Below are 1153433 nucleotides of genomic sequence, written 5' to 3'. Positions count from 1 at the left end.
CACAGCTACAGGGAGTGTGGATCATTACCACTCCGGGACACATGCCGCCCTAGCATCCCCAATGCAGGGAATGTTGATCATTACCACTCCAGGTCAGATGGCGCCCTAGTGTCCCCAATGCACCAGCAGCCTTAGCCACGGTGCCACAGCCAGTAAACACAGCTGCGGGGAGTGTGGATCATTACCACTCCAGCTCACATGCCGCCCTAGCATCCCCAATGCACCAGCAGCATCTGCCAAAGTGTCACGGCTGGTAAACACAGGTGCAGGGAGTGTGGATCATTACTACTCCAGGTCACATGGCACCAGCAGCCTCTGCCACAGTGCCGCAGCCAGTAAACACAGGTGCAGGGAGTGTGGATCATTACTACTTCGGGTCACATGGCACCAGCAGCCTCTGTCACTGTGCCGCAGCCAGTAAACACTGGTGCAGGGAGTGTGGATCATTACTACTCCGGGTCACATGGCGCCCTAGTGTCCCCAGTGCACCAGCAGCCTCTGCCACATTGCTGCAGCCTGTAAACACAGCTGCGGGGAGTGTGGAACATTACTACTCCAGGTCACACGCCGCCCTAGCGGCCCCAGTGCACCAGCAGCCTCTGCCACAGTGCTGCAGCCAGTAAACACAGCTGCGGGGAGTGTGGAACATTACCACTCCAGGTCACATGGCAGCAGCAGCCTCTGCCACAGTTCCACAGCTAGTAAACACAGAGGCAGGGACTGTGGAACATTACTACTCCAGGTCACATGCCGTCCTAGCGTCCCCAGTGCAACAGCAGCCTCTGCCACAGTGCTGCAGCCAGAAAACACAGCTGCAGGGAGTGTGAAACATTACCACTCCAGGTCACATGGCACCAGCAGCCTCTGCCACAGTGCTGCAGCCAGTAAACACAGCTGCAGGGAGTGTGGATCATTACCACTCCAGGTCACATGCACCCTAGCGTCCCCAGTGCACCAGCCGACTCTGTAAAAGTACCACGGCTAGTAAACACAGCTGCAGGGAATGTCCGGATGAGATGGCGCCCTATCGTCCCCAGTGCACCAGCAGCCTATGCCACAGTGCCGCAGCCAGTAAACACAGGTGCAGGGAGTGTGGATCATTACCACACTGGGACTCATATGGCTCCCTAGTGTCCCCAATGCACCAGTAGCCTTAGCCACAGTGCCACAGCCAGTAAACAAATCTGCGGTGAGTGTGGAACATTACCACTCCAGTCACATGGTGCCATAGCGTCCCCGATGCACCAGCAGCCTCTGCCAAAGTGCCACGGCCAGTAAACACAGCTGCAGGGACTGTGGATCAGTACCAATCCAGGTCACATGCCGCCCTAGCGTTCCCAGTGCACCAGCAGCCTCTGCCACAGTGCCGCAGCCAGTAAACACAGGTGCAGGGAGTGTTCAGGTGAGGTGGCGCCCTATCGCCCCCAGTGCACCAGCAGCCTCTGCCACAGTGCCGCGGCCAGTAAACACAGGTGCAGGGAGTGTGGATCATTACTACTCCGGGCCACATGGCACCAGCAGCCTCTGTCACAGTGCCACAGCTAGTAAACACAGATGCAGGGAGTGTCCAGGTGAGGTGGCGCCCTATCGTCCCCAGTGCACCAGCAGCCTCTGCCACAGTGCCGCAGCCAGAAAACACAGGTGCAGGGAGTGTGGATCATTGCCACTCCGGGTCACATGGAGCCCTAGTGTCCCTAATGCACCAGTAGCCTTAGCCACAGTGCCACAGCCAGTAAACACAGATGCAGGGACTGTGGAACATTACTACTCCAGGTCACATGCCGCCCTAGAGTCCCCAGTGCACCAGCAGCCTCTGCCACAGTGCCACAGCCAGTACACAGAGCTGCAGGGAGTGTGGGTCATTACCACTCCAGCTCACATGCCGCCCTAGCGTCCCCAATGCACCAGCAGCCTCTGCCACAGTGCCGCAGCCAGTAAACACAGGTGCAGGGAGTGTGGATCATTACTACTCCGGGTCACATGGCACCAGCAGCCTCTGCCACAGTGCCACAGCTAGTAAACACAGATGCAGGGACTATGGAACATTACTACTCCAGGTCACATGCCGCCCTAGCGTCCCCAGTGCACCAGCAGCCTCTGCCACAGTGCCACAGCCAGTACACAGAGCTGCAGGGAGTGTGGGTCATTACGACTCCAGCTCACATGCCGCCCTAGCATCCCCAATGCACCAGCAGCCTCTGCCACAGTGCCGTAGCCAGTAAACACAGGTGCAGGGAGTGTGGATCATTACTACTCTGGGTCACATGGCACCAGCAGCCTCTGCCACAATGCCAGAGCTAGTAAACACAGATGCAGGGACTGTGAAACATTACTACTCCAGGTCACATGCTCCCTAGCGTCCCCAGAGCACCAGCAGCCTCTGCCAAAGTGCCACGGCAAGTAAACACAGCTGCAGGGAGTGTTACACATTATCACTCCAGGTCACATGCCGCCCTAGCGTCCCCAATGCACCAGCGGCCTCTGTCACAGTGCCGCAGCCAGTAGACACAGCTGTGGGGAGTGTGGAACATTACTACTCCAGGTCACATGCTCCCTAGCGTCCCCAGGGCATCAGCAGCCTCTGCCAAAGTGCCATGGCCAGTAAACACAGCTGCAGGGACTGTGGATCATTACCAATCCAGGTCACATGGCGCCCTAGCGTACCCAGTGCACCAGCAGCCTCTGCCAAAGTGCCACGGCAAGTAAACACAGCTGCAGGGAGTGTTACACATTATCACTCCAGGTCACATGCCGCCCTAGCGTCCCCAATGCACCAGCGGCCTCTGTCACAGTGCCGCAGCCAGTAGACACAGCTGTGGGGAGTGTGGAACATTACTACTCCAGGTCACATGCTCCCTAGCGTCCCCAGGGCACCAGCAGCCTCTGCCAAAGTGCCACGGCCAGTAAACACAGCTGCAGGGATTGTGAATCATTACCAATCCAGGTCACATGGTGCCATAACGTCCCCAGTGCTCCAGCAGCCTCTGCCAAAGTGCCATGGCCAGTAAACACAGCTGCAGGGACTGTGGATCATTACCAATCCAGGTCACATGGCGCCCTAGCGTACCCAGTGCACCAGCAGCCTCTGCCACAGTGCCACAGCCAGTACACAGAGCTGCAGGGAGTGTGGATCATTACCACTCCAGCTCACATGCCGCCCTAGCGTCCTCAATGCACCAGCAGCCTCTGCCACAGTGCTGCAGCCAGTAAACACAGCTGCAGGGAGTGTGGATCATTACCACTCCAGGTCACATGCCGCCCTAGCATCCCCAATGCACCAGCAGCATCTGCCAAAGTGCCACGGCTAGTAAACACAGCTGCAGGGAGTGTTACACATTATCACTCCAGGTCACATGGCGCCCTAGGGTCCCCAATGCACCAGCAGCCTCTGCCACAGTGCTGCAGCCAGTAAACACAGCTGCAGGGAGTGAGGAACATTATAAATCCAGTCACATGCACCCTAGCGTCCCCAGTGCACCAGCAGCCTCTGCCACAGTGCTGCAGCCAGTAAACACAGCTGCAGGGAGTGTTACACATTATCACTCCAGGTCACATGGCGCTCTAGGGTCCCCAATGCACCAGCAGCCTCTGCCACAGTGCCGCAGCCAGTAAACACAGCTGCAGGGAGTGTGGATCATTACCACTTCAGGTCACATGCCGCCCTAGCGTCCCCAATGCACCAGTGTCATATAGCTACTGTTTATCTTTATAATGTGTTAAGTTAGCATAGGCTTATTAAATGTTTAAACGCCATTTTTCCTTTTGCTGCTTCTGCACACGATACTTAATTGTTGATTTAGCTTTCAACCTAGTAGCCCGTTGTGGTTTACATGAGAATAATATGTTATTGCTCTGATATCAGCTTTGCTTAATAAACTATGTCTGTACAGAGAGTGCTGAAGCTTCAGGAATAACACGATACAGAATTGTTATGAGGTCTGATCTCCGCACCTTCATAGACATAACATAAGTGCAGCTTCTGCCCACTTTAGGCGGGTTTTATATTGCTTTGCTTGGGGCACAGATACACACTTGATGCTGTTCGCATGCAGAGAGAGCTGGTGTATGCTGATGTGATCTCTTCATTCTAGGATCTTGAGGTATGGGCCCGCCCTGCTAAAACCCAAAGAGACCTTCTTAGCTATTAATATAATATGTGAGTTAGGGAGGGTGAGAAATAAGTGTTGTTAACCCTTATTCATTACAGCATGTTAACATGCTGTCACCGTTTGCTTTCTATGGACTAGTAACTATGCTGATACCTTTGCTTCTGATAATATGTTTCCTTGTATTATCTAAGATACTGCGTTTGAGAAAACGGCATTAGTAAATAAATATTTCAAATGTGCACGTGTCCTCATTTACTCCACGTTCTGGTTTGAAATGATTGTATAACGAAAGAGTGTTCATGTGTTCCACGTAACCTGAGGTATTGTAAGTTCATGTTCTGGTTTGTCTAAACATTGGGAGTTTGTTATGACCAATGAGACACTGTAGCTAGCCTGGTAAGGGGTTTTGGGTACTGAGGTGAGTTTTGGGTCACCCTAATTCACTGAGGTTCCAAATCTCTATGCACAGTTCTGTGGGAGAACAGAAACCCTGCTACATGGCGCCCATACGTTGGTGGTCTTATAACATGACACTCGAGTAGTATATCGTTCAAACCTTAACCCCTTCACTGTCGTTTCCGGAAAACGGTGGTGTCGGAAAAACCTACCTATTTTTGATATAGGTCTTTTCAAGCTTGAATCTATCTAAAACGGTTTCTTTGAATTACTACCCAGTTGTGTTACAAAGTTTCCTTTGTTTTTCAGTAGTTCCGGTGTAATCATGGCGCAGGCTGTGAACATCCCGCAGCATAGTCGCATTGCGGTGCGCAACCATTTACAGACTTTCCAGGTCCCAGTGGATGGCTTAGCTGTGATTTTAGTGGTGTGTGCAGATCCGGCGTACCCTTACGAACTGTTTTATTCGTGGGTAACGTTTCCGGCAGTGGATGCAAATTCTGGTGTGTTCCACACCTACACACCCTCACCTGTACCGGCTGAATATACGCCGTACAGGGCACTCTTTGTCCGCTGCGAGGTTGGGTCCTTTGTCCATTCCAGGCACAAATTGGCCTGCATTGGGTGGATTCACCCTGCACCCGAATCACGGCGCTTGTCCCCTAGCGGATATTCACAGACTACATGTTGTTTCGATTGCCGTGATTCGTGCATTAGTGCAATACATAGGTCGTCATCTCCCGGGTGGTCCCCGGGGGGGTCCGGCTGTTCAGACGGAACATGGCGGTTTAAAGCTCAATCCGGTTATGGTCAATTCGGTTTTTGGTAAGCGCCCCGATGATAAAGATGAGTTTCCTTTTTGGCTTGCCGAGAAATTTGACCAACTGGAGGCTGTGTTTCCGAATTCTACTCCTGCTGATAAACATAGAATGTTGACGATTACTTTGCCTAAGGATTTAACTCCTGAACTCGTTGACTGTGAAAGTTGGGGGAAAACTTTTGCGGCTGTTTATGCGAGCTGCTTCGGCACCCCATCTATGTCCGTACTGCCTACGATCGTTAAACGTGTTCAGGATGATCACGGACCGGAAGCAGCGGTTGAATTGGGTATGCGCCTGTGTGATTCTTTTGAGATTGTTAGCGATCTCATACTCTCCAATATAAAAGGAGATGCGGTGAACTTTCAGTTGTCGAATGCTTTGGCTGCTCTACCCGATGCCGAAAAACCCCGACAGTTGGCGAAGATAGTTGTGGCCGCATATAAAACTATAGGTCGCACAAGTAAAGGTCTGAAGTATTTTGCTATCAAGGAGAAAAAAATAACCACAAGGGCAGTCTGCTGAGGCAGATGTCCAGCCCAAGTCCAAAAAACAAAATGGGCCTAAAAAACAGAAACAGGGGAAGCAACAACAGCAGACTCAGGATTCTTATCCTGCGCCACATGTTTCTGCGCCGACAGAGAGAGTTTATGACTTGCGCGATCGCGCGATGATTAAATCACCTGATCGATTTCAGGTTTCTGATCAACGCTCTCCTCGTTCCTTTCAGGACTCATCGGCCCCGAAGACCGGTGGAGGAGGAGGCCGAAGGGGAAGTGGTGGCCAACAAGGACGTGGCCAGCCCGCCAGACAGACGGCGCAGGGAAGCAGGAGGATTCTACGCCAAAGAGACTGCAGTTTGCGAAAAAGAAAGTCGCAGCCTTAACAGCGCATCGATATGCCACAGATAGTGAGAACGCGGCTTCGGAATCTGACGTGGGCTCTGACCTTGCTGGACAGCGCGGCGGAGATTACCATAGTGAGAGAGGCGCTGCGTCCACTACTGAGGGTGACAGCGACTGATGTCTACGTTGTAATAGAAACAGCCGATACAAGACTTGCTCCCCCTGAAAGACTTTATGAAATTGTCCTGTTAATTGAAAGTGACATACAACGTACCATCAAAGGGGTATTTTGGGAAAATCTTTCGTCTACGTATGATATTTTGCTTTCGGAGGCTGACTGGCCCCCACCTTTTGTGCTCCCGGCGCTGCGAAGGGAGGAGGTGATCCTCCCCGTTTTCGCAAACACTGTCTCGAAAGAGCATGCGCAGCATTTTGCAGAAGAGTGGGCTCGGGCTCTGGCACCGGCTCTGTACCGTAACCAATGTGGTTGGGATAAATTATCCCCGTGCCACGAAATACCCTTGCGGTCTCAGCCGCAGCCTCAACCTCAATATCCCATTCGGCGTGAAGCCAAGGCTTCCATCGCGGAAATCCTTGAACAATTGGAATATCAGGGAGTTATTGAAACTTGTGTGTCACCGATGAATAATCCTCTTTTTACTGTGACCAAGCCTGACGGATCGTATCGTTTGGTATTGGATTACCGGCATTTGAACTCGCATTGCCGTAACTGTGCAGCACAGAATACTCACGGCTCTGCCCTGGTGGATAGTCTAGTGCGTAAGCGTTTTAAAACAACGCTTGACATATCCAACGGTTTCTATGCCCACAGATTGGATAGCTTTAGCTCCCAATGGACCAGTTTTACATGCGCTGGGGTCCAAAAACAATTCCGGCGTCTCCCAATGGGCTATAAGAATAGTCCTGGTATATTTACCGCCCGCATAGTCTCTCTTTTGGAGAGAATCGACCCAGATGCTTGCTCTTATGTGGATGACATATATCTCACGGACGCCGAAATTTGGGAGCATCTGTGTCGTGTAAATTTGATTATTTATACCTTTGCATACATGGGTTACAAATTTAACTTTGCAAAATCGCACATTGCTGAGTACACAGTGTTGTTCCTGGGCTATGAGCTCAACAATGAGGGTAGAGGTTTGGCTCCTCACTTCTTGGAGAAATGCGCACAGTTGCGCGCTCCTACAACACTGAAAAAATTACAGTCTTTACTGGGCTTTTTAAATTTCGGGAGAACTTACATTCCGGAATATGCCCAGCGTATCAAGCCTTTGTATGCTTTGATACAACCAACTTTTTCCAAATCATGCTGGCTGCCTGAGCACTCGGCCATCTTGCAATCCTTGCAGGCTGATCTGCTCGCTTCTAAATAGTTACTGACTCGTGATAACCACACCAACCTGGTGATAAGAATAATATCAGGAACAGTGGGTTTCACGTACCTCACTTTTAATGAAGGAGACACAGTACCTATTGCTTACAAGTCACACTTGTACACTTCGGCTGAAATGCGGTTTCCCACTGTGGAAAAGGTTTTAACAGCTGTGCAGATGGCTATTCTTAAGGAACGAGCTCTGTCACAGGGGAAACGCATGTTGGTTGTTACACCCTGTCCTCATTTGGAGGCAGTCACGAAAGCCAGTGTACCGAATTCTAAAGCTTTGCACCCTCGGTGGATTCAATGGGCTGCTTCCTTGACGTCCACGGATGTCACGTTTATTTTTGACGCCTCATTGCGGTCGCAAGAGTACCTGCAGTATGAATTTGTTCATCCTGCTCCTCTAGCTATGCGGCCTTTGGAGGACTTCCATTGCATCATTTACACTGATGGTTCGGCGCAGGTTGCGCATGGCTCTAAACACGCCTACGTTTCCGCATGCGCCATTGTGGTCGGTGCCATGGTGAACGATGAGTTCCAGTCCAAGGCAGTACACACGCAGCCTCTAGGGGACTGCACCGCACAATACGGCAGAGCTTCTTGCTCTCTTACTAGCGTTGGAATACGCCGATCCTAGTGTAACTACTCTTATTGTGAGTGATTCTTACTACTGTGTCCAGTCTTACAACGAAAACTTGTTCTTTTGGATTCAAAATGATTTTCGTGATTCCAAGGGTAGCACAATAAAACACAAGATGATCTGGGTTCGAGTGGCAGAGCTTAAGGGTACGTTGCCGCTCGTTTTTGTAATTCATACTCTCGGCCATCAGCGTGTTGGAGTCCACGCTGTCGGTAACTCGCTTGCTGATGAAGCAGCAAAATCAGCGGTGTCTAAATACTTAGTTGCAGCAGTTACTAGGTCCAAAAGTAAGATTGATAGTGACATCTTGGCGGCTGTTGCTGCCACTGAGAAGGAAGGTAAACATCCTACTGGGTTCCCTTCGAAGTACACATACCACTTAAGTCCCGAAAAGGTTCCTTTTGTGAAAATTCCTGATGTTGGAGAACGTTTGATTCCCAACTCGGATCGCAGGGCTGACTTGATTACAGCAGCACATGAAGGTGTGGCGTCTGCGCATGCGGGCGTCTCGGCCACTGTAACTCAATTACAACAACGTTTCTGGTGGCGGGGACTGTACAAACAGACGCGTGATTATGTCCTTCTATGTGACATTTGCCAGCAGATTAAACCTTCGACTGCTGCGCGTCGGCCACAGACACAGTTGTACATTTCTAATAAACCGCTAGGATGTGTTTATTTAGATCACTGCGGTCCTTTTTCTTCTGATACTGCGTATAAGTACATCTTAGTAGCAGTGGATTCATGCACACGCTTTGTATGGGTTTGGCCCCATCGCAGTGCTGATTCACGGACTATCATTAGAGATTTGCGTATCTTTGTAGGGATTTTTGCCCGTGGTACCTTCCATTCGGATCAGGGTCTGGTTTTCGCCTCTAAGGCGTATAAGGATGCCATGAATTCGATGGGGGTCCAAGTCAAGTTTTCGTCTCCCTACAGACCTGAGGGTGATAGTGTAGTGGAGCGAATGAACCGTGATTTAAAGCAATCTTTGACAGCTCGAGTTATAGGCACTGGCAGAAACTGGCTGGCCCACCTCAATGGCGTGCAGCGTGCTCTTAATAATCTCCCTAGAATGTCTCTGGGTGGGCGGACCCCATACGAAATGCTCTTTGGCATCAAGATGTACGTCCCTGACCTTGACGGTCTAGACTGCGTGGCTCGCGCCACAACCTTTGACGTAGATGAACATTGCACTGTTTTACAGGATCTACAAAAGACCAGAGACAGTCTTGCAAAGGAACATTTGCCCTCCACATCGGATGTTGCGTTGCAGATCCCGGTAGTCGGCTGGCTACCCCAAGTTGGAGAACTGGTTCATGAGAAGATCGATAACAAGAAAGAATTTGGTCCTTCATATCGAGCTGCGGTTCCAGTGCTTGGAGTGAAGGGCACAAGAACAGTCGTCTTACCACCACTTCCTGGTCGTAAGGAAAACAGGTTTATCTCAATTGACAATGTCAAGATACACAGAGTGGCCGATTCTTCTTAGCATGACACCGGCGGTTTCTTGTCCTTCCATTGTGAGAAATTCAGTTTTGCCAACTGCTTCTGATGAAGCAAAGCTTCGCATATTTGCGACCTTGCTGTATTCAAGAACCTCGTTTATGTGTAACAAGGTAATAAATGTACGTCTTACTAACATTTATATTAAGTTTGAGTAAAAGTTTATGAAGCTTGCTTATGTGTATTTCTAATGCATTTAATCCGTGTACTTAAAATATGGCCGCCGCTTGTAATTTAGTTACTGCGCATGCGTCAGCCACACTCACGTGTCCTGACGTGTCTGCAGAGTTGGAGGGAAAATTATGCGCATGCGTAATACATAGCTGTGCCCATCATGTGGTACTGCTCGTGCCACTGCTCTTGTGCCTGTTTCCATGTAGCTAACATTTAGACTGCATAAGTATATGTTATAATGATAAGTTGAAAATACAACCCTGTGAATGTGATTTCATAACGTTATTACTGTGTATTAATTTGTTCTCGCTTACTTTTCATGTACCGCGGGGAATGGGGGTCCAAACTGATTGGGAGCCATATTGACGGTCTCTTCTGCGCATGACCAGAGAATACTGAAAGGTGGCAACTTTGGACAGTGGAACTCAGCCAGCTGGCAGCCACAGTCAAGATGTGCCTGGGAAAGCCACCTCTGCGCTACGAGAACGGCGAATGTTGCTCCTCATGTGTTACAATGTTAATTGTCACTCGTATTTCTGCACAATTTCTCATGAGAACCCCAATCTCTCTAGGCGGTACCCAAGTATGCTAATATAGGCTCGAATTAGCGTGTTCTGATTGGTGTGTTACCCAAATCCTACTTTAGGACCAATCCAAATTGAGGGATTCTGACACTTTGCAACATTGGGGGGTGGTACACCGTCCCAAAAGAGTATATCTACCCTGGGTTTACCTAGGGAATTGTCCGACTTGTCTGGTTTAGCTGACCTGTCACTGACCCATCGTACTCAATAGGTGACTGAAGATACAGAGAGCTGCGGAGCACTCTGTCCGAAATTGACCATAGACTGAGGTTCTACTGAACCTTAAAGTGCTGGCGAAGCACTTTGCTGGGAGTTCGTTGACCCAATCGGGGTCTTGATCGATAGCTGCAGAGAGGGTGGAGCGCAGGCGTTGCTTCCAAACTGCGGGTGCGGTCCTGTCCTGAGCGGTCCTGTCCTGAGCGGTCCTGTCCTGAGGGTTTGCTGTCCTGTCCTGAGGGTCCTGTCCTGATTCCTAATCTGAGGGTATCCTGTCCTGTCCGGGGTGTCCATTCTGCACCTGCTGTCTTTTGAGGGGTATCCTTCCTTGAGGGTTTCCTGTCCTTAAACTGACCCGTGGCCAGGGTTTGGTTTCCACACCAGTCTAGGTAAATACTGCTCTAAGTTCTTTAAACTTGCACCTTTCTATATTTCTACCTTTTGCTAAAATAAAGTGACACCTTTGCATATGTTGATTTTCCATGCTTTTACCGCAAACTATTGAACGAAAGTCATCTGCATATTTTCATGATATGTTCCCATGTCTCTCAATCTTTTAGAGATTATATTTTGCATTGCTGTTTGTCATTTTCTTATATGGTCTAGAACCTCCTTACCTAGACTGTTTAAAGGTCCCTTTACTTTAAGTTTAGCGTGTTACTCTTTATAGGCCCTCCTATAGTAACCCATGCATAGTCTGTCCATGCTTAAACATTTCTGAGATTATATAGTATTTTCCCAATTGCATTTCATATTGCATTTGAATGGTTACCCTGTCGTTATTTCTCTATAGCTATATAATTTACATTATTTTGGTTATTGATTGCCTCATTCTAGTGTACCTCATGCTTGATGATAATGAACTTTAGATAAACATTTTAAAACTTCCAGTTGTCCGTGGTCATTTAAACAATATTGAATGTCATTTGAAATTGCATTTTGCTGCCTTTCCTTTTACAGCTAGGCCCCTGATTCATTGATGTCATAGGTACCCGTGTTGGTGGATGGTAAGTCGGGTACACTGAGTAATAACAGTAGGGAACACACACAATTGGTAGCAGCCCGTGAAGTCGCCTGGTCAATGAATAGTGTGAATTGAAAGTATATGGGCCCTGAAGCCGGAAACGGCGAAATCATTGGCTGGGTGACCTCGCGCGCTCTATCAGTTTTCTGGTAGATCAGAGGATGGTTAGGGACTAGCTAAAGGTTAGGCAGGATTAGTTAGACTAGTTGAGTCGGAAGCTGCTAGTACATTAATGCTGCTAAAAGAGCGGCTGTTCTAAGAGACCTGATCAATCTCTTGTGAATACGCACGAATAATATCTTGTAAAAACAATTCATGAATTGCTGTATTGTTATTATTCTTGTTCTTATATTGTTATATGTATTAATCCATGCGTTTGTCAACCGTTTAGTTTCTTGTTGTCCGAACTCCCCGGGGAATTGAAAGGGCAAGTGGTGAATAGAATCCATTGTCCTGAGGTCACAGGCTTAAAGGAAAGTTAGGTGCAGGTTAGGATAACCGGGAAGCACTAACTAGGGTTTTCTGAATACATGTGTGAATAAATGTCAGTAACGAGGTTGATTGGCAAAATTCCCATAGTGGCGTAACCTAGTAAGGGTCACATCGGGAAAGTAGCAGGTTCCTCGGAGCTTGGGTGAAAGCAAAGGGGTCCGCTGAGAAACCTTAGACTCGGAACATATCCCGGAAAGAAGTGGATGAGTTTAGGGGAATAACAGGTTCACCAATGCTAGAGTGAAGGGTAGGCGGAAGAGATCTACCCGCAGCGCGTGAAAAGTAAATGGAAATAGTTTACTTGCAGTAAATCAAAGCTATCCTGTCTAGACACTTGAGCACTGTGGCGAATGTGTATTTGTTGTAAATTAACCAAGCACTGAGCACTTTAGAAAGAAAGAAAGAAAGTTTCCGTTACCTTGTGAAGGGAGGGAGTCAGCCGCGAAGCGTCTCTGACGTCACTCCGAGCCGCGCTGGGATTGGTAGAAGCAGCGGGCGAGTAGCGGGGCTGGAATTGTAAAGGAGGGGTGAAGCGCCGAGGAGTGAGAATAGTCTCACGAAGGGGCCGCGCACCCATTGGCCGAAATTATTTGAACGCGCGCACCTCATTGGTCGCACGGAATTGCAAGACGCGTTCTGATTGGAGGTAACTTTGTAAACAAAGTTAAGCGTAGAAATCGTATGTGGCACTCGTATTGTCCAGAGACTAGACCCGATCCAAGGAACCAAGGGTTTGAGAGGGATCAGTGGAAAGCCAATAGATACGATATTATGTACGGAGGAAAGAGAAAGATGTCCCTTGTAAATAGGGTAAAGAATTATTTCAAAACGGACAAACCGATTAAATCTAGGGAAGGCGTTGTTGTCCCGCCACCGAATACTCCTGCCTCATTCATGATGTTTGACCGAGGGTACAACACCTGTGTGTGGTTGGAGAATTGGGTGAAGTACACAAAAGATGACGGAGTATTGGCTTTTCCGTTAGACGGTACTTTTAATGGTAGGATTTTATTCAATTTGAGAACCCGCATGAATGAATTGCATCCCAGACCGAGACTAACACAGTATGAGGCATTAGAGGAATGGGAGATTGAGGCTTTTGAAAGAGAGAAACCCCGAATGGACAAAGGTCTGACCAAATGGTACCCCAGACTAAAACAGGAGACCAGGGATAAAAGGATGAAGCAGTGGAGGCAGAGCATGATTGTTGAGGGTCTGTTTCCCATGATGCCGGCATGTCATAACCCTGCAGCGGGTGAGAAAAGTACCGAAAAGTGTAAGCATTGGGGGGCCCCGGGAGAGTCAGATGATGAATTGTTAGATGACATCTTTACGAGAAGTCCGCCCCCTTATAATGAGGGAGCCCGAACTTCCAGTACAGGAGAGAACCACCAGCGTCCATCTATTAAGGAGGAGGACAGATCCCTATGTAGGGGGGGAGGGGGCCAGGTATTGCCCTATTTTGAGAAACCCGAGCCCCCGGAGGTACGCAATATATATCCTAGAATGCCCGAGAGCTCAGAGGAAAAATATTCCCGTGAAAGAACATTTTACCCCAGACCTCTTTATGAGAACGAAGAAAAGCCAGTAGGTTCAGGGGTACCCTTTTTGCAGCCTCCATATGGGGAAGAGCGCAGGTCGTTGGGGACAGGAACTTTGTTCCCGAAACCAAATTATAGTGGGGGACCAAGTGAGACGCATCCTACTGCCCCGAGTTTTACGCCTCAACTGACCCCACAGATGATACCTGACCGAACATTAGGAAGAGTGTTAGATGAAAGGGAGCAAGAGGCCATAGCTAAACAGAGGTCAGAAATAATTCAGAAAATTTCCCAGTTAAATACCAGTCCTGAAGCTTTGACTATTCCGGTAACAATCGGACCAGTGGTTCCGTTGTACGGGAATAATCAAGGAGGTCTGAACCCTCCAGTTATGAACCCGATAATGGCCCCGCCGAGGCAAGAGCCCTTACTAATAGACGATCAGTCCAGTGAGTGTGGGTCTGATGTTGTGTTCTTGGATCTACCAAACAAACAGACCGGAAAGGGAGTGCAGAAGAGGCATAATCCTTTTGATACGAAAGAAATTAAATTAGAATCAGCAACAGGGACTAGGAGTGTCTCTTTGGTAACACCGGAAGAAATTGAAAATTGGAGTCGTGAATTAGAAAAACAGGCTCCGCAAACGAAGCCTTTAGACCTCTACAAACTGAGAGTAGAAATAGAGGAATTAATGGCAGGAAATGTGGGGTTAGACAGATTGAATACCTATTCTGAAGAAGAGTTGCTGTTTATGTGCAAAAGTCTTACCCGGAGTACTAGGGTGCTCCATGAAAAACTGACCGACACTGCAGCTAGTATGGGGATAGATATATCAAGATCGAAGCCCTAGCAGAAACCATACCGAGCTGAGTTTTCCGACAAAGATTTAGAAAGTCTGAATGTGTCAGGAAGAAAATTGCAGATTAAAGAATTGCTTGCAGTCCTGCAAAAATGGGGAGACGTGGAAAAATGGAAAACAAGGTGGGCACATAAGAAAGAGGAGGCCCGCTCCAGACAAGCTACCCCTGAGTTCCCTCTGAGAGAAGTAGACAAGCCCGAAACTTTATGCCCCATGCGCGAAGTACCCGGTGGGAGGTATGTGCACGTTCCGTGGTCCAGACAGGATATTGTGTCCTTTACTAACGATTTCCCAAAATTGCGGGAGAAGCCAGTTGAATGGTACCGGCAAGTGGAAAGGTTTGTAAAGGTACAGAAATGCCTGTGGAAAGACCTGGATGGGTTTTTCGACATTGTGGTCCCAGTCGATCTATGGACCGAGTGTAAAATAGCTATAGCCTGGCCTAGCGAGGAATACCCGAGAGATGAAAAAACTGGGGAACCATCGAAAGAAGTGATGAGAAAATATGAGCAGGTAATTCAGCATCTGAAATTAAAGGTCCCAGCAAAGGAAACTGATTGGACCAGGATAGATAGAACAACGCAGGAAAGAGAAGAGACAGTGCACTCCTATTATGAAAGGCTGTTACAGGTGTTCAAAACATACAGTGGTATAGATAACATCGAGATGAAGGACATGACGCACTTCATTTACAGGTTTGTAAATGGTTTAAGACCTGAGATTTGTCAGTGGATAAAAGATAACAAAATCTGTTGGCACTCCAAGAAGGTAGATGAGGTCCTGCGGTACGCCAAGTACTGCGAGGACGAGATGGCAGAAAAGAAAAAGGCTCTAAAGGAAAAAGTGATGTGGGCTCAGGTGAAGCTCGCAGAGCAGCAGGAAAAGCAGTTGAGTAACATGGTCAAAAATGCTAAGAATGAAGGCCCTGGAGGAGGGGGAGGAGGCAAGCCCCGGCCCAAAATGAGCAGGGAGGAGGCTATGAAGAAATTTCCCTGCCATCAGTGCGGCGAAATTGGACATTGGCGTAACGAGTGTCCTTACTTGCCCGAAGATAACTCCAAAACTCCTGATTTAACTCCACAGACGCAGAAAGAGAGACCGAGAAAGACTCAACCACAGGTAAAAACAGTTCAGGTGCCCCGAGCACCAAAGCAAGTATACAGGGGAAAACAGGCAGAGGGAGATGAGATAGAAGTCTGGGAAAGCAATGAGAACAGAAATGCAGCAACTTCGCAGTATCTTCTAAATGATACCTTCCTTTGTGATGACCAATACTGACGGGGCCTGAGAGGGGAGGACGAGGAGTGCGTACTTGGCGCCTCCTTGCCGGTAGACCAGTCCGGACCATACATTGAAGGAAAGGTTGACGGAAACGATGTCACCTTTCTGTTGGACACTGGCGCTACCCGTTCTACTGTGAGAACAGTGGACGTTCCAAACCTACCCCTCTCGGGAGAAGCCATCCAAGTAGTGGGTGTATCTAATCAATTGATTAGTACTCCTGTTACCAAGCCCATGGAGATCTCAATCGGAAACTTTAAGGAAATGCATAGATTTGTAGTTTGCGACACCAGTCCAGTAAACTTACTGGGACGTGATTTGCTGTGCAAAATGAACTGTACCATCTTTTGCACACCAAAGGGTGTTGAAATTCAGACCCCAGATGAAGACGGCATTTATAAATTAATGTTAGTCCGCCCTGACTCGGAAATTAAACGAATGACCATGCAGGATTTACCCAAAGAACTCCAGGAAGCAGTGAAGCCGGAGGTGTGGGACTTTACTGGGAAAGATGTAGGGTTGATGAAAAATGTGGACCCCATACAGATAGCAATAAAGGACAATGCGGTATACCCCAATACTAAACCCTACAGGATGAATGCAGAAGTGAAAGCTGGTGTTGCTGTGGAAATCAAGAAATTGTTAGAAGGAAACATCATACAGGAGGTGATGAGTAGCCCATGTAACTCTCCGATTATGGGCATTAAGAAACCTAGTGGCAAGTACAGAGTAGTGCAGGATTTGCGAAAAGTTAACAAAATAGTAGTTCCCTGTTGCCCTATTGTCCCGAACCCGGCAGTGATTCTGTATCAGATTCCCTGGGATGCAGAGTGGTTCACAGTGATAGACTTGTGTCATGCATTCTTTTCCATTCCTTTGCATCCAGATAGCAAATTTCTTTTCTCATTTGCCTTCGAAGGTCACGTGTATTGCTGGAACCGGGTCCCTCAAGGGTATACAGAGAGCCCCTCTATCTTTAATCAGATCTTGAAAAAATGTTTGGAAACTTTAGACCTACCTGGGAACTCTGTCTTAGTGCAATATATAGACGACCTCTTGGTGGCGTCTAAAAGTCATAAGGATTGTGTGATTGACACCATTGCCCTGCTGAATCACCTGTGTGAAAAGGGACATAAAGTGTCCCCTGACAAGTTACAGTTTTGTGCAAAATCGGTGAAATATCTGGGGCACCAGATAGAAAAAGGTGTCAGAAAAGTGACATCGGAAAGAGTGAGAATAATTCAAAAGATGCAGTTGCCCCGTACTCAGAAAGAAATTAGAATGTTCCTGGGTGTGATAGGATACTGCAGGCAGTGGATTCTGGGATTTGCAGTCCTAGCCAGGCCCTTGATAAAAATGGAACTTGAATCCTGTACATACCAAAAGTGACGCAATACGATACATGGGAGATTATTTCCTGACTATAGGTAACATTGACATAGCGGACGCACACAGAGATAACTTGACTTGTTCTTTGCATGAGCAGGAAAAGATGTTCCTAAACATGGCAGAGAAAAGGAGAATTAAAATACAAAAGAAGGCTAATGACGAAAGTCAGAAAAAGCCAAAGTGGGCAGAGAACATGGAAGGCACCTCAACTGGTGGGGCGGGTCCTGCTCTGTTGCTGGATTTTGAAAAGAAAGGCAAGCTATGTCTTCACCGCGAGAAGACTAGCTATTATAATAATGTTTTCATTGGTTCCAGTGAATGCGAACATAATTACAAGGTAATTGGAGGTTGGGGTTTCAAAAATGGGTCAGAGCCTGTGTTTCCTGGAATTTATTATATTTGTGGGGACAAGGCTTATTTCAAATTGCCGGATCACTGGTATGGAAGTTGCTATTTTGGCATTGTCTTCCCGAAAATATACCATGTGAATGGAGGCGCTGGAAGCAGTGAAAATACTAATGGCTTAGTGCGTAGTAAAAGAAAAAGCATAGGTGAAATAATGGGTAGTATTTTCAGTGCACTGATACCTGGAGTGGGAGTGGTTCTGAACACTCACAGAATTTGCAAATTGTCTACTATAGTGGATGTATTGTCTACTGAGACAGCTCATGGATTTCTGCTGGTCAATACCGAAATGGTTGCGATCAGATCAATGGTTTTGCAGAATCGACTTGCTCTTGACACCTTATTAGCAAAAGAGGGCGGAGTCTGCCGGATGTTGAAGGCGCAACATTGTTACACTTATATTCCGGATAAAAGTGTACAGATCAAAAGATATGTGAAAAATATTACTAATTTGGCAAAGGAACTCAGACCACTCGAGGTTGATAGTGCCTGGAAGGGACTGGTAGATGGTCTCTCAAATGTAGGTCATTGGTTCGCTAGTATAGGTAGAGGCTTATTGCTCAAAGTACTGATGCCAATTGGGATTATAGGTCTCATCCTATTTTTCATATTTGTTTGCTGCAAATGCCGTAAGCGCACCGGAAAGCATGAAGTGAATGCTAGAGGGGTGAAACGAAGTGTGGATGAGATTGAATTGGAAGAAGTGAATGATCAAATATACAAGAAGGTGAAGACTTCTCACCCTAACAAAACTGAAAGAGAGAAATTGGAACGATTGCTGGAAGAGATAGAATTGTATAAAGTGTGAAAGAAAGTTGGCATCTGGTTCCATTTATTTGTGATGATAGTAAATATCATCAAAGAGGGGATTGATGAAGCAAAGCTTCGCATATTTGCGACCTTGCTGTATTCAAGAACCTCGTTTATGTGTAACAAGGTAATAAATGTACGTCTTACTAACATTTATATTAAGTTTGAGTAAAAGTTTATGAAGCTTGCTTATGTGTATTTCTAATGCATTTAATCCGTGTACTTAAAATATGGCCGCCGCTTGTAATTTAGTTACTGCGCATGCGTCAGCCACACTCACGTGTCCTGACGTGTCTGCAGAGTTGGAGGGAAAATTATGCGCATGCGTAATACATAGCTGTGCCCATCATGTGGTACTGCTCGTGCCACTGCTCTTGTGCCTGTTTCCATGTAGCTAACATTTAGACTGCATAAGTATATGTTATAATGATAAGTTGAAAATACAACCCTGTGAATGTGATTTCATAACGTTATTACTGTGTATTAATTTGTTCTCGCTTACTTTTCATGTACCGCGGGGAATGGGGGTCCAAACTGATTGGGAGCCATATTGACGGTCTCTTCTGCGCATGACCAGAGAATACTGAAAGGTGGCAACTTTGGACAGTGGAACTCAGCCAGCTGGCAGCCACAGTCAAGATGTGCCTGGGAAAGCCACCTCTGCGCTACGAGAACGGCGAATGTTGCTCCTCATGTGTTACAATGTTAATTGTCACTCGTATTTCTGCACAATTTCTCATGAGAACCCCAATCTCTCTAGGCGGTACCCAAGTATGCTAATATAGGCTCGAATTAGCGTGTTCTGATTGGTGTGTTACCCAAATCCTACTTTAGGACCAATCCAAATTGAGGGATTCTGACACTTTGCAACATTGGGGGGTGGTACACCGTCCCAAAAGAGTATATCTACCCTGGGTTTACCTAGGGAATTGTCCGACTTGTCTGGTTTAGCTGACCTGTCACTGACCCATCGTACTCAATAGGTGACTGAAGATACAGAGAGCTGCGGAGCACTCTGTCCGAAATTGACCATAGACTGAGGTTCTACTGAACCTTAAAGTGCTGGCGAAGCACTTTGCTGGGAGTTCGTTGACCCAATCGGGGTCTTGATCGATAGCTGCAGAGAGGGTGGAGCGCAGGCGTTGCTTCCAAACTGCGGGTGCGGTCCTGTCCTGAGCGGTCCTGTCCTGAGCGGTCCTGTCCTGAGGGTTTGCTGTCCTGTCCTGAGGGTCCTGTCCTGATTCCTAATCTGAGGGTATCCTGTCCTGTCCGGGGTGTCCATTCTGCACCTGCTGTCTTTTGAGGGGTATCCTTCCTTGAGGGTTTCCTGTCCTTAAACTGACCCGTGGCCAGGGTTTGGTTTCCACACCAGTCTAGGTAAATACTGCTCTAAGTTCTTTAAACTTGCACCTTTCTATATTTCTACCTTTTGCTAAAATAAAGTGACACCTTTGCATATGTTGATTTTCCATGCTTTTACCGCAAACTATTGAACGAAAGTCATCTGCATATTTTCATGATATGTTCCCATGTCTCTCAATCTTTTAGAGATTATATTTTGCATTGCTGTTTGTCATTTTCTGATATGGTCTAGAACCTCCTTACCTAGACTGTTTAAAGGTCCCTTTACTTTAAGTTTAGCGTGTTACTCTTTATAGGCCCTCCTATAGTAACCCATGCATAGTCTGTCCATGCTTAAACATTTCTGAGATTATATAGTATTTTCCCAATTGCATTTCATATTGCATTTGAATGGTTACCCTGTCGTTATTTCTCTATAGCTATATAATTTACATTATTTTGGTTATTGATTGCCTCATTCTAGTGTACCTCATGCTTGATGATAACGAACTTTAGATAAACATTTTAAAACTTCCAGTTGTCCGTGGTCATTTAAACAATATTGAATGTCATTTGAAATTGCATTTTGCTGCCTTTCCTTTTACAGCTAGGCCCCTGATTCATTGATGTCATAGGTACCCGTGTTGGTGGATGGTAAGTCGGGTACACTGAGTAATAACAGTAGGGAACACACACAATTGGTAGCAGCCCGTGAAGTCGCCTGGTCAATGAATAGTGTGAATTGAAAGTATATGGGCCCTGAAGCCGGAAACGGCGAAATCATTGGCTGGGTGACCTCGCGCGCTCTATCACTTCTAATCATGAAACTGAAGTGGCCATCGAATTACCTGAAATTTCCAGTCCTTTATTAAGTCCTTTGCCCGGTACAGACCATGATGAAATAGACTATACTTACCCCACTGACTTGTCCATGCCTGACCTGCAAGCACGTTTGGCCACAGAATCCAGATTTTCTTTTGACACTGTTTCCAATGCTTCGAAAAGACCCTCACGTTTTGCAGTTTATGCCTCCTTATTTAAAAAACATTTTTTGATTCCTCCTTGGACATATATTTGGCTGGTGCTTTTTTCAATTTACCTTTTTATGTCAATTGGGTTTGTGTTTTATTTTTTCCGAATTATGAATGGACACTATGTCGAGGAAAGAACATGTATTCGACATCTAAATGGAACTTTGGCCCCCCTTTCGTCATCGCATTCTGGAAGTTCAAGTACTTTTTTTTAAAAGTATACTTATTTTACTGACTTCAATCAGTCTAATCCCGAGTCCTTTTATTTCAAAATGACACAGAAGCCTATGTCCAAGGTTAGACTTACCGATACCAAATTATTGTACTCGAAGTCCTTTCTTGATCAGCTAGCTGTTGGCGGCTATGAATTATGGAAGGAAACTATTGACTTAAAATCAGTTTGGGGTTCTAAAAGCTGGCAGGTACAAGGCACTGAGGCTTTGTACCGTGCTTGTCTCATCCCGAATCAAATGTTGTTTTTGAATTCTTCTATTTCACAGACAACATGCTTTGGATTGGCTACTTCTAAAAAATTGAATACTCCAACCATCCCTGAGTTAGAAGAATATTCTGGCTGGAGTAATTATACTCAGTTTTCGATTAGGGACTTGCAGACCCTATTGTTGAATTCATCCTTTAACGTGTCCAGTATGGATCCAAAGGGTTGGCTGATGTGGCACAGGAGTGCTGATTCATGCCAGCACCGTTTTCTGGGTTTGTCTGATGGCTTTACACAGGTCAGACCTGATCCACGTTTTGAAACTGAACATTCTGTCACAACTTACTCTGTAGGCAAATTATGTCAAAATTGGCTGAAACATTCTAAATTGTCTGCAGTTAAATTACATCTTGCAAAACTGAATGATGATGTAGATTTAAATGATTTCATAAAAGGCCCGGCTAGTGGTAGATCAAAAAGATGGATATATGCTGTTTACAATGAAATCTGGAAGACATCGCAGATTGAGGCAGCGACACGCCTTAGAGCTATAGATCAAGCCAATCTAAAAAAAGTGCTTGCTGTGGTAGATAATAGTATTAACATGCTTTCTTCCCGCATTTACACTTTAGACAATATTGTGTCTTCTGTAGTGGATATTGTGCATAATGAAGTGTCTGTGTTGTACCATGGTCAGAATCAATTATGTTCTATCATGCAATTTGCATGGACCCTTCAAACACTTAAATCTGGCAAGGTGCCATGGACCTACATGAATGTTTCTTCTCTCTTTGCCCCCTTTAATTTGACTGACAAGCAGCGCTTGCTTTCCATGCGAGATGCTTCATTTTCTATGTTACATATTGAGAGATTGGAGTCCTTGCCTTTTTCTGTGGCAGAGGCCAACGCTGCAACGTGGCTTATCCACGGTTTGATAACATTACCTTTTGCTTTGTATAAATTTACAAATTGTATGAGATATGTTGCCATAGGTAGCTATGAACCCTTAGATGGTGCGTTTCTCCATGAAGTCTGGTCCCTTCCTTTCACTTATAGATGTTTGAAAGATGGACAGGATGTTTATCTGAATGGGGAGGAGTGTACAGAAACACCAGATCACTCGCTAATGTGTAGGCACATACAATTGCACGGTTCTTGTAACCAGGACCGGCCAAACTTAGCCTGTGTTTTAAAAGGGACTCCAGTTCCTGCAATCACCCCGACTTTTACCTTGCTGGGAAACGGAAGTTATTTACTTATAAATAATGAAGATTGTTGCGGGTTAATTAGAGGTGTTGCTTATGTGGTAACCGTAACTGAGCGTGTAGTGTGCTGCAGAAATGTTCTGTACCCACCCACACATGAAAATAGGGATGTTTCCATCTGGTCACGCATCCCAACCTTGACAGCAGAGTTCAACGGCATGAGCAGAATAAGGGCTCTACTATCCCAGAAAGAAGTGGCCTTGAGTTCGGCTCGGGAAACTTTCGTGCTTCACATAGCTAATACCCGGACTGAGGTTCAGGCCCTTTTAAATACTGATTTACCGTTGCATTTCAGCGAGATGGTTCACTCTATCTTTAACATGTCCTCCACAACTGGGCTGGTGCATTTTTTTAAAACTGTTAGCAGTGGTCTTGTAACTTCATTTGAAAAAATATTTGGAGTCATCCCTGCTTTCTTCCACTCCATTTTTTCGAGTTTGTTTGGTGGATTCCCGGTTTTATTGGCACTAGCGGCAGGCGTTCTAGTGGTTGTTTGCTTCCTTAAATATGGATGCCCCACATGTGGAAGGAGCCGCCCAGCCCCTTCTGGCGCTGTTTCGCAACTGGATGCTTGAATATTATGGCAGGCTGCCGCTTGTGATTTTAAGCACGGCATATGGATTATCGTTTCGATTTTCCTACTTCACCTGTGTCCAGCCTGTGTTTCATTGGCTAAGCTGTGATTTTGACTGGGCCATTGATTTGTGTCTCTGCGGACCGGTTTCTCCTGACGTCGACTTTAATCAGCTGATGAGTCCCATCGTTACTCACGAGTTGGTTTGTACTGGCGAAAGGATTATGGCCTTAGCAGCGATGCATGGACTAATGGGTCCTTGGAACATTCTTACAGCAGCGCAAGATTTCTTGGCACTGAGCTTTCTTGAAAACCCACCGAGTTGTCCTCTGATGGTAATAGAGGCTCCGGTATTAGGAGAACACGTATGTTCTTTTCCTCTTTTGAATTGGAGACTGTTGCTGCATATTTTGCATATTCGGTCTTGCCTTGATAACCTTTATTGGTTTATGGTGATGCCATTTTTTTTTCTTTGCATTTTTTCACCTCCCAGTCCTATTGACTTGAGTGCTGTTGAAAACTGAAATTGACATTTTGAGTTTTGCTTTTTCCATCACTTATTATGATTGTAACGTTGTTCATAGTTCTTGAACTCTGCTCTCATGAAGTTGCCCTTATCTTATCTTATCTTATCCGTGCTCGGATCATGGGGGGGTGTCATATAGCTACTGTTTATCTTTATAATGTGTTAAGTTAGCATAGGCTTATTAAATGTTTAAACGCCATTTTTCCTTTTGCTGCTTCTGCACACGATACTTAATTGTTGATTTAGCTTTCAACCTAGTAGCCCGTTGTGGTTTACATGAGAATAATATGTTATTGCTCTGATATCAGCTTTGCTTAATAAACTATGTCTGTACAGAGAGTCCTGAAGCTTCAGGAATAACACGATACAGAATTGTTATGAGGTCCGATCTCCGCACCTTCATAGACATAACATAAGTGCAGCTTCTGCCTACTTTAGGCTTTAGGCGGGTTTTATATTGCTTTGCTTGGGGCACAGATACACACTTGATGCTGTTCGCATGCAGAGAGAGCTGGTGTATGCTGATGTGATCTCTTCATTCTAGGATCTTGAGGTATGGGCCCGCCCTGCTAAAACCCAAAGAGACCTTCTTAGCTATTAATATAATATGTGAGTTAGGGAGGGTGAGAAATAAGTGTTGTTAACCCTTATTCATTACAGCATGTTAACATGCTGTCACCGTTTGCTTTCTATGGACTAGTAACTATGCTGATAACTTTGCTTCTGATAATATGTTTCCTTGTATTATCTAAGATACTGCGTTTGAGAAAACGGCATTAGTAAATAAATATTTCAAATGTGCACGTGTCCTCATTTACTCCACGTTCTGGTTTGAAATGATTGTATAACGAAAGAGTGTTCATGTGTTCCACGTAACCTGAGGTATTGTAAGTTCATGTTCTGGTTTGTCTAAACATTGGGAGTTTGTTATGACCAATGAGACACTGTAGCTAGCCTGGTAAGGGGTTTTGGGTACTGAGGTGAGTTTTGGGTCACACGAATTCACTGAGGTTCCAAATCTCTATGCACAGTTCTGTGGGAGAACAGAAACCCTGCTACATGGCGCCCATACTTTGGTGGTCTTATAACATGACACTCGAGTAGTATATCGTTCAAACCTTAACCCCTTCACTGTCGTTTCCGGAAAACGGTGGTGTCAGAAAAACCTACCTATTTTTGATATAGGTCTTTTCAAGCTTGAATCTATCTAAAACGGTTTCTTTGAATTACTACCCAGTTGTGCTACAAAGTTTCCTTTGTTTTTCAGTAGTTCCGGTGTAATCATGGCGCAGGCTGTGAACATCCTGCAGCATAGTCGCATTGCGGTGCGCAACCATTTACAGACTTTCCAGGTCCCAGTGGATAGGTTAGCTGTGATTTTAGTGGTGTGTGCAGATCCGGCGTACCCTTACGAACTGTTTTATTCGTGGGTAACGTTTCCGGCAGTGGATGCAAATTCTGGTGTGTTCCACACCTACACACCCTCACCTGTACCGGCTGAATATACGCCGTACAGGGCACTGGAAATACCTATTGATCATTGGCAGCATCGCGTTTGGTTTGATGGCGCCCTACCCCACTCTTTGTCCGCTGCGAGGTTGGGTCCTTTGTCCATTCCAGGCACAAATTGGCCTGCATTGGGTGGATTCACCCTGCACCCGAATCACGGCGCTTGTCCCCTAGCGGATATTCGCAGACTACATGTTGTTGCGATTGCCGTGATTCGTGCATTAGTGCAATACATAGGTCGTCATCTCCCGGGTGGTCCCCCGGGGGGGTCCGGCTGTTCAGACGGAACATGGCGGTTTAAAGCTCAATCCGGTTATGGTCAATTCGGTTTTTGGTAAGCGCCCCGATGATAAAGATGAGTTTCCTTTTTGGCTTGCCGAGAAATTTGACCAACTGGAGGCTGTGTTTCCGAATTCTACTCCTGCTGATAAACATTGAATGTTGACGATTACTTTGCCTAAGGATTTAACTCCTGAACTCGTTGACTGTGAAAGTTGGGGGAAAACTTTTGCGGCTGTTTATGCGAGGTGTTTCGGCACCCCATCTATGTCCGTACTGCCTACGATCGTTAAACGTGTTCAGGATGATCACGGACCGGAAGCAGCGGTTGAATTGGGTATGCGCCTGTGTGATTCTTTTGAGATTGTTAGCGATCTCATACTCTCCAATATAAAAGGAGATGCGGTGAACTTTCAGGTGTCGAATGCTTTGGCTGCTCTACCCGATGCCGAAAAACCCCGACAGTTGGCGAAGATAGTTGTGGCCGCATATAAAACTATAGGTCGCACAAGTAAAGGTCTGAAGTATTTTGCTATCAAGGAGAAAAAAATAACCACAAGGGCAGTCTGCTGAGGTCTGATCTCCGCACCTTCATAGACATAACATAAGTGCAGCTTCTGCCAACTTTAGGCGGGTTTTATATTGCTTTGCTTGGGGCACAGATACACACTTGATGCTGTTCGCATGCAGAGAGAGCTGGTGTATGCTGATGTGATCTCTTCATTCTAGGATCTTGAGGTATGGGCCCGCCCTGTTAAAACCCAAAGAGACCTTCTTAGCTATTAATATAACATGTGAGTTAGGGAGGGTGAGAAATAAGTGTTGTTAATATTTGACAGTGTTGATAAAGTAGGACAATTGAATAGTCCTAAAGGAGTTTAGTTCAGTTAATCATATGTCTTCAATGAAAATTTAACTCATCATACATGCATACATAAAACATTTGCACCCTTTGGACGTTTCAGATTCCGAGCCAGATTGCGCGTGATATCAGATCGACTAAGACGATCCTCGTATTGCTTATAAACTCTATCTGTTTGCCGCATTTATTACTTCGAACCTTGGCAACAGAACACTTTGAGTCAAAACCTTCCGCTTCTCCAACCTCTCCTCAACCTGATGTTGTGAGGTTCTCTTGATATTCATACAAGATTTACTCTGGGATTCAATTGAGATTTTCCGCTGTTCCCTATCTGTTCCCTATCTGTGAATATCACTCTGTAGACTTGTTGACAAAGAATAGACCCGCGATAAAACAAAGGATGTGCTCAGAGCATAAGACTTCCATCGCTCTACATCAGTAGTGCCCCTCATAATTTATCCATCTCGCGGCTTAAATTTAACAAGGGTCTTACAAATATTATTTGATCAGTCCTGATGATGGTCTCAAGGATTTGCTCACAGGAGACCGAAACGTCGACCTCTACCCTTATCCTCTGGAAATTATTAACATTATACTTTGGATAGGTGTATACAGTCTTACAGAGAAGCTAACTGAAACTGATTGTACCCTTCCTGTATTTCTGTTTATATATTTGTATTTTAACCCCTGCTCACTTTTTTGATAAAATTCAATATTTTGCATATACACCTTTCTGTAGTCTTTTGTTGCTTGTTGTTAAATGTTTTATGTATGCATGTATGATGAGTTAAATCTTCATTGAAGACATATGATTAACTGAACTAAACTCCTTTAGGACTATTCAATTGTCCTACTTTATCAACACTGTCAAATATTAGAATTCTTTTTCGAATTAAACTCCCTTGGAGGCATTTTCTACCCATTTTATTGGAGTTACCCAGCGCTCCATTGAGGAACTCAAAAAACGCTAGTATGACCCGAGGAAGCGTGCAAAGGAGAGGCTGGCAGAGAGGAAGAAGCAAGCTAACCTTACAGGTGGAGGGAGGAACACAGCACCTGCACCAACTGCCCTGGATCTCCTGGTCGAGTCCACCCTCCAGCCGGAGAGTGTGAGTGGGATTGGGGATGCAGACAGCTCAGCCAGAGCCGCCAACAAACAAGGTAAGATGCATGCACTGCATGCTGTGCCCCCCACTCCCTAACCCCAATCCCCATTGAGGCATTGTGAATCCCACTCCAGTACATATTTTACTAAAAACCAGCAATGCATTATGGGAGATGTAGTCAGAAGTAACATATGTCAGAACAGTCAGTCCACTGAACCCAAAGGCATGTGACACACATCAGCAATTAGCAAGCAGAGGACAGTCAGTCTGATTGGCAGGCATGAAATGTATTATTATGCAAATGCTGCCAGATAAGTGAGGAAATGTACATTCTGTCTTCACAGGTGAGCCATCGCGCAGGGCTGAAGAGGGGAGCAAAGGAAAAACACCAAGGACAGAGAGGACACAAGAGGAGGAGGTCCTGTGGCCTGCATGGCACACCACCCCACCACCACCACCATCACCATCACCACCACCACCATCAACGCCACCAGCACCGAGAGCCAGGGAGCATGCAGTTGCCAGACTCCAGCAGATGGAGGTGTCCGAGGAGGACAACATAGGAGGACAACAGTCCACAGTGGCTGAGGATGCCAACGTTGCAGGCTCACAGTCCCCCACAGAGCGCGCCCACACACATGCCAGACGCCGCAGGGCAAGGGCAGCCAGACCAGCTTCACAGGGCAAGGATGATAGTTCTTGAGGGGAACATGCTTAAGGTGCAGCGCATGCAAGGCAAAGCCATAAGGTCAGTTCAGCGGCAGATGGTACAGATCAATGGGCACATGCTGTGAATTGAGAAGGGCATCTGTTACATGAACAATATTGTGGCTGAGGGCATGAGGGACATGTCCCAGGCAGTGAGGCTGCTGTGCAGCAAATTGGATGAGGACCGCTTGGCAAGGCACAGGGAGAAGCAAAAAATTGACAACTACACCAAGGCGGTGAACCCCCTCTCCACTGCCACCTCTCTTCTCTGCAGGCGCTTGGTGGCCATGCAGGAGGAGATGGCCCACTGCAGCCGTGATGTGGCAAGGGGGCTGGTCACAGTGACCAGTGCACTAGAAGTGCTACAGACCAAGCAGGTAGCCACTAAAGGTGATGGGGGAGATAGTGAAGAGGCTATTAGCTGCAGTAGCATCACGCTCCCTATCACAGAGTCCAGGAGGCGCAGCGAACGGCACAGTGCTGCCATAGGACAGACTGGCAGTGAGGACAGTGTGCCCAAGGAATGCAGCAGTGCAGCGCATGGGCGCAGGAAGTAATGCCAGTCTTCACATGGTTTACCGAAATGGGTGATGTAACCCGTTTTTGTTTTGGAAACTGCATTTAAATTAGGCCTGGCATGTGACACCTTTCATGTTGTAGTGGTGTGCTATGATAATTAAACACCATCACTCACTTACAGTAACTGGCTGTGTCTCCTTACTTACTCAGAAATAATTGCGTGTTATCTCAGCCCGTCTGTGTCTCCCATCTGGTGCTGCTGCCACACCTGCTGCGCTGTGCTCTGGCTGTGGACAGTCCTCACCCTCGTCCTCAGAGTCAGTTAGTTCCACTGCTGATCCTTTCTTTGTGGCAAGGTTATGCAGCATGGCACATGTTGCTATTATTTTGCAGCAGATGATGGGGTGGTACTGACGTGCAACTCCACTTTTGTGGAGACAACGGAACCTGCTTTTTAGAAGTCCAAATGTGCGTTCCACAACATTGCGCGTGCTTTTATGTGCCACATTGTATCTTCTCTCACTTGGGGTGGAAGGGTTGAGGTATGGAGTTAGGATAAATGCCCGCACGGCATATGCGCTGTCACCTAAATGGGAAAGGATGTGCCATTAATAAGAGTCACCAACACATTCATCCAAGCTATACATCAGGGTGTGTCACATTGATTTACCCAGCAGGTATCCTTCTCCAAATTCACCACCAGCCAGACGTGTGTACATTCCACTGTTCCTGAATATTTAGGAGTCATGGGTACTCCCTGGAAATTTGGCCACGGTGTCATTGATGATGTTGTTCGCATCGCATATCACCTGCACGTTGATGGAATGCGTAGATTTGTGGTTCCGGTATATGTATTCTGTAGCTGTAGGTGGGTAGATTGGTATGTGGGTCCCATCAATGCATCCTACTACATGTGGGAACTGTGCCTTTTGGTAGAAATCCAGCTTTGTCTTCTGCAGTTCCGCCTGTGTGCTGGGGAAGCGTATGTAGTGATGAATTCTCTGCATCATGGCATCCAAGAAGGAGTTGAAGAAACAGGACAGGTAACTCTGTGACACACCACCTGCCACAGCTATCACCCCCCTGGTGACTTCCTGATGCAAGTAGGTGCAGGCTACAGAGCACATGAACATGTGTTGGTATGGCGTGCGCCCTTGGTGTCTGATGCTCCAGGAGTGGGTGCAGGTCCCGTATCAGGTCTAGGATGGTTTGGGGGTGTAGCCTGTACCTCTCTTGTATTTCAACCTCAGTCATTTGGAACAGTGTAACACGCAGTCTGTACGCACGCTCCTCCCATCTCCAGATCCTCAGTCCTGCTGCTCGCAAATGTAGCCGCCTTGTTATTACGTAGAGGGCCACCATTGTGTTCACACTGTTGCATTTTGGGGCTGTTTATATGCAGTGCACCTGATTACCACCTGCTTTGAGCAGTGGTAATTAGCAACTCTTAAATACCGAAAATTCGGTATTACCGATTTTTGGTACATCGGATTTGCAATTATTTAAGGATTTCTTATTTACCGATTCGGTATTTAGGGGTTTCGGTGTCTGCTAATTGCTAAATAAGGAATCTGTAACTGGTTTCCCTTATTTTTACCGATTCCTTATTTGCGATGGCGTTCGGTATTCCCTACATCGCACATGGCTTACTACTGGTCGGTAACGCAGAAATTTAACGAATTTTGGCGTTACCGACCGGTATTTAGCCACCTACATCTAGCCCTTCATCTCTCCGACGGCCCCCAGCGCTTTGAAAACCTTAAGGGGTGATGTGTTTGCACTTTCCAAATAGGAATTTTTAATTCATATCTGCAGCTCTGGATCATTGCCTTGAGCTCATTCTTTTTAAAGGTCTCACTCACCGCCTACAAAATTCATTTATATAATTTAACACAAGGATTGGCAATGCCAGTGGGTCTGGCTTATAAATGAAAGTGCCTTGTGTGTCACTGATGGGTTAAAGCACTTAAAAGGTCATCAAACATGTACTCTGTTACTCATCTTTGCACTCATACATCTCATCATCCATCCACTGACTCATTCTTGCATTCACACTCTGACCCAATCGCAATAAAACATACACAATTTGAATGACATATGGAATAATATACCTTCCTCATGGCTGCCAACCTCCCATCTGTGCTGCTGCCAGAGAAAGACAAACGCCACATATTATCTGGTTATCTAAGACATGTTTGCAGCACTACAGTGTTCAAGCTCTGGCTCACAATAATTAAACAAACTGACCACAGCTGTGTGGCGGGCAAGCACTTTTTTGTGGAAACACACAACTTCTGCCCAATCAAAACATGTATTCCTGATTCCCAACATGTGGATGGAGTCAAAGTCCCTCTCTAGTGATGATCACATAGTTCTCTGGGGACAGCCGGGCTGTCAAGCCAGACTAAAAAATAGCAGACCTGCCTTGCTCATCGATGAGGAAGCAGCTAACACAGCCTTGCCATTAGGTAGCAATAAATACTGTATTTTCTCTTTCCGAGAGAACATTTTTTTTGTTTCTATTTTCAAGGTAAAAAGCCGAACAGGGCCCCACAAAACATTTTGGACCGAGGCACTATAAAGCTTCTGATAGTGCTGAGTGAATGAAAGTGCCGACTAACGAGTAAAGGGTGCGTGAGTGATACTGTTTGAATCAATTGCCTTGAAATGTGTAGAGTGCACAGTGAGTGCCAGTGACATCACATGTAAGTGGAAGAACACTGATGCCCGGGGACACAGGGAGTAACAACAGTATTCTCAAAAGAGATACTGCCCTGTAACCATGGACTGCCCAGGACCAGAGAAAAGACTTCGCACAGATCTGCAAGAAGCATTAAAAATATATATTTGGCCAGTTTTTAATATGTTTGCCAAGATGTGCATAAATATCTTAAGCATGGTAAAGGAATGGGGCTGTGTGACTGGGAAAACAACTGTACAGAACTTCACCAAGTTTGTCAAGATGCCGGATCTCATTCTTATCTGACTGTTTTTAAATGTTAAATTCTATACAGCTCTTTTCCAAAACATCCCTTTTTTTTCCAACATAGGGAAAAGAAAGTATTAGCTGACTGCAATAATAATTTTAACCTAGTGATGGCACTAATGGTCTTTAAAATAAAATAAAGGACAATCGTACCAAAAGGCTTTGGTCGTGCACATCGATTGACTGGAATACTGGAGGACAGAAAATAACATGACAGCACCCATTCCTGCTCAAGGACATCACAGACTATATACTGACATTCTGCAACCTTCACAATCCTTAGAGTAGTGGTCTTTAAACTTTTTAATGACTCTTCCCCCTGGCGTAAAAGAAATATAATTAGGTCCCCACAGAATGACAAACACGTGTTCAAAATAATTCTATAAACTTGACATTTCTAGATATATTTAACAACTCAAACATGGTAGTTATTGCTTTTAAACAAAATGCTATCAAATTGTAATTGTATGTATATAGCGCTTACTGCCCCATATGAGGTGTCAAATCGCTTTTCAGCAAGTAGCACACTAATCCAGAACCCAAAAGGATTAGTGGTGGATTAGTATAGGGAAATATGAGTATAGTATTAGTATGACTATAGGGAGGTACAAGCTAATTTGTGCGAAGGACATGGGAGTCTGTTAGTTGGATTGAATAGAGTAATGGAGGGTTAGAAGAGGGAAGAAAACCAGAAGTGTTATTTGGGTGGGAGATCATAGTAGTAAGGTGAGGTCTGGGATGAGTAATGGAGAGCTGTAGGAGGGAAGAGACTGTTCAAAGGGGTTAGGGAGAAAGAGACGCGTAGTAGAAAAATGAGGTTTGGGATGAGTCAAAGGCGAGATAACATGAGGGAGAATTTAGTAGGGTTGTTTGGGAGATCATAGTAGTAAGCTGATGTTTGGGGTGAGCTAGGAGGTGTAGAGAAGGGAGGAGTCTAGATAGGGTTATTTTGGAGATCATGGTAGTAGAAAGGGTTTGGGATAAGAGAGAGTGAAAATAGAGGAAAATTGATAGAGGTGTAGGGTGATGGTAGCACAGAGTAATGCTTTCGAGAGAGTAATTTATTTTTCTTTTATAATAGGACAAAAATAATAAATACATGGATACATACTTACATAGTAAGGGTATATATATATATGTAAGGAATATAATAATTTGCAATTTGTGTGTTTCGATTTTTTGGGGTAGTGAGAGGAGATATTGATGTAGTTGATTTCTGTGAAAGATTTGTATGTGCAGTTCTGCTGGTGAGTGGTATTTGAACAGTACAAGGGTGGTGGTGTGTTTTGGAGAAGAGTATGGTATGTGTAAGAGGGAAGGAACAAGAGTTATGAGTGTTTGTGTTAGATTTGATCACTGGAATAGGTAATGTGTGTGGTGGAGAGGCGTGTGCGACTTGTATGGTTGTGTGTAATTGGTAAAAAGAAGAGGCAGGTTTTGGTGGATGGTGTGATGGACGGCTGAGTGTAGGTTTTGCCATAGTAAAAAGGGATCTGTTATGAGCAAGTAGAGGATAGAGCTGGTGTTTTGTTTGAACAGGGAGTGTGTGTCTGGATGCATCAAAGTTATGTATAATGTGGCTTTGTATTGTGTTGGTGATGTGTGGGTGTGTTAGAGGTATAGGACAGAGTTGTGTTTTGTGCGAGAATGCAGGTGCCATAGTGTTGTAGTTGGGGTAGAACTGTGTGTAGGTGTGATTTGCTAGTGAAGTAGGATATATTATCGCTGCTGATCCCATTATGATACGTCTGAACTTCATAAAGCAGCTGTCCGTAATCATCAATATCCTCTCCATCCTGAAGCTGAAGAAGGAATGCATCAGGTTATATCTGCATCATTAGAGAACAGTATCCTTGCCTCCACCTCTAGCGCCTATAACACTGATATTTTACCTTTGATGAAGATGGTAAGGGGCACTTACTGCTTTGTGCAAGATCTAAGTCCTTTCAAATTGTGATGAGTTGCATAGAGTCCACTCTGTCCTGAATCCAGCAGTTATTTTTTCCCCGTATACTACCCACAGCTGCCTATTTCATTGTGGCTGTTCTGTGTTCTGCTTTGTTTTCAATCCCGGCAGCTAATTTGTGTTTGCTTTCACATTTGATCAGCGACAGTTAATCGATTAAAGCTTCCACTAGGGTTTGCAGACTCACTCCCCATTTTCTCCCAAAGTCCTCAAGACAAATCTTGATTCCCTCACCTGCACCGATGGTTCAGTAATCATTCAGAATGTGGTGACCTGATGGCTTTATCAAATTCTTTGGATCAAAGCGTATCAGATTTAATGTATTTACTTACTGAATTAACCAAGAAAGGGTACAGAGATTTAAAGGAGAACTCAGAGTTCTGCCTTTCCAAGTCTGGTGTTTGGTGAGGACATTTTAGCACGAGAAAAACACTTGTCCACCAATAACATTCAGGACATCCATAATGTACCACATTCCAATACTGTTTCCCACATGCGCCCCCTTTTAGTAACAGGTGTGTTTTTGTCACCAATGAATTTTAGGCTGTGCAGATATTTCTAAGGACCTTTTGGGCTTCGCAAAAGTGAAAATTCTGAGCCTTAACCACGGTACAGGAAAACAGATCATTCTTTTGTTTCTTTTAAAACTGCTCTGTCATCAGCTGCGGCTCTAGGTTTGTCCAATTGTTCCCAGATGAGTGTACTGTACTGTCACAGAAAAAAAGGCTTTTAACCTCAGGATATTATGATAGGAGCACAGTGACAAATGAAAGCCATTCCTGTTCACTTCTCTGCTTTGGCTCTTGCTGCTGTAGTACCACAAGGATAATGCATGCAGGTGGCTGTTGTCCACTTAGTTGAACTGGCCGAAAACAGTGTAATGGGTTCTTTGCTTACAGTTGCTGTTAGTGCCCTTCTGTTCACTATGAAAACACATCATTTGTAAAAATCATGAATTTAAGAGTATGAAATATGATTCTTGCCTGTTATCGTGCCCTCTGTTAAATCCTGCCTCCTAAGATAAACCCCATCCTTGTTAGTAAGCACTACCCATCTCCTCAAGACCTGGGTTATACCGATAATAACTTGTGATATTGTGTATTATGTCGCTGGGTCCTGCCTCAGACACAGTGGTGGAAACTTGGAAGCAGTTTATGCTATGTGCATTAGCTGAAATTGGAGTAGTGGAAAGTGGGTGTATTCTCCTTGTGTACTATTCCCAAGCGACTGAGTGTGTTGCCTTTAACAAAACTGGGATTCTAGCTGACAGCCAGTGTGTCTCTGTCTGTACTCAATCAAAGTGGTGTGATTTCCTTAAGCTCTGGTTACTAAGCTTTTTTTAATTAATACATTTGCATGGATACCACTTAAAATGGCACCTATGGAAAAATCTTGCTTGATGCATTCCAGTCCCCAAAAGAGGTAGCTGTAGTAGAATGTGCTGTCCTTCAATCACTGCACGACAAAATGTCCAATGGGAATGTTTTCACTAATTCAGCTGCAAAGAATGCAGCCTAGTTACCGGATTTCAGCATCACTCTACTTGTGTCTCTCATGCTCAAGCCTGCTTTACAAAAACTTGCTCTTTCAAAGAAGTAGGTATATGAGAATGAAAAATTGTTTTGAAGAAATAATTGGTGCATCAGCTAATAGAACATTCTATGAACTTCAAAAGTGGTGGCCCTAAAATGCTATTATTAGTTGTGCTTGTTCATATCACGATAATCCACATGTGATCAAAGATGGAATGATACTTGCTGCTAACACACACTAGTTTGCTCCTCCTTTTCTTCCATTGTTCAATAGTACAGTATTTGCAGGCATAAAATGTTGGTGAAGATGTCAACCACCTAGAACAGTTCCTCCAGACCATCTAGAACAGTTCCTCCAGACCAAAGGCGCCTCTTTGTACATATAGAGATAGTCTTCATTTAGATGCCTCCTTTTCGTGATTTTCAATATGTGTAGGTCATGGTTTGTTTGTTTTCTGGGGATTGAAGCTTTTCCTTGTGCAAAGTGGGCCCTGCAACTCTCGGACATTATCCCAAGGTTTGGATTGCCTCGCAAGATTGGAAATACAGGCAGCAACTTTCTGCCCTCCATAGTCCAAGAACTGTGTGAAGGACTCCTTATACATTTCCATTAATCCTCCAGTAAAGTTGAGCATTTTAATTGAAACTTGAAAAACAAAATATCGAAACTGTGCAGCGGAACATGGTTGAAATGGCTAGATACCTTAGTCTTGATCTCAATGAGTCATATCTCTAACCAAAGCACTAGGTTGAGTGCTAATGAAATACCAAAGATTATTCCTCCAACTACTCCAATATCTCGAGGTTTACTAAATATACACCTATCTGTTCATGTTATGCTAAACTATTGCAAGCAACTTACCCAATGTCTCAAATGCTTCCATTCTCAGGTTAAACTTGTTCGACCAAAGCTTGCCACGATGCCCTGCATAGAGTCTGGGCACTGCTTAAAATTCATCAGAGCTAGTCAATGCTGTGGTCAACATGGCGTAGCTATTGACACGTTTCCCATCGCTAACATCACTGTTACGAGGACTGCTTTTCGATCCATGCTTCACACTGAATAAGAATTGCTCATTATGAACAGGAGCATCCCACGGGGCAGGGATGTCTTATCCCAGCCACTGAATCACAATGAACCCAACATGCTGTGACCTCACCTCCTCCGATCCAGAATTACAACTGGTGACTTAGGTAGCAGGTGATGCCCTGTCTACGTCATACCTCAGTTTGCTTGAACAAATGTCTTCAGAACAAGCAAATTTGATTGGTTGCTTCATTGCATGGCTGCGTGCTGTAGAGATATTATGGGGTGGACTAGAAGACCGCAAAGAGATAGTACTTCCCATCATTCTCAGAGGTAGCTAATTTGTCTATCAACAATCCTACCCTCACAAACATCTTCAAGTCCCACATGGGGTTCACTAGTACTTCTGTCTTTCCAACCTGCACCCGTTTATCCACATGGGCACCTGCAGGTCACAAAAGAAACCTACCATATGTTGGGTCGTCCTGGATTTTATACGGTTTCCTGTGATTGTCAATCATGACATGGAGCCACTTGGTGCTCTAATGAAAGATAACAGCATCCAGATCCACCAATATGCAGATGACACACAACTCTATTTGAAACTCTCCTCTGCTTCAAGCATCCAGTGCCTCACACACTGCTTGCTCACCTCATCCAGTCCAGGATGTCCAGTGTCTATTGTAGCTCAACCCAACCCAAACAGACTGCCCATTATTTGTTAAGAGCAACAGATAAGACACAGTACAAACCTGGCTCAGTGAAGGCTTTGAACCCCAACTCTCACTGAATGGCAAATCACTTAGATTCACCCTGAATGCCAGCCTCTCCCTCAAGAAACACACTGCCAAAATAGAAAGACAGCATGGTACCAGCTCTCTCTTCTAAAGAAAGTCAAACCCTTTCTTCCAAAAAGCACATTCAGAATTGTTGTTCAAGCCCTTGTACTCTTGCATCATCTGAATGGTTGCACTGTCATACGCCATGGCCTCCAAGACTCCACACCGGCATCTCTTTGGCCCATCTTACATGCTGCAGCGAGTCTCATAGAAGGCATGAAGAAATAAAATCACAAACCCCCCTCCCTGATGGAACTCCATTGGCTCCCGTTTTAGCCGATACCATCTTCAAAAACAGCTGCACCATTTCAAAAGCCATCACAACCAGCACTCCTGCTTATCTTACTGATAAGCCCACTATCTCTGGTGGTTCTCTGCACACCTGCAGCTAGGACACCATCAAAATGCAATGAAAGTAAGAAAAATAGCACACAGCCTTTTCCATCTAAACGCCCAGAATCTATAACTAAATCGCCATTTTCATCAGGATCAAATTTAAGAAAGAGTTGAAGGCTGGCCTCTAAAAAGTACACTACATCACATGCATTAACCATCCACAACTCAGCTTCCTCTGTTATTACTCGCAAAATGTATGGTTGCCTCTAACCAAGTACAGTGCTCCACTGACTTTTGGCAAGGTTTGCGCTATAGAAATACCAAATACATACATGTTTTTGCAAGACCTTAACTCAGCCTGCTGGCTCTACTTTCATGTACCTCAAAGATTCAAAATGAGATGTGCCCACAATCTTAGTTCCATTTGAATGGGAAGAACAGTGCAATAATCTGCATTTGCCAGGACATTATATCACTGAATGTGAAAAAAACTTTTCCTAGTCCACATCAAGACACAAATCCTTGTCCTTTCCTGTTCTACCTCTAGCCCTCTAGCTCCTACTGCCAAAAGACTACTCTGTGAGAAAGGGAATGCCAGTTCTAAGGGGATTCCAGAAAACGTAATAGAACTGAGAACCAGATAAAGGGCCCAATCTCCTTCTTAATTTATTCACAGGTGAACTTTCCCAGGACTATCTTCCCTTCGGATGTCCCTTTACCATAAAGAAGCACAATTGCCAAAGTTGGATCTACTATATCTGCAGAAATAAAGCAACTATTTTGTTGCTTATGGGTGGGCTGGCTCCTGCTATCCTGGCTTTATAGTACCTGCCGTCAGGCACTATGTGTCTCCCCCCAAACTTTCAAAGGAAAAGCAAAAGAAAGATTTTAGAAACTGCTGGGTATTTACAATCCTGGTATCAAACTATGGGATTGGCCTCTCAATAAAGGAGATTAGAATGGGCAATAATATTTGAGGGGAGACAGCCAACATCACAAAGGCTGTTTCAGAAAGTATTAACATTGAACCAACTGCTCAGAGAACAGTCACCCGGCAGAATAACATGGTCTTGGACTTTGTACTTGCAGCTGAGGGAGTTGTTCTCATATTGGAACTGAATTCAGTTTGTATATCACTGATTATTCTGAAGCTGTTGAAAACATCTGTGGTTACGTTCAACAACATATTATTGAGTAAAGGAACGCATACTATTGATGACAAACCAGAATGGTGGGATCTGTGATCAGAGCTGATTAGCTTTTTGATAATTTGGGAACTGACATTATTGAAACTTGGTCTCATTCTTGCTGACCTCTTTTACCGTAATCTCTGTATTTGGGTTGAAAGGCCCGAAGGAATGTAGTACCAGTAAGAAAGTCTGTTCCTTCACTGCATTCTATCCGCTCTTCAGACAATAATGCCATGATTTACTTATCAAGCTCAATGAAAGTTTGCAAGGATACGGACAGGACATCATTGACTTAAAGCACATCAAAATAAACATATAAAAGTGTTCTAAATTTGGTGGAGCACTGACGGATGGGTTTGTAAATATGTTATGCTAAGATTTAACTATGTAAAATACGAAAGCCATCTTCTGAGGCTATCTTAATGTATTTATGTGAAGCTTCTATAAAACAGAAAGACAGGGTTTGGTATTCTTGGTGCCTGAAGTGTGTATTTTCAAAACATCCAGTGTATGTAGAAACAAAGTAGCACTAAGCTCGGTTTATCATTAAAGAACCCTTACTCTACTGGTTCTCATGATCCTCTTCCTGCACAGGCTGCTTAAAATATCTACGGTTTAACCAAATGACTCAATTCTGGAAGCTTCAGATAATGACTTTCAAAAGTATTTGCCGCCTGCCTCGGATAGCACCTATCCTAGACCACTACCCAATTTTGTGATCACAGCTGTAAGAAATGCATTTTGCAGACTTACTCCAGGTGCAGATACTGAGTTTTTCTTCGAAAAGGGAAAATAACAGGAATTATTCAGAACACCTCTTTATTAAGTCCAGCTGAATGTTTACTCTTTTACAAACTACCACATAAAACCTTTCCAAAACTTTATTCGACAGTTAAGTCATAAAAGCATTACAAAACATGCATTTTACACAATAAAAACCTTTTAAAATACATTTAAATAGATATTTAAAATAATTAAGAAGCAATGAAATTTCACAAAATTAATGTCGAATATTCAAAAAAAATAGGGGATAGGAAAGATATTTACTATAAACATTGGCATCATATTAATCACCTTGGCTCAGTTTATCATAACAGTAGCAGCCCCCTCATCATATGTTTTACATCAATCCATCAATTTACTTCCAGTCGAATTACCCATGCCCATTTAAAAAACTTTGCCATAGCAATAGCAATTGGGAGGCTGGGATCAGTACACATTATTCTCAGCGCCTCATCATGCTTTCGGGAGCCAATTAATCGGCATATTGGTTTCACCCATTTATCCCGTGGGGCTGTGTACAAAGGACAAAAAAACAGAAGATGACTTATGGATTCTTTTTTATCCCTACATTTAGGGCATTTGTCATCATTCGTCCCTGCCCACCTTGCGGTAAATGACCTTATAGGGAGGGTACCTACCCTGAATTGAAAATAAAGCTTGCGATCGAATGGTTTCTCAATAGCGTCCCAGTATAGTTCTAATGCTGGGTACGCCTTGAATTCTAAAAATCGCTCAGTCAGATGGGATGAGGAACTCATGGCACATTTCTCTGAAGTGACCATCTTCCAATATATCATCTTCATTTCTTTCTTAGATGGGAATATAGCATTAGTTGGGTCGTTCCATAGTTCAATCAAACCCATTCTCCCTAGCAAGGATCTAATTGCTTTCAGCCAGCCAATTTTATGAAAGCGATCCTTCTCTATTATTTCCGTTAGGCCCCGGGCATAATAATGCAATTCCTCGGTGGTCCATAATCTGCGCTAATATAATATTGGTCGCAGAACGGCCAGATCTTGCACTGCTCTTTTACCAAGATCCCAGAACAGAGGAATTAAGGGGGTACTTTGGGGGACACAGGTAACTTTTCTCAAAAATTCATTTTCTAATAATGTCAAATGCTTTAAATTTGCAAACCCCTATAGTTCGGCACCATAGAGGACAGAGCCTAAAACTTTCATCCCGTAGATCTCAAGTAAAGGTCTAATAGGCTTAGTATGGGAAGATTTAAATCTCTTTAAAAGAATGCCTGCTTGTTGCTTGTCCTTAGTATGGTCATATCTAGCTGCCTATTCCAGCACATATCACTCTGCAGGTTGACCCCTAGATAAGTAAGGGTGTCAACCTGTTCTAGCGAGCAGTTGTTCATATATATGTTTCTCTTAAACCGCTTAGTAGATTTAGGGCACTTAGGTTCAGTAAGGACCATAAATTTTGTTTTAGCGGTATTTATTTCGAGTCCGTGCAGCTGGCAAAAGTCTGTGAAGCGCTGAAGTGCCCGTTGGAGGCCACTTGGCGTCTTTGCCATTATCAGAGTATCGTCCGCGAACATAAGGATCGGGACGCACTCTCCAACCATCACGGGGGGCATCAGTAGGGACCAGGGCAAGGTAGTCTGCCGCCCCGTTTACGAAAAGTGAGAACAGGGTAGGTGCCATAACGCAACCCTGCCTCACTCCCTGCTCTACAGGGAAGGCTTCCGTAACCTCGCCCTGCTTACCCCATCTGACTCTAGTATAAGTGTCCTCGTGTAAGCGGACAACCAAGGTCAACAATTCCGAGGCCATTCCTAGATCCTTCAACACTTGCCAAAGTTTCCCTCGGGTACAAGATCAAACGCCGCCCTTAGGTTGACAAATACCGCGTATAATACCCCTTTTTCCAGGATAACTGTTCGCCAATATAGGATAATAAATCGAAAGACCTGATCTATCGTACTGGTCCTAGATCAGAAACCAGCTTGTAATGGGCTCAGGATGCCCCCCTCGTCCATCCAGTCCTGGATCTTTCCCAGTACCAGGTGACCCATTATTTTTTGTATGGAATCGATCAGGCTAATAGGCCTATAGTTGCCTGCTAGGGACTTATCCCCTTTTTTGTAGACAGGCACAATTTTGGCTCCCTTCCATGAATGGGGAACAGCCATCCCCTGAGCAATAGCATTGGATAGATGGGAGATATACAATCGCCACCTCTCCTTATCACTTAGAAATAGATCAGCGGGTGTGCAGTCCATCCCTGGGGCTCGCCCCTCCATTACTGACTTCAGGGCTCTATCCACATCCCCTAAACTAAAAATAATATCTCCATAAAATATAAAACCAAAAGCCGCCTCAGTTAGATTGCCTTCTATGTTAGCATACTGGGGCTTAAAATACTCAATCCAGGAATTTTGCGGGAAATTATTTTGCGGGCTATTCACACATCCTCCTCCTTCCCATTTATAGGTATCCCAAAATAGCTTCTGGTTTTTGGACCGACACGCTCCTTTGAGATCCTGCCACAGTTGATCTTCCCATTCTCTTTTTGCGCCACAAATCGTTTTTCTATAATTACATTGGGCCGCTTTTATTATCAAAGGATTCCTAGTTTTTAATGCTAGGCCCAGCTCGACCCTAGCTTCCCTACATAGTTTGTTGTACCACCTTTCCGGTTTTTTAATTACTTTTACCCTGACTGTACAAGGTTTACAGAAGTGGGATTTAAGTTTAGAAAACAGGTCAGCATGATCTTCTCCAAATGGGCTATACTTCGTCCCGTTAGCAATTAGCTCTATTTTATCAAGCACCTTATCTATGCTGTCTTTGATGGCGTGTAGTGTTTCCGGTTGACTAATCACTTTACACCACTTAAGGTGACGCTCATCATTCGCTAAAGTAGTCTCCGGGAGTAGTGATCTTCCGACATATCTACCATTCCCTCTTATCCTAGTCTAAATAGTGCTGTCAGGGGATTATGGTCACTCTCAACACGGGTCTTCACCTCCATATCCACAAGAAAGTGCCAAAGCTTCAGGGGGACAAGCAAATAGTCAATAATGCTTGACCTTATACCATTGTCATAGGTTTTTTCACCCTTCCTATCAGACAATGTCTGACTATTTGCGGCTCTTAGTTGATTACCTAAAGAAAACCAATTCAAATGCAATGCAGCCTCTGTCCACTTAGCTATTGGCCCAGCCTCAAGTTGGGGTACACCCCATCTAGAGTCTTCTTCTTCTGCCATATTTAAATCTTCCAGTCCCAGGGGTTCAAAGGTTGTATTAAAATCACCCGCAATTAGCGGCAATACCCCATCTGGCAAAGATTCAATCAATGTTTCTAGCACCGTTAGCACCTCGGACTTTTTTCCCAACGGGAACACCTATAGCATAGACATTAATAAAATCAATTTTTATGCTACCCTGGAGGCTAAGTCTCACTGCAATAATATCACAGTGCCTGGCTGGGAATAATTGGATACTACAGCTTAGATGTTGTTTAACCAAGATCACCATTCCTCCCATAGGCCATCCCTTTTGCCCTCTCACGGCAGGGACATAGAAATTCAAGTAACCTGGTCTAAATACTGGTTCAACAGACCAGGTCTCTTGAAAAAGACAAATATCAAATTTATCAATGAAACTTGTCCAGCATGGTGACACTAACTTGGGTCCCATGCCCGCCAAGTTCCATGATATTAGTGAAGTCAAGCCAACTTTGGATCGAGGCCCTCCAACTGTTTTATTCCTTACTACAGCGGGACTTAAGTGCGGCATCATACTAGAATTAATAGGAGGTAAAGGGCTTGTACTGTGCGTTCCGTATAGTAGCAACAATTCCATTGTTTGCCTTATGCCCCATCCCGCCTATCCCTGGGCTTATATTTGCATTCAATTGGCCTTTTCTCCCAGCTGCATATTCATTGGGCGATCTTATTTTGCTCATATTGTGACACCCTTCCTGTGTTTGATGTCAATCACAATCCTCTAGTCCGATAGGACTGAGAACCTGTTCTGTAGCCTTAAGCCCCGTACAACGGGATGCCTCATTCCACAGGGAGGCTCCTCTACATGGATCCTGTGCAGGTACGTAAAAATAAGTCAGTGGAAGTGTTTGAATCCGGGACCTAGGATCAGCTTGTGGCCAGTTACAAATATTTTCAACTCATCTCCTGTCCCTAAAATTAATAACTACACAGTCACCCCCAACTGTCTTTACACTTCTGCCCACCCAGTTAACCCTTCTAACAAGTAGGATCTCTGCACATATATGGGTTGGCAAAGGTCGATTGGCATTAAGCCAAAATATGCACTTGTTTTTTAATTCCATATGTGACTACCTTTTTCCCTGCTCTAGTGGTGGAACCCCTGCTAAAATTACCGCACAAGGGACAGACTGAGGGGGAAGTTCTACAGATAGCAAATTAGATACTGCATGATCTAGGGAGTTGCTGGGCAATGAACGTGGATACACGGCTGAATTACTAATCTCCACTTTTTTTTCCTATCTATCTGAACAGTTTGAGTAACCCCTTCAGTGTTAGAAAAAGGGATATTGACACTGGGGGCTTCAGGTATATTTACTGCGGGATTGATACTACATCTTGGCAAGACATTCGAAGCTCCACACACATCAGTTTGTACTGCCAAATTTCGCTGAGCCACTCCCCCGATTCCCCATCATCTTCTGGGCTGATGCCATCGAAAGTTCCAGGCATACCAGTCTAGACTCGATACAGTCCAGTCTTTCATGTATCGGGTGGATGTTTTTTTCCAGAATAGTTTCCAGCTTTTTCCAAAACAAGTCACCCGGCTCATCCGATAAATCACCCTCCGTATTTGACAATGGGTTTGCCTCTTTACTAGCTGGTCTCGGTGATTTAAGACAGTATGCAGTGCTAGGTGTGGCATTCTCATTGGTCACCCGATCATTTCCTTTTTTTCTCTTTTTTTCCAAAGCTTTTACTTGCACCCCTGCGCATTTACTTTTTGGTGCCATACTCTTTGGCTGCGGTACCGCGCACTTTTTTGCAGTACTTGCTGACCTGGTCTTGATACTAGGGGAGGTCGGCTTTTTCAGGGGGATCCTTTGGCTGGTCTTCACTAAAGAGACTATAGTCCTTTGTTCGGGGGATGCAATGTATCCATCTGGCTGAGAAGAGCCACTGACATCTTCCTCCAAGGAAGACAGCGTATCCTCAAGGTCAGTCCCAACGTGAACAGGAGACTTAACAGTAGCCAAAGTTCTCATTGATGACCGTTTATCAAAGAGAGGGTCTAATGATAATATCTTTTCAGTAAGTTCAATGTCCTCTGCCAATGCTGTTGAGACCCGTATAAGGAAATTGTCTAGGGTGCCCATTAATGACCCACCAACATTTTTCCTGCTAAGCTCTCCCGAAGTAAAAGTGGTAGCCATAATAGTTAAACAAATTTAACACTGCGCTGCTGTTTGTTTGGGTTAGTTTACGAGATCTGGCTTTTACTAGAAAGTCTATAATTAAGTGCGATGGCACTAACCTTATTCCTGATGTGGATGTTAGGGGAGTTGCCCGTCCCGTTCTTGATCGTACTTGAACGGGCTTAAATGGGCCCGCCCTTGGCCCGGCTTCGCCCGGCTCGTCCGGCGCGCGTCCCGCGTGGCGGGACTAGCAGACCAATTAAATACACCTGAGCAGGGTGTGGCGGGAGGGTGTCTCTCTGCCCCACTGGATTGTGGGTGGCATAGTCCTCCACCTGATCGTGGCCCCCACTGGTGCTGATGGCAATCTGCACTGCGAGCGTTTCACCGCGGAGCGGGAAACGCGAGAAGTAAATGTAAATGTCCAAGTCCAAGGAGCGTGATTCTCCTCGTTCGTAGCCCCCACTGCTGCTGCTAGACACCAGACCCGGTTGCAAAAAGCGTTACCAATGGTGCGAGGAACATGAGTGGTTTAAATCAATGCACCTGAGCAGGGCGTGGTGGGAGGGCGTCTCTCTGCCCCGCTGCATTGTGGGTGGCGTAGTCCTCCACCTGATCGTGGCCCCCACTGGTGCTGATGGCAATCTGCACTGCGAGGGTTTCCTGCAGAGCGGGAAACGCGAGAAGTAAATGCAAATGTCCAAGTCCAAGGAGCGTGATTCTCCTCGTTCGTAGCCCCCACTGCTGCTGCTGCAAGACACCAGACCCGGTTGCAAAAAGCGTTACAACATGAAACATAATTTAAAAAAATACTGTGCAGCTCATTCCAAGTGCAGAGATTTTCGCAGGTGTGCAAACCGTCGAGTAGAAAACCGTTCCTGCATGATTTCGGTCCTGCACCCCCATTTCAGGTTTTCAAGGTCAGAATGGGGAATACCATGCATTTTCATTATTACCAGTTGATATTAGAAGGCCGCGTTTTCTCCCGTTTCCGCCCTGTTTTCCCTACTGATTCCGCCAGCGAAGAATGTGAGAGATTTAAGTGAGAAAAAATACACGGTCAGTGAGTAATTTTCAAAAGTCAAAATAAAATATGCCACAACTTCCACAAGCCCTGCTTGCACCAAGCTTCAGATTTAGTACGAGACTGGGAATGAACCTATAATATGGGAAGCTTTGAGTTTGAGTGCCTATTTTCTCCAGATCCTATGTGTTCCAGGAGCAATCTAGTAGTTTTAAGGATGAGAGTACATAAGCTCTCTCCTCTCCAAACCTTAATTACGAGCAGGGGCGGCTCTAGGCTCATGGTGGCCCTGGGCAGGGAGCGTAGGTAGGGGGCCCGGAAGAGGGGGTCCGGGCGGGGCGGAGCGCGCAGGCCAGTAAAGAGGGCAGGGGGTCAGGGTGTTTAGAAGTGGAACAGAGCCGGAGGCCGCCAAATCCCTGCCAGGGGCCACCATGCAAATACGTATCCATCCTCAGAGGATTAATATATTAAGGATATATATTGGCGTGGTGGCCCCTGGGGTTTAGTGGCCCTGTGCAGGTGCACAGCTTGCACATGCCTAAAGCTGGCCCTGTTACGAGGCACTTCATCGGAGACCAAAAGCTTTGCAGTGCTAATTTGTAAAAAAAAAAAAAAGGAAGCTCTGGAGTGTAAAGTTTTTGTTATGCGCCTCGCCGCTGGTGCTGCCTCATGCTGAGATTACAGAACACATTTCTTGTGTCTTTCTCTCGCTAATGCAGGTTCTTTTTTATCCACACTTTCTACATTCAGCCCTGTTTTCCTAGCTTCCTTTTCCTCTGTCTTTCTCCCTTTTGAAGATGTCCCAACTCACACGGTGCCACAGTGTGTCACACGATATAGGCTCCTTTCACTTGGTCAACTGGTAAGGAGCTGAAAGATGAGCTGAAAAACATTGCAAAGAGTAGATTCCCAGATCGCCTTTCGAGGTTCTGATAAACTGATAACCATTAGGGGAGTGAAAATACCCCAGGACATCAGTACTAGCGTTTGCAAGCTTTTTTTTTCAACAGAGGTTTTGTTGGGGGGGCGATGCACATGTTACCCAGATACTTCTGGGTAAGAAACCCTGCCCCCTCCAAGGCCATGCTACCCCTTCACATGATGAGAATTGTTCAGATTGAAGCCTAACATACAGCACAGCTCTCAGGTTGCAAAGACATTGGGTACACGCTGAAAGATTACATTGGAATGCATTCCACCCATTGCTTACCACTGGCTTTGTATTTTGTAACTCACATTTGCTTGCTTTCAATTTGCAGGCTTTATTTGTTTTAGACTGTCCAGCATGTCTTTTCCCCTCCCGTGGATCACTGCCTGTTCACCACCTCTCTTGGCTCATTTTATTCTTCAACAAGTGCTCCCTATCTTTTCCTTTTCATGGGCACTCCACAAGAGGGTGTGTGTTTTCAGTTGTCTTCCTGTAAACATGTATTTTTTTTAAGTTTCCTGTCTCCTATCTTTTAGCTAGACTGATTCTCCTTATCTCTGCCCCCACAAGTTCATCAGTCTTGCATGCCTGTGAGGAACAATGTTCTGTCTACGAGCTTGTTTATTTTGGTCAGTGCTCTTTACTAATAGCATAATTTAAACAATCCTCTTCCTCAATATCATTCCCACACCATAGGTGCTGAAAGTAGGGGAGTCGGGGTGTGAAGCATCCCCAAAAACCCAATGCTGGAGTTCATAAGTGAATGAGCGATATACAGGACTTTAAATTTAGTTTCTATCTTGTTAAATTTGCTGTGCATTCAAAGTCAGAGGTTACATGTTAGGCTCTGTCTTCGAGTGACAGGATTTATCTGACAATCTTGCTAGGTACTGGGGATTGAAAGGAAAGGCTGTGGAATGTTTTTTTTTTCCAGCATACCAAATGCCAATGAATGAACTATAAAAAATATTTCAGAATATATCAGAATTAGGAAAGCACAAATGAAGCACATTTTGTTATGTAATTCTGATGTGTGGTGGAAAGAAATATTTTAATACAATCAAAACAAATCAATACACTAGGTGATGCCAATTTCCACACATTATTATTTGTGCACTGTATAGTTTTACATTTGTGCAAATGTAATGGTACTTTCAGTTGACAATGTGTAGCCTGTAATGGCAGTGCGCTATCACATCATGCATACTCGACTCTGTTACTCCAGTCTACTCCACTCTATGCCACTCCACTGTACTCCACTCTACTACAAACACTCTACTCCACTCTAAAACACTCTACTGCACTCAATCCCCAGCCACTGTACACCCCTCCATGCTATGGCACTCTATCAACACTATAAAAATCCACTCTACACTACTCTGCTCCACTCCATTCCAATCTACTCTGCTTCATTCCACTCTAGGCCACTCCCTTCCACTCTATGCAACTTCACTCTACATTACTGCACTCCACTCTACGCCACTCCACTCTGACACTCTATGCCACTTCACCACACACTATGACACTCTACTGAACAACACACTGAAACTTTACTCCACGCTTTGTCACTCCTCTCTGACATTTCAAACCACTTTATTCACTCTACACCATTCTACGTAACTCCAATATACCACAGAACTTCATTCCATGCCACTCCATGCTACAATACTTTACTCCCCTCTACCAAACACCACACATTTCAACTGAGTATTGGCGATTTGGCGTGGTGCATTGTGGACTCGAGCAGAGACCGTCCAGTCCGCTGAGGAGTCCAGACAGCGGTGGAGCCACGAGCCAGAGCCGCAAGTATTTCCAAACATGGCAGGAGCCGCGAGATCATTTTTGCGGCCGGAGCCGCAAAAGTTTTCCAAAAAGCAAACGCCGCAGGAGCAATAGCCGCGAGGGTGCTTTTGCAACGCGGCAGGAGCCGCGAACATTTCTAGACATGGCAGGAGCCGCTAGGGTGTTCTTGTAACGAGGCAGGAGCCATTTTCAAACGCGCCCTTGTTCTTGGCGGGTGCCTGCCTGCTGCCTGCTGCCCGGTGCGGCTGGACACAGAGAGAGCTCCCCAGAGCAGGAGTCTCCTGCGGACGGGGGGCCCAGCGGGAGGGCTTTTGCGGTCATCTGCTAACGGCGCAAGACTCCCCCCCGGGGCCGCACAGCGCCCCTTACTTCTAGAGCAGCAGGAGCTGGAGCCTTGTATTTGGTGTGCAAAAAAAAAAGCTGCAGATTTCTTTCTGAAGCAGCAGGAGCAGTAGGAACAGCGCAGGAGCAGTGTGGTGAAGCTGTAGTGCTAAGCAAACAAGAGCCAAGTGCCAAGTGAAGTCGTTCTCTGGTGAGTCTAATACAGCCACTCTCCAATTTAACCTCAAATCTATCTCAGTGTATTGCATCGGTGGGAAAGTGGAACCCTCCATAGCTTTTCAGGTGGAGCTGGGTCGAGTCGGGTCTGACTGGGCGAGTATTAGAACCAGGAACCGGGAACTGGGAGTCATCGCATGAACTAAAACACAAACACAAATACAAAAACAAACAAAAAAGGGGGTGCAAGCGAGCTGCAAGATCTATACGAAGTCAACTGCTAGTGAGTGCAAGTTTCAAATAACAAAACGATAAAACAATAACACGATAAAACGGCAAAATTCAAATAACACAGTTGCAGCACAGCATCGCACATTATGAGGTCAGGCCGTGTGCTTGGAGGAGTCACATCTACAAATAATTCCAGCAAGCGGAAAAGGAAGCTGAAAGCACCTGCTGGTACCATTGCAGTGGGAGAGCCACAGGCAAAAACCAGACCAGCTACACAAAAACCTGACGCCATATTTGAAATAACCCCGGATACCAAAAAGTTAAACAACACAAACAAGATAACTCCAGAGGAAAAATGTTTAAAGTATCATCTTTTTCAGCCCAAAATAGACACGAAATTCTGTTGTTTTTTTAAAATGCCGGCGATACTCTTCTTTCGGGCCCTACTACTACAATGGGCCTTTTGACTCCCTTACAGCCCCTTTACCAACTGGGAAGCAGAGAGGGTGAAGGAAATGTATATCAAAGCAGTGGGGCGGAAGCTACTGGTCAAACAGTCCACTCATCTTACCAACAAATCAATGAATAAACGAACTAACAATTTTGCAGGATCTAGCTAGCTCAGCCCCCAGGAGGTATGAGACCCAGGGAAATAAATGCAAGCAAAAAGCTACTGAACTAACAAGGGAGATGTACACAAAGATAAAGATTGGAGATGAATGGGAAGTGACTACTGAAAGAAAAGGGCTTCGGAACCTCGAAGAAAAAGTCACCTCAAATACTCCTTCTCCTAAGAGCAAATCACAACACAAGGTCGAAGGGGGTAATTGAGTTATAACAGAGGTTCTAAGTATTCATGAGCTAGACAGCTTTGAAGAAAACCAACATGCAATGAAAAGAAAACATACATCTGCCAAGGAAAAAGAAAATACAAAAAAGATAGCGGGTGCACCCGAAACCAAAATGAAAACCAGGGGCCATATGTATCAACATTCCATTGTGCGATTCCTAAATAGCGATTTTGAAGGAATCGCTATTTAGGAATCGCACAATGGAATGTATGTAGAAATCAGCTTCTTTTTAGCGATTTCTTAATATTCCTTAATTGCGATTAGCAAATTGCTAATCGCAATTAAGGAATAATTCCCCATTCATTTCTATGGGCCAGGAGGCCCATAGGAATGAAGGGGAAATGTGCGATTAGCAATTAGCTAATCGCAAATTGAGATTATTTTCAAGGGTGCAGGGGTGTCCAAAGGACACCCTGCTGCACCCCTGAAAATGACATGTGTGCGCATATGGCGCACATACATGCCCTAAGGGCATGTATGAGCGTCACATGGCACCTTTTGTTTTTGAATAAAATGCTTTTTAACAGGAATTCGCAATTTACCACCAACTTGAAGTTGGTGGTAATTTGCGATTCCTTAGGAACAAATAGCAATATTTTATTGCATCATACATTGCATTTAAGGAATCGCAATTTTTGCGATTCCTTAAATGCAATCGCAAAATAAGGAATAGCAAATTGTGCGATTCCTTATTTTGTACCACATTTGTTTAATACATACCATATAGAGAATTCGCATTCGCAAAGGCCGAAATTCTGCGAATTTCGGCCTTTGCGAATGCGAAAATGCTTGATACATATCGCCCTAGGGCTTTAAATACAAAAAACTGGATGCTACATCACTAACTCAACATAATCTTGCGACACTCCACCCCAGCGAACGGAGCAAACTGGACACGAGCGATAATCTGGATAAACTTTCAGACCTTGACAAGGAAGAATGGGAGGCACTTCTTGAAACCTACTCTCAGGACAACGGTAGGAACAACACCATAGCAGATACAAAGGTAGAGGAGCAAGTGGGGCACATGTTCCAGAATAGAGAAGAGGGTCTGCAAGCAAAAACAAACGTACCTGGATGTCTAAAGAGCGTGCCCGAGAATAAATCGGAAAACACGCAACAATCAGATAATGGGAATGCCTTGGCAAGTTTGCTAAAAACAGTGCAACTCCTGGTAGAGGCCCTGCAATATCAGTCCGACAAAATGGACACCCAACTAACTTTAATAAACACCTTGGCAGTGTTTGTGGTTGCAATTGACAGCAAGCTAGGCACACTGAACACCTCTCTGCAGAACATTCAGGACTATGCTTTAGCCAACAGTCAAAGCTGCGGATGCAGCCCGATTGTAGACAAACTAGCCACTCTCCCGATAATGTTGAATGATCTATGCGCACAAATAAAAAAATGTTCAAATAATAGCCGCTCTGATTCAATAGTGGAACAGCCCTTAATTAGAAACTATAAAGACATGACAACTCACCAACCTGCATCCATTAAGGGCAAGAATCAACCCACTATGACTAAACCAATACAAAACAATGGTAAAAATATGATCGTTCAAAAAACACAGACTGAAAAAAAAGGAGAGGAGAAATGGGAAAACAAATTGAATGCAAAACAAAGACGAGCACAAAAGCGAAAAGGTCGGAACCAAAAACAAATCTGTGACAAAAATGGATTTATGCGCCTCTTCGGGAAAACAACAACCGAGAGAGAGCTTGACCAGCAAAATCCATTGATACCGGAGACAACTAATACTAAAGGATTTAATATGAAGGCGGTATTAAGTCATAATTCTACATTCAGTACCACAGAAGCTAGAGCGATGGAGCAACTAGGAGAGGAGGTGGATACAGACTCTACACAGCCAACCTCGGAAAGGAACAGCGTCACAAAATGCTGCAAAAGCACTAAAATAGAAACTATGAGGAGAAATCAGTCGCAAGACTATAATCAGGCTGACATGCCATCTGGAATCTTGCAAAATCCAAACACTAATGGTCTTGTCTCTGAGGGAAGCAAAGCGAATTTTGGCAATCAAGATAATATATGTACGGAATTTAGAGATCACAAAGAGGGCCCATCACTTCAACCAGGTCATGGTCCACAGGGAAATGGAGAATACTAGCACTTGTCATCCTCGAAGTGAGGTCATGATAGACATGCTAACTTCTACCTCTACAAACACAGAGCACCGTCAGGGACAGCATCTTGTGGTACTCTCAGAGCCCAACCACATCAGTACGGAATTACATCAGAGAGAGCCAGCAAGTCGACTGACGGAAGCTGAAAAACAGGAACAATTGACAAGAACAGTCTGGATTTGGAGGAAAACAGGAGAATGTCAGAATAACGCTGCCGCACAAATGATTAAGCAAGAAACTGACCCAAATGGCATAAACTGGGAGGAAACAAGTGCCCTTTTGTTCCTACCAGAATACACCTCTAAGGGCAGGTATGACATCATGAACCGAGGCAACATACTTCGTCTACTATCCCACATTCCATCCTTGACTGAGATCAAGACAACTGTAATGACCTACTTCTCTGCATGTTTTGGTGCTACTGTCAGTCACCAGGCCATTACTTACCGCATCCTTTCTCAGGATCCAGAAAGACACCACATTTCACAATACTTACCCAAGAAAGGAATAAACACTGACAACATATAAGACCATTGCCGAGGAGCTCGCAAATAACAACAAGTCACAACACCTCCCCATCCGAGAGGGTACGCAGCAAATCACAACACCTCCCAATCTGAGAGGGTACACAGCACATGCTCCTCCTAGCAATGTATTAGATAGAATAATTAGAATTTAGACATCCCTGCTAGGAGCCAATTTCCCTTCTATATCAACAATTACCCATTAGAGGGGACTCGCTCATCCCTCTGTAAGTATTTGGTAAAAAAGGGGCCTGATCTTCCTTCACAATGAATAAAGACAACTTATATGCTTCATGGGTTCTTTATTACATGATAATAGGATGACAAAAGAAAGAAATAACTAAACATCACAGTAAACATTAGTAGCAATCATCAACACATACATATACATAGAGCCTGAAAATAAAATACATAGTTAGATACAATAAGAATACATGGAACACCTCACCATAATCTTGGGCATTTTGCCATCTGAAGAAGGGTCCGTCTCTGTTTTCCTCTTTGGTTGGGTCAGGACTCTCTGTTCCACAAACACGACTGCACGTCTGCACCGTGATGTATCATCAGACCGCCAAACCACCAGACCAGCATCTCACCCTCTCTCAGACAACCTTTCTCTAATATAGAATGCAGCTCTCCATCGAAGTTTCTAGCTAACTCCGCCTACAGTTCTCACTGGATTCCTGTACCACCTCGTACCAAGAGAGCACAACAAGCAGCTGAACAAGCGTTTTGCTATGACTCCGGCATCGAGAGAGCATTTTCTTCTGATAAGAACCGGTCCTCTCTGGATCACTACTGGTGTACAACACATGGAATCTAAAATATAACCTCTCACCTAAAGAGGCTCAGAAGATGGCTGCAGTTTAGAATATGGAGTTGCTCAAGCATAGGCCTCTACTACTTGGAAAACAGAATGATATTAGACCACGTCAAAGCCAATAGGCCAAAGTCATAATTCACCTAACTCAAATAATACTATGCACCTAATCCCTCAGTATCCACTATGGAGAACATGTGTGCACCATCACCAACAACACTGCACCTCGACATCCCATACCTTCTATTCTTTGGCAAGATTATTCTACTGAAAAACAGCAAGAGTATAGAACAGAAGAGAAATAGGCATATGCAAGACCATCCTACATTCAGGCTAAGGTAACATAGCATACTAAAGTCAGTACACAATGGTGGTGATCGAGGGTCATCACAGAGCATCAGACCACTCAAGTGGCTGATTCACTACAGACAACTGACCTAGACTCGATTGAATGTATGAAATGCAAGGACTCCATGGCAGGGGAAAAAACGCGAGCTACATGGAGTTCATCCACTATTGCACAAAGAATATATCAAGAAAGGGACACTTTCGAGAGTTGGGGGATAAATATTACTCCATACATTAAGCCAGGTTATGCCGACCTGTTGAGGCCAAAATACATAGTGGAAAACGTGGAATCCGCAAAAAGGTCCACCACATCGGTACTGAAAGGAGCCGTGGGGCAAAGCAAAATAAATGGAGAAGCCTTCTCGGCAGAATCTGAAAGCCATCAAGACTCCACTACAAAGCTGAAATGGGACTCTGATATAAGATGGATCTCAAGAACAATAAACAACATGAAAAAAGATTGACGATTTTCTGGAACAAAAAAAAAGGCCGGACTCCAAAGGATATCTACAGATATGCTCATGGAACGTGAACGGCCTGGCAAACAAACTATTGGATGTGGACTTCATCAACTATATCAGGGCTTTCGATATTGTGGCTCTACAAGAGACGTGGATGAGCAATTTCTGCGTTTCTACACAAGTGCACTAGCTGAGGCAAAATACGGTCACCTTCAGGGGGTCTAGTCATATATGTTGCATGCAAATCAATCTTACTGTCCGTGAACTAGGTCACCCTTCATCCGCAGCTCTTGCTGTAAACTTACTCTCTTTGGACTCAACACAAGTAACAGATCTCAACATAATAATAATCAACGTTTATATTCAACCAAAACGCAAAAGCAAATTAATAAAATAAATGTGCAACTTGTTGGAAACATATATTACAGAAGGACCAACAATAGATCTTATTGTTACGGGCGATCTAAACTTAAATTTAATGGGATCCTCCGTGGATGACAAAATGTCCATACAAAATACAATCTGGAATATCCCAATGCAAGGGAAGCCACTTTTAAGTAAGCAATCAAAGGTGGGACAGTCAACCCTGGAGGAATTGGAACACCTAAACTTAAGAGCACTAAACGGCAGATCAAGAGGAGATAATCCACCCGTTGCAACACACTGCTCATTCAGGACGAACACTATATTAGATTACACTTTTGTCTCCCTTGAGTTGTTCCACCAAATTACCCTATTTCATTTAGGTGACAAAGGAGACAGTGATTACCGGCCACAAGAAATCGAGCTCAGAACAACTGTTTATATGTTCGAGCAGTGCCGGACCCCTCATGAAGCAGACTATACTATCAACCTTAAGAGAATCAAATTTGGAACTGCCACACAGTGCAGAATGCTGGGAATTGCTAAAGAACACTTTGACTTGAGGGCAGGATTAGACGAGGTCAAGAAGTGGGAACGTTTTACGGATACCATAGCAGTTTATGCAACCAATATCAATCCCAAAACCCAACAGAGACTCGGCAGTGCGAAGTCTATATCGTGATCTGCTCTGAAAGAAATCAAGCATATCTATCGCTTATTGAGACAGTTACGGTGTAACCCTCAAGATACAATACAACTAAACTCACTGCGAAAGAAAAAGGCTCTGTTGAAAAAACAAAAAAGGGATGCTAATAGGGACATACAGGTAGATTCATGAAAGGAAAACCGGCTTGCAAAGGGCCAGATTCTGCGAATCTGGCCCTTTGCGAGCGCAATTTTTGCATTTGGGATTCATCATCCCAAATGCAAAAATCGCTAATTGCGAAATCGCATATTTGCGAGGAATTGCATTTAAGGAAACTCTATTTGAGATTCCTTAAATGCAATTCATTAACCATTATTTTTTGCGAATTCGCTATTCCTGGACGCTATTTACCACGAAGTCAGACTTCGTGGTAAATAGCGGAAACTCAGAAAAATGCACTTTAGTGCATTTTTCTGAGTGGTATGTTACACACACACATGTCCTTTGGACATTTGTGTGTGCAACATCTGGCTACATTTGCTTTTCAGGGGTGCTACAGGGTGTCCTTTGGACACCCCTGGCACCCTTGAAATCGCATCCTTAGGCCCATAGGAATGAATAGGGAGTTATTCCTTATTTGCGATTAGCTATTTGCTAATCGCAAATAAGGAAGATGTAGGAATCGCAATATTTTTTGCAATCCCTACATGAATCCCGTTTTGCAAGTCCTTAATAGCGATTCCTTATGAATCGCTATTACAGACTCGCAAAACAGGACTTTGATGAATCTAGCTGATAGAGAACGTTCGGTGGGCAAAACTACACGCTGAAATTAAACAAAACAACAGCGCACGTTTTTGGAGAACCATAAATCAATTTGTTCATCCTAACAATGATGGAATTACCTCAAATATTTCAGAGGTAGTCTGGACGAAATATCTTTGGTCTCATTTCCATGAAGACACAAGGTTTGGCACAAAGGGGGAAAACTTCTCGGGCGCATCTGACGGTCTTAACATCAGCATGGCGTATGCAAGAAGCAACCAGATCACACCACGCGAAGCTGAAGAAGACATCCTAATTAACGACTCGCCAACAAATCGAATCAAGATCATCAAAAGGCAAATAGGCAAGGGAAGGAGGGAAGGGGCACCCGGCCCAAACGGAATACCATCGGTGCTTTTCAAGCAAGAGTAAACGTTCTGGGCTGAAGCACTAGAACCACTGTTCAGGGAAATAAGAATTACAAACATCCTGCCAGAGTCCTGGAGGGGGTCTATCATTGCACCAATTTACAAGACATGGGATAGGTCAAAGCCACAGAACTATCAACTAGTGGCACTAATGGACAATGAGGCAACAATTTTCACTGGTATGCTACTGGAAGAGCTCCAGGCATGGGCAGAAGAAAAATCCCCCATCCCTATAAACCAGACCGGTTTTGCGAAAAATGTAGGTACAACCACAAATATAATAACGATGGCAATGCTCTTTGATAAGGCTGAAACGACAAGGAGCTCCCTGCATTTGTGCTTTATTGATTATAAAGCAGCCTTTGATCACGTAAACCAAAACAAACTGTGGTCCAAACTGCATAGCTAGGGCTCCCCTTCTAAACCTGCTGATAAACCTGCATACCAACACCTGGGTCCAGATTAAGCTGGGTGACGGAACACACCTGTCGATACGCATTCTAACAGTCAAAGGGCTTAAACAAGGCTGTGTTTTGGCACCTACACTTTTCAACCTGTTCATAGCTGATCTCGTACCGATATTAAACGCCTGTAACTCACATGCTTCAAAACTGGGAGACATCTTATTGCCATGTCTCCTATACGCGGACGATATAGTCCTGATTAGTCAAACGAGAGTAGGCCTTCAACACCTTATAAACGCTACACAGGACTATTCAAAAGTAAATGGTTTAACGATAAATCGTGACAAAACAAAAACCATTATGGTCAGTAAAAAAAGGGAAAACCTACAGCATGGTTCTGGGGTAACACTCGAATAGAGAGCATCATGGAATATAAATACCTGGGCGTAAAGATAGACAAAGGCGTTCAATTCTTTGCCCAGAGAAACAGCATCAGGCATAAAGGCATCGCCCTGGCAATCTCCCTAAAAACTCTAAATTCTAAACTAAACGGTCCGTCGATTCTGCCCATGGCGCAGGTGATCCGTGCAAAGTTACTGCCAACAATTACTTACGGAAGTGAAGCTCAGAAAGGAAGAGATGCCAAACTACTGGACTCCACAGTAACAACTACGTATAGGATTATATTTGGGCTGCTTTAAGGACACCACATTAGCGCGGATCACCTGCGCCATGGGCAGAATCGACGGACCGTTTAGTTTAGAATTTAGAGTTTTTAGGGAGATTGCCAGGGCGATGCCTTTATGCCTGATGCTGTTTCTCTGGGCAAAGAATTGAACGCCTTTGTCTATCTTTACGCCCAGGTATTTATATTCCATGATGCTCTCTATTCGAGTGTTACCCCAGAACCATGCTGTAGGTTTTCCCTTTTTTTACTGACCATAATGGTTTTTGTTTTGTCACGATTTATCGTTAAACCATTTACTTTTGAATAGTCCTGTGTAGCGTTTATAAGGTGTTGAAGGCCTACTCTCGTTTGACTAATCAGGACTATATCGTCCGCGTATAGGAGACATGGCAATAAGATGTCTCCCAGTTTTGAAGCATGTGAGTTACAGGCGTTTAATATCGGTACGAGATCAGCTATGAACAGGTTGAAAAGTGTAGGTGCCTAAACACAGCCTTGTTTAAGCCCTTTGACTGTTAGAATGCGTATCGACAGGTGTGTTCCGTCACCCAGCTTAATCTGGACCCAGGTGTTGGTATGCAGGTTTATCAGCAGGTTTAGAAAGGGAGCCCCAGCTATGCAGTTTGGACCACAGTTTGTTTCGGTTTACGTGATCAAAGGCTGCTTTATAATCAATAAAGCACAAATGCAGGGAGCTCCTTGTCGTTGTCCCCTTCGCAAATTAGGCTTGAATTCGGCATACAGAAGTAATCTATTGCGAGACATGGGGCCTACAATATAGTGTGGGACAAAATACGGAAAGCCGCTCCAGTGTCACTAAATGCACAGTTATGGAAAGAGATAAACCATTATACCACCTCACCCGCAGCGAGATATCTCGAACATGGATTACACTAATTGGGATTGAACCAGCTATGGGAAACACCCACTAGCTCCGGTGTGCTTAAGAAACTAGTCTGGAGAACAGTCAAACACCTTTCATGGCTGGAGGACAAAGCCTCACTCGAAGAAAGGTCTCAGGGATGGATGACTTTGAATACCTACTGTGAGCCAGCAGCTCAGAAGTACTTTAACTTGGGTTATGCCAAGTTTACAAAAATTTGTTTTATTAAGTTTAGACTTGGCTTGTTACCCTGGCTAAAGGAGGAGGTGGACCCTAGGTGCCGCTTATCCGGGTCAGTACCAGAAGACCTGCTTCACCTACTATGCTCCTGCAAACAACTCCTACAAGAACGGAAACAACAGATGAAATTTAAATTCAACCAGCGTGGAATTCGAACTAGGAGGCAGGCTGTCCTGGCTTGTTTCGCACCAAGTGATCCTCAACTAAACTGTGCCTTGGTAAACTTTTTGACGGCATGCAAATAGAAAATGCCGGAAACCAAATTATTGGCAGATAATTAACTCATTATACTCATTTTTGCATGTATAAACAATTAACATACTAAGGATCTACCATGGGCAAACAAATGAGACATGCACTGCTGGTCATAACGAGCCTAAAACTGGACTTGCAATATTTGAACAATTACAGTACAGTCTTTTAACAGAATTTTAACGCTTTTAGTACTATGGAGTTTTTATATGTAAAATTGTCTTGTACATGAAATATTTTTGTATTGCAATGGTTTTAACAAACTATGTGTAGGACTTGGCCCTTTCCCCAGAAGTTTTTCGCTTTTTACTTCCTTAGTTTAGGATGTCCCCCATTGTAACAAAATGGTATAGGCCTTGTGTAGTGAAGAAAGCCCTGTGTATTGTCAAACTAATGCTAAGGTACAGGTGCCCTCTTCCCCTAACATGGCTGCCACTGACCCCTGCTACTGCAGCGTGGTCTTTGTGGGCGCGTTCTAGTGGCCAGGAGCTGGCTGGAACCCTCCAAACAATGTATCAACACTAGCCTGCCAGCCTGCCCATAGCCAGCATGGTGGAACCTCCTAAAACCTCCTGGAACCTTCTGGAACAGGTGAGGTGGCACCAACTGCCACTGCCAACTGTCAACTGGCACTATATAAGGAAAGGGAGGGAAACTTTCCTGTCAGACTGAGGGAGCACAGACCTGGGGGAGAACCTACGCAGGAGTTTTAGGCAGTGGGGCCTAGACAGGGACCTATGACACTGGTAGTGACAGGGCCTAGGTGCTGCCTACCAAGTGTTGAAGGATCCTGAACTTGCCCCCTGACCTGGCCCGGCGGGAGGGGAACCCCGGGACCACTTGAAGGGAACTGGCGGAGGAGACTTGATATCATCCATCAACTCCAACATTCCCCCCCCTTCAAGGAACCCAGAGACTGCTATTTACAAGGGCGCAGAAATATAAAGCGCCAAGAAGAGACCAAACCACCACAGGACTTTTGAGAAATCAACCAGGTATTGGCGCTGTGTCGCTCCCTGCACTCCCTGACACTACCTGGGTCCCCTTTGTTGGTCTGCCACTGTTGTGTGGAGTGTCCTGTTCGAACTATGAACTGCCTTCACCTAAAATAAACTACTGGTGTAGCGCTATTAAAGAATCTGCCCAAACGCTGTATCGCCCTCGAGCGCTTATCTACTAAGCCCCTGTGAGAAGCACTGAGCCTGCTGGTGCTGCCAGAGTGCGCTGTGATCCTCGAGGCTACTGTACCCCCCTTGTGAAGCGCTGAGGCTCTGGAGACTTTGATAGCACTGTGCCTGAAACTGACCCAGCGCTGGAATTGCCGGGCGCTGCGCTAATGTGGTGTCCTTAAAGCGCCACGAAGCTCCTGGGCGCTGTTCCTGCCTAAAGCGCTGCAAAGGCTGAGCGCTGTGTGCATCTCTAAAGCGCTGCCCTGATTTGCGCTGACGAGCCCCACTCACCGTCGCAGCCCGGAGTCTCACTGGCGCTGTCTTGAGGCGCCAACATTTTCCAGCAATCCCCCTCGGCGGCCCCCGGTACCAGGAGAGGGCCGCCGGAATTCCTGTCAGGCCGCGCTAGGCCTGACAGGCCTTGAAGCCTTTACGTAGTCGCTAGTCGTAGCATGCCCCGTCCCGTAGCGGGCGGGAAGACCCCGATGATGAAGTATGACACCAAGGGACCTTTTGGTGTGTGAGGGGTATTTTAACAAAGAGGCAGGGGTTGGTATAGGTGGCTGTGGCAGGGGGTAGTTGGGTGACTGTAGAAACTTGGTAAGGGTGGGGCAGAAATGCCAGGACAGGGTAGGACTAGGAGGCAGCAGAGATCAGAGTAGGGCTAGATGGCTCTAGAGGTTGGGGTGGGGTGGGGCAGGACTGCGTGGCTGCAGATGCCAGGCCAAAGCTGGGTATGGCCTGAGCTTAGCTGTGTGGCTTGAAGGGTAGAACAGGGCACATTGACTATGGAGACCAGGGTAAGAGGGTCGGTGCAGACACTGGTGAAGGGGAAGCTGGGCTCAGGTCCACAGCTAGGACTATATATGTCTAAGGGGGCAGGGCACAGAGAAATAGCACATGAAAAGAATGGTCTTTATCTCACGCTTTAACTGGCTCTCCCTCCATCATTTTCCTCATGTATCTACCCAAATTCTCTATCTTTCCCACCAATGTTCTCCCCTTTTTTGGACTGTTTCCTCCCTTCTAGCCCAGACACACCATTTCCTTCTGACTCTACGTCCTAAAGTTCTCGCCCTGTGATCTCACTACTGGGTGAAATGAAACTGTTTAACTTAATGAATGAAACACAGTCCTACCACGTGCAATAAACACTGTATCTTCTTGCCCTTGTTTCATAGGGTGTAGTGCTAGGACGACTATGGCAGTGAACTCTCGCCTTCCCTGTATAATCTCCTGCTCTGCTGTGCCGCTTTACCTGTAGCTCAGTCATGCTGTTCAATGCGATCAGCCAGCTCGCATCACTTGAATGCTTTTCGTCACACTGTCATCGATCACCGTCCCTAAATCAGAGAGGTATTTAAGGTGCATTGAACGGGGAAGGTTATCATCTCTTTAAACCAGCAAGGATCTATCACAATTTATTAATGGGACTCAGAAAAACTAAACTATGTTTCCAAATGTGCTACAATACTCAAAAATGTAAAACTTCACTCTGCATTCTCATGCCTATATCTGACTCAAGGATATTAACAGAAGTTTGAATTAGAAAATCCAAAGAACTGGCGTTCTATACTTGAGCTTGGTCCATCGTATTCTGAGCATTGGAGGAGGCGCCTCAGTGACCTCCGACCTAGCTGCTGGTATTTTGCTCTAGGCTCAGAAAATTAGGATTGACTGCTGCCTATCACACCATATGCCACCAATTGTCTGGAAATATCAAATCGAGTCCACAAATTAAAACATGCTAAAACTAAGGCTGCCACTCCAAGTCAGCAAAAAAAAAAAAGAAATCCACATTTGAGTGTTCATTTCACAAAAGAAAAAAACATTATATCATTATAAAAATAATGCTGAAATCAGCACAGCTATACAGTATGCACGAAGGTCAGTCTGCTATAAAAAATATTTTGGTTTCTTGCATAGATTAAAAAATAAAATAGAGTTGCCCCGTATTCAAATTTGCATAGTCACACAGTATGGTACTATATATTTGTAATTTCAAGATATGCTCTTATAATCGTGTATAATCTCTTATCTAAAGACAGAGGGGTTCTTAGCAGCTTTGACAAAGAAGTCTACCAAAATGCAGGTTACGCCAGAAGTGCAACTGAAGTATCTCTATGGAGTGGTCATAATGTAATGTTTGTTTTATAGAATGTACCAACAGTGATATGTCCGCGTTGTAGATCTTCATCTGCATGATTCAAGGACAGAGGTGCTGGCACTTTTTTGGTGATACTTGACATACAGTCACAGAAGGCCTTCACTGCAGTCGATGAGTCAGAGTACATTACTCTAGATAGTCTGAAACTACAGTCCAGAGCGCGTAGTTGATGAGATCAAAATCATCTCACTTCTGCTGCTGTGGCCTACATTTAAAAAGAAAGCACGCACGTTAAAGTATTAACCACTGAAAATCCACAGATACCAAGAAAATAATTAATGTAAGGGACCTACAAACCGAAATGTACACGGGTGAGTATTACTTTCCAGGTTCTAGCAGTTCAGACTAATGTATCACGGGCTGCCAATGCAACAGTAACCAGAAAGCAGATCTGATGAAATTGGGGGAGATTTGCACTTCAAAAATATTTCTGCTTTGGTAGTGTGGCACATTATAAATAGGGCTCACAGTTTCATGGTATTTATTTTATGAATATTTTACTCTATATTTACACATATTTGTTTTTTTGGTCGTCTTATCAGTATTTTTCCAGAAATATTTTGTCTTCTGTGAATAAAGGAAGTTGTAAAATTGTATATTTCAACATTTAAATAACTAGTAAGCGTGCACTCATCCTTTGGCGCCTACCGTGTTTTAACAAAATAACAAGCCAAATATAACATACTAATACAACCACAGATAAGTATTAGCATTATACTAGTAATGGATGTTGACATACGTCATTATGTAAGGAAGTTCATCCTGATTTTTTTAAACTTCCCCTGCCATCTATTGGCTCAGTTGTTGGCCTAGAATTGATTAAAGACAGTATGAAAAGTCACTTAAAAGAAGCCCAATTATTTTATGTTAGCATTTAAAAAAATAAGTTTGACTGGAAAATCGTTGTTTCTTTCTGTATTCAGCTCTAAAAATCAGTAAGAGCTGAAAAATGCTAGACTTAATTATAAATGGGTAAATGCACTACTCAGCACATAAGAACATTGAAAGGGGTAACCCATACCTTGATCATTAGCATGTGTCAACCTGGGGTGTAGGTGAACGGCATTAAATGGAGAAAGGTGGCAAACTGCCTAATAAAACCATATCTGGCTAGCTGGGTGGTTGTTCATTTTTGCAAACTTAAGTGCTTTGAATCCAGTAGACTTCTCAGAAGGCAGGTATAAAGAGACCTTCAATGAATGATGACAAAGTCGATACCTGACCTGTAAGAGAAGAGGAAGACTGTTTAGGAGCCCATTGCTGTCTGCCCTTTCCTGTCAATAACAAAGTACACTGGAAATGAGCCTTTTTGGGGTAGATGGAGCATCGGAACAAAAATTACTAATGTTTTCAGCCTCAATACCTGACGGTGATATTGTCTCTGTTACACTTTCCACTGGCTCAGAATACAATGTGGATACTGGCACTGCTACTCCTTCTGAGTCAAGAATATGACATGGTTTTTTTTCTGAAACCAGTGTGTAAAATACACATCACAATCTTAGGCTGTAATTCAATATTCAATTTCATAACTGGTTCAGTGTCCTCGATGGTGAGTGGTGTCCGGTCAGTTAGGTGAAGGACATCACTTGTGGTGGTGGGTACTTGGTCAATGATGTCTTCTGGGTTGTGCTGGGGGTCGACGGTGCTGTAGATCTTTGCAATTTTGTTGTGGAAAAAGTTGAACAGGTTGCTTCAGAATTATTTCGGAGCTGTGATGGTGTTGGTTGTGGCTGTGGGGTGGATAATTCTTTGATAACAGTGAAAAGCTCTTTGCAGTTGTTGGAGCTGGTTTCTATCCTCAGTGCTACACATTTTTCCTGTTTCTCTGATTTGCTGGTGGTAGCATCTGAGCATGGCCTTGTATTTGTTTCTGGTGGTGGTGTCTCAGCTGGTTCACCATTTCCTCTCCAGTTGTTAACAGTAATATTTGGACTCTCTGAGGTTGTCAGTGTACCAGCTGGCTTGCTTGTTTGTTCTCCTCTGTTTGATGTGCTTGTGGGGTGCTAGGGCATCAGTGCAGCCTGATATCCATTAATTGAAAGTTGCTATGTCATTGTCTAGATCGTTGGTGGGGATAGGTTGGGTGGCCCAAAGGATGTTGGTTTAGTCTGTTTCGGGTATTTTATTTCAGCTTTGTCATGTTGTGCTGGGCATAGTTGGAATGGTGGCTGGTGGTGTGTTGATGAGGAAGTGAATGATGGACTGGTCTGTCCAGGTGAGTGGGGTGGTGCGTCTGAATTTGATTAATTTGCTGGAGGTGAATACGAGGTCCTGGGTGTGGACTGCGTTGTGCCCTGGACGAGCTGGGCGAGTCCTATGTTGTCACGGCTTTCAAACAGAGATGTGGAGTCGGGTCTGTGGAGTTGTAGCGGCGGAAGTTGAGGTCGCAGAGGAGGATTAAGTTGTTTGAGCTGATGGCAAGGAGAGCCACAAAGTCTGTGTTGAGGTTAAAGTAAGTGTTGCGGGCTCTATGGGATCACGGTGTATTCTTGTCTGTTGATGAGGTGCAGTGAATTGTGTGTTTGTGGATAATGACAAGGTCTCCTCCTGGCTTGTAGGGTCTGCCTTTGCGCGCTATCTTGTAGCCTGTCGGGATGCCTGTGGCGATGAAGGGTTACACCTTTGGGTACAGCCAGATTTCAGTGAGAGGTACGATCTAGGGCTTGTGGTCGATGAGTTCCTAGATCTTGGTGTTGTGTTAATCATGTGTTGTGTTGAGGAGTAAGGAAGCGAGGCAGGGAGCTAGTGGGGGAGTGGTGTGTGTTGAGATGTGTGTGGTGGTGATGTGTGAAGGAGTGTTATCAAAAGTGAAGTGACAGTGTGAGCAGGTGAAAGGTCCTACTGTTGTGTGGGGCATGGTATTGAAGCGGCATTAGTGTTAGCTAGGGTTGACCTCGCGGATATCGTTGGCAATGTATCTGTGGTGGTTGATCAGCATGTGGGAAGGGTATGCCTAGACGTGGGTCCCGTGCTCACTTTGCCACCGGAGTCAAGCTATCCTGGCTGAAGACGGTTGATAGCCAGAAACCGGTCCTAGGATGCCGGTCCAGGGAAGACAGTGCTTGGCAGTTTGGGCTGGACTGTTCCCATGAGGCACAGGGTCAAGACTGATTTGCACATGGCCATGTCTGAACTGGGGTGGCTTGGTGAGCAAAATAACGATGGATTAAACCCAGATCTGTGACTGGGTGTGAATGTTTTGCCATTGTGCAACATTCCGTCCAACATCGTGTGTGTTTTACAGTTCACCCTATGTGGGAAGGGTATGTCCAGACTTGGGACCCGTGCTCACTACGCCACTGGAGTCAAGCTATCCTGGCTGAAGACGGCTGATAGCCACAAACCGGTCCTAGGACGCTTGATTCCGGTCCAGGGAATACATGGCTTGGCAGTTCGGGCTGGACTGTTCCCATGAGGCACAGGGTCAAGACAGATTTGCACATGGCCATGTCTGAACTGGGGTGGCTTGGTAAGCAAAATAACGATGGATTAAACCCAGATCTGTGACTGGGGGTGAATGTTTTGTCATTGTGCAACATTCCGTCCATCATCTTGTGTGTTTTGCTGTTCACCCTATGTGGGAAGGGTATGCCCAGACGTGGGTCCCGTGCTCACTACACCACTGGAGTCAAGCTATCCTGGCTTAAGACGGCTGATAGCCAGAAACCGGTCCTAGGATGCTTGATTCCGGTCCAGGGAAGACATGGCTCGGCAGTTCGGGCTGGACTGTTCCCATGAGGCACAGGTTCAAGACTGATTTGCACATGCCCATGTCTGTACTGGGGTGGCTTGGTGAGCAAAATAACGATGGATTAAACCCCGATCTGTGACTGGGGGTGAATGTTTTGCCATTGTGCAACATTCCGTCCATCATCTTGTGTGTTTTGCTGTTCACCCTATGTGGTAAGGGTATTACCAGACGTGGGTCCCGTGCTCACTACGCCACTGGAGTCAAGCTATCCTGTCTGAAGACGGCTGATAGCCAGAAACTGGTCCTAGGACGCTTGATTCCGGTCCAGGGAATACATGGCTTGGCAGTTCGGGCTGGACTGTTCCCATGAGGCACAGGGTCAAGACAGATTTGCACATGGCCATGTCTGAACTGGGGTGGCTTGGTAAGCAAAATAACGATGGATTAAACCCAGATCTGTGACTGGGGGTGAATGTTTTGTCATTGTGCAACATTCCGTCCATCATCTTGTGTGTTTTGCTGTTCACCCTATGTGGGAAGGGTATGCCCAGACGTGGGTCCCGTGCTCACTACACCACTGGAGTCAAGCTATCCTGGCTTAAGACGGCTGATAGCCAGAAACCGGTCCTAGGATGCTTGATTCCGGTCCAGGGAAGACATGGCTCGGCAGTTCGGGCTGGACTGTTCCCATGAGGCACAGGTTCAAGACTGATTTGCACATGCCCATGTCTGTACTGGGGTGGCTTGGTGAGCAAAATAACGATGGATTGAACCCAGATCTGTGACTGGGGGTGAATGTTTTGCCATTGTGCAACATTCCATCCATCATCTTGTGTGTTTTGCTGTTCACCCTATGTGGGAAGGGTATGCCCAGACGTGGGTCCCGTGCTCACTACGCCACTGGAGTCATGCTATCATGGCTGAAGATGGCTGATAGCCAGAAACCGGTCCTAGGATGCTTGATTCCGGTCCAAGGACGACATGGCTTGACAGTTCGGGCTGGACTGTTCCCATGAGGCACAGGGTCAAGACTGATTTGCACATGGCCATGTCTGAACTGGGGTGGCTTGGTGAGCAAAATAACGATGGATTAAACCCAGATCTGTGACTGAGGGTGAATGTTTTGCCATTGTGCAAAATTCCGTCCATCATCTTGTGTGTTTCGCTGTTAACCTTATGTGGAAAGGGTATGCCCAGACGTGGGTCCCCTGCTCACTACACCACTGGAGTCAAGCTATCCTGGCTTAAGACGGCTGATAGCCAGAAACCGGTCCTAGGATGCTTGATTCCGGTCCAGGGAAGACATGGCTCGGCAGTTCGGGCTGGACTGTTCCCATGAGGCACAGGTTCAGGACTGATTTGCACATGCCCATGTCTGAACTGGGGTGGCTTGGTGAGCAAAATAACGATGGATTAAACCCCGATCTGTGACTGGGGGTGAATGTTTTGCCATTGTGCAACATTCCGTCCATCATCTTGTGTGTTTTGCTGTTCACCCTATGTGGTAAGGGTATGACCAGACGTGGGTCCCGTGCTCACTACGCCACTGGATTCAAGCTATCCTGGCTGAAGACGGCTAATAGCCGGAAACCGGTCCTAGGATGCTTGATTCCGGTCCAGGGAAAACATGGCTTGGCAGTTCGGGCTGGACTGTTCCCATGAGGCACAGGGTCAAGACTGGTTTGCACATGGCCATGTCTGAACTGGGGAGGCTTGGTGAGCAAAATAAGGATGGATTGAACCCAGATCTGTGACTGGGGGTGAATGTTTTGCCATTGTGCAACATTCCATCCATCATCTTGTGTGTTTTGCAGTTCACCCTATGTGGGACGGGTATGCCCAGACGTGGGTCCCGTGCTCACTACGCCACTGGAGTCATGCTATCATGGCTGAAGACGGCTGATAGCCAGAAACCGGTCCTAGGATGCTTGATTCCGGTCCAAGGAAGACATGGCTTGACAGTTCGGGCTGGACTGTTCCCATGAGGCACAGGGTCAAGACTGATTTGCACATGGTCATGTCTGAACTGGGGTGGCTTGGTGAGCAAAATAACGATGGATTAAACCCAGATCTGTGACTGGGGGTGAATGTTTTGCCATTGTGCAAAATTCCGTCCATCATCTTGTGTGTTTTGCTGTTCACCTTATGTGGAAAGGGTATGTCCAGACGTGGGTCCCCTGCTCACTACACCACTGGAGTCAAGCTATCCTGGCTTAAGACGGCTGATAGCCAGAAACCGGTCCTAGGATGCTTGATTATGGTCCCGGGAAGACATGGCTCGGCAGTTCGGGCTGGACTGTTCCCATGAGGCACAGGGTAAAGACTGATTTGCACATTGCCATGTCTGAACTGTGGTGGCTTGGTGAGCAAAATAACGATGGATTAAACCCAGCTCTGTGACTGGCGGTGAATGTTTTGTCATTGTGCAACATTCTGTCCATCATCTTGTGTGTTTTGCTGTTCACCCTATGTGGGAAGGGTATGCCCAGACGTGGGTCCCGTGCTCACTACGCCACTGGAGTCAGGCTATCCTGGCTGAAGACGGCTGATAGCCAGAAACCGGTCCTAGGATGCTTGATTCCAGTCCAGGGAAGACATGGCTTGGCAGTTCGGGCTGGACTGTTCCCATGAAGCGCCGGGTCAAGACTGATTTGCACATGGCCATGTCTGAACTGGGATGGCTTGGTGAGCAAAATAACAATGGATTAAGCCCAGATCTGTGACTTCGGTTGTATGTTTTGCCATTGTGCAACATTCCGTCCATCATCTTGTGTGTTTTGTGGTTGGTCAGACCAGGGTTTGTGGCACTGGGAGCGTCCAGTCACGTACGTGTGCAGATGGGTTTGCCTTTGATATACCAGCGGCATGGCCGCACAGTAGCTGCCATTAGGTAGGTCCTGAGGAGGAGTGCAGGGGGGCTTGGGCAGGGCTTGGGCAGGGCTATTGAAAGGCAGGAAGAAGGCACAGGAAGCAGCATACAATGCGGGAGGGCATGTAAGGAGCGGGGGAGGCAGGAAGGGAAAAATAGCAGGAGAAGGGAGGAAATAGCCTGGCAGGGAAGGAGGAAGAAGGAGAGAGACAAAAGAGGCAAAAAGAAGCAAAGTCAAGGAGAGAGTTCAAAGACGAAAGAAAGTGGCACAAAGAGTGTGAAATCAAGTGTGAGAGTGAAGTGTGCGAAAGAGCAAAAAGGAGAGAGTTCAAAGAACAGCACAAAAAAAGAGCACAAGTGAACACAGCAGAGCACAGACAGAGAAAAGGGAGTCACGAAGACTGAGAGCGTGAAAGGGAGGGCCGAGGTCCAGAGGGAAGGTCAGAGGACCAGCAGGAGCGAGGCGGGGCCTCGAGGCGCTAAGGCTGGGTTCGAAAGGTCCTAGACTGGTCGGAGAACTAGTCCCCGGAAAGTGAGGGGGAAGGGAGTTGGACTTAGGCACCAGCTTAATGGGGTCACGCAGCGGTCATCATTAGGTAGATCCTGAGGAGGGAGCAGCAGAGGGGAGAGGTGGTAGGGGCTAGGGAAGGGAAGGAAAAAGACGCGGAAAGCTGAAGATGATGCAGGTGAGCAGGTAGGGATCGGGCGGGGTGGGAGGTGGGAATAAGCACAGGACGGGGAGAAAAGGGCCTAGGGCCAAGGGGGAGAAGGATAGAGACACAAGAGGCAAATTGAGGCAAAAGGAAGTAAAGTAAAGGAGAGAGTTCATCAAGGAAAGTGACAAAAAGCATGTGAAGTCCAGAGCGAGTGACAATGTGTGCGAAACAGTGAAAAGGAGAGTCCAAAGAATAGCACGGAAAGAGCACCAAAAAAGCAGAGGGCACATAAAGAGCCTAAAAAGGACACAGAAAAAGCAAAGAGCCTGAAAGTAAGCCATATGGTACAGAGGACAAGAGAGTGCAGCGGAGCAGAGAGATAAAAGGGGAGTCAAGAAGACAGAGTGTGTCAATGGGAGCGCCGAGGGCCCTAGAGGTGAGGGTGCGGAGGGAAGGTGGGAGGAGCAGCAGGAACGAGGTGGGCCTCGAGGTGCTAAGGCCAGGTCTGAAAGGACGTAGACTGGTTGGAGGACCAATTCCAGGTAAGTGAGGGGGGAGGGCTGGGCCTGGGATGGATTTGGCACTACTTCACTGGAGGATAAGGAACTTGGAGGTGGCCCACAGGAAACCTTCAGGATCCCCCTGGAGAGAGAGGCAGCATAACAGAAGCAAGCCTCGCAATGGACTCCAGCAAAATTCTTGATGCACCAGTTAAACTTTCAACACTAGCCACAAACTGTCCCAAGCATCAGCAGGAGAGCTAACCATGAACTCTATGAACTTGATCCCGTTATGTATGCCACAGAGCCCAGACTCCTAAATTTCATTAGATTAAATTATAACCTTGAGCAACAGTGTTCTGTTGCAGCCAGAATTCTTTGTCCGGATCTCCACCACTGTCCTGATGATTGACTCTGGACATGTTATGGTGCAAATTCCTCCCAGAAAGCTTTCTCTTGCATCACCCAAACCTACCAGCATCACCGGTTTGGATGACCAGAAGCTGTCCGTTCTTCTACCCATGAGGGTCTACAGCTCTGCCAAGTACCACGTATCAGGCATTAGATTCGCGCATTTTAATGCAGGTGCTCGCATTGCCGCATTAAAATGCTTTAGTCACGCATTCATAGCTCTCTGACAGGCTCTGGGACTGATTCAGATGCTCTGTCCATCACCACCCCCTTTTGTACCGCTTTTGGCCACCATAAGTGTGGCAGGGTATGCTCAGATGTTAGTCCCTTGCTCACTTTGCCACTGGATTCAAGCAAGCCGGGCTGAAGACGGCTGGAATGCCAGAAACCGGTCCTCGGAAGCTTGTTGCCGGTCCAGGGAAGGCATGGCTTGGCAGTTCGAGCTGGACTGTTCCCATGAGGCACAGGGTCAGACTGATTTGCATATAGCCATGTCTGAACTGGGGTGGCAGAGTGGGCTAAAGAACTGTGATGGATTAAACCCAGATCTTTTGACTGAGTGTGAGTGTTTGATTGATTCAGATGCTCCGTCCATCACCACCCCCTTTTGTAAGGCTCTGAGACTCATGCAGCGCTCCAAAAAACAGCCTTGTAGGCAGCACTTAATGTCTGGACTGCCTCTCTGTCTGTGATGGAATTCATGCTGCCAGAGCCGGGCCTGGTGGACTCATTGTTAAGGTTACCTGGCAATGGGATACATTGTTTCTTTTCTGTGCCAAAAACACAGATTGTGCCCTCTGTCAGCCCCACCCGGCCTTCCTGAGACCCACCCACGTGTTGTTGTTCGATCTTCGGCTGGGATGGGGCTGCTAAATTAAGAGTCATTGACTGGAGCTGTGTATCCTCCGGTCTTAAGCTGGGGCAGATGGCCTCCAAGCGTAAAAAAGTAATGTGATGTGTGTTGTGCAGATAGAAAATATTCAAATATTTAACACCACTGCTGCCTGCCAAAGTAATACACTCTGGAGCATCAAGAAAAGAGCTGCCTCTCTGCCCACTCAAAAGAAGCTTGGAACTGCCACCTCTGCTGAAGCCAATGGCACCCCTGCCCAGCTTGCTCGAAGAACTTCCAAGACTTGTCGCAACTCAAGAGAAAGGAAGCAGGAGAAGCGCACGGAGCATGAGGATTAGGCATCATCACCCATCAGCCTGTGTCACTTCTCGTTGAGTCAGAGTGAAGTGCTCGGCTTATTCTTGCCTGTACCATTCGCCAGTGATGTGATTCTAAAATATACTGCTGACTGGCATTTATATATATTTACTGTAGGTGCACGGACCAGAGAACACTCTACTATCCACAACATCCGGAATACCGAAATTAGAAACCTAACCTTAGGAAGAACAGGGATGCCACTGAACATATGTGAAAAACCCTATTTCCAGAAAGAAAAAATATTTTCTAGAGTCCCCTCACCCACCAGGGTTACCCCTAGGTGGCATGCTTCATCATTGGGCTCCTCTCAATCCGCTGCGCATTGAGGTGTGCTGCAACTTGCGAACTTAGTAGGAACACGTTGTTTTAGGAAAATATGTGTGGTTCAGTGATGTGGAGTGGGAAAATAGGTTAGAAAATACCTAGCTAGTGAGCTAATATTTTATTACTGCTCCTAGTCGGTATGTTTTAAGATCAGGGGTTAATACTAGGGAAAGACCTAACTGTAATGAGCGTGGTGTTCCTAGTACTAGGTCGACATGCTTCGAGCTTTCCCCTAAAGCTCTTCTTCAGAACCACACAATGACCAGCCCCATGCGTACTACTCCTAAAGAATCCTGTGGATAGAAAACAATGGGGTGCACACCTAATGTGTGTTCACCTGATACTTAACTTGGAACAACAAGAGAGTAAGGGAAGAAAAGGAGACGCTCCTATTCCCCTGGGATAATCATACAAAAACAACAAAGGAGCGGCACAATTGTAGTGACTACAGGACAAAAAAGTTAGTTTGTCAGCAAGTGGACTGGTACACAGTCTATGGCAGTTACAAAATGAAACCTTATTAGGTTTTTATAAAAGGCCCTCACTCACCACCAGTTGGTGACATGCTTCATCATTGGGCCCCACCGGGAGTGGACGAATGCCACCTCAGTGTGCTACGACGCCAGAGTTACTGCGGAGCTGGTTCTTGTTCGTGAAAGTGAAGTGAAAGATTAAAATGTCACAATTAGGTCAAAAAATGTTTTATTAGTTTGCCAATTGGACAGAATAAAAACAGGGAAGGATAAATGACCAGGATTATAAGTCCAGGATTACCCTTAAGTGTGGTGATCAGGTCAACATGTTTCAGCCTATGTGATGTAATTAATCAGGCATTCGTCAGGACCAATGTGCAAGTGATTAGTGTTATGTAAGAACACTGGCGGTATGGGCGCACTAAGGCCCACCCTAACCTGGGGTTACTAGTGTGAAAAAATAAAAAGGTTTCTAAGATTCCAACGTATTGGAGTGGAACCGAGTTTATTCTGATACATAGACATAGACATAGACAAATGACAGACATGACATAAATAGAAAAAAGAAGAGAACATTATGGTTAAAAACAATGTCCGTTGTCGTCTATGAGTGCACACACTTGCTTAGGGTGTTACCATAGTGACATCATAGCCATATGTAGAGTACGAGTGAGGATACAGTGAACTCGTGCTCATAAGCGGTAACAGCAATCTTGTGGAGACACAAGGACAAATGTCCTTCATGTCTCATATCGTGGCTAGAGCAAAGCGGGGACGAAAAAGATAGTGAAATGCCCGTAAATGTAGATCTCACGAGTGGCATAAATCAAAATGCGTAGCTCTCAGTGCTTTTTTGGGCAACTAAAAATTGCTCAAACTACGTCTTGTCTAAGGCTTAAAACACTCAAAACACACTCTTACAGAGGGCGCTACAGTTCAAAGCGCCATGGGTCACGGGGGGGAGGGTGGATAGCAAAATGACACACCCTGTTGATTAAAAGAAAAGAAAAAGACGGGTCAAAGGGTAGTCCTAATATTCAGACGGTGTACTTATTTGTCTTCCATGTTACTCACGCCTCCTTGGCTAGGCACCCGTTATTTCACCTGCGTACCCCTGCGCCGGACCCCGAAGACTAAGGCGTCCCGTGGGCGGGGTATCGAAATAGTCGAAGGAAGGGAGTGAAAGCGCCGTTCGTATCGTCGGCCACTTCCTACTTCCTGTACTCCTGCACTCTGATTGGTTCCAGCGGGGATCACGTGGTTGCCATGGGACCAATACTCAGAGGCAGCAAGTAGTTAAAGGAAAGAGTAAAAATTGACGGTTGTGGTGAATCGTCATGGCAACCATTTCCAGGAGCTCGCGATAGACAGCGACCTCTTGTTGGCTATATGTAAACAAATAAAGTTATCCAAGTTAAAGGACAAAAAAGATGGGAGAGATAACAAAATGAAACCCAAGGCGCTGGTAATTTACTCCGTACGTCCCCTGGAGAAAGTGCACATTACACGGAGGTGATTGGCACATTAGTGTACCTGTTAGGTACCTGGAGGTTTTAACATTTTATAGTTGGGAAAAGACAGTAGTGATAAAAGGCAAGGAAATGACCTCTCATGGATATCGTGAAATTGGGAATGCTTGTTGGGCAGTCTATGTTGATGGCTAGATATCATGTACAAACTGTCAGTGAAGTTTCCCCTTTGGGTGAACTTTTAAATGAACCACAGTTTAACACCAAAAGATCATACACTACAAACGTACACATACACTAGGAGCAGGTAATGATTAACATGAAACAATCATACAAAAAATGTACATTTTATTTAAGAAAATTATTTTAAAAAACAGTAGTTAAAACCCCAACAATGTGGAATATCAAAATAACATATTACAAGACAAGGGACAGCACACTCGGAAAATGATTCCAATTAAAAGATGGGGAAGAAGTCACTAGAATGAATTAATTAATAATTCCTGTTCCAGATTATACATTCAATTTCTTAATTACAGGAGTGTCATTTTTCAGTGGCTTAGTGTTTCTTCACCCCAACAATTGCATCGACGCGTTTCGGTTAAGGCATATAAATGTTCAAAGCCAAAAACCTTCTTCAGGAAAAATAATAATGTCCCAATAATACACAAAATCTGAAAATAAAATAAAAATACAAAATATAAGATATACATTGCATAATTATTAAAAAACATTCATTTAACATGTTATACCAGCACTGCTCCTACAAACATACATTTACTACATGCATCTGTGGTTTTAGACACACTACAGAAAAAATACAGAAAAAATACAGTGCTATTGTATCTGAAAATAACAATAGCATATACAACATCTTATCCCCTGATAGTCCACCAAAACTAACTGGTACTGGGGAAAGATTGACGATTCATCCGATCCAAATATAGCCACCATATCCAGCACAGATCATTTCCAGTATCAACTAATGGCTAAGCAAACTAATCGCCCAGGCATATAGGTATACAGATAGTATTTACCTTATTGATCAGTGAATGGATGTTTTCAACGGTACTGCTAGAGTCAGCTACCTTCGAAAAATACCTACAATAATTGATTGGGAATTAGTGATTTATTACCAATAGATATTATGTCTATTGATATTTACAGTACACGAATAACCTAGATATACAAGTAATTATCTAGGGATGCGACAAAACAACTGATGTGTAAATAAAAACGTCACCCCTGTTAACTACATATCCTGAATATAAATCTTCATAACGAAAATTCTAGCATGCATATAAGATTCTATCCATAGAATGTTGGTACAAATCCGTAATCCAACAGGGATACATTTTACAGGAAGCAGCGTTCTATAAGTCTCATTCTTGCTGTTACAGAGTTTTTGATAAACAGTCAATGCGGTATAGTAAATGCGGTATAGCTAGTCACCCACCACAAATCTTGAGAACCAAGAGCAATTAAACAATCGGCCCCTCGTAGTGCATCAAAAGTGGTGTCTCCTAAGTCACATATTTTCTGACGTTATATTTAAGCCCCATTAGGTAATATAGGGATGAGGGTACCTTAAAAATACGTATCCAGTGTGCGTATAGAATTATACTGCACTACGTCATCAAAGACGGTATAGTCCCGTTCTTCGTAAAAGTGGACAGAAGAATCTTCTATTTCCACATGAGCCAGACCGCCCGCAGCCTAAAATGCATAAATAAAACCATGGGGTCAAAGTCTAGTCAGCTAGTGCCTAATTGCGCCCAGTCCCTTCTCCGATGCGCATACCTGCTCGTATCAGTTTCTTCACCGCAACTCAGGGTTCTGTATCCTGTTCACTCCGCTGTCATTGAGGCGCGTGAGGACCGCTGCTTTTTATTTGCAACTAGCGCGCGAAACGGGAGTACATGGTACATAGATCTACCCCGTCAGTTTCCGGGACAAATAATTGTTTCCGGGTCATCAAGAATAGTAAACAGACGTTACTAGATGACGGACTAACCACATATGACGATTCTCGAAGACGGACTTACTACGCCTAATCTTCTCTTTTTCAATCACAATACTACATAGCAATTCTCAAGAAGTAATTGCATATAAAGTAATTATACAAGTTGCATTTTTACATATGTTAAACTGTGTTTGATATTCACAATTTTCTGAAAAACCCACAACACAGGAATTGTTCGTGTGTAGGAGACAACGTGGGTAGAATATCCTATTCCAAGAAATTTGCATGAATACAGATAGGGTCGTTGTATGCTATTCTCTATCAGAAAAATATACTTTACTGCATTATGATTTTATTAAATAGAAATTATTATTATTATTATTATTATTTTATTTTTAGAGCGCGTAGTCACCCGGAGGTATCCCAGCGCTAGACAATCCTATCTCCTGAGTACAGTGGGACAAAGAAGGGAACAAGGGAAAAAGGACCAGGAGGGTGGAGCGCAGGAACAAGATAAGGGCCATGGGTGATTCACTGTGGGAAAAGGTGGGTTTTGAGCTGTTTCCTGAAGCGGAGATATTGCGGTTCGAGGCGGAGGATTCGGGGAAGTGTGTTCCACAGTCGTGCGGTCTGGACTGAGAAACGCCTTCCTCCGGACCGGGCTCTCTTGAATTTGGGGGCAACAATGAGATTTTCTGTGTCAGAACGAAGGGGTCTTGAAGATTTGTAAGGTGTAATAAACTTCCTGAGAACAGGGGGGCCTTGATTTCGTCGTAGCTTGTAGGCCAGACACAGGGCCTTGAATTTGACCCGCTCTCTTATGGGAAGCCAGTGGAGGAGTTTTAAGGCCGGTTTGGCCGATGCTCTGGCAGGGGTATTTGTGAGAATCCGGGCCGCGGTATTCTGGATTCTCTGAAGTTTGTTCAGAGTCGCCTCTGGGGCGCCCAGGTATATCGCGTTGCTATAATCGAGCCTCGAGATTATTAGGCCTTGAATAAGCAACTTTTGGGAGTTGGTGGGCAGGAGGGGCAGGACTTTCCTCAATGATTTCAGAAGTCCAAAGCAGGTCCCGGCCACTTTCTTTGCCTGCACAGTGAACGAGAGGTCGGTATCAAGCCACACTCCCAGACTCTTTACTTCCTCTCTGGGTTCGGGAAGAGGGCCCAGACAAGCTGGCCAGATGTTCGGGGACAATGTGAACCCTTGTGGGCCAAGGAGCAGAACCTCAGTTTTTGACCCATTTAGTTTTAGGGCAGAGGTGTTCATCCAGAGATGGACCTGCGCCAGGCAATTGAATAGGTCTGCTGGTTGTTGTTTGGGGTGGGATAATGACACCACCAATTGTGTGTCGTCAGCGTAACTGACGACACTCACTCCGAAAGGAATGATGACCTCCTCCAATGTGGACATATAGATATTAAATAATGTGGGGCTCAGGGAGGAGCCCTGAGGCACGCCACATTGGAGGGGAATTTCGGAGGAGCGGGCGTTGTTCTCCCAAATTTGGTAGGTCCGTTGAGCCAGGAAAGAAGTAAGCCAGGCTAATGCGGAGCCTTCTACACCGGCTCCCTTGAGTCTTTTAATAAGGAGTCGGTGGTCGACGGTATCGAAGGCTGCGCTTAGGTCGAGGAGGATCACTGCCACTGATCCTCCTCCGTCCAGTAGCGTTCTGGCCTCCTCAACCGCTGCTAGGAGGGCGGTGTCTGTGCCCTGCCCTGGGCGAAAGCCCGTCTGGGAGCTTTTTAGTATGTTATTAACTTCCAGGAACTGGGAGAGTTTTCTATTAACCAGTTTTTCAGCAATCTTGCTGATTCCTGGGAGTAGGGAGATGGGCCTATAGTTCGCCAGGTTTTCGGGATCGAGGGAAGGTTTTTTTAACAGAGCTTTCACGACCGCCGCCTTCCAGCTTAGGGGTACGACTCCCTGTTGGAGTGAGGTGTTAATCAGGTGGGTCACGGGAGGGATGATCGTAGGGGCAACCTTTTTAAGAATTCGGAGTGGGACGGGATCCTTGGGAGAGCCGCTTTTTATAGATGTTAACGTGTTTTCCACTTCTTCAGTCGTAACTTGGCCCCAAGAAGAAAGACGGCAGGGTGTTGAGGGTTGCAGAGGATCGTGTTCCTCGCACAGGGTCGCGGAGGGGATAGACTCGAGGATTTTTAGGATTTTCCCGTGAAAGAAATCCGCCAATTGTTGGCATTTGGTCTGGTCAGCTGTAGGGTCAATGAGATGTTTAGGTCCAGGCGCTGGGGTTTTCAGAAGGTCTTTTAGGATAGCATAGGATTCCTTACTGGAGGATACTGCTTTCTCTATTCTCTCCTGAAAGAACGCGGTTTTGGTTTTACGGATGGTGGTTTTGTAATTAAGGAGAGAAGCAGAATAAGTCTCTTTATTTGTTTCAGATTTGACTTTCCTCCAGGATCGTTCCGTCCTCTTGCACTCTTTGCGCAGGGCTTTGAGCTCTGGTGTGTACCATGGAGCCGAGGCTACTCTTTTGGGGTGTTTAAGGAAGGAGGTTTTAGGGATGAGTGCATCAAGAGAGGAGGTGATCCATTCATTGACCTGCTTATCAGCAATAGCAGGGTCACTGGAGAGCTCAGGAGTGGACTCTGCTAAAGCAGTGGCCCATTCCTCAGGTGCAAGTTTATGCCACCGTCTGTCAATGGTCTGGATTTTAGGGGTTTGACCGTTGGTGGGGGGTGTATCCCAAGAGATTGGCAGAAGAAAGTGGTCCGTCCAGGGGAGGATCAGGGGAGGCTTAGTGGTGATGGCTGTCGTGTTAGTGAGGACGGGATCCAATAGGTGTCCCTTCCCGTGGGTGGGTTCATTGTTTACCAGACGGATATTGAATGACAACAGGTCTTGGAGAAGGTCAGCGGCTATCCGATCTGTAGGGTCTTTCAAGTGTAGGTTTAGATCGCCTAAAATGAGAAAATTGCCGACAGAAGATGCTAGTTGTGCGACTGATTCAATGAGGGCGTCAAGGAATTTTCCCGGGGGGCCCGGAGGGCGGTAGATCAATAACCCTGACAGGGAGTGAGCTGGGGAGGATTGGATGGAGAATTGGCAGCTTTCGCTGTCCTTAATTTGAGCATCAGTGATTCTGCAAGTGAGATGCTCCTTAAAAATTATGGCTACCCCCCCTCCCCTCCCTTTAGGTCTGTGTAGGGCTTGACAGAGGTACCCAGAAGGCAAGGCCGTGACAATGTCCGAATCGGTGCTATCTGATAGCCATGTTTCGGTAAGAAAGAGCAAATCAAAGTCATGGTCTAGAATTAGCAAATTAGTTTCAGTTGCGTGTTTAGGGAGGGAGCGGCAGTTAAGAAGTCCAATCTTAATCCCGGGTTTTGTAGACGCAATAGAGGATGGAGCGCAACGCGTACAGTAGTAGAAAGGTTTACCTTCGGTATGCGTATGGTAACAGGCCAAGATTGTTCTTGGTTGAAGGGCGCGGAGCATGTCTCCAGTATACACCACGCGCTCACATGGGATTTCCGGCAGCATTTCTGGGCCTGGGTCCGTCTGGGCCCGGACGGGCCCAGACGGGCTTGCCTTTGGCGCGCCTTCGGCGCGCTGACGGCGCGCCCGCTGCGCCCGTCCGCTGCGCGTACGTGGGGCGCACATGTTTATGTAGGGCAAGTGGGCGTGGCCGCTAGCGAGTGGGCGTGGGCAAAGTTAAAAAACACATCAGCTACACAAAAACAAACACTCCCGGCTGTGCCTCAGGAGGAATAGCGTTAAATTTCAGCCCAGCATCCATTTATATTCAATACACAAATCCATAGATTTAACAATTGCTCAAATTGTGACTAAAAAATCATACTCATGAACTCATGATAGTGCAACTTATATACACTCATATATACTCATTTTTTGTACAGGTACATCATATATATCAGTGTTTTAATATCACGCATGTAGGAAAATTCTTCAATAACCTAAATTCTTCATAATGGACAAGGGTTGTCCAGAGATGTGATACGAATAAACAATATTAATAGAAATAGAAATAAAGTACCATATAGTTCTTGTTACATCTAGAGTACACTAAAACCAATATTGTTCAACACATGGATACACATCAAAAAATATAATCTTGTAGGTATATAATTAACAAGATTCAGCAGGGTCTGATAAGGCGCTCCCATTCTTCTTTGGAGTTCAAGCCCGTTCTAACAGTGTTTAAAAACGAGATGTACCATTGCTCACGCGCCTTGCGTTTAGATTGTATGTTTCCTCCTCTTTTACCAATGACAATTTTCTCGAGGATAAACCATGAGAAATCATTCTCACCATGGCCCACCTCGAGAAAATGTTCAACCAGGGGTGCAGTAATTTTTTTCGTTTTTATAGCTGACCTATGTTCCTGGAACCTGGCCCTGGCTTCTCTGCCAGTCTCTCCAACATAGCCTAATCCGCATGGGCATTGAAGTAAATAGACTATGTTTTTAGTTTTACAGTTCGTAAAGTTTTTTGATTTTAACACATGATTATTAAAATTAAGCTCCTTGGTTTGTATGCATTGTGGGCATATGTTGCATGTGCCACACTTATAATTTCCTAACACTACAGTGTTATCTAAGGTTCTTTGGCAAGGATATGATTCTTCTCTGTACGTATGTACTAAGAAGTCTCGTAAGTTTTTATTCTTCTTAAAGGCAAACAAGGGTCTCTCAAGCTTGTTAGATTCATCGTCATTGAGAATGTGCCAGTTCTTGTTCACTGCGTTTTTGATTTGGTTACTCAGATTGGAGAACTTACTCACAAAAACTACTTTTTTTGGGAGGCTCCTTCTTCTCTTTTTTGTTTTCCACAAGGGCCTCCCGGTCATAGAATCTTGCCCTTTTCATAGAGTGTGTAAGAAGCCTTCTAGGATAACCCCTATCACTAAATTTATTTTTCAGGACTTCAGAATGTTTATAAAAATCCTCTAAGTCAGAGCAGTTCCGTCTCAGTCTCAAGAACTGGCTGAAGGGAATACTTTCTCTTTGAGACTTGGGGTGAAAGCTCGAAAAGTGTAGGAGGGTGTTTTTCGCTGAGGGTTTTGTGTAAAGTTCAACCTCTAAAAAACCCCCTACATCTTTTATGGTGATATCCAAGAAGTCCACCCTAGATGTACTATACGATGATGTAAATCGTAAATTGGGATCACCTAAGTTCAGCCAGCCTAAAAAATCTTCAAGCAGATTAGTAGGGCCCTCCCATATAAAAAAGATATCATCAATGTAGCGGTACCAGCCCGCTACATTTTCAGAGAAGGGTGCTAACTCATTGTAGATGTGTTTCGCCTCGAATGCTCCTACATAAAGGCATGCCAGACTAAGGGCGCATGTGGCCCCCATGCTGGTACCCTTTAACTGTTTGAAAAGTTCATCCTTGAACAAAAAAATGTTGTTCATAAGGATTAATTCTATGCACCTGACAATAAAGTCCCTGTTGGCTCCACCCAAATCATGGGACTCCAATAACTCATCAATGACATTCACAGTGTCTCTTTGGGGAATATTCGTGTAAAGAGACTCAATGTCAAGCGTAACTAGACACTGAGTCTCCCCACAAAACTCCCTACCCTCAATCAGTGATATCATGTGAGCGGAATCTCTCACATAGGACTTTAGATCACACACCATGGGTCTTAAAAAATGATCGACATACTTGCTAATTGGTTCAAGGAGAGAATCGATACTACTCACTATCGGTCTCATTGGAGGATCAACCTGATCCTTGTGGACTTTGGGAAGACCATAGATTGCTGGGATCCTTGGTTCAGTATTGTTAAGGAACTTGAATTCTTCATCACAGATCCAGTTGTTATCCTTAGCTTCATTAAGAAGATCTATGCAGTCTTTAGATATTTTTAAGACACTGCTCCCATGTATACGGGTATAATGTTCATTAACCTCAAGGAGATTGTACATTCTTCTGTCATAGTCAGCAGTATTAAAAAGGACAATTCCTCCTCCCTTGTCTGCCGGTTTAAAGGTAAGGGATCTATCATCTCTAAGTAAGTTTAGGGCAGACCTCTCCTGTATGCTAATATTATGCATATTGGGTTTTTTGGCTTTACATACTATGTTGTGAATATCACTCTCTACGGCCTTCTCAAAGGCTTCTATATTTCTACTAACCATAGACAACGTCGGAGTGAACGATGATTTAGGTTTAAGGCCCGAAAAATTTGTACGTTCTCTTGGCGCTTTGTCTTCAAAAAATCTATTCAGCCTAATCTTCCGAAAAAATGAGTGCATATCCTTTTCTAATTGGAACTGATCTATATAAAGGGAACTTTTTTAGGATCCCGCCCGAAGAGAGGGCATCGTTACAATGGGAACTCAGGGAGGGGCCAGTACAACCGGGCCCCTCAACAACAACAAGAATATATGAGCACAAGGAGCAAACGCTATTGGAGACCGGCCGAATACCTATAATTAATTTATCTGAGAAAACACTCAGTGATATTGAAATGAGTGTTTTAAGTAGGGGTTTAAGTTTTGTTCCTTGTGCTAATATAGATCAGTTCCAATTAGAAAAGGATATGCGCTCATTTTTTCGGAAGATTAGGCTGAATAGATTTTTTGAAGACAAAGCGCCAAGAGAACGTACAAATTTTTCGGGCCTTAAACCTAAATCATCGTTCACTCCGACGTTGTCTATGGTTAGTAGAAATATAGAAGCCTTTGAGAAGGCCGTAGAGAGTGATATTCACAACATAGTATGTAAAGCCAAAAAACCCAATATGCATAATATTAGCATACAGGAGAGGTCTGCCCTAAACTTACTTAGAGATGATAGATCCCTTACCTTTAAACCGGCAGACAAGGGAGGAGGAATTGTCCTTTTTAATACTGCTGACTATGACAGAAGAATGTACAATCTCCTTGAGGTTAAAGAACATTATACCCGTATACATGGGAGCAGTGTCTTAAAAATATCTAAAGACTGCATAGATCTTCTTAATGAAGCTAAGGATAACAACTGGATCTGTGATGAAGAATTCAAGTTCCTTAACAATACTGAACCAAGGATCCCAGCAATCTATGGTCTTCCCAAAGTCCACAAGGATCAGGTTGATCCTCCAATGAGACCGATAGTGAGTAGTATCGATTCTCTCCTTGAACCAATCAGCAAGTATGTCGATCATTTTTTAAGACCCATGGTGTGTGATCTAAAGTCCTATGTGAGAGATTCCGCTCACATGATATCACTGATTGAGGGTAGGGAGTTTTGTGGGGAGACTCAGTGTCTAGTTACGCTTGAAATTGAGTCTCTTTACACGAATATTCCCCAAAGAGACACTGTGAATGTCATTGATGAGTTATTGGAGTCCCATGATTTGGGTGGAGCCAACAGGGACTTTATTGTCAGGTGCATAGAATTAATCCTTATGAACAACATTTTTTTGTTCAAGGATGAACTTTTCAAACAGTTAAAGGGTACCAGCATGGGGGCCACATGTGCCCCTAGTCTGGCATGCCTTTATGTAGGAGCATTCGAGGCGAAACACATCTACAATGAGTTAGCACCCTTCTCTGAAAATGTAGCGGGCTGGTACCGCTACATTGATGATATCTTTTTTATATGGGAGGGCCCTACTAATCTGCTTGAAGATTTTTTAGGCTGGCTGAACTTAGGTGATCCCAATTTACGATTTACATCATCGTATAGTACATCTAGGGTGGACTTCTTGGATATCACCATAAAAGATGTAGGGTTTTTTTTAGAGGTTGAACTTTACACCAAACCCTCAGCGAAAAACACCCTCTTACACTTTTCGAGCTTTCACCCCAAGTCTCAAAGAGAAAGTATTCCCTTCAGCCAGTTCTTGAGACTGAGACGGAACTGCTCTGACTTAGAGGATTTTTATAAACATTCTGAAGTCCTGAAAAATAAATTTAGTGATAGGGGTTATCCTAGAAGGCTTCTTACACACTCTATGAAAAGGGCAAGATTCTATGACCGGGAGGCCCTTGTGGAAAACAAAAAAGAGAAGAAGGAGCCTCCAAAAAAGTAGTTTTTGTGAGTAAGTTCTCCAATCTGAGTAACCAAATCAAAAACGCAGTGAACAAGAACTGGCACATTCTCAATCACGATGAATCTAACAAGCTTGAGAGACCCTTGTTTGCCTTTAAGAAGAATAAAAACTTACGAGACTTCTTAGTACATACGTACAGAGAAGAATCATATCCTTGCCAAAGAACCTTAGATAACACTGTAGTGTTAGGAAATTATAAGTGTGGCACATGCAACATATACCCACAATGCATACAAACCAAGGAGCTTAATTTTAATAATCATGTGTTAAAATCAAAAAACTTTACGAACTGTAAAACTAAAAACATAGTCTATTTACTTCAATGCCCATGCGGATTAGGCTATGTTGGAGAGACTGGCAGAGAAGCCAGGGCTAGGTTCCAGGAACATAGGTCAGCTATAAAAACGAAAAAAATTACTGCACCCCTGGTTGAACATTTTCTCGAGGTGGGCCATGGTGAGAATAATTTCTCATGGTTTATCCTCGAGAAAATTGTCATTGGTAAAAGAGGAGGAAACATACAATCTAAACGCAAGGCGCGTGAACAATGGTACATCTCGTTTTTAAACACTGTTAGAACGGGCTTGAACTCCAAAGAAGAATGGGAGCGCCTTATCAGACCCTGCTGAATCTTGTTAATTATATACCTACAAGATTATATTTTTTGATGTGTATCCATGTGTTGAACAATATTGGTTTTAGGGTACTCTAGATGTAACAAGAACTATATGGTACTTTATTTCTATTTCTATTAATATTGTTTATTCGTATCACATCTCTGGACAACCCTTGTCCATTATGAAGAATTTATGTTATTGAAGAATTTTCCTACAAGCGTGATATTAAAACACTGATATATATGATGTACCTGTACAAAAAATGAGTATATATGAGTGTATATAAGTTGCACTATCATGAGTTCATGAGTATGATTTATTAGTCACAATTTGAGCAATTGTTAAATCTATGGATTTGTGTATTGAATATAAATGGATGCTGGGCTGAAATTGTATTTCTATTTAATAAAATCATAATGCAGTAAAGTATATTTTTCTGATAGAGAATAGCATACAACGACCCTATCTGTATTCATGCAAATTTCTTGGAATAGGATATTCTACCCACGTTGTCTCCTACACACGAACAATTCCTGTGTTGTGGTTTTTTTTAGAAAATTGTGAATATCAAACACAGTTTAACATATGTAAAAATGCAACTTGTATAATTACTTTATATGCAATTACTTCTTGAGAATTGCTATGTAGTATTGTGATTGAAAAAGAGAAGGTTAGGCGTAGTAAGTCCGTCTTCGAGAATCATCATATGTGGTTAGTCCGTCATCTAGTAACGTCTGTTTACTATTCTTGATGACCCGGAAACAATTATTTGTCCCGGAAACTGACGGGGTAGATCTATGTACCATATACTCCCGTTTCGCGCGCTAGTTGCAAATAAAAAGCAGCGGTCCTCACTCGCCTCAATGACAGCGGAGTGAACAGGATACAGAACCCCACGTTGCGGTGAAGAAACTGATACGAGCAGGTATGCGCATCGGAGAAGGGACTGGGCGCAATTAAGCACTAGCTGACTAGACTTTGACCCCATGGTTTTATTTATGCATTTTAGGCTGCGGGCGGTCTGGCTCATGTGGAAATAGAAGATTCTTCTGTCCACTTTTACGAAGAACGGGACTATACCGCCTTTGGTGACGTAGTGCAGTATAATTCTATACGCACACTGGATACGTATTTTTAAGGTACCCTCATCCCTATATTACCTAATGGGGCTTAAATATAACGTCAGAAAATATGTGACTTAGGAGACACCACTTTTGATGCACTACGAGGGGCCGATTGTTTAATTGCTCTTGGTTCTCAAGATTTGTGGTGGGTGACTAGCTATACCGCATTTACTATACCGCATTGACTGTTTATCAAAAACTCTGTAACAGCAAGAATGAGACTTATAGAACGCTGCTTCCTGTAAAATTTATCCCTGTTGGATTACGGATTTGTACCAACATTCTATGGATAGAATCTTATATGCATGCTAGAATTTTCGTTATGAAGATTTATATTCAGGATATGTAGTTAACAGGGGTGACGTTTTTATTTACACATCAGTTGTTTTTTTCGCATCCCTAGATAATTACTTGTATATCTAGGTTATTCGTGTACTGTAAATATCAATAGACATAATATCTATTGGTAATAAATCACTAATTCCCAATCAATTATTGTAGGTATTTTTCGAAGGTAGCTGACTCTAGCAGTACCGTTGAAAACATCCATTCACTGATCAATAAGGTAAATACTATCTGTATACCTATATGCCTGGGCGGTTAGGCCCAGTTTTCAAGTGATCAGTTTGCTTAGCCATTAGTTGATACTGGATATGATCTGTGCTGGATATGGTGGCTATATTTGGATCGGATGAATCGTCAATCTTTCCCCAGTACCAGTTAGTTTTGGTGGACTATCAGGGGATAAGATGTTGTATATGCTATTGTTATTTTCAGATACAATAGCACTGTATTTTTTCTGTATTTTTTCTGTAGTGTGTCTAAAACCACAGATGCATGTAGTAAATGTATGTTTGTAGGAGCAGTGCTGGTATAACATGTTAAATGAATGTTTTTTAATAATTATGCAATGTATATCTTATATTTTGTATTTTTATTTTATTTTCAGATTTTGTGTATTATTGGGACATTATTATTTTTCCTGAAGAAGGTTTTTGGCTTTGAACATTTATATGCCTCAACCGAAACGCGTCGATGCAACTGTTGGGGTGAAGAAACACTAAGCCACTGAAAAATGATACTCCTGTAATTAAGAAATTGAATGTATAATCTGGAACAGGAATTATTAATTAATTCATTCTAGTGACTTCTTCCCCATCTTTTAATTGGAATCATTTTCCGAGTGTGTTGTCCCTTGTCTTGTAATATGTTATTTTGATATTCCACATTGTTGGGGTTTTAACTACTGTTTTTTAAAATAATTTTCTTAAATAAAATGTACATTTTTTGTATGATTGTTTCATGTTAATCATTACCTGCTCCTAGTGTATGTGTACGTTTGTAGTGTATGATCTTTTGGTGTTAAACTGTGGTTCATTTAAAAGTTCACCCAAAGGGGAAACTTCACTGACAGCTTGTCTTCTGGTACCCCACCCCCTTTGGGTTCATTCGGGTCCCTCTCTTTTGTTAGAGTAGATATCATGTACAGCCTTCTTGGGTGTTGATATATGTACTTATATACAGATGGGTAGTGGTCAAAAAGTTTCTGAAGAACAAATTAGCGACATGAACTATGGGTAATGGTCATCATTGTAAGAATATCCTCTGACAGGCATACTCCTTGATATCCTGATACTTAATACATACAATTGTGCACTTACACGCTGTATCTATAGGAAATAAAGCAAAAGGAGAATTTAAAAAGCCTGCCTACCAGCCAAGCTGGCAGGCCCTTTATATATGCGGCATGTATCTCAATGTGCTCCTCTATAGTGGGTGTACTTAGCAGCTATTTTGTGCGATCATCTGTGGTGGAAGAAATCAATCACACACGATGTCTCTGTGAAGAAAAGTGGTTATGTACAAATTGCAGTTTAAAAAAGCACTTGTGAAAAAGACACCACGTGCCATACAACATATAACAAAATAATAGTATTACATATGAAAGACACATACTTTTGTTTAGGCAGAAATATGCCTCATGATCTGCAAGGGTAGAGGGGCTTGTAGTGACACCCTAAAATGGTAATGGGGACATGGAGATAGTCATTAGAGTTTCCTAAAGGTAAATGAGATAGGAACCGGGGAGAGAATTCCCGGTGCCTTGGCTTATCCTGGAAGGAAAATAGAAACCTTATTATTGCCTTGGAAAAATGAGAAATAAGGTAAAAACGAGTCTGGCTGGACTTACTTCATCAAAGCACTCCTCTCGGAAACTGACCTGATGGCACCCCTGGAGACCGCATCTTACAGTGTCTGTCTCCCGGTGGCCATTAAATAGACCCGGATCAGCTTACTCATGCTTACTTTAAAAATCTAGCCTGTGTCGCTCATAAAATGGCTGCAGTAGCTGGCAATGGAGTGGGGCCATCTTGGGCGAATAAAGTAGACCTGGATCAGCCTAGTCATGCTTACTTCAAAAACTAGACTCAGTATCTCACAAAATGGCCGCTGTGACTGCCAATGGAGCGGGACCATCTTAGGCGAATGACCAAATTGTCGGGTATTGTGGACAAAAAGCTGAAAATAAAATAAAACTAACAAGGAGGATAAATTTACAAGGGGGATACATTTAGACACTCAAGTATGATATTGCGAGCGCAACAGTACATCTGATTGATGCGCAAGACCCTTAGACATAACAGCTTGACTGTGCTCTTTTCAAAATAGCTTGTATGTACATTATGATTTGGGTGGGTGACAGGTCCAACGCCAATGAGTTCATCGAGTGGCTGAACCAACAGGACCCTTTCCTAAAGTTCACACATACCATGAGTAGATTCCAACTGGTATTTCTGGACCTTAACATAAGGGCTACTTCTGTGGGTGGCACAATCAGTGCTGCAGGCCAACTAGTAGCATTTCATTTACAGGCCCTGTCACACTCAGTGCACTTTACTAGGAGCTTACCAGTAAATCAAATATGCCAATGGCAACACCAATACATAATAACAATTTACAACAGGAGCCCTTGCAATTCAACATTGAACAGCAGTGAGAAAGTGCGCAGAGAAACTAAACCAGCAAAAATAGAGTCAAAACAGGGAGGTCAGAAAGCAAAAAGAAAGGCGAAACACGTCAACAGATGCCAAGTCTAACAAGCGCAGAGAGGAGAAGTATACCAAATTTGGTTTCACCCGAGAAGCTATCATAGCAAAGGTCCGTTCAGTGAACAAGGTACACTGCCCCCTCCCACAGTGTTCAAAGCCACAATTAGCCTTGGCTCATTGTCACCCCCTCTCCCCCAATCATCAACCGAGAGTCAAGTGTTTTGTTACATTGAGCCCTAAGCGGCAAGTACAGGCCCCTTCCCTCTGTGCCACCTTAACACTAGGCTATTTTACCTTTAGCACCTTTCCAACTAGTAAGGATTGGCTTAAAACCTGTCCTTACACACCCTCACCCATGCTCTCAGTTACAGCCAATACGCCCTGCATTTCATATTTATTCACATTTCCCCTAGCACACATAGGGTTGGTTATTTTAGGAAAAAATGTGTTCATTGGATGGGGAAGGGGGTGTTTGGGATGGGAATAACCTGTGCTGTGTAGCAGAAATGTACAATTTGTTATGGCTGTAGAACAAACGGAACGGTTCTCTTCGTAGGTTGAAGTGGGCACACTGGGAACTTCATTAGGTATCGAAAAATAGACAGCAGTCTCTGCAGAGCTGCTGAGGATCACACATGGGCAGAGCGTCAAAATGATTCTATCTGCTCCACACATAGAATAAAAGTGGGGTAGTGCATCAATGCAAAAGGGTTGCCGAGGATCACACCTGCCTGAAGGCAGAAATCGTGTTACCTCAATTGGTTAATGCAATCACTGCTGAAATTGTGTGTGTAACCAGTGAAAAAAAGAATTGAGTAATTCTTCCAGCATTGGGAAATAGTGACTTCTATATTATAGTGCTACAAGGTCACGGCCTGTGACTAAAAACACTAAATATGCATACTGTTTTAAAATTGTTTTACACTCAACATAAGCTTGGCTGCCACAACCCGGGCATTCATTTAGTGTCCAATAAAAAGCTAGTATTACCTTTCCATTTCAGGGGTTTTGCAGCAGTTTGATGATAATTTTAGAACTTCTAATTGCTCAAAAGAGTGTCATTTCTGATATTTATGGCATTCAATGCACTTCATTGCCTGGCTTGACTGGAAAAAAGTGTCACGCATTTGGCAATTGAATGTCACACATAAGCAGTGCTTAATTTGTACCGGTGCTTTCCGGTGGTGAGCTGAGCACTGGCACTTCTTTCTCAGGGCTGGGTCTATTGAATTTTTCTCCCATGCACATAGTTGGTGCTCTGGCCCGCAGTGTACACTGGCCTGCACTGTGTACGGGCCATTAAAATGCCCCTTGGAGCGAGGCTTGTCCAGATGCATGTTCATATTTGGTGCATGCTAATGTGCTTGCTTTGGCGCGCGCTGATGCGTGGTCTTCAGGGCGGATGTGTTGTGTCATGCGCAGTTTAAACTGCACGTTCGATGAACCGGGAACTTAATTTATGTGGCGCCAGTCAGTTAGGTGAGTAGTGCGTGCGCCGTGCGGTATATAACACACAACTGTTATCCAATAGGCAATAGAGTGAAAACATTGTCTTTGGCTGTGGGACACAGTAGATACAGTCCAGCGTGGTGGCACCCGAAGGACACTGCCCAGTAACTTCATGCCTCAGAAGCCCAGGCAAGGCCTTGCAGAATAATTGGAAAATACGGCAAGCAGCTAAGGATGGTCCGAAACCGAAAGAGAAACAATGTCCTCCTGCTATTCAGCGTATTAGTACCTCGCTTATACCTGTCCCAGTACTCTCTTGTCTCTATTACATCCGTCCTCTCCTTTCCGTAATGGCCACCGTTGCAGCTACAAGCATCTTAAAGAACACCTCCCATCCCTGCCACTGTGACTGTGCCCCATCACATCCTCCGACAGTGCCCCTCTCTGCACAGGGAATTTTTCAGCTCCTTCGACCCGGAGGAAATACTGCATTAACTCAAAACGTGCTATCAGAGGGGCTCGGCTGTGCTGGGTGCTCTGTATCTCCCCTTACCCCTGCTAGCCTGCTGAGATATATGTCACACAACATATCTTCACCTCCAAAGACCCATGTCCTGTAAACCCCTGCTGCATACTTACAGCCTGTAGCATCTTGCTACAAGTAAATAAAGACACTTGTTGTATTTCAACTGGAGCTTTATTGTCTACATCCAGTGTCTTCCCCGTCCCTACTCTAACTGCTCTCATCCTGTCCCTACTCCGCCTCTTCCTGTCCCTGACCACCTAGCTCCTCCCACACAGCTACTAGACTGCTAACATACAACATCTCCCCCTTTCTTAACAAAACTGATAACATATTCAATCATATCTCTTCAATGAGTCTCTTTGGTCGCTGAGCATTGCGGCGCGGCCTTACGTTCATTTCGACAGTGTCCTCTTCAGTCTGGGGTATCTCCAATTTATTCAGAGCCTCTAGATCATATTGATCAGGGGTTCCAGGATCTGGTGACACAGTGGGGTCAAGCAATGATCCGGTCGAGTCCTGGGAGCACTTCTTAAAGTGAGACACGTTTCTCATAACTCGACGGTGGTCAGACTCCGCCGTCAGCATGGTGCCTTTCTGTCGAGTGACCAGTAGTGGTTCATTGCGAAAACGACAGTCTGTTTTCTTCTGTTGGTCTTGTTTCACTAGTACATAGTCTCCTTCGTGCACAGAAGGTGATCTTGCTCTTCGCTTTGCGTCGGCATACGACTTCATCTTGTCCTTATTTCTCTTGTCCATCTCTGCCATCTCTAGATGGTTGTGGGTGGGTGATATAGCTCGCAGTGCTCCATCCCAGGTTGGGATTCGGTTTCTCATGGGGCGACCTAACATCAGCGTGGCAGGACACTTGCCAGTAGTCGAGTGGGGAGTTGTCCTGTAGGCCCTGAGGACCTCGTTGAGAGCGATCTGCAGGTCCTTCTTTTCGGCACAGGCCTGTTGAAATGTTTTCTTGATTGTGGCCATGAAGCGTTCAACGGTGCCATTTGCTTGTGGCCAAAGGGGTGTGACTTTCCTATGACGGAAGTCCAAGTGTCGGGCATATGCTTCAAAGTCATGTCCATTGAAGGGAGGACCATTGTCTGTCTTCACCTCTCTAGGGACACCCCAGGTGGCAAATAATTCATCCAGCACCTTAAGAGTACTGGAGGCACCGGTGGAGGGTACGAACTGTGCGAATGGGAAGCGAGAGTATTCATCAACTATTACTATCACGTACTTGCCAGAAGACAATGGTCCGTAGAAGTCCACAGCAATTTCTTGCCATACTCCCGCCGGTAAGGGGGTCATTTGCAGTGGGGCCGGGGGATCACCTTTGCTTGTCAGTTGGCACGGGTGACAGTCTTTCAGGGTGGATTCCACCATTTGGTCTAGTAAAGGAAACCACACACGCTCCCTGAGCGCTCGCTTCGTGGATACAACTCCCCGGTGACCTTCATGAGCAAGATCAATGACACCTTGCTGTAGAGTTCTGGGGATCACGATTCGCTGTCCCCGCAGTATGATTCCGTCTGAGGTCACCGACAGTTCTTCATGGACATGCCGGAATGCTTGCAGCTCGTGTTTGGTGTCCAGCTCACTGTCTTCATCCTGAGGGTCATGCCTCCACTTGTTGGCTCGAATCTTGCTGAGAACCTTTTGCAGGATGGTGTCCTGCGCGGTGGCGTCTCGGATCACATCCATTGGAATGGCAGGAGGTAGCGCCTGGTCAGCTACGAAATGGATGTATTCCTCAGCAATCGAAGGGTGAGAGTTGGTTGACGCAGGCGGATGTCGAGACATGTAGTCTGCTGGGTTTTCAGACTTTCCCGGCTTGTGTACGATCGTGAAGGTATACTCCTGAAGCCTCAGGCCCCACCTCTCAATTCTGGGGGGCATTTTTGCACGGGGGTTGCCGTAGATGGTGACTAGCGCCTGGTGATCCGTGATCAGGGTAAAGTGCTTGCCGTATAGGAAGACATGAAAATGTTCACATGCCCAGACCACTGCAAGGCTCTCCTTCTCAGGCTGTGAGTACGCCTTCTCAGGGTCGGACAGGCAGGGGCTAGCATAAGCAACAATACGTCTCTGGTCAGAGTCATGGTCATATTGCGCTAAGATGGCCCCCAACCCTACGGGGCTGGCATCTACGGTGACTTCAGTCATGCGTCTGGGGTTGAAGTAGGAAAGGTTATCGGCCGACTCCACGGCCCTCTTGATCTCTGTGAATGCTTGCTCACACTGAGGAGTCCATTCAAAGGGTTGCCCTTGCTTGGTCAAGGTGCGGAGCGGGTGGCTGATGGTCGCGTAGTCCCGGATATACCGGGCGCAATAGCTAGCCATTCCCAGGAAGGATCTTAGATCACTGACGTCCTGAGGACACTTGGCGTTGTTCAAGGATGCCACTTTTTCTGGGTCAGGTTTCATTCCCGCTCCTGAGAAGATGTGACCGAAGAATTTTAGTGTAGATTGGTGAAATTCGCACTTGTCCTTGTACAGGGTTAAGTTCGCATCAAGCAGGGCATGACAGACGCGGTTGAGTGCAATGTCGTGTTCACGGGTGTCGGAGCCATAGACAAGGATGTCATCGCTGTAATTGAGCGTATTGGGGATGTTTTGGATGACCTGTCTGATAGCTTCTTGGAAAATTTCAGCAGCTGAAGACACACCAAAGCTTAGTCTCTTATATCGAAAGAGTCCCAGGTGTGTAGCAAAAGTTGTGATGGGGCGTGACTGGGCGTCCAGTTCCAGCTGGTGATAGCCCTTGTTTAGGTCCAATTTAGAGAATACCTTGGCGCCGTTCAATGCGAGATCATGTCACATAGAAGTGGCCCTGGATGGCGTTCACGTTCTATCGCAGTGTTGGGGATGCGCATGTCGACGCACAGTCTCACTTTGCTGGTGTTGCCCTTTTTTGGTACAATGACTACCGGCGAAACCCACGGGGTCGGACCGTCCGTGCGTTCAATGATGTCGGCAGACAGGAGGTCATTGATCTCTTCTTCAACAGCCTTTTGAAGGTGGAAAGGAACGCGCCGGGGGTGCTGAGCAACAGGCCTGATTTGCTTGTTGACATGTAGGTGTATCTGACGGTTCTTTAGCTCCCCTAGCCCAATGAAAAGGCGAGGAAAACGATTGATAATGTTCTGGTCATCACAGACTTTGAAGAGGATCTCCACGAGATGGAGACGCTCCGCAGTCGGCAGGCTGAGCAAACAGTCAGCCTCGGGTCCTTTGATGACATGGATGACTGCATCAATAGTGACGTTGTCATGTGCAAGTGAGGTCGGGAATTTGCCGAGACATTGCAGGGGTTTCTTTGACATCCAGGTGTAGACGCGTACAGGTGCATGAGCAAGCGACGGCTTGGGGCGCATCCTCTCGTACTCGGTGACAGGGATGTAGTTCAGCGAAGCTCCGCTGTCCATCACGAATTTGGTGTCGTGATTCCCCACTTTGATGTGCAACCGAGGGTACTTCTTCAATTGATCTGGGTCTGCGATCATGTTTGCATAGTGCTTCGTGTAGTCGGAGCCTCGAGATGAAGATCTGGAGCTCCGGGACGGGGATCTGCGGTCCCATCGTGATCTGTGCGACTCCCTGCTGGAATGAGGTGAGCTGGAGGACTCTGCGTCTGTGTCATTGACGGCTCTAACATGGTGCTTTCTGGTGTCCGATCGGGACGACCTCCCAGTTCCACTTCGCCTTTCTTTGTTGTATTCGCCACACATTGCTTCAAAATGGTTTGTACGACCACACTTTCTGCACCGCTGGCCCATGGCAGGGCAAACATCCACGTGAGGGTAGTCATATCCGCACCTGAAGCACCTCCTTGTCCTTTCAGGTTTCTTCTCTCTTCGGCCGGTTTCCCGCCTCCTGTGATCTGAGCGCCTCGAGCGAGACGACGGTCGCGATGTCCACTGACTGTCTCTCGAGCATCTTCGCCCGCCACCCCGGTCTTGAACTCGATGTGCCTGCTCATTGCTCACTTTGCGTCCCGATTCAATGGTGGCAGCATGCTCTTCAGCCTGATCGTAGGCGCGAGTCAGTTCCTCAATGTCGTCCAGTTCTTGCGGCTTTCTCAGTAGTCGTCTCCTGAGGGATTCTGAGTGGCACCCCTCTATGATCTGAGATTTGATGGCGGCGTCAGTTGAAAAATTGTCGAAGTCGCAGTGCCTCGATACTCGCCGCAGTCGAGTGATGAATGTGCTCATTGCCTCGTCTTTTCCTTGACGTGCCTGATGGAAGGCATGGCGCTCGTAGTCCACGTTCTTTTTATGGAGGAATCTTTTGTTTAGTGCGTCGTGCACTTTGTCATACGTTCCAGTGTCCGCGGCAGGGAGATCCTTGATCAGTTTACTGATTTCACGCCCAGCTAGATTCCGGAGAGCTATCAGCTTGTCCTTGTCAACAGTCACTTTGGATCCTTCGAGGTAGTCCTCGAAGTCCTCGAGCCATTCCTGCCACTTGGGGCCCATGCTTCCACCTGTTGTTATGGTGACTGGTTCTGGGGCCCTCAAATGTGATCCTCCTGCAAAGAGGGGCTTGACGTCATCTCGCCGCGGTGATAGCGACATTGTGGGACCACAAAAGGTAGTGTTGGAGACTTGTCAATGCTTGTTTGTACCTCTTCTCGCCAATGCTTGTTATTTGCTCTCGTCAATGCTTGTTTGTCTCTTATCGCCAATGCTTGTACATTTGTTTTGACAGTGCTTGTTTCTTTCTGGTTACCAATGCTTGTTTCCTTATGGTTACCAATACTTGTTTTATTATGTTCGCTAATGCTTGTTGCTGAACTTGGTTCGCCTGACCTTAAAATGGCCGCCTACGGTTTGCACAGGGAAGGTGTCCCAAAAGTTGCCTGACTCAAAGATGGCCGCCGTGGTTATCTGCAGGCACTACTTTCTCTCTCTTCATTCGACCCCTTGTCTTCACACAGGACTCACCGGCAGTCGTTTTCAGGAGCAGCACCCTCCAAATTTGGCTCCCTCTGGTCACTGCTACAGTCAGGTGAGGTTGGGGTGGACTCCCGCCTTACTTTGCAGGGTCCTTCGGCGGCGGCGTGCCAAACCTCACGCATCCGGCGTGAGGTTTTCCGACGTCGGAGCTCACTCGGGCTCCAATTTCACAGCGCTCAGCAGCGCTTGGCAACAGACCTTCGTGGGGCAGTCCACTTCAGGATTTACTCTTCTTCGGCCACAGCAGTCATCAGGTGAGGTTGGGGTAGGCTCCCAACTCACTTTCTAGGTTCCCGCTCTTCGGCGCCGATAGCGTGCCAAAGCTCACGTATCGGGCGGGACTCGCGCTTTCGGCGCGAAAGTCTTCTTCTTTTCGAGCGTTTCAGCGCTCGTGGTAGCGGCTCCCTCTGGGCTCCCACAATCACGGGAGGGGCAGGGTCACCTGCTGCTGATCTCCTCTTTCAGCTGGCAGCATCACACGGCAGCGGACTCTTCTTTTCGACGCTGCAGGGGACAGGGCGCTCTGATGGGGTTCTGTAGGCTTCAGTCATGCCTATCCCATCCTCGTCGCCAGTTGTAGCATCTTGCTACAAGTAAATACAGACACTTGTTGTATTTCAACTGGAGCTTTATTGTCTACATCCAGTGTCTTCCCTGTCCCTACTCTAACTGCTCTCATCCTGTCCCTACTCCGCCTCTTCCTGTCCCTGACCACCTAGCTCCTCCCACCCAGCTACTAGACTGCTAACATACAACACAGCCAGGATGTTTAGAGAGCTGCGCTACCTTTCACCTGATACACACCTGTGTTTTAGAACAGTGCATTCTGTTTTCATGTGCAGTATATGACTTCCTGCCTACCTGTTCAATGAGAGGTGCAGTGCATAAAAGTCAGCAGTAAGTGTCTTCTTGTGCGCAAGGTCAGTCTGGCCTATAGGGAAACTTCACAGTTGCCAGGAAAGCTGGTGTGATAGGTTAGGTTGTGGGGCAATTTTTGGCTATTTGTGGCCCTGTTTTATGGTGTGGTGGGCCAGTTTTCACAGTTAATTTCCCTGATATCACAACATATATTGACTGCAGCAAACACATGTGCATGCAGTACCCCAGGACCCATATACAGTGTCTATACAAGTTCAAAACAGCCCAACTTGTAAGTCTGAGCCACTTTTTAAACTATCCGATTGGTTGGTGGGATTCCTGGCCCCAATTTCTGTGTCCGACCGGCTCTTTTATTTTGGATATCACAGTGGACCCTCCTACCCCAATGGGGATTATCCCTGCTTCTAATCTTAGTTGAAGGAAGGGTGTGTGGATCCCAGTATGGCTGCCCCTGTGCAGAATTCATATTATTTACAACAAGGGGTGGTGATGGACAGAGTCTCTGAATTAAGCAGAGTACTCTCACCCAGTCAAGAGATCAGGGCTAGATCCAAAACCGTTTTTTAGCTCATTGCACCATCCCAGTTTCAGAACCTGGCTGTATGCAAATTAGTCTGTCCCTGGCCCAGTGCATCATGGGAACAGGGCAGACCAGACTACAAAAGCCAATTCTTACACTGGGAAGGAAACAAGCTTCCGGGGACCGGTTTCTGGCATTACAGCCGTCTTCGGCCCGGCTTGCTTGAATCCTGATGGTGCAATGAGCAAGGGACTCACATCTGAGTATACCCTTCCACGCTTAGGGTGGACAAAATTATTTACAACAAGGGGTGGTGATGGACAGAGTCTCTGAATTAAGCAGAGTACTCTCACCCAGTCAAGAGATCAGGGCTAGATCCAACACCGTTGTTTAGCTCATTGCACCATCCCAGTTTCAGAACCTGGCTGTATGCAAATTAGTCTGTCCCTGGCCCAGTGCATCATGGGAACAGGGCAGACCAGACTACAAAAGCCAATTCTTACACTGGGAAGGAAACAAGCTTCCGGGGACCGGTTTCTGGCATTACAGCCGTCTTCGGCCCGGCTTGCTTGAATCCTGATGGTGCAATGAGCAAGGGACTCACATCTGAGTATACCCTTCCACGCTTAGGGTGGACAAAATTATTTACAACAAGGGGTGGTGATGGACAGAGTCTCTGAATTAAGCAGAGTACTCTCACCCAGTCAAGAGATCAGGGCTAGATCCAACACCGTGTTTTAGCTCATTGCACCATCCCAGTTTCAGAACCTGGCTGTATGCAAATTAGTCTGTCCCTGGCCCAGTGCATCATGGGAACAGGGCAGACCAGACTACAAAAGCCAATTCTTACACTGGGAAGGAAACAAGCTTCCGGGGACCGGTTTCTGGCATTACAGCCGTCTTCGGCCCGGCTTGCTTGAATCCTGATGGTGCAATGAGCAAGGGACTCGCATCTGAGTATACCCTTCCACGCTTAGGGTGGACAAAATTATTTACAACAAGGGGTGGTGATGGACAGAGTCTCTGAATTAAGCAGAGTACTCTCACCCAGTCAAGAGATCAGGGCTAGATCCAACACCGTTTTTTAGCTCATTGCACCATCCCAGTTTCAGAACCTGGCTGTATGCAAATTAGTCTGTCCCTGGCCCAGTGCATCATGGGAACAGGGCAGACCAGACTACAAAAGCCAATTCTTACACTGGGAAGGAAACAAGCTTCCGGGGACCGGTTTCTGGCATTACAGCCGTCTTCGGCCCGGCTTGCTTGAATCCTGATGGTGCAATGAGCAAGGGACTCACATCTGAGTATACCCTTCCACGCTTAGGGTGGACAAAATTATTTACAACAAGGGGTGGTGATGGACAGAGTCTCTGAATTAAGCAGAGTACTCTCACCCAGTCAAGAGATCAGGGCTAGATCCAACACCGTTTTTTAGCTCATTCCACCATCCCAGTTTCAGAACCTGGCTGTATGCAAATTAGTCTGTCCCTGGCCCAGTGCATCATGGGAACAGGGCAGACCAGACTACAAAAGCCAATTCTTACACTGGGAAGGAAACAAGCTTCCGGGGACCAGTTTCTGGCATTACAGCCGTCTTCGGCCCGGCTTGCTTGAATCCTGATGGTGCAATGAGCAAGGGACTTACATCTGAGTATACCCTTCCACGCTTAGGGTGGACAAAATTATTTACTGTGCAGAATTCATCTGGGCTTCACTTCATCAGAGGGGATGATGCTAAAATGACTGTATATAAGAAAGCTCCAGGGGGCCCCCTCAGCAGCACGCAATCAAGCACTGCGCACTGCCCACAGGCGGAGGGCCTCTGGCCTGAGATCTCCTGACCGAGCCCAAGGGCAAAAGGGGCACCTCCATGTACTTTGCAGGGGGGCCCCTCAAGTTTCTATTTACACCACTGAGTGCTGTGCTTGCTCATGAGAAGGCAGGGGGACTAGGCTGGCAGGGTAGTCTAACGCTCTTCAGGTCTGCATTTTTTTTACATTTTTGTCTACCACAGACCCCATGTGCACCTGCCATGGTTATGTACTCAACTTGTTTGGAAACTCTGATGCACGAGTTTCATGTACATAAGTATTATCTTGTGCTTTGAAGCAGTTTTCAGTTATCAGCAGCAGTGTAAGAAAGTCAGACAATAAAAAGTTAATTCTTACATGATTCTGGCAATGTGCTTTTGGATTCTATAATTTGATCATGTTGTTTTAGGTGACCAGCAGCTGGATATCAGACAGGGCCAGCTTTTAGGGTGGTGAGCACCTGGCATTGGGTTGGGGGGACCTGAGTTGGGGCCAGGGGCACTGTGTTAGGAAATAACCTGGATTGAAAGCGCCTGCTACACAGTTCCCTGTGTGTGTTTCAGCAAGATTCAGGGTACAATAAATATTTGAAGATAATGCTGCACACTGGTGATTAAATGTTATCTCCCTGCTGGAGAGAGATCAGTGTTTTGTCTAGTAGTAGTTTTAACTGCAGCATAGGGAGTTAATGTGCCTTCTGCAAAGAACATGTACCATGCAGGTGATAGAACTGTATTTATGCAGATAGCTCAGAGGATTTCTGCTTTTTGCCATAGAGATCCTTTTGTACTTGGTCTTCATAAATTACAATCCTAATATAGCACAGATGGCAGACTCAGTTGAATTAGTTCAAAAGTTCTTGTGGAAGCCTTACTGAATGGAGTTGAATGTATGACTTCATTTGAAAATAGGCGGAAGTGGGATTTTGTGACTTGTAGCCTGATCATGCAATAGAACTATTTGTTTGGCGCATGAGAAACTGATTCTCCATCAAAGCCTAATCCCAATGATATAACTGACAACTTTATTATCTTTTATTAGGAATACTTATTGTGATGCCACAAAACATCTTTTGATGGCATAAAACCTTAACACAGTCAAAGAATCCCTATTCTGTGTCTTGGACAGCACAGCTATGCATTGGTGAGACAGGCCATAAATGATACGGCCCTGTCACCCATCAACTTTACATAATTAATAACTGTATATTTAATAAAGCAGAGGTGTACTCTTTTCTTGCTGTCCCTCAGTATTTGCTTTTCTTCCTCCCTTTCACTTCTCACTCCTTCCCTTCTCTCTATTCTTCTTTAACTTTCTGCCCTACATCCGCATTTCCTCTTAATCGCCGCCTCCCCTCATTAAATGCTCCCATTTTCACTTTTCACCATTCTAATCATGTTACACTCCAATCTTGCACTCTCAATCTCTGCTTGCCACTGGAGTAAGTGGGTGAAGCCGGGGAAGTGGGTGTGGCCTCTTAACAAAATGTGAGCATCTGCAGTTCATATTTTACAAATTAAACACTGCACATAAGCGCACTGTAAGCATGGAAATGTCACACATGAGCAATTTGGAAACTTAGCAGCTATGCTTCTTAAGAGTTTATCGTTGCTCAAATGGGTGTGTTTTCAGATATTTATACTTTTCCCTCGTCTTCACTGCTTCATTTTGTTCGAAAAAAAGAAAAGTGTCACTCATAGTCATTGAACGTCACATAATTACACTGAAATTATCAATCAATTTTATTATGATTTGGAGCTCCTAAAGGTTTCATATAAAAATATACAAATAAAAAGACTCTGATTTAACAAATCATCCAGCGCTATAACAGTAATAAAATAAAATCATATAAAACCATAAATGCATCAGTTTTGTTGAGCAACACGAGATACAAGCAACTTGCTACAACTAAATGTGCAAGTAGCAGATATTAGACCAATTTCACCATTGTAATGGAATACTAATAAGACATTAATCCATTGATCCTTTAGGGAGCTGTAATTTAGATTGTACCATTAGATTCTATGACATCATCAAATATATAATATGAGGACCCTGCAATTCTAATTATAATATGCAGTGAATATTGTCCACCAAGAACCCGCTTCAGCATACCACAGCCTACTTCTACACATCAGTTCTGATCGAAAATATATTTAAAAATTGTTTTACAATATATACATTTTAAAACACACTTGTTCAGAGGAGGGGCCAAAAAGAAATTTCGGTCCTTCTCGGCTGTGGCAATGTTAAATTTTAAATACAATGGCCTCAGTAAACGACGTTGTGATGGTTGTAATAGGGGACAGACAAATAAGACATGATTTAAATCCTGTACCCAGCTTCCACATAGATGACAAAATCTGTCCTGCCTGGCTCATCCCTCCCATGCCACTGTTAGAATTCGTGGGGGCAGCAGATTTATCCTTAACAACAGGATAGTTCTGCACACTCCATGAGGGAAATTCCATTCAACATATGATTGAGGTTGTTTATAAATACTACTGCCAGCTATTGTAACATTGCGGAATTACCTAAGCACAAGGCAGTATCTCTCTTATGACAGACTTCATAAATGGTCTTTTTAATGAGAATTTTCAACGTTTGTTTTGGTAAAGAGCCTACGCTACTAAGCCCAATGCTAAATAAAACCGCTGCCAACGCTTTTCCCCATCAGGCTTGCAAGTATTTCCTGCCTTAGCGCTGCCCGTAAAGGGTTTTCAGCGCTGTTCAGTAAAGCAAAATAAACCCATTGCTGTTCTTCCACTAGTTCACAAGCGTGTGTAAAGTGTCTTTGTCTGCAACATTTGTAAAATCTACCCAGTGTGCATGCCTGAGATATTGCCTTACTTCGGCATTGGTCAATATGATCAGTGCTAGAACATCTGCTTGAAAAATTCTTCCCAGGTATGGGTACAATTTCACTACTTCAATTTTGCCTTTCCCCAGGAGCCAGTGCATATTTTTCCTGACTCTACACACCCGATATCTCAAAATCATACTTTTTGCTATATTCATTAAAAATAATGTATCACCAGCATAGCGTGCCAACTCATTAAGGTGCCTTTGAAGTCCTATTAGGGTTAGATCCATCAGGCTGGCGTCATCCTCATAAAGCAGACAACTTAATTTCATTGTTCCTAATTTTGGGGGTCCCCTTTACACACACAGCCTCACCCTACTCAGCAAGTCATTAATATAAAGAGAGAAGAGGAGAGGGGCTAGCAGGCAGCCTTCAACCCATTATGAGTTTCTACTTTATTCGACAGGCCCTGATTACCCCCCATCAAAACCTGACTCTAAGTTGAGAAGTGCAATGCATTAATCAGTCTCAGCAAATGCATAGGGATCCCCATTGCATCCAATTTCTTCCACAGCATCCCCCGGTCTACCCGGTCGAAAGCCATGGAGAAATCTATAAAGGCAGTATACAGGGCCATTCCCTTACCCATTAGGTATTTTTCAGGGTTTGCAAGGCATTATTATTATCTGATGTGCCGCTATGCTTACGAAACCCTGCTTGCTCTGCTGGGACAAAATTATTTCCAAACGCCCAATCCTGAAGATGGAGAAGGATGCTTTTAGCAAACAATTTTCCGGTCACCTTTAACAGTGCGATTTGCCCAAAAGCTGGAAGAGGACATTCTGGGGTCCTTTTAGGGCTCGGCTATAATGCGCTGAAAGCGCGTTCTCGCCAGAGAACTATTGTCGGCGTCTCAGCAGTCTGAGACGTCAAAGGGAGACAAGACCTGGCCACGTGCAGCGTTTTTCCATAGGATAACGTTGTGCGCGCGGCCAGGTCTTGTCTCCACGGCATGCATGGCAGGCCGGATCGCGTCGCGGGCCTCTGTGGAATGCAGGGGGAGTCTGCAGAGAGGCGCGCGACTGATAATCAGCCATGCTTTTTTTTCCGTGCCGTCTAAGCAGCCCTACTGTACACCAGCCTTTTTCCTCGGCTTTATACATCTTTGCGTCCCCGTTGTGCACGTTCCTATCTATCAGTATTATATAGTGGCCATTCGGTTTTTCTCACCGGTTAAATCCCTTTATGCGGCAATCACAGTCTGTTTATCTATTCTTCAGCGTATTTTATACTCCTGTTTACTTTTTCAATTTTTCCGCTATTGATTTGCGGCCCGTTACATCATGGCGCCCATTTTCCAGACTCCTCGCAAGTTCGCTTTCTTGATTTACTACTGTGTGATGCGTTATAATACTGGCGCACTTTGTAAAACCTTACACTTCCTCGTTTCTACTTTCCAGTGTCATACCCAGACTATACAGGAGGGCAAGCGCTCTTGCGCTGCAGTGGACTATCGGTTCGAATTTACTATTTGGACACGGCTCAGTGTCTCACGCATTTTTCTCATTACAGACTTGAAACCCTGTTGGTATTTAGTCACCTGGTTGCCTGCATGGTCATCTCCAGGTAGGAATCACCTTCGAACCGCTTTGACTTGTTCAACCACGGCACACTCCAACCAGCACTTTGTTCACTATATTGTACCGTCCCTGCACTCTTTTCAATCACTGATTAATTGAGATAGACTTGCATTTTTTCTTGCCCACGTGTTTATTTTCGCTGCACGTACCACCACGTTGTTTACTTCAGACACGGTTGAATTAGCGGTTCACCGTGACAAAACTTGCAGTCTGCTTTGTACATTTATGCCGTATGGTGTCAACCACTTGTACATCACGCTTGTTGTAAAATCGTGTTTTGTATCTTTTTCACCCTATTCTTTTGTTCCGTTTTTTATATAAAATACCTCGCACATTTTACTGGTATGACGTACACCCACTTTCGACCTATTTTGCTTTCATTTCAATAACCACACAAGAGCTTGGTTCTTTGTTACCATGCATTTCTTCATTTCTACTTGTACACACCAGAAGGTCTTCCTTCTTGAGTTTTGATTCTGAATTATTTACTTACAGGATAAAAAGTCCCCTGATGAAGGGTCTTCGACAAGTAATGCATTGGGATGGCCTATAAAAAATTTCGCAACATTAAAAACACACAGAAATGATGTACTGTCATATATGAGAACTATTATTATGATGATCTCCAAATGATAATAAACAAGATACCTTCAGAATTGATATGCTATGATTCTACTTGTGAAACCATTATGGAGTGCAACTGAGGGACACTAAGTATTCAGAATTAGTGCTTTTTTTAGGTCTCGGCTATAACGCGCTGAAAAGCGCGTTCTCGCCAGAGAACTATTGTCGGCGTCTCAGCAGTGTGAGAACACCGAAGTGAGACAAGACCTGGCCGCGCGCAGCACACACTCCCATGCACTCCCATGCACACACGGACACCACCACTCCCATGCACACACGGACACCACCACTGCCATGCACACACGGACACCACCACTGCCATGCACACACAGACACCACCACTGCCATACACACACGGACACCACCACTGCCATGCATACACAGACACCACCACTCCCATGCCCACACGGACACCACCACTGCCATGCACACACGGACACCACCACTGCCATACACACACGGATACCACCACTGGCATACACACACGGATACCACCACTGCCATGCACACACAGACACCACCACTGCCGTACACACACGGACACCACCACTGCCGTGCACACACGCACACCACCACTGCCATGCACACACGGACACCACCACTGCCATGCACACACGGACACCACCACTGCCATACAAACACGGACACCACCACTGCCATGCACACACGGACACCACCACTCCCATGCACACACGGACACCACCACTCCCATGCACACACGGACACCACCACTGCCATGCAGACATGGACACCACCCGTGCTTAATTTGTAAAAAAAAAAGTGCCAGGGCTTTCATTTGTAAAAAATTAAGTGAAAGGGCACTCGTCAGGAGGCTACTGTAGTTTGCCATACACATTACGAGACTTTGAGCTATTGGCATTGTAAATGACAATGACTTTTATTTATGTTTTGGTTTTTAAAACATAAATAAAAGATCTTGTCATTTACAATGTCAAGACCTTAAACTCGCGTTCATTTACAATGCTAATAGCTCTAACTTTTGCAATGCCGAGACCGTTGCATTGTAAATGCTTGTTATATAATGGCACCACAATACTTCCTGTCCAAGAAGATGGAATGATCCCATGTGTATAGCAATGGGAGAATACCAGACAAAGGAATTGAGCCTATGCAGAGCTATCTTGTTTGATTACAGCTATTGAAATTAAATGAAATTAAATTAAATGAAACCAATATTTATAAAGCGCCTGGTTACCTGCGGGCATCCCAGTGCTGTGGGGAGAGTTGAATAAGGCTGAGGTAAGATTATTTGGGGAAAAGCCAAGTTTTAAGCATCTTACGGAAGGTCATATAGTTGGGTTCCTTTCATAGCAGCAGAGGGAGTGAATTCCACAGTTTACTGGCGTATAAGAAAAAAGGCAACTGCCGCTTCGAGCCCTCTTAATTCTGGGGATATAGGCCAGATGAAGATCATTTGAGCGAAGGGCCCTATTGGCTCGGTAGGGCTGGACCAAGGATGAGATGATAGCGGGTCCTTTCCCTCCTAATGCACGGGGCTTGAATTGGACTCTTTCCAGAACTGGGAGCCAGTGGAGAACCTTCAAAGCTGGCCTAGCTGTTTGGCGGCTATGAATTCCCATAAGAATCCTGCCGGTACAGTTCTGCACAGTTTGAAGTTTGGCCAGCACCGAGCTAGGGGCAACAAGGTACAAGGCATTTCCGTAGTCCAAGCGAGATAGAATAAGTGCTTAGACTACAAGCTTTCTAACCTGAGGGGGAAGCAGGGGAAGCACTTTGCGCAGTATTCTTAGAATGCCAAAGCAAGAGGCAACAACCTTTCTGGCTTCAATTTTAAAACCAAGCTCAGAATCAAGCCAGACACCAAGGCTCTTTATCTCTGATTTAGGGGCGGGCATAGGGCCCATACATGTAGGCCAGGTGGAGGCTATTTCAGAGAGAGAGAGATTACCCAGGAGCATGAGCTCTGTCTTGTCTCCATTTAGTTTGAGATGGGAATGTTTCATCCATCTCTCACTTCTTCGAGGCATGGGCCAAGGCAGGTAGATGCTTTATTGGTGTGGTTCAGCTCGCGGCGACCAGTTGGGTGTCATTGGCATAGGTGACAATTTGCACCCCAAATGGGAAAACAATGTTGGTAAGAGGCGCCTTGTAAACATTAAAAAGAGTGGGGCTCAAGGATGACCCCTGAGGAACCCCACAGTGAAGAGGTTGTGGAGTTGAGATGGCCTCACACTCGGCTACTTAGAAAGATCTGTCCTCCAGGAAGGATCAACGCCAATCAAGGGCAACTCCAGTAATACCCAAGTCCTGAAGATGTTGGACTAGGATACTGTGATTAACCGTATCAAAGGCCGCGCTAAGGTCTAAGAGTAGCACGACCAGGCAACCTCCTGCGCCAAGGATCCTTCTGGAATCCTCGACGACTGCGAGTAAGGCAGTTTCCGTCCCCTGTCAAGACGGAACTCAGTTTGGGACGCGTGGTCTCCCTTTCAAGGTATCTGGAGAGCACCAGAATGACATGCTTTTCTGTGATTTTACTCACCCCTGGGAGGAGCGAGATGGGACAATAGTTGCCGAGGCAGTCAGGTCTAAGTTGGATTTTTTCAGCAGGGCTTTTACCAGTGCTTTTTCCATAGGGGAGGAACCACTCCAGAGGAGAGTGAAGCATTGATCATTTCCATAATAACAGGGCCTACTGAAGCAACTACAGATTTTAGGATATTAAGGGGGGGGCGAGTCTCGAGGTGATCCACTCTTAACCAGAGCAAAAATGGTTTGGAAAGTTTCTGTGTCCAATGGTGTGAACACTTCAAGGGAATGTTCTATACTCCATACCTTGATTTCCTCGAAGAAAGGGATGGACAGGGTAGTTGGAGAACAGGCAACAAATGGTTAAAATTTTATTGTGAAAATAGTCCGCAAGTTCATTACATCGGTAGTCTGTGGCTTCATGGGAGTCCAAGGGAGTGGGTACATTCAGGAGTTTTTTTGAATACCCGCGAGAGTTTCAAGGGCAAAAGATTTAGTTGCTTTTCATTGATAGACCGATTCAACCACGTGGGGAGTTGATCTCTCCCCTGGAATGGCTGAGAAAGACACTCTATCGTTTACTGAAAGCCATATACAAAGCCTAATAGCTTCTTCCCCATTTGCTAATATAACATTAAGTACTTCTGCCCAACAACAAAACGAGTCGGATAAACTGGTCAGACTGAGTAAGAAGCATATCAGGACTGAGCTCCATGGCCACTTCCTCCTAAAACATCTGGTGGGAGGAACAATTCCGTGGGGGCTCCAGATTAAGAACACACCAGTTATATTCACAGAGGATGTTGAATATAGAAAGGGATTCAGTTGTATAAATACGAAGTGTAGCCGCGACCTGATGGTACACACAATAGAAACAGCCCAAAGACTCTGTGCTAAAGAACTCCAAGAGATTGAGGACCTTACTAAAGCTATTCAGAACAGTGAAGTTATCCCAGATGCCAAAGCTCTCTTAGAGAAAATTGAAAAGGAGATTCTTTCATTTAAAGACATCACTATTAACAACAAGACTGCACAATACGAAAGAGATTCTAAGTCATTCACTCTCGAAAAGGCATACCCCTTCCTAAAGGACGAATACTACACACAGCCAGACTCAAGAGGGGCCTTATCGAATTATCAGGGCAGATCCCGATACAGATTTAAAACTTTCTCAGAGACTTCCTCGTCCGATTCATCTGGATCAGAGACACGAGGCAATACAAGTAAAAAACAGGTCTCTTTTTTAGAGAAAGGTCCGCAACCAAAGGCGAGATTCAAGCCCCAATGGGAGATGCGAACCAGAAGGAATTATTACAAATCGTAGGGTGCCCTACCACGGTAGTAAACCTATCCCCGAAGATTCTGACAAAAGATGAGGAGTCTGTATTAAATCTCGGACTCAAATTTGTCCCAAGCCAATATACTGACTTCACAAAAACTAAACTTGAAATGATTGAGTTTTGCCGAAAGATTAGACTGAAGGTCTTTTTTTCTAATCAACCCTCCAGCCCAGACAACGAAACAACGGGTCTACGAAACAGATCCAGTTTTGTCCCTAGCCAGAACATTCCCAAACAGATTCACGCCTTCGAACAAACAATGTTGTCTTCAATAACCAAGTTGGAAAAGAGTAAAAGATATGTGCAACAAAACATTAGCAAGAATCAAAGAGTGGCATTGAAAAATCTCAAAGACGATTTGTCTATTGTGGTTAAGCAAGCCGATAAAGGCGGAGTGGTGGTGCTCTGGCCGAGGGACAAATATTTAGCTGAGGCATTATCACAAGTTTCAAATCAAGTGTGGTATAGGAAATTACAGGAGGATCCCGTGAAAGGAATCCAAGGGACAATAGCCGAAATCATCCGGCTAGGAAGAGAAGAAGGGTTTGTGGGCCCCATAGAAAGCGAGTTCTTGGTGAAGAAATTCCCAAGGACTCCCATTCTATACTTCCTCCCAAAAATTCATAAAAACCAGAGAGATCCCCCAGGACATCCAATCGTCTCTGGGTGCGACTCATGCTTGGAGCCCATTGCGAAGTATGTGGACTTCTTTCTAAAACCGTTTATCAGTACAGTAAAATCGTACTTAAGAGACACCACCGACTTTCTACTGAAGGTCGAGAAAACTGAGTTTGACCCTAAATTCGAACTTATGGTAACAATGGACGTAACGTCATTGTATACCCAGATACCCCAGGAGGAAGCACTGGAGGTAATGGAGCTCTATTTAGAAGCTAGAGAGAGACCACACAGGGTCCCAACTACATTCATTCTAAAACTGGCGGAAGTGGCACTAAAAAAGAACTACTTCAAGTTTAACGACCAGTTTTTTATGCAAATTAAGGGTACCGCGATGGGTTGCCCCTATGCCCCTGAGATGGCGGTCCTCTTTATGGCAGAATATGAAAAAAGGTTTGTGGATAACAATAACCCATATAAAGGACACATTAAACAGTGGTACCGCTACATCGACGACGTGTGGCTCTTGTGGCAGGGGAGCCACACCGAATTGATGGAGTTCCACACGTGGTTAAATGCGAAACATCAGGACATTAAATTCTCCATTGATTCGAGCAGTGCCAAAATGACATTTTTGGAGGTAGAGATCACATGCTCAGACGGGGTTCTAAAATCCTCTTTATTTAAGAAAACGACTGACCGCAATACAATTTTGCACCACCAGAGTGCGCACCCAAGAAATCTGAAGGCCAATTTGCCATATGGCCAATTGCTCCGAATAAGGAGAAATTGTACGGAAGTAACGGACTTTGACCAACATGCATATAAATTCTATGAAGAAATGAAGCACAGAGGATACCCAAAAAAACTGCTCAAGCACTCTTATAAGAGGGCACGATATATACCACGAGAGTGCCTATTAGAGAAAAAAGAGAAGGAGGGACTAGATAGGCTGGTCTGTGTAACCACGTTTGGTCCTGAGACTAATAAGCTGAGACAGATGGTACTAAGAAATTGTCACCTTTTGGAAAACCTAGAGTGCCCTTTCCCTCGTCCGCTTTTCGCGTATAAGAGAAACAGAAACATTGGCCAACAAGTGGTGCGAGCCGACATAGCCTTACCCAAAATGAAAAGTGACTTATTGTCACAATGGGGTATGAAACCCATCGAAGGCCATCACAAGTGCAAAAATTATGTGTCGTGTGCCAATACGATTGAGGGCAAAGAGTTCCAACACAAAAATGTGAAATGGAAACATGTTGGTTTCTCTAATTGTCGAACACGCCATGTCGTGTACAGTATCGTGTGCCCGTGTCCAAAATTGTACATAGGCAAAACCACCCAGCAAGTAAATGTGCGAATAACCCAGCACCGATCCCGAATCAAAAATAAAGTTGTATCTGCTCCGATGGTTGATCACTTTATTGATAAACAGCACGGAGAAAATTACTTTAGGTGGTCAGTATTGTTCATAACCGACCATCAGCAAAGAAGTGCTGATGTAGAAAGAATGTTGTTGAGGAAAGAAGCCACCTTAATTTTGAAATTCTATAGCGCCATGACTGGGCTAAACACCTTATCTGAAATATCGAGATTATAAGGATTAAATTGCCCTTTCGAATGAACAAGGCGAACTACACTCTAAGATGGCCGCCATTCTTTTCAATGAAGTAAATGAGTATAAAGACACACTAAAAGATGGCCGCCGCACTTAGCGACTGATTCAGTGGCATCCGGCGCACCGAACAAACAGGTAAGACGCATGAACCGAGCAGTATGTCTGAAAGAACTCCCTAGGAAGCAGACTGCTAGTTGTAACGAACACGGGCGAACTAAAACAAATACCCGTCTTTTTATATGCAGGAACGGCTAGAATGACGGCCCCGGATGACGCTAGCTATTAAGCCCGGCTCACGAGTTAGAGGTGAAGTACGGCGAGCTCGCCCCTTTGGATAAGAAGGTATGCCTTTCTGATTGAGAGTGCGTGCAGCATGAAAATAAGACAGGAAACTAAAAATGTTGCATTGTGGCTTGCAGGAATTAAAAACCGAACCAAATAACAACAACGGAGCAAGCACACAACAAGTACCAAAAAGTGTCCACATTAACTCGATGACACACTCAGGTACGTCTAAGATGAGCTAAAGCATTTTGATGACTGAGCTACTCGTTCCCACAACCAGTGTTGATTTTCACTACTTGTGTTGTAGGTAGCATGTAAGCTGAATGAATAGACATTAAGTGAGCCCTCGGACCGGTAAAGGCTGGATATCAGGTAAATTGTAGTACCAAGAAGCAAACAAGCAAATGGGGAACCTATTAGGACAGATAGAAAACTAAAATATAGCTATTCTCATATATTCCACAGACAATTATAAAGGACAAGGCCCTGATGAGAACCCGACAATTGAAGTGACAGGGTTCGAAACGCGTCGGCATTTGAAAAAGATGTAATTTGAATGTCCAGTAGACCAATGAATCCACTTGTGGTCTTCAAGAAAATTCTTTTTGTTTCTAAAAATGTATTCTTTGTTGCAATTAACTTTTGTTTTTGAAGTATATTAGTTCATAAGTAGTGGACTGTTCAGGTAAATGCTGTATGGTATTGTCACTAGTGTTATTAAATAACACCAATCATAATGGATGTCTGCTGAAGTAAAGTACATTCGAATTGCCTTTTTTGTATATAGATGTATTGTAAAATTGTATGTATATATGTTGAATTGTAATGTAATTGTTTGTTACAGTGTTTTTCTTAGATATTGATGAAAATGAAAATGATCTAAAAAATAATAAAATAAGAAGGTATAAATAAATGATACCTCACAAACTTAATTGAGATCAGTTTGTGTTGCTCAAATTTTGAGTTACAAAAGAGATGATACAGGGGGTAATTTTGTATTTCATAATATATAGACATTAGCCATTAATGTTCAAATTGAAGATTGCCTAGGAAAGATACTTTACAAACAACAATGGCATTGAGAACAGTATTAAAATCAATTAGAATCACTTAAAAATTCGAGCGTATTTTTAAGAAGAGCCCCCCTCGCGGTGCAGGTTCGTAACAACTAATGCCTATTGGAAGATCATCAGGGCCCATCGCGCCTGAATACCTTATCCTGTTAATGAAGCTCTCTATTTCTTTACAAGAAGTGAGGCCGTAGTCTATCCCCATGTGAAACTCCTTAAATAACTCTAACTTGTACCCGGTCGTTATATATTCGGATCATATAACTGTGAAATGTATTGGGTCCATTCTGCATCAGGTATTAAAATGGCCTTTGAAACAATGTGATAAATGTTGGCCTTAGGCACTCCTTTTACATCAATGTACACTTCCTAAAAAATTTTTAAAGAACAATATGTCTACTGTAGCGTGCTGTTCGATAACTGAGGGTTGCCTGTCCCTGAGATGATAAAAATTCTTTAGTGAATGGTTAGTGATAAAATATCACAACTGTGCCAAACGCACAGCTAAATTATAATTTTTTCCTCCTTTTCTGAGTATTAAAGATTTTTTTACATCAAACTGACACTGTGTTTTCACATGATTTTAACATTTATTTGAATGTGATTTTTATCCTTATTCAATTAATAAACAATTTCAAATCTGAACAAACATTATCATTATTTCTTTGCACGTAATACATTTTCTTTTACATTGCATTAGCTTTCATGCAAACATTATGAGTCAATCGACGATTGTTGAAATAGTTGGCCCGATAAATTTCGGGACCAGTGTCCCTTCTTCAGGGGCCTCTGTAAAAAAAAGTAAACAAAAGTATATTTTAACCATGCTTTGTATTCAAATTTATGTTATAGCCACTTCAAAGTTCTGAGTATACCACCATATTCATGTTGTGATTGAATTACCTCAGCTTGTTTTCAGTAAAATTTCAACATATTATAATAATATGCATATAAGATGTTATTAGACATAGAAATAGTTAAAAGGAAACAATATCTATGTAACCTTGTACAACTCTGGATTCTGATAGATTCTTAATCATGCCTCTATTTTCTGCCCAAACTCTACGATGTGTCCATACAGTCTATTGTATAATTGCTCAAGCAAGTGAGATTGTGGGGGTAAACACTCACATATTTATGTACTGTGAATTGTTTTAAGCGTAACATTTTAAGCACTAAAAGCCATATTAAACAAAATTATCAAGCATACACAATTATTAAAAGACACAGTAAAGCAAGCCTTACATTTATCGTACACAGAAAATCTTTGACGACAACATATGTAACACAGCACCAGATGCAGCTAACCTCTGCAAAAGGTTTCTAGACAAACGGACAGAAGAGTGATAAAACCCCCGCCCCCACTCCACTGCTAAAGAGAACACAACAAATTTTTACAATAGACCAAAAGGATCCTATAAAACTTGGGCTTATCTCGAGGAAGCGCATTCCTCAAAGGCTCTGTGAAAACTAGCTGAAATGCGAGAACAAGCCCCCAGTAACAACAGGATGTTTATGGGCTGTTACCAGAGCTATTATAAACATTAAACCAGGAAAAATTTGAAGTTGATCCCAAAGACTATTTAAACCTATGCAGAAAACAAAAAAAATATATAAAACACACACTGATTTGCAGCAAGCAAAATAACCTACAAAGTTACATGCAGATTTAATGGTTAAAAAGAAACAACGCGATTAAGATGGCACATCCTTTTTAGCCCCGGTCACAAAGTAATGTTGGAGAATAAAACGTGAACTAGGTGAAAGTTCCCCTTAGCAGCAGACAATCACAGCTACACGGGGAAATAGAGGATATATAAAATATGTGCATGGAGCGCACGTTCTACCTAGGTGCTCTAGGCACTTTAGTGCGTTGAGGAAAGATACAAGGTCCATAAAAAAAGCTACGAAGGTTCTGGTGTTATCGTAGGGTGGAGGAGAATTATACTTCCCTTACTGCAGCGGCTCTAGGGGCCTATGGAGAGTCTTAGTGGCACCAATAAAGTGTAGTGTACACGGGTCAGTCATTAAACCACAAAAAAGCAGAAACTGATCCCAAAGACTGTTCCAACCAGTGTGCTTTTACTGCGTTTAAAACAGGTAAGAGGTGTTGTAAGGGAAGCCCAGAAACGCTTGTGATACTGTAGGGTGGAGGAGCCCTATATGGGTGTAAGCAGTAGAGCAGCGTCTTGGGCCCCCTTGAAAACAAATAGTTCCAAATTACAGGAGGATAGCATAACCTCACAACAATTACACAGTGTGCCAATAGAAAGCCCGAGATTGAAATTCAACGTGGGGCAAACACGAAGGTTTTGAATGTCAAGGAAACAAAACAAGCTCTCAGCATTGCGTGGCGGAGGGGGCGAGAAGGGAGGGAGGAATGCCAACAAGAAGGGGGAGGGTGTCAAAGCAGCTGGAGTGTTGCTTGTAAACAACGAGCTCTGGCATTGCGCGGAGGGGGAGCGGGGGAGTGGATTTCTTTGAAGTGTTAAGCAGCACGGGTGCGGAGATGCATTGTGCACGTGCTCTCACATGCACTATAGGCAATCTGCCCTGAAAAGCCTTTGGGTACATTTCTGAAAGTCCCTTACATAAGTCTCGCAGACAACGCATGCGCGTTGTCTAAAACGAGACCTAAGAAATGCAATCCTCGCTTGTTCGACCTAATATAGTCAGGCAACATTGGCTCAGGAATGGTCCATACATCCACCAGCTCCTGGTTGCGGTAAACCAGGGAGGAACAGTTTGAGATTTTTGCATTAAAATCTCCCACCATCAATATCATTGTGCGTTCTTCTGAGATACTAATTTTATGGATAAAAGAGAAAATGGATTCAACCAGAGAATCAGACAACCTCCCAGGAGGAATATACACATTTACCAGTAAAAGGGACGGGTGCTGATCAAGCCTCCCATTACCCAGCTTACGTTTCATGGCCATGCAAAGATTAGACTGATGTGATAAAACCAGGGGGTTCCAATTTATCCTGCAACTAAGTAAAAAAAACAATACCACCGCTTGCATGACCTTTTACTTAGTGTTTTGCTGCACAGCAGAATACAAATTCTCAAAATTAAAATCTGTGCAGCACCATGTTTTCTGTAGGTAGATTATCATTGGATCATGCTGTATTAGGGTGTCCAGCTTGGAGCTGGGATTTCCTAATCCAGCCAAGTTCCAGGACAAGATTTTTTGGGGTTTTTGGAGGGCTACCACTGCAACACTTCTCTTCTTTGGAAGCATTCAACGAGCCAGCAACCCAACTCCACTGGTCCCCTTCCTCTATGGTCCGTGGTACTTTGAACCGCTGGTCCTAACATGTTAATCACCCTTTTCCCAGAGGTACTACCAAAAGAGATTTTAATATCTTTCAGATTTACGGCATCCTTAGTATTGGATAACGCTCCACCACTGTTGTGGTAATCCTTCCAATGGGACTGACATGGAACAGAAACTTGCTCCTTAAATGGAAAAACATCAATACCATTTTTTTCTAAAAAGATCTACATTAGCCAATACTAATATTATGATTATTCCACAGCTGAAAGTTACTCTGGAAAGTGGGAGTTCACTTCTTGGATCTAAAAATACCAGCTCAATATCTTTATTTGTTACCAATCTCAGACCTTCGATTTCATATAATAGCTGCAAGAGGAAACTTCTATTAAGAGGGCCTAGTACTCTATCAAATAATAACATAAAAACCAAGGTGGTCACTACTTGTCCTGGCCCTTGTACAATACGTACCCTATCACTCAGCCTTGACTCTGACACTGGCATTTGTTCTAGAGGGGAAGTAAAGGTAGGCCCTCCCTCATAAAACCACCCATGGTTGGAACCATACAGGGAGAGTATCCCTACCAGTAGGGTTTGAGGGAAAGCTATCCCCTACCTGCCCTACCTGTGACAGGGTATTGTTTGTTTTTACTACTTTATTCTCCGAGTCTGGGTTTATCTTTATTTTCTGAAGCTCAGAATCCTGATTTGTCATTATTTTATGATCCTCCCATTTAGAGCACAATCTCCCCCACCCCATTATGTCCCATTACCCCGAACGAACAAGTTACTTACCTTCGGTAATGCTTTTTCTGGTAGATACAGTATCTGCCTGTGGATTCCTCACCTTGTGAATATCCCCTGCGCAGCAGCCAATCGGAAACTTTTGGAGCTCTCCACGCCGGCGAGGTCATGGACGACGTCACAGAGGATACGACTCCGCTCGCGAACCCGCTGACGTCACTGGATCCATAATAGGGCCTCGTCGGCGTGATGACGTCAGTTCCCTTTTTTCATCCGCCGTCGGCGCCAACGGTTTCTTGGGACTCTCCGTAGTAACATTGTTATTATAGTTGTTCTTGTCTGTTTTTCTCGTTTCCTTTCGAAGATGTCTGGAAGAAAATCTGGTTTCAAGCCCTGCAGGAAGTACGGGAAGCAGATGTCCATCACTGATCCGCACGAGGACTGCGTTTGGTGCTTGTCTTCTGATCACGACGTCGATGATGTGCATGTTGCAGCAAGATGACCTCTAAGTCATTAAAGGAAAGGGAAGCAAAGTTATTTATTGCTAAAAAGACGGCTCTGATCTGTATGACGGAACATCTGCGTTCAGTGCTTGATTCCGGTCAGACTGCGGCACTGGTGTTACTTGACCTCAGTGCCGCGTTTGACACGGTTTCACACTCGACTTTGCTGCAACGTCTTGAGCGGGCTGGTATCTCTGGTGCTGCTCTAGACTGGTTCCGGTCATTTCTAGCTGATCGCTCATTTAGGGTAGCGATTCCGCCCTTTGAGTCTAAACCCTACGCTCTCGAACAAGGAGAGCCTCAGGGGTCGGCACTGAGTCCCACTCTGTTTAACCTGTATGTGCAACCACTGGCTGCGGTCGCCAAGCGTTGGGACATGAATATGATCTCCTACGCTGACGATACGCAGCTGGCGGTGACACTGAGTGGTAGAGCTGACCTCGAGGCCCCTAGGTTTTGGGCTGGACTCTTGGCAGTAGCGGGCTGGATGACAGACAACTGTCTTCAGCTTAATGCTAAGAAGACAGAGGTGCTGATCATGGGTAAACAGAGCAGCCTTTGGGGTGACGAATGGTGGCCCCCGGAGCTGGGGGTCACGCCAACCTTGGTATCGGAGGTAAAAAATCTGGGTGTCTGGTTGGACTCTGCTCTTAGCTTTGATAGTCACACAAAAAAAGTGGCAGCCACTTGTTTTGGAATCTTGCGAGGGCTCAGACCTATTCTGAAATTTTTTGACGCCCCTACCAGGCAGCTGATCCTGCAGGCCACTATCCTTTCACGGCTCGACTATGCCAGTTCGCTCCTGTTGGGGGCAAATCAGGCTGTAATCACAAGGCTGCAGCATGTTCAAAACGCTGCCGCTAGAGCCTTGGTGGGCTTACCGAGGTTTTGCTCCGTGAAGGAAACGATATGGTCACTTCACTGGTTGCCTATGGCACAACGGATCGATTTTAAAATCCTGTGCCTGTCATTCAAGATTCTTAAACTATCATCCACCCAGATATTGGAGAACCTGCTTACGCCCTATATACCATCGCGGTCACTTAGGTCTTTGGGCCAAAATTTGGCTCTGGTTCCGCGGTTTAAGCTCTGCCGTGCTGGGGGACGCTCCTTTCGAGTTCTAGCCGCTAAGTTATGGAATTCACTTCCATCTCAAATTCACGCACTGGACAATCTGCTGGAGTTCAGGAGAGCTATAAAAACCCATTTGTTCCCTTATGTCTCTTAGGTTTTCTGCCTCTGTCCCCCTTGTTTCTTTGATGTCTTGTTGTGTTATGTCTTTGCCTGTCCAAAGCGCCGGGACGCCCCTTTGCTAGGGCAGCTGTGCGCTATATAAATACGTATAACATAACATAACATAAAATGAAGAAGAGTAAGAAGGCGAGTAAAAGAAGATCAAGGTCGAGGTCTAGATCTCGTTCCGAATCCAGATCGGATTCGAAGTCGGCGTCGGGACATTCGAAGTCGAAGAGACATAAGAGAAAGAAGCACTATTCTAGGCGTCACTCTGATAAGGAACCGGCACCGAAGTCCTCTTCTCCTCGACGTCGCAGTAGTGAGGTCGATCCTTCTCATTCAAAACCGGTCTCGCCATAGAAGAAGTGTCTCCTGAAGTCGAAGTCTCTCGATCACCGACGCCGGCTCCATCGGATTCGGTCCATTCTTCGGATCCGGGTGATGCCGAGCCAGAGCAAGAAGATCAGGAGCAGCCTGAAGAGGTTCCTTTGTCGGCGCCGAAGGGACCGACTCCAGGTACACCGACTTCAGAGCCGGCGCCGGGAAATTATCCCCCTTTCCCGTCTCCAGGCCAAGACCCATCACACTATCTAAACGCTATGTATGGTGTCTTTGCAAGGGCTATGTACCCCTCTGTTGCGCCTGCGGGCCCCATGGGTCCTTTTGCCTTTAATTTGGGTGTCCCTCAGGCATATGCCCAGCCGTCTTTATTTAAGTCACCTATTGTATTGCGTTTTATAAAAGGTCTTACCAACAAAGTCCCTCCAACTCCATTTATTGTGCCTCAATGGGACTTGAATCTTGTATTAACCTACTTGATGGGTTCACCCTTTGAACCCTTACACAAGTGTCCCATGAGACTTCTGTCTTTTAAGACTGTTTTTCTTGTAGCAATTACCTCGGCAAGGAGGGTAAGTGAGCTTCAAGCTCTTAGTTCGAAACCCCCATTCCTGACCATTCATGCTGAGAGAATGGTACTTTCTGCCTAAGGTGGTAACTCCCTTCCATCTGGGGCAGTCCATTACCCTCCCTACCTTCTATCCTCCCCCTCACCCTTCCAAGGAGGAGGAGCGCTTCACCGTCTGGACCTTAAGAGGGTGGTGAGTTTCTACCTCGATAGGACTAAAGACTATCGTGTGGACGACCAGCTTTTTATTGGATTTGCTGGCTGTAAGAAAGGAAAAGCGGTGCACAAGCGCACGCTGTCGAGATGGATTATCCTGTGATAAAGATCTGCTACGCACTGGTTGTAAGGAACCTCCAGTGGGTATAGGGGCTCATTCTACTAGAGCAAAGTCTTCAACGTCTGCTTTGGCTAGAGGTGTGCCTGTAGAGGATATTTGTAGAGCCGCAACTTGGGCCTCTCTCCACACTTTTGCGAAGCATTACTGCTTGGATACCGAGGTGAGGAGGGACGGCCACTTTGTGTGCTCTGTCCTCCAGGATTTCTTGGTATACCAGAGTGGACACCCTCCTCCGGGAGTGGGGACTGCTGTGGGAATCTATTCACAAGGTGAGGAATCCACTGGCAGATGTATCTATCATAAGAACAAGTTACTTACCTTCGGTAACGCTTTTTCTGGTAGATACAGTATCTGCCTGTGGATTCCTCACTTTCCCACCCGCCTCCCCGTTGTCCACTCTTCTATACCTGCTAAGTGTATTTTAATGGATGTATTTATATGTTCATGCATGTTGCATTGATTTCACACTATGTGTGCTGTTTTGAATACTGTGTACTATGTATACTGTTACTGTTTATGTCGGTCCGTCCGTGTGCCTCGGGGGCACGGAAAAAAGGGCGGAACTGACGTCATCACGCCGACGAGGCCCTATTATGGATCTGTGATGTCGTCCATGACCTCGCCGGCGTGGAGAGCTACAAAAGTTTCCGATTGGCTGCTGCGCAGGGGATATTCACAAGGTGAGGAATCCACTGGCAGATGTATCTATCAGAAACCTTGTGCCCTTCTTCCAGTCCTAAACCCCTCCCTACAAGTTCTCTTTCATAATAATAGGTGGAGGGAGAGGATTTATCTCTGGGTCCCCAGGATTCTGACCAACCGGGAACCTGGCAGGAGTGGACTCACTACCTTTCTGGGGCAAGGGGGAATCAACAGGCTCCTCGAATAGCGTTGGAAACCGCAGTTTTTTTGGCTTATGTTTTATTATACGCTGGGTCCTCTTCTTCTTCTCCCTCCGTGTTTTTGGGACATTAGCTTCTGCCTGAGGGACACCCTCCCCGGGGGGAACAACCTCTTAACTAGGGAAGAGGAATTGGCCTAACGGCTACGGCGATCGACCTCGAATCTGGGGTACCGGGTTCGAGTCTCAGCAATGACGCTGAACATCCTGTGATTCTGTGCAAATCATGTAATCTCCCCATGCCTAACAAAAATGAATGCGTGTCCTCATGTAACGCAACTGGTGCTATGTAAAGCGCTCTGATACCCGACGCCGGGTCAAGTTCGCGCTACATAAAACTCTGTTAATTTTTTTTTTAAAATAACTCGACCATGGGTTGCTTAACAGCTGAAACATCAGTTTTTTTATAGCAATAAGCAATTGTCTTTCACCTGGAGGCCGGACCTCCAGAGTCATGTTCTCATAAGTTTTGAGGCAACGGACAACACACAGTTTAGGAGAATCTGGAACAGCTGGATAGGATACTGACCTGGTATTACACTTAGTTCTCCTGGAAACAGTAAAGGTAACCCCCTTAGGTGTAAAAACTCTGGCGGAGAGATCCAGAGCTCGAACATCGGAAGCTCTTTTACAAGATATGAGACAGAGGAGAATAGCTCATTTAGCCGATAGCTCCTTACGTGAAAGGTATTCATTATCCTGCCAGGATAGAAGGTGACGTAAAACCACATTAACATCCCAAAGTCCCGAATAACGGGGCTCCGGGGAACATGAGAGACGAATACCTTTAAGAAGCTTGCAAACCCAAGGATGTTCCCCAACCGGAGATCCATCCACCAGTGAATGACCAGCAGAAATTGCTGACCTGAAAGAATTGATGGTTCAGTGAGCTAGATTTTTGTGGAAAAGATCAGCAAGGAAGTTAACTACATCAGTGACAGGGGAGCCCACGGGATCCAGGTGTTTTGCCACACACCAACGAACCCATCTGTTCCAGGCTGTTCGGTATCGTTTGGTGGTACTAGGGGCCCAGGCTCGCTGAATGAGGAGTTCAGCCTCTCTCGAAAGTGTGTCGTTAGCCCAACGTCCCCTGAAATCCTCCAGGCCTCGCCACCAGTAATTCCGGGTGAGTCGTCCCCCCGGTAGGGTGCGCTTCTAAGCGTGCGCGCACTCTTATGGAATACCTCAGCAAGCCTGCTGAAGCCTTCCAGTTGCCCCGCGTCACGCTTCTTGGCCGTGCGTGGTGGCACGGAGTGAACACCACTAGGCCCCGCCCCGCTGTCTCCCAAAATACCAGAGCCAGTTTTATAAACATGGGCAGACAGCTTATTGACGCTGTCTTGCAGAGGTGCCAGGGCCTGGGCGATAGCCGATGAGAGGAGTCTGTCCACCTCTGCAGGAGGATGCAAAAGGGGAGGTTGCAATTGTTCAGTAGCATTAGCCACATAATCATGGTCCTGACGAGACTGCATTTCCGTAGAGGAATGGGCACCCATAAACATACACACCCCAAACTAAATAAAAGGGGGTTCCCCCAACACAGGTACCCAAAAGGCAACAGTAGAAAATACCAATATGCCAATAATGTGTGACAGAATGTAAAAATACACCTTGAGGAAAACAAAGTCTGTCATAACTAAAACATACCACTGAAAAGCAGTGTCAGTGAGGGGGAAAGAGGCACAATGAAATATAAAGAAGGGCAAAAGCCTCAGCGCGTGTTCTCCACCGACGCGCAAAGGGCGCTGTGGAGAAGCCGGCAAGCGTCTGAAGAGAACGACGCCACACACCGCGCACGTGCGCCACAAAGACGCTCGGGCTAAAAGCCTACCGCGTCACGGTACAAAAATAAACAGCCTGCGAAGTCAGTAAAATATCAATAAATGCCAAACCAAGCTGTCATACAATAAAACCAAACTGCCACGCCATAAGTTGAAGCGGAAAGAAAACGGGGACTTAACTTTGACGCGGCAGCAATGGAGAAAGAGGAAGGACTACGCCGTGGGATTCCTATATATTCTGTAAAGATTCGTCTATCAGTAAATACAGACACCTGGGTTAGGTGATATGCGCTTATTTATTTGGTAATTAGATGCTCACACAGAGCGCTGAGCGTGCTGTCTATGCGACACTCCGGCACCCGACTGGTCGCGCTGCCGGGCGCGCGACTACAAAATGGCCGCGTCTCACGCTACGTCGTCTCGTAGCGTGAGACGCTAGAGTGGCGACTCTACATATCTCCCCTTTTTAATCAAATAAAGTACCATAGTCTGTGGCGGCTTCAGCGTCCATCACTCATGTCATAGTCCCGAAACCTGGAGGGTCTCACCACCAAGCGCCCGCCTCTGGTGCACCTTACCGGAGTGGATGCGGCCTCCTTCACCTCCTTGGTCGGGGACTCCGCCTCCTCTCCTTTGCGATCATACACTCTCTCATTGTCCACAGGTTCACTCCCTTCTCGTCACGTCAAACCTGCGCCGGAGGTTTCTCCACCTTCTTGTTCCAACCCTGGTTCCATGCTTCCCAACTCTCCTTCATGATTGCTGGTTTCATTTTCTGATGTGCTCTGATCTGTTCCTTCATCCTCGCGCCCCTCCGGGGGCCATTGCACTATCTTGTTGCATCGAGCCATGCGATCCTGAGACCACACATTCCCGTCACTCAACCTTGCTGGTCTGCCAAATACCTCCTTGACTTGGAGCGGTCTGCTGTACTTACTGTCCCCCTTGCGTTGGAGAGTAGCCAGTTTGACTCTCACCCATTCTCCTTCCGCCAACTGCGTGTCTTTTACATTCTTCCTCTTGTTGTAGTGCTCTGAATATATTCTCTGGGCCTTTTCAAGATTGGCTTGCACCACAGCCGGAGACCACTTGCTGGTCACCGTCTTGTCCTTCCACGCCAAATTGTCCTTTGTAAAAGGGTCTCTACCTCTGAGGATTTGGAAAGGACTGTACCCTGTTCCTGTGGGGGTGATGCGATACGCCCATATCATATGTAACGTTTCCTTTTCCCAGTCCTTCCCCATCATGATGGCTACTTGGATGGAGCCCATTAGAACTCTGTTAAACCGTTCTACTTGTCCGTTTCCTGCAGGATGATATATGGAAGTGTGTTTGGAGCGGATTCCATTTCTTTCCATGTATTTTAGCCATTTATCTGAAGTGAATTGCGGGCCATTGTCACTTAACACACTCTTGGGGATGCCTTCTCGGAGGAAGATATTTGTGAGGAACTTCAGTATGGTGTCCGTGTCCATTTCTTCCTTGACATGTACCTCGGGCCACTTCGAATATTTGTCCACTAGGACACATATGTATTTCAGTGTCCCTTGATTGTCCAGGATGGCAAAGCGATGGAAAGCTCTTCCCATGGATTCCTCGGTGTGTCGAATTTCCCTATGGACGGCCTCAAAGGTGTCATGGTCTTATCGGCTTGTTGGCATTGGTTACATTCCCTTACATGTCTTTCGGTTTGTGTGTCCATGCCGGGCCACCAGTAACCTTGTTTGGCGCGCAATTTGGTCTTCCCAATTCCTAAGTGGCCTTCATGTAGTATGGCCAGTAGTCTGGGAACGAGTCCTTCAGGGGGTACCACCTTGTCCCCTCGGTATATAAATATTCCCTTGTCACCAAGTGAGAGCTCCTCTCTCACTTCAAAGTACTTCCTCATTTCTCCGTTGAGATGTCTCTTTTCTGGCCATCCACCTGTGATATATCCTTTGACCTCTTGGATGTTCTGGTCTTTTTGGTAAGCCTCCTTCCATTCATGGTTGCTTATTACTTTCTCCGGGTCCTCCATCAGTGCAACCATTTCGTTCCCTTCTTCCTTTTCTCCTTCCGCTGACTCCATAGCTGCAGCCCTACTCAAATAGTCAGCGACTTTGTTTCTATTGCCTGGGATGTACTCCACATCATAGCGATACTCCAGTAGTTTGAGCGTCATCTTCGCTATTCTCGGGGTGGTACTCGCATGCCCACTGGATGTGAGAACCCGCACCAATGGCTTGTGGTCTGTTCTCAGCTGGAACCTTGTGCCCCATAAGAACTGGCAAAATCTTCCAAAGACCCAAACCACAGCCAACATCTCTTTTTCAATTACACTGAACTTCTTTTCAGTGTGTCAGGGCCCTGGACGCAAAGCTGAGTGTCTCCATCACTCCTTCTCCTCTGTCTTGCATAAGGACCGCGCCAAGTCCCTTGTCGCTGGCGTCTGTTGTCACCACTGTCCTCCCCTGTGGATCGTACCCTCGGAGGGGTATAGCATGGGTCACGTCTTCCTTGATGCCTTCAAACTCCCTCTGGGTTTCTTCCGTCCATGCAAACGCCGTTTTTTCTCTCATCAGCATCCGCATGTGATGGGTTTTTGAAGCAAAATGCTGTATAAACATACTATAATACTCAGCCATGTCCAGGAAGGACCTGACCTCCTTCTTGCTGGCTGGCGGTGGGGCATCACAGATTGCTCTTACGTTCTCCTTCTTCGGTGTGATCCCTCGTTCCTCAATTTCGTGCCCTAGGTATGTGACTGATGCCATTCCTAGGTGGCATTTCTCCCATTCTGCGGTCAGTCCCTTGTCTTCCAATACTCTTAGCACCTCGGTCAACTTGGCGTCGTGGTCTCGTTGGTTGGCTCCCATGATCAGAATGTCATCTTGGAAGTATTGGACTCCTTCCAAATCCTTGAAGAGACGGTGCATCAGCTTTTGGAAGACCGCTGCTGCCGACGCTAGCCCAAAGGGCATCCTGCAGAATTGGTAACACCCGAACGGGGTGATGAACGACGTCAGCCTCCTGCTCTCTGGATGTAGTGCTATCTGGTGGTACGCCGACGTCAAGTCGATGGTGGAGTACCATTTCATTCCTTTGGTCCTTGCCAGCATTTCCTCTATGCGGGGTAGCGGGAGCTTTTCCACTACAATGTTTTTGTTAAGTTCGCGCAGGTCCACGCACAGCCGGACCTTGCCATTTGGTTTCATCACCACCACCAAGGGGGCCAGCCACTCCGCACATGTGATGGGTTCGATTATGCCATTTCTTTCCAAATGGTGCAGCTCTTGCTGTACCGCCTCCCTCACTGCTAAAGGTACATTCCTCACTTTATGTGACACTGGCTTGGCATCCATCTTGAGGATAATCTTATGCGAAAACTTCTCCAATTTCCCCACTCTTCCTCCGAACACCTTGGGGAAGTCTCTTTTCCACTTCTCCATGTCTGGCCATGTTTCAGGTTCCGTCAATAGTACCTGTACTGCACCGCCCGGATCCAGCTTGATGCCCAGGTCTCCTTGGTCCATCCAGCCCAATACCGATGGACCTTTCTCCGTCACGTAAAGTTTGCAATCCGCACTGCGTCCTCTGAATTCGAACGTTAGGGGTCGAAACCCAGCTATGGGGATGCGGTTACCCAGGTACGTGACTGGCCTGATGTCCGGTGGTTCCAGATGTGGGCCTAAGTGGGACAAGAATTTTTCCGTCCACACTGCTCTTTGTACTAATGTGTATGGTGATCCTGAGTCCGCCACGATGTTGATCATCACTCCACCTATCAACATGTCCGGTACGGGTTTGTTCGATCTCTTGGCACCTACGCTCAAAACTTGTTCTTCAATGCATAGTACTTCATCCTCTTCCTCTTGGTCTCTGCCTTCTCCTTCTTCCTGGTCCCCGTCGACGAATTTCACCGTGTTGTGGCCCATCTTCCTCCAGCAAACTTTCTCGTAGTGCCCCATAACTCCGCAGAACATGCACTTAGCTCGGAAGGCCGGGCACCTTTTATCATTCGCTTCTTGTGCCCATCTTCCGCACCGGTAACACGAGGATTTACCTCCTTTGGTCTGCTTTCCTGGTGGTCCTGGCTTTCCTTGCCATTTGTTGGGTCCTTTATAGGTTGAACCCGTGTTGCTGTTCCCGCCTTTTTGCTCTTCATCCTCTATTCTGTTGACCATAGGTTTTGCCGCCATTTCTTTTTTCGCTGCGTCTGTGCACCTCCGTGTTAATTTAGCCTTCTTTACCATCGCTATTGCCTCCTTCAACCTGATGTCCCCACAGGACCACAGCTTGTCCTGTACCGATTTCATTGTCGTATGCATCACTATTTGGTCCTTGATGAAGTCGTCGTGGAGTCCACCAAATTGACACGTGGACGCCAACTTTTTTAAGGCCGCTACATATTCATCGATCGATTCGCCCTGCCCTTGCTTCCGCTGTTGGAAATTGTATCGGTCTATCGATACGCAAACCGCTGGTCGGTAATGTTCATCGAGCTCTTCCAGGGCGTGCGCATATACATCGTCGTCACTGGATTGTCTCTGCTTGGGCACCAAGTTCTTGAACACCCTGATTCCCTCCGGGCCCAGATTGTGTAGCAAGATTCTTCTTTTCCTGACGCTTGTGAAGGATTCTTCGTTCTCATCCTCCAGGACTTCAATGTAGTTAGTGATGTATTCCTTCCAGTCCTCCCATTTCATTAGGGGCTCACCCGGCTTTGGCAGGAATGGGATTGGCGCCGTCGCCGAGGACGAATGGGCGCACATGGTTTCCCGCCTTTGCGGCGTGCCACTCTGGGACTTGGGGCTACCCGGCGCGCTGTTCTCCTCCCCTTCGTCTGGTTGGAGCTGGGTGTCTCCCTGTGCACCACTCTCCGTGTCCCCTGGCTCCGCCAGTGCTACTGTCCTGTCTGGTATCCCTACAGGACTGGTTTCCTGTGCCACCCTGCGGTCCTCCCAGCGCTGAGGTGGGTTAATTGGTGTACCTTGTGCCTTTTGCGCCTATCAATGCTTGTTGCCGCAGGTTGCAGCCGCTTCTGCCACGCTCTGTGTGCTTCTCTTGTCACCGGTGTGCTGTCCCACGGTTGGGTCTCTTTGTCCTCTGAAAATGGTGGGGGGTGGCAGCCAGGATTCTTGTCTCTTCTGTGCCTTCCACTGTCCTTCGTGGGTCCTCAGTCTCACACTCGTTTTTTTCGTTGTTCTCCTACTCCCTCGTCGCCATTGTAAAGATTCGTCTATCAGTAAATACAGACACCTGGGTTAGGTGATATGCGCTTATTTATTTCGTAATTAGATGCTCACACAGAGCGCCGAGCGTGCTGTCTATGCGACACTCCGGCACCCGACTGGTCGCGCTGCCGGGCGCGCGACTACAAAATGGCCGCGTCTCACGCTACGTCGTCACGTAGCGTGAGACGCTAGAGCGGCGACTCTACATATTTGGTTACCATGACTACCGCTAAACTGGGATTGGTAGTTCATGGCTGTATGTTTTTGCTTGTGCTTTTAACTTGCTGTCCAATAAAATGGAGAAAGGACTAGCATAATCCTCGCCTCTGCTTCCTGACATAGAATTAGTAAGTAATGCAAAGGTTGCATCCCAAAGACACTGTGTGTTTGGGGCGAAGGATAAAAACCTTGAAGGATATACTGGTGTATGGCTCGAAAGCACCTGATTTAGACACCGCCACTAAGTGCTTCAGGAGCACGAATTAATGTATCCGTCCTATATAATACGAGGACGACACATCGAAAACAGAAAACTCGCCATCACCCATTCTAGGCACTCAGTCAACTCTACAACGACCCTTCACTGTTGCCGCTGTTACTGCCTGTAACCGAGGTTTATTTTCCCCTCCTGACCCGTGGGTGGAGCAACAAGGCCTAACTTGATGAGGCTGAAACTTTGACCTATCGACTGTCACTGCCACGTCCATGACTGGCTCCTTGAATGGCAGTTGAATCTCCTCAGTGTTTCGAGTGAAAGCGTATGCTGTCATAGAGTGACAGTGTTTACACATCGTAAAGGCACGTGCGTGCCTGACAACCAATCAACACTTCAGACTTCTGTGCTGCGCTCTATGATTGGCTGGATGCCGACAATGCTCCAATCGTAGATCCTCGTACAAAGTAAGAGTCTCTCCCAGTGTCTAACAAATCCCGAATTATGTCCAGCCTAGGTATTGGCTACTAATCGACCCGGATGTACTGAAAATACACACAAAAGTCCTCCGTATATGGATAGGTGACAGGCGACGGATGTTGAATTGAATTGACTGTCAGCCGGAGTAAGTAGTGGTTAAATGGGGCTACCTTAATCCCTGGTGGACTCTGTCTTCCTCTTAGGTTTTAGCTGCTTTGGGATCTCGAGGATGGAACTGGTTATTGCTACATGAAGTTGTTTATGGTCTGTCTCATGTTGTCGCTGACCTCATAGTGTCTCTCTAGGAAGCAGGAGCACTAATTGTAGGGAGCAATAGCAGGTATTGCTCAAAGTGATAACTCTGCCCATACAGTCGCCTTTGTGACTTTAGATCTAGGTTATAAGAATGCTGAAAAAGATGGAGATGCCTTATGTTCGAAAAAAATGTACTCTTCCACGTTTTATAAAGCAAATAACTAGTAAACTACCATTTTTTTATAGTCTAGCCTTAATTCAAATAGGGTCAAGTTGGGCAAGTATTTCAGTGGCACAAGACCCTTTCAACAACGTTCACATGTAGCGAACTGTGGTATCGTCGATCATTTGCCCACTTAGAACCTGTGTATGTGTTTCCCATTTATCGTCAAAATAGCTAACACTTGTGTGGTTTGCAGCAACTCTAAACGCGTACTATACTAACATTTAGACGGGCTCTGCATCTGATTTAGACCAAAAAAATCCAATCGTTTTCAATAATTAACATTGTTTCCTTCTTTCCGATAGGCGTAGGGTATCTAGCATTGACAGTGGACCACACTAACAGCACTGCTGCCTTCCTGCCAGTCAACTTGGCTGAAGAGACAAGCGGCACAAAACGTCAGTAGCCTTGGCACTCCACGTTTCGTCGTACTGTCCAAACTATCCCAGCTGCAGCAGCAACTCCTTCCGGTAGGTACTGCATCAAAGGGCGCTGGTGGCACTGCATTTCTAGAGGGGATAGAGACAGCTTTGGGGAGCGTTTTCAGTTGCATTACACCCATGTTACTTTGTGTGCACTGTGCTTACTAAATAAGATTTTTAGGCCCTTCTTTGCTTGGGTAGGTCTGCCTACTCGCAGAAACTAATCCCGTTCTAGATTTCCTGGAAGGATTCCCTTTTGATATCAATCCACTTTTCCAAATTATATGGGGTCATCATCTTTATTATGGCAAATATTTGCACTTATACATTATTATTATTATTATTGACATTTGTTGAGCGCACGGCTACCCCCGACGGGGGTGTCCCGGCGCTGAGGATTGCGAATTGAGGGAAACATTTTAGCAGCCAGAAAATAAGAAGGTCTTTAATTTGCCCCTGAATTGAGATTCGATGTCAATGAGACGGAGGCTGATGGGGAGAGAGTTCCACAGTTTTGAAACAATCACAGCAAAAGCTCTACCACCTTTTCTCGCAAGTCGGAATCTGGGGGGGAGTAAAAGGCGAAGGTGGTTGGATCTAAGATTAAGAGAAGAATGGACTGGTTTTAGTCTGTGTCTAAGGTATTTAGGGCCTTTTACGTTCAGAGCCCTGAAAACTAGTACCAGGGCCTTGAATTTGACGCGGGCAGTGATCGGGAGCCAATGCAATTTCCTCAAGAAGGGTGAGATGGAATGTCGAAAGGGGACTTTACAGAACAGCCTGGCCGCGCATTCTGCACGATCTGCAGCCTATGAAGGAGGTAGGCAGGGAGTCCCACATATAGGCTGTTCGCATAGTCCAGGTGCGAGGTGATTAAGGCGTGTGTCACTGTCTTCAGTGATTCCGTGGGGAGAAAGGGGGCGATTTTTTTTTTTAACATGTGGAGTTTACCAAAACATGGCGAGGTGACTTTCTGGATCTGGGGTTTAAAAGATAGTTCGTTGTCGAACTGGACTCCGAGATTACGCGCCACCATAACCGGGGAAGGTGATGGGTTGAGTTCAGCTGGCCACCAGGTGGCGGGTGACATGGGACTCGTTTGATTAAAAAAAACAACACCTCTGTTTTGTCTGTATTAAGTTTGAACGTGTTAAGGGTCATCCAGGCTACAATATTAGAGAGGCAGGTTCTGAAATTTTTAAAACCTAGGGGCGAGTGATCTCTAAAAGAAAAAATAAGCTGAGTATCATCAGCATAAGAGATCACTCTCACCCCAGATGACTCAATCACCTTTGCAAGGGGTGCAACGTAAACGTTAAAAAAAAGAGGACTGAGGGCAGATCTTTGGGGCACCCCACAACCAAGCGGTTTCTTGTCTTTAGACCAGAATGGTCGACACCATAATTGTTGTGTACGGTCTGTTAAAAAGGAGGTGATCCAGGCTAAAGGAGTGTCACAGATCCCCAACTCTCGAAGTCTATTCAAGAGGATGGCGTGGGAGACCGTGTCGAAAGCCGCGGACAGGTCGAGGAGCACATGCATGGCTACCTCTCCCCTGTCCATCCAATCCATTGATTGAAAGCTTCAAAACAGTTACCACATTTAAGTCGTGTGTTAACAGGAGGAGGCGAGGTGGAGGAAGGAATAAAGACAGAGAGATCAGACAGAAAGCATTGCTAAAGAGGCATGCATGCTATTTTCGACCATCAAATAATTCAGTTGGGTGCACAAGTTTAATAGTCGCAGTATGTTATGAAAACAGCCAAAAGAAGATTGCAAGAAACTCCTCAGCTTGAAAGACCACAAGCAAAGACTTATTCAATCTCATGGTTTCCCTGCCATTCCCTATGCGGATGATACGCAGATATTCATATCCATTATATCTGATGCAAGTAATGTGGCCAGACAATTTAAGAACTGTTTGGCGCACATCACCAGCTCGATGCATGAGAACCATCTAAAGTTAAACACGGAGAAAACAGAGGTGATACTTTTTTGGGAAGAGTTGTCTTCTTCTGGAACGACTCCTAGTGGCCTGTTGATTCCGGGCCCAGTCTGTAAAGAAAAAAAATCTCGGTGTCATATTCGACAACCACCTTTGTTTCTCTGAACAGATCAACCATATTACATCTTTGTGCTTTTATCTTTTAAAGATACTAAAAAAGATATTTCCCTTTATTCCATTTGATATGCAAAAAACGGTAATAGTTTTTTTGATTCTGTCCAAGATAGAATATTGCAAAGCTGTCTATCGAGGACTAGACAAACAACTTCAATCAAAGCTTCAGTCTCTGCAGAACTCAGTAGTTTGGCTGCTATTAAAAATCCCCAAATTCGGCCCCATATCTAACCGCATCAAGGACCTTCATTGGTTGCCAGTTCAAGACGGTCAAATTCAAGGCATTGTGCACAAGGTCTTGCATGGACTCTGACCACAAGGTTTACAGAAATTCTTTGTCTGATATGTCCCTCGATGTGATCTAAGATCTTCCAATGCTCTGCTGGTGGTCATCCCTAGGGTGAAGAAGGCCAAGTGGGATGGTAGAAGCCTCTCCTACTTGGCGGGCAAACTATGGAATTCCTTGCCTTGCTCCCTTAGGTCTCAACCGAATAGGCTCTGTTTTAGAAAATCTCTCAAGACCTGGCTCTTTGCTCTCATGTCCAAGTAAGTCTCTTCTTTTCCTAGATCAGTGGCAGCATTGTTCCAGCACTAAGCACTAAGACGCCTCTGCATTTGTGCACTTTAGAAATACTTTACTTACTTACATATCCCATCACTACACATACCACATGCATACACACTGATGTGCGAGTGAAGAGCACTCCCTTGGAAGTCTGTGGTATTCTTGTAAATTGCAAGAGCACTTTTGGCAGTTTCAAACTCTGCACGGTCAGAGAAGTTTTCTGTGTTCATGCAAGCCATGTTCCATGCTTTATGCCAGAGCTGGACAGAGGCCTGTACAATCTGTAGGTTACACGTACAGCAATTATGTGTAACAAGAAAATACCAGTGCGTGATCCGAGATGCATATAGCTATTTCTGCAACTACTTTGTATACAAAATCACCTCCTAATATAATTGGCGTATGCAATAATGCAAACATGCGCTTCAAACACCTACCTTCTCTCTAGGAGGGGAAATATGTGCAGTAACAGTTCATTTCTATGTTATCTGTCAGAGTCTGGTCAGTAGCATAATGACTCGTGTGGCATTCATATTTGTAGGCAGGTAACCTAAAATAAAAATCAGAACAACTGCTGTGTCACTCTACCAACACCGCTGCACTGCCAACCCCATTCTGCCTGAGCCAGTGCAAGTTTGAATAATGATAATCAAAGACCCAGAGCTTGAAAGTCCATGCAAAGTGTTGGAAAATGATTTCCAGAAAGTATTTACCCAAAAGCAAGGGAGTTGCTTTGCAAAGCTTTACCAAAAAACCCTTCACGGATTCTGGTCCTGCACCAATACTTATTGTAATCGCATATTGCTTTATATTTTATCTTTTTTTTTTGTGATAAAGATTATGCAAAGTACTTTTCACTGAGCTGGGGCAGGATAGAGAGCATATCTGAACTGGCAGGAAGAAGACCGACTAACAGGTGAAACAGTACAGACTGACTATACATGATGAAGCAGACTTAATAAAGCGGTACAAATGCTAGCTGATATAAAAGTTGGGGCACAGTTATGAAGCAGGGGTCGACTGGTAAGAGGGCTGACACAGATAGGAGGAGGCCAGATTTACAGGAAGAAGAGGTAAGAGCTGACAAGACGAGTAGGTAGAATTACAATTGTGGAAATGAAAGACAGGAAGATGAGGAAGGCAGACTGCTGGATTGACGATGGAGCCTTTTTAAAGGCACAGTGTGAATCAAGGCTATCTCTAGGTGTGAAAGCTTGCTAATTTGGAAGCAGTTACGAAACCATAACAGTTTGCTAGAAGGGCATAATCTATTGCTTTTAGCGTTCTGTTAATTTGTTTGGCATTCGGAAACTTGTCAGGATTCTGTTTATTTATTTTTATTTAATTAATTTATTTATAAAGCGCACTGTCACCTTGCAGGCATCCTGGCGCTGACTGACTCACGGGCAAACAGGTATCAGACAGGGCAAGACCACACAATAGGTCACTTGGGAAACAACCAGGTTTTAATCTTTCTCCTAAATGGGAGAAGTTCCGTGGTTTGCCTTATCTCAAATGGGAGCAAATTCCATAATTTAGCAGCGACCACCTCGAAGGATCTGCCCCCTGCCCTGACCTTCTTAAATCTAGGTACTTTCACCAGCCTGGCCGCTGAAGACCGAAGTGGCCTGGCTGATGTGTACCAGGTAAATTTCGATTGCAGGGAGGCAGGACCAATTCCGTGAAGAGCCCTGAACACCAGACAAAGGGCTTTGAATTGTATCCTGTGTCACAAAGGTAACCAGTGCAGCTTCGCAAGGGCAGCCGGCCCATGTGCTCTTCTAGGAAGCCCCAGGGCCAGCCTAGCAGCCGCTGATTGCATCCTTTGAAGCCTATCCAACAGACTCTCAGGGGAGCCCAGTAAAAGGGCATTGCAATAGTCCAATCTACTGAGGATTGTACACCTTGCCACTTGAGCACGTGCCTGGAATGGTAAAAGTGGCAGAACTTTCCTCAGAGATCGAAGAATAGCAAAGCAGCAAGCGGTCGTTTTTTTTACATGAGTCTCCATACTGAGCTTTTGATCAAGCATGACCCCTAAATTACGGACTGAAACCACAGGCCGTACTTTAGTCACTGTTTCAGGAGGCCAAAGGTTTTCTGGAAACGGGCGGGAGATCTTATTCCCAGCGCTAAAAAGCACCTCCGTCTTACCAGCAATAAACCGAAGAGAGTTATCCTTTAACCACCGTGACGTATCCCGCAGACAGTTGCGAAAAACTTCCACCGATGTCGAGTCCTCTCTCTCAAAGGAGAGGTTCATCTGCGTATCGGCAGCATAGTTCACAGTCTTGATGTTATAGGTTTTAATAAGCGAGATCAAGGGTTTTAGATAGAGATTAAAACGTATGGGACTAATTGCTGAGCCCTGTGGGACCCCATGAGGCACCTGATTGAACACCGATTGAAAAGGGGGCAGAGACACCGCCTGCTGCCTATCCTGCAAAAAAGATCGAAACCACGCCAGGGCACTACCTCTCACCCCAGCCTCAAATAGACGGTTCAGCAAGATCTTATGGTTAACCGTATCAAAGGCGGCAGACATGTCTAACAGGATCAGAAACGCTGTCTGTCCCCTGTCTGCACGCCTCTGAAGCTCATCCACGGCGGTCACAAGAGCCGTTTAGGTCCCGTGAGCTGGCCGGAAACCAAATTGATCATTCTCTAGTAAATGATGCTGTTCCAAATGTTTAGAGAGGGTTGCACTGACCAGGCACTCGACCACCTTAGCTGGAAAAGGCAGCTGGGAAATGGGCCTGTAATTTTTGGAACAGTCCGTGTCTAAAGAGGGCTTTTTCAGCAAGGGGGATATCACCGCCTGTTTCCACTGAGCTGGGACAGTACCAGTAACAAGGGATTGGTTACAAATTAGGCGGAGTGTGGGAAATAATTCCTCCTCATACTCCTTCCAGGTTTTGCAGGGCACAGGGTCAAGAGGAGACCCGGAAAAGATCCCCCTAGCCAACCCCCGAAATACATCTTCCGTAAGGAGTGGGAACTCAAGTAATGGTTCCCCCAACGCCCAGGCTGATTCGTCATCCCTATCTACCGTTGCCCTAAATTCGATGTCATTAGGGTGACAGGTGTCAGGGGAAGACTCCAAATCCTCTATGATTTGCTCAATTTTTCTCTTTAAAGAATTTGGCCATGTTCTCACAGAGTTCTTGAGACTGGACAATGGCATTCTTGGAGCATTCAGGGTTGGTCAGACTATTTAATATGTTGAAGATGCTCCTGGAGCTATTAGCAGCCGTGCAAATCACGGAGGAGTAATAGTCCGCCTTGGATTTCTTAATCAAACTTTTATATTCCAAGACTTTGCTTTTCCATAGCATCCTTGATGCTTCCTCGTAATCCCGCCTCCATCTTCTTTCTGCCTGTTTGCAACCCTGCTTCAAATTTTTCAGCGTATCGTTAAACCATGGGGCAGAGACATTCCCCTTACAACTACGTGTTTTTAAGGGAGCATGAGCATCCAACACCGCCGTGATCCCCGAGCAGAGTGAGGTATAATTCTCCTCAACTTGCTTATCCAAGCCAAAGGACTTACTCACATTGAATACCCCGTCCGAGGATTTCAAACGAGCAAGCGCCTTCCAGTCTCTGCACTGAAATTCCTTAATGGCCAGTAGAGCCCTAGTGTAAGCACCCTTAATGATTACGAAACATTTGACGAGAAAATGGTCTGACCAGTCCATAGGCAAGATTTCCCCCATGGCCAGCAGATCAGGGGCCGCAAACACCAGATCTGAAAGGTTCCCCGCCTTGTGAGTGGCTCCAGTTACTTACTGAAAAAGGCCAAAGCTTTCGCAAGACTGAAGTAAGTTAAGAAGACCCAAATCAAGGGGGCCATTGCGCCAGAGATTAAAATCCCCCAGAATGACCAATTTATGGTGGGACGCTGCAATATTAGTCAGGGTGGCTAAAAGCGCTTGTTGTTGCAGAATGCTGAAAGCCCCTGGCGGTCTATAACATAACACACCAGTGCAGACCATCACAGAGCAAGTCCGGATAGATAAACCCAGCAGCTCAGTTTCAACAGAGATACAAGATTAGGTGTGGACGAGTCGGGATGGGGACTCTGTAGAACGAGGCTATGTAAACTAAAAGTACTCGGACACAGATTGCTGGCTTAATATTTACTTTTTGGCCAACTTTACTTCCTGGTCTTAAGTCTCTTTTGGGGAAGAAGGGATAAATGCTGACTCCAAATGACTAACCTCAAGTTGATCACATTAACCAATAGGGGAGGTAGAGGTAAAGATTAGTGTTTCACTTCACCTCCAACGTAAGTGTCAATAATAAAAATAAAAAAAAAGTGAAAATCGGATAAAAAAAATCAAAAGAACTTATATTGGTGCTGGAAAATTGTGTAGGACACGGTTGAAGACCCTCGTCCAAGTATTCAACCTCTGAAGTGGTATATTTATTCTTCGCTAGGGTGATTTCGTTGGTAGTATCCTCCTATTCCACCTGAGTATCCCATTGTCCTGGTGGATAGAACCTCTTCTTGCTAGGACAGAAGTGGTTTGTGGGTGAATTAAAATTATCTCCAGTCCCAAAAAGTGTATTTAATGAAGGTAAAAAGGGAACAGGGATAAGGTTAAAAAGAGGGCGATGTTGTTGGATGAGTTAGCAATTCTACACATCTAGTGCATTAGGTCAACATGTTTCAGCCATTATTAGCCCAGATGGGTCAGTGGCTTTTATCAGGAACAGGTGAAAAGCGGTTGCTTTTGGATTCTGAGCAGGTGCGGTAAGTAATTAACTTACATGTAACACAGAGGCCCAACCAGGTTTTTATGTTGAAGGCAAAACCTCACAAGATAGAGAGAACCGCCCGGTCCATGCACATTTATGTGCCGACAGGCAGGAGCATTTTTCTGTATCTCTCTTTTCCCCATGTGATTCTGATGAAAGCGGCTGACCCATCTGAGCTACTAACAGCTTAAACATGTTGACCTTATGCACTAGATGTGTAGGATTACTAGCTCCTATAACATCGCCCCGTTTTTTACCATATCAGCATCTCCGTTTTACCCTCATTAAATATCCTTTTTTGGGGAGTGAGATAATTTTAATTCACCCACAAACCACTTCTGTCCTAGCAAAGACGGTTTACCTCCAGGAAGGGGGAATTTCCACCTGGAGAACGGGACACTCAGGTGGAATAGGAACCTATGATGATGCTACGCCGTAAATCATCCTAGCAGAGAATAAATATACCACTTCTGAGGTTGACTACGTGGATGAGGGTCCACAATTGAGTCCTCCACAATTTTCCAGTACCTATATACATCCTTCTGATCTTTTTTTTTTATCTGAGCTTTACTTTCTTTGATTAGTCTAACCTGAAGGTGTATCGATAGTTGTTGTGGCCCTCGCTACTAGTTAGCACCTGTTCCTGCATCTCTTAGAGTTGTTGGTTTCCTCCTATTTCAGATCCTTGACTTCCATAGTCCACCGCCTTCCTCCTTTTGTGGTTGTGTAATGCTCTTGGTACCTTTTGGGTTGCTTGTCTTCAACTCCTTATTTTTCAATTTTGTCCAGTTACCCAGGAGAAACCGTTATGTCTGGCCCACATATTAAAAGTAACCAGCTAGAAGAGTCAAGCACTCCCACTTACACAAAGCAATTCCTGCCTGTCCAGTTGGCGACGCTAGGTTCAAACCTAACTTGTTAATTCTCAAGATGTGGAAGCCAAAAGTCAACGGACCAGCCACTGTGCTCACCATTTCCAGTTGCTGTATTTTTCAAACACTAACATTCTTTCACCAGCCATTGTGCTCTGGCATACCTACCATTCTACCTCAACATACAAGTGATGCTGCTAAATACATTCCTTTCTTTTAATTGAAGTAAAAAAAACTGAATGACACGAGGAATATAAGGCTATAGCAAGACTATAACTTCTCAACCCCCTTCAAATGTTCTGAATGTATATGTAATCATGTAATTTCGAAGGCAATTTCTTTCCATCCAATATGCTTATTTCTGGAATCTTTGGTCACAGCCACATGTTTGCTGGTGCCCTGACTGTCAACAGACTGATTGAAGTGAGATCCAGCCGCCTTCGGAGATCTGGCGAGGCAAGATGGCGGCCGCTTAGGACGGCTGGGCAGCAGTGAAACTGGAGAGATCCCGGCTTTAACAATGTGCGGTAATCAGGACTAAGAACCCACATCCTCGCATAACCCGTGAACTGTAACCAGAACACTGTAATCGCAGGAGGGGAAAAATTGCCATATGCTTCTCACCTGTCACCAGCCGCTCAGACGGCTTCTGCGGGAGCTAGCGCGGGCTGCAGGAAGGATTACGTCGGGAAGCGTGGCAGGGGCAGGCCTGCTTGCGGAGCTCACGGAGTTTGCCGAGTGGAGGCGGAGCTCGCGAGGCGGGCGGCGTTTGCTTCTCGGGAATCGGCAGAGGCAGAGACGTTTGAGATCCACGCAGACAAGCGCGCAGTTGCAATTGGAAAGTAGAAAATTACGGGGCACTCTGGAGGCAGCAATAAAAACTGAGGAAAGCGATTGGGACGACAAGGCATGTGGTAAGGAGCAGTTTGGGGACAAGGAGAGGAGGAAAGAGATCATGGCTCCGAAAATGAGTGCCAGTGCCAAAGCAGCTGCGAGAAGAAAAGCTGCTGCTGAACAGGCAGAGTCAGTGTCTGAAAGGGAGGCAGATGGAACTAAGAGGAATAATCTAACACCCCCCACTAAGAAAACAGTACAGCAACAAGGAGCAGCTAAGATTAATCATGGCACTACCCCAATTTCGAATATTTTCCAGAAAATAAGTAAAGAGAAAGAACCTTCTAACGAGTCTCTGGAGGTGGGGATATTGGAGGGTGGCAGCCCAAAAGGGAAAAAGATGGCTGCTGCTCAGATCATCGATACTGCAAAAGAAGAAGAGCGTATGAAGGAAAAAGCTGAGGTAGTGGAAGAGACCGAAATAACTATAAAAGCTATCTCGAACCCGGAATCTGATACTCCCCTCCTAGCGTTGGAAGAGATTCCTGAAGAAGAGCCTATTGAAAGTACAGAGGATAAGAAAGAAGTCCCCAGTGAGGCTTTCTATTCAGTCTCAGAAGGGGGGGAATGGTCAGACGAAGATGAGGGCAGCTTGGATCGAGAGGATAGCGGTTCAGCCACCGATAGCGAACCTGAGAAGGAAGAAGATATCCCTCCAACAACTGCTGTAAAATCGAATATAGGACCAAGAATCTATGGACAGAGACGAGATCAGTCGGTGACAAATTCCCTTTTGGAGAGCCCTGGAGGGGAGGCAGCGCAAATGTCTCTTCTGGAGGTGATACACCAGGAAATAATTGCGCATAGGGAGGAGGCTCGACAGGAAAGCCGCAAATCACAGGCTGCTGTCAGGAAAATACAAGGAGCGGTAAGAAAATTGACAAAAGTATATACGAATTTGGGAGAGCGTGTCACCAATCTAGAAGAAAGAGTGGTTTCGACAGAAGCAGAGACGGCAGCAGCTTCTAACAAAGTAGATCTACAAGGGGAACAGTTGACTGATGTACAGTGGAAACTTGAGGCGTTGGAGAATAGGTCACGGCAAAATAACCTTCGCATACTTGGGATACCGGAGGGTTCAGAAGATACGGACACGAGGGCCTTTGTAATAAAGCTGTTGCCTTCACTGAACTGAAGGGATGGGATTGGGTGAAGGAGATTCAGAGGGAGCATCGTTTCCCTTTTAAAGTTCATAAAAACGCTAAAGAAGGAGATAAGCCCAGAGCGATTTTAATATTTCTTGGAAATTATAACCTGAGACAGGCAATCTCTGAGAAGGCAAGGCCGGACTCAAAAAAGAATTTTGATGGCTTCTCCTTCTTTGTTCGGCCGGATTTTTGTCATGTCACGGTGGAGAGACGCTGGAGACTAAGACAGATGATTAAACTATTTCAGGACAAGGGTATGCAGGCATACCTTATCAATCCGGCACAGTTGAAAGTAATTAATGGGGGGAGAACCTTGTATTTCCCCTCTGAGATAAAAGCGAAGGAATATTTGGATACACAAGGTCCTTAGGCTATTCCACTGATATGAGCAGGAAATGTTATGGTAGAAGCACATATAAAGGCTGTAAAAGGGTAAACAGTAAGAACGGGTAGGGTGTGGAGTGGGATGGTGTGTAGGGTGGAGGGGACAATTGGAGTCACAGGAACTATGATGGTCTTAGTATAAATCTCTTCAGTTATCACTGCGAACCATCACATGCACAGACCGGCTGGTCTGAGCGCCTCTGAAAAGAGGTGGGTGGGGTGGAGAGGAGGGTGGGCGGGAGGGGCTGTAGGGGGGGAGGCCAGGGGAAGTGGGGAGGAGGGGGAGGTGTTGGGGGGGAGAGGGAGGGTGGTGGGGGTGGAGGAGGGGAGCAAAAACGGGAAAAAAATTGAGATGGAAAAGGGTCTGATGTCGGTATACAGTAAATTCATGGATATTAGTCGGGTTGGAAGTAAAAACTATATCATTAATGTCATGCATTAGGATATGCACTATCAACGTAGGGGGCCTAAATGACTATAAGAAACGACAGAGATTGAGCCACTTTGTTAAGTTTAATAATATTGACGTACTGTGTTTACAAGAAACCCATCTGCCTTGGGCTAAAAGGAAACTATTGAATATCCCTGGATACAGCCTGTTAGGCTCCTCGTCACAAACATCCACAATAAGAGGGGTGGCCATTATGGGGAGATGTAATCTGGGGGGGGTGAGACGAACTAAAACGGACGGGTCCGGCAGATGGGTTTTGGTTGAATTGGACCTAGGCATCACAGTGTGTGTGATTTATGGAGCAAACGAAGATGAACCAGCAGTATTTGATGAGCTTGAGGGTGAACTAGCTAATTGGGGTACCCCTTTGGTGTTGTGTGGAGATATGAATATCTCGGTTAATTGGAGCCAAGGAGGTAAATATATAGGACGCAAACAGAAGGTATATAGAGCACTAAGCTCACTTTTAAGGTCTCATGGTCTGTCAGATGTTTGGCCGGAAAAAATACCCGGGGTCCCGGGCCATACTTATTTCTCTTTTCCAGCTCAAAAATATTCTAAATTGGATTATTTCTTTATTTCAACGAGAGAATTATGTAAAGTCAGAATTGCTAAGCTTCCAAGATTAGTATCGGATCATAATCCCCTTATAATGACATATAAAGTAGATAATATACCCAGAAGAACAACTAAATGGACATTCGAAAGGAAACTTTTGAAAGATGATAGGTTTGTTAAACATATAAAGCAATGGGCGAAGGAGTTTTTCGATATAAATAGATATAGCTCATCCCGGAACGGGGTATGGGAAACTTTTAAGGCATCTTTAAGGGGGGAGACGATCAGTTGCTCCGCAAGACTAAGGAAGGAGGACAAAAGCAAGGTTGAAAAGCTCATGTCAGAGTTAGTAATATCAGAGAACCAACATACAGAGGAAATAGGATTAGGCAAGGATGGGAGTGAAACAGCTAAAACTATGGCGTTGATCAAGGGAGATATTTTAAAAGTAATCACGCAAAAGGAGACTAGGGAATACCAGACATCTCGAGCGAAACGTTATGAGACAGGTGAACAAGCCGGCAGAGCACTAGCGTTGCGCATAAGGCAAGATTCCAATAAAAACAATATCCAGAAGACCTCCGCAGGTCTGGACGGCGAGGCGCTGTACAGGGCGCCTGGAGGCCCGGCGGGCTCGGAGCTTAGACAGGCGCTGAGATCCGGTAAGAACCAGTTCCTTGTGCAGGGAGTGTGAGCGCTTCAGATGGGGAAGATTATTAGGGATGCCCCGGGCCTCGGTAATGGGATCCAGGCCGGGCCGAGGCATGCAGCAGGGCCAGGACCGGGTGGGACCAGGCCGGCTGCCGCGAGCCGGGGCTTCCCGGGGCTTCCCGGGGCCAGACCGTGGTACCTTCACATGAACAACACAAGGCACTTGTACACTGAACGTCCCGTAAACTGTCTCTAAATTTTTTATCTCCAATACAAAAACACATACACCGTCCACTTTTCCAGTTCCGCACTTAAAGCCACTTGGATTAAAAAAGCACTATGTAGGCGCTATAAAAAAGCTCTCCTGCAGCTTTTTTTTTGCTAAAACACTGCAACTAACAGACAAGTACATTACCGCCATTTCATCAGGCGTTTACAACCTTTCCACTGCTGTATTTACTTCTTATACAATTTTGTTTTTTGTTATGATTTACCATTTTTGTAAATTCCGACGCTATATAACCATTTTTGGTAATATTTGGTAATTTTGAACCCTCTGTAATAATCACGTAACAACATAGCTGTACTGTAAAGCGCTCTAGCACATAGGGTGATATTGGCGCTATATACAAGGCACCCATTTATCTCGCACAGAAATCTCTGGGGGTTCAAGGTCCTCTAGGGGTGCAGATAACCTTCTCCTGAAACCTCAAAGATTTAATAACAAAAAACAAATAAACGTTACTTCTCTGGGATGGCGCCTAGGATTTGGAATTCTCTTTCCCCTGAAACCAGACTGAACTCTTCTTTCGTATCTTTCAAAAAGTAAAAGCGATTCTCATGATAAAATTTACTTGACCACTCTCCCCGGCCCTAACACTTTTCTTCCGAGACTCTTTGTTTATGTTCCTGAACAACTATGATCCCATGCTTTTGTATTTTTACGACGCGTGTGTTTTATTTTATTTTATCCGATGCTTGTTTGCTATACTGTGCCTTACTATTCATTTTTTATTATCAACTTTGTTATTTGTAAAGCGCTCTGATATCCGCAAGGATCTTGTTCGCGCTCTATAAAACCTTCTAAATAAATAAATAAATAAAAATGCAAATGAAAATAGAACTTCTGAAGGTAAAAACAATGTCACTTGTAGTAGAGCTTCAAACACCATTCAGTGCTAGAGCAGTGTGCTGTTACTGGCACTCAATTTGTCATTCTGAAACCAAAAACGATCACACTGCTGTAGTTGAATTGTTGTGTTAGTTTTTCAGTGTGGCATCGGAAGGCATCATTCGAGGGTGTGAAAAGCAGCTATTTCTATAAAGGAGTTATTTGCAGTCTGTGTTCCGGTTTTTGTGCCTCTGTGCTCCCCTGTCTGTGTTCCGGTTTTTGTGCCTCTGTGTTCCGGTTTTTGTGCCTCTGTCGCCCCTGTCCGTGATCCCGTTTTTGTGTTGCTCTCCTGACCCTCCCCCCCCCGCCCCCCCCCCCCCACCGCCGCAACTGAGCCTGGATGCCAGCCCAACCCGCCTCAACAGCCCGGAGCCCTCACATGGAGCACAGCGGAGTCCCGGGGTTTAATTAAAAAAAAAAAAACGGGGGCCTCTAGCACACCACCACAAATGGGACCGGAGCCCCCACCAGCAAAAACCCTCACAGACCCACCCGAGCTCCACATGGAGCACAGGGGCGCCGGTGGGGCTTCAATTTTTTTTTTTCAAACCAGCGACGCTCGGGCTTTGTATTCCTTCTTTGTCCCCCCCCCCCACCCCCCCCCCCCCTGCCATGAAGATGTCCGCTATGGAGGCCCGGGACCCAGGGACCGAAGCCACTTCATCTTTCGCCATTATGGAATCTTTACCCGACTGGCCAGGCTCACCACATTTTGGCAGCAGCAGCTGTGTATGTTCTCCCATCATCCGTCTGCGGTCTCCCCGTCTTATGTCTATACCAGCAGCTCCAATTTGTGCGCCAATTCCCCTGTCCTCCCTCGCTTGCTGACAGGACTCTGAAGCACTACAAGGCTCAGTCACTGAATAAATAGTCGCTGACTGCAGTTGAGCTTGCTCTACGTTTTCCAGCCACCTTCATGCTTGTGGTTGTTCAGAGTTTGTGTTTGCAGTTCATACTTGATGTGGTTTCACCCCCTCACCGTTTTAACATTGCTCCAGCTGCAATAACCAGTAGCGGACTTTTTTTTTCTTTTGCCTTTCACGCGGACAGTTAAATTTTCACATGTGACTGCAATTATTTAATACACTGGTGCTTGTTACTTGCAGGGAGATAACTCTCGAGGGTGGGCAGGGATGAAAAGGATTTGTTTTGAAACGTTTAGCGTTCTGCCCCTGAGGAATCAGTGGGCGCATTGTTGTGTCTCTCTGTGTGTGTGGGGCTCTGTGTGTGTGGGTAGGGCTCTGTGTGTGTGTGGGTAGGGCTCTGTGTGTGTGTGTGGGTAGGGCTCTGTGTGTGTGTGTGGGTAGGGCTCTGTGTGTGTGTGGGTAGGGCTCTGTGTGTGTGTGGGTAGGGCTCTGTGTGTGTGTGGGTAGGGCTCTGTGTGTGTGTGGGTAGGGCTCTGTGTGTGTGTGGGTAGGGCTCTGTGTGTGTGTGGGTAGGGCTCTGTGTGTGTGGGTAGGGCTCTGTGTGTGTGTGGGTAGGGCTCTGTGTGTGTGTGGGTAGGGCTCTGTGTGTGTGGGTAGGGCTCTGTGTGTGTGTGGGTAGGGCTCTGTGTGTGTGTGGGTAGGGCTCTGTGTGTGTGGGTAGGGCTCTGTGTGTGTGGGTAGGGGGGGTGTTGTGTGTGTGTGTGTGTGTGTGTGCGCGAATAATCTCTACTACTCTCTAATGCTCAACTATTGCCATTGTAAATGACAATACCATTTATTTATGTTTATAAAAAAAAATGTCATGAGCAATGCCAATAGCAATCTGATTCGCTAATCTGTGTTTGGCTCTGTGTGTGTGGATAGCTTTTTTTGTAGGTGGCTCTGTCTGTGTGAGGGTGGCTCTGTGTGAATGACTGGGTGGCTCTGTGTGGGTGTAAATGCAATAGGTCATGCATTTGCGAGCGATTTAAGCTATTGGCATTGTAAATGACAAAGCCATTTATTTAACGATTAAGCTATTGGCATTGTAAATGACAATGCCATTTATTTATGATTTAAAAAAAAAAAAAAGGTTGAGCAATGCCAATAGCTCTACCTTTAATAATGCCGAGACCTTGCATTGTAAATGCTTGTTCTTGCTCCAACTTGATTGATCAGCACAAAAACTTTCTAGGAAGGAACTGAGATGGATTAATTTCTTTTCGTAAAGCTTTCTGCAGGTTTTTCAAATGGCGCCAAAACAAAAATCACTCTATGTATGAAAACTCTCATCTAACATAGAACTACACAGTGAAGGCTGTCAGTGGGTAATACATCTATACATAGAGAACTCATTAACATTCTAAATCCTCTCCAAAACAACAACGCTGCTACTTATTACTCACAGGAATTGTGTGATCATATGTCCAACTTTTTTCAGGCCTAGTTGCCTAATATCAGGGCACGTATAACAGACTGTTAAATGGATTCTTCCCCTTTCTCCCACCAACAGCCCAACCCTTCCCTCCATGCTCAACCTCGGAGTTATGTCAGCCTCCTTTTTGATTTCTTAACTTAATTTCATAACCTAATTTCATAACCTATTACTGAGAGTGGTGGGGGATACCTTAACTAAAATGAAGTCCTCTGTTGTGGTCTACAGACCAATACGTGTTTGGAGAATAGCCTCATTCCTGAAATATTTTTTTATAAACTATTCAGTCTTTATTAACATCTCTCTGCAAAATGGTCAGGTCCTTGCTTACGTAAAACATGCGGTCACCACACAGCACCTTGACACACCTCTCACCCCCAACTTCCCACCTCTGGAGTTGGGCTTCCAACCTCTCCTTTTGAATGTCATAGTCTCTGACTGGGAAAAATGGGGGCTACCTTAACTAAAATAAAGCCCTTTTATATGATCTGCTGCAAAATACCAGGTTGGGGCACCCCTGGCAGATGATTTCAGGAGATTGGGCCATTCCCCGAATCCCTCCGCTGGCTTGTTCTCGAAAAGGCTACCCTGGGCCCTATGGGTGGTGACATTGAACAAATAATGAACACCAGGGAGTCAAAATGGATGTCCCTTTTTGACTCGATAAAAAACGGGCTAAATGAAATGGACAGCAGCCATGCCCAACTGGCGACACTGTGCCTTTAGATTCACTATTTGCCAACACTACTGCATATCCCTCAATGAAATGGACAGCAGTCATGCCCAACTGGCGACACTGTGCCTTTAGATTCACTATTTGCCAACACTACTGCATATCCCTCATCTATGCCATTTCTGTACAACTAATCTAACACTCTACCCTTCTGGAATTTGTGGTATCCTGCTATGTTGGTACACACTTTACCTGAATGTGATTTATTCCTTAAACAGATGCCTTACCCTCCAGCGGTGAGAGGTACGTGCCTTCTATGTCTGCCCATGTGCCCCTTAGGTCTTCACCCTCCTAGGTGAGAGGTGCATTTATGGACATACGGGCTATTACATAACCTAGTAGCACTTAGTCACACAGTCGTGAGTTCCACTTTTCCATGTGTTATGCCAAAACAGGACTTTTTATATTTGTTCTGTAATTAGTTTAGCTAATTTGGCTCTGTTTCAAACTTCATGGAAGCACCAATCCGGCTATATGTCTGCTTTTAGTTGTCCACCTTCAACATTTTCTGGTGGCAAAACCGTACTTTGTTAATTTTCTCGACCATCATGGGGTTGCTTTTAAATTTTCCAATCCCTTGTGGATACTATCCCCATGGCAACGGCATCGACCCGATCATCATCGGGATCGACATGCAACCACTTCCTCCTGCCGCGAGTCCCGTTGCTTTCACCAGGGGCGGCTCTAGGCTCATGGTGGCCCTGGGCAGGGAGCGTGGGTAGGGGGCCCCGGAAGAGGGGGGGCACCGGGGTCAGGGTGTTTGGAAGTGGAACAGAGCTGGAGGCCACCAAACCCCTGCCACTGGGGCCGCCATGCAAATATGTATCCATCCTCAGAGGATTATTATATTAAGGATATATATTGGCGTCGTGGCCCCTGGGGTTTGGCGGCCCTGTGCAGGTGCACAGCTTGCACATGCCTAAGGCCGGCCCTGATTTCACGCATCCAGCGTGGTGTGTCTTGCACGAGCTGAGCCGTAATCGGCCGGCTTTATCCACATCCCTACCTGTCCGCGCTTCATTCTTTGTGGATTCCTGAACAGGTCATGATTTCAGGTGAGCTACCGATTTTAGGCACCCCATACACTACGCAGTGCAGTTTCACAACCGCGGGTAGTTTAATAAGTGTTGGTCCCTTTTCACATTTCAGACTCTGTGGTATGCTGACCGTAACCCGGCGGCGCCCCAATTTAATTCAAACAATAAGCGATTGCCTCTGAAGATCAGTGAGTATATACTAGTTTTCTTGTTGCCATTGACAAGGTCTTTGCGTGTAATTATTTCAATTATACCGAGATCTTGACTCCGGTTTCCCTTCTTTATTTAGAAGACTCGATTTGGCCGTTTCTTCTCACTTTTTTGGAGCACATGAGCCCACATACACCATGTAAAAATCTTCTGTGCAACTGAGAGTCACGGTAATTACTTTCAGCACATTTTTATCATTTATTGAGATCCGAGAAAGCTATTGCGACTATTGACTCTCTGTAATTTGTTCCCAGACTCCTGGCCCCTCCCACATCCCCCTTGTCCTGAAGAAGACCCCCTGCTAAGGTCATACTGTCACCTAGAACATATTTGGGGTCGAAACATCGACAACCACCCTACCTGCCAGCACCGACTTCAGTGCGAATATGTTCACAATGGTTGTTTTATGACGGCTTTGAAGAACCTGTATACACATTTAATGTTCAGTGTGGCTTTATGGTCAAGCAATGCATTTGTATATATTTCAAGAATCGAGTCGTTTTGACTGTCACTCTCCCTGAATTCCCCATTAACCCTTGCACTCACCTTTGCATTGACCCAACCTCCCCCTCCTCTCCCATCCTGGGGCACTTCTTTTTGTCGTTTATTGGAACAAGTAATTGATTTTCGAATGAATATGCCAAGATTCTTTGTTGTGATTCAATGTGATTAAATAACAGTGAATCCATGCACTTTGTTCTTTGTATCATCCTTGAATTTATTTTCTTTAATGATGTTCTTTCCGAAGGATTCTGTACTGGGACCCTTTCTATCTAAAATAAAGCCCTTTTATATGAAGTGCTGCAAAATACCAGGCTGGATACTACCCTTCAGAGATCTGTAAGTTCTAAGCAAAGAATTAGGGAAAAGTGATTACAAACACCTACACAACATTCCAATAGTTGTTAATGGCTTGCCCAAAACAATTGTGGTTTTGATCCACAGCATGGGGTGAAGAGTGCACTATTAGATAAAACTCTAATATCTACTGCTCAGTTGATTAATGCTGCTCAAAGGCCTGCATAGCAGGACAGCTTTTAACACAATTGGCCTTCTGCTGCTTTACAAAGGTTTGAAAAAGTGGTGAATGGGGCTCCTTGGTGTGGTTCCTCTCTGTTTTCATGGCTCAAACCTCCATCATTAAATTGGGAATGTATCAGTCCCTTTCCACCATGTTAACCAAACTCTCATCATATAATGTTTGTCTGTATTTGCCCTTAATTGCTCCTGATTCAACCACCAGGACCTGCATACAAGTTCTACACAGATGACACCCGTTTTGAGATCTCCTTAGCTGGAAGCGCTCGCCTGCTGGACACACAGATTGATGTTCTTAGATATGTAAATATCTTGATAAAAATTACTTGACTGTAGGTCAGCTAGGAAAAAATGGAGGCCACCTTTTTTTTTTTTTTTTTACAATTGCGTCACATAGTGTTTTTTTCTCTCTTGGATAATTGGGTAACACAAACACTACAGATAGGAGAACTTCAAAAGAAGGAGTCTCTTCGTAATGTTTTTGTCTTTGTAATTTGTATCATAATGCTGAAAGTGTGTGATGCAGGTGGAAGGTTTGTTTTGAGTGTTCGGCCACTGTCACTTAAGGCAAATTACAGTATGGACTGAGCTACTGTTGTCATTTCTGGTAGGGTGTGTCTTAGGGCTAGCCCTAGGTGTAACCTTGGATGTTATCTGTAACCTGGTGTGAGCAATTATAAATAAATTAACTCGTTGCACTACTACTACTGAGGGCATTGAGCAACTTAATAATTGTGCTACATAGAAACTCAGCAGAACGTCATCCTTTCTAATGTAAAACTACATGGCTTATTCGATGACATATATAAAATACAGCATAAACAGATCAGCTGATACAGCCAGTAAAGCTTAAACTGGCCACATATTGTGCTGTCTCTGCCCCCATCTCTCAGAGGTAATTAAATTCATATTTACAAATAAAATGTTCCACATGCGCACACACACATCCAGTGTCAATTCAGTACATAATGTGTACACTGCATTCTCAGTAATGATTTTGGAGATTCCAAATCTCTCTCCATACCTAGGCCATGCCACATATTTAGCAACAATTAGCTCAGAATCTCTTGATCTGCTGGGCAATAGGCATGCCCACTGACTAGGAGATATGTAAGTAATTTCTAAAGACCTCCAGCCACACCCTTTCAGCATCACCATTATACCCTACAACTTAATGAATAACCTTTGCCCTTATTGTGAGAGACAAACTAAAACACAATACTGGAAACCAATACAAGCTGACTCCATTCTAGCCTCCAGTAGAAACACGTGGACAGCTAACCTGGACTTCTGAAAGAGCTACAAGACCATATAAGGGCAATCTCTGCGCAATACCAATGCCAGTAACATAACGTTGTCTTTCTTTTCCCATGTCCTATCTAGAGCCTCTGGTGACAGAATGACACAATGGACGCTAGGGGTTATCCCTGTCTCCCAGATACTATTCTCTACCAGATCTTTCTAAACTTAGATCATGAAGATGTGTTGGCAGCAGGCTTGGTGTGCCAGCAGTGGTATGCTGTCTCAAGGGATGAGTTCTTGTGGAAAGAACACTTCTACCGATACTACCGGTTGGACCGAGATGTGCCACGACACCCAGGTTTGTTTTCTTATAGTTTTCTGTATTATCATATTTCTAGCTTGTGACACCTGGCTGTTCTATATGGGGTGGAAAAGACCTATTCGGGCTTTACATTTGAGGATTTTTAGAAGAGCAGTTAAATTATATAGTACAGTTATGGTGAGCACCATGGTGTAAAATCAGTATCTTAATGTACAAAGGAGCAGAAAAGAAGTGTACAGATTTGCATAGGGATGGTATTTATAGTAATACTAGCAGTTATGATCATGGAAAGAGCTTAGGTTTCAGATATTGCTTGTCTGGGTCTTGGAAAATTGATAGGTCGAAGTGGCATTGAAACAACAGACTCTTTAACTTTAAAAAAAACATGTTTTGTGAGATGATGTTGTACTGTTGAGGGATGTAATGAAGTTCAACTCCCTGGGTGCTCTTTCTGAGAAGGACTGATTGCCATTATACAGTGATATTTTCAAGAAAGGTGTCGGAACTCCAATGGGATTGGCAAACTGAGATTACTGTTTTCTGAGAAAGATATTTATGGGTCTCCGGAGTACAGGGACATATAAATTATACTTTCTTGATGATACTCTTTGCCTCTGGATAAAAAACAACTTCACCAAGCTCCGATCTGTCGAGTTGTAGTCAGATGTTTCGAGTTTGTAGTCCGCTCAGCAGCTGCATATTGATCTTATTGGAGAGGTGCACGATGCAGTTCTGCAATCCCTTTGATAAGGAATTTACCTTAAACCAACAATTGAACAAAGAGTTGAATTATTTATTTGATAACCAGATATAAGGTAAATGGTATCCTCTCTCAAGTGGGTTTGAGTTGAAATTGTGTCCATGGGGCCAGTGAGCAAATGTGGCCTTGTAGGTTAAGATTCTTGTCAAAAGTATTTAGTTTACTCCACAATGAAATAGCTGCAATTCAGCACTGCAAGTGTGATATGCAATGTTTGAAGATGGTGGTGCTTCAGCCATGCTTGAATATTATCAAGAACGCAAGCCAGGATTATTACACATTTTAGGGCAGACATCTTCCCATATATTAGAGTGCTGTCAGCATAAAATGATGCAAGATGTTATTATGGGTTATATTGGAAGCAAGAATTTTCACAGGTATGTTGGAGAGTAGGCGTGATAATCGAACCCGAGGAACCTTTTTTTCGGGGTTAGAGAGAGAGTTGTATATTTTTGGGTGATTTTTCAGGTATGACAAGCTTCAACTGAGAACTGAACTATTCAGGTAACCTTTCCCATTAAACATTTTCTGAAATTTGGAGTAATTCACAGTGTGGAGGGTTGCTGATAGGTCAAAGTGGATGAGTTGGAGTCAACATAGTTTAGAATGTGAAGTGTGTCAAAGTATTTTTTAAACTTGCAGTTTCTGTGCTGCATCCTGTTCAGAAACCTGGTTGGTTCCTTTTGAGGATGTTGTTTTCCTCGATCACTAGTTTGAGCTTCACACAGCTCTCTAAGGGCTTTGTTTTGTCTTCGGCAGTCGGCCACCGCCGCACTGGCAGTCCTACCGCCTCCTTCCGAGTTCGGTGGTCGGGACTCCATAGGACCGCTGCTACAGCCGAGGATCCATAATCCCATGGCAATGTTGCAGGAGTCAGGTACTGCAATATACTGGTGGTGCTGCTGCGGCACCGCCAAGCATATTACGAGTTTCCTCACTGCCCTCCTTTTCATGCCAGTGAGTCCGCCATGAAAAGGGTGGCGGTAAGGAAACTAAGGGGGGCCCTATACAGCCCTCCTGTTGCCTCTGGGCCTGGAGTTGCATGCAGGGGGCCACATATTGTGCCCCCCCCTGTATGTATGCACCTCCTGTTCCTCCACCGCATGGACTGCACAACATGGTACATTCCATGCCGTGCAGGAACGTGCTATGGCGTTCCCACGTCGATTCCTGTCTAATGCTCACATATGAGCCTTAGAAAGGCACCGCAATGGGATTGCCAAAGCACTGACCACCCGGGATTAACTCGTAAACTGGCAAGCGATCTGACTATGGGTTTGGCGGTTTTCCTGTGGGGAGCTTGTAGGCCCTAAGACTTTGACTAACAGAGGTGAATAAGAGACATGTCAGAAACTGTTCAGATCTTCTGCAGCTGCCCCAGGTTCCTTTGGTAATGGGGAGACCTGGCCATTGTAGGCAGTTTGGGACTGTTTCTTTGGACGAAGAGATGTTAATTATTTATATCCAGTAGTATGTAACAGCAGAGCCGTTCTCTTAGAAGCATAACAGGGATGGGTTTTGTGAAAGGGAACAGGGGAAGATTTGGCTGTGATGTTAGCAGTTTCAGAGGGGAGACCTCTTTTGAGAGAGGACCATACAATTTAGATTTCTGGATTGTGTTGCCACTGACCTATGTTTTCAGTTGGCATGTGAGGTAGTTTTTGCCTTTCTCAACAAAGAAGGTGAAAAAATCTTCTTTGGATACCTTGGTGATCCCCCACCCCTGTGTGTGGGAAGAATGGGTTTCAGAAATTTTGAATAGGTCATTTTGGGTATTCTTAGCATGTTCGATCTCCATTTTGTCATGAGTAGATGTAAAAATATATTTTGTTTGTATTTACTTTCATATTATAGATTTGTCACTTTATTAAGAGAGATTTTAATGCCTAAATTATGTGTTGCTGTGACTTTCTTTTCTTGATCAGTTCATTGTGACCTTCAGACCTTTTCACTAACCTTTATGTCCACGGTGCCTGGCACAGTGTCCGTGCTGTGAGTTCTGAGGCCACTGACATTCTGCTCTTGATTTTTACCAATGTGGTAGAATTTTCCTAGGAAAAAGACCACCCCTGGAGATTTATGCACTGGGAGTGGGACTGGAACCACTGATGAAGTGAAAATCCCTAACCAGCTCCCTCTAGAGAATATTGCTGTCAGATATTGGTAGTGCACACTGGCGTCTTCACTGATTTTATAGAAGGAGGCTTTATAAAATGGCACCAGAGGTGCCTTATGTTGGTAGAGCCATCTGCCACCCACCAACTTTGCACCCATTCCTTAGGTCTACCTTAAAGTATTAACTCTATTAGAAGCTAACCACCGGAAAAAGCGGGAACCATGGTTTTTAGGAGTGGAGTAGCTGTCTTCTTAGCCAACTATCGACCCATATCACTCCTCCCAGCCTTTTCAAAACTTCTGGAAAGGCATATTCACTCCGCTTTAACCCTCTTCACTGAAGAAAATTTCCTTCTTCATCCGTCACAGTCTGGTTTCAGGGCAGGTTTTTCCACCGAGACTGCTTTGCTTGGGGTAACCGAGAACATCCGGAAACTCCTAGATGAGGGTCAAACGGTCGCACTCATTCTTCTGGATTTGAGTGCGGCCTTTGACACCATCTCGCATGACAAGCTACTCTCAACGCTTAATACCAGTGGCATCTGTGGAACCGCACTTGATTGGATCAGGTCTTTTCTGTCAGATCGGACGTTTCAAATTATTCCCCCCTAGCTTGCTCCGAAACGTTCAGCGCCCCCTATGGAGTACCCCAGGGCTCCATTTTGAGCCCTCTACTTTTTAACCTTTATCTTCGTCCTTTGGCAGATGTAGAGGACAAATCAGGACTCACCCTCATGTCCTATGCCGATGATTCACAGATTATTTTTTCATTATCCAATTCCAACCTTTCTGCTCCCTCATCTCTTAAGCATGGTTTCCATAACATTTTCAGCTGGATGTCAAAAAACCAGCTGAAGTTAAATGGTGAAAAAACGGAGGTCCTCCTCCTGGGGAAGAACCAAGACCTATGGAACTCCACACATTGACCTTCCAGCTTGGGACAACTCCCGCAACCAGCTACCCAGGTACGCAACTTGGGGGTGCTTGTCGATAATGCTCTCTCCATGAAACAACAGGCCAACAAGGTTGCCGGTTTTTGTTTCACCATCATAAAGTGGCTAACAAAAATGTTGTGGATGTTGCCCTCTGCTACCCAAAAGACCGTAGTCAATGCCCTTATAACTTCTCGGCTTGACTACGGTAACATCTTGTACCTTGGTTCTAACCAGGCGGTAATCAGGCGACTGAAACTAGTACAAAACTCAGCCGCCAGAATACTATGCAACATCCCTAAAAACTCCAGTGTATCCAAACACCTGAGGGACCTGCATTGGCTCAGGGTTGAGAACAGGATTAGGTTCAAAGCCCTGAGCTATATGTTCAGGATTAAAGCCGGTACGGCGCCAAAATATCTTCGGGCATTGGCCCGTCCTTACTTTCCCAAACGTAATTTGCGTTCACAAACAGCAGCTACTTTCTGTGTGCCCAGATTTAAGCTAACAAGAATGGGTGGGAGATCCTTTTCTCATCTACGACCCACCCTCTGGAATGCACTTCCTCCCCACATCCGCAAGGAGGAAAACTACGCCATGTTCAGGAGAAACATTAAAACCTGGTTGTTCGAAAAATAAATCTTGCTTATCTCATTCATTACACCTATCCTGCTTTGTGTCCTTGGCGCCGGCAAACCCTTGTTGGGTAGCTGCGCGCCTTATAAATGTATAAAATAAAATAAATAAATAAATAGAAACATAGAAACATAGAATTTTGCCGTGGAGAGAAATTGAGACTCCTTTTCTGTTGCTACTGAAATGCGGTCAGATATGTGCTGGAAATTATGTATACTGTGTCAATAATAAATATGATTACTGCCTCCTCGAAGAGTAAGTATAATGCACGTAATGTGAAATTCCTGTTTTAAATAATATGTTTAGTGATGAGTGTGCTTATATATCACTGATCATGCGCTTGAGTTTGCAACTCCATTTTAAACTACTCCTGTTTAGAGCTGATCTTTATGGTTGAGTCCTACAAATGTCTTAAGAAACCTTCTATGGACAACTTTTTTATATGATTTTAGAACACTGTAAAGGAGTTGGAAATTGAATTAACGTAATTGTGCCAGTTGAGAGGCAACCAGTTCTTGACTCTGCCACACCCAGCTCTTCCTATAGTCTATACAGTGACTCCTGGAGGAGAGACTTACCTACACTCAGTGCTCAAAACTGAGTGCTGGGCGTGGCCGTGAGATTTTACATTCTCATCAAAGACTTGTGGTCCTAATTTTTTTCACATCGTCCCTTAGTTATTTCCAGAGTAATTTCACTACTTCATTAGCTTGTGCTTTGTAGTAGAATCACTCAACGTTGCTATAACGTGATTTGTGTAGTTTTGCATAGATGTATCACCTTACTCCTACTCACATTGTTGCACTTCATCCAGTGTTTATTTAGTAAAAGAATAAGTGGTGGGGCCCAAAACTTTGTTCAGAAGCCCATGTTGGTGCTATCAGAGGCCTTGATGACAACTACCATAGAGTCGCAATCTTGATTCCACCTCATGCCTCTTTATTCTACAAGCTGGGCCCGTCCTGATCCTTTATCTCACTCTTGCAGGATCTTTTCCTTCTCTGCTTTCTCCCTTTGGCACTGTTTTCGTGTCTTTCTCTTCTTCCCCCCTCCGCTTTATTCCTCGTATCATATTCATATTATTTCACTTAATCTTCCCAGCGCCACTACGCTCTTCATGTTTTGTAGAATGTCTTTAATTGCAGTTTAATAACATAGGTAAGCCTTTCTAAAAATCCACTGGTACTTTAATACCAAAAATATTTTCTGTTTCTACTGCCGTTTGGTCACTACTTGTACAGTTTTATTTCATCATGGTGTCATTGTGTCAGACATTGCTTAGTTGATGTATAACGAAAATCTACGTAAACATTGTTGTTCTGTCTTCTTACTAATGGAGGATAATGTTACAAAATGTGACAATTGATTACATCTATCAAAAGTAGTTGTATGACTGGTTAGTTACAGGTGACGACACAGCAAAATTCTTCACCACATTTTCATAGAAGAAAACAAAAGTGTACATCATGACCTATGCCATCTAAAAAAGCAACGCGAGGCGTGACTGTAATTCTTTTCATATCAATCAATACTGGTTGGGTTAAAACTCCTAACCTAGCAATTTTTGTTATTGTGGTCAGTTGTGCTGTTCATGTTTAATGATATTATTGCCCTTTTCTTATCAGACTGTTGCAAGGTATTTGAAGTTTTCTAGTATATTTTTATGTTTACATTTCTATTTACAAAAAAAAATTAATAATATGTGTTTCGTTATGCTCCATAAGTTGTATGCAGCAGGTCATTAGTTTAACAATTTACTACACCTTCTCTGGACTCGCTTGTTCTAGAAAGTGGACAATTGAGGTGTGGTGAAGGTGCACAGATTTTCTGTTTCTTGTCACATCCTATTTAGCTATTGACTAATATTGAACTATATTTTTAGTTTAAGATTTGGAAATAGACCACCTACGACAGTATCAATTTATTTATTGTAAAAGTACCCATGTTAGCTTTCAACTCGTCAAAGTTGAATCTTAGCTTGTTTGGCAAAATAAATACTAATTCATTCTACTTTTTCAATTGAAAACTGTTTAGGTGGACCAATATAGGATGCTATTATTTCTGTCTGAAATAAAAAAGACTGTACTATTTAAGTGAGGATTATTGAGAGGCATGTAGCGTGATAGTCCCTGGCTCATGTACTGGAATTAAACTACTGTTAAATATAGTGTCTGATACATCAAATTGAATACTGAAATACGGTCCTTTCACTGTTACATACCACTCCATTTGAAATGTGTGCAATGCCCTTTCCCTTTGATGTTTTAAGCGTGTTATGTCGTTGTTTTACTGTGTACACACTTCTTTCTCTTAGCTGCTGTGTCCTGGTACGAAGAGTTCCAACGGCTCTATGATACCATCCCGTGCGTTAAAATCCAGACTCTGACGGAACACAGCGACCAGGTGCTCCACCTCAGCTTCTCACACAATGGGCTGCTCTTTGCGTCCTGCTCAAAGGACTGCACTGTCAAGGTAAGGGAAGCCCTCTGAACCAACCATTGATTGGAGTAAAGTGAAAGAGGCCGTCCCATATCTGCAACAAATGTTACAGTTTCTCTTAAATGCATGTGAAACCTAAATGTTAACAGCGAGTAGAAGATAATTATTGTTCATTTTAACATACAGCAATCATGAAAAGGTGTAGAATACTTGAAAAGCACCTTCTTACAAGTAATGTTCAGCCAAGTATGGAGGAAGATACCTCTACCTTAGCTTACCCTTGAAATAATAAAAAACCTAACCTTGTTTTGAAGCAGTGATTACAAACTGGGAATTGCGAACAAAGTCTTCCCCTTTCTGTTCCCGCATTTTAAACCCCTTTTTTCAATGTCATTTCTTGAATGAGGCCTTGTCCAACATTTCTCCTTCATGTAACCTAGAAGGCTTTGGGCCAGATGTAGGTCGGCAATTACCGCGGCCATTACCGACCGGTAATTGCAAATGGAGATGTAGGGGCCTTAAAATTTACAGAATCGGTATATTTACCAAATCGGTAAAGTTACCGATTCGGTAAAATACAGATTCTGTATATTTACCGAATCGGTAAATCAATATGTAGGTGGCACTGAAAACAGTGCCACAGGCCCTTACCGATTCGTTATTTACCATGTAATACTATTGCATGGCAAATAACGAATACCTGTGTACATGCATGTACACCTGTGCCACGTGACACACACACATGCCCTAAGGGCATGTATGTGTGTCACATGGCACACAAGCCATAAACAGGGGTGCAACAGGGTGTCAAAGTGACACCCTGTCCCCAATGGCAATTCGGTAATTTTACCGATTCTGTAATTACCGAATCGGTATTTGCCATGGGCTTCAAGGCCCATAGGAATCAATGACAAATACCGAATCTGTAATTACAGAATCGGTAAATACCGAATCCTACCGAATCGGTATTTTTTACCGAACAATTACCTACATTAGATTTACCGATTCATGAATACCGAATCGGTAAAATTCGGTATTTATGAATCGGTAAATCTAATTTACCTACATCGGGCCCTTTTATCTGCAATTTCTTTGCAGTTTTAACATTGCAATCTCATTGCATCTGTTTTTTTATTCATAACTTGAAACCCAAGATGATAGGTGAATTCATAGAAAAGCGAAAACATAGAAACCACTTTGGAGGAAACCAAATGTTATAAACCAATTTTAAGGAACAGCAGTTTTAAGGAAATACAAACAAATCGAAAATTAATGGAAACATTTTGCATTTTAAAAGGAAGATCATTTTAAAGAAAATCCCAAATTACATTAAGCTTGGGAAGAATCTAGGACTACTGTGGGGTTTATGGGCTCCGGGTTGGATCGTACTTTGGGTGATGAGGGGGGTTCTTAAAGGTCAGGAATAACTGGTGTTAGGACATAGCATGGGGTTTTTAGGGTTCAGAGATGGGTGGAGTTCAGTGGTGGTGAGGGCTTTTTAGGGTCCACAGATGAGTGGTGTTTAGGTGTGTGAGGTGTTAGGTTTCAGGGATGGGTGGAGTGTATGGGTGTCGAGGTTTTGGGGATCATTGATGGGCGGGGTTTAGGGCTTGTGAGGATTTTTAAGGTTCAATTATGGGTAGTGACTGGGGTGGTAACGTTTTTAGGGTTCGGGATAGGGTGGAGTTTAGGGTGGTGAGGGGTTTTAAGGATTCAGGGATGGTTGGAGTTTAGATGTAGAAAGGGCTTTTTACGGTTCAGGGATGAGTAGTTTTGGGTGATGAGTTCTTATGGGTCATGGATGGCTGGTGTTTAAGGGCGGTGAGGGGTTTTTAGAATTAAGGAAGCATGGAGTTTGGGTGTACTGAGGTGTTTTAAGGAGTATGGGATGGGTGGGGTTTAGGACATTTTAAATGTAATCTTAGGACAAAGAGAAGGGTAAAGTGTGTGGCCCCACTAAGCCGCCGCATTTACATTTACAGACCTTATGTACAAGAGCAAGTTGACCCATCAGCTGTTTTTTTGGGCACTCGTTAATTAATTATCAGTGGGACTTTGTCTCGCAAGAAATGTAAATTGCCCATGCTGCACCAATTAAGATGATGTTGAATATTACCCAACAAACTGAAAAAAAAAATGATTAACTAGGCAGGGGATAGGAATGCCTGTTCGTGGTCATTGTGAGATGAACACTCATTTTACTAATGTCAAATTTAGAAGCAAAGAAAACATGGCTAGTGCAAGAGCTTTATCAATAGCCAGAGGACTTCCACTCAGTTGCCTGTTGTCCCTTAGTTCGTATGTGCCCAGGCTAACCGTCTTGTGCACTTGGGTAGTAATAACCATGGTTTGCCATCCATGGGACAGCGAGATAATGGCTACCTAAATCAATCACAAAGTAATGACTTTCTTTGCACTGAAATGGAAATCCTATTTCCCTTTCTGGCTTTAACTCCCTGGGTACTCTTTGAATTGTGTAAAGACTACTGCTGCAGAGGTTGGCATTTGGTGATACTGAATTAGTCTATTCTAGATGGGTAACATGGCACCAAAGAAAGAGGGCAGAAAAGTCCTATCCAGTACTCACATTGGTCCGATTTATGAATTAACAAGCATTTTAATGGGGTTTCTTATGCTTCTTTCTCTCAGATCTGGAACAATGACCGATCAATCTCTCTGCGACACAGCTCAAACATGAAGCCTTATAACTGGAGCTACACCCAGTTCTCTCAGTTTAACTTGGATGACTCACTCCTGCTTGTTTCGGGGGTCTTCATAGGGCCTCACAATTCCTCCTCCGGGGAGATTGCTGTCATTAGTTTAGGTAAGGTGTGTGTTTTTATTTTCCATTGCTGTTTGTTTTTGTCTTTATTTATGCAAAGCCTAACAAAGGGTTGAATAAAAGCATGCAAGTATATTTTTAGAAGACCAGTGGACAGTTCAGAGCAAATAACACAGAAACCTGAAGAACATTGGATAGTTGGACATAGTGGTCACGGAGAGTCTGAAGATTTGCCCACCACTAACGACTTCAAAGTGGACAGGAAGTGTGTAGGAGACTACATTCCAATTGTTCTCGGCACACCTGCACCCAGGACATAATCATACTAGAGATGAAGTCTAAAAAATGAAAAAGTAAAGCAAGATGCTTTGTCCATCTACTGACCCAGAACCTGGAATGACATCACTGTATCAATTAGAACTGCCCCAACACTGTCCCTCTTTAGGAAAGAGAAAGACACACTGATTTAAAAAACCTTACATCATGGTGCACTAACAGTCCACGTTCACTCTTAGAACCCAGCTAACCCTCCATTCACATTTTGACTGTGTCTTTGCCTTGCACCCTCTACAGCACTCTGATACCTAAGTTTTTGTATATAAATACCTTCAACGTAAATCTGCTTTCATATGTCCAGTTGAATTAGATGTGAGCTCGATATGAAAGCCTAAGCACCTTTGATATCTAATGGGTCATTAAGTACCCATCTCATGCATTCTCTTTGAGGGACCCATTTTCTGAGAAATGTTCCATTATGATTGGAAATGCAGACTTTTTCTTCACTTCTGATAGAAAAGGCTAAGCTTTATTCCACCAAAGTTTTACAGATCGTTTATTGGTGCATTTTCATGAATGGAAAATATATAGTTTCCTGCCACCAACTGGTTTGTTATCAGCATTACAATACTGTTTCTAAAGGAAAAATGTCATTGTAATCCACATTACCTAATAAACCTGTATGTCAAGCATGTGTGATGTGATTTGCTTCCAAAAGATTTGAATGAAGTAACATTTGCTCCACATATAGTACATTTTGCCTTTTTGGCCGTAGCCCCACCAGCATAGCTATGAACTCTATAGGAACATATGAAACTATTCAAGGATCTGATGCCACTGTGAGTGCACTTTGAAGGCCCTTTCTTTAGTTAGTATAACTCTTCAAGATGTAAGCACCCTGCACCAAATATTGGAACACAATGTTTCTCATACTTTAGATTATAAGTCATTTTTCCAAATAACTGCCTTATTTGAGCCGGACACATTTTCCAGATGTTTAAATAGGAACGTTATTAAGTATCCGATGAGTTTCTGCAGAGAATTTGTAATCCATGCACATTTTCAAAACTATATGTCTCAGAGATTCCCTAAATTCACACTACTTCGTTAAAATATCTTTAAATATTTTCGGAGTACAGTATAGTTGACTAAGCATTTTTTTTCTTCTGGAGTTTAATATAGTGCAAACTCGCGCAAAGGTATCAGAACGCTTTACATGAGCACCAGTTTTGTTACGGACAGACACATTCATTTTTGTTTGGCATGGGCAGTTTAGGTGATGTGCCCAGAATCACAGGATGTTTAGTGTCCCTGCCGAGACTCGAACCTGGCTCCCCAGCTTCAAGGTTGATGGCTCTAGCCGTTGCGTACCCGTACTAATTCTTTCATTGATCATGCCTCACTTTGACAACTGAAATAGCTTATATACCAGTCTCCCTCACTTATCTCTCTCAGAACTCTGGAGTTCAAAACCATGCAGCCCTCTGCATGGTTGACCAATGAATTACCTCACAAAGCCATTTGTTTGCTACCACCCATAAGCTTCGTGTCTTCCATAAGATGTAACCAGACTAACAATAAAAATAAGAGATTTTATGTTGGAAGTCTTTATGTTGATGTTCCTTCTTGTGGAATTTCATACAACTGCATCTGAGAGATGAGAATAAAGTTACCTAATTCAGAAATTCATTTAACTTGAGTATTGTCTGGCATTTTGGATACTGTAATCATGTTTCACCTCTTCAGTTGGTCCTTGTAGCACTAGCTGCTGAGTCCAAGACCAACATGCCTTTGTCACAGTGGCATCTACAATTCTTTTCTTTTACGACTTTCTTGGTGTGTTTTGTTGTTGTGGCCCCTGGCAACGTAGCCCTCTTCAAGAAGCTTGATATAAAGCTTATCCTAAGTGTGCACCTAGGTATCGCATTGAGGTAAAAGCTACAAAAGTATGCATGTTATGTTTTATTTGTTGAGTGCCAATCACCAAAGGTCTCTAGGCGCTTGCAGCGTGGACTAGGAGACAGGAAATCCCTTAATCCAGAGGATACTCAGCATACAGTAAGGTGGGTTTATCCAAATGCCTGAGTAAACAGGATGATTTTCAGTTTCCTCCTAAACGGAAGTAGAGTGGTTTCCCTGCGCATACTGTCGGGGAGCTTGTTCCAGATCTGGGGAATCACAACTGAGTAAGCCCGCCCCCCTTATGTAGCTCTGTTAATGCGCGGGCAGGCCAGCAAGCTAGCCTCAGATGACCGGAGATAATGTCCAGGCACTTAGGGCTTCAGGTGATCCTTGATGTATTTGGGCGCTTCTCCAAACTGTGCTTTATGTGCAATGCACAGACCATTGAACCTGGTTTGAATTGGAGAGGAGTTCGCCTAACGGCTAGGGCGCTCGACCTCTGACCTGGAGGAACTGGGTTCGAGTCTCGGTAACGACGCCAAAACCTCCTGTGATTCTGGGCAAATCACTTAATCTCCCCGTGTCTAAAATGAAAGTAACTGGAAAATGTAAAAATGTAACGTAACTGGAAAAATATGTGAAGGGCTCTGATACCTGATTCGGTTCGGGTCTAGTTCGCGCTATATAAAACTCTGCAAAAAAAAAAAAAAAAAAGAACCTGTCCCTCTGCTAGATAGGGGGCCAGTGTAATTGTTGTAGCCTTGCTGCATCATTTAAAACCACCTGAAGTTTCCTCAGGAGTTTGTCAGGAAGCCCTGTGTATACTGCGTTACCGTAATCCAGTAGGGCAGTCACAATGGTAAGCATGGTGGAAAATGACAGCAGGGTCCTGAGCTTCCAGAGTTGCCGAATCAGGGCTGTGCAGCTCCCCACTATAGCAGACACCTGTTTGTTTAAGGTTAGCTTGGTGCCCTGCTTGATACCCAGACTCTTCACTGCTGGCACTGGTGTCTGGGTGGTGCTAAGCTCTTGGGGCCAGAAGGGGCTGGACCAGTGTGAGGCCCCTGTAGTGAGAGCAAGCACCTCCCTTGTGTGAATTAGAGGTCATCCAGTTCATATTGAGCTGGACGATATTCTGGACATTGAGCTGTGCCTGGGAACAATTATCAACTCTTACAATTAACTGGGTGTCATCAGCGTAGTTGAACACCTGACAGTCTAATTTTTCCGGTGCTTCTACTAACGGCTGGAGGTGGATATTGAATAGCAGGGGGGACAATGCAGAGCCCTGTGGAACCCCCCAATGCAAAACACCCTGCCTGGAGGTACATTCTCCTAGTTGGACCTTTAGCGACCAATTCTCCATGAAAGAGGTAATCCATTAGAGGACCGTCCCGGTGACTCCCTGCCGTCGGACACGGGCCATCAGCTGCGCGTGGTTCACCGTGTCAAACGCTTCTGATAGATCTAATAAGATAAGTGCAGAGGGATTCTTCTTGTCAGCTGCTAGCCTCAATTCATCCAGCACCAAGAGCATCACCAACTCAGTGCTGTTATGGGCCCTGAATCCTGCTGCCCGTGTATGTAACAGCTGATGCTCTTCCAAGAAGGAAGAGAGAACTCTGAGCACACGTTGCCCGAGAACTTTGGTCAGGAAAGGAAGCCAGGAAATGGGTCGGAAGTTTTTCAAATTGTTGATGTCTGCCCCAACTTTTTCTGGCAGTGGGATCGCCATGGCTTCCTTAAATTTGTGAGGTACCTTCCCTGTAGCCAAGGAGAGATTTAATAGAGACAACACTTCTGGCTCTACCGCCGTAATGACCCTTTTAAACACCAAAGGGGGGCATGGATCTTCTGGTGACCCGGATTTTACGTTGGCCACAATATAGGCTAGACTATTTGAGTCAAGTGCGAGTCCACCAAAGGACAGGGGGTTATACGGGTATTGCCTATTTCAGTAATGATGTTTTTAAGCTTAGCTAGAAAGAAGTCCTGTACCTTTTCTCAGTCAGCCTGATGAGCGATCGTCCTTTGTTCTTTCATGCCACTCAACTCCTTGCGTATGTTAAAGGTCTCTCTCTGAATATCTTTAGCCTCCCTAATCCTCACTTCATAGTACATGGATTTGAATGTGATGATTGATTTTTTTTTATTTTTTATAGAGGGCTAGTTTTGCCTTGTACGTCTCCTGGGATTCTAGGTCGTATGATTTCTGCCAGTGCCTTTCGCATCTTAGTTCTTGCACGTATCAGGGGGCACCCTTCATACTGTTTGTTACCCTTTCCCTTTGCGCAGGAGCCACTAAATCGAAGGCTGTCCTTAACCCGGAAGTGAGTTTTTCGTACACCAGGTCCGGGTCCCCGGACTGTGATCCGGGGTGTACTGTCTCGTTTGGTGCTTCCCTCAGCTTGGCGTCCTCTATCTTGCGCCAATTCCGTACTGCCCTCCAAACTGGGGGTAGGTGTGTAGGGCAGCTACCCACAGGAAGTTCGAAGCTGATCAGATAGTGATCTGACCAGCTACATGGCTGCAATCTGTATGTAATTTTACTGTGGGGGACTTCACAATTTGCTGCATCCCCACAATTTGCTGCATCCCTAACATAGTCATAGCTTGTTAAAATCCCCTAAAACCAAAATCTGTTGGTATCTTGAACACAGATCGCTAACCACTTCATGGAGCTGATCATTAAATAGCAGGGTTGGCCGACGGGGGTGGCATACGACTACCACTATCAGACAGGATGATTTGAGCCAAATCTTAATCCCCAGCACCTCTGCCCCATCCTGCTCTCCTCAACTATTTTCTTGGTGGTAAGTGACCTGCGGCTAAATACTGCAACTCCGCCCCCTCTTTTGTTCCCCTGCCGATTATACGTTAAGACGTCATAGTCTGGGGGGAGGGAGGCCACTACATCGGGACCAGAGGTCTCCTTTTATGCGAGGAAGTCGAGCTCCTTCTCCTGGAGTAGCTTATGTTTTTGGAGGGACCGGGTGTTCCACAAAGCGGCGTTTAGGTCAAAGGGCACCACTAACCCAGTTTCTGATGCCCTTTCAACCAACACACCACTTCTCAGTGGGTCTCCGGTGTCCACTAGCAAGTTATTTGAGCGGAGACTTTCTACCAGAGAGTCAGAGAAGGCCAGCGTGTGTGGTGTACTTTTTAATTTCATGAGTTCTTCCAAGGATTAAACAAATTTTTGACCAGGGTTCCTGGCCCCTGGGCCCAATCGGGCGCAGACAGCCTTGCCTTAGGCGGGCCCACTGCGCGTCCATCACAGCATCGGTCTTATGACCGTGAGTAAGGTGGTAACTAGCGCGCTAATCCTGCCCAAATCGGAAGTGTAACCAAATGCCTCCTCCACACAAACAGCACACAGCTGCGATGGACTGTGAAGGTGGGCGTGAAACAGGGCTAAGCAAGGAGTCTGCACACTCTAATTAAAATGCAGGTAAAACTTCCACATCCAATCAAGTGTTCTGATGTGTGAGTATAAAAAACAAAAATAAACCATCAGTGTCGCAAATCAGTATGCAGTAATGGAATATCTGAAAAAAACAGAGGGTCTTATTTCATGACTGCTTGGAATTCTAAAAAGATGGTTCTGAAGTCCTAAAACTGTAGAAGTTTGTGGAAACGTGCTTCATGGTCTTCCAAACTGTGGGTGGGAATGTTTTAAATAGCAGATGAATCTCTTACCCTCTTTCTCTGCTCTCTTTGTTGCCCTCTCAGAGGGCAACTCTTCTCCTGTTCTCTAGTCTTTTTTTTTTTTTTTTTATCATCACTGTTGTGCTCATTCATGATGCCTGATGTCTTAGAGAGAGGGGCTGGGGGCAAGGCACAATCCAATATATTTGTAAATGCTTATTTTCTGTGAGACCATGAATTCCTCACAAATGTTACTCTGTGGAGATAGTATTTTATGGGTGGGGAATACTTGCCTAATGCTTGGGTGGCCCTCTCCTGCAGGGATGGAGAGGAGGGCTTCTCCACACCTTTCCGGTGTCTATTAGGGGCATCCCTGTATGGAGATTGCCCTCCTGCAGACCTAAACAGGCATCTAGTAGGAAGAGATACCACTAGAAAGGAGAGATTCTCTCCTTACTAGCAAAGTGTAGGAGGCTGGCTTAGTATATGGTGCTCACTTATGCAAGTGTAGCACCCTGCACTTATCCAGACAACCCTTATGGTGATTTTAGTGGTCTTAAACAACCTTAGAAAGCTCTCTAAGTGGTAGCTGTGGAGAGCAGCCTTCAGGCTTAGTCCAGAAGGAGTGTAAAGCAGCTTGTTTCACCAGTATTTAATTTTATGGTATGATTTAAGTGAAAAAGAACCACACATTGTAGTTATAAAAAAATAAGTATTTATTATTATCACTCACACATTGCAGTATCTCCTACCCGGAGATATAAACACAATACACACAATACTTTGTCAATAGAATACGTAAGCAGCACATATACACAGTGTTCTCCAGGGGGAGGCCAAACCATAAACTATAATAGTGGAATGCGAACCACGACTTATGTCAAGAATGGATCCAGAAGACATAGAAGAGTCGGGCCCCAAGGAACCACTCAAGGTGAGTATCTAGGAACCCCATGGAGGCCGTGGGCAGAGTGGGAATACGACAGCGGGCTCAATAGAAGTAAATGGGTACGTTGGGTTTGCAATTTTTAAAAAAGGACCCTTCCCAGAGGACCCTGAAGAAACCCTGTAGAAGATGGATGGATGGTTGGAGAATCACCCCACCCGTGGATACCCCAGGAACCAGGATACCTACACGATGGAAGCCTGGTGCATAGGTGCGAAGTGACGTCTGATTCCGCCGTAGACCACAATGGAGGACTTTAGAAAAGAAGCCGCTGGCGAAGAAGGTGAAATAGTCCGGTGGAATCCAAAGGTGGATTCAAGATGAGAGGTACCTGTAAGAAGAGGAGGCAGAGTCTAAGCCACTCAGGAGTGACCGGAGGGCACGGAAGTCGAATGCCCACCGATGAGAGGTGACGGTGCCCTTGAAGTTGCAGCTGTACAGACCAGGCAACGCAGAGGAAGACCAGGAACTGGGCGCAAGCTGTCCCACGTCGTATGTCGAGAGCCAAGAGGTCAGTGTCCGGCAGGGGCACCAATAAGCCTTGGCAGCGGCAAACCATGTAGTCGTCAAGAAAGGTGAAGTGTCGGGACCAGCAAGGTCCAAGTGAGTCATTACGAGCAGGTAAGTCAGAGCAGGCCCAAGCAAGCAGGGGAGCCCACTGGAGCCAAAGAAGTCCCACAAGAGGACCCACGGACAGAAGGCACAAGAGTCACATGAGGATCTCGAGCATCTCACCAAAGGATGCTGTGCAGGTGAAGATCTTGGCTGCAGGAGATGCTTGAGGCTGGAGCTTCTTGGAGCCCGAAGGTCTCTAGAGGAGAGAGTCAACAATCTTTGCAATGAGAAGTTGACACAGTGCACAGGGGTTCTGTTCTAGCGGTTCCGAACAAGGGATACTGGCATCAAACTTGGTGAGAAGACAGTGCAGGCCTCGAGGGAGTTGCAGAACAACCACCTGTGTTGCTGAGCCTTTCAAAGTCCATGCGAGCCCAGGATCAGCAGACCAGTCAGCTTCGTTTCAGTGCCTGCATATGCATGGGAGTGACTCCTTCACCCAAGGGAGATTCCTTTGGGTGTCTTGGATGTTCACAGGCCATGTGAAGAACCTCTGTAGAGCACAGGCACAGATGTTGCAGAAGACTTGCAGGATGACAAGACCAAGAGCAACAGGAGTCTTTCCGGTTGCAGTCTCGGTTCCCAAAGCGAAGTCCAGTGTGCCCAGACGGTTGAAGTAGAATCTAGTGACACACCCACAGGCAAGCCCTTAAGTACCCTAAGGAACGGGATGGGACGATTCAGGGGTCCCTCCCAGAGGAGGGGCTGAACAGTGGGGAGGATACTCTCATATCCTTTGTCCAGTTTCGCTCAGGAGCGGGAGCCAACGGCTCTCTGAACTGATTTCAACTGGAGTATGCAAGGTGGGCACCAAATGTGCCCTTCAAAGCATTCTAGTAGCGCTGGCAAGCGCCTCCCCTCTGTCCCAATACACTAAGTCCTGTCTGGGAGGTGGTCCTGTCTTCCCCTGCTCGAGCTTGGCCCAGCAACAGGATTGTGTCTCTGGTCGGCAGCAAGCCATAATTTGCTGTTCGGGTCTAGAAGACTGGTACCGAGAGCACTGATGGCCTCCTGGAGGAGCTTTACAGTGCATGGAATCATACCTCCCACACCGTTTACGGTGTGGGTATTATGATTCCAATATGTTTGATACCAAACACAACAGGTTAGTTTCAGCCAGTTTAAAGTTAGCCATCGGGTAATGCCACATGGCCACTCTATGTATCTTAATGGCTGATGCACTTACAACCCGGGAGAATGGACTCTGAAGGTTAAAGATGTGTCCTGCTCATAAAGGGGCACCCTCACACTTAGAACCGCGCACCCTGCCTTCTGGATTGAAAGGCCTGCCATAGGGGTGACTTACAGGTTTTAGGTGCAGGGACCTCCGATATAAGGAAACGTATATATGTTGTAAGCGGTGCTAGCACCAGCTTACACAGGCTGCAATGGCAGGCCTGTAGTCACAGTTTGTGTGGTCTCACATAATACATGCTTCAGCCAATTCGAGACCCCTGGTGTACCTATGCCCTTAGTACCATAGTACCATATACTATGTTACTTACAAGGGGACACCTGTAGCCAATCTGGAGTGTACCAAAGTACTCACCATGTCCAATTTAGGAAAGAAGCACAGAGACGGGGGTCCTGATTTAGCAGGATCCAAGTCAGAGTAGTCAGTAAAACATAATGACACCAGCAAAAAGTGGGAGTGACTGGGAAAGAAAATCCTACTTTCCTATACAATCCTTCTCCCATCAAAATCTGTGTTCAGGGGCTGAGATATTCCCCAAGCACCAATGGAAGTGTAAGTATTCAGCTTCTATCACTTGATGTCAGAGCACCACATGTGCTGATCATTAGCAAACACAAAACAATTAAAAATGTATATATCTTGGTCTGAAGGGGAATGCAAAATGTCCTAGCTACTGTAACCAAAGGTTTCAATTCTATTAAGGACATGGAGGCAGGGCTTATGCGCCTACTTTGTTCACTGTTATTACCCATCAGCCACAGAAAAACATCAAAACTCTTTGCCATGAGCACTTAGGAAGAGAAGCATGAGAACTCACACCCAATCACAGCAGGGAATGTCCTTTGTAGCCACTCATCTATTACCGTGCCTCCTGTTTCTTCTTCACGTACCGTGCGCCAGATTCTTGCTCTAGGTTACTTCTGTTTAGAAGATTTATTCCATTGCGAGAGAACCTCAATTAATAAATTGTTACTAGATTGAATCCAATTTAATTGCAAAAACAAAGTACACCAATCTGCAATAATTAGTAACTTTTACCACAGAATAACATTCCCACATGACCACAAGCTCCAGAAATCAATAACATACTGAAATATGGTTACCTACAAAGTATGCAATAAAAAAACGCATCGAATGGGGAGAAATGTGATCTGACCAAGAGTAATTTGGGTGGAGTAATACTCAACTCTGTGTCCTTTATAGAATTGAAAACAAAGTGGTGTCCCCACCTGACACTCTATATTATTACCAACTAGACACTCCCGTACTTGTACTTTTCCCTCACAGTCTCAAATAACTGAACCAATTTATATGCACAAATGTAACATTTTATTCTTATAGCAGTATTACAAATTTTAAAACAAATTATTTCTAAAATCACAATCAGGTACTTTGTCACAAAGATGATCACTTGATACATCCAGAAGAACCATTTCACATATATGTACATACAATAACAAACCCAGTGTTTCATCAATATCACAAAATAATCACAGATATCGCAAACCATATGAATATCCATATATACAGATAAAAATAGTGTAACTATAGGGTTGTCGACACAGCATTTCGGTGGATGCACTACAATAAGGACACCTTCTGCAGGACTTTATGTATAAGACCACAATGATCTGTTTACTTTACACAAACAAATTAATTGAGGGATTCCAGGTCACAAATTATATCTTAACTGAGTGACTGAGTCATCGCCCCACTTGAACTTCCAATGGTTACTACACCTTAAAATTCTGCTTCCGTGGTCTCATCTGATTAAACCAATTTGATTTGTGCTCTCCAACTATTTCCTTATTTTATGTAATGGGAGATCTTATTTAATGTTAATGCATTCACTTTGGGCTCTCTGCAATTATCCCTTTAAGGTCGGCATAGGTAAATTATTTTGCTCGATGCCTGATTCCATCTACACGATCGGGTGTCACTTTTTCATTTTGTGATTTTGTGAATTTAAATTTTCTGGTACGATAGCTAGAAAATGTTTCATTCTATTTCCAGACCAGAGACGAGGATTATGCTGGTTTGAAGCTTATTCTCCCTGAAAAGTAACCCCTTCTGGGGGTAAATACTCTACCTGTTACATCCAGTGCCTTGACATCCAAAATGTGCCTGCAGGAAACAAGACCTAACAGCATTACCAGCTTCTGCGACAAATAATTCCCAGATAGATACTCATTACTCTGCCATGAGAGAAGCCGATTCAGAACCCTGTTGACATCCCATAGGGAAGAATATCTCAGGTTCAAAGGGAGAGAAATATGAATACCTTGCAACTATTTCTTAAGCTGGTAATGCTCCCCTATAGGAAGGCCATCTACAGGAGAGTCTTCTGCCAAAATCGGTGAACAGAATGTGTTCACTGATCTGTATGCCTTGCCCGCCGAGGCCAAATGCGCCAGGAAATTTAAGACCCGGACAGTATCTGCCCCATCTATTTCAATCGAGCCGACCTGTAACGCTTGTTGGTCCTAACTTATGCAAAAGACCTAGGACATTCCAAATTTTCCTATAATCCACCAAGCCAAAAAATACTACACCCTTTTCAGATTTAGTCTGTGATGGTTCCCTGACGAATCGAGGAGGCTCAGAAACTCAAGGAGAAAGTTCCATCAGAACTGGATACCAAACTTGAGATTTCCATGCTGGAGTTGCCTCCATGAAGTGCGCCTGTGCCCACCTTACATGAGTGGAAAGCGATATTGTCATCGAGAATGGGGTAAATGCATACCCGGTCTCCTGGCTGCAACCCTGTAGGAAAGCATCTGTTTCCACTGCTTGCGTGTCAGGGTCTGTCTTTGGTCCAACATTGAACCGCAAATGATCCCTCAAGTAATTCCAGGCAATTGATTTGTAAGCTATGCTTATGACCGGACCATTATCCTCTTATGGACATCTCTTCAAATCTGGCTCCCCAGCAGCTTCTACTGGCATCTGATTATATGACCAGATCCAGTTGGGAGCTTAAAATCTTTCTCCCATTCCAGGGCTCCATGTAGGAAAGCCACCAGGTATCTCTTCTTTGACGTCCACCTGAGACCCTTGCAAAGATGGGAAATTTTAAGCTGTTGTAGGGCTCTGTAATGAAGCTGACCTGGTAAAATTGCCTCTGTGGACGATAACAGAAGCCCAACCAAGCATTGTAATTCAGAGACTTGTAGTTTTTGCAGTGTCTTGCATAATTCGATTTTGGTCATCTTCCGAGACAGGCAGTTCCGGATCACCTCGATGGAGTCTATTACAAAGCCCAAAAACGTGATTCTAGCAAAAGACCATGTTTCAACTGGTATATCAAGCAGGGGGGCTGTTCAAGGCGTGAATGAATCACAAAGCACAGGAAAAGGACACTGGAGACCAAGTAGGAGATGGAAGGTTGTTATTTGCATATAGGAGCACAAAATACAAGTAAGTTGCAGTAACCATAACAACCTGATGTGCACTGGGAGTGTTTCGTGGGGAATAAATGGCGCAGTGACACGTGATTATGAAAACGTCCGGACTAATTCTGACACCCTGGTCTACAACTGAGCTGACCACACGCATCTGCAGGATTAATTACTTCCCAGAGCGTTGCCCAGCCTTCTACATGCTCCTGGTTTCTTGACGTAGGACCTTCCTCCATTGACTGCCTCCCAGACACTGAACGCTGCCATAGTGACGCCTCACCGCTAATCCAGATGCTTAAGAATTACCCTCTGGACTCTCCTGTGCCTCTTCCCTCCTAGGGCCACCAGAGCACTCTTTGAATCGTGTAACCTTCGTACTTATGATGACCTCAAGTTGAAGACTTTGAAACGCCGTTGACTCTACAACGCCATTCGAAGCAACCAAAGGTTCCATCACAAATAATGAAATTAAGTTTGTGACTGTAAATATTTTTGTTTGACCCCCACTTATTAGCATTGTTTCTTCGCTGCCTCGTGTTGTTTTCATAATCACGTGTCACTGTGCCGTTTATTCACCACAAAACACTCCCAGTGCACATCTGGTTGTTCTGGTTACTGCAACTTAGTTGTATTTGGTGCTCCTATATGCAAATAACAACCTTTCAACTCCTACTTGGTCTCCCGTGTCCTTTTCCTGTGCTTTGTGATTGATGCACGCCTTGAATAGCTCCCCTGCTTGATATACCTGTTGAGACATTGTCTTTTGCTATAATACTTACCCGGTCTCTGCTGGGGTAACGGGTTTACTCCTGTTTTTGTTTACCTAAAACGTGATTCCCCGCATTGGGCACAGGACCAAATTTGGTTCATTTATCACAAACCCCCACACTTCCAGAAGATCCACAGTCATTTAAAGTTGTTCTGATAGTCTCCTCAAGCACTGATCCATGAGGATGATATTGTCTTAAATATACGATCAGGAGTATGCCCCGGGATTGGAGCTGGTCTATCATGAGCTTCAGGACCTAGGTGAAGCACCAAGGGGACGATGACTGACCGAAAGGGAGGGTTGTGAACTGGAAAGTCTGATGGCCCTATCGGAATCACAGGAATCTAAGGTGGGGTGAATATACCAGGATAGTCAAAATGAACTAGCCAGTCGTTGGGTCTCGCAAGATATTGCAAGAGATGGATGCCCTCCATCTTAAAATGTTAGAAAACCAGCCAACGTTGAACTCCCCGAGGTTTATGACTAGATGCTGCTTTTCTACTAGGAACACATTGCTTAGAAAACCCTTATGATGTGTTACTGTAGGAATGATTGCCCCTTTGTCAAAAACGTCTGTTATCTCCTTTTGTACCAGAGAGGTTTTTTGGTCTAACAATGTGATTGGGGGCAACGGGGTAGGTTGTACTGGGGAGCCATAGAACTCTGTGTGGAACCCCCTGAACTGTCAGACGCAGCCTGTAAAGTCCATTAGACCAGGCGTCTGAGATGATTGTGCCCACGTGGGCAGAAAGTCTGCCAACCTGTCTCTAACCTTAAGTGGGAAGAAAGGCTAACACTCACTGTTAATTGTTCCATGGTTCCTGACACTCATGAAAATGCCCTTGGATCACTGGTATCATTTGGTACCTCTGGAGGGGAAGAAGACCTTGAACCCGGGTTGGTCTTTTCAATGTCCACGCATTGATCTTTTACCCCAGGCAGGGGCTTGGTTTCCAAAACCACGTGTTGAGCACCCTCTACCTCGGCCAGCCTCCGAGAAATCATTTGAGGTGGATAGTACTAGTTTCATGGAAGCCTGTGCCATGTCTAACGAGAAGATCACCGCAAACTTGCCAAGATCTTTTATGAAGAACCCACGCCCCCGCCTTGAGCAATGGCACTGGCTTCAGAGCTGGCAAAATCACACAGTTTTGAATCGATCTTGATCAGAAGAGATCTGCTCCTACGTAGAGATTGCACAATTGGTGTTCCACAGAAAAATAACACCTTGTTGTGCCTAACCTGAAAGGATCTCTGGAGAAATCAAGGAGCCTGATTCCTTGACCTCCTCGCCCGTATCTAGGATTTTTGTTAGGGGGGCCAATTACATCTAGCAATTTGTATTGGCAGGAACACCAAGATCGATCAATCCCTTTCTTGGGTTCGCGCACATACTTAGTCAAGAATGATGCCATTCTGGTATCAGTTTCAGGTGTAAGGGCCACCTTAACGGACAGAGGCGGACAGGGACATTCGGTCCTGTGGTGGTCCTGATTCTCCTTGTCCAAAGGCTTCCTGATCCTTCCGGAGACCTAAATGGCTTTTTGGAAGGGCCCCACTCCGAGGAGCGAGGATGGAGAATATTCCTGGGATCCAGCCTATCGGGCAAGGCGGCAGTGGAACCTGCCTTCTGACGGTTCCGCAATGCCAGGGCGGGGGTATTAGAGGAGGGGCGCCAGGATCTCTCATGTCCCAAGTCACCATCCGAGTCCCCTTGTGAATCGTCCACGTTCACAAGATCCCCAATACGTGGATCAGGCACTTCCCTTTGAATCGAGGCATCCACAGTCTCTCCAAAATCATCATCCATAGGAGTGTAGGAAGAATACTACTTCTCCTCCTCCTCCTCCTCCTCCTCCGTATAGATGTCGACTGACCTATGCATTCTGCGCGGTGCAGACTTATATCTGACTGGGCAGGAGCCCTGAGGCATAGTTAATTAAGGGCTGAAGCCTAGAACACCACCCGCCCTATGTGGTTCTTGAAGTGCAGTGAGACACGCCTGGGCTGATGTCTGTATGTGTTGTGGGAGAAATCCTACCTTTCTCTTGATAATACCTACTTCCGCTGGAGCGTTCAGACTCTAGGTGGCAGGCCCGTTAATCGGCATCTCTCTAGGTAATAACCTCTGCTCTCTAGCTGCACTACGTGCAACCCGCAGGGATTCAAATTGAGAGGGCTAGTAAGATGCAGGCACACTCTAGCAGTCAGCCAGCCGGCCTGCGCTGCATGCGAAGCCATAGAATACTTACTCTGCATGCCACAATTTGAGGAGTATGATAAAAAGTTCATGCATTGCCTAAAAGCTAGGAAGTAAACATATTGGACAAAATAGCAAACCTAAATTACTTAAATAACCACCACTAACGAGAGAAGATCCTAATGAGCACTTATGTTGTCCTGCTGGAGTAGCAAAGAAAGATGAGGCACGAAAATAGATGAGGGACTATAAAAGACTTTCCGTATTGTGATTGGTTTTTAGTTTGCATGCTTTTATATAGACTGTTCATGGAGAAGAGAGTTTTTGATATTTGTCTGTGGCTGCTGCTTAATAAAAGTGAAGAGAGTAGAAGATAATCCTCTCCTACTGGCCTTACGTAAAATATCTTCCCCTTCAGTTCAATTTGTTTTTTTATAAAAAAGCAAATTCCTATGGTGCAAGCACCAAACGATTTTCCAATTCAGTGTCCAGCACGTCCTTATCACTCAAGGGGTTAAAGCATTTCCTTTGTTTTTGTGGACGTCAAGCTGTCCTGAGGAGCAGCATGTAATGGTCGGAAGTATGGTTAAAAAAAGAAGCCTTTTTTTCACCACTCTTCGTTTTTAATCCTAATATGAGGAGTCCCCTCTGTCTTAAAGCCTCCTTCTAGGTAATTTTAATTTCCTTCTAACTTTCCATTATACTTAAAACAATAGGATAAGCTTAGTTACAGTATCCTCAATTGTTCAAACCATCTGATAAAAAGCAGACCTTCACTTTGGAGGTTGAGCTCGCATGTCACTTTTAACGTGAGTGAGGAGCAGGTCCACCTTAGCGTGGGTGAAGGCACAGCGTCCGTAAAAGCATGCCACTACACTAGGGAATAGAGCTTTTTCCACCCACAAAGGTCTTTAGTTTGCATTAGTAAAAAACATGTTTCCTGTACTTTGGGCTAGATTGCCCTTTTTTTCTTCTGTTGCGATTAACGAGAATGTGAATGATTCTAATCCACTCCTCCACATTGCCATATAACCTCACTGTACATCTGTATATATTTTGCTCCATTCACTTCCTCAAAAAGTGAGTTCTTCCCAGCGATCAATTGTACATTTTAGATGGTCCCTTTTGTACTTACCATGGCGAGGCAGGATGAATGCAAAAACATTGACTGATGTTGATCTTCATCTCTCTCAAGCTCTATCTCTTTCTCTTGATTTGTCCTTCTTTCGGAAAATTTGTCACTCGTTCAGGAAATATTGCCCTTACCCTCTCTTACACTTTTTTAACCCATCTTTCTCTGCTATCTTGGATCTAGCACCGATCTCCGCCATTTCTTGCCCTCATCTCTACCCCTCATCTTTTGCTCTCATCTCTCCTCTGTCTCTATCGCATCTCTATTTTGTCAATTTTTTTTACTATCAGATTCACAGCTATAGATTAGATAGAGTGATCTCACTTATTTATTGTGCCTTTTGTATTTCAAACAGACTTCATTAGGTATTTCAAGTAAAAATGATAACTGACACTTAGGGGAAGAAAAAGTCCTTAACATTTGTCTACAGGAAAATTGGGTCTGAGTAAACTGTGTTTCTGCCCGTTTTTCAAATTCAGAGTAGTGTGCAATTTGTGCTTTCACCTAGTTTTATTTTTTTTAGGCAAATTCCAATAGAGTTTACCTGGCAGAATATATTTGGCCGAAACATTGGAATTTAAAATACCATGCAGTAATAGTAGCTGGTATGGCAATTTCCGCGTGTTATTCACCATTTCCCATTTGGAAATTCTGAATCTGGTGCAAATATCGCTACCATGTGGTTCTCCTAATTTCCTCTTTTTGTCTTTGATATTTCCTTTCAAGGCAGGAAGATCACCAAGTTTCGTCTGTCAAAGTATGATAAATGTTCAGATAACAAGAAGTGTAAATGAATCTCCTCTTTATAATCAGTATTGAAATTACACCATTTGTTCTCGTGCTCCCAATGGCAAGATGAAAGTGATGAATTATACCTTTAAAGTAAGCTTAGAGTTTGATAGCAGTTAGAATATACACATGGTCCCCACTTTCTCATTTGGCGAGGGTAAGGGAGACGACTTGTGGATTGTTTTTTATCCCTTGTTTAGAAAGAGACTTTAAATTTGATTGCACGCTCAAAGGGCAGCAGTAGGTTACAAATAGCAACTGTTTGAATGGGTCAGTAAGCAATATAGGTAGACTAAAGTCTGCAGTATAAAAAGAGCATATTTTGAAGATATGGGAGGCCTTCCTAGCCCCTTTTACCCTCCTTACGGCAGCATAAATGGATACACAGCTCTTGTTGGTAATTTGTGGCTCCCATCTTATGAAAAGTGACTTGCTTAAAATATTTACTATCTCTAATTCAGTCCATTGGTTGAGAACTCCCCAACTCTGTTAAGAGAAATAGGAAGGCTAGGGGGAAAAAAGAGGACCTCAAATATTCCAACATCAAAACTTGTTAATTTTGTGTATTCTCATGCCTCCTCTTCGGCTGTACAGTAGAAGCCCTTGCTACTGCTAGACCAAATAAGTGGCCCACAACCAAACAGTCCACCTATAGGAGAAAAATGCTCGATAGTGGTCAGTCTGTTCTTCCACCTCTTATCCAAAGAGTTCTTAGTAGCTTGAACCCGGGTAAAACAATGCACGAAGCGTGATGAGTTACTTTTAGCTTGGCAGGTTGCCACAAGGCAGCACCCATACATACACAGACTAATTGCTTTATTGATTATTTGCAACATCCGGTGCCTATTCTGTGTTGAATGGTTGTATCTCGGGAAAAATTAAAATGTGTCCCCCATGTCTGGCTGTTGTTTGATGATTGGCTGCCCCTTTCACACCCTGGCCAGTTCAACATGGACTGTTTCTATAGACGCCCTTATATATTGTTCCTCTGTTGGGAACCTATGTGCCTCCTATCCCTTACCTCTGGTGAAGTCATCAGCACGGAGGATCCCAGTGTTGAAAATCTTGTGTATGGAAGTGTCTAGGGACCCTTCTTCGTCTGTTGTTTCAGCACCCCACATGGTGAATTGTGGTTGCTCACAGCATAAAAACCTGTGCTTCCATATGGACCAGTTATGGTATAGTAACATTTTTAAAATACTGATGTGTTTTGTCTTCCTGTGTTTGTGCAGGTCGTGTTTTACTCTGATCATCCTAGGGATACATTTTGTGGGTTGTCTACATTGTGGCATCCAGGTATCAGCGAGGAGCTCATAGTTCTAAAGTTGAGGCTGTCGTTGGTACTCTTAGGCAGTACAACACCAAGTGTATGCCTGCAAGCTCCATGGACTTGTTATTCCATTCAAGTGGCCATGTAACAGCCCTTCAAAGGCCGCAAGTGATGTTTACAGAAAGGTTTGTGGAGACCCAGGACCACTGGAGGGCCCCTTCTTGTGTTATATGAGGTCCTAGTCATGCCTCCCCTTCACCAAGCATCACATCTATGACTGAGCTTGCAGTTGCCTCTGCCTGAAACCACTGCCATCTTGAAAACCCCTGGGCCCAGTTCTGAGTTAGGGGTTGCACTTCACACAATCTCAGCCATAAGTGGAATAAACAGCACTCATCCGCATCGAACAAACTGGTTCGCCTATGTGCCCTGCTCTCTAGGCTGTCTTACCATGCCTACGCACTGCACACTTGTTCTAAACTTACATCGCTGGCCCTCAAAATTCAAGCCTCACCATCGCTCTGAGACAACATGTCTGCTCTGGTGCCTGCCTGGCTAAGCCACCCTGGAATTGCAGATTAAATTCAGGTGTGCTGAAATTAGAGAGGTAAATTAGCAAACGTTTGTACTGGTACTCCTCTTGACATTCTAAAAAATAGTTTACACAATTAACCAACAGCTTAAAAATCAAACTGATCAAACTGTGAAAAACGTCATCAGAGTAAAGTGAATATCCTCCTTAATGTTATAGATGAGAGAAATTATATTTTGGATCATTTTAGCAAAGGGCACTAAAACCTGTTATGGAGTGAGATGAAAGTAACAGTCTGGGTAACACTTTAAATTCATAAAAAATTGATTCCCCAGATTCTTCAAGACATACAAACCTGCAGAGCTATCAGCACAGCGGTTTATGCCTTTTTACAAAGGGACTTGTGGAGATTGACACTAAGGGGTCTATTAGGATGGCGGGCGGACCTGCGTCCGTCCGCCACCCCCGAGGTGGAGGGAACGTCCGCAGGGGCTGCGCCGTTCCCTCCATGCAGATTAGGATGTGACCGCCACCCTGGCGGTCACATACCTTATGTTTAACATTGCGGCGGGTGCTGCTGCAAGCAGCGCCCGCCGCAAGGTTAAAAGTGCATGCTTTGCATATGCCTGCACAAAGCGGCAGGCACCGCGCGGTGCCTGCCGCTTTGTGCATGCATATGCAGGGGGGTACCATCGGTACCGCCCATGTGCACCCCCCAACACCCTGGGGGCTCGCAACGAGCCCCCAAAAACGAAAGACCACATGCTTTTCCACGGCGGAAAAGCCGCCGCGGAAAAGCATGTCTTCTGCCCCATCCTAATATGGCTGGCGGTGTCTGATAGACACCGCCACCATATCAGAGCTTTTCCGCCGCGGTCAGAATGCGACCCCGGTGGAAAAGCGGCGGACGGTCTTCCTGACCCACCAGCCATCCTAATCTGGCTGTGGGTCTTTGGAGCCTCCGCAGCGGTGAATCCGCATCCTCCGGGCCGGCGGTGGCTTCCGCCAGCTCGGAGGATGCGGATTCACTGCGATCCTAATCGGCCCCTAAGTTTTAATGTTTCAGAGAACTCTCCGCATAGCGTAACGCATTGTGTGTACACTCTGGGGTTCCTTGTTCTATAGGAACCTAAGCATTATGGTGCTCTCTTTAAGGGAGCAAGATAGTGGTGGCAGGTATCTAGGATCCTGTATTTGGCTATTACTTCCATTCCACGAGGTTACTCCTCCATTTCCTCCCACTACTTTTTGAGTTTTTAGAGTTAAGCTCAGTAAGGCAAGTGTTAAGGTTTGTCCCTTCAATAAATGGTTTATAGCAGGTATTATCTATTTTACTCTCCCGGTTAACAATTGCTCAGCAGTACCATTTCTCTTCACTATACAAAGTTTCTGTTTTATTTATTCAACCACGCATTCAACCAACAGTTGCTTGCACTGTGCAACTTTATGAAAATACAATCTACTTGTCCATGCAATTGAGACACTCTAGAAATCTAAGTGTTCTGTAAAAACATGTTTCCCATTCATTCTCATCCTCGTAAGTAACATATGAGGCAATGTTCTCCTAATAAAACACTCAGATTAGCCTTTGGTTTTTCTTATAGCTAGAATCTGATATTGCCTTGATTCTGATTGTGCTAGACACTAAGTGGGGAGGGGCTGCATTTTCTCTCCTCTCATCACAGGCTCGCCTTATGTATAGATGCTGCTTAATAGTGCTATCCATGCCAGCACTCCCTTTATGCATCAGTTCTAAATATTACATAATTCTGGATATTCCAGGGTCCTTACTATATCGTGGCTCTGTTTTATTAACCTTTGTTTCAGGGGAAGGGACTTGCGAATTTCTCTGGGAAAGGAATCTCATTTACTTAATGCATTTACTTTGTTTTACAAAATGTTACTGTAAATAAACCTAGAGTATACTTTCAATCAAGGAGATTGATCACCTTTTGTTCCACACAGATCGAATCATCAACTATTTTCTCAACAAAGACCACCATCAAGAGCATTTATGTACTTGTTGTTTTCAGTATTGCACTTTTTCACTCTAACTTCGTTCTTTTACTCACTTTTCCCTGTGAATTGCACTGTCTGCACTATATTTCAAATGTATATAGCGTATGTCAAATGAATGCATACGCTTAATGTCATTTGAAAGATTTGGTCATAGATTGAATGTTTATAATGCACTTACATCAGACCCTTAGCAGGGGGGTCCTTTGTTTAAACTTCAAGGATTGTAGGATGAGACCTAGGAAGCCATTGTCTCAAATATTGTATACACCCAGACTTCTAGATCGGTTTCTATGTTTGGCTCTGTATGTTTGTATTTCTTGTCTATCATCTGACATGAATCGGAGTATCCGGCGGTTGAGATTAAGAACCTGCCCTGCTGTAGCAAGATGGTAACCATTATAAATTTAACTAGGTGATAAGGATACATAAAAGTTTAGTAGAACCATGCATCCTTTAGAATTAAAACCTTCCTCCAGATATTCCTGTAGCCGGAGCAGAAGGGCCATTACAACAGCAGTGTCCTTATTTGTGTCCAGAAAACTACAGTAGAGTACCCCACTTGGTAAAGATGGACTGAAACACTGCCTGGGAGGATAACACTCATGGTCAGGGACACTGCACCACTGGGGGTCATCTACCCACTCTTTAGGCATGCCAGAATGTTGACAGACAAGTCCTCACAAATGCAGGCCCAGCATCACAACCTTCAGGCTTCCAGGCAAAGGGAACATGAATCCATATTAACCATGTGCTTTAGGGTAATCTCCTGAAATATCACGATCATGTATTGAAAGTACTGTGCCCTCCGCTTAGAATAACTGGTCCCAAGGGTGCTCCTTATCTCCATCACTATTCTTAGAAGACCTTGCATAAGCCAAAGGAGACATTATGGGTATATGTGGTAATGCCCATGGAGGAACAACAAATGTACTTGCCTAGTTGATGGACTGAGTTACATCTCACAACATTGTAGTCTTTCTACAGAGCTTGCAGAAGAAAATAAAAAAATAAAATGGATGCAACAAAATCTAATTCATAATGATGATAGGTAACATTTTATCTTGAAAATTTACATATCCGATATAAGCAAAGAAAACCCAAAGGCATGCAAGTAGGGACCTAAGTCACAAAGATTTTAATATGTTCCTCATTTGAGCTCCAGTGAGTAGAGAACACATAGTACACGTGCTGTTGTACTGGAGCCAGTAATAGGTGTGGCTGTGTCTGTCGATGGTAAGACTATGGCTAAGTTAGAGCTTCTCTGTCAAAAAAAGAATTCAAATAATCTTCTTTAACCAGAGATGCTAGTGACCGTTCCATATCAAACCTTATTCCAAAATGTGCATCTCTAACTGGTGGGGATAGTCATCCAGCTCATAACCAAAATAATGGACCACACCGGGTATTGTGGCTTCCGAAAACTGATCCCAACGGTGATCCAACTGTCTATTTCCACAACATGTTACTAGATTGTGATTCTGCCTAGAATGTTAGGAGGATTGAGGTACATCTGATTACATATGTGAATGGAAACCACGTCGATGGATGAATTAGGGAAGAGCCTTGACATAAACATTGTACAAGCTAGTGCCCATCGACACCCCAAGTTGCTGCTACAGGAAAGGTGTGGAGATTCTAAATAGAAGGTGATCAGCAGCACCTTGTTCTTTGAATTGTTGAGAAGAAAGCGGGCCAAGATCGCACAGTACCCACTACTATTATCTTGTTAATGTCAAAAAGAAAAGAAACAGGACCATACAGCACTCCCAAAGCCTATTGAGTTAGATCTATTAATATAGAATGTCCTGAACTGGTGTCGTGGATCTGTCAATCAAAGATCATGTATTCTGGATTAGTTCTCACTCATTAATATGTAATGTTCAATTTTTAGCAGCAGACTCCAAATTATGGATCCAGACCAAGTAGTAGACTTCCAATTCTTTATTTTCATAAAACTTTCCAGCTCACACCGCCGACACGTGTTTCGTCTCAAAGAGACTTTTTCAAGGCAAGAATAGTGACTGTGGAGACGATCGTCTAGGGACCTCCACTGCCGGTAGGGCTACCGGCAGTGGAGGTCCCTAGATGATCGGCGTACGAGGAGAGACTTTTCAGGGTCTTAAAATATCGTCGTAACACAGAAGAATAACTTCCACTCGGAAATAGTGTTTCACTTACAAAAACTGAGAATGTTTAACTCTTATATCCAATGTGAAGGTGATATTCAGTAGGTGACTTGTGGTAGCCGGAGTTGACTAAGTCATCTTCCTATAATTGTGGAAATCAACCTAGGTGGTTGATGTGACTAACAGAACCTATTTACCTTTCCTTGAGAGATACGGATCGTTTGACTAAGATACTCAATACCTCGTCTCCACAGTCACTATTCTTGCCTTGAAAAAGTCTCTTTGAGACGAAACACGTCGGCGGTGTGAGCTGGAAAGTTTTTTATGTCTATGAAAATAAAGAATTGGAAGTCTACTACTTGGTCTGGATCCATAATTTGGAGTCTGCTGCTAAAAATTGAACATTACATATTAATGAGTGAGAACTAATCCAGAATACATGATCTTTGATTGACAGATCCACAACACCAGTTCAGGACATTCTATATTAATAGATCTAACTCCATAGGCTTTGGGAGTGCTGTATGGTCCTGTTTCTTTTCTTTTTGACATTGGCACTTTGTGCTGTTTGACACCCCAGGTGGTGGGTGTACATCAGGCCATAATAGCACCTCTTTGGATTACATTGACTTAACTTTGTTCAAATATACTTCGCGTAGAACAACCTTGTTGAGATATGTATTAACATTATGTACGGACGTTTTCTCCTTTGATAGGGAAACACTACCACCAATCTTTTTTGCATTATCTTGTTAATTAATGATTTGATTGGTGTCAACGACTACCAAAAGCTCTAATATTATCAGTCGTGATATTCTCATCCCCTCGACTTCTCAAATCAGTGAGCACTGCAACCAGAATGTATACCATGCTGCGGGAGAACGAAAGCTGGCCTAAAAACCATGGAAATGGATGATGGACTCCAGTATTCCAAAATGAAGTTCCTCCTACATCCTTTGGCATTTTGGAGGCGGCTGGAATAACTGCTATGGGTTGCTTTGTGCCAGAAATTGAGAGTCTGATGGCTACTAGAAGATACCTAAAAGGATTGATTAAATGAATGGCTTAAGTTGCCTTTTTTTGTGTTTTGGTTTCATAAGGAAAGACAAATCTTATTTGGAGCAGTTGGCTAAGCAGCCTGCTGTGAGGTTTCTTATAGCATTGGAAGCACACCCATGCCCCATTTGTCTAAGCGAGTAGTTAGGCGATCCCATGGAGGGCTCATCCTCTAAACTGATACTTCTTTCTACAGAGAAGCCTATAATTTAGGGAAATCAGTAGCCACATCTGCCACCCAATTCCACCCTATTTCTGTGCACATATGTAAATGTATCCTTTAAGGGACAACTGCATGAGGAGTTTGACTGTGGACACTGAGAGTTGTGAAAGTAGGTCATCTCCTGCTCCGCAAAGGTTCCCTGGACATGCTTAGTATCATTAGAATGGAATACCTTGCGTTCAGTCCTACAAAATTCCATCTCATTGTCGCCTCTAAATGTATGTTCACTTCTATGCTTCTATTCCTTCATACTGGTCCCTGCTCATGCCACACATCCACTGTAGCTTCCACTCGCTATAGATGCACATAATACGCTCTCTATCAAGTGAGATATTCATGCTTTGTTCAAGATTTCTCCATCCACAAGCCTCCTCCTTTCCATCTTATTCTTGGTTTTCCTCTCTCTCCTGTTTCCTCTTTTCCATTTCTGCATTGTGCACAATTTTCATCAGAAGTTTATACATTTGGACAGTTGATAGATCTAAATCAAATATTGAGTTAACAGTGTGAGAGTAAAGGGTAGCATATCTTGAAGCTTGAACAGTTAGGTTAAAGACCTGTGTATACTCCATACATCTCTTTAAATAAAGTTATATATATATATATACCCCCACATGCCATCTATTTTGAAAATTGGTCCTGCTTTGTATTGTGTTTAGAGTAGTGATGGTTAAATGTATAAGTATTGCTCTCAAAAGTTGGCAGAGGTGTCAAATTTCACACTTAGCATAGTTTTTAAAGTGTGCCAACTTCCACCACCTCACTTATGTGAAAAGTTCCCTTGGGGAAAAGAAAGCAACGTTTAATAAATACATTCTTCAAAAAGAATTGTAGAGAGACTGCTCAATACTACAACCACAAATCCAAAAGCTCAATTCTCAAAGGCAGTTGCTTGTAGTAAAAAATGGTTCTCCTCATGGATACCTTCACTAGATTCTCATGCAACCTACCTTATATGTGGGAATTAAGTTCAGGTGGGGATGGGCTGGGGGTTGTATTGTGTTTGTCAGGACAGTTTAGGTTGTGGACCCATTGCAATGGGAGCATAAAATGATTACCACCTGTTTGGTTTTCTGAGAACCTCGATTGACACTCGGTGCAAAGTCACACAGGCATGTAGCCTGACAAAAAGAAACCATTTATGGAGAATCATTGCAACAAGTAGGACTCTGTATTACTTCTCCACTCCCTTGAAAAAGGGCTGTACCTTAAGTACTAGCACAATGTCAACTGTACATTCTGCTGATATATTGGGTCTTCAAGGGGATTGATTAATGTTTCAGCCATTTCACCAGTGATATTTTAAATATGTGACTGTTCAGGGTCTTTTTACGAACATGTCCTCTGAAAAGGGCCCTGACCATAATTCTTCTTGCAAGGACACCATATGCTGGGCACAAAGCCAGTATGTGGCTGTATTAAGTTACGATTCTCTATTCCTATGGCTAGCTGACAGACTGAGCTAGTTTCACCAGGAGAACATACTTTATTGAGCAGCTTCAGACACTTTTTCTTTTAAAATCATCCATATTCCTCCCCACGTGACCTCTTGGATGGACAGGAACCTATCCCTTGGCCATCACCAGCTCTAAAAGGTATTATGCTTGTTACTGTATAGTGCTAAAACAGATGCTTCATGGTAAGTCTCACAGAACAAACCGAAAAAAGGAAAGGCCTATGTATACAAAGTTTATTCATCAATTTTTGTGCTCATCCATACAATTTATTCATTAGCTACTTCAGTCCTGTGGGTGTCACCCAGTGTTTAGCCTTAATTTTCAAATTAGTAGCAATTCTCATATAAACCTTAACTATTTTGTTCTACACAGCATATCCATGGCCGTTGTATGCTATATGTTGGTTTTTGTAAAGGTACTCGGGGTTAGTGGTTTTCCCCAGAGGGACCAGAGAAAACTGCCACAAAATGGCAAAATTGGGTTCCACTTAGAATGATGAACTGAAGGTGCTGCCTCTGTACCAGTGAGACTGTTGATACTGACTGCTCAAAGTTAAGGTAGGGCATTTTACTCCTGGTGTCAGGCTGACAATAGAGTGCATATACATTATATGCTGACAAGATACCAAGTGGACAGCCAGTTTCTAATGCAAAGTGCAGATTTGATGTGCTGCATCATATGATTGAAGCTATTTGTCGATTTCTATCTATGTTCTTTATATAATCAGGTATACAACTAAGCTTATATCCTTCTGCCAGCTTTGACGGGAGAAGGGCTAGAGTTGTAGTAAGCACATGTACTGAACTTCCTGTCAGTTGTGAATTATCTCAAGTAGCTGTTCGTTGCAACACATTGCACTGCAATAACCTTTTATAGAGCTTTTCACTAACCAGCTCCTGTGGGAAATCTTAGAAGTAGATTTGAACTGTCCTGCACGCAACAGTGCAAATGTTGTACAGTTCGCTGAACAGTTACATTTCTGTATAAAAATTGTACACATGAAGGTTATAACCTTCAATAAATATCACTTCCTCACTAGAACATAGAATTAAGAGCTTTTAGGTTGACCATCACCATTCCTCATGCTACTGTCTAAAGAGTACAAGGAAATCACTTGTCTGCCGTACATTAAAGTGTCATTGCCTCATTCTGGAACCCATCTTCCAGTTTATACTTCCCTTAGTGTTACAAATGCATGCCTGGACTCCAGTGTGCCACTTCCTTCACACGACCTTATGTCTGTGATTTTATGTGTCTCTTTTGCCAGGGATGGGATGTGGGAATTGGGGGCGGTGGGAGAGGGGGTAATAACAGGACATGGTGCTTTGGGATGTTAAAAGGTTCCCCTTTATTCTATGTGCGTTGCTTTCTCATTGACCAGTCTGGTGCAGGTGATGGTATGTGTAGAGATGAAACAAATAAGAAGAGTTAAGCATGAAGTGAGCTTATAAAGGGAGTTTACTCCCGTTATTAAGTGGAATGGGATCTCACATAGACTTCTCACTAATTCTTTCTTTTAATTTCTTTTAATCGTAAATGTCATCAATTATCAATATGAACAGCAGGCATTTCAACAGATGATGCATGATTTGTCAACTACATACTCTAAACAGCACATCCTGAATACCCATATCAACATATAATTCATAATCAGTCAGACAACGATGGGAATAATAGCAGAAAATGTTTATTCATATTATTAGTATATAATTCACAATCAGCAGTGGAAATGAAAACCGTTTGTTCCAACATTCTCATTAGGACTAACCCCGACAATGGATTAAAATTCATGATCATAATGTCTCGAAGTTAAAATTGTGTTATTAAACCAGACCAGAAACAGTGTATAAATGTTCATAAAGTGCTAGATCATAACGGCACAGATGTCATTATGTAAAAGCAGCAATTTCACCACCCTTTTAGGTACCAACAAATCTTTAAAGTGCAAATGTATTCATGCTAAATATGTTTGATGATGCCAAAATAAAAAATCCCATATCTCCAGTGATTCTCAGGGAATGGACACACCAGCAGATGAAAACCTAGTACAGCTCAAAAGCCATCCGTTCCATTTCCTTGTTCGCTCCCGGCTCCCGCCTCCCCCCCCCCCCCCCCCTTTCACTGCTGCACTTCCATCCATTTAGTATCCGGGGCCCACATCCTGGATCCTTAACGCTGTTTTTATACTCTTTATATTTATACAGATGAATTTTCCTATGGTAGATTGCCAACTGCCTTGACCTCCACATTGAAAAAGTTGGGGGGGGGGGGGTCAGGGCTTAATTATTGTGACGCAATACATAGGCAGACAACTGCCATAGCCACAAATTATCCATCTCTTCCGGGCTTACTCAGCCAGCGCACATGAAAGGGCGCGGTCTAGCTTCTCTAGACGTGGTGACTATTTAATCACTTCCTGGCAGGCTCCAGACACTCCCACACTTCCATCGGAGCCACCAGGACGCCTGAATTACTCTTGCACAAATAGACTTACTAGACACACACTCGTGTCTTACTGGCCTTGATATCTACTGCCGCTTTTTAGGTCGAGCGTAGCGAACGGACCTCGTGTATACTTTAGTATACTTTTAGTATTTGTAAATGGGGGGGTGCACACGCTGGGACTGGGAGGTGCACGCGCTTTCCGTCTCGGATCTCGGATTTGACCTCGTGAGCGCGCATGTGTGCGAGCGCGACTCTGCCATGCGCTTAGGAAAACGAAACCTAAGAGCCGCGCGACGTGAGCTGTCTACGGTAGAAGCTCACGCGCGCGGCTCTTAGGTTTCGTTTTGACTTGTTTGTTTCGCACACTCCTCTCCCTTGCAGTCCCAAGTTCACCGGACGCAACCTCGAGGAGACCGTCTCTCTTCGCACTGGCTACGGCAGCCTCACCTCGGGCTGCCTGCTTCCCATCGGGTGCTGTGACGCTGCCCCGACCGATCGTGGCCTCTCTTCCTTCGCCCGTGGCTTCTCTCCACTCTGATCCAGGGTCTCTCTCGCCAGACCCATCCTGCCCCAGTGCCCCCTCCCCTTCTCTTCCCTGTGGTCCAGGCCTCTCCGCACCCTCTGGAACGGGTTAACACAGCTCGAAGTGCACTAGTCCATCACTTTCCCCCAGACCCGCAGCATCCAGTGAGAGCTGCGGCTCCAGCGGGCGAGGCCGGGTATCTGCCCCTCCCACCTCTTAAAGCCGGCCGCACTCTCGGAGAGCCCAAGTGTACCGGCCGGGACTTGTGAGGGTTGGAGCTGAGTGAGTGAGGCGCGCACGGGGGAAGGTCCTGGCACTGCAGGATACTGCGCCACACCCCTCGGGTACCTGGGCACGGGCTAGGGCCGCCCCTGGGCATCTCCAACTCTAGGACCCGCGGAGCCGAGACCGGGATGGCAAACTTCAGGCTGATGCTGGCTGGGTGAGTGAGTGTCCTCAGGCTTGAGCGCTAAAGCGGAAAAAGTGCAGATTGGGCATAAAGGCACCTTCTGTGCACCCTCCTGCAGGCTGGGCGGCCACGGCCCCGGAAGGTAGCTCAGTGGGTTCTGTAGAGCGGGTAGAGTTTGAAAGTTCTGTGCCAGGGTTGACACTTTCGGGGTTGGCAGTGTGCACAGTCCTGTACAGGGCGCCAGTGCAAATGCGCACGGCTGTGCAAGGCGGTGCTGCAAACTCACTGGCCAGGTGCACAGTGCAGCGAGGGAGGTGTCACTGCACACTGCTGCATCAGCGCTGAACGTGTGCAGTGCCGCGAGTGTGCACGGGTCTGTTCGGTGATAGTATGTGTACACTGTTGTTTCTAAGGTGACAGGGTGTCCGTGGCTGACATTGATTTATGGCGCTTGGTGGGGGGCGAGAGGGTGCGCTGTATGCCCGGTGGTGTGAAGGGTCTGATCGCGTGCACTTGTGTTGTGTGGGGACTTAAAGTGCACAGTGTCTCACTGTCGTGCGCGCAATGCTATTTCTGGATTGCTGGTTACAGTGGCATCAATGATAGGTGACTGAGGACGGTGCTATGAAAGGAGTGGTCGTCTTTTCTGCTTTAAAAGCCCCTACACCAGCGTTGTCAAACCTCCTGACGTGTGTAGGACAATGCACCAGCATGACCTGGGTTGAAAAATGACAAGGACAACACCAAATTCAGGGGCTCTCTGTCGTCGAGAATGTTTGATTTGTGGTATTTTTGTCCTCTCGCGGTTTGTAAATACAAAACATATTGCATTACAAATGCTATAGGTATCACATTTGCGAAAGTTATAACTATTGGCATTGTAAATGACAAAGCTATTAATTTAGCTATTTAAAAAAAAAACATAAATAAAAACTTTGCCATTTACAATACCAATAGCTCAAACTTTCCTAATGCGAGACCTATTGCATTGCAAATGCTTGTTACTTATTGGATTCGCACTCCTGATTGTAGTACTTTACTGGTGTGAATGCTGAGGGACCTCTACACCCAAGAGGTTCTCAGACTCTACATACACAGTGAGACCGAGCACAGTGGTGCCGCTTTGGAATTATCCCCGGCGTTACGATGACCTCATCCGATTTTTTCACCGGACAGTCCGTAGTACGGTTTTCAGTCTGTACCACCATCATTGATTTACAGCGTTGTGCGCACCCTACAGGTTTGGAATTTTCACTGGTTTAGTGACCAGCAGTAGCGTTGGTATAACCTTTCAGCCCTGAAGAGTCAGGAAACTACTAGTTTCCCTGACGAAACACGTGTCGGCTGGCTGCGCTGTTCAAACTGTTTAAAAGAACAAAAGACATCATTCAAGAATTCTGTGCTGTTTTGCTTTCACCAATACTCTTTGTCACAATACTTTATGAGACTATATGTGTGCACGGGCGACAGGCAAACAAATTATCCATCACACCTAAAATTATCAACACTGGGGTAATTCAAACCTGCCCACCAATAATTCGCCCTATAAACCTCCCAATCTCCTGCAGAAATGTATTTAGTTTGAATAATTTCAGCGCGCTCGAAATCACACATATTGCATTTGCCACCAAACATACCATCCCACTTTGCCTCCTTTGCTGGAGTGTGATATAAATTAAAAATCGTCTTATAATGCAGAAGTTTTATAAACTGCCCTTTTACAGCACTCTATTACCCAAGTCCAATGACTCCTGGATCTATAACCCCTCCACTCCCAGTCTAACCTCCGACTTCGAGTTTTAGAACTCTACATCATCTGGTAAACATTGTATCTAACTCCTAGATTGTGCCAATCCTGTCCTTTCACCTCATTGCTTCAACTACCGGTATCTTTGCCACAGCCTTTGCATACTTCATGTTTTAAAAAGAAGGTCTCAAAGCTGCAAAAATACAAATAAATATCTCCCCTAGCCAGTCCAAATGTCTCTTGCAGCTCAGCAAAGTTGTCCATCTGCGTACTGTAAGGCCCATCTGTGCCCATCTAGACATTGTTACATCCTGAAACACAGATGGAAGAATTGATGAGGCCATCATAGGTGTCTTTTGATTGATTGATCTTGGTGATACCCAGTTTTTGTTTAACTTGAGCCTAGACCTTACATGCTGCTTGTAAGATCTTAAACCTAGTTTTCCTATAATAACTAGGTTCCACATTTTTAACGAGGCAACCTTTAGCTTCACTCCCAAGACCACCTCATAGATTGTTGGAGTTTCTGCCAAGGAAACCCCTCCTGGGCTATCTGGACCTAAATACCCTTGTTTTGTAACCTACATGCTCAAAAGCAAAATGTAAAACTTGGAACCGACCAACCTCCACGCTGCCTGGCAGAGTCATACATTTGGCTGCCCTCCTTGGTCTCCGATAACCCCACAAAAATCTAAAACAAGCACTTTCCAAACAAGACAGCCAAAGTTTGTTAATTTCCAGCTGGACTATCCTAAACATATGTAGCACCTTTGGCAAGATGGTTATTTTCAACACATTGCCCCTTCCATAAAGTGACAAGGGCAGATAATCCATTCTTATCAAGATCTCACTTAATGTTACCTAGTATTCGTGCCAAATTCATTTCCACCAACTTATCTTGGGCTACTGTGAGTTTAACGCCAAGGTACACTGCCTCAGTTACTACTCGTGAATCCCTGAATCCTATTCTCTCAGTGTATAAAACATGAGTTTTGCTCTTGTTTAATTTATATCTGTGGCACACCCCAAAATGCTTAGCTAGCGCTTCGATTTCCTGAAGCATGGAAGATGGGTCGGTGGTTACCATTGCGATGTTGGATGCAAGGACCTTATATTCCACCTGATTAACAATAACAAGGTTTGATATGCGGACTCCTCTCTTATCCTCCTATAAAGGGATCAATATGTAAGATGAATAATAAAGGCGAGCATGGGCAGCCTTGCCTTCTGCCCCTAGAAATTCTTTTACTATCATATTCTTGCCCCATTTTTCGTACAGTAGCCCTCAGAGTCTTATATAGGGCATTAATAGCCCAAATAGAATTGTTTCCAAAGCCCTCCCACTCTAATACCGCCCACAGACACCCCCATGACACATGGGCAAAAGCTTTCCCAGCATCTAATAAGGCTAAGCCCAGGATGACCCTGAGGCTTTAGCCTTGCCAAATAGAGTGATGACCCTTTTAACGTGGTCAGCTGTGCTACGCCCAGGAAAGACAACATATTGCTCGAGTGAAACTAATGGTGCTGTGACTTTTACCAGTACTTTTGCATATAGTTCCCATTCAGTTTATTAAGGAGATCATCCAACACGACCCCAAAATCATAGCCGGGTTATCTTACTTTCTGTATACTAACGATATTGGTTGTCTCCCAAGATGGTGGAATTGCCCCTCTTGTGCTTGCCAAAAAGTCTGTAATATATCTTGTTGCAGCTCTTCAAAAAAGGATCTAAAAAACTCTATAGGGAGATTATTGGGACCGTCTTTCAAATTGCTAGAGACTGTATTGCCTCCTATATCTCATCGAAAGTTTTTGGGGCATCCAGAGTAACAAGTTCCTCCTTACTTAACCCCTTGTGTGCTCCTGTCGGCCAACTCCCTCCCCAGTGCTGCGAACGGCCAACGGCCGTCGCAGCCCCGCCCACTCACTAGAACGCCCGTACCGTGGCGGAATTGTCGCCGCGCTTAAGGCGTTAACTTGACCGTATCTAAGTCCATATAAAAATATTGACAACTTTCGGCCGGTTAAGCCTCTTCTGTATAAAGTGCATCATAAAACTGCCTAAAAATCCTCAGGATATCAGTCAGTGACTCAAATATCTGCCCTGGCTGATTTAATATAGCGTTCTCCCATTTTCTACCTCCTTCTGTCTAATCAGTGTGGCTTGAAGCCGCACTGTACTTTCTTCGAATTCGTAGCATTCAGACCTGTACTGATGTAATTTAGCAGCCACTTCAATACCAAAATTACGGTTAATCTTTGATTTGAGAATTTCTATCTCTTGTTGGATTCCTGAATATCTGACCCCATAAGTTTCCTCCGGGTAAGTTCTCCTTTGGCTAAGGACAGCTGTTCATATAAATTCTGAGTCTCACCTTGTCTCACCTTTTGTTGGTGCGAGCTAAAACTGAGGGTCTCCCACTTAAGCCGTGTCTTGAGAGCATCCCACACTATGCCTACCGAAGCCCATTCCCCTATTAGTTTTTAGAAACTGTTGAATCCATTTGCACCCCTGATCCCAATACATTATATCCAACAAGAGCTTCCTGTCAAAAATTAATGTCCTCCTATGTCTAGTGATACCCACACTGGAGTTCAAGAACCAAAGGGCCCTTGGAAAGATCTTTGTCCCAGCCTGTCCCGCCAAAGCAATAGATACAAAAAGTAGTCCAACCGAACTAATTTGTTATGCGGGGATGAATAAAATTTAAAACATGGATCTGGGGCTTTACACTGAGCCCATACTTCTACCAGGCCATGATGCTTCACCAAACACTGCAGAACCCTGTACACCCCAGGTTTCTTTCCAAAAAACAATTGATCCCCACTTAAATCCTCCCACACACCCAGAAGGATATTTAAGTGCCCACAAAGGATAAGAGGCAACAGCCATGAAGCCAGTTCGATATTTAAAAATCAAACACTCCTGGCTCATCAGTATTAGGGCCATATATTCAGTAGAACGTAAATTGACCATCGCCCACTCCGCACTCAGCAATGGCCCATTGACCTAACTTGTCCACCTCTACTAGATTACAGAAACAGACTGCTTTGTTTGCTAAAACTCCCAGCTCCATGGATGTTAACCCTTGCCATGTACTTGCCTAAAGTGGCAGACCTAAATCTTTCAACAACCCACTCTTATCCCATGGAATGTGGGTGTCCTGTATGCAGATCAGGTCTGACTTCATAACCCTCAAACCCAAGGAAACCCTGCTTCTCTTGACCCTGTCATTAAGGGCGCAAATATTAATAGTGCAAATACGTAATTTACAACTGGCTATTAGCCTCATACTGGTAGTTTGTTGCTCAGTGAAAGCCTTATCTTAGCCATTCCCAGGCACATCTTGCTTTTCATTTGATCTTGTCTGCTGTGATATTCTTCCACGACAGTCCTCTTTTTCTCTATGAACCACCAAGCCCCACCATCTCCCTCACCTCCGCCGTTGAGCTTCAGGCAGCTGTTGGTCATCCAGACTGCGACGTCTTGCATTCCATTCTGGAAGTTGAGTTTGGCAGTGGTGGGGTCTTTGGTGAGGGAGAGGATGAGCTGGGTGTCATTGGCATAGGATACGACGTTGAGGCTGTGTTGTCGGACTATGGCTGCGAGGGGGGGCCATGTAAATGTTGAAGATGGTGGGCCTCAGGGATGAACCCTGTGGGACTCCGCAGGCGATATTCGTGGGGTCGGAGAGGAAGGGTGGGAGTCTGATCCTTTGGATTCTTCCGGTGAGGAATGATTGGATTCAGTCCAGGGCTGTTTCTTGTATGCCTGTGTCATGTAGTCTGCTGACTAGTGTGCGGTGGGAGACGGTGTTTAAGGCCGCTGATAGGTCGAGTAGGATATGGGCTGTGGAGTGACCTTGGTCCAGGAGAGTGCGGATGTCATCTGTGGCGGCGAGTAGGGCGGTCTCTCTGCTGTGGTTGCTTCGGAATCCGGATTGGGACGGTTTGAGGACGGCGTTCTCTTCAATGAATCGTGTCAGTTTCCTGTCGACTGTTTACTCTGCAACTTTGGCTACAAAGGGGAGGAGCGAGATGGGCCGATAGTTCTTGAGATCGGTGGGGTCATCTGTGGGCTTCTGCGCGCTTCCAAGCGCTTCCAGTCATCTGAGAAGGTGCCTGTTTTGAAGGTAGTGTTGATGGTGCATTGTAGTTAGGGTGCGATGTCTGCAGTGGCTCTGTGGTAGATGTGAGGGGGGCAGGGGTTGGTGGGGCCCCCGAGTGAATGCTTTTCATGGTACAGGTGGTGTCTTCAGCCGTCATTGGTGTCCAGTTGGAGAAGGTGGTCTGGATGGTGTTTGTGGGGGGCGGGGGGCCATCTGTGGCGCTTGGTGGATGGTCGATGAAGTTGTTGTAGAGGTTTTTGATCTTGAGGTGGAAATAGATTCCAAGCTTGTCGCAGGTGTCTTGGGATGGGGGATGTCTGTGGCTTCGCTGCGTGGGTTAGGGCATTCTTGAATGACACTGAAAAGTTCCTTGGAGTTGGCCAGGATTTTGATGTGGATGAAGTTCCTCTTGGTGGCTCTGATCTGGTTGTTGTAATCCGTTATGGTGTCCTTGTAGGTGGTGTGGTTTTCGGTTGTCTTTGTGTTTCTCCAGTTCTTCTCCAGGCATCTGCAGGTGCATATTTCTTCTTGGTGGTGAACCAGGCGGCTTTCCTGGGGCGTTGTCTGTCGGGGTGGCGTAGTGGGGCAATCTCGTCTGCGCTGTCGGAGATCCAGGTGTGGAGTTCTCTGGCTGCATCGTTTGTGTCTGGTTCCCAGGTGTGGTTGTCTCAGATGAGGGTGGAGTAAAGTTGCTCGTTGGTAACCTTGCTCCAGTTCCTTCGTGGTGGGCGTGTGGCTGGTTTGGGTGCCTTGGGTTTGCTGATGGCGAAGTGTACGCAGTGGTGGTCGGTACATGGAAGCTGCGTTGTGTGGCTGAATTGGATACTGTTTCCTGCCGCGAAGATGGGACCGAGGGTGTGTCCTGCTCTGTGGGTCGATGTGTAGACGAGTTGTTTAAGTTCGAAGCTAGCGAGGTTGTCACGAAGGATAGTGGAGTTGGGGTCGCTGGGGTTGTCGAGGTGGAAGTTCAGGTCTCCAATGAGTATGTAGTTTGTTGAGGTGATGACGTGGGGTGCGATGAAGTCGGTGATGGCGAAGGGTGTTTGGGGGCCTGGGGGTCTGTGGACCTCGGAGTGTGGCTTAGTGGGTGGTCTGGATCTGGAAGTGCAGGTGTGGGAAGGTTTCGCTGGAGGTGGTGAGGCGTAGGGTGCTTTTGTTGGCGATGGCAAGGCCCCCTCCTGGTTCGGGCGGTTTTTCCTCTCGACCTTGTATCTGTCTGAGATGGCAGTGCTGATGTCGGGGGCGGAGAGTGCGTTGGTCCAGGCCTGTGAAGAAGGCGACGTCAGGCGAGAGAGAGTCGAGTAGGTTCCACATTTCCATGTCGTGTTTGGTTTGGCTTACATAAACCACTTCACCTTAATTTCAGACGTAAATAAATTAAATTTATCTTGCCAGACCACTTCAAGCTTAGCTGGATTCATTAGATAGGCCTGCCCTACCTTAGCTTGAAAAGGTTGTGTGAATTTAAGCAGACGCCACCGACGTTCCACAGCAAAATGACAAAAGTCCGGCCTAACAAAAAATGTAGATCCCTCTTCAGACCGATCTGGTTGTGCCAGGTCCAACACTGCCTGGTGTAGCAACAAATTGTCAAGATAAATCAATTTTGCTCTGAATAGTCTGGGCGCCCTGCCTGAAAGGGAACCTATGGGCCCGCTGTACCTCTTGGCCCCAATCCCAATTAGATAGTTCCAAGAAGGCACCCCTGAAGAGGACCTCCTCTCCCTCCAATTCTTCACGGAAGCGCCCAGAACTCTAAGATTATTTCGCCTTAGTCTGTTCCCACAGTCTTTCAATTTCCCCTGGGTATGGACCATTTGAGCTTCCAGGGTTTCAGTTGCTTTCTTGTGCATCAATGCCTCACTCTTCAGCATCACAATCCTGTTCAGTCATTCCCCCATTCTCTCAGAAAGTTCAGTACAGGTCTTGGCAACCCTTCGGATGTCACCTTGCAGCTTATGACAGGCAGACTGAGTTCTGCTTCTTTCTGTGCGCGTTGTGCCATCATGCTGGAATAGATTGACTCAAATGATATCGCTCAGAAGCTCCCTGTACGGAACTCCCCTCTCTTAGGCATCCCCCTCTAGGCAAGGCAGAATAGAACAGTCCTAAAGAAGTCCTTTTGCCAACGCTTTAGACCTCTCTATCTGCATTGCTTTTTTCTTCTTGACTGTGCCAGTACCATCAATACGTGCCTCAAGACCCAAACTTCTCATGTTGTTTAGCATGCTAAGGGTTCTGTGATGGGTTTTTAAGTGTACAGGAAGAATGGCGCTCGAGCTGGTAGCGGAAAGTAGGATCGGAAGCAAAAATAGTGCAGCGGTGCTACAAGGTCAGAGGAGACCCCAAAACCTCTGCTAGTAGTGGCAACGACCCTCTTAGTGGATATTATTCACAGTCCTGTGCACACGATATGGAAGGTACATATAAGTATCATCAATTGTGAAAAGAAATACGTATTTCAGAGAAACAAGCTATACACAAATAGATCGTTCTTTTCAAATTAAGTGTATTGAATCTTCCTTTCTGGAAGAATGACATCACTGTAATAGAGCACATGCTGCAGATTCAAAAGCGAAGTCGGCTCTTGATAGATGTGAAGGTGGGTGTTGCCAAAATTGTCAAAGAGCCGTAAGAAGGAAGGCTTGCATAATACACCTATGAGCAGCTAAAGGCCTCAAATGTTTTTAGGTCCGTATGTGAGGTGGGAGTCTACAAGTGTGCTCTGGACCGAGATGCCAGAGAGCCATCAAGCTCCCACAAAGCTTTTCTGCATGTAGTTTAGTTTACTGCACAAATTCCTCAAAGAACTTGTTATCCACAAAAAGGTAAATGCCAGAGGGCGTTTACAGTATTGACTTTACATCCATAACGTCCTGACAAAACAAGAATTATAGGAGGTTGTCGAGGGAGCTCCCTTGCAGTGCTGTGCGGGCAATTCTGTGGATTGTACTCCTTTAGACTGTGAATACTCTCCGCAGAATTCGAGAGAAAAGAAAAGAAAGCTGCAGTCAACACCAGCCAAACAAGAGCAGAAAAAGCATAAGGTCATGGCAAAAGCACCAAAACCAACAGGGAGGCACAGAGAAGCTTAAGAGAAGACAAGCGAAGATTCATCGAAGCTCTTGCCACGGAAAACCAGGAAGCAGCTAGCCATGGAAACTTGAAAGAACTTTGACATATCAAGAAACCTCTCTGGCAGATACAGCAGGCCTGAAAGACCTATTAACGACAGACAGAGCTAGGAAGACAAGCATGGGTAGCGAAGGCCAACAACGAAGATGGATGGAGCACTTTAAAGAACTGCTGAGCCACCCTGTGCCACAGTCTTCACCAGACATTCAGCCAGCTGACCAGGACTTTACAGTCAACTGCAGCAGACCAACCGAGGAAAAAATACGGCAAGCCATCAAACATCTGCAAAATGGGATGGCAACAAGACCTGAAAACATGTCTGCAGAGTCACTGAAGGCAAGCATTGGAACATCAGTAGACTTCCTCTTCACCATGTTTGGAAGGATCTGGGAAGAGGAAAAAGTGCCATCCGACTGGAAGTAGGGATAGCTCATCAAGATCCACAAAAAAGGTGACCTAGCAGCTGCGAAAACTACAGAGGGCTTGCTCTTCTATCCACCCCAGGCAAAGTGTTCAACAGAGCCAGATTGCAAAACTGCACATTATCATTGAGCAGTAAATGGAATGGAATTCCCCCCTCTATATCAACTACATCGACTATGAGAAGGCATTCAAGATCATGGATCGGCATTAAGGTGTGGCAGATAAACTTGTAAGCATCATCAGAAACTCTTACAAAGGAATGACTTGCAAGATAGTCCGTGGAGGGCAACTCACAGAAGCCTTCCAAGTGAGTACTGGAGTCCGCCAGGGTTGTTTGCTTTTGCCTTTTTTCTTCCTAACGGCCATAGAGTGGATCATTAAGACACCCACAGCAAGGAAAAGAAGTGGGATCCAGTAGGCACCTTGGATGCAGCTGGAAGATCTGGACCTCTCAGACTACCTGACCCTACTCTTCTATACCCATGTGCAGATGCAAGAGAAGACTCGCAATGTGGCAGCCGCATCAGCGCAACTTGGCCTCAGATTTAGGGGAAAAATCAGAATCCTGAAGTAGTAGGCATAAGTGAGTAAGACTGTGATTGTGAAGGTTCATCATGGTTGCAATGATGTGCTTCATGCCCATGCGAAATTCTAGGGAGTGTCCTTTGCTGTGCTCTGCTTGGCATCTCTATGAACTGTCTTGTGCTCCCACAGACCATGCTTGTGAATTGACACCATGGTTACCATGATGTGCTATATGGCCATGTTCTCCAGATTGACTTGAAGAGGAGTCCGACTCCTCATCGTATAAAATTTGGCCAATGGAAAATACACTTCTAGAATATGAACCATAACCCCCCTTACTCATATGCTGGCATAGTATTTGAACAAGCCAAAAACACTACTTCATTATTATACTTAAAACTGGGGCAACAGACAACCCATGAGAAGAGGTATCTTCTTTTACATAAACACTGGCTTCTGTATATTAGGTAGGGGTACTATTATCAATTTGAAAATAATGGTGAGCTGAAAGAATGAATGCACTGCACTGCAGGGGACTGTAAGATAAAAAGTGAGAACACAAAACTGCAAAAGCTACAAATAAAACTACAAAGTGTCTGGTAAAGCAAATAACATGAAAAAATTCAAAAGTTCACATGGAAGAATCACAGTAACATTCATCTGGAAACAACCTGTGTTATAAAAACATTATAAACAATACTCCTGTTAACAGCACAAAAGCACACAACAAAAAGGCAATAACAACTTTAACAAACAGGATTGTTTTCAGGCCCGCTGTGCATGCGAATAACCAAGAAAAACAGGAGTCGCACAGGCACTTTAAAGATAAATTATAGTATAGCAAATCAATTAGAAATGACTGACTGACCGTGTTAGAGCAAACATTTCTATTGATTCCACAGCAGTGTCACCCTTTCTGGGTATAACCAGCTTCAAATATCATTTGTGTGCATGAGATTGCAAGAAATTGAACACAGCTGCAAGCAGCTAGAGTGTCCCAGATGTAAGATGTATAATGTGACCTCTGCTCTGGATATTGGTTCCTGAGACCAATGAGCAACCTTTGAATAGCTACAAGATGAGTAGAAGTGGCGAGGTTGTGTGTGGGAATTCAGCAAAGCTCAGCCTGAAAAAGATTTGTAACCTCCTTATTTTTTGCTTGGCCTGGTTAATTTGTTTAGCTGTTCAATTCGTCTTTCTTTCTTCCAATTCCTCATCCAGAAAACTTTGAACTCCTGTCTCGTGTGAGAAACAAACCCTATGATGTTTTTGGTTGTTGGTTAAACGAAACCCTCCTAATCTCTGGGAACCTGCACCGAATTGGCCGCATCACCTCCTGCTCTGTGCTGTGGCTGAACAATGCATTTCAGGTAACGTGTGTGATAAGGTGCTCCAGTTCAATAATTTCACAAAAATATAGCAACCTTTCATCTTTTTCCATCATAAGGTGATAATTGTTTTCCAGGATTGATGCATTCAATATATTTATTCGTTAGATTGTGATTCTACTCTTTCATTGTGTACTGCATCTTGACACCTTGGCATCATATTGCTTTAAAAAAAATGAAAACCTCTTTAAAGAAACTAAGCAGAGGCTAAAAGTATTATCTTAATTGTGTCAAAATATTTATTCATACTCTAGAGGGATTTTAAATTACAGATCTCTTATCAATGCATGCAGTGTTCTTCCGCTTCAAGTTTCATGCAGCGAAATATCCTAATTGCTGATTCAGTCCCTAACTATGTGTATAAGACTGTTGTAGAAGAACACTCTCTTTTCTTTTTTTAAAGAAAGAGATATTCTAGTTTTACGTTCTGGGAGAAACTAGAGCATCGAAGTAGCACAAACTACTGCGTCAATCTCCACAAACCAAAGTGATAATTCCATCTAATGTGCATTTTTTATGTTTTGTTAATTGGTATATCACGTGCTGCCTTTGGGCTACTTGGGAAAATCTTTGGGACCACTTACAACCTGCTTGCTAAATGGCACTTAAATTTCACGAGCTGTTCAGACTCGAATTAAACTGTTTGCACCAAGGTTAAGCAGTAAGTTGTTCCAGATACATGCTTTACAATAAGCTAGGATTTTGACAGTTTACTTAACTTTCCCCTTTCCGCAGTCTCTGTATTGTAAGGTGCGCCTGTGAAAATACTTTATGTTAATGGTTAGGTAAGCAGCCTACAGTGGACATTATATTGTGTTGTAATGCATCTGTATAACCCTTACTACTTATAATAAGGCTTTGAATCCCATTACACCAGGAAGCTCGCTGCTCCGTAATCCAAGGTTAGTGGGTTACTAGTTGTTATCGTGAATAGTATTGTGCTCTCAAGAAAACCATTCCATGCATTTACTGCAGTTTCTTTGTGGTGGTTTAAATTAACAGGGGTTAGCTGTGGGGACCATTGGTGAGGGTAGAGTACGTGAGTTCAGGCAGATTTGTTGTTGAGATAGTGGAGATTTGGTATTGTTAGTTTGCTGTTGATGCTTTCAAAGGAGAGGTGATTTTTTTGTTGAATTTTGAAATGAAATGAGGGCATTTGACAGTAATACTATAATAAAGATTTAGTCAAATATGCATGTAACTTAAAGTAGTCTGTGCTGAGAAAGAGGAGACATGCAGAGGGTAGAAAGTGAGTAGAGGGTTACTTGAATTAAATGGGGAGAAGAGTTTTTCCTACTGGGTTACAGCAATATTGGTGAAACTGTCTGAGATAGCATGAGACCTGAAGATGCAAAACGTGTTTGTTAGTCCTGTAGTAGGTACTTTATAAGTCACTAGTACAGGTGAACAGCCCATATGCTGGTAGGCTCTCACTATGCCAGTGCTTCAGTAAAGACCGCTAATCAGCTCAGGAGTTTAAAGCGCAAGTTAATGGCGTGATGTGTGTATATATAGGAAATTAAAACTTTCCTAGTAGACATGAAGGAAAGGTTCAGTTCTATTACGGACATTGAGGCGAGGATTGTTGTCTACTTTCTTTATTTCCTATGGTGCACAGGAAAAGGTCAACAACAGTCAGCCAATCAACAGACAGCAGTCCTCCTCCTCTGCATCCAGGCCGTGGGATGGGGGTGCGGGGGGTTTAGGTTAGCCATGTCTGCTACATAGTCTAAGTGTATTGCCTGCATTCCTGTGGCTGGTAAGTGGAGATCTGACAGTGACATTTATTGAAGATTATGTTCGGAAGGGGTTGGTGATTAATCTTCCTGAAGCACTACCTTTTGGAATGGGTGAGGGGTGGAACTGCAGATTCTGTTGTGCAAAGTGAAGGGCAACCTTTAGGTGAACACACTTTAATTTCAGCTGATGACAGAAGGGCAGGAATCTCACACCCGTTTATACCTCTGTTGTGGATGCTACAGACCAGAGACTACACCGCTGTGAGGGGCATCATTACACAAAGGCTGATAAATGAACCAAGATCACTAAAATAAGCATACAGGTCTGAAAACTTAACTGCTCAGTAAAATAGAAAAGGGCAAATGGGGCTGCAACATAACTAAACGAGATACATGAAAAAGTGCCTTCCAAGGTCCGGGGGAGAGGGCAGAGGATCACTGTATGCATGAACACCTTCAACTCCGATGAGTTGCTGACTCCTGGAGGGTCTCCCTCACCTTTTTGGGTGCTGCCTGCTCCTTTGTGCGCTGGAAGTGTACCCTGAAACCCAGGGTTCCATCACAGCTGTACTATGGCAGCAAGGCCACCAGACTGTTCACATCGTATGGGTCTTCTGTTAGTTGCAGTAATCTGACCGTTTCAGTTCCGTCCTACATCTATCAGGCCTCTGAGGTCTTCTGCCTGAAAGAGATCCTGTGATCTGGAGAGTGTTTGTTGACTTTATTGGGTGGATCGCTGTAGTCACTAAAAGGTGGTGAATGTATTTTGCACCTCACACATCATGCGTACTTAGGAGTATGTCACATATGCAACATCACCTTGTCTTTTTTTTTTTTTTTTTTTTTTGGTGTTCAAACTGCTTTATTGCGTATTGTGTACAGTACACTGCTTCAATCGCCTACAACCCGGAGGCCGGCAGCATTAAATTTAAACCCATATAAAATTCCTCATTGATGTAACACAGCCTTTTACCCGGCATCCCGGAGGCCCGGTGGCGTTTGGTATTATGCTACTGTGGGGGCCTGGTAGCTAGTGCAAAGTAAAAGCAAATGAACAAGGATGCATTGCAGCAGAACAGTTTTTTTTTTTTTTAGTTTTCTTCCCTTCCCAGTTCCCAACGTTAAACAAATCAGAGAGGTATCATAGTCTCTTTTGTATAAGGAATTCTAAGTCAGTACCTTAGAGTACGGTTCATTGATCGTTCTTAGCCTTACAGTGAGTTGTCAGTAGTCGCGACGTTAAGTGTGCGTCTGAAGTGTAGAGGTCGCGCGCAGCGTCCCAAGAGGCCTCCCAGGGTAATAAGTGTGTATGGAATGAGCAGGGCAGCGAGTGTCATTTAGCGGGCGCGGGCTTCGTGGTGATATCAGTATATACAGTGCCGCATTAATAGCAGGCGGTGCACTGTTGTGTAAGGTGGTACCCTGTAGATGTGCGTGTGCTGCTTTGCAGCAAGGAAGGAGAAATGGATCTTATGCGAACCAGTGTGTAAATCTCCTAGCCCCAAGTGTCATTCTCTTTTCCTCATTCTGAAGCAGCATCATCATCTGCCTGGGCCAGCAAGTATCCAGTCAGCGGGCTCCAGATATCTTTAGGGCGGCTAGGGATCGGTAACAGTTCAGCGAATGTAACGTGTTGTTCCTGACAGTAAGTCATATCTGCCAGCCACTCCTTATATTTGGGTGCTCTGCCCCGACCCCAGCGACACGCTACTCGGCGCTTTGCCAAGAGCAGTGCGGTGTCAATAAATTTTCTACCGGTTTTCGGGATGTGTGGCGTGTGCCCCAGCAGCATGAGGAGCGGATCTTCCGGTATGGGCTCTTTAGTCATCGTTGCAAGGGCTTCAGTTACCTGTTGCCAGTATATACGAACAGGTGGGCATTCCCAGGCCAAATGTAAAAAACCTGCGCGCTCGGCCTTGCAGCGTTCGCATCTGTCAGTTTCTGCTAGGTGAAATCTTTGTTTTTTTACTGGTGTATAATATAACCTTTGCAAGAATTTGTAGTGTATAATTTTAAGTCTACTGCTGGCCGAGATCCGAGCTCTGAGGGCGCAACAGTAGTGCCATTGGTCCTCAGTGAGCGCGGTAGCTAGGTCAGTACTCCAGTGCGCCCGTGCTCCCGCCTCAGCCGGCATGGCCACCGATCGGAGTTGACGATACAAGCCGGAGACCAAGTGTGTCCCTTCCTGTGAGCACAGCAGGAACTCAAGTGGAAGAAGGATTTCGGGCTCATCGGGGAACTCAGGGAGAATGTCCTTCATCCCTTGTCGTAAGCGCAGGTAGTAAAATATGTCAAGCGGGGAGCGATCCTGGGAGGCAAAGAACTCGTCTGCAGTTTTAAATTTCCAGTTGGCGAAGAGATCGCCCCAGGAGGTGATCCGCAGTCGTTCGCAAAGCAAACCAAAGCCTCGCTCCTGCAATAGTGCAAGGGCAGGGTGGAATGTCAGTGGCAGTTTAGGAGAGTATGGGAAGCAGCAGGATAACCTCTTAGCTATACGGCGCCACGCATCTAGAGTGCAGGAAACAGAGGTATTGGGCGTTTGAATTAACGCTTCTGGGCAGTGGAGCAGGCCATTAGGCGGCATGGGGTGCACAATCCAGTCCTCCACCGCTAATTGTGGCATGAATGGTGTGGGGGTCAGCCAGTGATAGGCGTAATGCGCCTGCGCGCACAGGTAGTATGCCTCAAGGTCAGGCACATCAAAGCCACCAGAATCATAGGGCTGGGTCAATGTGGTCCATTTCAACCGTGGGCTCTTGCCTCCCCAGAATAGCCGACAGAGCTCCGATTTCAAGGTTTTGAAGAAGAAAGCACCCGGGTAGTATGGGATATTGAGAAAGGTAGAGAAATCTGGGCAGCACCACCATTTTAATGAGGGATGCTTGACCAGCCATGGAAAGCGGTAGGGTGATCCAACGATCCACTGCAGCTGTGAGTTTTGTGATTGCCACTCCGTAATTGGAGCGGATCGTCTGATATTTGTATGCCAAGGTATCGGAGCTCCGTCCGACACCACTCAAGTGGGTAGTCAAGGGGGAAATTCATGACCGCATCCATGGGAGGGAAAAACTGCGACTTGGACCAGTTTATGTGTATTCCCGACATTCCTCCAAAGCTCACGAATTCTCGCAATAGCGGGTTAAGGTGCACGTCAGGGTGTTTGACGTAGAGTGTAATATCATCCGCGTATAATGACACATCAATTTGCCTCTGGAGGCATTGTACAGCGCCCTCTCGATGCAGCTGGCGAAGCTTACAGGCTAGCGGTTCAACCGCTATCGCAAACAATAGAGAGGATAGGGGGCATCCTTGACGCGTTCCTCTGGTAATGGCAATGGAGTGCGATAAGCGCCCGTTGATGAGGACCGTCGCCATGGGTTGAGTGTAGAGGAGCTGAACCCAGGAGATGAAAAGTCTGGGGAATCCCATGCTTGACAAGACTGAAAACAGGTAGGGCCATTCTACCGAGTCGAATGCCTTAGTGGCATCTAGGAAAATGGCTGCTACTGGAAGACCAGGGTGAATGGTACGAAGCAGAGAGAACAGGGTGCGCAAGTTATGCGAGGTGGACCGACCGGGGACAAATCCAGATGGATCAGGCAGTACTATTCTAGGCATGAGTAGGGAAAGTCTGGTGGCCAGGACCTTCGCGAGGATTTTAATATCGCAGTTTAAAAGGGAGAGTGGGCGATATGAACTGCACGAACTAGGCGTCTTGCCCGGTTTTAAAAGCAAGTGTATGACCACCTCCCACATGGAGCTAGGGAGGATGCCGCCAGCGAGCGATTCGTCGTAGACCTCTCGGAGAACCGGGGCCATAATATCAACGTAGGTTTTATAAAATTCGGCGGGTATGCCATCTAAACCAGGCGCCTTGCCGTTCTTGAGTGACATAATGGCCTCACGGATTTCATCCAGCTCAAAGGGGACTGCTAGGAAGGCCCTATCCCCATCGCTGAGCCAGCAAAGTGCGACATCCCCCAGGAATGCTGCATAAGGTGTATCAGCTGGTGCAGTAGTGGTGTAAAGGGAGTGGTAGTGAGAGGTGAAGGCATCCAACAGCGCGTCTGAGTCTCTGATCGTGTGTCCTTGTTCATCGGTGATCTCCAGTATGGTGTTGTAGTCTCGCGGGGGGCGCGTTAGCACCGCCAGTGCTTTCCCCGGCCTATCTCCCTTGCAATATCTCCTGGCTTGCCAGTGTTTCCCCCTGAATTTAGCCTCCCTGTTAGCCTCCTCCTCATATTTTGATAACGTGTCCCGGAATTCTGCATGTATCTCAGGACTGTCATTCTCTACCATTCGAAGTTCCAGTGCCCTCAGATCCCTATGTAGTGTACGAATAGTGGTCTGTATGTCTCGCAGGACCCCAAAACTTTTAGATATGCAATAGCCTCTGATGGTGACTTTGAAGGCCTCCCAGATGTGTTCTATCGATTCTGCTGACCCCTTGTTCCTGGGAAAGAAGTCCGCTATTTCCTCACCTAGTTCGGCACGAAATAAGCTGTCCAATAGTGTCGCCGGTTGTAGCCTCCATCGGGGTCTAGGATTATCCCACCCAGGAATTCGTGTGTGCATTAGGACAGGGCTGTGATCCGAACAAGTCCTTGACCCCCAGAACCTCCGGAGTGATCTCTTTGTTGGCGAGGAAGTAGTCCAGCCGTGCCCATGTGCCCGTCTGTGATGTGAAGTGCGTACCCTCTCTCCTAGTTGGGTGCAGGTATCGCCACGTGTCTACCAGTGCACCCTCAACTATAATGTCTCCCAACGCCTCTCGTGCCCTGGGTTTGTAGTGAGTTGCCCTGTCAGCCCTATCCAGGTGAGGTATTGGTGCCAAGTTGAAGTCCCCTCCCCAAATAATATGTCGGGATCCCACATCTACTATTTTGCCCCAAAGTGTGGTGAAGAATGTGGGCATGTCTGTGTTAGATGCATAACAATTAACAAACGTGACTGTGTCGCGGCCCAGACGCCCCCACAGTAATGCGTAGCGGCCCTCGCTATCGGTCAGGTCTCCGCACTTCTGGAATGACACATTGCGTCTAAGAAGAATGGTAACCCCTCTTGCGTATGTGGAGTAAGAGGAGAATGTGCGGATTCCAGCCCATTTGCTGGCAAAGGTGGCTCGCCTCTGCGGTGACAAGTGAGTTTCCTGCAGCATGGCAATATGAACATTATGTCTGTCAAGATATGCTATCACATTATTTGGCATTGTTAAGTCCTCTAACATTCCATGACATGCAATTTAATTGAGCATCGGTTACTAAGATCGCCATAGATAATGGAGTTTTGTTGTATTCTCCCTAGGTGGTCGGAAAGCCGCACCGACCAACACAGCCAGACAAGTCAGTACAGTATAGCAATTCGTGTCACGATCAAACAATCTATGTGTGCCTCTCAACTCCCCCAAACAGTCCGCCCCCCCTCCCACTACAGCATCCCAAACATGCCAGCAGCCATCCGTACCCCCCACGCCCCCTTCCCTTCAACTTCAACAACGTAAAAGTATGTATGGGGAACACCCTATAGGGATACAGCATCAAGGTCGCACAGCCACTTCACCCGCCAATGGCCTCCGAAACTGAACCGCCCTTGGTGGAGGCCAGGGTCAGGAAAGTGGTCCTTGGAGTACATTACCACAGGAAAGATGAGCCAGCGTAGTTCCGTCGTGTGTGGTCGCCACTCCTCGTGCATTCGAAGCAAGGGCCAGAGAGTGATAGTGCAAAGGAATAAGAGATCCAGTAGATGCAAGTGTTCTGTGTGCCTCCGCCACCGAAGATGAGTCTTCGTCCTCTAGGTCCGCCTCAGCGTTGCGCTCTCCTCTTCGAGCCTTACGGATTGTTTTTAGGAAATCTTCCACTTTTTGAGGATTTGTAAAGAAGTGTTGTTTCCCCTGATGTGTGATCCACAGCTTCGCCGGGTAGAGCAAGGCATAGTCCAATTGAGCCTCCCGCAGCTTCTTTTTCACAGGGATGAACTTGCGCCTCTCTTCTTGCACCAGTGGGGTGAAGTCCGGATATATGGAGAATGTAATTCCATTGTATTGTAGGGATTGTTGAGACCGGGCCGCCCTCAGCGCGACGTCGCGATCACGATAGTTCAACAGCTTAGCAATGATTGGTCTAGGCGGTAATCTGGGCTTGGGAACAGGTGCTAATGATCGGTGCGCTCTCTCGATGATAAATTGAGGTGAGAATGCGGCCTCTCCAATCGAACCTTTGAGTAGCTTTTCAACATAGAGTTCCATTCTGCCCTTGTCTGTGGATTCCGGAATGCCCGTGACGCGTATGTTGTTGCGTCGGCTACGGGCTTCCAAGTCCTCATTCTTGGCCGCTATTGCCCTGAGCAGGTTGAAAATTCGGGCCAATTGCGTGGTGTGAGACGAGGTAATATCGTCATTATCAGAAATGCGCTGTTCCGTAGCCGTTAGTCGCTCCTCGTGACGATCAACTTTGTGAACCAGGGCATCAAGCCTAGAGGTCACGCCGTCAACCTTTTCCACCACAGTGGCAAATCCCTGCCTCATCTCTTGGAACAGGCTGTGTAAATCAAGGTCTTTAGCGGGAGCAACTTCAGCCCTCGAGTTAGTATCGCTCGGTCCAGGGTTAGCAGGCACCGATTTTGTGCCTTTTTTGACGCCATCGAAGCTCAGTTTCGCTTGACGATTCTCTGGGCGCACCATGCTGGCGGCTGGACTCGGCCTCTCCGCCACAACGTGCCCCACCGCCGAGGTACTGCCAAGTTTCTATCGAGGGGTAGTAGTATAGACTCCACAGTGGGCGCACCGGCACTCTGGTAAACCTCTGCGCGTATCCCCAGTGCCTGCCCAAGCCGAATGTAGCACCACCAGTGCCCGATAAGCGCTCTTCGGGGGGGCACAGGCCACCAGTCATTCCTCGCGTCACCAAGCCCTCAGCAGTAGATAGGCAATGGACGTCTCCAGCAGCAACAGTACATCTAGAGCCACGGTATTGGAAAGCAGCGTGAAGGCGAAGGCCCAGCGCTCAAGTCTGTGGTAAAGAGTCAGGGCAGTGTCCAGCTCTGTCTATGAAAGTGGCAAAAGACCAGTACAGCCCAGGCGTGGGTTAAGACCAGGTCCAGTAGGTCGCCGCCGTGGGTTAAATGCAGGCAGTGACGTCTCAGGGGCCAGGGCCGCTTCTTGTGCGTTGGGACAGAGAGTATGCAGGCCCAGTATCAGCAGGGGACCCACCCGCAGCCTGACGGTCGGGGAGAGCCGTTGACACTCGGTGCTCCACTGCCCGCAGTGACCGCAGGGGCGGTGTCCCACGCTAGAGTCGAGCGCCGCTCACCTTGTACTGCTTCGTGGTAGGAGCAGTTGATGTCCGGCACCTCACAGCTTCGTCAGGAGTCGCAATGGCATTCCGAGCACTCCCACGACGTCCGGTATTTCTCTCCGGTCAGGCAGGCTTGGGCCGATCTCACAGCCGGGGGTAAGTGGTATGCGATAGCGTTAGTACCGCGCTCCAGTTCCAGGATTCCGGGCGGGCGCCGCTTAAGTTCGGAGAGCTCCGACGCGATCCGGGCCCACCTCCTCGTGGTAAGCCCTGGACTCGCGTAGTCCGCCACAGCCGCCCTTCCCTGCTCGTGTGCTCCGTGTGTGCTGTCGGTCAAATTTCAATCGGCGCCGACGCCGGCTCCGGTGGCAACAGCAGCCCCAGCTTCAGGTCGATCGCAGAGGGCGACCAGCTGCAGCAAATGGTGGGTGAATTTGCCGTTTACTCGCCATGTGGCATAGGATAAATGTTGGATAACGGGCCAAAGAGCGGGAGCTGCTTAGTTAGGCAGCCATTCCGCTTGTGCGCCCTCTCAACATCACCTTGTCTTTGACTAGATGTTAACTATAACACGGTAGACTGCTACAAAGCAAGCTGTCAACCTGCAGCTTTGTTCCTCGGGTGTCTTTTTTTTTTTTTTTTTTTTTTTTGTCTAAACATCCTACATTTTACTTGCCAGACCTACTGACTAACTTATGACTCTGTGCTTAAATATGAGGTGTCACTGTGACTCTGTACTTAAATATGAGGTGTCACTGAATATTACTCGACCATTGCGGTCCTCCATATGATAAAACTCACTTTGGATTTCCATCTTTGATGGTGAGCATGCACCATGTAGGATGATGTTTATCCATGCTCTGGAGCGACCACGAGTATAGTGGAAAAGAGAGGCCCCATTAGTCTGGCCGTTTTCCAGGGTGATCCTGCCCTTTTGAATTATCCACACACCTGAGTGAAGGTTGCTTCCTTCCATTTTGTATTGTCGCCAGAAAATCATTGAACTTCTGGAAGTTAGTCACTGGGTGACATCCCCTCTCTTTTCTATCATGAGTTGAACGTTTTGCGAGGTGCAAAGACTGATCTACCATCCACACCTCTACATAACCCAGTAATTCACTGATCACACCTCTTTGATGGAAGAATTGATATTGACCAGTAGTAAGAAATGCTGGTAGGACCTTATTGTGTGTGGGTTGGATGGGAGATGGTGGGGTTGCCATGTCCATTCCTCTATTCTCTTATTTGTTGACAGACATGATTTAGGAATTGTATTACTTGCAATATATGTAGCACAAAAAAGACTACTTGATTGTAAAGATATTTTATTCTGCAAATTAACTATATCCCTAATCCCTCTAACACAAGGTTTGTTTTCCTTGTTTTAGGATGTAGAATCTGAGAATGTCAACGTGGTAAAAAGATTGTTTAAACTTCAGAATCTAAATGCCAGCACTATCAGAACTGTGATGGTAGCAGACTGTGCCCGTCATGATTCCCCTGACCTGCTCCTTGATTATAAGGAGCAACAGAATGAGGCAACTTCCACTGCCTGGCAGGTGGACATGGCGAACCAGAACAAGGAAGGGATGGAGATGCTAGAAGTGTTTCTGGATGAAGCAGAAGAGCAGGCAGACGTGGGTGCCAATGACCGATTGCAGCTTTTCTTGGGGGACCTAATGGAGGGACGCGTCAGGCCTGTTCCAACCGAGCAAGAACTAGAGGCAAAAGTTGCAGAACTATTTGCGTGTTACAGGACTAAGTTACCTGAAAGGAATCTTCTCTCATCAGATGGGGCCTACAAAAAGAAGTACTTGATCTTCACCACAGGATGCCTCACCTACTCTCCTCACCAGATAGGTACTTTATAACCAAATTGGTTTCTGTTATCTGTTAATATAGTAAGATGTGGTCTGTGTTGCTAAGTTATTGTACAATATTCACCTCTTGAGCACACTTGTTTTCTAATCTGGCTCCTATCTTATGTCCGGAATGAAGAAGTGGTCCGTGACCAATTATGTAGGAGAGTTGAGTTCGATTCTTTACACAGTCAGTATTATGTGAAGTACTACAATACTGATATTAAATATCTACATGAACTATACACTACTACTCAATTAACATTTAAGAGTACATGTATAAGAGAAATCACACAAGTAACAATAGAAGCGCCAAAACCCCAAATCATTCTAAACGCATTTATTAATTCTCTGGGTGAACCTTTTGCTCAAGCACAATAGGTTGCGCGCAGAGTGGGGAAAAAGAGGGGAGTGGTAGTGGTGGGTGATAGAAGTGCAAATCAAAGAAAATAGAAAAAATACACAGTACAATACTTTTGAATTACTGGTGGTCCAAACCAGTTATACAAGACCTGTTCGATATGCAACATTCATTTACAGGTAATCTGTAAATTTACAGTGAGCAACAAATGCAGCTTCAAGGGATATCGAGAGGGGAACAGATACAGGTCAATTAAGGTGGAAGGCGTCAATGTTTCGACTGGACTGATGCATGGAGGGTGATTGGAACCTCAGCTGCGAGTCTTCATCAGGACAAGGGGAAGGCAACCTACACCTGGTGCTAAGCCTGGCTACTCAGGTAAGAATTCCAGAAGTATAAGGTCGAAGGCCCAATTGTGCCTGAAGCACCGATGGAGATGATGTCTTGTCAATCAAACATCATGTTATGTGTCATCTGTAATTGATGATAGTGATGTGAATCACTGTCCTTAGTGGCAGCGGCCGTCTGGTGCAACAAGTTCTGCGGCTGGTCCACCTTAATTGACCTGTATCTGTTCCCCTCTCGATATCCCTTGAAGCTGCATTTGTTGCTCACAGTAAGTTTACAGATTACATGTAAATGAATGTTGCATATCGAACAGGTCTTGTATAACTGGTTTGGACCACCAGTAATTCAAAAGTATTGTACTGTGTATTTTTTCTATTTTCCTTGATTTGCACTTCTATCACCCACCACTACCACTCCTCTCTTTTTCCCCGCTCTGCGCGCAACCTATTGTGCTTGAACAAATGTTTTACCCAGAGAATTAATAAATGCGTTTAGAATGATTTTGGGTTTTGGCGCTTCTATTGTTACTTGTGTGGTTTCTCTTATACATGTACTCTTAAATGTTAATTGAGTAGTAGTGTATAGTTCATGTAGATATTTAATATCAGTATTGTAGTACCTCACATAATACTGACTGTGTAAAGAATTGAACTCAACTCTCCTACATAATTGGTCACGGACCACTTCTTCATTCCTGTCTTATACCCAGGTCCGCCTTGACTTATAGGGTTAACCCCATTATCTATAATCCTATCTTATGTCTACATAAGTTATGGATCATAATATAGTCCAGCCAAAAGGGGTAAACTGGTACTTTTTGTCAACTGACATGTTAAACTGGGTTGTTCAACATTTCTTTGTGAGGTATCCTGAACACCTGAATGACTGGCAGTCTAAGGGTGTATTAAAACCTGCCAATTAGCTGACCACACAGCATACATAGTTGGTCACCTGCAAAATCTAGGATGGGTGTGACCCATCTACGTTGGACACACGTATCTCGGACAACCCTAGTGAACAGTTAATTATTTGTTGTGAACCACACACCCGTCTATTCAAACATTTACCAAAACACAAAAATGTGAGTGTGACTTTGTTTAATAGTGTATGGTTTTACTTCATTAGCAAAATGTTCATTACAATAAGTGTGATGCTCTGGTCACTCTTTGAGGGCTGTATTAGTGACTTTGTGTTGCCAAATCACGGTTTAACATGATATGATCTTTTGAGCTAAGTATTCAGCACTACGTCTGTAAGGACAAGGGAAAAGGCAGCGTAATGGCTGTAGACTTTCAATTTAGTTCTGAAACTTATACTGCTCAAAAAAGCAAAAATAATGGTCAGATCAGTTTGGCACCATTGAGCATGAAAGGAAAATAAAGGCCTTGGATAACTTCCAGCCATCAAGTTAAAGTGAACTGTTTGATACCTCGTAACTGTCAGAGCTTTACCTAGGGAGAATGTCAAGCCCCAGAGAAATGAGGCTTTATTCACTGGCCAGACATTAAATCTGACTTTCCCAGAAAACTTCTCAATTGCATGCTGAACAGCTCACTGTATGACGCAGAGAGAATTCCAGGACACTTTGTTTGGGGTCAAGGGCAACAGGTTTTCAGGTGTAGTAGTGTATTTTGTCCTTGGGACAAGTAGGCCTACCGCCCTCCCCCGCAGTACAAACCCTTCGGCAGCCAGTTTGCAGTACCACATTATGGATCAGGGAATGGCACGGTCTGCAGTTAAGGTAATATTTATGTCCATATGTTAATGGTGTTTAAACTTGTATTTATGGTTCATTAATTGAAAGCCTTTATTGTTAGGGGAGTTCTCTAAGTAAATGTTGTAAGCTCTGACTGCACTACTGACAGTGGCTCCAGTATAGAAATGTGTACACATGTTTTCAAAGTTTAGCAAAATACGAGGCTATATATAATGCTCCCAGAATGCAGAATATTTGCAGAAGCTTGAAAGCAAGATTTTTTGCTTTCAAAATAAAATGTTCATAAAAAAATAATAGCAGGAAAAAAAACATTTAGCTAAACTACTGTAAAACTTCAGATACCATTTCTTTGCAGCATCGTTTAGTAACGTGTTTATGCATGCTAGTATTTCCCAAAAATACTCATAATGGAAAATCTGTGTAACCAGTTTCAATAAGATTATGGGAAACAAAAATAAACAAGCATTGACAAAGCCAGTAGGTCTGAAATTGGTGGTCAGCTTTTTAGTTTTATCAGTGTGACTTCTTTTGGCATGGGCTTTTGTAAAAACTTATTGGTGTGGGAGGTGCCGGTCCCTCACCATTATAAACAAAGTTGGCAAACACAAAAATGTTTTTGGTCTCAAAAGGCACACACTGACACAGCAGTTACTGGCACTGAACAAAACTACTCTGTGTGCCGATTACGCTCCTTGTGAAAGAGCAGAATGCTGCCACTGATAGTGAAGCCAGCCGATGCAGAGGGAGAGAGACAACATTTTAATAAACACGAAAGGTCACGGTCAACGCCAGACCAAATTAGGGGTCCAATTATTAAAGAAAGTCTCAAAAGTGCACCCATGGTAAATGTCTTTGCAATAAGTGCAGCTATATAGCTTTCGTGAATGCCCAAGAATTTACAGAAGTAGGACAAGAAAATAGTACTCCTAGAAAATATTTGTGAACTGCATTTTAGCAAGAGCAAATTTGCATGTGTAGATTTGCTCATGTGAAAATCCAAGTGGTTGCAAGTTCTCTTTCCCTCCAACCACTTTTTCCCCCAACTCTTGAAGAAGGTTTACGTCTGCTATTGTCAGGAGTAAATTTGCAACATTTCTCAGTATGGGAAAAGATTAGAGAAGAGTTGTTGAAAACCCTTAAAACATGCAAGTTAGTAGTAAGTACTCAAACACTACTATGGTATGAGCCCTGGCGTAATCAGAGAGGCTATATCAGAGCTCTTATATAATGAGATTGATGCCCTAATGTGTCGCCGCACTACATGGCACCAAAGGGACAAGTGGATTTTGTAACAGCACAAGTAGATTTATGAAGAACCTTGCCCCATGGACAAGTAGATATTTTATTAAATTCCACACCCTTGATGATAACCAAGAAAAGACCCTCTTGCATGTAAAAGCTAAAGAACACCTGGAATTAGATGAAGAATTAAAAAAAATACTTCTCAGTGGCATGTCGGACTCCACAACAATATTGATTGTCCATTTCGTAGCAATGAGCTAGACAGTAAGAGGCAAAAGACAACTGTAAAGGGCACAAGTTGAGAAAAAAATTGCCTGAAGTACTCCTTGATTTATACAAAGAGAGAGCCTGACCACAAAAGAGATAACACTTATTACAATAGTTGCGCACAATTATAGCACCGCTCTGTTAATTTACCAGACCATGCTGCAAATCTGTAAGGAGAAAAAACTGTTGTGCTGCTTCCCCTAGATTATGCGTCAGAGGAATTGTTAGTAGCTTCCGAATTTTGAAACTCTTCAAAAGGGTTGAAGCATGTCCTATTATTCGTGACGAGCACATTAGCAATATTGGTTGTCAATAGTCTTGCTATCTGTGTTAATCTGATGGATAACTGCAGTGGTTATAGTTTTATTTAGTTGTCGTTGGGTTCTTAGTTTTTTCCACGGTAACATTCTGCTTACTTTGTACTCCACACCCAATATAATTCTTAATTCTGTGCAACAAGACCATGTGATCCTTAGCTTTCCTTGTGTGTAACTCTGCTAGTTCCCGATTCAGAGCTGAATCAGCTTTTTGGTGTATTGACATCTGCAAACGTGCAGTACAAATTCTTGTGCAGGTAGTTCACTAAAAACTTTAACATCTAGTTTCTCACATATCAGAGATGCACCAGCTGCACTACTTGTGTAATGCTGCAGTAGTTATAGCAGGAACAAACATTTTAGTTGGTCTCCTCGACTACTAACAGTTCAATTGTGCAGATTCATTTAACTGCTCTTACTAACCAGACCCCTAGGTGTTTGTTAGCTCTTGATCTGTCCATGATTGGAAATGAGCTGATGTTATACAGTTTTGAGGGACTTCAACTTATTTTTGGGGCTTCCTTTTTAATTATTATCTCTATTTTGTCTGTTATCCGCTTCATGTCCCTCAAGCCAGGAGGCACGCACTGTATGTCACTGCCTGTGCATCTTTTGCCTTGGTTGCTTTTGCCATCATTAAAGTGTCACTTTATTTTGCAAATTTTAGGGTCGCCCTCTCCGCAGCTAGCTACAGAATCTGTTGATTTAACCTTTTCCTTTCAGAAGTACGAGGAATCATGTCAAAGGCCAGTACATAGCCATCAAAGTAAATGAGGTGATCAAATTTGCGATGCTAACTATAAAATATTAATGTGAATCTAAACGGAAAATATAGGACAATTATTGAAAAAGACAGACATACACAGCTCCTTGCGCTCTATCCTATTGGTACAAAGGTAGACGTCACGAAGCTTTATAGTATTGGCAACCAGTAGTTCAAAACTGAACTATTTTAAATGTTTCTTAAAAAGTATGAATGTGCCGTGGATGGGAGTGTCTGCACACACCTTTGAAACGGTTACAGGATAGCCACTGTCCAGTACCATACAGAAATAAACCAAAATCTCACATTTGCTAATTCGGCAATACCTTAGGATTCTGTTGGTGAGCTCATTGCCTCTTGATTATCTTGGAAAGCCTGACGAAAATGTTTTCTTCTTGTTTATATTGTGTATGGGATTGTGAAAATGCTGGCATTATGCTTCTTTTAGTTCTCTTTTGCAAAAATGTGATGGGGGCAATGTAGACATATATGTATATTGGTCGGACAATAGCAAGCTGTATGTCAGTGATCAGACCTATTGTCTGTTTACAGTGGGCATGGAGCCCAACCACTGCTTACCATTGATTGGCTTTGTTACCCTGAATAATTTGCTTTCTATTCATCAGACTCTATGTGCTTTACTTTCTCTTCTTGCGCTTGTTCTTCTAGAGCATGGACGCATTACTAGCACTACCTTTGTTTTTTGGTTAATCACTTCATTGTGCATGTGTTGTCCAGCTATTTCACTCATGTACTGTTCTTCCTCCCCCTTGTCTGCCGGCTCCATGTTCTTTCTTGCCTGTGCGCTTCTTCCCCACTCCCCTCTCTGTTCTGCTTGCTCTCATGTGCTTCTTCTAGTGATGCTTTATCATCTCTGTGCTCCACCGCCCCAGCAGCTCCATGTTCCGCTCTAGCTTGTATGCTTCTCCTCCCAACGCTCATTGTTCCTTTTTCACCCATGTTGCTTCCCTGGGCCCTCTATGTTGATTTGAATTTATCTACCTATCCAATTCTGATTGGTAATCCAAAAGGGAAAAACACCCATTTCATTTTGTAGGTGTGTGCACCTACAAAATGAGACTGATGGATCCGACATATCGTTTTTTTTATTTTGTGTTTGATTAGTCTTTAGCCTTGTTGTGCAGTATGGGGGACGCTGTACTGCATCGCTAAAACCCAATGGCAAAAAGGGAAGACCAATTGGCTTTGCTAGTGTTGTATACATGTATATCTTTAAAATACATTTAAAATTATTTGAACGGTTACTGTGCAGTCTTGAGTTAATCGATCCTACTGTGCAAACAAGTAATAAGTGACCATTACCTGCGGCCATCCCAGGTGTTCAGAACTCATCATGCAGTTTCACTTTGGGTTGTGCTTTTTTTTTATAAATTCGCAGGTCCGCCAAATCAAAATGGGACTGTTCATCTGTGGCTGCTAAGGTTTCATTTAGCTCTGTGACTGTCTAATATGTGAAGTTCATACATCCAGAATGATGGCTTTAGGGATTTGGGAAGCCTGTGTGGGGCTCGAAATCCTATGGCAAATATATATGCTTTTCTCGTTTTGTGGGGCATTATTTACCCCTTTGAGACCCCGGCCTTAGGATCAAAGAACAATCCACCTGCCCCTCCGCCCCCGCTTGGGGGCCCCCTTTTTATTTTATTTTGCTCACTGCGTCTACTAAAATGGTTAATGACTGCATATGTCTGCTTGAGATCTGTGAGTCCAGACCGGATTAGTGGCGTGCATGCTCACAAAATGCTGGATTCCCTAATCTGATAGTGTAGCTATGAAATGGGTGTATGTTTCCTTTTAGGAGGTTGTATCCCAAGTCCTTGTTGGTGTCAGGGGACTGATATTCTCAACTCTCCCACGTTTGTCCCTGAGACTCCATCATGAACAGTTTTGCATTGCATATCTATAGAGTGTGAGACAATCTCATATATATATATATATATATATATATATATATATATATATATATATATATATATATATATATATATATATATATATATATATATATATGTATGTATGTATGTATGTGTATATATGTATATTTCTGTTTCTCCAACGAAGTTGGATGGTCTGGAGCCCGCCGCGGATTCCGGGACGAAGTGTTGACAGTTGTAGGGGTATGTTAACTCACGCTGGGCAATGTGCACTGTCACTTTAGCCCCTGCCGCCATGATTCCTGGACTCTGGGGCTGGAGTGGTACAGGGGACTGGAGGAAGCGCTGTTGTTGTGGACTTCAAAGCTGGAACTTTACAGTTCGAGGCATATGGGCTGCAGATGGTACATTTATGAATAGATCGCCATCTGGTGTTGGGCTCGGATGATTGCACTTTGTTTTTCTCTTGGAGAAGTCTTTGTCGTCATAGATGACTCCTCCTCTTGGTGTTAGTGCTCATGGGCATCGGCTCCATCCTTAGATTGTTTTTTTCCGCCATCGGGTTCGGATGAGGATCGAAGCGCTCCGGACCGACTTCAACAAAGAAGGTTATAACCGGCGCCTACTCCTTTCCAAATCGACGGTATCGTTATCGAACGCGAATTTACTCCATACCGACGCGGTTCGAAGGACGACGACTACGAGAAACTCGACGTAGTCCAGCCCGGGGTCCATGGAAAGGACTCCATTCAAAAAATGTCCAACGTGTGGTGCTAAGTTCCCACACAAGGACCTACACGAGGTGTGCAACCTCTGCTTGTCCCCTGAACACGAATCCAGGGACTGTGAGGCCTGTGCAGCGTTCTCTTCAAAGTCGACGATTAGAAACCGTCGAGCCCGAAGACACGAGGTATCGAGAATGCAGTCACAAGCAATCCCGGAGCTGTTCGAGGACCAGCACCCAGAAGAGGAGGAAGAAGAGGCCGACGAGGCGGGGTCTGAAGCGGACGAGTCCGACGTCGAGGAAATCGACGTCCAACAAACCGTGAGTGACGACGTCCCTTTACCAAAGAACAGACCCCGCACGGTGTCGACCCCGCCCTCGAGCCCGGTCAGACAACCGAAAAAAGTTTCCAACGCCCCGCCTTCGAGCCCGGCAACGAAACAGAAACCGAAACACTCGGTCTCCCATCATAGTGGTTCCGGTTCCGATAAACGGACCACATCGACACCGAAGCACCAAGTCAAGGAAAGCTCGAAGTCGAAGCAGTCCATGTCGACACCGAAGCACGCTTCGGCGTCAAACACCCTCGACACCGGGGACATCTTCGATACCGAAGAAATCGGATCCGAACAAAATCTCGGCACCGAAAATACAAATGGACATTCAAAAGAAAAAACACCTTTCGGAACCGAAAACTGCGGTACCGACACAGGAACACGGGACGGATCCTAAACAAAAGACTTTGTTTATTGACCCAAAGACTGGCAAGGTAGTCACAGAACTACCTAAAAAGAGGAAGAATGAACATTCGGACGACAAGACTCATCCGAAGAAGAGAACAATGGGGACGAATACAACTCCTCCCTCTTCTCCCAAACCTCACACACCATCTTCTCCTCTTCCTCACAATAGGCCAAATATTCCTCCCACACGACCATCTACACCTACAACAGATGTAGAGAGTGACACAGGGGAGGGGGAACATCCTGGGGATGATGAGGACACAATCCCAGAGGAGGCAGACCCATGGGAAGAGTATATTGTAGGGTCAGATAATGATACCGACCCTGAATCGTATCCCTCAAAACCTTCACCTCCTGATGACAATACTGGGTTTGCACAACTCATTACTAGAGCAGCAACATATCATAAGGTAGACCTACATACAGAACCTCAAGTACAGGACTTCTTATTAGAAACACTACCTACTGCACAAAGAACATCAGGAACACTACCAATGCTTAAGGGCCTTCTCAGTCATACATCAGAGATATTCAAAGACCCAGTGAGGGCTAGGGTATTGAACCCAAGAATCGATAAAAAATATAGGGCAGCTCCAAAAGACCCAATATACATTAAAGGGAAATTCCTCTAGACTCACTAGTGGTCACAAACGCTCGCAAGAGAGCAAACTCTTTATCTACAGGAGAAGCTCCACCTCCTGACAAAGAGTCTAAACTAATAGATGCCTCTGGCAAGAGAGTAGCATCTCAAGCGGCAAACAGTTGGCGCATAGCTAATACGCAAGCACTACTTGCAAGGTATGACAGAGCGCATTATGATGAGTTAGAAAAACTCATCACACATCTCCCTAAAGAACATCAAAAGAGGGCAGATCAACTCATACAAGAAGGGAAGTTAATTACTAACACTTCAATAAAGTGCGCCCTAGACGCGGCACAAACTGCGGCAAGGTCTACAAACACAAGCATCATGTTAAGGAGACATGCATGGCTCAGAGTATCAGGGTTCAAACAAGAGGTACAAACATCGTTACTGAACCAACCTTTTGATGGGAAAACACTTTTCGGCACAGGGACAGATGAGGCCCTAGAAAAGATGAAGAAGGATACCGAAACGGCTAAATCAATGGGAGCATTGCAACAGCCGACACAAAGAGGTTCCTTTCGTAGATCCACCTATAGAGGAGGATCCAAAAATACAGGTACAAACCAACAGCAAACCTCTTTTACACCTACATCACCCAGAGGTAATTCTAGAGGTGGCTACAGGGGTAACAACAACAAGGGTAGAGGTCGCGGAAACAACAACAACCGCAACTCTCCAACCCCAAAACAGTGACTTCATAGAGCTTCCCCCAGACCATATAACACCGGTCGGGGGACGCCTATCACAGTTCCTACCTGTCTGGGAAAACATCACATCAGACAGGTGGGTAAGACAAATTATCCAACATGGTTATTGCCTAGAACTCACAGCTACCCCACCAAACATCCCCCCCAAACAGCGTCCAATGAAACAAGATCACCTGACACTGTTAAAACAAGAAGTACTATCACTGCTAGAAAAGCATGCCATAGAGAAGGTTCCACAGCACCAACAAGGAACAGGAGTATACTCCCTATACTTCCTAATTCCCAAAAAGGACGGGTCTCTAAGGCCAATACTGGACCTAAGACCTCTCAACGTATACATAAATTCGGAACATTTCCACATGGTCACGCTCCAACAAGTACTTCCTTTACTGAAGAAAGGGGACTTTCTTTCTACACTGGATCTAAAAGACGCTTACTTTCATATCCCTATTCACAAAGCCCACAGGAAATACCTCAGGTTTGTGGTAGAAGGACAACATTATCAGTTCAAGGTCCTTCCGTTTGGTGTCACAACGGCACCAAGGGTATTCACAAAATGCCTGGCAGTGGTAGCAGCTCACCTAAGAAGACAACAAATTCATGTCTTCCCATACTTGGACGACTGGCTAATAAAGGCCAGGTCACAAGAGGAATGTCTTCAAAACACACAAAAGACAATTCAGCTACTACACCAGCTAGGGTTCACGGTGAACTACACAAAGTCACACCTACAACCAAACAAGGTTCAACAATATCTGGGGGCTACTATAGACACAGAAAAAGCCAAAGTGTACCCCAACCCAGTCAGGATCCAAACAATGCTTACAATCATTCAAAGATTTCAGCCACAACACTCACTAACAGCAAGAGTGTTCATGCAGCTATTAGGCATGATGTCATCCTGCATACTGCTAATACCATATGCCAAACTACAAATGCGTCCGCCACAAGAATGCTTAGCGACACAGTGGAATCAGGCTCAAGGGCAGATTACAGATCTGGTGTTGGTAGACGACCGCACACACCCCTCTCTGAAGTGGTGGAACATAACAAACATTGCCAAGGGGCGGTCGTTCCTAGAGCCAATTCCACAGGTGACAATAACAGCAGACGCATCGCTCACCGGATGGGGAGCACATATGGACAAGTACACAGTACAAGGAAGGTGGAGTGTGCAGGAAAGAACACTGCACATCAACCATCTAGAACTACTAGCAGTGTTTCTAGCATTGAAAGCCTTCCAGATACATGTTACCAACAAAGCAGTCCTGATCAGAACAGACAACATGACAGCAATGTATTATATTCAAAAACAGGGGGGGACGCACTCTCTCCAACTATCCAGACTAGCACAGGAAATTTGGAGATGGGCCATTCCTCAAAACATCTATCTGTTAGCTGAACACCTACCAGGAGTCCAAAACCAGATAGCAGACATCTTAAGCAGACAGTCGGAACAAATACACGAATGGGAACTGCACCAACAAATACTGCAGCCATTCTTCCAAAGATGGGGACAACCAGAGATAGACCTCTTTGCCACTCATCAGAACGCAAAATGCCAAAGCTTCGCGTCCAGGTATCCACATCACCTGTCGCAGGGCAATGCGTTATGGATAAATTGGTCCAACAAATTTGCATACGCTTTTCCCCCTCTCCCACTAATTCCATTAGTGGTCAGGAAGCTGCAACAACATTCAATGACCATGATACTAGTGGCACCCACGTGGGCAAGACAGCCGTGGTACACCACGCTACTGCAACTCTCACAAGTGCCACACCAAAAATTACGAATTCTACCCATGCACCTTACACAGAACCATGGAGAAATAATGCACCCAGATCCAACTCAATTGAACTTAGCGATCTGGCTCCTGAAATCCTAGAATTTGGGTACTTAGATCTACCTCAAAATTGCATGGAGATAATTAAACAAGCGAGACGTCCAACCACCAGAGCATGTTATGCAGCTAAGTGGAAGAGGTTTGCTATACACTGTACTAATAACAATATCAACCCTCTGGACGTATCAACAAAGGAGATTATTTGCTACTTATTACACTTACAGCAATGTAATCTAGCGTACACATCTATCAGAGTACATCTAGCAGCTATAGCAGCGTACCTACAAAACAGGCAACACATATCACTGTTCAGAGTACCAGCTATAAAGGCATTCATGGAAGGCCTTAAAAGAGTCATTCCACCAAGATTACCACCTTCCCCAGTCTGGAACCTCAACGTAGTACTCACCAGACTAATGGGGCCACCCTTCGAACCTATGCATAGGTGCGAAATACAATTCCTTACATGGAAGGTGGCTTTCCTTATAGCCATTACCTCACTCAGGAGAGTAAGTGAATTACAGGCATTGACAATACAAGAACCATTCCTACAGTTACACCAGAATAAAGTGGTACTTAGAACAAACCCAAAGTTCTTGCCTAAGGTAATTTCAGCATTCCACATCAATCAGCCAGTGGAATTACCAGTCTTCTTTCCAAAGCCACAGACGGTGGCAGAAAGGGCTCTACATACACTAGATGTCAAAAGAGCCATTTTGTACTACATAGAAAGAACACAAAACTTCAGGAAAACTAAACAACTATTTGTAGCATTTTCCCCAACACATAAGGGCAATCCTATCTCTAAAGCAGGCATCGCTAGATGGATTGTAAGATGTATACAAATATGTTACATTAAAGCAAAGAGAACATTAACTGTTCCTCCTAGAGCTCATTCTACACGAAAACTAGGAGCATCTATGGCATTCTTAGGGAACATTCCCCTAGATGACATATGTAGAGCAGCAACTTGGTCTACACCACATACATTCACAAAACACTACTGTGTTGATGTACAGGCTGCACAACAAGCCAGAGTGGGCCAAGCTGTATTAAAGACTTTATTTCAAACAGTTGCGACAGACACTGGTGACCACCGCTAGGGAGGTAACTGCTTTACAATCTATTCATAAATGTACCATCTGCAGCCCATATGCCTCGAACGGAATATGCTACTTACCAGTATGCATCTGTTCTTGGCATAGAGGGCTGCAGAGTGGTACATGCCCTCCCAGCCTCCCCGGAAACCTGTGTCTGTCCCAACATTATCTTATTTAGATACACTTACATGGGCATATCTTTATGTACTATACTACACTACTCCATCTAACCCTACTATGGCAAAACAATCTAAGGATGGAGCCGATGCCCATGCACACTAACACCAAGAGGAGGAGTCATCTATGACGACAAAGACTTCTCCAAGAGAAAAACAAAGTGCAATCATCCGAGCCCAACACCAGATGGCGATCTATTCATAAATGTACCACTCTGCAGCCCTCTATGCCAAGAACAGATGCATACTGGTAAGTAGCATATTCCTTCTTTTTTTGGGCACATGCTGATTCCTGCACCCCCGCACTACCATTGGGTTTGACATTTCTTTTTTCCCCCTTGCACCACTGTCCAGAATCCATCAAGGAGGATTCTGGGACTTGTAGTTTTCCAGCATGTACGGGACTCTACACAGGTGTGCAATCAACCGGCAGGGGGTGGAGTGGGCTTGTATTAACAAGGTAAAAGGAGGCAGGACTTACTGTTAGCTTGTTCCCTCACTTCCTGGATGCTTTGGGCGCAGAAGAAGGCTACACGATGCCGAAATGCATTCGCCAATGCTACAACAATAAAGCTTCCAACTGTTTCCCCTTGGGTCTCTGCCTTCTTTCTTCGGGAGAAGTTTGTGTGCACAATTCGTCGCGTCAGCCAGAGACGCACTTACAGAGAACCCCTGCTTCGCTTTGGGCACAGACCTCACTGGTTCTGAACTGCTGCAGTTCTTTTCTGTTTCTCCAACGAAGTTGGATGGCCTGGAGCCCACCGCGGATTCCGGGACGAAGTGTTGGCAGTTGTAGGGGTATGTTACCTCACGCTGGGCAATGTGCACTGTCACTTTAGCCCCTGCCGCCATGATTCCTGGACTCTGGGGCTGGAGTGGTACAGGGGACTGGAGGAAGCGCTGTTGTTGTGGACTTCAAAGCTGGAACTTTACATTCTTTTTTTGGGCACATGCTGATTCCTGCACCCCCGCACTACCATTGGGTTTGACATTTCTTTTTCCCCCCTTGCACCACTGTCCAGAATCCATCAAGGAGGATTCTGGGACTTGTAGTTTTCCAGCATGTACGGGACTCTACACAGGTGTGCAATCAACCGGCAGGGGGTGGAGCGGGCTTGTATTAACAAGGTAAAAGGAGGCAGGACTTACTGTTAGCTTGTTCCCTCACTTCCTGGATGCTTTTCGGCGCTGAAAAAGGCTACACGATGCCGAAATGCATTCGCCAATGCTACAACAATAAAGCTTCCAACTGTTTCCCCTTGGGTCTCTGCCTTCTTTCTTCGGGAGAAGTTTGTGTGTATGTGTATATATATATATATATATATTCACTGAAAAAACCATAGGTTATAGACCATATATAGTTAGGAATTAGCATTTAAAAAACCTTATTTTACTCACACAAAACCATTGAAATTCCATATATAGTTAGTTGCACTAACTATATATCGCGCACCCGCAATCCACTGCTGATCATGTCACATATTACATCATTCATGACATGGTCAGTGACATCACTGATGACATCACTGATGACATCTCAAATGACATCACTGATGACATCATCTAGTGTCTGTGTGTTTTTGTAAAGTTTAAATATGTTTTACATATTGAAGAATGAGTGGATGTATAAGTGTCTGGATGAAGGATTTAGTAGGTGCGTGACTGACTGTATGAGTGAGTGATTAAATGTGTCTCACTGAATGCATGGGTTAGTGACTAAACTGTCTTAATTTGTGCATCATTATGTCTGTTGTTCTGTAAACTGCTGCATGTGTTGATCATTAGCTATACGAGAGGCTATATGTGTTATTAATTGGTTGCCCAAGTATTTCTATGGGAGATTGAGTTTGTGTAGGGGTGGCTGGAAGGTGTGGCTGGAAGGTGTGTGACTCTATGCATAGATGTGTGAGCAGTTTATTCACTAGGTGTATGAGTTCAAGAGTGCATGTGGAAACAGCTACATGGGCAGTTGACTGTGTGCATGAGTGTATTGATGAGTGAATGGATATCTCAATGCTACATGTCATAGTAAGTACATATGTAAAACACAGTACATGTGAGAGTTGGCATATATAAATAACTGTGCATGAGAGCCACTGAATGAGTGAGTAGTTGTATCGATCATTGTGAACTTGTATCAGGGATTGTATAAGAGAGTAAATATGTGTTAGTATATGTTTCAATAAGTAAGGTGTGTTTAACTGTATAGTTGAAGAAATGGAGGTGAGATTGTTTCTTTGCATGACTGACTGGGTGTGTGAGTAACTCCATGGATGAGTGGCAGTGTGTGAGTGTCTGTATACACTGAGTGTATCTAAGGTTATATTAGAGTCTGAAGAGGTTTATCGTATTAGCACAAGAATGATGTCAAATGAGATGTCATCAGTGATGTCATCAGTGATGTCATTTGAGATGCCATCAGTGATGTCATCAGTGATGTCACTGACCATGTCATGAATGATGTAATATGTGACATGATCAGCAGTGGATTGCGGGTGCGCGATATATAGTTAGTGCAACTAACTATATATGGAATTTCAATGGTTTTGTGTGAGTAAAATAAGGTTTTTTAAATGCTAATTCCTAACTATATATGGTCTATAACCTATGGTTTTTTCAGTGAATTTTCAAGGTTTTGTAAATGCTAATTCCTAACTATATATGGTCTATAACCTATGGTTTTTTCAGTGAATTTCAATGGTTTTTTAATAGCAAATATCATAAGCTGTCGAATGTCAAGTACGTGGTAAGTGAAAACATTTTCGTGTTTATGCACACTGATCTGCTTTGAATGGTGCCCCCCCCCCCTCATTTCTATTAGGAGTACTCTCTCTTTGCAGATAGTGAAAGGTAGTTAACGCAGGCCTTTGCCCCCATTGTAATCCGTCGTGCCTGCTTCTCTCTCCATTTGATTGATTGTTATCCAAGTATTTACTGTTTTAGAATTAGTTCTCTTTGGTTCATTCTCTATTTACAAACAAACACAGAGTCGCAATACTCTGTTTAGTCTTTGCAGATAACGAAAAATCGTGTAAAAAAAAGAAAAGGAATCGAGCAAAATCAGTAGGCCACTAATGGGATCTCTTTTTGACCTCGCTAAAATAGAAACATTAGGAACAACCCCTCATGACAAATACAAAACTAGTGAGATGAACTGAACTCCACACAATGATGGCTGCAAAACAGCTCGGCTCCGCCACCCACCCCGCCCAAAATAACGATAAAGAACGGCTGCCATGATTGGTTGCGGAATGACCACGACGGAGCTACGAAATGGTGCTGCTCTCATGCTAACCCCAGCTTCAGTCTGAAACATCCAGAAACACTGTAGACTACCAATTCGATCAGTTCCGGTAGCGCCCCAATGTAACCCGGTAGAGAAGAACTAGCCCTCCCCTCTTTGACTGATGGTTCTTGTTGCCTGTCCCTTCTGTTGTCATTTAACAGAACTATTTAGCCTGCTGAAAGGGGTTGTGTTCCGACCGCTGGTTGGTGGAGACATTTTGACTATATTCTGTACCTGCGTTGTCGCGTAATGCGTCATATGACGCGCCGCGTTAGCGCATCCGGAAGTCATCCGGGGCGCGCAGCGCGTAACGTAAGCATAACAAGTCATGTGACTTGTTAATAAAACTTTTCATTGGTTCATTTTACTTTTCTTATTGTAATGATGAAAGGCTTGGTCATATGACCTAAAAATTACGCTTTTCATTACTTCCGAACATTATTTTTTCTTAAATATATGTTATAATGTTCCAGGCTAATGTACTTTCCCGGAAATTTTACAACTGTCCTGCAAGTAAAATATATTCTTTTTTCGAGAAAAAGAGCGTTTCTTCGTCCCATGACGGAGCCGTTGAGCAAAAGAGGGTCGACCTGCTGTCTTAGTCGCCGATACGCCTGAATATGAGATTCTTATCGATCACTTTATGTTGCAGGAATAGAAAACACAACAGCCCTTGACCATTTGTCTTTACTGCGTTCCTTCGTATTATACCTTTTACCCTTCATGTAATTGGTCTGCTTTATTTCACTTGCCTTTTAATGATTCTAAAACAGTCACTATTATTAAAAACTTTACCAATGTATATACTACTACCATGTTTTCTTTTAAAAACCTTTATTGTGAAAATTTCATTATACAAATACGAGCCTATAACCACGTGGGCCTGCCACAGAGCAAACTGTAATCGTATATGATGAATAGACATTTACACTGTAGAGGAACGTAACGGGCGGGCCATTAGGTTGCAAGAACTAAGGTGTCTAACAGTTACGGAATCGGTGGACGTACATTTTATAATTAAAATACGACAGGGCCAGTTACAATAAAATTATCTAGATATACATTTGCGGGCAAGTACCATGGGTGACGTTAATTCGAACTTTCAACAGTACAGTAATCAATAACACATCAGAACTTAATATCAATAGGGATGTCGAAATATTCAATCAATTCTCGTCCCCGCCCGCCATGTGCTTCAAAACTGCATACGTATCTCGTGATTTCAAGGTTCTGCAACCAGTACACAACAAGGAGTTACGAGTCCCATTTATTCCGGCGCCATTTTGGGCGAGGACGGGCAGGTCCAGGATATAGTCAAAATGTCTCTACCAACCATCGACTATGATGATGTTCATATGCTGTATTTATTAGAGTAACACTCATCTGTCCACATGAAATTAATTTGCCACAATCTAAACATGTCATTTTAATCTTTCCAAAGTTCTTCTAAATATTTGGGACCGTTTCCCTTGCCTCTGAAGCTCTCAGTGCCACTTCTTTGATGAATGTACTAGCAGGTCAGGGGTTCTCCTCCAAATCTCTCTTTTATGCAGCACTATAATTAATTGGTGCCACCTCTCCATATGACGATGCATGGTATAGTTACCACAACTATATTTTTTTTCGGTTCCTCTGGAGAGTTCATCGTGGCAGATGAAGCGTGTAACGTACCGGGCATTTACCTTTTTTTGCATGTACAGGAAAGGAAAAAAAAATCGAGCGTCCGAGTTCTAAGGTGTCCCAGGGCCATTTTAGTGGACCAGGCCCAAATCCAAAGAACAGGCCGCCATTTTGAGAGTCCTCTTGCAGCCGCCTGTCGCTGTAGCATCAAGAGCAGCCGAAACTCAGCTGAATGGCAACTGAAACGGTAAAGGGGCGCCCCACTACAGCAGACGAGCCTCCACCTAGGAAGGCCCATTCACGCCGGCTCCCCCCCCCTTCGGGCACCCCACGCCGTTATTCGGAGCAGTATTGTAGGATGGCCACACCAGTGCGGCAACTTGCTAGACATCACCTCGGTGGTAACCGAATCTCAACGCCTTGTGGTGTCTCCTATTCAGAAAACATTGTTATGCTGCCTTCGACCTATTCGCCGCAAGTGCGCACACAACTCAACTGCATAGCTTGCTAGACACCACCTCGGTGCCATCCGGATCTTGGAATGTCAGCACCTTTTGGTGTCTTCTCTTCAGAAAATATTGTTGCGCTGCCTTTGGCCCCATTCGCACATCGGTCCGCTACTGACGCCATCTCACAGGCTAATGGGGTGCCCCACGCCGAGTTTCAGCATTGTAGAATAACCACACCAGTACAGCAACTTGCTAGACATCACCTCGGTGCCATCCGGATCTCGGCGCCCCACTGCAGATGAAGTGCCTCTCAACTATGAAACCACCACGGTGACATCCGGATCTTGGCACGTTGTGCTGCCTTCGGCCTATTCGCACATCGGTCCGCTACTGACGCCATCTCACAGGCTAATGGGGCGACCCACGCCGAGTTTCAGCATTGTAGGATGACCACACCAGTACAGCAACTTGCTAGACATCACCTCGGTGCCATCCGGATCTCGGCGCCCCACTGCAGATGAAGTGCCTCTCAACTATGAAACCACCACGGTGACATCCGGATCTTGGCGCGTTGTGCTGCCTTCGGCCTATTCGCACATCGGTCCGCTACTGACGCCATCTCACAGGCTAATGGGGCGACCCACGCCGAGTTTCAGCATTGTAGGATGACCACACCAACTTGCTAGACATCACCTCAGTGCCATCCGAATCTTGGCATCTCAACGCCTAGTGGTATCTTCCATACAAAAAATATTGTTACGCTGCCTTTGGCCCCATTCGCACATCAGTCCGCAACTTAGACATCACCTCGGTGCCATCCGGATCTTGGCATCTCAGCGCCTTGTGGTGTCAGTCAGAAAATATTGTTGCGCTGCCTTTGGCCCCATTCGCACATCGGTCCGCTACTGACGCCATCTCACAGGCCAACGGGGCGCCCCACGCCGACTTTCAACATTGTAGGATGGCCACAGAAGTGCGACAACTTACTAGACACCACCTCGGTGCCATCCGGATCTTGGCGCGTTGTGCTGCCTTCGGCCTATTCGCACATCGGTCCGCTACTGACGCAAACTCACAGGCCAACGGGGCGCCCCACGCCGACTTTCAGCATTGTAGGATGGCCACACCAGTGCTGCAACTTGCTGGACACCACCTCGGTGCCATCCGGATCTTGGCGCGTTGTATTGCCTTCGGCCTATTCGCACATCGGTCCGCTACTGACGCCGCCTCACATGCCAACGTATTTTCTCCGCATTTTATACCCTATGCCGCATAACAGGTCATGTGACTTGTTTATAAAACTTTTCATTGGTTCATTTTACTTTTGGTTTCCTAATGATGGAAGGCTTGATCATATGACCTAAAAACAACACTTTTCATTGGATGAAAACTTTTTTTTTCCCCCAAACGATGAAAGCCCCACCTTGTTTCTGGATGTTTCAGACTAAACTGGCGTCAGCATGAGAGCACCACCATCTCGTAGCTCCGTCGTGGTCATTCCGCGAGCAATCATGGCAGCCGCTCCCCACCAGAAGCCTGCAGGAGTCGGGGCCCCCAAAACTTTTGATGAATTCTCAAGGCGGAGGGGACGCTTTCGAGAATGGGGTCCAAGACCTAGCAGACAAGCGTCCGATTTCCAAGGTGTCCCAGGGCCATTTCAGTGGACCACGCCCAAAAAGGAAAGAGCCTGCCGCCATTTTGAGAGTCCTGTGGCAGCCGCCTATCGCTGCACCGCAAGAGTGGGCGCAACTCAGCTGAATGGCGGATTTTGACACAGTGGACCAAAAGCGGACGGAATGGCAACTGAAACGGTAAAGGGGCGCCCCACTAAAACAGATGAGACTCTACCTGGAGAGGCCCGTTCACGCCGCCTCCCCCGGGGCGCCCCACGCCGTTATTCGGAGCAGCATTGTAGGATACCAAAACCAGTGCGGCAACTTACTGGACATCACCTTGGTGCCATCGTTCTGCTGCCTTGGAACTATTCGCACAACAGTTTGCTACTGATGACCCACCCCCCGCGACGCCCCACGCCGTTATTTGCTGGGTGGCAACTTACTAGACATCACTTTCGTGTCATCTAGATTTCGGCGCGTTCTGCTGCCTTGGAACTATTCGCACAACAGTTTGCTACTGATGACCCACCCCCCGCGACGCCCCACGCCGGAAATCTGGACGTTGTGCTGCGTTGGGACTATTCGCACAGCCGACCGCTACTTCGTTGTTTTTCCCTAAAAATGTTTATATGTTATTACTATTTTTGTTTTCTTGTATATATTTATAAATTATTAAAGTTTTATAATCTTACTACTTTGTCAGAGTGCTATATATTTTTAATGTGACACATAATTGTAAAAACTTTGATGTACAAAGAGTCATCCCTGGAATCTTCCGCTTCACGCTGGGTCCCCTCCCCAATCACAATACAGGATGGTTTTCAGATAATAGCAACGCTTCTGCTGTGACGGATCTCATCGAGTGTGGGCCTTGATCTACTATAACTCCTTTGAAGAGGGGTGATTCTTTACAGCTGTGGCCATAAACTACATCTGCAGGGCTAGCTGATAGCCTAGGACCGGCCTGGACAATCGGACACAGAGGAAAAGGAGTGTCAGAGGGTGCGGTAGTGAATAGGGCGAAAGGGAGGTGTCGGGCGGGCACAGGGTGTGATTCTCAGGGAAGAGCAGCGCAGATGGGGGGAGGTTTATTACCCATGCATAAGACAGAGAGCGGGGGTGACCACTGCCTGGGTGAGATGCTTGCGAGGGTGGGGAGCCATGCTAAGGATCGACAGCGTGCACAGAGTGGGTCTGGTCAAGGCATCTAAAATGGCTGCCGTGCACGACAAAAGTGTGGCATTTGAAAAAAGACAAGATGGCGCACACAATGTTTTTCAACAATTCCTGATTTCCTTCGAATCGAACGTTAACAGACGTTGGGGCATATTACCAAAGTTAAGCGATATTTATCCCTAACGATGCATTGCAAAGATTTTTTTACCGTCAGAAATTATCGCAGATAAACCTTGCTATTATCAAGGTTTATCGCAAATACGATAAAAAACGACCGCAATGCATTAATATCGCTGAAAACTCAGCGATATTCATGCATTACCGAGCTAATGCTCTTAGCCATGTTATCCACCTCCCATTGGATAACATGGCTAAGAACTGCTCAGGGCAGCTGTTACTTTTTGGAGATATTCGCGCTTATCTCGAATATTTCCAAAAGTTGATAATAGGAGATAGCGATGTTAGCGACTGTTTCCAGTCGCTAACATCTTGGCATGCCCACTTTGCATGTCATTAGTGATAAATATCACTCACATGCAAAGTTGGACCCAAGATGGTCGCTATCTCCTACTAGCCGTCGCTAACTGGTGTTAGCAACAGCTAGGTAATACAGATATAATTTTATCTCCGCGAAGCGGAGCGCTGTTACAGATATATATCTTGTTTTTGAACGTTAATTTCTCAAAATGCACTGAAGCACATATATTGAGACATAGCAAAGGCACATCGGGCTACCAGTCCCTAGGAGATAGCGATGTTAGCGACTGTTTCCAGTCGCTAACATCTTGGCATGCCCACTTTGCATGTCATTAGTGATAAATATCACTCACATGCAAAGTGGGACCCAAGATGGTCGCTATCTCCTACTAGCCGTCGCTAACTGGTGTTAGCAACAGCTAGGTAATACAGATATAATTTTATCTCCGCGAAGCGGAGCGCTGTTACAGATATATATCTTGTTTTTGAACGTTAATTTCTCAAAATGCACTGAAGCACATATATTGAGACATAGCAAAGGCACATCGGGCTACCAGTCCCTAATATTTTACCAAGTTTCGTGCAAATCCATTCAGCCGTTTTATTATTATTTTTTTTTTTTTTGCCCCGCGGGGCCCTTTTAAAACCTCCACATCAAACCTAGGGGGTCAGCGAGGATCTACTATGCCCCCTTATGGTCATTTGCCCCTTCGCTTTGGCCTCCTCTTGTCTCTCGATCCTACCGAGAGACAAGATGGCGGCCGCTACGTACTGTTTGGAATGTTTACAGACACCGGAGAGCCAATCAGCTTCGCTTCGCAAAGCTCCGTAACGCGAAAAGTACGCGAAGCGGTGCGCTGTTACAGATATATATCTTTTTTTGAACGTTAATTTCTCAAAATCCACTGAAGCACATATATTGAGACCTAGCAAAGGCACATCGGGCTACCAGTCCCTACAATTTTGCCAAGTTTCGTGCAAATCCATTCAGCCGTTCGATTATTATTATTATTTTTTTTTTTTGCCCCGCGGGGCCCTTTTAAAACCTCCACATCAAACCTAGGGGGTCAGCGAGGATCTACTATTCCCCCTTATGGTCATTTGCCCCTTCGCTTTGGCCTCCTCTTGTCTCTCGATCCTACCGAGAGACAAGATGGCGGCCGCTACGGACTGTTTGGAATGTTGACAGACGCCAGAGAACCAATCAGCTTCGCTTCACAAAGCTCCGTTGCGCGAAAAGTACGCGTCCTGGGCCGCTGCCCGGTCCGCTGTTACAGATATATATCTTTTTTTAAACGTTAATTTCTCAAAATCCACTGGAGCACATATATTGAGACCTACAAAAGGCACATCGGGCTACCAGTCCCTACAATTTTGCCAAGTTTCGTGCAAATCCATTCAGCCGTTCGGGCTAAAAGTGAGGCCAACCGCCCTATGGAAAACTCAATGTTAAAAACACGTTTTGGGACCCCCCTTTTTTCTCGGCCCCCACTGGACGAACCCCCCCCAAATTTTTAAGGGCTGCTCAGAAACAAAATGTGCCATTTTCCTGAAAATTTCAGCCAATTCCGTCCACAAACGCCAAAGTTATTAGACATAGAATTTTCAAAAAACCCATAGAGAAAAAATCCTAACTATATATACCTACTGGCGACCGCCAGTAGGTAATATATATATATATATATATATATATATATATATATATATATATATATATATATATATATATACATATATATACATCAAAGACACGAGTCTGATTGCAAGGGGCCACTGTTAAAGTTATGATCTATAAACTTGCATAGGACGAAAGGAAGTGTTCTTTCGTCCACTTGTAGCATATTCACTGTAGATGCTTAGTTGAGTCTCTGGAGATGCCTGTTTAATACAACAGCCCACTGCACAGTTCTACCTGTAATTGTTTGGTGCTGTGAGTATATTTATACAGGGGGCACTAGGGAGCGAGGATCTCCTGCCCAGTTAATCTGAGTATACTTTGAACTGAGCACATTCCATGTAGCAAAACTATGAAGGCACTTTCTTTGCAGCGTGTGAGTGCGTGTAAAATTCTGCAATGAGATTTTTAGGTCGAGCATTCAAGACCTCTTGTATATACATTAGTATATACTCATTATTCTATACTTATATGTGTATGTACTTTGTGGGCTCTGGAGATCAGTCCTAGGACTTGCCTGCTTCTGCTTAGGGACTTTTCTTTCTGTTCAACCGCCTCTATTTACCTGTTTTGATAGAAAACGAGCAGCAGAGGTCATTAAAATACCAGAATTGCTTTCTGCTGAGGGACTTTATTTTTTAAAACATTTCTGGCAACTGCCTCTATTTAACTTTCTTGATAGAAAACTACCAGTAGAGGTCAGTAAAATACCAGAATCACTTTAGCATTCTCTAGATTCCTGTCCATAGAAATTGTCTTCCACGGGCACCCGTAGACAGCAATATTTCTTTCATATCTTGTATTTTCAGTGATATGACCACCGAAGGCTCTATATTAAAAATAGAGCTTTGGGCTATACCATTTCCTGCTGAAAGGCAATATTTTTCTCCATGTGTTCCCATACCTGGCGTGTCACGCAGTTTGGTGCTTACTTTCCCTCCATGTTAAAGAACAGTAGATGTTTCAGTATTCAGGCTAATGTGCTGCATAGCTAAATACATGTAAGGTCCCAAAGGCGAGACCGATATCTATTGCCTTCATCCACGCTGATTTAAGCTTAAGTAATACTTTGTGTTGTTACATTCGTATGCAGTAATTAGTAAATTTCTTAAACAATAATCTATGTAGATATGATACCAGAAATGAATGGTGCATGTGCAAAAAAGAAATTGTTTTGAAATTATTTATTAAACATATAAAATTCCAGATCATTAGCATTGCTAAATACATTTCTAGATCATTAGCATTGCTAAATAAATTTCTATACGGACTTAGTTGCGCACACTGTGCATCTTGAAATCTATTTTGCTTTATAAATAATTGATTAACTTCTAATTTGAAGGTGCAGTTAATTGGGTGTTGCACAATATAATTTGTTTACACTCAAACTCTGGTTTGATTGACAGAATTCATAAAATCAAAATTGCAACACCCACTCAAGGTATCTAAATTTGTGTTTTGCCCAAGTTCACCCAAATTGGATTTTGTCTTGAAGATGCTAAGAATTCAGGAGAAAACACTTGCTTAAAATACTCTGTGATCTGCTATAACTCTAAATGCTAATAAATAAACTGTTCAGTCAGTCTGAGCAATACTTCAAGTTCTTGTTCTTCTGTAAACTATAAAGTACAGTTGATGTTGCACAGTCGTAAAACTTTTTTTAATGTTTTCGTCCCTGGTTTGGACATTACATACTAACTTTCCTTGAAAACAAGCAGCCATATACACAAAGATTTCCGCACAGACTTTGTTATGGCACATATAAGATTAAGCTTCAATTTTAGATTTTTTTTCTTTATTGCAGTATACGCATGCAGACAAGTATCCAACCACATTCTCTTTTTCTCCATAAAATAGCTGATCATTGTCATAGTCTTAATTATTAAACCAAACGTGCATTGGTTAGAACAAATAAAACCGCTTTCAGGAACTGTTTAAGGAATCAGGTTGGTAATTTCCTGTTTTGTTGTTTTCTTGCTCAGTGTATTGATCACTAGGTCTCTATGTATTATCATGGTTTTTCTGATGTCGGTCCGCCATCATACGTATTTAAACCTGACCGTTCTCATGCTGTAAAATGGCTTCTCTTGCCATAACTCCTGTCCCAGAAACTCTGCTGGCAGCCTTTAAACTGAATTTCTTCGTGGGAAAACTCGTTCTTAGTAACTGAATGCATCTCCTTTGAAGGTAGGCGTCTGATCCACTGCACCTGCTGTTCCTGTGTTTTGTTTCCCTGGCAACCTGCTTTCATCATGTGAAATCCATGTTTTTCTAAAGGTGCAGTGAGGTTTAGTCATACTTATTGAATATTACACTACATTCTTTTCTACTGCTAACACAAAAATAGGTGATGTTTTTCAGACTTGAGAATGTCGCAGGGAAGAGTGAACTAATCATATCACCGATTCTTTTGCTCATCTAGACGAATCTCAGAATCTACATTGGAACATTCCTAAGATATTCTGTCTAAATCACATTTTTAAAACCTATAGAATTTCTATACGGACTTAGTTGCGCACACTGTGCATCCTGAAATCTAATTTGCTTTATAAATAATTGATTAACTCCTAATTTGAAGGTGCAGTTAATTGGGTGTTAAACAATATAATTTGTTTACACTCAAACTCAGATTTGATTGACAAAATTCATAAAATCAAATTTGCAACACCCACTCAAGGTATCTAAATTTGTGTTTTTCCCAAGTTCACCCAAATTGGATTTTGTCTTGAAGATGCTAAGAATTCAGGAGAAAACCCATTCTGGTTCCAAGTGGGTTTATAAAAATATCCCAGATTCTGTTTTTGGACAGGAGACCGATTATGCTTTCTTTGTTCATTTTATTTTGCTCACAAACCCATAGTAAGCTTAAACACTAGCCACAATCCGAAAGGACATCTTTTCTCACGAGACCTACATTAAAGATCAGTTTTTTAGAAATACAATTTCTGTAACTCCACATACAACAATTCACAAGGAAGAGCACTGTCTCCTCCTTGGCTGTTCAGCAGCCAGTTAAGTGCTTTTTCCCGTAAATTGCCTTGTTGGATGTTAATTGTTGATAATTTTTGTGCTAGTGACAGTTTAGCCTATGTGCTGCGTGATGGACATTTTGGCTAGGTTTGCACACATAGTACAATTTATCTGGTCTGTTTAGTCGACCATGCTCAACTGTAACCCAGTTTTTTCCTCAGGGTGTGGGTGGGGATGTCTGAGCGAGAGATCAGACCAAATATTGGATAGCTAGTATACTGCGCTGGCTCTGTTTCACAATTCTCAGGTAAAAAAAGATTCCATTTGCTAGCATAATACCATAGGATTTTCAGTCAGCGTTTTGGCACTTCGACTGAGGGCCTTGTTAGTGCGGATAGGCAGGTGCTATCAGTAAACATTTCTCCCGTTATATCCAAGGGTATGTGACTGTGATTGATCAGGACTTTTTAAGAGGTAGTCCTATAAATATCTGTGTAACACGATAATATGCTTACATAAAAGCCTTTCCGATTTTCATATTACTTACCTGGTCATAGCCAGTGGATGACTTTATCGTTATACATTTCTTGCTTGTATAAACACAGACTCTGCTCCTGATCGACATAGCAGGAGTTTGTGGGGAGTCTATCAGAGAAGATGTACAGGAGTGGCAGCTCTTGCTCCCTCTGGATGAGGAAATTGTAAATGTCATTTATGCATCATTGCACAGGGCAATATCTCATTACCTGGAGCTTAGGGGCAGGCACATATTAATACTGGCCACCTGTGTTTCAACTCCCCGATGGAGGAAGTTGCAAGACTGAGTAAACCTTCATAACTTCAGAATGGTGGCTGTAAGTCAAAGCCCAAGACATCCAAGTCTTCCTCTGGTCCCTCAGACACATTTGAGGCAGGTCTTTCTTAAAAGGCGGCCAACCGTGATGCATAGGACGATTGTTCTGGGTTTCCGCAGCAGGATAACTTCCACGAATGGGAAGAGTCAGGGGACCCTTACTAGGACAAGGACTCTGGAGAGGAGCCTGGTCCCAGCACGCCTTAGCGACCTGAAGAGGGTCCCAAATGTCTCGAAATAGAGGACACCCCTATTGGGACGCCACATCTGTCACCAATTCACATGACATGCTTGACCTGGAAAACATTTACCATCCAGAGTTGGCAGAATGTGCACCAGCAACAAAAGTAGCAGTGTACATGATCCGAAAACCTTAGATATGGAGTTCAGTGGCCAAAGGATATCTGGGCAAAGGCTTTTCAATCAATCAATCAATCATTTGTAAAGCACACTACATATCTGCGAGGGTCTCAAGGCGCTGGGGAGGGGGTAGGGCCGCTACTGATCGAACAGCCAGGTCTTGAGTATCCTCCTGAAGGTCAGCAGGTCTTGATCTGTCTTAGGCTCAATGGGAAGGTGTTCCATGTCTTGGCCGCGAGGTGGGAGAAGGATCTCCCGCCGGTGGTTGTTCTTCGGATGCGCGGGACGGTGGCGAGTGAGAGGTCGGCGGAGCGTAGCTTGTGGATGGGGATGTAGAAGGAGAGCCGTCTGTTGAGGTAGGCTGGCCGGTCTTGTGGTGTGTCTTGATGAGGATGGGAGGATGCAGGCTTTGCTCGAACAGCCAAACCCTTTCCCCCGGCTCAAAAAGAGACCAGGGTAGGAAGCCCTACTAATAAGAGGATCAGGAGAAGTTCAAACTATTATTCCCGCCAGAGGTACTGACAGAGAGTGTGACAGCAGAGAAGGCTTCAGGGGTGTGACAGACACTCCAGGAAAAACCTCAGGGAAGAAGTACTCATTCTTCTCAACCAAAAGTAGGTGGAAGGCTGGGAAAGTTTTACCCAAATGCAGGCAGGAAATAGGAGATCCTTGGGTGTTGCAAACCATTGAAGGTTTCACATATTGTTTTAGAAGACCCCACTCAAGAGAAGGAAACCCAATCCACTATACTTATCAGAGGAAGATGCAGTCCTTATAGATCGGGAGAGATACATTCAGATCTGGGAAAGGGTGAAGTGGTGCCAACCACCTTACACCCCAGGGGATTTCTCAGCAATATATTTTAGGTCAAAAAGAAGGTTCAAAGGTATCACACTGTAACAAATCTGAAAAACTCAAGTGGCTGGTTTATCACCACTACAGAACAGGAAGAATGCATTGCCTCAGAGATTTTTAACTACCTAATAACTGGATGGTGCGATTGGATCCCAGTATTTTCACCCTACCGGAGATTGCCCAGTTCAAATAGAGACAGATGGTGTACGAATTTGTGGCACTATCAAGCAGATTCTCCTCTTCTCCATAGTGCTTTACCAAGGTGATGAGACTGATCATGGAGCGTCTGGGCTCCAAATGGGCACGGTTAATTGTCTACCTGAACGGCATTCTAGTGATGGTTCAGGATGTGGTCCAGGTGCAGCTCTCTTCATGACAAGGTAATTCCTCCAGGATCTGGGGTTTATATTCAATGTACTGAAATCTGTGTTTCAATTTATGTAGTATATAGTATTCCTAGGATTCGTCCTTAAGTTGGTACAACAAACATTGAAAGTGCCACAAAAGAAAATGGCGCTCATCGGGAAGGAACTGACGAAGACATTCCTGGGGGAGTACACCTCCTTGAGGTACCTGGTCAGGGTAGTGGGCCTACAAACCTCAATCCTGACGATTTTCCAGGACCCCTTCACTAGCGAACACTTCAGAAGTTTGAAATCTGCTCACAGAAGGAAGGTCCTGACTAACCCGGCTGAGGTTAGCTGACTCAGGAAGCCAAAACGGCACTTCTGTGGTAGCTCATCATTTGGAGGCCTGGAATGGTAGAGCCAAATTTCAATCGGTACCAGACTAGTCCGCGCAAGCCAATCAGGTGGGATGCCCAATAAATACGGAGCAGTAACTACTGGTGACCAGTGGTCACAACACGAGAACTAATTACCCATCAATTGTCTGGAACAACTAGCCAGATTGTTTGCGTTAAGATGTCTTACAAGGGACAGGATCTTGTGTGCCATACTTCTGAAAACAGACAGCGTATTCTTGGTCTGATGTATGAATCGGCTGGAGGTACTTGGTCAGGAGAACTTGCGTAGCTGGCCAAGGAGATTTTATATGTCTGTCCAGGCAAGAAGATTTCACAGCAGAGTACATCCAGAGGAAAATGAATCTATAGCGGATTGGACCTCCAGGCACCTGAAAAATGTAATCTCTCGAAAAATGGATCAGAAGATGTTCCAGAACAGGCACAAACTGGGTGCGTGTCAGATCTGTTTGCATCATGTCACGACAGGCACCTCCCATGATTTATCAGTTAGAAGCTGAACTCACTACAGATGACTTTCTGCAGAAACTGAAGCCAGATTAACGTATGGATGTTTCCACCTTTCTCAATGGAAACCAGACTGACTGTACAGGTCAGGAGGCAGTCCGCAGCCGTGGTCCTTGTGGCACTGGTCTAGTTCTTCTGGAATTTTTCTCCTATTCTCCACGCCTATTTCCCCAGAGTTTATCTATTCTGAAAGATGTTCATGGCAGCTCACACCATTTGGTGCTGGAGGATTCTCTCTGACTAATGGTATGGAAGATTACAGGAGACATTAAGAGATCTCAGGCCTTTCGGTACAGGCTTCGCTTCAGAGTTTGTCAAGAAGGCTTGATTAGACTCTACAATCAGCAGTAAGGCTCACTTTGGCATTGATGGTCCTCTTGGTGTATGGGACAGAAGCTAGATCACTTTGGTGGGATGGGTGGGGCGTCATTAGTAGATTTTGGCCTGAATGTTCTATCAGAGCTGGTGGATAATGAACTAGCCTATCAAACTGTTATCACTTGTAGATTCACGATCTCAGTTGGTCATTTATGGTGTATTGGGGTCCCATTGGTGGAGCACCCTCTATGTAGGCTGCTTAGAGGAGTGAGAGTGTCGGTACTTCCAGAAACAAGGAGTTCACACTCTTGGGATTTGAATGTAGTTCTGATTTTTTTTTTATCTGACAATCAGTTCCTGTCTAGGAAATAGTTATTGGGTACGTTGGCTATGCTGCTATGCCTCCACTCCTGTAAAAGAGTGTTGAATGAGAGCACTGGTTGTGCCTCTCTGAATAGTTACCCCAGGGTGGGGGTCATGTTCACAGCGTCTAGAAATGCCAAATCTCTTACCAGGGTGGAAGAACTTACAAGGAAGAACTTGGTCTGCAGGCACAAAACAATTGTTGATCGCAATTTAAAAAAAACATACAAACCAGTTTTGTCTCCTACTTTTGCAAGATGGGTGCAATGGTTGAAGGGTGAAGAGTGTAGCAGATATAGATATATCATAGTTTTTTGCCCACTCTGTGAGAGGGGCCATGGCTTGCAAATCTTTTTCTTTGGGAAGCCATCTAGAAGATATCCTCAGTGTGACTGGTTGGCCATCTGGTTCAACTTTTGAAAAGTTTTACTTCAAACTAGTGATGGTGTTAGACTCATTGCTGTTTGGTACGCTTTAAACTTGCATAAGTGAAGCCTATGCTCCTGAAGTAAAAGGAAACATTTCTTTGCTGGCTTCAAGAAAGATTTCAATTCTATTACAGGCACGGAGGTCAGGATTAATCCTCCCTAGATGGTTAATAGTTCCATAACCCACCAGGGATTCTCTTGGACTCATTCATTGTAAAGCAGCAGAAGTGTCATGTAGCATAGTTTCTGCGAAGTTATCATTGGATCTGTTCTTGTTAATTGTTTTTGCATATCAAAAGTAAATATGCCTTCAAATGTTTTTATTTTTTATTTTAGAAATGGGAGAAAAGCATGAGTATTTTAGTAGATTGCAAAGGAACGGATTTTCTTGCGAAGAAATAGGCAACGCTATTCCCTGTGAATTGTATTTTGTGAAGTTACAGTAATATGATCGGACAATTGTTCTTTAACATAGCACTCATGGGAAATGCAGTCCTATTTATGTTTACTACCGTCTGCAGAGCAAAATAAAATGAAGAAAGGTAGCATAAACCTCACCACAGTGTCCTTAATAGAATTGAAAATGTTTGTGTACCATACATTTTCCTTCATGTCAGCTAAGAACTTTATCTTTCTCCTGCCATGAATGAGTGGTAGTATTCAGCACTTTTATTTTCCTGGAGGAGGCAGCATAGAATATTTCCATAGAATAATTCCACATAATAGTGTTGGTCAAAGGCTGTTCAGCAACAGGAAAAAGTCACACTCCTTTTAATTAATATCTTTAACACTCTCCTAGGGATTAAACAGATTCTGCCTCACCAGATGACAACAGTGGGGCCAGTACTTGGAGAGGAGAGACGGACGGATGAGTTCTTTGATTCTCTGGATCATGTGATAGATATCCACGGTCACATCATTGGGATGGGGTTATCACCTGACCACAGGTGAGTGCGTGGTATATTTAATTTTGTTTCATTGGGTTCCTCTTATGCATGCTGTGAACTTAATCATCTCATGGCTTGTTTCGTACTCCCACTTACCCTCAATTTTCAGTGATAACCTAGACTGGGAGGGGAGCTGTTCTTTCCAGGGCCCTGGGGACAGACATGAGATTTAAAAGTGGTCTGGGAGAACATATACTCTTCCACATTTGGGTGGACTACTGGTAAAGTGTCTGTCACACTCTAGTTGTTTTGATGAGACTGTGTTAGAGCAGATTTATACGGCAAGGTTGCACTGAGTCCTGAACACCAGCAGAAGCAGGCAGCGGGAAACACCCTGCTTCTTTGGTGTCCAGTGTGCGAATTAGCTGTCTGACTTCTCTAGCTCCAGCCTAAAAGGCTATTTAGATTTATTTTGTTAAAGCACCATGTCATTTTATGTTTTTATTTCTTAACAAGCTCCTCCAATGTTCCTGAAATTGCGTGTAACAATTCATCAGAGTAGATAGTTCGGTTAGGTCTCTTTTTCTGCTCATATTTGATACAATTAATACAACTCCTGACATGGTAATGACAGTGTCTACATAGGCTTGACTTTGGATCCATCTCTGATTTAATATTAATGAATGAAGTTAAAATTAATTTGTGTGCCTGCAGCTTGGTTCAAACAAGATTTGGCTTGTAGTCCATCCATTCTGCCTAAGCATCACTCGGACCTTTTGGCTTTGCCACTGTATAATTATGCTTGGTTTCTGTTGTTGCTTATCAAATGCCTTTCGTGGTATCAACTTCCTGAAGCTGTTTTACTAGTTTCATCAATGTAGCTGGCTGGGTGTAGGCTGAATTACAAGAGCATCTGGCTCTTAATATGCACACGAGGTGCAGGCTGGCAAGGAATTTCCCTAGCATTATCACCCCACTGCAGCTGCCATTACGCTTTTTTTCCTGATTGGGAATATCTTGTTGTGCTTCTTACGTTTGTCCACACCTTTCATGTACTGCTGTCTAGCTTCTGGCATTCTTTTACTGCCTAATAATCCCTATTTATTTCAATATTGGTCACTTCAGTTATTTAATACTAATGTTTTGTTTTTAAAAAGAATGATGTTCATGGATTAAACATTGACACTTTAAAACATTTTTGGGAAGGCAATGCAGTGTGGTCGGCAGAGAGTTCAAGAATTTAAGATTAGTTAAATGGGAAGTCTTGGATTTTTTTTTCTGAAGCTGACATATAATTACCATAACACAGAATAATAAGTAGAGCGAGTTTCAGACAGTTAGGGCATGCACGCCAGTCTCTGACCATACCTGTACTGAACTTGTTTATTTAATTGCTTAGTATGACTGGAAGAGAAGAGGCCATGAGATGAACAGCAGTCTCAGGAAAGCTGCATCTATTCCCCACAAATTAAAATTCATTTTTTTAGGCGAATTATTGTGTATGCTTCCGCTACACTTGTTTTCTCAGTATTTTCCATGCCTGTCCAGCCATCTTGATCATCATGTCACCCTTTTCTTTGTGAATATATTATGAAACTCCTAAGTGTGGGTTCATTTGAGAAATACAGGATGACATGGTGAACTCGAAGAGGGGATGAATTCAATCTTTCTTCAGCCTATTTTATGAGCAGTTTAAAGGCTAAGATAAGACTGCGGCTAAGTTATCTCTTCATTGTAACTCGTCAATGCCCATCTGACTACTTTTTCAAATAGTTCGATGTTAAAAATTACTGAACACAGTTGCACCAAACCACAAGAAAAGAACTCTTTCTGAGTGAAGTTCTTCTTTCATGTTAAGTTTATTGTAAATTGGTTCAGCATTTTTCACCATAGCAGATAGCAACATTTTCTAAGGGAGCTAAAATGAGAAATGCGGTTTTTTTGCCACTTTCCCCACCTTTTAAAATTTTTCACCCTGCACCAATCTGCACGAAACTCGACACGACCAAACTAGGGCAAGTTTAGTTACAGATGGCTGAACCATAACTAGTGTTGTTTTGCTGACTTTCTAATATGGGGGTCTCTATATACTCGTTGCATGTGTGCTTGTAAATTCACATGCTCTGCATACAACTGCCATCTAGAGTTGTGCCCATCTGTTTGCAACAGTTTTTTCTTCAAAACCCGAGTCACAACACCTGTTGTGACTCCACCCTTGATCCTCAATGTACCAGCGCACACTTCTGGATCCTACGTTTGGGACACATCAACACCTCATGGTCATGAGCTGACATTTTCAAGTCCCTGACAAGGCTCTTTCAAGAATGAACATAGGACAGCAACATGGAGCAAACACCCTTCCTCTAATGCTCTACGTGTATCACAAAGTGACCATTAATGCAGAAAAGCCACAACTTTAAACGCTTCAGAAAAGGGGGTGGTGATGAACAGAGTGTCTGAATTGAGCAGACCACTCTTACCCAGTCCAAAGATCAGGGCTTGATCCATCACCGTTATTTAGCTCACTGCCCCATCCCAGCTCAGAACCTGGCTATATGCAAATTAGTCTGTCCCTGGCCCAGTGCATCATGGGAACAGGGCAGACCAAACTACCAAGCCAATTCTTCACCAGAAAGGATACAAGCTACCGGGGACCGGTTTCTGGCATTTCAGCCTCGTCGGCCCGGCTTGCTTGAATCCTGATGGAGCAGTGAGCAAGGGACTCATGTCTGAGTATACCCTGCCACACCTATAGTGGCCAAAAACGATTCAGAAAAGGGGGTGGTGATGAACAGAGTGTCTGAATTAAGCAGACCACTCTTACCCAGTCCAAAGATCAGGGCTTGATCCATCACCGTTATTTAGCTCACTGCCCCATCCCAGCTCAGAACCTGGCTATATTCAAATTAGTCTGTCCCTGGCCCAGTGCATCATGGGAACAGGGCAGACCAAACTACCAAGCCAATTCTTCACCAGAAAGGATACAAGCTACCGGGGACCGGTTTCTGGCATTTCAGCCTCGTCGGCCCGGCTTGCTTGAATCCTGATGGAGCAGTGAGCAAGGGACTCATGTCTGAGTATACCCTGCCACACCTATAGTGGCCAAAAACGATTCAGAAAAGGGGGTGGTGATGAACAGAGTGTCTGAATTAAGCAGACCACTCTTACCCAGTCCAAAGATCAGGGCTTGATCCATCACCGTTATTTAGCTCACTGCCCCATCCCAGCTCAGAACCTGGCTATATGCAAATTAGTCTGTCCCTGGCCCAGTGCATCATGGGAACAGGGCAGACCAAACTACCAAGCCAATTCTTCACCAGAAAGGATACAAGCTACCGGGGACCGGTTTCTGGCATTTCAGCCTCGTCGGCCCGGCTTGCTTGAATCCTGATGGAGCAGTGAGCAAGGGACTCATGTCTGAGTATACCCTGCCACACCTATAGTGGCCAAAAACGATTCAGAAAAGGGGGTGGTGATGAACAGAGTGTCTGAATTAAGCAGACCACTCTTACCCAGTCCAAAGATCAGGGCTTGATCCATCACCGTTATTTAGCTCACTGCCCCATCCCAGCTCAGAACCTGGCTGTATGCAAATTAGTCTGTCCCTGGCCCAGTGCATCATGGGAACAGGGCAGACCAAACTACCAAGCCAATTCTTCACCAGAAAGGATACAAGCTACCGGGGACCGGTTTCTGGCATTTCAGCCTCGTCGGCCCGGCTTGCTTGAATCCTGATGGAGCAGTGAGCAAGGGACTCATGTCTGAGTATACCCTGCCACACCTATAGTGGCCAAAAACGATTCAGAAAAGGGGGTGGTGATGAACAGAGTGTCTGAATTAAGCAGACCACTCTTACCCAGTCCAAAGATCAGGGCTTGATCCATCACCGTTATTTAGCTCACTGCCCCATCCCAGCTCAGAACCTGGCTATATGCAAATTAGTCTGTCCCTGGCCCAGTGCATCATGGGAACAGGGCAGACCAAACTACCAAGCCAATTCTTCACCAGAAAGGATACAAGCTACCGGGGACCGGTTTCTGGCATTTCAGCCTCGTCGGCCCGGCTTGCTTGAATCCTGATGGAGCAGTGAGCAAGGGACTCATGTCTGAGTATACCCTGCCACACCTATAGTGGCCAAAAACGATTCAGAAAAGGGGGTGGTGATGAACAGAGTGTCTGAATTAAGCAGACCACTCTTACCCAGTCCAAAGATCAGGGCTTGATCCATCACCGTTATTTAGCTCACTGCCCCATCCCAGCTCAGAACCTGGCTATATGCAAATTAGTCTGTCCCTGGCCCAGTGCATCATGGGAACAGGGCAGACCAAACTACCAAGCCAATTCTTCACCAGAAAGGATACAAGCTACCGGGGACCGGTTTCTGGCATTTCAGCCTCGTCGGCCCGGCTTGCTTGAATCCTGATGGAGCAGTGAGCAAGGGACTCATGTCTGAGTATACCCTGCCACACCTATAGTGGCCAAAAACGATTCAGAAAAGGGGGTGGTGATGAACAGAGTGTCTGAATTAAGCAGACCACTCTTACCCAGTCCAAAGATCAGGGCTTGATCCATCACCGTTATTTAGCTCACTGCCCCATTCCAGCTCAGAACCTGGCTATCACCACCCCCTTTTTCTGGAACAACTTTAAACGCAGCAGATGTTTCCCCTGCTCTGCTCTTAATGGGTAATAGGCAAAGCGTACCCCAGCAAACCAAGTGGTGGCATTCCAACAGCTTCTGCCTCTTTTTCAGTTGTATCATTCAAACTGTAATGTTGGGACTGCTGACTTCATGCATAGCAATTGTACAACATACCAGATTACTCATGCACCCTTACATGAGTGCCTTTCACTGCAGTGTACATAAGCAGAAGAGTATTGGGGGGGGATCTAGTTAGGTGACCAGCCGGGCCCAGCATTCTCTGTTTGGTGGAACAGCAACAACCTGTTGCTTGGCAGGCAGTATCTAAATCCCCTTCAGCTGTTTTTCCTCACCACAGGTGTTTCTCTTGGGGTGGTGATCTCACCTCTGTGAAATGGCTGTCCAATGCGCCTAAGCTCCTCAGCACTAGGGTCACCACATAAACTACCTGGGGCTTCTAACCATCGGACTAGCTCTGAAGGCATTTTGGAAATTTATTCAAGAGAAAATTTACTAATAAAGAAAGACAACCTGCCAGTTATGTCTTATGTCCAGAAGCAGGGAAGCAACCAATCCCCCCCCGCCCCCCCCAACGTTCTGCATTAGCTCTGGAAAGTTGTCATTGGGCAACCAGCAACAACATCCACCTACTGGCAGAACATTTGCTGGGAGTGGGTTATGACTTCTGCAGACCTGCTCAGCAAGATTCATCAACACATCCACGTGTGGGAACTCCACCCACAAGTTTTTAAAGGTACTTTCAAAGGCGTGGGCCCCCCACAATAGACCTGTTTGCCACTTCCAAAAATCACAAAATACCAAAACTTCACTTGGAGGTATCTGCACTTCACAGTCCATGATTACTGCAGTATAAATGAATTGGTCAGGGATATTTGCCTACACTTTTCTGAATTCCCCCTTTCATTCTGTGTGATGATGATGAAAATAAGACAGGTACCCATTCCCCTCATTCTAGTGGCTCCAGGCTGGATTGGGCAAAACCGTTCTAATATTCCATGTTCCTGGTAATGTCAGTTATTTCCCATTAGAAGCTCCAATTGAGGCCAGACCTTCTCATTCAGCATCAAGGTCCACTTTAAACAACCATATCCCAAACAGCTGAACCTTGCAATCTGGCATCTCATTCCCCAGGGTTCAGCTACCTCAACCTTCTACAGGTATTCATGACTAACCTACAGGAAGCAGAAAGGCCCACTATGGTCTTGTTACACGGCTAAGTGGAAATGGTGCATGCATTACTGCATTTTAGGCCCATTCGCAGTTTCTGTGTGGGAGATTGTTTCTTACCTCCTTTACCTTTTATAAAGCAGGTTTTGCTTATACTTCCATACGCTTGCATTTCTCTGCAATTGCAGTAGACCTTCACAATAGACATTTATCCTTTTAAGGTCCCAGTAATTAAGCCTTCATGGCGGATCTAAAGACAGCATACCGCCAAAGACATCCTGCCTCTGCATGGAACCTCATTGTGGGTCTCTCACAACTTACGAGCACTCGCTGTGTGCCACTACACTCTTGCAGCCTACTGTTCTCGTCTTGGAAGTGCATTCCTAATTTCAGTCACTGGCCTCGGGTACATCAGCGAACTCCCAGTTCATACACTACAGGAACCATTTATCTAGGTTCACAAGGATAGGATATTTTTTCGTACCAATCCTAAATTACCTAAAATTGTCTTACCCATTTCACATTAAACAAACCATTGATCTCCGCGCCTTCTTCCCACAACCGGAATCCATAGCAGAAAGGGTCGTCCACAGTTTGGATGTTAAGAGGGCGCTAATGTATTAGATTAATAGAACAGGGGCGATTTAATTCTTGGTGTTAGTCAATCAATCAATTAATCAATCATAACACTTGTAAAGCGCACTAAACACCCGTGAGGGTCTCAAGGCGCTGGGTGTGTGGGGGGGTCCTGCTAGTCATCGAAGAGCCAGGTCTTGAGGAGTATCCTGAAGGCCAGTAGGCCCTGGGTCTGCCGTAGGTTGGGGGGAGGGTGTTCCAGGTCTTGGCGGCGAGGTGGGAGAAGGATCTGCCGCCGGTGGTCGCTCTTCGGATGCGGGGGACTGTGGCGAGGGCGATCCTGGCATAGCGGAGCTGGCAGGTGGGGATGTAGAAGTTGAGTCGAGAGTTGAGGTATGCTGGGCCGGTGGTAAGGATACTCCGTCACTATTGCTATGAATGCTTCCCGCCCACATTAAATGCGGGTGGACCTTAACCCCTTGGCTGCTGGGGTAATTCCCCCACGTTGCGGGGGGAGGGATGGGGGTCCGCGGCGCCGCTGTGCTCATGACTAGCTCAGCTCGTCATGACTCACAATGAAGCTGTGCTCATGACGAGCTGAGCTTGTCACAGACCCGCTCACTGATGAATTCTCCTGCACAGGCAGGGAATTAGGCGCACATGGGCAGGCCACGGCCGTTATGATGAGCTAATCATGAGCTCATCATGAGCTCATCATGAGCACAGCTCCACTTGACTCATGACAAGCTGAGCTCGTCATGAGCCTGGAAGGGCTTAATGTTAATCACGATGGAGACTAGTTTGTCTCCATCGTGATTAATCCCCTCTGACAGTCCTGCAGAGTAAGGGCTGTCGAAAGGCTGATCTGTCATTCTGCCCACTAAATTAAGATGGGCTGAATGAGTAGACACTTTTCACAGTTCATCACGGCCAAGAAAGTACTGGCAGCAAGGGGCAGTGAAAACTGCTAAATGTTCCCTTCGCCATGGGAGAGGACTCCCATGGCGAGGGTAGTACTGCATTTTTTATTTTCAAAAAGAAAATCCTGTTTGTGTATTTTCTCTTTAAAAACAAAAAAGGAACATATGTGGTACAGGGCTCTGTCCGGCTGATGGAGCCCTGTGCTAAACAGAACCATGCATTGAAAGGAACCGCCATAATGGCGGTTCCTGGCAGTGCTTTATAAATGACAGCCATCTTGAAAGTCATTAGTAAATGTGGCAGACTACTCCTCCAACAAGGTGATGGAGTAATTGACTCTGTAACCCTGGCAAAACAACGGGCCGTCTGCCAATGTATAAATGAGGCCCCAAGTCTCTTAAAAGTCCAATCAACTTTTTGTTTATCCTTAGCATGACCCTTGTGGGGTTTGGCAATCGCGAAAGCTCGCATTGCTAGGTGAATAGTTAAATGCTTTGAAACCTGTTCTGCTAAGGCTAAGCTTTCACTCCATTTGCCCCGTACAGCCCACTCTACACACAAAAAAGGGGCTACATTACCCTTTTGGGTAACATCTCTCTTTTGGATATCTGCAAGACTGCTACTTGGTCAATGCCATATACCTTCCCCAATTATATACAGCAAGTTGTGGGGTTGTGTACTTTAAGTAAACAATATTTAGACAAAACTCGCCTTGACTATTAAAGTGGTTTTGTGTATTTCTTACATTTTTGTAAGTTGATCAATTTTTGAACATGAACATTCAATATTTTGGATCAAAACCAAGAACAACAATTTAGAGCAATCCATATAACATGACTAACAAATGAAAAAACACAAAGTGTTACAAACTGAATACACAATATTACAAACAATTTGAGATAACCAGATTGTACAAGAAATGTGGCGGCACAAACAACTTTCAATTTCAAGGACTAAGGCTTGCCACAACAGCTAGGCATATAAGCTTATCGCAACAGGCAAATTGCCTTGTTTGCGTACTATATGATTGAATGACTGAGATGTAAAATTCTGACGTGCTGAAAAAGGGTCCACACGTTTCAGAACCCGGAATTTCTTTGGGGGTTCTTCCTCAGGACCGGGACTGGGTCAAACACTGTATAACACATAAGCAATTACAAAAAAGGTGATTAAATGGTGGCCCCTAGTTTTTTTTTTTAAAACTACTATTCGCTAAAAGTATTACAGGTCTCTCCTTACCCTTCAAAATATGGTTTAAGCACCACGTGGGAGTGGTTGTATCCTCCTCTTTTTAGGTGTTTCTGAAAGTAGTAGAGAGCAAAGTTAGCACTTCATAGCGTTGTGCAACAGACGACTATAAATGTTGGTAGACTCCATTGAGAATGCGCATTTCTTATGGAATACTGGTGCCTGCGCGCAAGTAAAAATGCCTTCTGAATGAATACTGACTGTTTTTGATATGCCCATGTGTAAATTATCACACAAAATACTTTGCCTGGGAACATTACGCAGAAAACAGCGCATAGTAGAATCATAAAATGCCGAGACTTGCCTCCAACTCTTGAGCTCACTGATTAAATACAGTTAATAGCGAGGAAAGTTGCAGGAGTATTTCACAATGTGATGACCCTATGTGAACAAAAATTCAGTATGCTAGTCACAGCGAGGAGCTGACAGGGTTAAACAATGTTACACAAGCCGGGGCTAGCAAAGTCAGCGGCAACAATGTTGCACTCACTTCGTGTTGGAAGGCTTCCCTGGGGAACACATAAAATACTAAATAATGATGTCTAGGGAAGGAGGCGCTAGGGGGCGCACAGCGGAATGGCTGGGTAGCTACACAGCTCCGCCAGGCGACTCGCGGACATGCAAGATAAGTGTCCGTGTTGGCCACCCCAACTGCTGGCTGACACAAAATCGGATTTATGAAGATCCCGGGCTCAGTATAACGCAAACGCCGACTGCGGAGCGGAGCTGAGTCGCTCATGCGACGGTGAAGAACGCGGCGGCTCTGGGCAGGATCTCGCAAGATGGCGGCGGGCGCCGAGTGCGCTGGGCGCTTCATGAACAATTAAGACCCCCCGCAGCCCTGGCGATTGCCTTTCCTATCCAGGCCAGGTGAGCGATTAACGGGGTGGTGCAGCCCAGATGAACTTTGGGGAAAACGGGAATAATAAACGCACTCCACTGGTGCGCATTTCGGCATGGCCCCTTTAATGACACAGGATCGGCCGAGCTCAAAATGGCGGCGCCCGTCTACCAGACGCGGTGCTAGGAAATGGACCGCGCCTGCTCTTGTCTGAGTCTGAGACGCCCTGCCGCGTATCCATACAAACGGCAAACGACTGTGGAATGAGGCGGGGGAGGAGCGTGTCGCAGCGGTCGGATTGAGACACGCACAGCAGACACTGGTGACTGACCTCGGCGGACCATCCTCCCTCCTTGCGGGTTACAGTGTCCTGTGATCCTGGGTTGGAGGTGCAGCGCATTCTCTACATGCTGGGGCCATAACTGGGGGAGAGGATTGGCGGGACAGTGCAAACGGTGAGACCAACGACCAACACCCGCAGCCCTTGGCAGATCTCAGAGGCGGATTAGCGGTACATCCCACAGAGGGATAGACAAGCGGATTTTGCCGGGCACATCACAGAGGGATTTCAGCGCGGTCCCGCCACAATCTCCCGTGGTGCGCCTGGTGGTCGTGTCCTGTGACGGCGTTACCAAAGGTGGCTCAAGATAGCTGACAGGTGGGGTGCTTGCTCACGGGTGGAATAATCACTTTCAGCACTGCAAAGAGAAGCGGTTTCCCCACGAATATTAGTACCCACAAGTGTTCCGTAGTCTTGCCGGGATACGCGATGAAGGTAATCGCAGTTGCCACACAGGTATAAGCAACGGCCCTCAAGAGGGAAGACGACAAACACGGTGTTGCGCATCTGGGATCGAGTGTGAGGGGTGCAGGGAAGCTGGAAGCCCGCGGACCCACGAGATCTTCCACAAGGATCACTGCAAGGAGTACTGCCGCAGCGGCGTTACTCAGACCTATAGAGCAAACGACGAAGCTGCAGAGTAAGCAACCCCAGGCAACACCGGTAATGGGGAAACCTGATAGACAACAGCCGAAAATCTCTTTTGAAAACAAGAAAACTTTGAAAGGCACAGACCAGGCGCCGGAAGGAGAGGGAGCAGTGATGGCGGACACTACCTCCACCATGGAAAAAATATTGTTGTCCATTCAAGCTAATGTGCAGGATATCAACGGTAAATTAGACAGTCTTACTTGTAGAATGGACGGGATGTCAAGCAAACTGGAAAAACATGATGAGAGACTGGATGAAGCCGAATCAAGAATATCAGCGGTGGAGGACGAATCGCACGCCACGACCAGCAAATGTAACGGTATGGAGCGTATTCTGGAGGTGATCAAGGCACGGGAGGAAGATTTGGAAGCCCGCTCCAGACGTAATAATATACGCATAGCTGGCCTGCCGGAGACGACCAACACGGGTAAAATGGAGACCTACATAGAGCAGCTATGCAGAGACATTTTCGGGGCTGATGCCCTGTCCCATATCTTCATAGTTGAAAGAGCACACAGATCGTTGGCACCCAAACCCAAAGTTGGAGCGACACCGAGACCAATTGTGGCGAGAATCCTCAACTACCGCGATAGGGACACCATACTACGTCTTGCGCGCGAGAAGGGCAAAATCACACACCAAGGAAACAATCTGGAGTTCTACCCAGACCACACCGTGGCGGTCCAACAGGCGAGGAAAGAATTTGCATCGGCAAAGGCTAAACTCAGGGAACTAAACGTGAAGTACTCCATGCTGTATCCAGCGAAACTCCGAGTGGCATGGAAGGAAAAGATAGTGATATTACAATCACCGAAAGCAGCGCAGGACTTCGTCAAAAAAATTGTCCAGCACAATAAACAACGAGTACGAGAGGAGCAACTTGAGGACTCGGATGTAGCGGAGTGACCCTGCACGAATACTGGCCCTGCTTTGTGGACGGGTATGCAGTTCCCTCTTCGTGCTCCGGAGGCTCCACCTACGACGCACATGCTAGTTGCAGCCTTATGATCTGATGGGGCGCGTATAGGTGCACTGGACAAGCTTTGAGAAGGGCGGGATAAACATTACATGCACCTAGATACCCTACTGCGTTCGGGCCCAGATTATGAGGTCTACGGATATGCGCATGCAAGACACCTGTGGACATTGGGTGTGAGACATTGAACCAGCGTGTGTTGAACCTGGATGTAGAGATACAAAGACTTCACAGGAGTGAGCTTGAAGGGGGTATGAACCAGAATTGTGGTAAGAATGTTCCTCTCTCTCTTTGGGTGGCGCTATGGGGCCTGCTGCATAGCAACTGCTGGACGCTGACTTCTGTATTTGCGTGTGCGGGTGAACCACTCGGACTATGGGAGCGACATGTAGGACATTGTCTACACGTGGGCATTCTAGCCTTCCAGGGCTCTGGTACTTTTAATTTACGGATGTATATGTGCGAACTACATGCAAAGACTGGCGAGGGTTACTGAAACTCCTTGTTAGATTCATCGCTGAAAAAATAGGGCTTGGATGTCGCACAAACACTCATTATGGTACCTAGCTGAGTGGAGTGTACGGGCTGGGCAGGTCACACGAGTACAGGCTACCTGGGAGGGTTATGAGAAGGTGGTCAACTGCTAACATGTCTAATGGGAAGTGGGCCGGGGGTTGGCGGGAGGGTGGCAATAGGACACAGATGACTTGCATGGAGATATAATGTCATTGTGAGTCGTCTGCACCCAGGCATGTGGGTGTAGAGTTGTGCCCCAGGCGGACCTCTAAAAGGGTAACACCCACCAAAGTTGTTCATTTAGAACGGTTAATTGTAGGAGTTAAATATGGGTCTATGGCTTCGGCAGAATTGGGTTGCTGGAGTGGGTGGGGGTGGTGGGCAGGGGGGGATTGTTCTTGTTTTGAGACTGACAATGATTATGCGAGTGCATTTCTGGAATGTTGATGGGGTGGAGAAGAGGGAGACTCCACAACTCTGCAAGTGGAAATCGAAGTATTGTGTTGTGACCGGTAGACTCCGGTTGGCAGGAAGGCAATTACGCTATGATATATGGCACTGGTAACGGGTCGCAATAGTAAAATGCATCTTAACCTCTTAACGTGGAATGTGAGGGGATTAACTCAACCCAAAAAGATCAGACAGGTATTCGCATATCTTAAGAGGTGGGAGGTGGATATAGCAGTGATTCAGGAAACACATATTGCACCACACACACGTACGCTACTTGGTGACAGATGGGCGGAATCCACGTACTTGGCTAACTACTCCTCGTACTCGAGGGGTGTGATCACACTGATACGGAAGGGGGTGAACTTTGAAATCAATAAGGTGATATGTGACTCGGGTGGCAGGTATGTTATTGTGTCAGGCATGTTACGAGGTCAGAAAATAACATTGCTTAATGTATATGGTCCCAACACGGATGCCCCTGACTTTTGCCAGGAATTGTGGACGCATCTTCAGACACTGACAACCACACACATCATCTGTGGGGGGGACTGGAATGTGACATTGTTGGACGGGGTTGACCGCTCCTCAAATTCACTGGAACCACACAAACAGGCCAGGATTAAACTATTGCACATGATTTCCGACCTTTCACTGACCGACATCTGGAGGCACAGGTTCCCAGAGGCTCCGGGAGCGACTCACATTTCCGCAGCTCATAACAGTTGGTCACGCTTGGACTACTGGCTGGGCTCGGATGCCATTGCACTGTGGACACAGGAAGTTAAGATCTTGCCACGAACGCTATCGGATCACAACCCGGTACGGTTAACACTGGTGATACCCAATTACACTACACCTCCCTTTCATTGGAGATTCAATTCCCGTGCACTCACGGACACGATCTATGCATCCACTATACACAAAGCGATCAAGGAATACTTCCTACTTAACGGACCTACTGTGGACGACCCGGGTCTTTTATGGGAAGCATTCAAGGCCACAATCCGGGGTATATGCATGAGCACTACGATAGGCATTTTAAAGGATATCAGACGGCAAATCACACGCTGTGAAACACGGATGAGGGAACTTGAGCAAGCTTATGACACCACATGCGACACAGCGCATCTAGGCGAGTTGCGGACTTTACACTCCGAACATCAGGCATTTGTGGAGGATGAGATCAAATATCTGGATAAAAAAATAACAGGCAGGTCGTTCGGGGAGGGTGGTAGGCCTGGCAGTAGATTGGCGGCTAAAATATGTGATGGCAAGGGACACAACCCGGTACTACGCATTAAGGCAAAGGATGGCACAATACACACACAAGCCGCGGACATCTTAGGCTGTTTTACTTCTGAATACGGGGAACTATATAAGTCGAGGCCGATAGCGTCGAGAGAGGATACATTCGCCTATCTAGAAAATGTGGCGATAGGATGGCTCTCAGATGGGCAGAGGGAAATGTTAGCTTCACCCATAACGGTTGAGGAAGTGACAGACATAATAAAATCCCTACCGAACGGGAAGGCGCCGGGCCCTGACGGGTTTACTAATGAATTCTACAAACAGTATGCTGACCTCCTTGCCCCACACATGGTGTGCATGTTTGGTGCAGCGTTCGAGAAATCAGAACTTCCACCAACATTGCGTGAGGCGGCTATCATAGCGCTCCTCAAACCTGGTAAGGACTCGGAGATTTGTGAGTCTTACAGGCCACTGTCCCTTATTAACACTGACTCAAAAATACTAGCGAAATTATTAGCGGTACGGCTGAAACCACTCATGACACGACTTGTATTGCCGGATCAATCTGGGTTCATCCCTACCCGCTCTACGGCCCACAACACTAGATCACTGTTTGCATTGTCCCACTATCTTACGCCGTCAACCAAGGCCGTGGCGGTCATGCTAGATGCCGCTAAGGCGTTTGACTCCATCGAACGGGACTATTTAATCACGGTGTTGCTCAGGATGGGATTTCCCAAGCGGTTCGTACAATGGGTTACACTCATTTACACTAATCCAAGTGCGAGGGTGCGAATTAACGGGTACATCTCGGAAGCATTTAGTATCAAGCGCGGCACTAGGCAGGGATGCCCACTCTCCCCATTGCTGTTTGCGCTGGCACTGGAACCCCTAGCTTGTGTAATACGACAGAATTACAAGGCCTCAGCCTTACAGTTCCCGTCCAGACCGTTGCATATATCACTCTATGCGGACGACATGCTTCTGTATATACGCGACCCTGACACTCATTTGAACCCAATAATGCGAGAGTATATAAAATTTGGAGGCCACTCGGGGTTGACTATAAATTGGTCCAAGTCCTCCATAATACCTTTAACGGAAACAACAACCTCGCAAGCAACAGACTACCCTTTGGAATGGCAGTCGGACCCGATACGGTATCTAGGGGTGTTATACCACAGAGATCCAGAGGTAGTGATTAGATCAAATTATGGTACGGTTATATCCAAGCTGGAAGATAAAGTGACCCGCTGGGTACAACTGCCTTTGTCATTAGCAGATAGAATAGCGATCGTTAAGATGAATATCCTGCCTAAACTACTGTACCTCTTCAATAATATCCCTATTGAACCACCAGCTGCAGTCTTCCGCAGCATTAAATCCCTGGTTTTGCGATTGATATGGGCGGGAAAACAAGCACGAGTACCTTTACAAACACTCACACTGCCATATCACAGAGGGGGCTTCGGGGTGCCGGACTTTCTGCTGTATTATCTATGCGCGCAGGCACAGTACGCAGCGTACTGGTTCCACGAAATACCATATTTAACGCACACAGCCATTGAGGAGGGAGATGCTGCACCCATACCACTAGCGTCAATGCTCTCACACACTCGCCAGCCTCTACATAATCAGGACATCAATACAATTGACACCACTGTTAAAGCTTGGAGGAAATTGGCCAGAGTAGCACACAAAGAGCCATTATATGCGCCAGCAATGCCTCTCCCGCACCACCAGGCGCTCTCCGTCACAGGGGAGAAAGTGGGGATGTCGCTACTGCAACAAGTAGGCATTGAAAAAATGGGGGACATGTTCCAGGAGGGCAAGTTTCTAACTGCAGCGGACTTGCAGTATATTAAAAAAAAAACTCCGCTGTTCCTATTTACCCACTACCGACTGCAACACGCTGTGCAGGCCTTTTACCCGACGTTTCCGTTGGAGCCGGAAAGCCTGCAATCACTACAAATGGTCATCACCTCGCCGGACACCTCACATCTGGTGTCTAGACTGTATGCGGCAGCACAGGCCGAGATACCAGTAGCTGGGACCAGGGCTAAGGAGAGATGGGATGAGGCGATGGAGACTTCGCTCACGGAAGAGGAGTGGCAACAAACATGTGCACTTACACAGATCCTCACACCTAACGGTAATTTACGTATTATCCACTACAAGTTTATACACCAAGCATACTACACACCGGAGCGTATGTATAAATTTGGACTGCAAGATAATGACAGGTGTAAGAGATGTAATGCGGGGGGAGCAGGGTTCATACATCTGGCCTGGTGCTGCACAGCTGTACAGTCTTACTGGCAGGAGATCACTACCGAACTATCTGCCATGTTGCAGGTTGAGATAGAATGTACACTTAAGGTTTGCTTATTGGGAGTGGTCCCACACCTTAGGGCTACAAAACGTAAATTTTGTGCGATAGCGCTGCTGCTGGCCAAGAGGCAGATTGCACAATGCTGGCACAGCAGGCAGACGCCCAAAACAAGTAGATGGCTCCTGGATATGTCAAGTTGCAGGGATACACTACACACCTACGAGGAGGAGTTGCCTGCCAGGGCTCGGCCCAAAGATTTCTGGTACTATCTCACAGACTATTTACTGTCACGGGACACAGGAGAAGAGGGATCGCCATGAGTTGGCATCAAGGGTAGACACTGGTATAGGAGTGGGTCCCGGGAAGTCCGACCCATCGACACCTAAATGCATACTTTTATTACATACGCAATACTGAAGAAGTCTCAATTTGGTTATGTTGTTACTGTGGTAAGTTTCTAGATCCACAACTGTCATGTTGCTGTTTTCTTTCGAAAATTTCAGACCTTAATAATGACGAAATTGTATAAATGTACGATATATACAAGAAGCAGGGAATGTATGTATGATACTTCAAATAACGTGATTATGATGATTTAGCAGCCGGCCTCAGGGTTGTAGGCACGTTGCTGTGTATAACTGACATCGTACAATAAAGGTCTTTGTAAAAAAAAAAAAAAAAAAAAATGATGTCTAGGGAAAAAATAATGAAAGCCTATAGGAGATAAAGATACAATTATCTCTATCTATTTGAATTTATTATCTTCTAGAACATATCTACATTTCTTTAAGTCTTCAAAAAATGGTGACCAAGGGAGAGGGTTGAGGTTTCTTTTATATTTATTACCCCCTCATTTTCTTTTTCAATATTGAAAGTACATAATTTTTTGCTGATTTGACACATGTATATATATACATATACATATATACACATAAATACAATAAATACACAAACAATATATCACAATACACATACAACAAATATATCCTTGAATTTTTAGAGTCCACGCCCTTATTATTTTAACTAAAGGATGCTTCTAAATCATGTAACCCAAAGACATTCCTTAAAAAAGGTCACGATAAGAAAAATGGGAGCATAGAAGGTACAATCATTAAGTTCTGATAGTCTTATGCTCTTCTTTTTTTTAAATAAATTCACTTATTCAAAATTTGACATGGTGCCTACCATGAAAGTGTTGACGCGTTTCAGCCTTACTAATTTCCAGGCATCATCAGGACTAGGGCAATCAAGGTTCCGCCATCTTCGTATAGAGTCCTACACCTCTTTCAACAATTCTTCCAGCTCGAAGTATCTATGTTGTTTTTCACGAGTCTTTTACCAATCGTGACTGCTAGCCTTTATATCATGGAGAAAACGTCTCTTTTGTAATAAATCCAAGGGACACTCGTAAATGCCTCAATTACGTTTTTCTCATATGCGCTCATTCACTCCGCATTTCGCCGGGTCGCCATTACGATCTCTAGTATAGCTCTGGGGAACACACATGGCGTTTCGAGGTAATCAATTTAGTTGCTTTAAATGAAATGAAACCACGTATAAGCATATATGGGTGTATTGAATGCACTCTCTCTAACGTAGACGGGCCGGCTCTCCTCACTTGCCTGAGTTTAGACACAAGGAAAGATGGGGAACCCAATAGACCCTTGTAGGTATGGGCAATGAACAATATCGTGTGAAGGAATCTACAAGGGATTTTATTTGTGATATGACTTAACTTTTTTTCAATTCAAATCAGTGAGTAAGTCATAAGATCAAACTCCAATGTGTCCACAGGACAACAACATCAAATGCAATAATCAGTAAAGAGCACACAGAAGATCCTAATTGTATTGAAAAAATATATATTTGTAAATTTCATATATTAAAACATGAATTCAAGGGGATACATGTACAGAAGATAAATCAATAGCAACAAGTCATGAACAGATGTCTAGATCAATTGAGCAAAGCAGTTCATAACATACATCAGCTCCTAGAATAGAAGAGAGCAACTGATAACAACAGTGAATAAACGTTACTCTTCAAGAAATCAATTTCTTTGGAGATGATGGGGAGGTCAAGGTTTTGGTCTTTGCAGCATTAGTCTATAAGACCATCATCAGGACATTTGATTTATGCAGGAAAAAGCCCCTTCTTGTTAAGTAGAGATTGGTGTCGAAGGACACAATGAATGTGACTTTAATAACAGGTCCGCAGAAATGTCATTAGAATTACTGTCGAACTGTTAGAACAAATGAATTGTTCTGAATAGAGAAGTCCAGTATCAATATTGGAATGCGTGGTTTTTCAAAATTATTTCACAGCATGAACTTGGCGAGATGCGGAATCCGGCGGGTTCTGGAACACGCATGAGTTTAGAAGCATCAGCTACTGCAAATTTTCTCCGGCCGGTCCGAGTCAGAAAGGCTTCTCAGGAAGTGGAACAAAGTTCACATGAGACCTAACGTGTAGATTCTTGTCACGTGGATGGCTCATTGCATGATGGTACTTGTAGTCTGGCGAGAGAGCTAATTGATTTAAGACTGTGTTGGAGCAATCTACTTCCTATTCATCTCGTACATTTCATTCAGGCCTGAAGAGGCAGAATTTAATTTCATAATTAAAAATACCTCTCTTTGGAGAATAGTTCTTTCAAGGTCGCCACACCAATGAGTGGGTTTAATGACACTTAGGACTGTCCAGCAAAAATCTTTTTCTGAGTGGCCCAAATTTTGAAAATGCGTGACAAGAGATGCATTGGGTTCTTTATTCTTGAGTCTGGATCGGTGTTGGGTTATGCGCTGTCTGATTTCTTGCATTGTTTACCAATATAATCCAGCTCGCGCGGGCAAATAATCGCGTAAATCACATTCTTAGTCTTGCAGTTGGAAAATTCAGAATGTTTCCATCTTTCGCTCCAGTTATTGAATTCGGACTCCTCTAATGTAGAGCTGCAAGACTGGCAGTTGCCACATTTACCTTCACCAAGCATTACTGTGTAGACTTTCTGCAACGTGAGCAGGCATTAATTGGCCAAGTTGTGTTAAGAATATGTTTTAAAACATCTGCATCATCTGCTCGATATCCACCGCTTTACAGAGAGAGAGTTTATAGCCTATGGCATGTAGTGCTGCAAATTCACATGACCGCCCTCCTTCCTGGAAACAATAGATGATCACGGATATTTCTGTGTCCTTATTTAATCACTTTATTATGCATAGTACACTCTGGGGCCTATTCATAAAAGTAAGCCTATGCATGTAGAACTCGCAGTGAATTTATTCTTAAACATTTGAGTCATTTTACTACTTTGGGCTATCAAAAAAATTGGAATTTAAAATTACTCAAAAGTGTAGACTTGCAAGTCTCCAACCTTAAAATGGTGAGTGAAGCCAAATTTGATTGTAAAGTTACCACTTCCAAAAGGGAACAGTAGTACGCTCAGCACCTCACATGGCCAATCACTAATGCTGCAACACACTCACTTAGAAAATAATGGAGGTGAGTACATAAACTAATACCCCATATGAGATCATATTAAATTAAATTAAATTATTTAAAATGTTAAAAATATAAACAAATTGAATGAAAAAACCTAGAAATAAAACATATATATTTTAAAACCATTTTTTAAATAAAAAAATTAGGGCAGCATACATTTTTATCGAAATATAATTAAGAGTAACATGATGATTCTTATGCAATTTCTCTAAGCAGCACTTTGAACTGGTGCTTGCCAGTTGAAAAAAGCAGCATGAGATTTATATATGGTATGGTGCCTCTCATTCAAACAATTTGATAGATGGATTATTGGGTGAATCAGGTCCTAATGATGGTCAAGTAAAACTAAAGGAGTGGGACCAGAACTTCAACCTTTTTGATCCGTGTAGGGCAATTACCATCATGACCACCCTTTTCTGTACACATTTTGTGTTGCATTCATGCTTCTTCCTCCTATTTTGTCTGAATAGCTTTGTTTTGTTCCTTAAAAATGTGTGACATTGTGATGTATCTATGTTTTTAAAGGGGAGGGTCTGGTGAGTTTTTTTCAGATTTAATTTGGGGGACAAATATAAGCATTTGTGTATTAAGAAAATGTATTAACTGTGAATATTATGTAATAAAAAGCTTTAGCGAATATATATATATATATATATATATATATATATATATATATATATATATATATATATAACTGAGTTAGGCCCCTCCCCCACACCCTCCGGCTCGGTTAAAAGCCTAGGGGTGGTCATTGACTGACTCCGATCTTTCCCTCAAAACTCATGTAGGGGCAGTGATCTCATCCAGCATGTTCCAGCTACGAAAAATCCGTAAGATCTCCCACCTGCTCTCGCATGCCGCATTGGTGCAAGTAGTGATCTCCCTGGTTCTATCCATGCTTGACTTCTCCAACGCCCTCTACCTAGGTCTACCTAAGTCACTGCTTAACCACCTTCAAATCGTACAAAATCAGGCAGCAAGATTAATCCATAAAACTCCGAAATGGCAATCGGCAAGGCCTTTGCTGCGTCAACTGCACTGGCTACCAATTGAACAAAGGGCTGCTTTTAAGACCGGCTGTCTGATATTCAAAGCTCTTCATTGCAATAGCCCGGATTTCCTAAAGACCCTTATCACTAAGCATCGCCCAGCTTGCAATTTCCGCTCGGCCTATCTACACTTACTGATCATTCCCACCATCAAACTCAAAAAGCTAGGAGGCCGCTGGTTTGGTCACTTGGCAGCAAAGCTGTGGAGTTCCCTCTCCCTGGCGATCAAGACCAGCAGCACTCTATTGAGTTTCAGAAAGACCTTAAAGACCTGGTTATTTTCTAAGTCCGGTTAGCCCGTCTCGCCGCTTCGACCTCTCACAATCTCAGCGCCAGGCAACTTATGGTGTCAGTGCGCTTTACAAATTCGGGTTAATTAATATATATATATATATATATATATATATATATATATATATATAATATTGCACTTCCCCATTGTTCCTACACCCTTTTTGATGAGATTATTCAACCGATTGAAAAATTATGTGATACCCAGGGTCATTTTTTAAAGTTCTGTTGTCAGAGGGGCTTCAACTTCCTTAGGCCATATTGCAGTAGGCTGACAGCTTTGCCATCGTTTGCAGGTCATAGTTTCAGCCTTTGCCTTTGCAGTATGAAGCTTAAGATGGTGATCACCTTCCATGTTTCAATGACATCGAGAGGCAGTCATCGAGTTTTGAATCTTAGAGGTCTTCAGAGCCATTCATTTTTAAAAAGATTTGAGTGTCATTTGCATATTGCCAATGGGTGAGTTTGTATGCTTTAATCAGATTGGTAAGTGGGTTAAGTAGATGTTTAATAATAGAGGGGCTATGATGGACCCATGAGGAAGGCCACGGAGTTGTGTGTGAGGAGGTAATGTGAAAAGGGTTAGGTAGGCTACACTTTCTCTGTCTGGGAGATAAGAAGCAATCCATTTTAAAGCATTTTTATGGATTCCGATATTGTGAAGTCTTTGCAGTAGTGTGTTGTGGTGGATAGTGTCAAATGCAGCTGATGAATCCAGAAGTAATAAAGCAGCTCTGTTTTTGTCACTTTGAATTTTAGATCATCCAAGATGAATGTAATGGCTGACTCTGTGCCTTTTCATGGTCTGAAACTGTTCATAAAATGTCGAAAGTCTGTTATGTGATACCAAAAGCTAGATGTGACCCTTTATTAGCCAACTTTAATTTGCAGGATGTTGACTTTATCTTTACAAAACATGAATTGGAAATGAAATGTGATGATTCCACTTTGGATAATGCCAGTGATGTTCTAGGGGATTCAGGTTTTACAGTAGATTTTGCACCATCTAGTGGTTTCAAACCCAAATCTACTATTTAATCTTAACGTGGCTCATCATACATTGAGGCATTCCACAGTGTTATGATTTAAGCATTTGGCAGGCTTCGGTATATTGATAACCCATCTAAATATAATACTCTGACTAAACAACAGAGAACTGCCATAGAGTTTGATGAAAGAGCCCACAATAGTGATCAAACCATCCGACAAGGAAGGCACTGTAGTAATGCTGAATATCTCTGAGTATAATGCTGAGGCAGAGAGACAACTTAGCCACCAAAAATGTTATGCTGGGCAACATACAAAAATTCAATCCATACATTTCACGATCTGTTGTGGGATTGGTACCCAGAAGGTTTGTTAGATATAGATGAACACAGGTTTTTGAAAATTGACAACCCTGCATTACCCTATCTATATTTACTTCCAAAGGTACATACAAAACCATCCTTTCATAAATCCTTTCTGTGGCTGGTGGGAGGAACAAGTGGGCTGGACAGATGCCAATGAGCAATGCACTAGACACATCCTTATTTGGATTAGGTACATTGAGCTATTTTTGATTTGGGATGGGGATTCAAAGCTTGCCTTTGAATTAATCAAATATCTTGGAGAGGAATGACTTAAATCTCAAATTTACAAAATGAGCACAGGTCATAGTAAATATCTAGACATAGCCATTCATGTAGATAAAAAACACCCTAAAGACTTCACTACAGAGAAAAGACAGAGCTGGCAACAGTGTGCTACATGCTGGCAGTCACAACCCTAATTCATTACAATAGAGCGTCCCATATGTGCAACTCCTAAGGGCAAGCCGCAATTGGAGCACAGATGATGCTTTAAAAAGGGAGCAACACAAAATGCTGCAGCGTTTCTCATAACAAGGCTATCCTCGTAACGTTTTTGCGTAAGCCAAACCTATAGTACAAAACAAGAAGATGTACTGCGTAAAGAAAATTCTATAGATTTGGAAACTAAGAATCAGGCAATATGATTCATCACTACCTATAACAAGAGATTGTATGAAATTAGATACATAATGAAGAAACACTGGGGCTTATTGACAGCTGACCCCGTTATAGGTAGTGCTATAGGGGCTCAGCCTTCCATTAACTATAAGAAACCGAGATCTATCCGGGACATGTTGGTACATTGTCACTTGAACTCCAACAGAACATCAATATGACTTAATGAACAAAAGGGTGTCCTCAAATGCGGCTTGTGCAAAGCATGGAAATGTAGCGCAAATCGCAACCAATAGACACTTTCCACTGGTAGGACCAGAACTATTTCCAAGCTTATCACATGCACAGCTGACTTTAGAGTCTTTGCCTTGGAATGCCTGTGCAGATTGACATATATTGGCAGCACAAAATTACCTCTAAAGAAGAGGATTTTGGAGCACTTGTGTGCTATCAAGAATGTTGATCAAACGTATTCCATTGCACAACATTTCGCTTAGATACACAAAAGTGATAAAGAACAGCTTATGTTCTTTGGCATAGAAAGGGTGATCAAACATGTAAGAGCAGGTAATAGGGAAAGACATTTGCGAGGTTTGGAATCTCTATACGTTATTGAGCTAAACCCAAAAAGCCCTAATGGTCTTAACAGTGATGAGGAGTTAGCGAGACATATTGGATATTATTATCTCTAAATTCTGCAGTAATGCTCTACTTGCTTTTTTTATTAAAGTAGTGAAATCAATGACGGCCTCATCATATTAAGTGTTTTTTGTACTCTTACTTACTGATCATAGAATTACGTCAGTTTTATAATTTTTTTTTCTTTTTTAGTTTGTCCTTGCTTTTGATACACTAATAGTGATCAAATCTTATCACCAATTTCAACAAATACTTTTTATTTGTTACTCCTTTCTCTTGTACTGGGCAATACATTACAGTGTACATTCAAAATGGAATCTTTGGGCACTTGCCCATGAATATTCCATTACACTTTATTTATGTATTTAGCAGAGCATTATGTTCCTGATTGCGGTTCACCCATGCGGAGATGGACATATGGATCAACTTATTTTCGCTTTTATTTTCATTATATTTGTTTTCACACTTTTGCACTTTATTAATACTAGTCGCATATGCATTTTTAGGTATCCAAATTTGAGTATGTGCACTATAGATTTCAAGTTTGCTTCCAATGCACATATTTGATTTATTTAAGTAATCGGTGTTATAACTAGTTAGATGATTATGCTGATACCTAGGTGTGCATGGTACAATGCATTTATAAATTCCATCCCGAATGTACTTTTTAAAATATTATTTTAAATATGTTTACAATAAATTTTAAAAATGCTTTTGTAGTGTTCAGAATTGCTTATGAATTATATTTGCCCACTAGTGCAATTATGAGCACATATGGAACTTTACAAAATTGATGAACAATCAGACTTTTAGAAGTAATTCTTTGCTACCTATCAACATTGGTGGTATATCAGTGGGAAGTCCAGCGCTTTTTCATTCAACTTGAGAAAGGCTTCTGTGAAGCCGAAACGTGTCATTCTGAGGACGAATAAATCGGTGGATTTAACTGGATTATCTCTTTCTGTTTTTTCCACGAAATAAATGCAACAGTGGGAACTGCATATGATAATTGACTGAGATCACGGACCATTGCAGAAACTCGATCGCAAGGCTGTATGACAGCGTAACTGTAGCCATCTTGAAGGAAAAGTGATGTTTTGATTAGCGTTCCTTATAACACCTTAATATGTATAAACCAAGACATTTTCAAATCATTAAAGAAACACAAAATTTGCAATATGGGTTCAAATTAAAACCCCAAAATGACCAAAATTCACTAGTTATGATTAGGAGTGCAATATGTAAAGCATAACTTAGATACTAAATGCAATGCGTATGATCTCCCCTCTCAATGAAACCGATGGCACTAATTCAAACTGACAACCTACAATGCATTATATCAATATGTAAGGGGAATAAGATCAAGAGTCCTGTCGAGGAACGAACAAGTGATCTGGCACTGGGCCCTGGCAAAGGACATTTCTGTAATGGCAATACACCTCTCAGGCTTGCAGCACGGACCGGCTTAGTGGCATCTTCTAGAACAGCACGAATGGGCACTAGATGACATCATACTTCAAAACATCTTTCACAGATGGTGGACACTTCAAATCAGTTTATTCGCTAGAGGGAAAAACTGAAAAGGCCACAACTGTATGTCTAGGTTTGCGGTGCTCTTTTGATAAACTTGTCATGGGTAATCCCCTACGCTTTTCCTCTGATTCCTGTAGAGCCCTAAGTCTAAAGATGGATTGCAAAATAAAGAGGATCCTTCTAACCTTAAACTGGCAGAGGTAGCTGAAGTACCCAGATCTACTTCACCTTAGCTTCAGCCTCACAAGAGTCTCCCACGCAGACCAGACTTGGTTTCCAGGATGTCAGACAGGTTTACCATCACTTCTCTGGATTAATTGAACTTGGTTGCCTAACTCCAGAGCACGTACAATATGGCAACTTGAATCTTCTAGATGACAGCTTGAAGCTATTGAAGAACGCAAAAGACCATCCATTTGCGACTACTGTTCCTTTCAGTAGAAAACCTTTTGCCCATTGTGCCTTGAAAAGCTTGTGGCGCCTAGAACTTCTCAGGAAGAGATGGCATTGTCTAATGTGAAAAAAGCTGGGCTTCTGTTCTCATTTATTAATGTGCATTTTGCTGCCAACACTGTTTATATGAAGAACCTAGCTCAGACCTCCCTTTTCATTATTCCAGTGATTAAGGATTTTTCTTGAGAGCTTGAGGAAAGTTTTCCTCCTTTCAGGAGGCTTTCTCCTACTTGGTAACTCAACATTGTCCTTTCCAAACTAGTGGTCTTGCTTTTGACCCTTTGCATAAGGCTGAGCTGCCTCGCATCTCCTGGAAAGTCGTTTGTAGCTGTAACTTCATTCACAAGGGTGAGTGAGCTTCAAGCTGTAAGTACAAAGAAATCATATCTTGTTTTCGACATAACTAAAGATTCTTTAAGGACTCGTCCTTCTTTTCTGTCCAAAATGATTTTGGATTTTCATATAAATCAGTTTCACTCGCAATATTCTTTCCAGATCATTCTTCTCTGTAGAAATAACACTTCATAGCCTAAACGTTAAAGGGGCTCTGACATATTCTTGAGTAAGACCAAGACCAAATCCATTAAATAGTCGAAACAGGTATTTGTAAATTATAAATGATTTTGCCAAGTGCCTGATTTCTTCACAAACAATTGTAGCGAGATGATTTCTTGAAAAATATCTTGCTATCAAAAGGCTAAGAAACCTCTTCCAAGTATAGTTAAGGCTCATTCTACATGTGACAAAGCAATGACTACTGCTGTGATGCAGAATGTAAATAGCTGGAATTTTGCTAAGCGGCAACCTGAAGATTGGTACATACGTTTGTCAAGCACTACTTCAAAGAGTCTGAACAGATACTCTGGTAGGTCAGTCCTCTTTGCACAGTTTGCCTGTAATACTAGTTCTCGGTTATGTGTATTCTCTCTGAATCCATAAATGACCGACCCATTTTCAAAGAGCATTTGGTGAAGTGGAGTTAAAGGCACAGATCCGTTCACTAAGTTTCCTTTACCACTGCCTCACTGAACCTACACTGTCTCATGGGGAGGCTAGCACCTGTTGAAGTTTCTTAAAGGTTAATGGTCTATTTAGCACAGTGTTGTGCTGCGCAGAGGAAGCTAGTTTTTCCGTTTATTTAAATTTATTTTGCAGTTTGGCTAAGTATATTTACTAAACAATGAATTGAATACATAGAAAATGCTCATTGTTGTTTTCTTGGTAAACCTATGTTTGTAACATGTTGCTGTAGATAAATGTGCTCTGCATACTCCTGCTATCTAGGGGTGGGCTAGGACATTTGAAACTTGTTTTTCTTCAAAGAATTGTCTTGAGCCTTGTCTGCATTGCGCATGGGCAGTGACCCCATTTTAGGTTGTTTTTTTCTGCCATCTGGTCCGTAGGCGACAATTGAAGTTTCACGATCAAAACGCCCTTCAACGCTTTCTTCCACAGTTCCAGGTCTTATTTCCACACTGATCAGAGCAGAAAACATACTACTGCTGCCTCACTACAGAGAACACTACAACACCAAGGATCAACAGACTTTCCACTGCTAGGCCACGGGCTTGGCTAGGGACCTTAGGCCCCAAAGCCTCTTTTGTAAGCTTTCGCCTTAGAAAAGTCACAGCTGGTGATGGAGTAGACCCAATTTCAACACTGCCCTGCTGTAACGCAAAATACATCTGGACTGAGCACCACCAAGTGTATTATTTTTGTTGGGCGCCTCAGCATGATGACACCAAGTATGAGGCGTGGCTAGCGTTTAGGTCCAAAAAGACCCTTTGTCACCAAAGGGAAAGGCGCTGGGCACATCATAAGATGTACAGACACTCAATGAAGGATACCCCAGCTATCTTTGGTGAAGAAACCCCTGGTGACGAGAACATCAAATAATCTGGGCCTTCAGACATTCCGGCCCATCAGCCATCTCCGGAGGTGGTGTTCTCCTTCAGTTTTAACAAAGCGCACAAACGATCACAGCAATCACACCATACACACGAACAATGCAGTGGGCCGTGAGTATCGCAGATCCCCATAAAATGCTCACCAAGTCCCTCAGAACCCATTGGGGGTGTAGGGCTATTGGGCCCTTAAAGGCCAGCCAGCCCTTCGGGCATTCTATGGCTCCAGCGCAGATTGACACCCCCCCCCTCCCTCCCATGAGAAGCCCATAGAGCTAGCACCCCCTGCATCCACAGGCTCTCAACATTTCCGACAAGCTGCCAAGACTAAGGTTTTAGCTTCCTCTGCGCCAAAGCCCATGTCAGCGTAGTGTCAAACGCCAACAGGGCTCAAGACGCTGCCGGCACCAAAAGTCCTCTAGGAGAAAACACCACCTTCAAAGTTGAAACAGCAGGAGCGAAGACCTACCTCGGCACCCAGACCCCTAACCCTATAGGTGATGCTTCCGAGGGCTAACCCTTCGAAGTTGGGGACCACCAGCTCCATCCAATCCTTGAGAGGCTTCAAGCAGAGCTCAATGCTAGGCAAAAGAGACTATACATCCATATTCAGTTGGGAAAGATTGCTAGTGAGTTACCACCCAAGGTAGTCGACGCTCTACCACCTAAGGTGAGCCGACCTTTGAGGAGGATTTAGCTTCTGTGCCAGAACTGGCTCCCATGAATAAAAAGAGGCACAAGGGCACCTGCCCCAACCACTTTGCCCCTTCCACTCCTCATTCACCTCCTCTGCCTCTTCTTCCTCCGCTCTCTCTCTCCTCTGCCACTTCCAGACACACTACCCAAGTATACACACCTTTGCGTTCACCACAGGACTTGGGTGGATCACATAGCTCCTACTAAGAGGATGCACCATATGACATAGCTGGTGAGCCAGGAGAGGGAGGAGACCCATGGGATGATTATTTTGTAGACCGTCCTGGATATCCTGACCCAGATCTGTTTCCTGCCAAACCTTTCACCTCCCAGTCGATACAACCTTATCCCACAAGGTAATATTATGAGTGGCCCAATGCCATAAAGTGAACCTATATGTAGTTCAGGAGAAGGGCTATTTCTTAGTCTAGACCCTTTCTAAGACAGAGCGCAATATCCAGTTTTTACCCATGTTAAAGGGCATACTAAAACCAGCTACTTACCCCTTTATGGACCCAGTCAAAGCCGGAGTAGTAACACCTAAGCTAGAAAGGAAGTACAAGGCTTCTCCTTCTGACCGACAATACATCAGGGGACATGTAGAGCCAGACTCCTTAGTTGTCACTTCTACATGTAAGCGTGGAAACTCTCAGGGAATGGGTGACGCCCTACCACTTGACAATATGAGTGAGAATCTGTACGCAGCAGACAAGAGGGTGGCCACGGAGAAAGCTAACCACTGGTACATTGCCAATTCTGTTGGTTAGTGAAGGGATTTATTTTGTTGAGTAATTTAAGGTTCAGGAATGCGCTCTTCTCTGAGTTCTTGATATATTTGACCATGTTTAGTTATGGGTCCAGAGTGATTTCCAGGGATTTTACAGAGTCTGCCATGGTAATATTACAATTAAGAGTGTCAATGGATCTTAGCCATTCTGTGATTAGGGGGCCTGCTCCTTGTTGGATATAAAAAGGATTTCCAGTTTTGTCTTGGTTGAGCTTTAGGTGGTTGTGGGATAGCCAGTGTTGGACTTCTCGCAGGGTGTTATTTAGTTTCTTTATGTCTACGATTGAGGATGTTTCTAGGTACATCTGGGTATCGTCTGCTTAGAGGTGGAAGAGGTTGTTGGCTTTTTTGAGTATGAAGGTGAGGGGTTCCGTGTAGATGTTGAACAGTTATGGGGAGAGAACTGATCCTTGTGGGACTCCCCTAGTTATGGAGAGGAGGTCGGACGTGAAGTTGTTAATTGTTATTCTTTGTGAACGGTTCTGAAGGAAGGAGGTATACCATTGTAAGACCACCTCATCTGCACCAATTCTCTCCTGGAGTGCATGTATGAGCAGATTGTGATCAACATATCAAAGGCTGCTGATAGGTCATGGAGTATATGTAGGCAGCCACGGTCAGCATCTAGGGAATTGTAGACATCTATGACATTCGGGATCGCTTTTTCTTGCTGCAGCCTTTTCTGAAGCCGGATTAGTGAGTATCTAGAAGGTTGCTGCTGTCAATGTGTTGGTTAAGTTGGAGGAGAACGCACCTTCTGTGGATGGAGTACAAGCCTTCCTACAAAAAGGGCCATCAAACCTGTCCCCACACAACATCAAGGAAAAGGAGTTTACTCCGTGTGCTTTCTATCCCCAAAACAGACTGGCCCCTCAGCCCGGTTTTTGATCTCACACCTCTCAACCAATACATAGTCTTAACACTTCCACATGGTAACCCTTAGTGCTTCCTACGTCTGCTTCAGCAAGAAGATTTCATTGCAGCATTGGACCTCAAGGATGTATATTTTCACATTCCCATCCACCAAGCCCACCAACGCTACCTGCGCTTCGTCGTAAGTGACCATCATTACCAGTTCAAGGTCTTCCCCAAAAAGGTCAGCCTATCTCAAATACAACAATTACTAGATGGTTAGACAGATGTATTAAAATCTGCCACCTTAAAGCCAAGAGAGTACTCACTGTAACCATCAGGGCGCACTCTACACGAAAAAAGGCAGATTCTATGAAACATCTCATTAGTTGATATTTGTGAAGCAGCTGCTTGGTCACCCCAACACATAATTACCAACCTCTGCTATTGTGGAGCTTATTAGGCTCCATTTTAGCTTTTCTTTTTAACTTAACATCTCTTTCTAAAGGTGATTTTCACATGTTTTCCTCAACATGAGAATGTGCCCTGCACTCATTTATTCTTGGTAGGCATTGATGCCCTATTTTCTGTACATTTATTTCCAAGGTCACACACATTAGAACAAGTTGTTTTATTTTCTGTGTTTGTAGGAGACGACTCTTCTGCTTCAGACTAACTAATGATATTGCTTGACACACTAGCATAATGTGATAAGGCCCGTATTTTATTATTTAAACAGCATTTATGCTGAAATCGGTGAGAGGTGCTTCAGTTAACGCCATAATGGAAGCTGCAGTGAACTGTGACTGAAATGCAGCTCTGCAGTCTCCAACCTCAGCCTGAAACAAAAGATAACCTGGACACTCGGACGGGATGCATTTGTGGATACACTAAGGGCCAGCTTCCTGACACACTGGTCAGATCATTCCAACTGGTCTTTTAGAAAGGTATCCCTAATATGCTCTCCTTAGCATAAATGTATTCGTGATAGATAGGAGTAACCTTAGTTATATGATCAACAATTAACATGTTGAATTGTTTGTATTTTTCACCATTCTGATCATGCTTATAACAGTGATGTGTCACATCTGTCTAATAATCGCAGCTCATGCATTATTTACAAGGATTAGAGCTTTTCAATAAATATTTGAAAATTCATTCTTGTATTATTTTTTACACCTTAGGCATGCAAAATAGGCAAGCAAAAGGGTTTGATCTCTTTCCACATTTCCTTGGGAATCCGAGGGATCATGTTCGAGGTTACACACAGCATCTATAACTCTGTTAGGTCAGGAGTTTAGAAGTGGTACTGTGAGCTAGCTTGACAAACCAACATTTACTGATTAAGTAAGAAGACTCAGTCTCTATGTGATGTTTTGTTGACCTAACATATAGTCCTACTAAATTTGGAGGAACCGTGTAACACTACTGTGTGGATGTTCTACCATACAGCAAGCGCTAGATGGCCAGCTTGTCTTAAGGACCCTATTTCAGACATTTGCTCCATCCACATGCTAGCCACCGCTTAAACTCGGGGACTGCAGCCCTGCCAAGTATCACGCATCAGGCGTGACGCTTTCGCATTTCAGTGCTGGTTTCCACATCACCGCACTAAATGCATTAGTCACGCATAATTGGGGACCCCCCCACTATCGGCCCTCAGGCATGCTGTTACAAGGAGCTGCAACAGCGAGCTTACTGTGATATGGAAAGCGTGCATGTGTCTGACAATGTCAGGAACTTATGGTCAGGGGCATAGGAGACACTAAAATTCTGGGGGGGACAGGGACAACCTTGTGGACTTCCAACGACCCTATATAAATCACAGCCCGTTAAACAAATACAATCGCATAATTTTTAAGTGAAATATTGAAACAAGCAGGCATGTAGTCACAGTTTGCAAGTATGCTTTATTGTTATTTATATTCACATAGTAATCAGACCAAATGTTAAGAAAGCATGTATATGAATTTTGCATCTTCATGCACCAAGCAAACAAAGGTCGCTGACTTCGGGTGAGGGTGTTATGTTTGCAAGTGCATTATGGTTTGAAAAGTACCTGCTGCTGCATTCCTGGTCACCAGCCATTTTCAGGCAACAATAAAAATGTGAAGAAAACTTCGGGGATTAATGTTCTGTATTGAGAGAGTTCAGATGTTTGACTAGTGGAAGTTTTGACTCATGGTAAGGTAGCCACAGTGTGTTAATACGCCTGCTGCAAAGAACGTGTACCACGCAGATCACAAAATGCATATTATGTAAATAGGTCAGTGAGTTACTGTTTTTTTCTGAGAGATTCTTTTGCTATTTGCAGTTTATAAGATAAAATCCTAACATTGAACAGTGAGCTATTAACCGTCATAAAAGAGCTGCATGAAAACTGCAAGGTATAGATTAGAACGTTATGATTCTTCCCCAGTTTTTCATTATCCTAATGTTGGAAAATGGGTTCATTAGGATGGAAATCAATTCTGATTGTTCAAGAGTACTCCCAACCATGGTGTAATGTTTTACATTCTGAGTTTGTGCTTCTCTAGTGTTGCAAAGCCATCCTGTGCCCTGGGCACTCCCCAACTTTGCTGACTGGTACTGGTGGTAACTGACTCTGGGCTCTGCCTAGCCAGGCCCAGGGCCAGTCCTATGCTGAAAGAGACACTTATAAATACAGTGAAAACACCTACATACACTGGTGTGCACTATGGGTTAGGGTACCGCTATGATTGGCATGACCCCTCCTATAAGGCCTAGTACATAATAGGGCATGGGGACTGAAACTACCTTTAAGTCCCTAGTTTATATTAGGGCATGGCATTTTAGAGGCCATCAGTCCTTCCTGCACTTGCATGTGTGCACTGCTGAAGCCTGTGGTCAGTTTAAAAGCAGGCCTGTGTTCCAGGACTGCTTTTAAAATGCAAATTGTGCGCACACTTGACTTTTGGGTTTGGGGCACTTACAAATTAATAAACTATAATGTTGGGGCATGTTAGATATCCCCAGGGATTCCCAGAGGTGTCCCAGGGGTGGGGGGTCAGGTATCTACAAGGAGGACCCTTATAAAATGAGTTTTATATGCCCTGGGTTTAGTGAAATTGCACGTTTCACTGACTATATTGTTGTAAAGTGCTTCCCAAAATCGACGTTTGTGCTAGGAGCACCGTGAAGTGAGGATCTGCAATATTTTGATATAATCAGAACCCCTAAAGTCTTTCCTATGTATTCCAGGGGTGGGGGGTCCTGTAAGTATAAGCAGGGTCCTTATATAGGCCCTGGTAATGAAGTAATTGGCCAGTTCATTTTTCCATTGCAGATCCCCAGCCCATAGGTGAATATTGCAAGAGGTTATTAATGAATAGCTGGAGAAAGGAAAGCCATAAAACTAGGATTAAAGGACTCAGAAGAATGTTAATGATAAATGCAACAATGTGACATTGTTGAATTTATTCTAAAATGTACAGACAAGAAGTTATAAGACTTTCTTGTCTGTAAGCCACAATGCAGCCCTCTAGTGCTCTGCCTTGATTGGTCAGAGGTAAGTGGATTAGCCTGGCTGTTTGATGAGGTGATAAATGACCCCAGAACTTAGGAAGCCTTTCCGGGAGGAGAGGTTGCTGGGCATGGGAATGCCAGAACCAGAGGAAGGGGTAATAAATAATGCTCTTCAATGGATGGAGGAGACAAGCTAGAGAAATCACTTTCATTTATACCTCTCTTCCCTGCCACACAGCCAGATTGGGTTTTTTAGGAGGAATTCCCAGACGTAAGGGGGTGGACCTAGGTAGATGAAGCTATCCTGTAGGCTGGTTTAGTTAGTTCTGCTCCCTCTGCTGGAAAATCAGCCATGATGACTTTTGGAGAAATTGTGCTCTCTGTGAGAAAGTAATGCCACACTTTAGAGGATGTGGTCATACCCTTGAGCATTGCACTGCACCTCATTGGACAGGAGTGACCACCTTCTGGACCCAGAGAACTTGGAATAAGTATCTGAGAGGGACAGAGCCTCTCAGATGATGCTGCTTCAAACTTGGGAGAAGAAGGGTCCCTGCTTAGGAGTTTGATCTGCACCAACCAGGCCCTGGACTCTGAAGATTGTGCTTGTTGCACAATCTGGAGTTACAGCCCTGTGGACTACCTTGCTTCAAAAGGTCTAAAGAGTGGACTCCCTGAAAGCTGAAGGTTAACAGAGCTCACCTGGTCCACCACCACCAAGAATTCCCAGCCTGAAGAACTACCAGTGAATTTGTAAGGGTTTTGTCCACGTGGATTGTGGGAACTTAAGTCCCTTTCAAGGACCATCTTGGAGATTCCAGAGCCTTGGAGTACGCTTTGGACACTTTGAGACCCTTTGGAAAACTTCAGAAGGAAGTTCCAGAGGTTGGGAGAAGTTTGGAGCACCTTTGGAAAAAGCTCCATAAATGAACCAACTCACACTGGCCAGCCAAGCTGGCAACCATCAACCATGAGTGGCCCTGCCGTCCAGGTTCCTCACGCTGGAAAGCTCCAGAGGTCTGACTTCCAGAGTTTGATCGGGCGTAGGCAGAAACCCAAGCTGGTGAATCCTCACCGAATCCGGCCTAGTGAAAAGCATTGAAGGACCCCGCAAGAAAAAGCTCTGTAAAGGTTTCTAATTCTGAATGCAGAAAAGGTGACCGGGACCAACCACGAGAGCCAAGCCACCCACCATCAACTGTGTGCCAACCTGGATCTCTGGCTCCTACCGCTGGAAAGCTCTGGAGGTTGGACTTCCATACGTTTGACCGGGAGCTTGTTGCAAGGCGAACCCTCACCGAATCAGGGCTGGCTGAGAGCTTCGAGGGTCCCCGGGAAGAAAAGGTCCAGAAAAGTTTCTAAGTCAGAAGGTAAAAACTTTGACAGAGACCTACTGCAAGGAGTAGCCCCGCAGGGCTTCATCACGGTCGGCCTGAAACTTTGACTTTGAGCAGGTCTAGCGTGACTAGATGTACCAAAAGGGGCTATACGTTTCTTTGTGCTATATAGTGCTAAATCTTTAAAAAGTCATATCCCCGGTTCCCTACAGTGGATTTTTTACATTTTAAAGAGAAAAATATTTCCTATTTTTATAAATTGGTGTTGGATTTTTATTGTGTGTTGTGTCTTAATTATTTACTGAATTGGTATTTTTAAATGCATTACATACCTGTCTTTGAAGTTAAGCCCGCCTACTCACAGCCAAGCTACCAAGGGTTGACCATGGGAATAATTTTCGAAGACCGGTACTGAGCCATATATTGAGGTAGAGGCCTTATTGCCGGGGACAGATATACATTTGCCCCTACTATTAACCCACTTTCCAACATCCAGACCAAGCACTCTCAAACAATACTGTCTACAAGTATGGATGACATGTGACTCCTACACCCTGAAGTTTAATTTATTCAACACTGTGACATAATTTTGGCCTCCATTGTTGCACAACACCAGTGGCCCGAAAGCAGGCTGCACATGTTAAAAGTGTTTGTTCACGAAGCAGAGACCATGATGTTTGTGAACTTAGGGCCTGATTACGATGGCAGGTGGACCTCAGTCTGTCAGCCATCGAATTGGGGAATGGGACCGCTCACCTACAAAGCGACGGCCCCACGATAGACATTACAATGTGACCGCCACTACGGCGTTTGCAAGGCCTATCTTTTACAATGCAGCAAGTGCTGCTGGCTGCATCACCCGCCGCAATATAAAAAAGGGACATGTTACATATATCACTGCACTATGTGGCAGTACCACATGGTGCAGTGATATGTAGGGGGGCACCATAGGTGCCCCCCAGGTCCCATGTCTGGGGGCTGGAGGTAAAGGGGCCTGCTACGGGCCCCCAATGTCCCTTTCTGGCAGCTTTTCTATGGTGAGTGAACCGCTATGGATAGGCTGGCGGGTAAGGGACATCTTAATCCCTACTGCGGTGCCTGGTAGGCACTACCAGCATTGTAGGAACTACGAGCCCCGCCGCCACACAGGGAGGCTCAAGGAGCCTGTCGGGTGCGTGGCAATCGGTTTTTCCGACTCCCAGGGAACCGCCCGCCATTGTAATATGGCGGGCATTGATGCAGTCACCGATGGCGGTGGGACCGTCACCGACGGGGTGATGTGGCGGTCCGACCGCCATTATAATAAGTTTGGTGTGCATGCAAATCCTACATTGCCAACCCCTGGTAAGTTGCACTACTAGTGCGGAAAAAGGCCAATGGAGATACCAATGGATGAGGTGGACTGGCCTCAAGGGTCTTAGGACCTCAGTGAGAGAGTCACTGTTGCTCTAGTGTGTGCTTCTTCGTATGCCTGCCCGCAAGACTGGAGGTGAACTGCATTGATTGTGGTGGACAGGCCTTCAAGGTTAACTCACACTTGCCACCGTTAGGGTCCACCTGCTGGTGCAAAGACACCAGGGGTTAAAAGACCTAGTGGGCCTTCTAAGGTGTAGCATCGGAATATGCTCTGGTGGACTGGTCATGAGGGATGAACATGGTTCTCCATTTCCAAATTTGGCAGCTCTGGCCAGAGTGCTGCATCCTCTCCCACACTGAACACCATACTGCCCCACTGGGAGAAACTCACACTGCCTTCAGCTACAACCCAATTGAGCTGCGACTCAATTCAAATTATGCATTAAAGAAGAGTAAAATGCTACCAAAAAAATGTAATAACACCCTGAAAAAAGCAAACACTCATGGGGAATGCAAGGATGAACAAAGCATGTGAAATGTAAGAAGGAACAATCTGGTTACCATAATAGTTTTAAACTCCTTATTCAGAAATCAGTAAGTGATTCTGCCTGAAAAGTTCAGGACATGACTACAGGACCAGGAAGGGACCCATTTCGATGTCCATTGCTTATATCCTTACAAAATGTAGGCAGTTTGGTTTAAAAAAGACCACATCCCTAAACACAGAGCTGCTTACACATTTTATAAGCTAAAATATTTAAAACTGTTAAAAACGATCATCTTAAACGGTTTGCACTCCACCCATCAACTTGCAGTCCCTTTAAACAGTGCACTTCCCCACCCAGGGAAAACAAAGCTGTTCAAAAAAAGAAGATAAAAAGAAAGTAGCTCTTCACTGGAAAACTCCGTGAAGCGGCGCTAAGGTGCATGGGCGTAAATAAAAACCTGCCCCGTCTGCTTATCACTCTATTGCTTTATTCGGTTATTTAATTATTTTTCATATTTTTTATACTTTTTTCTCTCCATCCCAAAGTTGTACTTTATTTATTTATTTATTTTGAAAGTTTTATATAGCGCGGACAAGATCTTTGCAGATATCAGAGCGCTTTACAAAGAAGGGTTAGATGAGGGAGCATAGTCAAACAGGTAAGACAGTAAATCTAGCAGTACAAATAGGTGGGGGCAAAGCCAATCATGTAGATCAATAATACAATTCATACAAATAAGCAAAGAGGTCGAACAAATAGTACAGATATTTAAAGAGTCCGAAATAATAGTTCAGGTGTATTTAGCCATGAGGATAGCTTTTACTTCTTTCTTAAAGAGTGTAGTGGAGGAGATGAGCCTGGTTTCGGAAGGGAGTGAGTTCCAGATCCTAGGTGCCATTCCTGAGAAGGAGCGTTTATAGGTTTTTTCCTTCCGGAATCTTCGAGGCTTCAGCAGAAGATTGTTTGTGCCTCTAGTAATTCTAGAGCCACCAGAGATTGTCAGCTTCTGAGTGAGGTAGCCGGGTGAGTTCAGGTGTACTGCCTTGTGTGTCAAGCAGGTGATTTTCAGATGTATTCTGGCTTCAAAAGGCAGCCTGTTCAGGGACTTCAAGTCAGGGGAGATATGAGAATGCTTTTTTGACCCAGTGATGAGTCTCGCTGCAGCGTTTAGAGAAGCTCTTAGGGGTGCGGTAGTAGTTAGGGGGAGTCCGCAGAGGGCGATGCTGCCATATTCTATTCGAGGGATGACTAGTGCTTGTACTGCGGTTTGGAAGTCTTTGGCTGGGAGGAAGGGTTTAAGTTTCCTCAGGGTATTTATTTGGAAGCTCGATCCCTTAGTTGCCTTGCTGATATGTTGCTGCATGTTGAGATTGGTGTCAAGTGTTATGCCTAAAGATTTTGCCGAGTCCACAATGGTGGGTTGGACATTGAGTGCGGTTAGGTGTTTAAGCCAAATTTGAGTGGTAGAGATCTTCGCTGGAGGTGAGATCAAAAGGAATTCTGTTTTCAGAGCATTGAGTTTGAGATGATTATCGGCAATCCAGGATTGGGTGCTTCTGATCGTTGAGTTTAGGAGCAAAATGTCTTTGGGGGATTGTAATTTGAGATAAAGTTGGGTGTCATTGGCGTACATGTGAAAGTGTACATTGGATGCTTGTAGCAAGGTGGTGAGAGGTTCCATAACTAGGTTGAACAGAGTCGGGGATAGGGAGGATCCTTGTGGGACGCCTAGCAATACAGGTATTGGCGAGGACATCAGGTTGTTGCTCTTGAATTTCTGCGACCTGTTGTGTAGAAAGGAAGTGAACTACTTGAGAACAGTTCCAGATATACCCATTCTTGTGTTTAGTAGTTCGAGTAAATTCTCATGTTTAACGGTGTCGAATGCTGAAGAGAGCTCCAGAAGGATGAGGAGGCAGGTGTCGTTTTGGTCTAGCATTTGAAGTGCGCCGTCAATTATGTGAGTCATAGCAGTTTCTGTACTGTGCCCTGCTCGGAAGCCTGATTGATGAGGGTTGAGGAGGTCAAACTGATCAATGTGTTTGGTCAATTGTAGTTGTGCGCATTTTTCCAGCAGTTTGGCGAGAGTGGGAATATTGGTAATGGGACGGTAGTTGTTCAGATCAGAGGGGTCGGCTGTAGGTTTCTTTAGTAAAGGTGTGACTTGTCCAACTTTGAGGGAGTCAGGTATGGTTCCTTGTTGCAGTGAGCTGTTGATAATTTTAGTCCAGAGTGGAAGAAGCAAAGGAATAAAGTCTTTAACAGCGTTAGCAGGAAGGGGGTCCGTGAGGTGATTGGATGGTTTCAAGGTGCTGAGCAGTTTGCCAATTTCTTCTTCAGAGTAAGTGCCAAAGGATGACCATGAAGCATTGTTTTTTGGTTCAGTGGGTGCAATGCAGTGGGGTTTGAAGTAGAGGCTTGGGTCAATGAGGAGATCGCTCTTTATGTTGTCAGTTTTTTGGATAAAGAAGGCAGAGAAGTCTTCACAGGAGGGTGCTTCGCGCACAGTGCTGAGTGGTTGGGGTTGTTCCTTGGATTGTGTTCTGATTATCTCAAACAGTTTTCTCGGACGGTTTTTTGCTTGGTCGAGCTGGAGGCTGAAGAAATCTGATTTTGAGCGTTTTATTTTCCTGAAATAGGCGTTTCTCTTTTTCTTCAGAGTTTTTAGGTTCAGTGCAGAGGGAGCTGATCTCCAGGTGCGCTCTGCCATTCGCATGTCTCGTCTATCATCATTGAGACTCCCATCGTACCATGGATTGGAGGTTTTAGTAGAGACTCTTTTTAGCTGCATAGGTGCAGCCTCGTTAATTATTGAGGTCATAGCGTTGAGATAGTGGTCAGTCAAGGATTGGACGTCCGTAGCGCCGGTAGGTGGAAGTAGGAGATTGCAGCTGTTAGGAGGCAGAGAGCTTGGGTCGAGTTTTTTTAGGTCTCTTTTCCAGACTTTGGGCTTGGAGGATTGAACCGGGTTAAATTTAACTTTTTCATTGATGAAGAATGTGACAATATGATGATCTGACCAGTCACAGGGTTGGATAGACTCAAGTTGGATAGAGTCTTCTTTGGAGATGATAAGGTCGAGGATAGAGCCTTTCTCGTGGGTCGGGCTGTTGCATATCTGGGTGAGGTCAAGGGCATCGAGGACATTTTTGAGACTATTTACCACCGCGTCATTGCGATCGTTCCAATGGAGGTTGAAGTCGCCCAGGTATATTTGGGTGAGCTGCCGTCCGGAATTGGTTGAGATCATATCCATGATTTGTTGGGAAAAGGTAAGGTTGTCCCTGGGTGGGTGGTAAATGCTGTGAAGAGAGCATATCGGTTTGCCCTCACTAATAATGTCGAGGCAGACGTATTCACAGGATGTTGGGGATGGTAGGGAGGTGGAGTTGACTTTCAGAACAGAGACGTTGTTCCTGTAGATGCATGCGATTCCGCCACCTATTTTGCCGGACCTGTCAAGTCTAATGATGTGGTAGTTGGGTGGAACCAGAATATCCATTATAGGTGACGACGATTCAGTAAGCCAGGTTTCAGTCAGAATGATTAGGTCAAGGTCCAGTGTTAAGAGGAGATCAGCGATGGCAGCGGAGTGTTTCGAGGCCGATCTGCAGTTGAGGAGAGCGCATTTGAGACAAGGTGTGTTGAGGGTGGTAGAGGGTTCTAGAGTGAGAGGGACTTTTCTAAGGTTATTAGGGATGGAGATTCTGCTGTTTAGTGTGGGGGGTCTAAGGGGATTTGAGTGTATCGTGGGAATGGTGAGGTGTGTGGTGGATGTGTGATTTTGGGGGGCTGGGTCGTAGGAGCGGAGGAGGGTGAGTGTGTCGAGGTCCGAAAGAGGGTTGCAGGGGCGACGAGGGCGTTTTTTGCGATTGCGAGCAGGGATTGAAGTCCAGGGTGGGGAGTGTTGAGTGAGAGAGTCAACCGGAAGGGTGGGGGACATGTTTGGAGGGGAGGTGGAGGTGTGTGAGGTGTTGCAGGGGCAACAAGGGTGGTTGTTGCGATTGCGAACAGGGATTGAAGTCCGGTGTAGGGAGTGTTGAGTGAGAGAGTCAACCGGGATGGTGAAGGACATGTTGGGAGGGGAGGTGGAGGTGGGTGAGGGGTGTATGGTGTGTGCGGAGAGTAATTCTTTGATGTTGTGTATGTCTTCTTTGATCTGGATGAATGAGGGTGGCCATAATCTTGTCAAGCGTGGGGTAAGTGTTGGAGGTAGGGGTGGAAATCAGAGGTGAATGACTGCCCAGGGAATTAGCGTGCATGTCAGGGAGTGGGCTGGTGTTCGCGCAGGGCTCCGTTGTGTCGGTGTACGGGATGGTGTTAGGGAGGGGAGAGGGTTTGGGCGGGAGGGGTGTGCATGAGGTGGGGAGGAGGTTGGTGGTATGAGTGAGGGCATTGGTGGTAGGCGGAGAGATCAAGGTGGGGGATGGGTGTATGTTAGCGGTGGTGGGGGAGCAGGAAGGGTAATGGGGGCTGAGAGTGGGAGGGGAAGTGGGATTGGTGATGGTCCTGTTGTGGGAAGGGGGAGTTAAATTAAGAGAGGAGGTGTGTTCTGCGTAGTTAGTTAGAGGGAAGTGGGGACTGAGAATGGGTGGGATTTGTCGTTGTGCGTATCGTTCTGGTGCTGAACTAGGTTAGATGTGTTGTGGGTGGGAGCTGCGATGACAGGGGAGAGAGGAGTGTTAATGGTGTGCGTGGATGTCCGAGGGTTGGTAGGGGGATGGGGGTGCGAATGGTGTAAGAGGGGGAGAGATCTGTGTCTGTGTTTGAGGCGTGTGTGGTAGCTACCTGGTGCTGAACTGGGAAAGAAGGGTTATGGGAGGGAGCTGAGAAGTCCGGGGTGGTAGGTGTGTCTCTGAATGAGGAGTGTGTGTTAGCTACCTGGTGCTGAAATAGGTTAGAGGTGTTATGGGTGGTGGGAGCTGTGAAGTCAGGGGTGGTAGGACTGGAGGTGATATGAGTGTAGGTCCGCGGATTGGAGAGGTGCTCTTTGAAAGTGGGGAACAGGTTATCTAATAGTTCCAGGTTCCTATCTGTGGATTGAAATAGGACAATCCCGTTATTGTAGATAGTAATGGTGGCTCTGCCTGGGAAGAGTTGGGAAGATGTGATGGAGAGAGTTAGGCCATGAGCTGATTTCCTGGTGGTGGAGACGGTGAGTAAGGTGAGAAACGCTTTTCTCCATTGAGCTCTACGTGTGGTGTGGAAGATGATATCGGTGTTCAGGGATCCATTGACCGGTGAGAAGTAGGTGTCGGCAAAGGGGGTTTCAGGGTGGGACCTCAGGAAGATGTGTTTAAAGCGTTTAGCGGCTTTTTTGGTGAGTGTGGATGGGTAGTTGATTTTATGTGTGTGCTTGCCGCTCGGATCCATGTTGGGATGGCTGTTTTAGGTGGGTATGGGAGGGTGAACGATACCATGGAACAAAAGTGACACTAGTGAGCAATCAAAATAACCAAAAATAGCAATAAGGTAGCAATTGGTGCAGTCCAGGAATAAAAAGTGAAATGTGTGCAGCTTTCCAGCTTTGGAATAGAAAACGGTCAGAAAATGAAGACATTTCCAGCCAAAGTGTTTAGATCCATTTCACAGGGGAGCAAATAAATTAAAGGAAAGGCAAGATAGAGTAGTAACAGCTGTCTCTTGAAATCAGCACTTCAGGAGAGCGAGACAGAAAGAGATGGAGGAATAAAGAGAGGGGGAGGGGAGGAGGGCAGCTGCCAGAGGCAGAGCAGGAGAAGCGGACTCTGTTCTTGCCTTCTCTGGGCAAGGAGGAAAAGAGACTAGAGTTTTTTTTTTCCTTCTCAGCCGGTCCCAGCCCAGCTAAGCCTTACTGCAGCATTACAAAGGAACAAGATGGCGGGTGGCCTCTTTGACTGCAGTCAGGTCACAGGTCAAGTGCAGGGCCATTAGGTAGCGCTTTCACGCGCTAATGGCTCTGTGAATAATAGAAGGGAGAGGGGAAATTCTTTTGTTCTCTCGTCTCCCCCACCTTTGTCCCTTGTGTCCCCCTCACTCCAAAATCTGGGGGGGACATATCCCCCGCGTCCCCCACACTTCCTATGCCCATGCTTATGGTGAACTGGCGCGCAGCACAGCCTGGTAAACAGTATTCAACAGCACACACAAGATGTCTTTTGCAGTGTCATTGTTTTTATCAAGGCGTGCATGCAGGATAATTGGCTTCCTTAGGCTGTAAGGCAGAGGCCTTTCAGAGGCCTTTCAAGAGGCGGGCGGCAGGTTAGATTTTCCTCCGACTGGCCCTTCTGCATGTCTCAGCAGCTGTAGTGAATATGACCCCCGGCCGCACCGATTCAATGGCCGAGGGAGGTAGCGAGTCGCGCTGCAACAGTTGAAGTTACTGTCAGTGGAGTGTAATATCTGACCTGATCACGTGACATCTTGGGGAAGGCTCCCAAACACTTCAGATCATTTGCGCCTGTAAAAGACCAGTAAAGAGTTGTGCCGTCACGAGACGGAGCCCGTCCTTCAAAGTGGCGCCATGAGGATTGTGCCGACCGTTGTGTAGTACGCCAGGCTCACAGGATGTATGATCCAAAGGAGGACATACTGCTGCGGAAGACGACACAGAATGGCACAAGAGAGAACCCTTTAACTTTGCGGCCTCTCCGTGCGTGCCCGAAGTAATTATTTAAATTTTACAGTAAGCTCTTTTATTCAGGGGAATCAGTACTGTGGAGGTCTCTCTGGCTGGCACAGATGGCAGCGGGGTGAACAGCACGCAAAAAAGAAGTGCCACTACCGGCCAGTCAGGTAGAATAAAACACTTCTAAGCGAAAACAGGTGCTGCTTTACAGGCTCCACCGACGTCTGTTCAGGCACACTCTTTAACTACCGCCAGGCCTGCTGTTGAAACTTGTGCCCCCTTCGCCCCCATGCCAGGCCAACTGAAGAGTTCAGGCTCAAGACGAAACCAAGCGGTGAAGCAGTTAGTGTGGAGCATACACACCCCAGCGCCTGTTTACCAGCAGCAGTTAGGTGAGTCCTTCATGCATTCTCGGTCTACAGACTCTGTACTGTCAAGTTGATCTCTGCAGCATTTGATTAATACTAGATCGCAATGCCAGTTAGTGCACACCATTCATTTCAGACTCAGCCTGGCAGTTTGTTTCTTCACACACAGAACGATTTGTGTTTGTGTTGTAACTGTGATAAATTGTCAGGCACTCTCCAGCGCAGAATAGCTGGAGCCAGAGAGGAACAGAAGTTTGCCCTTCTTTGCTCAGTGGTAGCTTGTTACTTCTATATTATAGTGCTACGAGGACCCGGCCTGCGACTGTAGGTCCATGAATTTTCACATTGTTTTAAAATTGTATTACACACAGTATAAGCTATCCTACCACAACAGTTGCAGACAATTGTAAACTTTCATTTCAGGGGTTTTGCTCCAGTTGCAAGATATTATTAGAACTTCTTGTGGATAAGTTCTGATATTTATCTCTTTCCATGCACCTCATTACATGGTTTTTACTCATCAGAAAGTGTCACTCTAAGTGTCACACAGTTAGCAGTTAAATGCCATTCACAAGTCCACTAATACCATGGACATGCCACACCTATGCAATCTGAAAACTTCGCAGCTATGATGCCTGTTCTGCACTCACACACTGAATCTGTCTCCGGTTCAGTACCTTCCATTTCTAGTGCTTCGCAGAAGTTTTAAAATCGTAGACTTTCTCGTTGCTCAAATGGATGTAATTTCTTACATATATATGTATGTATGTATGTATGTATGTATGTATGTATATATATATATATATATATATATATATGTTTCCCTCGTCTTCATTGCTTGATTTTGCAAGGAAAAAAGTGTTACAGTCGGTGAAATGTCACTCATAATTACACTAAAATTATGAAAATGTCACACATAGCAATCTGAAACCTTGGCAGCTCTGGGACGGCTTTACAATCTACGCATAGTAGGTGCATTTACAGAGACACATGCTACAAACAGAAAATGGTATGGACTGTGTAATCATCTGTTTGCACTATGTAGTGTTGTAGATTCACATGCTCCCACCTTCTTCCCAAATGTGTGTAGCTCTAGCTACAGATCTTTCTTTTTCGTCCATCAGCAATGCACATGTACACCACCTTTTTCTACCACGGTATGCCTCTCTCATCCGCTGGACTAAAAACAATCAAAAATGGAGTTAGTGCCCATGCGCAATGCAGACATAAGAAGTCACTGTGGGTCGAGAGAGAATTCTTCGAAGTAAAAAAAGGTTGCAAACATCCAAGCTTAAAACTTGAGGGCAGGAGTATGTAGGGCTTATGAATATATAGCACTACACACTACAAACAGAAGCTTACAGGGTAAGTAGCAGTTTCACTCTAAACAACTCGCGCAGAGATATTCTATAGTTTATGAATTCTGAGGCTATACCTGTGGCAGAAAATTATGATTACTGGTAAATAACATTTCCGTTTAATGTGTGTCCTCTTTTGTGCTATTTGCCGTTTTTAAGGATTCATGTTTTTTTCTTAACTGTATCTTTTGCATGAGCAATCTTTGTGCACCCCTCGTTTTCAAGTGTGCGTTACAAAGCAATCTGGATTTAAAAAACAACTTTGTTTCAAGACAAGTGTTTGACACTTTCAGACAGAAGGCTATTCTAATCTATTTTAAAACAGCCAACCCCATAAGTACAATTTCTTCATTTCAAAAAGTGTAGCACCCTTCCTTTTGCAAATATTATGTTTGAGGCATATAAGCTGCAGATTACACACTGTGCATAGATTGCCACCTAGTGTTGGGCCCGGATGTTTGCAGTTTATTTTGTCCTGAAAAGTTCTTTGGAAGTCCCAAGATAGGTGACTCCTCCTTTGGACCACATTGCGCATGGGCATCGGCTCCATCCTCAGAATGTTTTTTTCCGCCATCGGGCTCGGATGTGTTTCCAGCGCTCCAGTTTGGAACCGAATTTCCTTCGGCATGCAATCCTCACCCAGTTCGACGGTATTGTTTTGATCGCGCTCCACATCAATGCGATTCTTCACCACTTTGAAGTGTTCGATTCCGGTCGTCGACGAAGGCCTTCGGGCCTACCTGGGCCTTACTCTCTGGCTCATGCAAAGGACGCCGTTCAAGAAGTGTCCTCGATGTGGGTCGAAGTTTCTCCACACGGATCTACATGAGGTGTGCAACGTTTGCCTCTCACCGGAGCACGAGGCCAAAGACTGTTCTGCTTGTGCCTCTTTCCGCTCCAAAAAGACGATTCGGGACTGACGAGCTCGAAGAACTATGGCTCGCTCGTCCGCTTCGATCTCCGACAACATCTTCGAAGAGGGCGTCAATGTGCCAGAACACCAGCGGGCCGAAGAAAGCGCCAGCTCCGACGTCGAGGACATCACTCCAGCTCAACGGGTCGTAAGTAAGACCGTCGACCCCAACCCTTCCGCGACACCCTCAAAAAAGGCTTCGGTCACTCCCTCACCTTCGGGCCCGGGTGCACACTGAGAGACTGCTTCCCACGCCCCGCCTTCGGGCCCGGCAAAGAAGCCTACTAAGCCTTCTGGCGGTTCGGGCCCGAGGCAGCCTGCCCCCGGTGCCGGTCCCATACCGACACCAAAGAAAATCCATCTTCCTCAACCACGCCGACCGATGCTCCGACACCTAACACTCGGCGCTGAAGACTGGCACCGGCTCATCGATGCCAAAACCGCACTCTGAGCAGAGTAAAAAACGCCTAAAGGTCCCGACTCACACGCTTCGGAGCCAAAAAAACACCCGGAACTGAAAAAACAAGTTCCGGTAAAAGACATTTTGAAAGGTCATACTTCTAAGCCAAAAGGCCCTAGACCAGCTACCGAGTCGGTGGCGAAAAAACCTCCGGAACCGAAAACTTTGACGCCGAAGGATCTGCCCTACACAGAAGAACTTTTTACACCAGATCCTACTCAAAAGACTCTTGTAAAGGATCCTAAGACTGGCCAACTAGCTCTTAGCTCTGAGAAGAGACCACTAGAGGCGCCTGAACCTCCTCCTCCTCCAAAGAAGAGAGATATTGCAACCTCTCCAATAAGGGTCCCTTCTTCACCACCTCCCCACACTATTCCTCCTCCAACACCTCCTCCACCACATCATTCGCCTACACCAACCACTAATCCAGATGATGATGTAGATACAGACTCTGATGACACAGGTGTGGGTGCACATGACCCAGCAGGGACCAATAGCCCCCCTCAGTCACCTAATCCATGGGATGATTATAACACCTCTGATGTGCCTTACCTCCCACAAGACGATGTATATCCTTCCAGGCCTTCCCCACCAGAGGACCCTATAGGTTTTAACCTACTAGTCCAGAGAGCTGCCCAGTACCATGGGGTTGACTTGCACACCGATACTGTGGAGGAAGACTTCTTATTGGACACATTCGATAATACACAAAGGTCCACTGTGATTCTGCCAATGCTTAAGGGGGCCATTAAGCATGCAACAGAGGTCTTTAAAGATCCTGTCAGGGCTCGAGTCCTCAACCCCCGCATTGAGAAAAAGTACAAAGCTGCCCCTACTGATCCAGCTTACTTTAGAGGCCCAGCACCCCTAGATTCCTTGGTAGTTTCTAACGCACGTAAACGTGCCAATTCACAAACATCAGGTGAGGTCTCACCACCAGACAAGGAATCTAAGCTCCGTGACGCCTCCGGTAAACGAACAGTGTCACAGGCAGCTAACATTTGGCACATTGCCAATACCCAAGCGTTGTTGGCAAGATATGACAGGGCACATTATGATGAACTGGAATCCATAAAGCAGCATCTACCAGACAAGTATAAAAATAGGGCCAATGAACTCATACAAGAAGGTAAAAATATTACTAATACTTCCATTTGTTGTGCCCTAGATGCTGCAGATACTGCCACAAGGGCAATCAATACCAGTACCCTTTTGCGTAGACATGCCTGGCTACGTATTTCAGGTTTTAAACCTGAGGTACAAAATTCCATCCTTAATCAGCCATTTGATGAGACACATTTATTTGGCCCTAATGTCGATGTGTCTTTAGAGAAAATTAAAAAAGACACCTACACAGCAAAATCTATGGGAGCCTTGCAGCTGCAAGCTCCCAGACGTTCTTTTCGTGCTCATCATATAGAGGCAACACAAGAGGCTACTCCGAAAGCCCCTCCACTTCCTACAAGATCCCTAGCCAATCCACATACACTAAGGGCTACCAGAGAGGGGGTTACAGGGGTAACAACAACAAAGGCAGAGGCAAAAACTAACAACTCCCGCTCTGCCTCCACCCCTACCCAATGACTTTCCTCCCCTCCCCTCCCCCCCCCCCCCAACATTCCACTCCTGTGGGGGGGAAGACTGCAACAATTCCTTCCTGCCTGGACCAACATCACATCAGACAGGTGGGTGCGACAAATTATTCAGGTTACTGTCTATAACTAACATCTACCCTCCCCCAAACATACCACTAAAACAGCGTCCAATGTCACAAAACATCTATCACTGTTAAAGAAAGAAGTAATATCTCTGCTAGAAAAAAGTGCAATAGAACCAGTTTCTCTGCACCAACAAAACAAAGGGGTTTACTCCCTATATTTTCTTATCCCAAAGAAGGCTGGCTCTCTAAGGCCTGTTCTGGACCTCAGACCGCTAAACATATACATACAGTCAGACCATTTTCACATGGTCACACTCCAACAAGTCCTTCCTCTCCTGTTACAAAACGACTACCTTGCTACTCTAGATTTCAAGGACGCATACTTCCACATTCCCATTCACAAGGCTCACAGGAAGTATCTCAGATTTGTAATAGACAGGCTGCACTATCAATTTAAAGTACTCCCATTCGAAGTCACAACAGCACCAAGAGTATTCACCAAGTGCCTAGCATTAGTGGCAGCAGATTTCTGAAGACATCACATCTATGTCTTCCCGTACCTCGTCGACTGACTCATAAAAGCCAGCTCATACAACCAGTGTGTGGAACACCCTCATGCCACAATCCAACTGCTCCACAACTTGGGGTTCACAGTAAACCACACCAAGTCTCATCTGCAACCATCCAAAGTACAACAGTACCTCGGTGCCACAATAAACGCCTCAACAGCGCTAGTTTATTCCACTCCAGTAAGGATAGCCAGCATGCAAACTCTTCTCACAAAGTGTCAGCCACAACACTCCCTTCCAGCACGAGTGTTCATGCAGCTCATAGGGATGATGGCCTCTTGCATTTTCATAGTGCCCCATGTTAGACTTCAAATGCGTCCTCTACAAGAGTGCCCATCACGTCAATGGAACAAGGCTCAAGGTCAATTAACAGACCTAGTGTTGGTAGACGGTCTGACTCATTGCTCTCTGCGGTGGTGGAACACCAAAAACCTTTTCAAGGGACGACCGCTCCAAGAGCCAGTTCCTCCGATAATCTTGACAGCTGACGCATCGTTATCCGGCTGGGGGGCCCACCTACTGCAACACACCATGCAAGGCAGGTGGACACTGCAATAAAAGTTACTCCACATCAATCATCTGGAGTTACTAGCTATATTCCTAGCACTAAAAGCTTTCCAAAAGCAATTATCAAACAAAGCTGTGTTAGTCTGCATGGACAACATAACAGCCATGTATTACATACAGAAACAGGGTGGAACACACTCCCTGCAACTCTCTCAACTAGCACAGGACATATGGCGGTGGGCTATACCTCAAAACATATTCCTTCTAGCCCAGCATGTTCCAGGAGTACAAAATACCATAGCGGATCTGTTAAGTCGTCAGATACAACAGACCCACGAGTGGGAACTTCATATGCAAGTTCTTCAACCATTCTTTCAGATGTGGGGACAACCTCAGATAGACCTCTTTGCCACCCACGAAAACGCCAAATGCCCAAGCTTCGCAGCCAGATATCCACACCCACTGTCCAAAGGCAATGCGATATGGATGAACTGGTCAAACATATTTGCGTACGCTTTTCCACCTCTACTACTCATGCCACTAGTAGTACGCAAACTACAGCAGCATTCTCTGACCCTCATCCTAGTTGCTCCAACGTGGGCCAGACAGCCGTGGTACACCACACTGCTACAACTGTCTGTAGTGCCGCACCAAAAAATATGCCTGTCTCCACACCTTTTAACACATAACCGTGGAGAGATCAGGCACCTGGACCCATCTCCGCTCAACCTTGCGATCTGGCTCCTGAAATCCGAGAATTTGGATATCTTAACCTTCCTCCAGACTGCATGAATGTCATAAAAGAAGCTAGACGTCCAACCACTAGAGCATGTTATGCAGCTAAGTGGAAAAGCTTTGTAATATATTGTCACAACAACAATATTAATCCCCTAGATGTGTCTATTCAACACATCATAGGATACTTACTGCATCTCCAAAGATGTAACTTAGCCTACACGTCTATTAGACTGCATCTTGCTGCAATAAAGTCATTTCTATTTCTCAAGCACACATACCAGTCCACAGCGCTAGGACGCCTCAGGGTAGCTTTTGCGCTTTATAAAAACCGCTTCCATTCCATTCCATTCCATATCTGCAAAACAGACAGCATCTATCTCTGTTCAGAGTGCCTGCTATTAAAGCCTTTATAGAAGGCCTTAAAAGAATAATTCCTCCCAGAGTACCACCTTCACCTGTGTGGAATTTAAACATTGTTCTCACACGACTAATGGGACCTCCCTTCGAACCCTTACACAAATGTGAACTACAATTTTTAACATGGAAGGTTGCGTTCCTAGTAGCTATTACTTCTCTGTGGAGAGTTAGTGAACTACAAGCACTAACCATTCAAGAACCTTTCTTGCAAATGCATCATAATAAGGTTGTTCTCCGTACTAATCAGAAATTCCTACCCAAAGTCATTTCTCCCTTCCACCTCAATCAATCTGTGGAACTGCCCGTTTTCTTCTCGCAGCCACAGACAGTAGCAGAAAGAGCTCTTCATACTCTAGATGTCAAAAGAGCATTGCTATACTACATCGAGAGAACACAACCCTTTCATAAGACCAAACAACTTTTTGTGTCTTTCTCACCACCACATAAGGGTAATCCCATATCAAAATCTGCGAAAGCCAGATGGATTGTCAAATGCATACAAATTTGCTACCACAAAGCAAAACAAACGTTATCTGTTCCTCCTAAAGCCCACTCTACAAGAAAAATAGAGGCTTCAATGGCATTTTTAGGGAACATTCCCCTAGAAGACATCTGCAGAGCAGCTACATGGTCTACACCGCACACTATTGTGTAGATGTGCAAACCAAACAACAAGCTAATGTGGGCCAGGCTGTTCTCAAAACACTATTTCAAACTACTGCAACAGATAGGGGTGGTCGCCGCTAAGAGTGGGTACTGCTCTACAATCTATGCACAGTTTGTAATCTGCAGCTCATATGCCTCGAACGGAAAATGCTACTTACCAGTATGCATCTGTGCTAGGCATGTAGAGCTGCAGAGTTACACACGCCCACCCGCCTCCCCGGCTACCCTTGTCTGTTCCAGTATTATCATAATTAGATACAGCTTACATGGACATCCTTCCTTTTCTTGCAAAGCTCCATCATTTCCCTAATGGCGAAAAACAATCTGAGGATGGAGCCGATGCCCATGCACAATGTGGTCCAAAGGAGGAGTCACCTATCTCGTGACTTCCAAAGAACTTTTCAGGACAAAAACAAACAGCAAACATCCGGGCCCAACACTAGGTGGTGATCAATGCACAGTGTGTAACTCTGCAGCTCTACATGCCAAGAGCAGATGCATAGTGGTAAGTAGCATTTTCCTTTTTGTAATTTGATGTATCAAAGGAAACCTAGGTGTTGGGCAGTCATTCTTTAAGAACTTCTTCAGCTAATCATTTGACTCCACATAGTCTCTTCCTGTGTTTTGGGTACTGCTCAAAATTGAATCTAGAACCCATCCCAGCCTCGGAGAAGGAATGTTCCTTACATGTAGCATGATGTCTTGACCTGATTCATATTAGACCTACTAACCCTGCCTTTTTCTGAAGTTGTGGTCTTTTTTTATTTATACCTCCAACATGTATGGAAGTACTGCTGGTGAACATGCATCAGGAATCAGACCATCCACTCTAATAAATTAATTCTTCATGCTGAGGCCTTCCAGTGTAGTAACACAAAAGTTAAAAACTAAGATGATTGGAGCTTTAAAATAAAGGTTAATTTTTTCTCTCCTACAACAGGTACATTTGTCATTAGTCTAAATTTCTAATTATACTTTATTTGAGCTGATTTAGATGTTTTACAGTACAGATATACTAGCTTGCCATTATTACCTTGCACACACTATCAATGTCTGACGTAGCTGGCTGGGAGCATGGCGTTACATATTCTTTCCTTTTCAGGTATCTATATGTGAACAGCCGTGCCTGGCCAAGTGACTGTGTGATCTCTGACCCCATGCAACCACCCCCAATTGCTGAAGAGATCGACCTGCACGTCTATGACTTGAAGACCATGCAAGAAGTGAAGAGGACACTTCGTTCACACCGCGCGTTTACTCCAAATGATGAGTGCTTCTTCATCTTTTTGGATGTCAGCCGAGACTTTGTAGCAAGGTACTACACAAATATGGTTGATGCACAACTTACTGTGACCAAAGGTTCCTGAGGTTGTATCTCTCTGCTGTTCTATTTGTGTGATATTGGACACACCGTTTAAGTAATACGAACTATAGCCTTTAACCATCCTTTGACGGTGGATGTGCTGGTTTAAAATAGGGCATCTTTCAACAATGTTTTTGTTCTTTTTTTTTTCTGTAGACTTCATGTTTGTTTTTGCCAATAGTCTCTTTTTATAGGTCCCAGCCTGCGAAAGACTGCGCACATGTGCAGTCGAGCTGGCGAGACTTAATGACATAGAGGGATTTTCACTAGCGAGCTTAAGCCCCGCCCCTCTTTTCCATTGGTTGGCGTCACCGTTCATGCAAAACGGTGGCCAGCCGTTGGAGAAGAGCTCCTAGTGACGTTCTTCTTTCTCTATAAGCCCCGTCCTTTTCAGACTGGCTTACTTGACTTACTGCTGGCGTAAAAGCTTTCTTATCTTCATTATGGGGCCTTTTATGCCAGCAGGAAGTCGGGCGCTTGTTCCGGTAACTGGAAGTAAATTGTTATTTTCGGAACCCCTGTCCATTGTTCAAATACTACGGGAGTTGGACCGCTATTACTTTATTCCAAAAGTAAGTAGTACATATAGTGTTTGTATGTACAAATAGCTGCATAGGACAGAATCGTTCAGACTTTATTTTGAGGTTTAAAATAAGGAACAATTTTCCTTCTCATAGTTAATGATGATTTGCTCGAAGTAAATTACTATTTTTCTTGGGGCTAAGTTGTGCTATCTGAATCCGCATCAAGCAAGAAATCAATCAACCTTTTAAAAAGAAGCCTGCTTGATAGCTTTAGAAAACGAAAGTAAAAAGAGCGTATATTAGGACTTATGGATGTACGCATTCTGTACGAATTATTTATGCATAGTGACTAAGTTTCGAATTCCAGCTGCTGTAATATCGCCTTTGTGGGCATGTTACTCGTGATTAACCTCACGGCAGAGAAAGCCTTCCTAAGGTGGCTGCTAGGTTGCACTCTCCCTAACCGAGCCTGGCGTCGAGCCCAGTGACGGCGTCAGAAAGAGACTCTTTTGACTGGCTGTGAGTGTTTGATTGGTTCAGATGCTCCGTTCATCACCACCCCCTTTTGTACCGTAAGTGCAGTGATGGCAATCATTACCAGAGCACCGGCCCAACAATACCTCCTCCCCTGCAGCACCCCTTATCATAAGTGCACAATGGAGAACCTAATGAATCAGGTTAACATCACATCATCACTGCTGCCAGCATATCTGTCAATGTAAAATTACTGTGGGAGATGAAGGCAAGATAGTTTTCTGCTGCAGATGTCTCCCTCTGCAGGCCATGGTTTTTATTATGAAAAACACTGGGCGATTTAGAACTTATTCACAAATGTCCCCAAGTTTACTGCATTCCTCTCTTGGTTCTAGGTATTTTGAACTCTTGGTTCTAGGTATTTTTATAAATTTTAAATTATTGTATTTTTAGCTGTTTTATGATGGTATATGCAGTTTAAAGACCAAATGGTCATAATAAACGTATTTTTGATTGATTGATTGATACTGCAATCCTAAATTCTCAGTGTTGCAGAAAATCCACATGCATAGGTTTATATTTCAGATTATGCAGAAATATTTATTCTTCAAATGAACGCATGTTTTTTATGAAAAAATTGTGTTTCTTTCAAACACACTGGAGAATCTGAGTATTCTAAACTTACTCCTAAATGAAGCAGGCTTTAAGTGATACAGGAAGTGTGGGACTGTCAGAAAATACAGATATATGTGGTAAAGTCATTGAAAATATATATGACAAATCACAAAAAGTCAATGTGCGTTCCTCCTCATTTATGTTGCCCACATTCCTGATGATGGGCTTTGACAGCTAACGAATCCACTCCCTCTGTGTCAATAAAAAGTGGAAAATGTTCATTCTGTTAGTGGCAGAGCATCTGCATGCTACTTATGTTTCTGACTTATTCGTGGAAAATATAGTGAATTGAGGTTGTTATTTTAGCAGCATTTATATTGAGTGTTCTTATACTCTGCATGCCGAGGTCGATGTTTTCAAGGCACCGAGAATTTCCCCCTGTATAAGTTGTATATGCCTCATTCTTGACCGGTTAGCAATCCCAACGCCCTTTAGGATCAATCAAGTCCTGTCTTTCCCTCCTCCCCAGCAGCCTTTTCATATACCTTATGTCTACAGCTCTCTGTACTTCACCCCATTCCATCAGACTTTGGCCCATTTGCCAAGACATCCCTGAGCTTGATACATGACTTTCTCTGCTGCACAACACCAGTCCAGGTCTTGCGCCCAGTCCCTCACTATAGGTGGCTGTGCCCCCCCCACCCCATTCTGGCAATGTTCCTCTTGGCCACCATATCAGCTAGCATTAGTCACAATTCAATATACCTTGACCATTTCATGTCCCCGTTACATTTAACAGGTGCCATTTGCCTCCATCGCGACTCTCTGACCACTTTGGACATCACTTTTGTAATTGCCCTCCAGAATATCTGCGGCACAGGTCCACTCCATAGTGTGTCGAAAAAGGTACCCGCCTCCCCACGGCCTCTTGCACATGTATTGAGACGCATTTGCCCATTCTAAAAAGTATCAATCTGGTCGTGTATGATCTGTGTATTATTCTAATTTCTATCAACCTAAAGCGGGCCGTGATAGCTACTTCTGTTAGACTGTGTATGACTTCCAACCAGTCATCTTCCTCTCGGATCCCAACATCCCCCTCCCATTTGCCCCTCAGGGACACTAGTGGGTCTGAAGTATTAGTCATTATTTTTTTATTTATTAGGGAGGTTGCCTTTTCTGCTATTGGGTCTGCTAGGAGTCTGCCTTCCAGCGGTGTATGTTGATGTATGTGCTCTCCCAGTTTCAGTTGGATGTATCAGAATTTCGCGGTGTCTGACATTTGGTATTCTGCCTGCAGTCTCTGGAAATCTACCATTTCTTGACCCTTCCAAATTTCTCCAAGAGACTCAATGCCCAGGAATGCTCATGTGCGAAATCCTTTTAGCTCTCACACCTTCCTCAGAAGGTCACTGTCCCACAGGGGTGAAGCAAAGCTGTTTCTTCTCTGCAGTGGAACAGAGGGCCAGTCATGCATAAATTCATCAGGGGTTTGCTCGTCAGCTTGAACACCTAACCAGGGGACCCACTCCGGGTACACCCCTCCCACTCTCGTAGACCTGTAATCTGAAACCTAAATGGTGGACTTTGTTCACCACCATCTGCTTATTCTATATTTAATTGATATTGTTTGTGGTGAATTATAATGTAAAAAATATATATCCAAATAGAACAGGTACACTTTTGTGGAGCCCCTGGTCTTTATCAAGTGACCCTAATGTTTCTTACCTCTTATCTGTATAATTACTACAGTGGCGCTGAGGACCGTCATGGTTACATCTGGGACCGTCATTACAACATCTGCTTGGCAAAACTGCAGCATGAGGATGTGGTGAACTCTGTTGTCTTCAGCCCCACGGACCAGGAGCTGCTACTGACTGCAAGTGATGATGCCACCATCAAAGTATGGCGCTCCCCACGAATGAACCGGCTGTTGCAAGCCAAGAAACCCAAGCCGCGAAAGCTGTTGTTCTCGTGGCTTATGAATCCTAGAAGCTAAAGCCAGACAGCCTGTTGTGAACCTGGTTTTATTTTAAATGTTCTTATTGTATTTCTTTCCTATAAGCAGGAGGTTGATTGGTCAGAGCAGCTTAATTGCAAGCTCGGTTGTTAAAAGTATACATCTGTTAACTGTACATAGTAAATACTGCTACAACACTCACTTGATATAATTACATAATAGTTTTCAGTTTGCTGCTAATAGACTTGTCACATGCTTATATTTCACGGAGTCTGCCTTGCTGAGGAATATTAGCAAGTAAAGAAAGAGTGTCTCTTTTAGAAGGTCAGTTTTAAACCGGTCTTCAGGTAGGGCTCCTCCAGAAGTTCTAACGAAAGTTTAAATAAGAGGCACTTATGAAAATATTTTCTTTTTTAAGTTGTCATACGCTTTTTTGAAGCATGGTTCTGTTTCTTGAAGCTTTACATTTGGTTTGTTGCCTTGGTTGCATTCCAGTAAGAAACTTTGTTTACAGCATATATGTTTGAAGGAAACTTTGAAGAAGAGCGAGCCAGCAATGTTTGACGTACTGCATTAAGGATAAGGGTTACTGACAGGAATTGTCCCTAAAAAGGCCCATGCACTGTGGAATATATAAAATGGTACTTTATGATGAGCATTATGGGTCCTTTGGTGCGACATAAAGGTACTTCAATGAAGGATGGGTTACTGCAAATTAAATGTATAGCAGTAAAAACAACAGTAGAACCTAGGGCCTAATTATGACTATGGCATCGGACCGCCGTAGCCATGAGTGCGGTGCGGACACCGCCGCACTGGTGGGCCAACCACCTTATTACAATTTGGGTGGTCGGACTGCCATGGGATCGCTGCGGCGGTCTTGAGGCCACAGTGGTTATAAGCATATTACGAATTTCCTCTCCCCCACGGTTTTGATGGCAGTGAGACCACCATGAAAACTGTGGCACAGAGGAAGCAAAAGGGACCCTCAGGGCCATGGGGTGCACACAAGGGTGCATATGTTGTGCCCCCCTGTGTGCATGCACCACAGGTCCTGCATGGCATGGACTGCACCGGTCCATGCAATGCAGGACCTGGTTTGACGCTCCCATTGTGTTGTCTGTTTCATAGGTACCACCATGGGACTGCCAAAGATCTGTCCGCCAGAGACTAAAAAAGTTGTAATGTGACGGCAAGTGTCAGTACTGCTTTGGAGGTCTTGGAGCGGGGTGGCGGCTCTGCTCCAAGACCACCAAAGTTGTATTTAGCCACTAGTAGTTTGCTTTGGGGACTTCTCTATAGTGTACAGCCAATGTAGTTGTGGCCACTGAAATGTTTCTTTAGGAAAAGTGGCCTCCATTGCCACGGAACCTGCTTGCAGGAAAAAACCTGTACAGCCTCGCTCCTCATGAGTCTGCAGGTCCTGCACTGTCAGACACTTTTTTACAAGCCCTGCACCTCAGTAGCAGCAGCAGCAAGTCTTTACTTAGCTGCAGTCATTAGCCATAACATCAGGAGGGCGCATTCACAAACACTATACAGAATGTTAGAATTTAGATGGATAGATATTCCCAAAAGAATGATTCCCATGTCTGGCTTTCGATTGGCTTTCTGGCCATCTCAAGCAATGTTATGTTTATATACGATGCCACTTGGCATCTCTTACGCAACAAATACCCACTATTTTATGCAAATGGAAGTCTTTCACTATGGCAAACACAATAAATTCCTTCCTGATTTAAAAAAAAAAAACGAAATGGCAATAATTCAGTTATGGCAAAATATTCCCATCCATTGCCTTCCTTTTGTTATTTATTTTGGCCAAAGGCAGAGACTCATCCTGCTCCTGCTGTAATCCACATGTCCCCAGTATGTACATTCTGTGTAACTGTTCTGCCTGGGCAGACTCTGGCATTTGAATCTTCATTCATTGAAGCATTTGTGTTTTCGCCTGCAGGATCAGGATCGCTGCCTGTCGTCATCCACCATGTATGTGTCGGCAGCCCTGGAACTATTACTGGGTCCCTTATTGATACAGATTAAAAATCTTTTTAAAAGTTAGATACCCACATCTGAGTATTGGATGTGTAGTCTGTCATGCAACTTCTCAATAAAAATATTTATAAAAAAATAAAAAAAACTATTAAAAAAAAAAAGTTAGATACCCAGGAAACTGCTGATACCTACTTCTATACAAATCTCAATATTGTATTAATTTATATATAAATCTAGAAAAACCGGTCAGAACCAGACTATTTTAACTTAATTCAATTTAGTTACCCTCCATTTACATTATCTTTTCCACAGGTGTTCCACAGATCATAACACTGCATACTGCTGTGACACTGCTTTGTGTCAGGAACTTTTCTGGTTATTTATGATGGTTCTATATTCATTTGTATCACCCATCCCACCTTTGCTGGTACCTTGGAAATCAGCTGCTGACACTGTTGGAGACAGAAAGTGCCTCTTAGGTGTTGTACTACAAACAAAGCAACCCTGAAAGGATGTTTATTCAGACATATAACTTCAGTTGATCATTCAAGCTTGCAATGGGAAGATATATTTTATTCTGAGCAGGTCATACAACCAAAAGACAGTATGTCTCCGCAAAGCATACAGGTATATGCACCTCCCACTCGACCAATCACTAATTCACTTTTGCCACAGCTGGTTCTATTGGGCTATCCCTCAATTATGTAAGATGATAAAATTAGTCTTACATAAAGTGTATACTTTTCATTCCTCCATAGTAAAAATGTATTTTTTTGTTTCTTTTATCTCTTTGTTTCAATTATTTTTACAATAACATTTCATAAATGGTGAAACCATCATTTTTTTCTTTTTGTTATCTGTCTATAAAAAAATTCAAAGAGGCATTATGGTACCTCTATTCGGTTTACAGATCAATGATAATTAATACAATAAATATTTGCAAAACAACCAAGCAATTCAAAAATATCCCCATACCAAAATCACATTTGTACACACCTCACATACAGTCAAAACATACCAACCAAATTCATACACACATCACAATACATTCATCAGTTTCCAGCTACGAATTGGTTTGCGATTAGAAACACATGGTGAATAAATCTTCTTAAATGTCCGTGGTTGTACAGCCTGCTGGAAAAACCAGGCCTGGTTTGTAAATATTTATGGTATTAATTATCTATGATCTGTAGACCGAATAGAGGTACCATAATGCCTCTTTGAATTTTTGTATGTTATTGTAAAACAATTGAAAAAAAGAGATAAAAGAAACAAAATAATACATTTTTGCTATGAGGAATGAAAAGTATACACTTTTTGTAAGACTCATTTTTGCATCATGCATAATTGAGGGATAGCCCAATAGAGCCAGCTGTGGCCAAAGTGAATTAGTGATTGGTCGAGTGGGCGGTGCATATACCTGTAGACTTGTTTTCCCCTTTTCTCCCAGACCACTAAATTGAAACCAAGGGGTACCTTTGTTCTTGCATGTCCCAACAAAGCATGCCATTTAATAAATTAGAAAGCAAAAAGGTGAAACTCCACCTTTTTGCTTTCTAATTTATTAAATGGCATGCTTTGCGGAGACATACTGCCTTTTGTTAGTATGAAGTGCTCAGAATAAAATATATCTTCCCATTGCAAGCTTGAATGATCAACAGAAGTTACATGCCTGAATAAACATCCTTTCAGGGTTGCTTAGTAGTAGAACACCAACGAGGCACTTTCTGTCTACCACATTGTCAGCAGCTGATTTCCAAGGTACCAGCAAAGGTCCATTGGCTTATAAATGTGGAATGGGTGGTACAAATGAATATACAGCCATCATAAATAACCAGAAAAGTTCCTGACACAAAGCAAGTGTCACAGCAGTATGCAGTGTTATGAGCTCTGGAACACCCGTGGAATAGATAATGTAAATGGAGGGTAACTTAATTGAATTAGGTTAAAATATTCTGGTTATGGCTGAATTTATCCAAATACCTTACAACCTCTAAGATTACCGAAGCTCCACCCACATATCAGCAGTTTAACTGCTGGTATTGATCATCTCCCCTAGTACTTTAGTACATTGGGAGCACAGAATAAAAGTGTTAAAGGCTACTGTTTTTACTTCTCTGTGTTTAGTTCTTTACAAGCTTAATGTTGATCTGCTCACTTCCAGTTGCCTTATATTGCAGTATGTGTACTTGGGCAGTAATGGGTATCTTGTGTCAGAATGATGCCTCTTCACAATTTAGAGATTGACAGCACTAATGTACAAGTTGACCAAGGACACTGGAACTTTTCTGAGGAACCATTACATGAAACATAACTGCCTCTTATTCCTACTGTATATAGAAAAATTGCATGCTTATCCTTAAACATTTCTGCCTTGGATAATGTTGTCTTTTCATTTTTTTAAGGCTTAAATGTATTGAAACGTTATTGTACCGTTCTGAAATCTGAATGGCAAACCTGGCAGAATCACAACATTTCAATAATAAAAGACTAAATGGACCGTACATGGTGCATACTTAAATGCATCATATTTTTGCTCTTGTCTTCCTCTCTGCCCTGACCAGTTAAAAAAAAAAGAGTGATGTTGCAGGTCCTGTGAGGATCAGACTTATAAAAGGTAACATTTCCTAATTTCTGAAATTTCAATGTTCTGTTGGAAAAGAATCTTAGTGGATGAGCAGGTCTTCAACTCAGTCGATCCATATTTGGTCAAAACAGGCAGACATCAAACATACCTGAGCTATTACCCTCATTTGAAGTTTGTTCACTTGCCCAATTGATGTTTGACACCACTCCCCACCACAATGAATGCAAAACAGAACTTTACAAACCTACTTCATCAATAGGTTGTTGTACTCACTAAGGCTTTAGCTATGTCCATTCAGCCTTCAACATATCTGCCTTTGTCTGAATGTATTGTTGCAGGCTAAAGGCTTCACCTCTAAAAATATATAGCAGCCCCGATCTGAAAAACTACAAGCAGATTTATGTGGCATTGAAGTGTGTATATCACATGTCCAGTACCATTGTGTTTTACGTCTGTTTAGATACATTGAACTGTGTATGTTGCATGCTGGGTACTATAGTGTTTACATCTCTGTTTAGAATGCCATTTTCTTTATTTGTTTGTGGGTTTTAAACTTGTTGCTTTTTATTTTTTATCTTGTTTCGACTGAAAATGTGAGTACAATGAAGTCTACAAGATGGGGTTTTCATCATCATGTATTTAGACATACAGAAGGTTGCAGGGTAAAAAAAAAAAATATATATATATATATATATTTATTTAAGCAGCAAAAGTCTCCTTCAGGATCGCTGGGACCTGTGGAGAGTGGCGTGCACACCGGCGGAGTACCGGATCTGTGTGTGTATATATATCCCAGTGTCTTCAGGAGGTTTCCCATTTCATATTTGCATTGAAATGTGACACTACTACATAAACTGTAATTGCTGTGCTAAATTTGGTGTGTTACAAATGCTACTTGTTTTAATTTCTTCACGATTGATAGTTATTTATTGCTTTGAGATGCTGACCTTTTCTCTCACAGTCTGTAGAGCACCTAAACCCACCCAGGATGTAGTAGGGGAATGGATCAGGACTACAGAAATAAAAGTCTCTTTTAGACATAAATGCACTTCTAGATTACTCAACTTTTGCAAGCTGCCAACAGATGTACATTTTATTATTGGTAATAAGCCAAAGACATATCAATTCTTTTAAAGTGACCATTCGATTTGTTTCTTTTTCACAAACTGCTTCCTCCATTTGTAATGCTGCTACTAGGGTGTCCAATGTTTCTATGTGACCAAGGACCGATCTTTAAGTATTTATGTGTACATTGAAGAGAGCCACCACGACTGCAACTCCCAGGGTTCATAGATTTTCTAAATAAAAGGATCGAACTAACGATGGGATGTCCTCCTAGTGTGGCGTAGTCTGATCATAGTTGTTGACAGTGGATAAGAACAATTTCAGAACATAGGCAACACACTTCCTTCAAAGTAGTGGCCTGGGGTATATGGCTCAGTTTTTCTGAGTCCAGAGTTAGTTGATATTCCACCACTGTCATAGTTATACTTAGTTTAAATTCATTCATTCCCTTGAGACACAAGTTTACAGGGTAAGCAAGAGGACATGCTGTTTACCTTGTTTTCAGACTCTATCTCCTTCCAGACTGGGTAGGAATTGCGTGTGCCATGTCACAGGAACGGATATGGCTTCTCTAAAAGGAATGTTGCAACTTAAAAAGAGATGTTCTCCTTGTCCTTGCATATTGAGTTCAAACATTGAGTTGTTTGCTTTCAATTGAGTGAGTACCTTCCATAGTTTTTGGCTGTCCCCCCTGTCTAAGTAGGATATTACCCAAACCTTTTTATTTGTTGGTCCCTCCATCACGTTCCCCAAGACTGCATTGTCAAAACCTGGGAGAAATTTGAAAACGACTTCTAAGACCAATCCGGATAGATCCAGAGAAGACAGAGGGGTAGTCATTCTACTTGTGTGACTAAATACATTGATACTGGTGAAATCTTCCCTTATCAGCACAGTAGCTCAAAACCTAGAAACCGTGCAGACACGGTATGACATCTTTGTCGCCAGGATATGTATTTTCGTTGCACAGTCAAACGCAAGCAACCACAGTTCTTACATTTTGCCGCTGGAGAACATCACTGCTAGTACAAATGCATACCATTTGGTCTGAATTATGCTGGGTTTCGCTAAGAAAATTTCATGAGAGGTAGCCAATCTTAGTCCTTAAGGAGATCACTAGTCCCCTTATTTAGATGATTGCCTGGTTAAGGTCAGGTCTCCTGCTTCTTGCCTAGAAAACCTGCATGTAGTCTGTGTTGTGGAATTTTAGATCAAATGTCTCACGTGATTCTTTTGCAGTTTACAGGAACCATGATAATATTGCACATTTGCCTCGAGAATAAATATAATTGTGAAACAGGCAGTGAATAATCTGAAGCTTGAGAGTCTAAAGGACTTCTCTAGTCCCATGGAGTTCAACTGGCCTGGTTTCATATGCAAGTTCTGAAACACTGTTATAAAATAGAAAATCACAGCCAGGTCCCAGACTTACTTGTTTCATTTGTGGATTCTAGCACTGAGCCTTCAGTGTTCTGCAGCCACTGTTTACACTCCTCTCCATACATCATAGGACCTCACTATCGGGACCATCAGATACATGACCTCCAGGCGCTCCCAGTCAAAGCTACACATTAACCACCTGGAGCTAAACACCATTTCCTCTCCTCTTGGGGAAAACTAGCCAAGTCTGTATAGGTGACTGCCCCTGTAGAAACTTCGATCTTGGACTGGACTCTGACCAGAACAATTCTGATATGGACCCATCTTCGGAGCGAGACAAAAAACTATTGTATCTAAACAGACAGGGGGAACTTGATCTCCGCAATCTAGCAGTGCAGATTTTAACTGATCTCAGCATAATTTGTCTGGTAGTATCCCATCTTTGTGGGTAGAGAAATGTGGAAGCTAGCATCCTTAGCAGTCTACATCATGTGCCACATGAAGGGAGCACTTGGAAAAAATATTTTTGACAGTTTCCAAAGAAGAGATGTTTCCTCTACAGTGAACTATGTTCTTTCTGTGCCCTTCGATTTAATTATGTCTGGGTTTGGGGCGAAAATCCTCGAGTCCTGCATCTTCCTTGAAAATTCCTTTTTGTGCTCCCATTTTCTGAGTTTTTCAAACTCTTCAAAAGTGAATTGATCTTCCAATTCTGGTTTAATTTTAATAGCCTCCATTGTGGCATCACCATATGTGGATCACAAAACTTTTGCTGCTTCTGAAAAATAACTTTTTCACTACTTCAAGTTCCAGATGGGTTAGTCCAGCAGGGTCAGAGGGGCTGATTCCTCTCTTCTTCCTACTATTGTTGAACTAGAAGGCTTGTTTCCTTTGAAGTTAGTCAGCCATTCCAGCTTACTTAAATATACATTTAGAAAATTAGATAAATGGTCTTTTTTCCATCCATTGGATCCGGCAAAGCCTCATTGTGGGGTTGGCTTTGTCCATGTATAATCCATTTGTGCTTGTGACAAAGGTATATTTACTTGCCATTTGTGGTGGGGTACACCTCTGACCGAATGATTGGAGTGTTCAACCCTTTCACCTGAAGAACCTTACTTTTCCAAAAGGACAAGGTTGTCTCCAGATTGTCCCTTGCTTCATTCTAAAGGTATTTTTAGAATGTAATTTAAGTTTAGAGATTGTCTTTTTGATTTTTAGCCTAGAATCTATGCATCTTTGGCCGGCAATACCTTATACAATCGGGATGTCTTTAAAACATTGATCCTTTACCTGCCATGGATAAAATACTCCAAACATTGTCACATTTGGCACCAAGCAATAAGTTGTGCTAAAGTCACTTTTGTGCCCTGGACAGTTTCTTATATTTCCAAATTCTGCAACATTACAGTTCATGCTTCCCAAAGACTTTGTGCTCAATCCACAAGTGCAGAGGCAGCATTGGTAGCCTTGCTGAGGCATGTCCTAAAAGTAAATATTTGTAGGGCAGGAACACGGGTTATTCCAAACTATGTCTGAAGTATTGCACTGTGTGTGTAACTTACAGAAAAGGTATGTTTGACAATTTGGCACTGAGTATACTTTGGCATGGATTGTCTTCTTTCCTATCAGCATTTTTAAATTATCAAGTTAGATTGCACTCTCTTTGGGAAGGAGGGTGAACAGGACCACGTGGAAGGAACAGTAACCTTCATGCTCTCTTCTTGTAATCTCCTCCTTCACAACACTTTTTTTGCCATCCCTTCAGTTAGAATATGCTGTGCCAAAACTTTGCATGTGAGGGGGAAAGGAAGCAGGTGTGATGGCTGCTGTCAACATTCGGGGATGCAGTAAACTCGCCTGCATAGAATAACATTTGTGCTCATAAGACTCCTGGGGGCATATTAGCAAGAACCTCAGTAAAATTATCGCCTAAGGTTCTTGCTAATATGCCCCCAAATTCTTTTAAAGGATATCTTCCTTTTAATTTTTTTGATCTCATAAGAAGTATTGATCGATCCTCACTTCTGGTGGAGGCAATTCCTAACTAGTTGCAAATGTGGAAATGCAAAGCATAAGAGAGCTACAAACACTATGAAGATAATGTATTTTCCCATCACTCTGCAGCTGACCATTAATAATGCAGCTGCTCACATGGAGGGAACCATTTTAGGTTGTGGTAATATATTGGTTGTTTGCAATGCAGTGACACTGAATGGTTTCCTTCCGTGCAATATCTGCTCCAGAGCGCCTTTCTGTTATAGGGTAAGTTTACTTAGAAGAATCTATTCTTTGTCCTTGGATTCATTGTTGCTTGTATTATGCTAGGTTAGCACAGGCTGCCTCTTGTCATTTATTTGTAAGAAACCAAAGGTTGTTTCTCATTTTGCACCTCTTCTTTTGGTTCTGAATAAATGTTTTTGCTGAAGCGCACACATGATGTTTTGGGAGTCATTAAATAAAGAGAAAAGTTGAAAGAGTTGCTTTGCTACCTGTTAGGTTTCAATGTTTGAGCAATATGTTTTCTACCTTGACTAAGATGGCGGCTTTCAGTTTTTGTGATTAATGACTGAAAGGCATGTGTGTGTATTGGATCTAAATGTCACGATCAGGATTCAGAGCATCTCATTTAAACTCTGAGGTTTTTAGGTCTCGCACCTCGCGATGCAGCGTGAAGCGCTGTCGCCAGCGAGACCTATAGTCGTCGACTATGCTTTCAAGGGCTTGCAAGGGAGACAGGAGATGGGCACGCGCAGGCTGCAGGTCGGATCAGAGAACGCGCGCGTTCACCACGTACAGTTGCGCGCTGTGCCCATCTCCTGTCTCCCTTGCAAGCCTCCTGCAGTTACTTTCAATTTTCCTCCCCCCTCTGCCGTGAGCTCCACGGCCCGCCATTGCGCCTCAAAGTGCTCCTTTCCGCTATTGCATTTTCCTCGCGCCACTAAGACCGGCTCCCTGGCCTGACCAAGGCCTCCCCCTCCCGAGGAAACGTGCAAACTCACCCGGTGTCGCGGCTGGTTGCGGCGCGGTACTGGAGCACTCCAGCTCCTCCAAATTTTTGGCAGGCGATGCGGGGCTTCCTCATTAGGCATTTGAGCCCCGCACTGCTATCTGCTGCTCTCCCAGGACTTCAGCTCCCGCACTTCACTTCCTCTTTGGTGCCGTGGCTCCCTCTTCATCACGGGAGCCCCGGAAGGGGACAGGCGGTGCATACACCATTCACACGCGTGAGCCACAGGGAACGCGAAATGTAACATTTACCTCGCATGCGCGGCCAGCCCTCGCCCGTCTCCTCCCCACCCGGATGTGGAGCTGCGCCTGCTTTCAGTTTTGCCGTTCCCTTCATCCCGAGCCTGAGACGGGGCTGTGAGCTGCTTGTTTTTCCTCATGTAAGAGACACTTCTACTGCTCACTGTATCCGGCCTTAGGGCAATGAGGACAGTTTCTTAACATGCCACAAGGCGTACCTCCGTTCCCACCACCCCTATATCATGGGCTGCGGGGGGAGGGGGTTTTGGGTGCCTGCTGCCCGGTGTTCGTCCCCCCCTGTGCCCAGTACTGCCACTCATGCTTGTTGCCGTTGAGGTACACTGCCAAGGCCAGCGGAACGGCTGGGGGCAGCTAGGGGGCGAAGTCGCCAAAGCAGCTGGGCTTGCGACCAGAGTGCGGCCGGCATCGAGGGAAGGTTGGGGCATTCGTCCCGGAGAGGACACGGACCGGAAGCAACTCACTTGGGAAGCGAGGCAGAGGTGCACGGAACAGCAGGCAAGAGTCGGCAGTACATACAGTGATGCCACTGCCCAGTGGGACCTATCCGTTTGCTGCCCCCAACACACCGCCGTGGCCACGGGAGGCATGCAATCTCGGGAGGCGCCAGAGCCAGGTTGCAGAAAAGAAAAGGCTACATACAAGGTGTGTAAATATTATTGCTTAGAAAAGTGTAATTTTGTGGCATTTTGATGAAATGTCATAATGGTTAAAATAAAAATAAAAAGCAGTTTGCTCACCTGTGCTTTCTGTCTGCACAACCGGTGTTTTCAGTTGCCTTTCTCTCCTCCGAGAGGTGGAGCTTGCAGTAGTTTCTGGCTGAAGTGATTTAACCCAACAGTAACACCCATTATCGAAAAAGACCTGAGCCTGCAAATGATCGGTCACTTGTTTTGACGATCTGTGCCCCATACGATGGGCATGGGTGACGGTTTAACGCTCCCTCACCTTTCAGTTTGCACACAATCACGTTAAAGTGTTGCTAGTAGAAAGCGCTTCCCAAACCACTTTATAATCAGAGAAACATAATGGTGATAAGAAGTGGATTGTAAAACTTTAAATATAACCTTTTATGGTATGGGCAATTAGAGGAAAGCGTTCTCCCTACCCTGTGTTTCGCGTGGGGGTGCCTCGTTTTGTGTCTGCCTTCCCGTCTCTTCGTTTAAGATTGTGTTTAAGGCTCAGGGAGTAGATTAGCGCGTTGTAAATTTCCCCATCAGCCGCTGTATTTTCAGCCACAAGAATGAGTCCTTCATCCGGGTGCGTGCAAGAGATTAGAGGCACAGGACCACTAGCAAACAGGGGTCCCCCGCACCTCCACTACACCCAGCGTGGATCCCCGCGCACAGCAGTGTGTTGTGCTCCTGCTCGGGTCACGCGCTGTACCTACCAACACATCACACACCAACACTTCATACACCACACAACCCAGGCTTCTGGCCCTCTGGTGTCCTAACGCCTCACCCCTGCCCTCGTGAATCCCCACCCCGCCCCTTCATGGGGTATCTGCAGGTCTTGGCTACCACCAACTTAATGGAATGTAAGAAAAACTTGGCAAACTACAGAAATGTGTGGCAGAAAAATGCAGAAAACCTTTTTAAATGCACCTAGGAAATACCATGTATCCAGATAAACTTCACTCACCAACGCAAGTCTCCCGCGCTACACCGCCCTCGAGGTAATGACAGTCCTGGTAATGAGTGAAGTTCGGGGAGTGGGGTTCTGGTAATGAGTGAGGTTCGGGTGGGTGGGGATCTGGTAATGAGTGAGATTCGGGTGAGTTAGGGTCTGGTAATAATTTTAGGGTCTGGTAATAATTGAGGTTCGGCTGACTGAGATTCTGGTAATGAATGAGGTTCTGGTAATAAATGAGTTTCGGGTGACTGAGGTTCTGGTAATGAATGAGTTTCGGCTGACTGAGACTGGTAATGAATGAGGTTCTGGTAATGAATGAGTTTCGGGTGACTGAGGTTCTGGTAATGAGTGAGGTTCTGGTAATAAGTGAGGTTCTAGTAATGTACGAGATTTGGGTGAGGCTCTGGTAATGAGTGCAGTTCGGTTGAGTGATGCTCTGGCAATGAATGAGGTTCTAAATAAGAGGGAGGTTCTGGGAATGAATGAGGTTTGGGTGAGTGAGGTTCGGGTGGGTGAGGTTTGGGTGAGTTAAGTTCTAATAATGAGTGAGATTCAGGTGTCTGAGGTTCTGGTAATGTTTCGGGTATCAGATGAGTGATGTACTGATAATGAAAGAGTTTCAGGTGAGCAAGGTTCTGCTAATAAATGAGGTTCTGGTAATGAGTGAGGTCTGGTAATGAATGATGTTTGGGTGAGCGAGGTTTAGGTGGGTGAGGTTCAGATAATTAGTAGGGGTCGTGTGAGAGTGGTTCTGGCAATGAATTAGGTTCGGGTGACTGCGGTTCTGGTAATGAATGAAGTTCTGGTAATGAATGCGGTTCGGTTAGGTAGATGTCTGGTTGTCAGACGAGGAAACTCCCAGAATGCATCCCTTCATAGGTCACCATTGATGGCATTGCAATGAATGTTCTCCCAGCCTTGCACCACAGACGGGTGGTAAAGAGGCCAACAGACCACGAGTCCTCTACACGCCTCTCTGGTCACCCAGCCAATGCCACAGGGCATCATTTTTACAGCTTTTGTGACATGAAATAATCCAAATTGTCACATCTGTTGCAGTGTGATGGTTTGACGGTAACAGTGGTACAGGCACTTGGAAGAACTGCCTCTTGTTAAATACCCTGGTGCCTGCTAATTATGTTTTTGACGAATTAAGTGCTATGGGCAGGACTAGACTTGTGGAGGCTGAGAACATCTTTTAAATAAGGATTTGCAATGCAATAGGTCTCGCATTTAGGCGAGTTTGAGCTATTGACATTGTAAATAACAATGCCTTTTATATATGTTTTCGTTTTAAAAACATAAATAAAAGGCATTGTCATTTACAATGCCAATAGCTTTAACTCTTGTAACTGCGAGACCCATTGCATTGCAAATGCTTGTTATTTTATCTGATCATTGCTTATATTTTAGTTTAATTCAACATAAAACAAGTCCCAAAGAGCGTTTTGGGTTAGAGAAATGTAATTCTGACCGACAAATGATCAACAAAGGGCTAAACTGCAGGAATTGCAAGAGTCATTAATGTAGGGCACATGTAGTCTATAAATGGTATGTGGCAAATATACATTTGTACACATAAGGAGAGATGACAAAATTGTCAACAAGCAAGACTAAAGCTTCAGAATAGAGGGACTTTTAAATTGACGCTTCTCAAAATTAAAGAGTGACTTCAAAAAGTCCCCTTTGAAGATCGTGAATGTGGATTTTGGAGAAGGAATTTCGAGACCTTTTCCAAAACATCCAACAAAGGATTATAGCAGGGCTTGCTGCACTTAGAAAATTGATTATTTGAGTCTCCTGCCTTAATGCCTCATTCCTGCTCGGGGAATCTCGGACCCAGGTAGTGACGGCATTTTGAGTGCAAGACTATGAACCAGGCAGGCAGTTTTGAACATGCATCTGGTTTTAAGGGCAAACTATAGGGAAATGGAGTTTTCTTTGTGTTCTGGAGTTGTTTACAATAGTTTCAGTCCATCCAGGCTAGCTTTTCATATAGAATTCATACATATTCAAACGCTATTGTGTTCAGCTGTGTCCATCATCTGAATATTGCTGGTAAGATGTTGGAACTATGTAGTAATTCACTAAATGGTCCAACGTGAGCTTAAATAATGCAGGGGCAAAAATAAAGGCTTCAATCCCAAATGGCACAGGTGCAGGATGCGAGGGATTCTTCAAATCACACTGATAGTGGGGGCCAACTGGTACTCATTTTTTGGGGATCAGCAGTTATCTTTCCTCAACAGACCTTGCCCCAGTGCAAGAGAGAAAAACTGAAAAGGAGGACAAAGTGACAAAAGGACAAAGCAGGGATGAAAAATAACCTGCAAGAGTAAAATATTGAATGTCTGGTGGTGGATTAAAGAGGTGGGATAAGGGTGTGTGGCCAAGATGGCGGTTGAGTTTTAAGTAAGCTCCCACTGCACGGTCATATTCAAGTGCCATCCTACCTGACAATGCAGACTTGGTGGAGCAGCAGGGCATGGAGACACACTTGGTGGTGCCCAGTGGTGTGAAACGGGCTGGTTCTGACCCCGTGCGAGGCCTCCCAACTGCCCAGTGCTGTGGGGGTGGCTTATAGTGGCGAGCCTATGAACACATTTGGGCCACCCGCCCCAACATCTTGACGACTCGGGCGGTCCACGATCCAGTGCAGCAACATCGATCTGGAGGGAGGAGAACAGATCCGGGGATTAGACCCCCCCTTCCTTCAACCTTGTGGACACATTAGAGGCCAGGCAGATGGAGATGGGAGCTGGCCACCTACGAGTGGACTGACCTGGCCACTTGTGAGGAGTGGGCAGTAGCCGGGAAACTGAATTTGGACTATCAAGGGGCGGTCTGGTACCCTGGAGGGTGAGGGGTGGAGGCGGTGGTCCTCCTCTTTTTCTTGGCAGCTGTGTCTGCAGGGCACCTTTGGACACTGCTCTGCCTTCAATGCCTACTCGATAGTGGCCTGGGTGACCTGTGCTTTTCAAACCTTGGGCTGTCCTGGACCCTGACCTGAGGGTGTAACCGCCTTCCTCATATAACTGTTTACTGGCTGCCTGGCCCTGAAGGATGGGGCGGGGGGGGGGGGGGGGGGAGTTCTGCCGCAGCCCCCGGCCCAGACAAAACTGGATCAAAATATGGTCCCGCCGATGGACCCCTGTGGGCGAGAGAGGGCCTGTTGGATCCGGGGTCTGGGGGTGCAACAGGGAACTGTGGACTTAGATATGGTTCTCAAAGCCATACAGGAGTCCAGGGACGGACGCTCTAGAGTCCAAGGTGGATGGCCTTTGAGTGAATCTCTCCTTGCTGCGTCAGGACCTCCATAATGTGGGGGAGAGAACTACGGAGGTTGATACGCGTATCTCTACTGCTAAAGACGGCATAACGCTTAAGAGTCAGATGTCCAAACTATCCGCCTCGGTGTCCTAGATGACGGACAGAGTAGAGGACGCTGAAAACAGATCGCAGCGTAATAATCTTTAACTTGTTGGTCTGCCTGAGTCCCTGGAGCAGCAGTGCCTCACTAGGGTCCTGGACGACTAGTTCAAGACGTTGGTACCCGAAAATAAACTGTGCTTTCTTTGTCATTGAAAGGACACACTGCTCCTTGGTGCCGAGACTGCCCCCCGGGGCCTCCCCCATGGCCTATGATTCTGAGGCTGCTCAGTTTCAAGGATCAGGATGTGATTCTTCAGGAAGCCCACGCATGTTCCAATCTGCGATTTGATAAATTGAACGTTCTCCTGTTCCCAGATTATACGAAGGCAGTGCAAAAGTGGCGGCGCACCTTTGCCGAAGTGAAGCGAAGCTCTGTGCCCTCAACCTGCACTACATGCTTCTGTTTCCTGCCCGTCTCAAGGTCTTTTTCTGTTCCTGTGCTCTCCTCTTTGACACGCCAGACCAGGCCTGTGAGTGGGCAACTGAGGAGCGGTTGCTGCTGAACCCGCCCCTTGGGCTGTATTGCTCGGGGAATAGTGTGGAATACGCTGAATCGCTGCCCCACCGTAGGCGGAAGGGAGGTCGTTCTCACTCTCGAAAGCCCCAGTTTGAGCGTGGTGAGGACGAGGGGGGGCTCCAGATCAGCTCCAGACGGATCTGCTTCAAGCCCAGCATCACCGAAGGAGGCTGAGAACCTTTCGGATACCCCCGCGATCTTTCAGTCCGAGGGGGTAGACCTGGGTTCCTCCTCTCAGCTTTCCATGACTTCATGGCTTAACTGTTCACTCTTTATTCTTGTAGAGGACTTGGTGTGGGGGACTGGCCGGAAGGCCTGATACTGATAATTGTTTTCCGCACCCCTCTCAACGGGGGCTCTTGTGTGCGTGGCTCTCTCCCTGCTTGTGATGTTACTTCTGCTGGGTACCTAATTCCCTTGTAATGCAATCATGGTTGAACGAGTTATCAGGTGCTAGATCATGTTGCATGGTCGTCAACAGATTATTGGAGATTGGTACTTCCTGGGACGAAGTGTGGGGTGGGGGGTGTTGGGTTGTGGGTGTTACAATTGGGCCTCCGGAACCGGTTTGTTTCCTTTTTTGCTTTGTCTTAATATTGTTAGCTTGGCTACAGCAAGCACACATCACAAATGGCAATTGTGTATGGCATAGCACTGCGGGTCCACAGGTGAACGTGATTAGCCTACTATTAGGCAGCGACTACCTCCTACTCTCCCAACGTCGTCATGATCTCCCCCCTAAAATAACGGTGCTCTCCTGGAATGTGAATGGCCTGCTGGACCACATTAAATGCTCTGCAATGCTGTGGTACATCAAATGGCACAGACCAGCAGTCGTCTTTTTGCAGGAGACTCGCCTACTAGGTACAAAGTGGCCCTTTCTAGGCAACTTTGGTTATGTTGGGAATATCATTCCGGCTTCACACGTGGCTCTAGAGGAGTTGCCATAGTATTGCAAAGATTCTTTCCCCTTGCAGTCACTCCGCAGCACATGGACACCAGGGATGCTGTGTTGATATAGAGGGCAGTCTGGAGGCAAGACACTACATCTTTGTCTCCTGCTATGTTCCTCCTCCTCTGCTGCAGCCCTGTCTGCAAGCATTGCAAGCCTTTATCCTGACTCTTCCCCCAGGGGCTTACAATGCTGGAAGGGGACTTTAATGCATCACCCGACCCAGTTGTAGGTGAGTTTTCTGCCCCATACACTGCCAGACATGCTCAAGAGGTGTGTCTGTCTTCTTGCGCTTCTAGCACCCTGTCCAACGGACCTACACCCACCAGTCAGCAGCGCATGCCGTGCTGTGGATACCGGCAGCAGACCTTCTTTCGATTCAGTCCATGTGCATTCTCCCACGCTATCTCTGACCATGCTCCGCTTCTTCAGCCTGGAGGTTCAGCGCTTTGTACTTGCAAAGTTCTAAATGCGCTCCCTTTGTTGAGGAGGAACTACAACAGTCTTTCAGGCTTAACGCAGGTTTGGTTCCTTCGGTGGCGAAGCTCTGGGCAGCAAGTAAGCCTTTTGTCAGAGGTTGTCTTAAATGCTATGCCTATCCAATGGAGGTGCACTGCGTGGTGCAGCTCCATCATCGTAACACTGAACGCTCTTGCAGTCTCCTAGCTATAGCCCGAGCAGAACTGCAACCGGTTTCCTTGGAGGAAGCCAAACAATGTTGGATGGCCTCTACATAGAGGGTGTAGACGGCGGGCGATGAATTGGGCAAATTGTTGTACTGGCTGGCGACTCATGGTGGCTCCAACAGAGTGGTTCCAGTGGTTAGGAGCTCCTTTGGATGCCCCTGGAAAGATCTCCTTGGTATTGCTCAGACCATTGCTGATTTCTACCGGGGGTTATACTCTGTTCCCCACTGCTGGCTGTAGTCACCAACCCCCTCCTCTATACTATACCCTTGCAGTCTGTGCCTAGTGCCCTGGCTCGTGAGTTGGATCAAGCCCTTACGTTGGAGTAGATAAATTCTGCAGTGTCAGGATTGGAAGCCGGGAAGACAGCTGGCCTAGATGGGTATCCTATTCAGTATTACAAGCGCTTCCGCCATATCGTATGCCCACACCTTCTGAACTTTTATGTAGCTGCCCTGCAGCAGTAGTCCCTTCCACCTGAGCTCGACTGTGCCACATTCAGGGTCCTGCCTAAGGAGGGTCTTCCCAGAGACCAGTTCTCTCCTTATATCGCTGATTAACACTGACATTAGGATCTGTGCGAAAGTGCTGGTGACACGGCTAAGCCGGGCGCTACCGCATTTGATCCATTCGGATTAATGTGGATTTATGCCGGGCCACAGAATGCGCCATTTTATTAAAAGGGTTCACGCTGCACTTTCGCGGGTGCAAAACCTTAATGGTACCTGGCCCTCTTGCTCGTTGCTTTTACACAGTGTCTTGGGATTTTTGGGATAGAGTCCTCCAGCGGGCCAGATTGGGGGAGGGATTTCGTTGCACGATCAGTCTTTTCTATCATTCCCGACTGCCCAAGTCTGTGTAAATGGGGATCTGTCTCCTATTGAACGCAGTACACATCAGGGATTTCTGCTGTATCCCCTGTTATTTGCCTTGGTGATAGAACCCTTGGTGCGACTTATATGTTGTGACGTCCATGTTTGGGACTGGTGGTGGGGAAACGGATTCGAAGACCGCATAGCGTTTATACATGGACGACATTCTTTTGTTTTTTAAGGATCCCCAGAGCTGTGGCTCCTGAGCCTGACTCTTCTGCAGCTCTATGATGAAGCGTCCAGGTTAATGAAAACAGGTCCTGCCTAGTGGAGGTGAGGGTTGATGCTATGGGGCAGGTTTGGTGTCCCAACATTCACGTGTTCCTGCTCACGGATCTGGCTTAGGCCCTTAAGTTCCGGGAGCAAGACCTGTGGCTTAACCGCAACCTCTGCCGTTGGTCCAATTTGCCACCTAACCCCCATGGGTTGTACTGCCCTGTTTAAAATGGTATGTCAGCTGCGTTATTTGTATACACTGAGCAACTTTCCATATCCCATCCCTCGGAAGTGGTTTCACTCCTTGTCAGCTAAGATCTCCAACTTTGTCAACTGGGAGGCACAGGGTAGCCTTTCACTCCCTGCTGATCTCTAAATGAGGGGAGCCTGGGGTTGTTGGAAATCTATCTATACTACCTTGCAGATCCTGTGCCAGTTAATTTCTGGTTCACGGCGAGATGGGATGACCCGGTGAATCGGTTGGAAATTAATTCATTGGGTATAGATGGCCTGCTCGATCTTCTGTTGGTGTGCACGTCTGCCCGTCACAGTACCCTCTTGTACGCAGTAGTCTCTCACTTGTTGGAGGGCGGCTCATCAGCTCACTGGCTAGAATCGCTGCTTCACTGGGATTACTCCCTTATGGAGAGGAACGTGGCTTGGCCAACTTTTGACCCTGGATGGCTCTGTCCCCGGAGACCGCATAGGGATTTCCTACCTAGGAGATGTCTTCATGGGAGGTAGCATTGTGTCGTTTCAAGATCTGAAAGCGAGGTTTCTTTAGTTATCTCCAATTACGCCACGCCCTGCAGGCTTACAAACTCCCAACTGACTCACTGCCGAGTTCTGCTGAAGGCGAAGGTTTTCTCAGGGCGATTGGGTAGGGGTACGACCTCTGCGATCTAGCTATCTTTCGCTGGTCGTTCATGCCCCTGATGTCCTTGAAAAGACCAGGCAGAGTTCGGCTCCCTGGGTGGGAGCGCTGGACAACGAGGAGTGGAGGGAGGCATGCATGGCACCTCGAGAAGTGGCGATATCAATGTGGCTGCGTATGGTTCGATTTAATTACTTACATGTGAATTATCTCACCCCCTGGTGCTTACAACATGCGCTTCCTAACGCTCAGGGAGCATGGCGCATTGTGCACTTCGGTGGCAGACTTTTTCCATGTGGCTTGGGAATGTTCAGTGTTGAGGCCCTTCTGGGAGGAGGTGGGCCAAGAACTCTCATCTGTCCTGGGCTGCATCCTGGAGCTAACACCCCACATTTCGTTATTGGGGCTGATGGATGAGGTGGGTGGCTCTAGAGTGGAGCGTCTCTCTTTGGGGATGGCCTGTCTGGTTGCTAAATGGGTTGTGGCCAACTCGTGGAAGCAGCATAAACCACAATCTCTGAGTAGTTGGTGCAAAAGGATAGATTGATGCGCTCACCTGGAGAAAACCGTCTTTGAGGCACATGACTGCCCTCCAAAGCATGCACAAATATGGGGGAAGTGATATAGTTACTATGAAGTGTCGATCTGATCTTGTAACGCTTTACAGTACTGATGTTTGGACTCATTGTATTGCCTTGCCTCTGCAGCGATCATTATTGAACTGTGTTATGCTGTACTCTGCCAAAAAGTTTCCAATAAAGTTGGTTAGAAATACATTTAAAAAAAAGAGGTGGAATGAAAACATTTTCTAGCTATCATAAGGAAAGTTTAAATTCTATTAAGGATACGAATGCATGGTTTAGGCCGCTCTTTCTTCACATTATTGTAACCAGCTGCCAATAAACATTATTTATTTAAAGTGTATTTCTCATGAGACACAGGGAAAGAAGCCGAAAACAATCCACCCAATCTGAGGCAAGCATGTGTTTCAAGAACCTCCTGCAGACGCTCTATACTTTCTTCTTGTGAACACAGCCCATTAGTCTGGACTACAATTCAGTTTAGTGGAGCCTGTCCCTGGAAAGACAATTACACTTATAAAATAAATTGTTTCAGAGGAATCAGCATAAAATGCAGATTGACAGTAAAATAACAAAACAAATCCTTTGCAACAAATGTGGACAACTTTAGAATGATTCAGAATCAAACAAGTAACATTTCTTGTAAATGTATGGATTTGTTTGAATAAATCATCATTAAGTAACTCCTTCAAAGGGTGGGTGCAAAAGGCAAAAGACATCATTCTAAAAGGGGGGGCTAATCCTCGCTTCCATTGCCCTTAATAGAATTAAAACTTTCTGTTGCGATAGCTAGGAACATTTTCTTTCTATGTTAGAACCCAGAGGCGAGGATTAGGCTAGTTTAAAGCTTTTCCACCTCTAGAGATGCTAGGTTTGGGACTGGTTTAAAATAGGATCTCTCAAAAGTAGAATATAATGACCAGTCCACTACATTAAGGATATCTTCTAAACAAACTCCCAAAGAGAAGGCTTTGGAGGCCATGACCCCTCTGACCGAAAAATGAAAAGTCACTATCCAGAGTAAATACTCTACCTGCTATGTCCAGAGTTTGCAAGTCTGAGACTCGGCAACAGGACACCACACACAGGAAGGTAGCTAATTTTGCAAACATCTGCTTTCTTGACAAAGTATTTATTCGAAGGCCATCATTTAAATTCGCGTAAGACCTTATTAATATCACATAATGTAGAATAACTGGGTTCAGAAGTGAAGGTTAATCTAATGCACCTTATAAGTTTACAAACCACTGGATGTTCTCCTATAGGTGGTGAATGGCCTGCCGAAATAGCCGATTGAAAGGTATTAATAGACCTGTATGACATTAACCCAACCATTGAGACCAGGCCGAGCAGTATCTTTTATTCGTGCAGTCTGCCCAAGCCTTGGTGAGCAAGGAGACAGCCTTGTGTTAAATACCTAGGGTTTACCAACGCTCCCAGTAATCCTCCACACCATGAGACAAAGAGAATCCGCTACAGCCAGGTGACGAGGATTCCCTTGTGGATCTTGGAGGTGACCCGGATATAGTGGTTGAGGGATTGGAAAATCCCAAGAAAGTTCAATCCGAACTGGAAACCAAACTTGAGACCCCCAAATCGGGGTGATTACCACTTGATCCACCTGCTGTCTTCGAATTTGTGTAGACCCTCTCATGAACATGGAGAACGGTGGAAACACCTACCCTTTCTCCTTGCTCTAATCTTGGTGAAAAGCATCTGTCGCTACCACATTTAGATCTGGACATCAACTGCAGTATCTTTCCAACTGATAGTCCAACTGCGAGGCAAACAGATGCATTGCAAACCAACCCCAACTGGACTGGATTCCTTGAAGCACCTGTGGGTGTAGTTTCCATAGACTGGCAACCTGCCAGTGCCAGGAGTGCCAGTCTGCCACCTGGTTGGATTTCCCTGGACAATGCTCTGCCGAGACCGAGATCTGATTGGTTCGGCAGTAGGTCCAGAATGTTTGAGCCAAGTCTGAGAGAGTCCTTGATCTCGGTCCTCCTAAGTGGTTCATGTAGGGACCAGCTACTACATTGTCCATTTTGAGAAGGACACATTGGCCCTTGCCGTTGGTCCAGCACTTCACTGCAAGGGATCCTGCCATCAGTTCCAGACAGTTTATGTGAAGGGATCTCTGTGGAAGACCATTTATTTCCTGTGGCGAGTTCCCTGCAGCAAACTTCCCAACCCGAACCGCTGCCATCTATCATGAGATCGGGTTGGGAGCCGAAAATGGACCTGCCATTCCAGGCCTACAGGTGGGAGATACACCATTGCAATTCTTCTTTCGCCTCCCCGGAGAGAGGGACGGATTGTGAGTATGTGAGACCCCGTTGAAGGTGGAACATCTTGAGGTGTTGCAATGCCCGATAGTGGAGAGGGCCCTGGAAAATGGCCTGCATGGACAGGAGCCAGAGACCCACTATGCAAACAAATTAACGAAGGGAAGCCAATGGTTTGACCAGAGTTTTCTTAAGTTTGTACTTTATTTTGGTAAGATTCCGAGATGAAAGACTCAGGGTGGCTTTGACTGAATTCACCATGAACCTCAGAAATTGCAAGGATTGGGTAAGAGTCAAAGAAGACTTCTGTTCGTTGCTCACGAAACCGAAAGCTTCCAGGAGATTAATAGCCTTCTGTAGATGATTGGACATTGATCCATAATGAGGAGATTGTCCTAGTAGATGATTAGTCTGATTCCTCAGGACTTCAATTGTTCTACCACAGGCTTCAAAACCTGGGTGAAAACACCCTGGAGTGGAAGATAGACCAAAAGGAAGGGATGTGAATTCGAAAATGTGCGACCTCTATTGAAACTGCAGGAATCTCTTGTGAGTTGCAAATTTGGAAACCGTGAGATAGGCATCCTTCAAATCTAGATGCACCATCCAGTCGTTCGCCTTCAGGAAATCCCTGAGAATATGGATACCTTTCATCTTGAAGTGATAGTAAACCAGCCACTCAGTGAGTTCTCTCAGGTTGATGATGGGGCGTTGACCCCCCACCTCTCTTCTCCACTAGAAAAAGATTGCTGAGAAAATCATGAGGGTGTAAGAACGTCTGCACGATTGTGCCCTCTTTCAAGAGTTGACCAGTCTCCGAATCTACCAGGTCGGTTTGGCTGGGTGAAAAAGACAGGGGTTTTTGGTCTGTGTGGTTGGTATTGTGAGCTGTGGAATTCGATATGGAAACCCTTTATGGTCTGAAGAACCCAAACATCTGACGTAAGAGCCTCCCAGTTGTGAAAGAACTCTACCAATGTATCCCAAAGATGATCCCCCTCAGAAGATTGTACACTCACCTTGAGAATTTTTATAGGAGCCGTTGCCGGGGAAGCTCCTCTTGACCCTCATTGACGGGGGTAACTGTTAGTTTGGTAAATGTTGCAGGATAGTAAGTAAGTTTATTGCTTGATTAATTAAAATTTTAGCAGTACACACATCAGTATAAAATGTATAAAAGGATACATATATGTGACATCATTTCATATTGTCTTAAAAAACAACGTGATGATATGCATTAAAATCGACCAATTTTCTGGTTAAAATTACATACAGTTTGTTTGTGATGGAGGTATAAAATTTAAGGAAGACGCAAGGGTGAGTCCCCATCTGGAGGTGACGCCAGTGTCCGTAGTTCTAATAGTCTATTGTGTGGTCGTGGACGACTGCCTCAGGGTCGGAACGTAGTGGGAGTCAAAGAGAGTTGCCGGATAAAAGAGCTTGGGTGCACGCAACTGTGCTCAGGCTGCAGCGAGAAGCTTTATTTGGACAGTTTTCATGTAGCGGACGAAGCTGCAGGTTAGTTTAACGTTGGCCCCGCTGAAGCACGCCTTCACTGCCTGTCTGCACGTCCGGATATGCATTTCATTTATATGCGGTAAATGTTGCAGAACCGGCTGAAGTCCTGCCACTGTCCTCATCGACCATCAGCACCCCAACTAGAGGCTTAATGAAAGGAGCGGCCAGTCGAGCGCCCCCGCCCGGCGGTGGCAAAAATACGGGGGGGGTGTAACAATCCTTTTGATAAAAGGTTGAGCTTTGTTGAGGGAGTTAAATGTGTTGATGAACTTTCCCAGTTCTACCTCGCAGCCATAGTGTGGAACAACCTCCCCCCGCCACCAAGTGCCTACACTGCCCCAGTTCAGGAAGAACCTCAAGACCTGGCTCTTCCGATGCCCCAGAACTCAACGGAGCTGCCCCCCTCCCATCCCCAGCACCTTGAGACCCTCGCGGGTGAGTACCTGTGCTTCATAATTGCCTAATTGATTGATTGAGTCTCCAAAGAGACTTCTTTGCACTATGGGACCCGTGTCCGAAGTTGCCATCTCACCCAGTTTTGGGTCAATTTGAATGGAAAGTGATCTTCGCCACTCTGTAGAGATCACAAAGTTGGCATTCCCTAGGAGTATCACAGCTCTCTGCGCCCCAACTAGACAATGCCTCTGGGGAAATCAGGGTACTAGATGCTTTGGCGTCTTCAGCCATTTACAGGATCTTGGCTTATGGTCCTGCAACATCTAATAACTTATCCTGGCATGAGCACCAGGAATTGATTACCCCTTTCTTGGGATCCATCACAACTTTTGCTACAAAGGTAGGCTTCTTCGCATCAATTTCAGGTGTGGGGGTGACTTTGCCCCCAGGGAAGGTCAAGGACACTCCCCCCAAAGGCAGCTGTGTACCTCCTTATCAATCAGTTTCTGTAGTCTGGCCGCTACATTAGAAGCCACCTTTGGCACTGGTGACCATTCCGCAGAACGCAGGTGCAGCAGATTATCAGGGTTCAGCATATCTTAATCTGGAGAGGCATATCAGGTGTAGCATCACCCCCAGGATTGTCAGAAGGTAGCCAGGACCTGTTCCGTTCATCCTCCCCATCTGAGCCAATAAGAGAATCATCACCTCCCAAGGGCTCGGACAAGGGGGAGAAAAAGAGGAACCTCCAAAGGTGGGGCAGCGGGGGTTGGGATTCAATGAAGGCCTTCTTGAGGTGGGCAAAGGCATCGAATTTGACCCCCAGGGTCGTCGGCGTGTTTGCGCTTAGTGTCTGCCACTAGTGCCAAGGGTTGCCCTGGAGGTAAGGGGGCCTGGGGCCCCAATGAGTCTTCCCTTGATGCGAGGGGTTAATGGCACTAAGATTCCAAGAAATTTCTTCTCCAAGGGCGCCACAACCTGAGACACTGCTTTGAAGATGGATGCATCCATGATTTGACAAAAGTGATCATCTATCGCGAAGGTAGGTAATCTCCTCCATGTACTCCTCAGAGTTATACATGTTGTAAAAAGGATTATGAATAAATCCTTAAAATAGAGTGTGACATGATCTGTGCAAGCCCAGTAAATAATGAGAAATTCCTTGAAGGAAAGCTGTAAATTAGGCCCTGAAGAGGCCTTTAGGAAAAGACACTCTCTCCCTTAACAATATACTGTGAAATAATTAAATAATTGTGGCTGCGTGGGATGTGTCCCCAATAATCATATAAGCCTTTCCCACAAGAGTGTTCAGCTTCAGGCAGTGGCTCTGTAGATCAGATGACCTTTGTTAAACGTTTTCAGTGGATAGATCGCCTAGTGCGAAGATAAGAAAAAGGCTGGGCCGGCATCGGCCCCGCCGCAAGTATGGCGGGCGCACCGGCCCCCACCCGCTCTCTGTGGTGGGGTGCACCTCGTTGCGTCACCATGACGCGCCTCATCATTGATTTGACCCCGGTCTCCTGGTGACCCGGAAGTGATTTAATCACTTCCGGGTCACTGTGGAGCAAAGGGATGGGTGTAAAAGGCCGGCGAGCGCGGGAGTCTGCCTCTTTGACTCCGCGCTCCCCTCCAGCCTCTAGGAGGCAGTAATTCTTTTCTTTTTGTTTTTTCTCCTCTTACAGGTGCAGAGAGGAATCGACGTTTAGGGGCCAACGTGACAGGAGGAGCAGTCCGGAAAGGAGGGGTGCCGCCGAGAAATCCCTCTGGGAAAATCTCTGTTGTTTCTATTCTCTGCAGGGTATTCGCCATCGAGAGCCTTTAAGCGAGGAGGGGCGCCGCGAACTACAAGGACCGCTGACCAATTCGGAAGCTGGCAGCTGCGGGGTTGCTGAAGCGATCGGCGTGTGTTTCACGGAGTCCGTGGTGTGCAGAGTGAGCCAACGGACCGCATCACCAGGGGCACAGAGGAGTTGTGTAAATAGATAACCTCCTGCTCATCTTGCTTAACTTCTTCATGGTGCCAATTTGGTGTGCACTTGCAATGCTTTGTGTTTTAGCTTTGCGCTCTCAAAGTACCGCGCTGAAGCAGTGGCTCCTGTTTCAAGGGGTTTCCATAGTAACCTGTTCATTTATCACGAGACTCAGGTTAGCGTAGTAACGCCTGGTGCTTATATTCTCACCGAGGGCCACAGGTAAAAGAGCGTAGTTTTCTTTGCTAAGCAACAATCCCAGTATACGGCCCACAGCCGCTGTTTTCTGTTAAAGGTGCCCCCCTGCATGTGCTGTGTTGTGCGGGAGACTTGGAGCGAGCCTACTGCGCCATAGTTATGACTTTGCGCTGCCTAAATAGTTTCTGGCCATGCTTTATCATGTATCGGGCAAATGTTTGGGAAGCGCATAAGAACAGGTCTGCAGGTCCCCTGACCGAGGTAATCGCATAGCGGGTACGCCGCATGTGAGGCATCTGTAATTTACGTGAGCGCTTCTTCGGGGCCCAAGTACCCACATAGTAGGCACATGTTTATTTAAGGTCCTTAGAGCACATAGTGTCACAGGAGCATTTCGGGGGCTGCAATGTTAGTCACACGCTTACAAGCAGTCAAAGCAGGTCCCCTCACATCAAGTGCACCATGATCTCAGAAGCGGCTGTAGATTGCGTTGTGCTATTTTAAGAGTTTATGTATCCATGGGACAGCAAGCATCGCCAACCTAATTGTTTTGGAGTCACTCGCTTGAGTCATCCAGGTCAGCTTTCAGAGTAGTACTGCTGTGCGCCAGGGTGCCCCCATGTACTTGGTGTTGGTTCTGGCAGCATAAGCTCTGTCCCCTTATTAATATCGTCATTTGTGAGGTCTCTGCTGTGAGCCATTACTGATCAAGTGTGTGTTTCCACTGCGATAGCGTGAGCAACGCGCTCTGGAGGTCATGTTTTAAATCACTGAAGATCCCTGTAAAGTGTAGATGGGAAAACAGTTGAATAACACTGTGGGGTAGGAGTATTCCACATTGTTTAGAACCGCATTATCGATTCCACTGTTTTGGCTTGTCTTAAGCGCTGCGTGATGTGATCAAGTGTTTTGTTGCTATTGCGATAGGGCGAGCAGCGTGCTCTTGCCAGGTTTTTAAGCACTCAGGCTGTGACTGCAGAAACAGCATTGTGTCCAGACCATGCTGTGTCAACACACACACAATGATGAACATAGACCTTCCCCACATTCTTGTACGTCATCACTGGGACTCTGCTTCTATAGTTGTGGGTCGCTTATTTTGAAATAAGGTTTAATTTTTATTTTGTAGAAAGCCAACACGTTTAGAACTTGAACAAGATCTATGGTGGCTTTTAGTCACTCAGTTTAAGGACATTCTGGAGCTTCTGTGAGCAATGGGGACTGGTGTTGGGACATTCCAGGCTAGGTGAAAATCAACACAGTGTTACCTGACTGGATTGGAGATAACTAGCCTTCTACCTGTCAATAACATTGCTCATTTGCAGTCAGTTGTTGGTGACATTAGCATACCCTAAGCTGTTTTTGTGCTGGAATAACATATGTTGTTTTCCGGAAACACAATTATACACATTTTTATCGGCCTCAATAGGATGGGTCGCTAACTCAGTGCAGCCGAATAGGACCCTGGGACCTACTCCTTATGCACATTTTGTTAAGAGGCGTCAACTCACCAGCCATTCTTAGTGGCTGTGCAGGCGAATCTGGATTTACTTGTTTATTTAAAGAACTCTCACCCTTGTCCTAAGCATATCCTGGGAGAAGCTTCTGTGGCCTCCTGTGTGTGATCAAGCTGTTTCTTACAGTGAGACTCTGTACATTGAGATTGAGAAATTCTTACATCAGTTGTCGCTGCTGGCTGCTTCGTTGTGCAGATGAGGGGTGGGCAGGAGTAATTTGGCGCCACCTGCTATCAATAAGTTTGTCTAGTTATCGCATTTTAGTTGGGGGTAATGTCATTGTGCGCATTATAGCAAATATATAAAAACAGGCTGTTGGTTCACTTTTTATGTGCGATTAGGCATTTTAATAGCAGGACCCTTGCATTCTATTTGCATAGAAGCATGTCTGATCTCGATCCACGCGCAGTAGTACCATAGCAGGTGTCCGCACATGGGCTCACTATTACCTGGAGAGTAGCTGATATGTACAATGAAACAAGCCAGACGGAGGAGCAATACCAGTTGGGGGTTATCCAATGAGGCTCGCTGGCACATAAATATTATTCAGCCTTGTACCTACGCTGTACAACTGGTGTGCTGCTCTTATGGGGGGGTTTATGTTGAGGGTGTGTTCAGATTGTGACGTGCCAACATTTGAGAGGGGCTCTTGTTTAAAGTGATACTGATTAGCCAAAACAGAACCTGGGGGAGGGTATATTTGAAACGTTGCCTTTGACTCATAATTTGCTGATCTGGTTTCTGTGGGCTATAGGTTGTGGGCACTTTGCCGCTATTGATCAGTGCTAGTAATACATAGGCCCTCTGTGAATTTGTGACAGTGACTAAGTTTCCTAGGCTTGGCATATTTGATTTAATGGTGAATCTCTTGGAAATGTATAGGTGTGGCCATGGCCTGTAAGCCAAATGCTACTGGTGGCCAGCCCTGTGAAAGTTTGTCAGACGTATCACTGCAGGCCCTGCGCACGCAGTTGGTAAATTGCCACCTTCTTTTCTTTACATATAAGCTACCTCTGGTGTAGGCTCCAGGATTTCCACGTTTGGTGACATTACTTACTGAGGGATCTATGCTTAGCATGTCGCAGCAAGTTATTTAGATTATTTAGAGGTCAGGCCTATTTTGGCACTGGCCTCGGGGAGGGTCACTCAAGTACACTATCAACTCTCATGACATCAAATCAGTACATTCCGGGCCTTGTTGTCACACCTTCAAGGGTATCCCAGCGCGTGTGGGGGGGCGGTACATGGGAACTAGGGGTCTGTGAAAAAAAGCCCTAGGCACCCATTGCAGGTACAAGAAAGCTTTAGGAGTACGTTATGTCACTCGGTGCCTCCGCACCGGGCCGCTTATACACTTATGCATTGTATGCCGGTGTCTGCCACACAGTATCTATACACCCTTGTGCTCATACAGGTATGCACAATATGTATTGTATCACACACTACCTCTGCACAGGTCTGCTTACAGTAGGCATTATATGCCGGTGGTTGGTCACATGGTATCTATACATCCTCAGGCTAATACACGTATGCACAATAATGTATTGTCACATTGTACCTCTGCACCCATGTGCCCGTGCACTTGTGCATTGGTTGCCCTTGTGGGGTCACTCGGTACTGTAGCACCCTGTGCTTGTACAATGAAGCATTATATGCCTGTGGTCTGTCACATGGCCCTGGTGCCTGACACTTATGCAGGAGATGTATTGGGCCTCACTTTGTCAGACATCCGTGCTATCCCACACAGTACCTATGCATCTTGGGCTGGGGGTGTGGGTGACAGGGGGGATACAGTGTTATGAGGTAATTAATAGAACTGATATGTAGCTATCTTTTATCTGACAACACTAATCACCTGTGTCTGATTTTCATTTATGTATAGTAGGTTCCCCGACTGGGATACCTGGGAGGTGCTCCACATCACAAGGATGGCAAATTGTGGAAAGGCAACGGGACCGGAAGATCCGCAACGTGAGTGGCAGGATACAACATAAAGTGTGAGGGGCGATCAATGGACAGCCTTCAGTAGGTGTGGGCAGGCATGGGTGAAATGGTGCGGCCCATGCACAGTATTGGATGGAGTATAGGTATGCCTAAGATATGTTGTTGCCAGCCGGGCTATTTGAATGGTACATTGCTTTTCAGCACTATTTATTGGTTGTGTGTAGGTGTGTTGACCATTTGTTATGCGAGCCGTAGTAATTTAGCAGTACGCTGCTTCACAGGCATATGCCTTCCCAGCGTGAACAAACTCAGGGGTAACGGGCGAATGCAAAACTTAAACAAGGGCTCAAGAGGTGCCAGCACTGTATTGGTTGTTTATAGGTGTATTAACCATTGGTTGTGCCAGCTGCAGTAATGTAGCAGTACGCTGCTTCACAGGCATCTCAACACCCCTTGTCAGGAAACAGTATTCTGCCTTTACGGCACCTGTGCTCGCGGGTGCCATCATAGCGGACACTGCGTCGTTGGGATATTACGTAGTAGGGAGGTAGGCAAACGCGGAACATTTCCCAGAGCATAAAGGTCAGGTGTAGGTGGTTCACGGACTTCATGATATGCCTATGGGAGATCATGGGGCCTGTGGTTCCCTGGGTAGCCTTCTAATTACACCAACAATGAGTGTAAGTGTCTAGGGCGACGTGTCTTATCGGGCACAGCGTGATGCCACCAATTGAGCCCATTTAGTGGCCCATGGCGGTATGTCCACTTTCCCTGAGTCAGACAGTCCTAGCATCTCTATCCTGCACTTGGAGGGGGGTGGGGAATGACTGGGTACACCTGGGTAGAAGGGTGGGTCCGTGCACGGGGTACACCCTAGCGCAGAGACTCCAGAGATTCCAATTGGGGGAAGCGAGTCTGCGAGGGCATGGAGCCACTGGGACAACATAACCAGTAACAAACTGGTGGGGCTAGCTAGGGCTTGACACATACAGACTATAGCCCAGGGGGGCACCTGGGGAGAGTCGTGCTTCTTAAAAGACGTCATCCATTTGTATACATCAGCAGGGCATGTTCTTTCAGTGAGTTTTTTGGGGGGGCATGATAGTCGGACTATAAAATATAATGATTTGGCTAGTACATTTTTAAGGACAGGGCATGACCTTTCAGTGTAGGAGGCTAGGGGGGGCCAGATAGTCGGTCAACTATGCTGGCCTGTGGCGGTAAGGTCGTGATTGGTGAGCAGTAAATTTAAGGGGGCAGATTTATGAAGGCCTTGCGCCGCCAGTGCCTCATTTTTAACATGGGAAAAAGTGACGCACCGGCGGCGCAAGGCCTTCATAAATCTGCCCCAAGGTCCTTAGAGGGCGGCGTCATTCTTGAATGGGGTCGGCCAAGGGGAGGGACAAGTGGTCTCTCCTAGAACTCCAGGGGCAATTTCAGTCAGTTGGCTAGATGGGTGCAGGGGAGGGGGGAGTCACGCTTTCTCTAGGCTGGTTGGCCAACTCGCACGTGCTGTTGGCCAACTCGCACGTGCACAATGACGCCTAAAAACGGCGCAGAGATGCTAGGGCCCCCTTTAATGGAGTTAATAGAGCGTACGGGGGTAACCGGGGGGGGAATACCTTCACGGTAAACAGGCCCCCTGCGCATGTGCACTCAGATGGGATGCCGTGGTTAATAGAGCGTACGGGGGTACCGGGGGGGGGGGAGTACCCTCACGGTAAACGGGTCCTCTGCGCATGCGCACTCAGACGGGAGGGCGTGGTTAAGTGATAAGGATCTGACGCCAGTTAGTGACCTTGCCGTATACCCAAATAGGATACGCAGAAAAGTAATTTACTGTATGATTATGGTTGATACTTTAGTTTCGGATAGGAAATACCTTGTACTAGAATTATGTTAAGGTTAGCCATCTGATATCTGTATATATCAATTGTAATCAAATGTCATGGAAGGTTTTCTACGTAATTGTGTAAATATTGTTTATTTCAATTTTGATGTATTTTTATGTTTTAATAAATACGGCCGGGGTTGTACGACCCCCCCCACCTCCAAAGAAATCCCTCTCATTTCCTTGTAATAATGCTGTTAACGGAAGGGGGGTGGGGGGGTGTTATCCAGCAGTCCCTGACCATACTATGTGTGGGCCCTCTAGCGGGTGGCTGACCGCACCGCGCAACAGAGCCTGAGATGAAAGAAGCGGCCACGGTAGGAGCAAGAACATCCCTGTGGCTGCACTGTGAAAGGAAACTGCCAATTAAACACAGCACAATAAGCAGCACATTATTAGAGGTCTAGTAAACACATAATGTTGGCAAATGGCATACAAGCAACAATTGAAGGCACTTAACTGATGCTGCTGGAGCAGCGAAGAAAGCGGGGGATTAATAGTCTGCAGGAGGGTCTTGAGAGACGTGCTGGCCTCAGATTGGAATGACTGTTTCATTCCAATGTCTCATTGGAAATGAAGTTTATAGAGTTTAAGTAAATAATGTTTAGTGGCTGCTGAGTACAACAAAGTGAAGAAAGATCAGCCTAAGCCTTGACTCCAGTCCTCACAAAGAATGAACACTGCACAGCTTAGGTATTCTCCACACTGACATTCATTAGCGCTGGCTGCGGGCTTATGTGCCAAACATTGGGCCCCAGCACTTATTATTTTTACAAATTATGCACTGGGAACACCCATCATCATGGGTCCCAAACACTTTTTTACGATACAACGCTGAAACTGTTATAAGTGATCCTGCTGCTCTTTGGTAGCCATTTTCTCAGTGCTGTTCCTGAAGGCAGGGAGCGAGCATTAAACAACTTCTTAGCTAGAAAATTCAAATAATTTGTTTTTTTGTTTTTTAGGGACTAGGGTGCACGGACAGTGCACTTCCTGATCCCACCACTCCATTTTCCCTGCACCTGTAATAAAGCACGGGTTAAAGGGCAAAGGTGTTCCCTTAGTTGCTTGGTGTATCCAAAAAACAGAATGCCATGTATGGATCGCACATTTTAAATTAGCGAGAAGGAGTAGTTTCTGTCCTGTAACTCCAGTTCTGTAGTAGGGGTATCTCTGTTATAGTCATAATCTAGTGAATAGTCCCGCCCATGTGCGTGGACCCCAGAGCAATCAAAAATAATCTCTTATAGTGTCAAAAAATGCAGAAAAGCATAGACACTTAAGAGAGAATTTAAAGACAGATAATGCAGCCTAAAAAGGCTACACTGTCCAGTACTTCAACTAGAAATTCCACCATAAAATCCACAAAACAGCAAAAGCCTGTACAGATTTCCCTTGCTTTACCAGCAAAATCCCTCAGGAATGATAGAGAGAAGAACCTGGACAGACAAGCCCCATAGGCTGCCATTATGTGGCTCAAAACAGGATACTGTGCCTTTAAGAGAATCTTCCAGAACCTTCTCCCAGTATCCCAGAATGCATAGCAGGTCCAACTTAGTTTCAGTTCTTTTTGAAGGCGTAACACGCCAGACCTGTAGCATCCCATAAGGAATATGTCTCTCTCCACTGGGGAGGAGGGAGGGCGCTTATGACTATAACAGAGATACCCCTACTACAGAACTGGAGTTACAGGACAGAAACTACTCCTTCTGTAGTAGGGGATCTCTGTGTATAGTCATAATCTAGTGAATAGAATGGCAAGCCCATCCCCACACCAAAGCGGCGGTGGAGAAAAGAGAATTAACGCCACTACTGTGCGAACAGATTTCGCAGCGAAGCCTGCCCAACCTGAGCGTCTGCCCTGGCATCAGTGTCCAGGCAGTAATGCTGAGCAAAGGTATGAACCGACTTCCAAGTGGTCGCCTTGCAGATTTCTGCAATCGGAACATTACGGAGCAATGCTGTCGTGGCAGCCTTGCCCCTGGTGGAATGAGCCTTAGGCTTACCTCCTAAGGTCTTATTAGCTTTTTGGTAACACAGCTGTATGCAGGACACAATCCACCTAGAGATAGACTGCTTAGAGGTCGCAAGACCCGTCCTGACAGATCCATAATTGATGAAAAATTGGTCTGACCTACGAATATCCCTGGTTTTATCCAGATAAAATTTCAGCACCCTCCTAACATCCAGGGAATGCAAAGACCTTTCCGCTGGAGATGAAGGATTCTGAAAGAACGTAGATAAAGATATAGTCTGATTGATATGAAAATCAGAAACAACCTTGGGAAGAAACTTAGGGTGAGTACGCATAACAACCTTACCAGCATGAAATACAGTATAAGGTTCTTGGCAACACAACGCCTGAATTTCACTCACCCTGCGGGCCGATGTAATGGCCACAAGGTACGCCGCCTTCCAGGACAGGTGCTGCAACGAAGCCTTATGAATTGGTTCAAAAGGCTCCTTCATCAACCTGGACAGCACCACATTCAAGTCCCATGAAGGCGAAGGAAGCCTGACAGGAGGGAACACTTTCTTCAAGCCTTCTAGAAAATCCTTGATCACAGGGATCTGGAAGAAGGAAGTCTGTGAAGGGCATTTCCTGTAGGCAGTCAAAGCAGCCAGATGAACCTTAATGGAATGGACATTAAGGCCAGACTGCGCCAGATGTAGCAGATATGGAAGGATGACATCTTCCTTGCATGTCGTAGGGTCATAGTTCTTAGACTTGCACCAGATGCAAAACCTCTTCCACTTGTAAGCATAAGAAGTCCGAGTGGAAGGACGCTTAGCCTCCTTCAGTATGTCCATACAATCCTCTGGGAGATTCAAATGGCCATATTGCACTATTTCAGGAGCCATGCCGCCAAACTCAAAGACGAGAGGTTGGGGTGCACCATCCGCCCCCCGAACTTTGTGAGAAGGTCCGGCCTGCACGGCAGCTTCATGTGAGGAAGGAGAGACCGGTGAAGCAGGTCCGTGAACCACCACTGTCTGGGCCATTCCGGGGCAATCAGAATCATCTTCGCCCTGGATTGGGAGAGCTTGATGAGAACCGCTGGAATCAGGGGAATGGGAGGAAAAGCGTACAGAAAGCTGTTCGACCAGTTGATCCATAACGCGTTCCCCAGCGTCCCTGGCTGGTAGTACCTGGAGGCGAAGTCTCGGCATTTGCTGTTTTCGGCGGCGGCGAACAGATCTACGTCTGGAGTTCCCCACCTTGCGAAGACTTCTCCTAGTACTTCGTCGTTGATGACCCATTCGTGGTTTTCCTGAATCAGTCTGCTCAGCTCGTCTGCCTGAACATTCTGCACACCTGGCAGATGCGTGGCCGTTATCGAGAGTCCTCGAGCCAGAAGCCAATGCCAGATCGTCTGCGCCTCTTGAGACAGAGTGCGTGATCTCGAGCCCCCCTGCTTGTTGAGGTAATACATCGTGGTCGTATTGTCCGTCTGTACAAGCAGAGAGTTGGTCCGGAAGGACGGTTGAAAAGCCTTCAGCGCCAAGTGAACAGCCCTGAGTTCCAGGAAATTGATGTGGTACGTGGACTCCGACGGGGACCACGTCCCTTGAATCTGCAGATCTCCGGAGTGCGCTCCCCATCCCAGGAGAGAAGCATCCGTCACGATCGTCTGTGTGGGAATGTCCTTGTGGAAAGGAACCCCTCTGAGGAGATTCTCCGCCGAACACCACCACTTCAGAGACTGAAGAGCATGTAGAGACAGTCGTATCCTGTCGTCCCAAGATCCTCTCCTCTGGTCCCATTGATCTTCCAAGCACACCTGCAGCGGTCTCATGTGCAGCCGCGCATGTGGCGTCAGGAAGATGCAAGAGGCCATCGATCCCAGCAGAGAAGACACCGTCCTCACTGTCGTGGATGGAGTGGACAGGAGAGCCTGAGCCTTCCGAAGGAGTGATAAACGTCGCTCTTCCGAAGGAGACACATTTGCCGACAGCGTATTGATGGAGGCTCCCAAGTACTGTATGCACTGGACCGGAGTTGGAACAGACTTGGACATGTTGATGTGCAACCCCAGCTTGTTCAAGAGAACGCACGTCTTCTGGAAGTGTGCTTGAGCTTCCGAGAAGGAGGAGGCCTTGATCAACCAATCGTCCAGGTACGGGTAGACAAACACCTTGTTCTTCCTCAGGTGTGCCGCTACCACTGCCATGCACTTCGAGAATGTCCTGGGCGCAGACTTCAGCCCGAACGGAAGTACCGTGTACTGATAGTGATTGGTGCCGACTTGAAATCGCAGGAACTTCCTGTGCTTGTGTGCAATGGGCACATGGAAGTATGCATCCTGTAGGTCTATGGCACAAAGCCAGTCTCCCCGTTGCAGCTGAGGATAGATCTGATGCAACGACAGCATGCGAAACTTTTCTCTGCGAATCCATTTGTTTGCCTGTCGCAAGTCCAGAATGGGCCTGAACTCGTTCTTGTCCTTCTTGCGGACCAGAAAGAACCGAGAGTACAGACCTAGTCCTCTTTGAGACAGAGGTACATCCTCTATCGCCCTTTTCCTTAACAGGATGTCGGCCTCCGCCTGAAGCTCGCGCAGTTGATACTGCGAGCTGACCGGAGGAATCGATGGAGGAGGGCTGGTGAAACGAAGACTGTATCCATTGCAAACAATATTCAGCACCCACTTGTCCTGAGTAATTTTTCTCCCCTCTGCCAGGAAAAATTTAATGCTTCCCCCCACCGGAGCGGGTAATGGACGAAGGGGAAGTAACTGCTCAGGGTCGAGACCCAGCCGGGCCCTTGGTCGCGGTAGAGGACTGCTGTGCACCTCTACCCCTCTGACGTTTTTGGAAGGGTCTTCTGTACTGCTGCTGTTGTTGCTGCTGCTGATGTTGCCCAGAAGACTGTCCCCTTCCTCGACCCTGCGAACCAAAACGCCGTTGGAATTGGCGGAAGGGTTTCTTCTCTTTGGGCTTCTCCAAGCCCACCGCCGTCAGGGTTTCCGCCTCGGCCTTCATCCTGGCCATCTCGTCATCTGCGTGTTTCCCGAAAAGGGTATCCCCGGAAAACGGCAGATTTGCCACACGCTGTTGTTCCTCAGGTTTAAGCGACGTCAACCGAAGCCAAGCATGGCGCCTCTGATTGATACCGTGGCAGTATCCATGCGCGGCCAGCAGGGAGATATCCGCCGCGGCGCTAATGGCCTGGTTAGAAACCAGCATCCCTTCCTGGACGATCTCCATGAAATCCTCTCTCCGGTCGCGCGGAACGAGGTCCGCAAACCGTTCCATGGAGTCCCACAGTGCACGGTCGTACCGTCCCAACAACGCCGAGTCACTGGAGGCCTTCGTCGTTGTAGAGGACGTCCCACACGCTTTTCGTCCAGCAGAGTCAATCCAGCGGCTCTCCTTATCGGGAGGCACGGTGGAGGCAGGAGAGGTGGCATGGAGCTTCCGAGCCGCCGTCACAATCACCGAATCCGGTGTCGGGTCCTTCCGCAAGAAAGCCGGGTCCGACTCAGGAGCCCTGTATTTCTTCATGAGCCTCGAAGGCGCAGCTTTCACCACCGCCGGCATAAGGAAGAGTTGTTCCGCCGGCTCAAGTAGTCCTGGCACCAAAGGTAGCAGGGGGCGAGACAGGTGTTTCTTATGTAATGTATCAAAGATCACGGAAGTTGAGGGTGTAGGGGCCGTAACCTCGATCCCCAACTTCGCCGCCCCGCGCAGGAGAACCTCCTGGAACGTGCCAATATCATCAATCGGGGACACCCTCGTCTCCGGTGAATCTGACAACGTAGGTGAGTAGGAACGGGTCCCCGAGGCAGAACGAGACCTGGACCTATGCCTCCTATGTCGATGCCTGGATCTCGAGGAGGATCCGCGTCCGCTCCTCGACCTGTCCCGTCTACCTGAGCGTGACCTCGATCTCTTGGGTCTGGGACGCTCCGCCAGCCTCCCCGGGTCGGACGTCCTGGGTTTAGGAGGATCCTTCGACTTAGGAGTCTTCTTCGGAGGTGTCGGGAGTTGGGGCATCGACACCGATCTCGGTGGAACCGGGGGAGGAGGAACAGTTGGAACCGGGGCCTGAGGAGCCGGTAGAGGAGGCAACTGAGGAGGGGTCGAAACCCTCGGAGGTGGGCCCTTAGGCAAAGAAGGCGGTGCAGTAGGCTTCTTCGGGGTATACACCTCGGAATATGCCGTTCCCGGCGAGCCACCATCCTGTCCTGACTGTGGGGAGCCCCCCACAGTCCTGGGCCTGTCCTTACGACCTCCTGACGTCGACGATCGGTGCTCAGACGTCGATCGTGGGTCCCTTGAGGGCGAGTGGCCCTTCGGCGTCGACCGTTTCACACTCCTCGGCGTCGACCGGCTTCTCCGCCTCGACGTCGACCCCGACCAGATGGACGAACCTCTAAATCTCGACGACGGGCGATGACGCCTCGACCCTTTTCGAACGCCTCGACGTCGACCTCTTCGAACGTCTAGACGTCGACCTCTTCGATCGCCTCGACGTCGACCTATTCGACCGTCTCGATGTCGACTTCTTCGGCGCCGGAGACCTCCTCCGTCTCGACGGCGACCGTGACGACGAGGATCCCCTCGACGACGACGATGTCCTTGTCTTCGACGGCGAACGGCGGTGTCGCCTCGACGGCGAGCGCCGATGCCGGGCCCTCCGATGCCGTCCACTCGACGCCGACGACGAGGAGATCAACACCGGATTCGACGGCGGCCTGTAAACGTACGTCGACGGGCGACGTTTTCTCGACCCAGAGCCCTGGGGAGACCGGGAACTGGCCGTGGACCTTCCTCTCGACGTCGTGGTCATAGCAACTGAACCAGACGGAGACCTTGGATGTTTGCTGGACTTCCTGTCCCTCGGGAGCCCCCCAGAGGCCTCATCATGGGCAGCAGAAGCCCCTCCAGACCCACCTTGAGCCTTCAGTCTTCTTTCTTCAAGTCCCTGAAGTCTGATTTTTCTCCTGTCCTTCAGGGTCCTGCCAGAAAAGCCTCTACAGATCACACACTCCTCTGGGATGTGGGAAGAGGGAAGGCAGAGGATACACACCTCATGGGGGTCTGACTTGGCCTTCTTCCTGGAGCACTCTGGGCATTTATCAAATAATGCAGGCATTATGAACAGCCAAAGAGAGCAGAAATCCAAGAAGAAAGTCACCAAAGTACTTTAAAAGTACACAAAATCGAAATTAGTGAAAAACACCAACAAAAACCCTTGAAAAGGGAGAGCTCAATGCTCCAGGGTCCTGCTTGCAGGAGCCGGAAAAAAGAACTGAAACTAAGTTGGACCTGCTATGCATTCTGGGATACTGGGAGAAGGTTCTGGAAGATTCTCTTAAAGGCACAGTATCCTGTTTTGAGCCACATAATGGCAGCCTATGGGGCTTGTCTGTCCAGGTTCTTCTCTCTATCATTCCTGAGGGATTTTGCTGGTAAAGCAAGGGAAATCTGTACAGGCTTTTGCTGTTTTGTGGATTTTATGGTGGAATTTCTAGTTGAAGTACTGGACAGTGTAGCCTTTTTAGGCTGCATTATCTGTCTTTAAATTCTCTCTTAAGTGTCTATGCTTTTCTGCATTTTTTGACACTATAAGAAATTATTTTTGATTGCTCCGGGGTCCACGCACATGGGCGGGACTATTCACTAGATTATGACTATACACAGAGATCCCCTACTACAGAACTATAATACAAAAGTGGATGTGTAAGAGTCTGTGGCCCCTTCTGTGATACCAAAGTTCCTATGGAGTGCAAAAGGGGGTGTAAAACATCCACTGCACCATGGGACGCTTTGTGAAATACTGACTCACATGTAATCACTTAGAAATGCTAGACAAGACCTATACAAAATACGTTTTTATCCAGGCACCAAAGAACGCTGTACTTTACAGCCAGACTCTTGGATACTAAGCTGTCTGTTCTGAAATTTGTGTGAGGAACTCTGTCTTTCTTATGCAAAAAATTGTTTCAATCAAGCAACTCTACTATACAAACAGAAAAATAAACTGTGGCTCTTGACTTCCCAGAGAGGATTAATTTCAGTATAAGGAGGGCAAAAATGACCCTTCCCTTGTCATTGCAAGCGACACATCAGACCAACTAAACGTTCGCAACCACGACCAAAACTGAGGGAAAATACCTTCTACTCCCTACAAACCAACACCATAGTGATTCAACTGTACCTGTAAATTGTGAATGACTACCAGCCCTATTAAACACAAGAGGAAGAGACCTCCGACCCCCTCCATATTTTGTTAAGAAAGGCAGCACGGACAGACCTTGGTGGCTAACTGTCGATCACAGCACACACTGTCCATGGCAAAAGTCATTCACCTGCTAATTTAAAAATATGTTTTGCCTCATCTAGGCCAAGTAATTCATAGTGAGAAGTACATCAATAAGGCAAATCAAGCCCTGCAAACGAGAATGAGTCGCCACCGTTTCATGATTCTCCAGAGATGGCTCCTTTGGGAAACATTTCTTCCTTAGAGAATATAGTTTCATGGCAATTTTGAAAGCACAGAGAGCGTTTTCTTCTTCCTGAATTTAAACCTTAGGGTTGCACTCCAGGTAAATTGTGCCTGAAGCACCTTTACAGAATCAAGTTAGACACTTCCAGTCAGCTGTCGAAAGGCCACATTAAGAAGTGCAGGCCCCGATTCCAAGTTGGTCAGAGGAGTAGGTGCTGTTTATCACACCCGATAAAATCCGACTCCTGGGTTTCGGAATTTATTGGGTGCAATAAGTGGCACCTATTCTGAGCTTTTATGGAAGAACATGCAGATTTTGATGCTTCACCTAAATATGCTTGTCATAGTAAATACTGCATTATTCCTCCCACCTAAATTCTGGTAGGTTTGACATGCCAACATCTAACGAAGAGTGAGGTGTTTAATTCACATGGTAAATACCAGACAAAAATCATCCACTCTGATATACGACGTCTGCACAACAGAGCTTGTCCTGGGGTCAGGTAGATCTGACCAACTCAGAATCACGGCCTTTGAGTCACTAGCCCATCAAGGTTGTGCTGGTTTGACTAGTTCTTAGGGTAGTCTTGGTGTGGATTTTCATTTTCAGTTTGGGTACAGTGCAACATGCACTCTGCTTCCAGTATGCAGGTCAAAGCTGGAGTGCTACTGCAGAGCATAGAGGCTGATATTTATTTCTAAATAACCCTATTGCAAAAAAAAAAAGAATGTAGAAACAAATTTCTTTGCTGATTTCCCTCTTCTACCTCAGAAGAAACCCCCATGGCAGTGCTGACTCTATCCTCAGCACTGTCCACAGTTACCAGCATCGCAGCTTAGCAGTTGCCGATGACTTGCACCATAATATGGAAACCATCTATTTTACATTTTAGTTCCTTCATTGAGTAATTTAGCCGCAACTGGATTATGTTATTTCAGAAAAGAGAACTGACTTTGTTGGAAAACCATTGCAGCGGAAAGTCCTCTTACAAAAAATATTGTTTGCGTGGATGTAGATACACATGCTCTGCATATCTTGCCATCTAGTGTTGGGCTCATACGTCAACTTGTTTTTGTTTGAAGAAGTCTTTCAGGTCACGGTTCCATTATTAGATTTGTTTTTCTCTGCCATTAGGTTCAGACATGTTCTGACATAGCTCCTGCGCTCAATACATTTGCCAATCCTGGAGCCTGATCTCCTATTCTGTCCTCTAATAAAACCTGTGTTGGAGTTACTCCTTTTTTTTCCTTGATGCATGTTGGAGACCGTCCCATAGACTTGGGGCCCTCTCCATCGGGGCACACATGTCTCTCAGGACGCCTATTCTTCCTTAACAATGGCAGTGACGTAACGAAGCTGGAGTGGGCCCCCCTGCAAAACATATGGAGCCCCCACCCTACCCCAGCGGCCCGGCCCACAACATACCACTTTGCCCTACCGCCCAAAATTCTGGCATATTTTGATTTGAAGCCTCCAACATTTAAATGAAATGCCTCTATATTGTCTTTCTCAAAGTTCTAATGAGAAAGAGGGAAACCCTCTTAACACACAAGCTACGCCATTTGTAACAACAAAGTCAAAAGCAGATTATTTAACTGAGGCAGCGATCAGAACAATGCGAAGGAGTGATCCTATTGTCTCAGGAATTGCAGCAATAAGAACAATGCCAAGGAGCAATCCTATTGTCTTAGGAATGGCAGAAATCATAACAATGCCAAAGAGCGGTCCTATTGTCACAGGAACTGCCGATGGCTGAAGAATAACTATGAAGGGTCTGAATTAGAATTGACATTAATGGACAATAACATGAAATTTTTGAAAGACAAACCCAAACCTGCAATTCCATCAAAAATCGACTGACACTTAGTGGTGGGTGGTGACATTGGAAAGAGGTGTAGTGTAAACGTTCTGTGGGACAGCACCATGGCGAGCAAGCGCAGATCACGAGCCTGAAAAGTTAAAGGGGGATTCTCTCCCTGAGAAAATCTTGAAAAAAGAGCGTGTAAATGGTGCATTTACAAGCAAATGTGAGAAACAGAAGGTTAATAAAGCAATTGTGAAAGTGCAGTTATTACATTAATAAAGGGATGTCATATAACAACAACATGGTAGCTGCTTATTCAGTATAACCACAGAGCTTCATAACAGACTTCAAGATACAATGCTGAGAAGCTCACAGAGGGGCATATTATCAAGAAACAGCATTAACATTATCGCCGCTTTAGCAGTAGAAAACTGCCGCTAAAGCGGCGATAATGGGCTTGATAATACGCCCTTGTGAATTCCTATAGAAGGCTATGTTCTGGTGTGAACATGGGCTTCTATGGGAATTCTCTACGGCGTATTATCAAGCCCATTATTGCCGCTTTAGCAGCAGTTTTCTGCCGGTAAAGCGGCGATAATGTTAGCGCCGTGCTTCATAATATGCCCCAGAGTTCTTTATTTAATTTTCAAACAAGTAAACAAACAACTAAACAGATCACAAACTAGCAGCATTCAAGAATTTTTTTATGATTAACGTATTGTTCACTTTCTGTAGACAAAATCTAGAGAAGTAGTCACTCTGCATTTCAAAAAGTGTTAATGTTTATCTAGCAGGAACGCAATACGAAAGTATTCGCGGCTGGCTTTACATGAGCGAAATTCAGTGTGTGTCTATACAAATTTTACCCTGTCTGTATTCACAGCTCTTCTTCATTAAGAAGTCCACTGTGGGCTTTAGTCTGTAGCACGACTATGGTGTGGGAGACTGGCCGGAAGGTCTGAAACTGATAATTGTCTTTCTGCACCCCTCTCGACGGGGACTCTTGTGTGCGTGGCTCCCTCCCTGCTTGTGATGTTAATTCTGTTGGGTACCTAATTCCCTTGTAATGCAATCATGGTTGAACGAGTTGTCAGGTTCTAGATCATGTTGCATGGTCGTCAACAGATTATGGGAGATAGATACTTCCTGGGATGAAGTGTGGGGGGTGTTGGGTGGTGGGTGTTACAGTTGGGCCTCCAGGCCCGGTTTGTTTTCTTTTTTGCTTTGTCTTAACATTATTTTTTACCTTTAGGTTGGCTACAGCAAGCACATGTCACAAATGGTTATTGTGTATGGCATAGCACTGCTCTCCTGGAATGTGATTGGCTTGCTGGACCACATTAAACGCTCTGCAATGCTATGGTACATCAAACGGCACAGACCAGCTTTCGTCTTTTTGCGTAAACAGAATAGGTGTAGGTAACAACATGACATTGAATAGATGAAGGAGGGGGGGGGCGACTTTTCAGCGCTTTTTACATCCCATGGGATGTGTAGGATAGAAAAGAAGGGTTGGGGGTGTTTTTCTTAAGAACAATAAATACAATTTGTAATAATGACCTATCATTCTGTGTGGAGAATCATGTTCCTTATGCCCTACCTTTGAGCGGGGATGGGGTCCCCGGGGCAGATTATCACTTCAGGAGGGGGGCCATGCGGCCCCCTTCCCAATGTTTCAATTATAAAAATAATAATTGGGGGCAGGCCCTGGGGGATGGGGTCCCCAGGGCCAAAAAATTTGAAAAAGAAGGGGGACTACACAACCCCCCTTCTTAAAAAAATATTTTAAAAAACGGGAACGCGGTCGGAGGCCTCGCCCCCTTATTGCACCACTCTGCAAATGCGCCCCCTGGTGCGTATGCAGAGGGGGAACAAATTCCCCTTGAATACTGGGGGTCCCTGGGCCAACTAGCCCACCAGGTACCTCCAGTATGTGCCAGGGAGCTGCGTTGCAGAGAGGTGTTCTGAGGCCACGCCCTTTTTAACACCTCTCTGCAATGCAGCTCTGTGGTGCTTACTGGAGGTAGCTGGTGGGCTAGTTGCACCCCAGGGACCCTCAGTATTCAAGGGGAGTTAATCCCCAACTTAAAACGCACCACAGGGCGCATTTGCACAGTGGTGAAGGGAGGGGGCGGAGCCTGAGTTCATATGTGTGTAAACACGCCCTTTGGCACGGTTTAAGTTGGGGAATTAATTCCTTGTCATTACTGAGGGTCCCTGGGGGCCAACTAGCCCACCAGGTACCTACAGTAAGCGCCACGGAGCTGCGTTGCAGAGTGTTGTAAAAAGGGGCGTGGCCTCTGAACACCTCTCTGCAACACAGCCTCCTGGCGCATACTGGAGGTACCTGGTGGGCTAGTTGGCCCCCAGGGACCCACAGGATTGGGGAGGAAGTAATTCTCTAACTTAAAACACGGCACAGGGCGTGTTTGCAGACATATCACCTCAGGCCACACCCCCTTCCTTCACCACTATGCAAACGCACCTTGTGGCGCGTTTTAAGTTGGGGAATTAATTCTCTTTCAATACTGAGGGTCTTTGAGGGCTAAATAACCCAATAGGTATCTCCAGTATGCGCCAGGGAGCTGCGTTGCAGACAGGTGTTCAGAGGCCACGCCCCTTTATACACCCCTCTGCAACGCAGCTCTGTGATGGTTACTGGAGGTACCTAATGGGCTAGTTTGACCCTAGGGACCCTTAGGATTGAAGTTGACTTAATCTCTCAACTTAGAACGGTGACAGGGCGCGTTTACACAGTGGTGAAGGGAGGGGACGGGTCCTGGCGTGATGTGTGCAAACACTCCCTGTGGCGTGTTTTAAGTTGGGGAAAAACTTCCACTTCAAACCTGAGGGACCATGGGGGCCAAGTAGCCCACCAGGTGCTTCCAGGAAGCGCCACTGCGCTGCGTTGCAGAGAGGTGGTGCAGGCCGTGCCCCTTTTTACATCTCTCTGCTACGCAGCTCTGTGGCGCTTACTCGGTGTACTACGAATTCCGATTTACTTACCTGTTATCAGGAGAGACCTCGGTGCTGAATCTTTGAGCCAAGTACTGCTGCTGAAAAGTTATTCTAAGCATACTTACCAGTAACTTGAATTTCCTTCCATAGGCTAACATTGACTGGTTTCACTTGGAAATTGTTTTAAGTGTGGAGTTTTGGAACTTTATAATATTCACCTAAAATCATCCACACAACGAATTCCAATTTACTCAACTGTTATCAGGAGAGAACCCAGTGCTGCATCTTTTACCCCAGCACTGACCCTGAAAAGTAATTCTAACCATACTTACCAGCAACTTCTATTTCCTTCCATAGGAATCCATTGTCTGGTTTTCACCAGAAAAGTTTATACTAACAATTGATTATACAATTGATTATACTTACATTATACTTACATTTACTCAGCCACACACTTATACAAACACCACTTCATTTATTCATATACATAGTAACTCGTACTTAGTGTGTAATAAAATCACTATTACTAGTATACAGTTATCCATACAGTCACTCCTACAATAACTGTCACTCCTACAATAACCGAGCCTTATGTATACTTATTTATATACAACTGTCACATACACAGCCTTTTATATTTCTACTTTGTTGGACATGTGTCATTGAGAAATATATTTACTCGTCACTACACCCATAAAGACATTCACTCACCCAAACAACTGTTTCCACATGCAGTCAACCTCATATACCCACTAAATCATCTATTTACACATCTTTGGACAGTCACACACCTCCCACCCAACCACACACACATTTACTCTCCCCTACAAATACTCACTTAACTAATTAAAAACTAATATAGAGTTTCACATAGGTAGTAACCAACTTATGCAGTAGTTTACAGAACAAGAAACAAAGTTATACAGATATTCAGACAGTTTAATCACTATCTCATATGTTTAGTAACACAGTTGACATTAGGCACTTACACAATCAATCACAGTGCTACTAAATTCTCTATCTACACACTTATACATCCACTCAGTCTTCAAAACAGATTCCTATATATATATAATACATATTTAAATATCAAACCACATTCACTGGATGATGTCATCAGTGATGTCACTTACCATGTCATGAATGATGTAATACGTGGCAGCAGTGGATTGCGGGCACACGAGTTATAGTTAGTACAACTAACTATAACGGAGGAATTTCAATGGTTTTGTATGAGTGAAATGTCCAGCTAACTATAGCACCCCTAAAACCTATGTTTTTTTCAGTGAATTTCTAAGGTTTTCTAAATGCCAATTCCTAACTATAACATGTCTGAAAACAATGTTTTTTCCAGTGAATATATATATATATGTATATATATATGCATATGTGTATATGAATATGTATATGTGTATATGAGTATGTATACATGTATATGCGTAGGTATGTCCATATGTGAATATGTGTAAAGGCACAGTATCCTGTTTTGAGCCACATAATGGCAGCCTATGGGGCTTGTCTGTCCAGGTTCTTCTCTCTATCATTCCTGAGGGAGTTTTGCTATTAAAGCAATGGAAATCTGTACAGGCTTTTGCTGTTTTGTGGATTTTATGGTGGAATTTCTAGTTGAAGTACTGGACAGTGTAGCCTTTTTAGGCTGCATTATCTGTCTTTAAAATTTTCTCTTAAGTGTCTATGCATGTCTGCATTTTTTGACACTGTAAGAGATTATTTTTGATTGCTCCGGGGTCCACGCACATGGGCGGGACTATTCACTAGATTATGACTATAACAGAGATACCCCTACTACAGAACTGGAGTTACAGGACAGAAACTACTCCATACATATTCACACTATATAATCCCAAGGGGGAGACCGAGTTAGATACCAGAAGCTGCTGACGTTACATATAAATCTTTAGTCATCGCGCCAACGGGTCATGAACTCCTCTGAGATCACAAGGACTGTTAATACTATAATATACATATTATATATGATTCCAAGGGATAAACAGAGTAACAACCAGAAGCTGGTGACGTTACTTATAAATCTTTAGTCTTCGCGGCGTCGGGTCATCAACACCTCTGAGGTCAAGTACAGTGTCAATATTATATTATACAAAGTCATAGTATATGAGCTTACAGGAGCCAGAAAAGTAGCAATGTTTGCAGTATTCTGTCTGTTTCTGAAAACAAGCTGCTGATGTTTCAGAAAAAAGGCAAAAACAACCAATAAAACGTTTTTCTAAATACAAATGTTTAAATATTGACAATAGCTACATATTATAAATATCTACTAATCCATAATCACACAACGTACAACTTCCGAATATGTTTTGTTGCTGCAAAACAAGAATCTGACGCTAGAAAAGGGAACCTGCATCACAGAATGGACATGGGTAAATAACTCGCAAAAACAAAACTAATGGAACATCGGGTGTGGTTTAAATACTTTTTGGTTCAGAAAGTAGTCTTTGGGAGGAAGATGCGGCTCCGCCCATTTAGATGTCACGTTTTACAGTTCATACATGCTCACGTTTTAACTATTTAACGTTTTGGAAAAAGTTACAAAATGTGAAGCGGTAAAGGTTTCGATTTCGATCCTAACACGTATAAGGTCCTTAATATGTACATACATTGGAGAGCTTAAAACTGTTACCCAGCAAACCGTGTCATTTCCATTCTCATGACTAAAAACATCTATTAATTGCCGTAATTCTAAACAGAAGACATAAAAAAAATATCGTTCAGAATAGAAGAAAAAAAGATACGTGCTAATATTTCTCATCACTATGGTTTTAAATTTAAAAAATGCCAGCATTTGTAAAGCATACAGCTACCCCCGGAAATGTGCGCCGGCGCTCGGGGGCATCGGGAAGATTAAGCAAGGTGTTGCCCACAGTGACATAGTGGTTGGCTAACATGCCGCTGGAGCCGGGAATCGAACTGTGAACGCTGTTGTTCGAAGTCAGGTATAATAGCTGCTGCGTCACTTTTTCCACACTTGTATGTGAATTACTGCTAATTAAGTTTTAAACATTGTTAAATTATAACTTATAACACACTACTGTTACAGTTAGTTTTTCACTACAAAAAGTATGCATGTGTTTTTAAAATTTACTTAAAAACAATATAGGTTTCAGGGACATTGTAGTTAGAAATTAGCATTTATAAAACCTTTGAAATTCACAAAAAAAACATAGGTTTTACATAAGTTATAGTTAGAAATTAGCATTTAAAAAAACCTTTGAAATTCACTGAAAAAAACATAGGTTTCAGGGACGTTATAGTTAGCTGGACATTACAAAACCATAGAAATTCCACCATTATAATTAGTTCAGCTAACTATAACTCGCGCCCCCGCATTGCACTGCTCATGACATCACATATTACATCCTTCATAGCATGGTCAGTGACATCACTGATGACATCATCCACGTGAAAATCTGATGCACCTCCTCACAGTCTAACATAACCTTTGATAGTCCCACTGTAAAATACAGACTACCATTTACGAAACCATCAAGACACCATTACCAGCTACTACATATGCACTCACTGATTCCTAGGTCTACACACACTTCCACTCATTCACCCATACAATCACTTATACATGCCATCACTCATTAATACAACACTATTATATGCACTTATACACCTATCCAGACACTCACACACCGCCACTCATCCACAGAGTTACTCACACACCTAGTCAGTCATGGAAAGAATCAATCACACTCCCATTTACAAACCTCTGCAGTTATACACACACACGCCACCTTACTAATTCATACAGATAGTAATGCATACTTACTCTCTTATATAATCACTGATTCAAGTCCACACTCATCCATACAGCCACTCTCACAATCACTCACTCACACATAGTTATTTATATACACCATCACTCACATATAGTGCCTTTTACATATGTAGTTACTCACAAATGTACCACTGAGACATCCATTAACTCACCAACACACCCATACACACCCTCGCCCACCCATACAGCTGTTTCCACATGCACTCTTGAACCAATACACCCAGTGAATCAACCACTCAAACATCTATGCAGAGTCACACACCTCCAACCTACCACACACACTCAGGCACCCATACAAATACTCAGGCAAACAATCAATAACCCATATAGACACTCATGTAGCTACTGACCAACCCATGTGCCAGCTTGCACAACAACAGACAGACTGATACAGACATTCACACAGTTTAGTCACTAACCCATGCATTCAGTAAGACATGTTTAATCAGCCACTTATACAATCAGTCACACACCACCTAAATCCTCAATCCAGACACTTATACACACACTCATTCTTCAATACTTCTTGGCATATATATATAAAACATATTTAAACTTTACAGAAACACACAGTCACTGGATGATGTCATCAGTGATGTCACTGACCATGCCTTGAATGATGTAATATGTGATGTCATGAGCAGTGCATTGCCGGGGCGCGAGTTATAGTTAGCTGAATTAACTATAACGGTGGAATTTCTATGGTTTTGTATGAGTGAAATGTCCAGCTAACTATAACATCCCTGAAACCTATGGTTTTTTCAGTGAATTTCAAAGGTTTTTTAAATGCTTATTTCTAGCTATAGTGTCCTTAAAACCCATGTTTTTTTCAGTGAATATATATATATATATATATATATGTGTATTTTTGTCTCTTTGGTTGTCCTGTTTCAGCCTTATAATATATATATATATATATATATATATATATATTCACTGAAAAAACCATAGGTTTCACACCAGTTATAGTTAGCTGGAAATTTTACTGGCATAAAACCAATGAAATTCCCACGTTATAGTTAGTTGGACTCACTATAACTTGCGCGTGCAATGCACTGCTGATGACGTCACATATTACATCACTCATGACATGGTCAGTGACATCACTCATGACATCACTCATGACACCATCCAGTGAATGTGTGTCTTTCTGAAAAATAAATATTAGTGAGTAATGTTTAAATATTTTATATGTATTAGTGTTTCACTTTGTGTATAAGTGGCTGCATGGGTTGGTGAGTAGGTACATGTGTATGTATATAGGTTATTAGATGTTTTTCGTAGTATCAGTATGAGTGTTTGTATGGTTTGGTGGAGGTATTACTTAGCACATAGATGCATGAATGACTGACTCTCTCTTTGTCCACAACTGGATGAACGAATCATCATTGAAACTGAACGGGACTAAGACAGAGGTAATGTTACTCGGCAAACAATGGACAACCATCCCTCCCACGATATGGCCCGATGTATTCGGTGAAATCCCCCCCCCCAAATCGGAAATCAAGACACTCGGGGTATGGCTAGAGCCACAGCTTACAATGAAGACCCAGGCAACCAAAACTTCGGGCACATGCTTTGGGCTAATGCGTAAAACCCGTAAAATTCTGCCCTTACTCCCACCCATGTCCAGAAAGCTCCTCATCCAGGGCCTAGTGTTGTCCCGTCTGGACTACAGTAATCTGGTCTATTTGGGAGCCCCAGAGGCTACCTTCACGAAACTCCAGCGGACACAGAATGCGGCAGCACGCATGATTACCAACACCCCCTCCAGGTTATCCGCCAAGCCAGCCCTTAAAGCCCTGCATTGGCTGCCTGTGCGCCAAAGGGTGCACTTTAAAGCAATGTGTATCACACACAAGCTCTACAACGGATCTGGCCCTGCGATCCTTAGTGAAATGATCACTCCTTATACAGCAACCAGATCGCTACGATCTCAAAATGAGAATCTTGTCTGCATCCCCAGATTCAAAAAAGCCCGAACAGGAGGTCGTCAATTCTCAGTTCAGGCGGCCAAGGGCTGGAACGCACTCCCTCGCGCCCTCAGACTGGAATCCAACTTCCTTGCGTTCCGAAAAAAACTAAAGACCCATCTGTTCCCCAAATAATACCCCTCGGTTACCTACCCTCTCAATGGGATTCAAGTTACATAGCGCGGGGATGCCCTTGGGTCACCAGGCGCTTTAGAAATCGCTAAAATAAAAATAAATAAATAAATGTGTTTTGAAGACAGCATATGTGCAGGACTGTATGGGCGGATGACTGTGTATATGTGTGTGTTACTGAGTGAATGAGTGTCTCACTAGTTTCTTTATCAGTAACTACATATGTTTTAATCTAGTGTATGTGAATATTGATGTATATAAGTGAGTATATCTGAGAGTAAGAGATTGTAAGAGTTCCTATTTAAATTAGTATGTGTTTCTATAAGTGATTGTTTAAGAGAGTAAGTATGTGTAAGTTTCCTTAGAAGTAAAGTGGTAGTGTGTGTATAGCTGTATATGCAAATAAATGGATTTTCAATAGTTTTTTTGCATGTGTGAGTATGTGTGTGAGTAACTTGTATGACTGTCGGTGTGTAACAGGATGTATAAGGTGTATCACTACATATGATGAGTGAGTATATGTATGAGTGACTATATAGAACTGTTGATGAATGAGTGGATGTGTATATAGATGGTGGAATTATTGAATTGGTTGTTGTAACGGGTATGGGTATCTCCATTTTTTTGAAAATTTTAGTTTCTATTTTTGAATATGTGTTTCAAGGGTTACATTACAGTGAAAGGAGGTCTGTCACTCTGTCACAAGAATGGTGTCATCAGTGATGTCACTGACCATGTCATGAGTGATGTAATATGTGACGTCATCAGCAGTGCATTGCACGCGCAAGTTATAGTGAGTCCAACTAACTATAACGTGGGAATTTCATTGGTTTTATGCCAGTAAAATTTCCAACTAACTATAACTGGTATGAAACCTATGGTTTTTTCAGTGAATTTAATAGGTTTTTTAAATGCTAATTCCTAACTATAACTGGTGTGAAACCTATGGTTTTTTCAGTGAATTTCAATGATTTTTTAATAGCAAATCTCTATAGGTATGAAAAGTAATATTTTTTATAACGAATTTTATATTGTATAAATATGTAATTAAAAAAAATATATATATATTTTTTGCCTTGGGGCGCTCCCGGGGCGCGTACCGGTGAACGCATGGGTCAGCGCAATGTTACGGCGCGCCCCGGGGGCGCGTACCGGGGAGCGTCCCGTTAGCGCTATTCTCGCGAACGAAAACAACATCGTGACGTATTGCGTAGCCGCGTGATGCGTCATATGACGCACTGAGTAAGCGCACCCGGAAGCACGCGAGCGCATACGATCGCGCAACGTCCTGACGCGCTTACGCGACGCGCCCTCGGGCGCATAGCGTAAGCGCGTCGGGTCATGTGACCTCAAAATAACACTTTTGATTGGTTCACAAGAGTTTTGTTTTCCAAATGATGAAAGACCCCTCCTTTTTCCTTATTCTCACTTTGTTGTTTGAGTGAAGAAGACCTGCATTCATTCTGTGAGAAATGGCTTCACTAGTAGCAGCTGCAGGTGCATCTGCACCACCACCACCTCCACCACCACCACAAGGACCACCACAAGACTACATTGGTGGTCAAGAAGAAGGATGACGACGAAGAGGAGGAGGAGAGGCACTTTCTGCGTGAGGACAATCCCCCATACAGACCCAAGGAACATTTTATTTGGGAGTTTTACAAGATGCCAAGGGGTGCAAAAAAAGTGAATGCAGCTAAGGTGACTTGCCTCATCTGTGGCGCAGAACTGTCAAGAGGGAACCCAAAGAAGAAGTACTCTTTTGGGAACCACACTATGATCCGACATATGCAGAGGGAGCACCCGATCAATTATTCGGCAGCAGAGGTCAGGGAACTGACCAGGAACCCTCCCCATCCTTCTTCTTCAAGCGCCTCCAATCAACCCACTCCATCGAGTGAAGAGGCTAGGGAGATGGTCCCTAATGTATAAATCAAGTTTGCAAAATTTAAATTTGTTTGCATATATTGCAACAAAGCAATTTCATATGGTGAGCAAAGCATCACTTTACTCAATCGAGCTGCAGACAACCATCACTGCAGTAAGCAACTTTAATTTTTTTCTATTTTTTTTTTGCTCCAGTTGAGCTGTTTGCAATTCCCTGTGTTTTGTTTGACCCCAGAAAAAATACAAAAAAAATATAAAATTGTTCAGAAAAGCCAAAAAAATAAAAAATGTTCAAAAAAACAATAAAAAAAATATAAAACAACAAAAATAAAAAAAAACAGTTCTTTTTAGAACTACCTCTAATTTATAAAAAAAAATACTACATTTTTTAAAACCTCTGTCATTCTTTTTTCCCTATGGTACGCTCCACGGTACACTCCCCGGTGCGCGTACCGGGCGCTCCCCCCGCGATAACCGAAAAAAATTAAAACATTTTTTTTTACCCGAGGGACCCTTTTATGGCCCCCACATCAAACCTAGGGGGTCAGGGGGGTCTACCCTGCCCCCTTTTGGTTATTTCCCCCTTTGTTTTTACCACCTCTTGTGTCTCGATCCTACTGAGACACAAGATGGCGGCCACTCCGGACTGTTTCGAATGTTTACAGACACACGAGAGCCAATCAGCTTTCCGTGCGCAAGTCGCGTGGCGCACCCGGAGCACTCCCCGGTGCGCGTACCGGGGCGCGGCTATAGATATATAATTTTTTTTTAACCTAAATTACTCTAAATCCTCTGGAGCACATATCTTGAGACATAGCAAAGGCACATCGGGCTACCAGTCCCTATAATTTTGCCAAGTTTGGTGAAAATCCATTCAGCCGTTCGAGCTAAAAAGTGCGAACGACCGCCCTATGGAAATTAACATGGGGAAAACACGTTTTGGGACCCCCCTTTTATCTCGGCTCCCGCTTGACAAATCCCCCCCCAAACTTTCAGGGAAGGACCGGAGCGCCGCGAGGCAAAGTTGCTGAACAATTCAGGCAGATTCCTCAACCGGCGCCAAAGTTATTCCCAATAGAATGTTGCGATTTCCCTATGGAAATCAATCCTAACTATAACTACCTACTGGCGACCGCCAGTAGGTAATTAATATATATATATATATATATATATATATTGGGGCCAGATCTACACTTTCGCCAGATGTTTGGACAGTCTAAGGTACCAGAAATTATCTGACAGTGCCACACAAAGTGGTAAGGGCAGAGGGAGGTGATAGAGACTAGCTCGGAATGGAGCTCTGAGTTAGACACTGACCAGGAAGACGGATCAAGAGTACAGACAAAGACAAGACCTCTACAGTGGTGGAAGAAATGCGTTTTTAGGTATGGACAGGACCATCAATGCCAGACCGAGACCACAGCGAAGAGGAAGAGGCTTCAGAGGAAGCGCAAAACAAGGAGGATGCATAGAGCTCCAGTCTGCAATTGGCCACAACAGTCATAAACCTCTCTGATCTGGTGCTGTACAAAGTGGAATCTTAAATATTATCATTAGGACTGTCTTTTCGAGTAAGAACAAACTTTAACTATGGCCAAATAGGAATCGACGTTTACAAATTCATGAGAAAGCTAAAATTGAAAAAATACTTTGTTAATCAAACGAGCTCCAGGGAACTTCGAACATCCAGAATGGAGGCTTCCACTTACAACCTAGAAGGAGATTTAATTCTATTACAAGATTTTGAACAACTTGAAAGGGGAACATATGACAACGATGCTTCTGCAACCCTTAAGGAGACAGCAGACCTGCTTGGTATCGACATCTATGGGAGTGCTGGGACACATTTCAGAAGGAAACCCAACTTTGTCCCCAACCTTCGGATGGACTCTATTGATGTATTTGCAGATAGGGTAATAAAATATCTGAAATCAATTTTATTACTGTCTAGTGAGAAGTTTTGTAATGGTATGAAGCAGAGAGAGAAAGTATATTTGAAAGTAATGGAAAAGATATCAGCACGGAAGGATATTGTAGTCTGACAGTTGGACAAGGGTGTGAACATTATTCTATAATCTATCCAAAAATACAATGACAAAGTTAGAAGTTAATTGAAAGACAGCAAGTGTTATCAAAGAGTACCACGGAGTAATCTACTGGAAGTTAAAAACAAATATCAGAAAGAATTATCAAGGTGGAGGGGGATGGGCCTAATCAGTGAGGGATAGTATTGCTATTCGAAGGTTGATGATCCTGTAACGCCCATATTATACTTAATCCCTAAAATCCACATCTGCTTTTATATCGGCAATTGGGAGCCTGTTTGGGGCTACTTCCTGAAATATAGATTATTTCTTACAAGACATTTGTTTATAATGTGGAGATGCTCCCGGGAGATGGCTAATGTTTATATCTTTGCGCTAAATGAAAATTACCTGAATCTATGTATTACTAGTACAATTAGTGAGTCCTTGGTTTGTTTTATGGATCTGGAAGTATTTATAAAAACTAACAGATTACACACACGTACATACAGGAAGCCAACATCTGAGAATTCATTATTGCACTCAGACAGCTTCCACCCACCTAACCTTAAGTATACGTTAAACAGAGCACATGCGCATGAAAAGAAATTGCAGTGAATCATCTTCCCTTCGAGAAGCACAGGAGAATTTGTCACAGAGGTTTAGAGAGGTTTAGAGAGAAAGGCCACAGTCAACAGGTGCTGATTCAGGGCCTCGGCAAAGTAGATGGGATCACCAGGGAGTCACTTCTATTTCCAAAGGATGCAACCATGCAGGCTGCCAGAAAGAAAGATGCAATCAGAATGGTCACGGGTTATAATGCCTATCAGGACAAGGTGAGAGATTGCCTGAATAGGTATTGGCACCTAGTGAGGAATGATCCCGCGATAGGGGGCTCCGTCTCCCTTAGGCCGCTTCTAACGTTCCGAAAAGCCAAATCCATGAGGCAACAGTTGGTGGTCAACAGCCCTGAGGTGATGGAAACAGAAGGATGGCTTAAGGTGAGCCCAGGTTTAACAAATGCCTGAAATGCAAGACTTGTCAATATGAAAGAGATCACTTCGCCACTGTTGAACAAACCATGGAAAATACCTCCCTTTTTTAATTGCAAGAGTGACCATGTGGTTTATGTTCTTCAGTGTTCGTGCCCAAACTGTATGTGGGTAGCACAATCCACATGGTCCATGTCAGAATCCTTCAGCACCTCAGGGCGATAAAGAATGTAGTTACGCCCTAAATGGGCTTACAGCACCCTTCTAATTCTCAAAGGGTACATTACTACGAGGTCGCCTACAACAATAGCACATTCATCGACCTCTGCTATGCCACATGATATATACATATATATTATATAAATATTATTATATATTAGCTGAGCTAACTATAACGCACACCACCTGCAAGGCACTGCTTATGACCTCACATATTACAGCACTTATGACATGGTCAATGACATCATTGATGTCATCACTGGTGACATAATTCTCAGAATCTGACACACCCACTCACACCCCCATATAACCTTTCATACACGCACTCCAACTTCAACACTACTGTTCTCAAAACCATTGACACACCCATACCAGTACTTACACATCCCCTCACTGATTAATAGATCTACACACATTCACTCAGTCACCCATACAGCCACTCATACACCCACTCACTGACTAATACAGCCACTGATATATTGACTCATGCACTCATACAGTCACTCGCACAGTCAGTCACTCAGAGCTACTCATGCACCTACTAATTTACCTAGAGAGTCAATCAGACATCTATTTACTCACCTATACAGGTGTACGCACACCCATTTATTTATACAGATACCAACACATACTCACTCACCAATTCAGTCACTGACAGAAGTACACACTTACCCATACAGTTAATCTCACAATCCCTCATTCACACATACAGTCACTCATATACTCACCTATACTGCCTTTCACATATCCAGTTACTCACCCACACACCACTGACACATCCATTCACTCATTGACACAGCCATACACACACTCAGTCACCTACACAGTTCCTCACTTAAACACAAACTCATACAGCTACTGACTCATCCACCCACCCACTCACTCACTCATCCATGCAGGCAGCCACACACCTGCTCACCCAGCCACACAGGCACTCATACACCAATACAGGTACTCAGACAACCCATCAATCACCCATACAGCCACTCACATACCCACTCACCAACCCATACAGCCACTTAGACACCATCTAAAAGACCGATGCAGACATTCTCAAAACCCAGTCACTCACCCATACACTCACTGAGACACCTAATCACTCACTCATGCAGTAAGTCACGCACCCACTGAATCATCTATACAGGCACTCATACACCCACTGAATCATCAATACACCTTGGTATATATAATTAACACTCAAACATTTTTAAAACAATCACAGTTACTGGATGATGTCATTTGAGATGTCATCAGTGAGGTCACTGACCAGGTCATGAGTGATGTAAATATGCGAGGTCATAAGCAGTGCATTGCTGGGGCGCAAGTTATAGTTAGCTCAGCTAACTAGAACTGCTGAATTTCTCTGGTTCTGTACGAGTGAAACTTGAGCCTAACTGTAATGTCTCTGTAAACTTTGTTATTTTTCAGTGAAATTCGTAAGGCTTTTTTAATTCCATTTCCCAACTATAACGTCCCTGTAACCTTTTGTTTTTTCAGTGAAAAAGAAATAAATATATATATATATATATATATATATATATATATACACACACACACACACACAGGCACATATATATATATATATATATCCTCATCTGCAACTAGATAGTATATTTTTAACCTTGTTAAGTGAATATTGAAATGTTGGATATAGTGGCAGTACAGTGAATTAGTCGATATGTTGCAATATATGGCGAATGGTTTTTATGACATACATTAAATACATATGCTTGCACTCTTCTTCACAGGGAGACAACATGGATGGCGGTCGAGGAACTTACATCACTGTTACTAAACTATGATCACCCAAAGTGGAAGATCGACCACTGATACGGCACTCATTGATAGTTTAAATCTCAGCCAATCCATAGATCACCTACTATGCACTGATTAGGTACTATACCTATATAAAGCTGGGATAACAGAACCGACAACTAATATATGCAATGCACAACAAGCATGTACTTAGAAACTTTGCCACACTTATTTTCACTTATATCACAAATATACTCCAAGCGCTTCACACATGGGCACTAGACCGATAACTATAGCGCGAGTAACAAACATGAATAAAACAACTTAGAGCACGCAAAATTATTTAAATGCTTATACAATTTGAATTACATCTAGTTGCAACAATATTTTAAAAACATGTTATTAAAAAAAAAAACAAGAGTATTTTGTTTATGTTTATTAGGACTGTCACGTGTTATGTTTGACCACTCATGTTTCTTTAAAAGGGCTCTGACCAGCACAAGGGTCAGGTGACCAAGACCACGGACGTGGTTGAAACGCATTATTTTGTCAACTTAAAATAAAGGAAACTTTACTTACTTGTTGGAGTGGGCTCATGAATTTCCTATTCAGGCATCCAGTTTCGTGTGGAATATATATATATATACTCGATGCCCGAAACGCGTTGTGGAAACAAGGAACGAATAAAATAAAAATCTGCCATTAAAAAGGTCCCGGTGGTCCGTTTATCCTCAGTTCGCCGTTCGGGAGGTGCTGGAGGGTTTTTGCCGTTATATATGTGTCTCACCCTATGCCTGAAAGGGATTTTGTTTGATATATGTGTGTGTGAATATATATAATGGCGACTTGTGGGCTTTTATTTATGCACAAATAAACGCACTGAAAGATCGGCACGGAGTTGGTGGTTCCATTCTAATTTTCGTCTGTCTTTGGCTTGCCTGGGCTTTTCGGAACTTTTTGAAATATATATATATATATATATATATATATATATATATATATATGATCAAGGCAGGGATCTGCCGAAACGCGTCGTGACGATATGGCAAGCACAGAAATAAACTTTTAAAAAACTTGCACTAAATTTGGGTCTTCCTCGTCTTGTTGAAGGCGAGCCTTGCAGTATATATATATATATGTATATATATATATATATACACACACACACACACACACACATATCAAAACAAAACCCTTTCAGGCATAGGGTCACAAATACATTATGCAAAAAAAAAAACAAAAAAAAAAAGAATAGAACTCCGGGTAGTTCTCGAGTTTAGGTGGAAGGCAGCTCCTGTATAGAGCACCCTCACCATCAGCGACACTCTAAATTTACTCACATCAAATTTGTATGTATATATATATGCCGTGATCAAGTCGGTCTTGTTTGTTTTGCCAGAGTAACCGATGGAAATATAATGAAAAAATATAAATAAAAAGAAACTTGACGAAGCGACTCCTTTTGGCGTGTGCGACCCGTCTTTTCTGGACTTCCAGAAGTGTGTGTGTGTGTGTGTATATATATATATATATATATATATATATATATATATATACACATATACACACACCCACATACCACAAGTCAGGTGGACTGCTCAGAATCATAAACAGCAAAAACCTTGTCGATCCACAAGATTGAAGAGCCAGCACACAGCGTGTCAGTTTCAGAAAGGACTTAATGGCTACCCATTTCAACCCTTGTGTGTCTTTGTCACGGCCTTAGTTAGCTGAAGCAGACCCCAAGATGGCTGCCAACACTTTTTGGTTGAAGTGTTGGCTGCCAATCAGAGCCCTGAAGATCCCTGCATAAGCTTGTTGTTATTTGTGAATTAGCCCTGATCGCGATTTGAATTTCCTTAAGTTTCTCAACAACTACTGAATGGGTTTACACCAAATAACTGAAAGCATGATCTGCTAACCAAATCTACCTTTCTGCCAAATTTGGTGTAGTTCTGTCCAGCAGTTCGAGCTGTAGTTGTGTCTAAAGCTCCTATGGGAATTAACCTGGGAAACACACTTTTTTTGACCCCACCCTCCCTTTTCTTCGACCGCAGCTTGACGTTACACCCCAAAACTTGCCATGCGCAACAAGATTCACTGGGGCGCTTTCCGGGGAAATTTTGTGAAGATTTGTCTAACGGCGCCAACAATATAGGCAAGTCAAAGTCCTAACTATAACTACCTACCCGCAACCGCCAGTAGGTTATGTGTGTGTGTGTGTATATATATATATATATATATATATATATAAATATATATATATATATATATATTCACTGAAAAAACCATAGGTTGGTGAATAAGTGGATGTGTATGTTGATTTTGTAATTACTGAATAGGTTGTTGTAACTGGTATTGGTATCTCCATTGTTTTGAAAATTTGAGTTTCTATTTTTCAATGTGTTTATCAAAGGTTATATTACGGTGAGAGGAGGTCTGCCAATCTTTCACATGGATGATGTTACCAGTGATGTCATCAGTGATGTCATTTGAGATGTCATGAGTGATGTCACTGACCATGTCATGAGTGATGTAATATGTGACGTCAATAGCAGTGCATGTATATTTATATTCATATTCATTCATTTGTAGAGCGCATGGTTACACCAACATTGCGGGCGCACGAGTTATAGTTAGCTGAACTAACTATAACTGGGGAATTTCAATGGTTTTGTATGAGTGAAATGTCCAGCTAACTATAACATGTGTGAAACCTCTGTTTTTTTCAGTGAATTTCTAAGTTTTTTTAAATGCTAATTTCTAACTATAACATGTGTGAAACCTATATTTTTTTCAGTGGCGGTCCCCGGGGCTGCGGGGGGCCGTGAGCCCCCCCCGCATACTTAGTAAGAAAGCCCCGGGGGTGGCAGTCCCCGGGGCTCTGGGGGCCTTAGATGCCCCCCAACATTAATATCAAAGCCCCGGGGGGGGTGGCGGTCCCCCGGGCTGCGGGGGAGCATTGGGGCCCCCCCACACATTTTTCCATTATGCCCATTATAGCTTTGGGCCTTGCTGATCAGGCCTAGGGGGTCAGGGTGTTTCTACCCTGCCCCCTTTTTGCGTTCTGCATGTTTGTTTTTCTGCTTTCTTGTGCATCGGTTCTACCGAGGCACAAGATGGCTGCCAATACTTCCTGGTTTGGAGTGTTGACAGCCAATTAGCATTCAGCTCGTGAAGGTACGCATACTGTCATCTTACGGTAAGCTCCTCAAGATATATCTATGATTTTACTTTTGATTTTCTCAGGAACTACTGAACGGATTTACACCATTTAATAAAAAGTGATCTGTGAACCAAACTCTACCTTTTTGCCAAATTTGGTGTAATTCCGTTCAGCCATTCGGGCTGTAGCCCTGACTAAAGGTCCTATAGAAAATTGTCTGGGGAAAACACGTTTTGGGACCCTCCTTTTTTCTCGGCCCCCGCTTGACGGATCAACCCCAAACTTTCAGGGAAGTAGCGGAGTGGAGCAGGCCATCTTCTTGGAGAATGTTGCTGATTTCCTATGGAAACTAGGTCCTAACTATAACTACCTACTGGCGACTGCCAGTAGGATATATATATATATATATATATATATATATATTACCTACTGGCGGTCGCCAGTAGGTATATATAGTTAGGATTTTTTCTCTATGGGATTTTTGAAAATTCTATGTCTAATAACTTTGGCGTTTGTGGACGGAATTGGCTGAAATTTTCAGGAAAATGGAACATTTTGTTTCTGAGCAGCCCCTGAAAATGTGGGGGGTTTTCGTCAAGGGGGGCCGAGAAAAAAGGGGGGTCCCAAAACGTGTTTTTAACATTGAGTTTTCCATAGGGCGGTTGGCCTCACTTTTAGCCCGAACGGCTGAATGGATTTGCACGAAACTTGGCAAAATTGTAGGGACTGGTAGCCCGATGTGCCTTTTGTAGGTCTCAATATATGTGCTCCAGTGGATTTTGAGAAATTAACGTTCAAAAAAAGATATATATCTGTAACAGCGGACCGGGCAGCGCTCCGGTTCGCGGACTTTTCGCGTTACGGAGCTTTGTGAAGCGAAGCTGATTGGTTCTCCGGCGTCTGTAAACATTCCAAACAGTCCGTAGCGGCCGCCATCTTGTCTCTCGGTAGGATCGAGAGACAAGAGGCCAAAGCGAAGGGGCAAATGACCATAAGGGGGCATAGTAGATCCTCCCTGACCCCCTAGGTTTGATGTGGAGGCTTTAAAAGGGCCCCGCGGGGCAAAAAAAAATAAAAATAATAATAATCGAACGGCTGAATGGATTTGCACGAAACTTGGGGAAATTGTAGATACTGGTAGCCCGATGTGCCTTTGCTAGGTCTCAATATATGTGCTCCAGTGGATTTTGAGAAATTAACGTTCAAAAAAAGATATATATCTGTAACAGCGCTCCGGTTCGTGGACTTTTCGCGTTACGGAGCTTTGTGAAGCGAAGCTGATTGGTTCTCCGGCGTCTGTAAACATTCCAAACAGTCCGTAGCGGCCGCCATCTTGTCTCTCGGTAGGATCGAGAGACAAGAGGAGGCCAAAGCGAAGGGGCAAATGACCATAAGGGGGCATAGTAGATCCTCCCTGACCCCCTAGGTTTGATGTGGAGGCTTTAAAAGGGCCTCGCAGGGCAAAAAAAAATAAATCGTTTTTTTAGTTCTTTTGCGTGGGGAGCGCCCGGTTCGCGAACCGGGAAGCGTTCTGGGGAGCGTACTTTCTTGAAAATTAGTGAAAAAAGTTAGAGTAAAATAATAATTGTGAGTGATCAGATGTAGGGTAGCTCTGAGAAGAGCTTTTGGGTTTATGGTACATTTAGGTACTTATAAGTAGGTACCAATGCACAGTCTTAAATTCAGAATGAAAATTCTGTTGCCCTCATCTGAGAAGTGAACTCCATCTCCTCTGTAGATATCTTGCATGTAGTAACGCAAGTTATTGTTGTACAAGGAGCCCATTCCATGGTCTCTCATGTAAGCTGAAACAGATTTGTTTACATGCTTCCTCGACTTCTCAATTTGTGGACAAAATTGGTTCGACCACCTCCATTTCTGTCTTTCGCATATATTTGAATATACCAAGGCAGTCTGAGGAAAAAGTGCCATCAATTGCTCAAAGGTGTCCTTTAAAAGCATTTCCCGACCTACCCCAGTCAAAGTGCCCAAGTCATTACCTCCACAGTGCACAATTAACAGGTCAGGTTTTGGCAAATGCATAAAGGTTTTCACCAATGGTATCAAATGGTGACATTTTAATCCTCTGTGGCCAAACCACTTAATTTCCACATCTTGTAAATTGAGGTTAGGTAAATTCCTGTTTTCAGCGTACCTCTGAGCCCAATAGATGTAACTATGTCCAACAATCCAGACAGAAAACATGGCGAGAGAAGGTTCTGCTGCAGTCAGATGAAGTGTGGCAATGAAATGGCAGTTGAAAAAATAAGAGTTTAAAATGAAAAAAACTGTGGAGTTTCTGTGTTAATGAAGCAGTAACAGTGATTGGTGGATTTTGATTGCTGAAAACAGAAAGTTAGGAAGCATGGATGAGTTCGTTGAAAGATGTATTTTGAGTGGCGAAGAAAAAATCATTAAATGGAAGAATGCACTGGATATGCAGGTGCACTGAGAGTTCAGAGTTCAATTGCAACATTGTTGTGTGAACTTGCAAACACCAGAGGTCTTGCAAGAGGTGGTTGCTATGCAAAAAAGCAGAGAGGGCAGAGGGGGGAAGGGTTTTGATTTGAAAAAAAGTGAGGGAAGAGTTTTGATTGGGTGACATGAGAGATATGTGTGAAGAATTACAGCATTTCTGTGCTTTTGATAGCTGCAGACTCTGGAGTGCATACCTTTTGCTCTGCTGAAGACAAATTGGTGTGTTTCTGAGACTGTTTTGAAACTCAAAGTATTTGCTAAGGTGAGAAAAGATTTCTTTAATTTAGATAGAAAATAGTGTGCTTTAAGGAGAAAATTATGAAGAAAGTTGTGTTTTTCAAATGTTGCTTTGTCTCAAGTGTTTTACAAATAGATTTTGTTTCTTTGAGAAATTGTAATTGGAGAAAATGTGAAGTATTAGTACTGACAGGGTTTTTATGTGCATAGGAGCTGTGGAGTGTTTTCAAATTATGATTTGTAAATCGTTTTTGAGGAAAAGGAATGGTTTTAATACTTATGACAAGGACATAATGGTGTATGCTTCTTTATAAGGCAATTGAGTGTCTCTGATGTTATTTTTCCCATTTTAATGTAAGACGTTTCCCTGTGGAGCAAATTGCTTGTAAATATGCTCCCACCTGTGCATGGCAAATTTAGATTTTGAATGTTTGCGTTACATAGGCATGTTAAAGGTGACCGAAACATGCTGCAAAGGCAATCAAAAAACGCTTTCATGTGTCTTAAGGACATTTTAAGTCATTTCCCCATGTGGAGTGTTTTTAAATTATGACTTGAAAATCGTTTTTGGGGAAAATGAATGCTTTTAAAATGTATGACAAGGACATAATGGTGTATGCTTCTTTATAAGGCATTTCAGTGTCTCTGATGTTATTTTTGCAATATTAAATTAAAAGACCTTTCTCCGTGGAGCAAATTCCTTGTAAATATGCTCCCACCTGTGCATGGTAAATTTAGATTTTGACTGTTTGAGTTACTTAGCCATGTTAAAAGTGACCCAAAAAAGTTGCAAAGGCTTTAAAAAAAACATTTTCATGTGTCTTGAGGACATTTTAAGTCATTTCCCCGTGGGCAGTGTTTTCAAATTATGAGTTGAAAATCGTTTTTGAGGTAAAGGAATGTTTTCAAAATTTATGTGCGCCATATGCCCCCAAATTTCTTTTTCAGGGGTGCAGCAGGGTGTTCTTGAGACACCCCTGCACCCTCGAAAAAATTCGTAATTTGCGATGAGCTAATTGCTAATCGCAAATTGCACGTTCATTCCTATGGGCCTCCTGCTCCATGGAAATGAATGGGTAATTTGTAATTAGCAAATAGCTCATCGCAAACTAGGTATGGTAAAGAATCGCTATTTATTCCTTAAAGTTCGCTATTTAGGAAATGTAAAAAACTTTGATGATACATATGGCGGTTCATCTCTAACAAGATAAGAAGCTTAGGGATAGATTTATGATGACTGGCGTATCATCAGGGATGTGCCAGTCATCCAATCGCGGGCCGTGGAGGGAGTTACGGTGGGGCAGGGAGGCGGGGAGGGGGAGGGGCAGGGTGGAGGGACCTAAAAACTGGCATATGGATAATTGCAGGTAAGTACACAATTTAATTATTCAAACGAAATTCGTAGCGCGCACAGCATCCCATTTTGCGATGCAGTGCGCGCTACGAAATTCGTTTGAATAATTAAATTGTGTACTTACCTGCAATTATCCATATGCCAGTTTTTAGGTCCCTCCACCCTGCCCCTCCCCCTTCCCGCCTCCCTGCCCCACCGTAACTTCCTCCACGGCCCGCGGCTGCAGTCATCCTGTGCCGCTGTTCCGCCACCCTTGGTGTGCTGCATTTACAATGCGGCGCATCATGGGGTAAAAACAGCATAGATGCGTGACGCATCTGTGCCGTAAAGGTGGCGCATTGCTGGAGTTGTATCGCAAGTGTGATGAAGCTCCAGCAAGGCTCAGGGGTGCCCCTGTCGCAGGGTTTCTGTTCTCACACAGAACTGTGCACAGAGGATTGGAACCTCGGCGAATTAGGGTGCCCCAAAACTCACTTTAGTACCGAAAAACCCCTTAGCAAGCTAGCTACAGTGTCACATTGGATATAACAAACTCTCAATGTTTAGACAATCCAGAATATGAACTTACAGTACCTCAGGATACGTGGAACTCATGAACACTCGGTCGTTATATATTCATTACAAACCAGAACATGGAGTTAAGAAGAACACATGTGTATTTGAAATGTTTATTTACTAATGCCGTCTTCTCAGGCGTAGTATCTTAGATAATACAAGTACACATCTTCGTCGCCATTGTAATAATGTGAGAACGTACGTCTTTAAATGTTTTTTAGTTATCTTTATTCCGGAGCGCCGGGGCTAAGCTGTTGCTCAACGGTCGGCGCCAAGCAAACAATATGGCCGCCTTCCGCTTTCTGTTTCCCCAAATCCTGTTCCTGTGCAGGAACACTAGAACGCTACCACAATTATCAGTAGCAAAATTACCAGCATAGTTACTAGTACATAAAAAGCGAATGGTGACAGTATGTTAACATGCTGTAAATGAATAAGAGTTAGCAACACTTATATCTCACCCTGCCTAATACACATATTATATTATTTGCTAAGAAGGTCTCTTTGGGTTAGTTTAGGGCGTGCCTATACTTTAGTGTCCTAGATTTGAAGGAATCACATCAGCATACACCAGCTCTCTCTTCATGTGAACCGCATCAAGTGTTGTGTATGTGTGTGTTCGGTAGAGCAATATAAAACCCGCCTCATGCCCAGAATTGGCAGAAGCTGCACTTATGTTATGACTATGAAGTCGTGGAGATCAGACCTCATAACAATTCTGTATCGTGTTGTTCTTGAAACTTCAGCACTCGCTGTACAGATATAGTTTAAGAAGCAAAGCAGATAGTAGAGCAATAACATATTATTGTCATGTAAACTGTGGTAAATAAATAATTAATTACCGGTACTATTTTTCATATAATCAATAAAACAGGTAGCTCAATAAATAAGAGTCAGGATTCGAGGTATCTTGAGTCGACAGGCTTTAATCAGGCATAAGGACAGGAACAGGACAGCCTGCAATAGTACGGGATGGCAGCTGCCAGGGAAGGGACAAGGGAAACTGGGATTGGCATCGGCTATTGGCAACTTTCAGTAACAGTACACAGTATATATATTAAAACAATTTCATTACATTCAATACAGTAGGCGTAGCAGTAGGCGTTTCTTGTAGCAGTCGCGAAAGATAAGGGCAAAATGATGTAACAAGAAGGCGTGTACAGGGCGTGTACATAGACATGTGATGTAAACGTAACAGAAGTGTCATAAACGGGGCGGAAACATGGAGGGGGCTACCTGAGCAGCTGGGACCTTTAACCTAGTGGTGCGCGCAAACGGGCAATGACGTGTTACCAGGGAGAACTGGGGGCTATGGCTTCTGCGCTAGAAGAGGAGACTAAAGTCTGGAGTGTCAGAGCGACATGTACCCAAGGCATATCTGGTATCTGGTGTTTAGAGTACATGTTGATAGAATCCAAAAGTTATCAGGGCAAAGGCTACTAGACACTAAGACTGGTGCGTGCATACTTCTACATGTATTGCATGTACGAGGAATATTCTATGAATATTAATACAGTATTTCTTTTACATGGAGACAGTAAGGCTAGACCATGACGGAAACTATTGATGCGATTCAGTAGCTTAGGAATGCAGAGAAGGAGGGCCGGACTGATAACTAGAATCATAACATACTCTTGGCAGACTGGGAGGCAGAGCCAGGCCGGGCCGGGCACTGCGAGGCATGAAAGTAAGCTAGGGGTCAGGGATGCAGGTGGGGGCTGTATCGCTCCTCGGAGAGGGTTCAGGAGACAGGAGCTGAATCTGAGTCTGGGCCCTTTTGAGGCCTAGAAACGGGGACAATTCAATGAATTTAACGTGCACACTGTAAAATGTAGCAACGTAGGTTTACATAAGCCTAATATTCGTTGCTTTCACGAGAACTGGAAACTGGCATACTAGAGATGGACACAACTTGTAATTGCGTCTTTAATCGATCAGAGGGGAATACATGCATATCGATCATGCACATATAGCATAAGATGGGGAACACGTAGGCACATACAACATGGCAAAATTTACTTTTCCACATTCCCTCCTTGTGCCCTACGTTTCCATCAGGAAACATCAATATTCACGATACCATCTATCATTTCATATAGCATCATTTGCTCGTCTCGAATTGTCTTGGAACGTGACTTAGGACTAGGAATACAAGAGGTAGCGCACATGCCGCAAATCGCAGGGCCACATTGTATACAGAGGCAGCAACTGAATATGATCATTACTGCAATACCCAGGAATGACAGTACTTTCCATCCCCAGGCAGATACAATACTCCAGAGCCAACCGGACCATGTCCAGGTGCCTGGATTCTGGTGTAACTGATGGGCAATTTTATGAAGTCTGGTTATAGCTGAATAAACAGACGGCGCATTATTAGGAATGAAAATGCAGCAACTAGATCCGATGACTCTACATGCTCCTCCTCTATCGGCCAGTATGACGTCAAGAGCGAGACGATTTTGGAGCACGACAAAACGCATAGCAGATTGCTCTTCAGTTAAGTTACCTAGAGCAGAAGTAGTCTCATTCACTACTGCTTCTAGGGTTCTGGTTAACCTACGTATTAACTTACTATTCTGGATAGGTCCTATAAAAAAGAAGAAACCTTTATTGAAGTCTTGATACTGTTCTAGAGTAGTTTCAGTTTGATCAACAATCGGGGACTCAATCTCCCTTCTATGTCTGGTGTGCACTAGATGTGTGTTTCTGTGATAATCAGATGGGGCTAGAAAAACTGGTGGCAGTAGGAAGGCAATGTAACATGTTCCATCCCAATCGAGAGGCAGACGAACATATGCGGTCTGACCACAAACAAAATAAGAATGACGTGAGGCTTTGAAAATAGATTTCCCACTGTCACTATACTCGACAGTAGTAGTACAATCACTATGTCCTACATGTGCGGAACCATTCTTTCTGACACATAATTCTCCTTTGACTGGTAGTACTGAAATAGCAGGTAAATCTGGAGTAGTATCTGACTGAACATTCAGGACCATGAAATTCGAAGAATAATTACCTAAATCATATACTTCATTTTCTAGATCTAACCCTGTTCTATGGGAGAGACCTTGCTTGTCTGGAAAACATGTTCTATTCAGAAGGGACATATCATTGGAGGATGACGTTAACGTGGACCATGCTCCGCACGAACCATTATGTGAAAACGGATAGGGAAAGAGTGGCAGAACTCCCTTCGGTGTCTGGAAAGGGGGGAGTCGACCACATACCCAACAATTAGTGGCATTGCTGGTCTGGTGTGAATAGTGCAACATTCGGATGAATGTATTATTTCGCATAGCAAGACGATAGGATAACTCGTGAGGAGGCAGATCACTAAACGTGTGCTCTACTGTATCATTAGAAAACATATGTACATGTGAAACTGGAAAACATAAATGTAAAGCATAACTTGTGCAGGTAACCATAAGACTTAAAAATAATAGAAAACTTAGAACAATAATACATATTTTAGAGTTTTGACTAACTCTCTCACTGTGGGGGTCTATCTCATACATGTCAGGAACCTGTCTAACCGTTTCACCCGAGAGGGACTTAGACAATTAAACTGGCTGACTTATTTTACTAGACCGGAGCTTCTGTTTATACTCCTGTTGCGGAGTTTTCTCTAACAGGGGAACTTTGAGTTCAGAGTCAAGTTCAGAGTCTGTTTTTAGGCAGTCTTTCGGAATAAGGCAGTCCTTAGCAAAAGTCTGTTTACGTATTCCATGGAACTTCTTTATGTGGCTCAGGTGGACCCACCCCTTCCTGCCCTCGAGCTTTACGGCGGTCCTTGTTGTTAGTAAGATCATCCGAGGCTCCTTCCAGCGGGGCTTCACCGGGGACGACTTCATGCGGTTTCACCTCGGTGTTGTCTGGAAATGCGGCGGCAACCTGTGAACGACAAGAGTGTAGGGCAGACATCAAGGAAGCTAGTTAATCTGTCAGCACATTACTGGAAACATCTGTAATACTGCGGGGTCTAGGTGTACCCCACATGTTTGGAGGGCGGCCGAATACGACCTCATACGGGGACAGACCTGATCTGGAATGTGCAACCATCCTCATATAGAATAAAGCAACTGGCAGAGCTACTAGCCAGTCTACACCTTTCTCTTTACATACTTTTGCAATGCGTATTTTCAGAGTCTGATTATGTCTCTCTACGAGACCGGCTGCTTCAGGATGGCGTACACAATGGAACTTCCACTGGTACCCTAACAGAAGGGAAACATGTTTCATGAGCTCGGATGAGAATGGCTGGCCGTTATCTGAATACACGACCCTAGGGAGTCCATAGCGGGGAAAGAATTCACGAACCAACTGCCTGGCAGTGGTCGCGGCTGTGTAATCTGGAACTGGATATGCTTCTGTCCACCTGGACAAAGCACATACAACTACGAGGACATACTTGAAACCTCGACATCGCTCCATCTGAATATAATCCATCTGGAGGACTTCAAAAGGGTGGTCAGGAGGTTGGAATCCACCTTGTTCCACCGGGACACCTTTACCTGGATTGAACTGACAACATATCATACAGGTACGGACTTTCTGCTTGGCTGCAGCTCGTAAATGTTTGTTGAACCAAAGGTTCTGAATACTGTCTAACATAGCTTTTTCTCCTAGATGTGCTGGACTATGTGCGGTATTAATAATGACTTGAACCATAGAGTCGGGGAGAAACCATGTGGCCTTTCCCTTCGTCAACCATCCTTGATCTGTCTGGACCCCTCCTTGTTCGGACCATTTCTTGATTTCTTCGGGAGTAGCATGTAACTGTATGTCTATGACATCTTGTGTAGGGTCCTTAATTGTCATACAAGTAGTCTGATCTTGAGTGAGTGTCTGTGTCATGTTAACTGGAACGTCTGGAGTCTGAGCTGTAAGCTTGGCTGTTCGATCTGCTAGATCGTTACCTTGGGAAATGATGTCAGTAACTTTCGTATGTGCCTTGCACTTCATGATAGCGATAGCTGTCGGTAAATGTATTGCATCTAACAGAGCTTGAATGAGGAGACCATGCTGAATCTTGGTTCCATGAGAAGTCATGAAACCTCTCTCCTGCCAGAGCACTCCAAAGTCGTGTACGACTCCGAATGCGTAACGTGAATCTGTATATATGTTTACTTTCAGGTCCTTGGCACGTATGCAGGCTTGGGTCAGAGCTACTAGCTCTGCTGCTTGAGCAGACAAGGTGTCAATACGATGTGTTTCTATAACTTCGGTTTCAGTAGTCACTGCATACGCGGCTACTAGTTCTCCTGTACTTGTTCTCATACATGAACCATCCACATAAAGTGTCAGGTCAGGATTAGGTAATGCAATGTCTGTCAGGTCTTGTCTTGGTTTTGTCATAGTGTTAACAACTTCCACACAGTCATGTGTGGCAGGATTTGAAGTAACTGATGGTAACAGTGTAGCAGGATTTAGAATATTGCAGCGTCTGCTTACTATGTGTGGCTGGAACAGTGTCAGTTCATAACCTGTTAAACGTGCAATTGTCAAGTGCTGAGTCTGTGTTCGGTTTAAAAGAACTTCCACGGAGTGTGGAACTTGTACTGTCAGGGAGTGTCCTAACACTATGGAATCACTTTGTCTGATAGCTAGAGCTGTGGCTGCAACTGACTTGAGGCACGCAGGCAGAGCCTGGGCTACTGGATCTAATGTGCTCGAAAAATAAGCACAGGGCTTGTACTGTCCTGCTTGATCTTGTGTGAGAACAGACAATGCAGTACCATCACGTTCTGTGACAAAAAGTGTAAAAGGCTTACTGTAGTTCGGTGTCGCTAGAACAGGTGCTTGGCATAAGGCTTTCTTTAATTCATTGAATACAAGTGTATGTTCCTGGGTCCAAGGGAGGACAGTCGATACGGCTGCCTCCTGTGTCGTTAACTGTATCAGTGGCTTGGCTAGAAATGCATACTGTGGAATCCATTGTCTGCAGTAAGAAGTGAGGCCAATAAAAGCTCGTACCTCCTTCTGTGTCTTGGGCTGTGGAAGACTCGCTATTAACTGGATACGGTCTGGTGTCAACTGCCTACCCCACTTGGACAGTAAGTGCCCTAAGTATACCACTTGCTGGACACAGAATTGTAATTTGGAAGGGGACACCTTGTGCCCCTGCTCGGCCAGAAAATACAGAACTGTAAGTGACGCACGCTCGCAGTCACGTTCAGAACGGGCTGTGATCAGTAGATCATCGACATACTGGAGCAGGGCAGTGTCAGTTGGCATGTGAATATTGTCTAGTTGTCTCTTAAGTGCTTGACTGTAAATACTAGAACTTTCTGTGAAACCTTGGGGAGCTCGTGTGAATTTATAGCTCCTTCCATTTAAACAAAAACCGAAAAGGTACTGGCTGTCTGGATGAATGGGGACACTGAAAAATGCGTTCTTGAGATCAATAACTGTGAAAAATGTAGCTTCAGAATCAATGGCTGTCAATAGGGAAGAAATATCTGGGACTACTGGATACTGAGGAATGATACATTTATTAAGCTCTCGAAGGTCAATCACTAATCGATATACTGGGGGTGCATTTGGATCAGTACGTTTCAAGACTGGAATGATAGGAGAATTACATACATTGGAGTCAGTTTCTACAACCACTCCCTGAGCAATAAGCTCATCAATAATTTTGGATAAGGCTGCTACAGCCTCAGGTGGCAATCTGTACTGTCTGATTCGTGGCAAAACTACACCTTGTTTGAGAGTCACACGATGGGGTGTGATATTCATACAACCTACATCAGTTGGACCTTGCGCCCATAAATGCTGTGGTACATTCAATAATCTTGGATCAAAATCACGTAATACATAGTGACCTTTAAAGTCTCTCAGGAACAATCGGACCCCTTCTGGGGAGCAGCAAATTACCGCTCCTAATTCTTTTAGTGTCTTAGGGCTAGATGTAGGTAAATCTTATTTACCGATTCATAAATACCAAATTTTACCGAATCGGTATTTATGAATCGGTAAATAAGATGTAGGTAAATATTCGGTATTTACCGATTCGGTAAATACCGAATCGGTATTTGCTATTGAATCCTATGGGCCTTGAAGCCCATAGGATTCAATAGCAAATACCGATTCCGTATGTTTTTGAAGCCACTACATCTCCATAGCCCAATATCAGTCGGAAACGGCCGAAAATCGGTATTTTCGACCGTTTCCGACCGGTATTGGGCTACCTACATCTGGCCCCTAATGCCTAACAAATTTTCTGGACATGATTTCGTGAGTAACAAATCAGTAGTTCGGGACAATGGACCAACTTCTAGAGTAACTGGTTTCGAAATTTCATTAACAATCGGCTTTCCTGAAAATCCAAGGGAAACATTTTTAGAGCCTGAGAGCGGAGCCCCTGGAACCTCGTCATGACTGATAGTAGTCCTACTTGCCCCTGTATCAATCAAAAACTTTCTGTCTTTCCCTAATACTTGACTGTGTACATAGGGACCCTCTTGATCTACAGGTATCTCGATGAGAGGCAAGCCTACCTCCCTCTCTAGGCTGTTTCATGGATAAGGCTGATAATCTGGATACTCTGTCTGAGCATACTGGTACATTTGCTGTGTAACATGCTGTGTTGCAGCAATAGGCTGCGGTGCTGGAACTGTCTGTTGTGCATTCTGTGGTGGCTGAGAAGTCTGTGAAACTTGTTCATGTCTAGGCGGACGTGGTCTTTCTATAGTCTTACCAGTAGCTATGTTGTGTTTCAGAACTGCACACTCGTTTATAAAATGACCTGGCTGTTTACAATAATTGCATGTCCCTTTAACGGGAGCTGCAGGATGACTGGCTTGATTCGGACCCCTCTTCTGACTGTCTTGTGGAACAGATTGTGCAACTAATACTTTCATTTTTGTGTCTTTCATACATCTCCTTTCGTGTTCTTGCTCTTCCCTGATTCTATTCTGGTGATACTGGAGCATCTGTAACATTTGTGACGGAGTATTAGCTTGCCAACTACTTTCGACTTTCAATACTCGATTTTTAACTTGTGGACTTGAATTCTCGACTAGTTTGGTAACAAAAAGATGAGGGTACGATTCACTACTTGTTTTTAGACCACTGTTAATAATAAAACATTTTTCAAATCTAGAATAAAAATCACTAGTGTCTTCATCCTGTTTCTGTTTACAAGCTGAGATTGCATCCCAATCTTCCTTTTTCGTGGCTAGTAACCTTGGCAAAACCTGTATCAATAACTCGGGCAATTCTTTAACTTTACCCCCAAGACCGGTACCTGGTACTCGTGATTTATCTTCAGCTTCTAAAGCTGTCCAATCTATCTTTTTCTCTCCCACCTCCCATTCTTTTTCCTTGAGTTTCTCATATACCCCTGCGGGCAACAGGACCTTTAACATTTTAATGATATCAGGATAGGTGTATTCTCCCATACGGAGCATGTCTTTTAATTCTCGATGGAACCCTGCTGGATCTTTGTCGTGACAGGGAATTAACTTTTTCATCTCTAAGAGTTCCATCTTTGTGATAGGGGTGTAGACAAATACTCGTTCTAGTTCACCACCCGCTGTCCTAACTGGGTGTACTTCTCGTAACGGATGCTGTCTATCTATGTAAAATGATTTACTTTCTGGAGGTGAGACATGAACAGAATGCGGATTTAAAAACGTTCGATATTTGTGGCGCTGTTCTAGAATGATACTAATTAAATCGGTACCTAGACCCCTCCATCTATACTGGAGTAACTCGTTCAGAACATCATGTAACGGACCTGGATCAGAATGCTGTCCCTCATACAGTGTAATGAGGTGCTGGATCATATACATACCCACCAGTCGCTGCTCGGCTGGGGGCAGTTTCAGAAACATTTGTGCCACTATTTCGTCTGGAAAAGTGGTAGAATCAGTAGTCCATCGGACTGCTGATCGGGCTAGTTCTTGTTCATGCATGGTACTAGGTTCACTATAACCGATTCGCGATTTCAGAATATGATCGGTAGCTTGAAATACTTGTTCAAGAGAACCTTGTTCTGGTGCTGGAGGAGGGAAAACTTTCTTGTGATCTAGGCATGAATGTCGGTCGGGAAGTCTAGTTCTACCTACATACGCTATTCTGGAGGGATTCTCGTCGTCTACCTCTTCAGTAGAAGAGTTGTCTTCTTTCTCGGTTACTTGTGCTGCTTCTCGTTTCTCGTGTATCTTTATTATTTCCTTACGGATTTTCTTGTACATACTCTCTATACAGTTCTGTGTCTTGTGTCTACCCTCGGCTATATGGTCACTCCACCTGGTCAGGACTTTCATTTCTTCCGGATCTTTATCCGGATAATCTTGTTCCCTTATTAAACAATTAATTAGAAACTTTAAAAGCATGAGTTGAATCTCGACTTTCCTTTGAACCATGGCATCGCCAATACTTCCTGGATCTACTCCTGTACGGATGAAACAATATATTCTGTCTAGATAACCTTTCATATTCGGTAGGGTGTCCAAATATTCGGTCACCCGTCTTACACGTAATGAATACAGGACCATATCATCATCGCCTGGGACCGGATCATAACGGCATTCGGTAAGTGCTCGCTTGATATCTGCGACTGACTGAAGTTTGGGCGAACGCTGTAACGCTCTTGCATGTAGCTCGAGTAATGTTACACGTCTGTGTTGAGGCGGGGTTCCAGGAGGACTTCCCCCCTGGCCCCTAGACTAGAATCGTCAACGGGTATTGTACGTGCTGGGAGAGTGACTGATGTAGCGGGTACATGTACTGTAGGCTGGACCGGGGGTACCGTAACAGGTACTGTAACGGGTGCCCCGTTGGCTGGAGGAACAGGAATTACATTATTTACGGGAGCTGGCGGAACAGGATTCGCATATGCTGGGACTGTGTCGTCCAAATAGGACGAGAGAAAAATATCAGCTGCGGTCGGTTTGTGACGTAACTTAATCGGAACTAATGGCGGCGGAAAATTACATGGTGCTTCCGGGGTTGCTCTCGGCAAGCCCTCGGCCAGAAGAGGATACATACCCTTAATAAGGGCATTTCTCTGTCTGTCTGACTGTTCGGCTTTAACTCGTTCACCTACTTCGATTAATTCCCTTTCTTGGGCTCTTTCCGAGGATTCTCTACTTAATTCTGTTTTTCTGATTTCTTTTTCGGTTCTTCTATGAGATTCTTTGCGCCATAACTCGATGGCATCTTTCTGGGACTGTCTGGATTTCTTTTTCCATAATGCTTCTTCTATTCGCATGATGCACTCGGCATCCCATGTACCTGATACGGGCCATCTATATTTCTCTTCTAATTCCTTGGTATACTCCACCCATAAGTCTAGATATAATATGGCACTTAAGCCATGCTTATGATACATAAAATGACCTGGACTGTCCCTAGGCGGGACAGGAACTGCTTCCTCTAATAACCCTTTTCTGGTTTTTAACTGACGTAACTTCGAGAATAGAGGCATAGTTTAGGCTGGAGTCTGGACACAATACAATACACGATAAACACAATAATAACTGGGAAAACAAATCACTCATACCACGACATTGAAAACACATGGAATAACATTTAAAATAACAGTTCGGACAGAATATTACCTGATCTACTGAGAACAGAACACATGAATTTTTCGAGAACAGAACTTACTAGAATTACTAGATGCACTGCTAAAACAGCACGAAACTTACCGGTCCCATAAAGAGACACGTCAGGACCCGCGTCCACCTAGGTGAACACTTCGTGTTGGATCTGTGTACCCAAACCCACGGACCAGAGACAAATTAATTGACCCTGTCTAGATACTACCCCAGCAACGGTACTCACCGGGCAGAAAGAACGGAAGGCCTCGGACTGGACTGGACTGCTACGATGACGGACTACGAACTTCGGACTTCAGTTACAGGTGGGCCTCCGGATACCTCGGACCTTGGACTCTCGGCTTGGGCTCTGGTCGGGACTCGCCGCGTTCCTCACCGCCTCGTCTGGATGCTGGACCGCAACCTCCGTCTCCTCCGTGGGCCTGAGGGATACTTGAAGCAGAAATATCTGCACGTGCACGGTATGGTTCCGTCACGGCTGCAGAGGATCAGGGGGCCTGCGTGGCTTCGCCGGCGCGTGGGGAAAGGGCAAGTTCCTATTCGGGCGCCATTATGTGGTAAATAAATAATTAATTACCGGTACTATTTTTCATATAATCAATAAAACAGGTAGCTCAATAAATAAGAGTCAGGATTCGAGGTATCTTGAGTCGACAGGCTTTAATCAGGCATAAGGACAGGAACAGGACAGCCTGCAATAGTACGGGATGGCAGCTGCCAGGGAAGGGACAAGGGAAACTGGGATTGGCATCGGCTATTGGCAACTTTCAGTAACAGTACACAGTATATATATTAAAACAATTTTATTACATTCAATACAGTAGGCGTAGCAGTAGGCGTTTCTTGTAGCAGTCGCGAAAGATAAGGGCAAAATGATGTAACAAGAAGGCGTGTACAGGGCGTGTACATAGACATGTGATGTAAACGTAACAGAAGTGTCATAAACGGGGCGGAAACATGGAGGGGGCTACCTGAGCAGCTGGGACCTTTAACCTAGTGGTGCGCGCAAACGGGCAATGACGTGTTACCAGGGAGAACTGGGGGCTATGGCTTCTGCGCTAGAAGAGGAGACTAAAGTCTGGAGTGTCAAAGCGACATGTACCCAAGGCATATCTGGTATCTGGTGTTTAGAGTACATGTTGATAGAATCCAAAAGTTATCAGGGCAAAGGCTACTAGACACTAAGACTGGTGCGTGCATAATTCTACATGTATTGCATGTACGAGGAATATTCTATGAATATTAATACAGTATTTCTTTTACATGGAGACAGTAAGGCTAGACCATGACGGAAACTATTGATGCGATTCAGTAGCTTAGGAATGCAGAGAAGGAGGGCCGGACTGATAACTAGAATCATAACATACTCTTGGCAGACTGGGAGGCAGAGCCAGGCCGGGCCGGGCACTGCGAGGCATGAAAGTAAGCTAGGGGTCAGGGATGCAGGTGGGGGCTGTATCGCTCCTCGGAGAGGGTTCAGGAGACAGGAGCTGAATCTGAGTCTGGGCCCTTTTGAGGCCTAGAAACGGGGACAATTCAATGAATTTAACGTGCACACTGTAAAATGTAGCAACGTAGGTTTACATAAGCCTAATATTCGTTGCTTTCACGAGAACTGGAAACTGGCATACTAGAGATGGACACAACTTGTAATTGCGTCTTTAATCGATCAGAGGGGAATACATGCATATCGATCATGCACATATAGCATAAGATGGGGAACACGTAGGCACATACAACATGGCAAAATTTACTTTTCCACAAAACCATGATGAACTACTAGGTTGAAAGCTAAAGCAACAACTAAGTGTCGTGTGCAGAAGTTGCAAAAAAGGAAAAATGGCGTTTAAACCGGTAATGAGCCCATGTTAACTTAACACGGTGTAAAGATATCCAGGATCTACATGACACCCCTCCATGATCCGGAAACGAACAAAATAAGGTAATAGAAGTGCCATCTCATGAGAGCAGATTGCAACTTTATATGTGCACGGTCCGCAAGGTAAAACATTAAAAACTAGCAAAATTTAATGCTAAGAAAAAATAAAACAGTCAACTAGTTTATCGAGGCTTAAGCCAATAGGCAAGCTAAATAATAAAAACTTGACAAATAAGTCAATGAATTGTCAATGAAATGCTAGTACTCAGCATATCAAACATGAAAAAGGTCTATGACATAATTGTGTATGCAAAATAAGCTGCAACAGCCTCCAATAGGAAGTCACCGTCTTCATCCGAAAAGAGTTCAGCCATCCAATTTAAAAGCGGAAAAGAACATACGTGCTCTCCCAGCACCGGATCCTCTATCACCATCAGAGGACAGCTCGGTGGGTTTTCAAGAAAGCTCTGTTCCAAGAAAGACTGTGTTGCCGCCAGTAAATTCCAGGGACCAATTAGTCCATGCATCAATGCCACAGCCATAATCCTTTCGCCAGGACAAACCAACTCGTGAGCAATGATAGGACTCATCAGCTGATTAAAGTCGACGTCAGGAGAAACCGGTCCGCAGAGACACAAATTAATGGCCCAATCGAAATCACAGGTCAGGCAGTGAAATACAGGCTGGACACAGGTGAAGTAGGAGAATCGAAAAGATAATCCATATGCCGTGCTTAATATCGCCAACGGCATTGTGCCATAATATTCAAGCATGCGATTGCGGAACAGCGTTAGCGGCTGCAGGGCGGGACCTTGCACAGGAGGGACATCCATATTTAAAAATGTAAAAAAGCACAAGAGCGTCCGGTGCTAATGCAAGTAAAACTGGGAATCCACCAAACAAAGTGGAAAAAATAGAATGAAAGAAAGCAGGGATGACTCCAAAGATTTTCTCAAATGAAGTCACGAGACCACTGCTAACAACTTTAAAAAAATGCGCCAGGGCCTTTGTGGAGGACGCGTTAAAGATAGTCCGAACCATCTCGCTGAAATGCAAAGGCGAATCAGTATTTAAAAGGGCCTGCACCTCTGTACGGGTGTTCGCTATGTGAAGCACGAAAGTTTCACGGGCCGAACTCAAGGCCACCTCTCTCTGAGACAAAAGAGCCCTTATTCTTGCCATGCCGTTGAAATCTGCTCCCAAGGTTGGTATTTGTGGCCAGATTGAAAACTCCCTATGTTCATGTGTGGGAGGAAATAGAACATTTCTGCAGCAAATAACCCGTTCACTTACTGTTACGATAAAAGGAATACTTTTAATTAACCCAGAACAATCTTCATTATTGAGCATCAAATAACTACCATTTTCCAACAACTTGAACGTGGGGATGATAGCAGGAACTGGCGTGCCTTGCAACACGCAAGCCATATTTGGTCGGTCTTTGTTGCATGAACCGTGTAACTGTATGTGCGTACACATTAGTGAATGATCTGGCGTCTCAGTGCATTCCTCTCCATTCAGATAAACTTCTTGATCATCTTTGAAACATCTGTATGTGTATGGAAGCGACCAGATCTCATGAAGAAAACCACTACCTAAAGGTTCATAACGACCTATTGGTATATATTTCATACAATTTGAAAACTTATATAAAGCAAAAGGCAGCGTTATTAAACCGTGGATAAGGCACGTTGCCAAAGCAGCCAACCTTTTGGATTTATACTGGAAATGTTAAAGGAAGAATTACGGAGTAGGGCCTGTAAATCACTAATGGACAACCGAGTAAAATGACTCCAACCATCATATTCCTCTAACTCCGGGATAGTAGGGGTGTTTAATTTTTTAGAAGTAGCCAATCCAAAGCGTTTGGTCTGGGAAATTGTTTCATTCACAAACAACATATGATTTGGGATGAGACATGCACGGTGCGAAGCCTCAGTGCCTTGTACCTGCCAGGTTCGTGAACCCCAAACTGATGTAGATCCTGGATATCTTTACACTGTGTTAAGTTAGCATGGGCTCATTACCGGTTTAAACGCCATTTTTCCTTTTTTGCAACTTCTGCACACGACACTTAGTTGTTGCTTTAGCTTTCAGTCTACCTGCGTCAAGATCTATGCCTGCTTCAAGCAGGCGCAGGGTTTTGACGCAGCTTTGTCCTATCTGATTGTAAATGCGGCACACCATGGGTGGCAGAGCAGCGGTGCAGGTTAACTGGTGCATCCCTGGGGATGTGCTAGTTAACATAAATCTGCCCCTTTTATTATTAATTATGTGCTGGGGACACAGAGTCAGTGAGGTTTATCCAAGGTTAAGAAGAGATGAGTCCTGTTCACTGAAAAATTGGACATAGGCTTCACCTCCTCACAGCCGCGGGCCGTGGAGGGAGTTACGGTGGGGCAGGGAGGCGGGGAGGGGGAGGGGCAGGGTGGAGGGACCTAAAAACTGGCATATGGATAATTGCAGGTAAGTACACAATTTAATTATTCAAACGAAATTCGTAGCGCGCACAGCATCGCATTTTGCGATGCAGTGTGCGCTACGAAATTCGTTTGAATAATTAAATTGTGTACTTATCTGCAATTATCCATATGCCAGTTTTTAGGTCCCTCCACCCTGCCCCTCCCCCTTCCCGCCTCCCTGCCCCACCTTAACTTCCTCCACAGGCCGCGGCTGCCTCCTCAGCATCGCTGGACATGGTTAAATAATAGCTGCAAAATGTTACTCTTGTTAAACAATTTTACTATTATAATCTCTGAGATTTGTCTCTTACTCTGCAACATCTCATTGTTGTTATCTTTCTTTAAAGATAAAGACAACATCAACATGAGCGACAATCAGCAATTAATTGATTTCGACCTCATCATTGAACTCGTAATTGAAACATCAGTGGATGTTGATCCTTTGGATGATTTAAATCCTGAGGATGAAGAAGAACATGATGAGGATGCAGATTTGTCAGAATTGTATGACACAGGATGGGAAGCTGACGTGCTTGAGCCTATGGAACTATAAACATTTATTTTATAAATTTATAATAAATAAAAAGTAAAAATGTAAACCGTTTAATTTAAAAATAAAGACACCTTCAAAAACAGGTTATGTGTAGTGTCTTCAATAAAATATTAAAATATGCTCATAAAATTAGATCAGATTCACATATAAAACAGCACAGGTAAAATGAATATAAATTCCATTTCTTTTCTGCTATTTCTGTATTCTAAATTTGCCATGCACAAAAAAATCTTCTATGTAAAAATGTTAAGTAATGTGTTAAGTTTTTGATGACTGTTATTGATTTACTGTTGGGTAATAGTGGTTAATAACATTTTTTATTATATTTTACCACAGATTCAACTGCAGATCATTTCAAGATTTCAGCATGCCAACCAAAGAAAGAGTGAGAAAGGCTGCAAAACGTCAAAGACAGCAGCTGAATGAAAAAAAGCAGCAGTCCTCTAACAAAAAGATTTGTCAAGTCACCAAGAAAGCACCGGGTAAGAGTACAAAAACATTCATAAGAAATATCTGTGGTAAAAAAAATATTACTACAGAAAATGTTTCAGTCCAGAAAAGGAGAAGCAATTCAAACGGAAAGGAAAGGCCAATGAAAAATGTTACTGCTAGAGTAAGAGATAACTCTATGCATGAAAGTAGAAGGAAACAACAGTTTAGGGACATTCGTAAACGAATGTTCCGCAACAGGATAATTGGCAATTTGTTAAAAAATATTAAGAAAGGTCAACAGAAAGTGGTTTTTTATAAGAGAAAAAAAATAGTTGAGAAAGTTATTGATCAGGCATTTGAAATTAAACGTAAGTTATTTATTTTGACAATCAATAGAATTAGGAAGCTAAACAAGGCAATTTATGATTTCAAAAGAAATAGTAGATGGAAGAGAATAGTTAATCGTAGTAATTTTTGTGAAGTTTTTTCTGGAGAATGGATGCATAGTTCAAGCTCTGAGGCATTTTTTAATGAGGAGAGTTATTTCCAGGATAATGATTTGGTGCATGCAGTTGACACCAGTGGTCGAGCTTATGAAGTGAAAGATGGTTGTCCAGTTGAAAAAGAAAAACTTGTGACAACAGAGATAGAAGAGGTGTTAGGTAATGAGGTTTTAGGGAGACGTCCTAAGGGTCCTGTGTACACCTGGAAGTGTAGTAGTATTTGCAGTGTACGACAGGATTCCATCAATTTGCTTTGTGATTTTATACGGTCATTTAATAAGAAAAGTTTGAAGCAGAAAATGAAGTTGTTGCAAGAATTAGATCCTTGCAGAGTGAGAGAAGTGATAGGTTTGCATGGTCATTCACTGGCTTGTCTTTCCAGGAGAGTATGCCAGAGTGTTTTTCATCATTTCAGGATGCTAGCAGTGCATCATAATAAAGTGAGGAAATTAGTTAGAATGTTGTATTATGCTAAGAGTCCAGCAATTATGCTTAAACATTTATGCGCTGCTCTTTTGCATGGTTCTGAAATAGATGTGAAGAATATATGTGAAGAAATTGAGTTTTGTTACTTTGGAAGTAAAGAGGAGAATGTTGAAATTGACCAAGAAGAAGAGAGTAATGTGGAAGATAGTGTACAGGTTTCCAGTACAGATAATTTCCAGAGGGAAATTGCGACGTTTGAGGTGAAATCAAGTGAGAGGCCAAATTTCAGTTGTGTGTGTTGTCGACGCACTTATTATAAGAATCAGACTAAGTTAGTGGATTTATATGCAAAAAGTGAAAGGGAAAATAATAGTGAATGGAAGGATTTTACAACATACTTGATGGTAGAAAATTGTTTTGATTTGGGATTGGATCAACGTGTGTGTACTTATTGTTGTAACAAATTAAATCAAAACCAGATGCCTGCTAGAGCAGTTCATAATAATCTGGAATTGGTTGAGATTCCTTCTGAATTGAAGGATTTAAATACTTATGAATCTATTTTGATTCAAAGTATCCATCCCTTTCAGGCTATTGTAAGAATGGAGCCAAAGACAGGGAAATTGCCTCCATCAGATTTACAGAGAGGATTAAAGGGAAGAGTTGTTTATTTGCCTCTAGATTTCAAGAAAAACATTAACACAATTGGAGTAGAAAAAGTGGAAGAGGAACCTCTGGTTATCTTAGTTAATGGGGTTCCGACAAAGAATAAGAAAATATGGCAAGATTTAGTAGATGTTAGGAAAGTCAAAAGGGCAACATTGTATTTGAAAAAAAAAAAAATACTATAAAAATGTATATGTTGCAGAAGAGGAAGTAAGTGAGGAAGAGGATAGCGATTTGTGTGGTGGTCAAATTGAGAAAGTAGAACCCTGTACTAGTGAAGAAATATATGAACATTATAGTGTTCATCCTTTGCATTCCAAGGAAGTCATGGGGAATGCTATTGAGTTGTTTCAAATGAAACAAGCCAAAGGGAGTCCCATTAGTGTTTGGGAGGAAAGTTTGGAAGCTCGGTGTTTCCCACAGCTTTTTCCAACAGGTCAGGGAGGAAGATATGATGAGCGACCTCATCAAATTCCTGCTTCTGAATACCGGACTTTGCGATTGTATGCAGGAGATGCTAGGTTTCGACAATGCATTCCTTATTTGTTTCATCTCCTGTTTGAAAGCGATCTGTCTGGACTGTCATATGCAGTGAACCACATCTTGAAAAGTGGTATACACATGCAAAACATCTCGGCAAGTGACTTTATGGATAAAGTCAATGTCCAAGATAGTATTTTGGATTCTCACCTGATTAATCTCATGGCGTGTCAGCGTGGTACTAATGAGTACTGGTACCGTCGTCATGGTGATTTAAAATGTATGCTGAGGAACTTAGGAACTCCCACATGGTTCCTCACTCTGAGCTGTGCTGAGTATGGCTGGGAAGATTTACTTGAATTTCTACGAGAGGCAAATGCTAACGTAGAAAACATCGAATTCAAGACACCCGGAGAACTGTGCTCTTTGGATCCAGTCAATGTATGTAGGTACTTTAATCATAGATTTGAATGTATGATGTCTTTCATCATGAATAAGAAGAATCCACCTCTTGGAGAGGTGTTGGATTTCTTCTGGAGAAAGGAGTACCAAGCAAGAGGTGCTCCTCATATACATATGTTGCTGTGGATCAAAGATGCACCTAAATTTGGAACGGATCCAGAAGACTCAGTGATGAGTTTCATAGAACAGTATTCTACGTGTGCTGTTCCAAACGCAAAGGAGAAAAAAAGCCTAAGAGAAAAAGTTCTACGTTTCCAAAGCCATCGATGTGGAAAGTACTGTCGTCGTAAATTCCGAAACAAAGACAAGTTCTACACCAAATGTCGTTTCGGCTTTCCACGACCGGTGATTTCTAAAGGAAGAGTGAACAGTTTGATGTCTTCGCTGCGACATAATGTGATGAAGAAATCACCTAAAAACACATACAATTTGAAGAGGAACGAAGAGTCTAAGTACATCACGACTACAACCCGGTGATTTTGTCCATGTGGAATGCTAACATGGATATACAGTTTGTGGCTGATAACTGTATGGCTGTGGCTCGGTATGTGACATCTTACATCACCAAAAAAGAGAAGACAGAATTGAAGGATATGTGGGAGGACATTTCCCATGAAAAGAGCCTCAGCAAGAAGTTGTACAGTTTCAGTCTGAAGATGTTGTCGCATCGAGAAATCGGAGCTTACGAATGTTCTGACCGGTTGTCTTCAGCAAGTCTCTATGCCAAGTCCAGGAGTATCGTTTGGGCGAGTCTTGGTCTTGCTGCAACGCGTAATCGAGTTCTCAAACCTGTGCGGGAAATTGAGTATTTGGCGGAAAAGGAGCCAAACAGTACCGACATTTTGAAGAGCAACATGTTGGATACATATTATCCAAATCGAAGCAGTCACCTCGAGAATGTTTGTCTGTATGAGGTTCTGCAAAATTACATATTCAAGAGGAACATCAAAGAAGATACTGAAAAAGGAGTGTATGCTGTAATAGGAAGTGAGGGATGTCTGGTGAAGCAAAGAAAATGCCACTTGATAAACCATCGAAAATTGAGTGGCGAATCTCCTGGAAAAAAAGGAGTTTTTCTATTTAGCACTTTTGCAACTTTTTAAGCCTTGGCGTGCAGAAGAGGAACTGCTTGGAGATTTCCTCTGTTATGAAGACTCTTTCAATGCTGCCAAGGAGACCATAGAATGTCCTGCTTTTCCCAAATATGTAGAAATGTTGAATGTGGAAATTGAGCAGGAAGCAACGATTGCAGCGGAGATTGCCAGAGACAGTTCTCAGGACAGTCAGAGTTCTGCTTCATTGAGTCAGGATCCACTAGGAGGACCTGTTATCGAAAATGAAGCTGCCACTGCTATGAATGAAGTGGAAAGAGCAATGGCACATGCTCAGGAGGATGCGGTTAACTTAGAAGAGTTGGAAAGACAACTCAACGTTGAGCAGAGGAAAATATATGACGAAGTTACCATGCAAATTGATCATGGATTAAGTCATGACAAGAAAGAGTGCTCATGTACGTCGTTGAAGCCTGTTCGACTGTACGTGAGTGGAGAAGCGGGAACTGGAAAAAGTTTCCTTATTAAAGCAATTTCATGTTATTTGCAGGAAAGGACAGAGTCATCGATGTCTTGTGTTGTCACCGCTCCAACTGGACTGGCAGCACATAACATTAAAGGGATTACTTTACATCGTTTACTGATGCTGCCAGTGGAGCATGACAACAAATTACAATATCACAAGCTATCGGGAGATGCTTGTTTTGAAGTTTCAAGAGTCTTGAGGAAAATGAAACTTCTTATCATTGACGAAGTAAGCATGGTTTCCAATGTCATGCTTGCCTTTGTGCATTTGAGAATGCAAGAAGTTCTCAAAACAGAGTATGATGTGTTATTTGGTGGCAAACACATCATTGTTTTCGGAGATCTTCTGCAGCTGACACCAGTGAAAGGGCAACCTGTGTTCAAAATGCTCACGCATGAAGATACCAGGAAGTGCCTAGGGAGCATTGGCAACGTCAATATATGGTTAAACTTCAATTATGCTGAACTGCATGAAAATATGCGTCAGGCGAAGGATGAAGTTTACAAGACTATTCTACAAGATGTTAGAATTGGAAAAGTGACCGAGCATGGGAAAGAAGCTTTACATGCACGATTACTGACAAATTTATATCCAGACCAAGATGTTGTGCCTGAGAATATTTTTCAGAAAATTACTGAGAAGAAATCTGGAATATGTTTGATGCCAACTCTTGCAGAATGTGCCAAATTCAACAACAAAATGTTGCATTTAGAAAAGCAAGAGATTGTGAAACTGGAAGCTATTGACAGAGTAGAGCATATGGGATCAACAATTATTTTGTCTGAGAATCTGAAAACAAAATTGGATTCATTAGAGAAGAGTATATCTAAAACTGCAGGTTTTGAAAAGACTCTGAATGTGTGCTTGAACTGCCGTATAATTTTAAGAAGGAATTTACATGTTGAAAGAGGTCTGGTAAATGGATCAATGGGTAATGTTGTTGATTTTGTGAAATACAGAAATAGAGATGGAATTGAATTTTTAAAAATTAAATTTGATGGCATTGAGGAAGTACAGCTAATTGGTCGTTGTTCTGCTAGATTTTTGCTTGTAAAAGACTTATATGTTCGTCGTAAGCAGTTTCCTGTTTGCTTGGCATATGCGGTGACAATCCATAAATCGCAAGGTTTAAGTGTAGACAGTGCATTGGTGAATATTGGCAGTTCTGTGTTCAAGGAGGGTATGGCATATGTGGCATTGTCACGAGTTAGAACTTTATCGGGATTGTACTTGATTGAGTGTGATGTCACAAACATTTGTGCCGATCTAGATTGTGTTAAGGAATACAATAGGTTAAGAAGAGAGTATGCGCCACATTTGCCTCAGTATCCTTTGTTTGAGAAACGTGTGGTAGGCCGGAAACGAAGAAATGTGACCAATATTGGGGAGGTTGTAGCAAAAAGACGAAAAGTCGATGAACCTGAAATTATAAGCAGAAACAAAAAGGATTCTTTTGAAGATGTTGTTGGTTTTCAATTTGAAAACAGTTCTGGTGTCAACTGCTATGCTAATGTAGTGGTTAATGTTTTGTTTTCTCTAGAAAATGTAAAAGAAGAGATTGTGGTCAATTCTGATCAAAGATTTTGCAGTTTGTTAAATTCTGTGTTAGAGAAATGTAGCACTGATAGAACAAACATAGAAAGTGTGTCTGAAATTCGAAATCTGTTAGACAGATGTTCAGGCCAAACACAATTCTCTCAAAATAGTCAGCAAGATTGTCAGGAGTTTTTAATGTATATGCTTGATATATTGCATGATGAAGGTGTAGATGTAGATCACCTGTTTGGGCTTTCTTATCAATGGCAGCATGACTGCGAGAACTGTAGGTATCAAGTACTACTAGTGTAGACTCAGAAAGATTTATATATTTAACTTTGCCAGACAGTAAATCAGTCTCTTTTAATAAGCTAGTAAAAGGAGCTGATCACAACATGGAGTGTAGCCAATGTAAATCTGAAATGATGTCCACATTATTTATACGAACATATGGCCAGTATGTCATTTTAATGTTCCAACGATGTAGGCCTGATGGAACAAAATTGACAACTTTAATTAAAAATTTTGTGGCTTCACAGTTGTCAATATCAGGAAGGACTTTTGTAACTGTAGCAATTATATATCATGACGGTCCTTCAATAACATCAGGACATTACACAGCTTATTTAAAGTCTAGTAATGGCTGGTCATTCTGCAATGATTCTGTTTTAATTTTCAAAAAAAAATTGCCGTATGACCTTAAAAACTCTTACCTGGTGTTTTTAAAACCAAAATTTTAGGGAAAGAATCTCGGGATGTGGTCTGAGGAATTTCAAGAAGTTCTAATGGCTCCTACACGATTTGGCCTTGAGGATAAGTGTAGTACAGAGACATAACTTCTTACCATAACACTGGACGTCATGGAGAAATACGTGCACTTTGAATGAGTTCAGAAAAACTGTTTCTTTTTATAAGCTAATTGAAGCAGCCAATCAAAACATGGAGTAGAGGGAATGTAAGTCTGCAATGCTGTCTACTGTTTTACATTGCTTTGTGATTAAAAGTGATGTAGAGAATTAAATAATTGTAGTAGTCATAAAGGTAGTGTAAGTCTGCTTCATAGTAAGCAGTATCAGTGTCATAGGAAATGTAGAACATGAGTGAGCAAGAAGGGGAAGATGTTACTAGTCCAGGATTGTGAAAATGATCTTGAACATTTTAATTGTGAAAGTTGCGGAAATACAACATGACGGGATTGGCTTACAAGAATTCTAAGAGTTATAAATGGCTCAGACACGATTTGGCCTTGTGGAAACGTGTGGTAGAGAGCGAGAAGTCATTTATTGTATGTAACATGTTTTTGAAAACAATGGAGGTTTTCTTTCAGAAAGTGGCGGGTTGAAAATAATAACAGCACAACAGAGTGTAAGCTGTTCATAGGACATCCTTCGCCGTCATGGAAAGTAAGTTAACTTTAAGGAGTTCTGAATTCTGATTTGTTATGTTGTATGGGTTTTTTAAACACAATCATTTTGATTGTGTTTTTTTTTCCCCGCTGTTATATGATGAATACCTTCAAGTCACTGTTTTTAGTGAAATTTGATACATTCTGAGAACAGCTAAAATAAACCATTTAATATGTATAATTAATTCTGTTCTGTTTGCATTTATGATGTACATGTAGAACTGTGTAGGAGGCATGGAGAAGGTGAGGCTTCTGTAAGTGTCAAAGTTGTTGCATACAGTGCTCATATTCTACGTAGTCTTTCATATGATAGACTACATTTCCACAATGAGATACCTAAGCAAAGGAAACACAGGTGATATGATTGTGGAATGAGGAAAAAAAATTGCACGTTTTTCAATTATATTACCTGTGTTTCTTAACATTACACATCACATTGTGTAGATGAGGTTTAGGCCTGTTCCTGGAGACAGAGGAGGTCTACCATTTGTCCAAGAGTGCAGTCGACATGACACACTTGGTTGGTAGGCCTGCACATGTATTTTCTTCTCTGTATTCTTCAATAAGTGTAAATTTGATCTGCAACCCTGAGTAGGCCTCACCTTAAACAAACCTCTGGATAGGCCACACCTTATTGTCATCCTGAATCAATTATTGAACATGTTAGGGACAGATTTATGATAGGTGTATGCCTCTTTTGCGCCACTGTGCGTCACTTTTGTGACGCAGTCGCGGTTGAAAAGATTTGGTATGAGGCGACAAAATTATAAAATGATGAATCTAGGCAGATGTGTCATGCTGTAAAAAAACAATGCCACATGAAACCGATGCAGCAGTCATGCAAAAGATGCACAATGTTGCAAGATAGGACTCACTTCATCTGCATCAAGATACTATTAGTTTAAAATGTATATTTTTAGGACTGTGTAGGGGCATGGAGAAGCAGAGGCTTCTGTAAGTGTCAAAGTTCTTGAAAAACTATTTGTCCTTCAATCTTTTCCCTTGTTTTTTCTAATTTATTAAAAACATGTTTTAATATTTTTCAAATGTTTGTTCTCTCTTTCACAGATTTTTTAGTATAAAAAGAACAAATGAGTAACTTAACGACAATTATAAGGTAAATGTTTTGTACTCTTTTTGTTATATTTCTATCACATTTAACTTCTATTAGTTCCACTGCTTTATTTCTTTAAGAATCACTTTCCTACCTTTGCTACTTCGCTCATTCCTTTGTCTATTACTTAATTACTCTACTCCTTCACTATTTTTCTTAGTCCCTCTCTTCTCATACTTCTTCACTCTTGGTCACTCACTCTGTCTCTATTACTTTCACTGTTTCTGACTGATCTAAAATTTTTTTTTTAAAAAGAACAGTAAGTATAAGGGAAGGAAACAGACAGTTATGTTAAAAGAAAGACAGCTATAGGGAGTAAACTAGGGATACTGTTACCCGCAATCCTCTGCTGATGATGTCACTGACCATGTCATGAATGATGTAATATGTGACATCATCAGCAGTGTATTACGGGTAATAGTATCTCTAGTTTACTCCCCTATAGCTGTCTTTCTTTTAACATAACTGTCTGTTTCCTTCCCTTATACTTACTGTTCTTTTTAAAAAAAAAAAAAATTTGGGTTCGCTCCCGGTTCGCGTACCGGCGAGCGAACTGGGAAGCGAACTAAGAGAAATAGAGGTTGGCAGAGTTCCAAATATTCTACCAATTTTTTAATAACGGGGAGGTAGTTCTGAAAAGAACTTTTTTTTTATTGTTTTTGTTGTTTTATTTATTTATTTATTTTTTTTGAACATTTTTTTACTTTTTTTGAATTTTTCTGAACGGTTTTATATTTTTTTTGGTTTTTTGGGGGGGGGGGAAACGAAAACGATTCATTGTAAAGGGCTCAACAGGAGCAACAAAAAAAAAAGAATTTATTGTTTGCGGCGTTTCGGACAAATTGGAAGATGATAGTCAATAGCTCTGTTGATCAGAGTGATGCTACTTTCTCTGTAGCAAATGAATCCATTGCAAAGTACGCAGACTTGTTTTACTTCCCCAAATCTCAGTTGTATATTTGGCACCATCTCCCTGCCCTCTGGTCCCGTCACTTCGGGTACAACAGATCTTCTGGCCATAATAGGGGGATTATCTAGTTCGTTACGAAACTGTGCAGCACTGTAGTTGTTAGGATGCCACCTAGTCATATGGCGATGCATTGTGTAGTTTCCGTAACTGTATTTCTTCTCGGTCCCTCTGGACAGTCTATCTTGACATATAAGGCAAGTTACGTATCTTGCATTTACTTTTTTCTCGCCTTTGGGAAATTTAAAAAATTGCCAAATGAAGTTTTCTTTCCGGTGAGACCTCATGGGCTCCTCAGGCAAAAACTGCCTCTCTTCCTGCTCTTCCTCCTCTTCCTCTTCTTCCTCTTCTTCCTCCTCTTGCTGAATGATAACTTCAGCAGGTGGTCCTCTCTTCCTTGGAGGTGGTGGAGGTGGTGGGGAAGCACCAGCTGAAGCTACTAAAGAAGCCATTGCTCACTGGTAACAAAGGGTCTTTCTCTCACAAAGATGAAAGTCAGAGTGAGGAAAGAAGGAGGGGTTTTCATCATTTGGGAAAAACAATAGTTCTCAACCAATGAAAAGTGTTAATTTTATATTACATGACCTAGTGTTACATCATTAGGAAACCAAAAGTGAAATGAACCAATGAAAAGTGTTATTACCAAGTCACATGACCTGCTGTGTTTACGTTACGCGCTTTGCGCCGCCTCCCGGTTTGCTTCTGGGAACCTGCGCTTCGCGCCTCGCTTCGCGTACCAGTTCGCTAACGTAGCACGTCATATGACGTATCACGCGACAACGTGAAACGTCATGCGGACGCGAGGCGTCACGATGTTTTCTAACGCGGCAGTTGCGTTAAAGGAACGTTTACCGGTTTGCAGACTATTTCGCGGCATCAAGGTCAGCTAACGGGAAGCTTCCCGATTCGCGAAGCGGGAGGGAAGAAAAAAAAATATTTTTAAAAAAAATTATTAATAAACATATAAAATATATTTTTGGATTTAAAGAAGAATACATTTTACAGCTACAGATATTAGCTTTTAAAAAATCAATGAAATTCACTGAAAAAACCATAGGTTATAGACCATATATAGTTAGGAATTAGCATTTACAAAACCTTGAAAATTCACTGAAAAAACCATAGGTTATAGACCATATATAGTTAGGAATTAGCATTTAAAAAACCTTATTTTACTCACACAAAACCATTGAAATTCCATATATAGTTAGTTGCACTAACTATATATCGCGCACCCGCAATCCACTGCTGATGATGTCACATATTACATCATTCATGACATGGTCAGTGACATCACTGATGACATCACTGATGACATCTCAAATGACATCACTGATGACATCACTGATGACATCTCATTTGACATCATTCTTGTGCTAATACGATAAACCTCTTCAGACTCTAATAAAACCTTAGATACACTCAGTGTATACAGACACTCACACACTGTTACTCATCCATGGAGTTACTCACACACCTAGTCAGTCATGCAAAGAATCAATCACACCTCTATTTCCTCAACTATACAGTTATACACACCTTACTTATTCAAACATATACTAACACATATTTACTCTCTTATACAATCCCTGATACAAGTTCACAATGATCCATACAGCCACTCACACATTCAGTGGCTCTCATGCACAGTTATTTATATATGCCAACTCTCACATGTACTGTGTTTTACATATGTACTTACTATGACATGTAGCATTGACATCCATTCACTCATCAATACACTCATGCACACAGTCAACCGTCCATGTAGCTGTTTCCACATGCACTCTTGAACTCATACACCTAGTGAATCAACTGCTCACACATCTATGCACAGAGTCACACACCTCCCAGCCACCCCCACACAAACTCAATCTCCCATACAAATACTTGGGCAACCAATCAATAACATATGTAGCCTCTCGTATAGCTAATGATCCACACATGCAGCAGTTTACATCACAACAGACATACTGAAGCAAACATTCAGACAGTTTAGTCACTAACCCATGCATTTAGTACGACACATTTATTCACTCACTCATACAGTCAGTCACGCACCTACTAAATCCTTCATCGAGACACTTATACATCCACTCATTCTTCAATATATCTAACATATTTAAACTTTACAGAAACACACAGTCACTGGATGATGTCATCAGTGATGTCATCAGTGATGTCATCAGTGATGTCACTGACCATGTCATGAATGATGTAATATGTGACATCATCAGCAGTGGATTGCGGGTGCGCGATATATAGTTAGTGCAACTAACTATATATGGAATTTCAATGGTTTTGTGTGAGTAAAATAAGGTTTTTTAAATGCTAATTCCTAACTATATATGGTCTATAACCTATGGTTTTTTCAGTGAATATATATATATATATATATATATATATATATATATATATATATATATATATATATATTAACTACTTCAGTTCATCTGAACCATAAAAGTGCACAGTACAGATAAAAAAAACACAAGACGGTACAAAAATTGGCTTAACATTTAGATACCTCATTTGGCACTAAAGGTGCCCTCCTACTAGACACACAGTGTCACATACTTCCATGGCACACAGTGGCAGCTATTTTATGATGTCTCAAGTGTGCTGCCAGTGAAAGGAGAAATAATACTTGTCACCAGGGCTTTAAGTAGGATGGAAAAAATAGAGTCTCTACAAGGGGCATTGCAAACAGTTGTGTAACTGCTTCTGTTTTTTTGGAAGCTGTAGTGCAAGCACACCCTTACCTGAAAGAAATGCATTTTCATTTCCTTTCGCCCTCTTTGCTGTTTAAGGTGTTTTGTATCTCCATCACACACTTTTGCATATAATCACAGTTACAATGGTACCGTTGCTCTGTGTGCTATGCTTAGGGACCGACAATTGGATGCACAGTATTCTGAACAACGTTTGGACCCACTGACAGGCACTGTGCGAATCTCACACCTCCATCAGCTTCAACTCCAGAGATCTCCATTGTGGTCCTTTATAAACACCTACAACCTGGGCTTGCATGAGTGCAGAAATCTGAACATATCAAAAAATCAGAGCATACAAAATGCTGGCTCACCATATCACAATTGACATACAATGACAGGGGCGGTTTGTATTAATGACATTTACTTACATCCTCTACTTTCCGTTAAAGAGCAATACATGTGTGTGTGCGTAACAGTACAACACTAAATTATGTTTATGTGATACAGCGTAATGAGTAAAAAGGTGACACAATTAACATTGTATTGTTGTAGTTGGGTGCTAGCATCCCCATTTTTTTCTATTCATATTTACCAATTAACCTCAATAAAAGAGTGAGTACTGGAGCACAACACATTCATCCATCGTAATGTGAGGGTATAAAATGACACACTTCTCATAACTACCTGTGCACGGCATTCCCCAATTTATCCCCTGCCCAGTCTTTTTGCAGATTTCAACCCTACAAACAAGTAACAAAAGTGCAAAAGCACTCGATAATGTCACAGTCTGATACCAGTACCTGTTTAAACTCTACATTGGCAGCCCAAATAAAGTAATTTCAAAATTGTTCGACAATCAGACATGTTTTGCCTTATTTGTGACTCACCAGTGAAAAGATCAATCGACCTAGCACCCGTGGAGTGGAAGAGGGGGCTCAAGTGTGAAAGGGGGATGAGACTCGAGGGAAGTAAGGCCAGAAGCAGAATGTTAAGTGGAAGAAAAAAAAAGAGCTGCCAAGACCCGTACTTCTACCTGGCCATGATCACAATGATGATCCAAAACTCCATGGAAAAGAGGCTCACACTCTTCCAGGTAAGATGACCGCCCCCTCATTGTTAGTGCCTTATGACTTTTTCGCAATTAGGTTCGCTTTGAGGTATGTTTTCTTATTGCATACTGTAGAAGCTTATACCATCACTCAAACCCCCTCTTCAGAGCCCATACAGGCTGCATTAACCAGCTCTAACCCTTTAGGCAAAATCCTATAATACTACAACCTTCTGAGTCCTATCCTTTTTAAACCTGGGGTGTAGGTGCCAATAGAGTAAACAATTAATTTCATATTGGAGTATATCTACATTGCACAACTGTCCCAAGTTCCTATTAAAGGTAGATGTATGTGTGAAATGCACCTATTTTTGCTGTTTTTGTAAATAAACGTTTGGCGTGGTGATTGCCACGGAGTTCTACAACTGCGCGCAACGCTCACATGCATGATCATTTCTTTGGTCCACATATACATGTCTGCAGCGCTCAGAGATCTTCAAGCTGTGACCGGGAGGTCAAACACTGGCCCTTACACTGGACACATTAGTTCACCAAACCACCAGACCCAGCTATGAAAAAACATTCAAAACAGTTGTACTTTGAGTCAGTCCTCAGACCGGTTTCTGTAGGCCACAGTGTTTAATTAAACCAACTGTTCCTGTTTTGCCAAAAGCCTCTTGTCTGTGTTTTTCAAAGTAAATTCATATTCAAGCAACAAAGAAGGAAAATGTTACTTACCCAGTATGCATCTGTTCTTGGCATGTAGAGCTGTAGATTCACATGCTTTGCACAGCCTGCCACCTAGTGTTGGGTCCGGATGTTTGCACTTCTTGTTTTTCTTTGAAGAAGTGTTTTCCAGGCACGAGGTAGGTGACTCCTCCTTTTGGTGATAGGGCGCATAGGCATCAACTCCATTGTTAGCTTGTTTTCCAGCAGAGGAAAATAATGGAGTTAGTAAGAGTAGTAGAAGGAGATATCCATGTATATATGTATCTAAGTAAGATGTCACTGCAACAGTTACAGGTATGCGGGGAGGCAGGTAGACGCATGTGAATCTACATCTCTGTATGCCAAGAACAGATGCATACTGGGTAAGTAGCATTTTCCATTCGAGGCATGTGAGCTGTAGATCACATGCATTGCATAACTATACTAAATAACAAAAAAATAATGCCAGTACTGAAGAAAAACTTTTGAAAACCTAATTCCCTACCACTAATTGAGATGAAACAAGAAATGGGGTAGACTACTTATTTGTCTGATTTAATCAAATGCCTATTTATTCATTTTTATGCATGTTTTGAGAAATTATTCTTTTTCACTGTCTACATATTTTGATAGCAAAAATAACATAGTTAAAATATACACAAATACAAATCCCAAGAAACCTCATTAACATTTTACCATCCAACTGTACACTTATGCATACTTCATTCAAGCCCACTCAACACATTCATCCAACACAGAGAAGAATATATTTATACAAATTCAGATTTTTTAAATATATATCACATTACTGAAATGCCATAAAGAAAACATTCCGACTGAATTCCTAATTATTTTGTGGTTAGTTCAACACCAACTATTTACAAGACTTTTATGGCTGAAAAGAAAAAGGTCTACGCGTTTCGAACTCGAAACAGTTGTTGAGTTATCATCAGGACCATAAAGAAAGCTGTGGGGAAGAGACAGAAAAGCCTAATTAGTCTCATTCTTATTATTCTAATCGTGCTGCCATCCCTATTTGATCAGCTGTGTCTCTCTTACCTCAATTCAGGTTTGTTCAACACCAGAATAAATCTGCCGTGGGAGAACTGAAAACAAGGAAATATACCACTACTTATTAGCCTTTAGAATCAAAGTGAGTTCACTTTAACCACGAACAACTAAACCAAGTGAGTCACCTCCTACCAGATTTCCCCTCACTTACATTTTTTTCTCTGAGGTCTGGGTCTTTAAATTTCAGATTGAGGGCAGCTTGTTCTTAGGACTGTATCACTAGGATTTAAAAGAAATGTCCCGGTTGAATGCGTGTCATTAATGAAAGACCTGCTGTGAATGGAACAAGACGTTTGGTCTGGATGTACTTACATCAAGGTCCAGTTAGTCTTAGCGTGTGTCTTTTAAGCTGGTCCCTCGTAATTTTGCGCGCTGTGGAGGCAAACGAATGACCGATGTCAGTCTTTGTGCTCAAACCGTTTAGGAGTATAAACGAGGCAGAATGTCTCTCAAGGTCTTACCTATAAGCGTGGCTGGGACCGCTGTAAAAATCCGTCCGCCCAGGGAAGTCTTATGTTTGCAAACCCTCGGTTGCTGCATCAAAAGCGCTTGTGGCGTTTTAACTTCTTGTATCTTCTTACAGGGCGCATGGGAATCGTAGTTTTGCCCCTGGTGCTCATGGGGAATGTAGTCTTTGCATGCGTTTTTTTTACTTCCTGTATCTTTTTGCAGTGCGCATGGGGATTGTAGTTTTTTCTTAGTGCCCATGGTGGATGTAGTTTTTTCTTACGTTTTCCGTGTTATCATTAAACCCAGTTCTGGTGTTTCATCAAAAAGTTGCGGACTCTGTACATCGTTATGATGCATTCTGTTTTTGCATACATCATAACTAAATGTGCTTCGAATTAAACAAGGTTATAAATTTCCGACAATTCATTCAGGCCATTCGTTGCAGTGTTATATTTGACAATGAGCATTGCCTCCCTTCTAGAGAGTTTTTGGTCCAAATCTCCTCCTCTTTGGTCTTTTTCAACTTTGGATATAACTGTCCAAATCAAATCAGATTCTTTATGGGTTTTTAGGCGCCAATGGTTTGCCAATGGTGCTGTCTGGACGTTGTTTTTTATCCTTGACTTGTGCTGGGTGATGCGTGTCCTCACTTCCTGATTGGTCTTCCCGATATATAACATTTTGCATGGGCAGATGATCCCGTATATCACATATCTCGATTTACAGTTTGTGAATGTATTATGCTTCCAGTAAATGTTCTGATGTTCAAAAGTGTTTCCTTCCTTTGTGGAGGGGCAGCATATACAGGTCCCGCATTTATGATGACCTTGGACCGGTGGTAGTCCTGCGTATGATCTGACTGTCAGTGGACTAGTTTGTGGAAGAGCGGCTGTGACCAAATAATTAGTGACGCATGTATCTTTTTTGAATGCAAAGAGAGGTGGGTTTTGCAAAGAGGTGTCCAAATTTTTTTACTAAATGCCAATTCTGCATTATTACCTTTTTCAACATGTTGGAATTAGGACTGAATGTGGATACACAGACAATCCTGTCTGTTTCCTTTTTGGGACTTTTTTCTAATAGGCATTCTCTTGGAGTCCACCAGGCCCTTTTCATTGCTCTTTTCAACAACTTCTTTGGGTAGCCTCGTTGTTGCAAATTTTCTGAGAGTTGTTCCGCATGCGAAAAATATTTGTCCTTGAAATGACAATTTCGCCTGATTCTAAGGAATTGTCCTAGTGGGAGATTTTCTTTTAGGCTTCTGGGGTGGTTGCTGGAAAAGTGCAACGCTTTGTTCCGATCAGTTTTCTTTTTGAACAAAGTCGTCACTAGCCCTCCATCTGCGGGGTATACTTCCACGTCAAGAAATGGCATTTTCTTTTTTGAATAGTTCAAGGTGAACTTTATTTCCTCTGTGCGGTTGTTTAACCATTGGTGAAAAAAGATTAGGTCCTCCTCATAGCCTGTCCATACTAGGAAGTCGTCGTCAATATAACGACTCCAGTTTTTTATGGACTGTCCAAACGGATTATTCTGATAAATAAATTTATCTTCGTATTTAGCCATGAATAAAATCGTTAATTCCGGCGCGAAGGGGCAGCCCATCGCTACTCCTCCTACTTGGAAATAGAATGATCCGTTGAAGTTGAAATAGTTCTTTTTCAGGGCGAATTTCGCCCTTTTTAATTATGAACTCTGTTGGCACTTTTGTTGGTTTTTCTCGTGTCTCTAGATAGGCTTCAATCACTTTTAGTCCCTCATCCTGAGGTATTTTGGTGTAAAGAGACACCACATCCAGGGAAACTAGGAAATGTTTGTCTTCTTCAAAATCAACTGTAGATAACTTGTTAATAAAGTCTGTGGTATCCCTGAGGTACGATTTTACCTGCATTGAAAACGGCTTTAGAAAGAAATCAACACATTTTGAAATCGGCTCCATTAGTGATTCGCACCCGGATACAATGGGGCGTCCGTTTTTTTTTTTTAATCTTTATGATCTTTAGGAAGTACATAAAATGGGGGGTTCGGGGGCATTTGATTTTCATATATTCATATTCTTTCTTCCCGATGAAACCCTCATTATTCCCCACATCCAGGATACAAAACAATTCGTTTTTTAGTTCAATCAATGGATCTTTGTTGATCTTTTTATAACATGTAATGTCCTGTAGCTGTCTCTGAACCTCTGTGATGTATTTGTCTTTGTCCCAAATTACAATTGAACCTCCTTTGTCTGCTTGTTTTATTATCACAGACGTGTCCTTTTTCTGGTTATTCAGAGCCTCTATCTCTAGTTTCGAGGTGTTGTACTTGATCCACCGGTTTTTATGTTCCACTGATAAGATCGTTTTTTCAAAGATCCCTACTTCTTTTGGGATTTTGTTTCCTGTGGGGCAGAAAGTTGATTTATTCCTCAATCCGGTTGTTTCAATTGGGATCTCCATTGGATTTTGGTTGAAAAAGGTTTTTAATCTGATTTTTCTGCAAAATTCTATGACTTCTGTTTTCATTTTATTTAATGAAGTCTGTATGTTTTGAGGGAACAAAGGTTAGGCCTTTTTTCAAAATACTTTCTTCCTCCTTTGTCAGAATTTTTTCATTTCTTGTTTCATCTCAATTAGTGGTAGGGAATTAGGTTTTCAAAAGTTTTTCTTCAGTACAGGCATTATTTTTTTGTTATTTAGTGTTCAAAGGCTTGGCCTTACTGTTGGGAGCCGAAACCCAGGAGAGTTGTAAATTGCATAACTATACAGCAGTGATCTTCCAAAAGCGGTGGCTAACCTTTAGCTGTTGCAGTTGTTTGAAATAGTGTACGTAAAACTGCTTGGCCCACACTAGCTTGCTGTCTTGCTAACACATCTGCACAATAGTGTTTTGTGAATGTGCGTGGTGAAGACCATGATGCAGCTTTACAAATGTCATCTATGGGTATATATCCTAAAAATGCCATAGACGACCCTAGTTTGCGTGTGGAGTGCGCTCCAGGGGGAATTGTCAATTTTCCTTTTGCTTTTGCATAGCATGTTTAAATGCACTTGACTATCCACTGTGCAATACCCGATTTTGATATGGGACTGCCTTTATGTGGTGGAGCAAAAGCCACAAATAGTTGTTTTGTATTACGGAAAGGTTTTGCCCTTTCTATGTAGTAGAGTAATGCTCTTTTCACATCCAAGGTGTGTAGAGCACGTTCTGCCACCAAATCTGGTTGAGGGAAAAAGACTCAACAGATTGGTTGATATGAAAATCATAAATTACCTTTGGTAGAAATTTAGGGTTGGTCCGAAGAACCACTTTGTTTTGGAGTACCTGTAAAAATGGTTCACCTTTGGTTAGTGCCTGAATCTCACCCACGCTTCTCAGTAATGTGATAGCTATGAGGAAAGCTGCATTGCAAGTGAGAATTTTCAGCTTACTTCTGTGCAATGGCTTAAAAGGTGCCCATCAGTCTGGTGAGGACAATGTTGATATTCCACACTGGAGCAGGTGGAAGTCTTGGGGGAATGACTGCTAAGTCCCTCCATAAATACTTTAATGACAGGCACTCTGTAGAGAGACAAATGTCTTTTTTGAAGGTATGCAGCTATTGCAGCTAGATATAAGTATATGGATGAGTGAGAGAGGCAGAACAGCGTAAGCAAATATCCCTGACCAATTTATCCATAGTGCATTGCCTCTGGACAATGGGTGTGGATACCTGGATGTGAAGCTTTTGCGTTTATGTGTGTGGCGAACAGATCTCTGTCTGAGAAGCTCCACATGTGAAAGAATGGGAGGAGAACTTGAGGGTGGAGTTCCCACTCGTGGATCTGTTGTCTTTGATGACTGAGCAGATCTGAAATGTGATTGTTTACGCCTGGAAGGTGTTCTGCGAGGAGATCCATTTTGTGACTTATAGCCCACCTCCAGATGGTCCGTGCTAGTTGTGACAGCTGGAGAGAGTGTGGCCCCACCTGTTCCTGTATGGAGTACATTGCTGTCATGTTGTCTGTACGTATCAGGACAGATTTGCCTACCAGATGAACTTGAAATGCTTTGAGTGCTAGAAAAATCGCTATCAGCGCTAGATGATTTATGTCAAGTTGCTTTTGCTGCAAGCTCCACATGCCCTGAATTGTGTGCGTTTGGAGATGAGCTTCCAAACTGTGAGCAATGCGTCTGCTGTTAGCACTAGCTGTGGAACCAGGGTCGATGAAGTGCCGCCCTTTTGAAAGGTATTGTGGATTCCACCACTGCAGAGAGTGATAGGTGCGGTTGTCCACCAACACTAGATCTGAAAACAGACCCTGAGCCTAGTTCAATTGAAGTGCTAAGCATTCCTGAAGGGGATGCATTTGAAGTCTTGCGCAGGGGACTATTAGGATGCAAGACACCATCATCCCTAGTAACTACATGAACACTCGAGCTGGCAATGAGTGTTGAGGCTGAAACTGAGAGTAGAGTCTGCATATTGTGGATTCTGGCCGAATTGGGGTAGGCAAGAGCCTTTTGTGTATCTATAGTGGCTCCCAAATACGCTTGCGTGTTGGATGGTTTGAGATGGGACTTGGACAGATTTACTGTGAATACAAGATTTTGGAGTAAAAGCACTGTTTTGTGAGTGTGACGTAGACCGCTTTGTTGCGAGCTGGCTTTTATGAGCCAGTCGTCTAAGCATGGGAAGAAGTGAATGAGTTGTCTTCATAAATGAGCTGCGACTACTGCCAGGCATTTGGTGAAAACCCTGGTTGCGGTGTTCACTCCGAATGGGAGCACCTTAAATTGATAGTGCTGGTCCGCTACAATGAACCTGAGGTATTTGCGGTGGGCGGGATGTATTGGGATATGGAAATAGGCGTTATTTAAGTCCAGAGTGGACAGAATGTCGCCTTGTTGAAGGAGCGGGAGCACTTGTTGGAGCGTTACCATATGAAAGTGGTCCGACTGAATGTATAGATTTAGTTCTCTGAGGTCTAGAATAGGTCTGAGGGAGCCATCCTTCTTGGGAATTAAGAAGTACAGAGAGTATACACCAGCCCCTTGATATTGTAATGGGACTGGTTCTATAGCTCATTTTTCTAAAAGAGAACTTCTTGGTTGAGATGTTCTTGTGACATTGCGTGTGATCTTGGAAGAATGTTTGGGGGAGTGTCTGTAAGTTCCAGGCAGTAACCATATTGGATAATTTGTAAAAACCCATTTGTCTGAGGTGATTGTATTCCAGACAGGTAGAAATTGGGAGAGACGTCCCCCGACAGGAGTGGAATGATCGGGATGTAGTGAGTCACTATTTGTTGTTTGCGGGGGAAGTGCGTTGAGTTGCCTCTGCCTCTTCCCTTACCGTTGTTACCTATAAATCCACCTCTAAAATATCCTCTTGATGAGGGTGATTGGTTATTGCCTTTGTAAGAGGAGGAAGGATTTTTGGAGCCACCACTGTAAAAGGAGCGACAATGTATCCTATGTTGTGGTCGGGTGGTGAGGGTTTGGAAGGATTTAGATCGGATCTTTATCAGTGTTCGGATCAGTGTCATAGTCTTCCCATGGGTCAGTATCCTGTGGCCTATCCTCATTCCCATCCCCTTGATCCTGTAGGTCAGGTGATAGTAGTAGTGGTGAATTTGTGGGTGTGATGAGCAAATGGATCAGTGGGCGAAGGAGGTGGAATGTAAGGTAGAGAAGGGTTAGTACCCAATTTTTTTCTCTTTAGAGGGATGTGGTAATCCTCCTGCAGGCTCATCTTTCTCTTCTCTAGTAATTTGGCATGAATATGTCCAGTGTCTGGATTTATTATCAGTTCTTTTTGTTTCGGATCCAAAGGCGGAACGTCGGACCGAGGCTCTTTTGGTGGAGTCTTTCTCTTTGGTTGCTGTTTTCGGCATCAAAAGTTTCGGCTCCGAATTTTTCGGCTCCGAAGATTTACTCTTCGATAACAATGGAATGGTTACCACGACATGCTTCGGTTTTGTCGCTGGAGGTTTTGGCTCGGCAGCGTCATGGGGCCGACTTGAGCCCAAGCCTGAAGGCTTTTCCTTGTGTTTCGGCTCCGGGCCCTAGGGTGAGGCGTCTGAAATTTTTTCTCAATGCCAATCTTGGCCCGAAGGCAGAGGAGAGACCGGAGCCTTTTTCTTCTTGTGTTGCGGGGGCAATTGGGTTTCTGTACTCACGGTACACTAACCTGGTGTAACTTGCTCCCCTTCTTCCATATCAGAGTCGGCCTTGCACACGGAGATCTGCCCTGCTTCTTCTTCGGCTCCTTCAGCGTGGAATTCTTCGCTGTCGGAATCTTCACCGAAGATGTCCAGTGCAGAGCTGCTCTGATGTTGCATTTTGTGACATCGAGCCAGACAGTCACGGAGTGTCTTCTTCAATCAAAACGATCAGCACGTGTTGCAGTCTTTTTCGGCATGTTCCGGGGATAGGCAGAGGTTGCAAGTAGGTGCGTGTAAACTTAGCTCGACACCCGGGACAGAGCTTGAATGGAGTCCGTTCCATCAATTGCTAGCAAGCTCGGCGCGGGTAGGCCCAACGCCCCGCCGCAAGTTTTTCGATCAAAGACCTTTGAGTCGAAATGATACACGGAGAATGGGAAAAGCGTTAGAGAAACAATACTGTTGAGGGTAGTGGATTGCGCGTCGAAGGGAACCCAAGAAATGACGCCGAACCGGAGCGCAGGAATTCACATCCGAACCTGATGGCGGAAAAAAACAACTTGACAATGGAGTCGATGCCCATATGCACTATTACAAAAAGGAGGTGTCACCTACCTCATGACTGGAAAACACTTCTAAGAAAAAAAGTACAAACATCCGGACCGAACACTAGACGGCAGGCTATATAAAACATGTGATCTACAACTCATACTTCGAACACACAGGCTCGCCTTCGAGGATACTCCAGGGCCAGATCTTTCTTCAGGAGATTCCTCCTTCTTCCTCTTCTCATCACATTCCATTTCGAACACAGGCAGCCCCATTCCTCATCTCCCTTTAGAGGACTTTGACGCCCCTTTCTACACACAACCTACTGACAACACCTTGGAAGAATACGATGTACAGCCCTCAGAGAACTCTGACCTCTAGCATGTCCCAGGGAGGGCTTCTCCCTGGGAGGACACTACTGCCTACCATAGGGTCATTCATTGTGGGCTTCCTGTCTTTTTATGACAGAGCACAGTGGGATGAGATGGAGGACCTGCTCCAGCAACTCCCCATCCAAAATACTGAGTAAGGGGCAAGGAGACAGTGGTATTTGAGAAGAGTTTCCTTTTCACTCCACCACTACGCGTTGTGCCCTAGCTTCTGCTGATACCTAGGTTAGAGGGGTTAATACTTCCATTATTTTACACCATTGCCACCACCACCATTACTGGCTGCGGATTTTTACCTTCAAGCAAAAGTCCAGCAGCACCTCATCAACTTGCCTTTCGATGGGAACTCCTTTTTGGGCCACAAGTTGATGAGATACAAGACAAAATTAAGGACACATACATGGCTAAAGGCATGGGTATCCTTCAGACACCATCAGCCAGGGACTCTTTTCAGAGACAGCAGGGTAGAGGCACTTCCATGACCACCTCTCCCAGTCCTATCAGCACCAGCAGCAGGCCTACCAACAGCAGGGCAACAGATGTTCCACGTGTTTTTTTTTACCGGGTAACAAACCCAAAGACAGCGGTACTCCCAACAAGGGGGCCATCTACCTCGAAACAGTGACTTGCCCCGTATCCACCCCTTATCACACGACACCTGTCAGGGTAAAGAATCCAGGAATTTGCTCACTACTGAGGGTTCTTTCTATTTTAGAGCATAGGTATTTCCTCGAGCTCACCTCAACCACACCCAGCATCCCAACCCTCAACCACACCCTCAGCCAAAACCACCAGTGCCCATCTTCAAGTGGAGGTTCAGGCACTCATCCTCCAGAATGACATAGAGCCAGTTCTTCTGAAGCATTGTGGCAAAGAGATTCACTTCATACACTTTTCCATCCCTAAAAAGGATGGCTCTCTCAGACCCTCACTGAAACTTAGGTCCCTCAACTGGCACATCCTTTCAAAACAATTCCATGTGAATACTTACAGGATGTAATCCCGCTGCTGCAGCAAGGCGACTTCATGACTGCTCTCGATTTGAACAGAGACGTTTTAAAGAATGGACAAAGTGGACTCTAGCCCAGGGCCTGAGCCTTTTCATGGGACAGAGTACTGCCCTGATGACCTTAAATAATTAAACAGATTTTTTAAATACCATTTTCTTTTAATTCATTTGTAATGTGGATGATGTGAGTGTTTATTAGAGACATTTCTGCAGAGAAATTTGGTTTATGTTTCATGCAACATTAATAAAAAAAAGGTTTTTAGATCAGAATATGATCTCACATACGAAAAACGGGAGTGTATCACAGAGATTATTTGTAATAATATTAGTGAGCTGCTGTTGTGTTACAATATTGAAAACAAACATGACATCACTATCCATGAATATTAGATTAAAAGAGCAAAGAGAGCATGAAGAAGATGAAACTGGATCATAAATGTAAAACTTTTCCAAACAGGAAATACGTTTGGCCCAGGGCCCCCCAAATGCTTAAGATATCCGTGGATCTGAAGGGCGTCTACTTTCCCATACCCATTCAACCCTTTCATTGCTGCTACCTCTGCTTCGTAGAAAGTGAAAAACATTTTCAGCTCATGGTATTGCAGTTTGGAGTCACAAAAGCCCCAAAGGTGTTCACCAAATGCCTAGCAGTGGTGGCTGCTCAGCTCAGAAGGGAGATATCCATGCATTCCCCGATCTCAACGATTGGCTGAGCAGGAGCCCTGGCACACAGTGCCTAGTGCACACTTAGATCACCATCTCCCTCCTACGTAAGTTGGGATTGACCATAAATGCCACCAAATCCCTCCTCCAGGCCCTTCAGATCCAGCCCTTCTTAGGGCCTAATGTCAACTCGATCACTGGTAAGGCCTGCCCCAGCCAAGCCCCGGTACAAGTATTTCAACAGTTACTGCCTCTCTCTCAGCTATATTGCCATCTGACAGAACAGTAATCTTCCTCCTAGGAATGATGGATTCCAAGCAGAGAAATTTCTTATGGTGTCAACTGCCCTACCCAAGCATGTCTGCAGTGCAGGCTCAAAAGTGTGACTTATTTCATTGCACTGTTGTAGGTTGGTGCTAGGGTCATCTGAAACCGTTGCAACATGTCAGCCTCCCATATCCCACAACTCATGCAAATATCGCCCCAGGATGCAACTGGAGTTACTGGGCCGAGGAGTACATGCATTTGGAAAACACCTCCATGAGTTTCGACTGGCAGAGTATCGGAAAGAAGTTGGAGTTGAGGCTGCTAGTGAAGGCTTGGACTACCAGGCTCTATGGTGTTAGATGCTGCAGAAGAAAGCTGGGTTTCTTGGGCCAGGCCTAAGCATCCTGGCAGTTTGCCTGTTGACTAGTGGCCAATATGCTGACTCTGACCAGGTGCTCGACAGTGTATCAGTTAGGGTTTCTGTGAAAAGCAGGAGGGGTTTCTTTGAAGTCTGCCCTGGCTGCAGGACCTCAGTTAGAAGGAAGTTGTAGGTCTAAACCCTCTGCTGCTCTTCTTATGCTCTTTGCAAAGGAGGAAGACTCTTCAGTAGAGGGGCCAGGAGTAGGAGTGAAGACCAGTGTCCAGCGAAGTGTCAAGACCACAGGCCTCCTGTAGGTCCAAAAAGAGGCTTTCGTCACTGTATAATTGGGAGGTGTCCTCGGCATCATCATCCTAAGTAGGTTAACGATCATTTTGAGGAAGTGTCACCGAATCTGAATAAGCTAAGTGTGGAGAAGCTAAGATTTTTATCAGGATACTGCAGATTTGCTTTAGTCTGAAAAGATTGTTGGCTCCTCTGGTATCTCCAATGTGGGTGCAAGTGTCTGTGGTGGTGTAGTCTGTAGGGTTGTGGTTGGCCCAGCGGTGGGGTAAAAAGGCATAGTCGACATTAGGGATAGATCTATGGCGGTAATCTGACTGGAGGCCTCCTCAGATAAATAGGGTCCAAAGGCGCTCCAGAGGATTCCGGTAGGGTACCAATGATTTACAGCATGGCCTCCTTAAAGGCCTGTACCTGCTCCGCTGATAGGTCCGGGTTTGGTTTTGAGGTTGGAGACTGAGATAGCGATTGGAGGTTCCCTGATGGCTGTACAGATTATCAGGATGGAGTGGTGAGTGAAAGAAGGAGTTGTGCTTTGACTTTCTATGCGTTGTCTTCTTTCACTTACCAGATGACTTTGATCTGGAAGAATAACGTTTGTGGCAGTGAGAATGCAGCCACGTCCTCTACTTTGAACAGGAACACGCCTTTTGACAATGCTAAGCGACACAGCGATTGGATTTGTGGTCCTAGATGGTCTTCAGATTCATTCATGTGCATTTGTTACATGATAGCGAATTATGTGAGGAGCCAAAACATCGGAGACAGATCTCATGAGGGCCCATTGAACCTTTCAAGGTTTGAACGCTATTATTTGATGGGAAGACGTACTTTGCACATTGGAAAAGTTTTAAAACTAGTGAAAATGTAGCCTGTCAGGCCAGACAGAAATCAAGGGAGTGAGCTCAGGTATCGATGAGAATAGTAGAAGGTGGTCTTAAACTGCAGCTGGAACACAGTGATGGAACCTAGACTATGGGAATGCAGGACGTTACTTATGAATAACTGTCAGAAAAGTACACGTTTTTGCAAATGGTCCTCTTGTTGAATGGTAACTGGTGCAAAGCTCCGAGATAAGTGAGTCTTAAAGGGAAGAGAATAACACAGAAGCGGCTGATTCAATCACAAGAGGATCCAGCATTTTACGATCAACGTCCCATAATAAATACATAAATACTTTAAAACTCATTCTACAGATGGGGCTCGGAAATACTAATTCAATGTTGTTTGTAGAGTCGGGAAATGGGAGACATTTCCTTACCAACAATCAATAGTAAGGGCATAATCACGAGGGGAGTTGCCATTCGAAAAGGAAAAATCAGAAGCACATGCAGCAGTGTGTAAAAATGATTAATAAGAAAAAGCAATACAAAAAAAAACATTTTCAAGTGTTAACAACATGTAAAGGTTTTACAGTTGCATATATGCCTGTAAGGAATGGTGTTAAACAACTCAGAAGAGTAAAGGGTAGACAACATTTCCAAAAGTGAAGCTGCAGCAGTTAACCCAGGAGACTGAAGGAGCATGCCTTAACTTCACTGGCCAAAGGTCCACTGGACAAAGCATGCACAGATGTTTATACTTGATTCATCAAACCTTAAAGAGACCTTGGTGCAGAGTTCGTATTTCAAATAGGTTTCTTTTAGCACTGGATAACTGGGAAAATTAAGGAGGAGCATGACCGGGGCCAACCATAACATTGAGATGCCACGCACGTCATCATTAGAAGAGCCTAGTACAATGTATTAATCATGGATGTCAAAAGCGCCCTATGAAAGGGGTCAAGCACTATAACTGCTGAGTGGAAGGAGTGGCTGGGCAAGTCTGGTTTGAGCACACACAACAATGATGGGTCACAAGAATGAGCTCCTCTGTTGTCTCATAGGCTGCACTTGCCTAGTGCCAGTCCCAGAATTCAAAGATATAAAAGGCCTCTTACCAAGTAAACTCACCTTCTGCACCTTGGTTTCAGGAGAAGAACTCGCTTTGAAGAGAAGAACCATATCCAAGAAATATATGGAATTGAGCTTGTCAAAATAGAACTTTAGTCATCTTTGAAAATACATACAATGAACATTTTGGAGGAATGGTACACAAAAACTTAAGAACGGTTTTTGAGGCAAATTAAACGTAACTTTAGAAAGAAACCAAGTATACATATAAACAACTTATTGGGTGAAAAATCGTCCAAGACTTGCAACACCTGGGGCAAGAGTAGGATGGATGGATGAATCACAGCTCACCGAATGGCTGCTCCTCATATTAGATTGCCCCAGAGACTGTGGAGACCTGTTTTTACAAAAACGTCTTGGTAATCGCAGACCCTGTGAGGACTGTTTACATTTGAATGCACTCAGGATTTCCAAGTAAGGGAGTCAGTATTTTAGAAATTGCTCTGTAATCCTTGACCTTTTGGGGGCTGGTAAAATGTAAGTGTTCTATCCTCGTAATGTTTATGCAAGTTACCCGGCCTAACTTTCTCCTTGCTGCTCAGCCAGAGTGAGAGATGGTATCGGAATGTTGGTGTGACTGTGATGCATGGAATGCCTGGGTGCCTGTATGTATGAGAGGTGACAGTTGGAGATGGGCTGAGCAGCAGGGTGGCTGCTCCTGGTGAGGCAGGAGTGAAGGCTCTCAACTGGAATAAGGACTGATGTTACCTGCAACATGGAACTAATAAAGAAAACTACAAAACTCTACCTGGCTACTGGTGTCAACCTGTCATAGGGTACAACATATTTTGCCGATGACTAGACTTGGATTCAAGCGTTTTGTGGATTTAAAGGCTGACTGCAAATGGTCATGGTTCAACCACAAGAGTAACTACAAGAAGTAATTTTGGAGCTACAGGCAAGCCAGCCCCACCAGTGTCCTTGTCAACCGATGGCCCCAACCACCATTGCCCAGCCTGGACATGCTCCATTGAACTTACAAAAAGGTCTTTGATGTTAGTGTGTAGTGGCGTAAGGCACACTACTGCCACATGTGGGAGATCCAGCCACATCGTTTTGTGTGAGGTCCACAAAGAGTATATGGCTTGAAGAAAAAGGCAGCTCATAATGAGCTCTCCATGGCGCGCACTCACTCATCGTTTATGGGACAGCGCGTACAACCTTACCTGCAGTGCCTTCGTGGGATCATTCATGACCTCGTTTTTTTCTACGTAGCCTGTGCTGCTGAAGGACGCCCTCCTGCTAGGATCTGCAGTGTGCCGCCCGGCACGGCGTCAAATGCGTGCAGCCATCTTTACTGCAGTGGCATCTCACAAGCATTGGACTTTACGGTGTTACTCTGTTCTCTGTGTCAAGCAATCTTTTTCAGAGCTCACTGTGGGTGTGAGCATATTCCTTGAGCATCTACAAGTTCAGTCTTCAGAGCGGTAAATTTACGCTATAGTGTACTATGGACTAGGGTTGTCTGTCTCCATTGAGTTATCTAATCCAAGCATCTGTAAGCTTACACGATGCATGAGGAGCCAGTTTGGGTATTTTTAAATGATCTAGTTTCTGCCCAGCTCTTTTGCGCCGACATGGGTCTGGGCGTTATGTGTGTTTGACCTCCACTGCCATTTGGCAATGTCCTGCCATGCCCAGTTTTTTCTTCTTCTGTTCACAGGCACTCTAAGTTTCAAATTGTGTGCACTGTACTTGTTGTGCACAGAGTAGTACTATTCGGGTGAGAGATCGCTCACCGGAGTACTTTACATGTTTAATATTACTTTTGTGCAGATAAGATAAAGAGTTTAGTGTGGACAAACGTTTTTCTTTTGCTTAAAGCTTTGTGATGCCACAGTTCATACTTCATTATTCTTAGGTGGTATTTGGTTTAGAGTGGGTGGTAGTCACTTTACATTCCCTTACTTGAGGGATGGTTGTGGTTTTAATTAATGAGTGTAAGTCGTCATGATAGGGCTTCACGTTTGTTTTGATATGTTTGTAAGTCGCCTTGCGCTGCACGTCTTGTCGGTTTGTGTGCAAGTCGCCCGCGCCTCGCATGTGGTAGTCTTGTGTGTAATATATATATAATATGTGCATGATACACGCATTTGTACAATGAATTTACCGTGTTTTTACCTTCATGAACTCAATAAAACTTCCAAACAAAAATGGACTAAAAATGGATTACGATGATTTTTTCTTCATCATCCAAAGGGTGGTTACATCTTGTGTCTGATATACGTTTGATATCAGCAATATGTTAAGACTACGTCTCCCAGAGTGCTTCAGGGCCTAGCACTCACCAGGATAGCACCCCAAGTGTTTACATCGGATAAACTTTGAGAAAACACGTGTGCGGGTCGCACTCATTTATGTTTTGTAAACTTGATGTCCCAAACCGACCCAGCACCGAAATGTACCGTATTACAATTTGCATGGACATTCACTTTATTCATATCGAATGAGCAACGTCTTGAACTGATATTGGGAATTCTGATTGAATTATGTTGATACAAATGTATTATTTCACGAGCACGGTTGAGTTGTGCATTTCAGCATTTCGTTTAAGTATTTTATTTAAGTATCTCGTTTATGTTTTGGAATACAAACACGTGACAACAGGGGGTGTGACATCGGGAATATAAGCCAGAGTGGGAGGTAGAGGGTGTAAGAGCTTGTTTTCAAATGGGAGCGAATACATGAATGCTTTTGAAGGTGGTTGCTGAAGGTAGGAGTTGGTTACAATGTAGCACACGTGTTGTGCCGCATGAGGGTTTAACAATCCATGTTGGCTTAAATGGGATGGGTTCAAACTGACAGTTTATTTTGTAGCTCGAGTACAACGAGAAAATTGTTTTATTTTGTGAGTAATTATTTCATTCGGGGATGGCATGTTATGTTAAGCACGGTTAAAGGTATTAATTGAAACTAGTGTATTTAGTGACACCAAAATCAATTCTTGATATAATGTTTATTCTTTACTGCAGATGTACCCCTGACGAAGGCCATAGGGCCAAATTGCATTGGGTTAAACACATCTATATGAAGCATGGGGACTCAACGTGCTGTATTTAAAGGCTTCGGCATGATACACACATTAGTACAATGAAGTTACCGTGATTTTACCTTCATGAACTCAATAAAACTTCCAAACAAAAATGGACTAAAAATGGATTACGATGATTTTTTTTTTTCAACATCCAAAGGGTGGCTGCATCTTGTGTCTGATACACGTTTGATATCAGCAATATGTTAAGACTACGTCCCCCAGAGTGCTTCAGGGCATAGCACTCACCAGGATAGCACCCCAAGCGATTACATCGGATAAACTTTGAGAAAACACGTGTGCTGGTCGCACTCATTTATGTTTTGAAAGGGAAACATGCTCATGTTGGAGAATAGTTAAGAAAGAAGAGAATTGAGATATATTCAACAAATAATTAAATATAATTCATGTATAGAAAACTGGCTAGAAACTTTACAATGGCAGCAGTTTCCAAACAGGCCTGTCCCTCTTATATTGATTGAATCTCAAGTTGAATGCAATTTCATATAGGTGCACAGAGAAACATCTTCGGCGAGAAGGGCAAGGTAGGGATGATATCAGGTACAGGCCCACTCGGGGAGAATGTAGACGTTTCAACCCTAGCCCATAGAGTGTAATTTCATCCTCTACTACGGGTCTTCTTCAGGACAGGGGGAAGGGGGCAACCTAGGAATGCAATGTGTAGGAAGTTAGATACACACACTGAAAGTGGAGTTGAAATAAGTCAAGAAAAAGTGCCTATTCACTGACGTATGGAGTGATTCAAGGCCGGATACAGCCCCTCGCCGGGTGGTCTGTAAAGGAATTAAGATGTACATCAATGAACTAATCATAAATCCTGTAGGGCTCAAGTGGTATAAACTGATACACTACTGTCCACTTTCCCGAACTATAGAGGGTCTGTTGATTGTCACTGGGTCTCGTGGGTAGCAGCGATTTAACCACATTGTCCCTCACATTTTGGCCCTTTTTGAAGGCATGAAGGGGTGGTTCAGTGATCCCTAGTGACAATCAACACACCCTCTGGAACATCCCGCCCATCAATAGACATTATAAATGTGGACAATGCAAAGCCTGTACCATGACCAAGGAAATCCAACAATGCACATATAACAATCCTAGACATACCATACAGGATCACACCAATTGTAACTCTGTGGGGGTTATTTAGGCCATAGTGTGCCCATGTAACTTTATGTATATTGGCCAAACGATTCAAAAGGTTAATGCCCGCATACTGCAACACTGCAGCTGCATACGGTACAAGGTGCACCCCTTGTGGAACATTTTAAAGCATTTGGACACTCAGCCGAGGGTCTAAAATGGTAGGTCATTGAAAAGGTCAAACGGAACCCAAGGGGAAGCAACTTCGTAAACACTCTGAGTATCCAGGAGTGTAAATGGATACATGACTGACACGGTTGCAAGGGGCCTAAATGAATATGTGGAGATTGCCAGACAAGTGGCAACCCTCAACAATGGTTAGACCTACATTCATGGATTTTAACTGTCCAGTGTCCCCTTTCACACTGTAAATACCACACACACATTTTTGCACGTTTTTCAATTACCCTCGGTTGTCTTTATGCAGGGAATGTACAGCTATCACTCACCTATGTATTATATTCTGGATCATAATGCATTGAATGGGCAAGGACTACTTAATTGCGTTCTTTAGATTTTAATTGTACATTATTGCCAATTCACTGATGTCTTATACATTTGTTATGCCAACAGCCTCGCTGCACATATCCCTGAAAAAGAGCTTGATGACTTTACCATTTTTGGTTTGTATTAGAATGTCCCAACCCTGATGTATATACATCTGTTTTTCAAGTTTAATGCTTCTGTGCATAGTTTGTGTGTACGATTAATTTCATCGATGCGGTCCCACTTGTGTGATCGAACATGGCTGTTTTTTTAACCTGATTCAATTCTATCATCAATGTACATGCGAGCACTGTTTTATGTTCACCTATGTTCATTGGGTATCGAGCACTCCATTAAGTGCATTTATTATATTTGTATTTTATGTCTGTTTTGTTCGGTTTTAGTAACTCATTATTGTTGTCTATTTAGGTTTCAATATAAGTATTTTGTTTTTTTGTTGTATCATTGAAATTTATCAACCACAGTCAGGGTCCTTTCAGACCACAGTCTGTTTGCTATCTCTGTCCCCGGTCTCCGGTGTTCGAGGCAGCTACCTGCGGAATTGACACAGCACGTCAATTACGTGTATATGCCCAACGGCGGCTGCATTCTCCATAACTATCTGCCCGAGCTCATTGTAATCCTCTGACTTGAGGACAACGGCCGGTTCCCCCGGGCTGCGACCGGAAGACTGATTTAAGGTAAACTTAACATAGGACGGCTGTCCTAATGTTTTTTTCACCAGTTATATGAACTTAGGGACTAACCAGGCCCTTATCCTTTCTTTTATTGTTGTTCTCTTGAAGATTCTTTGGGCGATTTACTCACCACTCTTGAATTGAATTACCACAGTGAAGGTGCAATTCAGTGAATGTCTTACAGTTACACTGCAACATACAGTGCGGGTAAGTGGACAGTAGTCTATCAGTTTATACCACTTGAGCCCTACAGGATTCATGATTAGTTCATTGATGTACATCTTCATTCCTTACAAAACACCTGGTGAGGAGCTGTATCCAGCCTTGAATCACTCCATACGTCCGTGAATAGGCACTTTCTTGACTTATTTCCACTCCACTTTCAGTGTGTGTTTCTAACATCCTATACATTGCATTCCTAGGTTGCCCCCTTCCCCCTGTCCAGCAGAATACCCGTAGCAGAGGATGTAAATTACCCTCTATGGGCTAGGGTCAAAACGTCGACATTCTCCCCGAGTGGGCCTGTACTTGCCTTGCCCTTCTCACTGAAGAGGTTTCTCTATGCACCTATATGAAATTGCATTCAACTTGAGTTTCAATCAACGTAAGAGGGACCGGCCTGTTTGGAAACTGGTGCCATTGTAAAGTTTCTAGCCAGTTTTCTATATATGAATTACATTTTATTATTTGTTGAATATATCTTAATTCTCTTCTTTCTTATCTATTCTCCAACACAAGCATGTTTCCATGTCCACGCTCCCTTTGGAGCAACCTTTCCATTTCTAAACAGTGAATATGATGATTCTTTTGGAATTAAAAACAGTTACGACTTGAACCTTTTTGAGTGCCACCTTTTTTTGAAGATGTACTTGCATATGTATTGATGAATTGACGATACATGTAATGTCCATATGCTAACCATAATGCATTTCTAAATATTCAGAATGACAAATGTTTTGACAACTAAACTGTTACTATAATCAGTCTAGGACCAATTGTTTCTATATCAATCTTTACCCAGCTCTGTGGACACCGTTGGGTTACCCCATTATATTATAATGGTTGTTCTGTGTATGTCGCCCTGCGCTCCAGGTGTTGTTGTGTGTAAATTGCCCCGCGCCTCACTGGGTGTACCCTCTGTGTTGTTCACTTTGTGGTACACGTGTGTTTTGTCTCTCCCTACTCTGGGTTGGTCTTTGGCTTTGGTACCCTTCGTGTTGGTGTAGTGTTGTACTTGTGCCTTTACCTTTAAGTAGCTCGAGCTGTACATCTCTTTGTAGCTCGAGCTAGTAGAATGTTAGTAGGTCTGTCTGTGTATTCTAGATGTGTGGGCATTCATTAAGTGGCTAGAAACCGTTTGTACCTATTTCCCTGGCGCTCACCTGTTGCTAAATAAACAACTTTAACTATAAGGAATGTATCTTCTTGAGTATATTTCCATCATAACAATTGGCGACGATGTGGAAACGGAGCCCCTGAAGTAAGGAATTTGGATATTTTTCGTTTTTTTTTTTTAAAGATTCGGGGACTCAAACTAGTGTTTACGCTGTTGGAACTCTACGGAAATCTTTCACACTAAATCCTGTTGGAGAAGAAGAATTAGACAGTGTGTGGAACATCGATCAACTAAATTGCTTAAAGTAAGATTTATTGTTTGTTTTTGTGGCCGTTACCTCACTCGATCGCTTCGCATCTTTTAGAAATGCCAGGATTCCTTGGAGCGCGATGCGAGGTTTATGACGTGCTGATCATGGCTTCAGATTAATGCGTGAGGAGCGCTTGCACGTCTGATGAACTGACGTAAGGTCACGCCTCTTGACCCTGCGTGGCGGCCATTGTTTACAACTCTTCCGGAGCTGAGTTTCAAAGAGAAAGGTTTAGACGCTGTCACACAGTAGAAGATACAGCGTAAAAGTGTAAAACCTTTCGCATTGCCTGTACAAAGGTTGTAATGTGCTAAGCAACAGGTGAGACGGTCGGGGGATTGGTATTATTGTGATAAATATATATATATATTTTTTTAATGAAAAAGGAGAATACAGGAAGAAAGTGAAAGGAATTGAGTCCTTTAATATAAAGTGTTCTTCTGAATTGAAGTGAAGACTGTTTTGGGAGACTTGTTTTATTTACCATCTCATCTGTGCATGGGTGAAGGTGACTCTGTTCAAGTTGTGGAAAGAAATATGGCACAACAAAACTTTACAATAAGTTCTCCGGAGCCATTTTGGGTTAAAGGCAAACAACCCAATATAAAATGGATAGAATGGAAGGAATATTTTATAAATTATATAGAGGCAGTAGATGAAGCTAAAAAGATGAAACCGGAACAGAAGAAAAGGATTTTATTGCATTCACTTGGACCTATTGGTTTAAAGACATATTCTAGGATGAGTAAGAGCGAAGATACTGAGGCAGATGTTTTTGAAAGTGCTATTAAAGATTTGGACACATTTTTTTGCGCCTAAAGTATGCATGGGCGTTATTAGACATAAATTCTTTCAGCGGAAACAGACAAAAGACGAAACAGTGGATGAATGGGTGGATGATCTTAAGAAATTGGCACTTGTCGGTTTGGAGGATTACATGATGAATTAATCAGAGATTAACTCGTCATGTTTATCAATAATTTGTCACTTCAGGATCGCTTATGGGTCAATGGGGATGCGCCTTTGCCATCATGAGAAAATCTGAAATGTCTGGCAGATGTGCGAATGTTGTTAAAGAAACAGATGTGATTAAAACTTCTACAGGAACTGTTTGTAAGATCCAAACACCTATTAACATTTTTCGAATGCAACAGCAAGGAAGATGGACCGGGCAGCAGACAAAATTTCAAAACAAGAATGTGGAAGAAAGAAGATGTTACAGATGCAACAGCAAAGAGCATCTAGCTTTTAGTCAGTCGTGTCCAGCTTTGAAGAAAAAGTGTGGGACTTGTGGACTAATTGGTAATTTTTCTAAATTTTGTAGGAGACGTAGCAATGTAAAATTTGTGTGTGATGAGGATGTTTCTGTTGAAGTGGAGGATGAAATTAAAGAGGATTGTGTGAAGAATGTTTGGGGGAATGTGGTGATAAACAATCTATGGAAGGGAAACCTATTTGTGAGGTTTCATTTGGAGGCGTTTGTGTTAATGTTTATGCTGATTCTGGTTCACCTTATACCATACTCAATCAAGAGGTATGGGAACAAAAGTTCGAATGCAAGTTAGGTGAACATTTGGATAAATCTAATATCAGTCCTGTCAGTTACACTGGTCAAAGAATTTAAATGTTGGGATTCCGTTGGCTCTTATTTCTATTTAAGGGAAGATCAACTAATGGGAAGTTGTATGTTGCAAGACTAGGTCCATCAGTTTTGGGCTGGTGTGATCAGAAAAATGTAAACCTAATACTGGATCCTAACAGTACAGAGAAAGTTCTGATTATGGATGAAAGGAGCAAATTGGAGGATGAGTTGTGTGAGAGTTTTCCTAAAGTGTTTAGCAAAGATTTAGGTTCATTAAAGGGATTCGAGCACAGAATAGTGTTAAAGGACAATGCTCAACCGAAAGTACATAAAGTGAGACCCATCCCCATGCTAATCAGAGAGGAAGTCAAGAAGGAAATTCAGGGTTTATTGAGTAAGGGTGTTATAGAGGAGATAGAAACATCTGAGTGGATTTCTCCGATTGTAGTAGCCAGAAAATGGGAAAATTCGACTGTGCATTGACTTACGCCACCTGAACCGTAACATCGTGGTGGACAAGTTTCTCTTGCTCAGAATAAATGAGATGGTTTCTTCACTAAAAGGTGCAACCGTGTTTTCCACAATTGACCTCTCTGCAGCATATCATCAGGTAGAATTAGAGCCAGGGTCAAAGAAATTAACGGCCTTTATAACACCTTTTGGTTGTTTTCAATTTAAGAGGATGCCCTACGGGCTAGCGTCAGCTGCTGCTGTCTTTCAGCGATTGATGCATAAGTTGTTGGGGAATATGCACATGGTGTCATTTTCCCAAGATCATGACTCAAAGTTGAGAGGTGTGCTGGACTGACAATTGAAAGATCAAAATGTAAATTTGGTGAAAAAAGTGTGTCGTACTTGGGACATGTCATTAGCGGGGAGGGGGTCAAATCTAAACCTGCTTTAGTGGAAAACATTGTTAAATTTCCTGCGCCTGTTACTAAAGAAGAAGTTAGGGCGTTTCTTGGTATGGCTGAATATTGTGCTAAATGTATTAAGAATTTTGCATCAAAGGTCTATAATATTCGCAATTTGTTGAAAAAGAACACACAATTTGTGTGGTGCAAGATGTGTGATGAAGAGTTTATTGTGATAAAGACAGAATTGCAAAAGGTGAATGCTCTTGCTGTAGTGTAGTTCCTATATTCCCAATAGGCTGTGCGCATTGGAATAATATCTTCAGTAGTGTATACGTAGGACTGAGGTTAACTAGGTCTGTACTGACGATAGACTTAAGTTTTCTGTGCCAGCTAGCTCAGAGTTCACTAGAAACTTTCTCGAATAGGCGAGGAGTTTAACCTCCCTGGATAGACAAGAAGGGATTTAGTTTCTGACAACCATAAAACATGACAACTTTGCCCTAACTGATTAAGTGTGTATCTCTAGAGTCGTGTGAAAACAAAAGACAGCTATTTCACTCAGTCAATACGTGCGTACTTAGTTTCACCAGTTTGTAGAGAAAAAGAGAGACGGGCGTTTTCAATAAAAGGTGTTATTTATTGAACAGTAGTCTCTTTTCTCATACAAGAGAAATGAATCGCTACAATTGCAATACTTAGAGTTAAGTAAAATGCATATAGTAAAAGCAGGATTATGAAATAATACTGTAAAAGCATGGATATGGTTTCTTAGCCATATGATACCTTAAAATGGATAAAATAGATACATACATATATACATTGACTAATCATACTCAACTGGTGCTTCTAACTACGCCTACCCCGGTGTACCTGACCTAAGCCTAATACGTGGGAAGGAGTAAGTAAGTAGCAGTTTAAGTTAAGTTTGTTTTGCCAAGAATCTGACTCAAGAATTCTCTGTAAGGGTTTAGTGAGTTCAGTACCTGGGTATTAGAAGGCAGGAGGGCTGGTATCTCTCTCTCAGGACTCAGTATCCCAGTCACCCGCAAAGGCAAGCTGGAAACGCCGGAAGCGGGATTTCTCGGCCAGAGAAAAGACAGCGTCTTTCTCAGCACGTCAAAAGGGAGGGGCAGCGTCCGTGGGCTCTCGCATCAGCTGGGCTCTCGGGCAAGTAGTCGCTGCTCCAGATTCACCACCACCGCGTGTTTGCTTAAGGCAGCGTTGGTACATTTATACCTGAAAGGTGCCGGGTTTGACGTAAGGATGGACATAAGACGTCAATAAAGATGTCACTAAGAACTGGTCGTTCTTACAGTGCTTTACAGGAGTTCTCGGACGAAATCAAAACAATAGCAGGCGGGGATTTCCCAGGTTGCTGGAGGCTTGGATTTGTTTGAGAACTCGGTGTGCTTTCTAGGGGGCTGGAGGAATAGTGCTTGCTTAATGTGACAGCATGCGCTATGACTAATTTATGAAAAGGGTTTCTATGCCGTTGTAGGGATATTATTGATTTATAACCGGACAAGGGCAAAGAATAGGAATATCGATACAGGTACCTAGATAAACACACTACATTGCAAGTTTTGATCCTAATTTGGATTGTGTATTGACTACTGATGCAAGTGATAAAGGCCTTAGAGCCGTTTTGTCTGAAAATGATGGGAAAGGTAAAGAGTGTATAATTTAATTTGCATCAAGAGCTCTTTCCCCTGTGGAAAGTAGGTATCCAATTATCGCGAGAGAGAGGCATTAGCATGTGCATGGGCGTTAGAGCATTTTCGTACCTTTGTTTGGGGTAAACCTGTGGTGATTCATACTGATCATAGACCTCTAGTTACAATCTTGTCTAGTGATGGTTTATCTCATGCTTCTGCTAGGATGGCCAGATTGTCCATGCGTATGAAAGAATACATCTATGAGATGGTTTATTTGCCAGGAAAAGAGAATTTGATAGCTGAATGTCTATCCAGGCTACCACCTCCTCTTGAGGAGTGTACTGATGATCCTTGAAGTGAATTTTGTGTGGCGTTAGTTCATGACTCTGGTATTCCTGCAATTAGTAAGGATGAATGGATGGAGGAACAAAAGAAGGATACTGTATTAAAGGATGTTTTTGATTACATGTGTAAGGGATGGCCTAAGAGGTGTTTTATCAAGGACAATGTGAATGCTTTTTGGCAAATTCGTATGGAATTATCTTGTGAGCATGACGTATTGTTTAGAGGTGAAAGGATTGTTCCTCCAGTTTCCTTGAGGGTTAGGATTTTACAGTTGTGTCATGAAGGTCACTTTGGAGTTGTGAGAACTAAATCAATTGTGAAGGGAATGTTTTGGTGGCCAGGTGTAGATGGCATGGTCGAGAATTTGGTAAAAAAAAATGTTTAATTTGTAGTTCTGCTGACAAAACACTTAAGACTTTGAAGCCCAGGATGAGTGATGGCTTAATTCCGGATTCACCTTGGAATACTATTGCTGTAGATATAATGGGACCTGTTGGTGAGGAAAAAGAGTTTGGTTTAGTGGTCATTGATCTTTTCTCTAAGTGGCCAGTTGTTAAATTTGTAGAAAAGATTGATTCGCAAATGGTGATTGCATTTTTGGACAAGATTTTCATGATGGAAGGTTCACCAGTTTGTGTTTTATCAGACAATGGTGTTCAGTTCATGTCTAAGATGGCAACGGAGTATTTTGACAAATGTGGCATCAAGCATAAAATTTGTAGTTTAACCCCTGACGAAGTGCCATGAACGGCACGAAATGCATTGGGTGAAAAAAACGTAATCAAGGAGAATCTATGTAGCATTCCATGCTATAGAACAAGGCTCGTCAAGGCATGTCTAAAGCGTTAAGGATTTTATGTTAACATAGTGCATCCCACTTGTGACTGAGTAACCATGATAAATGTTACACATGGAAAGTCGAAATGAAAATAAATAACACTGACAAATTGGATTAACCTCTGGCATCTTTGTTATGCTCCTAACGCTGTGCGTCCGGAGTGGGGTGCAAACCCGCCCCCACGTACTCGAGTGATTTGTTTCATGACGTGGCAGGACAGTCCACGATTCCGGGCCAGCACGCAAAACTTCATAAACACGAATGTTTTTGAAATATGGAAAAGAAGGTGTGCACTCTGTCACCACCGTTTTTTGTGAACCAAAGTTATTCTGTCCTCTCGACGAGTAGCACCCATGGAATCAGACACACAAACCAACCAAAGGATTTCGTCACTGGCGGGATGACTTTTACAACCTCCATTTGAATGATTAATATGGACTACATTTTTTAAACGCAATGTGGATTAATATCTGTTGTATTGATGGAATGACGTGATGTTTTACCTTGGTACGAATAACAGAATGCAGTTAGTTATTATTTGATGCTAGTTGTGACGAACGTTAATAAATAACACTTATGGGTGGGCGGTGAATTCTATAAGTTAACATCCAGGACACAGGTCTTTTGATAATGTCAAATTTAGGGCACGACACGAGATTTTGCAGGGTGGATACGGATAGTAGCAGCATTTTCACAACAATAGTGCATTGTGGGTTTTTTTGTTTGATCACTGTAGGGGTGGGATTTGATAAAAACGGGAGGATCTGAGAATACAACACAGGTGTTTTTAGTTGAAGGAGAGGGCTGAACATTCAGCATACAGTTGGAAATGAGAAGAGGCAGTCATTGAAACACTCGAGGTATGGGCTTATGTAACTTTCTTGGTAATTAGGAACTCAAGGGACAGACAAGGGAGCGTTTATATTGTTTGATGGGATTAGTTTGAACGCATTTTCGGGGATCATTTGACAATAAGCACGTAATGAAATAAGGGGAGTTTAACTCATATTATCAATCATCATGAATTCTGCAGGCTAAACGTCGATCACGGGGTGAACTTTAGCTTCAAACATTTACTGTTGATATGTTGTACATAGGATGTTAAATATGATGAACACAAATCATTTCAATATGTAGCCTAATAATTGTGTTTTTAAATTTGTAGTTTAACCCCTGACGAAGTGCCATGAACGGCACGAAATGCATTGGGTGAAAAAGACTTAATCAAGGAGAATCTATGTAGCATTCCATGCTATAGTACAAGGCTCGTCAAGGCATGTCTAAAGCGTTAAGGATTTTATGTTAACATAGTGCATCCCACTTGTGACTGAGTAACCATGATAAATGTTACACATGGAAAGACGAAATGAAAATAAATAACACTGACAAATTGGATTAACCTCTGGCATCTTTGTTATGCTCCTAACGCTGTGCGTCCGGAGTGGGGTGCAAACCCGCCCCCACGTACTCGAGTGATCAAGCATAAGACCACAGCGTTGTACAACCCAAGTGGCAATGGCACCGTTGAAAGATTTAATAGAGTAATTAAAGGTGTTATACAAGCTTCGATTAACAAAGGTTTGGAATGGAAGATACAAGTACAAAAGGCTGTTTGGTCTTACAGAATTACTGCTCAGGTCAATACTGGTGTATCTCCATTCATTATGATGAGAGGTAGGTCACCGAGGGCTAAGTTCAATCCAGGTTGGTTGAGTACTGGCAAGGTAATCAATTGGTCTCCTGTTGAAGTAAAGAGGAGTTTGGATGTCACTCATGCAAAAAGTAAGGAGTATTATGATAGGCATCATAATACTAAAGATGTACATGTTAAGGTTGGAGATTTAGTAAGGATAAGGAAGCCTTTTAAAGTGAATAAGGGTGAAAGTTGTTTTGGACCACCTTGAAAGGTGGTAGAAGTCTTGAGGAATGCAGTTCGACTTGAAGATGGTAAGGTGTGGAATCTCAAAAGTGTGGCTATGAATCCTATTCAGGATGTTTGTTGTGAACTACCTTCTACATCCTCTGACAATTATGGGTGGATTGAAGACCATTTTGAGAATAGTCAATTACAGTCTGAGTTGGCTGGAGGCTGTGGTGAGGGTGCAAGGGGTAAGCAGTTTGTTCCTTCTCATTTGGAAGCTAGTTCTTTTTTATGTAATGAGGGGGAAGGTCTCTGTGTAATGAGGCTAATAATGACATCCATGTTGAAGATGACGGTGACATCCATGTTGATAATGACAATGACATCCATTTTGGTAATGCCAACAAGTTGCCTGACAAAAGAACAAGAGTTTTACCTGGTTGGTTAAAAGGATTTGTAATGTAATTTAGGGTCACTGTGATTTACTTTTGTTTTGTTTATCCTTCATTAGAGCTGGTTGTATATAGTTGTTTTCTTTAATTATTATTATTTTTTCTTCTCTTCCTCATTTTAACGGGGGGGGATGTGTAATGTTTATGCATGTTACTCAGCCTAGCTTTCTCCTAGCTGCTCTAACAGAGTGAGAGATGGTATCGGAATATCGGTGTGATTGTGATGAATGGAATGCCTGGGTGCCTGTGTGTATGAGATGTGACAGTTGGAGATGGGCTGAGCAGCAGTGTGGCTGCTCCTGGTGGGGCTGGAGTGAAGGCTGTCAACTGGAATAAGGACTGATGTTATCTGCAACATGGAACTAATAATGAAAACTACAAAACTCTACCTGGCGTCAACCTGTCATAGGGTACAACTGTAAGGTCAGTGTGTGGTTGTGGTAGAAAATACTATGTAGTCTGAGCACCTGGCACGTGCGGTGACATTTGAAGTTCGGTGTTTTAGAAGCTGCTTGTTAATCCCAGCACCTGTGGCGTGACTAAAGTATATGCAACAGGTTAAACGTTCAACCTAAAAACAGTTTTTTTAAACAATGACTAAGCCATGTGTTTTAACCCCTTCTGCGCCGATGACGAGCTGAGCTCGTCATGAGGTTTACCTGCCGTGCGCTCATGACGAGCTTTTAAAAACTTCAGCGCGCAGCGGGAAAACCAGCCTTGCGCATGTGGTTAAAAAAGTAGTTGTTTCTTGTCTCCAGTATGGCGGATGAGTCTCAGTTGTCTTGATACCAAATGATTATATTTTACAACCCAAAATAAGTAGCATCATTTCATAAATCTGTGCTGGACAGTTATTTGGCAGAGTTTCCAGGTGTACCTTTTGCCAAGTGATGACCCAATGCAGACGGTCGGAAGCTGGCAAGTGGCTAACTAGTTGAGTAAAACAATTGGAGGTGCTTGCACGTTTTTTTACTAGTGATTCTTGTCCGGTTCCTCGTGTTCCTTTGGATGTTAATCCTAAATACAGGAACATTGTGAAATCCTAGATGATTAGTGGGAAGGATCATAGTGTTGATTCTCTTAATACAGTCATGGAAGGTTTTTAGAAGAGTGCCTATAGAAAGCAGTATGACCCAGCTGGACAGGAAAAAGGCCAGTTCAACATGTAAAGTAGTTTATTTTAACATTCCCATGGGCATCTACGTGCACCGTAGTTTTATTTGTCAGCACAGAGTTAACCCTTTAACTTCGAATTTACAGTTGAACATCATTCATCAGCAGTGCAAGTGTCAACAAAGTGCATTAAATTTCATTGAAGAAACCAGTTATTCATAGTAGAGTCCTGTAAGCAGTGCTTTAAATGGAAATGTCTAAGTGCTGGCACCCAAGATACCTGGGTACCTGTTTGCTATTGAGAATTATTGGTACTCTGTCATTAACAGCATTGAAGCCCTCCTGAGAAGTGGAGGTACTCAGTACCTGTCTGGAAGGGGTTTTCCTACATTTAGACAAAGGACAATGACTTCATATCACCACAACAGGGAGCACAAGTCTGGGGCTTTTCATTTCCAAGTCACTGTTTTTGAGCTATGTAAGCTAAGTTGAAGTGAACCCGCTTACAAATCCCAGGGTGCACTGGGTTATTCAATAACAAATACCGGTATACTGCCACCCAGGAGATCTGCAGTCGTTTGGAAACCTTATGCTAACAACACAGCTGCATGTTCCGCGGCAAGTAGCAAGATCTGTTTGGATGACCCGCTAACCAGCAGTCACGGTGAAAGTGCCTTCAGAATTCCAGATCTCGGCACTGCAGATTATGGGTCACTGAGAAAATAGCTGTGAGGGCAAGGCAGACGGCCAAGCTGTACCCGGAACTCAAGTGCCCCTGTTTCATTCTTATTCAAGAATGTGAGTAGCAAGAATACAGGCCTTGGAGATACGGGACTTTGTATCCGACCATCTTTGAAACACGTGTGTTCCCTGAAATGGCTCTAGGTGGTGCAGCAGCTGCATCAGAGAAAGCTTTTCATGTGTGTGTAATTTGTGGCCATTCGGGCCAGTAAAACAGGGCATCATTCACGGAACACCTTCTTAGCTGAGGTGGAAGGGGTGGGTGGAGCGGGGAGCATATCCAAAACCATACCCCCTCTGCTGCTGTCTCAATCAGAATGTTCTTCATTAAGAAAATAACATTTCTTAGGAATGAGGCATCACTTGAGCGGACTGGTGTCAAACTGAAGGATGTTTCCTCTCCGACACTGCAAGAATTTGTTTATGAGGTGGGAGACACAGAGACGAGGAAGGTGCTGAGCAGAAAAGCACTAGATCGACAGACTAAACATGAGGCGTGAAGGCTCCTTGCAGGGACGGAAAGCATCAATTACAAAAGAGTTCTCCCAAAACAGATAAAGAATGCCAGTTTAAGGAAACTGTACTTGGCCAGTGCTCCTCAGCCTTAAACTGGAGTGAGGTATTGGCTGCAGAAACAAGTTAGGAGGCAGCAAAGCAGAGCAATGGAGGAGTGACCTTATAGTAAGCAGAAGGCGGGAATATAGTTGTTTATGTTGATTACAGCAGGTCTAGCAGACAGCGCATGCACGCTGCGTAGGCTCGACCTAAAAAGACATTTAAAAAGATGGAACAAAGGAGCTTCCAGATGCTGAGCCAGCTTGAGAATTCTCACTATGCTGTGCCATGCATGAGAGTAATGCGAAGCATGCCAGAAATAAGAAGGCCGAAGAAGCCTGGTTTAACATAGGCATACAAAATGGTTATGGGGGAAGCAACATGGCGTTGATGCAATACATCAGCAAAGATCCCACTGCGCATTTAGTGAAAGCTCGAGGAGCAAATGTGAGGCTGAAAGAAGGGTCTTGAACAGATAGCACTACCCATCTACTATGAGGGGCAAGCAGTTTTTGTGAGGCGAATGGATTAGAACATTAAAGCAAGCATACTCTAATGTGATGGAAGCTACTAAGGTCTCTTACCTGATGAAAGGAAGAAACTCTCACCATGCTAAAACCCTGTTTCTTCCGGTACCAAATGAGTTGGTGCTCATCAAATATTGACAACTCTCTAGGCTGGTATCTGGATCCCTGACCTTTATTAGAGGCACAAATGCTATAGAAGTATTTTGAGTTTCCGATGGATACTTCTAATTGCAGGCAGGCACCAGACTGGATCTGGAGATTTTTCCTCAGCATTGTTATTGCACGCCAGAAGGCAGGCAGGTAGTGTTGGCAGCTCTGCATCAAGTCCGCCCCACCCCGGAGCCACATATAAGCATCAACCATGCACATGGACGTCAGTTCTTTTCATTCTGAAACCTTTGAACGCAGATCCACAACTTGCTCCCAAAATTTAGCTGATCTCTACGAGATTTCCGCCTTCAATGGGCAAGCAATGAGATTCCCTCCTTCAGTGCGCAAGAGAACATGTCCCCACCTAAAACTGCAGGGTTTAAGCCTTACAAGGAATGTCAAAGGCGTGGAGTGGTGTGGCTCACTGGTTAGAGGCGGCAGACCCGTAAACAGAGAACGGCCCGGGACCAGGGTTTAATTCCAGACGCGGCAGGGTCGTGGACCAGGGTCAAAACGGACTTGATAATTCTCGCCTCGGTGCCTACTCTAACCAGGGAACACACTCGGCAACTCTGGGCATTAAGCTTGCCTCATCTCTACAACGGCCCCCACAGACGCCGGGGATGCCTGGTTTCACCTTGAAGATACCCAGAAAGGGACCATCTCACAGGGAAAACCAGGACGGGTTCCCCAGCTGTCTTCAGCGCCAGGATACTCCATGGAGTCGCAGTGCGCTTTACAAGTACACCCACATTTACATTTACAAACAGATGTCTGCAACAGATTCCCATTAAGTCTGCCTCTGGTGCCTACGTTCGTTGCATAACTCCAAGGCTTGCGAAAACTGCGTCTGTATGAATCCCAAGACGATCTGGTATAATGCGGCAAAACTCTACTTCACTGAACAAAGGCAGAAGGTAAGTCCCACTTCTGATTGAAGTCAAGGATGCAGACCCACTGTTCCCATTCAAAGTCTTCAGACAAATCAAAGAAAAGTAAGAAGTCAAAGTGGAATTCCTCCCCTGCAACTCTCATCCTTAGAGGTCGTCAGACATCGAGGTGCCTCTCTTGGTCCCAGGCCCCTACTGAGGATATAATACTTCCTACCCCTGCCTCCCCAACTTGTCCCAGTGCACCTGAGTTTCTGAGTCTGAAGACAACATCACACTAGATAGAGGTTTGCAGGGAAGCAATGCTGCAATTAACTGACTAAGACCGGCTCCATCCGGAGGCAGTTTAGCAGGCATCAAATCCTACTCTTACATTTTTGCAATCCACAAAGGGGTGCAAATCTTCATTTTATTACATGAACTGCAGACTATGATGAGACATTTTTGAAGGTGCTTCAGAAAACCTCAACAAATATTTATTCATAATACCCTCAACAGAAAAATAAATGACTGTAAAATATGCTGGGTACACATCTTTCTGAATGTGACTTTGGGAAGAGATGAGGAAGTGAAGGTTTCGGAGGAAAAGTGGCCAAACAAATTACCAATCAGCTCCAGAGCATTAGCAGATAAGCATAACCTGTTAGATGGCATGAGAAAACAAAGGTCAACTCAACTTAGGTTTCAAGTGTGTCAATCCTGCAAACTCCTGAACTTTCATCAAGGCAGCATATCCAAAAAAGGATGGTCACAAAGGAAATGTATTATTTGAGGGCAAAGGTATGAGAGACACAAAGGGGAAACTCTGCCAACTACGATAAGGCCTCAGGCATTTTATGTATAATTAGTCCTGTTCAACTTCAGGTAACTGGGATTGATACAGGTATAATTTCTTTAACACAGCTGCAGAAATCGCTGCGAGAGGCAGGTTCTGCACTTATAAGACAAAGTCATGTCTCAAGAGTGTCAGAGATACTTCAAATCAGTCAGAAAAGCACTGTGGTGGGGAAACTAGCTAGTGTCTAATGGGGCACAGCATGGGAGAGCTCGGGGACCTCTAGTTCCTACAAACCTTTCACTATTTAGTCATCAATGGAGCGCACACCGCTAGCCCCTCCTCCGGATGGCCCCTCGGTACTCTGGTACTTGTAGTTCTTTAGTGGATCACCCAGGTGGGTGCAAGTCGGTACTTGTTGGACTGATGAATCTCTAGACCCGATACATGTCCCGGGTTTTAGGATATCGCCCGAGACATGTCTCGGGTTTCGGGATAACTTCCCTCATCAGTAAAGAAAGATCGATAGGGGTGGAAGAGAAGGCCGCCACACAACAGTGAAAGGCCTCGATGCCAGAACCGGCACGCAGGTGCGTCGTCCAAGAGCCCGTCGGCCCAAAGCTCAAGGGAGCCATATTGTGTTTAGTCATCAATGGAGCGCACACCGCTAGCCCCTCCTCTGGATCGCCCCTCGGGACTCTGGTACTTGTAGTTCTTTAGTGGATCACCCAGGTGGGTGCAAGTCGGTACTTGTTGGACTGATGAATCTCTAGACCCGATACATGTCCCGGGTTTTAGGATATCGCCCGAGACATGTCTCGGGTTTCGGGATAACTTCCCTCTGTAGTGTAGTTCCTATCTTCCCAATAGGCTCTGCGCATTGGAATAATACCTACAGCAGTAAAGGCCTAGGCCAGACGTTAACTAGGTCTACTACTGTCGATACTAGACTTAAGTTTTGGGTTTGCCAGCGTAGCTCAGAGTTCGCTAGAAACTTTCTCGAATGTTCAGGAAAGAATTAACTCCCCTGATTAGACAAGAAGGGATTTAGTTTCTGACAACCATAGAACATGACAACTTTGCTCTCCCCTAATCAAGAGTATATCTCCAGAGTCGTGTGAGCACAAGGCAATTATTTTACTCAGTCAGTACGTGCATTCTTAGTCTCATCAGAATGTAGAGAAAAGGAAGAGACGGGCGTGTTCAATAAAAAGGTGTTATTTATTGATCAGTCTCTTTTCTCGTACAAGAAAAATGGATCGATATTATTGCAATACTTATAGTTAAGTAAAGTGCATACGTTAAAAGCAATAGTATAAAATAATACTGTAAAAACATTGATATGGTTTCTGAGCCATATGATGTTTAAAATGATTAAAATATATTTACATACACATATACATTTGACTAAACGTACTCAACTGGTGTTTCTAAATACGCCTACCCCGTGTACCTGACCTAAGTCTAATGCGTGGGCGGGAATAGAAAGTTACAGTTTAAGTTAAGTTTGTTTTTGCCAAGTGAATAGCTAAAGAATTCTCTGTGAGGGGTTATTCAGTTCTGTACCTGGAAGTTAGGATGAATGAGGAATGGTATCTCTTTCTCTGCTCTCGATATTCCAGGCTGCCTGCGAGGGCTGCCCGAAAGCGCCGGTGCTGGGTCTCTCGGCAGGAGATAGCAGCGCGTCTCTCAGCGCGTCAGGAAGGTGGGGCTGCTGCCAGCGGGGTCTGCTCTGCTTCTGGGCTTCGGCAAGTATGGCTGCTCCGTCTCGTCACCACGCGTGTGTTTGCATAGGGCAAGATCGGCAATATTTATACCTTAAAGGTGCCGAGATTGACGTAAGGATGGACATAGATGCGTCAATAAAGATGTCATACGACTTGCTCGTTAGCACATTCTTTTACTGAAGTTCTCTGTGAAATCAAAACAATGGCCGCACGGATTTTCCAGGTTGTCATAGGTTTGATTTGTTATGAGAACGTCGTATGCCTTATCAGGGGCTGGAGGAATGTCGCTTGTCTAATTAGATCTCAAGCGTTATGACCTAATCAGATAACACGTTCCTGTGCCGTAGTGTGACTGCGTCAGATAACGGTATCTGCATCATGGGGGCTTTTCTTGCCTCATGGGCTGACTGTTAGTTAACTTGATAGTTAGTTTAACCAGAATAGGGTCAGGAATAGGGGGATCGATTCAGAACCTATAGGAATACATGACACCCACTCCACGCTAACTATGGCCATATTTACTAATCTATGCATAGTATAACATAGTACAACATACTATAGAGTATAGTGTATACCTCACCACCCCAAAATACATAAATGCATTTTGAAATTTTCAAATATACTGAAAAATTGCAGTCATATATATTGTATGCACTTAAGCTATGAATTAAACGCTAAAGTAAACACGCATTTGTAGACATTATTGCTCATTTGGTATATGAGAAATACACATGAAATGGCTCTTAATATGGCTATACAGAAAGAAAGTTCGAGACCATCTCATCACATAATAAAATATTTGTGAACATACCAGCGGGCAACTAAAGTTTATAAAGTATCTAAAAATAGAAATCTTAGTTCTCTAGGAATAGTTTCTTACTTTAAGCAGAAGATAAGTGTCCCGAAAATTTTGTAAAAAATAATTTGGGGCTGCTAAAAAATTGTTGTCCGTGAACTGGTGGGAAAAATTGTTCATGTGACTTTATTTTTAAAGTTGAAGGCCGAATTCAGGGAACGCCGTGTGCGAGCTTGCTCAAAAGTCTCTATTTCTGTTCTGGAGAGAACATCATATCATTAAGGCTTTCGAAAAAACTATCAACAGCTTCATGGGAAAGTTCCACTAAGTCGGAAATAGGTGTAACCATGCATTCATGCGCATGATTGTCTCCATTGACATTCTGATTCGCATTGCTGACAGAAGGTCGTACCTGATCAATGCTGCTTTCATCTTGAACTTCACTACTCTTCAATCGTAGTGATGAAGATTCCACGAATGCCGTCATTAGGATTGGCAGCCTTTGAGGGCAGCACAAAGCGTGAACCTTGGTAGGAACCAACAATGTATCTGCATCCACTGGCGCATCCGATTGTAGCGTCAGACATGTGTCTAACACGCATTCTTCTCCGCATAGCAGACACCTCAATACAGGTAAAACACATCTTTGCCACATTGGTCGAAATGATAGAAACCAAGTCATGTTCAGGTCTCTAAGCCGGGAGAGTCCCAGGATTTTTGATATCCGGTCCCGGTATCCAATGGCTAGGATTGTTTCTTCCATTGTCGCGAGAGTTTGATCTGTGACATGGGTTGCCATAACGAAAAATAAGGACCAAGAATAGGATTCCTGCAATTAGTCCCAGGATCAGGGGAAGTCCGCCAAAAATCGAATGGACGAAATCTGGAAAAATACCCAGTATGGCTTTGAATGGTGTTAATGCCATCGAAAATACTGTCTTAAATACCTTTGAGACCCCAGTGGTATCAGAAATATTTAAGATTTCGCTCAGGATTTCCGCGAAATGTACGGGGGAATTAGTCGATAATAATGTATGTATCTCTGCAGTCGTCCTTGCGACTTGTAGATCATACGTTTCTTTTGATGACGTGAGCCTTGTAGGCGTCTGAAGAAGCACTGTTTTCATTCTGCTTAAAGTATCTATTCGAATAGAAGTAATTTTCAAACTGGGCCATGCCCTTGCCTCCCTGTCTGGAAAGGAGCTGGGGAACAAAGAACGTCCACAGCACTTGACCTTCGCAGTCATAGTGACTAGATAAGGAGTCCCGGGCATAAGACTACAACATTTGCGGTCTACAATAAGAATGTAACTCCCATTATAGAGTCTTTGAAAGAATGGTTCTATTTCAGTTGCAGGTGCGCCTTGCTGGTGACATGAAAGGTTGTATGAATTCCCTTCACAGGCTCCATGCAAACTAATTCCGTTACACAGAAGCGTGCCGCTTAGTGACATGGCACAATTGTTGCCACTAAGAAACACTTTCTGTCCTTTATTACTGACACATGCATGTGAATAGGGCAGGTTCCAAGTTGTTTTAAGGTACCCCTTCCCCAATTTCTCGTACATGCCAGCCTGTATATATTTTTGGCAGTATTGAAACCTGAAGGTTGAGATTGGAATATTTATGATTCCGTGGATTATCCATTCACTGACAGGTCGTTCTGACATTGTCATTGGTAATCTTTCTAGTTTTTCAATGCTCAAGATTGTATAATCAGCACCCTTTTGCGCCATACCGATTTGTCTATCAGTAAGGTTAAAGATTTGGAATAGTGACGTTGTGTTGATTAAACGCCAAGGCACATAGCCTGAACGCAGATTTTGTAACGTCCAGCCAAGCTGTACAATAGAACGCAATTGTGACTGACCATGTTGTAATAACAGTGGGTCTTGCGATAATATATCGATTGCTGAAGACACAATGCTGTCCAATGAAAAAATTCTGGAGGACAGAGTCATTAACCCATTGTCCACTACAGAAAGTGATTTTTCCAAATTAATACGGTCAATTTCCCGTATTCTCTCTGCTGTTTCAATTTGATTAACCTTCCAGGCCTCATTGTATGCTGCATATACAGAGGCTGCTATGACACGCTTTTGACGCTGTTTGCGTGGTCCCATTATGAAATCACGCAAGTCAGCACCATCAGTAAGTAAAGTTAGGTGTTGCTTAATTTCAGGCAGTGTGGAAGTTTGTAGCCACTGAAGGCATAATTTGCCCACACTGTAGGTGGTTATTATCCCTGGGTGATGTCTTTGGGGATATCTAGGGTCTGGCCTGGTCATTTTGAACCCCTGTGTTTTGTTCAGGAATCTGTCTTGACAGTTATTAGTATCTGTGGGCCAGATCAACCACTGTTTCCAATTTGGATGTGTTCTGTTTTGGTTTAATATATGGTTTACGTCTATCTCTTCATCCGTATCAGAGCTATTGCTAAACATTGTTGGCTTTGGAATAGACGGTTTATTTAAATCTTTGATTTTGGCTAGGCCAAGACAGGTGGTTTGTTGAACAGTGTCATTTAAAAATATCATTTGTTCTGGGATCATGCAAGCTCTAAACAAAGCTTCTAAACCCTGTACTTGCCATTCTTTTGTACCCCAAACACTTTTCAAATCAACATTTTTGTCCCAATAATCAAATCCAAAAGTATTCATTTCTTCGAAGAACGAATCTGAATATATCAACTTTTTGTTGGTTATCATGGTTTTCATCCCTGTCTTGTTTGACAATTTAAAATAGAATGTTTCAGCATTACTTGTGTTAAAACCTGAAAAATATGAATATTTGTCGTAAACGGTTCTTGAGCTCCCTTTTGGAGGTGTTGCACAATGTTCCCATTGATTATAATTCAAAACATTTCTAGGTTGTGCAGATTTATGTAAGAAATGGTTACCATAGTGGTTATAGCAATACATACTATCATAATTTGTAGAACCTTGCAAATAATCATGTTTTGTAAATTTAGCAGACATTACTAAGTCAGACATCATGTTATTAATGCTTTCGAAGTCCCAATCATCAGCAAATGAGTTTGGTTTTGCAAAGTCACTCAAGGAGATCTTGATTTGGTGTGGATATTTCAGGATCTCGACCGGACCATAAATTTCATAGTCAGTGTTGTCCCAGGCTACCCCACCAGGTATAGGATTGGCTGTGAAGTTGGCTGAAGAAAGTTCTCTTTTCTCGACGTGTGAAGATGTGTGTGGTTTGAGGACCAAGTTGATGTTCTGACTTGCTGTGTCCATTTTAGCATATTTTCCCTCTATGAAGCGTCCCAAAGTTAATACCATGATGAGCCAAAGTATGAGGATAAATGCACCAAAACCCACCCAAAATTCAATCCATGGAGAAATCAGATATGTTTCTTTCAGTTGGTTCAAAAGTTCCTTAGCTTTGTCTTTAAAGGATTTTGATGATGGCTGTGTCTTTGATTCACTGAGGCTTTCAGAGGAATCATCGAAGTTGATGAAGTAGCCGGATGCAGTTCTGTCAATTGTTCCAATTGCTTCAGGATTTTTGTTTCTTGCATTTTCACTTGGTACTTCATTATAGATTGGTGTGTCTCTGCTAAATGTTTTTATTTGGGTTTTCAGAGGTCTTAGTTCTATTGCATTGTTGCATAGTCCTTGTTGTTCTTCTGTAGGCGTTTCGAATGTGATGAGCCTCTTTGTTAGGACCTCTGTACTGGTAGCAAACCTTGGTGTTCTGCTACTTATTGGGAGTCCACTTGGCCTACTGTTTGTTATCGGCCACATGTTGTGGTTTTACCAGGTCGATGGATACAACTCGGTTCTCCTTTTTACCAGCAAGTGGCGGTAGTACAACTGATCTTGTCCCGTTGACAGACAAGACAGGAACTGCTTTTCTGTAAGAAGGCCCAAATTCCTTCTTTACCGCGATCTTCTCCCTGACTAGATCCCCGACTTTTGGAATCCAGACAGGTCTTGCTGGGACAGGTGGTGATTCTTCAGTGGTTGTTGGCTGTTGTTTCAACTTTATGTTGCTCAGGTCTTTTCTTGTTTTGTTTAAGTCCTGCAAAATAGCCAAACGGTCTTTGACATCAAAGCTTTTTTCTTTAACCACTGAAGTCTGACTGTCGAGGTCAGAGATAATCATTCTAGTTCCAAATAATAATTCGTACGGACTGAATCCCTTCAGAGAATTTCTTGGCAAGTTATTTAGACTACGTTGGACACTTATTAGATGTTTGACCCACCCAGCTCCTGAACCTAATACCTTTGCCGTTATAGATTGCTTTATGTCACGGTTTTTTCTTTCAACAATTCCGTTCCCCTCAGGGTGAAATGGACAAGAGTACCGCAATTGCACGCCCATGCTGACCATGGCCTCCTTATAAGCCCGAGAGCTAAAAGCAGGACCATTGTCCGAATGCAGCATGCCAATTGCGTATGTGCCGATAAAGACTCGCAAATCTTTTATAACAGTTCTGGCGTCAGCCGTTCGCTGGGGCCACATCCATATAAATCTCGTGCATGAGTCCACTGCAACCAAGATATATTTATAGTTACCATCCCTTTGTAAGGGACCGCAGTGGTCTAGATAAACACAGGCTAATGGTTTATCCGAGATTAGAAGGGGCGTCTGCGCTGGACGTCTCACCGTTGATACTTTCATTTTTTGACATATTTCACATGCTAGAACATAGTTCCTCGTTTGTCTTCTCATTTGTGGCCACCAGTATCTCTGTTTTAATAATGATACTGTGGCTGAGACGCCAGCATGAATAGAAGCAAGCCCTTCGTGTGCCGCTATTATTAGTCCTAATCTATGTTCCATGTTTGGAATTGCCCTATCCCCCACTCCAGGGATTCGAGCAAAAGGAACATTGTTTGCATCAGTTATGTATGAGTATTTTACTGGAAAGCCTTTAGGGAGTGGTTCTATCGAATCCTTTTCTGAAGCGCTGACAGCTTGTAATATTTCGCTGTCTATTTTTGTTTTTGACCGGGTGACGGCAGCTACGGAAGCCGTTTGCACAGCTGCCTTCGCGGCCTCATCAGCCAATGAATTCCCTGCAACGTGAACGCCATCACGTTGATGACTCAGTGTATGTATCACGTGAGTCTTTGGTAGTTCTTTTTGTAAAAGAGCTACTTGTTCCCAGAGCATTTTATGCTTGATTGTGCCACCTTTCGCATCCTTGAAACCGTTCTGAAGCCAGATCTGCAAGTATTCATTATAAGACTGAACACAATAATACGAATCGCACACTATGAGTGTGGGGAATTCTCGATCGGTATTTTCAAGCACCATCTTGAATGCTAGTAGTTCAGCTCGCTGAGCTGTACAATCTCCTAGGGATTGTGTTTTAGTGAGGGTTGGTTTAAATTTCCCTTCGTGCCAACGACCTTTAACAATCGCGCACGCAGCACTGTAAGCTTGTTTACCCCCTACTGCGGGTTGTGCTGATCCGTCTGTATATATTATACAGCCGTAGTGATCTAGAGGCAGAATTTCGGTTGGCGGAGGACATTCAAATTCATATTGGAGAAATTCTTGTGTTTTTAAGTAAGGATCAAATTCGTACACCACGTCTGTTGCAGCAAGAGAGTTAGCCCATTGTATCCATCTTGGATGGAGTGCTTTAGCATTTGGAATGCTTGCCTTTGTTACCGCCTCTAAGGCTGGTATTGGTGTCACGATTACTATTCGTTTACCTTGTGCCAGGGCTCGTTCTTTTGCTATAGCTGTCTGTGTTGCTGTAAGAATTTTTTCCGTTGGGCTAAATTTCATTTCAGCCTTAGTGTACAAGTGTGATTTGAATGCAATTGGTACCTTTTCTCCCTCATTAGAGGTCAGGTATGTGAATCCGCATCTCCCTGGGATGACTCGAATCACAAGATTGCGTGTGTTATCACGTGTTTCTAATTTTGTTTTAATTAGCATGTCTGTTTGTAAGGATCTCAAAATTTCTGTGTGTGTTTGAGTCCAATTGGATCTTTTAAAGTCTGGTTTAATTAGATCATAAAGGGGTTTGACCCTTTCTGCGTAATTTGCAATGTATGTTCTTCCGAAATTTAGGAAGCCTAGAATTGACTGTAGGTTTTTTAGTGTTTTAGGAGCTTGGATTACGGCACATTTCTCTAGGAAATTGTCTGCCAGGCTTTTACCTTCACTTGATAACTCATATCCTAAGAATAGGACTGTCAGATGGGCAATTCTGGACTTTTTAAAGTTGAATTTGTAACCCTCTGCAGCGAACCCAAGTATTATGGTGTTCACTCTTTTCAAGTGAGTCTCCAAGTCATCATCTGTTAAGTAAATGTCATCGACATAAGATAATGCTTCATCATCATATAGCTGTAGTAATTCTGTTACTCTCGCTGAGAATACCCCCGGGCTGTTCTTGTACCCCTGGGCTAACCGACAGAATTGCTTTTGAGTGCCATTTACTGAGAATGCAGTTAAATATCTGCTCTCTGGTGCTATGTTTTGACAAAAGAATCCATTGGAGATGTCCAAGGTTGTTTTGTATTTTTTGCGCACTATGTTATTCATTAGTGCAGCACTGTGTGAGTTTTGCACTGCAAAGGTTTTGCAACATGTGTTAAGGTGTCGGTAATCCAAAACTAGACGATATGAATTGTCTGGTTTGGAGACCGGAAACAAAGGATTGTTCATTTGTGAGGTGCAAGTTTCAATCACCCCCTGGTATTCTAGCTGATCTAGTATTTCATTTACCTGTTTTTTAGCTTCTTGCTTAATTGGGTACTGCCTTTGTGCAGTAGGTTGTGATTTTAACTGGATTTTGTGAGGAGGAGAATCCTCATCCCATCCTACATGATTTTTATATAAAGCAGGTGCTAAGGCCACTGCCCACTTTCTAGCAAGTGTGTATTTTTTATTAATCGGGATTTGATTCGAGAAGGCAGGCATAATTACTTCTTCGCCATGAGGGCACTCCCTGACAAACTCTGGTGGCCAGTCTTTTTCAGCTAGAAGGATATCATAGCCCTTGGAGAGATTATCCCAAAATAGTCCCCTTATTTTCCTAGTCTTATCTCCCTCTATACGTAATGTTATCTCGTATATCTTGTGGGGTTTGCTAACTCTGGTGTCTGCAGTTTCCACTTGAAGGTATTCATTCGTGTCCACTGTCTCCAGATGATTCATAAGGACTTTGCGAGCTATGCTCACTTCTGCTGCGCTGTCTAGCATTGTCTGAGCCCACTCTCCGTTTTTCAGTTGTGTCCTCAGTATTCTCGGCATTGTTAACTACCTTGATACTGGCTACCTTCTTTTTTGGAAATTGTAATTTCTTTTTTTGTTGAGCAGGTTCCTTGTCTTTGGACTTGGCGTGCTCTTCTCTTTGTTCTGATCGTCCTCTTCTTTCCGATTTCTGCGAGGAAGTCTGAAAAGATTGAGAGGGACGTGTATCAATGTCTTGATATCTATCAGGTTTTTTAATATTATCCCTATTTCTAAGGTTATATCTTTTCCCAGAGGGGTCACTCTGGGGTGACCTGTGTCTCTGGTTCGGAGATTTCTCCCTTCGCCTAGGAGACCTTCCTCGGGACTGGAATTTCTTTTCTTTAGGATTGGATTGTTTGTTTCCATCCCAGTTCTTTTTTGGTGAATTATTATTAAAAAATATTTTTTCAGGACTTTCAGTCAGTTGCGGTTTTACTGGTATTCCACCTAAACTGTCTCTACCTAGTTCTTCATAGGATTTTTCTATGATTCTGGCAATTTCAGCTGGTTGGTCTGCTATATCTGTCTCTTTTAACCTCTGGCGAATCGCCACGTTTGCTGCTTCTCCTTTTATGTTGGCTAATAATATAGCCGAGACCTGCTTGAAGTCTTTCAGTAATTTCATACCAAGAGTTAAAGCTGGTTCTGGACCGTATTCATCTTGAATTTGTTTTAGCACATCTGGTATTACCGAAATGGATGGAACACCGTGCGTTTTTGTGTAGATTGAAGCAAAGACTGTACCCCAAGTGTCACAGTCCTCTATGTGTGGTGCGATTCCCATTGGGAGACATATAGTCAGAATCCTGTGTTTTTCTAGCGGGGTGGTGTCAGGAAACACCGCCTCTATTTGGGTGATTTTCTGTGCCAACCAGAATGGTATTTGTTCCCGTTTAGCCGGAACTTTACCTAGGCAGGATTGGATGTTCTGTGGTGTGATTTTATTTGTGTTCCCCTGGTGAGGGGTCAGCTGTGGAAGTTTAATCGCTGGCTGAATTGTTGAAGTCCGCATTACATACTGGACTAATTGTCTATGAATTTTTAGTAATTGTTTTAGCTGTATTAACAGCTCTCCTGTAGACATCCCTTCGATGTCTGGGTGTGGTGTGTATCCGGCTAAGACCGGCCACGTTGCTCCTGGTCTACCTAAAGGACCGAGCCTTGTAATGTGATTGTTATGTATTAGGGCACCATCAAATAAGAGCAAATGCTCTTGGAATTTGAGTGGTACTTCCACCTCCTCGAAAGGAGTGTAAATGTCGGGTGGAACCTCTATTTTGTAATAGTGGAAGTACTTTGTTACAGCATTTGCTGCTGGAAAATGTATCCATGTATAGTATACCTCTGTCTGCCGATATTCGTGTGCCTCAATTACGAATATGACTGTGCCACCTCTAGGTGTCAGTCCATTTTCTATAAGTTTTAAGGTTATAGATTTCCTTTTGGCGACCGGGATGAGTATTATATCCCCGTCCGCATCTAGTGCTGCAGTATCAGCTGCTGCTATTTCAGCTGCTAATCTAACTGCCTCTCTTTCATCCTCATTGTCAGACATTTTACTGTTAATAAGGTTATTTTGTTTGTTTGCAGATCAGGTTTCTTATGGAACAAAGATTAGATGCACAATATTTTGGAACAGTGTATCCTTCAACGTTGACTGTACCAAGAACCATACATAGGAGTTCCCTCCTGCGAGGTTTTGGAGGATATTACCTTTCACCCACTCCAGACGTCTTTGGAGTATTTGGGAAAAGGGGTCTGAGTGAGAAAGCACGACTGAGTTACTCTAAATGTCTTACGTTAGTTTTATCGCCCTTTCCAAACGCGTTGGGCGCCATGTAGTGTAGTTCCTATCTTCCCAATAGGCTCTGCGCATTGGAATAATACCTACAGCAGTAAAGGCCTAGGCCAGACGTTAACTAGGTCTACTACTGTCGATACTAGACTTAAGTTTTGGGTTTGCCAGCGTAGCTCAGAGTTCGCTAGAAACTTTCTCGAATGTTCAGGAAAGAATTAACTCCCCTGATTAGACAAGAAGGGATTTAGTTTCTGACAACCATAGAACATGACAACTTTGCTCTCCCCTAATCAAGAGTATATCTCCAGAGTCGTGTGAGCACAAGGCAATTATTTTACTCAGTCAGTACGTGCATTCTTAGTCTCATCAGAATGTAGAGAAAAGGAAGAGACGGGCGTGTTCAATAAAAAGGTGTTATTTATTGATCAGTCTCTTTTCTCGTACAAGAGAAATGGATCGATATTATTGCAATACTTATAGTTAAGTAAAGTGCATACGTTAAAAGCAATAGTATAAAATAATACTGTAAAAACATTGATATGGTTTCTGAGCCATATGATGTTTAAAATGATTAAAATATATTTACATACACATATACATTTGACTAAACGTACTCAACTGGTGTTTCTAAATACGCCTACCCCGTGTACCTGACCTAAGTCTAATGCGTGGGCGGGAATAGAAAGTTACAGTTTAAGTTAAGTTTGTTTTTGCCAAGTGAATAGCTAAAGAATTCTCTGTGAGGGGTTATTCAGTTCTGTACCTGGAAGTTAGGATGAATGAGGAATGGTATCTCTTTCTCTGCTCTCGATATTCCAGGCTGCCTGCGAGGGCTGCCCGAAAGCGCCGGTGCTGGGTCTCTCGGCAGGAGATAGCAGCACGTCTCTCAGCGCGTCAGGAAGGCGGGGCTGCTGCCAGCGGGGTCTGCTCTGCTTCTGGGCTTCGGCAAGTATGGCTGCTCCATCTCGTCACCACGCGTGTGTTTGCATAGGGCAAGATCGGCAATATTTATACCTTAAAGGTGCCGAGATTGACGTAAGGATGGACATAGATGCGTCAATAAAGATGTCATACGACTTGCTCGTTAGCACATTCTTTTACTGAAGTTCTCTGTGAAATCAAAACAATGGCCGCACGGATTTTCCAGGTTGTCATAGGTTTGATTTGTTATGAGAACGTCGTATGCCTTATCAGGGGCTGGAGGAATGTCGCTTGTCTAATTAGATCTCAAGCGTTATGACCTAATCAGATAACACGTTCCTGTGCCGTAGTGTGACTGCGTCAGATAACGGTATCTGCATCATGGGGGCTTTTCTTGCCTCATGGGCTGACTGTTAGTTAACTTGATAGTTAGTTTAACCAGAATAGGGTCAGGAATAGGGGGATCGATTCAGAACCTATAGGAATACATGACACCTCATCAGCAGAGAAAGCTCGTTAGGGGTGGAAGAGAAGGCCGTCACACAACAGTCAAAGGCCTCGATGCCAGAACCGGCACACAGGTGCGTCGTCCAAGAGCCCGCCGGCCCAAAGCTCAAGGGAGCCATATTGTGTTTAGTCATCAATGGGGCAACACGCTGATAGGACAAGCAGTGTGCGACCAATTGGACTTTCTTTTGTATTCAAGCTCCCTTGAGCTGGTGGGGCTGACGAGCCCGGGTTACGCACCTGCGTGCCACGAGTGGTACCGGACCTGAGGACATATTTTGGCAGCCTATGCAGCACCCCTACATATATGCCTATTCCCTGCTGACGATAGGTAACAACCTCGAAACACGTGTCCAGGGATGGCCAACGCGACAGTGATTTTTTGCTCAAGACCCTGGCAGAGGCGCACCAGCTGATGCTTACTTCATGGACCACAATGCTCTGGGGCAACACGCTGATAGGACAAGCAGTGTGCGACCAATTGGACTTTCTTTTGTATTCAAGCTCCCTTGAGCTGGTGGGGCTGACGAGCCCGGGTTATGCACCTGCGTGCCACGAGTGGTACCGGACCTGAGGATATTTTTTGGCAGCCTACGCAGCACCCCTACATATATGCCTATTCCCTGCTGACGAGAGGTAACAACCTCGAAACACGTGTCCAGGGATGGCCAACGCGACAGTGATTTTCTGCTCAAGACCCTGGCAGAGGCGCACCCGCTGATGCTTACTTCATGGACCACAATGCTCTGGGGCAACACGCTGATAGGACAAGCAGTGTGCGACCAATTGGACTTTCTTTTGTATTCAAGCTCCCTTGAGCTGGTGGGGCTGACGAGCCCGGGTTACGCACCTGCGTGCCACGAGTGGTACCGGACCGGAGGATATTTTTTGGCAGCCTACGCAGCACCCCTACATATATGCCTATTCCCTGCTGACGAGAGGTAACAACCTCGAAACACGTGTCCAGGGATGGCCAACGCGACAGTGATTTTTTGCTCCAGACCCTGGCAGAGGCGCACCCGCCGATGCTTACTTCATGGACCACAATGCTCTGGGGCAACACGCTGATAGGACAAGCAGTGTGCGACCAATAGGACAAACCTTTCACTATTATTTGCAAGCGATGGGACTGGGGGATATCAGTACAATCCACGTTTATTGTATGTTATAATGGATTACGATAAAACAATTTTTATTCATGAGATAGGTTTCAGCAAAGAGGTACGGCTATAATTATATCTCACAATAGCACTGTTAAACATTTGTCTATTGTTAATCAAAAGCACAGGTGCACCATAAGACAAGCAGTTTATCAATAGACACTTAGTAAATATAAATGTCCAGCAAATCCGTTTTGTTTAAGATGATTTATTTTTCAACAAAGTGATAATAGAACAGCCGACGCGTTTCGTCCCAGCCGGGACTTCTTCAGGGCAATAGGAAATTCAATGTCCAGAATATGATGTCAAAACCAGAAAGTGTTGTCGGAACCAGCTGTGTGGCAGACCGCTCTGTCAATCCCTTTTTACAATAAAAATGGTCAGTATCCATATGGATGTTCAAGAGATGGTTCAATCATGTAGGGTCATGTATACACGGGGTCTTGGTACCAAATACTATAAATATACTATCCAAGTCTTGAGGGTAGAATAAATAAACATCCAATTCCTCATACGTAAATAAATAACCGGTGCACCAAACTTTAGATGTGCACTATAATCTATGGATGACCAAGTGCTCCCTATAGCGGATATCCTGCCATCAAAAGAAGTGTTTTCGTGGTTCCACCTCCGTAGTTCTCGGAGAAGAGAAATAAAGCGGGAGATAGCCGCCCAACCGAAAGGTCCCCTCAGTGTGAATAACACCTGATTTTTATTGTAAAAAGGGATTGACAGAGCGGTCTGCCACACAGCTGGTTCCGACAACACTTTCTGGTTTTGACATCATATTCTGGACATTGAATTTCCTATTGCCCTGAAGAAGTCCCGGCTGGGACGAAACGCGTCGGCTGTTCTATTATCACTTTGTTGAAAAATAAATCATCTTAAACAAAACGGATTTGCTGGACATTTATATTTACTAAGTGTCTATTGATAAACTGCTTGTCTTATGGTGCACCTGTGCTTTTGATTAACTCTTGTTTTAGTTCTGTCTGAACTGGCATTGTGTTGGCGGGTGTCATATCAGTGTGCACATGATCCCCACCTAAGGGTTAAAATAAGGGGAATCTTCTCATATAAGTGGCATAATTTTGTATCAGGTGCATTAGTTTCATCCATCATGCTTTAAAAACATTTGTCTATTGTACACTCATAAAATTTCCAAGTACAATTAAAACAGTGTATAGATTTCAACAAGAAACTGAATACAAATGTCCATTAAAATACACCAAGACGTCGTCAATGTCAATCTTGAAAACTATTACATTTTATTAGCAATGAAATTGTTTTGTATGTCCCTTGCCTTTGCCCTGGCTATTATTTTGAGTTTTTGTTGTCACAACACTTTGAAGGTAATACTTATACACTTAATTGTAGCAACATCAGTGTGGGCTACAATTGTGGCCCATTCTAGAAACTTGCAGGCACAATATCATAATTTCAACGTACATACTGAGGTGAAGTTTAAGCAATATTTTTCCAAAACAACACTCCTAGAACCATTTTAGAGCGGGACTTTTCATCAACTAAAACTATTACAACATTTTTCATTTTCTTTCACTTCACAAAACCACACAAGACACTAAACATTAACCAAGTTTGCAGGAAGATAAAAAATATACTGAATGGCAATCACCTAATGAGATCAAATTATAAAAAGATAAATATCATTCAAACATAGAAAAACCATGAATATGTATTCCAAACTTGCAAACAACCCTATAAAACATTCAGATGTAAACATTTAAAATATCATCATGCGCACAGCTATGCACCACATACCCAAAATGAGTGAAGAAAATTGCAAAAAGAGGTGACAATTATATAATCTAGCAGTTGTAAAGGCATATCCTTGCACTGAGGTAAACATGAAGCACACAATATATAGTGAGCAATGTTTTTTCTAATAAACAGTAAATTGATTCTAAATCGGGACCATTGATGATGTTTATGCCTCCTTCCTGTGGCATTTATTCCAATAGTCATAAAACATTATAACTCAAACTAGGTTTCTCCATGTAACGTTGGGAAAACACTGTAATTCCAAACATCCAATCACGCAATAGCATGCCCCTCAAAGACCAAGACAAGATCAGTGTCCTTAACAGAATTGAAAACGTTCCTTGACATTAGCTAGGAAATTTTACATTCTAGAACATAGGAGTGTCTGATTGATAGACATACTTGTAGCATAATAAAATTTACAGTAGTAGTAGAAAAATATGTTTATGTCTGCAACAATACGTAGATCCTACATTTTGGTTGTTTTAGACTAATGTTTATTACTTAAGGGTTACATTACAAATTACAATATGTTCTATAGAACACATACTTTAATCTATATCAACCAAACATTTGGAATTAGTCCAGAGTGATGTACAAATGCGAACACACATATTAAAAACGTACTACACATTTTCAGCTATTGATTTTATTATAAAGAACATATATCTTTTGTATGCTTGTATCTGTATGGAACATACAACAATTAATGATGGATTTTCTGTTCCATTGTTCTTCGAAAGACATGCATTGGCAAGATGCAAGTAGGTGACTGTGTTTCATGTTTGATAGTTTACAGAATTGTCTTGTTTTTCTATCCAGACAGTCAATTGGAACCATCTCAACTGCTTTGTCAACTGTTATTAAACCATGTAATCCTAAATGCTTAAACCTGTACACTGGCCTTTCGCTTACTCTGCTAGTGTAAACTACTATGGTTTATTGATATGCACCAACTGACGGCAATGTGTATAAATCCAAAATTAAATAAAGTTTGTGTAAAAAAAAAAAAAAGGTAACTTTTGGATTTAAACTATTCTTTTAGAACAATCATGCTCTTTATTATTTTATTACCATCCAATAGTTTACCCATTGTTGAACAAGTTACTTATCTTCGGTAATGATATATCTGTAAGAAACATTAGTTAGTGTTAGCTTCCTTACCTTCGAATTACCCTCAGGCTTCAGACTGTATCCAAAACATTTTTGTCAGCAGTACCACTGCGCATCGGTAGGCGTTGCCGTGCGGCTCCATGTACGTCGTTGGCGTCGTAGTCACCGAGATGATGTTGCTGGAGCTACGTGGACGCGCCCACGCGTGCTGACGTCAGTTCTGTACACGATTTTCCACGCCAGGAACGCAGAGTCATGCAAGATACGGACCACTCGTGCATTGAAACTAGGGCCCAACAAGGGATGACCTTAACCCTAGAAATCAGTTCACAGAACGGGAGGATGGGTGGGGCGGTAAGAAATCTATCACTAACTAATGTTTCTTACAGATATATCGTTATCGAAGGTAAGTAACTTGTTCATCTGAAAGAAACACGTTAGTGATAGATTCCTTACCTTAGAATAGATACCCCAGCAATACCAACCCCGGTGGTGGGTCTGCGAACAAAGATCACACCAGAAAGTCACGGAGAATAGAACGGCCAAAGAAGCAGTCTCTCCCGACTTGACTGTCAAGGCAATAATGCTTAGTAAAAGTGTGCAGCGGTGCACACGTGGCTGCCTGACAGATGTCTTGCAGGGGAACACCACGTCCCAATGCAGTAGTAGCTGCCGTCAACCTGGTAGAATGGGCGTGCAACCCCACCGGAGGTTCCTTTTTAGCCAGAGAATAACAGCCTTTGATACACAAGACGACCCAGAGGGAGATAGTACTCTTGTGTACAGTCCGGCCTTTCTTAGCGCCTACGTAGCCAAAAAGAGCTGGTCATCCACCCAGAACTGTTGTGTGCGATTCAGGTAAAATGAGAGTGCACCTTTTGGGTCCAGACAGTGGAGCCTCTCTTCCTCTCTGGAAGGGTGCAGAGGCGGAAAGAAAGTGGGCATGGTGATAGTTTGCGCGATGTGGAAGGCAGTAACAACCTTTGGCGAGAAGGAAGGACGAGTGCAAAGTACAACCTTGTCTGGATGAACCGACAGAAAAGGAGGCTTACAGGAAAAAGCCTGGAGCTCACTCACTCGCCTAGCGGAGGTGATGGCAACCAGGAAAGCAGTATTCAAAGTCAATAAACAAAGAGGACAGTTGTGAAGCGGCTCAAAAGGAGCGCACATAAAAAAAATCAAGAACCAGATTCAAGTCTCACTGCGGCATCACAAACAGAATAGGAGGAAAAAGGTGGGTAATGCCTTTGAGAAATCTATTAACAACAGGGGACTTGAAAAGAGGGCTGGTCGGGGAGTCTGAGAAAGGCCGAAATTGCAGAAAGATAGCCCTTAATAGAGCCCAGAGCAGAGCCCTGCTGGGCCAGAGAAAGAAGGAACAAAAGGACTTCTGGAAGAAGGGCAGAAAGAGGATCCACAGCCTTTGCTGTGCACCATGCCGCAAATTTGTTCCACCTGCAGGCGTATACCGAATTAGTGGAGGGACGCCTGACTGCCCAAATTACATCACAGACTTCAGGAGGCAAGTCAAATGGAATCAACTGTTGCAGCTCAATCTCCATCCATGTAGGTGGAGACTGGGCAGGTTCGGGTGGAGAACCGTCCCCTGCTGCTGCGACAGAAGATCCTCCGGAAGAGGCAGTTGGATCCATGCTCATACTGAGTAGCTCGGGATACCAAACTCTTCGAGCCCAGTTTGGGGCAGCAAGAATGACTTGGGCCTGGTCGCGCCTGATCATCTTCAGCACTCTGGGTAGAAGTGGTATAGGCAGAAAGGCGTACAATAGACTGCAGCTCCACTCGTGACGATAAGCGTCACCGAGCGAGTGCCGCCTTGGTAATTCCAATGCGCAGAAGAGATGACATTGCACGTTCTCTTCGGTGGCAAATAGATCTAACCGAGGCTCTCCCCACTGTTGAAAGAGACCTTGAGCCACCTCTGAGTGAAGACGCCATTCGTGATCCCTCATGCACCTACGGCAGAGTTCACCCGTCCTGGCGTTCAAAGAACCTGCCAAGTGTTGAACCGTCAATTAAATGCCATGACGTTCCAGCCATGTTCAGAGACGCAGAGCCCCCTGAGATAGGGTCCACAACCCCACCCCGCCTTGCTTGTTGCAATACCACATGGCGGTGGTGTTGTCTGTGAACACCTGTACTACTCTCCCTTGGACAGAGGAAAGGAATGCTTTCAGTGCAAATAGGATTGCCCGGAGCTCTAAAAGGTTAATATGGAGCCTGGACTCCGCCGGAGACCAGACGCCTCTGATCTCCGCCTCTCCTATGTGGCCGCCCCAGCCCAGGAGGGACGCATCCGTCACCACTGTGTGCTCCGGTTGGGGAAGGGAGAGTGATCTGCCGCTGACCCAATGCTGGTTCGTGAGCCACCACTGCAACTGTTGCACAATGCCCTCCGAGATCTCGATGTACTCGGATAGGTCCAATTGATGCTGCGCCCACTGGAACTTCAGGTCCCACTGCAGGTCCGTATATGCCATCTGGAATGATTGGTAAGCAGGATGCCCAGCAGCCTCTAGGTCATCCTGACCGAAACCCAGGACAAGGGCCGAAAGATCGGAATCATAGCCCGAATGTCCCGGACTCGCTGTTTGGGAGGATAAACCCGAAACTGCGCCGTGGCCAGAACCGTTCCGATAAAGAGGAGGTTCTGAGAGGGGGATCAGGTGCGACTTCGGCACGGTGATGGATAACCCCAGCAAATGCAGGAGGTCGGCCGTAGACTGGAGGTGGGAGACGACTGCCTGGATAGAGCCCGCTTTCAACAACCAATCGGCGAGATAGGGGAAGACCGAAACCCCTGATCTGCGCAGATGAGCTGCGACCACCGCCATCACTTTTGTGAACAGCCGAGGGGTGCTGGTAAGGCCAAAAGGGAGCACGGTAAACTTTAAGTGCTCGTGGCCTACCTTGAACCACAGATATCGCTGGTGGGCCGGCAGGACGGGGATATGAAAATAAGTGTCCTACAAGTCCAATGCTACCATCCAGTCTTGCGGGTCTAGGGCAGACAAGACCTGAGCAAGTGTGAGCATTTTGAACTTCTCCTTCCGGAGGAAGAGATTGACGTTCCGGAGGTCTAAGATAGGACGCAGGCCCTTATCCTTCCTTGGAACCAGGAAGTAGTGGGAGTAACATCCACAACCTACTTCTGGCACCAGAACGCGCTCTATGGCCCCCTTGGCCAAGAGGGCCGCAACTTCCTGCTGGAGAAGTGCCAAGTGATCCCCCGACATGCGGTAGGACTGTGGTGGCAATGCCTGAAAGGTAGTCTCGAAGGGGAGGGAGTAGCCCCATCGGACTATCTGCACAACCCACCTGTCTGAAGTGATGGTGCGCTAGTGGGGGAGGTGATGGCAAATTCTACCACCCACTGGAAACACCAGACTAGGAAGGTTTGGAGGCAGTGGTGGACTAACCTGCACGCTGGCCCACCTGTGCGGGTCCCACGTCTGCGCTGAGACTGTTGCTGCGCAGGCCTGTGGCTCTAAAACATACGTGTTTGGGCGCCCTTTCCATGGCCACGAAAGGAGTGAAATGCAGGAGTGCGCGTGGCTGAAAGGCCTAAGGACTTGGCTGTAGCCCGTGAGTCCTTAAAACGCTCCAACACATTAGCTGTTTTGTCACCAAAAAGGTGAGTGCCATCAAAGGGCATGTCAATAAGAGTGTTCTGGACATCCCCAGAAAAGCCAGTCTTCCTCAGCCAGGCATGGCGGCATAGCTCCACCGTCGTGGAAATCGCTCTGCCCAGCGAGTCGGCGGTGTCAAGGCCACAACGAATGGTGAACTTGGCTGCATCTCTCCCCTCAGCAATAGTTTGGGAGAGCTATTGAGCTGAGGCAGCACCTGCGCAACCGTGTCCCACACAGAATGGGAATATCGGCCCAAGAGGCATGCAGTGTTCACAGACCGCAGCCCTGAACTGGCCGAAGTAAAAATGTTCTTCCCAAACTGTTCCAGTTTCTTGGATTCCCTGTCCGGAGGTGCGGAAGGATAAAGCGTTTGGGATGCAGAGGCCTAGACAACCAAGCTCTCAGGGGTAGGGTGTTGGGAGAGGAAAATGGAGTCGCCCGGGGCCGGGCGATGGCGTCGGACCACGTTCTTAACCACAGGATCCCCTGAGTTGGGCCTGGACCAGGTGCCCAAAAGAACGTCCGAAAGTGTGTCATTAAAGGGCAGCAGCGGCTCTTAAGAGGAAGATGCCGGCCGAAGCACTTCTGTCAGGAGGTTAGTCGTGACGGCCACCGTAGGGAGCTCGAGCTGGAGAGCCTCGGCTGCCCTATGCAACACCACAGAATATGTACCACCCTCCGCCGTAGCCACGGTAGGAGGAGACAGTGTGCCAGGTTCTGGAGTAAAATCCAGGTCACCTGCATCCCCCAAATCCTCTTCCCAGTCCTGGCCTAACTCGCACTGGGCTGCGAGAGGGTCCTCAGATCCCTCCCAGTCCTCCCCGTCCTCCACAACCTGCCAGGAAGGCAGAAAAAAAGGAGGTGGATGGAGAAAGGGATAGAAATTCCTCATCAACGTCGGAATCGGCGTCGGTCTACACCGGTCCGGCACCGTCTCCATGTCGGGGTGGAAGGCGGCGGCGGAGGTCGTAAGAGGCCAACCGACATCGGCTGGAATCCATGGGGGTCTCTCGGCTTTGAGACTGAAGTTGTCGGCGACAACGGGCCGGAGCCGACGACGCAGAAGAGCGAGAACCCCTAGTCAGACCCACGGGGCCCAAAGAGGCGTTCCATGGCCGAGAGGAACACCTGCAGCTGGGCCGGAGTCGCCGATGGACACAGAAAGGGCGGGTAGGCCATCGGCAACTGCGTAGGCTCTGCCGGAGCCGCGGTGCGGTGCCACCCGCACCCTCAGCCGTGTCGCGTGACAGGCTAGGTGAAGAGCGACGACGCTTCTTAGACTTCTTGTGCTTCGCCTTACATGACTCCGAGTGCGAAGACTTTGTAGAACGATGGTGGAGGTGGCTCTACGACCGGTCCCTCGACCTTCCATGGGACCGGGACCTTGAGCGGCACGGAGCCGACGCCCGGGCCTCTAGCAACTTTCAGGACTGCTCCCGCAAAGCTTTCGGAGCCATGGCCCAGCACTCAGGGCACAACTCAGAGTCTTGGTCACTTTGCAAGCAGTAGAGACACTCACGATGTGGGTTCGTCACCAACATCGTGACAAGGCTCGCAAAACTTAAAACCGGGCATCCCAATACACCAGGAGTCAGAGACTCAAAAGAACAGACAAAAGTCCCCAAAAACTCAGTCAAAAATTGACAGGGGGTACCGCTCTCTCCGGATCTACGCTTGCTGGCGCGAAAAGAAAAAAAACCTGACATCAGCGCTCGTGGGAGCATCTAAGTAGGTCCAGCAAAGGAATCTCGGCGACTACGACGCCAACGCCATACGCAGAGCCGCACAACGAAGCCTACCGACGCGCAGGGCTACTGCTGATGAAAACTGTCCGGATCCAGTCTGACGCCTGGGGGTAATTCTAAGGTAAGGAATCTATCACTAACGTGTTTCTTTCAGATTTTGTTGTTTAAACAATACTCTCTTTTTAGTATGCATGTTCAAAATTACATCCTGGGTGACCTGGTTGTACATTAGTCCTATCATTTCATATGACCTTCACACATTTTTGACAGAAACGATAAGAGTGTAAAAATATGTTTTGGATGTACTGATCACAGCTAAATCAGGACATAGGTCTAGGATTTATTGGTCTAACCAAATAATGTGTTTGTAGTCAGACAGGACTCTATCTTTCTTATGAACAAGTATTTCCTAGTGATGTAAATAAAATTGAAATAAAGGATCTTAATAATTGTAACCAATGCAAGATAATACACTTTTTTCAGGTTCTGTTTTGTGGCTTTTTCTATTGTGTTGAGTTCACCAGACAACATCATGTGGGCTTTTGTTCAACACATTTAATATTTCCATGAATCGCCCCGATTTCACATTGTCTGACAAAAGTAAAAAGTACATTAAAACATTTATTTTCTGAGTTTTTTAAATAAAGGTTGTGAACAAAATGCATAAAGTAATTAGGCCACAGAAATTTTCCAATTACCCTTTTAGTTTAACACAAGCACTCCTAAGCATAAATCAGTTCTCAGAAGTAGAAGTTGAGGTATGAGGGTTAGGTATAAATATCTCAGCATTGCACTACATTGGTACTATGGTTCTACCACTTCTAAAGGCGGCTAATGCTGATCCCTCTCAGCTTTCCAATGTTCGGCCAATCTAATTGCCTCCGGCCTTTTCAAAAATTTTGGAAAAAACGTATTAAATTGCAATTGTCCCACTTTGTTGAATCCCAAAACTTCTTACACCCCTCGCAGGCTAGCTTTAGAGCAGGTTTCTCTACTGAAACAACTCTTCTAGGAGTCACTGAAATGCTTCGGCACCTTTTGGACATTGGGGACACGGTGGCCCTTATTTAACTTGATTTGAGTGCCACATTCGACACAGTGTCACACACCGTGTTACTGAAAGCTTTGCAATTTTTGGGCATTGACGGCAATGCACTGAAATTATTTGACTCCTTCTTGGCTCACCGTAAGTTTCAGGTCTTCTCTTCTACGGCCAGCTCTAAAAATCCACTCATCCCCGTATAGAGTACCCCAAGGCTCTGTGTTAAGCCCTCTACTGTTTAATGAATATGTTCAACCTCTGGCGGTGATTGCCGAAGAGGAAGGGCCGTCCCTATTTTCCTACATTGATGACACCCAGATAATCTTCTCCCTTTCCACAGCAAAGGAATCTGAGTCACCTATTCTCCAGTCTGGATTGAGGAAAATTGCATCTTGGATGCAAGCAAACTTACTCAAACTTAACGGAGAAAAAACTGAAGTCCTGATTTTAGGGAAAAAACAAGATCTCTGGGGCCCTCAGCACTGGCTGTCGGAAAAGGGTGCTTTACCCCAGCCTACTCAACAAGTCCGCAACTTAGGCTTTGCCATTGATGATCAGCTATCGATGAAAGAGCAAGTTGTAAAGGCCTGAACTTGCTTCATCTTCCTTAAATGGCTAAAGAAAATTATTTGGATGCTGCTCTGCTCCACTCAGAGAACCGTAGTCCAGGCCCTCGTTTCTTCCAGGCTCAACTACGGTAACAGCCTGTACCTAGGTGTTAATAAAGATGTGACACAAAGACTGCAGGTGGTGCAGACTGCAGCCACCAGACTGCTCTGCCAGGTTCCAAGGGCTTCCACTATCTCAGGCTTTCTTCGTGATTTTCATTGGCTCAAGGTGGAGAATTGTACTAAATTCAAAGCCTTGAGCTACATTTTCAAGACTAAATCTGGAACAGCCCCTCAATATCTGCAATCCTTAGTCCAACCTTACATACCATTACGCCCTCTCCATTCCTCAACTCAGGTGAAATTTTCAGTTCCTAGGATAAGACTGTCACGCATGGGTGGACGATCTTTTGCTTATCTAGGTCCCTCCCTGTGGAACTCTCTTCCCTTGTCACTCCGTAACGAAACAGTTTATGATAACTTCAACCAGTAATCCTCTGGTTTGTCTCTCTTTCTTCTCAGGCTGGTGCCGGGAAACTCTCTGGGGTAGCTGTGCGCCTTATGAATTGAATTAACATAACATTGGTGTGCTCTATGAATATCTAACGTCATAGAAATATTAGGCAGAACATGACAGCTTTCTTGATGTACCTTGCAGACAACATATCAGTTCAAGACCACAGATGTGACCGTGAAAGAAATATATATATATATATATATAACCTTTGCGGATAGAAAAGACCTACAGGGTATTTTACCACAACTAAAGTGTAATTTAAACTGATTACAATAATTGCATTACATTTATGTATTTATCCTTACTACAATTATAAAGAGAGAGCTGAAACCTTTGAGGTGGGTAAACTCGAGAAGTACAGCACCAATCACAACACCTAATACAGCAAGCATCTCAGAATGCACACGCCCACGTCTCAGAATGCACACGCCCACACACAACAACGCTGAAGGGCACGCACACCTCACGACGTGCACGAACGCTTATCTCACTGTGATGAGATTAGCGTTCGTGCACGTCGTGAGGTGTGCGTGCCCTTCAGCGTTGTTGTGTGTGGGCGTGTGCATTCTAAGACGCCTGCTGCATTGGAAAGCAGTGGGGTAGCGTTCGGTAAAGTTTGCCGTCCTTCAGGTAAATCTTTTTTATACCCGGACGTCGGGACGGGCAGCTAGTTTGATTATAAATGCCTGGGAAAGCTGAAAGCTGCATGCACATACATATATTTTATATGAGTATTGCACAGTTACCTGCATTTTTGGATGCATGTCAGTCATCTGTATTAATTGAATAATCTGCATGCATCACTTTAAAATGGTCAATCGGAAATGACAGCGTTGTCATGTGATCAAGGCCGTGGTGGCTGAAACGCGGTATGGCAGACAATCCACAATAAACCCAATAATTATGCACAACAATTGGGGGTCTGTGTCTGTTCTGTCCTGAGCGGGATTTTGAGATCAGGTTTCACAACCCAAGAGTACCAATGAGCTATGAGGAGAACTGTGCTCCACTATGTTTATGTAGGCTAACCTTATAAATTAACTAAAAAATCATGGAATGAGTTCCCAAATAGGCAAGGTAAATTAAATTTGTTTTAAGTAAGATGGCCTTCTCTCTAGAGATTAATGTAGATTTTGTGACATGTGAAGTTCGGTATGATACAAAACTATTTATCTAGGACTGAGCAAACAATACACCTATTCAGTGGAATAAAAGGACAGTTTTCGAAATATTTTACAGCTACTGCTGTTATCCATATCAGTTACTGCCAAAAGCAATGCATGACAGCTTGCATGGTCTCAATAGCAACTCACATGAATGGACAGCAGGAGCTATGGAAGAATGCAAACGGGGAAGCCCTTGTAACCTGTCTCTTTCTCGTCTCTGTCAAATTGCTTCACTTCATTTGAAATACGGAGAAAGTGACAATGCTGCATATGCTTCATGTTCCTTTTTTACACATCTCGGAGCAGTAGGAGAAAGCCTCCACATAGCCTGAGGAGAGAGACGGGAGAGGGAGAGGCAAAGGCTATGGATTAGGGCATTGTTATGTTAATTCCAGTGGGTCTATAGTGGTATGTATTGTTACCTGTAATCCATTTATCTTCAAAAGTATAATACAAAACATTGTTTAGCTGATACCATATATCCACTGTAACTTCAGCAGAATAGGAACAAGCTGAAACACAAGCAGCCACATGTTGAAAGACAAGCAAATTCCCGAATTGACAACAAATATGTCAGAATAAAGCAAGGTGTGCTAATTCAGTGGCATTTCTACTTCAACTGCAAGGCAATATCCTCAAACTAAATTCTTTTCAGATGGAGCAGTTCAAGACACATATGGTATCCCAATGTAGGAAGGCAGACTGAAGAAAGGAATTTATCTTTCTCTTTGCATTGCATAGTGTCCAAAGAACTATCATAATTTCTGGAGACTAGTAAACTGAAGAGTGTCAACTCGTTTGATTACTTAGGGATTAAACTCTTACCAACTCTGGCATGGTCCCCACACATCAATGAAGCCTTGCTGAAACATAGGCAGACTGTTGGGGTTATTTTGAAGGAATTTCATACTTCTTACACTAAACCAATTGCCTGAGCCCTACAGGTCCATGTTGCCAGGGCCCTGGGTGCTGCAGTATATGGGGCTAAACTATGGAGATTTGATGTCTCTGCAATTGAACGGTCAGAGAGTAGATTTCTGAGAGTGCTTGCTTCCCTTCCCACTAGTACACCTTTGGCCCTGCTATATCTGGATATGGGCATCAAAAGGTTTTCAGCTAAAGCCACCCTAAGGCCTTTGCTGTTTTGGATGAGAACAACAACTACTCCAGAGCTGGACCAGTATGCTCAATTTTTACAAAATATAATTATCCCATGGTTGAGATCTAAGAAGAATCTACAACTGTTTTAGGCTCTAGAGAATGTTGGTCTCATCCTACGGCAGCACCCATGCCATCAAAGGGTGTCACGGAGAAACAGTATTGGGCCCTGCTAGCAAGTAGGGATGAGCAAAAAGTGTTGACTTTCTCAGTTTTTAGTCATGATACTGCTTAGAAAAATGTTGGCCTTGATTTCTGTCCCTCATGGCAAGAAATTATACCTTCAATTCTAAATGGGGCATTACCTTTAAGATTGTTTACCTCAAAATAGGCATGTTCGGACATAGCTATGTGTCCTTTTTGTAGTTTATAAGCGGAGTTCATACCACATGTCTTGTTTGCATGTCCTGCCTATGTTCAGCCCTGTTCAGCATGGCGGACACCCATTTGTAGACAACTGGGTACCACTAGTCACCTTGACACCATGAAGATATTGAATGCGGATACTTGCCCCTTTTTTTAGTAGGGGTAGCAAAGTTCCTGGGAACTAGGAGGTTGATAAGACGTTGTAGGGCTAATTTGAGCTAGATGTGGTGGACTCTGTGGGCTCTTTTATTAGCACATCATGATTAAGTACCTATGGATGTTGTAATTTTTATTAACCAGAGAGTACTATTTAATGCATTGACCTTTTATATTCTTGCTGATAATTTCTCATTGTATCAAGTTGTTTTAACATGTTACATATATTGCATTTTATATTGTTTGATTTTATTGGATCTTTTATGGCTTCGACGTAAATAAAGATATTTGATATCATGATTACTGTAAACCTAGAAGATCATCTACCAAATGCTTAGGTAACATTCTACCAAATACCTAATTAACATTTATTGACTAGATCTGGCTTTTTCTGTAATTTTAAAGGTAACGTTTTAACCTTCTCCTTGTGTGAACATTCTGTACTCAAGTGTCAAAAAGGAGCACCTCTGTATATCTTTCTTGTTTCTCCAAACAGAGTTGCATTGTTCCCCAGCTTCAGAAAAGAAATATAGATCCTGTTTTAATATCAGGGGCCCCAGTCGCCCTCCCGATAAGAAAAGACTTCAACTTGACTCATGGAAAGATTTCAAATATTCTAAAACTGGAACATGGTACATTCCTGCACGAGGCACATTCTTGCAGATTAGTCATTAGAACAACAACATTTTCAGACATTAATTTTTGTGTGCTAAAATATGTCAATATCCACTTCACCTCCTTTACAGATTTTTTTTATGCTGTTTAAAGTTTAAATACATATACAGTTATTACAATGTGGTATTAAAACAGTGTTGCCAGTACATTGTGGGTGGTTGAAAAGCTTCAGGAGATAAAGCAGAGTTAAATTTACTTTTATGAAACAAATTGAACAACAAATGTTATTAATGGGTATCTTGTGATTTGGTACTTATGTCGTTTATACACATTGGTGAAAATAACAGATTCACTATAAATTCAAACTAACATGGAAAAAAAGTTACAAGTAAATTATAGGCATGGAAACCACTGACACGTTCAGACTAAATGATAGACATTTTTACATTTTGACATTACAGAGGGAAAATATTTATTCTTTGATACTGGTGTTTAAATCTGAAACGTCAACTAATCCTGAACTCGATGACAAGTTTCTCTAAATTCTTCAATTACAGCATCATGGGCCAAGTAAGTAAATAAAAGAATTAGTCATCTCATTTTTCATTAGTGCCTGACATTACCCAATGCACTGATAGGTCTATGAGACACATAGATATATCAGCTAATTTGTGATAACGAATGCAAGAGGATGATTATAGGACTGCAGACTTGACTGCCCTATCTGTTTTATTTTATTTTTGAGAAGTAGTGTACACTGACATTAAAGGCTATAGAATGTCTGTAAAGGCAAGATGTTTAATCATTCATAATTTTAAATATCTCATAACGTAAAGGATTTCAAATAAACAAATGTTCACAGTAGGTGAAGAAAACGAAACAAATACAATAACAAAGCACAAGAAGTATTTTAAGTGAGTGCTTATCAATAAATAATCAAATACTTAAAGGGTATGTATACACCAATTATAGGAGTTTGTAGACACAATCAAACAAAACAGAAAGTATTAGGTTCCTCAACATAGCCCATGCAGAATTAAAGAAGTAATACATTGATAGCGCAGGGATTCTTAAAAACATTTAACCTCACTGAAACTATATGCATAATCTACCCAAGGAACTAGTCCGCAACATCAACTTATTAAGCAACAGTATAAAAGATTAAGGCCCAAGATTAATAAAGGTTTCAAATATTTTATACGATATGTATTCGGATACTGTGAAATCACTAAAAGATACACCACTGACCAACTCGACCCAGATGTAGCCCAAACTTATCCATCAAATCTAGGCTAATTCTCCACTCATAACACTCATTGCCCTACCTCCAATGCAGGTAAGATCAAACATATGACATCCACTGAAAATATATTGCCTCCTGCAGTGGAAGTGAAGCCTCAATGCTGATTTAACAACTGAAGGTCCAACAGAGCCAAAACTACAAACAAAAACCCTTCATGCAGAGAGGGGAAACTGCTCTCTCCCATCCCTCCTCCTATCTGTGTACCCATTTCACCCACCTGTAGTAGTATCGTTGCAACATCTTTAGCTCTTTCTATAGTTTCAGTACACACTCTAGGTTAACTTTTAATTTGCCAGAACTGAACAGAATTAGAACAGAAAAAGCAAAGGAATCATTTATGTCTCCTTTGCCCACAACATTACAGATCACAATTAGCAGATACTGCTTTAAGATAACTGAACTTTCAGAATATGTTAGTAAAATCATTATCCACTTCCAGGCATAAATATCATTAAAAAATTATTTAGTTGTGCAATATGTTGCACAGTAGCATTCAACCTGACATACACATTTATACTTAAGAATGCTAAAAGGAACTTGGGAGCATTTTTATCACTCCCTTCTCTTGACGGTGAAGTTTATGTACAGAAACTCCAATACAGGTCAAAATGATATTTTGATCATTATAGTTTCAACTCTCTTCTGCGAAGGAGAGGTTCACACACTCCTTTCTAGGATGCAACTCAAAATGAATCATGCAGAGAAATTTAAAGAAAAAAAACAGTTTTCATGCAATGAAGTCTTGTTAGTCTTATCGTACACAAACACATTCCTATTACAAGTGTGTCTTACTCAGATGTTCCAGCAATAAATTCTAATTAAGGAAGGAAAGTTAGTGAATTATTATTTTGAGTTTTATATAGAATGTCATATAGCTAGACCCGAAAGTATCCGAGCGCTTTACATGATATGCAATAACGTTTACAAGAGGTACATGAGGGGATTCATAGGAGTCATAGTTGAACAATACAGCACTGAATGATTATAAAGCAGTACAGACAACACTACACCCAAAGTGCTGGGCTCTCAAATGTAACCTCTACACTCTGTATGAAACGAATGGTCTTAACCAGATACCCCCAATAAGGTGCTCTCCACTTTGACCTTGATTCACTACAGCAACAAAGGATCATATCCAAATGCTTGTAAAAGGAATGGGCAAACCTAAAAAGGTGTTAATCAGAGAATACCTTAGTGAGTACCACCGCCATCCCCTCAAACTGGCCGGAGAACCACCCGGGCCCCCATCAAGTGTGCCTATACTTGATGAAGGATGCCAGTGAAGATGAGGACAGTGGGTAAAGGTACAGGAACAAGAGGTGGCTCCCAGTCAAACCCACTATTAATACACATGTGATACAATTTGCTTGAACTTGCATCTGTTTTTAATGGCACAGTAAAGATGCTGCCCAGATTTTCTCAATAAGTGGAGTTGTAGCAGGCTTCTAACAGAGCTTGGCTCGTTGTTCATCCCTGTTTGAAGGCACCCCGGCATCGACCTCTACAGCTGCAGGTGGCTTACTGCTGCTTCTGCCGCGGTCTACATTTCACAAACCATACTACGCCCTTCGCCCCAGTAACTCCACTGTAGGTATGCCCTGGGGCAGCAGGATAACATTACCACCTGAGCTCTCGGCTTGGAATGATGTGGGAATGCAAACATTGAGAGACTTGTATCATGATGACATGCTTGCAACATATGAAACACTGACACAGGAAGAGGGGTTGCCCCCGAGGCATTTTATTAGTCTTGCCTCTAGGACTGATTTACATTAGAGGGTGCTATTAGGTGCAGTGCAGATTACAACAGCACATTCTAGACCTACCGGGTAGCATGTACCAGTTATGCATAATATGCTTCCATTAGCCTCCTGATCTGACAAACAGTTAGACATGTATACGCTTGTATTCTTACTGTGATGGCAATTGTAATGGGACTGAATCATAAAAAACTTAATAAACAGATCAAACAAAAAAACAGAGCTTTGCTCGTTGGCTTTTAATCTGATATTTTTGTTTCTTGTCTCCTTGTATCTTTGAAGTGACCGTTTTACATGCTGCACAGCTTTAGAATCTAATTAATGCTCCACAAGAAAAGGATAGGGACATGCTGCCCTAAAACAACCAGCATTCATATGATCATTTTGGAAGGATGAAAGATAGACGAAACCTGGACAGCTGGTATATATATGCACTCACTCACATGGCTGGCACAACCCTTCATTGTCCTGAGGTAGATAATCTGAGTTAGGCAATAAGAGCACATTATTATAGTGCTTAGGAAATGTAGTGCTATTCAAAATGCTAGTTGTAACTTTAAACAAAAAAGGTTTGCAAACTCTAAAAAAAAAAGAAAAGCTGGTTAATTAGCTATCATTTTGATACTTTAATTTCAATGTGATATATTGAAGGGGCCTTTAGGCGAATCAATATGTACCCAAACAATATTTAGGGTAGCAATGTCTAGGGAGATTATAGGCTGCTGCAATCAGATTTTGAAGAACCGTTTTGACAAAAATCACTTTTTTCAAATAAGCATACTAACTAGTTTACATTGTGAACGTGTATTTTTGCTATTAATTTAATCTTCTTTAGTCAGAATCTTTTGCATTTTTTAATTATTCATTTGCATCCCATTTAAAGGGTTGCTTTATCATGGTTGCCTTTTCGGAATTTTGTTAATAACTTAAGTATTTTGGTTTGCTTCTTGTTTGTGAAGTTTGAGCTGGAAAGAATAAAACTGCATATCCTGAAATTTCTTCTTCTAATATAAAAATAATTGGAGTGGGAATTCTACTTGAGTGCAACTCCTTGAACATTTGCTAAACAACTCCCATTAATGCACAAATAGATGAGTGTTTGGGGAATGCTGTGTCTTGCAAGCATTAGGATCTGACACAAAAATAAGCATGGGACCGTGTGCTCTCCTCCGTGGACTGCTCCACGGCAGAAACAAAGGATGATTTACTTTTAAAGATGGAAGTGATGGGCAACACTCTGAATCCAGAAGTAATTCACTTACTTCTGGGACAAGTTGAATCTTTTAGTACAGAAGTCAGGCACTTTGTGACTGCTTCAACAGCTATGCATAAGCCTGTCCTCCAGGCTCAGGTGGGACAGAGGGGTCATGGAAAAGCTGCTGTTGTTCACAAGGCAGAAAAAAAGCAAAGTGTGCAATGAAGGAAGCTGGGCTATAAGTAAAGCTACACGCTTCAATCACTAAGATATAATGGTCATGTCTCACTACCACATTTTTACCCCAACAGTGAAATTTCCCAAAGTGGATAAAGGAGCACATGCCAACAATATAACGGTGTTCACCACAGGCTAATTTCCCAATCACCAAGCTCTTGATAGCATAGAGCTCATGTTGACTTTCTCCACGAAACATAGTAATAGAAATAGCAATATCTTAAAAACAAACCTAAAGCCTTTCTTTTGCACAAGGGAGCAGAAAACAAATATTTTTCTCCTTTGCATAACCCATTCGTTGTGTGTCGGCCAACGGACGTCGCAAGCACTACCTCCATAGTGCTGCGCACGTCCGTTAGCCAACGCAGCCCCGCCTGCACACGGAAACTTCAGCACCGCGGGGGATTCTGTGCCGCGCTCAAGGGGTTAATTAAAATTCACTGTAAACAATCAGTCCTTCAAGCTCCAGACATGCCTAATCGCCAGTGCAAGAAATGGTCCAAAACCATAACATTTCAGTCCCTCTTTCCTCCCAAAACAACAATATTTCTGGACAAATTCAATCACACAAAGAAAACCTAACTTCTCTTCTTTCAAAAGTGTGCTTATACATGGCAACCTGAAACAAGAACTGTGAAACCTACACTAACTCACAAGGCTAACTGGAAGGATCACCTTACTCTTTAACATTCTAATGACAAATAGACGCTACCATCCACAGAAAGACGACCGGTCTTTTCACCTTAATAACCTGCACAGGAAAATGGGCATAATCATCCAACATTAACTATCTAGTTTCTCTCCCATTCCATAAACACTAGAGTAACTGGAAAAACATCCAGAACAACAACATAATACTCACTTGTCGGCACTTCATTATTACCTCTTCAGATTCACGGCCACTAACACTTTTCAGAAGCAATTACTGTCACAATCATGATCACAAGGCTCGCCTTACTCAGTGACTTATCTACTTTGCAATAACAAGTCATTAAACCACGATTTAAGTGATCCCTTGCAGCTTTTCTCCTTACCAAGGTTCACCCTAACCCATTGAAGCTTTTAAATAACTTATTCGAAATCATCTTCTAGACAACTAGAGTTACTTTCTGTTTTGTAAGTCTCATAGCACCTGAAGGGTGGTGCCTGACTGTTAAACGATCTTTGCAAGTCGAGGTTATTCTAAATCCACATGCTGATATTGGATCCAGAAATGCTTGTTGTAAAATAAACAACTCTCACAATTAAACATAGTATAACTCCTGTATTTCTTCTATCCGTGATCAGTGGCTGCATATTCCTCCCCATATAGTTTATCATAAACTATAATCAGCTTTACAAATGTCAATAACCCCAACATATAAACTTTTTAACCTCCCATCTGTAGATGATCAAAGGCATACCTATCGAGACAATGCACCATTAATTCCTTTCCAAAAGATTAAGCCTCACTTATCAACATGGCACAACAACTTTCATTTAATAAACTCATCCAACATCCTTTCTTTTCAAGATCCAACACAATTTCTGTTAGCTCTTATGTTAACTTTCTATCCAGGTAAACAACTAGCCAAAACCTCTGGGATATCAGTTGCCTTGCACTGCAGTGGCTGGCATCAGAGTCCTTATTATCAGGTTACACTCTCTTTATTCTAGTTGTTTACAAAGAACGTGTCTCACCTTGTACTTACATTTCAGGCTATGAGCAAACTTCATAGACGTAGACTTTCTCATCTTGCTCCTGATAGTACAAATTACATAAATATACTATCAGTAGTTGAATCAATCAGTGCTCACAGGGATAGTATCTTTTGAGAGGGTTGCAAACGTGTTTATGTAAAGTATTCCAAAAGTATCAGAAAAAGTAACCCAAGTCTACATACATTTGCAGGTCCAACTATTTTACCGCTGAAAATCATTCCAGCTCCTCTTACTATTTTACCATTTGCGCAACATTTTCCTACATCTCTTTTTTTCCTCCTCCATCACGATGATGGACTGCTTAAGTCAAAAAGCGGCAACATCCAGATTATATAATAAGTACAACCAACCGCCTCAAGAGGAACAATGACCCAGTCACTGAAAGCAATGATCACAGACCATGCAAAGATATAAAAGCCCTTCTGGAAATCCCTATTAATCGGAAAATGACAAGTTTGCTTCCAGTATTTGGACTAGATGTGAAAGGGAACAACTGTAATCTATACCCAGTATTACATTGTGGAGCACCTTTGGCACTCCAAAGCCCAGGATAATTTTACCTTTCTTGTGATGTAGGAAATCAGAAGCAACAGTCGACATACTCAGGTATGGGGCTCCCAGTGACCTAAGGCAATGACAGCCAGTGGCGGCTGGAGATTTATTTTTAAAGTGGTGAGCACGTGCAGCACATAAAAGTGAAAACACTTCCTAAAGCACATCAGTGCACATTTATTTATAGGCATGTTTTATTTGTATAGAATGAGCACCGATAACCTTTGCTATGCAAATATAAATTGAATTTAAAATAAATAAACATAAAGAAAAATACCCTTACCATGACGAACTAATCCTCCGGACTAGCGCTGCCAGGCAACGATGTTCATGCTTGTTAATAGCATTCCTGCCAATCCAAGCACTGCGGTAATGCTGCTTTTGATACCAAACAGTATAACAGCACTGCCATGATTGGCTGGGTAAGGGAAACAACGCTCCGTCGGAGACTGATGGGGCTGTATTAAAGCGCTTTCAGATCCAACGTTGCGTTGATTATTGAAGTTAGAACTGCGCATGTAAGGCTGGCCATGGGCAAAAACACAGCTAATCTGATATGTGCATTTCTTTAATACAGCCTCAGTCAATTGCCACATTGCTCTATATTCCCGCCACTACTGGAACCAAATGCTTAGGCATATGAAGTCTGGAGTGTAGTGGCTCGCAGTAGGGGGACAACACCCCCATGCTCGTATGGATGAGCTGCCCGGATGAAAGCAAACCTATAGTTGTCAACAATTTCACCTGGAAGATTCAACTAGAAATCATTCCTTTATTGAAATCAACATTTTTGTGGGAAACTTTTCGGTTTTAATGGTGGCACTTTTTTTGCACCGGGGCAGTTAGGGATGGGGATGTGTTTTTGTATTTTTTTCTAGAACAGCTACCTATTTAATGAGCCGTGATTCTACTACTGGCAACTTCCATTTGTTGCATAGCATTTTAATGGCAACGTTAAGCGTGGTTATCAGAGGTCACGTTACCTAAAACAAATGGACATATCTTTACTTCTTCATGTCCAGCAGCTGAAAGAGCCTTTTATCTCACTGATTTAGCATTGCTCGCTGTACAAGCACGTTGGACAAACACTGCATGTTAAAACAATTCCCCCAAGAACTGCCTTTTTCACTGGTTTTCATTACTGAGATAGGACACTAGAATCAGTAAAGACAGTAGTGGGCTACAGTGAGTCATTTACATGCTTTTGTCAATTTAAAGAAACCACCCAAGCAAAACGTTCCTGCATAAAATATGAAGTCAGTGGACGTCGGAAACTCCCCTATTCTAAAGCCCAATGAAATGCACAAACCCTTTAGCTTGAAAGGAGAGAAGGATTAGGAACCAGAACTACTAAGAAGATGCAAGTTCCCACTATCAAACATCAACTAAATTCAAACTGGTCTCAACACTTCCTAGCATTATGACACGCATTCCTAAACATGACTTCCCTGAGTGAGTAGCCAATCAAATTACTCCCATGTTTAATTTCACCTGTTGCTTCTCCTTTAGTCAGAATGGGAATTTACATGTGCTGTGCCATTAAAGTTAGACGACTAATACTAACAGAACTCTCATCATCCCTTGACCTCTAATTACACCACAGACAAAACAGGTAGCTCCTATTCGGTGCCACTCTTTAGAAGGACACAGACCGCACCCTGTTTCTTCAGTAACATTGGAAGGGCTCGTGAGGCTGCTGCTATACAGATGTTAAGCTTTCCATCCTGGACAAGACATCGAATGGTGCAAGCGTGATGGTTCTGTGACACCCATCAGATCTAAGTCACTGCTATGATTTGTTATGGTTTGCATCTAGCTGGCATGAAAGTGAGGTGTCAAGAGAGCGATGCTGGCTTTCAGATAAAATACTGAAAGGTTTGAAGTAGCTCTTGTAGTTATCACGTGTTGTTCAACGGGTGACAGTCCACTGACTTAAAGGCCTGTTAAATCAACAATTGCTTTGATAAAGATGGTGTCTTCGCGCATATAAGAATTTTTAGACTCCAGTTTAGAAATGGGGCAGAATAGAGGGCATCCGCTTGCAATGTTCATGTCACTAACTGGACGCTGGAAAGAGGACGACGTAATATCAGGTCTGAAGGCATCAATGATGTGCTCTCGATTATTCTGGTCAAGCAACATCAAAGTAACCTGAAAGTGAAATAGAGAATTGTATGAAACCCAGTGTAAACAAAAGCAATAACAGCTATCATAAACAAAAAACATTATTCTTAATTGAGAAAATTCACAATGCCCTAGACATATAATGTAGGATCTGTAAAATTCGTATGGCATTAATTTTTAGGTCAAGCCTAAAGACACTGGGTTTACCAAGTACATACAAGGATTACCCGACCAACACTTAACATTGGTTGGCTTTACTACCACACCTGTTTGCCTGCTTTTTATTCAATAGCTTGACTTGTCTGTCTTGCCCTCCACTGAAGCAATGCCAATTTATTTGTGTCCTTCTACAGCTCACTTTTAACTACACGCTTGTAGCATGCGTGGCTGTAAATAAACAAATTACTTAACTTCGGTAACGCTTATCTGGCAGAGACTATCTAGTCGCAGATTCCTTACCTTTGAATATCCGTAGATGTCAGACTGGAACCGGAAGATTTTCAAGCAGTACCCCTTCACACTGGTAGGTGGTGGTGTTCAGTTGTGCATCGGCCATGCTGTGACTGACATACCCGCTAACTATATAGGTGCCACATCAGCTCGCAGACATCAGTTACTTTTTCAACTGTCCACGCCAGGAGCGTGGAGCTGTGATGAGAACTGACCACTGGTAATGAAAAAACTATCGCCCTGAAAAGGGTATCTATTACACCTGAACTGGGTCGCAGAGAGCGGAGGATGGGAGGGTTGGGTAAGGAATTTGCAGCAAGATAGAGTCTCTAGCCCATAAGGTAAGTAACTTTTCGTCTGATAGACTTCTAGCTGCACATTCCTTAAAACTGAATCGATACCCAAGTAAAGCCTCGACTCAGGAGTGTCTGCAAACCCAATTAAACCATATAAAATCCTGCAGGATGGAACGGGCAGAGTGCCCGTCACGAAGGGCCTGGCTGTCCAGGCAGTAATGTTTTGTGAACATGTGCAATGATGCCCACGTCGCTGCCTGACAGATGTTCAGGATAGCAACGCATGGCGCTAACCCAGTGGTGCAGCCTTGGCTCTGGTGAGCCTGCTTACCCTCAGGGGCTGTTGGCCAATTTGTAACAGATCCTAATGCACACGATGAACAATTGGGAGATGGCCTGCTTCCGCACAGCCTTCCCTTTTTTGGCTCCGATATAGCCTACTAAGAGTTAATACACCACCTGGAACTCTTTTATATTGTCAAGGTAGAACAGCAATGCTCTTTTGGGTCCAAACCTTGAAGTCTATCCTCCTCTTAGGAGGGATGAGGCAGAGCAAAGAAGGTAGCCAGGGTAATACTCTGGCCTACATGAAAGGGAGTGACAACCTTGTAATGAAAGGAAGCATGTGTGGGGAGAACCAGCTTGTCCGAGAAGAAGGTGCACAGGAGGTCGCTGACCCTCCTGGCCGATGTTATGGCCACAAAGAAGGCACTTTTTACTGTCAAAAGCCTAAGAAGGCAATTTTGTAGAGAAACAAATGGTGAATACATTAGAAAGGGGGAGGACCACGTTGAGGTCCAACTGAGGCATGATGATTGGCATAGGGGGAACCATAAGCACTCAATGACCCTAACTAATCTCAATGGCAGGCATATACAAATTTAGTGGAGGGACACGTGGGGGCCAGAATAATATCACAGACTTCGGGAGGAAGGTCAAAAACTGTCAACTTTCACTGGTCAATCTCCACGCAGGCAGGTGCAGGGTGCGCCGATGCTGGTGTAGGGCGCTGCCCTTTTGTTGAGACACAAGATCCTCCCAAAGAGGCAGTTTGACTGGAGGACCGATGGTAATTCTCAACAGCTCAGGATACCAGACATTCCGTGCCCAATCCAGAGCTACAAGAAGGACTTGTGCCTGGTCGTTCCTGATCTACCCAAGAACGCTGGTCAGGAGTGGTATTGGCACAAAGGTTTACAGGAGGCCTGAGCTCCACATAAGATGAAAAGTGTCTCTGAGTGATGCCATGGAAACTGCAGCGTGCAGAACTACTGACATTGCACATTCTCTGCAGTGGGGAGAAGATTTAACCAAGGCACTCCTCACTGCAGAAAGAGACCTTGCACCACTTCTGGATGAAGATGCCATACGTAATCGGCAAGGCGTCTTCGGCGGAGTTTGTTTGCTTAAGGATTCAGAGATATTGCCAGATGCTGCAACACCAAGGAAATGCCCTGATATTCCAGCTGTTTGATGCAGTACCACACAGTGGTGGTGTTGTTCGTGAACATCTGCGCCAGTCATCTCTTGATCGAGGTGAGAATGGTTTTTTAATGCTGAGCGAATTTCCCAAGCTCCAACAGGATAATGTGAAGCTTGGACACCACCCGGACCACCTCTCCCAGAAGTCCACCCCAGCCCAGGAGTGATGCATCTGTTACCACCATTAAATCGGGTTGGGGGGAGGAAGAGGGGAGTACCACTGATCCAATCGGGGCTCGTTAGCCACCACTGCAGGTCTTTTGCAGTTCCCTCCAAGATTGGGCCATGCAGGGAGATTCCCCGGATGCTGCACCCACTGACCTTCAACCCTACTGCGGAGCCCGCATATGCCAGTGGGCATGTGTCACCAGCAGGAGGCCATGAGACCCAACAGCCTCAGAGTCAGTCTCACCAAAATCCAGGTTAGATGCTAAAACATCGGCATTATAACCTGCATATCCTGGTCTTGCTGCTCAGGAGAATAGGCCCGAAACTGCACTGTGTATATAACAGCTCCAATGAAAGGGAGCCTCAGAGAGGGGGTCAAGTGTGACTTCGGCATGTTGATTGTGAACCCTAGCAAATGCAGAAGGTCCTCTGTAGTCTGGAGGTGGGAGACGACTGCTTGGGGGAGCCCTCCTTCAACAGCTAGTAGTCGAGGTAGGGGAAGACTGAAACCTCGACCTCCGGAGATGAGCAGCCATCACCTTGGTGAACACACAAGGGTTGTTAGTAAGGCTAAAAGGTAGCACAGCAAAGTGCTTGTGGTCCACAGATCATGCCTGTGGGCCATCAGGACGGGGAGATAGAAATATACATCCGGCAAGTCCAAAGCTACCATCCAATTTCATCAATCTAAGGCAGACAAAACGTGGGTGAGTGAGAGCAATTTGAACTTCTTCAAGAGCAAGAATAACAACCACAACCTACTTCTGATGCAGACACCCTTTCTAAGACTCCCTTGGCCAAGATAGGATGGCTCTTCTTGACGGAGCAAGGAGAGATGGTCCTTTGTCAGCATAAGTGGGTGGCCTGGGAGATGGATGTGTCACAAAGGGAGTAGACCTATTTGGAGTACTGATCGGTCTGATGTTACTGAACGCCAGTGCGAGAGGTGATGGCATATCCTGCCTACCAATGCGTGCCCATGATGGTGTTAGGGCAGGCTAAATAAGCTTGGGGGCAGCGTCTCCCAGTGGGGGTGACCTGACCGCTGTTCACATGGCCCACGCGGTCTATGTGGCCCCCGCCCTCTGTCAAGAAAAGGCTCGGAAGCCTGTCAGCTGTGATAGCTGGGAGTGTATGGACACAGTTGGAGACCCCATTTGTGACCACGAAACAGGCAGAAGGTGGACTGGGTTTGATGAAGGGCCAGAGACAAGCCCAAGGACCTCGTTGTAGCACTGCTGTCCTTGAAGCGCTACAGCACTAAATTTGCCTCATCTCCAACAAGCATTTGCAATTCAATGGGTCTCGTATTTACGCGAGTTTGAGCTATTGGCATTGTAAATGACAATGCTTTTTATTTATGTTTGGTTTTTAAAATATAAATAAAAGGCATTGTCATTTACAATGCCAATAGCTTAAACTTGCGTAAATGCGAGACCTATAGCACTGTGAAAGTTGCTTTTAAAGTTACGCTTTTAACATGCATTGACAAACAGAATACCCTGGAGGGCAGAACTGTTGCTGTATTGTTAAGCACAGTTGCACAGCAAGAAAAACTCAAATGAAATGCTTGTCCCCTAACCGCGCCACTAGCTCCGCCCTTCCGTTACATTTGGTGGGTACCTGCACTTGTCTTTTCCCTTTATGGCACTGCGTGTCCTGACCTTAGTGGAGTGAGACCATGGTAAAGTGCTGTACGTTCTCAGGACATACCGATGGCCACATATGGACGCCGGGATCGGAACCCTGGTGCTCTGTGTGTGCTTTTGATATTTTAGCCACTGGAGAAAACTTTCTCTCGTGTATGTGCCCCTAAGCAAGGGTCGACTCTTCAGTGAGTTAACGATCTGCGTGAGGTACGGTCATCAGGAGGCCACGAGCTGGAATGGTAACAAGGCCGCCTCAGCACGCTGTCCTTCCTGTTTCAATACACTGAGTGCCTGTAAATAGGAGGAATCATTTTGACAGCACTTTTGACAGGGCAATGGTGTGTTTTGAGGAGCTACAAAAAACACATTATATAATGAATGTAAAAGTAGTATTACTTAATAATATTTCCTTTGGTGATTTTGTTTTACAAAAAAAATCATCAGTTTTGTCTTGTGTGGGCGTTCACATACCAGGTAGGCGAAAGCGCTACGAGGCCATGAAAATGACAAAGTTGAGCTATACAAATACCTAGAAACATATCAAATACATTCAGAATTTGTATTCCTCCGTGGGGCAGTTGATCTCCGTGACAACAGCTGCTGAAGTGAACTGACTGTCGGCTTCTATTTTAGTATTATATTTGTTTGCGTGCTAGAATGCAGATACCTTTTCTAGGAAAAGGTCAAAGAGCACATCCATGGCGAGATGTTAATGGAGCAGCCCTCGTTTTGTGTGTGTGTTCCTCGTCCCCGGGCATTAGTCTGCTACCAGTGAAGCCTCAATATTTCCGAGTGTCCCAATCAATAAGATCGTGAGAGATTGGTTTCAGGAGCAGTCACCGTGTTTATGACCAGGCCTGATCCAGTCACTTACAGGAGTGGGCAGTAATTCTCCAGTAACCTGCAAGCGGGGGCTCGGCGGACACGTCGCCGGAGAGAGAGTGGGCTCCTGATGGTGTCATTCATTGACTGGGGGAGGAGACAGACACTCTTAATTGAATTTCTCTTGGGGGAGTCGGGCTGTCCTCTGATGGAGGGGGCGGCAGTGCAAGCAGTCAGTGTGTGGACAGTACGGCTTACAGTGATGCAGCCAGGCTAATGGCCCAAGCTGGATAAAGGATCGCTCCCTGGGAGGGCGCAGCTCACCACAATACCTCCTGTCCATTTACCAAAAGTCTTATTTTATGTGCAGACAGCGCCGTATAAAAAGTGACATTTGGCGGTTTCCTCAGGGACTTTTGCAACACTAGAGCTTTTTGTTCCTCTTGTTGTGGTTTTCCGTCTGTTTGCGCACACTCTCTTACTTTGTACCTAAAAAGACTTTGTGTCGCCGCCAGTCACAGATTTCAGTTCCTTCCTCAAACAAGGTAGCATTAGGGTCCATACCATACTGATACAAAAAAATAAACCTAGCAAAAGTCGAAGGAAACGAGTGGTGCGTGCGAGCAGCCCACCTCTCTTTCCTTCCTTCATTTAGTTGCTTCCCCGTGAAATGGATCAAAAAACAGAAAAAGCCTGCGAGTGGTTCACGCGCACCACAGCGACCCGTGTGGTTTCAATTATCGCGCCCGTGTCTGGGTACGATAATTTATACCACATGCCAGCGTTGCGCGTAATAGAGACCTAGAGGCCATGGGCGGTGCAATGCGCCCGCCTTTGGCCAATTGCGTGCTGTCTTTGATAAAAAGACGTACGCAAAGGCCAATAGTATGGGCCAAAAGGAAAAGCACACGCACAAGCGTGTGGAATCCCTAGGTCAGTTTTCAAACCCCACAAGAGGTCTCTCTCTGGGTGAGCAATGCTGCGCACTGCAACTAGGTGCGAGACCTAAAAAGGTGTGAACTATCAAAGGGAAAGTCCATTAGCAAAAAACAGATGTTCTCAGTCAGGTGTAGCACCACAAGCCCACCAATAATTCTACCCAACAAGCCAAGTCTTGGCAAGTCCATATCTGATGGTGAACTTTGCCGCAACGCTCCCATCTGCACCAGCCAAGAGTATGACCCGGGTCTCCTCCGGGACCTTAGGCAGCACTTGCGCATCCTAATCCCATAGTGTATGGAAATAGAGGCCCAATAGGCACATGGTGTTCACCAACCGCAGTGCATTGCTCTTACAATAGGTGTCCAGTCTCTTGGACTTCCTATCTGGTGGGGTGGTAGGGGAACGCCAGGGTGAATGCAAGATAAGGACGCTTGGACCACCGGGGTGAGATGCTGGGTAAGGAAACTGGGATCCACAGGAGCAGGCGATGGAGGGGGGCTATCGTCCTATTCAAAGGAGACCCTGTGCAAGGCTTCAAATAGCCCTCAAGTAGGGCTTTGCAGAATGGGAGTAGGGGTTCTGAAGGGGTGACTCCTGGCTGAAGTACCTCTGTCAAGACAAGTCTTGACTGCCTCTGAGGGTAGGTTACGGTCCAAGACCTCAGTCACCCGGTGTTCCTTTAATGCAAAAGGAGCTACCTCCTCCATAGCCACAGTAGGAGGGGAAACCAGGCCAGTTTCAGGTAAGGTGTCAAACACACTGGCCTCACCCAGTTCCTCATACAAGTTGTCCTACTCAACTGGGTCTTCGCTATAAGGGTCCCTAGATCCCTGCCAAACGTCTCCTTCACCAGGCCTATCTTTCAAAAATGACACTGGTTCTGCTCTGGGAAGAATGACCTCGGTCGGACTGGAGTATGCCCATGCGCCATGTCGAAGTCTGGCAATACGATGGTGATGGCACCACCTATGGGCATTGGTGGTGCCAGGGGTGTCAACGTCAGAGCGGGTGCCCGAGGAAAGTTTCTATCTCGCTAGCGCTTCGCTCCTGATACAGTGAGCGATCCCTGGGATCTGACAGGCGCCGGGGGCGAACCCGCTGGCAAAGTCCCAGTAGGGGCTCCTCCTGCACCCATGGGCCCCAAAGACACCAGAGGGGGTTGCCTGTACAAAGATGAGGTGCATGGCCTCAAAGATTCTTCATCTAGGCAGTTATTGCTTTGACTCTCGGTACCGCAGGGTGGACCCAGGAGAGGGACCCAACAAATCAGGCTCCCTCGTCTCGCCAGGTGAGTTCGACGGGCGTGAGGAAGTCAAAGAGTGTTTTGACTTCTTGTGCTTGTGGGACTTCCCCGCTACGAGAGTGACAAAGAACATCATAAGAGACTACGCAAAATGGTCTGGGTGGTTTTCCCATGTGAACAGGACCTCAAGCGTCGGCGAGTCGCTCAACATTGGGTGGAAGGGAGCTTGAGACATCACTCCCTCTGCGCCTTCGGATTCATGGTGCGGCAGTCCTCACACATCTTGAGAGTTGTATCCCAGCTCCAGGCACCACAAACACACCAAGTGGGGGGGGGGGGGTTGGGGGGTCTTTCACCGACATTTGCCTAAAACAGGACCAACATGGTTTGAAACCATACGGTTTCTTGGGTGACACCCTAACAGCAGTAGATGAAATATCAAAAAGGTCGATAATGATCAGTCAAAAAGCAACAGAGGGGTAGCTCAATCTGGCGCAGGAAGGAAAGACACAGCACCAAGGCATCGCCTATATAGATACCACGCACGCCACTTTCGGCGTGGGCGATGCAGAGCTGAACGACACCACCAATCTGTGCTCAGGGTACTGCTAAAAACTCTTCCGGACGCCTGGGGATATTCAAAGGTAGGGAATCAGTGGCTGAAAGTCTCTATCAGATAAACATGCTTAGCATACTGCTCTCTGGGCTTGGATGTTTGCAAGTTGTTTTTCTTCGAAGAAGCCTCTTAAGTCAGGAGATGTAGTGTGACTCCTCCTTTTGGTATACACTGCACATGGGCACCAACTCAATGTTAGATAGATTTTATTGCCACTATGCTCGTATGTATATCGAGTTCCGTCCGTACTGTTCGGTTCCTTATAGATCTGTTGAGTCTGATTAGAGCAGGGGTCTCAAACCTTTTCTGTAATGAGAGCTACTTCTGATCAGTGGAAATCATTGTGAGCTACTGAAGATCAGGCCACTTGCGCAATGTTACCAGACACCCCCATACCCAACTTCATTGACGTTAAGCCATCCATAGAACCAAATACTATGGTTTGAACAAAATACTTTGACTAGGGGCACTATGACAGGCTGCCATGTGTGCGTCTGAGGGCGTGGTCTTTGGAGATGTATGAACAGGATATATGTGTATGGGTGAATGAGAGCCTGTGTAGTATGTACTTGTGGCATAGGACATACCTTTCACCTTATGTGGCACCATTATATGTGTAACACAAACATACCAACATTTTGTAGTTTTTTATGGGAGAAATGTAAAGTGCTGAACATTTTCAGCAAAAATGTTGGTCATAATATTAAACATGCCTGCACTTTAAATTTCTTCTAGTTTTTTTCTGTTATATATATATATATATATATATATATATATATATATATATATATATATATATATATATATATATATATGTGAGAAGTTGGCCTGATAGGTGATGTTTCCAATTCTGGAACCACCTATTATCAGACCAAACAATCCCTTATGGTGTCAGGTTGTAAGTCAACCTTGTTAGACAAGCTATCCTCGGGGTAGCATGGACTAAGCAGCCTAAAGGCTTAACTTAAGCGGTCGTGTTAAGCGAGCTGTTTTACCACATACAATCCTGTAATATCAAATGAAAGGACACCACACAAGTATATATTATAAAATATATGTATTTATTACTAAAAACAATCCCCAGTATTCTTTATGAATAAAGGGGCACAAGTGTTAGATCAAAAGCACAGTTTAAACATACAAAGTTGCACAATTATGGATGAGGGCGGGGGGCCACTCAAACCATATACTAAACAAGTGGTATAAGAGATACCAATCGAACAGTGGTTAGGCCTAGGGCCTAGGGAATCGCTGGGAGCAGTCGGGACAAGCAATGCTGAAGTCGGGAGAGGCCCACGGGATTCGGAAGCAGTGCGGAAAGCGCACGCATGCACCAATGTTAACCAATGGTGCGTAAAAGTTGTAAAGTTAAAGTTTAAGGACACTTCCGCTGAACCTAGAGGAACAAAACTTAAGACACAGACCCTAGAGATGTGTACCAGTGTGGGAACACCGGCGGAGCAAAGTTACCTCACCCACAGGAAGCGGGTGCACAGGGTCGAAGTTGAGTCGGGTTTCGTCACGCAGGCTCTTGGTGCTTGGAGCTGAAAGGGCTGCAGGCGGGGTGAAAGAGAAGTGTCCGGTGGAGTCCAAGGGTGGACTCGAGTCGAAAAGTACCTGAAAGCAGAGGGGACAGAGTCTGGGTCACTCAGCAGTGACCAGGGTGGAACCAGGACGGAACCAGGCAATGTCGGGCGCAATCAGGTGGTCGTCGAGGAGCTTCTCTCCGCTGTCACGTGGGCTCTGGGGCATCTGCGACGTCCAGGAGCGGGTCACGATCTGTCCCACGAGGGCTCTCACCGTCGGCGCAGTCGGCTTCAAGTTTGGAGCAAACAACACTTGGCAAGAGCAATCCACGCGGAACCGGGAGATTGCTTCTCACTCGAACCAGGAGCGTCAGAGTGGGGGCTCCTTTTCAGGGGAGCTGGTGCAGATCTGGAGCAACCAGATTTGCAGGTCGAATTTCAAAGTTCGTCGGTACAGGGGCCACTAGCCGGCTGGCAAGTGACCGGGCCAACGCGTTGAGCCAAATGGAGCAGAAGGGCCCCACGCAGCACTCGTCGAGTGTGGAGGGCTGAACTTCGGTGCAAGAGTGGCTCAGGGTTGGGGCTTCTCAAACCCCGGTGTACAGCTTCGAGGGTCACTCGTGGGCTGCACGGTCAGCGTCTCGTGGTCAATTCAAGATGGCGTGCCCCACGCTTCCGGTCGCCTCCACGGGTCTCAGCTCTGCAGGGACTGTGGATCGGGCTGTTGGAAGGCAGGCAAGCTTGATCTCGTCGATCTCTGTCGCTCGAGTTCCGGCGGGAACTGCGACAAAGCAGACGTCGATGGCTGGATGGTGCCTGTTTGCACAGGGTGGTCACTCCTTGACCACAAGGGAGATTCTTCGGGCTTCTACGTCGAGTAGGATGTCGAAGGGTCCAGAACTTCGGTTCTTATGTTTCTTCAGGATAATCTGAAGTGCATTGGCACTGCTCCCAGTCTTATACTAATTTTGGGGGCTGGATTACCTGCTAGGTCCCCTCCTATGGGTGGGACCCAGGAAGTGGGTGGATACACCCCCTTCCTTTGATCCAGGCCGCCCTGGCACGAGGGCTGGAGTGCCCCAGAACCGGTTTGGCCGGATTATGCAAGGGGCAGCCTTGTGCGCCCCAAGCAGTGTCTGGTTTCTTTCAAACCTCCCTGCTACAATCCACTATCTCCTGTCTGGAGGGTGGTAACACCCCCCTGCGACAGGAAACCCTTTGTCCAGGCCCCATTTGGCTGAGTTTCGGTCAGCTTCAGGGGGTCAGACTCTTGTCTGTGGCAGAGGCATCCATTTTGTGGATCTAAGGTCCTTTTAGAAATTAACCGCATGTAAGTAAAGTAACATGTCTTACCCCTCTAGAGGGGTGGAATGCTATCCCCGTCGCCAGAACTGGCGAGGGGGATAGTATTCCAAATCGTATGACACCTTACACGACATGTTTTGATAAAGCCAAACCAAAGTTGCTATATAACCGCGAGGATTATAAGGCACTTAAGAGTATATGGTATGGCATTATCCTGAAACAGCATAAGGGAGTTGTTCCCGGCAGCTGCAGACAGGCTCAGCTCATGCTAGAGCTCCATCTCACATTAAACCACGCACTCTGCCTCCAGGATTGATGAGGCCTTCCATAGGAGTGGCTCACAGGTTAATATGTGTCCAGATATAGGATTAGATATAGGTATACTATATCTAAGTAAGGGGTGATTACACCACCTTACCCCAGCTGAGTGATCAGCCAGTTGTGTCAATTTAAGAACCAGCCAGGGGTGGCAAAAGATATGCTGCAGCCCCTGGTAGGCCTTGGTGGCCCCTATGCCCTGGGCACCTATAGTGCATTATACAGGGGCTGACAAGGAGTCCATTTCCAATTGTGGTATGTACCTAGGGTACATGGAATCCATTTTACAGAGAGAGCAGATGGCCTGGGGCCCTGATTAGCAGGGAACCAGGTCAACTAAGTCAAAAAACCAGCTAAACACAGGCAAAAAATCTGGGGTAACCATAGTCAGGTAGCCACCTTCCTACACAACCCCCCCCAAACGAAAGGAGATAAGGCTATCCTTGGCCAGGTAAGCCTATATTGCCTGAGTGGCCATATAAGGAAGTACCTGCACTAGCATGGGTACCCCCTGTCTCATGGTCCACTAAGCAGTCCCTCACCCTTGGGGTATTAGAGGGTCTCCACCATAGGGAATCACTACCTTGGGTGTGTTTATGCAAAGTTAAAGGCTGGTTTGGATATGGAGTATTGAAGTGAGGCTCTACTAATTTAGGGCTTAGCTTCCTCCAATTATCTTCCACCATGCGTGCCTTTCTTTCTTTAACTGAGTTGCACTGTGCTCTCAGGGTCAGCCTCTGGCTACCTAAAGCTGGAGGCTGGGTCCCTCTGTTTGGCTTGCTGGAGGGACAGTTCAGGGTTGGGCCCTTTGGGTCCCAGGTTTGGCTGTGCCCAACAGAATCCATCTGTGGGAGGTCCCTAACTGTTTTTAAGGGGGCTCCCTCAGGAGTTTTTAAAGTTTTCACCTTACTAGGGCTACTAGTTTTGGAGCCCCTAATCTGTTGATGGGGTGCTTTATTTGACAGGGGGCCCTCTGGGTCTCACTGTCCTTCTTGTCCTCTGCAGCCCTGGCCTGGCTAAGGCAAGGGAGAGAGGGGCAGGTTACCTGCTCCAGACTGGGTCCCACCTGAGAAGGGTCCACTGACATCAGGGGTTCTGTCAGGCTAGGCCCAACCACCTCTGGGGCAGTTCCTTCATCAGGGGTAAGATCAGTTCCCTGAGGAGGCTGATCCTGTCCTAAAGCCTGGTGAGGGGGAGATTTCTCTTCCTCCTCCATGCTCTCAGTTTGTGTGGAGTTATCCATCATTTCAGGCTTCACAACACACATATCAGTTTGAGTTTGGGCTGTGGCCATCACAGCCCCACCAACCTTTTCAGGAGGAGACTCAGTTTGGGTTTCTGCTGTTATCATAACAGCTTTGCTATTCTGTTCAGGAAGAGCTTTTACTAAAGATGGGGCAGAGAGTTTCTCAGCCCTACCAACCTTTTCAGGAGGGACATCTTGAATTGGGGCTGTAGCCATTACAGCCTCACTAACCTTTCCATTGGAATTTACCATTCTAGAATGGGTTTCCTGTTCAACCTCAGCCCAGGCTGAGATCTCCAAATCATTACCAAGTAGGCAGTCTACAGGCAAGTTTGGTGACACTGCCACTCTGTTTGGGCCAATGACACCTCCCCAGCTGAGACTTACTACTGCCATGGGATGATTTGTTTGGATTCCATCAATGTTTGTAACCTTGTATGTGGCACCAGGTAAAAGTTGCTTAGAGGGGACTATGCCATCAGCCACCATGGTGATGCTAGCCCCTGTGTCTCTAAAAGCTTCAACTTTCAAACCATTGATGATGGGTTCTTGTCTATATTTGCTCAATGGATTTGGGCAATCAGAGAAGTTGGCACACCCCATGCCAGTCTCATAAACAAGATTATTTGGGGAGGGGGACCTGGATAGGCCAGGGTCCTCCTGGGCTCCAAAAGCAAACCCACCCAGATTCCTGGGTGTGCTCCCACTTCCTGGGGGATTACTGCTGACAGAAACAGGAGGTGTGGGAGCTGGCTTTGGAGGTATATTCTCTTTATTGTTATTCTTGGGACAACAGTTGTCTGTTTTGTAATGCCCAACCTGTTTACAGGCATAACAATAAGGCTTTTTCTCAGTTGAAGAAGTGTCTTGGGACCCACCCACATTCTTGGAGTTTTGGGGCCCTGGGGAAGTCTTTTCTTTATTTTTATCCCCACCCTTATCTTGAGGCTTGGTAGACTCCTTCTTCTGGTTACTGTCCTGATTCTTAGGCCTAATCCTGGTTCTGACCCATTTGTCTGCCTTCTTTCCCAATTCTTGGGGAGAGGTCAGACCAGAGTCCACCAGGTGCTGGTGTAAGAGCTGGTTCTGACAATTACTTAGGATCTGCTCCCTCATAATCAAATTATACAATCCTGTAAAGTCATGTACTTTGCTGCCATGTAGCCAACCCTCCAGAGCCTTAGTAGCACAATCTACAAAATCAGTCCAGTCCTGTGTCTGTGTCTTCTGGGTGTCTCTGAACTTCAACCTGTACTGTTCAGTGGTTAAGCCAAACCCATCTATTAGGACACTCTTCAGGACTTTGTAATTGTTTGCATCCTCATGTCTGACAGTGAGGAGCTTATCTCTCCCTTTCTCTGAAAAGGAGTACCATAAGATTGCTGCCCACTGTTCCTCAGGAACCTGCTGTACCATGCAGGCTCTCTCAAGAGCAGTTATCCACTTGTGGATGTCATCCCCTTCCTTGTAGGGGGGCACAATCTTTGTCAGGTTTCTACTATCATAGGACCTGGGTTTCTCTTTAGGAATATTGCTGCCACCAGTGGCATCTAAGCCACACAATTTTTGCTCTCTTGCCAAGGCAAGTCTAGCTTGAGCCAAGGCTACCTCCTCCCTCTCTATTTGGAGTTTGACAGCCCTCATTCTGGCCCTATGCTCTAGCTTTTGAGAAGCAGTCATGCCTCTCTGAGATTCTCTTGAGGCACTAGAAATATGAGAGTCCCCTGAGGGAGATCTCACTCTTCTGTTGCCTGGGAGAATGTTATAGGGTCTGGGGAGGTGCTGGCCCTCTCCATTCCCAAGTAGGTTTAAGTTGGCCTGGCTAAGCCTGGCAACTATAACCTGGCTACCCCTCTGATCCTGATCTTCTGGGTCCTCTACATCTGAGTCCTCCTCTTCCTCCTCTTCCTCTGGAGGGGTATCAGTTACAGGGGGGTTCACTCCATCTCCTGACTCTAAGGGAACTTCATTCACCTTCTCTAAGTCATCCTGTTCTAGAATGGCTATCAGGATAGGACAGGTGGGACTTCTGCCCCTTTTTAACCCTCTTGATATGCACAAGGCAATCAAGTCCTTTCGGGTTAATTTGTCATAGCTGGAAGTTGCCTTGGTAAGGTCAACTGTCACAGGAGCAGACCCTGAGGCTTTTCCTGTGTCAGACATGACTCTAGTGTGGTGTAAGAGATGCACCTACCTACACTAAGTGTTTCCCTACTGTACCTTGCTAGTGAGTTGTAGTCAGGGTGTGCTAATCCCTTTAATCTACAACTACTAAGTTCAGTAGAACTTAAGTATGCTAAGCTTTTGATTTTATATGTACCTAGAGGTACTTGATGTGATCTTTCAATTTGATAAAAGATTGCAATGGTAAAACAACAGCAAGCTCAAATCCGCACCGCTGCTCACCAATGTGAGAAGTTGGCCTGATAGGTGATGTTTCCAATTCTGGAACCACCTATTATCAGACCAAACAATCCCTTATGGTGTCAGGTTGTAAGTCAACCTTGTTAGACAAGCTATCCTAGGGGTAGCATGGACTAAGCAGCCTAAAGGCTTAACTTAAGAGGTCGTGTTAAGCGAGCTGTTTTACCACATACAATCATGTAATATCAAATGAAAGGACACCACACAAGTATATATTATAAAAATATATGTATTTATTACTAAAAACAATCCCCAGTATTCTTTATGAATAAAGGGGCACAAGCGTTAGATCAAAAGCACAGTTTAAACATACAAAGTTGCACAATTATGGATGAGGGCGGGGGGCCACTCAAACCATATACTAAACAAGTGGTATAAGAGATACCAATCGAACAGTGGTTAGGCCTAGGGCCTAGGGAATCGCTGGGAGCAGTCGGGACAAGCAATGCTGAAGTCGGGAGAGGCCCACGGGATTCGGGAGCAGTGCGGAAAGCGCACGCATGCACCAATGTTAACCAATGGTGCGTAAAAGTGTGGAAAAGTAAATTTTGCCATGTTCTGTGTCCCTACGCCTCATCCATCATATGTTATGTGTGCATGAACAATATGCATATGTTACTCCCCATGTCTGATCAAGACGCAATTATAGTTGTGTCCACCTCTGGTATGTCATTTTCCAGTCCTCGTGAATACTACGAATATTAGGCCTATGTAAAGCTACGTTGCCACGTCCCCCAGTGTGCACGTTATTTCATTATAAAGTCCCCGTTCCTAGGCCTCAACAGGGCCTGGACATCAGATTCAGCTCCTGTCTCCTGAAGCCTCGCTAAGGAGCGATACAGCCCCCACCTGTATCCTCGACCCTTCACTTACTTCCTGCCTCGCAGTGCCCGGTGCAGCTTGGCTCTGCCTCTGAGTCTGCCAAGAGTGTGTTATAGTTCCAGTTATCAGTTCAGTCCTCCTTCTCTGCATTCCTAAGCTACTGAACTGCATCAATAGTTTCCGTCATTGTCTAGCCTATACGGCTCCACGTTAGAGAAATACTGTATTTAAATGGTCATTTAGTATTCTTCATCACGCACTACATGTAGAATAATGCATGGTCCAGTCTTAGAATCAAGTTAGCCTTTCCCCTCATGACTTCTAGTTTATATCAACATGTTCCCTAAACATCAGATACTAGATAGGGTTTAGGTACATGTCGCTCCGACCCTCCAGACTTTAGTCTCTGCTCCTAGCACAGAGTTCATAGCCCCCAGCTTCTCCTAGTAATACGTCATTGCCAGTTTACGCGCACCATTAGGTTAGAGGTCCCGGCTCCTTAGGTAGCCCCCTCCAATGATTCCGCCCATTCATGACATATTCTGTTACGTTTGCACCACATGTCTATGTATACGCCCAGTTACACCTACTTTTACTGTTATCTTTCGCGACTGCTACGCGTCACGCCTTCTGCTCCACCCACTGCTACGCCTACTGCAATGTAATGCTATGTGTTCGCGCTATGTATAAATGCTCATGTATTGTTATTAAAAGTTAGCGCGCTCATCCCAGACCCGGTCCCAGCAGCTGCTGGGTCATCCTATGCAGGTTGTCCTGATCCTGTCCTTATGCTGTATTAAACCTGCAGAAACTCCTACTACCTCGAATCTTGACTCTTATTTATTGAGCTATCTGTTATGCTATATGCCTAGTCAAAAATAGGGTATTATTTATTTATTTACCACATAATGGCGCCCGAACAGGGACTTGCCCTTTCCCCACGCGTCGGTGAAGCCACGCCGACCCCCTGACCCTCTGCAGTCGTGACGGAACCATACCGTGCACTGGCAGATATTTCTGCTCCAAGTATCCCTCAGGCCCACGGAGGAGACGGAGGAGGCGGTCCAGCATCCAAACGAGACGGTGGAGGAACGCGGCGAGTCCCGACCAGAGCCCAAGCCGAGAGTCCAAGGTCCGAGGTATCCGGAGGCCCACCCGTAACTGAAGTCCGAAGTCCGTCCGTCGTCGTAGCAGTCCAGTCCAGTCCAAGGCCTTCCGTTCCGTGCTGCCCGGTGAGTACCATTGCTGGGGTAGTATCTAGACAGGACCAATCTAAATTGACTCCTGGTCCGTGGGTTGGTGGTGCCCAGACTCACAAACGAAGTGTTCACCTAGGTGGATACGGGTCTTGATGCGTTCCTTTATGGGACCGGTATGTTCCGTACTGTTACAGCAGTGCATCCAGTAATTCTAGTCTGTTCCGTTCTCGAGAAAATTCTTGTATTTCTGCTCTCAGTATTCCAGGTAATATTCTGTTCAAACTGTTATTTATAATGTTCTTCATGTATTGTAATGTTGTGGTATGAGTGTGACGTGATTTCGTGTTTATTGTGTATTGTATTGTGTCCAGATTACAGTTCAGTCATGCCTATATTTTCCAAGTTACGTCAGTTAAAAACTAGAAAGGGTCTGCTGGAAGCAGCAGTTCCTGTTCCGCCTAGGGACAGTCCAGGTCATTTTATGTATCAGAAACATGGCATAAGCGCCATATTGTATCTAGATTTATGGGTAGAGTATACCAAACGGTTAGAAGAAAAGTATAGATGGCCCGTATCGGGTACATGGGATGCCGAATGTATCATGCGAGTAGAAGAAGCATTATGGAAAAAGAAAGCCAGACAGTCACAGAAAGATGCCATCGAGTTATGGCGTAAAGAAGCGCATAGAAGAACCGAAAAGGAAGTCAGAAAGTCAGAGTTAAGTAGAGGATCCCAAGAACGAGCCCAAGAAAGAGAATTAATCGTAATAATTCATTTATCCGTATGTTACATTATTCACACCAGACCAGCAATGCCACTAATTGTTGGGTGTGTGGTCGACTCCCCCCTTTCCAGACACCGAAGGGAGTTCTGCCACTCTTTCCTTATCCATTCTCACATAATGGTTCGTGTGGAGCATGGTCCACGTTAACGTCATCCGCAACAGATATGTCTTTTCTTAACAGTACATGTTTCCCAGACAAGCAAGGTTTCCCCCACAGAACAGGTTTAGATCTAGAAAATGAAGTGTATAATTTAGGTAATTATTCGTCGAATTTCATGGTCCTGAATGTTCAGTCTGATACTACTCCAGACTCACCTGCTATTTCAGTACTACCAGTCAAAGGCGAATTATGTGTCCGTAGTCATGGTTCTGTACATGTAGGACATAGTGATTGTACTACTATTATCAAGTATAGTGACAGTGGGAAATCTATTTTTAAAGCCTCACGTCATTCTTATTTTGTTTGTGGTCAAACTGCATATGTTCATCTGCCCCTCGATTGGGAGGGAACCTGTTACATTGCCTTCCTACTGCCACCTGTTTTTCTAGCCCCACCTGACTACCATAGGAATTCCTTCCTAGTACATACTAGACACAAGAGAAATCTCCCGATTGTCGATTATACTGAAACCGCCGCAGAACAATTCATTGATATAGATAAAGGTGTTTTCCCTTATTTAGGTACAGTTGTAAATAGTAAGCTAATCCGTAGGTTAACAAGAACCCTCGAAGCAGTAGTAGATGAGACTGCCTCCGCTCTAGGTAACCTAACCGAAGAGCAATCCTTTATGAGAATTGTCGTTTTACAGAATCGTCTCGTCCTTGACGTCATACTGGCCGATAGGGGCGGGGCCTGTAGAGTCCTCGGATCTAGTTGTTGCATTTTCATTCCAAATAACGCGCCGTCTGTTTATTCAGCTATAACCAGACTTCATAAAATTGCCCATCTGTTACATCAAGATCCAGGCACCTGGACATGGTCCGGTTGGTTCTGGAATATAATTTCCGCATGGGGATGGAAAGTCCTGTCCTTTCTAGGTATTGCAGTAGCGATCATATTTAGCTGCTGCCTCTGTATACAATGTGGCCCTGCGATTTGCGGCATTTGTGCTACCTCTTGTATTCCTAGTCCCAAGCCCCGTTCTAAATCCCGTTCCAAGACAATTCGAGACGAGCAAATGATACTGTATGAAATGATAGATGGTATCATGAATATTGATGTTTCCTGATGGAAACGTAGTGACAAGGAGGGAATGTGGAAAAGTAAATTTTGCCATGTTCTGTGTCCCTACGCCTCATCCATCATATGTTATGTGTGCATGAACAATATGCATATGTTACTCCCCATGTCTGATCAAGACGCAATTATAGTTTTGTCCACCTCTGGTATGTCATTTTCCAGTCCTCCTGAATACTACGAATATTAGGCCTATGTAAAGCTACGTTGCCACGTCCCCCAGTGTGCACGTTATTTCATTATAAAGTCCCCGTTCCTAGGCCTCAACAGGGCCTGGACATCAGATTCAGCTCCTGTCTCCTGAAGCCTCGCTAAGGAGCGATACAGCCCCCACCTGTATCCTCGACCCTTCACTTACTTCCTGCCTCGCAGTGCCCGGTGCAGCTTGGCTCTGCCTCTGAGTCTGCCAAGAGTGTGTTATAGTTCCAGTTATCAGTTCAGTCCTCCTTCTCTGCATTCCTAAGCTACTGAACTGCATCAATAGTTTCCGTCATTGTCTAGCCTATACGGCTCCACGTTAGAGAAATACTGTATTTAAATGGTCATTTAGTATTCTTCATCACGCACTACATGTAGAATAATGCATGGTCCAGTCTTAGAATCAAGTTAGCCTTTCCCCTCATGACTTCTAGTTTATATCAACATGTTCCCTAAACATCAGATACTAGATAGGGTTTAGGTACATGTCGCTCCGACCCTCCAGACTTTAGTCTCTGCTCCTAGCACAGAGTTCATAGCCCCCAGCTTCTCCTAGTAATACGTCATTGCCAGTTTACGCGCACCATTAGGTTAGAGGTCCCGGCTCCTTAGGTAGCCCCCTCCAATGATTCCGCCCATTCATGACATATTCTGTTACGTTTGCACCACATGTCTATGTATACGCCCAGTTACACCTACTTTTACTGTTATCTTTCGCGACTGCTACGCGTCACGCCTTCTGCTCCACCCACTGCTACGCCTACTGCAATGTAATGCTATGTGTTCGCGCTATGTATAAATGCTCATGTATTGTTATTAAAAGTTAGCGCGCTCATCCCAGACCCGGTCCCAGCAGCTGCTGGGTCATCCTATGCAGGTTGTCCTGATCCTGTCCTTATGCTGTATTAAACCTGCAGAAACTCCTACTACCTCGAATCTTGACTCTTATTTATTGAGCTATCTGTTATGCTATATGCCTAGTCAAAAATAGGGTATTATTTATTTATTTACCACAAAAGTTGTAAAGTTAAAGTTTAAGGACACTTCCGCTGAACCTAGAGGAACAAAACTTAAGACACAGACCCTAGAGATGTGTACCAGTGTGGGAACACCGGCGGAGCAAAGTTACCTCACCCACAGGAAGCGGGTGCACAGGGTCGAAGTTGAGTCGGGTTTCGTCACGCAGGATCTTGGTGCTTGGAGCTGAAAGGGCTGCAGGCGGGGTGAAAGAGAAGTGTCCGGTGGAGTCCAAGGGTGGACTCGAGTCGAAAAGTACCTGAAAGCAGAGGGGACAGAGTCTGGGTCACTCAGCAGTGACCAGGGTGGAACCAGGACGGAACCAGGCAATGTCGGGCGCAATCAGGTGGTCGTCGAGGAGCTTCTCTCCGCTGTCACGTGGGCTCTGGGGCATCTGCGACATCCAGGAGCGAGTCACGATCTGTCCCACGAGGGCTCTCACCGTCGGCGCAGTCGGCTTCAAGTTTGGAGCAAACAACACTTGGCAAGAGCAATCCACGCGGAACCGGGAGATTGCTTCTCACTCGAACCAGGAGCGTCAGAGTGGGGGCTCCTTTTCAGGGGAGCTGGTGCAGATCTGGAGCAACCAGATTTGCAGGTCGAATTTCAAAGTTCGTCGGTACAGGGGCCACTAGCCGGCTGGCAAGTGACCGGGCCAACGCGTTGAGCCAAATGGAGCAGAAGGGCCCCACGCAGCACTCGTCGAGTGTGGAGGGCTGAACTTCGGTGCAAGAGTGGCTCAGGGTTGGGGCTTCTCAAACCCCGGTGTACAGCTTCGAGGGTCACTCGTGGGCTGCACGGTCAGCGTCTCGTGGTCAATTCAAGATGGCGTGCCCCACGCTTCCGGTCGCCTCCACGGGTCTCAGCTCTGCAGGGACTGTGGATCGGGCTGTTGGAAGGCAGGCAAGCTTGATCTCGTCGATCTCTGTCGCTCGAGTTCCGGCGGGAACTGCGACAAAGCAGACGTCGATGGCTGGATGGTGCCTGTTTGCACAGGGTGGTCACTCCTTGACCACAAGGGAGATTCTTCGGGCTTCTACGTCGAGTAGGATGTCGAAGGGTCCAGAACTTCGGTTCTTATGTTTCTTCAGGATAATCTGAAGTGCATTGGCACTGCTCCCAGTCTTATACTAATTTTGGGGGCTGGATTACCTGCTAGGTCCCCTCCTATGGGTGGGACCCAGGAAGTGGGTGGATACACCCCCTTCCTTTGATCCAGGCCGCCCTGGCACGAGGGCTGGAGTGCCCCAGAACCGGTTTGGCCAGATTATGCAAGGGGCAGCCTTGTGCGCCCCAAGCAGTGTCTGGTTTCTTTCAAACCTCCCTGCTACAATCCACTATCTCCTGTCTGGAGGGTGGTAACACCCCCCTGCGACAGGAAACCCTTTGTCCAGGCCCCATTTGGCTGAGTTTCGGTCAGCTTCAGGGGGTCAGACTCTTGTCTGTGGCAGAGGCATCCATTTTGTGGATCTAAGGTCCTTTTAGAAATTAACCGCATGTAAGTAAAGTAACATGTCTTACCCCTCTAGAGGGGTGGAATGCTATCCCCGTCGCCAGAACTGGCGAGGGGATAGTATTCCAAATCGTATGACACCTTACACGACATGTTTTGATAAAGCCAAACCAAAGTTGCTATATAACCGCGAGGATTATAAGGCACTTAAGAGTATATGGTATGGCATTATCCTGAAACAGCTTAGGGAGTTGTTCCCGGCAGCTGCAGACAGGCTCAGCTCATGCTAGAGCTCCATCTCACATTAAACCACGCACTCTGCCTCCAGGATTGATGAGGCCTTCCATAGGAGTGGCTCACAGGTTAATATGTGTCCAGATATAGGTTTAGATATAGGTATACTATATCTAAGTAAGGGGTGATTACACCACCTTACCCCAGCTGAGTGATCAGCCAGTTGTGTCAATTTAAGAACCAGCCAGGGGTGGCAAAAGATATGCTGCAGCCCCTGGTAGGCCTTGGTGGCCCCTATGCCCTGGGCACCTATAGTGCATTATACAGGGGCTGACAAGGAGTCCATTTCCAATTGTGGTATGTACCTAGGGTACATGGAATCCATTTTACAGAGAGAGCAGATGGCCTGGGGCCCTGATTAGCAGGGAACCAGGTCAACTAAGTCAAAAAACCAGCTAAACACAAGCAACAAATCTGGGGTAACCATAGTCAGGTAGCCACCTTCCTACAATATATATATGACACCATGTCTCTCAGCCACTGGGAAAAAGAACAATTGATGGAGAGAATGCAGAACAATGTCATACATTCACCCCAGTACAGAGATCTGGGCCCACATCCATCATTTTTTTGCTCACCATACCATTCCGGTTTGGATCCAGCCATATGCAAATCAGTCTTGACCCTGCACCCAATGGGAACAGTCCAGCCTGAACTGCCTGGCCAGGTCCTCCCTGGACTGGAAACAAGCATCCTAGGACCGATTTCGGGCTTTCAGCCCTCATCAGCCAGGATGGCTTGACTCCAGTGACATGGAGAGCCCAAGACCCACGTCTGGGTATACCCGTCCCACTCGGGGTGACAAATGCAAAAAGAACAATTGATGGACGGAATGCTGACAATGCAAACATTCACTGGGAAAAAGAACAATTGATGGAGAGAATGCAGAACAATGTCATACATTCACCCCAGTACAGAGATCTGGGCACAAATCCATCGTTTTTTTGTTCACCATGCCATTCCAGTTTGGATCCAGTCATATGCAAATCAGTCTTGACCCTGTGCCTCGTGGGAACTGTCCAGACCGAGCTGCCAGGCCCGGTCCTCCCTGGACCGGAAACAAGCATCCTGGGACCTGTTTCAGGGTATGTCACCCTTCTTCAGCCAGGCTAGCTTGAATCCAGTGGCACAGTGAGCATGGGACCCACGTTTGGGCATACCCAACATGACTGTTAGGCGTATTTAGTTATGGGGAGATATTCCACCCATTAAATAAATTAGGCAGGACCATTGTATATTTGGTTGCGACTCGCTTTCCCCTGTTTGCCTGCCTTTATATCTATTTTACAGGGGCCCTCTTTTTGCATTATTAAAATCTCAGCGAAGGCCATCTACTAGCGCCTCTTGGTCCCCTTCCTTGAAATGAGACTGGTCTTCGAGGAGGGAACATTCCACTAAGCCTCCTCTTACAGCAAGCACTGAAGACGCAGGAGGCACAGCAATAATTCCTCTTCCTCTGTCACAAAAGTCACCTCTACCGCCACCACTTCCTCCATACACACTGACTCCTCAAGAGTTAGTAGAGGGGTTCCCTCTTTCATACTTAGCCCAGGCAATCTTTCTGGACCCTTTGACCCTTATGATCAACCCTCAAGGCTGGGTCCCAGTGATAACCTTCAAGATGACTAATGTAGACTTCCAAGGTGATCCAGATATCAAACACTACCCAGTAGAGGCCTAAAACCCTGTGGACCCACTGCCCATCATGAGCTATCTCAAACGTCCACAGACTTTCATCAAGTGGACATGCATGTCACCCAAGAGGAGGGTGACTTTCTTGTGAAGACGCACTCCAAGTCAGAGCATATAGTATAATTATTACTGATGCTAAAGGGCATGCTAACATCTGCTCTGGTATCTTTAGGGAGCCTGTGAAGACTAGGGTAGTGCCCTCAAGAGTTGAAAAGAAATTCAAACCTTCCCCTAGTGACCTGCATACATCAAGGGTCGGATCCCTACTGACTCTCTGGTAGTCTACGCTGCCTGTAAGCTGGTCCCTGCCCACACTACATGTGATGTGCTTCCTCCAGATAAGGACATCAAAAAGATTGATACGGTGGGCAAGAGGGTAGCAGTTGGAGCAGCAACCCACTGGAACATAACCAAATTTGTGGCCCTATTGTCAAAATAAGGCCCAGTGGAAGGAGATGCAAAAGAAAAACCTTAAACATCTTTCAGAAGCGTACAGAAAATGAAGGGAGGTGTCTGAGGGAAAAGCCATCTCTAAAGCCAGCAGTTGCTGTGTGTTAGATGCTGCTGCCACAGCCTCTAGGTGCATTAAAGCTAGCAATACCTCAGGCACCATACCAGGCTGTAACTCAGGGCTTAAGCCCAAAGTCAAGCAGCATATCCTCAAACTCCCATTTGACAGGGAGCACTTTTTCGGGCATAATGTTAAGATGCAGAATTTTTTTTTAAACATACCAAAACAGAAAAATCTAAAGGCGCACCAAACGAACAAGTTACTTACCTTCGATAACGCCTTATCTGATAGAGACTATTTAGACACAGATTCCTTATTTTTAATATTCTCCAGACATCAGATTAGATCTGGAAAGGTTTGAGCAACCCATCTGCATGCTGGTTGTAGGCATTGCTTGGCTCTGCATGGTATTGGTGGAGTCATCCAGCCATAAGTGGCGTACACGGTTCCTTTGTAGGTGCCACACCGGCACTCTGACCTCAGATCTTGACTGTTTTGCCGCACCGGCCGCACGGAGCCAAGCTGAGGAGGTAATGACTAGTGTGCCAAATGAGGTCCTGAAGGATTTCTCGAGAATTACAATCAGTGCGCAGAAAGAGGAAGATGGTTGGGTGTAAGAAATCTGCGGGTAGCTAGATTCTACCTGATAAGGCGTTACCAAATGTAAGTAAATTGTTCATCTGATAGAGACTTCTAGGCACAGATCTTCTTACCTTATAATAGATACCAAAGCAGTCTCTCCTCGGATGTGGGTCTGTGGACTATTCAATCATATAATGCTCGGTTCTAAGAACCAGCTTATGTGGATAGAAGGAAGTGTGTGGAGATTATTGGAAAGCGCCTGTAACTTGCTAACCCTCCTGATAGATGTGATCGCCACAAGGAAGACAGTTTTGATGGTCAGCCGTCTTAGAGGGCAGCTGTGCATCAGTTCAAATGGTGAGCACATGAGAAAGGTTGGGACTAAATTAATGAAAATGAAATGAAAAGAAATGTTGTAAAGCGCAAACTGCCACTCCTAACGGAGTCTCCTGGCGCTGTAGGCAACAACAGATCAAGTAGATGACATAAGCCTAAATTAGCTTTTTGGCAGCAAGCATCTGATAGACCAAATATCCACGTATTTAACAGTTTTCTAAACTGCCCTTCATGCTCCATGGCTCTGAGCTCCTTGGGCATGCGGTTCCATGCTTTAGCTCCCAAGACAGTCGCAGATCTTCTGCCTCTAGTGACTAACCTAAATGCTGGAACACTGAGCAGGTTAGCAGTGGTTGACCTTAGTGTTCTTACAGTGGTGTAAGGCCTAAATCTTGCTGAGAGTTATGCTGGGCCTAGGCGACGATGGGCTCTAAAAGTTGTTACTAGAAGTTTGAACAGGACCCTCTTACAGACCGGAAGCCAGTGAAGGGTCAACAATGCTGCCGAAGCCGACACCCTGCGTGGTAGTCCTAAAACCAGTCTGGCCACTGCGTTCTGGACTACCTGTAGTCTCCTCAGGATGGTTTTGTTGGTTCCTGCAAGGAGACTATTGCAGTAGTCAAGTCTCAATGATATGAGGGCCACTGCTACAGTCTTTTTAGCCACCAGGGGAATCAAATTAAAAAACGTTCTCAGAGTTTTTATGAACCCAAAACAGGTCCCGGTTAATTTCAAGACATGGGGCAGAGTCAAACCACACACCTACGTTTTGGCCACTTCCACTGTTGATGGCGGTGCTGTGGTATCGTCTGGCCACCAATCCTTTGGATGAAAGGGATTGTCTTTCCCAATTGGTAAGATTTCTGTCTTGTTGGTATTGCAACAAAGATGGTTTTCCCTCATCCATTGCAACATGGCAGTCAGACAGATTTTAAAGTTTCCCTCTGCATTAGTGGTGGTCTTGTCCAGGGAAAGGATCAATTGGGTATCGTCGGCATATGACGTAATCTCGATCCCATAATTAGAGATTAGGAAGACATGAGGGGCCATATATACATTAAACAGCAGAGGACTTAAAGAAGCCCCCTGCGGCACTCCTGTAGTGATGACTTGTACTGACGACATAAATGGTCCCAGTGAGATCGATTGTGTCCTGTTGGTCAAACAAGATGTAATCCATGCCAAAGCCTGATCTAATATACCACACAATCTTAATCTGGGAAGCAGGATTTTATGTGAAATAGAATCAAACGCTGCTGACAAGTCTAAAAGAATCAGAACTGCCCTCTTGCCCTCGTCCAAAATGAATTTGATGGTATCTGATATCTCAAGTAGCGCCGACTCAGTAGAGTATTTTGTTCGAAAACAGGATTGGCGGGGATGAAGAGCCTGTATTGCCTCTAGAGAATTAGAAAGCTCCTTGTACACAATTTTCTCTGTAATTTTACCCAAAATGGGTAACAGAGATATAGGTCTATAGTTTGCGAGATCTGAAGAGTCGACGTTTGGCTTCTTCTGTAAGGGTTTTACTACGGCGAATTTCCATTCGTCTGGGACTGTCCCCATAGCTAGAGAGGAATTCACAATCTCATTAATCACCGGGTTAACAATGTCAATTATGTGATGTAGAAGCATTGGTGGCCAAGCGTCCAGAGGGGAACCTGATTTACAGGACAAGATCGCTTCCTTAGTCTGGGAGAGAGTGGCCAGTTCAAAAACTTGGAGGCCTGCACTACCATCCCTATTCGAGGTCCCCTGTACCTCAAAAGGCTCCAAATGGTCTTGGGTCACGAAGTTCTTTTGAATGGCCTTAATTCTGTTGTCGAAATAGATTGCGATGTCTTCACATAACTTTTGGGAGGGGGGAATTTCAGCATGTACCCCCTTGGGGTCTGTGAATGATTTCACAATTGTAAAGATCTCTTTTTGGTTGTGTTTTGCCATGGTGATTTGATTATGAAAGTAAGACTTTTTTGCTGACTTGATGGCTGCATGGTATTTTTTCAGACAATTGGATTCCTCATAACCCTTTCTCCATCTACGTTACAACTGTTTGGATTGCAGATGAAGTTCTTCTAGTTCTTTCGAGAACCATGGGTCCCTATGGGGTTTCCTTTTACTTAGTCCAGCTGGACGACCAGATGGAAGCAATTCCTCCCCTATCAACGACATCCAATCGTGAAACCTGCTGGTATCCTCACCAGGAGCCCCTGTGAGAGTAGGAACCTTATCTTGTGCCACTATTTGCAGTGAGTTTTTTGTTAGCAAGCGCTGCCACTCTTTCCTAGGAGGCCCTGCCACTAACTTCCCTTCTCTATGCCCCTTCCCCGGGATCGGGATATATAGTGGAATAAAGCTGTGGTCGGACCAGATCTGTGGGGATGGCTTTCCAATCTGAAGTGTGCTGAGGTTAGTACAGACTACATCCAGAGTATGCCCTGCTCTGTGGGTAGGCTCCTGGACCATTTGTTCCATACCCAACAGCTGCATCGTCTCCACAAAGGGTGAGACCCCTGGGCTGTCACTGAATTCCAAGTGAAAATTAACATCACGAGGAGCGTAAAGTTGGCATACCTAAGCATAGCCTCACTGAGCGCATCGCAAAGAGAATCCAGGAAGGCCTTGCTGTTACCTGGAGGACGATACACCAGTACCCCTGAAAAGGAGAAGGTGTGAGTAATGGTACAGCAGAAACCCATATGTTCAGCTCCGCTAATACCTGGGAGCGAGAAAACTTTCCAAGGTAAGGTCTTCTTATGTAATATAGCTACCCTTCCCCCTCTCCCACTTTTCCGGTCTACCCTGCATATTGTAAAGTCTGGTGGCAGAGCAACTGTAATATCCGGGTTTGAGTGCTCTTTTAACCAGGATTCAGTTATAACCAAGAAATCCATGTCGTTGTCCATAATCAGCTCCCTGACCTCTAGGGCATGAAGGCCTAATGACCGTGCGTTTATCAAACCTCCCTTGATGAACATCTGATGGCCCTCTCCCTTAACTTCCTCAACTCTCTTCTCCTTAGCCCAAAAGAGAAACTGGGTCTTACATTTATAGCATGACAATGGACCAATTATTCTGTCCACATCCAGGGAATGATCGCCCTCTTTTTTGAGATTTAAATCTAATAGGTGCCTAGCTGAATACCTCCTACCTGGTTCTAAACGGGTAGGGTGGCTGGCGCAGATCGCGTCTCGAGCACGGACGGGTGCAGATGGGCTTGCTTTGGCACTTCGCGCGTCCGCTGCGCTTCCGCGTCCAGCCCTCCATTTATAATGAGAGGAGCTAGAGACTAGACCGTCTCTTACTCAAAGATGGTGGCCGAGACTGTCCCACCGGAAGTGGGTGAAATATAGCGTCGTGCTCCCTCCACTTCAATCAGCAAACGCTGTGGTGGACCGGGGAGCATACGCTTGAGTCCCTAAAAACGATCCGTCAAGCCCCAATAGTGATGCTCTCCAATTACCACCCCTTGTGCCCAACAAAGGAAGCAGGTACGACACAAAGTACAATAGCCAATTATGAGGCCCCCCCCAATCAGCCCCAGACAGTTTTACAATTCAGCGGCAGTGCAAAGAATAAGAATAAAACAAACAAGTGCGTTTTTTAAAGTTTAAAGAAGTGGTTAGCTTGTGCTGGCAGCTGACCTTGTTGCTAAATGCGCGTCCGCTCAGACTCCGCCTTTATATCAGAGACTAGACCGTCTCTTACTCAAAGATGGCGGCCGAGACTGACCCACCTGAAGTGGGTGAAATATAGTGTCACGCTCCCTCCACTTCAATCAGAAAACGCTGTGGTGGACCGGGGAGCATACGCTGGAGGCCCTAAAAACGTTCCGTCAAACCCCGATAGTGATGATCTCTAATTACCACCCCTTGTGCCCAACAAAGGAAGCAGGTACGACACAAAATACAATAGACAATTATGAGCCCCCAAATCAGCCCCAGACAGTTTTAAAATTCGGCGGCAGTGCAAAGAATAAGAATAAAACAAACAAGTGCGTTTTTTAAAAGTTTAAAGAAGTGGTTAGCTTGTGCTGGCAGCTAACCTCGGGGCATGATGAATGGCGTAGGAGCAAACATGTGTTGCAAATCTTTAAGGAAACGAGTCACAACAGGTGACTTGGATAGGAAAGGTTGGTCCAGGCAACTGCAGAAAGGTGGAACTGTCAGAAAGGTGCCCCTTAATTGTGCCCAAAGCCCAGCCTTGCTGGGCTCTGGATAGAACAAACAGGAAAACTTAATACAAGGGTGAAAACAAAGACTCAACAGATTTGGTTACATACCATGCCACAAATGTCTCACCTTCAGTAGGTGCAAATCATTTTCGTTGAGGGACGCCTGACTGCCAAGATGACATCTCACACTTTGGAAGGAAGGTGGGACATTCTCAACTGTCGTCAATCTACACGTATGTAGACGGACAGTGGACAGGTTGGGGTTCAGAAGCCTTCCCAGTTGCTGCAATGGAAAATCCTTCTGAAAGGTTAGCTTGATTGGAAGACAGATGTTCATGCTCAGAAGTTTGGGATACCAGACTCTAGGTGCCTACTCCGGAGCCACTAAGATAACCTGGGCCAGTCCTTGTTCTTGAGAACTCTGGACAGGAGCGATATAAGCAGAAAGACATATAGGAGTCCTCAGAAGCACTCAAGATGAAATTTGTCTCCAAACAAGAGCCACCTTAGAAACTCCAGGGCACAGAAGTGCTGACATTGTGCGTTTTCTGCAGTGGTGAATAGACCCAACAAAGGTTCTCTCAAATCTTTCATGAACCACCTCAGGATGGAGATGTAATTTGTGATCTGCGAGGCACTGACGGCTGAGTAAGTCAGCTCTGGTATTCAGAGAGTTTACCTACCAGGAAAATGCCCTGACATTCCAGCCATGTCCAGAGACGCAAGGCTTCTTAACACAGTGTCCACGACCACACCCGCACTGCTTGTTGCAATACCACATGGCGTAGTCCTAAACCACCTGAACTAGCCTTCCCTTTATTGTAGGAAGAAAGTCTTTCAATGCCAAGCGCATCACTCTCCATTCCAGAGGATTGATGTGAAGCTGAGATTCTGCAGGAGGCCAGAGTCCTCTGATCTCCATCTCTCCCAGATGATCGCCCCAACCCAGAAGTGAGGCATCTGTCTCTACTGTGAGCTCTTGGTGGAGAAGGGAGAGGGGCCTGCCACTGACCCAATCGTGATTCGTGAGCCACTACTGCAGAGCTTTTGCATTCCCCCTCTATATCTGGACCAGGTCGGAGGGATTTCCCTGATGCTGTGCCCACTGGGTCTTCAAACCTCACAATGCAGAGCCTGCATATTGCAACAGGCATGTTTTACCAACAGGATGCAGGAGGCAATGAGGTCCAGCAGCCTCAGAGTCAGTCTCACTGAAATTCGGGATACATTGGAAGCATTAATTAAATAACCTGGACTCGCTAATCTGGAGGATAAGCCTGAAATTCACTGTATCCAGAACAGCTCCAAAGAAAGGGATCATCTGGGAGGGAGTCAGGTGTGGCTTCGGCATGTTTATAGTGAACCCCAGGAAATGCAAGAGGTCTCCTAAAGTCTCGAGGTGGGAAACAACTGCCTGGGGCCATCCCTCTATTAACAGCGAGTTGCTGAGGTAGGGGTAGACTGGAAAACCTATTCTTTGCAGATGTGTTGCAACCTCTCATTCGCAGATGTGTTGCAACTACGGACATCATCTTGGTAAACACCTCAGGGGCGTGGGGAGGTCAAATTGGAGCATGGCAAATAAAAAATGCTTGTGGCCCACCGTAACCCGCAGGTACCATCTGTTGGCAGGCAGGACAGGAATATGGAAGTAAGCGTCCTGCGCATCCAACACTACCATCCAGTCTCCAGGGTCGAGGGCAGATAAGGACTGAGCCCAGGTGAGCGTCTTGAATTTTTCCTTTGTCAGGAAGCATTCAAGCGGGCGTAGGTCTAGTATGGGACGGAGGCCTTCTTCCTTCTTCTGCACCACAACGTAGAGAGAATAGCACACACAACCTATTTCTGATGCCGGCACCCTCTTTATGACTCCTTTGACCAGAAGAGCTAGCATTTCCTTGTGAATATGCAAAGGTGGTCGATGGTAAGGGTGGCAGTGTCTGTTGGAATGGGAGTGGATAGTCCCCCTGGATTAATTGAAGTACCCACTTCTTTGAAGTTATTTACCACCATTGGTGCAGGGATCCTGCCACCAACCAGGTGCCCATTGTGGGAAGTGGGCAAACTAAAGAGGCTTCCATGGGCAAACTAAAGAGGCTTCCGAGTTGCAATTACCGAGGGAGCTCTGGTACCCACAGGGTTTGTGGGAGCTAGATTAGTAGCCATGAAAGGACTGCAATATCCGCTGGCTGTGTGTTGTGGCTGGAGGGAAACAAACACGGCTGATAGCCGTGTTTGTTTCCACAAAGGTGGATTACAGGTGTTGCGGAGCCATGGTAAGCTCCAATGACTTGGCAGTGGCCCTACTGTCTTTGAATTATTCCAGAGCCGAATCCGCCTGGTCACCAACATGTTCTTGTGCCCTATTGAAGGGTATGTCCATCAGGGATGCCTACACATCCCTGAAAAGCCAGTAGTCCTTAGCCAGGTGTGACGTTAAACTGCCACCGTTGAAGCAATGGCTCTGCCCAGAGTGTCAGTCATATCCAATACGCATCTTTGCCAGAGTCCTCCTGTGAGCGATATCTTGGGAGAGCATGGCCTGAGCCTCATTGGGGACTTTAGGCAGCATTTGTGAAACCGAATCCCACACTGCTTGGGAATAATGGCCCAATAAGCACAGATTGCAGTGCCTGGCTGATGGAAGAGAACATTTTCCTATGAAGGCATCTAGCCTCTTTGATTCCCCATCGAGTGGTGTGGAAGGGAAAGTGCTGGGATTTATCTTGGAGGTTGAGACCTGAACCACCAGAATATCAGCGGTGGGATTCTGGGAGAGGAAGATGGGGTCCTGGGAGAGGCAGGCTAGGTCCTCAGAAGAGGAGTGATGGCTGCAAGCAATGGTCCTGAGCAAAGGAGTGACAGTACAGGGCTTGACTAAGCCCCGAGTAGGACATCTGTGAGGGCTTCATTAAATGGTAGTTAAGGTTCAGAGGAGGATACCCCAGGATGAGGCACCTTCTGTCAGGACGTTAGTCTTGACCTCATCCATGAGCAGGTTTAGGTCCATGACCTCAGGTGCCCTCAGGACCACCATCCCGAAGAAGCACCTTCCTTCGTACCTGCTGTGGGAGTAGAGAGGAGGCCAGTGTATGATGAAGTGTCCAGACCACTGACGTCATCCAAATCCTGGGTCCAGGTGTTATCGCCATGGACTCTGCTAGGAGCTGGGAATAGCCATAGGGTCCTCATACCCTTCTCCATTCAGGTTCCTCAGTGGGACCTTGAGGGAAATAGGGTTCTGGCTCCAATTCAGGCAGTCTGTGCTTGGTTAGGGCTGGAGCAGACATTGGGTGACGTCGTTCCGGGTCCGTAACAAGGAGTCGCGAAATCACAATGGGTTCGGCACAGCCAATTGCTGTTGGTGGCACCAAGAACAGCACGACTGGAACAGTCCCCATAAAAGGTACCGAAGCCGCAGCCATGGCCAGTCCGGATTCAACAATGGATCCTGAGGAGCTGAGTCCTGGCAGAGTGGACCATCTGGAGGAGCTCCAGTCAAAGCCCTAGCAAACCGTAGGGGCTTGAATGTGCTCCAAAGGGGTTTATATATATTCCTAACAGTTCAGGAGACAATTACTAAACAACACTAATAATCAATTCACACAAACAAATTTGCATTTATAAAAGAAAGAGGAAAGAGAAAAAGAAACCAAGAGAACCATAAATCAGATAAATCAGAAAAAATCTTTAGAAAAATATCACAAATTTATTATAAATATATAGAATCAGATAAGCACGCTCCGATAAATATTTGCTGGTATACAAAACAATACATCACAGAAGTTCCAGATAGGGTGGCAAACTTACTGCCACTCGAAGTTAGGGGGTGTGAGGAGGTCAAATGGGAGCTAACTTCGAGTGGCAGTAAGGAGTTTTCTCTTACTGCCGGGTGATATTGACAACTGAAGATTGAATCTTCATTCCCTGGTAGCATTTCTTGCATGAACACGAAGCTTTGAAGCAGATACCTTACTTTGTGGTATTGATTACCGTTTTTAACAGACTGTGGGTATGAACTTTCCTTGAAAGCGCTTCTTAATTAATGTGATCGCTCACACCGTAATTTTAATACAGAAATTACTTGACGCTCAGTGAACCATTTTGTCTGATGACCGCACAACTAAACAGCGGTTGAAACGTCGTCGACGCATATGTGGCCAATCAATTTCAAAGGACAAATAATCCTTGTATATGTTGTATCTTTATTATAACATATTTGTTGTTTGCCACCCTGTCTGGTCCTTCTATGATGTATTGTTTTGTATACCAGCAAATATTTATCTGAGCATGCTTATCTGATTCTATATATTTATAATAAATTTGTGATATTTTTCTAAAGATTTTTTCTGATTTATATTTCTCCTTGTTTCTTTTTCCTCTTTCTTTTATAAATGCGAATTTGTTTATGTGTGAATTGATTATTAGTGTTGTTTAGTAATTGTCTCCTGAACTGTTGTTAGGAATACATATTGACTGCCCCTGGTTCAGGTTGGTGGGTTGCCCCTGTAGTTGTTCATCCAATGGGGTTTCGCCACCCCAAAGATTAGGCTCATGGCCTCGCAAATTCATGGATTTGGGTCACTCTGGCTCCGGAAAGCTCTGAGAAGCGCGGAGTGGACCTGGTGTCAGACTACAAGTGCGAAGGGATTAGATTATTATTTAATTTGATTTTAACAGTGCCTGTGGGTGGGGCCTGGATTTGTAGCACCCTTCCCTCATGTCATTTGAAGAGTGGAAGAAACGCAGAGAAGTTGAAGAAGAATTCAACAACCTGTTATACGACTTACCAGAAGAAGTTCTAGTTCGCAACAAGGATCGATGCAAGAGACTCCAGGAGTGGCCCTGAGACCTCCCTTGTGAACAGGACCTGGAGCGACGCAGAGTGGCATGGCGAGCAGCCAAGAGCTCTATGGCCTGCTCGGGGGAGGCCTTGAAGTTCATGGTCTGACACTCTGTGCGATTCACTGAGTCGTGGTCACTCTCACAGAGAGACACCAAGTGGGAGTCAGTCATTGACATCTGTCGTCGATAGGCTCCTTAAGGCTTGAATTCAGTGGGTTTCTTTGAAGACATACTGAAAAATGAGCACATTAGTCCCACAGTCATCTCTTACCTTTGGGAGGAAATCACCTCTGACCAGTGGGTTCTATAGGTGGTCTAGCACGGATATTGCCTCGAACTACATACAACCCCTCCCAACATCCCCCGTACACACTTTCAGCAAAGAACCTCTCTTCTTCAGGAAAAAGTGGACATTCTCCTACAAAAGGGTGCCAGTGAAAGGGTGCCTCCACAATATCAAAGAAGAAGTGTCTACTGCCTCTACTTTCTTATTCCTGAAAAGAAAGTCTCTCTCAGTTCAGGCTGATCCTCAACCTGAGGCCTCTCAACCACTACATCCTTTCAGAACATTTTTGCATAACAACTCTGCTGAATGTCATATCCCTCTCCTTTAGTAGGGTGAGTACAAGACGGCGATCAATCCAAAGGATACCTTTCTCTCCATACAAATCCACCCTGCTCATCCGTGGTACCTTTGCTTTGTGTCAAGTGGACAACGCTACTAATTCAAAGTACTTTCTTTCAGGGAAACCAAGGCTCCAAGAGTGTTTACAAAGTGCCTAGCATTGGTGACTACGCATTTGTGAAGGAAGGGCATAAATATCTTTCCATATCTCGATGACTGGCTGATCAACAGTGGTGTCAGTGCCCAGGTCACACAATGACAGGGGTGTCCCTGCTCCACAGGTTGGGGTTCATCATAAAGGCCACCAAGTCCAAGCTACAAAAATGCTGCATATCCAATTCTAACAAGGTTCCGTGCAGGACTCACAGTAAGAACAGTAATGACCCTTTTAGGAATGCCTGCCTTGTGTATCGCCATTATTCTCAACACAAGGTTCTGCATGCATCTCCTGCAATCACTTCACGTGCAATGGTCACAGACAGAGGGTCACTGGGAAGATCTAATGTTGGTACAGGACAGGGCTCACAGCTATCTCCAGTGGCTGAGCAATTTGCTCCACAGCAGGCCCTTTGCAGACCCTGTACCACAGGTGAGCATGAGCACAGACATCTCTCACAAGATGGGGCCGGCACCTTGACAAGATGACTGCACATCACCAATGCTCATACCAGAGGCCGACAACTCTGATACTCCATTCTCCTGGACAGGTCAATCAGCCATTGGAAGCGGCTCCCACTCAAGACAGTACTTTCTCACACAGAGGCAAGGCCAACAAAAGAATCTAGCTCTCGGTCAGTTCAACCTTGTGATCTGGCAGTTGAGTTCCTAGAATTCAGGTATCCATGTCGTCCCCATGAGTGTATGGCCATCTTAAAGTAAGTCTGAGAGCCCAAATCATGGGCCTGTTACACCGTAAAATGGAAAAGATGAGTTCACCAATTTATTTAAAAAAAACAGGATGCTTTAAAGTCTACTGTGCACAACATTATTGGCTGTCGTGGTCACCCTCACAGAGACACCAAATGGGGGGTCACCTGCACTTGGCTGCAGTTACTACCAACTTGCAGAATAAGGAAAACTCATGTCGCATTAGAATTCTGGTTGTTAAGGTCCTCATGGAGGGTCTTCAGATGGTTATACCCACCGCCCCTCAACGAGTGCCTCCTGATAGAAGTTCTAAGTAGTCCTCAGCAGACTCACAGCACCACCCTTTCAAACTCTACATCCATTCCCCATACGTTTCTTTCCTGTATTTGGCATTCCTGAGGGCTGATTCTTCTCTCAGAGGGATTAGGAAGGGCATGGGGCTCATCATACAAGAACCCTTCATACAAGTCTACAATACAGGGTTGATCAAGTGGTGTCACCCTTCCACCTTTATCAAACCACAGAAATTCCAGTCTTCTTCCTGCAACTAGACTCTGTTGCAGAAAACACATTGCAAACATTCAATGTGAAGAGAGACGTTATATATTACATTGAGAAAACCAAGCATTTCTGCAAATTTGATCAGCTCTTAGTTGCCTTTCCAAAATCTCACAGAGGGCACCCCATCACTAAGGCAGGCACGGATAGCTGGCTAGTCAAATGCATACCAGCTTGGTACCACAAAGTGAATGGATTTCCACCTGCTCTGCCCAGAGCACACTCCACGCGTAAGAAAGGAGCAGCCATTGGCCTTCATAGGTAACATCCCACTAGTGGATATTTCCATGGCAGCCACTTAGTCAACTTATGTAAACTCAACTACCCAGGCATACACATTAGTTACTGGCGTATTCAGTTAAAAAACATAATGTCTACAAAAACGGTATACAACTGCTTTCAAGTATAAAGTGGATTTTAATATCTTGAAGTTTTTCTTTTATAAAAAATCATTTGATAAAATCATTTGTTCAATACTAGGGATTGATAGAAACTTCACTGTGGTGTTGCATATGCATACATGATTAAAGATTAAAAAATTAGTCAAAAAACAATATAAGAATGAATGGATGGTTTCCTGTCAGTGAACAAATGATTTTATCAAATCATTTTTTATAAAAGAAAAACTTCAAGATATTAAAATCCACTTTATACTTGAAAGCAGTTGTATACCGTTTTTGTAGACATTATGTTTTTTAACTGAATACGCCAGTAACTAATGTGTATGCCTGGGTAGTTGAGTTTACATAAATTACTTACCCTGACCCAGGATCGCTATCCGTATCAGGGGTCCTTGTTCTTTTACATAGCCACTTAGTCAACACCACACACCTTTGCAGAGCACTACTGTGTGAACATCTTAACCAGTCAATAGCCATGGTGGGATAGATGGTGTTAAGGACCTTGTTTCCAAGCATCTGCATCATCCACACGCTAGCCACTGCTACTGGAGGGCACTGTTTTACAGTCTAAGCTAAGCATGTGTATCTCCAACTACAAGTGCTATGAATGGAAAATGCTACTTATCCGGTAAACATCTGTTTGTAAAGTGTAGTGCTTTTAATTCACAATTTCCCACCCTCCTCCCAGGAAGCTTTTCTTTTGCAGGTCTCTGGCTTGCTACATTTTCACTGTACATTGGGCGTCAGGCAACATATACATGTTCACCCTCCTTACATATTCTCGCCCACTGTGCAAAACAAACTAACATGGATTCGGTGCTAACGCCCAATGTAGTCACACAGCATCTTGTGAATTTATGGACTTCTTTTAAGAAAGGCAAATTGCAAACAGAGTCCAACACTTAATGGCTTGAGTACAGTAAGCATGTGACTCTACAGCACTGAATGCTAAGAACAGATGCGTACAGGGTAAGTAGCATTTTCCTTTTCTTTGGTCATAAGCACTTTATGAGAGTGCATGTGTTTGGCATAAGTCTCCTTAGAGTGCTCCGATTCTGCACCCCGGTGCTCCATGTTGTTCTCTCTCATCGGTGTGCTTCTCCCCCTCCCAAACCTCTGTGGTGCGCTTGTCCATGTGTGCTCCTCCCCCGCATTACTTTCACCCCCACAGTTCCAAGCTTCTTTCCCACCAGTTTGCTTTTCTTTGTCCCCTCCTGCGCCCTGTATTGCTTTCCCAACTCTGTCCCAGTATTGCTTCCACCCCTACTAGTCCAATGTTACTTCCCCTGACCCTGCTTTGAAAAATAAAATAAAAGCTTTTACCAGTTTTTCCCTTTTTATTTACAGATCCAACTTGGGTTGGTAAATAAAACGAAGAAAAACAATTGTCCACCTCGTTTTGTAGGTGCGCGCATGCATGGTGCATGCATCTCCAAAATGAAGCAGGCAGGTGTGTGTTAGGCTTTTTTAAAATTCTTCTTCATGCATGCTGCATCAGGGATTCTATACAGCATCACTAACAACCATTACCAAAGCCAACAGGTCCCCAAAGGGAGACCTAATGGCTTTACCAATGCTTGTTAGACGAATGAACCAAAGGAAGTGGAATACATTTCTAACAATTAACTTCAACCCACCTTTTGACAGGCTATCAGCACAAGTGAGAAGTGACGATCCCAAACCTATTCTTGTGAGCTGGAAAGGAGATGTCGGCATGTTTTTTTTCCATTTCCACACCATTACCTCTATCATTTAAAAAAACATGTCTACTAACAACAAGTGGGATATTTGCACTTCAAGGTGGAGAACAGAACAGTAAGTACTGTGGAAGGAAGGTACTGGGGCTGAGGTAGGGATGACATTAATGTTGTTTAAATACAGTCTTGGTAGGAGAATAGTCCATGTGTTAAGTAGTAGGTGTGGACGAGCTAGGAGGATGGTACATGCCGTACTTATGTTACTGGTCTAACTTGATGTACTGAGTCCAGAACAACTTAAATCGCTTCAAGCAGGTGTGAAAATAATTGGGGGGCGCTACCAACCAGAATATAAGATCCTTAAGTATTGCCCGGCGGTGTCGCCTCTTGAACCCACTAAGAAGTTAAACTATTGAAGAGGCAGGCGCTGGAGACTGGAAGGCAGGAAACAAGGTTTTTATTCTCTCCGGAGGAGAACACAACGAAACGGACAGAAGGTATCGTTCTGAGGTGCTCTAACTGCATCCCTGAGGCCTGGCCTCTTATACACATGTTTATCTGTTTATTGCATGTAACACATTCTCGTCGATACTTTGATGTACGGAAAGACATCCTCAGAATCCCCCCCTTTCCCAGCCCGTTCCCACGCAAGGTTACAGTGGAAGTCCCCGCCCCGGTCACAACAGGTGATGATCATTGCGCAGCTGGATATTCCGCCGATTCACAGTGTGTGTGGGGTTTGATCGGGTCTCGTAGGGCGGGGGGCTTTGATCAACCCGGGGATCCCTTGCTGGGGGGGAACTTTCTATTGTACGGGGAGGGGCAAGGAACAGTATCGGCAGAGCTGGGTGTCGGCCTGGGAACGAGGAAGACGAACGGGCACACGGGGAAAAGGGGTTTGCATCAAAGGGCCGGGGATCATAAATGGGAAGAAGGGAGGTGTCGCGCTGGGACCGAGGAAGAGGGCCTGGGGCAGAGCAGCGCTGAAGAGGGGTTTTATGATTCGCGGCAGGTGCAGGCAGGGGGGTTGTCAGTATGCGGGGGGGGGGATGCCGGCGAAGCTAGGAGTGGGAGAGAGGCGCGCTGGCTCTCGGCGGGAGCAGGGAAGCCATGGTGTTCAAAAAATGGCGGCTGTTTTACGCGCACAAAAAGGTTAAGGAGAGCAAGAGGGCGCCGATAATGTTGACGGTCTCAGTCCAACTTTCAACAGTCCCCCCTTTTCAACATATCTAGCCACCTTGCTTTACTCAATGTCAATTTTCATCAAATTCCTAACTTCGGTATCATACAATGCTCTCATATGTTCGCTTCCAATGTCCACAGTTTTGGGAAAAATACAACTCGCACATAAAGAACACATAGGTGGCAAACATTGAATTCCTAAGCATAGGCCACATATTATAACTACGGGAATCAGGATAATGGTGAGCAGTCTCCAGCCCCAGCTTTTGACGGTGTCCCAGAACCAACCACCAAGCGACCATTCTTCTTGCTCTTGGTGAACTTCCGAAGAGAGTCTGTGAAGATGTTCGATGGCTTTGTACACTGAGGGTGAGTTGTCCGGTATGTATGTACAACAGCTGGACCCAATAATGCGGCATGCTCCTCCACGGTCCGCCAGAACCACATCTAGAACGAGGCGGTTCTGAAGAGCCACCAAACGGACCGCTTGGAGCTCGGCAGTGTTGTTGGCAAAGATGCCCGCTGTGATGTTCATGGTTGTCTCGACTGCCTGAGTCAAATGTCGGATGGCACGGCTGTTTGCCATCGGGCCCCAGAGGGGGACGAGTCCTTTCATAGCATCGAGGAACTGCGCCCCTGTTGAGTCGGCTTGCTCAACGTCTTTGGCTCGTTTTTGCCTGTGGTGATTCGCTGGGGCCACATAAGTTGGAGGAAGGACGAAGGAGATGTAGCAAGTGCCCCCCCAGCCTTTGGGGAGCCAGGTGTAGGCCTTCGTGCCGCAGATGAAATACATGTTTGGGGATGACACAAAGGAAGGTGGATCCGTGGAATCCAGAGTTCTGGTAAAGCGGCAAGCGCTGCGACCCACCAGCTGTGTCCCAAGTCCTTCTACACACATGTGGCCTGTGACGTTGATGACCGTCAGGGCCACAGTCAGAGTGGCAGCCGTTCGTTTCCGCAGATAGGAGAAGGTGGGTCTGGTTGGATTGTTGAACACCTGCATTTCGATTCGTTCTTTAGCCGGGATGTCCATTTGGTTCGAGTCGCTGGGGGTCAGCGGGCAGAAGTGTGTCTTTGTCTTGTTTCGCCCGGCCCCATGAGAAGAATGTGCTGCAGTTCTGCTGGAGGTGGCATTTCCCGTATAGCTCTCTTGCAGGAGGATCAGCCAGGCAAGGCAGGAGCCGTGGACAGAGAAGGGTGAAGGGATGAATGGTATTGAATGTCCAGTGGCATGGGGTAGCAACCCACAGATCCAGCAGTTGGTGGTATTGGTGGCAAGATTGTGCTGGTGAAGTAGCTGCACGAAAGAGTTGTTCCAAAACTCCTTTCGCCTCTCTCTTAGTTGAGGAGAGAGCGAAATTAGATAATGTTCCTTCATGGTGGTAGGCTGAGCAGTGGTTAGGAATGTTTCGTGAGCAGGTGCGTGTTCTTCCATAATCCAGAGCGTAGTCATGAGGAGAAAACAGAGGAGGATTACGATGAAGAGTGCAATTGTCTTTGAGCTATGGAGTCTGTCTATTCTCGGATTTCTGTAGTGGGTATTTCCTGCTGTCTCCGTCGGCTTCTTATTTGGCGCTTCCATCATCTTCTTATCTGGCGCTTCCATCATCTTCGTCTTCAAGGTGCTCGGTAGTGGGCAGGACCACAGACTTAGTTTTAGCTTCTCTCCGGGTAACCCTTGGTAGTTTGGGTCACCGTTCTGAGATCCTTTAACCTAGTCCGTGGCCTACTTAGCCGAAGCTCCCTCCTTTCGACGCAGGAAATACCCTTCTCGAGATGGCACAGTGGGGTCAGGATGTTTTGAAAGTTCAAGTGTCTCAGTATCAGGGTAGCAGTTCAACGATGGTCGGTCCTGGTTCAGGAGCTCTTCTTGGGTGTTGACGGTGTCTGTCGTGGCCAGGGCTGGAGAGACCTTTTTGCAGTGATGAGCGTGCAGCCAGTGTTTCTTCCCCTCCACTCGAAGTGCGGTCCGAGTGGTGATCAGCACTTGCCAGGGGCCCGTCCACCGGGGTTCCAAACTCTTTGATCGCTGAAAATTTCGGATCAGCACGAAGTCCCCCGGCTGGATGGCGTGACCCGGACCCCTGGAAGCATCGGGGATGGCCTGCTGCACCTGCTGATGAAGGACAGACAAAGTTTCAGTCAATTTGTACAGATAATCAGACATTAGGACATCCGGAACGTCATGAATGGAAGTTGGTTTCGGGGCAGACCAGACGCTCATGGGTCGACCGAAGACAACTTCATAAGGGGTTAAGTGATGTCGGGTGGGGGTAGAGCGCATCGATAGCAATGCCAATGGGAGGGCGTCTGGCCATTTCAGGCCCGTCGTAGCCACTATTTTGGCCAGTTTAAGCTTTAGTGTGGCATTGTGTCGTTCGACAAGCCCAGCAGATTGAGGGTGGAAGACTGCGTGGAATTTCTGTTTAATACCCAGCCCATTTAGGATGAGCTGGATAACTTTGGCTACAAAGTGGGGGCCATTATCACTCCATAAAACACGACAGAGGCCATAACGGGGGAAAAACTCCTTTAACAGAACCTTTGCAGTGGCCATAGCGGTGTTGTCACGGGTTGGATATGCTTCCACCCACTTGCTAAATGCGCACACCACGACGAGTACATATTTCAGGCCTTGGCATCTGTCTAGCTGGATGTAGTCCATCTGCAGGACTTCAAATGGGTGGTTTGGGACCCCAAATCCCCCCCGGGGTACTACAGTTCCTTTCCCGGGGTTGTGTTGCAGGCATATTAAGCATTGTTGGACCAGGCGTTTGGCGGAATCTGGGATCTTGTCATTGTGCCAAACCCTGGAGACAAGTTCGATCATGGGGGCTGATCCTATGTGGGCAGGGGAGTGTGCCATGGTTAATATGGGAATCAAGTACGAATCAGGTAGCAACCATCTGTTCGTGTCTTTTGTCCGCCAGCAGCCTTCATCGTCTTTCAATCCCACCCGTGTCCATTCAGTCAATTCGTGTTGTGTGCTAGCCGTTTGTATGTCTCTAATTGTGTCCTTGGCGTCAGTCCAGTTTTCTGCTTGTGACCTGGTCACGTACATATGTGTTGTCGTTCTATTTTCAGCTGTCGTTCGGGCGGTGATGTCGGCTAGTGCATTTCCCTGTCCAATAATGTCTGTCACTTTCTTGTGTGCCTGGCATTTGATAACGGCAAGTTTGTTGGGGAGGAGGACAGCTTCGATTAAGGCGGAGACTAAATCCCCGTGCAAAATGGGTGTGCCGTGTGAGGTCAAGTATCCTCTCTCCCTCCAGAGGAGCCCAAAATGGTGAACCACCCCGAAGGCATACTGGCTGTCAGTGTAAATGTTCGCTGTGGTTCCTGTTGCCAGGATGCAGGCTCGCGTCAAAGCAATCAGTTCCGCTGCCTGGGCAGATCGCTGGGTGATGCGGGCTGTTTCTACTACAGTTCGAGCCGTGGTGACTGCATAGGCAGCGGAAGTGGTACCGTCGGAGAGTTTGATGCAAGAACCGTCCACCCACAACTCCCCGTCGGGGTCAGGGAAAGCTGTGTCTCTGAGATCGACCCTACTCCTGGTCTGTTCGTCCGTAAGAGTCACGCAGTCATGTACGGGGTGCACATTGGGATCGTTCTCTGGCAAGGGTAACAGAGTTGCTGGGTTCAGTGTGGTGCATCTTTTCAGGGTGATATGGGGGGCAAGCAAGGTCAGTTCGTATCCAGTCAGTCGTGCACTCGTCAGATGTTGTGTCTTGGTTTGGTTCAGGAGGGTGTCGACTGCATGGGGTACCAGTACCGTGAGGGAATTCGAGAGTACAATCCCCTCACTCTGTCGGATAGAGACTGCAGCAGCAGCTACAGCTCGAAGGCAGGCAGGCAAGGCTCTGGCGACAGGGTCAAGAGTGGCAGAGAAGTAAGCGCACGGTCGTTGCTTAGGGCCGATGGCCTGGGTCAGGACAGATAAAGCGCACCCCTCCCTTTCGTGAGTGTAAAGGGAGAAGGGCTTTCTGTAATCAGGGGTACCCAGGACAGGGGCTGAGCAAAGAGCATCTCGCAGTTCTGTGAAGGAAGTTTGACACTCAGGAGTCCAAGGGAGTGGGAAAGGGACGTCTTTGTTTAGCAGAGAAAGCAGTGGTTTTACAACGAGGCTGAAGTTTGGTAACCATTGTCGGCAGAAGGAGGTGAGGCCTAATAGGGAGCGAACCTGCTTCTGGGTTTTAGGGACAGGGGTATCTAGAATGGTTTGGATTCGATCAGGGGTGAGTTTTCTTCCATCTTTGGACAAAAGGTGGCCTAGGTAAGTGACCTGGGGTAGGCAGAATTGCAACTTCTTCTTGGAGACCTTGTGGCCATTTTCCGCAAGGAAGTGCAAGAGTTGAATGGTGGCGGTAACCGCTAGAGGGGTGGTGTCGGCTGCCAAAAGGATGTCATCGACATATTGTACCAACACCACCCCGTCGGGTAACTGGACTTGGTCTAGTTGTCTTTTGAGGGCCTGGCTGTAGATGCTAGGGCTTTCTGTGTAGCCTTGAGGCGCTCGGCAAAACCTATATGAGCGGGCTTTTAGGGTAAAGCCGAAGAGATATCGGCTGTCTGGGTGGATGGGGATGGAGAAGAATGCGTTCTTGAGGTCGATGACGGAAAAGGTGGTGGCAGTGGATGGAATCAAGGTCAGGATGGTGGTGATGTCTGAGACCACAGGGTACTGGGGTACCACCACTTTGTTGATCTCTCGGAGGTCGATGATGAAACGGTATGCTCTCTCATCTCCCTCTCCCTGCTTCTTGATAATGGGCAAGATAGGGCTGTTGCAAACGTTGCTAACCACTTCCTCTACCACTCCTGCGTCTATCAGTGACTGGATAATCATTACCAATGCCTTCTCGCCCTCTGGCGATATCCGATATTGTGGGAGTTTTGGGAGTGTTGCGTCTGGTCGGACAGTAATGTGCACTGGGTCAATTAACATACGCCCTACGTCCGAATCCGCTTTGGCCCACAGATACGGAGGTAGAGTGTCAAGCAGGGACGCGTCAACGTCGGTGATGGAAAACATGTGTCGGGGGGAACAATGTCTAAGCAGAACGGGGTTGTCGTAAAGAAACACTCGAACTCCATCTTGAGAACACCTAATCGTCGCTCGGAAGTGTTTCAGTAAGTCAAGTCCCATAATGGCGTCAGGGCTATTGGAGGAAAGCAAGAACGTGGTGTCGGTGGTGTTGTTTTCTACGTCAAAGAGAATCGGGGCAGACAAAGGGTTGGTGGAGGGCGTTCCATCGAAACCTGTCGATGTTATGAGTGAGCCAGACAAGGGTGCCCTTGGAATCAGTCGTTTAGATAACGCACTACGTGTTGCGCCAGTGTCTACCAGAAATGGAGACTTGGTACCCAGGACCTTAGCAGTGACATAAGGGCCCTGCTGGTCAACATAGAGCTCGACTGGATCCCTCCCTCGCCCTTGGCTGTCCTATGCGAAGGTGTGAGTGTCGTCATAGTCAGATTGTTGATATTGGTTCTGCCTGGGTCGGTCGAACATATTTGGTCTGTTTGATCTGTCATTAGTTGCGTCATTTGGGGGCCCTCGTTGTTGTCCCTTAGGTCTCGGTCCGTTTGCTACATCCCTGGGGTCTTTGTTTCTGATCATTTCCAGAAGAACTGGGCACTGGGATTTCCAATGGCCAGTCCCTTTGCAGAAAGCGCACTGGTCTTCTCTAAGGTCTGTGCGTCCACTGTAGGAAGTCAGAGTGCGGTCCTGGGGAAATGTAGTCTTAGGGACGTTTGTCTGGTAGTTTCCCCGGTATTGGTCTCGTCCTATAGTCACCCCTTGCAGTTTGGCAATCATCACCCTCTCTTTTAAGTCCTTCTTCTTTTTCTCTGTCGCCCTATCGTTTTCATTTTTCTGATGCTCATAATATTGGGCCATTTGGAGAATCGCTGTAGGTTTGGAGGCTGCCCAACTACTCTCGCTGGCCTGTAGTTTCTGGGAGATTTCCGATGATAGGCCCTTAACATAATTCTGGACAAACAGATGGTGTCCGGTTGCAGTGGTCATGTCCTGGCCGCTGTAATCGGAGAACACCGTTTCAAACCGGGAGAAGTATTCCGATACATCCTCCTGGGGTTTTTGGCGACAGGCTGTTACTATCGACCAGTCCACCTTCTTTTCTGGGATTAGGGTTTTTAATTTCTCTACGATTTTATCTGGGAGGTCTAGAATGGATTTCAACGGCTTTTGTCCTGGTCCCCGTTGTTTGTCCAGGTCATCGAGTTGTGACCAGGTATGTCCAAACAGCTCAAGGTGGTCGACTTTCCGGATTTGCTTCCACACATCAGCTGGTAGACATAACCCGAAGAACAAGTCGATGTCAGCCAGGGTCATGATCGTTGAACCCAGGGCTGTACCCAATTCAGTATAGAAGGCAGTGGGGTTTTTACGTAGGTCGGGTAGAGATTTCCGGAATGTCAGTATCTCTTGCCGGTCCCATGGCTGGTAGACCCAGTTGTATACTACCCTTCCCTTCGCATCTTGGTTGTTTGCATCATCGTGAGTCCCTGTACCCCGAGGAGGAACCCAGTAAGGGGCAGCCTCACGTATCGGCATCATGGTGTTAGATTGCTCGGTTGGTGGTTCGGTCACTACGGGGGCTGCGGATTTAGCTCCCGGCTTTCGTTCAGTGAGGTGGCGGAAAACCTCAAGCGTACGCGTAAGGAGGTCCGACACATCACACTCGCCCTCATCCCCGATATCGACCTTCCGGTACAGAGTCCTTAGGCTCTCGGGACCTTTGTCTCGATATCGGTCCTCGTATGCATTCAAGACATGATAACACAGTCGTACGGTAAAATGTCGTCTGTGACTCCCTGTATACGAGCTGAACATATCTGTGATGTACTCTTCATCATCCTTCCTTTCTACCAGTGTCCTTGCTATTTTGTCGATCCCCGCTCGCTCATCTTTGTCTAGTCTGTTTGTTCTTGCAGGGCCAGCCCCTCGAGTCTCATGGTCGTCTAACGTCGTTGTTGATGCGGGTTTTAACACAAGGGGTTCGGCTGGCACAGAGGCCATTGGGGCCGACGCTGTGGCGGTACCTTCGTTTGTACCTGGGGGTGGCGCGTGCTGCGCCACGGGTTGAGAAGGGGCATATGGAGGGGGCGTGTAGATGATAGGAGGACCTAACAGCAGGTCCTCATTGGCTCGTCGTTTCGAGGGTAAATCAGGGTAGAGCATGGAGGGGGTTCTAACCGGACACTGGCTTGGCGTTTCCATTTCTAGTTTCTGTTTAGCTTTCTCTCTTTCCTTTATCTCTTTTTCTAGTTTCTGAGCAGCTAGGTGGGCTGCTTTTCGCAGCTCTTTTTCCAACCTACTCTCAGTTTTCTTTTTACGTTGTTCAGTTTCTTTTCGCCACATGCCGAAGCTGTCAAGCATAGTAGGTGTTGTCTTGTTTTTACCCAGGGCAGTTTCTAGCGTTTTTATTTTATCATCATCGAAGGATCCTATCAGGGGCCATTGACTTTCTTGACCCTTTTTTGTATATTTATGCCATAGTTTACTATAGGCTATAGCGGTCAATCCATGCTTCATGAACATGTCCTTATTAGGGGTGCCTTCCAGTGGGGCTGGATGGTCCATCTCTAATAGGCGGTCCGGGCTAAACAGGCTACTAATCAGTGGGGAGAAGACAGACATGACGGCTCGTAACGAGGGACTAAAAAGTCAGCACTGCCTATCTTATCACTAGGTGCAAAGACTGGACAGAATATTTCTATTCTACGTTGTTTGCAGGCAGTGAATACCTCATGGATCAAAAATAACAAAAGACCAATAAATAACAATGGGGAGAATGAGCAGGTCCGCAAAGATCTGCGTTACCTACCCTTTTCACTATCTGCAAAAAGGGTGGTCTCTTCCCTGTTTGCAGACAGGGAATCTCCAGGAAACAATAGTTTTGCGAACAACAGTTCAGTTTCAAGTGATTATTGAGTGGGGGAGAAAAAATAAGCACGGCTGCTGCCCTACCTATCCTCCACTGCTTGCAAAGAGAGAGCCCGTTGTTTCTCCGTTTGCAGACAGTGAATCTCCAAATAAATAAAAAGAGCAATACTAGTATTTTTAAACAAACAAGCAATCAAGCAATTATTTCGCGACTTGTCGTGGTTACACGACCTTACCCGGACCGCATGGACAGTTTCCTGTCTTCCGAATCCAGCGCCCGATCGTCCTCTCTTCTTCGTTATCCTCGCGGCACTCCTGATGGTTCCCAGTCAGGACCGTAGATCACTCGAGAGAGGTCTGTTCGGAACCAGTGAAGTTCGGATGATCGGCTGTCAGACGAGGGTCTATCGGACAGACGCGTTCCCGATCGTTGCAGTCGTTCACTTTGTCGTCAGGACCTCTCCCACTGGATCCATGGGTCGCTGATGGGCCCCACGCTTGGGACGCCAATTGTGAAAATAATTGGGGGGCGCTACCAACCAGAATATAAGATCCTTAAGTATTGCCCGGCGGTGTCGCCTCTTGAACCCACTAAGAAGTTAAACTATTGAAGAGGCAGGCGCTGGAGACTGGAAGGCAGGAAACAAGGTTTTTATTCTCTCCGGAGGAGAACACAACGAAACGGACAGAAGGTATCGTTCTGAGGTGCTCTAACTGCATCCCTGAGGCCTGGCCTCTTATACACATGTTTATCTGTTTATTGCATGTAACACATTCTCGTCGATACTTTGATGTACGGAAAGACATCCTCAGAATCCCCCCCTTTCCCAGCCCGTTCCCACGCAAGGTTACAGTGGAAGTCCCCGCCCCGGTCACAACAGGTGATGATCATTGCGCAGCTGGATATTCCGCCGATTCACAGTGTGTGTGGGGTTTGATCGGGTCTCGTAGGGCGGGGGGCTTTGATCAACCCGGGGATCCCTTGCTGGGGGGGAACTTTCTATTGTACGGGGAGGGGCAAGGAACAGTATCGGCAGAGCTGGGTGTCGGCCTGGGAACGAGGAAGACGAACGGGCACACGGGGAAAAGGGGTTTGCATCAAAGGGCCGGGGATCATAAATGGGAAGAAGGGAGGTGTCGCGCTGGGACCGAGGAAGAGGGCCTGGGGCAGAGCAGCGCTGAAGAGGGGTTTTATGATTCGCGGCAGGTGCAGGCAGGGGGGTTGTCAGTATGCGGGGGGGGGGGATGCCGGCGAAGCTAGGAGTGGGAGAGAGGCGCGCTGGCTCTCGGCGGGAGCAGGGAAGCCATGGTGTTCAAAAAATGGCGGCTGTTTTACGCGCACAAAAAGGTTAAGGAGAGCAAGAGGGCGCCGATAATGTTGACGGTCTCAGTCCAACTTTCAACAGCAGGTTCCCCCTTGCTGGTTTAAATGAAACACAAGTGCTGTGTTGTCCATCTGGAACAACACCTCTCTGTTTGGTAAGTCTGGCTGAAAGAACTTGAATGCAAGATATTCTGCCGTAAGGTAGAGTACGTTGAATTGATGACACTCTTTTCTGGCACGGCGTGTGCTCTAGGCATTGTATTATGGTACGTGCGTCAATATTAAGCTGGTCTGTAATGATAATCAGTCAAATAGGATCCTCAAGAACTTTGGCTTTAAATACGGGGGAATGCTTGTACCCCTCTTAACCAGCCTTTATAAAACAGGTATGGCAGACAAAAATCTACAATGAGGGTTTGATTGCACCCAGGTTGGGTTCCCAACATCTGCACTTTCTGCAGCACGGTTTCTCTTCTTGAGAGGGGGTTTGTGGTATAGTACATTTGCAAAATTTTGACGAAAAAAGCAAACAAATACAACTTTCTGGATTTGTGGAATCATGAGTGAGCCTTACATAAGTAATCATCCGTCTTGAAAAGTCCAAATAAATCTATCAATATAAGCCCTAAAACTATTTAAAAACAATCTGCACTCCTCTAGTACTGAACCCATTTTATTAGGTGTTTTGTCAAGTGTGTACAATCCCTTGTATATCGGTTGGTTGCATTCCCTGAAAGGTTAGTGATATTTAAGGATTCAATTCAGAGTACAACTTTCACATTATTTTTTAGGCTTTCAGAGTCTAATTCTCAGAGTCAGATTAGATTTTAATTTGCAATAGTAATCTTATAGGTTAATGTCACAATTTCGCTCTTGCTTATAATTTCCGTGGGCCAACTGAACATACTTTAGGATATCTTCTATTGTAAGAATTTCAAAAGAATAATGGGTAGCAGAATCTGTGGAAACCTACATGAAGGATTCCAGAGCCAAGTTAGGCCCTACAAGTCTGTGGTATAATTTTAGCTCTGTGGCCAAACTTAAGCGGTCTATAAAATGGCAGGAAAAAGTAATTTCACGTTTAAATTACACTGAGGACTTTAATACAAAAACGGTTGGACTGCATAATAGTAAACTATATAATGAATATTGCTCTAACACAGATGTCCCGTAGCCCCTGCCTGGGACACTATGCTGCAGCAATTCAAACATCTCATAGCCGATGATCCTCCCCCTCCCCACCCCCTTGATCTTCAGGGTCCAATCTTGCTATCCACGCCAGCCTTCAGCCCGCCACTACATCTGCTCCAATAAGCTCAATTGTTACTGCTCGTGCTCTTTATTGTTTGATTTCCTCTTTCCTTCTCCATTCCCACAGTTCTACCTCCATTTCCCTCCCCCTACCATTTAGTCTTTTTTTTACCTCATCGCATCTCCCCTGGATTATTTGGGGGCACTGTCATTACAGGACCATTTTTCTTCTCCACAAGAATATAACCCTTGCTATACCCACATAGAGACCACTAGACTACGAAGGTATGTCACACAATCGTAGGAATTATCATTATGTGATTGCACTTGGCTTTAATGAGTCCGTTTTTTCTTTAATTAGCCCAGATTTACCGGAAGAACTAACCATGATTCCGGGGACTATTTGTTGCATTCATATCTCATGTATTTATTATCTTTTGCCTTATAATTCTTTAAAGCGATTTCGAATGCAGTGTACCATCAGTGTAATGCAAATACCAGATGCTCTTCTTATTCCTGGGTCTATTGATGTTACGGTTATAACTCTATGTATGCAAAAACCCAATAAAAACAAGCATTTACAATGCAATAGGTCTCGCATTGTTAAAGTTTGAGCTATTATCATTGTAAATTCATTTGTTTTTAAAACCTGCGATCGGTGCATAAACACACACTTTGAACGTATAGTCCTTGCTTACGATGAGCAAGGCTGGCAATAAAAGAGACTACCAGCCTTGCTTCTCATAAGCATGGACTATAAGTACAAAGTGCTTGTTTATGGACTGATGCAAATGAATAAAAGGCATTGCCATTTACAATGCCAATAGTTCAAACTTTAATAATGCGAGACCTATCGCATTGCAAATGCTTGTTGTTAGGATAGAGATTCATATTCTCCACTCACCCCTGGTAAAACAGCCAAACTTAAAAGGTAATAGAACATGCAGGAACCAGCACCTACATATATAACCAGCAGCACCTACATATATAACCAGCATGTAAGGGGCAAACTCGCCAAAGCAGCCACAGTGCAGGAGCTCTGGAGCCCCCAGGGTGAACGAACATGCATCTCTCTGTCCCGAGGCAACTGAACTAGCACAATCAACGGCAAAAGCCACGCCCACTTGCGTAGGCCACGCCACTAGCCTCACTGCTTAAAAGCTCGCGCTGAATACGAGCGCTTGTTGCAAAACTCTCTCCTGAGGCGGAAGCCGGGAGATTTACGCTTTAAAAACTGCTTTTACATAGCGATACTTGTGACGCTTTTAAAATCTGCTTTTACATTGTGATACTTGTGATTTTATACTTAATCTTCCAGTCGCTACGAGCACTCTACCGCCCAGCTGATTATAGCTGACGCGGACCAGGGTTGCCTTAGCAACGCCGCTCTTCGGCAAAAGCCACGCCCACTTGCGTAGGCCACGCCCCAAATCACCCCTATGTACAATGCACCGGATCCGGAAGCGCAGCGGACGAGCGCAGCGGGCGCGACGGATGCGCGCCGAAGGCGCGCATAAGGCAAGCTCGTCTGCGCTCGTCCGCGCCGAGACCGGGCACAGGGCCATCCCCCATGATCCGTCACTCCCCTATCCCGTCACCAGCTCCGTTTCAATAACATATACCTCGGCCCAACTCCTCAGCATCAAGCAAACAACTAGGTTCCCTCACTCCCTACCTCACTTCAACTATAACAACCCTATGATCGGACCATTCAAGTGCCCCACTTGTACCGAGACCTCACCTACTCCGGTTACACTCTGCCCACCAGTGACAGCAGCACTTATAAATGTAAGATCCCTGCCAAAACACAAATATGAAATTGCTGATTTCATAGATTCTCAACAGATAGATATATTATTTATCACTGAGACATGGGGAGATGAGGCATCCGGCCCAGACTTCAGAGATGCCACACCCAACAACTATTGTGTGTATAAGTTAGACAGACCTATAAGGAAGGGTGGAGGAATCGCGATTATCTACAAAAATCACCTTAAAATAACTACAGCAGACACAACATACTCTGAATGCGAAGCCCTCCTTTTCTCGATAGGCCTCTCCAGTAAATCAACATTTAAAGGTATGTTGATCTACCGCCCCCCAGGATCCAGAGCTAAATTCTTATCACGCTTGGATCACATAATCGAGACGTCAATTGGATCGCCACAGTTTACCATCTTAGGCGATTTCAATTTTCACCTCGAAGTCTCAGAAGACCCAGACACCATAACGCTACTTGGAGATTTAGAGACAGCCGGTCTTACACAAATTGTTAAGGAACCCACGCACAAAGCAGGACATACGTTGGATGGACTTTTCACCAACAACCCTGAGATCTCCATTACCGAGGTCACTCCTTTAGTCTGGACAGATCACTCTGCAGTATGCTTCTCTATTTCCACTAAGCCCACTCCCCCCCTCTCGACTCCTTCCCAACCCATCAATTTCAGAGACTGGAAAAACATAAATCTCAAACGTCTCACCCAGATGATACAGGATAGCCCACTGCCTAATGAACATGATCCCACAGCAGCCTCAGACACCTATATGGAGAATCTGATCGAAGCCTGCAACATATTAGCACCGACCAAAACTTTCCATCGTAGTAGAAAACTTCCTTCAGCCCCTTGGTTTTCTGAACCGCTTAGACTTCAACGCCAGTACTGCAGAAACTTAGAACGTCAGTGGCGCCGTAATTTCAATACTCCCGACAAGATTATCTATAAAAGCGCGCTCTCTAACTATAAAAAACTCATAAAAACAGAGAAAACCACGTACTATACAAAGCAAATTAACCAGGCCAATAACTCCTCAGGTAAACTATTCCAAGTAGTAACATTCCTGTCTAATCCACTTGCACCCCAGTCAGATGGATCACAAGCCCTCTCTGATGCATTGGCTAATTTTTTCGAGGACAAAGTCAGAGCCATCTTTAACATGTTTACACCTGACGCATCGCGCATTTCCTCGCACACTACTGCCAACAGTGCCCCCATATTCGCAGCTTTCGAACCTATCACCTGTGAACTCATCCAACCCTTGGTCGCTCGAACCAAATCCGGTTCACCGTTAGACCCATGCCCTCCAGGCATTCTTAACCTCATCCCTGAAGTTATTGCCCCACCTTTAACCAACATCTGCAATGCAATGTTTGCATCTGGTGTTTACCCCCCGGTATGGAAAAAAGCCATAATCAAACCGCTACTGAAAAAACCTAGTCTAGACCCTCTCCTTCCTGCCAGCTACAGGCCCATTGCCTGCCTCCCGTTCCCTGCAAAAATCTTTGAAAAGATCATGAATTCCCAGCTGTCAAACTATATCCACCTCAACAATCTACTGGATGACACCCAATTTGGGTTTCGACAGGGCCATGGAACAGAGACGGCATTGTTAAAGGCAGCAGACGAGATTAGGTCCACGATGGATAACGGAGGAGCCGCAGTCCTTGTACTCCTGGATCTGTCTGCGGCCTTCGACACGGTCGATCATGCCACCTTGATCGACCGTGTCGAGGCCATAGGAATAACAGACAAAGCTAAGGACCTCTTGGCCTCATTTTTGTCAAACCGCCCGCAAACCGTGAAACTGGGCAATTTCACTTCCCAGACCTTCACCCTGCCATGTGGAGTACCGCAGGGATCCTCGTTAAGTCCGACACTATTCAACATCTATGTGTCGGACTTGGCGAGGGTCATAAAATCATGCGGAATCTCCCTCACTACCTATGCTGACGACACCCAACTGGTGCTGTCGATTTACAATGATGGAAGCTCAGTGGCAGCCAATTTCCAAGCGGGAATGAAGGCAATAAGCTCCTGGATGTCATCCAACTGTCTTAAACTTAATTCTGATAAGACAGAAGTGATGACATTCGGGAGGCTACAACCTACCTGGTCCCCACAATGGTGGCCCCACCAGATGGGACAACCCCCAGAACCTGTGACGAAGGTACGCAATCTGGGTGTTGTCTTTGATAACAAGCTACCATTCCAGCAACACGCCAATGCGGTGGTTTCTTCGTCCTTCCACATAATAAAAAGGATAAAAAAATTAATTCCATATCTACCCTCATATGCAGGCAAAACACTGATCAGTACACTAGTATTCTCCAAAACTGACTACTGCAATGCACTGCTACTTAATGCACAACAAAAAGTCCTCAACAAACTGCAAACAGTGCAAAATGCAGCAGCCAGGACACTGCTGTCCATCCCCAAATTTGCATCGGTCTCCCCTTACATTCGACAGCTACACTGGCTACCGGTGAGAAGCCGTGTCAAATTCAAAGCTCTATGCATAGCATATAAAGCTATCCACAATCACGGCCCTTTATTCCTAAAAAAAGCTTTCCGACCGCTTGAACACACAAGAACCTTACGGTCATCCTCAGCGCACCTACTCATAGTCCCCCGCACAAGGAGGGCCAACTGGGGCGACAAACGCTTCTCCGTGGCCACAGCTAAATTATGGAACACACTTCCTTTGCACATCAAGTGTGCACCGACCCTACTCAACTTCAGGAAAAAACTAAAGACATGGTTATTCCTTGCCTAAACCCCCCATCCACCTGAGAGTTCTGCAACTTCAGCGCCGACACACCCATGGGTATTTGCGCGCTCTAAAAATCGCCAAAATAAATAAATAAATAAATAAGACAAACCAACAGTATCCACAGGTTCACAGCCACAGAGCAGTACCATGCTCACTGCCACAAGAGACATGCACCCACAGTGCTGCAATGCAATATCACCTCTTGTGGCATCATGCAGTCACATTCACACAGTCCTCAAACAGCAATGTGCTAACTGTTATAAAGCACCCACATGCTAAAAAGCAGCTTCTCATTGAAGGTACACAGAGACCACACGCTGGTATGTGGACTTTGTGCTGTGTTTTTTTGCCGACATACATTCCTCCACCTTAACTGCATCACCCAATTAAACAGTGATGCAGTTGAAGGTGCCGAAATGCCTGTGGATAGAGGGGAGCGGAGGTACGAGGTGACCCACCTTAAAAACAGAAACAGCAAACACTAGAGTCGAGACTGTATCTGTGTTAGTCCTGAGGTGAAATGTCCGCACATCGCCACATACACACCACTACCACAAAGCAGGGTATACACCCGTTACAACGCATCTTTTACTCCGCACTACCATTACAACGCGACTTTTACTCCGCATACCATTACAACGCATTGCGCTGGGGGGCGCTCTAGGATAGGGAATAAGTATAATTTACTATCCAACACCTTCCCTAGGGTCCACGGGGACTGGAGTTAGAATAGTAAATTATACTTACCACTATCCAGCACCCCAAAGCGCTATGCGTTGTAATGGTATGCGTTGTAAAAGTCGCGTTGTAACGGTATGCGGAGTAAAAGTATGCGGAGTAACATGGTACATCCCAAAGCAGCCACAGAAGTGAAAGGTAAAGAGCCCCTGTGGCCCCAACGCAAGAGAGCACACATCACTCCAAGAGGCGCATGCACAGTAGACGCACGTCGGCTCGGCGTACCGCTGCCAGGTCTGGTTGCGCCGAGGCGGGGTCCACACTCCTTTCGGTAAGGGGCGGGACTAGCAAGGAGCTAAGGCGACGAGCCGGCGATGAGGGGCGCTCAGCTAATGGCTACCGGACTGTGTGGGATACCAAATACTGCTCGGGCTCCGACTCCTGCCCCGCCTGTGCACCGCAGCCGCCGCTCCCGCAGGCCGGCCCCGCAGGCCGGCCCCGCAGGCCCCGTCGGAGCTGCAGAAAGTTAGCAGGCTGGAAGTTGTCAGCCTGTCCCTGCTCGGAAGCCCCTGGCCCCGCCACCCGCCCATCGGGAGCCGAGGACCCGGCGCTCCAGGAATGATTGTCCCAAACAGCAGCTACTCAGTGAGGAGCGGCTATCGAAAGCAGGTGAGAGGGAGGCCCGCGGGGCCCATGCAGGGGCGGGCTGTGGAATCCACTCTTGATCACTCCCATAGATGCAGACTCCACCCTCCCTCGGCGTGTGTGTGTGTGTGTGTGTGTGTGTGTGCGCGAGTGTGTGTGTGTGTGTGCGTGTGTGCGTGCGTGTGTGTGCGTGTCTGTGTGTATGTGTTATCCACTTGCTGCGAATCTGGGACAGGGGATGTGCACGGCGCGTGGGTGAACGTGCGCGCACACACGCTGAAATCGCGGACGGCCCTGCGCATGCCCATCCCCTGTCCAACTTTCCCAGCAAGTGGATAACAAAAGATCGCTGGACGCAGTGCTTCGCGCTAACACCAGCTCGACCTAATCATTTAAAATAAATAATGAATGAATGTTGCTCAAAATTATTTTTTATACCAATATCAAAAGATTTAATTCACAAACATTTTCAAATGTTTTTATTGCTCTCACTAATTACATTTAGATTATCTCGCTGTAGTACTAAAAAGCAAGAAAATCAGTGTTGCCTTTGTAAAGATTATTTAGCAACTTTCATGCATGTTTGTACAGATTCGTCAATGGAGCCTACACCATGGATTGAATCATGTGCAGACCTTGATTGCTGTGGCAATAATGAAATAAAAGCACAAAATGTTAACTGTAGACGGGGTGCGTGACATTAGACTGGGCCTGAAGCAGCTACACTGGCTGTCTGTGGAGCAGCGTGTGGCTTTTAAGACAGGGTGCATTTTATTCAAGTCTCTGCATGACTCTGGCCCTCTCTTCATTAGAGACATGTTTAAGAGATACATCCCTCCCCGCAACCTCCGGTCTATCCACAAATCCCTTCTGACTGTCCCACCCTATAAGAGGAAACGTCTTGGAGGCAGCTGTTTTGACCATCTTGCAGCTAGCTTCTGGAACTCTCTTCCCCTCCACCTGAAACTGAATGATAACATCCTCAGTTTTAGACATTGCCTGAAAACCTGGCTTTTCACTCAGGCGCATTGCTGAGCTGCTCCCCCTCTACTGTGACCTATGCGCTCGTTCCTTCCTATAGCGCCATGAAGCCCTCGGGCGTACGAGCGCTTACAAATACATACTAACATTAACATTAACATTGACAGAAAGACGATCAGTTCTAATATATGGAAGACATAGGAATCACCTAGGTCCATGATTGATCAATTCATTAGTACATGTTACTATGTCATGGTCATAGACATTGTTTTTCTAGTCTCACTTTAGACAAATGAAAACATTCCTAAAATAAGTATTTAAAAAATGTAATTTTAGATCATCATCAATGCAACAACAGACAATGAATCCTACCTCATTCCTTCAGAAGCTTTAAAGCTGAAGCCAAAAACGTTCTCATGCTAACACTGAAAATAGATGTCACCCTTGCCCTCCAAATAATTTACAGTGAACTTCAACTCTTAGCACATTTTCTAAGATGTTTATGTGAGCCTCTGACCTCTCCCAATAAAAAGAAAAAACCTTGACATTTAAGCAGCTCATCCCCAAATCAAATGTGACTGTCATCCTGTTAAACTGAGTGCACAAATAGATGCTCTTCTAAGTATCTTGTTATAATTGTGTATGTTTTGAAATCTTCTCACCTGTACGCTACCATGAAATACATCAAAAAGGTGTTATAAACAATGCTATAAACAAATTGTTATATCATTAGTCTGTGGTAAAAACGAACGAGCCATTGACACCTACATCATATACATTCAATTAAATATGTAGTCTTTCTGTCCTAAATTACATAAATATAACACAAACGACATTCCCCTTTCACATGACATTCACCTTTCACATTTATTTATTGATCAATAATGTATTTATTTTCTTCCATTGCCATACTTTCCTATAAAGTCCAATGCATTTTGGCAGGTCAGACACTCTACATTTTTGGGCATGTCAGAGATTATACAATTTTAGATTTCATATGTGGAATATGGACTCCACCTTTCTTGTGCACATAAAGGCAGAGGGAGCAAGAATTTAAAGCAAATTACATCGAATGTAGTTAATGTTTGATCAATTAAAATCATTAAATAAGATAAAATAAATATATTCATTACCCCCCACTTACCCCAATTCCTCCTTGGTGGCCTAAAGAAGTGGCAGACAGAAGCAGCCTATTGACTCACCTTTTGGTTAAATGGCCAGCGTAAGAGGGCGTCACTCTGTCCTTTCATCACAACAAAGAAGAGGGAGAGGTGTGTTCCTCGACCTGTTCCATCACCATTCAAGTAGATGCGTAGGCACATCTTGTAGCCATATTTGCTTGTGTAGAATGCTAGGAGACGAATGCAATTTACATTCAATGAAAAAAAGGAACATATTGGTGCCCATAATCTGGTTTATCTGATCTAATGTGCTTCTATTTGAAAAGAACAACTTACTTGCCTGTTACGTAAGCTCTCCTAATGAATGTTATGTAAAATTACTACTTGTTAATGGAAAAACACAAATGATAGCCATTAATGTGAAAAAACACAATGCATTACAAAGGCCTCCTCACCATATCATCACGGGTCACATCATTGATCTTGCATACCTTTCAATATTTTCTCACAAGTCAATATTTGATTAGCCAGAAACCCAGAGGTTGGCAGAATGATGCTCTCTGTAGGACTACACAGAAGGGTAACTAGTCTCAGATTAACTTTTGGTCACTTCCTTGAGAATTTCTGCACATTCTGCCCTATACATGAACAGAATACCATGAAACAAAATAATTCATTATAAAAGGTACAAAGTGTGTCATAACTTGTAATTTGATCTTGCAATTAAGACATTGATAACCTTGGACATTGTGGTCCTCTACACCAGCACACAACAGGTCCAAGTGTAATTTACTGGAGAGAGCTTTTAGCGGTCTAGCATGGTTTTATGAGACAACTATTCAATTTGTTAAGCAATGTACTAAAACTGCACTGTAAAACTATTTTGGGTTCCAGAAACATCAGCATTGGTCTATTAATGGCACCTCAATGAGCCCAACTTTTGCAATGAGTTTAGCTAAAATCTGTGTCGCACAAGTTAAGGCTTTGTGCAAATACAATCATAAAAATCCATTCAGTTCAAAGTATGATCATGGAAGCTTTCTATAGACAATATCTTTATATGTGCACTGGAACTAAAAAAGGACCAGCAGATTTTGAACAGCATGACCACCTCCACTGCACATGTACACAGCAGAAATAAAGTCAGCTTTCTTAATTTAATGACGTTTGTGATGAGAGTAGGATTACAAATCACACGATTTCAGAAACCAACTATATAGGCAAGACTATGGCACCTTTCCACGAATCAGCAAAAACCTTACAATGATTCAATTTTTAGGGTTCAAAATGACTATCACAAAGCTTTCAATCAACTAATTGGTTTAAAGCAGAAATGTCAGGCTAACAGCAGAAGGCACAGACTTAGCTGAACAAAACTGAAAATAAGGTTAAATAACAAAATATATGCCTTGCTTGAACCAATGGTAGAGACAAAAAGATGAAGCAAGGAGTAATGCTACGACATGTACCACTCTGGCAAATAAACCTTAAAAGACATCATCAGGAAAAACGGAAAAAATTGAAATGCAGGAAGAGTGATCTTGGAATTAAGGTTTGCTTTTAAAGTAACTCAACCGATTGATTGATTGATTGATGTGAAAGGCAGTTACTACTTTAGGTAGAAATTTAGGGTTAGTACAGAGAACCACTTTGTCTTTGTGGAGCTGGGAAAAATGTTCTTCTATGGTTTGTGCCTGTAGCTCAACCACTCTCCTCAGTGAGGTAAATGGCATGAGGAAAGCGACTTTCCATGAAAGAAACTGCAGTTCACATTTATGCATTGGTTCAAATGGTGGACCCATTAATCGAGTAAGGAATATGTTAAGTTTCCACACTGGGGCAGGAGGTAAATCTTGGTGGTATTGCCCTTTTTAATCCTTCCATAAATGCATTGACAACTGGTACTCTAAACAGAGACTAATGCTGTCTATTTTGTAGCTACCCAGCTACTGCCGCGAGTTGCAAGCGGATGGATGTGTACGCTTATCGTGACTGCTGCAAGTGTAGTAACTAAGAGATGATATTTTGTATGGACGCATGGATTGAGATTATTAGAATATATAACAAATTGTTTCCATTTAGCTGCATAACAAGCTCTTGTAGCAGGCCTTCTGGCCTCTTTTATGATGTTCATACAGTCTGGTGAGAGATTCAGATAACCAAACTCTATGACCTCAGGAGCCAGATCGCTAAATTGACTTCTTTGGGATCTGGATTTCTTATTTCTCCATGGCTCTGAGTGAGGAGACTGGATGTGAGATGCAGCTTTTGATGTGGAACTACTGATAATTCCAACAGGGTTGTGTACCAAGGTTGACGGGCCCATGTGGGAGCTACTAGGATTAGTGTGAGGGATGTTTGCCTGAGATTCCGAACCACTAGTGGGAGAGGCGGAAAAGCGTAGGCAAATATCCCTGACCAGTTCATCGATAGTGCATTGCCTTTGGAGAATGGGTGTGGATACCTGGAGGCGAAGCTTGGGCATTTTGCATTTTTGTGTGTGGTGAATAGATCTATTTGGGGAAGACCCCATAGTTAAATGTATCGGAGGAGAACTTGAGGGTGGAGTTCCCACTCATGGATTTGTTGCTTCTGTCTGTTGAGAAGGTCAGCAATTTCATTGTTTATTCCTGGAAGGTGTTCTGCTAGGAGATCAATTCTGTGGTGTATGGCCCACCTCCAAATGGCTTGTGCTAGTAGTGACAGTTGGAGAGAGTGTCCCCCCCCCCCTGTTTTTGTATAGAGTACATGGCTGTCATGTTGTCGGTGGGACCGGGACAGCTTTGCCTACAAGGTGAATTTGAAAGGCTTAGAGCTCTAGAAACACTGCTAGCAGCTCTAGGTGATTTATATGGAGATGTATTTACTTTTGACTCCACAAGCCGTGAATTGTGTCATCTTGCAGGTGAGCTCCCCAACCAGTGAGTGATGCATCTGCTGTTAGCACGGTCTGTGGAACAGGGTCGATGAAGGGCCGCCCTTTGGACAGATTGTGTGGGTTCCACTGATAGAGCAAGATTTCGCATCGCGACTTGCTCGATTCATGAACCTCGAAACCGTTGTAACCTCGTAACGAATTGTACGTTTTACTAATATCTTATATTTCCGATATATATGTATGATAGAGAAGCTTGCTTATGTGTTTTATTAATACGAATAACTTTTGTAATTCTAAAATGGCCGCTGCTTGACTTTCCTCTTCTGCGCATGCGTCAGTCACACTCACGTGACTTCGTGTAGAGATAGTTTTTGGAGGGAAAGGGTGCGCATGCGTAATAAGCAATAAGATGCCTATGCTTTGATAACGTGGTGAAGCCTTGTGCTGCTGCTCTTGTGACATTGTTCGTTGCACTTACCATTAATGCATAGTATATTTTTATAATGATGAAACCTGAAATGTGAAATCATGACATGTAATACATTCATTCATTTCTATGTTTTAATTTGTTTTCGCTTACTTTTCATGTATCACGGGAAATGGGGGTCCGAATGGGTCGTGAGCCATTTTGAAGGTCCTTTCTGCACATGCTCAAGATGCGAGGCCACAGACAAACTTGGACCGTGGAACTCAGCCAGCTGGCAGCCACAGTCGAGATGCTCCTGAGAGAATTACCTCTGACCCAGGAGGATGGAGCCAATGTCCCTATATTGTTACAAATGTATAAGTTTCATTGTATTCTGTGCGACTTCTCGTGGGAACCCCAATCTTGCTAGGCGGCACCCAAAAATGTAAATTAGGCCTTAGAATAGTCTGTTCTGATTGGTGTGTTAACCAAATCCTACCTTAGGACCAATCCAAATTGAGGATTCTGACACTTTGCAACATTTGGGGGGTGGTACCCTGTCCCAAAACAGTATATCTAGCCTAGGTTTAACTAGAGAAATTGTCCGACTTGTCTGAATAGCTGACCTGTCACTGACCCAACGCACTCAATAGGTGACTTGATACAGAGGTGCTGCGGAGCTCTCTGTCCGAAATCGGACCATAGACTCTGAAGGTTTTACTGAACCTTAAGTGCTGGCGGAGCACTTTGCTGGGGAATTCGCTGACCCAATCGGGGTCCTGACTGATAGCTGCAGAGAGGGTGGAGCGCAGGCGTTGCTTCCGAACTGCGGGTGCTGGTCGTATCCTGGTGGTCCTGTCCTGATCCGAATCTGGGGTTTCCTGTCCTGTCCTGGGGTGTCCATTCTGCACCTGCTGTCCCACTGAGGGTTATCCTTCCTTGAGGGTTTTCCTGTCCTTAAACTGACCCGTGGCCAGGGTTGGTTTTCACACCAGTCTAGGTAAATATCGCTCTGAGTTCTTAAACTGCACCTTTCTATTTTTCTGTCTTTGCTTTAATAAAGACATACCTTTGCACGTGAATAATTTTCTATGCTTTCTCCTGCAACCACTGCATTTCATAAAATCGTTTGCATTTTTTCATAGCGTGTTCCTATGTTACCCTACCTTTTAGAAATCATTTCTGTATTGCAGTTTGCAACTTCTTGTTATGATCTTGGTTTTTCTCTCGTAAAACTGACTAAAGTAACTCAGATTTATAGCGTGTTCACTTTCCCCCTTATCTTAGTTTTCCTCTAACTTAGCGGGTTCCCGGTCGCACTAGTATTCTATTGATAAAGCTGTATGACTGCCCTTTATTTGAATTTAAGATAAAGCTTTCAAAATTTCCAGTTGTCCGTGGTCATTTCATAAAAGTAAAGTCATATGTTGAATAGTATATTTTGCTGCCTTTTCCTTTTACAGCTAGCTCCCTGACCCATCGTTGTCATAGGTACCCATAACGGTGGATGGTAAGTTGGGTACACTGGAAAATCGAAAGGGAACTCACAATTATTGGTAGTAGATTGTGTGGTCATCTGATCAATGTATATGATAAAGTAAAGTATATGGGCCCGAAGCCAGAAGTGGCGAAGTTATTGGTCGGGTGACCCGCGATCTCTAGCAGTAATTTTCTGGTAGCAGAGTGATGGTTAGGGACTAGTTAAAGGATAGGTAGGACTAGTTAGTCTAGCCAAGTCGGATGCTGCTATAAGAGTAGGCGCTTCAAGGGAAATTGATCACTCACTTGAAAATCGTTTACTTTGAAAAATTATGAAATGTTTTAAAATTGTTATTCTTCTTATCATACTGTTATATGTATTAATCCATTCGTACGTAAAACGTCTTGCATGTTGTTAAGAATCCCCGGGGAATTGAATAGCGAGTGGTGAATAGAATCCACTTGCTTTGAGGTCACTGGCCCAAGGAAAGTTGGTGCAGGTTAGGCAGAACTGGAAGCACTAACTAGGGTTTTTCTGAATGTATGATTGAATAAATGTTAGTGACGAGGTTCATTGGCAAAATTCCTACTGTGGCATAACCTAGTGAGGGTCGCACCGGAAGAGTAGCAGGTTCATCGGAGCTCGAGTGAAAGCAAAGGGGTTCGCTAGGGAAACTTTAGGCTCGGATATATCCCGGAAAGGTGGATGAGTCTAGGGGAGTAACAGGTTCTCCAATGCTAGTGTGAAGGGTAGGCAGAAGAGATCTACTCGTAGTGAGTGAAAAGTAAATGGAAGTAGTTTACTTGCAGTAAAACAAATCTTTCTTGTTTAGACACTTGAGTACAGTGGCGAATGTGTATTCGTTGTAAAATAACCAAGCACTAAGCACTTTAAAAAGAAAGAAAGTTTCCGTTACCTTGTGAAGGAGGGAGTCAGTCGCGAAGCTGCTCTGACGTCACTCTGTGCCGCGCGGGGATTGGTAGAAGCAGCGGGCTGGTAGCGGAGCTGGAATTGTAAAGGAGGGGCGAGCGCCGGAGCGTGGGAACTGTCTCGCGAAAGGGCCGCGCACCCATTGGTCGAGATTATTTAAACTCGTGCATTTCATTTGTCGCACGAAAATAAAAGACGCACTCGGATTGGAAGTGATTTTGTAAACAAAATCACTCGTAAAATCGTATGTGGCATTCGTATAGACCGCATACCAGACCTGATCCACGTTATATGGGATTTGAGAACGATCAGTGGAAAGGAGTTAAAAACGACATTATGTACGGAACTAAGAGAAAAGTATCTCTTGTAAATAAGGTGAAGAATTATTTCAAAAAGGACAAGCCGATTAAAACTAGAGAAGGTGTTGTCATACCGCAACCCAACACTCCCGCATCTTTCATGATGTCCGATAAAGGGTACAACACATGTGTATGGTTGGAGAATTGGGTGAAATACACGAAAGATGACGGAGTATTGGCTTTTCCGTTAGATGGAACATTTAATAGCAGAAATCTATTTAATTTGAGAACCCGAATGAATGATTTACATCCCAGACCTAGATTAACGCTGTATGAAGCGCTAGAGGAATGGGAAATCGAGGCTTTCGAAAGGGATAAGCCACGGATGGACAAACTGTTAACTAAATTTTATCCAAAGTTGAAGCAGGAAGCACGAGCTAAAAAGATGAAACAGTGGAGGCAGAATATGATAGTGGAGGGATTGTTTCCCATGATGCCAGCAGATGATCCTTCTGGGGGACAGAAACGGTTGGAAAAATCTAAACATTGGGTACCCATCGGAGAGTCGGATGAAGAATTATTAGATGACCTATGTACAAGAAGTCTGCCTCCTTATAATGAGGGACATCGACCTTCCAGTACAGGAGATATTTCCCGAAGACTTCCTCCTCAGGAAGAAGTTAGGTCCGCAAGTGTAGGAGGGGGTTACCACATTCCTCCCTATACCGAGAGTCTAGGACCAGTGGATACCAGAAACATTTACCCCAGGATGTCAGCTAGTGGGGAGACAGGATATTCCCGTGAAGGAGATTTTTGTTCTCGACCTCCCTACGGAGGCGAGATGAGACCCTCAAGTTCAGGAATGCCGTTATTACAGTCACAGTATGAGGAAGAAAGAAGATCCCTAGGTACAGGAAGTTTATTCCCAAAACCAAATTATGGTGAAGGACCTAGTGAGACTCATCCCACTTCCCCAAGTTATGCTCCCACACTAACCCCGCAGGTGTTACATGACAAATCCATAGAGAGATTACTGGAAGAAAAGGAGCGGGAGGTTCTAGCAAAACAGAGAGCTGAGATCATTCAGAAAATGACCCAGTTAAATACCAGTCCTGAAGCATTGACAATCCCAGTAACAATCGGACCCGTAGTTTCATTGTACGGGGATCGGCATGAAAGTCCAAAACCTCCAGTTATTACTCCCGTAATAGCACAACCCAGACCAGAACCCTTAATTGTAGATGAACAGACGAGTGAGTGTGAGTCTGAAGTCTCACTGCTGGATCTGCCCATTAGAAATACAGGGAAAAGAATGCAGAAAAGACAATCCTTTCAATGCGAGGGAGATTCAAATGGAATCGACTTCGGGTACTAGAAGTGTCACTTTGGTCACACCTGAGGAAATCGAAAGATGGAGTCAAGAATTAGAGAAACAAACTTTGCAAACTAAACCTTTAGACCTCTACAAACTGAGAGTAGAAATAGAAGAATTAATGGCAGGAAACGTGGGATTAGACAGATTAAATACCTACTCTGAAGAAGAGCTGTTGTTTATGTGCAAAAGTCTTACCCGCAATGTCCGAGTACTTCATGAAAAATTGACCGATACTGCTGCTAGTATGGGAATAGACATTTCAAAATCGAAACCCTTGCAGAAACCATACCGAGCAGAATTTTCAGACAAAGATTTGGAAAACCTGAATGTGTCAGGGAAAAAGGCACAGGTCAAGGAACTATTGACAGTATTGCAGAAATGGGGAGACGTGGAAAAATGGAAAGCCAGATGGGCTAGGAAGAAAGATGAGGCCAGGTCTAGGCAGGTAACTCCCGAATTCGCTCTAAGAGAAGCTGAAAAGCCAGAACAGTTATGCCCTATGCGTGAAGTACCAGGGGGAAAATATGTACATGTCCCATGGTCCCGTCAGGATATTGTGTCCTTCACAAATGACTTCCCAAAATTACGAGAAAAACCAGTCGACTGGTACCGGCAGGTAGAGAGATTCGTAAAAGTGCAGAAATGCCTATGGAAAGACCTGGATGGGTTCTTTGACATAGTGGTCCCTGTAGATCTGTGGACTGAGTGTAAAATAGCCATCGCCTGGCCTACTGAGGAATACCCGAGAGATGACAAAACAGGGGAACCATCGAAGGAAGTGATGAGGAAGTATGAACAAGTAATTCAACATTTGAAAATAAAAGTACCTGCAAAGGAAACTGATTGGACCAAGATAGATAGAACCACGCAGGAAAGGGACGAGACTGTGCATTCCTTTTATGAGAGGCTGTTGCAGGTATTTAAAACATACAGTGGTATAGATAACATCGAGATGAAGGACATGACCCACTTCATTTACAGGTTTGTAAACGGTTTAAGACCCGAAATTTGTCAGTGGATAAAGGATAATAAAATCTGTTGGCATACCAAAAAGATAGATGAGGTCCTACGGTACGCAAAGTACTGTGAGGACGAAATGGCAGAAAAGAAAAAGGCCCTGAAGGAGAAGGTGATGTGGGCTCAAGTAAAGCTCGCAGAACAGCAAGAAAAGCAACTGAGTAAATTAAATAAAGTTACTCAGAACCAAGGTCCTGGGGGAGGGAATGGAGGAAAGCCCCGACCTAAAATGAGTAGGGAGGAAGCCAAAAAGAAATTTCCCTGCCATCAGTGCGGAGAAATTGGACATTGGCGAGACGAGTGTCCGTATTTACAAAATGATAATGCCCAAACACCTGATTTAATTCCACAGACGCAGAATGAAAAGCAAAGAAAGACCCAGCAGCAGGTAAAAACGATTCAAGTGCCTCGAGCGCCAAAGCCTATATTTAAAGAGAAGTCACCACAGGGTGATGATGTAGAAGTCTGGGGAGGCAATGAGGATAGAAATACAGCAACTTCGCAGTATTTGTTGAACAACACTTTTTTCTGTGATGACCAATACTGACGGGGCCTGAGAGGGGAGGACGAGGAGTGCGTACTTGGCGCCTCTTTGCCGGTAGACCAGTCAGGGCCATACATTGAAGGAAAGGTTGATGGAAATGAAGTCACCTTTCTATTGGACACTGGTGCTACCCGTTCTACTGTGAGAACAGTGGACGTTCCAAACCTACCCCTCTCGGGAGAAGCAATCCAAGTAGTAGGAGTATCTAATCAATTAATTAGTACCCCTGTTACCGAACCCATGGAGATCTCAATTGGAAACTTTAAACAAATGCACAGATTTGTTGTCTGTGATACCAGTCCGGTAAATTTGCTGGGACGTGATTTGCTGTGCAAAATGAATTGTACCATCTTTTGCACACCAAAGGGCGTCGAAATTCAAACGCCAGATGAAGACGGTATCTACAAGCTAATGCTAATTAGACCTGACTCAGAAATAAAACGAATGACTATACAGGACTTGCCTGAAGAACTCCAGCAGACAGTGAAGTCAGAAGTGTGGGACTTTACTGGAAAGGATGTGGGATTAATGAAAAATATAGATCCAATACAGATAACAATGAAAGAAAATGCAGTTTACCCTAACACTAAGCCTTACAAAATGAGTGCCGAAGTGAGAGCAGGTGTTGCTATTGAAATACAGAAATTGCTAGAAGCAAACATCATACAGGAAGTAATGAGTAGCCCGTGTAATTCACCCATTATGGGCATTAAGAAGCCTAGTGGCAAGTACTGAGTAGTGCAGGACCTGAGAAAGGTAAACAAAATTGTGGTTCCTTGCTGTCCCATTGTCCCAAACCCAGCAGTCATCCTGTATCAGATTCCCTAGGATGCTGAATGGTTCACTGTGATAGACCTATGTCATGCTTTCTTTTCGATCCCATTGCATCCAGATAGCAAATTTCTTTTCTCATTTGCTTTCAACAGTAACGTGTATGTCTGGAACAGGGTCCCACAGGGGTACACAGAAAGCCCCTCTATCTTTAATCAGATCTTGAAAAAATGCCTTGAAACTTTAGTCTTACCTGGAAAATCTGTTTTGGTACAGTACATTGACGACCTATTGGTGGCGTCTAAAAGCCATAGGGATTGCGTGGTTGACACCATTGCCCTACTGAATCACCTGAGTGAAAAGGGACATAAAGTGGCACCTGAAAAATTACAGTTCTGTTCGAAATCAGTGAAATATCTGGGACACCAGATAGAAAAAGGTATCAGAAAAGTCACCTCAGAGAGAGTCAGAATAATTCAAAATATGCAGTTACCCCGTACTCAGAAAGAAATCAGAATGTTCCTCGGAGTTGTAGGTTATTGCAGGCAATGGATTGTGGGATTTGCAGTTCTTGCAAAGCCTTTGATACAAATGACAAAGAAAGGAGCAAAGGACCCAGTTGAATGGAATGACGAGAGCTTAACAGCTTTCACACAGTTGCGAAATTGCCTGTGTACAGCTCCTGCTCTGGGAATGCCTGACTACTCCAAGGAGTTTGGCTTGTTCTGTGACACTCGTGACAATTGTGCTTTGTCAGTCCTGACTCAGGAGCATGGGTTGACCAGAAGGCCTGTGGCATATTTTTCTGCCACTTTGGATCCAGTGGCTGCTGGATTACCTGGATGTCTGAAAGCAGTAGCTGCAACTTGCACCAGTTTAGAACAAAGTGAGTCTATCATTATGGGACATCCTGTAACTGTATATGTTCCACATGCAGTTGTGATACTATTGACTCGTACAAAAACTCAGTATCTCACCCCTAGTCGGCTGACTAAATATGAGAGGATTCTCATGGGGGCTGCATAAATAGTTATTACCCGATGTAACATTTTAAACCCTGCCACTCTACTCCCTGACTCAATGGTAATGGAAGATAAGGGAGATAATGAGCATGACTGCATTGACCTGACAGAGTTCAGTACCAAACCTCGCCCAGACATCAAAGAAACTCCTTTGCCTGTACATGATGTGGAATGGTTTGTGGATGGTTCATGCCTAAGACATGAACTAGGAGGCCTAAGTGCTGCCTACGCTGTGGTCACGTTAGGCAAAATTGAAGAAGCATCTTATCTATTTGGAGTAAAGTCTGCACAAGTAGCTGAATTGATCGCCCTGATAAGAGCTTGCAAATTGGGAAAAGACAAAAAAGTAACAGTGTATACTGATAGTCAGTACTGTTACGGGGTTGTGCATGACTTTGGCCAATTATGGCTACAAAGAGAATTCCTGACTTCTTCAGGTACCCCCATTCGGAATGGAAAAGTTATCCAAGACCTTTTAGAGGCAATCCAATTACCAAAGGAATTGGCAGTGGTCAAATGTGTTGCTCATAAGAAGGGCCTTGACCCTGTATCTTTGGGAAATGATTTTGCTGATCGGGTGGCAAAACAATGTGCTATGGATCGACTGAGAATAAATCCCAATCGGGGTGGGGTTGGAAACAGCTGCCAACTTAGAATGTTTGAAGAAGTGCCTACTTGGGATGAAGTGAGAGAATGGCAGCATGTGACGCCCTGGGAAGAGAAAGAGAAATGGAAAGAACAAGGTTGTAAACCGAGACGTGAGGATGGTGTCATGGTGGGCCCAAATGGTATGCCTGTGTTACCAAGACACCTGCTTGCCCCAATGGCTCGATTGATACATGAGGGATCACACATTGGGAGGGACGCCATGGTTCTGGTATTTCAACAGACTTGGTACAACAAGAAATTCAGGAAGGTAGCAGAGTCCCTTTGCCAGAGGTGCTTGACATGTCAGCAGTTCAACGCTGGCAAGAAAACAGAAGTTGAACTGATGAAAATTGGGAGATCAGGGGGTCCCTTTGTGAGAATACAAATTGATTTCATTACCATGCCACGATGTGAGGGGAAAAGATATGTCCTTGTCATTGTCTGCTTATTTTCGAAATGGGTGGAAGCTTACCCTGCCACACAGAATGACGCCATAACAGTAGCTAAGCTCCTACTAAAAGAGTTGATACCTAGATTCGGGGTTCCAGTCTTTATTGACTCAGATAGAGGCGGACATTTTCAGAATGAAATTTTGGCCCAGCTTTGTAAAGCATTTGGGATGAAATGAAATGATGAAATGAAATGAAATTTATATCGCGCAACTAAGCCCGTAGGCATCAAGGCGCCTAACAAAATAAGATCAAAAAAGGCAGAAACCAAGCTAAGGATATGCACTGGCAAAAAGCCATGTCTTGAGTGCCTTTCTAAAGGCCTGCTTTGAAGGAAGGGTTTTAATGTCAGATGGCAGAGAATTCCACAGCCTTGGGGCCAGGGTTGAGAAGGCTCTGCCACCCCACCTAGCTCTACGGACACGGGGGATAGATAGCAGGGCTTTATTGGCCGAGCGCAGGGATCTAGAGGGGGTATACATTTTTAGCAGATCCCTTATGCCTCCTGACCTATTCGTGGCCAGGGCCCCATAGATCAAGCAGAGGGACTTGAACGAGATCCTGGCATCTATTGGGAGCCAATGCAGTGCTTTTCTAGCAGCCGTAGCAGAGGCCCGCCTGGGCAGATCTAATACAAAATTTGCGGCCGCATTCTGCACCATTTGGAGTCGCGTGATGTGACTTTTGTTAATGCCAAGGTATAGGGCATTGCAGTAATCTAGTCTTGAGCCTATCAATGCAAGTACTATTTGCTTTCTTGCTGGGGGGGACAGATAATGTTTTATTTTCCTCAAGATGTTTATTATGCCCCAGCAAGTAGAGATGGTCCTGCTTACTTGCTGTCCCAGCCCCAGATGAGGGTCAATCATAACTCCTAGGTTCCTAGCCAGGACGGTGGGTGTAGGGCACACTCCCAGAGATGAAGGCCACCATTCCGCTGACCAAAAGTCCTCCTTGTCTCCGAACACCAGAATTTCGGTCTTCTCGCCACTAAGCTTCAATGAATTGCAGATCATCCATTGAGCCACTGCCTCCATACAGTGTCTAAAATTGGAGGCAGCCGAGATGACCGGATGGGCGAGAGACATCATTATCTGTGTGTCGTCGGCATAGGAGACTACCTCCATCCCAAAAGATCTGATAAGCCTGCCGAGTGGGGTCACATAGATGTTAAAGAGGGTCGGACTTAATGCCGACCCCTGTGGGACCCCACAACGCACAGGGAGGGATGGAGATAGAAACTCCCCCAGCTTGATTCTCTGTTCCCTCTGGCCAAGAAAGGAGGAAAGCAGAGTAAGTGCCGGCCCCTCAACCCCTATCTCCCTCAGCCGTGATGTTAACACTGAGGGAGACAGGGTATCAAACGCAGCCGTAAGATCCAATAGGATGAGGAGAGTGGTCAAGCCCTTATCCACCCTGGTACGGATGTTATCAAGCACCGTGGTAAGGGCTGACTCAGTGCTGTGCTCTCTCCGAAATCCATGCTGCGAGTGATCTAAAAGGCCAGAGGTTTCCAGGAAGGCAGCCAGATGCTGGTTCAGATGGGTTTCCAACATCTTTGCTGGGGCTGGGAGCAGTGAAATGGGGCGGAAGTTTTTAAGGACACCCGGGTCCAAGGTAGGCTTTTTTAACAGAGGTTTAACCACCGCTTTTTTCCATTGTGGTGGAAAGATCCCCTCTCTCATTGCCCTATTCCTAATCTCTAACAGCCAGGGCAGAAGAGTCTCCTTACATTGTTTAAGAAGTTTTAAAGGGCAAGGGTCCAGAGGAGACCCCGACCTAGTCTTCAAAAGGAGAGCTTCCAGGTCCACCATGGCGAGAGGGGGAAAGCTGGAAAAACACCCTAACGGTAACTCCTCCGAGGATGTTAGTGGAGGGAGCCGGACGCTCTGAGAAGGAGATAATGCCGACCTCTGAGATTCTAAGGCCGAATAGATGTCCACAATTTTTGTTTGAAAAAATTGTGCAACATCATCACAGAGCCGCTGAGAACTGACCACGGGGTCTGGTATTTTCAAAGAGGTAAGCGTGTCAGCGATCTTAAACAGCTCTTTGGGCGAGGAGAGCGAGGAGGTCAACAAGGTAAAATACTCTTGTTTAGTCCTTATAACCTCAGTTTTATACTCTTTAAGGAGGGATTTATGATTATCCCTCTCTCGCGGATCCCAGCTAGTCCTCCACAGGCGTTCCTGCTTTAGAACTCCCTGTCTAAGGAGTCTTAATGATTCGGATCACACAAAAGCTGCACTGTGCATATCATCCAGAGGCTTCTGGAGTGGTAGAACAGATAAACGGTACTATAAAAAATAGATTGGCAAAAATATGTGATTCTACTGGCTTGAACTGGATAAATGCCCTGCCTCTTGCTCTGATGGGACTCAGAAGCATTCCAGATCGAAGAACAGGCCTGAGCCCCCATGAGATATTGATGGGAAGAGTGATGAGACAAGCATGGGTACCAGGATACAAACTGTTAAGCATTTCTGATGATTTGGTACTTGAATACTGCAAGCAACTGGGTGACCAAGTGCGTTCTATCTCTCGCCAGATTGGGGCAGACGCCGTCGCCAACCCGACAACTCCAGTTCACAAATTGGTTCCTGGTGACTGGGTTAAGATAAAGAAGCATACTCGTTCAAGTTGCCTTGAGCCAAGGTGGGGAAAAAAGCGCCAAGTAATCCTGGTAACGACGACAGCAGTGAAGTGTGCAGGCGTTCCCAAGTGGATCCATGCTAGCCATACCAAGAAGGTGATACCAGACGAGGAGCCTGGAGCTGAAGGTTGTCCAGCTGAGGGGTCTACAGACGTTGGTCCTGAAGTAGCTGATATCAGACGGCCGAGCACCAGTCCTGTTGAGGGTCCTTTAGGCGTTGGTCCAGAGGTAGTCGATGACGTATGGCCAAGCACCAGTACTGCCGAGGATCCCACAGACGTTGGTCCGAAAGTAGCTGATGACGAGCTGCAAAGGATTTGGCCAGAGGATTGGATACCCATAATCGATCTTACTGGAGATCCACTGAGAACAAGAGAGCGAATAAGGGAAGACAGAGAGTGGAATAGAGAGGTCGAGCAAGGCACAGGCGAAGACCCTCAGATCATTGAGATTCACATCAAATCTGAGGACGGAGAAGAAGGTCAGACAGGGACAGAACAAGTGATCGATACTCCTCCACGGACTCCTGATATCGAAAAGGGACAGACTAGACATAGTGTAATAGTTCGAGCAGAAGAAAATCAAGGGATCGAAGTGCTCGAGCAGGATCAGACAGAACTAGGAGAACATGTTCAGGACATAGAAACAGAGACATTTGAAAGCGAAACGCAAAATATACCTGAACCAGGCCAGCTTAGTAACCAGGCAGAAGAAATAGATACAAGACCTGGGACTAGTCAGACAGAAAGGGAGAAGACAGAAATTGAAGTGCCACAAACAAGTGAGAATAAAAGGACATTAGAAGAAAGCCAAATAACAGTGCCAGCTAAAAGACTCAAGAAAAAGAAGCACATTGAGCCAAGGTATATTAAGAGACTAAGATTAAGAATAAAAACAGTCCAAGAGAAACTTGCAGACATAAGAAAAAGTCCCCGAATTGCAGAAATACCTGAAGATAACTCCAAGAGAAGGAGTGAAAGAATAAAAAGACAAAACGAAAAATACAAGGATCCAGAGTGGACCTACTTAATCTTGGAAAACTTTGAGGATCTTGATATTACTGACGAAAGTGACGGAGAACGGATTACTGATTACTCTGCAGAGGAAGAGGAAGAACCTCAGTGAAATTGGTCAGCAATAAAATTACCTGGGAAAAGCTGCAAAGAGGGGTTAAAATTTCCTTCTGAGCCAAAATGTCTGATTCAAACGTGAGTGGTAGACCTAGCCGCAGTTGTTGCAAAACATGCTGCAAAGTGTGTATATGTAGTATAGTTATAGTAATATTAATTTGGATAGGATTAACAGTTTCATTCCCTTTATGGTTAGCAAAAATACTAATATTGACCCTACTCAGATTACCGACACTGAAGAACTGACAACACGAAGTGTAGAAAGACGTGAGAAAGCACTCAGACAGACAAAACGAGACTTAGAAGCATCAGATGAGAAAGTACTACATTACCACGGAGTTAGAAACAAGACACATTTAAATGTTTTCGCAAATTTGTTAGTGCATTATGTAGAAACTATGGAAATAGAAGATTGTTATGTCTGCATGAAGCTACCTACTTCTGTGGCTGAAGGCGTGACATATCATCACCTACCTCTGACCTATGGAATCTCCTGTAGTATTTTAGCAAGCTTATTTTACAAAAGAGGACCGTTACAGTACTATTATTCTAATAATGACGTGATCTTTTCTGAACTTCCCATTCGTGGAAACTTGAATCCTGTACATATCAAAAGTGACGTAATACGATATATGGGAGACTATTTTCTGACTATAGGAAATATAGACATAGCTGAAGCACACAGAGATAACTTGACCTGTACATTACATGAACAAGAAAAGATATTTTTAAACATGGCAGAGAAAAGAAGGGAGAGTTTCCAAAGAAAGGCTAATGACAAGAGGCAGAAAACACCTAAATGGGTTGAGAACATGGAAAGCACCTCAAATGGCGGGGCAGGGCCTGCTTTGTTGCTGGATTTCGAGAAGAAAGGGAAACTCTGTCTTTATCGCGAGAAGACTAGTTATTATAATAAAATTTTTATTGGTTCCAGTCAATGTGAACATAATTACAAGGTAATTGGAGGTTGGGGATTCAAAAATGGGTCAGAGCCTGTGTTTCCTGGAATTTATTATATATGTGGAGACAAGGCTTATTTCAAATTGCCGGATCACTGGTATGGAAGCTGCTATTTTGGCATTGTCTTCCCGAAAATATACCATGTGACTGAAATGGCTGGAAGCAATGAAAATACTAATGGCTTAGTGCGTAGTAAAAGAGAAAGCGTAGGTGAAATAATGGGTAGTATTTTTAGTGCACTGATACCTGGAGTGGGAGTGGTTCTAAACACTCACAGAATTTGCAAATTGTCCACAATAGTGGATGTGTTGTCTACTGACACAGCTCATGGATTTCTGCTGGTCAATACTGAAATGGTTGCGATCAGATCAAGGGTTTTGCAGAACAGACTTGCTCTTGACACCTTATTAGCAAAAGAGGGCGGAGTCTGCCGGATGTTGAAGGCGCAACATTGTTGCACTTACATTCCGGACAAAAGCGTACAGCTCAAAAGATATGTGAAAAACATTACTAATTTGGAAAAGGAACTCAAACCACTCGAGGTTGACAGTGCCTGGAAGAGACTGGTTGATGGTCTCTCCAATGTAGGTCATTGGTTTGCTAGTTTAGGTAAAAGCTTATTGTTAAAGGTACTGATGCCAATTGGAGTGATAGGTCTTATCCTATTTCTCATATTCGTCTGTTGCAAATGTCGCAAACACCGAAAGAAATACCAAGTGAATGCGAGAGGAGTGAAACGAAGTGCGGATGAGCTTGAATTAGAAGAAATGAATAATAAGATTTATAAAAAGGTGAAAAATTCTCACCCTACCTTAAATGAGAAAGAGAAACTGAATCGCCTGTTGGAAGAGATAGAAATGTACAAGGTGTGAAAGAAAGTTGGCATCTGGTTCCATTTTTTGTGATGATAGTAAATATCATCAAAGAGGGGATTGATAGAGCAAGATTTCGCATCGCGACTTGCTCGATTCATGAACCTCGAAACCGTTGTAACCTCGTAACGAATTGTACGTTTTACTAATATCTTATATTTCCGATATATATGTATGATAGAGAAGCTTGCTTATGTGTTTTATTAATACGAATAACTTTTGTAATTCTAAAATGGCCGCTGCTTGACTTTCCTCTTCTGCGCATGCGTCAGTCACACTCACGTGACTTCGTGTAGAGATAGTTTTTGGAGGGAAAGGGTGCGCATGCGTAATAAGCAATAAGATGACTATGCTTTGATAACGTGGTGAAGCCTTGTGCTGCTGCTCTTGTGACATTGTTCGTTGCACTTACCATTAATGCATAGTATATTTTTATAATGATGAAACCTGAAATGTGAAATCATGACATGTAATACATTCATTCATTTCTATGTTTTAATTTGTTTTTGCTTACTTTTCATGTATCACGGGAAATGGGGGTCCGAATGGGTCGTGAGCCATTTTGAAGGTCCTTTCTGCGCATGCTCAAGATGCGAGGCCACAGACAAACTTGGACCGTGGAACTCAGCCAGCTGGCAGCCACAGTCGAGATGCTCCTGAGAGAATTACCTCTGACCCAGGAGGATGGAGCCAATGTCCCTATATTGTTACAAATGTATAAGTTTCATTGTATTCTGTGCGACTTCTCGTGGGAACCCCAATCTTGCTAGGCGGCACCCAAAAATGTAAATTAGGCCTTAGAATAAATGTAAATGTAAATGTAAATGTAGAATAGTCTGTTCTGATTGGTGTGTTAACCAAATCCTACCTTAGGACCAATCCAAATTGAGGATTCTGACACTTTGCAACATTTGGGGGGTGGTACCCTGTCCCAAAACAGTATATCTAGCCTAGGTTTAGCTAGAGAAATTGTCCGATTGTCTGAATAGCTGACCTGTCACTGACCCAACGCACTCAATAGGTGACTTGATACAGAGGTGCTGCGGAGCTCTCTGTCCGAAATCGGACCATAGACTCTGAAGGTTTTACTGAACCTTAAGTGCTGGCGGAGCACTTTGCTGGGGAATTCGCTGACCCAATCGGGGTCCTGACTGATAGCTGCAGAGAGGGTGGAGCGCAGGCGTTGCTTCCGAACTGCGGGTGCTGGTCGTATCCTGGTGGTCCTGTCCTGATCCGAATCTGGGGTTTCCTGTCCTGTCCTGGGGTGTCCATTCTGCACCTGCTGTCCCACTGAGGGTTATCCTTCCTTGAGGGTTTTCCTGTCCTTAAACTGACCCGTGGCCAGGGTTGGTTTTCACACCAGTCTAGGTAAATATCGCTCTGAGTTCTTAAACTGCACCTTTCTATTTTTCTGTCTTTGCTTTAATAAAGACATACCTTTGCACGTGAATAATTTTACATGCTTCCTCCTGCAACCATTGCATTTCATAAAATCGTTTGCATTTTTTTATAGCGTGTTCCTATGTTACCCTACCTTTTAGAAATCATTTCTGTATTGCAGTTTGCAACTTCTTGTTATGATCTTGGTTTTTCTCTCGTAAAACTGACTAAATTAACTCAGATTTATAGCGTGTTCACTTTCCCCCTTATCTTAGTTTTCCTCTCACTTAGCGGGTTCCCTGTCGCACTAGTATTCTATTGATAAAGCTGCATGACTGCCCTTTATTTGAATTTAAGATAAAGCTTTCAAAATTTCCAGTTGTCCGTGGTCATTTCATAAAAGTAAAGTCATATGTTGAATAGTATATTTTGCTGCCTTTTCCTTTTACAGCTAGCTCCCTGACCCATCGTTGTCATAGGTACCCATAACGGTGGATGGTAAGTTGGGTACACTGGAAAATCGAAAGGGAACTCACAATTATTGGTAGTAGATTGTGTGGTCATCTGATCAATGTATATGATAAAGTAAAGTATATGGGCCCGAAGCCAGAAGTGGCGAAGTTATTGGTCGGGTGACCCGCGATCTCTAGCACCACCACTTCAGAGCGAAGGGTGCGGCCGTTTACCAACACTAGATCGGTTAATTGACCCTGCAACTGGTTCCACTGACTCGCTAAGCATTGTTGAAGGGGAAGTATGTGAAGACTTGCATGAGGAACAATCATGATGCAAGACACCATCATAACCAGCAGTTGCATGAGCACTTGAGCTGGTAATGAGTGGTTGGGCTGAAATTGAGCGACTATATCCTGATATTGCTAATTCTGGCTGCATTGGGACAAGATAGAGCTGTTTGAGTATCTAAAGTGGCTTCCAGATAGGTTTGTGTATTGGAAGGTTGGAGATGACAGTAACACATTTACTGTAAACACCAGTCGATGCAGTAACTGGAGTGTTATTTGAGTGTGCTGGACATACTTTAGGTAATTGCTGGCTTTGATGAGCCAGCGGTCCAAGTACGGGAAGACATGAATGTGTTGTCATCGTAGGTGAGCAGAGACTACTGCTAGGCATTTGGTGAATACTCTGGGAGCAGTGGTGACTCCAAATGGGAGCACTTTGAACTGGTGATGCAGCCCCGCTATCACAAATCTGAGATATTTGCGATGAGCGGGATGTATTGGAATATGGAAATATATGTCCTTTAAATCTAGAGTAGACAAAGTCGCCTTGCTGTCGAAGTGGGGGCACTTGTTTAAGTGTCACCATGTGAAAATGATCTGATTGTTTGTAATGATTTAGTTATCGAGGTCCAGTATTGGTCTCAGAGAGTCGTTCTTTTTGGGTATTAGAAAATATTGGGAGTACACGCCCGACCCTTGATATTATAGCGATACAGCTTAATGGCTCCCTTTAGTAGGCGAGACTGAACCTCGTTTTTGAGGAGATGTAGATGCGGTGGTAACGAAAAATCTGTAAGAAACATTAGTAGTGATAGATTACTTACCTTCGAATTACCCCTAGGCGTCAGCATGGATCCGGAACGTTTTCGTCAGCAGTACCCCTGCTCGTCGGAAGGTGGTGTTGTGCGGCTCCACGTCCGCCGTTGGTGTCGCGGTCGCCGAGATGGCGTTGCGGCTGCTACTTAAAATGCCACCCTAGCGCGCCGACATCCAGTTCTGTACACAACTTTCCGCACCAGAAAAAGCAGAGCCATGAAAGATACTGACCACTGGTGCCTTGAAACTAGGGCCCTGAAAGAGATTACCTTAACCCTAGAAATCAGTTCGTAGAACGGGGAGGATGGGTGGGGCGATAAGGAATCTATCACTACTAATGTTTCTTACAGATATATCGTTACCGAAGGTAAGTAACTTGTTCATCTGAAAGAAACACATAGTGAGATTCCTTACCTTAGAATAGATACCCCAGCAATACCAAACCCGGTGGTGGGTCTGTGTACCAAGATCACACCAGGAAGTCCTGGAGAACAGAACGGCCAAAGAAGCCGTATCTCTGGACTTGGCTGTCCAGACAATAGTACTTAGTAAAAGTGTGCAGCGAGGCCCACATAGCTGCCTGACCGATGTCTTGCGCGGGGACACCATGCCCCAATGCTGCAGTGGCTGCCGTCACCCTGGTGGAATGGGCACGCAGTCCCACCGGAGGCTCCTTCTTAGCCAGAGAATACCAGGCTTTAATACGCAAGACGACCCATCTAGAGATAGTCCGCTTCTGTATAGCCCAACCTTTTTTGCCGCCAACGTTGCCAACAAAGAGCTGGTCATCCACCCGGAACTGTTTTGTGCAGTTCAAGCAAAACGAGAGCGCATGTTTTGGGTCCAGACGATGGAGCCTCTCTTTCTCTCTAGAAGGATGCAGAGGTGGAAAGAAGGTGGGCAAAGTGATAGTTTGCCCGATGTGAAAGGCAGTGACAACCTTTGGCAGAAAGGATGGATGTGTTCTGAGCACAACCTTGTCCGGAAGGACAGATACAAAAAGAGGTTTACAAGAAAGAGCCTGGAGCTCACTCACCGTACTGGCAGAGGTGATGGCAACCAGGAAAGCAGTCTTCAAAGTCAGCAGATGGAGAGGACAGTTGTGAAGGGGCTAAAAGGGAGCACACATTAAATACGTAAGAACCAGATTCAAGTCCCACTGTGGCATTACGAAAGGGATAGGAGGGAAAAGATGAGTAACGCCTTTGAGAAATCTAATTACAACAGGGGACTTGAAAAGAGAGGCCTGATCAGGGAGCCTGAGAAAGTCTGAATTAGCAGAAAGATAGCCCTTGATAGTGCCCAGAGCAGAGCCCTGCCTGGCAAAAGAAAGGAGGAACAGAAGAACTTCTGAAAGAGGGGCAGAAAGGGGATCCACAGCCTTTTCTGTGCACCATGCCACAAATGTATTCCACCTGCAGGCGTATACCAGCTTAGTGACATCACAGACTTCAGGAGGCAAGTCAAAACGAATAACTGCCTCCGATCAATCGCCACGCAAAGAGGTGGATTCTGGACAGGTTCGGGTAGAGGACCGTCCCCTGCCGCTGACACAGAAGATCCTCCCGAAGAGGCAGTCAGATCCAGGGTTCGATCGTCATACTAAGTAGCTCGGGAAACCAAACTCTCCGAGCCCAGTCCGGCACCACAAGAATGACTTGAGCCCGGTCACGCCTGATCTTCTTCAGCACTCTGGGCATAAGTGGTATAGGCGGAAAGGCGTACAACTGACCGCAGCTCCACTCGCGATGAAAAGTGTCGCCTAGCGAGTGCCGCCTTGTAAATTCGAATGCGCAGAACTGCTGACATTGCACGTTCTCTTTGGTGAAGAATAGATCTAACCAAGGCTCTCCCCACTGCCAAAAGAGACCTTGCGCCACGTCCGAATGAAGACGCCATTCGTGGTCCATCATGCACCTGTGCCTGAGATTGTCCACCCTGGTGTTCAATTAACCTGCCAGGTGTTGAACCACCAGGGAAATGCCCTGCTGTTCCAGCCATGTCCAGAGGCGCAGAGCCTCCTGACATAGGGTCCACAACCCCACTCCACCCTGTTTGTTGAAGTACCACATGGCGGTGGTGTTGTCTGTGAACACCTACACTATTCTCCCTTTGACAGAGAAAAGGAATGCTTCAGTGCAAGTTGGATCGCCCTTAGCTCCAGAAGGTTGATATGGAGCCTGGACTCCGCCGGAGACCAGAGGTCTAATCTCCGTCTCTCTCATGTGGCTCCCCCATCCCAGGAGAGACGCGTCAGTCACCACTGTGTGCTCCGGTTGGGGAAGGGAGAGGGATCTGCCCTGGACCCAATGCCGGTTCATGAGCCACCAATGCAGCTGCTGTGCAGTGCTCTCTGAGATCTGGACGTAATCGGAGAGGTTCCCCTGATGCTGCTCCCACTGGAACTTCAGGTCCCACTGCAAAGCCCGCATTTGCAATCTGGCATGAGTGACCAGCAAGATGCAGGAGGCCATAAGGCCCAGCAGCCTCATGGTCATCCTGACCAAAACCCAGGATAAAGGTCGAAAAATTGGAATCATAGACAGAATATCCTGGACTCGCTGTTCGGGAGCATAGACCCGAAAATGCATTCTATCCAGAACCGCTCCGATGAAGAGGAGCACCTGAGAAGGAATCAGGTGCACATTGATGGAGAACCCCAGCAAATGTAGAAGGTCGGCCGTAGTCTGGAGGTGGGAGACGACTGCCTGGGGCGAGCCCGCCTTCAACAGCCAGTCATTGAGATAGGGAAAGACTGGAACCCCAGATCTGCGCAGATGAGCTGCGACCACCGCCATCACTTTCATGAACACCAGAGGGGCGCTGGTAAGGCCAAAGGGGAGCACGGTAAACTGAAAATGCTCGCGGCCCACCGCGAACCGCAGGTAATGCTGGTGGGCTGGCAGGACGGGAATGTGGAAATATGCGTCCAGCAAATCCAACGCTACCATCCAGTCTCCAGGGTCGAGAGCAGACAAGATCTGAGCCAGAGTCAGCATCTTGAACTTCTCCTTCCTGAGGAAGCAATTGACGGCCCTGAAATCCAAGATAGGACGCAGGCCCTTGTCCTTCTTGGGCACCAGAAAGTAGTGGGAATGACAACCATGTCCTACTTCTGGTGCAGGGATGTGCTCAATGGTCCCCTTGGCCAAGAGGGCCGTGACTTCCTGTTGAAGAAGTGCCAAGTGATCCCCCGACATGCAGTGGTACTGGGGTGGCATGGCTGGAGGAGTAGTCTCAAAGGGGAGTGAGTAGCCCCTTTGGACTATTTCTAAAACCCACCTGTCCAAAGTGATGGTGCGCCAGTGGGGGAGGTGATGGCGGATCCTGCCACCCACCGGCTTTTGACGGGCTGGAAAGACCGGACTAGGAAAGTTTTGGGGCAGTAGTGGCCAGGGTGGAAGTGGAATGACCCACCCGCTGGCCCCCTGACCTGCCACTGCGGGTCCCACGTCTGCGGTCTGTCGAGAATCAGTTACCTGTATATCCTGTTTATTTCTTCTGGTGGAAAGATTAAGCTTGTTCTATCCCGCCCCTGCTCTCCTTGCCTCAAGACACTGAAGTAGAACAGTGTAATGAAGTCAAGAAATTCAAGGGAAGGGGGAAATTGGATAAAACAATAAATAGAGAGACACAACACTGGTCCGGTTCCCAAGATGATCGATCTATCAGAATTCTGGCCTCTGGACAGCGTGACATCTAAGCACAGAGAAGGAAAACAAACATCTTATTCCAACCCTCAATCTATACTTTCTTAAGCCTAAAAAAGTTACATGCATGCAATTTCTTTTATAAGTTCTATAACCAAAGAATACCTCTCTAATCTGGCTCTATTGCTTGCCAGAACAGTGGTCCAGATGTCTAGTATTAACACTTTCCTTTAAGAAAATAAAATAAACCTCATTAGATTCATGTGGTTATTATTATTATTAGTTCTGAGAATGTCCATGAGGTGGCGCTACTTACTAAACTGAGCCCACTGATTCTTATGAATAACCTCTGTTTTGAGTTCCTCGATCACGTTTTAAATTAACACTGTTCAGGATTCACAGTCTTTTGAAATATAGTCAATAATTTCCTTTTACACGTTTATGAATTCCCAGAACTGTTTCTGTGGAGAGATTCAAAACCTTTGCAAAACGTTAAATGTTCATCCAGCAGTTCTTTCAGTAACTTCAGAGAAATAATTGTCTTTCCCTTCTTGAAAGTCTGTGCAATTGTAAATATTGTCCTAAAAAGTCATGACTTTATCCAGTGATGTAGAATAAAAGATTCATAGTCTTACTATGATGAATACACTTACTTCAGTGCTTCGGAATGCGTGCGCGGTACCTGATTGACGGTCAGGAGCCCGGAAATGCTGGGGAAGTTGTCGGAGAAGAACCAGGTTCGAGGCGACGCCGGAAATGCTGGGGAAGTTGCCGGAGGGGAACCAGGATCAAGGTGACGCCTTCCGGTAGCTGAGGGAGACAGGATGAGGCTTCACGGAGAGGAACCACAGGACTGGATACTCAGGAGAGGAGAGATTCAGGATACGCAGGTAAGCTGGGGTTGACGATCACAAGCAACTCGTTTGGCTTTGAGCTGACTTTTATAGGCAGAAGCGGGCGGGGCCTTGCACGCGCTGCACGTTTTCAGGATTCACAGTTTGTAACGTGCAGCGCTAATTAACATACCGGCAAGCATCCCGGCAAGAAAAGAAAAACTACTAGCATGCAATTTAATCCAAGCCTTGCAAGAAACCACTGTTGAGTTTTGGAAATGAGTTTGCCAGTTGAGTTTAGGAAATGAGTTTGTCCACCGCTGGCAACTAACCCTGCAAACTCGCTCTCTGTTGCTGACAAACCCTAACAGTCGCTCCCCTCAAAGGCCCCCTCACAGATCGGGGTTTACCTGGATACTTTAAATGAAAAGTTCTAAGCAAACGGGGGGCATGTACATTAGAAGCTGGCTCCCAGGAATTTTCTGAGCTGTCGTAACCCTTCCAGGCAATCAGATAAAATAAGCGACCCTGAAACCTTTTTGCATCTAATATCTTTTGAACTTCATATTCTTCATGACCAGCTATGATAATGGGTGGTGGAGGCATTTCTTTTCGGGTGAGGGGATTATGAGGCTTGATTAGGGATACATGAAACACAGGATGAATTGAGTAGTCATCTGGGAGGTCTAATCGCACTGTTACTGGGTTTAATAATTCTGTGATAGTAAAGGGTCCTATGAATTTTGGTTGCAATTTTCGAGGCCCCTCCATATTTATGTTTTTAGTGGAAAGCCAAACGTTCTGACCTACATTATAAAGGGGTGCCTTATTTCTGTGTTTATCTGCTTGTTCCTTCATTTTTTCCTTATAACTATTTAAATGGTTCCTGGCTTTTTCCTGTATTTCGATTAAATCGGTTAGCCTCTCAGTAACCTTTGGGAGCAGTGAACCATCTATGTTTATTGGCAAAGCTCTGGGATGAAACCCTTGTAAAAAATAAAAAGGAGTACATTGAGTGGACATATGAATTGTGTTGTTATACACAAATTCAGTAATGGGAATTGCTTCCAACCAATCATTGGAAGACTCTGCTAACAAGCATCTTATTGTTTGTAGGAGAGTTTGATTTAGGCGTTCGGTTTGTCCATCTGTTTCAGGATGGAATGCTGTGGACAATGCAGGTTCAATTTTTAATTTTGTACATAGTGCTTTCCAGAATTTTGAATTAAATTGACTACCTCTGTCTGAGACAATCTTACTCGGCAGGCCATGGAGACGTACTACCTCTTTTAGGAAAATATCTGCAAACTCTCCTGCAGTGGGCAATTTCTTTAAGGGAATGAAATGTGCCATTTTGGATAAATAATCCACTACTACAAGAACTGTGGTGAATGTTTTACTACAAGGTAGACCTACTACGAAATCCACACTTAAAGTGTGCCAAGGTGTTTGTGGAACTGGCATAGGGATTAAATAACCAGCTGGAGCTCTATGTGATGCTTTTTGACAAGCACATGTAGGACAAGCCTCAACATACTGCTTAACATCTTTTCTCATTTTTGGCCACCAGAAATGTTTTTTTATATGTTCAAGAGTTTTTAACCAACCTGGATGTCCTGCTAGCACTGCCGTATGGTGCCAGGTGAGTATCTGCTGCTGTAATTCTAGTGTCGGTATATATAAAAGGTTCCCATGATACATTAACCCATTTTGTATGGAATTTTCTTTATCCTTTAACCAGTCTAAAGAATTGATCATTAAATGCGCATCATACAGCTGCGACATGAAATCCTGCTTTTGAATTGGAGCTAAAATCTTTCGGGGTTCTATTATAGATTGTCCTTTTAATTCTTGAGCTAATTCTGAAGTGTGACCATAACGGGACAAAACGTCTGATTGAACTTGTTGCGTTCCAGGCCTGTATGTTATTACAAAATCATACATGCTAAAAAAGTTCAACCAACGCATTTGGCGTGGTGTTAACGCTTTCACTGAACTAAAAAATTGCAAATTTTTATGATCACTAAAAATTGTCACAGGAAATTTACTTCCCATCAAATGATGACGCCATTCTGTAAAAGCCACCTTTATTGCGAGCAATTCTCGCTCAGCTACTGTATAATTTTGTTCTGCAGGTAATAGCTTTTTAGAATAAAAAGCTACAGGATGTAACTGACCATCTTGTGGATCCCTTTGAGAAAGCACACCACCTAATGCCAGCTGTGAAGCATCTGCTTCTACGTAAAACGGGAGATTGGGATCTGGGTGCCTCAAGATAGAGGCAGAAACAAATTTTTGTTTCAAGGTTTGGAATGCCTGGGATGCAGCAGCATCCCATAAAAATTTCTGACCCTTATGTAACAATTTAGTAATTGGGGCTACTATGTCTGCAAAATGAGAAATGAATCTCCGGTAAAAGTTTGCAAAGCCTAAAAATTTCTGCACATCTTTTAGAGAGGTAGGTTCAAGCCATTGTTCAATTGCGGTAACCTTTTTTTTATCCATTACTATTCCTTGTGGTGTAAGACAGTATCCTAGAAAATCTACCGAACTAGAATTAAAGGTACATTTTTCCAATTTGGCAAATAAATGATTTTCTCGTAATTTAGCCAATACTGATTTGACATGATGAGTGTGTTCCTCGATGTTCTTTGAGTAAATGAGAATATCATCTATGTAAACGATTACACAGACGTCTAAAAACTCATGCAACACCTCATTAATAAAAAATTGAAATGCTGCTGGAGCATTACATAATCCGAATGGCATGACGGTGTATTCAAACAAGCCAAACTTAGTTTTAAAGGCTGTTTTCCACTCATCTTGTTCTTTTACCCGGACCAGATGGTACGCCCCTCGTAAATCCAGCTTAGTATAAATGGTGGAATGTGTAAGCTGGTCCAGGAGCACAGGAATTAAAGGGAGTGGATACTTATTTTTAATGGTAGCTTTATTTAACCCTCTATAGTCAATACAGGCCCGCAAGGAGCCATCCGGTTTCGGAATGAAAAATAGAGGCGAGGAGACAGGTGACGTGGAGTGTCTAATGAATCCTGACTGTAATAACTCATCCAAATAAGTTCTTAAATAAAGAGTTTCTTTTTCAGTCAAAGCATATACTCGACTGCTAGGTAAGGGTATTCCTGGGATTAAATCAATACGGCAATCATAAGAGCGATGAGGTGGCAAAACACTAGCTTTGACTGGATCAAAAACATCCCGGAATTCCAAATACTCAGGCGGTATGGCCAAGCTATCAGTTGAAGCGATAGTAGCACAATGTAATACAGAAAGGTGTTCTTGAGTGGCTTCTTTATAACAATTAGCTCGACAAAAGGATGAATCTAAAGTTACGGTTCTGGCCACCCAATCAATCTTTGGATTGTGAGAAATTAGCCAAGGTACTCCTAGAATCAAACCAAAGTTAGGAGTATCAATTAGATCAAAACTAACTTCTTCAGTGTGACCATTCTGACACACCATGGTCAAAGGACTAGTTTTCTTAGTAATTAATCCTGAGGTTAAATCTGAGCCATCAACAGCACAAACTGTTTCTGGGTGTGTTTTCATTGTTACAGGTAAATCAAGTCTTTTTGCCAATGCGTTATCCACAAAATTCCCTGTGGCTCCACAATCTAATAACACAGGTAAGGTGTACCTGAGCTGAACACTTACGATTAGGATAACATGTATCAAAAAATGTTTGGGAATCTGGGGCATCGTATAGGCTGCTGAAAAGGAGGTCTGATTAACACATTTACTCAAACAAGTGACCTCTGAACTTGTCGAGCTTTTTAGTTTTCCGACTGCGAGTCTAAGGAAGTTAGCAAGTTCACCCTTTTTGACATCTTGGGTTTGATTGGACACTCCTTGGCGAAATGTCCCGATTTCCCACAATATAAACACAAATGTAACTTCCTTCGCCTATCCATCTCTTCTGTTGTCAAAGGCCCTCTAAGAGTACCAATCTGCATGGGTTCTGGATCTGGAAATTTACTTTCAACTTCCTTCCTTTCTTGCTTAAAAAAGGTCAGTTTAGATTCTGTCCTGACTCTGTCCCCTTTTCTTTCTCCAAGACGATGGTCAAGTTTGACCACTAAATCAACAAAATCCGAATAATCCTCTGGAAGGTCCACAATATGAGCCAAAGCGTCTTTCAAATCATCTCTTAACCCTTTATAGAAAAGCGACACTCTTTTGGCTTCGGGCCATTGTGTTTCGGTTAACAAACGATTAAAGGAAGTAAGGTAGGTTAATAAATCCTTTGTTCCTTGCTTTAAATTCAACAACTCATTATCACTAGCTTGTATATAGGTATGTTTGGCAAACAAGCGAGACATTGTTCTTTTGAACAGGTTCCAGCTATGCAAAATGGGATCGTCTCGATCCACATAGGGGATAGACCAATTCGCAGCGGTACCTCCTAAATAGGATAAGACGAATGCCACCTTAGTGACATCAGTAGGAAACTGCTGAGGTTTGCAGACAAAATGCAATTGGCACTGATTTAAGAAAACTTGAAACTTACTACTATCTCCGGTGAAACGCTCAGGGGCAGCCAAAGGGACCGCATTAGGGACATTTACAGTGACCTCTACTGGGGAAGAGGAGGACTTATGAGTTTTAGGCCTAGTATCTGTATTAAAAGGTGGTTTAAACACGGCAGGTGCAGGTGATCCCCAAAGATTTTCCCTAGGCTTATAACGTACCAACTCTTGTTTCAGGGACTCATTTTCTCTTTTCAAAAAATCTAACTCAAGACGCATTTGTTGAATTAGCCCTGTGAGTGACTCAGGATGAGTCAAATCTTCATCGAGGGCTTTAGCCATTTCTGTGGCATCCAAGACGTCTAGGTCTGCATCTGAATCCATCTTTCCAAGAGAAGAAAGATAGTGGCTTGTGATTCTGTCGAGAATCAGTTACCTGTATATCCTGTTTATTTCTTCTGGTGGAAAGATGAAGCTTGTTCTATCCCGCCCCCTGCTCTCCTTGCCTCAAGACACTGAAGTAGAACAGTGTAATGAAGTCAAGAAATTCAAGGGAAGGGGGAAATTGGATAAAACAATAAATAGAGAGACACAACACTGGTCCGGTTCCTAAGATGATCGATCTATCAGTATTCTGGCCTCTGGACAGCGTGACATCTAAGCACAGAGAAGGAAAACAAACATCTTATTCCAACCCTCAATCTATACTTTCTTAAGCCTAAAAAAGTTACATGCATGCAATTTCTTTTATAAGTTCTATAACCAAAGAATACCTCTCTAATCTGGCTCTATTGCTTGCCAGAACAGTGGTCCAGATGTCTAGTATTAACACTTTCCTTTAATAAAATAAAATAAACCTCATTAGATTCATGTGGTTATTATTATTATTAGTTCTGAGAATGTCCATGAGGTGGCGCTACTTACTAAGCTGAGCCCACTGATTCTTATGAATAACCTCTGTTTTGAGTTCCTCGATCACGTTTTAAATTAACACTGTTCAGGATTCACAGTCTTTTGAAATATAGTCAATAATTTCCTTTTACACGTTTATGAATTCCCAGAACTGTTTCTGTGGAGAGATTCAAAACCTTTGCAAAACGTTAAATGTTCATCCAGCAGTTCTTTCAGTAACTTCAGAGAAATAATTGTCTTTCCCTTCTTGAAAGTCTGTGCAATTGTAAATATTGTCCTAAAAAGTCATGACTTTATCCAGTGATGTAGAATAAAAGATTCATAGTCTTACTATGATGAATACACTTACTTCAGTGCTTCGGAATGCGTGTGCGGTACCTGATTGACGGTCAGGAGCCCGGAAATGCTGGGGAAGTTGTCGGAGAAGAACCAGGTTCGAGGCGACGCCGGAAATGCTGGGGAAGTTGCCGGAGGGGAACCAGGATCAAGGTGACGCCTTCTGGTAGCTGAGGGAGACAGGATGAGGCTTCACGGAGAGGAACCACAGGACTGGATACTCAGGAGAGGAGAGATTCAGGATACGCAGGTAAGCTGGGGTTGACGATCACAAGCAACTCGTTTGGCTTTGAGCTGACTTTTATAGGCAGAAGCGGGCGGGGCCTTGCACGCGCTGCACGTTTTCAGGATTCACAGTTTGTAACGTGCAGCGCTAATTAACATACCGGCAAGCATCCCGGCAAGAAAAGAAAAACTACTAGCATGCAATTTAATCCAAGCCTTGCAAGAAACCACTGTTGAGTTTTGGAAATGAGTTTGCCAGTTGAGTTTAGGAAATGAGTTTGTCCACCGCTGGCAACTAACCCTGCAAACTCGCTCTCTGTTGCTGACAAACCCTAACACGGCCGCGCTGGGACTGCTGCTGCTGTGGCCTATGGCTCTGAAGCGAACGTGCTGGGGCGCCCCTTCCGTGGCCATGAAAGGAGCGAAAAGCAGAAGGCAGAGGAGGGCGAGTGGCCGAAAGGCCCAAAGACTTGGCCGTAGCCCACGAGTCCTTAAAACGCTCCGATGCACTATCTGCCTTGTTGCCAAAAAGGCAAATGGCATCAAAGGGCATGTCCATCAGGGTGTTCTGGACATCCCCCGAGAAGCCAGTAGTCCTCAGCCAGGCATGGCGGCGGAGTGCCACTGTAGTGGAAATCGCCCTGCCCAGCGAGTCGGCGGTGTCAAGGCCACATCGTATTGCGAACTTGGCTGCATCTCTCCCCTCAGCAATAGCCTTTGAGACAGCACCTCTTCCGGACACCAAGGCAGCACTTGCACCACTGTATCCCACACGGAGTGGGAATAATGGCCCAAGAGGCATGCAGTGTTCACAGACCCCAGCCCTGAACTGGCGAAAGAAAAAATCTTCTTCCCAAATTGTTCCAATCTCTTGGATTCCCTGTCTCGGGGTGCGGTAGGGAGTGTGCTCTGGGTCGTTGAGGCTGGGACAAACAAGTTCTCAGGGCTGGGGTTTTGGGAGAGGAAAATGGGTTCGCCCGGGGTCAGGTCACGTACATATCCACAGGAGACCCTGTGTTGGGCCTGGACCAGATGCCAAAAAGAACGTCAGAAAATGCCTCATTAAAAGGCAGCTGTGGCTCCGCAGAGGTAGCCGCCGGCTGAAGCACTTCTGTCAGGTTAGTACTGATGGCCATCATAGGGAGTTGGAGGTTGAGGGCCTCTGCCGCCCTACGCAACACCACAGCATAACTTGCATCCTCCTCCGCAGCCACAGTAGGAGGAGTGAGCATGCCAAGGTCTGGAGAAGTGTCGAGGCCACTGGCATCCCCCAATTGCTCTGCTCAGTCTGGGTCATACTCACACTGAGCTGTGAGAGGGTCCTCAGACCCCTCCCAGTCCTCTCCTTCCTCCGAAGGCTGATGTACAGGCCGAAAAGAAGGAGGCTGGACATAGGGGTAGAAAGACCCCATCGTCGTAGAGTGACGCTGTTCAGGCTCCGTGTCCATGTCGGGGTTGAAACCAGGGGCGACTTCGTCCGGTGCCACGGGCGACGTCGGAGGTGGTGCTGGTGTGGTCGAAGTCGGTGGAGTTGTAACGAGGGCAACCAGCATCGACCGGGATCCAGGCCTGGATCCTTGGGGGCCCTGTGGCACCGAGGTCGGAGCAGACAGTGATGCCGGAGCCGGCGACATTGAAGGGCGAAGGCCCCCAGTCGGGCAAGTGAAGCCTGAAGGCACGCCAGCAGGGCCTGACGGCCCATAGAGGCGGGCCATGGCTGACAGAAATTCCTGCAGCTTAGCCGGAGTCGCCGACAGACCCAGGAAGGGCGGGTAGGCAGACGGCACCACCCGCACCCTCAGCCACGATGGGTGAGGGGAGGTCATTGAGCGATGACTCTTCGACGTTTTGTGCTTCGTCTTAACTGACCCCGAGTGCGAAGACTTCGATCCTGCAGAACGATGGTGATGGCTCCGTGACCAGTCCCTCAACCTCCCACGGGACCTGGACCTTGAGCAGCGCAGAGCCGACTGCCGGACCTCAAGCGACTTTCGGGACCGCTCCCACAAAGTCTTCGGCGCCATACGGCAGTCTGGGCACGACTTGGGTTCGTGGTTGCGCGCCCCAGGCAGTAGAGACACACGTGGTGCGGGTCCGTCACCGACATCATCCGATGATGGTCCCCGCAAGACCTGAAACCGGGCATCCCTACGACACCAGGAGTCGATCGACTCGAAAAAATAGAGACAGACAGCCTAAAAAAACGGGGTAAACTACTCTCTCTGGACCTGCGCATGCTGGCGCGGAAAAAGAAAGAACTGACGTCAGCGCGCAAGGGCGGCGTCTAAGTTGCTGCTGCCACATCATCCCGGCGACCACAAAGCCAACGACGGATGCGGAGCAGCACAATGCCACCTTCCGAAGCGCAGGGGAGTGTGTAGCTTGATCTTTGTGAAGTACTAAGTGTCTCGAAGAGAAGGTCCTCCTCTAGGGATTCCTTAGTAATTGAACCCCATGATATTAGGAAGCCCTATTTAATAGCTCTATACAGCCTACATTATCATCTGGAGGAGAAGGTTTTGTTGGATAAAGGTCAGGTTCATTATCTGTGGGTGAATCAATATTATAATCCGTCCAGGGGTCTGCAGGCATAGTATCATCTCCCCCATCACCATCATCTTGATCATCAGGTGTTTGTGGTTATGGTGAATTAGTAGGTGTTATTAGTAATTTTTTGTTTTGTGGGAAAGGAGGTGATAGAGGAGGAGGAGGAGGAGAAGGGTTAGTACCAACATGTTTTTTTTATAGAGGAATGTGATAAGTGTCCTTTGGTTCAGGTTTGCGTTTAAGTGGCAATTTAGTGGAAATATGTCCAGTTTTAGGGTTAATAAACAGTTCTTTTTGTTTTGGGTCCAGCTTGGAAGGCGGGACGTCGAAACGGGGCTCCTGTTGCGGTAATGGAGCATTTTTGTGTCTAGGTGCCAAGATTTTCGGTGGCAGTGTTTTCGGTGCCAAAGCCTTCCGATCCAAGGAGCTTTTGATTGTATTGAAGGGGCAAGCTCCGAGACTGGTTTCGGTTTCAAGGCCGAAGGTTTCAGCTTGGTGCCAGAGTGTGGCCGACTCGATCCTTTTGTGTGTGTTTCGGTGCTGAGCTGGAAGGCAGGGCGTTGGAATTTCTTTTTGTATGCCGACCTTGGCCCAAAGGCAGAGGTGGGACTGTAGCCTTTTTCTTGGGCTGACTTGGACTTTGGGGCAAGGTAGGTTCAGTACTCACAATACGCTGACCTTGTGGAATTTCTACTTCATATCGGAGCCGGATTCTCAGACGTAAACGATCTCCTCCTGTTGTTGTTCTTCCTCTGCTGCTAGTGCGTCGTATGTCTCTTGTTCTGAATCTTCTCCGAAGAGGTCAGGAATGGAGCCGATGTTTTGACTTTGCATTTCGTAACGTCGAGCTCAAAGGTCACGGAGCGATTTCTTCGATCGGAAAGATCTACACCTATCGCAGTTCTGTTCCTTGTGTTTTGGGGATAAGCACAAGTTGCACACTTAGTGAGAGTCGGTGCGCTGAAACTTTGCGTGGCACCTAGACAGAATTTAAATGGAGTCCGATCCATGCACAGCGAGGTGGACCGACGCGGCTAGGCCCTACTGCATTCCATGAATTTCCCGATCGAAAAGAGTTTCATAAACCGATATGTGAAGAATGGGATACGCGATAGAAAACAATACTGCCGAGGGTAAGTGGATTGTGCACCTAGGGGGACCCGAGGAAAGGTTTCGAATCAGAGCGCAGCAATACACATCCGAACCCTATGGCGGAAGAAAACCTATCCAACAATGGAGACAATGCCTATGTGCACTATCACCAAAAGGAAGAGTCACCTTACCTCGTGACCGGAAAAGCTTCTTTGAAGAAAAACAACTTGCAAACATTCGGACCTAACACTAGGAGGCAGGAGTATGCAAAGCATGTGATCTACAGCTCATATTCCTCAAACACAATGATTCTGATTGGAAGTCTTTGTCATATGGTTACAATTTGAAAGAACTGTAGATTTCCCTGCATCCTGAGGGGCGCAAGCGTTTATATTTGAAAGTTCGAGCTTTTATGGGTGATTTTATAGATGATACTATATTTTGATCTAGGTTCCTGGACTTTGGAAATCTCTCTACAGTCTTTTGTTAACGCAGATAAACGGAGAGGGCTTTTCATAATGTATATTGTGATATAGATGTCATACATAGGCTTATTAATGCAGGGCTTTTTTTGCTAACAATATATCTGCCTTACCAATGGTTTATTTTCTCATGCCCTGACAGCCACCTGTGCCTAGTATATTATTTATATTTAAGGAAATAGTGTTTCCTAGTGATGCCTTTTGTGGTCTATAAGGAATCTCCACGTTGTGCAGGGGCATATACATTTGATGTATGCCAAGATCAAAGGTCTCTAAGTCTACAAACAGCAGGAGGAAATCATGGCAATATGAGACAAATGGAAACAGTACCTGATGATTTAGGTACTGCTCTTTAACGAAGTACTTTGTCAAAGGTGTATCTTTAAAATGCAGTGTAAATTAAGGATTGCATGTGGTGTGGGAAAGGAAGCAAACGAAACAGGCACATCAGAGAAGTGATAGAAAGTATAGGGGAACTCCGAACAAAGCGTTTTAAGAGGAAAACAGATTGGCACACTGCAAAAATCAATTCTCCGTAACAAAGGAATGGCTGAACTTTGGAAATTCCAAATACTTTAGTAAAATATCACAGCCAGAGATGTCTTCAGAATAGATGACCAAGTACAAAGTATTTTATTTTTTTAAACATCTTTCTTTTTCGTAAGTAGACATGTCATAAATTGAGGTGTGGTATGGAAGAGTACTTTTACCTCGGTAGAGCTGCACACATCCGTTGGCCGACGCGGCCCTGCCCACTCGTTCAAACCGCCGCATAGTGGCCGAATTCACGCTACGGTTAAGCGGGTAAAGTACTGTTCTGTAATTGCATTTATATAATGTTCACTTGTTATGATGAGTTGTTCAAGCACCCAAAGTTAGAGGTTAATCCAGTTGTTACTAGTTACTGTGATTATTGGGATTAGTCGTGTGCTCTCACGCAGACCATTCCATGTATTTACTCCAGTTTCTTTGCGGTAAATAGATAGGGTTAGATATGCTCATTGGTGGGGGATATGTGAGTTCATGCAAATGATTGGTGTGATTAACAGACTGACAAGAGGAGGTTCGATATTACGCGTTGCAACGGCATGGTTTCAAAGAAAGAGAAGTTTAGAGCTATGAAATGAGGTGTGGTCATTTTGGAGAACCACAATAAGTGGAGGAGAGGGTCAACTGAAAGAAAACAAAGAGGCGGCGGTTGCAGGTTTTATGTCGGAGCTACTTTTTCATTTAGGGTTTAGGAATAAAGATAATGGTTTTTTTTAAATCGGAGGACGTCTAGTCATAGCCCAACTGTCACAAAATCCAACAACTTCAGATCACACACAGATGCAGAACTTTCATGAAGGCCTGAATCAATGACAGTAGCTAAGTATAAAAGTACAGACCTAGACTACAGCTGGAATGAGGAGTAAGCACTGGCAAAGGAGATGTGGCAGAAAAACCAGATTGCAGAACTTATGATGGAAGGTGATCTAACCTTTCTTTGCCTCAAGGTCTGGCTCCTTCACAGTGACAAATCTTGATCAGTTACCAAGCAGAAAACAACTTTTGGTGAAGGTAAAAGAACAGCCTGAGCAAGTCAGGATACATTTCTGAAATGGCATCCAAATAAAATAATTTACAGTTAGCCTGTTTTGTTTATTAGTTCGCTATTCACAGGTCTCCGACAGATACATGCCTTCAGAAATCCAAGCAGATTGCAACAACTCAGAATTTATTTTAACTCCCTCGCGCAACAGAGATCTCTAAATATGGTTCAGTATTAGGAGAACCAAACTATTCAGTGAGTAGTGCAAGAGGCCACTACTTTTATGGAAAATCACAGTGTTTAACTAAGTCTCAGAGAAGGTCTAATCATTATAGTGTGGCTGACAGCAAGGACAACATTTGGCCTGACCCACAGCTGAGGAGGCTTCAAATGAGTAAACGTATGCATCGGCCCCACATCCTATTTATATATGGTTATGGCAGAGCTGGGTTTGAAAAAAGGCATAAAACGTCATGTCTTTGTTGCGGAGATGTCAGCTAAGCAGTTCTGTTTTTTGTTTTGTTAAATTTAAAGTAATGTTTCCACTCAATTAAATACCAACATAGGTAGATATGTGCTGTGTGTGTAGAGCTTTGGTTGATTATATCCCAGTAGTTATACACAGTTCCTAGTTAAAAAGTGCAAACACATTAAACAAAAATAAAGTATACTGTTCTTTTCCACCTTCTTTACCTTTTCGTAAGCATTTTATTTATTTAGTCTGCTCTCCAGTGCTTAATGTCAGCCCGCTTCTACCATATGCCTATAAGAGTGTCATTTACACTGTGCCTTCCGCCATGAGAGTATGGGTCATTGGGCCATCCCACTTCAACCATTGGCACTCTTGCCCTGTGAGTGTCAGCATGTGTCTGATCATGTGCACATCTGCCTGAATATGAGTGCGCTTCAGTGCCATGGCTGATGGGCATAGGGCTGTGGAATTTGTACCTCTCCTGACAGTCGGGACACACTGATTGGTGACATCGACAAGAACCTTTATTGAGTTAACTGTTCTACTGGGGTGTCAGTTCTAGGATATATTTGGCGCCTGTAAATTTGCGTCCATAAGAAAAAGTAGTGATTCCAGTGGTGCTGAAGGCGAGAGAAAACACCCTAGACGCTCTAATATTCCGACCCGAGGTCTTTTTCAAAGTAATTCTTATCCTTTGCAAACGCACATATCTAGTACAAAATTAACATTATTCGTTATGAAACAGTAAAGAGAGTAGTTCGTTATGATCTTTTCTTTGTCTTTAATTCAAAACGTTCAGCCAACATGTGTTTCGTCAATAGGGGAAGATCCTATGACTTCTTCAGGGCTGTCAGGATCTCTTTCCTCTGATCATTTCTATCCTCTCTGCCGCCTCTACTTCCGCCCGACTGGTCTAATGTCAAATACTGCCTCGTTTTGAGTAAATCGGTTTTCTGTATAAACAGTATCCTGTATCATGAAATGGCGTATCACCCGACTGTAATAAAGTTTGGTATGAGACGCTGTACATGGTCTGTGTTACTCCTATTCAGTCCTGACAGCGAGTACGATGTTCAATATCGGTGGAATCCGCGCCGTTAAAACATTAAAACAATCCTCATAAATAGACAAACCTGTTAATAAGTATACAATGTTAAAATGTGTCACAGGGTTCACAGAATAGTAGCCCCAGGTGGTTCATGACTCGTTGCTTCACTAAACCTCCACCTACAACATCACCAGCCCTCTGTATCCCGCCATCAACAATCTAAACATATGTTTGCCCCCCTTTTAAATCCAAGTAAGACAAGAGTCGCTACACACATGATGTTATTGATAGCTAGAAATCATTTTTCAAGAAAATTTACTTTAAAAGTTTAAAAAAGATAAAATTTGAAACATGGGAGGGGAAAATGATAGCAATACAACCACTTAGGGTCGAGGGGAGGAAGTAAAAAACAGCCTGTGCACACACCACATAGAGGTTAAAAATTGCGATACTGCATATCCAGTTGGCTTGTGGGTATCCTATTTCAGGATCCTAAATACATCCTCACAATGCTCGGACCCTATGTTTCTACCCAGTTGGATAAGCCAGCACTGCCTAGCTATTTTGTAACCCGAGCAAAAGAAAAAACTTGTATCTCAGAATCTTCCTCACATTTGCAGACGGGACACCCTAGAGGGGTGGTGCTAGACCATCTATTGGAAAATGCGTGCAGTGGGAGGGTCCCAAATCTAAACTGGATATATCATTTCCTGGCGAGAGCTGGTTGGATATCATCTAGGAAAGACTCTGTTATGTTCTCGTCTTTAATTCTCGTGAAGTTAGCTGTTAAGAATCCTGTTATCGAGCACCTCCTGTATTTCAGCAAGTTTGCACACCCTATAATCTTACCAATTCAGATCTTGAAATTGCAGGGCACATGTTCTCTGGATTGCTCCATAGACTCGATTTGCCCAGCCTACAGCATGCAACTTTCACAGAAACAAACCATGATATTCTACCTGCACCCGAGAGTTTCAGTACCTACTTTAAACCTGACCGAAAAATGGCCAATTCCAGGGTCACCCACAGTCGGCGCCAAAAAGTTAGTGGTCTAAAACCAATCTCATCCACAATTGGTCTGATTCCTAGGTCCAAGCATAAGGGAGTGAGAGGAGTGATGGAGGGAAGGCCTAACAACTGCCTCATACATTTTCTCAAGTTACTAGAAAAACAGGTGCCCCCAAAGTTCATAACCCATACATTGCAGCACCCCTTGCTTGCACTTTATAGATGTCTACTATTGGCCCGGCTGGTTTGTGGAAGGAGTTCCTGTACAGCTTTGCGAGTCCCCCGTGATCTGGGCTAGCTTGAGACTTGCTTTGGCCATTTGCAGCTCCCACTCCAGATTTTCTACTATAACACCTATGTAATCAAATACCGATACCCTCTCAAGCATAATGCCGTTCAAATAGGGTTAGATCGTGACGTACTCGCTGGATTGAATATCATAAATCTAGTCTTCTGGGTATTTATCTCGAACCCTCTGTTTTTACAGAAGGCATCAAAACTATTGAGGATCCTCTGGATACCCAGGGGCGACTTCGAAAACAGAATAGTGTCATCAGCAAACATCATTGCTGGCACTTTTCTGTATGCTACCTTCGGAGCATCGTTATCCTTCACTTCAATAAGTTGGCTGACCAGTGCATTAATGAATAGGCAAAACAGGGTAGGTGCAAGCATGCACCCATGCCTTACTCCTCTATTGAGTGGAGAAGTGAGTTCTCCGCATTTCCCATACCTAATTTGTGCATAGTTACCTTCATGCAGTCTCATAAGCATGTGTAAAAGATAGGTAGGGACCCCCAGATCACTAAGTACACCCCAAACTTTGTCCCTGGGCACCAGGTCGAAAGCCGTTTTTAGGTCCACAAATATTAAATAGAGACTGCCACCCTCTAGTGCCACCGTTTTCGGATTTAAAAGTTGGAGTCTACATATTTGATCGAAGCTGGCGATGTTTTTCCTAAATCCGGTTTCGTACGGACTCAAGATTTCATGGTTGTCCATCCATACCTGAAGACGATCCAATAGTACCCGTGCAAACAGTTTACGGGTAACGTCGATCAAACTGATGGGTTTATAGTAAGTGGGCAAAAGAAGGGAACCCTTTTTAAAAACTGGGAGAATTTCTGCCACAACCCAGGTTACAGGGATCGCCATTCCCTGCAAGACAGCATTAAATAATACCCAAAGGTAGGGTTCCCCATATTTTTGGTTCCGCCCGAAAAAGATCCCATGTTATCTTGTCCAGCCCTGGTGCTTTGCCGAAGGACAACTTGCTTATGGCATTTACTACTTCGATCAGTGTTATCCCGGCTGCCTCTTCATAAATAGTCTCTAAGGTGGTTCTGGCTGTTTCGTCATTAGGGCCATCTACCTCCATTGTGGTGTATAAAGCCTGAACTAGTGTCTTCCACACATCTGCTGCTATGTTTGGCTCTATGGCTGGTTTCCCTTCACTACAGCCTACAGCCTGTACTAACTAATCTCCGAAATGTCTTCATATCTTTGCTTGATAGGGCAGTTTGTAGTGCATCCCATCTGTCCCATCTGTCCAGTCCCCAAGTCTTTTTTGCTTGATATATGCTGTCTTTATACAGTGCCTGTTTTTGCTTGATTTTGCACCTATCCTTCGATTTGATGGCATCTATCAGAGCCCACTTGGCCAATCGACAATTGCCATCAAATCAAGATCGATTAGCCTTTTTTTTTTCCTCCTAGAAAGTGCTTTTGGATAGAATATTTCTGCCCGTTTGGATGTCAGTTCTGCATGGAGCTCTGCAACTCTATCTGTGGTTGCTAGAGTGCCATCTAAAGCTAGGTAATGTGGAGGCTCTGACTAAAGCTGAAAATAAATTTTTAAAGGACCTTCTGGCCGTCCCGATGAGCACCCCGACAGTCCCTGTGCTCCTGGATACTGGCTGTAAAGCAATTAAAGATCAGGCCTGCTTACGGCCTCTCCTTCTCTGGGCCCGGCTGTGGAGGGTTCCAGAGCTAAAATCTTATGCAGACGGGCTGTCTGAGGTGATGGGTTTGGATGGCTGGAGTAAGATCAAATGGCTTAAGGATATGAAAAATCTCCTAGGGGAATTAGGCTTGGGGTTGTGTTGGTCCTCCCACTGTGCACCTCCAAAGGCGACCTTAAAAAAACTCTATTGGGAATGGGTCTCTGCCAAGCTCATTAGCAATCAGCGTCACTGCAATTCTACCGCAGCGTTCTTGCAAATAAAAGACGTTGTTGCCCTTGAGCCATATTTGGACATAATAACGATACCCATGGATCGGGGACTCTATATCAAATTTAGATTAGGCACACTACCTCTAAATGACCTTATCTCTAGATGGAATAAGCCCGCGCAGGTATCACGTTACTGCGCCCTATGCACTAATAGGCCCGAAACTGTCATCCATCTCCTTTTTGAATGCCCAGATTATGCCCGCCCTAGATCTCACTGGTTGAAACCGCTCTGCAGACAATTGGGTACTCGTCAGCATTTGGTGGCTTTACGGATTTTATTATCTGATACATCTTCCCGTGTTGTCTGCGCTGTATCGAAATTTTTAAAATGTGTATGGTTGATTCGCTCTAAAAAACTGTCTTTATCTATGTAATAAATTTTTAAGTAACATTGCTGATTTTATTGCTATTTTCTAATTGTTTTGTTCTTAAATGTACAGTCTCTTGACGATGTGCTGTTTTTATAGATTTTGTAATGCTTTTATGATACCCGCATATCGAAATAAAGCTATCAACCAACCATCTAAAGTTATGACCCTCCCGGTTTCCAATAGGGTCAGAATGATTGTTGAATGTAGTATGGACAACTTGTCGGGGGACTGTTGAATTGCCCCCTTCTGTTATTAGAGAGTATTAATCTATCATCTGGTGGAGTGCTGGGAGTCAAAAGATTCCACAAGTCGGGCAGCTCCAGTTCCATGGTCAGAGCATTGTGATCGCTGTCGTGTTGTGGCAAGACAGCAAAATTAGCAACCCTATGCCATATCCTGGTCTCCACTAAGAAGTAATCTAACAGGGAAGATTGGCCAGCTCTGTCAAATGTTAGCTTTCCCGGTACATCCGATTTTGTGCGGCCATTACAAGCTCTAAGGGAGTGGATCAATGTAAATGAGTAAATCTGGAGTACCAACGGGGACTAAGCCCTACTTGGCGAAATTTGTGGATCTGGAATTGCCCATCGCAAGTCTTCTTCGCTGAGGGTTGAATCGTTAGGATCAACGAAGGGCTCAAATTGACAGTTGAAGTCCCCCCTACGACTAACCACATGTTTGTAGAAATAGTGGGAATAAAACATCCAAGTTGATCAAAAGTAGGGGATACTTGACTAAGACTTACGGCCCGAGAAAAAACATTAATAAAAGCAATTTTTGTCTGGGGGGGGGGGGGTGAAATAAGTGCTATACACTGGATATTGTTAAGAGATTTCAGCTGTTCAACTGTACAACCCAGGTGTGTACCCATCCAAATAAAAAGGCCCCCAGATGGTCTGCCCTTTCCCCTGAGGTGGCAGGAATGTTGAATGACACAAACCCCAGCCTCAATGCATCTTCCCGTGCCCAGATTTCCTGAAACATACATACGTCATATTGATTCACAAAGAGCCCCCAGTCGGGCAGGTCAATTTGTTTTTCAGGCCAGCAATGTTCCAGAGTGAGACCCTCAGCTTGTTTAGTTCCTTACATTTTCCAGGTGGAACATCAAGGGTGTGTGTTTTAGGAGGTTGTATATCCCTCATTCTCTACCAACCTCACTGATGCTCTTCCCCACAATATACTGTTGCTTATAGGAGCGGGGGTTGGGACAGCTGTTCTTGGTACATTGGTTAGGGCTCGTCTTGCAGGGAAGCATATAAGAGGGACCAGTGTGATACCAACTTGTGATGGACAACCAACCAACGGCTCTTCTAATACACCTTCAATAGCCTTGGTCATCTGGTTTACTTCTATTTGTTGTTTCTATATTTCTGCTCCCGACACATGATGGATAGTTAGGCTGTACTGGCCACCACTGTTCTCTTCTAGCTTCATAGAAACCCTCGGGCTATTGATCACCTGTGTTGGGCTTTATATCATTACTTGTCAATCTACCTCTTCCAAAACCCTAGATCTGTTGGCTACCAGTATAGTAAATAGCAAGGGTCTGGGAGGTGGATACCATTGGCCCGCAAGCTGTTGCTTTAAAGACCACCTGCCCAACTCTGGGTTATTATGGGCCCTAGATGACCTTTGTCCAGGACTATAAAAAGAATCCAGCGCAAATGGCCTGATCCCTGTGGCTAATTCCTGGCCACAATGGTTCTGGCTTGATAGTCTACAGACGGTTAGGGGATTTTAAAAATTGATGACTACACAGTCCCCTTGCAAATCTTTTTGTCTGTTACCCACCCAGCCAACTCTGCGGACCATTAGGATTTCCCCTGCCCTATCATAGCGGTCTATGCCTCGCCAGCCAGAACAGACATGTATTCCTTAAATCAAGTTGGGTTTCCCTCTGGCCACTTGTGATTTCAGGTACACCTGTCAGTATGAATATGTACAGGGATGAAGCAGGAGGTAGATTTATGGAAGGTAAACTCGCTCTTCGAACCATGCATGCTATGCCCTCCTCACCCCTCCAACCCTTCTCTGCTCGTCATAGACCCAAGTGTGGGCATGCTGTTTTTATTTATACCCCTCATGTTGTACTGGGTTGTTGCTCCTAGCCTTGCAAATGGTGCTCCTGGGACCCGAGAAGGTGATGGGACCTTGAACAGGTAGTGGAACCGACCTTTCTGTGGGTGTCAAGCTTAATCTATCTGTCTGGCAACTGAAGTCATTTCCCCTCACTGGAGCTTGTGTGCGGCCTTCGCTATTGTTTCCTAGCCTGCTTTCCCACAGTGTCGCCAATTTATGTACACGTTCAACTGGGGGGACAAACTCTTCCCTTACAATGGTTCGAAGTTGGCTCTGTAGGTCCCTCATCAGGTTCGTCACCCAGACTGAATATTGCATGTCTGTTCGAATATTAGCAAAGCGTCCTAAGTTTGGGTCAGAATGTCCAAGTTCTCTACACTTTTGGAAGAGCCATCGTTGATTTTCTTTCTTTTTGACCCAACCCCAGTCACTTGTTTACGCTTTCTGTTCTTGGATATACCAGTTGCCACCCCCCCCTTTCATGTTACTACTTTAGGTGCAGCTCCTTCCTCGTTACATACAGTTTGTGGAGGTGACAGAGGAGTGGTTACCCTAGCTGTGGTAACATGGGTAGCTGGTGCAGTTTGAGGGAAAGATACGTCAGTCACAGAGCGGCGAAGGTCTCGTGTTAAAGACCAGCATCTCTCAGTAAGGTATATTTCTGTTGCTACCACCCCTATAGCTCTGTGTAGCATCCTAGTGGTTGAGGTATGTGGCACTGAGGAGGAAAAGGTTGCTTGGGGAGAGCTTGTTGTTTACCAAGACAGGTCCGCTTCCCCATTGCTGTTGCTTAAATGATAATACAATCCAATCACCCCTCAAAAGCCAGCCCACCAACAACTTTGCTGGTTTAAGGGGGAAAACAAACAAAGAAGGAAGATGCAAATGGTCAAACGCAAAATGAAGTAGAAAAAAGAAGAACATTGTTCAGCCTTAAGACTTGTTTTACTAACCGGGATCAAGGACCTCTATTACAGTTTCATCCTGCCACAGACCTTAATAGTTCTGTTGTTGAAGCAAAATGGAATAAAGCGCTGAAAAAAGGCACTCTATAGCAAGCTGTGCCAAGACAAAAATCCAAGGGGGGTGGGTTTCCTGATAGGCCCGTCCTTAGCCCGGTCGCGGCCCGCGCATGTCCCTTGCCGTGGGGGATTAGGCAGCTGGGCGTCTCCCTCTCGTCGGTGGCAGCGGGAGTGTGGAGAGGTTAAGCCTGGGACGAAAACAAGTTACTTACCTGTAACTTTAGTTCTTCAGTATTGGAATCTTTCATAGATTCACATGCCTGAATCATTCCCCGTCGTCGAGACGGGAGTCTCCGGTATATAAAAAAGCAGTGCTTAGTAGTGTAGCAAACTGAAAAGAGGCCTAGGCCCATTTCCCTTTTGCAACCTATAGCCTTTGTTATGTAAAAAAGGCCCAAACTTTTCCCTGAACCAATCAGAGCTCCTCACCCTCCAGAACACTCCTGAGATAACCTTCTGCCCCTCAGATTTTTCGCGCACTTGTGCATATAACACACTTCTTGTGCTAAATCCGAGGCGAGCCTCTCAGGGGAGGAGGGTGGGTGCATGTGAATCTATGAAAGATTCCAATACTGGAGAACTAAAGTTACAGGTAAGTAACTTGTTTTCTTACTCCAGTATTGGAACTTTCATAGATTCACATGCCTGAATCAGAATAGCGAGCAGTGAAAAAACAAAGCACATTTTCCTGATACATTACATAATCATGCAATACCATTAGAAAATGAAGTATAATCTCATAAACATATATACATACTTATATAAAATGTGACTTTGTAAACAAAAGAAATTATGGATGGAAGGATGCAAGAAAGGCTCACCGTTACTGGATGATATTCCGCAGTACCGCCTCTCCCACCGCCGCATCCGATTCTGCGGCTGCCTCCAAGCAGTAGTGCCTGGTGAAGGTGTGCGTAGATGCCCAGATATCCTGGATTGGCACTCCTCCAAACAATGCAGTGGATGTGGCCACTGCCCTCGTGGAATGGGCACGGACTCGTGCATTCAAAGGCTTTCCAGCAGCTTGATGACAGAAGACAATTGCACTGGAAATCCATCTGGCAATTCCCCTCTTTGACAGCGGGAAACCTTTCCTGGGTACGCTGAAGGCGACGAATAACTGGGAAGACTTGCGAAACGCCTTAGTTTCTTTCAAGTAAAATTTCATACATCTCTGAACATCCAGCGAATGTAATACTCTTTCTGCCGCTGTTGATGGATGAGGAAAGAAACACTTCAGCACCAATGGTTCGTTCAAATGAAAATCAGTTGGCACCTTCGGAATGAACTTCGGGTTTGTCCTGAGAATCATTTTATCCTCTTGAAATTGCAAGAAAGGCTCCTGAATAGTGAGCGCTTGTAGTTCACCTACTCTTCTCGCTGAAGTCAATGCAATGAGAAGAGCCACTTTCCAGGACAAGAACTTCAGGTCTGCCCTGTGTATCGGTTCAAATGGTGGCTTCATCAATTGAGAGAGTACAATATTCAGATTCCATAAAGGTGGTGGAGGCTTTACTGGTGGAAAGACTCTGAATATCCCTTTCATGAATTGTTTGATACGGGATAACGCAACCAAATGCACCTTGATGGAGGCGAGTGCTAATCCTGACTTTGCTAACAGCAGAATGTAAGGTATAATTTGATGAGGTGCAGCAGTAAGAGGGTGAACATCATGTCTCTTACACCACAGACAAAACCTCTTCCATTTCATCCTGTAGGTTTTGTTGGTACTCTCCGCTCTGGCCTTGGACAGGATCTCCCTACATTCATGTGAGATGTTCAGATGGCTAAACTCACAGTGTTCAGGAGAAAGGCTGCTAATCGCAAGGATTTCGGGTCCGGATGGCGCACCTGCCCCATGGACATTGTCAGAAGCGATGGAATCAGGCGCAACCGAATTGGACGGTCCTCCGACAGTAGCAGCAGTTCCGTGAACCAGTGTCACCAGTACTCGGGGGAGAAGAGGAATTGGAGGAAAAACGTAGGCAAAGATGCCGGACCATGCCATGGAAAACGCATTCCCCCAAGATCCCTTCTGGGGAAGCCAGCTTGCGAAGTACTGGCATTTTCTGTTTTCCCTTGTAGCGAAGAGGTCCACCATCGGTGTTCCCCATCTCCGAAAGACGCTGTCCAGGATTTCCTGGTCTAGCTCCCATTCGTGGCAGGACGATTTCAGCCTGCTGAGAGTATCCGCTTTGACGTTTTGATCCCCCGGGAGGTGTTCTGCTGTCAATGATATTCCCTGCTGAATCGCCCATTCCCATATCTCCTGGGCTTCCTGAGACAGGGAGAGAGATCTTGTTCCCCCTTGCTTGTTTACATAATGCATCGCCGTGGTGTTGTCTGTTCTTATCAACACCGGCGCACCTTTTATCCTTGGCAGAAAATCCAGTAATGCCAAGCGGATCGCCCTGAGCTCCAGCAGATTTATATGTATTTGCTGCTCCTCTGCCTTCCAACGGCCGCTGACCTGAAGGTCCTGAAGGAAAGCTCCCCATCCTTCCAACGACGCATCCGTCGTTACCACTAGCGGAGCTGCTCTTGCTAGAAACGTCAGTCCTTGAGACACATTTGCCTTTTGCGTCCACCACTTTGCTGCCTGCAGCATGACTGGTGTCACCTTTATTGTATCGTCGAAGGATCCCTCCGCCTGACGCCATTGGAGATCGATCTGTTCCTGCCATGGTCTCATCCTTAGCCTGCAGCAAGGTACCAGTGGAATACAAGAGGACATTGTGCCCAGTAAGGATTTGTACCTGCGGACTGAAAGAGACTTTCTTTTTCCCAAGTCTTGGAAGAGGGACACAATCCTCAGTTGTCTTTCCTCGGACGGAAATGCTTTGTTGCATTCCGTGACCAATATTGCCCCCAGAAATGTGATCACTCTTGCTGGGTGGAGGTTTGACTTTCCCTCGTTTAGAGTCAATCCTAAATTGGCAAATAAGTCTATGCAAGCTTGCGTCGACGCTCTGGCCTATGTCTTTGATGGGGCTTTGACTAACCAGTCGTCGAGGTACGGAAATATTTGATGTCTTTGCTTCCTCAACACAGCCGCCACTGGAGCCAGGCATTTCGTGAAAACTATTGACACTAAATTCTAGCCGAATGGCAGTACCCTGAATTGGTAATGTCTTCCGGCTACCCACAACCGAAGGTACTGCCTGTGTGCAGGATGTATCGGCACGTGGAAATACGCGTCTTGTAGGTCCAATGTGGTCATATGATCTCCTGGGTTTAATAACAGAAGGATGTCCTGTAGGGATACCATCCTGAAAGATTGTTTATTGAGATAGGTGTTTAAGGATCTGAGATCCAGAATGGGGCGCCACTGGAGCTTGTTTTTCTTGATAAGAAAAAACCGGGAGTAAAACCCCTTGTTTTCCTGGGATTTTGGTACCGGTTCTATTGCACAAGTTACTACTTGTGTAACGATATATCTGTAAGAGACATTAGTTAGTATTAGATTCCTTACCTTAGAATATCCCCAGGCGTCAGACTGGATCCGGAAATTTTTGCGTAGCAGTACCCTTGCGCGTCGGTAGGCGTCGTCTGCGGCTCCGCGTCCGTCGTCGGCGTCGTGATGACGTCGTCGGAGTACTTAGACGCCTCCTCCGCGTGCTGACGTCAGTTCTTAGACACAGCTTTTCCGCGCCAGAAACGCAGAGCCATGTTAAAAACCAACACTGGTGCCATTTAAACTAGGGCCCTGAAAGGGGACAACCCTAACCCTAGATATTGGTTCGCAGAACGGGGAGGATGGGTGAGTCGGTAAGGAATCTAATACTAACTAATGTCTCTTACAGATATATCGTTACACAAGTAGTAACTTGTGCATCTGAAAGAGACACGTTAGTATTAGATTCCTTACCTTAGAATAGATACCCCAGCAATACCAACCCCAGTGGTGGATCTGCGAACCAAAATCACACCAGAAAGTCCCGGAGGACGGAACGGCCAAAGAAGCCATCCCTCCGGACTTGGCTGTCCAGGCAGTAGTGTCTTGCGAACGTGTGCAGCGATGCCCACGTAGCTGCCTGACAGATGTCTTGTAAGGGCACTCCCCTGCCCAGGGCAGCGGTAGTCGCCGTGGCTCGGGTAGAATGAGCCCGCAATCCAGCAGGAGGCTCCTTTCTAGCCAAGGAGTAGCATGCCTGGATACACAGGATGATCCACCGGGAGATGGTCCTCTTGTGCACCGCTTTCCCCTTCTTCGCGCCCACGTAACCAACAAAGAGTTGGTCATCCACCCGGAACTGGCGTGTGCGATCCAAGTAGAATGAGAGCGCACGTTTTGGGTCCAGACGGTGGAGCCGCTCTTCCTCTTTAGAGGGATGCGGTGGCGGGAAGAAGGTTGGCAAGGTGATAGACTGCCCGATGTGGAAGGCCGTGACAACCTTGGGCAGGAAAGAAGGTTTGGTACGCAGCACCACTTTGTCCGGATGGACAGAAAGGAAAGGTGGAGTACAAGAAAGGGCCTGGAGCTCACTCACTCTCCTGGCAGAGGTGATGGCAACCAGGAAAGCAGTCTTCAAAGTCAGAAGGCGAAGAGGACAGTTGTGAAGTGGCTCAAAGGGAGCGCACATCAGAAATGTAAGAACCAGGTTCAAGTCCCACTGAGGCATCACAAACGGAACAGGAGGAAACGTGTGTGTGAGGCCCTTAAGAAATCTATTAACAATAGGGGACTTGAACAAAGAAGGTTGATCAGGCAGCCTGAGAAAGGCTGAAAGGGCAGAAAGGTAGCCCTTGATAGTGCCCAGAGCAGAGCCCTGCTGGGCAAGAGAAAGAAGGAAGAGAAGGACTTCAGAAAGAGGGGCATTGAGTGGATCCACAGCCTTTGCTGTGCACCATGCCACAAATCTGTTCCACCTGCAGGCGTATACCGACTTAGTTGAGGGACGCCTGGCTGCCAGAATAATGTTACAAACTTCAGGAGGCAAGTCAAAAGGCCTCAACTGTCGCCGCTCAATCTCCAAGCATGGAGGTGGAGACTGGACAGGTTCGGGTGGAGGACCAACCCCAGCTGCTGCGACAGAAGGTCCTCCTGAAGAGGCAGACGAACCGGGGGATCGACTGACAGACTGAGTAGCTCTGGATACCAGTACCTTCTCGCCCAGTCCGGAGCCACAAGGATGACTTGGGCCCGGTCGCGCTTGATCTTCTTCAGCACTCTGGGCAGAAGTGGTATAGGCGGAAAGGCGTACAACAGACCGCAACTCCACTCGCGACGAAAAGCATCTCCGAGCGAGTGCCGCCTTGGAAATTCCAACGCGCAGAACTGATGACATTGCGCGTTCTCTTCGGTGGCGAATAGATCTAACCAAGGCTCTCCCCATCGCTGAAAGAGGCCTTGCGCCACGTCCGAGTTCAGACGCCATTCGTGATCCATTATGCACCGACGACTGAGCTCGTCCGCCCTGGCGTTCAGAGAACCTGCCAGGTGTTGAGCCACCAGGGTCACGCCCTGGCGTTCCAGCCATTGCCAAAGGCGAAGCGCCTCTTGACAAAGGATCCACGACCCCACCCCGCCTTGTTTGTTGCAGTACCACATGGCGGTGGTGTTGTCCGTGAATACCTGCACTACACTCCCCCGGACAGAGGGGAGGAATGCCTTCAGTGCCAGACGAATCGCTTGGAGCTCCAACAGGTTGATGTGGAGCCGGGTCTCCGCCGGAGACCAGAGGCCCCTGATCTCCGCCTCTCCCAAGTGGCCTCCCCAGCCCTGGAGGGACACGTCCGTCACAACTACGTGTTCCGGTTGGGGAAGGGAGAGGGATCTGCCGCTGACCCAATCGCGGTCCGTAAGCCACCACTGCAGCTGTCTCGCAGTGCTCTCCGAGATCAGGACGTGGTCGGATAGGTTGCCCTGATGCTGGGCCCACTGAAACTTCAGGTCCCACTGCAGAGCCCGCATCCGCCACCTGGCGTGATGCACCAGTAGGATGCAGGAGGCCATCAGCCCCAGAAGCCGCAGCGTCAACCTGACCGAAACCCGGGATAACGGCTGAAAGATGGGAATCAGAGCCTGAATATCCCGGACCCGCTGTTCGGGCGGATAAACCCGAAACCGCGCCGAGTCCAGAACCGCTCCGATGAAGAGGAGCTTCTGAGAGGGGCACAGGTGTGACTTCGGCACATTGATGGAGAACCCCAGCTGGTGCAGGAGGTCTGCCGTCGTCTGGAGGTGGCTGACGACTGTCTGGGGCGAGCCCGCCTTCAACAGCCAGTCGTCGAGGTAGGGGAAGACTGAAACCCCTAACCTGCGCTGATGAGCTGCGACCACCGCCATCACCTTTGTGAACACCCGTGGGGCGCTGGTAAGGCCGAAGGGGAGCACGGTAAATTGAAAGTGCTCGTGGCCCACCATGAACCGCAGGTAGCGCCGGTGGGCAGGCAGGACGGGGATATGAAAGTAAGCGTCCTGCAAGTCCAATGCTACCATCCAGTCTCCTGGGTCCAGGGCAGCCAGAACCTGAGCCAGTGTCAGCATCTTGAACTTCTCCTTCCGGAGGAAGCCGTTGACGTTCCTTAGGTCCAAGATAGGGCGTAGGCCCCCTTTGCCCTTCTTGGGCACCAGAAAGTAGTGGGAGTAGCAACCACACCCTACTTCTGGCCCAGGAACGCGCTCGATGGCCCCCATGGCCAAGAGGGCCGTAACTTCCTCCTGCAGAAGTCGCAAATGATCCCCCGATACACGGTGGTTCTGCGGTGGCATGGCTGGAGGAGTCGCCTCGAAGGGGAGGGAGTAGCCTCTTCGGACGATTTGCAGCACCCACCTGTCCGATGTGACAGTGCACCAGTGGAGGTGGTGATGGCGAACCCTGCCCCCCACTGGCGTCACATGGGCCTGAAAGCACGGACTAGGAGGGTTTTGAGGCGGATGCTGCGGGGGAAGGTGTGGACTGACCTCGCCGCTGCCCCGACGGCGGTTCCCACGGCCGCCACCGCGTTGGGTATTGCCCTGCGGTGTGTGGCTGGCGGCGCGTGTGGGCGCACCCCTTCCGTGGCCACGAAAGGAGTGAAAGGCAGCCGATTGCTGGCGCTGGCCCGAGAGGCCCAAGGACTTGGCCGTAGCCCTGGAGTCCTTAAAGCGCTCAAGCGCATGGTCTGCCTTGTCGCCAAAGAGGCGACGGCCATCGAACGGCATGTCCATGAGCGTGCTCTGGACATCTGCCGAGAAGTTGGCGGACATCAGCCAGGCGTGGCGTCTGACCGCCACCGTCGTTGCCATCGCTCTACTTAGCGAGTCGGTGGTATCCAGCCCACACCTGATGGAATACTTGGCTGCATCCCGGCCCTCCACAAGGGCTTGGCCGAGTTTGGAACGTACCTCCAACGGACACTCTGGCAGCACTTCCACGACCTTATCCCACACAGAGTGGGTGTAACGTCCCAAGAGGCAGGCGGTGTTGGAAGACCGCAGGCCTAGACTAAGGGATGAGAAGATCTTCTTCCCATACTGGTCATACCTCTTGGATTCCCTGTCCGGCGGGGCCGACGGGAATGCGGTCTGGGAATTGGAGGCCTGGATGACCAGGCTCTCGGGGGTAGGGTGGGAGGACAGGAAACATGGGTCGCCCGGGGCTGGGCGGTGGCGTCTGGCCACGTTCCTATCTACGGGCGAACCCGTAGCGGGCTTGGACCAAGTGCCCAGAAGAACGTCGGTCAAGGCCTCATTAAAGGGCAGCAGAGGCTCGGCCGAGCTTGACTGCGGTTTAAGGACCTCAGTGAGGAGGTTAGTCCTCACGACCGCGACGGGGAGCTCAAGGCCCAAGGTCTTGGCAGCCCTCATCAGCACCACACTATATGTTGCCCCCTCCTCCGAAGCCACGGTAGGAGGGGAGACAAAACCAGTGTCTGGAGAGGTGTCCAGGCCACTGGCCTCCCCAAGGTCTCCTGTCCAGTCCTCATGAGACTGACACTCCCTGGTCAGAGGGTCCTCTTCATCACCCATCTCCTGAAACTCAGGGTTCTCAGCTAATGGGGCCTGTTCATAGAAGTGAAACTCCCCAAACGACGTCTGGAGCGGCGCCCATCGGGGCCGTCCCGGCGCCGGAACAGGAACGAAGGTGGAACCAGGGACGGCGCCGCCCGAGGACTGCGCCGTAGGCGACACCTGAGGGTCTGACGCCGGGGAGGTCGTAAGGTCCACCGGCGACGAACCAGATCCCGAAGGAGGTCCAGCGGCGTCGGGCCCGAAGGCGCCGGCGGCGCTGGAACAACTGAACCCCTCGGCGCCGGGCCCGAAGGCGCCGGCGGCGTCGGGATAACGGGAACCTGCCGCGCCGGGGCCGAAGCACCCGACGGCGTCGGGGCAGATCCCCTCCGACCCGCTAGGGGTCCCAGACGGGTCTGCTGGGCCCGAAGGCGCCGCGGAGCCCGTCGGAGGGGAGAGTTTCCTCATGGCCATGAGGAAGCGCTCGATCTCCTCCGGCGTCGCGTTGAGCCCAGGGACCGTAGGGTATGGGGCTGAACGCGGCGCCCGCGACTCCGACGGAGCCGCGTGGGTGGTGTCACCCGAACCCCCGGCCGCATCGTGCGAGCGTCGGGGGGAGTCCGAAGAGCGATGACGCCGCTTGGACTTCTTGTGCCGCTTACCTGACGACGACTTCGACCCGGAGGAGTGCGGCCTACCCTCGGAACTGTGGTGGCTCCGAGCCCGCGACCTGTCCCTCGACCTCCCATGGGATCGGGACCTCTCACGGCGCGGGACCGACTGCCGGAGTTCGAGCCGCCTGCGGGACCGCTCCCGTCTGGCCTTCGAAGAGAGGGCCCGGCAGTCGGAGCAGGCCTTGTCGTCGTGGTCGACGCCGAGACAAGATAAACACACGCGGTGAGGATCCGTGACCGACATCAGGCGGTCGCAATCATCGCAGTGCTTAAATCCGGGCATCCCTACGGCACCGTCGGAGTCGATAGACTTCGAGAACAATCAAAAGTGATCAAAAAGTTAGTCAAAAATTGACTAGGGTTACTGCTTTTTCCAGATCTGCGCTTGCTGGCGCGGAAAAAAGAAGAACTGACGTCAGCACGCGGAGACGGCGTCTAAGTACTCCGACAACGTCATCACGGCGCCCACGACGGACGCGGAGCCGCAGACGACGCCTACCGACGCGCAAGGGTACTGCTACGCAAAAAATTCCGGATCCAGTCTGACGCCTGGGGGTATTCTAAGGTAAGGAATCTAATACTAACGTGTCTCTTTCAGATGCTCCCTTTCGGAGCATTGTCCGAATCTCCTGCCGGAGTTGATGCAGATGATTGGCTCTTTGGTGCATCGGTGGCGTACAAGGGGGTGTCTGAAGAAATTCTAGGGTGTGACCGAATTGAACTATTTTGAGGACCCATTGGTCCGTTGTTATTTTCCACCAATTGTGAAGATAGTGAGCAATCTTTCCACCCAGGGGAGCATCTGACAGAGCCGGAAGATGGAGGTTGTCATTGCCGATGGGTGTTGTCCTTTCCTCTGCCACCACGTCCTCTTGGAGTTGATTTTGTGTATCCTCCTGACTGACGCTGGTTATATTGCTGACGGTACGGCTGCGATGAGGACTGATAAGAAGATGAATATCTCCCTTGTTGGTATCCTCCTCTATACGAGGATTGCCCTCTACCCCTGGAGCCACGAAAATGGGTTTTTCTGTACTGCAGTGTTCCCAGAGCCTTTGCCGTATCAGTATCCTTCTTGATACTTTCCAGCGTATCATCTATATGTTTTCCAAATAATTCTTCTCCATTGAAAGGGAGGTCTAAGATTTTGTTTTGCCCCTCCGGCTTAAATGCTGTTGCTCGCAGCCAACCTTGCCTGCGCAGGACCGCAGCTCCTCCCAGGGATCTAAATGCCGTGGTCGCTATATACATAGCGCAGTCTATGACTTCAGCCGAAGTCCTCTCTCCTTCCATGAGAATTTTCTTCGCCTCCTGCTTTTCTGGATCTGGCACCAGGTTAACGTATGGAGACAGGTCGCACCACATCTGCCTGTCATACCTCCCCAATATAGCAAGGGCATTAGCGGCTCTTACAAGCAGAGCAGACATTAATGAAAAACACTTCCCTGCATTATCCAACCTTCTGCCCTCTTTGTCTGGAGGTGTTGCAATCGGAGCAGATGGGTTCCTGGATTTCTGTTGTGCCGCCTGCGTGATAACAGAATCCGGTTTGGGATGACCCAAAAGGCAAGATGGAGCATCGACCGGTGCTTTATACTTTTTATCCAGTCTGGCCAGAACCGGTGTTACCGTCGCTGGCGTCTCCATGACCTTCAATCCTTCTTTCCAGATATGAGACACTATAGGTAGAGATCGTACAGATCGCCGATACGAGTCTTTAAAGTCATATAGAAAACATTCAGTTTTCTCTTCTGTCATGGTCAGTGCAAACCTCTTAGTGGCTCTCTCCATCAAATTATGAAATCCACCAATGTCCTCCGGTGGAGAGTCCACTGGTCTCTGCGGAGGAGTTGCAGGTGATGGGGGCGATATAATCATGCCATTCTGCACTTGTGTCCGCAATCCCACCATCCTCCTGATCCTCATCCGAGGTATTGCGGTGTGTTGTCGGTGGTGGGGACCTAACAGTAGGTTCCGGCACAATCTCTCTCCTACGAATCGGAGAGCCTGGAAGCGATCGTAGACATGGAGTAGCCTCTATGGCCTGTTGAGCGACAGGAGTCGCTGGGTATCTTTTCCTATAATCCTCCAACATTCCTTGGAGATCCTTCAACAAAGAGGATGGTACACTGGTCATCTCCTCTCGTTGCGGTTGTCGATATCAGTATTGTTCCTAGGGTTGTTCTTGATAAACCCCATATTCTTCCTCAGAATCGTCTTCTTGGTACTTGACCTGCAATTGCAAAGGGCTACTGGCAATACCATACTCATCATCTTCCTCCGAATCTTCCTCCTCCAGTAAGTGAGACGGTAGCAATGGGGAGACCTTGCTTGGAGATGTAACCTCTCAGGTGTTATAGGTTTTCTGGTGTTTTTTCCCTCGTCGACGAGATTCCCATCGCCGTCATCGACCAAGTCATTGACGCTACCGTCGACGTTGTAGTGACCGTCGACGCTGTCGTCGTCCTCGTCAACGCTGTCGTCGACACAGTCCTCGTCGACGCTGCCGCCGATGCTGCTGTCGCTGTTGACACTGTCGTCGACGCCTTCATCGGTGAACGATATAGAAGTCGACGGTGAAATCGTCGACGCTGTTTTCTCACCAGCCTTATCCTTCTTCGTCGACGACGGAGGTGTTTTCGTCATCGTCGATGGTCCCTTTTTAGTCGACGGTCCCGTCGACGGAGTTGATTTCTCCTCAGAAGGCGCAGAAGAAGATCGTTTGATGGTAATCTTGATCTTCTGAGGTGACTGTGGTGGATCTGAGGTGGATTTTGCTCCTTTCACCTCACCAGCAGATCCCTTCTTCCCCTTAGATGAGACTGAAGGGGATTTTGAGGGACTGCGCCCTGAAGTGGTCTTTTTTGGGGCCTTCTCAGGTCTTTCCCCTGAGGAATGTGTCTGAGGAGATCTACTTCTCTTCTGAGATCTCTTAGACGCCACAGATTCCTCCTCACTCTCACTTGAGAGGATTTCCTTCCTGGCTTTGACTTTTTGAAGCCAGATCAGCAGCCTTCCCTCACGATCTCTCATGGTCTTATTTGAAAAGGTACGACATACCTTACAATCTGCTGCCTTATGGTCTGGATAGAGACAGTAGATGCAGTCCTTGAGAGGGTCATCTGTAAACAGCCTTTTCTTGGAGCAGGGTGAACAAGCTCTAAATAAACCTTTTTTCTCCTTCTCAGACATGGTTGATGTAGAAACCTCAAATCCAAGTCAAAATACTGTAGAAGTAAAGAGTTTGAGCAGAGCTCAAAGGAGACTCCCTAGCACAACGTGCGGTAGAAAAATCTGAGGGGCAGAAGGTTCTCTCAGGAGTGTTCTAGAGAGTGAGGAGCTCTGATTGGTTCAGGGAAAAGTTTGGGACTTTTTTACATAACAAAGGCTATGGGTTGCAAAAGGGAAATGGGCCTAGGCCTCTTTTCAGTTTGCTACATAACTAAGCACTGCTTTTTTATATACCGGAGACTCCCGTCTCGACGACAGGGAATGATTCAGGCATGTGAATCTATGAAAGTTCCAATACTGGAGTAATTGAGGTTCCACCAAGATGTACTGCAGGCTGAATGCTGGCTGGCAAAGACTGCTATGATCCTTGCACCCTGGGACTAGGGTCCCACCAGGGTGTTTGTGGCAGGAAGAGAGGAAAGTGCCCCCACCAAAATCAGCAAAAAACGTGTCCCACACCGCAGGTGATGAGGCAGCGCTTTAAACGCTATGTGGGCACCTCCGCCTCATCGGCAGCATCAGGAGTGTGGAAAGGTGCAGCCTGGGACTTGAGGTCCCACCAAGATGTACTGCAGGCTGCATGCTGGCTGGCAAAGTCTGCGGTGATCGTTGCACCCTGGGACTAGGGTCCCACCAGGGTGTTTGCGGCAGGAAGAGAGGAAAGTGCCCCCACCAAAAACAGCAAAGAATGTGTTTTCACTTTTATTCTTTTAGTCTCCCTTCAAGAACTCCCACCCCAGCTAAGACACCTCATAACCAGAGTAACTTTAATATTTATCTGGGGCTATTGTTAACAATGTTTCATACATTCCCTACAACTGTCTACATATTTTGGCTGTATCTAGTGTCATGGGCCTTCTTCAGGGCAAGGGGGATCTGTACCTAATCAACATTAATTCTCATAATTCACATGCAAAAAATGTAGAGGCATAAGGCTATCATACCTGTGTTGCTAGAAGAATAGATTACCCTCACTTTGGGTTTGTCTCACTGCTTTGGTGTGGTACTTCCCTGTAATTACAAATTTGTCCAGGGTAAGGGTCTCCTTGTTAACTATTCTGTCCGCTTCTGGAATTGAGCAGTAGGAAACTCCACTGATAAAGCATGCCACAAACAACTTTGAGTAAGGTGTCTTCTCCTAATATTGTTGCTAACATGGCTTCTTCATATGGTCTGGAACATACATTCTGACAACCATACATTTTGCCAGGTCCAAGAAAGCATCGATTTGTTGGCCTAATTTGCAGCTGGCTGAAGCTGTGGGAACAGACAAACTGCTAGAAGCAAAACATTGGGAGGGAAGGCATCAACTCACACCATCCCAGAGAGGGTATCCTAAGAGGTGAACTGTTGATCCTTAGTTAAGAGTGCACAATAAGGTTCAGCATTACATTTTACCTTGACCCTTACCTTCCCCACAAGGATACTTCCCCTACTAGTTCCTTAGCCGGTACCTTAATTGCCACTTTGGACAGCATTGTTATCCAATTCGAAAGTGGCGCCAAGAAAGAATCCAAATAAACGGCACCCCAGAAATTGTTTACTTCACCTTAGGATCCAGAATCTTTGCTCGGGTTCCTGGCATAGTGGAAGAGACCAGCATCGAACTAAAAACTGTTCTGTTAACAGAACTGCTTCCTGTTAAAGAAAAATAATTTTTGAAAAACGGTCTCTTAGGCAAATGTTCCCTGGAACATGAAACATCTTCTGGAAGAGCGAGTCCTCTTGTGAGTCTTCCACGGGCCCTAGTCATGAATAACCAGGCATCTTACTCTCTGATGACCTTCAGGTACATGGATGCACAAGAATCAGAAGCCGCAGTATCATGCTATAACCTCAGACACCACATACAATTGTTGTGGAGCTAAATATTATATTTTCCTGGGGCACTATATGCAAGGCTTGAAGCCTGAAGTCGTTTGAGGACAATATAACTTAGTTGCTGTTGAATAGCATAGGAATTTGTAAGTGAGACACTGAGAGAGAGCTACCGACCACATCAATGAGGTGTAGAAGAACAGGAACGGATTCCAGTGTGCTGGTTGACACCCCAGTGATGTCACACTGAGAGGAGGAGTTGCACCTAGAGCTACAAGGCAGTACCTGGCAGTGCTGGAGAATCATTGTTGGGGGAAACTTTTCTGGGCAAGTCCGAAGCATAGAAGAAGAGTAAATGAGATGAAGACTCTCCAAAAAGATGCATCCATCAGAAGTCTGTTCAGTATATCAACAGTCCTTCCCAGTCTGTATTTTCACCAGCTACAGAGACATACATTGACGACTTTCCTTGCAGAGCTTGGAAACAATGGCATACTCTGTGGCTGCATTTGAAGAGGTACATGCCAGGTTTTTTTTATTGTTTTTTTTTTTACAGGAGATGTAGATCATATCGCTCCACTGCCAGTGGTGCTGTGGAACAAGGCACATCGTTGCTGGCAACATCCATGACTGCTACTATGCTCTGCACCTGGAGGTGCTTTTTCACTGCTGCATGTGAATATGTTCTTGCAGGGTCTGGGAAAGTAGTTAACCACTTCTTCTAAAGGTAAACTATAGTGGTAGACATCGAGGAGTTTTCATTCAAAGGGTGAGGAATCGGTCTCTGCTAGAGAATGGGTCAGCGCTCAATAAAAGGGTCTTTCCTCTCAGGGTTTCTAGAACCTGTCACACGCTGCTGCTAAAGGCATACAGTGGGAAGAAATCTGTTCAATCTTTCACAGAAGTCATCCTACCCATCCAAATGTATCTGTGTAGCTCTACTGCAAGGAATATGCTGTTGATGGAGATGTGATTGGGGTATATTCCTGTTTTTCCCCAGCACTTATCCTTGCATCGATTTTATATCTATCAATCACTGTCTTTGAAAGGGGATTCCCAGTAACACTGAGCACGTTTTTAGGTGTAATGACTGAGGAAGAAATCACATTCTGCAGCTGGTGATGGTCATCTCCTTCTTACAGGAGAAATTACCTACATTGTTTCGGTGTTATTGAGAAGGTGGGTGATTTCTTTCTGATGCAAGACAATCAATATCAAGGGAATGAGGTCATACCTGAAGGAGTAGAACAAACCCATTTTTTCCTTTTTAAGGTTCTTCCTATTTTAGACTTAATTTCTAAGGTTTGTTACTAAAATAGAGGGGCACATGGTTATGTTAGAATACTGTAGTAAGAAATATCGTCTGACAAAATATTGTGTCCTAATTATCATTCACACAAATATCATCACATTGGGTGTTGATTTTCTACTGTTAACTGCAATACAGCAATAGATTTGGAAAGGATATTTAGGGCACACTATTTATGTCAGACAATACTCTGACCACATTACTCGGATCCCACACCTCACTACAAAAATCACAAATAAAGTTGATCATTCAACAGTTTTCCCACTAAACAAATTTGAAGCCATGCCAGCATGGATGCTTGTACCACCATTTCAAAATGTCTGACAGGAAATGTTTCATAAACATAGCACTGCCATATCACACGTTAAAAAAAGATTGCGTTTTAAAACAAAACTTTGTAAATCCTTCCCATTTCCATGAAAACTATGCAAAATTAAAAATGCTTACCTGGAGAAAACATGGCAGGAGAACGGCCTGCTATAGCCTCCTGTCGCTTCCTGGCAAATTCTGTAATCTTCCAGATAAAAATGCCATCATATGTTGAGGCTTCTGCTTCAATTACCCGCTGCTCCATTTCTGTCAGGGCCAGATCCTTCAGACCTATGCTTCTTTCCAGCTGACGAACCTGGATGAGTAATAATTACAATACAGCTCATGGTACAACCTTTTATGAGGGAAGATAGTGAATGAGCACTTTTTCCAAGAAAGGCCAATACCGGACAACTAGGTTAGTTGGAAGCACAATGACTGTTTATTTGGGGGGGCATAGAATTGAAACCCTCTAACTGTTCCCCAAGGGTTTCAGGGTAAGTGGTTCACAGAATTCATACAACCATGGCTGCTGAGTAAGAAGCAAGCTATGTTTAGATACATGTTATGGTCTTCTCTAGGAGCAAACACAAGTAATGTGCGTTGTGCAATATTCAAGTGGTCCTAGGACTGTATGAACTATGATGCATGAATAAATGGCGTGTTTTGAATAGGACTCTCAGGGCACAGCATCGATTGGTGAGTTATAGGCACTGCAAAGGGAGGTGGGCGGGATAAAGGTGAAGATTTCGGACCACTGTAGTGAAGGAATGTGCTACATGTGGATATTCACAGGCAGTAAGCTGCAGCAGCAGGACCTTGATAGGAATTGGCCTCTTTCAACAGGGTTATCATATTTCCTAGTTGCCTACAGTTGTGGCATAGGAAGTGAGGTGGGAAGGGTCTTACAAGTGTCTCAGGGTTTCATTCAGCTGTTAAGTCAAGGATAGGCCAGGGTTGGGGGGTCTTTTGTTTCACGATTTGATAAGCCAAACTGATCTGCTGCAGAAACTTTTCAATGTAGGGAGGGCTTTTACTGGAGCACCATCACACTCACAAGAATTCAGGATGGAGCAGACACCACTTCACAGGAGTCAAAGGGATATGTTCTTAGATCAAAGTGTTATGAAGCAGCCAAAGGCTGAGTAATGGTTCATGCCAGGGGCTGAAGCTGTAGGGTATCCTGTCCAGCATGAACAGGAAATAGCAGTGCCCAAGTGGTGCCTACAGGGCACGAGTCAGGGGTATTGTGGAAATCGTGTACAAAGGAAGCTTACATGGGATGCAGTGATTGGTTTGAAGGCAACACAATGGCTGGATTATGGATACCCAGAGTGGATTATTAAAGTGCCTTTGGATTGGTTTGGAGACTGCATGTGGGTTGATAATGGCTATCCATAATGCATAGAGCTATTTTCAGGCTGGATTATGAAAACTTTGAGTTAGCTGTGCTAATAGATACCCAAACGGTACTGGGTTTGAGATGCTTTGAATGGAACCAATGGTACAGACTGGTTACAGATACCCAGAATACTTCCATGTAGAGTTCAAGAAAGGATCAAGTCTGCAGAGGCAATAATAGGCTCAATATAATTTCAGCTTGCTCCACCACGGGTTGCTCACTAGTTGCAATGTTGTCAGGGTTAGCATCTTGAGTCAGGGTTAGCATCTTGAGTTTAACCTATGTCCATTGTAGGATCTAAGAGGAATTTCACTATTGTCTATTTTCTAATGGGTTTTTGAGCGCCGATCATGTTTAGTCGCAGTCAAAGTGGCATGACAGACACAATCAAGTGACAGTTATGCAAAGGTTTTTATGTTTAAAGACAGACTTGATCATAAAGAGAGAAGCTTTTTTTTCCATCCACACAGTGTATAATTTAAGCCAATCGATGCTTTAAAAATATTTTCTATAATTATTAGTTTTCAAAACTTTCAGACATAGCAATACACACATCTTATTCTTTATGATTCTGAATTAGCATTGCAGTTGGTACAATATACAGACATGTCATTAGGGATCAAATAACATATTAGAAGACCAACAGGCGATACCTTTCAGTGCATTGGAGATCCTTGGGGACAGTTGCTTGTGTGTGTCCGTTTTGCTCCAACAATGGAATGTAAGACCGACATGGTACATTATATAAACAATACTCAAATATTTTCCAGGCATTTACTCAAGCTTCAACTTTCAGAGTTTCCTCCACTTTCAAAGACTCTCTCTTGCTTCCACTGCCCCACAATCAAGGGTGGTTCAGGGCTCTAGTGCTATAAAGACCAGATATTATGGAGTTATGAGTTTGCCATTTTCTTTTCTCACAACGGTCGTCAGGACAGCAGCCCAATCATCCGCTACTGGGCAGGCACGCAGGTTCCTTCATTCCTCGTCTCAGAGAGGTCACTCTTCTGCCATTGCCCAGCATTCAACCTCCCCGTTCCACCTACAATGAGCCCTCCCTCCATTCCCCCCATCCCCCGGTGATCTACAGTGTTTTGATATTGCCCTCCCGACAAGGGCCAGGACTAGATTTAGGAACTTAATTGCCACTTTCGCCATTTGAGGGATGGGGTATGCCCAAGTCAGGTATAAAAAAAACAGCATCAATTACATTTCATCTTGGGCATTACTTATCTTCTGTCTCGTGTGTGTGTTGTGAAATAAGACATATGCAAGTAATTGAGTGTAGCGAAATCTAGAGTTTCGGGAGACTTTGTGTGTATGTTCCAAAATTCTAGCCCAATTTTTGTCCCACACCGCTCACCTATTACATCCTCCCACCTTCCTCTGAGATGTGATAAGTCTGCTTTGGTCACATGCAAGGCTGATCTGTAAAGCCAGAAGACTAATATGCGACCATCTTGAAATGTAAAAAGGACTTGCAATACTTTGTGTGTAGGTGGTTCCTTGTGGCCAGTTTCCCACAATACCTGCAGAGCGCATGTCACTGCACAAGGAATTGTGACTCTGGAAGAACCCTCCATAGTGAGTGTCTCAAGGGTTTTCGGCGTACCCTCCTCATAACAGTAGGCAAATCTGTGTGCATCCATGCGGACAGCCTACGTACCGTTAAGAAACAGTGTCTTGGGTTAGGGAGGACAACCAGTGGTACTACCAGCGCATATAATAGGAAAGGTGTGTTCTTTTGAAGAGTTTCCACCAGAAACCCAAATCCATGGCAAATAGATTATGCTGGGGTTCTAAAGAAAGACTCTCTACCAACATGAGAGCCACTAGAGACCCTTCTCACTGCCGCAGGCCATAGCTTCCCATCACTTCCATTTGGTGACCCTGTTTCACAGCAAGCCAATCATTGTAGCTGAGCTACGGTATACTATAAATCAAAATCTAGGGTTCCCAGACCACCATCACCTGGTCGTGCGTTCCATAATTATTAAAGAAACCCCATGTCTTTCTCCATCCCATATTAGATCATGCACAAAGACCGGAATGAGACTTTGGGGATCTAAACAGGGAGATTTGCACATAGAAGGGTACTCATGGCAGCACAATCATCTTTGTGAGCGCTATCTGTGCCATGATAAGGAGCTTCAGTGTGCTCCAAAATGCACATTTGCTCTTTAAGTAGCTCACGCCAAAATTACCCTCCCTGGTATCTTTGTCCTGGAGGTAGATTTTGACTCCCAAGTATTGGAACACATGTGACCCCCATTTGATATCCTGTGTTTGAACTACTGGTGGGTATGTTTGCAGGCACCGAAGACCAGGAATACACGTCTTCTTCCAGTTTGTGTACGAAGCAGTCACTTCACCCAACAGCTCTAATATATGGATGCTCCAATTCACCCCCATGCATGCATTTCTAAAGATTTAAAGCATATCATTAGCATAATGGGAGATGTTGTGCTTACTGTCATGCAGCAGAAATCACATTCCCGGCCTCAATTCTGATGACATCTGAAAAAGGTTTTGATGTCCAAAGTAAATAGTAAGGAGAATGGGCATCCTTGCCGGTTCAAGTTGGTATCTCATTGGCATATGATATTTTTTGTCCTCCCTTGACTCCAGCACGCGCCACGGCATACAGGAGTGCTATCCATTTGTCCAGCCTTGGTCCGAGGTTCATACAGTCATTACTGCATGAATATAACACGCCTGAATAGTGTGGAAGACCTTACGGAGGCCCACAGAGAGTGCAACAGCTTCTGAGAAGTCCTCCCTCGGGGTCTCATCCATTGTACAAAAAGACATCTAATATTTAAAGACATGTCTAGCTGTGGGATGGATCCATTTTGGTCTGCAGGGATCAGCTGATGCAGATCAGGGTGTAGGCAGCAGCTAATACACAGATGGACACTCTGCTTAGAGCATTTCAGTCTTAAAACCGAGGCATCCAGGTCCAAGGCTATCAGTGGTGCCCCCCACCCATCATAACAGGGAAGAATACCAAGCATTTTTCCGTGCTGAGGAGTTCACATCCACAGGGCTGTGACATCTTCAGCCTGGCAAAGGTCCGCTCAGGCAGCCAGGCGCCTGCATATTTAGTGCAAGTACAGCCCCTGGCTGCTAACCTAAACCATGAGCATTGACTGTCAGGCCGCCATGCGCTAAGCCTTACATACACTCCTCGTGTTTGGAAAAAGGTGGGGGAGGCAGGGTCCTCGGCCCCTAAGGACTGGATACCACTGGGTTCCTGCTTCAACATAGCCTTTGCTTTGCGTACTGGTAATATTTTAGTCCTCAATGTAAAAGTGGTCAAGTATACCAAGTACCATAAAGCAAATAAAAACAGGACTTTACAAACTGCCACACCTGAGGTAAAACAACTTAAGATCTCGGTCTCCCATTCCGTAGATCCAGTTACCAAGAAGAATCTGCTATCAAGCAAGAACATTTTGAATATGGACATGCAAAACAGAGCACTGCTTAAGAAGTAGTAAGGATTAGTTTCACAAGCTTTTGCAATAAGAACAATGAATTCACAGGAAGCCAACTTTTTTGGTTAAAGGGTTCATTTTGTTGGAATTTGAAACCTCACAATTTAGGTTGACACAAACAGGAGGTAGAACATAAACACAAATCAAGAGACAATTACATTCTGTCAATGATTGGAGGGTTGCTAAGCACACCTGCCTTTTTTGTCCCCTTGTACGTATTTTCAGGAAACGTTCTTGGGGGAAATAACTGTATTCTCAGGAAATGAGTGGCTTAAAGACAGAGGATAACTTTTTGTTCAGTAAGTAAGTGTTCTATTTTCTGATCAAACTCATTAAATTAATTCTATGACCAGCAGGTGTAGAAACTGACCGCAGATCAGGTGACAGGTCTTCTCATTGTAGAGTGGGGCCTAAATCTGTTCAACTACATATACATTTTATTGTAAGTGAACCCCACCACCATAACAAGCAGTTAACACATCTCTGAAAAGCAGATTTACACTAACCTTGGTACTGAGGGATTCAATTTTCTCTTGATCCAGTCGATGCTGCCGGCTGTATGCCTCCAGAGTCACCTGCACCCTCTCCACCTCACGATTCAACACACTGACTATTTTCTCATAGGTGATAGTCTTGTGTTCTAGAGATTCATACCTCTGATTCACCTCGTTCAGCTTGGCAGCCTCTGATTCAGAGGACAAAAGTGGCAAGGGTTGTGTGTCCTGAAGAGACAAAGCTTCCAGCTGCTGCCCAGGATCTGGATTTGCCTTCTTCAACTGAATAACAAAACCCAGTAATTTGCCTAAGTGTTCATCTACACGTTTACTCTCATGCTCCAAGGACTTCTCATTCTCCACCTGCACAAGAAACAAAGACTAGGGTGATGTGCCAATTTTATGCATATTTCTTGTCACCATGTTTCAATAAAAAGCAGAAATTAAAGGCTTTATATAATCTGACACCCCAAAAATTAAACATTTCAATTTTAAATCTAAATGGAATGTTAAGGAACAATCAAATGTCAGTGTTTACGGTTAAGGCCAGCCTAAATGGTCTGTTGAACACAATCGAGCAATCACTCAATCTGAGTAATGTTTGAACTGGTTGCACATTTCTACAGAGTTGGTTTTTAATCACAAACTTCTTGAATCAACAGCGAGTATCCAAATAAATCAGACAGGCAAGGAGTCTCACTATCATGGCCAGAAAACATTATAGCCTTTGCCTCAATCATTTGACTTCCTATCTCTTTTGTATCAAACTTATCGCACTTGCAGATCCCCATAGTACTTAGCAGTAGCTGAAACCCAGAAACTAACACATCCTAGAAAGAAATACAACAGAACAATTAAGCTACCTTATCATGGCTGGAGGGCATGTGCTTTAATACAGAGTTAATGTATAGTGTGATATTATCAGAGGAAACTAAGATGTTAAAGAGGAGTGTAGACTTGGAGTTTGATCAGCCGCTCTGCTTCCCCTTCACCTGTCACCTGTCACCTAAATCTCGCCCCCCCGCCCGTCCCCACCCCCAGCACGCCCAGGTCCTCTCCTTCTCCTGTATCCCTCCTCTCCAGTCTTGGTCTGGGAGAGATGGATAGGAAGGTTCCTTTCCTTCTCCCTTTTCAATTTTGTACAGATACACGTAATAACACAAGTACTCCTTCTTTTTGTTTTATCTTCTTTCTTTTTCCATTTCGGTTTGATTGGGAATATTTTGTCTTTGCAAGGTGCACGGGCAGTTATGGAAGGGTCACATATGTAATTCTGCCATTATAGCTTGTTTATGCTCGTGGATGTGGTTCCGAGTAACCGTACACACACCCGTGAACACCTCTGTTAACTTACTAACATGTTTTGCAACCCCATTATAACATTTTGGAGACGTAATAAGGAATATGCTACTTACCAGTATGCATCTGTTCTTGGCATGTAGGGCTGCTGACATTCATATCTTTGCATAGATCGCCGTCTAGTGTTGGGTCCGGATGATTGCACCTTGTTGTCCTGGAAGACTCTTCGAAGTATCACGAGATAGGTGACTCCTCCCCTGGACTACAGTGCGCATGGGCATCTTCTCCATCCTCAGATTGTTTTTCGCCATTGTGGCAAAGATGGAGTATAGAAAAGTAAGAGATGTGAAGGTATGTAGAAAAGTACTGCAGCTGTGACGGGCACCGGGGAGGAGTGTGGGCGATATGAATGTCAGCAGCCCTACATGCCAAGAACAGATGCATACTGGTAAGTAGCATATTCCGTTCGAGGCATGTGGGCTGCTGAATCAATATCTTTGCATAGACAGTATAGCAGTATCTCCTCTAGCGGTAAAAAATGTAAAATGTAAATTGACACTTGTATAGCGCACTACTCACCCGCAAGGGTCTCAAGGCGCTTGTACGAATACCGCTGTGGAACCCATCCTGGCTTTCCCTGTGAGGTGTCCACTCCTGGGCACCCCCAAGGTGGAGGCCAGGCATCCTTAGCATTGTGGGGGCCGTTGTGGAGATTAAGCAAGCTATTGCCCATAGTTGCAGAGTGGGACTCCATGATTGGAATAGGCACCGAGGCGAGAATTATCAGGTCCGTGGAATTTTGAGCCCAAGACCCGCCGAGGCGGGGAATTGAACCCTGGTCCCGGCTAGACCTCTGCATCAGGGTCTTCCGCTCTAACCATTGAGCCACACTAGCTACAGCAGTTTGGAAAAGAGTTTTAAGGACAGCCTGGCCCACAGCAGCTTGCTGCTTTGCTTGCACATCTACACAGTAGTGTTTAGTAAAAGTGTGTATGGTAGACCATGTAGCTGCCTTACATATCTCTTCTAGGGGAATGTTTCCTAGGAATGCCATGGATGCCCCCATTTTACGCGTTGAGTGTGCTTTTGAGGGGACTGTTAGAGTGCGTTTAGCTTTTTGGTAGCATATCTGAATGCATTTAACTATCCATCTGGCTATTCCTGATTTTGAGATGGGATTTCCTTTATGTTGTGGTGCAAAAGCAACGAATAGTTGCTTTGTTTTCCTGAATGATTTGGTTCTGTCAATGTAATATAGCAGAGCCCTTTTTACATCTAGTGTGTGTAGGGCTCTCTCAGCTCCTGACTGCGGGTTTTGGAAGAAAACTGGCAATTCTATGGATTGATTGATATGGAAAGTGGATATAACTTTTGGCATACACTTAGGGTTAGTACGAAGCACTACCTTATGTATTTGCATGAAAGGTTCTTGAATAGTTAATGCCTGTAGCTCACTCACTCTCCTGAGGGAGGTAATGGCAATCAAAAATGACACCTTCCAAGTTAGAAATTGTAATTCACATGAATGTAGTGGTTCGAATGGAGGTCCCATGAGTCTGGTAAGTACTATATTTAAGTTCCAGACTGGTGAAGGTGGGTGCTTTGGAGGGATTATCCTTTTAAGCCCTTCCATAAAAGCTTTAATTGGGGGTACACTAAACAAAGACATGTGTTGTCTATTTTGGAGGTAAGATGCAATAGCAGCAAGATGTAGTAATTATGGAAGAGTATGCCAAATTGCATCTTTGAAGATGCAATAGGTAACAGATAATGTTTTGGATGGAAGCATCTAATGGGTTGATTTGGTTATTTTTTCAATAAATTACAAATCTCTTCCATTTAGCTGCATAGCATGCTCTATTAGTTAGACATCTTGCCTCCTTGATAATGTTCATGCAATCAGGAGGCAAATTAAGGTACCAAAACTCTAAGACTTCAGGAGCCAGATCGCTAGGTTCATCTGATTGGGATCTGGGTGCCTGTTTTCTCCATGGTTCTGAGTTAAAAGATGTGGCGAGAGGCGCAGTCTTTGGTGGGAAACTACTGAAAGTTCTAGAAACGTTGTATACCATGGTTGTCTTGCCCATGTGGGAGCAACCAGGATCATTGTGAGTGACTGCTGGCGTGCCATAAGCGTAATCAGTGGGGCTGGTGGAAAAGCGTATGCAAATCTGCCTGACCAGTTCATCCATATCGCATTGCCCTGTGACAACGGATGTGGAAACCTGGTGGCAAAGTACTGGCATTTTGAGTTTTCGTTTGTGGCAAACGGGTCTATCTCTGGATGACCCCATTCGTGTAGCTGTTGGCTGTGCCTGCTTAACAGATCTGCTATTTGACTGTCTTTCCCCGGCAGATGTTCTGCTAGGAGAAAGATGTTCTTTGGAATTGCCCACCTCCATGTGCTAGGTGAGATAACTGTGGAGAGTGTGTCCCTCCCTGCTTCTGTATGTAATACATGGCAGTGATGTTGTCCGTCCGGATCAACACAGTCTTGTTGTACAAGTACTTCTGAAAAGCTTTCAGTGCTAGAAATACTGCGAGCAACTCTAAGTGGTTGATGTGCAGTGTTTTTTGTTTGATTGTCCAGAGCCCTTGAACTGTGAATTGAAGTAGGTGGGCTCCCCAGCCCGTCAGTGATGCGTCCGCTGTTAGTACTACTTGTGGAACCGGCCCTTGGAACAGTCGCCCCTTTTTCCACCACTGCAGAGAGTTGTAAGCGCGACTGTCCACCAACACTAGGTCTTTTAATTGTCCTTGAGCTTGGTTCCACTGCCTTGTAAGGCATTCTTGCAGTGGAAGTATTTGAAGTCTGGTATGAGGGACAATGAATATACAGGAGGCCATCATGCCTATGAGCTGCATGAACACTCGAGCTGGTAAGGAGTGTTGTGGCTGAAACTTTTGAATGAGAGTCTGCATATTGGCTATCCTGGCTGGATTTGGATATGCCTTTGCTACTGAGGTATCTATTGTGACTCCTAGATATTGTTGTATGTGGGAGGGCTGTAGATGTGATTTTGGGTAATTTATGGATAACCCCAGACTGTGCAGCAGCTGGAGTGTTTGAGACGTAAGGCTTGCACACTGCGCGTACGAGTTGGCCTTTATGAGCCAATCGTCGAGGTATGGAAACACATGGATGTGTTGCCTTCTGAGGTGTGCTGCTACAACCGCTGGGTGGCAGGGTATGCTCAGACGTGAGTCCCTGGGCTCACTTTGCCACTGGATTCAAGCAAGCCTGGCTGAAGACGGCTGGAATGCCAGAAACCGATCCCCGGAAGCTTGCTTCCGGTCCAGGGAAGACATGGCTTGGCAGTTCGGGCTGGACTGTTCCCATGAGGCACAGGGTCAGACTGATTTGCATATAGCCATGTCTGAACTGGGGTGGCAGAGTGGGCTAAAGAACGGTGATGGATTAAACCCAGATCTTTTGACTGGGTGTGAGTGTTTGATTGATTCAGATGCTCCGTCCATCACCACCCCCTTTTGTACCGCTTTTGGCCGCCATAAGTGTGGCAGGGTATGCTCAGACGTGAGTCCCTTGCTCACTTTGCCACTGGATTCAAGCAAGCCGGGCTGAAGACGGCTGGAATGCCAGAAACCGGTCCTCGGAAGCTTGCTTCCGGTCCAGGGAAGACATGGCTTGGCAGTTCGGGCTGGACTGTTCCCATGAGGCACAGGGTCAGACTGATTTGCATATAGCCATGTCTGAACTGAGGTGGCAGAGTGGGCTAAAGAACGGTCATGGATTAAACCCAGATCTTTTGACTGGGTGTGAGTGTTTGATTGATTCAGATGCTCCGTCCATCACCACCCCCTTTTGTACCGCTGCTACAACCGCTAGGTATTTTGTTAAAAACTCTTGGGGCCGTAGTTACCCCGAAGGGGAGATCTTTGAATTGATAATGTTGCCCTTCTATTGTGAACCTGAGGTATTTTCTGTGAGCTGGATGTATAGGTATGTGAACGTATGCATCCTTGAGGTCTAATGTAGCAAGGAAGTCGTTTTGCTGGAGTAACGGGAGTACTTGCTGTAGAGTAATCATATGGAAATGCTCTGAGAGTATGTATTGATTTAGCGGTCTGAGGTCTAGAATGGGTCTGAGGGACCCATCCTTCTTTGGAATTAGGAAGTATAGAGAGTATTCTCCTGTCCCTTGATGTTGAAAAGGGACTGGCTCTATGGCTCCCTTTTCTAACATGGACGCGACCTCTTGTTGTAATAGTGTGATGTGTTCTTTGGACATAGGACGATGTTTGGGTGGTATGTTGGGTGGAGTAGAAGTGAGTTCCAGGCAGTAACCATACTAGATCATTTGTCTCACCCACCTGTCTGTGGTAATGGCATTCCAGACTGGTAGGAATTGTTTTATTCTGCCTCCGACCGGTGTTGGGTGGTCAAGAGGGAGTGTGATAAAGTCACTGTTTGGTGGCAGTGGAGGCTCTGGTGTTATTGCCGCCACGTCCCCTGCCCTTGTTATTGTTTCCCCTATAACCCCCTCTGTTGGAGCTTTTATTAAAGGTACTCTGGGTGTTACTTTTGAATGTAGAGGAAGCTTGTGATGTGTTGCCTTCTCTGTAAGAGGAGCGACAAAAGGAATCTCTGTGTTGTTGAAACTGAAGTGCGGCCATAGACTTAATTGCTTAATCTCCACTATGGCGGCCCACCCGCTGCGGGATGCCTGGCTTTCACCCTGGGGATACCCAGTAGGGGTTATCTCACAGGGAAAAAGCCAGGACGGGTTCCCAAGGCAAGCGCCTTGATGCCTTCGGGTGATACGTGCGCTATATAAGTCGCAATACATTTACATTTACAGACTTAGCAGTTTCAGTATCTTTTTTCATTTTGTCTAAGATTGAGTCTACTGCTGGACCAAACAGGAAATCTGGGTTAACTGGTTGGTTGAGGATTGTGGATTGCACCTCGTTCTTAAAACCAGAGATGCGTAACCACGCATGCCTGCGTAGTAATACACTCGTATTAATGGATCTTGCTGCTGTATCAGCTGCATCAAGTGCACATTTAATGTAAGCATTAGTTATAAATTTGCCTTCCTGAATTAGGTCTTTAGCTTTTGCTTTAAAAGGTTCAGCAAACCTTCAAGTTCATCGTAATGCGCTCTATCATAGTGTGCTAATAAAGCCTGTGTGTTTGCAATCCTCCATGAATTTGCAGCTTGTGAGGCCACCCTTTTGCCTGAGGCTTCTAAGATCTTAGACTCCTTGTCAGGAGGGGGAGCATCTCCTGTTTGTGAGTTGGCTCTCTTTCGGGCGTTTGCCACTACTAGTGAGTCTAAAGGCAATTGGGATTTGATATAGGCGGGGTCGGAAGGGGCCGCCTTATATTTCTTCTCTATTCTGGGATTGAGTACACGCGCTCTGGCTGGATCTTTGAATATGTCTGGCGCATGTTTAAGTACCCCTTTTAACATAGGAAGTGTCCTGACATTTTTCTCAGAAGTAGGAAAGGTGTCAAATAAAAAGTCCTCTTCTATGGGGTCAGTGTGCATGTCCACATTGTGATATTTTGCTGCCCTATCTAGCAATTGATTGAAAAGAATGGTGTTGTCAGTAGGCAACGGTTTTGTAGGGTATGTGGAGGTGTCTGGGATGGGCTGTGGATCATATGGATCGTTTTGGTCATCCCATGGGTTATCTTGTGCATCAGGATCCTGTGGCTCATCAAAATTGCCATGAGGATCTACCCCCATGTTCTCTTCCTCATCATACTGTGAATGTGTAGGAGAGTACGGCACAAAAGGCATATTAGGATAGAGAGAAGGAGGAGTGAAAGGTCTTGAGGGAGATGTCCTGAAGTCTTTTTTTCTTTGGAGGAACAGGGGAAGGAGTGTCCGTGTCAAATGGTCTCTTTTTCCGATGGTAAACTGTAACCTTTCCTGTTTCAGGGTCTATGTAGAGTTTAGATTGTTCCTCACTCACAGGATCAGGATGGAAGAGTTCTTCCTCAACTGTCCGTGGCCTTGGTGCCAATGTTTTTGGTTTATTGACTAGTCCGTGACTTTTCGGCTTGAGAGCCTTAGGTCGTGGAGCTCTGTCTGGTTCGACTGTTGCTTTAGGTTCGGAGACCTTTTTCGGTTCGACGACTGTCCTTGTCGACGTTCTTTATTACTTTAACAGTCTTTTTTGGTTCGGCGACCTTGTTTGGATCGACAACCTGTTTCGGATCGACCGGAGTCTTTGGTTCGATACGTTAGTCTTGTTTTTTGTGCTCGATGACCTTTTTCGGCTCGATGTTTTTGCTCGAGTCGACGGCTTTTTTCGTGTCGACGGGCTTTTTCCTCGGGTCGAGTATCTTCTTTGGATCAACGACCTTCTGTGGCTGAGAGCTCTTTTTCGGCTCAAGAGCTTTCGGCTCGATAACTTTCTTGGGTTGGCCGACCTTCTTGTGTTCGGGAACCTTCTTCGGTTCGACGACTTTTGGGTCTACAACCTCCTTTGGTTCGATGACCTTCGGTTCGACAACCTTTTTCGGGTCGACAACATTTTTGGGGAGAGTGTTACTCGGGCCAGGTGCATCAAAAGGCTTAGTCTTGGACTTCGGAGCCGAGGCCTTTAGGCGATGCGCCGACCGGAGCCTTTTCTTTTGGAATAAGCGGGGTCGGAGGCGGAGTACTCACTTTTTGCCCCGGTGTGATCTGGTCATCGGAGTCCGACTGGTCCTCAACGGTGACGATTTCTAGATCTGAGTCTGCCGCTTCCAGGAGGTCGTGTTCGACATCGAAGGTGTTCTCCGGTTCCGGTGCTTGCCGCTGCATCTCCTGCCTAGTGGCCCGTCGATTCCGGATGGTTTTCTTCAAACGGAATTGGGCACACGCTGAGCAAGTTTGTTCATTATGGTCTGATGATAAACACCTGTTGCATACTGTATGTTTCTCAGTATGCGGGAATTTGGCGTGGCATTGTGGGCACCTTTTGAACGGACTCCTTTCCATCGACAGCAGTCCCACGTGGCGTCGACGTCGAACGGATCGCGATGGAAAGTTAAATCGAGTCAAGGAGTACCGAACGAGAACAATACCGTCAAGGTAGAAGGCCTTTTGGCCTTAGAAAGTAAGTTAGTTTCGATTCCGAAGTTGGAGTAGAGGAATAACATCCGAAACCAATGGCGAAAAAAAACAATCTGAGGATGGAGAAGATGCCCATGCGCACTGTAGTCCAGGGGAGGAGTCACCTATCTTGTGATACTTCGCAGACTCTTCCAGGACAACAAGGTGCAATCATCCGGACCCAACACTAGGCGGCGATCTATGCAAAGATATGAATTCAGCAGCCCACATGCCTCGAACATAGATTTGAGCAAAAAATAAAATAAATGAAAGAGGACTGTAGACCATGAAACCACAGAGCCTCCAGAAACAGAGATATGTACCCATGCATCACTTCTCAACAAGATAATTCCTCAGCCTTTGGAGTAAGACTGTCCTCTACTTGTTCTTGTAACTTGTGTATATCATGTGGCATTGGCTTTCAAGGTAAAGAGCTAACATCACCTTTTCTACTGATGTAGTTCACATACGTTCTCTTCACCCTCAAGCTCTGACTGCCTCTATCATTTCACACGGTGTAATTCCCTTATATGCAGAGTTTATAATTTCTAGATAATCCCACAGACTATCTAGAAGTTATACATTTACTCAACCATTTTCAACAATAGTAATGTTCTGCTTCAGTAAGGCAGCTGCCTAAGGCTTACTGTGCTTGAAGTAGATCAGGTACAAAAAGACTTAAAACACAAAGAGATTAAATTCAGAGGCAAAACAGCATATAAAGGTTTCTTGTGCCACTGTGGCTTTCTAACTCTGAATTTCTTCACACGGAGTAACTCATTGTTCCAAGGACCATTTACAAACTCAACTGGATCCTACAGTAACTTAGACGCTCCATTAACTGCATATACTGTGTATAGTGCCTACACCTGGGTGTTAGCAATTCTGATGCCTATAGAACCAATTTCAAAGAGGATAAGATGGTGCTATAGGTGGAGAAGAGAAAAAGAAATTGAGACCTTGCAGTGGAAAAAACATTGCTAATTGTCTTGAATATTTGTTTTACCAACCTCTGGACTTCTTTATGGTCTGCCGCACGCCACATGACTTACTGCAGAGCTGAAACTAAAACTCAGCTAAATTACTGCAGATGCTAAGGGCAGTCCTGGTGGGCTCCATCTCCAACTGTTGTAACCAAAAACACTAGTCCTGAACAAGAGCAAAATCCTTTCCAAAGCTCCTCTGCAGGCAGTCTCCTCATCTAAGCGCAAGATAGAGCGAAAAGCACCTCAGTCTCTACATACACCAACAATAATAATTGAACAGGAACAGAAATGGAATGAGGAAAAAGTTGTTCAGACAAGAAACACACTGCTTAACTGTAGCCAATAAGCTCTAACACTGCTGTATGCAGGTAAAGGAGATACCAGCATTACAAAACAAAGTAATGCAGACCTTGCATTTCCTACACATGCCAATCTGATTTTTTTAACACTATGTGCTTGTCACTCCCAAAAAGCTGCTTTTGAGTTATTTAACAAAATATTAATTTCAGGAACGCTTTCTAGAATTCTAAGCAGTGACGTAGCAGCAACGCTTTCCTTTTAAAGTGTGATCACTGTTTATTTAATTGCTGCAGTGTTGTCACAAACGTAGGCACTCTTTATCAGAAACAATAGTAAATTACAATAAAATGGATTTCATTTAGGAAAATACCATTTGTGATGGAGAGGGGGATCCTCTTAAGACTAGATGAACGGTTAAGGTGAGTATTGAAGTTTGAAATGTCAGGTATGTCAGAGAGAATAATGGTTGAGAGTTATGGAGTATAGTTTTTAGGAGCAGAAATATAGAACTGTAAAGGAACGAAAAATCAGGATGGGTGGGGGGCGGAGACAGCATAGATATGCCATCTCAGTGAATAACTACTTTGATGTCCTCAACACCTTAGATGATAATGATGACGCAGGTTATCTCAAGAGTCAACACGTTCGCAGTAACACCTACTGACCATTTGGTAGTACAAGAGACCATTGATCCCAGGTTACCCCATAAGATAAATGCGAGGGAACCCCCTGAGAGATGTACCACGAGTAGCTCTCCAGTCAACCAACTACATTCAAGTAAACCATCAACCCTGGCCCCAGCACCAGCCCATACTAGTAGCCCTGCGCCACTCAGATGTCTCCACCGAGAAGTACCCCTGGCAGTGATTGTTTCCCCTGTAAGATAACTTCTTGGAACATTGCGGGGTTACTTAGTAAGAAATACGGTCAACCATGGTGTAATTTTATCTCTGTCCAGGACATTTTATGTTTCTAAGAAACCTGGGTCAGAGAACCAATTCATATTAATGGATTTAAAACTTTCCACACATCAGCGGTGAAAGAGCGTGGGGGTAGAGCAAATGGTGGGCTTTGTGTGTATATCTCAAACAAACTTGCTTTGGGAAATATAGAACTAATACTGGGGAACAGATACTATCAGATAGTAAAAATACATCATAATTCGAAACTATGTATCATCTTAGTCAATTTTTACTACAACATCCCCCATTTGCTAACGTTAGCGGAAAAGAAACCATGATAATCTGTGGGGGAGATTTTAATTGTGCGCTATGTTCTCATGATGATAGTAGGATCAGCGGTAGTACTGATGAGGAGAGCACAAGTGGTACACACTTTTGTCATTCGGTGATGGGGGAGCTGTTTAATGAGCTTATTGTGAGCATGGAGCTTGGTTCATGAACGACCTAGCGACTAAACCCTTTCCTATGCCTTCGACATTTAATGGAAGAGTTCTATCCTCGACTATAGATTATATATTGGTCTCACTTAACCCCACACACAGGCTACATTCTTTCAAGGTAGGGGATAACCGCATGAGAAACCACTTTCCGTTAAGCCTAGAGGTCAACTTGCCATCACACAGGCTCGCCAGAACAGATAATGTTGCAGTAATGGGGGGAAAAGTAACACTCAATAGAACCAATGGATACACCTTTCAGTGATCAAAGGTCGACCAGGAAGCAGTAACTAAACAACTAGTTACAAAATGCAAATTAGCGATTGAAAACTGCTTGAGTGAATTAGCCCCCAAAGATAGCATTTTATTGTTGTTTCAGCAAATTGCTGCGGGGGTGAGAGATCTATTACATGTGCAATTAGTAATAAGGTTAAAAAACAGGGACGGTTTACCACTAAATGTACTTGTGCACTCACTAACCTAAAATTGGAACTGCATAAGCAACTTAGAAATGGTATCAAGCTTAGACTGGTTAAACAAGATTATAGACAGGTCTCAATGAAAAAAGACGCGCCCAGAAAAGGGAAGCACATTTGAAAGACAGCGCTGCCTTCTGGAGGGGGGTGAAAATCCCCTTCCTACAATCTACGGTGGACCCACACTTGAAATTGCTATATCGAACGAGCAATGGAACAACCACTTCTCCAAAGTATATAATGGCCAGATGAATCCCCGCCCCCAAGTTAGTAATTTCGCCAGGGGAGCCAACTGTCTATGCAGGTTTACAGTTCACCCTAGAGGAAGTGGAAAGAGCCCTGTCAGCGATGCACAGCGGTAAGGCGCCTGGTCCCGACGGAGTACCCGTAGATCTTTTTAAGTCAAACACCTTACTCTGTAGCCCCATTATAACTCAGGTGATCAATGCCAGCTTGTGAGGAGGAGGGTCTCACCTGTATAGAGCCCTGGGCTGATTTCCCTTTACAGACACCTGTGCCACTTTCCCAACGCCATTCACAAGATCCTTCACAAGCGCGAAATCCATGCCGTTGTCTTGTATCTCCACAGAGAGAAGCAGACGGGAACCCGGAAGGGGGAGGAGAATACCCCGGAAGCTCTTTTCCTGATCCAATGAAAAGAAAGGACGGCGGAGAAGACGGAGGTCAAACCGGTGGCGTGAAACCAGGAAGAAGGACGTCGGAAGCGCGAAGCAGAGAAGCACCCGAAGAAGACCCAAGGAGCGGAGACGCGGCGGAGACAGAACCAGACTAGCATTGGTGTGAGGAGTGGTGGCGTCCTCCGGAGGATGCTGGAGAGCGGCCGCAACTCTGGAGAGTTGCGGCAGAGCCGGTGAGTACCAGCGTCCCTCGGTAAGGAAGGGGGGAAACGAGGGAGGCAGGTGGGGAACCTGGCCTTCCTTAAAGAACGTGGGATTTGGTTGTTTTGGTTTGTTTAAGGGAGCAGGGAGCTCACTGTTTAGGGGAACCTTGTTGTTTTGGGTCATGTGTAGCTGAATCCTATCAAAGCTGCCAGCATAATCCCGAGCTGTTTGTAGGGTCTTCTGTTGTTTTTGGTCGTTTACAAGTCATAGAACAGACCCGTGAGTACCAGGTGGTTCTGATACATTAACTGTGCAACTTCTACTTTGGGTTGTTTCTTTTGTAAACAGGACGTACCCATTTAAATTACCCCAACCCTCCCCTCCCTTCACCTAGTCCCTTTTTCAGGCACTTCTTTCCGCTTACGGCTTTCACCATATTTATATTTCTGAATTTTTAACATTATGAAATGATCCACTTATTTTTAAAATTATCGCCCTTTTACTGTATTCTATAATTGAAATGTTATATTGTGCATTTTCTTTTAGTAAAGATTTTAAATAATCAATCAATAAAACATTTATCATTATCATTTATCATTTATCTCTGCATCAAATCTTAGTACATCTGACCCTGAATGTATTGATCACACGGTGTTTAGTCAGATAAAAATTGAACTTTTCGGCAGTTCTTGGAACAGAGACTGATTGGTAGTTTCTTCTAGGGAATGCCAGAGAGAAATTGAGGGGTCAAGAGTTTAGAAGTGGCTGATCTGACTGCCCTAGATGGCAACTAAGCTTTTGAAGAAAACAGAGCCGCCACTGTTACATATGGCCTTATGCCTTAAGCCAAGTGCAAAGGCTTTTGAACAGTGATCACGCAGCCAGCGGCAGCAGGTGGAGTTTGGCTCGGCCGCTTCAAAGAATGCAAAATGTGACAGACCCAACCACAGACGAGGGGAAGCACTACTGAAGTCGATCTAAAAGGTGTGGTGACGGGTACAACTTATTGAATAGCCCAAGATATAGTGTTCTGACGGATCTTCTTTCTCCCTCTTATGAGCCTCCGGGGAGACTCCCGTGATTCTGAAGATGAGGAGCACGGAACATCGCCCTCTACCTCACCATCGAGCTCAACAAGGACACCATCAGGAGAACCTGAAGAAAACCCTCTTTAATCCCAATCTTTTGTTACTTCTGGCAATAAAAGTAGAACACTTGGCAAATGCATCCAGCCTCCTTGCCTGTTCAAACCTGCGCTCCCACACAGCTTCACGGCCCCAATACCTAAAACCTGGTCGGAATCCATAATAGTACCAATTTTAAAAAAGGGGACCGTGATGATCTCGGGTGCTACAGACCGATTTCTTTAACAGATTCAATGATTAAGGTTGTAGGATGGGTTATCCTGGAACTTCTGCAAAGCTGGGCAGAAGAAAACTCAGTCCTCTCAGACATTCAATACGGTTTTAGAAAAGGCCTGGGGACCATCGAGCAGAGCCTAAATTTGTCTTTACTGGTGGGTAAATATGTGGGAGTCAATAAAGGCCGCTTTTATTTGGCGTTTGTAGATCTCACTGCGGCCTTCGACTCAGTAAGACATGATAGGCTCTGGGAGGTCCTTGGAACAGTCGGGGTTGATCCTCACATTATTCTCTTTTTAAGGCACCTGTTCAAAGATGCATCAGCGAGTGTGCGCTTCGGGTTGGCAGGCGAGCTCACCCCTGTTTTCCCTGTTAAGAAGGGGTTGCGGCAAGGCTGTGTCCTAGCTCCCTTCCTTTTTAATTTGTACACTATTGGTATGTGCCAAACCCTCCTTAGTAATAATAAAGATTTCCCTACCGTGAATGGACGCTCCATACCTGCGCTCCTTTACGCGGATGACATAGTTTTAATGTCTAGAACCCAAATGGGACTTCAGAATTTCCTAGATAGTTTTAATGTTTTTATGAAAGACCTGGGGCTTAGTACTAATATTTCTAAAACCTTCACAATGAGTTGTGGCTGTGGGGTACAAAGAATGAAAACTATTCATGAATGGTCAAAAATTAGCCCAGACAAGGTTTCTCCTACTTAGGAGTTTTATTTACCCCCTTCCATGCGCCCGTCGGTCAATGGCCATCGGGAGCACTACCTCCGTAGTACTGCGCACGTCCGTTGGCCGACGCGGCCCTGCCCACCTAATCAAACCGCTGCACCGCGGTGAAATTGCCACCGCGCTTAAGGGCACCAAGAATACTTTACTGACTCCACTGCCCTACAGGCGATATCTAGAAAGGCTTAAAAAGGAGTGTCTTGAATCATTAGGCATGGTAAGATTGTCAGGGGAAATTTTAAAACCCAGTGTAAGGCAGCATCAGCTAACCATAAATGCTATACACATGGAACCCTACCTCACATTTGTACCGGGTAGTTATGACAGTCGGTTATTGACTTGGTTTAGATTGAATATTGTTCACAGACTCGTGACCCATCCACAAACCAATGACTGGTCACTGGAGTTGCCTCTCTGTCCGTGTGACAATCTCTCTACCCAGTCTACAATTTATCTGGTTATATTTTGTAAATTTGATACTGTGTTAAGGAAAGTATGGATTGTCCCGTTTTTAAAATCACAGGGTTTGCGGCAATGCCGCTCTGCATTAATTAGACTTCAGATGTTGGAGAACGAACAAACTTCTTGATGCACAGCTATGTTTCTTAAGAAGGTACTCCTCCGGAGGCAGTTGTACTTAACAAACTATGTTAAACAAAGAGCCTTTTTTATGTTTTTTCTATGATTCTAAGGCTGCCGTTCGAATAACATCTGATTTCTTAATGTTTCTACAAGACCATAGCTTTTAAAATTGTTTAATATTGTGATAAAGTTGTCTTGTTTTATCTTTTCTTATGTGCTTTTATAACTGTTAAAAAAGCAGTCAAATAAAGCTTTCCTTGACTGGACTAGACTCTATGCTGGCGTAGAATGTTCTGCGAGTAGAAACGACTATTGAGTTTTTAATTTGCAAAACACTTGCAGTATTCCAACTGACATTAACTATTTGACCCCTGGGTAGAATGCATATACTTTCCAGCAGGAAAAAGTGGCTAAAACGGCTGTGATGGACAACATTAGATTTTAGATTACACTTTTATTAGAGCCTTTTTCATACATTCATCTCTAGACCTTCATATACTGCATCAAAGCAAGACTAGCATTTGTCTGAAAGTTTTCGAAAGTTTTGTTCCATGGAGTTTGGGGGTTTATGGGGTTGGAGGGTCAATGCCTATGAAATAAATGTATTAGGATGCTTCGTTATATCCATTAGACATGTAGGAAGATTAAGGAGTCTGCTGATTTCGGGGTAAAACTGGATTTTGGAGATGCGGTAAGGCGATTATGAACAAATTTAAGTGGGTCTAAAAAAATTTAAGAGTTGGGAAATAATCTGTACTTATTTAGTGAATTATCACATCTCACGGGTGTAAGACCCAATTTGAAGGAATAGGTCTTAGAAGGACAGGTACTAACGTTGTTACAGAGCAAAGTGAAAGCAAAAACATTTTAAGGTGTGGGCTGTAAAAATAATGTAGGTTTACTAAGTATGGTCAAATCTGGTATGCTATTAGGCTTTTAAAGGCTGCGAAAAGCAAAATAAAGGGTATATACCAAAGCGCAGTCGGTGCAAGGTGAATGATTCTTCTAAAACAAGGTACAGCTGGGGCTTTGCTCCCCTACATCAAACACTTTTGACTGTACACTTCCCCACGCCAGAGAACATCCCGGTGCTATATTCACTGCCATTTATTTTCAGGGGAGGTTGCACCATGAACTATTTTGATTCTCTTTGACTGCAGGATGGGAGTATACGATATTAGCCACCTGAAGTTAAACAGCATTTCTAGGGGACTAGCAGGCCTTTTTTTCACAGTATCATTGGAGATATGAAAAACTGATAACAGCCAGATAAGTATAGAGCAAATAAGTGACAGATGTTATTATCTTCTCCATTCCTCTCTTCCTGTTTTTGGACATGTTCTCTCTATTTTCTTTGGATGAATGACTAAAATTGTAACTATCCTTATTAACCGCAAAGAAAAAAATTCAGACTGAAGCTGAAGCAATAACAGACTGTGAATCACTGTATGACTGAAAAATTCTCCAGATAGTCATAAATTATGCATAAAAGCCAAACCTTTTCAAGAATGTGCCACTATACGATAGTTTACGCCCTTACTTCTGTGCAGGCAACTCCCAACAGAGGCAGCAGACATGAAGAGACTGATGGTCAACTAGAAGGAGAAACATGGGAATGTTTTGGAAGATTTAGGATCAAAGTAAGGGTGAGCGGCACAAGCTCAGAAACTCACAGCAACCACAACAACGTGAAGTGAGAAGAACCACGAGGCAATGCATTCTATGCAAAGAAACTGTGACTGAAGAGCAGGACAGAGATCGGATCCGGGAAAGTCTGTGGAGATGCTGAAATCCTAGACCTGGTTATTGTAAAAGGGAAGGTAGCTTGAGGGATGGCAGACCCCCAAAAAGTTGGAGCACCCCAAATAAAAGAGTCAATATGACATTAGTTTTTTTGCAGAATAGAATTAATTTGGGCGCAAATATATAATATACATACCCTTCATTCTTAAACAAGAGATTAACTCATAGCAGCAGGCAAACTTGATCCACATAAGCATTTTGGCTACAACGCATTTAAAAACTCTGGGGTTATAGGGATCGTAATGCAGTTATAATAAAATAGATCACACAAGTAAACAAAAAGAGGACACTTTTGGGTCTTGTACAGGGTTAGTGCTCCATACATCTGATTCAACTAGCCCAATGTCTGCCTTTCTAAACTATTTTGATCAAAATAAATTTGCGATACCAAGGCACACAATTTCAGAGGAAAGTATTAAACCACCAGATATTAGGAACCATGCAATATAAGAATTCTTACTAAACCACAAACTGAAATGGACTTTGAGATGCGTAAAGAGTGAGCTATGTTGGGGTGATGGTCAAAAGGCAGAGAAGGCCGATTAATTCTACTAGGAAGAAAGAATGAAGGGGGTCTCTAACTGCTTCATCAAGAATATTTCCTCACACAGACACACGCAGAAGAACTGGGGGACTTGGAAGATGCTGAAGTAGACCAGACGAAGAATATTTAACATGCACTCATAATCTGAAAACAGAACTTTGGGTGTGATTCAGAGAGGAGAATCCCCTCGAAATGATGGAAACTGGCCTGCACAAAGATATTTTTTAACGTTAACTCAAATGAAAGATTGACTAAGAAGATTAAAATAATTGCTGGAGCAAAGGAGAATGTGTCCAAGAAAACCCTCTAAAGAGCTCAAGAAGGGTGAACTAAAGAATAATGAAGAAGAGAACAAGCAAAACAGCCTGGCTGAGAACATGCGTATTCAAAATGCGACAAAATTAAGTATCCAATTACAACAAAATTAATGGTCTTTCAGGACATGATGGCCAGTCTCAATCAAATTCATGCAACCTCAAAATTAGATGTTGACTAGACCAAAGCAATAGATGCAGTAGCGGCTCCTCCGCTAAGTCGGAGGAACGTCGCCACACTGCTCATGCAACAGTGTAAAAAAATAATATCATAATAACAGAAGTTATTTCTGCTATTTGTTTGGCCAGGTTGGGCGGGGCTGTGCTCCTGTGAGGTACGGGAGGAGGATTGGTTGCTGCACACTCCAAAGTGCTCATGACTGCTTCGATGGCCCTCTCAGGCCACCCCAAGCAGTCATGCGCACTTTGCATGTTCCTCACCAGGCTGCATTAAACAACAAGGCTCCCACTGATTTGGCGGAATCAGTGCCTTTTTTCATCTTCCGCAAAGATGAATCCACCGTTGGTCCAAACAAGTGCTGTTGGTCAAAGGGTTGGTTTAGTATAGTAGTTTGAACCTCTAGTTTAAACCCTGATATTTTTAGCCAGGCATGTCTGCGTAAAAGGACACTGGTATTTATGGCTCTGGAGGCTGTATCTGCGGCATCCAGAGCACACCGAATGGAGGTATTAGTTACCAGTTTACCTTCCTGTATAAAACCATGGGCTTTTGTTTTATATTGATCTGGAAGGTGTTGAAGTAGGGTCTCTAGCTCATCATAGTGGGCCCTATCGTATCTGGTTAGTAATGCCTGTGTGTTGGCAATACTCCATATGTTGGCTGCTTGTGACTCCCATGATGTTTTAGAACTGACCCTTTTCCTAGCGTTTGAAACAACTAAGGAATCTAATGGAAGCTGTCCCTTAATGTATGGAGGGTCAGTTGGGGCGGCCTTGTACTTTTTCTCTATTCTAGGGTTGATGACTCTAGCTCTAACTGGGTCTTTAAAGACTTCAGGAGTGTGTTTAATTACCTCATTTAACATTGGTAGAATAGAGGTGGGCCTTTGTGATGTTGTAAAAGTGTCCATGAGTAAGTCTTCTTCTATGGGGTATGTATGCAAGTTTACTCCATGGTATTGTGCAGCCCTGTGTATTAGCTGAGTGAAATCTATGGTGTCCTCTGGAGGGGATGGTCTAGATGGATAGACGTCCACTTGTGGTACATCAGGAACATCTGGTGTGCCATAATGTTCCCATGGGTCAGTTGGAAAATAAGGAATAGGCTCGTCTAGGGGTTCATTATCTTCTTCATCACCAGTGGTACCATCCTTATCTGGAGGAGGTGGAGATTCAGTTGGTACTGGAGATGGAACAGGAGTGGCCTGGAGGCTTAATTGTGAACTTCTTTGCCGAGCCAGAAGGCGGGTGTGGGAATTTTGATCATGGTGTCCACCTAGGCCTGAAGATGAAGGTGTTACCGAAGCCTTTGGATGGGTGGGAGGGGTCGACGTCAGTATTTACGACCCGCTGCCCCAGAGTGATGTCTTCGACGTCGGATTCATTGGCTTCGGGGGCGCTGAAGGTTCCTTTTCCATCCTCTCCTGCTACGGTACATCGATGCCCTCCTGGAAGATGTTGTCTGGTATCGATGTCAATGTTCGAGCCATGCTTCTTTGAGCTCGACGATCTCCGATGGGTTTCTTGGAGTGGAAAGAGGCACAAGCCGGACAGTCTTTGGCCTCGTGTTCAGGTGAAAGGCAGAGGTTACACAACTCATGCAGATCGGCGTGTGGAAACTTGGATCCATACTGAGGAAATTTTTTGAATGGGGTCCTTTTCATGATGCACGAAGGACTGGTGGCGCAGCTAGGCTCGAAGGCCTGCTTCGACGACCGGAACCGAAGTAGAAGTTTGTAGCAATGCGCGTTGAAAGGGAAAACGCGATACAGACAATAACGAAGAATTGGGTAAGGTTTTCACGTCGAAAGTTAAATCGGTAACAATACCGAGCTGGAACACGCAGAACACATCCGAGCCTGATGGCGGAAAAAAACAATTTGAAGATGGAGTCGATGCCCATACGCACTATTGTCCAAAGGAGGAGTCACCTATCTCGTGACTTCCAGTGACTTTTCCAAGACAATAAAAAACTGAAAACATCCGGGCCCAACACCAGATGGCGATCTATGCATAATGTGTGATCTGCAGCAAATATGCCTCAAACAATCAATATATTACAATGGGATATGAATGGTTTAAATAAAAAAAGATGTGCAATCTTGGATAAAATTAGAGAACCAAAAAGTGACATTGCACTGCTGCATGATGCACTTTCCATACTCAGAAGTAAGGGAACTAAGCAAACCATAAATACCAACCCACTTTGTGCCCAACTTGCCACAGGTGAACAAACTCCACTGCATGCAGCCTTTGACCGTGTTCAACATGGGGTTGTCACAAAGCCATGCACACATCCCAGAGTCGGCGGCGACTGTATATATTTTATTTTAAATAGGAATTTCTTTTTTGTCATTAATTTCCCGTTTTTATTTTTATGGCAGAACTCGCAATTTCAATGAAAAATGTGTGTTTCAGCACAAAATGTGCCTTCTTACTTCAAGAAAAAGGCAGCTGTTGACTTGCAATCTTCAATAAAATTGTGATTTGTATGCTTAAACAGTTGGATTTCTTTTTCCAGCTTTTTTGTGTGTTTTCTTCCATACAGGGCTATCTGTGCTTCTCAGCACTCCTCTGGGGTTGGACACCTCACATGATGCCCCATAGACCCCTTTGGCTGTAGACTTTTTTTTATGACAGTGTGAAATTCGTGATTTTGAAAACGATTGCGAAAAAAAAATATAAGCCCTTCCGCAGCCTACCACATTTGGTAGGAAATGTAAATGGGATTGGCAGGAGGTAAGATCTTTTTGAAAGCAATTTAAAATTTTGAGTTTCTTGAATTTCGCAAGATGCTGAAGACCTGGCTTTTCAATTAACCAACCTACCATAGGCAGGGCTAGGCGCACACCTGGGCAGCGCCAATATACCCTCATGTGCAATAATGCGCTTTACAAATACACATAACGAAGGCAGAGGTATGCAAAAGTGTTAACCCTTTCACGTCCACCTGACAAACTTTATATACATGTTTTGTGAGTACATTGACAAAAACAGCTTCTTGAAGCTACCTTCTCCAAAACAATCATGCCATATACGAAAAAGGCTGAGTGGTTTGTGAACGTCACCTGAACACCGGGATGGAAACATAGGGCATTATTGCATATTTTCCTCATTCATTTTATTCAATATTTTGGAGTGCTTAGCTCGAAATGTGTTTTGTTTCTCAAACAGAGAAATGTGATTAAATAAAAAGTAAAATAGTCAACAATTAAGTTTGGTTCGCTACAGAAAAAAAAGAAGAACACAATGCCAACTTTTAAGAATAAAAATCACCTTTTGGGTTGTTAAAAAAACTATGTAAACGGTGGTAAATTGTTAAACCTGTTCTCTATAAAAAAAAATTAAAAAAGCAGCTAACATTAGACACTCATTGGAATAAGAATGCTTTGGTTTTGTTTATATTTCGTGAACAGATCACGACCATGGCTAGTCGAACTATGCAATTTGATGCCCGTGTCATTTACCGCATAATTATGGGTTCATCACACTTGCCACCTATTTTGCAGATTTTAACAAAAATATTTTTAGCTCAAATAGAACCAAATAATAAAGTGAAGGAATGTTCCAAATATTGCCACATAATTTGTCTTTTCTTGCCACGTAGTTTAGATAACACTGTCATATAAATTCCTCGGTTTCATCATAATCTTAGTGACCCTGACAATGGTAAAGATCTGTAGATTGATTTAGAAGCTGTCATTATGATGATGAAACCCATATTTCACATGGACCTCTTTGAATAATTTGTCCATTTGAATACGGGTATTTATACCACTGCATTCTGTGCAATAAAAACACCCAAACATGTCATTGACCAATGTTTAAGTTAACCTCTCTACCTTCTTCCTTTTTATTACCCAATCTTGCCAAAATCCCAGGAATTTGAGACGGACTGATCCAAGCTCTGATAGGAGACAAAGAAAGCATCAGCATGAAAGGGAAATTCGCTGCGATATGAGGACACTATAACGCAGGTATATAATCTGTGAACTTAACTTTATTGCAAAGGAGCCACAGGTTTAAAAGTAGGTACTATCTACATACAGCCATACTCTAGAAGCAGGTTGTAGTATCTCCTTTCATATTTAAAGCTCATTAGCTGGGTCACAGAACAATTTTTCAAGGAAATGTAATTACAATTGTGTTCAGTGCAAACCCAAAAGTGGACCAATGCAAACGACTAATGTCACAGTACACTGCAGAGGATGCGGGAGTCTATTACAAACATAATACTAGTCACATGCGCAAAAGGAAAATCGCTAACATGGAGACAACGAAGGTACAAGTTCTTACCATTTCAGTACAGCCTACAACATGGTATCTGCAGGGCACTTTGCATTTTCCACATGACTTGACATGGTCTTGAAACTAGGAGGGATAGAGACAAAAATCACGAGTGTAAATATATAAAGCCTCAGTTTTAGTTTCACATCCTCTCCTATTTACTTTACCAGAAAACAACAATTTGTCTCCTAGCACTTTCGCTTTCAATACTGTTGACATGTAAAACTTGCCCCTTTTTAGGTCGAGCCTTAGCACAGGGCGCATGCGCTGGTCTAAGGAGAGGGCCTCTTGGAGCTGACCAGCACTTCGGGCACGAGAGAGCAAGCTCGTGCTCGAAGTCCTGACATTCTATTGGCCTTTGCGTTTGTCTTTGTAAAAAGACAGCACGCAATTGCCCAAAGGCGTCTTTTTGTCCCACCTTTTTGTCCCAATGTTGACGCCCACGGCCTAATGCTTGCGGTCAACCGCACGGGCGGCATTTGTTTTGAATTATCATGCCCAGACACGGGTGCGATAATTGTAAACAGATGGGCTGCTCTCTCTCACGCACGCGCGCGCTCTCTTTTGTTTCCCTCTCGCGCGGGCACACCACTCGTTTCTTTTTTTTAACTAAGCGCTGCACCGACTGAGATATACTGCTAGTTATTGATAGAATACCAAGCAGCAGAAGAAGAACGACAAGCCGTCGGGCGCATGTTCCTGCCTGTTGTAGCGCCTTGAGTGCCTACTTGCTATTGCTTGCGACTTGCCCTTCATCTAAGATCTTTGCCGCATAAATGACTCATTATTTTCCTTCACGTGATGCTAAAATGGTTCACGGCCGTGATGTGTTGGCTAAGTCAGCAAGCACAGTTGCATATTGATTTAGTCAAGATCACACAGAGCGGGGAAAACCTAGCTGCCCCAGATCCACTGTTAGCAGTGTTGCCTCTAGACCCTAGTTTCCCGATGAATGAATGAATGGTTGGATGGATGGATGGACGGATGGGCTACACTGCTCTGCATTCCATTGAATGGGCGCTGAGAAGTCGTCTAGCTGGGCGGTGAGTGTCTTTCTGAACACTGGCAACATACTGCACCACTACACACCTCATCTAACTATTGCTTCACATCTCTCATTACTATATTGTGCAAACGACGTGGGTGGCTTGCGCCACATGGACGGTAGAGGGGGCTGATCCACATGGATGGCAGTGGTGAGGATCGGTAGGCTGAGTGTCTGGCTCCACATGGACGGTGGTGGGAGGGCGGGTGGACTGGCTCCACATGGACGGTGGTGAGAGGGCGGGTGGGCTGGCTCCACATGGACGGCGGTGGGAGGGCGGGTGGGCCGGCTCCACATGGACGGCGGTGGGAGGGCGGGTGGGCCGGCTCCTCATGGACGGCGGTGGGAGGGCCGGTTCCACATGGACGGCGGTGGGAGGGCGGGTGGGCCGGCTCCACATGGACGGCGGTGGGAGGGCGGGTGGGCTGGCTCCACATGGGCAGCGGTGGGAGGGCGGGTGGGCTGGCTCCACATGGACGGCAGTGGGAGGGCGGGTGGGCTGGCTCCACATGGACGGCAGTGGGAGGGCGGGTGGGCTGGCTCCACATGGACGGCAGTGGGAGAGCGGATGGGCTGGCTGCACATGGACGGCAGTGGGAGGGCCGGCTCCACATGGACGGCGGTTCAGGCTCCACATGGATGGCGGTGGGACAGCTGGTGGACTGGCTCCACATGGACAGCGGTGGGAGGGAGGGTGGGCTGGCTTCACATGGACAGCGGTGGGAGGGAGGGTGGGCTGGTTCCACATGGATGGCAGTAGGAGGGAGGGTGGGCTGGCTCCACATGGATGGCAGTGGAAGGGCTGGTGGTCTGGCTCCACATGGACAGCATTGGGAGGTCGGGTAGCTGGCTCCAAATGTACGGCGGCTGCGGGCGGGTGGCTGGCTCCACATGGATGGGGGTGGGAGGGCTGGCTCTACATGGATGGCAGTGGGTGTGTGGAGGCTCCACAAGGATAGCTGAGGGTGGGGGCTCCACACGGACGATGGAGGTTGGGTGAAGGGGCTTCACAGAAATTACGGTGGGTGAGCATCACACAAATAATCTACACACAAATGACGGTGGGTGTGGGGGCTACGCACAAATGCCGGAGGGTGGGTAGGGGCTATACAGATGACGTCGGGTGGGCTCCATACAAAACAACGGTGGTTTGGTGGGCAGGGACGCTACACAAACGAAGGTGGGTGTGTGGGCGTGAGCTCCACACAAACGACAGTGAATGAGTGGGGGCGCCACACAAACGATGATGGGTGGGGGCTTCAGACAAACAACAGTGGGTTCAGGGGCTCCATACAAACATTAGTGGGAGGGTAGACGGGGGCTCCTCACAAACAGTGGGTGGGGGCTTCACAGAAACGATGGTGGGTAGGTTGATGGCAGCTCCACACAAACAACGGTGGGTGGGGGCTCCACACAAAAGATGGAGGGTTGTTTGGACGAATTGGGGGCTCCACTCAAGCGATAGATGATGTGGCTCCACACAAGCAACGGTGGGTTTGGGGCTTTGTTTACTCCACACGAACGGGAGTGGGTGGGTGTGGGCTCCACATAAATGACGCTATGCTCCACACAAACAATAGGCCCCAAACAAACATTGCTGGGTATGGGCTACACGCAAATGACGGTGGGTGGTTGAATGGGTATGGGGGTACCACACAAACATCTGGGGCTCCAGGAGGTGGGTGGGGCAGCTACACATTAACGACATTGGATTGGGAATGCACACAAACGACGGTATGGGGGCTCCAAACAAAATATGGCGGGTGTGGGCTCCACACAAATGACGGTATGACTCGGGGCTCTACACAACCGACAGGGGTGGGGGCTCCACATAAATTACGGTGGGTGGGGATGCAGTCCCACAAATGACAGTGGGTGGGGCAGTTTTCACACAAACAGTGGGTGGGTTTCCCATACAAACGACGGTTGGTGGGTGGTTGGGGTGTCCACACAATCGACGCTGGGTGGGTGGGGTTTCCACACAAATGACCGTTAGGGGTCTCCACACAATTGATGGTTGGGGGCTCCACACAAACTATGGTGGGTGAATGGGTATCCACACAAATAACAGTTGGGGGTTCCAAACAAGGACGGTGGGTGGGTGGTTGGGGGCTCCACACAAACTATGGTAGATGAGTGGATGGGTGGGGGCTCCACACAAACATCAGGGCACCAGGAGGGAGAATGGGCAGACGATCTCCAAACTGACAAAGATGGAAGGTGGGGGTTTCCACACGGACAATGGAGGGAGGGTAGGTAGGGCTCCACACGGACAATGGAGGGATGGTGGCTCCACAAAGACGATGGAGGGTGACGGGGGAGGGTGGGGGTTCCACATAATCGATGGTGGGAGAGTGAGTGTGTGGGCTTGCTCCACACGGACAACAAAGGGAGGGTGGGTGGGTGGATAGAGCTCCACACAGACAACAGAGGGATTGCTCCACACGGAAAATGGTTGGCAAACTTAAGGGTCTCGGGCTCAATATAAAGGACACTTATCAACATTGAGGACTATGCTTGATATCAAATGTATTGCATTGCATCGAAAACCTGTTCAGTGGCAAGGTAAGACACCATAGGTCTCTATCAAGATCAATGTACTTTCACAAGATTGAGAGAGATGGAAAAAGGCCAGGACCCTTTTGTAGTTTCTGACAGGAGGCAGGATCTCATGGGAGCCAAGCATCTCTAGCAATAGCTATGAAAGTCTGTTATATGTCCTAATGCAGTATATTTACACAAGGGAAATCCAAAGATCGTAAGGGACCAAGGGTACTTGAATAATTTTAGTGACAACGGCCCCTTATCAAAAAATGAAATACAGTTGTTCTGGATACAAAAATCAGGTCCATAAACAGATTCAATGATCAGAGTTTTCAATTTTATTACCACAGTTCGATCAAAAATTTGAATTATTCCAGCTGGAATAATTTCAAAAACCAAAGATTAAAGAAAGCAAACAAACAATGAACTGAAACAAACAATGAGCAAAAAAACAATAATGCACAGAAAATCAGGTTTTAAAAACTGACAATACAAGACATATAGACATATATAGGCAAGCCATCCTCAGTTCTGATGATGATCCCATATATTTACGGGGTCGAAACGTCGATATACACTCAAACCCGGTACACTATGCTTTGTAGTATTTTTGTTTTGGGTGCAGTAGTGTTTTGCTTTTAATAAGAAATGACCAAAAGGTGTTATATTAGCCCCTTCAGCGCTGCTAACATTTTTGCCCTCTGCGGGTGATTTAAATAGTGGGCGGGATTCGGCCATCCCCTGGCGATCTTGCGCTCACACCCACCGTGACGCAAGACGGCCGTGGGCCATCATGCGCACCAAAGGGGTTAATGTTGATCACCGTTTGCTTGCCTGTATATGTTTTATTGTCAGTTTTTAACACCTGGTTCTCTGTGCATTATTGTTGTCTCTAGAATATGTCCTAATGCAAGCAAGGGAAATGGTACCTTAATATCACGCTGGTTATTAAAAGAGTGCTATAATGTGAGTGGGCAGGGGTGATGCAGTTGACTCTCACACCGCACCCGACAGCTTCCCCGCCGGTGCTGGAGCAAAGTCACCGAGGACCAGCTGACCACCACCTTCGCCCAGAACCCACCCATCAACACCACGGACCCGGACGTCGCCGCACGCAACCTCAGCCAATGGATCAACGACTGCGCCAACACCCTCGCCCCAATCAAGAAATCACCCAACAGCCGCACCAATAAGAAAGCCAGCTGGTTCACCGAAGAACTCCAGACCTCCAAACGGACGTGCCGAAAACTGAAGATGAAATGGCTTCGCGAACGAACACCAGACAGCCACGCAGCCCACAAGGACGCCTCCGGCAGACACCACCACCTCATCAGATTCGCCAAGAGATCATCCTTCAAAAGCCGCCTAGAAAACAACGCACACGACAACTAAGAGCTCTTCAGCATCGTGAAGGAACTCTCCAACCCAAGTGCCAACACCAACAACATCCCGCCCTCTCAAGACCTGTGCGACTCACTGGCCACCTTTTTCGACTGGAAAATCGCTGACATCCACGCCAGGTTCGACACCACGGCCGCCCCAACCACACTGGACTCCACCGCCCCAGCAACCACCACCCTCGGCAACCGCTTGACCTCTTGGACCAGCGTCAACGACGACGAAACGCTCAAGATCATGAACTCCATCCACTCAGGATCACCATCAGACCCCTGCCCACACCACATCTTCAACAAAGTTGACACTACCATCGCCCCCTAACTTCGGAATGTCATCAACATCTCCCTGGAGATGGACACTTTCCCAGAGAGCTGGAAACACGCCGAAATCAGCGCCCTCCTGAAGAAACCCAAGGCGGATCCCAAGGACCTCAAAAACTTCCAGCCCATCTCCCTGCTCCCCTTCCCGGCAAAAGTCATCAACACGCAGCTGACCCAGTACCTCGAGGACAACAACATCCTAGACCCGTCCCAGTCCAGATTCCGAAGAAACCACAGCACCGAGACAGCCCACATCGCAGCCACTGACGACATCAGGACTAAACTAGACAACGGAGAAACATCGGCCCTCATCCTCTTGGACCTATCAGCAGCCTTCGACACAGTCTGCCACCGCACACTAAAGACACGCCTCCGAAAAGCCGGAATCCAAGAAAAGGACCACGACTGGATCACATCCTTCCTCTCTGACAGGACCCAGAGCGTGCGCCTCCACCCCTTCCGGTCCGAAGCCACCGACATCATCTGCGACGTACCCCAGGGATCATCCCTCAGCCCGACACTGTTCAACGTCTACATGGCTCCCCTCGCACAAGTCGTTCGCCATCACAACCTCAACATCATCTCCTACGCCGATGACACCCAGCTGAACCTCCCCCTCACCAAGGACACGAACACCACCAAAACCATCCTCCACGAGGGACTGAGAGCCGTCGTCGAATAAATAAGGAACAGCCGTCTGAAGCTGAACTCGGACAAGACAGAGATCCTCATCCTCTGACCCACACCCTCAGCCTGGGACAACTCCTGGTGGCCGACAACGTTAGGAACAGCACCCTCTCCCACCAACCACGCACGCAACCTGGGAATCATCCTCGACTCCTCCCTCACCATGTGAAAGCAGGTCAACGCCGTCTCCTCCTCCTGCTACAACACCCTCCGCATGCTCCGCAGGACCTACAAGTGGATCCCCACCGGAACTAGAAAAACGTTGACCCAGGCCCTTGTCAGCAGCAGGTTAGACTACGGCAACGCACTCTACGCTGGCATCCCGGCCAAACACCTGCGGCGACTGCAACGCATTCAAAACGCTTCCGCCCAACTGATCCTCAACATCCCTCGCCACAACCACATCACCCCCATCTTAGAGAACTCCAGTGGCTCCCCGTCAAAAAGAGGATCACCTTCAAGCTCCTAACCCACGCACACAAGGTCCTCCTTAACACCAGACCAGCCTACCTTAACACTCCCACCCGCCAGCTCCGCTCCTCCAACCTCGCCCTTGCCTCGGTCCCCCGCATCCACCGTGCGACCTCCGGCGGCAGATCATTCTCCTTCCTTGCTGCAAAGACCTGGAATACCCTCCCCACCCACCTACGGCAGAACCAATAACTCCTCACCTTCAGGAGACTCCTCAAGACCTGGCTTTTCGAGCAGTAGCCCCCCCCCCCCCACCCTCAGCGCCTTCAGACCATCGCGGGTAAGTAGCAGGCTCTATAAGTATAATGATTGATTGATTGATCACAGCTATGAGACGTGGTGCCATTACATCTATTTACATACCGTGCATTTTCTCCTCCCTTTTAATTTTTAATGGCTACATTCCCGTGACTTTTTCTTCCCCCACCAGGTCACCGGCATCCCACCCGGACCCGCCCTTGTTTTCTTTATCAGGTATTACTCATCGGCCCCCTACCCCCTTTTTAGCACGAAGGATTCCGGCTAAGTTTTAATTTTTTTCATCTTACCCTAGCACCCTGCCTCCCCAGAGACCGGAACGATTAATTTCCATTTTCGGATCGCCGAGTCAGTTTGCTGCACATTCTTAGGTAATTTAATGCAATCAACCGACTAGCAAATTAAAGTGTGCTCTAATCAACTGCAGATCTGCTAACAAACATGCTACGGCCATTTATGATCTAATTCTTGCGAATGACCTGGACATCATCATCCTCACAGAGACATGGCTAAAGAGTTCCTCTGCTCCCATCCTTGACCTACTGGTCCCCCCTAGTCATGATATATTTCGCATGGATAGAACTGAGAAACCCGGAGGGGGGATTGCCTGCATCCATCGAAACACCATCACAGTTAAACAAGCAGACTTCATCTCCTTATCCTCCTGTGAATATCTATGCACCAACATCTCGGATGACAAGGGCATCATCTGCCAACTCCACATAATATACCATTCCCCAGGTGACAATCCGAAGTTCATTGATGAGCTAATGGAAGTCATTACAGCCAATGCCAACTCGCAAGTGCCGCAGATCTTTCTGGGAGACTTCAATCTCCATTGGAGCAATACCAGTGATCACGATGTAAGCGGCCTCAAATTCTTTCTGGCAGACCAGGAACTGTTGCAATTCTGTGACAGCCCAACCCATAACAAGGGGTAGACTTTAGACCTCATCATAGCAAAAAGAAACATCATATCACTAGAATATATCTCCCCATGTGACTGGACAGACCGTTACAGTATCCTCTTCTCCATCAACAGTGAGGTAACTCCAAAACGAAACCAACCTACAAAAACTAAACAATAGAAAAGGAATATCAGGAATGCTAATGCCTTGGTGTCCCAATGCAATTCCGCCCTGACACCATCAGCAGATATGGCCGATTTCCAAGATCTCACGGACTTCTACAATGCCACTATGCTTGAAATCCTGGATACCACAGCGCCCCTTCAAGAAAAAAAATTCTCCACCAAAATCTCCAAACCATGGTTCAATGAGAATCTTAACTCGGACCGACGCAAATTAAGACTAGCTGAGCGAGCATGGAAAGCAACACCTTCCGCTGATCATCTACACCAACTTAGGGCACTGAGAAACATGTACAACAGAAAAATCATAAAAGCCAAAGCAGACTTCTTCAAAACACAGCTGAACCAAGCCATAACCTGTCCTAAAAAGCTATTCGAAATCGTAAAACAACAATCGTGCAACTCTGCAAACGTAGTGGAGCTTAGCAACCCAGCTACCCCTAATTGCGACGAGCTGGCCAAATTCTTCCTAGAAAAGACTAGAACCATTGAAAACGACATTCAATCCAAGAAAGAACCCCAACTCTCTACTGACCAAGAAAAAATTCTCTGCTCACAGATCAAGGACCTTTTCTGCCTGCCGACCGGAGTGCCAAAGAACAATGCCAACTGGCACTCTTTCTCGCCCATCACTGTACAAGAAATCTATAGCACCCTGCTAGCAATCAACCCTGCCAATCATTTCTCCGATCCCCTACCCCCATCTGTATTCAAAATGATAAAGTCCTCCATTCTACCTCTATGGGCAAAAATTGTCAATGCCTCTCTTAGGCAAGGTTCCACACCGGACTGTCTGAAAATAGGGCAGGTCACACCTATACTAAAGAAAGCCAACTCCCTCTCCACAGACCTCAACAACTATCGACCTATATCCAGCATCCCCACGCTGTCACATCAAGAACTTCAACCTCCTAGATAAACACCAATCCGGTTTCCGTCAAGGTCACAGTACTGAATCTGCCCTCAACCACATAATGGATGACATCTTAAAAATGCTGGATCACAATGAATCATGCCTATTGATACTTCTTGACCTATCCTCCGCCTTCGACACGGTTAAACACGACAATCTACTGTCTTTACTGGAACGAAGGATGGGCGTAACCGGTCCAGTGTTACAATGGTTTACCTCCTTCCTAAGCAACAGAACCCAAAGAATCAAGTTGAAACAATCATTCTCTCAACCTTCCATGGTCACACTAGGAGTCCCACAGGGATCAGCATTATCACCTATCCTCTTTAATCTACTCATGGAACCCCTTGCTAATGCACTTAGCTCTGCAAACATTTTATATCATCTATACGCGGACGACACTTTATTTGAAAATCTCCTCACCAGATGACTTCATCTCCTTCAACGCCATTCTTCATAATACCCAAAGTTGGCTCAATGGCAACCGTCTCATGCTTAACACCAAAAAACTGAGTTCCTCCTCATCTCCCCTCCCAATCATGCACCCAAGATCGACTTATGGCTGAAGCATCTTACTTCCTTTGATTGTGCCCCCCACATCATTGACTCCGCAGGATCCCTGGGAGTCACCATCGACAAACATTTAAATATGCAGGAACAAATCTACAATACTACCAAAGGAGCCAACTTTCAGCTGAGTATCTTAAGGAAACTTAAACACTTCCTCCTACAGTCCTATCTAAAAATGGAGGTCCAAGCCCTAGTACTACCAAGACTGGACTACAGAAGCAGCACTCTTTGCGGTCTTCCTAAATACAAACTAGCACTGCTCAGGGCATCACTTAACGCTGCGACCAGGCTGGTCTCTGGAATAAAAAGAAATAACCACATCACCCCGGCCCTTAAGGCTTTGAATTGGCTACCATACGAGTCGGGGATACAACTAAAGATCACCTGCATGACACAAAGCCTTACATAGCAACACCCCCAGCTATTTAGTACAAAAGCTAGAACGGTCGTAAGGTGGCAGACATTTACGAAGCGCAAGCGCACTACTACTAAAACATCAATCCATTCACAGAAAGAAAACTGGATGCAGAGCTTTCTCCGGTATCTCAACGAAGATTTGGAACAATCTTCCCACAGACTTACGCAGAATCCCTTCATTTACCACCTTCAAAAAGGAAGCGAAAATGTTTCTCATGAACAAATTTTCATCTTAAACCTTTAACTCCTTTGCTTTTAATCAAACAGCAATGTCTACCTCATCTGTATTGTATTATATGCGGTTCCCGATTGTATGTATAACTTGTGATAATCATGTACTGTAAAGCGTTCTGATACCCCCGTGGGCCATGTCCGGGCTTTGCCTTTTCTTTTAATCAAACAGCAATGTCTACCTCATCTGTATTGTATTATATGCGATTTCCGTTTGTATGTATAACTTGTGATAATCATGTACTGTAAAGCGCTCGGATACCCCCGTGGGTCATGTCCGCGCTATATAAAACTTTATAAATAAATAAAATAAATCGTCATTGCTAACGACACCGCATGCGGTTAAGGATTCTTTTCACTAGTCTTCCCGAGCCCATCGTACTCCTTATACGATCACCGCCCTCATCGCCGTACACCGCATATAATTTTCACCAGGTCATTGCCATGTGCAGTGTTCGTATTTAATATCCTGCCAGCGCTGCACAACGTGCATGCTCCGACCTCCGTGTTCCATGTCTCCTTTCAACCGGTTAAGACGCTCTAGGTCACACCAGGCACCCACCTTGTTATCTCAACCCTCTCTTATCACTATGCACGTTACAGATGGCCTTATTTCTTACTAGCACTTCTTCAAAGCCTCATGGTGTTCACATCAATAGTGTGGTTACGTAATTGTATGACTGACAACCCGAACAACCAATAGGTTAGACTTGTTAATTCTTTTATGTTCTTTTTTCCCCCCTGGTTTCTCCCATTTCTTTATCCTTGTTGATTTTCATGTAATAGTGTTATCTCAGGCTTACAGTAGTTGTTGTCTTGATGATGATCCCAGTTACCCATGAAAGGGATTGAAACGTCGTCGGCCATACAAAACAGCGTACACACGAATAATTATATCTCAATGTGTTACGTCTGTGGTTTCATATTAAGCTTGTCGCATTATGTATATTATGAGTAAGCTTTCCTTCTGTTTCGCCTGACTGCTTTGCATTTTGTTTTGTTGTCCTTTTTTATTTCATGTGTTTAAATTGTCAGGACTGTATTCTACTAGATATTGCAACTGTCCTTGGACAGAAACCTTATTCATTTATATTAAACTGTCTATCCGGCTGGGTAGACTATATAGAATCAATTGTGTTCTATATTCATTCTCAATTTTTTGCTTTAACAAGGACCACTGTTTAATACAACAAATTGTTACCCTAGGTCCTTGGCTACCTTTAGGGTTCCCTTGTCTTCTAACAAACATTACACCTACTGCACCACTGATACCCTCTAGGGCTCTTTATCTCAGCTAGGCCTATAACTGGCATGGGGATGTCCCCGTCTTGGTATTTTTGACCCTAGGCCAGCATTTTCTTTATACTTCTTCCACAGGAAAATCTGCCCCCGAATCACACACTGATATATATCTGTTAGAAATAAAGATCTCCAATGGTAAATTACTAATGAAGTGAAATGGTGTGCAAAGTAAAAACATACCTATGAGAAGCCATATGGATAAAAACATTAAAAAAAGGTGAAGCACTTCTAGGGTACTTTTGCTGAACTCGCCCTGAAACTAGCTTGTAGACCAGTCACATTCTAATGATTGTTGCACCCAGCACAGCAATGGCTGTGTACACACCTTCCACAGATATAGCTTGCACCTATAAACAAAATGCCTCATTTCCCTTTAAAAACGTACCATAGAAGATGGGCAAATACCTACTGAATCACACACCGCCAAGTTACTGTCAGAAAGCATCTAAACCTATTGATTGCCATTTCTTTTTACTGTGTTGAATGCTCTTACAGAGTTATACATTTATAGAGAGACTTGAAAATGGGATTGACACCTTATCTCAACTTCTGACAGCTCACCACAACTTTAGACAAGAACAGGACGGTTCGTGAAGTAATTCCTTTTATGAACCAGAGCTTAGGCAAGCTAGTTAATCATGCTATAGCGTTTTATAAATATGCATGTACATGATTATCTTTGCGCGCAGTTTTTCAAAGCATGATTGTCAGACTGCTAGACTAGATTACCTGCCAACAGTCGAAAAGATTAACAGATTTCACAAAGGAAATGGCATGCATAGAAAAGAATGCTGGGAGGAGAAATAAACAAAGCACTTTAAAAATGACCAAGTAGAGCCCATACCTTTATGGCCATAATGCATGCTTATCCAAAAAGCACAGCTTTCACAGATGTCCATCCCAACAAGTATGGTCTGGGTGAATACAACACAGATAGCCTACAGATATTTTAATAGGCACATCAATAATGTTAAGGTGGTTACCTTCTCTCTTGGTATTTTTTTTCTTCCACATCCTTCACAGGTGAGCAGGTACTTTGGGCAAACCTTGTCGTGAGCCTAAATAAATAAAGAATGGATATATAGGAGCACAACACTGACAACTCATCATTAAGCCAGAAATACAAAACGCTGCCTGATGAGAAGTCTCTCTCATTGGTTGAAAGTTAAAACTTTTATAAATCAAAGAGAGATCAGAAAATATAAAGCACTATTGGTGGCAAAGGATCACCATCACAAGCATCTTCTTCGAATAGTCTTTATACCCCGGTAAAGGTGTACCTTATAGGCATTTTACATATATGAATGTTTTCTTAAAGAGTGGGTTTTGGTATCTGATATACATGTTCCCTGGCATTGCCTGTGGCCGAAATGCACCACCAGATACATTTCCCAAAAATTAGGTATAAATAACTGCAGACATGTGTATTACATTCCGATTAATCTATACCGGACTAAAAAGTAATTTGGTAGTCTTTTAAGACCGGGATTGTGGGAGTTCACGTTAAGTGACACTCACAGGTGAATGTGTTGATAGGAATTACCCTCTGAATGGACAGTTGAAGTTCTTGGAATGTGAGTGATGATCTTAAGACTGGTAAAGAGGCAATGCCACAACGAGTACCCGTTCAGTCTTTACTCAGTGATACCCAAACTCTTCAGGCTGTTATGGCCTAGATTGCGTCTTGTGCTACCAGTCCAGGCTGCGACTGGACCTCAGCAGAAAACACAAAGGTGTGCTGGGTCGAAATTCATGAAGCATGACGTGCAAGTCTTGTCAGGGTCAGACCCAGAAAAAACTGCTACACCTATGCATTGCTTAAAGCCTGTCTTTAAAGGTGTATGCTAATGCAGAGGTTGATTTTTCTTTTAGAGAATAAAAATGTAAAACAAACTAAGATGATGAGCTTTGGAGTATGGGGAGAAAATAAAAACGCAACAATCAAAAAGGTCAAGCATCAAGCGACGCCTTTCTCATGCCCCCATCCAATATAGATTCGATGGTTGGTAGTGTCCAGATATCTATCGTTGGTGGGGGTAAGTGTCCAAAGAAGAAGATTGAATGAATGTATGTTCTAAAAAATACAACAACCTCTTTGTGATGATTTTTCTCTGGTCGCTGCATTCCTCAAACAGCAATAAAGAAAAGAGCAGGATTACAGAGCAACTGCAACTCTATCACATTGTACATCTTTTGCATGACTATATAGAATGTATACATCAAATAAACCTAAAAGTGTCAAAGTCTGACTTTTTCACTGCTCATATATCTGCACCCATAGAGAAATCTGTGGACTGAACTTTAGCAGCCAATGATACAATAGACAAAATGTACTTTCATGTAACCACATTTTATTATCTTGTTAACTTTCCTATGCTAACAAGCTTTGAATTTCCTTATGCAGAATATATTTGAAGACCATGAGCCTATGAAAGATACAATGGTGGAGAGCTAAACAATTCAAGACAGGGTACTAGAAGCAATGACGGTAATAAAACCTGCATGGAGACTAACCATATTTGATTTATCGTATTGAGGATGTAATGTTGGAATATATCAGTCAACAGAGCTTAGAATCATCTGGAATTGGTTTGAAATATCTCTTTTGAAACCCAGAGTCAGTACATCCAGTTCTGAGCTCAATAGCAAAGCAAGTGTGGCCCAGAAAGGCATTGTCATCTTAAGTAGCGGAGTATAACCTAAGGCCAACTAAATTAAAACTACATGTGCATTTATCCTGCGACTCCATCATGCTCTCCACGTTACCTTCCTACCTCACAGATTTGATTAGCAGCCCAAATGTGGGTCCATGTAAAATATCAGTGGGTATGGAAAAGTCGACTGTTTACACTTTAGCATCACTTGCCCAGGTCAGCACATGGCCTACATTTTTGCAAGTTTAAATAAGTGACTATTTCTAAAAAATATGTTAACTGTGCATGATATCAAAAGCACTGATATGGAGGCGGGACATGGCGGCCGGCTAAAGAGTGGACCGTAAGCTACTCACCTCTCCGGTGCACTTGATTTATTTGTTGGACCACGCTGATTTCGAACGCCGAGGCTCCACACGGGTTTGTGTTGCCCGCATAGCAACGGGGGCCAGAACACCTCATGAAGCAACACAGTCCAGAGGCCTTCGTAATGCGGCCAGTCACTCACGGAGGTCCATGGTTCCTGGCCACTCTGCAGCTACGCCGGGACAGGCGGGTTGCAGCTCAGATTCAGCTCCAAATTGCATGCAGCGGTGTTAGCACAAGCGTGCGGTCGCAGTCTGCAGTTCAAATAACATCCCCTGAGCGCCACCACCTCCAACAACATGTGCGCCTCAAAAAGATCCCCACGCAGGGCGGAAACGAGAAAGTGCAGGGGAAGCTCCCACAGAACTCCAGAAGGGCACTGAGGAAGGCGGATAAGACTGGAGCTGCACCACCTGCAGAGGCAAGACTACAAGGTATTCGCGCTATACACTTAGGAACTCTCGAATAGATTTTGCTCCTGGACAGTGTAGGGGGAGGATTTGAGTGCCACCCCCCAAAAAAAAATTACATCCACAATACAGACCCCCATTACAGCGAGAAATCCGGCGATTAATCATTTTCTCCCGAGCACATACTTAATAAAAAGAGAGGGGTCTGCACACACACACTAGATCCTTTGGGTGGGAGAATTAAAATCACAACCTCTCTGAGGTCCTCCTTTAAAGTACAAGGAAGCGAGAAAAACACACTCACCACCCAAATCTGCAACTCGCCTCATACATATAGCCCTGCTAGGATGGCGTCTCATAAAACAGGAAGGCCAGAGGAGCTCCCTCTACCAAACAGGTTCCAGGCTTTGGCGGATGACGTGATATCCCCTGAGACCATAACTGCAACTGTTACGGGGGCGAATACACCCACAGTCGAGAAGCACCTACATCCATCCCCCACAACTCAGGAGAAAATGGGGGCTCGGCTGCGAACACTCTCAGGGGAGATAAAAATAGATTTACATTGTCTGAGGCAAACCAAGCAAATATTTGCGATGTTTGTGAGAGTCTAGAAAACGAACTAACTGACCGATCTGAAAGGATTAGGAGTCTGTTAGTAACTTTGGAGACCATGAGAGAGGAAGTAGCAGAGAACAGCAAAAAAATAAATCTTAAATCGTGCAAGAAATTACTTCAGGCAAAGATTGAAGTATTAGAAAATCATTCCTGAAGAAACAATTTAAGAATCCTCAATATCCCTGAGGGAAGAGAAGGATGGACCCTAAAGGAATTTGTGGTAAACCTGATAAAAGATTTCATACTAACAGTCAGGATGCTAGATCTTCATCAGGACTTACAACGAGTACATAGAGATCCTTTTAGGAAGGACCCTAACTTAGATAAGCCTAGGAAGATCCTTGTAAACACCTACTTGACGAAAGAAATTATGCTCACTGAGGCGTTAAGAACAGACTCATACACTAAGGAAGAGTGGTTCTTCCACATACACTCAGATATAGCTAAGGAGACACAAAGTCGACAGTGGGAGCTAGGTAAACATATACAAGAGCTCAAATCCTTAGGTACCACTGCCCAATTAAAATTCCCTGCCACATTAAGGATATTGTGAAACAACAAGATGTATAACAAAGGAGCCAGCGGAAGACAAAATGTACTTATGAGAATTAAAACCTAGTGCTAGGTTACTGGTCCACAGCTAGGTTAGAGTCATGCATTTAATTCAGAGAGGGCTGAAGGGCATGATGAAAATGCCAAGCTTGGTTAAAGGGATGGTTCCTCGGAGTGGTGGTAAACACTATATAGTTAATGTAAGTACCACACTGAACAATGGGAGAAAATAAAAAACAAAATAAGTTCCTTATAAGTGACAGCCAACACAAGAATAAGGTGTCTGGGTAGATGGGTGGGACCTTAGAAGATAGCCGTCTCCAATAAGACCCACAACCTGAGGGTATTTAGCTGGAAAATAAATGGTCTAACAGTGCCTAGCAGAAGAAGGAGAAATCTCCAATTTTTAAAACAGTCAAATAATGATATTTTAATGCTACAAGAGACACACCTGTGGCAGGCAGAGTGGGAAGAAATCCTCAAGGGTCACAGATACATCAACCAGTTTACATGCACAAATCAAAATTGCAACATGAAAGGGGTTGCAATTTTGATAAACTCAGCCCACACTAAATTAATAAATGCCACTGCGGATCCTAGAGGGAGATGGTTAATAGCCGTCGTTAAAATTAACAACATTAAACGCTCTTTGATTACCTATTATGGGCCAAATACAGATGACCCATCACCGCTCCAGGAATTATTTCAACAACTCCTAAGCAATGAAAACATCATTATAATGGCGGGTGATTTTAACGAGTTACTTGATCCAGTTTTAGATAAATCCTACCCTAGGCCAACGGTTAACGCACCAAAAATTAGTAACTTTATACAGAATATAATGAAGAGCTTGGGTTTGATAGATCCCTGGAGAGACAAGGAGGGTAGAAACAAAAGTTACACATATCCTAATAAAAATATGGCCATGTCTCCCATATAGACGATTTTCTGATTGATACCAGGTTAAGCAATAAAGTTACAGCAGTCACTCATCAACCAGAGCACTCCGCAGTGAAACGTGAGTTAACTCTGGATTGTGGTGCATTTATTCCCAGGTGGACCTTGGACAGATCTCTCTTAGAAGAACAGAAGATAGTATCTAGCCTAAAACAAGACACTTTAGATTTTTTTGAGCTGAATAAGAACTCTGACCACCCAAGAATAATCTGGGATGCCTATAAGGCCTTTACACTTGGGAGACTGCGCATAGTCGGAGGGAAGCGAACTACAAAATAACGGGGCTTGAAAGGAAAATATCTGCCGGGTATACAGACTTAAATGGAATGCTAGCCAACTCGCACGTTATGAATATGGAGAAGGCTGTGGTAAACTACTGGCATGGAAGGCAAGGGGAGTCATGGCTAGAAAAAGTAGTAGTGGAAGGAACTGGGGAAAGTTGTCAGAATGATCAGGACATTAGGAGGGCTTTATCCCCTGTTTTTTCAAAATCTATACAGGGAAGACTGTTTAGAGAGAACCACAGATTAACAAATTGAGACTTGATCCCCCTTTAAAACTTGCAGAAGACAAAGAGGAATACCTTAATAAGGAATATAGTGCTGGAGAAGTTCTCAAGGCTATCAAGCCTCTAAAAAGGGGAAAAGCTCGAGGGCCAGATGGCATCCCGAGTGAGATTTACAAAGCCTTAGCAGGGGAAATCACCCCAGTTTTGACCTCTTTATTTAATATCATATATTTAGACAAAGCCCTCATACCCGATACCTGGAATGATGCCACATTTACCTTAATTTTGAAACCAAACAAAAATCCTGAAAAATGTGAATCGTATAGGCCGCTCTACCTACTTACCCCGTTCGCTGCGTGCGTCCGCCAACGGCCGTCGCGAGCGCTACCTCCGCAGTGCTTCCCACGTCCGTTGGCCGACGCGGCCCCACCCGTGCACGGAAATGCCAGCACCACAGCAGAATTTACACCTCGGTTAACGGGTTAATAATGATTATAAATTGTTTACATACATACTGGCCAAAAGATCGGATAGGGTTATGGGAGAACGAATCAACGCACCTCAAAAAGGGTTTATGACGAACAGACATCTACATGACCTTGTACACGATTTAATGTATGATATTGATTTTACTACAGATAAAGATCTTCCCCTAGCCATTATGACGGTGGACGCCGCTAAGGTGTTCAATGGGGTCAGTTGGCCCTTCTTACAGGCAGTCTTACAACTTAATGGGCTAGCAAATAACTTTCAACATGCAATCCAAATTATATATAGATCTCCATCTGCAAGGATCTTGGTAAATTGTTCCCTTATTCTTGAACTGAAGATTGGTAGAGGCACTCTGCAAGGCTGCCCCCTATCCATGTTACTGTTCAATTTATATATTGAGCCCTTGACTAGGAAAATTAGGTGAGAACAGCGAATCTAGCCATTACAATCGCAACAATGGGTAAAGAAAGAGGCCCTCCATGTGGGTGATTTAATGATGCATACAAAAGATCTTATTGGAGCCTACCCGACCATTTTGGATTTTGGGAGAGTATCAGGATATCTAGTTAATGAGGAAAAAACAGATTATAGCCGGGAATGCACCATTAGACACCACTCTAAAAAAAGAGAAAAATGAAATCAGGTACCTAGGAGTCCAGGTGTCGAAAAATGTGGACAACTTGGTTCAGATAAACTGTTCAAAACGTATGAAGGAAACTAAATGGCTACTAAAACTTTGGTCCCATCTCCCCCTATCCATTATTGGTTGAACTAGCCTCATCAAAATGATACTCCCCCCAAAATTTTAATTCCTGTTTAATGAGCTACCTCTGCACTTTGAGGGTAATTGGTTCTGGAAATTACAGGCGGGGGGGAAGTGGAGTAATTTCACATGGGCTAATAAGGGCATTAGAATATCCAGGAAGAAGCTACGTAAAAAGAAAACGGATGGTGGAGTAGCCTTCCCAGACTTCCAATTGTATTGTTAGACCTTCCAATTGAAAAACTTGAAAACACTTAACGAAGAACTACCAGCAGTGGCGGCCTTGTTTTGGGGCTCTAACCAATGACTTGGCAGAACAAGGAAGCTAATTTCTCTTTAAATTTGGACACCCCAAATTTTTCAAAAAGGTTCGACTAAGAGTCGGGATGACGGCTTGTAAGCTTTGGATACAGGTCAGGAGGATTCTCAAAATTCCCTATCCTAGTCAAATGGCCCAATTTGGAAATCCCCGGAACTCCACTGTGCTTATTGAACTCTTTAGCCACCCCTTTAATGGATGCAGGGATAGAGAAATGGGGACAGTTGACGGGCGAAGCTAATGCAATTTCATGGGACTACCTAGTTAAGGAAACCAATGATTGGCTGTCAAAGTTTAAATACTTGCAATTAGTAAGCTGGGCTCGAGAACAGCCAAATGTCAGACTTTCCACTGACCGGGAGGAAAAATTTGCAGTACCAATTGGCAAAGAAAAGAAATGACTATGTGGTACTGGATGTTAATTCACACTGAAGGCGGCCCTAACAAGCTGCCAGAAGAAGAGTGGAAAGAAGTCCTACCTACAGCTGATCTACCATCCCTTTGGCAAGTATCAATGACTATACTTTGGTCTTTTGTTTGATATGCACCTTTAAGAAAAATCATCTGTTTACTTTACACAGGGTGTACTGGTCTCCCAAGAAACTAAAATAGGAGATAAGATTAAGTGTTGTCCGAAGTGTGACCTGGAGAAAGCAGATGACTACTGGCAAGACGTGGGTAAGGTTTTAACAGCCCTGATTAAAAGGGGAATATAGGTAAGCCTGCCTTTGACTATATTGGAGTACTAGAAGGGGGCGGCTTCAAGGGAAGAGACAGGAAACTGCAAGAGCAACTCTTATTTATTTTGATAATTATAGCTCGCAGGGAAATCTACATTAATTGGGTCTCTTGCACACCACCATCTTGCGCAGGGTGGTTAAAAATGTTAAAAAAGAACTGATATGTGAAAACAGTAAAAAATCTGCAGTTTCGAGATCCAGCAACTTAAGTAGTTTGTAACAGATTAGGGAGACAGCTCTGTGTCACTGTAAAAATGCCCAAGGAATTTGATATCTTGAGGGCTAGAAGTCAAGTCTTGTTTGAGGTCACTATACAGATTCTATGGTAGTCATAGAGTGCAGTTATTGATTAGGCCATCGTTAACGTTAAGAGAGGGGATTGAGTTTTTTTTTTTAGTTAAGCTTTCAAAGGTTTGAGTGAGGCTGCACCTGCAATAACATTTTAGGTTAAAATGAAAATCTTACAGTAATAAATCTCATATCACAAGCAAATATTCGCATTTTGGTGAATTTTAACAGCTGGAACTTGGCAAACGCACAGAGAACACTGAAATTCTGCAATACACAACAAGCAAGACATTGCCAACAAATGTAACTTCCACTCAAAAAACAACAAAAAACGAGCCAGGCAGATTTTGAATCTTTGCATAACAGAATGAAGAAACAAAATTGTTACTGCGATTTTAAGTCTCGCATAGGCAGCGCATGCGCTGTCTCTTCGAGGCATGCTGTATCCATTCTGTGGGCTTACAGATCTCCCATCGCTTTTGATTAGGAACTTCGAGTGTCCCTCGTAAAGACCTGCTTATAAGTGGCTATTTGTCCCTCTGTTTCGTGTGTTGCTACTGCCAACAGTCCTATATTTTCCGTGGATTTTTGCATGTGTTTCAGGAAGGTACAATTTTCTTCCTGTGTCACGTTGTTGCAAGGTGTCTTCAGTAGCATGGGAAGGCTCTCCATTTTCACAGATGCTCCCCTTGCCTTTAGATTTCGAGCATGCAAACGATTGTAAACAGGCTTGTAAGTCTTGTTCTATGTTTTGCTCATGCTTTAATCAGCTCTGTCTATCACTGCTTGCTCGGGCTCTCTGAACATGCACATCTTTCGGGATGACTATTTACAGTCAGCTGCCTTACTGTTTTTTTGCTACAATCAAACTCTTGCTAATCTATCTGAGCAGCAAGCTACTTACAGTTAAAATGAGCTTTTTTTTTTTAAAAGACTGGATTTTCTGTTTGTGGTGAATGTGGGTTTTAGGATTGGTTTCAGTCGTAGACCCTCCTTTCTTACACAGTAGCGGCGTTTCCCTTTGTCATTTTTGGGTTTCGCCTGCCGAAGGCTGCGCTCTGCGCAGCTTTTCGGCGCAGGTGAAATCCTTTGTTGACAATAAGGACTTCGGGAACGTCCCCCGGCTCTCATTGGCTAGCTCCATAAATGGAGGCTAGCCATTGAGTGCCGGATCTGTCCGTCAAGGCCGGACCAGATTCAGGGGCGTTCCCGAGATTTTTTCCCTGGGCGGAGTTACGTTTTTTCCCGTTCCCTCCCCTTTCACTGAAAGTGATTTCAGATGCGCGGTCCATTCCCGCCCCCTCCGTGTGCCTTTCCGCCCCCCCCCTCGCTGTCCTGTGCACGTTTCCCGCCGTCCGTGTCCTCTCCCGCCCCCTCCCGCCGTCTGTGTCCTCTCCCGCCCCCTCCCGCCGTCCGTGTCCTCTCCCGCCCCCTCCCGCCGTCCGTGTCCTCTCCCGCCGTTCGTGTCCTCTCCCGCCCCCCTCCCGCCGTCCGTGTCCTCTCCCGCCCCCCTCCCGCCGTTCGTGTCCTCTCCCGCCCTCCTCCCGCAGTCCGTGTCCTCTCCCGCCCCCTGTGTCCTCGTAGGTGCTTGTTTGTGTTAGGAAACAGGACCTGGAAAAATAATTGTTTGTTGTGGGATCTCGAGCTGTGACGTCAGAGCAGTGGGGAATAAATGTCAGCTATGAGTGACTGTGGAAGCAGCTGCCAAGTAAAATTTAACTTTTGTTTTTCGTGGTGATATAATTAAATATGTGACACAAGCGTGCAGGAAAAACGAAAGGGAAAGAAAGTAACACCATTAAAAACGGGCTTTTGTATTGTGTGTGACAGAGGGTTGAGTTAACGTCGGTAAAGTTGGAGACGAGGTCATGTGTCACGACTAAGCAAGAGTTGCCTGTCACCGGATTCTGTGTCGCACAACTTCCTCCCCTTGCAGTTGACGTTGCAGGATGACGGGGACCGTCTGAGCACAGATCCGGCGCGGCCTCGAAGTGCTCGGAAAGAGGAAGCAAGCGGACGGTTTTCGGAAGCGGCCTCCTCTCCAGCGCAGCTTCGGGTTCCGGATTTAGCATTGAGAAGTTCACAAACAGGAAGTGAAGGGCACACTACAAGACAGCGTGACACAGCCATCAACCGCTGCTGCTGGGCTCCCGGGGAGCGGTAAGTCCATTTGTCATACGATTTGTGAAATGGCAGGCAAACTCCGTGCATTTTTTTTGTTTATGTCTGAGTTTATTTTAAATAAAAAGCAGGTGAGTTTCTCCCCTTACATTTCCACGGGTACCGCCCTTTTTGAAAGCTGTTCACTATAGGAAAGTAGCAGAGTTCGTTAGACCCATTACACATTTATATAGGATTATTTATGGCTTCTTGGTGTCTTGCAGTGCATTGGCTGCGCCCTAGGGGCCCAGCGGAAGAGACATGGAAAACAGATTTGCTAGAATGGGCTCAGGCAGAGAGGGGACGAATGAAGGCATCTCTGTGGGCCGGCCTGAAGGCATCAATAGCTGACCTTTGAGACGAAAGCTGAAGAGGCGTCTTAATAGCCCCGCTGCGTTCAGGTCAGGTGCATGGCCATGTAAAGAGGGCAAAGGTCTCCCGCCAAATGACTCCCTCACTACCACCCTGGAACGTGCTCCCCATCTCTCCACAGCCCCTCTCTCACACACATTTCATTTATTGTGAGCGCTGGTAAAGGCTGGCTTTACAAAAGGACTCCACTATCAACATAAAATACAGATCAGGTCTTTGCAGCAGGCATATTAACCCTCGGTGCTACCTTATGGAGCAAAAACTGTCACTAGACAAAACTCTGATCTCTCTCTCTCTAGCGGGAACATTATTCACAAGAGTTATCTTGTCATTTTGTTGCTGCCTGAAAGCTGGAGGCTGAAGGAACTTTGCATCAGGTGCTCTTAAATTGTAAGTTATTGCTAAACACTGGCCCTGCCCTGGACAATGACACCCTCCAGTTCAGCATCCATTGGGCCACACCGCCCTAAAGCTGGCCCTGGTAAGATAAATTGTGTGGAAAACCGTTAACATTTTTTTACTGGAGTGGGTGCCATATGTAAAGATGGGGCCCTAGGCCCGCATGATGTAAATAACTGCGACACGGGACACCAGTTGTGGATGGTAATTCTGGCCTCGAGCACATGCGCTTGGCCTCTTTTATTAACAGAGTCACCTGACCCAGTGCTGCACGTTCCGACGTGATCCTGGCTAGTTCCTCGCACACTAAACTCTGTGTGCTTTTCACGATTGAGCCGGCCGTGTACAGGGCCTATCCAGACTTGTCCCTGGGCTCCTGGGGGTCCGATATTCACTGCCCTAGGCGGGGTCAACGCCCGATGGCCACCCCTCTGCAATATTTACCCCAAACTGCGGTGAGTCTTTTGAATTCACCACGTTACCCCAGGCCGTGCGAGGGTTTAATGTGCATTAGTGTTTATTTGGGAGGGGGGCCTCCTCTCTCGGGCTGTGCAGCGGATGCGGGGGGGGGGGCTCTGCAGTGTGTCAACTTTGCGGGCTGTGCAGGAGGGTGCTGGTGCCATTCCCGTCACCCGCAGGCCAGACGCTGTCTTCACCTTCTCCTCCTCTGTCGGATCTCTGGCAAAAGGGGAGGGGGCAACACAGACACCGGGGCTCCTGAATATTCAGCGGGTGGGCTCCGCTTTAGTTGTTCACTTAGTGTTGTGGTTGTGCCGGGCACACGCGTTGGCAGTCTCTATGCTTGGTGGTGCGAGGGGCCTTTTGGTGAGTGCGGGTAGGCTCCGCTTTGTCACTTCTGCAGGGGTTGTGCGCTACGGCAGTCGTGCTCCTTGCCTACCCCTCATAACATCACGGTGGCGCTGCTCGGTGCAGTCGCGGGTGGGCACCGCTTGCTCTATAGTCACAAGGGGAGGTCACTTCAGGCTCGCGCGGCCCCTCCCGTCTTCCCTGCCCCCTGGCTGTGCTTGCTTCCCTGCCCCCTGGCTGTGCTTGCTTCCCTGCCCCCTGGCTGTGCTTGCTTCCCTGCCCCCTGGCTGTGCTTGCTTCCCTGCCCCCTGGCTGTGCTGGCTTCCCTGCCCCCTGGCTGTGCTGGCTTCCCTGCCCCCTGGCTGTGCTTGCTTCCCCGCCCCCTGGCTGTGCTTGCTTCCCCGCCCCCTGGCTGTGCTGGCTTCCCCGCCCCCTGGCTGTGCTGGCTTCCCCGCCCCCTGGCTGTGCTGGCTTCCCCGCCCCCTGGCTGTGCTGGATTCCCCGCCCCCTGGCTGTGCTGGCTTCCCCGCCCCCTGGCTGTGCTTGCTTCCCCGCCCCCTGGCTGTGCTTGCTTCCCCGCCCCCTGGCTGTGCTTGCTTCCCCGCCCCCTGGCTGTGCTTGCTTCCCCGCCCCCTGGCTGTGCTTGCTTCCCCGCCCCCTGGCTGTGCTTGCTCCTCCGCCCCCTGGTTGTGCTTTCTTCCCCACCCCCTGGCTGTGCTTGCTTCCCCGCCCCCTGGCTGTGCTTCCTCTCCTGAGTGTGTGTGTGGCTCTGGGTGTGTGTGTGGCTCTGGGTGGGGGTGTGTGTGTGGCTCTGGGTGGGTGCGTGTGGGGCTCTGGGGGTGTGTGTGTGGGGCTCTAGGTGGGTGTGTGTGCTAATGGCAATGTAAATGACTAAACCAACACATAAATACAAATATTGTCATTTACAATGCCAATAGCTCTAACTTTTCCAAAGGCGAAACCATTGCATTGTAAATGCTTGTTTCTATATGCTATAGCTACAGAAGCTCATGTTTTCTTTCAGTCGCTCACACTCGTTCAGTAAGTTGCCCACTTTGGCATCCATTTTGTGTTTCTCTCAGTGTCTGTTTTAGATTACTCAAAGTGTAGATTTTAATTTGCAGCGGTCTCGTGCGTGCATTGGTGGGAGTTGGGGAGTGCTCAGAGATCGAGCATGATGCTTCTGTGGGAGAACGAAGTGCTAGCCGCCTTCTACCCGTGACAGTTTCCAGAGCATCTTGACGTTGAGGCTGGCTCAGCTATCATTTCGCTTCTTGTGACCTTTCCTAACCTGAGCTGATCATCAAGCCAAGAGTAATGTCAGGCGAGTTTTCTTGTGTAAGGCTGGTGATGTCCAGGTGGGTTTTCATGCAACGTGTTTTTATAATGAAGCCAAGAATGCATTTTTTCTAGTCTCTGACCTCTGCCAAAAACATGAGAAGATCAGCTACTTTTTTTCTGCTAAGTTAGTTAACAGATATAACCGTGCCCCGCAGACCCGGAAAATTGTGACAGCCCACTATGTTATTTTCCTGGCCAGTTCTGTGCCCTAAGTTTCTGAGTTAATCATATTTTACCAACGTTCCCTAATTTCCCAGTCAGCTCATATGTTTTTGCTGCAATATTGTATTTGCCTTAACTAAAAAAATGCAGGTTTTGGCTGAACCTAGGCTGTCCCTTCTGAGAGCAGAATGTGATGGCTTAGAAGAGCACTGCAGGCTATTTGATGAAATTCTGATCAGAATTCACAGGAACATGGCAAGTTGTTTAATGGTTGTAATGCGTTGCTTTATTGGTCATAATCTCCCATTTCTTGCACAATTGCCTTGCAGGGTCGTGACCAGTGCGCATAAACAATACGTGCACCAACAAAGAATGGAGCTTAAACTACATCATAAGTGAGTACGCCCATTTTATTGCTATGTTGACAGCAGTATATTTATAACAAATTATTAGTGTTGCATTCCAATTTGTGGCTTGTGTGTCCCTCCCACCACCTCACTCACGTTGCTGCATGCCCCTCTCTGGTTGCTCATCCGCACTTATGGAAATGTCAAAAGGCATTGCAGTCTGGATTTCACGTGCAAGGACATCCGGTCCAATGTATGACTAATGCAGCACCATTTTTTGTCAAATGTTTAGTTGTATTCAATGGCTAATGACTATATGCTTCGGTTATTTGGATCTCTAAGCAGTGCCTGTTTTGTTTTAGTGGCGGCAAGATGACTCTGAGAGTTAGATGGTGGCTGGCGTAATCTGCAGATCACAGGTTCCACTCCTGCCAAGGAAAACTCAGTCTTTCATCCGACTCAGATTGGTGGTTTGGTACCATTCCTGATATCTTACATATCGCATGATTCACTATGTAATAACATTATTATTTTGTAATAATTACAGGTATAATTTAAGTTACTTAGTCGCTGAATGAAGTGCAATAGAAAAGCATGTTATCATATTCAGTGGGGGAATTATAAAGAGCAGAGCTTAGATTTTGTTTGAGGCGCTTAAAAAAGTGACTTATTGTTCAGCTAAGCTATAGAGGTGCATAACAAGTGGGTGGTGCTAAGGTTATGCTGCACATTTTAAGGGTGCACAAAACGCCCATTATTATTTGGTCATAACATTTATATAGGACACTCTACCAAGTTCATTGTTTCTCAGCGCTGATAAATGGTGCTATGACAAACCAACTCACCTTTAAAAAGATGATAAATTTAGGGGAGCACCCTGGAGTCAAACCCACAGACCCTCTGCAGTGCATGCATTAGTACACTAAGGTTTCTCACATGACCTTACTCCATCAGATAGTGATTTAGAAAGGGCATGATGTGAAATAAATTCTTGTGAACTTCAGCGTGTGCTCACAAAACTCGAAAGCCACTACTTAGTTGTAACTTTAACCAGCAGATATAGCAATGCTAACACAGATAGCTCAACCAGCTACAAGCCTGCACCTTCAAGGCACTGCTAGTGATAGGCAAGCACACAACACTGATTTTGAATTGGGCCCTCACCCCGGTCATCTGCACAGCCCGGGCTGCTGCAGCATGGAATGACAGTTCTCCTGCAGCTATGGGTTGCTCTGGGCTGGGGTTAAGATGATTAAGGTCACCCTCATCCAAAGTGCTTTGCCAGCCTTTCTAAAGCCATTTACTGACATGTGAGGCTTTGTTTTTTTCTGCCCGCCCCACTGGGGATCTCATGTCCTTACTTATTCAGTACCCTCAAAGGTAACAATCAAGGCTACTTAAAGTGTCTGGGCAAAGAACAGCAGGGGTTATAGCGCCTTTTACATTATTTTCAACATAACCTACAAATACACAGTAGTGGTCCCCTGCCGCTCTCTACAGCAAGAGGCAGAGAATGCAAAATGTCACCAAATATAATGAAGAGAGAGACAGAATAAACATGAGAGGGATTTTGCCTTTCAAAGTAAAAATAAAGTGTATAACATTAACATCTAATTGTTAATAGTGGTTTTGCTATCTTGAGTTCCTTTGGTATCGCTTTGTTCGCCCTAAATTGGCAGGGTATGCCCAGACGTGGGCCCCTTGCTCACTTTACCACTGGATTCAAGATATCCTGGCTGATGAGGATTATGAATCCGAAACAGGTCCCAGGATGCTTGTTTCCGGTCCAGGGAAGTCATGGCTTGGCAGTTCGGGCAGGACTGTTCCCAGGAGGCACAGGGTCAGACTGATTTGCATATCTCCATGTCTGAACTGGGGTGCTGGAGTGAGCTAAAGAATGGTGATGGATTAAACCCAGATCAGTTGACTGGGAATGAGTGTTTGATTTGCTCAAACGCTCCGTCCATCATCCCCTTTTTCTATTGCTTTGTTCGCCCTAAGGTGGCAGGGTATGCCCAGACGTGGGCCACGGACATGACGTCAGCTGAGCCATATATGCCCCTCCTGGCACGCTAACGTCAGTTTTCGTCGGAGAAACATTTCCGCGTCAGAACCCGGAGCCATCACCAAAAAACTGAGAATATGGGAACAGTGTGCAAAAATGATGAAAAATAGAAGAATTGGACAGGTGAGACATAGCAGAGCTCTGAAAAGCCACCCCGCAGGAGCGAAGATTCAATCAACTTTAAAGGAAGACAAGAATGTGGAAAACAGCCTGGCAGAGAAGAGAAGTCCGCATCCAGAAAGTAAAAACGTGAAGGAGAACAAGTCCGGAACACAAGAGTAAGGAAAGTTCAGCACAAGACGTCCCCAGAAAGAGACGTCGCAACCCCACTTAAAGACCCATAAATGTAGAGTTAATAGATCTGAAGTAAAAGGTAGCAGGGGTGGCAAAAACCACAAGGTAATGTAGAAGGGGAGAACGGGATGGTGGGAAAAAATGTGAAAAAGATTCCACACCTTACAATCCAGGCCGAAGACTGGAAGGAACACATGAACAATTAACACACCGCCTAATCTAGAGAATGGGCAGGATAGAGCAGAGAAACAGAACGAAGCAGTCTGTGCGGGAGTGAGAGAATATCACCTTGCAAAAAAGCAAGCCACACAAAGGTAGGCGAGTATAGAAAGCCCCAACCTGAAAAGGTCCTCGAAGAACGAGGACGACGGGCGGGCGTTAAGGAATCTGCGGCTAGACTATGTCTCTACCAGATACATTGTTACCGAAGGTATGTAACTCGTTCATCGGATAGAGACGTGTAGCTGCAGATTCCTTAACTTAGAATAGATACCAAAACCATACCCACCGTGGAGGCAGGTCTGCGACTGACCCCCATCAAGTTCCCATAAGAACTTAGTCGTCCATAAGGTGACTTAACAGCACCGTCAACCTTGGGGACTAACCTTAGGAGGACATCAATGATAGCGCAGTGAACCACCAGACCATGAAACTCTAATGAGAGTGGAAAGCAATGGGAGGCAAAAGCACTAGAAGCCGTCAAGAACAGCACGAAAAACCCCTTTTGTGTGTACTGAGTTGAGAGAAGGAAAGCACAGAGCCAGAATGCCAGCGGCGCAGTGAAAGTTCATGACTTCAAAAAAGGGGGATGATCCAACCCAGAGTGTGAAAGATCCATAGGATCCAAGGTGGTGACAGAAAGCAATAGCAATTACCGGTCGACCATGTAAAACAGTGTTAAAAAGCACTGTGGAACCTGTACCTGCAAAGGCACGTGGGACAGCAGAGACAATAGGCTGACCCCTACCCAGCAAGTGCCAGCATGGAGAAGAAACCATATATTAGATATGGTGGAGTAAAAAGGTAGGCCATGACTTCACAAGAAGTGGAGCCTAACCGAAGGTTTGTGAAAAACGCTGGATGCAGCGTGCCGACTGCAGCCAAGCCTCGAGAGGTGGCAGCTGGTATGACAGACATCGCACACCGGCCCAATATGCACAACAGCGAAAAGGAGCCCTGTTGAAACCGGTACCAGCAAGATACAAGTGACGGTAGTGACAGAATGCCAATCCATGGCCGCAAGATGCCGGTAGTACGAAAGCACATTTCACACCAGTACTGGGCGATGTTGTCACAATATGTGAAGGTCCGATGACAAGCTGTTGAGCATTAACCACCAAGAGCGAAGACGGGAAGGGGCCTAAGCATGCCGTGTGGACACTGGCACCATACACAGTAAGCAAAGACTTCCTGTAGGGTAGCATAGCAGCTCAGAAGCACACAACAGCAAGAAGGAAACGGCACAAAGAGGGCAACAGCAAACCGGACACCACAAGAGCTGGTGGCACAAGCAGACCGGGTCCGGAACCACGAACCCCATATGAATGAAAGAGCCTGCACATATCTGTTGGGTAAAAACACAGAGCAGATACAGAGCAGGAAGAAAAACGTTGAAAGAATGAAAACCTGATCCAACAAGAGTCTAGAGTACTCTGAACATACTCTTAGACATGCAGAAACTGGGTGGGACAATGTCCAGAGCAGTAAGTAACCCATGCCCCTTGCCTTAGAGGAACAACAGTCCCTGCAAGACAGAGTAGGAGAAAGAACTAGTCACTACAGTGGCAAAAGTGAGGACAAATGTAAAGGTCACAGACAGGAAGGAGCGAGTATCAAAGGAAAACAAGCCCCGTTGAGAGTGCACAGTATGAAGCCAAGCAAAGCATGGAAACACTTGCACGGAAACAGCAGGGAAAAAGGACACTACTGTAGGAGAAGCGACCAGAAAGAGGCCACGACCCCGCATAGCAGAGAAAATCTGCTGAACCAATATCTTGGAGGGCCCAGAAATGGCTGTACGCGCAAGTTGCACCAATAAGAATAATAATAAGCAGGCCCCACAGCGGCAAAAAGGGTGTCATTCAAAGAACTACAACAACAAGTTGTCTCATCAGGCGTGCGAGATAGACACCACACTGCACGGAACCTATGCCAGATTCCAAAGTCCTACGGACAGCCCAACCCAACGTGCAATAGAGCAAGGTATACAAAGAACTCGGTAGGAAGAGCAGGACATCTGCTCGGAGACTCCATAGGAGCGTACCAAAGTAAAGGCAGAACCTAATGCCAGCAAATTCCCAACATAAGGCTATCCCCCAGGTGGGGAGTCCTCTTGGGCTAAGCACAGTCAGGGGACTGAAAAAACAAGAGAATCAGCCAAACGGCTGTACTGAACGAACATAGAGATGGCTAGCCATGAACACTAACCGGGCACTATAACCAACCTGTGCATTAGGTTGGGCGGCGTAAAATAAGGCAGAGAATATGGCACCAAGATTCATTGCAGCCCTGACAAAAGACGGGAGACCGCCGAATACGCGTGGCGGTCAAAAAGATCCACCCCATTGAACGAAAGATCTCTTAGGGCACCCTGAATATGATTGGGGAAGTGACCGTCGCGCAGCCAAGCATGTTGGCGTAAAGCCACCGCCCCATAGAGTCAGTTGCATCCAGGGAGCACCTAAGGGAGAATTGTGCCATGCTTCTGCCATGCAGCCGAAGACGAAGAAATTTCGTCCATCGCCCTTCTGAGTAGAAGGTGAGCAATTGAGTCCCAAAGATCAGAGGATGCGCGTGCAAACACACAGGCCATAGTTACAGCCCGGACGCCTGCACTGGCAGAGGCGAAAAGCCGGCGACCACAATCATCCAGCCACCTAGACTCCCTGGTGGGAGGTAACAATGGCAAAGAGGGTGAAAACTGCAAATTAAAAGCTGCCTGAACAAACAGGCCCTGAGCTGTTGGATGAAGAGACAGACAAAGAGGATCACCCAGAGCAGGACAGTGCCTATGAGCAATAGCCCGATCAACAGGGTCACCAGAAGAGGGTCTTGACCATGAGCCAAGCAGGATGTCAAGTAGAGAGTCCCAGAAGGGCAGCAAGGGTTCTACTTCAATAGGCTCCAAATGGAGCAGATCCAACAAAGGATCAGAAAGTTGAGGTACCATAGGAGGCTGAAAGCCAAGCACAGCAGCCGCCCCATGAATAGCACTAGACTCAGGTGCCATCCGTGTAGGTGATAACAAACTGTCAGTAGGAAACAGTTGAAGGCTAATCCTGCCACTAGACATGAGGAGTGGAGGAGCCGGAGACTGACCCGAAGGTCAGGCAACACAGGGTACTTGCACCCTGGCTCCTTCATCAGAGGAGTCCAGGGAAGTATCAGGTTCCAAATTAGGAGGAGTAAATGGCAGCACCGGCGTCGACGGACGCCGCTGTGGAGACCTATTGCCGCCCAAGGAGTCGTGGGAGAAACCACCAAGGGAAGCGGACTCGACACCGGTATCGGCGTTGATCGATGCCGTATCGGAGTCACCTGGACGTCGACGACCTCCACAGAGGACTCGACCTGGACGCCGAACGATGCCGATCCCACTGCAACCTGCCTGGAAGGAGCACGAGGCACCTGAGCCGGCGTCGAGCCTGGGTAGTACCTGGCGTCGACCCGGGCATCGCCGGCGCCGCCTCCGACGTCAGCACAGGAAGCTAGACTGGGCTATGCGCTGACTGACGGGTTGGGCTGTGCTCTGGGCCCTGGCTTGGTGGCGAAGCATCAGCTCCAAATTGAAGTCGACGCACACAGCCGGTGCCGAGAAAACGTCCACAGACGACGACCCAGCATGAGTGCCTGCTACCTCTGTGGGACCCGAAGGCGCACCAGGGAGAGGGGGCGACACAAAACAAGCCTGGAGTGCCTTAGAATAGGCCGCCATTTGGGCACGGGTTGCCCCAACACCCGGAAAGGGTGGATACGGAGGATGAGGTTGCTGTGCGCCTTTATCTGGCTCAGTGCGAGAAGAATGGGCGGCAGCAGCCCGGACAGTGGATGAAGATCTCCGTAAGCGACGCCTGTGTTTACGCTTACCTGTTGTCGCACGGCAGTCGTGGCAGCGGCCTGGGGAACAAGCCCGATCCCGAGAAGAAGAGCGGCGATGGGAGGGAGCCGGACAGGACATCCGTGCAGTCAGCAATTTCATGCGATGCTCCCTCAAGGACTTTGGTTTCATCCTCTGACAGGCGTCACAGTCCTTGGAGTCGTGGTGCACGCTGAGGCACCACATACAGATGAGATGCAGGTCAGTGCCAGACCTCTGACGTGCACAGGCTTCACCAGCCTTGAAGCAGGAAGGTATTGCACACTGTTCCCACGACAGCGTGCCAGGAGGGGCATATATGGCTCCGCCGACATCATGTCTGTGGACGAGGTCAGGGCGGAGCCGCCTCCCGGCGTGCAGAGGTGCTGCTGAGGAAAATATTACGGATCCAGTCTGACGCCTGGGGATATTCTAAGTTAAGGAATCTGAGGCTAGACGTCTCTATCAGATTTATACTTCACACCACATATTTGCACTCAACTTCAAAACACGTAATTACCCTCCACAAAATACAACTCTGCAACATGCTGCATAATTCCACTCCGCACAATTATACACCACACCATGCTACATAATTCCACACATCACACAATTCCACGATTCATCAAACATAATTACACTCCACATAATACCACTCAGCACCACATAATTTACCTTCACATAATTAAGCTCTACTCCATAGTGCATAAATACACTCCACATAAATCCAGTCTATGCCACGTAGCAACATTCCAAATAACTACACCACACCATGCCTCATAATGCCACTCAACACAATTTTCACTCAACAGCGCACACTTCCACGTCACACAAATTTAACTCTACACATTTCCATTCCAAACCACATAATTCAACAACAAACTACATAATTCAAACCAACAGCACAATTATACAACACACCACATACATCCAATCTACACCACAAAATTCCACAGCATGCTACAATATTTAACAGCACACAACATATGTAAAATCCACTACATAGCACACCACAACACAAAATACCATTACAGATAATCTCACTCCAAGACACACAATCCCACTCCAAGACACACAATCCCACTCCAAGACACACAATCCCCCTCCATGACACACAATCCCACTCCACTTAAATCCAGTACACTCAATACCACACAATTACTATCTACATAATTACACTGCATAGAATACCTGTCCATCAGTTAACATGCTATAGAATGTTTATCCATTAGTTGCTTTGCACAGAATGCCTGTCCATCAGCGAATGTGCACAGAATTTGTATCCATCAGTTGCTTTGCAGAAAATGCATGTCCATCAGTTCATGTGCCACAAAACGTTTATCCATCAGTCCCTTTGCACAGAACAACTGTCCATCAGTTACTATGCCACAGAATGTTTATCCATCAGTTGCTTTGCACAGAATGTTTATTCATCAGTTGCTTTGAAAAGAATGCCTGTCCGTCAGTTAACGTGAGGATGGACAGAGGGGTCGAATTAGTTGGAAGGTATGTTGGAATAGGATAAGATCTATAACCCGCACTCAGTGGAGTAGGTTCCGAGATAAAACATGTCCCAGAATGTGGGTAATAGAATTTACAAACCTATGGACAAGGAGGTCAGGGGCAACCTTAGGGCAGAGTACATACGTCCATCTCTTGGAAGGAAGGTTGCTTTGACGTTGTAGATTGATGGCAAGATGGCAACCTTTGTAGCCATGTTTATTAAAGATTCCAAAAAAGGGATTTACTGTTCCTGGAAGGACTACAAGAATAAACTTATAGATAAACTGGGGCTGTTGACCAAAACCTTGTATATGGCTGAGGAAGCCAAGGAAGCTGGTAGCATAATATCACCGGATGTGATGTCAGGGTGGGCACAGAGAGTTAAATGTTTTCTGGGGAACACAAACTGTTAGCTCTTTACTGAAAGGAGACAATCCCTCCTAATTAAGATTGACCCCAAGTTGTGGCAACTAGCCACATTGGAAGCAGGCCCAATAGTGGATGGGGATCTTTGAAAAGCCATTTATAAAACTGCTGGGCAAGTTTGTTACAACTTTTTTGTCGTTGGATAAATCCCAACAATCGATGAAAAATATATGTGGCAAATGTGTTTTTGGAGGAGCCGGCACTTTTCCAGCTGTCGCTTTACCCAGACTCCCAAAGATATCAAGGCAACTGCAAGTTCTAGGTTTAGAAGCAGTTTGTGAGTTTTTTCCCTACCTGAGGTCTAGGAGGAGGCGGCAGAGGAAATTTCCACAAGGCTACAAATGTACTTGGTGAATTTTCAGATATGGTAGAAGGTTACCTGGGGCGATTCCTGCATAATTGGAGGGATGCAACAGGAGATGTGAGGGTTCTGCAAACCATCTCTGGTTGTCAAACCGACTTCTACCAAATTCTGATTATCCCAGAAGGCAGAAACTAATTTTTCTTTCAGCTGCAGACAGCCCTTTGATTGCACAGGAGATAAACTCTCTCTGGACAAAGGGGCTGATGTTAAGTCCCTCTTACATCTGCAGGGATTCTTAAGCAAGCTTTTTCTGTTCAAGAAAAAGGACAAGGGCGTGAACCTGATGATAAACCTCTGGGAGTTCAATAAGTGACTTGTTAACTAGCACTTTAATATGAAGGGTCTCCCTGTATTGTGTGACATTCTATGACTGGGTGATTGGATGAGTTGAACCTGAAGGATGGTTATGTCACAATTCCTATGGTTCCATAGCAGATTCCTGCAATTCGTGTGGGATGGCCAGGTATACAAGTTTGTAGCACTTCCTTTCAGACTTTCTTACGCTCTGTGGTGCTTCACTAATTTCATGAGACCTGTGGTGGAGATGTTCACTCCAGAGGGTCCGATTAATAATATACTTCGACATTATCATCCTCTTGTTACACCTGTGGCTGTCGGTTCTCCTCCAATACCTTGCTATGAATACTCCCTTGTGAAAACATTGGACTACGCTATCAATAAGCTAAAATCAAAATTAGCTTCCTTGCAATCAATGTGAATTCTTGGTTTTGTCATCGACTAAGTCCAACAAGTTCCGATACTCCCTTACAAGAAATTGCCATTTATTAGGAAGGAGCTAAGGAGCACCTCATTGAACTAATTGATATTGCTTCCATACTCCCCCTGGATGGTCTGTCTTCTGGTGTTATCCATTCAGGCGATATTTCTGGGCCCTTGCATTATCTGGCTCTTCGAAGATTGAAGGCAGGTCATTTAAGAGAAGGAATTTCCTACATGGCTCAGGTCCGGCTTTCAGAGGAAGCCAAGATGGAGAAGTAGTGGTGGTTGTACCACATGATGGCATGAAACTGAAGAGTCCTTTTCGGTTTGGCTCTCAACATAGTTATTCAATCTGATGCCAACCTTTTGGGCTGGGGACCTTGTTGTGGAGACATTACAACTGGCAGGCTGCGGAAAGACCAGGAGAGAGAGTTGCAAATTAACTGCATAGAACTGCTCGCAGGGACCTTTGCAGTTTACTTTTTCAGAAGAGACAAAGTTTTGTGGCCTGTTCCTTTTAAAAATGTACAATATAACAACAGTCTGGTACATCAACCGCCTCAGTTAAAAGAGATCAAAAGTTTTAGCAGGCTTCGCCAGGGACTTCTTTTACTTCTTTCTAGACAATAGAATCTCAATCATGGCAAAGCACCTGCCAGGGAAGTTCAACCGCATTGTACATTGTGTGGGGTCCTTTTTCGAAAGATCAAAGACAGATGGGGCCCTTGTCAGGTAAGTTTGTTTGTGTCATGCCAAGACCACCACCTTCCTCAAGTCTTCAGTTTGAGGACAGACCCTCGGCAATCGTGACAGATGCATCATGCAGGACTGAAGCCAATTCCAGGGGTATGCGTTTCGTCCTTTTCGACTATTACCAGGTTAACAGCTCAGGTCCAAGGGTGTCGTTCATACAGGTGACTGCAATTTGGCAGTCTGAAGCATGATTTCCGGTTCTTTTGGAGTTTTCTATGGATTCTCCAATCCTAGTACTGCAGAGTCCAATCATGCCGAGGGATGCCTAGCGCATCTCACACCAATTAGTTTAGGAAATGACATTTATGCTCATGGCCTGGAACATTACGGAGACACTGGGGCATCCCATGCCTTTCGGAGCAGGTTCAGGCCTTATCAGAAGGCTATGAGATATTATAACTCTAAACAATATAGCTCTGCTTGGAGTTGATGGTCCCATAGGACTGTGGGATGGAATTTCAATCCCGTCGGGGTGGAGATGGTGCTCATTTTTAATTTTCTGTCAGAGCTGTCTCACACAGGTCAGTCATACCGTATGAGATTTTTTTTGTTTATTGATATTTTCAAATAAATGCAATATACATTTTTATGCAACAAACCAACATGCCAATTCCACATGTTCAAGGTATTCAACAGCACAAAAGACAAAGAACTCATTAGTCATCATACTCCTATTACAGCTATATGCACTAGTACCACCAATAACAGTATTCAAATAATAGTAGGCTCGTGAATTGGATTCGGACGACTATCGGATCGCCGTTCCGTCGTTTGGATAGAGGAGTCCAGAATATGGAATAAACTGACGTTTGATGTATACCAACTGGGATGCTTGGAGACTGTGGTAGTTTTATTTAACCCTTCACTGAACATTGGATTACTCGCCAATGAAGACAGAATGTCAAGAACCTCTGATTAAATACAGAATATTGGAAGACTGATTGCTCACATATAGGATCGTGGAACTACGTACTCAACATTTATCCCTGAGGAAGCCCCTGTGGGTGAAACGCGTTGGCTGTGTGGTTCAAGAAATAAGAATAAAGAAGATTTCTACAAATTCAAGTCTCCAAAACAATATCGCCGTCATTTGTGTGCATACTACATGCTGGTTAATGTGTGCCTCTCTTAGCCAGTATAGTTTAAATAATAGCAGGCATTTAGCAGTGTAAGCACCTGAATATAATAGCAGAGTCCAGACCCCACCTGGTATTATCCACCACTTAGACATATCAAAAAGCAATATCACAGTTTTATACATCCCATGGGGGGACAGAATTTATCACAAGCTCCCCATCATCAGTCGTCTGTTCCCGAACCCAAGCAATGAATGGTTCCCAGATATATCGGGGCCTCAAAGTGTGTGGCATGACTGTTTAATACTGCATTAAAATCTCCTCCCCATAGAACTTTGGAACGCTCAGTCGCTTTAGTTTTGGCCCATATATCTTGAAAAAAGCTCTAGGAGTCAAAGTTAGGTCTGTATATTGCTACTAAGGTTATAGGAATCCCTCCCAGCGAGCCTAACCGAATGATGTACCTGCCTTCAGGGTCTGTGTGCACTTCCCTCTTGCTCCAGTCAATGCCCCGTTTAACCAGTATCGCCACACCACAGGAATAGTTGGAATAGACCAAAAAGTATGCAATACCCCACCTCTGATGCTTGAGTTTTGGGGAGGGATTGACGTGAAGGTGAGCTTCCTGTAGTAAACACAAATCTATATTATGTCTCACCAGGTAGGCATGACCTAGTCCGGACTTTCTGCCATCATTCAAACCTCTTATGTTCCATGTCAAGAACCTCATATTATTAGCGTGGTGTACCATAATGTAATGTACCTGGAATCACTGTGTCTAGGGTAACATATCCTGTTCTTAAGTCTGGCTGTGCAGTCTTTTCAATAGCATGTAAATACACCGGCAAAACTTTTATCAACATACCCAACCCTCCACTCCCCACCCACACCAACCCCCCAATTAGGTTGAAGATTACCCACCCAACAACAAAAAGCAAAACAATGCAAGTCTGTGAAAATTCCCATGGGGATGAATGAGCGCCGGCATACTCCTCTACCGTGGCAAGGTGGCCAAGAAACTGCAGTGAGTCTGGTCTAGAGCCCAACAGAAGGATAATTGAGCGTGTGCATATTATAATTAGCTGCGTAGCACCTTGCCCCTCCGCCTCCATCGCAATAAAACAGCGATCAGAAATAAATAACAGAGCACATGTGACAAGGAATAAGTCAGCCTTTTCCCAAGGTAACCAAAGACAACTTTCCAACCAAGTCGGGACAGCACAGCGTATATATATATGAATCTATTGATTGTCAGCTACAACTAGCAACATGTATCAATCAAGCATGGCACGGAGCTAACATTCAATTGGATAAATTATGCGCATCACTCCCAAGACAAAATGTAAAAAGAAAAAGGATAAGTCGAATAATCTGTAAGGTAAGGTCCAAGTGCCCTCAATCATTGTCACTTAGCTGATTATCGGTCAAATCTTCCAATCTAGGACTGTTCTTCTCCTGTTTACCTCCCACATGTTTTGTAAAGTTTAGTGCGGACTTGGCGTCAGTAAAAAAATGGGAACTTCCATCATAAGACATCTTAAGTTTGGCAAGGTACAACAGCGAATAGGGGATGTGTGCCTACAACAGGATCCTCTTTGCCGGCATGAACTCACATCTTGCTGCTTTCACCGCCGGTGTGAAGTCTGGGTAAAAGGAGATGTCATTTTCTTTATGCATGATTTTCCCCAACTCACACACCTGACGCAGAATCACATCGCTATACTGGTAACTGAGGAGTCTCGCCATGATGGGTCGGGAGTGGCTCCGACTGGAGGTTTAGGACCCAGTGCGCGATGAGCTCTTTACACCGCAAAGACCGAGGAGAGATGGGCATCAAAGAGGTCCCGTAACAGTTCCGACACATACGTCTCCATCTTGGTGATTGCTGAAGTCTCTGGAAGTCTCCGGAATGCCAGTAATACGCAGATTGTTGCGGCGGGACCTCGCCTCCAAATCTTCATTTTTGGCACAGATGACACCCAATAGCCTGTCCAACTGCAGCAATTGGTCTTTCGTCTCCACCTGAAATTTGTGGAAATCGGATTGTTTTTTTCCCAGTACATCCAGCCTATGTTCGTGTACTCCCACCTGGGACTGCACAGATTCCATTTGAGTCGTCAGGGTGTCCAGATTAGCGTCAGTGGTGCGGAGGCTGGACCGCATTTCGAGCATAAGTGTTCAAATGTCCTCTCCCTGGTTTCCTAATTGCCCCTCAGCAGACCCCCTGCACCAGTCTTAGCGTCCGATTCTGTAAGGCGGGTCGTTTTCCTCTGATCAAAGCTTATTTTGGGCTGCTTGGCATCTTGTTTACCCATGGTTTGTATTTGGATGTATACCTCAGCAGTAAATAGGAAGCGTTCCGATAGGTCACACGCACGTATTGCGCCGCTATCACCACGCTGCTTCCTGCAACTTACTGAGCCCCAAAAGTCTAGAGGTGTATTCCGGCCTTCAGCACACTCTCTATCGCCACCTCAAATATTGCATACAACTCTCACTGTGAGGGACCTGGGGCAGCAGCAGCGCCAGACAATCGGGAATCAGTCCTGAGTCTTGCCAGCAATCTCCCCTCAGCAGCCACTCACCCAATGGTGCCAGCCAGCAATCCGTCTCCTCCCTCACCAGCGCCAAGATGGTCTTATCTCTTCACTTGTGCAGGCAATGACAATTCGGCTTATGTACGGTTTATGTACGCTACCCGGCACTCAACATGCATCGGGGGACAGGCCGGGGATCACTGCACAGTCGTGTCGTGCTCCCCGGTCACAATGCGTAATCCCAAAATGGGCCTCTCAATACCTCCGGGGTTGCAACTATGAAGGTGGCAGCCCGTTAAACTCCACCGCCCGATCTTCTAGTTTCACCGGTTGATCTTGCGCACCAGCAGCGATCGGACATGCACCGGGCGCACCTCCTGGTCCCAAAATGGCGTCCGCACTGCCCAGAACGCCCCGTAGGTTCTCCGGTGTCTCGGTTGACTCGCTCGGTGAGGCTTACATCCGCCACTTCTCACCGCTGGGAACAAAGGACAAGGGAACCCGACTCACGGGGAGCCTGGGTAAGTAAGTTAGTGAGGGAACAATGGTGAACCGTTATCCAGCACTTATGATCGTATAAAGTGTTGTTCAATACATTGCTAAATTTCCTATGGTCGCCAAAATGTTCTAAAGTGAAACCTTGCACACATGTCACGTAATAGGTCACCATTAGCTTAGGTTCCAAACGTTTTTTCACTGGGACACCTCTCGCTATTGTTTAAATAATTTTTTGTTGTACAGAAGTATTTCGACTCCCAAGCTCTATATTGTTTACCTTACTTACTATATAAACAACTTTACAAATTAACTACATCCTCGGTGTGTGTGTGGTCAGTTTTCTTTTTGACATCAATCCAACCCTGTACATTGCCATTGTGCACATTTTATGTAAAAAAAAAAAACCTTTATTACTCCACAGGAGCCATTGTTCCCTCACTAACTTCTCACTGTTGGGCCGCACGGGCATCCGGGTATGTCCCGCTCCTTGACAGAGGGCGGTTTGGTAGCAGGAGCTGCAAAGTTGTATCGCAGAGGCCCACGCCGCATCGGAATACTCTGCCTCAATTTATCTGGGCTGCCCCTACGATCAGCATCCGGATCCGCCCTCCTCACCGCACTCAGCACTCCAGGGCTCGCAGCGGGGCTCAGGAACAGAGCAGCCAGTCCGGGGTGACACCGCTCAGCACTGCAGGTCTACCAACCACTTCCGATGAAGCGGAAACGGCACGACTCCGACTCACTTTAAAGCATGGATTAATTCAGGATAATGTCTTGGCCGAAGGAGCGCGCTCACAGAGCGGCCATTTGCAGCACGGCAGACCACGCCCCCAGTCATACCGTATGATTAATACGGTTAGGTCTGCCATTTTGATGGACCATGAGCCTTGGCATGGGTTACCAGTGGGAGAACATACCTTTAATGGATGATGTCACATCCTCAGGTACCAAATAGTTATTGATGTCCTTAAAGAAGCCTTTTAAGCCCATCTCTCCTTAAACAATACTTAGTGGGTCTGCTGGGTGATGGTAGAGGCAGGTATTGATACCTCCCATTATGGTGCACTTTCTGCTGAGGTGGGGAAACAGGGTTATGGTATTTAAGGCTTTTGCATAAGGGGGACGCATGGAAGACATTTTGAAGGCGGCTGATTGGCCATCAGCTTTAAGTTTTAAGAAATTGTATTGTAAACCAGTAAGCTATAAACTAGCATAATCCGACCCTCAAGTCCCGACACAGAAATAACATTTCCAAGCTATCATGAAGGAAAGTTTCAAATTGATTAAGGACATGGTGGTAAGGATATCCCATGCAGAGAAGAGGGGCATGGGCGTTCTCTCCACCCTTGGACGATACTGGTATGGACTCTTTTTGGGCGACGAAGATAACCTTTCTAAGTTGTACAAAGGATTTGGAAATTCGATTTGGCTTCCATGCTTATTACATTGTGATTTGAGATTTATTAGCTAAATAGTAGATGGTTTTCAGATACTCTTTGAGGTGGATTTTGTGTAGTGTCTTTATTTAATAGGTGCGGATCAGAAACAAGCTCACTAGTGATGGAAGAATTATGTTACTTACGCTGTAAGCATCTAATCGTAGCGAGTAGTGCTGCAGATTCGTGTTATGCATACTCCTACCATTTAGTGTTGGGCCCGGACTCTGCAACTTGTTTTTCATTTCGAAGAAGTTTTATGATCGGTGTTATGCGTCATTTGTCCTCCCCCTCGTGGCATTGCGCATGTTGAATGTTTTGTTCCTTAGAACGTTTGTTTTCCCCTAGCCATGAATGGAGTGAGGATATAGTCTGCTTAGTAAGTATTTATTAGACATACTATGTCTGTAGGTATTTTTTAACCATCTAATATCTGCCGGGGAGGAGAGGGGATGCATGTACATCTGTAGCACTACATGCAACAAATAGATGCTTACAGGGTAAGTAACAATCCTTTCGTAGCATGAATTGGTTGCATATACACCTGCTATGCACAGACTACCCCTACACACGTTGTCTTTAGGCATGAGATCGTGCGGTTGTTTGAAATAATGTTTGAAGGAATGTTTGCTCAACTAAAGCTTGTTGTCTTGATTAAATATCCACATAACAATGCTTTGTGAAAGTTTGCGGGTTTATCCATATTGCCGCTTTGCAAATGTCATTTAGAGGTATATTTTCTAAAAAGGCAATAATGGTTGCTCTTGGCACAGTTGTTCCTATTGCATAACATAATTGGATGCATTTCTTGTTAAACCTGTTTTGGATATAGTGTTTTCTTTTGTTGGATTTGAAAAAGAAAGAAGAGGTGTTTTGTTTTTCTGAAGGGTTTAGTATGTTCCACATAGTGCACAAGTGTCCTTTTAGCATCTAGTGTATGTAAAGACCGCTCTGCAACAGTGTGTGTTTTTGGAAAGAAAACAGGCAACTCCAAGGTTTGATTTAAATAGAAAGGCGAAATGACCTTGGGTAAAACTTCTGCGTTGGTATGTAAATGCACTTTGTCTGAGAACACTTGGAAGCAAGGTTCTAAGATTGTGAGTGCATGCATCTCGCTGACCGTAAGGATGTTATCGCTACTAGGAAAGCTACTTTCCATGTTAAGTATTGCAGTTGGCAATTATGCATTGGATCAAATGGTGGCCCCATAAGCCGTGTTAAGACAATGTTTAAATTCCACACTGGTACTGGAGGTGTACATGGTGGAATGATTCTTTTTAAAATCTTCCATGAAGGCTTTGATTACAGTAATGTGGAAAAGTGACTGGTGTTTCCTGTTTTGTAAATAAGCTGCTACAGACGCAAAATGTAGGCATGTTGAGGTGTATGCCAACTGTGACTTTTGTAAGTGTAACGGGTAACATATTAGTTGTTGTTCTGTTGGGGAAGAAGGATTAAAGTGCTGTGTTGTACAGTTATACACAAAACGTTTCCATTTTGCTGCATAGCAAGCCCTTGTGGTAGGTCTTCTTGCTTATTTGAGAATGGTCATACATTTTGAGAATGGTCATATGTCAGTCAGGTAGATTGAGGTACACAAATTCGATGACCTCAGGAACCAGAGTGCAAGATTGAGCTTTTGAGGATTGGGATGTCTCATCCTGCCCTTGATGCGTGTGAGAAGATTTGGAATAATTGGGTAGCTCCTCATGAGGTTGTAGGGAGAGTTCCAATAGTGTTGCGTACCGTGGCTGAAGAGCTCAGGTGGACAATAGCCAGTAGTTCGAACATGTTGATGTGTAGAATATATTGTTGTATTGCCCAGTACCCCTGAACCACAATGTCCTTCACATGAGCTTCCAATCCCAGAAATGATGCAATCAGTTGTGATTGTTAAGTGAAGGGTTGGATATTTGCAGGCTCTCCCTGCTAATATGTTTGAAGTGTTTCACCACAATGGAGCCTAATGAACCTTGGGTGAAACCAACACTAGATCTTCCACTTTCCCTCCTGCTTATGACCATTGAGGTACTAAACACTCCTGGAGGGGACTCGTGTAGGCGAGCGTGAGGCACTATGGCTAAGCAAAATGCCATCATTCCTAGTAGACGCATTACTATTTTGACTGGCAGGCGATGATGTGGCTGAAAAAGATACAGGTAGTTCTGGAGATTGAGAACCCTTTGGGAATTGAGGTAAGCTTTCCCCGATATGGTATTGAGTATAGGCCCCAGATAAGGTTGAATTTGAGAAGGTTGGAGATGTGATTTTGTCACATTGGTAGAGAAACCCAATTGATGTAATAGATTTATTGTTTTTGGGTGTCTGATAGACATTTGTTCTCGTTTGGACTCTTGATCAGCCAATCGTCGAGTTAGGGAAGCACCTAAATGATTTCTCTTCTCAATTGTGCTGCTAATACTGCCAGGCATTTTGTGAAGACCCGTGGGGCTGTTGTTACTCCAAAGGGATGTCCACTTACCATAAACCTCAGGAATTTTTCTGTGGGGAAGTGTGAGCTAGTCATTTTGGTGGTGTGGTGGAGATGCCCTTGTTGGAGGTGCCTCTTCCTCTAATATTTTTGTAACCTCCACAATAGTAACCACGCCCCTGCCTGTGGTATTCTTGCTGTTGACGCTAATAGGTATTATTTTCTGTGGTAGAGGTTTTTGCAGCGCCTCTACCTTGGTACCTCCAAAAGGGTGGTTGTTTTTGGGTTGTGGTTTGTAGGGCACCCATTGATTTGGAAATGTCGGTGTTTTTTTTAATTTTTTCAAGCTGAGCATCTACAGGTGGTCTGGAGAGGTGTTCTCCATTGAATGGGACGTGGAGAAGTGTGGCTCACTGGTTAGAGGCGGCAGACCCGTAAGCAGAGAACGGCCCGGGACCAGGGTTCGATTCCCGACGCGGCAGGGTCGTGGACCAAGGTCAGCGGACTCGATAATTCTCGCCTCGGTGCCTACTGTAGTCAGAGACCACACGCGGCAACTCTGGGCATCAGCTTGCCTCATCTTCACAATGGCCCCCCCCCAGATCGCCGGGGATGCTTGGTCGCACCTTAGAGATACCCATCTGGGACCATCTCTCAGGGTGAGCCAGGACGGGTTCCCCAGTGGTCGAAGCGTGGAGATACTCCTCCGGGAGTCGATTCCTAGCACTATATAAACCCACAATTAAATTAAATTAAATTTACAATTGGTTGCTGCACTTCGGGTTTGAACTAAAAAATGGTACCACTGGAACACAGGGCCACAGACCCTATAATTTGGAGTCCACCTGCCTCGCCTCAAGATCACGCACCCTCTCCACAAGGAACAGAAGAGGGAGAAATACAAGACACTGATTCCCAGGGCACACAAGGTACTGATCACACACTTGATCCATGGGAAGACTGACATAGTACGGACCCAACACTAGATGGCAGGGGTATGCATAGCATGTGTATCTGCAGCCAACAAATGCTACAAATATTTAATATTTGGGCTTTTTGTTTGAAGAAAGAGGAAGGCTGCCCCATCAGGATGTTTGTATTTGGGAACAGAGCCATTTGATTGGTAGACCTATGGGAATAGAAGTCCTTCACTTGGATATTGTTAAATGAAGTTTATAAAAGAATTAAAGTGAAACTAAAAGAAGAAATAGAGGCATACTCCTCACCTCGGTGTCCTTAATAGAATTGAAACTTTTCTTCATGATGGCCCAGAAATTTTATATGAAAACATATTTGAGGACTGAAGGAAAGGCAAGAGGAGTACAATTTGTAGATATTGGTCAACAGTAGACTTCATCAATTAATCAAATATACCACAACAATCTCTGCTCCGACTCTATCTCTGTCTAGTTGTTCACTCTCCAATGCTCTCTGGTATTTGGTCCTAGATTAGCCTATATAACTAATTAATGTTCTCCACTCCCAGTTCTTTACTGAACAGGAATACTGATTAGGTCATCAAGTGCCCAACTCTGTTCTCTGGTCACCTAGCTAAACTGAAAAACACTTTTCCTACTGCAGTGCTTGCTTATCCTTGCAATCACCACAGCTGCATCCTGCACATGAAGCAACCTTAAATCCACATTAGTTAATACTCCCTTTGTTATACTTCTCATTTACAGTTTTTTTTTTTTTCAACACTTGTGGTCCTTCAGCCACCTGTAACACTCCACAGTATCCAGCTGACCCCTGTAGGCCTTCACTATCCCAAGTGTCTCACCTATCTCCCTTTCTATATTTGGGTCTTTGCTAATCTATTTATTTATCAAAGACATTTGGTTATGGCCTGATCATCATCAAGCTCCTGCAACTGCTTCTTTAAACCATGTCTTGAGCTAGCACCTTCACTCACATCTAGACCATCCCTAGCTCCCAACTCACCTTCCTGGCTCACTGTCGACCACCTGCCTCTGGTAGGCCCAATTCAAATCTAGTCTTAGTTCGTTAATTTTCTAAAGCCAGTCCCTCATAGCCCAATGAACGATTTTAAGGTTACAAATCTTGCTTTACATCCAGCCCACATATCTTTCAAACTATCCTTCCCCATTCTGCAATAGCGTCAATCGATTTTCCTTGCTCTCTTTTCAGCAGGCCAGCATCGGGTAATTGCCATGTTCAAACACCTGTGCTAATTCAAGATTCAATCTTAGACTCTCAACTAACCCGTGTGTCCATAAATGTCCTACCTAGATAGTTCAGGAAACTACTGGCCCTTAGTAGCATATGACCCTCATTGCTCTCCCAAACAAGCCCAATTCCTTCTGAGTCTTCACTGGCAAATCTACCAATCCTCCTCAGCCTACCCCCACATTCCTATTCTAAACCTAGATGCCAACAGTTCCCACTGATTCCTCCAACCCCTTACGGCCCTCAGTCTTCACTACACCACAACTCCCACAAGACCCACCTTCCCTTGCCATTAATTATGCCTACTGGTCTGCCGAACCTGACTGCCGTTCCTCGCCCCACCAGCCCTAATGCGTATTCGTGTCATAAGTTCTCCATTTCATTTTTCAGGGGCACTAGCCATAGCTTGTCTCATTATACGTCAGTCAATCAGCGACCCAACTCCCTTTGTTAAATAAGCGACCAATGCTAGTCAACGAGAGATTCAAGTAGGCCGCAAGTCTATTCCTAATCACCAGTAACCTAACGATAGGCACTTCACGAGTTTCTCCATCTAACCCTGCTATACTGTTGTCCTGTTTATCTGATCCATTTGTAGCTCTCATTCCCTACCCTATTAACAGACTGTTTTCTCCTGCTAATTATGCAACGTTCATCTAACAAACGCCACACATTTTTACTCGACACCATGACCGCAACGAGTCTACTCAGAGTTCCTTTCCCCAACATAACACACTGTCTCTTTTTGTCTCTCAGTTATTCTTTGACTCATGCACCAATCATCTACAGACCTTTTACCATCAATACCCACATACTATTCCCTGACTTACCATCACAAGATGTTTCTACTTCATTTACCCGACACTCCTCTCTAGGACTCAATCTAGTCCCCCATTGCTCAATGATTGGCATAAAAGGAATATTAAATAACTTGTTACTGCTGTGCTGTTTCCTGCCACTACTTAATAGATCTCAAATCAAACACAAGCTCTGTGGGATAAGGACCACAAGCGTACCCTACCTTGATTTCAGGAAAGAAAAACGAGAGCTTGCAGTATTTGCAGTTCAGCTTCCTCTCCGGGCACTCTCGCTCATTATGCCGCTCCTTATCGTTCAGCTTGATCATCACCTTGCAAGCCTGGCACTGGACCAGCATGTATGGGCAGTTCCCCTCATGGGTGCTCTGGCACAGACAAGAGGAGTGCTTTAATTAAACGGGCATATCCAAAGCTGAGCGCTACAAGCACAAATCGCTCATAACTTCATCCTTCTGATGATGCACCAAAGCGAAGGAGACAAGCCCGAACATTCTGCAATGGCCCCTTCAAAAATACAAGCAACCACAACACAACAAATACACAAAAAATAGTAACAGTAACAAATGATGGATAGTTGATGGACAGCCTAGCCAGACTACAGGACTTGTCAAAGCATATGGCATGATGAGAAGTGGCGGGAAGCTCAGTCAACACTTATCCCAGAAGGAAAATGAACATTATTTCAGTTCAACGGAGTGGCATGGCGAGTAATCACATTTTGTTTTTTGAAAACAACAATTATCATAACGAGGAAGTCTTTTTTATTTAATAAAACTGAGTTTGCACTTTAAGAAACACAGAATCGGGTCCATTGTTAAATGGCAATGAGGAGACTGCAGATCAAAGAGAAGCAAAACAAAAATGTGCACTGTTGAAAGGTGAAACTACCAACAAACAACGCTATTTTCATCTTTGAATCAAAGGTGAGGTTGCCAGTGTCAGCAAAACTCCCACAGAGAGGCTATGTACGATTTGTGACACTTCCTGTACCTAATTTGTACAAAAACATGAAGCAACTCAAAAAATATAACATTTCTGATGGTTCTGAACTGTATATTTATTGCAGCAATCGGCCTAAAAAAGTGATGCACTGTATTGAAGCACTACCTAAGCGTGGAGAGGATGTAGCTTAACTGCTATAGTGGTCGACCTCGAAGCTCGAGCCTCGGCAGGGAACGATTCTGAGCAAATCACTTAATCTCCCCGTGCCTAACAAAATGAATGTGTCCGTCAGTAATGCAACTGGTGCTCATGTAAAGCACTCTGATAACTTCCGGTTGAGTTCGTGTTGTATAAAACGCCCCAAAAAAACTAAAGCAGACTTTGCTGAAATACTACTTGGGGACCTAGTTGGGAAAACAGCTTACCCAAACAGGGATCAATGAATGACATAATTTGACAGCTACTTACCCTTCCATATCTTTCTTTCAGATGGATGGTTCAGTCCCCCTAAATTCCTACTAGGGCCCCCTCCAGGCACCAGTCAGGATCTAAACATTCAAAGCTGTCCCAGTCTCTCACCGGTGTCAGGTAGCACTGGCCGTCATTCACACGGCTCAAATTATGATGCCACTTAATGTTTATAAAGCACACTGATGCCAGTGATGTCAACTGCGTTCTGGTTTCCTCGCCATTACTGAGGCAGGGATGCAAAAGACAGTAGACGCTTGGACATGTTATAAAGGATAAACACATACCGGAATAAAATAATCCCTGAGAGAGGACAGCTGTTGGTAAGGAATATACAAGTGATGGACCATCTATCAGAAAGAAAATGAGTAAGGTAAGTAATCTAGTATTCTAATGGACAGATATTCCTGCAGCTATCAAGGAAGCAGGTAAAGGGGAATTAATAAATGGGACCAAAAAAAGACTTGACGCATGTCATACCAAAGAAGGAAGTCTCTCCCATCTATGTCCAACCAATAATGTTTAATGGAAGAAATGCACAGAGTACCAAGTGACAGCCTCCCAAATCCTGTAAACATGAATTCCCCTAAACAAAGCATTCATACCTGTTACAGCCATAGTAGAATGGACCCTGAAATACAATGACCCTTGCTAGCTTACTCAAACTGTAGATTCATGTAGGCAATCAATTTATGTAAACAGACTTCAGCTGTTCCATATGTAATAGTTTGTTGAGTCTCCACTGCCTTCCCTATAACTGCAACGTACAACAAGGTGATGTAAGGAATGCTTTAATTAATCCTGGCCACTGGCAATCACTAGTGCTACATTACAAACCATTGTTTTTCGCTCACTATTACACTCTAGACACAGATCAGCAATATGTAAATCAGTCGCAGTCCTACTCCAATAGAGAGAGTTCACCTAGAACTGCCACACCAGCTCTTCTCCAGAAAGTAACACAAGCAACCCCAACAGGTTTCAACCTACTTGGATCTTGTCGAAGTGGTATAGCCTGAGTCCTCTAGAATAGTGAGCAAGGGACCCACGTCCGGCATGTCTGTCATACTAAGGGTAACTAATGCAATATGCTATAAGGTAATGGAAGAAATGCTTGAATACATCAAACACTGGTGATCGCTCATGGACACATTCTAGCCATGGCCACTGAGGACAAGGATCCATAACCAGCATCATCAAGATGAGCAGTGCTCAAATGTGCATGAATCTGGGGATGCGTGACCTCTAAAAACATAATTTAACAGATATAACGTTGAGAAATCAGCTGAAAAAATGGTAGGCTCCAGATTCATGCTGGTACATGCGCAGAAAGAAAGGAACTAACCTCACCAGTACCAGTGTGCTCCATGTACACTGATGTAGCAATATAATTGGAGCCCAGGGGGCGACGATGACAATATGCAGCACCATACAGCACCAGTAAATATATGTGACAAGTATTAGATTTCCAGATCCAGTCTGTTGAATGGAAGGCCTTTACACAAGTAATCTGTGGGAAGCTCTATCTATCGGAACACTATTTACCCAGCGTAGAGGTAAACAGCAACGGAGAACTGTTTGGAAGCTCTCTGACATTAATCCTCCAAACAAATTACACTTCATGCACCAGGCTGTACACCCATCTTACTTATGAACAGTTATGAAAAGGATACAAATTCTCAGGCATTAATCAGTCTCACAGAAAGGAGTATCATGATTCACCGGAAAGTTAGCTTGTTGAGAAGTACATCTGTTTCAATATTCTCTCTTTCCATGAGTGTTTTCTCTCCCACAGAGAAGCAATATAATGATTGATCAATGTTTTATGATCAGGAGTAAAAATGTAATCTTTTTTATTTACCAGAATGCCTGGGCGACCCTTTGTAAAAGATAAAGTTATTAAAGTCCATGTTCCTACAACATTCCAACTGAGGACAAAGTAAGACCTGCTTGCAGATGGTTTTAACTATTTAAGCTAGGCAGTTAGAGACCAATCAAGCAAAACAGAAAAGGATAAAATGGGACTAGTTTTGTTCTGCTACTTATTGAAAATATAAAGCATTAATATATTAACAGTGTGACACTGCAAAGTTTTACAACTCATTTTCTAGCTGTAAATGTTTAAGTGAAATGTAGATCGTAATGGTTGTATATTTAAATGTTGAAAGTGAAAGAAAATAACATTTAAAGTGCAGCGCTGTCCGAGAGCAGATGAGGATAATCACACTTGTTGAATGCAACAATTCCCCTGAAAGATACTACTGAGTAAATCTGTTTCTGCCTTTTGAAAACTTCACAATGAACTGCTTTGATCTGAGGGCATCTGGCTATCAGCCCCTTTTAAATTGTAGGTGAGACAGTAGTCTGGGTCTTGCACCTACTTACTGGCCTAGTCAGTGCACTGCTGTTGTATTCACAACACTTGGAGAAGGATCTTGACAATTTCAAGACGAATTGAAGAACTTTGTATTGTAACAGTCTATCCTGACAAGAAACCTCAGTAACTTTTGCTATTTCTCTATTATTGAAAGTATGCATATTGAAGATCTAGTGAACGCATCCAATCTCCATTGAGGGGCTATGAATAGATTTAATGGTGTGCTAAATTTCTGAATTTCTCTCTTTTTCCACTCCTGTCAAGTAGAGGAAGGGACTGAACTTTATCTTTAGTCTTTTTTCCAACCAGAAAATAACAGAAATAAGTAACCTTTTCTTTTTCTTCTACATCTCTAGAAGGATAAAGACTTCCAGGTAAAGCTTGTCCTGTTGAAACTGGCAAGACCTCTTTGAATGGTTGGAGGGTAAGTCATTTTGCCTAATATTCAGCGCTCACTTGTCACGTGTGATTTTTTGCCATTTTCCCCGCATAGTTTCTTATGATACCCATCTTGAGGTAGAGGGCTGAGGTAGGGTAAGGGAGGAGTTAATGTTTTGTAAGAGGTTTTGCTTTAAAGTAGATGGGTGTTGGCCACCTCCTACTTTTGATGGCGCTATAGGTTACTAATATTAATTCTGAAGTAGGTATTGCTGTGGACACGGAGATATAAACACTCTGTAGGAAAAAACAACAATCAATAGATTTATAATGCGTCCTGAATTATTCACTGTTCTCTAGGCCTACAGAGTTAAGGGTCAGCAATTATGTTTCCATTCACTACATCTCGTAATCAGCTTTGAGAATCAAACCGTACATTACCAGAAAAAGGAAGGTTCATAATCCTTTGCTGAGCTTCAGGTTGAAAGTCAATGAGGTGAAGTAAGGAATGGCTCCTCATGGAAAGGCCATGATATTAGCCAAGAGATGCCAGATGATAAGAATCAACAGCAGCACTAATTACCTGCTTCTAAACCAATACTCTTAATCATTTAAGATATTTAAAAAAAATTGTGAAGCACAACCTTGAATACCAGAATGATGTATTGCATCTGCCTAGCAGCACAGTAGAACGGACAGCCTTCCTGACTGTTGCTGAGGTACAGCAAACTTCTCTTACAACTGTATGAAGTGTTCTACTTTCCTCTCCAGAAGTGCAGTCAAGGCTTGTGCCATAGCATGGTATTTTTTTGCAGCTGAAACTTTGACAATCTGGTGGAGGGTCTGGACACAGAAACAGCAGATACTGCTCTGGGAGCGCATGAATATTTTTAAACAACCTAGCCAGAGGATACTTGGTTGAAGCAGGAAAATCACCATTGTAAGTTCCAGTAAACCTGGCACCGGAGCAAGTAATTGTGTCATGGCAGACTGGTGATGTAAATTTGAAAAGAAGATGGAAATAGACGTCGGTTGTGTAGGTATAAGAATGTTCAGCTTTGACAAGTACTTCAATAAAGGTATTAATGTTATTGACTGGACAGATAAAAGATGAATGCTATTACAGAAAGGTAGGAGAGTATCTTGAACTTGCTTAAAATCTAGTATGAGACATGTGGCATGGAACATCGCCTTTCCAAAGAGAATGGCCTTAACTTTGGTGACCTCACTCTTCTTAGATTAGTTCTCACTAGGGATAAGGCAGAAGTCGTGGTGGAAGTCTCACAGGTTGTGGCATGGTGCTAGGCACAAGAGGAAATGCAGCAATTAAAACAACATGCACAAGAGATGTAAGGTGGCAAAGTATAAAGAGAAACTGAAGACTCTAAAAACTATAGGCCGGATAATAGGCTGCCGAGTACTCTCAGCCTTAAATTTGAAGCCCATCCGTCTCTTTAATGAATGCACCCAGTGTGCTGATAGGCAAAGAGACTTGCTCGATTTTGTGTCTTTCTACACTGATCAACGTTTCAACATGAAACAGTATGTTGACTGCAAGCCTGTCCTCAACAGTGAAGAAGTAGTCTCTTCGACATTGTTAACTTAACCATCGACTGAGAGCATTTTTGTTCCTCATGTCATTCTCTCTTTTAGAATCTCCCTTTGTGGGAGTCTCTAGCGATAGATGAAAAGCCAGTGGTAGAAGAAGCATCCTCTCCATTCTCATCAGATCTTAACCCAGGCCTCTCTGCTGACCCTCCTGCAGACCCTGAACAATGAATTTTTTTCTGTCCACCTGGATATATTTATGCGGTGTGTCGATCTTCTGTATGATAACACTCAAGCACATGAACGTATTGCATTGGATCTGTTTAGGCCTTCTTCCTTACACAGAAGATACAATAAAAAATGCTGGCATCTTATGAATAGAAAAAAAACAAGTTTGTGTCAGAAAATAGAATATAAATGCTTTGTTTTAAAACAGTTAAAGTGAATCAAAATGAAAACGGTTTGGAAAAGTTTTCCAAAGGAAAAGTTTTTCCAAAAAAGCTGAGCACATTGCAACAGGATCCTGCTGGCAGGAGCCAGTAAAAAGAACTAGAGCAACTGACACAGCATGATGAGATGCTTGTGGGAATCCTCTTCTTATAAAAGAGCAGTATCAGTTTTATAGGCCTTGTAGGATGCAGCTTTTCTAGTGACATTGACATTCTTTTCTCTCACTTGTCCTTTAATAAAGGTATGTGAGAAAGATTTTCTTGCCACTTCTCTTACTGTAGTGACTTTTTAAAGTATAATTGGCTTCATTTTTTCCGAGAATAACAAAATTAGACAACACAGCCAGTTGTAGGCTGTCAAAAAAGTAAAATTTGATCAAAAATGGCTTTTATAAATAGTGTGAACTGCTTTAACAAATCCCACAAGACAGAAATTGAACTTCAGGCAGTGCAATAACACCTCCCCATACCGACTCGCCACACCATCCTATTGTTCTCCTTTGCTGCAAAAGCCATACCTAGTGATGATCACAAAAAGCATTCACTATCATATTTATGGAAGGAGACAAACATGTTAAGGGCATGAAACGAAGGATTGAGGCAGGTGAAAGGCCAGGTCAAATTTCCTCCACTTCCGTAAATTTGGGCAAGACAGACCCATGGGGAAAATGTAGGCGGTAAAAAGGTGTGCTCTAAGGAGGCATTAAACAGGATGGGGGGACCACACATAATGGAAAATCCATGGTGGCTTAACTTCAAAACAGAGAACCTGAATTTTAACCAGGTACCATCAGTGGCAATCGCAAACAATTCTTGCCTATTTTTAGCATTTTGAATGCCACTGCGAATAGTGAGCAAGAAAATATCCCCCGAGTGCAAACCAAATGCATCAAGCTGATCAGGAGGGTGAAATGATAGCATGATTCAGTCAGACACCTCTCAAGAGGCATACAAGTGGTCTCAACTACGATGGATCCGTTGTGAGTCAATGAATAAGAAATGAGATACAAAACAATTTAACAGACAAGAATGCATTGCTATCTGGGTAGGAAGAAGAGTGGGGTCCATTGGCATCGTGATCTGGCAAGTAAATGGGCAAATTCAATTTGTCTATTGAACACATCCACAATAAGCCTGCATTAAAACAATGGATACAGTTGTGGGAACCATGTGCGATCAAGCAAGTTAATAGTTTTGGCTTTGGATGCTGAAATTTTTTTGCTATACTTCATCAACAAAAGAGATAAAGGTGTGCAGCAATTTCGTAATTTCTCTTACAAATACAGAACAGGCACTACACAGATAGCTTCACTGCAAGATTCACTAGTGCAAATAACTAATACATCACTGGCAACAGATATGCAAGATTCTCTTACACATTCAGAATCAGTACGGCAGCAGCACTGCATGCTTAACCAGCAGACCCAGAACAGGACTCGCACTGTCAACCACTGAGGAATCTCCTTTCATACAGAAAATATGTTCACTTAAGACATAAAACATTATCAAGATCACCAATGCAAGCATACCACAAACACATACACACACCAGGTACAGTAAATGTAGAAGCAGAGCAGCATATACAAACATAGAATGGGTACAACACTGTTAATCGTAGAACGAGCTTCAATCTAACACATAAAAGTATAGTACAGACAGCATTAGTGCAAGCATACCTTACAGAGTCAAGCACAGGTCCAAGCATCAGTGCTGCCAGCGCTTATCCCATGCAAACCGGGTACAATGAGAACAGCAGCAGTGATAGCTTCCCTTCAAAAACAGTGCTTAAAGTCACTGCATTTAAAACACTATGGCAGTCACACACACATTAAATATATTTATGCCCGAAAGCACCTCCCACTCGACCAACTCCGAGTCAAATATGGCTGATTACAGCTCCATTGGGCTATCCCTAAGCTTTGGAACATCACAACCAATATACAAAAAACATCAATTCATATTGGTTTATTATTGTTTTATTTAAATAGAAAAAATGTTTTTGATTATTTATCTGTTTTTTTGGTTAATAAAACCTTTTTGGGTGGAGCAGGGGGTAATGTGTATTTTTTGTAAGGTGTTACAAACCCCACAAACACTCTTCTTTTTTTCATTTATACAATATACAACTTGAATAGTGCAACATGATTATATTCCTTGTCAAATGTGAAAATTGAAACAAATGATACATTAAATACATACAAAGTATCACAATTGAGCTTGTCCCCCTGCCAATTTGGCCTATACAATCTCCTCTCATACAATCATTACATCCCAGACATACTCATACACACTACACACTACACAACTCATACTATGAATTCCAGTTACTAAGTGGTTTTACAGTTAACACATACATGGGGAGATATCTTCCTTTATTTCCATTATTTTGCCACCAGCTGGAAAGGAATCATGGCGACGTACGTTTCAGTGGATGCAATTAATTAAGTCCACCTTCATCAGGAGTGCTTGCTTATTTTCTTTTTCATGGGCGTAGGATTAAAAAAGGGGGTATCAAAGGAACCGAGCCCGGCTGTTGTTCTCACTTCTCAGTGTATTGGATGTGTCTAAGGTTCCACATAGATAAAAACTCTGTCTATTAGTTAATAGTGTTCCGACATCTCCTGGTCACTAGATTACTCTTATTTTCTGGTTATCCTTACTGGGGCATTAGGTTGGCATCACCTAAATGCAGTGGGTGGTTCCAACACACATGCGGGATCATCAAATATTTTTCCAGTCTTTTGTTAAAAAATTACTTTTGGGTTATTGGTTTCTTGTTTTCATTGGAATACAGCGATATTCGAACTCCCGCCCATTTGCCGACCCGCTTGCCAGGAACTATTTGAATCTGTGGATGGACGCAAACCAGCGACTGACGCAGCACAATGTCCCTCCCAGCAACCCAGACTGTCCGGACAATAGAGTTGGACCTGGTAGAATGAGCAATAGTCCTGCCAAAAGCAAATTTTTAGCCAACACACAGCAGATCTTAATGTAGAGCAAATTCCAGTGGGAGAGGTTCTCTTCGGAACAGCTTTGCATTTTTTCACTCCAGAGAATCGCACAAAGAGTTGATCATCCATCAGGGGTTATTTGGTACCATCTATGTAAAAGCACAGCATTCTTGGAATCCAAGCGATGGAGTCTCTCCTCCTTAAAGGGTTGAGGTGGTACATATAACACCAACAAGGTGACGTTCAGACCAACATGGATTGTCTGGGAAGAAGGTGTATGCCTTATTGACACAAAGCTTGAAGCTCACTCACCACACCAATGTTATGGTGATGAGGAACACTATCTTGAGAGTGAGAAGCCTCAAGGCAGAGTTGTGAGGTAGCATGAAGGGAGTGCACGACGGAAATGTAAATACAAAGTTAAGGTCCCACTGTGGCAGGACAAGGGAGAGTGAGGAAACAAATGTTATTAACCTTTCAAAACGTGCATAAAAACTAGAGACTTAACCAAAGAGGGTAAGTAAGTAAGTAATATTTATTTGTACATGATTAATTAAAATCTTTACAAAAATATAAAATACTAGTAGCAACATTAAAAACCATACAGTAATTAGAATTAAAAAGAATACTGCATTACTGTGAGCAGATCAGAAAATGTCCTCAGGTGCTAGTGAAGAACTTCAAACGATGTCAAGTCTTTTTTTTAATGAGTCAAAGAACTTCACGACCTGGCAGTTAAATTTTGTGTTGCTAGAAGTAAAGCATAGTATAACTGCCTGCCTACAGGTCCGTACAGCATGTGACTTGAAAAATGGAAGCAGGAGATTGCGCCTCAGGTCCCTCAGTCTGGAGCATATACATATCACGTGGGCAATATCCTCCGTGCCAGACTTGCACAGGCGACACTGTTGCAAAGCGGGTGGTCTCACCCAGGGGGGGAGGTGTGGCAATATCGGGATTACACCGAGGCGCAGTTTCAAGAACTTTTCTTTGACTTGTATTTTCATCCCGATGTTAAGGTATGCTTGGGACTGTATTTTACCATATCCACCCAGGGTTGTCCATCCGTGCGCTCTGTTTGCTAGGACTTTCTTGTCTTCAATCGCAGAGATGATGCGTGCAGATTTTTTTGCCAGTTTTTTTAAAGGACTGGAAGTCTGTAGACGTATCCCAGGTGTCAGACAATCCTAGGACTTCAATTGATTCAAAAAGATAAACTCTATGCAGCGACGTGCGGTGCCGTATTAGCTCAGACCATATGTTGGCGTTTAGGGAGTCGGCTTCTGCGTTGCGGATTTTGCGCCAGGTTGCCTCATACGCACTCCGCCTTTCTAGAGTTTGTTTGATGATGCCGAATTCCAAACGAATCTGGGCAGGGGAGACATATGTAGGAAGGTTGAAAATGGCCCTATAGGAGTTGGCTATGACCGTGTCAAGCAGTTCGGCATCCTTCCCATAACGTGATTCACTCCCATACGTGAGAGTTGGTTGTAGTTTCGCACGCAAGATTTCTAGAAATGGTTTTAGTGTGAGATCAGGGAGTTTTGCCTTTAGAGATTTTAATGCCAGGTAAGTCATTGTGGCTTTCCCTCGGATGGAATGGAGTTGAGGTCTAGAGTTGTTGTTTGAATCCAAGAGGACACCCAGATATTTATATGAGGCTACCCTATCAAGTTTTTCTCCATTCAGGTACCAGCAAGGGTTCAGTTTTTTCCTATAATTGACCGTCATGGATTTTGACTTATGAAGATTTATTTGGAGGGCGTTCTTTGCTGAGAAGGCATAGGTTGCGTTCAGGAGGTGCTGGAGGCCTACTTGGGAGCGGCTTATCAACACAAGGTTGTCGGCGTACAACAGATTTGAGAGGGTGATGTTCCCTAACTTGGGTGCGTGATTACGGCATTTCTCTAATTCTGCAGGCAGATCCGCTAGAAAGAGATTAAATAGGATGGGCGCTAGAAGGCAACCCTGTTTTAATCCCTTTAACCAAAGAGGGGTGATCCGACAACCACAAAAAGGCCGAAGCAGGTGAAAGGTGCCTTTTAACTGTGCCAAGAGCAAAGCCTTGCTAGGCTAGGGATAACCCAAATAAAAAAATGTCCTATAATTTTGCCTGAAGGAGGTCTATCTGTCAAGAACCGCACAAAGCCACAAATTAGTCCCAAAAACCGATGTATTTGCCGAGGATTGACTTTGCTGTCAAGATGACATTAACCAACTAAGAATGAAGGTCAAATGTGTCAGCTATTGCCACTCAATCTCCAAGCATAAAGGTGGAGAGGCAGCTGGATCAGAGGTCAGATGCTCAAGCCCAGCAGCTCCGGCCACCATACTCTCTGTGACCAATCCAGAGTCACTAGGATGACTTGGGGCCACCCGGTCCTGATCTTCTTGAGATCTCGGGGCAAGTGTTGTATCTGCAGAAAGTCATACAGGAGTCCCCAGCTCCACTTGAGGCGGATTATGTATCCGTGCAAAAGGGCTGAAACATTGCACATACTCTTCGGTTGTGAACAGATCGAGCCTAAGTTCTCCCCATTTGCAGAAGACCCTTAGACTGGTATGTCGAATTGCCTTTTACCCAATTGGCTGAGCTAATTTAACTGTAAATCCCTAGTAAATGGTACCCAGAGCATGTAAGTTAGAGTGCTCCCCCATGGGCAGCGACACTGGTTGTGCCACCCTGTGTGGAACACGAGAAAAACATGACTCCCAGCCTGCTATTTGCATTCTGGAAGGGCAGTTTAACTGCTGGCCCCACTTTGCCATTTAAAGTAATGGGCAAAGCCAAACTTCCCCCAGGTATACGTGTAAGTCACTCCAATGGCAGGACTAAAGAGCCCTGAGGCAGGGTGAAACATTTTTCACAGGCATAACAAGTAACTTTACACGTTTTAACAGTAAAAATGCAGAACTGATGTTTGTACTGTGAAAAAAGCTTAGTCACCCTATTGTAGATGGTGCAGCTACATGCTGACCCCTCAGCTATGGTAACTCTGAACAGTGTGACCAAAGTGAGTCACCCAAGGTATCTAACAACTTGTTACATTAAGCTCGACTTGATTCTCAGGTCGAAATTAATTTAACAAGTTGCAGTGTGCATCTTTAGCAAAGTAGCCACTTTGTTGCCTTAAGTCTCCTGTGCCCATACTGGATGCACACAAGGGACTTGTGCTTACGACTCCAAGGAAAGGATACAGTAGGGGAATGCACTAGGAGGAGGTGTCACATCCCTGCTGCAGGAAGCCACAAGGCCAAAAGGTGAGCTTCAAAGGAGAAGCCACCTTTGAAGGGCAAATGGGTAACACTTGGGAGAGAGGCTGCTCCTTTACTCAGGCAGACAGGCTGGCACTTGAGACAGGAGAGGGGAAACCAGTTGCCAAACCAGTTTTCCAGGGGTCGAGTAGCCCCTTTGGTAGCCACACCTCTGGGTTGGGCTAAGGAGCTCCACACGACGGGAGAGGGGTTCCGCCGTGTTGGAAGTGGGAAGAATGTGATATCCAGATGCCACACTTCGCAGGAAGTGGTCATCAGGCTGGAGAAAACCTAATAGTATATTGGCACCCCAAACTCAGATCTTGAGTGGACTAGAGGAACGGCTGTCCTGCTGCATTGTGGAAATGGGCAAAGAGGTTGCACCACAGTGGAGAGGGACTGTGCCTGTTGAGTCCTGCTCTAGGAGAATTCATCTCCAGAGCCCAGCCAAAGGACTCCAAGAGTCAATGAGCTAGTCTCCTGTTCACAGCAAAGGGATATAACAGCTGAGAAACCAGCTGGGGCAAGTTGGCAGCCCAAGAGTTCAACCCACCACCCTACAGCACTAGGGACCAGAACCCAACATACAAAGTTGCACTCGAGTTCGCTGATCCCAGGTGTGTTGATGAGGTGCAGCTGAGACTGCCAGAGGATGAATTATCGACCCAGGAAGGATTAGCCTTTGACTGCAATACTGGGCGACAAGTAGTCCAGTGGTGACTGGACTTCTGCCGGCACCAAGAGGACTCCGGGGGACGTGCACCTTGTGGCCTGACCCCATCTCACCCCCTTCGTGGACCGAGGAGTAGTCGCAGAAAGACCCACGTCAACCGGATTACATACACAGCATCCTTTGAGCATCTTCAGCCTCCTTAATCCTTTGCACCAGGACCACTTCCATAGAAAAGCCTTACAACAGATAAAACGGTCTGGAACTGACTTGAGGACTGCTTCATCAACTGAGGTAACAGTCTTGGAAGACTTTGCTGGCCCCCTGACTGGCTCCCTACTGGAGTTGGTAGACTAAGTGACTGCATTACAGCTAGCCCAAACCTTTTGGCGAAAAAGTTTTTAAGCATCAAATGTGTTGGATTTACCAATGCATGTTCGCAGTTCAGTGAAATAATCTGAGTTACTTGTAAATTCTAAATCTCTGGAACCCTCCTGTGAAACATTTGCGTTGTGGTGTCTGAAAATACAGTCTAATTTTAGGTCGAGCCTGGCGTAAGCAGTGCGAAGCACTGCTGTCGCCAGCGAGCTCTATTGTTAGGGAATTGCCTTGGAAGTGGGACAGGAGATGGGCATGCGCAGAGCTTTTGGCGATTTCAGCAGGTGCACCCGCACGTAGAGCCATGCGCTGTGCACATCTCCTGTCCTGCTTCAGAGGCAAGTCATCCTTCTGCAATACCATTTTTTTAAAAGGTCTTGCGCGCTTCACACATACAGCATACACCACTTACACACATACAGCATGCCACTCGCTTCACACATACAGCATGCCACGCGCTCCACACATACAGCATGCCACGCGCTCCACACATACAGCATGCCACGCGCTCCACACATACAGCATGCCACGCGCTCCACACATACAGCATGCCCCACTTACCGGGCGGGGTGGGCTTCCGTGGAACTTCTCTGCGGGGTGCGCTCCTTCACGCGGGCTGCAAGACGCGGGGCTCCCTCAGCTCACAGGAGCCCCGGACACTGCCGCTCGCTCCATCCCCCACCCATGTCCCAGGCAAGGTTGGCAGCACACATGCTCAGTGCGTAAGCGTGTGTGCACGAGCAGCTATTGTGCCGCACGCTTGCCGTTTCCCTCCCCGCCCGCTTGTTTTTGGTTTGGTGCGAGGGCACGGGGTCCCTCAGCTGAACTGAGCCTGCCAAAGCGCACCACGACTCTGTCTGGACCCACTTTGCTTGGCACCAGTCGTTGCGTACATACGCCATGTATCTCGTTGCAGCTTAAGGCCGTGGGATCCCTGTGCTAAATCAAGCCGGTCAGACTCCTGTCTCGGAAGCACCATTATTTTTAGCTTTCATTGATTACGCATTTCCAGCACCATGATTGGCAGCGTGCTAAGTCTATGTGAAATAAAAAACAAAGTTACAACCATGGCGCCGCGAAAAAACTACAGCAGCGCAGGCAGAGACTCCTTGTGAGACACTATCTGTGTGCAGGATGGGTGGGGGGGATTTCTGTCCCAATATTAAGACCCTCATGCATGTGATGGGTATGGTGGTGTCTTGAAGCGGTATATCTTGATTCTCCGCTTATATTTCACGTGTGTGCATAATCATCAGGTCTACTTAGGTTATGCAGCCTCCACCAGGAGGATTTTACCCAAGGTTGGTGCAGTAGTGAGCCAGAGATAAAAAGACCAAAAACCAGGAAGACAAATTTTTTTTTCATAAATCTGATTTCAGGTCTGGTAAACTCAACGGTAGTGCATCCGATTTTACTTGTTTAGGAGTTACAGTTGCACTTTGAGTGAAAAGGGGGTTAAAAAATTGGTCGACATGTTTCTGCCTCAATTGCCTTATTTCTAGGACTTACGGGCATTCATCAGGACCGTGAAATAACGTGCAAAAAATATAATACAGTGTTCAAAAGTGAGAAGAAAAGGTTATTGACCTGTTTCTATGTCTTGGAGGTCTTATGGTACCTCGCGCATTGCTTATGCACACTTCCTTCAGCCGGTAGAGATATTGGAGCGGGCTCTTGCGCCTCGTCCTCAGCTTGCTATTGTGCGCGCTGCTCTGCTCTTACCGAACCGGTTCGGTAAGAGCAGAGCAGCGCGCAGAATATGTGCATAAGCAATATGTGCATAAGCAATGCGCGAGGTACCATAAGACCTCCAAGACATAGAAACAGGTCAATAACCTTTTCTTCTCACTTTTGAACACTGTATTATATTTTTTGCACGTTATTTCACGGTCCTGATGAATGCCCGTAAGTCCTAGAAATAAGGCAATTGAGGCAGAAACATGTCGACCAATTTTTTAACCCCCTTTTCACTCAAAGTGCAACTGTAACTCCTAAACAAGTAAAATCGGATGCACTACCGTTGAGTTTACCAGACCTGAAATCAGATTTATTAAAAAAAAATTTGTCTTCCTGGTTTTTGGTCTTTTTATCTCTGGCTCACTACTGCACCAACCTTGGGTAAAATCCTCCTGGTGGAGGCTGCATAACCTAAGTAGACCTGATGATTATGCACACACGTGAAATATAAGCGGAGAATCAAGATATACCGCTTCAAGACACCACCATACCCATCACATGCATGAGGGTCTTAATATTGGGACAGAAATCCCCCCCACCCATCCTGCAGGCCTAAGGTTGATCAGGACAAGTGATCCTTTCTCCCTTGATTATAAGATATCCTTTGGAAAATGAATGGATCAATATTCCATCTCCCCCACTTCTGATTAGAAGAGACACTATCTGTGTCAGGGCAGGGAGGGCTGGGGGCTGCACAGTGTCGGGCAGAGGCTAGAGCCTGCGCTGCGGTAGAGATCGCTGTGGCAGACTGTCAGAGCCTGATACTTTGTTTATGGTATCGGCATTGTAAGGATGTCAGGCCAGACTCTCTGTGCCATGTGCATTCAGCGTGAAACTGACAACACCGAGAGGCGGACCCAGCTTCACCTGGATCCCGTGTTTGGCAGGCAGCAGTAGTATTACTCTTATCCTCTGTGTACGCACACGATGAGACAAGGTGGCACCACGGCACAGCTGACTGTGTGTGTTTCTCTGCAGGAGGCACTACGGTTGCCGTGCCGGATGTTTTTGTTGCACCAGTTAGCAGGAAGAGCAGAAACCCATGGCACTCTCTTCGCTCCCGACCCCCTAGCACTCATGGACATGTCTGTGCAAAGAAGTTAGAGTCTTGTCTAAGCGCAGTGCAGGGGCCACGGACTTTCTTAAAAGGGCCAGCCTGAGGGAGGCCCTGGAGTCCCCGAGGGGGACCGCCATTGCAGTACGACTCAGGCTAATCCAATTCAAGTACTTACACAGGGCCTACTACACCCGGGAACAGCTGTGGAAAGCGGGACTGATTGTGTCTCCGGAATGCCTGCGCTGTGGGATTGAAAGGGGTACACTGCTGCACACCGTGTGGTCGTGTACTGGCCTGACCAGATTCTGGAGTGGCGTTTGGAGTTGTTTGTCAGAGGTATTGGGATGGGATCTCCCCCGCACCCCTAGATTGGGGCTCCTCCATGTCTTGGAGGGTGTAGGTGGAAACATATACAAGAGCCATCTTCTGTTACTGGGGCTTGTTGTTGCTAAAAGAGACCTGGCACGAGCATGGAAGGGAGAGCGAGCCCCCCCACTGTGTGCATGGAAGGCTGGACTGGACTACTGTATGGGGCTGGAGCGCCCGGTGTTTGAGGCCAGAGGATGCCCCCGTAAGCATTTTAAAATCTGGAAACGGTGGGCGGAGTATAGAGGGTTGACCCTGGATCCTCCTGCAGAACCAGAGGATGGAATGCGGGTAGAAGATGACCCTCAGGCCTAGGAAGTGTGTCATACCTGGCACATGACGACCAAGTACTGAATGCTTATATACCCACGTACATAGGGTTAGGGAGGGATAAGGGGTGGGCAGAAGGGTTGTTGGGTGGATGGGGACGGTGGGTTGAGGAGGGGGGGGGGGTTCTTGTTTTCCTCTTTACATTGATTGGACTCTGCAATAATGCTAAAAATGTGTCATGATGCTTGGTGGTGATCTCCTGACTGTGGAGAGCCACATATTTGCTTTACCTAATCAATTAATAAAATTTGTTGTAAAAAAAAAAAAGGGCCAGCCTGAACTGCTGCACTGCCATTCAGTCATAGGAGTTGAAATGCTGCGGAGTGCATCAGAGAGATCATGCCGAATAAATGAGCTACTGCCATATGCCGTAGGAGACAGCCAGTGTGAAACTGGCTGGATACATTTTGTTGGATTATTGGCAAATCAATTAAAATATTATTTTTCGCATTGCGACGCCCACCGCAGGCAGAGAGCGTGTGGGGTTGGTATCCTGTTGTCTACGTTGCGCCTCATTAGTTTTGCACTCTATATATGCTACCAGCCATTAAAAGGGTTTTCAGCGTGCATGACTGATACCAGACAGCATACTTTTTAATTTTCCAAAATCCTGCCAGAAAACAACATTTGGAGGGTTTCCAAACCTTTGAAACTGCTGCCAATCAGAGTGAGACATCCTTAGGAGAGGAGACTTGCCTCGGACTCTGCATCATGAAGGTCCAAGAAATGTGGCAGCTGAAGAGGTGTAAACAAAGCTTGGCCAAAGCGCTCAGCTTGGAGACCTCCAGGCACTTGTGAAATTGGGGCAGCAGATTAGTCACGCTGTGCGCTGTGTTTATTTGATATCAGCATCATGGGCTTAACTGTATTAGGTTAACATAAATGTAAATGGCATGGATATGTAAGACGTGCTCAATTAAAATTTCTTTACCTTTACATTTCTGGGCACATTTTAACACTGTCCATGGCATATGTATTCTACAAAAAACAGATCGAAAGGGAATGTCTACTTGTACTACATTTCCTCCTCCTGCGGCTAAGGTTCTATCTCAAACATTTCATTTGGTCTTTGCAATGGAGCATTGGAAGCATTTTGAAAAATTGTACGTGAAGCCATGTATAACTTCTGCCTGTGTTTCTTGTTGGAGGAATTCTAGTAAGATACGTTGCACATAATGTTCCACTCTTTCAGTGGTTCAATAGAACACCTCCTTTATCAATCAATCAAGCGTTTATAAAGCGCACTACTCACCCGTTAGGGTCCCAAGGCACTGGGTGAGGGGGGGGGGGGGGGGGAACAGTCGAAGATCCAGGTTTTTATTAATGTTATCTCTCCACGAGCGACTGACAGTTTCTTCCTGTTTGTCTTACAAGTTTTGATGTTGTTAATATAGGCGTGGTAGCTAACCTTAGAGCACTGCATGTCCACTGGATGAAACACTTGTTCGTTGTCCATGGACAACACTTGTGCCTTGCTGCTATACTCCTGCTCCTGTAGGTTATAAGAAGATGCTTGCTCTGCTCGCTCACTCACGGCTTCTGCTGTTTTTGGCCTCCCATTCCACTCGAAGCAGTGTCCATATGTGGTAATAAACACCCTACTCTCATCACGCTGGAGTGCACATGCCCTATCTACAACTGTCGCCACAGTTTTATCTTTCAGAGAAGCTTTTTCTTGCACACTCTGCAGCCCTTTGCAAATGTTTAGCACTATTGCTATTACATTTCTGACTGCTTCAATGTGATATTGGTGCCTTGAACGGCTGTCTCATTGGCATCAGTATACCTTCCGTCTCAGGGGGTTTGAGCAGGTCCCAGATATTTTAGTGCTTCTTATTGACAAACAGCTGTAATTTCTAATATTTATCTCTTTCCTTGTACGTCATTGCTTGATTTTGCTTGCAGAAACAAGAAAGTGTCACTCATAGTCATTGAATGTTACTCATAATTACACTGAAATTATGAAAATGTCACATCCAGCAATCTGAAACTTTGGGAGCTATGTTGCATACACATGGTAGAAGGCGCAACATTACCCTTCCAGAGCTTTCTTTAAATCTAAACAAGTATTACGCGTGCATGTGTTTTTACATGGTGGGGTAATGTACTGTAACTGCTCCCCTGTGACGCTGAGCTATAACTCTGTATTCATTTAAAAATCAATGTTTTGTTGGAAACCGTGACCAGCACTTTCTGGGTGGGGCATCATTAAAAGTAGCAGCTGGTGCCGTGCCCTCTCCCAAGTGCTCCCTTTCCCCAGCGATGTTTTCAGCAAATTTCTGCTCCAGTCCTCCCAGCACATTGCGCACACACACACACTGTAAACAGCACTTTTTTAATTAAAAGCGTGGACACGCAAATTAATTCTGCACATATCATAAATACACATTTTGTGCTCTTCTATGTAATAGGAACTTTGATTTTTAATTTTCTTTTGTCATGTACACTGCATATTTATATTGCGTATGAGCAGGCAAAAATGCATTTGTTCTTGCGTTAATACGTGTGGCACTTTCATTTTGTGCCTATGAGCAATCTATTGTACCCTGCCTTCCTACCCCTTTGTGGAAAAGTAAATTTTGCCATGTTGTATGTGCCTACGTGTTCCCCACCTTATGTTATATGTGCATGATCGATATGCATGTATTCCCCTCTGATCGATTAAAGACGCAATTACAGTTGTGTCCATCTCTAGTATGCCAGTTTCCAGTCTTCGTGAAAGCAACGAATATCAGGCCTATGTAAACCTGCGTTGCCACATTTTACAGTGTGCACGTTAATTCATTGAATTGTCCCCGTTTCTAGGCCTCAAAAGGGCCCGGACTCAGATTCAGCTCCTGTCTCCTGAACCCTCTCCGAAGAGCGATACAGCCCCCACCTGTATCCCTGACCCTTCGCTTACTTCTTGCCACGCAGTGCCCGGCCCGGCCTGGCTCTGCCTCCCAGTCTGCCAAGAATATGTTATGTTTCTAGTTATCAGTTCAGCCCTTCCTTCTCTGCATTCCTAAGCTACTGAATCGCATCAATAGTTTCCGTCATGGTCTAGCCTTTATGTCTCCATGAAAGAGAAATACTGTATTAATGTTCATAGAATATTCCTTGCACGCACTACATATAGAATTATGCATACACCAGTCTTAGAGTCTATTAGCCTTTGCCCTGATAACTTTTGGATTCTATCAACATGTACTCTAAACAACAGATACTAGATATGCCTGGGTACATGTCGCTCTGACACTCCAGACTTTAGTCTCCTCTTCTAGCGCAGAAGTCATAGCCCCCAGTTCTCCCTGGTAACACGTCATTGCCCGTTTGCGCGCACCACTAGGTTAGAGGTCCCAGCTGCTCAGGTAGCCCCCTCCATGTTTCCGCCCCTTTTATGACATATTCTGTTACGTTTACATCACATGTCTATGTATACGCCCTGTACACGCCTTCTTGTTACATCATTTTGCCCTTATCTTTCGCGACTGTTACGAACCACGCCTACTGCCTACTGCTACGCCTACTGTATTGAATGTAATGCAATTTGTTTTGATATATATACTGTGCACTGTTATTAAAAGTTAGCCTGTCCCAGCCTAGCCTATTCCTGCCCCCGGCAGCTGCCATCCTATTCCCGTGCAGGCTGTCCTGTTCCTGTCCTTTATGCCTGATTAAAAGCCTGTAAACTCCAGCTACCTCGAATTTTGACTCTTATTTATTGAGCTATCTGTTTATATGAGTATCCTGAAAAATAGAACCGGTAATTAATTATTTATTTACCACATAATGGCGCCCGAACAGGAACTTGCCCTTTCCCCACGCGCCGGAGAAGCCACGCAGGCCCCCTGATCCTCTGCAGCCGTGACGGAACCATACCGTGCACGTGCAGATATTTCTGCTTCAAGTATTCCTCAGGCCCACGGAGGAGACGGAGGTTGCGGTCCAGCATCCAGACGAGGCGGTGGAGGAACGCGGCGAGTCCCGACCAGAGCCCAAGCCGAGAGTCCAAGGTCCGAGGTATCCGGAGGCCCACCTGTAACTGAAGTCCGAAGTTCGTCCGTCCGTCGTCGTAGCAGTCTAGTCCAGTCCGAGGCCTTCCGTTCTTGCTGCCCGGTGAGTACCGTTGCTGGGGTAGTATCTAGACAGGGTCAAAGTAATTTGTCTCTGGTCCGTGGGTTTGGGTACACAGATCCAACACGAAGTGTTCACCTAGGTGGACGCGGGTCCTGACGTGTCTCTTTATGGGACCGGTAAGTTTCGTGCTGTTTTAGCAGTGCATCTAGTCATTCTAGTAAGTTCTGTTCTCGAGAAATTCATGTGTTCTGTCCGAACTGTTATGTTAAAGGTTATTTCATGTGTTTTCAATGTCGTGGTATGAGTGATTTGTTTTTCCAGTTTTTATTGTGTTTATCGTGTATTGTATTGTGTCCAGATTCCAGCTTCAAGAATGCCTCTATTCTCGAGGTTACGTCAGTTAAAAACCAGAAAAGGTCTGCTAGAGGAAGCAGTTCCTGTCCCGCCTAGGGACAGTCCAGGTCATTTTATGTATCATAAGCATGGCATAAGTGCCATATTATATCTAGATTTATGGGTGGAGTACACCAAGGAATTAGAAGAGAAATATAGATGGCCCGTGTCAGGTACATGGGATGCCGAGTGTATCATGCGAGTAGAAGAAGCATTATGGAAAAAGAAAGCCAGACAGTCCCAGAAAGATGCCATCGAGTTATGGCGCAAAGAATCTCATAGAAGAACAGAAAAAGAAATCAGAAAAACAGAATTAAGTAGGGAATCCTCAGAAAGAGCCCAAGAAAGGGAATTAATCGAAGTAGGTGAACGAGTTAAAGCCGAACAGTCAGACAGACAGAGAAATGCCCTCATTAAGGGTATGTATCCTCTTCTTGCCGAGGGCTTGCCGAAAGCAACCCCGGAAGCACCATGTAATTTTCCGCCGCCATTAGTTCCGATTAAGCTACGTCACAAACCGACCGCAGCTGATATTTTTCTCTCGTCCTATTTGGACGACACAGTCCCAGAATATGCAAATCCTGTTCCGCCAGCTCCCGTAAATAATGTAATTCCTGTTCCTCCAGCCACCGGGGCACCCGTTACAGCACCTGTTACGGTACCCCCGGTCCAGCCTACAGTACATGTACCCGCTACGTCAGTCACTCTACCAGCACGTACAGTACCCACCGACAATTCTAGTCTAGGGGCCTCGGGGGGGAAGTCCTCCTGGAACCCCGCCTCAACACAAACGTGTGACATTACTCGAGCTAAATGCCCGAGCGTTACAGCGTTCGCCCAAACATCAGTCAGTTGCAGATATCAAGCGAGCTCTTACCGAATGCCGTTATGATCCAGTCCCAGGCGATGATGATATGGTCCTGTATTCATTGCGTGTAAGACGGGTGACCGAATATTTGGACACCCTACCGAATATGAAAGAATATCTAGACAGAATATATCGTTTCATCCGTACAGGAGTAGATCCAGAAAGTATTGGCGAAGCCATGTCTCAAAGAAAAGTCGAGATCCAGCTCATGCTATTAAAGTTTCTAATTAATTGTTTAATAAGGGAACAAGATTATCCAACTAAAGATCCGACCGAAATGAAAGTCCTAACAAGGTGGAGTGATCATATAGCCGAGGGAAGACACAAGACACAGAACTGTATAGACAGTATGTACAAGAAGATCCGTAGGGAAATAATAAAGTTACACGAGAAACGCAAAGCAGCACAAGTAAGCGAGAAAGAAGATGACTCTCCTACCGAAGAGGTAGACGACGAGAATCCCACCAGAATAGCGTATGTAGGTAGAACTAGACTTCCCGACCGACATTCACGCCTAGAACACAAGAAAGATTTTCCTCCTCCAGCACCAGAACAAGGTTCTCTTGAGCAAGTATTCCAAGCTACCGATCACATTCTGAAATCACGAATCGGTTATAGTGAACTTAGTACCATGCATGAACAAGAACTAGCCCGATCAGCAGTCCGATGGATTACTGATTCTACCACTTTTCCAGACGAAATAGTGGCACAAATGTTTCTGAAACTGCCCCCAGCCGAGCAGCGACTGGTGGGTATGTATATGATCCACCACCTCATTACACTGTATGAGGGACAGCATTCTGATCCAGGTCCGTTACATGATGTTCTGAACGAGTTACTCCAGTATAGATGGAGAGGTCTAGGTACCGATTTAATTAGTGTCATTTTAGAACAGCGCCACAAATATAGAACGTTTTTGAATCCGCATTTTGTTCACGTCTCACCTCCAGAAAGTAAACCATTTTACATAGATAGACAGCATCCGTTACGAGAAGTACACCCAGTTAGGACAGCGGGTGGTGAAATGCAACGAGTATTTGTTTACACCCCTATCACCAAGATGGAACTCCTAGAGATGAAGAAATTAATTCCCTGTCACGACAAAGATCCAGCAGGGTTCCACCGTGAATTAAAAGACATGCTCCGTATGGGAGAATACACGTATCCTGATATTATTAAAATGTTAAAGGTCCTGTTGCCCGCAGGGGTATATGAAAAACTCAAGGAAAAAGAATGGGAGGTGGGAGAGAAAAAGATAGATTGGACAGCTCTAGAAGCTGAAGATACTTCACGAGTACCAGGTACCGGTCTAGGGGCTAAGGTCAAAGAATTGCCCGAGTTATTGATTCAGGTTTTGCCAAGGTTACTAGCCACGAAAAAGGAAGATTGGGATGCAATCTCAGCATGTAAACAGAAACAGGATGAAGACACCAGTGATTTTTATTCTAGATTTGAAAAATGTTTCATTATTAACAGTGGTTTGAAGACGAGTAGTGAATCGTACCCTCATCTTTTTGTTACCAAACTAGTCGAGAATTCAAGTCCACAAGTTAAAAATCGAGTTTTGAAAGTCGAAAGTAGTTGGCAAGCTAATACCCCGTCACAAATGCTCCAGATGCTCCAGTATCACCAGAACAGAATCAGGGAAGAGCAAGAACACGAAAAGAGACGTATGAAAGACACGAAAATGAAAGTATTAGTTGCCCAATCTGTTCCACAAGACAGTCAGAAGAGGGGTCCGAATCAAGCCAGTCATCCTGCAGCTCCCGTTAAAGGGACTTGCAATTACTGTAAACAGCCAGGTCATTTTATAAACGAGTGTGCAGTTCTGAAACACAACATAGCTACTGGTAAGACTAAAGAAAGATCACGTCCGCCTAGACAAGAACAAGTTTCACAGACTTCTCAGTCACCACAGAATGCACAACAGACAGTTCCAGCACCGCAGCCAATCGCTGCAACACAGCATGTTACACAGCAAATGTACCAGTATGCTCAGTCAGAGTATCCAGAGTATCAACAGTATTCATGAAACAGCCTAGAGAGGGAGGTAGGCTTGCCTCTCATCGAGATACCTGTAGATCAAGAGGGTCCCTATGTACACAGTCAAGTATTAGGGAAAGACAGAAAGTTTTTGATTGATACAGGGGCAAGTAGGACTACTATCAGTCATGACGAGGTTCCAGGGGCTCCGCTCTCAGGCTCTAAAAATGTTTCCCTTGGATTTTCAGGAAAGCCAATAATTAATGAGATTTCAAAACCAGTTTCCCTAGAAGTTGGTCCATTGTCCCGAACTACTGATTTGTTACTTACGAAATCATGTCCAGAAAATTTATTAGGCATCAGAACGTTAAAAGAATTAGGTGCAGTAATTTGCTGCTCCCAGAAGGAGTCTGATTGTTTTTGCGTGACTTTAAAGGTCACTATGTATTACGTGATTTTGATCCAAGATTACTGAATGTTCCACAGCATTTATGGGCGCAAGGTCCAACTGATGTAGGATGTATGCACATCACACCCCATCGTGTGACTCTCAAACAAGGTATAGTTTTGCCACGAATCAGACAGTACAGACTGCCACCTGAGGCTGTAGCAGCCTTATCCAAAATTATTGACGAGCTTATTGTTCAAGGAGTGGTTGTAGAAACTGACTCCAATGTATGTAATTCTCCTATCATTCCAGTTATGAAACGTACTGATCCAAATGCACCTCCAGTATATCGATTAGTGATTGACCTTCGAGAGCTTAATAAATGTATCATACCCCAGTATCCAGTAGTCCCAGATATTTCTTCTCTATTGACAGCCATTGATTCTGAAGCTACATTTTTCACAGTTATCGATCTCAAGAATGCATTTTTCAGTGTCCCCATTCATCCAGACAGCCAGTACCTTTTCGGTTTTTGTTTAAATGGAAGGAGCTATAAATTCACACGAGCTCCTCAAGGTTTCACAGAAAGTCCTAGTATTTACAGTCAAGCACTTAAGAGACAACTAGACAATATTCACATGCCAACTGACACTGCCCTGCTCCAGTATGTCGATGATCTACTGATCACAGCCCGTTCTGAACGTGACTGCGAGCGTGCGTCACTTACAGTTCTGTATTTTCTGGCCGAACAGGGGCACAAGGTGTCCCCTTCCAAATTACAATTCTGTGTCCAGCAAGTGATCTACTTAGGCCACTTACTGTCCAAGTGGGGTAGGCAGTTGACACCAGACCGTATCCAGTTAATAGCGAGTCTTCCACAGCCCAAGACACAGAAGGAGGTACGAGCTTTTATTGGCCTCACTTCTTATTGCAGACAATGGATTCCTCAGTACGCATTTCTAGCCAAGCCACTGATACAGTTAACGACACAGGAGGCAGCCGTATCGACTGTCCTCCCTTGGACCCAGGAACATGCACTTGTTTTCAATGAATTAAAGAAAGCCTTATGTCAAGCACCTGTTCTAGCAACACCGAACTACAGTAAGCCTTTTACACTTTTTGTCACAGAACGTGATGGTACTGCATTATCTGGTCTCACACAAGATCAAGCCGGACAGTACAAGCCCTGTGCTTATTTTTCAAGCACATTAGATCCAGTAGCCCAGGCGCTGCCTGCGTGCCTCAAGTCAGTTGCAGCCACAGCTCTAGCAATCAGACAAAGTGATTCCATAGTATTAGGACACTCCCTGACAGTACAAGTTCCACACTCCGTGGAAGTTCTTTTAAACCGAACACAGACTCAGCACTTGACAATTGCACGCTTAACAGGTTATGAACTGACACTGTTCCAGCCACACATAGAAATCAGACGCTGCAACGTTCTAAATCCTGCCACACTGTTACCGTCAGTTACTTCAAATCCGGCCACACATGACTGTGTGGAAGTTGTTAACACTATGACTAAGCCAAGACAAGACCTGACAGACATTGCATTACCTGATCCCGACCTGACACTTTATGTGGATGGTTCATGTATGAGAACAAGTACAGGAGAACTAGTAGCCGCGTATGCAGTGACTACTGACACGGAAGTTATAGAGACACATCGTATTGACACCCTGTCTGCTCAAGCAGCAGAGCTAGTCGCTCTGACCCATGCCTGCATACGTGCTAAGAACCTGAAAGTAAACATATACACAGATTCACAGTACGCATTCGGAGTCGTACACGACTTTGGAGTACTCTGGCAGGAGAGAGGTTTCATGACTTCTCATGGTACCAAGATTCAGCATGGTCTCCTCATTCAAGCTCTGTTAGATGCAATACATTTACCGACAGCTATCGCTATCATGAAGTGCAAAGCACATACGAAAGTTACTGATATCATTTCCCAAGGTAACGATCTAGCAGATCGAACAGCCAAGCTTACAGCTCAGACCCCAGACATTCCGACACAGACATTCACTCCAGATCCGACTACATGTATGACAGTAAAGGACCCTACACAAGATGTCATAGACATACAGTTACATGCTACTCCCGATGAAATCAAGAAATGGTCCGAACAAGGAGGGGTCCAGACAGATCAAGGATGGGTGACGAAGGGAAAAGCCACATGGTTTCTCCCCGACTCTATGGTTCAAGTTATTATCAATACCGCACATAGTCCAGCACATTTAGGAGAAAAAGCTATGTTAGACAGTATTCAGAACCTTTGGTTCAACAAGCACTTACGAGCTGCAGCCAAGCAGAAAGTCCGTACCTGTATGATATGTTGCCAGTTCAATCCAGGTAAAAGTGTCCCGGTGGAACAAGGTGGATTCCAACCTCCTGACCACCCTTTTGAAGTCCTCCAGATGGATTATATTCAGATGGAGCGATGTCGAGGTTTCAAGTATGTCCTCGTAGTTGTATGCGCTTTGTCCAGGTGGACAGAAGCATATCCAGTTCCAGATTACACAGCAGCGACCACTGCCAGGCAGTTGGTTCGTGAATTCTTTCCCCGCTATGGACTCCCTAGGGTCGTGTATTCTGATAACGGCCAGCCATTCTCATCTGAACTCATGAAACATGTTTCCCTTCTGTTAGGGTACCAGTGGAAGTTCCATTGTGTGCGCCATCCTGAAGCAGCCGGTCTCGTAGAGAGACATAATCAGACCCTGAAAATCCGTATTGCCAAGATATGTAAAGAGAAAGGTGTAGACTGGCTAGTTGCCCTGCCAGTTGCTTTATTCTATATGCGGATGGTTGCACATTCCAGATCAGGTCTGTCCCCGTATGAGGTCGTATTCGGCCGCCCCCCAAATATGTGGGGTACACCTAGACCCCGCAGTATTACAGATGTTTCCAGTAATATGCTGACAGATTACCTAGCTTCCTTGATGTCTGCCCTACACTCTTGTCGTTCACAGGTTGCCGCCGCATTTCCAGACAACACCGAGGTGAAACCGCATGAAGTCATTCCAGGAAACCTCGTGTTGGTGCGGAACTTTGATCGTTCAAGCCCGCTGGAGCCCCGTAGGAAGGAGCCTCGCCTAGTCTTGTTAACCACGAGGACTGCAGTCAAGTTAGAAGGCCGCAAGGGATGGGTCCACCTGTCCCACGTCAAAAAATTCCATGGATTTCGTGAAAAGACATTTTCAAAGGACATTACTAAAGACTGCCTAAAACCAGACTCTGAACTTGATCCTGAACTTAAAGTTCCTCTGTTAGAGAAAACTCCGCAGCAGGAGTATAAACTGAAACTCAGGTCTAGTAAAATAAGTCAGCCAGTTTAATTGTCTAAGTCCCTCTCGGGTGAAACGGTTAGACAGGTCCCTGACATGTATGAGATAGACCCCCATAGTGAGAGAGTTAGTCAAAACTCTATAAGATGTATCGTTTTTCTAAGTTTTATATTGTTTCTAAGTCTTATGGTTACCTGCACAAGTTATGCATTACATTTATGTTTTCCAAGTTCACATGTAAACAAGTTTTCTAATGCTACAGTAGAGCACACATTTAGTGATCTGCCTCCTCACGAGCTATCCTATCGTCTTGCTATGCGCAATAATACATTCATTAGAATGTTACACTATTCACACCAGACCAGCAATGCCACTAATTGTTGGGTGTGTGGTCGACTCCCCCCTTTCCAGACGCCGAAGGGAGTTCTACCACTCTTTCCTTATCCGTTTTCACATAACGGTTCGTGTGGAGCATGGTCCACTTTAACGTCATCCTCAAATGATATGTCCCTTCTGAATAGAACATGTTTCCCAGACAAGCAAGGTCTCTCCCATAGAACAGGGTTAGATCTAGAAAATGAAGTATATGATTTAGGTAATTATTCTTCGAATTTTATGGTCCTGAATGTTCAGTCCGATACTACTCCAGATTTACCTGCTATTTCAGTACTACCAGTCAAAGGCGAATTATGTGTCAGAAAGAATGGTTCCGCACATGTAGGACATAGTAATTGTATTACTACTGTCGAGTATAGTGACAGTGGGAAATCTATTTTCAAAGCCTCACGTCATTCTTATTTTGTGTGTGGTCAGACCGCATATGTTCGTCTGCCCCTCGATTGGGATGGAACATGTTACATTGCCTTCCTACTGCCACCAGTTTTTCTAGCCCCATCTGATTATCACAGAAACACACATCTAGTACACGTCAGACATAGAAGGGAGATTGAGTCCCCAATTGTCGATCAAACTGAAACTACTCTAGAACAGTATCAAGACTTCAATAAAGGTTTCTTCTTCTTTATAGGACCTATCCAGAATAGTAAGTTAATACGTAGGTTAACCAGAACCCTCGAAGCAGTAGTGAATGAGACTACTTCTGCTCTAGGTAACTTAACCGAAGAGCAATCTGTTATGAGATTTGTCGTGCTCCAAAATCGTCTCGTTCTTGACGTCATACTGGCCGATAGAGGAGGAGCATGTAGAGTCATCGGATCTAGTTGCTGCATTTTCATTCCTAATAACGCGCCGTCTGTTTATTCAGCTATAACCAGACTTCATAAAATTGCCCATCAGTTACACCAGAATCCAGGCACCTGGACATGGTCCGGTTGGTTCTGGAGTATTATATCTGCCTGGGGATGGAGAGTATTGTCATTTCTAGGTATTGCAGTAATGATCATATTCAGTTGCTGCCTCTGTATACAATGTGGCCCTGCGATTTGCGGCATTTGTGCTACCTCTTGTATTCCTAGTCCTAAATCCCGTTCCAAGACAATTCGAGACGAGCAAATGATGCTATATGAAATGATAGATGGTATCATGAATATAGATGTTTCCTGATGGAAACGTAGGGCACAAGGAGGGAATGTGGAAAAGTAAATTTTGCCATGTTGTATGTGCCTACGTGTTCCCCACCTTATGTTATATGTGCATGATCGATATGCATGTATTCCCCTCTGATCGATTAAAGACGCAATTACAGTTGTGTCCATCTCTAGTATGCCAGTTTCCAGTCTTCGTGAAAGCAACGAATATCAGGCCTATGTAAACCTGTGTTGCCACATTTTACAGTGTGCACGTTAATTCATTGAATTGTCCCCGTTTCTAGGCCTCAAAAGGGCCCGGACTCAGATTCAGCTCCTGTCTCCTGAACCCTCTCCGAGGAGCGATCCAGCCCCCACCTGTATCCCTGACCCTTCGCTTACTTCTTGCCACGCAGTGCCCGGCCCGGCCTGGCTCTGCCTCCCAGTCTGCCAAGAATATGTTATGTTTCTAGTTATCAGTTCAGCCCTTCCTTCTCTGCATTCCTAAGCTACTGAATCGCATCAATAGTTTCCGTCATGGTCTAGCCTTTATGTCTCCATGAAAGAGAAATACTGTATTAATGTTCATAGAATATTCCTTGCACGCACTACATATAGAATTATGCATACACCAGTCTTAGAGTCTATTAGCCTTTGCCCTGATAACTTTTGGATTCTATCAACATGTACTCTAAACAACAGATACTAGATATGCCTGGGTACATGTCGCTCTGACACTCCAGACTTTAGTCTCCTCTTCTAGCGCAGAAGTCATAGCCCCCAGTTCTCCCTGGTAACACGTCATTGCCCGTTTGCGCGCACCACTAGGTTAGAGGTCCCAGCTGCTCAGGTAGCCCCCTCCATGTTTCCGCCCCTTTTATGACATATTCTGTTACGTTTACATCACATGTCTATGTATACGCCCTGTACACGCCTTCTTGTTACATCATTTTGCCCTTATCTTTCGCGACTGTTACGAACCACGCCTACTGCTACGCCTACTGTATTGAATGTAATGCAATTTGTTTTGATATATATACTGTGCACTGTTATTAAAAGTTAGCCTGTCCCAGCCTAGCCTATTCCTGCCCCCGGCAGCTGCCATCCTATTCCTGTGCAGGCTGTCCTGTTCCTGTCCTTTATGCCTGATTAAAAGCCTGTAAACTCCAGCTACCTCGAATTTTGACTCTTATTTATTGAGCTATCTGTTTATATGAGTATCCTGAAAAATAGAACCGGTAATTAATTATTTATTTACCACACCTTACTTGTTAGGATTCTGGGACCCTCTTGTGTTTTTGCATCCTAAGAGCAATCTAAACATTTTGTGGCCCTGTAAAAACACAGACAGTGCACCAAACGAGCATTTGCAATGCAATAGGTCTTGCATTTGCAAGAATTTGAGCTATTGGAATTGTAAATGACAATGCCTTTTATTTATGTGTTCGGAAATGCTGCAAGCGGTGCATAAACACGCACTTATAGTCTCTGCGTGCAAAAAGAAAGGCTGTTAGTAAAAGAGGCGTAGTTACTGCCAGCGTTGCTTCTCGTAAGCAATGACTAAGTACAAAGTTTGTGTTTACACACCGCGTGCAGGTTTTTAAAATATATAAATAAAAGGCATTGATATTTACAATGCCAATAGCACAAACTCTTGTAAATGCGAGACCTATTGCATTGCAAATGCTTGTTATAACTTAGTGTTGGATTTCCTTGGTGTCTTGACAATTTCTTCTACAGTTGTTTTTATTGCTGTTTAAAGGTTTTACACTTGTTCCTTTGTGCAAGCCTTGCAGCTCACAGCCACAGCTGTCCAGCGTTGTGTTGAACGTTTAACAAACGAAATGTAAGGTTCTAAAGTGGTAGGTAAGTGTATTACAAGGTGAGGTTGCACAACCACACCATATACTACAACCCATTTACTTACACTCCTATCCCACAACCACCTGCAGGTAGAGCTAATGGGCCGGCAGGGCAGATATATGGAAATATTCATCCTACAGGTCCAAAGCCACTGTCCAGTATCCAGGGTAAAGGTGAGAAAAGACCCGGGCCAGTGTGAGCATTTTGGATTTTTCTCTCCAGAGTACAGGTCTAAAATAGGATGAAGACCTCCATCCTTCTTTGGAACCAGAAAGTAGCAGGAGTATCAAACATGTCCTGCTTCTGGCAGGGGCGCACTCTCAATCGCCCCTCGGTCAAAAGAGCTTGCACTTCCTGCCACAAAACAGAAAGATGGTCCTCCGTCAGATGCTGGGTGGACGGTGGAAGGTGCAGGGGTGCAGAAATGAAAGGTAGGACGTAGCCCTGCTACACGATTTGCAGGACCTAACTGTCTAACGTGATGGCCTGCAATCCCGGAATCATCAGATACTATCTCCTACTAGGTGGCTGTGCTCCACTAACGGCATGGTAAAAGGGTCTGGCAGGGGGGCAGTGGACTGAGCGGTCCATCGACATTTACCACAGGGGCTGAGGGCACCACGGTGGTTGGGTTGGCTGAAGCTAGGACGTACCCCTGCTGAAGCCACAAAAGGAATGGTAGGAGTGATGCGACTGGCCAGGTGAGGCAGATAAGACAAAGGAGCATGCTGTGGTCCTACTATCCTTGAACTGCTCAAGAGTGAAACCTACCTTGCCCCCAACCAGGCGAGTTCCACCAAACATGTCCATGACGGACAACTGCACATCGACTGGAAAACCGGTGGAACACAGTTAAGTATGGAGATTGATACGACACTGGTGTCAATCGCCTCCCTGACAGAATCAGCAGTGTCCAAGCCACTATGAATTGTGAACTTGGCTACGTCGAAACTGTTCTTTGTGGCCTGGGTGAGGACTGGTCAGAGATCATTGAGAACACCTGAGAGAACTTGAGGCACCGACTATCAACCCTCAGCAGGCATTCATATACCTAATCGCCAAGCTGGTGGATGAGAAAACCCTCTTCCCGAATGTATCAATCCATTTCGACTACCTATCCCCGGCAGTCGTTGAGAATGTTTTGGGATTAGTCTGGTTTGCAGACGCCTGCACCACCAAGTTTTCAGGTGAGTGACGCTGCGATAGAAACGCAGGGTTTCTCGGGCAGGGTAGTGGCATCGTGCAATTAGGTAGTTGACCAGGGCCCAAGTATCCATAAAGGGCTCTTTAAATAGTAACAGTGGTTCATGAAATGTCTACCCAGGCTGAAGAACCTCTAAGTACATTAGTCTTGACGGCCCTACGCTGTATCACAGAATAGGAAGCACTCTCTTCAGTGGCATGGTCAGGGGGTGAGAGAAGATCAGACTCATTGGAGGTATCAAGGCCACTAGTATACTGCAGGTTGTCATACCAATTCTCCTTATGATCAGGTTGGCCAATCTCATCCCCTGCATCATAATCGTTATATGAATGATCGCTGACTAGGGAATGCAGGGCGTGCTGTTGTCGTTGTAGAGGCAGATCAAGTGGGGGAAATGGAGCCTCAATGGCAGATGGGCACGACTTGGATCAAGGTCGAACCGTGCCGACATGACACCAGAGAGGACAATTGATGCCTCATCTTCTGATGTCAACGGAGTTTGCATCGATGCACCAGGGACCGGAGGTGGTGTCAAGAGTGATGTTGGAGGCAGACCTGTCATGGGCTAAGAGGGTCCAGCCTGCGCCAAGGGGCAAACCTACTGGCAGTACCCCAGGTGGGAAACCTGTAGGTTCCCTGGGGCCCGCAGGTCCTCCAGGGGGAGCCAGAAAGCCTCAGAAGAGCTGGAGCATTGTTGCGTAGAACTCTTCAATCTCCTAAGGAGTGGTAGACGACCCTGGAAACTCAGGTTGTACCAGAACAAGATGTGATATGGGTTATGAAGTTGAACGACATCAGGAGTGAGATTGCAGTGTATGGTGCCACTCTTGCGCCTTCTCGGGTGAGTGGGTGGCAGGAAGGGACCCAGTTCCACTTCGATTTCTTGTGTTTTTTTCTTTGCCTTACCTGAAAATCTGGATCAAGAAGAAGACCGAACCCTGGAACAACTCTTGAACGGAACCAAACTTTTGACTTGGACTGGTCCCGCTGTGGAGTTTTGTGGTGCTTGGCGATGTAACGTTTTGCTTCACGGTTTTGAATGGCATTCAGGTTCATCAACGAGCTGTCACTAGAGGCCTTCATGTCAGGACTTCAACATAAGCATCACAGGCAAATTTAGTGAGGATCTGTCTCAAACATTTGATTTCAACAATCCATAAATAGCTTAAAACCGGCTGTTTTGAGAGAAGACATGCCCCTTGCACAGTGTAAAAATTTATTTTTAGGTAAATGGGTCAAATAGACAAGAGGTAACTCCAGATCCATGTCTGGTGGCTTGGAATGAAAGGAACGGACATCAGCAGGAGTGGTGTCTATATAGCCTCAGCAAGTCCTTTTCGGAGCAGAATGGCATCAGTGCAGAGCCGCGTGTTTAATGCGTTTGAATGTAACTCTTAATCGAAAATCTCTCATATGAGAAAACAGTTACTAATATTTCAGATTATTACAATGTATTTAAAATCAATCATTGTGGGTATAACGCATAACGTGTCTTGCATGCCACAGATGTCTGCCCACATCTATACATCCCCTATACATCCCAGCTGCTCATTGTGATGCTTATCTCATAAAGAAAACGTGACCGGTTCTCTAAAACAGGTAGGCCCACGCCCAGGTCTGCAGAGGCGAGTATGCCAAAAGCTGATTGCATGGAATTTTCTGTGTTTGCAACAAAACCTAGACGTTTGCACCAGATGGTAACTCTTCTAGGAGGAGATGCCTTGGTTAATAAAAAGTGAGCATGCAATTTGTAATTTAAAGTATCTCCTGCCTGCCCTCCTCCACCTTGTGATTGCACGAGGCTGTTTATCCAATTAACCAGAGTGTGTTTGATTTGAAGCAATCAAATGAATGTCGATCTTTGAGTTCATTTCGGGTTTGATTTTTTTTTATAAATACATTTAGTTGCATTAGACTGAAGGTTATCAGGTTTTTTTTTTAAAGAAAAGGAAAATACCCAGCTTGAAAAAGAAATCAGATTGTAAAATTGGTCACCTCTGCTAACAGAGGGCTAAGCAGCATGAGGTCGCTGCTTAGGAAGAGGGGGTGAGGGGTGCTATCAATGATGTGGGAAGAGGGGAGGAGAGGACATGGCCTGAAATAGGGTGCTTGCGAGGGGGGAACATCCTTTACAACGCAACTTTTACAACGCACTACCATTACGACGCAACTTTTATAACGCAAGTTATTACAACGTATTGCGCTGGGGGGCGCTCTAGGTTAGGGAATAGTTTAATTTACTATCCAACACCTTCCCTACTATCCACGGGGACTGGAGTTGGAAATAGTATATTAAACTATTCACTATCCAGCGCCCCCCAACGCAAGTCGTTGTAACGACTTGCGTTGTAAAACCTGTGTCGTAATGGCATGCGTTGCAAAAGCATGCGTTGAAACATCATACATCCCTTGCGAGGACTACTTATGTCTCAGAAAGAGATGGGAGTGCTAGCAACGATGTGAGAAAAGCACAGGAGAGGAGACGGCCTGCAGATGCACTTGTACGGAGTGCTTACAAATATTTTAAAAAGCACCTTCCGAAGTGCACAGCCAGTGGAAGGACACCAGCCACTAATCAATGGCCAAAGACCAGAAGCTGTACTTGGGTCAAGCTCATCGGCAAGGACAAGCAAGCAAAACAGCCGCGGGGAGATGAGCAAAGTGAAAGCAGATGATGTGCTGACCAGTCAGAAGCATGGATATTAGAGTGACGATTCCAGCGAATAGTAATTACAGGTAAGTAATCAATGGGTTTTAAGCCCCTTTCAAGATTATCTTTTTTGAATACAAGAGATTTCACAAGCACAGCATAAGCGCTGTGCAGGCGAAACCTAAAAATAGGGGGAGGAGGCTAACTTGATACGTCATAATCAGATGAAATTTCATCCATCATATGAAAGATTAGATAATATCATGGTCTGTTGCCTTCTGAGTCATAAATACTCTGAAGTTAAAAAAAATTACAAACACACCATGCCCACACATGTTGCGTAAATGCATGCGAAGGAATCAAAAGAGGGGTCTTATGGAGAAAACTTTCAACCTGGAGACTATCTCCCACTCTGGTGAGAAGCAATCAAAAGTTTCCATAAAAATCCCTGAATCTGAAGATACACTAATCACAGTTTCTGTGTGTTGGCATTCCTGTTCTCAGTCTCTTCCCAGGTGACCCGAGGAAACGCCTTGAGATAGCAAGCATATTCTTTACAAAAGAATTTAGATGAACATACCAATTTTACAATATGGTTCTCCCAAAATGTAACATTTTTAAGTTGTAAAGGGCCTTAACTACCTTAGAAGATTAACATTACTCCAATAAACTGAAGGTTAATTAAGTGAAAACCAAAGTCACTGTGTTTGGGTGTGAAGCTGGGTGTGAAGCTATAAAGTTAGGATCATGGTATTTGTGAGGCAAAAGAACAGAACATGTGAGGTCTTACGCTTACCTATGATTTTAGCTAAAAAAAATAGGCACACCCCACAAGTCATTTAAGCTCTTCAAAAATCTAAAGGTATACGTAATGTATTAGCATGTAAGTCAATTAAAAAATGCTTTTTTCTGCAGAAACCATTTTAAAAGTTATGGCAGCTAACTTCTTAAGTGCATATGGGCTAGGTGCATTTCACTGCAAGTTCTTAATCTAGTTTGACCTCATCCAATATACAGTGTTTGAAGGTCCTCATTTTGACAACCATCTTCTACAAAACAATCCAAGGTTAGGTCTGAAGTTTGGTTAGCGAGTGAACCTTTTAGTTACAGAATCAATTCTTGTAATATACTGCTTTTGGGGACGACCCACTAAAGAAAAAGCCCTGAAAGCTTTGAGTTCGAGAGCAAATGTGTCAAAAGAGTAAAATCATAGCATTCACATTTAAAGCAGGTCTTGAGCGTTTCTGAGAACGGGGCAAGTTGGAACTGTGTAACAAATTATAGTTCAATCTAATTAATGGGCAGTGTTAGATACGACTGGCATTATAGGTCAGTGCCAAAGGCTTTTGCACTTTTTCTCACTGCTTAGACTTGGAACAGTTTGCTTTGGGGATATTATTCTTATTTTCAATTGAGTGTTATCAGACTCCATAAATTCAAGAGTATTTCTCTGCCTCATTTTTTGTTATGTAAAGCATGTGTTCCTTCATACAAGGTTTTCAACATCTCCGACTGCATGAATTTAGGAGCAGTTGCGAGATTTTAAAAATGGCACTTAAATTGTAGGTGGAATAGCGAAAATATTTTTCATTTATAATGTTTATTTATGCCAGCTTAGCAGAAAGTGTTTTTTTTAAAACCACTATTATTCAAACCTGGCCTAGACCGCTACAAAGATGCTGTTAGCTTTTTAGGTCGAGTCTAGAGTCAGCGCACATGCGCTGCGAGACTTGTTGTACTGGAGAATGGAATCGAAGCCCTGCCCACTTCCTGCCCATATTTGTCATTGGCTTGTATCATTGTCCTGCGTAAATACTGGCTTCTGATTCGTAAATAGGCTTAGTACCACCTCGTCTTCATTTGTAACCTCCCATAGCGACTGGCCCTTTTACCTTGGTTGTTACACGGTACTTGTTATTTAGTCTGTAAGCACTATTTTCTGAATTGAGTTTCTCTTACTGTAGGCATGACGTGCTTTTCTTACATTCAGCGCACCATGCACGCTTTTTCTTTTCAAGCAGCCGGGACAGTGGCGGACATTTCCTTCCAATGCCATAGGTCTCACATTTAAATGTGAGACCTGTTGCATTGCAAATATTCGTGTTATTTTCTGCACACCGTGCATGTTTTCGCTTTCATTTTTATTTGATTTGCAATGGCTTCCGCCGCACACACCACTCGCGGGACGTTGCCCTAGAGCAACAGTGGCCGTTTTTTGTTTCTATTTTCTGAGCATGTTCACTAATATTTCACAATGCCCTGCTTTCTTGATCCACTGTGATCCGGGCTTTAGGCTCATATTCAATCTACACTAAGGGGTCCTGTTTGCATGATTTCTCTTTGGCCTCCTCGGTTTCCTAGTTAAGATCCCGCTCTCTGCACTTGCAGTAAACCCTCCTGCCTCTCAGTGGGTAACAAGCATGCCTCTTATTGGCTTAAACCTTCCCCAACAATGGGGAGAAGGGGAAAAATCTACCTGCAAGTGTTGTCATTGGTCCCTTTGTTTTCCCACCCCTCCCTCCTTTAGTCCCCCACCTAGATGAAAATACAGTTCTTGTGCTTTGTGAAGCCGATTTTCTTTCCACTGCTGGACCAGAACTTCCTCTGAGAAAAAGGACCACAAGCTCTCTGTGGATGTTATGCTAAGCAGGTATTGATGTACTCAGTCATGGGGCAGTAGGCATTCATCCTGCTCTGTGCAGTGGCTGGTGCTTTGGGCAGCAAGCCATACAGGAAAACATCAATGGCTTAGCTAGGTGGCGGCCTCTTCCCACTATCACCTGCCATCTCGAGGCAGCAACTGCAAGCCCCTAACCCGCTCTTCACAGCGGCCTTCGCAGAGCGGCAAGCGCAGAGAACACCACGGGCTCCCATAGGGCTAACTACGTCACTGGAAAACATATTGTCAATTTTTATCCATTACTTTTCTGGATGCGTTTAGTTTAATATAATGGTTTCTAATTGAATGTGTACAGCACTTACTACCCATGCAGTGGAGTTAAAGCGATTTTCAGAGATTTGCATAATACTCAAGTACCCCCAGAGACTTATGGGCTCAAGACGACCTTTAAAAGGGGCTCATTTGAGAATAGCTGCAAAGTGAGTTCTCAGCAGAGAGAGAGATGTATTTGCCCAAGGTCACACAAGTGGGCCAAAACTAGCCAGGATTGTCTCTCGCTGGTGTCCTAGACCACAATTCAACTCCTAAAGGCATTCGGGATTATGGTATTGTTCGCAGGTGCCATCTCGCTTCATGGAAAGTGCTGACCAGATGAATTTTTGCAGGTTTCAGGGCAGCACAGTTTGTTTTGTAGTGTCTTCATCATTTCCCTCAAGGGGAGGTTGAGTTGCGATAAGTGCATGGGTGTATTAAAATGTCGCAAAAATGTTTCGAAAATAGGACGGCCAGTTTAACTTAAAGTTAAACATTCTTCAGACCGCATGAGCCTCTCCACATGAGAAAGGATACAAATCATAGTAAATTGTCGAGATTTTAAATGATTTATATGTTCTCTCCAGAGCATAATTTATAAACTTCTTCCTAGAGAAAAGTAACGTTCTTGGAATAGGTGATTTTTACCAGATGTCTTCGAAATACGACTACAAGGATGGTGCTCGGTGTTGGTATATTTTTATTATGCAATCAACAGAACTTCACACTTTTATTCTCCATTTTATTGTATCATTCCATTTAGAAATATAAAAGTAGCTTTTTGATTATATGCTAAACAGCTATAAAATGTCTCGATTTTCTTACACACTATAATTGGTAATATGGCCAGCTTGTTAGGTCGAGCCTAGCACCACCGCTGCACCAACGTAGCACCACCTCAACATCAGCACAGCAACATCTCAGCATCAGCACAGCAACATCTCAGCATCAGCACAGCACCACCTCCACATCACTGCACCACCAGTGCAGCACCACATCAGCGCAGCACCACATCAGCATCAGCGCATCACCTCAGCACAGTACCAACCCAGCATCACTCAGCACGAACTGAGCACCAGCTCAGCATCACCTGAGCACCAGCAAAGCACCAGCACCTCGTCATTATATCAGCAGCACCACTTCAGCATCAGCACAGCACCATCTCAGCATCAGCACAACACCACCTCCTCATTAGTGCACCACCACCAACGCACAACCACCTCAGCACCAGTGCACCACCAACCCCTCAGCACCAGCGCAGCACCACCTCAACATCCGCGCAGAACCACCTCAACATCAACACAGCACCATCTCAGCATCAGCACAGCACCACCTCCGTATCAGTGCACCACAACCAGCTCAGCCCCATCTCAGGACCAGCGTAGCACACACGAAGCAGCAATTGAGCACCAACGCAGCCCTTCAGCATCATCACAGTACCACTTCATGAGCATCACTTAGCACCACCTGGGCACTAGCTCAGCTCCACCTGAGGACCAGTGCAGCACAACCACCTCTGCATGACTCAACACCACAGCATCACCTGAGCATACCTTTGCACTATCACCTTAACACCACCTCAGTCTGCCCTTGGAATCTGGCATCTGTTTATTCTCCCCTGGTGTCCGTCTGCTGCTCATGTTTGTAATTCAGGTACTATTTCCTAACATCCCCCCTTCCGTTGTTCATGTATCCCCCATAACAAACAAAAAAACTATAAGCAGCAAGTATTTGAACAGGCCAAAGAAGTTGCCAGCACTGCAAGAACAAAATACTAGAAGACATTCTTTATGTTCTTTTTTTAATAGGGTCGTTCAGTTGTACAAAATGTCTTCTTGGTTATATATAAGATAACAAAAGTGGTTATTACACTTTTTTATTATATCTTTTAAATATGCTGCACAACGGCAACACTGCCCTACAACATACATTAAAGACATTGATAAAGCCAATATCTCTGGCTAAACCCTTACACGGTCCCAAAGACGAGACCTATTGGCTTTGCCAATGCTTGTTTCTTACTGCAGACATATTCAACTGTCAGCAAGCATTTCCGGTAGAGGCTCACAACAAGTTGTTGAAATGAGTCGTTTTTGGCACAAGGACAGTTTTTAAGGCAGGTGCGTTCTGTATAACTGGAAAATAAAGGATGCAACATGAATTTTAGATTCTATAACAGGAAGCCTATGCACTTTTATTTTTTCTTTGTTTCATGATACACAAAAACTGAAAAACGGATTTAATGTAAGCCGATGAAATATTGTGTGGTTTTAATGAATTAATACAAGAATAGCACTGTTTAAGCTAACAGCCTTAGAGCAAAAAAATAACAGAATGACTGAGTAGGGAATTTCCACTGATTGTTGATAGAAGAGAAGGGACTTTCCGTCCAATTTCTTCCTGTATTGTACAAAAGGGCAGCTTATGTATGAGCTAATCCACGCCGGCAGTCAGCCTGGCGGCGAGGGCTGAGATGTTCATTCCTGCACAACCTTGCAGTCCCATCTTTATTCACAGATTTTACTTGACCAGAACCAGGAGGGGACCTAGCGCCAAAATATAACACAAAGCCTAGAAAGAATGCTCCGTTCCCTATTAGTTGTCAATACTTTACAAAAAGACCAGAGACTTGCCTTGATCCACATGACACAAAATCACAAATGGATCCAAATTTGCACTAGCTGCTGTAAATAGCAGGCTTAACTTGAAACAAGTGATCGGTGGAGAGCTTCTGGAAATGAATCAAATATAAACAGAAACCGGTAACAGGGGTCCGATACACAAGGGTACTTGCACACCTGAGTGCTATTTAGGAGCAGAAATATCTCCATTCCCAAGAGTAAACCAGTCAAAGATTCAGAAACCACAATTCTGCACGCATCTGAAAATGTATTTGCGCTTACAATTACAGTTATAAATGAGGGACAGTATTTTCTGTCTGACTAAATCTGTTAATGGGTTACTTTCAAAGTAGGAACAACCGCAAAGATCGTGTACCACACAGAGGATGGTTGCAGATTTACTTCTCGGAGTAAGAGAAAATTCGCATTGAGGATGGAAAAGGAGAGGGCAATTACCTCCATAAGAGGTAGGCATAGAGACGTGAGCAATTAAAGTAGGCCTAAGCCTTTCATAGTGAATTTCCAAAAAGATTTCTCAATGTTGTGAGTACCATGCAACTGTACAAAGATACCCAGAATTAAGGGGTGATTAGCAGGTCAATCAAAAAGGCCTGGTGTAACAAAGGCAAACATATGTTCCCAATAACTGCTAGCTGTCTATGGAGAAAAGAGAGGGTAATCTGTGAGAGAATGTCATGAAGGAGAAGGGGAGCTATTATATCATTATACTCTGAGGCATGAAAAACATTGGAATAATATCTATGGGCCCCACGAAAAATGGGAGGACAACCAAGAAAATAAGAAACTGAAAGGTGGGAAAGGGTTGATGGAAAAAGACAGGCATTGAAAATTAAGAGATCACAAATATGAAGGCATAGGCATATTTCAAGGGCACAGAAAGAGTATGATAGAACAGCATAGGGCACCACACCTATAGGAGACGCAAGCCTCAAGTCTCACTCAAGCAATCAGCAATCAAGTTGAGGGGTCAATCACAACAGACTGAGTTTAACACCTGGCAAAGCATGCTAGAACCAGATTTCTCAGAGCAGACCTGCCCTGTGTTCGGAAAAGGTGCTGACAGTGGAAGATCTGCTAGAAATTCACCCACCAAGGGCAAAGCTCTTCTAAAGCAGACACTCTGTATCATATGGAACCCTGTGCATATTGCCCTTTCAGTGTGATTTTCATTTTTGTTTTTAAAGTTTTTACTATTCATTTATGGATGAAATATTTAATCTGAGCATTCCTGTGATTTTACTGCCGTGACCACTGGTAGTGCCATCAGTGCAAAATGTCATAAAAGCTCCCTTTCTGTGATGTCATCAATATGCTAATTTGTTTTTAAGGATTTTGTAAACTTGAGATTTCTGCAGATGGCCAGGCGCTTTGAAAGATGTGGGCTAGGGGCGACTACCATCTCACCTAGAGCAGCAAGAGTGCATTTCATAAACAAGGGGTTCAGAAATGAGCTGGAGTAACGTTAAAGGGGAGAGCAGATCTGGAAGTATTTCATATTAAACATAAATAATGCGATGCAGGATGACTTCCCTACAAATATCTGAGCCATATGAAGTCAGGATATCAAATAGAAATGCCCTTTTTGAACTGAGAATCTATTACACAAAACAAGCAATGTTTGTCTTACATTTGATAGTAGATCGATATTTTGTGAAAAAACGACAACGGCATGTAGATCGCGGATTTCAGACTATCTTTATATTTTGGTCTTGAGGACGAGCCAATGGAAATGAGAGACGAGAGTCACAGTGCGTTAGAAAAGAGCTCAAAAACCTGTGTCTATTTTTCTTTAAATTGGGATTTCCCTGAAGAAGGCATGCAGATTACTCTCACGTTTGAAATGTTTTTAAAATAGCAACAGGAGCCAGGCCTACTCACGTTTGCCAAGCGATTAGCTGGGCACGACCAGAATACATTTTAGCAAACATTACCATGATGCATTGGTGCGAAGTAAATCAAGGAAACGCAAATCGTGCATTTTTATATGGTGCAGATCGGCGTACTCTCACCCTAGCATTCAACAGAAACAAAGTATGCTTTTAATGCTATATTTTTATAAACTTCAAAAACACAAACAGAAAAGACTCTTTCGTTCCACACTCAATGGTTGAACAAGTTCCATGAAATAACGGAACTTAATTCAGAGTACACTGTGGAACACAGCAGTGCTTATGTATGCTGGTTGTGGGCACCAACACTCATTCTTTGGGACCGGAACTTATTTTTCATCAACAGAGCAAGAGATAAATTAAGGAACAACATGGACAAAGGACGCAAAAGATGAGAAAACAATAAGAAAGAAAGGAAAACGATGACAAATGGGGAAAACAGGGATGAAAACCTGCAAGACTGGGATAAAGAGGCAGGAAGGGTAGAGAGTTGGAATATGGATGCGAGGGTGGAATCAAGCCTAGGAAGCCTTGGTATTCAGTAACTCAAGAACATTTTGGCCCCCTCACCTATTTATTCACAAACTAAGCACTGTAAAATGGATAGATTTTCTTCTTCTGTTGAATACAGATTGAGAATCTGAGAAACCAATCAATCAATGCAAGTACAGAGGATCTGAAAAAGCTTATCCTATCAATTTGCCTTCACTAAAGAGAATGGAGAGATTATCTAACAAAATATTTGCACTGGGAAATAACTTCATAAACAATTAAGTATAAAATATTGGTAGACCTTCTACTGGCAAGATTCCTGCACCGCAAACAGCTTCGGAAACACAAAGTTTTTTTCAATACATTAATATATTCTCTAGGTTTGTTTAGCTGGTAAACCTGGGCAGTACAGTCCCTCTAGTCACATATCATGTCACATATCATGCCACATATCGTTGAAATACAATGATCTCCTGCCTAATGCTTTCAACAACCACGATCTGGGGAACTCCAGGTTCTCTAACTACCCTTCCTATACATCACCGTGGCCCCAACTACACAAGAGGCCTATCGATGAAACTAATCAGCCTCCTTCTCTTACCCCTCTTCCTCTCTCCTCCTCCAGTATACCTCCCGATCCACCTCTCACTTTCCGTCACCTCGGCTATTACTTAACTCCTCACTCATGAGGAATCCATACTGCATACCACAACTCCCTGGTCTAAAGGATTTTATGTACTATCTACCCCTAGACCATCCACCCGCCCTTTAAGCCCCGCTCGATTGAGGATAAGCTGGTAGACCTCAAGCATGATCTTATACTAGTTAAAGGACTTCTCTATGAAGATGGAGAAGATATGGAATCTAATATTGACCTCCAAGTCTAATCAATCTTGCCACCCCACAATGGCTCCTTAAGATTACTGACCATTTAATTGAGGCTGACATTCACTCCCTTCTATTCTCTTACAAAGCCTCCCGTAATGACTCATCACCCGCTTTATTCAAGATCTAAACTATTGCCTCCAACCTGTTTAGAGAACCCAGTGTCAATCTCAGAACTATGAACAAGGATAACTTATTACTTTTCTCCACTTCACCCCTAGAAACCATAGTAACTAAATCTCACATCAAATCGATGCTTCTTAACTGCAGGTCAGCGGTAAGGCACGCAGTCAATATTGCCAACCTCATACTGAAGCAAAAATAGAACCTACTGATCCTAACAAACTTTGCTCAATGACTCCTCCTCACCAATTCTAGACATCTTTGTTCCCCCTGAATATGACATCATCAGACTGGATAGACCAGCTCCAGGGTGACTGAGACATACTCAAACTTCTCCGATGTCTACCTGTGAACACTTGGGTATCGAAAACTGTAACAATGACAAGATAGTCTGTACACGCCACACGATCTATCAACCCCCAGGTGATAATCTTTTAATTGAACATATAATGGAGACCATTTTCTCTAACTGAGCAACACTATAACCATATCTTCCCTGGGTATTTCAACTTACCCTGGAATGACGCAAATTATCCCTTACTGTGCACCTTCAAGGCTTTCCTCTCGGACCAAAACTTCACCTAGTTCCCCAGAACTACCCGCAACAAGGATTCCACCCTTGATTTAATCATTGCTAAAGATAACATTATACAACTCGATGGCATATCACCTTGTGACTGGCCAGACCACTGCCTAATATATTTTCTCATCTTTGAAAGGGTGCTGATTAGACAGGGACAACCACGTAAGACCAAGCAATGGGCAAGAGATCTGAGGAACGTCAACCTTAATGATCTAACCTACAATAGCAATAACCTACTTCCTCTGCCCCCCAATGACAAATCTGGATGACCTTAGTGAACTCTACATCTACTCCATGACGAATTTGCTCGACAAAATTGCTCCAAAACTGCTCAAAAGGATTCCCAGCAATCACTCCAATTCTGGTTTAATTGCTCCCTTAACTAGTAAAGATGCACACTGAAGTTGGTGGAGATATCATGGAGAAACTCTCCTTCCATTATAAACATCAAGCAGTTGAGGATGACAAGAAGTGCATACAACAAACATCCATTGCGCAAAAGCGAATCACTTTAAATCACAGTTAGACAATGCCAAAAATAGTCCAAAAAAAGTCTTTGAAATCAAACAAAAAGCAAACCACTCAACTAACCAGCACTCTACACTTAAGGATTCACTCCCCAGCAGGGCAGAGTTCTCTACACATTTCAGAAAAAAAAAGACTAGAAAATTGAACTAGAACTACAACTCGCCATACCAAATACACATTTTCAGACCCAGCCCCCTCCCTCTCCACGGTTACTTTTGGTGAGTTGCCCTCTTTCTGACTTACGGAGTATACTCCAAAAATAATGCGTAGTGGAATACCTTTTCACTACCAGATGATGCGAAACTACTCAAAATTATAACTTCAGTAAAACCTTCAAATCATTCCGATGATCACCTGCCCGCCAAGTGCTTCAAAGAGCTTAGATCTTCCGTGCTCCCACTCTGGTCTATTGTTGTTCACAAATCTCTCATGCAGGGCCGGATTCCTGACAGCCTCAAGACAGGACCCCCATCCCAAAGAAGCCTAATGCATTCTTCTCTTATCCTAACAACTTCCGCTCAATTTCTAATATCATGACTTTAGCCCAACTACTTGAGAAATGCGTCCACACACCACTCTGTATTCACATCAAACAGTTTCAACTCCTGGACCAACACCAATTGAGTTTCAGATCAGGACATAGTACTGAAACTGCCCTAATACACATTGTCGAGGATGACCTGAGATTACTTGACCAAAACAAACTCTGCCTACTTATACTTCTTGATCTCTCCTAGACTTTCAACATGGTCAAACATGACAACTTAATTTATCTTCTCGAAAAATGAATAGGGTTATCTGGTCCAGTTTTAACATGGTTTGCCTCATTCCTAGAAAGCAAAGAATCAAAGTCAACCATTCCCTAACACTATGCCAGTCTCAAATGGATTGCCTCAAGGATCAGCACTCTCGTCCATGCTCTTCAGCGTATTCATGGAACCCTCCACCAAAATTCTGAAGTGCTCAAACGTACAATATCACATGTATGCCGATGATACTCAATTGTACTTGAAAATGTCTTCACCGGATGATATAAAAGAAATGCGTTACTTACCTGTAACTGCAGTTATCCAGTATTGGTGTCTTTCATAGATTCACATGCCTGAATCATTCCCCTTCGTCGAGACGGGAGTCTCCGGTACATAGAAAAGTAATGTCTTATAGACATACATAGAGAATAGTAGGCCTAAAGGCCTCACCTTAGTAACATATCCGTGTCCTTTTGTAAAAAGGACCAAACTCTAGAGAAGAGCCAATCAGCTATCACCTCCCTCTAGAACCTTCCTGGCAGGAGCCTCAGTACCTCAGATTTTCGTACGCACTAAGCTAAGTAGGCGTGACACTGAGAGAGTTAGGTGAGTCCTTCCAGGGGAGGAGGGAGGGTTGCATGTGAATCTATGAAAGACACCAATACCGGATAACTGCAGTTACAGGTAAGTAACGCATTTCTTATCCAGTATTATGGGTGTCTTTCATAGATTCACATGCCTGAATCAGAGTAGCAAGCAATGCAGAGTGCACATTTCTGATGGAACAGCATATACAAGTCCTCAGATAAGACACCTCATGCGAGCATGAACCATCATTAGACCTCCACAATAAGTATTACTAAAGAAATGTGCACACTAGAGTAGGATGGAGGGACGGAGGAAGGCTTGCCTTACTGAAAAGATGGCGTAACACTGATTGTCTCACTGCTGCATCATTCATCAGCTCCGTATCCAGGCAGTAGTGCCTAGTGAAGGTGTGCGGCGACTTCCATGTTGCCACCCTGCAAATGTCAATAACTGGCACCCCTGCAAAGAGAGCTATAGAAGTGGATATAGCTCTCGTGGAGTGCCCTCTCACTTTGGAATGCAATGGCTGTCCAGCTTGGTCATGACAGAAAGCCATGGCTGCAGATATCCATCTGGAGATGCTCTGCTTGGCAAGCGGTAGACCTTTCCTAGGTCTGCTGTAGGCTACGAACAGCTGGTTAGATTTCCTGAATGTTTTCGTTTTGACAGTGTAAACTTCAAGCATCGCTTGAGATCAAAAGAAAGCAGCGATCTCTCAGCTGCCGTGCTTGGGTTTGGAAAGAAGGAACGCAGAACCACAGGTTCATCTAGGTGGAAGTCCGACGGGACTTTTGAGATAAACCTAGGATTGGTTCTCAGGATTACTCCGTCGTTATTAAACTGTAGAAAAAGATCCTGGATTGAAAATGCCTGCAGCTCACTGACCCCCCTTGCAGATGTGAGCCTCAGGAGGAGTGCTGATTTCCACGAGGCATACTTTAGGTCAGCTCTGTGTACTGGTTTGAACGGATGTTTCATCAGCTGATTAAGAACCACATTGGGATGCCAGGTAGGTGGCAACATCCTTACTGGCGGGAAAGATCTGTATAATTGTTTTAGAAATTGCTTAATCAACCCGTTTGACCCGAGCGATGGACTCGTTGAAGTTCTTTATAAAGAGATATTGCTGCTAAGTGTACTTTAATGGAGGAGTGGGCTAGGCCCGACTGTGCCAGATGTAATAGATAAGGTAATATTTGCTCTGGTGATGTGGAGAAAGGCCGACTTCCGTGATCTGTACACCAAACACAAAAGCGCTTCCATTTCAGGGAATACGTCTTGGTCCTGCTATCCGCCCTTGCTCTGGCAAGAATGTCTACAGTCTTGTGGAATATTCAGATTGTGGAACTCTCTCAACTCAGGAGCCAGGCGACTAACATGTGAGACTTCATATCCGGATGTTTAACTTTATTGTTGATCATTGTAAGCAGAGATAGATACTGCCGCAGGTGGACCGGCGGCTCCAGGGATAGACGTTGGAGCTCTGTGAACCAATGTTGGCTCGGCCGAGTTGGGGCTATTAAAATTAGAGTACAAGGCTCCACCTAAATTTTCCTGAGGACTCTGGGAGGCATCGGGAATGGCAGAAAGGCGTACGCAACGACGTTGCGCCATGCGATGGAAGATGCATTCCCTAGAGACCCTGTCTGGGGATGCCAACTTGCGAAGTGTGGGTATTTGGCGTTCATTGTCGTCGCAAATAGAACGATTTGCGGTGTGCCCCATCTGGAGAAGATCTGGTCGATAATTTGTTTATCTAGCTCCCACTCTTGTGACGATGTTTCCTGCCTGCTCAATACGTCGGTGAGCACATTGTCCGTGCCTGGGACTTATTCCGCTCTTATTCCAGATTATTTTTTGCAACTCGCGAGAGTGTGTCAGCGAGCGGGTCCCTCCCTCTTTGTTGAGATAGTGCTTAGTCGTGGTGTTGTCTGTCCGGATGAGCACCAGGGAATGTTTTATTCTTGTCAGGAAAGCTTGAAGGGCCAGGAAGACAGCCCGCAGTTCGAGTAGATTGATACGTAGTTTCTTCTCCATAGGAGACCACTACCCGCTTATCTGTAGCTCTTGCAGAAAAACTCCCCAGCCTTCCAAGGAGGCGCCTGTTGTGACAACATGAGGAGCAGACGGAAGCAGGAATGACAAGCCTTGAGACAGGTTTTGAGATGACATCCACCATTGCAGGGCTCCAACCATCTGAGGATTCACTTTTATGTGGTCGTCGAATGACCCTGTGCATTGGACCCACTGCTTCGAGAGCACCTCCTGTAGATTCCTCATTCATAGTCAACAGTGAGGAATCAGGAGGATACACGCTGACATCATCCCCAGGAGGGAGTTGAAGGGACGGACTGTCAAGACTTTCTTCGAGGCTACTATAGCAGCTAGTGCAAGGGGCTTGTTCATCCTCTCTCTGGATGGGAAAGCTTTTGCTGACCGTGTGTCCAGGGTTGCACCTAGGAAACTGATGCACTGAGAAGGTTGTAGGACCGATTTTTCCTGATTGAGGGTGAGACCCAAGCAATCGAAAAGCTTTAAAAAGGCGTTGGAAGACCTGGACGCGTCTTCTTAGGATGGAGCCCTGACCAGCCAGTCATTCAGATACGGAAAGACTTGGTGATGGCACTGTCTGAGATATGCCGCCACCGGGGTACATTTCGTGAATATGCGCGCTGCAGACTTGAGCCTGAAGGGCAGAACGCGAAACTGCAAGTGTCTGCCCGCTACTGCAAATCGCAAGTACCTTCTTGTGATTCCTGTGAATTGGGATATGGAAGTAAGCGTCCTGTATGTCTAGGGACGCCCTAAAATCCTGCTGTTACAGTAGTTGCAAGACCTCCTGGATCGTTACCATGCGAAACGACTGCTTCTTAGGAATTTGTTGAGGGCCCTAAGGTCCAAGATTGGCCTTAACTTCTTGTCTTTTTTCTGGATCAAAAAGAAGCAGGAATAAAACCCTTTTCCCTTCTGAGATGGAGGTACTCTCTCTATTGCTCCTTTCTGCAGCATAATCGAGATCTCTCATAGAAGCAGCCGTAGATTTTTTTTATTTCCGCTGTCCTTTACCTTGAAAGGACGACCTCCCAAAAGAGGATTGCTTGTTTTGCTGTTGTTGGCGCTAATGGTATTGCGGTCTACTCTGGCCTGAAGGGCAGGAAGACTTGTATGAATAATTTCCTCTGTAGGAAGACTGTCCTCTTCCTCTATGTCTACTATTTCTGACGCCGATGCTTCACCATCTAGCAGAATCCTCTTTACTTCCTCTTTGGATGAATCTGGCAATTCCGACAGCTATGGGGCTATGTGGGCCCACAATTGCCTATTATAGCGTTCCAAGAGCGCTAGGGCGTTCGCGGCCTTTACCGTCATTGCCGATATTGAGGAAAACCTGTTCCCAATGTTGTCCAGTCTTCTTACCTCCTTATCAGGAGGAAGCAACAAAGGGGCCGAAGGATTCCTGGAGGTCTTCTGGGCCGGCTGTGTCACCACGGAGTCCGGCTTAGGATGTCCTGTGAAACACGCCGGTGCTGTATCTGGCGCCCTATACTTCTTATTCAACTGAGGGAGATCACTAGTGATACAGAGGAGGGGTTCTGCATGACCTTTACCCCTTCTCACTATAGGTAATGAATAATCGGTATTGACCTTACTGCCTTCTTGAGAGGTTCTGTGAAGTCATACAAGAAGCAGACCTGTTCTTGAGAGACCATAGAGATCTTAAAACGTTGCTCTCTACCACATTATACGAGATTCCAGAATTGTCGGAATTACCCTCGTCGACGAGATCGGCATCATAGACTATGCCGGCTTAGACGAGCAGTCATAGACGAGGCCGTCGTAGGCGACGTCATAGACGATACGTCGTAGACGAGGCCGTCGACGACGAACCATCGTAGAGTAGCAATCGTAGATGAGGCCATGGTAGACGAGGCCATGGTAGACGAGGCCATTGTAGACTAGGCCATCGTCGACGCCGTAGACAGGCCGTCGTAGACTAGCAGTCATAGACGAGGCCGTCGATGACTATGCCCTCGTAGATGAGGCCATCCTCGACGCCATAGACAGGCCATCGTAGACGAGCAGTCATAGACGAGGCCATCATCGTCGGCGAGATGTCGTAGACGAGCCGTCGTAGACAAGCCAATGTAGATGAGCCATCGTAGACGAGTCCATCGTAGATGAGGCCCTCGTAGACGAGGCCATCGTAGATGAGGCCGTCGTCGAGGCCGTAAACAGGCCGTCGTAGACGAGCAGTCATAGACGAGGCCGCCATCGTCGACGAGCCATCGTAGACGAGGCCATCGTAGACGAGGCCATTGTAGACGAAGAGGCTGTAATAGGCAATGATGATGATTTCTTCATCGACGATCCTGTTGACGATGTTGGCTTCTTAGTCTTTACCTCAGGAGGTATAGAAGACGACTTCCTGAAGGGTCCTATGACCAGAGGAGGTGATTTTGACGGCTCAGAAGTCGTCTTTTTTACATGATTTTTCTCCAAAATCAAGTCCTTTACTCTCCTTTTCCACAGAGTGAGGAGATTTTAAAGAACTGCGCCCAGAAGACCCATGAGTGGTCTTTTTGAGGGCCTTCTCAGGATGTTCCCCCGAGGAATGAGTCTGAGGAGATTCTCTTCTCTTTTGAGGTCTCCTAGACATTGAGGATAACACCTCATCACGGTCGCTGGAGAAAATAAAAAACCTCCTTTCTGGTCTTAGTGTTTGACACCATATTAAAAATCGCCCTTCACGACCTCTCAAAAACTTACTTGAGAAAGTGCGACATACCTTGCAGTCTTTGGCCTGCGGTATAGAAAGTAAATGCGGTCCGTGTGAGGATCAGAGCAGAGCAACCTCTAGAAACAAGTAGCACAGGCTCTTAAAAAATCTTTTCTTCTCCTTACCAGACCTTCTTAAAAGAATGTATTTGAAGATAATCCATAGTTGAAAAGAATCCTTGACAACAAAGTCATTTAATGAAGTGAAAAAAACACAGAATCTGAGCAGAGCTCAGAGGAGACTCCCTTAGCACACCGTGCAGTAGAAATTCTGAGGGACTGAGGCTCCTGCCAGCAAGGTTCTAGAGGGAGGTGATAGCTGATTGGCTCTTCTCTAGAGTTTGGTCCTTTTTACAAAAGAACATGGATATGTTACTAAGGTGAGGCCTTTAGGCCTACTATTCTCTATGTATGTCTATAAGACATTACTTTTCTATGTACCGGAGACTCCCGTCTCGACGACGGGGAATGATTCAGGCATGTGAATCTATGAACGACACCCATAATACTAGATAAACTCTTAACTCTAGTGTTCTGAAAACACAATATTGGCTAACTCACAACCACATGATGCTAAATACACTCAAGACGGAATTCTTCCCGATTGCGCCCCAAAATCACTCTGCCCCCATTCAGGATGGCTCAAACAACTAACGGCATTCAACTGCGCTCCTTGTGTTGTGGACTGCACTAAATCATTAGGCATAACTCTGGACAAACACATGAATATGCAAGACAACATCAGTGCCACAACTAGAGGAGCCAATCACCAACTCAGCACATTAAGAAAATCAAACCGTTCCAGACGCCTGATGTCATGCAGCTAGCAGTCCAATTCCTAGTCATTTCCCGCCTAGATTACAGAATTGTGACCGTGGCTGGGCTACCAAAAGCTCGATTGGCCCCCTTAAGAGCTACGTTGAACTCAGCTGTCAGACTCATCACGGGATCAAGAATACGTGATCTCATCACACCAGATCTAACTACTCAATTGTTTCTCTCTCTCCAAGCAAGGATCAGTTTCAAGATAGCCTGCTTGTCAAATGGTTGTTCTTGAATAGCTACCTGCAACTATAGACTTCAAGTCACCAATCTAACTTGTATTTCATGTTTACAGCACGGATCCAGCTTTCAAGTATGGAATTCTTTGATTCTTTATATCTAATATGATCGCCTTATGTTTGTTCAACTTTTTCTATGGTTAATATTTTACACCTTCACCAGCATATCTTGTCTGCCTATTTGTACGGCGCTCTGATACCCTGTCGGGTCATGTTCGTGCTTTATAAAACTTTTCAAATAAATAACATTGAGCTTCCTAATCATGTTAGGCATCGCTCCTCTGGGTGATTACCAAATCAACAAATATTCTTCACTTAGATTACATTTTTCTTTTAATTCTTCTTTTTGGGGTAAGAATTTTTCCTTTCAATGCTTTTCTATACTGTGCAATACCTCATTACTACCTCTTTTTTTACTTTGTTCTATTCATCAAACTGTGGATGGTTGCGACAAGCCAAGTGGAGACTGTGAATGGAGTGGCAGGGAGGATTGGTGGAGGAAGAGTTACAGGAAACGACATTGAACTGGAGCAGTTTAATTTCCGGGGCTTGAAATCTGCCACTTTCTATAAACATTGATTTAATTTAAAGGCAAATTCATTTCCAATGCCCGTTAAAGCAACATTTTGATTAGCTCACTCTTACTTACTTAAAGTTCTTGATATATTGCAACGCTATATGATGACAAAGCAGCAAAGGATTAACCTGGCTGAGCTCGTCTGTCATCATGTAGAGGGATCCACCAGGTGATTCCCAGCCAGGGAGACCTAGAGAAGTTACAACTACAGTACCACCAGGTAATTATGTTGTTTGTAAGCTCCTGGGTGATCTTTCCCTTATTGGAGGGAAGGAAGGCATTGATGGGCAGACAGATGGCTCAACGTTCCAAAAGATTTATTTGATGGTACTACTCCATGGGAAAGCAGGGACTGTAATATCCACATTTAGGGACCGCTTTAATCAGTAGTAGAAGCATCTGTACCCATCGAAAAAGAAGATGAGTAGAGAACAGCCTGTCACAAGTCAGGCTGGAATCAGACAAGCGACAAGAGAAGCTCATCAGAAATCTGAATCCTAAAGTAGGGGTTGTGTCAAAAAGTGGGAGAAAATATGGTCACCATGGCGCCAGCATAGAGCAAGGCTAAAGGAATAAGAATCAGTTATGCATGATCAGGAGGGATGGTGGAAGCGATACATTGAGACTTTATCTGCTGATTGTATGCATGGCTTGTTGCATATGTGGGCCTTTGGAACCATGTATGACCCGTAACCTCATATCTATCCTACAGAAAATTGCTGTGCTGCTAAGTTGTCAACCATGTACATAGGACTGTAATTATGGCACTGTATAGTCACTTGAGCAAAAGTTAATAAAAATACAAAAGAAATCAAAAGAAATCTGAATCCTGTCCATGAGACGCTCCCCAATTTTGGGCCCACTGAATGTGAAAGTTCCACTGCAGAGTTGCATGTGTCGGCAGGTGAGAGGCACAAGAAGATTGCGATAATAAAAGCAAGCCTCTGCAAAGGCAGAAGATGAGATTTAAGCTCATTGATGGAAAATCCCAGAGTAGACAGTATGAACAGTGTTGTCTGAAGAAAGTTAAGTTGAGGCAAGCATGCTTTGAGTAGCTTGCTGAGGTACAAGTGTATGTGGATCCATGACCTCTGAAGATGAGCCACTACCACCAACATAATATGCATAAAAACCGAAGGGGCTTAGATCAGGGCAAGACAGTGAATTGTAAGTAGTCCAACCCCATTACAAACCAACGATAATTCCAGTGGGCCTGCAGGTCTAGGAATACCATCCTGTGTTTTGGAAACCAGGAAGTAGTATCTGAGCAAGAATCATTATTTTGAACTTCTCCTTCATAAGGAACAAGTTGGAGTCTCTTGGGGTCCAAAACTGGAGTCGCATCCCTGTGCTTCTTGAGAATCACAAAGTGCTTGGAATAGCAAACATGGCTCCTTCCACCCCAGGCACTATTTGAGTCACTCTCTTGGTCAGCAGCATCACCACCGCTATAATAAAGGAATTATCTTCCTGAGTAAAATCTGTAAGGATACGCTGCACACTAGGGGAAGGGCATAACTGCAAAACATTTGAAGGACCTATTGGTCTCACACAAGAGTGATAGTGGGGAATACAATTCCTGGTTTAATCGGCAAACTGCTCTAAGTGACCAATGAAGGGGAAATTACAATATGATTGATGGCAACGGAGGAGAACTACCACTTCGCCTACATCCCTCTCTCCCCTGGAAGCTGTGAAAAGGTGGCAAAGCCCCTCATATAGCCTCAGAACTTCGAATACTGTTGGTGGAATTGGCAGCTGGGTGAAGAAACCCCAAGGCCCAAACAATAGCTTTGCTGTCCTTAAAGCATTCTATTGCAGAATCTGCATTTTCACCAGTCAAGCCCCAGATCTATAACTGAGCCTTGGCAATCCTCAGAAAACCTGCTGGCATGCATCCAAGCATACCATCTAATGCACAATAGTGCCCATTACCAAGCAACACAACCTGCGGTATCCAGGCCAAACATCAACATTTATTTCGCCTTATCCTGGCAATCCGGTACCGTCTGTGCAATGGAGTTTCAGAAGTCTTTCAGCAAAGCAAACAAATTTGCACATGCCACACCAGAGGGTATGAGTGTGGCTACCCAAGAGACAAACAGCATTCAAGGATCGATGTGCTAGGGTTACTGATAAAGACTACTGCTCATTGTGCCCATTTTCTTTGATTCCATTTCTGATGGAGCAGTGGGAAAATAATTTAGATTGCACTTGCTGAAAGAGATCTGAACTATGAGGATCTCAGCAGTGGGATACTGCTTCAGAAAAGTAGATCACCTAGAGTGGTGCAGTTTTGCAAATGGGTGAATCACAGACTGTGTCTAGCAAGCTTGGCACCAGGGTGATAAGGGACTCAATCAGGGCTTCATTAAATACTAATAAGGGTTCTGATGCAGAGGGCCTGGACACAAAAGTTATGTTAGAAGGTTTACCTTGGGCTCCACTGTGGTGGTGGGGGGGAGGAGGGACGAAGGAAAATCTAACATCTCTGGGGCCCTGCGTACCACCACCACCACAAAAGAGGTGCTCACAACGAAGGCCAATGGCACCACTTGCCAGCACACAAAAGTTAATACAAAAGTTTCAAGATCCAGTCTGGCATGTGGGGAGATTTATAAGGTGAGAAATCACAAGGAAAGAATCCGAGGTTAAAAGTATCCATCAAAAGGAGATTTGCTTCTCAACTCCTCATGCTATCAGACACTTAAGGGGTTATTTATAGACTGAGCGACAGGGTATTTCACTGAAAATTTGGCAGAGTGCCATGTCCGGCAAACTGATGGTACATTCACTCTATTTGTAGTAATGCAAATCGTCATATTTGCAACTACAGTGCCCTGCACCGGTTCTGAGGTTCTGCCAGTGGTAACCTTAGATCAATGGCTCAAACAAGTTTGGGCTGTTGGTCTAAGTACCTTAGAGCAGAGGGTCTGACGTGCATTTTTCCTGTTCGGGACCGCCAGGAAAAGCCACGATACAGTCTCAATACAATTACAGAATAATGAAGCAAAAACTGAAGAAAAGATGTTTGCCTGTCTCTAAGTGTAGGGAGCTGGCTGTTTATATAATATACCAAAAAGAGGTATACGCTGCAAGGAGTCCAGGTATCCCTCATAAGTGGACAGGGCCTTGCTCTAGCAATCCCAAGGTGCTCTTTTAGGGGGTAGTGTGGTCGAGTAACCTTGGGCTTATCAGAGAGGTGTTGAATATTTAAAGCACACACAGTCAGTAAATGATGCACACGACTCAATAACGAGATTTACAACAATTTATAAAAATAACATGTATCTTTATATAATATTTGGTACCAAAATCATTACGATCAGGTAAGTATGTTTCAAGGTAGAAATATTTATAGCTTTCAAAAGTCAACAGTGCAATTTTCATATGTGGCAATGTTATCCTAGAGAAGGAAAACAAATACTGCATAAAAGTTCTTCACAGAGACTTACAAGACCAATCTCCTGGACTTAAGATGACTATGGGGCAAGGTCCAAGGTAGCACCAACAGGTCACCTTGGGCAGCACTGGGGTGGACGGGTACAGAGGATCAATACAGCATCAGGCGCCCCATTGGAGTCAATTGGGTTCGGACTTGTCACAAATAGGCTGCAGATTTGGAGGCTAATCCGAATGAACCAACGGGGGGCTCAGGTCTCATGATGCTAGAGAACATGGGGACAAGATGCTCGGGATGTGGGGACACATTTGGTCCTCTTCTACTTGGGCCGGGGCGGCCGGGTGCACAGGTGTCCTGAAGCGTCAGGTTTCTGTCACCAGAGACACTCGCTGTAGAGGAGGCCTACACAAAGAGGCTGCAGGCAGCGTCGGGAAGTCCACAGCTGGGAAAACTAAGGTGGGCTTTGAGTCTGGAGAGTCTGGGGACCACGTTCGCACCATTAGCCCACTTCAACTCGGGGTAGGGGTACAGGTGCAGTTATGCTTTTTGGTGTCAGGTGTTTGGCAGTCCGGAGTCCTCGCAGCTCTTCTGGGGTGCCTGAAGGGTGCAGGGGTGCAGCTCCACTACTCTACTGGAGTTTTTGGATCTTAGTTGAAGGCTGAAAGTCCTCCCAGGCTTATGAAGGCACAGGCACCTGCAGAAGGAGTCTCCTTTATTTCAAGGACAGGCGACAGGCTGGCAGGGTTGGTGCCAAGTCAGTTGCTGGTCTTCCGTTCTTGCAACTCTTCAGCGTCAGTCTTCTTTTTTCAGGTTGGCAGGATCAGCTTATTTGGAACCAGGGGTTCCCTTGAATACTAAATTGAGGGGAGCTAGGGGAGTGTAGGGTAGTAGCCAATTGCCTCCTTCCCCCTGGGGTCACAACGCACCCTTCATGACCACTTCCTGTTGGAAGTGGGCACAACCTGTCACAGAGTACCTAATTCTGCCATCACAAAGATGGCAGGGTCTGAAATTTAGTGTCCACATCAGGTAGCCCACCTTAGGGGTGGAATAGCCTGAGGGTGAATAAACCTCTCTGACTACTAAATTTCCCACCTGTCCAGGTACCAAATGGGCGCTCATCAGGGTGGTGGGTGATATCCCTCTGAAGGAAGCCAGATGTGCATAGCTACGGTGGCAGGCTCTTTGAAGCCCCCTGCCTTGGAATGCAAATGTACAGGTCATCCTGCTGGAAGAGAGTTTAAAACACCCTCTACCAGAGCTGGTGTTGTTCCTGACCTCCTGAGAGCATTGCCTCTTACCCCGGAGGGTGAGAAACTCGTCTCTGGTGGCAAAATGGTCAGAACCAGTCAGCCAACACACTAATAGGGGGCTCCTTTGAAGTGCCCTCTGAGTGCATGTATTAATAAACCCATTACTGGAATCAGAGTGGCTTCATTATTACAAGATGTGTTAAACCAAACATCTTTGGTTTCATTGAAGCAATCATGTAGCTGGGGAAACTCGTTTTCACCAGTGTCCAGCACATGCACTTAAAATGGCTTCCCTGGCCACTTGTACTGCCAGTAATTGAACTGTTCAGCACTGGGGCATACCTGTTCATGCAGCTATCTCAACACATGCAGTATAGTGCACCCTGCCTTAGGGCTGCAAGGCCTGCTGTAGGTGTGACTTACATATACTACTGCAGGCAGTGTCTGTAAGCATGGCACAAAAGGTTGTGTGCCATGTCGCGTTTTCACTCTTGTCTGCACCACGACACACAGCCTGCAAAAGAAGTCAGCACAAGTTAGGTTAGGGGTCCCACAGGGTGGAACAATACATGCTGTAGCCCTTAGGGACCCTCTTTGGTACCCATGTGTGGAAAAGTAAATTTTGCCATGTTATATGTGCCTACGTGTTCCCCATATTTTGCTATATGTGCATGATCGATATGCATGTATTCCCCTCTGATCGATTAAAGACGCAATTACAGTTGTGTCCATCTCTAGTATGCCAGTTTCCAGTCTTCGTGAAAGCAACGAATATTAGGCCTATGTAAACCTACGTTGCCACATTTTACAGTGTGCACGATTAATTCATTGAATTGTCCCCGTTTCTAGGCCTCAAAAGGGCCCGGACTCAGATTCAGCTCCTGTCTCCTGAATCCTCTCCGAGGAGCGATACAGCCCCCACCTGTATCCCTGACCTTTAGTTTACTTCTTGCCACGCAGTGCCCGGCCCGACCTGGCTCTGCCTCCCAGTCTGCCAAGAATATGTTATGTTTCTAGTTATCAGTTCAGCCCTCCTTCTCTGCATTCCTAAGCTACTGAATCGCATCAATAGTTTCCGTCATGGTCTAGCCTTTATGTCTCCATGTAAGAGAAATACTGTATTAATATTCATAGAATATTCCTCGCACACGCACTACATATAGAATTATGCATGCACCAGTCTTAGAGTCTATTAGCCTTTGCCCTGATAACTTTTGGATTCTATCAACATGTACTCTAAACACCAGATACTAGATATGCCTTGGGTACATGTCGCTCTGACACTCCAGACTTTAGTCTCCTCTTCTAGCGCAGAAGTCATAGCCCCCAGTTCTCCCTGGTAACACGTCATTGCCCGTTTGCGCGCACCACTAGGTTAGAGGTCCCAGCTGCTCAGGTAGCCCCCTCCATGTTTCCGCCCCGTTTATGACATATTCTGTTACGTTTACATCACATGTCTATGTATACGCCCTGTACACGCCTTCTTGTTACATCATTTTGCCCTTATCTTTCGCGACTGCTATGAACCACGCCTACTGCTACGCCTACTGTATTGAATGTAATGTATTTGTTTAACTATATATATTGTGCACTGTTATTAAAAGTTATCCCTTCCTCCCTTGTCCATTCCCAGATCCTGTCCCCGGCAGCTGCCATCCTATTCCCGTACAGGCTGTCCTGTTCCTGTCCTTTATGTCTGATTAAAGCCTGTAAACTCCAGCTACCTCGAATTTTGACTCTTATTTATTGAGCTATCTGTTTATATGAGTATCCTGAAAAATAGAACCGGTAATTAATTATTTATTTACCACATAATGGCGCCCGAATAGGGACTTGCCCTTTCCCCACGCGCCGGAGAAGCCACGCAGGCCCCCTGATCCTCTGCAGCCGTGACGGAACCATACCGTGCACGTGCAGATATTTCTGCTTCAAGTATCCCTCAGGCCCACGGAGGAGACGGAGGTTGCGGTCCAGCATCCAGACGAGGCGGTGGAGGAACGCGGCGAGTCCCGACCAGAGCCCAAGCCGAGAGTCCAAGGTCCGAGGTATCCGGAGGCCCACCTGTAACTGAAGTCCGAAGTTCGTCCGTCCGTCGTCGTAGCAGTCTAGTCCAGTCCGAGGCCTTCCGTTCTTGCTGCCCGGTGAGTACCGTTGCTGGGGTAGTATCTCGACAGGGTCAAATTGATTTGTCTCTGGTCCGTGGGTTTGGGTACGCAAATCCAACACGAAGTGTTCACTTAGGTGGACGCGGGTCCTGACGTGTCTCTTTATGGGACCGGTGAGTTTCGTACTGTTTTAGCAGTGCATCCAGTCATTCTAGTAAGTTTCTGTTCCAGTAAGTTCTGTTCTCGAGAAATTCATGTGTTTCTGTTCTCAGTATTCCAGGTAATATTTTGTCCGTACTGTTATTCTAAATGTTATTCCATGTGTTTTCAATGTCGTGGTATGAGTGATTCGTTTTTCAGTTATTATTGTGTTTATTGTGTATTGTATTGTGTCCAGACTCCAGCCTAAGTTATGCCTCTGTTCTCGAAATTACGTCAGTTAAAAACTAGAAAAGGTCTGCTCGAGGAACCAGTTCCTGTCCCGCCTAGGGACAGTCCAGGTCATTTTATGTACCATAAGCATGGCATAAGTGCCATATTATATCTAGACTTATGGGTGGAGTACACCAAGGAATTAGAAGAGAAATATAGATGGCCCATGTCAGGTACATGGGATGCCGAGTGTATCATGCGAGTAGAAGAAGCGTTATGGAAAAAGAAATCCAGACAGTCCCAGAAAGATGCCATCGAGTTATGGCGCAAAGAATCTCATAGAAGAACAGAAAAAGAAATCAGAAAAACAGAATTAAGTAGGGAATCCTCAGAAAGAGCCCAAGAAAGGGAATTAATCGAAGTAGGTGAACGAGTTAAAGCCGAACAGTCAGACAGACAGAGAAATGCCCTCATTAAGGGTATGTATCCTCTTCTTGCCGAGGGCTTGCCGAAAGCAACCCCGGAAGCACCATGTAATTTCCCGCCGCCATTAGTTCCGATTAAGCTACGTCACAAACCGACCGCAGCTGATATTTTTCTCTCGTCCTATTTGGACGACACAGTCCCAGAATATGCAAATACTGTTCCGCCAGCTCCTGTAAATAATGTAATTCCTGTTCCTCCAGCCACCGGGGCACCCGTTGCAGCACCTGTTACGGTACCCCCGGTCCAGCCTACAGTACATGTACCCGCTACATCAGTCACTCTACCAGCACGTACAATACCCGTCGACGACTCTAGTTTAGGGGCCTCGGGGGGAAGTCCTCCTGGAACCCCGCCCCAACACAGACGTGTGACATTACTCGAGCTACATGCCCGAGCGTTACAGCGGTCGCCCAAAAATCAGTCAGTAGCAGATATCAAACGAGCTCTTACAGAATGCCGTTATGATCCAGTCCCAGGCGATGATGATATGGTCCTGTATTCATTGCGTGTAAGACGGGGGACCGAGTATTTAGACACCCTACCGAATATGAAGGGTTATCTAGACAGAATATATCGTTTCATCCGTACAGGAGTAGATCCAGAAAGTATTGGCGAAGCCATGTCTCAAAGAAAAGTTGAGATCCAGCTCATGCTATTAAAGTTTCTAATTAATTGTTTAATAAGGGAACAAGATTATCCGGATAAAGATCCGGAAGAAATGAAAGTCCTGACAAGGTGGAGTGATCATATAGCCGAGGGAAAACACAAGACACAGAACTGTATAGAGAGTATGTATAAGAAGATCCGTAGGGGAATAATAAAGTTACACGAGAAACGAAAAGCAGCTCAAGTAAGTGAGAAAGAAGACAACTCTTCTACGGAAGAGGTAGACGACGAGAATCCCACCAGAATAGCGTATGTAGGTAAAACTAGACTTCCCGACCGACATTCACGCCTAGAACACAAGAAAGTTTTTCTTCCTCCAGCACCAGAACAAGGTTCTCTTGAACAAGTATTCCAAGCCACCGATCACATTCTGAAATCACGAATCGGTTATAGTGAACTTAGTACCATGCATGAACAAGAACTAGCCCGATCAGCAGTCCGATGGACTACTGATTCTACCACTTTTCCAGACGAAATAGTGGCACAAATGTTTCTGAAATTGCCCCCAGCCGAGCAGCGACTGGTGGGTATGTATATGATCCAGCACCTCATTACACTGTATGAGGGACAGCATTCTGATCCAGGTCCGTTACATGATGTTCTGAACGAGTTACTCCAGTATAGATGGAGAGGTCTAGGTACCGATTTAATTAGTGTCATTCTAGAACAGCGTCACAAATATAGAACGTTTTTGAATCCGCATTTTGTTCATGTCTCACCTCCAGAAAGTAAATCATTTTACATAGATAGACAGCATCCGTTACGAGAAGTGCATCCAGTTAGAGGAACGGGTGGTGGACTAGAACGAGTATTTGTTTACACCCCTATCACCAAGATGGAACTCTTAGAGATGAAGAAATTAATTCCCTGTCACGACAAAGATCCAGCAGGGTTCCATCGAGAATTAAAAGACATGCTCCGTATGGGAGAATACACATATCCAGATATCATTAAAATGTTAAAGGTTCTGTTGCCCGCAGGGGTATATGAGAAACTCAAGGAAAAAGAATGGGAGGTGGGAGAGAAAAAGATTGATTGGACAGCTCTAGAAGCTGAAGATACTTCACGAGTACCAGGTACCGGTCTAGGGGCTAAGGTTAAAGAATTGCCCGAGTTATTGATTCAGGTCTTGCCAAGGTTACTAGCCACGAAAAAGGAAGATTGGGATGCAATCTCAGCATGTAAACAGAAACAGGATGAAGACACTAGTGATTTTTATTCTAGATTTGAAAAATGTTTTATTATCAACAGTGGTTTGAAGACAAGTAGTGAGTCGTACCCTCATCTTTTTGTTACCAAACTAGTCGAGAATTCAAGTCCACAAGTTAAAAATCGAGTACTGAAAGTCGAAAGTAGTTGGCAAGCTAATACTCCGTCCCAAATGTTACAGATGCTCCAGTATCACCAGAACAGAATCAGGGAAGAGCAAGAACATGAAAGGAGACGTATGAAAGATACGAAAATGAAAGTATTAGTTGCACAATCTGTTCCACAAGACAGTCAGAAGAGGGGTCCGAATCAAGCCAGTCATCCTGCAGCTCCCGTTAAAGGGACATGCAATTACTGTAAACAGCCAGGTCATTTTATAAACGAGTGTGCAGTTCTGAAACATAACATAGCTACTGGTAAGACTAAAGAAAGACCACGTCCGCCTAGGCAAGAACAAGTTTCACAGACTTCTCAGTCACCACAGAATGCACAACAGACAGTTCCAGCACCGCAGCCTATCGCTGCAACACAGCATGTTACACAGCAGATGTACCAGTATGCTCAGTCAGAGTATCCAGAGTATCAACAGTATTCATGAAACAGCCTAGAGAGGGAGGTAGGCTTGCCTCTCATCGAGATACCTGTAGATCAAGAGGGTCCCTATGTACACAGTCAAGTATTAGGGAAAGACAGAAAGTTTCTGATTGATACAGGGGCAAGTAGGACTACTATCAGTCATGACGAGGTTCCAGGGGCTCCGCTCTCAGGCTCTAAAAATGTTTCCCTTGGATTTTCAGGAAAGCCAATTGTTAATGAAATTTCAAAACCAGTTTCCCTAGAAGTTGGTCCATTGTCCCGAACTACTGATTTGTTACTTACGAAGTCATGTCCAGAAAATTTGTTAGGCATTAAAACGTTAAAAGAATTAGGTGCAGTAATTTGCTGTTCCCCAGAAGGAATCCGATTGTTTTTACGTGACTTCAAAGGTCACTATGTATTACGTGATTTTGATCCAAGACTCTTGAATGTCCCGCAGCATTTATGGGCGCAAGGTCCAACTGATGTAGGATGTATGCACATCACACCCCATCGTGTGACTCTCAAGCAAGGTATAGTTTTGCCACGAATCAGACAGTACAGATTGCCACCTGAGGCTGTAGCAGCCTTATCCAAAATTATTGACGAGCTTATTGCTCAAGGAGTGGTTGTAGAAACTGACTCCAATATATGTAATTCTCCTATCATTCCGGTCCTGAAACGTACTGATCCCAATGCACCTCCAGTATATCGATTAGTGATTGACCTTCGAGAGCTTAATAAATGTATCATACCCCAGTATCCAGTAGTCCCAGATATTTCTTCCCTATTAACAGCCATTGATTCTGAAGCTACATTTTTCACAGTCATCTATCTCAAGAATGCGTTTTTCAGTGTTCCCATTCATCCAGACAGCCAGTACCTTTTTGGTTTTTGTTTAAATGGAAGGAGCTATAAATTTACACGAGCTCCTCAAGGTTTCACAGAAAGTCCTAGTATTTACAGTCAAGCACTTAAAAGACAACTAGACAATATTCACATGCCAACTGACACTGCCCTGCTCCAGTATGTCGATGATCTACTGATCACAGCCCGTTCTGAACGTGACTGCGAGCGTGCGTCACTTACGGTTCTGTATTTCCTGGCCGAGCAGGGGCACAAGGTGTCCCCTTCCAAATTACAATTCTGTGTCCAGCAAGTGATCTACTTAGGCCACTTACTGTCCAAGTGGGGTAGGCAGTTGACACCAGACCGTATCCAGTTAATAGCGAGTCTTCCACAGCCCAAGACACAGAAGGAGGTACGAGCTTTTATTGGCCTCACTTCTTATTGCAGACAATGGATTCCTCAGTACGCATTTCTAGCCAAGCCACTGATACAGTTAACGACACAGGAGGCAGCCGTATCGACTGTCCTCCCTTGGACCCAGGAACATACACTTGTTTTCAATGAATTAAAGAAAGCCTTATGCCAAGCACCTGTTCTAGCTACACCGAACTACAGTAAGCCTTTTACACTTTTTGTCACAGAACGTGATGGTACTGCATTATCTGTTCTCACACAAGATCAAGCAGGACAATACAAGCCCTGTGCTTATTTTTCGAGCACATTAGATCCAGTAGCCCAGGCTCTGCCTGCGTGCCTCAAGTCAGTTGCAGCCACAGCTCTAGCTATCAGACCAAGTGATTCCATAGTGTTAGGACACTCCCTGACAGTACAAGTTCCACACTCCGTGGAAGTTCTTTTAAACCGAACACAGACACAACACTTGACAATTGCACGTTTAACAGGTTATGAACTGACACTGTTCCAGCCACACACAGAAATCAGACGCTGCAACATTCTAAATCCTGCTACACTGTTACCGTCCGTTACTTCAAATCCTGCCACACATGACTGTGTGGAAGTTGTTAACACTATGACAAGACCAAGACAAGACCTGACAGATATTGCATTACCTAACCCCGACCTGACACTCTATGTGGATGGTTCATGTATGAGAACAAGTACAGGAGAACTAGTAGCCGCGTATGCAGTGACTACTGAAACTGAAGTTATAGAAACACATCGTATTGACACCCTGTCTGCTCAAGCAGCAGAGCTAGTTGCTCTGACCCAAGCCTGCATACGTGCCAAGAACCTGAAAGTAAACATATATACAGATTCACGTTATGCATTCGGAGTCGTACATGACTTTGGAGTGCTCTGGCAGGAGAGAGGTTTCATGACTTCTCATGGAACCAAGATTCAGCATGGTCTCCTCATTCAAGCTCTGTTAGATGCAATACATTTACCGACAGCTATCGCTATCATGAAGTGCAAAGCACATACGAAAGTTACTGATATCATTTCCCAAGGTAACGATCTAGCAGATCGAACAGCCAAGCTTACAGCTCAGACCCCAGACATTCCGACACAGACATTCACTCCAGATCCGACTACTTGTATGACAGTCAAGGACCCTACACAAGATGTCATAGACATACAGTTACATGCTACTCCCGATGAAATCAAGAAATGGTCCGAACAAGGAGGGGTCCAGACAGATCAAGGATGGTTGACGAAGGGAAAAGCCACATGGTTTCTCCCCGACTCTATGGTTCAAGTTATTATCAATACCGCACATAGTCCAGCACATTTAGGAGAAAAAGCTATGTTAGACAGTATTCAGAACCTTTGGTTCAACAAGCACTTACGAGCTGCAGCCAAGCAGAAAGTCCGTACCTGTATGATATGTTGTCAATTCAATCCAGGTAAAAGTGTCCCGGTGGAACAAGGGGGATTCCAACCTCCTGACCACCCTTTTGAAGTCCTCCAGATGGATTATATTCAGATGGAGCGATGTCGAGGTTTCAAGTATGTCCTCGTAGTTGTATGCGCTTTGTCCAGGTGGACAGAAGCATATCCAGTCCCAGATTACACAGCCGCGACCACTGCCAGGCAGTTGGTTCGTGAATTCTTTCCCCGCTATGGACTTCCTAGGGTCGTGTATTCTGATAACGGGCAGCCATTCTCATCTGAGCTTATGAAACATGTTTCCCTTCTGTTAGGGTACCAGTGGAAGTTCCATTGTGTGCGCCATCCTGAAGCAGCCGGTCTCGTAGAGAGACATAATCAGACGTTGAAAGTTCGCATTGCCAAAGTATGTAAAGAGAAAGGTGTAGACTGGCTAGTTGCCCTGCCAGTTGCCCTATTTTATATGCGGATGGTTGCACATTCCAGATCAGGTCTGTCCCCGTATGAGGTCGTATTCGGCCGCCCCCCAAACATGTGGGGTACACCTAGACCCCGCAGTATTACAGATGTTTCCAGTAATATGCTGACAGATTACCTAGCTTCCTTGATGTCTGCCCTACACTCCTGTCGTTCACAGGTTGCCGCCGCATTTCCAGACAACACCGAGGTGAAACCGCATGAAGTCATTCCAGGCAACCTCGTGTTGGTGCGGAATTTTGATCGTTCAAGTCCACTGGAGCCCCGCTGGAAGGAGCCTCGGATGGTCTTATTAACTACAAGGACAGCAGTGAAGTTGGAGGGCAGGAAAGGATGGGTCCACCTGTCCCACGTCAAAAAATTCCATGGACTTCGTGAAAAATCTTTTGCTAAGGACTGTCCTATTACTAAAGACTGCCTAAAACCAGACTCTGAACTTGATTCCGAACTTAAAGTTCTTCTGTTAGAGAAAACTCCGCAACAGGAGTATAAATTGAAGCTCCGGTCTAGTAAAATAAGTCAGCCAGTTTAATTGTCTAAGTCCCTCTCGGGTGAAACGGTTAGACAGGTTTCTGACATGTATGAGATAGACCTCCATAGTGAGAGAGTTAGTCAAAACTCTATAAGATGTATCGTTTTTCTAAGTTTCTTATTGTTTCTAAGTTTAATGGTTACCTGCACAAGTTATGCATTACATTTATGTTTTTCAAGTTCACATGTAAACAAGTTTTCTAATGCTACAGTAGAGCACACATTTATTGATCTGCCTCCTCACGAGCTATCCTATCGTCTTGCTATGAGAAATAATACATTTATCAGAATGTTACACTGTTCACACCAGACCAGCAATGCCACTAATTGTTGGGTGTGTGGTCGACTCCCCCCTTTCCAGACACCGAAGGGAGTTCTGCCACTCTTTCCTTATCCGTTTTCACATAATGGTTCGTGTGGAGCATGGTCCACGTTAACGTCATCCTCAAATGATATGTCCCTTCTGAATAGAACATGTTTCCCAGACAAGCAAGGTCTCTCCCACAGAACAGGGTTAGATCTAGAAAATGAAGTATATGATTTAGGTAATTATTCTTCGAATTTTATGGTCCTGAATGTTCAGTCTGATACTACTCCAGATTTGCCTGCTATTTCAGTACTACCAGTCAAAGGCGAATTATGTGTCAGAAAGAATGGTTCCGCACATGTAGGACATAGTGATTGTACTACTATTGTCGAGTATAGTGACAGTGGGAAATCTATTTTCAAAGCCTCACGTCATTCTTATTTTGTTTGTGGTCAGACCGCATATGTTCGTCTGCCCCTCGATTGGGATGGAACATGTTACATTGCCTTCCTACTGCCACCAGTTTTTCTAGCCCCATCTGATTATCACAGAAACACACATCTAGTACACGTCAGACATAGGAGGGAGATTGAGTCCCCAATTGTCGATCAAACTGAAACTACTCTAGAACAGTATCAAGACTTCAATAAAGGTTTCTTCTTCTTTATAGGACCTATCCAGAATAGTAAGTTAATACGTAGGTTAACCAGAACCCTTGAAGCAGTAGTGAATGAGACTACTTCTGCTCTAGGTAACTTAACCGAAGAGCAATCTGCTATGAGATTTGTCGTGCTCCAAAATCGTCTCGTTCTTGACGTCATACTGGCCGATAGAGGAGGAGCATGTAGAGTCATCGGATCTAGTTGCTGCATTTTCATTCCTAATAACGCGCCGTCTGTTTATTCAGCTATAACCAGACTTCATAAAATTGCCCATCAGTTACACCAGAATCCAGGCACCTGGACATGGTCCGGTTGGCTCTGGAGTATTATATCTGCCTGGGGATGGAAAGTATTGTCATTCCTAGGTATTGCAGTAATGATCATATTCAGTTGCTGCCTCTGTATACAATGTGGCCCTGCGATTTGCGGCATGTGTGCTACCTCTTGTATTCCTAGTCCTAAATCCCGTTCCAAGACAATTCGAGACGAGCAAATGATGCTATATGAAATGATAGATGGTATCATGAATATAGATGTTTCCTGATGGAAACGTAGGGCACAAGGAGGGAATGTGGAAAAGTAAATTTTGCCATGTTATATGTGCCTACGTGTTCCCCATATTTTGCTATATGTGCATGATCGATATGCATGTATTCCCCTCTGATCGATTAAAGACGCAATTACAGTTGTGTCCATCTCTAGTATGCCAGTTTCCAGTCTTCGTGAAAGCAACGAATATTAGGCCTATGTAAACCTACGTTGCCACATTTTACAGTGTGCACGATTAATTCATTGAATTGTCCCCGTTTCTAGGCCTCAAAAGGGCCCGGACTCAGATTCAGCTCCTGTCTCCTGAATCCTCTCCGAGGAGCGATACAGCCCCCACCTGTATCCCTGACCTTTAGTTTACTTCTTGCCACGCAGTGCCCGGCCCGGCCTGGCTCTGCCTCCCAGTCTGCCAAGAATATGTTATGTTTCTAGTTATCAGTTCAGCCCTCCTTCTCTGCATTCCTAAGCTACTGAATCGCATCAATAGTTTCCGTCATGGTCTAGCCTTTATGTCTCCATGTAAGAGAAATACTGTATTAATATTCATAGAATATTCCTCGCACACGCACTACATATAGAATTATGCATGCACCAGTCTTAGAGTCTATTAGCCTTTGCCCTGATAACTTTTGGATTCTATCAACATGTACTCTAAACACCAGATACTAGATATGCCTTGGGTACATGTCGCTCTGACACTCCAGACTTTAGTCTCCTCTTCTAGCGCAGAAGTCATAGCCCCCAGTTCTCCCTGGTAACACGTCATTGCCCGTTTGCGCGCACCACTAGGTTAGAGGTCCCAGCTGCTCAGGTAGCCCCCTCCATGTTTCCGCCCCGTTTATGACATATTCTGTTACGTTTACATCACATGTCTATGTATACGCCCTGTACACGCCTTCTTGTTACATCATTTTGCCCTTATCTTTCGCGACTGCTATGAACCACGCCTACTGCTACGCCTACTGTATTGAATGTAATGTATTTGTTTAACTATATATATTGTGCACTGTTATTAAAAGTTATCCCTTCCTCCCTTGTCCATTCCCAGATCCTGTCCCCGGCAGCTGCCATCCTATTCCCGTACAGGCTGTCCTGTTCCTGTCCTTTATGTCTGATTAAAGCCTGTAAACTCCAGCTACCTCGAATTTTGACTCTTATTTATTGAGCTATCTGTTTATATGAGTATCCTGAAAAATAGAACCGGTAATTAATTATTTATTTACCACACATGCCCTAGGTACCTGGGGTGCCATTTACTAGGGAATTACAGGGGTGCCAAAGCTATTGCCAATTGGGGGAACAATTATACAGTTTTGGGAAGGAGATCTGGCACTGGGGACCTGGATAGCAGGAACTTCAAGTCAAAATTGCATTGAATATCAAGTAAAAAGTGGGGGTGACCATGTCAAAAAGGGGAACTTTCCTACACTAAGTGTATAGATACTTTTCTCGATGTGTTACCTAGCCTAAAGAATATAGCAAAACAAGAGCTGAAATGACAAGGGCTGCATATCCTTAGCCGTTACCACTGCTTACATGCATGAATGAATGGATTGAATATATCAGCCAACAGCAACAGACATTACTGTCCAAGAACATGCATGCAATACATAAAAACAGGACGCAGTAAGGTTTCAGCGATACATGCTTTTGACTAACCTCATAATCTTTAATCGTACCCTTCCAAGGGCATCCAGGATTCGGACAAACAGCAGGCAGACTTTCCACCTCTCGACGAGCTGCATTGTCTGGGAATGCCTTTGAAAGAAAACAAAATATCAAAATGACTCCATAACCCATGGAATAAACTAGACACAATAGAACTGAGTTTATTAAAGTACTTTATCCAGATCATGTGCATCACAAACAGCAAAGAACCTGTTTTCAGCCAGGTTATGCCTTTAGGAGGGTGCTGGGCCCGCCAGGCTCCGAGGAGGCCGCAATTTTTAGATGCATAGAGCACGTGCTCTTTTTGTGTCACCCTAGTCTTCCAGTGGTGGTGCCGAGACTCCACAGCTCTGGTGAACATCAGGGAAGTGCTAGACCCTTCCTCTAGTAGACTGCAGGGTGAGAGGCACTCCAATTCCAGAGTCAGAAAGTATTTTACAGCTCCATTTGGTGATCCTAGGTTTCAAAATGGCGCCAGGGGTGACCGCTGCAGGGTCTCAACAGCAACAGCAGGAAGGGCAATTGATGGCCCTATAAGTGAAGGAGCTGCAAATATTGCCTTGGAGTCAATTAATGTATTGGAGACCCAGGAGCTTCTGTGTCTGGACCGATGCAACACGGGAAAGTGGAGAAAACGGGAACAGAGCAGCACTAGGCAATTTCACTCAGGAGATGATGTTCCCTGGAAGAAATGTGTCACATTATAAAAGTAAGATGGACAGGGGCCAATCTGGAGAGCATTTCAGATCCATGTTTTACCTTGCAGTGGGGATTTTTCTGCACACTTTATGTATATTATGATTTGTGCAGAAAAATTTAATTGGAGCCTCAGACTCGGCTCGTCGTAGGACTGCTCTGTCTTAATTTTAGAGGATCTGTGATTAATGAAGGTGTGGAGCCAAGATACGGGGAAGAATAAGAGAGACAGGAATTAATTCTGTTCCTCAAAGAATTCTATGGGCTTTTTCGGGGGATGGGATCTCTGGGGCCAAAATTGGCCCAGGGAGGGAGGACACAGTCCCCTCCCCACAAAATGTGCCAGGTGCCAGGGGATGGGGTCCTCGGACCGAAATTGGCTCAGAGAGGGGGGCTGTGTTACTCCCTCCCCAATTAAATATAGTGCTAGGCCCCAAAGGGGTGGGGTCCCGGGCCTAAATTAGGCACAATGTTGGAATCAGAATGACCACCCACTATATAGTGGTTGAAAATATGGCTTGTTTATGCAATTAAAAAAACACCAGGCTTGATTGCGAATCAGATGCCCCTCTTTGAGAAGATGACAACCATTCCGAACATATGAGAGAAGCCCCTTGGTAAGATGGAGGATGGGGAGTCAGGTTACCAACCCAGAAAAAAGATTAGAGGGGGCATAAACAGGATGTCTGGTTCATTTGCTGAAAGTAAAGAGGTGGAGGAAAGATGGCTATCCTGGGTCACACGATGTTTAGCAGAAAAAGAACAAGCTGAATGGTTGACAGACGTGTCTACTCTGCTTAATATATTGATAGATAATACCATATTGTTTTGCTAATCTCATGACATAATTAGTACTCTTGGAGAAGAACATTCTCTTTTTCCCAGGCCTGTACATCTGTGTTGCCTTGTATTTAAAAAGAAAACGTCTGGTTGCATAATACTTTTCCTAAGCACTACTCCTTTGAGGACTCCAGACGATATTCTCTAATTGACTTAAGAAAAAATCGCCCAAGGGTAGCAACTTGTTCCTCAGGACAGAGTCCTAGCCTACATATTCTATGTGGTCAAAATTCATTATACAGGTTTTTGTTGCACAGTGGAAGCTTACGAGGCTGTGTATGTCATGCATTGTGAATCCTGAATTGCATGTCACTCCAAATCTGCTATTATGAACCGACTATATACTGAAGCTTCTTTATGTTCAATATAAAGATCTTTTTAAAAAAACGTAATTATACAATGACGGTAGGTATCCAGCATCCAGCTTATTTTTCTACATCTCTCCTACAGCCATGCGTATGTGCAGTTACACATAGTGCAAAATGGGTTGAGCAGTCTCGGTCATATAGGCATGAACAAAAAACGCTCCCTAATAGGCCACACTGCAGTCACACACTTTCAATTTATCCATGCAAATTAATTTCTTGCTTAAGATTACCAAGACTTTCTACTTTTTGCTCCAACATGTACCAAGGTACAGCACAATCCTAGGGCTCATGCACAGCATTAAACCATTCCCAATATAGATCACATAGCAATGACACTCTATTCTATTCATAACACTCCCGTGGAGTAGTGTGCCTTTTGTCTCTTTGTCAGATATATAATGCTCTATATACATTAAAGTACAGAAAATATAAGAAACCAAAGGACTGTGGTAGCCTTTCTTTGATGGCCAGTTGTATCAAATATTGAGCTTTTCTAAGCCTGGAACTAAAAGAGTCTGATACTACTAGCTAATTTAGGATTCTCATTGCTTGGTCTTTGTAGAGTCTTTTATGTGAATCAAACTAACATAGAACATCCAGACAGTACATAACATAGTAATTCTATATATATTTAATGTGAATATTGATTCCCCAGGAATGTGCAGTGGAGGAGAGAAGGTATGTAAAGACTGCATTGCATAATATGGGGATTAGTAATCACTTGCTATGCTATGCAAAACTAGATATAAATATAAGAGCATAGTACAATAGAATGTAAAGGTGCAGGAGTGGACAAGTAAGACTTACATACAAAACGGAGGGTTGTAGAGGAGAGCATTGGAACGGATTCCCATATTTTTGGTAGACAGCAAGAGAAGTTCTGTCTTCTACTCACTTCCTTCTTGCATTTAGTTCCTTTGTGGACGACAATATCCTGGATACTAGTGCTGCTTTCATTGCTGGAGAGCTTGATCTGTCTCCTGTGTCTTCGTAGCAAAGTGATTCTTGAAGCCTATGCCGCATTTCATGGGAAATCGGAGGGACCTTGCACTTTTGGAAAACGGGGGTGGAATATTTTAATAGCTCATTGGAGTGAACCTTTCTTGTACTTGAGCTTGTTTGTTGTTTTTATTGACGATCAAGACTAACTTGGTTTTCAATGGGTCCAAATTAAAGTCAGCCTTTGACATCCAGACTTGAAGGTCGACGAACTGCCATATGAGACCTTCAAGTAAAAGTGTGTTATATGCGTACCTGATAATTTGGACACATTTGGATGTTCCAATGAATAAGCACTATCCTCAGAGCTTCCATAGAGAGAATGAATACAGCAAGACCTATAATAGAATCTTAGAGTAGGTTATAGGTCGTGCGGGTAAGTCCTGGTCTTTAGAAGTTCATGAGGATGTACAGATATTTATTGGTCATATCAGAAGAATATGACTCATGGGTGCGACTGAGTGAAAGTGTGTAGATCACATTTCTTTTACCTATAAATAGAAATTACACCCAGTTCAAATTAAATCATGGTCTGGTTGCATATACTCTAAGTTCACAAAAAGGCACTGTAAAACAAGAAATTTATGAGCTGAACTGGTGAGTTCAATAGACAGTCAACAAAAATTAAAAGTGTTTGTCTGCTTTTTCTGTGGATTCGTTCTGACAGAGGCATTCTACTGGTGAGCCTTTAAAACAAAAGCTCAACCAAGTAATTTGTAGGATGATTCGAGAGATTTAGCCATCTACATGTTGGCATTGGGGCTATGAACTAGACAATGAAAAAGGGAAACAGAGGCAGAAAGAAAGAGAATAAACACCCTTGTTCTTTTTTTAAGATTATTATTACAAAACATTTCATTACCATGATTGGTCACTCGTTACTTTAACCAACCTATCAGCTCATCAGATTGGCACAGCCACTTTGACAGCATTCATCTTGGGGAAGAGGCCAGCTGCGACATGATCTTCTACCTAGGCGTGCCCAAGAGTTAAGTACTAGTACTGAAGTAAAAGGCCCCATGATTAAGCAGTACTCTGAAGTGTATATAAATGCTTTGTGTCCAGTAGAAATAGTTTAAATCCTACTTCAGATGCAGGACTATCATTCATGATGAAAGAAGAAAGGTCACCCTTCTCCATTTTTTCAGAGCACGGTGCAGTCAGCAATCACTGTTGGCCTTACCATGCCATGTGAGAATGTGTGAATGAGTTGGCTAAAATTGTATTCTTTAATTGCCTAGTTCTCTAGGACGGCTCTGCCCACACCAGTTTCCAACTTGCCAGAGGGTGAGATGTGGTCGGGGATATGCTATCCCCAACCCACATGGCAAAGTTGTCTCATTTCAAATGAGCTCTAGGCTTATCTGGTAGTTGCTTGCTTGCAAGATGAGAACATTTACGTTTTCAATAAATAATTCATCTAGACAAATTGTTGTGAAATCCAAGCTAGCATAGCATAGGGGTATGAAACAAATAATTATGATTTTCCCACATTCTTGTTCCTGACAAGATATTATCTCAGAGCCTTCCGTAAAGGCAATATGTGCAAACATTTTTCAGCAGCACATGAAGTACTTGAGGTACACAAAGGCAGATTAACAGTTTCATTCAAATAAAAATTTGACAGCACTTTAAAAAGCATAGTTGGACATGTACACAAAATAACTAGTCAACCTACAGTCTCTGAAAAAACATTAAGAGCTACTCAATAGAGAAAGCTGCATCTTACTTACTAACACACCTACTATTTAAAGAAATGTCAATTTCTATGAAATATACTTTTAATCCAATGTATGCATATGGTTAAAAGTAGGATGAATTAACTTGGACAACAGCTAATTTCCAACGAGCGGTACCTTTTCTGATGAGTGAAAACACCTTATACAAACCCTTAAGGAAATACTTTACTACTGCAATGGCAAAACAATTTGTCAGTATGCTATAATTAAAGCCACATTCATAAGAGGAATACTGAAGGTCTGGCCCTGAACCTTGTGGAATGTATGAAAGAACATCATCTTCTGTCCACTTAAAGGCATAATATCCTCTTGTAGAAGGTTCCTTTGACTCTTTCAGGACCCATGTACGGACTGGTGGTGATCAACATGCCCTCCCTGAAAGGCTGCATGTGCCAAACCGCTAAGCTAAATGGCTTGTAATGCTTTATCTGGGCGTTGGTACTTGTTGCCACAGCTAAAGTAAATGCAACTGGCTGTATCTTCTCAAACAAGCTGGCACAACCAAGAGAAAGTATGGAAACTGCAAAGCATACAGTCCTAAATTACCTCAACACCTAAAAGTCTGGTGTGATTTACTCGCAAGCCCTCAAGAAATCTGAAACCCCGCTTCCTCTCTGGGGTACTGAACAGAGGGTGCGGGTTGAAGAAGTCACTGGATCTTTGCTGACTGGAAATGTGGCTTCATGTCAGTAGTTGAAAGTTGAACAACTCCCCTTTCATGTCTCTGAAGTGTCGGATGTCTTCCCTGCTGGAACTTCTGTTGGTAAGCACAGCTTCATCTCTGAAACCGATGCATGGAACCAGGATTTGAAGGTGAAAATGGCGTGTTTCACATTTACATGCCCACTGCATAAAGAGTCTACAACGTAAGTATTCATCATACTAATCTTATATTTCCTGAGACACTGAAACCGGATCCATTGAAGGTGCTCTGTAGTACTTCCCTTGTCTTTCAGAGGATCTCCCCAGCTTGCCTGCCTGGCTCCAACAATCCAGGTAACGGGAGCACATATTTCTTAGATGCTGACATGATCAAGATTTATTATTATTTTTTTATGTAATTTTATTACCAACTCTGCCGCGTCCTGTAAACCCCGCAAAGGAGTTTACATTACCAAGAGGTAAGGACCTGCGTAGTGTCTCCTGCATCTCTGGTGGTGAAAATGGTTTTAGGTCTTTTCTGTGTGACTTCAAAGTAGATGAAGAATCCAGACCCACTGAAATATTTTGATCAGTTCCGTTATACCATAGATGGTCGGTGATCAATCAGAACCTCAGAAAGTCCTTCTCATTCAAGATAAATATTACTTTATAAGGCTGCAGTAGTCACAAATAAAATACATCCTCTGTTTGGTCTGCACTTGGATAACTTGCACTTGAACAACACAAATTCATTTAAGATACAATCCAACTCTTTTTTTTTTTTAGAAACATGAGTCCATGTCCCCAGAAGAGCCCAAAAAACGAAGCTGGTTATTTTTTCCCAAGTCTTTAGTCCTGTGTACAAAATATGTAAAGGCGTCCTTAAGATATAATGAACGCCTACACTGCTCATCAGGGGTCACAAAACACCAGTTAAATGAAAGTGTGATAACACCTTCAAACCAGATGAAGAATGAGAATGTAAAATCATTTTACCACTGTGAAACACCATACAGGCTGCTCTTTGGAAAAGTCTTTAATTCACTCGTTTTATTCATTTCCAATAAACAAATTACAAATCGGCTTTGTACATGGGCTTTGAAGGGGGACACGTCATTTTATTTGTGTTTTATTGGGGTCTTTTTCTAAAGTGTTGGCCGTCCAGGTGAGCAGAAAGTTGTATTCAGCAACATGTTGCATAGTCAACATGTGAGGATACAGACCATAAGGTATATTATGTACGTTCTCAATGTGAGCCCCGTGAGTAAATATAATGATGTTTATACAACTATCCCTTCAAAAACAGCAGCATGTTCTTCCATAAATATTAACTTGACAGAGCCTTTCTGAAAAATTACTCTTCAGTTGGTTCTCCATATATGCAGTAATAGTTCATAATGGCACGTCTCTTGATTTTTACACCTCAGAAGTCTGTGCTCTTTTTGAGTGCAGCAAATGCAGCCTCTCTTCCAGGTAAACTAATTGCATCTTTTTGTAGAAGTTCATTTTGCTTCTTTTATCAGGTGCATACATGCTGAAGGCATATTTATAGGACTTCTTACACCAGGCAGTCAAGTTAAACAATGCTGAAGTGTGATGGCACATCCTGCACAGGAGTAAAGACACAGCAGCCTCAATAATCTCTGGCTCTATCAACAGTGGTGCCAAGGCCTTCTTCATTTATCAGGCTAAATAGCTATTAGAATTAATGTTGGTTGAGATTTCTTTTATTAAACTATACTGCATCACCAGGATTGGAACAATAGTATAATAGGTTCATGGAATTCACAGCAACCTGGATGTGAAGTCTGGGCAACTTTTAGTTGTGTTCAATGCCACAAATTGATTTTGAGAAACCCTCAGGAGTTAAAAACTGTTTTTAGTGCTTCAATGTTTAACATTCATTTGAACCCCACCAGGACTGTCTGGCTCAGACCACCTGCTTGCTATTTTACTCTCTATAGTAAATTACCCAATTAAATAGACCTTCTCTTTTTTCAGGGCCCACTGCCCTGTCAAATGCACCAGGTCAGGGAACACTAAGTGCATCCATGCAACAAAAATATCCAGTAACCAAATATCCATGGGTGAAATCACTCCAAAGATAGAGAATATCTGAAATGTTGCTTCCCAGCACAGCGCTTAACTCCTGACGTTTTAAAGGCTCCGTGCCAAATAAGACGTGAGTTTAAAAAAAAAAAGCTTCAAGTACTCCGCTGCACATGGTTTGACTGGCAAATTAAATGCTTCTAATATTTGGGGCAAATTTGATTCTTCCTTCATCATGCTGAAACATACCAAAAGAAAAACTGTTGGAAGGATGGCAGGAAGAGCACAGAGAATGATAAAGTCCATTTGCAAAGATCTTACTGTAACAAAGGTTGGACTTAAGGACATTAGGATTCTCAGTTCAGTTCAGTTCAGTTCAAACAAGCTTTATTCGACGATTGTCATAAAAGCATAAAATCCAGATTAAAAAGTACAGGTTAAAACGAATAAAAATGAGCAAATTCTATCTCTTTAAAAAAAAAATTGGAGGTATAACATTGATATATTTACATAATGAATTCATTAGCATTACATCATAAGGGATTTAATAATCACCTGGAAAAAGTTAATCTATTAACAAATCACTTCTGATGGTCCATGCCCACCCCAAAAGGTTTGCCACTGCCACATATACAGTCATATTTGTACAGGTACATATTATTCTAACTGCGGCCAGGCCACTGTCCGTGCCCAGCAACCTGCACATTGGGCGTAGCCACATTCGTCGTGGGGCCGCATACGCTGGGCATTCAAATAATAAGTGACCAACAGTCTCAGAGAGCGCCGGACATGCTGGACAGCCGGCTTTGTCCCCCCTAGACCACTTATAGGTAAAAGCCCTAACAGGTAAGCTACCAATTCTCAACTGGAAATAAAGTTTGCGGTCTAAAGGTTTTGAGATAACATCCCAGAAATCTTCCAGAAGCGGTCCATCCTTAAAGTCCATAAACGCACCGGTCAGCGAACAAGGGGCTGTGGACTTGAAGATCTTAACAGCCATAAGCTTCAGTACTGGTCCTTTAAAGACTTCTTCGGTGGGAACCTTGCATTTGTTGGATCTTTCCACAAATCTCTTAAACCTAGATCAGTCAGAACACCCCTGATGTGTACTAACCACTTAATTCCATGAGAAAAACCACATCTAATTATATCTAACAGACCCCTTCTATACGTCTCTAGTTCTGGGGTAGTCCAAAGCCGTCTCCAATATAAAATAGGTCGCAAAGAAGCAATGAGGGCTATTGGAGACAAGCCCAGGTCATAGAGAAGGGGATTCAGGGGGGTACTCTGTGGTAGTTTTATCAAATTCCTAATAAATACATTTTCCGAGCTTTTTATCCCCCGTAGGTTCTCAGGTCCCCAAAGTTCTACCCCGTATGAAGTGGAACTAACCACTTTTCCATTGTAAACCGCTAATACGGGAGCTATTGGTTTAGTAAGGGACCTGGAATGCTCCAGACTCAGGGCACCAGAGAGTTGGCGATGTTTCAGAGTAGCCAGCTCAATCTGTTGTTTCCATTTCGAGTCGTGCTGGATACAAACGCCCAGATAGGTAAAAGCCTGGACCCTTTCTAAGGGACGCCTGTTCATAATCATAGTAACCTTAAAGGTTTTTGGGGCATTAAAAGTCATAAATTTGGATTTTGCTACATTAACTTCCAAACCCCGGGCGGAGCAGAAATCATCAAAAAGCACCAAGGCTTTCTGCAACCCGCTCGGAGTTTTTGCTACTAAGAGACAATCGTCAGCAAACATTAAAATAGGAACTTTTCCTCCAGCAAGGATAGGGGCATCAATGTTGGAATCAATTAACATTTTGGCCACATCATTAATGTATAACGAAAATAACGTTGGCGCCAGGACACAGCCCTGACGGACTCCAGATTCCACTGGGAACTGGGGCGTAACACTGCCGGGACCACCCCACCTGATCTGTGCATAGTTTTGTTCATGGAGTCTTTTCAAAAGCGTAAGAAGGGGACCCAGCAGACCCATTTCATTAAGGACTTTCCACAGGGTAGCGCGCGGAACCAGGTCGAATGCCGCTCTTAAGTCTATAAACGATACATACAAGCTACCATGCCCAATCAATACAGTCGTCCAGTGCAACATTGTAAAATGTAACACCTGGTCGACCGTACTAACTGAGGTCCTGAAGCCAGCCTGTAGATGGGATAAGATGTTGTTGACACGCTCCCACTCCAGTACTTTATTTAAAATCAGCCTGCCAAAAAAATTTGGGAGGTGTCAATCAGGCTGATTGGGCGATAATTTCCTGGCTGGGACTTGTCCCCTTTTTTATACACGGGTATAATTTCGGCCCGTTCCATGAACAAGGTATAGGGGCACCCCTGGCAATCATGTTTGCTAGAAGGAGTATGTAGGAACCCCAGGAGTTTTTGTCCTGTAAAAATAAGTCCGCGGGGATGCCATCAATACCAGGCGCTCTGCTAGGAACCACTAGATCTAAGGCACTGCAAACCTCTTTTAGGGAAAACATATCCTCAGTAGTAAAAGTGGTTAGCGTCTCTGTAATTGGTTCTGAGTCCTTATCCCTCGCGTATTGTGGCTGGAAATAGGCTACCCATTTATCTTTGGGGACCCAGTTCTGAGGCTTATCTGGGTTTCCCTCCACCCACCACCTGTACACATTCCAGAATCTCCGAGAGTCTTTGTTGGAACCTGCCTCCTTTAACTCTTTCCACCTAGTCTCGTCCCAGTTACGTTTAGCTATGTAGACAGTATTTTTGTACATGGATCTGGCTATCCGAATATCCTCACATGACTCACTTTTAATGGCTTTGCCCAGGTCCAAACGGGCCTGCCTACATTCCCCTGAATACCAACGAGGTGGTTCAGGTATACGTGGGGCCTTATTTGGACAGGACTTAACTTAAAGGCTTTTCAATTCACAAAAAAAGGCCTCATGGACCCTTGTTCCTTCCTCTTGAGAAGGAAGGACATTATCCTTTTCAACCAGTTCCTCTAGATCACGAGTTGCTTGAGCAAGCTTTTGATTTGATTTATAAAATCAATATTAAATGGATTAATAGAAACTTTCGATCATCGGACATGTCGCATATCGTTCGATAGGACTGCGTTCGTAATGGGGGTAAGAGACACATCCTTACCGGGAGTACTCCAGTAGGAGAGAGTCATGCACAGGGGATTATGGTCACTCTCTATCCTATCTATAATTAGCATGTCCTGGAGAAATCTCCATGTCCCCAGGTTGAGCAGAATATAATCTATTCTACTTTCTCTGGTGCCGCTTTTGAAAGTGTTAGCCCCGTCTTTATCACCCAGTGATCTTCCATTTGTAGCTCTTAGACCATTGTTTAGACAAATAGAATTCATTTGAATGACTATATCTGACCACTCTTTAATTGGTTTAAGCTCAAGTTTAGGTATCCCCCATTCCCTATCCTCATCGTCCGATATATTCCAGTTATCACATACAATGGGTTCGAAAGTAACATTAAAATCTCCTCCCAAAATTGAGTTAGAATGAGGAAGAGGAGAATGAAGCATCTCTTCCAGGAGGGCAAGTACTAATGACTTTTTCCCAGCTGTGCTTCGAGCATAGACATTATAGATGTTAATCGGCTCTTGGTTAGGGAACACAAGTCTTAGGACCTGTAGATCCCTATGAGTGGAGTGAATGACTTTAATAGTAGCACCAAGGTCCGGTCTGATCCAGATAGTTTGGCCACCAGACGGACGACCCTTGCCTATCTTCTCTGCCGGAATGCTGTAATTTAAATAATCAGGTAGGTGTAATGGGTCCAGTAGCCAGGTTTTCTGGAATAGGCATATATCATGCTGGCTAATAAATGACATCCACTCCGGGGATTCAGCTTTAGATTGAAGACCAGCTATATTCCAGGAAAGAACAGACCCAGATTTACCAATGGTAGACACGGTATATTCCTGCTTTGTTGACTCAGCAGCCATAGATGAGGGCGCAGCCATACATGTCGAGTACGGGAGCAAGGGTGGGACTTCAAGAGAGATGTCCAGATCATTAGATAGGTCGGGGCCTAGGCTTTGTGAGTAGTTAAATCACTACTCGCCCCGTTAGTAACTTTAAACTGGAGTCAATCATTATGATCCAAACTCAAGTTTGCCAAAAATGTGTCCTTACCAATATTTCTTCCTTCAGAGAGCCAGGCTTGGGGAGGAGTTGGTCTCATCTGGATCCTTGAGTGATCCGGGGAACATGATCTAAATTCTAAATTTAATAATTCTCCCGCTATCATCGGGTTTTTAAAATCTAGTTTTATGCAATCGTGTGCATCACCCTGGGAGAAAAGCCTCACTGCACGGGAAATGTCCTCCCTGACGACTGACCTACAGCCCCTCACGTACCTAATCCTGTGAATTGCTTTGTTGGTAAGTGCTTCAGGAGTTTCATGAGCCCTGCCAATAGGCAGCTTGGGAATATTAATCAGGAACACAGGGGGAGATTTACCCAGATAAAAATTAGATGGCATAACATTTTGGCTTGGTGGAACAGGTCTTGGGTACTGTCGGCTAGACACGGGTTGCCGTACAGCCTGACTTGCTTGATAACCACTTTTATTCCCTGGGTTCCCAGATAACCCACTAGTTGGGGCAGTTAACACTGGACCAGTTCTTTGGGTGGCGTGGTTGGTTGTAATAGCTGCACTCCCTGTTCAACCCGTGTTTGTGGATATGTGGCTTGGATTCACAGGAGTGTCCTGAGCAGTGGACAAGTTGGACAAGGGGGGAACTTTCCCTAGGCTTCCTTCTAAATTTGCAGTTTTACATTTACAATCAGCAAGGTTAGCTACGGCAAGGCCTTTGACAGAGCCCACCCTTAAATTACTTACAGCAATACTAAGTTGATCGATCTTGGTTTGCATATTTACGACCAAGTCACACAAATGATTTACAATTTTAAACAGGGGGTTATTGGTTGGATCAGCTAGCCCGGGCGTCCCCAAAATAGTAGCCACATTCAGAATATTTTCTACTCGGGGTGGACCAGGCTCAAGCGCCTCAGATCTACTTTCAGCATTACATTTTTCAATTTGTGCTAGAACAGAAAACCTGTTGCTGCAGGGTAATACGCTCATATCAACAGAACTATAATTAGGATGTGTGGGTATTTGAGACTGGTCTGTAATGAGCTCTCCCGACTCTACCAAAACCGTTTTAGACCTCGTGGCCTGCTTGTTGGTAAACATTTCTGGGATAACAGCAGCCCCTCGCTTTTTACTATTAGCTTCCGGGGCACTCACAGTACTACATCCCTCTAAGGCTCTTTCCCCATGATTGGGAGCAGATGTTAGCAGATCTGTACAGTCTTGCACCAAGTCCTCAATTCTGTCAATGACACAATTAACTCCCGCGTGTGTCTGCCGCTTTCTAACTGGTTTACACTTGGATTTCTTGGCTTGCTTCCCTCCCTTAGCCATCACGCCAGCACAGTCATTTAAATCCTCAGTGGATTTCCTCTTCCCCATTATTGCAATAGATCAAGGCCACAAATAAGCAGGAGGTTGGAAATGAACAGTACCTTGTGGTCGAAATTCAAGAGTGGTGGCCCAGTCCAGTCTCCGTCAGGCCACAGACGGCCACAGACGGCCCGCCCTTTGCCCAGGCTTCGCCCGGCTCGACCCGCGAACGGTCCCGCGAGGCGGGAATGGCGCTGGTCTTTGTGCGCCTCCCGGCGCAGTTGAGTGGTGCGTGTACCGCGTGGGCTGCTGGGGGTTGAAGTCCGCAGAGGCACCTTGTCCCGCTCTCCACTCGGCGGCCGCACTCTGATGGAGAGAGTGTGCGGCGGCGGGAGGCAGCGGGAAGCAAGCTGGCGAGGAGGCTCTTAAGAGCAGGGGTCAAGGAGGCAGATGGAAACAGGCACACGGGCCCCTGGAGATATGAAGTCAGTTCCCCACTCAGCTGGGAATGACGCTGGTCTTTATGCGCCTCCCGGCACGGTTGAGTGGTGCGTGTACCGCGTGGGCTGCTGGGGGTTGAAGTCCGCAGAGGCACCTTGTCCCACTCTCCACTCGGCGGCCGCACTCTGATGGAGTGAGTGTGCGGCGGCGGGAGACAGCGGGAAGCAAGCTGGCGAGGAGGCTCGTAAGAGCAGGGGTCAAGGAGGCAGATGGAAACAGGCACACAGGCCCCTGGAGATATAAAGTCAGTTCCCCACTCAGCTGGGAATGACGCTGGTCTTTATGCGCCTCCCGGCGCGGTTGAGTGGTGCGTGTACCGCGTGGGCTGCTGGGGGTTGAAGTCCGCAGAGGCACCTTGTCCCGCTCTCCACTCGGCGGCCGCACTCTGATGGAGAGAGTGTGCGGCGGCGGGAGACAGCGGGAGGCAGCGGGAAGCAAGCTGGCGAGGAGGCTCGTAAAAGCAGGGGTCAAGGAGGCAGATGGAAACAGGCACACGGGCCCCTGGAGATATGAAGTCAGGTTCTCCTAACACGTCAAGTTCGACCAATGTCATTTATGGAGTAGTTCCTTGGTATTCTCAGACATGCCTGGCGATGAGGCGACATGCAGTTAACCGTCATTGCCCTGTGGCAGCAAGCGGTAAGAGCTCAGATAAACTTCACAGTAGTGGTTAAAAATGTTTGTTCACTTATTTGTAAAGCATTCAAAGATGGCGACTGTTTAGCGCACACTAGCGACATTGGTTGTCATGACAGCCGTAGGTGATGCCAAATACTTGAGTATTTAAACGCCTGGGCTTGGAAGCGGGGTTTTCGACATTCCATTTTCGCTGCACTATACCGTCAGTGAGCTACGATACTCACTGGTAAGTCTTGGGAGGTTTGTGATTACCTTTATTGGTTCAGGCACCTGCAATAATCGCTTGTTTCTTAGAGAGTCACAAACATTGTTGATAACATATCCAGTTGGTCTTATCATATATGTGCACAATGGTTTGTAGAATTCTTATTGACAAACAGTACAAAGAACTGGACAGTTACGGGGGCTGCCTTTCTACGTAATGTGCCCCTTCCTTTCCTTAAGATTACTGTGCTTGTATATATCACGAGCCTCAGAGCAGCATGCTCTTATGGACCATCATGTTTGTAACGATGTTTGAAGCTTCAATCATGCCCGATTAATCTTTATGCACATTCTAAATATTCATTTGGGTTCGCTAAAATGACTTTTTGAAATCATTGGAAGTTTTTAATTGACTTCCATGCTGTTTCTTTTACAGGGTTTCTTGTGATGTCATAGCATATTCCAGTGCTTTCAATAATTGGTCAGTTTTTAAGTGAATCATGATATGCTACGTACACTTAATCAGTCAAAATATGTTTCATATTGTTGACAGGCTGTGCATTATATATTTATGTTTTGGGCATTTGTACCCTATTATAAATATGAACCACAAGCCAATAGACGCAGTTAACTGTTGAGGTATCATTTATACAAGTTGTTTTGTGCCTGCGAGCCCTGACACCAATATGCACATGTTATAAAACTAACAATACCTATGAATTGTAGCGGCTGTCTTTGTTACACTCCATTGAATGGCCAGAATTATTCTAATATTGTCGTGCACTCTACGGTTGGCTACTTTGTTCGAATGATCATGCTTTCTCAATGACAGTTATATTCTTAATGTTTTGTGAGTCCGGACAAAAGCGTGCATGCGCATCTGAGAACTTTGAAATTCTTCTTTAACAATACATAACTCTTTGAAGTTTGGCACTCTCTTCATTTTACTATGTCTTCATAGAGCCATTTATACTTCTGGTGGTGCGTCTGAGAGCTCATTTACAAGCATACACATGAATCTGAGAATCTTGAATTTTATCAGACACAATAACAAGCATACTGTATTTTGTCTCTTTCTTCATTCCAACATGTCTTCACAGTGCAAGTTTAATTTTTAGCAATGCACTTGTGAACATACATACAAGCGTGCACATACGTCTGGGAATGGTGAATTAAAACAGGCTTTAGAGTACATCCCATAAAACATTTGCTTTATCTTAAAATATGCATCTGTGTGTCCTTTAGAATATATTTCAGGAACATGACCAGTTAGGGTATCCGAGCGCTGTACAAACAGGAAAGTTACACATGCAAGGGAGAAATGCAAAAAGAATATGCAATCATCAAAACATTTATAATATAATACACAAATCAGAAAATTTAAGCTCCAGATGTGCCCCGGAAAGTAGTAAAGCAGAATGGCTTCAGGGCTGCTCTTGAAGGAATTTATTCAAAAGATGCATTTTTACTATTTTTTTTTAAAGGAGGGAGTTGAGGGGTTAGACATGATTGCAGGAGGCAATGCATTCCAAATTCTTGGGGCTAAACTGGAGAATGAGTGGTTGTAAGTTATTTTTTTGTTTAATTTCTGAGGTTACAATAGTAGGAAGTTGGCATTTCTTAGGGAGCGAATACCACCAGACAGTGAGTTTCTTCGCCAAGTAGCTTGGAGTGTTATGGTGTAGGGCCTTGTGTGGCATGCAGGCTATCTTCAGCTAGATGTTTGCTTCCAACTGGAGCCAATTTAGCTGTTTTAGAACTGGAGCAATTTCGTCAAATCAGCTGGATCCCGTGACGATCCTGGCTGCAGAATTCAGTGTGGCCCTTAGTGGCGCTAGCCTTGCTTTCAGGTAAGCCAGCCAGAGTAGCACTATTGTAGTCTAATCGGGACTTGACTAGGGTTTGGACAGCTAACTAAAGGTTATCAGGTGGCAAAAAGGGTCTGAGTTTTCTCAGGGGGATCAGATGGAAATTGGATACCCTTGTGGTTGCCCTGATATGGTCTTGTATATTCAGGTGTTTGTCCAGAGTTATGCCAAGTGATCCAGTGGAATAAATTAGTTTGTTGAAAATATTTAACTAAGGCAATATGAGAGCAGCCTGAAAGTTTTTAGGGGGCACGGTTCAGATGGTCTCCAAGGGGGTTTAATAGGTCATACGCATCATTGTTTCTTTTCCGTCTACTTTTTCCTTTAGGATGGATATTAGTGGTTATTATAATGTAAGGTACGTGAAAAATAAAACAATTGACAAAATGAGTAAAAGGTTAGTCATTTACAATTGATTTTATGGGTTAGAAGGGTGCGTTTCATGAATGATATTCCAATCTCTCTTTGGAAGTGTGTTCTAAGATCTTGCTCATGGGCACAGCCATTTTATGTTAAAGATACTGATGAAGATCCCATGATGGAAAATAAGGAGTTCTGCACAGATGCCAAAGGGGGCCTATCCCTAGATCGGACTCACCCTCATACTCCGATGACTGTAGTGAGAAAGAGGGGTAATATGAAGGAGGGCACATTTGCAGGCAGCTCAGACTGATCCAAGAAGAAAGCATACTAGAAACACTGTTTGCACATATAATTCAATTAAAGCACTGGTCTTATGTTGAACAGTCACTCCCCGAAAGATCAGCACTAAGTGTTGCAATATGTGAAATTCTCATGTTTTCAAAATGTACACTTACAGAGCTCTGTTCTAAAATGGAAACACCTTCTTCATAAATTCCTTCCTGGATACAAGATGCACACTTCTGCGGTCCAGAGCTGGAATAGGGGGCAAATGGATTAACATATAATTGTCAGTAATAAAAACGTACAGGCATATGTTAGTGCAATTAGGCAGCACACTAACTGGATTTTTCTTACATTTAAAATTTGCTTTCCTCAGATATCATGTCAAAGTTATACAAATCCCAAAGAAAAAATATATTCCAACATAACTTGCTAGTAAACACAGAAGGAAAAACTGAGAATATCACCAGGCAAATAATTGATTAAAGAGTGAAACGATGGCTTAAACTATGTCTTTCATCACCAAATATAAATACCTCTCTCTTACAAGTCAGATGATTTGTTAGGAGGGAATATGTACGCTGTAAAGTCAATCAGTGGAGACTATGGTACGTTTAGACAAAGATATAACGGTGTAAGATGTTTTGGTGATATTTGATAAACCACCTAAAAAGCAAAACCCCGAGCCAGAGGTTTTCCTGTGTGAATTATTTTTGAGATGAGGCCCCGTCTTAGCATTTAAATGTTTTCAAAAGGCAGAAGGACACTCTCTGTGGACATTGTTTGGACCCTGATAGTTTGAATTCCTGAAAAATTAAAAGATAAATTCAAACACGGTGGCCCTAAGAGCCACTATATTAAAGATGCAGCGTTCAATTTTCAGCTTTTTTCAGCTTCTGCCTGTACAGTACCATTTTCATCACGTTCCATCCTTAGTTGCTTCAATGTATTTTTCTGTAAGATGGAGTTAGGCCTGCAGCATTACACTAGTGAAAGTTATGTTTTTTTTTTAAATAGCTTCTTTTTAAATGATAATATACAAAAGTTGTGTAAATATGGCTTGCAGATTGACAGACAAAAAATGTTTTACTAAAGGTACTTTGGATCCCGTACATGGGTGAAGCTATTTAGTGTTTATGGCTGTCAATGAAGAGCTCGTTATGGAGAATCAACTGTCGAAAACAGATGCTACCAATCCGATGTTGTAGTGTAGTGCGGTATGCCACTACAGGATTCCACCTTGGAATAGAATGGAAATAATGTTACCCGTGGAATGCCGGGGATGCCGGATGCCTTGAGGGAAAGCATCTGTACTGACGGCCCAGATGACTGTGTGAACAGCAGTTTGCTTGATTCTATGACTTCTGACCCAACATATGCATCACCTGAGAGTATTTTTTGGTGACCCTTGACAGTAATGAGGAAGGAGCCACTTGGATCCAAAATATCTTCAGCTGGATGTCTACAAACCAGCTGAAGTTAAACGGAGACAAAACTGAAGTCCTCCTCTTGGGGAAAAACAAAGATCTATGGAACGCCACTCACTGGCCCTGCGAGCTAGGTAACCTCCCCACCCCTGCTACCCACGTAAGAAACAAGCAAACAAAGTGGTAGGCCTTTGTTTCACCATCATGAAATGGTTGAAAAGAATCCTATGGATGCTGCCCCTTGCAACTCAAAAGACCGTAGTCAACGCACTCATTACATCTCGTCTTGACTACGGCAATATTCTCTACCTGGGCTCAAATCAAGCTGTCATTAAACGTCTACAACTGGTCCAAAACTCGGCTGCAAGACTATTATGCAAAATTCCCAAAACTGCCAGTGTGTCGAAACACCTGAATGACCTACATTGGCTCAGGGTAGAAAACCGCATCAGGTTCAAAGCCCTGAGCTATATGTTTAGGATCAAAACCGGCACCGCACCAAAGTACCTGCAATCCTTAGCGACCCCATACATCCCGGGAAGAGAACTGCGCTCCCAGACCGCTGCAAACTTTACGGCCCCTAGGTTCAAACTAGCGAGAATGGGAGGAAGATCCTTCGCTGTCCTAGGGCCCACTCTCTGGAACAAACTCCCGCCCCCCACATCCGCAAAGAAGAAAACTATGCTAGATTCAGAAAGAACATAAAAACCTGGCTTTTCCAGAAATAAACCCACTGACCAAATTTACCCCTTACTTCGGTTCATCGCTAAGTCATCGGCGCCGGGAAACCCTTTTTGGGTAGCTGTGCGCCATACAAGTGTAAAAAATAAATAAATAAATTGGATGGGAGAATTCTTGTACGATATAGTGAGAATAGTGATGCTAGTGTGTTCAAAGGAACAGTTCTGTCTTCATCTTGGTAATGAATTTCATGTTTCTTCCAAGACCAGAGTTAGACTATCTAAAGCATTTGCATCCAATTAATTACTCTAAGTAATCTCTTCTGATTTGCTCATCCATTTTATGTCGAGTAGGAATTTATACCACTATATTATTTATATTTTTTGTATTTATGTAACGTTACCAATATAATGGCATTGTTCATCATTTGCTAAGTTTATTAGATCTTAGTATGCACAATGAGACTTTATTAGTGAGTAGACAACAAGTTGTTTTGCTTGTATAAAAAGGTAGATATGAAAAGAATGGTCCTAGAAAAAGAATGTTAAGTGTGTCACTGCTGGAATGCTGGATATGCCAGATGCCTGGAAGCATTGCTGTTAAAAGGACACTCGGATGCCAAATAAAGAAGACTTTCATTTTGTGTACAGATTCTTCACTACAGATGTGTTGGACTAAACAATTCAGAATAAACTGTTCTCACCCAAGGGTGACCAAACTTGTCCCTAGTGGATAAACCTTTAAGCCTTCCCATGTAATCAGTGACCACCGGAATGGTGAAAAGGATGCATGAGAAGGAGGTTTCCTATATGGTGCAATCTTTGATGCTCCTGGGAGCTGGCTGCTATGCGTTTGTTTATGCTACCCAAAAAGGCTGGTCCAAGACCCGACATTTCAACATGCTGATGCCCCTAATCTAAGACTGGGAGTTGAAGAGAGTGATTAAAAAAGGTTCTGTTCCTGTCTGAAGCAGAGGTACTGGGTCCTCCCCATTTCAATAAGTTGTGGTACACCGCTAATATAGATGGATGGACTTAAGGTGGTTGCCGTGTGATGAAAGGCCTTGATGATGATGATGATGATGATGATGATGATAGGTACCAGACGCTTAGGCATAATACATGTCGGTTTGGGGTAAAGTCTAGTCAATTTCTTTTCTTTGATACAATCATGAGGGCTACTTGCCTCACCTGGGAGGGATTTCAGGGGAAACTGTCCAAATCAAGTGTACTGGCAGTTTGCTGACCTTTCTCCGGGTGGCAGACCGATTTCCACTAATCCACGATTCTGCACTTAGCAAAGGGCATCTGATAACATCCACCTTGATCCAAGAAAAGTGCAAGAAAGACACCAGTGCACAACTGTCTGATACTAACTGGATTAAGGTATTGATACTGCATGAATAGCTACAAGCAATACAGGATATTGCCTTACTCAGTTGAAAATATTGCACAGGGCCAATCCTATCCCATCAAAACTTGATAAAAAATATGCCAGGCTAGAGCAGGAGACTGCCCAAGTTACTGATAAAGGGAGGCTAAATTTCTACACTAGATGCAGCATATTGGAAAGGTACTGGTGATAGGCCACAAATGCCCTAAGGAATACAATAGGTGCAATAGTTAACCATTCCCTTAAGAACGGTGCCTTACGCCTTAAAACAACACCTAAGACAGGGAATTTAAATTTTAGATTTGTGACCCTGTTACTGCTGCTAGCTAAAAGGCAGATAATAATGCAATTGTCTAGTACCCCAACTCCAGTTTATAGGAATGATATGCAAGACAGTGGCTGTTGGAGGAAGAGATCCACAGGTCTGAGGGGAGTATAAATGACAACCTACTAGATGACATTCGAAGACTAGCAGAAGATGTTGACAGTGTTGAGTGGGGATAAAGGGAGAATTATGCCCTCACAATGATGTCACCTAGCTGCGTGCTATATAGATGGTGGTCTGCACGTCTGGGGTCTACAAGCCTATTTATTCCATGTGTTGAATTATATGGTATGCAGATGATTGTATGTCAAGGTTTTTAACAAATCCACTTTGCCTTGCTGGATTGTTGTGGTAGATACAGGTCTAAGGTTAGCAGATAATTTGCCATCTGAATGCACATGAATTGCTAGTGGGAAGTCCATTGTATTCTTTCAGAATATCCATGCGGTCTTCCAGAAGGCCTCGTTAAAGACTGGTGAAACAATATGCAGTATGAATCTACTTTCCTTTAGTTGGATTAGAAGCTTCACAACACACAAAGAAGATGGGGAAATTGATTATGAAGACATCGTCCTTGGTGTTGGGTTCCACATCCCTGGACATGAAAGCAAATTTTTGCTTTTCCTTCTGTAGGGAACAAGTATATGTTAAGTAATTCCCCAGTTTCCAAAGACATCACAAATTCACATTTTGGGCACCTGATAAGTCTACGAGAAACAATTTAAGATTCATAGACAAAAGCAAATACCAGATTGCTTGAGTTTCTTTGAAAGGGATCTTCATTTTCACTTGCTTGATCTGATGGTGCTGTATTGTTCAATTGATTTAGAAATTAATTGGACATTACTGATGGAAAATGAAAACCTGGAAAGCGGCGGACCTGCATTCAGCTAAAAGAGGTTGCTGTTCTAAGAATTTTCTTTTGTGTGCCGGACACCTTAGATTCCCAGATTATCAACCTTAGTTCTCCTTTTGCCATAGAGGCAGTGGTTAATACTGACATGCAAGTAATGGTTTCTGAAAAGATGCTCGAATAAATATGGAAAAGGGTGCCAGAAGCCTCTCTTCGTCCCAAATCCCCAGCTACTTACTTAATTGATTTCCCAAACAGGTATGAAGTGGCTTTATGTGCAATCATTCATGAGTGAGAATGAAAATGGAGGGTTTCACAGAATTCTAAAGAACGGATTTCTGTTTCACCATTGTGTGATTACTGGCCCAAATACATCCAACCTGAAGAACATAGTCTCTCTTCTGAAGTAATCAATTTTGTGACTCTTGTTCACAAATGGTCATTTGTTATAACTGATTTAGAGGACCAATATTTGTAAATTAAAGGCTGTTTAAAAAAAATTACGAAGAATGTTATGACAAAATTGGGCTTTGAGTTGATTGTCATTTATCTAGGATTAGATCTAGATCTGCACTCTATAAAGATGAGCTACAGCAGCTCCCAAGAATTTAGAAAAGGTGTTGGGAGAGGCCACACTGAAACCAAAGGTGAAATGTGTTTTTAAAGTGATGATTATTTATCACAATTCTGAAACAAACGGCATTTGCAAGGAATGGAAGACTAGAAGTACGCCTTTCTGAGATCGATGAAAAACATTGAGTGAGGTAAAATATGGTGAAAAGCCAGTAATGTAAAAGTTAATTACTTTCGGTAATGGTCTTTCTGGAGGGTACTCTATGGATTCCACATTTAAGAGTCACCAGACGCCAGACTAGAATAGACACCAAAGCAGTACCTCCCCAGGTGGAGGGTCTGTGGAGTACACCTGGTTGCTGTGGCAGAAGTGTTTTGTGCACCTATGCAATGAAGCCCTTGTCACAGCCTGGAAGATATCAAGGACAGGTACTATGCGTGCCAATGCAGTGGGAGCAGCCTTAGCCCTATTCGAATGGGTTTTCAGACCTTCTGGTTGCGGATTCTTGGCCAATGCATAACAGACCTGATTGCAGAGGACTTTCCACCAAGATCGGGTCCCCTTCTGCAAAGCCTTCCATTTCTAAACCCCACAGAAAAGCTGATCATCCACATGATGATCCTTGGTACAATCAAAATAAAAGCTTAAAGCCTTTTTTGTGTCCAGCCAATGTAACCGCTCCTGCTCTTTCGAGGCATGAGGAGGGTCAAAGAACGAAGGCAGGGTGATAGATTGCTCAACGTGAAAAGGAGTCCTAACTTTAGGCAAGAAGGCCACCAGTTCTCAATATCAGTTTGTCTGTAAAAAAGGTGGTGTAAGCAGTGCTTAATTTGTAAAACAATAAATGTCGGGGCTCTAGGCAGGAGGCCTCCGCAGGTTGCACCACCAGTTGCCACTGCCAGCATTGCCAGTGATGGTACCTATACAACTACTAAACAAGACACTGCTACAAGTGTGACAGTTCAGACTATCTTCCTGCCCCCAAAGCAACAACAATGGCTTGGGAGGCATGTGTTAGTTGTTTTGAATGTATTCAGAATAAATAGCTATTCTGCTCATCTCTGAATTATACAAACATCGCTACCATGTGGCAGCTGTCATAAGTGCCGGTGTTAACAATTAAGTAAAGTGGCCATCCGGGGAATACGATTGTAGGTAGCTTTCTGGACCACATTGCCCTTATCGGCTATGGGCCGCGTGGCCTTATCTAAGAGATGGTAGTACTTCACAAATCTGCTGTTATTAATACCCGCAACGACCTTTAATACACTTGACAATATCCTCATAGACTTGAAATCGGGTCCGGGACGATGTCAAATAAGCCTCAAGAAACTCCAAATCAACACACGGGGGCTGCCTGGGAGCTCCAGATTTCAAAGTGTATTATTATGCATGCCAAGTTCAATGGCTGTCCTACTGGGCTGCAGGGCGCAACTTGCAGGAAATCGATTATAGCTCCAGGCATATTGAACAGGGAACACTACATACTTTATTGTTGCCATAGTAGGTGCCCCCGGCGCGTCCACACCTCCTTCAGACAGCACTACACTGTAGGGGAAAGGCACTACGATATACCTCTAGGGGCGGTAGCTACGCCGCTAACATTCCATTGATTGAGGTGCCATTGGCTAACGCAAACGGTGCTTGGATCCTGGTCGGATGTGGGGGTTCAGACTATAGGGGCACATTTTGGAGATGGGACACTTATGGACCACAATGCCTTTACACGTGCCACTGAAGCGCCTACCACATTGTACATGACACATGCCGCCCTATTAAATTACATTAAAAGACAATGGGCCCCGCAACCGGAGGAACCTCAGACGAATGAGCTTGTCAAATCTCTGTATTACATGGGACATGGAAGCCACCTCATTAAAATGTTATATATCAGTATCCGTACGCATGCCCAAATCCCACTAGATGTCCTGCGGACACAGTGGGTGGCAGATATAGGACGGGACTTAACAGACAGGGAATGGGGGGACATACTGGAATATCCGCAGAAAATACCAAGCAATGCCAAGTTCAAGTTTACTCAATATATGATTATAAACAGAGCCTACTTAACCCCGCAACGACAGCACAGAATGTACTCGGAAACAGCACATCACTGCCCCTGATGTAAATTACCTGAAGTGGACCTCATTCATATGGTGTGGACATGTGTATGCATTGAAGAGGGGTTACACACATATTGGGAAACGTAACAAGTCTACCCATGGGGAACACGGCCCTTGAGTGCATACTAGGTAGTCGTAGACGGACGAAATCCCAAAAGGTTCAGCTCCGTTTTCTGGACTTCGCGCTTATAGTGGCAAAAAGGTCCATCACTATGCGCTGGAAGTCAGCCAGAGCCCCCACCCTGTGTCTGTGGCAGAATTAATTGCTCAGATGGGCGGGAGCGGAAAGTGCGGCGCTGCGTAGAGAGGCACCCGTGGTCTGAGGAAAAACCCAATCTCCTTGGACTGGGACATAATGGTGAAAGCATATAGAAATATTAACCCGGACAATACCTCAGTCGTTCCGAGTACCCAACAGTGACGAACTAAAATGGTACTATGCATATTAGCTCCTACAGTATATAGACGGAGCAGTACGATCAGAAAATACATGCAAAGTAATTCAACTAGCAAGAGACGCTCAGTTGATTATCACACTGCGTTACCAGGGCCGGAGGTGGGGGAGGGGGGGGGGGGGGGGAGTTAGAAGGGAGGAGGGGGGTGTTACTGGGTATTGATGTATTATACGTATACTGTTAAGCGACCTGTAGAATGTGAGAATACACTACATAGTACTAATTGTTGAGTGTACCATTTCAGGATAAACACGATATTGACTATGTAACATATTTGATGCAGGCCTTCTCTACCAACGGCCTATAATGATATATGGACGACATGAGCAAAGTGAATGTCTGTTTGGCAGCAGAAGAAAAAGGGGAAAAAAAACAAAGATTGTTTAAAAAAAACAAAAAAACAATTAAGTAACATGTCAAGCACCGGAAACCACTGGCTCAAATTAAGCAGTGAGTGTAGGGCACATACACCAACAGGGGAAACATCGGTTACATTGTGGTGTTTACAGCGCGATACCTTTACAACACGGGTGTTACAACGAAAGACATAACAATGACTTGCAGTAGATGGTGCTCTAACCGAAGGAATAGTAGGATTTACTATTCCAACACATTCACCACTGTATATAGAATGGAGTTGGAATAGTAAATCATACTATTCCTAAGTCCAGTACCCTCCAACGCAAGTTGTTGTAACGACTTGCATTGTAATGCCAGCGTTGTAAAGATATCGCAGTGTAAACACTGCGATGTAACGTCATATATTCCACCAACAGTGCCTAAAATTTACTCATGCAACAAGCTGAAGTAATTGCAATCAGGAAGATCATTTTCAAAGTCAAAATATGCAGCAAGTATTCGGTCAGCTGGACCTATCTTTTTGCTCTCTTGCCGCTGCTGAACTTGGGCCCGGTCTTTGTCTCCTATGTTAGGTTGCTTTATACGGATGTCACGGCGTCGGTACGGGTCTCTGGAGCGGTCGCAGCTCGTTTTCCTGTGACCAGGGGTACGCGTCAGGGGTGCCCCCTCTCCCCGTACCTATTTGCACTGGCTATGGAGCCGTTGGCCGCCCGGGTGCGCCGAGATGCCATTTATCGAGGCTTTGTGTGGGGGACGGACCACTCGGACCGCATAGCTTTGTATGCGGATGACGTACTCTTCTTCATGACAGATTGGCAGCGTACGGGCCCCCGTGTCCTTGAGTTGATGCAGGAGTTTGGTCAGGCGTCGGGGCTCTTTCTTAATCCGCGTAAGTCGACCCTGTGGCTGTTGGGGGGTGACTCGGCCTGCTGTCCGTGGGCTGCATCCCTTCGGGTGGCTGCTGATGGCGTGAAGTATTTGGGTGTTTTCCTCTCGACTTCGGCCTCGGTAGCGTGGGATCGGAATGTCCAGCCGGTGTGGGATCGGGTCCAGATGGACGTCAAGACGTGGACGCGTATGCCCCTTAACATTTATGGTCGGTCGGCCATCTTTAAGATGGTGGCCTTACCTCGGCTTCTCTACCAACTGCAGAACCATCCATTCCGGATCGACTCACGGTGGTTCCGCAGTGTTAACTCGGTGCTGGGTCGGTTTCTGTGGGCTGGGGGTGCTTCTAGAGTCGCGCTGCGCACGTGCTTTCTCTCTACTTACTGCGGCGGTTTGGCGTCCGCGGATCTGCTTTCTTATTATCAAGCCTCCCACCTCCTGGTGCTTAACGAGTGGTGGTACGGGGACCATAGTGATCTGGCCTATGCCCTAGAGCACTCCCTGATGGATGGTGCCTCCCTACACACCTTATTGTATTCGGCCAGACGGAGGAGATTGTTGCCGAGAGTCACTCAGGTGGTCTTCGCGATCTGGCGACAAGCCTTGCATCGTGTGGGTTGGTGGGGTAGGCTAACGGCCGAGACCCCGTTGTGGCGTAATGGCTTGCTTCCAGCGTTGGCTTCCTTATCGGGGTTTGGCGGCTGGGATGCGATCGGGATCTCGTCTCTCGGTCATGTTCTTACTGGCACTACGCTTAAGTCCTTTCAGGACCTTAGTTCTGAATTTAACATGCCCAAGTCCCAATTCTTCCGGTACCTCCAGTTCCGCCACGCCCTTGCCCCTAGCCTAGTGGGCCTGGAGCAACTCCCTGAATTTAGTCCCATTGAAGCGAAACTCTTTATGGGGGACCTGGGTGACAAGAAGGTCTCTCAGATATACCGCTCCCTGGTCACGCACTGTTCCCCTTCCCTGTCGACGTTGAAGGCCTCCTGGGAGAATGATGTCGGCCCCCTGGATGAGGATGACTGGCGTGAGGCCCTTGAATCTCCCCGTGGTACTGCCATAGCCATTCGTCTTCGTTTTATCCAATTCAAATACCTCCACAGGGCGTATTATACTAGGGACCGTCTGTGGCGAGCGGGCCTGATAGCCGCCCCGGAGTGTCTGAGGTGCGGTACTGAAAGGGGGACGCTTTTCCATACTGTGTGGTCCTGTGAGAGACTGACTAGATTCTGGGCTGGGGTTTGGGACTGCCTGTCGGAGGTGTTGGGGTGGGACCTGCCCCGTACCCCTAGGCTGGGCCTTCTCCATGTCCTGGAGGGCGTTGGGGTAACATCTACAAACGACACCTACTGCTGTTGGGTCTGGTGGTGGCCAAGCGGGACTTGGCACAGGCCTGGAAGAGCGACCGGGCCCCCCCGCTTGGTGTATGGAAGGCAGGATTGGACTTTCTTATGGGCCTGGAGCTGCCGGTCTTCGAAGCCCGGGGGTGTCCACGCAAACACTACAAAATCTGGAAGCGGTGGGCGGACTACAGGGGCCTGATGCTTGACCCCCCGATAGACATTGCCGATGTTCAGTCTCTTGATGTGGATCCTGTACCCTAGACTGTTGGCCCACACTGCCATTGCTATACATCTCATGTTGATAAGCTGATCACGTGCACCGGGTTAGGGTGGGATAAGGGGTGGGTAGTTGGGGCTGGGGTGGGGGGTAGTTTTTTGCTTGGGGCTGGGTGGGATGGGGGGGATTGTTGGGGTAAGTCCTTTTGAAACTCTGGGTTCACTGCCATACTTCTACACGTGAATCATTGACAGTCTCCTCCTGACTGTGGAGGGCTGTGCCGAATTCTGCTTGAACTCTTAATAAAAACGGTTTTGAAAATATGCAGCAAGTAGCTATGCATAAGCTTGGAAGGGTGCGCACATTAAAAAAAGTTAAGACCAAATTATGGTGCCATTGTGTCATCACAAATGGTTCAAAAGGAAACGTGTATCAATGTTTTTAGAAACATCATCACAAGAAGTTATTTAAACAAGGACAGTTGTTCCAGCAAATATAAAAAAAGGCAAAAGATCTGACAAATAACCTTAAACAGTGCCCACTGTAAAAGGCCTTACTGGGCCAAAGACAAAACAAACTAAACAACACCCAATAACTTAGATTGTAAAGGGTCTATCTTGCGATTACTGTACAACTGGAGGACAGGTGCTCATGCCCAGAGGTTCTGGGTTTCAGAATCTCCTGGCTTAATCTGAAGCCACTAAAATGACTTCGGCCCGGAGACGAAGAGTAGTACCAATTTGTATTCCAGCCAGAATGCATCCGCTAATGAGTGTTGTCACGGAAACTCCAACGTGCAAAACCTTTGACTCTGCACGTTGATTCTCCAATGTGCCACAAGATGCCCTGCGCCAACTCAGTATGTGGTTGATGTTCGTAGTCTTTTTTTTTTTCAACAACAAGGGGAACCGTGTGCGGACAATATTTTAACGGGGTCCAGTGTACATGTCCGGATGACTAGTAGCACAAGAAGGGTACAAAGTTCCCCGATGAGAGTGTAAGAAACAAGAGTGCGTGCAGCAGTTTCTTACAAAGGAAAAAGGGCATTTCCCTTTTTGGAACTAAAACCCTGCAAATATGGAGAAAGGATCAATGCAGTGTTCCATTCATTCTTAGGTCACATCTATATTATGCTGGAAAAAGCACTCTTGTGGAAAAACGCTCAATGATTAAAAACATATTTGCATATATTTTCCTTAGGTCGCCACTCAATAGCAGGACCTGTCGGCCTTCCTTTCTATTGACCTCCTGGAATAAGGTTGTAAATCACTTTTTATTCACTGTGTAGTACTGAACACTTAGGTCCAGAAGAATTGCCACTGGAGCAAGAAACATGTTGACCTGACCTGACTCGCCAGCACAGGTCAGACTAGAGCTGGGCTTAATTAATTATGAAGCCTCCAACGTTGGCTCATATCTTAAGCTGATCCACAAATTAAGACAGGCAGAAGCAGGTACCCTGGAATTCCTAGTCTGGAAGGAAATCAGTGTGAACAACCCAGGGGGATCATTTGGCCGCCTCCTAAATGACACATTCAACAAAGGTCTGCTGCGGATGTCTGGGCTCTTAATCCAAGCCAGACTGTCTTTAAAAACACAATTAAAAAAGGTATAAGATTGAAAACCCTGATTATGGACAAAGCTCTTCTTGCGAAACGCAGTCATGCTTGGGCAGTAGCCAATTCTTATAGACGATTATCCCCGGCCAATTACCTTTCGATAACATTTTCTCATTATCTAAAGCGATGCCTGATCGCCCTTAGATTGTGAGACTGGCGTTTCCTTCAAAATCTCCCAGTACTGCGTCGAAAAAGGGACGATTTAATGTGCAGAGGGTGTGGGGCAGCAAATGAAACTATTCTGCACGTGCTTTGTACATGCCCTTTCTTTATTCTTCAACGCAGACGCCTTCTCAGGCCCGAATGGAATAGGCTGGGAGTTCGGACTTGCAGGCACGTCCTTATTGCTGCTCTGTCTTTAGAGAACACTGTTTTAAATATAAAATTGGCCAAATTCGTTCAGCAAGTTTACAGTATTTTAGAAAAATTGGAAACGGCTAAGGCTTCGCTGATAACTGTGTAGAACGATATGTACTTTAACTTCATCTGCATTGTCCGGGAGTGTTAATATTTAAATTGACACGTTGCAGTAAGCACTGATAAGAAAGGCCAAATTTTATTTCGTTTTTTCTATTCTTTTAATCTGTAAAACTGTACTTAATGTGTTGGAAGAATCTTTTAAAGATATGTTTTTATATATCTAAATAAAGAAATTATTATTATTATTATTATTATTATTATGTTGACCTGACTAGAGGGTCGTAGATGTTCTGCTGAGTACTTTCTTAGCACATATCTCCCCTCCCACTATTTTTAACCAAGGGTGTCAGCCACGCTAATAAAATTCCCTGTCGACTGACCCACCTTTTTTATTCACCACCACTTCACGACTACACCTTCACTCGCCCCCTCACCCACATGCACCATATTGCCGGAACAACAGATCTCCGATAAAGAGCCCCTTCACGGGTGCCCGTCAGACATTGCAGCGCCAGTCTGACGAGGAGCAGAACCCATATGATGAAGCATGACATCTAGCTTGCTAGGTGTGTGAGGGTTTTAGTTCCAAAAAGGGAAATGCCCTTTTCCCTTTGTCTTTCCTCTATGCTGCACGCACTCTTGTTTCTTACACTCTCATCGGGGAACTTTGTACCCTTCTTGTGCTACTGATGTTGATGATACATGAAATCTTGAGTAAAAAGGTCACTATTCCTATCCCAGGTTCCTTTAAAGTTTGGAAGAATATAAACCAGACTGAACTAACAAAGTTATTGGACAGTACACGTCCATCTCTGTCCACTGAACCTAATATCGCAACTCGACAATTTCACGACTGGCTAGGCCACGCCACCTATCTTCTAGTGCCAATTAAAACCCAATCCAGGAATAGAACTACACCAACTGCTCCATGGTATACAGAGGAATTAAGAAGGCAAAAACAACTAAGCAGGAATAGGGAAAGGCACTGGCGTAAAACCTATGATATAGAGAGTAAGACCAAATATAAAGATTCATTGACCGTTTATAAAGCTATGATTACTGATGCAAAAAAAACTTTCTTCTCAGAACAAATTGATAAAGCCAAAAATTCCAGCAGGCAACTATACGATATCACTAAAACTCTGTCAGGTAACGTCCCAGATCTTACCCCACCTCCCTCACAACCACTTTGTGATGCACTGGCCAACTTCTTTTTCTCCAAAGTAAATGATATCTATCAGGCATTTTCTTTGAACTAGACAATAGCAGTTCCTTTTTACACGCCCTTGGAAAAGGTTTTGACCAGGTTCAAGGCTCTTACGACCGACCAAATAAAGATCATTGTCTCTTCCATTAAAACAGGATCGGCACTAGACCCTTGTCCTTTTTCAGTCCTCCCACCGGTGATGGATACGATCATTCCGGTCATCACTTTAGTTTGCAACTCTATCTTGGGCTCTGGGACATATCCGGACTCCTTAAAGAACACGCTGGTGAAACCCTTGTTGAAGAAACCGAGTCTGGACAAGGCCGATTTAAAGAATTATAGGCCCATAGCAAGCCTCCCTATTTTAGCCAAAGTGGCCGAGAAAGCCATGAACCAACAACTATCCGAGCATGTGGAGAAACATCTTCTATTGGACGATACACAATTCGGTACCGAAACCGCCTTAATTAAAGCCGCAGACGACATCAGAGCAATTCGAGACCAGGGAGGGACAGCAGTACTCGTACTGCTCGATTTATCGGCGGCTTTCGACACGGTCAACCATAAGATCTTGGTGGACCGTGTCGAAAAGATGGGCATTCACCACACAGCGAGAGATCTGCTTGCTTCCTTCCTGGCCGACAGAACACAGGCTGTCATCCTGGGGCCATACCAATCTGCCAAGTTGTCTCTACCGTGTGGGGTTCCTCAAGGCTCATCCCTAAGTCCGACACTATTTAATATCTATGTGTCGGACCGTGCCAATGTCATCAAAGCATATGGGATGAGCCTAATCTCCTACGCTGATGACACGCAATTGGTTTTGGCCATTAAAGGCGATGGATACCAGGTGGCAGAGCGCTTTCAAAGCGGAATGATAGCAATCGGAGAGTGGATGGCGTCCAACTGCCTTAAGCTCAACTCCGGAAAGACGGAGGTGGTCATCTTTGGACCCCTTTCACCAGGCTGGTCAGCAACTTGGTGGCCTTCGGCCTTTGGAGTCCCTCCCAGCCCAGCCCTTAAGGTCAGGAACCTAGGAGTAATTTTTGATGAGGGTCTCAACTTTGTGGCACATGCGAACAGAGTGGCGACAACAGCCCATCACAAATTAAGAATGATTAGGAAAATCATCCCGTTTTTGCCAGATGCAGCAGCTAAAACATTGGTTAGTTCTTTAGTTTTATCGTCCCTGGACTATTGTAATGGCCTATTTTTAAATGCCCAGGTTAGGGTAACCACTAAGCTTCAGACAATACAGAATGCAGCAGCACGTCTGCTTTCTAGAACACCCAAGTTCTCGGCCATATCAGACACAATTAAGAAATATCACTGGTTGACGATCCGGAATCGGATTAAGTTCAAATCACTTTGCATAGTGTACAAGACACTCCATGATCAAGGACCACATTACCTTAAGGACCAGCTGATACCCTATAAACCTGCTAGACAGCTCCGATCTGCCACTCTTAACCAATTAGTGGTCCCACGGCCTAAAACAGTGTCATGGGGTGATCGCCGCTTCTTAGTCGCGGCCCCTAAACTATGGAATACTTTGCCGCAGCATATTAGGTCAAGCCCCTCACTCTTGCAGTTTCGCAAAAGATTGAAGACCTGGCTTTTCAGTCAATAATACCGACCACCAAATCATTGGAGTCTTCCGTCCTGGGAAAATTATGTGAATAATCTAGCGCCGAGACGCCTGCGGGTATTCGTTCGCGCTCAATAAATGCCAAAAATAAATAAATAAATAAATGTTCGTAGCCTGCCAGATGCTGTCTGCCGAGCTCATCTGCTCCACCATTCAAAGACCCTGCCAGGTGGTACGCGATCAGGAAGTTGCCTTGTTGATCCAACCAACTCCAGAGGCAAAGAGCCTCCTGGTGCAGGGCCCCAGACCCCACTTTGCGCTGTTTTTGCAATACCACAAAGAAGTTGTGTTGTCTGTGAGAACCTGCAGCACCCTCCATTTAATAAACGTAGGAAGGCCTTCAAGGCAAAGCGAATGGCTCATAACTCCAGCAGATTGATATGGAGTTAAACTTCTATCAGAGATAAGAGTCGAGTGAAGTTCATCTCCCCCAGATGACCTCCCCTACCTAGCAGTGATGCATAGGTCACCACAACGCATCCGCCACCACTCTGGGTTGGGATGGTAGAGGGGTCTGCCTCTGCTTCTGGTCCAACTATTGTAGTGCACCCACCACTGCAAATATTGTGCAGCCTCCTTGAAATCTGAATATCCAATAGGTTTCCTGGTGCTGGGCCCCCTAGAACCTCAGATTCCATGGCAGAGCCAGCATATGATATCCAGTGACTAGGAGGATGCAGGAAGCAAAAAGACAAAGAAGCCTCAGAGCTGCTTTTTTCAGAGATCTAGGACTTAAGCTGAAATAGCTGGATAATAACTCAGATTTTTTGGATCTGTTGCAACTGACCTCTGAAGACAGGCAGCAACCACCGCCATCACTGACATGATCACCTCAGGGGTATTGGTGAGGCCATAGGGGAGCACAGCAAACTGAAAATTTTCCTGGCCTACCCTGAACCACAGGTAATATCTGTGGGACTGCAGGACGGGTATATGGAAATACATGTCCTACAGTTCCAAGGACACCACCCAGTTACCCTGGTCCAGGGCAAACCGGATCTGGGGCAGCGTGATCATTTTGAATTTGTCCTTCCACAGAAAGGCATTCAGAAGTTAAATGTCTAAAATGGGCTGCAGGCCCCCATCCTTTTTCTGCACAAGAAAGTAGCAACTCTCTATTTCCGAGTCTGGAATTCTTTCAATAGCTCGCACCTCTTGTCTCAGAAAGGACAGGTGTTCCTCTGGTTTCGCTCTTATACGGCCGGACGATTTGGTGGAGCAAAAAGGGTAGGACATAGCCATGCTGAATGATTTGAAGAATCCATCTATCAGGAGTGATGGGTCACCACTCTCTCTGAGACAAAGCGATGGATCTTGCCTCCCACAGGGCGGCTGTGCACCACAAATGGCAAGCTAAAGAGGCTTGTTGGCTGTTGGTGTAAAGGATGGGGAATCGGAAGACTGGTGCCCTTGTTGACTTGCACGGTGCCTACCAGATCTACGTCCCAATGCCTCGAAAAGAAAGGGGTGATTCCAGCAATGGCTGGGGAGACTGACGTTGCTTATATACCAGTCCCCTACCAAAGCCTCAGAATTTCCTGGACTCGGTGAGGAACATATTTGGCAGGGGTCTAAAGACAAAGTGAGTTTGCTTCGGCTCTACATTCTTTTCTGTTGCAAGGCAGAATACGCTTTCTCGACAAACCGGTGCAAAACATCGAAAAGCATATACATGACAGGGGCTTGTATTTTTTCACAAAATCCTGAAGAGCGCGCACACACACACAAATGCAGCAGATTGGTCCTAACCATCTTTTTAATCCAATCAGCAGCATCAAAGGATTCATATATTTGGCCACATCTTGATGATCCTGAATTGTTTGAGTCAGTGAGACACTAAGGTCTTTTAGGGCAGTCACCAAGATCTTGCTTGCCATGTCCTAGAGGACATGTGTATACCGGCCCAGTAAGCAGACTGCGTTGACCAATCTCAGTGCTTGGCTAGCTGAGAAGAACATTTGTTTTCCAAACACTTCAAACCTCTTAACCCCTTCCACGCCGATGACGAGCTGGGCTCGTCATGGCGTAGCCTCCTCGCACGCTGATGACGAGCCCAGCTCGTCACGTAACATGCGCTTTAAAAAATCTCAGCGTACGAGCGGAATTCCGCCCGCACGCATGCGGTTAAGGCTCTCTATAAGAAAATTTAGTGGGGGGAAATTAATTGGGGTTCGCCTTGTTGGCTGTAGCCCAAACAACCAGACTCTTTGGAGTAGGATGCCAGTGAGAAAATCAGGATCACCAGGTACAGGTCTGTGATATCTGGCCCCCTGTCTTTTTAATGATGGGCAAGAACAAGGTCTTGTCAAGATATCCATTAAGGTTTCAGTGAGGGCCCTTAATGAAAGGGTGCAAGGGCTCAGATGTGGCTGCCCCAGGCTGCAGAATTCCCATGAGGACATTAGTCTTAGTCCCAATAGAGAGCAATGCTATGGGTCCAAGCCTTTAGCTGCTCTTCAGACTGCTACTGCAAATGAAGCACTCTTGAGTTGGCTGAAAGTATCAAGCCCACTGGTGTCATGTAAGTCCATGTAAAAAGTGTCATCATCCCAATGAAGGGGTTGATCATCCATATCCCTTCCACTCACCTCTCGGTGGTGGTAAGCTTTAGTCCGATTCAGAGCCAAAAGAGTGGAGTCTCTAATGGCCCATCCATCCTGGTAGAGGCAGAGTTAGGCTATAGACCGCAGAGGTTGTGGAGCGTGGTGCCGGAATGTAACTTTGTACCAAAGTTAGTACCGGGCTCATAACAGGTCACCTGGGTCAGACGGCACCAAGGACGGATTCGACAGTAGTAACCCAACTGGGGGCCCGACGGATCTTTGGGACACAAACGTACACCAGCAAGACAGAAGAACATCAAATATCTGCCTCCTAGCCTCCTCAAAGCCATCAATATGCTGGGTCATCGTCGATAGCCAAGGAAATTCGAGCCATACAATGATCAGTTGTGGAATCAGCTCCACAACAGGAGATATGGAGGAAGACCGACTAACATGGTCATGCTCTTGTGCCCTTTATTAGGTCGAGCCTGAGCCAGCGCGCATGCGCTGCTCTGCGAGGCTTCTTGTAAGCACTCTTAACTATTCTGTGTGGTTCGGACTCCCCCACACACTGGGTTGGTTTATGCCTGTGTCATTGTGTTATTGTAGCCTGCAAATGGCTAAAGGTGGGTGCATGTCCCACCTCTTTTGCAAAAGGTTCACTCCCACAGCGTTTTGCTTGCAGGAGCAAGCAGCGGCGTGCAGAGCGGCAGCTGCAGTGCCTCCATGTCTTCCCTGCACCACTCCTTGTCTCCCTGTGCCCACCCCGTCTCGTGTCAGTCTTGTAAAAATCATTTAATCCCCCCCCCGCCTACAAAACAAAATTACTGTGTCCTTGTGTAGTGAAACTTTCGGCATAGGGTTGTCCTTTATTCAGATTCTAGCAGGCCCCTGCATTAAAGTGAGCAAAGGCCTCCGCTTTTAGATCAGATCTCTGGCCTCCCCTCTAACTCTTGCAGAAGCCTGTGTGGGCCCTTGAGCCCAGGTTTTGGTGGAGGTGATGTTGCTGCCCACCTAGATCACAAGGACTAGAGAACCACTACTGACCGGGCTGCTCCAGTCTTGTGCCAGTTAACATCGGTGTTGAGCCAAGTGGGCTCAGTGAGTTAAACGCTCCCGGCTATTATCAGCTGTGATCTGCATCCCACAAATCTGTTTCCCGACAAAATCAACATAGTGCACCATTCTTCTGATATTGGTGTGTTGCGTTTCTGTGAGGTTGTGCTTTCTGTATAATAGAGGATCGAGGTCTACGCGGGGGAATCTTTGCGGATTTTTATTCTTTTTACATATGTGGCATTTCACAGTACCCAGTCTGTGGTGTTTCACAGTAGCCAGTCTGTAAAAGGACAATATTTGTTGTGCAGCTGTTAGTGCAGAGTCCTGCAGTCTGAGGTCTTCGTATCTTCCCCGGCGAGAGGGGGGAGTGGTAAGTGCAGTATTCTTGCTAGTTATGCAGGGGAAAGAGAGTGAGGGAGCACCCAGGTGAGATCCAAACGGTGAGAGGTATGTGTGAGTAAGGGGAAGTTCACAAAGTAGGAGGCACCAGTATCAAGCTATTGCTCTCCTGCTCTCTCCATCCTCCCAACCCACCCGCAGAAGCGTTCACGTACCTGGCTGAGCCACGCTCCTCGGGAACGTGGTCGGATGCAGCGCGGGAACGTTGGCCTCCTGGCTCTGCAGTCGTCCTAGCCTCGGATTCGATCCTCTTCGGTAGTGGTGCTCCTTCCACAGGAGTCGGCGTCTCATGGAAGCACACTGCGCTGGAACACACTTTGCGTCCTCCTGGGTCTGCTGTTGAAGGATCGCCCTCCAGTACGTCTCGTTCCAGGATTAGCTCGTGCTCTATGACGTGGCTTGTAGGGGTGCGGCCCTCGGGTCTCGGCTCCCAGTTAAAGGAGGCTGGACTGGATGGATGTGAAGGAGCGTAGCTCGAATAGTCGATCCAGGGTACAGACTCATCCGTCTGTGGAGAAAGGAGAGGTTCTTCTCCATCAGGTACACTCCACCATTCCAGATCACTGTCGGCCTTCACGGGTATGGGGAACTCGTGACACCGCCCCCCCACCCCATAGGATTCTACCGATCAGGGAGAGGGAACACCCTATACAGGAAATCATCATTCCCATGGTCTATACCCCTCCTGTGCTTCACCTCAAAGGAAAAAGGTTGTGAAGGATATGGGGATTTTGGCCTTTGTTTTCACACATCAACTGAAGCGGGGCGTGGTCGGTGTAGAGAATGAAGTGGTTTCCCTCTGGGTAGTAACAGAATTTTTATATAGCCCATTTGCGAGAAAGACACTCCTTTTTGATCGTTGGGTATCGTGTTTCACGAGGGAACAACGTTCTACTGACGAAGAGGATGGGATGCTCAAGACCAGCGGGGCCAATTTGGGACAGCACTGCACCTATTCCAAAGTCAGAAGCGTCAGTGTGGAGGACAAAGGGCTTAAGGAAATCAGGGGAGGCCAGCACTGGACTGCAATTGACAGCAGTCTTTAGTTGTTGAAAGGCTAGACTGGCTCTCTCCGGGGGATATAGTAAGTCTTTGGGTTTTCACGTATTTGCGGAGAAGGTTTGTAAAGGGGCCTCCAATGTCGGAATACTGGGGTATATACATTCTATAATAGCCCAATAACCCTAGAAAGGCTCTTACTTCCGTTTTGGTTGTGGTAAAGGGTGTCTCTACGATGGCCTCTACTTTTTCTTCTTGCTGTGCCATCATCCCGTTTGCCAACACATAACCAAGATAGCAGACCTTCTGAAATCCTACTCTGGATTTTTTTTGAGTTCATGTAAATTGATACTTGTATAGCGCACTACTCACCCGCAAGGGTCTCAAGGCGCCTGTACGAATACCGCTGTGGAACCCATCCTGGCTTTCCCTGTGAGGTGTCCACTCCTGGGCACCCCCAAGGTGGAGGCCAGGCATCCTTAGCGTTGTGGGGGCCGTTGCGGAGATTAAGCAAGCTATTGCCCAGAGTTGCAGAGTGGGACTCAATGATTGGAATAGGCACCGAGACGAGAATTATCAGGTCCGTGGAATTTTGAGCCCAAGACCCGCCGAGGCGGGTAATTGAACCATGGTCCCGGGCTAGACCTCTGCATCAGGGTCTGCCACTCTAACCATTGAGCCACACTTCTCCAGTTCATGTGCAGACCGGCCTCCTGTAGGGCCTGGAGTATAAACTGAAGTTGTGTTAGTGATCTTTAGTTCAACGTGGAAAGAACACCTATGTCATCAAGATATGCGGATGAGTAGGTTTGATGATCACGGAGCACGGTGTTCATTAGCCTTTGGAAGGTGGCTGATGCATCGTGAAGACCAAACGGCAGGACAGTGAACTCGTACAGCCCCTCGGATGTAACAGAGGCAGTATTCTCACTGTCGCTTTCCCTGAGGGGGACGCCAGAATCCCTTAGTAAGGTTTAGAGTAGTGATGTATTGTGCATCCCCCAGCTTTTCAATTAGCTCGCCTACTCTGGGTAGGGGGTACGAGTCAAACTTCGAGATGAAGTTGATTGCCCTGAAGTCCATACAAAACCGGATGGAGCCATCCTGCTTGGGGACGAGGACAATGGGGGGATGACCATTCGCTCTTGGAAGGGCGGATTACTCCCATTGCCAACATGATGCTGATCTCTGCTTTTCAGCTTGTCTCCTGGCGGTCAGTATTCAATATGGCCATTGTTTTATGATTCTCCCCGGGGTTGTCTTGCTGGAGTGCTCCACAAGGGTTGTTTTTCCCGGAACATCAGAGAATAAAGGCGAGTAGGCATTCAAGATGGAATCTAAGGATTGCCTCCGCTGTGGGGAGATTGACTCATTTATGACCAGCTGTTCAAGTGTGCATGTTGAGTCTCGGGGAGTATGAAGTATAAGATGGTTTGTCGAAGGTAATGGTCCTAACCATTTCTTCAATAGGTTTATGTGATATGTTTGAATGCAGGATGGTTTTACCTGTATCTTGTAAGATGTTTTCCCCACAGTTCTTCCACCCGGTATGGTCCTAACCATTCAGCCCTCAACTTACTGGAGGAAGAGGGTAGCAATACCAAAACCCAATCATTAACATCCAGCTGTCTCCACTTCTTCCCCTTGTCATAAAAGAATTTCTGCTTTTCCTTCTTTTTCTCTAGGTTGGAATAAGCAAGGTCTCTTAGTTTCCCGATACGGGATTTCAGGTTCTGGGAGTATTCGAGAAACCCCCTAGACTCATCGCTTCCTCCTTCTCCAAGGCCTCCCTTGTCATTTCCAGAAGAGTCCAAGGTTGTCTCCCATACAGTATTTCAAAGGAAGAACAACTGAGACTGCTCTGGAACTGGCTACGGATCACGAATAAGGCTAGGGGTAGAAGTTGATCCCAGCCCCTCCCTTCACTTTGTAGCATTTTCTTAAGGGTCAAATTTGGAGTACCGTTATACCTATCTACAAGACCATCCGTTTGTGGCTGGTATACAGACGTCTTGATGTAGTGGAGTCCTAGGGTTTTGCATACTTCCTTCATAAGCCGGGAGACAAAGGGGGTGCCCTGATCTGTTAAGATTTCATGAGGAAACCCTACTCTGGAAAACAATTCTATATGCTTGTCGGAAATGTTTTGAGTGGTGGGAGCCCTTAGGGGAAAAGCCTTGGGGTATTGTGGTACTTTAAATTCTGGACTCGTGTAATAAACTTTGTCATAGCATGACGATTTTTATATCAAAAGACCGAGAATAGCCAGTACACTATGTACAAGCATTTTCGTTATGTTCCAGTAACAATTTCACCTCGAAATTGTCATTTTCGTTTTGAACCCTTGGCATCCATTTTGTGTACAGCAGCCATGTTGTGTGTTGCCCTTTACATAGGCTATAACACACAGCTAAATTCGATCCCAAAAAGCCACGTACACCTTGATTGACTTTTTCCTGACCTGGACCAGGTGAAACCATTGCCCCAGGCCGAGCCTGTTTGGTCAGTTCCTCTCCCAGTGGCCGAGCAAGATAGCATCAAGGCCCAACATGCCATAAACCTTTTCATCGCATACACACCCTGCCTATCTTACTTCCATCTGTCCCTGTTCCTGCCTCCACGAGCTATTTATGCCATGGGCTGTGATCTTACTGTTTTGGGGTTATCCGGCCTTGTCAGCTAAAGAATGTATTCATTATGTGGACATTGTTTATGGCCTGGACTTATCTTGAAAGTGGGTTTTGCATCTGTGTGCACGTTCTGGGAATGTATTTCAAATATGTGCCTAAGGCATAACAATCTGTATAAAAGGACTGTGCGGAGTCCATGAAGGGAGGCTATCTCATTCAGTCGCTTTTAGGCGTGGCTGGGCGACGTAGCCTCACAGTTGTATGTAATAAAGATGTCTTTTCATATTTCAGATTCTCTGTCAATTCCTTTGCTGCTTTTGAATGGACTACCTATTGGTAAGACCCCTGGGAAGGAGTTTGAGAATTTCTAGAACCTCAAATGGCGCCCAACGTGGGGCTCGATCGTCCAGTGGCTATCTGAGGAGTAACTGTGTCAGAGGATGGAAAACTGCTGGGGAAGGCAAGACAGAAATCTACTAAAAAAGGTACTCTGTGCACAGAGGTTCTGGGGGATTCTCTGTCTTTGCGGCTCAGTATGTTTTTGATTTTTTCTGACTCAGAATCTCCAAAAGATGCCACTCTTGATTGAGAAACCCTTTCTTTTTGTGGCGTAAGTATTTTAAAAGAGACTGTTGGGACGGTTGGGAATTGGCAGTTAGAATTTGGACAACTATTTGTTTGCTATAGCTTTGATAGATTTGTATAGGTTTGGATATGCGAATTGCAATTTGTGTAGGCGGATATGAAGAGACTTTTCTCCATCTGCTCCAGTTGAAGTATTTGTGGGTCGCGCCCATTACTTAGTTCTTTGGTATTTGCGCTTAAGATTATTTGAACATTGCAATTTTCAATAACCAAGGGTCTTGTAAATTTACGAGTGTATCGATAACCCCTTGAAGTTTAGAAGCTAGATTAGTGGGATATAGGATGCCTGATCTTAGCATTTTTGGAGATTTGTGTTGGGCAACTTTGGTATACGTTTGAATTTGCCGGTTTCCCTTAGGGAATATCTAAATAGGTTTAGATATACAAACATATTTCTTCCTTGGTGATTTTGTATCCCCAGGGAATTAAAATATGACATAATGCAAAACAAGGATCCTTTGCTCTGGGCAATTTTACATGCAAAACGATTTTTGGTGTTCTGCCACCTAAAGCTAGTGTATTAAGTGTATTTTTGGTTTCCTGCACATACAGTCGTCTGTTGAGCTGTTTATGCATTTTTTTTTTTTTAACACTATTGAGAAGTGTTTCTTGTAAATATGGTCACAGCTACACTGGTTGGGTTTTGAGTACAGTCTGGGCTGCCCTGTTTCCGTCCTATGTATTGACCTGTGGGTTCCATGTGTGTTTAAATGTGGTTTTTGTCGTTACTGTAACTTCTGTTGTGAATAGCGTTGGCGCGAATTTATGAAACATAATGCCTAAAAGCGCTGTATTGTGTGTCCTGAATGTTTTGAACACTTTCTGTTTCTGTTTGAAATGAGCTCATGTGTGTATTAAGAGTTTTGATGTTTTTCAGTTTGTTGAGTGAAATGTTGGATTAATTAATATTAGGTCGAAAATTACATGAACAATGCAGCAGTTTACCATGCGACATGCTAAAATCGCTATATGTTGCTATTTAATTTATACATTAAGCAAAACGCATATGTGCAAAATGTTAAAGGATTGAAATTAGATAAAGTTAAAATTCGTATTTACTAGGAATATGAAAGGCCTCAAAAATAAATTGTGTGTTTTATAGAAAAACGAATTTATAGCATTTTTTGTACCTACATGCATTAGTATATGCACGCATACAAAACTGCCGTTACACGCTTAAAAAGGATAAAATTAGGAAAAACATTCAATGGATATAAATAAGGCCCCAAAAAGAAAAAAAACGAAATTGTCTATTTTTTCAAAAAAAATAAATAAACAGCATTTTTTCTTAGTTGCACTGTATTAGATGTTTACAGGCAAGTCTTTCAGCTGCAGTACATTTTGATAGGAATGTTCAGTCAGCCAGCACTTTTCCAGTTAAAGATGGGTGGGACTTTGCATAACCGTCCATTTAAATGAAAGTGGCGCAGAAATGTGACGCAGGAAAATGTCATGTTTAAAGTTAGGTTTTTGTGCTTCGGCGCATAAATGAACTCGTCTAAAACTATAGGCAAGGGATGCAACTTACCTTTATATGTGGAATTCTCATAAAAAGATAATTGGTTTCTTTGAAAGAAAAATTATTCAATATGAAAAAAATTATCTGAAAAAAAATAAGTGCTTTTTAATATCGTTTTTTGATATTTATAAAGCTTAGTACTCATGCTATGACTCCCTAGCATTAAAATTTGATTTAAGGTATGTGTTACTGAATAATTAGGTAATTTGCATGTTGGTTTTCGCTTGGCGCAGGCGTAAAAGATCTTTTTTCTAGGATTTACATGAGAGATGCCCAATGTTCAACCTCTGTCATGTGTAAAGGACATTCTGAGGATGATTAATATGTAAAGCAATCATAGGATATTAACTTTTAAGTTCCCTAAATGCCAAAGTCGAAAATGGGTAATTAGACTATTTAAAGAGGCATTCTTGCCATTAGAGTAACTTTCACAGTGTCTTAGGCTTTAGTAAATACATACATTTAGGTATCATATAAGTTTGCCAGTTATTCTTATTTGGGGTGCTATGCTGCCTCAGTGAGCCAATGTGAATGGTGCACGGGTTTTGTTTTGTATCAGGATTGAAGGTTCTAGCTTTGGCAGGGCCTACTTGGACATTCATGTTTAGGGTTGATGAAATGGGTATCGTTGCATAGGGTGGTAACAAGCAGTTGTTTTAAGCTGGTATGTTGTGTTGTTGTGCTCAGCAAATTCTTCACAGTGAAGGTTTTAAAAATTCTAAGAATAAATGACTTTTAACGCTTTAAAGAAGTCATTTATAATATGTGGTTTTTCAATAGGGTTGATTATTGGAGGGTTAAAAAGAGTGGGACAGTTTTTGCATTTGTCAGCTCCAGGGACGAATAGGAGGATGGTCAAGGAACGCACGCAGTATGTCAGGCAGAGTTTGACCTGAAGGTCAGTGAGGTGGGGGTTAGGAGTAAGTGAAACCAGATGTTCTGCTGAGGGCCTTTCGGACCTCAGGGCATTTTGGCGCAGGGGATGTAGAGTGTCTGTGAATGAGTTCTGCTTTTTGAGAAGTTGGAATTAGTATGTTTTTGGAAGATGGTTAATTACAGTTGGTATTTTGTATGTTATGTGCAGTCAGCAGTATGTTGAAAAGAGATGGTTTTTTATGACTTCTTTGCAAGGAAATGTTCGTGTTTTTTTCAGGATTTTGCATTTTCCCCTTTATGAATGGTTCCTACTGGTCGATACTGTAAGTTTTATTTGACAGTTCAATCTCTTGTAAATTTACGAGTGTATCGATAGGGATAACCCCTTGAAGTTTAGAAGCTAGATTAGTGGGATATAGGATGCCTGATCTTAGCATTTTTGGAGATTTGTGTTGGGCAACTTTGGTATACGTTTGAATTTGCCGGTTTCCCTTAGGGAATATCTAAATAGGTTTAGATATACAAACATATTTCTTCCTTGGTGATTTTGTATCCCCAGGGAATTAAAATATGACATAATGCAAAACAAGGATCCTTTGCTCTGGGCAATTTTACATGCAAAACGATTTTTGGTGTTCTGCCACCTAAAGCTAGTGTATTAAGTGTATTTTTGGTTTCCTGCACATACAGTCGTCTGTTGAGCTGTTTATGCATTTTTTTTTTAACACTATTGAGAAGTGTTTCTTGTAAATATGGTCACAGCTACACTGGTTGGGTTTTGAGTACAGTCTGGGCTGCCCTGTTTCCGTTCTATGTATTGACCTGTGGGTTCCAGCAAGATAGCATCAAGGCCCAACATGCCATAAACCTTTTCATCGCATACACACCCTGCCTATCTTACTTCCATCTGTCCCTGTTCCTGCCTCCACGAGCTATTTATGCCATGGGCTGTGCTCTTACTGTTTTGGGGTTATCCGGCCTTGTCAGCTAAAGAATGTATTCATGATGTGGACATTGTTTATGGCCTGGACTTATCTTGAAAGTGGGTTTTGCATCCGTGGGCACGTTCTGGGAATGTATTTCAAATATGTGCCTAAGGCATAACAATCTGTATAAAAGGACTGTGCGGAGTCCATGAAGGGAGGCTATCTCATTCAGTCGCTTTTAGGCGTGGCTGGGCGACGTAGCCTCACAGTTGTATGTAATAAAGCTGTCTTTTCATATTTCAGATTCTCTGTCAATTCCTTTGCTGCTTTTGAATGGACTACCTATTGGTAAGACCCCTGGGAAGGAGTTTGAGAATTTCTAGAACCTCAGTATCAGGTGGAGTAGTCCACTAATACCAGGGCATGTTGATGTCCCTTTTTGGTTTTGGGAAGAGGACCAATTAGGTCCATTCCTACTCTTTTGAAGGGTGTACCTACAACTGGTAATGGGTGTAAGGGTACTGGGGGTGGTTTGCAGGGGTTCCCTTTCTGACAAATCCTACACTCTTGACAATATTTTTTTACATCACAATACACATCAGCCCAGTAGAAGTGCTCCTGTATGACCGGCAGTCAGATGTGAGTGTGCAAAGAAAAGTATCTGCTCTCTGAAGGGTACAGGTACTAAGAGTTATGGATCGTCCCCTTCTGAACCTTTGCGATACAACAACCCTTTTTTGATATGAAAGTGAGGATAGGAGGTGAGGCTAGACTGGCCGTAGACTTGGGTGTCACAATAAGCGTTCTGAAGGGTGGGGTCAATGCTTTGGGTGAATCAGAAGTTTCTATCAAGTAACCAACGTTCTGGTGAAAGGAGGGCAGGGTGAGGTGACTTCTCACTGATGACTCTGTCGGCTCTCTCCCTTTGGCGGTATACGTTATCAATAAACTTCCCCAAGAACCCAGGGTTGTCGGTCAATTTATTCGTTTTTCAGGAAGGTCATTCAACACCCCAACCCTGCCTAGAGAGGGAGTCCTACCTACGGGGGTTAGGGGAATATTGGCCACTGGATAGGGTTTGATAACTCCATGTACACAGCGGATATGTTCTAGGGTGTCGGGTATGATCTGGGAGGTCCTAATGAGTTCTCCTTGTATAACGCACTGCCGGCATCCCGAGTCCAACAGAGCATTGACCTACCGTCCATTCACCCGCAAACTTACGCAAAAGGCGCTTCCCAATTCTGCGGTGTAGAGGATGGACTTCGGGATGTAACCCACTTCCATGGGCTCATCGGGTGGCTTCTTGTTGGGGCATAAGTGGGTGAGGTGTCCCCAGCCGCCACACTCGAAGCACTGTGGGCTTCTGTGAACAGGTGCTTCTGGTCGGTGGACTTGGTGCTTCGGAGGTTCCGGGAGTGACCTCTGATTATTCTTCTTCTTTCCTTTTACTTAAGGGGAACGGCTCGGTCTCTCTCTTTCCCATAGGGGAGTGAGCGGCTGGGCACGAGAAAATGTGGTGGCCATCTCCACTGCTTGTTCCGTGGTTAGATGTGAATGTAAATGTAAATGTAGATGTAGTATACTTGTAAAGCGCACAGCTGCCCCAGCAACGGGGCGTCCCGGCGCTGTATAACTCTGGGGAACCCGTCCTGGCTTTCCCTGTGGGATGGTCCCTTGCTGGGAGTCCCCAAGGTGGAGCCAGGCATCCCCGGAATTGGTGGGGCCGTTGTGGAGATTAGGCAAGCTAATGCCCAGAGTTGCCGAGTGGAACCCCTGATTAGAGTAAGCACCGAAGCGAGAATTATCGAGTCCGCTGACCAAGGTCCATGACCCTGCCGCGTCGGGAATTGAACCCTGGTCCCAGGCTGACTTCTGCTCTCAGGCCTGCCGCCTCTAACCAGTGAGCCACACTACTCCACTATGAATGTTGGCGCAACCACCGCTGAGTGTTGTAGGAGAGCGCCTCCAAATATTGTTCCAAGTTTATATGGTCCAAGATTTTTTCTTTGCTGCTTTCTGTGGGTTTGAGTCACTTGTCTGAAGCAGCCTTCAGTCGATAGAACAATGTTTTAGGATTCTCTCCCAGGGCTCCCTTTTCTTTTCGGAAGAGTACCCGGTAGGCCTCGGCGTCTAACCCTAGGTGGTCTAGGATTATCCTCTTGATCATTCTGTAAGCGGTATCCCTATTGGCATTTGTCACCTGGTAGGCAGCTTGTGCCTCACCAGTCAGTAGAGGGGCCAGAAAAAAGGGCCATTTTGCTATTGGCCAACCACAGGCTCGAGCAGCCCTCTCAAAATTAAGGAGAAAGGCGCCTGGATCCTCTCCTGGTATGTATTTCTGTTAGGAAATCCCGGGAGGAACGGGGGGGGGGGGGGGAAGTACTTTAGGCTACCCCAGAGCCTACTACGGCTTGTTCTTTTCTTCCGCTACTTTCTGAAGGCCTTCCATTTGGGCAGTCATGGTATGCTTGAATATGTCCCTGTCGGCCTGGGCCAAGGTCATCTGACGCTCCACTGCCCGTTCTAATTTTTCTTGTTTTTCTTGTCCTTTTTTATAAGGGCGTCCATTACTTCAGTTCCAATGGACAGGTTGCCTGCATTCTCCACACTTGTGAGCTATGTACTAACTGTTTAGTGAGGATCGAGGTCCACACGAGGCAATCTTTGTGGATTTGTATTCTTTTTACATATATGGCGTTTCACAGTAGCCAGTCTGTGGTGTTTCACAGTAGCCAATGTAAAAGGGCAATAGTTGTTGTGCCGCTGTTAGTGCGGAGTCCCGGAGTCTGAGATCTTCGTATCTTCCCCGGAGGTCTTCTTAGTGTTTTTCTCGTGCAGATAAAGAGAGAGAGAAGGGGAATGGTAAGTGCGGTATTCTTGCTATTTATGCAGGGGAAGTGAGTGAGGGAGCACCAAGGTGAGATCCAACAGTGTCAATGACGTGATAGGTATGTGTGAGGGAGGGGAAGATTGTGAGGGAGGGGAAGATTGCGAGGTAGGAGACACCAGTATCAATCTATTGCTCTCTGGCTCTCTTCCTCCTCCCAGGCCACCCACTGAAGTGTTCATGGACAGGGCTGAGCCACGCTCCTCCTAGAAAGTGGCGGGGCACAGCGCGGGAACGTTGGCCTAACCTCACCTCCTCAATACAAAGAGAGCAATGTACTGAAGAATTTTTCAGTTGCAAAGGCTGCCATTCCAAAACCACACGTACTGCGAATGCAAAATCAAAAGTCACTGCGGGGAAATGTATCAATTGTCTGCCATCGCAATAGCATTAGCAAAGTATTGATTAGATACCGACCTGTCAAAAGCAAGAGGAATGGATTCTAAAAGTGGGCGCAGTCAGTCGCTTTGAGAATTACAGCTGTGGGCATTGGTGGGAGCAGAGAGTGGTCCCCTGAAGCAAACCATATTATTGTTAGGTCCAGTCTAGCAGTGGGAGCGGGTCCGTGCCCTTAACTTGGATAAGTAGAGGGACTTAAGCAAGGCTCACAACTTATTCTTGTATTCTGCAATGCACAGCTGGGTCTCAAGGTCCTAGATTGCCTTTGGTTGCATAAGGGCACACATGTCAGATGACTTTGTGGCATGTCCCCAGCCCAAGCACAAGAGACACACCTTGTGCAGGTTCAAGAATGACGTAGGTTTTCTGCAGCCACATCATAGTTTGAAAACTGTAGTCTTAGGAGGGGACATTGTTCCCTAGTACATTGGATTTCATTCGAATTGTCATCTGAAGCCCTTCAAAATTAGGAGCGGCGCTCCAGATTAATTTAGCAAGATGCCGAAAGAAAGTAACGGATGGTGCATATATGCGGCTCCACTCTGTCGCTTCCATGATGGTACAGTGTCAAAGCGGAGACACACGGTACCATCCAGTGGCAAGCGTGAGTATTGCTAAAGAAACATTTTCCAGGTCCAGCCTGGTGCCTAGGTAGTATTCTAAGGTGAGATCTGCAGTTAGAAGTATCCGTCAGAATTATTATTTTTTAGACATTTAAATCGATGTGGTTGCCCTCCTTATAGCAACTTTTGGATATGATTTCTAATGTATACTTTTATGCTAGAAATGAGTTAAAGAGAATACACACAATTTCCTCTATGAGAGTTCACCACTTTCTCAAGCTTGTCTTTGTCTTGGAACACCCTGAAGAGCTCATGCGAGTAGGGGTTTTATAGAAGGGGAGGATTCTTTAACCTTGGAACTCATAAAAAAAAAATTATTCCGTAATTGTATCAGACGTTCTTGCCATTACAGACAAATAAAAACTCTTATCGCACCACCCCCAGGCAGCATCTCAAGTGGCCATGATTATACTAGTTTGTTTTATGTGAGGTTCCCATCAGTGAAGATGTCAGAAGGCTGTGTCTGTCTCTTTTGTGATACAGTATCTGATAGAAGAATGCCCGATTGTGATTCTGCTGTTGAGGTAGTTGTGCCAAAAAGCAGTGTACCAAATGGGAGCTTGTTTTGAAGAATAAAAAACGAATAGCCCTAATGTACTGGGTGTTTGTTCTCCCAGCATGTGGAAGTCATTACTGTTTTTTACTGATAGGGACTGCCATTCTTTCCCTGGTGGTCTGCACAGGAAAGATGACATCCAAATGTACTCCCTCAATAGGGCTAATGGCCTGTCTTCAGTAACTGACGGCCCAACATACAATGGACTGTTGGTCAACGGTTTCTACAGGCAAAGCCAGCACAGTCTCTGCTGGCAGAAACCAGACGGTTTACCTAACTCTATTTAGAGTGGGCTGCTCAAGAGTTTGGGGGACAGGTTACTCTGTGTGGGGTGGAGTAGCCTGTCTGACAAACTCTAAGTAAGGCTCTTTGTTCTTCTGGCTGTATTGCTCCTCACCCCATGAGCAAAATGTTTAAAGCAGAATATTATTAGTAATTGCTCAATTATAATTCCACCACAGCATCAACACATAAAAGTATATTTTACAACCAGAATAGATTATTTTTTTCATTACTAACTTATTTATGCTCTTTTGAACCATGTATTTGCCCCAATGAACAATATAAAAATGACAGAATTTTATAATCCCCCATCTTGTATTTTGTAACAATATTGTATAAACTGTGCATGGTAAGCCTTGACGCAGCGCTCTCTGCTCACTGAATGGGTGGCACTCTCCCTCTCAACTACAACCTGCAGTGTGTGGAATTTGTGGTCAAGCTAGTCAGTAGAGGAGGAGTCAACAAACTGACCGTGGCCAGGCTAGGACTGCAATAGAGTTGCCCAAAAAGTTAGCTCCTGATGCAAGTTCCTGGAGTTACCAGAGTAAATTCAGAATCAGTTTCCTGACTCACACCCATCTTGATGCAATAAACCTGCAACACTGCACATAGAAATACAGACTGTCTTGATTCCATGATACCATGTGGGCCTTCCAATTCCAGACAAGAAGCTAGGCTTAACTTGTTAGTGTGACAAAATCTGCAGAGTAAAATAGTGCGTAGTCCTTAATTAGCATTTCAAGATCTTTCCCTAAACCATGACACGTGGTTGTGGCTAAATAAAATTTAACTGGCACTGGGGAAAAGCAGGCTTGCCAGTAGATTACCATCATCAAACAATTTATTTTGGAAACCAATCCATAAAAACAAACGCATAATAAAATTTAAAAATTTCGTAATATTATAGTTCAAATTGTCTCAACGAAATATTTTCTACATATTAGAAAAAAAATCACAGCTTTCAGATTTTCAAAACAGATTATAGTTTATTCAACGGCCTGACACAGGAAGTTCAATAGCAACTGGAAAATCCCAGCTGATCGCACACTGCAATTCAGATGTCAACACAGTCAACCAGCAAAGATTGAGCCATCATGGCAGGCTCAAATCATTTATTAGTTTCAGTTAACCCGCGAAAATAGGAGAGAGAAGCTGGTAAAGTTGGGCTAAGGATAAGGAAAAGTTATTTACCTGTAATCCTAGTTCTCTTCCAGGGCAATCATCATCAAAGTCATAAGCACTGAATAGTCCCCCCAAAAGCAGGGATACTGGAGCACTTTTAAAAGTATACATATATGTATAACACACTTTGTACTATAGTGCCTTACATATATGATAGCAGCCAAAAGAAAGGCTAAAAAGGTCCAGATTCCAATGAGTTTTCATTAGAAAAAGAAGGCCAACAGGATAGAAATGCGTCACTAATAAAAAGTGACCATAGAAAATCTTTCACAATCTTTCACAAAGCTTTTTTAAAAGAAAGGGAATATGAGATATTTTTAGCAAATAGGTTGCTGTGCAAAGTATGCTAGGTAAAACAACTGGCACTGTGCCTTTAAGAATCTCACAGTACACCCTGTATCCCAGCATGCCTCTCACGGGTGAGTTAGGTCAGGTCATGTTTCCGGCTCCTGGAGACAGAATACTGGGGCACTGAGCACTGCCTTTTTGGTTTAAAATCTTTGGGATCTTGCCAAAACCTTTTCATTAATCAGTCATTCAACATTGTTCAGCTCTGAGTGTACCAAGATATTTTTCTGACAGACTTTTTTTTTATTTTCTTGTCACAAATGCCTTCACTTTCTGTAAAGTGCCTTTCCTGTTGAAAAAGATGGCCCAAGCAGATCCTCACTCTGTCTATATTGTTTGCCTTCCGGAAAAACACCGTCCTGAGACATGTACTTACTGTCAGACGTTTTCCAGGAGAACTCTCAAGGACAGAGAAATAATCAGGCTGCATGGCCTCCAAGAAAGAAGGCCAGATACAGCAGATGGTTCATCAAAACGCCTTGAGAAAGTTCAGGCTTCTTCCAAAGTGCCCTTCTCTCACTCAAGGACTCTCATAGGTCGATCCAGAGAGACACATCATTAAAGGAAGCAGAGACACTCCCAAACAACATCGAGAACCATGACGTCAAGGGTGGAACTGCTACTGGTGTGTTCGCCTTGGCAGCAAACCCATCAAAAGACAACTCCCCAAATGAAAACAGAGAGAGACATCTGTTAGATGAAGTAACATCTAACATCGAAATAGGGTTCCTCTCCATACGATGTTTACTTTTGGTAGTTTCTTCTACTTACATTGGATCTGAGGGCACTGTCACAACAAACAAGAGAGATCATTTCCCAGAATATTAGCTAGTCAACACGCGTTTGAACTTGGTGAAATTGTCTGGTTTTGGGTCAGTAGAAGGGTAACCCAATAGACCAACGGAGTTTCTTTATATGACTAGTCTTTGGGAGAGTAGCTGCTCTATCCCTTCCCAAAAGACCACACAGGAAATCTAGCTATAGGTCCCCAATGAATGAGTACAAAGTCAAACCCAGCAAATACGTGGCCACCTTCAATTGACAGTACCCCAGTTTAGAAGGGTAACCTGAGCAAGGAACAGCAGTCATGTAATGCACTTGTTTTCCATTACACAAAATGCCACTAGGTGTTCAAACCCTCATGCTTCAGCCCCTTACAAAGTATACACTGTTGATGTTGCAGACTATACTGATAAATACAGACAAAATAGCACAGCCGCAAAGCCACAGAGACTGTAGAGGCTGACAGGCACTTTTGGGATTTTAGAATGTGATTATTCAAACAGGAGGTAGAAGAAAATTTGATCTCCAAATAATCAAATGAAAGCAGCTGTACGACACCGCAAACTTGCAGTCCCTATCAGTAGATTGCTGTCTCAGAAAAATGGCTTGAAACTAGCTAACAGATTTAATACAAAGTTTTTGGTAAATGTGCAAATAACAATATCAGCTACATAAAATAATGGAGGTGTTGGGATCCCCTCCAAATTGGGGCATTCTTTTGGAGGCATTGGAGTTTTAGCGCTAATCTGTTGATAAATCACAACTGTTTCTGTAACACAAGTTAACTCAGATAGCGGTTTTATAAGGAGTACTTGATAGTTTCTATTAGTTTAAGTGGAATGTGTCGATTTCTCATGACCTGGAAGACCTTTCCAACTGCCATCTCATAATAAAGCACTCTTCAAATCCAAGAATGCTCAAAATATAGGAAGTTTTTTAAGATTTATACATATCCTGTCACATGTAAAGCTACGCCCCAATAATAATGTTGAAACAATTGTAAATGCAAGAGTGAGCTGCACTGTTTGCTTTTGTGTTAAGATGGGTTGTTTTTGCAATACAAGAGAAAACAATAAAGAAAATCTTTAAAATAATATTTTTAAAAATCAGCATTAGGACGTTTTTGTTAACAGTGCCCAATCCCTTTAGAAAGCCTGTATGGGCGGTGTTCTGTTCATTGATCCTAGTTAGTCTTGCAACCTGTTTAAGATAAGTTTAGGAACATACCATTACTGTGTACAGGAGGCAAATGAAGTGGTATTGCTTAAGTCACAACTAGAGTTCCTTTTTATGTATTACATTTCCTTAAGTGTGTATTCTGCTCAGCGAGGAGTACCACGTTTGTCACTTCTGTACTAAACAGGACCCACACTTGGGTTTCCTGCATACCATAGTCTGGTCCATGGCCTTTCCCCCATTGCACAACAAAAGAAACACGCTGCCACATTATCCAATAAAAACGTGTTGTCCCTGGTAAAAACCTTAACAGCAGCAATGTGCCCTTCGTCGTCTCTAAGATGCTTTTCGCTCCTAGGTTTGCGACATGATGAACCAGTATTTGTTGAAGCCAATAGACCTGGCAATAAAGTGCACATGTAAAGACAGGCATGCACAAATGCGGTTTGCATGCGTTACCACATTAACACCAGATGTTTCAGAAGTGCATGCATAGTGGTACTGCAAGAATGCAAGGCATATCGCCACTGAAGCTGTTGATCACTGCTGGAGTCCAGGCTTTCTGCACATTAACTCAGCACCTGAGTGATCACCCCTATTATCACCTGTGTATGTCCTGTTGAAAACGTTTGCCCTCGTCACCGTCCACCTCAGGCAATGATCGCAGTACACTACAGCTAGGCCATGAAAGAAGCTCTCTTACTGAGTGCAGTGCTATCATGGTGCTCCTCAGATGTAACAGATGAGTGGAAATTGGCTAGGCTTACCAGTAGCATGGATGACAGTGCTGCTTAGGGTAAAGTATACACACTGCTTAGACTAAAATAGGAGGGAACACTATGCTGCCATGTGTTTGATAGAGAGGCATAGCACACAAGTCCCCAGATTTTGGAGCTGCTGTGTATGTGTAGTAGGTGTGCTGGAACCATACGAGGAAGCAGCTCGAATCTGTGCTTCAGAAAAGCTATTGAGAGGGGAGGTCTTATGCCATGTTTGATGTGGACGGCGCTGGTCTCCATATCGGTAAGAGATCAGCAGTGATCCTAGAGCAGCAACTCCACCTCCTCTCTAACCACTTAGCTGAAAAAAATATTGCTGCAACAAATCATGTAACCAGAGCAACCATGGTTGAAGGCCCAAATGCACTGCGTTTCTTCCATCTATGTTGCTGCAGGGGCTCCTGGCTCGTTGGTGGGACATCTACGCACTCATCCACTGTGGCTATTCATAAAACTGCAAAGCTCAATTAGCCTGGGGGCGAAAGGAGGTGCTGATGGCAGGGCAGACAAGGGTGGGGTTTCACACACTGTCTGTGGGTGCCACTGGTTAAGAATTTCAAGACAAACTAGCTTTTCTTTACCTTTGCATCAATGTAAAAGCAATCTGTTTAATGTTGAAGTAGACAAAACCACTCTTGTATTCTCTGTTTTTGCTCTCACGAGTCTACCAAATGGTTACCCACTTGTGAGACATGTCATTTCTCTTTAATCACTGAACCTGTAAGAATTCACAATCTTACAACTCTGCATAACAACCTTCTCAACGGCCTAAGAAAGTTTCCGCTCAGGTTATATGCAACATGTTCTTCACCTACGGCACCAACCAGTCATCTGCACTAGGAAACCACTTAATGCAATCAATTCAGCCAACATCATTTTATGAGTGATAAGTCTTGCAACTCTCCGTATTCCACCATTTGCCTCCTCCCTTCAAGCGAAAGGGATCACACGTCTAGATGTTGCACAAGCCATCTTTTAATTCGCATTTCATCCATGATGCTTGCATTTCTAAGGTGGTCTATGAGGCACATGCTTTTAAATTGTACAATCAAATTAATACGTATAAATAACATTTAAATATATAAAACAGTACTGGATGGGTGTCAAGTACACTAGCGATTTGAAGCGCACCAACAATAGTGCCTAACACAATGAAAGGAGCAGGAAAGGCTACATGCAGACCACACTACAAACCCGGTGCTAGCTAATGACCAAGACAAAATGCCCAGACGGGAATACTCATCTACGTACATAGCTTATACCTAGTTCTCTCTAAAAACATCCCAATGAAGTTAATGAAAAAGTGATACACAAATCACAAAAGAGGGTAGAGTAACGAATGACTACAGCCACCCTACTAGTGAAGACTTTACATATAACAAAAAAAATGAGTAGTAAACGTTAACGAAAAAAAATGAGACGCAATAAACAACAGTGCAAAAAAGACAAGTAACAGATTTTTACCCAGTAATCACCTTATAATTCTCTTGAGGCAGTAAGAACAGTAGCGATGCCCACACTGTGCTTGGTAAGGCCTCCGCAGTATATTCCGACAATCTGAACAGATATACTTTCCTTCCAACGTGGTTCCCAAGATCTCTCTTGCAAAGCCAGGCTTATTTGAATTCAGTGAGCCGGGTGGCGAAGGATTCACTGCTGCCATGTGAACCAAAGAAACTCCGGGATTTCTGAAAAAAGAAAATAAGGAATAGAGAAATGTTCACCTGCATCATACTCAGATACAAGGTAGTGCATGTGCCAACGACAATTACGAATCACCCATTTAGATTAAGAGAACCTCTATGTTCTGTAGACAATATTTGAAGTGGTTAACGCACAAATCCAGGTTTACACCCCAATTTTGACAGGGAACATGGCCTGCGAATGCTGCGCATTTGGCAACTGCAAATTTGTAACAATTTCATAGTATTGTGATAGTTTATTAAAACATTTATTAATTGACGAATCGTCTGATAGAGCACAATGTGCACTCAAAAATGGTTTTATAGGGCTTCACAATCAAGGTAAAGACTGCACAAACATTGCATTTAAACTTGTTTCAGCACGCAAAAGTAAGGGTTTTGATAACTTAAGGAAAATATCCGCACAGGGACGACAGAGTCATAGATAGGTTTGCATTGAATAGAGGCACGAGGCAGGGTTGTCCGTTCCTCAAGTTGCTGTCTGATCCTGCCGCTGAACCAATGCATGCTGGCTGTGGGGAGTGCTCAGAATTTGGGGGGATTCATTCGGGTAATGACACACATAATAGTGACATTATATGCGCCTGAAGATCTGGTGTATTTCAGGCAGCCAATGTATTCAGCGCCTATCTTGCTTCATGCCTTAAATAGATTTGGAGAGGGCTCGAGTCTTTATAATAATCACTCAAATCGAAATTGTTTCCATTGGGGCAGTTTAAAGATGAACTAGACCAATGTCTCCCTGAGGTGGGACTGACTTGGGTGAGTGATAGCTTGCGATATTTTGGCATCCACATCACACATGATGCTGTAGCAGGTTATAAGCTGAATATCGACAGGGTGGTGGATAGACTCTGAACATTTATTACATTCTGGAACACCCTTAGATTGTCATAGATGGGGAAGGCAGTCTTGACAAAAATGGTTTTTCTATTGTACTCCCTGCATGTCTTACAAAGCACTATATTTGAAATCCCTAAGAAGACCTTTGCTAAATTTGATAAATTATTGGTGGAATTATTGTGTACAGGAAAGAGGAGTAGGGTCAAATTCACCATGTTGACGTGGGAATGGGAACTGGGGAGGAGTGGAGATTCCTGATGTGGAACTTTATTACACAGCTGCTCACTTGCTCCAACATGCAGTGCACTGGCTGGATGAAGGCGAAAATTGGGAAAAAAAACACTGCTCGAGGGTATGCATATAAGCGTCCCACTGAATACTCTTCTAATGAGTGGTAGGGGGATACCACACACCATACCATTTATATTGGGACAAGTTTACATGCTCATTACGTGCATATCTGGGCCTGACATATGTGAAAACCTATCTATCTTCTTCCAGGAGAAAGTTCAGGTTATTTACTCCTCTTACACATTGACAGGGTCTCCTACCACGACTTTGCCCTCCCCTGACCACTCTAATGTATGGTCCGAATTTCGCCCATTCTGCCCTGAGGTATTTGTAATAAGGTGACACTGGATGCAAATTGGATGTATAAACAAGAGGTCTTTAATGTACAACCTCAGCCATCACTAAGTCAGCAGCAACTGACAAACCCTAGAACTGCTAAGTACCAGGATTCCATGTCAGAACAACATGGAAAGAATCTAAGTACATCACACATCTCCCTTCCTATATGAACAATAAATTAGAACATGCCTAAACATGTAATCATCACAAGGTACATATTATTTTACAAAATCTCTAAGATAAACAGGAGCTTTAGTCACTCTGTTACTTCTGCGGAAAGCAGTAATACCGGCATCAGAATCAGTAACACCTCCCCCAGAAGAAACAGAAGGCACTTGAACATCACCTGGAACACGAACAGACAAATGTGCTACCCGATTAAGATTCCAAATGCGCCCATCATCTGTTTTCACAGCATTTTTAAACATTTTGATAATTCTCTTAGTATCAGTAAACTTTGACCAAGAGGCGTGGCTTGGATGCCGACCGGGATGGCGGCGTGAGCGATCGGCTCCGCGCCAGGTCCCACCAATACTCCTGAAACTACCACGGTTGTAACCCCCTGAGTGGTATTTTCGCTGCTCCAGGCGAAGCGGGACCGAAGGGGCTCGATTGCGACCCTGTGGGTGCCCGGACGCTGCGTTATCGGCGGCTCCAGAACCCCAGCGGAGCTGTGCTCCAACAAAGAAAGATGGCGGTGCCGAGAATCTGAGGAGGCTCGGACGGAGAGAGGTCCCGAACTGAGGCGGGCTGGAGTGCGGAGTGCGGAGCGAAGGACAGAGCGGGGGCCCTCCAGCGGACTGCTACGGCGCTGAGTAGGACGTACGGGCAGTCTCTGCCGTCCGGAAGACAAGCGGGCGCGGCGCCCATCCCCCGCCTTCCTGCACTGGTGAACGGGCGTGGAGCAGCTTCACCGGAGCCCGGTGGGTTTATCGGAGGTGGCGGCGGCCGCGGCTGGGACCCGTTTCCGAGGCCTTCCAGCAGACCCCTGCGGCCAAGTGAGTGGGGGAGGCTGGACTGCGGCCCGGCGGCGAGCGCGGTGCTGTTTTGCACTGAGGGCCGGCCTCCCGCTCCCCCGGGACGATGATGGTGGTTGGGGAGGCGGAGGGGCGGTAATGGCCCACTGCGTGACGCTGGCGATGGCCTTGGAGAGCTGCGGACAGGGGATGGCCCTTACGGCATTACCGGGCTATCTGCTGTGGAATGGCGCCGGGCGCGCCTGCGGTGCACAGTGATTGTGAGAGGAGGGAGGCCTGGCCTGGGGCGACTCATCGCCTACATATTTGGGCTCCTGTGCTACTGGCCCACGTTTGCCCTGCACGTCCCCCTGGAAGTTGGAGTTAATCTGTTAAGACCTGGAACTGTGGAGAGCACCCTGCCAAGTGCTCTGGAGGTGCATTGGTCTAGCAGACCCCTATGGAACTTTGGTAGCAGGAGCTGGGCGACACTGGTAACCGGCTTTCCATACGTCGGGGGAGAGCGATCGATTTTTGAGGAGACTCCGGGAAGGTGCTGTGGGCGCCAAGATGGCCGCTATTGGTGGCACACCCGAAGTGCTTGCCCAACTCCAAGATGGCGGGGCACCTGCTCCCTTGGAAGCAACGACCCAGGAACAGCGGTTGCATAAACGGCTGGACAGCATATTGGACGCGATCGCTGCAACAAAAGAATCCCTACATCAGGACATTGCGCAGGTTGCTACGGGGTTGGGACTCCTAAAGGCAGATCATGCGAAGCTCGCTGACAAGGTAAAGGACAACGAACAACTACTGCAGGAATTGAAGCCGGCGGTGGTCACTGCGGAACAAAAACTGGTTGGTATACTGAGCCGTTTGGAGACCCTAGAAAGACGTGCGGAGGATGCCGAAAGTCGCAATCGGAGGAATAATGTGAGGGTAGTAGGCCTTCCGGAAAAAATTGAGGGGGATGATGCTGTGGCCTATATGGAGAATTGGTTTAAAACTGTGGTGGCACCGGAGGGCCTCTCTCCCTTCTTTTCCCTTGAGCGAGCGCACAAGGTCCCGGCTCGGCCGCCTCAGCTGGGTCGACCTCCCAGACCAATGGTGATAAAACTGTTACACTATAAAGATCGGGACCTCCTGATACAGAGGGCACGCTCGCAGGGCCCATTTCAGGTGGAAAACAGCAAGGTAACGATCTTCCCGGATTACACTCAGGAATTTCAGAGAAGTAGGGCGTCCTTCCTGCCTGTGAAAAAAGAATTGAGAGATGAAGGGATCCAGTACTCGTTGCTTTTCCCAGCCAAGCTGAGAGTGATCCTGGATGGAACAACTCACTTCTTTCTAACTCCGGACGAGGCTTGGTCGTGGCTTGAACTCTATCGTGCTGGGACGGACCGCACTGGCAAAAGCGATAGGAACGCGCAGCAACCGCTCCGGATCAGAAAATCTCAGCGCATTCGAAAACGGAATAAACTTAAGATCGCGTTGCAGAAAGCCCAAATGGAGGCGGACAGGAGGGGCGCACTAGCGGCAACCGCGATCATCATGAGCTCACAGCAAGAGAAGACATCGGAGGGAACAGACTCTGACGAAGAAGGATTGAAAACGGGAGGGGATGAGTCGGAAGCGGAGAGCACAAAGGGCCCAGAGGTCACTCCACTGACGTCAGATGGACTGTTTAATGAGTGAGGTACCTGGGCAAGGCCCGACTATGACTATTACACAGTAACGGTTTTTCTGATCGCTGTGCGAACACTCAGGGGTGGGACTGAGACCACAATGTGGGACTGAGGGCGTGGGGTGGGGGCTCTGCTGTTTCTGGGTCGGGCGCTGAGCCACCCTCTAGTGGCCCATAAGGCCTTCTGTGGTGGAGTCCACAGCGTGATGTGTGTTGTGTTACAAGTTTGGAACGGGGCTGAAGCTGGGTTATTAAGTCCTGTCCTGGGGAGAGGGGTTTGGGGAGTTCTTTGGGGAGTTGGGGTTAGGGGATCCAACTGCTGCTGTGTGAGGGGTGTTGGGCTGGTGCGGATTATGTGCAGAAATGACTACTATGGGGACGTTACCTGATTTGAAATGCATTTCATGGAATGTCCGTGGCCTTCGAACGATGGTGAGACGCCACAAGGTACATGCCCACCTAGTGCGGCGTGGCGTTCAGATTGCGATGCTGCAAGAAACCCATCTGACTGAGAAAGAATGCACTGCACTACAGAGGAGGTGGCGTGGGCAGGTGTTTGGGACCACGTACTCAGCGTTTGCCAGAGGTGTGTTGATTTGGGTAAGAGCTGGGATACCGTTCCAGGTCCTGTCCAGGCGGGTGGATCCGGAGGGTAGATATGTGGTGGTGGAGGGGAGGCTGTACGGTCGGGAAGTGACGCTATGTAGTGTGTACGCCCCTAATGCTGAGCAGGCTGTATTTTTTGATAGACTAACGAGCTCGCTAGCACATTACCTGGCGGGCCCCATCATTTTGGGAGGAGACTTTAATTCAATAACTAATGTAGAACTTGATAGATCCCATCCGCCATTGGCCGATTCAGCGGTGCGCAGGTTAGCTACTCAGAGGAAGGAGTGGCAGGAAAGTTGGGGATTACTGGATGTGTGGAGAGAACAACATCCTGAAATGAGAGACTATTCCTTTTTTTCAGCATTACATGCATTGCATGTGAGGATAGACTCGATACTCTGTAGTGGTCACCTGGCTGCCATGGTTAGAAACACGGAATATTTAACTAGAACAATCTCAGATCATAATCCCTTATTGATATCAGTGCAATGGCAACAGGTGAGATCAGCGATTCCCACATGGAGGCTACAGCCCCACACACTGGAGGATCCGGTGTTTAGCGACGCAGTCCGCCAGGGCATAGAACACTATTTTAGGGAGAATGAGGGCACAGCGGCGACAAGACTGGTGGAGTGGGATGCGATGAAAGTGGTGGTGAGAGGAGTGTGCATGGGCAGGTTTGCTAATGTGAGGACGTCACTTTTGAATGATCTGGTAAAGGCTGAGAATGTACTAAGGGGGTTGGAGCTGCGTAGACCTGAACGACCAGAACTGCAGGCGCAATTGCTTGAGGCTAAGGAATTGGTGGCGAAGGAAACTGAGCGGCTGCGGTGCTATGATTATAAGCTATATATTGTCAAGGTGCATGCGGAGAGGGACATGGTGGGTACGCTCCTTGCCAGGCTCGCTAATCCGGAGCTTCGGGGGTGCCCGATCATGAGCATAAGAACGGAGACGGGAGACGTAGCTTACTCGCAGTCAGTGGTCCTTTCGCGCTTCGCATCATATTACACTGATCTCTATGAGTGCCAGCTAAAGGTGGACACCTCTGAAATAGGTGCGTACTTGGAATCTATCACTTTACCGGTACTTGATGCCGAGGATGCAGAGGATATAGGGGGACCCATAACGCTGGCAGAGATTAAACTGGCCATTAAACAGATGGCCAAAAACAAAACGCCGGGTGTCGACGGGTTGCCTATAGAATTCTATGTAAAATTTGTCGATATATTGGCGCCTAGGCTGTTGGTAGTGTACTCGGAAGCGGGACAGAAGGGACATTTACCCGAAACGATGAGGGAGGCGCTGGTGGTTCCGTTGCTGAAGCCTGGCAGGGAGGCGTTGGATGTGACGTCCTATCGACCCCTATCCATGCTGACGGTGGACTATAAGATCCTAAGTCGTATTTTGGCCGCCAGACTCCTGCCGTTCATGACCAGATTGGTTCATGTCGACCAGGCAGGGTTTATCCCTACCAGGAACACATCCATGAATGTACGCCGCCTGCTACAGATATTGGACGATGCTAGGAGCTCGCCTCATGATCCAGTGGTGTTATCTGTTGACATTGAAAAGGCTTTCGATAGCCTTGAATGGCGGTACCTGGATGAGGTGTTAGCGAAATTCGGCCTGGGAGAGGGATTCAGGCTGTGGACGAGGGTTCTGTACTCCTCGGCCACGGCAAGGGTGCGACTGGGGCCTACGATATCTTCAGCTTACCCTGTGCGTAGGGGAACGAGGCAGGGATGCTCGCTCTCTCCTTTGCTGTTTGCACTGTCGATGGAACCTTTGGCAGCGCTGGCGAGAACGGGCGTGATGTTTCAAGGTGTGACACAAAGGGCAAAGTCGCATTACATTTCACTGTATGCGGACGACCTGCTACTGTACTTGGCCGATCCCGGACAGGCGCTAGTGGGAGCTGTAGCCATGTTATCAAGATTTGGTGAGATATCGGGCCTTAAAGTGAACTGGACCAAGACCTGTGTTTTTCCACTACGGGAGGGCATACTATGCCCCCCCCTTGAGCTGGAAGTGATCTGGGAACCTTCCAGCTTTACATATCTGGGTGTCCGAATATACCATGAGGCCACGAATCTATTAGAAGGAAACGTGGGGCGATGCGTGCGCGCGCTAAGGGGTTGTGTGAACTTCTGGGCTTCTCTCCCCTTGTCTGTGCTGGGCCGTGTGGCACTTTTGAAAATGGTGGCACTTCCGAGGCTACTTTATTACTTTAGGACCTTACCGGTGTGGATACCGCGGCGCGTGTTTAGGGACCTACAGATGTTGGTGACCGGCTTCCTGTGGGGTCAGGGAAGGCGCAGAGTAGCGTTGACAACCCTGACTAGGCCTAAGCTAGAGGGAGGGATGGCGGTCCCTGATTTTGAATTGTACTATCTGGCAGCTCAACTGCAAATATTGACGCAACGTGTGGCCAGGGAATTCAGGGGTCCGGACATTGATAGGGGGCTGGGTATCCAGCGGCATGTTCTATCCTACATAGTCATGCAACAGAAACTGGAGGTGAGGGACCTAACGTTGGAAGAAAGGACGCTCAGACTCTGCTGGAACAGGAGTCTGAGGAGAGCGAACAACTCCCGAGCATACGCACCAGAGATCCCGCTGGGGATGCTGACCGCGCTGCCGCATGGGGGCGATTGGTCCCCGCTATCAAACTGGGAGGAACTGGGACTGCAGATGGTAGGAGATCTATACATTAAGGGGACACTGGCCCCCTTCCGGGAGGTGCAGGAACGATTTGGTTTGCCAGACGGGGATTTTCTGCTACATGCGGCAGTGGTTGCAGCGATGCAAAGGCACTGGAAGGGGGGCTGGCGGAACCGGAGACGACTATGGCGTGTCAGTACGCAGTTATGGCTGCGGGCACTACCAAGGCGGTGACCTGCCTCCATAATAGAATGCAGCGCGAGGGATTGGCACCGCTGATGGCGCTAAAAGCAAGATGGGAAGATAGTATAGGTAAGCCCATACCGGACGTGGTCTGGGGCTATGTTTTAGGGCGAACCTGGAAGGGGACGAGGAATGCCCGATTCCAGCAGGTGCATTTCTTTGTTATTCATAGAGCTTACCTGACCCCGGAGAGGATAGCGCGATATTTTCGGGTCCAGGACGCCATGTGCCCGAGATGCTTGGAACCTGAAGTGGACTTGGACCATTTGCTGTGGGGGTGCCCAAGGCTGGGGTCGTACTGGCGTGATGTGGGGGACCTCCTGAACACAGTTACGGACAGGGAGGTAGAATTCGATATGGCAGCTTGCTTGCTGCTATGGTTCCCTCACACAAAGAGGACGAAAATCACTAGCAAATTTATCGATCTGGGCCTTATGCTGGCTCAGAGGGAGATCACCTGGCACTGGAAATCTAAAGAAGGTCCGTCAGTGAGACGGTGGATGACTGAGCTGTTGAAATGGGCTGGCTGTGAAAGTATTATTAGGATGCGGCAGGCTACCAGGAATGACAATGATAAATGCATGGACATGGCGAGAGCGTGGGAAATGATAGTGCAAGCACTGCGTGACTATATGGTAGGGGATGAGGCCGAGGATGGCGAGCAATAACTGACAAGGGCTACATGGAGCATTGATACACAGTAGATATCCCTGAATGGTGACGTGATCTGGTTTTACCACTCATTATATACACCCGCACTAGCAGCAGATGGGGAGGGGGGGGGAGGGAAAGGGACACTCACATAGAGGTAGTTAGGCACACCAAACGGGCCGCGGAGTATTCGAGCAATGGGATCTAGTAGGAGATTGCAGCGTAAGGGTCTTCGACGACTATCATCAGGGGACTGAGAGGCGAACGTACTTTATCCTACAGCTGCTCACCACTAGCAGATATGATAGGCCCACATCACATTAGATCCAGCACTGATGCTGGCTCCAGACTTGTTTCGTTATGAACGGGGTTGTAAGGGAAGTTGATGTTAGGGGGGTTAAAAGCGGAAACTGTATACTATAGGTGATTGACCACCCACGCAGGGCGGGCACTTTGGCATCTTCATATATGTATGACATTCCACGCCGCCTGACCTCCGGGTTGTGGGCTGAAAGGCTGTGTACAATACTCTACTCAGAATTTATGTTCGATGATGCAACAAGTGTACTGGTTAACCTGATCTGAGGTCTATTTTCTAAATCCGCAATAAAAAATTTATAAATAAAAATAATCAGTAAACTTTGACCATTTCTTACAACCCACAGGAACTCTAATTTTAACCATGTCTCCAATTCTAAAATTTGAAACCATTACATTTTTTCTCACATCATAGGAAACTTTCCTTTTTTCCTGTAACAGTAACTCTTTGTTTCTCCACTGTCCAATCCTATTATCTTTGAAACCTTTATCCAAGTTCATCCAGCCAGGACAAAAACTAGTATTGGAAGACCTCCCTCTAAACAATTCAAAAGGAGTTCTCCTAGTTGTGAAGTGAGGTGTAAAACGATAAGCAGAAATTCTATTCTGTAATTCCACCCTCCAATCAAGCGAATTTACTCTAGCTAACTGAATACCTTCTTTCAACGTTTTGTTAAACCTTTCCAAGGAACCATTAGACTCTGGGTGATATAAAGAGATCTTTTTGTGAACAACACTACAAGTAGACAGGTAATTTTCCATCTCCTCCGAACAAAATTGTGGACCATTATCCGAAAGCAAGGATTTTGGAAAACTTTCTCTTTTAAAAATTGAATCTAGGAATTTAATCACACAACGAGAAGTAACTTCACGCACAGCACTAACTTCCACCCAACGAGAATACAAGTCCATCAACACAAACAAATAAGGAGTCTGCTGCTCTCCCTGCAATGATATGATATGATATGATAGCCCATTTATACCGCGCAACAATCGCTCCAGGGAGCATCTCGGCGCCAATATGAGGTCAACCAGATGTCAAAGTTGCCATTACTGCTTAAATTGATCAACAATATCTATTGCAACTTCATCCCAAGGACACAACGGCAATTTCCTACAAACTATAGGTGGACACCTTGGTTTGAGAACTTTGTCACTCAATTGACTGGGCACACAGTCACGAACCATTCTCTCAACCATCAAATCAAGACCCGGCCACCAAAAATCCTGCCTGATGTGCTCCTTTGGTTTTTTTAAATACCCATATGACCTACATGGGCCATATTGATAATGTTATCTCTCAAACCCACTGGAGGAATTAATCTAGTTCCTCTTGCTAGGACACCATCCAACACAGCCAATTCATAAGATATTAAAGACCAAGGTTTAGCGAACTTCCCATTTAAGTTCTTAGACACAAAAATTCATGACTTCAACCAGCTCACTATCTTTAGCTAATTCCTCCTTCCACTCATCCTCCTTTATGGCACCCAAGGTAATATCGCAAACCCTGACTTCACACTCATTAGCACACTCGCCATCATTCTCACCTGAAACCAAATTGTCCACATTATTCACTAAGCGTGACAAACAATCTGCTGAAACATTACTACTGCCTGGGATATATTCAAACTTAAAGTCAAATTCTTGAAGAGCAATAACCCACCTCCTAATTCTCGCAGAAACGGAATCAAGACCTTTTTTCTCCAAAATCTCTCGTAATGGCTTGTGGTCTGAACTTACAACAAATGGAATACCCCTAACAAATTTCCTAAACTTATTTACAGCCCAGAAAATGGCAAGCGCCTCCTTTTCTATCACCGAATAGTTCAATTCGGCACCCCTCAAACACCTTGAGGCACAAGCAATGAGATCTTCACAACCATTCCTAACTTGAAACAACAATGCCCCAAGCCCTTTACAGCTTGCATCTGTAACAATAAAAGTTGGATCACCAGGTCTAAATGTTTGAAGATTAGGAGCATGTTTGAGTTCCTTTTTAATTTGAACAAATTCCGCATTACATTCATCTGTCCAAACAAACTCATTTCTCCTACACATCATACTCCTAAGTTTCTCAGTCTTATCTGCAACATTTTTTATGAATTTATTATAAAATTCTGCCATGCCCAAAAAAGACGAAAGTTCCTCCTTCGAACATGGTTCCTTAAGCCCTTCAATTGTTCTGATGAAGTCTTCATTTGGTCTCACACCAAAACCAGAAATGTGATGACCCAAATAATCCAGTTCTGTCACTCCAAATTTACACTTGTCACGTCTGAGGGATAACCCAGCTTTCAACATTTTCTCCAGAACACACCTCAATCTTACATCATGTTCCTCCTTCGTACTGCCACAAACTAACACATTGTCTTGATAACATTTCACACCACTCACACCCTTAAACAAATCGTTCATAATCCTCTGAAACACCGAGGCTGCTGAAATTAAGCCAACCGGCAACCTTAAAAATGTATAGGAACCAGAAGGTGTTATGAACGCCGTTAACTCTTGTGATTCTTTACTCAGAGAAACTTGATGATATCTAACGTTGTAAAGTAACAAGCTCCATCCAATGTTGCTACCAACTCCTCAATGTTTGGTAGTGGAAATTTATCAACAATTACCTCCTTGTTCAAAGCCTGAAGGTCCACACACCGACGAATTTCGTTATTGGGCTTCCTCGCAACGACAATGGGGGCCAACCATTCTGTTGCCTCTACAGCCTCAATCACCCCAGCTTTTAATAACTAATCAATTTCTTTCTTTACTGCATCCTGCATGCAAATTGGCACCCGCCTCACTTTTGCTGCAACTGGGATTGCACCAGTTTTCAACTTGATCTTATGTTTGTATCCCATCAAACATCCAAGTTGCTCACTAAACAATTCCTTAAAGTTTTCCACCGTTTCCTCTCCATCACCCTCTACAGATTGCACCTGAACAGACGGTTTTGCGTTTGGATTGAGCACAACCCCCAAATTGGCTTAAATGTGACAAGCTTATCAAGCTGTCACCTTTTTCTGCTACATAAATTTTCCCAACCACATATCTCCCATTAAATTTGATGTTTTCCGTAAAACAACCTAACATTTTGATGGGAGTTCTCCCATAACCAGTTGGTTTCACATCTGATTTTTTTAGCATAACTTTCTCTGAAAAATATTTCAAATAATCTTGTTTTGAAACAAAAGTCAAGTGTGAACACGAATCAAACTTCATCTTAATACTTATACCACCCACACTAACCCACTCTGATGGATGTCCTAATTTGAAATGTGACTTCTTTAGTTTCAACTCTAGTATCTCTTCTATTTCTTAGATGACAATTTTTTCCCAAATGACCTTTCCTCCCACACACATTGCAGACCACTTTCAAAACCGGACAGTTTTTATCATTGGCCATATGTCCCAATCTCCCACATCTGTAGCAATTACCTTGAAAAACACTCCTGCTTTTCTTTTCTAACAGTGTTTTGCTTGATTATCACTTAAAACCACCTTTCGCATCAATAGAATCTTTCTTCTTTTTCTCCTCAATATTCTTCACTTCTTGAACTTGTACTTCTATCTTTTCACTACTAGATCCAGCCTTGCCTGCTTTACTCAACTCACCCACACACTTGACCATGTGTTCAACCCGCTTAGCAATGACCATAACTTCATTCATAGGCGGCTCATCCTTCATCCAAAGTTCTTCCCTGATTTTGTCATTAGAACATCTTAGCACAAATGGATCACGTATTCTCTCCTCAGTTGACTCCCCAAACTTACAGCTAGATGCTAATTTACGTAAAGCAGTGACAAATTGTTCAACCGTCTCGTCCTTTCCTTGCTCTCTGACCAAAGTAATATCTCTCCATAATTGTACTTACTTTTGGTAAGAAATGTAAGTCTGATTGTTTTATACATATTTCATACGCATTTAGACCCCTCTGATCCGCCTGACTTAACATAGGTAAATTCTCCAAAACTTCCTGCCCTTCTCCTCCAATACAATGCATCAAAAGTGCATTTTTCCTTTCAGCACTCAGATTTGTGCCACAGACCCTGGCGTAATTTTCAAACATTTTGTTCCATTTTTTCCACCAAATAGGTGGATCCCCTGGATCAGAAAGAAAAACGGTGGTGAAGTTACATTCTGCATTTTCTCTTTTTTCTTTTAAACAATAAATTAATTTCCTCTACAGTTAACTACACCTACTACACCCCACATAAAAGAAATAGTCATATGTCATAAGTTACTGTACATTTAACTAAATGTACTTAATGTTAATTTTTTTTAAATAAAACACTTTAGGTGTGCCTATCACCGTAAGCACCGACTCCTTACTCCACAGCAAGCTTCTCCTCTTCTCAGTAGAGTATAACTCTTTATTAAAACACAAGGTGTGCCTATCACCGCAAGCACAAACAGTGTGATAACTCTCTTCACACTAAGAGTCACCTCATTAAATTGTCACGTCGAATCTTCATCTTCCTTTTCCAAATTTTCCCTTCTTTTCCACTTCCTTAACCTTCACAAGTGTGTCCACCAAGCAGATGTCAGCAGAACCAAAAGGATCGATTTTTCTCTTAAAACCAAATTTCCAAACTATCCGCCGCCGTACAAATGGTTTTTTTTCTTAGGGTAATAGAGTTTGTTTTTTCCCAAGCGCCTTGGCTTTAAACTCCAAATCGAGGCGTGCAACACAAGTCTCTTTTCTACAACAGATTGGGCTTGTTCTTTTCCATGCGCCTTTGCGACAAACCCCAGTTTGAGGCTTGAAACGCACAAATCTTGCCACGCAGAAGCAAACTCGCGCTCAACTGACGTCAATGGACTTCACACCACCGAGATTTTCACAGATGGGGCCTGTTAAACACCAAATTTGAATTCACCTACCAGCAATCCATTTCTCATCAAAACAACGCTGTAGGAGCACAGGTATTCTTCGCCCCATCTGTATTTTTACTAATTTTTTCCCGATTTTCACTTTACGTCCTTACTCGATGTTGAGGTTGTTTTCTTCCATCTAATTCACCTTTAAATCATCCCATGCGATCGTCGCCAGTGTAATAAGGTGACACTGGATGCAAACTGTATGCATAAACAAGAGGTCTTTAAGGTACAACCTCAGCCATCACAAAGTCAGCAGCAACTGACAAACCCTAGAACTGCTAAGTACCAGGATTCCATGTCAGAACAACATGGAAAGAATCTAAGTACATCACAGTATTCTTTTGTGAATTGAACAAAATTAAATCTGGCTCTCCCCTCGACCAGTTAGGTTTTTCAAACCGCTGGCCCCTTGGCTCAATCCTCATTTGGAATTCGTCCCTGAAAAAGGGCAGTTATCCCTCCATTTGGAAAAAGTCATAAGTCCTTCCGATCCTCAAGATGAAGCGGATCCGGCAGAACTTAAGAACTTTAGGCCTATCTCTCTCCTGCCAGCACCAGCCAAAATCCTTGAGAAAGAAGTTCAAAGGCAGTTATCTGACTTACTGGAGGCTCTAAACCATCTCCATGACTCCAAATCAGGCTTTAGATCTGGCTACAGCACTCAAACTGCCCTGTTGGAGGTGGCAGAAACCATACGTGAAACCTTAGACCAGGGTAGCTGTGCCATGCTCGTGCTGCTGGACTTGTCTGCAGCTCTTGATACGGTTTCTCACCAGATTCTGCTGGCGAGACTGGAACGCCTGGGAGTGACCACCTTAGCCTGGTTCCGCTCATTTCTACATGCTCGATCTCAGCAAGTTTTTCTCCGCCCCCATGTCTAAGCTTCTAGTCCGGTTGTGTGTCCCCAGGGTTCTGCCCTGAGCGCGACTCTCTTAAATGTCTATTTTAACCCCCTTGCATCGCTAGTTGAGCAAGGTGGTTTGAGAGTGGTCAAATATGCGGAGGACACTCAGCTGGTGTTTTCTTTTAAAGATAAAGCTGAGCCAGCGTTGGATAACTTCAAGCACTGTTTGAACCGCATTTCTACTTGGATGACAGGCAGCTGCTTGAAATTAAATACAGATAAAACAGAGGTATTGTTTTTCAATCAACTTTCTGCTCCTTGGTTGGAACTCTGGTGGCCGGTGGAGCTAAACCCCCCACCCAGCCCAGTTGTTTCAGCTAGAAATCTAGGGTTCAAATTTGATTCTAACCTCTCAGGCAAGGCCCAGATCTGCCAAGTTTCCTCATCTTGCTTCTGCAAACTGAAAACCTTGTGGAGATTCCTTCATCTTCTGCCGAAGGACTGCTGGCAAACGGTGGTCAATGCACTAGTTACGTCTCAGCTTGACTGTGCTTAACAGCCTGTACATGGGTCTCCTAGCTTACTTGATTAGGAAACTGCAAACTATTCAAAATGCTGCGGCTAGGCTCATTAGAAACGTACCACTCCGCCACCACATCTCCCCTCATCTGCGCAGCCTCCATTGGCTGCCGGTCAAAAGGAGAATAGAGTTCAAGGCGCTGTCCTTCACTTATAGAGCAACTAGAGACGTTGGCCCTGGTTACCTGAAGCAGACTCCAGTAATACCGCCAGGACAGGGCGTTGAGATCTAGTAATAAGGAATTGCTCCGGATTCCTCGCTTTGCAAAAGTCAGGATTGGCAGATGAGCTTTTTCAGTGAAGACTCCTTCCCTCTGGAACTCGTTGCCTGACCACTTACAGAAGGCCAATCAGAACCTCTGTTCAGCAAGGTGTTGAAAACTTTGCTTTTCTGCCTACTTTAGTCCTCCCTCCCACTCCCCACCCCTTTTTTTCCTATCTGTTGTTTCCGCTGCTAGCGCCGGGACACCACCGTTGGAGGTAGCCGCACACTGTATAAATGTAACTAATGATGATGATGATGATGACATTTCTTTGCATAGATTGTTCAATGTCCATAGATAAATGGCAGAAGGGCACCTGCGAGCCATTAACAGATCTCTATCAAAATGGTAAATTCTTCTACAGAGGATGCAGATAAGAACTACAGAATTGTGGCTGGACAATTTTTACAATAGGCTAAGATCACACGCAGTCCATGGTGATGATGATGTTAGCTGGGTGTAGGAAATTAATAACTCACTTTTATAGAGTGCTCCATTCAGAAAAACCTATGGGGCTATTAAAAGCACAAGAGTGCTGCCACAATGCAGTAGATGAAACACTAACATAGGGAATGGTGTGATACTTCTGGGAGTAAAACAAGTGTTGACAAATGGCCACTTTAAGTTTATAGGAGTACTAACTACATATACATGACATATCAGATCCTAATAAAATGACATAAAAATGTATTCTGTCGCACCTACACATGATTTGGAGAAGAGGTTGACTTCCTCCACATCACATGGAATTGCCCATGATAAAAGGCTTCTGGAGTTACACAATTTATATAAGGCTACTGGTTGGAATCTTCCCCTCACAATGAAATAATGAGTGTCGTGGCCTCGTCCTGGAAAAATACAGAAACAGCGGAGCAGAAAAATCAGTTTACTCAGCCTTGTTTTAGTTAAAAGATGGATAGCTATTAAATGGCATAGCAGTAGCCCACTTTCCAATGAAGGATGGCAGAATGGAGTACAGAGGAAGAGGAGTATATGAAAAAAGTGTGTTTCAATATAGGAATAGCCAAAGACTTATTGGTTTGGGTGTATATGATCGATGCGTTGTCTGACCCACCTGCTGCTGGGTCCCCCTTTAATAAGTGGAATGCTTAATTATCCTACGTATAGATGATGCACTTAGAACAATGCAATCTTGGTTGTTTGATGGAGCGTGGGCCAAAATAATGATGGTATTGGGGGTCTGTTCAAACTGTTATATAAAGGATTGTTTGCCTAAGGAAGTAGTAGTCTGGATGTACTGGACTTAAAGACAACTCGATGAAGGGACAGTTGAGTGCAGACAGGTGAGTTGGACAAGTTTGTAATGTTTAAGTTGGTCACAGTAGGACAGCAAACATTGTACCAAGATGAAAATTTGCTGAATAGGTCATGTAAAATGAATATGACTATATTATGCTATCATCATCAGCTGTATGATGTAACCGGATTTAAAATAATAAAATAAACTTTTAAAAACCTTATAAAAAATATTATCACTCAGATTCCACCTTCTTTGCCCCAGTCCTTACTGTGTGAAATGTGTACATCTCCCAGGTGGGCGCTCCACTGCCCATGTAACAGACAAAAAAGGCCTTGGTAACTAACTCACTGTAGGTGGCTCAACCCTCTATTCCATTCCCCCATTCTAGGTACGATAACCTAGAGCCCATACAACCACAGCTACTGAGTAGACCGATTACCCAAACTACCAGCAGACAAAGCCATAATAAGTCAAACCATAGATGGTGAATGCGGTTACTGAATAAGATGAAAACAACAGGATCACAGTAATGAGACTGCCACCAAGTAATCTGAGGAAATCATCTGCGGTCCATCATGATGAAAATTAGGGCAAGGTCAGCATCTGAAGCAGTTTCATCCTAATTTGCACTAAGCTCGCCTTCAGTTTCTCTTGAAACCGGGAAATACATAAAATTATGCTTATATTTTATTTGCATAGTTTCAGTATAGGTGTAATTTATCAAGTTATTGATTTTTTTTGGTATGTACTAATATGAATTATTTGTTTTTATACCATTGACTCAGGGGCTACACCACCCCTTATGCGCATATTAAAGGCACAAGATGTGTCTTCCTTTAAAAAATGTCACAGTCGCTCCAAGGAATCGATGTACTTATTTCATATGCAAAAAAGGTGCAATAAACACAGGGGTCAAAATTTCAGGTTCCATTACATATGCTATTCGAATATGTTGAACATAACAAAATACCCAGCAGTTGGGATATACGTAAACCACGAAATGCAGCTCATGCAAATATCCCATCAATCACTATTTGTGATACACCCATATATTGGTACAAAAGGGGGTGGTGACGGACGGAGCATCTGAACCAATCAAACACTCACACCCAGTCAAAAGATCTGGGTTTGATCCATCACCATTCTTTAGCCCACTCTGCCACCCCAGTTCAGACATGGCTATATGCAAATCAGTCTGACCCTGTGCCTCATGGGAACAGTCCAGCCCGAACTGCCAAGCCATGCCTTCCCTGGACCGGAAACAAGCTTCCGAGGACCGGTTTCTGGCATTCCAGCCGTCTTCAGCCTGGCTTGCTTGAATCCAGTGGCAAAGTGAGCAAGGGACTCACGTCTGAGCATACCCTGCCACACTTATGGCGGCCAAAAGCGGTACAAAAGGGGGTGGTGATGGACGGAGCATCTGAACCAATCAAACACTCACACCCAGTCAAAAGATCTGGGTTTGATCCATCACCGTTCTTTAGCCCACTCTGCCACCCCAGTTCAGACATGGCTATATGCAAATCAGTCTGACCCCGTGCCTCATGGGAACAGTCCAGCCCGAACTGCCAAGCCATGCCTTCCCTGGACCGGAAACAAGCTTCCGAGGACCGGTTTCTGGCATTCCAGCCGTCTTCAGCCTGGCTTGCTTGAATCCAGTGGCAACGTGAGCGAGGGACTCACGTCTGAGCATACCCTGACACACTTATGGCAGCCAAAAGCAGTACAAAATGAGGCACAGGGTCAGACTGATTTGCATATGGCCATGTCTGACCTGGGGTGGCTGAGTGAACTAAAGAATGGTGATGGATTAAACCCAGATCAGTTGACTGGGGGTGAGTGTTTGATTTGTTCAAACGCTCCGTCCATCATCCCCTTTTGTATCGCTTTGCACGCCCTAAGTGTGGCAGGGTATGCTCAGACGTGAGTCCCTTGTTCACTTGGCCACTGGATTCAAGATAGCCTGGCTGATGAGGATTATGAATCCGAAACCGGTCCCAGGATGCTTGTTTCCGGTCCAGGGAAGACATGGCTTGGCAGTTCGGGCTGGACTGTTCCCATGAGGCACAGGGTCAGACTGATTTGCATATGGCCATGTCTGACCTGGGGTGGCTGAGTGAACTAAAGAATGGTGATGGATTAAACCCAGATCAGTTGACTGGGGGTGAGTGTTTGATTTGTTCAAACGCTCCGTCCATCATCCCCTTTTGTACACCCATATATTGGACATGTTGCGTCTAACATCCACTAAATGAGATAATATTAAACAAATTATACTTCGATGTTGTTGGATTTGCTTTGAGAATGGCCAGGGAGTCCTGCAACTATAACATGCCCAGGCAGGAGTGATGGGTGTTTCTGCCAAATCAATGGAATAATAAAAATGTGGACTGTGTACTAGAGATCCATGTGAGCAATAACTCATCAAATAATGGTACCATTAAAGTAGGGAGACGCTGCGCCCAAGACAAGCGGGGAAAACACACGGAGACTCACCAGTGCAGACGGGGGCAGGACTCGGAGCCCCAGCATCAAGCGCGGCTGTGTGTGCACCGGCGGCCCCTCCCCTTCCACCACCGGGGGCTATTTAATTGTCCACCTACTTCCGCGTCTCGGGATGCGCGCGCGCGGGTGCCGGGCGAAGCCCGGGCAAAGGGCGGGCTGTCTGTGGCCGTCGGAGGCCGAAGGAGGACGGGCCAGGCCACCCCTCTAGGTGCCACAGATGGTTAAGCGAAAGTAGGATAGTAATGGGGAAAAGGAGGGTAAAAAGGCAAAGGTCCCGAGGAAATCTGAGTCGATTATTTCGTATCTAACGTCGGCCGTGGGGGTTTTAAGTGTGGAAATCGCCAATGCTTAGAAGGAACTGGGCCTGGACCTCCCCACCATAGTACGCGATGAGTCAATTAGTACGCCTGTGCCGGTGTCTATTATCCCCCTGGACCCAGTAGTTGTGATTAAGAATCCCACGTCAGCACATGTGAACAAAAATGGCTTAGCTGCAAGTGAGGGTTTGGCCTGTGACAATGGGGGGAATCCCCCAGCCCAAGTTGTATCTTGTAATGTGGGGAAACGAAGGCGGCCAAAGAAGTCCATTAAACGACCAAAACCAGGAGTAGTTCCACAAAGTACGGACGCAAGTCTCTCTGAACAATTGGCGGTACTAGTGGAGGAATTGTTTGATTCACGGCTGGAGCCTGTTCTCGTAGGTATAGCCAAGGACATTGTGGACACTCTTAACACTTGTGTTGCTGGCTTATTAAAGAAATGCGAATATATTGATGAATTTATAAAAGAGTACAGAGGTCGGCAACGTCTGGCCAAACAACCACAGGAAGATCATAACCAGAGAAGAGTCACCAGGATAGCATTAAAATTACTTTACACCAAGTATGCCTTATTAGTGCACCTAATCTGGAGAGGTCAGGGGCTACTAGAAATACTCCTCAGCAAATAAAGGAAAGCCTGCCCCTAAATAATAACCAAGGGGCAAGTATTACTGATGCTGGTGGTGTGAAATCTTTTAGTACACCCCTTAGTAGTAATAGGTCTATTACCCCTAGTGGCTTTACCCTAGATCTTCCACCAGATGCTGCTCCTCTGGTGGCTGTCCTAACTGGGGTCCCCATCCTAAATAACGACATGGTAGAGTCTACCCAAGATCTTCTTGAGAAGTCTAAAATCTGGTGTACCCAGCTTAGTAGTGGTGGTCTAGATATTTCATCACACATCATCATGGCTTGACGGGTTGGATGGGTTGGGAGGTGCATCAAGAGTATAATGGGGGACTGCGTGGTGGTTAATTTCAACAGGTGCAATGTGGCAAACAGATTGCTTTAAGATGCCTCAGACATTGGTTATTCTGGTATCAGGCCACTACCATTGGGCTATTTTTATCCACCGGTAACTGCACATATAAAGACGCATGCCACACAACCCTCATTGCCTCTCCACAAGAATATATCTTTTGGCTTGAATCAGCTCTATGATGCCCACCCAAGGTAATCCAGTAAGGGGGTCCCCTCAGAGAGAAGAGAGATTTGAATCAATTCTTCTCCCCCAACCTGTAATCCATTAATCCAACGGGATACGGATAAAGCTCTTTTAAATCATTTTTCCCCATTATCAAATATGGAGAATAATGAATGACTACATGATCCATCCTAACATCTAATGGAACAACCCAGGGTGTTAAGCCACGTACCTACATGTAAAATACTTAGTTGGAACGTGGCAGGATCTAGACAAAAAAGAAATGATGATATCTGGGTTGATTTTTTAAAGCAATATGATGTTATTGCCCTCCATGGAAACATGGGATACATCTAAAACTTTTAGCCTGGATGGGTATACATGCTTTGTTGTTCCAGCAATCCCTGGGTTAGGGGGCAGACCGAAAGGAGGTTTAATCCTCCTCATCTCGTTGAAACTGAGAGGTCCCTTGAAAATGTTGGAGTCTGGCTCTAATAACATATTAATTCTTGTGTGGGCTGTTCCAGATCTCCCTAATATTTTATTAATTAATTTCTACGATGCCAGTGAGAAGGATTCGATTAACCAACACTTAGGCTCCCTGGCTGGTATTCTGTCAGATTATAAATTAGCACATGACACTTTATTCGATATTATTATTTTGGGCGATTTTAATATTCATCCATGTAGCTGGGATTGTTCTTTAGATAGCCATCAAGGGCCACCAGGCTCTGAGGTCCCGCACTTTGAACATAGCAGGCAGGGAGAGGCCCTAGAGGATCTCTTAGCTAATATGAACCATTTTGAGGTAGCTTCCGGTCTCAGGGAGGAGAGGGTCCCCACATTTAAGGGTAAAGATTCTGATACTGTCATTGATTATATTTTTTTATCCTCTGATGTGTTAGCTAGGGCCATTCTTTATAAAGTAGTTCCATCCGTTTATAGTGATCATAACACAGTAACTCTGGAGTTGGATCTGGGGGAGGTTACTGACCTAAGGAACAGGGCAACCACTGAGATTAACCAATTAACTCCAAAAGACCACGGTAGGGGGCTCAACTGGGCTAGGGTGGTCCCCGAAGCCTTCATGGAGGATTTTCTCAATAAGGCTGACGCAAATCTGGCCATATGTCTAGATAGTTCTGCCCCTAGTAGGGAGATCATTGGAGCTTACGCCTCAATTTGCACCCAGATCTCGTTGGACCTGAAGGTTAAAAATAAAGAAAGACCAAATCAGCCACACAGATGGTTTGATGGTAGTTGCACCAAAGCTCATGGTGCTCTTCTCCAAGCATTAAAGCAAAAACGCAGAGACAGGGAGTTAGTCTCTAGATCAAGGAAGACATACAAATTGGCTATTGCTAACCGTAAGCAAGATATTAAAACAGAGGCGTGGAACAATCTTTTGTCATCAAGACATCCTAAGGGACAGCAGTAAATTTTGGGCAACCATCCTTTTTATACAGGGCAAGAGAACTCAATTCTGGACTGTGTCATTCCAGATGAAAAATGTCTCTCACATTTTAGTGCGATCTATGGTAGTGAGGGCCTGCCTGCCTAGAGAATGATAATGTGCTCACGCAGTCATTACTACCCTAATATTCAAAGAGGATGAGGTACAAAGAGCAATCCTCGAGATGTCTAAAAATAAAGCTCCAGGTCCGGATGGCGTCCCAGCGGATTTATATGGTACTTTACCCACATTTTGGGCAAAGATTTTAACTAATGTTTTTAATGCTTCCAGTACAAATGGGTTCCCTGCATCATGGGCTACTTCAATAATAATCCCAGTTTTAAAAAAGGGCCTGAGGGGGGACCCCTCCTGCTACAGACCTATCTCTTTAATAGACTCTGCGGTTAAAATCTTGGGCAGTCATCCTGCATAAACTTAGGGACTGGCTGGAGGATAGAGGGGTCCTCTCCAACCTTCAATACGGCTTTAGGGAGAAGGGAAGTACCCTAGACCAATGTTTGAACTTGTATCTTTTGATAAGCAAATACACTCTGGAAGGGTTGCTCTATATGGGTTTTATGGACCTTTCCTCGGCCTTTGACCTGGTCAACAGGGCAAAGCTTTGGTCAATTTTGTGGAGTATAGGGATTGACCCACCTTTGGTAAACTTTTTAGCTGCTCTTCATCAGGGTCTTTTAGCGTCAGTCAGGGTTACAAGGGAAGGTAGATGCACCAGTCACTTTAGTTCTAAGTGGGGTGTTAGGCAGGGCTGCATCCTGGCACCCCTTCTTTTTACTTTATATATTAATGCTCTTGATAAGTCCTTAGAGGGGGCCTCTCTGGATGTTCCACGCATAGGAGATTCCGTAATTCCGGTTCTCCTATACGCGGACGACGCAGTATTATCGGCCCACACTGGCCTTGGTCTCCAGAGGTTGTTGGATTCCTTTGGGGACTTTATGGGATCTTTGGACCTGCAGATTAATAACAAAAAGTCACATGTTATGGTTGTTGGTAAACGCCCCAGGGGTCTAAAGCTAAAACCCTTTTTATGCAAAGGTGCAGAGGTAACAAGGGTACCTGTCTTCACATTACTTGGGGTCCTCTTTGATGAAAGAGGTACATGGGGACCTCAACAGAAGATCAAAAGTAACGCTGTAGCCAGGTCTACGGCGGCACTAATGGGCTTTGCGAAGCGGTTGGGGCAAGACCCATGGGAGGCACTCCTGAATGTTTATAAATCCAAATGCCTGGCTATAGCCACGTATGGTGCTTCTCTATGGGGCTTTACACCACAAGAGAAGATACAGGTAGCAGAAAACACATTTTTAAGATCCCTTTTGGCAGTTCCTCAATCAACCCCCACATTTTCATTGCAACCAGAATTAGGGCTGGAAAATGTTACCCATCAGTTGAAAGTTGCCCCATTGATTTGTTGGATAAAGACCTGGCTGAATCGAGAAATTACATTGAACCATCTTATTTTAAGTGATTGTATTTCTATGGAGAAGGCTGATAGGGTGCCCTGGTTAGCTTATATTAAAGACATGTTTACAAAATTCAGGCGCCCTAAGATTTACAGATCACCAGATTTTATTAAAAAAGAGGATTTAAGTTGGACAAAGAAAAACTTTTTGGGTAAGCGATCATTGGATAGCGAGGAATTGGAGTTGAAGAAACCCTGTGTAAGAGCTAATTATGTTTTATTAACTTCACCCTCACTCGAGCCGTACCTAAACATTGTTATAATCCCTTTTCATCGTCACCTTTTAATTAGATTCTGATTCAATATAATTCATTTGTCTCTTGGTTCTTTTCCAGTCTGGGGCAAACCTGAAACTTCTAACCCTTGTAGTTGTGATGACACGATGCACTTTATTATGTTCAGCAAAAAGAGAAACTCCCCATGTTTCGTGTCAGTGTTTGAAAAACACATCAAGCTAAGAGAGTAATTAGCACGTACAGAGGGTTGTTTTGAAAAAAACAGGCACTGTTGGTTCCAAGACTGTATAGTGAATTGAAAACAAGTAATTTTTCTATGTATGTGTTTTCATGGTTTGTACTTTAGAAATTGTTTTGATTTTTTGTCTTTGTATTGTACCTAGGTAAGGTCTAAACATGTTTTTTGTTTGTTGTAAAAAAAATGTAAATGGTGGGTGTGGATTGTAGATATGATATGTGTACTACAAAAAAAATCTTTTGATACACAGAAAAATGTAATCAGAAATTGAAAAATAAAGAAAAAGATATGATGCGATTCTTTCTGGTTTCACATTAAATCAGGGATGTGAGCCAAGCGTGAAGCAAGGCAATACATTGTGAACAGTATTGGCAATTCTAGTGGTGTTTTTTTTATTTTACAGTCACCTTCGGGCAGAGTGCCCACGCCTTACCCTGTGGGGTAAGGTGGCCCTCAACCGAGGATATAGATGCCAAAATGGTCACACTCCTAGCAAAGCCTATCAAAGATCCGAAAAAGGGCATCGATAGATCTTGGCGTTCATGCTATGACAAGCTTCTGGCCCTATGACCAAAATGGTAGATATGGCGGAGGAGGCAAAGTCAACCAGTTCCCTCATCGCACCAGACGTCCTTTCCAACTGGGCTCAGCACACTATTGTTTCAAGGGGAATGCCAACTGTGCTCTGTCCACGGAACGGCGCAGCTCCCTCCTGATCATGGTAGACCCAAGATTAGGGGATCTTGGCTCGTCAGAAGCAGGAGCAGTGGTGCCAGAATTTGTGATGAGGTTTATGTTGTTGACAAGGTGCAATCCAACATTAAGCAAGTCTTCACTCCCCGGGTTTTCCAAGAGGCCGGTTGAGGCAGGGGCCGTTCGACCAGTAGCTTCTCCTACCCAGCCACTTCCAGGGGGCAAGGCTCTGGACGCAGTCAGTACCAAACTAACCTGTGCTTCTCCAATTTCTATCCAACTGGAGGACAACGTTTCTGTGGTCTTGGAGGATCCAAAGGACAAGCAGGCGGCAATGCAGGTAATGGGAAGTGTCTTTCCTAATGCTCAGATAACGGTGGGAGGGTGTGGGGGGGCTGGCACAGTTTCTTCTGGCCTAGGAGACAATTAACACAGATGCCTGGGTTGTGCAGACAGTGCAGGAATGCCACATACAATCTTAGGGTTCCCCCAGTAAGCTTCCCGCCCAAGACCCTTCTGTTTTACATCCCACAGCACTGCACTCATAAATAAAGAGGTTTTTGCCCTCCTGCGGAAGTGCGCCATCTGCCAGTCAGTAGTGCATCCCAATGGTTTTCTCATCAACCTTTTTCTAGATGACAAGAGTGACAGGGAACGCAGACCTGTGATCAATGTCCGAGAATTCAATGAGTGGCTGGTGTATCGCCATTTTAAAGGGGAGGGCATTTGTCTACTCAGGGATGTGCTGCTTCCATCCAATTGGATGGTGCATTGGACCTGAAAGATGCGTACCTAGCAGGGACGGTCTTTCTCTCTCATCACCATTTTCTGCAGTTTCTGCAGTGCTCGCAGACTTTCGAGTTAATCACCCTTCCTTTTGGCCTGTAGTCAGCACACTGGTGCTTCATAAAGGTCCTCAAGGCAGCAATGGGATTTATTGGAGCACAGGGAACTTGTCTTATAGTGTACCTAGACAACATGCTCCTCCTGGCCCAATGCCCCGATAAACTGATGGTGAACCTTCAGGCGGCGATAATCCTATTGCAAGGCCTGGCTTTCATCATCAACGAAAAGAAGTCTCTGCTCACCCCGCCCCAAAGAGCAACCTTCCTGTGGTTCGTCAGACTCCACATCCGCATCCCTGAGTCGTCCTTCTGGGAAGATGGCGAAGATAAGGCACAAGCTCCATCAATCGCTAGCCAACCCCGCACATCACTCAGACAGATCGCCTGCTTGGTGGGACTCCTCTCCATCAATTCAGGTGATTTTTCCAGGCCTTCCTCACTATCGGGCACTACAGCACCTCAAGGCACCACACCTGAGAAAGGGCCTAACCTACTCACAGTCGGTTCCGCTGTCAGGCGAAGCCAGAGAGGAAATAGAATGGTAGCTCATCCATATGGAGGACTGGAACGGCAAGTAGGTCTTCGGTTCCACTTCCAATCTGGTGATAGAATCGGACACCAGCAGGTCAGGCTGAGGCACAAGGTGTGGGCATTTCTCCACCGTAGGAAGCTGGTCACCCCCTAGAGAAGAACTTACATATAAATTGTTTGGAGCTCCTGGCAGGGTAGTTTGCTATTCAGTGCTGGACGAAGGACAGGATTCAGTTTTCGGTCCTATTAAAGAAGGACAATATCTCTGTTGTGAGATATACCAATGACTTGTGAGGTGCCAGTTCCAGAGCCCCCGCAGATACGGCAAAGGAGATCTGGACTTTCTGTCTCGAGAATCAGATTTCAGTCATAGCGGAATACCTCCCGGGACAAGTGAACCATATAGCATACTGGCATTCCCGACACCTCCAGGTTTCGAGTCTTTGCATGCTGGACCCTCAGGTCTTTCGCAACCTGATCTACAAATGTTTGCATCTTGCCCCGATGACCAGCTGCCACGGTTCTTCAGCTGGAGACGGGATCTGCAAGCGGAGGCGATGGATGAGTTTCTCCGAGGCTCGGGTCAGGAGAAGGGCTATGCCCCCCCCCTTCTCGATCACCCGGGTGTCCGTTCAGGAATTAAGGCAACAAGCCTCATGATAACGCCCATATGGAAGTCTCAAATGTGGTTTCCAGTTCTTCTGGAACATTCTTGGGACTCTCCAATCAGACTCTCCACTTTCCTCACATTCTGCTGAGTCAGGATCTCGAGTCACATTGGTTTGTGCAAGAGGGGTCTTTGCATCTGATGGCGTGGCGGATTACAGGCAACACTGGAAACTCCCAGGCCTTTTGAGTCACGCGGAGTTCCTCCTCTCCAGACCTCGGGCAGACAATACCACCTTTTGTCCTGGAAGAGATGAGCACGTTAGTATCTGCGATGAGACGTGGATCCTGTGGGTGCTGATGTAGTCCAGGTGGTTAATTTCCTGTCGAGTCTGGCAGAGGATGGGTTAGCGTATTGATCAATTAACGCTTTCTGCTCTGCGATTTCAGCGGGGGATGCTGCCCGTAGATGTTGCCCAGATTGGCGAGCATCCTTTTGTTTGCAGGTTGCTTAGAGGGATTCGGCTCTCTCTTCCACTAGAACCACACTATGCAGTGCTCTGGGTTGATAACCTAGTTCTGAACCTTCTCTTGTCATGGAAGCCAAATCGGTTTCTGTCCGGGAAATAACTCTCGGCCAGTGGCAATGTTACTTTCTCTTGTCTCGTTCAGGAGAGTTTCTTACATGCAAGCGTTGATGTAACTCATCTTAGTGCAACCTTAGCCAAAGGAGATTTGTAGTTCCTTCCACAACCTTGTTGCCCTCCAGGACAAGGCCAGCACCCTCCCCAGCAGCTCAGCCGTTCCGTCACCGCGCCAGCACAGAGTCCTCCCGCCGCACAGGTTTCAAGCCTGCTGTCCGTCAGGTAGCGCTTGTGTACGTTCTATGATTCCCTGCTGCCCCTGCATTGCCCACACTGCCTGCTCCGCTGAACATTCTAATTTAATTTTCTCTGCTTCTGCACTTTCCCTTGGCCCTTGCCACAGCACTCCTGTGTTTTTCGCTGGGAGTTGACTCACCTCGCTTCTGCCCATTTCCCACCACTGCTGCTGCCCCTGTGGCCCAGGCCCCTACTAAATCCGGCTCGCGCCTCCCGACCTCTGCTCCCGCCCTCCTCCCCTACATATGGCAACAGTTGTGAGGTTGCGCCAAAGGCAAGCCCTCCTGCGCCCATCCGCACCTGGACCGCGTGCAGCGCCAGAACTCCTGGCACCTCCCTACATATGGCAACAGTTGTGCGGTTGCGCCAAAGGCAAGCCCTCCTGCGCCCGTCCGCGCCTGGACCACGTGCAGCGCCAGAACTCCCGGCACCCACGGGCATCAACACCCATCACTGCTACAACATCAACACCCTCCACGCAGCACTCAATGCCGGCCGATCCTCCACCTGCTTCCAGGCCACCCTGAAGTTCACCCATGGACCCTTCTCCTGCTGAAACTGCAGCTACACCTGCCAGCGCACACCGGCACGTCCTGCCCATCCCACCAAAGCAGACCACAACAGTCTCAGATGCATACTACTCAATACCCGCTCAGTCCACAAGCACGCAGTCGAACTCTGGGACATTCTCGATTCATCCTCCCCAGATGTCACCTTCCTGACGGAAACCTGGTTGAATGTCTCTTCGGCACCCGACATAGCCATAGCCATCCCGGACGGCTACAAGATCACCCGCAGGGACCGAAACCACAAACCAGGAGGAGGAATCGCCATCGTCCACAGAAACACCATCAGAATTTCAATCAACATCAAAGACTCCCTCAGCATGGCCAAACACCTACACTACCAGATCCACGTCAATCACAACATCTCGCTCAGTGGAAGCCTTGTCTGCAGACCCCCGGGACCCGACCACAGTTCAGCAACTCCATCGCAGACCTTATCAGCACGCACGCCCTCGCCTCCACAGACTACATCCTCCTCGGAGACCTGAACCTCCACCTCGAGAATGTCGACGACCGCAACTCCACAACCCTGATCGACAACCTAGCCAACCTCGGACTCAAACAGTTCGTCTCAACACCCACCCACCCAGGCAAGACACACGCTCGACCCCATCTTCTCCACCAGCAACCACGTCATCTTCAGCCACACCACTGAACTCCATTGGACCTACCTCCACTACATCCACTTCTCCTTCGAGAAACACACCACGTACATCCAACCGCAACGAATCCCACACCGCAGCGGGAACAAAGTCACCGAAGACCAGCTCCTCACCACCCTCGTCCGAGACCCTCCATCCGAGCCCTCTGACACCTACGCAGCGGCCCACAACTTCAGACAATGGATCGACGACTGTGCCAACACCCTCGCTCCCATCAGGAAACCCTCCCAAAGGCGCACTGACACGAGACCCGTCTGGTTCAACGCCGACCTCCAGACTTCCAAACTAACCTGCTGAAGAATCGAGAAGCAGTGGCGTCAAGACCAGACAACCACGCAGCCCTCAAGAACGCCAGACGCAAGCACCACCAACTCATCCGATCCACCAAAAGGACCTCCTTCAAGGAACGCATCGACAACAAAGCACACAACAGCAAAGAGCTCTTCAGCATCGTGAATGAACTCGCCTTCCCCAGCTCCAGCACGAATGACATCCTGCCATCGCAAGAACTCTGCGACTCTCTGGCCACCTTCTTCCACCACAAGATCGCAGACATCCACAACAGCTTTGACACCCAGACACACCTCCGACCCAACACCCACCAAACACACCGACCTCCTGCTCTCCTGGAACCACATGAACGACGAAGACACCATAAAAATCATTAACACAATCCACTCCGGCTCTCCCTCCAACCCCTGCCCCAACCACATCTTCAACAAAGGAAGCTCCATCATCGCACCCCAACTCCGAAAGATCATCAACAGGTCCTTCGAGACAGCCACCTTCCCGGAGAGCTGGAAACACGCCGAGAGCAACACCCTTCTCAAGAAACCTAAGGCTGACCCAAAGGACCTCAAGAACTTCTGACCCATCTCCCTGCTCCCGTTCCCAGCGAAAGTCATTGAGAAGACTGCCAACAGACAACTAACCCACTTCCTGGAGGAGAACAACATACTGGACCCTTCCCAATCCGGCTTCCGCAGCAATCACAGCACCGAAACCGCCCTCATTGCCACCACCGACGACATCAAGACCATCCTGGACAATGAATATGCTACTTACCAGTATGCATCTGTTCTTGGTATGTAGGGCTGCTAACATTCATATCTAGTGCATAGATCGCCGCCTAGTGTTGGGTCCGGATGATTGCACATTGTTGTCCTGGAAGAGTCTTCGAAGTATCACGAGATAGGTGGCTCCTCCCCTGGACTACAGTGCGCTTGGGCATCGGCTCCATCCCCAGATTGTTTTTAGCCATTGTGGCAGAGATGGAGTGAAATAGTGTAAAGGATGTCCATGCTAATGATGAATGCAAGATAGTGTCTGCAGCCGCTACGGGCACCGGGGAGGAGGGAGGGCGATATGAATGTTAGCAGCCCTACATGCCAAGAACAGATGCATACTGGTAAGTAGCATATTCAGTTCGAGGCATGTGGGCTGCTAAATAAATTCATATCTAGTGCATAGAATACATAGCAGTCCCTCCATTAAGGGCGGTTGCCCGTGCCAGCTGCAGAAGCTTGAAAAAGTGTCTTGAGAACAGCCTGCCCTACAGCTGCTTGCTGCTTGGAATGCACGTCCACACAGTAATGTTTGGTAAATGTGTGCGGTGTGACCCATGTGGCTGCTCTGCAAATGTCCTCTAAAGGAATGTTCCCCAGGAAAGCCATGGACGCCCCCAACTTGCGTGTGGAGTGCGCCCTTGGGGGTATTGTTTAAGTGCGCTTAGCTTTTTGATAACAGACTTGGATGCACTTAACAATCCATCTGGCTATTCCCGCTTTGGAAATGGGGTTGCCTTTGTGCTGTGCTGAGAAGGCAACAAAAAGTTGTTGTGTTTTCCTGAAGTGTTGTGTTCTGTCAATGTAGTACATCAACGCCCTCCTAACGTCCAGTGTATGGAGCATTCGCTCAGCTACCGTTTGTGGGTTTTGGAAGAATGCGGGTAGGTCAATAGTTTGATTGATATGAAACTGTGACACCACCTTAGGAAGGAATTTGGGGTTAGTGCGTAGCACCACCCTGTTTGAATGTATCTGGATGAAAGGCTCTTGGATTGTGAGCGCCTGCAGCTCACTAACGCGCATAAGCGATGTAATAGCAATGAGGAAAGCCACTTTCCATGTAAGAAATTGAATTTCGCAGGAGTGCAGTGGCTCGAAGGGCGGACCCATCAGCCTCGTGAGGACCACATTGAGGTTCCACACTGGAGCTGGTGGTGTTCTCGGAGGAATGACTCGCTTCAGTCCCTCCAGGAAGGCTTTAATGGCAGGCACCCTGAAAACGGAGAGGTGCTGCCTATTTTGGAGATAAGCCGCTATGGCGGATAAATGTATCCGAATGGAAGCGTACGCCAGATTGCATTTGTAAAGATGTAACAAATAGCAGATGATGTTAGGAATGGATGCATCTAGCGAGTTGATATTGTTGTCAGTACAGTAGATGACAAACCGCTTCCATTTCGCCGCATAGCAAGCTCTGGTTGTGGGCTTTCTTGCCTCCCGAATGATGTCCATGCATTCTGGAGGCAGGTTGAGGTAGCCAAATTCTAAGACCTCAGGAGCCAGATCGCCAGATTGAGCTGTTGCGGATCTGGATGCTGAATGTCGCCATGGTTCTGCGTCAAGAGCCTGGATGTGAGATGTAGCCTTTGATGCGGTACCACGGAAAGTTCTAGAAACGTGGTGTACCATGGTTGGCGTGCCCATGTTGGAGCAACCAGGATGAGAGTCATCGAGTGTTGCTTTAGCTTTCTTGCCACCAGCGGAATGAGAGGCGCTGGGGGAAAAGCGTACGTAAATTTGCCTGACCAGTTCATCCATATCGCATTCCCTTGCGATTCCGGGTGAGGGAACCTGGCGGCAAAGCTTTGGCATTTTGCGGTTTCCCTTGTGGCAAATAGGTCTATCTCCGGATGACCCCACTGCTGGAAGTACGGGTGGAGCACTGATGGATGTATCTCCCACTCGTGCATTTGATGGCTGTACCTGCTGAGCAGATCCGCCATCTGATTGTCATTGCCCGGGAGGTGTTCTGCCATGAGGAAGATGTTCCTCTGAATGGCCCACTTCCACATGCTCTGAGCTAGATGAGACAGCTGTGGCGAGTGAGTACCTCCCTGCTTTTGGATGTAGTACATGGCTGTCATGTTGTCCGTCCGGATCAACACGACCTTGTTGCACAAATGTACTTTGAAGGACTTGTGCGCCATGAAGATTGCCATCAATTCCAGGTAGTTGATGTGCAATCGTTGTTGCTGGGTTGACCACAGTCCCTGCACCGTGTAGTGTAGCACATGCGCTCCCCACCCCTGGAGAGATGCGTCCGTTGTTAGGACAATCTGTGGCACAGGCTCTTGGAACGGTCGTCCCTTGCAAAGGTTGTGTGGATTCCACCAATGCAGAGAGTTGTATGCTCGACCGGTCACCAACACTAGGTCTGTCAGTTGTCCCTGAGCCTGTGTCCATTGATTTGCCAGGCATTCTTGGAGGGGGCGCATGTGCAACCTTGCGTGCGGGACTATGAAGATGCAGGAGCCCATCATGCCTATCAACTGCATGAACACTCTCGCTGGCAGGGAGTGTTGCGGTCTGAATCTTTGGATCAGTGACAGAATGCTGTTGATTCTGACTGTGTTTGGCTGAGCCATAGCCGTCAGGGTGTTTATTGTCGCGCCCAGATACTGCCGCACATGGGCTGGTTGAAGGTGCGACTTTGGGTAATTCAGCGAGAACCCCAGACTATGAAGGAGTTGAATAGTGTGGGACATGTGTGAGGCGCACTGTCTTTCCGACTTTGCTTGCACGAGCCAGTCGTCGAGGTACGGGTATACATGTATGTTCTGTCTCCTGAGGTGTGCCGCCACCGCCGCCAGACACTTCGTAAACACTCTGGGGGCAGTAGTCACTCCGAAGGGAAGCACTTTGAACTGATAGTGCTTGTTGTGAATGGTAAACCTGAGGTATTTTCTGTGGGACGGGTGGAGTGGGATGTGGAAGTAAGCATCCTTGAGGTCTAAGGTTGCCAGGAAGTCCCCTTGGTTTAGAAGGGGAAGTATCTGTTGCAGTGTCAGCATGTGGAAATGTTCTGACAGTATATACATGTTGAGAGGGCGTAGATCCAGAATGGGTCTGAGGGATCCGTCCTTTTTTGGGATGACGAAGTACAGGGAAGAAACCCCTGTTCCTTCCTCCTCCACTGGCACGAGTTCGATTGCTCCTTTTTGCAGCATTACTAGCACTTCCTGCTGCAATAAGTGCAAGTGCTCTGCCGACATAGGACGGTGTCTTGGGGGAATGTTGGGAGGAGTGGATGTTAACTCCAAACAATAACCGTACTGGATTAGTTTTCTCACCCACCTGTCCGTGGTGATGGACGACCAGACTGGCAGGAACTGCTGGAGTCTTCCCCCGACAGGTGTTGGATGGTCGGGGGGCAGTAACAGGGAGTCACTGTTTGTTTGCGGCAGAGGAACGGGAGTTGGTGTTCCCTCTGCCCCTGCCTTTGGCACTGTTACCTCGGTAACCCCCTCTACCTTGCTTGGGATACGAGGATTGCGCACCACCCTTTGTGAATTGTGATTGTTGTCCCATGTGTCCTCTGGTAACACTACGCGCTCCTGTGCGACGAAAAGTGTTGCCCCTGAACTGTTGTGATTGAAGTGCCCCCATGGACTTAGCAGTTTCGTTGGCCTTTTTAATCTTTTCAAGTGTGGTGTCTACATCTGGGCCAAACAGTCTGTCAGGATTGACGGGCTGGTTGAGGATTGTAGTTTGGATGTCAGGCTTAAATCCAGATATACGAAGCCAGGCTTGGCGCCTTAGCATGACGCTAGTGTTAATTCCTCTAGCCGCTGTGTCCGCAACATCAAGTGCGCATTTTATTGCAGCGTTTGATATAAGCTTTCCCTCTTGTATGAGCATTTCGCCAGCTTCTGTATACTCATCAGGCAGATGTTGAAGGAGCTGTTCTAGGGTGTCGTAATGCGCCCTATCGTAACGCGCTAACAGTGCCTGTGTGTTTGCGATACGCCATACATCAGCAGCCTGCGCAGCGACCCTCTTGCCAGATGCCTCAAGCACTTTCGACTCCTTGTCTGGGGGAGGAGCTTCACCAGTTGTTTGGGAGTTTGCCCTCTTGCGGGCATTCGCGACCACCAACGAATCCAGAGGCAACTGTCCCCGAATATAGGCAGGGTCCCCAGGTGCAGGTCTGTATTTTTTTTCTATTCGTGGATTTACCACTCTCGCCCTTGTAGGTTCTTTAAAGATCTCTGGCGCATGTTTAAGGACACCTTTCAACATAGGAAGTGTTTTGACTGTTCTTTCGGAGACAGAGAAAGTGTCAAACAGGAAATCCTCTTCCACTGGGTCAGCATGCATATCTACATTATGATTTGCAGCTGCCCTCTCAATTAAAGCATTGAAAGCTGCTGAATCCTCAGTTGGTGAAGTACGTGCCCCAAAACCTTGTGGGTCCTGCACCACCTGATGACTTCCCTGGTCCCCAGCGTCGTCATATGAGTACTGATGCACATCAGGGTCATTGCCAGTAGGGAAGTTGTATTGTTCATCGTGGTCTTCATCCTCACCCCCTGATTGGGTGGGGGAAGGGGTTGGACTCCTCCTTGGGGGAGGTTGCAGAGGTTCAACAAGGGCAGGTATGTCCTGTGTTTGCCTTTTCTTTTTCAGTGGAATTACAAATTACTCCAGTGGCTGGGAACTGATCTTTCTCTTATAAAGTGTCATCCTCCCTGTGTGGGCATCGATGTAATGCTCACAGTCGTCCTCAGATGCTGTGTGTCGAGGCAAAATAGCACTGGACGTGGAATCCGAAGTCCCCGAGGTCTTCGGCACCGTTTGGGGTGCAAACGCCTTTGGTGGCACCTTTGGTGGTAGTGTGTAGATAAGTTTCGTCGACTTCTTGGCAGGTGTATCCATCGGTTTCGGATCCGATGGCGCAGTCTTTGTCGACGGCAGGGCTTTCTCCCGAATCCTCTTGAGCGACTCGGTGACCTGTTTTGTAAATGAAGCCGAGGGTTTGACGACCGATGCTTCATGTTCGTCCACTTTGGAGGCCTTCGGCGTGGCAGAGGAAGGCACGATGAATCCTCGACTCCAACGGTTCGCTGCCCTGCAGCTGTCTTAGGCGCCGACGCCGTCACTGCAGATCCGGTGTCTTTGTGCCGAGGAGTAGTGGCTCCGGCTTTCGGATCTGGGCCTTTAGTGGCCTTTGCTTCGACCGTCTGTTTGGAGGTTGACGCCCCAGACGTCGAGACGTGATGGACTACCTTCTTCGAGGACGTGTCCTTGGCCACCGCGTGTGGCGCCGGTGACTCGACGGCCTTCTTCGCCGGCTTCGTAAGTTTGGACGGGACGTCGGCCGTCTTAGATGTCGTCGAAGTCGTTTGTTTCGGTTTCGTTTTCGACGTGTCTTCGGCCATCTTAGATGTTGTCGAGGCCGTAGGTTTCGGTTTAGGCGTGACGTCTGCCATCTTAGATGTTGTCGACTGTACTGGTTGCGGTTTCAGTTTCGATACGCGCAACAACGGCTCCTCCGGTGTATCCGTGGCCGGGCCCGAAGGCGGGGCTGGGGATATCGGTGCAGGGTCGTGGGTAAGGCCGAGTGGCGATCCCGTGACCTGAGCCTGAGTCGAGTAACTTTCGGGGCATAGCTCTTCCTCTGAGCTATCTTCCGCGGCCCCATAGACCTCTTCGTCGTCCCCTACCTCATCGACGTATTCAAGGTCTTGCCTCTGTCCATCGATGTATTCTTCAGGATCGGCCTCGACCTTCGTTGATGGTGGTGAAATTTGAAGATGATGGCTTTGGCCGTCTTCTGCGGGGTCGTCGAATATGTCGTCGGGTGCCGGTGCTGCGTGCAAGGCCTCGAGGCGCGCCGCGCGCCGATGCTGGAGTGTCTTCTTTGACCTGAGTTTGGAGCAGGCCATGCAGTTGCCCTCGTCGTGATTCGGCGAGAGACATTTATTACAAACTGGATGCACGTCGATGTGTGGGTACTTGGACCCACACACGGGGCAGCGCTTGAACGGACTCCGTTCCATGATGATTTCGTCGGTGTCTCGCTGCGAGTACAGGGCCTCGATGTCCGAAGAGTAGCAACTCCCCAGAATTCCGACACGAAGAGTCGGACGATGCTCGGGACCGTTCGCAACAATACCGACGCGAGTATCGAAGGCCTTTTGGCCTTAAGGAAGTTATTTTTTCGATTCCGACAAGGAGGCGTCGAAATCACATCCGAACCCAATGGCGGAAAAAAACAATCTGGGGATGGAGCCGATGCCCATGCGCACTGTAGTCCAGGGGAGGAGCCACCTATCTCGTGATACTTCGAAGACTCTTCCAGGACAACAATGTGCAATCATCCGGACCCAACACTAGGCGGCGATCTATGCACTAGATATGAATTTAGCAGCCCACATGCCTCGAACTGGTTAAACCGCGGCCCTCATCCTCCTGGACCTCTCGGCCGCCTTGGACACCGTCTGCCACCACACCCTACGCACACAACTCCAGGACGCAGGGATCCGCGATAAAACCCTGAACTGGATCACCTCCTTCCTCAACGGCACAATCCAGAGAGTCCGTCTCTCCCATTCAGATCTGAATCCACCACGATCACCTGCGGCGTAACCCAATGACCATCCCTCAGCCCGACCCTTTTCAACATCTACATGGACCCACTCGCCAACATCGTCCGAGCGCACCACCTCAACATCATCTCGTACACTGACGACACCCAGCTGATCCTCTCCCTCACCAAGGACCCGGCCATCGCCAAATCCAACCTCCACGAGGGAATGAAAGCCGTCGCAGAGTGGATGAAGACCAGCCACCTTAAACTGAACTCGGACAAGATGGAGGTCCTCATTCTCGGCTCCACCCCCTCCGCATGGGACGACTCCTGGTGGCCGGCCGCACTGGGAGCAGCCCCGACACCCACCAACCATGCACGCAACCTGGGGTTCATCCTGGACTCAACGCTCGCCATGACCCAGCAAGTCAACGCGGTCTCCTCCTCCTGCTGCTTCAACACCCTCCGCATGTTCCGCAAGATCTACAGATGGATCCCCACCGAAACCAGAAGGACCGTCATCCAAGCCCTCGTCAGCAGCAGGCTGGACTACGGCAACGCCCTCTACGTGGGAACAGCGACCAATCTCCAGAAAAGACTTCAATGTATTGAAAACGCATCCGCACGACTCATCCTCGGAATCCCTCACCACAGCCAATCACTGCCCACCTGAGAAACCTGCACTGGCTCCCGGTCAACAATAGGATCACCTTCAATCTCCTCTCCCGCGCCCACAAAGCACTCCACACCGTCTGAGCATTATACCTCAACGAATGACTAACATTGTACACCCCGAACCGCCAGCTTCGCTCGCCACAGTCCCACGCATCCGATGAACGACTACAGGCGGCAGATCATTCTCCCACCTCACCGCAAAGACATGGAACACCCTCCCCATCCACCTGCGACAGACCCAGGACCTGCTGACCTTCAGGAGACTTCTTAAGACCTGGCTGTTCGATCAGTAGCTGCTTCATTCCCCCCCACCCCCACCCGCAACACCTTGAGACCCTCACAGGTGAGTAGTGAGCACTGATCCCTTCCCTGTAGAACGTGGGGTTAGACAGGGGTGTGTCTTGGCCCCCACATTGTTTTCCATATACATTAATGGTATTGTGGACTACCTAAGAAGGTCACCCACCGATGCACCAGTACTAGCAGGGGCTCGTGTGCCAGTCCTCATGTTTGCGGACGACACGCTGATAGTATCACAAACTCCTAGTGGGCTTCAGAAGGCAGTTAATGCATTTTGTGAGTTTTGTCAGAACCGTGGTTTAGAGTTGAACACTTCTAAGACCAAGTTTATGTGTATGAACCAACGGAAGACATTCAAAGGTTCAATTACTTTTAATGGTACCCCATTAGAGCAGGTAGAGGCCTTTACATATCTAGGAATATCCCTTCAGGGTAATATGAGATGGAAAAATCATATCGATATGGCAATTTTAAAATTCCATCAGTTAGCGGGTGTAGTAGCGCTCAAACATAGAGCCTCACTGACTAAACCAATCACCCCTGCTTTAGAAATTTATAACATGAAGGTGATAAGTGCCTCACTGTATGGATCGGAACTATAGGGATTTTCTAATTTGAAGGACCTGTCACTGGCAGAGAATAGATTTCTGCGGCGCCTAGTAGGGGCACCACAAAGTACTCCCACTGTTCCTCTGTTGCTTGATCTTGGCAGGAAAGGTATAGAGGACTTAGCACGCCTACGCCCTCTGTTATATTGGAGACGGATAATGACAACCCTGGAATTAGCTCACTATGCTGCCGCACTAGCGGATATTATCAATGCTGACCGCTTTCATACCATCTTGTGGCTCAAAAAATTACGGGGTCTATTATCTAAGCTGGATCTAGACCATTTATGGGCTAATACCAATGCATCATGTTTTCCATCAAAGATTATCTTGAAGAAAATGTATTGGGACATGGTTCGGTCATCTGCTTTTTGTACTGGATCCAACTCCAAATTAACCCGACGTTTTCTTGATATTAAAACAGTACCATCTTGTGAACTCTATTGGGACATTATCGAAAAACCGCTCAACAGAAAACTGTACTTTCAATTCAGATTTGGAACTCTTCCCCTAAACGCATTTACACAAAATTGGTCTGCGAACCGGGATGAGAAATGCCATTATTGCAAAGATTTAGCTGAGAATGTTTCTCACTTACTGTTTGTATGCCCTCTTTATGACTGCCCACGTCGCAAAAGGATAAAACCAGTGTGTCATAATTTAGGAACACGCAGGCATATAGAGGCGCTTAGAATACTAGAAACAGATTGCACACCCTACTTTGCGATCGCTGTTGTAAATTTTTTAGGATGGGCCTGGTCTATTCGCACCCGCACTTTACAACTATCTGATGCAGCTTAATGATTTATTTTCACCATGGTTTTTATGTATGATCAATTTTTATAATAATTCTTGATGGAATATTTTTATTGAGTACTGGAAGTGACAGCATAAAGTGTTTAATGTGTGTTTTAAATATGAATTTTAGGCTTAGTATTTATTGTGTAGCGTTCGGATGTAAATTGCTTTTATGACTTGCTGTCGAATAAAGCTTTGAAATTTGAATTTGATTTGAGTAGTGAGCACTATAAATGTTTTGATTGATTGATTACACCACTGTGTAAGCCTCAAATAAATGAAGCTCATAGAAAAGGAAGGCTGATAACAGGAATCCAGAATCCAAGAAAAATACAGAGGAAGAGTAAAGAGACCTTCTGATAGTGAGATCAAGGGATTATGTGTGATGCTGAAACCCTACTGTCTTGCTGAATTTTGGAAGCGTGTATTTAGGTAAGCTGAGCTATCAGGATCAGCTATCAGCTTTAATAAACTCTTGGCAACAAAGATATTTCTTAAGACATATTCCGAAAAATGTCCTCCATGGTTTGCTGACAATACTGCATGATTACTTCACAGGCTAGAGGCGAGAGTCCAGTCTTTTTGCGTTAGCAAATTCCTTTGGTATAAAAACTAGTCTGGCTTTTTATAATCCATTCAACATGTTACTCAACAACCAAAAAGCCATATAAAAAAGATGACCTCATAGCTTTCCCCTTAAATTGTACAGAAATCTCTGTATGTCATCACTGTAACTTTATCATGTCAAATTAAGAGGTTAAGTCTCCTCTGGCAAAGGAGACAGACTGGAGTTCCCTGCTGGTTCATTGTATAATGTGCTGCTCAGAAGGAACAGTGGTAGAACAATGTGCATTATCTGCTAACTAGAATATCTGAGGTCGGGGAATCTTCATCCTTCCTACTTTTTCCCTTATTGAGCACATTTAAAATGCAAATATTCCATTGAGCCATGCTGGTGCTTTTCCAGTCTCATATTAATTTCAAATTCAATGTTTTCCTAGAGCAGGTGTCTCCACTCAGTCGAACAGAAGCTACCAGTAGCTCACAGACGCCTTCAGAGTAGCTAACAGCCTTGAGTCCATTTTTAAATAAGCACAGGGCCGTGTTTGTCTTTTAAAGTTAAGAGAAGGCTGTGTTTCTTTTATTATTTTTATAATCATCAGGCTGATAATGAGCAGTGCTCAAGTCAGATTTATGACAGAGTGGGGGACAGAGTGGGACACAGCGGTGAACCACTGAGGTATTTTTTATTTATTTATTTATTTAGGGATTTGTAGAGCGCCTGGTGACCCGAGGGCATCCCCGCGCTATAAGACTGTAGGTTGGCTAAGAGGGGAGAAAGGAGGAGCGGAACTCTTTATTTGGGGAAAAGCAGCGTTTTAAGTTGTTTGCGAAAGCGAAGGTAGCAGGGTTCCAATCGCAGGCTGCGGGGGAGCAAGTTCCAGCGGGAGGCTGCCTTTATTGAGAAACGACGGCCTTCGGTACGTGCCCTCCTAAACTTGGGAACATTCGCCAGTCGTTCACTGTCCGATCGCAGAGACATCAAGGCTTTGTACGGGGTAACCATTTCTCCTAGGATAGAGGGGCCTTGTCCATTTAGGAGCCTGTGAGCAATGCACATAGCCTTGAACTCAATCCTCTCTCGTACTGGCAACCAATGGAGTGCTTTAAGGGCAGGTCTTGCGGAAGATCTGGAAGGGAGACTAAGCAACATCCGAGCAGCTGCATTTTGGGTTCGTTGCAGCTTACCCAGGGTGGATTCGGGGGCTCCTAGATAGACAGCATTACTGTAATCCAGTCGGGCAAGAACCAGTCCTTGAATCAGTAATTTCCTGGAGAGAGGGGGGAGCAGGGGAAGGATCTTGCGGACTGACCGCATGAGTCCAAAGCAGGTACCGGCTGTTTTAGTAGCCTGGGTTTTCATGGTTAGGTCTGGTTCAAGCCAGACCCCCAGACTCTTAAGTTCTTTTCTGGGGGTGGGCACCTCACCCATGGAGTCGGGCCAAACAGATGGTGGAATTGTTGTCCATTTCTTGCCCATCAGCATGACCTCTGTTTTGGACCCATTGAGCTTGAGCGAAGATTCGCACATCCAGTGGTGGATCTTCTGGAGGCAGTGCAGAAGACTGTCTGGGCGCTGGTCTAGATGTGACAGCGAGACGACCAGTTGCGTGTCGTCCGCGTAACTCACAATCTTAATTTCAAAGGGGGCAACTACATCTTCCAAAGGGGCCATATAGGCATTAAAAAGGGTAGGGCTCAGTGAAGAGCCCTGGGGAACCCCATTTATCAGAGGAAGAGAGTCAGACCGGGAGCAGCCATCCCAGACCTGAAAAGAGCGGCCCGAGAGGAAAGACTCTAACCAGGCCAGCGCTGTGCCCCCGAGTCCCGCCCTAGCCAGCCGATGGGGCAGGACACGGTGGTCCACCGTATCAAAGGCTGCACTAAGGTCCAGGAGGATCACTGCCACTGATCCCCCCGAATCCAAAATGCACCTTGCCTCCTCGATGACAGCGAGGAGGGCGGTGTCCGTGCCCTGGCCAGGGCGAAACCCCGTTTGGGACTGACGCAGCAGATTGTTTGATTCGAGAAACTGGGACAGCTGAGCGTTGACCAGTTTTTCGGCAATTTTGCTGATGCCAGGAAGGAGCGAAATATTTAACTCTTAAACAAAAGTCCTTGCCAACTCAGTATTGGAGTGTGAGTACAAAATGACTAAGTTAACTCTTACATTTTCTCCCATTTCAGAAACGTGGTGCATTCACACACCGCAGGCATCCTGTACACACAGTGTCATATTTATAACAGAAACAAAATTACAGCCATTTGTTTGAATGGGAGAAATTTAAAGTGAAGAAACATATTTCGATGAAAATTAAGATTTAAATGTTTTCCTCCACTCTCAATGTAACCAATTACGTCTTAATATTTTATGAAGTATGTTTCTTCACTTTAAATTATTCTCATTTAAACAAATGACTGTATTTTTCGGTTATAAATATGGCACAGTGTCTATAAGCCACTGGTTGCAAGATGCGTGCTCTTTGTAAAAGAGACGCTTTGAAATGGGGGAACATATAAATGACGAGTTTTATGGAATAAGTATAAACATAAAGTTAACTCTTCAGTTTAAAAGGGACAAAAGGGAAAGACGGTGGAGATGGGAGACAATGAAAGAACCTGCAATACCTGAGCCTGACCTCAGCGGCATCAGTGGAAGGACAAGGTGCTTCACCAACAAGGAGAGATTTAAGCTGCAGCAATATCCACAAGATGGGAAAGCGGCAGGTCCAACCATAACCTCTGACCAAGTGAACACTGGCAAATAAAACGTAAACACCTCCACCCACATCAACTATAAATAAATAAATAAATCCACAAGAAACAATATACAGAACACTTATCATGAAGTCATCATAGTGTAGACACACTGTAGCAATAGGTATCCCAACACCCACAACAGTATTCTCCTCTTCGCCACAATAACGACTTAACACACCACTATATAGAACCAGTGACCTGCACAATCATCCAAACCAGCTGGGCTATACTGTTATATCACAAGAATAGACCTATTAATATAGAGCATACACAACTATGCACAAATTCTGGAACTGCATTTGGGAGTCCAGTGTCGAGGGTTGCAGTGCGCATAACTAAGCACATGTACAAACACATCTCATATTTTATACAGTTGATTATTACCGAGCTCACAACAGCATCAACTCGAGTAAGCAATGAAAACCTCCAACAGAACACTACACATAAAAACAACACTGTTCAGAAGCATCATACAGGTGAGCTTCACTAAGTCCACAGCACTGCTTCCCACTTTTTCATAAAACAATATGTAACTTTAGGTACAATGAGCAGGTTCCGACAAAGCAAGAGTATTCAAAATAAAGAAAACTACCATGGCTGTGACCTATTGGAAGATTCTTCCCAGGTTGTGTGCTCCACTGACAGTTTTGCTGTGCAAGTAACTAAGTAAATTTATTGACCGTTCAATTATTTAAAATCTTTACAGTAAAATAAGCTTAAATCTGCACCAAGCCTCTTTACCCCCCTTGAGCCCACCAGTCGCTGGGTTGCTTGATCCCACAAGTCATACTGTTATCCCCTTTTGTTGAGGAGTCCTTGTTTTTGCCATCACGCAAGAGGTTAATTTCATATTGAACAAACGTATCCTTAAATCCTGTTAAAATGTCGGAGAGTCCCTTCTTTGCTGTCAAGCAGGTAGTTATTTTGTGTTGAACAACCTTTTCCTTGCAACCCGTTAAAAAGTCTGCGAGTTCTGGGTACCCATATGTGGGCGCAGGAGACCTGGAAGGTGATGCATTGTTGGTCGCCTAGCTGTTTTGTGGGAGCTCTACTCTGGTTTGTGATCTTCGGCCAGGCTATGAGATGTTCGACTGTAAAGATCTGGGATAAGTTGCTACTGCCTAGTTGCTGTAACGGTAGCAAAACTGACACTTGTGATCGTCCTACTGGCGCTACTTAGGAGATGTGCGCTTTCCGCAACTGGTGGCTGGGCTGCAGCTCATGTTGGGAGCTTTTTCTTGCCTGAATCTGTCTGGTTGGTTTAAAGGTTGGGCTGCAGGAGGACTGTGCTATTATTTTATTTCAGTTTATTGCATGCCCTTGATTCGGGAAGCCGTAGCAGGGCCTCTAGTGCCAGTCGGATTGAGTATGTAAACTTCGCCACGCTTGTGATAGTGCAGGTTTTTGTTTCGGAGACACACCAGTCCGAAGCCTTCTTTCAGGACCTTGTGCCCTTGACCCTAAAAATAGGGCAAAGCAGCCAATGGCGTTCGCTGGCCAATTTAGGGCAGCAGCATAAATGAAGCCAGGATTCCTTTAAGTAGCTGCATAACCGACAAGAGACTGCTCAGTCTTTTTGAGCCCATGTTGAGTTAAAGTCCCAGATCTTGAGGGCAATAAGCCGCAGGAACAAAATTTTCCTGCGAGCCTGGGATGATCGTGCTTTACGTAGGTACTGTTGGGCTTTCCCCAGAGTGTAAGACACAGCCAGTGCCATAGTGTTGGTATTGTAGCAGAGTAAGGCCGATTCTTTTAATACAAGATGGAGCAGACATGACGCTTTACAGCGTTTTACCAGGCGGTTTGCGGGATGTCAAGTAGGGACAAATTTTCTGCTTCAATTTTCAGTGTCCCTACTGCTTGGCCCAGCTTGGTGTGCCAGGGGGAGTCCACTTCACTAAAGATAGTTTTGAACGGATGTTCAAGGGTGTAGCTCAAGGTTTTGAGGTCCCTGATAAAATACTTGATTAAGTCCCCCTGAAGTACCAATTCTGGTCAGCAGAGACTTAATTCCAGTCATAGCCTGGTGTTCCTTGCTTGTCTGGGTGCCTGCAGCACTGTCTTTTATGCTTTCACCTGAGCTGCTGCTATAAGTTTGTCTAGAGCTCCTGGGAAGGCCAGGTGGCCATAGTTAATGACCTTTATTAGTTTTGCCTTGAGAACCGTCAGCATTAGCTCTGCTATTGGGCTTGACAGGCGTTGAGTGAGAGGATTACGTGTTTGGTTTTGGCATTTAGATGTTTTATGTGTCTCGCTTGAGTAACCCTCTCGAATAGTTGCAAAACAAATCAATCATTTAACCTCCTCCTGTTTCTTTACATTGAAAATCTTGTGAAAAATCTTGCTATTTATTCTTTTGAACCTCAGGAGAACGGTAATAGGAACTCTTGTCCTCTCGAAAATTGACTATGCTAATGCGCTATTTTTTGGGAATTGACAAAGGTCAGACTGCCAAATAGCAGTCTTTGCAGAATGCGGCAGCACGAGTACTACTTGATATTCACAAATACCATCCCACATCTGCCAGTATTAGGCAGCTTCACTGGCTCCCAGTCCAACAGCAATTAGAATTCAAAGCTCTTTGTCTGGTGCATAAAGCACTATATGGTGGGGGAGCCACGAATATTAAGAATTTATTCTCCTGGTACTCCCCACGACGGAATCTTAGGTCAGCCAAGACAGGGATAGGACAGGTTCCTAAAATACTAAAAGCCAAATGGGGAGGCAAAAGCCTCTCCCACCGAGCATGGAATATGCTACCTACTACCATTAGACTACAGTCTAACATGCCTCTTTTTAGGAATTTGGTAAAGACCTGGCTTTTCCCACAGCACTAAACCTCGGCGAACCTGTTCAACAGCAACAAGTCACTCCTAGCGCCAAGACGCCTCAGCAATCGAGCACTTTATAAGTATGTCAGTCAGTCAGTCAATAGCCAAACCCCGAGATAATTAAAGGCTGCTGTTGTCCCGATTTGATGATCTCCCAGTTTCCAAGTAGATTGCCTTTTGTGAGGTTATTTGCCGAATACTATCATCTCGGTTTTGCTCGATTATCTCTCAGACAGTTTTCCTTGTTGTACTTTCCGAGTTCCTTTAAGGCCCTTTGACGGTCCACCCTGGTGTGGTCCATTATTACCATATCATCAGTGTACTGGAGGAGTAAGAGTCTCATCTTACCCAGTCTCTGGAGCACTAAACTGGCTTCTTTCAAGGCATTCCCCATGTCTGCGGTGTAAAGGTTAAATAATAGTGGGGTTAGGACGCAGCCCTGATTCATACTGCGGTTGGTTTAGAATTGATGTTAAGACTGTTGGGCGTATTTTGACCTCGACCCAAATCCCCTCAGAGAGCTATAATTGCCTTCAGGAGATTTGGGGGGGATCCCCCAGGCAGTCAGTTTTCCCAGAGTCTGCCTTGATCAAGTCCATCGAAGGCCGTGCTGTTGTCTGTAAAGCAGCAAAACAGCAAGCGGATGCACGTCTGACCGCTTATTTGGAGAGGTAGGCCAGGGCCATGATGTTGTCCATTTATTTTTTAGCTGTTTGCCTCGAACCCATTCTGGTGGAATGGGAGAATTTCGTTTTTGTTTTCCCATAACTCCAATTCTTTCAGTAATATTCGCGCATTTTTAATTTAATTGGCAGGGTTAGAGTGATCGCCTTTCTTGTGGATGGGAAAAAGAACTTATCCTTTCCATGATTGCGGTGTTGTTACCATCATTTAAGCGTAATTATATAGTGGGGTCAGGATTGGGGAAAAGAATGCCGGAGCTAATTTAAACAACGGGGCGGGAATGCCATTGGGCCCTGGGGCCCAGTCATTTCTCATTGCCCTAATGATCCTGGTTATCTCTTCTTCCGTGACACCGGCTCCTTGGATGGGCTCTAGCCATGCTTCCTGTGCGCTCTTAAAGTGGGGTTTCATGTCTTAGCCTGCTTCTAGGGTCTTCTCTGTGGTGAAAGGCTCGGCAGCTGGTGAGTCTCATGTACAGTCCTTTTACATACAGTTTCCACTCATTACTTGCAATACTGTTACCCCCCTTTGTCTGGCTGTAGGAGTTCAGCCAATTTATGTATCTCCAAAGTTTGGAGTTGTTCTTTTACTTTATCAAGAAGAAAACTTTGATCCATTTCTATTTGGTGAGCTTTCTGTTGTACTTCTACTTTCTTCATGTATGCTGTTCGCAGAGCGGTTATGGGGAGCGCTTCCGGCGATGTACCGCTTTCTTTTTTTTCGCCTAAGTGCCTTCCTGGGGGTGCGTTTGTATGGAATCAGGCACTTTGGTGCACATGGCTAGGGGGAATGATTCTGTGCTAGGACTCTTTTTTTCTATTTGTTTCCCCCAGTTGTTACCATGAATCACCCGGCAGGGCTTCCCAGTGACCTATTACCCTCGATGGGGATCCCATCATCGGGCGTGCATCCCACATTGTTACCCACTACAACAGTTTGGGTCCGAGGTTGGTGCTTCGTTTTATTATTTTGAGGTCTCTAAAGCTCTCTTCTCCTGTGGGTTTGCCAATTACTTTCTGAAGATCTGCTGATTGCATTGCCAGATGAAAAGTGGCGCGTACAGGCCTGTGCTCGCTTTCCCCTCTGTCATCGACCGTGAAGTCTCTCAGCTTATTGACCATCCTCTTGTTAGTTAAGAAATACTCAATTGTAGATATGTTCCTAAAGGTTGATTTAGGGCACCACAAGTGGGAGCGTGTTTTCTTTCTGCAGTGAGTTGAATGTAGTTTGATACTTTTAAGAAGAGATAACAAAGGCCCAGCCTTGTTCCCGTTTCTGTGCAAGCCTAGTGCCAGATCCAAGCCTCTCGTGTTACGATCTCCGACAATGATCACATTATGATGTTCATATTTGGTTAGAACTTCTTCCAGTGTAGTGATAAAGGATTCCATGCTAGATTGCGAATCTGCTGGATTGATATAGCAGTTTATTAGCAGCAGGCGAAACTGCTGATGACACGCACTGAGCCCCCCAATTGTCATGGCTTGCGGGTCCGGAGATTTTACTTTTATTTCTGTGGTTTTGAGTTTGCGGGAGTGGCTTAGGAAAACCAACAATCCTCCTGATGGCCATCCGAAGATGCTCTTTTTTGTGGCAGCTATGTGATGATCGTAAAAACCGACTAAGGGAGTTGTTGACACTGCCCAGGTTTCCTGAAAGCATAGACTGTACCCCTTTGCGAGGCAATTCAGTGTTTTTTGTTCCTGGCACTTTTGCTTAGCCCTGCAATGTTACATGAGATGAGGGTTAGTTGTTGGTGGTGGTCAATGGATGGTGGTGATCAGCATGATCCCCCATTTTCCTTCTTATACTGGTGAGGTTTTGTCTATGGTTAGGACTGCTGCTGCCAGAATTCCTCCATTGTGGCGTGCGCGGTCTGGCTCCTTTCAAAATTGGCATTGCCCCCCTCCCATTATATTGAGGAATAAGAACGTGTGGGTGTTTCGGCGAGCTGGGTTCTTGAATATTATGCCCGAGCTGGTTAGTTGTTGGGCCCCACCTGGAACTGCCTGTTGAAGATGCTGTTGGTTAAATCCCAGTAAGGTGGAATCACCATGGGCATATCCATGTGCACTTCTGAACTTTACCCACTCCAGGTTCTCCAATATAATCTGAGTCAAGGAAGCAGCGAGTCCAAATAGGCGAAGAATGTTGGACCGGTTTAGGATGTTGTGAGGGCTTTTAATGAATTACCTGGGGTTGAGCACTACCTCATGGATTGTTGGCATTTCTTTAGGCCTTTGTGCGTCTGGTGGGCACACATGCTCCACCCAGGCAGAGGCTGTGTGGGCCCAGACTTAGAGAGTGGTTGTTGGAGATTCTACACTGTGGTCCGCATCCTGCCCTGTTTGAGGTTCCAGACAAGCTTTATTTTGGCGGCTGCTCCCTCTGGGAGAGTGTGATGTACCTCCTCGAGCTTTTTTGTGTCTCTGTCCCAGTAGGTCGGGTGTCCTCGTTTGTGTGTAGGCATCCTGTTCTGGGCTTGCCCCGCGTGCTGCAGCCTGTCCAGGGTTTGTTGCTAGCCCTGTTGGTTGCTGGGACAACCGATGCTTAATTTGTCGCATTGGAACCTCAATTCCTTTGGCTTTTTCTTCGGTGATTGCACATGACCTGATCTGCTGTTTAAAGTTGACGATGGGGAAGAGTGGCCTTGGGTTGCTTTTTTACTGAGGGCTGCGACTGTTCAGCATTGCCAGCATGATTGGTATTCTTTTGATTTTTGATCTCTTCAGCTGTTTTTTCCAGCTTTTTCTTTGCCCTTCTAGGTAGGTGGGCTTCTGTCCTTGCTCCTGCAGCGCCCTCAATGTTCACCTTAAGTTCTGCTCCTTTGTGTGAATCAAGGCTGTCGGGGTTTTCCTTGCTTCCCCTCCTACTGAGGAATGCCGCAGTGCTTGTGCTTCTTCGCCCTTCCCTGGAGTCCTTTGGTTCTGGGCTCATGACCGGGCTGTGTTCTCTTTTAGAGGGTGGTGGGGGCTTATTTCCTACTGTTGGCCTGAGGGATCTGAAAGTTGTTGTCGGTGGATCCCCCTTGCCCCTGGCTAGTGCTAATATGTCCCCCAGAACTACGGGCAGTGCTGCAAAATTTTCTATGATGTCGATACAAGAACTTGGGCAGGCTATAGTAGCATGGTTGTTATAGATTATTGCCTCCAGTTTCACCCTTGTAATGCCCTGCCTTCACTAGGCGCTGGGCTTTTGATTGTAGAAGATCCATTTGGACCTCCATTTTTGTTGACTGCCAGATTAGTGCCCTAGCTATTGACTTTTGTAGTCGAAGTCATCTTCATGATCTTCTTGGCCTGGTGATTGCCGACCCCCCCACACCGCACGAGGGTCCTTTGCTTCTTTCCAAAGGTTTTTGGGGTGAGATCCAGGGTCCTTTCAATTGTTAATTCTAGTTTTTGTAAATAGGAGGCGGTGAGGTCTTCTGTCTCTGGTGAGTCGAACTCACAACTGTTTGCAGGTTAGATGGTTGTAACTGATCTCGGGGGTGATGGCATTGCTTCTTTTGTCTAGTTGTCCATGGTCTTATCCTAACCCGTCGCCAGTAAATTAGAGCTTCAGTCGATAGAAGGGTATTTGTCTTGTTTGTTGGGTTCATAGAGTGGTCTACATTCTCTGTATAGAGAGGAAGCCTCCTGGGCTCGGTCTTACTGGCCCTTCCATTAAAGATGTTGCCGCTCTGGTCCTCGTTTGCCACTTGGTGCCCGCTGAAGGGGGGCTGAACCTGTGCTTCCTGTTCCTGGTCCCAGTCTCTGGGATGTGAATGAGTTCTACGCCCAAGGGTGGGCTTTCCAGGTGGGGGAGGGTCTTCCCACCCTTGGCTGGCTCCCAGCCCTTGGAGTTTGTGCTCCGTCACCTCCTTTATATCCCTTTCGAGGAACTGCCCAGGATTATTATTGGCATTCCCGGTGCTTGAAAAAAATATTGGGTTATGAGCCCTTGATGGGGAGCATTAGATGTTGTTAGCTCCTGGTTGAGTAGCTGGGACGTGCTTCTAGTGACCCTTAGTTGTGTTGGCCCGGTGAACGCACTCAAGCACTAAACAAAAGAAAGGAGCTGCTTACCTATAAATCCTGTTCTCCGGAGCTGGTATCTTCCATACATACATTGCAATGCTTACATTATTCCCCGTCTCCAGGCTGGTAATCCCCGGTAATCTTATATAGCAGTAAACAGTGGTAAAATGACAATAGACCTCAACAACAGCGTTTGTTTAGTAGCACACCCACCTCATTTGAAGCAACCCTAACTTCAGATAGAAGTGCGAGATCCCCTACTCGTCCCTCTAGAGGCCATCATACTTCAAACGTCATAGCACAAGTGTGAGAAAAGTACATAATAAATTGGTCTCTGACAGGGGAGGAGGGAGGGTTTCATGTGAAAATATGAAAGATAACAATGCTGGAGAACTGGAGTTCCCAGTAAGTAACTCATTTCTTATTCAGCATTCAACCTTTCATATATTCACATGAGTGAATAAGATTAGTAAGCAGTATATGACAATCATGATAAATATTGGGAAAGCGAGTAGGTGCCCCCCCTTCATTGTAACGGAAAGAACAGTCTGGCCCCACAGCTCCTGCTTCGACATAATGCAGTAGTGCTTTGCGAACTTATGCCTGCTCGTCTAATTGGCTGCACTGCAGAAGTCTTGCAAAGGCACACCAGCATAGAGTGCTGTAGCCATAGCCATACTTCATATTTTGCGGATACCTTTTTGTTGGCTTCGGGACTTTGAGGACTTTACCACTGCTAACCAGGGCTAAATTGCATGTGTTCTCTCCCCTAAACATAGTTTGATTGAAGTATCCACAATTGGCACATTTAATTTACTTATAAGTCCCTACAAAAGTGCACTACATGCCCCAGGGCCTGCAAATTATTCTACCAGTGGGATTGCAGCACTGCTTGTGCCACCCACTCATGTAGCCCTTAATTCCTATAAAATAGCAGCCATCTTGTAACGATGTCCATCTAAAAAAGGCTGCCATCTTGTAACGACAAACTATTTTCCAGCCATCTTGTAACGGCTAATCCCTATACTACAGCGGACATCTTGTAACGGCCCCCTTCTAAAAAGGTAGCCATCTTGTAACGGCTAATTACTATACTATACATTTCACTCAACCACCTTTGATAAGACCTGAGTTGAAAGATTTTATCAACACCCGTTAAAATATCAATATTCTGGTTATCGATTCTTCCTCAAAAGATAGGTACACCATAGCAGATCAAGGTCAAAACATGATTCCCGGAGGAAACAACGCTTACTCTATTCAATACCCTCATAAGCTATCAAAGAGTGCCTCCAAATCCTTCAAACAAAATCTCCTCAGAAAAAACCCGGACACCCTGTTCCTTGATACCGCCTATAATACTAGAAAAGGTATCATAATTAACAACCTCATAATTTTCACAAGAAAAACAGCTAAATGGCGATCGGCCTTCCGCAAACTATTAACCATAAAAGACCACAAAAACATTCCACATGGATCCAGGATTACAACGATACCCACGCAGAACTTCAAACCACCTTGAATATAACGTCCTACAAAAATGGCAAAGTGCTTATTCAAGCTGCTAGCAAAGATCTAGAACTATTTGACAAATACTTCATCACATTGTAAACCCACACCACCACCTCACACAATGCTTCTCAGGACCTTACTACACCCATTTCCCACTCCGTGCCTGAAAATCAACGACCACACCCTCCACCCAGATCTGCTGAAAGAAGCATCACCCTGTCTATCCCACTCATTGCGCCAACACCTTCAAATAACCTATACAGCACCCTACAGCTGTCCCCTCCCTCAGACAGATCGGGAGAAAGAACCAACACCAACTCTCCTCCCTTGCCACGCACTGCACGGACACCCTCTGCCTCCCCTCACAGTGCCCCACAGGACCTTACCGTCCACACCTTTCCCCAACTCCTGACGATCTCCGACCCACTCCATCACCCAAAATCGATTATATAAACAACATTAACTCTCCCCACGTAACACATACCATTATAACTCCCACACCTAGAAATGACATGAGAACTAATATCATCTTGACTCCCGCAACAACCAACAGCCGATCACCACCTCCACAGCAGCTGACCAGACAAAAATCACCCAAAACCCAGTACTTCCTCACCCCCAGGAACCTACAAAACGTTATCATAGAAATCAGAACCTGTCTACAAATCGCGGCAAAATCTTTTGCTAAACTAAAGCATCTTCAAAACTCGCTAGCAGCCGACAACGTGACAATAACTGTCCCACTACTGCTAACCAATAGACTCCTGCGCACACGCAAACTCCCCAACTACTTATCAGAACAAGAAAGTCAATCACTTCTATTGTCATATGAAGTTCCATCCTGCCCGACCACAGAGAAGGAAGAATACCCGATTCTCCCAATCCCCATCAACCCATGCAGAACATCCCATCATATCCATAGAGGAATAAATAGGAATAATCTCCACTCAAACCACGATAGTCAGGAGCCCACATCAAATGATTCCTCTAATCAAATCTCTTGCCTTCTACTAAACTGCCGATCAGCCACTGAACACGCATCTGACATCGCTGACCTCATCCTTAACACAAAAATGGACATTATCATCCTCACAGAAACTTGGCTTGAGGTCTCTTCCTCAACCTGCCTTGACCTACTTGTTCCTCCAGACTACCTCATCATTAGATTAAACAGACCACAAAAAATAGGCGGAGGCCTAGCATGCATACATCGGTCTAACATCTCCATATCTAAGATTCATTCAGAACACATGGAATCATGTGAATACCTTGGAATCTCTGTCAAATCCTCAAGTAACCACTATCACAAATTACATATACTCTACCACCCACCAGGCTCGAGCACAATTTTCACAGAACAACTCATGGAAATCATCACAGCAAATTCGTCCCCTAATTCCAATGACATATTCCTCAGAGATTTCAATCTCCACTGGGAGAACCCTCTGGACAAACAGATTATCGCCCTCAAAACCTTTTTTGCTGACCATTCCCTGATCCAAGCTATTTCAGATCCTACTCATATAAAGGGTGCCACTCTCGACTGGCTCATTTCTAAACAAAGTACTGTTGAATCGATCTCGATCATCCCTTGTGACTGGTCAGACCACCACATTATCACCTTCCAAATTCCCTCCAAAATCATGAAAATTTGCTCGCAGCAAACCAAGCCGGAAAAAAAATGGATAAGAGACACAAAGAACATCGACTGGAACAACCTGGCCGCCCATTGCGAGGAGGTTCTTACCCTCCGCAATAACATTTCAGACGTTAATGCCCTCACTGCGCACTATAACTCCACGATGACCAAAGTATTCGACCAAACGGCTCTGCTAAAACTCAAAAGATTTCCGAACAAAGATAAAAATCCTTGGTTCAGCAGAGCACTAAATGAAGAGAGAAGAAACTCAGATCAATGGAACGAAAATGGGAGTAACACCCTACCCCCCTCCATCTTAAACTACTCAGCAAAGCCAGAAAATCATACAATAATAGTATTCTACACTCAAAAAAAGACTTTTTCAAATCAGAACTAGAGAATGCCAAAAATAGACCCAAAAAACTCTTTGAAATTCTGACACAACAATCAAATAAACTCGCTAAATCCGCACTGGTAATCTCAACCACACAGCCGAGTAGTGAAGAGTTCTCATCATTCTTCACAGCAAAAACAAATTCCCTCCTACTCGAATTAAGTATGGGGGCAAGCAATTCAGCTGCCCAAAAGATCACCCTAGACATCAATCCGGTACAACAGGACCAAAACCTACCCAAGAACAACTCTCACTGGTCTACTTTCAAACTTTACAATTCCCATGACATCAGCAAAATTATTTCGACCACCAAACTCAACAACCACTTCAACAACCCTGTCCCGTAATTGCCTACCCCACATCTATCATTTCATCACCCCTCTATGGACCAAAATCATCAACGCCTCGTTAACACAAGGTCACATCCCGGACTGCCTCAAAACCGGACAAGTCACCCCTATCATCAAAAACCCGACAGCCAATACCTCAGACCCTAACAACTTCCGACCTATAACCAACATTCCCATGTTAACTAAGGTCTTGGAAAAATGTGTGCAGCATCAACTGAACCATTTCGAATTTCAATCTACTCAACATCCACCAATCAGGATTCAGACCTGGTCATAGCACGGAAGCAGCCATCCTACATATAGTAGACGACGCCCTCTTAGCCCTTGACAGCAATAAAACCTGCCTATTGGTCCTGCTCGACCTTTCCTCAGCCTTCGACACGGTCAATCATGACAAACTCTTAACAAGACTAGAAAAGAGAATGGGTCTATCTGGCACAGTCCTTCTATGGTTCAAATCTTTTTTGGAAAACCGAACGCAATCATTCATGTCCAACAAGATTCTTTCACTCTCCTCACCTAACTTACTAGGAGTTCCACAAGGCTCCACTCTATCCCCCACTCTATTCAACTTATACGTTGAACCACTTACCGATCTACTTCAGCAGGCAAACATCTCCTACCACATGTACGCAGATGACACCCAACTTTACATCAAGATTACCTCCATCGAAGAGATAAAGACAATGAATCTAGCTCTCGAAAAAACAGTCCAGTGGTTAGCAATCAACTTCCTCAAGCTTAACTCACAAAAAACTGAATTCCTTCTTATCTCACCCCCTAACAATTCGTAGGAAACAAAGGAATGGACCAAAATGATCACTGCTCTGAACTGTACAACAACATTAGTGGAATCTACAATATCGCTTGGAATCACACTAGATAAGAACCTTAACATGCAAACTCACATCAACTTGATGGCTAAAAATGCTCGCTTTCACCTCCGTTATCTCAGAAAAATGAAGCCATTCATCGAAAACCCGGACCACAAAACTGCAGTCCAGTCCTTAGTTATATCAAGGTTGGACTATGGATGTTCTACCCTCTCAGGGCTGCCAAAAATCTCAACCGCCCCTCTAAAAGCTTGTCTTAACGCCGCAGCAAGACTTACAACAGGATCCAAAGAATTTGACCACATATCACCACACCTAAAGGCACTCAATTGGTTACCTTATGAAGCCAGTATTCAATTAAAGATGGCTTGCATCACGCACAAGGCATTACTCCACAACACCCCACAATACCTAGCTCAGAAACTTACCTTATTTGGAAGAAACAGACACTCTAGGAGTGCAGACAATCTACTCCTGAAACCATAGCGGTTCAACAAGACTAAAACATCCAACAGAGCATTCTCGGGAGCGGCACCAAGAATTTGGAATTCACTTCCTCCATCAATCAGAAAAATAGTCCCAATTCCTCTCATCAAAAAGGAATCAAAACTATTCCTGATGAACAAATACCTCACTTAAACCTGGACTATCACCGCCCTAATTCACAACATTAAAACTTAATACATTCGCCTTCCACAGATAGTTGGATGCTATGACTTGCACAGTTTTGAAATGACTTTTATCGCTCAGAATTACTTTCTCCTTGCTTTTACTTCGAACTAAGTTTACTACATTGATCACAGTTTTAACATGTTTTTGTATTCCTTGTGTGCACTATATGTGATATCTTATACTGTTTATTATGTAAAGCGCTCTGATACCTTTCTTGGGTCTGGCTAGCGCTATAGAAAACTCTAAAACTAAAATAACATAAAATAAATAAACATGTCTCAGGTCTGCCATTGCGGGGACTGTGTGTAGTTTACACTGCCATGTCGAATGGCATTGAAAACCCTTTGCCAAGCCTTAAACTTTCCTTTTAATACATAAACGTCACCCCTAAGGTTAGTCCTAGGTAGCCCATCGGGCAGAGTGCAATGTAATCAAAAGATAGGAATTGTACTTTTAAGTTTTACATGTCCTGGCAGTGAAAAATTCCCAAATAATGTATCTATTGTGAGCCCTATGCTCCTTATAGGATAACATTGGGGATTCCTTATTACACCTAAGCTATAATTCCAGACTGAGAGGGAGTGGATTGCTCATGTTTTATACCTATGAATTTGTAATGATAAATCTTCTTTAATGGTAATGTCGAAGTTATCATTTCAACTTTAAAAAAGCCACTTTTAGAAAGTTGCAGCCTGTCTCTGATCAGTGTGGGTGGATAGCAGCTGGACTTTGTGAATCCCCCCCTAGACAACCGCAGACAAAGGGTACTCAGGAGTGACTTGATGGTTCTTCCTGGGAGGATGGGCGGGAGCAGCTGGGCACAGTCTCACACTTATACCTGAAATTTCTGTGTCCTGCCCACACACAACGGGTTGTGTACCCCCTGTAGTGAGTGTAGAGCCAGGGCATGAAGAGAGGACCTCTGTGCACTTCAAAGACTCTTCTTTGAAGTCACCCCCACTTCAAAGGCACAACTGGGTAGAAGTACTGGAACTCGGGCACTATCAACTCAGTACACTTCTGGACCTCAAAACACTCTGCCAGGAAGAATAACTGCTGTGTTAAACGGCTGCCACTCTGTTGGACTGCTGTTCTGGAAGACTCCTCCCTTGTTGTGTTGCCCCACTGCTCTCTCTGACCGGGTAAAGACTGAACCTACATCACCTGAACCCAAAGTAACTCCAAGGGCTAGTGGACTAGACTCCTGATCTGAAGTCTCGGGGACATAACAGACTTCAACTCCTCCTGCCCGTACACCATTGGAAGTGGGTCTGGGGTGTTCTTGTACAGCACCAGTGCATCCTTTGCTGTGAGAGCAGAATCGAGGGATTGCCGCTTTTGCAGGACCAGGACAGGCGCATCGCACTCCAGCACACAGCTATCAGAACCACTGCATTGCCAACACTGCAGAGTGGAGTGACACATCTCCTCAACTTTGTAGAGAAACCCGTTGGCTTCAGAACCGGGGCATCGCCAACTTTGCATGGAGAAAATGGACATATCAGTTCGACTGCAGACACATCACTCTGCTGCACCCCACATCTTCACTGTTGCGACAAGGATCATGGCACTTTTGTTTCAGCGGGCCTTGCAAGGTACCTGTATCCGGCCCGCGGTCTGTCGCAGTCAGCCTGAACCTTTGACTTTGTCCCAGCCCAGCGCGACCAGATATCCCAAATAGGGGCTTATTGCTTCTAAGTGCTATTTTTACATTTGATCTTTAAAAGTTCTTTTGCCATATTGGTCGTCTTATTTATAAAATTGGTTTCTATTTTCTTAATTTGGTGTGGTTCACTTTTGTGGTGTGTTCACTGTATTACTGTTTTAAGTGTTGCACAAATACATTACACATTGCCTCTTAAGTTAAGCCTCACTGCTCTAGGACAAGCTAACAGAGGGTGAGGACAGGTTAATTTAGGGTGTGTTGTGACTTACCCCGACTAGAATTGTCATTCCTGCTTTGACAGGGTGCATGCCTCTGCCAACCAGAAACCCAAATTCTAACATTGGTGATCAGTGGGGAGGATAGGAATTATGTCTGTGCAGTACCCATACAGTAACTAAGGTACACTACCAATTCCTACCTAAGAACACTATAAGGTTAAATTCTCCCTGACTGACACTTTATGTTTTTTTACAAATTTTCCCATCTGCCTGTTGTGTCACTGACCTCACCTGCAAAAATGGATTTTGAGCGGACCAACCTGGAGAGCTACACTGTGGCCCAGCTCAAGGGGTTTTGCCAGGAGATGAGGTTGCCTGCCCAAGGAAGCACTGAAAAGGCAGAGCTCGAAAAGGCTTTGAAGGCATGGGTAGCAGCCCACCAGACCCCCACAGACAATGAGGAGGAAGGGTCAGAATTTCAGAAGTAGGTGAAGCAGGACCTGCCTGATGATCTTGAAATGCCACCTGATGAGGAGGGGGGGAGCAGCCTCCCAGGATTGACTATCCATCCACATAAGGGAACAGTGTATCTTCAAGAAACGGAAGGAATTATCTCAAGGCCCCAAAAACAGTTTACAGGGGAAAGGGTCCCATTCCCAATCAGGCCACCAGAAAAAGAGCTTCCTCGACAAAAGTCAGAACAAAACTTGTAAGTGCTAGGAGTGCTACAAATGTAGGCACTACAAGGGGGGATTCCAGGTGTCCCAAGAGGGCACAGCCTCACACTGGAGGAAAGACACCAGGGGTGGTGAGTGTAGTGCTTGGGGAGTTGTTTGTCCCAGTTGATGGGGGGGGGGGGGGCTCAATGAGGTTAGCCTAGTGCCCTTGGGTGACATGGAGATAGAACCAAAAAGCCATATGCATTCCAAATACTGCACAGTATAGGTAGTGGGCTAACATCAACGGGAAAGGTGTTGAGGCTCTGAGGGACATAGGTGCCAGCATGCTTATTTTAACGAGTTAACCGGCGGCCCCAGTGGAGATTGTACCCAATATATTCCACCAGGTTTTGGCAACACTACAACAGTGAGGGTCACTAACCAGTGGCCCTTGTTTCACTTGATGGGGGTAAGGTCTTGGGTCTTCTGACAGTAGCTGTGAGCCCTGCCATGTCTGTAGATTGTCTGCAGGAATGACCTAGAGCACACTACCTGGAAGAGGTCGAGCTCAGGTCACACCTGGAAATGTTGGGTATTGTCCAATTTGATTTGTGCAACCACAGTGTCCATGGCTGCCCAGGAAGGGAGGTAAGGAAGTCTGGAGTGTGGAAGAATGGCCCAGGCATCTGCCAAAAGAGGGATGGGCAAGTGGTATGGGAAACCAGCCCCTGAATGTCTCCTAGCTGAGGTGGATGGGGTGGCAGGAGGTTCCCCCGAAGCCCTTTGGAGAGGACATAGCCTCCCTTGGTGACCTACCAGAACTTACTTGATTGCAAGTAGGAGGACCCCCCACAAGGGAGGACTTCTGTAGGGCACAGAAGGAGTGCCATGCCTTGGAAGGCATAAAGCAATAAGCTGAAGTCCAGGCAGCAGGTGATGCCTTTGGTAATCACCAGATTTAGTGGGAGGACAACCGCTTATTAGCCTAAGGCACCCATGCATGGGGCAACAAGGGAACTGGTCATTCCCAATGCTACAGGGCCTTCCTACTGGAGCTGGCTCATGAGATACCCCTGGCAGGAAAAGAGCTTGTCTCTTTTGTGCCCTACTTTTACGGGCTCTGGATGAAGATTTCCTCCGATAAATTCTGTAGGACTAGCTTGACCTGTCAGGCCAGCGGGAAGACAGTGCAGAAGCTGAAAGCTCCCCTGAATTCCTTTCTTGTCTTTTGCACCCCCTTTGAAAGTATTGGCATCAACAGTGTAGGGTCCATGGATCCCAATCCGCCTCTGGCAACCGGTTTACCCTGATTCTGGTGGATCATGCTACAAGGTACCCAGATGTCATCCCTCTGATGACTACAACTGCACCTGCATAAGCGAAGGCCCTAATGGGGATTTTTACCAGATTGGGTTTCCCCAAGGAAGTGGTGTCTGGCAGGAGCACCAACTTCATGTCTGCTTATATGTAGTCAATAAGGAGGTAGTGTGGAGTAACTTCTAAGTTTTCCTCACCCTACCATCCTCTAACTAATGGGTTTGTTGAAAGATTCAACAAAACCCTCAAGGGCATGCCTGAGGCCTTGAGGCGTAACTGGGACGTCCTCTTACCACGCCTGCTCTTTGCTTACAGGTACCACAGAAGGGGGTTGACTTTAACCCCTTTGAGCTTCTGTATGGTCATACGGTTAACTCTCAGTCTGGTTTGGGAGGGGTGAGAGAAATCTACCAAGAAGCCCCTTTTCAAGATTTTGTTAACTCCATGATAGCCTTCAGAAGCCAGGTGGCTAAGTGGTGGAAGCAAGCTCCTGACAACTCAGAGGCCAACTTGGAGGTAATGAAACAGTGGTGTGGGTGATGGTACCCAACGGAGTCCAGGGCCCTACAACACTGTTGGACTGGGCCCTATGCCATTGTTGGAAGGAAGGAGGCGGTCACCTACCTGGTGGACCTCATGGCCCCCAGAGGGTTATCCATATCAACTGTGCCAAACTATGCTTTACGAGGTCTGAAGTAACTATTTTGTTGGTGACAGATGGTGGGAAGGAAGAGGAGAGATAACCACTCCCTGATCTCCTAGCATTTAAAGAGAAGGATAGCTCAGTGGAAGGTGTAAACCTTTTCCCTACCCTGACTCCAGAACAGCACGGAGACTGTCACCAGTTGCTCGATCAATTCTCCTCTCTGTTTTCCCTCACTCTTGGGACTACCCATCTGTGGACCCATGATGTAGACACAGGGGACAGCCTTCCTGTCAAGAATAAAATATATAGGCTGTCGAACAAAGTGAGGGACAGCATCAAAGAGGAGGTATCCAAGATGTTGGAGTTGGGGGTGAATGAACCCTTCAGTAGCCCCTGGTCCAGCCCAGTGGTGCTGGTACCAAAAGCTACCCCACTGGGCACCACACCAGAATGCTGGTTCTGTGTGTATTACAGGAAGCTCCAGTCACTCACCAAGACTGACACTCATCCCACCCCGGGCTGATGATCTGTTTGAGAGGTCAGCAGATTCCCACTGCACGAGTACTTTTGACCTTGTTACTGGCAGATCGCCCTAACTGAAAGAGCCATGGACAGGTTAGCCTTCACGACTCCAGAGAGCCATTACCAGTTCAGAGTGATGACCTTTGGAATGAAGAATGCCTCTCCCACCTTCCACAAGCTGGTAAACCAGGTTTTGACTATAATGGCAGCCTTCAGTGCTGCTTTTTTGGGTGACATAGCTGTCATCAGTAGCAGCTGGGAGGATAACCTTTTTTCACCTGCAGGAAGTGCTTCAAGTCCTGCAAAAGACAGGCCTGACTATCAAGGCCAGGAAGCGCAAGATTGGGCAGGAATCTGAGGTATACTTAGGATACCTGGTGGGCAGGGGGAAGGTGCAGGCTCTCCAGTTCAAGATAGAAACTATTATGATCTGGGAGTCCCCAAAAACCCAGACTGAGGGGAGAGCCTTCCTAAGTCTCGCTGGTTCTTGCAGGAGGTTTGTCAAGGGAAATGGCACCATTGTTGCCCCCCTGACTGAGCTGATTTTGAAAAAGCTGCCCAGAAATGTGATTTGGACAGCGGCATGGCAAAAAGCATTAGACTCCCTAAAGCAGGGTATGTGCACAGCTCCTGTGCTCCAAGACCCTTACTTTTTCAGTGAATTCATTGTGCAAAATGATGCCTTGGGGGCAGTTTTATCACAGTTGTATGAGGAAGGCCTAGACCAACTTGCAGAATTCATTTCTAGGAGGTTATTTCCCTGAGAACAGAGGTGGAGTGCTGTGGTCGGAGCACTGAAGAAGTTGACATCATATGTGTTAAGGACTAACTTCCTGATTCAGACAGACCACAGCCCCCCCCCCCAGGTGGCTCATGCAAATCAGCGATGAGAATCCAAACCTGTTGAGGTGGTCCATCTCCCTACAGAGAATGGACTTCACAGTGGAACATCAACCTGAGGTAGACCGTGTCAACACTAATGGTCTCTCCAGGTTCTTCTGCCTTAGTGAAAATGACTCCCAGGAATTTATGTAGCTCTCCCAACTTTCAGCTGGGGGGATATGTGTAGGGCCAGACAGCCTTAGCGTGGTCTTCCACCAAACTTTTTGCCTGCTGGCCTCATATTTTGCAGATTCTTTTTTGTTCGTTTTAGGACTCAGCACTTTTCCACTGCTAAGCAGTGGTAAAGTACATACTCTCTCTCCCCTAAACATGGTTTGATTGATGCATCTACAATTGGCACATTTAATTTACTTAGAAGTTCCTAGTAAAGTGCACATGTCCTCAGTGCCTGTCTAGACTACTAGTGGTATTGCAGCACTGCTTGTGCCGCCCACTTAAGTAGCCCTTAAACATGGCTGAGGCCTGGCATTGCTGAGCGTGTGTGTGTGTGGTTTACACCGCCATGTCGACTTAGCATTGAAACCCCTTTGCCAAGCCTTAAACTCCTCTTTTATTACATATACGTCACCCTTAAGGTATGCCTGGATAGGTCATAGGGCAGAGTGCCATGTAATCAAAAGGTAGGACATGTACTTTTAAGTTTTGCATGTCCTGGTAGTGGAAAATTTGTTCTCACTACTGTGAGACCTACCCCTCTCATAGTTTAAAATAGTGAATTCCTTATTACACTTAATAAGCTGTAATTCCTGACCGAGAGGGAATATTTCTGTCATGTTTTATACCTATGGATGTGCAAATCCTCTTTAATGGTAAAGTCGAAGTTATTATTTCAACTTTGAAAATGCCACTTTTAGAAAGTTGAAACCTAAGGTAGGCTTGGTTTCTAAACTAGCTGGATGGGACCACCAGTAATTTGTATACGAAAAAAGTATCCAGTAGCTCAAATTCTCAAAGTTACTCAAATAACGAGCAAATGTACTGAATTCACAAGCGTGTGTAATTTATTCCACTTTTCTTAAACTTTTTTTCAGAAAAGTTATATTCTTTCGAATCATGTCATTATCAAGGATAACACAAAGTAATGAAACGATTTTAGGTTACATAAACATTCCATGAATGTGCAAATGTATAACAAACAAAACACTGACAGCCCCCATGATAACCCATTTTGTTGAAAAAGGTCACACTGACAAAGACTACAAGTGGACTGTACTCTGTTCCATTTTACCCAACCCTCGAGGAGGAGATGTAGAAAACCTATTGTTGCGCAAAGAAGCTTACCTCATCATGAAATTCGAGACAGTTCACAAAGAGTTAAACGAGATGTTCGAGATTGCTAGATTGTAGCCACACATAATTTTCACTGTGACCATACCAACCCTGTGGGTTCCGATTTCCCAAACACATTTAGTTCCCAGTCAATCCATAGATATGCAATCCCACGTGGGACTTCATTTCTCATAATGCACTTGGCTCAAAATCTAGTTTTTCCACTTGAAAGTCCACCACAGCCTTTACTTTCAACCACAGAGTTTATAACATTCAGGTTCCTACCAGAACAGTTCTCAGCTCCATCGATTAGATTCGGCAATATAGTTGGAATCATGCAAGTGACTAGAATTCCCTTTTAAAGTTTTTTTTACTGGCGTGTAGTTATTAGTAAGACGCCTGCTTTTAACTTTATTAGCACTCGTTTTATACACGAGGCCGCTTGTCACATTACGGCTTTTGAATTCTTCTTAGTCGAGTTAATTCATGCCAAACATTTCCAACATGCAGAACCATGCTCTAACACTGCAGGTTTTTTAACCCCTCCGCTGCGCCCAACGTTCCGTGCTGGTGCGGAACGTTCTATTGCGCGGGCGGGCCGGAACGTTCAGCGGACATGCGCAGCACTACCGAGGTAGTGCACGCGACGTCCGCTGAACGTGCCCCGCACGGAAGGTGTTAATAAACATTACGCGGTCGCAGCGCGAGAAAGAACACCTCGTGTTCAAACGATATCGCGTCAATGCTTAAAGGAAACGGTCTGTTGCAGTTGAAAATATTGTTTAATAAACTGCATACCGGCTGCGTAGGGAAATATTTAGAATAAATATTTAGAAATAATACCAGCATTACAGTGCGTAACATGCGCGCTTAAAAAATAAACTGCTAACCTTTCTTTAATCTATTTCATCAACAGCAGGCCGAGGGCTTAATATGACTGTGCACGTTTTTTCACAATAGGCACTCCAATATCCCACAGAGTTCATACAGTGACTACACGATCAGACTATCAAAATTGCCATCATCCTTTGACCCAGGCAAGTTTCATATTTACCCTTTAGTAAAAAAGTATGCTTCACTTACAACATTGTGTTAAACAATGATTACCATCCTTTTTCTCCAACAGGACCCAACTGTTACTTTATTAGTTAATATCCAACCAGCAAGGAATACTGCAGAAAAAAAGAGGTACACTTAACTAAATATTAGGCGTAGCATTGGAAAATGCCCATTCCACAATTCGATAGTTAGGTGTTAGTAACACACCTTGTTTTTCTTATTATTTTTTTAACAGACACCACCACATCCAGGTCCTGACGAAAACCCCTTAATGGTGATGGGGTTGGAAACGCGTTGACCGTGGCATCTGGGATAAGATATCCTCTAAGTGCTCAGGGAGAAAGTTCTTAATTAATTTCCCTCCCTTTGCAGACTGACGAAGTTTTTTGACATTGTATTCACAAGACTTACTCAACTACACGGCACAGTGATCAACGGCATCTAATAACTCGCCAATCAAGAAATAGTCTGCCCAGGTCCTGCCAAGCCAAAGCAAGCTGTGAACATTGACTCACACTTTCTAATTTTCACAAGTGGGTTAGAGACACTGTAATCGAGAACGATAACTCAATACGGTTTTATATACCTTTTTTCCTGTAACAACACACGCGCTTTCAAGTTTATAACGATTTTAATGATGTACGTTTTATATTGTGAGTTTTAATTAACTGTACAATAAAGTAAACTATACCTCTTAAACTATACCCTTGTTGACAGCACTCTTAATTAGAGGCCCCAGAGCTGTGCACACAGGCAGGAAACAACACACAAGTAGTGTTTAGACAGTTTGGTTCTTCTTTCCGCCTAAGTGCTACTATTATCCTTTAGTCAAGGACTGGTGCCTCATGTTGAGCAACCGATGTTTAATCAACTGTATGGGATTTGTGTAACTCACAATAATTTTTGAAGTTTGATACACACTTGTAAATATACGTTGATGTTTGTTATACATTTGCACATTCATGAAATGTTTATGTAACCTAAAATTGTTTCATTACTTTGTGTTATCCTTGATAATGACATGATTCAAATGAATATAACTTTTCTGAAAAAAAGTTTAAGAAAAGTGGAATAAATTACACACGCTTGTGAATTCAGTACATTTGCTCGTTATTTGAGTAACTTTGAGAATTTGAGCGACTGGATACCTTTTTCGTATGCAAACTTTTAGAAAGTTGGCATTTCCCTGCTCTTAGCTCTTTTGTGCCTGAAGACTGTCTCTGATCAGTCAGTGGTGGGTGACAGAAGGACTTTGTGTGTTACCCCTACACAGCCACACGCAAAGAGTATTTAATTATAACTTGATGGATTTTTCTGGAAGGATGGGAGGGCGGTGTTGGGCACAGCATCACACTTACACCTGAATAGGCTGTATACTGTCCATACACAAAGGGCTGCATACCACCCTGTAGTGAATCCAGAGCAAGGACAGAAAGGAGGAACTCTGTGCACTTCAAAGACCCTTCTTTAGAGCCACTCCACCTTCAAAGGCACTACTGGGTAGAAGTACTGGACCTCTGGCACTACCAACTCAGTATACTTCCGGACCTGAAACCACTCTGCCAGGAAGCAGACTACTGTGCTTAAGGACTGTCACTCTGCAGGACCCCTGCTCTGGAAGACTGACACCCTGCTGTGCTGTCCTTCTGCTCTCTCTGACTGGTCAAAGACTGGATCTACATCACCTGAATCCAGAGTGACTCCAAGGGCTAGCTGACTAGTCTCCTGATCCAAAGTCTTAAGGACATAACAGGCTTCAAGTCACCCTGCTCTTAACCTAGGACTATTGGAAGTGGGCCTGCTACAGAACCGATGCATCCTTTACTGCGAGAGCAAAATGGATGCACAACCGCTGTTGTGGGAGCAGGACCGCTGCATCGCACTCTGAACCAGCACATCGTCATTGAAACCACTGAATTGCTGCCAATAGAGAGACGATCAACGCATCTCCTCGACTATGTGGGGAAACCCAGCTCATCAGCTTTGGAACCGCCACATCTCAGGACCAGCACATCGTCATCTGAAGCTGTGCATTGCCACTGTTGCGTGGGTAAAAAAAACGACGCATCACCTCAACTACGGGATCGACACGGACGCATCGCTTGGCCGCACCCCACATGTTCGCTATTGTGACAAAGATCAAGATATTTTTGTTTAACAGGCTTTGCAGGGGCCCTGTATGCGGCCAGTATTCCAGCATGGTCGGCCTACACTTTTTTTTTTTTAAACCAATTTTATTGACCGAAGATACATATGTATGCAAAGCTCTGTAACCCAGAGTCAATCGCCATCATCATCGTCCTAATAGCTACCTCAGTGATTTACAGTAAATGATAAGAGAATAAAGAAAGTACACAACAAACCCCCCCATCAACAACCCCCCCCGAGCACTGCCGCCTGCTTGGTTCGGCACCTATAGGTGATAAACAATATACGCTATGTACACACAGTCGACAGTTCGTGATGTCGTAGAGTTCAATCTTTCACAGAGTTGGAAGGGACGCCTCCTCCGGTGGAGGGTCCAACTCCAGACCCCGGTAGTCAGCCTACACTTTTGACTTTGACCCAGACAAGCTCGACCGGATATCCCAAATATAGACTTATTGCTTTTAAAAGCTATTTTCACATTTAATCTTTAAAAATGAATATCCCACCTTCTACTTATTGAATTTTTGTAATTTTGGCCTTGTTGTATTTTTCAAGGAAATTCAGATGCATTTTATGGATCCGTTCAAAGGAGTCAACATGAGTTGACTCAAAATAGTATTAAGCCCCCTTGGTACTGGTGGACGTTGTACAGGAAGAAAACCTCTACAAAGATGGACTCATAATAATGAGTATTTTAAACCATCCTTAGCTGTAATACATAAATAAAGAAGTATTTGATAAGGTGCTATCGTTATCAAATAGAATCCTTTATTCTAGCACCAAACACAAAAACGTTTCCATTTGGCATTGTATTTATCTTTTGTAGAGCTGGCGCTCTGGCCTGTGACAGAATGTCTCTACCTTCTGCCATGAGATTCGGATAACCATATACTAGGTTGTCAAGTACAATGCGGTCAGGTTCAATGAACGAAAATCATACAGCAGAATGTTTCTGTTGCGTCTCGATAGGGGCTCGGTGTATATAAAAATTCAGGAGTTCCCTGAACCAAAAATGGTGAGGTCAAGCTGGGGCAATGAAAATATGAGTAAAGTGGTCTGTCTTCACTTTCCTCAGGACCCCGGGGATCAATGGAAAGGTATATGCAAGGACTTTAGATAGACATTCCTTTTGGACCATAGTTTTTAAAACCTGCTTCAGTAATACTGGCATTTCTTGGTGTTCCGGGTAGCAAACAAATTCAGCATTGGGAGATCCCATTTGTGGAAGATGTAATGCACCTGACCTTGTTCCCCTTGTTTTGCAATGAAAAACATTGATGTTGTATTGTCTGTTTTTATGAGAAAAAATTGATTTTTCTCCTAAAAACAACTGTCAGTAGATTGAAAACTGAGAATAGGGATGGTTCTGTTCCAGGGCAGACCTGAAAAGCAACAGCATAGGTCACCGAAATACTAAAGCATAGCTCTGCCTGGGCACTGCTCCACACACAAAGTGCAGTAGAAATATGATCCATGGTGGACTGAAGGAGTAGGAGAGCTGGTATTTCCACCTCATTGGCTGAAGTTCAGGTTGCTTCAAATGAGGCGGATGTGCGACTAAAACACTATCTGTTGAGGCCTATTGTCATGCTAATACTGTTTACTGATATTTAATATTACCAGGGATTTACAGCCTGACAATTGCTAATAATTCAATAATGTGAATATAAGAAAGATCCAATGCTGAAGAACGAGGCTGCTGAATCTGTGGCAGACAATCCACCAGGTCAGAGATTTCGAAAACAAGAGCCAGCTGAGGCTCTGCCATGAGAAACCCAGTGGTTCATCAGCCTCCAAATGAGGTGAGTGAACCTGGTGCTTGGCCAATTTATGGCAGAGTTCCCACTTTGATGCACTGTAAATGAAGCCCTGTGCCTTTTGATCCATGTGAATTCTAGAAAACTATACAGTGCTATAGGAAAATAAATTGTTGGCTCAAAACATAGTGGGCACTGGTACATTTTCGGTGTTCTTACAACGGGTGCACAATGTAAATTTTGGGTGAGGTCTACTACAGTTGTTCGTTATTTACAAAGAAAAAAAGTGTTGTTCCCTCATTACTACAACAGTCACTTAGGAAGCCTTCTCAATCCCGAAAATGTCTTAACTGGTAACAGTTGTTTTTGAGTGTGAATATCTTCCAAGAAGTCACATGTTTAGTCGGTATTTCGTTTTCTGTAAGTAGATCACTTGAAAACCTTTTTGGTTTATGTAATACACAATTCTCATTTTAATTCTACTTTTAGGATGTTCAATTACTCTTAAAGCTTAATTATCGAAAATATTTTAGCTTCCTTAATGGAGATAGTTTTGAAATGACTTAAAATACTGAAAATGCGACAATGGGAAAATAGTTGTATTTAAATCCATCATCAACTTTACTAATGACGGTTTTAGTAGAATCACACATTATTCAAAAAAACTGCATGAATGGTACACAAACTGATACAATCATACCCCAGTGTAGGCTTATATAACAGGTAAAAAAGGCAGCCACCATATCCAACAAAACCTGAATGTATGGGAAAGCCACAAAGAAGAGGTCATTTTAATAGTGTAAAAGATAATACAATATTTAAGGAATTATGCAACAGCAATGCCTTAATACAGCACAATATATAAATTACGTTCATGTGTATGGATTGATACTGCTGTATCCTGCCACCCACGTTCTACTTTTCCAGCACAGCCCTAAATAATTTGCTGCAAGCGCGCTACCATCTCCATTCATGCAAACTAAAGGAATCAGTCTTTAACAGGAAGGAAGTATACTGATCAGAAATGACTACATACCAGGACGAGTCTTTAAGCATAATTAAGAAACGATTGAATTGATCTCACCCACTGGTGAGATCCCCGAGCCCAGTCCGTGCCATTGTTTTCCAGCTCGTCGGTGCCACTACAAGACCATGGATATGTATATTAGTCCTGGCAATGGCCCACAAGGGACAGCTCAACCTAAACTGCCAAGACAGCTCTCGGACTGGCTCCCTCTGACCTACATGTGCTGAACAAGTGGGGAGCTCTTTTCATGTTCCTGATGAAGCACTGAACTGCAGGCCGCTACCACCACAGCTTACTTTTACCTCCAATCGCACCTTTGCTTTTGGTTTCATTATGCCAAAGCGCCACTACTGCGGCGAGAAGCGGATGCGATGTACGCCCCAGGTCTTGTCCTGCAAGAGAACTCTTTAGAGCGGGCACGGCACACAACAGTGATGCATATGGGACCGTGCACCAGCAGTGGCAGACTTGGACATTCAAGGGAGTTTCTGACACCCAGGAAATGCAGAGAGCAGACCCCACTTTCCTGCAAGGGAATGGAAAACAAATGTTGCTTGGGGATTTTGTCACCGTTTTTAACAATGAGAAAAATGGTTTCATCCCCATCACACCTGCCCCCCAAAAACACATATACATACATACATCAAGGAGATGCTAACTGCCCCGCCTCAGTCGCCATGGCCTTCGCTTCTACCGTCCCGTACTCGGGTTAAGAGGAAAAGGCGCGTTGAGCGCTAGAAACAATACATTATGAATATGCGCTACTACCGTCTCTTACAGCTTCAAAGCGCTGAGCTGTGACCGATTGGGGCCCCGATAACCGTCACTCAACACCAGGGCCTGTGTCACAGAGTCCGCATTAAAACTCGAGGGACTACCGGGTGATCCAGCACACGTGATGAAAAGAAAAACGAAACCTCTTTGCAACTGCCTAAGGCTGGTGCCCCATCCTTAGTTAAAACAGAAGCGAGCTGGTTCAGTGCCAAGCTGTCCACGATAATGCAGTTTCAAAACTGTACAGATTTCGTTTCCTTGATGATGAATGCATTTAGCTAAAATCACAGGGTTCATTTAATCTTTGAGAGTAGTGCACGTACCAAGCATGCAAATACGAATCTAAAAATACTCACGTGCGCTTAGGAGCCAGGGTGTCGCAAGTGGCGCTGTAGAGATCGAGGTGAGGCCATTCCATTTGCAGTCCCGCGGGCCCAGGCATCGGAGGGTTGGTTATGCGGCGATTCTGCGGCTGCTTTTCCACATGCTCCAAGAGCCCATCATCTCACCTGCAAAAAAGACAGAGTGAGCTCTACGTAAACAGAAACTGAAAGGAGTGTGTGAGACTCAAAACAAAACTGAAAAGGATTGATTACTGTTCAGGGGGTTGGGCAGAAAGGATTGCACACGAGCGGGAGAAGCTGAGCAGCTGTTTGTTTATTTTATTTAATGCATTTTTAAATAGCGCGGACTTTACCCGAAGGTGTCAGTGCGCTGTACAATAGAACCAGTTATGTTACATGAGAGAAATGTTACAGAATAGAACGTTACAAAAATAAACAGGAGACTAGAAAAGGTAGGGTAAAATCATAGAATGCAATATCAAACACAGCAAGCAATGGTGAGGAATGTACAAGAAAATATTACAAATTCACAATGATAAACGAACTTCCTAGAGGGGTCTGAGAATAAAAGTATCAGTTCTGAAAGTGTTTTAGGAAGAGAAGAGATTTGAGGTCAGCTTTGAAGATCCGGATGGGGTGGTGGCAATGAGCAATGGAGGAAGCGAGTTCCAGATTATCACAGCATTACTTGAGAAGGACTGAGCCATCAATCTTTCCCTTTTGAAGGAGGGGGGCTCAAGCAGAAACTTTTCCGCATTCCGAGAAGGTCTCAAGCCTCCAGACATTTTCAGTTTATTTGCCAGGTAACGAGGGGAGGAAGTGTGCAAGGCTCTGTGGGTGATGCCGGCAGTTTTGTAAAGAGATCTTGCCTCGATAGGAAGCCATCGAAGATAAGACAGGATAGGAGTGATTCGGTCACTTCGTTTGGACCCTGAAATAAAACGAGCTGCTGAATGAAGGACGGATTTGAGAGGGGAGAGGTGGGATTCGGGTAGGCCAGTCAGAAGATAATAGCAATAATCCAGTTTAGAGAGAACCAGCGATTGGACCAAGGTTTTTAGGTCTTTCTCCGGGAAGAACCGATAAATCCTCCACAGAAGGGGCAGCTGGTAACGTGCATTCTTAGCAATGGTGTTGATGTGGGAGATTAGTTGAGTCTTTTGTCAAGTATGACACCTAGGGATTTAGCGCTGTTGACAATGATGGGCTTATTGTTGAGTAAATTCAGCTGATCCATCCAGGATTGAAGAGGAGGAGGGGAGAGGGAGGGAGGGAGGCAGGTAGATGGGAGGAGGAATTCAGTTTTGGAGGGATTGAGAATGAGTTGGTGAACTAACATCCAGTTGTGAATAGAGTTGAGAGTCGAGTTGAGTAGTGAGAGTTCGTGTGTGGAAGACACCTTGAGGTAGATTTGAATGTCATCCACATAGAGATGGTAGTGGATACCAGATTAATTTAGGAGGTTCCCTAATGGTTCCAGCTAGAGATTAAACAAAGTGGTAGCAAGGATAAAACCTTGGGGGAAGCCTTGACCTACCGCCAAGGGAGACAAAAGACTATTCGTGATCTTGATCATTTGCGATCTGTCCGAGAGGAATGAGGCAAACCATTTAAACACTGTGCCTTCCAAGTCCATTCTCTGTTGAAGAGTGTTAAGGAGGGTGTTGTGATTAACAGTTTCAAATGCTGCATAGAGGTCAAGAAGAATCAGAAGGCACGATTCCCCAAAATCGAATATATGCAGCGCATCATCAATCACTTGCAGCAGGGCTGTTTCAGTGCTGTAATTTTGAATGAAGCCAGACTGGAACACGTCAAGGAGATTATTGTCCATAATATGTAGGGAAAGTTGTTTCGCAATACATTTTCTGTGATTTTTTAAAGTAAAGGGAGGTCGGTGATGGGGCGGAAGTTGTTGAGGTCGTTCGCATCTGCGGAGGTTTTTTCTTTTTAGAAGAGGTGAAACCGGTCCTGTTTTGAGAGCAGCAGGGAGGGAGCCTTGACTGAGAAAGAGATTAACTAGCCTGTTCCAGTAATAGAGAGTATGGGTGTAGAAATCAATGGCTATGACACTAGGGATGGGGTCAGAAGAATGGTTGGAGGGTTTGGTTTCAAGGATGCATTTGAGGTGGTCATCTTCCGAGATGGCGGCAAAGTTCTGCCAAGTGACTAAGGATTTTCGCTCCTCAATGGGGGTGGGGTGGGTGACCTAATCCACCAGTGATTTGACCTTTTCATAAAAGAATATAGCGTATTCTGCTGGTTTCTTTGAAGAATCCTCAGACTTGATGGTTTGGGGAGAGCAGTACGGGTTTTTGATAAGGTCGAAAAGTTTTTTGGGTCTGAGGGATCTGAAATGTGATGCTTTTTCATGGAAGATGTGCTTGTAGTATTTGGATCTTGCTGAACGTAAAAGAGAGAGCTTGGAGGTGGATGGAGATTGTCTCCAATGTTTCTCCAAGATTCTAAGGTTCTTCCTTTCATCATAGAGAGCTTTATTGAACCAAGGTGCTGAGGGGGTGGGTCATTTCCTTTTGCTTTGGAGGCTAGACCTAATGACAAGCATTGGCAAAGTAAATAGGTCTCGCCTGTGTGACAGCTATTGACTTTGCTTTTGTCTTTTAGCCATGTTCTAAAAGCAGCATGACTCAAAGTTAGTGGCGTGGCGTGGAGTAGAGCGGAGTCTTGCTTTCATTAACTACTAAAGCCGTCAGGTGCTGGCTTCACAGAGCTAACAAACCGAACAGGACCATGAATTTTATATTTCATGCCAAGTCAGGTTTTTTACAGAAACCCTGACAGAGTTGACAAGTTTAAAATACAAGAGCGTCTTAATGCAATTTCTTGATTCAATAATGTGTGTTTTATCATCGGCCCAATACGCCTATCCACAAGCTTAGGGATGACTGACGAGATATGCTGACATTCAAAGAGGTATGTAGTTCTCATCTATCATGCAAAATGTATTACTACAACTGGCACTAGGTCAGGCTGCAATGCTTTTGTCCCATAATTTACTTGTTGACTTGTTCGTGAGGGTATTGTGTATTCTTGAGGGTGAGTGTCCTTGTATGCTTAAGACTGATGTGTGCATGAGTCTGAGTACCTGAGTGTGTGTGCTCAACATTGAAAGAGTGCGATTGTGCCAGTGAGACCGAGTGTGTGTGTGTGTGTGTGTGTGTATATATATATATAGATCTAGAAAAATCATAAAAACTTTACTAGACCTGCAGGTCTAGTAACTTTAATAATCTACTCAACCTAACTGTAATGTACTGGACTCGTGCACTGGTCTCAAATTGTGTGATCCTACGCAAATATGTTGTCTTATGGAGCCTCCTTTTTCTTTATTATCACATAAAAGAGCACCATCAAATATGTAAGTTCACTATTTTTGCTGCACAAAAAGAACTCTTTATTTACTAGAGTAAATGTTTGCTCCACATATAACAAGAATCGAGCCAATATATAGGGTACACATGATTCCTGGCTTGCCTCTTAGCTCTAATAGCATTGTCATCTGGACAGGAGCAGTAATAATTCCCAGTTCATGTTTAAAAACGAACTTTTCATAAATATATTACCAAAGCATGATGTGGTAGTACATTGTCATTTACAGAGCGCACCTTTTCCATTGAAATGGCCACAAAACGGTCCCCCTAACATGTAGTTTTACTGATAATAGCGCATAAACAATTTTTGGAAATTGGGTTTCAGCAAAAAATAATTAAAATTTGCACATCATCAAGTAAATTGTTATAATTGGTTTTGATCATATAAAAATATTTTTTTTACCACAGAATTACAAAAATAGGTCTACATATCTAGTGAAATATATTTGAAATGTTTGAACAATTCACTTAGCTATTTCAGCGTTGTATTAGAAAAAAGCCGGACATCTTTCAGCATTTAATTAAACATGCTTTTCACAGTTAAATTGTCACATAGTTCACTTTACAAAATCCTCAAACTTAAAATGTAACTGCATTTTTATTGCCCTTTCACTTTGTGAGCAATAAAGATGCCTTTAAATGTATCTTGTCACATTTGCTCTGCTTTCAGAGCCAGAGGTCAAAAGTCAGTTTGTCTTCCCTGAAGTTAGAGGATTTTTAACTGCCAGAAAGGGTGAGTAGTCCCTAAAAATAGCTTGTCCTGAATAATTCTTGCTGAACAATAGGAGTGGATTTTTCTCACTTGGCCTATCGTTTTGCCCCGAAATAAATTTTAATTATGGTAGCACTAGAGTGGACAGATTTAAATTCATCAGGAAATTAAAACTAAAAAAGTTTTTCACCATGAAGGAAGGCACCAGTCAAGCAAACAAAGTATTAGGCACGAATAGTTCTGCTAGCAACAACCTTCAAGTATCTGATGCATCTGCTCTTCTCACCATTAAGTGATGGGGTCAGCACAGAGGATCCAATACAATTTAGTGCAGGATCTACACAAGAAAGATTACAAACACTGGACGTTGTTCAACCTAGTGCGGGTAGCAGCCCCTTTAACCCCTTGGGCGCGGCTGCGATTCTGCTCCTTGGCGGCCGTTTTAATGAGTGGGCGGGTTCATGACGGCCCCCAGCCGTCATAAGCACACGCCCACCGTGATGCATGACGGCTGGGGGCCGTCATCAGCATGGAAGGGGTTAAACCAAAATCGATATTTCTACCAATGATGCCAAAGGACGCCATTGATATTTTTCACGAACGAGTAGTGGATGACCTAAAAAAAACTCAATCACAAAGTAAAGCATAGACAACAGAAACTAAGTATCAAGATCGCCAATATCAAACCCTAATGAAGAAGCTTAACAACAATCATGAGATTATAATTAATAAGTCTGATAAGGGCGGAAACATTGTCATATGGCCTAAACAGGAATATATCCAGGAAGCATACAACCAACTGGAAAACAAGGAGTGCTATGAAAAAACAAGTCTCAAGGCATCCAACAAAACAAAAAAAAGCTTAAAAAGGACCTGCTATAGTGGAAAAGACAAAGGCTGATTTCTAAAGAAGAATATAACTTTATGTACAACAAATTCCCTGTGCTTCCCACAATTTATTTTATTCCTAAAATTCACAAAGAGAGTACACCTATTACTGGAAGACCGATCAACTCAGCCATAAATGGTATCTGTGAAAATATTGTGTAGTATGTGGACTATTATCTACAAGAGCATGTTCAGAGACTCCCCACGTACATCAAGGACACTGGTGACTTTTGAACTAAACTAAAAACAAATTGATTGGGCAGAAGGACTACTGCTGATCAGGTTAGACATTAAATCGTTGTATACGAGCATTGATCACCAAGTTGGCATGACAGAAGTTAAGCACTTCTTAGACACCAGGTCCTAGGTAAATTACAATCACAATATAATGTTGATGGAACTCATAAGGTGGTGCCTGTTCAATAACTTCTTCCTTTTTGGTAAGGAGGTGTTCAGGCAAAAACGGGGAGTAGCTATGGGAGACTGCTTCTCCCCCAGCATTGCCTGTTTACATGTTGGCTGGTGGGAGGAGCAGGTTCTGAAAAGACAACACTTAGCAATGTATTCCACATGTCATGCACTGGCTTAGGTTCATTGATGTTTTTATTATTTGGAGATCATGAGAGTGCAGTGGCATTGCGATGTATTGGCCGCGATGCGAACGGCCGCGAGGAGTTTGAATACGATGGATCGTCATACAACCCTTTTAACTAAATGTTTGGGATGGGAGCTTCTCGCGTGCAGTATTGTGTTGACTGCAGTTGTTCTGCGGTGTAGTGTCATATCAAGTTTCATGTTGAACGCATACACCCTCACATCCAGGAAATCTATACTCAGCTCACTGATATGTGATGTGAATTTTAGGTTAATATTGTTAGTATTGATATTTCTAATGAATTCTACTGCACTCTCATGATCTCCAAATAATAAAAACATCAATGAACCTAAGCCAGTGCATGACATGTGGAATACATTGCTAAGTGTTGTCTTTTCAGAACCTGCTCCTCCCACCAGCCAACATGTAAACAGGCAATGCTGAGGGAGAAGCAGTCTCCCATAGCAACTCCCCGTTTTTGCCTGAACACCTCCTTACCAAAAAGGAAGAAGTTATTGAACATGCACCACCTTATGAGTTCCATCAACATTATATTGTGATTGTAATTTACCTAGGACCTGGTGTCTAAGAAGTGCTTAACTTCTGTCATGCCAACTTGGTGATCAATGCTCGTATACAACGATTCAATGTCTAACCTGATCAGCAGTAGTCCTTCTGCCCAATCAATTTGTTTTTAGTTTAGTTCAAAAGTCACCAGTGGGTTGTATGACGATCCATCGTATTCAAACTCCTCGCGGCCGTTCGCATCGCGGCTAATACATCGCAATGCCACTTACATCGGCCATTTTGTCATCGCACGTCGTTGCGACGCAAATGCGGCCGTGGCCTAGGATCGCGCATCACATCGGCGACATTACATCGCGCGACATGACAACGCGATGTAAGGGGTGCTTCCCGCATGTCCTGGACACCCTCCACCCATGTAGCTACAGCTGGGAGGAGCTTCAGCTGTGCCCCCTTGGTGTCATGCCCCAGCAGGAATTCTCTCACCTAAGAACATGGACAGGGCAACTGTTTTGCTCCTCCGAAAGCATTATGTTTTAATCTGGGTTATACTTTTCTATTCCAAATGCAGCAATCTCACTAATATTAAAAATGTTGAAACTCCGAACTCTCGAGTAGACATGGCAGTACAGCAATCAAAAATGGAGGAGATCGGAGTACCCTTAATCTTGCCGTACCAAGCTGCTTGTTTGTTACTTAGGCATTTTGGACCGTTAGAGGGACAGGGAGGGCGGGATGAATAGTACATTGCATGTTGGGGAAGCCGATGTAAGGGGCAACAAGCTTCACAATGAACACCGAGTAGAGCAGCATTTGAATTGAGATACACACTCAGACCAAGGAAAACCAGCCCCTGGAGGGGCAAGGACCCAGCTTTCATTAGTAGATCGTGAACAGATGAAAGGTAACAGGCAACAGACGGGCCTGAATTTGGTGACATGGAACGTACGGGGCTGAAAGCTCAGCGCAAGAGAAGAGATCTCTTGGCCTACTTAGCCAGGCATCACATAAACATACCACATACCCCAAGACGCCAGTTCTTTAAGAGCCTGAGTACCCAACTGATACATCTGGCTTGTGGGGGCAAGCAACCAGAAGCAAGTGGGATACCCTCAAAAAACCCTCTGGAGCCAGAACTATATTATTTAAGTGCCAATAACATTACGCAACATATTGGTACAATCCTCATCCCTTCTTGCCACACCTGGCAGTGGACCTGGGGTACATGGCACCTGTGCCACTTTCTGGTTTTCTCAGGAAGGAACGACAGACAGCTGTAGGGAGGGAATCAACCATTGTTTGTACGAATGAGGCCTGAAAAAGCATTGCAAAAAAGCTACAGCCACCTTATGGTGTATTCACCGGCATTGCCATTGAAATACCAATACAATCTTCGGGTAACGCATGAAGCGTAATGCCGTCGTATGCTATAACGCCACAATCTGCGCACCTGGTGGGCTCTGTATGTAGAGGGGAGATTCCAAATTAGGGAAGAATTTTTCATTGAAAATAACTCCAATCCCCTTGAGATCATTATGTACCTATGGCTAAGACAGGACTTTAAAACGACTACCCCAAGCTTCCCCGAGGAGCCACCAGTACTAATCCCATTGCATAATATGCTTAAAACTGAAGGCCCATCACACGTGGTTTTAAGACTACAGGAGTGTCCTCACATCACAAACGCTTACCAACAACGAAGCCAGACGGGGCTGGGAGGGCATGTAGGGACACACTATGGAAGATGCACAATGCGCATACTACCGTCAGCAGACTGAATTTATAACTGCTAGCAGCGGATTAATTATAAAATATATATGCTCTTGCTATGAGTGGATGGTAGGAGGTTTGAACCTTGTCTGACAGCACCAAAGTCTGTCTATGTTTCCGTCAGACCACATGTTGTTGCAGTGATTGACGCTGATGTTTCGCTGCTTTATATTGCGTTTTTAATTCAATTTTAAATTCCCATTTTCATTCCCATTTTATTACTTAAATAATGCTCGCATATGCGCTGCTTCCCATTTTATGTAAATTGTCATAAACACAGTGTCAAAGAAACACAATTCCCATTTTATGACTTAAATACTTAAATAAACATTGTGCTCGCATATGCGCTTCCCATTTTATGTAAATTGTCATAAACACAGTAAAGGCAACGTGCTTTAGTTGAAGTCGCATATGCGCTAATGTACAATTCGCTGCTTTATAACATACTTCCAAATTCGAATTGTGCTCGCATATGCGCTGCTTCCCATTTTATGTAAATTGTCATGTGTTCGCATATTGCAATACTTCAATAATGTGATGATGTCATCGTTTGCGCTGCTTTGCTTGTTTAGTTAAAGAAACACAATTTCGATTTTATGACTTAAATAAACATTGTGCGCTGCTTCCCATTTAATGTAAATTGTCATAAACACAGTAAAGGCAACGCGCTTTAGTTGAATATGCGCTACTTAAGTAATTGTGCTCGCTGTCACGATGTCATTGTCATAAACACATTAAAGGCAACGCGCTTTAGTTGAATGCTGTCACGATGTCATCGTTAGCAAATGCAATGCACTTGCATGCGATGTAAATGTAAATGCGATGCACTTGCATGCGTCCTGATGACATGCGATGTGATGACGGCCACGATGTAATCGCCGCGTTGCAATGTCAGCGCGATGCGATGTATCCGATATAAGGGGTGCTTCCCAGTTAAAAGTATCTCTTTCGGCGAATTCCTCAGGCTTTAAAGAATATTCAGCACCACATCAGAAATAGACAAATGCATGCAGGAAGCCATGGAAAGATTAAACAAGCATTTACAATGCAACGGTTTCGCCTTCGGAAAAGTTAGAGCTATTGGCATTGTAAATGACAAACTTTTTATTTATGTGTTGGTTTTGAAAACAGATAAATAAATGGCATTGTCATTTACAATGCCAATAGCTTCATGCAGCAGCGAAGACCTGCCTTCCTTTACACAGCATTAGCGTATTAATATGCAAAGTAAAATACACCACGTGGACTTGTGGAACCGAGGTCATCGCTATGGTGCATTATGCGGTAAAACAAATCTCAAGGAACTGTTACTTACTCAAAAAAAGTTGCATATAAAGAGTAGTGAATTAAAACGATAGGATTTCATACCACCCTGAAATTGCTATTGGGTGTGAACCTGGAAGAGCAAACACGCAGTATAGCATTACTGGCAATCCCGTACTACGATAGTGTGGATCAACAATCAGGAAAGTAGGGTGAGATGAGGCAAATTATTTTTTTTAAATCGCTTTATGAATGAATAATCGTTTATTATATAACATTACTAAAATATCCACTACAATAAAATCTCTTTACACCTGGCTGGGAGCAAGGTTACTTCTTGTCTTCGGGTGTATGCAAAAACGATAACCAAATCAGGGATGCCTAACTCACGTGAAGTTAAAACCTGCCCTGCTTATAAGAGGCGAGACACAACATGCAGCCTTCGGAGACGGGCTGGAGAAAAGGAACTCTCGAATCGGCCACACAGATGTCAAACATATTTCAGGTAAAGCACTTCCTCGCCAGGGCGGGTAACCTCAGTCACGCCAGTGTAAGTGACGGGTTAACAGGTGACACCATCTCACTGGGACATAACCCCGTATTGGAATTCCCATCAACAAATTGTCTTTTCTGGCGTCTGTATTGTATTTGTTAAATTTAACTAAACAGAACTACAACTACCAGAATGCGATGATTTTGCAACCAGAAAGAAAAGGACTGGAACCAACTGGTCGTGCACTCCGTGGAAACAACAGGTCGTCCAGGTGACATGCAGCCAAGCTCCTAACCGGCCGGATATACATGCAAAGTCAAATTGTCAAATGTATTTTTATTGCAACGTTAATGAAAACCTTCAGAAAACGAGAAAATCAATAAACGTCTTTCCATGCCCACCATATCAACGATGTGAGGCAGAACCACAGAGCGCAGTGCTTCACATTTTGTAGTCATTTTCACAATCGCCTCTTCCTAAAACAGCTAAAGTGGTGTCTAAAGAGATGCTCCTCGTCAAATGACGTCCCGCTTAAATTCATCTGAGGTGATGTCAGCGCAAATGAAGTCTAAAATTTCATGAGGCACCGGAAAAAATAACAATCAATGCCACGCGACTAATTAGTTCCTGAAAAGATGACCACAGCAGAAAACATTTAGTGGAGCGGTGCATGTTTGTGGTCTCAAGTAAATGGCTTGACACGCTCGTTCTGATTATCGATTGGCTGGCCTGGCACAAATACATTATAGGACTAGGTGAAAAGCAAATATAATTTAAAAGGTACAGAACTTCTTTCACAAACTTTTGCCCGGATTGCTTTTAGTCAGCAGACTGTGGGCTATGCAGGACTTCTGAAAAGATAAGTTTTACATCCAAACACCATACTCGCGTGTCATCTAATGGGGGACACTGCAAACTACAGTGTGACGGCCATATTGAGAGCTCTCCAGCCAGTGCCAGGCAACAGCCATCATACCTTTCAACCTATGGAAGCAGCTGGGAGGGTGAGACTCCCATTTTTTTTCCTAAAACAAGTAGTGAAACTCACAACCAGGAAGAGCCCGCGAAGAGGGCCAGCGGCGGCGCGTGCACTGCACTCCCTCAGCCAGCGCTGCCTAGGCATTCCCTTGAGCGCGACGTGGTCTTGCCTCATGTTTGTATGATTGAAGAAGCACGGGCACACGGACAGCGGGGGCGGGAACGGGCACAGACGACATGAGACGGGGTACAGCAACGAGACACGCAAAGATGTAAAAAAACAAAGAGCCACGGACAGCGGGGGGGGGGGCGGGAACGGGCACAAACGACATGAGACGGGGTACAGCAACGAGACACGCAAACACGTAAAAAAACAAAGAGACGACATGAGACGGGGTAAACGTACAAAGGGAAAAGAAAATTACAAACAAAATGCTGCTTACCTGATCGCAAATATAAACTCCTTCCTGGCAACTTCAATTTCGCAGCCCACTCCTGGAGAATACTTTTGGTAACGGACCAAAACAAGGCGACCAAAAAAAAAAAAAAAAAATAGGAACCGCCCACCACCGCAATAACGTTGTCAAAGGGGCTGAATGCGAAAAAATCGCAGGAACGCCCACGAATCTGCTCCGGCAATGACGGACAGATCTCTCTTCCAATGGCTAGCCTCCATTTATGGAGCTAGCCAATGGAACAGAGAGGCGGGACAACACACACATACTGAAAAACATAAGATTTCGCCTGCGCGAAACGCTGCTGCGCAGCTGTTCCCAAGGCGAAACCTAAAAAGAGAGGATACATTGACAAGATCTTAAATGAGGCCGCCAACAAAGCTAAGACCAGAACGAGGGAGTCTCTGTTACAAGATAGCAAGGCAACAGGCTCCGATCAGGATCTGACGACACAAGAAACATCCATCAATATAGATGAGAATATACCTAGACTCATTACCATGTATAACAGTTAGGAGAGGAAAATGTGGGCGATTGCTTACAGATGGTGTTATGGTACCTAGACTACTAGTATCACCAGCGTTTACCTTTAGAAGAGCACCTTCTATGAGATCTCAGTTAGTAAAAAGCAGCCCAGAGATAAGCCAGAACATCACGTGGATTAAACCCAAAAAAGGTTTTTTTAAGTGCACATCACGCAAGGCTTGTAAATTTGAGGTCATTACTATACATTATATCACACCCTTCAGCCCCACGAAGGTAGCGATCAAGGGAAACTTCAACTGTCAAACTGAATATGCAGTGTACGTGCTCATGTGTACTTGCGGCTTGAGATATGTCGGGAATACCAAGCTGCAGGTACACTTGAGGATACTCCAACATTTAAGGGCCATAGTAAACAACAATGCCACGTACCCGGTGGCAAGCCACTTTAAAGCGGAACATAATAACGACCAGAAGTATTTTGTCATCAATGCCATTCCGACTCTCAGTCAAGGTGGAAATAGAGAGCGACTATTACGTCATTTAGAGTCACATATGATCCTAGAACCAGACAGCAAGACACCGCAAGGGTTGAACATTAATGAGAACATTTATAACTTTCTATAATTACAGTCCATTATACATCTGGGTAGGGCAGTTATCAGTACACACACCATCATGTGATTTCTCTAGTAACAAGTCCCCATATAGGATGTACCAGGCTTTTACAAAGTTTTTCGTGTCATAATGTAGGAGACGTTATGAACTAGGTAATAGGACACATGCGATCGAGATAATATGTCAACTGTAAGCCTACCGCCTAACCATCAACTTGATTTTTTAACCCCAAACAGCTTTAAATACTTATTACATATTCATCAGGTGTGCAAAAATGTAAAAAAAAAAAAAAGATTAGCACAGGTTCATATTTCCACTAGATACACTAGGCACTTTAAAGCACTATGCAGTAATAGGAAAGCTAGACAGCACTCAAGCACTTTATCTTGGACTATCAGGCGTATTTTGCACATCTAATGCTGCTAAGACGCATACTTTGGACTTCTTTAAAATTAAATTAGGTTGTTTCAATGTACCAATATAAAAGACGTATCTGACATGTATTGTGTTCAATAAGGGAACAAACTTTATTAATGCATTTTGGCGGAAAGTTTTAAATTTATACAGTTCCCTGACAAAACAAACAATGTACAGAGTCCTTTTAACTATGGTAAAAGAAAGGAAAATAACCTGTTTTATTTTATTCTATTTGTAATGTATTACAAATATGTATCAATTCGTAAGCAAGTACTCTAGTTGTTATGTCAGTCTGTTTACCATGTCCATGAATTAAGTGATCATGTTACACAAGGGGGTTTGTACTAATAGTATATATATATTTTTGCATTTCAAAGGTCTCCGGTTTGGCAGCGCACACAACACCGGCATATTAAGAGAACGCCAGCTTTCTGGTTTCTCGTATGTTTTCTTAGCCTTACGTGTTTCAGTGCTATTAGCACCTTGATCACAGGCAGTTGAATCTCAGTGCGGTCGTGATAAAGAAAGATTAGCGTAATTCAGCATGCATTTATGTAGTACTTCCCCCTTAGTGGCTGTGTACACTCGTTTTTGGTGGTGTGGCATGCTGGGCTTTGTAGTGCCTTCTCCTATTTGAATTACCTTTAGTATGTCCTGAATCTGAAAATATTATTCAAAATTGTCACAGCCCCCAGTGGGCCCTTGAAACATAGTTCGCTGGCCATTACAGGCTTTACTCTACTGTTCCTTTAAAGAGCTTGAACATTGCGTGCTGAGGTTCAAATATGAAGACACTACAAAGCCCAGCATGCCACACCACCAAAAACGAGTGTCCACACCCTAGAATAGATCTATCATATATGCTCAACACACTAATATGCTGCTTAAAATGTTACTGTTTTGTTTGGAGAATAATCTATTAGTGTTTAATGGCAAAATGTACCAACAAATTCAGGGTGTTGGAATGGGGGCCAGCTTCTCCCCCAGTTATGCCTGTTTATTTATGGGATGGTGGGGGAGCTGGTCCTCATGCAACAATTCGAGCAAGCATATAAAACAAAAGTCGTAACTTGGTTACGTAACACACTGTTTGCTACCTCTCACATTTTGTTTGCTTTTGATACTTGCACAAGTGCCACCATTGCCTACGTAACGTTTGTTCTTGTGCCTCTGTGTCTAGCATATACTGCAGTATATTACCTCTAAATGTACTTTGTTTTCTCCTGTAACCTGCACACTTGTCACTTTTCCTCCTTGTCCTCCTGTATTGCACTGTTTGCTACCTCATGTATTTTGTTTGCTCACAATTGTCACTTTTACGTCATGTAACTTATCGTCTGCTTTTGTAATTTGTTCATTTGTAATTTTCTGTTCCTATTGTGAAGCGCTCTGACGCCTTCGGGTAAAGTCCGCGCTATATAAAAACACGCTATATATAAACGCGCTATATAAAAACGCATAAATAAAAATAAGATGATTTATTCATAGTGTGGGATGGTGATGTTCAAAGAGCTACTGATTGTATTGCTCAATTGAATATTAATGCAATCAATTTACATTTTACATTTGATATTAGTAAGGATATGGTTACATTTTTAGATGTTCAGGTCCAAGTGGTAAATAATAAGTTGTTAACCACACTTTTTAGGAAACCTACAGCAGGAAACACTCTTTTACATGCTTCTAGCGCACATCCGCCCCATCTCATTAAAAGTATTCCTTATGGGGAATTGCTGCGCATTAGACGAATATGCAGCAATGAGGTAGACAGTCACAATAAACAAGTGGAAAGTCGTACTAGGATATAGGACTGAGATATTGGATGCAGCAATAGCTAAGTCTAGAATACAGGCACGATGATCAGATTTATGGCAATATAGAGAGAAAAACATTAATGCAGATACTATCCAGCAACCTACCAGATTGATTTTGTCTTTTTCATGACAAGAGAAACAAATTAAGGCAATTGTTAGACGCAATTGGCCCATTGTGAAAGATGATCCAGTGATTGGCAAGTTTTTGCCATCTAATCCAGCTGTGACTTTTAGAAAAACTAACAGCATGAGGAGGATGCTGGTAAGAAGCAATTTAGAGGACCAAAGAAAAAATATGTGGCTCTCAGCAAGAAAAGGATTTTACAGATGTGCAACATGCAAGGCCTGCCAATATGGCATTAATACTACATCATACACAACTGCATTTAATGCCAGGTTTTAGACCATAAGACAGCATCTTACATGCAAGTCAGAGTTTGCTGTGTATGTTCTGACATGCAGCTGCAACGTCAATTATATTGGCAGTACTAAATTAGCAGTGCACAAGAGGATCCTGCAACATAATATGATGGTACAAAAGGCGGTGGTAATGGACGGAGCATCTGAACCAATCAAACACTCGCACCCAGTCAAAAGATCTGGGTTTAATCCATCACCGTTCTTTAGCCCACTCTGCCACCCCAGTTCAGACATGGCTATATGCAAATCAGTCTGACCCTGTGCCTCATGGGAACAGTCCAGCCCGAACTGCCAAGCCATGCCTTCCCTGGACCGGAAACAAGCTTCCGAGGACCGGTTTCTGGCATTCCAGCCGTCTTCAGCCCGGCTTGCTTGAATCCAGTGGCCGCCATAAGTGTGGCAGGGTATGCTCAGACGCGAGTCCCTTGCTCACTTTGCCACTGGATTCAAGCAAGCCGGGCTGAAGATGGCTGGAATGCCAGAAACCGGTCCTCGGAAGCTTGTTTCCGGTCCAGGGAAGACATGGCTTGGCAGTTCGGGCTGGACTGTTCCCATGAGAACAGTCCAACAACACAACCCCCATAAGTCCAGTAAGACGAAGAGAAACAAACAAAGGGAGGGACGGAGCTAAATGCGAACACCAAGCACCCCAGCTGAGATCCCAGGGACCACCAGGGACCGCTGAGGCTCTGGGCGGCTCAGTAATGACGCCAGACTGCGCAACAAATAGGGGTCCATGGATGAACCTCTCTGGGCTGACACGAGCAAACTTCCAACGATCAAAGCCCAAGAAGGACAAAGGGAATCATCACCCTGCGAACACACATGGAAAATGGCAGTGGAGACACAAGTAAACCTTGCCCGCGGCAATAAGCATGATCCGAGCGCAGAGGCGGACCACGACAAGGCCAGGCAAGCAACTGATAAAACAAAACAGGAGCAAAGGGAAAACGGTCGAAGGACGTCCCTCACCACTGATCAAGAACATTTGAACCATGACAAAATAGAGCCGAAAAAGGCGGGTGGTGAGCAAGCACCACAACCACCCGGCACAAATATTCGGTCTCAACCAGCCACCTCTACATCATCCAGCACAGGACCTACAACACCCAGGCCACACGATCCGGATAGCTCGTCCCTCACTCCGGAAGAGTGGGAAGCTCTGGCTGCATTTTGTCCAGCGGAATCGGAGCAAGAAAAGCAAAGAGCCAGCATCTGCGACAGCCTGGGAAAAGAAAGAACTAAGAACAATGGAGATATCTGGGCATCCCTCTTGCAGACAATGCAACTTTCAGTAAATGCTATCCAGTACCAATCCGACAAGATGGACTTGCAACTCTCTGTCCTCAACTCCCTGGCAACATTCGTCTCTAACATAGACGGTAAGCTAGCAGACCTGAATGGACTAATAAAAAGGGCGCAAGCAGAGACACAGTTGATAGCATCAAACTGTTCTTGTATCACCATAGTGGACAAACTAGTAACATTACCAACAGCTCTGGACAACCTCCTATCTGACATAAAGATGGCAGTCAAAAACAGCCATCACTATAATCAACCGGAGAGAATGCAAGAAATTGCAGTACCTGGGCAAGACGTTCCACAGTCCACAAAGCAAGAGTCTCCAAAGACACCTACTAATTCACTCCGGCCAAAGGAAAAAACAAATAAGACGAATACACTGACTATCAGTAGACACCAACCCGAACGAGGTCAAAACTTCGCTGCGACCACAGCGCACTCAGACAAAACCAACCAAAAAGACGGAGCACTGCCCCCCCCCCCTCAAGGAAAAGCGGGAAGAAAACAGAAAAGGAAGGGAAGAAATCAAAGGAAATGGACAGGGATTATAGCATGGTGCAAGGGCTGCAACAGTGACCAAACAGCAGCCAACCTCCCACAAGCAAGGACGCCAGGGAAGGATGAAGAACCAATCCCCAAGAGTACAACCTGTGAAAAGGCCAGCCCAGCGAATAATCCTGTAACAGGCCCAGCTCCACATAGTTGTCCTATCAACAGCACCTCACCCAAAACTCTGAAAGACACGCTGAGCATGCCAAAAGCGGAAAAAAACACCGGCATAGACGAGACCGACAAGAGGAATAACTCACAAACAACTCCAGACTCACCAGATAGAGAAAAACAAGAAAGAACAAGAAAGAGCAAGGCAAACCACATTAAAAATTCCCCGGAGAACAGGGGCGAAAAACAAATCTCAGCAAGCCCAGAGCTGATTTTAACGACGAGTTTAAATCCCCCAGGACAAGATCCTCGGAAAAGCAGTACAACGAATGACCAAATTAAAAAAGCAGCACCCATGGTACCTCCCAAACAAAGGGAAACCCAATCCACTGACCGCGAAAACACTCAGCCAATCGAGAAAGGACCAAACGGTACAACAACAACAGTAATATTCCACCCAGAGTATCACTCAAGAGGCCCAACGGACTTTTTAAACAGGGGAAACATCCTGCGGTTACTGAAAACAATAGAAAGCCTCAAAACAATCACATCGGCTGACTTGGAATCCGTAGAATTCATTGAATCTCTGAGGCACCCTGGCGTTGAGTCAACAAAAACTACTTGGACCACAGGAGAATTCCCAGAGAGAATAATTAAAGAAAAGGTAAAGTTCGACTCTTGGGGAATAAAACTGCAAACTCTCGCGCACTCAAGATACCCTGAGCCCTTACTACATGACAGTCTTCAAAAGAAGCCCAAGGAGCCGTCTCTTAAAAGAACTGTCCTAAGAGGAGCTCGAAGTAAAACGCCAGAGATACAACTGCACTCAAACCAGGCTGAAATTAGATCACTGGGCAACGACACGAGGCCTTCACCCAACTGGAGTTGGCTCACAAAGTCCTTAAATGCAAAAGAGACAAGTCAATGACAAACAAAAACAAAAACAGCTAACATCTTTAGCATCCTAAGCATATGCTCATGGAATATTAACGGCACAGGCGATAAGTTCACAGATACTGACCTAGGCAATTACCTGCAAAAATTTTGTATCATCTCTTCACAAGAATCCTGGACCGAATCGCCTCCAGTGCTGTCTGGGTATACTTTGAACTCGCTACCGCCCACCCAGAGCTCTCTGTTCGGCCACAAGAAAGGCGGCCTTGCCACATACAGCGCGCTTTCATTGATATCAAAGGTAGTCCAGTTAGACTACATCATAGCCGCCCCAAACGCAATGCAAGCTTTGCGACTGTCACTTCGCGCACAAGACCCAAAAGAGGACATCATTCTAATAAACCTCTACCTGCACCCCAGGGAGGAAAAAGAAGGGAGCACAACAACTGAAGGAAGAACTCGTGAAACTAGTGAAAACCAAGCCCACGAACAATATAATCATCACAGGGGACTTTAATCTAAATATGCTGAGCCACACGGACACGGAAACCAAATACGACGAGGACCCATTCGCCTGGGAACTTCACTGTCAAGACCGCACCTCAGGAGGCAGAAGCACAAAAACCACAAGGACCCTGCTGGCCAAATTAGAGGAGTTGGGCCTCAGGGCACTCAACGGAAGATTCTCAGGAGACCTACCGCAGTCAGCAACATACCACAGCACTCAGGCAAGCTCCACTATTGACTTTACTTTTGTCTCTCGTAGTCTATACTACAGAGTTAAAGACTTCCGTATTGGCTCAACTGACTGCAGCGACCACATGCCCCAGGAAACAACGATGAACATATCAGCAATACCAAACCCACCCAGCTCGAACAACTTAGGTACAGACTTTGCATCAAACGAAAGACGGGTAAAATGCAAAGTCACCAACCCACAAAATCTATTAGAGCTAGCGAAACGCTCTCTCATCGAAGCGCAACATACCACACAAAATCCGATAACAAGCTGGGAAGCGTTCATAAAACAAATGAGAGACTCTGCCGAAAGAAAAGAGCACGCAATACGACCTAGGAAAAGCTGTAACACGACACAGAAGAGTCATCACAACTTCCGCAACAACAGCAGGCTAAAAACACTGAAGACGTTGATTAATCGGACCCTACGAAGAGCAAAAACAGACCCCTCCTCCTACCAACTTCTCAGACAGCTAAAAGGGGAGCGTAGGAAACTAATATGGCAGCTAAAAAAGGACGCCGATGAGGCATTTTGGGGAAAACTCCTATATGACGCCAAAACAAACCGCAGTGCACAGTTCTGGCAAAAGATCAATGGCCAGATCAATGAACAAAACCGAGGGACTGTATCCCAGGTGACAGAAGAGGACTGGATAATCCACTTCAGCACTCACTTCAGTGTCACTAACGAAACAGGGAAAGAAACTGGCAAAGTTAACGTAAAGACAAATAAACATCCGTCCCCACGTCAAGAACCCTCGACAGCTAACGAAGCAGTAAATATTACGACCGCACAAATAATTAACAGGATCATGAAAGGGAGAAGAGATGGAGCCCCCGGTCCAAACGGAATACCTCCAATAATATTCAAACAGGAGCCAGAATACTGGGCAACCACTCTTAAACCAATGTTCGAAAGAATCTGGCAAACTTCGACAATCCCACAATCATGGAAGGGGGAAATAATATCACCAATTTACAAAAAAGGAGGCAGAAAAGATCCAAGAAGTTATCGGCTAATAGCCCTTCTAGACAATGAGGCTAAGTACTTTGCAGGCCTCCTACTTTAGGAACTGACACTGTGGGCAGAAGAAACCTCAGCAATCCTGTTTAATCAAACTGGCTTCAGGAAAAATATGGGGACGTCCACTAAAATCCTAGCCCTGTCACTACTGATCGACTCAGCGCTAGAGGGAAATCACCCCTTGTATCTGTGTTTCATAGATTACAGCGCCGCATTCGACCGCGTAGATAGAAATCTGTAGTGGAAAAAACTGAAGAGAATGGATATTCCAGCAGTTCTATTGAACCAACTTATCCTCCTGCATAGTGACACGTGGGTCCAGGTCAAACTAGGTTCCGGAGACTTCTTAACTAAGAAAATTCTAACCTGCACAGGAGTAAAACAAGGGTGCGTGTTAGCGCCAACTTTATTCAATCTCTTTATGGCCGAACTATCAACTATATTAAATTACAACAATTCACATGCTCCAAAACTAGGGGGCATCCAGTTATCCAACCTATTTTACGCTGATGACCTGGTGTTAATCAGCCGGACTCAGATCGGTCTACAGCGGCTTCTCGACATCACTGCGGAATACTCCAAATCAAACAAACTCAGTATCAACTACAGCAAAACAAAAGTCATGCGCCTCAACCATCGCAAGCAGAAACCATTATTCAGATGGCACTTGGGCTCAAATAACCTGGAAATTACAAACAAATACTGTTACTTAGGAGTGATCATAGATGACAGGGGCAGCTTCAAACCACAATTGGAGGAGGTAAAGAAGAGAGGCCTAATGATAGCAGAATCTCTAAGGAACCTCAAAAACAAAATCATTGGCCCAAACTTCACTTCACTCCTCCAAGTGATCCAAGCAAGACTGATTCCATCCATCACCTATGGAAGCGAAGCAATGAGAGGTAGGGACACGGGAACTTTGAAAGGAGTAGTCACAAGAGCAATGCGGATAATGTTTGGTCTCCCGAAATACACCTCACTGGCGCAGATCCGACTTGAACTTGGGTTGGTTAAGGAAGAGCTTGCACGAAACGGAACATACCTCAAGACCTGGTACAAAATAAACAGAGGGGAAGCAAACACCCTTAACGCACTCCTCTGGAAAGACCTACAAAGCAAAAATGACTGTCCAGCAAAACTCTTTCTGGAGGACGCAATCAACCACTTGGGGGCAAGGCAGCTATGGGAACTGCAAGGGAACCTGGCGGGTTTAAAAAAAAAAAAAAACTGTAAACAAAATCGTTAAGAAGGAATCCCTCCTTCAAGATAAAGCTTCATTAGTTAAGAGAGCACATGGCTGGCTGACAGTACAAACTTACAACAAACTTACTCCACAGGCGTATCTGTTGACCAGTTTCACCAAAACAACAAAAGAATCATTTTTAAAACTACGACTGGGAGTATTACCAGCAGCTGGCCACATGGCCCCGTGGCTGCGCCCAACAAAACCAGCAAGATGCCGCCTGTGCGGTACGCAGGAGGAAAACATTACACACCTCATTACCATCTGCAAAGAGCTGCAGCAAGACCGCAAGAACTTACTGAGACCCCTATTTATAAAAAAAGGAATCAGGTCTTGCAGAGAAGCAACCTTGACTTGCTTCAGCGGAGGGGACGTGCAAACGGCCTGCCGACTGGTAAAATACCTCGGAGTGGTAGAAACAAGGCTCAAAACAACGAAAGACCAAACGGATACCGACACCACTCCCGCAACATCGTCAGCTTCTAAACATCAGGCCGGCCTTGAGATTTAAACTGACCCGTAACACTGAAGCACCATCTCCAAGAGTTATAAACACTTAGGGTGAGTCCTAGACCGTCCTCCAAAAGGTAAAATGGGGAACGGAGTTGACAGAACACCCCGCTCGTTGGGAGCAAGACCCAGGATAGATATACGAATTCCTCTTCAAAGAAACACATGTGCATCTCGTGGTGGACGGACATTCCCCCACTTCCAATTTTTTATTCTGTCTTTTTAACTGTTTTTTAACTGTCTTTTCCTTCTTTTTTTACAACCTGCTCTTTTTTATTGCCAATGACTACTTGTAATGGTTTTTATTAACTGTACAATAAAGCACTTACTTACTGTTCCCATGAGGCACAGGGTCAGACTGATTTGCATATAGCCATGTCTGAACTGGGGTGGCAGAGTGGGCTAAAGAACGGTGATGGATTAAACCCAGATCTTTTGACTGGGTGCGAGTGTTTGATTGATTCAGATGCTCCGCACATCACCACCCCCTTTTGTACCGCTTTTGGCCGCCATAAGTGTGGCAGGGTATGCTCAGACGTGAGTCCCTTGCTCACTTTGCCACTGGATTCAAGCAAGCCGGGCTGAAGACGGCTGGAATGCCAGAAACCGGTCCTCGGAAGCTTGTTTCCGGTCCAGGGAAGACATGGCTTGGCAGTTCGGGCTGGACTGTTCCCATGAGGCACAGGGTCACACTGATTTGCATATAGCCATGTCTGAACTGGGGTGGCAGAGTGGGCTAAAGAACGGTGATGGATGAAACCCAGATCTATTGACTGGGTGTGAGTGTTTGATTGATTCAGATGCTCTGTCCATCACCACCCCCTTTTGTACCGCTTTTGGCCGCCATAAGTGTGGCAGGGTATGCTCAGACGTGAGTCCCTTGCTCACTTTGCCACTGGATTCAAGCAAGCCGGGCTGAAGACGGCTGGAATGCCAGAAACCGGTACTCGGAAGCTTGTTTCCGGTCCAGGGAAGACATGGCTTGGCAGTTCGGGCTGGACTGTTCCCATGAGGCACAGGTTCAGACTGATTTGCATATAGCCATGTCTGAACTGGGTGGCAGAGTGGGCTAAAGAACGGTGATGGATTAAACCCAGATCTTTTTCTGGGTGTGAGTGTTTGATTGATTCAGATGCTCTGTCCATCACCACCCCCTTTTGTACCGCTTTTGGCCGCCATAAGTGTGGCAGGGTATGCTCAGACGTGAGTCCCTTGCTCACTTTGCCACTGGATTCAAGCAAGCCGGGCTGGAGACGGCTGGAATGCCAGAAACCGGTCCTCGGAAGCTTGTTTCCGGTCCAGGGAAGGCATGGCTTGGCAGTTCGGGCTGGACTGTTCCCATGAGGCACAGGGTCAGACTGATTTGCATATAGCCATGTCTGAACTGGGGTGGCAGAGTGGGCTAAAGAACGGTGATGGATTAAACCCAGATCTTTTAACTGGGTGTGAGTGTTTGATTGATTCAGATGCTCTGTCCATCACCACCCCCTTTTATTAACAACAATGATGGCAACTATCCAGTGGCAAGACACTTTAAAATCTGCCACAATAGCAATACAAAGTATCTGAAATACTATGTTATAGAGGCCGTACCTCCACAGAAAAGAGGTGGAGACAGGGAATCGAAACTGAGACGTTTAGAAACTACTTTTACTTTACAGTTTGATTCTAAACAACCTAGAGGCCTTAATACTAGTGAGGACCTGTATACATTTTTATGAATATAAATGATTGTTGAATATGAGCAGTAAAAGAGAATAGATTGCAAAAGGGATGTATAAATATGAAACAAAACTCCGGCCTGAATGTAATGAATTAAGAATTCCTCTTGTAACGATTTAAATTCACTCAAAAAGAAGGATTTTAGTAGGACTTTTATGACATTTTATGGATATATATGATGTTTATAGTTGGATTTTAGAGATCATATTTATATGGAGAGTGTATTTTATACTTCTATTTAATTAATATGAATTTCTTTGAGGATCAACTATGAAATGCTCAGTATATACGAAATGGTATAAATATGAGGACCTTAGCACGGTTGCACTTTAAATTTGACTTCTTGCACTGTGGTATCTGCCATTGGATGGGACCATAAGTATTTTACAGGGATATCCCAACCAAGGCGGATAAAGCTAATATGAATATAGCAGTATTTTTTACTGATGGTTAAGATAATTTGCTTGTATGCTGGAACCAGATATTTTTTTATTTAGTTTTTACACAAAATTTCTAGGTTGGGTATGCACTTTTTTAGCTTCACAATTTGGATATGGAAATAATTTTAGGATAATTTTCAGGCATTTGAAGCCGGTATTAATAAAATGAATATAATTATTAAGGAAGTTATCCTAATATGATAGGTGACGACCACTTTACAACATTTATCTATATACTAGGTGGTCAAGTCCCTTCGTAAAAAATAAATGTCTTTTATGTCCATTGTGATGTCATTAGCACTTGCACATTAAAAAGCAGAGTAAAATGTCTAGATGTCATGTGATCAAGGTCGGATCGCCCGAAACGAGTCATGGCAGACTGGCAATAAACTAAATAGTATTGCACGACATATGGGTCCACGCTCGTTTTTTTCCTGCAAATGAAATTGGAGTTGTGAGCGAGTTGTTCGCCAATGTTGCCACTCAAAAGTTAGACGGGTGGTGCTACCCCGCGGACGTGGCGGCTATTCCACGTGTATATCCAAAACAAGTCTTTGCAAAGCATAAAATTTAGCACACTCAGGAGTCCACAAAATATGTTTTTATTCCATAGCTAACAAAAGTGTTTTGGCGTGGACGGCTTTTGTCAATGTCGTTGACAAAGGACAAGAAGTCTGAAACGTGTCAGGCAAGGCATGCTATTATTTCCACTTGACATTTACAGAAGATGTTCTATTTCCAATATTAAAATGAACTTGTTGTGAGTGCACTCCGTCTCAAGACAGCTTTTGTGTAAAAATTAATACGGCCAGCCTGGTCATGGAGGAGTATCATTGCAGAGATAACAGCAAATCCGTGGCACACAGATAAAAGGCAGCCACACAAGGAGCAATACGTCTGGCTTTATTTTTGGAATAATTTCTGGTTATTTAACACTGGAGAGAAGAAAGTATGTAAATTAAAAAACTGAGCATGTTCATTATTTTTCGACCCACAAGAGTGAAACTTGGGAGTCCAATTCCTGTAATGCAAGTCACAGAGGCCAACATGGGCATTATGTATTCAATTGGGGAATCATTCAGAAATAATATTGCTGTTATGCATGCTGCCTTTAAAAAAGGACGAGAAGTCTGAAATGTGTCAGTCAAGTAACCCTGGGCGTAGTTCGCGGAGCCGCACTCCGCGGAGCTACGCGAAGACGCACTTGCACTCCGCGACCTACGCGTAGCTCAGCGGACATGCGTAGTTGCTTGCTAGACCCGTTCGCGCGCCGTTTTTCGTCTTCGGGAGCGCGGTGCGCGTGTTCGGGGCGCTGCCTGCATGCTCGAGATAGCTAGCGCTCTAAGTTACCCAAGAGGTTTGTCCCGCCCGCTTGCGTTCCCTTATTTCCTGTTCCGGGTCACAAGTAACGTGTTCGCGTTGTGTAAGACATGTTTGGGAACTCATCTTCTCGTTCGCACTACAAAAGTGCGTGATCGCGTCAAATATCGCGCGAACCTACCCAGGCGGTCGCGACGGGCCAAGGTAAGCCATTGCCGCGCACGCGATAATGTTATTCAGCGCGCGAGAACTACGCTACGCACCGGATCACGGAGTAATCGACAGCTTCGCGTTCTCCGTAGAACGAGGAGTTGCCGAAACTCCGCAAGCTCCGCGAACGGAGCGTAGTTCTTCGCCCAGGGTTACAGTCAAGGCAGGCTATTATTTCCACTTGTCATTTACTGAAGTTGTTCTTTTTACAATATTAAAATAAACTTGTTGCAAGTCCTTTAGTGTAAGAATGTTATATATAGATATATATATATATATATATATATATTTACTGAAAAAAACATAGGTTTCAGGCCTGAAATAGTTAGGAATTAATATTTAAAAAACCTTTGAAATTCACGGAAAAAAACAAAGGTTTTAGGGGTGTTCTAGTTAGCTGGACATTTCACTCGTGGTACAAAAGGGGGTGGTGATAGACGGAGCACCTGAACCAATCAAATACTCACACCCAGTCAACAGATCTGGGTTTAATCCATCACCGTTCTTTAGCCCACTCCGCCACCCCAGTTCAGACATGGCCATATGCAAATCAGTCTGACCCTGTGCCTCATGGGAACAGTCCAGCCGACAAAGTGATGTGAGGGACAAACACAAGACTGACAAGCTGGGGACACGCATAAGAAGCAGATAAATGAGAGCTAAGGAAAGCCACCCAAAGGTAAACAATGGGTGGGCTCGAAGCCCTATGTTCGTGGCAAGCCACAATAAGCCTACAACAGACAGCCCCTGCACTGCCTAAAAAGGTGAAAGTGTAATCAAGAGGAAGCACACAAATGAGACTGTAATTTGGATCAGCCCAGAAAGAGGTATGAGAGCGCAGAAATAAAAAAGCCTACGAATGATGTGGAGGCAAGAAGGCAACAAAAAGGAAGGTGGGTCACGGTTCCTCAAAAGCAGCCTCAGCAACAAGAACCTAGTAATGTTATCAGCCCACAACACAAGGCACCAGAGAATCACAAAACATTAACAAATGAGCTAAAAAGGAGAGACCATGAAGAGCTAAAAATGAGAGACAATGAATAGAGAACCTAAAAACAAGTGTTAAGGATAGGGAAGAGGGGACAATGCCATTGAGGGGCAAGTGAAGCCAGTGAGCAAAATAGTGCAAGTGACAGGAGCGAGCCAAAAAAAAAGGGCAAAACATAGCACCAAGGTGTGGCAATGGTAGAATAATAACCAGGTTTAGCAAAGTCAATAGGTCTGGATTTTTATTAGATAAAGTATTTGGCAATGGTTGGGAGACTTGGTTGCCTTTTGCGGTTTTAGAAATAAAATCTCATAATCAAGCAGCATATTGGATTGCAACAACATGGAAGTTGAGCACAGAATCCCTTTGCTGAAAAGACAGCATTAGCAGAGTTCAGTTACAAATTAAAGAAATGCGCTATTGAAAAAATCAGGTTATGGGTGGAAACCGTACTCAAGCAGCAACCACAATCCTTGTCAGGTTGAAACAGATGTGAGTAAAATAAATCTGCAGTTAACACTCTGGTAGCGTCGCACAAAAGCAGTCTGGCTTAACTTAGAGGCACTGTGTTAAGTATTTTTGCAGCACACAAACTGTAATAAAGTGAAAACTCCCACATCAATTTAGAAAAATAGGACAAAATGTAATAAATAAAATGACACCAAAATCATTTTGATCCAATCAGTAGAACCAGAGTTTTGAATTTTTTTAAGTTTTAATTGATAAATAGCACCTAAAAGATCAAAGCGCCAACTGCAGGTATCTGTTCGCACAAGACCGGGACAAAGTTAAAAGTTAAGGCTGACGGTAATGGAGCTCTAGTCAGATAGACAAAGTGGTCTTGGCTTACCTTCGGACTTAGAAGAAGAATTTTTGAAGAAGATAAAGTTCAGCAGGGCAAAGCAGTCGGTGGTGTCCGAGGAGGAGGTGTAACGCTGAAGATTTCCACCGTCAGACTTTCCCAAGTTGAAAAAATCCAGCGGGGCAAAGCTGCAGGATGCAGCCAAAGAGGGTACCACATGGCAGGAAACCTTTGATGAGAGTTCTGCTGAACAGGATTTGCTGCTTCTGAATAGAGCGTAGCGGGAGATACTGAGGAGTGAAGCCGAACAGCAACGCATCTCAGGCGGATTGGCTGGCAGGTAGGTACTGGTCTTTTGTCGGCTCTCAAGCAACCTTTTTAGTGGACACATTTCTACATTCAAATGTTTAGGGTTAGTCAGAGGCTGCACCTTCCACACCTCTCCTCTTCCAAGGGTCTAAGACTGTAGGGGCACGACTAGTGGGCTTTAGGGCTCACCCCAGCAGAGGCCTGGTGCCGAGGACAAGGTCTGTGCAGCTTGTTATGTCCCTGTAGCTTACACAGGAATCCAACCAACTAGCCTTTGGAGTCACTCTGGTAGACCTGGGTTCAAACAGCAAAGCCCGCCTCAAGTAGCAGGGAAGTAATCTGGGGTGCAAGGCAAGCCTTAAGCAGTAGGCAGGTCTCTCCTCTGGTAGCAGCAGGGCAGTCCCTGGGGATCGAAGGCAGTACTTCGGAAGTCTTTCCCAAGTCCAGGAGTGTAATGAAGAATTGCGCTGAGGGTCTAATATGTATACCTGGTGCCAGTCTTTGAAGTGAGGGATACATCTAGGCTACCTCTATCTGGTTCTGGAAAGTTCCCTCCTTCCCCTGCCAAGGCTCCAAGAAGTCTAGGGTGACAAAAGATTAGTGTTAGGTTGTTCGTGTGTGCTGGAGGAAGCCCCTATTGAAGTGCAAGTGAGGCAAAGGAACAGCTCCGCCCCCGCCTAGCGAGTCAAGACGGCCTATCTTGTCCATACCTAAGCCCTTTTGTTTCACTGTCTAGGAGAAATACACAAAGCCTAACAGCAGGTTCATGTGACCCAGGAAATTGGCATCAACCACCAAATGGATAGTACAAGAAAATGGCAACTTTCTAGAAGTGTCATTTTCAGAATTGTGACTTAAAATCCAACTTTACCAATAAAGAGGATTTTAAATTACCATTCTTTTGAGTCTAAACATTACATTCAAACCTGTTCTCAATGTTATTAAATGTAATAAGGTAACCCAACACTATCCTAAGTAGGAAGCAGAAGTAGGTCTTACAGTAGTGAAAAACGATTTAAAGAGCTTTCCTTACCAGGACATGTAATATTTAAAAACACAGGTCCTACTTTTGAAAAACAATGTTCCTGCCATATGGGTTACTCAGGGGCTGCCATAGGATTGACATATGTTTTAAAAAACAGAAGGTTTCGGTCTGGCAAAAGGTTTATTTTGCCAGGTCAAATTAGAAGTTTAAAACTGCACTACAGGCTGCAAGGGCAGACCTAAGACATGTTTTAAAGGGAAGGGCTACTTTAGTGTGTGGCCCAGTGAGAGCTACAAGCCCATTAGTAGCATTTAATTTAAAGGCTCTGGGTACGCGGGGTACCATATACTAGGGATTCGCAAATAAATTAAAGGCGCAAATTGGGTGTAAGAATTTTACCATGTTTAAAGGAGACAGCAACAGCATTTCAGCACTGGTTAGCAGTGGTAAAGTACACACAGTCCTAATGCTCAGAAAACAGGAAGGATAAAGGGAAAATGTTTAGGGAAAGACCACCCCAAGGCTGTCAGGTCTAACATGTGCCCTTCCCCTTCCCCCAGCTGAAAGTAGTGGAACAATCCACCCTCGTGGGGGTTCTCATCACTATGGTGCAAGAACCTGTAAAGACCATCATCACTGGAATGGTCAGACCCAGGGCAGTGTTCCACCGTAAAGTTCATTCCCTGTAGGAATATGGACTACCTCAACAGTTTGGAATTCTCACCCCTCATCTGCATGTGCCATCTGAGGGGCCTGTGGTCGTCTGAACCCAGAAGTCAGTCCCAAACAGTTATGGTCTCAGCATATTTAGTCCCAGACAACAGCAAAAGCTTCTCTCTCAATAGCACTCCACCTCTGTTACCCTCTGTTACCTGGTGAGTAACTTCCTACTGATGAAAGCTACAGGTGGTTCTAGGTCCTTTTCATCCACTGTGCGAGCACAGTCCTTATGCCATGTTCTGAAGTGTCCATCTGCACTATAAACTACTTTACAAAGTCAGGGGCCTTGAGTACTTGGTGCTATACACATGGCTACCTTGAGGGTGTCAAAGGCGATCTGGCAGACCTCTCTCCAGATCAACTTTTTGCGCTGCTTCACAGAAGTCAGCTCAGTCAAGGAAACAACAATGGTGCCATATCCAGTGACACACCTTATCCTGTGAGGCTCAGGAAGGCCCTCACCTCAGTCTGAGTCTTGGAGGGCAGTTTCCGGGTCAAGATAGTCTGAATCGAGCCCTACAGGAGCTGCACCTTGCCCTTACCTACTTGATGATCTAGATAAACCACTGATCTCTGCCCTATATGACACTTGCTGACCTCAATAGTCATATCTGCCGGGTGCAGGGCCGGAAGCACCTCCTGGTGGTGGAACAGGTTGTCCTCCCAGCTGGAACTGAAAACTACAATGTCCCCCAGGTAGGCAGCACTGAACGCCCACATCCAGCCAGGATCCTGTTAATTGATCTCTAAAAAGTGGCTTTCTTTACCCCAGAGGTCATCTCCCTGAATCGGAAAGGGCATTTTGTGGTGGAGAATGCAGACCTCTCCTTAGCTCCTTGGGTTAAGGCAATCTGTCAGTAACCAGAAATCAAGTCAAACTTACTTAGGAGTGTGGCAGCTCCCAAACAATCTATGAGCTCTTTGAGACTGATATGAGTCCCCTGTAGTCCACACAGAACCCGAGTTCTGGGGCGGCTTTGAGTACCAGCACTACTGGGTTGGATCATAGGTTACTGGGGTGTCCAATAACCCCTAGTTCATCATGGGAACTTCTTTCTTGATGCTAGCTCTCACCTTATCAGACAGCCTGTAAATGTTGTTCTTCACAGGCATGCTGTCCCCAGCATGAATATCATGGGTACACAAATGAGCAAGCCCAGGGTTCAGTGAGAACTGGGAGACAAACTGCCCTAGCAATTGGCAACAGTCCCTCTGCTGTCCTGGGGTCACGGTATTTGAGAGGTTTACACCTTCCAAAGAGCCCTCCTGTTTCTTAGACGATAGGCGAGCAACGAGAGGTTCACTCTCCTCTTTCACCCCATCAAGGACACCAGGAGCAAGGTGACAACGGACCTCTCATAGGAAGGCTTGAGGCTGTTAACATGGAGGACCCATAATAGGTTCCTCTTGGGGTAAGTGAACTTTCCCCTTCTTTCCTTCACCTTATAATTCCCAAAACAGCGGTCTTGGCTCAACTGGCTCCATCACCCATATTTTTTGGCCAGGCTAAAACACGACAAGAGCGGGCTTCTGATTATGTCAGAACTTCCGCACCTCATGGCTGGCTTCCAGCTTTTTAGCAGCCTTCTTCCGGATGCGCTGCATCTGAGTACTGAGAGCTAACACATAGGTAAATACATATTGATAAGGAGGGGCTTTTTAGGGGTTTGCTCCCACCCCTACTTGACAAGACTGAGAGGTTCCCAAAATGGGTGGCCATACAGGACCTCAAAGGGACCATCCCCTACTTCTTTCTGTGGCACTTCGCAGTAGGCAAAAAGAAGGCATGGTAAGAGGACCTGAGAGTTCCGCCTCAAGGGCTAGGACAGGCCAATAATCATTCCCTTGTGGGTCTTATTGTACCTCTCAACAAGCCCATTGGTCAGAAGGCGATAGGTTGTTCAGAACTTATAAGTTACTCTAAATTCATCACAAATCTACTTCATGTATTCTGAAACAAAATGTGTGCCCCTGTCAGACACTTACTTCTTTGGGAAAATCAATCAATCAATCAATCAATCATTTGCGCACTACATACTCGCTAGGATTTCAAGGCGCTGGGGGGGGGGGCAACCGATCGAACAGCCAGGTCTTGAGTATCCTCCTGAAGGTCAGCAGGTCTTTGGTCTGTCGTAGGCTCAGTGGGAGGGTGTTCCATGTCTTGGCGGCGAGTTGGGAGAAGGATCTCCCACTGGTGGTTGTCCTTCGGATGCCCGGGACGGTGGTGAGTGAGAGGTCGGCAGAGTGTAGCTGGCGGTTGGGGATGTAGAAGGAGAGCCGTCTGTTGAGGTAGGCTGGGCCGTTCTTGTGGAGTGCCTTGAGTGCGTGGGTGAGGAGCTTTAAGGATATACTCTTGTTGACGGGGAGCCAGTGCAGATTTCTCAGGTGGGGGGTGATGTGGCCGTGGCGTGGTACGTCGAGGATCAGTCGTGCAGAGGCGTTTTGGAAGCGTTGTACTCGTTTGATGAGCTTGGTCGGGGCTCCCGCGGACGTTTCCGTAGTAAAGTCTGCTGCTGACGAGGGCCTGGGTGACTGTCTTTCTTGTATCTGTCGGGATCCATCTGTAGATTTTGCGGAGCATGCCGAAGGTGTTGAAGCAGGAGGGGGAGACGGCGTTGACTTGCTTGGTCATTAAGAGCGTTGAGTCGAGGATGATTCCCAGGTTGCGTGCGTGGTCGGTGGGTGTCGGTGCTGCCCCCAGTGCCGTCGGCCAGCAGGAGTCGTACCAGGCTGAAGGGTTGGAACCGAGGATGAGGACCTCCGTATTGTCTGAGTTCAGCTTCACCTGGGTAAAAATCCCCATCAAGGCCCTAGCCACTGCCGGTGCAGTTATGGTCCTCAGAGGTAGTAAGGCCTCTAGGTACCTAGTGGCATTGTCCATCAAGACCAGGATGAGCAGCCTGCTGCCTAAGGCAGTCTAAGGGTCCATGGACTTAATGAGGTCAATGGCCACTATTCAAAGGAGGTTCCAATGACAGGTAAGAGAACCAGGGAAGCCTTTAATATTTTCCCTGACTTCCCATTGGCCTGGCAGGTAAGACATGTTCTGCAGAATTCATTTGTGGTCATCCTTATCCAGGCCATTAAAGGCGGGTGATGTGCCTGGAAAAGGTCTTGTCCTGCTATGGGAAAAGCATGAGCCCACCAGGTAGGAAGACCCTTTAGCACTGGGGGACCACCAACACACAGGTTGCCCCAGGCTCAAGGACCTTAAACTCACTATATATGAAGCAATTTTGCCAATATATCCGGTGATCTCCAGAGGTGTCACCAGCTGCCTGGGCTTCAGCTTGCTGCCTCAGGCTCTCAAGAGTAGGGCATTCCTTATGAGATCTGTAGAACTCCTTCCTGGTTGGCCCATCCTCAGTTTGCGAACCAGCCAGCTCAGGCAGATCTCCCAGGGCAGCAATGTCCTCCCCTGCAGGTTCCGGAGCGTTGCCTTCAGGCTCGGTGTCCTCCCAGACTGTCGGAATTACAGGGGATGGTTTCCCACCTCACTGCCCTTCCTCTCGTTGACAGCTACCTGGACCATTTTTCCATGCTCCAGGCCTCCTGGACTACCCACTTTGGCTGCCATGGACCGTGTGGTAATGCACACCCACTCAGGCAACTTTAACATCTACAGTTGAGACTGGAGCTCCACCTCCTTCCAGATGGTGTGCTCCAAGTCATTTCTGAGCAGACAATCTACAGTCATGGCAGGACTCACAGCTACTTCAAGGAACCGGAGACCTTCCCCTGAGAACTATTTTGGAGTTCTTTAGAGAACTTCTTATTTAAAATGTTGTCTACCCCCGATTTGTTCTGTTGGGGACCCTCTCTGCCCTCTTGGAGACCAGGGTCCACAGTTGCCTTCTTGTGGACCTTGGTGCAAATCCCACATGTTCCCTCTGACACTCAAATCGTACATCCCGTTGTAATCAGTCACATCACTGCCCTTCAGTCAACCAATCAGTGCCTTGCAACGGTGATCCACAAAATCCACCCTGGACGGTCGGGGCAGCTTCTGAATGTCCCTAACTTCTGCCTATATCTTTCAGGGATGAGACCATAATTCATGACAAGGGTGCCCTTCATTAGACAGTACCTCATCCTGTCCCCCTGCGCTAAGTCCAGTAATGCATCCCTCCCTTCATTGGGAATGTACCTCCAGAGACTGGCTCCCCAACCTTCCTCAGGGACCCTGTGCATCTACATAACAACCTAAGCCTCAGACCACCAGTCAATATCATCCCACACAAGAAACGGAAGCATCAGGTTTTTGGGCGATGTGGACTATCCGGTCTCCACTGGGCATTGAGGTATCACTACCACCATTGCTGCTGGACTCTGAGGCTTGTTTAGCTTTCAGGTGGTGTTCTTTGAGACCCACTTCAGGAGCCAGTAAAAATGTTGTTCCAGCCATGGCTCTGTTAACTTCAGCTTTTGCCCTGGCTAGGGCAGTGTCTGCTTTCACCCTCTTCTCCTCCAAACCCCTTTGCGCATCAGTGTCCAGCATTAGCTGTCTCTTTTTGCAGCTGCCTCCTCCCTGGCAGCCTCTAGTTTCAATCTGGCCAGCTGCAGCTTGAGCTCCCTCTGAGCCTTCCGGTCCACCGGTTCCTCAGGGGATAGGTTAAAGGAAGACACAGTGCTCCACGCCCTAACATGGGGTGCCACTCATGTGAGCAAGTTGTCCTTCTCCTCTGGGTGCTGCAGCTTATTGCCTGTAGCCAGGACACCTTCCCTCTCCTCCAAGGCAACTTCCTCCTCAAGGCCATACTCGTCCTGCTCCTCTAGGGTGGATTGCATCCTCCTGACTACTTCAAAGGATCTGAGGGGCATCTGGAGGTCCATCTTGCTTGATTTCCTTCCCACATTTGGCCCAATCAACTTGTAAAGCATCTGTAGCTCTGCCTTACTGAGATTGTAACCACTGATCAGCTCAATTTCCATTGTAGCAAAAAGGTTGTGGGACAAGACAAATTTGGAGAAAGGGAATAAAATAGTCAAATAAAAACCACGGAGAATTTAGAAAAAAAACGAATTTGATGTCGGATAATTTTTGGGATTTTAGTGTTACACAAATCACTGCCTTGAACTGCACAAACACAAGTACTGGGGCCCACCCGTGAACTTAAATGTAAGGAATTGGATTACTTATTGAGGGAGTGGAAACCCTTTTGAGCAACAACTACAATCTTTGTTAGGGGAACCACAAAAGTAATTAAATTAACCTGGGCTGGTAACATAGCACTAAAGCAGCAAGGCTTAACTTGGAGGCCCTGTGTTAAGTATTTATGCAGCACACAACCCATAATAAAGTGAAAACACAACACCAATTTAGAAAAATAGGATGCATTTTAATACATACAACGGCACAACAATAAATTAATTCCATTCAGTAGAAACAGAGTTATGATTTGTTTTTAAGTTTTCAGTAAAAAAATAGCATCTAAATGATCAGAGTGCCAAAACTCAAAAGTTAAGGCTCACAGCAACGGAGCATGGGTCGGATACACAAGGTGGATTGGGCCTGATTTCTGCTTACTGTCGGACCTAGAAGAATCTTTGAAGCAAATTTCCAGGGAAGGTAAAAGTTCAGCTAGGCAAGGCAGATGGTGGTGCCCCAGGATGAGGAATTGCGGTGAAGATTTCTACCTTCAGACTTTGATACTTTTTGGAAGTCGAAAATCTCCAGTGGTAGTAAGCTGCTGGCTGTAGCTGACAAGAGGTCCACAAGGCCGGATATCTCTGCTGACAGGTCCTGCTGAATAGGATTTGCTGCTGCACAGAAGAGCATAACAGAAGCTACCGCAGAGTCAGGCCGACAGGAGATGCACCTGAGGCGGATTGGCTCGCATGAAGGTCCCAGTCCTCTGTGGGTTCTCAAGTAACTTTTTGGTGAACATTTTTTGAAGTCTCAACTTTTAGGTTTAGTTAGGAGCAGCACCTTTTCACACGAACTCCAAGAGTCTAAGAATGTAGAGGCACTACTTGGGGGTCCGGACTCACTCCTGCAAACGCTAGATGCAGGGTGCAAGATCTTTGGAGCTTGTTGTGCCCCAGTAGGTCACACAGGAAGCCACCCAACTTCCCTTGGAGTCAGTCTGGTAGTCCTGGGTTAAAGGAGCAAAACAGGCCTCAAGCAGCAGTAACCCAATGTAATCCTATTGGAGAGAGAGGCTTTACAGTAGTGAAAAACAAATGTTGGAATTCTTATTTTTTAAATACAATGCACCTTGCTCTTTGGGCAATTTAGGGCCTAGTCTAGGGGTAAAATATGTATTAAAAAGGTAATCTTAGGTCTGGTAAAAGGTTTATTTTAGGAGAAAATATCAAAGTGAATTATTTTAGGAGAAAATATCAAAGTGAGTGCTCCCACACCATTGTCAAAGACTTAGAGTCTCTTCCCAAAATAGGAGACACCCTCAATGACTACTTTCCTTTAGTGGTATTGGTTCTCCACCAAAATACTTGTAGTCAGTAGCATCATCATATGGGCTCGCCTCCACCAGGAGGTAGCGCTTCTATCATAAAAGTCATGGTGGGATCTGTACATAGAGTGTTTTAAAACAGTCTCCGACCCCTGGAGGTGCTGTATTTAATATAAACAGGGATCGGGGTAAGGTAAAAAGTTTGAGATGTGCTGGGGATGTTAAATTGATCCTTCATTTCCAAGGAGTGTGCGTAAAAAGGGCGACATGTTTTAGCCTACTTGCGCCCAAAAGTCGCTGGATTTCTTCACGTATGGTTAAGTTACAAGATCCCTATAATACTTAGTAGGATATTATCCCCCTGGAACATTGATGGGTATATTCACTCCATCCTATTGGGACATCTACTGCTATCCCCTTTTGAAGGGAAAGCTGGTGCCCCATGAGACGGGGGAGTCCCCATTAGCGCTAAGAGGTGGGAGAAAGGATTTCTTTGCTTTGAAGCACCATAAATTATGTGCAGACGGGTGAGTCAGAAAGATTTCCTCGCTATCTAAAGTATGTATCGTGTAACGCGTCCTTCAGGGCCCGGATCTGAAAACAAAGGTTTCTTTTACCAGGCCGAATTCGCAGTTTAAAGCTGCACTACAGGCTGTAATCACAGACCTGGGACATGTTTTAAAGGACTACTTTAATGGGTGGCACAATGAGTGCAGCAAGCCCACAAGTAGTATTTAATTTACAAGTCTCAAGTATCTGGAGTACCATATACTAGGGACTCTCAAGTAAACTAAAGGTGCCACCTGGCTGTAAGTCAATTTTACCACGAGAGAGAGCACAAACACTTTAGCACTGGTTAGCAGTTCGAATGCCAACAAAAATGAAATTCAGAAAAAAGGAGGTGTGAAGGCAAAAAGATTTGGTAGAAGACCACACCAAGGGTGTCAGGACTAAACAGTTATCAAATGGAGTCAAAAAATTAAGTCTGCTTTGTAAGTGGCAAACTTAAAAGGCATAAAAAGCTAAATTTTGCGTAGAAGATGGTTTTGACAAAAGGCCAGCATTTTCTTTGTATCATTTAAAATGGTTCGGCATGCACATCTTTACTTAGTGAACAAAAAACATTACATTTAATGTTATCATGACAGCCAAGTAAAAGTAATATACGCACAAAATATATTATTTAATAGAACGTGTTTTTATGGTACGCTCTAACATTTCTGAAATTAAAAAATCATTAATCAGCCAAGAACATTTCATGACCGCACACAGTTTGTCTCTCAATTATTAGGTACAGTTCACATTTCATCTAAAGTCAAATAAAATGAAAAATGACCACCCGATTCTCCTTCACCAAAACCTAATGCTAACACAAACGGGTCTGGATGTGACTTCACTTTTGTTTCTTTGAGATCTTCCTTTGGTTATTTCTTTCCTCCTTTTTAGGTTTCGCCTTGCCGAAAGGCTGCGGAGCAGACTTTCTGCGCAAGGCGAAATCTTTAGTTTTAGAGTAGTGTGTGTAGTACCGCCCCTCTGTTCCATTGGCTAGCTCCATAAATGGAGGCTAGCCATTGGAACAGAGATCTGTCCGTCAATTGCGGAGCAGATTCGGGGGCGTTCCGGCCATTTTTACTCATCCTGCCCCATTTGTCACGTCAGTGGGCGGGGTTTATTTTTTTTGCTCGTCAACGTTTGTTTGGGTCATTTTGCGGCCGACCACCGCCGGAGGAAGTCCAGGTGACTTTCTTGCCGTTGCCGCCCCCCTCCCGCTGTCCGAGCCTTTCCCGCCCCCCCTCCCGCTGTCCGTGTCTTTCCCACTGTCCGAGTCTTTCCCGCCCCCCCTCCCGCTGTCCGAGCCTTTCCCGCCCCCCCCCCCCGCTGTCCGTGCCTTTCCTTGTTTTACTTCCTGTCCCTTTAACCCGGTGATCCCCGGCGCCCTGTCCCTCTGACCAGCTGCCACCCACAGAATCCGTTCACAGGCACACTGTCCCTTTAAAGTGTCCAAACCTACTTTAAACTTGTTAGAGTTGGAATATCTGGCTGCAGCAGTCCGTGGCTGCCCTCCGAGCCCTACAGTTGTGTAATAGTCATGCACGCGGCTGTGACATCAGCCTCTTGTGCCAACCCTCTCTTACATCTTCATCAAAGAAGGCTGATGCAACGACCCGATGTTGCAATGAAGAGGGTGAGTTTGAGGTGTCAGCAGTTGCAGTTATCCCCAGGAGAGTGACGGTGGAATTTAGAGTTGCCCCTGCTGGCTCAGTTCACAGCCGCGTGTCCGTTTTCCACAGGTGCTTTGACAGCGAGCAGTTTGCAGCAATGTTTAGCAGCTTCATTTTTTTGGGATGGTGTGCAGGAGTTTGACGTAGTTCCGTAAACGTTTTTTTTTCTTTATTGTGTACATTGCAGAGCTGCCTTGCTTTCTGGTGCTTGAATGTGGAAATCTATACTCCTGCAAGAGGGGTTACTTGTGAATAGTGCCAGACGGTTGTGCTGTGTGTACAGTACAGCATACATGCGTTTGGGTAGGATTGTGCGTGCGGTGGCCGGGGCCTTGCTGTCTGGGGTCTGGCAGTTGCGTGGCATACTTATTTACATTACCGATTGCCAGTATACATGCCGGATGCTTTAGCGGGGTTAGAGCCGATGTCTGGATTGCTTTGGGTAGGTTGTTTCAGACGTCCAGTGCGCGCCTCTGGTTCTAGTTATCTGTTTTTCGGAGGGGATAAATGCAGCAATGTGTTTTGGCACAGTAGTTTCACATCACAGCAGCATGTGCAGGCTTGATGCCGGCGATGGACAGCTTAGTGGTTTGAAGTCATTTGTTTGGATGCCTTGAGGTTTCAGCAGCATTGCAGCCTGCCAACAACTTTCGCTCTATGACCTAATGGGGTAAGTATTGTAAAGTACTGTGCAGCTGCTTTATAGCACAGATTAAAAGAATGTTGCTCTCCTGCAACATCAAGCAGATGCATCAAACTCCTTCCCAACACTCCTGCTTTAAACTCATCGGATAAAGTTCTCTGCACTTTAAAACCTCAAGCTGAAGCATCAGATTCCCTTGCTCCACTGTAATCGCAACATGATGACACAAATTACTAACCTGCTGTTACAGTGTCATGTGCTTGCGCCAAACTCGTGCACACACTTCAGTGACACGAAACCAGTGCGTCAGATTCATTCTCAAGTTGCAACGCCAAGCTGCACTTTCAATGTAGTTTGTTGCAGGGGCTTCATATCATTGGGATGTAAATTCACCTGACAGTGCAAAGGAGCTTAATGCAGTCACTTGATTTCACAGAGCTGCCACGGAGTTTGATACAGCATTTCAAAGAAAGCAGTCCTAAGGAGTGTGTAGCAGTTTGATGATTTAGTGGTGGAAAGGACTTTGACACTGGTTTCCGTCTCGAGAAATGACGGTTTATCTCCCGATCTCACCCTTGATCGCTCTTCTGTGAGCCAGAGCGACGCGTTCAGGCAGCCATTGCGCTGCCGTCCAAGCCACGCCCCCCTTTGACACTGCTGTGACAAACGTTCTACTAAAGTATCAAACCAACTTGAAGTAGTAGTACAAAGAAGTTTGACACCGTTGCTTGATGCCACAGCAGTAGTAATGCATATAAGCAGTGGTTTGTTCCAGTGCTATATAAGAGTTTGACTCAGCATTTTGATGTTGTAGTAGCACATAGGAGTTTGAAAGGGCAACTTGATGCGCCAGTAGAACACTGGAGTTTGATGCAGCAGATTAATGCTACAGTAGTTACACGGAGTTTGATGCAGTGACTTGAAACACCAGTTGAACAGTGGAGTTTGATGCTTTGACTTGAAGCACCGGTAGAATGGAGTTTGATGCAGAGGTAGAACAGTGGATTTACACATAATATCTTGATGCTGCTGTAGACCAATGGAGTTTGAAATGGTGGTTTAAAGGCTGTAGCATTGGAAAAGGTTTTGATGCAGTGGCTGTGACAGTGCAGCAGTGCACGGAGTTTGGCTCAACAGTTGGATGTCCTAGAGGTAAAAAAGGAGTTTTTCAGCATGAGGAATTAGATGCAGCACGCAGAGCCAGGGACATCTTGAGGATTTTGAGGGCCATATGCCACACATATTTTGCGGCCTTCCTGCTCGGAACAACTCAGAAGTTATTATCCCTTTTAGGCTCCTTCACGCTCTCCGCGACTGTGGCCTGATCATGGAGAGCCCTCTTCTTTGGCCTGCGCAGGTCGTGGCCCAACCTTGGAGCAAACAGCGTTTCTCAGCACCAGAAGCAGGAAGACTAGTGGTGTAAACAAGCCTGCTGCAAGTGGTGCGCTGTGCTGTGGCCGGGTGTTTCACCCTTTTGGACTGTGGATATGGAGGGTGCTGTTTTTGTTAACTGAACTTTAGTCCCTGCTCCGTGAGGAACAGGGACTCTGAGCCAGGTGGCACTAGGCTGTGAGTCCACCAGCATCTTCATGCGGACAGTGCAGTCACGGAGGGAGCAAATGATGCCCCTCTGCACTGCACAACGGCTGATGGTCTGTCCTCCAGTAAAGCAGAAATACTTTTGATCCGGCCAAGCTTTCTACCTTCAATGTGTGTTGTAGTAGGGAGTGCTAGGGAGTGCAGAAGGACTGCTAGGGAGTGCAGAGTGACTGCAGAATGCTAGGGAGTGCAGAGTGACTGCCGAGATTAAGCTAATGGCAATGTAAATGACAATGCCATTTATTTATCTGTTTTCAAAACCAACACAAATACAAATTTTGTCATTTACAATGCCAATAGCTCTAACTTTTCCAAAGGCGAAACCATTGCATTGTAAATGCTTTTTTCTCCTGTTATTACTCATTTGAAACTGTGATGTTTCCTAAATTGCATGGGAACACCACAGAGTGCCGTCTTTGCGGATACCACAACAACATTTTGCTTTATTAGGTCTCGCGACCTATCGATGCGCGCATGCGCATCGAGCGGAGCGAGAATTCAAGTCGGCAAAATCTTCATGAAACCACCAGCTTTTTGCCAGGCGTTTTCATGAAGTTCATGTGAACCACGTGTTCAAACATGAACGCGCATCAGCCTCCCTCCATTTGCCGCACAGCACATCAAAGGGCTTCGCCCAGCGTGCGCTCTGCGGCTTCTCGGCTTCTCCTCCCCTAATTACGCCGCACACAGCCTTCCTTGCATTTCTCCTCCCCCTCCCCAGCCAGCTTCCCCCAGGCCGTGTTTCCTCATCCCTCGCACCCCCTCCTCCTTCAGGCCCCCACCATTTGCACACAGATGTATCTTTCTATCTCTTCTTTCCACTGCTCGTGTCATTTGTTCCCTCTCTCCTTCCGTTCCTCTCCATCACTCTCTCTCTCTCTTGCACTCTCGAGGTTAGCGTTTCACCCCTTCTGTCTCATCTAGATCGCAATCTTTCTCTCACACGCAATCCCCACACACTTGCACTTCTGTTTTCTTTCCCGTCTCTCTCCCCACCCCCTTCCTCGATCTCTCTCCGATCCCATCTCTTCCTCCTACTTCTCCCCCCACTCCTTCTCATCCTCTCTCCTCCTCGTGCTCATCCTCTCTCCTCCCATCTCGGTCCTCTTCCCTTCTTGTCATTACTTTCCTTCCTTTCCGCCTCACACCAGTTCCGTGTCCTCTCTGCGCATCTCTTCTTCCACACCAGCGTCCAGCACAGTAGTTTTTGCTCACACTAACTCGCTATCACACAGTCATCAACACACAACATAGCCTGTTCCTGGTATCTTATCTCCTTTGTTTCGGAACTCATCTGAGATTTTTGTAATTCTGCTTTTTGTTTGCCGCTTTCTTTATCTGTACATCAATGTGGTGCTCTAGTTGAGAATGCCAATTGCTAGGTGCGCTGATGTTCCCCTCACGAGAACGCGATAACACAAAACAAGCCCCAGAGAATTTAAGCTTGACTCGACCATGAAGAGGAGATGAAAAAGAAAACAAGCATTGGCATAGCCACTAGGTCTCGCTTGTGGGACCTTATAAGTATTTTGTTTTGCAGCACAATATCCTTGTTGCATAATCGGATATTGTGCTGCAAAACATAATACTTATAAGGTCCCACAAGCGAGACCTATTGGCTATGCCAATGCTTGTTTGTTGTGCGTTTGTCAGGCTTTGTTAACCCACAGACAAAGATTCTTACGTCCATCTTTAAGAACTTCACAATTCAGAACATGCTGTCCAGCTGTAAATCGTCTCATTGGGAGGGGACTTGGTGCACCTAGCATGCAAGGCCGTACGGTGCATCTAGGATGGAAGGACGTGAGTTTCTAGAACCTTGTTGCCAAAGAACTTGTAAAGTCCAGAACTTGACTTGCCCCCGATTAATGCTGCCAATAGAGACCTTAGAAATAATCAAGCTCACTCTTACTGTTAATTGAGCATGTTGGCGACATCTTAATGATTCAAAAACTCGAACCACCTCATTTTGCCAGATTAATCCATAAATACAAATAGCACTTTATTTAGTATCCCACAATAGCAGCGCAATGGCATCTCATCGCATGAGGATTGCACAGCACGACAAGCACTTTTATTTCACAAACAGTTCGAGTAGCTTAGGAGACAAGGGTATAGGGGATCCCCACTGAAGGTCGGTGGCCGAATTTTAACATCTCGAGTGCAACACTAACATTGCTTTTACCAAGCTAACATCTACTTTGATTTTATGGTTCCGTCCAGCAGATACCGATATTATAGCATCCTCCTTAACAGTCAGGAACAGTTCTTATGTACTGTTTTTTTAATGCATTTCGACATATATATATTATACTGTCATGTGCAGGAACTTAACGTGTTTAATGGACCTGAAAAAACGTTTTTTGTTAACCATCGATCCATGATAAACAGGTTCTTGCACATAGTCTCTTGCACTTTACGCGGGTAACCATATTGAGGTCCTTTTGTTGTCATCCCACATAGACTGGTCAGAGTGATTGATAAATAATGTTGAAGTATTTTAAAATGATGTCTTCAAAAATATGACTAGAGGCAGATTTCATGGATCTGTTTTAAAATCGTATTTCTCACCAATCAGCTATAATCGAAAGAGTTAACAGACATCCATCCTGAGCTGAAACTATCATGCAAGACATTTTCATGGTACACGATATCAGGATAAACAAGCATTGTCAAAGCCAACAGGTTTCACCTCTGTAAGAGCTATTGGTTTAGTCTATTTTAGCTGTGTTATACAGCACTGTGGTTGTATGTATTATAAACTGCTATGAAACAGCCAATTATTGTTTTGTTATTTACTAAGGATTGAGTGATGGTGTAAGTTAAGAATTAAAATCTGAAGAGTGTAGTAGCCCCTCCTCTTGCGGTGCAGAAGTTGATCATATATGTTATGTTGAATATTAACAGAGTATACAGTGCAGAGCATTTAAATCTCTTTGATTGCAGATAATAGTGTTATCCTAGTATGTGAAAGATGAAAGGATGAACCTGACCTGCCAGGATAGTAACCTTTGGCTAGCTGGCCACAGGTCACTGCAACAGGCCCGCAAATCACTACACTAGCCCAACTGTACTTAGCTATCACCTCACCTGGGCAATTCTAGGGAACTTCAAATGCCAATCCTTTCATTGCACCCTCCCATGAGGGAAAGTAATGAACTGGGCGGGGCTTTCTTCACAATGCCCGGGCCTGAGCGTCTATGGATTTGTGACCTCAAAGAAAATTATCCCATTTACAAACGCAAGTGGTGTAATTAGACATGTGATGTCTTGTTACCACAGCCCTGCCTGCTTGTGGTATCAGATCGCTTCAGCCACAGGAGCCAGGCCTTTTCCCTTTGTACTCATGAGGCTTCACCCCATGTGCAGAATGGAAATGACTAGCATAGGCGGGAGACAGGCTTAGGGTGGCAAATTGTGCTAGCACACAATATTCACCTTGGTGGTTTGGAGAGCTGGAAATCAGTCGAATTGACATTACATTTGGTAGCCGACAAGTGAAGCAGCAAGACCTTTAAATTCTTCTGCACGATTAGACTTTTTTGGGCTGCTGCATGCATGATGGCACACACGGCCTGGGGCATGTTTAGGTTTGGAGGAATCTGATACTAGTTTGGCATATAGAAACAGACTGCTCGACAGAAGCTGAAACACCATCATCAATTAAAACTCACTCAGCTAAGATAAAAATGAATTAAAAATAACTACATTTAAAACATACGTGGGCGGTCTATATAGTGTACAAAATATAAAATGATTTGGCCACAAAACTACCGTTCCTCAAAACAAAAGAGGACATGACAATCACATTCCAGTGTCTCTAATTGCAGACATACTCAGTTCAGTTTCTAGATCGAAGCAAATCAGTAGACCACAAGCCCTCTGCTCTTTTAGAATGTTCGGTCTGTTCAGATTCTCACATCTTGCTGTGAAGTGTCTATATAATGTAGAGGAGGAGTGATAGCCGGCTGCCCACCCGCATGCCCCTCATCTGCCAGCACCCAGCCGACAGTGCTCTCTCCTTCCCACACCTCACAATGCCACTTTTGTTTAGTGCTTTAAGAAGGAACTTTTATGTCAAAATTAGTAGAAATGAGTTGGCATCTCTTGAATGGAAAAACAAACGCAAGATCTGAAAATAGGTTTGGTAAAGGAGCGTGTAGCCAGAACAGCAGCCAGGGGTCAGAGAGTAAGAACAGAGTTATCATGACCCCAATCACAGAAAGGACAGCATAAGGGGAAGGAAACATATTCCCAGCTATGATTTCCATATAGCGCTATTTATGGCACCACTGGTATTTCTAAGTGCTGTAAATAAGAGGAGGAATTTTTAGAAGCAGGGGTTGCCCGGCCCAAAGTCGTAATATAATCTGAATAGCCCCGGGGAAAACAGAGGCTAACAAGCATTTACAATGCAATGGTTTCGCCTTTGGAAAAGTTAGAGCTATTGGCATTGTAAATGACAACATTTGTATTTATGTGTTGGTTTTGAAAACAGATAAATAAATGGCATTGTCATTTACATTGCCATTAGCTTAATCTCGACAGTCACTCTGCTCTCCCTAGCAGTCACTCTGCAGTCACTCTGCACTCCCTAGTCACTCTGCAGTCACTCTGCACTCCCTAGTCACTCTGCACTCCCTAGCACTCCCTAGTCACTCTGCACTCCCTAGCCACTCTGCACTCCCTAGTCACTCTGCACTCCCTAGCACTCCCTGTCACTCTGCACTCCCTAGCACTCCCTAGTCACTCTGCACTCCCTAGTCACTCTGCACTCCCTAGCACTCCCTAGTCACTCTGCACTCCCTAGCACTCCCTAGTCACTCTGCACTCCCTAGCACTCCCTAGTCACTCTGCACTCCCAAGTCACTCTGCACTCCCTAGCACTCCCTAGTCACTCTGCACTCCCTAGCACTCCCTAGTCACTCTGCACTCCCTAGCACTCCCTAGTCACTCTGCACTCCCTAGCACTCCCTAGTCACTCTGCACTCCCTAGTCACTCTGCACTCCCTAGCACTCCCTAGTCACTCTGCACTCCCTAGCACTCCCTAGTCACTCTGCACTCCCTAGCACTCCCTAGTCACTCTGCACTCCCTAGTCACTCTGCACTCCCTAGTCACTCTGCACTCCCTAGTCACTCTGCACTCCCTAGTCACTCTGCACTCCCTAGTCACTCTGCACTCCCTAGCACTCCCTAGTCACTCTGCACTCCCTAGTCACTCTGCACTCCCTAGTCACTCTGCACTCCCTAGTCACTCTGCACTCCCTAGTCACTCTGCACTCCCTAGTCACTCTGCACTCCCTAGTCACTCTGCACTCCCTAGCACTCCCTAGTCCCTCTGCACTCCCTAGTCACTCTGCACTCCCTAGTCACTCTGCACTCCCTAGCACTCCCTAGTCACTCTGCACTCCCTAGTCACTCCCTAGTCACTCTGCACTCCCTAGCACTCTGCACTCCCTAGTCACTCTGCACTCCCTAGTCACTCTGCACTCCCTAGTCACTCTGCACTCCCTAGTCCCTAGTCCTGCACTCCCTAGTCCCTATGCACTCTCTAGCACTCCCTAGTCACTCTGCACTCTCTAGCACTCCGCACTCACTACTCTGCACACTCACTACTCTGCACACTCACTACTCTGCACACTCACTACTCTGCACACTCACTACTCTGCACACTCACTACTCTGCACACTCACTACTCTGCACACTCACTACTCTGCACTCTACACAAAGATCTGTTACAATTAGAATAAAATAAAACGAGGTGTAAAAAATGATATGAAGTAATCTTCCTCGAGTTTTTCTAGCACCCGATTCTCTCCGTTCCTTCTCCCTTCTAGCTCCCCATCTCATCTTCTGCCCACACGTTTTCAGATAATGCTGTGAATGGGTGCAAGTATTTATTTTACTTTACTTAATGCAGTTTTATATAGCGTAAACTTTTCTAGCACCCGATTCTCCCCCTTCCTCCCCCCTTCTTGCTCCCCACCTCACCTTCTTCCCAGACTTTTTTCAGATTATGCTGTGAATGGGGGATGGCGGGCAAAAAGAGATGGGGTGAAGGAGGGACGAGGGGGTCGTAGGGAGGGGGTGGGGCGCCAAGGACGGATGGTGGACGTGGTATACAAGGACGAGGAGGGATAGAGTTATTGGGTGTAGGGATAGGGAGGGTCGTAGGAAGTGGGTACGAAGGGAAGGGGCCGGAATGGAAGGGGGGCGACGAGGGAGGAGATGAAGAGAAGAAACGTGAGGAGAGCTGAAGGAAGGGGGCCGGACAAGCTGGCTGCAGAGGGAAGAATGGCTGAGTGAAACCGGGTAGTGGAGAGAAGGAGGGACGAAGTGAAGGAGATGTGAGAAGGATAGGATGAGAGGGTTGGAAGGGAGCCTGGCAGAGGCTCGGCAGGGGCTGGAGCTCAAGGTCTGTGTGGAGTGATGGAGGGGTAGGGTCAGTGTCTTCCACTCCAGTTGCCACTAAAGTCTCTGAGAAGGACCAGTAGAACAATTATGTACCTAGAAGAAATAATAATGCATTTTGTATAGCACCAAACGCTACTATTCTGCTGTTTCTAAACACTGTAAAACATGGACTTACCACCTCTCGGAGGAATGAAAGACTGGGTCTGCCTTATTCGGATTTGAACTCATGACTTTTTCCAATAACTGAAGATAGGAGAAGATGTGGCATAATGGCAAGAGCTAGTGACTTTGGAGTTGGTGAACTAGGTTCGAATTTCACGTGGGCTCAACATCCTGTGATTCTGGGCAAATCACCTCCGGCCCCAGGCGAAACCTAAAAAGGTTTGCCGCCACTCGCTGAGCTGGGATGGCATTTCCCTTCCATGACACGGAACAATGTGCAGCGTGAGAGGCATCTGCTTGCTGGGAGCACCAACCAGGCGGTGGTCTGTGCGGGCGTGTGCTGCTGCCTTCAGCTGCTCGGAGGGCAACTTCTGCGGGCTCCCTCAGCCTCCTCCTCACTTCTGCTCCACGCAGATGCTGCTTTTGATTTGTCTTCGCCCTCCGAAGTGAAAAGAAGTGACGCGGGAGCGCACAGGACCGCTGTGGGAAGTAAGTCACGCCGTCGACTTATCAATCAGCGGGCGGCTGGGACGCCGCTCCAGGGAGGGCTTCCAAAACCGCCTTATTTTTAGACAGTTACACTGATAGGGGAGAATGGCACCATTGTGTCTCTGTTAGTCTGTTGTGGGGTGGGTACTAAGCTGAGCTGGAAGCAGCCGTGCCAATAACCCAGTTTAATTGACGGAAAGCTTATGGAATGTGTTGTGATCGGCAGAGGGCACGGAGACACATGCTCGGGGGCACAGCGTGGGCATCACCTGGCGCTGCAGAGCCCAGGCGAGGCTGGAGCTCCCTCCTGCCACCGCTGGATCCAGGGCACAGCAGTCTGGGCTCCGGCTGCACACCGCCTTCAAGACACTTGTTTGCATATTTCATGCTCGGGGAGACGAATGCCTCGGAATCCGCAGTTGTTCCCATGAGCACTCTTCGGGGAGTTTCACGACTTGTCTGCCTAGCTAGGACTAACTGCGCAGGAAAGCCATTTGAGAAAGGCTCTAATGTGCCACTAAATTTAATGTCCCGGTTTCCCTTCGTGTATTTGCATGTCTGCGTGTTTATGCGCGAGGCGGTGGCGGAGTGAAGGGGGGTGTGGGATGGGCAGGGGTGGGGGAGCGGCGACGGCCTCAGCTGCGAGGGGCTCTTATCAGAGTGACAGATCGCTGTATTGTGCCTGCTCGCTGACTCAACCCCATGATGGCGCTAACGTGCTGCCATCATCCAATGGGAGCGAACTCAGTCGCCAACTAGAAAGGAATTGAATTGTAGACTGACCTGGTTAACCATACGAAGAAAGAATGTTTTGTTGAGTATTAGTCAACATGTTGGAGCGGGAATAGCTCGGATTCTCCAGTATTGGCGACCTAATGTGGGCGGATTCAGTAGGCACACGGACAGCGGGAGGGGGGGGGGGGGAACGGGCACACAGTCAGCGGGAGGGGGGGCGGGAACGGGCACTCACCTGGACTTCTTCCAGTGGCCGTGGTCGGCATAATGACGAAAACAAACACCTAAAAAAAAAACGAAACTCCGCCCACCGCCCGATGACGATGCAAAAAGGGTGGAGAGCGAAAAAATCTCGGGAACGCCCACGAATCTGGTCCTTGAATGACGGACAGATCTCTGTTTCAATGGCTAGCCTCCATTTATGGAGCTAGCCAATGGAACAGAGGGCGTATTCAAGTCCCCCATACTGAAAACTAAAGATTTCTCCTGGGGGCGGAGCTAAAGCTCTGTGCCCCAGGCGAAACATAAAAACCCCAGGGTGAGAACAAAGCCTACGCTGGAGACAACGAGTCTGCAGTATTACAGCTTTGTGAGAAATTGGACCGAGAATGTGATGGAGTGTCTTGAGGTACGAAATACAGACCAAATACAGAGATGCCCAAACCAAGCTATTTTACGGCTGCACGGCATCACGTGCAACCAATAAGGAGCCATATGCTTCTCCTTCTACTGGGTGACCATTTTTAGCAGCCAAAATAGCAAATATCACGGCCGTCGCGCTAATCAGCCGATTCGCGATTTTTTTGTGAATCGCGAAATGCTGGAGGGTCTGATTGACAGAGTATAGTGGAATAACGTGTAGTGGCGTACAGTACAGTGATGTAGAGTGGTGCAGGCTAGTGTAGAGTTGTGTAGAGTTTAATGAAGTCAAGTAGAACAGCGCAGGGTAGAGTGGCATAGAACCCAGTGGCATGGAGAGCAGTTGCACAGAGTGCAGTGGCAGGGAGTAGAGTGTAGTGTTGTAGAGTGTAGTGTTGCAGATTATAGTAAAGAGGTGTAGACTGCAGTGGTGGATAGTGCAGGCCTAGAGGAAAGCAGTCAAAGGCCTACATTATAGCTTGGTCCAAGAAATATGATGGTATAGTGTGGAATAATGTGGAGTGGAATTATGTGACGTGGAGTGGAATTATGAGTCATGGACTGAAATTATGTGGTGGGGAGTTATGTGGCGTGGAGTAAAATTATGTGGCATAGTGTGGAATTCAGTAGCATTGACTGGAATTGTGAGACGTGGAATTGTGTGCCGTGGAGTGCAACTGTGTGGCATGGAGTGCAATTGTGTGTAGTTGAATTTTGTGACTTCGTATGATATTGTGTGGCATGCTGTGGAATTGGGTGGGAAGGCGTGGAATTAGGTGGTATGGAATGTGATGTGTAGTGTAATGTATCGTAAAATTATGTGGTGTTTTGTGGGATTGTGTGATGTGGCATGTAATTCTGTTACGCTGAGTGGACTGAAATTATGTGGTGCGGAGTGGAATTATGTATAGTGGAGTAGATTTGGGTGTAGCGGAAAGAAGTTATGTGGTATGGAGTGGAATTATGTGCCATGGAATGGAGTGCTGCGCAGTAAAATTATGTAGCATGGCATAGAATTATTTGAAGTTGATTTATGTGAAGTGGCGTAGAACTGTGTGGCATGGCATTGAGTGACATGGAGTCGATATGTCAGACAAGCAATAGCGTGGAGTGGAACTGTGTGCTGCGGAGTGAAATTCTGTGGCATGGAGTGGAATTGTGTGATGTGAACTGCAAATGTGTGATATGGAGCGCCACTGTGTGGAGCCGAATTATATGGCATGGAGTGGAACCAAGTGGCATGTAATAGAATTATGTTGCATGTAATAGTGTGGCATGGCATGGAATGGAATTGTGCACCCTGGAACTATGTTGCTTTTAACTTTGTCGCATTGATTGAAGTAGAATTATGTGGAATTGTTTCGAGTGGAATTATCTGGAGTGGAATTATGTTGCATGGAGTGGAATTTTGTGGTTGACAGTGTACTAGATTTCGCTTTTTGTATACTGTATGGGAAAAATGTAGAAATGTGGTATAACACACTAGATAGAAATTAATGTCCCTTAATATGAAGTACCCAATAAGGTTTAGAAGCTTTGTAGGTTACTAAGAGTATCAAGATATTTTCATATAATACGGGTGGCTGAGTGATAGGAACTGTATACAACATTATATGTCGTCAGTTTAAGAAGCCTAGTTAAAATGTCTGTTTATTACTCCTATTTGGATGCAAAACGGGACACTAAGAAAAACAGAAATGTGCCCAGGATCACACAGGGTGGTCTAATACGAAAGGAGAAAAAGTAGGAATCACTAAAAGTGTAAACAAATACAATGCAGGATGTTTCCAAGCTTTAGTAAAGATACAAAAGCCTGCATAAAGGAAGGTGGCCAAACTGCATTCACAAACGAAAAGGAAAAAAGTAGAGCCCAAAAATAAAACAGTGGAAGGGCACACGTAATTGAGCCATGTTCCGTGGGAGGGTACAACATTTCAAAAGGAGGGCAATCTGGAACATGCTGGTAACAATAAAGGACAGCATTTAAAAAAAATGACATTCAGCACAACAAATAAAAAAGCAATGAGTGGGCTGTAAATCCACTAACTCTAAACAAAATTAGACACACCTCATGAACTGTCTAGGCGAGACCAAAAAAACAGGTTTACTGGGTGGGGTCAAGACAAACTCCTATAAAGTAGGCACACGTTTAACAATCTAATACATTGTGGTAACGTGTCTCAAGATTCTGGAATTAATGTGAAAACAGCGACTGGATTACCAAAGTGTACGTTTGCCCCTCCCTTTTACAGTTGCAAAACTGACCCTTTGGCTAGAATTACAAAGATGCCGAGGATATGAGCCAGAGAATGAAACAGAAACCAATCTGAGAGGACTGTTGCCAAACTACTAGACAACAAGTCGCATCTTGTTTGATAACGATAAATCCATGAACGGAAACAAATGAGCCGAGTAAAGATGCCTTATACTGAGAAATGTAACTAAGCAATCATGAGTTACCTAACAGACTCCACTACTCGGGCATCGGTATCACAAAACAACTACACTCAAAAATAATGAACTTGGAAATCGCAATTTTCCTCGTTTTTATAGTTCAAATCACATTTTACCCATTTCATGTTTGAGTGGAGGATATTCTAAACTTAAAACTCTCGTAAGACTGCACATCTCCATAATGAAGCTTGCCTAGGAAGCATTTGGGCACTTTCACTAGGACAGGGAGACATGACATAGGGGCAGGACGCACTGACACCATTACTGAGAATTTAATTTGTACTTGTAAAGCGCACTAATACCCCAACTGGGGTGTCCTGGCGCTGTAACGCATACCGCTGTGGAACCCTTCCTGGCTTTTCCCTGTGAAATGTCCACTCCTGGGCACCCCCAAGGTGAAGCCAGGCATCCCAGCGCTGTTGGGGCCGTTGTGGAGATTAAGCAAGCTATTGCCCAGAGTTGCAGAGTGGGACCCATGATTAGAATAGGCACCGAGGCGAGAATTATCAGGTCCGAGGAAATTGAGCCCAAGACTCGCCGAGGCGGGAATTGAACCCTGGTCCCGGGCCAGACCTCTGCATCAGGGTCTGCGCTCTAACCATTGAGCCACACTTCTCCAGAGAAGAGCTCTGCAGTGCAAGAACAGCAAGACACAAAGACAAGGCACGAGCAAGGAGCAATAGAAACAATGATGAACACACAAAAGTACAAACACAAAACCTAATCACCGCTGCCCCGATAGGTGTCGCCGACACGATATTGGGAAATGCTACACATCAAAATGCTCACTTTTCGGGCTATTGTCATATTATTATGCATCAGAGTAATGCACGCTGGCGCTGTATCCTGAGATCATGCTATGTGAAATGTGTTCCCTACTGCCGACCAAGTACTGTATTAAGAGATTGTAATCAGACAGCTCAATATTCTCCGAAGGATAACATATATTGATTTGACAGACAGCAATTCAAGCAAGATTTCGGAGTTAACTCACTGTGCTAATTTAGACACAATTTAATTACCAACCAATGAAACTGTGGTAAATGTTCTCTTTGGCAACAAATTAAACGTAAGTCAGTTGCACGTATTACATGTATGCCCTAGATTTCTATTGCACCCGGACTACTGTGCGAAAGTGATATTGGAAGTGCCGATTCGGTCTGCTTTGTGACTGGGTAGAAAAGATGATTTTTTTGGACAGAGAACCTTCAGGCAGTCGGACCCCTTGTGGCCGAAATGGACAATCCCCTGCACTCCACCCATCAAGGGAGTTTTCTGAAGTAAACATGGCAGGGTGTGCGCTCTTTACCAGTCCCTAGTCTGCTATTCCCGCGGGTTTCCTCTGGTCCTAAGGAATTAGACAAAAATATTAACAGTAGCCGCTGAAAATACCAGTGTGAAACCGAGAATATTCCAACCGATAATAGTAATATGCAGCGTTGCTATTTGAATTTAAGCGTTCCCTGTCGCATCGGACCACATTGCATTACACTTTTCGAATGTGAAAGTAATCAAGGTACAGGATGACAAATTAATTAAATTACCTCTTTAAAATACGTTTAGAAGTGGCCATTCACAGAGAAGACAGCTTAGAATAATTTGGCTAAAATCATAAATGTCTATGTCAAGGTTCAAAAACAAACCTAGTTAAAACTAATACCCAACAGAATACAATGGTGAAACAAACCTCAGCTCGATTTAGAAACATATTCGAGAAGCAACTCACCAGCATTGTACAGAGTAGTCCTGGAAATCCCCTTGCACCACTTTAAGTTCCACTTGCAAAACTGTCCACGTGTATGAAGAAAACTAGTACAAGCGTCTACAAATGAAACCCCCTAAATCTTCGGCCAAAGGGAGTGACATCATAGCCACATCCTCAACACGAAAGAGTTCACCGATGGCCAAAAGTCCTGCATTGCTACATTTTAGAAAGGCTAGAACTTATTGCACCACACATCAATGCAAAGTGCAACACAAAGTTAAATCTAAAACTGCATGTGATTATGCTACCTTTTGCAACTTGGATACAGGTGTTTCACTTTTGGCTGGTTCTACAATGTCTAAAGTAGAACAAATAGGAAAGGCAGGTATTGACCAGTCAGGAGAGCAAGATAACATCTGCACAGAAAAAGAAAAAGGTCACTACAGCGTAAAGAAACCTATTTAACAATCAGATTATGTCGGTGATCACAGTGCCATTTTTACAACCTATACATGTTCAACGGTCTTTTAATGTGTAGGAGCAAGAGGGCCAATATACCTTTACCAATTTGGAACTTCATCAGTATGTAATTTTAGGGATTTTTTTGAATCAGCCTACCAGCCTGAGAGAGGTATACCATTGGCTTAACAAAAACACAGAGGGGCCTACAGTCCGCCCACTGCTTGCTATTGGTTGGCTTGAATGTGATTCTTCTTTGCTTGCTTTCTATTGGATGTCTTTCCGTTTTCAGCCAGTCCCTCTTATGTTTGTCTCTCCCATGGAACATATAGATTCTTTTCCATCTCTTTGACTGCCTATAATGCTTCCTCAGCTTGCTTGTAAGGAACTCCTTTTTTTTCTTTTGTGTATGCACTCCATGAGAGTGCAGGTATTTTCCATTTGGCTCTCTTGTGTACTTTTCTTCCCCCACGTTGCCCTCTCTCGCCCATGTGCTGATCTCCCCCACCCATACTCATGTTGCACACTCTCTTGGGTGTGCTTCTCCCCCTGTGCATTATGTTGCTCTCTTTTGAGCATGTGTTTCTCCTTCACCAGTGCTCTCCCTCATGCTGCTACTCTCCTACCCACCATATTGCTTCACCCATCAACCCTTCCTCAACCCTCTACCACAACCTACTCATAAATATTTTTAGGTTTCTCCTAAGACAGCGCATGCACTGGCTGTTGCAGGACATTTTGTTATCTTACAGTAGGTTTAGGACCCTTGCTTCTTCTTTGATGGTTTGTGTGGGCTTTACTTCCGTCATGTCCCTCCACTGGAGTACAAACGCATTACTGTATATTTACACTGCTCACTTTGTTTTTGGTGCTACTGTTTACTTTTTAATTAAGCACTCAGAGTGCCAGTGTATTCTTTTTTTTTTTATATATAGCGCGAACTAGAACCGAATCAGTTATCAGAGCGCTTTACAGAGCACCAGCTACACATGAGGACACACTTTCATTTTAAGCGATACAAAAGGGGATGATGGACGGAGCGGTTGAGCAAATCAAACACTCACCCCCAGTCAACTGATCTGGGTTTAATCCATCACCATTCTTTAGCCCACTCAGCCACCCCATTTCAGACATGGCCATATGCAAATCAGTCTGACCCTGTGCCTCATGGGAACAGTCCAGCCCGAACTGCCCGGGGAGATTAAGTGATTTGCCCAGAATTACAGGGGTTTTTTGCCGTCGTTACCGAGACTCGAACCCAGATCCCCAGGTCCGAGGTCGAGCACCTTAGCCGTTAGGCCAACCCCTCTTCCCGAGAGAGGGGTTCCAGCTGTCTGCATATATACTTCGTGGCCCCCTCATCACCTCTGTGTTGCTCTGTGTCGCTGACTGCTCTCTGACCCCACCTCCGTGTCACTTTGTCTCACTGTGCTTCTGTGCTCCCCAGTCTCCATGTTGCTCTGTCTCGCCAGGTGTTTCTGTTCCACTTCCACTCTGTCACTGTCTTACTGTGTCTAGCCGTATGCTTCTATGCTCCCTTCCCTCAACCCCCCCTGGTTTCTGTGTTCCTCTGTCTTGCCATGTACTTATCTGTGTTTTTCAACCAGTGTGTTGCTTCCCACCCGTCGCCATGTTGCTCTGTGTCACCGTATGCTTCTGTACTTTACCTTGTTGATTTGTTCTCGGTGTGCTTCTTTGCCCCTTCCGTGTTGCTTCAGTCCCCAGGTTGCTTCCCCCAATAACGTCCCAGGGGTTTCTTCCCTCTGGGTCCCATTGGCACTTTTGTTTCTTTCTAGTTACTGATCCAACTCAAAACAATAATTTAAAAAAAGCAACTGCATCATTTTGATAGTTTTGTAGGCGCAGGCATGCCTACAAAATGACAGTGGTATTTCTAGTTTATTTATTTATTCTTTTGTCATGCTGCACAGCACTAAATATGCTGTGCAGCTTGTCAAACACCCATTGGCAAAGCGTACAGGCCCCAAAGGCGAGACCTGTCTGCTTTGCCAATGATTGTTTAAAAAAAAAAAATGCTTTTGCATTACATTTTTCAAAAGCTCTCTCAAACTACTTTTTCATTTAAATTTACCAATCCATCTTGGTAAATAAAACAAACCCTTTGTCCATTTGTAAGCGTGCACATGTGTGTTGAAATTATGATTAAGCCTAAAAAACGGTACAACGGCAGTATCAGACTTTTTTTAGGTTTCGCCTACGCAGCGCACATGCGCTGCTAAGGAGGACCTTTAGCCGTCGCTCTGGTCATTTTCAAGTACACACTCGTGCTTGTGGCGCCATCCACCTTGCCGGAGCGAGCAGGGTCACGCCACAAGCAAGAGTGTAGTGCTTGAAAATGAGCAGACTGTGCGCGCGCGCACGCAACACTCCCTGGCTCTCTCTCTCTCTAAACAGCTGCGGGCGGGTGCGTTAATGGGCTTTCCTCCCTCGTCATCATCCATGTTTTTGTCTAAAATGTAAAATGTAAATCCAGTATTTGTAAAGCGCACAGCTACCCGGAGGCATCCCGGCGCCGGGAAGATTAAGCAAGGTATTGCCCAGAGTCACATGGTGCTGGGCTGACCTGCTGCCGGTGATCGAACCGTGAGCCCCAGCGTCCGGTGTCAGTCGCCCTGGTCGCAGCGACACACCTCTTCCCTCAATAGAATGGGTTCACAACTGCACCCTAAAATAAACGTACATTTCAGGCCGAAACTTTTCTTTAGTTGCCGAATGTGCATGTTAAACTCCTGCATGCTGGAAAAGCACTCCCTTGTTAAACGACGTGACCTATATCAACCCTTACTATTTTGGCATTTAATGACCGATTCCAAAACGCATTTTTTCAATGCACTCTAACTTTTCCATTTGCAGGGTTTCCAGTCTGTGGGCCGTTTATTCTTAATTATTCGATGTTGGGCGGTGAAGTTTCAGTTTCCATACAAGAGTTATGGCCTCAGAATATGGAACAGCTCCTTCATTGTCCAAATCTATGGCAGCACTGCCACCAGGTGGCCCAGACAGCAAGCGGCAACTCTTATGTAAAGAGAATAAACAAAGTACTCGTATTAATTTAAATAAGTGCTAGTCTTTTGGGAGATAGAGGCATGCAGACGTTTTGTTAGCCAGCTAACTCTTTATGGTTCAAGTAAAGGTAAGTGAAGTTTTCTTCTCGGGAGAAAACATCTGAGAATGCTGAACTGTTTCCAGTATAAAACCGAACCAATGTGGTCCAGATTGAATATTGTGATGTATGGGTATTTATGTAGCGCTTTCCACATCTTTTGTCAAGGCATAAAGTGCTTTCAGATTATAGAGCAAGTGTGTTATCCTTGTGTATTATATGTGTGGCGCTTTGTTTCCATGGTGGTCACCGTACCCCTTCCATCCAATTCCTGGATGCCCTAGAACGGGTGTTGTTTCAGTTAGCAGTAGATGTGAAAAATAGGTGTATCACATGCGGGGTCTAGGTGTGTAGAAATGTACGCTGAGCTAAATGGCACTTGAGCATACGTGTCACTGAGTGGAGTGTTAGGATAGATCAGCTGCACATTCGAGTACTTCATATTTCTTAATACTGATTGTAAGATGAATAATGCTGATTCTGGTGTTTGCTTGATCCATGGGTTGGACAATTGAACAAGACGTCCATTATTACGAGTATGAGGCACATCCTGCAATGGTTAGCAAAAACGTTGTGCCGTTAAAGCCTCAATTATTAGGATTGTAATTCATGTATTCTGTGTTGGCACAGCCAGACATCCCCTTACTGTGTTTGTTGGTAGTTCATGTAAGGTGTTTTTGGATCACTTTAATAAATGTGATTCATTCGAGAGCATGGAGTCTTAATTCGGAAACAGCAATAGTTTTGTTGCTTTTCTGAACAAGATGTGGTTCAATGTCCTCAGTTTCTTAGGTAACGTATTGTATAGTTTTCTTGTTGGTACTGCGAACTAGCTACCACCTATCGGGGTTTTCTTGAAAGGTTGGATGGTTAGTAGCGGTGAATCTTTCTGAGAAGAGTATGACATTTTATTTTTTATGTATAAATTGGGCCAAGTCGTAGCTTCCTTTTTGAATCTGGACAAGGAAGGTATTCTTCTGACGTTAGGTGGCAGAGCGTTCTAGTTTCTAGATTTACCTTGTCAGTATTCGAAGTACAGTAGCCTCTGTTGTTGGGTAGGCTCTGCTATAGAGTTCTCATGATGTTGAAGGTACTTTCGTCACATGCCTTTTGAGTAACTGTTTGGAGTCCATGATCATACCCAGGTTCTTTAGTTAAGTTGAGCTGTGTTAAAGAGATCCATAAGCAGGTTGTTGTCGGGTCATCATTTTTCCATAATCCATAGCTGTCCATGGCTCAGTTTTAAAGTGGTTTAGTTTTAGATGACTTTGTAGATTTCATGAGACTTCTAAATTTATTAAAAGGTAATCATAAAAGCGCATACAAAATGAAATGAGAAAACAGTGATGATAAAAACAGGTGCACTCTTAAGATTCAGTAGTTGGAAAAAGAAGCTACGGAATAAACCATAGCATACAAACACTTTGATTGTGCATGTTAAAATAGAGTTACGATACAGTTCGTATTACGGTGCCTTACATTAGACTTTAAAAACCAACCCACACTTTTATGAGGCATCTGCATTCCGACATCCGGTCCTTATGCCCCAAGGTCAGGTTTAGTATAACCTGGGTGGCATCGGTGTAATTGTAACCAGTTCGGTTTAAGGAGTTTATGAACTTGGAACGTGGGGTAATTTACGTTTTGAAAAGGAAAGGTGCCGTTGTTGATCCTTACGAAAGGCCCTTCATTTTGTTGCAATGGTAATGATTGGAATGGAAGTAATGCTCTGATCTGTGTTCGGGCATTGAAGTATTCATTTTATTGTAATGCCCTGTATTGCCCGACCTTTAAGTAAAACCTGGCGGTTTACAGCATCAAAGGCTGCTGAGAAGTCCAATATTAGTAATTGAGTGACACCATCAGAATCTACAGTGTTCTTTAGATCACGTCAGATAGCAATCGGTGCAGATTTGATGCCTCTTCATGGCCTGAGCCCCATCTGTTGGTCAGTAACGAGGTTATGTTTTTGCAACAAGTTCTGAAATCTGTGTGAAAGCCTCTTCCTCATTACGTTTCCTCATACATGGTCCATTTGATATTGGTCTGTAATTTATTGGGTCCTCCAGGTTTAGTTCTTGCTTCTTCAAGATTGGTTTGATATATAATGTTTTAGTTGGTTGGGGAATTCTGAACACAACCGTTTCTTAATTTTCACTGAAAAGCTTGGAAAGTTTTCTTGAAAGTTCATAGAGTGTTAGGGTGAGGAGGATTGGTGATGCTGATTAACATAATCATGTAATTCGTTTTTTTAAGGATAGTTGGTTGAATTGACATACTTTTGGGTTAATGTTGTGGGTATGCTCAGCGGCGGCTGGTGGATTTTGAAAGTGGTGGGTGTGTTCATTTTCAACCTAAGTATAATATAATCCAGCATAGCGAGCAAGCTCTATTAGAGAAAAGGGGGTGCGCGGTGTAGGGCCACTGGGCACACTCCTAGATTTTTTCTTTCACCAGTTAGATTACGTAAGGTCACTTTTATTTATTAGTCAATGAGACTTTGCCCAGAATCACAGGCTGTTGAACTGATGCCAAGACTTAGAACTTGGTTTTCTAGTTCCAAACTCGTCAGATCTGGTTGTAATGCCACATCCTCTCCCGTAGATCTGATCTCAATGCCTTGAATACCTAACTACCTGGTAACTACTCTAGCACATTGCAGCTTCCTTATATTTCTCAGTTCAATTTAACATTCATCTGCGTGTCCAGGAAATATACTATTTTTAATTTCCAAGTCACCATATCTGGAGTCAAACCCAGCATCCGTTTGACCAAATTGAGTGATCCTAGACAAATACTGTATTTTATCAGGCCTATTCTTGTTATTGCATAGGGGAGGCCAACAGGCCTGGTGTGTTGTCAGTCACATATCAGGCACCATTATGACTAACTCTGCCCCAAAATCGCCAGCTTGACTACCTGAAGGCTATGGATGAAACAGGGGCTCAAAAAGGCCTTAAATGGAACTGTGGCTGACATTCATTAAAGGAGCATAAGCAATAATGGCCTCTCAGCTTACATCCTTCCCCAACAACTCGTCCCAGTGGCCAGGCCCACTGCTAAATTCGGAAGATAGCATCTATGTTAACACCACCACACAAAGATTCGCTGACTGTTCAGGCAGATTCAACTGGTTTCCAACTTTTTTCTTCACGTGGGCGATCCTAGGTTTTGGTTTGCATTTTAACATAGCTCGAACTCAACCCTAAGGTAATTGGAGTTCTTTACATGAGCACCAGTTAAATAAAATAAGTAAACATATATTTGGTAGGCACAGGAAGATTATTAGATAGATTTATCATAGTCCCGTTTTGCGAGTCCTTAATAGCGATTATTAAGGAATCGCTATTAAGGACTTGCAAAACGGGATTCATGTAGGAATCGCGAAATAAATTGCGATTCCTACACATTCCTTATTTGCGATTAGCAAATTGCTAATCGCAAATAAGGAATAACTCCCCATTCATTCCTATGGGCCTTCTAATCGCAAATAAGGATGCAATTTCAAGGGTGCCAGGGGTGTCCAATGGACACCCTAGCACCCCTGAAATGTAATCTACATTGGTGTTGCGCACACACATGTCCAAAGGACATGTGTGTGTGTAACATGCAACTTAGAAAAATGCATTTAAATGCATTTTTCTAAGTTTTCGCTATTTACCACGAGGTTTGACCTCGCGGTAAATAGCGGCCCAAAATTGCGATTTCGCAAATTTAAAATGGTTCATGAATTGCATTTAAGGAATCTCGAATAGAGATTCCTTAAATGCAATTCCTCGCAAATGTGCGAATTCTTTATTAGCGAATTTTGCATTTGGGATGATGAATCCCAAATGCAAAAATTGCACTCGCAAAGGGCCAGATTCTCAGAATCTGGCCCTTTGCGAGCGCAATTAAGCTTGATGAATCTGGCCGTAAATGATTTGCCCACAATCACAGGATGTTGCGCCAACACAGAGAGTCTGAACTACCTAATTCACAGATATAATCTGATGTAGTAGGTGACATGCATTCACATTTTATAGAAGTAAGCTTTTCTAACTTTTCAAGTCATCCTAACTGCAATCAATCTTGGCTTCCCTGTTTGCCCCAATTGTGTGATCCTAGGAAAATGCTGTATCTCGTCATTGCATAGGTGAGGTCAACAGGGCTGGTGTACAGACAGTCAAGTACCAGGCACCCTTATGACTGGCATTATCCCAAAATTGCTAGCCCTATTACCTGCAGATGAACCATAGGCTCAAGAAGATATTACATGGAACTGTGGCCAAGGGGCATTAAAGGCTGTTGGAGCCTAAGCAACAACGGCCTCTCTGCTACGCATGCCATTCCCCCAACACCTCATCCAACTGTCCGGGCCTATTACTCACTTGACAGATAATGTAAACACCTCCGGACACAGATTCGCTGACTGTTCTGAGTTAGATTCAACTGGTTCCTACTTCCTTCTTCCATGTGGGCAGTGGTGGGCACTGCATGCGCGCCTAGATTTTTGCTTTTGTTTTTTTTATAGCCCAAACTCGACCCAAAAGTAATTGAATGCTTTTACATGAGCACCAGTTAAATAACCTACGGTCACCTTCATTTTGTATTATCACAGCGGTTCCTTTTGGAAAAATATATATGTATACTGAAATTAGCACAATTGCATACATCAACAAGCATTGGCATAGCCAAAAGGTCTCGCCTTTGGGACCTTATAAGTGTTTAGTTATCCAGCACAATATCCTTGGTGCAACAACATCAAGTGTTGCATGGCTAAACACTTATAAGGTTCCAAAGGCGAGACCTATTGGCTATGCCAATGCTTATTTTGCTTTGCTGCACAGCAGCCGCAGTGCTATACAAGATAGCTCAAAAACATTGGCAAAGCCAGTATGTCTCAAAGGCATGACCTATTGGCATTGCCAATGCTTGTTATCCGTCTGTTTCTGGACCTATCTTTCATTCGGTCTTTCCGCCGGTCTCTCCTTTACTTTTGTTGTGGCATTCTCATTTACTCTGATAATCTCTTACCCTCTCCTTCTATGGGGCTATATTTTAATCTCTGAGTCTCGTTATCCTTCGAACGCTGATGGGCCTCTTTATCCCAGGAAGTAACTTTTACTTTGTATCCTTCGACACGTTTTTCACTGTTTTTCTTTCAGCGAGTCGCTCAACTACATTATCTTTCTGTAAATCTTTTTTACCATTTTAGTCGGAAAGGCTTTGTCCTTTCTGTTTTTGTGAGTCTTTTTTTAATGGTTTCCCTTTCTGTAAACATTTTACCCATTAAATATGAATAGGCCTTGTTGGAAATGGCCCTTTTTGCAGAGTAATTCCCAAACTTTTTGCTTTTTCCTCCTATTTTTCCCTGAGCTGTGTGTGTTGGGTTTAGGACTCTGGGCACTTTACCACTGCTAATAAGTGCTAATCAGTGCTAAAGTGCATATGCTCTCTGTGTAAATTGCGTTATAGATTGGTGTTTTCATGATTGGATATTTGATTTACCTGTTAGCCCCTAGTAAAGTGCACTGCGTGTGCCAGGACTGGTGAATTAAGTGCTACCATGGGGCCTGCAGCACTGGTTGTGCCAACCCCGTGAGAAGCCGTGAAAACGGTAACTCAGACCTGCCATTGCAGAGTCTGCGCACAGTTTGTGACTGCCATGTCGACTTGGCCAGTGCACACACAGGCCAGACCCTAACCTTCCATTTTCTAACATGTCAGACATCCCTCAAGTAGGCCCAAGGTACCCCTGTGAGCAGGGTGCAATGTATGTGAAAGGTAGGACATGCCCTGGTGTGTGTGGCATGTCCTAATAGTGAATTACAGTCAATTTCGTTTTTCACCATTGGAAGGCTACCAGTTCCCCATAAGATAGAATGGGAGGTCTGTTTATAACATCTTATAAACATAACTGGCCCAGGGAATTCGGTAAGAAAATAGAATTTAGTATGCCTGAACTCAGAATCTAAAGATGCATCTTTTAGTGACGGAGATTTTTACATTCTGTGTTTGAAAATACTACTTTTAGAAAGTGGGTATTTTCTTGCTCAGTCATCCCGTATGCCTCTGCTGGAATGTGGATTGCCTGTCTGGGTTTTGGAGGACAGAAGGTTGGGGGGCCGCAGGGGCTTCAGATGGTCTGGATAGGTCAGGAAAGGGCCGATTAGACCTGAGCTGTGATGGGGGAAGGGGGAGGAATTTCTTTGCACCTTAAAGGGTCTGGTCTGCCTCTGACAATGCTGTCTCCACCTCCTGCCCGGAAATTACACCAGAGAAGGCAGAACTGGTTCTGGCCGGGCACAGGCACCCTCTGGCTGAAAGATCAGAGGATTTTTAGCTACAAATGCTGGGTCCCAAACCCCTGAATTTTATAACTCATCTGGAACAAGACGACTGCCAAGAAGGAGAGCAGTGGTGAGGTACCAGAATCGATTTCTGATCACGTTGTATTGATAATCGATGTGTTAGGATTAGCATGGTGTCCCTAATCACCACACTTTAGGCACGCATATAGTAGCATTACTGTATTTACTTTTAATTTAGCTTCACACCACGTTACGCTATTGAATGCCATATTATGGCCTCACATAATGTCGTGCACACACACAGGCCCTATTCTCCATTTAGCTCCTGAGGTCCTGCTCCTGGGAAATAAACCAACTGTTACAGAAACTGCTGTTTAAGCTCGTTAGAACCGACAAGGTCGTAGGTAGCTGAAGGAGGGCCGATAAGCACATTCCGGGAGGGTGCAGGGTGGATCGTCTCTGGGAAGACAGAAGGGAGTCACCCGTCTGACCTTGCTAAATTCTGCATGAGCGAAACCAGGAGCCCTTTGTGTGCCTAATATGGGCTTTCCTTTTACTGTACCAGCCTGTACCGATTTGTATTTTTCCATGTTAGGCCGTGATGATACCAATGCAACTGTATATATATGATGTGCTGACAATGTGCCAGCAGTCTTCTTGGCGGACCTCGTGGGTCAGGTCGCAAGGAGCTCCTCTGGCAGAGTTTGTGTTTGTCTAATAAACGCTTGAACCTTCTGCACTGCCGACCGACTGATTATTGGTAATGGGAAGGGGATTTTGTAATATAATACTGATTGTTGGGAGGAGGTAATATTATTTTTCGGTACTTCAGTTGGCGACTCCGCCGGGACTCCGCGTTGGGGCCGTCCCTGTGTAATCACAGGCGACGTTGAAAGGGGTGCTCTCGATTGGGGGGGAAGGGATTGCAGACCTGGCAAGAATTCGGGGTTTTGCTCTGCCCTCCCGGTGCGGAGGGCCTCAGCTGCTAGTAGCCCCACGCCGGAGTCCTTCGGGTGTGACCCGAGAAACCTGCAGCGTTGGTATTAAACGAGTGTCGGCAGTGGAGAACGTTCCGGCAGACCTGCGTGCACCAGGTGAGTGTTGTGTCTTGTCGTATGTTGAATTGCATAATACAGATCTGGATAGTGGAACTTAGCATTTGGTGGTCTATGATCACGGAGAAACTCTGAATTTGCATTTGGGTGATTAATAATCACTAAGAGAATCTGAGCAGGGGTCCGACGGGGGCAGTGTTGAGGCTGCACGTGCGGATGCCCTGGGTGTTTCTTTTGTATGAAAAATACTGGAGATAAGGATTGCACGCCCAGGGGAACTGTGGTTCTCGCTCGGCCGGACTGTTCTCGGGAAAGCCGATGGTTGAGATTGGGAAGCACCTGGACAAATCTGGAGCGGCGCTTAAATGCGGGCTTAGCCAGAATAGTTCGGGAAGCGAACTTGAATGCTGTCGGATGGCCTGTAGGCCGGTCTGTGGTTTAAAACCTGTGTAACTATCTCCAGGCAGTCTGAGGACGAGACTGTTGTTGGAAGTGTTCTTTGCAGCCTTTTTGAATATTAGCAGAAGAGTTCTCCATAAGTGGGAGCCGACGGGCTCCACTTTTTTTGATTGCAAATTGTTGAGATTTATGTAATACATTCTATGTTTGTGTTTTGTCAAAATTTTGAACAAAGTCCAATGCAAAACGAATGAAAGGTTGAATGAAGACATGGCCATGGGAATGAACGCACAATGACGGTGTGATATTTGATGTTGTTGAATTTTGTACTAACGGAAAAAAATTCCTTTTCAGTCGCAAACAAGATAACTCGACATGCCGTGCTTTAGTAAGTTGTGTTTCGGTTGTGTTCGTAGTGACGAAGGGAGGTTAGACGAAAGTCAGCCAACCCCACCGGAGGGGACGCCTAGTCACGACATGTATTGTAAACATGGTATCAGCCCCCTTATTTTTAATTCATTATGGAATAAATACACTAAGGATAATGTAGAATTACAATGGCCGAAAACTGGGTCTTTCGATGAAAAAAAGATTCAATATTTACAAGAACGCCTTTTTGTTAAACGTAGTCGACAATCTATGTTCGATACCCTTAACAAATGGCAGAATGAGGCAAAAAGAAGACGCATTCGATCTGAAAAACTAATGAAGATAGAAAAGGGACAGACCATCACTCAGAAGGCCATTGCATATGATAAAAACAAAACGGAACGAAATATTGAAATTGCAGATAGACAGTTCAGGCTTCAGGTAGACCAATGCTATGTAGCTCGGGGGGGGAACCGAGGATGAGATAGAGGAACTGTTAGATGTTAGGCCTCCCCCGCCATATGCCCCGGAGCGTATATATCCCGCGATACCTGTTCAGCCTGAAGCTAGGTCACAGGCATCTGCGCCAGAGGAGCAGGGCTCCGTCACCTCCGGACGGAAAGCCGGTGTTTCCTCTCCTCATGGAGGGGCCTTGGTTACGCTTATTCCTGATTCTGCGCAGGCACTGGCATCCCCTCAGTTGCAATTGAGTTCCCCAACGCCGGAGAGACTTTCTCCCCAGGTTTGCATCACACCCAACGAGTCTGAACAGACCCCGAGGGGGGCCGTCGGGGGACTAGATGGCAAGCGATTGTTCACTAGATCGTCTGTGGGATATAGCGAAAAGGAAGTATTGGAAGATCAGGCAGTTAAGTGGATAAGGAATGACGTATACACTACGACTGACATATGGGGCACGGTCAAGGATTTAGAACCGGTTATGCAACAACATGTGCTATACCAGATGTCTAACTCACTCATTTGGTCTTGGGAAGTAAACTTCAGAGATGGGACGGCTCCTCAGATATTGTACAAAATCCGGGATTGGGCACATAAATTTAACCTAACACCCGAGGAGGTTTTCAAGAATATAGATACCATGGTACAATATCGGAGACGATTATTCTCGAAGAGTCCACACTGGACTACGCAACACCCTATGCGAGAGGTCCATCCCGTTTATCATCCCGAGGTTCCCGAGCAACGCGATGGTAATCAGGCAATAATACGACAAGGGATAGCGGCTCGGTTTCAGGAACAGTGGGTGTATACTCCATGGAAGAGAAGTGAGGTGTTAGCGCTGAAATCCCAACTACCAGATCCCCGAAAGAATCCTACTGCATATTACAAAGAATTGACTGAGGCAGCTGCTTCGGCTGTAATGACTTTAGCGGATGTCGAATTGTTCTTTGGTCTCCTAGTACCGGTGGATATATGGCGACAGGTGCACGATTCTAACCATGCTGAGTTAGGGGGGACATGGGAGGAACTAAGGGGCTGGGACCAAGATCGCAAACCAGGGGACAAACCAAGGGCAGAGATAACTTCTCTCCCAGCAAAAATAATAACATTTATGCATACTTTAATTCCACCTAGGAAAGTTGACTGGGACAAACTGTCCGCTTGTAGGCAAAAGAAGGACGAAAGTGTGTCAGACTTCTTTACTAGATTCGAAGAAGTCTTTATTGATTTTAGCGGCCAGGATTTGGCAACAGAAGGGGGCACAAGGTTGTTTGTTAACAGGTTCGTCACGAACCTGGCCCCAGAGATTTCAGCACGATTAGACGAGGCAGCAGAAAGTACTTGGACTACCTCTTCCCCGTCTGTAATACTAAGCATGGCCCAGTACTATGAGCATAGAGAAAATGAAAATAAGGACAAGGTGGACAAGAAGGCTAAGGATCTGAAGACTCGAGTACTGTTACAGCAAGTGGTTCGAGGGCAGGGAGGAGGTAGAGGTAATAGGGGCCCTATGTCCAGAGGGGCGGGGACAGGAAGGTGCTTGGGAGGAGCCCCACCAATGGGCATCAACCAGTGTTCTTATTGTAAAGAGGAAGGACACTGGAAAGCACAGTGTCCGTATTTGGCTGCTCAGAGCGGAGCGGTTCGAGGACGAGGCAGAGGACGAGGGGGCCCCGACAGAGGTGATATGCACAGAGACGATCGGACAGGCAAGTTAGAAAAAAATCATTTCGATGATCCCCAACATAGGCAGTACTATCATGGCGACTATGCTGAGGGGAATGACAATGCATACGCCCCAGCATAGGACAGCCAAGGACAGAGCGGGGGCCAAGTGTCGATTCCGGTCAATCAAAGGGGACCTTATGTGAAAGGGGAAGTATTGGGGACCTCTGAGGATTTTCTAATTGACACAGGAGCAATGAACAGTTCCGTTGCTCGAGCACTGGTTCCAGGGGCGGCTCTGTGCGGGCAAAACAATGTTTCGGTGGGTTTCTCAGGAGTCCCAGTCGTAAGCCCCATCTCCAAACCTCTCCCTTTCACGATCGGTCCGGCCACTATTGACACTCCTCTATTATTGACTTCGAATTGTGGGGAAAATTTGTTGGGATTGGATATGCTGAAGAAATTGAATGCGACCATACATTGCTCTGCGGATGGGGTCTACTTAACAATACGACCCTCTGTGGCCCCCGTTAAACAATGTTTCATGAAAAATGAAAGTCTTCCGCCTGAGTTTGATGGCATACCTACTTCCCTTTGGGCTATAGGGGATGCAGACGTGGGTAAACTGGATATTCCCCCAGTTCACATCACATTGAAACAGGGCGCGAAACTACCGCGCATCCCGCAGGAAAAAATAGCGCCGGCGGGAGAACAGGCTTTATTGCATATTATTCAGGATCTAGTTGACAAAGGAGTAGTGGAGGAAACGAACGCCAACGTTTGCAATAGCCCGATTCTCCCGATTTTGAAAAGGAACTGTGATGGGGGTGAGCAAGGTGCTGCCTACCGTTTTGTCATTGATTTACAAGCTGTTAACAAGATAGTGGTACCACAGTATCCTGTGGTAACGGATATCACTACGATTCTCACCATGATCCCTCCGACTGCGAAGTATTTTTCGGTCATTGATCTGAAGAATGCTTTCTTTAGCATTCCTATCTATCCTGATAGCAGGCACATCTTCGGATTCTCATTATCTGGTCGAAGCTTCCGCTTCTGTCGCGCTCCTCAGGGCTATACTGAAAGTCCGAGCATATATAGCCAGGCCCTCAAGGCTCTGCTGGATGACCTGGACTTGCCGGAAGGCAATGTCCTCTTGCAATACGTAGACGACTTGCTCGTTGCGTCTGACACGGAAGAAGGATGTAAAGAAGCTACGATTAAGTTGTTGCACCATTTGGCTGTTAAAGGAAATAAGGTATCATTATCAAAATTCCAATACTGTCGACAGGAGGTGACCTACTTAGGTCATCTCTTATCGAAGGAGGGTAGACGACTAACACCTGAACGAATTACTACCATTTCTAGCATGTCTGTACCTTGCACGCAACGTGAAGTCCGCGCTTTTCTTGGCATCCCATCTTACTGTCGCCAATGGATACCTAATTTCTCACTTCTGGCTAAACCCTTGTTGCACCTAACTACTAAAGACGTGCATGAACCCCTACCCTGGACGGATGAATGTCAGCTCTCTTTTGATTCTTTAAAAACTGCTTTATGCTCAGCTCCTGTCTTGGGTACTCCAGATTAAGCAAAGACCGTGCGCCTATTTGTCAGCGACATTGGATAATGTTGCAAGAGCACTTCCTAGCTGTCTGAGGGCTACGGCTGCTGTAGCAGTGGCAATCCGGCAGTCTGAAGGACTCGTTTTAAATTCCAATTTGACTGTAATGGTGCCGCATGCAGTGGACACCTTACTAAACAAAACTAAAACGCAGCATCTTACGAGCGCACGTCTCACTGGGTATGAGCTGACCTTATTTGCACCACATATCACGATTACTCGATGCGCAACCCTGAACCCATCCACATTCTTACCACTCCCCACGAGTGGACAACACACCGATTTGCATGATTGTATATATCGCACTGAAGAAGAGACCAAGGGTAGGATTGACTTCACGGACACACCCTTAGATCACCCTCAGGGAGAGCTATATGTGGATGGCTCTTGTTTTAAACTAGCAGATGGCACAACGACAGCTGCATATGCAATCACGACCCTAAAAACAGTTGTTGAAACACTTCGAGTACCCCACCGGTCAGCTCAAGCTGCTGAACTGATGGCCTTGTTGCGAGCCTGTGAGCTGAGTGAGGGACTTGAGGTCAATATCTACACAGACAGCCAATACGCCTTCGGCGTAGCTCATAGTTTTGGACGGCTGTGGAGGGAGAGGGGTTTTCTTACTTCACATGGTCAGAAAATACAGAACGGACAACTAGTTCTGCGGTTGTTAGACGCTCTTACCCTGCCTAAGAAGGTAGCTATCATCAAATGTAGTGCTCACAAAGCAGTTGTGGATGAGGTGGGGGAAGGTAATGCTTTTGCAGACCAGGTGGCCAAACAAACAGCACAGTCCTTGATGTCCCCCATGTATGTCAGCTCCTCTGCCAGATGGGTGGGGGGGACTCTGACGTATTTGATAATACTATGGAAAGTGTGAGAATACTACAGAAGGAAGCTACCCCCGCAGAATTAGAGAAATGGGAAAATGAGGTTGGGAAATTGGATGAAAATGATTGTTGGATTGATTTGACAGACAAGAAAAGGTGGCTACTGCCTAATGCACTAGTGCAGGCCGTTGTGACCATGGCACATGGACCTGCACATGTAGGAGCGAAAGGTATTTGTGGGCTCCTGGACCCAGTTTGGAATAACCCAAATATCCAACGGACGGCTGTCCGCTTGGTCCAATATTGTATGGTTTGCTTACAGCATAATCCAGGAAAGGGAGAGAATGTCTTGAGCGGGAATTTTGCACCACCTACATTGCCCTTTGAAGTGCTCCAAATGGATTATATTCATATGGAGCGCGTCAACAATTTGAAGTACGTCTTGGTAGTGGTCTGTGCATTTAGCAAATGGGTTGAAGCATACCCTACCAAGGAAAATACAGCCCTGGCAACTGCAAAGGCACTCTTGAAGGAGTTTGTGCCTCGCTTCGGATTGCCTCGCTTGATCTGGTCGGACAACGGGGGACACTTTAATGGGGCCCTTGTTCAGCATATCTGCGAGGGTCTACACATTAGACAGAAGTTCCACGCTGCTCGGCACCCCCAATCAGCAGGGCTTGTAGAAAAGTAGAATGGCATTTTGAAATTGAAAATGGCAAAAATACAGGAGAGCACGGGATTGAGATGGCCTGATACTTTGCCCTTAGCCGTCATGTCTTTACGTGTCACCCCACACTCTCGATCTGGCCTTTCTCCTTATGAGATACTATTTGGTAGGCCGGCTAACGTGTGGGGGGTACCTAGACCCCGTTCTTTTGCAGATATTGAATATCCTATGTTGATTGATTACCTTTATGCTTTGACTAAAGACCTTCGTTCTGTTCATCAGCAGGTAGCTTCTGTACTGCAGCCGCTGCCATAGGGCCCCGGTCATCGTCTACAGCCCGGCCAGTGGGTCTTGGTCAAGAAGTTCGAGCGTGACACCAGCCTGGCTCCTAGATGGTCTGAGCCACGACAGATTTTGTTGACCACCCGGACGGCGGTTAAAGTGGATGGACGCAAGCATTGGATACATGTTTCGCACCTCAAACGGCTACCACTTCCACTTCCTGGTGAGCGGCCACGTCCAGGGGAAATTCTGACACAGGAAACTGAAAGAGCTGATGCATTTGTGCCCTTTTCTGACGCCTGTGTGATTGAACCAAGGCTAGAGGAGGAATCGGCGAGATCAGATGACTTGGTCTCCACTGAAGTTGCAAGTGAACGTGCAATAGCTTCAAATCCTGTCTCAAGAACCCCAGTAGACCAAACCTCACATGTACGGAAAGCCCCGGGTGTGCTCTTTTCTGACCCGGAAAGCCCCGGGTGTGCTCTTTTCTGACCCTGAAGTGCCGGGTAATGAGCGATACAATTTCCGGCCCAGGAAGCCAACACACGGCGCCTCAGACCCTTTTCTTAGGAGATAAGGAAAGACTCGATTACATAGACAGGGCTTGCTAGATTACAGGTCTGGGGTGCTGAGCGAGACACTGGACTGAACTCGTTGAGAGCTGGAACTTTGACCATTGTGCTCTGTTCAGAAAGAAGACTCTGTTCAGCAAGACGGCTTTTACTTTGGGATAGGGATACGAGTCTGCCTGTGAGACTCGGACGGACGCAGGAAAGAAGAACCCTCTGGCAGATCGGACTGTTAGGCCTACTTTTGGACTTTTAGCTAGCAATGTACCCTTTTGGTCGCGTTATTGTAGAAGAAGAATTTCCTATTGCACCTCGATACGTACCCTTTTATGAACCTATGTTTTCCACGTGGACCACGAAGGTCAAAATAGCATTTGTTGTGGTTATAACTGTTATAGTAGCTGTGTTCATGGGCTTGTTCGTATATTTAGAACATACATACCCGTTACAGAAGTTTTTGCCAACCACTGTTGCACCCTCAGAACATTTTCTGTTTACTCTGGCGCCACATAAAGAAAGACATCGCCAGAAATATGCTAAAAATGTATTCGTAGAAATGCTCCACCAGACACATAATGTTACTAACACTACGGATTGCTGGGTTTGTGGGCTCCTACCATCTGTAGTGCACAATCATGATCGGTTTCTCTCCCGTCCTCTGTCTTATTTGGGTAGTTGTGAAGCTTGGTACAAACTGTTTTTGGCGATATACCGGCATTGGGGCGAGCACCACAGGGATTTCGATGTCAATGAACATAATATCATCCTTGACTATGTTCGAGCACACTATGCTTTCAACAGAACGGGAAATGGTAATCAGGTGAAAATTGACCCGCAGGGCTGCATACAGCTATATTTAGCAGTAATGAACAAAACTTGGTTGCAAGATGAATTGTATGACTTTAAGGATTTTAATGCCACACAATACTTTCAGCTTTTCATTGAACGAAATGTTACCAGAGATCGTACTGTACCCATCCCTATTTTGAATGTTTCTGCAGGATTTTGTGTGCAAGGGGTGGGTAGGATACAAATGGGGAATAGCATTTGCAATTATACTTACCGACTACAGAAACGCATTAGTCCTCCTTTGATTACTCCACACAATGTGTACTTTGTGTGTGGAGAGCATGCATACACCTGGTTACCACGGAATTGGGCGGGACGTTGCTACCGATCTTTTCTTTTTCCACCTGTTTATGTAGCCCCCTCTAACAATCACAAGACGCATCAGTTGTACCCAGCTCGATCTCCTCCTGTGAATAAGGCTGCCACAGTAGACAGTACAGCGGCAACAAGCTCTACCGCTGTGATCCCTAGCAATTCCGGTACTGCGTTCTCATACAGAGCACGTAGGCAGCTTGATATGACAGACGTTGACCAAACAGATACCTCTTTGCAGCAATTTACGGATTTCAGCAAGGACTTGGTACCTTTCTGGGGGCCTATCTTTAATAGTAGGGAAATTAGGAGATTGTCTAGAATAGTGGAGAATGTCATTAATATCACCACTGATATCTTAACTAACCTCACCGTGGAGCTACAGGCCACGAGACTCGTAGCGCTTCAGAATCGTATGGTTTTAGACATTATCTTGGCCGATCGGGGTGGGGCATGCCGCGTCATCGGCAGCTCTTGCTGTGTTTATATTCCTGACTCCGCCCCCTCGGTCCATCTGGCCATCCAAAAACTGCACTGCATTGCCTCTGAAATGCATACCGAAAATGGGTCCTGGTCATTGTCAGGTTGGTTCTGGGGACTCTTGTCTACATGGGGATGGAAACTACTGTTAATCCTGGGCGGTGCCGCTGGCATCATCTTTACGTGCTGTGTCTTGATACAGTGTGGTCCGGCCTGCTGCTCTTACTGTGCTTCCCGTGTCACCACAATGTGCGTTCCAACGCCTGTCCCTCTTAAAACTCAAATGCTACAGCAGGAGATATGTGAAATGATGGCCATTGATGAAGAAATATTTGAAGATTAAGAGTTTGCACTTTGTTTAGCTCCACCACGCTAAAAGGAGGGTTTGAGGTACCAGAATCGATTTCTGATCACGTTGTATTGATAATCGATGTGTTGGGATTAGCATGGTGTCCCTAATCACCACACTTTAGGCACGCATATAGTAGCATTACTGTATTTACTTTTAATTTAGCTTCACACCACGTTACGCTATTGAATGCCATATTATGGCCTCACATAATGTCGTGCACACACACAGGCCCTATTCTCCATTTAGCTCCTGAGGTCCTGCTCCTGGGAAATAAACCAACTGTTACAGAAACTGCTGTTTCAGCTCGTTAGTACCGACAAGGTCGTAGGTAGCTGAAGAAGGGCCGATAAGCACATTCCGGGAGGGTGCAGGGTGGATCGTCTCTGGGAAGACAGAAGGGAGTCACCCGTCTGACCTTGCTAAATTCTGCATGAGCGAAACCAGGAGCCCTTTGTGTGCCTAATATGGGCTTTCCTTTTACTGTACCAGCCTGTACCGATTTGTATTTTTCCATGTTAGGCCGTGATGATACCAATGCAACTGTATATATATGATGTGCTGACAATGTGCCAGCAGTCTTCTCGGCGGACCTCGTGGGTCAGGTCGCAATGAGCTCCTCTGGCAGAGTTTGTGTTTGTCTAATAAACGCTTGAACCTTCTGCACTGCCGACCGACTGATTATTGGTAATGGGAAGGGGATTTTGTAATATAATACTGATTGTTGGGAGGAGGTAATATAATTTTTCGGTACTTCAGTGGAAGCTGCAAAAAGGAACGACTGCTTTGCTGGGCTGACCTGCAGTGGCTGCTTCTGTCTTGGACATTTGAAGGCCTGAACTGGACTTTTGTAAACCAATTTGTGAGCCTCTCCAAGGGCTTGAGGTAGAGCTTTCCCCCTGTTCACGAAGTCTCAGGAACAAAAAAGACTTCAAGCTCTTCTGCCCGCAGCACTAGGGACTGTGTGTTTTGTGATGCAAACAGAGGAAAAGCAACTCGACAACGTCTACGACGACCCTGCTGACCCTGTGTCCTGAAGGCACCACAGAGGGCACCGCCGTAGCGCCACACCACAACCTTGGTCTCAGTGACGCTGTCACAGAGTCGCTGCTTGCAGCGCGACCAGTGGGCACAGCACTCTGCACCGCCTTGCTTCATGCTGAAGCTGGCACAGCAGAGAGCACCGCCGCAATGCCGCCTTGGTCTCACCGATGACGTCTGTTGATGCTGCCACCGAGCCACTGCTTACACCGCGATCTGTGGGCACTGCACTCTGCACCGCTTTGCTTCACGCCGAAGCTTTGGCACTGCAGAGAGCACCGCCGCAATGCAACCTATGTCTCATCGACGCCGCCTGTTGATGCCGCCACCGAGCCGCTGCTTGCACCGCGACCTGTGGGCACCGCACTCCGCACCGCCTTGCTTTAGCCGAAGCTTTGGCATTGCACAGAGCACCGCCGCACTGCAACCCTGGTCTCACCGACGGCGCCTGTTGATGCCGCCACCGAGCCGCTGCTCGCACCCCGACCTGTGGGCACCGCACTCCCTCTCTACATGACGACGCCTTGGCCTTCCTTACACAGCCACTTCACGCTGAAATCGACGCCGCTGCTTGCACCGTGGTTTGTGGGCACCACTCGTAAGTTACACAACGCACCGCCCTCATCCCGCACCGCAGCCTTGGCCTACCGATACCAGCGCCAGCGACTCCATCTCGTCAGCCGACGACAGCGCTTCAGCAACTACGCCGCCGCCGCTGCTTGCATCGTGAGGAGTACTGCCTCCATCTCACACCTGGGGGCCTGCACGCCGCACCTTGCACCGCAGCACCCAATGCCTGTTGACGCCAGTGCTCCTGATCCCATCAGAGAGGAGCTCGACCTGCAACACGAGTGACTTCAAGGGCCCCATCGCCCTGCATCTCTGAAAAGTACAGTTTGCGAGTCTTCCCGACACTGTAGCAGGCCTGCGACCCCGCGGTCAGCAAGAACTATTGTTGGATTTGTGTGTTCACTACACCTTGGTAGGCCAGAGGCAGCTATCCACCCGAGGAACTCTTTTTAATCAACATATTTTTGAACTGTGAACTTTTAAGTATAGTACTGTGGAGTTATTATCGTTTTTGGTCTTGTTTTAATTACATACAACTATTGGATATTTTTCTAAACTGGTGTGGTGTCCTTTTGTAGTGCCTACACTGTGTTACTGTTGGTTATGTGCAAATGCTTTACACACTGCCTCTAAGATAAGCCTGGCTGCTCGCGGGGTGAGCAGTGGTTATTTTAGACGTGTACCTCCCTTATCCTGACTAGAGTGGGGGGTTTTGCCTGACTTTGGCCCACGCCCTAGCCTCCCACAAATCCCATTTCTAACAGGCCTTTACACCCTTTCCCGTGAAGATCACACTAGGAGTGGTTCAAGAAGGAGCTGGTGTGGTACTGTTCATTTCTCTTCCTTACAGTGCTACGAGAGAACCAAAATGATGAGGCAGTTTCCACTGGCAGTAGGCAAGGCTGTTTTTCCCCTGTTTCAAGCGGATGCTCTGGTACAGGAAAAATGTAATGTAAAAGGCTTTTATATAGCGCATGACTGCCTAGAGGCATCCCAGCGCTGCAGTGAAGCCAGGAGGAGGGGAGATCCTTATGGGAAGAGCCATGTCTTTAGCAGTTTGAGAAATGCAGGGTGGTTAGATTCCATGCAAAGGGGGAGCGGGAGGGAGTTCCAGGGCTTGGCAGCGTTGTAAGAGAAGAGTCGACCACCACCCGCTCTGGCCCTCTTAATTCTGGGCACTTCTGCCAGGTGGAGGTCGTCGGAGCGGAGTCTTTTGATAGCCTTGTAGGGTCTGACCAAGGCTTTGATGATGGGTGGCCCATTTCCTTCTAAGGAGCTATGGGCCACAGAGAGATTTAAAAGGAATTCTCTCCTGTACCGGAAGCCAGTGGAAGGAGCGTAGGGTGGGCTTTGCTGAGCAGCGATTGTTTGTGCCTGTGAGCCATCTAGCTGCCGCTTTGTGATTATGGAGTTGGGGGCCCCTAGGTAAAGAGCGTTGCCGTAATCCAACCCAGATAAAAATGAAGGCTTGGATCAGCTGCTTTCTTGCTTGGCAGGGGAGCAAGGGGAGTATTTTCCAGTCCATTCGGAGTAGGCCATAGCACGCTGCAGCTTTGTAGGGGAGGTCTTGATTTAGCCAGATTCCTAGGCTCTTTATCTCAGTTTTTGGGACTGGTGTTGGACCCATGCGGGCTAGCCACATGGTGCTAGATTTGAAACTTAGCTGGCTGCCAAGCAGCATGAGCTCAGTTTTGTCCCCGTCTAGCTTTAGGTGAGAAAGGCTCATCCAATTAGTAACTTCCTCGAGACAGGAGTGGAGATCAGTGGGCGATTGTTCGGCCTAGTTCAATGCTACTACTAGCTGGGTGTCATCAGCGTATGTAACTATATGGATTCCAAAGGGAGATACAATATTTGCCAGAGGGGCCATATATATATTAAAAAGAGTGGAGACCAGGGACGAGCCCTGGGAGACTCCACACTGCAGCGGGAGGGGCTTAGATAGAATATCACCTTTGAATACCTGGAAGGATCTTTCTTCCAGGAAGGATTGGAGCCAGGATATGGCCGTACCTGCCAATCCCATATTCTTGAGACGGTGTACCAGGGCGCGATGGTACACCGTGTCGAAGGCTGCGCTTAGGTCGAGGAGGATTATGGCAGAGGATCCGCGAGAGTCTAGAATCCTTCTTGCTCTTGCACCATGGCAAACAAGGCTGTCTCTGTAACTTGGCAAGGGCGGAAGCCTGTTTGTGAGGGGTGGAGCAGTTTGTGGGATTCAAGGAATGCAGATAGTGTGAGGTTGACTTATTTTTCTGCAATTTTGCTGACTCCGGGGAGGAAGGAAATAGGGTGGTAGTTACCCAATTCCGCTGGGTCCAAGTGAGGCTTTTTTAGTAGTGCTTTTACCATTGCTTTTTTCCAGTCCTGTGGTACTATTCCTGAAGCTATTGAAGCATTAATCACATTGGTGATAGGGGGGACAACTGTAGGTGCTACCATTTTCAAAATGTTGGGTGGAGCAGGGTCGAGTGGTGACCCACTCTTGACAGAATTTAAAATGGGTAGGAGTGATTCCAAGGTGAGCGGGGGGGTTAGTCTGGAGGTGGAAGTTACTCTTCTGTGGTTCAGAGTCCATGGGCTTGGATATTGAATACGAGTCCGGTTGGGAGAGGTGCCTAAGAATGCTTTAAACTTTGGTGGAAAAGAATTCTGCAAGTTCATTACAGCGGCGTCCGGATAAGTCTGGTGCAAACGGGGGGTCGGGGCTTTAAGGAGTTTTTTTTGCAATGCGGAATATTTCTCTAGAGGAGTTGGATGATAGTGAGATTTTTTTCCTCATAATAGGCGGCTTGGGCTCTTTTTATATCTGCTTTGTAAGTTGCAATGGTATTGTGATTTCAGTGAGAAATCTTTCCTCCATGTTCTCTCCAGTTTCTTGCATTGTTTCAGGAGGCGTAGTTCAGGGGAGAACCAAGCAGACTTGTTAGGTCCACTTTTCTTCTGAACTGATTTTTGGGGTAACACAGAGTTGAGTGAATTCTTAATCCAGGCAGATAACATTCTGTTAGCTACGACTGGGTCAGAGTCTTGGTTTGGTATGGTTTTTTCAAGCTCATGACCAAATCAGATCAGGGTCCTTGTCTAACACTTACAGTAAGTGCTTAATGAATCTACTAAATAAACAGTCAAATTTGTCAAGGGAGGCAGTGCTGACAGGTGCCACAAAGCAAGAAAATGCCTGCCATCAGCATGTGTTAACTTATGTACTCTTCTTGAGCATGGAAAAGTGCTAATACCGAAAACATCTGAAAACACAAAGTTGTCAGTATTGAGAATCAAACATTACTAGCTCGTTTAAGGTACTTAATCAAGATGTTCCACAAATTGGTTACTCAAATGAAAAGTCTTAATTTCGTGAGTCACAGTTCCATGGAAATAAATCCTTGATAATCATATTTTGCACAGTCAAAATTGATGCTTATCTGCTGATTTGGGAAGAAAAGAGAACAAATTCAAAATGAGATCACGCTAACTGCCCCAATCATACAATGTATACAATTAGTCTTTAATGAAAGCAGCATCATTACTCCCAACTAATAAAAAGTTATAATGATAGTTTTTTCCAAAACAATTATACCTTTTGGGCAACATGGTGAATGTGGTAAGAACTAGAACCACCCTCTTGAACCACCAAAGGAAAAAACTCCCCGGATCTTGATGCACACCATCAGCTTAAAATAAATCACCTGGATAACCAAATCCCTTCTGTGGGATGTAGAACAAAATGTACATTTTCAGTAAACAAAAAACAGTGGTCGATTTCTGCTCCATAAGTCAGAAAACAGGACACCTAGAGATTGTGCGACATACACTAAAGCCTTACTAATCATATACGTTATGTTATGCTCTCTGGATATTACCCAGGGACTCTGCAAAAATGAGGAGGGCTGAATTTAATGATTTTCTACAGACTTTTTAAAATGAAAACATCAAAGTGGGTGGATTAAATGAACTCTTAATTGGGAAGGTCTACAAACTGCATTACATATCTCAAACAAGCAATCAACAATCTACTTAATAATCCTGGAGGATTATATTTACGGCAAGTCCTAACATACTAAAAACAAAAAACTTTTCAAGATAAAGTTCACAGAATGCGCAATGGTATTTTTCCTGAAAAGTCAGTTTACAGCCTAAAATCTTTTCATATTTGGCAAGATCTATTAAACACAAAATCCAGCCTTCGGACTGGAACAGCATTTCTTGTTGATTATTAAAACTTTTAATAGCTACATCCTTCGTGCTGTATCAAAACCATAGTTCTCTCTCAAATTATAACAAACTCCCCAAAGTGGAGGGATATAGAACTCAGCATTTAGAACCAAACTTAAGACATCAAAAATGTCATCCCAAAAAGTACTCACTTTCTTCAGTTCAATAACATGCATTTCTTCATCTCTGCAATGGTCTGGCACGCCCAACCAAAACTGGAAACTCTCTCTCACATTCTGGTGCAGTCATAGGTTAAAACTTCATTTCCAGTTCAAACTACGACATAATGTAATTTTACGCTAAAATCTTGAATTCATTTGATTCTCCCTTTGTTTGCTTACATCAGTCACTTAGTGTGTGAAGTCCAGCAACTGATGCCTCTTTAAAGTGAGGGTGGCTTATAGTACAATGGAGTACATAGCACAAGGAAATAATTGGAATTCCTCACTCTCAAGCTTTATGGAATGCTCATCTATTTCAGGTGGGATCTGAGACTCTAAAGGACATTACCACTCTCTCCTGAGTGACGGAGCTCATTTTAAAATTATAAGTCTTTGAAAGTTCCTGCATCTACTACAGAATACCACTTATGGGGAACCTGATGAGTTTTGTTTTCAGAGTATTAAGGCTGAAAAACATACCTTGCTACGGAACAACTATTCCCTAGAACTTTCCTAGTGCACACTCCCAAGAGGTCTACGATAGTGACATAACTCTACCACGTCTGTTATTATTGGACATCACAATATTTGGTCGTGAATTCCTGGACCTTCTCACTGCATGGGAAGCCCTCTATTTGGATGGAAATAAATATGATCGGGTTCTACAGCTACCTGATGACCCTGCATGGAAGTGGTTGGTTAGAAGTCCCATGTAACCGCACATCTTTAGAAGTGAAAGCACGGCAAGCTGCATATGTAAGACTTCCTTGTGAACAGGTCCTTACAAAATGTACTCCTTTGTGGGTAAATGTTACCCTTAAAGAAAGTCACTTCTGACAGGCTTGGAGTGAGGCCTGTGGCCAACACAGATTGAAATATTTTAAACAAAGTGTATATAGTTCTACTGACACCAAGGTGTTGTAGTCCTTATTATTCGGCACCCTTTAACCACATGTATCCCATGATGTGTCATTCCAAGACTGCTACCCACTTGGAAGTGGGGTATTTTCAGAATCATTACGTAAGAAAGCTGCTTCTTTATTTTATAAGATAATGGTTACTAATAAACACCTGGCATATTTTAGACATGCTTAAAGCAAAGTTTAAATGGACTTATAGAAAATAGATGTTAACAAATGGGAATAGGCCCTGCAATATTCCAAGGTGGTATCAATATGGGTTGGGTAAACACTAGTTCAGATTAACCCCTTAAATATAGAGGACGAGACCTTCAAATGCTCCACATTACCTTCGTAGTGCAGAGGAGTACCTCGTTCTACGTGAGGTCGGAAGGGATAGCCATAGTGCCTTTTCCAGAGGCTTCTCTCTCTGGGGGTGGGAGGGTTGATGGAGAAATATTTCTGTGTTGTCAATCGTCCCCTTCAGAAACTGATCAATGATGTCAGCATGTGGTGGGCATACTCTTCTCTTTTTCCTAGATTGCCCAACGTAAAACATGTAACTTCAGCTATTACTACTTCTCCAGAATACTTTAAATCCATTTAGCTGTGGTGAACAGAACTACTTCTCCCTCAGCCTCAACATTATACTGGTGGAGTATTTCACAAGCCCAACATCGCTAACATATACACTACTCTGCATGTGGATTTTTCTTCATGAACACTTACAGGGCTTAGATTATGGACATCACTTCACTACGTTACAAGAACGCTTAGTTCTTGGTTTTAGGACTTGACCCCTACATATTGGTCTTAATGTTATTTTCATATAGAAACTTGTAATACAATTTTGTTTATCAAATTAGGTTGAAATACTCATTTGCCACATCTCATTTGTCTTATACAAGTGTTTGAAATGCTTAATTAGTTCTTTGCTTACATTTTTATAATTTACATTTCACAATGGTCATTTTTAATAAAATATAGTGAGGCCATCTTTTTAAATTATTTAGCCAGAAGGCTTTCACTGTGGTCATCTCACATCCAAAAATAATTGTCAACTTTTAAGAAACATCTTCTTGAATATTGAACCGATGATTGAAATTGTCCTTACTTTCTCTATGGTGGGAAGAGTCTCACGTCTCATACAGAAATGAGCAGTTTTCTTTCTACTTACTAATTTTTTGAAGTTTTGTACATTACTGACATATCTTATTCTTATATGTTGACAAGCTAAAAGTAGCTTTAAACATTTCCCAAACTCGAAAATTGCTATTTCCTCAATAGAGGAATTAAATAGTCAGCTGTTCCATGAGATACCAGTCTCTAACATGGCTAAATCAACATTTGCAAGACTTCACAATATCTCTAGTGTTGATTTCTACAACAGCTTCCAATAACTTCTTAGCTATCAAAATATTTATTTCTTAAGATTGTTCCACGCACAGAGGAACACATGTTTAATCACTCCACAGGGTGGCACAACTCACAATACATCAAAAAAAATTGTGCATCAGTGTAACAATTTTAGCTCTTTGTCTAATTGTTTTCAAGGCTGTTATGTGAAAGAGGAGTGGGGCAAGCTGTCATACTACACCAAATTGAAGTCTCCCCTATTACCATGGCATTTCCTTAAGTGAGTGAATGTAGGAGCATATGTACTGAGCAGAAACATCTGAGTATTCTCCACCAATGCTTCCACAATAACACTTTTGCCTCGTTATCTTTCAAGATGCTCAGGAGATACACATATGGCCTATTATATACTGTCTTTTTTGTTATCAATGCAAGCAATTAGCAAAATCACAGGCTGTGCAACTGTAAGGCATGAACACAGATTACAGGCAAACTACAGCTCAGACTTATTATGAGCTACGTTTTAGATGCAAAACGCATTCTTAATTTCTGGTTCTATCAGTTTCTGGGAGACTAGGGTAATGAAGACTGTTTAAGGTAAGTTTAGGGTAATGTTATTTTTTCCAGGCAGATGTTTTGTAATTACATATATAATACAGTGGGATTTACAGCTCTGTAGCAGTAAGACAGGACGCAGGTCATGGAAATGTCCTTAAGTGGAGGGAGACTAGAGCTGTCTAATGTTATGTACCTCTGAAAAAGGTACAGTGAAAGACTTGGGTAACAAGCATTTGCAATGCAATAGGTCTCGCATTCGTGAGACTTTGAGCTACTGGTATTGTAAATGACAAACCTTTTATCTATGTGTTGGTTTTAAAAACAGATAAATAAAAGGCGTTAGCATTTAGAATGGCAATAGCTAAAAATTTCGCAAATGCGAGACCTATTGTATTGCAAATGCTCGTTACACTCGGGGTGAAAACAAAAAAACCTCAACTCTGCAATAATAAAACGTGTCACTGCCTTTGATATAACTTCTTAAAGAGACACATTTTTCAGTTTTAGATAGCGCAACCTTGGAGGGCTTTACATGAGCACCAGTTACATTACACAAGGTGGGGTATATTCATTTTTGAATCACAGGATGTTGAGCCATGAGGCTCGAAACAGTTTTCGCAGCTCTAAGGTCGGCTCCACCAATCTTAACACAACCCCACCCACAAGAGCAAAACAACCCGAAAACGGCAGGGAAGTGCGATGATGCGCTGAATGCAGACAGGAACTCTCATATAAAAGGCCATTGCGGCTCCCAGCACTTGCCCCACAGAAACACCCACACATCTGCAGTCTCTGGTGACTACATTTTAATCACACTAGCGTCCCTTGTGTAACAGTGGAACTTCGTGCGAACGTTGTTATGGATAATTTCCTGAATCACGCCACGGTGCATTTCGCTTTCACAGAGAAATGGAACCTGGAGCGTGTGGGAATAACAGGAAGGGCCAGAACAAGAGGAGCTGATGCTCGCGCCACTTGCGGTTTTTACACTAAAATATAGGGCAAAATGATGGATCTCGGCAATTACACAAAATTTCACGTCACCCCCAACCCACCCAAGTTTGCATGATCACACAAAAGCAAATCACACATGTTCTGAACACACCTACCCACAGCATACTAACCAGCACACCTCATACCAGGTACAGCGCTATAGGAACAGTTGTGAAGTCGTTTACTGAATTAAGCAACACAGAAAAACAACGTGGCACACTATTTCTCCCTATAACTTAAAGCCAGAGAACAGCGTGACACAAGACAAAACTATACAAACAATTCTTGACAGAACATTCTGAATCGTATTCAATATAAATTCAACACATCGTTCAGTCATGCGGCACGCCCACCCCAGCAACCGCTGTGGAGGTAAGCGACTCACAAACACAAACAACTCATTCGGCACAACACCACACACATCTCTCTCAAAGACACAGAACCACACACACACGTGTCACACTATTCATCCACTGTACGCAGACACCGGCAGTGCACTTAGAGTACTGCCACCTGCCAGGAACTGACATCTGACCGGTTTGGGGTGTGTTTGTCTACATAACCAGCAAAGCCCAGGGGGCCACACCTTCCCAACACCAACATCCCACACTGCAGCTCCGTGAACAAGCCACTGATGCGAAACCAAGAGGCAGACCAGAAGCACAACGTAAAACACCAGCCAGAACTACTGCAAGTGAACAGTAACTAGATGGCTGTACGTCACAGCACGAAAACATCACGCTGCAACAATAGTGTGTGCGGAACATAGACTAGCAAACTGTGATATCGGCAATCTAGATTCTGTACACAACATTTTAAATGATCTGGCTGCGATATTTTAGTAACATGATCGTTCATTAAAACTCCATATTCTGGTACTAAACCTTCCAGGCTAAAGCGCCTTGAGTCCCTACTCTCAGGCTGTACGCTTTAGGAATGCCAAAAATGTAACATAACATAGCAACACGCACTACGTAACAGTGATAAAACATGACATGGGTGTAGCATACAATATGCGAGGACAGCACTTAAAACAGTGATATTCAGAACACGTCATGAGACATAGCTCACCGATGAGGGCCGCGCTCACCTCCAGCACCATCTCCGTCAACTGGAAGCATTTGTGGGAGAGCTTGTCGGGCACCACAGGTTGGTGATAGTAGACGCAGAGCACCTCATAGTGCTTCAGGGGGTTTACTGTCTGAACGTGCAGCAAGGCGACAGACGCCGTGCGCAAGCAAAAGAGACGCTGTGCGCGAGCAACATATCCAGTCCAGGTGGGCGAGCCGAAAAGGAGACAGGGTGGGAACAAACAAGCCTCACTCCAAATCAAAAATGAGCATTTATCATAAAGTGTGATGCGCGCCAATGAAAAGCATGGGCGGAGCTTCGACTCCACTTCCGAAAGCAACCCGACGACAATAGATCTCTTAGAGCAAGCAGCACATGCGCTGCGATGATAGGCGAGACCTAAAAAACCAGGGTAGGCTGCTAAACGCATACAACAATTCTCTGATGATTATTACAAAAAATACTAACACAATCATGTTAATTGCTTAAAGTTCACATATTAATAATCAGCCAAAAGATAATAAATATGCATCGGACTGTATACCCAGCAGTAGCAATTTAGGTTCAGAAGAGACACAGGAACAAACTCCCCTTAGGAATGCACTGGGTATAACAGCTTAGACGAGGAGACTTGTCTAGCGAGGACAAGCTACTGAAGTGGCCTTGTTTTGCTAAGGAACTGCAGCCACTCATCAGGAGTCACGCAAACTGATACAGGACTACTTTGAGAAGGACTACATCAGCAAAATCCTCACTGAGACTATGAAAATATCACTATATGAGAGAATTCCACAGAATGACAACACTTTTACGGTGGGAGGAGAAAAACAGTGAAAAGGAAAGGTTCTTTCAAAATGCAAAAAGGAACATTACACTCAAAAACAATTAGGTACCCAGGCCACTGAATAAATGAGGAGGCCTGTACAGTGCAGCTCTGAATTGGGCTCAAGGTAATTCTTCTTGAGAGAGGCTAAGCTCCATCGTGGCTTGAACACTTTTTGATTGACCGCTTCCAAACGGTCATCATGGGCCCCCACCAAGCAGGAAAAACACCTCTAGACAAAGGCGTGCCCCAGGGCTCCTGCCATAGCCCCACCTTATTTAATATCTATATGGCCCCTTTGGCGAAGGTGGTGGAAGCTCTGGGGTTCGAAGTCATTTCGTATGCAGATGACACCCAGTTGATATTTAACATCGGTCTGAACCTGGAAGCAGACAAACTCCGTTTTGTCTCAGGAATCACTGCAATATCTAACTGGATGACCGACAACCGTCTCCAGTTAAATCCGGGAAAAACGGAAGTCATGCTTCTAGGGAAAGCCTCAGCTGCATGGTCGGAGGACTGGTGGCCACCACAACTGGGCATATCACCAACACCCAAACAGTGTGTGAACAACTTGGGCATTAAACTTAACCACACTCTATTGATGTCAGATCACGTAGCCTCAGTGTCTGGATCCTGCTATTATAGGCTTAGGCTCCTGAGGAAAATTTTACCTTTTGTCCCGACGGAACACCGCAAAACTCTGACCCAAGCCTTAGTCCTTAGTCGTATGGACTATGGGAATGCCCTACTGGCAGAGGTTGGAATTACTGCCCTGTAAAAACTTCAGGTAGTTCAGAACAAGGCAGCCAGGTTGGTCCTGAATATGCCGTCAGGATCACCATCATGTCCTCTATTAAGAAAGCTGCACTGGCTTCCGATTAAACAGAGAGCCTTTTTTTAAAATCTGCTGCCTGACCTACTGTGCTCTCCAGGGACAGGGTCCCTTGTATCTTCAAATGAAATTAAAAAAGTATATCCCGAGTCGCTCCCTGAGATCTACTACACTCCAGCTTCTCCAGGTGCCCCGCATTAGGCGCCATAGATCTGGGGGCCTGGCCTTTTCCTTCCTGGCTCCCAAGTACTGGAATAGTCTTCCAGCTCATCTACGAGATATACCCTCCTACTTAAATTTCAGGAAAATGCTAAAAGCCTTCTTGTACTAGGTTCCCTTCTTTTTCTTGTGCTGTCCACCTATCTGGAGTACTCTGAGTAAAGCGCCGAGATGCACCCCGGTGATTCGAGCACTATACAAAAGAGCGTAACATAACATAACAGTGTATAGGCTTCCAAGGCGCTCTTTTTGTATTACACCAACAACAAAGACAACACTGCACAAAACTCATGTCCCAGTAAATAGCCTACCTTGTACTTCACCAATGGATGGCTCGGCTGAGGGTGCTGCCTGCGGAACTACACCATGCTAAATATGAGGCCAGGCAGTGATCAGTATCATTCAAGTCACACAAGCAAATACTGAATGTTTGTTTCCATGGGACCTGATCCCCTGGACATAGCCTGTTTCCTTGCCACAAAATGTGCATGAGGAAGAGGTACTGCAGAACATATGAGATCCTAATAGTGCTCTCTGACATGATCCCACTAAGGTCATGCTCAAAGCTTAGGTCAAAGCAGGGGGCACATGCTGCACATAGCCCTGAGCATCTGCCACTGGCTGGGAACATGTAAGCACCACCAAGAACTCTGATGAAAATCATAGAGAGGGAGGAGTGGAAAGTAAAAGTGACTCCTTTCACCAAGTGATGGGTGCTGGAGTGAGGCTGCCTCGTGAGCATGAGCCCAACACAGTCCCACTCAACACATACAGTGACAATAAATAGTAATCTGAGCAAGTAAAATGGATGTAGGAAGGGTCTGGCGCTCCCAGGTACCAATGAAAGGCAGAAGACTACAGGTGCAGTAGTCCTGCCCTCCTTGTCAGCTTCCACCTCCATGGATTCTGCCACCAGCCCAATACAACTCACAACACGCAACATACCCTATATGCACCCCAATCTAGACCGAGGTAGCTATACAACCTTTTTCCTACAATTGTCCTACCTTGCTCTGCATAGCTGTTCTAACACTGACCTTTTACCCAGTTATGTGCTGAATAAATGTCGATCGGTTTCCTTGAAACCAGCATCATTTATTATGCATGAGGATTCTTAGAAAATTCCCTGCACATGACATACATAACAGAATTAACATACTCTGTATAAAAGTCACAGTCATCTTCATCCTAGGGCTAAAGAACTACTTTGCATAGTTGCAGGTATTGATTTAGGCTCATTTACAGAATCGTACTCACAACATATTGAATGTGTAAGGAACCCCAAGACTATCTTTATAGTATAAAAGAACACGAACAGACCGGGAACATTGACAGGACGTACCACCTACCGAGAGGTCTTGCTAGCAGCCACGTCCCTTGCTTAGCTTTGCTCTCCCCCGCTGCCGCACCTGCCATAGCGGCTGCCGAGAGGGGGGAGCTATCACCGTTCACAGCCACAGCCTGCCTACATTGCCCAGCGTCCCTTGCAAGGGCCCATGGACGCCGCTTGCTGCGTCACTAGCTAGCGCCAGGAGGCGCATAAAGAACAGCCGCTGCTGTCGCGGAGCGGGGGCCACGAACAGACCGGGAGCATTGACAGGACGTACCACCTACCGAGAGGTCTTGCTGGCAGCCACGTCCCTTGCTTAGCTTTGCTCTCCCCCGCCGCCGCACCTGCCATAGCGGCCGCCGAGAGGGGGCAGCGATCACCGTTCACCACCACAGCCTGCCTACATTGCCCAGCGTCCATTGCGAGGGCCCGTGGATGCCGCTTGCTGAGTCACTAGCTAGCGCCCGGTGGCGCATAAAGAACAGCCGCTCCTGTCGGGGAGCGGGGGCCACGAACAGACCGGGAGCATTGACAGGACGTACCACCTACCGAGAGGTCTTGCTGGCAGCCACGTCCCTTGCTTAGCTTTGCTCTCCCCTGCCGCCGCACCTGCCATAGCGGCCGCCGAGAGGGGGGAGCGATCACCGTTCACCACCACAGCCTGCCTACATTGCCCAGCGTCCCTTGCGAGGGCCCGTGGACGCCGCTTCCTGCGTCACTAGCTAGCGCCAGGAGGCGCATAAAGAACAGCTGCTCCTGTCGGGGAGCGGGGGCCACGAACAGACCGGGAGGATTGACAGGACGTACCACCTACCGAGAGGTCTTGCTGGCAGCCACGTCCCTTGCTTAGCTTTGCTCTCCCCCGCCTCCGCACCTGCCATAGCGGCCGCTGAGAGGGGGGGAGCGATCATCGTTCACCACCACAGCCTGCCTACATTGCCCAGCGTCCCTTGCGAGGGCCCGTGGACGCCGCTTCCTGCGTCACTAGCTAGCGCCAGGAGGCGCATAAAGAACAGCCGCTCCTGTCGGGGAGCGGGGGCCACGAACAGACCGGGAGCATTGACAGGACGTACCACCTACCGAGAGGTCTTGCTGGCAGCCACGTCCCTTGCTTAGCTTTGCTCTCCCCCGCCTCCGCACCTGCCATAGCGGCCGCTGAGAGGGGGGAGCGATCACCGTTCACCACCACAGCCTGCCTACATTGCCCAGCGTCCCTTGCGAGGGCCAGTGGACGCCGCTTGCTGCGTCACTAGCTAGCGCCAGGAGGCACATAAAGAACAGCTGCTCCTCCCGCGCCGTGGGACGCGCGCGGGGGACGCCGGGCGGAGCCCGGGCAGAGGGCGGGCCGTCTGTGGCCGTCCGGGACTGTCTGGGGCTGGGCTGGGCCACCCCCCTTGAAAACTGTCAATTGGCTGCAAAGGAAGCCAGGATTCTTGTAAGTCCACTACCGTTCCAGGACTAAGATTCTCACTGTAGGTACTGTGTCCAGACCCTGCCATCCCCGCCATGTCGATGGGAACTCGATCGGGCAAAAACCAGAGAAGGGGGGGTAGGGGGGACGAGGGGGGTATGGTCGGCACCATGGATCAGTTTATCACTCGTGTGGATACTGTCATAGAAAAGGAGATCGCTAAGACAGAGCGGCGCCTCTCTCGAGAACGCCTTGTTGGCAAACGGTCATCGCTGGGTCCGATAGCCTTGGTACCATCTCCAGTGCGACCTCTTGACCCATTGATCCCTGCCTCACCTCCCCTGGATCACCCCCGGGTGACCGCTTTAAGAGCTAGCATAGATAGGTTGGAGAGTCTAACGGATGAAGCTCATTTAGTTGAAATCAATGCTGCCCCAGACCCCCTGGTTAGTGAGTCAGTTGCCCCCACACTGTCCCTAGCTATAAATCCTACTCATGTGGACATACCTCTCTTACCTGCACTCGTAGTACAGGCACAAATACATCCAGTTCCAATCAAACGAAAAAGAGTGGCTAGCCCACGGAAAGGTAGATTGGTCAAACCATATAAGAGACTCCGGGGGTTTGGTACTAGGACAGGTGGTGCCCAAAAGGTAGCGGGACGAGTCACCAGTACCTTGATGGGAGCGAAGGGGGGGGGACCTACCTGGAGGGCCAGTGCCCAATGTCTGTCCAGACCAGATTAGTGATTCTGTAGGGACTTCACCCTCAGACTCTCTCTCCATCGCAAATATAGAGAAAGTGATGAAACTACTACTTCTCCCTGTGTTAGAGAGAATCCAAGGACTATCAGAGCAGATGGACAAACTAGAGCAGACAACCCTAGACAACTTCTTCTCCCTAAAATCATGTATTAAGTTACAGTTAAGAATTAGGGAGGAGGGGACTGGGGGGGGACCCGACAGCAGGGAGACTCCCATAGCCCCACAAGGTCCCACTTCTATACCCAACACTATAGCCAGTCCCGCTCCTGTGGTGCCGGTGGTGATTGTTTCTGCTCCTAACCCTGTGGCTCGCCCAGGGGTAGCCAAGAAGCCCGGGTCGCTGGCACCTAGTGCCGCAGTCAATCTGACGATTCCTAAGGCTAATACTATTCCAGCCAAAAAGACAGCATGTCCCAGGGCTAATGGCACTCCTGGCCAAGCAAGCATTAACACTCCAGCCACCAGTAATTCCCCTGATAATACAAATCCTAAAATAGATAAACTAGTACAAGCCAAAGCCTTGCAGGGGGGGATGGTTCCAAATGCTAACTTACCTCCCGACTGCCAGCCTTTTGTGGCAGTATTGACTGGGGTGCCCGAACTTAGTCCAGGTAAACACGAGTCTTTTGTGGAATTGCTGAATAAGACCCTGTTTTGGCTTAAAGAAAATAGACCCTTGCCGGATACCTGGGATGGGCGGGTAATTCATGTAAGGAGAGTTGGCTGGATCGGCACTAGACCAAAAAACTTAAGCGGGGACTGCATCATAGTAAATTTCGAGGACCCAAGGGTGGCCAGTTATGTCTGTTCTTTTCCTACTAGGGAGCACAGCTCACCAGGTAGCGGTGGAGCAATAGGTACACGTGACCTCAGCTTCTTTAATCCCCCAAACCTATTAGTCAGGCCAGTTGGAACATCTGTGTGGGAGGAAAGGGGTAGCAGGCAGGCTCGTGGTAATTTCTCCCAATTTAGCCCATTTTGCAAAAGCCCGTACCAGCCGCAGGGTCAGTTGTGGCATAGCTATTGACATGCTAGTTGCCCTCTACGGGAGAAGCATGTTGAGGAATCTGGGGAGTTATCAAGTGACAGCTCAACCCTTAGAGGGGAAATGGTGAGGCCAACTACTTGTACTCTTTTTGTTCCCGCTATGTCTGTGGGTCACCTGTCTGTGGCTGGTGTTGAAGATCTTGAGCTTGCACGGTCCCCCTTGGAGGTGCCTGGGGGGGAAGCTTTATCCTTGGTCTCGGAGGAGGCCCCTAGCACTGTGCATGACCCCCTTGCGAGCGAATTTATGCTAGGGCAGGGAGGAGCTGGCGGTGTAGCCCTGAAGGTGGTCAGTTGGAATATAGCGGGTCTTGCACGGAATACTGGCATACCTGAATGGAACTCATTTGTTGAATCTTTCGGGATTTGCTTGTTTCAGGAAACTTGGTGCTTGGAGAACCACGCCACAAGGTTGGTTATACTACCTACTTTGTTTCTGCAATACAATTGCCTGGTGGGAAGGGCCGCCCCTCTGGTGGTCTACTAATTTGGGCAAGTATTTCCCTGGGTTTCTCCATCAGGTCTATAGCCACCAAATCACCAGATCTGCAGAGAATATCAGTTAGAGGGCCACGTGGGGGGAGGGTGCTCGAAGTCTTTAATATCTATGTCAGAGGAACAAGGGTTGGCACATCCACACTGTCCCTTACGGGCATCGACAAGGAACTTAGATCCAGTGGTGCTGACTCCCTTGTCATACTGGCTGGGGACTTCAATTGCACATTTGAACCCCTTGCTAGGGAGGATTTATTGGGTACCCGGGAGGACGATGCAAGGAGAGGTATCCCCCCCCCTCACACTATCTCCAATTAGAAGCTGGATCCAAAGTGCCATTGATCTTAATGCCCTTTGCCTGGAACATGGCCTTAGGGCAACCAATGGCAGATCAAACTCAGACCCTACCGGGGCACATACGTTTAACAGAGTAGGCCATTCCTCACGAATTGACTTTATTCTCTTGAACTATAGACTTTGGGCCCATTTGATAGACATGGTGGTTTTACCGTCCACTGACAGCGACCACAATCCTTTATCTCTGTCCTTGTCCCCTTTTTGGGCGGGAGTGATCCCAGCTCCAACTCCACATGTATGGAAAACAACACACGAAGTATGCCCTTCTAACTGTGGCAGGTGCCTGAAATGGAACACCATTGCTGCCAATGAGGGGAAGATCCTGGAAGTAAAATCCATAATGTCTAATATCATGCCCCGTTTAGACTCCCTCGCACTCAGCACGCATGAGGTTCCCGCTTTGTTTGCCGAAACCACCAACGCCTTAGGTGAATTGTTTTTAGTTTGTCCTGTAGGCATAAGAGGCAACGTAAGAGGTAGACCCATGGGAAATGTGGGTTGGTTCTCCTCTGCCTGTCATGCTGCCAAAAGGGAGCTAATCAAGGCGGTGAAAGCCAAGGATGGAGGCCTGATTAGCATTGCAAGGAGTAACTATAGAAGGGCAATATCTAAGGCCAAGGCCAAGGCCGAGCATGAGAACCAGTTTTGGTATGACCTAAAGGTGGCAAGCTCAAGGAAGGACTCAAAGGGATTTTGGGACCTAATAAGAGCTAGGGACCAACCTGTGGACTCGCTTATAACATGCAATATAGCAGAGGGTGTGTGGTTTGACCACTTCTCCCAGCTCTACACAATGGCTCCGGGTATTCAGGTAACCCTGATTGAACAACACCCCATAGGTTGCACTGAGCTTAATGAGGAACTCCTGTTTACATCCAAGGAAGTGGTGGGGGCGATTAAGTGCCTTGTCCCCAATAAGGCAGAGGGCCCTGATGGCCTCCCAGGAGACTTGCTCCGCATTAATCCAGATGAGTGGGGGAGACTCATTGCTTCCTTACTGAATGCTGGCTTGGCTGGTGCGGCTCTCCCGGATTCATGGAAGGGCGCAGAGGTCGTGCCAATCTTTAAGAAAGGGAGTCGGGACGACCCTGCTAACTATCGCCCTATAAGCCTCTTGGATTCCACACAGAAGGTGGCAGGAAAAGTGGTTTTAGGAAGGGTCTTGCAGTGAGTAGAGGAGAAGCATATTCTTTCAGACTTCCAGGCTGGCTTCAGATCAGGTATGGGGACTATAGAGCAATCATTCCGGTTAATGATGCTTTTTTGGAAAGTGGTTGTACTGGGCAAAGGCAGTCTGTACCTTGCATTCATAGATCTTCGGACTGCCTTTGACCTGGTCCCACGTAGCCAACTTTGGAGTGTGCTTGATGCACTGGGAATTCCCCCATACTTATTAAACATGCTGATAAAGTTACATGCAGATAACTTCGCACAGATCAGGTGGGGTAGCCATGGACAAAAAACATCACAAATTCCTGTAAATAGAGGTGTCCGCCAGGGATGTGTGCTAGCCCCCACTCTGTTTTCATTGTATGTCAACGGAGTGGTGGAGCACCTGCTACAACATCCTGCAGATGCACCATCCCTGGCTGGCAGGAGAATACCTACCCTCCTATTTGCAGATGATACCCTCCTGATCTCCAAAACCCCAGCGGGCCTGCAGAGTCTTCTAACTAGTTTCAAGACCTTCTGTGACTCAAGGGGACTAGTTATTAACACAGGGAAGACTAAGTTCCTGGTCCTAAACCCCCCGAAGAAGACCGTCAAACCACCTACCCTAGAGTCAGTTCCACTCGAGAGGGCCAAGGAGTTCGATTACCTCGGCATTCGTCTCTGCGACTCTATGAGTTGGAAATGTCACCACCAAAAGATGCTGCTGACCCACAAGAATGTGGTGGGGGCCCTCCTTAACGAACAGCGTGCCTCATCCCTCAAACCCATTGCACCGGTACTCGACATCTACAGGGCAAGAGGTGTCAGTGCAGCTCTTTATGGGGCAGAACTCTGGGGTGTACAGAATGTGGACCAGTTGTCTCGCTCCGAAAACAAATTCCATAAGGACTTAATGGGCCTCCCCTACAGTACGCCAACTCTTCCACTTCTCCTAGATATGGGTACTCGGCCCATTAGTGACCAGGCGAGGCTGCGTCCCCTTCTCTTGTGGGCGCGTATCTGGAGAGTCCCAGAAATGTTCAGCTATGCAGAAGGTTTAAAAGAGGTTCTATTAATGGCTGGCTGGTCTAAGGTCCGCTGGTTAAGGGAAGTCAAGCGCCTTCTCACAGACCTGGGCCTTGAAGACGCTTGGAATACTAGAACCGCCCCGCCCAAGTCAGCTTTGAAGAAGTTATACTGGAGTTGGGTGATTGATGGCAGAAACAGTAATGCTAATTTGTGTAAGACCACTGCGGAATTCCTTTTGGTTAAGGGGGTGCACTTCTGCGAGCCGTATCTGGATATTATTTTAAAACCGTGGGACAGGGCTCTATACTTCAAATTTAGGGTAGGCTTACTTCCAGTTGGGAATCTGACTTCCAGGTGGAAGGTCCCGGCACAGACAATTCCCTTCTGCCCCTTTTGTGTGAACAGGATAGAGTCAGTTCTCCACCTGTTGTTTGAATGCCCGGCCTATGTAGTTCCTTGCCACAGATGGTTGAAACCACTCTGTAGAGAGCTTGGGACTAGATCCCATAAGGAGGCCTTACGAATTTTGAAAACGGACCCGCGGCCCCTGTTCGCATGTGGATTGGCGAAATTCCTAGGTTGGGCATGGCGCATTAGATCTACTAGGCTTTTGTATCTTGTTTAATATGTATTTTAGACTGTTTTATGTAAATTATTCGCGCCACTTGTAATATGAATTGTACGTTTATTATCTATGCATTGGCTTTTATTGTTTTTATGTATATGTACTGCTTTTTAAGATAGGCTTTATTTCGATATGGTGCATAACTAACAAGTATAAAAGAACAATACCAACACTAGATAGTCAGAGAAGAAGCTTCCACGCTGACATTAGACGCTGAGGTCTCGGCCTGCAGAAGCTACAACTCGCAGCGGTCTGACATCCCTTGCCGGGTTGCCATTTTGAACATTAACAGAACCAGAAAGATGGTGGGGGGGGGGAGTGAAGAGCGTACATGACACCACTGACTCCTGCAGTACTGCCAAAATCAAACCTAAAGTCTGAGGGGCTTCCTCTCACTTGAGATGGCAAGTTCATCATATGGTTGATGTCTTGGGCATCTTGAATGACAAGATTCCCCTACCTTTAGAGTGCAAAAAAATGATCACTCTAGATAATGTGAGGTCTTGTCACCTCGTGATGTTTATGACGGCTATCTTTTGAACTGTGCTATTCTAATGAATCATGCAGTGTTCAAATGGATAATGTTGCTAGTAAAACATCAGTAGCAATTTCCCTGTTTTCAATCACTTTATGTTATTAACTTAGACATCCATTGCGGTTCAACACTTTAAAGATGCTAGAAAAGCTTCTGAAAGTGTGTTTTGGAATTTATTATTTCCTATCATGCTTAAGTTTACATTTGGTATTAAGTTTCTTTACATTGGTAAATGCCAATACAGTGCTCCTTCCAATTCCATGTTTATTAATGAGATGGTATGTTTGCTTTTAAATGACATCTTAGTCAGGATTGTCCAATTTCACATTTAACAAGATTGTTGGCTTTGGAACATTTGATGCACAATTTCTGTGTTAATATTGATATTTATAGGATACAAATTGATAACACCAATAACACTGTCAACTTATGCGGATATTATTCTGTTATTTGTGTCCAATTACGTATTTTCCAATTCCTTTACACTGGATACAATCTCTAAATAATGTAAAATATCTGATTAACTATTAAATAAACCAAAACCAGACTTTTTCACTTTCAGAATTTTTATTTTTAGGTCTCACTCCAGACAGCTATAGCGTCTGTGATACCTCCTTTTACCATTACAAATAAGAATAGTACAAAGAGAAGGGGCTTTTGGTCATGCCGTTTTAACCATTGGCTTTCTGGATATTTTCATGATTTGCTATTGCTTAGAATGGTGTGTCCAACAAGGCAATAGCTTTTTAAAGATGGTTACATTGTCTCACTTGTTTTCCTATTGGTGACGGTGATCAAGTAGTCATTTTGTTAGACAAAAGAAGAACGACTCGGTTACCGGTTAGTAACGGAGTCATTACCTTCCTCCTCCGTCTTCTTCGTCACAGTCACCCAGGAGCGTATACCCAAGCGTCAGACGAACAAAAAAAAGGCACCAAAGATGCCAAGGAACCTTTATTGCAGATAAGCACACACAATCAGTGAACAGCCGCAGGAACAGCAGAACCAAAATCCCCAGAGAAAACCTCCCCCATCCGCAACTTATAATGGGAGATGAAGGTATCTGAGGAGGACCAAGTTGCCGCAGCACAAAGAACCTTCAAGGAGGCCCCCTTATAAGAAGCCCAGGACAAAGCCACACCCCAGGTGGAACGACCCTGAATGACTGGGGGGGAAGGGAGACCCCATGCAGGTAGGCCAAGGAGATAGGGGACCAAACCCAACGTGAAAGAGTTGCCGTAGTAGGCCGATGACCCTGTCGGGCAACCCCAAAGGTGACAAACAAAAAATCCACCTTGCGAAGGGAGGCGGTACGCTCAAGGTAGATCACCAGAGCCCTAGTCAAATCCAGGGAATGGAGCAGGATCTCCTCTTCTGTAGAGAGGGGAGGAAAAAAGGCCGGAAAGACAACATCCTGGAACAAATGGAAAGCGGAGGACACCATGGGAAGAAACGCCGGGTCAGGACGAAGGACCACTTTGTCAGGAAAGAAACGAAGAAGGGAGGTTGGCAAAGCAAAGCGCCAAGCTCCCCCAAATGTCACCCAGAGGCAATGGCCACCAGAAAACAAACCTTCAGAGTGAGAACCTCCAGAGACACGGAAGGCAGAGGCTCAAACAGGGAAAGCTGAAAGGCAAGAAGGACCAAAGGAAGATCCCAGGGGGAACAGGAGAAGCAATAACAGGTCAAAGAAGAAAAACTGCGCAAAAGGCGAGAAACCAAGGACTCAAAGGAGACGAGAGAGGCCCCCCGGATAGCCTTAATGGCGGACCACTGGCTGTGGAGAGTAGAGACCGACAGCCCAAGCAAAAACCCATCCCGGAGGAACTCAAACACAGAACCCCACCCTCACAGTTATCAGGGAGAACCCCCCCACCCCCGCGGAGAACACCGAGCAGAGAAATTCCTCCAGTGACGCTCGTAGACCTTTAGGGTACTGCCCTTACGAGAATTCTTAAAGGATAGGGCCACTGCAGAGGAACAACCCAAAGACACTAGCCGTCACCTTTCAACTTCCAAACCCCCAACGCCAACTGGCTGAGAGCCTGACGAGACAGGAGAGGAAAGCAGAGTGGAGAAAGAGACAGGGGGAACCGCCACAGGGGAGCAACCACCAAGAGGAGACCACCAACACCACCACCACCACCACCACCCCTTCCGTCCTGATTTTTGTCAAAACCCTGCTGAGAAGGGGAAAGAGAGGAAAAGCATAGAGAAGAGTCCGAGGCCAAGGGAAACTCAGGGCATCCACCCCCCACGCCTCCCTGCAAGGAAGAAGGGTGCAAAACCTCGGCAGAGGGGAGGCAAAGAGATCCAACCAGGGCCTCCCGAACCCACCCAACAGCTCCCGAAAGATCAGAGGAGACAGGGACAGAGAAACCGAAGAAGGCGGCTCAGCTGACCCGCATGTCCATTCTCCCTCCCCGGCAGATAGAGAGCCTTCAGACCCAGCAAATTGGCCTCCGCACATGACCCAATCTGATCCGCCAGGACTGCCAAAAGAGGAGAGCGAGTGCCCCCCAAATGATTCAAGTAGGCACAGGTCACCTGATTGTCAGTCCGGACTTGAATCCATACGTCCTTCAGGTGACGGGCTATGTACAGAAAAGCCCTGAACACAGCAGCCAGCTCCTTCAAATTAAATGACATCCAGCTCTCTGCGGGGGACCAAGGACCCTGAGCAGAAAGAACGCAGAGGGTGGCACCCCAACCCCAAAGGCTGCCATCGGTAGTCAGGGTACTCGACAGGTTTACCGGAACCAGCCACCAACTCAGCTGGAGAGAAATGGCGGGAGTCACTGGAACAGAGGCATCATAGTCCTGGGACCCCGGATCACAGTGAGACAGGTGATAAACCAGATGGAAGAGGTGACTGTGAGCTCAAGGAATCAGAAAATGAGAAGTGGACATGTCCCCCTGAACCTGCAACCAGTTCTGACGCAGACTGGAGGAACTCCAGACGAGGCCAGAGCCGGAGCGGACGAGCCGGAGGAAGAAACACCATCCCCAACCTGGGTATTGAAGAGAGCGCCGATGAACTGGAGTTCTTGAGACAGGACGAGGTGAGACATGCTGAAATTCACCAGGAACCAATGAAACTTCAGGCAATGCCACACCAACGTCACATCCCCCGACCTTAAGGAAAGATGAGGAAGAAATCAACCAATCATTGAGGTAAGGAAAACAAAAGCATCCCCTGAGCATCCAACAGACCCACCAGGGGAGCCAAGACCTTGGTAAACACCAGAGGGGCAGAGGCAAAACCAAAGGGGAGGACACAAAACCGAAAGTGCTGACCCAGGGCAAAGAACCGCAAATACCTCTGGAAGAGAGGATGCACATGACTATGGGAATAAGCATCCAAAAGGCCCCAGAGTAAACAAGGGGCCTCTGCAAACTCACCATCTTGAACCTCTGTTAAGGCACATTGGAGTTCACGGTCTTGAGATCCAGAACCGGGAGGAAACCCCCCCCATTGCCTTCTGCACCAGGTACATCAGAAAGTAGCAACCCTGCCCCAAATCGGTCCCAAGCAAAGGAGCAATGGCAACCTTCTGGAGAAGATCCAAGATCCCCTGCTTAAACCCCAGCAGCTTCAGAGGATTCCGAGGAGTGGGTGTGGGAACAAAAAGATTTGGTGGAGGAGAAGAGCAGTCGATAGAATAACCTTCGACCACCAGGCAAAGAACCCAGGAATCGGTGACGTTGTGAGCCCAAGCGGAAGAAAACTGTACAATCCGCCGCCCACCCTGAGATAGTCAGGACTTGGGAGAGGCATCAGTAAGGGCAGCACCTGTAGGCAGTTGCAGGGATTTGGCAGAGAAGGAGGTTCCTCCCGGCGAAAGGGCTGGGAGGAACCATGCCCCACAGAGGGGGGATTCCCAAAGGCACGCCGATAACCAAATCCCCGACCCCTCAGAGCAGGCCGCAGAGGAGTAAGGAGCTTACGATCCTCCACGGACTTTTTCAGGAGATCCTCAAGCAGAGGGCCAAACAACTTAGCACCATCAAAGGGCAAGCATGAAAGAAGAGACTTCTGAGAGACCTTCGCCTTCCAAGACCTCGTCAAGATGTTACGACGAGCAGAAACAATGGAACCAGAAATTGCAGCAGACAGAGCCAAAAGTAATGTCCGACAAAAAGCGAACCTGCAGTTCCATAAGGGACAGACGAGTATTAACGTCTTCCCCCCGCTGGAGAGCCTCAGACAAGACTTGAAAATCATGCAGAAGAGACTGGACCACATACGAGGCATAAGCCTCCGCCCTGATGGAAAAGTTAGCAGCAGAGTAAGCCCTTTAGCAGCACTGCCCAATCTTTTATCCACAGGATCGTTAGGAGAGGCGTCCTCAGAGATAATCGAACCACTGGAGGCCAGACACACCATGAGAGAGTCCACTTTCACCTGAGGGGGAAACTCAGTCAGAAAGTCCTGAAGAGGGTACTTCTTAGCAAGGAACCGCAAGAACACAGTGTGACATCCGAATAAATGATGATGACGCCGATGAAGATTTTGTCCAAACAGCTTTATTCCAGTACATTAACAAGTAGCAAAACAACTAACCCCAGCCACAGCTGACTGGCTCTGAACGCTTACTGCAGACCCTGGGCGCTCGCCTTAGAACGTTCTCAGCGGTGACATTCTTAGTGATGTCACCCCAGAGTGTTCCAAGGCGATCGTCAAGACGGAGGTGTCACTGGTTAGTCGAATCTTCCCCCTAAAGTGGAAGATACCACACATTCCTCTTCTTTGCAAACTCAAAAATGCACACCCATGGGAAACATAAGAACAAATGGTTGCACTCTACATGGTTACATATTGCTCCAAGTGTTTGGGGCGACTAACCACCCTTTGGCTAGTTGAGCGTGGGATTCCCCAAAACGCTTCCTCGCGGGCAGGGCGCCCCACTTCTGGAGAACTTCTTCCTTCCTGGCCTCATTATCTCTGTTCTCAGGAGGGGAGTGATATCTTACAACTCTTCCCAGGTTCCAGATCTTCCCCTCTTGGGTTTTTACAGCATTTTTAAACAATTTAACAATTCTTGTGGACTCGCTCTGCCTGTTGGTGCTCGAATTTTTACTGTGTCTCCTACTTTAAACCCCACCTCTTTTACTGAGTGTAGTTGTCAAACCTGTCTTTCCTCTCTATCATGGCTTTGTGCTGCCTGTCCAACCCTTGCGAGACCCTAGAGTGTCCCGTCCATTCTTTGTGCCACCCCATCCATCCCGGTGACAGCTTCGTGTTAGGCTTTCTAGCTCGGAGCAGTTCGAAGGGAGCGACCCCAGTTGTCTGATGAGGGGTCAGGTTTCTAGACGTTTTCCTATCTCTTCCTTCCAATTCAATCCATTAGTTCTTGCTAGCTGGATGCTCTCCTTGAGAGTTTTGTTGAACCGCTCGACCATCCCGTTGGTCTCGGGGTGGTACAATGCGCAGCGTCTGTGCTCAATCCCATTATTCTCGAGAAAGTCCCTCATATCTTTGAGCATAATTGTACCCCATTGTCTGTCAACAGGCTACTGGGTAGACCTTCCCTGAGAATTAGTTCTTGCATAAACTCAATGACCACTTTAGTGGTGACCTCAGATACTATTTTCACCTCTGGCCATCTAGAATATAGATCCACGAGCACTAAGATGTAAGGTGTACGAATTTCTCCCGCCAGTGGACCTATTATGTCTAATGACACTTCTACATTGCATGGGAGGCGTGTGCTGTTTCAAAACCTTGTCACTGATAGCCCATGGTATGCAGTCTCTTACTTTTCTCTCCTTCACAACGTCCATGCTGGGCCACCAGTAGTCTTCCCGCATCCTCTGTTTCGTCTTGGTGATCCCATGTGTCCTTCATGAGCCAGATCCACTAGGTATTCCCTGAAAGTGTTGAGAGGGATCAACCTTGTGCCACGGAACAGGCATTTGTCAGTGACGGATAATTCATTCCTGATCATCCAGAACGGCCGTAGAGTCTCGTCTTGTTTGTCTTTGTGTTTCCAATTCTCTTTTACCCTCATGCACACTTCCATCAACAGGTTAACCACTCCAAGGGCTTCTTTCCAACTTTCTTCTCCAACAGCCCCTTGAGTAATTACACAAACCTTTTCTGCTTGTGGCTCGTCCTTATCTTCTTCGTTCTCTACACCCGCTTCATCTACCTTTGTCTCCCCCACAAGGCGCGAGAGGCAATCTGCTGCGAGGTTCCTTGTCCCAGGTACGTATTCAATGTTGAACATATACTCCTGTAGGTTTACAACCCAACGTTGGATTCTACTGGAGATCGCGTCAAGCCCTTTTTTGTTGAATACCTCGTCCAGAGGCTTGTGGTCAGTTCTCATGTGAACTTTGTTCCACAGACAAAGTCCAGGTACTTGTTCATGGCCCGGTGTACTGCCAAAGCCTCCTTCTCTATTACCGAGTAATTGACCTCGGACTTCCTAAGGGATCTCGATGCAAAGGCTATGTGTGAGGACTGCCCGAGTCCTTTAGAACTCGCATCTGTCGTCACCACCGTCTTCCTGTTTGGTATGAACGCTTTGGGGCTTGGGGCCTCCGCTAGTGCTTGCCTCACGTCTTCGAATTCCCTTTGGCACTCTTCATTCCAACTGAACACCTCATCCTTCTTGAGCAATTGGCGTATGATATAGGTCCTGCCTGCAAAATTCTGCACGAACTTGCTGTAGAACTCCAGCATGCCCATAAACGATTTTATTTCTTCCTTGTTTCTTGGTGGAACCAAGCCGATTATGGTGTTCTGGAGTTCAGCTTTGGGCCGAATTCCGCCCGGTGTTACCTTATGTCCCAAGAAGTCTAACTCTTTACATCCAATCCTGCATTTTTCTCTCTTCACTGTGAGGCCCTGCTCCCTGAACCTCGCCAGCACCTGTCTCAATCTTGTATCGTGTTGCCTGTTGTCCGCACCAAAGACCAGCACATCGTCTTGATAGCACAGTACACCAGGAATGCCTCTGAGAATACTGCCCATAAGTCTTTGTAATACCGCTGCGGCCGAGACTAGACCGAACGTCATTCTCTTGAATTTGAAGGTTCTCATAGGCGTAACGAATGCCGTGAGTTCCTGTGAATCTTCATGAAGCCTGATTTGGAAGAAGGCCGAGGTTAAATCCAAAGTCGAGAATACTTTCGCTCCTTCCAACATGCTCATCATCTGCGTGATGTTGGGCAGCGGGAACTTATCGACCACGACCTCTTTATTCAGTGCCCTGAGGTCGATGCATAAACGGACTGAGCCATCTTTCTTTCTTGCTGCAACGATCAGCGCCAGCCACTCTGTTACCTCCACCGGTTCTATTACTCCTAGGTTGCACAGTTTCTCTAATTCTGCTCTGACTGCTTCCTGGATAGCTATGGGGGGGGTTTCTTACTTTTGCTACAACTGGCACTGCATGTTCCTTTAGTTTTATTTTGTGGGAGTAGTTTTTTAGGCACCCTAGTTCCCCGCTGAACACTTCCTTGAACTCTTCTTCAATGCTTCCCCAAGTCTCACCTACCTCTTACAGCAGAATCTGTGGGGTTTTGTTGGGGTTAAGGTATACCCCCAGTTCTTTTTGTGCTTGCCATCCCAGTATGTTGTCCCCCTCTAGAGATACATAAATCTTAGAGACCGTCAATCTGCCTTTGTAGCCTACAGTGCCCCAGAAGTAACCTTTCATGTTGATAGGTTGACCACCATAGCCCCTCGGCCTGACATCCATTTTGCTCAATTTGAGTTTTCCTTTGGCCACCCTTTCAAACTCCTTGGCATTAATGATTGTTATCTTAGAACAAGAGTCAAACATAGCCTCCAACCCTGTCTCTTCAACCTTTATCATGTCTTTAGGATTGCTAATCTGTCCGCTCTGCACCTGCAAAACTATTTCGTCACACACCCGTCCAGTGTTATCCTTCTTCTGCTTCTTGTACACCCCTGACCACTCCTACAGTACTGTCTGAAATGTCCCTTCCTGCCACATTTGCTGCATGTGTATTTCAATGCAGGACAATCGTTGTCACTCGCCATGTGTCCTTGCTTACCGCACCTACAGCAGTTGCCCTTGAAGGCCCATCCCCCTTTGCTCTCCTGTTCTTTTTGCGCATTCTTCTGCTCTTTAACTACCAACACACCTTTGCCTTCTGCCACCACTTCACTCACTTTAACCTTGCTCTCACGGACCTTGCTTTCGCTGTTTTGCTTGATTTCACTAACACTGCATCATGTGTTCCACTTGCTTGGCCACTATGAGCACCTCCCTTAGTGGTGGATCATCTTTTAACCACAACTCTTCACGCACCAGCTCAGTCCTGCATGCTAACACACACTTGTCTCTGATCCTTTCCTCACACGCACCCCCAAACTTGCAGGTGGCAGCCAGTTTATGTAGATCTGATAACAAATCTTCAATCGACTCCCCTTCCTTCTGCCCTCTTTTGCCAAAATGGCACCGTTCCATAATAGTGCTAGTTTTAGGAAGGTAATGTAGATCAAGTTTTTTGAGGCGAATTTCGAATTCGTTCAATCCCCTTGCTTCATGTGCACTCAGCTCTGGGAAATGTTCTAACACTTCCTCTCCTCCCGCCCCAATATAGTACGACAATAATGCTACCTTCCTTTCCAGGCCTAAATTGGGTCCACACACAACTGCATAGTTCTGGAAGACCTTCTTCCATTTGTTCCACTTAATAGTGGGTTCCCCTGGGCTAGGTAAGAAGAAAGGAGGGGGCGTTACATTCTGCATGTTTTTCCCTGTTTAAATATGTGTTTCTAGTACAAACACTGTTGTCAACTAACCACACACTTTGAAATGTATCATTGGAAAAGAAAACCACTATTTCAAGTATTCAAATGGGGATCAGGACCCCAAGTGGAGTCTAGTTTCTTTTTCCTCAAAATCAGTTCCTCATGCAAAATGGGAGGGTTAGATAGATTCTCCCTGGAGCCCACCAGATGGCGCTGTCCTTCACTGTGGATTGTCCTTGAAAGGTTTATCCTCGCATAGAGTGTTCCTGTCGTTTCAACACAGTTCCTTTTCCCCTCAGGTGACAGGAACAACTAGACGATGAATGAAGCTACACCTCCAGCCTCTACGAGCTACTTCCACCGATGTGTGGTTCACGGTTCTAAATTCGCTTCATTCTTCCTCAGAATCATTGCATTCTCGCTGCACTCGCCAGCTCTCGTGAGGCGCTACCTATAGGCTCCAGTCAGGCACCCCCTCTTGACGAGACCTCACGGAGGTGTCCTGCAGACCCCCCCCCCCCGCAGTCTCTGCTGGATTCAGACAATGATAAGCACCAACGGCTCTTTACCCTAGTCAGCGCACGACCGTTGTTAATTGCCGCTGTCACATGCTTCGCAAGTAGCCCAACTGCCTCATCAGGAGCCTTCCTGCCGCACGTTCATCGAATGCCGCTTTCACATAACCCACGGCGTTGCAGTCAGCCACAGTAGTTCTCTGCGCCGCTGTCCGCTGAGAGTGAGCACCCCCGCCTCTGCACTCCGCCACACTAACCAGATGATTTAAGCCCAGTTCGTCTCCCTTCCCGGTCCTGACCTGCTCCGCCACAGTGTTTACCGGCCAGGGCGTCAACGTCAATCTCCATGCCGGTCAGTTGCTTCACATATGCAGCGGTGACAATCTGGACCTCTTGCGTTTACAGCGTCGACCACTTTCCCAGCAACAAAGATGGCACCAGTACCTGTAAGTCCTTCAGGTAGGTTCCTGCAAATGGTGTGTGGGCTGGGTTTAACCAAATGCTTCTGGCGCTGATTTAATCTTTGATAGCGTGTTGGGGTCAAGCAGTCGTCTTAAGTCCTGTTTGTCCTCGTCGCCTGTGTGACATCCGAATAAATGATGATGACGATGAAGATGTTGTCCAAACAGCTTTATTCCAGTACATTAACAAGTAGCAAAACAACTAACCCCAGCCACAGCTGACTGGCTCTGAACGCTTACTGCAGACCCTGGGCGCTCGCCTTAGAACGTTCTCAGCAGTGACATTCTTAGTGATGTCACCTCGGAGTGTTCTAAGGCGATCGTCAAGACGGAGGTGTCACAGGTTAGTCGAGTCTTCCCTCTAAAGTGGAAGATACCACACACAGCCTCATCAACATTCCCTGGACAGAAGACCCTGGATGGCCTTATGAATGGAAAGGGCGTCCGGCTCCTTCCGACTGTACTAGGAGTAAAAATCCTCTTCCCGAGGAACAACAGCTGGAAAGGCCAAATTGTCCTTCAAGTGCGTCAGGCCCTCCCTCGATTCGGCGCCTTTAACAAAGCGCACATGCTGCTCCTCATGTGAACCGTCGGGGTCAGGCTGAGAAGAACCCTTAGGGACCTGAGGCACTGGCTCATCCCAAGCCGCAAAGGCAGAATCCACTGCCTTATTAATCATAGCCTGCAGGACATCAAGATCCATGCCCACAGGCCGCTGGGAGGAAGCAGGATCAGAACCCGACAGAGAAGACGGTTGTGGACGTTTCTCTGAGCATTTACCCTCCAAGCTGAAAAACACAACTGCCGTGAAGGAGGAGAAACCTTAAAAAGGGGGCGAGATGCACTGCTGCTAAGCAAAGGTAATGATGTGTAGCTTACAATTTAGAGCCAGTGATTATTCATAGATGCATGAACTTTACTGACATAATGACAGTTCATTTGCGGATTTTTTTTTTTGCCCTAGGACAAGCACCCTGTTTGTATGTATGGCAGACTAACGCAATTCACCATTGCAAGTTGATTTGTTTACTTTGCTATCTTGAAACCATGTTGTTTCATGTACAGCTTTTCGTCCACAAAGTAGAGGTGTGCACACACACAAGGTTTCTTACAGTTGCACGGACTACTTTAGCTCATTGCCAAAACTATGCAATATATTGCTGTTTTTGTCTTTAAAGTTCATCACTTTCAACTCAAACTTTATTTTCTGGCTTCCTTTTAGAACACTCTTGTTTTGCAGTATAGATTACTCTATAGTCTGCCCAACAAAGGGGTGTCATATAGCTACTTCTTTTCTACATACTGTGTTAAGTTAGCATGAGTTTATTAAATGTTTAAACGCCTTTTTTCCTTCTTGCTTCACTTTTGCACACGACACATAATTGTTGTTTTAGCTTTCAACCCAGAAGAGCTTCGTGCTTTACTTGAGAAATAATATGTTATTGCTCTGACATCAGTTTTGTTCGGCACTCTGTCTGCACAGTAAGTGCTGAAGGCTACACGGATAACTTAACCCAGTGTTGTTGTAAGGTCTGATCCTCGCACCCCTATAGACATAACACACATGCTGCTGCCAAAATCTGGCTCTAGGCGAGTTTTATATTGTTGTGCTGAACGCACAAAAACACACTTGATGTGCTTCGCATGCAGAGAGCTGGTGGAAGATGATGTGATCCTCTGCCACTGAAAATTTGAGGTACAGGCCCGCCCTGCTAAAACCCAAATGAGACCTTCATAGATATAAAATATTATGCTAAATAGGGAGGGTGAGAATTAGGTATTGTAAATTCCTATTCATTACAGCATCTTAGTATGCTGTCACCGTTTGCTTTCTATGGACTAGTGACTATGCTAATAACTTTTTTTTTAATAATATGTTTGCTAGTGTTATTTAAGATACTGCGTTTGAGAACTCTGCATTAGTAAATAAATATTTCAAATATGCACGTATCCTCATTTACTCCCAGTTCTGGTTTTGAAATGATTATATAACGAAAGAGTGTTCATGTGTTCCACGATACCTGAGGTATTTCAAGTTCATGTTCTGTTTTGTCTAAACATTGGGAGTTTTTTTACGACCAATGAGACACTGTAGCTAGCTGGGTAAGGGGATTTTGGATACTGAGGTGAGTTTTGGGCCATCCTAATTCACCGAGGTTCCAGGTCTCTACGCACAGTTCTGTAGGAGAACGGAATTCCCGCTCAGGGGCTTTACGTCATGTTTCTATATTGTTGTAGCCCAAGATGTTGCTTCATTGTGGTATTTTCTTTCCATGACAGTTGGAAGCCACACACACAGTCACCCAACTATTACCAAATCCCTCAAAAAAGACAAACTCTTTAGCTTTTCTAGTGCATACTTAAGAAATGTTATACCAATTGTCCTTGCCAAGGCACGTTCCTATATGTTAGAGAAGAATGGACTAAGGCAGATTAACCCTTCTATAACTTTACTGTTTACTGAAACAATTTCTATGACACTCCTGCACCAAGTGTTAGACTGCTTCACATCATAGAAGACCCAGAATATAATGAGGTACAGAGTCAGACACGCATAAGTCGAAGAATACCGAGGTTATCTTGTATATGTCAGTAGAGAGTATTTCAGAAATAGCCTGAAAAGGCTAGTACTCAGAAAACGTCTGGAAAACAATCGAGAATGTACTGTTATAGGGACAACAGTATATAAAGGTGGTTGAATCTTCTGTGAAAGATTAATTAAGTACTTGAGGAGGTTTAAATACTAAAATGCTAAATATTAAACACTTGGGTATTTAATTTAGCAAAGATATTTTAAGGACCATCTCTATAAATTGATCATACTACAACACTTAATGAAGATATCTATTCAAATGGTCCTCATTTATTTAAATTGGCTGGGCAGAGCTGATGATTTTAAACTGATTTTCTCCATAAAAATCATATGTTACTGTGTTACCTGTTCTCTCCCTATTCGTTTGGAAAATAGGACTCATTTGATGGCACACTTTATTTGGTCAAACATGAAACCAGGTATTACTTTAAACAAGCTTCTAAATCCAAAAGTGTTTATCAGTAACCTTGTAATGCTTCATTCACACACAAAAACATTCACAAAATCTAACTTCAATTAATTAATGAGATTGGATGCTAACCCTTATTCCAATAGAATTTAAAATTCAGTCGCGGCTGACCAAGCCATCCAAATTATGCACATTCATCTGAAAGCTTCACTAGTCAATTTCAAGTGTTTACCTTTGTAATTTGCAGTAGCATTTTTTTTTTACTTATTTAACATCTGATACTTTAAAAACAATGGTTTGAACAATCTTACGATATTTTAATTTTGTCAAACAAAACATGGGGCAAATCGAAACTAGTCACATAACATTGCCATTGTAGTCAATCTGCGGGTACCTTTTCAAATAATTTTACCTGACGTTAACGAATCACCACCATTTTTGTCTAAACTGATGGCTTCAGGTCTAATATCTGCTTATTAACCTGTAGCAACTGTAAAAACACAGAATCCAGGCAGTTTTTAACAACTGTTCTAGCCCCACACAGTTAAAAAGTTCATAAAGTTTCAATTAGTATTTAGTTAGGGGCTGTTCTAAAGTTTCTAATCTCTCTACTCTACAACTCGTTTGCTGCTATTGAGGAGATTTTACACCCAGGGACACACACCTTCGGAGGAGAAACTGTTACACAGGGGCATTCTTAATTAAATGTTAACAGGAGCAGGCCAAGCTCAAATCATACCACAAAGAACAGTGTAAAGGGCAGAGGATGCTAGGTGTACAGTTTCCATTGCCGCAAATACTGCCACTCTACGGAGCATTTCTTGTTTTGAACCCCATTCCACGCACACCGCCACCCTCTGTCGGACCAATTTTGCTAGGAATGAATGGCCCCCGTAAAGGTAGTGAAATCTTCTCAGGCTAAGATTTGCCCAGGACCATTACAATGATAAGTTGATGCCTAAAAAAATCAAACTGTACAAGCAACAAAAACACCTATTCTCCATGAAACGTGAGATTTGTTTTCAATTGAATCCAAATACCCTTGTTTTCTGAGAGTTTAAAACTAAATTGGTTGTTACCACATACACCCACATAATAAGGTAAATATATATTCTTTCATATGACTAAATCATCCGCATACTACAGTCTGTGTATCTTCCTTGTCCCCACCTTTGGCAGATAAGCTCCAGTGAATTCCAGGCACCTAGAAATATCTTCTACAAACAGATTAGAGAGAGCGTTAGTGGCAGGGGACAACCTTGATGTATTCACCTTTCACTCTTAAACTTCCCAAATGTGTGGTTTAGTTAAAGTGTCAGTGTGGTAAGGCATGCCCTAATCTCTCAATTTTTGTCACAACATGCATCCATCTTCAAGATGGAACATTTCAAATTCTGAAAAAGATACTGAACAGCCAGCCTTTCAATATTGTACAAAGTATAAAGCAGAGGAAAATTTGAGATAGTGCTGGCCTGAAGTCTGCTTGGTTAAATAGCAATATTTTTAACTCAAGATACAAATCTTGGTGCCGGATAAAATCCATGTGGCGATGATTCTACCACTCTTGTTCAGAAGGGTTCTAAACAGAAAGCTTGCTGGGACATCAGAATAAGGCCTGTACTATGCATTCAAGCATTGCACCCATCACTTTTTGATTACCTATTGTGTTGCCCTAAGTGGGTCGGGTATGTCCAGACCAGCTTGGTTCCCGCGCCTAATTTCACTGGAAGCAAGCCGTACCCATCTAATGAGCCCATAACTAGGGCAAGACCAGTCCTGGGTTGCTTGTGTTCCAGTTCAGGGAGGACCTGACTTGGCAGTTCGAGGTGGGCTGTTTTTATTGGAACAGGGTCAAGACTGATTTGCATATAGCATGGTCCAACTGAGCTAGCATGGTGTGCAAAATAATGATGGATTGGGAACCAGCTGGAGCGATTCCCAGTAACTGAGAATAATTCAAGCTTTCCATCCATCACTGTTTTGAATACTTACTTTATTATACATGAGACATCTTATCACCTTCCCACAACTTGACTTCAAAAAGGGCCTGTAACCTAAACATTGCTTTAAATAATAAAAGCAACGCGTCTACTCATTGATCAAGGAGCACTGTCCAGGACAGGGACTTCCACATAGAGGCACTTTAATATATATATTTTTTGTAATCTCATTTTGTAATTGGGATCCTATATTCAAATGGGGGTTGGGAGAGAGTCAGATGCCTATTGGGACTGTTCACCCACCCACTGGAATGCAAAGATTACAGATCATTTGTTTTACATTTACAGGCAGATCCCCCATTTTCACAAAATACCTCTCTAGGAAAGTAGGATCTGCTTTCATAGTTACCCCCACTTTTTGGTGTTTTTCTGACTAGTCTGACTGGGATTCTGCTAATAAGCACCCCAGTCTCTGTGTTTCCTCCCTAAATTGGGCCATGGGGAGTACTTAGGTACCTCCCGGATTGGCTACTGGTGTACCCTTGTAAGTCCCTAGTATATGGTACAAAGGTACCCAGGGCATAGGTACCCCAGGGGCCGCCCATGGGCTGAAGCATAGATTATGCCACCCACAGGACACCACTTAAATTGTAACTACAGGCCTGCAATTGCAGCCTGTGTAAGCTGGTGCTAGCACCACTTACAACAGATATAGGTTTTCATATAGCGGAGGTCACTGCACTTAAAAGTCACCCCAAAGGCAGGTGTGTCAATTCCGAAGGCAGGGAGCTTGGTTAGAAGTGTGAGGGTGCCCCTGAATGAGCAGGTCACCCCTCCAATCCTCAGATTCCATACTCCTGGGTTTTAAGTGCATCAGCCATTACGATACATTGAGCGAAAAACTGTCTGTAATGAACCCTGGTATGTTTGGTATCAAACATGTTGAGGTATGATTTCATGCACTTCATCGGGAAGCCCTTGGTGCTCCCAGTACCAGTCTTCCAGACCTGAACAGCAAACTATGGCTACTGCCGACTAGATACCAGATTCTGCCCTCCTGCTGTGGAGCCAAGCTCGAGCAGGGGAAGACAGGAGAATAGGTTTCCTGTCATAGGGATGTATGACCACCTTCCAGACAGGGCGGGGGTGCTTGCCAGCACCACTGGGCTGCTTTGAAGGGCACATTTGGTGCCCTCCTTGCATACTCCAGTTAAAACCAGTTCAGGGAGCTGTTGGCTCCCGCTCTGGCACGGAAATGGACAAAGGATATGGGAGTATTCTCCCCACTCTCCAGCCCTTCCTGTGGGAGGGACCCCTGAATCGTCCCAACCCTTTTAAGGGTACTTAAGGGCTCACATGTGTGGGACTTCTTAGATTCATCGTGGGACAAGATTCAGATACGAAACTACTTCAATTTCAACCGTCTGGGTACTTTTGACTTTATTGGACTTCGATTTGGGAATCGAGGCTGCAACTGGGAAGGCTCCTGCTGCTCCTGGTCTCGTCGTCCTGCCACTCTTCTGCATCATCTGTGCCTGTGCTCCATACAGGTACTTCACCAGGCCTCTGGACATCCAAGACACCCAAAGGAATCTCCCTCAGAGTGAAGGAGTCAATCCCCTGCATCTGCAGGCACCGCAACAAAGCTGACCGGTCTTCTGTTCCTGAGCTCCCCCAGAGTACAAAAGGTTCAGCAACACAGGGGGTGGTTCTGCAACTCCCTTGAGGCCCGCACTGTCTTCACAGCAAGTTTGAAGCCTGTATCCCTTATCGGAACTGCTGGAGAAGTACCCTTGTGCACCGTGTCAACTTGCTGTTGCCAAGGCTTGTTGACTCTCTTCCCCAGAGATCTTCGGGCTTCAAGAAATTCCAGCATCTGCTGCTACCCAGATCTCCGTCCTCACCACATCCTCTGCACCGCGGGCCTGCATCGTTGGTGAGCTGCCCGAAGTCCTCTTGTGACTCCTGTCCATTCGGCCTGTAGGTCCTCTTGAGGGTCTTCTTTGGCTCCAGTAGGCTCCCCTGTTTGCTCGGGCCTACTCTGACTTACCTGCTTGTGGCGAGTCCATTGGACCTTGCTGGTCCACATTTTCCGGGCACCTCTTCCATGTGCCACATTTGTTGCCATGGCTTGTTGCTGCTCCCGCCGGACACCGACCCCCTGGCTCTTGACATCCGACGCGGGAAAGCTTTTGTACAGCTCTTGGTCTTCCAAAGCGTTATCTAGTCTGCACATCTACAGCGCCAAAGTCACTGTCAACTCTCCTGCATCTTCTGACATCAGTGGGTATTCCTCCTCGTCACTCCAGCGTGGCATATACTCTGTCCCCTCTGCTTGCAGGTACCTCCCTTTCTGAATCCACCTTTGGGCTCCAGCTGACTCTTTCACCTTCGCCAGCAGTATCTTCACTGAAGACCACAATTGTTGTCTATGGCCGTTACCGATGTCACTTGGCATCCGGATTCCCTGGTGTAGGTATCCTAGTTTCCGGACTATCCACGGCTGGGGTGACTCTCCAACCTTCCATCTTTCATGTGGTTTCTTCAGGGACCTCTGGGAAGGGTCCTTCTCGTTAAAAACTACAACCGCGACTTACATATTGACTTGTGTGGATTACAAGGTTGTGTGCCCACTCTGCACACGGCCTTTGTGGGGTTCCTGGTGAGCTACCTTCAGTGGTTCATGGGGGCCCCAACACTTCTATGTCCTCTGGGTCCAGTCTCTACTACGGTTGTGGCTCACATTCCACTTTCTTAGTATATTGTTTGCTCACCCCCTGGAGACCACTGTGTATTTGTGCTACTAACGTGTTCTCCTGATGAAGTATTGTGAGTATTGTGATATCTACAGGGAGGAGATATTGCAATGTGTTAGTGTGTGTTTACAATAAATACATATTTTTATAACTACACTGTGTGGTTCTTTTTCACTTAACCTACCCTCTGTGATTAGTACTGGTAAAACAAGCTGCTTTACACTCCTTATGGACTAAGCCTGAAGGCTGAACTTCACAGCTACCACTTAGAGAGCTTTCTAAGGTTGTCTAAGACCACTAAAATCACCATAAGTGTTCTCTGGATTAATGCAGGTTGCTACACTTACATAAGTGAGCACCATATACTAAACCAATCTCCTACAACCTTTGCAACAAGGCGCCAGAGCTATTTACTGTTGTCATATTATTTGGTACATTGCAGCCCATCTCGCTCTCTATGCTGACATTTTCTTCTCCCAGAAAAAAATATATTGCTTCCTTTGCAGCAATGTGCTAGGCCTCAGAAATGGTTCTAGTAATCTCTATTTGTGTTCTCTTGCATGAGTAATCTAAAACGACAAACTCGTATGCATTCTGGACATGTTTACGTCCTATTCCCTACTATCAACCAGCTTAAAACACTGAAATGTCCATGGGCTTTTATTATGTATGTGTTAATCAGCAAACAATTCCTGGTAAGAAAACCTCCATTCTGGCTATTACTTTACTGATCCTGTCTGCGGCAACATCTTCCCCCTGTAACACATCTTCCACCTGCTAGTTGACAAGGAGCCTCCTGCAGTACTTTTCAGATTGGAGGAAACATTGTAGTGTCAGACAGACATTCGATCAGCAGTGATCGCTTTTTTGCTCAAAGGACCAATAAAGTATCTACAGTACTCCCACAACAAACCATTAACGAACATGTATATACAAAGGGGTTCCATGGTCATTACTGGTGACCTTAGTGGGGCTAGGACACTGAAAGCAGATGTGATCATGTTATGGGCTATCAGAAAATTCATAATATTCTCAACCTCCAAGTCTCAAAGTGCTCTCAAGCTACATCCCATGCTTTTTTGCTCAAACCTATAATCTAATAAAGCTTCCAGTAGAGGAACGCGGGGTTTGGAAAGTACAGTGATCAGCAAGGCACAGTTTACTGCATACCATATGAGCAGTAGAAGGCTCTATCAACAAAAGTAGAGAAGTAGAGTTTGCAACTAAACTTCCAATGCTCAAATAAGGTGTGTAAGTAAGAAGATATCATGGCTACTTATATGGGATAAAAATATATATTTGTCAATTTTTATGACAATTGAGGATTAGTTCTCGTCTCAGACGTGCTCCTTTTCATTCTATTGATTTTGTGTATTATTAATTGTTTTGTTTTAGAGTTGTAGATCAGTTGCGATTGCTCAAATGTTCTTTGGTATTTGCTTGTATCTATAAAGTTGTATGCAATTCAATGGTGAGGTAAAAATAATGTATTAGCTCACTGTACTCTGTGTTCTGGAACTCTTGGTGTGGATGATTCATTCTTTGCCTTTCTTTTAACTGGAGCCAGGGCTTTAAGTGGGCAGGGTCTCACCAGTGCTGAGCACCGGCAGTTCTTTAAAGGGGGGCCTCGAAACGGGTCTCTATCGAGCTCTGTTTTGTGCCCTGGCGGTCCGTTTTTTCCCCAGGGGAAAGGAAATCCTTTAAAGAGAGTCATTTTCTCTCTGGATTTCTCTTCTCCTTTCGGAACTCAGGAACAGTAATATAGTCGTGGTGTCACCAGGGCTTTATGTGGAAGATTTTTCAATATTCTACACAAGCCACAGTTGCTGCTGATTTATCTTTTGCAACTAACGACCACTGACAAAGCCAAAAGTCCTGACTTGTAGGTATGATTTTACTTGTATCATATATCTGGATGCAATGACAGAAACAGCAAAATACCAGTCGGGCGACACACTATGTTCAGCACAAACTTTTAGCTTACGTGTTTTTTAAGCAACGCCCTCAATTACAATGACCACGCCCCCTTGAGAGACCCCCCCGTTTTTTCATCCCACTTAAAGCCCTGACTGGAGCGGTCATGGGTCTCTGCAACGGAAATAATCCTTCCTGAACGTTTGATGCTTTCATGCAGTCTCATTCTTACTAATACATCGAGACACTCTATACAGTCGCCATTCCCGGACCACGTAATTATAGTAAAAACCTTAGAACATCTATAATTAGAATATATGCCTAGAAAGCTAAAAAAAAAAAAGGGGGGGGGGATTATTAACTGGCATGGAACATTGTACCATGAAACGGCTACTGGTTCAATTGGACCAAGTAAACTTCAACACATGAAAGCCTCACGTAGATTGCAGAAGCAGTGTTAAAACACCTGACTTAAAGCACACGGTCAATTGAGGCGGATACCAACTTGGGAAATCCCCGAGGCAAGGGTACAGAGAAGGAAACGTAATGCCCTCGGCCTGTCGCTGGGGAGAAAGGGAAGCAACACAGCAAGAAGTAACCCTACGCGTACTCCGTTCTCAGACATTAGGCTCGTACTTGATGCATACCCTCTCTACCCACAACATCGTGCATATCCCCTCCACAGCAACCGCTCTCGCGAGACCAATACCTCCCAGTCCCAGTCCCAGTCCCAGTCCCAACCCTCACTCACCTCAGAGAGGCAAAGAAGCTTCTTTCAAACCTTCTATTCACTGGCGATGATAGGGTTAATCCAGTAGTCCCGCCCGTTCATGAGTAAACGTCAGTTATCAATAGACCAGCTGGTTTAACTACCTTGAGAGCGGTGACCAACCAAATGCCTACCGTGATGTCAAAATATCAGCCATATTGGAAAATGCGATTTTAAACGTGCTGGTATGAGGTTTCGGCTGTATTGAAAAAAGTGTGCCGCATATATAATTAATCCCCCATAGCGTAGCTGTCTGCTAATCGTTTACCCTTTGTATTAAAAACTATTTCGCATTGGTTTTGTTCTCTTGTGTCTGAACAAATACCAAGCATCATATATACTAACACTTGTAACACTTGGAAGACACTAATTTTTGTTTCGTACGTTTTAATGGACTGTTGCCAGTTACCGGCATAGAAGGTTCACCTACAGTACATCCTCTGCGTCTACTTCCGTAAATTAGCGGCAGGCTTCTTATTTTCACATTGACTTGCTCAATTGTTACGCATTAGGTTTATAAATAAAGTGGCTACTTTGATTGGCATCGTGCGCTGTCGTACTTAAGAAGGGTTATTAAGGCAAGTGGGTGGAAATATTTTAGATACAATGGGTTGAGCTATGCAAAAAGTGGATGTCTTATTCAGAAGCATCTGGTAGAAATATACGATGAAAATGAATGTTTTACTTGAGCTTCATAAATAGTGACGATAATCTTTTTCACAAACAATGGGAATAACCATTCATCGAAATGTAAGTAATTTAGACTGACTCTACTCGGATAGATTTAGAATTAAAAGATGGAGGTAACGTTTGGCCTTAGAATTAGAAGATGGAGGTCATATTTCTATGTTACTCGAAAGGAGCGCTGTCAGTCTTCTTTCTTTTTCTATCGAACAACATTCCAGATTTCCCTTCGAAACTGGACGAGAAACGCAAGGGCGTAAAGATGTATTGAGAGCATGAATGGTCGGGGACCGGAAAGTTAACTATTGATCTTTCTTTGCAGCTTGTTAACGTTAAGGAAATGGTTAACGTAGGGCTGTCCAAAGTGGACGATGCCGTGGCTGCCAGGCACCCGGTAAGATAGATCTCTATTGTGTATTCTATTACTATTGCTGTTTGAAATATATATATATATTTTTTACACGTATTAGGGCATACATCGCTAAAGTAATTTTGCATGAAAAGCTGACGACTAGAAATGTTTAAACATGCATACGATGTTTATTTCTTGACCTCTTCATGAACATGTTTTTTAATAATAAACAAAAGTTGCATAGAAGTTGTCATACATTTTTGCAAAGTGTTTCTACTTACAAAGAACACAGTTAACTTATGATTAGTTTTTGTCATTTAATGGGTAATGAAGAATTCAAAATTTGCAAAAATTCGTGACAAGAATTTTCAATTCTATTAAGGACTAGGAGGCGAGGATTATGCTAGTCTCATTTCTTTATTTAGAAATGCCCAGCAGCCATGTAAAAAACCACATTACCCAGAAACACTTGGGTGATAACCATAGAGTCTGCACTATAAATAGGTATGTAGACAATCCCACTTCCTCTTTCTTTGGTGAGGAGTAAATCCAGGAAACAGCAAACAGTTCAACAAAGTCAATACAAAAGCGAACCCCAATCCAGGGAAATGGACGAAAAGTTCCAAAACAGCAGCAGCCGAAGGCAGAAACCAGGAACAATCTTCAGAGAAGAAAACAGGAATATCCACGTTGCACCACAGGCACGTCATTTGGGATCTGATCCTGAAAAGAGACACAAAGCCGTAATACACGTCCAGCAGATAGAGGAATATGTCGAAACAAGGGTGGGAAAGAAGACAAGGCAATAGATACTGTTGTAACAGAATAATGCATAAATGTAAATGTAAATGTACATGGATTTGTATAGCGCAAATCACCACTGGTTTCTAAGCGCTTGCTTAGGGAACCCGTCCTGGTATTCCCCTGTGAGATACCCCGGCAGGGTATCCGCAAGGTGAAAGCCAGGCATCCCGCCGCGAGGGGCCGTTGTGGAGATTAAGCAATCTATTGCCCAGAGTCGCAGAGTGTGAACCCATGAATCGATTAGGCACCGGAGCGAGAATTGTCGAGTCCACAGACATTTTAGGACTCAAGACCCCGCCGAGCCGGGAATTGAACCCTGGTCCCGGGCTGACCTCTGCTTCCAGGTCTGCCTCCTCTAACCAGTGAGCCACACTTCTCCAACATTTGTCATTAACACAACGTATAAACCACGGGTGGGATAATCCTCGCCTCCTAGTCCTTAATAGAATTGAAAATTGTTGTCACGAAGGTTTGCAAATTTTGAATTCTATGTCAGGACAGGAGGCTCCGATTATGCTTGTTCAAAGCTCATCCAACACCACAGAAGCAACAGTAGCAACAGGCTTAAAGTAAAAAGTCTTAAACACAGAATCAGCGGCTTTCATTATGTCCCCCAAGGTGACTCCCAATGAAAAGGCTTTAGAGGCCATGGCCCCACGAGCAGAATGAGCACCAAATATAGAAACATCAATGCCCGCCTCCCCCATAAGCCACCGTACCCAGCGAGCCAATGTAGCAGGAGTAACGGGGCGGAAAGGCTTTTGCAATGCAATCAACAATTGACATTGCATATCAGAGCGAAGAAGCGAAGTACTCACCTCATAATCCTTAAGGCATTGGACAACACAAAGGTTGGGACGAGCAGGAAAAGAAGGGTAAGAAATAATCTCAGTATTAGTTTTTGTGCGCCTGGACAGGCGGAATAGAACCCCTTCAGGAGTGAAGCTGCAGCAAGATCTAACGCGCGAAGGTCTGAAATTCGTTTGCAGGAAAGCAAACACAGCAACATAGTAAGCTTGGCCGAGAGCTGTTTACGAGAAAGCAAGGAATTGATTGGCCAGGATTCCAAAAAACGTAAGACAACCGAAACGTCCCATGAAGAAACATATTTGGGACGTGGAGGAATAGCCATTCGAATACCTTTAAGGACTTTAGACACCAGAGGATGTTCACCCACACGTTTCCCATCAACAGGAAGATGGCCCGCCGAAATTGCGGAACGGAAGTTGTTGACTGTACGGTACGCCAAACCAGAAGCTGAAGACAGAGAAGCCAAAAAATTGACAATCAAAGAGACATCAGCAGATGTCGGATCAACTTGCCGTTGAGCACACCAATCACTCCAACGTTTCCATGAACCTCTGTAACGTTTGTGAGTAGCTGGGGCCCAGGCGTTGCTGAGGAATCTGGTAGCGTCCGCAGAAAGGACTGACACCGCCCAACGTTCCCCGAAATCCGCCACGCCAGGAGAAGGAGAGAGCCTGACTGAACCAGGGGATGCGGATTCTGAAGCGGATTCAACAGGAGATTCCGCTTCTGAGGCAGAAGAAATGGCAATGCACAAGCCATTTCCAGGAGAACCGGGAACCACGGTTGAGCCCGCCACAGAGGAGTGATTAGAATTAACTCCGCCTGAAAACGAGTCGCATAGGCCAGAACCCTGGGGATCATCATAAACGGGGGAAACGCATAACATAGGGAGGACGGCCACTGCTGAAGGAAAGCATCCGTTGCCAGGGCCTCCGTATCCGGTCTCCAGCTGAAGAACCGGGGAAGTTGGGAGTTGAGACGGGACGCAAAGAGGTCGATTAGACAAGGGCCCCAAGCCCGGAGGAGCTGGCGGAACACACGAGGATGGAGTCTCCAGTCGCTGAAGTCCCTCAGATACCTGGAGTTCCAATCCGCTACAAGATTGCGACAACCAGGAAGGTATTCCGCAATAACTGTGATCTTGTTGTGAAGACAATAGTGCCAAAACTCCTTGGCTATCTCCGCCAACAACCTTGACCGAGTCCCTCCCAGCTTGTTGATGTACCGGACTGCTGAAACATTGTCCATCTGGAGAAGTATGCAGCAGCGGGACTGAAGAGGAGACAGACACTTGATCGCGAACGATCCCGCCAGTAACTCCAAACAATTGATGTGGAGTGAAAGTTCCTGCGGGGACCATCGTCCCCCTGTCGAGATCGGGCCGCAGCGGGCCCCCCAGCCCCAACGGCTGGCATCCGACTCGATCACAATTTCTGGAGAAGATCCGAAAAGAGCCCTGCCGTTCCAGGCCTCCATGTGATCCAACCACCACTGCATTTCCGACTTCGCTTCCTCCGATAGAGGAATGTGGTCGGAATAACGAAGGCCCCTCTGAAGATGTTGAATCTTCAGACGCTGCAATGCCCGGTAATGCAGCGGAGCCGGAAATATCGCTTGCAGGGAAGACGCCAAAAGACCGACAACTCGTGCTAATGATCTCAATGATACTGTCGGATTCGAGACAACGGAATTCAATTCCCGTTTGATGTATCGAATCTTCTGACGAGGTAACAGAAGTTGGCAGGAGAGGGAATCGATCTGGAACCCCAAGAAATCTATCACCTGAGTAGGATGTAGTACAGAATTGGGAACATTCACTAAAAACCCGAGAGACTGAAGGAGGTCGACCGTCCATTCCAGATGAGTCATTAGCTTGACAGGACAATCCGCCAGAAGGAGGATGTCGTCCAAATAGATGATCAAGCGGACTCCGCGACTGCGGAGGGACTCCACAACCGGACGCAACAGTTTCGTGAAGCACCAAGGTGCTGACGAAAGGCCGAAGGGAAGAACCTGATATTGATACCAAGTCCCCAGCCACTGAAACTGCAGAAAGCGGCAATGGGGCGGGAAAATCGGAACAGAGAGATACGCATCTCTGAGGTCCAGTCGGACCATCCAATCCCGTTCCCTCAGGAGATCCCTCAACAGATGGATGCCCTCCATCTTGAAGTGACGGTAAACCACTCCCTCATTGAACTCTTTCAGATTGAGAACTAACCTCGATCCCCCTCCCTTCTTCTCCACCAGGTAGACTGAGCTGGCAAAACCCTGAGGGTGGCGTACTGTCGGCACAATTGCCCCTTTCAATTCCAGAGACCTGAGTTCCTCTGTGATGAACTCCTGACTTCTTTTTGAGAAATAGAGGGGAAAGGGAGGATGGGACTGACGGATTGGCTGATAGAACTCTAGTTTGAAGCCCTGAACCGTCTCCAGCACCCATGCATCGCTGGAGATTGATCGCCAGTTCTCTAGAAAAAGGCGAATCCTGCCCCCCAGAACAACACTGCATGCAGGAAGAATTCTCACCTGAAGTGGCGGAATCGTGATATCCGCCGGAAGAGCTACCGGAACGTCCTTTTTTATACTGTCCACGGCCTTTTCGTGATGGATAGAAGTTTGAGCGCTGGGTATAGCCCGAATCCTGTTGGCCTCCCCGCTGGGACTGATACCCCCTTTGGGAGGGTTGTTGATGACCACGGCCGGAGGAACGTCCCCTACTTCTTCCGGCCCTGTTGAAAACCGGACGAAAGGCCCGGCGCAGAGATGCTTGGGCTTTATCCAGGCCACTGAAAGTATTGACGAAGTTGGTCAACTCCTTTAAGAAAGGTTGCCCGAAAAGCAGATCCTGGGCAGCAGGGCCCGACTCAGATGCCGCAAGTTCTGCCAGCTTAGGGTCTAGCTTGAGCAGGATTGAGCGGCGCCTCTCACTAGAGAGCGCGCAGTTGGCTTTACCCAACTGGCAAATGGCGCGTTGAGCCCATTCAATGAGTTCATCAGGGTCAACCATCCGGTTAGTACTCTTTGCCAGAAATCCAAGATCTAACATCTTGGTGAGGGGCCCCAAGAGATCTAAAACCTTGTCTTGGCAAGCCCGCCAAGACCTGTCAAGACCCTTCTTCGGATCTTTCGCAAATTTGCGCAAATATGTGACCATGGTGGGATCCACCTCAGGAGTCTCAGCCAGGTGGTCAGCCAAATCGGGCCGTGGGCACTCAGAACGGAGGCGGGCACGTACCTCCTTCTCGAATGGCTGACGTATGTGTTGTTGGACGTACTCCGTCACTGCTGGGGACGGTAGCCATGCCGTGGACTGAGGATGGACAATGTCCGCAGGTTCGAAAGTAAGCACTGGGGGGTGTGATGAAGCGTCAACAAAATGCTCCTTACATTTTTTCTTCTTGGGAGGGGGAGGAGCGGGGTCCGAGGACGAAGAGGATTGCTGTTCATCACTCTCGTCAACCTCTAGAATAGGATCAGGCTTGGCAGATGACAAAGACTGCGCCAACTTCCGGAAGTCCGAAGCATGCGGATTACCAGGAGAAGAAGAAGAGGACTTCTTGGCCGCAGGGACCCAACCCTGCTGTTGGGCATACTTGGTCAAGTGCCGCTTCAGAGGCGTAATAGCACGTACAAGGGCTTTATTCATGGAGTGTTGGACTCCTCGGTCTAAAGCCTCCACAAGATCCTGCTCCATGGTGTCAGGAGTCTCATCATCAAATTCCCCTTCCTCCTCATAATAGTATTCACTCATGACGCACGATGTTCGTGCAAGTATGCCCACAAAATGAGGAAGGTAAATGTAAGTAATGCCAAAGGCAAAATTCACAGGGGAGTGAAAAAACCCTCACAGCAAGCCAAAGTAGTAAAACCACAGGTCAATAAGAATAAAGAGTGGAGGGAGGGCTCACTGCCACACAAAAAAACGTCACTCTAGGCAAAGCCTATGCAAATTCTTACAACCAGAGCCTTTTGTCAGACACTGGCGTCAACAGGGTCAATCCCGGAGGCAGTGGGCGTTAACGTCTCGAAGGACGTCTTTCTGTGAGGCTCCGGCAAAGGAAGAAAACACGGAGCGCCGGAAACAATAAAACGCGCATGCGCGTTGACCGGCCGCCTACCAGGAAACAGGGCAGCTCGCGCGAAGCCGTCCGGACCCCAAAACTCCACTCCACTCCACTCCACTCCACTCCACTCCACTCCACTCCACTCCACTCCACTCCACTCCACTCCACTCCACTCCACTCCACTCCACTCCACTCCACTCCACTCCACTCCACTCCACTCCACTCCACTCCACTCCACTCCACTCCACAGAAAGCAAGGAATACGGGCACAAAGCGCCCGACCTCTGAGTGGAGAAGCCTCGCACCCGACCGCGTCACACCGAAACGGAGAACAGAGGCAAAGAAGCCGAACGCGGCAAGAATGCGCGAGCACAGCGCAATATAAGGCACAAACAATGCAGCAAGTCAAGCAGAAACAAGATTAATAACCACAATAAGAATAGTAAGGTAAGAACACTTAACTGGCTGCGGAGCAGCAAAGAAAGAGGAAGTGGGATTGTCTACATACCTATTTATAGTGCAGACTCTATGGTTATCACCCAAGTGTTTCTGGGTAATGTGGTTTTTTACATGGCTGCTGGGCATTTGTAAATAAAGAAATGAGACTAGCATAATCGGAGCCTCCTGTCCTGACATAGAATTCATACATAGAGATGCATCATTTAAGACGTGACCTTGAGCTTTTAAAAAAAAATTCTTAATCAATGGTGGTTGTGCTAAATGTTTTCTTTTCATGAATACGGATGTTTTTATTTCTTCATAGATCATTGTTAGCAGATATACAAGCTTGTTACATTAGAAGGTCTAGAAGAGATGTAGCTTATACATGGGAAAGAAGATCTGAATGGGAAAGTAACCCACATTAACATAAAATTGATAGTAGTTTTAAACCTAACATTGCTGTCTGTGGGCCAAGGCCCTGATTTCTTCGGGTAATTTTCATCACTCCTCGTCAACCCAGTCATCCCTGATTAGTATTGCAACCAATCACCGGATACACTAACCCCACCGGCAGGCTTATAAACTCATAGCCTTACCACAGCCTTGCTCAAGGGTGAGGAGATGCGCAAGGCATCTGCCGGGCTATTGCCTCTAACTGTTGTTTGTGGGAGGAATCTCTTCCCCTGCTGGACTTTGGGAGAGTTCCTCTCCTGATGCAAAATCTAACAGGTTACGGACACATATCTGGCCACTGTGTTAACCCTGTTTTCAGGTGAGGCATTGGGCTGTTACGACCGCCCAGATCCTTTCTTACCTTTGCTGTACCTGTATCATGCTTGTTAGCCTTTCAGTATGCCGCTTAAATTGCGCTAGCAGCCAGCATATCGAGAAACCACTCAGCAGGTCCTGCTTCCGTTTGTTGTTGAGCGTGGCGTCGCGGAGCGCTTACGCTTGGCTTCCTTATTTGGCATTTGTCATGTATGCGCTTGAGGCGTGCTTGGAATTTTAGCAAGTGCAAATAGCAGGAGTGTCCGCTTCAAACCGGTTCTATGGGGTTTTCTCAGTAGTGTCCTCTTTCTGGGTATTTAAGGAGGTTGGCTGCATCTACTGTTTACATAGTGTGGAGTGCAGTGTGATAATTACGATGGGGAAGCATACCATTATCTTGCTGCTGACCAGGAGAGCCTTTACTCTGCTATTTCAGATTTGGATGATCAGGTGTTTCGGCACAAGGTGTGCTGGAATATTAAGGAAAATATATTGTTGAAGATGAGTTGTGTTAACATTTGTCCCACATAAGCAAGAGTATGGGGTTCCCTCAGGAGACGGTTCCTTCATCTTCTCAAGATACCCTTTTGAATAATTTTAAGGGCCTTTAGTTTGGTCAGGAAGTCATTCTGAACAAATACAAAAGATCTGGAAAGAATTTCTATTCCACGTGTTATGGCAAAGTTATAACCGCTGGAAAAAAGAATGGAGTAATTGAGGCCTGACTGTTCACTTTGATTTGGTGGTTGCGAGGAAAATATCTTGAAGGATGCTGTTGACAAAAAGATCAATACCTCTTTGAAAAAGGTATATTCTGGGTCACATTTGGCTTCGAGATCTCGTATTTAATGGAGCATATGTTGCTCAATCCCTGCTCACAGATTTTAAGGAACTATTTCATGCTACGCAAGAGAGTGGTCAATGCTCTGACTTTCTGGAATCTATGGAGAAACAAACTGAGTTTTTGTCATTTATTTCTTTTGACTGTGCAAGCTTCTGCCTTGTTGTGTGTGCTTCGTTGAATTTGTATTTGAAAGGAGGGAATACTGATTTGGCCTAACGTTCGGCTGCCTTCAAAATGCCATTCATGGGATCCAGTCACTTTGGTAAAGAGCTAGAGGATAGATTGCATAAGAACCATAAAGAAAGCCTTTTTTCTTTCCGGAAACCACATAAATAAGACTTCCTTCTTCCCATCCAAGCTTTTTCGTCAACACTCAAGATGCTACCAGAACACGGAAGAGGGTCAGAAATTTCAGGGGAACCCCTTTAGTCTAGATTCCAGGAGAGGCCAAGGTAGCAGTCTAATACTTTGCATCACCAATCCTGATTATGCCGGGTTCCAGGAGGAAGATGGCGAGCTACCAGAGGTTGGTGGCAGATTGACACCGTTTCAGATGACCTGGCAATGCAAAACGAAGGACACGTGGATCCTAGGGATCGTTGACAATGGTTACCAGATCGAGTTTTCTGAGATCATCTCCACTCCTTTTCCCAAAGGTCCATTCAGGAGAATGGCATTGCAGGAGGGCATTCCCTCCCTCTTGCTGAAGAAGGCAATTCTCCCTTCACCTCTCGACTTACTGGGGAAGGGAGTGTACTCCATCATCTTCCTGGTTCCGAAACTGGGAGATTTTGGATTGTAATAAATTTGAAAGTTCTAAACAAGCATGTACACAAGATTCCATTCAAGATAGAGATGTTGCAGCGCATTGTTCCATGGATACCGGATTAATCTGTAATGGCGACGTTGGATCTCATGGACGCCTATCTCCACATCCCCATGACACCCAGGTTACAATTGTATCCCTGGTTTTGTGTGGAGGGCCATCACCGGCAGTACTGTGTTCTCTCCTTTGGTCTCCACTCCTCATCACAAGTATTTACCAAAGTGGTGGCGCCTTTGGTGGCGTATCTCTATCTTCAAGGTTTGTCTCTGTTTCTATACCTGGACGATTGGTTGATTCCGACCCCATCGATCTAGATCATGGAGCAGCATCTGTGTCTGACCATATCTACACTAAACAACCACTGGTGAATTCTCAATTTTTCAAAGTATCAGCTATTGCCTTCCACCCAAATTCAATTGATTGGTGTCCTATTCGACGCAATTCAGTGGAAGGTCGTCATTCCACAGGACAGAATCTTTTTCCGTCAGTGCGTTCTCCGTCTCTAACTGGACCAGTCTTCTGCCAGCCTGACTTAGTGGATGGAGGTACTGGGGCATATGGTGGCCACAGTGTTTACAGTGCCTTTCGTGAGACTCCACTCACTTCCCTTGCTCTGGCACCTACGCAAGTTTGTCTACTTTCCAATCAACTACATGGACATACAGATCAGTGTCCCCAGCATTTATCCAAGAGATGATGATTGTTTCTTGCTCCAAATCTTTTACAATTAGTGGTTCTGCATTCTTCCCCACTAAAGGTAGTAACTACAGATGCCAGCTCTCTGGGGTGGGGTGCCACGTTGGACGAACTTTCTGTTCAGGCTCGTTGGAGACCGTGGAAAATGAAGCGCTCATTTGACAAGAGGGAACTGGCAGCCGTAGTGAGAGCCCTTTTCTTCTTCCATCCTCAGGTTTAGGGGTTCAATGTTTTGATTCAATTAGGCAGTACTGTGGCGTATATCAACCACCAGGCCAGCACGCACACTCAACTCTGTGGCGTACCCCCTTGGTCAGTGGGCAGAGACACATCTCTCACTTTCTACAGTTCACATCAGGGGAGTGGACAATGTATGAGCGGATGTGCTCAGACGCAAGTTAACCTCCCATCTCTCTCTTTGCCTGTCCAGAAGAACCTTTCTTTTAATCTGCAGGAGCTTCGGTCTTCCTGCCATTGATCAGTTTGCGTCCAGGGAGGATGCTCTATTCCATTTGTTCTGCTCGAGAGTGATCGAAGTGGGTGCCTTGGGAGTGGATGCATTGACCCTCTCATGGCCTTCCCTCTGTTCCCATCAATTAAAGGCATTCTCAGGAAGGTTTAACAGGAGAAGGCATAAGTGGTGGCAGTCATTCCATTCAGGCTACGGTCATGGTGGTTTCCTCTGTTGAAGAGTTTGGCGGTCCGTCCTCCATGGATATTGTAGAAGATGCCGTCTCCGTTGGAGTCTCAGGGGCTTCCTTTTCCGATTTCGTTAACCCTATCGTTCTGGAGATTGAGTGGAGAACATTAGAGAGGCAAGGTTTGCCTCACCAGTTGGTTGCTGTGTCTTTCGTCAATTAAGTGAAATGCCTGGGGTAACCGAAGTGTTATCATACACCCGTTGACCCTATTGATGTTACAGGAAGGGATGTCACATGACCTCAACCCGAATGAGATCACAACAATTGCACTCCCTTTAACCCTCACTTATTCTCATTCTCTTGCTCAATCTTACTCGAACTCACTTATACGGTCTCACTCACTTTCACACACACAATCCCACATACATTCCCTCTCACATAAACTCCCTCTCACCTACGTGCATGCACATAATCTACATTGAAAAGCATTTTATTTTACTGCCCAAGATGCCAATAAAGGTCCTGTTTCAGATCCTGCTGCTCTGCCTTTTATTACATTGTAGCTAATAGATTATTATTCACTATTAATGTAATAAAAGTGAACAAAAGAGGAGATTGGAGTCTGAGATTGTTCACATGAGTCATCCCTGTGTTCTTGGCTCTAATTACTGCCGTTGGGGTTGCCAAGGCCATGCTAGGTGTTGCAAAGTGCAAGCCAGGGGTCGCAGTCGCGATCTCTAAATGACGTCTATGTTGCTGTGGTCCAGAAAGGGGTCGATCTCACTGTCCCATTCTAAGCACTGAGCAAATATTGACAAGTGGTGTATTTACGTTACCTATCTTCTGTCACATGTTCTACTACTGTAGTTCTTGAATTCTTTGTGGATGGTTCTAAGAAGGGGTATTCTTTTTCTACCTTGAAAGGGTGATGGGCCGCCATTAGATCTTTTAGAGACTCTGTCAGCTGCTCTGCTGATGTGCATCTACTGGTTTCTCGTTTATTTCTGAGTCTGTTTGTAGGAAGGTGGAGTATTATGTAGCGATGCTGGCCAGGCTTCACTCCACAAAACTATCACAATACCCCAAAAATGGTCTTTGGATTCACAATAATCAGTCCTTAACTCAGTCCTGGTAATGTGGCAAAGAGCATTCCGGCTTTACCAGAGGAACATTTGTTAATTTTGTTAGAGCACCAACATAGACAATAAGTAATTGTCACAACTCAAAAGAAATCCAACAGCAATTTATAATTTAAAAAAAGCAGATTTTAATGTAAATTTAGACACCAAAATGAAGTAAATCAGATAAGTACCACCTGAGATATGGATTTTAGAAGCAATAATAAATCACTGCAAATAAATACTGTAGAATTTTAGCATTACAGTCAATACTGAAAAGCACTAGTGACAATCAGTTACTTGCAGGTCGTGTTGGGTGGAACCCAAGGAGGATTAAGGTGATGGAACAAGCAGTTCAATTTTACCAGGCTCGAAAAGCTCAGGTGCAGAGTTGCCCCGGCTGTTCTTGTTGCTGAACCGGGAGCTGAGGGAAAGCAGATTTTTACCGCTTACCCAGTGGTAGAGAAATGGATGCAAAAAGTCGACAAATAGGCCACTGCCAATGTCAGAAGGAAGTGTTGAGGTGTTACCTTGAGATGCAGCGTCAAGTAAAGGTGGTGGTTACCGGGCTGGCTTTGGCAGCTGTACAGGCAGCAAGAAGCTGTTTCGATGTCTGAAGGTTCGGCGGAGAAAATGGTAGCTGTCTGACATTTGCTGGAGATCAGGACTACGTTTCACACAATGCACTGGACTACCTTCTTTTGGATGATTCTCCCAGAGAGGACGATGGCCAGTGATTCTTTGGTTCTGGTATGTTGTGTGCAAGGGACTAGTGCCTTTGGCTCTCAAAGGGGCCCTTCTGTTTGGGAGAACAGGCCTTTGGTCTGGGATGAGTCACAGTCGTACAGTTCCAGGAAGGTTGCTACAGGCGCAGAATATCACTCCTTACTCTGTGCAGGCCCTTTCGTCGCAGACGCGGGTCGCTTCTATGTCATCTGTTGCAAGTTTGATCAAAACCAAGGTTCTGGAGTCAGGACTGCCCCTTTAATTCCAGATTTCTCCGCCTGCCTGGGTGCACATGTGCCTGGGGACAGGTTGTTTCCTCCTTTGGGAGGCAGACTAATTGCATATCACAGGCAGTGAAGGCTTTGAAGCTCCACACCTTGATGTGCCACTTCCTTAGCTATCCTATATGGGAGTGAGGTGTCACCTTCTTTCGGTCCAAGCCATTTTCTGACTCCTGGGAGAGTGCACACTGATTGGTAGGGGGTCAGATTTCTGTGATGGCGGCAGCCAGCTGCTAGCCAGAGCACAGGAAAGGCTGAGGCAACCAGGTGGGCAACCTCTAAGGTAACCACCTGGGCATCAGCAATCAAGGTTGGAAAGTCCACGTAAAGAACCTTTATTTAAAAAGGGAATCCCCTCCTCTTGAAAAACATCAACGTTTAAACAAAGTAAGGAAAGTGAGCCATTCAAAAGGAGCCCCAGATAAGCTATCAACCTCCACCAAAATATGCAGGATCAATCAGCCGATGAAACATCCGGCATTATTTTCCATCGAAACACTCAAAAGGCTTATTTACAACCTTAAGCCTGAAGGTGCACCAGGACCTAATGGTCTCCCCAATGCAGTATTTAAATACAATGAGGAATTTTGGGCATTTCACCTCTCTGCCCAGCTGCCCCCATCGTGTAAAGGAAACATCTTCCACCCGATCTTTAAAAAGGGGGACAGGAGATTACCACAGAATTATCGGCTGATTTCTTTAATAGATGTGGAAGCCAAACTTTATGCCTCATGCATACTGGAGGAGATTCAGGACTGAGTGGAAAATAACAATGTAATCCCCAGCTACCAAACAGGCTTTAGAAAAGGGACGGGGACTACAACAAATCTTTCTGCCATAGCCCTCCTGATGGAAAAAGCTAAAACAAAGAACCATCAGCTATACGGCTATAAGTATTTATTGAGTGATGTGTTGTATTGACATGAAGCATGAAGCAGTTTATGAATTAAACAGGTTCTTCTGCTTGATCCAGTCTTTTCCAATGACTGCATCAAGGTTGTAGAGGTTCTGAGCAACACCTGCTCAGGTCATTCTACAGTATATTTCTGCTCGTCATTTGAGCATGACCTCAGATGGAGAAGGTCTAACGCTGCACTTCCTTATCGTAACTGGGCCAAGTTTAACGCTGAGGAAACCATCTCTATCCTTCATAACACTGCTCCGGTGTTCTCTGGTAATATCGAATCGGAGGCACTTGTAGTTAATGCCTGTTTGGGTAATATGGACGACCAGGTGGCACATGTTAGATCAGAAGTACAACTTCAATTTCCTGAGCTATATTCCCTTTCTCTCCAGCCACAATTAATCCATGCAGAAGTCTTCTTGATGTTTTTTTCTTTTCCCTTGGTACTTTATTTGATATCTTCTGCATGACAATTCATGTTTCAGTTCTTCAGCATCAGAACAGACAGCCACAGAAAAATGCCAACACGTGTTTCGTCCTCTGGATTTAACCAAAGACTTCCTCAGGGCTAAAACAAACAGATACATAGTTAAATATTAATAACAAACTATCCCTCCTACAAAATCAGGAGAAAAAAACATCCCCATGGTGCAAAGGGGAAAGAAAGAAGAGGGATAAAGTGTAAAAAACAATACCAGTATCAGAAGCTAAAGGATAACCTTAAAATGAAGAAAAGAGAGAATCCCAGATATAGTGACCAGAAAAAATAAAAATTATTTTGTGACGGTCCAACAGAAATACTAGAACACCTATGTGCATACCAAAGATGGATAAAAAATATTTTGTACCAAAGTCCAACACACTCACCATCAATTTCAATACCCTATGAATGATATAGAATTTCTGGCTACTGCTGTTTGTCAAGTCTCATAAATCAAGATTCAAAACGCTTCCTGCAATAATGCATATAAGAGGAATTAACAATTACCGAACGCGCATATACTCTCAACTATGGAGATAGCTCAGATATTTTATTATGTGTGACTCGATCCACATTCTGTAATGGACTCACTATAAACGGCGATGTCAGGAAGATAGTAATGTGTTGTCCTAGATTGTGGATAGAGAAGTGACCGTGAGGACTACACTAATTCTCGAGGGTCAATCATTTCAACTTGCATAGTCCTGAAGATGATCTTACAGACGACAGCATAAAGACCGATACGTCGACAATTGCACTTTTTTTAATGTTCAATAGCAACATAAGCTGAACTCTTCTGTATCAATCAGTTGATTCGCCAGATTTACAATTGAAAAAAGTATATACAATTGTAACTGTGAAGGCCAAAACATCTGTATTTTTCAGTACCTTCTTGTGTTATTGGGTCTTAAATGAACTAGTACGCTTTTATACTATTGTTTATAATAAAATCTGCTTTTAACATACACCTGTGTGTTTTGATATATACTTTGTTGTGATACAGTCTTCATAAACTGGGTATATATGAACTGTCTGAAAATATGTAAAAGAAATCAGTCTGCAAGAAATCTATATTAACTTGCATTTAGTAAAGAGTATAAACTAGTGTGAACTGAGTATTGAAATAAGTCCCTCGAAGGCACATTTACCAGTCCACGTGGTTTGAGGGGGCCTGCACCATGGCCGGAGACCTGTACCCGAATGGCACTTTCCTTGGATGGGGAGGCGTAGGATGTGTTTCAGCGGCAGCACGGCCAGCTTTTGCAATACACTAAGGTGTCCTTTACGGCTCATGATGGATTTTCCTGCGGAGCTGGCGGAATCACAAACACTGTGGCTCCTGCTAGATCCTGGCTCTAACAGGGGTCTGATAGCCCACATTTATAAATCTCTGAAGGGGAATTGCAAGACGGATATGACACAAGTTCATGATAGATCGACAGGTGACTAGCCTAAGCCACTTATGGTGAGCAAATGAAAATGAGCTTGTGTGCAGATCAGGGACGTAGATACAAAGCACAGTTAAAACCTACCCAGTCTTATCACCTGCATTAAACTTATTTATCACTAAGCATGGGCGGATTTTGCGAATTGGCAATCCGCGAAATTGCGTATTTACGGATTCGCAATCCACAAAATCCGCGAACTCTCGCGAATTTGCGGATTTTTAATTTTTTTTGTGTTCGCAAGGATTTCTGCCAGTTCGCGAGGATTTTGTACCAGTTCGCAAACGCGAACTTACTTTTCGGGTAGCAACGGTCGCGAACATGTTGTTTCTACATCTGGTTCATCACAGCACCCTCTGTTTCACCCCTGCCACCCTCTGTTTCAACACTGCCACCCTCTGGCTCACCCATGCCACCCTCTGGCTCACCCATGCCACCCTCTAGTTCATCACTGTAGATTATGGGTGGAAAAGCACACCTGCCCTGCCTCAACTGACATAAATGAATTAGGGGCTGATTAATGTGTTTCTGAATTTGAACTTCCTGGCTGGAACCTGCTTCCTTATCTGTAATTGCTTTTTCTGAGCCTGCGGTGAGGGTCAGAGCAGGGTCATAGAATAGTTGCAAGTAGGCAACTGAACTCTGACGGGGCCCCTCAGGAAGCACTACAGGGAATGGTTACTAATGATAAGATTGAACTTTTGCACCTGCTGAGTGCTTTCAGTTTTGCAAAAATCCAAATATCCAGCAGCATCCACAAAAAGTAATCCTTCCAGGCACTACAGGGAATGGTTACTAATGATAAGATTGAACTTTTGCACCTGCTGAGTGCTTCCAGGTCAAGATCCAAATCAAAGTGACCAGCACATGAAGAAAACACTGAGAGGAGCCTGCTGGACAGGAACAGGAAGTTGGAGACTGTGGGGCACTTCCTTTCTCCCACCCCCCCCTAAATGGACTCCTTGCAAAAAAAAGGTGCAGGCAAATGTCAACCTGGGGAGTTATTCTGATAAAAATCATAATTTTCAAGGTTTATGCTGCCTGCTGGTGGATTTCTTGTGCGAAATTGCAAATTTTGCAATCTCGCAATTGCGAGATTGTCGCTGCCCGCCGCATCTACGTTTTCGCAAGTGTTTACTCCCGCGAAATTGTATAGTTTTCTAGTTGGCAAGTGCGACCAAGCAAAAAAATCCGCTTCGCACGGATTTACGAATTTTCGGTAAGTTCGCGAGAGTTCGCGGATTGCGAATTTACCGAAAATCCGCGAGCGGAACGGATTTTACGCCCATGCTTATTTATCACTGCAAAGGTTGCATAGGATTAATGCGTCATGGTGTTTTGCATGTCCCAGATGTGGGTACAATCTTGTGATGTCCCTACATATGATGTGGGAGTGCGGTAAACTACAGAGACACTGAGTGGGTGGGGTGCTGCAGGCTCTGTGAGGAGCCACACAGGTACAGGTGGATGCCTTGGTCAAACGCTGCCTGCTGGGTGTTCTACTGACACCTAAACGAGGGGCCAAAATGAGAGAGAGGTTTGCCCTACTTAACCTGTTGCTGGCTTATCGGCACCTTGCCATCTACTTGACGCAACCCAGTCCGCGCACTGTCCCAAAATGGTTAATTGATACACGCAAATGGGGGGTGGCAGAGGAATGACGGTTGCGGTTGGTAAGAAGGATTTGGAAATATGAGGCAATCTTCCTAGAAAAATCTAGATGCCACAGAGCCACTGGGAGATGACTCTCCTGGGGCCACCCAGGTCCTGGAGCCGGGGTACCCCATTGCTGAGACGTAAGGGTTTAAATCCCAGGATGTCTGTGTGCACACATGTATGGGTGCCTGCAGTTTTGAAAATGGTGCCTGCTTTTCTCCCCCTCCTGCCTCCTCGCTTGCCTCCTCCTCTCCCACCTTCTCTTCTTCCTGGCAATCAGGGGGATGGGGAAATACTACTGCAGTTGTTCACTACTGCTGCTTAGTATTGTAGATATTATTTAGTTATTGATGTATATTCTTGTATAATTTATGTCATGTATGATGATAGTGTATGCTTGATTTAAAAAAAAAAAAAAGTATTTATTTTTTATTTTAGAAGTTTTGTATATCGCTAGCTGGACCCAAAGGTACCAGAGCGCTTCACAACATATACAATAATGAACAGACATGTGATACTGGAGAGTGGGGGCACATCGGGGTTAGGGCAAGCATATGCCACAGGGTAGACGAGCAGAGGGTCGGATCTAATATTCAACCATACATAATCGGCAATCAAAATGTTTATACACAAAAGTATTTCTTGAACTGCGTCCGTGTTGTAAGTCTCGAATTTTGGTAAAGATGGAGTGTTGGTTGGGGGACTGTCCAGGATCTGTCAGTTCGCTCGAGGGCGGTCGAGGAAGAGGGCTTTGAGTAGGCTATTGAATTTCGAAAACAAGGGGATTGTTCTGATGTGAGGTGGGATGGGATGGAGTTCCAGATTTTAGGTGCGTTTCCAGCAAAAGATTTGGCTGTGGTTCTGTGCTTGCGAGTTTTTGGCGGGATGAGCAGTAGAGAGCTGGAGCTCCTGAGATTTCTGAACTGGCCTGCCCTTTTGAGTTTGTCGGCCAGGTATTCTGGTTTACCTGTATGCAGGCCTTTGTGTATTAGGCAGGCTGTTCTAAAGCTGGCTCTCAACTCAACTGGGAGCCATCTAAGTTCTCTGAGGGCAGGAGAGATGTGCTAGAATTTCTTAATTCCGGTGACCATTCTTGCTGCTGCGTTGAGTGTTGTCTTCAAGGGGGATGTGGGTTTTTGCTGTCCCCGTCAAGGTAGCGATCCCGTAGTCTATTCTGGAGAGGAGGAGTGCTTGGGTGTCTTGTTCAAGGTCCTTGGGTGGGAGGAAGGGTTTTATTTTGTATAGTAATTTTAGGTTGAGAAAGGCACTTTTCGCGGATCTTGTGATGTGTTTCTTCATGTCAAATTTTAGGTCTAGGGTGATCCCTAGAGATTTCACCGAGGAGAGGTTACCATTGAGGGCATCAATGGCTTTGAGCCATTCTTCGATTTGTGGGTTATCATCTTTGTTGGAAATGAGTAGTATTTCTGTTTTTTCTTGGTTCAGTTTAAAGTGATTGGTTGTGAGCCATTGTTGGACCTCCTTGAGCATGTTGTTTAGTCTTTGGGTGTCATCAATTGATGATTCTTTCTTCTAGGTCCGCTCTTGGTATTTGGGCTGTGTTCCTGACCCATTTGGGGTGGTCTAGCTTGGGAATTAGATTAGTCAAGGTCGAATGGTTGATGTGAAAGAGGTCTATGTAATGGTCGGACCAGTCAACAGGGAGGATGTGGTCGATGGAGATAGCCTTGCTTTCGGCTATAATAGCGTCAAGGATAACTCCTCTGTGTTGAGTTTCTTCTGAGCAGTGTTGGATCAGATTGTTAGCTAGAAGTAGGTTATTTATGGTTTGAATGAGCGAGTTCTTTGTTTCATTCCACCTTAGATTGAGGTCGGCCAGAATTATGTTGTTAGAGTTGCCTAGTGCGCAATGGGCAATCAAGTCGGAAAGGTGAACCCCGCATTCTAAAGAGTTACCTGGGGGGTGGTATAGAAGATGGCAGAGTGTGGGTCTGGTATCCTGAGTTTTTATGTTGACTGAGAGGTATTCAAAGGAGCTGTAAGCACAAGAGGACATTTCAGTGATGGAGATGTTGTTCTTGTGGATGATTGCTATGCCCCTGCCTCTTTTCACTTGCCTTTCTTTGTTTATCATCGTGAATCCAGGAAGTACTAGCATATCCATGTTAGGGTAGGAGAGGTTGTTGAGCCAGGTTTCTGTTATGAATGCTATGTCTATGTCATGGGAGAGTATGGCTTCCGCTAGTTCAGATGTATGTTTAGAGGCTGATCTGCAGTTTATGAGCATGCAGTTGATGGGGGGTTGTTCTTTGAATTCGTTCAGTTGGACTTTTGGAAGGAGGGCAAGGTGGTCTGGGGGCTCTCGAAGGAGGGTGTTGGCTTCTGAATCCCGTGATTAGTTGGATCACGGATTTAGAGGAAGAATTCAACGGAGGGTCGTAGGGTGCCGCTGTGTGTGTAATTTCCTGCGGGGAAAGTGAGGTGGTTGCTCTTCTAGGTCTTTCCAAGGAGTTGTTCTTCCCTTTACTGAGGGACCCGTGTTTAGGTCTGGGGGCACGTGAGGCTCGGTGGGGGTGTTACCTCACCTAGGCTGGGTTGGGTGAGACTAGCCCTAAGGGTGGCTGAGGGGACTTTCGGGTCAGGGATAGGATGGATAGAGTTCATTCAAGCCTCGAATCAGGATTTCCAACTGGGTTTCTAGTAGGGAGAGGCGTTGCGTCGTGTTGTCTATGGATGGAGGACGGGTGTCTGTAACAAGATTGTTCTTGGGTGAGGCAGGAGGGACCAGGGGGTGTGGAAGGGTGTCAGGGGCCGCATTGTCCTTGATGTAGAGGGATGGGTCCCTGTCTTGATGGTTTGGGGAGAGAAGAGAGTCCTGATCGTGATGATTCTTGTGGAAGGGGCTGCCTGGATAGTTTTTAGTGGGGTTCAAGGGTGTATGGAATGCTGCCTCATGGCAGGTGACAGATCCCGAGTGACCCGGGAACGGAGGGCTGTGAGTGGGCTGAGCTAGAGGGTGATGTTCCATCCTGGGAGTTAAGAGCGGAGGGGCCTGGATGGACATGTTGTCTGATAGTCGGGGGTTACGGGTTAAGGGACTACGGGTTGGGAGTTGTGCAGACATGTGGCAGTCCTAACAAGGAGAGACGGTAATTGACCCTGGAAGCTGTTGTATTGCTAATTTCTCTCTTATGAGGGGGTGCCCGTCAATTATTAACAATATCTGTATCGATTACGAATGAGCTATAATGCCATGTTTTGTACTGTACTATTTTCAATACACACATAAAAAAAAAGAATTCAATGAGAGATGGGATTTATGGGGCAAATACCAATCAATGCTTTTGGATTTGAATGAGCTATTGAAACCTGTACAAAAAGAAAAGGAGTTTTGTTGAAAGACTTGAGAAGCTACAGCAGGGAATTCCTATCAATTCCTCAAGTTTCTAGAACATCACATATGTGAAATCCATTCTGCGAACAAAAATTGAGAACATCCATATAAACTTTATTCAGCAAGAACCCTTATAAGGGAAGTGTTCAAGTATCACTAAAGGAACACTACCACCTCAAGAATATTTGTGGCCTCAAAGATCTCCAGGGGATTTCTTGATTACAATGGATCTAATACATGAGCATTTTCACTTCCCATTTGCAGCCCAAAAAAAAACTGCATCAAGAGATTTCCCTCATGCCACGTCCAGGGCAGAATCCATTTTAATAGTCCATGAGCAGGTTGTTGGCAACAAGAAAGAACTATATCTGTTTTCATGTAGATTTCGTGATCATTTTGCTGAGAAAATTAACATTTGTTGTCAGTTAGTAGTAATTTGGGTCTGAAGGAGGATCCAAGCCACGTTAATAATGGTTTTAATATGTGTAATCTTGAGTTTACTTGAAAAGGTTCCTATTGCTAGAGAATGATCTATTAAAGCCCTGCCTTGGATGGCTGGAGGGTATTTAAGTTAGAGGTCCTTGAACATGTGTGCTGCGTTTTGATCTCCCGGGGACCTGGAAAAGCTATGGTCATGTAATGTTGAAGTCGTCTGGTGTAGAATGATTCAAACAGTCACTTGACTTTTTAGGCCTCGCCTGGCGTTGAAGCGCAAAGCGCTGCTTGCTGGGTAAAAGATTTTGTAGGAGAGTAGATTTGAGAAGGGGACTTGAAGCCCCACCCCTCATTTTCATTTGCTGGCGTCACTGTTTATGCTAAATGGTGGCCTGCCATTGGAAATGGTGTTTTGTAGCCGCTGCCCTTTCTCCCTCTAGTCCGGCCAATCCGGACAGGGTTGTCTGCTTTGCTGCTGTCTCAAAGCACTTTCTTATCTTTATGGGGCCATGTGTTTCTAATTCCTAATTTCTAATTCCTCTTAAAGGAAAGAAATCTTGGTTTCGTCAAGATTTTTTTCCTTTGAGAGGTCAGGGGCAGTATGCGCCTCCATGCTAATTAGAAACACATGGCCCCAGAAAGATAAGAGATCGATGCTTGTTCTGTGAGATGCGGGGGCCGTGTGTGGTGAATGGCAGAGTGCTTCTTAATAGCTCTCGGCACGAGTCCCCACCCCACCCCACAATTACACAGTGGTATTCATTTGTAAGTTGGCAGGTAGGCGCACTAGATACGAGTAATATGATGCACAAATAAAAAATTAGGGATACTGAATGTCCTGGAACAAGCAAACACTCTTAAGAAATGCAGCATTGAAACAGTCAAGAAGAATTACATCGCAGACTTAGAATGCCTTAACAGTATTTCCACTCAGTGTTCAGAAACCGGGCAGTGTTTTGCCTGGAAAGTTAAGTATGTGAACATAGGGCCAGATAGGGACCCATTCACTGTCTGCTTTTAATTACTTCCGTCCTGAGGCACCTGACCCACTTAAAGCCCTGGTTTTGCTATATTTCTAAGCCCTCTCTCGCCTGCACGTTTAACCCATTAGCACGTGTTCTGATAGTGTTTGGACGCTACACACATGCTTGTGCATTCCTGCTGCGGGGTTCAGACGGATTCACCCTTCCCCCGCGCCCCTCCCGCACTCTCGGATGAACTTGCTGACCTTGGCAGCATCTCCTCAGCACATGAGCAGGCACGGAATCCCGGCGCTGGTGATACTGGGAGCGCACAGTGTGGTTTCTGTGCAGTTAGGAAGCTGGCGGGCCGGGGACTGCGGGGGCCGCAGACACTGACAAGGAGCTGGGGCCGCCTGCCAAGCCCTCTTGTCTTGTTGTCTTTTCTGATATTGTACAAGACGTCAGACCACCTCGGGGAGGAGCGGGAGACATTCTTAACAGCCTTTGTGACTCTCTTCTCTGTTTAAGAATTTTTTTTTTTTCTATGGCCTCTGTAAACATCTTTTTTAATCCCTTAACATTCTTCTCTGTAGTAGATTCCCTTATTTCTGTATTTCCCTCCTCTGTCATACTTGTTTAGCACCCTCTTTCTTTCTGTGCCATTTTGCTTCCAGTACTATCATCCCTTTTATCCTCTTTCGTACCCACTGTTTCTTTTTTCTTTTTCACTGTACTTGTTTGTCCCTTGCACTGTAAATTAATACAGCCCCTGGCGCAGGACACACTTGATAGTGAAATCTATTGTGGTGAGTTAGATGGTGGGATAGTGATGCACTTTTTTTTTGAGTGAGCGAAAGAGTGGTCGTGTAGCCGTATTTATAGATCGCCGCCCTATACAATTTACCCCGTAGGCACTACCGCGTTCTGCTGTCTCAATGCAGAGCCATTTCATGCTTAGGTTAACAGCACAACCGTCGAACATCCTTCTGCTTACAATATACTGGAATTGTTTGTGGGACCGCCCCTTTTCAACCATTGTTTTTTTCATTATTTTGTTTTATTCATTGGATTTAGTCTTAGTCAATTACACCTTGACCCAGCCCAGAATAGTGTCTCTCCCTCACCTCGTGCTAATGGTGTTTGGATGTATTTTTCCTCTTCCAATGAATATAGCATGTTACATCACATGCTATTACATCGCGTTCCTTTACAACACGGTCATTACAATGACCGCGTTGTTAAAACGCGATACCTTTACAACGCAAGTCATTAGATCAACTTGCTGTAGGGGGGCGCTGGAGTTAACAATAGTATAATTTACTATTCCAAATCCAGTCTGCTCAATAGTAGGGAAGGTGTTGGAATAATAAATCATACTATTCCTTATGTTAGAACGCCCCCTACAGCAAGTCGATCTAATGACTTGCATTGTAAAGGCATCGCGTTCTAACAACACGGTCGTTGTAACGAACACGTTGTAAAGGAACTGCGATGTAATGACTGCGTTGTAAACGGTTTCTCCCCTTCCAAATCAGTGCTTACATTGAACTGCATAAAGGCCCATTTTACAATTCTAGCACTCTGTCCACTCATATTGACTCCCTCCAGTGTGTTCTGCTCTGTTATTGTTTAATGCTCCTGTCCCGTCTCCCACCCCTCTCTTCTTCCCATGTGCACGCTTTGTTCCCCCTGCATGTCACATTCATGTACCTCCTGCCTTCCTACCTTGTTCCCTGTCTGCCATGCTTGCATGGCTCACACCTGTGCACCCATATGCACTCTCGTTCCTCGCCCTGCCTTCTCTTTTCCCTTGCTTTACCTCATTCCAATCTTCCTCCTTGATATCTTCTTCTAAATGCCACCAGGACCCGGGTTTTTTTATTTCCCTAGATCCAAAAGGTTAGCTATCTTAGAGGCTCCTTTGCATTTAATATGATCCTGTTTTTCTTTCTAATTTAAAAGAACATTGGGTGGCAAGAGTGCTTTCAAAATAGTCTTTCATTTCATGCTACTTTATAAAAACAAAAGAGATTATAATGAAGGCTCCTATGCCTTCGGACTTCCAACAGGAAAAGAAAGGGCAAGATAGCTCTCAATACAGTCCGCTTCTTGTTTCTTTGTCTTGCTTTAATGTTCTTAGGCTTCATACTGTAGTTCGTTAAGCCCAGACCTATTGACTTTGCCTGTGATTATTTCTGTCCTTTACTAATGGAAATGCCACAATTTTGAGATGGAAATTGGAAGCCTGTGGTAAAGTCGAATAATTTCCACTAGTGCACTCTGCGGGGGTTTCAGCACTTCTTCTATAAGTTTGAGAATTTTCCATTGCGCCTATAGTTTAAATCAGGCTTTAGGCTTTTTAAGTGCCTTCTCCTACTGTATCCCTTTCCTGGCATTCATCTTCCTCTCTTTACTCCCTCCTTTATTTCCAACCTAAATTTCTTCTCTCAAATTCCATAGCCTTTCGCTCTCAATGTCTACAGGGGGCCAATGTAGTGATGAATGTAAGCATTCTGCTGGTAAGAAAGGATCTCCTACCCTGAGGAGCAGTGTCCTAGGCCACTCCCGGAGAAGGCGCTTTAAATGTGTGATCGTATATCAGGTTTGTTTACTTCCCGGTCCCTGTGAGACAGGAAGTAGTATGTCGCACAGTGTCCAGAATTGGCTACCGTTGCAGTAAAGCTCATTGACTTAACTGCTTGCAGCAGAGGTTTGTGTAAGACACGTGTTCCGAGAATGGAACCCCGAACATGCTCATTCGTTCACTCTTTCACCTGGCTGCTGTTGAGACTGGTGATAGGGCTAGTATTCGTAAAAGGGATTGGAGGAAATTAAACATCGAGCTATTAAAGCAAAACGTGGACGAGTGCTTGTCATCCTTTACTGACGTCTAAGATGATATGGAATGCATTTCGCAGAGTGTAGACAATTGGCTTTTAAAAGCAGTAGATGTCTGTCTTTCTCTGTCAATTAAAAAATTTAATTTGCACAATGCCCCAGCCCCTTGGTTTACCGAATCTCTTAAACTAGGAAAGTCTAAGTGTAAACACTTAGAACGAGTATGGAGGAAAGATTACTCCATGGAGGCTAAAGAAAACTATAAAAAAGAGCTAAAGTTATATCATAAGTCATGTACAACTGCTCGAACTATATATGTAGCCTCGACTATTAAAGAGTCTTCCAACAAACCTAAAACTCTATTTTCGGTCGTGAAAGAGTTAGCTGGTTTCAAAACCACTGTCAGTACACCTTTGGATTTACAAAAGTGACACTGCACACCTCAAAATTAGTAAACAAAGCAGTTTAAATACTATTTATGCATATAATCACAGTCACTCCATTAGTTCTCCCAAGAATTCCAAAGTCAGATTTCTTCTGTAAGCAGATTCTTTTATTCAAAATTGATGTTTAAAACCAATAGCCAATTTTGAGTGACTGTGATTATATGCATAAATAGTATTTAAACTGCTTTGTTTACTAATTTTGAGGTGTGCAGGGTCACTTTTGTAAATCCGATTTGTAAAACAATCTTTTGTTTTCTAACTTTGGGATCTAGGGGATTGTATCCCAGACCTCTGCACCCACATATATGTATACTTTGGGGACTGTGTTACCAGTGCAGGCATAGTAGCCTCAATCCCTCTTTTCTGGCTTGAAATACTGTCAGTACACCTCCTTTAAATGCTACTAAATGTGAAGAACTTGCCCAATTTTTCACAAATAAAATTGATAACATCTATAAGGAAATAGTGTCTCAACAGGATGCCCAGACCTCCAATCCAAACCCTTTGCCAGATCTTTACCCTGCGGCTGCTTTACCAGTCATTAATCATTGGCCACCTCTTAGTCTTGAGAACTTGATGGCAATTTTAGGGAAACTAAAATCAGGATCACCTAATGATCCACTTCCGGTGACTATACTTAAACAACTTAGCACCTCGCAGCTTTCTGTGATTTGTAACTCCCTTAATTTGTCAATACAATCTGCCGTGGTCCCAGCGGCCTAGAAGCATGCAATGGTCTCACCATTATTGAAAAAACCTGCAGCTGACCCAAATGTCTTAGCCAACTTTCGTCCTATCTCCTTATTACCAGTCTGCTCTAAAATTCTTGAAAAACATATTCATCACCATCTCGCTCAGTTTACTGAGGATAACTGTATTCTTCATTTTTCACAATCCTGTTTTCGTTTTGGTTTTTCTACAGAGACTACCTTGTTGGGGGTTACAGAGAATTTACATAGGCTTTTGGATAATGGTGAGACGGTGGCACTGATTTTGTTAGATCTCAGTGCCGCTTTCGACACCATTTCACATTCCATCCTCATAAAAACATTAGCTGACATGGGCATAGGCGGCCCAGCTTTGGGTTGGCTGAGCTCATTTCTTGAGAAACTTACATTTCAGACTTTCTCTAATTCTGCAGCCTCTAAACAACACATGTCTCCCTATGGTGTACCTCAAGGCTCGGTTTTGAGCCCACTTCTTTTCAATCTTTATGTTAGTCAATTATCTTTTATAGCAGAACAAGAAGGCCTCACACTTTTCACTTACGCCGACGATTCCCAGATCGCATTCTCTCTCTCAAACACTGCTCAGGATTCTCCATCTCGCCTGCAGCTAGGGTTGAGGAGAATTGCTGACTGGATGAATCGTAATTTTTTTAAGCTTAACGGCGATAAAACTGAGGTGTTAATATTGGGCCGGCATCATGACTTATGGTCTTCTACACATTGGCCCATGGAAATGGGCTTACTCCCTTGTCCATCAGATCATGTACGTAAGCTAGGTTTCGTGATTGATAAAACTTTGACAATGCAAAACCAAGTCAACAAGGTCTCGGCCACATGTTTTGTCATTTTACGGTGGCTAAAGAAATTTCTGTGGATGTTGCCTGAAGACTCAAAAATCCGTAGTTCATGCGCTCATAACTTCGCGGCTAGACTACGGAAACATTCTTATTTAGGGGCAAAGAAAGATGTAATAGGGCGATTGCAATTAGTGCAAAATGCAGCGGCAAGATTATTGTGTAAACTACCTCGCTCTAGCCATATTTCAGGTCCCCTACGTAATCTTCACTGGCTCAAAATAGATAGCCGTATTAAGTTTAAGACACTTACCTACATGTTTAAATCAAAACGGACCAGGCCCCCCACTATCTTAAGTCTCTTGTTCATACTCATGTTCCCTCCCGGAATCTGAGATCTGCCCACTTGGCCTATTTTGTTGTGCCTAAAATTAGGCTCACCAGAATGGGAGGAAGATCTTTCGCTCTGCTTGGTCCTACTTTGTGGATCTCCCTGCCATTTCACATACGAACTGAAACGAATTTTTGTGAAATTTCGCCGAGCTACTAAAACCTGGCTTTTTAATCAGTAATTCCCTTGCAGTTTAGACGGAGATGTAATGGTACCTGCTTGTTTAGCGCCAGGAAACCCTTTGTGGGTAGCTGTTCGCGCTTAATAAATAAATAAAATAAATAAATCCCTGCTATGGATACTGCTATGAAACTATAGTACCTAAATAAATATAAACCTATTGCTATCAGTCGAAAGTCCTTCCTGGATACACATTGATTTCATGTAAAGCATTGTTCACAGGTCACTGGGTTAATCAAGGCATTAAGTCTGCTCTGTGTACTGCTACTTCGACTTACTAAACTGACTCCTAATTTGCTTAGTGATCAATGAATGAAAGTGTCATTAGTGCTTCATGTAAGTCAATAGAGGGTTGTCGAGACACCAAATACACGTTAAATACCAACTCCAGTAAGTATTGTATTTGTAAACTGTTCTGTCATCACCCACCCCTTACACACCATCCTGCTCCTGTTTGTCATCCCTTCTCCAAGACTTGGCCTGCGCCACTTATTAAAAGTCTAAGGAAAATAAACCGATATGGACTGAAATGCATGAGCTGCTCTCCAACACTGATTACATATTTTGAGAAGCCATTTATTCCATTTTGTTGCTCATCTTTGCCACTGGATGCTGGGACCAGCCCTATGCATGTCAGCATTTGCTCCACTCGTAAATTATGGGACCAAGTCTGAGTTGCTAGGTTGGTCCCTGCCATTGTTGGGTAAATTCAGGACAAAAAGGCTTGCTTTTAAAACATGTGTTGCACCACGTCTCATCTGCCTTCACACCCAAACATGGTACTTAGATGGTAATGAATTACTGAGTACTACAGATGAGGGTGAGTTTCTTTCCTGAACATGTTGGACCTGTCACCAGCTCTCAGTATTTGTCACTCACTGTTGCTGGATGGACCAAAAGGGTCTGAACAAGCCCCCGGGTCATTTACATAACTTGATCTTGAGGTATGCTAAGGTAGGTTAGAGAGAATTATTTTTGCAGACTTTATAACTGTTTCCAGAGGAAGGAGCAGGGATTTGGGAAAGGTCAGCGTGTAGGCTGCTGAAGTACTTCAATTTGCTTTGAACTGGCCGAACAACTTGTATTTGGACCATATGAAATAGGGTGTGCAGATGAGGAGTTCTCTAGAAGCGGTGGTAGAGGAGGTGATGAAGGTTTCAGAGGTCAGGCATCTTGAAATGTATACCCTGGTTTCTAGCTGAGTGTGCAAGGGTGAACGTGTCAGGGGAGAATCAAAAAAGAATTGGCACATTTGTGTGTTCTGATTTGTCATTGAGTTGATAGTTTTGGTTTTTAAATAGTTTACCAGCAGGGAACAGGTAGCCATTCACTGACAGACGTCTGTGAGGCAGTCCAAGATTCTCAAGTGGGGAAATAGGGTTATACTACAAGGTGTTAACTTTGGACCCTACTTTTTTTTTACTAAAATCATCTCATAAACAGTAATAAAACATAAAATGCTAGTCCGGGTATAGATGCCTTAGAAATGGTGATATGCATAGATAGTGAGGGTGGGTGAGGTAGGACGCTTTTCTTATGCCTCTCTCTCCCATGCCCACTTTTTTTATCGATCTGTTGGTCTGCATGAGGTTGTGTTCAGGGTAAGATTAAGTGTCATGTGGATTTCCCTGTGACATCCTTAGATCAGTCCTCATTGATCGGCGTAGTCTTATGATTGGAAGTGCGGAGTGATTGCCACACGTTATTGTCACGCATGTTTGTAGATTTGAAATCAGAAGTTGGCAACACAGGCAGGTGTAAGTAGAGAATCTTGCTTAACTTCCTAAACTGGTTTGCATGGGGATGTGAGATGATTGTTTAGTGGTGTGGTGTGCCTTTGGTAGGAACATGGGGCAGTCATTGGACTTTAGGGTTAATGCTAATTGGATAATGATTGAATGTGGTCTAGGATTTTGGATCCATCTTGGTGTTCCTGTCACAGAGCAAAACCAAAGGGGACAGAATTAAATGACTGTATGGATTAAATACGTTTTTAAGCATAGTAGGAAGTGAATTGAGCAAGCCTGTCAAACAGGGGTTGCTGTTTGGTAACATGCATTCTTGGTTTGACCAGTATTGTGATGAGGGAGTGAGGTGGGCGTGTTGGTAGTAATGTTAGGTTCTAGTATTGGCCTGCATGTTGTTGTGTGGGCTACGAGCAAGACAGAATGGATACTACTAACAATAAGGCAAGCTATGGAAACTGGTAGACCAATCAAGAATGTGCATGCACCCTAGAATGCATGCCAAGGCAGGGGTTTCTCCAAGAAACGGCAGTCACTGTCTTTGCTGAAACAGGGCCCATAAACAAGGCTTCGGAGCCTTTACCCACACCGTACACGTCTCTTGTACTCTCATCAGGGAGCAAAGTCCAAGCATCTCCAGGTTTCTTGAGAAGAGCGAAGTCGACATGTGTGGCCGTTTTTGATTGGCTTCACCAGAGCTGGCTTGTGCACTCAGCTTTCTCAATAGGATTTGAACATGTCACCAGCAGGTTAAAACGCATAGATCTACTGCAGGTGCATTCTGAGGTGCTTTCATCTGCGCCACTTGGGGTGTTTGCTCTTCCACCTGATATATCTAAAGCGCCCTTTCTGTTGGTATAGATGGTGAGGTTTAGTGTGTTTTTTAAGCTATTCGTATTGTAAATAACAATACCTTGTATTTATGTTTTAAAAACCCAAAACATAAATGGAAAGCATTGTCATTTACAATGCCAGTAGCTAAAAATCATGTGAATGCGAGGCCTATTGCATTGCAAATGCTTGTTTTCGTAAGAAGCCATTAGCTACAGAGTCGCACTGTTCATGAGATGGAGGATTTTTAGGTCCGTGTACTGAGGGTCCAAATGCTCATTAATCATTGCATGTAGTTCCTTTTTTGGACACACTGCTGCTGACGTGGTGTGTGCAGTGTTTTCGTTTTGCTTTCCTTATGGTGGCCTTACATTTTCTGGAGTGATGTTTGAGTGCAATCATCTTTCTTGCTGCTCAGTTTTTTCCCACTATCGTTTATGGTTCCTACCATTTGGCGTTTGTAATTTTACATCTATGGACCAACCTCGCTTCTTTCATGGGTTGTTTGTTGAGATGTATTTGGAAGGGATACGTTTATCAACATTGGTTGCTAGACTAGGGTGGAAGTGTTTAAACTGTTATTAATGATCTGGAGTTTAAGGGATTAGGTAGGGCAGAGGTGATGAAGCAGATGTCCGTTTCCCCCAATAAAATTATGGTTATGAGTTGGAGTAAAGCTTGACCAGCTTTCCATGCTGATGAGCGGGAGAGGCTGAAGGAAATGATGATCAATCCGCAAGACAGCGTGATAATTCGATGCTGACATCATCATAGCAGTGACAAATGGTGCATGTGGTGTGTTGGTCTGTGTACCAGTTGAAGAAGTTTCATTCATCCTTTTTGAACCACAACTCTATTCATTCAAGGTTAGAGAGCAACCTTTCTCTTGGTATGAGTTGGGTTTGTGAAACCAGGTATTGAAGTCCTCAGTTTTGTAATTGTTCGGATACTGTAAGGTAACGAGAAGGGTTCAGCAAAAGCTGTATTGTTCATACAGGTCTGTAGAAAATAAGGAAGGCACATGAGAATGTTGGTAACGGTTAGCACTGGGTCAATATTAAAACACATAAGGGTGTTTCTAAGTCCTCAGTCCATGCAATCTGAAGGGCTTCTTCGTTGGCTATGGCGAGTCCTACACTGATCATTAGGTCGAGTGTATAGCTGCAGCAGGGGGGCGTGGTTTCGGCACCGACCGGGATGGCTGCGTGAGCGAGTTGCTCCGCGCCGAGTCCCGTTTTCCATCCTGATTTAAGTGGCCCCGTGACCCCTGGCGGCGTAAACCGAGCTCCGGAGGGGTCGCTGACCCGGAGTGGAGAGTTTGCCCCCGTCGGGACCCTGGGCGATGCGCGCGGCCGGACCTGGAGGCCTGGCCGTTCCGACTGGTGTGAGGAGGCAAGATGGCGGCGCCGTTGGAAGGAGAGCGCTAGTGCCTGCATATTGCGGAGCGGTGAGCGCGCTGGAGGCTCTGGGGAGGTTCCGGCGGTGAAGTAGCCCGGGGTGAGCAGCTCCGGCGCAACGGAGGAGAACAGCGGTGGACGACCGGTGGGGACGGTGCCCCTCCCCCCCCTGCTCCCCGGGCCTTGGCTGGAGGACCGGGCTCTGCGCTGCGCCTGTGGCGGCGCTGCCGGCTGGTACGCCAGATCCACTGTCGGGACTGCAGCTGCTGGGACTGGGCTGCCGGGATCAGTGCGGCTGAAGCCCCGAGCGCATCACTGAGGGCAGCAGAGTGGTGGCAGAGTGCAGCGGGCTGGCGGCGTGCTGGGGGTGCGGCCGTCTACAGCTTGTGGATGCCCTGGTCAGCGGACGGACAGAGAGGCAGACGGTGGTCCGGACACCTGAAGCAGGATCGGCCCGGTGGGGGTCCGTGGAACACTGGGGTGATGTCGCAGTGCCTGGAGGCTAGTGCGTGCTGGGGCCTGAATAGTATGGTGCTGCGGGGTGCAGCGGGCCCAGATTCCCTGGCACTGCGGCCTGTTTGACTTCCATCTGTTGGCCTTGTAGGAGGGGCGCACTGGGCTTGCTCCCCCGGCCATTGCATATCCTGGAAGTGCTGTGGGAGTACTGGAGGTGCTAATCGGAGCGCGCCTGTGGAGCGGCGGTAGGCGGCCACAAGTAGACAAGGGCCTGCTGGCACTGCCTGGACGGGCTGGAACTGGGGCAAGGAGAGCCACACATATCGCTTTCTGCCTTCAGGCAGCGTCTGGTGGGGCCGGGGACGAACGGCCGAGGAGATTGCCACGGGCAGCTGTCATCGGTGGGGTCTGCTCGGCCGGCGTATCTCCGGCGTTCGAGATGGCCGCGAACGGACCTGACCTCGCAGCACCACCCGTGCGGGGGGACGGGACTGCCGCGGCCGGGGATGGCGGTACCCCGGGCCCTGTGGAGGCCTCACCACAAGAACAGCGGCTGAACCTACGCCTTGACGCCATTTTGGACGCGATTACTGCTACGAAAGAAGAGCTGCACCAGGATATTGCGCAGGTGGCGACGGGGCTGGGCCTGCTGAGAGCGGACCACGCCAAGCTCTCTGATAAAGTGAAGTCGAACGAACAACTGCTTCAGGAGCTGAAACCGGCGGTGGTCACAGTGGAACATAAACTAGAAGACGTTGTTAGCCGACTGGCGATCCTGGAGCGTCGTGCGGAGGACGCGGAAGGACGTAACCGGAGGAATAATGTGAGGGTGGTGGGCCTTCCGGAGAAAATCGAGAAAGACGATGCGGTGGCCTACATGGAAGACTGGTTCCGAACAGTGGTGGCGCCGGAGGGCCTGTCCCCCTTCTTATCTCTGGAAAGAGCGCACAGAGTGCCGGCCAGACCGCCCCTAGAGGGCTGACCGCCTCGGCCGATGGTGGTCAAGTTGTTGCACTTTAAAGACCGGGACCTGCTGATCCAACAGGCGAGGTCCCGAGGTCCCTTCCAGGTGGATAACAGCAAGGTCACGATTTTCCCGGACTACACGCAGGAAGTGCAGCGGAACAGAGCCTCTTTCTTGTCGGTGAAGAAGGAGCTGAGAGAGGAGGGGATCCAATACTCCTTGCTTTTTCCCGCCAAGCTGCGGGTAATCATTGATGATAGGACTCACTTTTTCCAAACACCCGACGAGGCATGGTCCTGGCTGGAACTGTATCGTGCGGGGACGGATCAGACGCATGGGACTAACAGGGACAGGCGTCAGCCAGTCAAGATCAGGAAATCCCAGCGCATCCGTTCTCGGAACAAGCGCCAACGGGCGGAGCGAGAAGCACAAATGCTGGCTGACAGGAAGAGTGCGTTAGCAGCCGCGGCGACCATCACGGGATCGCAGCAGGAGAACACTTCTAGAGGCTCGGCGTCGGAAGACGACGGGGAGAAGACCGGGGAAGACGACTCCGATGTGGGGGGAGCGCGGGGGCCGGTGGTCACCCCACAGACGTCGGATGGCTTGTTTAACGAGTGAGGCTTGAGGCCACTGAACTATTCTAGGATGCCTGACGGTGGGGACACTCCCAATTTCTATTGGACTGCCAGGTATGGGGCTACGTGTGCAGTATGGGACTATGGGCGCGGGGTGATGGCTCTGCTGTCCTGGCTCGGGGCTCCATAGCCCTTTCGGACCCTTAAGGTCTTCTGTGGTGACGACCACAGATTAGTGTGATGTGTGGGGTGTTTGAGGTTTGGAACGGGGCTGAAGCTGGGTTATTAGGTCCTGTCCTGGGGAAAGGGTTCAGGGGAGTTTGGGGGATTGTTTTGAAGGGGCTGTGTAATTGCTGCGATGCGGGAGTCATTTTTTGGCTAGCGCCACTGAAACGAAAGATGCTTTATGGGGGCGTTACCTAACTTGAAATATGTCACATGGAATGTCCGTGGTATTCGCACGATGGTGAAACGCCACAAAGTACATGCTTACTTGGTGAGACGGGGAGTTCAGATTGCACTGCTGCAGGAGACTCACCTGACACAGAAGGAGTGCGGAGCTTTACAGAAGAGGTGGCGGGGTCAGGTGTTTGGCACGACATACTCGGCATACGCCAGAGGGGTACTGATATAGGTACGGGCGGGCACACCATTTCAAGTCACGAGTCAGAGAATAGATCCAGAGGGTCGATATGTGGTGGTCGAGGGACGGCTGTATGGTAGGGAGGTAGTGCTGTGCAACATTTATGCCCCTAACTCTGATCAAGCCCATTTCTTTGAGGAATTGTCGCGCTCACTGGCGTATTACCTGGCAGGGCCTATTTTACTGGCAGGGGATTTTAACTCCATCTCTGATGTGCTGTTAGATAGATCACACCCACCTCTAGTGGATTCCCCAGTGCGCCGATTAGCGACTCATAGACGGGAATGGCAGGAACGGTGGGGCTTGGTGGATGTGTGGAGGGCGCAACACCCCGAGACCAGGGATTACTCCTATTTCTCCGCGCTACACGACTTACATGTTAGACTGGATTCGGTGTTGTGCAGCTGCTCCTTGGCGAATGTAGTGACTCATTCGGAGTATTTGTCCAGGACCATTTCAGACCATAATCCCCTGTTGCTTACCATGCAGTGGCAGCTGGAGAGATCGGCTGTTCCTTCATGGCGGCTTCGTCCGGATACGCTGGAGGATCCGGCGTTCTGCGACACGGTCCGCCAGGGCGTAGACAGCTATTTTACAGATAATGCAGGATCAGCAGCGACTAGGTCGATTGAATGGGATGCTATGAAAGTAGTGGTGAGAGGGGTGTGCATGGGGAGGTTTTTGAATGCGAGAGGGACGGTGCTGAATGACCTTATGAAAGCGGAGGAAGCGTTGAGAGGGCTGGAACAGCGCAGACCCGAGAGACCGGAGTTGCAGGAACGATTGCTGCAAGCCAAAGAGGTGGTGGCGACTGAGACGGAAAGGCTGCGGTGTTATGACTATGTTATATGCTGTTAGGGTGCATGAGGAGCGGGATAAAGTGGGCACGCTCCTTGCCAAGCTGGCTGATCCAGAACCTAGAGGTTGCCCGGTCATGAGCATACGGCGCGAGGATGGGGAAGTGGTCTACTCGCAATCGGCGATCCTGGGGCGCTTCAAATCCTACTATATGGGACTGTACGCGAGTCATCTCGAGGCAGAGGCTTCGGAGATAAGTGACTACCTGGATGGGATCCCCTTACCGCTCATGGATGATGAAGACGCGCAGGACCTAGGCGGCCCCGTCACTTTAGCAGAGATAAGAGGGGCGATTAAACACATGGCGCGGAACAAAACGCCAGGGGTGGATGGGTTGCCGATTGAGTTCTACGCTAAATTCGTGGATGTCCTGGCGCCCAGGCTGCTGATAGTGTACGCAGAGGCAAAACAGGTGGGGCGGTTACCTGACTCTATGAGGGAGGCGCTGGTGGTGCCGCTCCTGAAACCGGGCAGGGACGCGTTGGACGTATCCTCTTACCGTCCATTGTCTATGTTGACGGTGGATTATAGGATTTTGAGTCGTATCCTGGCTACTAGGCTCTTACCGCAGATGGCCGCCTTAGTACATAGGGACCAAGCGGGATTCATCCCGAACAGGAGCACCTCGATGAATATCCGTCGATTGATCAGGGTTGTCGATGATGCCGCCGCGGCGGAGCAGGACCCGGTGGTATTAGCTGTTGATATCGAAAAGGCGTTCAATAGCTTAGAATGGGATTATCTGGATGGAGTGCTGCTGAAGTTTGGGGTTGGGGAAGGGTTTTGGAGCTGGACGAGAGTGCTTTACTCCTCAGCTGGGGCGCGGGTACGGCTGGGGCCTATGGTTTCTCCGGCTTATCCGGTTTGTAGGGGCACGCGGCAGGGCTGCTCGCTGTCTCCTCTGCTCTTTGCCTTGGCAATGGAGCCGCTGGCGGCGCAGGCAAGATAGGGCACTGTATATGATGGGATAGCACAGGGTCCTGAAGCGCATTATATATCGCTATATGCCGATGATCTGTTATTGTACCTGGCTGATCCTGGGAGGGCACTGGAAGGCGCGGTGGACATGCTGGGCAGGTTCGGGAGACTATCAGGCCTCAAGGTGAATTGGACCAAGACCTGCGTATTTCCTCTGCGAAAGACTACGCTCTGCCCACAGCTCACAAGAACGGTGGTGTGGGAGCCCTCCTGTTTTGTTTATCTAGGGGTGCGTATCTACCACGACGCAGCAGACCTCCTAGAGGGGAATGTGGAGCGTTGTATTCGTGCGCTGAGGGGCTGTATGGATTTCTGGGCCACTCTACCACTGTCTGTGCTGGGTCGGGTGGCACTGTTGAAGATGGTGGCACTCCCGCGGCTACTCTATTATTTCCGAACGTTGCCGGTGTGGATCCCGCAGAGAATCTTTAGGGAGTTGAAGACGTTGGTGACCGGCTTCCTCTGGGGCCATGGGCGGCGAAGGGTGGCACTGACTACCTTGACGCGGCCCAAGAGCGAGGGGGGGATGGCCGTCCCTGATTTTGAGTTATATTATTTAGCAGCGCAACTCCAGGTCCTGACGCAGAACGTGGCTAGAGAATTCAGGGGACCAGATAGCGTCCGAGGGATTGGCATCCAGAGACATGTCTTGTCGTCTATCGTAATGCAACAGAAACTGGGGGTGAGAGATCTTACGATAGAGGAACGGACGCTTCAGTTGTGTTGGAATAGGAACCTGAAAAGAGCGGAGAAGCGCCGGCCGTATGCACCGGAGATACCGCTGGGTATGCTAACTGCGTTACCGCACGGAGGCGATTGGTCCCAATTATTAGAGTGGGAAGACCTGGGCTTGCAGATGGTGGGAGACCTCTATATGGATGGGACGCTAGTCCCATACGGGACCTTACAGGAACAATTCGGCCTACCGGGTGGAACCTTCTTGCTGCATGCATCGGTGGTGACAGCGATGCAGCGGCATTGGGGGGAGGGCTGGCGGAGCCGGAGGTGACCGTGGCGTGCCAATATGTGGTGATGGCCGCGGGCACCGTCAAGGCAGTGACTTGCCTCCACACCAGGATGCTGAGTGAGGGACTGGCACCTTTAGTGGGATTGAAGTCGAGATGGGAGGTTAGCATAGGTAAGCAGATCCCGGACACCGTCTGGGGCCAGGTGTTGCATAGGACTTGGAAAGGGACGAGGAATGCACGGTTTCAGCAAGTGCATTTTTTCATTGTCCATAGGGCGTATTTGACCCCGGAGAGGTTGCGTCGACACTTCCAGGTGCTTGACGCCATGTGCCCGAGATGTTTGGAACCAGAGGTAGATCTGGACCACATGCTATGGGGATGCCCGAAGTTAGGGGATTACTGGCCGGAGGTGGGAGACCTCCTGAATGCTGTCACGGACAGGGAGGTAGATTTTGATATGGCTGCATGTCTGCTTCTCTGGTTCCCGCATACCAAGAAGACTAAAGTGACGAGCAAATTCATTGACTTAGGAATAATACTGGCGCAGCGCGAAATCACTTGGCATTGGAAATCTAGGGAGGGCCCCTCAGTGCGGAGATGGAGAAATGAGCTGTTGAAATGGTCAGGATGTGAGAGTGTGCTTAGGCTGCGTCAGGCGACTAGAACTGGAAACGAGAAAAGCTTGGAACTGGCGCGGGCCTGGGAGTTGGTAGTACAGGCATTACGGGACTATATCACAGAAGGCGCAGAGGAAGATCAGGTATAAGAAGAGATTCCATGGAGACCATATGTTTGACTGACTATCCTGGTGGAGGACGTACTTAAGAGCAGGGATTGAATATTGAACCCGCATCAGCAGCAGTTGGGGGGGGGGGGGGTAGGGAGTTCGTGAAGTGGGTGGTCTGACACCGCGGGGAAGCTTACCGGGCCCAGATGGCCAATGAGGTCGTAGAGTAGATCTGGTAGGAGCGGCAGTGGGTGCTACCTGGGCTTGACGGTGTGGGGGGGGGGAAGGTTGTTATGGGGTAAAAGCAGATACTATACGATATAACTGACCTAAGGCCTGGACAGGGCACACACTGAGGCACTTCCGGAAAACTGGTACATTGAAGCGCCGCCCAGCCTCCGGGATGTGGGCTGAATGGCTGTGTTTTGTATTTCCATCATATTCACGGTGGGGAGCCTCAAGTGTACAGGTTGGCTTATTGACTGGTTTATTTCTGATTCTGCAATAAAAATATATAAAAAAAAAAAAAAAAAGAGTGTATAGCTGCAGCACGCATGCGATGCTCCCTTTGGGAGTCATGCAGTATTCAGTATGGCATGAAAGCTTTGTGGAAGCTCCGCCCACTCTCCGCCTATCTTTTTCATTGGTTTAGGTCCTAAATGCTGCCTTCCAATTGGTTTTAGGCCTGTTAGTCCCTCCTCATGATGGCCATGTCGTCATTAGTATACTTCCATGGCTACTGGCCCCTTTACTTCAAACACTATTTTCTTCTCGTGGCCCCACCCCTCTGGCAGTCCGTGACTTCTTGGCCCGCCCCCACCACACTCCTCTTTGTGCCTTCTTGCACACCTGCACTCCCGTTTCCAATGCGTCAAATCTGTCATTCATTTGAATGTTAAAACCTCAGCTTTGTTTTTACATTAAAACTGTCCGAAACTCACGATTTCATCTTATTCAAGATGGCTGTTAATCGGACTTCGTCCTTTTACACGTGTGGTTTATCTAGTGTTTAAAACTTCCACAAAATATTTACACGCCCACTAGTCCTTCTTTAAATTCTATAATCTCAGACGTAAAAAAAAGAGGTTGGTCAGTCTTGTTCAATTGGCCGTTAACAGGCAATTCCGAAATGGGGCGTAGTTTATACCCTGATGTGTATTACCTCACACTTGTGGCCGCTGAGGGGTATGTTGAGCTAGAGCTCAAAACGAAAGAGAACTGCACTGAACGGCCCACAGAGAAGCCACGCAAGCATGATAGCAGGGCTGCGGACCTCAAGAGAGTCACTGACCTATGGCAAATATATATATATATATATATATATATATATATATATATATATATATATATATATATATATATATATATATATATATATATATATATATATATATATATATGTGTATATATATATGTGTATATATATATATATTCGCTCCAGGTTGTCCACCTTTGAGTAGCACACGAGCAGCAGCTTGATTTATCTCTAGGTGAGGACGGGGATCTGCTTGTAGATGCCGCTCCGTAATGGATCTGCCCGACGCATTTTGAAGCTCCATCTGCTTCTCTTCAGGGGCTTTAACGGAAGCGGTGTGCGCAACCGCTAACCCACTTCTCCATTTTCCATATGACACACCCACCGATGGGAGGCTCAAATGAGACTGTGTATTATGGGAAGTGTGGTGCGGAAAGCACATAATCAAGTCCGGTATGGACCCCGCAAGTGGGCCCGTGCTCGATCCCATGTACGGCTGCTGTTTCACTTCCGTGACCCCCAAGGATAACTGGGTGGTCCATACTCCGCGGCTGGACTGCCGCGTGTAAATTGTCGCTCCAGGTTGTCCACCTTTGAGTAGCACACGAGCAGCAGCTTGATTTATGTGTATGTGAGGATGGGGATCCGCTTTTAGATGCTGCTCCGTAATGGATATATAATCTCCCAGTTTGATCCTCCTTGACTCCGGCGCACTTTTTTTTGGCGTGGTGCGTGTTACCTTTCGGCAGGATCTCGCCGATGTCATATACAAAAGATTCCCCAGAAACCAGTCTGGAGACAGAGGAACGCACACACTTGTATTCTTGGTTATTACACCGTCTTTATTTTATACCGAATCGCCCGTTTCCCATCGCGTTCCGTCTTTCCTCAAGGCTTGCTCACAGGATGAGGAACTCGTTGTTGTGGGCGTTTTTATTTATACACTAGATCACTTCCTTTAATTAGTTTAGTGCATTGTGGGTTTTGTAGTCTGTGACTGTATTTTTGTGACTTTTTCCATTCACTCAAGTGCTCGTGTTTTTTTGTGTACAGTGATTGTAATTATTTAAAAAGAACAATTTGTTAAAAACAACGACATATATAACAAACTTATCAACTGCGATATCTAAGTAATTCTTATCAATACATTATTTACTCTCTAGTAAATTACATCTTCTGTTTGCAGTTTTTAGGCAGTTTATTCTATTTCTAGTCCATTTTAATTTTCACTCTCTGGTGAGTTAGTGTATCAAGCCGGTTTTATTTTATCTATCAATTTTCCTTTTTTTACCAATCTTTTATTGGAACAAGTGTTTCATCTTCATTATTGCACTCCTATTTATAGCTCTGTGGTGAGCAGTTGTTCGCTTGTTGTTTTGAAGTTTTTTCTTTTCTTTTCTTGTGCTTGAATATTTGTTTATAAATGGACATAGAGCTCCTCGTTCTAGTTCAAACCTATGGGGTCCAATGTTCAAAAGGTTAGGATATGTTTCGATTCCTTCTGCCTTAGTAGTTTAACTCTGTCACCTCCTCGTTCTAGTGGTTGTACTTGTTCCAATGCACAATATTTTAGGGTTTCCCAATCGCTGTTGTGATATTTTTCCATGTGTCTGACCACTGCGTTGCTACGATCTTTGTGCGTTGTGGCTCTCACATGTTCCAATATGCGCTTCTTGACTTCAAAGATGGTACTGCCTATGTATTTCTTTTGGCACGGGCATTCAATCATGTAGATCACATGTGTGCTCTTACATGTTAGATGTTGCTTTATTTGCCATTTATTTCTGCAATAGGTCTTGATTTCTTGTGTTAGTTTTGCTATTTTGCAGACTTTGCATTGCTTACATGCCCAAAATCCTTTTCTTTGGAGCCATGTTGTGTTCGGAGTTGCTTTAAAATGACTATGAACGAGTTGGTCCCCTATGTTCCTGGCTCTACGGAAAGTTATGTTAGGATGGTCTCCTATCAGTTCTGTCATAGTTGGATCCAATTTGAGGATACCCCAATGTCTTTTGATGATGTTTGATAGTTTTGCGTTATCCGCACTATATGTTGTAATCAGTCTGATTTTGTTGTCTTAAGTATTTATGTCTTCTTTTTTCTTTCCTTCCAAGATTGTGGTGCGATCTTGCGTCAAAACTTTATCAAAACATTTTTTGACAGCTTTTTTGGGGTATTTTCGAATGAGGAAGCGTTTACTGGTTTGTTCACTATTTTTGAGAATTTCTTTTTCTGTTGAACAATTTCTTTTCAGTCTTAAAAATTCCCCGTACGGAATGCTCCACTTTAGACTCTCATTGTGGAAGCTATCGCCATGTAGTGTGGAGTTTGTGGCCGTACTCTTCCTATGTAGGGTTGTCTGTAGGGAATTCTTTTCTATATAGATTTCGGTGTCCAAAAATGTCACTTTCTTTGAGCTAATTTCAAAAGTGAACTTCAAGTTGGTTGGAGTAGTGTTTAATTTCTCAAAGTAACTTCCGAATTCCTCTTCTGTTCCGTTCCAGATGATTAACAGATCGTCTATAAATCTTAACCATAGTATGACTTTTTCTCTCCATTCATAGTTATTGATGTTCCAGGCTAGATGTTCTTCGAACCACCCCATTGTTAGGTTAGCATAATTGGGCGAAAATGAAAACCCCATTGCACAGCCTTTTATTTGTTTGTATATTTTCTTGTTGAATAGGAAGGTGTTATTATGTAGACATAGGGATATCATCTCATTAAGCATGGTGTTATGAGCTTTATATTTGATGTTGCGTTTGCCAAGATAATATTTGCAAGCAGTAGTTCCGACAGTGTGTTCTATATTGGTATACAGTGATACCACATCCATTGTTATTAGTTTGTATGCAGGGTTCCATTCTACTTTTCTGAGTTCTTTAAGTAGGTCTGTTGTGTCTTTTATATACGATTTGAGGTTCTTTACCAATGGAGCTAGAAAGTGGTCTATGTAATTTGAAGTTGCCTCCAGAATTGAGTTGTTGGCTGAAACAATTGGTCTTCCCGGTGGCTTGTTCAAATTCTTGTGTACTTTCGGGAACCATTAGAATGTTGGTGTTGTCGGAATTTTTTTCTCTAAATATCGACATTCTTCTTCACTTATTAGGCCCTTTTGTTTCCAATTCGTTAGGAGTTCCGTCATTTTTTCCTGCAGATCTTTATAGGGTCTTGATGCAATATTTCATAGCACGTTACGTCTAGTACTTGTCGGTTAGCTTGCTCTATGTAGTCCTTTTTATCGAGGATAACAATATTGCCTCCTTTGTCTGCTCTTTTAATTTCTATATTTTTGTCTTCCTGTAGATTTTTCAAAAGATCTTTGTCGAGTCGTTAAGTTATCTTTTCTTGTGTTTGATTATAATTTATATAAATCTTCCACTACTGCCTCGTGGAAGAGATCTATTTTATTACCAGGTGGTAGGATTGGACGAAATTTTGATTTTGGTTTTAAGCCAATTTCATTTGCTCCATATGTGGGAGTTGTTTCCTCTAAATCTTCTAAGGAGTGTTTTTCTTGCGATTCTGATGTGGCGCCCATTGTTACCAATCTTTCAACACTTTCTGCATCTTCTGCTAATAGTTCAATTGTTTCCTGGGTTTCAGATATAGAATTATTTTATTTACAGATTTTTCTGCTTATATCTAGGCAAGTTTCAGTTTTCTCGTGTATTTATACAAATCCACTGTAGTTTCTGCTATGTTTAGATGTGAGGTGGGGCAGAAATTCAAACCTTTTTTTGAGTAGTTCATTTGTCTGGAGGATAGGTTTATTATGGTCAGTTCTTGTGTGTTTTGATCTTGAATTTCTATTTGCGAGGTTGTCTCAGTCTGTCCCTTGACCAAGTATCTGGTTTTGCCTCTTCCCTGACCGCTCAGACCTCTTCTGATCTTCCTCTTCCTCCACGGTTCCATCCTCTGCCTCTGCCTCTTTTTGGTTGTTTTTTTGCACTTTGTTGTTCCAGAGCCAGTTGCATTTCTATTAAAAAGTTTTTCTTTTCATTTCAGTGGTTTTTGCTGAATTTTCTTCTGTTTCACTCAGTTCTAAACTACTTAGAGAATCAAAGCTGGAGGTTTCTGGGGCTGTTGTTTCATTTTGTTGCTTGTTTTTCCTTTCATCGTATTGTTTTCCAAAAGTGAAAATTCTCCCTTCTTCGAAGTCTGCCTTGTCTCTTTGGAACCTAAATTGTTTGCGCTGTTTCACTCTCTCTTAGTGTTTATTTACATTTTTTAGAATATCAGATTTTAGTTTTTGTTGATCCTCCGTTAAGGTTAGTTTTGCTAGTTCTTCTTCCACGTTTTTTAATTCTGCCCTTATTTCTTTTAGAGCTTTATCTGTGTTTATTAGTATAATCATAAGACCTGTCGAGGAATCTAGAAGATGTCCCCCCACCCCATTCTTGCAGGAGTTCCCCACTAGTATCTTGATGGTTCGGCATTAGTGTTAATCTGAGTCCCCTTGGGATTCGTTTTGCTTCAACATATTTCTGCAGGGTTATTAGCTCCCACCATTTTTTTTTTATTTTTTTGATAATCTCTCCCAATGTCTTAATTTATCCTTGTTATTATTTGTTGTTAATATTTGGCCCCTTTCGGTTCGAGGTTTAGGAGCTGTCGTAAAAAAAATCAGCTATTTCGGTTTTTCGTCTCGCCTCTCTTTCTTCCATGGCGATTCTTTTTGTCTCTTTTATTTAAACAAATTATGCGCTGTTTAGAATACGAGTCTCCGTGTTTTTTCAATGTACAAATTCACAATTGTTACTTTGTTTCACTGAGAACGCTTTTAGTCGCTTGTGCTGCTTCTATGTTGCGCAGTATTGATTAAACAATAGCGATTACTGGCGTACAGTTAATTGAGTCACTCTTACCCCACTCGGGTCAGTCGGCGTCGGTTGCTGCCCTCCGGTAGGTTTCCGACGATTCAGTCTCCTTATGATGTTCCTTTGGGGTTCTTCGAGTGTTCAAATTAGATTGTATCCGTTGCCGTTTATTGTCGCTTCTTCGTTGTTTAATCTGCTGCATCAGAAGTCTGCTGGTTTGCGATGGCTGCCTGGAGTCTTTTTCTTGTCAAAAAATGGCTCCCAGTTTGATCCTCCTTGACTCCGGCGCACTTATTTTTGGCGTGGTGCGTGTTACCTTTCAGCAGGATCTCGCCGATGTCATATACAAAAGATTCCCCAGAAACCAGTCTGGAGACAGAGGAACGCGCACACTCTCGTATTCTTGGTTATTACAGCGTCTTTAGTTTAGACAGAATCGCCATAAGTGATGTCACTGACCATGTCATGAGTGATGTAATATGTGACGTCATCAGCAGTGCATTGCGGGCGCGCGAGTTATAGTTAGCTGAACTAACTATAACAAGGGAATTTTAATGGTTTTGTAGAGATAAATGTCCAGCTAACTATAACATGGGTGAAACCTATGGTTTTTTCAGTGAATTTCCAAGGTTTTTTAAATGCTAATTCCTAACTATGTGTGTGAAACCTATGGTTTTTTTCAGTGAATTTCAAAGGTTTTGTAAATGATAATTTTGAAATATACTAGTTATTATATTTATGTATTTATTTTTATAGTAATTTCCTACATTTTTATTATAAATACTTATATTTATTTTTAAAGTTATATTTCATATTTTTAATGTAAAATAATAACAAAAGTGAATTAAAAAAGAATGCACTGCTAGTGAAACTGCCGCGGTGAATTTGTAAGTGTTTGTTAGAGGCAGATTTACAACACCCTTGTGCCTCTTTTACACCACTGTTGCATCACTTTTCTGATGAAGCAGTGGTGCAAAAGATGCACCACAATATGTGGTATTTAGAATGTGACGTATCTGGGAGGTACGTCACATTGTAAATCCCTGTACCGGAAGGACACATTCCTACATGGGGGGGGCATTCCTGCGCAGGAACACCTCCTAAAAGAGGCTGACTAAAATCTACAAGATTTCACTTTGTCACTTTTGCGCTCATGCTGTGTCAAAACCCTGCACTACCTTAAAGCAGGTGTAGGGATTGACACAGCAGTCTGAGCAAAGAGCCCCCAGACCATTGCTGGAGATACGATACACTTCCAACATAACTCTGCACCACCTTTACAGTTCAGATACATCACATATATGTGCCATTTCTGTCCCATGGTACACCCCATTGTAAATACGGCGCATCCATGGTGGTGGTGTCACGGAGCACAATAACTGACATATTCCTGGGGATATGCCAGTTATTGTATATGTGCCCATTAGTGTTTTAATGTAGTGATAGGATTACTACATACGGATGAATGAGTCACTACAAACCTAAAACAACAGTGGCAGAGTGTTTGCTGGAAGTGTAACGATACAAACTAGTAAATTGAACGTATAAAACACAAATTTGCAAGCACATAGAAGACTGCATACATCGTCTATAAGGCACAAGATGGCCGCCAACACTTCCTGGTTTTGAGTGTTGACAGACAGTTCACAGCCAATCAGCATGCAGCTCGCGCTCGGAATTTAACGGATTTCCGTACGCGTGCTGAACTCCGTCTCAAGATATCGCTATGATTGTACTTGCAATTTTCTCAAAAACTACTGAACGGATTTACACCATTTAACAAAAGGCACAATCTGCGAACAGAACTCTACCTCTCTGCCAAATTTCGTGTAATTCCATTCAGCCGTTCGGGCTGTAGCCCTGGCTAAAGGTCCCTATGGAAAATTGCATGGAGAAAACACGTTTTGGGACCCCCCTTTTTCCTCGGCCTCCACTTGAGGAATCACCCCCAAACTTTTAGGGAAGGAGCGGAACCGAGCAGGCCATTTCCTTGGAGAAATTCACGAAGATTCATCCACCGGCGCCAGAGTTATTACAAATAGAATGTTGTGGATTTCCTATGGAAACTAGGTCCTAACTATAACTACCTACTGGCGACCGCCAGCAGGATATTTTATTTATATATATATATATATATATATATATATATATATATATATATATATATATATATATATATATTTAATTTTAGAACACTCAACTTTATATTTGATTTTCATGACTCTCGCCTTTATATTTCATTTTAAAAGTGCGTGATTTTTCTATTTCTAGTGCTATAAAACACTATTTTCAGTGCCTCCACCTAGTAAACAGTCCTGCAGATCGTAGTAGTGAATTTACAGATTATCGTACGTAGCTGCCGAATGGCCACATGTATATGGTTTGACACCACCAGCCAGTCCATCCTTTTCAGCCACCATCATGATGCATTCTGAAATTTGTAGGTTTTCTTTCAATATTGTAAAAGAAAACTTGAAAACCTGACATAAAACATGCAATTGATTGAAAAGTCAAGAAGGCCACACAGGGTCATCTAATGATCTCTCCAACGAGGCAGAATCTGCAAAAGCTGTCAAGTTTCAGATTGCCCAGCTCTCCCGTGATGCTGCATCACTCTCGCCTCCTTTTGCCTTGTTTTTCGCTGCACTACTAGCAATTTCATCTCTTTCACACACACTTTCTCTCTTTCTCACACACACCACACTTTCCCAGACATATATATCAACTATTTCTAAAGTTGTCTATCACACACACATTTTCTCTCAAATTTACGCACCCAATTTATACTCTCACACACACATTTCTCTCACACATGCTTTCAGACACCCCTCCCTTCTGTCACACACAGTTTCGCCCTTTTTTTGCAAAATGTTTTTATTATTTTTCAACACACACAAACCCACCCTTGTACATGACTCATTGCTACATGGGGCACATTCCTTATTACATTGCATTGATATTCGTTGTCCGCCTGCAAGCTAACATTCACATCTTAAGACGATCTGCATGACGCTATCAATCCTCCTTATCACCTGTTCGTATCATCATCAGTGTAGGCATGCCAAATCGTCCCACAGCACATTGTTCTTGAGACTTGGTGCCCCCTGCCTATTCTTATCCCTCCCTCTGCCTCCCCACTAACTCCCCCACCTGTGTGCTCCATGCACTATAAACAAGGATAATCAAACATCAACATTGTGCTAGGGTGTGCGGGTCTCCCATTACATTTGATCTATTCTCCCTCACACGCTATCTCCGCTCCTACCCCTTTGCTCTCTCATTTCTCCCCTGCTTATCTATACTCTGTATGCCCCAGCACATTCCCGAGGCGCCTCCAGTTAGTCAGTGTCCGACTCCAGGAGCCTCATCAATGCCACCAATGCTTCCCACGCCCGTGCAGTTTCCATCGCTTTTTCGTTATTCGCTCTCCTGACCTGTTGAAACCTGGCCATACTCTTGCTATCCGCCCAGTTCTCGAATTCCACCCTCCATCTCGCCACGCAAGGCCCCATTTGGGATGTCCACGGTCTTGTTAGTTCTCGTTTGACCAACAACAGCCCCAAATCGATAAATTTGCTTGTGATCTTAGTGCGCGCTGTGTGCGGAAAGCAGTGCAGTATCCATGCCCCCATGTCCGGCTCTATCTGCCTATCCGTTGCTCCACATAGCACCTCGACCACCTCCTCCCAGTATGTTTCTAGCTGTGGGCAACTCCACATCATGTGTTGGAAGTCCGCTGCCCTCGTGTTAAATCTTGGGCAGCACGCCGAGTCCACATGAACATATTTAGTTATCTGCTCTGGGGTTAAATATGTTATTGAGTTGGAATCTGGCATTCCGCGTGCCTTTCCATGCCCTTTCCACAATCTTATTCCAGGTCATTTCAGGTATCTCCTTACCCAAGTCGGTTTCCCACCTTTCACGTAACCAATTCAATGGCTGCTGTCACTCTTTCACCGTCCGCCCTCACAGGCACGTGACTGCCTTTACTGTCCCTGCTGAAATTACAACATATTGACATGTCAAGGACGTCTGCGGTTCCGATAACCCTTCTCCCAGTATTTCTGGATCGCATATAGCAGAGCTGCATGTAGCAAAATATCACCATTAGGCAAACCTTATCTGTCATGCAGTGCCTGGAAAGAAAAGAGGGCTCCCTCCCCATACAGATCCCCGATCATTTGCAACCCCAGATCTTCCCAGTCTGCTAGTGCTGACCAGTCCCCTCCATGCGGAAAGGCCGTGCACTTGCCCAGGGGTATTTCTGATGCGTACGGACTACTAATGTACAATGTCTTGGCGGTGAGATAGATCAATCACCTAGGGGGTACCAGATCCTGAGTTCTGGCGGACATGGCGTAGGAGTTCCTGAACTGATGCACGGAGCATCCAATCTCAGTCACAACAGAATATATCCTGGGCCAAGCAATCAGATAGCAGATTTGCACTCAAAACATTTTCACAACTCCAGCCGGTGGAAGCCAGACTATCAGGTGGCTCTCAACCCTATAGGGCCCAATTTCAATAGACCTGTTAGCGTCTCGACCATCAGCTTTCCTGGTTCTGCAGTTGGAGATCGGACCCACAGGTGGTGGCCACAAATGCGTTTCTCCAGGACTGGAGCCGGGAATGGGGCTATGCTTTTCCTCCTCTCCTTGATGATCACTCGGTCCTTGGCTCAGGTCTGCCAGCAGACAGTGGAAGTAGTCATGATAACCTCCATGTAGAGGTCGCAAGTTTGGTTTCTGGTTCTTCTGGAACTTTCTTGGGATTGTCCATTCCGAGTCCCCCTGCTTACACACATTCTGTTGAATCTGGACCAGACACCGAATTGCCTGGTATCAAAGGGTTCCCGCCAGTTGACGGCTTGGTGGATTACAGGCAACACTGGTCGCTCCCAGCTCCTCCTGTCCAAGACACGGGCAGGCAGTACCTCCAAACAATACCATTCTGCCTGGATTAGATGAGTTTTTTTACGGAACCTGGATCCCATGGTTGTTGATAAAGTGCAGGTATTGAATTTCCTGTGTGTCCTGGCAGAGCACGGTCAGGCCTACCACTCAAGTCAACAGGGTCAGATCTGCCATTTCAGCAGGGCATGATCCCATAGATGGGGCCCCGGTCAGGGAGCACCTGTTTGTTTGCCAGCTGTTGCGTGGCATCTACCTTTCTCTTCCTCCTGAGTCATGCAATTTAGTTCTGTGGGACGTAAATCTAGTCCTAAACCTTTTTCTGTCCTGGCAACCAAATCGGTACTTATCCAAAAAGGAACTTTCAACCAAATGGCGATGCAACTTTGCTCGGTTTCCTGTAGACTCATCTCAGATGTGCGAGCCGTAGACATTTCTGCATGAGTGTCCCCCTGATGGGGCAGTCTTTACCGTGAGTCGCCGTACCAAGTTGAATACTTGTATGATCACTTAACCAGCGTTCCTGGACCCTCCCAAGTTATGCTTTGTGCATTGCCTGAGAGCATATAAGGAAATTTATCAAGAAGTCTGCCCTCCTGGGGAACGGCAACTACGCATTACATTAAAAAAAGCCATTTAAGTTGATATCCTCACCCCCTATAGCTCGGTGGTCCATTGGGTCATGTAAGAAGCAGGCATAGATACTAAGAAGCTTGGAGCACATTCTGCAAAGGGTGCTGCGTCTTTAAATCCTTTTGTTTGGGGGGGCTCGCCTGGGGGACCTGTTGCACAAGGCAGACTGTTCCTTGGACTCAACCTTCAAGAGATTCTACTGGTGGTGGAGGTGGCTCAGTAGGTGGTGAATATGTTTTGAACTAGCATAATCCTTGCCTCTGGTACTGACATAGACTGAAAATGTGCCTAACAACTTGAAGGTAAGTTTCAATTCTATTAAGGACACGGATTATCCCACCCGGCAATCATCGAGATGAGGACCCTTCCCATATCATTGTAAGTACGGCTGTTATCATAACGGTGATTGCAAATGAAATGTATTGATGTCATGGTATTAAAGTTATCTGCCTTAATAGAAGTGTGCTTTATCTTGTGCCCTGTTTAGATAAAATACAGTTAAAAATGTTTCTGACATGGCGTATTGTTGCAGGAAATAATGGATCGAAACGGGGCTTGTGATCTTGTACTGATGGCATGATTCACGCGAAGAAAGAGTGAGTTCAGTCAGTGAGGAAGGACTATGTGAGACCCTAAATTATGCATACTAAAGAAGGACTCGTATTCTATTGATGGTTTCCCGATGTTCATGGGAAAATAGATTTTTCTGAAATGTTAAAATGGCTACTATTATGAGAAATTAGTATTGAAGCGAAGGAAAATGAGCATAATCCTCGCCTCCGTGTCCTTAATAGAATCTAAACTTTCCTTCACGTTGTTCGGCACGTTTTCATTCCTGTTAAGATCAAAGGGAAGAGGCTCAGTCATAATTGTGATGGTTCACACCCATGTTTAATATTTCATACCTTACAAAAATGTGTTCCGTTGTCATAACGTTCCATCTTATTTCCTTGCATATGTGTCTCAAGCTTTATTTTGAGCAACTGCAGTTCCCCATGCCACTTGTAAGAGAAAATGTAATATCTACAAGTAACATGACTTTTTGGGCCTATTTCAGGGGCTGTCAGAGTATGCAGCATGCCAGTCCCAGGCTTTTATGAAAGGAACAGGAACTTTTATATCAGGTAATACTCCATTCCAGCTTGAGGGGGATCTACTACAGGGTGCAGGCACTAAACAGAAACTGGAAGAACACTACTGGCAGACTTAACACTGGGTACTTGATTACACAAGCACATCCAAAAAGACATTCAAAGACATAGATTGTTTAAATATTTCTATTTTACTATATAGTACTAATGTGATTAAACAGCAGAGCTTACTAAGAAGAGTTGGAAAATCCAAAGTACCCGGGGGTCATTTTTACTGCAAAGCAAATTTCTGCATCACCCGCTAGGCAAAAGAAAATCAGGTTTATAATGCCGTAGTGCTATGTTAGGGAAGTAAAGGGGCTTTTCTTTAGTTGGGAAGTGAGCTGGACTGCGCAGAGTTAAAGTTGAAAGGGAATAGGTCCTAATTTTCTCCACTGTACAATAGAAATGTGTTAGTAGGAATATTGCAACTCTTTAAATGTGGACTTTTATTGAAGAGGGAGAAATGTCAGAAGTCTGCATGCTTTGAGACCATGTACATACAATGTTTTAAATTGAATGCAGTCATTTGTTGTTATATAGCTACCAGTGACTGATGGTGATTCTGGGGGTTTTAACTGAAGAACACATCCTAGGCTACATTTTACTGGTTACCATCTGCTGTGCACCGTGGCTACTGTGTCAGGTGTGTTTAGTGAATGAATAGCTTGCTGGTTCCCTCTACAGTAACTTCATCTGCATTTGGTGTTCATTGATGGGAATCTCTACTTTTTAGGTTTCGCTGGAGGGCGGAGCTCTTAGCTCCGCCTCCAGAGAAATCTCTTGATTTCCAGTAAGGAAAATGGAATACGCCCCCCTGTCCCATTGGCTAGCTCCATAAATGGAGGCTAGCCATTGGAACAGAGATCTGTCCGTCAAGGCCGGACCAGATTCGGGGGCGTTCCCGAGATTTTTTCCCAGGGCGGAGTTACGTTTTTTCCCGTTCCTTCCCCTTTCACTGAAAGTCTGTCCATTCCCGCCCCCTCCGTGTGCCTTTCCGCCCCCCCTCGCTGTCCTGTGCACGTTTCCCGCCGTCCGTGTCCTCTCCCGCCCCCTCCCGCCGTCCGTGTCCACTCCCGCCCCCTCCCGCCGTCCGTGTCCACTCCCGCCCCCTCCCGCCCCCTCCCGCCGTCCGTGTCCACTCCCGCCCCCTCCCGCCGTCCGTGTCCACTCCCGCCCCCTCCCGCCGTCCGTGTCCACTCCCGCCCCCTCCCGCCCCCTCCCGCCGTCCGTTCCACAGGTTCCGCAGTGGAGAAACTGTCAAAAAAGACCCACATTCATTTACTTATGTTTATGCCTTTCATAACGAGTCTCAAAACTACCAGACCTGCTCCAGATGACTGTAAAAACGATTGTCAGCCTGCTTCAATCACAGCAAGCCCTCGTCAGTCAAATACTGGAGGCTGAATTTACATTAATCCAGTATTTTGGTTACCTCTTAACCGAGAGAGGATTTCTGCTTGTCTCTCCCTTCAGTCCTCTGTTGTACACCTTCGAAAGTCATGAAATGGGAAGTCCTGAAAATTCGTATGTTGACTGGAGAATAGAGCTTGTTCCTTACTAGGAGAGAGGTAAAGAGTTTTATTCTCGATCTCTCTTGTGAAGCGAAACAGAAGCCAGCCCTCGAATGTGCATATACCCTGCCAGCTGTTAACTGTAAATTTAGACTCTTTAGTAGGAAATCTGATTAACGGCAACTCGCATGGCGAACAAACGCGCCATGGTTTGGACAGACTCTGCAGATTTATTCACCGTCCCTCACAAGTGGACTCTGTACCTAGCAGCTCCAGAGTTTTTCAAGTATCTAGTTACCCACATAGACTTAATTGCAGCCTGGAGACAACTTGTGTCTTTTCTTTGCATAGTCATTGGAATAATACCTTGCTGCCCAAATAATTGTTTGCTGCGTCGTCACGCGATCCGCCATCTGCTGCCTAGTTCCTGATTAAAAGATGATTGCTAGCTCCAAAGCATCTGAAGTTTCTAACTGCTGCACGTGAAATGCAGTTCAGTGGTGTCACCCTTCCGACTTCAACAGACCAGTATTTTTCTTTTGCATCTTTAAAAAACAGTTCACCTGGGGTTTAATATGATAATGTTTCATGCAGAATTCTGAACGAGCCAGTTATTTTTGGCGGGTTCAAAGGTTAGAACGCTAAGCGTGTCGCATTTTTGTAATTCTTGCTGTCTTGACACTGGATGCCTTCTGGTGTCTAGCATAAATAGGTAATGTGGAAAACCGTACAACATTGCTTCTGAATACGAATTTTAGAGTTCCCATCTGCAGAGAAGAGGGTGAGCCTTTTAGTGCAATGAGCAGGTACATGTAGGTTGGTTTTTGCCGAGTGTAGCACTCTCTGTGCTACACTTTACTAATGTACTAGTAAGCACTATACCAACAAAGTACCTTTGATAGAGGTGTGTGGAAGACCAACGTATTAATTGACGTTGTGCAGTGCTTTTAAATTATACCTGCTAAAGGGGTATGTGGTTTTCTTTATTGAGAAATTTGAGTATTCTGCAGCAATTATGTCCAGTGTAGATCCTTAGTGCCAGACCAGATGTTCAGAATAACAACGAATTGGGGTCCATTTATATTATTTACATATTCTTTGCTTATGTTGGTATACTTAACATTTGGTGTGCACCCAATCCTCTTGGACCTTTGTTGTACAGGCTTGTGCTATCGCATTGGGATTTCTTGTGTCTATATTTTTGCTAAAATTGCCGGATAATGACAAGTGCTGCTTTACAGTGAGAATGATTGATGCTGGCTGGTGCTACTGCAGGTTTAAATGTTTCTCGTGTGTGTGTGTTGGGTCATATCTCTGGGCTGAGCGTTGTATGTCAATTGTTAGTGAGTCACCTTTCCCGAGCTACTTCGGGTATTTCTGAGGGACATGGGAGTGAAAGGTGACCTTGTAAGTTTTCTGCAAGGGGCGAGAGATGACCTGATTTTCTTGCGAGTGCCAATGTGAGATGCAAGATGGTGTGTGAGCAGATATGCCCTCTAAATATGTTTGAATGCATGTCTGAGAGATGCCCTTCTTGTATTGTTGTATGAGCATCTGCCAGATTCCCTGTTGTGTGTGAGGATGAGATGACTGAGTGATATTGTTACATGTGGGTTTGAGACACACCCTGCTGAAATGTATGCTTGTGGGTAAGAGTGGTGCCCTTTTGAAATTGTTGCATGCCCTCTTGAAAGATGCATTGATGATACTTTTGCATATTGGTACGAAAGATGCCATGTTCCTGTTTTTACTTGCGGGTACCAGTCGCGACCGGTGCAGGTGAGAGCTGTGGGGTGTGGTGGGGGAGGAAGTCAACAGATGACAGAATAGGAAAAAAGAAATTAAAAAAAGAAATAAAACTACTTACCACTCGGCCGCATCGCCGACTCCAAGTAAGTGGTTTTATTTATTTTTTACATTTTATTTTCCACATTCTGTTGTCTGTCGACTCCCCCCTTTGCCCTGCCTCACCACTCTTACCTGCACTGGCCGCGAATGTCAGGTACGCGACATACCCTTCCTTTATTGTTGTAGGCGGATATGACAGATGCCCTTTGAAGCTGTTGTGTGTGAGTATGAGATGCACTTTTGGTATTGCTACAAGTGTGTATTAGACACGCTCGATTGAAATTGCTACTTGGCCGTATGAGTGATGCCCTTTCATTTGTATGAAAGATGCTGGGGTATATTCTTGCATATGGGTATGAGAGATGCGATTTTGTTATTGTTACGTAACTGGTATGAGAGCCTCCCTCCTACTAACGTCGAATACAGTTGCGACAGATGCCCTGTAGATATTGTTACGTGTGGGTATGAGAGATGTCTTGTTGATATTCTTACATGCCACTGTGAGAGATGTCGTAAACATGTTGTTGCATGCCACATGGCCTGTCGACATTGTTACATGCCAGTATGAGAAACTCCCTGTTGATATTCATATATGGTGATGTTATTGCAGACAGGTATGAGAGATACCCTATCCATATTGTTAAATTCAGGAATGAGAGATGCCTTCTGACACATGTAGAAGTGATGCTGTGTCTATATTGTTACATGGGGATGTGAGAGGTACCCTATAGATATTGTTAGAGACAGAATCGGAGATGCACCTTGTGTGGTTGCATGGAGGTGTGAGGGCTGTCCTATGGATCTTTTCACCTGGCGGTATGAGATATCCCGTAGATATCATTACAGGTAGGTATGTTGGACACCTGATAATGTTATATTGTTGAATATAGTTTTATATATTGATGTATAGCGGCATGGTCCGGCCGCAATTCTGCACCACCAGCAAGTGCTCCATTACTACCTTTGAGGACCGCTTTTGGAGGAGAGTCGTGAAGCGACACATGGCAGAGGAGCCGCCGTGAGTCACCGCGGCTTGGATCTATATAGCCCGTATGTTACGGAGCTGTGAAATAGAACGATATTGGGGCCGCTACCTTTCAAAAGTATTTTATGTGGCCCACTGGGGCTAAAAAACTGTTTAACACTACAAAGACCATCATGCACTTCAACCCACGAGGATAACCACAAGGGGGCGCTCATTAAATATGGAATAGAACTTTGGTGTCATTTAAATAAGAGTGCCGTTACTTGTGAACAAGGTCAGATGAGACCGAAATGCATCGGGTAATTACAGCTGGTGACTTGATTTAAATAAAAGGATTTCCATGGCCATATCGTGAGTGCTGACTCCTTTCTTCTTTTGGAGGGAAATTTGCTTGAGATATATCTATATATATATATATATATATATATATATATATATTACCAAAGTTGCTCCGTCTGGACTGCTTGTGGCCCCGTGGGAGGTGGCGCGCACTCCAGCGGAGCACGCCAGAATTCAGATTCCAAAACAACGACGTGATCAAGGCTTGTCAAAGCCGAAACATGTTGTAGGTGTAATAAACACCCTTGGACTTTGATCTAGTGCGTGACGTTTGGATTTCTGAGAGCGTTGCTATTGGAAAATTTGTTTTGGAATATATATATATATATATATATATATATATATATATATATATATATTCATATTCACAAATCCACATATATATAGTCCTGTAGGCGCGTCATGTGCTCAAGGCCTGCATAGGCCGAAACGCTTCATGGCGGCACAGCGCACAAAGCAAAAGAAACAATAAAAGGTTTGCACAAAATAAGAGGTGTCCGTTTCTGTTTCTGGTTCCGAAGGCATTGAAGCGATTAAGAACAAGCATTTACAATGCAACGGTTTCGCCTTTGGAAAAGTTTGAGCTATTGGCATTGTAAATGACAACATTTGTATTCATGTGTTGGTTTTGAAAACAGATAAATAAATGGCATTGTCATTTACATTGCAAATAGCTTTAACATTTCCAAAGGCGAAACCGTTGCATTGTAAATGCTTGTTAATATGTATATTTAGCATCTGTTTACACATTGTGCTCTGTGCAGCGTTCCCTGCTAATCTATCAAAAGCAGGTCTTCTTGGCAAGGATAAGATCATTTTCCTGCTGTATAGATACGACCTGCTTCTTCCTGAAACAATTCCAGACTCCATAATGAATAAGAGAGTACTGTAAGGTTGTCAGATGCAGATTCAATTAATGAAAAGGAAAACAGCCCAAATTGTAGCAACAAGGTACCAAAAACTGCTGGAAAAGTGCAGGAGACACCCTGGAAAAAATTGTAGCTCAAACAGGGTCCTCCGAGTGAGTAATAAGAAAACTAGCGAAGTTGCAAAGCATAATAAATCCATTTCAGGCTCCTTTTATTGTAAGTAACCTGGAAGAGGTTTCAGAATGAAAAGGGTAGTGGCTTGAGATTCAACTCGTGGAAAAAGAGATGGTTCTTGCAGACATTCCAACTCCGAAATCAGGAGCTGGATTATTTAAAAAAAGTTCTCAGCAATTTGCAACTATACTGATAACAGAGCACCTAGAATGTATGCTCATGGCTCTTCGATCATGCATACAACATGCCAGAGACATTGCATGCATGCAACACAGTAAATGGGAACCCCGAGGGAGGGCTTGCCATGTCTCTGAGCAAGGAAACAGCCAGGGAGGAAATGAATCTGAATGCACAACCTCTTTCTCTCAGACGAGCCAGCGAACTTTACAAACAAATATCCCCAAGTGAGAGCGCATACAAGATGGTTTTCTGACCTCAGGTTAAAATCTTAACTAAATCCAAGTAGATGACACTCCATTCTCTCTATCCTAATCAACTGCCAAAATAATAAATGGGTTAACACCATATCTGAATGCAATACAGTCATGAATGGCTGATTGCTGGTTATAGATCTAACAAGGGAACTGAAATGCTGACTCTATAGTTTAACCTGCTGCTTATCAATCCAAACTCTACCCCACATCGATTACCCAGTGTTATACCGTAATCTCAGTATGCATTCTATCAATCTTATTTGTATCACAACTTAATTGGGGAATTATCACAGATATCTTTTGAATTTCCTATTAGGACTAGCCTGTACAATACAGTCCCAAGATACTTTCATATATATGTGTGCTTTGTCAATAAACATATCTACAACCTCCAGAGTTAAACACAGTGTGCAAGGACATATAGGCAAAAATATACATCTTTCATACCTGACATTGGGCCTAAAAAAGGGCATCGGTGGAGGAGACTAGTCCTGCATCAACAACTGATTCAGCATTAGTATTACAGCAAAGTAAGCCACTTAAGACTATGAAAGGCCCCATTACCTTCTCACTGGATCATTGGCAACTTAAGGCTCTTCATTCCTTCTCCTAATGAAGGAAATTGAATGGAACCGTGGATGCAAGCCTGGACACCAGAAACACCTCCGCTCTACAGTTTATATCTAGTTTGATATTTTCAAGAATCTTTCAAATCAGGCTCCGGCCTAGAAACCTGATCGGCAAGCACAAACCTGTTCTAACCTTGAGAAGGGACCAAGCATTTTCCAACCTTGAGAATGGAACTCCGGTGCACAATCCGCTTGTATTTACTTTCCTGTCTCACCCAGGAATAATATATTTGACATTTGTTTTGATCAATTATAACAACAGCACCCCAATGATTGTATTTAAATCAAAACATAACATTTGATGTATCCAAGTGTATTTTTTTTTTTAAAACAATTTCTTTCATATACTCAATATGCACAATTTATTTAAAACAATAATCATATAGGTTTTAACAAAAAAACATTTTACATATTCATTCAATTTATCTTAACAGTTTATCATTACAACATACATGGTAAAAAACAATCAATAGATACAGTAAAAAAGCTTGTCGACGCGTTTCGGTGCTTCTTTGTTTTGGAACACCTTCCTCAGGACTATCTAAAATATTTTCTTTATAAAATTAGACACATAACACTTGTTAGTTTTACAATGTATGGGGATTTTTTTCGTTTTAGCTGTTGAGGAAAAAGAGACTTAGAATTGTCTTACATTTGAGGTAATACAGATTTGTAGTACCGGAATCAATCCAGGAGTTATAATGAAATTAATGACTCCTCATCCCTGCTGTATCGTCAGGAGATCTATATATAAAATGACACCATTTTTAGAATTCAGTGCATGAATATTAGATCGAATGTTACGTAAACCAGACTTTGTTTTAACATTGCCGCTTACTTATGGTTTGCATGGAATCCGTTTGTAGCATTGGCTCGACCTTTTCATATTTTACATCGTATTTTCTTTCATTATTCTGTCTGCTTTGACGTGATCCTTAGTTCTTCATGGACTTGTGCATAGATCCCTTCTCTTCTTTTTTAATTGAGGCGATCAGCAGCGTCTAAATGAATAATACACATATTGTGGATATTGCACCAAGTCTAGTTAAATATACATAGACACTCGAGGCGGGTTTCGTGAGATTTACATATTACGTATATACCTAAAATACTCGAGTGGGTAGTGGGTCATTGGGTTCCCCATTTTAACCTGATGTTATATACAATGGAGATATTAAGCAGGAAAAAGCTGAACCGCCTCTAGGTTGCAGGAGAGTTTTTATTGTTAGGTCTAGTTTGTATCCTTAAAAACCAACCATTATTTTGCGATATTTAGATAAATTCACTCTATATCAACAGGTGAATTGTGGAAAAACCCGCTAAAATGTATGGTTATATGTTTAAGAACGAGTTAACACCCGACTAAGGAAATGGGGAATTATCGATTAATAGACCCCCCTTCACTTATTTTCTTAAAATCCCTCTTACCTCTCGTATTGGCTAACGCTCGGCCCGTCCGGTCTCCCTGGTTGCTCGTATCGGTTAAACTACTGCTATGAGCTTTGGCCTTATATACTGGATTTGGCTAGGGTTTAACGATGATTCTGAACACCTGTGTTTAATTGGATCGGAAAGAGACCAATTTTAGCGCCATGATTGTAGTTTATTTAGGGTATTTCCGTCCACATTAGAGAATGGACTTATGTACATTAAGAGCACCCGTTCGTCAGTTTACCCGATGAGTCTGTCTATCGCTTATTTTAAGCATTATCACTTTTCGTATATTTATATATTTTCATCAAGTTAGCTAGTTACATTTTATTAATTAAACAGCCATCAATGGTATTTTCCGGCGATAATTTAGTGTTTATATGAATTCACACAGCGAGGTGTAATCTGCCATTTTAGTAGTTTTTTCAGTTCACGGTTACAGAAACATTCTCAATCACAATGTATCGATAGTAATGCTTCTATATACATCAATGAAACAAGTGAGTTAATTTGTTGAAAAACGGACGTGTTATCCCAATCTGATAAGTCGTACTCGGTAGCTAGTTATTTCACAAACATGACCCTCCATACTTATAATTTTGTTTGGAATATAATTTTTTGTGTTATTTTAATTCGGATCCCACTATTTTCATTTAGACAAATACAAGGTACCAAGTTAAGTTGGAACGTCCATTTTTCTACCAGATATTATATGTCCAATGTATTAATATACAACAATTTCAGATGTATTTAGGAAAATCTTATTGCATTCTGTGTGTAATACATTGCAGTAAACAAAAGACAAAATGTGCTATTGCTCAAGAACACAATATTATCTGGTCGTTAATGCATGCATATATCCAACCCAGAAAATCAAAATAGTTATCATGTCTTTACCATAACTAACATCTTTTGTACACTTCATGGTTTATGTGGCAGATCAATGTTACATTGGTGTTACTAGTATCTCTTCTATTGGATAGCTCAAAAATGTCCAATGTATGTGTATAAAGTCACTTGAGTACTATCTCACCATTCTTTCCCATTCTTCTCTACTGTTAAGACCTTCAGTATATGATCTAAATTTCGACATAAAAAATTGTTCTCTCTGTTTGCGTCTCTTTTCGGTATCACCCCCTCATATAGATATCTTGATTTTTTCCAATATGAACCATCTAAGGTCATCTTCTTTGTGGTTCTCTGTTACCCAGTGTTCGACTAAAGGGGCATTTTTCTTTTGATTTTTGAGGGCTGATCTGTGCTCCGATAAATGCAAACGCATTTCTCGGCCAGTTTCCCCAATATAACCCTTTTGGCATGGGCATGTCAACAGGTATACAACATTGGATGTCCTGCAATTGACATGTTCATTCATCCAATGTGATATGCCATTGAGTTCAACTTTGTCAGATTTAATGATGGATTTGCAATGGGAACACGTTCCACACAGCAAATTCCCACGAATGGGTTTGCCCTGGTCAATGGTAGGTTGGTAACTTTTTTTGGGTTCTCTATATGTCTGAACCAAGCAATTACGTATCGTTTTGTTCCTTCTGTATGAAAAGGTTGGTTTGGGCAAAGGTTTCTGTCCTTTCCTATTTAGAGTTGACCAGTTTTTGTTGATAAGATTTTTAAGTTTCATGCTCATACCATTATAGTCTGAGACAATTACAATGCCGGTTTCGGCTTCTTGTATTTTGTTTTTGGGCTCAAACAGTGTTTCTCTATTCTGGTACTTCGCACGTTTATAGCTTTCTCGTATTAGTCTTTTTGGATAACCCCTTTGGAGCAATTTTATTTTTTTAAATCTCAGCATGTTTCTCAAAAGTGCTTTTATCTGTACAATTACGTTTGATTCTGATGAACTGGCTGTAAGGGATACCATCCTTTTGACTTTTCAGATGGTAACTTGTGTGGTGGAGTAGTGTGTTTCTGTCCGATGGCTTTACGTACAGTTCCACACATAGCCTACCTCCCTGTGCCAAGATCTTAATGTCCAAGAAGTCAACTGCCACTTGACTTTTGTTGGCTGTGAATTTAAGATTTAAGTCTCCACAATTAAGCCAGTCCAGGAAGGCATTAAGGTCATTCTCTCTTCCATCCCAGATGAAAAACACGTAGTCTATAAATCTAGACCAGTGTTTGATATTTTCATAAAAAGGGCTGACCTCGTTATGGATATGTTTCTCCTCAAATTTTCCAACATATAAGCAGGCAAGGCTCGGAGCACATGTAGCTCCCATGCTTGTGCCTTTTATCTGACAAAAAAGATCCTTGTTAAATAGGAAAATATTATTCATTAGGACAATCTCAATGCAATCAACAATAAAAGTATTTTGTACATTCAGGTCACCCCCTTCCTCACACAGTATATTTCTCATCATGGTTATTGTGTCTTGCTGAGTTATGTTAGTATACAAGGACTCAATGTCCAAGCATACTAACCATTGGGTTTCATTATTGACGAGGTCAGCCCTTTTTATGAAAATATCAAACACTGGTCTAGATTTATAGACGACGTGTTTTTCATCTGGGATGGAAGAGAGAATGACCTTAATGCCTTCCTGGACTGGCTTAATTGTGGAGACTTAAATCTTAAATTCACAGCCAACAAAAGTCAAGTGGCAGTTGACTTCTTGGACATTAAGATCTTGGCACAGGGAGGTAGGCTATGTGTGGAAAAGTCAAAAGGATGGTATCCCTTACAGCCAGTTCATCAGAATCCGACGTAATTGTACGGATAAAACCACTTTTGAGAAACATGCTAAGATTTAAAAAAATAAATTGCTCCAAAGGGGTTATCCAAAAAGACTACGAGAAAGCTATAAACGTGCGAAGTACCAGAATAGAGAAACACTGTTTGAGCCCAAAAACAAAATACAAGAAGCCGAAACCAGCATTGTAATGGTCTCAGACTATAATGGTATGAGCATGAAACTTAAAAATCATATCAACAAAAACTGGTCAACTCTAAATAGGAAAGGACAGAAACCTTTGCCCAAACCAACCTTTTCATACAGAAGGAACAAAACGATACGTAATTGCTTGGTTCAGACATATAGAGAACCCAAAAAAAGTTACCAACCTACCATTGATCAGGGCAAACCCATTCGTGGGAATTTGCCGTGTGGAACGTGTTCCCATTGCAAATCCATCATTAAATCTGACAAAGTTGAACTCAATGGCATATCACATTGGATGAATGAACATGTCAATTGCAGGACATCCAATGTTGTATACCTGTTGACATGCCCATGTCAAAAGGGTTATATTAGGAAAACTGGCCGAGAAATGCGTTTGCGTTTATCGGAGCACAGATCAGCCCTCAAAAATCAAAAGAAAAATGCCCCTTTAGTCGAACACTGGGTAACAGAGAACCACAAAGAAGATGACCTTAGATGGTTCATATTGGAAAAAATCAAGATATCTATGAGAGGGGGTGATACCGAAAAGAGACGCAAACAGAGAGAACAATTTTTTATGTCGGAATTTAGATCATATACTAAAGGTCTTAACAGTAGAGAAGAATGGGAAAGAATGGTGAGATAGTACTCAAGTGACTTTATACACATACATTGGACATTTTTGAGCTATCCAATAGAAGAGATACTTGTAACACCAATGTAACATTGATCTGCCACATAAACCATGAAGTGTACAAAAGATGTTAATTATGGTAAAGACATGATTACTATTTTGAATTTCTGGGTTGGATATATGCATGCATTAACGACCAGATAATATTGTGTTCTTGACCAATAGCACATTTTGTCTTTTTTTTACTGCAATGTATTACACACAGAATGTAATACCCCCTCCTTGATGGAATGGAACCTGCACCCCCCCAAGCCCCCCCCCCCACCCCTAGCGCCTTGAGACCCTTACGGGTGAGTAGTCGCGCTTTAACAAACTCCTGATTGATTGATTGATTTAATAAGATGTTCCTAAATACATCTGAAATTGTTGTATGTTAATACATTGGACATATAATATCTGGTAGAAAAGTGGACGTTCCAACTTAACTTGGTACCTTGTATTTGTCTAAATGAAAATAGTGGGATCCGAATTAAAATACCACAAAAAATTATATTCCAAACAAAATTATAAGTATGGAGGGTCATGTTTGTGAAATAACTAGCTACCGAGTACGACTTATCAGGTTGGGAAAACACGTCAGTTTTTCAACAAATTAACTCACTTGTTTCATTGATGTATATAGAAGCATTACTATCGATACATTGTGATTGAGAATGTTTCTGTAACCGTGAACTGAAAAAACTACTAAAATGGCGGATTACATCTCGCTGTGTGAATTCATATAAAAACTAAATTATCGCCGGAAAATACCATTGATGGCTGTTTAATTAATAAAATGTAAATAGCTAACTTGATGAAAATATATAAATATACGAAAAGTGATAATGCTTAAAATAAGCGATAGACAGACTCATCGGGTAAACTGACGAACGGGTGCTCTTAATGTACATAAGTCCGTTCTCTAATGTGGACGGAAATATCCTAAATAAACTACAATCATGGCACTAAAATTGGTCTCTTTCCGATCCAATTAAACACAGGTGTTTAGAATCATCGTTAAACCCTAGCCAAATCCAGTATATAAGGCCAAAGCTCATAGCAGTAGTTTAACAGATACGAGCAACCAGGGAGACCGGACGGGCAGAGCGTTAGCCAATACGAGAGGTAAGAGGGATTTTAAGAAAATAGGTGAAGGGGGTCTATTAATCGATAATTCCCCATTTCCTTAGTCGGGTGTTCACTCGTTCTTAAACATATAACCATACATTTTAGCGGGTTTTTCCAGAATTCACCTGTTGATATAGAGTGAATTTATCTCAATATCGCAAAATAATGGTTTGTTTTTAAAGATACAAACTCGACCTAACAATAAAAGCTCTCCTGCAACCTAGAGGCGGTTCAGCTTTTTCCTGCTTAATATTTCCATTGTATATAACATCAGGTTAAAATGGGGAACCCAATGACCCACTACCCACTCGAGTATTTTAGGTATATACGTAATATGTAAATCTCACGAAACCCGCCTCGAGTGTCTATGTATATTTAACTAGACTTGGTGCAATAGCCACAATATGTGTATTATTCATTTAGACGCTGCTGATCGCCTCAATTAAAAAAGAGAAGGGATCTATGCACAAGTCCATGAAGAACTAAGGATCACGTCAAAGCAGACAGAATAATGAAAGAAATACGATCTAAAATATGAAAAGGTCGAGCCAATGCTACAAACGGCTTCCATGCAAACCATAAGTAAGCGGCAATGTTAAAACAAAGTCTGGTTTACGTAACATTCGATCTAATATTCATGGACTGAATTCTAAAAATGGTGTCATTTTATATATAGATCTCCTGACGATACAGCAGGGATGAGGAGTCATTAATTTCATTATAACTCCTGGATTGATTCCGGTACTACCAATCAGTATTACCTCAAATGTAAGACAATTCTAAGTCTCTTTTTCCTCAACAGCTAAAATGAAAAAATCCCCATACATTGTAAAACTAACAAGTGTTATGTGTCTAATTTTAGAATGAAGATATTTTAGATAGTCCTGAGGAAGGTGTTCCAAAACAAAGAAGCACCGAAATGCGTCGACAAGCTTTTTTACTGTATCTATTGATTGTTTTTTACCATGTATGTTGTAATGATAAACTGTTAAGATAAATTGAATGAATATGTAAAATGTTTTTTTGTTAAAACCTATATGATTATTGTTTTAAATAAATTGTGCATATTGAGTATATGAAAAATTGTTTTAAAAAAAAAAGAAAATACACTTAGATACATCAAATGTTATGTTTTGATTTAAATACAATCTTTGGGGTGCTGTTGTTATAATTGATCAAAACAAATGTTATTTGTTGACTTAGAATCAAAACACACAGAAAAGAATCTTCTTTTTTGCTACTTTATCTCCCGGTCCTTTCTGGGTTACGCAGGGAAAACTCTCTCTTTTTTATAAATAATATATTTGACTCCTGATAGACTTCTATTTAACCTCCATGGAAGATACAACAATACAGATGTTTATCATTGATAACTCGGTCTTCAATTGGCAGTCTATAGTTGTGCTTGCTATCGTTTTGTTTTTACAATTGGTGGTGGGGTCGCACACTACTCACACACCAGCGGGATCGCCCCTAGGGACTGTGGTAAGTGTAGTTTGTGTTCCGTGATGCATCTTCTTTCGATTCTCTGCTATCTTCGCTTTCTTCGCCATCCCTGGACACGTGTTTCGGGGTATTTACCCCTCATCAGCAGGGATTAGGCCATGTTCTGGGGTTGCCGGTGGCTGCCAAATATTGCCGGGTTTAGTACCACTCAGGCGCGCAGGTGCGGGGTCCCAGGCTCGTCAGCCAACTGCTCGAGGTAGCTTTAACATTACAATTGGGGGTGGGGTCGCACACTACTCGCACACCAGCGGGATCGCCCCTAGGGACTGTGGTAAGTGTAGTTTGTGTTCCGTGATGCATCTTCTTTCGATTCTCTGCTATCTTCGCTTCCTTCGCCATCCCTGGACACGTGTTTCGGGGTATTTACCCCTCATCAGTAGGGATTAGGCCATGTTCTGGGGTTGCCGGTGGCTGCCAAATATTGCCAGGTTTAGTACCACTCAGGTGCGGGGTCCCAGGCTCGTCAGCTAACTGCTCGAGGGAGCTTTAACATTACAATTGGGGGTGGGGTCGCACACTACTCACACACCAGCGGGATCGCCCCTAGGGACTGTGGTAAGTGTAGTTCATGTTCCGCGATGCATCTTCTTTCGATTCTCTGCTATCTTCGCTTTCTTCGCCATCCCTGGACACGTGTTTCGGGGTATTTACCCCTCATCAGCAGGGATTAGGCCATGTTCTGGGGTTGCCGGTGGCTGCTATCTTTTTGTAGCTTGATGCAGTGGACGTGGTGGAGAAAATATACCAGCATTGACAAAAAAATCTATATGGTAACGGTTGGGTTTAAATGTGAGACTGGCTAGGGTGATTTGAATTAAATAATATTTTCTGTGAAAACTCACCCTTCATCTTACTTTTCTTAGTTATCCTTCAAAGGCATGCCTCTGATGTTGGCACGCTGGTCAGTGGGACCAATCATTTCAGATTTAAGAATCACTCTTGGAGTGTCATCATACACAGCTGTGTGTGATAACATTCAAGCGTAAGGCTGAGTGCAAAATGTTTTGTATTTGGTTTTGTAACTGGTATCAAAGATGTATTGCAAGGTGAATAAACTAATGGAGGTTTGGGTAGAGAAAGTCTTTGGAGCAATGCACATGTACAGGTAGGGTTTCAAGGCTACAAAACATTAATACGTTATTATTTTTTATAAATTGAACGATCTGCAGGTATCCAAAATAAAAAAGCTTACAACGATCGCCACATCTTTCTTGGATGTTCTGCCAGGAGATAATACGGCTTCCTACCCAAAAATGTCTTAATTCTTTAAATCCGTTCATATACCAGTATCTCGTATGATTTTTAGGAATTTGTAACCCCAGGGCCTGGCATTCATCCAGCTGCAGATATCTATAGCCCACGGATTGTCCGCTCCTGGCATAAAATGTCTGAAGTCTGGTAGAGTATTCCCGAAAAACCTTGTATCTTGTCTTTTTTGGGAATTTTGCAGTCTTTAAAAAAAGCCGGTATCTGAGACCCCACCTCCTCCACCATCTTTTCAATCAAAACATTGTCCTGAGTTCCTACAGCATCTAAGATCTGCAATGTTCTATCTGAAAGAGCTGCTTCGTAATCGAAATACATGTTGGGTAGCGCCAATCCACCCAGGGTTATATCCAATTGAAGTATTGGAAATTTAACTCTAAGAGCCTTTTTATTCCGAATAAAAAGCCTAAGGAGTGTATCTAGTTCCTTAAAATATGCACTGTTCATTTTAATCGGAATATTGGATAAAAGAAAAATCAACAAAGGTAAAATAGACATCTTAATCAATGCTACACGTCCTATCAATGTAAGCGGGAGAAATGTCCATCTATCCAATGATTCCTTGATTTTGCTCAACATTGGTTAGTAATTGAGTCTGAAACGTTTTTCATATTGATTTGTTACTCTTACCCTTAAATAATGGATTGGTTGCTTATGAAATATCTGTTGTTGAAGATTTAAAGGGAATGTGATATACCGGTCACTAAAAACAAGCATTTCTGTCTTGTTCTGGTTATTTTGTGTCCCCAATTGCTTGAAAGCGATCACATTCTGCCATTAGTTCTTCAAGATTTTGTCTTTCTGGCTTAAGGTAAAGTACTGTATTGTCCACAAATAGCTTAAATTTAGACATTCCCAGAATTGGTGGCTATAGATTGCCATTGGTCCTAATATTGATAGCTAAAGGTTCAATAAAAAAAGTAAACTACACTGGTGAAAGAGGGAATCCCTGCTGTGTCCCTCTATTTATTTTAACCACTCCTGCTAAGTTTTGAGAACCTTTGTCTGTGCACCATGGTATACTTTATAAAGACTGTTTGTAAACTACAAAAGGAAGTCAAACTTTGTAAGGGCATAAAAAAAGAGCATCCCAATTAATTAGATCAAATGCCTTTTCGGCGTCTACCATCATTTTGACAGCAGATGTCTAATTAATGTTACAGTAATTAAGGGCTGGTATTAAAAAAGTTATATCAATGTGCTCCACTTTGGAGTAAACAAGCTGATGTATTTATAACTATTATGTCTTTCGTTGCTCGCTCTTTGATCCTCTAGAATTGGAGGACTAATAGAGCACTAACTTACCAGGAATGATCTAATAAAATGATCCGAACTCAAAAATTTGAGAAAATCATACACTAGTAGGGTCGAGGGCCTTAAAAGATTTACCTATAGGACTCTCTCTTCTACATACAAGCACTTTATAGGATATAATCATATAGTAATGACTCCTAAATTCCTCATCTTTGCACTTTAAGTATAACATATCCAATGTCTGCACTAATGCACTTTCTAGATATACCTAGGATTAGCTGCAGTATTGAAATTACAGATGTAAAAGATTGTATTGGGTTGCGATCGGACTTGCTCAATTACACACAAGCACTTTATAAGACATAACCATATAGAATTGATGGCTGCTAACTTCTTCTCCTTTGCATTTTAAGTATCACATATCCAATGTTTGCACTCATGCACTCTCACACTTTATAGAAATACCTAGGATTAGCTGCACTATTGCAATTATAATGATCTAAAATATTGTATTGGATTGTGTAACTTAAATATATGTTCCTATACCGCTGAATAGATGTGAAGTTACCGAGATACTAAGCATAAGGAAGACTGATATGGCTACTGTATTCTAAACCCAACTGGTTTGTTATTGTGTATATGTATTCTGGTATTTTTATGGAAATAACGGAATAAGTCTCCTGTTAGGCTGAAACCACCATGGCAAATTTGATATATCTGTTTTATCTGCTCTTTTGAATAAAAAAAAACAGGCTCCAATAACACAATCAAGAGACTCCCATATTCGAAGATTTGAACGAATTTGTTGAGAGAGGGGATATACCAGCCGAAAAAGTGAACTTGTTACCAATCTGTTGATTGTCTAAGAAATTCTTGTAGGCAGGACGTGTTCTTCATCTTGAGAGCAACAATATGTTCTCTCGTTGTGGCGTGATATGGTGTAAAGTTATGGTAGCTTTGTGTTACTTTGTGGTGATGGATTATTTTCTTCTCAGAGTAAACTATCAATAGATGCTGGGCAGACGAAAAAGTGCTTTTTAAACATAGCCTACTATTTTAGCAATATCACTAATCAAGCTGGAATCCACGTAATAGCTATGATGTTAAGACTAGGCGTGAAATTTGGCAATTAGCAAGGTTAACCTCTTTGACAAACACATTTAATGAAGGAGGCTCAAAAATATGTGGGGATGACCTAGATTTCCTTCTTAAATGTTTTGCAAATTGTAGGTCCAGTAGTATTTCTATCATATGGTATTACACACGGATTGTAAGTTTTGGTGACACAAATGATAAAAATTAGGATTCATATTCAATTCTCCCAATTTGTTTGCTGGTGGTAATAGCCAAGCCTTTTGTACACCAAATGTGATTCTACTGCATCACTACCTTAGTAAAACTACTTTACTAATGGCTGAATTTATCCTGTAGTCCAAACACATTGTAATGGCAAGTAAATGTAAATGTAAATTGATACTTGTATAGCGCACTACTCACCCGCAAGGGTCTCAAGGAGCTTGTACGAATACCGCTGTGGAACCCATCCTGGCTTTCCCTGTGAGGTGTCCACTCCTGGGCACCCCCAAGGTGGAGGCCAGGCATCCTTAGCGTTGTGGGGGTCGTTGTGGAGATTAAGCAAGCTATTGCCCAGAGTGGGACTCCATGATTGGAATAGGCACCGAGGCGAGAATTATCAGGTCCGTGGAATTTTAGAGCCCAAGACCCGCCGAGGCGGGAATTGAACCCTGGTCCCGGGCTAGACCTCTGCATCAGGGTCTGCCGCTCTAACCATTGAGCCACACTTCTCCAAATTGTGGAAAATGCATTATGTGCAGGAGCCCCAATTCTCAGCAGCAGCTGATATTTTAAAGGTATAGGAACATAGTAAGCATTAGCACTCAGACACAACCTATGTGATAAGTGGAAACAGCTAAGCAGTAGAGAGTTTACCATACATTTCCCCATTATATGAGATCACTACTGTAATCAAAATGATTCAATTGCAGAGCAGGGTGGTCATGCTGGCATAGCACCCTAAGCTATAGGAAGGCTTCTCGCATTCTGAGATTCTGCGACATATTTCACCAGCCTCTCAATATCGGGGACTAGAAAATGGTGGCACTTAAGGACTCTCAGCCATTCGTTATGGAACAAATTTGCCATCTTTTGTTTGGTTCCACCCTCTTGCTGAGCATCTGTGCTTTGTACTATCTAACATTGTTACTTTCTAAGTACGAAATGTATTATCAGAAACTTACAACGCCAATACCATAATTAAAACTGTGTGTACTAAAGTGAATCATATTTCATTTTGTTCCTATTACATGTCCTCTCTTGTAGGAACTGGAGCTGCTCTGGTGCTCCAGAAGATACTCAACAAGAAGTTGCCATACCCTCTAAAGTGGAGTGTGCTGATCTCTGTTGGTGCGTGTTTTTTCCGCCAAACTCATGCCACGGTTTTGCCAATACCTATAGGTTGAAAATAGCGTTTGTGCTGCTTTATTTGTATTGTGTACTAATAGGAAGGAGTGGGTACAGAACAAGCCAGGTATGCATGTATGTGAAACACGTGATTGGCAAATGTCTACAAGTGATACCACTTTTTTGGGGCATGAATAGTATGAGAGTAGGAAAAACAAATCTATTACATGCAAATTTGGCAGAGACTACTGATTTAGTTTACGAAGTGCAACAGCCTCGCAGATATTTTGATGCTTACTGTGCAGCAAAATACACAGATATAGTACCAACCCTTGGTGGGGATCACCAAGGTAAGGCTTGTTTGTGAAGGACCAGGTAATTAGCTTGCCTCATCAGTTGTACTGAACAGAAAGCCAAACCAAAGCCCCCATTCTGCAACACCCATGCGTGATCTGTTTAATCAGCAGAATTTTAAAAGTCTCTTAGAGGAACACAGTAGGGGCTGTAGAGTTTGTACACAGTGATTAGAAATGATTTGCTATTACCAAAGAGTGCTCTCTGGGCAATTAGGTGCTGGTGAAGATAGCTGAAAAGTGTTGGGATGCAAGAACGCATTCTCGCTCCAGTAGAGGAGTTTTTTTAATGTGAGTGAGGTATGTAGTGTAGGATTCAACTTGAATTATTTGTGTGGATTTGTGTCTTCTATGGAAAGAACTTGGGGCCTGCCTTGCATTGTTTTTGGGTCAGGCTGGTATCTTTAAGAGACTTAGGGCCAGATGTATCAAGAATTGCTTTTGCAATTCTTAAATAACAAAATTTACTGATTTGCTATTTAAGAATCGCAAAATGCAATGTATGTAGGATTTGCAAAAGAATTGCGAATCCTACAAATTCCTTAATAGCGCATCGCAAATTGCGATTCGCTATTACGGAATACATTCCCATTCATTACTATGGGAATAGGACTGCATTCGCAATTTGCGAGTACTAAATAGGTACTCGCAAATTGTGCATGCAGTTGCAAGGGTGCCAAAACGACACCCTGTTACACCCCTGAAATATGCATGTATGCACATGTGACACACATACATGCTCTAAGGCACAGCTTTCCAAACTTTCCATGTTGGTGACACACCTTTTTGGGAAAAAACTTTCAGGGACACGGTAACGCGAGCGAGCGCAGCGAGCGAGCACAAACCACCCAAGGGGGGTTTGTGGGGGTTCTCCCCCGAGAAATTTTTGAAAAAGTAGTGGGCAAATGGTGCATTTCCAAGCAAATTTGAGAAAGCATGAAGGTTAATAAAGGAATTGTTAATCTGGTCTAACAAAGCCAGTGACTGGCAAAACTGAGTGTAAGAAAGGTTAGGTTTGTGCATGAAACAAGAATATAATAATGCACTCATTGACTTAGTGGTATAAGGCAAAAAAAGGGCAGGTGCATGCCCTGCCAACCCTTTCAACCACGCACAAAGTCCACCTGTTGCCTTGCTGAATATGAGTTATACAAAAATCCATTCTGGAAGGGGGAATTGTGAGTGATAAAACAATCATGAAACTTATCAACTGGACTCTGCGCATTGAACTCGGGTGGGACAGCTTTCCTCTGCGCAGCCTGCCAAATAAGACTACTCGTATGTTTTCCATTCAGCACTTTGAGCTAAAATTAGCTGCATATAAGAGAGAAGGACAAATACATGTCATAGAAATTGTAAATATAAAAATGTATGGGGACACAACATATCGCACGAAAACTGTTCATTGATTTTTAAAAACAATTTATGATTTGTAATATAACATACATTTCCAAAACATGATGTCCTTTATGACTAACAATATGTAAATATGTGAAAGAATGAAAAACTTTGAATAAAAACAACAGCATTTACTATTTTATTGAGATGAATGAGGTGGATAAGATTAACACAGCTGGTCAATATTTGGTGGAATATTAGATAAAGACACTGATGCAATAATAGTCTTGGATTTCATCATTTGGAAAGTGTCTCATAGCACAAGAATTACAACATGTGAATAAAAACAACAGCACTTGTCTTACTTTTTCAATGAGATATATGAGGCTGATAGGACGAACACAGTTGGTCAATATTTGGTTGAATATTTGATAAAGACACTCGCATTTCATCATCAAGCATTTTTAAGCATCCACGTTTCAGTGTCTTTAAGTTTGTCATTGTTGAAAAGGATACTTCACAAATGTACGTAGTAGAAAACTGCAAGAGAATTTTTAACGCTTTTTTACCTAGGTTTGGATGCATTTTTGTAACACGAACCCAAAAGCTGTCTAAATCACCCTCTGAATGCATCAAGAGCATACTTCGATCATTTTTTATTTCAGCTAATTCTTCTTCTTCAATAAGAGAGAAGTTCCCAGGTGCAGCTGAAAGGAATGGATTTCTGATCCAATCATAGTCTTTGATTGCAATATTTGGAAAGTAATGAGAAACTTTCTCTCCGAGCAATGTTAAATGGTCAACAATCAGCGGGCTGATATCGCTTTTCATCTGGCACTCATCTGTTTTGGAAAACATTTCAAAACTACCTTCTTTCACTTTCCTTTCCCAAATTTTTATTTTGTCTCTCAAACCACAAATTTTATCTACTGCTGTCAAGATATTTTCTCCTTTTCCTTGCATACTGGTGTTAATTTTATTCAAATGTTCAAATACATCAGCAAGATATGCCAATTTTGTGCACCAAAGTTTGTTTTGAATTAGACCACAGAATTCGTGCTGCTTATTGTCCTCAAAAAGTTTAAGCATCATGTCACGCAATTCGTATACACGGCAAAGCACTCGACCTCTTGAGAGCCAACGAACGTCTGTGTGCAGTAGGAGCTTTTTAAACCTTGCCCCCATTTGTTTACAAATATGAGCAAATATTCTTGATTTAAGAGGTCGACTTTTAATGTAGTTCACCATTTGAATCACTTTGTCCATAACTTCCCTTAATTCATTCCCAATGGTTTGCGCGACTAGTGCCTCGCGATGTAAAAAGCAATGAGTAAATATGATACTTTCATTTTCTTTCTTTGCTAAAGCTATAAAACCTTTTGTTGAGCAAACCATTGATGGTGCGCCATCCGTGCATATCCCAACACAATTTAACCAGCGCAAATTATTTTCCTTCATGAAGCAATCTAAAGTTTAAAATATATCCTCACCTCTAGTTCTCAATGGAAGTTCTAGGCAACACAGGAATTGCTCAATAATTGTGTCAATATGAATGAAACGTATAAAAACCAGTAATTGAGCTAACCCACTGACATCTGTTGATTCATCTAGTTGCAATGCAAAGATCATATTGTCATCTTGAAAAATATCCTTCATTTGCAGCTTAACGTTAGCAGACATATCTTGAATCCGTCTTCCAATTGTGTTATCTGCCAAAGGGATTTTATTAACCTCAATCTCAAATTCTGGCCCAAACATTGTCCGAACAATAGCACAGCAAGATTGCCTAATGGTGGTTTCGGCAACAGTGTGCGGTTCCTTGTTTTTGGCAATTATTTGAGCAACCAAGTAACTTGCCTTTTGAGATTTCTCTGATGTCTTCATTCTCTTTGTGAAGGATGCAGACTGCTTCCTTATAGATTTTGCAAGCTCAATAAAGTATTCCACTGGTTTTTTTGACAAATGGCTGTGTTTTGTGGTAAAATGGCGTTTTAATTTATTTGGCACCATACTTTCATTTGCCAGTATTTCCCCACAAATTAAACACTGGGGACAAGGATGGTTTTCATTACCAGAAAATGTGAACCCCAGTTCCATATAAGCTTTCTTATATAAACGGGGATTGGCGATTTTCCCTTTACACTTTTTATGCACTGAGAAAGATTGTTCAGTTGATTCTTGGGTACTCTGCTCAATAGCTGCTACATTTTGTTCTCCGCAAACGTCATCGTCACCAGCTTTTCGCTTCCGAATTATAAACGTATCCATTTTGAGTTCCTGTTTGCCTTCCGGGAAAATGAAATGGGGAAATCTAGAGATAGGAAGAACATGAGATACGAAGTTTAAAAGTCTTACGCCTCGCTTAGTCTGGATTCTCTCCAGTAACATTTCAGGATTTGAGTAGTAGATAATCATGTGAAATCCGAGCTCAAATGGTATTCAATATGCTCATTAAAAACAAGCACAACAAAGGTTCAAGCTGCGGCCAGTGCAACTAAGCACGAAAGGTCTTTGGCATGGGGTGGACATGAAAGCTGACCATGGGCATAACACAGAAAAATATGGTTGTCAATGCTCTGCTGTGCAAGCCAAGCAGGGCATGAGTGGAGGGGTACATTAACGGTATTGGCATACAATTAATATGCCACCAATCTCAGAGGTGTAGTTTGTATCCCATGGTGCTAAGTTAGTTAACTAGTATTGCGCCAATCTCGGAGATGTGGTTACAACTAGATGCTCATTGTGTCAATTAATTGCATCTCAAATTAGAATGCCAATCAGAGTGGGGTCTCATTTAGTATAATATGCCTCTTAACAAGGGATAAACCTGTCTTGTGGAATCTCATTACAAAGTTACCAAGTTATTCTAGTTTTGCTGTACAGACAGTTCAGTCTTGGTCCATAATTTATATATTGGTCCTGCGCCAGTGCTGTGTCACACATTTTTCTATAATGGATCAAGGAGTGCAGAGCTATCATGCTACCACTGATCCACAAGTTCATGCTTTGCACCGGCAAGAGAAGTGTTCAGGCATGCTATCTGAACTAAGGTGTCATAGGATATAATTCACTTACAGCCCTGTCGAGTTTCCCGGGTTCTTGCATGATGTGCGGCTCCAGTCCAAGTTTCTTCTTTGAATTCCAAGTCTTGTAGTTTTGTTTATTCCATTGCAAAACTGGACTACAAGTCCCAGGTTTCAAGAAAAAAAAACCTTGCCTGAAGCAGCACATCAGACAAAGATCTTGGAAGTTATGCAAGCACTTGTAATGAGGCAGATGAGATATTGACCTTGTTTGTGACCTAAGTCTTGTTCCTGTACTAAGGGTCTCACTGCACTGAACAGGGCGTTTTATTTCTCCTTTTTTGCAGTTTGTACCCAAAAGTTGATGCTCAGTGAGTGACATAATTTTCTGGCTAGCAAGCATTACTTTTATGTTCCTTCCCGGTGTGTCAAACTCTTTCTTTGACCCAAATGCACAAGCGTCAGGAATGCACAAGCTTCAAGCATTCACAAACATCAGACATCCACAAGCGTCAGGCATCCACAAGCGTGAGGCATCCACAAGCGTGAGGCATCCACAAGCGTCAGGCATCAGACATCCACAAGCGTCAGGCATCCACAAGCGTCAGGCGTCCACAAGCATCAGGCGTCCACAAGCATCAGGCGTCCACAAGCATCAGGCGTCCACAAGCATCAGGCGTCCACAAGCAACAGACGTCCACAAGCAACAGACGTCCACAAGCAACAGACGTCCACAAGCAACAGACGTCCACAAGCAACAGACGTCCACAAGCATCAGACATCCACAAGCATCAGGCATTCACAAGCATCAGACATCCACAAGCATCAGACATCCACAAGCATCAGGCGTCCACAAGCATCAGGCGTCCACAAGCGTCAGGCGTCCACAAGCGTCACGCGTCCACAAGCGTCAGACATCCACAAGCGTCAGACATCCACAAGCGTCAGACATCCACAAGCGTCAGACATCCACAAGCGTCAGACGTCCACAAGCAACAGACGTCCACAAGCAACAGACGTCCACAAGCAACAGACGTCCACAAGCATCAGGCGTCCAAAAGCGTCAGGCGTCCAAAAGCGTCAGACATCCACAAGCAACAGACATCCACAAGCAACAGACATCCACAAGCATCAGACATCCACAAGCATCAGACATCCACAAGCAACAGACATCCACACAAACGTCAGACATGCACAAGCGTCAGACATGCACAGGCGTCAGACATGCACAAGCAACAGACATCCACAAGCAACAGACATCCACAAGCAACAGACATCCACAAGCAACAGACATCCACAAGCGTCAGACATCCACAAGCGTCAGACATCCACAAGCGTCAGACATCCACAAGCGTCAGACGTCCACAAGCAACAGATGTCCACAAGCAACAGACGTCCACAAGCATCAGGCGTCCAAAAGCATCAGGCGTCCAAAAGCGTCAGACATCCACAAGCAACAGACACCCACAAGCAACAGACATCCACAAGCAACAGACATCCACAAGCAACAGACATCCACAAGCAACAGACATCCACAAGCATCAGACATCCACAAGCATCAGACATCCACAAGCAACAGACATCCACAAGCAACAGACATCCACAAGCAACAGACATCCACAAGCGTCAGACATGCACAAGCGTCAGACATGCACAAGCGTCAGACATGCACAAGCGTCAGACATGCACAAGCGTCAGACATGCACAAGCGTCAGACATGCACAAGCGTCAGACATGCACAAGCGTCAGACATGCACAAGCGTCAGACATGCACAAGCAACAGACATGCACAAGCAACAGACATCCACAAGCAACAGGCGTCCACAAGCATCAGGGTGGGGGTGAATGACTGACAGGCTCGACCTTATCCTGGTGGCCATCTAGGACACTAGAACTATGATAGGCCAAAATGGATGCAATGGCAATCTAATTCACTGAGGGCAGACTAAAAGAAAACGGTGGACATAGTAGCAGAGACTAAACTGAAGCTCATCAATGTAGAACTGAATTCTTGATACTTAACCAGTAACAAAATAAACACACACAAGAGAATCCGTTTCACAGAGTACTCTGCCGAAGAGTAAGAAGGGATTGTCAGGTGGGACTTCTGAAGAGCACAGAGGGGCTAAATTTGAGATCTTCCAACAGCACAGCCTGAGGAACACAGAGGCGCAATGAAAATTACAAACATTTCTCAGTAGAGTAAGCCCACAGAAATCCTGCGCTACTAACCCCGAGAGGTCCCTGCGGGAGCACCACCCAAATCTTTTATATCAAAACTCCCACACTACTGTGAAAGGAACATTATCTTACAGTGCATCTTAACTGTGCAGTCTCCAGTGCGCCATTGTAATATAATTCATGTTGGAGAGCTACACGTTTGAAGACAATCCGCTAGAATACATGAAATCACCGAAGCATGGTGTGTACATATTAGAGTACGACTACAACCCTTCTTTGTATGTGATGGCGCAAGTATAATATTGCAATAATCGACTGTGGTCCGGCAGCACGGCCTGACGGCGGAGAGGAAACGAACATGAAGACAAACAGATTGTATTTCAGCTGTCCTGGGTGAGCTGCCAGAGACGCTGCAGAGGCCTTCACAGTAATTCACCCCACTTCCAAATGTACTATTAGTGTCACGGCGAAAATAGCTTCTTGATTACCCTCCTGAACAAAGCTAGTGAAAATGCTTTTTTTACGAGGCCCTTTGCACAGGATTAATGAACTGGAAATAAAAACAGATGACCTTGCATAATAAAAACAATTCCCGGAATGAACGTCCACTGGTTGTATATAATTATTTCCCATACCGTTATTTTACCTTTTTTATTTCGTGTGCGTGTGTGTATGGAGGCGAGCTTACCTGCTGTATAATCCGAGAACTCCAGATCACGAGGCTCCGCTCCACAGCTGCTCTGCCCTCTGACCTCTGCCCTCCGCCTTCCACCTTGTCGCGTGCACGTCGAAATCCTTTGGTGAGAGGGCTCAAGTCGCATTCCCCGGCCTAATATCGGCCGGCCTGCCTACGTCATCGAGGCGCATCACGCGACACACCTACGTGTGGGGCGCGACACAGTAACGTGTCGCGCCACACAGTTTGGAAAGCACTGCTCTAAGGGCATGTAGGTGCACCACATGACACTTAGAAAAATGCTAAAAAGTCCATTTTGAAAGGAATTTGCAAATTACCACCAACTAGAAGTTGCTGGTAATTTGCGATTCCTTAACCCCTTCGATTCGGATGACAAAGCCAGCTCGTCATGGGCGTTACGTGCGCTACGCGCATGACGAGCTGGCTTTGTCAAGTAACGCGGGATTTTCGAATTTTCAGCGCACAGCGGGAAAACCCGCTAGCGCGGTAGCGGTTAAAGCCAGGTCGCAATTTTTTTCTTGCTTCCTGCATTGCATTTAAGGAATCGCAAATTGTGATTCCCTAAATGCATTCACAAAATAGGTCATCGCAAAAAATTGCGATTCCCTATTTTCCGAATGCATTTGGGATGATGCATCCCAAAAGGCTTTTACTCGTTCGCAAACAGGCCGATTCTGAGAATCGTCCCGTTTACGAACGGGAAAACGCTTGATACATCTGGCCCTAGAGTTACATCTTTTAGAACTAGATTGGTTGTGCTGCTGTTCAGATCAGATAAGCTTAGTTTACCCAGTCTATGTTTTGGATACTGTATTGGATTGTTCAGCAGTGACCTTGTCTAACAGGGCGACAGAGCTCCGCCTCTGCTGCAGCATGCTGTCAGACCACCTTTAATTGGACTTCTCTGCCCACAGCTTAAAGGTTGTCTAGTGAGGTGTTAAACAATGATGCACTTGCATGGTGCATCAGTGGTGCAACAGCATATACTGGTGTAACGACCGGATTTTTATAACAGGCAGCCATCAACCGTGGCTAACTCAGTCGTCACGTAAACACACTCTTCTCAGGTCACTATTTACAAGATGTTGGGAGGACTTGCCTGAGAAGGCGATTATTAGCTATTTACAAGCCTGTACAATTAAAACTACTCTCACGTTTTATCCTATATTTACCTCATCTTAATGGATTTAAGCCTCCCGACTATTTCTTGTTTAGCGTCCGGCGACTCCTCGGATAACGTCCGGCGACTTATTTAATTACTTAGTGGATTCAAGCCTCCCGACTATTCCGCGTTTAACGTCCGGTGACTCCTCGTTTAGCGTCCGGCGACTCCTCGTTTAGCGTCCGGCGACTCCTCGTTTAGCGTCCGGCGACTCCTTCCCTAACTCTTAGGATCAATATTATCTACACTTCCCGCTGGTAAACCTGTTGTCTCCCAGTGGTGTGTTCTATAGGGATCGGCGGTAAACCTAAGGTGCACCGACGATCTGTACTATTTCTAATTTAGAAGAGTTATCTGATTATATCATTTGGGAGTTCCTTCCAGCCATAAACTACCCAGTCCCCATTTCTCAGTTACCTGCTAGAAGGGTCTCCTCACAACCTACCAGTACCTGGTTAAAAAGAAAGGTTAGTCCTGTCATGGAAACAACGCTCAAACATATGTATTGGACATTATATCTTTATTCTACAATTAGACATAGTATTAGCAATTTAGACATAGTTGCAATTAGTCCCCATCTACAACCTAAAAAGGGAGGAAAATGGATTATTAGATGTATGTATTCTACACTAACTCAGAACGCCTCACCTTATACGTGCGTCTTTCCATCTCAGCAGCGGAGCTGATCCCTCTCTCCCTCTCGGGTCTTCACTCGCTCGGGACTCTGCTCTCCCACTATGGCTCACGAATACACGTCTGCACCGCTACGCCTCGTCTACGCTGCCTTGGTTCCGAAACTCGAACCCTCTTCTGGACTCAGTCTCTGTCTCTACCACTCCTGCATGTTGACCTCACAGGATTCTTGATCTCTTCCTCCTCTTCGTTACAAGCTAGCAATTGATCACCAGCTCTTGGACCAACTTCATCTGTCTGCTCCACACGCTGTTCTCTCACTGTCTGCTACTTGCTCTCTGATAATATATCCCTCCCTTTCTCTACGGAAATTTCCAGTCATAGGCCGACTCCCACCGAATTCCTGTACCAGTCTCCGGCTTCTCACGCCTTCCGCAGTGGCCACCTGCATGTTGCGTCTTCCACCAAAGAGCAAAATACATTCCTTCGATAAGGGCCGGTCTCGACCGGTTTCTTACTAGCTAATAATAAGTTAACTCTAAACATTACCTTTGCTCTGCAAGCACCTCGGACAGACGAGGCAGCTATCTAAAATGGATGAGACAGCCATCCAAAATGGCTGTCCTATGGTTTTCGGGCCTACAGGCCTAACTAACGGGAAAAAGGCACTAGACCCTGTCAAAGCACATAGTTAAGCTCTATTAATAAACGAACAGGTTGCTAAGACTGAAATGGTAGTAGATTATAGTCACTTTTAGTCTAAGAAAAGGCTAGAAATTACCCTGGCGTTACACTCCACTCCTGACTATATGTACTAGCATTGAAGGATTAGAAGAATAGCTAATCTAGGGGGAGGAATCTCACACTGAATGTATATCATTTGTGGAATAATAAGAAACAATACTAAATGATCTATTCATAACATTGGGGCGGAACATCTGGAAAAAGGATGGTATACATTGGATACAGCAACAAATGGCAACCAAAATGCAAATTACCAAAACAATTCCACCTAAAATTTGTCGTAAATCTGGTAGCCAACTAAAAAGCCAATCAAACCACCCTCCATTTAAATGTTCTCTCACTTCTTGGGTCAGCTCATGTAATTTGTTAAGATGGGATCTAATAGATTGGGAATGGTCTGATAAGTTAAAACAACACATACCCTCAAAATCTGAGCAGCCATGACCATGTTTCAATAATAAGTAATCAATAGCGGCCCTGTTCTGTAAGATGGCACGGCGTTCTCCTTGGTTATCTAATAACAGGTAGTTAGTAGTAGAGGTACTATAGAGGGATTTTACCATCCAGCAGGCAAGTTTACTTATAGTTTTGGCATTATGTGCAGCTAAAGCAGGAACACCTAAAATGGACATAGCTAAACTAAGATATTCAGTGTTGGAGAAAAGATGAAGTGACTAGCCACAATCACTTGAAAGTGTAACATCACGTGCAACACGGTATGACATTGTTCCATCAGGGGAAAATAATAAAAGGCTTATGCGTGTTAGAGCACGCGGGCCTCCAGAAATATTTGCCGGGATATAGGACCAGGATACATTGCCACAGGAAAAGAGACATCCAGTTGGTAATAACACATGATAATAATGACTCACGGTTAATATTATACGTTTACAGCTCATGTCATTGTCGAGGGAAACACACGAGTCAGCAGTTCTAGTCTGACACCAAAAAATTTCATGTGTAGTAAATAAAGTAGAATGTTCCAATCGTAATTGGGCACATTTGCCTATGTACTTGGGATCACACGTGAACTTAAAACATGTATCACTCTCAGTGATATTATAAGTTAAAATTTTGAAAGTTTTTGGGGGCTCTGGTTCACTTAGAACAGTACATGAGGCGCACTAACTGTAGGGTGTAAAGTCTGAATAAATAAATTCGGGATGAACTTCAGATACATTAAAGTAATGTAGAAGGGAAGCTGTGTATATCAGGACAGCCACAAGACATGTGGTGAGGATGTCATTGACGGACCTCATGGAAGTCAAACAAAAATGGGATGAGTTCATGATCGTCTGGGCCAAGCTGGCCCAGAAATTTGTAGTAGTGTCCCACGAAGCAATAGAACGATGTCCTCGGTCCACAGGGTTAATCCGGTCCCGGACAATTTCTTGACTCTCGTCGCAGCAGACCCACGGGAGTCCAACGACGACACATCCGGCAGCAGCAATCCATATAATGTTCTGAAATTCAAACAACAGGCATTACTCATTCTCGCAGATAACATTTATCAGCTGGGACTACATCCCAGCCTTCCTGTCCTGGCCTCATCACTAGTACGGTTATCAGATCCGGTTGCAATAATTTCGGCCTGTTCAGGGGGATTATTCGGCTACTGCACCCACACTCTAGCTCCGGGGTTATCGGTGGAACCAAAGCCACCCGTTCCACGCATTGTTAACAGAGTTGGAGCAGTGCCCTTTTGAATCGCACCACTGAAAACAGGCATAATGACCAATTGGGCAATTCTATCATTTTCGTTAATCATAATTTCAGAATCGCCACTGTTCAACAGGATAACTTTAATTTCTCCTTGGTAGTCACTGTCGATTACTCCGCCAAGCACCTGTATACCTTTTAAAGCTAAACCAGATCTTGGGGCAATCAAACCAAAATATTCTGTAGGTATTTTGGACACCTATTCCTGTTTCAATTATGGTGATCATGTTAATTTTCAAAACTGTGCTTTTTAAAGAAAGCAGGTCTAAGCCTGCAGATCCAGGGGTAGCTATACATGGAGCCAAGACTCCGGGGGTGATTTCCCAATAGGACACAGTACTTTTAATCGTATTAGGTTTGACATCAGCTGCTGGAGGAAACAAACGCATTAAAGGAGAATTTGCATACAAATATGGTCTGTTATTCAAAATCAATAAAGCATCTGATAAATGATCTCTCCAATTCTTTAAGGTACCATCTAACAACTTGCGTAATTGATCTTTCAGTAGTCCATTCATTCGCTCAATCAAACCGGATGCTTGTGGATAATAGGGTATATGAAACACCCAATCAATAATATTTTCTGCACAGTAATTGTGTACTAATCTTCCTTTGAAATGTGATGCATTGTCAGATTACACCTGAAGTGGAGTACCATAATACAATGTAATAAAGTCTAATGTTTTCAAAGTATTTACCTGTGTAGCATTCTTACAAGGGAACGCGATTAAAAAAACCGCTAAAAGTATCAACAACAGTACAAACATATTGGCAGTTTCTGCTTATGGGTAAGGGACCAATATAATCAATCTGCCAAATCTGTGCAGGGGATTAGCCTCGATGCAACTGGCCTTTCACTATTCGAGGCACCTCTCTGTGTCGGGAATGTTGACATATAGGACAGTGGAGTATGGCTGTTTTAATCAAATCAAGGGGAATATAAATGCCTCTCTCAGCAGCCCACCTGCTAGTAATTTTCTCGCCATAATGTCCTGCCTTTTGGTGAGCCCATTTCGCCAAGCCTGCCAAATCAGAATTTCGTTGGTCCACCACTGCCTCAAAGATTTTAGAGTGTTCATCTGCAATATTATTGAATAATTTATCCAAAGAGTCAATAGGCATATGAGCATCAACATGAAAAACTGTCACATTGCTTTGAGGAAGGAACTCCCAAATTTCCTGCCATAATTCTTTACCCCAGATCTCCTTTCCATGGATTCTCCAATTATGGGACTTCCATGTAGGTAACCACATCACTAGTCCGTTCGCGGTGGACCATGAATCAGTAAAAATATAGCATTTTCCAGGTAACTCTTGTTTCAGAACTTGATATACAGCATATAATTCTGCAAACTGACTACTTCGCCCTTCACCAGTAGTGCTCAGTAACTTTTGGGTTATGGGGTTGTAGGAAACGGCCTTCCAATGTCTCTTCTCTCCTATATACCTTGCTGAACCATCCGTAAACCAAACGTGTTTTCTATCCTCCACGGACAGATCATCGAACGGCATACCCCATTTAACAGGAACTCATTCTCTCTCTTTCATCAGCGCCTGCGCCACTTTCTCATGCAACATTGCCACTCCTTTTGGGCCCACACAAGCCCGATCTTGTATATACCATTTCCATTTGATTATGCTCATTTCTTGAGCATGTCCAATTCTATGGGTTTTCGGCGAACTTAAAACCCATTGCATAATAGGGATCTCTGGTCTCAAAATCACATCATGTCCCAGTGTCAATTGCTCAGTGTCTACTAAAGCCCAGTAACATGCAAGCAACTGTTTCTCAAAAGGTGTATAACGCTCACCAGCGTCTGGTAAATTTTTAGTCCAAAAACCTAGGGGTACTCTAGTATTACCTTGCTTCTGCCATAAACTCCAATTTGCATACATATCTTGTACAGATACATTCAGATCCACATCACCATCACGCACTGGCCACAAATCCATGGCATGCTGAATCGCTTCGTTCGACAAATCAAACGCATCTTGCTGTGCTTTATTCCATTCAAACGCATTCTTTTTACGTGTAACTTTGTACAAGGGGGTCAAAATGTGGAATATGTTGGCGCCAAAAGCCAAATAAACCAATGAATTTTTGGGCTTCTTTTCTATTCTTAGGGACTGCAAATTCTGTAATTTTTCGTTTCACTTGAGGAATTACTTCTCTATTTCCTTCATGCCAATGAATACCTAAAAATTTCACATGTTGCGCGGGACCCTGCAATTTATCAGGATTAATCTCCCAGCCTTTTGTGGTAAATAAATAAATAATACCTCTATTTTTGACTAGATATAACAATAACAGATAGCTCAATAAATAAGAGTCAAGATTCGAGGTAGTAGGAGTTTGCAGGTTTAATACAGCATAAAGGACAGGAACAGGACAACCTGCACGGGCAAGATCTGGGATGGCTAGCCAACAGGGGGGCCCCGACAGCTGTCGGGCAGGAGCTGGAATGAGCTCGCTGGCTTTTAATAACAATACACAAGTATATATACTAAAACAATTGCATTACAGTACATACAGTAGGTGTGACAGTGGGTGGAGTTAGCAACAGTCGCGAAAGATAAGGATGAAAGTGGGTGTAACAGGAGGCGTATACATAGACATGTGATGTAGACGTAACAGAATATGTCATAAATGGGGCGGAAACATGGAGGGGGCTACCGAAGGAGCCGGGACCTCTAACCTAGTGGTGCGCGCAAGCTGGCAATGACGTGTAACTAGGGAGAAGCTGGGGGCTATGACTTCTGCGCTAGAAGGAGAGACTGAAGTCTGGAGAGTCAGAGCGACATGTACCTAAACACTATCTAGTATCTGATGTTTAGAGAACATGTTGATGGAATCCAAAAGTTATCAGGGCAAAGGCTAACAGACACTAAGACTGGTGCATACATTATTCTACATGTAGTGTGTGTTGAGGAATATTAAATGATCATTAATACAGTATTTCTCTTACATGGAGACGTAAAGGCTAGACGATGACTGAAACTATTGATGCGATTCAGTAGCTTAGGAATGCAGAGAAGGAGAGCTGGACTGATAACTGGAATCATAACATACTCTTGGCAGACTGGCAGGCAGAGCCAGGCCGGGCCGGGCACTGTGAGGCAGGAAGTAAGTGAAGGGTCAGGGATACAGGTGGGGGCTGTATCGCTCCTCGGAGAGGGTTCAGGAGACAGGAGCTGAATCTGAGTCCGGGCCCTTTTGAGGCCTAGAAACGGGGACTTTATAATGAAATAACGTGCACACTGTGAAACGTGGCAACGTAGCTTTACATAGGCCTGATACTCGTAGCTTTCACGAGAACTGGAAACTGGCATACTAGAGACGGACACAACTGTAATTGCGTCTTTAATCGATCATAAGGGAACACATATGCATATTATTCATGCACATATAACATAAGATGGGGAACACGTAGGGACACAGAACATGGCAAAATTTACTTTTCCACATTCCCTCCTTGTCACTACGTTTCCATCAAGAAACATCAATATTCATGATACCATCTATCATTTCATACAGTATCATTTGCTCGTCTCGAATTGTCTTGGAACGGGATTTAGGACGGGACTTAGGATTAGGAATACAAGAGGTAGCACAAATGCCGCAAATCGCAGGGCCACATTGTATACAGAGGCAGCAACTGAATATGATCGCTACTGCAATACCTAGAAAGGACAATACTTTCCATCCCCAGGCAGAAATTATACTCCAAAACCAACCGGACCATGTCCAGGTGCCTGGATTCTGGTGTAACTGATGGGCAATTTTATGAAGTCTGGTTATAGCTGAATAAACAGACAGCGCGTTATTAGGAATAAAAATGCAGCAACTAGATCCGATGACTCTACATGCTCCTCCTCTATCGGCCAGTATGACGTCAAGAACGAGACGATTTTGGAGCACGACAAATCTCATAGCAGATTGCTCTTCGGTTAAGTTACCTAGAGCAGAGGCAGTCTCATTCACTACTGCTTCAAGGGTTCTGGTTAATCTACGTATTAACTTACTATTCTGGATAGGTCCTATAAAGAAAAAGAATCCTCTATTGAAATCTGTATACTGTTCTAGAGCAGTTTCAGTTTGATCGACAATCGGGGACTCGATCTCCCTTCTATGTCTAATGTGTACTAGATGTGTGTTTCTGTGATAATCAGATGGGGCTAGGAAAACTGGTGGCAGTAGGAATGCAATGTAACAGGTTCCCTTCCAATCGAGGGGCAGACGAACATATGCGGTCTGACCACAAACAAAATAAGAATGACGTGAAGCTTTGAAAATAGATTTCCCACTGTCACTATACTCGACAATAGTAGTACAATCACTATGTCCTACATGTACGGAACCATTATTTCTGACACATAATTCGCCTTTGACTGGTAGTACTGAAATAGCAGGTAGGTCTGGAGTAGGATCAGACTGAACATTCAGGACCATAAAATTCGAAGAATAATTACCCAAATTATAAACTTCATTTTCTAGATCTAACCCTGTTCTGTGGGGAAGACCTTGCTTGTCTGGAAAACATGTACTGTTCAGAAAGGACATATCAGTTGAGGATGACGTTAACGTGGACCATGCTCCACACGAACCATTATGTGAAAACGGATAAGGAAAGAGTGGCAGAACTCCCTTAGGTGTCTGGAAAGGGGGGAGTCGACCACACACCCAACAATTAGTGGCATTGCTGGTCTGGTGTGAATAATGTAACATACGGATAAATGAATTGTTGCGCATAGCAAGACGATAGGATAGTTCGTGAGGAGGTAGATCACTAAACGTGTGCTCTACTGTAGCATTAGAAGACTTATTTACATGAGAAATTGGAAAACATAAATGAAATGCATAACTCGTGCAGGTAACCATTAAGCTTAAAAACAATATAAGACTTAGAAAAACGATACATCGGATTGAGTTTTGACTAACTCTCTCACTATGGGGGTCTATTTCATACATGTCAGATACCTGTCTAACCGTTTCACCTAGGGGAGGACTTAGACAATTAAACTGGCTGACTTATTTTACTAGACCGGAGCTTCAGTTTATACTCCTGCTGCGGAGTTTTCTCTAACAGGGGAGGCTTGGTATCAATGTCATTTGCGGGACAGTCCTTAAGAATAGTATCTTGGCAGTCTTTAGGAAAAATGCAATCCTTGGCAAAGTTCTTGGAAACAGTTTGTAGTTGGGATCCGTGAAATTTCTTAACATGAGACAAATGGACCCACCCCTTCCTGCCTTCCAACTTGACGGCAGTACGGGTGGTTAAGAGGACCAACTTCGGCTCCTTCCAGCGAGGCTCCAGCGGACTTGAACGATCGAAATTCCGGACAAGCACTAGACTTCCTGGAACGATTTCATGCGGTTTCACCTCGGTATTGTCTGGAAATGCGGCGGCAACCTGTGAACGACAAGAGTGTAGGGCAGACATCAAGGAAGCTAGGTAATCTGTCAGCATATTACTGGAAACATCTGTAATACTTCGGGGTCTAGGTGTACCCCACACGTTCGGGGGACGGCCGAATACGACCTCATAAGGAGACAGACCTGATCTGGAATGTGCGATCATGCGCATATAAAATAGGGCGACTGGCAGAGCTACTAGCCAGTCTACACCTTTCTCTTTACAAACTTTGGCGATACGGATTTTTAGGGTCTGGTTATGTCTCTCTACGAGACCTGCTGCTTCAGGATGGCGTACACAATGGAACTTCCACTGGTACCCTAGTAAAAGGGAAACGTGCTTCATGAGTTCAGATGAGAATGGCTGGCCGTTATCAGAATATACGACCCTGGGGAGTCCATAACGGGGGAAATATTCACGAACCAACTGCTTGGCAGTGGTCGCGGCTGTGTAATCTGGGACTGGATATGCTTCTGTCCATCTGGACAAAGCGCATACAACTACAAGGACATACTTGAAACCTCGACATCGCTCCATCTGAATATAATCCATCTGGAGGACTTCAAAAGGGTGGTCAGGAGGCTGGAATCCACCTTGTTCCACCGGGACACTTTTACCTGGATTGAACTGACAACATATCATACAAGTACGGACTTTCTGCTTGGCTGCAGCTCGTAAATGCTTGTTAAACCAAATGTTCTGGATACTGTCTATCATGGCTTTTTCTCCTAAATGTGCAGGACTATGTGCGGTATTGATAATGACTTGAACCATTGAGTCGGGGAGAAACCATGTGGCTCTACCCTTCGTCATCCATCCCTGATCTGTCTGGACCCCTCCTTGTTCGGACCATTTCTTGATTTCTTCGGGAGTAGCATGTAACTGGATATCTATGACATCTTGAGTAGGGTCCTTAACTGTCATACAAGTAGTCTGTTCTAGAGTGGATGTCGGTGTCTTGTTAACTGGTATGTCTGGTGTCTGTGCTGTAAGCTTGGCTGTTCGATCTGCTAGATCATTACCTTGGGAAATAATGTCTGTAACTTTCGTATGTGCTTTGCACTTCATGATAGCAATAGATGTCGGTAAATGTATTGCATCTAACAGAGCTTGAATAAGGAAACCATGCTGAATCTTGGTTCCATGAGAAGTCATGAAACCTCTCTCTTGCCAGAGCACTCCAAAGTCGTGTACAACTCCGAATGCGTAGCGTGAATCTGTGTAAATATTAACTGTCAGGTTCTTGGCGTGTATGCAGGCTTGAGTCAGAGCAACTAGCTCTGCTGCTTGAGCAGACAGGGTGTCAATACGATGTGTTTCAATAACTTCAGTGTCAGTAGTCACTGCATACGCGGCTACTAGTTCTCCTGTACTTGTTCTCATACATGAACCATCCACATAAAGTGTCAGGTCGGGGTCTGGTAATGGAATATCTGTCAGGTCTTGTCTTGGTTTAGTCATAGTGTTAACAACTTCCACACAGTCATGTGTGACAGGATTTGAAGTAACTGACGGTAACAGTGTAGCAGGATTTAGAACGTTGCAGCGTCTAATTTCTATGTGTGGCTGGAACAGTGTCAGTTCATAACCTGTTAAACGTGCAATTGTCAAGTGCTGAGTCTGTGTTCGATTTAAAAGAACTTCCACGGAGTGTGGAACTTGTACTGTCAAGGAATGTCCTAATACTATGGAATCACTTTGTCTGATAGCTAGTGCTGTGGCTGCAACTGACTTGAGGCACGCAGGCAGAGCCTGGGCTACTGGATCTAGTGTACTCGAAAAATAAGCACAGGGCTTGTATTGTCCGGCTTGATCTTGTGTGAGAACAGATAATGCTGTACCATCACGTTCTGTGACAAAAAGTGTAAAAGGCTTATTGTAGTTCGGTGTAGCTAGGACAGGAGCTTGGCATAAGGCTTTCTTTAACTCATTGAAACTAAGTGTATGTTCAGATGTCCAAGGGAGGACAGTCGATACGGCTGCCTCCTGTGTCGTTAACTGTATCAGTGGCTTGGCTAGAAATGCATACTGAGGAATCCATTGTCTGCAATAAGAAGTAAGGCCGATAAAAGCACGTACCTCCTTCTGTGTCTTGGGCTGAGGAAGACTCGCTATTAACTGGATACGGTCAGGTGTCAACTGCCTACCCCACTTGGACAGCAAGTGGCCTAAGTAGATCACTTGCTGGACACAGAATTGAAGCTTCGAAGGGGACACTTGTGCCCCATCTCGGCTAGGAAGTACAAAACTGTAAGTGATGCTCGCTCGCAAGCACGTTCAGAACGGGCTGTGATCAGTAGATCATCGACATATTGGAGCAGGGCAGTGTCAGTTGGCATGTGAATATTGTCTAGTTGTCTCTTAAGTGCTTGACTGTAAATACTAGGACTTTCTGTGAAACCTTGAGGAGCTCGTGTGAATTTATAGCTCCTTCCATTTAAACAAAAACCGAAAAGGTACTGGCTGTCTGGATGAATGGGAACACTGAAAAATGCGTTTTTGAGGTCTATGACTGTGAAAAATGTAGCCTCAGAATCAATGGCTGTCAATAGGGATGAGATATCTGGAACAACTGGATACTGGGGAATGATACATTTATTGAGTTCTCGAAGATCAATCACTAATCGATATACTGGGGGTGCATTTGGATCAGTACGTTTCATGACTGGAATGATAGGAGAATTACATACATTGGAGTCAGTTTCTACAACTACTCCTTGAGCAATGGGCTCGTCAATAATTTTGGATAAGGCTGCTACAGCCTCAGGTGGCAATCTGTACTGTCTGATTCGTGGCAAGACTATACCTTGCTTGAGAGTCACACGATGGGGTGTGATTTGCATGAAGCCAACATCAGTTGGACCTTGCGCCCATAGATGCTGCGGAACATTAGACAATCTCGGATCAAAATCTCGTAAAACATAGTGACCCTTGAAGTCACGTAAAAACAAACGTATTCCCTCTGGGGAACAGCAAATAACTGCACCTAATTCTTTCAGTGTCTTAATGCCTAACAAATTTTCTGGACAGGACTTCGTAAGCAATAGATCAGTAGTTCGGGACAATGGACCTACTTCTAGAGTAACTGGTTTTGATATCTCGTTTACAATAGGCTTTCCTGAAAATCCAAGGGAAACATTTCTAGAGCCTGAGAGCGGAGCCCCTGGAACCTCGTCGTGACTAATGGTAGTCCTACTTGCCCCTGTATCAATCAGAAACTTTCTGTCTTTCCCTAATACTTGACTGTGTACATAGGGACCCTCTTGATCTACAGGAATCTCGATGAGAGGCAAGCCTACCTCCCTCTCTAGGCTGTTTCATGAATACTGTTGATACTCTGGATACTCTGTCTGTGCATACTGGTACATCTGCTGTGTAACATGCTGTGTTGCAGCGATAGGCTGCGGTGCTGGAACTGTCTGTTGTGCATTCTGTGGCTGAGAAGTCTGTGAAACTTGTTCTTGTCTAGGCGGACGTGGTCTTTCTTTAGTTTTACCAGTGGCTATATTGTGTTTCAGAACTGCACACTCGTTTATAAAATGACCTGGCTGTTTACAATAATTGCATGTCCCTTTAACGGGAGCTGCAGGATGACTGGCTTGATTCGGACCCCTCTTCTGACTGTCTTGAGGAACAGATTGTGCAACTAGTACTTTCATTTTCGTGTCTTTCATACGTCTTCTCTCGTGTTCTTGCTCTTCTCTGATTCTATTCTGGTGATACTGGAGCATTTGAAGCATTTGTGACGGGGTACTAGCTTGCCAAGTACTTTCGACTTTCAAAACTCGATTTTTAACTTGTGGACTTGAATTCTCGACTAATTTAGTAACAAAAAGATGAGGGTATGACTCACTACTCGTCTTCAAACCACTGTTGATGCTAAAACATTTCTCAAATCTAGAATAAAAATCACTAGTATCTTCGTCTTGTTTCTGTTTACAGGCTGAGATTGCATCCCAGTCTTCCTTTTTAGTGGCTAATAATCTAGGTAAAACTTGTATCAATAATTCTGGTAATTCTTTACATTTATCTCCAAGACCGGTACCTGGTACTCGTATCTTATCTTCAGCTTCTAGAGCTGTCCAATCGATCTTTTTCTCTCCCACCTCCCAATCTTTTTCCTTGAGTTTTTCATATATGCCTGCAGGCAACAGGACTTTTAACATTTTAATAATATCTGGATACGTGTATTCTCCCATACGGAGCATGTCTTTTAATTCTCGGTGGAACCCTGCTGGATCTTTGTCGTGACAGGGAATTAATTTCTTCATCTCTAAGAGTTCCATCTTGGTAACTGGGGTGTAAACAAATACTCGTTGCATTTCACCATCTGGTGTCCTAACTGGGTGTACTTCTCGTAACGGATGCTGTCTATCTATATAAAACGGTTTACTTTCTGGAGGTGAGACATGAACAAAATGCGGGTTCAAAAACGTTCTGTATTTGTGGCGCTGTTCTAGAATGACACTAATTAAATCGGTACCTAAACCTTTCCATCTATACTGGAGTAACTCGTTCAGGACATCATGTAACGGACCTGGATCAGAATGTTGACCCTCATACAGCGTAATGAGGTGCTGGATCATATACATACCCACCAGTCGCTGCTCGGCTGGGGGCAATTTCAGAAACATTTGTGCCACTATTTCGTCTGGAAAAGTGGTAGAATCAGTAATCCATCGGACTGCTGATCGGGCTAGTTCTTGTTCATGCATAGTACTTAACTCACTATAACCGATTCGTGATTTCAAAATTTGATCGGTAGCTTGAAATACTTGTTCTAGAGAACCTTGTTCTGGTGCTGGAAGATGAACAGTTTTCTTGTGTTCTAGGCGTAAATGTCGGTCTAGAATTCTAGATTTACCTACATACGCTATTCTGGCGGTATTCTCGTCGTCTACCTCTTCAGTAGAAGAATCATTTTCTTTCTCGCTTACCTGTGCTTCTTTGCGTTGTTCGTGTAACCTTATTATTTCTTTACGTATTTTCTTGTACATACTCTCTATACTATTGAGTGTCTTGTGCTTACCCTCGGCTATATTATCACTCCACCTTGTCAGAACTTTCATTTCGGTCGGATCTTTAGTCGGGGAATCTTGTTCCCTAATTAAACAATTGATCAGAAACTTTAATAACATGAACTGGATCTCAGCTTTTCTGAGAGACATGACTTCAGCAATACTTTCTGGCTCTTGTCCTGTACGAATGAAACGATACATTCTGTCTAGATCTTCTTTCATATTCGGTAGGGTGACCAAATACTCGGACACCTGCCTTATACGTACGGAATATATAACCATACTATCCTCGCCTGGAACTGGATCATAACAGCATTCAGTAAGAAGTCGCCTGATTTCTGCAATGGACTTATATTTAGGCGTACGCTGTAACGCACGTTCATGTAACTCGACTGCTCCTAAACGTCTACTTGGCGGCGGGGTACCAGGAGGACCTCCTCCCGCGGCCCCTATACTGGAATCATCGACTGATACTCTTCGTGCTGGCAGAGTGACCAGTGTAGCGGGTACTTGTACTACGGGCTGGACCGGGGGTACCGTAACAGGTACTGCAACAGGTGCCCCGGTGACTGGAGGAGCAGGATTTACATTATTTACAGGAGCTGGCGGAACAGGATTTGCATATTCTGGGACTGTGTCGTCCAAATAGGACGAGAGAAAAATATCAGCTGCGGTCGGTTTGTGACGTAGCTTGGTCGGAACTAAGGGTGGCGGAAAATTACTGGATGCTTCCGGGGTTGCTTTTGGCAAGCCCTCGGCAAGAAGAGGATACATACCCTTGATGAGGGCATTCCTCTGTCTGTCCAACTGTTCGGTTTTAACTCGTTCACCTATTTCGATTAGTTCCCTTTCTTGGGCTCTTTCTAAGGATTCTCTACTTAATTCTGACTTTCTGATTTCTTTTTCGGTTCTTTTACGAGATTCTTTGCGCCATAACTCGATGGCATCTTTCTGTGACTGTCTGGCTTTCTTCTTCCATAATACTTCTTCTACTCGCATGATGCACTCGGCATCCCATGTACCCGATACGGGCCATCTGTACTTTTCTTCTAACTGTTTGGTGTACTCCACCCATAAATCTAGATATAATATGGCACTTATGCCATGCTTCTGATACATAAAATGACCTGGACTGTCCCTGGGCGGGACAGGAACTGCTTCTTCTAGCAGACCTTTTCTAGTTTTTAACTGACGTAGTTTTGAGAGCAGCGGCAGGACTGAACTGTAGTCTAGACACAATACAATACACAAGGAACACGATAATTACACCACTTTCATACCACGACATTGAAATACATGAATGACATTTAAATTAACAGTTTTGACAAAATACTACCTGGAATACTGAAAACAGAATACATGAATTTCTCGAGAACAGAACGGACTAGAACAGAAACTAGATGCACTGCTAAAACAGTACGAAACTTACCGGTCTCATAAAGAGACACGTCAGGACCCGTACCCACCTAAGTGGACACTTCGTGTTGGATCTGCGTACCCAAACCCACGGACCAGAGACAATGCAATTGACCCTGTCTAGATACTACCCCAGCAACGGTACTCACCGGGCAGCAAGAACGGAAGGCCTCAGACTGGACTGGACTGCTACGACGCCGGACGGATGAACTTCGGACTTCTGTTATGGGTGGGCCTCCGGATACCTCGGACCTTGGACTCTCAGCTTGGGCTCTGGTCGGGACTCGCCGCGTTCCTCCACCGCCTCGTCTGGATGCTGGACCGCAACCTCCGTCTCCTCCGTGGGCCTGAGGGATACTTGAAGCAGAAATATCTGCACGTGCACGGTATGGTTCCGTCACGGCTGCAGAGGATCAGGGGGCTTGCGTGGCTTCTCCGGCGCGTGGGGAAAGGGCAAGTCCCTATTCGGGCGCCATTATGTGGTAAATAAATAAATAATACCTCTATTTTTGACTAGATATACCAATAACAGATAGCTCAATAAATAAGAGTCAAGATTCGAGGTAGTAGGAGTTTGCAGGTTTAATACAGCATAAAGGACAGGAACAGGACAACCTGCACGGGCTAGATCTGGGATGGCTAGCCAACAGAGGGGCCCCGACAGCTGTCGGGCAGGAGCTGGAATGAGCGCGCTGGCTTTTAATAACAATACACAAGTATATATACTAAAACAATTGCATTACAGTACATACAGTAGGTGTGACAGTGGGTGGAGTTAGCAACAGTCGCGAAAGATAAGGATGAAAGTGGGTGTAACAGGAGGCGTATACATAGACATGTGATGTAGACGTAACAGAATATGTCATAAATGGGGCGGAAACATGGAGGGGCTACCGAAGGAGCCGGGACCTCTACCCTAGTGGTGCGCGCAAGCTGGCAATGACGTGTAACTAGGGAGAAGCTGGGGGCTATGACTTCTGCGCTAGAAGGAGAGACTGAAGTCTGGAGAGTCAGAGCGACATGTACCTAAACACTATCTAGTATCTGATGTTTAGAGAACATGTTGATGGAATCCAAAAGTTATCAGGGCAAAGGCTAACCGACACTAAGACTGGTGCATACATTATTCTACATGTAGTGTGTGTTGAGGAATATTAAATGATCATTAATACAGTATTTCTCTTACATGGAAACGTAAAGGCTAGACGATGACTGAAACTATTGATGCGATTCAGTAGCTTAGGAATGCAGAGAAGGAGAGCTGGACTGATAACTGGAATCATAACATACTCTTGGCAGACTGGCAGGCAGAGCCAGGCCGGGCCGGGCACTGTGAGGCAGGAAGTAAGTGAAGGGTCAGGGATACAGGTGGGGGCTGTATCGCTCCTCGGAGAGGGTTCAGGAGACAGGAGCTGAATCTGAGTCCAGGCCCTTTTGAGGCCTAGAAACGGGGACTTTATAATGAAATAACGTGCACACTGTGAAACGTGGCAACGTAGCTTTACATAGGCCTGATACTCGTAGCTTTCACGAGAACTGGAAACTGGCATACTAGAGACGGACACAACTGTAATTGCGTCTTTAATCGATCATAAGGGAACACATATGCATATTATTCATGCACATATAACATAAGATGGGGAACACGTAGGGACACAGAACATGGCAAAATTTACTTTTCCACACTTTGCTTTGTAAGTGTGCAATGATTTGTTCAAATTGTGTTCGCACCTGATCTTGTGTCTCACCTTGGATTAGTATATCATCAATATAATGACACACCTGAACTTTGGGATCAACAGTCACCTCGTCTAAATGCTCTGCCACTATTCGATGACAGATTGTCAGACTATGCACGTAGCCCTGGGGAAGACTTCTGAACGTCATTTGACGGCCATTCCATGTAAAACTGAATTGTTCCTGACATTCAGGAGCAATTGGGATGGAAAAGAAAGCATTAGCAATATCAATGGTTGCATACCATGTTCCTGAATGTTTCTGAATTCTCTCAATCAAAGTAATAACATCAGGGACTGCAACAGTCAAAGAAGGTGTATGTTTATTCAATTCTCGATAATCAACTGTCATGCGCCAAGAATTATCACTCTTACGGACCGGCCAAACAGGATTGTTCCAAGCCGAAGTGACAAGAATTATTACTCCTGCGTTCATTAAATCTTGAATAGTAGCACTGATCTAGTCGTGCCCACCGGGAATGCGGTATTGTTTCATTGAAACGACTTTCGTGGCTTGAGGAATCTTAATCGGAGGCATTATTAAACGCCCAACTCTCACAGCTTTTGTTGATATGTAATAATCATGTCCGAATTTGTAACATCCATCATCTAAGTGCAATGTCATACCTTTTAAAATATCAATGCCGATTAAATATTCGTCAAGAGGTACCACCAGTACATGATACTCTTTTCGGGGATTCCTTCCTATTTTTAACTCAAGTTTAGTTTGTACTGCGGGGGTCGTTTTACCACCTAATCCAGTAATCGTGTAACCCTGTCCTTTAAACTTTTTAGGATTTCCAGAAATTAGAGTGGCCTCCGCTCCAGTATCCACCAATGCTCGGGCCCTCTGTATATTTCGATTGTTTCCAATATATTTCAATATCTACATAAGGCCTATGGTCTTTACGAGACCAATTTCGCACTGGAGCCTGACCTACTTCCTAGTCTCGTTTACTGGGTTCTTGCGCCCAAGACAAATCAGGATAAAGACTCTCATATCGTTTGGGTAATGTCGCGTCTCTTTCATATCCTTTATCCTCATGAAAAGGATTTTTATCATTCAGAAAATATTGTGATCTTCTCTCAAGAGATCGTGATCTTTTATCTCTCATCCTCACCTCTGGGGATTGGTCTCTATCTCTCTCTCTCTCTCGTACAGAATGGTCTCTTCTTTCCTCTATCTCACTCTTTCTCTCTCTCTCTCTCTCTCTCTCTCTCTCTCTCTCTTCTGGAATAAGACGATTCATCTCGTGTCCTATCCCACTCTCTTTCTCTCCCACACTCTCTCTCTCTTTCTCTCGATATGATCTAGTATCATTGTCACTGTCATCAGAATGGTTATGGCCAAGGTCCTGTTTACGAACTCTCCTAGCACCTTCCTTTTTGTCCAAGCCGCGCTCACGAAACATGGCCCATAGCACATTATTATGCCGATCCTGCATGTCCCTTTCACGGACACCATCCTTAAGCAGAGCCTTGTACATATCACGTCTAGTGAATCGGTAATCATTAGTGCGACTTTCCGGTCGAGACTGTCTTTCAGGTTTAATCCATTCACCCAACTCACCAAGTTCACACACAGCCTCAATCACGTCAGACAAAGGATTACCAGTCTGATTAATTAACAAAGTCATCATCACTTGTTTGTAAGCAGGAGGAGAAGTACGAATTATTCTGTTTCTCACAGAAGCATTAAGTAAACCATCCATTAAGTTATGAGCCGTACCTAAAAAGATAGCGGTCTTCATGCATTCCTCTTTCAAACGCTGAGACGCATCTCTCAAAGTATACCATGGCTTGTCATTCAGAGGCCAATCAGATTCAGTCGGGTACTTACGATTACAGCCGTCAACTGCCAACTGTAAAAGATTAGTCTGATTATTGCCATTATTATTTTTCGAAAAGTCTCCTGAATAGTAGAATCAGAACTCAATGTACAAAACTTCATCGCATCACCTTGATCTAACGAGATACCTGAAGCACCTGTGTCAACAAGACGGACCATCCAAGTCAATAAGGATTCACCCGACTTCTGCCGGAAGCGATCCAAAATGTCATTTAATTCTTGTTGCGTGTAATCTTCCAAGCTGTCAAGCGCAATACCCTGGGGAGCATTAGGATTGCCCTGTAACTTACGTCGATAAATCGGATGAGCAGAAATATCATTACCACTTCCAGAAGGGTCTCGACACGTATCACGAGAAGGCGCACGCGCAACATTCCCTTCACTTGAAGACAATGAATCAGATGAATTCCAAATATCACCATCCCATTCGTCGGGATTCCAATCGAGTCCTGCCTTCGCAACAACCATGCGCACTTTTCTGGTGTTAACCCCTTCCACGTCGGTGTCTATATTTGTACTTCGCAATGCGGACAGCAGCCCTTTCGGCTACAGCGTGATATGTCTCAAGTTTGTCAGCGAGCAATTTATTCTGACATCGCAAAAGAGTAATATCATTCTGAACTTGAACAAACTGTTCTTCCAAAGTCTTATTCTCACTTTGTAATCAAGCACAATTCTCATGTACAATCCTGTACGCATTCAACAAAATCCAACCTCTCCGACCTAAAAGAGGAAGCTCAGAGTCCTTCACAACCGGGACTTTCTACAAGCACGCAACCACATGAGCTGGCTCGTCACGTTCTAAGCACGAAGTCCAGTTCTCACTCAGACCAGTAGAATTAGCCCATTCATGCGCAAGCGCTTCATAAGCAGTAGCTTCCCAACCAGGAATTTCCACAGGCAATTGAAAAGTCGGTTTCACTTTCTTCGAAAACATTTTTACAGTCAAAACAAAAATAATATCGATCAAAAATTGTACAACAAATCAAATATATACAAAATCAAACACAGCGAGAACCCACGGATCCTCTCAAGAAATCACGAAGGCATACCCGCACCCATCAATCGAAAACGGTTCGTGACGCCAAGTGTAACGACCGGATTTTTATAACAGGCAGCCACCAACCGTGGCTAACCCAGTCGTCACGTAAACACACTCTTCTCAGGTCACTATTTACAAGATGTTCGGAGGACTTGCCTGAGAAGGCGATTATTAGCTATTTACAAGCCTGTACAATTAAAACTACTCTCTCGTTTTATCCTATATTTACCTCATCTTAATGGATTTAAGCCTCCCGACTATTCCTCGTTTAGTGTCTGGCGACTCCTTGGTTAACGTCCGGCGACTTATTTAATTACTTAGTGGATTCAAGCCTCCCAACTATTCTGCGTTTAACGTCCGGCGACTCCTCGTTTAGCGTCCGGCGACTCCTCGTTTAGCGTCCGGCGACTCCTTCCCTAACTCTTAGGATCAATATTATCTACACTTCCCGCTGGTAAACCTGTTGTCTCCCAGTGGTGTGTTCTATAGGGATCGGCGGTAAACCGAAGGTGCACCGACGATATGTACTATTTCTAATTTAGAAGAGTTATCTGATTAGATCATTTGGGAGTTCCTTCCAGCCATAAACTACCCAGTCCCCCATTTCTCAGTTAACTGCTAGAAGGGTCTTCTCACCTTATAACCTACCAGTACCTGGTTAAAAAGAAAGGTTAGTCCTGTCATGGAAACAACGCTCAAACATATGTATTGGACATTATATCTTTATTCTACAATTAGACATAGCATTAGCAATTTAGACATAGTTGCAATTAGTCACCATCTACAACCTAAAAAGGGAGGAAAATGGATTATTAGATGTATGTATTATACACTAACTCAGAACGTCTCACCGTATAAGTGCGTCTTTCCATCTCAGCAGCGGAGCTGATCCCTCTCTCCCTCTCGGGTCTTCACTCGCTCGGGACTCTGCTCTCCCACTATGGCTCATGAATACACGTCTGCACCGCTACGCCTCGTCTACGCTGCCTTGGTTCCGAAACTCGAACCCTCTTCTGGACTCAGTCTCTGTCTACCACTCCTGCATGTTGACCTCACAGGATTCTTGATCTCTTCCTCCTCTTCGTTACAAGCTAGCAATTGATCACCAGCTCTTGGACCAACTTCATCTGTCTGCTCCACACGCTGTTCTCTCACTGTCTGCTACTTGCTCTCTGATAATACATCTCTCCCTTTCTCTACGGAAATTTCCAGTCATAGGCCGACTCCCACCGAATTCCTGTACCAGTCTCCGGCTTCTCACGCCTTCCGCAGTGGCCACCTGCATGTTGCGTCTTCCACCAAAGAGCAAAATACATTCCTTCGATAAGGGCCGGTCTCGACCGGTTTCTTACTAGCGAATAATAATTAACTCTAAACATTACCTTTGCTCTGCAAGCACCTCGGACAGACGAGGCAGCTATCTAAAATGGATGAGACAGCCATCCAAAATGGCTGTCCTATGGTTTTCGGGCCTACAGGCCTAACTAACGGGAAAAAGGCACTAGACCCTGTCAAAGCGCATAGTTAAGCTCTATTAATAAACGAAAAGGTTGCTAAGACTGAAATGGTAGTAGATTATAGTCACTTTTAGTCTAAGAAATGGCTAGAAATTACCCTGGCGTTACAACTGGTTAAGCACATTTGTGTCTGGCTGTTATGCTAGAGTGATGGTATGCAGCTTAAGTGGAAGGGTATATGTGACTGGGCAGTATTAGTGAAATGGCAGATGTACTGCCATCTCCACTCATCCCTTCCTCTGTCTACTGCTGATTTGTGTAGGAAACGGGGTTGCTGTTGCAGTAGTTCCCCACCTTTTGCCTGGTATTTGATGCAACTTTGACTGGATGTCACTGTGTTCCTGCTAACCAGGTTCCCAGTGCCAGTGTTCATTCCCCAAAACTGGGTAACTGGTCAATTAATCCCCAACTGACTAGGCCTTTAGCACCTCTGTAGGCCCCTAGTAAATGGTACCCCTGGTACCTAGGGCCTCAGTGCTAAAGAGGGTTTGTAAGAGCAGCAGCCTATCTTGTGCTTCTCTAAGGGACCCAGCACTAAACTCAGACAGACTGCCACTGCAGGCTGCGTGACAAGGTGCTCTATAAAGGGAAAGCACAACCAGTCTCACTCCCTGTGTGCCATGTCCCCTAACACTGCATGTAATATTTGTAAGTCACCCCTATAGCAGGTATTACAGCCTTAAGGCAGGGTGCAGTATATTACCTGTGAGGTCATATCTGCATTAGCAGATATGCCCCTGTGCTGGCCAGTTAAACTACCGACAGTACAAGTGAACAGGGAAGCCATCTTAAGGTATGTACTGGGCACTGGTCACAACAAGTTTCCCAGCTATGTAATGGATTCATTGATACCTATGGTTTTTGGTATCAAACACCTCGTATTAATAAATCCACACTGATTCCAGTGATGGATTGATGAATACATGCACCCAGAGGGTACTTTAGGGGTACCCCCCTGAACCCTTCTAGTTCTGTAGTGTGCTGGTTGACTAGTCCAGCCCAGCCTGCCACCACAGACGAGTTTCTCACCCCCTTCTCCCCCAGGAGGTGAGAGCCCCGCTATCAGGGGACAGAAACAATGCCTGCTCTGGCAGGCTGTGTTTACACCTCCTCCAAGCAGGATTGCTAAGTAATCAGCATATCAAGGCAGCAGACTTCAAAGGCCTTTGCCTCATTTGATATGTAACTGAAGGCTTCCCTGGACAGGGTAAACGCCACCTCCTGCCCTGGGCCCATCTGGCACCAGGATAGGTGGGAAACTTAGTGAGTCAGGAGGTGCGTTCACCCTCAGGCTAGTACCACCCCTAAGGTGGGATACCTGGAGTGAACACGACTAGGAAAATTCCACCATCTTGGTTTTTGATAGCATAAAGTTATCTGGGTCAGGGTTATGCCCACTTCCCACAGGAAGTGGACATATGGAGGGTGTAGTCACCCTAAAGGTAGGTGGCACACTGGCAACTACCTGACACTCCCAGTAACACTCCTAAATACAGTATTTAGTTGTCATCCCTGATACCAGGACCTCAGATTCTACAGGCACAAAGAAGTAGTGGATAAAGAAGATTACGGACACGAGAACAGAGGAGCAATGACTGACTTGGCGCCAACCCTGCTGGCCTGCCTGCTGCTCCTGAGCTTCATGGAGAAACCAACTCATCCTGCTGCTGTGCAGACTACAAGAAACGCAAAAGACTGCCTATGCAGTCCCTTGGAGTAGAAGATCTACTCCCCTGAAACTACAGGCACCAAAGAAGCAAAGTCCGGTTCACCGTCCTTCCACTTGCCAGAACTACCGACGCTGCAGCTGCCCTGAAAGAGGTTGCTGTGCTCCCACAGGTAAGATCCGAGACCAACCGGAGCTGCACAGTACTAATACCAGGGGGTACCGGACCCATTGCAGCAACCAAGGAAAACAGAGGAAAACTGACCCTTGCAGCAACCAAGGAAAACAGAGGAAAACTCACCTGTTCGTCAAGAGACTTCAGGGAAAGTGAGACCCACATCGAGAATGACCCAGCTGACCTGTTTGCCCCTTTTCTGCATAACCAAGAGCCTCCGACCGCCGACACCTCAAAGTACCTCTGCACAAGCGCTCCCAGCCCGACTCTGAGGTAGCTGACGGTGCCGATCGGGTACTCAGACCCTCAAATCCTGAGCCCACCCTTGGGTTTGCCTAGACTGGCCTTCCAGTCGCCACTTGCATCCTCTTTGTGCAGGCTCCCTCAATCACACATGTCTTCTGCAGCACAAACCCGATGCCTCAAAGTATCACTGTGCCTGCACCCAACAAAGCCTGAGGAAAAGTGGACCAACAGTGTCACTACATGCCTGCGCATCTCAAGGACTGAGCCTTCTGTGGGTTCACACGGACTGGTCACCCAGGCCCAGCTTTCAACCAGACCGTTCCCCATTGAAGTGAGCAGAGTGCCTGATGCTGAAACACACCTCTGATCCCGGGCTGCTCCAGTGCTGCCCAAGGTGACCTGTTGGTGTTGCCTTGGGCCGTGCCCCATACTCACCTTAAGTCCTGGAGAATGGCCCCGTAAGTCGCTGACAAGTGCCTGAATGCACTATGTTTTTACCCCATAAAACAACATTACCGCTCCAGAAATTGCACTAACTGTGAACTGTATGAAACATGTAAAAATTCATTTTCGTATCCAAATTCATATAAAAATCTCTGTTATTGGGGGCGTGACCCGGAAACATTGGCAGGACGTGAGCTCCAGGCCAGCCAGGACTCATAATCCTGTTTAATCCTGCTAAATCTGTAGGTGTTTTGTCTCCCAAATCACCACGTTTAGCAGATGCCCGCCGCTACAGCCTGTCTCTCTGTGTTAAACCACTGCGAGTGGTGGAGTTTGTGACTAGGCCTGTTGGGGCTGAGGCCATGCAGTGTACAGCCTGCCTCGGAACACAGCCGTTTAGTGCCGTGTGATGATGGGGAGTGGGGCAGCGAGCTCTTTTGCTCTAAACTCCCTATATTGCTAGGCATAAAGAGAATCCCCCATCTGATCCATGACCGACCGCAGGTGTCTTTTTCTGTGAGGGACTGTACTGAATGGCAGAGTCTGCGACTGGGGCCTGCCAGAGCCGAGACATGCATCGCTGCAGCCCGCTGAGTGCAGCATCCTACTTTCGCACAGGTACATGGGTTGGAGAGTGTGAAATGGCCCCTGCAGGCTCATCTCTATCCTCTGGTTGCATCCACCATTAAGGATTAAGTCTGTGGGACAAAGGTGCCACCGCTGCAGCTTAACCTGACGGGTGTGCTGTCTGGACGTTGCGCTGCAGCTAAAGGCACTGGGAGGGGAGCCCCGCGTGATTCGGCCCCTCATGCCTCTAGAACTAACTAACTCTGGAGTCAGACCCTCGCAGGTCCTGCAGACCGGCCAGTCCAACCCCCTGGCCCAGCATGCTCCAACCGCGGTTGACAGGGAGCAACGGAACCCAAGCCACAGAGAGAGGAGGGGTGAGATACTTACCCCGGTGGCTGGGCACCTTTGTCCGTTGAACCTGGGAGTGTGAGTGGTGTGCTTCCCAAATGCATGAGGAATGAGCCTCTGGCACAGCTGCCACACCTTGGGGGGGCCTTTGATGACACGCCCTGTATAGACTTGTATCCTTGCCCTTAAGGAATCTTGATACCTCTGCCCTCCAGCCCTGCAGCGATGTGTACCCAGGTGTTGGTTCTGGGATGTATTAGGCTACCAGGCCACTCCAGTGGTGCAGTATTTCGGACCCTAGCTCGTACCGAATCCAGCCAGTGACTTCCTGGAGTTGGTTTGGACGGGCTCAACTGTAAGGCTAAGGCTGCTCGTCAATAAAAGGCAGTATCATAATAAAGTGTGGGACACCACAGCGACCCCCGACTCCACCACCCTCCTTGACAACCTCGGACTGATGCAGCTCGTCACCACCCACAGAGCTGGACACACCCTCGACCCCATCTTCGCAGGAGGGACTAACATCCACTTCAGCCACACCATGCAGCCCCACTGAACAGACCACCACTGCGTACATTTCACCTTCAATACCATCTCTGCATCCAAACCTGCCCCGCGCCCACCTCGAAGGAATTGGAGCAAGATCACTGAGGAACACCTCAACACCACCGTCCTCCAAGACCCCCCTCTGCCACGATCAACGCCAACTCCGCGGCCAGAGAACTTTACCGCTGGATCTCCAGCTGCGCCGACAAACTCGCACCCCTCTGTCACCCCGGCAAACAATGCCCCCTGAAGGCCGGCTGGTTCACCACCAAACTCCAAGAAGACATGTGCTCCTGCAGACGCCTTGAAAAAATCTGGCGGAACAGGAAAACCACTGAAGACCAGAACAGGTGCACTGCAATTAACATGAATACTATCTCAAAGGCCCATATCTGCCAAGGTAGCAGATTGTCAAGTGTGACGTTTTCATAATTTCAGTGTAATTATGAGTGACATTTTAACAACTATGATGACGCATGTTTGACAAGTGGGACAAAGAGACAATAGCCGCTACCTGCCCAACCCCAGCCACAGTGGCACCAGTGATCACACTAGCACCATCTAACTTTGGGGTTATTAACGGGGACCCAAAGGACAAGAAAGTTGATATTGTCTCATTTAATAACAATAAAAACAATACTGTTTTAGCCCACAGGTGCTCGAGTGAGAACCCTGTGATTAACAAGGAAGATATGTCTAGTACTTCAGCCCATATGTAAAGCCACCTGGATCAACTTTCTATTTCAACATTAGAACCTCCACTTGAAGCATGGAAAAGTCAAAGGCATAATAAGAAGCCTTTGCTTAGTAATAGAGAAGAGCCATCTTGAACAAGCCGACTTTCAGACTTTTTTCTTAAAAAATAAAATTCCAATGTGATTACCTGCGCACCTAAAAATCTGGTAGATAACTCAGCCCTCTATTAATCAGCTGGCCCATTCCACTCATCATTCTTCGTTTGAAAACATTGCAGGCAGATCTTTTATTAATGGTGCCTCCCTTAGTCATATTGGGACCCAGTTCCCACAGTTATCCCAGGGTCATCGGGGCAGTATCATGAAATTATCAATTCTCTTATTAAACATGCCATAGTTAATACAGAGGCCAACCATCTGCTGGTTTCTCCTTCAGACTTCTTACCCTAAGCACTGCAAGCACAGAGATACGAAAAAGCCATGACGCAATATGATGGCACTCCATCTTACAGCCACTTTGCAACACGCTCTAATTTAAGAAACTTAGAAGTTTCCCTTAATTTAGCAGCATATCCATGATGGAAACAGGCCAATTTATATTAGTTCTCTTAGCAGTACGACACATTTTGTCCAAATCAAAGTTGTGGCAGAACAGTCGCAGCTGTTATAAGCATGTGAATCAGGAAACACCAGAAACGCCTCCTGCTCTGCCGATTCTGGCAACCCAGGGCATTAAACACTATCAGCGTAGCATTTACTCAGTAGTCATCCAAAATAGACATCCACAAAGCGTTGGTACAAGAAATAGAGTGGCATGGTGCAGGGAGCCAGCCTGTCACGGAGCTAGGACAACCGGCTCTGCTGAAGTGGCGGCAGACGCTCAGGCCGACAAATTAAACCAGAAAGTAAAGATCAGTGACCAGCGGTGGGCAGCTGCTTATGTACACAAAAATAAGTTAGTGCTATGCGACTCTGATCTGGACTCTGACGAATGCGCTGAAAATGGTAGGGTTAAGCACAGGCGTGGTGGCAGCATAAATGAGCGTGATTGCTCGCTAAAAGTTTTTTAAATTAAGGTTGAAATAGCATGTCAGTACAAACCTCACTCCAGGCACTTACTACTTGCAGCGAGCTGCGGCAAACACGCCCGCTGGTAGCTGCTGCATGCAAGTTCAGACTCTCTTTGCGGCTGGGCCAGCCCTTGGCCTGGGCACAATTGATTTTGAGGGCTGCTTGTGTGCTCGGGTAGGCAATTAACAAGAACAAAACCTTTCAAAAAGAAAAAACAATGAAAACCGGTTGAAAAAGAATGAGACAATTGTGGCAGGTGTTGGAAACATTGTAAAATGCCTGTACACAATGATGATTGGTGTATTCAGAGCAATATGGAGAGATAACGGGTTTAAAGTGCAAGCAAGATTTGAGGCTTACAGGGGGTAAATCTGTAACACTTGCATACTTTTATATCTACAAAGAAAAAAGTAATGATTCTGCAGCAAATGATGGTACCACCGTTGGAGTCTTGTGCTTTTCTAAACCCGAAGTGTACTTGCCTGTGTAACAAATTCATGTCATGGCATGTGTATCTAAATTGAAAACCTGCCTTAAGACCCTTCATGTGGCACTGCATGTGTGAAAATGCACCGTCTTTTCACTTTTTTAAGCAAAAGTTTGGAGTGATATTTGGCACTGCACCCCCACAAGCGGTCAGGTTCCCGCCGCACATAGCCTTGATTGCAGCGCAGAGACCGCACACTGACGCACACAGAGGAAAATAATTACAGGGAACATTGCTTGTGACAGCACCCAGCAACCTCTAATTGTAACAGGCTGATTTGTTTATCGTCTCTCTTTTTTTTTTTAGTTTTTTTTTTTTAGGAAATTTTTATTTATCATTTGAAAGATAATACAAAAGACATGTCGTAAATATTGGGAAAAAGTACATAAGCATAAGTATTACATGACATGCGTAATCATAAAGAAATGCATAAGTAAGAGGGGAAAAAGAAAGAGGATAGGTAAAGTTAAGGGAAAAGAAAAGAGGAAAGAAAGAAGGAAAAGAATAAAAGAAAGAGAAGATAGAAATATACTACGTGGGACTAGTAGCAAGAAATGAAGTAGGAGTTTTGGAAGAAAGATAAGTGGTGAAAGGAAGCCAAACTAGATCAGATTTAATTTTCAGGGGGACAGAGGTGGAAGATGCAATAGAAATTCTGTGTTCATCACAAATAAAATTCCACCAGGTATGTATAGAGAGCTTACAATTATCTTTCCAACACAATAAAATAACTTTAAATGCAAGAGCAATAAAACAGGTCCAATAACTTAGCAGAAGAAGATACAATAGTGATATCGGATAAAGAACCTAAAAAAACATTCAATAAGGATAATGGGGCGGAGCAAGAAAACATTGGCATGCAAATATTCCATACTTCATTCCAAAATGATAAAACATATAAACATTCGTATAATTGATGTTTAAGAGTCCCAGTTTCCTTAGAGCATGACCAACATAAGGATGAGGAAGTTTGGGAAAACTTATGGATACTAACCGGGGTAAGAACAACTCTATGATAAATAAAGACTAAAGATTGAGTAATACGTGCAGCAATAGATACTTTAAAAGGTTTGGACCATATACGATCCCACAATACAACAGGCAGGGAGACATCAATGTCAGTCTCCCAAGCAATCTCTACATTTGATTTAGAACGTTCTGAAACATTAGATAACAAAATTGAATAAACAAGAGCAGCTTTTGGTTGTTGAGTAGAAAATAAAGAATACAATGGAGTGGTAGGGATGAAAGAAGGAAAAGCATCAGGTAAGGAGAGGGAAGACAAATGTGACTGAACGGCAGACGTTATAATGGTATATTCAATATGAAACGATAAAGGCAAATGGAATAAATTCTGCATTACTGAAAAGGAAAGGAGAGAGGGACCATCAAAAAACTGATGAACAAAGCAAATATCCTTCTCTTTCCAGTGTTTAAAGTAAAATGATTTGCCTTTATATCTAAGGAATTTGTTGTACCACACAATAGAGGATAGAAAACATTGAAGAGGAGATAAAGTAGAAGAGAAAACAGTATGTAATAATAATTGGGAGTACTTCAAAATGGGATATTTGGATAAAAAAGAACAATTTGAAATGAAAACCGTATGTTGGAATGAGCAGTCTTTCAAAAGGGAGCGTTCCAGGAGATCCCATTTAGGTACAGGGTACAGGGTTATCTGTGAAGTCATAAGCCAAGGAAAAGGACTGTTTAATCAAAAAGGCAGAGTGGTAAGTTTTAAAATCAGGAAATCGAACGCCACCCTCAGGTTTAGGTCGAATTAACTTGTGTAATGCAATTCGAGGGTGTTTGTTTAGTACAAATAGTATTAATACGTGAAAAATAGGATTTGGGAATTTTAAAAGGGAGCATGGAAACAGTATAAAGAACATGTGGAGTAATCATCATTTTGATGGTATCTAATCTGCCCCACCAGAAAAGGAATAAGGGGGACCAAATTTGAAGAAGGGATTGAACTTTCTTAATAAGTGAGTCAAAAGTTAATTTAAGGGTGTTCGTTAAGGATGAAGAAAACCATATACCAAGATATTTGATTTTGGAAGGACACCATGTAAAATCCGTATTGTTAAACATATACTGGAAACAGATCGAATTGAGGGGCAGAACTTCCGTTTTAGATAAATTGAGTTTGTATCCTGATATAGAAGAATACAAACGCACCTCACTCAAAAAGTGTGGGAGGGAAGATTCAGGATCGGGCATGTATATCAGGACATCATCTGCATAAGCAGACAGTTTAGTTTCAGTAGAAGACAGTTTAAGGCCAGTAATATTAGGATTAGAGCGAATGCGTTCTAAGAAAGGCTAAAGACAGAGAATAAATAATAAGGGGGAAAGGGGACAACCTTGTCTCGTGCCTCTAGACAATGAAAAAAACCTAGAAAATTAGTTGTTGACAAAAATACTAGCATGGGGAGAAGAGTAGAGGACTTTAACCAAGGATATGAAAGAGGGACCAAAACCAAACCATTTGAGGGTATGAAACATGAATTGCCAATTTATACGGTCAAAAGCTTTTTCAGCATCTAAGGACAGAGCCGCCAACGGGACTTCATTGTTCTTACTACATGAAATGACATTGGAAAACAGGCGGGCATTGTCAGCAGCAAGTCTACCTTTCACAAAACCCACCTGGTCAGTATTAATTAATCGGGGAATAATAGAATCAAGACGAGAAGCGAGGATTTTGGCAAACATTTTAGTCGTAATTAATTAAAGATATGGGGCGATACATTTTTACAATGTGAGTGATCTTTGTCTGGTTTGGGAATAATGACAATTAGATCTTCCAAAAAGGACCCAGAAGCTTTGACATCTAAAATGAATGAATTAAATAATTGAAGGAGTTTTGGTGCAAAAAAGGAGAGAAAACAAGAGTAAAATTCAACAGGTAAACCATCTGGACCAGGGGCCTTAGACTTTTTGAGAGAATTATTGGCAGTAGTAATTTCCTGAAGAGTGATTTCCCGTTCCAAGTGAGCAAAGTCCACCGGAAGAGAAGGAGGGGGGAGGGAGGCCTTCAGAAAATGACGTTAAGTGCACTTCAGAGGGGTGGGTGTCATCAGTATATAAGGCTTGGTAGTAATTATGAAATACTTCAGCAATGTCCTCATCAGACTTAACCAATTGATTTGTGGAATCATTAAAGATGGGGCCAACAGTTTTACGTTCGGATTTGATTTTTAAATAATTTGCCAACATTTTCCCTGCTTTATTTTGGCCACCATGGAATTTAGATTTGATTTTAAGAAGGGTGTTACAAGCTTCATTGGTGATAATTCTGTTTAGGTCTGTTTTGGCAGAAATTAATTCCTGAAGGGCGGAGGAGGATTTGGAGGAAAAATAGGAATGCTCAAGGCGCTTAATCACCTGAAGCTGGTCTTCGTACTTTTGTCTATTAAGTTTCTTCTTTTTGGAAACGTAGGATATAGTGAATGCATGGAAAGTAGCCTTAAAGGCATCCTAGGTGTTAGAAATAGAGGTGTCAGAGGGGTTATTAAAGGAGAAAAACTCAGTAAAAAACTCCACACTCTCTTTTATAAAACTGGCATCAGACAAAAGAAAGGAATTACATTTCCAATGACTAAATTTAGAAGAAATAAGGGAAAGATCTAGGGTAGTATAATCAGGAGCATGGTCAGAAATGAATATAGAACCAATGACAGATTTTTGAATGGAGGGCAAAAGAGACATACTAATCATAATGTAATCAATTCTCGAGCGTGTATGATGTACATTGGAAAAAAAAGTATATTCTAGCAAATCCGGATTACACATTTTCCAAGAATCATATAAAGGACGAGAGGCAATAGCAGATTGAAAACTCTTATGAGATTTATCAGGTTGAAATTTACTAGAGGATAATCTGTCTGAAAAAGGGTCTAACCACTGGTTAAAATCACCAGCTATGACAAAGTCAGGACAATCTATGGACGAAATCAGGACTTTGATGTCTTTCCAAAATTTTGGATCAGGGCGTACTGGACCATATATGTTGAGTAATACCAAAGTCTTATTTTGTATAACAACCTTAGCCATTGCCCAACGTCCTTCATCATCATTTTGAGACAAAATAATCTGAACATTTAAAGATTTGTGAAACAAAATAGCAACTCCTCCCTTTTTATTAACAGCAGTGGAGAACACAACTTGACCCACCCACTGCCTCTTCAGCTTAACAGATTCAACATCCGTACAATGCGTTTCCTGAAGAAAAACAATCTGTGAATTAAATTTAGATAAATGAGATAATACCTTTTGACGCTTGACAGGATGACCAAGACCACGCATGTTCCAAGAAACAAAGTTACACATGCTGGTGGGTAGGGAGAATGGGCGACAAATTGACCAGACACAGGGCAGGGAGATAACTACAAAAGGGAAGACAAAAAATACATAAGTGATTGATAAAGGGAACTCACATAACTTTCACAATACTGAGACCAAACAAACCAATAAATACAAGAAATAACAACATGAAGAACAAAAATAGAAGCAGAGACCGCTTAGGAATAGAATGGAACTGAAGAAGGGAGAAAAAAAATAAAAGCAAAGAGGAAAAAAGAAGAGGAAGGAAAAGGAAAAAGAGACAAGTAAAAAAAGAAAAAGAGTGAACAGATCAAGGCACAAAGGCCTGATCGGAGAAAAAGAGAGTGACCAAAACCTCTGAGGCGAGGATACACCAGAGAAAGGACATACTCCATGAGCTACCAAAAAAAGGACCAATACAGAACAAAAAGAAATAAGAAGGTGTGAGCAAAACCTCAAGAAGAGGAGCAAGATAAAGGAAAGGATCAAAAGAGGTCAAAAAAGAAAATAAGAAGAGTTACAGCGAAGAATACAAAAGAGGAAAGACATTCTATATTAATGTCCATATTGGAAGGAGAAACACTCTGAAGATCAGCATGGAGCTTCTGCGGGTCATCATAGGATCTGGTACGGCCATTATGTGTGATCTTGCAAAAACATGGAGGTAGGATTCCATATTGAATGTTCAGTTGTCTCATTAGAGGACGAAGATTCAAGAATTCTTTGTGCCGGGCATTCGTAGCAGATGAAAGATCTTGCGAGATAATTTTTTTTATGCCCAGACCATTGGAGACGTCGTTTAACCCTGGCGGCCTTTAGAACAGACATTAACTCTGTAAATTCCAGGAAAAGCATAATGATGCCACGTGGTTTGGTAGAGTTGGAATTAATACGGCCAAGACGATGGGCTCTCTGGATATTTAGAGGATGTAACGTTGGCTGAAGATCCAAGAGTTCATGTAGAAATTTCCGTATGAAAGACACCATGTCAGAACCTTCCACATTTTCCGGAACACCATAAACGCATAGATTGTTCCTACGGTTGCGATTTTCCAAATCCTCTGTGTGGAGTTTGAGCTTGTGGAGCTCCTGCTCCAATAATGGGATTTTAGATGAGGCATCTTGAATATCGCTTACACGCTGTTCCAGACTTCAAACCTTGCCTTCCATAATAACCCAGCGCTCCTCAATATGCTGAAGCTTCGCATTAGTGGCAATCATGAAAGGTTGGAGGCCACACACTTCCTCAAGAATAGTATCCAAGACAGGGTTAGAGGATGACTTAATGGGAGAAGGTGGGTCGTTCTTAGGCCTCTTAGGTTTGGTTCCAGTCTGTGAGAATTTTGGAGGAATAGAGTCATTCGCCATGATGATGAAATCCTACCAAAGAGCGCTCCACAGGAAAGTAGGAAAAAGGTGAGCACCACAGAGAACAGCAGGAAACTATGTAGGTGAGGAATTTGCACTGGCTCAGAGATGTTTAAGTAGTAATAGAGGCATACAAAAGTGGTGAGATGCGGCAACAAAAAAGAGCAGGCAAAGGAATGCGCGTCACTTAAGAGCTTAGTCACTCACATTGGTGAGAATGGCAAAAAGACCTGCTATATTGTGTAAATAAAAACCACAAACCATATAGGAAACATCCGGAAAAGCCAGCACAGATATGTTGTAATACAATGAGGAAGCGTGATCACTTTAAGAAATGTTGCGCCATAAAAAAGCAAGAAGAGGGGAGACGATATTCCAAATCCAGTACGGCTAAAATGGTGGTTGTGTGATCCTCACAGAACAAAGGTAAGACATTACCAATGCAGGAGCAATGGGTCAGAGGCCAGGAACAGCAAGAGAGTCGCACAAAAGCAAAAAATATTGTCAGGCATGACCTCCAAATAAGATGCGAGTGAGGAGAAACATCAGTAAAGAAGGAAAAGAGAGCACTTCAAAATCGGCAATTTTAAAATGGCGGCCGGATTTCCTCACGGAGATCAAATGTAGGGCAGCAAGAGCAGAAAGGTAAGAGGCATGTGGCAGAGAGCTTCAGGAGACTTGCAGAAAAAGAGAACAATATGGGCTGGCGTCACCTTCAGAGTTAGATAGTGTTCATGAAGTGAAGCAGCGTGTTAAGAATAGGTGCATGCGTGAGTTCGGCATACAAAACGGCGGCCGCCCGTGTTACGGGAGAAGTTGAAATTACCGGAGCAGATATTTGCCGGTCCGCCGCATGTAGAGGCCGCACAGCTGCATCCTCTTGGTCCACGCACCTTCCGCCAACACTGCAGCCCAGACAGCCGTTCAAAAAACGGCAAAAGAGGCTCTCGCGGCATCCGCGCTGATTGTCCACAGCGGAGCTCACAGAGAAGCCGTCCTGTCTCGATGGCGCGCAAGCCACGCCCCCGTTTATCGTCTCTATAATTCCTAAAATGTTCCAGTACAGTGGGGTCAGTGCTAAGTGAACAAAACTTTGCAGCTTTTTCTAGGTTGAACATTACTTCAGAGGCTCCTAAATCAAACAAACACACTATCCATATTTAAAAAAAAAAAAAAAAGCCTCCCCTGGTTTCTGTTGAAATATGTCTAAAATGCCATTAATCTCTTGCCGAGTAACGTCCTCTGGAGAATTAATTAAAACATCTGTGGGTATTGTGAATTAACCTGTAGCTTTAATTGGAACACTGTCTGTGCGTGGACAAAATCCCTTTCTTCCGACTCACTCGGACTATCTGAAAAGTCTGGCAATGTATACTGCATCACACACACACGGATTCTCACTTTTGCGCTGTCTGGTATATCTCCAGTTTATCTTTTAACTATTTATTTTGACACATCAACATATCAGAATTATTTTTAGCTTCAACTAACTGCTGTTGTATTTGATCATATTTTTTGTCTAACTAAACACATTTTTCATACATGCTACAAAAAGCACTGGAAAGCATCCAACCTTTTCTCTCTGAGGCGCTAAGCTCTTTTTCCTCTTCAAAAGAAACTTCCTGAAAACATTTAAATATCTGGGCTTGCCCCTGATCTGCTACACATGCATAAGGGGAATCTTCCCGCTCCAATATCTTGTTTGGCATCTGGGAATCCGCCTTGGTCTATTTGGTAAAAAATAAAAACTGTACCCCACTTCTGGTACAAAAATGTCTTGCTTTACACTCCCAAATAAAAGAAATTCAGCACTCCCTTGATGAGGAACTCCATAAAACAGGAAGAAACACTTGGAAAGGAGACTCACCACACACAAAATGAGGCAAATTAACCTTCAAAAGGCAGTTTCAAAATAAAGCGTGGAATTTTATTAATACAATGCTCTAACAGAAAGACTGTCCCAGATGTCAAATGAAACCAGTAAAACAAATTGTGATTATACATGTGTGTACAATTCAGTAATTATAATAGTAAAACACGTGCAAATAATAATGGAACACTCACAATTCAAATGCAAGGGAGTAAAACCCAAGCAAATAATAATGGAACACTTACAAGTCAGATGCAAGGGAGTACAACGCAAGTAAATAATAATGGATGTCCAATACAAGAAACAAGCACTGTCCAAAATATAAAGAGCATGTATACACAACATTAAAACATCACAGAGCAATGAAGCTTATACGTCACCTATTGCGATAATCACATAATTCTGGTCAATTTGACTCGGATGCCCTTTTCAGTCATCCAGAAGTCTTAATAGGGAAACACTATACATTTCCCTGTGACAGTGCGTACACCCCACAAGTGAGCTTCTTTCTGAGTGCCAAGATTTTCAGTTTCTAATACCTTTTACTAACACTGAGAGAGAATTCTAGAAATTTCACCTCCTTTCATCTATTGCGAAACTAAGGCTGACCTTACTGTTCTGTGTCAAGGTAAAAAGGAAAATTGGGCAAACCTCTGTGTTTTGACTCCAAGACAGAGAAGTACATTACTCTCTTACACTTTCAATCACACATCCCACACGTTCTGTTCCAAGCAAGGCTGTTTTGCTGTGTGCTGTGAAGTAATAAAAACATCCCTCTCTGAAGCTGCAAGTAGGCACAAATTAAAATCATGCAAGAGCAACAAATGATGTTTTACATTCGAAATTGAGTCAAACACATGGAGTTAGTGGTCACCACAATCTCACAATTTAAAAAAATGCATGTAGCACTACAGCTAGTCACACGGTGCTAGCGCTGCTCTTCCAGGATATACCAAACACCATCACTTAATACACTACTCTGCGCCAACCGACCCAGAGGCTAACACGTCAAATTGGGGCCTCTGACGCTAGGGACGTACCAAAAGGTGATGTTGAGCCCTTCAGGGCAAAACTGTTGGCAACTTTACAGGGGTCTCGGACCGCTCTAGAGGCCGTATATATTCATGTAAATATTCTTCGAGCGGACCTGAGGAAAGGTGCGGACAAAGTTACGACTGCAGTAAGCAACATCACAGGACTGCAGGGTGAGGTTGCAGTCTTCAAGCGTCAAATGACCACCGCCACTGCAGAGTTGGAGAGGCAGACCAACGATGCAGATAACCGCTCATGTCAAGGCAGTATTCGAATCTTGGGGATTCCCGAGAGGGTGGAAGGGACTTCTGCTGCACAGTTCCTGAGGAACTGTGTACAGACGGAGCTCAACTGCAGGGCCTGTCAGAACTATTTATGGAGGAAAGGGCGCACAGGGCCTTAGTTCCCACCCCACCCCCACAGCCTGGCACTACCCCAGGGCCATTATTGTCAAAATTCTCAATTACCGTGACACAGGCTGCATCCTCAGAGCGGCACGTGGGCTGGAGGTCCCCCTCTTCGGCAACAATGAAATTTCTATATACCCAGATTACACCAAGCAAGTTCAGGAGCCGCAAAATCCTTTCTTGGTGTCAAACAGAAATTGCGCGTACTGCAGCTGCAGTACATGCTCCCGTAACCAATGAGGCTGAAAGTTATCTTCCAGGAGAAAGCTAATTGTTTTGAATGCCGAAAGAAGTGAGGGAAGAGTTAAAACTCATGGACGAGACAATGGCACCCCACTCAGGTGGTAGCTGGCAGCGGACCTGGGGGATGCGCCTTAGCAGAAACTCCAGTTGTTGCCAAGCTGCAGGGGTGAACATGAATTCCCTCCCACTGGGTTCTGAAGGGTGACGATTAGGGAGGACGGAACCATGCAACTGAACACTATAGAACTACCAGACATGAAACAATGCACTGCCCGCAGTTGCCACTGGATAGACCTTGAGCCCTACGTTTGACTTTGTGCCTGACACCATTGTTGCCCTGGAGGTGGGGCTGGGAAGTGGCTGAGCGGTGATGTATATAGTCCGCAACCATGTGTGGACTCATCTGAGGGCTGGTCTGATGTATGCCTGGTGGGTGTAGGAATACTCCTGGCACAAGTGGGGAAACAGATTTATTTGTGGTCTTGTAATGAGGTCAAGTGTGGCAGGGCTGGGTCACCTGCATTGCTGAGGCCTGGCCGCGGATGATAATGGGTTGCGGTCAGGGTGCATAGTCTCGCCTGGCGAGAATGATGTAATTAGCGGACCTCCAGTAGGATAAATATAGATGTGGATGCCTAGACGGAACACTGGCTGGTGGAGAGTGTTAGCAGATTCCTATTGGATGGGCTGGGATGCTGTGCTCGTCCTGGCACATACACTGGGTGGGCATAGCTAGTCGAATGGTTGCCCTATTTTTGCCAGTGGGTGGATGAGTTTGTTTGGTTTGTATTGTTTCTTTGAGTTCTTAGTTCAACAGCAGGTGGAGGGCGTAGGAGCTGGAGGGGGGAGGCACATACTTGCATTCCTCAACGATGATGGGGGTGATTTGGTGTTCAGAGATACAGGGTACTTACCTTCTCTAAACCACACAAAATGTAAATAGAATGCCTACCAATAAATTCCCCTGGACAATGCAGGTGCTTACTATGGGTCTACTATTTCTCCCTTAAGATAAATCTACACTTTTGGACTTCACTCGGAACATAGAACTGTTATACTTGCCTTCATCTTCTAATTCTGTGTTCTTGACAATAATGAGAGATATGTGTGCTTCTTACTGTGCACTATCCACATAGTTTGGTGATGGGTGGTCAGCACACTTCTATGGTTATTGTTTTTGGAACTTACCTTTTGGAGGTAGGTCGTCACATTTCTGGGCCACTGTACATATTCCCCCTATAACCTCCTGCTTTTTCCTGTCTTTAGCCTCATTACACCTCTCTGCAACGCAGCCCCCTGGCGCGTTTGCAGAGGGGGAACTAATTCCTCTTGCATACTGGGGGTCCCTGGGGGCCAACTAGCTCACCAGAAGCCTCCAGTATGCGCCAGGGGACTGTGTTGCAAAGAGGTGTAAATAGGGGCGTGACCTCATTACAGTTTAAAATACTGCTAAAATCAGTGTCAATAGATTCACATTGTGATTTAGGCAATTAAAAACCGGGAGACAGTGCAAAAGCATGTAATAGTGCAAATTGAAATACATGTGCAAAATGCGCCAAGGCTGTGCAAAAACTGCAGTGTTCACCATACCAACGTGTGCCTGACACATATTTTATAGTTGTAAAACAATGTCCATGTATACACCATTTTAGAAAAAAATCATACATATTGATTAAAACCTTATGGCTACTTCAAGCAATGTAGTTGAGCGAAAGCGGTAGCAGTCTACTCTTCCAATCTATGTAGCTAGCAATAAAAATATATGCTAAATAACTAGTGGAACCGCTCGCATGTGCCTAGGTTAACTGTAGTTTAGTCATCTGGTGGTGTACCAGAATACACATACACCATCCTAGAAGTTTGGATATTGTATCATAATCCTCTTAGTGAGGTTACACAACCAATTAGAAATGGAAGTATAGAACAAATATATGGTCAGCCCAGCCGGGAAGGAGCTTGCTGGTCAATCCCCAGTATCAATGGCCTATGTAAAAAAAAAAAAAAAACAATGCGTATTAAGTCTAGAATCTATGCAACAACTGAAAAATACTGAATAGATTGATTGATCTTGCTCCAATATAACCACTCACTGACAAGATGTTGTAAATGGGAATCGGGTGTGTTAGGCCCATGTGGGCGAAATACGGTGCAAGGATCAACAATATGTCCAATCTGCCCTTAAAATGGTCACAAAATCATAGTACATAATGTGTATAAACATAACTGACAAAAAAGAGAGTGAAGTGCAAGTGGGTCACAAGGACCAACCATTGTGTAAAGCGTGTACAATGCAAGAATACCTAAAAAACTTTCACATGTACAGCCGACTCATTAAGTACGGCGATCAGATCTTAAATGAAAGCTGCTACATTGAATATGGATACGTAAAATATGGACCCTGAACTGCTAAAGGAAGTAAATTATAAGCAGGTGTACATGTCTTCACTCGAGTTTAATCCATTGGGTGTCTTGGAGTCTAGCTCCAGGATGTACCTCGTTTCATGTTTTTTGAGCTGCGCCTCGCGGTCACCCCCGCGGCGCAGTTGTGGAACCATGTCCACCACAAAAGAACTCCAGGATACTCCCGTGGGCCTCCTTAAAGTACCTAGCAACCGGGTAGGCCGCATCGTTGTTGCTGATGGCACGCATGTGCTGGAGTATACATTTGTGAACCTGCAATTTGGCACTACCAACATATTGCAGGCCACACGTACACTCCAGCACATACACCGCAAAATCGGATTTGCATGTCAATTTCTTAGATATGGGCACAGGTACGTCACTGAAAGGAGTATTGTATGACGTTGTATTCCTGCCCAGCTTGCAGGCTTTGCAGGAAGTACATTTGATGAAACCCTTAGTGGTTTGCAACCAAGACCTATTGGTGCAAACCTCTGGACTGCTCTTTACGAGCATGTCATTTATGGTACGTGCCCTGCGAAATGTGATTTTGGGGGTTTTGGGTACTGTACCACAAATGACTGGATCACCCTGCACAAGGACAATTTTTTCGGGATGATCTTACGCAGTTGTTTGTGTTGCCGAATGTATGTTGTTATCAATCTGGGTTGATTTGTTGTTAGACACAGTGTACTGGGCAGATAAGCTGTATTCTGGCCTAATGCTGACATGCGAGGTATCAAGTTGGCTTTGTTATTAGCTATGTCTAGCATGCTCGCCGAGTAGCCCCTAGCTAAAAATCTGTCCTTGCTTTTAAGTTAGGCCTGTGTACACTCAAAGTCAGTGCTGCAGATGCGCCTGATGATCAGCATCTCCCCATAAGGGATGCTGCGAATCAGATGATCCGGGTGGTGGCTGGTGGCATTTAAAACCGTATTTCCTGCTGTAATTTTGCTGTGTAATCTGGTCTCCAATTTGTTGTCCTTGATGTATACTTCTACATCTAAGAAGTTCACAGAAGCCATGCTCATATGACCTGTGAATTTGAGGTTAAGATTATTCACATTGATCTCTTCAATTAATGTATTGGCTGCAGATTCAGAGCCTCTCCAGATGATAAACAGAACATCTATGTAGCGATACCATGCTACAATGTGGTTGGCTATAGTGTGGTCAAACTTAATTCTAAGGACTTGCTCCTCCTACCGCCCCATGTGCAGACAGGCGTAGCTGGGGGAGAAGGAAGCCCCCATTGCCACAACTCTCATCTGTTGGAACACTTGACTCTGAAAAAGTAAGTAGTTATTATTCAAACAACTTTGTATCATGTCTACCAGCATCTTGTTATGATTCAACATATGAGCAGGTTTGGTCCCTAAGTAGTGTTCCACTGCTCGGACTCCATCCAGGTGGTGTATGCTGGTATACAGCGCTGCTACATCAAGAGTTATTAACAGAAAATCTTCTTGCCAGATTATGGTTTGAATTTTCCTTAGGAAATCCCCCGTGTCCTGTAAATAAGATGGTAAACTTTTGACATGTTCTTGGAGAAAAAAATCAATATATCGTGAGGTATTCTTCAAGATACTGTTTTTGGCAGAGATGATTGGTCTCCCAGGTGGTTTGTCAGGATCCTTGTGCACTTTTGGAATTAAATAAAAACGGGGATAACGGGGTGGTTAGTCTTCAAAAACTTAAATTCATCGCTGCTGAGCAACCCGCACTTTTCCAAGAGAGCAATTTGATGTTGAAGTTATTCCAGGCTGATTTCACGGTTGACCAATCACAGCGCCTATAGCATTGTCGGTCGTTGAGGTGTTGCAATGCCTCTTCCATGTACATGGACCTGGGCCAGAGGACAATATTGCCCCCTTTATCGGATTGGCGTATCACCACATTGTTGTTGCTTTGCAATTTTTTCATTAAACTCCCATAGCAATTATTCTTATTGCGTTGTTTACACCGAGTCTGCAGAGTGACAGTGTGCAGTTTTTTGATTTGTCCTGTCACCAATTCTTTGAAAACCTCGATGTTGTCATGCATCAAGATGTAGATTTAGGTTTGAATCCTGTGAATCCTGGTATGTTTAATCTTGGCTGCTCAGCGGTATCTGAAGTAATTCCATCAATAGTGCCTTCCCTGCTCAAATCCTGCAGATCACAGAGCAATTCATATTCGCCAGCGGTGACAGTAGATGGACTAGAGCTAGATGCAATAACTGGTTCTTGTGGTATACGGTTCTTACTTTTGTTGAGTACCTGGAAAATATATATATATATATATGTATATGTATATATATATATGTATATATTACCTACTGGCGGTCGCCAGTAGGTATATATAGTTAGGATTTTTTCTCTATGGGATTTTTGAAAATTCTATGTCTAATAACTTTGGCGTTTGTGGACGGAATTGGCTGAAATTTTCAGGAAAATGGCACATTTTGTTTCTGAGCAGCCCTTGAAAATTTGGGGGGGGTTCGTCAAGGGGGGGCCGAGAAAAAAGGGGGGTCCCAAAACGTGTTTTTAACATTGAGTTTTCCATAGGGCGGTTGGCCTCACTTTTAGCCCGAACGGCTGAATGGATTTGCACGAAACTTGGCAAAATTGTAGGGACTGGTAGCCCGATATGCCTTTGCTAGGTCTCAATATATGTGCTCCAGTGGATTTTGAGAAATTAACGTTCAAAAAAAGATATATATCTGTAACAGCGGACCCGGCAGCGCTCCGGTTCGCGGACTTTTCGCGGTACGGAGCTTTGTGAAGCGAAGCTGATTGGTTCTCCGGCGTCTGTGAACATTCCAAACAGTCCGTAGCGGCCGCCATCTTGTCTCTCGGTAGGATCGAGAGACAAGAGGAGGCCAAAGCGAAGGGGCAAATGACCATAAGGGGGCATAGTAGATCCTCGCTGACCCCCTAGGTTTGATGTGGAGGTTTTAAAAGGGCCCCGCGGGGCAAAAAAAATAATAATAATAATAATCGAACGGCTGAATGGATTTGCACGAAACTTGGTAAAATATTAGGGACTGGTAGCCCGATGTGCCTTTGCTAGGTCTCAATATATGTGCTCCAGTGGATTTTGAGAAATTAACGTTCAAAAAAAGATATATATCTGTAACAGCGCTCCGCTTCGCGTAACGGAGGTTTGCGAAGCTGATTGGTTCTCCGGCGTCTGTAAACATTGCAAACAGTCCGTAGCGGCCGCCATTTTGTCTCTCGGTAGGATCGAGAGACAAGAGGAGGCCAAAGCGAAGGGGCAAATGACCATAAGGGGGCATAGTAGATCCTCCTTGACCTCTTAGGTTTGATGTGGAGGTTTTAAAAGGGCCCCGCGGGGCAAAAAAAAATAAAATAATAATAATCGAACGGCTGAATGGATTTGCACGAAACTTGGCAAAATTGTAGGGACTGGTAGCTCGATGTGCCTTTGCTAGGTCTCAATATATGTGCTTCAGTGGATTTTGAGAAATTAACGTTCAAAAACAAGATATATATCTGTAACAGCGCTCCGCTTCGCGGAGATAAAATTATATCTGTATTACCTAGCTGTTGCTAACACCAGTTAGCGACGGCTAGTAGGAGATAGCGACCATCTTGGGCCCCACTTTGCATGTGAGTGATATTTATCACTAATGACATGCAAAGTGGGCATGCCAAGATGTTAGCGACTGGAAACAGTCGCTAACATCGCTATCTCCTATTATCAACTTTTGGAAATATTCGCGATAAGCGCGAATATCTCCAAAAGCTAGCACCTGCCCTGAGCAGTTCTTAGCCATGTTATCCAATGGGAGGTGGATAACATGGCTAAGAGCATTAGCTCGGTAATGCATGAATATCGCTGAGTTTTCAGCGATATTAATGCATTGCGGTCGTTTTTTATCGTATTTGCGATAAACCTTGATAATAGCAAGGTTTATCTGCGATAATTTCTGACGATGCTTAGCGGTAAAAAAATCGTTGCTAAGCATCGTTAGGGATAAATATCGCTTAACTTTGGTAATATGCCCCAACGTCTGTTAACGTTCGATTCGAAGGAAATCAGGAAGTGTTGAAAAACATTGTCTGCGCCATCTTGTCTTTTTTCAAATGCCACACTTTTGTCGTGCACGGCAGTCATTTTAGATGCCTTGACCAGACCCACTCTGTGCACGCTGTCGATCCTTAGCATGGCTCCCCACCCTCGCAAGCATCTCCCCAGGCAGTGGTCACCCCCGCTCTCTGTCTTATGCATGGGTAATAAACCTCCCCCCATCTGCGCTGCTCTTCCCTGAGAATCACACCCTGTGCCCGCCCGACACCTCCCTTTCGCCCTATTCACTACAGCACCCTCTGACACTCCTTTTCCTCTGTGTCCGATTGTCCAGGCCGGTCCTAGGGTATCAGCTAGCCCTGCAGATGTAGTTTATGGCCCCAGCTGTAAAGAATCACCCCTCTTCAAAGGAGTTATAGTAGATCAAGGCCCACACTCGATGAGATCCGTCACAGCAGACGCGTTCCTATTATCTGAAAACCATCCTGTATTGTGATTGGGGAGGGGACCGAGCCTGAAGCGGAAGATTCCAGGGATGACTCTTTGTACATCAAAGTTTTTACAATTATGTGTCACATTAAAAATATATAGCACTCCGACAAAGTAGTAAGATTATAAAACTTTAATAACTTATAAATATATACAAGAAAACAAAAACAGTAATAACATATAAACATTTTTAGGGAAAAACAACGAAGTAGCGGTCGGCTGTGCGAATAGTCCCAACGCAGCACAACGTCCAGATTTCTGGCGTGGGGCGTCGCGGGGGGTGGGTCATCAGTAGCAAACTGTTGTGCGAATAGTTCCAAGGCAGCAGAACGATGGCACCAAGGTGATGTCCAGTAAGTTGCCGCACTGGTTTTGGTATCCTACAATGCTGCTCCGAATAACGGTGTGGTGCGCCCCAGGGGAGGCGGCGTGAACGGGCCTCTCCAGGTGGAGTCTCATCTGTTGTAGTGGGGCGCCCCTTTACCGTTTCAGTTGCCATTCCGTCCGTTTTTGGTCCACTGTGTCAAGAGCCGCAATTCAGCTGAGTTGCGCCCACTCTTGCGGTGCAGCGATAGGCGGCTGTCACAGGACTCTCAAAATGGCGGCAGGCTGTTTCCTTTTTGGGCCTGGTCCACTGAAATGGCCCTGGGACACCTTGGAAATCGGACGCTTGTCTGCTAGGTCTTGGACCCCATTCTCGAAAGCGTCCCCTCTGCCTTGAGGATTCATCAAAAGTTTTGGGGGCCCCCGACTCCTGTAGGCTTCTGGTGGGGAGCGGCTGCCATGATTGCTCGCGGAATGACCACGACGGAGCTACGAGATGGTGGTGTTCTCATGCTGATGCCAGCTTCAGTCTGAAACATCCAGAAACAAGGTGGGGCTTTCATCGTTTGGGAGAAAAAAAAGTTTTCATCCAATGAAAAGTGTTGTTTTTAGGTCATATGATCAAGCCTTCCATCATTAGGAAACCAAAAGTAAAATGAACCAATGAAAAGTTTTATAAACAAGTCACATGACCTGTTATGCGGCATAGGGTATAAAATGCGGAGAAAATACGTTGGCACGTGAGGCGGCGTCAGTAGCGGACCGATGTGCGAATAGGCCGAAGGCAACACAACGCGCCAAGATCCGGATGGCACCGAGGTGGTGTCCAGCAAGTTGCAGCACTGGTGTGGCCATCCTACAATGCTGAAAGTCGGCGTGGGGCGCCCCGTTGGCCTGTGAGTTTGCGTCAGTAGCGGACCGATGTGCGAATAGGCCGAAGGCAGCACAACGCGCCAAGATCCGGATGGCACCGAGGTGGTGTCTAGTAAGTTGCCGCACTGGTGTGGCCATCCTACAATGTTGAAAGTCGGCGTGGGGCGCCCCGTTGGCCTGTGAGATGGCGTCAGTAGCGGACCGATGTGCGAATGGGGCCAAAGGCAGCGCAACAATATTTTCGGAATAGAAGACACCACAAGGCGCTGAGATGCCAAGATCCGGATGGCACCGAGGTGGTGTCTAGCAAGTTGTGGCACTGGTGTGGCCATCCTACAATGGTAAAAGTCGGCGTGGGGCGCCCTGTTGGCCTGTGAGATGGTGTCAGTAGCGGACTGATGTGCGAATGGGGCCAAAGGCAGCGCAACAATATTTTCTGACTGACACCACAAGGCGCTGAGATGCCAAGATCCGGATGGCACCGAGGTGATGTCTAGCAAGTTGCTGTACTGGTGTGGCCATCCTACAATGGTAAAAGTCGGCGTGGGGCGCCCTGTTGGCCTGTGAGATGGTGTCAGTTGCGGACCGATGTGCGAATGGGGCCAAAGGCAGCGCAACAATATTTTCTGTATGGAAGATACCACTAGGCGTTGAGATGCCAAGATCCGGATGGCACCGAGGTGATGTCTAGCAAGTTGCTGTACTGGTGTGGTCATCCTACAATGCTGAAACTCGGCGTGGGGCGCCCCATTAGCCTGTGAGATGGCGTCAGTAGCGGACCGATGTGTGAATAGGCCGGAACCAGCACAAGGCGCCAAGATCCGGATGTCACCGTGGTGGTTTCATAGTTGAGAGGCACTTCATCTGCAGTGGGGCGCCGAGATCCGGATGGCACCGAGGTGATGTCTAGCAAGTTGCTGTACTGGTGTGGTCATCCTACAATGCTGAAACTCGGCGTGGGGCGCCCCATTAGCCTGTGAGATGGCGTCGGTAGCGGACCGATGTGCGAATAGGCCGAAGGCAGCACAACGCGCCAAGATCCGGATGTCACCGTGGTGGTTTCATAGTTGAGAGGCACTTCATCTGCAGTGGGGCGCCGAGATCCGGATGGCACCGAGGTGATGTCTAGCAAGTTGCTGTACTGGTGTGGTCATCCTACAATGCTGAAACTCGGCGTGGGGCGCCCCATTAGCCTGTGAGATGGCGTCAGTAGCGGACCGATGTGCGAATAGGCCGAAGGCAGCACAACGCGCCAAGATCCGGATGGCACCGAGGTGGTGTCTAGTAAGGTGCACTGGTGTGGCCATCCTACAATGTTGAAAGTCGGCGTGGGGCGCCCCGTTGGCCTGTGAGATGGCGTCAGTAGCGGACCGATGTGCGAATGGGGCCAAAGGCAGCGCAACAATATTTTCCGAATAGAAGACACCACTAGGCGTTGAGATGCCAAAATCCGGATGGCACCGAGGTGGTGTCTAGCAAGTTGCTGTACTGGTGTGGTCATCCTACAATGCTGAAACTCGGCGTGGGGCGCCCCATTAGCCTGTGAGATGGCGTCAGTAGCGGACCGATGTGCGAATGGGGCCAAAGGCAGCGCAACAATATTTTCTGAAGAGAAGACACCAAAAGGCGCTGAGATTCGGTTACCACCGAGGTGATGTCTAGCAAGTTGCCGCACTGGTGTGGCCATCCTACAATACTGCTCCGAATAACGGCGTGGGGTGCCCGAAGGGGGGGGGGGCGGCGTGAACGGGCCTTCCTAGGTGGAGGCTCGTCTGCTGTAGTGGGGCGCCCCTTTACCGTTTCAGTTGCCATTCAGCTGAGTTTCGGCTGCTCTTGATGCTACAGCGACAGGCGGCTGCAACAGGACTCTCAAAATGGCGGCCTGTTCTTTGGATTTGGGCCTGGTCCACTAAAATGGCCCTGGGACACCTTAGAACTCAGACGCTCGATTTTTTTTTCCTTTCCTGTACATGCAAAAAAAGGTAAATGCCCGGTACGTTACACGCTTCATCTGCCACGATGAACTCTCCAGAGGAACCGAAAAAAAATATAGTTATGGTAACTATACCATGCATCGTCATATGGAGAGGTGGCACCAATTAATTATAGTGCTGCATAAAAGAGAGATTTGGAGGAGAACCCCTGACCTGCTAGTACATTCATCAAAGAAGTGGCACTGACAGCATCGGAGGCAAGGGAAACGGTCCCAAATATTTAGAAGAACTTTGGAAAGATTAAAATGACATGTTTAGATTGTGGCAAATTAATTTCATGTGGACAGATGAGTGTTACTCTAATAAATACAGCATATGAACATCATCATAGTCGATGGTTGGTAGAGACATTTTGACTATATCCTGGACCTGCCCGTCCTCGCCCAAAATGGCGCCGGAATAAATGGGACTCGTAACTCCTTGTTGTGTACTGGTTGCAGAACCTTGAAATCACGAGATACGTATGCAGTTTTGAAGCACATGGCGGGCGGGGACGAGAATTGATTGAATATTTCGACATCCCTATTGATATTAAGTTCTGATGTGTTATTGATTACTGTACTATTGAAAGTTCGAATTAACGTCACCCATGGTACTTGCCCGCAAATGTATATCTAGATAATTTTATTGTAACTGGCCCTGTCGTATTTTAATTATAAAATGTACGTCCACCGATTCCGTAACTGTTAGACACCTTAGTTCTTGCAACCTAATGGCCCGCCCGTTACGTTCCTCTACAGTGTAAATGTCTACTCATCATATACGATTACAGTTTGCTCCGTGGCCGGCCCACGTGGTTATAGGCTCGTATTTGTATAATGAAATTTTCACAATAAAGGTTTTTAAAAGAAAACATGGTAGTAGTATATACATTGGTAAAGTTTTTAATAATAGTCACTGTTTTAGAATCATTAAAAGGCAAGTGAAATAAAGCAGACCAATTACATGAAGGGTAAAAGGTATAATACGAAGGAACGCAGTAAAGATAAATGGTCAAGGGCTGTTGTGTTTTCTATTCCTGCAACATAAAGTGATCGATAAGAATCTCATATTCAGGCGTATCGGCGACTAAGACAGCAGGTCGACCCTCTTTTGCTCAACGGCTCCGTCATGGGACGAAGAAACGCTCTTTTTCTCGAAAAAAGAATATATTTTACTTGCAGGACAGTTGTAAATTTTCCGGGAAAGTACATTAGCCTGGAACATTATAACATATATTTAAGAAAAAATAATGTTCGGAAGTAATAAAAAGCGTAATTTTTAGGTCATATGACCAAGCCTTTCATCATTAGAATAAGAAAAGTAAAATGAACCAATGAAAAGTTTTATTAACAAGTCACATGACTTGTTATGCTTACGTTACGCGCTGCGCGCCCCGGATGACTTCCGGATGCGCTAACGCGGCGCGTCATATGACGCATTACGCGACAACGCAGGTCCAAAATATAGTCAAAATGTCTCCACCAACCAGCGGTCGGAACACAACCCCTTTCAGCAGGCTAAATAGTTCTGTTAAATGACAACAGAAGGGACAGGCAACAAGAACCATTAGTCAAAGAGGGGAGGGCTAGTTCTTCTCTACCGGGTTACATTGGGGCGCTACCGGAACTGATCGAATTGGTAGTCTACAGTGTTTCTGGATGTTTCAGACTGAAGCTGGGGTTAGCATGAGAGCAGCACCATTTCGTAGCTCCGTCGTGGCCATTCCGCAACCAATCATGGCAGCCGCTCTTTATCGTTATTTTGGGCGGGGTGGGTGGCGGAGCCGAGCTGTTTTGCAGCCATCATTGTGTGGAGTTCAGTTCATTTCACTAGTTTTGTATTTGTCATGAGGGGTTGTTCCTAATGTTTCTATTTTAGCGAGGTCAAAAAGAGATCCCATTAGTGGCCTACTGATTTTGCTCGATTCCTTTTCTTTTTTTTTTACACGATTTTTCGTTATCTGCAAAGACTAAACAGAGTATTGCGACTCTGTGTTTGTTTGTAAATAGAGAATGAACCAAAGAGAACCAATTCTAAAACAGTAAATACTTGGATAACAATCAATCAAATGGAGAGAGAAGCAGGCACGACGTATTACAACGGGGGCAAAGGCCTGCGTTAACTACCCTTCACTATGTGCAAAGAGAGAGTACTCCTAATAGAAATGAGGGGGGGGGGCACCATTCAAAGCAGATCAGTGTGCATAAACACGAAAATGTTTTCACTTACCACGTACTTGACATTCGACAGCTTATGATATTTGCTATTAAAAAACCATTGAAATTCACTGAAAAAACCATAGGTTATAGACCATATATAGTTAGGAATTAGCATTTACAAAACCTTGAAAATTCACTGAAAAAACCATAGGTTATAGACCATATATAGTTAGGAATTAGCATTTAAAAAACCTTATTTTACTCACACAAAACCATTGAAATTCCATATATAGTTAGTTGCACTAACTATATATCGCGCACCCGCAATCCACTGCTGATGATGTCACATATTACATCATTAATGACATGGTCAGTGACATCACTGATGACATCACTGATGACATCTCAAATGACATCACTGATGACATCACTGATGACATCTCATTTGACATCAATGACCACATCACTGATGATATCATTCATGTGACAATACAATGCATCTCCTCACATTTTAATATAACCTCTGTTTCACCCAGTGTTAAATACAGAGTATAATTTTTGAAACCATTGACACACCAATACTAGTTACTACATACGTACTCACTGATTCCTACGTCTACACACACATTCACTCATTCACCCATACAATCATTCATACATACAATCACTCATCTTTACAACACTATCATATGCACTCATACACCCATACAGACACTCACACTCTGCCACTCATCCATGGAGTTACTCACACACCTAGTCAGTCCTGTAAAGAATCAATCACACTTCCATTTTCTTGTCTATACAGTTAAACATAGAGCACCTTACATTTTCAAACATATACTAACACATACTTACTTTCTTATACAATCATTGATACAAGTACACATTGATCTGCACAGAGTCACACACCTCCCAGCCAGCCACACACACACTCAGTCTCCCATACAAATACTTGGACAATCAATCAATAACCCATATAGTTAATCATATAGCTACTGATCAACACATGCAGCAGTTTACAGAACAACAGACATAATGATGCACAAATTAAGACAGTTTAGTCACTAACCCATGCACTCAGTGAGACACATTTAATCACTCACTCATACATTCAGTCATGCACCTACTAAATCCTTCGTCCAGACAGTTATACATCTACTCATTCTTCAATATGTAAAACATATTTAAACTTTACAGAAACACACAGTCACTGGATGATGTCATCAGTGATGTCATCAGTGATGTCATTTGAGATGTCATCAGTGATGTCATCAGTGATGTCACTGACCATGTCATGAATGATGTAATATGTGACATCATCAGCAGTGGATTGCGGGTGCGCGATATATAGTTAGTGCAACTAACTATATATGGAATTTCAATGGTTTTGTGTGAGTAAAATAAGGTTTTTTAAATGCTAATTCCTAACTATATATGGTCTATAACCTATGGTTTTTTCAGTGAATATATATATATATATATATATATATATATATATGTAATATATATATATGTGTTATATATATATATATGTGTTATATATTCAACAAACACCTCGTCACTCAGTCCAAGAAAGAGCCCGCACTCCACAATGTCAATTTTGCAATCGAAATTTAATCAGCTTTGCCGACTCGTTTAGACCGGAATGTCTTCGTCAAAGCTCTACAACAAAGTGATTAGTGCCCTAGTTCCTTTAAAATTAATGTGTCATTGTTACAAAGTGAAGATAATGAAAAGACTTTCAGTCATTCGTAAAGCACAACAATTCATATTGATGCAACACTGCCACCATAATTATAACTTGGGACATTTGCTACATAGTCCTGTGGCTGGTAACAGTACAACAATCTAATTCACACAGTTGGCATTAGACCTGCATCAAAAATATATTTCTCAGTGGAAAGCGAAACCCGAGCGTTATCAGGCACGGCAGCTCTAAATACATCGCCAACTGGCAGGCATATTGCATGATTGTAAATTAATAGATGTTAGGTGCATTTAACAGCTACATTTTCCTGTGGTTAGTAACAACACGAAAACTGAAATTACACAATTGCCATTAGCTCAACTTCAAATAGCAAGTGCTGAAACAACTGAGTGACAAGAGGGAAATAAGTGTACACCTAGTGAAATATAGAAAAAGCAAAGGAAAATACAGAAAACACATACAAATCAAATCTGTATGGGCAGCATCCTAACATGAAACAACTAGTTTATGGCTGAGGCTACTGGGTGTCAGCGGGGCATACGAATTTTGACTATTGCATCAAACAATATGAAACCTGTGGACCCAAAAATAGGGTTAATCAATGACTAACAAAGGGGAACATCAACTTTTATTCTCTCTGACCTGGTGTCTGTGACACCCTATTGCCAGGTATGAAATCCAGAAATAACCAATAAAGAAAAAGGGAAAGCAAGGAAAAAGGAAGAGGTAGAAGACAAAGGATACTGCTGGTCTGATTGATCATCCAATGTGCATGTGATGTTCCTCGTCCTGATTAAGGCCCACAGGATGTCAAGTGTTGAGCATGATGATGTACTCTGACTCCTTTATTCTCAGAATGCGCACACTGTTGCCACCTCTCATGTTCGTCACAACCCTGTCAATCCCAAAGAATGAAATGTTAGGAGAATCTGTTGCATGTACCTGATGCCAATGGCATGCAGCAGGATAGTTGGCATCCCAGTTTTTTTATGCACGACAGTGTTCCAGTATCCTCTTTTCCACCAAAAAGATAGTACTGCCTACGTACTGCAGACTACAGGTGTAGACCAGGACATAGATCACAAAGTCACTGTTGCAATTTATAAACCTCTTGATCGCGACTTCCCTGCCCGTTGGTAGTGTGAACGTTTTTTTGTTGGTGCTATGGGAACATGTCTTACACCAGGGGTCCCCTTTACTGTAATTGGAGCTACTTGTGATCAATGGAAATCGTCCCGAGCTATTAATATTAGAGTTGTACTAGTGGCCATATCGGACAATATTACAAAAGTAGCCATCATATACAAAATTAGCATCAGGCAGGGTTACCAGCAGCAGTGTAAAAGACTATGTCAATTTGGCATGCATCTAAATGGGTAATGCATAACATGTATGTAATGACCCTGGCACCAAGGTAATAAGTCTCCCCAATGCCACATCATTTATCACTCAACCATCAACTTTAAATATAGTTTGGAAATTCATCCATTTTTCTCTAAACATCAGCCTATAAGTTCTGAAAATACACACATTTCAATTTTGCTATACATATATCAGTTCAACCCAGCCAAAGCTTCTAATTTAGTCGTTTCGGCTGGACAACGGAGAACTACTACATATAGCTGGAGAGCTACCAGTAGGAGAAGCATGCCTTACTTCTATCACACTTAAAGAACCCCTTGTGCCATGATCCTGAATCTGCTGGTCGTTTCATGGGGTAGCTGTGTACTAACATGTCTTTTAGTGAACTTCTCGTCCAGTATGTTACCAAGGGGCGAGAGCTCACCAAATCGCCTACGATTGGTTCAATCTTACCAGGTGCCAATGTTTTGTTAGCACCCGTCTGACTGAGTCCAACTTGCTGTTAAAAGCCCTGATGAGTCTCACTTCCTTGCCTTCCCCTTTCTTTTATTTCTGTGTTAGTAGGCTGTACCATGCTGACACCCTCGACCTTTTTACAGGCTGCCGTGATGACCTTTCCTGGGAAGCCTCTAGATTTGAATCTCCCCACCATTCTTGCCTGTTCAGTTTTAAATGTCTCAGGGGTGCTGTTATTCCTTTTAGCTCTATGCATCTACCCAGCGAAGATGCTCCACTTCAGTTTCAGATGATGGCAGCTGCAGGCATGTAAAACACTATTGCCGGCAGTGCTTACCTAAAGAGGTTGTCTGTATAACACAATCTTCTACTCTGATTAGTACATCTTGTAACTCCATAGTTGTTCTATGTGTCTTGTATTTTAAATTTGAGATTCAAAATTACTCACAATCCAAATAAAAAAAGCATCCAAAACTTTCTGTGAACCATCCTAAATTTAAAAAAGATCATCAATATATGTGTTGGGTCCAATTCTCATTTGCTTCTATCGAGATGTACTAAGCCTCCTTCCGCCCCATGAAAATGCCTGCATAACTGAGAGCAAAACAACTTCCCCATCGCAGTCCCAATACGTTGCTTAACTATTAGTTTTCAAGAAGAAAAAAGATATGTTCTAGGCAGTACCGTTGTGTATGAAAAAACAAGGGACAACCTATTCACCCAGAACCAGGGTACTTTACAGTTTAACAGAAAACAACGGTTCCTATGGACAATTAACAAATGATACTTTATTGTATAACCGCACAATCACAATAATCGAAGGCAAAGAGATTTCTGAAAGACAAACGGCATATAACACGAATTTTATATGAAAATATGTTTTATGTAATGTAATCACATTTTAAATCCAGCGCATGGTATCCTAGACAGAACCGTAGCATGCTAAGTGTCATGGAGTGAACATATAAGAAAATCTGTTTGTCCCTGAAGAAGTGTTTGCAGGTCTTTATACCTAGATCAATGCAAGAGTATAAGGACACAACAACTATGGTCATAAGGCTGTAACTTGGTTGCCACAGGATGTTTTGGATTTTCGTTATAATGCCCATACTGTCCCTACAGTAAGCTGGTAAGCTTAGGATGTAGGGATGAAGAAAGACGTCAAGATAGATGTAGGTGTTCTCCAACAAACAGTTATTAGCAAATCTAATGGGCCTGCCTGGTGGATCTGTGGCATGGTTGTGTATTCTTGGCAGCATCTAAAAACATGGTGCAGCTGGTTTCATCACCATTACAAAATGTAAGCCCCACCACATTCAGTAGGCCCTGTTCATGCCAGTTGGTGAGCCAGGTATGGTATTGTGTGATAATTTGTTTGTATGTTGTCACTGATGACCTGACATAACTGCCTTTTAGCCTCTTGCTGTATTTATTCACATCCTATAACACAAAATTGCCAGCCTAATGACAAATGAGGTGTCTCTGCTCAAAATATCAAGAGCCAAAAGCTGCCCTGCTCTTGAATTCCTGGCATACCCATTTCTGCTGTCCTTCCACAAACGTAAGCGCTTATGGGTCATAGTCTCCTGGACTATATCGATATTATCATGTGAGTCACATGATTACACTTAGATTCTGGTCTAAAATCATTCCTGTTGGTCTTATCTATTTTTAGACCAAATTACATAACTCTCTCCGCCTCCCAATCTTTACCTCCAAATTCAAATTTTCTCAGTGCAACCAGACCTTCAATATCACTAGTACAAAGGTTATCATAGGTTGGATCGTACACAATATCAACAATATTAGCCCCAACTTTCCGCTTTATTTAGGTTGCTTTCTGATTAACAGGAAAAGGTCAAAGCGAGTCTTGGAATAGTCAAACTTGGCAATGGAACTAAAGGATAGCCCCAATTCCAAAAGAGAATTTAATAACTGTTAAATTGTTCTCACCCATTATTTGTTCTTCTTGTTTTATCATGTATTTCTCCGATGTGGCAAGCTTTCTTTTTGCTCTAGTTTCTCCTCTGCTGATTTTCCTCCTCCATCTTCCTCTTGGCGGTCTTCTCCGAGGCCCTTGGCTTTGTTGTAAAAACAGTATTGGCCAACCTGTGCAAGTGATTTGTAATGTATTTTTTTGTGAAACACCATGTAATAATCATTGTTGTAAAATGGACATTGGATTTATGAAGACAAATGTCCCAATTTATAATGATGTATACAGTGTTGCTTCTGTATGACTTGTTGTGCTTTACGAGTGACTGACGGAAAGTCTTTTCACCATTTTCACTTTGTAACAATGACACGTTGTTTTTAAGGAAAATAGGATACTATTCACTTTGTTGTATAACTTTGACAAAGACCATCTGTTCGAAACACATCAGCCAAGCTATTTAAATCTGGATTGTAAAATCGACATCCTGGAGAGTGGGCTCTTTCTTTGACTGAGCGTCAAGATTTTTGTTGACTTTACTCAGGGCCTGCGCCCGCTGGCAGGCACTGATCCCGCTAGATGGATGTAACCCGTTGAGCAGCAAAACATTAGAGGACGGGGTCGGGTGGAGGATGGGGTGAGTGTGTGTGTCTGTCTCAGGCAGTTTATCAAAACACGCTTACCCACCTTGAACAGTTTGTATAATGGTTTCAGTTGCAGGCTCCATTGCAAGCTATGCAGTTACCAGGAGAGAGACGCAGAAGTGCTCCAACCTCTGGATTTACCTTGAAACTGGCAAGACATTTCAGCCCACCACAGGAGGAGGTAGGACCAACAGAGCCCAGGTCAAGTATGAATGTTTAGTGTCTGAAGGGGCTACTTCTAAAGGGTTAGCCTGCTGTGGAACATGTGTGTTTGGTGTTGCAACCCCAGACGACATCTAAACGTGGCTCATCAAAGCTGCTTTTGTGGAGGAGTTTACCACTTTGATAATCTCAGATTTCAAGCTGGAATTAAAAAGTATGAAAATATATTTTCAGTCAGAAATTATTATTGTGAGTTATGTGAGACAGATTAGGGAGGGGCAGTGTTAATTACAATCTATTTATTTAAATTGCTAGGTGGGCTCTGTAAAGGTGTTTTTTTTTATTTTTTTGTGAAATATTAAGCAGTTGGGATGATAGGTTCAGGGCTTAGCAGAAGAATGTCTTTTTCAGTGCCTTTGACAGTTTGGTTTTCCGAATCTCCAGTATGAGGCTGGATTTCCATCTGGTTCTTGTGAAGCTTGTTATACACATAGCAGGGAAGTGCATGTAGCACCATTGTATGGGTAACAAGCCCATTTTAAAGTCCATTCAGGCGTCAAAGGATTAGCCAGTGTGCATCCTTCATAGCTCAGATTATGTGATTGAATTATTTTGCCCCAGTGATGAGACACATTATGGAAATTGATCTTGAATGGGGTTAAAAGCAGAGTGGTCTTCAGACAACAAGAGAGAACACCAGGTGTGAAAGGATCAGGGTTTGCTCTGCAGATCTGAAATTGGCTTGGAGATATATAATTTAAATCTTTTTGTAGGAACAGTTGATATTACACTCTTTGTCAGGTTAGGTATAATCCAGAGATATATATATGTATATATTTCTTTAAAGAGTTTTATATAGAGCAAACTAGACCCAAGACATCGGGTATCAGAGCTCTTTACATTAGTATCAGTTTTGTTATAGATGAACAGATTATTTTTTTTTTGTTGGCACAGGGAGATTAAGTGATTTGCCCAGAATCACAGCATGTTAAGCGTCGTTGCTGAGGCTCGAACCCGGTTCCCCAGCTTCAAGATCAACCGCTCTAGCCGTAAGGCTACATCCTCTCCCCAGATTGTTGTGACTATTGAAATGAATCAATCTCGTTGAGGGGACTAGCTTGTATGCGATACCAAAGAGTTGAAGAAACTATATTTGGACTTGAGGGGTGTTTCCATGAAGAAAACTACCAGTTGCAATGCTCATGCCCACCCTTGATGCGACAGATGCAGATGTTGTAATTTTGCATACGAGATTACATCTCACATTACCTTTACTAATTTTAAGAGAAGACTTTGGATGTAATAATATTGATTGGTTTTAGTGTGTGTTATTTAATTGTATTTTCCGATGGCTGTTATTTTTTGTATAACTATTGTGAGATCTAATCATTGTGCATTTGGTGTGCCAATCATGTTTTCATCACTGTTGTGAAAGTAATCAACTGCTGCCCCAATCATAACTTTCTATACCCTACATTTCAGATGTTTTTTCGGTTTTAATTTGTGGCCATAACTGCACTTTAACTGTTGTTTTTCAGTGAATATGTGATGTTTTTAGGTTTTGCTTGGCAATGCGTACGAAGTACGCATGCGCTAGCAAAATCTTATGTCTTACAGTGGGGAACAGGGACTCTCCCCCTACTCGCCCCCTGCTCCCATTGGCTAGCTCCATAAATGGAGGCTAGCCATTGGGAGCCGGATCTGTCCGTCAAGGCCGGACCAGATTCGGGGGCGTTCCCGAGATTTTTTCCCTCTCCGCCTCTGCGATGTCGTCAACGGCGGTGGGCGGAGTTTCGTTTTGTTTTTTAATTTGTTTGTTTTTCCCATTACGCGGCCGACCGCCGCTGGAGGAAGTCGAGGTGAGTGCTGCCGTTCCCTCCCCCCTCCCTGTGTGTCCGTTCCGCCCCCCCCCTCCCCGTGTGAAAGTGATTTGTTTATATGCTCGCAATAAGAGCTACCGTGAAACGTGTAAGGGTTTCCACGAAGACGACTTCGACGATAAATAAAACATTTGTATTTTGGTGACCATTTGCCCTGCTTTGTTCCCCTGCCCGCCCTCCCCCATCTCGCAAGCATGAGCCGGGTTAAGAAATCCCTTCGGTTCCCAGACTGACACAAATCAGCAGCTGTCACCGAATATCTGATAGCTCTTTTTAATTATATCCAAATGGAGATTACATTTTTAAAGTAGCTTTCGAAATGCGTTGTAATGAATTGGATGTTGTTTTTTCGGTGATCATTTAGAAATGTTACAAACAGCTTCCTGTATGACACAAATACAATATCACACGTTTAAGATACTTTTCATACTGTATCATTTTATTGACAAATAACATTTGTAGAACCCGGTTACGACCGCACAATGTGAGTTTCACCCTGGCCCCTCCCCCTGGGGTTGCATCACCCTCTGGTAGTAGAGCCGTCCTCTCTGCTGTAACCCGCCGGCCTCTTGCATCAGCTCAAGCCTCTACTTCCGGTTGGGCTTCCTGCGGGGGCCCCGCCCTGGTGTCCGCCCCACCACTATTGTTAGCAACACTCCGGCGCCCAAATACAACACTCCAAGCAATCAGCGCCGAGAGGCGGCTGCCGGTGGCTCTAGGCGCTATACAAGCACCAAACATACCTTATCAGTTCCATATCTCCACGGAGCCAGGTCCTAGAGGCGCATGTCGGGAGCACTGGGCGCTATACAAGCACCAAACATTACCATCACACTACCATATCTCCACGGAGCCAGTTGCCAGCGCCGAGAGGCGGCTGTGGGTGGCACGGGGCGCTATACAAGCACCAATCATACTTTATCAGTTCCATATCTTCACGGCGCCAGCGCCTAGAGGCGCATGTCGGGAGCACTGGGCGCTATATAGGTACCAAGCACACTGATTTAGTGCCAAGAGGCGGCTGGCGTTGACGCTGGGCGCTATATGGGGGCCAGATGCACCAACTTGTACCAGATCTGTGTCTGGCGCCAGCTGCGCCGCAACACCAGTGTCCAACCCAGCGCCAAGAGACGGCTGCCGGTGGCTCTAGGCGCTATAACATTCTGTTATACAGCACGTGCTCCTGTGCTTCGAGAGCTACCGAGGGCCGTGCACATTCGTTCTTTGCCCGCTCGCCGGCGGGGCTGTAGCGCCACGTGAAAGGAGGCGCTCCCGTGCAAGAGACGATGCAGGGCTTGCGCAGCACCAAGCGCAGCAACACCTCGGATGCACGTGGGCGTGCGTGAATGCACCCCTCAGTGCGCACAGCACTAAACACAGTATTTACACAGCACTTTCATCACAACAAAGCGAACAGCACTGGTAATGGGAGCGAAGGCGCTGTGTGCGGACCCGGCGCCAGATGTTATTCTGCACAATGGCCAACCTGTGTGACGGTTCATGTAGCGCCAAGAAGCCTTTAGTGGCCGTAGGGCCCCTACCCCGCAGCACAGCGTACCCTTGACTCAACCAACCCTTTTCACTGTTCCTTTTAGGGCCAGAGGTTGTTAGTGACGTCCGTTTTACCCCCACAGTGACTCCCTGCGCCCGCCCGTGTGTTGGTCGGTTTCAGTTAGCGCCGAGAAGCCGCCGTGTCAGTGCAGCGCTAAAGAAACCCGCAGGGCAGCAGATCTTGGAGGGTAGTTTAGTCTTGGGTGGGTGCGCCTATCATCTCTGCTCCGAGGCACGTGCATTAACCCATGGGTGTCAGTTCTGCCCAAGTTCCCAGCCCCGAGGGCAGTGAGGGGCAGGAACGCCCCACTGCCCTGCGGTCTCTCTCATGCTCACAGCTCACCGTCTGCTTCCTGTTCATTAATCTTTATCTCATCAGATGTCCGAGACTAGATTTCATTATGGGCTCGAGGGAGGGTTTGGGAAACTGCAAATTGGTTTGTGCGTGAGCTGTGGAAAGATGCGGGCGTCGGTGCCGGGCTCAGCCTTTCACCATTAATGAGTCGATGAAAGGAGTTCCAGTTGCGCCTCGTTTCTGGTCTTGGGTTTTTCGGTCTCTAAGCGCTTTGTGATCCGCATTGTTCCCAAGTACTCTCCGCGTGTGGGTGGCGTTCTTCTATGGCCTGTCGGTTCACGTCGATGGGTGGTACATATAGAGGGTGGGCACACATTACACATTCACATGGGGTAACCTGGCCATGCTGCGGGGGACCGGGAGGGTGGCACCGGTTGAGGACCCTGGGCGTGCGGACTGGCAGGAAGGAATGCCGAGGGTGGTATAGTCTGCAGGAGGGTACCTTAGTATGCTGAGGGTGGCATAGCCTGGCTATGGGCAGTCTGAAGGAGGGTCCCTTGGCATGCTGAGGGTGGCATAGCCTGGCTATGGGCAGTCTGAAGGAGGGTCCCTTGGCATGCTGAGGGTGGCATAGCCTGGCAGAGGTGCAGTCTGCAGGAGGGTACCTTGCCATGCTGAACTAGGCTAAAGTTGGCTATGGGCAGTCTGCAGTAGGGTGCCCTGGCATGCTGAGGGTGGCATAGCCTGGCAGAGGTGCAGTCTGCAGGCGGGTACCTTGGCATGCTGAGGGTGGCATAGCCTGGCAGAGGTGCAGTCTGCAGGAGGGTACCTTGGCATGCTGAGGGTGGCATAGCCTGGCAGAGGTGCAGTCTGCAGGGGGGTACCCTGGCATGCTGAGGGTGGCATAGCCTGGCTGAGGGGCATCTGAAGGAGGGCACCCTGGCATGCTGAGAGTGGCGCAGCATGCCTGAGGGGCAGACTGCAGGAGGGTACCTTGGCATGCTGAGGGTGGCATAGCCTGGCAGAGGTGCAGTCTGCAGGAGTGTACCCTGGCATGCTGAGGGTGGCAGAGCCTGGCAGAGGTGCAGTCTGCAGGAGGGTACCTTGGCATGCTGAGGGTGGGTAGCCTGGCTATGGGGCAGTCTGCAGGAGGGTACCCTGGCATGCTGAAGGTGGCGTAGGTTGGCTATGGGGCAGTCTGCAGGAGGGTACCGTGGCATGCTGAGGGTGGCATAGGGTGGCATAGGGCAGTCTGCAGGAGGGTACCCTGGCATGCTGAGGGTGGCATAGGGTGGCTATGGGGCAGTCTGCAGGAGGGTACCTTGGCATGCTGAGGGTGGCATTGGCAGAGGCGCAGTCTCCATTAGTGCACCCTAGTTAAATGGGCTACCGAGCGCAGCAGCACCACCACCAGAGGCTTGGGGCTCGGAGCCGCACCATGGTGGACCTGGGCGGCTGCCCCAGGAGACACCTCTGCGAGCCCCTGCCGCCCAACTTTAACAAAGGCAAAACCATTGCATTGTAAATGCTTGTTTAAACTAGGTGTGGGTGCTATACGCAGAGCTCACCAGAACTTCACTTTAACCTTTTGTGTTTTCAGTGAATTATGGAATGTTTGGATTATACACCAGATCCAAATGTTTTCGAGCCTGCCCAGGCCCAGGGGTCAGATTCCAGCTGCACGTGGACAAAGGCTGTGCCCAGAACAGATTGCGTATTTATAGCCGAGCCGCCTCTTTTCCCTTTAGCTTTTTTTGGAGTTTTGGACCCTTTTGTTAGGTTTGCCATCTTGCAACTATCTTCGTTCCTGTGGGCTGAGAACATGGTCAAGCTTTGTGTGCCTGTGTTTATCCTTCTGAGGGATCCGCAGACCTGGTTTCAGATTCATGGAACCCAACCAAGAACCAGCATAGGCCCATGAAACTATCAGACAGTTTGCTGTCCTGGCTTATGAAGTTTGCCTGGGTTTGTGGTCCCTAGCCAGGGTGTGCTGTTCACAGGGGCCACTTTGGGGGTCGTAAATCTTGACTCTGAGAATCCCCGTGGTAAAATTATCTTTTCTTTATTTATCCTCTGAGACATTTCTAGAGCCTCCCAGCATGGGCTTGGGAATCAGAGTGCTCACCCAGTTCCCTTATTTAACCTTTCATTGTGTTGTTTCCAAACGCGGGAATCAATTCCTTGCATTCTGTTTAGGAGGCTGCAACAGTTGTCTCCAAGTTGTGGCCAGCCAAACAGATTGTTAGGGGTTTGCGGATTCGACATGTACGATGAGAGAAAAAGCTCCCTCATCCAGTCAGATTTGAATTTTCTTTTTTTATTCTGTATCTGCATAGTTCGGCAAGACTGGATTCAAGTACCTCCGCAAATTAATGGTCAAAAGATCTATAATTTAGCCCCAAAATGGCAATCAAAAAAAAAAAAATTAAATACTTCTTTCTTGAAAAACACTGAACAGATTTACACCATACAAGCAAAGGCACTTCCTTGAGTAAAGGTCCACTTTCATGCTAGATTTGGTATAATTCCTTTCAGCATATTTTTTAAATAAACGAGAGTAGAAATCTATGGACTGAAAAACGTATTTTTTGGTCTGTGGTTGATTGAACCGCACAAACTTTTCCGCGCTGAACCCAAAATGAATGAACTCTGGTTTGGGAGGTTTTTTATGCAGGTTCGTCGAAATGCACCATAGATATAAGCAAACAAAAAATGCATTTTCAATGGAAACTCTGACTTAACCATAAATTCAAAGGTGCTATTTCCTCATAAACCGTAGGATCGAGTAGTTTATATATTTCAGAAAGGAACATACAATATGGGACACTAAATTTAACTGTTTGCTGCCAGAAGACCGCGTTTACAATTTTTATTTCTGCGCACTGTGAAGCATTGTTTGGTAGATGCTGGGCCCGGAAGGGTGAGCTTTTCAAGCATGCTGACTAATGCTCGGCGAGCAAGCTACATACCCTACAAATTTATCCAGAACTGAATTATGGTGAAAAATGACAGGGAATACATCTTTTCCGTGAAATATAAGATTTGAAGCTACTGGCAAACATTCAATAAGAAAGCTTTGGTCACCTTCCACTGAGACGTGTGCTTTTCCCTAAGATCCAAACCTACTCCTGTCTTGCTGTCCATCTTTACTCACCGGCTGTGAACTAAGTTTTGTCTAGAGGGAGGAACAGGGAAATCTTCTGTAAGAAAGAACACTGTCACTTAGAGTGCCAATGTGTGACCATTCTTCAAGGCACAACATTCCTTCACCCCACCATACACCAAGCTGGCGTATGCGCAGGATGTAACACGTTGGTTGGACAATTGTAATTTGCCCGTTTTGATTCCTTAGTTTTATTGGATAGCTTTTTTAGTTTCATTACAATATCCAGTAAAAAAATAAAATAATAGATGTAGAGAAAAAGCACACTGGAACAAGAGTGAGAAAGATGAGTGGTACTTTGGGGAATGGCAGGTTCTATTTTTTTTCTACTTCTGGTCATAGTTGCAATATGCTGTGCTGAAACATGATGATGTGATCTCTTCTCTAACTATATTTATGACCATTGCCTTTGTCATCATTGCAGAGAACACTTCGAGATTGGATGTGCAAGAACCCACAGAAACCCAAAAGAAGACCACTAAGTATGGTGACAAGATGGAATGATGAGGCTAGCAGTGTGTACTAAACATCAGTGTGATGAAATGGACTCCAGGATGCTCCACTGCCTTTGGCAAAACAGGATTTACGAATCGAGTGCGTTGGGGCATCATCCAGAGACTGTGGATCAGTTTGCTTCATTGTAAACCAAGGGAAGGGGTGCACTGCTGTATGTAGCCTTCCTAGAGGACAGGCCTTTACCTAGGCCTGCTGCATAGAGATTATAGGACAGATGCCTGCCTCTCACGTGTTCTGTAAATGGATTGTGCTGCCCATCTACTGATCTCACTGGTTTCCACAGTACCACCTAAAACTCCATTGCACTCCTCATACACAATGTCATTCTCTGCAGTCACTTAACAGTCTTCTTACTTCATTAGTACAACCTTGCTTATCTTCCCACAAGGCAAACCACTCTCTTTCTGGAGGCACATCCTACAATCTCTTCCTGCCAAGCCTGGAGTTCCCAAGGCTTGTTCTACTCATGCAATGGGAATTAACAGGAACCTTATTTCAGCTCCAGCTCTGAACCTGAAAAACTGTTTCATGGACATTTTGAGGGAAAGGAAAGAATGCAACATTGGTAGTGTTTTGTTATTTATATTCACATTCTGCAACTCACCTGCTGTATATGCCACAATAACATTAATGTGGGAAAGTTGATGCTGCTGTTGCAGACTGGTAATTTGTCGCATGCATAGCGTTAGAAACCATCATTTGTTCTAGTAAAAAGCTCTGCTGATTTGCCAACATAGTTGAACTAAGCAAACCTAAGCAAAATTAAGCCTTGTTTTACATACCTGTGTGGACTGTTGGTAACTCAATTTTCATACCTCAATTTGTAAAAAAAAAAATGGAATGTCACAGTGAGCATGTAAGGGGCCCAGTTACTCAGGAGAAGAGGATTAGGAATTAACATAAAATATTAACAAGACATGAGAGCTTTAGGAGAGTTTGGCAATGAGTTAACATCCACTCAATAGAAAGCTGCAAGAAAGGCCAGCAGATCAAGTATTGCAATATGTAAGCTTTCAGTCTTCACACACCAAACTCTGCCGATATCCATGCATACATAGTATAATATATTTCCTTATTGCATGTAGGGTGCCATTGGAAACATTTTATTTCATTTACTAAATCTATTTGTTGAAGGCATAGTTACTCATGAAGGTGCCCTGGTGCTAGGAGAAAAGATGGTGATCAACATGAAGCAGCAAGAAATACTGAGACCAACATTTTAAGTAGGAATGGGAGATGAGTGGTGGCCTCATGGCTGTGCAGAGGAAGAAAGCTTACGTATTTGTTAGTCAACCAGGAGAAAGCACAAAAATACCTTGGCATGCTCTTCTGAATGCAGGCCTCACAAACAGTCTAGCCTTTCTCTCAATGAGGTATACAGGTGGGAACATATAAAATATATTGCCCTCTGACAGATGATGGGGCAGTTTCCATGGAGGGATCTGTGGCGGATACACAAGCTCTTAAATATTGTGCTCTTGGCTACAGGTAGCCAGTGGAGCTTAGCAAGATGAAGAAATATAAAGGCAGAGAAGGAGCTGAGCTGCAGAATTCCAAGCCAACTGAAGTAGGTTAGTCGGGTTTGCTGGAACACAAACATGGAACTGCTGTAGTCCATGCAGAACCCAAATAATACCTTGATCGCTGAATTGAAAATTAGGATGTAGAAGTGGCAAGCCTTTTCTGAACAATGTTATAAAAAGCAGGTGGAAACGACCGTGTGTAAATATGGTCATAGTGCTGGAGTAAAGGGGGGGCCACCTACAGTAAGCACTTTGGTCCTGTCTGTATTAAAGTTTAGAGAGTTAATATTCACCCAGACAGTTATTGTCAATACACAGTACTGAAAGTTACCTTGAGCGAACAAAAGATATTTATTTATAGCCAGAACAGTGTGGGTGTCCTCTGCATATACATTGTGATAAACCTTAAGCACACACTTCTTTTAAATTCAGTCACTTATTGTCCATGTTTTTCACATTTGGCGTGCATTCACTCAAAATGCGCTCCGTCCCAATTGCGCAGGTAAAGAACTCAACTTCCATACAACGAAAATCAAGATATTGAATTTATTTTGTTTTTCGTTGTATGGAAGTTGCTTTAGTATAATTGAATCACAGAAAGTTAGCTAAGCGTGGGATGATGCACTGGGAGGGTTTAGGGAGGTGCACGAACAGTTTGGAGGGTGGGGTTAAAGGTCACGTGGTTTCAAAGGTTTACTGGTGGGGAAGTGAATGCGTAGTGAAAAGCAGTGGCGTGGGGGGATTCAGCATGTTAAATACAGGTAGGAAGAAGGGAGTAAAATGGCAATTGGAAAGTGGGACAAGAAAGAGGGGTCACAGCTTTGCCATTTATGCAGGTTTTTACACGAGGTTGACACCTTTTTTTCTTTGAGTAGAGGTCGCAACACATGGGGTATAGTTAAAGGGGGCACAAACTTGTTTAAATCAAGGGTGCATTATTTATTTTGGTTATATTTCTTTATCTTTTCATTGCATGTAGTTGATGCTATTTTAAAATTATCATAGATACCCCTGACGAAGGTCCAGGAGGACCAAAATGCATTGAGTGGAATTTATCGTGATGGAGGAATCTAGTTTCAGTACAAGCCTATGAATAGGCCTGGATGGGCAATTCTGGAGCATTAAAAATGCATGAAACAATGGAACTATGTACCTTTGACGTGATGAAAAAGGACTGTTATAATACCGGAATAAAATGGATGAACTGTAAAGCACTATTGATTACGTGGATTACTTAAATACAAATGTGAATAAGGCTAAGCAACTCTTTTTGACACGCAAGCCGCTTGTCATACTTTCAAGTTGATTTTCCTCAGCATATGCCATAAATGAAAGCCAAAAGGCCGCTCTCAACTACTGAAGAAAAGGTTCTCAATAAAGGCCTGGGTTTTGTACCAACAGCTCGCCTTGATAAATTCCAACTCCACTGTGAACTGGCCAATTTTTTCAGAAAACTCAGACTGAAGGCCTTTTTTGAAAAACAAGGTGAACCCCCACCAACAAAAAACCCTAATGAAACTTGGCTACGTGTTAAATCAACCTTTTTACCACCACCACACACTATCCCTGTTGAAGTAGCAACTTTTGAACAGGCTGTTTTTAATGATATCGAGAACCTGGTTGTTGACTCCCCTTTTCAAAACATGAGCAAAGAGGAAAACACTGCTTTGATGGAACTTAAATCCTGTGAAACCATCATCATAAAGCCAGCTGATAAGGGTGGTGGAGTGGTCGTCCTAGACAATACAGCCTATCGTGCAGAATGCCTAAGACTACTAACTGACAACAGAAACTACAGACCCCTCGAATGAACTCAGATCAGAAATCAAGAATCTTGTAGACCATGCTGAGTCGGCGGGTCACATTTCAAAACAAGAAGCTGACTTTCTCTGCAACAGTGAGGGTAGGATCCCGTATTTTTATACACTGCCAAAAATGCACAAAGGTTAGATCCCTCCACCTGGAAGACCTATTGTATCCGGCATCGATTCCCTACTGGAACCCTTGTCTCATGTTTGCGACTTCTATTTTAAGACCCTTGTGCAAGGAACCACTACATACCTACAGGATACTAAAAGTCTTCTCAGACTGCTCAAAGATATCACTGTGGATGAGAACATCATTCTGGTCAGCTTCGATATCGAAAGCCTATATACCAGCATCCCTCAGGACGATACCCTGGCAGTCCTAGCTGAAACCCTCAACGAAACTCCCTGGTCTTACGATACACCCAAGACCTTCATCCTTGAATGCGCAAGACTAGCACTGAAAAAGAACTATTTTGAATTTGAGGGATCTTTGTACCTCCAAACCGGGGGGACATCCATGGGGAGTATTTTTGCCCCTAGCGTGGCAGGACTCTACGTGTACGAATTCGAAAAGAAATTCATACTGAATGACCAGAATCCCTTTTACAACTACATAGTTTTTTGGAAAAGGTATATTGATGATATCCTTGCCATCTGGCAAGGACTGCTCGAAACACTTATTGAGTTCACTAGATGGATCAATACATGTGACCAAAACCTGAAATTTAGAAAACACCGTCGACCAAGACAGAATGATTTTCCTGGACATTACCATCACGAAAGAGAATGGCCGCCTTGTGATGAATACTTACCACAAACCTAGTGCCAAAAACAACTTACTTAGGTTTGAAAGCTTCCACCCTAGACCACTAAGGGAGAATCTATCCTATGGCCAATACTTGAGACTACGCCGCAATTGCAGCAAAGTCACAGACTATCAAACTCGAGCAGTAACTCTCACTGAAAAACTAATCACCACAGGCTATCCTAAAAAGATCCTCAACAAATGCTCAAAGAGAGCGCGAAACCAACCCAGGGAAGCACTTCTGGAAGACAAAATACATGAAGACAATGATATACCCCTGACGTGTGTGACCACCTATAACACATCATCTAACCTAATGACAAGATCTATCAACAAACACTGGTCTATCCTTAATACAGGTAATCTCCACTGGGAAAAAACGCTATTCTCTTTCAAAAAATCACGTAGCCTAAGAGATTCCCTGGTGAACAAACGCCCTAGGAGTACTAATCAGGAGAAGATGCAATCAATCACCATGGCATGGTGTCTTCCAAATGTTTTAGGTCATTTCCAATGTGGGAACTGCAGTGTATGCCATCTAACCAGTAACACCAAAACATTGTCATTAGAACCAGGCAAAGTATGGAACCAACTTGCCCACACCAATTGCAACAGTACCAATGTGGTATATCTCATCAAATGTCCCTACAATCTATCCTACGTAGGCATGACATGCAGAAAAATCAAACAAAGGATCTGCGAACATCGCAGTACTATCAGATGCAGAAAGAACGTGACCAAATTGACTTAGCATTTTCTTGAAAAATCACACCACTAATGACATTAAATGGACCGTCATTGAACAGATCAAGACAGGCCCCAAGATGCAACAACGCCTTTTCGAAAAAGAACAGCGTTAGATTTACAGGCTTTCAACCAACAAATTTGGTTTAAATGACAACATTCCCTGGAAATCAGTCCTTCAAAGATGAGACATCCACTAATCTCTTGCACTTAGTAGCATTCTTTAGAACCACATGATTCCAGACCCCATCCTACCCACCATTGATACCCTGTGGTACTTCCTCTACACACTACTAATGTCACGAGACCACTGAACAATAATACTCACTGCCTCCGACGCTTAATGACTGCATTTACTATTTTATAAGCAGTCCATGAATATAATTTGTCCATCTTTAATTATTCATATATTTTCCCTTTAGACGCACAAAATCTGAGTTCCTTTCATGATTTCCCGACCTACGCTTATCATGATGCCACTCTTCTCATCCCTGTGCGGTATTTTTATGTCAATAACGTTTTTTCTTATCCCTTTCAATGCGCCTAATATCAACAGGGCACCGATATCTGACTGCCTCGTCAGGTATTTGGACCCCGCGGGTTGCCATAGTCTTTGTTTGTCTGAGGTTTCCATAGCCACCCACGTGACGCCGTGACCGCGCCCCACCCGGAACAGGCCGCCATTTAACAACGATGCGCTTGCCCCTCTCCAGCTATGGGGAGCGGAGTTCGGCGTCTAGGCAGAAGGGCCATACCTACATACCTGGCACCGTGAGTAATTATATGTGAGTGGAAAGGCGGGATACTGAGCGCTTTTGCCGCCCGTCCTTCCTCGACACCGCAATGATATTTTCAGACCCGGTGATCTTAAATGTCCTTTTGCCCTTTTTTCATTTCATTTCATACAGAAAGTGCTTCAGGAGGTACAGCCTGTCCCTGACTCCCATGAAGCACAAATCACTTGTAAATCGAGTAAGCATCAACCTTGTTTTAACATCCTTCCTTCTCCCCCTCCCCGCCCCCCTTCCCTCAGCTGACGATGCCTCATTTTGCTAATGCTTTCATTCAGTTGACATGCATGCATGAAATTACGCTCGCACAAGGCTATGTGAGCATTTATAACCACTTTCAAATATTTATTAAAAGTGATGTTTGAAATATATACTCACCAGTGCACTAAAATTGATAGCGTGTGAGTATGACTGACACTGCAAAGTCACAGGTTATTTAGCCCTTACAACAGAACCCATAGTCTGGATTCTAATACTCCTGTAGAAGATCCATTTACAGGACCGCAACAAATGCATACCAAGAGCACTCTGCTAGCTTGCGCTAGCATCTTAGTCACTATTTAGTATGTATTATACTGGCTCAATACCACACGCATGAAGGGGAGAGCATGTAGCACTTAATCCACTGAGAAACTATATTACAGGCACGTAATTTGTTTGTATGTGATTGTCTTTATATCCACAGGTATCTCCTTTTTCCTTCACCTAATCTGGTTGTAAGGACGCCGACTGTAAGTACGCAGTTAGGTTACTGGGGCCGAGGGTTGGATACACCTTAGCGAGTGTATACCGCCCAGGTTTCCCATCACTTAGTCCTGACGAAAACCTGGTATATTCCACAACAGGTTGAAACATGTAGACCTTTTTCACACTCACATAGATACTGTCGGTCAACCTAACCAACGGAAGTATCGGAGAACTGCTTTTAACATTGTCCAGTAGCTTCAGAATAAAGCTTTTTCTATGAAGTTATACTTGGCCAATTTTTTATCTCACTTTTTTCACACCACACTCACAAAAAAATACCCGCTCCTCTGTAGTCGGGTGTCGCAGCACACCAGGATGGCTCTCGGCAGTCCGGGTGGGACCCCGATGATGAAGCATGTCACCAACCAGGTTGGTGGGTGAGGGGTCTTCTAACAAAAGAAAAATTTTCTTTAGATTTCTCCCTCTCCCCACACTCCATTAGGATCTTTGCTAGGTCCAATGGTGATACTCCTTCCTTTGTTTATACAGATTAAGGTCCAGGGGATCAGGAGTACCCCCCCTCAACTCATTGGATAATCCCTCACTCTCTTTTTTGTTATTACACGTCCTCAGCATATTCCATAAATGAAAGGGGGCAATGCCTCAAAAGGGAAGCAAGCAATGGAATGCACAGATTAGATAGCATTAAGCTAGTTTAAGCGCCTGAAGGACACTGCTAGGCAAATTTCAGAAAATAGATGGAAAAGGGGGAAAGAAATAGGTTGAAAGCACCCAGAAAAAAAGAATGAACTCCGATCTTAGGCTTTTGAATGGTGCTGGTCTCATACAAGCAGGAAACGAGTAAAGTGAGAGACAGTACAGAAGGTCACGGAGCGGTCCAAAATTATTGGAGCAGCTAGGCGTCACTGAACCAACATTACTCTCAGTTTGTCAATAATACAGATCGGCAGGCCTCTACAGTGTGTTTACGCCTGATCCCGGCGTGAATGAGATCCACAATGTATCAGAATTGATATGCAGATAAGCTGTAGCAATCTCAGTCTGTGATGAGTCACAGACGCCGGCAGTAGTTGCTTACCTGATGCATTTCTGACACAAGTCTTACTTCTTCTTTCAAACATACACAATAATTACTGTGATGTTTACAGTGATGTGTAACAATTGCCTTTTGAGTATAGCCTGTGGCGAATTAATTTTGCCAGGCAAATACTATAATGAAAATTGATCCACCCTTCTCTATAGGCCAATGGATTGGGTTTAGGGTTGGAATGGCAACTGTAATTTATAGGACTGAATTTGCAAGAAACTCTGGTAGTCTTGAAAACACAGACTATCCCTATTTCTTCAGGATACTCTAAGCCTGCAACATATTTTGTGTGTTAATGTTTGCCTTTTCGCTGTGCACTGTGTCTTCAGAACTATGCAAACTTAGAACTATTTGTGAATAGTTGTGTTGTTTAACCATGTGATATTGCAGTGAATATTTTGCACTGCCAGTGTTGTAATCGATGTATTATCTAATCTCTGTACCCGAGTTTTCAGATCTTGTAACTATATGTGTATATATATTTCTATCTCTGCAAATATTGATTTGTCTACCTCCAGAAATCACTTTATGGATGAGAGCACCTTTATTTTATAAACCTGAGAAATATATGCTATAAATGAGTCTCTGGGAACCACTGTGTGACATATACTTATTTGACGCAGGTTCTCTGATGAATATCGGTTAACCCAATTTTATTTTATCACAACTCTTTTAGACATTTTAGTGGAAAGAGGGATAAGTGAGAAATGTCGAAAGTGTAAAGTATCTTAAGAAAGAAGAGCAAAAGCGCTTTCTTTCAAGTGGCAGAGACTAAAACACATCTAAAAGAATGATTGCACAGGTCTCTTGAGGAAGCGACAATTACGTCCACTGCAAGGAACATAACTCATTCTAGACTTGTGCAACCCTGATTTGACAGACAGATTTAATAGACATCCCTGATTAGACAAGCCATGACTTTTTGTTTGGTAATGGGCTGTGAGTTTTCTTTTTTGCCTCGCGATGCCTTCAGCAGATGGACTGGCTCGTAGACTAAAAGGACTGTGCTTTACAGGATTTGAAAAGGGAGGATAGATAAGTCATGTTTTTTTCACAATAACTAGCCAGTTTTATGTTGAGTTGTTCAAATTACAAGTTGATGACTGGATCGCCTGATTTGAACTCTTTTGAAGCAAACAAAATCTGTGGCCTAATATTCCTTATAATTCCTGCTTAACTGGTAGTGTGAACTGGGCGTCTGTAATTTGGATGCAACAGCGAAGGACCTGGCCAGTAGCCATACATTTATTATGAAAGTTCGCTGAAATACTTTTGGAAATAACACAAAAGGTAATTTTCGCATCTGATCAGAAAATTCAGTTATTGAAAGGTTAGGAACACAGCAACAATTATCAGACATTTCAGATTACCGTGCTTGCTGGCTATATCAGTGCTCTTCTATGTTTCCGATTATTTTGATTAGGATTTTATTGTTGTATTCTTTTAATCTCAGTAAGTTACCCTAGCAAGTGCTCACTTTTAATATTCTTGGTAGCTAGGTTAGAGCAGTTTGCTAACTCCCAAGTTATCTAGCTAATATGATCATATTGTATTTTGTCCTATATGTCTGGTGCCCCTTCTGTTCCTTACCGTTTTTTCTGTATGGCAGCCATACTGGTAGGAACTGCTTGGCTCTGATATTGGTTGCTGATGCAGCGCCCACCCAGAAATATCACCAACCCATGGTCCAGGTCACTCCGGTGGGGCCCATAACACCGAAGTACAACACACCTAGTCACACACACTTTACCCCAGACCCTTGCAAATATAGATATACAAAATGGGTTGAGTGTATTCTTTCCTATGACAGGATACCTCTAAGCACAGATTTTTAACACCAACATTTGTTTTCATCAATAATCCTACTAAACTAATCTATGCATCAATGTACCCCGCCAATTAGGTCGATGAACCAATTAGTTGGGCAAGTTGGTGGTAATTGTCAAGACCAGCTTAACCTCACTACAACAATACATTGATTTGCATAATTAATTGACTCTAAAAGAATCACAAACACCTGAAATCATTTAAAAGATTTTATGTAATTAATTTGCATAAAAGAAAATTAGCATTTATTCTATCATTGTTAATTCTCACTGAGCATTGCTATTTATTCAGGCAATAAATCAAGTAAAACTGTTTAATAAAAATCATGAAGAGAAAATTGCATTATTCTCTAAAATAAAACATTAAACCTTGGTCATGTAACTGAAAGAGAAATTCTGCATGAAAAAGAGCAGAGAAACCATAGTTAAAACACATGTATTTAATTCTAAAGATTTCTACACTAAAACCTGCCTACCCAGCACTAAACCCCAAAGCTATACTTACTAACCCAGGCCTCCTCGGGCGCAGTCTTTTTCCCAGGCCTAGTGTCCCGTTATGAATCTCCAACCTACAGGGGTTTATCAGTGAGCCTTTTGGCATAGTTTCAGGCTCCCAGCATCTCTGCAAACAGCTGCAGTGCAAACAGCATCTCTCTCTCTGCGATCAGCTTGTCTGTGACATCAAACCCCAATTTTGCTCTGATATTTATACTGTATTTGCTGGCTCTCTACCCTCAAATGTTTCAACTCTTTCCGGTTTCCCTTTCTCTGATTGGTCATGACATTGCAATTATTAGCTCTCAGGATGTTCGTTAATCAACAATGTATTGCTTAACTTTCAGGATGTCAATGAATAACTTCCTGATTAAAAGACTGACAGATACAAATTCGACTGTCCATGCGTTTCTCAACTTCCAGGATGTCCGTGAATAACTTTGTTTGACAAACTGATAAATACACGTTCGACAGTTCCTGTTCCTCATCAGGCCTTTTTAAATGTTCATTTTCAGTGATTCAGGTGTTTCCACGTGGTCATTTTTGGAAGACATTTCACTTTTCTCCTTGGCAGACATTCAGCTGTTCTCGCAGTTATCACTTTGGCCTTCAGCCACTTCACCAGAATTCATATCAAGTGACCTCGAACATAGTCGGCTAAAGTTGCACAATGTTCTCAGTGAAGCATAGGGCATTGAAGAGCTTCTCTCAGCAAAATGATGTAAGGTTTTTTGGACTGCGCAGAACCGGGAAAAGCGAAGCCATTTTGGAATTGGCAACCCACCAAAACTACGATAAACAGAAAAAGAAAATGTAAATACACAGAATATATGTGTTTTCTGTCCCCCCAACCACCAGTGCTAATATTTATCCTTTAAAACTGTTACCTAGCAGAAAAGCATCACACTGCAAGGCATTAAAAATAAAGCAGAAAAGCAACATGCAAATGCACAATGCACATTACAACACATGCGTTTTACATCATTAATTAATGGTATACACCTGTTACAACGCATTTTTTACTCCGCACTACCACTACAACGCGACCATTACTCCGCATACTATTACAACGCATTGCGCTGGGGGGCGCTCTAGGATAGGGAATAAGTTTAATTTTCTATCCAACACCTTCCCTAGTGTCCACGGGGACTGGAGTTGGAATAGAAAATTATACTTACCACTATCCAGCACCTCTAAGCGCTATGCGTTGTAACGGTATTCGTTGTAAATACCGCGTTGTAATGGTATGCGGAGTAAAAGTATGCGTTGTAACGTCATACATCCTTAATTAATATGTTAATCAAACATGTTAGTGCAAAGCATTTCCCACATGTAATGTGTGTGTTTTTATTAATACACAGCAATCAAAATTAATATATTACTATGTTATGGGGGTAATTGATCTGAATGGGGTACACACAAAATCTTCTGTACCTCGCTCCATCAATTTTACTGTGCTGGTTTCTTATAAAGACAGATTTCCCACAATCCACCCATAAATTAATACATACTTCCATCTGTGGCATTTGGTATCCAAAGACGCGCAAAAGAGGTAGGTCTGTCTGGGCTTGTCTTTCCCCATTTGGAAACGAGGGTGATAAACTAACAAATATCCAATCCGAGGTAAGGTTCTTCCTGGAATCGCATAAGCTTTCTTTCAGCACTTATCCAAGGTTTTGGACAATGCTGACAATGTGGAGAAAATCTCTGATTCCCACTAACGAATGTGAAGTTGATCCCTAAGCATGCTACTGAAATTTTCAATCTGAATATGCTACTTCTTGTCGAAAGCTGGCTGCGTTCATACTCGCCAAGATATTCCTATGACAGTAATCTTGTTTATTAGACCGGACCGCCTCACAGGGTAAGTAGGTTGTGTTACATTCATTCATGGAAAAACTAGTGACATATCCATGTACAATTTCCCTAACCTACTTAAGTATGAAGAAATGGTTGTCAAATTCTCTATACTTCTTCACTTTATCATCACTCTAGTCATTTGGGAGTGCCATCTTGGATATAATAGTACATTCACCATTCCATCAATGTTGTTTACATTCAGCAAATCAATGCTGTGGTTCAGTGCTCGGACAGGGCCTGGGAGGCTGTGCATAATCTCCACCGCTTTAATGAAGCCTGGGTGGAGAACATGCAAAGTGTGCATGACTCTTTGGCCGGCCCGAGACTGCCGGGCAAAATGTCATGCGCACTTCAGAAGTGCCTACCACTCCTCCCCAGCCTGCCCCCAACAATCTGAGCTTGTACTTTTAAATAAAATTATAATAACGTTATTTTATTTTTCTGTTTTGAATTGCTCAGTGAGCAGTGGGGCAACGCTCATTCGCCTTAGTAGAGGAGCCGCTGCTGCACAGTTCGTTCAGAATCTTCCCTTTCTTATAACTGTGGCCAGGCGAGTAGTGTTCATGCAGAATAAAGTGGGACATCCTGAGGAATATAGAACATGTTTAAAAACCTGTACGGACTCTTCCTTTAGAGATGTTGGAATCAGGTGTAGGATGAGCCAAGATTGGAGACTATGAAATGGGGAAGTGGAAAATGGGAAATACTTGAACACTACGTTGCTAACCTCATGCCAGTTTGCATTTTTAACTTACTACTTTATTTCAAGACACTTGATTAGCAGAAGGGATATAGTCAGTACTTAAAGGACTACCAAAGAAGGAGACGATGCCTGGCAATGTATCATTAGTTGTAGTGGCTCGTAATGTCATACTAGTTCACACCATTTATAGTTCCCCCCACGATTTTGTAACCCCCCTTTCCTACATCCCTAGGTTTCCTTCCTCTAGCCTACTGCTCTCTATGGTCTGTGACACCCCCTGGTATCCTCTCTATTACTTGCTTCATCAGACCCTGTCTGGTCTGATATGCGGTGGCGTCTAGTGACTCCCTACTGCTATTCTGGGCTGTAGAGAATTTGTCACAGCAACATCCACCACTGAAACCAGTAAGCCTGAGTCTTGGTTACTCCATTGCTAAATTTCACCAAACAGTACCCTCATACTCGCATGTTTTTCCTAGTTCATTGCAGCCAGTGAGGATGCAGCTAATCCCAACCCTATCATTAAGTCCTTTGGAGCAGCTGAGCAGAATCGAGAATCAGTCAGCCAAATATACTTTATTCAGCTAGTCTCAAGCCATAAAAGCACAAGATAAACAAGCATTTACAATGCAACGGTCTCGCCTTTGCCAAAGTTAGAGCTATTGGCATTGTAAATGACAAACTTTTTATTTATGTGTTGGTTTTAAAAACAGATAAATAAATGGAAATGTCATTTACAATGCCAATAGCTTAATCTCGCTCGTTGGAGCGCTTTACATGAGCACCGTATTTACATTACACATTCGGGCACGAGGAGATTAATTGATTTGCCCAGAATCACAGGATGTGGACGCGACCTTGAGGCTCGAAACCTGGTTTCCAGCACCAGCGTCAGGCGTTTATGCCGACGGACCACATCCTCTCAGATTCTTGCTGTTAACGCCCGGCAGTTGCACGCTGAAAGTCAGCAGCCTCGCCTCTGCTTTTAATGTGCAAATCTGAACACACGTGGTGTTGCCTGCACAGTTAATAACTGTAACATATTCCTGATTTCAATATGTAAACAGGTTAAATAATCACGAAAAAGAGACCGTGCCTATACATCAGAACATAAAATACGTCCGCCGTAAGCTACCGGTAACCTAACACTACATTATACAAGCATTGGAAATGCAATAGGTCTCGCATTAGAAAAGTTGGAGCTATTGGTCTTGTAAATCTAATAATTTTTTAAGTTATGTTTATGTTTTTATAATAGCAAATGTATTAATTTTGTTATTGTAAATGCCAATATTTATAGAATTTGCAAATGTGACACCAATAGCATTATTTAACATTTTTTTGTGTCATTTGTAATAAAGCTTTAAACATTGAGAGAACATATTAGAACAAGTGATGCTGTGGTGGTGCTGAGTGATGCTGTGGTTGCGCTGAGTGATGCTGTGGTTGCGCTGAGTGATGCTGTGGTTGCGCTGAGTGATGCTGTGGTTGCGCTGAGTGATGCTGTGGTTGCGCTGAGTGATGCTGTGGTTGCGCTGAGTGATGCTGTGGTTGCGCTGAGTGATGCTGTGGTTGCGCTGAGTGATGCTGTGGATGCGCTGAGTGATGCTGTGGATGCGCTGAGTGATGCTGTGGATGCGCTGAGTGATGCTGTGGTTGCGCTGAGTGATGCTGTGGTTGCGCTGAGTGATGCTGTGGTTGCGCTGAGTGATGCTGTGGTGGTGCTGATTGGTGCTGTGGTGGTGCGGAATGATGCTGTGGTGGTGCTGTGGTGGTGCTGAGTGATAATGTGGTGGTGCTGAGTGATAATGTGGTGGTGCTGAGTGATAATGTGGTGGTGCTGAGTGATAATGTGGTGGTGCTGAGTGGTGTGGTGGTGCTGAGTGGTGCCGTGGTGGTGCTGAGTGGTGCTGTGGTGGTGCTGAGTGGTGCTGTGGTGGTGCTGAATGATAATGGGGCGGTGCCGAGTGATAATGTGGTGGTGCGTGGTGGTGCTGGGTGGTGCTGTGGTGGTGCTGAATGATAATGGGGCGGTGCTGAGTGATAATGTGGTGGTGCAGAGTGGTGCTGTGGTGGTGCTGAGTGATAATGTGGTGGTGCTGAGTGGTGCTGCTGAGTGTTGTGGTGGTGCTGAGTGGTGCTGTGGTGGTGCTGAGTGGTGCTGGGTGATGCTGGGTGGTGCTGAGTGGTGCTGTGGTGGTGCTGAATGATAATGTGGCGGTGCAGAGTGATAATGTGGTGGTGCTGAGTGATAATGTGGTGGTGCGTGGTGGTGCTGGGTGGTGCTGTGGTGGTGCTGAGTGGTGCTGTGGTGGTGCTGAATGATAATGGGGCGGTGCTGAGTGATAATGTGGTGGTGCTGAGTGGTGCTGTGGTGGTGCAGAGTGGTGCTGTGGTGGTGCTGAGTGATGATGTGGTGATGCAGAGGGCAGAAAGGCACAAAAAACGAGTCTTAACAGAGGGCAGAAGGTCAGATAAACAAGGGAAAAACGAGTCTAACAGAGGGCAGAAAGGCACAAAAACCGAGCCTAACAGAGGGCACAAAGGCAAAAAAAACGAGTCTAACAGAGGGCAGAAAGGCACAAAAACGAGTCTAACAGAGGGCGGAATGGCAGAAAAACAAGGGAAAAAAGACTTGAATGTAAAAAATAAAAGTACTCTGGGAGGGGGGAGGCACACTTAAAGCCCTGGTACTAATGAAACTGTCTCCCCACCTGTCATTCGGTTGTTATATAGTTTTATAGTATGTTACTAAATCTCAAAACAAGTTATTTGCAGCTGCGCTTAATCTGGCCACAAACGGAGAAAAACAATGCATTAAATTCGGGAATCAAAATCAGTTCTATAGGGAAACGGCCACCACAAGCTATCCACTAACACTGAATTGCTAAAGGCAAAACTGGCATTCCAAAATAAGTTATGCTCCACATACTAGAACAAGCGAACGTAACTTCTGTTTACGCAAGCAAATTAGCATTTTTTTTTTTTAAAAACCAATGCAGTTTCGGAGTTAAAAATACTTGCACCTAGGCCGATTTTGTGCACAACAGACAAACACGGAATACTAATACTTGGTGAGAACCTTTGGATTCTGCCTGCACTGCGATACAAACTGGGAGGCCAGGTAAATGGCAGAACGTCACATCAGCGGAGGATCTGCGTTAATAAGGCAGCAGGTTGGCTTTTCCCATCAAAACTTCCAAAGCGTCCTTGTTCGCTCAAGTGTGAAGGTCTTTTTTAAAAAACGAGTGAAGGCTGAGGGACGCTGGAACTCAACATCGGTAAATCGCACCAAGAAAATACAGTCAAAAGAAATAAATGTGCGATTGCTGTCATTTTTCGAAAGAAGCGGGACAAACAAGCCATGCCTGTGTGACAGTCGGAAAAGGATCGGCATGGTCGCACATTAGCACAATAAACTGCGTCCTGGTGGTAGTAAATCCATGACCTGCTCTGCTTTTCAAGGATAGACGAACTGGCAAACGGGGTAAAGGGGAGGCTCAGAAGCAAGATCGTGTGTCAGGCGCACAGAGGGGATTTACCGGCAAGGCTTTCGACGCATGCTATATGAAGCAGTATGAATGGCACAGGGATCTTTTGCCAAACTGTACAAGAAGGTGTTGCAATCAGTGCATGGACCGTGCTTTGCCAGTAAAGCTTTGCCCAGTCGGTGGAGGTGCTAAATAGCAGCGCTCCAGCACACAATCACACTCTCCAGCAGTGTCTGCGGTCCAAATCTAATTTAATGGCTGGTCGCATTGTGCAGGCTGCCTGCAGCTGCAGACCCCCGCTGGCTACCAAACTGCTGCTTGCTGCATGGGCAGCTGGCTGGATCCACCTATGCTGCTGGTGATTGGGCCAATGAAAACATGAGTGAAGACTCCCTCGAAACTGCCTTGGTGTCAGTGAAATGTCCGCGGTGTCGGGTAAAACTTAGTAGCCAGCCCCCAAGCCTGCTGCAAGTACTGCACGCTGCCAGCTAAGCTTTGCGAAGTTTGTAGGTGCTAAATAGCAGAGCTCCGGCAGACAGCTGAGGCACTATCAATGTGTGACAATGCATTTCAGTGTGGTGATGTGGACTACCACACTGAACTGCATTCATTTAACCCATTGATGATACTAGGAGTACGGCCCGAGGGCGCCCTCTGCTCCACAGGAGCACTGGGCTGCCGTTTACTCGACTAAGCACTAACAATAAACAAGGGTGATTAAATCAGAGCTGGATTCACCTGCTGCTCGAAATGCCTGAGACACGCAGCTGCGGAGGGAGCGTCCTACGCTGGCTGGAGCTTTCAGCGGGACGGCTCTGCTGCGGCGGGCTCTCTCCTCATTTCAGGTAACAAGCATTGGTGGCCGCACAAGCATTGGCGGTCGCGAAATGAAATAAATACAAGCAGAAACAAGCGAAGGATAACGACGTGAGCATGCACCTCAGCTGTACGGGAGCAAGTCACGCTGTGCGCGTTTCCATGTGCCATGAGCGTGCACATCGGACGTCTAGGGAGCTCGTCATCACCTTCTGCGTCGCCTGCTGTTGCCGAGCCTGAGCCGCTAACCCTGCACACCTGAGGAGGAAAGACCGGCCTCGAGAGCAGAACTCCTGAGTCAGCCCGGTGAGTAGGGGGGGGGGACGTGTAAATACTGTGTTTTTGGTGCATCAGGCTAGCGAGACAGGAGATGGGCACTTCGAGTGTGTGGATGCACGTGTGTGACTGTGTGTGTGTGCGCGTGAGCCCGTGAGTAGGTGGGGGGTGTGAGGGTGTGTGTATGCAGTGCGTGTGTGCCTGCGTGTGTGTATGCAGAGTGTGTGTGTGTGCGCGCAACTGAGAACCGAGAGAGGCATGGCTGACTGAGATCGGAGATGTGCACGGCTCCGGGGGCTGGGCTGGGCGTGCGCGCCCACGCTGGGAAATCAACGCCCGTGCACCTGTCTGTAGCTGCTCGTGCACCTGTGTATGTCGCTTCACAGGCAACTCGGCTGCAATAGGTCTACGAGACCTAAAAAAGGACAATCATGAAACTACAAAAAACGACATTAAGAAGAATCAATCTTAAAAATGATGATAAAGAATTTATTGAACAAAATTCATTATGTAGCCCCGTACTGATTTCTAATCCTCATTGCACAGGGAACAAAATGTAACGGTGCTGCACAGAAATCTAAGTCACACCATATTGCAACAAACAAAAAAAGAAATGGCTGTCTATGAAATCCAATCTTTGACAAACATAGAATTGGACTCAAAAATGTTTCCGGGGTTGAGGATATAAATGGTGGAAAAGAGTAAAGTGCATAGTGCTTTACTTCGAAATATGGTCACAAGGGCAATTTGGCAAGGTTGTTCACCAGTCAACATTTATTTATTTATTTTAGGAGTTTTATATAGCGCTGACCTGACCCGAGGGCATCGGAGCGCTTTACAGTGAGATTTAAGAAATTACAATAGAAGAGGAGTCTTGAACATAAAGATTCTGGATTCGGTGAGTGTTGAGGGTTCCGGAGGTAGTAGATGGGTCGTGAGGTAGCTTCGTTGAGTGCATTCTTGAGGTAGTGCGAGAGATTAGCAGCAGTCTCGCCTTCCAGACCTATTTGTGTGGTGGTGGACTTTAGTGGATCCTTATGATGCAGAGACTGAAATCTACAGAATCATGGTTGGCGTGGAGGTGGCAGCTATCCATTTGGAAGGAAGTGGTTGATGAGGAGGGCTTTTAAGAGTTTTTTTTAATTTTGTGAAGGACCGGGTGGCCCTGATATCTACTGGGATGGAGTTCCAGATTTTTGGCACGTTTCCGGCGAATGATCTGGTTGCGGTTTTTTGCTTGCGTGCTTTCATGGGGATGAGAAGGAGGGAGTTGGAGCTCCTGAGGTTCCTTGTTAGGCGTGCCCTCTTTAGTTTGGCAGCCAGGTAGTCCGGTTTTCCTGTGTGTAGGGCTTTGTGCGTGAGGCAGGCAGTTTTGAAATTGGCCCGCTGTTCCACCGGAAGCCATTTTAGTTCTCTTAGGGCTGGTGAGATGTGATCGTACTTCCTGATTCCGGTGACCATTCTGGCTGCCGCGTTGAGGGTTGTTCTGAGGGGGGCTAGTTGGGCTTTACCAGTGCCGGTTAAGGTTGCCTTACCATAGTCTAGTCTGAATAGCACCAGTGCTTGTATTAGCTTGTTTGAGGTCTTTGGTAGGGATGAATGGTTTAATTTTGTGGAGAAGTTTCAGGTTAAGGAAGACAGACTTTGCGGATTTTTGATGTGGTGTGTCATTTCCAGTTTTGGGTCAAGGGTGATTCCAAGCGATTTTGTTGAGTTAGCCATGGTGGGGGTGCAGCTTATTGCATCCATATCCTTGAGCCATTCTACAATTTGTTGGTTCTCTTCCTTGTTGGAGATTAGGAGGAACTCTGTTTTGACTTGATTGAGTTTGAGGTGGTTTTGGGACAGCCATTGTTGAATTTCTTTAATTGTGTTATTTAGTCTGGAAATGTCGTCTTGGGAGTTAGTTTCTAGGTAAATCTGGGTGTCATCAGTGTATAGGTGGAAGGGAATTTTCAAGTTTTTGAGTATCGTGGTGATGGGTTGTATGTATATGTTGAACAGTGTCGGAGAGAGCACTGAGCCTTGGGGTACACCCCTGCTGACTGGGCGAAGGTCGGATGCAAAGTCTTAGATTTTTATCCTTTGCGGTCTGTTCTGTAGGAAGGCTGTGAACCGACGGAGGACCGTCTCATCTGCGTCAACCCTTTCTTGTAGGGCCTTGATGAGGAGCTGGTGACCAACCGTGTCGAAGGCAGCCGACAGGTCTAGGAGAATGAGTAGGCAGCAGTGATCGGTATCCAGTGACTTGCGGAAGTCATCTGTGATGCTGAGGATCGCTGTTTCAGTGCTGTAGCCTTTTCTGAAACCTGATTGGTGAGGGTCAAGAAGTCTGATATTGTCCATTTGCTGAGTCAGTTGAGAGAGTGCACATTTTTCGAGGATTTTGGATAGGAGGGGGCGATTGGAGACAGGTCTGTAGTTGTTTAGGCCTGTGCAGTTAATACCTGTTTTCTTAATTATTGGTGTTACTTGGCCAACTTTAAGGCAGTCAGGTATGCTTCCGGTTCTCAGGGAGCTATTGATGATTCTGCACCAGAACGGGGCTATGGAGAGTTTGAGTTCTTTGGTCAGTAGGTAGGGTGTAGGGTCGAGGGCGTGGGAGGCAGGATTGGTGGAGATTAGCTTGATAATATCGGCTTCTGAGATGGGATTGAAGGATTTCCCCGCATTCGTGTGTAGCAGGCCACTGTTATCTATTGCGACTGGGGGCGGGCTAACGGATGCAGAGTTGGCGTAGGAGTCTGGGTCTAGTGAGAGCTCAATCTTGGAGATTTTTTCTTCAAAGAAGGTGGCAAAGTTTTCACACAGTTCCTTGGAGGCCTGGGTGGAGGATGCGAGGGGTTTGGAGGTTTGCTGCTTGATGATTTTGAACAGTTTGTTGGGCCTGTTTTTAGCATTGTCCAGGGCGGAGCAGAAGAAGTTGGATTTAACGCTATGGATGTGTTTTTTGTATTCTAGCTGCTTTGATTTGTTCAAGTAGGCACGTGGAGGCGTTTTTTCTCCAGAGTCTTTCTGTGGCTCTAAGTTTTCTCCTTTCATTGTTGACGTCCGCATTGAACCAGGATCTGGATGGGATGTTTCTGGGGTTTTTTAGCTTCAGGGGCGCCATCTGATCTAGAATGGCTGTCATGGATGTGTTGTAGTGGTCCGTGAGTTTTGTCGGGTTAGATCATCCGTGGGGATGCTGAGTTGTGCATTGACTTTTCCCTTCAAGTCAGTCATGTTGACCTGGGTGAGGTTTCTGGTCCATTTTGGTGGAAGAGGATTAAGTGGCAGTCAGACCAGTCCACAGGCAAGGTGTGTGTTATTGACACTGAGTCTTGTTTGGCTATGGCCAAGGCCACTGATAGGTGTAGAGAATTAAAACAAAGCCTGGTAAGGAAAAAAATATACTTTTTGCCTTAAAAGTGGAAAGTTAAATGAAATTCACAGCCCATTGATGTTTTTATTTTATTATCATTGGCACTACTACCTAATTTATCAAAATGTGCCTGATGGAGACTATGCTATCTTTCCCTGAATGCCTATTTCACATGGGACATAATATTTAGCTTTATATTTCTCAGGTTGAAATATAGATCTAGGAATTCCAGATCCATAAACCCCCTTTTCACATAATTGATCCAAGGGATCACCAAACATGATCCAAGGAAAGGCAGTCTTCTAGTACATATTTTGAGAGTAAACCCCCTTACCCAAATTCTGATCCAGAGTAACAAAGGATCCAACTTAATTGTTTCTCCCGGGGGTACAGACCCACCTCTGAGTGGCACATAAAAGAAACGGTAGCTTGGGGGACTGCTAAAAGTTTTCTTAAAAATGAGTTCTCAACCTTCTGGAGTGGGCCAGCACCTTTATACGCCCACATCCCAGCTCCATACAAAGCTACAGCAGTGCACTTACTTTTGTAAATGCTAATCATCTTGTTCACCGGCTTATGTCCTAGCCGTCGTGCAAAGGTGAATCCCACCTGCATAGTGTTTTGGTACTGAATAACCCTGTTGGAAAATAGGCTATGCCAGGTAAAATTTTGATCAGGAGGAATACCAAGATAGGTCTTTACCTAATGAATTTCCGTACCTCCCAGATGGAACGTTCAGGTTTTTAAATTTATTGTGCCAATGCTCATAGCAAAAGATTGTTTTTTAAATCAACCCCCCCTCCCTGCCCCCCAACTATAAAAAGACATTGTAAACCATTAGAGGTTCTTGACGAAAGTACAGCGTCATCGGCGTACAATAAAATGGGCATGGCACTTGACTTTACTTTGAGGAGATCTTTCCCTGCTTTGCTCAAGCACGTCTCAAGGTCATTGATGTAAATGAGGAACAGTAAAGGGGCCAACACGCACCCCTGTCTAACCCCCATAGAGGATTTGAGTACAGGGGAATGTTTGCCCTCAGTACCAAATCCTGACCCTAATTAGACAATCCCAATGCATCCTCTGTAGAAAGTCAATTATGGCCTGGTCATTTCTCATCTTTTCCATAATTCCCCAGAACTTAGTTCTATTAACTGTGTCAAAGGCTGACGAGAGGTCTATAAAAGCTAGGTAAATAGAACTTACTTGCCTTTTTATACTTGCCAGTGACCAGCGGAAGGTTAAAAAAAAAGCTCAACTGTCCCCAGCTTGGAACGAAACCTGTACTAGACTCTGGATAAGGATTCAGTATCCTCCAACCAATCCTCCAGTTTACCTGCTATAGTTCTACTGAGAATCTGGAGGGAGCTATCTAGAAGGGAAAATGGGCAGTAGCAGCAAGGATCAGGCCTGTCCCCTTTCTTGAAGATGGTTATCACTACTGCTTCCTTCCACATATGTATAAAATCTCTCTTGATTGTAGCTTTAAAAACGTTCATTAAAATTGGGGCCCACAGTACGATATCTTTAAAGAGGTCTAAGGGGACACCATTGGGGCAGTAGCTTTGTAATGTAAATGGTAATGTAGTGGTACTTGTATAGCACACAAATCACCATGAGGCATCTCGGCGCTTGTACGAATACTGCTGAGGAACCCTTCCTGGCCAATCCCTGTGAAGTGCCCACTCCTGGGCACCCCCAAGATGAAGCCAGGCATCCCAGCGTTGTTGGGGCCGTTGTGGAGATTAAGCAAGCTATTGCCCAGAGTTGCAGAGTTAATGTTAATGTTAATGTTAAAATAAATTTATTAAGCGCTCGTACGCCCAAGGGCTTCATGGCGCTGTAGGAAGGAGCGTAACAGAGCAATCACGGTAAAGATGAGGCAGCTCAGTAATGCGCCTGCGAGAAGAGCCAGGTTTTCAAGGAGTGTCTAAAACTGAGGATGTTATCATTCAGTTTGAGATCAAGGGGGAGAGAGTTCCAGAAGGCAGCTGCAAGATGGTCAAAGCAGCTGCCTCCGAGACGTTTCCTCTTATAGGAAGGGACGATCAAAAGGGATTTGTGGATGGACCGGAGATTACGGGAAGGGCTGTATCTTTTGAATAGATCTCTAATGAATAAGGGGCCAGAGTCATGTAGAGACTTAAATAAGATGCACCCTGCTTTAAAAGCTACGCGTTGCTCAACAGGCAACCAATGTAGCTGCTTCAAGCCAAGTCTAACAGACTGCCTCTTGGAGAGATTCAGAAGCAGTCTGGCTGCCTGGTTCTGAACGAGCTGGAGGCGTTTAAGCTCTCCGATTTGTAGGCCAAAATAAAGGCTGTTAGAGAAATCTAATCTGGAAAGAACCAGGGAGATGACGATCTGTGTTAGAGCAGCCGGGGAGAAGAAGCAGGCAATTTTCTTAATTTTCTTCAGCTGGAAAAAGCTGGATGACACGACTGCTCCTACCTGTTTTTTTAGAGAGAGATCCTCACAAATGAAAATTCCCAGGCTCTTAACCGAGGATGACTTAGATGGAGGGGCACCCATGCTAGAAGGCCAGAAGCTAGGGTTCCAACTAAGTGCACTCTGTCCAGGCAAGACCAATTCGGTCTTGCCTGGATTAAGTTTCAGATGATTGCAGCTCATCCAGCTCATAATGTGGGACATGGTGTTTTGAAATTCTACCACTGAGTCCTTGGTGTTCAAAGGGAAGATGAGCTGCAAATCATCTGCATAGTTGAGGATGGTGACTTTCGCATTCCTGAGGGAGTATAGAAGGGGACGTAGATACAGATTAAAAAGCAGGGGTGATAAAAATGAGCCCTGAGGTACCCCACAGATGGTAGATATAGTAGGGGCAGTGAAGGGACCCAATCTAACTGATTGAGTGCGGTCACTGATAAATGAGCGGATCCAGCTCAGCGCAGGGCCCCTAAGACCTGCCTGCTCGACACGGTCGACCAAGATGGCGTAGTCGACCGTGTCGAACGCAGCAGACAGGTCAAGTAGCACCAGAGACTGGTGGATCCCTACATCCGCGTTCCGCCTCAAAGTGTTCTGCACCGAGAGAATGACTCCCTCAGTAGAGTGACAAGGGCGGAAGCCAGCCTGATTAGGTGCAAGATACTTTGATTCCTCCAGAAATTTGGAGATGCTGTCACATACATGAGCCTCCAGAAGTTTGGCGCAGTAAGGCAGCAGGGATATAGGCCTATAATTGAGCGGATCTAGCGGATTGGCTCCTGCCTTTTTTAAAAGGGGAATAAGGAGGGCCTTTTTAAAATTATTTGGGACTTTGCCCTGTGTGAGCGATCCATTCAGCATGGCAAGTAGACCCGCGGAGATGCTAGTTCCTACCTCATTCAGAATGTAAGGGGGGCAGATGTCATCAGGAGAACCTGATTTAACCTTAGCAAGAAGTTTGATTAAATTAGCACTATCGATGGAAGGGAAAGAATCCAGGGTCACAGGATTGTAAAAAGTGTCCGCCAAAAGAAGGGGAGACTGAGTGGTGGGAATACCCTGTTTTATAGTGCAGATTTTATCAACAAAGAAGGAGTTTAGCGAGTTACAGAGCTCCTGGGTGGGAACCACCGGGATGGAGGTTCTGTCGCTGGCGCTAAGATTTTCCACAATGCTGAACAGTTCTCTTGATTTGTTGTGAGCATTTAGAATTTTTTCCGAGAAATATTCTGTTTTATGTTTCTGAATGAGCTTTTGATAGTCCCTTCAGGCCTTACAATAATTGGCTCTATCTTGTTCTGAATAGGCTATTCGCCATTTTCGCTCCATTTGACGGGCTTCGAGTTTAAAAGTTTTCAAAAGAGGTGTAAACCACCTATGAGCGTCATTGGGGCGAGAGCGGGGAAAGTTGATGCAGGGGGCATGAGCGTCAGCTGCCTGGAGCAGCCATTCGGAGAAGGCTTCTTCCATTTTTTCAATGTCCTGATCTAATGATGGGAGGGAGGAGGTTAAAAATTCAATAAAAGCAGGAATATCGACGTTCTTCCATAATCTGGTTTTTCCTCCTATCTGTGACTGGGGCTTCTTACTTCTTTCGATAGTCATAGTGAAATTGATCAAAAAAATGGTCCGGCCAAATACAGGGCATGATGGAATTGATAGCCATTGGGACCCATGATTAGAATAGGCACCGAGGTGAGAATTATCAGGTCCGGGGAAATTGAGCCCAAGAGCCGCCGAGGTGGGAATTGAACCCTGGTCCCGGGCCAGACCTCTGCATCAGGGTCTGCCGCTCTAACCATTGAGCCACACTTCTCCACAGCTTTCCCTGCTGGACTCTGCCTAAGGGCAGCAATTACATCCTTGAATACAATAGAATCTCTTGGAGGTTGGAATACAACTCTGGGTTACTGTAAAATATAATGTCACCCTCTTGTATGAGAGCTCTTTTGTCCGGTTTAAAAAAACTATTGTAGTAGGCAACCGATTCCTCCCCTTGAATAACAGTATCCATAGAGGGTTTTTGATACCCTGTAAAAAAGGTTGGTTAACAACTTTACAAATCAGTGCAGAATCCTTTAAATCAGAAGCTCTTGACACCTCCTCCCAAGCTTTGTTTCCTTAGCACAGATCTCATGGCGACAAAAATAGATTTATAACTTCTTCTGGCATTCGCGTTATCACTTTTTTTTAACTGTGTGTAATTTAAAGGGCTAGTTTCAGTTTCTTATGGTCCATTGTACAAGCATGGTCGAACCAGCCTCATGGGGGGATTTTCTGAGACTTTAGACTGCCTCACCCCCATGTCCACCGCTTCTAAAGGAATCGGAGATGTTTTCTGGTGTCTCAATCAATCAGGATTTTGTATAGCGCAGGTACTACCCGTGAGGGTCTCAGGGCACTGAGGGGAGGAGGGGAGCTACTGATCCGTCTGGGCGTGAAGGTTCATTCGAGGAGCCAGGTCTTGAGACCCTTCCTGAATTGGGTCAGCGACGGCATTGCCTGCGGTGGAGGGCAGGGTGTTCCTTAGTAATTGACGGCGAGGTAGGAGAAGGATCTTGCTCCACTTCTGGTCTTGAGAATCCGTGGGATGATGGCCAGGGCAAATTGGGCGGAGCAAAGTTGTCTGGCAGGTACGTGGAATGAGAGGTGGTGGTTCAGATATGCTGGTCCTTAGTCATGTAGAGCTTTGTAGACGTGTGAGGAGCTTGAAGGAGATTCTCTTGTTGACTGGGAGCCAGTGGTAGGTACTCAGCGGTTTCTAGCATAATATCATTTGCACTTAATGGCTTGCCCACAGAAATTTTTGGTGATACCACCAAGACTGCTTTTAAACTCTTGTACCTAACAGAGGACCGCCTTACCTGGGAAAACACCTTTAATATCAAAACAAAGTACTTAGCTTTTACCTTCCTCAATCAATTGAATGCAAATTTTGGAAAAACGTACATTGCTGAAGCAGACCATGTCCGTTTATTAACTCTCAAACAAGGTAATCCGGAGCTGCTAAGCTATAGTACCCAGTTTCAGCAATTGGTTTTGGAAGCTGCATTAGGCAATGAGGTGGGCATGGCTGCCATTTAACTGGGCTGAGAGTAGAATGGAACCGTGCACGGCCTTGATGGTGAATCAGCCACCTACATCTACAACTTTGACTTGTCATAAGAGATCAAAGTTCATTAAAATACCCTTAAAGCAGAGGGACAAAGTTATTCTCCTTTTACATGTTCTGTAGCGTAAATGAAGGTATGGAAGTACGGACTAATCAAGAAGAGTTGGTGCAGGTGGAAGGAGTAAGGATATTTTTGACAGAGGAAAGACTATAAAGAGTAGAAAGGCAGGGCTCTGCCTTTATTGTGGAAAGACAGGCCATTTTGTTCAGTCTTGATGAAAATTTCAGGAAAGTGATTAGCTCATCTCTGAAGAACTAGGGATTAACAGAGTTATTACTGAACTTCCTGTTATTGAAAAGGCATGTTATGGTCCCCGTCAGTGACACTTGGGGTGGCACTTGATTTACCGGGAAAACACTCTGCAACAGGGAAGGTGCCATTCGTTAATTGTATAACACTTAGCTGCACCATTAAATAAAAATAAAGTATGCCCTGCAAAGTATCTAATTTGCATAAAGTAAAAAACAAGAGAGCAATGGGAATACCTGTGAACTAAGTGTCGACACATCCACACGGCGCGCTGGAAAGAGAAACGGGCGTTGCGTGGGATTTATGTAAGCAGTATTCATCCATCGAAAGAGAGAGAGAGCTCCTGTGATGAATGCGAGCAACATAAATATTCAGATTCCAGCCATCTGGAAATGTCAGTTTGGGAGAAGTATATATATTATATTACTCCAAAGAACGTATTTACTGACTTCCAACCTGTAATAAGCGCAAAGTACGAAGTAGGGCCAAGAGTAGTTCATGTAACCTAGCAGTGAGATTCATTCTAAGCTGAATAATGTGTGGGGACAAAGCCATACAGTATATATAGGGTCTAAGTGTTGGCCAAGTAGACCTGCTAATCTATCATAATCTATGTAAATACGGCCAAATGTATAAAAGAAGTGAAACATGCAAAGATGGACACAAACTCTGTGAATATTATTGCGCTGTCACGTGCTGCCACCGTGGCCGGCCCAGGTTGAGTCTCACAGCAGCAGCTGTGATCAGATAATGCTGGTGCACCCTGCTCTCAGATTGTTGAGTGAACTGAAAGCAGCATGTGCATTGAGGGAGCAATTAATAACAAATGAAGCAGACAACTCTCCTGTCTTTCTAGTGATTTGATCTCGGAAGAACACTTACGGTGCAACTCAGGAAAACCAACAAACTGTTGTTAGTGTAATAGTATGCCGCAATGAGAAATAAACAAGGGCTTCTTAAAAGCTCTACACAACAAGAATGTAAATCTAGGAAGAAGGCTCCAAGTGACAGCAGTGGCAAAAGCCACTCACCACAGCCTTGGGCAAAGTGGGCAGCCTCAAGTTCACAGGCAAGTCGGGAGGAGTGCGGGAACGAGACTCAGCGCGGACTGCTATCATGATATAACCCATCTCTGAATGTTACATCTGGGAAGGAAGCATGCTCCAGCAAAGCAAGCATCTGCACATCCGCGGTTGTCTGGCTTGTGTATAGTGGGAAAGCCAGATTTCAATCACTAGAATGCGTGGAACTAACATGGTGCCTCTGTGGTGGAATCAGTAAAAACAAATTTGAGAAAAGCAAATGGAAACAGTAATTGGTCCTCGGGAAACTGATAAGACAGAGAACGCGAAGAGCAACAGGAACTAAAAGGCTACCTCCAATGGAAATGGAGGAAAAGCAAGTGGCAAGCACAGGAACCAATGAAAAGCAGGGGTGAGATGTAAGCCCCTTTAAAGATTATATTGAATGCAATGGATTTCACAAGCACAGCGTAGGAGCTATGAAGGTGAAACCTAAAAAACAAACTGATTACACACCCTTAGAGTTTCAGGACATCTTCTCTAAAAAGGTGCCAAAAATCTTTGTTCACATTAGGAGTACAATTGTGGTGAGTGGACAGTGGCAGTGTCCCTGCTGCTTGGACGGCGCGAGTACTAGCGCGTTTTGTGGTGTGATTTTAAGTTGTTTTAATAGCGAGGGGCATTGGGAGTAGAGCGATTAGGCTCCCTCCGTGTGTTGTTTAATTTCACTGTGGGACTGTCGAGGTCTCCTGGCAGCTACACTGCTCGCTGATTTTTAACGCTCACTGGGGGCATTGTGTACTGCTGAGGCCTCCTACCTGAAGGCAGTGGCAGCAACATCTCGCAGGAGGGCTGGGCTTGTTTTCTTCCTTCCTGCCCGTTCTGACGCCGGTGACTAGCACAGTTCGAGCAGAGGGCGTGGAAGGTCCGAGCCAGCCACTTCCGGTGCGCGGGGGAGGATGGGCAGCGCTCTAGTCTTTCAGATGCTGGGGTGGGTTAAAAGGCGGATGCCTACTCAGCAGCGCAGCGGGCGCGCCGAAGGCTCGCCAAAGGCAAGCCCGTCTGCGCCCGGCCGGGCCAGGGCCCAAACCCCTGGTCGAACAGGAGGCCAAGTACGCTGGAGCAGAGACCAACTCCTGACCCTCCGCATTAACATCCCAAGCGTTTGCTTGCATAGCGTGAGAGTAGAGGAGGATGCGGGCTGCAGGCACTGTCAGTTTGCCTGCAACACGAGATGTGAGGGTAAACGGGAGCACTCCAATCTAATCTGTGGGCTGCTCAATGTGAGATCCTTAAGCAGACACAGACTGGATGTCCATGATTTGCTTACAGAGAATCATTTTGATCTTCTGTTCCTCACGGAAACGTGGCTGGATGGGGACTCTGCCCCAGACGTAATCGAGGCATTACCAGTAGGTTACCTAATGGTCAGGCAAGACAGACCAATGGGTAGAGGTGGGGGCATAGCCATCGTATTTAAGCAGTTGCTATGTTGACAATTGGAGCAAACGGTGATTACGGACAGTGAGGCAGGTGCTTTCACCATTAAAGTGAACTGTGGCAGCACAGTGAAGGGCTTCCTGATCTACAGACCTCCGGGTTCCCATGCAGGGTTCGCGAATAGTCTGGTAGAGGGCGTCACTGAGGCCACTCTACGCAGAGACAAGTTCCTCGTGCTAAGGGATCTAAATATGCATCTAGAGGATCCCATGGATAGAGGGGCTGTGGATTTTTGTCAGGCATTACAGGCCCTTCAGTTGGATCAAAGAGTAAAGACCCCCACCCATCAGATGGGCCACTTATTGGACCCGATATTTGCCAACTGGGGGGAAGTGGAGGTTAAAACCGCCATCCCGGTCCCCTGGTCGGACCACTTTCTTGTGCTCTTTGCGGTGCGGATTCCGGGTATTAGAGCACCGGAACAGGCACCTCTTAATTACCTTAGCCAAAAGTGGGCAACATTTTCTCGAAAAGAATTCAATGAGGCACTCACAATAGGAGGGAGGCCGGGAGGGGAGGATGTAGAAACAGCCAGTAGCAATCTGACTAAGCGCATTACAGAGGCACTAGATTGCACCGCCCCTCTATGCCGGACGAAGGCGGGTTGCCATACACAGAGAACGGCCCCGTGGTATAATGATGAGCTACGGACGGCAAAGGCGGAGTGCAAACGCTCTGAGAGGCAGTGGCAGGTGGCTTTTAGAAGTCAGGCTAAACAGGAGCATGTAGTAAAGAGACGGATTTACCGTGGGATGATTAGGAAGGCTAAAGCAGCCTACTATGCTGACAGGATCAGGGAGGCGGAGAACTCCGTGATAGAATTGTTCCAAATCTACAAAACTCTCTCGGTAGGGAAGTCCTCCGCTGTACCAGGAGATTGCTCGGTGGACTCTTGCAATCGTATTGCGGATTTCTTTGCGGAAAAAGTTGCAAAAATGTATTCTTCCTTCCCAGGCCAAATAATAACAGGATTCGAGTTTGTCGAAGCTCCGAGGGAAGTTGGGGGACAGCATGTGCTGGCAAATTTTATTACCCCTTCCCCAGACGTGCTTATACAGATATGCAGGTCGGTAAAGTCGGGCTCCCCTAGGGACCCCACATCGCCTAAACGGTTAGCCGACAGCCTTGTGATCTTCGAGCCCTACATTAGACATCTATTAGATGTCTCCTTTGGGACCCACACTGTACCTAGAGACTGGAAACAGGCGGTAGTGCTCCCCCTTCAAAAGAAGCCAAACATCAGCTTCGAGAAACTGGAGAACCTCCGCCCAATTTCTCTTTTGCCCTATATGGCCAAAGTGGCGGAGAAGGCTGTGAACATCCAGCTGATGGAATTTGTGAAGGAAGCAAGCCTCCTTCACCATACTCAGTTTGGATTCCTGCCCCGCCACTCCACTGAGTCGGCCTTACTTATGGCAGTTGAAACCATGAGACAGGGGGTGGATGAGGGCCAAACCATGGCCTTGATCCTTCTGGACCTAAGCGCAGCAGTCGACACTGAAGCTCACATAACCTTGCTACAGTGTCTGAATGAAGGTGGGATCTCCGGCGCTGCATTGAAGTGGATCCAGTCCTTCTTGATAGATAGAGGCTTTCAGGTTAGGCAGGGGGACTACTACTCGAGAGTGGTTAATTTGGGTCAGGGCGTGCCCCAGGGGTCGTCCCTGAGCCCAACCCTATTTAACCTGTACATCTCCCCGGTGGCGACCATAGTTGAAGGCCATGGGCTCCGCATGGTGTCCTATGCCGACGACACGCAGCTGGTCATCTCCCTATCGCGCGCGCCCGGTCTTGCTGCGAGAGATTCAGAGCTTGCATGCAGGAGCTAGCAGCCTGGATGTCTGCCAACTGCCTGAGGCTAAATGGCAGCAAGACGGAGGTGCTCGTGGTGTGGGGGGCCCGTCGGTGTGGTCGTCGGCATGGTGGCCACCCTGTTTGGGGTTGGCACCAAAACCATGTCAGGAAGTCAAGAATCTTGGAGTATGGCTTGACGCTGACCTCACATTTGGACCCCAGATCAGCCGGGTGGTGGGGGAACATCCTTTACAACGCAACTTTTACCACGCAGGGCCTTTACGATGCAACTTTTACAACGCAAACCATTACAACGCATTGCGCTGGGGGGCGCTCTAGGATAGGGAATAAGTTTAATTTACTATCCAACACCTTCCCTAGTGTCCACGGGGACTGGAGTTGGCATAGTAAATTAAACATTTCACTATCCAGCACCCCAAAGCGCTAAACCGCGTTGTAAAGGCATGCGTGGTAAAAGCATGCGTTGTAACGTCATACATCCGTGGGGGTGTGCTTCGGTGTCCTGAAAAGTCTACGGAAGATCCTCGACTTGCTTCCTCGGTTGCCCGAAGGACGCTGGTGTATGCCCTGGTAACAGCACGATTGGACTACGGCAATCTTCTTTATCTGGGGGCCACAGGAAAGAGCATCAGCCGCCTTCAGGTGTTAGAGAATTCCGCGGCCCGCTTGGTCCTGAGACTACCCAGAAGGTCTGCTTCGAAGACAGCGCTCCAGGCACTACACTGGTTGCCAGTGAGAAGCAGGATCGAGTATAAGGCACTGTGCACGTGCCACCGCATTATGGGCGGTAAGGCGCCTATACCATTACAGGACCTGATCACTCGTTATGAGCCACCTCGTCCCCTGCGTTCCACAGGTTTTGGGCTGCTGAAAATTGCTAAAATATAAAAGGCTCGTATGGGGGGGCAGGTCCTTTAGATATTTGGCAGCTAGAAGCTGGAATGGACTGCCGTTGGAACTACGCCTTGAGCCATCTGAGTCCAGATTCAGGGGTAAACTTAAAACTCACCTCTTTACCCGGTAGACTGGTACTGATGTTGGCTGCTTGATTCTGTCACTTCCACTTGTCATAGCGCGGGGACACGCCGGTGCGCGCAACCAGGCGCTTTATAAAATTCCCTATTATTATTATTATTATTGTTATTATTATTATTATTATCACGTTAATGCCAGGGAAACCCATCCCTAATGGAAGAACACACCCTTTAGCAGTCAAGAGATTGAGATCCTATGACAATACTGTGGTAAATAAATAAATAATACCCTATTTTTGACTAGACATATATCATAACAGATAGCTCAATAAATAAGAGTCAAGATTCGAGGTAGTAGGAGTTTTGCAGGTTTAATACAGCATAAGGACAGGAACAGGACAACCTGCACGAGAATAGGATGACAGGGCCCAGCAGCTGCTGGGGCTGGGTCTGGGATGAGCGCGCCAACTTTTGATAACAATACACGAGCATATATACATAGCGCGAACACATAGCATTACATTGCAGTAGGCGTAGCAGTGGGTGGAACAGAAGGCGTGACGCGTAGCAGTCGCGAAAGATAACAGTAAAAGTAGGTGTAACTGGGCGTATACATAGACATGTGGTGCAGACGTAACAGAATATGTCATGAATGGGCGGAAACATAGGAGGGGGCTACCTAAGGAGCCGGGACCTCTAACCTGATGGTGCGCGCAAACTGGCAATGACGTGTTACTAGGAGAAGCTGGGGGCTATGAACTCTGTGCTAGGAGCAGAGACTAAAGTCTGGAGGGTCGGAGCGACATGTACCTAAACCCTATCTGGTATCTAATGTTTAGGGAACATGTTGATATAAACTAAAAGTCATGAGGGGAAAGGCTAACTGACTCTAAGACTGGACCATGCATTTATTCTACATATAGTGCGTGTTGGACTTGGCCTTTTCCCCCCAAAATTTTTCGCTTTTGACCCCCTAACTTGAATGTCTCCCCCATGGGATTAAACCTGTATAGGCCATGAGTGGTGTGAGACACCTTGTGAAAATGTAATTACCTGACCTAATGTGAGCACTTGTAAAATCCCCCATTTTAAAACTGCACCCCCATTTTGGAAATGTACCTGACTGAAATGTATTGTTTTTAAAATGGATGCCATGGCCATGGGTTTTGCCACTGGACTGACATAGGTCAGCGGTCTAGATAATATTACCCAGCTACCCCTAGTTTTGGAGGGAAAGCCTGGCACCCAGGGTGCTCACCCCCTCCCCTAGAACCAGTTTAGGCTAGATGTGCCAACATTCTAGAAGGTCCTGGCACTGCCTGGGAGGAGGGTATAAATAGGGTGAAGTGTCACCAGAGAGTCAGTCAGCGCTGGGACAAGGAAGGGAGGGGGACCTGCTGTGAGGTGCTACCGCCACATGGACCTGTGAGCTGGGCCCTGCACCCCTATAAACCCCCCCGCTGCTGTCCCCATGGACCCCTGACAAGGGAGGACTCTTCATAGGTCCCTGACGCTGTGGGACCTTGGACTACGCCAGCGCTGAGGGAAAAAGGTACCCAGAAGAGGAGGAATGCTGTGGGCTTGAACCCCCCAGGAGGTGAGGAGTGTACCCCTGGGGCTGGCTGTGGAACTGTTCGCCCCCCCCCCTCCGTGAGGAGCCTACTTGGAAGCCCTGGTTTGCCTACCTAAGCGCTGTAAACTCCAAGACTGTTGCTGCCCTGACCTGAACTGTCCTGCCTGGGAAGCGCTATAATTTGGAAGCGCTAGAGAAGGACTGTGAGGAGCTGCGTGTCCCTAGAAGCCCTGAACTGCCTCTATTCTGTTGGGCTAAGAGGGAGGAGCAGTGCGCTGTAAATAGCGACATCTGCTGAGGAGAATCGCGCTGTGGCCTGAGGGCGCTGTGAGGAGGATCGAGTGTGAGGAGCCTACCCTCGTTTTGGCGCTGTCCGCCATATAAATAATTAAATAAAGGGAGCCTACCCCTTATCACCGTCGCGGCCCGAGGAGTGTTGGCGCTGCCTCGCGCTGCCTGGTAGCTGCCAGGGAGCCCCCCCGCGGTGGTGTGCATCGTCGCGGCGGCCCCCGGTGCCAGGAGAGGGCCGCCGATGTGAAGTGGGCCGCGCTAGGCCCTGAGGCTGCGGACTCGCGTCACGTGACGGGGGCGCCCGGCCGCGTCATCGGCCCGCCCCCGCCAACGCTGCGCACGGATTGGCTGCGCGGCCGAGCCCCCGAGAAGGCCGCGCAGGGATTGGTGGAAGGCCGGGAAGGCCAGAAGAAGCGGAATCGGAGCCCCGGGTCCCCGTGAGGTAGGAGGGGGACCCGGGTGAAGCTTTGTTGCGGGGCCCCCGTGCCAAGGTGGGAGCCCCGAGAGAAGCGACCGGAGCGGGAGGCCACCCCGCCGGTCTGAGCCCCACGCGAGGGGCCGGTGAAGAAGGCGGGGCCGGGGCACTCTGTCGGTGCCAGCCCCGCCTCCCGACCAGAGAAGGGAGCCGTGCGAGGTGGGAGGAAAGCCAGGCAGGCTTCCCCCCACGTGTGCTGAGACACTGCGTGTGTCCCCTGACGCCTCCCTGAGGGTGGATCAAAACCCCGGGCCCCTGTAAGGAAAGGAGGCCCGGGTGAGGCGAATATAGCGGCCCCCCAGGCCCTCGAGAGGAGGAGGGGCACGAGGGTTGCCACAGAGAGGAGGGGCCTCGAGGCACATTGCCGGTGCCTGCCCCCTCCTCTAGAAAGGAATCCTGCAACTCGAGGCACATTGTCGGTGCCTGGTTTTCCCCCCCCTGCAGAGGAGGCCCCGCAGGACCTACTGAATCCCGCAGGAGCCAACGAGGAGAGCCCGGTGAGTGGGGTTTTGATTATCCCGTGTGGAAGTCGGGGCACAGGGTCGGTGCTCACCCCAGGACTAGGGCTCGCCCCTGGAAACTGCTCTGAGCCTCGCTGGCCCTTTTGGTCCCCTTTGAGACTTCTAGACTGGGCCGGGACATTACTGAGGCCCCCCCAGGATTGGTACAGGGACAAGGTAACCCCTAGCTAGGTGTTGGGCCCTGCAGAGTGAAGGGCTGGGTAACTTAGCCTGATTGTTAGTGGCTTGTTTATCCCTGGGTCCTGCAATGGTTAATTGCCATGTTTAATCCTAATTAGGATACTGGTGGCCCTAAGGTAACGCAGCAGTTCCATGTGATCTACTAAAGTGTGGTGCGCTTCCGTGCCTAGTTTGAATTGTAGGCTGTTTATCTTGCTAATATTATGCCTACACTAAAGTGATGCCCAGGTGCAGTGGGATTCAAGCCTGGTTTAGATGTTGTGATACCAATGCACTGCTTAATGTTTGTGTTGCAGGTTGCAAGGGGGGCTGAGGATTCATGTTCCTGACTGGTATTATATGATGTTTTTCCCTTACAGGGGTTGGGTTGGCGTTGCCACGCATGAGGTGTAGTTATGCTAATATGCAACTTACAATTTCAGCCAACCTCCCAAGGATGAAGGCCTGAGTAGGCCCCGCCTGATGAGTTATTCCAGGTCCCTGTTTATGCCCTTGTTAATGAGCCTGCCGTACTGATTTCTTACAGGTGCTCCTGACTAGTATGTGCTGTAATGCTCTGTTTTTCCCTTACAGGGGTGGGTTGGCGTGATTGTGCATGATATATATACCTATGCTAATGTGGTATTCTGCATTTACAACCCCCTAAGGATGAGAGCCTGAGTTGGCCCCGCCAGATTGGCCCCAGGACTACTGTTATTTAATCACAATTGTTCTTTATTTCAGCATGGACTACTTCCTATGTAAATAATTCCCCCCCTTTATTCACTTGGCTCTGGCGCCATTTGGCGTCCTGTGTGACACTACTGTTTTGCAATCTTTTGCCTTGCAGGTTGGAAACCCTACTAAATGACGTATCTTTTTCCAACTCAAACTGGTGTCCTGCCTCTTTTGTGGTGTGCCTGGTGTGTTGACTGAGGGTACTGCGTGAGTGCTTCACATGTCCTCCAAGTTTGGCCTGCCCGCTTGATGCCATGCTACCCCCTTTGAGACTTGGGCAACCCCCATTTCCAACATTTGGTGGCAGAGCGGTGGGATAGGACTTGTGTTTGCGCAGTACCACAGCGGCCACGGGTTACACTGCAAATAGAGCTTTGGAGGTAATCCGAGCCTTGTTGTGGGGATTATTGTTGCTTCCTCCTGAAAGTGTTTGACAATTGTGTCCCCTTGTTCCACTGGGAGGGTGTGTCCCGGGTGTACCTCGCCACGATGGGGTTGATTTACCAGGAAGTGGAACTAATGGAGTACACCGAACAGGAGGTGATAGACTTCCTCCTGGAGAGAGGGATACCCCCAGTAGGGAACATTAGGAGGAATTTGTTTCTCTATGAGGCCCTCAAGAGGGGAGAGCCCTTAGAGGTTAATGGGGACTTGTCTGACTACCCCCCCGAAGTGTTGAAGGGTCAGTGGGTTAGAGACCAGAGTGAGGGCTCCCCATCCAGAACCCTGGGAGGTAAATGCTCCGATGAGGAGGAGGAAGAGTCTAGCAGGGCAGAGACGCCAGTAGCTGTGGAGGACACCGAAGATAGGGAGTCTCGCACTGGGTCCAGTCCCGGGGGCACTGCCCCATCCCTTTCCCTGTCCCCAGAAGAGTGGGTAGATAGGAGGGAGGAAAGGGAGTATCAGCTGGCGCTGGCAAAGCTCAGGCATGCCGAGGGCTTAGCGCAGCTGAGGGTAGAAGAGCAGCGACTAGAGACTGAAAAAGTCCTAGCGCTGGAGAGGATGGCGGAGGCGGAGAGGGCCTTCGCCAGGGAGAGATCAGCTCAGGTGGGTAGGTTGTCCCCTGAGAGTGGTTTTAGGAGTCTGGATTCACCGAAGAGGGTGGGATCCAGTGGTGGCAGCGAGTGTAGGTCCAGTGCAAGGAGTCCCACTCCCGAAGCCCAAGAGACTGTGCCTGATTCCCCGGAAGAGGAGGACGGGTTAGTGTTTAGGGGCAGGGGTAAGCTGTTCCATCAGTCCTGGGGAGAGTTCGAGGAGGAGTTGTTGGACTGTACTGGAGGATTGGGTGGTGAGGAGAGCAGTGGAGGATTGGGAAGGGCTGTGCCATGCCGTTATCCGGGAGCACATGCTGAGGAGTTGTTTCCCAAGACTGCGTCACCATCTGTTGCAGTGCGGGTTCTCAGACTCCAGGGAACTTGCACGGGAGGCAGACCTCTGGGTAAGTGCCAGAGCGTCTGGGGAGGCTGAGGGAAGTGATCCTGAAGGGAGTGAGACGGGGAGGTGTCCCGAGAGGCCCCAGCTGTGGTCACCGGGCCTGGAGTGTTCTTTAAGAGAACCTCCGGTTGGGAGACTAGGCTGTCCCGATGCGTCATCCAGAGGAAAGGATCCCCTCATGTCAGGAGGACCCGGAGCATCATTAATTGGAGCTCCAGTGGTTCGGGGGTTTGACCAGTCACAGGGTTTAGATCCTGGACTGGGGTTCCAGGTTAAGGGGTTGCCTGACCTGGAGGGTGGGGTACCTGTAATTCAGGTCCCTACCAATTTGACTCCTAGGGGTACTACTCCCAGTGGGAGGGTGCGGAACTCTGGGAGGGGGTGCAGAGGGAGGAAGGTCTCTTCTCTGTCACCAGCTCAGCCACAGGGCGCAGATCCTGGGTTGGGTGGCCAGGGACAGGGTTTGCCTGCCCTGGTGGGAGGGACCTCTGTAACCAGGGTCCCCCCGGAAGTGACTCCCAGGGGTACTACTCCAGTTAGGAGGGTGCGGGACTCTGGGAGGGGGTGCAGGGAGAGGGAGGACTCGCCCCTGTCACCGGTTCAGCCTGTGGGTTTCGGCTCCAGGTTGGGGAGAGAGTTGTGTGAGGGTGTCCCCCAGCGTAGGAGATGGAGGAACCCTAGGAGGAGAAGTAGGGGGAGGAGAGCCTCGCCCCTAAGGGCTGGTCAGTCTGAGGGTGTAGACCCCAGGTGTGTGGACCAGTGGCAGTTTGGAGAGAAGAGAGTGGTCCAAGGGAATTACAAGCCTGAGGCTAGAGCCTCCCACTCTAGGAAGGAGAGACATCCCACTAGGGAACACCAGTGGGGTGGTGATGTTGGTGAAAGGAGGGTTGCGAAAGAGAACCATTGGGTTCCAGAGTGGAGGAGAGACTGCAGGTGCTCCTGTAGTTGCAGGCCTGCGTCCACCTTTTTCCGCCCCAAGCAGGGAAGCCCATCAAGGCATTAATATGTCTACCCTGGCTTTTGGCTGGGGGGGAGTCGTGTTGGACTTGGCCTTTTCCCCCCAAAATTTTTCGCTTTTGACCCCCTAACTTGAATGTCTCCCCCATGGGATTAAACCTGTATAGGCCATGAGTGGTGTGAGACACCTTGTGAAAATGTAATTACCTGACCTAATGTGAGCACTTGTAAAATCCCCCATTTTAAAACTGCACCCCCATTTTGGAAATGTACCTGACTGAAATGTATTGTTTTTAAAATGGATGCCATGGCCATGGGTTTTGCCACTGGACTGACATAGGTCAGCGGTCTAGATAATATTACCCAGCTACCCCTAGTTTTGGAGGGAAAGCCTGGCACCCAGGGTGCTCACCCCCTCCCCTAGAACCAGTTTAGGCTAGATGTGCCAACATTCTAGAAGGTCCTGGCACTGCCTGGGAGGAGGGTATAAATAGGGTGAAGTGTCACCAGAGAGTCAGTCAGCGCTGGGACAAGGAAGGGAGGGGGACCTGCTGTGAGGTGCTACCGCCACATGGACCTGTGAGCTGGGCCCTGCACCCCTATAAACCCCCCCGCTGCTGTCCCCATGGACCCCTGACAAGGGAGGACTCTTCATAGGTCCCTGACGCTGTGGGACCTTGGACTACGCCAGCGCTGAGGGAAAAAGGTACCCAGAAGAGGAGGAATGCTGTGGGCTTGAACCCCCCAGGAGGTGAGGAGTGTACCCCTGGGGCTGGCTGTGGAACTGTTCGCCCCCCCCCCTCCGTGAGGAGCCTACTTGGAAGCCCTGGTTTGCCTACCTAAGCGCTGTAAACTCCAAGACTGTTGCTGCCCTGACCTGAACTGTCCTGCCTGGGAAGCGCTATAATTTGGAAGCGCTAGAGAAGGACTGTGAGGAGCTGCGTGTCCCTAGAAGCCCTGAACTGCCTCTATTCTGTTGGGCTAAGAGGGAGGAGCAGTGCGCTGTAAATAGCGACATCTGCTGAGGAGAATCGCGCTGTGGCCTGAGGGCGCTGTGAGGAGGATCGAGTGTGAGGAGCCTACCCTCGTTTTGGCGCTGTCCGCCATATAAATAATTAAATAAAGGGAGCCTACCCCTTATCACCGTCGCGGCCCGAGGAGTGTTGGCGCTGCCTCGCGCTGCCTGGTAGCTGCCAGGGAGCCCCCCCGCGGTGGTGTGCATCGTCGCGGCGGCCCCCGGTGCCAGGAGAGGGCCGCCGATGTGAAGTGGGCCGCGCTAGGCCCTGAGGCTGCGGACTCGCGTCACGTGACGGGGGCGCCCGGCCGCGTCATCGGCCCGCCCCCGCCAACGCTGCGCACGGATTGGCTGCGCGGCCGAGCCCCCGAGAAGGCCGCGCAGGGATTGGTGGAAGGCCGGGAAGGCCAGAAGAAGCGGAATCGGAGCCCCGGGTCCCCGTGAGGTAGGAGGGGGACCCGGGTGAAGCTTTGTTGCGGGGCCCCCGTGCCAAGGTGGGAGCCCCGAGAGAAGCGACCGGAGCGGGAGGCCACCCCGCCGGTCTGAGCCCCACGCGAGGGGCCGGTGAAGAAGGCGGGGCCGGGGCACTCTGTCGGTGCCAGCCCCGCCTCCCGACCAGAGAAGGGAGCCGTGCGAGGTGGGAGGAAAGCCAGGCAGGCTTCCCCCCACGTGTGCTGAGACACTGCGTGTGTCCCCTGACGCCTCCCTGAGGGTGGATCAAAACCCCGGGCCCCTGTAAGGAAAGGAGGCCCGGGTGAGGCGAATATAGCGGCCCCCCAGGCCCTCGAGAGGAGGAGGGGCACGAGGGTTGCCACAGAGAGGAGGGGCCTCGAGGCACATTGCCGGTGCCTGCCCCCTCCTCTAGAAAGGAATCCTGCAACTCGAGGCACATTGTCGGTGCCTGGTTTTCCCCCCCCTGCAGAGGAGGCCCCGCAGGACCTACTGAATCCCGCAGGAGCCAACGAGGAGAGCCCGGTGAGTGGGGTTTTGATTATCCCGTGTGGAAGTCGGGGCACAGGGTCGGTGCTCACCCCAGGACTAGGGCTCGCCCCTGGAAACTGCTCTGAGCCTCGCTGGCCCTTTTGGTCCCCTTTGAGACTTCTAGACTGGGCCGGGACATTACTGAGGCCCCCCCAGGATTGGTACAGGGACAAGGTAACCCCTAGCTAGGTGTTGGGCCCTGCAGAGTGAAGGGCTGGGTAACTTAGCCTGATTGTTAGTGGCTTGTTTATCCCTGGGTCCTGCAATGGTTAATTGCCATGTTTAATCCTAATTAGGATACTGGTGGCCCTAAGGTAACGCAGCAGTTCCATGTGATCTACTAAAGTGTGGTGCGCTTCCGTGCCTAGTTTGAATTGTAGGCTGTTTATCTTGCTAATATTATGCCTACACTAAAGTGATGCCCAGGTGCAGTGGGATTCAAGCCTGGTTTAGATGTTGTGATACCAATGCACTGCTTAATGTTTGTGTTGCAGGTTGCAAGGGGGGCTGAGGATTCATGTTCCTGACTGGTATTATATGATGTTTTTCCCTTACAGGGGTTGGGTTGGCGTTGCCACGCATGAGGTGTAGTTATGCTAATATGCAACTTACAATTTCAGCCAACCTCCCAAGGATGAAGGCCTGAGTAGGCCCCGCCTGATGAGTTATTCCAGGTCCCTGTTTATGCCCTTGTTAATGAGCCTGCCGTACTGATTTCTTACAGGTGCTCCTGACTAGTATGTGCTGTAATGCTCTGTTTTTCCCTTACAGGGGTGGGTTGGCGTGATTGTGCATGATATATATACCTATGCTAATGTGGTATTCTGCATTTACAACCCCCTAAGGATGAGAGCCTGAGTTGGCCCCGCCAGATTGGCCCCAGGACTACTGTTATTTAATCACAATTGTTCTTTATTTCAGCATGGACTACTTCCTATGTAAATAATTCCCCCCCTTTATTCACTTGGCTCTGGCGCCATTTGGCGTCCTGTGTGACACTACTGTTTTGCAATCTTTTGCCTTGCAGGTTGGAAACCCTACTAAATGACGTATCTTTTTCCAACTCAAACTGGTGTCCTGCCTCTTTTGTGGTGTGCCTGGTGTGTTGACTGAGGGTACTGCGTGAGTGCTTCACATGTCCTCCAAGTTTGGCCTGCCCGCTTGATGCCATGCTACCCCCTTTGAGACTTGGGCAACCCCCATTTCCAACAGTGCGTGATGAAGAATATTAAATGACCATTAAATACAGTATTTCTCTTAACATGGAGCCGCATAGGCTAGACAATGACGGAAACTATTGATGCAGTTCAGTAGCTTAGGAATGCAGAGAAGGAGGACTGAACTGATAACTGGAACTATAACATACTTTTGGCAGACTCAGAGGCAGAGCCAAGCTGCACCGGGCACTGCGAGGCAGGAAGTAAGTGAAAGGTCGAGGATACAGGTGGGGGCTACATCGCTCCTCAGCGAGGCTTCAGGAGACAGGAGCTGAATCTGATGTCCAGGCCCTTTTGAGGCCTAGAAACGGGGACTTTATAATGGAATAACGTGCACACTGAGAAACGTGGCAACATTATTTTACATAGGCCTGATATCCGTAGTATTCACGAGGACTGGAAACTGGCATACTAGAGGTGGACACAACTGTAATTGCGTCATTAATCGGACATGGGGAATAACATATGCATATTGGTCATGCACACATAACATATGATGGATGACACGTAGGGACACAGAACATGGCAAAATTTACTTTTCCACATTCCCTCCTTGTCACTACGTTTCCATCAGGAAACATCAATATTCATGATACCATCTATCATTTCATACAGTACCATTTGCTCGTCTCGAATTATCCTGGAACGGGTTTTAAAACGGGGCTTGGGATTAGGAATACAAGAGGTAGCACACATGCCGCAAATCGCAGGGCCACATTGTATACAGAGGCAGCAGCTGAATATGATCGCTACTGCAATACCTAGAAAGGACAGGACTTTCCATCCCCATGCGGAAATTATATTCCAGAACCAACCGGACCATGTCCAGGTGCCTGGATTCTGGTGTAACAGATGGGCAATTTTATGGAGTCTGGTTATAGCTGAATAAACAGACGGCGCGTTATTTGGAATGAAAATGCAGCAACTAGATCCGATGAGTCTACAGGCCCCGCCCCTATCGGCCAGTATGACGTCAAGGACGAGACGATTCTGGAGCACAACAATTCTCATAAAGGATTGCTCTTCGGTTAAGTTACCTAGAGCGGAGGCAGTCTCATCTACTACAGCTTCAAGGGTTCTTGTTAACCTACGGATTAGCTTACTGTTTACAACTGTACCTAAATAAGGGAACACACCTTTATCAATATCAATGAATTGTTCTGCAGCAGTTTCAGTATAATCGACAATCGGGAGATTTCTCTTGTGTCTAGTATGTACTAGGAAGGAATTCCTATGGTAGTCAGGTGGGGCTAGAAAAACAGGTGGCAGTAGGAAAGCAATGTAACAGGTTCCCTCCCAATCGAGGGGCAGACGAACATATGCGGTTTGACCACAAACAAAATAAGAATGACGTGAAGCTTTAAAAATAGATTTCCCACTGTCACTATACTTGATAATAGTGGTACAATCACTATGTCCTACGTGTACGGATCCCTTATTTCGGACACACAATTCGCCTTTGACTGGTAGTACTGAAATAGCAGGTGAGTCTGGAGTAGTATCAGACTGAACATTCAGGACCATAAAATTCGACGAATAGTTACCTAAATTATACACTTCATTTTCTAGATCTAAACCTGTTCGGTGGGGGAAACCTTGCTTGTCTGGGAAACATGTACTGTTAAGAAAAGACATATCTGTTGAGGATGACGTTAACGTGGACCATGCTCCACACGAACCATTATGTGAGAATGGATAAGGAAAAAGTGGCAGAACTCCCTTCGGTGTCTGGAAAGGGGGGAGTCGACCACACACCCAACAATTTGTGGCATTGCTGGTCTGGTGTGAGTAATGTAACATGCGGATAAATTAGTTATTACGCATAGCGAGGCGGTAAGAGAGTTCATGAGGAGGCAGATCACTAAACGTGTGCTCTACTGTAGCATTAGCAGACTTATTTACATGAAGAACTGGGAAATATAGGAAAAAGGCATAACTGGTGCAGGAAATCAAAAGGCTGATGAATAATATGAAACTTAGAAAAACGATACATTGAATTGAGTTTTTACTAACTCTCTCACTATGGGGGTCTATTTTATACATGTCAGAAACAGTCTAACCGTTTCACCTAGGGGAGGACTTATACAATCAAACTGACTGACTTATTTTACTAGACCGGAGTTTTTGCTTATACTCCTGCTGCGGAGTTTTCTCTACCAAGGGAGGGGTTGTATCAATGTCATTTGCGGGACAGTCCTTAGGAACAATGTTTTGACAAGTCTTGATATCCTGGAAAATGTTTTTAGAGACCGGTTTCAATCCGTAGAATTTCTTGACGTGCGAAAGGTGCACCCAGCCGCGGCGTCCTTCCAATTTCACGGCTGTACGGGTGGTGAGGAGGACCTGACGGGGCTCTTTCCAACGTGGCTCCAGCGGACTTGATCTGTCAAAGTTCCGGACCATCACCATGGAACCTGGAACGATTTCATGCGGTGCCACCTCGGTATTGTCTGGAAATGCGGCAGCAACCTGTGAACGACATGAGTTGAGGGCAGACATCAAGGAAGCTAGGTAATCTGTCAGCATATTACATGAAACATCAGTAATACTTCGGGGTCTAGGAGTACCCCACATGTTAGGGGGGCGGCCGAATACGACCTCATACGGGGACAGACCTGATCTGGAATGTGCGACCATGCGCATATAAAACAAAGCGACTGGCAGAGCTACTAGCCAGTCCACACCCTTATCTTTACATATTTTTGCAATTCGAATTTTCAGAGTCTGATTATGTCTCTCGACTAGACCGGCTGCTTCGGGATGGCGTACACAATGGAACTTCCACTGGTACCCTAACAACAGGGAAACGTGCTTCATCAACTCAGATGAGAATGGCTGACCGTTATCAGAATATACGACTCTAGGGAGTCCATATCGAGGGAAGAACTCACGAACCAACTGCTTGGCAGTGGTCGCGGCTGTGTAATCTGGGACTGGATATGCTTCTGTCCATCTGGACAAAGCGCATACAACTACAAGGACATACTTGAAACCTCGACATCGCTCCATCTGAATATAATCCATCTGGAGGACTTCAAAGGGGTGGTCAGGAGGCTGGAAACCACCTTGTTCCACCGGGACACTTTTACCTGGATTAAACTGACAACATATCATACAGGTACGGACTTTCTGCTTGGCTGCAGCTCGTAAATGTTTGTTGAACCAAATGTTCTGGATACTGTCTAACATAGCTTTTTCTCCTAAATGTGCTGGACTATGTGCGGTATTAATGATGACTTGAACCATAGAGTCGGGGAGAAACCATGTGGCTCTACCCTTCGTTAACCATCCTTGATCTGTCTGGACCCCTCCTTGTTCAGACCATTTCTTGATTTCTTCAGGAGTAGCATGTAACTGGATATCTATGACATCTTCAGTAGGGTCCTTAACTGTCATACATGTAATCGGATCTGGAGTGTGTGTCAGGTTAACTGGAATGTCTAGAGTCTGTGCTGTAAGCTTGGCTGTGCGATCTGCTAGATCATTACCTTGAGAAATAATGTCAGTGACTTTCGTATGTGCTTTGCATTTCATGATAGCAATGGATGTCGGTAAATGTATGGCATCTAACAGAGCTTGAATAAGGAGACCATGCTGAATCTTGGTTCCATGAGAAGTCATGAAACCTCTCTCCTGCCAGAGCACTCCGAAGTCGTGTACAACTCCAAATGCGTAACGTGAATCTGTGTAAACATTAACTTTCAGGTTCTTGGCGTGTATGCAGGCTTGTGTCAGAGCAACTAGCTCTGCTGCTTGAGCGGACAGAGTGTCAATACGGTGTGTTTCAATAACTTCAGTGTCAGTAGTCACTGCATACGCGGCGACTAGTTCTCCTGTACTAGTTCTCATACATGAACCATCCACATAAAGTGTCAGGTCGGAGTCTGGTAACGGAATGTCTGTCAGATCCTGTCTTGGCTTTGTCGTAATGTTGACTACTTCCACACAGTCGTGTGTGGCTGGATTTGAACTAACTGATGGTAACAGTGTAGCAGGATTCAGGATGTTGCAGCGTCTAATTACTATGTGTGGCTGGAACAGTGTCAATTCATAACCTGTTAAACGTGCAATTGTCAAGTGCTGAGTTTGTGTTCGGTTTAAAAGAACTTCCACGGAGTGTGGGACTTGTACTGTCAAAGTATGTCCTAAAACTATGGAATCACTTTGTCTGATAGCTAGTGCTGTGGCTGCAACTGACTTGAGGCACGCAGGCAACGCCTGGGCGACTGGATCTAGTGTGCTCGAAAAATAAGCACAGGGCTTGTATTGTCCTGCTTGATCTTGTGTGAGAACAGATAATGCTGTACCTTCACGTTCAGTGACAAAAAGTGTAAAAGGCTTACTGTAGTTCGGTGTAGCTAGAACTGGAGCTTGGCATAGGGCTTTCTTTAACTCGTTGAAACTAAGTGTATGTTCAGATGTCCAAGGGAGAACAGTCGATACGGCTGCCTCCTGTGTCGTTAACTGTATCAGTGGCTTGGCTAGAAATGCATACTGGGGAATCCATTGTCTGCAGTAAGAAGTAAGGCCGATAAAGGCACGTACCTCCTTCTGGGTCCTGGGCTGGGGAAGACTCGTTATTAACTGGATACGGTCTGGTGTCAACTGCCTACCCCTCTTGGACAGTAAGTGTCCTAAGTAGACCACTTGCTGGACACAGAATTGAAGCTTCGAAGGTGACACCTTGTGTCCCATCTCGGCTAGGAAATACAGAACCGTGAGTGACGCTCGCTCGCAGTCACGTTCAGAACGGGCTGTGATCAGTAGATCATCGACATACTGGAGCAGGGCAGTGTCAGTTGGCATGTGAATGTTGTCTAGTTGTCTCTTAAGTGCTTGACTGTAAATACTAGGGCTTTCTGTGAAACCTTGAGGAGCTCGTGTGAACATATAGCTCCTTCCATTTAAACAAAATCCGAAAAGAAACTGGCTGTCTGGATGAATGGGTACACTAAAAAATGCGTTCTTGAGGTCGATTACTGTGAAGAACGTGGCTTCGGAATCAATGGCTGTCAATAGGGAAGAGATGTCTGGGACAACTGGGTACTGAGGAATAATACATTTGTTAAGTTCTCGTAGGTCAATCACTAATCGATATACTGGGGGTGCATTTGGATCAGTACGTTTCATGACTGGAATAATCGGAGAGTTACATACATTGGAGTCAGTTTCTACAACTACTCCTTGAGCGATGAGCTCGTCTATAATTTTGGATAAGGCTGCTACAGCCTCAGGTGGCAATCTGTACTGTCTGATTCGTGGTAACACTACACCTGGTTTGAGAGTCACACGATGGGGTGTGATTTGCATGTAACCTACATCAGTCGGACCTTGCGCCCATAAATGCTGCGGGACATTAGACAGTCTGGAATCAAAATCTCGTAATACATAGTGACCCTTAAAGTCACGTAGGAACAGACGTATTCCCTCTGGGGAACAGCATATAACTGCACCTAATTCTTTCAGTGTTTTAATGCCTAATAGGTTTTCTGGACATGACTTAGTAAGTAACAGATCAGTAGTGCGGGACAATGGACCTACTTCTAGAGTAACTGGCTTTGAAATCTCATTAACGATAGGCTTTCCTGAAAATCCAAGGGAAACATTTCTTGAGCCTGAGAGCGGAGCCCCTGGAACTTCGGCGTGACTAATGGTGGTCCTACTTGCCCCTGTATCAATCAAAAACTTTCTGTCTTTCCCTAATACTTGACTGTGAACATAGGGACCTTCTTGATCTACAGGTATCTCGATGAGAGGCAAGCCTACCTCCCTCTCTAGGCTGTTTCATGAATATGGCTGGTACTCTGGATACTCAGACTGTGCATACTGGTACATCTGCGATGTAACGTGCTGTGTTGCAGCGATAGGCTGCGGTGCTGTAACTGTCTGTGGTGCATTCTGTGGCTGAGGAATCTGTGAAACTTGTTCTTGTCTAGGCGGACGTGGTCTTTCTTTAGTCTTACCAGTAGCTATGTTGTGTTTCAGAACTGCACACTCATTTATAAAATGACCTGGCTGTTTACAATAATTGCAGTTCCCTTTAACGGGAGCTGCAGGATGACTGGCTTGATTCGGACCCCTCTTCTGACTGTCTTGAGGAACAGATTGTGCAACTAGTACTTTCATTTTCGTGTCTTTCATACGTTTTCTCTCGTGTTCTTGTTCTTCCCTGATTCTATTCTGGTGGTACTGGAGCATCTGGAGCATCTGGGACGGAGTATTTGCTTGCCAGGTGCTTTCGACTTTCAGAACTCGGTTTTTAATTGGTGGACTTGAATTCTCGACTAATTTAGTAACAAAAAGGTGAGGGTATGACTCACTACTTGTCTTGAGACCACTGTTGATACTGAAACATTTTTCAAATCTAGAATAAAAATCACTAATATCTTCATCTTGTTTCTGTTTACAGGCTGAGATTGCATCCCAGTCTTCTTTTCTCGTTGTTAATAATCTGGGTAAAACTTGAATTAATAATTCTGGTAATTCTTTACATTTCTCTCCTAGACCAGTACCTGGTACACGTATCTTATCTTCTGCTTCTAGGACTGCCCAATCTATCTTTTTCTCTCCCACCTCCCATTCTTTTTCTTTTAGCTTTTCATACACCCCTGCGGGTAGCAGAACTTTTAACATTTTAATGATATCTGGGTATGTGTATTCTCCCATACGGAGCATGTCTTTTAATTCTCGATGGAACCCTGCTGGATCTTTGTCATGACAGGGAATTAATTTCTTCATTTCAAGGAGTTCCATCTTTGTGATTGGAGTGTATACAAACACTCGTTGCATTTCGCCACCCGTTCCTCTGACTGGGTGGACTTCCCGTAACGGATTCTGTCTGTCTATGTAAAATGGTTTACTTTCTGGGGGTGAGACATGAACAAAATGCGGGTTCAAGAATGTTCTATATTTGTGACGCTGTTCTAGAATGACACTAATTAAATCGGTACCTAGACCTCTCCATTTATACTGGAGTAACTCGTTCAGGATATCATGTAACGGACCTGGATCAGAGTGCTGACCCTCATACAGAGTAATGAGGTACTGAATCATATACATACCCACCAGTCGTTGCTCGGCTGGGGGCAATTTCAGAAACATTTGTGCCACTATTTCGTCTGGAAAAGTGGTAGAATCAGTAATCCATCGGACTGCTGATCGCACTAATTCCTGTTCATGCATAGTACTTAACTCACTATAACCGATTCGTGATTTCAGAATGTGATCGGTAGCTTGAAATACTTGTTCTAGGGAACCTTGTTCTGGTGCTGGATGATGGAAAGTAGACTTGGGTTCTAGACGTAAATGGCGATCTGGAAATCTAGGTTTTCCTACATACGCTATTCTGGCAGTATTCTCATCGTCTTCCTCTTCAGGATCGGAGGTACTTTCTTTCTCGCTTACTTGTGCTGCTTTACGCTGTTCGTGTATCTTTATTATCTCTCTACGGATTTTCTTGTACATACTTTCCATGGCACCAATGGTATTGTGCTTACCTTCGGCTATATTATCACTCCACTTTGTCAGGATTTTCATTTCTTCCGGGTCTTTAGACGGGTAATCTTGTTCTCTTATTAGACAGTTAATTAAAAACTTTAATATCATACGCTGGATCTCAGCTTTCCTTTGAGACATGGCATCACTAATACTTTGTGGATCATCCCCTGTACGGATGAAACGATATATTCTGTCTAGATCCTCTTTCATATTCGGCAAGGTGACTAGATACTCGGTCACCCTCCTTATGCGTACGGAATATAAAACCATATTAAATTCGCCTGGAACTGGGTCATAGACACATTCGCCAAGGGTTTGCCTGATTTCTGCAACAGACTTATTACTTTTAGGAGTACGCTGTGATGCTTGAGCATGTAATTCGAGTGCTGATAAACGCTTGTATGGCGGCGGGGTTTGAGGAAGACCTCCCCCTGCGGCCCCTAAACTAGAATCATCAACTGATGCTTTTCGTCCTGGCAGGGTCGGTAATTGTAACGTGGGCTGGACTTGTATGGCGGGCTGACCCGGGGGGGCTGTTAAGGGCACCCCGGTGTCTGGAGGAGCAGGAATTACCTGATTTACAGGGACTGGCGGAGCGTGAACAGGATTTGCATATTCGGGGACTGTGTCGTCCAGATAGGACGAAATAAAAATATCAGCTGCGGTCGGTTTGTGACGTAGCTTGGTCGGGACTAATGGTGGCGGGAAATTACTGGATGCCTCTGGGGTCGCTTTTGGCAAGCCCTCAGCAAGAAGAGGATACATACCCTTATTAAGGGCATGCCTCTGTCTGTCTGATTGCTCAGTTCTAACTCGTTCACCTATCTCGATTAATTCTCTTTCTTGGGCTCGTTCTTGGGATTCTCTACTTAGTTCTGACTTTCTGATTTCTTTTTCGGTTCTTTTATGAGCTTCTTTGCGCCATAACTCGATGGCATCTTTCTGTGACTGTCTGGCTTTCTTTTTCCATAATGCTTCTTCTACTCGCATGATGCATTCGGCATCCCATGTACCCGATACGGGCCATCTATACTTTTCTTCTAACTGTTTGGTATAATCTACCCATAAATCTAGATACAATATGGCGCTTATGCCATGTTTCTGATACATAAAGTGACCTGGACTGTCCCTAGGCGGAACAGGAACTGCTTCTTCTAACAAACCCTTTCTAGTTTTTAACTGACGTAATCTCGAAAAGAGAGACATTGTAAACTTGAATCGGAACACAATACAATAGACGAGGAACAATAACAATTGGGAAAACAATTCAGGCATACCACGACATTGGAAATACGTTGAACAACATCATAACATTACAGTTCGGACAGAAATATTACCTGGAATACTGAGAACAGAAACACAAGAATTTCTCGAGAACGGAACAGACTAGAGTTACTGGATGCACTGCTGAAACAGTACGGAACATACCGGTCCCATAAAGGGACGCATCAAGACCCGTATCCACCTAGGTGAACACTTCGTTTGTGGGCCTGGGTACCACCAACCCACGGACCAGAGTCAATTTAGATTGACCCTGTCTAGATACTACCCCAGTAATGGTACTCACCGGGCAGCAAGAACGGAAAGCTTCGGACTGGACTGGACTGCTACGACGACGGACGACGAACTTCGGACTTCGGTTACGGGTGGGCCTCCGGATACCTCGGACCTTGGACTCTTGGCTTGGGCTCTGGTCGGGACTCGCCGCGTTCCTCCACCGTCTCGTTTGGATGCTGGACCGCCTCCTCCGTCTCCTCCGTGGGCCTGAGGGATACTTGAAGCAGAAATATCTGCACGTGGCCGGTATGGTTCCGTCACGGCTGCAGAGGGTCAGGGGGTCGGCGTGGCTTCACCGACGCGTGGGGAAAGGGCAAGTCCCTGTTCGGGCGCCATTATGTGGTAAATAAATAAATAATACCCTATTTTTGACTAGACATATATCATAACAGATAGCTCAATAAATAAGAGTCAAGATTCGAGGTAGTAGGAGTTTTGCAGGTTTAATACAGCATAAGGACAGGAACAGGACAACCTGCACGAGAATAGGATGACAGGGCCCAGCAGCTGCTGGGGCTGGGTCTGGGATGAGCGCGCCAACTTTTGATAACAATACACGAGCATATATACATAGCGCGAACACATAGCATTACATTGCAGTAGGCGTAGCAGTGGGTGGAACAGAAGGCGTGACGCGTAGCAGTCGCGAAAGATAACAGTAAAAGTAGGTGTAACTGGGCGTATACATAGACATGTGGTGCAGAAGTAACAGAATATGTCATGAATGGGCGGAAACATAGGAGGGGGCTACCTAAGGAGCCGGGACCTCTAACCTGATGGTGCGCGCAAACTGGCAATGACGTGTTACTAGGAGAAGCTGGGGGCTATGAACTCTGTGCTAGGAGCAGAGACTAAAGTCTGGAGGGTCGGAGCGACATGTACCTAAACCCTATCTGGTATCTAATGTTTAGGGAACATGTTGATATAAACTAAAAGTCATGAGGGGAAAGGCTAACTGACTCTAAGACTGGACCATGCATTTATTCTACATATAGTGCGTGATGAAGAATATTAAATGACCATTAAATACAGTATTTCTCTTAACATGGAGCCGCATAGGCTAGACAATGACGGAAACTATTGATGCAGTTCAGTAGCTTAGGAATGCAGAGAAGGAGGACTGAACTGATAACTGGAACTATAACATACTTTTGGCAGACTCAGAGGCAGAGCCAAGCTGCACCGGGCACTGCGAGGCAGGAAGTAAGTGAAAGGTCGAGGATACAGGTGGGGGCTACATCGCTCCTCAGCGAGGCTTCAGGAGACAGGAGCTGAATCTGATGTCCAGGCCCTTTTGAGGCCTAGAAACGGGGACTTTATAATGGAATAACGTGCACACTGAGAAACGTGGCAACATTATTTTACATAGGCCTGATATCCGTAGTATTCACGAGGACTGGAAACTGGCATACTAGAGGTGGACACAACTGTAATTGCGTCATTAATCGGACATGGGGAATAACATATGCATATTGGTCATGCACACATAACATATGATGGATGACACGTAGGGACACAGAACATGGCAAAATTTACTTTTCCACAATACTTACAGAAAAATCTAGAGAAAGGAAGGTGATGAGCTATCACAAAGCAGAAACACAAATTAATTGTGTGCAGGACACACAAACATGGTAGAGTTCAACAACCAATAGTCCGGATGACAAGGCAGACCGTTCTCCATTGTTTAGTGGCCTGGAGAAATCCATCATCACAGTACAGTGCCTGCAAGCCAAACCGATAAAAAACAGTTAATAGGCATCTGCAAAGTATGTCAACGTCAATGCTGCAATTGCAGAAAGGACAAGCCAATGGATTGCTGCCATGGAGAAGGAGCAACGTCTGCAAAGACAGAGGTACAAGGCACAATGCACGCTATGATTCTTTCACTAAATTCATGAATCGACTGGCTATAGCCACAACCACTCTTGCCAGGAGAACTGTCAATGTTCAAAATGACATGGGGCACTGCTGCCAAGATGTTGCACGCAGGCTGGACCTCAGCTCTGGAAAACATATACACACATAACCTGTGCATCCCCAACATTTTGCCGGCACCTGCAAGTGAAGACAGCTCTAGCCTCAGTGCCATATCTGTGCCAGATGGATGCTGTACCAGGCGAACACAACAGCACACATATGGAACAGATATATCCCCACAGCCAAGTCCTGCTGAGAAGATGACCAACACCAGAGTCCGTAAAAAGTGATTTTTGTAGACACTCCGATGTATGAGACTACTTTGTTATGTATGTGTTTTCAAACTTTGTTGCTTCGTTAAAAAAAATCCTAGAAGGATACAGTTGATGAAGAATTACATTTTTACAACCTGAATAAAAGGTTAACTTTCAGTCATGCAAAAAACATTTTCATCATGGGTGTTGTCTATTTCGCAATATGGTCATTGCTCTTACCTTAAAAATAGTTGTTGGTGTTCTCTGTGCGTCGAGCTCGACCTTCTGCTGCATGAGTACAATCCTGTGTAGTGTAGTTCCTATATTCCCAATAGGCTCTGTGCATTGGAATAATATATCCTATAGATTTGACATAGGACTTATGTTGACTAGGTCTCTATCGAATATACTAGACTTAATTGTGAGTGCCAGCTAGCTCAGAGGTCACTAGAAACTTTCTTGAATAAACAAGAAGGGATTCATTTCTGACAACCGCATAAACATGACAACTTTGTTTCGTGGAAACAATAGATAGATATTTCACTCCGTCAATCGTGCATGCTTCGTTTCAACAGAGTTGCAGAGAAATAGAGAGAAGGGCGTTTTCAATAAAAGGATTTATTGAACCGTCTTCTTTTT

The 1153433-nt window shown here is 45.0% G+C and overlaps 3 protein-coding genes across 11 annotated transcripts; 2 read left to right on the top strand and 1 right to left on the bottom strand.

The window, feature by feature from the left end:
* Window positions 1-127206: 127206 nt before the first annotated feature.
* On the top strand, window positions 127207-298064 carry FBXW5 (F-box and WD repeat domain containing 5). Of its 5 annotated transcripts, none has more exons than XM_078642081.1 (11): window positions 127207-127325; window positions 127964-128128; window positions 140420-140494; window positions 148396-148612; window positions 155334-155491; window positions 158108-158282; window positions 198334-198482; window positions 208920-209391; window positions 240756-240903; window positions 292479-292691; window positions 296105-298064. In XM_078642081.1, the coding sequence occupies exons 4-11, from the start codon at window positions 148420-148422 to the stop codon at window positions 296349-296351; spliced, it is 1755 nt and encodes a 584-aa protein (XP_078498207.1). In that variant the 5' UTR covers window positions 127207-127325; window positions 127964-128128; window positions 140420-140494; window positions 148396-148419; the 3' UTR covers window positions 296352-298064. The 5 variants fall into 5 exon arrangements, with proteins under 5 accessions (XP_078498207.1, XP_078498208.1, XP_078498209.1 ...); XM_078642082.1 differs by having other exon boundaries at window positions 127964-128153; window positions 140407-140494; XM_078642083.1 differs by having other exon boundaries at window positions 127964-128228; window positions 140407-140494.
* Window positions 298065-459570: 161506 nt separating this feature from the next.
* TRAF2 (TNF receptor associated factor 2) lies at window positions 459571-959606 on the bottom strand. 4 transcript variants are annotated; one of them, XM_078642076.1, is made up of 12 exons: window positions 959508-959606; window positions 846013-846165; window positions 776639-776851; window positions 739188-739266; window positions 722396-722494; window positions 652692-652853; window positions 618034-618108; window positions 605814-605888; window positions 583643-583993; window positions 578376-578553; window positions 518338-518486; window positions 459571-460862 (listed from the first exon to the last, which is right to left on the bottom strand). In XM_078642076.1, the coding sequence occupies exons 2-12, from the start codon at window positions 846096-846098 to the stop codon at window positions 460644-460646; spliced, it is 1686 nt and encodes a 561-aa protein (XP_078498202.1). In that variant the 5' UTR covers window positions 846099-846165; window positions 959508-959606; the 3' UTR covers window positions 459571-460643. The 4 variants fall into 4 exon arrangements, with proteins under 4 accessions (XP_078498202.1, XP_078498203.1, XP_078498204.1 ...); XM_078642077.1 differs by lacking the exon at window positions 959508-959606 and adding an exon at window positions 898188-898251; XM_078642078.1 differs by lacking the exon at window positions 959508-959606 and adding an exon at window positions 872725-872788.
* Window positions 959607-960413: 807 nt separating this feature from the next.
* Window positions 960414-1103461, top strand: TMEM141 (transmembrane protein 141). 2 transcript variants are annotated; one of them, XM_078642074.1, is made up of 5 exons: window positions 960414-960603; window positions 1010019-1010085; window positions 1029385-1029468; window positions 1093231-1093341; window positions 1100636-1103461. In XM_078642074.1, exons 1-5 carry the CDS (start codon window positions 960550-960552, stop codon window positions 1100713-1100715), a joined length of 396 nt encoding a protein of 131 aa, XP_078498200.1. In that variant the 5' UTR covers window positions 960414-960549; the 3' UTR covers window positions 1100716-1103461. The 2 variants fall into 2 exon arrangements, with proteins under 2 accessions (XP_078498200.1, XP_078498201.1); XM_078642075.1 differs by lacking the exon at window positions 1093231-1093341 and having other exon boundaries at window positions 960430-960603.
* The last annotated feature ends 49972 nt before the right edge of the window (window positions 1103462-1153433 follow it).

This window comes from Lissotriton helveticus, chromosome 5_1 (genome assembly GCF_964261635.1).
Source record: "Lissotriton helveticus chromosome 5_1, aLisHel1.1, whole genome shotgun sequence".
Classification (NCBI taxonomy): Eukaryota; Metazoa; Chordata; class Amphibia; order Caudata; family Salamandridae; genus Lissotriton; species Lissotriton helveticus.
Note: the sequence above shows the minus strand (reverse complement) of the source record. Positions and strands in the feature narration are given on the sequence as shown.

Coding starts and splice junctions, on each gene's coding strand:
- TMEM141 (XM_078642074.1), top strand. CDS start 960,550: ATGGTTAACGTAGGGCTGTCCAAAGTGGACGATGCCGTGGCTGCCAGG. Junction 1,029,469..1,093,230: donor GAGTGTGCTGATCTCTGTTG/GTGCGTGTTTTT, acceptor TAATGGTTTCAG/TTGCAGGCTCCATTGCAAGC. Junction 1,093,342..1,100,635: donor TCAGCCCACCACAGGAGGAG/GTAGGACCAACA, acceptor TCATCATTGCAG/AGAACACTTCGAGATTGGAT.
- FBXW5 (XM_078642084.1), top strand. CDS start 148,420: ATGGACGCTAGGGGTTATCCCTGTCTCCCAGATACTATTCTCTACCAG. Junction 148,613..155,333: donor AGATGTGCCACGACACCCAG/GTTTGTTTTCTT, acceptor TCTTTCTCTTAG/CTGCTGTGTCCTGGTACGAA. Junction 155,492..158,107: donor CAAAGGACTGCACTGTCAAG/GTAAGGGAAGCC, acceptor TCTTTCTCTCAG/ATCTGGAACAATGACCGATC.
- TRAF2 (XM_078642076.1), bottom strand. CDS start 846,098: ATGCCTGGGCCCGCGGGACTGCAAATGGAATGGCCTCACCTCGATCTC. Junction 578,554..583,642: donor TTGAATCCCTCAGTACCAAG/GTTAGTGTAAAT, acceptor TTACTCATCCAG/GTTCGTCAGCTGGAAAGAAG. Junction 460,863..518,337: donor GCTGGCCATTTAACCAAAAG/GTGAGTCAATAG, acceptor TTTCACTTTCAG/GTTACTTTGATGTTGCTTGA.